The sequence below is a fragment of the Stegostoma tigrinum genome, chromosome 30 (genome assembly GCF_030684315.1).
Source record: "Stegostoma tigrinum isolate sSteTig4 chromosome 30, sSteTig4.hap1, whole genome shotgun sequence".
Taxonomy (NCBI): domain Eukaryota; kingdom Metazoa; phylum Chordata; class Chondrichthyes; order Orectolobiformes; family Stegostomatidae; genus Stegostoma; species Stegostoma tigrinum.
Window position 1 is genome coordinate 21,556,943 of NC_081383.1, and position 1,153,433 is coordinate 22,710,375.

At 40.4% G+C, this 1,153,433-nt stretch overlaps 10 protein-coding genes and 1 long non-coding RNA gene across 18 annotated transcripts in view; 5 read left to right on the forward strand and 6 right to left on the reverse strand.

Annotated features, from left to right (window-relative positions):
* Positions 1–42,102: 42,102 nt before the first annotated feature.
* LOC125465649 (unconventional myosin-Vb-like) lies at positions 42,103–181,140 on the forward strand. The gene is made up of 37 exons (XM_059638583.1): positions 42,103–42,133; positions 45,908–46,008; positions 57,653–57,821; positions 59,739–59,883; positions 61,800–61,956; positions 63,178–63,321; positions 65,665–65,746; positions 66,760–66,867; positions 75,873–75,985; positions 77,699–77,964; positions 78,044–78,125; positions 81,383–81,523; positions 82,773–82,898; positions 84,490–84,573; positions 87,040–87,168; positions 91,986–92,083; positions 93,721–93,807; positions 97,934–98,042; positions 99,707–99,918; positions 100,671–100,827; positions 102,445–102,684; positions 112,090–112,323; positions 124,194–124,287; positions 132,356–132,504; positions 140,295–140,345; positions 141,816–142,049; positions 143,375–143,472; positions 158,907–159,105; positions 165,270–165,348; positions 166,177–166,317; positions 167,820–167,974; positions 169,838–169,924; positions 170,427–170,577; positions 172,299–172,590; positions 177,031–177,205; positions 179,137–179,217; positions 180,083–181,140. Exons 1-37 carry the CDS (start codon positions 42,103–42,105, stop codon positions 180,233–180,235), a joined length of 5,154 nt encoding a protein of 1,717 aa, XP_059494566.1. The 3' UTR covers positions 180,236–181,140.
* On the reverse strand, positions 176,096–566,787 carry LOC125465730 (protein unc-13 homolog A-like). Its single transcript, XM_059638582.1, has 42 exons — positions 566,486–566,787; positions 502,392–502,421; positions 483,726–483,825; positions 463,145–463,262; positions 457,237–457,360; positions 450,433–450,506; positions 449,184–449,235; positions 432,984–433,019; positions 426,127–426,349; positions 418,891–419,016; positions 389,760–390,119; positions 388,293–388,386; positions 386,017–386,072; positions 379,540–379,627; positions 363,801–363,872; positions 360,386–360,605; positions 359,215–359,442; positions 344,448–344,589; positions 339,132–339,301; positions 326,840–326,955; positions 324,292–324,455; positions 321,243–321,393; positions 318,317–318,385; positions 316,689–316,778; positions 314,368–314,502; positions 312,748–312,881; positions 304,235–304,320; positions 274,372–274,498; positions 268,085–268,181; positions 257,403–257,546; positions 256,206–256,283; positions 252,682–252,759; positions 247,866–247,954; positions 245,249–245,401; positions 238,196–238,319; positions 225,129–225,185; positions 224,397–224,477; positions 213,728–213,875; positions 203,473–203,529; positions 202,623–202,715; positions 199,516–199,675; positions 176,096–189,588 (listed from the first exon to the last, which is right to left on the reverse strand). The coding sequence occupies exons 1-42, from the start codon at positions 566,505–566,507 to the stop codon at positions 189,303–189,305; spliced, it is 5,052 nt and encodes a 1,683-aa protein (XP_059494565.1). The 5' UTR covers positions 566,508–566,787; the 3' UTR covers positions 176,096–189,302.
* A 14,644-nt stretch (positions 566,788–581,431) lies between these two features.
* Positions 581,432–611,403, reverse strand: hmg20b (high mobility group 20B). The gene is made up of 11 exons (XM_048559894.2): positions 611,259–611,403; positions 609,135–609,226; positions 608,893–608,944; positions 604,074–604,218; positions 602,430–602,639; positions 599,638–599,758; positions 597,479–597,516; positions 595,278–595,356; positions 593,334–593,549; positions 585,095–585,227; positions 581,432–582,601 (listed from the first exon to the last, which is right to left on the reverse strand). Exons 3-11 carry the CDS (start codon positions 608,931–608,933, stop codon positions 582,589–582,591), a joined length of 996 nt encoding a protein of 331 aa, XP_048415851.1. The 5' UTR covers positions 608,934–608,944; positions 609,135–609,226; positions 611,259–611,403; the 3' UTR covers positions 581,432–582,588.
* A 53,790-nt stretch (positions 611,404–665,193) lies between these two features.
* On the reverse strand, positions 665,194–689,317 carry mknk2b (MAPK interacting serine/threonine kinase 2b). The gene is made up of 14 exons (XM_048559772.1): positions 689,062–689,317; positions 688,568–688,727; positions 687,934–688,021; positions 687,714–687,815; positions 686,911–687,008; positions 683,424–683,503; positions 682,954–683,027; positions 680,783–680,887; positions 680,003–680,058; positions 678,105–678,200; positions 671,915–672,109; positions 668,842–669,006; positions 668,692–668,735; positions 665,194–668,149 (listed from the first exon to the last, which is right to left on the reverse strand). The coding sequence occupies exons 2-14, from the start codon at positions 688,616–688,618 to the stop codon at positions 667,900–667,902; spliced, it is 1,404 nt and encodes a 467-aa protein (XP_048415729.1). The 5' UTR covers positions 688,619–688,727; positions 689,062–689,317; the 3' UTR covers positions 665,194–667,899.
* Positions 689,318–701,222: 11,905 nt separating this feature from the next.
* LOC125466027 (uncharacterized) lies at positions 701,223–716,139 on the forward strand. Its single transcript, XR_007250365.2, has 3 exons — positions 701,223–701,267; positions 705,755–705,831; positions 714,191–716,139. It is a non-coding gene; the product is annotated as an uncharacterized LOC125466027 (long non-coding RNA).
* Positions 716,140–769,823: 53,684 nt separating this feature from the next.
* On the reverse strand, positions 769,824–795,427 carry mob3a (MOB kinase activator 3A). 2 transcript variants are annotated; one of them, XM_048559781.1, is made up of 4 exons: positions 795,319–795,427; positions 779,673–780,219; positions 777,546–777,748; positions 769,824–770,788 (listed from the first exon to the last, which is right to left on the reverse strand). In XM_048559781.1, exons 2-4 carry the CDS (start codon positions 780,088–780,090, stop codon positions 770,759–770,761), a joined length of 651 nt encoding a protein of 216 aa, XP_048415738.1. In that variant the 5' UTR covers positions 780,091–780,219; positions 795,319–795,427; the 3' UTR covers positions 769,824–770,758. The 2 variants fall into 2 exon arrangements, with proteins under 2 accessions (XP_048415738.1, XP_048415737.1); XM_048559780.1 differs by having other exon boundaries at positions 777,513–777,748.
* Positions 795,428–811,766: 16,339 nt separating this feature from the next.
* On the reverse strand, positions 811,767–853,330 carry fzr1a (fizzy/cell division cycle 20 related 1a). 3 transcript variants are annotated; one of them, XM_048559773.2, is made up of 14 exons: positions 853,148–853,330; positions 844,898–845,011; positions 841,728–841,853; positions 838,422–838,485; positions 835,476–835,603; positions 835,029–835,111; positions 834,644–834,827; positions 823,387–823,452; positions 821,966–822,068; positions 819,717–819,901; positions 818,380–818,613; positions 816,495–816,599; positions 814,562–814,654; positions 811,767–812,785 (listed from the first exon to the last, which is right to left on the reverse strand). In XM_048559773.2, exons 2-14 carry the CDS (start codon positions 844,964–844,966, stop codon positions 812,744–812,746), a joined length of 1,482 nt encoding a protein of 493 aa, XP_048415730.1. In that variant the 5' UTR covers positions 844,967–845,011; positions 853,148–853,330; the 3' UTR covers positions 811,767–812,743. The 3 variants fall into 3 exon arrangements, 2 of the variants coding, with proteins under 2 accessions (XP_048415730.1, XP_059494571.1); XR_009442821.1 differs by lacking the exon at positions 811,767–812,785 and adding an exon at positions 815,386–815,452 and having other exon boundaries at positions 814,596–814,654; XM_059638588.1 differs by lacking the exons at positions 835,029–835,111; positions 841,728–841,853; positions 844,898–845,011; positions 853,148–853,330 and having other exon boundaries at positions 838,422–838,482.
* Positions 853,331–853,663: 333 nt separating this feature from the next.
* Positions 853,664–867,901, forward strand: LOC125465860 (uncharacterized). 2 transcript variants are annotated; one of them, XM_048559783.1, is made up of 2 exons: positions 853,664–853,846; positions 865,409–867,901. In XM_048559783.1, exons 1-2 carry the CDS (start codon positions 853,685–853,687, stop codon positions 866,522–866,524), a joined length of 1,278 nt encoding a protein of 425 aa, XP_048415740.1. In that variant the 5' UTR covers positions 853,664–853,684; the 3' UTR covers positions 866,525–867,901. The 2 variants fall into 2 exon arrangements, with proteins under 2 accessions (XP_048415740.1, XP_048415739.1); XM_048559782.2 differs by lacking the exon at positions 853,664–853,846 and adding an exon at positions 853,883–854,227.
* A 971-nt stretch (positions 867,902–868,872) lies between these two features.
* Positions 868,873–876,930, forward strand: dohh (deoxyhypusine hydroxylase/monooxygenase). The gene is made up of 4 exons (XM_048560117.2): positions 868,873–869,223; positions 869,971–870,047; positions 874,915–875,149; positions 876,381–876,930. The coding sequence occupies exons 1-4, from the start codon at positions 868,947–868,949 to the stop codon at positions 876,716–876,718; spliced, it is 927 nt and encodes a 308-aa protein (XP_048416074.1). The 5' UTR covers positions 868,873–868,946; the 3' UTR covers positions 876,719–876,930.
* A 16,644-nt stretch (positions 876,931–893,574) lies between these two features.
* Positions 893,575–914,699, forward strand: smim24 (small integral membrane protein 24). 2 transcript variants are annotated; one of them, XM_048560060.1, is made up of 5 exons: positions 893,575–893,700; positions 907,327–907,447; positions 909,303–909,350; positions 909,993–910,040; positions 913,474–914,689. In XM_048560060.1, exons 1-5 carry the CDS (start codon positions 893,637–893,639, stop codon positions 913,538–913,540), a joined length of 348 nt encoding a protein of 115 aa, XP_048416017.1. In that variant the 5' UTR covers positions 893,575–893,636; the 3' UTR covers positions 913,541–914,689. The 2 variants fall into 2 exon arrangements, with proteins under 2 accessions (XP_048416017.1, XP_048416018.1); XM_048560061.1 differs by lacking the exon at positions 909,993–910,040 and having other exon boundaries at positions 913,474–914,699.
* Positions 914,700–990,279: 75,580 nt separating this feature from the next.
* nfic (nuclear factor I/C) overlaps positions 990,280–1,153,433 on the reverse strand; it is a 451,875-nt gene continuing 288,721 nt past the window's right edge. For 2 of the 3 annotated variants that reach the window (XM_048559540.2, XM_048559539.2), the window contains exons 5-12: positions 1,150,939–1,151,062; positions 1,146,612–1,146,736; positions 1,117,954–1,118,082; positions 1,113,899–1,114,086; positions 1,104,605–1,104,763; positions 1,083,192–1,083,366; positions 1,071,792–1,071,877; positions 990,280–998,868 (exon numbers count right to left, since the gene is read on the reverse strand). In XM_048559540.2, the coding sequence (XP_048415497.1) occupies positions 998,851–998,868; positions 1,071,792–1,071,877; positions 1,083,192–1,083,366; positions 1,104,605–1,104,763; positions 1,113,899–1,114,086; positions 1,117,954–1,118,082; positions 1,146,612–1,146,736; positions 1,150,939–1,151,062 (1,004 nt within the window). In that variant the 3' untranslated portion in view covers positions 990,280–998,850. The remainder of the gene's footprint in view (positions 998,869–1,071,791; positions 1,071,878–1,083,191; positions 1,083,367–1,104,604; positions 1,104,764–1,113,898; positions 1,114,087–1,117,953; positions 1,118,083–1,146,611; positions 1,146,737–1,150,938; positions 1,151,063–1,153,433) is intronic. The other variant, XM_048559541.2, reaches the window with a different exon arrangement.

A 1,153,433-nucleotide genomic window follows, 5' to 3' on the forward strand; every position in this document is an offset into this window, starting at 1 on the left:
GCATGAATGTTACTTGCCACTTGTCAGCCCAAGTCTGGATATTATCCAGGATAAGAACAAGGGTCGAGACCCAAAACATCAGCTTTCCTGCTCCTCAGATGTTGCTTGGCCTGCTGCGTTCATCCAGCTCTAAACATTGTTATCTCAGATTCTCCAGCATCTGCAGTTCCTACTGTCTCTGGATATTAGCCAGATGTTGTTGCATTGGACACTGATTGCTTCGATGTCTGAGGAGTCACGAATGGTGCTGAACATTGTGCAATCATTGTCGAACAACGTTAAACACTAATTCGTGAGTCAGGTAAGCCCAACCTTATTTTTATTCAAAATGTTTCATATGATTATCACATAATTATTTTAAAAGGAAATATTGACAGATTGTGGCCATTGCCTGAAAGGCAGTAATAGTGTTCATTTCAGGCTAGCCTTTTGGACAATAATTGAGTAGTTTGTTAGGCCATTTCAAAATAGTTAACAACACTGCAAAGCATCTAGAGTCATGTACAGATCAGATCAGATAAAGTCAGCAGATTGCATTCCCTAAATCACATTCATGAACTAGATGGGGTTTTTTCAACAATATAGCAGTGTCATGGGCACCACGGTTGATTTAGCCGTTTAACGCATTGCTAAAAAGACTTTAATTAAGAACTCTCCAATTGCTGTGGTCGGATTCTATCTCCAGGTAATCAGGACACGCATCTGGATCATCAGTCCAGTACGAGAACTATTATGCTGCTTTACACATAAAAGAAATCGTCACAATTTCAAAAATACATTTAGGGATAGATTTTAAGTTCTTGATCTTGAAATCATCTGAAGAAGATAGTGATCATTTTAAGGGAACAAAGTAAAAGTATAAAATTATCATGCACATGTAAGGTCAGTCATGTGATCATAAATTAATCCTCTCACTAATATTGAAACAGTGCAGACTTTAAAAGCAACTTCCACAATTATTTTGTGATGTATGTAAATTATTATTCTTCTCTTCCTTGGCAATATTTAATCCATGAAATTAATAGCATTTAGTTAATCAACTTCTGAAAACAGGGGTTGAATCAAAAATTTTGCATCAGAACTGTGGTAATCCAGCTGTCCAAGGTTATCCATGAATTTAGCTTTTGTTTTAGCTTATGAATCCAGAACATTATTGCCTTTTACAGCAATATTGTTTATCGAACAAGAGACATTTTTCACTGTTTTAAATTATTTAGCTGAAAATGAACAGATGAGAGTAAATGATATCACCAACATTGAATATAACGTCCCAGCGAGACGTTAACCCACATAAGAAACTGTTAACTGAAATTAAAGTCCATGGGATTAAAGAAAAATTATTGACGGCAAGGCAAAAGAAGACAGAGAGTAGGCATTACACTCAAATTGGAAGGATGAGTGGTGCCCTACAAGGACCAATGCTGGGACATCAATAATTCATGATATTTGGTGATAAGGGAATAGAGAACTGTATATCCAGATTTGCTGATGATAGGGGGATTTTTTTTATTGGAATATCAAGGAATGTAAGTTTTGTTACTGTAATACAAAGCTGAGGGCAAAACATAACTAGACATCATATCACAGAAAACATATAAATGTAAAATACTGAGGAGCTCGGACAGCTGACAAAGAAATGGGAAATGCTAGAGATACACAACAATTCAGGCAGCGCTGGTGTAGAGGAACAGAGTTTATCAGCTGATTTTTGTCACAGGCTTGGAATTGGGAGAAGTGGAGAAATTCAGATATTTGTGTGTCTTTGACTGGCTCCCTGAGGATATCTCTTCTCTGTGTGAGTCTCTGAGACACAAGCTGTCAGGAAAATCAACTCTCCACTTCAGAGAGGTGGGCAGCCGAATAGGCCAGCTAGGGCTCATTTTATGATTCCTCTGGGATTTTCACAACATACGTAGGCTCAAGTTAAATTCAGAGGTTACAAGCAATTTTGAGGAGACATCTTTGTGTCAGAAAGCATTGATGGCTTCTCAAGTGAACTGATTAATGAGCCACAAATATAACAAGATTCAAAACCATAGCCAAAAGCATTCCTGTGGAAAGGTTTCATTTCCTAATTATGATTCTAATTGCTTTCTTCAATTTTACATTTTCAATAAGATTCTGAAAGCACCTCCATTTTGGGGCACCTTGCTTCATCTTTCTATCTTAACATTGTTTATCCCTCCCTGTGGGGTTCTCAGTCAGCCATTTGTCATGATAGTAGTAAGATATGGGCTATCAATTTTCAACAACTTTTCAAATTTAACACTGAGACTTATCATGGACTAAAATGGTTTTGAAAGGACACACATTGACCTAAAGATAATAGAACAGAATCCCTCTGGTGTGGAAAGGTCATTTGGCCCAACAAGTCTGCACCAACCCCCTGAGGAACATCCCCCCAGATCCAGTCCCCTACTTTATCCCCATAACCCAGCATTTACCATGGCTAATCCATGTAGCCTGCACATTATAGGACAAATTAGCATGGCCAATCCACCTAACCTGCTTATCTTTGGACTCTGTGTTGAACACCCAGCAGGAACCAGAGCAACCAGCATAAATGGGAAGAATGTGCAAACTCCTCACGGATAGTCACCCAAGGCTGGAATCTAACCCAGATCCCAGATGGCTGTGAGGCAACAGTACTACTTACTAAGTCACCATGCCACCCTTCATGGCTGAAGTGGTTTCCTGATCACGGACTGAGGCAAATCCAGGAAATTAATGTGGAGCAAACAAGAACTCGACATCTCCCTTCTTGTTTCCTCATCATCCTCTTGAAAACAGCAAATCAAAGAAGCCACTGTTCACCAAGAACTCAAGGATCTGTAAATTACACTACTGCTGAGGATACCAGTCCCCCAACTGAACAACTGTGGTCTCAGATCAACAGCTGACGCCTCTAGGACTCTAATGACTCTTAAACTGAGTAGCCATATTCATCCTGTCACCAGATACTTTTTCCATTTTAAAGCTGTGTTTGTGTGTGTTTTGAATTGCATTTATTATTTTTTCAGGATTTGTAAGTAAAAAAAATTCCTCTTTCTTTCATTCAAAAAAGCCCAGTTTTGACTAGTGTGTAACGGTACTGTGGCTTCAAGAAGTGTATTTTGTTCTGGTTTCTTTTAAACAAAGATTGGGGGACAAATGACAATCAGTCTAGGAGGAGACAAACAACTAGTTGGAGCTACAGAAGATGCCTGAATGGGTGTGGTCAAGCTCCCCCCCACAGAACCAGGGATTTTGAGTTTAGCTTTCAGCAGATGTTGCTGGGTCTTAGCAGGGTTGGAAGGCAGTGAATCTTTCCCAGCTGCCACACTATCCCTCTATCTGAGATTTGTCTTTTGATGTTCTTTCTTCCAGGATTGCATGCGAGACAATCTGTTTTCTGAAACTGCCTTTTGTCAATGGTGTGTTTGTGGGATGTTGCTATATTGGAGCAGTTAATCAGTAATAGTTACTGTATCTATTATTGTGTTAAGCATTCCAATTGAGTTACAGCAAAGCCAATTCTTTTCTTTATTCTTTGTTTTGTTACATTATAACTATAGTGTATGAATAAATTGTGTTTTGCTTCACATTAGGTATTTTGACCAATTGAATTGCAACCGGAACACAACACCTCATACTTACCTTTAAAGTAAGAAAAAGTGAGGGCCTAGGCTACTTCTTAATATATAACGAGGGGGTCTGGCCTGGTCCATAACAGGTGTACTTCTTAATTGAAGTGTGATAGCTTCATGCTGTCTATTAATTTTTTTATTGTAGGCCACTCACTGGGGCTTATAACTCAGGAACCCATCCACCATCCTTAACTGAACAGTGAATATGGAGGTAGCCAATTAAAAATCTGTTTAGTACAAAGTTCTGTCATCTATATATGGTCACAACATTTATAAGGATTGCATGATGTGGTTTTTTTGGGTCAAATATTACCATCAATATGATATGGTTTGAGTGTTCCCTATATCCTTACCCTTATAACATATATTATGAAAGCTGGGTGCTTGAAGAGATATCTATTTTGAAGCTTATTAACAACAATTTACACTGTTGCAAAATCTCAGGCTTACACATAATCCAGGTTCCGTGCTCCTTGATTTTACAGCTACCTTACATGACAGTTAAACTATATGTGTCTGACTGACTGATTACACACTGCACTACTACTGAAGGTGAGGCCAGGATCTTCATCCTGGAAGATCATATTTCATGATGTCATCTAACAATCTTAAAAACACACTCCCTTCTATACTGAATACCACACCGCATTATTTGCATAACTGCCAACTCATTTGCTGCTCTGAATATCTAAATTCTTCTAAAAGGCCTTATGCTAGACGTTGTTTGTCACAAGAATAGTGCTTTATCAACTCAATCATTATTTTCTGTTTTAGATTATTGATTGCAAAAGAAATTCTCCTTTGCATTTAAAAAGCAAATGCATAGAGATCCATAAAGCACTCTACTTTGTAAAGGTCAGATTCACCATGCAAGTCTGTTCAGCTTTGTATCTTCATTCACCCCAAATTATAGCATAAGTTTAATTTACTAAAAAGATTCCTATGGAGATGGGGACTACCATTAGATATCATAGAGAAGTAAAATGCTTGCTACTTAAATTTAGCAACTGATATTTTCAAATGCAAGACAAAAGGTATCATTGCGCTCAAGAATTTCTGTAGTTTTTAGGCGTACCTTATAAACTTACCGGATTTGCTTCTTTTCTTATTTTTTGTGGCATTACGTTGTAAAAAGAGATTATTTTCAGCAAACATTTCTTCTCCTGGTTTCAAGAACTCCAGTCTTTCTCACCTTGAGTAATAATTTATTTATGACATTGATTTTGCTCGAAGCATCAGAGATTAATTATACCTACCAGCAAAAAATCCTATGGAGGATCATTGATTAAATCTGACCTAGTCTGCAATAGAATCCCTCTAGATTTCTAGACAGATATAGGGCAAATTAATTCAAAATATTCTTGTCTTTTATAACGTATTTTAATGCATATTATGTTTGCAGCAATAAATACAAAGAGGCAATATTTCATACATTCACTAGTTAACATTTTTATCTCCACAACAGGAAATTAAATATAAATATGCCACAACCAAGTCATGTAAACATGTTAAAACTATTGCATGAACTGAATAATATATGAATGATGGCATTTCCAAACTCATTATGACACATCTGCATCCTTCATTAAAATGTACATTTAATCCTGATAAATGTATCAGTAATTCATTGTTATTTTATGTTTGATTTAAAATTTCAGAAAGCTGGAGCTAAAACAGTAAAATAAGTAAAACAACTTGGTTTGTCGTTCAGTTGCAATTAAACTCAAAATAGAAGACTGCACTTCGATGCAATTTGGTGTATGATTATTGTCAAGCACCATCCATCTTGAAGATAAAAACTGATATTTTAGTCCTGTGAGCAAATTAGGGCACATGGTATTGGGGGAAAAACACTGAGTTGGACAGAAAATTGGCTGGCTGACTGAAAGCAAAGAGTAGTGATAAACGGGTCCCTTTCGGAATGGCAGGCAGTGACCAGTGGGGTACCACAAGGTTCAGTGCTGGGACCGCAGCTGTTTACAATATACATTAATGGTATAGATGAAGGCATTAAAAGTAATATTAGCAAATTTGCTGATGACACAAAGTTGGGTGGCAGTGTGAAATGAAAGGAGGATGTTATGAGAGTACAGGGTGATTTGGACAGGCTAGGTGAGTGGACGGATGCATGGCAGTTTAATGTGGATAATTGTGCGGTTATACACTTTGGTGGCAAGAACAGGAAGGCAGATTACTATCTAAATGGAGTCAAGTTAGGTAAAGTGGAAGCACAACGAGATCTAGGTGTTCTTGTATATCAGTCAATGAAAACAAGCATGCAGGTACAGCAGGCAGTGAAGAAAGCTAATAGCATGCTGGCCTTCATAACAAGAGGAATTGAGTATAGGAGCAAAGAGGTCCTTCTGCAGCTGTATAGGGCCCTGGTGAGACCGCACCTGGAGTATTGTGTGCACCTTTGGTCTTCAAATTTGAGGAAGGACATTCTTGCTATTGAGGGAGTGCAGCGTAGGTTCACGAGGTTAATTCCTGGAATGGCGGGACTATCATATGTTGAAAGATTGGAGCAACTGGGCTTGTATACACTTGAGTTTAGAAGGATGAGAGGGCATCTGATTGAGGCATATAAGATTATTAAGGGATTGGACACTCTGGAGGCAGGAAGCATGTTTCCGCTGATGGGTGAGTCCAGAACCAGAGGACACAGTTTAAAAATAAGGGGTAGGCCATTTAGAACAGAGTTGAGGAAAAACTTCTTCACCCAGAGAGTGGTGGATATGTGGAATGCACTGCCCCAGAACGCAATGGAGGCCAACTCTCTGGATAGTTTCAAGAAAGAGATAGATAGAGCTCTTAAAGATAGTGGAATCAAGGGTTATGGGGATAAGGCAGGAACAGGATACTGATTGTGGATGATCAGCCATGATCATAATGAATGGTGGTCCTGGCTCGAAGGGCAGAATGGCCTACTCCAGCACCTATTGTCTATTGTCTATTGTCAAATTCAAATGAAGAAGTAAGAATTCACCTCTCCCTCCCAGGTTAATCTATTGCATTTTACTGTTTATGTTAACACTTAATGATTCAGAAGAGAGCTTATGCAGCAAAACTGTGACTTTGTGACAAACTGACAACCATCCAATGAAGAACATAAAGGATCCCAAACCCAAAACCAGTGTAATATATAAAATAACATGCAAGGGCTGTGAAAAAAGCCACATAGACTAAACTGGAACAAAATTGACACTACAGATACATGAACACCAACTTGCCACCAAGAGACAGTACCAATGCTCACTTGTCTCACTACACATGGACAATGCTGGACAAGAATTTGATTGGGACAACACATCGATAATCGCATAAGCCAAACAGAGACACGCTAGGGAATTCCTGAAGGCCTAGTATTCCAAACAGAACTCCATCAAAAAATGCATTGAATTAGACCCTGTGTGCAAACAACTGAGATACAGAACCAGAAGTGATGCCAACCGCAACAGCAAACCGAGGCGTATAAATAACAAGCAGGACGGAACACGGGCGCTTCACTGGAGGAGCACTGACAATGTTAACTAGCAGAATTATGAAACATTTGCAATCAAGCCCATTGGCTCGGCAAGCATGTCTGCTACCTCAATTCAAAGTGACATTTGTACGTGTCAAAACATTTAACACTTCTCTATCAGAATATTATCAGATTTTAAAACATCCATCAATCATAAACTCTCAAAGTTGGCGGATATTTTGTGGCTTTCAAAATCCATGCCAGCACATGGAAAGTTGGGCAGAGAAAATTTAAATTTCTTGTGGTCCTCACAATAACGATTTTGAGATCAGAAAAGATGCATATGCACTTTTCACTCAAGGCCTTTCTGAGCCAAAAAAGAGCAAAAAAAACAGCTTCAGGTTGGCAGAAAATGTTTGTTTTTGCAACGAAAAATATCAAAATGTCAAGTTTCCCAAATCCATTGTCCTAATTCTAAAATGCCTAATCTAATATCCTTCGGGGAAGGAAGCTGCTATCTGTACCTGATCTGACCTACATGTGACTCCAGACCCACAGCAATGTGGTTGACCCTTAACTGCCCTCTGAGCATTTAGGGAGAGGCAATAAGTGCTGGTCTAGCCAGCGATGTCATCATCCTGTCGATAAATAAAAAGAAAAATTCTCACCTTGAACAGAGACAAAAATATGGCCCTAGGTGAACATTGTAGTAAGCATTGGAAGAGCTAATTAATCATGCATGCTGTCTTTTATGAACGCCAGTTACTTCTCATTGTGCGTTTAGAGGTATGGTGTTAATGTAGCTTTAACATAGAAAATTTTTTTTAAATTCTTTTAATGATGATTACTGAAAATTTAGAGATAGCTCTGATGATTGTCATTGATATGAACTGATTTTTGATCTTGTTAGGATGTAAATGTCTTCTACTTGTTCACAATGGAGACAGCAATTTTAAATCAACACAGGAATTTCAGTTGTTGTGCCAATATTTTTACAATGTGTCATTAGTGTCAATATTCCGTAAGAATTAGTGCTGCTATGTACTATATAAGAGCTATAAATCAAATGATACATTATGATCCAACTTTGACAGCATTATAGCATTAGTAAAGATTCCATTTTTCTATAATGAATTTCATCTGTACTGGGTTTGAGATAAGACTTTTGAAAGCCCTATTTCACAATTTGTACCCACAGTTACGCATAACAAACTCACAAAATACGTTCAAACATCTAAGTTGAAGTTTTGTTGGATAATGGAACTAAACAAAATTTGCAAGTTAAATTCTAAGGGTCATTACAAAAAACCACAGTAAGATTGATGTAACTTTGTGGAGTTGCTGATGTGGCTCTTCAGGAGATTGTAAAAAGAAGTAATGTTTTGTAAGATGCATTTTATCAAAAAGTATACAAAATTTCTGTACTTTGCAGAGCTACCAACATTCAAGAAATGACCTTGTCCTCTCTATTAAGCAGGCAATATGGACCAAATGGATAAAATATACATTACATTAAATCTAAAAAGAACATTAACTTTGAACATTCTCATGTTTGATAATAGAGTGCTTATTGACTGCTCTGAACTTACGTTGTTCAGCCAGCCTGCTTTTTTCAAACCTTGGTCTATCATGCTAATGTCCATGGAACTGTATTTGGACAAGATACCAATCAAAAACACCATCTCAGGAGCACAAAAGCTGACATTTCAGGCCTAGACCCTTCATCAGAGAGTTGGATGGGGAGAGGGTTCTGAAATAAATAGGGAGAGAGGGGGAGGCGGACTGAAGATGGAGAGAAAAGAAGATAAGTGGAGAGGAGAGTATAGGTGGGGAGGTGTGGAGGGGATAGGTCATTCCGGGGAGGACGGACAGGTCAAGGAGGCAGGATGAGGTTGGTAGGTGGGAAATGGAGGTTCGGCTTGAGGTGGGAGGAGGGGATAGGTGAGAGGAAGAACAGGTTAGGGAGGCGGGGACGAGCTGGGCTTGTTTTGGGATGCAGTGGGGGAGGGAGAGATTTTGAAGCTTCTGTTTGCTATCTCAAGTGAAATATAAGATTCCAAAACATTATTTCAGTGAAGAGAAGGGGAATCACTCCTGATGTCCTGGCCAATACATATCTCCCTCAATTAATATGACAGAAGATGGATTATTTGGTAATTAACATAGAGTCATACAGCATGGAAACACACGCTTTGGTCCAACCAGTCCATTCTGAACTTAATACCAAACTAAACTAGTCCTACCTGCCTGCTCCTGGCCCATATCCCCCCAACCTTTCCTATTAATGTACTCATCCAAATGACTTTTAAATGTTGTAATTGTGCCCACATCCAGCACTTCTTCAGGAAGTTCATTCCACATGCAAACCACCCTCTGTGCAAAAATATTGTCCCTCATGTCTTTTTAAAATCTCCATCCTCTCACCCTAAAAATGTGCCCCCTAGTCTTGAAATTCTCCATCCTAGGGAAAAGACACCTTCCATTAACTCTATCTATCCCCCTCATGGTTTCATAAACTTCTGTAAGGTTGCCTTTCAACCTCCTACACTCCAGTGAAAAAAGCTCCAGCCTATCCAGCCTTTCTATATAACACAAACTTTCCATACCCGGCCCCTGATAAATCTCTTCTGAACCCTCTCCAGCTTAATATATCCCTCCAATAAGTGGGCAATCAGAATCGGACACAGTGCTCCAGAAGATGCCTCATCAATGCCCTGTACAACTCAGCAAAACAACATAAGAACATAAGAATTAGGAGCAGGAGTAGGCCATCTGGCCCCTTGAGACTGCCCCACCATTTAATAAGATCACGGCTGATCTTTTTGAGACTCAGTTCCACTTACCCGCCCGTTCACCATAACCCTTAATTCCTTCACTGTTCAAAAATTTATCTAGCCTTGCCTTAAAAGCATTCAGCGAGATAGCTTCAACCACCTCACTGGGCAGGGAATTCCACAGATTCACAACCCTCTGGGTGAAGAAGTTCCTCCTGACCTCACTCCTACATCTGCTTCTCTTTATTTTGAGGTGATGCCCTCTAGTCCTAGTTTCCCCCGCAAGCGAAAACAACCTCCCTGCCTCCACCTTATCTATTGCCTTCATAATCTTATATGTTTCTATAAGATTTCCCCTCATTCTTCTGAATTACAATGTGTACAATCTCAGTCTGCTCAGTCTGTCCTCATAATCCAACCCTCCCAACTCTGGAATCAACCAAGTGAATCTCCTCTGCACCCCCTCCAGTGCTAGTATATCTCTTCTCAAGTAAGGAGACCAAAACTGCACACAGTACTCTGAGTGTGGCCTCACCTGGACCCTGTACAGCTGCAGCATAGCCTCCCTGTTTTTAAACTCCATCCCTCCAACAATGTTAGACAAAATTCCATTTGCCTTTTTAATTACCTGCTGTACCTGTAATCCTACTTTTAGCAATTCATGCACAAGGACACCAACTTCCTCTGCACAGCAGTGTGCTGAAATTTTGTACCATTTAAAACATAATCCACTTTGCTGTTATTCCTACCAAAATGGATGACCTCACACTTATCAACATTGTACTCCATCTGCCAGACCTTTGCCCACTCAGTTCAACTATCTGTATCCCTCAGCAGACTTTCAGTGTCTTCTACACACTTTGCTCTACCACTCACCTTAGTGTCATCTGTAAATATTTACACACCACACTTCGTCCCCAACTCCAAAGCATCTATGTAAATTGTAAACAATTTAGGTCCCAACACCGATCCCTGAGGCACACCACTAGCCACTGACCGCCAACCAGAAAAACACCCATTTACCCCTACTCTTTGTTTTCTACTCGTCAACCAATCCTCTATCCATGCCAATACATTACCTGTAATACCATGCAGCTTCATCTTATGTAGCAGCCTTTGATGTGGCACCTTGTCAAATGCCTTCTGGAAATCCAGATACACCACATCTACAGGTTCCCCATTGTCCACCATGCAAGTAATGTCCTCAAAGAATTCCACCAAATTAGTTAAACATGACCAATCCTTCATGCACCCATGCTGGGTGTTCCCAATGGGACAATTTATATCCAGATGCCTTGCTATTTTTTCCTTAATGATAGATTCAAGCATATTCCCCACGACCAAAGTGAACCTAACTGGTCTAAAGTTACCTGCTTTTTGTCTACTTCCTTTTTTAAACAGTGGCGTCACATTGGCTGTTTTCCAATCTGTGGGAACCACCCCAGAGTCCAGTGAATTTTGATAAATAATTACTAGTGCATTTGCTATTTCCCCCATCACCTCCTTTAGTACCCTGGGATACATTTCATCAGGGCAAGGAGACTTGTCTACCTTTAGCCCCCATTAGCTTGCCCAGCACTGCCTCCTTAGTGATAATGATAGTTTCAAAGTCCTCACCTGCTATAACCTTGCCATCTGTTTTCGGCATGTTATTTGTGCCTTCCACTGTGCAGACCGACACAAAATAACTGTTTAATGTCTCAGCTATTTCCTCATTCCCAGTTATTAAATTGGCCTTCTCATCCTCTAAAAGACCAATGTCTACCTTCGCCACTCTTTTACGATTTACATATTTATACAAACTTTTGCTGCCTGTTTTTTATATTCTGACCTAGTTTACTCTCATAATCAATCGTATTTTACTTTATGACTTTTTTGTGGCTTTCTGTTGGCCTTCAAAGATTTCCCAGTCTACTAGTTTCGCACTACTCTTTGCTTTTTTTGTATGTGTGTTTTTTTTTCAATCTGATACTTTCCTTTGTTTCCTTAGAAATTCATGGCTAGCTCTCTCTCTTCCTACAGTTCTTCCTTATTATTGGAATATACTTCTGCTGACTACTGTGAAAAATTGTTTTGAAAGTCCTCCACTGTTCCTCAATTGATCTACCATAAAGTTTTTGGTCCCATTCTACCTTAGCTAACTCCTCCCTCATTCCTTCATAGTCTCCTTTGTTTAAGCACAGGACATAGGTACTGGATTTAACCTTCTCATGCTCCATCTGAACTTTAAATTCGACTATACTGTGATTGCTCCTTCTGAGAGGATCGCTAACTGTGAGATCATTCATTATTCCTGTCTCATTACACAGGACTAGATCCAAGATAGCTTACTCCCTCATAGGTTCCATTAGACATTGTTCAAGGAAATGATCATGGATACGTTCTATGAATCCCTCCTCAAGGCTGCCATGACAAACCTGGTTTGCCCAATCGATATGTAAATTAAAATCCCCTATGATAATTGCTGTACCATTTTTACATGCATTAGCTATTTCTATGTTCATTGCCCACCCCACCACAATGTCATTATTTGGTGGCCTATAGATCATACCTATCAGTGACTTCTTCTCCCTAATTTCCACCCAAATGGATTCAACGCTTTGTTCAGTAGAACCTATATCATCTCCCACTACTGTCCTGATATCATCCTTAAAAGTCAGAGCAACACCACCTCCCTTACCTTCCTGTCTGTCCTTCCGAGCAGTTTAATGCCCCTGGACATTTAGCTCCCAGTCATGACCATCCTGTAACCATGTCTCTGTAATGGCCCCAAATCATATCCATTTGCCATGATTTGCACCGTCAACTCATCCACCTTGTTTTGATTGCTCTGAGTATTCAGATAAAGAGCCCTTATGCCAGTTTTTGCACCTTCTTTTTGGGTCCTATTACCTCCTTCACTGACAGCTCACGGGTTCTCCTTCCCTTTAACTTTCTTCCTAATTTTCAATGGAGTTGAAGCTTCCTCGTCACCTGCCAACCTGCTGCTTTGCCTTACGTCAATTGTTATTCTCCCTCTACGCTCACATCTCCCTTCCCCCACTACTTTCTAGTTTAAAGTCCTATTAACCACCCTGTTTACCCTTTTTGCCAGGACCTGGCCCTGATCAGGTGGAGTCCATCCCAGCCGTATATATCCCTCCTGTCCCAGAACTGATACCACTGCCCCGTGAAAAGGAAACCCTCTTTCCCACACCACTCTTTTAGCCACATTTTTACTTCCCTCGCCTCCCTATTTCAATTTGCACGTGGCTCGAGCAGCAATCCAGAGATTAAAACCCTTGAAGACCTGTTTTTTAATTTTGTTCCTAGCTTTTCATAATCCCGAAACAGATCCTTTTTCCTAGTCCTGTCAATGTTGTTGGTACATACATGGACCACAACAACAGGATACTCCCCCTCCCTCTCTGGTATCCTCTCAAGCCAGTCACAGATGTCTCGCACCCTGGCACCAGACAGGCAACACACCATGCGGGGACTCTCTATCCTGCTCGCAAAGGATACTGTCTATCTCCGGATGATGGAATCCTCTACAACTACAATCTGTCTTCTTGCTCCCCCCTCTTGAATGGCCTCCTGGACCATGGTGCCATGGTCAGTTGACCCACCCTTCCTGCAGCTCTGTTCCTCATCCATGTAGGCAGCAAGCCCCTCATACCTGTGGGACAATGTCAAGGGCTGTGGCTCCTGTGTTCCTGTCTGCAGTGTTCCTGTACCTGCCTCACTCTCAGTCACACACTGCTGTCCCTGGCCACTGATCGAATTGACATTAGTTAATTTACCAGGTGTGACTGTTTCCTGGAACATAGCATCCCAGTATTTCTCCCCCTCCCGGATGTCCCGCAGTGTTTGGAATTCGGATTCCAGCTCATCAATTTTGAGCTAGAGCTCCTCAAGCAGCCAACACTTGATGCAGATGTGGCCACTGCAGTTCTCAATGGGATCATCTAGCTCCCACATCATACAGCTACAACACATCACCTGGCCTGCCATCTCTACTTAGTTAATTATTTAAAATTAATTAGTTATTTTAGTTTTGCAGTGTTCCCTGCACCTGTAAGTTTACACCGTTATATACTCCAACAGACTCCGGCTTTGCCTTCCGACCCACTCCCAGAGGATTTGGCATCCAGGTGACCACCCCCCGCTGCTGAAACAACTGAAAGGCCGCAGTCACGTGAGGTAAGACTTTTATAATGGAAAAGCTTGCCTTCCCAGTCTGACCTCGCGCTTTCTCCCGGACTCCCGCTGCTGAAACAACTGAAACAGTGGTTTTGACTTGACAGAAAGGTGACTTCCCAACTCCTGTACGTAAAAGATTGAGCAATGAAGGCAAGCATGCCAAACACCTTTTTAACCACTCTGTGTATATGTGATACAAACTTTAAAGAATTCTGTGTTTGAACCCCTACGTCCCTCTGTTCTACAATACTAGGCAAGCCCCTACCATTAATAGTATAACCCCTACCCTGGTTCGGTGTATTAAAAAGCAATACCTCATCTTTATCCAGATTGAACTCTACCTGCCATTTTTCAGCTATTAACCTATTTGATCGAGATCCCTTTGTAATATTAGAAAACCATCTTCACTATCTACATGCCACCAATTTTGGTGTCATCTGAAAACTTACTAACCATGCCTTCTCTGTTCTCATCTAAATCATTTATATAAATGACCAACATAAACAGGATGCAGAACCAATTCCTGTGGAGCACCACATGCTGCTGTTTGTTGGAGGCTGGTGTACGCTGCAAATGATCTACATTACCAACCATGTTTATGCTTTAAAAGTGCTTCATTTCTTATGGAATGTTTTCAGATATCTGGTTGCTTCTTATTCACATCTTAAACCTCGTCATATTTGAAGAAAATACAAAACTTTGGTTCCAGTTGAAATTCAGAGACTTGGTTCCAGATGCTGACATTTCAACATTGGTGGATAACAGGAAATATATTTAAAGATATAAGAACTACATTTCATATGTGGTCAAGTTGGGTTTGCACATTTTCTGACATTGAGGTACCTACTACTGCTTTTCCCTACATTGCAATAATAACTGCATTTCAAAATTTTTCCTTTTCTGACTGCTAAGAAGTACACAATATTCTGAGTTCATGAAAGTCGCAGGTTCTTTGTTGTACCTGCACCCAGCACATTGTGCATATTTCTTAACAGCATGGCCCTGGAGAGGGGAAGTGGTGAGAATGATCAGGACTTGTGGCTTTAGGGGACTTGGGTTTAGGCAGCACCATTTCTCTGTCAATTGGCCCCCTCACACTTGGCACAACATTCAGTGGGCCCCCATTCACGTGAAGCCACCAGCTCACTGAAAGCTGAAAATGTTCTCAGAGCATTTTCTCTCATGAGTAATCAAGATATTTCATGAGCTAGGGTTGAGAGGAAACAGGTGTAAGTCTTAACAGTTTGAAAATTGATTATGTTCCTCTGGTACAATTGCCACTAATTTATCACAAATATTTTATTATTATTTAATTACGATGGTTATACATAACTTGCGGACATAGCCATTCCACCATGAGTCTTTGTTTTCTCTCCTGCTCTCGTGTTATTATTTCTCTATATTGATTATGTGCCAAATCTCATTACCATATACTTGTGACATGCTAGAATGCTCTTATATTTCCAGTTCCACTGTGCAACTGCTTGTTAAATTACTTATTTATTTCAGCTGGCCACATAAGGTGAAGTCACCATAGGGCTGCTCTCTCATTAGGAGGAGAAAAGCCTGGTGCTGGATTAATCTGAGGGTCACCACACCTCAGGGTGGGGGCAAGTTTGAGCAGGATAGTTCTTTATAGCAGGCCCAGCCAGTGCAGGAGTTCAACCTAAACTGTTAGAATTACTCTGCTTTACAAACCAGTCATTGAGCCAACTGAGCCAAACCAGCACCTGACCAGTTATATGTATAGTGTTATAAAACAAAATAAAATCAAACTGAGATGTGCATTACCTCTGAGTGATGTGTACCCGGCTGAAGTGATAGTGATGGGCAGTGAATGTGTGAGTGAGTGTGTGTGTGTGTCTGTTGATTAATTTATTGCCATTGTCATGTGTACATAAGTACAGTGAAAACCTTTGTTTACAAGCAGGGCAGAAGGATCATAATAAGGAAGGACATACAGATCATAGAGTGAAAAATAAACTTGGACAGAGGCATATAGGTTACACTGCACAAGGTGAGCACTAGGCAAGATCAGCATTATTTGAAGTTAGCGAGGCCATTCATCAGTCTAATAATAGCAGGGAGAAAGCTATTCTTGAACCTGCTTGTGTGTGTATTCAGGCTTCTATATCTTCTGCGCGACAGAAGAGGTTGTAGGAGAGTGTTACCAGGGTGGGATGGGTCTTTGATGATGCTGGCAGTCTTTTTGTGGCAGCGGACCATGTGAATGGAGTCCATGGATGGGAGGTTGGCTTCCATGATGGTCTGGGCTGTGCACACCACCTTCTGTAGTTTCTTCTGGTCCTGGGCAGAGCTCTTGCCGTACCATTGCTTACAATGGTACATCTGTAAAGGTTTGTGAGGGACCTCGTGGACATGCCAAATTTCCTGAGCCAACTGAGGAAGAAGAGGTGATAATGGGAACTGCGGATGCTGGAAGAAGAGGCATTGTTGTGTCTTCTTAACTGTCGCATCTACATTGTAAGTCCAGGACATGTTGTTGCTTATTGTCACTCCTGGGAACTTGACACTCTACACCTCCCAACCTCAGCTCTGTTGATGTAGATGGGGGCATGTACTCCTCTCTTCTTTCTGAAGTCAATGATCAGTCCTTTAGTTTTGCCAATGTTGAGAGAGAGGTTGTTCTCATTGTATCAATTCACCAAGCCCTCTATCTCCTTTCTGTATTCTGACTCATCGTTTGATATGCGTCCTACCGCGGAGGTGTCGTCAGTAAACTTCTTCAAGGCATGTTTTTACAATTTGGAAACACAGTTGTGGGTGTACAGGGAGTAAGGTAGAGGGCTGAGAATGTATCCTGGAGGTGTCCAGTGTTGATTGTTATGATGGAGTTGCCTAAATTTCACTGATTGTGGTCTGTGAGTCCGAAAGCTGAGGATCCATTTGCAGAGGGCAAACCCAGAGGACTCAGATTTTTGACATCTGTCTAGAAGGGCATTATGTTGTTGAAGGCAGAGCTGTAGTCGATGAGTAGGAGTCTGATGGAAGTGTCCTTGTTGTTCAGATATTCCAGGGATGAGAGTAGAGCTGGAGATATGGTGTCTGCTGTGAGCTTGCTTCATTGATAGGCAACTTGTAGATGATCAAGGCAGGCTGGGAGACTAGAGATGATGTGGGCCATGATCAGCCTCTCGAAGCACTTCATGATTATGGAGGCCATAGCCACTGGGCGGTAGTCATTAAGGCATGTTGCATGTGCTGTCTTAGGTACCGGGATGATGGTGGTCTTCTTGAAGCAGGTGGGTCCTTTGGCTTGTAGGAGGGAGAGGTTGAAGATGTCAGTGAACACCTCCGCCAGTTGGTCTGCACAGGATCTAAGTGCTTGGCTGGGGACTCCACTCGGACCCATCGCTTTCCTTGGGTTGACTCCCAGGAAGCCCGATCTGATGTCTGCAGCAGTGGTAGTGGCCACAGGTGCATCTGGGGCAGGTGATACCATGCTGCTGGCATTCTGCTCGAACAGAGTATAGAGAGCCTTGTGCACAGCAGGGAGGGATGTGTCTTTGTCCGCTATATTGCTCTTGTATCCTGTCGTGTTCTTTCAGCCTTCCCACAGGTGGTGGGAGTCTGTATGGTTGGTTTGCGCCCCTAACTTGGTCTGGTACTGCCTCTTGGCATCCCTGATGGTGTTGTGGAGATCCTATCTGGATTTTCTATATAGGTCTGTGTCATCCAACATGAATGCTGCATGCCTGTGTGTAGTGTCCGCACTTACATGTGTGTAAATGATCACAAAGTTGTTGATATTTAAACCCAACCCCTTAATTCATGCCCAATATCCTCCACTTCCTTGGCAACTAAACCTATCCATCTCTAGCCCTGCTCCTTCAAAGTTAAAATTCTACAAAAAATTTAGATCTGTTGCTTGACAATTTTCAGTGGTCGTTTCATCAATTAATCATTTTCTAAAATGAACAATGTGTTATATGACTACCTTGCTTAACAAGTTGTTATGTTTCCCTCATACCTTTTTTTTAAATAATGGTATATAACTATTGCTGTGTCAAACCAAATCTCAAGCCACTGGTTAATCTAACTTTAATTCCTGAGACTGTTTATGAAGTAGATTGGTTTCAGAAAATACTAACTTAAGATGACCACAGAGGTTAACTGATCAGGTTAAGCCAAGCTCACAAAACCAGTGTGAGATAAACAAAAGTTAGTCTGAGATGAAATGCATATTTTACTTTAAAGAAAAAGCCCTAAGGCTATGTCAGATATAAAGAAACCGACGCTTCTATTGTTTAAAAAAAAGTACTTTTCTGAAATTTTCACATGTAGAGATGAAAATTGCCTCCAGCTTATCAAGTTTGAAAAGATACAATGTGCCAGTCATGGCAACTCACAAGTTGAACTGTATTTCGGGTAAACAGTTTTTGGGTGGAGAGAGAGATAGAGTGAAGTATATAAAATGGATTTATAAAGGACTGGAGAGATCTCTTTCTCTCTCTCTATCTCGGTTACCTTCTCATCACCTTGAAAGCTAGCCCTGGTTACTAAAAAAAATCAGAGACACATCCATTCATTAAGAACTCAAAGATTACACAAATTCTGCTACTGTTGAGTGTACAAGACTTCAATGGGATGGTTATGGTTTCAGGTTCAACTCTCACTAATCAAGATTCCATAAACTTCAAAAAAGAAATTCTTTATTCTTTGCTTACATTAGACTCCACCCACTTTTAAAAATGTTTATGCTTTAATATTTTTCCTGGTGCTAGTAAGGAATCAAATTCCTCATTCCTTCAACCAAAAAGACCTTGTTTTGGCTCCTTAATTTTGACTAATGTTATGTTTTAAGCAAAGGGTGATACAGCTGCATGCTAAAAATAAAATATTTAATTAAATTAACTGATATTGTTTAAAAAATGGGAACTGCTTCGCCCCTCCTCCTTTGGTCATGGTAACAATGGAACATCAAAGCGATGACCATCACTACTTCAAGAAGAGTCCTCAAGATGTGTGTAGATTATTCATTAGCAGATTTAACAACCCAATAGCAGCCTTGAAAAGTACAGGAGGCGATATCAGAATCCTCTTGTAATGTGTCAAAGGCATGGGATGTAATCCTGTGCACTTTATCAGAAACTAGAATGTGTTCCCTTCTGCTAGAAATAAAGACTTCAACATTACTGCATCAACATTTTGGAATTTTCTACCTAACACCAGAATGGGCCCACTGTTATTGATTGATTGAACTGCAGTTCCAGTTCAGAAGCGGCTCACCAACAAATATTGAGTATTCAGCAAAGCTTCTCCAAGATAACAAACATGAATCTCAATGATGAGAAGGTCAGGATAGGTTATAGTTAGTTTACTGTCCCCTTACAAACTTGCCCACTTCACTTTAACTTTGCGGCGTGTTCATAGGCCCTGGAGCAGTGCTTATTATCACCACTTTGTAAAGTACAGAGCCAGCCAAATAATAAAGAAAAGGTAGTTGTGGAGAATTAAATGTAAACTCAAACAACATAAAGCTCTAAAATGAGTTCAATTTGATTGGGTAATTTACACGTACTATATTTTACTTTGTCATTGTCAAGATGTGCGATCTTAGGAACATAGGAACAGGAGTAGGCCATTCAGCCCCTCAAGTCTGCTCGTCCATTCAATAACATCGTGGCTGATCTGTTGTCTAACTCCATATGCCTGCCTTGGGCCCATATCCCTTGATACTCTTGCTTAATAAAAATTTGTTTACCTCGGATTTAAATTTAACAGTTGAATTATCATTGACTGCTTTTTTTTTGCAACTTCTGTTTTTGTATACCCTATTTGTTACTTTGCACTTAAAACAACAAAAAGTTCAACAGCTTTCAGTTTGTGTTACAGCAACAAATATTCAAAAATACTCAAGAAAGAATACCTTAGGATACAAATGGAGTGTTGAACATCACAATCAAAATCCTAATGGAAATCACTGGTGTCAATCTTTCCTCCAAAAAATTTGAAGCTACCTGATCAATTTGATTGATCAAAGAATTGTCAGAGACAGAAAGCACAATTCATGCAGAAACATAGAATGTGCTTCTGTTGGTAGGAGAGTCTAGGACCCAAGGGCACAGCCTTAGAGTAAAGGGAAGACCTTTTAGAATAAAGATAAGGAGAAACTTCTTCAGCCAGAGAGTGATGAATCTGTGGAATTCACTGCCACAGAAGACTGTAGAGGCCAGGTCATTGAGTATACTTAAGACAGAAATAGATAGGTTCTTGATTATCAACGGGATCAATAGTTATGGGGACAAAGTTGGAGAATGTGGTTGAGGAACTTATCAGTCATGATTGAATGCAGAGCAAACTCGATGGGCCGAATGGCCTATTTTCTGCTCCTATGTCTAATGGTCTTATTTGAGGAAGAGATTCCCAAACCTACACTTTGCATCTGGAAGTGCTTTCTAACATCTCTCCTGAATGGCCTGGCCATTCTAGAGCCTTCAACCATTGGAAATAGTTTATCTACCCTGTCTTTCCCCTGTTAGTATCCTGAAGACCTCAGTTAGATCAGCCCTTAAACTTCTAAATTCCAGAAAGTAAAGGCTTAAGTTGCCTAATCTCTCCTCATAATTTAACACCTAAAATCCTGGGCTTATAAACGTGAGTTGCACAGCGTCCTGGGTCAAATCATCCTTCCTAAGGTGTGGTGCCCAAATCCATTTACAGCTCTCCAAATGGGGTCTAACTAGGATTAGAAAATCTGCATCTTTTTCCTCCAGTCCTTTAAATCTGAAGACCAGATTACCATTAGACTTGTCTATTTTCTGGACTTGTTTCTGGCATTTTGAAGAGCTATGCACCTGAACCCCCAAATCTATTGGATAATCACTCGATTTAAACTTGTGCCTTCTTAAAAAAAACCCTGGTCTATTCTTCATCGGTCCAAAATGGATAATATCCCACATGATTATATGAAAATCCATCTGCCACAGCTTTGTCCATTCACATTATCCATCAACATACCATTGTAATTTTATGCTACTGTCAACACTGTTTACAATGTTGCCCAATTTTGTTCCTTTGGCAAATTTGGATATTTGACTTTTTATACCATTATCTAATTTGTTAATGTAAATGGTGAATAACTGAGGCCTCAACACAGATCCCTGTGGAACGCCACTACTCACGTCTTACCAATTTGAATACTTACCCATTCTTCCAACTCTCTGTTTCCTGCCACTCAACCAATTTTCTTTCCATGTCAATAATTTGCCCTCAATTCCATGGGCTTTCACCTTAGCCAACAGTCTTTTTGTTTATCAAAAGCCTTCTGGGAGTTTGTACAAAACAGCATCCAATAACTTAACTCTGTCCGCCACCTTTGCTATCTCTTCAGAAAACACTATGAGTTTTATCAGGCATGACTGACCCTTCATGAATCCATGCTGATTCTCCCTGAATAACTCAAATTTTTTGAGGTGAGCAGTTACTCTGGTATGGAGCTGGAAGAACATAGCAAGCCAGGCAGTTTCATTCTCTGAAATTGGATCCTGACCCAAAATGTCAACTTTCCTAGTTCCTCTGATGTTGCCTGGCCTGCTGTGTTCTTCCAGCTCCCAACTATGTCATCTCTGGCTCCAACATCTGCAGTTCTTGCTATCTCTGAACAGTGATCCCATCCTTGATTATATGCTCTAACAATTTCCCTACTACAAATGTCAGGCTAACTGGGCTGAAATTCTCTGGTTTCCTTCTATCATCCTTCTTAGAGATCGGATTGATATCAGAAACATTCCAATCCAGAGGTGCAGGGATTCCAGGGAGCTCTGGCAGACAAGCAAAGATCAGTAATGTGGTCTCCTACCTCCTTTAATACCCATGGATTAAAACCAACAGGTCATGGATTTGTCATATTTCAGTTCCATTAATTTCCCCATTATTATTGATTCCATTAAGGTGATTTTATTTATACCCAGTCCCTGATCCTCTGTTAATTTCCTTGGGACTTCCAGCAAGCTATCTTCCTTTTCTGTTGTAAACGCTGAAGCAAAATAAGCTTGTCTGCCATTTCCCCCTAGTCATTGACAATATCGTTGCTTTTGGCCCTCAATGGGCCAATAGTGCACTTAATCAGCTGCTTTGCCTTTATGTAACTATAAAATCTTTTCTTATTGTCTTTTATGTCCCTTGCAAATTTCCATTCATAATCCTTTTTAACTGCTCTGATAAACCACTTGGTAGCCCTTGTTCGTCTTTCTGTTTGTCCCTGATCTGCACTGTTCTTTGCATTTTTATGAGTCTTTTCTTTTAATTTTATGATGTCCCTTATCTCTTTAGATGTCCTTGGCTTTTATTTTTGTGGAGCCGAGCTTTTCCCTCTCATGGATACAAACTGCTTCTGAATAGCATTAAATGCTTTTTTGAACACCCTTCACTGTTGCTTCATTATTTTACCTATTTACAGGATTTACCAGTTTACTGTGGATAGTCTCTGCCTCATCCTATTAAAGTCTGCCTTATTTAATCCAAAAGTCTAATATCCAGCCTTTGTTTGTCTCTTACACGCGATGTGAAACTTGATCGTGTTATAATCACCATTTGAAGAATTATCACAAACAACTGGTTGTCTAATTAAATCAGGCTCATTGCTCATTACTGGATCCAATATTACTTGCTCCCTTGCAAGACATATTGCGGTAGAAAACTATTCCAGATACACTCTTAGAATTTGCAATGTTTCTGGCAGGTTCTTAACTGCCTTTCCCAGTCTATGTTAAGATTAAAACTCCTCCATTAACACTACCCTGACTATGCTATGTAGTTGCCTAATTTCAATATTTATGCAATCTAGCACTTCTCACAAGGTGGTATACATAGGAGACCTATTGTGGTTTTAGTTCCTTTACAGTTCGTCAGTTTCATCCTTAAGGTGTCCTCTGGGGCCTTTCCCTCATTACATTCTTCCTCACTATAGAAGTGATTCTGTTTCCAATCGGTAATGCTACTTCACCCCCTCTGCTGCCTTCTTTGACCCTCCTGTAAAGTTTATAGTCTAGTATGATTAGACTGGAGCCATCTCTCTGTGATGGCTACTTTATCATTGTTTCCAATTTGAATCTGTGCCTGCAGGTCATTTAAATTGTTCCCTACACTCTGTACATTTGTATAATGAATTCTAATTCTGGCTGTACACTGTAACCTGTCTTTTGACATCTTTTTATAAGTTCTCCCTCCTGGCTTGCTTAATGAATTTTTTATACTCTCACTTCATTAAACTGGACCTCTTTGTTCATCCAATTAACCTCTACCTTTTCCTTACTCCCTGCCATACTAGTTTAAACCCTCCCAAGTGGCACTAGCAAACCTCCCTGCCAGGATATCAGTGCCTCTCAAGTTTAGGTGCAACCTATCCTTCTCATACAGGTCCCACCTGCCCTGGAAGAGAACACAATGATCCAGATATCTGAAATCCTATCTCCGATACCAGCTCCTTAGCCACATATTCAGCTGTACTATCTTCCTATTTCTGGCCTCACTAGCATGTGGCACTGCTAGTAATCCAAAGATTACAACCCCGTAGTCCTGCTTTTTAACTTCCTGCCTAACTCCTGAAATTCATTTTGTAGGATCTTATCTCTGTTCAAATATGGACAACGACTTCTGTCTGTTCACTCTCCCCTTTCAGTATGTCAGGGCCTATTCAGAGACATCCCTGACTCTGGCCCCAGGGAGGCAACACATCAACTTGGAGCCTTTTTTGTAGCCAATGAAATGCCTATCTGTGACCATGACTCTAACATCCCCAGCTACCAACTACTTGCCTGCACTTTGAACCTCCTTGGTGTACAACAGAGCCGTTGTGATGCCACCATTTTGGCTAGTGCTATCACTATCTCCTGATAGCCCATGCCCTCCCCCAGCAATATGTAAAATGGTATATTTGTTAGAGGGGGTAATAGCCAGAGATATTGCACTGACTGCCTGTTCCTCCCAGCAATCACCCGTCTATTTGCCTCAACAACTTGCCAGGTCCACAAACAAATTTGTATCTCCTGATACCCTTTGAAGTTTGTGGTGAATGTTCTCCAATGAAATGTTGCAGTGAACTCATTGATGAACATAGAGTCTCTCGAGTCATAGAGTAGCACAGCATGGGAACAAGCCCGTCGGACCAAACTGGTGCATGCTGACCATGGTGCCCACTCAGCTAGTTGTAACTGCCTGCATTCGGTCCGTATCCCCCTAAACCGTTCTCATCCATGTACCTATCCAAATGGCATTGCCATGATTGTATGGTAAGAGAATCGAAGATTTTGTCCCAATGATTATGATGTGACAGTGGTACATGTCTGAACCAGAATAATTTATAACTTGGAGAAAACATTGGCAATGGTGGTTTTCCCATAATTGTGTTGCTGTTTCTCCTTCTTGATGACAATGATTCTAATGATGAATTGTTGTCATGCATCCTATACAGAATGAATAATCCTGTCATAATGCACTCGTGGTGGAGTGAGTGAGTATTAAGCACATGTCAGGGATGCAGATCATTTTTATTATTTGCTTGTGGGACATGGGATTCCTGGCTGTGCCATCCCTAGATGCCCTTGAGAAAGTGGTGGTGAGCTGAATAGCCTTCTTGAATAGCTACAGTGCATATGCTGTAGGTTGACTTAAAATGCCAATAGGAAGGGAATACCAGAGTTTTGACCCAACGACAATGAAGGAAGGGCGATATATTTCAAAGTCAGGGTGCTGAGTAGTTTGGATGGGAATTTGCAGATGGTGGTCTTCTCAGGTAGCTGCTGCTCTTTTCCTTTAAGATGTTGGTTTGGAAGGTGCTACCTAAGGATTTTGGTGAGTTTCTGCATTGCATCTTGTAGATAGTACACTCTGCTGTTATTGAGCATCAGTGGTGGAGGGAGTGGATGCAGGTGGATGTGGTGCCAATCAAGCGGGCTGCTTTGTCCTGGATAGTGTCAAGCTTCTACGGTGTTGTTAGAGCTGTACCTATCCAGGAAGTGGGTAGTATTCCATTACACTATAATAAAATGTGAGGCTGGATGAACACAGCAGGCCCAGCAGCATCTCAGGAGCACAAAAGCTGACGTTTCCGGCCTGGACCCTTCATCAGAGAGGGGGATGGAGAGAGGGTTCTGGAATAAATAGGGAGAGGGGGGAGGCGAACCAAAGATGGAGAGAAAAGAAGATAGGTGGAGAGGAGAGTATAGGTGGGGAGGTAGGGAGGGGATAGGTCAGTCCAGGGAAGATGGACAGGTCAAGGAGGTGGGATGAGGTTAGTAGGTAGGAGATGGAGATGCAGCTTGAGGTAGGAAGGGATGGGTGAGAGGAAGAACAGGTTAGGGAGGCAGAGACAGGTTGGACTGGTTTTGGGATGCAGTGGGTGGAGGGGGAAGAGCTGGGCTGGTTGTGTGGTGCAGTGGGGGAGGGGAAGAACTGGGCTTGTTTTGGGATGCGGTGGGGGAAGGGGAGATTTTGAAGCTGGTGAAGTCCACATTGATACCATTAGGCTGCAGGGTTCCCAAGCGGAATATGAGTTGCTGTTCCTGCAACCTTCGGGTGGCATCATTGTGGCACTGCAGGAGGCCCATGATGGACATGTCATCTAAAGAATGGGAGGGGGAGTGGAAATGGTTTGCGACTGGGAGGTGCAGTTGTTTATTGCGAACCGAGCGGAGGTGTTCTGCAAAGCGGTCCCCAAGCCTCCGCTTGGTTTCCCCAATGTAGAGGAAGACACACTGGGTACAATGGATGCAGTATACCACATTGGCAGATGTGCAGGTGAACCTCTGCTTAATATGGAAAGTCATCTTGGGGCCTGGGATAGGGGTGAGGGAGGAGGTGTGGGGGCAAGTGTAGCATTTCCTGCGATTGCAGGGGAAGGTGCCGGGTGTGGTGGTGTTGGAGGGCAGTGTGGAGCGAACAAGGGAGTCACGGAGAGAGTGGTCTCTCCGGAAAGCAGACAGTGGTGGGGATGGAAAAATGTCTTGGGTGGTGGGGTCGGATTGTAGATGGCGGAAGTGTCGGAGGATGATGCGTTGTATCTGGAGGTTGGTGGGGTGGGGTCGGATTGTAGATGGCGGAAGTGTCGGAGGATGATGCGTTGTATCTGGAGGTTGGTGGGTGTGAGAACAAGGGGGATCCTCTTTGGGCGGTTGTGGCAGGGGCGGGGTGTGAGGGATGTGTTGCAGGAAATGCGGGAGACGCGGTCAAGGACGTTCTCGACCACTGTGGGGGAACCCTCACCCCATCCCCCTCTCTGATAAAGGGTCTAGGCCCGAAACGTCAGCTTTTGTGCTCCTGAGATGCTGCTGGGCCTGCTGTGTTCATCCAGCCTCACATTTTATTATCTTGGATTCTCCAGCATCTGCAGTTCCCATTATCACAGTATTCCATTACAGTTCTGACTTGTGCCTTGTAGATGGTGGACAAGGTCAGAGGAGTTAGGCATTGAGTTACTTGCTGCGGTATTCCTAGTCTCTGATCTGCTCTTGTAGCAACTGGTCAATGGTGAACCCCAGGGTGTTGACAGTGGTGGATACAGTGATAGTAACATCATTGAATGTCAAGGGCCAGTGGTTAGATTGTATCTTATCAGAAATGGTTGTTCCCTATCATTTGTGAGGTGCACATGTTACTTGCAAGCATCTAACTGAGCGTATAGTATTACTTTAAAGGTCTGATTTTAACTTTTTGGAGGCTTTCAGGAGTCATGGAGTGAACTGCTTGTCAGGGAATACCCAGCTTCAGCTGTTCCCTCGTAGCCCCAGGGCTGATATAGCTGGTGCAGTCAAACTCCCAATTAATGTGACTGGCAGAAGATTGTTGAGGAACTCAGTGATTCTATCAATTAGCACAAGCCTGTCAAAGCCCTGCACTGGAATGGCAGAGACAGCTTCATTTCTGGAGATGTTGTAAATGCAGAAAATATGGTCCAGAACTAACAGCCGGACCAACTCTCTCGAGTTGATGGCAGAGGGAAACCTGATAAAGCATGGAAGATGATTGAGCTGAAGACTTCCTCCCGAGGAAAACTGGCTCACATTGTAAACCTCCTACAGTGACCTTTCACATTTTTTTGACATTCAATGACTTCAATCTTAATGGGGCTCCCCACCAGCAATGCAGTCCTCTCTCTTGTGTGAGCTATGATGGGGAAAGTAACCTAAATTACTCAGGTTTTTCTTATCACTCCTGGATGCATTTGTAATTGAAACAATTTCTGTTCAAGTTCATTACGAGAACATTTTGAAGGCCACAGGTAGATGGTCACGATTTAGTCAATATAACAACCCCTTTCCCCTTACACTTGTTACAGTTTACTATTGAACTGATAGTAATTAATTATGGAATTTTTATTTTCTAACCAACCAGTTCAGAGATGTTTTAACACATCTCTAGAGCAGGTTTGACTTGGACCTGAGAGCAACAATACCATTGAGATCCAAAAACCCTAAGTACAGACTTTATGATGAAGCGCATTCTTTATTGATTTAGATGTAGTGGACTTGAGCACGCTATCTTTAATAACAATCCTTTCTCTTGTGTTCAGGCAGTGAGAAAGCGCTTCTTCTGATCTAATTCCCTACATTGACTTCAGGTGTTCGTGTGGTTGTGGTCACGTGCAGTGAACTAGTGTATTGGCCGAGTTAAGGGCAGTGGGGATATCTTTCTGGGAGGTGTAGAGAGGCTTGTGCCTAAAGAGCTTTAAACAAAGTTTATTTCCTCTCCTGAGTTTGTCCGATCTGTGTCTATTATAGAGGTGGGTTTTCCTCGGCAGGGACGACATGTCTCTGGGTGAACTTTACACCAAGGTATGCTCAAGTTTTACTCGATTTAAAAATCATTCGCGGATACGTAACCTTAGGAATTTCGAGCGTTTCCAAACTGGATGCCTATTTGGAAGGACTTTTTTTATAAAAGAAAGAAATTTGATATCTGTTAGAGTATTCTTTGCAAGAAATACTACAAAGATGTTTGGATTTGTGTATTAGCTCAGTTTAGTTTTTTCACATCACCATGTTAAAAGAGCATCTTAAAGCTTTTGAGTTTAGAGGAGGGAAATATATCGAAGTTACTGATGGGAGCATCGATCATGTAAAATCTCGAGTTAATGTTTCACATCAGCGTCTGATGTGTATATTAAAAACGTGCATTTGTATAGGGCCTTTTAATGTGGTAATACCAATTAAGGTCGTGATCTCTTGGTATTAATTGGCGAACAACAAATGGTGACTGTGAGGAAAATAACTTTTTAAACTTGTAAATAATGAGAAGGACATGGTCGTGGAAATAAAAAGGTAACTTACCGAAGAGTCACCACCTGCTATGTCTTAAAACAAACGTATATGAGAGAAAAGAAAGAAAATGGGCTTTCCTTACGGTGTGGATGATGGTTCATGTTTAGATACACTGATAATTGTCTTTAAGTCTGCAACTTTGTGTCCTGAATTGTTTTGATTACTTAGCTATTTCATATTTTGGACTTTCTGGAGTTTTATTCCTGACAGTTTTCAGAGTGTGACTCTCTTACAGGTAGATTTCCGATTTTAATTACAAGAATGGGGCAAGAAAAGGGATACAATGCTCCTTTGCTAAAGGAACCAAGGCAGAGGAGTTCAGTCACCTTTTTAATTTCAAGGGAATAAGATGAGACTGGATGGTCACTTTTCATGCTGTGGGTATTTTAGCTAAGATGTAAATAAAAGGCATGGATTTGTGATTGGGAATGTGGTTTAGAGAGGTTGCAATGTTAACTAAACAGGCAAAAACTGTGGTAAGAAATGATATCTTTGAAGGCTATTCAAGTAAGGTTTTATATAGATTTTAAAAGGGGGCTGTCACGCTGCTCAGGGTGTTTTTAGAACCTTTAAAGGCAGTGGGCAACAGAGGAACATAGGTAAACAATAGCAGAATTGTATTAAGGGATTTCAACTCTTTTTCTCCTGCCCCACACCCCTAACATTAACTGGGATAGTCAATCAAAATGGCTTATAAGGAAGAATTCTTGAAATGTATTCGGGGGAGCTTTTTAATATCAGTCTGTAGAAGGTCAAGGGATAGTGAAGTGTTGGACCTAATTCTGGGGAATGTACAGCTGTGGCAGTAGGAGAACACTTTGTGACAGTGACGAAAGTCCTCTTATATATTAGAACATAGAACGTAGAACAGTACAGCACAGAACAAGCCCTTCAGCCCACAATGTTGTGCTGACCATTGATCCTCATGTATGCACCCTCAAATTTCTGTGACCATATACATGTCCAGCAGTCTCTTAAATGACCCCAATGACCTTGCTTCCACAACTGATGGCAACGCATTCCATGCTCTCTCACTTCCTCTTTTTTTGTGTGGAAAAAGGAGGAGTCTGCAAAACAGGGTTTAGATTGGAAGAAGGAAGATCTTACTAAAATAAGGCAGAATCTGTCCAAAGTAGACTGAGATCAGCAACTTCTGTGTAAATCTACAGGGCAGTGGGGACAAAATAGAATTGGCAGGAGTACATGCCCAAAGTGTTTCCTTCAGGGTGAAATGCAGGAACAACAAGCACAGAGACTCTTGTCTATCTAGGAACATTCATGACTCTAAGAAAGAGACTAAATTATCAGAGGTATGATACCGTATAGAAAGTGTCAGCAGAACATAAAGCTATTAGGAGATCAAAAGGGTGGGGGGGGCATGGAAAACATAATTGGCAAGTTTGTGTTTCCTCCTAAAGTATTTAGGGTTAAGATGATAACCAGTGAAAAGTTGTGCTACTAATGACCAAGGAAGCAATCAATTTTACAGAGCTTTGGTCAGGCAATAAATGAGTACTTCACACTTTCCATCACACTGGAGAAAAAGGATGTTGTTATAGAATTTAAAAAGCAGGACAGAGGGTTCTTGAGCAATTTTGACATGGTTAACAAGATGTATTAGATGGTGAGTTGGACTTTTAAAGTGGAGCAGCATCCATAGGTCAGGATGAGTTGTTTCATGGCTGCCATGGGAGATGAGCAAAGAAACCACCCAGGCTCTGACTCAATTCTTTGGTTTCATCTCTGTGGCCTGAGGTGAGTTAGAGGACTGGATAACATCTAATGGGAAACCAGAGAATTAAAGTCTAGTGAGCCTTGCATCACTCTCATCAACTATTAGAGAAAATTCTGAAGGAGAGCATTAATATCACTTGTATAGGTAAAGTTTGACCAGGGATAGGCAAATGGCTTTGTCAGGGGGACGCCATGCCTAGCAAATTTTACTTATTTTTTTTAAGATGGTCAGTTGCTGTGTAGATAAGGGTCAGTGTAGTTGTACTTTGTGGATTACAGCAAAGCTTTTGTCAAGGCCCTGTATAGGATATTGAAAAAGCAAATGGGGTCCAAGTTAATTTGGCAAGTTGGATCCAAAATTGCCTGAGTGATAGAGATTGGACACCGGCCTCAAGTCACAATGCGATACCACAGGAATTGATGCTGGGACTCTTTTTTTTGTGTTTTTTTTTTCTGTGATATATAAAATGTGGGTGCCTTGATAAACAAGTTTCCAGGTGATTAAGATTGGCCAGGTCGTTGACAGTGAGGAAAAAGGGCTTGGGTTACAGGAGGGTATGGATGGATTGAGCCGCTCAGTGGCTGATGGTATTTAACCTTGAAGCGGTGCTCTTTGGAAGAAGTAACAAGATAAGGGATTACTCAATGAATTACAGGCCACTAAGAAATTCAGAGGGATATTGGGACAATTTTCCACAGATCTGAATGTGGCAGGACATTAATAAGGCATTTGAGCTATACTGGATACTTGCCTTTTCAGTTGTGATAAATCATAAGAATGGGGAGGTTGTGATGGACTCTAAAAAACTTTAGGCCACTGCTGAATTACTGTCTGCAGTTCAGGTCAATATACTGTAGAAAGGAGGCAGTTCACAGGAAATTCACCAAGATGTTACCTGGGATGGAGCAGTACAATTATGAAGAGAGTCTAAGCTCTGAAATGGTAGGAACTGCAGATGCTGGAGAATGTGGGATAATATAGTGTAGAGCTGGATGAACACAGCAGGCAAGCAGCTTCAGAGGAGTAGGAAAGCTGATGTTTTTGGGCCTAGACTCCTCTTCAGAAAGGGTCTAGGCCTGAAATGTCACCCTTCCTGCTCCTCTGCTGGATTAGCTCTGGTTGTTTTAAGAGCTGAGAGGGGACCTGATTGAGGGGCATGGACAAAGTCAAAAAGCAGCTGTTACTGTCAGTTGAAGGTTATACCATTTTAAGGTGAATGGTTAGAGGTTTAGAGGAGATTTTGAGGAACAGGTTTTTCACCCAGAGGGCAGTGGAAGTCTGGAAAGCTTGCCAGAGATGATAATTGAGGCAGGAAACCTCCATCTCTTTGAATGAGCACTTTAAATGTCATGACAACATTTTAAAGCATTGGGTCAAGTGCTGAAAAGTGAGACTAACTTAGAATGTTCTGATGCAGATTTGATAGGCCAAATGGATGCTTCTGTACTGTGATTCTATAAAAGTGGCTGCCCATCAATAAATGAAATAGTGTCTCTTTTTTTGTGGCAGATCAACTGTAAATTGACTAGTCAACATTTTTACACACTTGCACGGACTTCTGAACAATCAACAAATTTTGTGAAACTATATTTTATTTTTAAATGTGTACTTTCTGACTCAAAATATATTCATATTGATACTTTCTGAAATCAGTACACTTAGACTGTGGAGTTACTCCGCACCTGTTGTTGGAAAGTATTGGGAACACTGGAAACTGATTTAAAGCTTATTTTGATTCTGGGGTTTGAGACTAAGGGTCCTACTTGCTATTGGTTGGGTTCAGTGTTCTGCTTGTCAAATGGATCAACAGGAATGGTTCCATCCAGAACATCTAGGTTTCTTGTTTAAATTAGGTTAGATTCCGTACAGTATGGAAACAGGCCCTTCGGCCCAGCAAGTCCACACCACACCTTGGAGCATCCCACCCAGACCCATCCACCTCCCTCCATGACTCTCACACCCCTGAACACTATATGGGCAATTTAGCTTGGCTGATCCACCTAGCCTGCACATCTTCGGACTGTGGGAGGAAACCGGAGGAGACCCACACAGACATGGGAAGAATGTGCAAACTCTGCTCAGACAGTCGCCTGAGGTGGGAATTGAACCCAGGTCCCTGGCGCTGTGAGGCTGCAGTGCTAACCACTGAGCCACTGCTGCCTGTTTTTCTATGCCTATAAAGACCAAGTACCACACACTTTTTTTAACTTGAGAGGTGTCAAGTGTGTTTCAGCCATGTGTTGATGCAGAGAAATGCATTCTCCTGCCCTCATTGATGTTGTGATAGCTGTTTGAGGCCTTTTTTAATCAGCTTGGCTTGCCCCGATGTCATCTGGGTTATCCATGATTTGAGAGAGAGAATGTTCTCTATTTTTGGATTACTCTTCAGAGAAAATGAACTTGTTACCAGAATATACAGATACTGGTGTCTTTCCTCTTGCATTTTGTTGTTTTGTATGTCTTTGTAAGAAGTAGGAGCGGGAACTGGGCTATTTGGCCCTTCAAACCTACCTGCCTGCCTTACTACAAGATCTTGGCTTATTCACCCCAGGCCTCTACTCTTTCATGCCATCTCCTTCATAGCCCTCAATTTCCTGACAATTCAAACATTTATCTTTCATTAATACTTTCCATGATCTTGCTGCCCACCCTGCTCTGGGGCAAAAAATTCCAGATATTCCTATACCCCCACTTTAAACATGTCCCCTTAATCAGTTCCTGGCCTGTTGTTTGAGGTTTCCCCTACCAGTTTTTGTTTTAGTTCCACAGTTAGTCTCCAAGGCTCCCTTTTTAGCTCTTTTTTTTTTTCTCTCCTGTATACTTGTAGAAGCTCTTGCTGTTTATTTCTTCCTGATTTTGTACCCATGTGCTCTAATCAACTTTTAGTTTACTTTTAAAAGTAATCAGCTGGTTCCTTTGTAAACCAAAAAGCCCCAATCCCCTGACCCACCACTGTCTTTCACTGCTTTGTATTGCATTGATTTTTGGCTATCCTCTTTTATTGTCTTTTGTCTTTGTTAATTATAGTGGTTCATCATCTCTTCCCAGCCTTTTATGACCAGATTAAGTTTTTGCTGAGTTATGATATATCTGGTTAAAGGCCTGTCATTGTGCATCTGCTGTCCTTCCCATTCAATCTATCTTCTCAGCATAGTAAAAACAACCATCTTGCCTTTTTTAATAGTCCTTATTTAAGTTGATGCCACAGGTTTGAGTCTTGAGTTGCTGTGCTTAAAACTGAATTTGAAATTCAATGTTGTTATGATCACTACCCTGAGATGGTCTTAACTACGAGATGGGTTTAATAACATCACACCATTGTCTGAAATAGTCTGTTCTGACGTAACGTGCTGCCCTAGAAACAATTCCTGACCTGCTACAAATGTGTCTTCTGTTAACATTGCTCATCTGATTTGTCCAGTCAACAAGCAGACTAAAAATGACAAACCTATTGCCTTCTTACAAGCCTCCATTTCCTCATGTGTACTTTGCCTGACAGTGCGATAATGGTTTTTTCCTGGGGGCAGGTGGGGAGACAGCGATAGACGACTCTCGCCTGTGACTACTTTCTCTTTCTGTTCTTTATTTCCAGCCAAACTAATTCCACATCTCAATTTATCACATCTATATCACAACTCACTGTTGCACTGATACCTTCCTTTTTACTAAGTAATTACTCCTCCACCTTTTTTATCCTTTTTTTTCTTCCAGACTGTTTGAAAACTTTTTTTTAATATCAAGATCTAAGTCTTGAACACTTTGCAATCATGTTTCCATCATTGGAATCAAGCCATATTCATTTCTCTTGGAGTCATCAACACAGCTGTCTTGTTAGAAATACTGCACACACTCACATAAAGAGCTTCAAGTTTAAATGCACTGTTTTGCATATTTTCTACCTCTTACTGTCGTGCTCTGATTTACGTGTGCTGCTTCACTACCTTGCACCTCTGAATGTCAAAAAAAGTCGCCAATTGATTCAATGTTTAAAACTATGCTCCTAACTAATCAGCTTTAAAGCTTTATCTGCAAACCCATTTGCCCGGATAGGTAGAGTTCCAACGACACTCAAAGTTTAACACCGTCCAGAACAATGTGGCCTGCCTGATTGGCACCACATCTACAAGCATCCACGCTCTCTCTACCACTGTTGCTGGGTAGCAGCAGAAATTCACTAAAAGATCTTTTTGGCAGCACCTTTGAAACCCACAACTACTCATCTAGAAGGACAAGGACAGCAGATACATGTAAACACTACCACCTACAAGATCCACTTAGAGCTACTGTATCACAATTTTCACGTCTCGGGTAGTAATCTGGACATGATTACCCTTGTGATAAAATGTGAGGCTGGATGAACACAGCAGACCAAGCAGCATCTCAGGAGCACAAAAGCTCCTGAGATGCTGCTTGGTCTGCTGTGTTCATCCAGCCTCACATTTTATCATCTTGGAATTCTCCCGGCATCTGCAGTTCCCATTATCTATGATTACCCTTGTGGTTGTGCTTCTTAATTTAGCTGTGAGCTGCAAATGATCTAATCAGAGGCTCTTTCCTAGTCCTACCTAGTGCATATTGGTATCTAACATGGGCTGGATCATTCCCCTTCGACTCCCAGGTTAATTTCCAGTCAGGAAAAGATGTCTCCGTTTTAGCAGACCAGGTAGTTGACACAGCTTGTGGACTTTATTTGCAGTGTAGAACTTGTGAATGTGCACAGATACAGTGTCTTGATTGAGTTGTCTTTCATGTCCTCTTCTTTTGTGCTTACCCCATAATGATCACAGATACCTGTTTTGAGGATTTTTGTTTCATCCACTGTTGTGTACGGTGGAGAAACAATTGTGGAGTGCTTCAGGTTTAAAAAATTCAATGGCTTGAAAGCATATTCACGAACTTGTGCTTGCCTTGGCAATCTATAACCATTTGGATCAGAGCAATCATAGAATAAAGCAGGGTATTTGAAAGAATAATTATATCAGTCTGCTACTCCAAGACAATACAAAGCCCTCCTTTTCAGTGCATCTAATTTACTGTTAAATCTACTTCCACCACCTCTGATTCAAGATCAATATTTCTGCAGTGATTTAATATAATGAGCAAGCAACCTAATTGAGTCACTTTGGTGCTATCAAGTTATGGCATTCTTATTTTGACATTGATTGGTGTGCCTGCTTAATTATATCAATGTGCAGTTAAACTTGGCATTACTTGCAAATTGCATTAGTTGAAGGGAACGTTCTTGTGTTCCATGTCCTTCAAGAAGGATGCTTTGTGGGCAGAGTGCTACTGCAGAGATAGATGAAGAAGGCCTTGTCTAAATGCTGAAGGCTTCCCTCTGTGCGACTGGCTACTCAGCTGTGACATGTGTTGGTAATTCAGAACCTAAACCATGAGACACCCCACTCTATCCTATGCTTATGGTATTAACTGACACCTGAGACTCTAAACACAATGGTTTTGCAAGGGTTGTGATCAGAGATAATGGGAACTGCAGATGCTGGAGAATCCAAGATGACGTGTGAAGCTGGATGAACACAGCAGGCCAAGCAGCATCTCAGGAGCACAGAAGCTGACGTTTCAGGCCTAGACCCTTTGAAGGGTCTAGGCCTGAAACGTCAGCTTCTGTGCTCTTTTAGATGCTGCTTGGCCTGCTGTGTTCATCCAGCTTCACACGTTGCTTTGCAAGGGACACTGATTTTTAAATAGCTGAAGTGATCACCTGACAAACCTAGGCATCTCATCAAGAATATGAGATCAGATATGTTGGATTTACTATTCTTATTTCAGCCATGGAACTTCCATGAGATGTCAAATTTACTACTTGATTAACTCACCTGCATGATATATATTCACCTGCATGATATATATTCACCTGCATGATATATATTCACCTGCATGATATATATTCACCTGCATGATATATATTCACCTGCATGATATATATTCACCTGCATGATATATATTCACCTGCATGATATATATTCACCTGCATGATATATATTCACCTGCATGATATATATTCACCTGCATGATATATATTCACCTGCATGATATATATTCACCTGCATGATATATATTCACCTGCATGATATATATTCACCTGCATGATATATATTCACCTGCATGATATATATTCACCTGCATGATATATATTCACCTGCATGATATATATTCACCTGCATGATATATATTCACCTGCATGATATATATTCACCTGCATGATATATATTCACCTGCATGATATATATTCACCTGCATGATATATATTCACCTGCATGATATATATTCACCTGCATGATATATATTCACCTGCATGATATATATTCACCTGCATGATATATATTCACCTGCATGATATATATTCACCTGCATGATATATATTCACCTGCATGATATATATTCACCTGCATGATATATATTCACCTGCATGATATATATTCACCTGCATGAAATGAAAAGTGCTTCATTCCACGTAAGTGAAGTGACAGACACCTAAATCAGCTCCAAATTGTATGTGAACAGCCTTTCAGCTGTGACAGCGATGTGGACTGACCACAGCCAGGAGACTGAAAGTTTGTGCGCACTGTCTCTCAGATTGGTTCTGGGGAGAAAGCAACTTTGGGGTGGGAGTTGGGAAAGACATCTCTCACCTGAGAAAGCAGGGTGCCCCACGCCACCTCCCGCACCCCCATCCCAAGCCCCAAGACGACTTTCCATATCAAGCAGATGTTCACCTGCACATCTGCCAATAGGGTATACTGTATCCATTATGCCTAGTGTGGCTTCCTCTACATTGGGGAAACCAAGCGGAGGCTCGGGGGACCGCTTTGCAGAACACCTCTACTTGGTTCGCAATAAACAACTGCACCTCCCAGTTGCAAACTACTTTAACTCTTTTCTTCTCTCCCCCCCCCCCCCCCCCCCCCAGTCCTAAGATGACCTGTCCATCATGGACCTCCTGCTGTGCCACAATGATGCCACCCGAAGGTTGCAGGAACAGCAACCTCATATTCTGCTTGGGAACCCTGCAGCCTAATGGTATCAATGTGGACTTCACCAGCTTCAAAATCTCCCCTTCTTCTCCCCCCCCCCCCCCCCCCCCCCCCACTACATCCCAAAACCAGCCCAGCCTGTCTCCACCTCCCTAACCTATTCTTCCCCTCACCCACCTCAAGCTGCACCTCCATTTCCTACCTACTACCTCCTCCTGCCTCCTTGACTTGTCCGTCTTCCCTGGACTGACCTGTCTCCTCTCTACCTGTTTTCTTTTCTCTCCAACTTCGGTCCGCCTCTCCCTATTTATTCCAGAACCCTCTCCCCATCCCCCTCTCTGATGAAGGGTCTAGGCCTGAAACGTCAGCATTTGTCCTCCTGAGATGCTGCTTGGCCTGCTGTGTTCATCCAGCTTCACGCTTTGTTATCTTTTTAAATGTTGTCTTGTTTCCTCAAGAATGTCAAAACCTAACCTGAGGGGATTTTGGTTTCACTTTCTCAAAGCCTCCTTAAAATCCTTTTTAACTGCAACTGTTCCCAACTTCCTTTCTGTGTGCATATACCCTTAACCACAGTCTCTCTGTAAGCTTATTGCCTGTGGATTTTTTTATTTTGAGGTAAATTAGTTTCTAATTGAAGTGTGATCATTACGTGCTTGGAGGAAAAACTTGTAATTGAGCAAAGAAAATTTAAAAACAGAAATAGATCACAAAAATTTGATCCTGGTCAAAACAAAATTTGCAATTTAATATTGCTCGAAAGGAGAAACATGTGTAATCTTCATTCCTTTGTCATTTAAGACATTCAAAATACTTCACTGCGAACTAAATCATCTTTAAGTTTTGCTACAATCCAGGGGATCACTACAAACAGATTTTGTAGTTAGCAAACATTTTTTTCTCCCTTTAATAGAACCTGGTAAGGGTAGTTAGCGGACAAGTGTTGACCAGAACACAATCTAACTTGTGTTCCCTGGTCCAGGCCTCATGATAGCTACTTGAAAGAAATATTGGGCCTGTGTCAACTAAAGGCAGCTTTCACTTATTGCTGTGTAATAAACAATCGAAGAATATGTCTTTTGCATTGTGTCTTAGTGATTTGCAGTGCTGCTTTACAATGCAAGGGACCTGGGTTTGATTTCACCCTTGGGTGACTGTGTCTATCTGTGTGTTTCCTCTGGGTGCTCTAGCTTCCTTCCACAGTCCAAAAATGTGCACATTAGGTGGATTAACAGTGCTGAATTGCCCATAGTTTCCAGGGGATGGATAAGACATGGTAAGATGTGGGGTTACTGGCATAGGCTGTGAGGTTTGGGCTGGCTGGGATTCTCTTTAGAAGGTTGGTGTGGAGTTAACGGGCGAAATAGCCACTTCCCGCACTAGGGATTCTGTGCAGTCCTTGTTTAATTTGTCCAAGAAATACAAAAGCAGGGATGGGAGAGAGGGAGAGGGTTTTGGATGTCTTTAAAGTCCCAATGCAGAAGTACATTTTAGAACTTGAGGATGACACCCATAACTTATTCTATATCAAGCACACTCTTTTTAAAAAAAAATTGTCCTCTGAACCTGGAAGCTATAAGAAAGCAATATTAAATCTTTTTTTATTTTAAACCTGGGAATGTGCTATTATTTGAAATTACACTAAGGTACATTGTAGACTTTACCCCTTTTCTAAAAGTGGACCAAGGCACGAATGTGCATTCCTTTCTGTTCCTGATGCAAGAGCCATACCACTAAGGCAAATGAATAATGTACAGTTCTTGTATCCCTGTCACTGACTTTTTTTGTGAACATGTGAATTTCAAACAATACATAGTGTTTTGAGTAGATGCATTTATGGATGTGTAATACAATAATTTGAGAACTTGACACTTGATAAGTGAATCCTCAACTGATGGATAATTTGACTATTTCATTTGGCTACACACAGCTGGAAGCTCATCACCTCCATCTGAGCTTCACAGAACTGCATTTCAATAGAACTTTGTAAATTATAAATTTAAGCTCTCAAAACTGGGGCTAGTACATTGTGCAAGGATGCCATTGTCTGCAATTGATCAAACATTCTACCTCAGATATATAGATAGCATATTTTTAAATTTGCAAATTTAAAAAATCCTTCCTGTTGCTTTTACATTCCATTTTTCTGATCTGATGGCTCAAATTTGCATGTGCCTTTTTCTGTAGTATTTCTATTATATATCTTTCTGTAGAGATTTGTACCCCTGTCCAGTGAGGTGGTTGAAGCTAACCTGAATGGTTTTAAACGCAAGGCTAGATAAATTTTTGAACAGTAAAGGAATTAAGGGTTATGGTGAGTGGGTGGGTAAGTGGAGCTGAGTCTCAAAGATCAGCCATGATCTTATTAAATGGTGGAGCATGCTTGAGGGACCAGATGGCTCCTAGTTATTATGTAAATAACTATCTACCACTAAGATGCAAGATATCTCGTTGCCATCAGCTTGTAATTCCAGGAGGTTATCAGGGCAGGCACTACCACTAGGCACTCTGCAATTAATTGTGAGACTTCATACTAATTTAGGGTTCTTGTTAGTTTGAAGGAACATTTTAGGATTTTGCCTTGGCTGTTTTTTAAAATATTGGAATCTATCCTAATTTCATAATTGATATTTGAGACAGTTACCTGTCTGGAAATATTGGAATCTATCCTAATTTCATAATTGATATTTGAGACAGTTACCTGTCTGGAAGACCGGCTAGTTCTTTTTAAAGACAAGTAACAATTACTTGAAGTCAGACTCGCTATAACTAAACTGGTTGCAATTCGGGGTCTCTGTCAGCCTCCAATAAGCAAAACCTTTTGAAACCGGTTTGAACTGCGTTCAACAGTATGAAACCAACTTTCAAGAAGAATCAGTACTTTGAGTTTATTAACTCAGTTATAGAATCAGAGGGCCACAGTGTGGAAACAGGCCCTTTGGTCCAACTTTTCAATGTCACTTAGTTTTCACAATTTACCTGTGTTTGGCCCATATCCCTCCAAACCTCTCCCATCCGTATACCTGTTCAAATGTTGCTTAAATGACAAAATTGTACTCACCACCAACACTACCTCTGGCAGTCAGTTTCAGACACTCTTTCCTTCTGGACCCGTTTTAATCACTTCCCTCTCATCTTAAACCTATGCCCTCTAGTTATAGACTCTTCTACCGTGGGGAAAATTTGTTGTCTATCTACCTTTCTGTGCTTTGTAACTTTTCTTTGCATTTGAGTGTAGGAGACGGAGGGATGACCATATAGGGATCTATTTAAAAAGTCCCAGCCTCTCCTGTATAGCTCAAACCTTCCAGTCAAGGCATCATTCCAGTAAATCTTCCCTGCACTCACTCACTCTAATAACTGTTCTATAGGGTGACAAATTGCATACAGTGCTCCAAATGTGGCCATGCTGTTATCCTTTTACAGCTACACCTAGGTATTCCAGTGCCTGCACCAATGCTCTGATGCAAGCAAACTGACTTGATTAACTATGACTATATAGCAATGCTACATTTAAGACACTTTCTCACTTCTGCTAGAAACAATTGTTAATTGCCTTAGTGTTCATAGATGTATGATGTAAAAGAATATAATTAACTCCTGGAGTGCACAGAATCGAGATGGACATTCTTCTAGGCCTACACGAGATTAGGTGATACTAGATGACCCTTGTCATAACTTGGTGTAAAGTTAATTTGAATTATTTCCAAATGATGAATAAGGGGAGGGATTTGGGTTGGAAGCAAAGCGTTGTGTTTTGACAGTGTACCATTGCTTCTGTGGTGTCATTCTTGAGACATTTTTCATTGTGACATTATTTCAGAAATTGGAAGAAATCCACTGCTTATGCTAGCAACAGTTGAGGAATATCTTGTTTTGAGTATTTATTAAAATCATGCTGATTGATAAATACTGATCACTTGTGAATTTTAGATCAGGTACAACAGAATTGGTTACAAATTGAGAATGAGGAATTTGGCTTTTAAGTAAAATGTTACAATTTCAAATAGTATTACCAGATGAATTAGATCCCAGCTGGAAATCTGGTTTGATAGATCATAATTTGTGATTTTAATCAAAGTCTTTATGAAACATAAGTGTGCACTGCTGTAGACTTTGCTTTGTAATAAAGTTGCTTTAATATTCAAAAAGAACAGAATAATCTAAACCATTCACTTAAATATAATTTTAAACACAGAAATACCATCCCATTAATACCAGAAACAGTTACTGTGTAGTACGCAAAAAAAAGTAATGATGCAGTACTCAAAACACCACTTGTACAATTCTCTACTACAGGTCAATGAATCTCAAGTGACTGCCTTTTTAGACTGGACCTGCATGTAGCTTTCTTATTATCATACACCTGAACTTCAGTGTACTTGACTTTAATCCCTTCAAGGTTTATTCTAGCACTTTGGTCTGGCACTACCACTAAGTGTTACCACTAAAGTAATCTAGTGCACTATATCCTTCCTTTCAGTAGCACTAATTCACACACTTTTTACTATTCAAAGGGCCTCACAGGACTGCCCCAGTTGAAGTTAAAAATTGAAAACTCAATGTCTGTACCCTTCTCCAAGATAGTGATCTTTCCTGCTCCTCTGCTGCTTGGCCTGCTGTGTTCCTCCAACTCCAATACTTATCTCTGACTCCAGCATCTGCAGTTCTTGCTATCTCCAATCAAATTGAAACCACCTTCATCTGGGGGTGCGGATGTCAGGAGGGATCTGGCTAGGATGGGATTGAAGTATGACCCTGATCAGGAGACCAGGGGTGTCTGAGCGGTTGGATGACTTCTGTTAAGGCTTACTGCAAATATTCTTGCTTTTTGCCACCCCCCTGCCATTTGTGATTAGAAGCGAAGAAGCAAAACTTTAGCCTGTGGCTTGCTTCTTGCTGTGTGAATAAACTTGAGCAGAGAATTTAAGTTTCCATTATGGAGGCAATGAATCAGTGAATTAACCTGCCCTTTTAAACGAGTTTAAATCTTTAAATACAAGACTCTGAATAAAGAAAGTATCACACTGGGTACAAATATGTTTAGAATGATTTTATCAAAACAAAAGTACAGCAGAAGTGACAATTGACCAGGTAGTGGACTTGGCTGCTTAACAATGGAATATCAAGCCTCGGTTGCCTGGGGTGTTCTCTCCTCCTCATCATATTTTCTTTCAAATGATGGCTGCACTCTGATCAATGGTACCCCAGAACTCCATTTGTCCTTGACAGTGCAAATTGCATTTGCATTCATCTCCACCTACCTTGTACTCCCTTTTCTTTCCTCTTCTTCCCCCTCTCCCACCCCCTTCTTTTATGAGCCAATAAATAAAGAAAAATCAGGACAAAACATACTTACCTTTGATGTATCATCACACTAAGCAGTGACAAACTGTAATTTGTCTGCTTTTCCTCAAAGTGGGAATCCATAGAATCATAGAATCCTACAATGTGGAAACAGGCCCCCTCAGCCCAACAAGTCCACACCAAACCTGAGAGCATTCCACCCAGACCCATACCCCTATAACCCACCTAATCTATACCTCCCTGAACACTCTGGGTAATTTTGCATGGCCAATCCACCTCTGCACATCTTTCGACTATGGGAGGAAACCCATGCCGTGATGGGGAAGGAGGCACTTGTCCCTGAATCTTTAAATTAAGGGAAAGTTGTTAAATTTATTTAACATTGGCTTTGACAGTGTTGGAAAGCTGCAACAAAATGTAACTTTAAATAATCAACTTTTAAAAATAATGCTGTTTATTCATAATGCTGTGCAGTTTCACACTTTGGATTTGTTTCTTAATGGATACAGAAACTTTTGTCAGACTTGCGGTTTATAATTCTGATTTTTGTTTTATTAAAGAATATATTTTTCACAGGGTATTTGTTTTCCACGGCATTATTGCCAAAACAATGAGGCTGATAATCTGGTGATTTGTTGGTACAGCGTTTTATTTTTGTCCTGATGTAGTGCACTATGCTTGTTCTATCTTATGTCAATGTTGACTTGAAGTTCTGCAGCTGAACTTGAAGAAAATAACCGATTAAAATAACATATCTAATGGGAGATGTGATCACAATGCTTGGCCTGGTTTATGATGAAATTATGAGCATGTGGTGCATGGAGTTTAAACCTAAATAAATACAAAAATAACGCTGCTCTTTAGCCTTTCCTCTATTAGCTAGTGCTGCTCTGGGATTCTGTTGTCATGGTAACACAGCTTGCTTTGTGGTAGTTGCCAAAACTGCACCACACTCCCACACAGAACTCAATGAATGTTTAAAAATATGCTCAGTATTGTAGTTGTCTCTACAATCTGTACCCAGGCTGCATTCTAGGTCTAGAATGCCTAGTCTAGACTGACACACGCTTGTAATGGTATTGTTAAGGGGGACAGCATTTTAGTGAGATAGGCCAGTCAACTGTTTCAATAACGAAATAGGGAGTTCTCTTTTTACATGGGCTATTTTTGCCATTTTTTTTTAAAGTCTAGTCTTCACTGACTCTTAATTGCCCTCTGGGCAAATTTAGGGTCTGGCAATAAATGCTAGCCTGGCCAGTGATGCTGTCGTCCCATGAATGAAATAAAAATCCTGCGAGCTCTCTGCAAACTACTGCTGACATAATTTCCTTGAATAACCCTTCTCATGCAAGAGATTTTGGGAGAAGTACTAAATGAAAGCCAATGTTTTCATTCATTCAGCACCTTTTTTCCCCCTATTAATGCAAGCATCGCATTTTAAATTGTTTGTCACTGAACTCAAGGTGCACTCTAAGACTTTGCTCATTGGGGACTCTGTATAATTACTTGCAAGCCCTTGGGGACTGCCAATTGTAATTGCTGCATCTATCTAAAAACAACAGTTTCCCAAAAGCCTTGTACTTTGGGGGAACCTTGTTAGTGTTGGCTATAGGAAACTTTCTTAAAAAAAAAAGCTGAATGCTCCAAAGAAAATAATTCTGGCCTTGCAATTCTTCAGATCAGCTTTTGGGCTCAGGTTTAAACTAGTGACCAATTAAACATTGCAAGTGTTGCTGTAGCTACATAAGAATTAATGTCAATCTTATTAAATGTCTTCAAGCTGTTGAGTTTTTAAAATGAAGTTCTTGAAGAAAACTTCAGCCAAGTTGTATAAATGTTATGATGGGTAACAGATTATGAGAAACAGAATGAGATGAGACGAGACGAACCCATTGCCCAAAAAATATCCCCAGTGGGAGTATCTAAGAATGAGGCATGGAACAGAATACGCTGAGTACATACGTTTTCAGTGAGAGTTGCAAAAGCGTACAAGCTAAAACTAACGTGAATGGAAGGTCAGGATGAGTATGTAATTACATTACACTGTAACTGACCATGCCGCTATATATTTTTACATCACTTTTTTTTAAAAAATGCCCAAATTACTAGTGGGTGGTAAGTTATCCTGAGCGTAATTGTAGAGCATGGGTAAAGGCCTATTGGTCAAAAACAACCCCCTAACTATTTGACTCCTATTTTCCAGCACTTGGTCCATGCCCTTGTATGCCTTTTGGTGTCTCAAGTGTACATCTAAATATTACTTAAATATCAAAAGATTTCTGCCTTTGCCACCCTTTTCAGGCAGCAAGTTCCAGATTCCCAACATCCTCTGGGCAAAAAAATTTTCCTCGTCCACTTTAAAACTCTACCCTCTACTGTTAATCATGACCCCCTGGCCATTGATTCCTCCAAGACTGTAGGACCATTGTTTGTTTTTCCTTTTCTCTTGAAAACCTCCACCACTGATGCTCAGTAGCATCAGCATGTACAAGCTACAAGATGCACTGCAAAAATTCACCGAAGATCCTTAGACAATACCTTCCAAACCCACAACCACTTCCATCTGGTAGGAAGAGGGCAGTGGATGTATGGACCGTCTCTGCTGGAAACCATCCTTCCTATAATATACACGGTGCTTTTTCTGTGGCCTAGCATAACTTCACTACTGTTAAATTCTATGCCTCAACTAAAAGGCAAGTATTCAATACACTTTCGCTACTTATATACCTGCCACGCTACCTTAAGGAATTGATGAATGTGCACATCAAGGACTCTTGATCCTTTGGGGCTTCCCAAAGCCTTGCTGTTGATCCTGTATTCCCTAGCCTTCTACATCCTGCCCAGTGCTTCACCTCACTTGCCAAGATGCAATTCCATTTACCACTGATCAGTGCATCTATATCCCTCTGTACTCGAAGGCTATCCTCCTCACTATTTGCCACTCCAACAATTTTTGTATCATCCACAACTTGATCAGACCTCCTAAGTTGAGGTTTAAATTTTTTTTGTATAAACCACAAACAGCAAATGGCTCAACACTGATCCCTGTGGATCCTGACTGGACAGGTTTCCAGTCTCTCGCACCCCTCAACTGTTATCCTCTGCTTCTTGCCACTTGGCTAATTCTGAACCCATCAGTCAAATTTCCTTGGGCTCTTACTATTTTGCTGTCAGTGTCCCATGTGGGACCACCTCAAAAGCCTTGCTGAAGTACATGGCTTTACAGTTGGTCATCTCCCTTGAATGTCTATAATTTCACCCAAGAAAGACTTGTGTAGGCAGTGTTCTTCCTGCATTGTACTGATAATTTCAATTAAGTGTCTCAATTTTTGAATCTTGGTCAAAAATTATCTTTTTTGTGTCTATTACTTAACCAAAGCTGTAAGTTTAGCACCTGGACATGTTGGATTTATTGAAACAATTGGTGAGTTCTGTGATCTGTAAAGTCTTCCTTCAAAGTAATATATATTTAATTGCCTTGATCTATCTGATGTTTTTTCTAATTGTTATTCATTACATTATCTACTTTCGCTTAGTCAACCAAAGTGTGGATTCCTGATGCACAGGAGGTGTGGAAGTCAGCTGAAATAACAAAAGATTTTCATGAAGATGACCACATTCTTTACCTCAAACTGGAAGATGGACCTGTAAGTTTTTAGGTGGCACAAAATATCTCCGCACTTTCTTCTTGAAAAGAGTTTGAGTTGCTGCATCAAATGTGGATTTCTGTATTCCATGGTACTAGTAATATTGAATACATAGTGGTGGCCCAGCAAAAAATGGCAATCAAATCTATCTTTTATTTTTAAAATTACAAATGCTTTAACACCAAAGCACAACTTTGGGTATGTATTTTAACTTTTTTGCTATAGTGGTTAAATTTCAAGAACCAACAGTAGGTTTAAAGTTGTAGATAGTTGTTTTAAAACAACTAATCTAGGTGGATGCACAATGAAAATGATCAACTGTATGGACTCATTTAATAAGTTCTCCACTACCAAAATCAAGTTTATTTGGTCATGTCTCATTTTACTCGGTGGGACTTAGCTGCGTGGCATTTGTCATCAATTCTCCCTTTTGCAGGAATAGTTATGCCTCCAGTAATTATTTATTTGGTTCTGTAGCCTGTCGGGCTTCCCTGAGGTCAGGGAAGGTGCTATAGGAATGACTTTTTTAAAGATTATAGTGAAGACTACAATAACTAACTAACACATTTATTTCAAATCTGTTTCAGCAGCCTTGGCATGAAATTGCTCTATGATTTTGAAATTTGCCATTTGCTAATATCTGCCTTAATTATAAACACTAAATCATACATATATACTTTTTAGTTCTATGTCCTAGCTTGATACAAATTGGATAAAAGCAAAAATCCAGTTGAAGGCATAATGCACTTTACTAGCAGACTACTTCAGGCGTTCATCCATAAGTTGGAGCCTTTTGAGGAATGGGGGAATGTAGCAGGGGGACAGACTTATTATAAAGGACTAGACTTTTTTTTAAAAAAAAAAATCCTTTGAGTTGCCAGTCTCCAAAACACTCGTCTTATTTCTGTTTAGCCTCTTGCTGGCGGATTTTCCTGTTTTGTATTGATTGCATATTTGGCTGATGTGTACAAAGTAGCCTGCCCCACCAAACTCATCTCCACCTGTCTAGACTCCATTTTCTCCCCTTTGGTCCAAGAACTCCCCACCTACGTCCATGACACCACCCACGCCCTCCACCTCCTCCAGGACTTCCAATTCCCTGGCCCCCAACACCTCATTTTCACCATGGACGTCCAGTCCCTGTACACCTGCATTCCGCATGCAGATGGCCTCAAGGCCCTCCGCTTCTTCCTGTCCCGCAGGCCCGGCCAGTCCCCCTCCACCGACACCCTCATCTGCCTATCCGAACTCGTCCTCACCCTCAACAACTTCTCTTTCAACTCCTCCCGCTTCCTACAGACTAAGGGGGTGGCCATGGGCACCCACATGGGCCCCAGCTGTGCCTGCCTCTTTGTAGGTTACGTGGAACAGTCCCTCTTCTGCACCTACACAGGCCCCAGGCCCCAGGCCCCAAACCCCACCTCTTCTTCCGTTACATTCATGACTGTATCGGCGCCGCCTCTTGCTCCCCAGAGGAGCTCGAACAGTTCATCCACTTCACCAACACCTTCCACCCCAACCTTCAGTTCACCCGGGCCATCTCCAGCACATCCCTCACCTTCCTGGACCTCTCAGTCTCCATCTCAGGCAACCAGCTTGTAACTGATGTCCATTTCAAGCCCACCGACTCCTACAGCTACCTAGAATACACCTTCTCCCACCCACCCTCCTGCAAAAATTCCATCCCCTATTCCCAATTCCTCCACCTCTGCCGCATCTGCTCCTACAATAAGACATTCCACTCCCGCACGTCCCAGATGTCCAAGTTCTTCAAGGACCGCAACTTCTCTCTCCTCTCTTTCCCCCCCCCCCCCACCCCCACAGTGATCAAGAACGCCCTTGACCGCATCTCCCGCATTTCCCACAACACATCCCTCACACCCTGCCCCTGCCACAACCGCCTAAAGAGGATCCCCCTCGTTCTCACACACCACCCCAACAACCTCCGGATACAACGCATCATCCTCCGACACTTCCGCCATCTACAATCCGACCCCACCACCCAAGACATTTTTCCATCCCCACCCCTGTCTGCTTTCCGGAGAGACCACTCTCTCCGTGACTCCCTTGTTCGCTCCACACTGCCCTCCAACCCCACCACACCCGGCACCTTCCCCTGCAACCACAGGAAATGCTACACTTGCACCCACATCTCCTCCCTCACCCCTATCCCAGGCCCCAAGATGACATTCCACATTAAGCAGAAGTTCACCTGCACATCTGCCAATGTGGTCTACTGCATCCACTGTACCCGGTGTGGCTTCCTCTACTTTGGGGAAACCAAGCGGAGGCTTGGGGACCGCTTTGCAGAACACCTCCGCTCAGTTCGCAACATACAACTGCACCTCCCAGTCGCAAACCATTTCCACTCTTCCCCCCCCCCCCCCCCCCCCCCATTCTTTAGATGACATGTCCATCATGGGCCTCCTGCAGTGCCACAATGATGCCACCCGAAGGTTGCAGGAACAGCAACTCATATTCCGCTTGGGAACCCTGCAGCCTAATGGTATCAATGTGGACTTCACCAGCTTCAAAATCTCCACCTATCTTCTTTTCTCTCCATCTTCAGTCCGCCTCTCCCCCCCCCCCCCCCCCACCCTATTTATTCCAGAACCCTCACCCCATCCCCCTCTCTGATGAAGGGTCTAGGCCCGAAACATCGGCTTTTGTGCTCCTGAGATGCTGCTTGGCCTGCTGTGTTCATCCAGCCTCACATTTTATTATCTTAGATTCTCCAGCATCTGCAGTTCCCATTATCTCTGAAGAATAGAACATAAGCCTGTTTAAGTTAATCATTCTAAAATGTGCCCTAAAGTTGTTAAATCAGTGTTTTTAGCCATTTGAAATTGTTATTAACACTAACAATCAAGGAAGTATTTCAATTTTCAGCAATGAAACATGTAGCTGTAGATATCAAGTTTTAATAAACATTTGAGTCAACCTGTAGTTATCTTGGTAATCACAAGTGCTTGTGAGTAAGTCACCACTAATGTTCACTCTTCTCCTTTTAGAGAAGGAAACTGCCATCCCCACCTGGTCTGGCCTATGTGTGATTCCAGGCCCACAACAATGTGGTTGACTCTGAACTGCCCTCTTGGCAATTAGGGATGGCAATGAATGCTGCCTAGCCAGTGACACCCGCATCCTGTTAATGGATTTTAAAAATAGAACAAATCACTTTTAAAAATGCTGCCGTTTGCATGATGTAAGTCTTGCACAATTCAGTTTGGGGAACTTATTTTCAGATGGTACAACAGAAACTTTATCTTCAAGTAAATGGGACCCTCTTTGCCATTCAAAACTTTTGTCCAGTTACCTGCTGGAAAATTCATTGAGCTGCTCAGGTTTAGTGCCGCAAGTGTGACTGCACAAGTTCTAGAGCTGAAGGTTTTTCAGAAAACAAAAGCTCAATTAAAACCTACACTTTCGAGAAAGGCAAGAGGCTTTGAATAAGCATATTAAGATCTTAAAACACACGTCTGTCTAACAAATATAAACTGTGTTGTGTGTCCCGGCGTCTGTCTGTCTCTCTCTCTTAAACTGATTTAGAACCAACACTCCCGGATGCCTGCTCCTTCCATCTGAAGGTTCTTGAAAGCTAACTCTAATCAAATTTTTGGTCATCTGCTTGAATCTCTCCTGGTTTGGCATCAAATTTTGTATAACACTTCTGTCAAGTACCTTGGGACGTCTTTATTCTAAAGGTCCTACTTTAATAGTTTTACCAATCTTAAACAAGACACAGATGTGATGAGGTGGAGATAGGGTTTTTTTTTGCACTGACAATGAAACATTGTAATCAGATGTTGGCCTGTTTTGGAATTGTGCAGTCATATAAACTGACTTTCCACTGTAACATAATGTTTCCATTATTTAAAAAAAAACTTGAAAGCTGAAGTAAAGTTTTATGGACACGAAATGCCTCCCATAAGCAATTCAGTGCTGTCAAATCCGTGAGTCGTGTGGGGGGTGGTGTCAGATTTGTGACCACTTTAAACAAGTTAGTATGATGTGTGGTGTGCTGGTCAAAAGCAAAGTTATGGGTTATTAAATTGAAAGTTCTGTTTTGTGGAATTGTTACTGTTGCTACACATTGTAGGGCCGTGGGGTGGTAGCGGAGTGAGAGAGAAGGGAAGGAGAAATAAAAAAAAAAAATCACTACACACTGCCCTCTAGTGGCAGGTTTGGATTTATTGCCTGTTCCAGTAATGAGAAATGTTCAAAGCAGAAATTTTGTGCCAAATGGTTGCATTTGTCGAAGTTGTTAGTATAAAAAGTTTGCATAAATCTAACAAGCGAAAGTATCCAAACTGAAATAATTTTTCAGTGTTTAATACAAACTTGCTTGATGATGGTAGAGATATATTTTTGATCATTGATTCACTTGCAAAATAGTTTTCTTATGACTTGAAAGCTTCCATCCAAATGGCTTGGTGAAAAAAGCTTTAAAATATTAAGAAACTGAAATGGCTAGATAAAGATCTGACTGCAAAAAGTTAACATTGTTCTGCCAGTTTTTCCAACAGTTATTCTCAGTTGCACTATATCCTTTGAAAAATGGGGCCTGGCCAAATATGAAATATTTCAAATAATAACTTCATTAGTCTAAATAACCATTGGATGTCAACTCAAATTTGCATGTCCTGGGCTGAGGTAGGAACAGCTGCTATCAGTAAAAACCTCCTATTTTCAGGGCAAAAGTCTTGCTGTAGTACAATTTTGGGATTTACACTGCTTCTGATAAGTTAGTTAACTAGTATGACTCGTTTTGGTGTTGACCAGGGTGGATCCATGTGTTAACTCTGGTTAGCACATTTGCCTCCATACCAGGGACCCTGGTTCAATTCAGCCTTGTGCAACTGTGTAAACCTGACACTGTCTGCATGAGTTTCCTCCCACGGTGCAAAAATGGACAGATTAGGTGGATTGGCAATGGTAAATTGCCCCAAGAGTGTCCAGGCATGTGCAGACTAGGTGAGTTAACCACGGGGGAAATGGAGGATTACAGGAATAGGGTGGGGCTGAAGTGGGATGCTCTTCAGAGGGATAGTGCAAACCTTGATGGGCTGAATGGCCTCTGCACAGTAGGGATTCAGTGATCTAACCCTCCATTTGTCTTTTTTTTGTTTCTTCATATGAAGAACTGAAAATGGTGAAAGTAAATGACTTGATGGCACAGTGTAATGTAATTTGGCAAGATGTGGACTAAAATGACTAATATTGAATTCCTTCCTAGCTAGAAAATTAACCGTTTTTAAGATGTTATTTATACCTAGGGGTTGGGCATGTGTACTGCTTCATATTTCATCCACTTCAAATGCACTGAGAATTCCCTCTGGCCACAATTGTTGCAGTCCATGAGAATTTTGCTTGTAGCCAGTCAGGTGATTAGCTTGGTTCTCTCGAATGCCATCCTGTGTCAATCTCGCTACCTGTGCATGCAGCCACTCATTTGTCATCCGACTGTGCTGCCTTTCTGTTGCCTTCCCCTTTACCCTCTAGCAGAGAAATCTGTACATTTTGGACTCTGATCAAATGTCTAAAATACTGACCTCCTGTTTTCTAGGTTCACTTTGAACAGTTACTTTTGTTCTTAACTTGAAATACCCATTACTTTTTTGTGGTGTGTGTGTATATGGGTTACTCAGCATATGCCATAGTGTCATCCTTTTTTGAAGGCTTTTTATTTACTCCCATTGTTTTTAATTGTCCAGGGTTCTTCTGGCATCCCAAAAGTGTGTAGAATGTAGCATCTTGAGTCTTTTTCTCCCTAACCAAGTTTCTTTTTAATTTTCTTGTGACTATTTCTTTCTTCTGAGCAAAATTGTCTGACTTTCTATATACTCTCAAGTTCTGCAGCACACCTTCCATCTTTCGTCACTTGTCCAAAATAAAACATGTCTGCTTGTTCCAGTGTGATACCAACTGCTTCAATGCTGGTTGTAGTTTCTTCTAATGGATGACTGCCTTTTGTTTTTAGTCCCTAGTCTAAACTTCAAGATTTTACTTGATCTATGGTGTTGTCTAGGGACTCTTCTGATTTTGCAAATAGTGCTGTGTTGTCAGTATGCTGCAAGTTTGTTTTGCCTACCTCGGGAAGTAAAACTAATCTAGAGATTCTGGGTATATGCAAAAGTTGAATTCTTACATCTCTAAATTTTCCAAGTTGGGAACTTCTTTCACCAGAAAATTCTTTGTAAACATCTGTTCCCTTTTCAATTAATTTGTCTGAAATTTAGTGTCCTCTTTTATCCCACATGCACTGCACTGATTCATCTAGTTCAACGTACTGGGTCTTTACCTTTTCGTCTATCACCATTCATTCCTATCTTCCTCTTCCTTTTATATCTCAACTCCACTTTTTTGCCTCTTTTTAAATAGCCAAGGCAATTAATGGAATTCTGGCTTTCATGTCCAAAGAGCTGGAGTATAAGAATGTAGTTATGCTGCAGTTGTACAAAACCCTGGTTGGACTGCTGCTGTGAACAGATCTGGGCAGCACACCTTAGGAATGATGTTAAACATGGTTTCTAATGGTGATACCTGGACTTCAGGAGTTAAGTTGAGGAGAGAAGAGACAAACTAGGTCTTAACCTCCTAAATTCCAGACAATAAAGTGTTTATGTTAATCTAAGGTCTTCAGGCTATGAAGTAGGGAAAGACTGGGTGCATAAAGACAAGCCTTCCATAGGTTGAAGATTCTACAACTGGAGGCATAAACTATCAACCAGACCAAGACACTCCGGAGAGATATTAGCAATTCTGCATGTAAAGAGTAGTGGAGGTTTGGGATTCTCTTCCTCAAACAGCAGTCAGTACTAAATCTGAAACCCATATTTTTTTGTTCAGCGATGGCATCAAAGGGTGTGGGGCCAAGGCAGGAGTATAGAGGTAAGGAACAGATCAACCTGATGTTATATGAGAGGCAGAGCAGGCTTAAGGAGTGAGTGGCCTACTTCTGTTCTTATGACACAGCATTCCAAAAACGTTATAAGTGTATTCTACCACAAGGACCTGAAGGTTTTTATTCAATTCCTTCTTTCATTTCCTGATTTCTCTCATTTTAGTAGTTCCCTACCTCATCTCCCACAGGGGCAAATGTTCACTTTGGCCCCCCTCTATTTTAAAGAAGGTCTTTGTCTGGTTTTATTGCCAGTTTGTCCTCAGTTTATTTTTGCCCTTTTTTTATTGCTTTTGATTATCTTTGTCTTTTTAAAATGCTTCTAATAAGCTGGTTTATCTCTTATTTTTGCCCCATTGTACTTTCTCTTTTTCAATTTGGTGCTGTCCTTAACTTGGTTAAATCTGCTTGGCTTAGTGTGCCTGCCCCCTGCCATTCCTCAGTGAGATATATCATTGTGGAGTCACAAACTATTTTCTTAAACGACAGCCACTGATTTTGTCTTTTCTGGTAAATTCCAATTCACTCTGGCCAATGATGCCCTCATGCCTGTCTAATTATCCTTAAGCTAAATACTGTTGTTTCCAACCCAAATTTCTCACTCCGACTGCTAAATTCTATTATGTAATGGCCCCTGTTACGTAAGGAATTTTTATTCATAATATTAAACCACCCTCAGTGCATATTGTTAGAACCCATGCTGATCCTTGGTTGGATCTAAGACATTCTAGGAAACTGTCCTGAATACACTGAATTTTTCCTTGTGGCTACTTCTGCCAGTCTAACTCTGCCAATCTACATGAAGATGCGTTCCCCTATGACCAATATATTGTTTTGCATTCCCTCCTTTCCTGATTTTTATTCTGTCCTAGAGTATAGTTCCTGTTAGGGGGTCTATAGACTAGTCCCATCAGTACTGTCTCCCTTATTTATCTCTCTCTAACTGATTTAGAACCTACATCATCTTGCCACCCTCCTTTCCACAAGAATGTGATACCATGCTCCCAATTCCTCTGCCTCTACTGTCTGCTCCCAAGATCGGGTGTTCCACTCCTAAACATCGCAGATGTCCTCTTATTTCAAGTACTGCACTGTCTCCTTGCACACCCCACCCCCCCCAACACCTTTGGTTGAAAATGCTCTTGACTGCATTTCTTGTGTTTCTCACACTGCTGCCCTCTCTCAGCCCCTCCCCCAATAAAAAACAAAGACAGAATTTCCCCTTGACCACACATATCAACCACCAACTTCCATATTCAACATATCATTCTCTGCCACTTCCACCACCTGCAACCTGACCACAGAACCAAGGATATATTTCTCTCTTCCCCCTTCAACGGGGACCACACTCTCTGTAACTCCCTTGTCTGCTCTATACCCCCCCCCCCCCCCCCCCGTTAGCCCAGCCAACTTGGCACCTTTCCCTGCAAACAGCAGGAAGTGCTACATCTCCTACACTCCCTCACCTCCATCCAAAGAACCAAAAGTCCTTCCACATCAGACAGAGGTTCACCTGCACATCTGCAAATGTGGCCTACTGCATCTGCTCCTGATGTGGCCTCCTGTACATTGGGGAGACCGAGCGAAGGCTCGGAGACCACTTTGTAGAGCACCTACGTTGTTTGCAATAAACAACAACTCCTTCCAGTCATGAACCATTTCAGCTGTTACCCTCCCACTCCCTGGACAATGTGTCCATCCTGGGCCTCCAACAGTGTCAGTGATGCCACCCGGATACTGGAGGAACAGCACCTCATTCTGCCTTGGGAGCCTACAACCCAAATGATCTCAATGTGGATTTTACTAATTTCAAAATCTCCCCACCCCTAGTCTCATCCCATGGCCAACCCTCCCTCTCATCCCTGCCTCCTTGATCTGACACAACCAGCCCATCTTCTCTCCCACCTCCACTGACCATTCCCCAACACTACCTGCCTGCACTCACCTAACACCATCCCACCTACTTTCCCTAGCCCCACTCCTCCTCGCTGTATTTATTTCTGAGCTCCCGGCTGCCTCCCTGCCTAAAGAAGGGTCCTGACCTGAAACGTCAACTTTCCTGCTCCTCTGCTGCCTGACCTACTGTGTTCCTCCAGTTCCATACCTTGTTATCTCCAAATACTTCGGTAACGGTGCCCGTGCTGCATGAAAACCCAAACTACCTCCACAAATTTATCTCTTGACTTTGGTTATCTGACATCAGTTTGCTCATAGCTCAGCTGGTCATTGAGATGATTTCTTTGAAGGTTCTGCTTTGTAATTTCGCTGAAAGTTATTCTAAGTCTTTCAGCATCACCTCCTTTTCTGGTCTTTCAATTTTGTTAGTACCACAACTGAATTTGACCAATCCCATCCTATGTTCCCCTGAAGCCCTGAGGAGATGTCCTTACCCTGGCACCAGGCAGGCAACACAGACTTTGTGACTTGTGCCAAGGACTGCAGAGAACAGTATCTATCTTTCTAATTGTACTGTTCCCTACCATTTACAGCTTTCCAATGTTTGTGGGTCATGGTCAGTTTGTTAATCCTCCCTGCAGTTCCCAATCTCTTCCACATGGTTTGGAAGAACTTCGGCCCCTGCAATCATTCAGTTAAAAGATCATCAAATGTGACCCCCTGGGTCTCTGTCTGCCTCGCCTGCAGTGATGTTGTGCCCCTGCTCACAGACTAACTCTGTATTGCTTAGTCTGAAAGGTATGCACCTTTCCCTGATGTAGCACAATATCTACAGCTTGGACTCTAAATCTTTGACTCTGATTCCACGAACATGATGATCCAGAGCAAGCATCTGTAGCAAGTGTTTCCCCATCCTGCTATCGTATAACTTTTGATTTTAAATCTATTTATTGATTATTCTAGATCCCCTGTTCACTGACACTGGTGCTATATTTAAAGTTAATCTATTTTTCTATTTCAAAGAAAAGTAGAGATCGAAGTACAGTCTGATGTTAGTAATGGTTTAAAAATTTGTTTTGCTAATCAGTTGTTTACTCTGCACTGCTCACCTCCTAGTACGTTCTCCCACTCTGCTGTGGATCTTGCTGCAGGTCAACCTCTCGCTCTGCCTTTTATTCTCTCCTGCGGGTCTCTAATCCCTGGAGACCGCCTTGAAGTAAACCTAATGTGAAGCTCTGCTTTTCACCTCTGCAAGGAATTCCTACTGTGAACCAAATTCCCAATTTACACTCACTCTGTTTGTCTGACTCAATCACCACTGACACTGCCTTTGATTTTATTCCTTACTTTGTTCATTCCTGCCTCACCCCTTGCCAGCCGGTTTGTCAGCCTCTTCAAGGTGCCCAGTGGAAAGGTCAGATATTCCATGCTACTAGCCAGGACTGCTGTTTGCAATACCATACAGGAATTTTGGTTAGCAAGAATTCCCACATGGTGCACACTAGTGAATTCTTGGGACATTGACATGAAAAGCATATGCATTTGGCATGATTGCCTTCATTAGTCAGAGCATTTAATGTTGGAGTTGGGATCCTATTGTGGCTGTACAGGACATTGGTGAGGCCACTATTGGAGTACTGCCGCCTTCTGGTTGCCTTTCTATAGGAAGGATGTTGATAAACTTGAAGGTTCAGAAAAATTTAAAAGGATGTTACTAGAATCTGAGAGTTTGAACTATAGGGAGAGGCTGAATAGGCTGGGCCATCCCTTCCTGGAGGGTTGGTGACTAGTGGATGACCCTACAGACTTTTACAAAGTCATGAGGGGCATGGATAGGGTAAATAGCTAAGTCCCTTTCCCTTGGTAAGGGGGTCCAAAACTAGAGGACATTAGGTTTAAAGTGACGGGGGGAAAGATTTTGTGATCTGAGGGATAAGTTTTTTTTTTCATGTAGATGTGTGGAACAAGCTTCCAAAGGAGGTGGTAGAAGTGGATACCATGACAACATCTAAAAGGCATCTGGATGAGCACATGAACAGGAAAGGTTGAGAGATATGGGTCAAATGATGGCAAAAGGGACTAGGCCAGATTGAGATGCCTGGTTTGTGTGGAGGAGTTGGATCAACGAATGAGTTTCTGTGCTATATGTCTCTGTCTCTGACTCTGTAATTGCCTGGATATCTGGTACTTATACTGTTTTTTAGATCTGGAATAAGTGAATTGTAAGGGGGCCTGGCTGTATTTGTTTGGAAAATAGGTGTTGTGATGGTATCTGTTTTTCCAAAGTTTATCTTTTTCTTTTGAGGCACCCTAGTCAATTAGGGTCTAACACTGAAGGAAGTAAGCCTGCAACAGAGATTGGAAGGCAAAATATAGAGACACTGGAAATATTTGAAACTATATATGTATAAGAACTACAGCTATCACAGCTCAAATGGTGCAGTGCAGGCAGCCTAAATGAGGCAGTGGCTGGGTTGAGATGCCAGAAATTTATAAATGTATGTGATTGTTGCAGCCATGAATGTTTAACTTGTGTTAATAACAAAAATGGTGTCTAGTGTTTTGCTTTGTCTGACACTTGTATAGCACTTCTCTTCACTGTAAAACAGTGGAATCTTTGTAGCTTAATTCTTACAGTTACTGAGATAGAGATTTCTTAATTACTTTTCTTGACCAAGCTGTTGACATGCCTCCAAATGCTGACAGTTGATTTGTTCCCTGTTCATGAACAGCCCTGCAATTACCATGGAAATAAAGATTTCTAACAAAATCTTTATTAAAGAACCTTTTTTGGGCAAGTCTCTAGTTTCTTTTTGAGTAAGATATGTTCTAATGATTTTGCTGCAGAACATGGAATATCACGTTAATAAAAAAACAGAGTTGCCATATCTGCGGAACCCTGACATTTTAATGGGTGAAGATGACTTGACTGCACTCAGTTACCTCCATGAACCTGCAGTACTTCACAACTTGAAAGTGAGGTTTTTAGAGTTCAACAACATTTATACATATTGTGGTAAGTTTACTTGTTTTTAAAATTGAAGGAAAATTGGCCAGTTCTGTTAATGTGGATAACCTGTGCTGTTCTTTCTTTCTGCATTCAGTCAATGACCTACCTCCCTCTTCAATCTGGAATTTGTTTATTCCTCTGCTTTAGATGAATTTAAGACCTACCAGAAATAAGAACAGGAGTAGACCATTCAGCTCCTAAAGTCCGCTTTGTTATTTAGCAGTATTGTAGCTGGTCCAACGTTCCTCCAACACCCACTTTCCTATACTTTTTCTCCATAATCCTTGATTTTCCCTGAATGACCAAGAATCTATCTGTATCATGATCCAATTATACACCATGACTCTGCCCACAATGCTCTGTAACCAGGAGCTCATTTCACTCAATCCACCTCAGTCTTAAATTGATACCCCTTTTATTCTAAGACTTCCAAGACTAAGCTTGCTGGCCCTAGATTTCCCCATGTGGGGAAACATCATCTCAGTGCACACCCTGACAAGCCCCTTTTAAGAATCCTAGGTGTCTCAATGAGATCACCTCTTATTGTTCTAGAGTCCCAAACTCTTTAATCTTTCTTTATAAAGACAATCCCTCCATACTGGGGATCATCCCAGTTAACCACCTCCTGACCTTCCTCCAATGAGATGCTATCTTTCCTCTTTGCAAATAAGGGGGCCAAAAAGCTGCCCTCAGATCTCCAGATGTAGTCTCTCCAACACTTCATAGAGTTGCAGTAAGATTGCCCTCCTCCTCTTCTCCCAACCCCTTTAAAATGTGTTTATCACTCGTGCTGCTCTACTCCATAAAAGAAATCATTGTGCAGTATTATGCCTGTTGCTTTGTTTTGGGGTGTAAATTATTGGGTTCAGGGATTTATCAGGCTCCATACAATCCATTTCTCCATCAAACAATGGTGTCAGAATGCTTGGTGTCATGGTGCATAGATAACAATCTCTCCCTCAAACTAAACAGCTGATCGTTGACTTCAGGAAGGAAAAAAAAGGACACAGCCCTCTTTACGTCAGTGGAGCTGAGGAGGAGACGGTTGAGAGCATCAAGATCCTAGGAGTGAAATTGACCTGTCCTGGACCACCCATGTAGATGCAACAGCCAAGAAGGCACAATGTCTCCTCTTCTTCAGGTCGTTTAGGAAATTCAACATGTCCAAAAATACTCAAGTTTTACAAATGTACCATAAAAGCATTCTCTGGGTGCATAATGCCTGGCACCATGAGAAACTACAGAAAGTCGCAGACACAGCCCAGATCATTGTGCAAGCCAACCTCCCATCCATTGATTCCATCTACACTCGTCCGTTGCTGTCAACCAACGTCAAAGATCCCCCCCCCCGCCCCCCAGCCCAGGTATAGTCTCCTTCCAGCCTCTTCCATCAGGCAAGAGATACAAAAGCTTAAACCTGTACCAACAGATTCTTCCCTGCTGAATGGACTTCTCAAATTTCAAATCTAACGTTAATAATGCTTTTGCGCCTCCTGTGCAGCTGTAACATTGGGTGATTAAACAGAGCAAGGCATACAATGAGCTGCCTGTACTGCATGCAAAACAAAACTTTTCACTGTATTTAAGTATATGTGACAAAAATAAACTAAATTAAATCACTTCAGTCAGTTCCTCCCTCTCACTAGATCTTGTGTTCCACGCCATTATTATTTTCCTGGTCTAGGACTCTTGGCTCTGTTTTCAGAAGGGATGACAAAGTATGTATTAAATTTGTCTGCTACCTTTGTTCCCCATTTATAAGTTCCCCTGTTTGACTATCAGGGCACTGTGCAGCTGTATTTCTGCTAATCTTGAAAACTGGTGTAAATATGTTGAGTAACACTATGCTACAATTACTCTATAATTCTAAACAGTCACCTTGAATTCTTAATTTCCTTAAAACTCTTTGAACTTCTCTTGTAGGTATTGTTCTTGTTGCTGTCAATCCATATGAACAACTCCCTCTTTATGGAGATGATGTAATTTATGCTTATAGTGGACAGAATGTGGGTGATATGGATCCCCATATCTTTGCTGTTGCTGAAGAAGCATATAAGCAGATGGATAGGTGAGTATGTGTGAGGTTGAAGCCCTAATGTGCTGCACTGAAAAGCTGTTGAATATGATTTCTTGTATCAAAATGGCATCCAGTTGAATTTCATAAAGAAGCATCTGGTTTGTGTCTCTAAAAGAATGTTCAGCATGATCTGCTAATCCAAACTGAGACCAGCAATCTCAAAAAAGCTGAACAAAAAAGGCAGGATATGGGGCTGATTAGAATTTTGAGTTGACTAAAATTGTCTCTTGTTAGTGGATTGAATTGCCAGCAGCTGAATTATTCGCAAAGATGTGTAAACTGGCATCTAATGATGAGCACAGCTAAACATTGAACAGTGACTTGCATTTAAATAGCTTTTTAAAAAAACAGACTTCTGAAGGTGACTTAATGTGAGGAGGATGGTGGAGAAGACCCAAAAGCTTGCTTGTCTTGGGTTAATTTTTAGTAAGAATCTTAGAGGCTGAGGAGTTTGCTGGAGGCTTTTACTTGAACTAAGCAGCTGAAGGTACAACAATTAATGGTGGGACGAAAAGGCTGCTGTTGTAGTGGGGTTAGCTACACCATGCCAGTGACTGGAGTTACAGTTCTTGCCTCACTTCTTCCCATCTGATTTTATGGCTCATTCTCCTGCCCTGCAACTTAGCAGATTTCCTAGGCCTGTAGTCACGACCTCGCCCCGTTTTGTCCCCCCCCACCTCCGAAAGAAGGGGACACTAACCAGACTTCACCCCGCCACCACTGTTATTTTAAACTATAGTGAGCACAAGCCATTCAACCACTCCATGTACTGCAGCCCTCTAGTTCCAGGTTGAAACATTGTGAACCTCGTCTTCTGAACTGCCTGCAGTACCACCATATCTCTCTCAAGTAAGGAGACCAAAACTGGCCACCAATATTCCAGGTGTGATCTCATCAATGTGTTCTAATATTAACACCATTTCTTTTCACAATCCAATTCTTTTGCAATAAATGCCAGGATTTGATGTGCAAGAGACCAAAACATGCATCTAATCCTAAAAATTTTAAGACTACCAAGAAAACTTGACTTACCCTTTTTTAATTACATACATGTGTCTCGTTTCTAGAAGTAATGTGCACCAAGTATTTTTGCTAAATGTGCACAACAAAAGCTATGCTCATCAAGTTGCTGAATAAAGATGAATTCCTCTTAACTCTGCACCTAATTGTATTTCTCATCTGTTGATGAATGACCTTCACTGCCTGTGTGTTGTGCTTTCAATCAGATGCCATGCACAATTGTCTGAATGCCATATTTGGTTAGTTTGGTCTAATTTGTTTCATTGTATATTTCATGTTCAGTTCATTAGTTCCCAATTTTACTTAATCTTTTGATATCAATGCTAACTAGATGTTAGACCTCTGGAGTAAGAAGTTGGGCTTAAATGTTTGCTGATAATTGTGCCTTTTTTAAACAACTGTCCTGCATAATTTTGCTTTAGCTTGAAGGTCGTTTGGTTCAATGTTCTGCACTTACATAAAATGTTTGTTTTTGATCACTTCCCCCCACAATTACAACAATATTTGATACTTTACTGCCAATTAAGTACATTGTATGGCAAACTAACCTTTCCGACCTGGTTCAAATTTGTGTTTTTTCCTCATGGTTTGTTTTGCTAACGTGGGGAGTTGGGTTTTGCTGTATTTGAGTTATGAATTTGGAATGTTCATATTTTTGTTTGCCCTGTATTTAACTTTGAGTGCTTTCTCTACTGAGACTGGAGTTTGTCTTCATTCACTCAATGTTTTCATCCACCATTTCATTGTGGCCTTACCTTTTTTGTGTTGTCGGGTACTGTGGCTCTTTTTTTTTCTGTTGAAATGAATTGAGCTCAAGATGTTAGCCCTACCAGTTTTTCATAGCTGGATGTATGGTGACACGAGAAAGTTATCTTTCTCTTTTTCAGAGAAGAAAAGAACCAATCCATTATAATAAGTGGAGAATCTGGAGCAGGAAAAACTCTGTCTGCTAAGTACATAATGCGCTATTTTGCAACTGTTGGAGGATCTGCAGGTGAATCCAATGTAGAGGAGAAGGTCCTAGCATCCAACCCTATTATGGAGGTATGGTTTGTACACTAACATATATGTAGGCTTGATTTAAAGGTCTGGTAGTATTTTTTGAAAAAATACTTTGGAATACCTGCTTTTTGTGGATATGTTGTAATGATTGATAACTAATTGAAAAAACAGTTGGGTTGTAGCTGTACAGGAATATCATGGCAAAATGCATGGCTCATTCTGTGATGAATGACAAATAGTGTGGGCTCTCCCCTCTTCCTCACCTTTTTTAGTTGTGCTGCACTTGTTCTGACTACACCATTTAATGACAATGTATTAGAGCTGTACAGCATGGAAACAGGCCTTTTTGGTCCAACTTGTCTATGTTGACTAGATATTCGAGATAAATTTAGTCCCATTTGGCCCATTACCCCCCTCAAATGCTTTATATTAATATACCCATTCAGAGAACTTTTCTAGAAAAGTTAATTGTACCTGCCTTCATCACTTCCTCTGGCAGCTTGTTCCATGCACGCACTACCTTCTGCATGAAAAGTTTACCTCTCGGGTCCTTTTTATTAAAAATCTTTCCTTTCTTGCCTTAAACCTGTAACCTTTTGTTTGACTCCACCACCCTAGGAAGACTACCTTGGCTATTCACCCTGTCTGTGCCCCTATGATTTTATAAACCTCTGCAAGATTGTGGGGAGGGGGGACAATGATGGTGTGACAAAACAGCAGCTTATTCAGCAGCTTCTCCCCATAGCTTAAACCCTCCAAATATCCTTAAATCTTTTGTGCACCTTCTCAAGTTTAACATCTTTCTCATGGAAGGGTGACCAGAATTGTGCACACCACTATTCTAAAAGTGGCCTCAATTTCCTGTAGAGCTGCACCAACATCCCAGCCATTATACTCAACGTTCTGACCAATGGAGGCAAACTTGCCAATTGCCTTGTTCACCACCCTGCCTACCTGTGACTCTACACCCCCACCCTCCAAACATCTTTGTTCACCAACACTCCCCATAAGTTCTGCCCTTGTTTGTCCCCATTTACCAAAAGTAATACCTCACATTTATGTAACTAAACTCCATTTTCCACTCCTTGGCCCATCTGATCAAGGTCCTGTTGTACTCTAACTTTCATCACGGTCTACTGCACCTATTTTGGTGTCATCTGCAAACTTGCTAACCATTCTTCCTTTATTTGCATCCAAATCACTTATTAATGATCATTAATTGGCTACTTTTAATGTTGGTGTCAATGTTTCATTTTCCAATAGGCAATTGGAAATGCAAAAACTACAAGAAATGACAACAGTAGTCGATTTGGAAAATACATTGAGATCCTTTTCGATCATAGGTATCACATTATGGGGGCCAATATGAGAACGTACTTACTGGAGAAATCACGGGTGGTTTTTCAGGTAAAGGATGCTTTACTCACCGTTCTTTGAGATATCTGTAAATGCTTTCTGTCCCTTGTCTGGCTTTAAAATGTATTTTCTACATGTACAAAAATCCTTGTGCTGCTGTGTTATTCTAGTGTCATAACTTTGAGTTACTCACAAGCAACAGAGTAGGAAATTTAGTTAGTATGTTGTTTTAAATGTAATTGGATCTAATGGCTTGATTTTTGAAATCAATGTTAACATGCAGACACTTTCAATGCATCTTTGGATCTCCTGAACAGTCCTTTGCATACCTAAAATCATCATTGTATCCCTGTTTCTAAAAAAAATGTAATTGGGAATTGATAGCTGGCAATTCATGGCTATCATGTCGTACTTATCAGCTCCAAATGACATTCTACTGAGATGTTGGACATGTTCATTGAATTCTCAGTAATATTTTTATTACACCACCTGGCAAATAGGGAGTATTCCATCGTCCTCCTGACTGCCTTCTAGATGGTAGACAGGCTTTGGGGAGTCAAGAAGTGAGTCATGCACTACAAGACTTCTAGCTGCTGACCTGGTCTTGTAACCAATGTACTTTATATAGTTAATCAAGTCTCCATTCTTAACGAAGGTACCTCCCAGGATTTTGATAGTGGGGTATTCAGTGATGTCATTGAACGTCAGGGCTGATGGTTAGAATCTTTGTTGGAGATGGTCAATGCCGAGCATGTAATATGAATGTCACTTGTCAGCCCAAATTTGGATTTACTGCACATTTTCTGCAATTTTTAGTTCATATGATAACATCATGGGAAGATCAGGTTAAAGATGTATTGCATTTCTGCAGTAGGACAGACCACATTGTATAGCATAAAGTGCCTTCCAAGTATCCCATTAATTAATTTATTCATGCAGATACCAAGCCTGTTTTCTATTAACTTTCCAAACATGAGTATGGAACATAACCTAGGAAGTGACTTATTTATAAATGAGTAATAACTCCAGGGAAAAGGTAACTTGCAAAGATTGTCTCTTCTATTTTTGTCCTCCCAATACAGAGTCTTCTGTTTTGTAAGTGTGTAATGTAGCTCATTTAACTTTGTTTACAGCCTAATTACTCATTTCTCCATGGTGTAGGACTTAACAACGTTCTCCTTGTGCTTTTCTGCCCGAGATAGTTGTGTGCTTTATCAACGATAAAGCAAACAACTATGTTGTTTGCTTATATAACTAAGTGGTGATTACGATCAATTGCAAGAAAGCAGTTTTGCCTCCTCTTTAACCCACAACAAAAACAAAGTTGCTGGAAAAGCTCAGCAGATCTAACAGCATCTGTGAAGGAAAAGTAAGAATTAAGATTTCAGGTCCAGTGACCCCCATCCTCAGAACTGATCATGGCTGGAAAAAATGTCTGTTTATATGTAGAAAATAGGGAGGTCAGTGGGGTAGGGAGTAAATAACGACAGGATAGTGCCTGAAGAGGGGGAGACAGTTGGCCAGACAAAGGAGTTGGAAACGATCAGACTGGGAGGGTGAATAGTTGTTAATGGGGACTGTTAGTGACTAACAACAGGGCGTGTGTAATGGCAGGTATGGTGACAAGGCCTGGTGTGTGGGGAAGGGAGCGGGGACATGGGAGAGTTTAGGCACTAAAATTATTGAACTCGGTATTGAGTCTGGAGGGTTGTAGAGTCCCCAGGGGAAAATGAGGTGCCCCACACAGAAGGCCTTGTTACCCCACAGCCTGCCACTACGCACCCCCGTTAGTCATTAACAAATATTCACCCTCCCAGCCTGATCATTAGCAACTCCTTTCTGTCCAACTGTCTTTCTCTGAGCTCTATCCTATTGTTTACACTCTACCCATCCACCTCCCTATTTTCTGCGTATATGCTGATGTATTCCCAGCCACCATCTGTTCTGAGGAAGGGTCACTGGACCTGAAATGTTCACAGATGCTACCAGACCTGCTGAGCTTTTCCAGGAACATTTTTTGCTCCAGACTTACAGCATCAGCAGTTCTTTTGGTTTTTGTCTCTTTCCTGTTTTGGCTGAAATAACTTCTCCTTGGAAATTGTATCGTCATTCGAAAGTGTGACAAATTTGTTGGTCACCTTTACTGCTGGGACCTTTCACTAAGAGCTGTGAATAGTAGCCCAAAGCCCCTTGTCTTGGTCACACCACATTTTGCCTCTGTTCTACTGTTCTCTCTAACCTGTGCACCTGTTCTTCTATCCAAAGGCTGGTCCCAAGACTAATGTGCTAGTCTCCCGAGTTTCCATTAGTTTAGAGCATGCTACATTATCCTATTTGGTTTTTTAAAGCTTCCTGAGAATTATATCTACAACATTTTAATTATAAACTTTGCAGGCTGCTGAGGAAAGGAATTATCATATATTCTATCAACTCTGTGCCTCAGCTCAGTTGGGAGAATTTCCTGAATTGGATCTTGGTAAGTGCGAGCAAGAAATTTTAATGCATAATGTGACTCTGCCATATTGATCAGTCTTTTCTGAATCTCTTCAGACAATTGGCTGTAATTTATTCTCTTCCACCCCCCGCCATTATTTTAAATGATGCTTGAACCAAAAGCTAAATCACTTTTTTAAGGTGTGGATTGTATTGTCTAATTTATTCAATTGCACTTGTTTGTAAATGTAATTTGGAGCACAGTAATAAGTCAAGTCACTTAATACTATATTTTGTGTGTTAAGTTGTCAATGTTTGTGACTTGTTTTCAATCTTGCTCTTGACTCCCATTCCTCTGTGTCTTGTGTGCTCTTTCCCCAAACAAGTTCCTGTTTCATTGCCTGCCAGTGCTTCAACCTGAGCTATTTCCTTGTCAATTTTTGGTGACTTGCCCTTTTCTTACCCTTTCAAGGGTGGGGCAAGGGTCTCCTGTCTACCACAGCCAGAATAGGAATTGAACTTCAGCTGTTGACATTATGAATGACTTGAGAACACTAGCCAACTGAACTAAGTTCTAAGTCTGCAGTCTGTTATGACCCAATCCTCTTCCAAAAAGTTGATAGATTTCCAGAAACATGCTTTCCTAGAACAGTAAAAATGTCACTATGTAAGCTGTATCCATAAAGCAGAATAGTTTTTATATAATTGTATTTGCGTTGAATTTCTTCAAGTAACTGACCACTTGAAATATTGCTTGCACAAAGCCGTGCAGAGAGTAAAATAGATGTGAAAGAGCATGACACTTAAGCTAGGAATTTTAGTGCCAGTGGAATCTCGAATTCTGAATGTGTCAGTTTTGCCTTTATTACCTGAACCAATGGTATTGGGTGACCAAGGCTAGTGGGAGGCAGATCTAGATGAAAGCTTGTTTGCCACCTGGTGTACCATTGTTGCTGGAGACACTGCTTTACATTAAAACAAGCAAGAAGGAAATGTTAAACTTCACATGATGCAGTCCCATTACTTGGCCCATAAATTTGACTCCTTTCCTTCCAGGTAGTGCTAAGGATTACTACTTTGTGAATCAGGGAGGTGATATTTATATTTATGAAAGAGATGATGTTGCAGATCTTCAAAGAACTCTCAATGCTTTCTCTACATTGGGTATGTATATCTTAATACAAATGCAGCAGAATTTATGTACATCCAGATTTCCTCCTAGGTTAATGTTTTATTCCTGAATATTGTTTTTGTTTTCTACTTTATGAAAATGTACCTGTATGCTATACATGATTAGTCCTCTGAAAATGCACATGACTACAATGAGGACTGAAATCTTCTGCACTTGCAGCAATTTTAAAAATGCTGCATTTCAAATTTTTGTTCATTTCAAGGACAGAAATTAAAGTATCTGATTATAGCAGCTGTTGAGAACTTTTTTTTCCTCATTTCCAACTTTGAAGTGAGTCTATTCAGGCGAATCTTTCATTGATAATAAAATGTGAGGCTGGATGAACACAGCAGGCCAAGCAGCATCTCCAGGAGCACAAAAGCTGACGTTTCGGGCCTAGACCCTTCTTCAGAGAGGGGATGGGGTGAGGGTTCTGGAATAAATAGGGAGAGAGGGGGAGGCGGACCGAAGATGGAGAGAAAATAAGGTAGGGAGGGGATAGGTCAGTCCAGGGAAGACAGACAGGTCAAGGAGGTGGGATGAGGTTAGTAGGTAGACGGGGGTGCGGCTTGGGGTGGGAGGAAGGGATGGGTGAGAGGAAGAACAGGTTAGGGAGGCAGAGACAGGTTGGACTGGTTTTGGGATGCTGTGGGTGGAGGGGAAGAGCTGGGCTGGTTGTGTGGTGCAGTGGGGGGAGGGGATGAACTGGGCTGGTTTTGGGATGCGGTGGGGGAAGGAGACATTTTGAAACTGGTGAAGTCCACATTGATACCATTAGGCTGCAGGGTTCCCAGGCGGAATGAGTTGCTGTTCCTGCAACCTTCGGGTGGCATCATTGTGGCACTGCAGGAGGCCCATGATGGACATCCCATCTAGAGAATGGGAGGGGGAATGGAAATGGTTTGCGACTGGGAGGTGCAGTTGTTTGTTGCAAACTGAGCAGGGGTGTTCTGCAAGGCGGTCCCCAAGCCTCCGCTTGGTTTCCCCAATGTAGAGGAAGCCACACCGGGTACAGTGGATGCAGTATACCACATTGGCAGATGTGCAGGTGAACCTCTGCTTAACGTGGAATGTCATCTTGGGGCCTGGGATAGGGGTGAGGGAGGTGGTGTGTGGGCAAGTGTAGCATTTCCTGCGGTTGCAGGGGAAGGTGCCGGGTGTGGTGGTGTTGGAGGGCAGTGTGGAGCGAACAAGGGAGTCACGGAGAGAGTGGTCTCTCCGGAAAGCAGACAGGGGTGGGGATGGAAAAATGTGGTGGGGTCGGATTGTAGATGGCGGAAGTGTCGGAGAATGATGCGTTGTATCCGGAGACTGGTGGGGTGGTGTGAGAACGAGGGGATCCTTTTTGGGCGGTTGTGGCGGGGGTGGGGTGTGAGGGATGTGTTGCGGGAAATACAGGAGACGCGGTCAAGGGCGTTCTCGATCACTGTGGGGGGGGAAAGCTGCGGTCCCTGAAGAGGTCTAGGCCCGAAACGTCAGTTTTTGTGCTCCTGAGATGCTGCTTGGCCTGCTGTGTTCATCCAGCCTCACATTTTATTATCTTGGATTCTCCAGCATCTGCAGTTCTCATTATCTCTGATACCCCAAATCTTTCCTTGATCTGCTTTGTTACGAGGATTACTGGAGGTGAGTTTGTGCTTTCTATTTTGAACTTCAAATTCACTCAAGGCATCAGTGTCAGGTTTTTCACAAATTGATAGTGTGCCAGTGAAATATCTAGTGTGTACAAAATCAATTGTGCGCAAGTGAGAAGAACTGTATTGATGGACTGTGCAAATGAAAACCTTTCATCTTTGCAAAGCATTTAAAGTACAATGAACTACCCTTTTTATTCTGAAGAGGTCATACTAGAGTCGACATTAATGTGCTCTTATGCGCTCACTACAGATGCTGTTAGACTTACTGAATTTCTCCAGCACTTAAATTTTTACTTCAGATTTTGAGCATCCTCTGTGTATTTTGCTTTTGACTTGCTTTTAATTTTCATTTTAGCCACTAACTTTTGGTAAGTGGAGAGTTAGTGTTACGTGTGTGGGACTGAATGCTTTCGACATGGCTTGAATTAATCAGACCCACATGTCCAAATAGGATATTTGAGTTGAGGATATGGTGTTTTTGGCTTTTGACTGCAGGCGGTGACCTTAATATAAATTTTGAACCGGTAAGAATTGAAGCATTGCAACACAGGCCCTAACGGCAGCAATAAAAAATGTAGTTGGTGAGATTTGCACAGATTTCATAGGAAAGACCTAGGAAAGCATTGGTCTCTGGAACTGTTTTGTCTTGCCAGAGTGGGTGGGGCCACGGATTGTCTGAACTAGAATACTTGATCCCTTGTTTTTATTTTCTGTTTCTGTCATTTCTTGCTCAATAGTCACAATATCATGGCATCCAGTACTCCCCCCGCCAACCCTTTCTAAAACTTCTGGTTTCTAAATGTTGCATTGGTGGTCTGTGGTTTAGCTGCCTGCTGCCTGTTGATGCGTTTATCTCTTTTCACTGCACCACACCCACACCCCCCCCCCCCCCCCCAACTTAGATTTGAGTACAAGATAAAAGAAAATGCACGAGAATTAATTATCTTAGTTTTTATTATTGTGTTGAATGGTGAACTTGCCAGAATCTACAAATGATGCTTTAAAGGTTTTAATTTATGATGGGATTCTAAAACGTTCCATGAAGGGAGGGAGAGGAAAAGGAAAACCCACTTGTCATCTGATACAGCTCACAAGTGAAAGGAGAAACTGTGACCGATAGCATTATGGCAAAAGTAAAGCCTCCATGTAATCTAACCTTCCTTTGCCTTCTGGTTTCATCATTGCTAGGCCAGTGAAAACACAGCAAATAAGAGTAATAATGGCAAAATCCTACATGTGAGCTACCAATGCTGTATTGGTCAAACTGGTGTGCAACAAATCTTAGACTTCATTTGGCTGTTGGAAAATTGTGGATTGCAGTTTTGTCAAACTTGAAGTTGTGGGAAGTAACTGATCTGAATTGTTTCTTGTAGATTAAGTCCAAGGTAACATTTTTAGATACTTACTTTCTATTCATTTATGGGGCATGGGCATCACTGGCCAGCATTTCTTGCCACATCCCTAGTTGCCCTTGAGAAGGTGGTGGTGAGCTGCCGCCTTGAGCTGCTGCAATCCTCCTGCTTTGGGTTGACCCACAATGCTATTAGGGAGGGAATTCTAGGATTTTGATCCAGCAACAGTGAAGGAAAGGTGATATATTTCCAGGTCAGGATGATGAGTGACTTGGAGGGGAACTCTGAGGTCATGGTGTTTCCATATATCTGCTACCCTTGTCCTTCTAGATGGAAGTGGTCATGTGCTTGGAAGGTGCTGTCTGAGGATTGGTAAATTTCCGCAGTGCGTCTTCTGGATAGCACACTGCTGTTACTAAGCATTGGTGCTGAAGGGCGTGGATGCTTGTAGATATACTGCTGATCAAGCAGGCTGCTTTGTCCTGGATGGTGTCAAGCTGCCTGAGTATTGTTTGGGCTGCACTCAACCAGGCAAGTGGAGAGTATACCATCATGCTCCTGACTTGTGCCTTTGTAGATGGCATACAGGCTTTGAGGAGTCATGTTATTTGCAGTATTCCTAGTGTCTGACCTGCCCTTGTAGCTGCTGTTTAAGGTGGTGAGTCCAGTTGAGCTTCTGGTCAATGGTAACCCCCACAATGTTAATGGGGGATTCGGTGATGGTGTTACCATTGAATGCCAAGGTGCAGTGGTGTGTCTCTTATTGGTGATGGTCATAGCTTGGGTATTTGTGTGTGGAATGTCAGCCCAAGCCTGGATATTGTCCAGATCTTGCAGCATGTAAACATGGACTGCGTCAGTATCCGAGGAGTTGCGAGTGGTGCTGAACATTGTGCAATCACTGGCGAACATCCCCACTTCTGACCTTTTTTATGATGGAGAGAAGATCATTGAAGCAGCTGAAGATGGTTGGGCCTAGGACACTACCCTGAGAAACTCCTGCAGAGATGATTGACCACCAACAAACACAATGATCTTCCTGTGTGTTAGGTGTGATTCCAACCACTGGAGAGTTGTCCCCGTGATACCCACTGATTCCATTTTGCCAGGGCTCCTGGATGACGCACTCAGTCGAAAGCAGCCTTGATGCCAGGGCTTTCACTCTCTCTTCACCTCTGGAATTTAGCTCTTTCTGTCCGTGTTTGAACCAGAGGCTGAGTAGCCCTGGCGGAAGTCAAACTGGGTGTCACTGAGCAGGTTATTGCTGAGCAAGTGCTGATTGATAACACTGTTGTGACACCTTCCATCACTTTACTGATGATCAAGAGAAGGCTGATTGATGGGACGGTAATTAGCCAGGTTGGATTTGTCCTACTTTTGTGTACTGGACTTTCTTGGGCAGTTTGCCATATTGTTAGGTAGATACCAGTGTTGTAACCATACTGGTACAGCTTGGTTAGCAGAGCAGTAAGTTCTGGAGCACAAGTCTTCGCTACATTGTCAGTGTCTGTAGCCTTTGCAGTATCCAGCGTCTCCAACTGTTTCTTTGTCATGTGGAGTGAATCGAATTGACTGAAGACTGGTATTTGTAATGCAGGGGTTCACTGGAGGAGACCAAGATGGATATCCACTCTGCACTTGTGGCTGGAAGATAGAAGATTGCTGTGACAGCTTCGCCTTATCTTTTTTGCACTGATGCACTGGGCCCTTCCATCATTTGAGGATGGAGATATTTGTGGAGTTGGCTGTATGTTTCCCTTGACAAATTTTAACTTGGGGAATCTGAGCTCAATTTACATGCCTTGAAGTGTTGGAATGCTTAAATTGTTTTTTAATCAACTCTTAACTTAATCTCAATTAAAGGCATAGTGTTTTAGCTTTTATTAATAGAGGGATCGAGTTCTGGAACCAAGAGGTTATGGTGAAGCTGTACAAAACTCTGGTGCGGCCGCACTTGCAGTATTGTGTACAGTTCTGGTCACTGCATTACCAGAAGGATGTGGAAGCTTAGGAAAGGGTGCAGAGGAGATTTACTAGGATGTTGCCTGGTATGGAGGGAAGGCCTTACGAGGAAAGGCTGAGGGACTTGAGGCTGTTTTCATCAGAGAAGGTTGAGAGGTGACTTAATTGAGACATCACATAATCAGCAGGGTGGATAGGGATAGGATGGTGACAGTGAGCACGAGGGGGCGTAGCTCTAAATTGAGGGGTGACAGATATAGGACAGATGTCAGAGGTAGTTTCTTTACTCGGAGTAGTAAGGGAATGGAGCGCTTTGCCTGCAACGGTAGTAGATTCACCAACTTTAGGTACATTTAAGTCGTCATTGGATAAGCATATGGACGTACATGGAATAGTGTAGGTTAGATGGGTTTGAGATCGGTATGACAGGTCGGCACAACATTGAGGGCTGAAGGGCCTGTACTGTGCTGTAATGTTCTATGTTCAAAATAAACAGACCCATGTAGGCATCTTCTAAAATTTGTTCGGTGTAGGGGTGGGGATAGGAGTTTGAGAGGTGCCCTGATAGGTTTCTAGAATAATGTGAGGTGTAAGTAGAATTAATGGTATTTGTATTTTCCCTGGAGGTGGGGTATTAAAGACAAGTGGGGGGGGGCACATTTTTAAAGGGAGAAGAGTTTTAAAGACCTCAAAAGGCAGCTCTTTTACACTGGTCTGTTTGGAATGAATTTCCTGAGGAGGTGGTGGATATGTGGACAAGAAACGTTTGGAGGGAAATGGACCAGGAGCAGGCAGGTTGGATTAGTTCAGTTTGAGATTGCATTGGACTGAAAGGTCTGTTTCTGTGCTGTATGACTGACTCTATATTCTCTATACTTGTTGGTTTTGGGCAGTGTGTGTCATGGATGTGTCCTGTGGCAACTCCCAGAATTCTGCTCTTAACTAATCTTGTACTGTTATCGTGGTTTAGATTCCACAAGAGCCTTGGTTCTGATGTTTCTGTTTAATGCTGCAGGGGAATGATTTGAAACAGTTTTCTGTGCAGTTCAGTATGAAAACTGTCATCACCTCGGAGTGTCTTTATTGAATCTTTAATAAATAGCCATTTTGATTTCCATGACTGAAATGAACAATCTTCTATTCTAAGCGATGATGGTAATAACTGCTGTTTGTTTTATTTTGACCTTGGTAATGAATTAATGAATGTGAAATAAGTTTGGGTGTATGGTTTGAATTGGTTGTTTTTAAATTTGCTTTTGCTTCTATCCTCAGGAATCCTGAAAGGGAACTAGAAATTCTATTTCAAATGCATTTAATAGTTTTCAGAGTCTTGAGACAATTATCTTAATATTGCTAATCAGATTGTGAAAGACTCTAACTTTTGAAATTTGTCCAAGCAGTGTATTAACTTTTTTTCCTCTAGATCATTTTTATTTTTAAATAGACACCTGCTTCAGATCCAGTTTGAACCATGCTTCTAAATGCTTTCCAGAAATCAAGCATTGCTGGAGTTGTTACAGTTGACTTGTTTTCCCTGCCCAAGTGCTTTTAATTAAAATTGCACTATTCTGAGAACTGTCAGTTTCAGTAAAACCGGATGTCGTAACATTTTGTGTTGGGCACACCCTTGGAAAATACAGGGCTGGAGAGAATTATAAAAAAAAAACCAAGAAATCTGTGGTACCAGAATTTGCTACAAATGCCAAAGATACAGATCTGTGATACAAATGACATGACCTTTATTTTTTGACTGAGCCCATCAGTTTGGAGGTATTTATTGCCGCCCTCTGACTGGTAGAGGTAGGATTTTAATTGATCTGATTTTATTGTTGATAACCTAAAGGCGCTCTTTTATTCTTAATGTTATGGACCAGACCAAACTCTCAATGTTAAGAAAATAGTCCAAAATACACTTTTTTTCCTGTTTTTAAAGGCAAGTGCTAGCTGTTGCATTCTGGATGCAAACTGATCAAACTACCAGATTTGAAGCAAAACACACTTTTTATTCATATACTGTAGTTAAAACACAACAAAAGAAAAAGTGGAATACCTTAACTCTGTAAAGACCCTAACTTAACAGAATAATTGACTATTTAACTACTAAACAGTAACTGTTCCAGTATGGTAACACCTTGTAAACACACCCTTGGCAAAGTCAAATTCCGTAAAATAGTGTCACAGGCAATCCTCCAGTCCAGGAGGAAAACCATCCTGAGAAAACTCGAAGACTAGTAGGGTGAGATATACTGCAGCTTCCAAAGCCAGATTTAAGATTCCAGCAATCCCAAATAAGTAAAACTAAAAGTCCTGGCACTAGGGGAGCCTCACCCTACCCATTTGGGCTGCTTGTAATGTTCCAGCATTTTTGTTTAAAAAACAAGGTCCAAAGCCTGTCCACCTGGTTACTTTATTGGATTCAAGTAGATGGCTTGATGCCTCCCTTTTTTAAAAAGGGACAAAATATACCTCTTAAAGCCGTAGTATTATCTCAGTAGTTTGTGGAAACTCTCTTTACCCAAAGCTAGGATTTTTCTGTCAAATCAGCATATAAATTATACCAACAAATGGGGCTGAGTGTAAAACAATCTGTTACAAAGCACTAGAAATAGGGGTGTTTTAATTGCCTGAATCCACTCCTGGAGTCTGATCTTTTTGTACAAGCTTGAAATCTTATGCTCAGAATTACAAACAAATGCTTGCAACAGGCTGGGCTGGTCATATGTTTTGCTTCCCTGTGCATCTAGTGTTTGTTTCTACACTTACTGCATTGCATTGTACACTTTTAGAATTAAAATTGTTGTTAAACTTGTGCAGTTGTAGGCACTGATCTATTATTTCCAGGAAATTGAAGGTCTAGTTACCAAAGCAAGTTTCAATATAATTTCTTGGTTGATTATGAAGTGACTGTGTTTAGGATTGTGAAATAATGAACCCCATATCTAACAAAGAAATATGCATTCTATTGTATTCCTGTTTATAGCTTGATAGAAGTCTTGGGCATGTCTTTGAATAAAATTGCATTTTGAATTTGTTACAAATTCGTATCAACATTTGATTTGTTTTCTGAATGTGACTGACAAACTCACTTTGCTTTTGTTACACTACTTATTGAGACTAACTTTTATGAAAATAATTTCCTAGTGACAGACCAAGTTTTACTGTGTAATAAACTAACATCTGTCAAATATTCATTTATAGGCCACTAATATTTCAAAATAAAGAAAATGCACTTTACATTTACCAGTGAAACAAAATAGACCTTCTTTATTGGTTACCAGCCACGAAACATTAAAGGAGCAGCTCCATGCTTGCCCTGAACACTCTAAAGGAGAGTTGGTTCTAACTACCGCCTTGGTTAAATATTCTGCTTCGTCTTCAGGTTTTTCAGATGTGATTCACCAGTGAATTTCTCCAATTCCTTTAAATCTTCAAGATCCCTAACAGATCTGTTTCTTTCCTCCCTCTAAAGTAGCTCAACTTGTAATAGCCTCCTGCTTAATTGTTTGATCAGGATTCTTCTGATTTCCCCTAGCATTAGTCCTCTCTTATTTCTGTGCAGTTCCAATTTCAGCTATCGTTCTTCTGTAAAATACTGAAAGGATGATAATCTGCGAATTCCTGTGTGACCTCTGGCTCCCTGTAGTAACCAGATCCCATGGGAATGTCTTCGCGCTGAGGTGTATCCAGGACTGGACAGGATATTTGTGTTCTGAAATGTATCTTGAGTTAAAGATCAGCCTTCCTGATTCTGCCTTTCTTATGACAGTGTGTTACAACTTGAGCAAGCTGTTTGATTTATTATTTATTGACAATAAAATGTGAGGCTGGATGAACACAGCAGGCCAAGCAGCATCCCAGGAGCACAAAAGCTGACGTTTCGGGCCTAGACCCTTCATCAGAGAGGGTCTAGGCCCGAAACGTCAGCTTTTGTGCTCCTGAGATGCTGCTGGGCCTGCTGTGTTCATCCAGCCTCACATTTTATTATCTTGGATTCTCCAGCATCTGCAGTTCCCATTATCTCTGATTATTATTTATTGATGTTTTCAGGTATCTGTGAATCTCATCAAATGGAAATCTTTCAAATTTTAGCTGGTATTCTTCACCTGGGGAATATAAATTTTCAATCAAATGACCGTGATGGTGAAAATAGCTTTGTTAATGTAAGTTTGCTTTGCAATCTTAATTTTATGGAAAGTGATTTAACACCACTTTTGTTATATTTGAAGTTGGCCTTTTGAAGGCATAAAGATATTGCTTTTTACAATAAATACCAAAAGCAGGTTATTTGATCTGTCTTTTGTTTTGAGGCTTTGCAGTACAACTGCCAGCAGTTTAGTTGAAAATTACTCCTCTCTTTTTTTAATGGCAAAAGTGGCTACACTTCAGAAAGTGATCTTGGCTTAATGATTTGGAATGTTATAGTGACACCAAAGGCAATGTTTATGATGGAGAGATTTTTCTTTTTTGGCTCGATGGCAATTCTGTTAGGAGCATAAGTGGTTTTTGCACCATTGCATAGTAGCAGCGTCAAACAACGAATGTCGCCTGTGGCTCAAATGTTTGAAAAGCTTTAGTTCCTGCTGTCCATTGCATAGTCTACTCCAGATTAAAGGTAATCAAAAAGAATTTTTATCCTGCAAAATGGCTTTGAACCCAATTTCAATATAAAGCATGCACATCAAACCAATTGCCTGGGCCTTATTTTAGACATTGCTGATAAAGCCCATTTTAGGATTTCTATCTTTAATTTTGCATAATTAGGGGTTGGCAATAAATGCTGACTAGCCAGTGATGCCCTCATCCTGTGAATTTTTAATCTGTTCTACCCTGAGATGAAGCAGAGTATATTGACTTGTGAAGGTAGGTTTATGGTAATCTGTGGTAGAGAGCCCCTTGGCTGATTTATCATAGGACATAAAGAAAACCTCCCTCTGTTTAAACAGTGTAAAAATGTTGTATCAGTGATAATGGGAACTGCAGATGCTGGAGAATCTAAGATAACAAAGCGTGGAGCTGGATGAATACAGCAGGCCAAGCAACATCTCGAGCACAAAAGCTGACGTTTCGGGTCTAGGCCCGAAATGCCAGCTTTTGTGCTCCTGAGATGCTGCTTGGCCTGCTGTGTTCATCCAGCTCCACACTTTATCTTAGAGGAAAAACAACATTTTTACACTATTTCTGTTGGTATTTCTTGCAAGTTGTCCTGATGAGTGCAAGATTAAAAAGTTTCAACAGTGCCTTTTTAACAATTCTTGGGTTCTGTCTGATCAAATTTCCACTTTGTAAATAGTATGTGGAATAAATCTAAACCACAGGATGTGCAGTTTGATCCAATATTTAGAAGCAGAGCTTCTAAAAGCTGGGATTGCGACCCAAGTCGGGTGATGAGCCAAAAGTTTGGAATTACAGCTTCCGAGGCAATCATGAACCTGTAAAGGTTTTATAAAAACTGAACTCTCCCACCTCCTTTTGTTCTTGGGTGTTGTGACAGTTTTTGAATCTTGAAGTGGGCTTGAAAGGGTAAAAGCTAAGTGCTGATCTACAGTGTACTGTAAGAACTGAGCAGAATTGGATCATCAGGCAGGCAAAAAAGTCAGTTGCAAAACCGCAGTGATGCGCGTAAGACATCCATCACTGTTCGGAGTAGTGAAAGGAATGTTTGTTTTGAAATTTATTTTAAATGTGTCCTGATTTGAGAACAGACTAACCAATGTTTTATGTATCTTTGAGCACATTCACTAAAAACAATTAGACAAAGAACCTTCTGAGGATGGGATGGAAAGAACAGTAAAATGAGCCAGAGTTTGGTGAAAGCATGGGTTTTTTATACACCTTAACTTGCATGTTTGCTTGTTTCTTTCTTTGGCTTGCAGTTAAATGATAAGCATCTTGATCGATTCTGCAAGTTATTGGGACTTGAGAAAAATCAGTTGGCCCGTTGGCTTTGTCACCGCAAGCTAGTTACATTAAATGAAACCTACATCAAATCCATGACTTTGGAACAGGCTGTCCGTTCCAGGGATGCTCTTGCAAAACACGTTTATGGGAAGCTGTTTGGTTGGCTGGTGAATCAGATCAATAAAGCCTTAAGATCATCTTCAAAGCAACATGCCTTCATTGGTGTGTTGGATATTTATGGGTAGGAGTGACTAGCTTTATGCTTATCAAACAAATTCTTGGAATTGAATTGTCGTAATAACATTCTAAATTTTTTTTAGGTTTGAAACATTTGAAAATAACAGTTTTGAACAATTTTGCATTAATTATGCAAATGAAAAGCTACAGCAACAGTTTAACTTGGTAAGATTTATGAAAGAGTATTTTTAAAATTCCTCCACTTCCAGCAGCGTTTCATCCTTTTTATTCTGTGATTCCTTTCTTTAAAATCAGTTTGCATGACTTTTTTAAATGTATGTGAAAGCAGCAGAAGATCCTTTGTCAGGAAGGGGATGGCCTGGTGGTATTATGGCTGGGTGATTTTAATCTAGAGACTTGGATAATGCCCTAGGGACTCGGGTTCGAATTGGCACCGTAGTGGATGGTGGATTTGAATTCAATAAAATGTCTAGAATTAAGAATCTATTGGCAACCATTGTCCATTTGGTGGAAAACCCCACCTGATTCACTGATGCCCTCTTTAATGGGAAGGAAACTTAGCTGGTCTGGCCTGTGTAACTTCAGACCCACAGCAATGTGGTTGACTGAACTATCCTCTGGCAGTTAGGGATTGGCAACGAATGCTGCCTAGCCAGTGATGCGCTCATCCTGAGTGAATTTAAAAAAACACATGTCCTAAGATGATGAAGCAGTTTATATTCAAAGCTGATTTTACTTAAAAGGGCTTGATAAAGATACAGATGAAAACAGCCCTGCAAGTTGTGTACCAGTAACAATCTCCCTTACCACTTGAATTAATCTGCTCAGATTGTTGGGATCGTGGTTTTATGCAAAGTAATTTTTTTTTTGTTTCATGTTAAATAACCAGAGTTTGGGCACCCTGCACCTAATTGATGGCAGTGTCCTTTTGAAAGCTATAAGGGGAGGTATATTGGTATTGCAGGGAGGTGGAGGTGGGGGGGAACTGATAGTGGTGAGCCTTCCCAAGAAGAAAGGATCCCAGGGGAAGAATCTTATTGCATTCTCCTCCTACTCCACTGTCACCATCACCACAAACCTCCAGAACCTAGAGTGAATCAGAGCAGTATTAGGGGAATTGGTGATTGCTGCTGATAATGAACCACACGATGCCCAGCTTTGAATAGCCCAGGCCGTGAGTGAGTGATTGAGTTGTGCAGGGATGGGCTGACAACGAAGACGGGGGACTGACTTTGCGATACCTCCTACTTGGCCTGTGATCCATATGGATGAAGAAATCTCCCCTCTCTAACTCTGTCCACCCCCAGAAGCCTACAACAATTCTGACAAGCTCTTCTCTATTCACATCCTGCTAGGAAACTGTGTTCCTCTGACAATTCCCTTTTTTGTTTTCGTCTGCCCCTTCTCCAATCAACTGACTGCTGGCCACCAAAATTCCCTTGGGTCAAGATGTTAAGTCTCATCTCATGAGGGTGGTGTGGACTGTGGGAGGGGGAAAAATGCAAAGAATTCCCGTATGAGAGGGCTCTAACTTCACTCGTGCATATACCTAGTGCTCTGTAGCTACATTCACCATGTAATTCCCCTGCTGCCTTTACAATTCTAAATGTTATGGCCACTACCTCATTGACCACTCAGTGTTCTAACTGTCCTAGGTCTGTTATTTGTTAGCAGCTCACCAGGCAAAGGTAATAGTTAGAATTGCACTCAGATTTATTTTCGTGATTACATAATGTGAGCAGGCCATTCTGTTCCACTGTTTAATGAGGTCATGGCTGATCTGTCACCTAACTTTACATAACTGCCTTTGGCCAATTTCCCATCATATCTTGGGTGTATCTATTTCAGATTTAAAATTACAACTCTTGTTTCTTCACAAAACAAATCAGTTTCAAACCTATTTTTCATAATTATAATATCAATTTCTCAGTGGCCCAGGATGTTGGGCCCAACAGATTTACAACATAGGAGCCCAGATCTACATTGACTCAATGACTATGTTCCTTTGATTAGCCCATTATGGCTATTTAGGGTCATGGGTATTGGGCAGACTTTTTGGTCCAACTACTCCTCCATGCTAGCGCCTCTTTTTTTTTTTCTGTTTTGCAATATTTAACTCGTGTGGGGCAACATATGGTGTGTTTTTTTTTTTGGCCGCATGTCCCCCACTGCATCCCAAAAATGTGGACTTCACAAGCTTCAAAATCTCCCCTTCCTCCACTGCATCCCAAAACCAGCCCAGCTTGTCCACGCCTCCCTAACCTGTTTTTCCACTTGCCTATCCCCTCCTCCTATCTCGAGCCGCACCTCCCATTTCCTACCTACTAACCTCATCCTACCTCCCCCGTGTATACTCTCCTGTCCACCTATCATCTTTTCTCTTCATCTTCGGTCTGCCTCCCCCTCTCTATTCCAGAACCCTCTCCCCATCCCCCTCTCTGAAGGGTCTAGGCCTGAAACATCAGCTTTTGTGCTCCTGAGATGCTGCTTGGCCTGCTGTGTTCATCCAGCTTCACACTTTATCTTGCTATCAGTTAACTTAACTTTTTTTCATTCTTGTGTCCATGCTTTTGTGGTTTGCAGTTCAGTGTGCTCTCATGGCCTCTTCCACAGACAATTCTGGCATTACTACTTCTCCAACTCATGCTGCTCTTTAAAATTTACCTTATTGGCCAAACTGTTATATTGGTATCTTTACAAATTCTCCTTTTTAACATCTTTCAGTGTGCATCTGAAAAGCTTTTTAATCACATACTGTTAAATATATTGCATCCCCTTTTTAAAATGCAAATTGAACTTTGAGGTGGGGTTGGGGAAGAAGAACAAATGGTGAAAATGTTAAGACCACTGAATGTTTATCAATCAAGCAAAAGCTGGTGTTTAGCTTTAAAGTAGCCCACAATAACTGTACCAGTGCCAGTCTCTAGCTGGTCGACTGGATCTTGCAGATTGAAGGTGATGAATCTGATCATCTACTTGGTTCATGTGGTAATGTGAAAACTGAAAATTACTTGTTGCCTGTAGAACAAATGCCAGTGGTTGAGCACTGATGTTGATGGATTAATATAAGAATATATGAACTAGGAGCAGGTGTAGGCAATTGAGCTCTTCGAGCCTGATCCACCAAAAGCTTGAGCATAAAGTAGTAGGAGAAAGATTAAAAAATTTAACTGCCTCTGATTCAAAGACCTGTGTTTCCACCAGCTTTTAAGAAACACAGGATTGTTCTATGTTCTATAAATCCCCTGGCTTAAAATTCTCCTTTGGCTTAAATGGATGGCTTCTTTTAATCAATAGGTTATGATGGATGGCTGTTCTTCAATATTACTCGGTGAGAGTATTTGAATAAATGGCCCTGCTTCTGCTGCACAGAATTCATTTGGTGTCAAACAGCACTTTAGTGGCTATGTACAATTGTACAACCTAGTCTTTGTGTGGAAACGTCTATATTTTCTTCCCAGCATGTTTTCAAGCTAGAGCAGGAGGAGTACTTGGCTGAAGGTTTACCGTGGACACTTATTGATTACTACGACAATCAGCCTTGTATTGATGTTATTGAGGCGAAGCTAGGGGTCTTGGATCTTCTAGATGAGGAATGTAAGGTAAGAATTAATGTGAAGCTCAGTAAATGTAAAGATGCACAGTTTTAGTTGCAAATATTGATGGCTGTGGATGACTTTAGACAAACTGTTGCACCATCTTGTGTTTGGGAGAGCAGTCTGCAAATGCAAAACATAGTCTCTGTGACGATTGTATTAATATTGATGCAGATGTGAGGGCTGAAAAGCAGCCTGAAACAATGAGCAGCAAACGCTTAGTTTTAAATGATTTATTTTGTTATGGTACTCGAGCAGTGAAGCATACCATTTGGACACCGCATTCTTGCCATGAGACCTTCTGGCCCAATCTCCTTCCTGCTTTTGATATTGATCATGTGGAATTGCCTTTTGCAACTCCATTGCAAACAAGGGTGAGCTGCCAAGCTGGGACACTTTTTTTTTTCTTTAAAGATTTCATAATTGCCCTTGTTCTATAGCATTATTGGAACCCTATTCAATGCCACCCACCACTCCCCTCCCCAACAACCACCGCCACCTCCAAATTTCTGGGCAGTGACCTGTCATTCCTTGCCCACAGACTAAGAGCTGTCCTTCAGGCCTTAGAAAACCTATTCTGCCTTTCTAAGGGTGTTAAATACAGCTGTGATAAAATTGTCAGACTAAGCCAAGAGGCAACTCTTGGCAGAATTGTGTTTTTGTGCACACTGGTGAAAACCGTCAAGTTTATTTCCAAAGAGTCCTATTTGAGACCTCTGACCCAAGTTGAATTAGCCTGATTTTAGAAAGTAATAACGACCCATGTAAAAGCAAAATGCAATGGATGCCACAGGTCAAATAAAAGCAGTGTTGGAGGAGCTGGTCTGCCACCATCTTGGGAGAGGAAGAATGGTTGTTTTGAGTCCCATGACTCTGAAAGATTCTTAGGACACGCTTTTATGTTTGGTAACTGTTTGTTTTTTCTATCACTGGTTTGGAGAATTAGTTTTAAATAAAGCAGTTCTAAACTGAGGCAAGATGGGAGGTGGGGGAAGAAATTAATTTGGTGATTACAAACATTTTTTAAAAAAAACTGGATGCTCTATGAAGATTGTCAAAAGATGGAATAGTTTACTAACTTTTGTTTCGAAACAGTCAAAAGTTGCACTGATAGCGGTACTAAGCTTGCAAACTAATATGGTTCAACCTTTAATCCTTGTATTGTTGACTTACTGATTGTCTATTTTTAATTCTGCCAGTTGATTCCGTTCCAGTAAATATTTGCTGGCCTAAGTAGATGTTTTTGTTTGTTTAGATACTTAATGGAACAGATGAGAAGTGGGCTCAGAAATTGTATAATCGTCACCTGCATACAAGTCGTCATTTTCAGAAACCTAGGATGTCAAATTCAACTTTCATTATTCTTCATTTTGCTGCTGCTGTAGGTGGTTTTGTTAATTTCTGTAACAAACTTAATTATTGTATGAAGTTCATTTCTTGTCACAATCAGCTGGATTTTTCAAAAGATTAATAGCAAGTTTTGGAGACTGTTACAACCAGACCCTGAGTGAGGTTCCCTGTTTTATGGTCCCAGACTAGAAATCCCAAATCACAATGTCCTGGGCGAGTTGGGACGAGCTAGCACTCCCTCCTCTATTCATCTAACCATTACTGAGTGGTATTAAGCTTAACTTTTTAAAAACTAATCTGTTCCATTTGTGGATACTTTTTATTTTAAGAAAAGGGCAGTTGTCTGGATTTCCTTCAGCATTGATAGGTGTGACACACGCTGGATCTCTCTCTGTAGAATCCATAAAGCCTGGTATGTCCATTTTTGGCTGTCACATTTTGTTTTGCTTTGAAAAGACCCATCATTAGAATGGGTTAAATGTCTGCAGTGCTTTGGGAGTTTGGACTCCTAGTCATTTCAGTTGAAAAACGAAAAATTGAAAGACACAGTGGACTTCGCAATTTCAAAGTAGTTAAAGAAGCAAACCTTTTTTTGAAATGTAGTCTTTGGTTACTTGACACTTTTTTTGAAGTTAACACTGTCTAAACATTTGATTTACGCCTGGCACAAAACTGATAACTTTAGACGTTTTAGTTTAAAATAGCAATGCCATTTCTCTAGGTGGTGTAGTTCTGTTTTTGAGCAACTTTTGTTGTGCAAAGCAAGCAGTACCTGATGACATCAACCAACAAGATCCGACATCAAATGAAGGATGCTCACTCTGTTCTGTGTTTTGGGAGTCAGGAAGTTGAGTTGGCTGTTCTGTGATGCTGAGTGAAGCCAACAGTGTGGGTTCAGTTTGGGCTAAGGTTGCCATGAAGGTGCCCCGCCCAACTCCAACCTGTCCCCTTGGCTGAGGCATGGTGATCATCAAATTAAACTCACCACTGCCCCTCTCTGCACAACTGTGGTGACTGTATTTATTATGTTTTACTTAAATTTTTTTACCAAATTTGCAAGAATGTTTCAGTAGTAGTATACAAAGTCTTAAGTTGAGCTGGAGCTCGCAAGATATATTCCAAACATAATGTTACTAGCTATTAATTAATGGGTAATAAACCTATTCAGTGTTCATCACAATTAAGTTCAACTTCTATAAAGACTTTTTAATTGATATTTATACCCACTGCATGTAGCTTAGACTGATGCTGGCAAGAGGATGAGGTATCAATGCAACTACAAGCTTTTCAGCCTCACCGGTAAAATAGCATGCAACACTTTTCCTGTATCTAGTTGAACTCTAATTTGGGAATGCTTTATTTTCATAAATGATAGTGAACGTAGGAACATTCTTCCTTTTTGCTTGGTGTGACATTCTTCACTGAGATTGCTGCTGCTGCTGCTGCTGCTGCTTATTATCCAGCAGTAAAATGACCGTTCCCTGACTGAGAATGGACTTTTAGTTTGGTTAGTGAAAGTGTGATGTGGGCTATAAATGAGTCACTAAATGTCAAAAAGTGACGGGGTTAAGAAGATTTATTCAATGTTTAAATCTATAAAGGAACTTATGAATTGTCTTCAGGTGCTGTATCAATGTGAAGGATTTTTAGAGAAAAATAGAGACACAGTTTATGAGGAGCCGATTAACATTTTAAAAGCAAGTAAGGTAAGCACGCTTAATCTCGTTCATGGATGCATTGCATTATCTTGAACCAGTTCCCAAGGAGCTGAATTGTGGTTTTTATTGGAGAGGTGGGTTGGGATAATCAGTCATTTTGATAATTTTCTTTGTGATTTGGATCTTAAACTCTAGAATGTTTTCCAAGAAGTTCTCTGCTTGTATCTGATAAAATTCTGAAATGCTATTTGAAAGATGTAGGTTTTTTAAATTTGGTATTTTGCATCATACATTTACCAAGTTTCTGCAATGTAAACATTTTTACAATTCATTGAAATTTGAAAAGTTTCTCATTTGATCATGTTTTTGTGATGTCTTGGGCAACACCTTGATCAGTCTGTAAAGTTGTGTGTGGAAATTGCTTGATTTGTTTGTTTATTTTTGTTTTAAATCCAATTGACTTGATGAAATGTAACAATTGGATTTACATGGCAGGTCCCTGATTACCGGTTAAACATAACACAATATAAATTGTACCACTAAGGAATTCAACTGGTCCATCACGCACATGCTAGCTCTTCAGCTAAGGTTATCTTTTCTAAATATAGTTCATGGTCCTTTCTGATTTTTTTTTTCATCCTTTCTAGACTGGCTGTATTCGAGTGATTTTGAGTTTGATAACAGATGAGTTCACTTTATTAGGTTTCAATTTAAACAGGGTTTGTTGTAGGTGACTTCTAGGGCTGTGAGGCCTTCATGAATTACAAAACTCTGCCAATTGTGAAAGCTAACTTTTTTATAAAGTCTGCAGCTCATTTGACAGTAAACATCTTAGACAGTTTAGTGTCTCTACAGCTTATCTTGGTTGTATATTTAATGTGGTACCTACTTTCACGCAGCTCACTATAAACCAATTGGGAGCTCTGCCATTTATACATTACGCCACACTTTGACACCAAATCACATAAGAAATAAAGTCAATTTTAACTTGGACATGATAACCATGCACTAACACAGCAGTTAGATTGTGCAATTGGGGTCCAAGATTGGAGTTGGTCCTAACTACACTATTTTGAAGTCAGTTGAAAACAGCAGAGAACCTGGTGTTCAAGATTTTTGGCACATGGTTTAATCAAGGAATTAATAACTTGGACTTTAAAAAAAATGCCTCCTATCTAAACGGACTCCAGTATTACATATTGGTTCACTATTGATGCTTTTTAGTATGGGTGAGAAATAAACAATAGGTTGCCAATATATTCTACTTTCAAAGAGGAGCACCCTTGAAATAAAAGTATAGCCCATGACACAAATGGGAGCAATAGATTTCTTTTAAAGGTTTAAAACATTCCATGGCTGGTTTGAAAGGAGAAGTTGTTTGATTGTAGATGGTGGTAGTGTGTGATGACTAAAATGAAACATTTCAAAGTTTTAAGGCTTTTGAGAATAGGGCACTAAAAGGAATGGTTTTGGAAATTTTAATGACTGAAATTTCTGCTGATGTTTGAAGCTGAGAACTAAGAGTGCTGGGATGTGGGTCTCTGAAATTTACAAATGATGTGGCAAAGTCATTGGATTTTCAGAGTGCAATGAGCAATATGTGAGAATAATTACATGAAATGAGGATGGTTTTAGTTGATCTGAACTTTGTGTAGAATTTGGAGTATGGCAATGTCTGAAATTGAGATGATTCTAACATTGAAATATTTGTGCTACAGATGGAATGTTAGAAGTAGAAACAGAAATCCTGCCATTGATTTCAAGTTTGAGGTTTACTTTTGGAGTCAGTAAGAACCTTTTTGTCATTGGGTTCTGTTTGAATTGACCCTTGTTGCAGGGTATGGATTTGTGCTCAAGTGCTAGTGAATGGGTTCAGAGTTGGTGGTTAAGCTTACTGAAGACTGTTCTGACCAGCTGCATGTTATGGATAAGTCAGAGCAAGAGTAGCAGAGCTGACAAGGTGTAGAGCTATCAATATGACCACAGCAGGCCCAGCAGCATCAGAGGAGCAGGAACGCTGACGTTTGTTTTCTGTGCTGGCCTGATTTATGGATATGTTGCAAAGAAGAACAATGTAGATGTTTTGTTCTAAGCATAGGGCTAGTCATTGCAGGAATAGACTTATTGGAGTATTTAAATCAAATTGTAATATGGTGCTGGAGGTTTGAAGATGTGAAGTACATAATTAATTATATTGATGTTTGAGGACCATAGGAGCATTGGATAAGCTACTAAAGGCATACAGTGATCTCCATTTGAGTCTACAAGAAATTATGTAGAAATTCAATGTCTGTGGAAATGTCGTCTGGGGTTTTTCTCAATGTAGCTGTGGGATTGAGAGAGCTTCATCCTCATAATGAGTTCACCAAACTGTTTTTAAATGTTAATCGAGTAGTTTTTGGCCACTGTTACCCAAGATGGAGTCTGTGCTGTAAGCAAATAATAAGAAAATAGTTAGAAATCTGACCCAAAACTGAGGTTTCTTAATGTTGTTACTTGTGTTATTTCCAAAAGTCTGAGCTGATTCGTGAGCTGTTCCCTAATGATGCTTCTACAAGAGGTCAGATCTCCAACATAACTTTGAAATCTTTAAGAAAGACCTTGCCAGTGACGAGTGAGCACAAAAAAACAGTGGGATACCAGGTAACAAACTTCATTTTCTAAAACCTGCTTAGATTTTCAGTGCTGGCTCTATAACAACAGGTTATGAAGTAAGCTTATTAAATATTTGCGTGCTTCAAGAGCAGAAGTACTGACAGCAAAGTTTCTCTCTGGCTGGTTGAAGCTATATTTTTCCTCAATTAGAAATGCTGGATATTAACATTTTAATGATGGTTTTCAGTAATGGGTTGAACTTAGAACTGTGAAAATTAGTATTTTACTAAGGATTTACAACAAAAGTTTTGGATGTTGTGTGATTGACTGATTGTACAAGATCTACTTCTGTAATTTGAGCATGACTCTATATAACGAGAGACATAGAAACCCAAATGTTGTAATAGCCTTGTGTGCAAATCTTATCTCATTGCTCAAATCTCCTCTTCCTAATCAATTCTGAAAAAGAAATGTCCTCCAGGCCAGTTGTGGGGAGGAGGATGGTGATGACTATTTCAGCTGATGGTATTTTAGTCGTGGAAGCAGAGTCATTAGTGACATTTAAGCGACTGCTGGACATGCACATGGACAGCAGTGAATTGAGGGGAATGTAGGTTAGGTTATTTTTTTAGATTGATTATTCCACAGCACAACACCGTGGGCTGAAGGGCCTGTACTGTGCTGTACTTTTCTATGTTCTGTGTATTACTAGGCAAGTCTGCTGGAGTTTTATTTTTGTAATTTTAGTTATTTGTAGTGATCAGTCACGAGGCAGTTGATTTTGTGCACTTTTTTTTAAAAAAAAACACAATTAACAAGATGCAAACTGTTACAGGAAAGTTATTTGAAAGAATCTTATTATAATTTCAGATGAGGATTTGACCCTGTTGCACTTCAATTTTACAAATATTCCAGCCTGGGCAAAGGATCATCCTGTTTCTAATTTTAACTTCCTTTTCTGGTTCAGTGGATGCAGCGACAATTTGATTTTGCTCCTGGAAAACTTCTGTGTTTGTGTGGTATTTAATTGACTAATCCTGACACTGCTATCAAAGCTCGCTCACTACTTAACATTTCAGCTTCCTCTTCCACAGCCATTTTTTCTGAGCTTTTACTCCTGCTGAAGCCATTCAAGACACAATTTCCCTGCCCTGACCATTTTGGAGACTGCACTCTGTCTCTGAAGGACGGTCAGCCCATATGCAGACTAGATAGATCTGTGTCTCCCTAAGTCTCAAAATGCCTTGTCTATTATCCCCAATGCATTTCTTTCTAAGGCACTGAACTATTTATCTTTCTTGTTTTAAAAGTCTAATTCCATCATGTAAACAAACTTCCAGACAACCGACACCCCTCAGACTCCGAAGCAAAACTAAAGCTGAGTGGAATTTCTCATCTTCTAAATGACAAGGGCAATGTTGACAGCTGAGGAAATACAGAGTAGAAAAAGATTTTTGAAGAGGTCAAAAAAGTGGCTGCTTTTTCGTTTTGCCCCAAGTTTGGCAGGCTGGCCAAATCACATTGGAATGGCAAAGGTCCAAGTCGAGAGCATTAACGCTGGCTTATTAGCAAATCTTGCCTCCCTTCTATGCAGGCGTGCTGTTTCTCCAGGCATTGGAGAAAACCTTGATGCCAATTCCCAGCATGAGTGGTGATCTGACAGCTGTAGCTTTCTAACTGGGCCACCATTTCTCAGCATCAAGGCACTCTCCATGAGCAGTAACCACCTGCACCCTCCACTTATGTGTTGGGATGGCAAATGGCCAGCCTAACTCCATCTTTGAGTCACAGGTATAGTGCAGTACTTCAGCTTTGCCCTTTAGAGTTCACTGATACTTTTTCATTGCATTGCCACTGCCAGGCCGATCTGGATGCCAGGCATCCAGCTTGTGCATTGGCACAGGATACTTCATGGGGCTCTTGGCTTGCTTTCTTAGTAATCTTCCCCCATTGCATCTGCCTAGGTTCTTAAAGCAACTCTCTGCTTTGCTTTGCTTTCCCTTGACTTTGTGCATTGCAACTTCTGAAAGAAATGGCAGTACTTTGGTTTTGCCTTTCCTTTGGTGTAGACAAAGCCAGTCAGCCTGTCACGCTTACTGGCTACGTATCAACATTGTGCCATTGTCACACCCTGTACCATGTGATATTAGCTTGTGCTGAACTGTTTCAACCAAATGGCTCTGTGTCTAACAGGAGTTACCCTTTGTCAAATTTAAGGCCAGGGGATTTTGGCGGGGGGGGGGGGGGAGAACTGTTGTCAGGATGATCCACTGCAATAAGTTGAGCTATCTGCTCGTTTGAACATAGAACATTACAGCACAGTACAGGCCCTTCGGCCCTCGATGTTGTGCCGACCTGTCATACCGATCTCAAGCCCATCTAACCTACACTATTCCATGTACGTCTATATGCTTGCCCAATCACGACTTAAATGTACCTAAAGTTGGCAAATCTACTACCGTTGCAGGCAAAGCGCTTCATTCCCTTACTATTCTCCGAGTAAAGAAACTACCTCTGACATCTTTCCTATATCTTTCACCCCTCAATTTCAAGCTATGCCCCCTCGTGCTCGCTGTCGCCATCCTAGGAAAAAGGCTCTCCCTATCTAACCCTCTGATTATTTTATATGTTTCAATTAAGTCACCTCCTAAACCACCTTCTCTCTAATGAAAACAGCCTCCAGTCCCTCAGCCTTTCCTCGTAAGACCTTCCCTCCATACCAGGCAACATCCTAGTAAATCTCCCCTGCCCCCTTTTTCCAAAGCTTCCACGTCCTTCTGGTAATGCAGTGACCAGAACTGTACACAATACTGCAATTGCGGCCGCACCAGAGTTTTGTACAGCTTCACCATAACCTCTGGTTCCAGAACTCGGTCCCTCTATTACTAAAAGCTAAAACACTATACCACCTTAACAGCCCTGTCAACCTGGGTGGCAACTTTCAAGGATCTGTGTACGTGGACATGAGGTCAGTCAGCCATTGGTGTTCAGAATCAAGCTCTATCATTCCAGTCCAGGGAATGGTTCATAGTCAGTCCTGCAGGTGTTCCTCCTGGGCCGTGAAACCAGTGTTGCCCTGAGTGGTAACTTCAGATGAAGCTGGCACAGTCTGCTGTGATCTTATGGTTCAGAGGAAAGTGGATGGCCCTGTTCTCCTCCACCCTGTTAAACGGTGTCTCCAGGTCCCTATCAAGAAAGTAGAGTTGCCAACTTTGCTGTGGTTATTTCCACTCTAATTTTGCACACATTACAATCCTTTGAAGGGCCATTTCTTGTTTGCAGAGTCTGCAAAAATGCATAATAGAACTTAACAGTTTTCTCCACTAGTGAGAATTCCAGAAGACCCTGACAGCAGTAAGCACTTTGCTTGTCAGCAGTAGAACAGTGAAGGATGGAAGGAGGTAGGATGCATGTTTAATGCATCATGTTGCATGAGAGCATGTGCTGGAGTTCAGGGAAATTCCCAACATGAACAAGCTTTGGCTAAATTAATCTCATATACAGTATCCTGTTCTTAACCCACCGTGTAGAAATGTAAACCAAGCTTAAAACTGTGTAACAAGGTGTAGAGCTTGATGAACACAGCAGGCCACGCAGCATCAGAGGAGCAGGAAAGCTGACACTTCAGGTCTGGACCCTTCAGAATTCTCTACACCTTGTTATCTCAGATTCTCCAGCATCGGCATTCCTACTGTCATTTAAAGCTGTGCCTGTTCTGTCTACTTTAGAAACCAGAGAGCCAAATAATAATGGCTAATGAATCTTCATGGTGTAATAAAGTACGTGAAAGGGCTAATTCAGTCAGAGTGGAGAACAAAATGGATTGATTTTATTGGTCAGGGAATTTAACTTAACAGTGACTACTGGAAAAATGGTACAAATTATGTGATGGGTCTTCACAACTCTGGTTGAATTGGGTGTCAATAGTCTGGTCTGGGTCTGACTTTGTTATATAAACGATCTACAGTGGGGTAGAATAGGTGGTGAGTACTGGGTCTCTGTTCCTAATGGCTTTTTAATCTAAACCTAATAGTTTTTATATTCGGTGTTTCAGTAAAACTGAATGCCAAAAGGAGATTTTAAATTGAAGTGTGAGGTGAATAGGGAAATTCTCACTCAAGAGGGATGAACTTGATAATGCCACTTATGGAGAAATCGGAGGGTTCTTTAACAACATGGGGCAGATGGAGGTAAATGTCAGGTCCTGTGAATAACCCAAAGTAAGGCTTGTAGAAAGCTTGCTCTACCACCAGCCTAAGGCAAATTATGGGTGGTACGGTGGCTCAGTGGTTAGCACTGCTGCCTCACAGCGCCAGGTACCTGGGTTCAATTCTACTCTTGGGCGACTGTCTGTGTGGAGTTTGTACGTTCTCCCCATGTCTGTGTGGGTTTCTTCCAGGTGCAGTGGCTTCCTCTCAGTCCCAAGATGTGCAGCCTAGGTGGATTGGCCATGCTAAATTGCCCATAGTGTTCAGGGATGCCTAGAATAGGACGGTTAAAGGGGTCTGGTGTGATGACCTGAGGGTTGGTGTGGACTTGTTGGGCCGAAGGGCCTGTTTCCACACTGTAGGGATTGTATGGTTGAGAACAAGTTTCAGAAACATCTCTGGTTCTGACTTTCTAGCTTCCCATCCACAACATCATCATCATCCTCCTCCAACTCTGCTCCTTGGGGAAATGTTACAACTGTTTTGTTCGGTTGTCCCAGAAATAGCATAGAACTATCAATGTGCTTACACTCTTTGTATGTAGATGTTCTAGCATCATTCTCAATTAACTCCAACAAGACAACTTTAGACTATTCTTCAGCATTTCAAGTGCTTTGTGAGTTACTGATAAACATGTGATAACATTGTCTTCTGTAGTTTCGAGCATCGCTCCATCTCCTAATGGAAACTTTGAATTCAACGTCGCCTCACTATGTCCGCTGCCTAAAGCCAAATGATACAAAGGAACCATTCTCGTGAGTAAATCCTGCTCTTTTTAAGATAAGGTGTAGAGCTGGATGAACATAACAGGCTGAGCAGGAAGGCTGATGTCTTGGGCCGAGACCTCCTTGCTCCTAAGATGCTGCTTGGCCTACTGTGTTCATCCAGCTCTATACCTTGTTATCTCAGATTCTCCAGCATCTGCAGTTCCTACTATAACTGCTGTTTTTAATGTCAGTATTTTTGTGCCTCCTAAGACAATGCTAAGTACTTTGCTCATTAGACAGGTAAAATGGGCAAAATATGTAAAACATAGAATTCTGCTAAAAAGCCTGGTAAAAGTGCAAATTCTTCCTAATGTAAGATGCCATGGCAGCATGAAGAAGTGCAGAGTTTGAGGGGAAAATGAGTAACAATCTATTTTAGTCCCATTCCTACTCTTCTCCAATATTTTATTTGGATCTACCTTTTTTCTGATGTTCTGAAATAATTAGCATGGATTCTGCTTCCGTTGAGTTGCATCTTGAGGACTAAGATTGGTCATGAGAAAATTCTACATAGGCCTGATTCTAACTCTGAATAAAGTGAAAATTTATCCATGCTGGCACATTATTGATTCAACGAATGGCAATACTTGATTTCAATTTTGCTAAAACTTTCCATTACTGAATGTTCCCATTAGATCTCCTCAATCCTTTTTTGCTTCTTTACATTGTTATTTTGATCCATTCTCCATACCTCAATATTTATTTTGACTGTACCTAGTTGGTTGGTAATCTGTTTGACTTGTTGCATGTTTTACTCCCTCTTTGCGTTTGTGAAATGCTTTTGTTTTTATATTAATTGCATCATGTAAATGCAAAATTGTAGTGACACCTTGGAAAATGTTTCTGTTGCTGCTCATGTTTTGTACTTGCTGCAGGACTTTTTAAAACCTATCTTAAAGGATGGCTGCAACATCTGTTGCAGCATAATCATTATTGTATGTGTATCTAATGCAGTTTTCTTGGGAGACTCCAGTGCAAGCTTTTTAGTTCAAGAGTACTGCTGTTCTCAGTACAAAAATTTGTTCTAATTGAGTGCTGTCTTTAAAACTGGATTTGTACACCTGTATAAATTTCATTTAATTTGGTGGGTTAATGAGGATAAGGACCTGGGAATTAGTGATCAATTTTATTGAGGTGGTATTTACTATCTTGTAAAGCTGTTGGTCTGAACCACTTCCCTGTTGTTCCTTAATCAGTTGAGCGTCCTGTGCCTTTAATTTATTCAAACATCATTTCCTCAGGATTAGGGTGTCAGAAACTTGAATTGTTGTGATCTGACGTGCATTGCAGAAAGGAACATTTCAGTAGTAATGTTCAATACTGAGCTGGATAAATACCTAAAATGGGGGGAAAACTATAGGGGTAGTGGGAGTAACTGGATAGCTCCAGAGAGATGACGAGCTGAATGGCTGCCTCCTGTTTTTAATTCTGATGTGAGTACTATCCCAGTTTCAATGTTGAATAGAGGAAGGTGGAAATCTGAGCTTTGAAAGAAGCTGATAAATGACCAACTATAAATGCTAGACATAGAAGTGTACTATATTGTTTCACTCTGGAATGAGTATTTGAGCTTTACTTAAGACATAGTCAAAGGCTATTAATCTCAAAGTTTGGCATTTCTGCAGGTTTAACCCAAACAGAATGGTAGAACAGTTAAGAGCCTGTGGTGTTCTTGAAACAATCCGTCTCGGTGCTGCTGGGTATCCATCTAGGTAAGTATGAATAGCATTGAATGTGCCTCATGAGCGAGGAGGACTGAGTCAATTTTGTTTTGTCTGTAAATGTATTTTAGCACGTGATGTATACCCTGGGAACTGCTTTCATTTTCCTAGACATCTATTTGGTGTGCTGAGGGCTTAAACCCTTTAGAACCAGAAGTAACTGAAAATATCACTTTCATGAGTTTACTGCTCCTCAAGGATGGACTATAATGATCAGGCACTTATTAAATAAATGCACATAATGTAGCTGCTATATTAAATTTGATAGTGGTCAACAGTAGTTATTCTTCATTTGAGCCATAAATTTGCTGTAGAAGTTATGCTACAGAACTTGCAGCTGTCCAGCTGAGTTCAGGTACATGGTTAAGCACAGACCTAAAAGATCTGTCCAAGATATATTGCACCATGTTGCATTTGAAATTGCTGTGCTTGTGTAGTAAATGCAAATTAAACTTGACACTTCAGTTTTAGTATTCTTTTTTCATTAGGTGATTAATGTTTATGCCAGTCAACCGCCTGCGTAGAAACTGAATAATTAAAAATACGAACTCTCCTTCCCTCAGTAGAGCTGTTGATTTAAAATGTAATTTTAAGAAAAAAAAATCTTAATTCAACTTTTTTGTTTGTTGTCCCTGACTTGATTTTGAACAGCCCCATTGAATCAACAATTCCTACTTGATCTTTTTATGCTGTTAATTTTGTAATCCTCCCTATCTGATTAAGGGGGAACACTGGGTTCTCTTGCATGGAAAATGATGGAAAGAGTTAGAGGAAGGCTCACTGGAGGTTAAACTTCCCAGAACAAGTAATCGAACAGAGTATGAAAAGGGTCAGAGATCAACTTTAGGCATAGCAGATAAGTGGACGACTGAGAATGGGACAGTTAATGCAGGGCCTGAGCGTGTTCTATTTGGATGGAGTATGTGAAACCAAGTAAATGAGCTTGTAATACTGAAATTGTCAGATGATATTGTGGGATTTCTGAGGTAGTAGGGGGTTCAGGGCTAGAAACTAAATATCAGGATACCAATCCAATTGGAAGGATGGGCAGCCGGGCAGCCATTGTCTTGCTTGTAAAAAATTAAATTAATAGAAAGAAGCAATATAGCGTCAGATAGTGTAGAACCTGTGTGGATAGACTTGAGAAACTGCGAAGGGAGAAACTCCCTGATGAGTTATGTATAGACCACCTGACAGTATGTGGGGCAGAAAATAAATTGGGAGATGGAACAGCAATGTAAGAAAGACACTATTGCAATAATCATGGGGAACTTGAGTATGTAGGTGGACTGGGAAAATTAGATTGGTAGAAGATCTCAAGAAAGAACTGGTGCAATGTCTATTTGGGGTTTTTGGTTTTATTTTGGAGCAGCTTGTGTTAGAGCCCTCGGAGCAGGCATTTTTGATTTTAGTGACCTAATGAAGCCAACTTGATCTTGGGACCTTTAAGGTGAAGGAATCCCTAGGGAGTGATGACCATAATGTGACCGAATTCACCCTGCACTGTGGAAGGGAGCAGATTTGAATCATCAGATGTAACAGCAGTACAATTGAATAAAGTAACTACGAAGCTATGAGGGAGAAGCTGACCAGAGTTGATTGGAAAGTTAGCCTAATCATGGAAGATGGTAGAGTAGCAATAGTGGGAGTTTCTGGAAATGATTTGGGAGGCTCAGCAAAAATGGATCCAAGGAAGAAGCAACATAAGGGGAGGATGGAGCAACCCATAGCTGAGGAGGGAAGTCAGGACAGCATAAAAGCAAACAAAAACATACAACGTGAGGCTGGATGAACACAGCAGGCCAAGCAGCATCTCGGGAGCACAAAAGCTTTTGTGCTCCTGAGATGCTGCTTGGCCTGCTGTGTTCATCCAGCCTCACATTTTATTATCTTGGATTCTCCAGCATCTGCAGTTCCCATTATCTCTATCTCAAAAACATACAATGTTGTGAAGATTAATGGGAAGCCTTTAAAAATCAGTAGAGGATAACTTGTTTTAATTTTTTTAAAAACATGGTAAAATAGGTTGGAGTCAGCATGGCTTCAAGAGGAGGTTATGTCTGACAAGTTTGTTAAAATTCTTTGAGGGGATGATGAGCTAGTGGACACCATCTGTTTTGATTTCCAGAAGGCCTTCTGACAAGGTGACACAGGAACCCTTGTCTCCCATGTTGGGTGCAAGCACTGGCATGGACAGAGGCTTGGGGTAAAAGGCGTTTCAGGGTGGCAGTCAGTGACTAGTGGAGCTCTGCAGGGGATCACAACTCTTCACGTTATACACTAAGGATCTGAACACAACTGAAAGCATTGTTGCAATCTGCAGTATACTTCATATGTGGAAATTCCAAGATAAGCCTAAATTGAACTTGGGAGACAAGGGTTTCTTTAAGCTTGGCTGAGGTTTTTTATTTTAAAATGATTTTAGCTCAGTTATTAATCTTGCTTTTGGTTTTGTGAACTTGGCTTAACCTGGTCTGTTGACCATCTTAAGTTCTTCAAAAAAGTTATTCATTATAGTCCATGAAAGGTCCCAGGTATTAATATCTGATAGTTGAAAGCTGATGTCTCATCCTTTGAGTAAGGAATGCACTATCTTTATTTTTCATAAATTAACTGTGGCCATTCTGAAAGCCAGCAACTTTGATTTGATAACTCAAAAGGAAAGCCAAGATTAAAAACATGACTTGCTTGCAAACATGCTTTTCAGGAATTTCTTAGGTTTGTATACGAATTGTGGTTTAGTCCCTTGCAATTATATTCACCACAGGTGCATTTACCAGAATTTGTAACAGCTTTGAGTGTTAAACTGGAATATGCTTTTGGTGAATTTAAATCCTGTAGGTCCAATGATGAGTTCAGCCTGATGCTGGACTAAAGGGCAAGTTTCAAACTTGTGTAACATTACATCGTTGGTGACAGAAGGCAGCAGAAATAGCTGAAACCATTACATTTGAAACCTGCAGAGTCAGCTTGTCTTTATAGCAATTTTTAGGATAACTTCATTCAAGTTTTTAGATATGCCACATTGCTGTGATGGAGTGTTTTTATTTTGACTTTGTAAACAAAGCTTCAGAGTCAGTGTGTTTGATGCTTCTGCTGAAATGTGCCCCATCTTTCTCAAATTTTTTCAAGTTTTTATTTTTAAAACTTACAGTATTAAACATTGAAATGATCTAATGTGCTGTCTTTTTTTTTGCAAATTTGACTTGATAAACTGTTGTGCCTGGAGTCACTTTGTAAAATTTACAAAACTCTGCTTAAAATTACACATGTTAACATGGGCAATGCCTGCAGCAGTGCTTTACACAGTTTCCATTAAATGCTTGTTGGTAGCAAGAGTCCATCTATCTTGTGTTTTATGCTCTTCCATCTTAAAGCAGTACAAAAAGTTTAGAATTCTAATTTTCTTTGATCAATCGAGTGAAAGAAACTAAGTTCCTAAACTCCTACTTCTGTAGGACACTATGTAGAGGTAGTTGCCAATTTTTTTTTTGCAAAGTGGCATGCTCCTGCAAATGTAGCAACTAACTGGAATGCATCAAACAATATTCATGTTCAAATCAAAGCCAACCCTTCCTGTGATGATATTGGAGGACATGCCTTTTATTCTGTCTGCAACGCAACTAATGCACCTTGTTCTAATTATAACAGGAGTTTTTATTATGTAGCTTCAACTTTTAGAAGTTGCTTTTCTAAACACCCCTAACCTTAGGATAGGATCAGTCATATTTGGTGTATTCCAGCTATTCCTGATTGTGAATAAAGTTTGATTGATAAATCGATTAGTCAATCTTTATTTTATCAGAGGAGAGAGATATTTGGCAAAAGGCTGAAAATTCAGTACAGATTTTACTATTCCAAAATGAAGTGGGTTGTAGAGATTTCCTTTCAGTATTATGAAACCTGTGCATGACTATCAGAATTCACTCCTCCTCACAAATGAAGTAAGTTTGGCATCACAATGTGATTCATATGGGTTGTGGAGACCTTGGTTCAATTGAATCTTTTTTTCTTAGAGTTAAATGACCTGTTTCTGCATCATGTTATCATTCTATTGTAGAATTATGTAAACTGTTATGTTGAGATTTACTAATGTTGGATTTTTGTTTGTTTTTAGGTGGACCTATGTTGATTTCTTTAGCCGCTACAGAGTTTTGATGACAGAAAATAACATTTCTGCAGATGAGAAGCAGATGTGTAAAAACATTTTGGAAAACCTAATCAAGGTTTAAAAAGTCATAACGTCATGCCATGTTTCTTGACTAGTTTAAAGGCCCATGTGGGGGCCGGGAGAAAGAGTGCCCTTGTTCAAAACTTCAGTCTTGACCAAACATTTAGTTGTGAATGTTTGTTTCAAACAATGCAAAGTGCAATCTCTTTCTGGCACGTGAACAAAATTTGTACCTAATTTTATTATGTAGCTGCCACTTCTGTTTTTTAAAAAAAAGTTGCTTTTCCAAACACACTTTAGCCTTAGGATAAAATCAATCATATGTATTGTATTCGACCTATTCACCATTGTGAATAATATTTGATCAATTGATCATTCACTCAATCTTTAGAAAAATTCAAGAAAGTGATAGATCTCAAAGACCATTCCTTATGCAGGTAGCAGTGGATTTTACATGGTGTCCTTTTAAATGGGAGTAATTCTGCATTTTGATCAGTTGTCAGAGAAATCTGCTTTAATTCCTTAGTTTGAAGGTTGGTGGCAGAAGAAGTCAAAATAAACTGAAGATGAAGGCTCCTTTTTAAAAAAACCACATACCCACAACACGGCAACTGAGAGACTCAGTGGTAGCACTGTCATCTGAATTTGAAGATGATGGGTTCAAGTACAACTCCATGACTTGATGCACAAAAACAAGTCTGAAGAATATCAGTACCAAGGGAATGCTGTACAGTTAGAATTGCTGTCTTTGGATTAAGTATTAAACCGAGACTTCAGATGTCTCTAATTTGCTGTATTCTGAAGAAGTGGTTTGGGAGTGCTCTCCCTGTTTCCCTGGACACTTATTTTTCTTGTCACTTTCAGATCATTTGTGAGAGCTTCCTGTGGTTGAATTGGCTGTTATGGCTTCTATATTAATATGTTTCAATAAGTTAGCTATCTATAAAATCATGAGGGACATGGATCGGGTGAACAGCCTATCAAAGATCACTTTGTTAGGGGAGACCAAAACTGGAGGGCAAAAGTTTAAGGTGAGAGGGGCAAGCTTTAAGGGACCCAAGAGGCAAGACTTTCATGCAAAGGGTGGTGCATGTATGGAATGAACTTCCAGAGGAAGTGATAAAGGTGGGTACAATTACAACATTTTTAAAAGGCATCTGGATGTGTGTATGAATAAGATGGATATGGGCCAATTGCTGGCACATGGGACAAGGTTAATTTAACATATCTGGTCAGCATGGACAAGATGGACCGAAGGGTCTGTTTCTGTGCTGTATGACAAAATTCTTCATCAAACATAAAAACTGAGTTTTGTAAAATCCACTATCGTAACTGTAATCTTAGTGTTCAGTCCAAAAGTGAACCATTTGCCACCTGTGCTTGACACTCTATTTTATTTTCTACTGTGGTAATTGATTTCATTTAGGGTTCAAATTTGTTTTGATTTGGGTTTAAATGTCCCCTCACCCCCAACCAAACTTGTCTATTTTTGTTGTAAATGTTTGGCAACTTCAGCCCAACCATGACACCTTTTTTAGAATTAAAGTTTAATGTTACCTTAATGGATACTACTAAGAATGTGTTTTTTTTTTCATGCTTATAATTTTTACTTACTAGTGAGTATTATAATGAGATCAATGATGGATGAATTGATGTTTAGTCTTTTTTATTTTGGGAAGGTAGTAACAATAACTGCTTTTTAAATTTTGTTATCCACAGGATGAGAACAAATATCAATTTGGAAAGAGCAAGATCTTCTTTTCTGCGGGGCAGGTGGCCTATCTGGAAAAACTCCGCACAAGCAAACTTCGTGCTGCCTGTATAATGATACAGAAGATGATGAGAGGTTGGATGCAAAGAAAAAAATATCAGCAGATATGCCAAGCCATTGTTGTCATCCAGAAATACACACGCAGATTTCTAGCAAAACAGTAAGTCAAGTAAAGCGTTCATGCAACAAAAATGTTGGAGAAACTCAGTAGCTCTGGCAGCATCAGTGGAGAGAAAGAGGAGTTAACGTTTTGGGTCCAATGATCCTCCTTCAGAGCTTGAGTAAAGTCCATTAACTGTGTTGTGCAGTGAAGAAACTTGTTTGTTGCTGATTAATTCAACCTGCCAGAAAAAAGTGGCACCAAATGATTTTACCAGTAACTTTCCATGCAAAGAATCTTCATCTGTATGCTCAGCATAAATGTCAATGTCGAATATATGTATGTTCTTGATACTTTAGAAATAATTCTTATTTTGTGTTGTCTCTTTTTTTTAAAAAGAAATGTTAGAGTTTCAGCCAGTCTTTCAGGAAGTATTCCTCCTGGAGCGGCATAGTGGCTCAGTGGTTAGAACAGCTGCCTCACAGACCCAGGGACTTGGGTTTGGTTCCAGTCTGGGATTATGCCAGTTAGGTGGATTGGCCATGGTAAATGTGGGTTACAGGGAAAGGGTGGGATCTGGGTATGGAAGGGATGCAGTTCAGAGGGTCAGTGAGGATTCGATGGCCCCTTCCCATTCTGTTTCCTATATATTTAAGATCTAGTGAAAATCACATATGGAACTAAACCTCAAACTGGGCCTTCATAAGCTAATTTGTTATAATTCATTGATATTGCTCAGCTGTCCATGTTGACTTGGCACTTGCCTGCATGAAAAGCTCAAAAACACAATCTCCTCCCTTTTTTTGTTTCAGGCTAGTTGGTCATTTAAGACTGACAAAGGCTGCCATAGTCATACAGAGACAGTATCGAATGCTGGCTGTGAGGAGGCTGTATGTACTTATCCGTACAGCGGTAATTACTATTCAAGCTTATGCAAAAGGCATGATTACAAGACGAATGTATCATAAGGCAAGTCTTTGTAGAGCATTGTATGCTGTCATCAGTTTGTCATTGCTTTGCTTTTGTTCTTAACTAAGAAATTTACTGATATCCTGTGAAGAATTTTTGTGAAGTTTTCAATTGATCACATTCGTCTGAGGCCAGAAGGTCAAGAGTCCTGAGAACAAATCAAGTATTGCACTGTCCTAGGAGCTGTCAATCACCAGCCTGAGATGTTTCATCACAATGTAAAAGGGCCTAGTAGCTATTGACCCTTTTTTCCTCCCAGTTCTTCAGCTGTTCACCAAACCCTTTGCTGGCCTTGACCATGGCTCGTACGTTGAGTATGAGATACATACTTGAGCCGAGGGGATTTTGGAAGGATAGGATTGACCATGCTTTTTTCAAGGTGTTTAATAATCCCCTACCATCGACCCTTGGCATCCGAGTCAATATTTCTCTCAATCAATGCTTTTTGAGACCTTGCTGTGTACAAATTGACTCCCTGTATACTGTTTCCTGTATTGTTATGGTGATTCTCCTGTCAAAACACCTCTGGCTGTAAAGCATTTTGAGATCAGTATTTTTGTAGGTGCAAGTTTATCTTGCTTCAATATTTTGACTGAGACTGGAGGATGTGCACAAATTCCAATCTCTCCTCCATAGATTTACAGCATGAAATTAAGTTTTTTCTTTTTCCCCCAGTTACTGAGATGGCCAGTTATTTATAACTTTCCTACATTAGGTTTTGAAATAAAGATCTATTACCTAGATTTATCAAACCATAATTTAGCAAAATAAAGGTTTGGTAAATATACAAGTGTTTATAAAATTGTTTCAGTCTCTAGATGTCCACAAAACACACTCTCATCAACAAAATCAGGGGAGAAAAATAGATTTCTCTGCAGAGGTTGGCATTCTGAACAAAAGATGTTCTGGCTGATGGGGTATTCGTGAAGATGTAGAAGGTTCTGATTTTCTCTTGCTCTGTGACCTGTCTTCTCCTGTCAGAACTTAATTCTACGTGTTGACTCCCTGCAGACACAGTTTGCTTGGGAAATACAATATTACAGAAGAACAAATAGGTTTCACCCTAAACTCTGGAGTTGCAGCTTTCAGAAACTGAGATCAGCTGGACAGCCCTTCCTCACAGGCTGCTTGATGCCTGCCCCACCCCACCCTGACTGAAGACCACGAGAAAAACCCCTCCAATTCAACCACTGTTCAGAGCCCCATTGCCACGAGAACCAAACATCGTCACCACCCATGTGATTTCTAGGGAACCCATTTATAAGAATCAAGTCCATAAATGACCTTTTTCAATTACCCCTGAACCAATCCAGGTATTTCCACAAAACCTGAAATAAATCAACTTTTCCACAATTCCTTAAAATGTAAATATATTAAGAAGTTTTAAATATGAATCACCTTCATTACACAACTTTGTGGTTTTTGAGGTATAGAAAGTCTTTCAACATCAATTTCCAGCTGTTAAACTTTATTAAGTGCATACTTTTGAAGTCCTTATCATATTCTTCCAAGGTACACCAGCGTAAGCTTTCTGTGAATGAGTGGAAAAGGGTAAGGGCATATGAAAGGAAGTTATTTCATTAGCATTACTAAAAATATACACACTTTTCTAATTAGATGGTCCTGGAGCAAAAGGCTACTGTCATACAGAAGTATGTGCGAGGATGGCTGAGCTTTTTAAGATATCAAAGAATCCGGCATGCGGTTATCCATTTGCAATGTTGTTTCCGACGAATGATGGCATATCGCGAACTGAAGAGGCTGAAGGTTGAAGCGTGCTCAGTTGAGCACTACAAAAAACTGAACAAAGGAATGGAAAACAAGATCTTGCAACTGCAATATAAAGTGAATGATCAGGTAAATTTGTGTTGGGGATTCTGTATGTGGAAGTCAATTTGGTCTTGTAAAATGCTTCACTGGTGCTAAATGTGCAGCGGTATTGTCAATGGATGCAGAATGAGGTGTGCGCAACTAGCATTTATACAGTCAGTAGGTGGAGTGGGGTCAAAGACCCACAAGTGGAGCTTTGCGATGGAGCAGGGACACAGATACAAAAGCATGGATCGGGTTTTGTGTAGCAGGGTGCTAGAAACTGGTGACATTGAGAAGGGAATGGGTGGGCTTGCTGATGGAAAATGGTATGTGGTATTGGAAGCTTATCTTGGAATCCAGGGTTGCCAGTGGTCTTGTTTAGACTGAGGTGAGACACCAAAGGAGATGACTGAATTAATCTAAGATCATTTTGTGATGGGGAACAGGAATAATTTGGAATTAGGACTTTTGTGATTGGCAGACAAAAGTGTCTGGGATGCAATAAGTGGGTGATGCTCATTTTAAACTAAGAAACACAAAAACTCCACACACTGCAGAAGAGGATGTAGAAAGTAATTGATTGTAAAAAGGATAATAAGACCTTGTTGAACTTGCATGCCACCAACAGCCACCCAACCCCAGGATGGCTTTGAATACTTCTGATACAGTCTGGCGAAGCATATGATGGTTTGATAGGGTAATGAAAAACCTGTTAGGCTCAGGTTTGTGCACTTCCAATCTGAGGGTTAGTAACGAGATTGGGAACTGATTTGGCTGGGAGTAGGAGTATGGGGAAATGTGGTGTGATTTATTTTAAGCATCAAGGCTACAGTGTTTTATTTTAAGATTTGGTTATGGCTGTTATGGAATTGGTTCAGTCTAATTAAATGTCAAATTCATAGCTTGATGGCTTCAAGTTTTTAACCTTGTTTGCATTTGAGAGGGCTGCATTGGATAGACCTCAGTTTGAAACCTGAGAGGAATAGCACTTAATGATCAGTTTCTGCACCCCCCCGCCCGCCCCCCCCCAACTTTCTTTCTACTATTGCAGTCCTAGTGTCTTATGAAAGTGTATGCATGCTCCTATGGCAGGCTAAGTTGTTTCCTGCACACCGATAAGCCATGGTCTGGTCTTGACTGACTCCTGAGAGTTTGGTACTGACTTTTTGGGATTTTCCTCCTTGGCTCCTGAATGGAATTCAGTTCCTGGTCCAATTCCCACTCCTTGCAAGTATGTGCACTTTTTAAAAATAATATTTCTAACACCTGAAGGCTATGGTGTTAAATTCTCATGTTTGCCTGTAAGGGTTCTGATTTTAATCCTAAGACTGTACCACTTTTTTTAAAAAAACCTTTTTTTTTTTAGGGTCCACACAGTGCATCATTTTGTCTGTAGCATCCTCCAAACACCATCTATTAGGTCCTGTGCTGGTCGTATTTTTCTCTGCTTGTGGGGCAAAGTCAATGTTTCCAATCTCTTAACAAAATTCACTGTAATGAAACAAAATGAGAAGGGTTTAAAGCTCCTCTTGAATACAGCAAGCAAATTACCCAAACTAATCAAACATATTGAGCAAAAATCTGCCACATGTGGATTATGCATGTTTCATCATTGCTTTATCTAAAACGGATTGCAGAAAAGGTTCCTCTTTTGATGAGGATTGATAGAAACCCTTTCAATATAGGGGTCCCGGATGTGTGGCACCTTTTTCTTACCAGCTCACTTTTTGGCTTTGCTCGTTTATTGTTTTGACCAGCTCAATGTTTTTTTTAAAAAAAATTCTTCCTGCTTGTCAACATTTGGAACTTTAATTTCATTTTTTTAAAATGAAGTTTTTGAAGCTAATTTAGAACCTCTATCTGTAGACAGATATAAATCGTTGAATCAAAAAGTAAGAGTTTGAAATCACTAAGAATGACTATTGCACAGGTGCATGCTACAGTTGAAACCACAACATTTCGGACGCTATCAAATCAGCAAAATGAATGAACAAACAGGTCTCTGTCGGCTGCATAAGTCTCTAGCTGATCATTTTCTAGGTTGTGGTGACTTCAGTTCTTCATGGTTTGAGTCCAGAACACACTCCTGTTAAAATTTAATGAAATTGCTCTTGTGAGGAAGCCAGAGATGGCTGATAGGGAAAAGTGAAAGTTGTAACTGAGATAGGAGACTCTGTTTTGAATTGTGCTGTGGTCAGTAGTAAATAAAAATACAATAGGGTTGAATTACTCATAAATCAGGCCTTTAGGTTAGAAACTTCAGAATTAGATAAAGTTAAATATAATCATTTTTGAGTGGGAAGTGAGGGAGAATAGAAAAAGATCAAAACTGCTCGTGACAAAATGGAAGACTGAATGCGAATGAAATGGCAAAAAATATTTTATTCTGTAATATTAAAGATTTTAACCTTGACCATGGGGCAGATGTATCAAAATTGCCTGATGGTGCTCTTTTTTTTAAAAGCAATTACTAGTTGGTCTGTAGGTCAATTCTTTGCAACTTTATCTCAAGATCGCAAAAACAACGATTGAATTGGTGATTGGGGAATTAATGGCTCCCATTAGTGGCCAGATCATACATCAGTGGAGAGTTTAGTTGAGAAGAATGTTGGACTTGTGTTACTCCTTTTGCAGGGACTGATGCATAGTGAGAGAATGTCCAACAACTGTAGGCATAGGGACTTGAGAATAAGCGAAGTAAACACGTGGCTAAAAGTGGTGCCGGAAAGAAGGGTTCCTTTTCATGGGGTACTGGCATTGGTATCGGAACAGGAGGGATCTGTACTGTTAGGACGGTCTCTGCTTGAATTGAGCTGGGACCAATGTTCTAGCAAAAAGGGTAAATATGCTGGTCAACAGGATTTTGAACTAGAAAGTGGGGGAAGGGAATAGTGAAGTGCTTTTTCTCAGTGCGAAACAAAGCAAGTTATCATCTGTGGTGGTGCATTCAACTAAATGGAACAATATGAATGGAAATGGCCGGGAAGGAGAATGCAGGAGACGTTGTTAATGTCTCTAGGACAGTGTGTTTAGAAAAGGCTAGCAATCAAACAGTGGAGAAACAAACAAATGAGAAGAGGGAGGGTTAATGCAGGACTAAAGGTGTTGCATCTAAATGCATGCAGTATAAGTAATGAGGTAAATGAGCTTGTAGTGCAGATTGAAACTGGCAGATATGACAAGGTAGGCATCATGGAGATGTGGCTGCATGGGGATCAGGATTGGGAACTGTATATCCAAGGATAAACATTCCGTCAAAAAGATGGACAGGTGGGCCCAGAGTGTGGGGTTGCCTTATGAGTGAGAAATGAAATTGAATCGGTAAGAATAAATGAGGTAGGGTCAGATGGTATACAACTTGTAGGGGTAGAATTTGAGGAATTGCAAAAGTGTTTTATTTTAAAAAAAAACACAGTTGGGCTTGTACAGGCCTCCAAACAGTAATCAGGAGCTGGGGCAGACGATACAACAGGAGATAGAAAAGGTGCGTCAGAATGACAAAGCCACAGTGATCATGGAGCATTTTGGTATGCGGGTTGACTGGAAAAATTGCTGGTAATGGATTGCAAGAAAAGGAGTTTATGGAATGTCTACGAGATGGCTTTTTGGAGCAGCTCATGGTGGAGTCCACAAGGGAACAGGCAATTCTGGATTTTAGAGTTGTGCAATGAGGCAGACTTGATCAGGGTTCCTTTTTTACATTAAGTTTCCTGAGGAGATAGTGGTTGTAATATGATTGAATTTACACTGCAATTTAAGATGGAGAAGAGAGAATCAGAAATGACAGTATTACAGCTGAATAAAGGTGACTACAGAGGTACGAGGGAGGAACTGGGCAGAATTGCCTGAATAAGGGGCCTAGCAGGAAAGACAGTGGAACAGCAATAGCAGGAGTTTCTGGGAGTAATTCGGGTCACGGAGCAAAAAGTCATCCGTGGTGGGAAAAAGAAGCATTATTCAGGGAGGATGAGGCAACCTTGGCTGACTAAGGAAGTCAGGATAGCATAAAAGCAAAAGAGAAAGCATATAATGTGGTGAAGGGCAGTGGGAAACCAGAGGACTGGGAAGCTTAAAGATCAACAGAGAGCAACAAAAAAGGAGGGAAGAGAATAAATGAGAGTAAGCTAGCCAGTAATATAAATGAAGACTAAGTTTAAGTACATAAAGGGCAAAAGTGGACATGGGACCACTGGAAAATGATGGTGGAGAGATAACGAGGAACAAGGAAATGGCTGAGGAACTGAATAATTACTTTGCGTCAGTCTTCATAATGGAAAACACTATTAAAATCCCAAAAATTTGAGTCGGGGGCAGAGCTGAGTATGGTGGTCATCACCAAGGAGAAGGTACTAGTGAAACTGACTGGCCTGAAGGTGGACAAATCACCTGGACCAAATGGACTACACCCCAGCCCAGAGTTCTAAAGGAGATAGCTGAAGAGATAGTGGAAGCGTTAGTGGTGATATTTCAGGAATCACTAGAGTCGGGGAGGGTCCCAGAGGACTAGAAAATCATGAACGTGATATCCCTGTTTAAAAAGGGAGTAAGGCAAAAGAAGGAAAATAACAGGCTGATTAGCCTAACCTCAGTCTTGGGTAAGATTTTTGGAGTCCTATGTGAAGATTGAGGTTTTTGAATATTTGGAAATGCATAATAAAATAGGGCAAAGTCAGCATGGTTCCATTCAAGGGGAGATCATGTCTGATGCATCTGCTAGAAGGTAGACCAAGGAGAGCCAATGGATGTTATCTGCCTGGGCTTTGATAAGGTGCCACATGGGAGGCTGCTGAGTAAGATCAATGCCCATGGTGTTAGAGGCAAGGTGCAAGCATGGATAGAAGATGGAAGCCAGTGACAAGTGGTGTTCTGCAAGTGTCAGTGCTGGAACCATAACTTTTCACTTGTACATAAATAATCTTGAAGGAACTATGGGCAATCTGGCTAAGTTTACAGATGATACAAAGGTAGGTGTGGAGACACACATTTAGGAGGTGGCAAGGCTTCATAAGGATTTGGACAGGTTAGGAGAGTTGTCAAAGGAGTGGCAGATGGAGTATAATGTGGGAAAGTGTGAGGTTATGCACTTTTCTAAGAAGCGCAGAACCCATTTTCTAAATGGGGAGAAAATTCAGAAGTCTAAAGTGCAAAGAGACTTGGGAGTTCTCGTCCAGGATTCTCAAGGTCAACTTGCAGGTTGAGTCAGTAGTCAGGAAGGCAAATGCAACGTTGGCATTTATTTTGAGAACTTGAATATAAAAACAGGGATGTACTAAAGTTTGTTTTTTTTATAAGCTTCTGGTTAGGCCACATTTGGAGTATAGTGTGCAGTTTTGGGCCCCAAAACTCAGGAAGGATGTACTGGCCCTGGAGTAGGTTCAGAGGAGGTTCATGAGAATGGTCCCAGGAATGGAAAGCTTAACATATATGAGGTGCATTTGAGGATTCAGGGACTATTCTCACTGTTTAGAAGGATGCAGGGGGGTGGGGGGAGGATCTAGTTGAAGCTTGCAGAATAATGAATGGCCTGAACAGAATTGATGTTGGGAAGATACCACCTTTCGTCAGAGAGACTAGGACCCGAGGGCACAGCCTTAGAGTAAAGGGAAGACCTTTTCAGATTGGAGATAAGGAGAAACTTCAGCCAGAGAGTGGTGAATCTATGGAATTTACTGCCACAGAAGGCTGTAGAGGCCAGGTCATTGACTACATTTAAGACTGAGCTAGATAGATGGGTTCTTGATTATCAAGGGGATCAGGGATTATGGGGACAAAGCAGGAGAATGGGGTTGAAGAACTGATCAGCCATGATTTTGAATGGTGGAACAGGCTCGCTGGGCTGAATGGCCCAATTTCTGCTCCTGTGTCTTATGGTCTAACCAGACCTGTACAAACTGACAAAATGCTTCCTGGATGGTTGAGGAAATGGAGGTGGTGGGAGTGGTAGAAGTATCATCAACCTTTTGATCTCACTTCCTGTAAGCCAGTAGGTTGTTCATGAGGGGAAGAAATGCACGAAGAAGTGTCTTTTGCATTTAATGTTGGCAGTGGAATGTTGTGAATAGAATTTGATATTGAATCCAATCAATTTTCACCCTATTATCGTGCATTGAGCAGACATTTCCTGAATGTGAAGCTGATTTTTTTTTTCTCCCTGGCTCCTGACCAGTTCATGTTGAAATGAGGTTGAGCTTCTTTTAGAAAAGCAACAATGCAGCTGTTTTCCTAACCAACTACTTAAGGTAACTGTACTAGAGACCTGTCAAAGTTTAATGCTCATTGGCCAAAGCAACCTTGCAGGAAGAATACAGATTGACTTTTAAAGTCATTCTCAAGATATGGGTTTCACTGGCTAGCCACATTGATTACTCATCCCTAATTGCCCAGAAAACAGTTAAGAGTCAACCACTTTGCTGTAGGTGTGGAGCCACACATAAGCCAGACTCTTTGAGAATGAGAATTCCTTGCCTAAACAGCATCAGGGAACTGGATGGGCTTTCATGACAATGGACAGCAGCTGTGTTGTTGCCATTATGTCAGCTCTTGTAGATTTCTATGGAATTCACATTTCCTGATCTACAATGGTGGGATTCAAACCCGTGGCATGAGGATGTTAGCCTAGGGTTCTTTACATTCCATTCAACTTTAAACAAGTTCAAACTTTGAACAATTATGCAATTTTTTTGGATAACCTGTATGCATTCTGAACACTAAACCATTGATTTTAATTAACATTCAATGATGGGGGAAAAACCTATTTAATCCATGTAACCTGTACATCTTTGGACTGTGGCAGGGAAACTGGGGGAAACCCCCACAGACACTGGGAAAACATGCAAACTCCACACAGTCGCCTGGGGGTGGATTTGAACCTGGGTCCCTTGCACTGAGGCAACAGTACTAGCCGCTGAGCCAGTGTCCCCTGATGTCTGTACTCCAAAGCTGTTTATTTTCCTAAGTAACAACCAAATGAACTGCAGATCCTGTAAATGAGGAGCAAAAGCAAAGTTGCTGGAAAAGCTCAGCAGGTCTGGCAGCATCTGTGAAGAAGAAAAGATATATCAGTTAAAGTTTTGGGTCCAGTGACTGAGGGAAGGGTCACTGGACCTGAAATGTTAACCTTTTTTCTTCACAGATGCTACCAGATCTGAGCTTTTCCAGCAACTTTTGCATTTACTTTCCTAAGCAGGTATTGATAAATTAACATTTCTCCACATTATGTATAATCTGCTGCTCACTTTCCATTTATCCAATCTGTTACTGTCCCTTTGCAGTTTCTTTGCATTGTCCTCTGTACTTAGTTTTTCATCTGACTTTGTATTATTTGAAAATATGGAAATGTTACATGGCGGTCTACTCATCGTGCAAAAAGATTGTAAATAGTTGAGGTTTAAATACTAATCCTTTTGTGGTACTCTCATAGTTAGAATCTGAAAACCCCATGCTTATTTTTGATGTTTCCTGTCCATTAACCATAAATCAATCCACGTTAATGTATTTTCCAATTTCATGAGTAATAGCCTTGTCATTATCGCTTGTGTAGCACCTTTTAAAATGTCATCATCTTAAAATTCAAATAGCTATATCCACTAGTTCCTTTTTCAATCCTACTGGTTACCTTTTCAAAATATGTTACTTTCTTTGACTCAGCTTAATTGCATGACTTTCTAAGTATCCTGTTAAAGTAGATTCTAGTGCTTTGCCTATTACTAATATTGGCTAACTGACCTGTAACTTGCTTTTCATTCCCCTCTTTTGCTTACTACCTCCCAATTATTGGAGCTGTTGTGGAAAATAAAAACCAATGCATTTGCTATAACCTGCAGTTAGCTCCAATAGAGACCTAAAATGCTGGTCATCAGTGCATGCGCATCTGTGACTTGAAACACTAGTTTCTCCTATATTAATTCTTGACGACTTTTTCTTTAAATTTCACGTTCTAACACTTGCTTTTATTTCTGGAATGACTTTTTGTGAAGGTGGGTATTTCTTTAATATTTCTAGTGTTTCCTTTTATCCACTCTTTTTCAAATTTTAGCGTGTCTTTATCTCTACTGGGTAAATGTTTAATTTCACTAGCCTCTCCCTATCTGTGCACGGGTGCAATCTATCCATTTATTTTCATGCCTGTTTGGAAGTATAGTTTCATACTTCCGTTTGCCTTATTGGTTCCTTTCTCTGCTTTTGCTCAGTTTTTCTAAATTTTTCATGCCCCCGGCTTCTACTTTGGCAACATAAACCTCTTTGTTTAATCTGGCATGGTCTCTAACTCTTTTAAATGCTAAGTATCACTTGCCTGTCTTTTCTCCACCTTATCTGACCTGTAGTTCATCCGTGTGCTTTGTTTTTTTTAATTTTGAGAGTTAGTTTTGAACTTGACTATATTGTACGTCATTGACTATTTGAAAGCAATCATGTTACGGTTAGTGGCCCCTTTACTGCAGGACTATTAATTAAACTTATTGCACTGTAGTACTGTACACTGTTTGGTTCCTTGACACATTGCTTAGGGAAATCATCTTGTAAATGTTGCATGAATTCATCCTGTACATTATTACTGCCCTGTTGACATGAATGGCTCACATGATTACTATGTTTTTAATGAGTATCTCTAATTTGCTGATTTATAGTATACACTATGCCATGCAGTACTGATACTGTTGAGTATATGAAATGTCGTGTTTATAGGCTCCCTGTGCATGTTGAGTCATTACTTGCTTATCTAGCTGTTAAACTGCAGCACTTCAGTTACTATGACACTATTCCAGTTAGCATTAATAGTTCTGCAAATAGCTGAACTAAGCTTGTTCTCTTCTATTTAATGGTTTGCTGAGAGCTCATTCCACTTCCAGTTTACAATTCAATTTTAGTTTCATTTACATCTTAACTGACAAACTAACACGAACAAATGCATGCTGTAACCTAGTGAATACACGCATGCATCACCTTCAGTCTAGAAAACCTACAGGATGTTAGTGTCAAACAACTGACTCGATAATTCCATAACTAGTCCCAGCACACACACTTCTATTTTGGCTCAGCGAGGTTTAATCACCAAGGAACATGTACTGGAAATGCACACCAGGTCAACCTATTCGAGTAAAGAGGGGAGAATTTCTATTTTTAGTATAGATCTTTGATCAGAGTGGGACTGACGAGGCATACAGACACTTCTCCCTACAGGTGTTCACTTGACCTGTGTATTTTCAGATTTCCAGACTTAGTGTTTTTATTGCGACTTATTTATCAAGATGGATTGAAAAATGAATAAGTTGACATGGCTTGTAGTTCAAAATATTCTGATCACTTTGACATGATCTGTATGCTACACCTTGACACTCCTTATCCTAATTTTTGACCATCAAGAAGCAATTGCTGTTGCCACGTTTGAAGATTGTTGACAGCTGATGTGAGCTGGCAAAGTAACATTTTGTTTCTGAACTTGATTTTCAGAGCAAGAACAACAAACTGCTTTTAGAACAAATGGCAGCACTTACTGCTGCTCGTAGAAATGAGGTGGAGAAACTTAGGAATGAAATAGAGCACCTCCGGCATAGAACAGAAGAAACTAAAATCTTGAATCTGCAACAGCAAATCGCACAACTCAAAGAGGAACTGGAGGCTGCACATAAGGACAGAAGAGATGCAGAAGTTCAAGCATCTCAGGAGTTAACTGCATTGAATCAAGTAGGATTGTATTTTTTTTCCTCCTGCAATATCTGCAGTAATTCTTGTATACCCCATAGCATTTTTTTGTTTTTAAAGCAAGATTCACTTGTTTTAGCAGCAGTCTCCATTTTGGTAAACAGGTTTCATAAAGGCATTCAAATTCTATTGTTTCCTGTGAATAATGGACTATTTAATTTCAAGATGCATTCAGTCTTGGTGATTTCATTCACTTCTGACCCTATCTATTAACACGTGGCTTTTGATAAAGGAACTGTCAATTGACAGTTCCTTTGGTTTTTAAAAATAGACAATGCTATTCCACCTGTTTCAGAGACAGTAGGAACTGCAGATGCTGGAGAATCTGAGATAACAAGGTGAAGAGCTGGATGAACACAGGCCAAGCAGCATCAGAGGAGCAGGAAGGCTGACTTTTCAGGCCTAGACTGAAGAAGAATCTAGGCCCAAAACGTCAGCCTTCCTGTTGCTCTGCTGCTTGGCCTGCTGTGTTCATCCAGCTCTACTCCACCTGTGTTTGAAATGACATTTGACATGGAGATGTTAGGCATTCAAACATAGCGCAGACTTTATTCCACTATACAGGGATTCAGCCTGAGAGTAAACTGTTCAATGACCAAAGGTTTCTTTGTTCTTGTACAGGTTATGTCTATTGCTCAAGCACGCACTTGGTTTACACTCATCAGAGATAATGGGAACTGCAGATACTGGAGAATCTGGTAAGTGTGGAGCTGGATGAACACAGCAGGCCCAGTAGCATCTTGGGAGCACAAAAGCTGACGTTTGGGGCCTAGACCACCCTTCTGACCCTTTTTCTGATGTTTTGGGCCTAGACCCTTCATCAGAAAAAGGGTCTGATGAAGGGCCTAGGCCCCAAACGTCAGCTTTTGTGCTCCTGAGATGCTGCTGGGCCTGCTGTGTTCATCCAGCTCCACACTTAAACTGTTGTTGTGTAAACCAAGATAGAGGCAACTATAATAATAATACCTCATTAGAAGGCTAGCTCAGTTTGTGGTTGGATAAACCCTTTCCACTGCAAGACTAATCCAACTTTTCTTGTCACCATGTTCTACATTTTCAAGCAACATGATTCTGCATAGAGTAATTATCTCTGTAACATTAATGTGTTTCTATTTGTATAAGGTCATATGATACCAGGGTTATAGTCCAACAGATTCATTTGAAGACAAGCTTTTAAAATGATAGTGATTGGTTTCCATAAGCTTATGCCATGTTCCCACATTCTGTCCATAATCTGAAGCCTCTTAAAACATAAAACTTTATTAATAAACTTTCCTGAATATATTCAGTGGCTTAACCTTGACTGCTTTCTGTGCTCGAGAATTCCACAGATACATTACCTTCTGAGTTAAGAGAGTTTTCCTCATCTTAGTCTTAAAATGGTCTACCTTGTATTCCTCATTTCTAGACTCACCTGCCAGGGAAAACATGTTCCCTGCATTTCCTCCGTCTAGCCTTTAAAATTGACTTTGACTTTTTCTGTGGCTAAATAGCTGTATTGCAACTACTGGGAGGGATTTCATCTAAAAGCCTGGGTGCATCTATATGGTTTAATATGTTTTGAGGTTTACAGTGGTGACAAGACAGATTTTGTGATTTCACAACAAAAATTACTCATTACCAAAACAGTTTGTGCCTTTTTATCGTGTAGCTCTGTTAAGTTGGCATTTAATGCTTTACTTCAGCCTGTAAAGCCTCAGCCATATATTGCTCTATACCAACCTCTCAGCCAGCCATATTCCCATCCAGATATCCATCTGGTTGTATAATTTTTTTGAACCAATGCTTAAACTCCATTGAAGCAAGACAGTCTAATGTAGTTTAATCAAAAACAGTTTTTATTTAATCCATTGCATGATCTAAATGGCAGGCTCATTGTTTACCCCAGTTGTTTTGAGACTTATGTTCTTGTTAGAAATGTGGTAACATTGAATTACTGTGCCACGAATCATGAGTGGATCAGATAGATTAGTCATAAACATTTTGGAATTTTACAAAACCTAGCAACTTTTTCCTTTTCCTGGTGGTAACCCCTGACCACCACTAATGCTGTTGAACTTCACACTGAAATATTTTGTGGAAATACCTGTCATTTTAAGATTGTGTTTTCATGATCTGCAACCCTGCAAAAATTATTGCTTTTGGTGTGATTTTGTAGGTGTTTTTGAAAGGGTAAAAGGGAAGGTTCACAACCTTGAAGCTGACCAGTTGGTATTGTAATACCAATGTTTTCTCTAGTTTTCCAATCATCTTTCTAGATAAGAACATTTTTGTCAAACAAATTGTACCTCTTTGCAACATCGGATTGGTCTGGTCTCTGGGACTGTTGATAAAGTGCGTGTGCCAGTCTGTTTAGGCAGTCTTGATACATAGTGACCCAAATATTTGAGTGCAGATTGAATGTTACGATTTAAGGTGTACAATGTATTTGCCGCAGCTTAACTTAAAATGTTTGAAGTCTTTGAAAGTTCAAATGTGAGGTTTTTTGCGTTCTTAATTTCTTATTGAACATTACTAGAATAATATGGGCAAATGTGAATTCTGATCATACCTCTCAATGCTGAATTTAGTTTTTGAAAATTTTCCAAGGTGGTTTTGAGTACAATGATTTCTTGATTGTTATTGAACTAATCCAGAGAACATAATCCTAGTTGTACAGTGCAGAAACAGCCTTCAGACCAACTTGTTCATGCTGACCATATTTCTTAAACTACACTAGTCACATTTGCCTGCATTTGGCCTGTCTCTCTCCTAAACCTTTCCTATCCATGTACCTGTCAAAATGTCTTTTTAAATGTTGTAATTGTACTCTCCTCCATTTACCACTTCCTCTGGTAGCTCATTCCATGTGCACACCACCCTTTGTGTTGGTGGGGAGGGGAAGGTGGAAGTTGCCCCTCGGTCCCTTCTTCAAATCTTCCCCCACCTTCGACCTATGCCCTCTCTAGCTTTGGATCCCCATACCAGAGGGAAAAGACCTTAGCAATTCACCTTATCGATGTTCCTCATGATTTTATAAGCCTCAAGTCACTCAACTTCCTACGCTTTTTGGGGGTTGGGGAAAGGAAGTGGGGGTGACAGTGGTGTATGTCCCAGCCCCTCCTTTATGACTCAAACCCTCCAGTCTTGGTAAAATCCTTAGTTAATTAATTAATTGATTTTTGCACCATTTCCAGTTGAATAACATGCTTCCTATAGCAGGATGACCAGATTGTACACAGTACTCCAAATGTGGCTTTACTGATGTCCTGTGCAGCCATAACATGATGTCCCAACTACTGGCTGACAAAGGTAACCATGCCAAATGCTTTCATCACCAGCCTGTCTACCTGTGGTGCCATTTTCGGAGAACTAGGTACCTGCACTCTGAGGTGCCTCTGTTTGACAACATTCCCCCCCCCCGCCTCGCAAAAAAAAAAATAAACCAGGACCCTACCACTAACTGTGCAAGCCCTGCCCCTGGTTTGCCTAACCAAAATGCAACACCACACATACTTAAATTAAACTCCATCTGCCATTCCTCAGCCCATTTGGTCCAGTTGATCAAGAATGCATACTCTTAGAAAACTGTCTTAGCTAGCTACTATATCACCCAGTTTTGGTGTCATGCACAAATGTACTAACATGTCTCTTGTCTCTTGTATGTTCATTCAATTCGCTGATGCAAATGACAAACAACAGTCAGCCCAGCATCAATCCCTGCAGCGCACCACTGGTCACAGGCCTCCAGCCTGAACAATAACCCTCAACCACTACCCTCTATCATCTCCTGTTAAATTAATTTTGTCTAGTTGACTAGCTCCCTGGGGTCCCATGTGAGTTCAACCTTGTCAAATGTATTGTCTATGCAGAGTTTGACAAAATTTACTACTCTGCCTTCATTTATCTTGATCATCTCTTCAAAAAATTCAATCAGATTAGATTCCCTACAGTGTGGAAACAGGCCCTTTGGCCCAACAAGTCCACACCACCCCTTAGAGCATCCCACCTAGACACATTCCCCTATAACCCACACACCCCCGAACACTATGGATAATTTCACACGGCCGATCCACCTAGCCTGCACATCTTTTGGACTGTGGGAGGAAACCCATGCAGACACGGGGAGAATGTGTAAACTCTGCACAGACAGTTACCCAAGGCTGGAATCTAACGCAGGTCCCTGGTGTTGTGAGGCTGCAGTGCTAACCACTGACCCACTGTGCTGCCCACAAGTGAAACATGATTTCCCATGCACAAAGCCATGCTGACTATTCCTAGTCAGACTTTGCCTTTTCAAATGCATTTAAATCCTGTCTTTCCGAATCCCCTCCAACAACTTGCCCATCACTGTCTACCAGTCTATAGTTCCCTGCTGCCTTGCTTTATTTAATGACACAACATTAGCCACTCTCCAGTCTTCCAGCACCTCACCTGTAGTTATTGACAACACAAATATCTCTGCTAGGGGCACTGCAACTTCTTCCCTAGCTTCCCACAATGACCTGGGATACAATTGATCAGGTCTTGGATTTATCTGCCTTTCTTGCATTTTTAAGACTTTCAGCACCTCTTCTGCAATGTGGACTGTTTTTAAGACATTACTATTTATTTGCCAGAGTTCCCTAACTTTCATGTTTCTGTGGTAAATACTGATGTGAATTTCTTTTTAGGATCTTCCCAATCTCCTGTGGTTCCTCACAGATGGCCTTGTGGATCTTTAAGGAGCCCTATTCTCTCCCTAGTTACTTTTTTTGCATTTAATATGTGGAAAATCCCTCCAAACACTCCTTCACTTTATCTGATAAGGCTATCTCATGTCCCTTTTCTTTAAAGCCCTTTTGATTTCTCTTAAATGTACTCTTACACTCCCTATAATCAAAGAATTCACTTGATCTATACCTGACCTATGCTGCCTTCCTCATTGTTCTTGACCAGAGCTTCAATATCTCCAGTCATCCAGTGTTCTCTAATCCTGCCTGTCTTACCCTTCATTGTAACAGAAACATGCTGGTCCTGAGAGCTCATTAATTCACTTTTGAAAGCCTCCCACTTGCCAGATGTCTCTTTGCCTGTGAACAGCTTCCCCAACCAACTTTTGAAGATTCCTGTCCAATACCATCAAAATTGGCCTTGCCCCAATTTAGAACTTTAACTTGTAGACCAGGTCTTATAGGTTTCTACAACTATTTTTAAAACAATTGGATTAGGGTCACTGGTCCTGAAGTTCTCAGTCACTTACCTTCTTGGGAAATAGGGCAGGCAAGTTTTTCTGTTGTCTACATATTAAGAATGCCCTTATCAGTATGGCAGTCCTAGCCCATGATTGAAGAATTAAGATTGCTGACTATTACAACCTCATTATTCTCACTTCTATCTGTGATCTCCCTACATATTTGCTCCTCAATTTCTTGCTGACTATTGGGGGCCTATAGTAAAACCCTATCAATGTGAACCCCTTTCTCTTATTTCTTAGTTACACGCATATAGCTTCACTGGACAGTCCTCGAGGAATATCCAAGCACAGCCATGATGTCGTCCTTCATCAAAACTGCTACTCCCCCTCCTTTTGCCTCCCCTTCTGTTGTTCACCTAGTATTTGTACCTCAGCATTTGAGCTGCCAGTCCTGCTCTTCCCTTGGCCATATTTCTGTAATAGCTACAATATCCCAATCCCACGTTCCCATCCATGCCCTGGATTCATCTGCCTTTTGCAGCGAAATAAATGCAGTTTTATTGATCAGTCATCCCTCCTCCTCTTTCTGTACTGGTGTCTGCTTTGTCTATTTGACTTGCTGTCTAACTTCTGTATCAGCCTTCACCTTGTCTCACTGATGCTCAGGGTTGCTGCTGCTCAGGGTCTCTCACCTGCTAGCTGTTAAACTGCAGCACTTGGATTGCTATGACACTATTCCAGTTAGCATTAGTAGTTCTGCAAACGGCTGAACAAATCTTTTTTTCTCTTCTGTACGTGATCACTATTTAATGGTATCCTGACTGAGTGCATTCCACTTCCAGTTTTATAAATCAAGTTTAGTTTAATTTACATCTTAACTGACTGAAACTGACATGAACAAATGCATGCTGTAACCTAGTGAATACACGCATGCATCACCTTCAGTCTAGAAAACCTACAGGATGTTAGTGTCAAACAACTGACTCGATAATTCCATAACTAGTCCCAGCACACACACTTCTATTTTGGCTCAGCGAGGTTTAATCACCAAGGAACATGTACTGGAAATGCACACCAGGTCAACCTATTCGAGTAAAGAGGGGAGAATTTCTATTTTTAGTATAGATCTTTGATCAGAGTGGGATTGACAAGGCCTGACAACACCCACCCGACTAATTTTAAACCCTCCCGAGTAGTTCTAAGAACACCAGAATAGGAATAGGCCATTCAGTCCATTGTACCTGCTCTAGCATTTAATATGATCATTAATTCCGAGGAGGACCAGGAGGCTGAAGTGGCAAACAGCGAGATATTTGTGAGGTGTTTGCTCCACGGACGACAAAGTTTGAGCTAGTTTGCTGCCCAAAACAGCCAATGACATCACTATTGTCACGTGATCACTTAGTCAGTCCACCAAATGGGCACAAATTTACAACATCCCTCCCCCTTTGCATCAAGCTTTCTTGCGAAGAAAGCATTCTGAATATTTGCCATTGTACACAACAGTCAGTTAAGACTTTGCAGAGGTCAGTCAGTGCTGCGTGGCTGTCAGGATCTCAGGCATCTCTTTTTCTTGTTTTAGGTGTGCTAGGTACATGACCTGCTCTGTCTTTGTGCAAACCTCTGAACATCGAGTTGTCTCAATGTTGTGGTATTTTCTGCTAAGGTGCAATCTCCCTCAGCTCATCAGCATTCCCATGTAAGTTGGATGCTGACGTCCAATTGTACATGTGAGCGCTGACAGCAGCAATCCCCACCTGTGCAAATGGCTGGCTGATGAAGGTATCCCTGTATCAATAGTCTGTTAGGATGGATTCCTAGCCAAACAAGTACAGTGGAATTGCCTAATGCCAAAAATGATTCCTGGAGCTGCTTTCTCTATCTGCATAGTTTTGCTTCTGCTTTGTTTAAAGATCTTGATGCAATAGTTACTAGTTTCTCCTTGCTGTCGAGTCATGAGAGAAATGACTGCTCCCACACCATACGGTGATGCATTGTGTAATAGTTGCCACAGTAACTGTAGGTCAGAATGGGCCAGGACTTCTAGCTATAAATAAAGTCCCTTGTCTTCTGTAAAGGCTGTTTCACATTGACCTTTCCACTTCCGGTTCTTATTTTGGCATAATAAATCATGCAAAGGATTAAGAATGGTTGGTTGCAAGATTTGGGTCAGATCTGCCCTAAAAATTTAACAAGCCCAAAAATGTTTATAGTTTACATTTTTAGGTTTTTGTGTCTTGGTTATGTTCTTACTTTTTGAAGGTGCCTTTATGTAGTCCCTTAGCATCAATGATATGGCCTAAATATTATATGGAAGATTTAAAAAAAAATCATGCCTGTTCTCTCATTCAGATTGTAATTTTCATGAGTTTTCATCTAAATTGTGAAGATGGTGTTTTTTTTTTGTTTCTCTCCACGATTAAAATATCATCCAAGTAACACTAGATACCTTCTGATCCATGGCATGTTGGAAATAACGGGTGCAGATGGAATTTCAATTCAGTCTTTTGTATTTGATTAGTCCTTGGTAATTGTAACAGTATTTTTGTGACTTGATCTGTGTTAATCTGGAAATAAATTAACATCAGCCAAGCCTAACTAAAAGCTGACCTCCAGCTATTCCAGCAAGCACATCATCGATTTAAAGGCAAACTTATACTGTGTTCTGTGCATAGTACCAGATTTATTATATGCAGCTGCTGTGATTTTAAGATCACTGATTCATCTATCATCTTCACTGGCATGATAGCAATGGCCCAGTTGCTTATATTTACCCTGATTCTGTCTCAACCCTTGCTGTGATTGCATTAAGCACAGACCTAGCCTTCGATATGCAGGTGGACTGGGTGAATAATGTTGCTGGTGGATCCAAAGAAAGGGAATTCATGGAATGTTTACAGGATGGCTTTTTGGAACAGCTTGTGATGGAGCCCACAAGGGAGCAGGCTATTCTGGACTTAGTGCTATGTAATGAGCTTGATTTTATAAAAGATCTTAAAGTAAGGGAACCCTTAGGCAGCGATCATAATATGGTAGAGTTCAGTCTCCAGTTTGAAAGAGAAGGCAAAATCGGATGTAATGATGTTAGTTAAATAAAGGTAATTACAGGGACATGAGAGAGGAATTGACGAAAATCAACTGGAAGCAGAGCCTAGCGGGGAAGACCAGAACAACAATGACAGGAGTTTCTGGGTGTAATTGAGGACACAGTACAGAGGTTTATCCCAAAGAGAGATTATCTGGGGTGGGATTAGACAGCCACGGCTGACGAAGGAAGTCAGGAAATGTATCAAAGAAAAAGAGCCTATAAAGTGGCCAAGAGCACTGGAAAATCAGAAGATTGGGAATGCTACAAAAACAAACACGATAATAGAGAGAAATAAGGAAGGAGAGGATCAAATATGAAGGTAGGCCAGCTAGTAATATTAGAAACAATAGTAAAAGTTTCTTTCAATACATAAACGAGAGGCCAAAGTAGATGTTGGGCTGCTCCAAGTTGATGCTGGAAGGCTAGTGATGAGAGATAAGGAAATCACTGAGGAATTTAATAAGTATTTTGTCAGTCTTCACAGTGGAAGATATTAGTATGCCAACCATTAAGGAGAGCCGGAGGCAGAGTTGAGCATGGTAGGCATTACAAAAGAGAAAGTTCTAGCAAAGCTACAAGTCTTAAAAATTGATAAATCTCCTGGCCCCCATGGGCTACATCCTAGAGTTCTGAGGAAATAGTGGAGGCTTTGGTTGTGATCTTTCAAAAGTCACTGGAGTCTGGGAAAGTCCCAGATGATTGGAAAATTACTGTTGTAACCCCCTTGTTTAAGAAAGGATCAAGGCAAAAGATGAAAAATTATAGGCCGATTAGCGTAACCTCCGTTGGTAAAATTCTAGAATCCATTGTTTAGGACGAGATTTCTAAATTCCTGGAAGTGCAGGGTCAGATTAGAACAAGTCGGCATGGATTTAGTAAGCGGAGGTCATGCCTGACAAACCTGTTAGAATTCTTTTGAAGAGGTAACAAGTATGTTAGACTAGAGAAACCCAGTGGATGTTATTTATCTAGACTTCCAAAAGGCCTTTGATAAGGTGCCTAACAGGAGACAGCTGAGCAAGGTGAGGGCCTGTGGTGTTTGAGGTGAGCTACTGGCTTGGATTGAGGGTTGGCTGTCTGACAAGGCGGAGAGTTGGGATAAAAGGCTCTTTTTGGAATGGCAACCGGTGATAAGTAGTGTCCGGCAGGGTTCAGTGTTGGGGCTGCAACTGTTCACTTTATATATAAATGGTCTGGATGAAGGGACTAGGGGCATTCTGGAGAAGTTTGCCGATGATATGAAGATAGGTGGACAGGCAGGTAGTACTGAGGAGGCGGGGAGATTGCAGAAAGATTTACAGTTTGACAGTGGTCTGGGAAATGGCTGAAATTCAATGTGAGTAAATGTGAGGTTTTGCACTTTGGAAATAAAATACAGGCGTGGACTGTTTTCTAAACGGTAAGAAAATTCATAAAGCAGAAGTACAAAGGGATCTGGGAGCGTGGGTCCCATATTCTCTAAAGGTTAACTTGCAGGTAGAGTCCGTGATTAAGAAAGCGAATGTAATGTTTATCTCAAGAGGGTTGGAATATAAAAGCAGTGATGCGCTTCTGAGGCTTTATAAAGCTCTAGGCCCCATTTAGAATAGTGTCCAATTTTGGGCCCCCACGCCTCAGGAAGGACATAATGGCCCTGGAGTGTGTCCAGCAGAGATTCTCTCGGATGATCCCTGGAATGGTAGGTTAAATGTATGAATGGCTAAGGATCCTGGGATTGTACGCATTTAGAGTTTAGAAGGTTGAGGGGAGATCTATTAGAATCTTACAAGATAATGTATGGCTTAGAAAGGGTGGACGCTGGGAAGTTGTTTCCATTAGGTAGGGAGACTAGGACCCGTGGGCACAGCCTTAGAATTAGAGGGGTAAATTTTAAAATGGAAATGAGACATCTTTAGCCAGAGTGCTGGGCTTGTGGAATTCATTGCCACGAGTGCAATGGAGGCCAGGACGTTGGATGCCTTCAAGGCAGAGATTGATTTAAATTCTTGATCTCCAGAAGGAATCAAGGGCTACGGGGAGAGTGCAGGGAAGTGGAGTTGAAATGCCCATCAGCCATGATTTAAGTGGCGGAGTGGACTTGACGGGCCGAATGGCCTGCCTTCCACTCTCCTGTGTCTTACGGTCTTGTGGAATGCTTTTGCTTGAATCTCATGAGCTGCCAGAGGAAATAGTAGAGGCTAATACAATTATGTATCCAGATACCTCTTTAAATGTTGTAAATTAATAGGAAGGATATAGAAAGATATGGGCCAACATGCTGGCAAAAGAAATTTATCTAGGATATCTGTTTGGCATGGACGAGTTGGACCAAAGGGTGTATCTCAATGCTGCATATCCTGACCCTCTGACCTTGACTACCCTGTTAACAGACCACTTTTAAGACCACAGAATGAAATCCATCTGGACCCAGTGTCTGCTCCATCAGTTTGCTTAGTTCCACTTTCTTTGATTTTAATTTTGCCAAGTTCCGCTCTCCCTTTACCATCTGATTTATGATGACTACTAGAAGTTTTTCTTCTATTCCCCATAGGGAAGACACAAGCAAAATATTTAGTTAGTTCATCTGTTTCTCTGTCTATTACTAACTCCATTCTCACTCACTTGACACAATATGGGCCTTTCAAGAGGGGTTTGTTCTGTCCTCCTTCTCCTAATCAGACGTGTTGTCAATCTGGTTTGGAGGTGTCTGCTTCATGGAAAGCAGAATAGAAATAACCTTTTTTAAAGCTAGATAAGAACATGAATGGGCAAAGATAATGTCACACAGACCCAGGATTTTAGTTCTGCTTTTTTGTTGATGTTGGGAGTTTTGAAATTGAAGCTTCTAGACATAGAATGAATTTAGCAGCAGAGAGACAGCTGTCAGTGGTCCTTCTCCGGACTGAAGGAGATGGCAAGTGAGGGAAATCTGTTTTGCTGAATTTGCCTTTTGTCAATGTGTGTTTATGGGATGCAGCTCGGTTTTTTTTTTGAGTAGCTAAACATTATTTTGTTTAGTCTGTTGATAGTTAGAATTATGCCAATTCTTGTATTTTAACTGTGGTGTAAGGAAAACTTTTTTTTTTCTTAAAGCCAAGTAGCTTGACCAACCAATCACATCTGGAACAGAGTGCCTTACACTAGGCTATCTCCTCGACATGTTTTGAGAGAGTTTGGTCTGGCCGATAGCACACTAGAAGACCAATGTTCAGTTTAATTTATTCTCTTATAAATACTTATAGAAACTCTTGCTATCCATTTTTGCATCTTGACCAACTTCTTTTTGTACAGGCTAGCTGCAGCCATTATTACTGAAGACTAATCCCATCTCTGGTTTGTTTGGAGGAACAAAGGCTTAAGCTATTCCCAATAAATCAAAACTTGCAGTATTAACCTAATTTTTTTAAACCATTTCAAGCAGATTCTATATACAAAACAGGCTGCTGAATTCTAATAAATTTGCATGTCATACTTAATGTGTTAAGCTTTTCACTTTGCAGTGGGCACCTACTGTGAATGTACTTCATATTGAAAGTTTGGAAATGTCATTTGGTCTCGGGTATAAACTGCTTTGTAGCTCTGCCTTTCAATGTTCCTGGTGGTGTTGAAGTTTTTTAAAATCTGTTTCAGCGCTTGGGTATTCTTGAAAAGGAGAAAATTGATTTAAGTGATGAAAAAGAAGCTTTAAACCGATACCTTCAAGAACAGTCCAAGATTATTGAAGGTATTTTTAATAAAATTGTCTTAAATTTATTGATGTTTCTTTCTATTAGTTTCAGTTCTAAGCACTGTTTCATGTAAAGCAACATTTAGGTTGACGGTCTCTATTTGACACTGAATGCGGTACTCACCAGGTATGAATTTCTTGCTTTTAAAAAGGTGCAAAGCTAGGAAGTGATGCAGTCTATTCCTACTCCCACATGTAGAGAACATTTAGTCAAAGGAACACTTTCTCCACCTAATCAATGAAAGCGATCAGGTAGTGAACAAATGTTCATCCCAATTATAAAACAATTTTGAATTCCCTCTGTTCTGATTAGCCCTCGTCAGCCTCGCTGCAAGAGACTTGCATTCGCTATAGTCAGCGCAGGAATTTGATTGGGATTTTGTTTTGTATCCACTTTACATTCAGATGAATTTCTGAAGACAGCATGGCCAAAACTGCACATAGTATTCCATTGCATTGGTTGCTGGCAGAATGAAATAATTACAGCAGCTTATTTTAAGCAAAAATGTAAAATAAACATGTCAAGATGTGATACTCTAAAACAGGCTGAATTAGACTGCAGAGATAGTAGTAACTGCTGATGCTGGAGAATCTGAGACAAGGCGTACAGCTGGATGAACACAATAGGCCAAGCAGCATTAGAGGAGCAGGAAAGCTGACATTTCTGGTCTGGACCCTTCTTCAGAAATGGGGGCGGGGAAAGGGGTTCTGAAATAGAGGGCGGAGGCGGATAGAAGATGGATAAAAGGAGAAGATGGGTGGAGAGGAGACAGACAGGCCAAGGAGGGGTTGGAGCCACTGAAGGTGAGTGTAGGTGGGGGGTTATGGAGGGGATAGGTCCCTCCAGGGAGAGAAGACAAGTCAAGGGGGTGGGATGAGGCTAGTAGGTGGGAGATGGGGGTGGGGCTTGAGGTGGGAGGATGGACAGTTTAAGGAGGTGGGTACGAGCTGGGCTGGTTTTGGGATGCAGTTGGGGGAGGGGAGGTTTTGAAGCCTGTGAAATCCACATTGATACCTTTTTGGGGTGGAGGGTTCCCAAGTGAAATGAGGTGCTGTTCCTGTAACCTTTGGGTGGCACTGCAGGAGGCCCAGGATGGACATGTCGTCCTGGGAGGGGGAGTCGAAATGGCTCATGACTGGAAGGTGCATCGTTTGTCGTGAACTGAGTGTAGGTGTTCCACAAAGCAGTCCCCAAGCCCCCACTTTGTTCCTGTTGTGGCCTCCTCTACAGAGAAACTGTGTACCACGTTAGCAGATGTGCAGGTGAACATCTGCTTGATGTGGAAGGTCTTTTTGGGGCCTGTGGTGAGGGGGGGGGGGGGGGTAGGTGGGGGAGTGGTGGGTGTAGGGGCAGGTGTAGCACTTCCTGCGGTTGCAGGGAAATATGGTGGGGAGTACCAAAGACCTCTTTTCTCTCCCCGCCCTTATCTGCTTTCCGGATGGAGTCACAGAGAGAGTGGTCCCTAGTCAGCCCCACCATCCCAGGCACTTTAGAGATATTCAGTTTTTTAAACTCCCTTGATTGAGCTAATTATGAATAAATTATTTGAATAATTGTAATGGGTGTAGTAATGGGTCGTGGTCCACATAGGCACCAATGACAAAGATAGAAAGAGGGATAGGGATGTCAGGCAGGATTTCAGGGAGCTAGGGTGGAAGTTGAGAGCTAGAACAGAGTGGTTATCTCTGGGTTGTTACCCGTGCCACATGATAGCAAGGCAAAGAACTAGGAGAGATTTCAGCTGAACACGTGGCTGCAGGATGGTGGGCCTCAGGTACATGGATAATTGGCGCTCATTCTGGGGAAGGTGGGACCTCTACAAACAGGACGGTCCCCACTTCCAGAGGGGCACTAATATACTGGGTGGAAAATTCGCTAGTGCTATTCGGGTGGATTTAAACTAGCTCCGAAGGGGGATGGGAAACTGAGGTGTAGTCCTAGAACACAAGAGGATGAGCGTAGGGAGGAGATGGTCAGGACCTCACTGTCACAGGAGTGTGCTAGCGGACAGCGTGCTGGCGGACAGCAAGCTGGCTTGAAGTGTGTCTACTTTAATGCCAGGAGTATCCGGAATAAGGTAGGTGAGCGTGAGGCTTGGATAGGTACCTGGGACTTTGATGTTGTGGCCATTTTGGAAGACATGGATACAGCAGGGTCAGGAATAGATGTTCCAGGGTTTAGGCCTTTCATTAAGGTCAGGGGAGATGTGGCTTTGTTGGTCAAGGACAGTATAATGGCAGCTAAAAGAACCTTTTGAGGACTCGTCCACTGAGGTGGTATGGGCTGAGGTTGCTGAGGGAAGGTTTGTCGACTGAGTCAGTATGGGTGGAAGTTAGGAACAGCGAGGGAGCAGTCGCCTCACTGGGGGTTTTCTACAGACCCCCAAATAGCAGTAGGGAGATTGTAGGACTCATTGGCCGGCAGATTGTTGAAAAGTGCAAACGGAGCAGGGTTGTTGTTATGGGTGACTTCAACTTTCCCAATATTGATTGGAACCTCCTTAGTGCAGATGGTTTGGATGGAGCTGTTTTTGTCAGGTGTGTTCAGGAGGGTTTCCTTACTCAGTGTGTGGACAGGCTGATGAGGGGGCAGGCCATTTTGGATTTGGTGCTCGGCAATGAGCCAGGACAGGTGTCAGATCTCGTGGTGGGAGAACACTTTTGGCGACAGTGACCACAACAGCCTCACATTCTCCATTTCCATGGAGAGGGAAAGGAGCAGTTACCAGGGGAAGATATTTAACTGGGGTAAAGGAAACTATGACGCTATCAGGCAGGAGTTGGGAAGTACCGATTTGGAGCCATTGTTCCACAGAAGGTACTGCAGACATGTGGAGGCTGTTTAAGGAGCAGTTGTTGTGAGTGATGTATAAATTTCTTCCTGAGATAGACAAGGGGTAAGATTAAGGAGCCTTGGATGACGGGTACAGAGGTGCTTCTCGTCAAAAAGAAAAAGGCAGCGTACATGAGGTGGAGGAAGCCAGGGTCTACCACAGCTTTAGAGGATTTACAGGCTTGCTCGGCAGGAGCTCAAAAGTGGACTGAGGGCCAGGAGGGGGCACGAAAAAGGCTTGGCAGGAAGGATTGGGGAGAACCCAAAGGCATTTTACTCATATGTAAGGAATAACAGAATGATCAGGGAGAAGGTAGGGCCAATCAGGAATAGTATAGGGAACTTGTGCGTAGAGGCTGAGCAGATAGGGGAAGCCCTAAATGAGTTTTTTGCTTTGGTTTTCACCTAAGGAAAGGGACCTTTGTGAATGAGAACTTTGAGGAGCAGAAAAATAGGCTTGAACAGATCAAGATTGAGGAAGTTGATGTGCTGGAAATTTTGGCAAACATTAAGATTGATAAGTCCCCAGGGCCAGACCAGGATTTATCCTAGGTCGCTCTGGGAAGCGAGCAAGGAGATTGCTAAGCTGCTGGTGAAGATCTTTGCTTCCTCACTCTCCACGGGAGTCGTACCGGAAGATTGGAGGGAGGAAATGTTCCTTAGTTCAAGAAAGGGAATAGGGAAATCCCTGGAAATTACAGACCAGTCAGTCTTACGTCTGTGGTCAGCAAGGTTTTGGAAAGATTTCTGAGGGATAGGACTTATGACTATTTGGAAAAGCATAGCGTGATTAAAGGAAGTCAGCAAGGCTTTGTGAGGGACAGGTTATGCCTTACAAATCTTATTGAGTTCTTTGAAGAGGTCACAAGACGGGTTGACGAGGGTCGAGCAGTGGATGCGGTGTACATGGACTTCAGCAAGGCATTTGATAAGGTTCCCCATGGCAGGCTCATTCATAAAGTCAGGAGGTATGGAATACAGGGTGATTTGGCTGCCTGGATTCAGAATTGGTTGGCTGACAGGAGGCAGAGAGTGGTTGTAGATGGTAATTATTCTGCCTGGAGGTCAGTGCTGAGTGGTGTCCTGCAGGGCTCTGTTCTTGGGCCTCTGCTCTTTTGTAGTTTTTATAAATGACTTGGATGAGGAGGTTGAGGGGTGGGTTAGTATGTTTGCTGATGACAAAGGTTGGAGGTGCCGTTGATAGTATTGGGGGCTATTGCAGGCTTCAGCGAGACATTGACAGAATGTAGAGCTGGGCTGAGAAATGGCAGATGGAGTTCAACCTGGATAAATGTGAAGTGATGCATTTTGGAAGGTCGAACTTAAATGCTGAATACTGGATTAAAGACAAGATTCTCGGCAGTGTGGAGGAACAGCGGGATCTTCGTGTTCAAGTACATAGCTCCCTCAAAGTTGCCACCCAGATGGATAAGGTTGTTAAAGTATATGGTGTTTTGGCATTCATTAACAGGGGGATCGAGTTTAAGAGCCGTGAGGTTTTGCAGCAGCTCTACAAAACCCTGGTGAGACCACACTTGGAATATTGTGTCCAGTTCTGGTCGCCCTATTATAGGAAAGATGTGGAGGCTTTGGAGAGGGTGCAAAGGAGGTTTACCAGGATGTTGCCTGGACTGGAGGGCTTGTCTTACAAGGAGCAGTTGACTGAGCTCGGACCTTTCTCTCTGGAGAGAAGGAGGAAGAGAGGTGACCTGATTGAGGTGTACAACGTAATGAGAGGCATGGATAGAGTCGATAGCCAGAGACTTTTCCCCAGGGCAGGATTGACTGCCATGAGGAGTCATAGTTTTAGGGTGTTAGGAGAAAGGTATAGAGGAGACGTCAGAGGGAGGTTCTTCACCCAGAGAGTTGTGAGTGCATGGAATAGTTTACCAGTGGTAGTCGTGGAAGTGGAGTCATTAGTGACGTTTACGTGACTGCTGGGCATGCACATGGACAGCAGTGAATTGAGGGGAATGTAGGTTAGGTTATTTTTTGGATTAGGATTATTCCACAGCACAACATCGTGGGCCGAAGGGCCTGTACTGTGCTGTACTTTTCTATGTTCTAAGATGGTTTATGAATATGTTAGTGATCTAACTGATGACACTGAGTAGAGTAGAAGAACAGATCAGAGAAAGCATATAATGGGCAGGAGTAAGATGCCAAAAGCTGCATTTGGGAGTGTAACTCTGTGTAAATACTGAAAGAAAAGACACATTTGGAATACAAGACCACATGAATAGGAGCTGCCTTACTGTAAATGTAGAATGTTCATCATGTTAAAATAAAAGGGGGTCAATTTTTCAACTTTATTTCACCAAAGAACATTTAAAAACAAATAACCAGATGCCAGTTGGCCTTACATCTGTCGTTGGGAAAATGTTAGACATAGTCTTCAAAACGTTAAGCACGTGTTCAGTTTTTGAATTCGTGCAACCCAAAGTAAACCTAGAATACGCAATTTATTTTTAGTGCTATATAAACTGGCAGATAATGTATACAAATGTGTTAAATTCTGGGTCGTAGTTTGAGTCGTTCAGTCCTCTGGCTGGATATCTGTGAAGTGGCTGTGATATTTGGACTTGAGTATGTTTGTTTTGGGAGAATACTGTCTCTGGAGCCAAGGTAAGCTTCCAAGTTAAATGCCCAGGAACATAGACCCAGGTATTTTTCTGTCTGAGTCCCCAGAAATCTCCGTCCCTTGATCTCTTTCAGCTCAACACTTTATGTAGCAACTGTTTGCGTATCAACTCCACTGCTTTGTAAATCAAACACTTAATGGAATTCAGTGGCTAATTCACCAATGTTTACTTGAAGGAATAGGTCTGAGACAAACATGACGTGAATTCCATTACATTTGACTCCTGAGATCCTGTTGCATTTCTCTGCTAACTGCTCCCAGGTGTGCATGGATGTTTTCTGGGTGGATCCACTTTGTATTTGGTACTTTTCTCCCATTTTTTTTTTCTCCAGTCTGTATTGTAGCATTTTGTTTTAATTGGGAGAACCAGAGACCCAGCTTCAATTTAAATGGCACAAATATTTATATGACGACACAAGGCTTGCTAATGCTTGTTAGTGCATCATGCAGTGGTAATTTGGCCAAAGAGCTGCAATTAGGATCATATCTGGTAGCTGGGCTGTTATGTCATTGAATTGGTTGAACTACAGCAAGAAGCATTCTCAGTCCCTCAGGTCCTGCTGTAGTTGTCATCAGATGAAAATTCCACTCCCCTTGCTATTTTGGAAGCATCACATGATATGCTATGGATTGCTGCTGTTGTTTCTTTGTTCTTAAAGTTTTTGACCACAGTCGTCATTCTTCTAATTACATTGTCATTTATGAATCATTTCGTTTTACTAGAAGATGACATAAGCAAAATGATGCTTCAGTGCTGGCCCTACCTTTTTTCTATTTCTTTAGAAAAGAAATGATTTGAGCTTTCAAAATAGCCTCCAGCTCATCAATTTTTTTTTTGTCCAAAGCATACTATTAAGAAAATTATTTTTTACTTTACTGTGCATTGTGATGCTGTTGCAAATGCCCATTTTTTAACTTTATTGACATTGTCTTTGACATACAAAACAAACTCCCTCTTCAAGTGTGAACTAAAATATTTCTATTCTGTATAGAAGTTGTACATTATTACTAGTCCAGATTCTTCACTCATTGTGTTTGTAGTACTGTAACAATAGGCTTCACCCATCGGTGCCTATGTATATTTCTTATTCACATGTTAGTGTTATCACCACAAAACTGTCTTCACCTGGCAGTGTGTTCATCTGGACCAAATTGAAACATGATGCAAAAACTGACTCGACCTGTTAAGTGTGTGCAGTTTTCTAGCTGTGCAGCTTCTGGAAATGGAAGTTGAACAGTGGTATGACCAATATATGTACAGCAAGGGAATTGAAGTAGGTGATGAGATTGACCTTCAACACAGATTGAAATCAATGGTTGGAGTCCCTGATTTATCAGTGTTAGCGCCTATTACGAAGAATGTAATAAGCACTTTCTAAATGCATTAATGTGATCAAGCCAAGTCAGCATGGCTTCATGAAGGGGACATTAATGTTTGACAGATTTATTGGAAATCTTTGAAGATGTTACAAGCAAGACAGATAAAGAAACATCTAAAGATGTATTATATTTGGACTTCCAAAAGATCTTTAAGATATTGCACATAAAAGTATACGATAAGAGCCAATGATGTAGGTGTATTAAAATGGATTGGCTAGCTGATGGAAAACAGTTGGAATAAAGGGGACATTTTCAGGATATCAACCTGTAACTAGTGGAGTGCTACAAGTAACAATTGCAATACATGATTTGGATGAAGGAAATGAATGTACTGTCGACACGTTTGTGGGTTGCTTTGCACATAGGAAGACAAGTGGTGAAGATGATTGCCCATAAAGGGATATGGACCAGTTAAGTCAGTACCTTTAAAAACTTGGCAGATGGCATATAATATGGAGAAAATCTGAGGTTGTGTTTTGGCAGGAAGAATGGAGGAACTGAACATTACTTAAACAGGAAAACTGTGGATTTCTGCACAGAGGGATTTTGGGGCCCACTTGCGTAAACCACCTAAAAGCCAGCGTGTGTGTTCAGGTAATAAGGAAAGAAAATAGACAGTTGATCTTTTTGTTTCGCAGGGACTGAAGTATAAAATAGTGTCTTGCTGAAGTAAGACAGGATCAAAACCTCAGTTGGGAATTGTGTGGAATAGACTTGAGTTACAGGTTTGAATTGGACTGAGGCATTGAGAATGTCACAGCTTAGCCATGTGCCCCTGAACTAAAATTAGGTAATTGGGAAAGCCGGCTAAGCTCCTAGCCCAGATTCAATGTCTGCAGCTTGTTGAACATCTACCAATAACCACCAAGCTCCTATTACAAACATAACTCATGCTAAGTATCAACATACTTGGAGCTCGATAACAAGAAATTACACCGTATTAGTTAATTATGGGAACTGTTACTTTTAAAGGAAAGCATTCTAGAATATCCAACACTGCTTGTTCGCATACTTTGCTTAAAGCTGCATTGTCAAATTTGTTTTAATGATAGCAATACAAAATTGAAGGATTGCATTTTGCCTGAATATTTGACATTTTGAGCACTGCTATTTTAAAGATCTTGTGTCCTATTGTCCCAACCTTGTTCACCATCAATAGTTAATGGAGTGCAAGCCTAAGTAACATGGTATTGTTATTTGTATAATTAAAGATCAAATTGCCCTGAAGGTGGCACTGAAGAGTCAACAGTTGCATGCTGAATTTGAGGAAGAGCGATTTCATTACCAGAACCTTGTGAAAGAATTCTCCCATCTAGAACAAAGATGTGAAAATCTGAAAGATGAGCTGACTTTCATTAAGGTAATTTGAACTTTAATTTGCTTCAAATATTTACAATACTAAGAGAATAAATGTGTCAAAACCTTTTTTCAGTTTTGTGCCACTACTTTAGATATCAAGACTGATCAAGTCTAAAGATGAGGTTTTATTAATGAGAATATGAATTTGCTCTACATGTACTTTTTAAATAAATACCTTGTAAACCTGAGCAGTTGGCCAGTGGGAGAACACATGAGAAACCCATCCAAAATCAATTTTATCCATGTGTACATTGCCAATATCACCTGAATTTTCTCAGGTCTTCAGAATTCTATGATCAAAATAAAATACCCAATAGTCTACTGGTTTACTTCTGTAAACAAATTTTGTATTTTAGGTTGCATTTAATGCTTTTGCTGAAATGACTTTATCACCCTGCAACAATGCAAAGTAAACAGCGTAGCTCTTATTTTCTGTTCTTGGCGATGACAAGGAGGCAGCAATTTGACCGCCGTTAGCTTTACACTACTATATAAAGTTAACCATAATCTTGACTTTTAAGAGTCTGCTGGACTGTCTTTTTATAATAGTGTAACTGGCTATTTCCCACCTACAAATGGATTGAAGTTTTTTATTCCTGTGGCCTGCTAGAGGATTTTTATTGATTCATGGGATGAGGGGGTTGCTACCTAGGCAGTGCTTATTGCCCATCCCTAATTGCCCAGAGGGCAGTTAAGAGTCGACCACATTGCTGTGGGTCTAGTGTTGTATGTAGGCCAGACCAGGTAAGGATGGCAGTTTCCTCTCTTACGGACGTTAGTGAATCAGATGGGTTTTTCCTGACAATTGACAATGGATTCACTGTCATCTTTAGATTCTTAATTCCAGATATTTATTGAATTCAAATTCCACCATCAGCTGTGGCAGTATTTAAGCCCAGGTCCCCAGAATATTATTCAGGTCTCTGGATTAACAATCCAATGATACCACTACCATTGCCTCCCCTGTATATTAGCGTGATACCTAATCTTAGACCTTGCTGGAGTGGAAACCAAGCCCTGCTAATCTGTTATCACTAAAGTTAGACATTAGAGTTAAACTACACAAAATTCCACAACTTACCTAACTTTCAGACTTGGGTTGACAGAAAACACTCTCTCTCTCCAGCTTTCTGTACTTAACAAGAAGCATAATTAGACTCCCAGCTACAGGGAACCAATTATGTACTGTCAGCACAAATCTAGCGCTCTCATTCACAGGAAAAATATATAGGGATTACATGTGGAGGGAAAGACTGGAAAAGCAGTTGTCCCTGTTCACTGATTTTTGCTGAGATGGTTATTGTGCTATTAAGAATGTTGCCTCTTGATCTTCCTTCTCTATGCTTTTACTTGTTTGTAGGATGCACAAAGTGACTGGTTCACACTTAGGTCTCTGACTTGCTAATTAAAAATAACTTAAGTATAAATAAATTGATTTTCTTCAGGCTTAGTGGTTTTTAACTGTAGAGAATCAAGTTCCTGAGTTTGTGGAGATCTAATGTTGTCTTTTCTCTTTTTGTTCAAGCCCTATGCTATTCAGCTACCTTGGAGCCAATCTGTTTAGCAGCTAGGAGGCGTTTTGTCACTTGATAACTAACTAGCCACCTACAACAGGCAAACCAGCCAGCTGTTGCTAGCTGAATCTCCACTTTTGCTACACTTATCTGTAAACCACCTCCACTATAGTTTTGAAGCAGCTGTTGTGTAAACTGTATTTACAGTAAGTGTCAGGTTAATTGCTTTCAAAGTGTGGTGATCCTCAATCCTTTGTTTTTTTTCAAATCAATTATTTCAGTGAAGTCTGCAATCGAAAATACAGAATATTTTAAAGATATGATCTTTGCTGAGTATGATGTTTTAAGTGAGGAGTGTTCAGCCGCCTCATTCCTTTATTTTACTTGTCTATTTAATTTATTTGACAGTTGCTTAGAGACCAAGAGGAAGGATCTAGGCCACTTTTCAAGCTTCCCAAGCACAGGGTTAAGCTTCTCTTGTATTGAGGCTTTGAAAATATTTGTTCAGTGATTTTTATTTTACATCCTACCTTTCTTAAAAATTTATTTTATTGTAGTGAATTCACAGAGGTAACTCTTTCACTAAAAGTTTGTGAGAAACGGTCCCTGCTCTCAAATTCCGCCTGAAACAAAGCGTTTGGAAACAAGACAATTTTATTTTGTACGACCTTGCAAGAAAGGGTGTCTGCTAGACAGGCACACCCACACAAAGTTTAAACATTCTTATACAATTTACGAGTTGCAGAATCACACCTCCCTGCTCCCATTGGTCTTATCCTATCATTCCCCGTCCTGTCGGACAGCCCTTTGTTGTCCCCTTTTCTGCCGGCCAAAGGCCCCATTCCCCCTCTCTTTTTACTGCAATCCTTATTTGGCTATCTTTAAAGAGCACTAGGCATGCTGTACGTACGAATCGTCAGGTTTGCAGAAATAAACCTCTGCTACAACACCCTTATCTCTACCATGTCCTTGTCTGCAGAAAGAATGTTTCTGGTCGTGCTAACTGCCATCTTTACAGAACCTAATCTCTGGTTAATGATAAACTTCTGCTACAAAATCTTGTGAATTTCTGCTTTTGCAAGATTCCATCATTCATCCTTACCTGCAGAAACAACGCGTTTAATCTCTCAAGTCAAGCCAATGGAACTTCTCTGTGCAATAGAATTTAATAATGAGAAACTATTTAGTATCTGTTTCTTGTATTACAACAGTTGGCTATAAAATATTTTGTGGGTCAGTGGTCACAATGGTGTACAAAATGCATGTTTCAATGCTGAATGTGACATGTGAAAGCTCAGTTTATATGTTAATGTAAAAGAAATTACTTGATGCTGTAATTGTCCAACATCCTAATCTGCCTGATGGGCAGCATGGTGGCTCAGTGGTTAGCACTGCAGCCTCACAGCGCCAGGGACCCGGGTTCAATTCCAGGCTCGGATGATTGCCTGTGTGGAGTTTTCACATTCTCCGTGTCTGCGTGGGTTTCCTCCAGGTGCCCGGGTTTCCTCCCACAGTCCAAAGATGTGCAGGCTAGGTGGATCGGCCATGCTAAATTGCCCATAGTGTTCAGGGGTGTGTGGGTTACAGTGGGATGGGTCTGGGTGGGATGCTTCAAGGGGCGGTGTGGACTTGTTGGGCCGAAGGGCCTGTTTCCACACTGTAGGGAATCTAATCTAATCAGTTGCAGCCTGTTTTGCAAGGAGGTGATGAGACTGTGCAGGGGGGAGGGGGAATACTGATTTCTTTGTAGTCTTGGCAAAAAAAAACACTATATGTGAAGTCACTTTAACCCGATTGGATCAGCCACCTGACTTCTAACTATCTCATTTCAGGTTAAATGGTTAAAAATTTCTCCAAAATGCTACCTCCATCCACTTTCCCAGGCAACCAGTTTGGCCACACTAGTGCATAATGTTAATGACCTATTTGACCTGAGCTGAGTTTCAGTCCTCACATCCTTGCTATTTTTAGCTAGTTTGAACTGCCTTCTCTGCCTGGCTGAGCTCATCCTTGTTTTGACAACTTCTCCTTTTTAACTCCTTTTGCTTTCTTCAGGTCAAAAGTATAGTCATGGATACCTGTGTAGGCCCCAGTAATGCTTGTCTCTGTGGATTATGTGGAACACAGCTTGTTCCGGTCCTACTCTCCCACCTGCAACACTCAGCTTTCTCAACCGCACTAATGTTGCTTCCCCCCCTCCCCCGCCAGGTCATCTGGAATTGGAAAAATGTATCTATTTTGCTTCCATTTTCCACCCTGCTGTCACCTTAACCTGGTCCATCTGACCCCTCCCTTCCCTTGCTTGATATTCAGTTCTCATATCTGCGGTAAGCTGGCCACTAATCCACTATAAACTCCGACTCCCACAGTTACCTTTTTGATTGATTTATACGTCCTCACACCTTGGTTCTTGTAAAGACTCTGTTCCATTTTCCTATTCCTCTGTTGCATCTGTGTGATGCCACCTTCAAAAGGGGGCCCTCTGAAATGCCCACCTGCCTCATCCAAGGATTCCCTGCCACCATGGTTGATCGGGCCCTTAGCCAGATGTGACCCATTCCCACACTTCGGCTCTCTTCCCCCACTCCTTACGACAACGATAGGTTCCCCCTTGTCCTTATCTACCATCCCACCAGCATCCACATCCAGAGGATCATTAGCATCTGTTTCTGCCACCTCCAGTGGGATGCTCTCCAGTGGGAATGTTCTGGAACAGTTTTGTCCACTCCTCCTTCATTACTAACTCCTCCCCCCAATATCCCAATGGCACCCTCTGTTGCAATCGCAGAAGGTGTAACAGCTGTCAATTTACTGCTTCCCTCTTTGCTGTCCAATGGTTCCAACACCTTCAGCTGATGCAGCAATTCACTCGATTGTAGTCCACTAGATTTGCTGCTCACAGTCTCATCTGCATCAGAGATGAAGCACAGACATCGGTCACCACTTTACAGAACACCCTCAACTTGTTGCCTGCCACTTCAACACACACCATTTGTTTCTTGGCTAACATCTCTCTCGTCTTGCTGCAGTGCTGTAACGTGGCTCAGTGCAAGAACACCTTTCACTTGGGAACCCCGAAGCCTTCTGGACTTGATTAGAGATCAACAACTTCTGGACTTGAACGCCTTCCCCCACTTCCCCCATGCACCAGGCCTTGTCATCTCTTAAGCTACTACCACAAACAAGCTATTGCACATGGTTCCCATTAACGTTAACAGTTATCAGTTTCCCCAGATAAACTCTTAGCTGTTTACTTGCCTAACTGTTTTGCGCTCATGTGGTTTCATGCTCTCCTCTAATCGTTCTCCTGCTCTCTCACGCTCTCCCTCCCCAACCAACACTCCGTCTTCAGCGCATATACCAACCTTTTCCTAGCTACAAACAGTCGTCACTGGCCTCAACATTTTAAATCAGCTTTCTCTCATCGAATGCCGCCAGACCTGAACTTTTCCCTGCAGTTTTTTATTCCACTTCCTGCCTGCATTATCCTATTTCACTCCTCTAGTTTGAATAATTTTCTGTCTTTATCAATAGTTTTGAATCTCTTTTGAAGACAACATTACCAATTCAAAAAAAACATTTATACTGCATGAGAGGGGAGTGCTGATTGGTTAGCCATAGACTCTGTTCATCAATGTTTATTTGCCAACGTGCTACTCCAGGAAGCCACAGACATGTGCACTACAGTTCTATATCGTGGTGTTACAGACCTGCCCCTGTATGAATCAGTACTTGTTTGACTTCTGAACTTGTGCAATTAAGTTCATTTTGGCATCATATATACCCAAGTAGTGTAGCCATGAGATCTGTGCTATATCTTGTTCTGTCAAATATTCTTTAGATTTCATGAGAAAATTGTCTTCAATGGATTGGCACCTAACCACTTAACTATTTGCATGTTTTCAATGTGCAGATGAGTTACTTGAACCTACTGATGCATGCAAGAATTTCATTTGTGCAACTTAATTTGCTTCAACCAGTATTTGCATTTCCACTAGAATGGAAGAGTGAAATGAGTTCAGTGCCCAAGTTGATAGATTAGTGCAGTAGGGAACCCTGAGCCAAAGGGACTGTGAAATAATAGAGAAAGAGATCAGTAGATATGCTGTGGTAGGCATTTAAACAAGTACTCCATAATGATAAGGAAGAGCCACCTGAGATAAAGACAGGTGCTCTGGGAAAGCATGCAATCAAAAGTGAAGGTATACAAAGTGGTGCAAACTGGTGGCAGGCCAGAGGATTGGGAATTTTTTTGGGAACCAGTAGCAGATGACTGAAAAGCTAATGGAGGGTGAAAGTCATTTTATGAAACTGAATTGACAAGAGCTCCTACAGCTTTATAAAAGAAAGAAGCTTTATTGTTCCCAGAAGATCAATATGTACGTCTGCATGCTACCTGTTGGCAGCTTCTAACAACAGTGTAATCTTTACACGTGGTGAGAATACTCCTTTCGCCAGCAACTCCATTGTCTCTATATTGTCATCTAATATTCAATGGATAAGCTTGCTTCAGTTAAATATTTGGAAGACAAATGCTATGTTTACTTTGTAACCACTGACTTATTTATCTTCCTGGTAAGACTGTTGAAAATTTGACGTCATACTTGATAAAGACACAAGCTTCTGACCACCTCCCGTGATATCATCTGATTCTGCAACTGTATCACTTCATCTGCTTAAACTCAACTGGCTTTTTTGCCTCCCATACCATTCCAAAGCATGTCTCTTGCCTTCTGATGCCCACCCCTCCCCCTGAAATTTGGATTTTAATATATTTAGATGGACTTCAGTTTGTTTTGTCAAGTGTTTTTTTTTAATGTCAAAGTCCATTTGAGTTGGTGACCTCCGACACTTTCGCCATTTACAATCCGACCCCACCACCCAAGACATTTTTCCATTCCCACCCCTGTCTGCTTTCCGGAGAGACCACTCTCTCCGTGACTCCCTTGTTTGCTCCACGCTGCCCTCCAACCCCACCACACCCAGCACCTTCCCGTGCAACCGCAGGAAATGCTACTCTTGCCCCCACACCACCTCCCTCACCCCTATCCCAGGCCCCAAGATGACATTCCACGTTAAGCAGAGGTTCACCTGCACATCTGGTATATTGCATCCATTGTACCCGGTGCGGCTTCCTCTACATTGGGGAAACCAAGCGGAGGCTTGGAGACCGCTTTGCAGAACACCTCCGCTCAGTTCGCAATAAACAACTGCACCTCCCAGTCACAAACCATTTCCACTCCCCCTCCCATTCCTCAGATGACATGTCCATCATGGGCCTCCTGCAGTGCCACAATGATGCCACCCGAAGGTTGCAGGAACAGCAACTCATATTCCACCTGGGAACCCTGCAGCCTAATGGTATCAATGTGGACTTCACCAGTTTCATAATCTCCCCTTCCCCTACTGCATCCTTAAACCAGCCCAGTTCGTCCCCTCCCCCAACCGCACCACACAACCAGGCCAGCTCGTCTCCTCTCTCTCTTCTCCTCCCCCCCCCCCCCCCCCCCCCCAACCGCGCCACCCACTGCATCCCAAAACCAGTCCAACCTGTCTCTGCCTCCCTAACCGGTTCTTCCTCTCACCCATCCCTTCCTCCCACCCCAAGCCGCACCCCCATCTACCTACTAACCTCATCCCACCTCCTTGACCTGTGCGTCTTCCCTGGACTGACCTATCCCCTCCCTACCTCCCCACCTATACACTCTCCACCTATCTTCTTTACTCTCCATCTTCGGTCCGCCTCCCCCTCTCTCCCTATTTATTCCAGTTCCCTCTCCCCATCCCCCTCTCTGATGGGTCTAGGCCAGAAACGTCAGCTTTTGTGCTCCTGAGATGCTGCTTGGCCTGCTGTGTTCATCCAGCCTCACATTTTATTATCTTATAACAATATCAGTGTTGTTTTGCAAAGCTCTTGTGCAGTGGTGAATTCTATTAAGTTTATATGTAATTACAAAATGTTAATGTTGGTTTAATTAACTATTTCTTTCAGTTTTGATTTTTGATCTTTAGCTCTTTTTTCCAAACAATTTATTAAATGTTTATTTACACTTGGTCCATATGCATTTTTTTGAAGTACAATCTCTTTCACTCCTGCTTTTTAATGTTGGCAAATATTGCCTTTTAATTCTTTTTGGATGTAACCAGGCTATATCACTTGCAGTTGCTGTCCTGTACCACCTCAACTTAGGCCAGTGATAAATAGATTTATCTATCTGTTAAACTATTTATTCCATTCACCTGTGTCATTTGTGACATAGTATGCTTATTTTAATAGGAAAATGAAATGAGAGATGCTGATATTGGAGAGACATGTAGCATGATTAAGGTAATATAGTTTTTTTAATTGTCTAGGTGTAAATGCAATTAAGTTTGAATTTTAAAACTGAATCATGAACCTTTTTGTTAAAGTATTGACCAGTTGTCATAATTGCTAAAATGATTAACAGTTTCTGAAGATTTATTTTATCTAAATTTAAATTCCATCTGCAGCTTGGCCCATTGTCCTGTTGTATTCAGAGGTAACCTCCTTCAGTGTCCATTACATCTCCAATTTTAGTGTCATCTGCAAACTTACTAACCATATCTCTGTTCACATCCAAAGCATTTTTATATAAATGATGAAAAGCAGTAGGCCCAGCACTGATCCATATGGCACACTGCAGGTCACCAAGCCTTCAGTCTAGAAAAACAACCCTCCACTGCCACCTTTTCTTCTACCTTTTTGAGCCAGTTCTGCATCCACATGGCTAGTTCTCTCTGTAATCTGAGTTCTAACCAGTCTACCATAAGGATCCTTTGTCAAGCGCCTTGTGGAAATCCACGTACTTGGTCTCTCTATGCTCACCATCCCTCTGCATTAGTTCTTCAAAAACTTAAGTGAGAGACAATTTCCCTTGCACAAAGCCACGTTGATTATCCCTAATCAGTTCTTGCCTTTTCAAATGCACGTAAATCCTGCCTCTCAGGATTCCCTCCAACAACTTGTCCAGCATTGACTGGCTTACCACTCTATAGTTCCCTGGTTTTTCTTTAACACCTTTCTTACATTTATGGCACTGCATTAGCCAACCTCCCAGTCGTCTTGCACCTTGTCTATGGCTATCAATGATAGAAATACCTCGGCAGGGGGCCCAGCAATCACTTCTCCGGCTTCTGAGTTCTAGTGTACACCTGATCAGGTCCCAGGGATTTATCTACCTCTTGTGTTTTAAGCCATCCAGCATCATCACCACCTCTGTAAAATGGGCATTTTTCAAGATGTCGCTACCTCTTCCCACATTCAATAATTTCCATATTATCTTCACCGTAAACACTGATGCACAGTACTCATTAGCACCCCCATCTCCTGTGGTTCTACACATAGGTGGCCTTGCTGATCTTTAAGGGGCCCTATTCTCATCCTTAGTTACCCATTTGTCCTCTAATGTATTTGTCGAGTCCCTTTTGGCTTCTTAACCAATTTGCCAAAGCTATCTCATGTTTCTTTTACCCTCCTGATTTTCCTCTATGAAGTATACCCCTCCTGCCCTTGTGCTCTTCTAGGGAATAACTCTTTCTTTCTGCTGTCAGTACCTGACATATATGCTTCCTTCTTATTCTTGACCAAAACCTCAATTCCTCCAGTCATCCAACATTCCCCACATCCACCAGCTGTTCCCTTTCACTAACAGGAACATGCTGTCTCTGGACACTCATTATCTCATTTTCAAAGGTGTCCCATTTTCCAGTCACTGAAAATTCCTTATTGCTCACTACAATGTTAACATTGAGCTGATAATATTTCCATGTTTACTAGTATCAAGAACTTGAGCATGAAAACCACAAGTTGAAAAATGAACTTGATCAGCTAAGGAAAGACTTTGCTGATAATTCTACTGCAAGTGATACCAGAAAGCAGAAAGATGCTGACTCCAGTCTGAAGCAGCTCTCAACTGCCAACGAAGAAATTGGAGTTCTGAAAGAGGAGCAGATTTGGCTAAAATCTCAGCTCGTTATGGCAGAAAAGGAGATTGATGCTATGAAAAATAAGGTCAGTAGTGTATAAAACATGAAATTCTGCAGAATTCCCACCAGTTTGTTTTTGATTTGTTGACAGTTGCTTTGACTGCAAATGGGGAGGTGATGGTTTAGTGGTATTATCGCTGGACTGATTATCCAGAGACCCAGATAATGTTCTGGGGATCCGGTTCAAATCCCGCTAAGGCTGAATTTGAATTCAATGAATGTCTGGAATGAAGAGCGTAAGGATGACTATGAAGCCACTGCCAATTGTTGGGAAACCCCCACCTGGTTTGCTAATGGCCTTTGGGAAGGAAACTGCCATCCTTTCCTTACTGGTCTGGTCTACATGTGACTCCAGGCCAACAGAAATGTGGTTGATTTTAACTGCCTGTTGAACGATAAATGCTGCCTGGATGGTGACTCCCTCATCCTGTGAATGAATAAAGGGCGGAAAAAAAAATGGGTGGGGGTGGCAGCAATGTGTAGAGGAGAGAAAGGGGATGTTGCTGATGCTAAGCAAGCCATGTTTCCTTCCATTGAGCTAATTTCTTTACACTTTGTTTGCAATTTGTGCACTGTTCCTTTACAACCATGTTGTGGATAGCTTAGACTGCTCTTTGTAGAGGAAAATGCATAGTGTAGATTTAAATTGTGCTCCAAAGTGTATCTGAAGCTGTCAATTCAATGGCTTCCTTTTTCTGATAGCATATAGGTCTCAGCAATGACAGAAAGTAATATCTTCAAGGACATTGATTTTGCAGCTTGTTTATGGCAGACTTTGGAACAGAACAAAGATGTTGACTGACCACCAACTTCAGACTTGACCTTTGCACGTAGATTTGTTTTGCTAACTTCCCATGCAGTTCAAAATTAAACTGAATATATTTGGTAGAAATTTGACATCAGCTTGTATCCTTTTTCTGAGGAAGTGGCTGTTGCTTGGCAACTCTTTGCACTACTTCATACAACTTCAGGGCTGGAGATGTGAAACTGCATGTTGTCATAACTGTGCCAGGCATCTCCTCAATGGTCCATGAGCTGCAAATTTATACAGCACATTTAACCTGGGTTATCTATTTGAATGTTCCAATTTAAAAGCTTGCTACATCAAAGCTGAATTTTAATCACAATTGAGGTTAATTTGTTAGACTGCCATTCTCTCATGTTACTGAGTTTTGAAGTCATTTAGCTAAAATACAGATACAAGTGTAGAAATGAGATATTTCTAAAGATGACGGCAAGATAAAATTTATTGTTGCGTGCATATTTCTTGCTTGAAGATTCTGTTAGCAAGGGAAGGGGGTTGTCATCCTGAAGCTTTAACATCTGTGTTCTGTGGTTATCTGTTCACAGGCTACAATGGCTGACCTCTTTGGATTACCCAAAAATGGACATAAGATGTCTGAGGAAGATCTCAGATGTGCTTATGATGCTGTTCGTGTGGCCAACAAGTGAGTGAATGGAAGCTTGCTTGCAACAAAAACAGACTTCAAACTGGAATCAAGAACAAAAATGTGATGAGTTTTTTCTTTTTGCTTACCAATCTGCTTTATTTTTGACAGGAATGGCCAAGTTGATATCTGCCATTTGAAACTAAGGCAATTCAACTTGTCTATTTACTTATCCATTTGGTTGGTTGAGAACTTGCACAGAATCCTGTGCCAGATTTTGGAAAGGTCTTTTTCCAATAATTTGCACCCTCCCCTCTTTTCATCTTAGTTTCCTTGATGATCATATTATTGAATTTTCTCAAATCTTGTGGTTGAATCTGCTACCACTGTCTTTCACAGCTATGTATTCCAGATAATGTTGCCTGACAAAGCTGTTTGAATTCTTTTTAGTAAGTTAGACAAAGGACAGCCAGTGGACATGATATTTTTGGATTTTCAGAAGGTCGCTAATGAGGATATGTGTAGGAGGCTGTTAAATAAGCTAAGAGTCTGTGGTGTTAGGGACAGGGTAATAGTGTGGATAGAGGATTGGCTAACTGGCAGAAGGCAGAATGGGAATAGGGGAGTCTTTTTCAGGATGGCAGCTTGGTGACTAATGGAATTCTGCTATGGTCAGTATTGGGACCACAGCTGTTCATGTTATATACTAATGATCTAGATGAATGAATTGAAGGCATTGTTGCTAAGTTTACAGATGATAAAGATGGAGGAGGCATGTGTGTTGAGGAAACAGAGGCTGCAGAAGAAATTGGACAGGCTAGGAGTGGTCAAAACAGTGGCAGATGGAATATAATGTGGGAAAGTGAGGTGATGTGGTTGGGTGGGAAGAATAGAGGTATAGACTACTTCCTAAATGGGGAAAGGCTTCAGAAGTCTGAAGCGCAAAGGGTCTTGGGATTCCTATTTTAGGACTCAAGGTTAACATGCATGCTCAATCAGTATTAGGGAGGCAAGTACAGTGCTAGCATTCATTTCAAGAGGGCTAGAAAACACATACAGAGAAGTACAGTTGAGGCTGTTTTAAGGTTCTGGGCAAAACCTTATTTGGAATATTGAGAGCTGAAATGTGCTCTATCTAAAAGGATATGCTGGCTAAGGAGGTGTTTCAAAGGAGGTTTGAGAATGATCCCAGGAATGAAGGACTTGTCCTATGAGGGACAGGTGAGGATTCTGGGTTCACGGGTAGAAGTGGGGGCAAAGCTACAAAGGTGTCCATGTTGAATGTGAAGAACCTTTTGGTAAAGGGGGTCTTGCATTGAGATTGAAACTCTGAATGCTCAGACAGAATCTCCATGGAGGAGAGGCTAGGACCTGAATACACAGCCTCTGAATGAAAGGATGACCCTTTAGAACTGAGATGAGGAATTTCTTCAGCCAGATGGTAGTTAATCTGTAAACTACATTGCAGCAAAAGGCTGTGGAGACTAAATCATTGAGAATCTTTAACACAGCTTCTTATTAAGGGAATCAAAGGTTATGAGGAGAAGGCAGGAGAATGTTGTTCAGAAACATACCAACCGTGATCAAATGGTGGAGCAGATTCGAAGGGCCCAGTGGCCTAATTCAACTCCTATCTCTTGTGGTCCTGTTCCAATGCAAGTTGGTTAGAAGACATTATCATCATTTTCAGCAATCTCCGATGGCCTTTTTGGTTACTTGCCTTCCTGCTAGCAGAAAGCTGATTTATTTTTTATCTTTACAGTATCAAAATCTTTTTGAACGCAGTTAAAACTCTGAACCTGCTTAAGGAAAGCTGTTTTTAAATTAGATCTAAATTCTATAAAGTAACCTTAGTTGCCTGCAAGAAGAAGCATGCATATAATGTGCTGAAATTCTTTAAAGCTAAAAGAACAGCAGGGAAATGAGATCAGGGTTAAGAAGCAAATAAGTGAAAACATGAAGCCAATAGAAAAGTTGGCATGTGTGGAGTGATCCATCAAGGTGGGAAAGGGGGTGGGAGTGGAACTGGCAAGGTGTCCACATTGAATGTGAAGAACTTTTGGTAAAGGAGGTCTTGCATTGATTTGAAGTCATTTAGACTCCTTGCACCCCAGATTTTGGTGGTTTAACCCAGACGTGTCCATTGGGGAACACTAACTTAATCACAGATATAACTATTGCAGCAACATTGGCTGTGTTATAGGTGACCATACCATGGATGCACATATGTAATAAACTGAGATCTACTTGATGTACATGTTTATCTAATAATTGCCTATACCTCTTTGGTATTGAGGTGTGAGGTACTTTGGTCAGAAGAACACTGAAAAATAACACAAAGTAAGGGGTACAATCTTATGGGAGATGAGGGAGTAGCGAGATCTGGGGATGTATGTACATAGAACATTGAATGTGGCTGGACAGGTGAAGAATGCAATAAAAATATCCAAGAAACTGCTTTATTATTCTGACCTCGAGTATAACAGCAAAATGAGCTTGAACTTAATGTTGAGGTCTTGCAAGATTCTTGTCTACAATTGTCGGTCAAACATTATAGAAAATGTGTGAATATATTGGAGAAACTGCAGAAGCAGTTTACTAGTACGGTTCCAGGCATGAGAAACTTCAACTCTGCAGATAGATTGAAGAAGCTAGGAATCTTTTCTCTCTGGAGAGAAGGTTGAGGAGGAGATCCAATTGTAGTTTTTCAAAATGGAGAGTAGGTGGGCTGGTGTAGATAGAGGGAAGCTGTTTCCTCTTGCAAAAGAAGCAAAACAAGACAATAGATTTAGTGATGTGCAGGTGAAGCAGGAGGTCCGTGTGTGTCCCGGAAATCTGATGCAGGCACTGGTTAGCTGCAATATTTGTTGGGGGGGTGGGGGTGGTTGGGTAGGAAGAGGAAAAGGTGACAGCTTGCCCCTGCACAGACACTAGGTACTAGAGTCAGTGGGGTGGCACGGTGGCTCAGTGGTTAGCACTGCACCCTCTCTTAGTGCGAGGGGCCCAGGTTCAATTCCAGCGTCTCGCGACTATTTGTGCAAAGTTTGCACGTGCTCTGTCTGTGTGGGTTTCCTCCGGGTGTGCCAGTTTCCTCCCACAATCCAAAGATGTGCAGGCTAGGTGGATTGGCCAGGCTAAATTGCCTGTAGTGTTCAGGGGAGTGTGTGGGTTGTAGGGGGATCGGTCTGGGTGGGATGATCCAAGGGTCGGTGTGGACTTGTTGGGCTGAAGGGCCTGTTTCCATGCTGTCGGAATTCAATGATTCTCCTGCATAATTAGAATTCTGTAGTCTGTTTTCAAGTGCACAAAAAATTGTGCATTCTGCACTTTGTCTTGCCATGTATGAACAAACATTCAAAGTGATTTAAGGTACTGTGTATATGACGAAGAAATGGAGGTTATTTTCCCAACTGCTGCCCTTATTCTTGTATAATGCTGAATAAAGGAGCTAGTTTATTGAATTCTAAATTAGCTGAATCTGACTAGTGGCTATCCTTGAATCTGATTTAAGGAAATATATAATTGCTTGCCCCCTGTTCATTTCACTGGCTGTCTTTCAGCAGTATGCCTCAGACAGTTGAAAAACGCAAACACACCAAGTCTGTTTAATGGTATGTGACTGAGTGGCCTGCCACAGCTGGTTAGAGCCTGTTATATTTGAATAAATGTCCTCCAAATGGATTATCTACGCTATACATGGGGTGGCATGGTGGCTCAGTGGTTAGCAGTGCTACCTCACAGTGCCGGGGATGCTGGATTCAATTCCATCCTCAAGTGACTAAGTTTGAACATTCTCCTGTGCCTGCATGGGTTTCCTCAGAGTGCTGTAGTTACCTCCCACTCTCCATCGGTGTGCAGATGAGATGGGTTAGCCATGGGAAATGCAAGGTTACAGGGATGGGATGGGTCTGTGTGGGATGCTCTTTGGTGGGTCCTTGTGGACTTGATAAGCTGAATGGTCTGTTTCCACACTAGAGATTTTGTGATTCTATGAAGTTTGGTAACCATTTGGCCTTCTAAAGCTGTTTGGATAATAGTGCATAAAGTGGGGAAGTAGGCCATATGTAGCTGGTTAATTTTAATTCAGTGTCAGTAGTAAATCAAAGTACAGTTTTCAAAATACAGTATGTTACCTTTAAAGTAATCTTTTGGATTTGAGCTACCCTGACTTTATCACCTAGTGCAATAACATTTTAAATGCAAATTGCATATACACTGTGGAAGAAAGATAATAAAGTGTGAAGCTGGATGAACACAGCAGGCCAAGCAGCATCTGCTGCTGCTGTGTTCATCCAGCTTCACACTTTATTATCTTGGGAACTGCAGATGCTGGAGAATCCATTATCTGTGGTACACTGCGGACGAAGTTTGCTTTGAGAGGTACTGAGGGAACAATATACTCCTAGATGTGTGTTCTTTCTCTCGCAGCTGATTTGTAGTTGCTGGCAGTGGGTGTAAATATATTGTTGAATCACTTTGCCTCGAAAGCAAAGTGCAATGAGCAGCTAACCAAATAGAATCCATCAAACTGTGAAATCAAGTCTCTAGAAATCAACAACATTAAAAATAAAATGCTGGGTTCTTGCAAAGGTGTTCAACTTATCTTAACTTGATGGCAATAAATTTACATGATGCAGCAACTTGAGTGTGTGAATCATGTCTCTGTGAATACGAGAAGTGTGGAATTTATAAAAGTAAATAATAGTCCAGAAACACAGCTGTGTTTATCAGCATTTATCAAGAGTAAACACAGGTTAACATTTTGTTAGACCCTTTGAAGCTGCAAGATGAGGGAGCTGCTTTTTTTTTTGTGGGTCTGCAAGGAGTCCAAGATGTTGAAGGGGTAATGAGAACTGCAGATGCTGGAGAATCCAAGATAACACACTGTGGAGCTGGATGAACGCAGCAGGCCACGCAGCATCTCAAGAGCACAAAAGCTGATGTTTTGGGCCAAGACCCTTCACAAAAGGGGGAGGGGGCTCTGAAGTAGGGAGAGACGGGGAGGTGGCTCAGAGATGGCAAGAGGAGAAGATAGGTGGAGACGAGACATAACTGCCAAAGATGTGGGGATGGAGTCAGTAAAGGTGAATGTAGGTGGGGAGGTATTCTACTCATACATCTCCAGATGTCCTTGTTTATTAAGGACTGCAACATCAAACCTCTTTCTTTCTACCCCCCCCCCCACCCCCACCTCAGTGGTTAAGAATGCCCTTGACTGTGGCTCCAGCATTTCCCGCAACTCATCCCTCGCACCCCATCCCTGCAATAACTGCCAAAAGAGAATCCCCCTCATCCTCATACCACTGCACCAACCTCCTGATCCGATGCATCATCCTCTGACACTTCTGCAATCTGACCCCATCACCCAAAGACCTCTTTCTATCCCCACCCTTGTCTGCTTTCTGGAGGGTCCACTGTCTCCGTGACTCCTTGTCTGCTCCTCACTGCCCTCCAACTCCACCACACCTGGCACCTTCCCCTGCAACCGCAGGAAGTGCTACACCTGCCCCATACCACCTCCCACACCCCCATCCCAGGCCCGCAGAAGACTTTCCACATCGAGCTGATGTTCACCTGCACAACTGCCAATGTGGTATCTGCATCTGCTGTTCCTGTTGTGGACTCCTCTACATCGGGGAAACCAAGCAGAGGCTTGGGGTCTGCTTTGCAGAACACCTATGTTTGGTTAGTACTAAACAACTGCATCACGCAGTCATGAACCATTTCAACTCTTTCTTTCCCCCCCCCCCCCCCCCACTTCCTGTTTTAGACGGCATGTCCATTTTGGGCCTCCTACAGTGCCACAATGATGCCACTCGAAGGTTGCAGGAATGGGAACCCTGCAGCCCAAAGGTATCAATGTGGATTTCACAAGCTTCAAAGTCTCGTCCCCCTCCCCTCTTGCCCCCCCCCCGCCACTGCATACCAAAACCAGTCCAGCTCATCCCCACCTCCTAACCTGTTCTTCCACTCACCTGTCCCCTCCTCCCACCTCAAGCCGCACCTCCATTTCCTACCTACTAACCTCATCCCGCCCCCTTGACCCATCCATCCTCCCTGGACTGACCTATCCCCTCCCTACCTCCCCACCTACACTCACCTTTTACTGGCTCCATCCCTGCCTCTTTTTTGACCAGTCTGTCTCCTCCCCACCTATCTTTTCCTTTTATCTGACTACAATCTGCGCCCCCCCCTCCCTATTTATTTCAGAACCTTCTCCCCATGCCCCTTTTTCTGATGAAGGGTCTAGGCCTGAAACGTCAGCTTTTGTGCTCCTGAGATGCTGCTTGGCCTGCTGTGTTCATCCATCTCCACACTCTTATCTCGGATATTGAAGGCCCTGAGTGTCAACTTGCCAGAAAATGTACCCTGTGTCTTGCGTGTTGTCTATTTGCATTGGCTAAACAGATTCCCTTGGATAGGAAAACAGTTTATAGTATGAAAATGGTCAAAATGTACATACTATTGATTAGTTGCAATGTTCCTCCTTATCATTAGCATATTGCATCAGTATACTAGAATGCCAGCAGTGTTCAAGAATGTTATTACTGTGCATTCTTTCATAAGCCACTAATTTTGGGGGCTGAGCACTCTTTATTTTATTGTGAGAGCTAGGTGAAAGTTGTGTTCAAAGACTTTTTAAGTTACGAGTTACCAGTTGCTGGGATCTCAGTGCAGTCCTTTGTTTGAACTCCAGTCAGCTGCAGCACTTTTGCTTTTGAATCAGAAACCTGTGAATTCATGTTCCACCCCAAGGATCTGTGCATGATATCGAGCCTGTCGCTGCAGTGTGGTACTGAAGGAGTGCTGTTGTGATGGGATTTCAGTTATTAAAGTGCACTGAGCATTAATGAAGGATTCAGTTGCCCCCTTTTTATGTAGCTGCCAAATGAAGTGAGAGTTTATGCAGTATTTTTCTCTGAAGCTTAGCATAAATACTAAAAACCTGACGATAAATGAGAAAGCCAGAATTGAGTGACAACTCCAATGTTCAACGCAGCAAATCCTGAGACATTTAAATCGAGTCAGCCCACTTCCTCAGTTGAATACAAGATTCCATGACACTATTTGGAGACAAAGGAAGTTTGTGTTCTAGCTGATATATTATTCGTGCATCATTTCAAAAGCAAGTTCAAAACTGATCACTTTCTTATTTCTTTCTGTGGGAGCCTGCTGTGTACAAATTGAATGATTTACTACAATATAACTGACTAGATTTCAAAAACATTTCATTATAGAGCACTGAGGTGTCACGAAGGTGGGATAAAAATGCAAGCTTGTTTAAATTAGTGCTTTGAAGGTATGATTTTAAAATGCTTACTTGGAAGAGGGATCATAAATAATAAATTGAACTACTGGTTGGCTTTACAAATTGTGCTCTATGCTTGCAATGGAGAATGCAGAAGAGCATGCCGAAAGCAGCACCAAGCGTGCTTGAGAATAGGGTGTCAATCTGGCAAAGCTAAAGTGCTGCCAATGACAAATGGTAGCAATTGATAGGCAAGTCCGCAACCCATGGATCAGATCTGAGCTTTGCAGTCCTGCCACGTCTCCAGTCACAACTCCAGTTGTGGGCAATTTAAACACTGGAGAAGGTTCCACAAATCCTCCATGGTGGGGACCACAGCAGGTCAATGCAAAGAAAGAGCTTAAGTATTCGCAACAATGTTCAGCCAGAAACGTCAAATGGATGATCCAGCTCTGCTCCCTTTCAAAGGTCAGCAGCATCACAGATGAGTTTTCAGCCAATTCTGTTTTACTCCCTGATGCTCAAACAGCTGGAGGCACTGGATACTGTGAAGTCTATGGATCCTGATGACATTCCTGCAATATTAGTGAGGACTTGTGCTCTAGAGCTAGCTCTGTCCCTTGCCAAGCTATCCCACTGGTGTCCATCCAAAGTAGAAAATTTTCCAGATACATCCTGTGCGAATGCCAGACAAATCCAATTATCAGTAAAATGATGGAAGGGGTCAACGGTAGGTCAGTTGAGTGTCACTTGTTTTAATAATCGCCTACTCGCTGCTCAGTTTAGGTTCTGCCAGGGTCACTCAACTCCACCTCTTTTGAGCCTGGTTCAAACCTCATTACCAAGAGCAGGTGAGAATGACTGACTGACTGCCTTTGACATTAAAACTGCAGTTTCACAATATGGCATAGAGAGGCGCTTGCAAAATTCAAGTTCGTTCTGAGGAAGGGTCTCCGGACCTGAAATTTTAACTGTCTCTCTTCACAGATACTGTCAGACTCGTTGAGCTTTTCCAGAAACTTCACCTTCTGTTCCCGATTTACAGCATCTGCAGTTCTTTCAGTTTTAGTTTTTTTTAAACCAAGTCAATGGGGATTGGTTGGGTGGAGCAGGGAAAGAAAGACAAAGCAGAAAAATGGTTGTAGTTGTTGGTCAGTTAACTCAACTGTAATGTGCTGGCCCCAAACACCTCCGGCACGTGCAGAGAAATTTGCTCATGACTGCACAGGATTCAGTGCTGATGTCACAATGTCTTCCTATCAAACCATGTTATTTTGGAGGGGAGGCAGGATGGTATTGGGTGAGGTAGTGCAGAAATGAAGGGTGTTGCCATTGACCAGAAGCTGAACTAGACAGCCACACTAAATACTGTAGCTGCAAGAGTCAGTCAAAGTTTGGGAACCTATACCTTCTAACTCCCCAAAGTCTGTCTACAGCTACAAGCCACAGGTTAGGAGTGTGATGCAATACTGCCTGCCTGTCCAGGTGAGTGCTGGTCAATGTCAATTAAAAGCTTGACACCATCCAGGACACAGTAGCCTGCGTGACCTGGCACCACATCCACAGCCAGACAATTGAGAATAGCAGTTTGCACCATCTACACAATGCACAGCAGAAATTTGCCAAGGTTCCTTTTGACAGCACCTTCCAAACTTTTCAATCTATCCCATCAAGAAGGACCTACATATACACTTGAAACCCCACATGGTTTCCCTTCAAGCCACTCACTACCCTGACTGGTAAATATTTCACTGCTCCTTCAGTGTAATTTGTCCAAAACCTGAAACTCCCCCTCTCAAAATATTGTAGGTGTACCTAAATTTAGTTGGACTGCAGCAGTTCAAGGTAGCAACTCACCAGAGTCTTCTCAAGGGACAGTTCGGAATAAGCACTGAATGCTGGCCCAGTAGGAGATGCTTATGTCCCTGAATGAATTTAAAAAAAAACTTGAGGGAATATAAGATTACTCCATGTAACCTGTTATAATTTACCCTGTATCATTCTAGTGCCTCTACAATTGCCCTGTTGAAAATGTATCCTTTATCAAATATGTTGCCCAGAACTGAATGCACTATTCTTTTTATTTTGGCATTCCAATGGAAATCTTCAGCCTGTGTAGATTTTAAAAAATATTTTCTGTTTTAATCCAGTGTTATGCCCAATGGGACGGAGTGGGACTGACTTTTTTAATCCTCCTTTTGGGCCATTTGCAATAAATGCTATCTCTTGTATTACACAGCTGTCACACTGATTTTTGGTATGATAAAACAGATTTTAATTGAAAAGACCCCAATGATGTTTCTTTGGAAGAAAGGAAGAATTTAATTTGTACTGGGCCCAAAAATATGGCATCAACCATAAATTGAAACAATGCTAAAAGGAAGTTGGGTGAAAGGTTAGGGGGCCTAATACTTAGAAATTTCAAGGCAATTCTAATTTAAAGTTCATGGAGCCTTTTTGTCATGAGAATAACCTGAGTCCCATCTCTTTAATTGTTACTATTTCTTCAGAAGTGACAAAGTTTGCTGATGACATTTGATCCTCCACTGATTGTTCTGAGCTTGCTTTTTCATTGGGCTCTGGTTCCTGAATTTGAAAGAAATGGAAGGAAGACACTTTATTGCTGTTATAAATTATATTTATTTATTCTTCCCTTTTTCTGCTCAAAGCAACCATTCATGTATGTCTATCTGTGTATTCCTATGTCTGCTTCATTGTCCTTCCGAGCTGACAGTTGTAGACAGACAGCCCTTTGATATCCAAAAGAACCCTGTCAGTATGAATCAAACAGGGATGTCCAAATTGAAATAACTTCATGAAAGCTGCTATCCGATCACCAAGTCACCCTTGATCTATACATACATAGTAGATGACACTGACACTAGGATGAAGCCAGCTCCTAGAGTCAGCAGAACCTGTGTTCCTGTTTATAGTTATCAGCCCGTCTTCCTGTCCAATCAGCGAATGCTAATCCTGAGATCCATCTAATCATTAAATAAATATTCTTAGAATCCCTACAGTCTGGAAGCTGGCCATTCGGCCCATTGAATCCACACCAACTCTTCTGAAGAGTATTTAATCCAGACCCACCCCTTATTTTACTCACCCTTGACGTTCTGGGCAATTTAACATGGCTAATAGAGTTAACTTGCACATCTTTTGGACTATGGGAGGAAACTGGAGCACTCAGAGCAAACACGTCCAAACATGAGAGTGTGCAAATTCCCCACAATTGCCAGAGGCTGGAATTGAACCTGGGTCTCTGGCACTGAGGTAGCAGTGCTGCTGATGCTGGTTCAGTTAGGTAACATGATAACTTGTCTGCATGGAGATTTTCATTTATTCTAAATGAGTACCTTGGATTGACTTCACTCTGGTCAGATGGGTGTAATCACATTTTAAGCCAGTGTTGTCCTTTTTTCAAAGTCCAGGAAGGCCTTGTACTAAATCAAATGGTGGTATTGAATATTAATAGTCTGTTTACCATTTATCATTAGATTTGTTTCATTCTTTCTTTGAATAATAATGACCTTCACGGTTCTTGTCTTCTACCACCAAAATACTAAGGACATCGGTGGTATTTATAAGAAATTAGATTTTAGTGTTGACATGGCCAATTGTGAAGATCATAACTTGCTCGATTTGAGTAAGAAGTCATGTGCAGTGTAATTTTGATGGCATGGTTTAAAATCTAGGGGTGTACTAAAACAAGTGACGGATTCCAGGGATCTTCAAATAAGTGAGTGTTTCAGAGTATGAAAGACCACAATTTTACAAGGTGGGTTATTCTCATAAAGCAGAGATTAGAATTTCTTGAGGGATCTGATTTTTGTTCTTTTTAGCAGAGACTGCAAGTTACTTGGATTTAGGCTCTTAGAATATAAGAACATAAGAACTAGGAGTAGGCCATTCAGCCCTTCAAGCCCACTCTGCCATTCAGTAAGGTCATGGCTGATCTTTTCGTGGACTCCGATCCACTTAGCTGCACTCTCTCACTGTATCCCTTAATTCCTTTATTGTTCAAAAAAATCTACCTTTAGCTTTAAAAACGTTTACTGAAGTAGTGTCAACTACTTCAAGATTAACAACCCTATGAGTGAAGAAGTTCCTTCTCAATGCGGTCTTAAATCTGCTCCCTCTAATCTTGAGGCAATGCCTTCGTGTCCTAGCTTCACCTGCCAGTGGGAACATCCTCTCTACTTCTATCTTATCTATTCCCTTCACAATTTTGTGTTTCTATAAGATTCCCCCTCAATCTTCTGAATTCCAATGAATATAATCCTAATCTACTCAGTATCTCCTCATAAGCCAACCCCCCCTCAACTCTGGAATCAACCTAGTGAACCTCCTCAGCACCCCCTCCAGTGCCTGTACACTCTTCCTCAAGTAAGGAGCCCAAAAATTCGCATAGTGCTCCAGGTGTGGCTTCACCAGCACCTTGTACAGCTGCAACATAACCTCACTGCTTTTAAACTCCATCCTTTTATCAATGAAGGACAAAATTCCATTTACCTTCCTAATTACTTGTACCTGCAGACCAACCTTCTGTGACTCATGGACAAGGACACCCAGGTCCCTCTGCATAGCAGCATGCTGCAACTTTTTACCGTTCAAGTAATAATCCCTTTTACTATTACTCTTACCAAAATGTATGACTTCACATTTATTTAGATAGTATTCCATCTGCCAGACCTTTTTGCCTGCTCACTCAATGTATCTATGTTCCTCTGCAAAGTTTCACAGTCCTCTGAACACTTTGCTCTGCCACTCATCTTGGTGTCATCTGCAAACTTTGTCACCCTACGTGTGGTCCCCAAACTCCAAATCATCTATATAAAATGTAAATAATTGCGGTCCCAACACCGATCCCTCAGGCACACCATTAGTCACTGCCAGCCAGAATAGCACTCACTTATCCCCACTCTTTGCTTCCTGTTAGCCAACCAATCCTCTATCCATGTTGATACTTTACCCTGTAATTCCATGCATCCTTATGTAGCAGCCTCTTGTGCAACACCTTGTCGAAGGCCTTTTGGAAATCTAGGTACACCACATCCACTGGGTCCCCATTGTCCACCTTGCTTGTAATGTCTTCATAGAATTCCAAAACACTTGTCAAGCATGACCTGCCCTTCATGACCTCCTTATCCCCCACCATCCCTCCCTAGAAAAAATCCTCTGACAATCAACAATGTGTCCCCTATGTTTGAGAGATTTTAAAATTCTTCATGTCTGAACAGATGCACTAATTTCAATAATACAAGTTAGTTTCGATGAGTTTAGCATTTGAGTTCTGCAAACGAAACAAGCGATTTTTTTTAAACTTGCAAATATGCAGTAACATAGCAGTCACCGTATGTTGTAAGTAATTTCTTGCATTTCTAGTGTGATTTGTAGAGCTGATTTCCATATTTGACTGCTGCCTTTGCAGTTTGGTAATCTGCTGGAGCGCCACTTCCATTACCATGTGTCTTGATGTTTGTAAGATTCACTGCGGCCAACACTATCTGCTCTGAATGCCATTAATCTGCTTTGTTCCCATTGAGATTTAACAATCCTACTTGTTACTCAACACTTAATTTGAAGAACTTTGCAGATTTATTTTCAAAAATTGTATTTCTTCAATTTTTTTTAGCATTTTTAAACATTAATCTTGTTCTTGCCAATTACTGTCTCCATCTGTCATTGTGTTGCTTTGTAGCGCATTTCACTTCTCTGTATCAAATGCTCCACGTTTTCCAAGTAAAGCCACTTTTTTAAACTTTCACAGTGAGCAGGGAGAAATGGAGACGTTTCAGGTCAGTCTGGCAGCACTAGAGGCAGATTCCATCCACTCAGGTCTGTGCAGAGATAGGGTCAGGTGCAGAGGTACCAGAGGCCTTAAATGCCCTTTTCTAAAAAAAATTGAAACCTCAGTTGAAGGCTTGAATTTCCTTTTTTCCCTTTGTTTGAATTGAATTATCGTAACTTGTACTGAAAATGCAGTGAAAAGCACCTGCTCTACAGGCAGACCGGACCATACAAATTGCAAAAGGTGGTAGAACTGAGTGTAGAATACAACGCTACAGCTGCATAGAAGCTGCAGAGCTAATGTAGGCAATCAAAATATAACAACACAATTGTGTTTCCAACCGGTGTTACTCCACATTTTTGAGTGGACTTTGCTACCATTCCCCACACCCTGGAATTCTTGGCATTCCTTTTATCATAAAAGATGGCTAAATAGAAAAAAAAAATGCAAAGCTTGTACTTTGAATCATCACTTAAGGTTAGGCTGAAATTTCCCGCACAAGGTGGAAGCCCTCCCTTCGCATGTACCTAGGCTTTTGGCAAAGTTTTACAGTAGAGTATCAGTGATTCTCGAATAAACATTGTGATGCTTTTAAAGAGTTAGAATGATTAACTCCTTACTCGGAGCATGTCACTTTACAAAATTTCCCTCCTGTTTCCATTCCTAGTATCCAGACAAAAATAATTCCAATTCTAAAATGTTTGTGTGCATCTGATTTCTGATACTGACCTGACTTCTAGTCTCTCACTCATTCGATTATGTAAAATGACAAAAGTGCTGTCCTTAATTTAACATGAGAAAACTTGAAGATTTAAACTTTTTTATAACCAGATTAGGATGGATGAACATGTCTCAAAGGTGTGGGTCACCGTGTTATACTTAACATCTAAATGGGCTGATTTGTGCCACATACAGCAGGATTTAGAAACTTGCAGGCTATAAGTAAAATTTTAAGATCAGTTTGAATAGAATAGAATATCCTTTATATTGGAATGTTGAAAAAAAATGAGGGAAGTACTGCGGAATGACTTTTCCACATTTTTTTCCCCATCTGTAACTGTCTCTCTGCAATCTTGTGACTGAATACAGCCATTCTTCATTGGTTTCAAATGTGCAGGGCTGTGCAAGCAAATGCTGTTCAATCAATTTCTGTTTAACTACTTGGAGCATCAGTTTGAAGACTGTTCTAAGTTTACAACTTTGAGGATGATTGTCAGTGAGATAGCTGAGTCACACTTGTCCTTGGGTGGTAACCTGTCTTTGCCCATTGCTTTGATTGCAAGGCATGGCTGCTCTTGGGAGCAGCAAATATTTTGGTGGAAAAGCTGAAACCTTGGACAACTCCTTTTGGAAATAAACAATCTGTCAGGAGCATGGCTTGTTTCTCCCCTAAGTACACATAAGAGAAGCACAAGAAATTCCTGCGTAAAAACCGAAACAACTGTGGATGCTGTAAATCGGGAACAAAAGCAAAATTTCTGAGAGAGCTCAGCAGGTCTGGCAGCATTTGTGACCCTTGGTTCTGATCTGAAACACTAACTGTTCTTTCCTTCGCAGATGCTATCAGGCCTCCTGAGTTTTTTCCAGCAACATCGTAGTGGTAGGTGCCCTTCCATCTTCATATGTCCCATTGAAAACGGGAGGCTGTTGTGAGCACCTGCCAAGGAGAACATTCCATGAGGTTTGGAGGACTGAGCAGGGACTCTCCTTGGTCTAATCACCACCACTATATTGCCCACTATCCTGTATTTAGCTCCTGACCTAAAAGTTTAGTTGATGTGAGCCCCATTTCAAGTGCTGTGTATGATGGGTTTGAGGCCAGACCAGGCAACAGGGTTCCTGTATAGACTGTCTTGTCAGTGCTTCAGCTGTTACTACCATTGTTTGGACTGATGGAGATAATGGTCCATGGTGTTCTGCCTGAAGTTTTCACAGCTTTTATTCCAATGCTGATTTATTAGAATCAATTGAATGGCCTTGAGTGAGTTATGACATGTTAAAGCAATGATGTCCTGTTTTATGCATTTGTTTTGAAGTTCTGTTTTTATGTCACAGACACTAGTATGTTTGCTGTAATATGTTTCAAGGAACTGTCAATTAGACTGGAAGTGATTTAAGCTAAACTTGTTTGAGATGAATGTTCTCCATGATTTGGGAGTTGGGTTCATTTTTTCCTCCCTACATGTGTTCTACCATTGTCATCGAGCATTTGCCTTTACTGAGATAAAAACACAGTACTAGATAAACTCAACGTCTATTGAGAGAGAGAAGCAGTTGATTTTTCAAGTCTGATATAACTTTTTCGAGTCCTTTGGTAAACTTGTATTTTAAATTACTATATTGCTTTGTTTTTCTGTTTAATGCCTATCACTCTCTCCTCCTGATAAAGGTTGATTTTGACCACTTTGCTCCACAACTTTTTAACCCAATTAGAAAGCACCTGTCCTTTTACAGACTTCTCCTGGACCAGTTGGATGAACAGAAGGCACAGCACGTGAAAGAAATAGCGACTTCTCAAGATGAAGTGAAAAACTTGCGAGAGAAGCTGAATGAGCAGCAGCAATACTTTGCAAAGGCGCTACAGCTGCCACCAGAGGAGCAAATGGAAGTTGGTTTACAGCAAGAAATTGCACGACTTAAAAGTGAAAACCTGGTAATGTACAGTGAAGGCATTTCTGAATGCCTGTTAAGTTAACAATATCAAAGTTTAGGGTTTTTCACTTTCTCTTTGTATGAAAAATCAATGCTTTTGATTTATTGGGATTTCTTCTGTAGCTAAGCAGCAACTGTAGAGAGATATTTAAGATTTTTTGCTTTCCTAGCAATGCCCTAAACTGATCTGAAGCTAGTGTTTGTTACCTTTTGAGAAGGTGGTGATGTGAGCCATCACCTTGAACTGTCAAGTAGTTATCTCTTTGCTGCTACAGGGTGTTCTAGGTTTGTGATTATGGCAATGAAGGAACAACGTCATGGATTCAAGTCAGAATGGTATGTGTCATTTGAAGGGAAATATTGATGTTAGTGATATCCCCTTGTGGCCTTTTCCTTCTGTGTAATGTTCAGTACTTTCTGAAAGTTGCTACAGCTCATGCGGATGCTCGTACCAATATGATATGTGGCAAAGGCACCAATGTTAAAGGTAACAGAAGGAACGCTGATCTCGAGCTGCTTTGTCCTGGATGGTGTTGAGCTGCTGTCATTCAGGCAAGCGGAGCAATTGCCACCACATTCTCTTGAAATGTGCCTTGTTTGGGGAGTTGAGGTACACTTACTTATCCTATGAATTTGGTAGCTTCATGAGCTGGGTATTCTGCGGCCAGTCCAGTTAAGGTATTGCTCAAGTTAACTTATCTTCCCCACACACCCACCCCTCACTACCTTCAACCCAGTGCAAGATTGATGGGATTCAACTACAGTAGGGCAATTGAATGCTAAAGGAAGGTGGTTACGTTCTTCCACTTATTGGAAATGAAGGTTGCCTGAGTTTGCTTTTTGTGGTGTAGTTACTTACCATTTACTAGTATAAAACTACATGTCCTGGTCTTGCTACGTGCAGGTAACAACTGTCACTAACTAAGGAGTGGTTAGTGATGCTGAACATTGCAATTTTAACCTTTTATTATTTGAACATCTTGCCTGAAAGTCTCAGAGCTGGAGGTGATTTAGACCTGAGGCACTTTTTCTCCTGAAGAATATCCACAGTGAGGTCCTGTCCCAGAAAGAAAATTTAAAGTAAAACGTTTAAAACATCTAAAGCACTTGGTACACAGATTAGTTACTGGAGGAAGACTTTTTTTCTTGAGTGGTTTGGTGTTGACTTTGACAGTAATACGCAGCTGTTGACAGTTTGTGCAGTGGATACAAAGCAATTAGCATGCTTTCTGAGCTCTTGGGTATTAATGCTGTCTTGATATTGTGCTTCAAGTTCTCCCTGGTTTGAGTATAATTCTGAGCATGAATACAGAAATTAAACATACCACTTCGGATAACCTATCTAGGCTAGAAACTCTGGCAGTGCATTTAATGCCTTCAAAGTTCTTATTCACAGGATTTGGCTCCACTGGTGACAGACTGATTCATGCAACCGGGTCAACATATTTGTCTCTGTGCAATTACTAGCTGCCATCTAGTGTTTTGTTTTCTCGGTTGTCTCTGTATGTAATGAACTTAAGTTGTCTTTAGCAGGAAGTAAAGCAGCCACATCTATCAACTTCCAAATTTGAAGTAGTGTATGATTTGAGTGAAGCTAGCTGTGCTTTCCTTTAGAAAGGATTTCTAGACTTTTTTCATTTAAAAGGGTGAGGAGTGAATTCGTGGAGGAGAGAAATGAAAGGGTGGAAGAGGGAAGTCCAGATAGGTGTTTCTCCACGTTTTCCTGTTGATGTATTTTGTGTGCACAAACTGGTTTTTGAACGTTTTCATTCAAGCTTAGCTCCTCGTACATGGGTACTGCTGCTTGGTACCAGCACCTATTGTGCTTTAACAGAATGGGCTGTTGGTTACTTTTCTGTGGTATGATGGGTATATTTGGTAATTCAGTCACCTTTTGGGCTCAGCTGAATACTTCAGTATTCCTGGTTAATGAGCTGAGTGTTGTGACAATTTGAGGTTGTTTGCATCTGGCTTTGGACTTTGTACCAGGGAATTTGAAAATACTAACTAATCAGCAGTGAAAATGCTGAACTTACGATGCCATACCTCCCTTCACTTAGCACAAGACAGCTGAGGCCATTTGAAAGGGATCCATCATACAGCACATCAGCAAACAAGGGAGAACCTCCTGGCTTTTGTGAATTGGGATGTGGAAAATATGGGCACTGTTTTCAACTTCCACAATCTGTTACACCAGAGACATTTAATTGAATACAACATTTGTGTTTTAGGACATATAAAGCCCTTAGGAGGGTTCAAACTGGTATGTTAGTGTATCTGTGGTGAGGGAAAGATGTATCTAAAGCAGTAGGGAGACAGGCAAAAGTACAGGACTGTACAGACGTTAATGAAAGCAAGTTAAATAGTAAAGGCAGTGTTAGTAATCCCAGTACTAGACAGGGCGGGCAAGAGCACGGCAGGAAATGACAAGAATGGGTTTAACTGCTGCATTTATTTCAATGCCAGAGGCCTGACGGGTAAGGCAAATGAACTCTGGACATGGATGGGTACGTAGGACCGGAATGTTGTAGATATTACAGAAACATGGCTGCGGGAGGGACAGGACTGGCAGCGCAATATTCTGGGGTACAGATCCTAGAGGAAGGATAGCAGGGGGAGATACCTTTTTTGCTAAGGGAGAACATCATGGCAGTACTGAGAGAAAGCATTCTTGAGGGTTCATTCACTGAGTTTATGTGGGTATAACTGAGATTTTTTTTTAAAAAAAGGCTGTTGCTTTGGCATTGTACTATAGGCCTCCCAATAGTCAGAGAAATTGAGGGCCAAATGCTTAAGGAGATTGCAGATAGTTGCAAGAATAAGAAGGTTGTAATGGTTGGGGATTTCAACCTTCTTAATATCGACTGGGACTGCCATAGTGTTAAGGGCTTGGGTGGAGACAGAATTTGTGTTCAGGAAGAACTTCTCTTGCAGTATGTGGATGGCCCTACTAGAGAGTGGGCCAAACTTAACCTCCTTTTGGGAAATAAGGCAGGGCAAGTGACAAGTGTTAGCAAGGGAGCACTTTGGAACTAGTGACCATAATTCCAATAGTTTTAAAGTAACTAATGAGAGAGGATGGATCCGGTTCACAAGTTAAGGTTCTAGATTGGGGTAAGGCCAGTTTGGATAGCATTTAGGCAGGAACTTTCAAAAGTTGATTGGGGGAGGCTGTTTGCAGGTAAAGGGATGTTTGGTAAATGGATACTTTCAAAAGTGAGCTGGAGGGTTCAGGGCCAGCATGTTCCTGTTCAAGTGAAGGGTAAGGCTGGCAGAAGTAGGGAACCATCAGTGACTAGTTGAGGTCCTAGCCTTGGAAAAAAGAAGCAGCATATGACATGTACAGGCAGTTGGGATCTGGTGAATTCCTTGGCATATACAGGGTGCCAGAGAACTCTTCAGAGAAAATCAAGAAAGCTAAAAGTGGACACCAGATGGCATTGGCTGGTAAGATAAAGGAGAACCTCTTTGCCCTTCATGTACTTGGAGAATCCAAAAGAGAGAGTAAGTAGAGAGTAGGGCCTCTTAAAGATAAAGGTCATCTGTGTGAAGCCACAAGAGATGCTGAATGAATATTTCTTGTCTGTATTTAGTGTCAAGAAAGGTATGGATGCTGGGGAACTTGGGGAAATAAATAATGACTTTGCTCCACTTCTTCTGTACTGTGGACATTACAAGTCTTAAAGCACATTAATATAGCTGATTCCCTGGGACTTGATGAAGAGTACAGCAGGACTTTGTGGGAGGTTAGGGAGAAAATTGCTGGGCCCCTGTGGGAGATATTTGTATCATTGACAACCATGGGTGAAGTGTCCAAAGAGTGGAGGATGGCTAATGTGCAACTAATTGAGAGGCTGCAGGGAAATGCCTGGGAATCCAGCTCACCAGTCTAACATCCATGGTGTGTAAGTTTCAGTGGATTCTGAAAGTGGGTCTATAGGCATTTGGAAGGGCAAGGAATCATTTGTGATAGTCCACATGGTTTTGTGCATGGGTGGCTTTGTACCTCAAATCTTGCTTTGAGTTTTTTAAAGGGATGACCAAGAAAGTAGATGAGGGCAATGCGGAAGATATTGGCTATGTCGGCTTTAGCAAAGCCTTCGACAAGATGCTGCACAGTAGGTGGTTGAGTAAGGTTAAATCTCTTGGGATCTAGGGAGGGCTTGCCAGTTGGATACAAAGTTGGCATGATGGTAGACGACAGGTTAGTGGTAGATAGTTGTTTTTCAAACTGAAGGCCTGTGACCACTGGAGTTCAACAGGGATCTGTGCTGGATCCACTGTTCACCATTTACATGATTTGGATGTGAACTTTACAGATATCGTTAGTGAATTTGTGGATGATACCAAGATTGGTGATAGTGGACAGTGAAGAATGTTATCTAAGAATGTGGTGAATCTTGATCAACTAGGCCAATTGGCTGAGGAATGGCAGATGGAGTTTAATTTAGGTGAATGCAAGATGTGCTTTGGTAAGACAAACCAAGGCAGGACTTACATAGTTAATGGTAGGGCCCCAGGGGGGTGTAGTAGAACAAAGATCTCGGGGTACAGGTTCATAGCTGCTTGAAGATGGAATCACAAATAAACTGGTGGTGAAGGAGGCTTTTGGCATGCTTTCATTGGTCAGAGCATTTGAGTTGTAGCAGCCTCATGGCTGCTAAAATATAGATTGCTTACTTGGCCAAACAGCAAGGAATACTGGACACATTGGCCAACTAACACTCTGAAATCACACACAACTTACAGCCAGGTGTTAATGATATTAGTGTAATGTAAAAGGCAAGTGTTATTCTGGACAGACGTACTCCCAACACCTCATCCACTAATAAAGGAGGGCCCAGACAGAAGGGTACTGGGTCCTGCTACACACAAACAAAGTGACATACCATCTAAATTATTGGCTTGTGTTTCAAACTATTGAGTGTATCTCTGGTCAGAACTATAGAAAGTTCCAGAAAATCGTCTCTAAAAGGCATAAAAATAAGAGTTCACCTCCTCTCCTTGGGACTGCTCTTGGAATTAACTGAGGGCTTCTGAGGAGACCAGCATGGCAAGAGGCAGAGAGAGCTGACCAGCGGGTGGGTGGGGTGGAAGAAGTGGGAGAGAGAGACTTCATAAATCTAGAGACAGAGCCACACGGCACATGTGTCTAAGTTGTTTTGGATTTCCATTGAAATTTTCATGGATGGAATATATCTCAGTTGAGACATTTGTCTCCTCTGGTGGAATGTGTCTTAGTAGTCAACACCATCTGTAGAATATTCTGTATTAAATGGAAATTTGCAAGGGAAGTATTGCAACCTTAAGTGACCAAATAGGATTAGAAAAAGTATGTTTTAGTATTAAAGATTATTTTAACTTTATAAAAAATAAAGTTGGAACTGTTTTGTATTAGCACCAGCTTTTGTACATGTTGCTTTGACTGCTTTGGTATTGTAGGACACCTGGGCAAATTTATTCATAACATCTGGCTAGAGTTGTCTAAATTGTTTTAAGGAGAGACAGACAGGGTATCAGGTGATGGGACATCTTGTTGCAGCTGTACAAAACACTAGTGAAGCCACATCTGGAGTACTGTGTGCAGTTCTGGCTGCCCTGCTGTAAAAAGGATATTATTAAACTAGAAAGAGCCCAGAAAGATTTACTGGGATGCTATCTGGAAGGTTTGTTATAAGGGGAGATTGGAAAGGCTGGGACTTTATTCCCAGGAGCGTAGGAGACGGAGGCATAACCTTTTTATAAGAGTCTGTAAAATCATGAGGTGTATAGATAAGCTGGATAGTGGACAGCTTTTTTCCCCCATGGTAGGGAGCCTACAACTAGAAGGGACAAGTTTAAGGTGAGGGGAAAGATACAAGAGACCAGAGGGGCAATTTCTTTCTCTCCACCCAGTATGGTGAGTGTCTGGGACCATCTACTGAGGTGGTGGTGGAACTGAGTACAGTTTTGTTAGTTAAGAAACATTTAGGTGTGTGAATGGGATAGTATGGAGGAATGCAGGCAAATGGGGCTAATTTAAATTATGAAAACAGGGCAGCATGGGCAAATTGCCCCAAGGGCCTGTTTTCATGCTGTAGACCTATTTGACTCTAAAATGGCTGCTGTGATCACCTGACCACAGTTGATTCCATGGTACAATAAATGCCATTTTTGTTTTTTTAGGAATTGATAGAGCAAATTGAGATGCAGGATAGAACTGTAAATAAACTGAAGCAGCAATTGAAATCTGTGAAGAAGTCAGGTATGTTTCAGTTTGGTGATGTATTTTTTGAATATTTTTGACTTAAGGTACTTTATTTCGCATTGGTTATCCTACACATTGTAACTGGTTCTGAATTACTAGAGAATCTCTAGTTTGAACCAACAATTAATGCACAGAACCTTTTTGTCCAAATTACTCTCTTAGCTAATTAATGTTTATTTATTCTTTAGTGCCACACTATCACCACCAGACCCTTGAGTTTATTTTGAGTAAGAAACTAACAAAAATATTAGCATAGAGTGCATATACTAAACTGCTCCCTACCGAAACACATGGCTGTAATTTAAATGCTAAGGTCCCACTTTGACTTTATAAACTGCATTCCTGTAATATTCCCAAATGCAGGAGCTAACCCTGTTTACTTAACTCCTTTTCCGAAATTTCAAAGCAGCTCAACTCGGTTTGTTGAACAGCTTTTTTCTAACGAATTCCCTGTACTGTACAATCCTTGCACATTTATAATCAAATGTGCACATTAAGCTATTTGTCAATGTTGCTTAAATTTTTTTTTTTTGCTTCGTTGTAGTGTTTTAACTCAAAATATAAAGCCTAAGATGGGTCTCTTGTGGCACAGCAGTATGTCCCTACCTCTAAGCCCAGAGACCCAGGTTCAACCCCCACCTGCTCCAGGCATCTGTCACAACATGTTTGAATAGGTTGATTTGGAAATATCTACAATATCCACATTGTCTTAAAACTGTAAGATTATAAGTGACCAGAAAAAACATATATTTATTTGTCTTTGTTCAATACAGTCTGTGCTAAAGTCTGTTCAAGATATGTTTTGTAATCTCTCTTGTTAACCAGGCATACTGAAATATTTAGCTGAGCCCAAGGTGACTGAATTGTCAAATGTACCTGTCATCCCTTGGAAACGTAAGGACTTCCAGGGAATGCTAGAATGTCGAAAAGAAGACGAAGCGCACTTAATCAGGAACCTTGTCACTGGTAAGACAGCTGGCTGGATTGAAGAGTTGGATTTATAGAAAATTAATTAGCATGCCCTCTTTGCAGAATTCTGTGACAGACTGTAACCTTATTGGCCTGTCAGGAAACATTAGCACAAAATATCTGACTGGGTTTCATTTAAGATGCTGATTTCTGACCCTTGCTGAAACAGTTCGTTAGTGAAAGGGAACCTGTCTTCTGGTCGGCATGGATGAGTTGAATCAAAGGGTCTGATTCTGTGCTGTATGAATCCTATTTTGGTTTGGTATTTCATACTGTAAATGAGATGAAAGTAGTGTGGTGTACTTCACAGGGCATTTAAAACCTGGATAGTTGAGAGGATACAGTCACTTGGACGATTCCATCAAATTGAAGGATTGTGAAATTAAGTGCTGCCAAGCTGGAGAAGGAAGTGCAAATCAGATTAGGTGATGTTGATAGAATGGCAGGGATAGAAAGATGAGATATTCTGCACAGAAGATGCAGAAATTTTAAAAAGTACTATTGGTAAAGACTCAGGCTTGTCACCTCCTAGACGTGAGTCCCAAATGACTAGGCAATTGGATTTGCTGTGACTACATACGCTTTAGGTGTTGTAGTCTGGAGTTGTGGATCATGGTGGTAAAGATTCCAACTCTGTTAATCAACCTGATTGGGTGTTCATTTAAATGTACTTTGGTCTTTAAGCCCTTGCAAAAGAAGGAAATGTTTTGTGAAGGAGTTGGCACAGTTGCCCAAGGGTGGAATTGAACTTAGGTTGCTGGGGTTGTGAGGCAGCAGTGTTAACCACTAAGCCATGTCACCCATACCATGGAAGTGTGTTCGAGGTAGGTTCCATTTGACATTCAAGAGGGCACGAGCTGTTAATTTGAATTGGAACAATGTGAAAGTGTGCAGGAGAATGACCTCTCTGGTGTAGACGTGATAGACTGATGACCACCTGGGTTGTAACATTTCTGTGATTCTCTGATGGGGTGAAACATGGAGCTTTTAAGTTGGACAGGAACACATCCACTGCAGATATTTCCTGATCAATCTGTTCAGATATTATTACACACCTCTGGTGGGAATTGGAACCTCCTGGCTCAGGTAGGACAGTTAGTCATGAGGAAGGTCATCTGTGTTATAGTGGTAATGTTTAAATTCAATGCCAGAGAGATTTACTAACCATAATCACCATTAATCATTTTCAGAGTATTTAGACTTGGAATAGCTTTTAGTTGACTTTAATTTGTATCTACTGCATAAATGTACATTGTTTACACTAAATGCATTGCAACTGAGGCAAATGGTAATTTGAGTGTAATAGAGTAGTGCACACCAAAGACAACTTTTAATTTCCACATTTCATTGTGCTCTGTCCCTCTCCTGAAGCTGCTGTGCTGTTTGTGTGTAAAAATGAGTACTGTTTGGTATTGAGTTAATGGAAAATTTTGGGCCATTACCATACAATTTCCTGTCAAATAATGAATCTACATTGGTTTGTTTCTAAATGTTTTTAGATCTGAAACCGCAATCTGATGCGGTAAGTGCCTTACCAACGCTCCCAGCTTTCATTGTCTTCATGTGTATCAGGCATGCAGATTATACAAATGATGAACAGAGAGCCCACTCTCTGTTTACAGCTGTCCTTAACGGAATCAAGAAAGTCCTCAAGGTAGGAATAAGAAATAATCCAATTTCAGATTTATGATGTGGTTTTGAAATTTAATATGCATATTTAAAATGGCTCAACCCCACATTCCTCAATATTCCATGATTCTCAGTTCTCAAGTGAGATGTTGGCAGACCTGAGGTTCTATGTTTTTAAGAGATAATGGGAACTGCAGATGCTGGAGAATCCAAGATAAGTGTGTGAAGCTGGATGAACACAGACCAAGCAGCATCTCAGGAGCACAAAAGCTGACGTTTTGGGCCTAGACCCTTCTCTCTGATGAAGCGTCTAGGCCTGAAACGTCAGCTTTTGTGCTCCTGAGATGCTGCTTGGCCTGCTGTGTTCATCCAGCTTCACACTTTATCTTCTGTGTTTAATTTGGGTTTAGTTTTCCTCCCTTTTTTAAATTTGCACTCTGGGTTAGTACTAATCTTTTGGCCCATTGGTATCTTGTGTATTGAATGTGCCTTTTAGGACATAGGCCGTCAGATGGGCTGTCCCCAGATCGCAGTTTCTGGCACAGCAGATTCGAACACAATCCCATTTGTTGATTTTTGCAAACATTTGGTCACTTTTAATTTTAGTCATACTGTTGCAATTATTTAGCGTTTTATCACGTCTTCTGGGAAACAAGGCAAACAAACAAATTATTTTACAATTAATGATCACTGTTTCTACAGGCAAACTGAAGCTACATTACGTACTGTACCTCCAGGATCATGCTGACAGCTGGGGAAAGAGTGTTGGTCATGAAACTTCTGAGAGAACTGCTCTTGCAAAGAAAAGTTAGACTGAACCTCCTCCCACCCAAACCCCCCCCCCCCCCAAACAAAAAACCTTAGGCAGATGAAAAGGATCTGACAGCTTCCAATCGAAGATATCAGTCAGGTTCCATTGATGTCTACATCCATCCCTCCACATGATACCTTAAAATTGTGTAACCAGTTAATCATTACTGTTTGTGGGAGCTTTTTGTGGCAACAAATTGACTGCTGTGTTTATTACAAAGTTAGCTCTAAAGACTGGTCTGGTACCTAAACATTTTAAAGCCACGTTGGGTGGCACGGTGGCTCAGTGGTTAGCACTGCTGCTGCCTCAGCACTGGGGACCAGAGTTCAATTCCACCCTTGGGCAACTGTCTGTGCAGAGTTTGCACATTCTCCCTGTGTCTGTCTGTGTGGGTTTCCTCTGGGTGCTCCACCTTCCTCCTGTAGTCTAAAGATGTGCAGATTAGGTGGATTGGCTAAGCTAAATTGCCTGTAGTGTTCAGGGGTCTGCAGATTAGGTGCGTTATAGGGGGAATGGGTCTAGGTGGGATGCTCCAAGGATCAGCGTGGACTTGTTGGGCCGAAGGGCCTGTTTCTGCACTGTAGGGATTCTGATGTATGATCTCCTCCACTCTTGATCACTCATTCTCTTGATCGTCTTCAGAATAGTTCCATTTGGATTGTTGCATTCACATGAGAGCAGGTGGGAGATCGGTTTCATGTCTCCTCTGACTACTCTTGAATATTGCACTGAAGCATCAGCCTGGATTTTGTGCTCCGTTTCTAAATGAGATGTGCCTCCTGTGACCTAGTTGCAAGTCGGCTACGATCAGGACTGCAGATAACGCCCACTCATGGCAACATGTTCTCCTGATAGCCTTCAAGTAGTTAGTTATTTAGCTTTCTGCACGTCAATACCAATTGTGTATTATGTGAGGAGATAACATAGCAGGAAGTTGAGTGAATGTAACTGTTGACGTTATGGGACATACTCAATGATGGTGGCTTAATGGGTTTAACTAACAATTCCAACTGAAAACAGATGGAAAGCGGAGCATTTATTGAATGACTGACCTTGTACATCTGGCTTTAATTTTAGAGAAGTTCAGATTTTGAGATGGTGGCATTCTGGCTATCTAACACATATCGTTTGTTGGTCTGCTTAAGGCAGTATAGTGGAGATGAGGTGAGTATTTTGAGAGCGCGTTATGGTGCGGGAGGCCATCAAGGTTAATACAAACGTTTAAATTGGATTAAACCACTGTCAAATATTGATCATAGTCTTTTTTTAAAAGGATATGATTATGACATGAATGCCCCAATGTTACTAAGATGCTAATATTTCTGTTTTAATTTAGCCTGTTTTTGAATTTTCCAAACTCTATTTGTGTACTGCAGCACAGTTTAATTGCATGATGCTTCTGACTGGTTGGATCATGATCCAATGGTTGAGTTACTACAGAAGAAACTGAGCCACTTTAAGTGAACGAACAGGAATGATCCTTTCTCAAATAAATGTGTCTTTTATAACTTGTGTTTGTAAAGGTCCCATACTATCAACTGAAGCTTCAGAATTTAACACTGTGTGCTTTGACTCGGTGGTAATAATGCATGGATGCAAAGATATTCAAACATACCATAACTTCAGCTGCAAGTGTGAAGTCCAAAAATTTTCTTTTCTTTAACAGAACTCTGTGGAAATGAACACACCAGAACAACGAAAACACGTCTTGAGAAACTTTGACCTTTCCCAACATTGTCTGATTTTGTCAGATCTTGCTGTTCAACTTTACCATCAATTGATCAAAGTTGCAGAAGGAAAGCTTCAAGAAATGATTGGCAAGTGCTTCTCTCAAGTGCAGTACTTATGATTGTTGCCAGTAACAGAATTTTGCAGAATTAATCTGCACAGCTTAACACTTCTACATTCAAAGCTACCTTACTAGGCAGTGTATGTAGCACCACCGGAGGTTATAATCCTACAGCTTGGAAATGGACCTTTTTGTTCCAACCAGTCCAGGCTGACCATGTTCCTGAACTAAAACTGCCTGCACATGGCACTTATCCCTCCAAATCTTTCCTATTGATGTACTTATCCAAACATTTTCTAAATGAACTCTACCTGCATCCACCTCTTCTTCCTGGAAGTTCATTTTACGTTCAAACTTTTTCTGGTTTAAAAACAGCCCCTCATGCCTTTAAATCTTTCTCTTCTCACCTTAAAAATATGCCCCCTAGTATTGAAATCCCCTGCCTTAGGGAAAGGACCATTGTTATTCACCTTTTTATATATATACCTGTCATGATTTTATAAACCTTGACTTCCTGTGGTCCAGTAGAAAAGTCACAGCCTATCCAGCCACCCCTCCTAACTCAAACCTTCAATTCCCAGCAGCATCTTGGTAAATCTCTTAACTGTTTCAAACATGATAATCTTCCTGTAACAGGGCAATCTGAATGGGACACAGTACTCCAGAAGAAGCCTCGCCAATGTCCTGTACAACCTCAAAATGACTTCCCGACTGCTATACTCAAAGGTCTGAACAATGAAGGCAAGCATGCTAAATGCCACCTTAATCACTCTATCTATATGTGACACACAATTCTTTGGAATTTGCGTCTGACCCCCTAGGTCTCTGTATTCTGCAACGATACCCAGAGCCCTACCATTAATTGTTCAAGTCCTGTGCTTGTTTGTATTACCAAAATGCAATACCTCACATTTATCCAAATTAAACTCCATTTGCCACTCCTCAGCCCGCTGATCCAATTGATCAAGATCTCTTTGTAATCTTAGGTAATCACCTTTTTACTGTCTACTATACAGGTAATACCAAAATTGGTAGTAAACTTACTAACTATGCCTTCTGTATTCTCATTGAAATCACTTTTATATATGACACACAATTGGACCCAACACCAGACCTCCATTCTGAAAAACAGCCCTCCACCATCACTGTCTTGTGCCTTTTGAGGCAATATTGTATCCAACTGACAAGTTCACCCTGAATCCCATGTGGGGAAAATCAAGAAGAATTCAGACAATTTAACCCACACTTCACATCTGGATTGTGATCTTCAGAAATTTTTTGTGCCTGTCTATATTTTACCACCCATAACTTATTGAACTGACAATGTCTTGTCTGTTTTATTCACAAATGTGTTTTAGGTTTTATCGAAGGGGAATAGTTTGTAGTACACTTGGTAGTAGATTAGTAACTTTCTGTCCTGTTTCTTGAAATTGTGTGTTTATAATAGTTATTTTTCTGTTAATGATGGAATGTAGTATGAATTGTTTCTATCCAGAACAGCAGTCAATCAGGCAAATGGATCATTTCCACAAAATTGCCAGTTATAGAATGGAACAGTGGGGTTCAATTTGTGGCACACAGTTTTTGCAGTTGAAATACAAAATGTTAGTTAAGTCAGCCCTTAGTGAAGTTCTGTGGTGTAATTTTTCTAAAATATATCCTGTCTCTAATATTGTTTAGAGAAATGTGTGCTGGTTTTAAACAAAAGAATAACACTTACAGTAAAGTTTGTGTTTAATTTGTCTACAGTGCCTGGAATGTTAGAAAATGATACCATTTGGAGTGTTTCAAGTGTAGCTGCAAAACCAGCAGGTTATAGGAAGAAAACAGGAATTCTTTCTGGCGAAAGTACGACATTCACACTGAACTCCATCATTCACCAACTAGGCTTGTTTCACAATATCCTCTCCAAATATGGTTTGCATCCTGAAATTATTAAACAAGTTTACCGTCAGATTTACTACATAATTACAGCAGTCACGCTGAACAACTTGCTTCTCAGGAAGGATGTGTGTTCCTTCAGCAATGGAGTCCAAATCAGGTAAAATAAAATCTACTAAAGTTCTTGGCAACTATTTCAAAATTTATTCTACTTTTGTAGTAGGAATTAAGGTTAAAAAGGAAGATGAAAGATCATGGCTTTATTAATGTACTTGACTGCTGTAGGAGTCAATAGCCTAGTGGTGTTATTGCTGGACTGTTAATTCAAACTCTGCTATGGCAGATGGAGGAACTTTAATTCAATAAAAATCTGAAATTGAGTTCTAATGATCATAAATCCGTTGTTGATTGTTGTGGAAAAACCCATCTGGCTCACTAATGTCCTTTTTGGGGAAAGCCTACATGTGACTCCAGACCACAGCAATATGGTTGACTCTTAGCTGTCTTTTGGGCAATAAATGCTGACCTAGCCAGTGATGCCCTCATTCCAAAAATTAATTTCTTTTTGAACAAGAAACTGACATTCATTCTGGCATTGGTTAATGTCTGAGGGGCAGATGACTTAATTCGGAACAACAGACAAGTTTCAGTTTAGGTGTTTTTTGTTTCATCTAAATTGACAGTTGATATATGGATGACATAATTTATACCATAATCAGTAACTAGAATTGCTTTTCTGGAGTGTTCTAGATTCACAATGTAAATAAGGAATGCACTGAAAATGGCTGCTTTTCTGATGTAGGTCACGCATAGATTTGGCATCTTGTGGGTTAGTTTGTGTGGAATACTGCAGTCCCAGTGTTCCATCACAAGCCTACTCTCCAGGATGCAGCGGTGTTCGGTTTGACAGCATGACTGTGGCATTTAGTTTAACTTGGGTGGTGACAGTATTTCTGGCTAGTTTTGTCAACATTTAACAATTGTCGCGGTAAGTTTTTTTTCAGTTGGATGGATTTGCCAACTGCACAGAATTCTGTTGAAAATTAAACCTTTATAATTTCAGTCATTTCACCTCTTGCCCCCCCACCCCCCCCAAAACAAAACTTGAGCTAACCGCAGATATAGTGGGGACAGACTGAAACTCAATACTGCAGTTCAAAACAAAGACTTGCTATTTTCATTGGCATATTTAAGATGTAAATGTTTGCACAATACTTAAGGGTCACTTTCCTGATAATGGAAGGGGACAGGCAAAACTTCAGTTAAATCTTCAATTTGAAGAAGCGATGTTAATGCTCCAAAATTTGAACAGTATTTTGGATACTGGTCCCCGTTTATTACTGTTGTGCAATGATCTTTGAAATGAAAATTTTCACCTTACAATATTTATGATAACCATCCTGTGGTGTGTTGCTAAACCACACAAATTGCCATTACAGTTGTGAAAAATGGTGAGGATTAAGTCCAAAAGCCTTTCTATTGATGTGTTTGCGATTGCCAAGCAGTCCATATTAGTGAAATGTGTAAATGTTTTTGATTCCCATTTAGATCAATAACTTTTATATAGGAAATTTGAACCTTCAGTTAATAGTTGGAAGAACTGCATCAATGTTTTTTAACAAATTTTAAGTAACACACAACAACACAATAGATGAAACATACTTTTAGTAGATGACTTGTACTTTAAACTGCAAAGAACATTTCCCTTTTAAATTTCTCGGATGTTATGTCTTCCACAGAATTATTGCCTTTGCAACAAATAGTTAAGCTGCTTTCAGTTTGTAATGGATTCTCATTTTTCCCCCCCTTTTTGCCACTGTGATCATCTCAAAGTGCTTTTTTCCATGCGGCTTTCAGCATTCTAATCCTCAACCACCATCTCGCCTTCACTGAGGCATGAGCAAGTCAAATCTTCCAGAATTTTTAGCTGGCTGCAAGATGAAATTCAACTGGAAAATATCTGACCCTCCTGCATCTAGCTATGGTAGCTCACTTAGCCAAGCAGCTCCTCTGACTGCTGAGTACTGTGTCCATTCTGTGATATTCCTTGTTTGTGCAGAAGTCTGTAGCCTGATTTCAAAAACACACTCCTCTTTCCCCCCCAGCCTCTGCCACAATGGTAACATGATGCACACTAAGCTATTAACTAGGTAAGTGTTAATTTCTGAAGAAGGGTCCTGACCCAAAATGTCAACTTTCCTATTCCTCTGATGCCTGGCCTGCTGTGTTCCTCTAGCTCCACACTTAATGCTGGCTCTAGCATCAGCAGTTCTTCCTGTCCCAGACGTGCTAATTAGCTGTTGTTGCCCTTAATTTCCGAACGGTGCAAATAGTGCCAGTCAAAATTGTTTACAGTCTGGACCTTTTGAGGCTTTGTGGGATTTTGCGAGACTTTTGTCTGACCGTTGTACGCCCCAGGGTAGTTGCTGTTGTTTCAAAGAGTAAATACCTTCCACCATTTCAGCAAAACAATATGAAACCTTCATTTTGTATCAAATCATCTAACTGCCCAGGCTTAAGATCAAGCAGCCTGCAGAACAAGTCAAGTGACTTCATTTACCTCAAATTTAAAGCTACAGCCTTAAAACTTTTAAACTCCAGTGTAACAATGTACATCATAGATGTACTTGTATTTGTTTTGGTTCTGGTTTGTTAAGTCGACCGGAGTGCATAACATGAGAAGTATAAAGGGGAACTGTTTTTCTCTGCAGATTAAAGCACAAGTTCTCTACAAAAACTGAAACAAAATCACTCGAGTTTGCCAATTTAATATCCGGCTTCAGTTTAAATATTTGGTTTAATCTGAAATAAGACTTAAACTCAATGCTAGCTCCAAAAATATGTGACTGAAGGGAAATTGTAGCCTATAAATATGATGGCGTGGATCATCTTGCCTCTGAACAGTCAGAGACTGAACCTATTCCCTAACCTGCATGTCAGGACGTTTCCTTTTATAAAGTTGACCTCGCATTACCTGGGACATTGGTACTTGTGAGAATTTGTATCCGTGGAAAAGTTTTCACTGAACCTGAATTGGAGATTCAGCACAGTTCTGAGGCCCTGAATCATTATTTAGGGGATGTTTGATATATGAGCCCATTCTGACTTCTGGGAAACTCTGCAGTGATCCTACCCAATCTCTCTTTGACGTTGCTCCACCGCTCAAAAAAAGACCCTTACCGACCAACTTCCCTGACTCACTTACCCTGATTGTAGTATTAGTAGGAGTGACCACTGCACAGCCCTTGAGACATTTAGTCCTGTTTTTACACCATGTATTCCTTCCATTGTGTTTGGTGCTAAATGGAAAAATTTGAACAGATCTAGCAACTTCAAAATCGGGCACTGATGAGGTACTGTGGGTCGTGGTCTGTAACATCATGGTATATCCTCTATTTCTGAATTCAATGAAGAGTGCAGGAGGACATGCCAGCGCCAAGCATACTGAAAATGAGGTGTGCACCAGTGATTTTACTACATAAGTTGCATGCAATAGACAGGGACTGAGCAATTCAATAAATGGTGGATGAAATTGAGTTTAATCCATGAAAGTTAGTGGACTGTTAAACAAATAGCAGGAGGAGAAAGACACTCCACATTTTGGATTTGATTTATTTATTGTCACATTTATTTTGTTACACAGTAAAGTGACAAGTGTTGTCTTGTGTTGCCACTTTCTGGTGCCATCTTAAACATAAAAATAAACCAAAACACAGAATAGAAAAGCAGAAAAATAAAGCAAGTGTGTTCAACTTTACAGTCCTTAAGTGCTCTGCTGTGGGCAGGCATGAATCCCCTTCAGCATGCTACCACTGCTGAAATGAAAGTTACCACACTTTGGTGCCATCTTGCCTCTGACACTGTCGCCACTGAGTCCTCACTGGACTCTGCCAGTGCAGACACTGCCGGTACCACGTCACCCCAAACTCAACTCTGCTGCCACAAAGTATCTCCACTCCCAGAACATCAGTGCAAAAGGCTGAAGTATTTGCACTCATCTTTAGGCTGAAGTATCTAGTGGATGATCTAACTATGTGCCTTGTCCAGAGATTCCCAGTGTCAAAGGGTGCATGTTTTCCCTTGGTTTGATTTGCATCATGTGATAACTGCAAAAAAATCATTAGATACAGCAAAGACTGAGCACTGGCAGCATTTCTGTAATTGTAACTGTACTCCAGAGCTAGTTATGTCCCTAGTTTAACTGTAATTGGGCAGTTAAAATACTAGCATCTACCCAGCAATGTGGAAGGTGGACAAATCCAACCTGGCCAGTAACTAACACACTTATCTACTCTGGATCATCAGTGAAATGATGGAAGACATCATTGACAGGTCTATCAAGCAACCCCTTCTCCACATGAGCTGCTCACTGACTTCAGCTTGGATCCACTAGAGCCACTTGGCCTCTGACCTCATTATAGCCTTGATCCAAACATTGGTCAAAGAGCTCAACTTTCCTTAGAGTTATATGGTTATTTATTATGTTGTCAAGTTTGTCAGACAGTTAAAAGCTTGTAATCTTGATTTAGGTGAGCCTTTTGTTACTTGAATTGCTGAAATATTTGGAGTTGTCATCATCCTCTTGCTCTTCCCAATGCAGAAACAATGTCAGCCATCTAATTGAATGGCTAAGAGGCAAGAATCTACATCAGAGTGGTGCACTTGAGATACTGGAGCCACTGATACAAGCTGCGCAGCTCTTGCAATTGAATAAAACAACCAATGAGGACGCTGAGGCAATCTGTTCAATGTGCACCGCACTCTCAAAGTCACAGGTACGGTTCACTTTACTATAGCTTGAACATACATACCACAGCCACCTAAAGATATTGGACAGTGCTTTTTGTTTTTAAAACCATGTTAGACACAAGAAATGGTTTAACATTTCTGTACAGTTCTCGTCACCACACCACCAGAAGGATGTGGGTGTTTTGGAGACGGTACGGAAAAGGTTTGCCACAATGTTACCTAGTATGCGGGATTTTAGCTGTGAAGAGGCTAGATAGACTGGTCTTATTTTCCCTGGAGCACGAGGTTGAAGGGTGGCCTGACATAAGTTTAAGATTGTGAATGGCATGAATAGAGTGGAAAGTATGAGGCATTTTTCCCCAGGGTGGATGGGCTAACTACATGAGGGCAGGCTCAAGGTATGAGGAGTTTAAAAGACGTCTGAGGTACCTTTTTCACAGAGAATGTGCTGTCAGAGGTGGTGGTGGAAACACACGATAGCAGCATTCGAGGGCAAAATGTGTCAATGAAAGCTTGGAGTGCTGAAGGGCCTGTTCCTGGGCTGTATTGTTCTTTGTTCTTTAGGAGTGTCTTTAAGATGAGAATGAAAATGTTGGAATGATAAGCATAGTTGGGGAATGTGTACATATTGCTGGTCTTGAGATCAATAAAAGATATTGCAGCAATTGATAGGATATAGTGGAGTACAACCAGAATGACTGGACGGCAGGAAGAGTTCTAAGGTTGTGAAGAACAATTATTCTAATTGGGTTGCTTTTTCCATTTTGAAATCATAGCATTCTTATTCCAAAGGAACTTGATATCATAGATCAGAATTGTACAAAGTGCCGGAGACAAATATTCAAAGCTAATGCATAACACAATTTCTATGAACAAGCAGTGAAACCACTGAGTAGCTTTTTTTAGAGACTATGGAGCAGATAACATTGATTCTTGAAAATGCAAAATCAATTTTTTTGTAATATTACAAATAATCTGAAACGTGTTCCATAACATGGAAGGCACTGGTGAATGAAACATTGGGTGTTTTTGTGGAATTCTTTAATTTCCTTTCATTTTTGCATCTGTTTTAGATTTTTTGATCATGCTCATGAGTAATAGACATCTGTTATTTGTTGAACTAACAGGTAGTGGATGGGGAAACAATGTAGCCAAACAAAAAATAAATGTCTACTTGTTTTGCTGGGGAATCATCATTTCTTATTAGAAGAACACTTGCATACTTGAAGGGCAGAAAAAAGGTCAATATGATCCTTGCCCAGGATATCAGTAGAAGGAGCCCATTCCTTTGTCAGAGCTAAATGGAATTTCAGCTTCAGCACATGATTCCAAAATTATAGCCGTGTACAGAAAGTAACTTTCTTCAGCAGATTTGAACAGGGCCACCTTGTTGCTGAGGAGAGTGAGTACCATGGTTTTTTTTTAAAGCTTTAGAACCTTGCAACAAATTTCCAGGTTCTGCTGAACATGACAGCGGTCAAGCAATGCTGGAGATGACTGACTAAACCTACCAAATTTTGAACGCTAGTGTTACAATTTGATAGCCTGTAGAGGACAGAGTTTGGAATAAGGCTCCATCCCTAAAACTTTTGTTTGGAAGCTATTGTCGTTCTATTGTCAGTCCTCCACAGTTTCAGTAAAGACCTGAGTACCCAACTGTAGATCTATCCTCTGGACAGCTTGAGAGAAACTTGCATTAGATGACTATTGTTAGCACCCAATTGGATAAGCAAGGATGACTGTTATTTTCCCTAAAGGAGGATCCATGAGGTGCAGTTTGGAAATCTCCAAACTCTGGATAGGCACTGATCATGTGTTTCAAAAACACAACTTTGAGTGACAATGCTTAATGTAGTTAGGTCCACTTGCCTATTACCTTGCAGTACCGTTATTTATATTTAGCATTCCAAACTCAAGCTTTCGTTCTAATTCAGCTTTATCCTTTGATTTGTAACAGATTGTGAAAATTCTGACTCTATATACACCTATTAATGAATTTGAGGAGCGTGTGACTATAGCTTTTTTAAAAAATATTCAGGTAAATATTTTTAAATGTTGATTACTCAGTTGCAAACATATTCAGTAATCCAAGCCTAATTTTAGAATTATCATGTGACTGGCCATCTAATTTTTTTTGCAAAGTTCTGTTTTGCCTTTTGACTATTGTTTGAAAAGTGAGGTGGTTTGAGGGGTGGGAGGATTTTGAGGCAAAGATTTTTGCAAAGTTTCAAATGCACATTGACTGAACTATGATTTAGGTTTTGTCTTCGCTGTTCAATAAAGCAACATACTGTAACTGGGCCAATACAATCTACCCTGCTCCCTTGGAGTTTCTGAACATGCAAATATAAATGTTTTTAGCACTACTTGAGCAAATGTAGTTAATAGTACAACAATACTACATAATCAGCGCGCCTTATCAATTATTTTCATAATATATTGATTGGCAGTGCTTATTTATAAAGGTAATTTGCCTCTGAATAATGACATTGATCTTTGATTAAATGTGATCCCAAATCTACTATGTGGATGAGCCTTCTGTAAATTGCTTTTTTCTTGTTAAATAAACAGTGCATTCTCTTCTGTCCTCACCTTTTTAAAAAAAATGGTCAGTTTGAGATCTTCCTATTGGACAACATGGAAACTTTGTACTGAGTTTACTATTGGATCAAATATGGAACTAAGCTTTCTTGGTTTTTGGCAGGGAAGTTGGCCTTGTGATTTTCTTTTTTTTGATAGTGTATTCCCACAATTTCTATACATTTATCTTGCAACTGAGATTTAAACCTTTATTATTTTTGAGATGAATTAAACATTTCAAAACTAATAACTCTTCCTCTCTAATAAACTAACCTGTACCACACTTGGGGAAATAGTTACGCTGAATGTTGTGTCTTGCACAGGATCGATTGGCAGGTAGAAGTCCAAGTCGCCGTCTGCTAATGGAGTTAAGGCATGTATTTGCTGTAAATTTTCCGATCATTCCTTCACCGGTGAACCTGGACAAGATTAAAATTCCGGAAATCTTGAAACTGGACTTTCTAAATAGAATTTGATCTAAATACAGGCATTTAGCCATCTGGAGTGGGTACACAACTTGCAAGATTTTGGTTAAGAATGAGTTTGATTTGCAGAACTAGCTTGTTGCAAGTGACAGATAAATGACAGTTCAACTTTGTTGACTATTAAGTAAATTCAATTAGAAAGGCCAGGTTTTATTGGCAGTAATTTATTTACGGTTCCTTTTTAAACTTGCAGAAAACTCTGAAATGTGTATTTGTGCAGCTTTGAGAATCCCAAGGTACAGTTATTTTAGATTCTCAGCACAAAACTGAAGGGGGATATGAGTTTGATAAGTTGCAAGGACAACTGAGAATTTAGCTTGAGGCAACTGGCTTGGGGTGACTTGAATTGTGGGTTGGCATTTTGTTAGTCCACATGCACTGTATTCATCACTGCATGCATGTTTGGTTTAGTGTGATTCAAAAGTGAAATGCTGAGCAAACTCTCAAATTTATTGAGCAATTAGCCACAACATAATTTATACCTTTTTCATTTCTTTTGCATTTTTTGTCCACTTAGGGAATTGGGCATTTGATATTTAAGACATACTGTTTGTCACTGATTTGACAAGGGGAAAATTTTGAGATGGTCGAATCATTTGCTTAATGTATCACTGTATCCTTTTTTAATTGGAATCTTAAGAGGGAAAACACAACAAAATAAAGCAAGCATGAAAATGTTGTGGTTCTCTCCTCTTTAAACTTAAACTGCTCCTGTATTCTTGATGAATTTTAAATAGGTAAGAGGGCAGCTTGTTTGTGACACTGATGTAACATGATCATTGCTGAGAAGCATCTAATTTGAAATATATTTAAGTAGAGACTAATGCACACTTCAAGACGTCAATGTTTTTTGTAAGGATCTAACAAAATATGAATGTTTCTGCATTGTTTGAAAATCTGTTGTAATTCAAATTGAAGAAATTAAAGCTTTGTTTTTATATTAAAAATGTCCATGTAGTTTCTAAAAGCTGTTACAATATTTTTGTGCTTCATGTACTTAAGGAGCACCAACATTCAATCTGAAAATCTATTAAGTATGTCATTTAGTTGCCTGTATCAGATTATACTCTAAAAATATTGATTAATAATGAATAGTGGAGAAAATTACACTTGCACCATTTCTTTGACTCAGTATATCATGCCATTATAGATGCCTAATATTACTTTGAAGACCTAACAAACAAAATTTCTGAAACATTGCACTGTGTACTATTTATTTAAACTCTTTCTCTTCCCCCCAACCCCGTCCGGCGCTCTCATTTTTACGAACACGTGGAGGAAGTTGCGTAACCTCCCCCAAAAGTTATTGGTGGCTTATTTAGACATGATTATTTGACAGTTTAATATTGTAAACTGTACCAGCACAATGCTATACAAGATATGAGCCTGTAATCCTATTGGTACCAGTGTGGAGTAATGATACAAAGGTTTGTGGTTTTTGCTTCTCCAGGATATAGCAACACCTGTCTTGAATTTGCTCTTGTGTCCAGTGGCTTAAGGTTACTTTCTAGGAAATCTGTTTTTTTAAAATCCCACTGTCATGTGAATATCCAAATTAATCTTCTCTGGATGGCATTGCTGTAACCTGAATTGAATATGTTGTATTTGAACAGGTTGTTTGAATATAGTCTTTTTATTGCAGTCACTTGAGTATTGGAATAATCTTTTTGTTTGCATTTTGTGAGTAGCTGTGAGTAGGTGAAGTGGATAACTTTGTTCTTTTTAAAAAACATGATATTTTATAGTTAAATATCTTTGTCTTGGTATGGTTGAAGATAGAACTAATGAGAATGGAGATCAACCTAGCCATCAGATATCTAATCTTGTACTTAATGCATAGTTGTTACTATAAATGAAAATAACTTTGAATAGAATTAATTCTAATTGCATCTAATTTATAATGAAAGGAATTTGTGGAAATTGATCACTCTTACACTATTGAATATTTCTCCCTTTTTTGCCTAAAGTGCAAGTGACCCATACCATAGAGCTTTGGCTCCCCTTAAATGATGTAAGTGCAAGATATCCATTCAATTCATTGACAGTTTTTTCTGTCAGACTAGGAAGGGCTTTAAAGTAATTTATTGGATCACCTTGCACTTTTTTAAAAATACAAACATTTTAAAAAAAATTCAGTGACAAGTATGGACAAAAGTTTTCATCTGTTGCTTTTCTTTGTGAAGGGTTCATTATATTTGTGCTGCTCTCCATTCCACAATATGATTGAAATCTTTTGTAGGAAATGTCTGTCTTTTTTTCCAGATTTTTAAAAGTCAAACTTCAATTCCTTTTGTGTGCTGATTTACGAAAAGTTTGCCAATAATTTGTCAAAAAGAGTAGTTGTTCAATAGCTAAGCACGTGTTAATATCCAATAAACAAAATATTACACTGATTATAGATAGGACCCTCCAGCCAGACTGCTCAACTTTATTCCCCCCCCCCGGAATTCACTTGGATACGTTTAAAAATCTCTTTAAAAGCTGATTTTTTTTTTTGGTTTATTCAGGTATTTCAAGCTCACCATCCATCAAAGAAATGGTTTCCAAGGTGCAGTTTGCAAAAATACTGACAGTCCTAGACCATCAGTATTCTTAGTATTGCTTTCCTCTTGTGTTTGGATTGCTGTAACACCTGTGCACGCATTGATCTCTGGTCCCCTTAGTTGATCTGTAGTGCACTAATGATCAAGATTGCATGTCTCAGATTGCTACCCCACCCAACCCCAGAGTTTTTACTTCTCAGCAAATAAGCAGGATTTTGTGCTGACTTCCAATTATTGCTCGTGTTTTAAGGTGTCATTCTTTTGTCTAATAACTTGCAGTCATTCACTCACTAATCAGTCAACAACGAAGACCTGCACAATTGTTTTTAAATGTAATAAACATTCAAGGATACTTAGTCATCTCTTCTAAACCGGTCAATTTTTCAAAAAGAAATGTTAACATGAGTACAAATGAGTTCTGTCACTAATTAACCAAGTCTAACTTAAAAATGTATGCGATTTGCATTATAATCAGACTTTAGCATCTGTAAATCTCAGTATGCTGAAAAATTAAAAAGTTGGGGTTTGATTTGACAGGGAATAGTACAGTATGTTTGTAGAAGACCTCAATCTACCATTGTGTATAGCTTAACCCAAGTTTAAAAAAACCTCTTTTAATAGTTATAATTAAAGTACTCCATTCATAATAAAAGTTGTAAATGATAAAATGCTACTGCTGTGAAAGGGGAAAAAATTGTCATTCACTTTTTCACTTTTATAGATAGTCATCTAAAGGTAAATTTGAAAAGCTTTCCATGCTATTTCCTAAAAATGTCAGCCAACAATATTTTAATATTGGAGCTGTAACCAATGAGGGTTGTGAACTTGACATGCTTTTCCTCCCAGATCTGTTTCAAGCTACACCTCTCCTCCCCTTGACTGTTATTGCTTTCATGCTATATCTATTTTGTCCAACTATGGGTATGCCTTACTTTTAATTGTTCCTCCCATTATAGGTCAAAGTACATAGATTTCACACCATCTTTATAAGAAGGTGCCTCTTGTGCTTTTTAGGAAATTCAGTCCTGTAATTACTTTTATACAATTGCTAACCTAGCATTCATACCCTTTATATTGTTACCCTCCCCATCTAATTTCAGTTTTCAGTAGCTCTTTCTGTGTATGCTAACTTTGTAGATATTTGCTAGCACCTCTTAATAAACCAGACTGCTTATCTTGTCATGTGAAATTCACTTAAATACAATTAACAATCTTCTAGTTATATTCAATCTTTTCAAAGCTGCTGTTTTATTTTTAAAAATCCTAGTGTTTTTACTTATCTGCAGTAGAAACAAATGTCCAAGGTACAGCCTAGATACTTTTGTCATCCTTTATACTAGATTTGCCAGTTATGTGGATGAATGTTTCTTAAAAGTCATTGCTTTTACCAAATAATATTAACTTCTAACATTTGACTTTGGAAAATATTTTATCCCTATTAAGCTAGTGGTAACACCATTTTTCCTGTTTTTTTTGACTGTATAAATAGTTTGGGAATCCTTTTTTTCAAAATGTTAGAATTGTGATGTAAACTGATGTTTTTAAAGAATTAATCTTTTATAAATTTGAATTTTTGAATTAGTAACTTCATACAGATTAAAACCCACTTTTGGTCATTAATGTGTAAAAGTCTTCACCCATGGCTATAGAAATAGTTACAAGTTTTTGAGGCCTGGCTTCAGGGTGAATGGATTTCTGTGCACTACTAATATATATTGTTTACTTTGGATTGTTTTGAGACTAGGTAAATATTGGGACTTCAGTTTGTTAGAGACTTGTGGCATTCTTTTTAAGCTTCAGGGAAACACTCACTCAGCTTGGAAAAGGCAGAAATTTTAGTTTCAATTTGGTTGGACAGAGTCCTGTGAAGTCCTTGGACAAGAATAGCTATACAGACCAGTGCTCCTAAGGAGGGAAGGATCTGTAGTGAACTAGGTCCATCTTAAAGTGAAGAGTTAGTTAGCCCCAGACCAGAAATGTTGTGATAAAATCCTGAATAAGTTAAGATTCTTGTGAAGATTTATAGCTCTGGTTGTGAATGAGGTTGTTGGCTTACTTGCCAAGCTGGTCAGTTTATCATACAGATATTTCATCACCATGCTAGATAATGTCACTAGTGGCCTCTGTTGAAGCAATGTTATTCCATTTTGCTTGGTATTTATATGATCCAGTCTGTTAAGTTGAGCTGTCTCTCTTCTGGTTCTGTTCTGCATGGGTCAATATAGGGTCTAATTCCACAAGTTTGCTGATTATGCATTGAAAACCAGGCTTCTAGGCATTCCTAGCTCAACCCAATCACTGACATAAGGGATGGTTATGTTATCCCAGTCAAATTGATGGCCTTCATTGCCAAGTGCACTGAGATGAGGGAAAGTTCATGTTTTGCTGCTAGCTGGTGTTCATGTATCCTGATGGCTAGTTTCCTTCTGGGCTGGCTGATTTTAATGTTTGCAGTCACTGCAAGGTATTTTGTAAACTGCATTTGTCCTGCATGTCTTGGGTATGGAGTCTTTGGTCCTTGTGAATGTTTGTTTGTAGTGTGCCTGTGGGTTTGAGTGCTGCCGTAATTGCTAGTGGTTGTAGGACTCTCATTGATAGTTCTGATTAAGTTCTTGACAGGGTAGTATGGCCAATGTATTGGGACATACTGTGTCCTCTTAACGTCCATTTAGTAGGCACCTATGGATGAAGTTGTTGGGATATCTGTTAGCAAAGACTTTGTATCTGTTATTACAGTGCACCTTGTAGGCACTTGTGTTTCTCACTGAATAGTTTTGGTATTTTTCAGTGAAAATAGTGTCCTAACACAGCTTTGTTTGTGGATGTTGGGATGATTGCTGTGGAAATTGAGGATTTGGTCAGTGTGCATTGCCCTTCTATGTACTGTGGTTTGGAATGCCCCATTGGTCATTCATTCTACCCTGATGTCTAGAAATAAAGTAGATTGTTGTCTTCCTCTTCTCTCAAATTTGATCCTGATGAAAATGTTGTTAATGAGATGGTGTATCTTTCCTAACTTGACAAATGTCATCTGTGTATCAGATCCACAGTTTTGGCTGTATGAGGGGCAGGGTAGTGCATTCCAGTCTTTGCAGGACTCCCTTTGCTAAAAGACTTGAGATGAGTGACCCATAAGTGTGCCATTGATTTTGTTTGTATATTTGGCCATAAAGATGAAGTGAGAGGTGAGGCAGAGTCTGACTAGTTGTCCTTGCTGATGGAGCTGTTTGGAGTCTGTTTCTGCATGTAATACTCCAGATTCTGGGTTAACAAAAACAAATTAAAGACAAGATAGGAAGCAGCAGAAATACAAACTCCAAACAGCTCCATAAATACCAAGTGGAGTAGAACAACATTGCTTCACCGGAGGCTGCACTGATTATACCTAGTATGTTACAAAACGTCGGTACAATAACCAACCAGCTTGGTGAGCAAGGCAACAAGTTGAGTAAGCTTAATTCATATACACCAAGTTTCAACTTAGTTTCTTGGAGATTATCTTTATCATTTTAGTTCCAGTGTAAATGTTGGTCAGAAATGACCTAAACATAACAAGGTGCTAGATAGAGAATCTGGTGTGAAGATTTTGTGGTATCCTACAAAAGTTTCTTTCTTTAATATTAATGTAATTTGGGGTTAATGGATTATATACTCAATACAAATAAAGATTTCAAACAATACAAGTAATGGCTTAACTTATTCTATTTTTTTGTTAGTTTGTTTTAGTTAAGTATTACATGCTTAAATTTCATTTTGGTTTCAGCCTGGGATCTGACTTGTACAATATTAACATTGAGATGATTATCCATGCATCTCTTCAGATGCTGAAAACTTGTACTTCCAGAATTTTTAAAAGAGCACCCTTCATTATTTCAAAATATTCCAAACTGCCTCAGAGCTAACAAAATAATCAGAAATAGACCAGTGAGCATCATGAGCTTGTACCATCATTCAGTTCTGTTTAAGGGTTCATCTGTATTTCAGTTTGACATACCCAGCTTTGATTAAATGTTTGAAGGGATGTTAACCTAATATTTATCCCTATTTGGTATCACCTTTTTTTGAATTATTTGGTGAATTTTGCACCTTTTTGAATTACTTGGTTAATTTTGCCCCTTTTCTTGTCTTCCTTAACTCACCCAAGAGAGACTGGGCAGAGTTGTACAATTTCATTTCTAGACCAGTGAGATGACTGTATAATGCTGTTATCAAATTTCCTTCAGTCCCTCGATGTATTAGTAACCTAGCAGGTTCTGGTGAGGAAGATTGTTATATTTCTAATGCTAAATATCTCAAAATGGAATTAATAAACCCTTCCATTATTGAATCTATAGGAAATTGTTAATTAATTCTTGATCCTGATGGAAGATCTTTGGATTAATTTTGACGAAATTGAAAGAAACCCACAATGAAGCAGAAGTGATAATGAATATTCAGCCATCGAAAATGCCACACCCTTCATTTAGGACTTTGTTTTTACTGTCATGCATTCCCTCACTTACAAAGTAAAATCAGTTTTTACATTGAACTTTGCATGTAAGGCAAGCAAAACAAGTGTCACCCACGGTGAGCTTGAGAGAATACCACTGTTGGTACAGCAATGCAGTTTCAAACCAAAAGCAAAAGTTACCTTGAGTTCACCACCTAGGATTAGACAAAAGTTTTGAATTTAACTTCCACAATACATAATGAACCGTTTGTTGGGGTGGGGGGGGCAGCATGATGAATGTTGTTCTTTTCCCTCTGCTGCCCTCCTATTTAATGAGGTGGCAAGATATTAAATTCTACTTTTAAAGGGTCAATTCTGTAGTTGTAGGATGGTAACTTTTAATGCATGAATTGTTTAGTCCTAGTTTAACCCTAACTTGCTCTAGGCTAGTCAAAAGGCTTTTTTTTTGGTCTAGACCAACATGTACATCCAGGCATGTGCAGCATTACATGGTGGCTAAGGGTTACAAGACATCAATGTAATTTTATTTTGGCTTGATTTAATAGAAAGGCAAGAATGAACTGTAAAAGGTATGTTTTTAATTGCTTCACAGAAGAGAGCTGCATACAGTGGAGTTTTAAAGTTAATTTTGGTTTAGACAAAATGGTCTTTCACTAATATGATTTTGGGTAACGGAGTTTTTTTAGAGGATTTGTGTACGTAAAGACATGTTCTCTGCACATTTACATTTTAAAACTTCAGTTGTCATGGTTTTAAGCAACCAGATGTGAGATAAATCAGGTATTAAAAGTTTTCTCTTTCCAATTCAGACTCTAAATATGTTGGTGTATTAGGTATAGCCTCATCAGTTTTCTTTGCTACCTGACCATTGAAGATAGTTTTGCATTTTAAAAGCAATAAGCCTCACCATTTTATCCTACGGGATTCTGATGTTATTTTTATGTTGGGTGATATTGTAGTGTTTTAATCTCCACACTTTATTTTATGTCAAAACAAAGTTCAAGGTTTTAAAAAATAAAATGAAAAGTTAAAATTTCACAAATATGATTTGCCAAATTGACACTTTTTTAAAAAATTGCAATCCATTGCCAGGAAACAAAACTAAGCACCCAAGTATAGTTGATATTGGAATGAAGGGAAGCTTGAGTGAACATATTGGCTTTTCCACTGTGGTGGTTGTAAATGAACTTTCTAATACTAGAATCAGTCTTTCATTTCCAGTTTGGAACTAGAAAACCTGTATTTGGTGTCCTTATTGCATATTGTAGTAATTTGTGTAAAATTGTGGCTAATGTAACAAAACGTGCAATATTTTTTCAGTCACTGCACAAGCTAAAGCAAGACTGATTTAATAGATGGAAATTTTAGATGGTTTTCAGAGTGGGGATTTTTTTTGAGATTACCTTTCCATTCTGTCATTTGAGAATTTCAAACGTCTGCTATGGAACTAACCTATTTTTCAGCAGTGGTATGTGTTTGAATTGCAACAAATTAAAGGCAAAAACTTGGGTCTAATCATCTAATTTGTAGAATACCAAGCCTGTTTGTGAGTATAGCTCGGAGTAGCAATCTGTTCAAGTGTGGAATGTGTAAGAAATTGGCTACACCAGTGAGTATAAAGAGACTTTGGCATTTTGGTATTGAAGAGGAAGGTAACTGAGACTTTTCACAAGAGGTATATAAGTTCTCTCAGCTGTAGGTCTCTCCACAAGGACAGGATCACAGTGCTCATTGTACACAGGCTCAGTAGAGTCATGCGGGATTTATTTACACAAGTGATATTAGCCTTTGGAGAAAGTCAATCCAGTTGTTTGTGAATAGTCATATTTCTAAGGACTGGGTACTGCCTTTTCATGAACAAAAGAAAACTGTCCATGCTGGCAAAAAAAAACTACAGATAAATCATGCATATACCAAAACTTGAATCAACCTCTTGCTGAATTTTTTTTTTTTGCTTATTTCATAAGTGGGACATGTGGCTTCATTACATGAGAACTGAAGCTCCAACAAGTTAAGAAATTAAAGTTTTGAACGTTGATCTACTTTGTGATTTTGGCCACTTTTCTCAACTGCCCTCTTCAGCAGAACGTATATCAGATTTTAATTTTACAAACTCCTTTGCTACTTCATCATTGTTCCTTTGGGAAAGTATCCTAAGGACTGTTAGTCCTGTCTCATCCATATGAATTCTGCGTCCAAGTGGTAACCAGCAGGCACAACTTCCCTTCTGTATGATATCACGCAGTTGCATCACAGCAATGCCAACACTTCGATCTTCTCGGGCAAAACAGTAATCTTTCACACAAATCTGGAGTTCGTAGCTTTCTGGGCCATCCTCAGCGCTCAATGTGCTGTAAAATAATAAAGCAAACTGATTAGAATGGTTACAAAATTAATCCATACCTAGTTTTTGTATAGTGTCCAACAATTTTATTTAGCATTTTTTGTCTGATACAGATTAGTTGCAATCAGTAAGGATGAAGTGAGTTGACATTGGAATAATTTGTTATGCTTTCTCCAAAAAAAATTAACAGTTGCAATTTAAGGAAGGAAAGGGAAAAGTGACTACCTTGATATTGTGGGTGCCTGTCCTGGTTTAATTGGTTTTATCTGTTTAGTTGTTCTGTTAAGTAAATCCCTTCATCCCAGTAATCACCCCAGTGAATATCTTTTTGAATCCACTCTAACACTAACACAAATACCTATTTTCTTTAAAACACAGGGACCTGAAACTATAGGCAGTACTTTAAAGTATGGCCTCATCGACACTTAGTTTTAAATTCCAGTTGTGTGTTTTCACTTGCACCTGCATGCTAACTTTATTCCCTTTAAACAGGAACATCCGGAACATCTAGCTGATGTTTGGCAATAGACTTATCAAAAACTTCTCCATAAATGTCTGGATATCCAAATACACTAGAGCTACTCATTCCCCTTCAGCAACTCTGTTCATCATGTACTCAGAACTTTAGTAAATTTGTCAAAATTGTCCCTTGACCCTTTGCCTCATTTCAGACCGAAATGGGTTAAGTGCATTCACTGATCTTTGGGATTCTTTAACTGATTTAAAAAAAACTATAAATGCTCCTTGATTTAGATTCTTGACAACTCATGATTTGGGGCTAGGCAGCTCAGTGGGTACCTCTTTCCTGTCAGCCAGAGGGCCATAGGTTCACATCCTGCTCTTGGATACTTTCATAACCACACCCCACAACTGGTGCAGGCAAGTCAGCATTTATCTGTATCAGTCCCCAGACTGGATAAAATGAGAAGGGTTAGGGCCAAGTTGTTTGACTGTAAAGACCACTTACTAAATCCAGCACTCTGGTCATCTCCCAGACCGTAGCCAACAAAGGGGATGTACAGCTATTTGATTAGTTAGAATATGTAATCAACGCTGAAGAACAGAAGATCTCTTTAAATGGTCTATTCCTATTTATTTGTAGGTTGACGAGTTATTTATTTCTGATTTCTTATTCTGAAGATAAGATGACCCCATTCTGTTTGCTAAATGCATGTTTAGCCTATGATCAATGTATATGTTGACACTGCAATTTTCAGCCAATAATTACATACTTAGGAGTTGGCCTCTTTTTCAAGTCTGAAGCATATCTGTTCTCATTATTAGTTGGCGCATGGAGTTAATCAGCAAGGTGAATGTACTATTGCTAAGTTTGCAGAAGACACAAAGGGGAAGGCAAGTGGTAAAGGCGGCAGACAGGTTGAGTTGGTTTTAAAAAAAACTTGGCAGAAAAATATTATGCATAGCTGTTTTTTTGGCTGCTGCGACTTAAGCTAAGAATTTTAAGTATGCAAATAAAAATTGTGGGTAAGGGAAGGGTAGACTTTTGTAAAATTTTATATTTAGAGCTGTTTCTTGGGATATAATAATTAGGCTTTAAGTTCTGTCAGCACAGTGCTATAAACATGTTTTTGAGCAAAGTGAGTCCTTTTAAGCAAGTTTATGTAAGCTATTCTTTAAGGGGCAAATATGGCAGTCAGTGGGAGTGGTACGTTCTTCCTGTTGAGTATAGGCAATTAGGGAGCAGTTCATTGTCTCTGGAGATGGTTTCCAAGAGGCAGTTCAAATCACAGGAACATAAACAAGCCACAGTGGTTATTAGCTTTAAAGATGTGGTCACATTGCAGGTACTGTCACGAGAAGTACGAAGGTCATGCAGGAATCTTCTGTGGCTATCCCCCTCAAATAGATACACTATTTTGGGTATTTTTGGGGAGAGTCTGAGGAAAATAAGTGGTATCCAGATCCGGGGCACCAAGAATGAATCTAGTTCTGTGGGGTTTGTCAAGATTCAAATGAGCATTTGCTATAGGAGTCTCTCCTATTCAGGATGGATTATTACCTCCCTGATGCCAGGGTCAAGGGTACCTTGGAGCAGTGCAGCATATTATCAAAGGGGTGAGTGAGAAGCCAAGGTTATCTTACACATTTTAAGAACAAGATGGTTGAGGCTTTGCAGAGTGAATACAGGAAGTTAGGCAGGGTGTTTAAAAAGCAGAAACTCAAGTTATTAAATCCCTGGATTACTTCTGGTACCACGTGCTAGTGTGAGTAGGAAAAAGACAGCAGAAATATCAGTGGCTGGGGAAATGGTACAGGGGACAAGGATTGAGATTTTTTGGGTCACTGGGCTCTCTTTTCTGTGGCAGAAGAGAACTGCTCAAAAGGGTCAAGTTTTACTTGCAGTGCAGCCATTCCCCCACCCCTCCATCCTCAGTGGGAAACTGAGGAACAAATGCAGCGAGATCTTAGATGTGTCATAATAGAGGTTTAATACTAGGGGATTTAAACTTTCCAAACATAGACTGGGACTGTCATAGTGTTAAGGGCTTGGATAGGGTGAAACTTGTTCAAGAAAATTTTCTTTTTCAATGCATAGATATCGCTACAAGAGCAGGAGCAAAACTTCTTTTCTTGGGAAAGAAGGCAGGGCAAGGACTGAAGCATTAGTCAGGGAGCACTTTTGGGCCAGTGATCATAGTTCTATTTGTTTTAAAATAAGAAACGAAAAAGATGGGCCTTGTATAATAGTTAGTGTTCTAAATTGGAGTAAGGCTGTTTTTTTTTTTACTGTATTATGCAAGAATGTCCAAAAAGTTGATTGGGGCAGATTGTTTGCAGGTAAAGGGACAACTGGCAAATGAGCAGCTTTGAAATGTGACAGAATTTAGAGGTCGTATGTCCCTGTTAAAGTGAAGGGTAAGGCTAATCGGAGTGGGAAACAATGGATGAATGAAGATGTTGAGGCTCCTGTCAAGAATAAAGAGGAGGTAAATGTCAGGTATGGACAACTGGGATCAAGTGAATCTCAAGTGTAAGGGGAGTAAGGACCTGAAGAGGCAAATCAGGAGGGCAAAAAATATGAAACAGCAATGGCAGATATGGTTAAGGATAATCCAAAGAGCTCCTACAAATACAAAATATATTAAGAGCCTGTTAGAGATCAAGGTCTCCTGTGTGGAACCACAGGAAATGGGTGAGAGTCTAGACAAATATCTTGTGCCAGTATTTACTGTGGAGAAAGGCATGGAGGCTAGGGAAATTGGAATTAAATATTAATGTCTTAAACAGCCCACATTACAGATGAGAACATGCTAGAGGCCTTAAACATAAAGGTGAATAGATCTCTGGTTCTGATCAGATGTATTACAGGATATTGTGGGAAGCTGGGGAAGAAATTGCACTGGACCTAGCCGAGATCTTTATCATTTACAGCTGTGGGTGAGCAGTCCACAGGACTGGAGGGTGGCTCATGTGCCTTTCTGAAAGGCAGCAAGAAGCCAGGGAACTGTAGACCAGTGACTCTGACGTCTGAGGTGGGTAAGTAGTTGCGGATGAATCTGAGCTAGAGGATTTAAATGCATTTGGAGAGGCAAATATTGATCAGGAATAGTCACATAGCTTTGTGTGTGAGGAAATTGTCAGCAAAACTTTAAGTTAGTGAGACACAATGTGACCAAGGTGAATGAATGAGAACAGCACAGCAGATGTTATCTACATAGTCTAGTAAAGGCTTTGTCTTTAACACATGGTAGATTGGTCAGTTAAATTAGATCACGTAGGATCCAGGTAGAGCTTGCCAACTGGATACAGAATTGGCTTGATGGTAGGAGACAGACAGTGATGGTGGAGGCCTGTGACCATTGGTATTCTGCATTGATCGAGGCTAGGTCCACTGTTTGTCATTTTGTATAAATAAATGAGAATTTACACTTTTTAGTAATACAAACAAGACAGGACTCTTTTATATAGGTAATAGACCCCTGGGGAGTGTTATTAACCTGAGTTTGGGGATGTAGTTCCTTTAAAAGTTGCATCAAGGGTAGACATGGTTGTGTTTTGGTCTGAGCAACGAAGACAAGCATGCCATTAAGTACAGGAGTTGGGATGTCATGTTGTAATTGTGCAGGATGTTGGTGAGGCCACTTTTGGAGTACTGTTTAGTTCTTGTCAGCCTGCTTTTCAGGAAGCATATTATTAAGTTGGTAAATCGCTTCAAACCCTTTCCAGGCTCTTGCTGTGACTGCAGAGTTTGAGTTACAAGGAGAGGCGGGATAGACTGGGACCTATTTATTGGAATTTAGGAGGTTAAGGGCTGATGTTAAAGATGTCTATAAAATCATAACAGTTGAGGAGTTCAAAACAGACCTAAGGGGCAGTCTTTTCCACAGAAGGTCATTTGCATGTGGAATGACTGGCTGGAGGAAGTGGTAGATGCAGGTATGGTTACAACATTTAAGACATTTGGACAGAGACATGGATAAGAAAGGTTTTGGAGGGATATGGGCCAACCACAGGCAAAAAAAACTAGTGCCGTATACTGTAGCCGCTGCTCCCGATGTAGAGGGGGTCACATTTGGGGAAATCAAGTGGAGGCTTGCAGACTGCTTTGTGGCAGTTTGTGACAAATGAGTGCACCTCCCACTTAGGAACCATTTCACCTCCCACTCCCACTCCTATGATGACATGACCATCCTGGGCTGCATCCAGTGCCACAACGATGCCACCCAAAGGTTGCAGGAACAGCACCTCATTTTGCTCGGGAACCCTGCAACCCCATAGTATCATTGTGGACTTGATAAGACTTCACAAGCTTCAAAACCACCCACCCCTCCCCCAACTGCATCCCAAAACCAGCCCAGCTTGCCCCTACCTCCCTAACCTGTCTGTCCTTCCTCCCACCTAGCCACTCCTCCAACCTCAAGCCCCACCCTATACCCTATCCCTCCCTCCTTGACCCGTCTGCCCTCCCTGCACTGACCTATCACCTTCACTGGCTCCATCCCTGCCTCTTTTGACCTGTCTGTCTCCTCTCCACCTATCTGCTCCTTAATCCATTTTCCATCCCCTTCCCCCATTTCTGAAGAAGGGTCCAAATCCACAATGTCGGCTTTCCTGCTGCTTGGCTTGTTCTGTTCATCAGGCTCTATGCTTTATCTCAAAAAAAACTTGGTCAGCCTGCATGAATTAGACTGAAGGGTCTGTTTCTGTGCTGTATGACTGAGGTTATACACTTAAAAGGAAGAATTGAACAGCTTAATGTTATCTAAATGGAGAAAGACTAGGGGTCCTCATCCAGCTATCTCAAAAAAAAATCCTACCATCCAAGTTCAATAGGTAATAGTTGGCCTTTATTACAGAGGGAATGGGTGGGTTTTGCTAAAACCATACAAGGCACATTGAAACCACATTACTGTACAAGTTTGGGACCCCTTTTTCTAAGGGGGAAAAAAAATGAACATGCACTGGAGGCAGTCCAGAGAAGGGTAATTCAGTATATTAGATTAGATTTTCTACAGTGTGGAAACAGGCCCTTTGGCCCAACATGTCCACACTGCCCCTTGAAGCATCCCACCCAGACCCCTCCCCCATAAGCCACACACCCCTGATCACTATGGGCAATTTAGCATAGCCAATCCACCTAGCCTGCACATCTTTGGACAGTGAGAGGAAACCCATGCAGACATGGGAAGAATGTGCAAACTCCACAGACAGTTGCCTGAGGCTGGAATCAAACTCAGGTCCCTGGCGCTGTGAGGCGGCAGTGCTAACCACTGAGCCACCGTGCTGCCCCAAATACCAAGTATGGAGTAACTGTCTTGTGAAGAGGGAATTTTAAGAATGATGTGACCTTATTGAAACACAGGATTTATATGGGACTTGCTCAGAAATATGGAAATGTTCTTTATGCTTAAGGGAGAGACTAGGATCAGAGGGCATAATCTCCGCATAAGGTGGAATTTCTTCTCCGGGTAGTCATTCTGTGGAATCCTTTACAACTGTGTTGTCAAGTTGTGTCATTGAGTAAAAAATCTGTACCTCTCAGAAATCTGTATCTCTCAGCCTTGAATATAGAAGGACAAGGGCAACAGACAAATGGGAACACTGCCACCTGCAAGTTCCCTCCAAGCCACACACCATCCTGCTTTGGAAATATATCACTGTTCCTTTACTGTCAATGGGTCAAAATCCTAGAATTCCCTCCCTAAGGGCGTTGTGTGTCAACTTATAGCAGGAGGACTGCAGCACTTCAAGAAGGTAGCTTACCACCACCACCAGAATTAGGGCAACTAGGGATGGGCAAGAAATGCTGGTCAGCCAGTGGTGCCCATATCCCACAATGAATAGACAAAAAAAATTTAGATCAGCTGTGATCGTGTTGTGTAGCCTTGCTGGGAGGTAGGGGGAAGAGAAGTTTTCTAGATGTCATGAGATTGGTAACCAGCTGAGAAATTGATTCGTTTACGGAGGAGGTAAGGGTGTCATCTAGAAGAAGAGCCATCAGTACCTCTATCTACAGGTTTTAATGATATTCTGATGGCAACCGAGCAAGCAGAAAGTTTTATATTAGAACTGGAGTGGGTAAAAGGTTGTGAGTGGTGGTTGGTTGTTGTTAGAGAAACTGAGACAACTAATTGTAATCACTATTACACCACCACTTCCCTGTTCCTGCTGCCATGTCACTGGACTAGTAATCTAGAACTGCAGCCTAATATTGTGGGGACATGGATATTAATTCCAGTAAGGCTTGTGGTGAAATTTGAAATCAATGCAAGAAATAAAGCTTTCAATTCTAGACTAATATCAACCACTGTTCTTAAAAAAAAAACCCATCTGATTCACTGATGTCCTTTTTAGGGAAAGAAATTTGCTATCCTTACTGCTCTGAACTCCAGACTTTCAACAGTGTGGCCCTAACTGGCCTTTGAAATGACCTAGCAATCCACTCACCACGAGGATGGTAGCAGTTCGAGAAGGTGACTCAACACTACCGTCTCCACAGCAATGAGGATTGGAGCAATAAATACCAGCCTAGCCAGCACTGCCCTTCCCATGATGAAATTTTAATAGTTTGACATAAAAGAAGGCTGGGATGGAGGGATATGGGAAAATGACAGCAAAACATGAGCTTGATAAACTAGGGGGGGAAAGCAGAAATTAGAATTAAATGTGAAATTATGCATTTTGGTACTGTAAAAAGCAATGTGATGATAAAGAGAAGGATTTGTGGTTTGGGCTGACAAAACATTAGAATCAGCACTTCGATGGAAAAAGGCTATAAAAGCAAATACTCCTTTAACATTTAACCACAATAATGCACATCCAAAGAAGTGTTAATAATAGTGGGAACTGGTGCAAAAACTGCTTGCAGTTGAAGGTCTTGGCCACATTATAGTACAAAGCTAATCATCCTCCTAAAGTCGAAGCTGTACAGTAGGGTAACAGACTCTTCAGTCTTTATTCATTAATGGGATGAGGGCATCACTCATTAGGCAGCATTATTACCCATCTCTGATTGCCCAGAAGGTGGTTAAGAGTCAACCGCATAGCTGCGGGTGTGGAGTCACATGTAGGCCCGACCAGGTAAGGATGGCAGTTTCCTTCCCTAAAGAATGTTAGTGAACCAGATGAGTTTTTCCAACAATTGGCAATGGATTCATGGTCAGCATTAGACTCTTAATTCCAGATATTTATTGAATTCAAATTCCACCATCTGCTGGGGTGGGATTCAAACTCGGGTACCAGGACATTATCTGGGTCTCTGGATTAAAGTCCAGCAATAATACCACTAGCCCCTTGCCTCCCCTCTAATTTGTCCATGTCGACCAGATATCCTAAATAAATCTAATCCCATTTGGCCCATATCTCTGTAAACATTCCCTATTCATATTCCCATCCAGCTGCCTTTGAAATGTTGTAATTGTATGAGCCTTCACCACTTTCTCTGGGGCTTATTGCATACATGCACCACCCTTGTCCCTTAAGTCTGTTTCATACTTTTCCCCTCTTACCATTAAACCAATACCTTCTATTTTGTATTCCTGTTCTGAGGGAAAAGTTATTCACCCATGCCTTTCATGATTTTATGCACCTCTAAAGGCATTCCTCCAATACTCCAGGGAAAATAACCTAAGCCTATTCAACCTTTCACTATAGTTCAAATCCACTACTATCCTTATTTTTTTTCTGTACCCTTTTGAAGTTTAACATATTTCCTATAGCAGGGATATCAGAATTGAATGCAGTATTCTAGCAGTGGCCTAAGCAATGTCCTGTACAGCTGCAATATGACATCCTGACTCCTATAAGCAATTCAGACCAGTAAAGGCAAGCGTCCTTCAATACTGTGTTAACGTGTGATTCTACTTTCAGGTAACTGTGAACTTGTACCCAAGGTCTCTTTGTTCAGTATCATTCACTAAGATCCTACCATTAAGTATATATATCCTGCCCTGATTTTTCCTCACCAAAATGCAACACCTCGCATTTATTTAGAATAATCTCCATCTGCCACTCCAACCCATTGGCCCATCTGATCAAGGTCCTGTCGTACTGAGATAACCTTCACTATCTACCACACAACCAATTTTGGTGTCATCTGCAAACGTAATAATCATTCCTCCTATATACATATCCAGATATTATATAAATGACAAAAAGCAGTGGACTCAGCACCAGTCATTACTGCACACTGTTGGTCGCAGGCCTCAGCCAAAAAACAACCCTCTACCATGAGCCATGTCTCCTACCTTAAAGCCAATTTTGTATCCAAATGGCTAGCTTTCTCTGGAGTCCATCTAATCTAACCTTGCTAACCACTCTACTATGCAGAACCTTGTCAAATGTAATGAAGTCCATATTGACAATTTTGATAACTCTTGAAAAACCTCAGTCAAGTTAATGATATGACTCTCCCCACACAAAGCCATGCTGACTCTTCCCTAATCAGTCCTTGTCTTTCCAACTCCATGTAAATCCTGTACTTCAGAATCCCCTCCAACAACTTGCCCACTGTGGACAGCAGGCACATTGATCTATAGTTCCCTGGCTTCTCCTTACCACCTTGCTTAAATAATGGCACTACATTAGGCACTCTCCAGTCTTCAGGCACCTCACCCATGGCTACTGATTATACAAATATCTCACCAAGAGGGTCCAGCAATCACTTTCCTAGCTTCGCATAAAGTTCCCACCACCAGCTCGGTAATATAGACTTCTTAAGACATTACTATTTATTTCTCCAAGTTGTCTAGCTTCTATATCCTTCACAGCAAATACTGCTGCAAAATATTCATTTAACAGCTATGATGTCCCAGTCTCATGTTCCCAAATGCTTATCCCAATAATTGACTAGTCTAGCCTTCTAATGAGGTATCAATACTGTAATTGTCTCATTGTTTATGGTCATGTGACGAATTGTATGCCTAAGTAATGAGCATAAAATGTAAAAAATTTTGTTCATTCAATAGCCTCTAAAGTTGTACCCTCTCTGCATAATGTACAACAAATTCCTTGCTTTGTTTGAACCCATAACTGCTGTGTCAGATGTCGCTTGAGAAAGTATAACAAAGGTAAACCTGTAGTTTAGATAGGCATATGAAGGATAAATGCCAACATCAATAGGTTTGGCCAAATGCTGGTTTAAAAAAATTATTTTTAAATCATCATATATTTGTCATCTAAAATTTCACCTATGGGCAATTTTCTTCTCTCTGTTCCTTTATCGACTGAAAATGTGCACCCGCAAGACTTGAACAGTTGTACAAGTGACAATAATTCCAGAGAATTGAGCGATATTACATAATTAAGACTGCGCTGCTACTTACCTATTTAGAAACAACATGTAATGATTTGGTTCCATGGGTTTTCTATCTTGGATGGTGGACATCAACTTATAACAATCGTCAAAACATTTGCAACAATAAAATTATATGAAGTATACATTTTACAAGCCAGAGTGTGAAAGGATACATACAATTGAAAGGTTTCGTTGAATTTTGGAGCCCAGCTATTGTTTTTGGACTTAGTGGCAAACCTCCTCTTCTTGTCACTAAGATGAGGTCCAATTATGTTAACTTCAACGAAGGGACGGAAGATACCAGTTGTTTGCCACTTTAGATCATTAGCAGCCACAACTGCAAAGAAAGGAAAAGAAAACCAAAAGATTTGCTTCTAGATTAATATTGCAAAACACGCACATTTTTGTTAAATTTTGTTCCAAAGGTCACAGGTGTGTCTCAAAGCAATAGATTCTACCTCTAGTATCCCGTGGTGTAGTTGCAGCAGTAGATAACTACAGACTATATAACCTATTCTTTCTTCACAAATACTAGCACTATTATGAAATGGTACAGTTTATGCAGGGAATACCCCTCAAATTATTGGAAAAATTATCACTGAAATGTTTTCTGACTAAAATTGTTTCCAAAAGGCATGTGGCTTCTTGGATCATTAACTGCTGTTTGATATATCATCAACTGCATACTTATGTAGTGTACCTTTTCTATTGTAGCCTACTTTATAAAAATACAATGCTGGAAATACCAGCAGGTTTCAGGATAAACCTCCTCGCTATAGGTAAACCTATGGGGAGATCAGTGTTCACAAGTGGAATTTTTGCTATCTTGAATGTGCTGAGATTTGGCAAGGGGAGATAACTGGACAAATCAGTCTCACTGCCTCTATAATTGATGCTGGGTGAGAAAGTCGGGGTGACTTTGATGTGCAGCAATTAAGGTCCTCAAGTGATCAATTAAGGGCTATGCAACTACCTCAACTCATCAGTCCTGCAATTACCTGCCTCCCCTACATGGAAGAAAGGTGAAAAGCTTCTCAACTGGCTACCCAGGGTGACCTGTTGGTCAATTTTAGGGTAGGATGCGAGGGATTCCAACTGTGCAAATATGGGCGCAATCATATGAAGGAGGGTGGCTTCAGAAAGCCAATCTGCTTCTGATCCCACTTTAACTCCTCTCCCCGCAACTCCCAGCAGAAGGAAATAAACTTCTCACTCCTCGATGCCCTTCTAAGTGGGCCTTGATAGGCAATTCTTAGGACCCAGAAGTTACTATACTCTAGTTAGCAGATTCTGGTCACCTGGCACTCCATTGTTAAGGCATCTTTTATAAGGTATGAATCTTGTCCTCACTCTGCATGTAATCTCTTAATGAGTTAATAGGCAAGTGATCTGGTGAGCTGTCTCATCAATGGGGGCAGCATATTAGCTGCTACTTGACATGTACACCTGCACACTTTAAAAATTAAATCAAAAACCATTGGTTCACAATTCAGGCCAATGAGCTTTTACTAGAACTGGAAAAAGTTAGTGAATGTAATAGGGTCACTCCTTGTTCAGATCCAATTACATCACTAATTTTTCCTAATTGTGTTTCAATTAGACAGATTCTTATTAACAGCTGAATTTAATTTCTAAGTATAAAATAATGAATACTACCATGTAAAGAATGCCAGCTCTCTGAATGCAACATTGTCTAGATTACAAGGATATCCATTATTCACTGTCTCAAAGATTTTTGGTTTACAGACATCATTTCAAGTCAATTAGCAATCATTGGCACCTTCAACTAAATTTATTCACTATCAAATATGCAAGCTATGAACGTGTAGCAGGTAAAGAAAGCTTACCTACAAACCATAGTTTGATGGGTGTGCCTACTTCTTGGGACAATCTTTCTATTCTTGGCAAGGCTGCATCCAGGCAGAAGAAAGCTGGGGGAAAACTTGATGTGCAATAGGGAAGCAATACCCTGCTTAACCAAGTTAACTAATCTGGGGTGAAAAGCAGCAATTCCTAAAACTTCAAACGTAACAGGAGGTCATACAATGCAAAGATTAAGTTTGTATTTTTTTTTATTTTCATGGATTTCCAAAATGTTTTAGCTGTCTACCAATTATGTATATGGAATTTCATGAAATTGCAACTGCTGACTCACCTTTGCTCACTGAGTAAAACCTCCCATTAGCTTTTTGCTAAATTCTGGCTTCATAATACCATTTTTGTCACTCTTGTTGGAGTGAAAATGAGTCACGAAGAAAGACAGAAAAATAATTCTCTACTGCTGGGTGTCTCCCAGAATTCAGGGTTAATAACGGGACCCTAGTAAAATATTGGTTGCTGTAAATCTTATGGCTGGAATTTACTAGCATTATTGATTCCCTTATGACAAGTGTGGATCAATGCAACTTGTCACTTTTAATCATCCTTATGGTTTATGGCTGAAGTGACATCTTAGCAATGTGGTTGCCTCGTGATTGCACAAAGCGCAGCTGAAAGATTTTCAATGTTGATGTGTGGCTTTATCTTTGGAGTTCAAAATGCATCAAACTTGCCAAAGGTTGCGAGATTTGTTTAAACAAGGAGTGAGACACATCAGTTACTTTATTAAATGCATTTAATATGGGAATATAAGTAGGAGCAGGTCAACTGAATCCCACAATGCTGCTGTTATTCAACTATATTATAGTTTATCTTCTACTTCAATGCCATTTCCTGCACCATCGCTGTATCCTTTGATGCTTCAATATCTAGGAAATTTACTTCTGGAAATAATAACTGTAATAATGTGCTATTCATTGACTCAAACTTTTACCTCAGCCGTCAGAAATATTCTTCCTGCATAGAGTCTGAGGAGATAATTAAGATAGCACGATTCTTGCAGTAACCCAATGCCAGAGTGATACACTGCCTTCAACAGATGGAGGGGTGATGGGGGTCTTTAAGATTTTCCAGAAGCAGTTTTGTCACCCACCCTATTTTAGGCCCAAACAGAAAAAAAACTCTACTCTAACAGCAGAAGCCTTTCCACATCTTAGCGACATTTAACAATGGTAGCAAGTATTGTCAAACATATTAATGATATAACACACACTATGCTATGTATTCACTTGATTAGTCTACAAGATTCTAATTTCACTCTGAAAGGCAACTCCCGTTACATTTATGTAATAATTCTAACTGCAAAGTCCACTTGTTGTGATATTTGGAAGATGCAAGTTTGAAGTTTATATTCATTTAATTTGATAAATTTTGAAAATAATTATAGGCGATTCATTCTGACCAACCTTTAACTGTGACCTTGTGCTCTCCAGTTCCTGGATGAGTGAAAAGTTCCACATGAACGGACACTTCTCCTACTGGATCATCCACACCAGGTCCTGTGGAATAACAGATTTAAAACCTAAACACCACTTGATGACAATCAACTATACACAGCATTTAGTGCAAGACTCACTATGTGCGAAGTGAGCCCCAGTGAAGGGCTTAATTTAGTAACAGGGGCAATTCAATAAGTCACATGCTTAAACTCATTCAATTGAAATACCTTTCCTCCCCAATCGTCCCAGTGCAAGCAAAATTTCAGCCATTATAAATGCCGCTGGTTCTGCTCTTTATGAGTTTGATGCAATTACAAATAACAGACACCAGTCTACATTCGAATCTGCATGACAAATGTGTTAATTCAGTTTGCTGGGAGTCAAATCACAATTAAAATCACTTTAAATTTAGACAATAAATCCATGTTGCACTTAATGGTTGAAACCAGTAGATTTTGCAGAACATGGTAGTGCTTCTGCTCCCCAGCAAATATTGCAACCTTTATTGTTTTTGCCTTTCTCCTTACAAACTGAACGTATTATTTCAGAGGCAATTCCATTTCAGGCTCTTGCAAACACATTTCTTTTTAGCCAAATGAAAAGGTCGTCTATTATCACAATTGTAACAAGCAACCCACTACTGTGTATTTGATTTTCTGTAGGAAGCTGCATGCTACAAAAACATGCACAAGGATAACTGAGTTTGGGTATTTAGTTCTAGATTCCTGAAAGTTCCACTTTGACATCAGCTGAACGGTTGTTTCAAGCCCAGGCAATCTAATGCTGCCATTAGTGGCAACATTATGCTCAAACGTACCCTTTTCAGGATAAACCTCCTCGCTATGGGTAAACCTAATACCCTTCCCACCATGCACTGAGTTGTGAAATCAAAGCCAGACAGCAGGTGAAAATGAAAGGAAGAAGAAACTGAAGTGAGAATACATATAAGAGACAGACATAGCAATTAACCTAACAAACATCTTTAGATAAACGAAGATTATCAGAAAAAAAAGTTCAGACACTCATTGGCAGCAACAGCACTTAAGACAAAGATCTGCAAAGGTCAAATGACAATGCTGAAAACCATTTCACATTTCTTGATGGCATGTTTTAAGTCAATATTATTGATCGGTTCATGTGATGTTTGAATTGATGCACTATTAATAGGATGTTCAAAGCAAGCAAGCATTCTTTTATTAGTGCTGTGGATACTTAGCAGATGCAACAAATTAATAGATTTGCTGTCGTATAATCTTATTCAATTAAATATACATTTTATCTAGAATCTCATCATCATCCCTCAAAAGGACTTTTATCTACTTGTTACTACCAATCTTTATACTTTCAAAATAAGGCTTACGAGCAGTTTGGAAGCAAACATTGTGGATTGACTTTTCCAGTTGTTCAATATAAACACTAAAGATTTTGAATTATGGAGGGAATTCGGTAAATATTTTTGTGCATCATAAAACTATGAAATAAATCAAAGCAAATTTCTAAATAAAATTTGTTAAAGGTTCATTATTACATCAATATGTTTTAGCAAAATGTCTCAATTAATTAACATCTAAATTGCTGTTTCAATTGGCAAATAAGAGGACCTTATCGATATTTAGGTGGGTCTAAGAATACTTGTATAATTCCTTCAGTTTGGGATCTCAAAATGAATTGAGAACAATTAAAGCTTTATTTTTGCACCGTACTTGAAACCTGGTAAACAAATTTTAACAGTAAGCTCATTGCAAAACATGATTAAGATCAACTATTAAACACTGACATTTGACCTTTAAACACATTACAAATTAGGATAAAAGATTATACATTGTGTATTAAGACATTACAGTATGTTTTTGTCACAGTAATGGTATGTAAATAATGGCATACTAACATGATTATCTCCAGTAAAGTCTTCCTTTACTTTTTTTTTGTCCAACATCTTAATTTGATGATTTAATTCCTGACAGAAATTTTATCCTTTTACAACCATTTGAAATACTATCTTTTTACAAGGAAAGAACTCAATTTACGAATATTAATTCACCCTGAAGTCTGAATTAAAAGCTGTTAAATTTGTACTGTATGGTATCTTGTCTAAAGGTATAACCTCCATTTCTTGTAACATCATCCAAAGATAACCTTTCAACTTAATGGCAATTAAAGCTGTATCAAGGATATCTATATCAGTTCATAATCAGAAACCATCAGGTTCCACATGTTCCCAGTCCTATCTCTAGTAGCACCTTTCTCATCCCCTCCATTTTCTAACTAGTTACGCTGTTTGCCTGACATCCAATCCTGAATGAGCAAAAATTTTATCTGATTAAATATTGAGAATAATTAAACTATTATCTTCAGTATATTAGAACAAACTCCGTCCCCTATCATCAACTCCATCCCTCTCTCCCTGGGCTGAGATTAAGATGGACCTTTGCAACTTAGAATCAGAAATGGTGGCAAAGGTGAACTTCTGTAAACACTGCACAATTAAGATTGCCTACTGACATCTCTGTAACATTGTCCATTTCTAGTGCACAACACATTTGTCGCCGACACTGTTAGTCAGTCTTTGCTGCCTCAGCACTTGACAATTCCAATGTTCTCTTGGCTGGCTCCCTATGTCCATCCTCCATAAACTTGAACACATCCAAAACTCTGTTTACTATACCTGAAGTCATGCATTAGCCCTGTACAGACAGACTTAGATTAACTCTTGGTCTTTCAGTTCCTTGATTTTAAAATTTTCTTAGTGAGTTCAAACCCCTTCACAGTTTTTTTTCCCATTTTTTCTGTAACGTTTTCCAGCATACAACCTTTTAAGAGTCTGCGTTTGGAGTCTGGAAGTTTTCACATTTCCCATTCTGATTATTCCACCATTGATCAGTGTGTTTTCAAGCTCCTAAACATTAGGGTCTTGAATTCCTCCTGTTCTCTATACTTTGGGCAGGTCAACCAGTTTAAGTATTAAAAACGTGTCCAAGTATTCATTGGTGAGGCGAACAGAAGGACACAGAATTTGGTTTGCAGCTCAATTTGATTTTAGTAACAAAATATTCCTTATTAAAAACACCAGATGAGCATTTCCCAAATTCCTACAACAGTTACTCATTATCCAGATCTGTCTGATAGAGTATATTACCCACAATTATCAGTTTATTTCAGCTAGGCTGTCAGAATCTCTTTCCGACGTAGGCTGGCTCTCATCCATTAAGGTGAGGCTTCCAGGTCAAAGTGGTTCATCTGCGGGATCTTCTTAGGTTGCCTTATGGCCTTCTGCCACGAGTCTTGCTGATGGGGTGGCTTCCAGGCATGTGTTTTGTCTCCCCACACCCCAGACCTTCCTGAATATGCTGTGGCCTTTGGTCAATGGGGTCTGACTGGAGTGCAAAGTATCCAGTGAGGCTGTGCCAATACCCTTCACTTGTTGCCATGTCGATAAAGTGTAGACTGCACAACCTAAGGCATTGGCAGGAAGTCAAGGTGCCAGTAAGTCTGGTGGATACTTCTCCAATACACAACCCTCCAGGTGAATGTAACTGGTTCCCCTCGAAGGTTTGTGACCTCTTTGACCTTGATTTACACTGTTCTCTGAAGCTGACGGCTGCTGTTTTCTGCTTTTTCAGTGTGCTCAATTTTCTGACATTGTTCAATTAAGAATGTCCAATTTTGAGCTGCTAGTCACTTGACTACACTCTATGCCTTGCTTTAGTCTCTTTCAGATGTTTGTTTATCTAATTACATGTCTTACACACACCGTTTGTGGTTGGTGTCAAAATGTAATTTTTTACATCCCTGTAAAGCTCATATTTGAAAAACATTTCTGTTAGTTCAAATATCGCTATGGTCTTATTGCATCTCACTGCATCATTCAAGACTCCACTTCCATTTATTGGGCAAACTTAATTCTAATCTCCATTTTAGTTTTAAATGCTTAAAGCTCTATCAAAAGTACAGTTAAGCGAATTGAGGTCAAAACTACATAATACAGGCAGTTTACAGCTTCACCAAGAATTATGATGATTGAAAGGTGGTCAGCAAGTACAGTTTTATTCTGTTTGTTCAAACTGTTTCTATTCAATTCTTAGTTTTAATAGAAATTTAGAAAACATTATTTCTAATTTTTCAAATTTAGTAAACATTTATAAAAAGTTAGTCAAAACTGAACTGAGAGTTTACAAATTAATTTGCTTTATTTTAAGCTAACATGTTTTATGACCAAATTTACAAAACTGAAAAGAGACATATTTTACAAAACTAGAGAAAAACCAAACAGATCTGTTGCACCTATCACTTAAGGATTTCTATATATTAAGATTCTTAAAGTTTTATAATTAAAATGTGCCTGTTATTAATTCAAATATTTCTGCTGTACTGTAACTAAAAAAGTATGGTTCTGTGTGTTTGAGTATCGCTGTCAAGGTCAGCATTCCTAGTTGCAACTGAATTGCCTCCACTGTCTTGAACTGTTGCAGTTCATGTGCTGAGGGAGAAAGTTCCAGGTTTTCAAATTAGTGACAGTGAACGAACTGTCATATATTCCAAGTCAGGATGATGTGCAACTTGAAAGAAAGCTTGCAAGTGATGGAGCTCCCTACATCTGCTGTCTTTGTTCCTTCAGGCGATAGACGTCATGGATTTGGAAGCTGCTGTCAAAGGATCCTTACTGAGTTGCTGCAGTGCACTTTGTGGATACCACAGTGCATCATTAGTTGAGGGAGGGATATTTAGGGTATTGGATGGGGTGCCAATAGGCTGGGTTGCTATCTCCTGGATGGTGTTGAGCTTAGGTATTGTTGGAGTTGTATTCACCTAAACAACTGGAGGTTTCCAATTACAATCCTACATTTTGCTTTGTTGTTGATTGGTAGGCTTTGTGAAGTCAGAAAATGAGTCACTTGCCACAGATTAAATGTTGTAGCTGTAATATTCATAAGGTTGCAGCAGCTAAATTCCTGGTTAATGGTGCCATCATATCAAGGTTGGTCACTTACTTTCACCTCTGGAATTGAGCTCCCTGCCCAGATTTAAACCAATGTGGTAATGAGATGGAGCGAAATAAGTGGCCCTGGTGGAACCCAAACAGAGCAGCATCAGTGAACATGTGCCACTTGATAGCATTGTTGGCTACACCTTTCATTGTTTTACTGATGATTGAGTGTATATTAATAGGACGCAATTGGCTGGATCAAAATAGTCCTTCGTGGACAAGGTATACAGGACAATTTTCCACATTGTCTGATAGATGCCAATGTCCCAGCTATACTTTAGTTAAGGGCCTGGTTAGTTCTGGAGTACAAGTCTTTAATAATACATCCTGGGTGTTGTGAGAGACTGTAACCTTTGCTGTGTCTAGTGTCAACTATTTCCCTATCATGTTGAGTGAGTGAATTGAGTTGGATAGAGATGGCCATCTGTGGTCTTGGTGACCTCAGGGCAACGCAGAGTTGGATTTAGAATTAGTCTTGTGTTAGTTTTACAAGATTGGCATCTTAATTTTTCAGGTATGCTGAGGAGAGCATGGCAAAAACAATATGATGTTCTTCACTGACTGATTGCCCTCCCCCCAACATTTTAATGGTAATGGGAGAACAAGGAAAATTCTGGATCATGAGGTTAATGGTGCCCAATTTTGAGCTGCACAATCTATTCAAAATCTGTTGCATTTAACATGGTTGTAACAGATAGCTTCAATGTTAAAATGTGACTTCATTTCCATACTGACTATGAGGTACTCCTAAGACTGTCAAGGAAAGTTGCATCTGTGACAGGTAGACTGGTGAGGGTGAGGACCGGTAAGTAACTCCCTCTGGTTTGTTCCCTTGCTACTTGCCACAGGCCCAGTTTGGCAGCTCTCCCTATCAGGTCAAGGCCATAGAGCAGAGTAGTAGTGCAATCAAACCACTTCTCAATTTCACTTGACAACCGCCACCCACTACATTCTGTGGCATTGCTTCCCTCAGTTCAGCATGGAGCAGCACTGATTCATCATTTGAGGGAGGGCAATGGGAGCCAATTAACCAGTTTTTTTGCCCATGTTTCACCTCATACCATGAGAAAACATGAAATCTCAACTGTTCTGGGCCCAATTAGACACACTTTCACACAAGATCTGATTCAACCACACAAACTGCCTGAATCTGAATATCTCCCATTCCCTAGAACCCCTTTGGGCATCTAATGCTTTGACCTTGGGTTCAACGCCACACTCCCCGATTTGACACCCAATCCTACAATCCATACTGACTTGAACTATTGACCCAATGCCTTCTGATCACCAAGACCATCCCCCTGACCTGACCATTCCCCAGAGCTACCCCTAAGCAACCACTCACCACTCTATCCTCATCTACCAGGCACCTTGCCTCCTCACTAACCGTACACTTCATCCCCATCCACCTTAAACCCCGAAAGCAATTGATACCCCAATTACTCAGCCACCTGGCACCCTTCCTCAACACTCATTTACGTTATGTATTTGCCTTCTCTTTGCTCTTATCAGGACCTTTTAATCTTGGAATACAGCAGTTAGTATATACCAATAGTTTTGTGGATTCCTGGTCTAGCCAGACTGAATCAGTTGAGAAGACTCCTGAGTCAATTGTTCATGCAGAAATTTCTTCCAAAGTAGTGCATTTCTTGTCCAATACAGGTTGAAAAAAAGGCTTCCAACTCTGATTGGAAGATCTGGGCCGTGAAGTAACAAAGCAAAAAACTACATGTCTGCTTTGCTGAGTATCCTCCATTACTCACAACTTAAGCAAAAGTATGTTGTCAAATGTTAATGATGTAAGGCTGCAGTGAAAATGAATTGTGCCAAGTCCAGCCAAAATAACAAGATGCTCTGTCATTTTATTGACTTATTGGTGAATTTCTGCAGGTCACCGCTAAAGGGTGGATTAATTGACATACAATGTATGTCCACTGATTCACAGGACTCAGAGATTTAACTCATCTATGGATTAAACACTCAAAGTAAAGCAAAGTACTGCAGATGCTGGAAATCTGAAATAAAAACACACAGTGGAAGGAGACGTCCTAAGAAATGTCATACTGGACTCAAAATGTTAACTGTTTCCTGTCTGTTTGCCGCACCTTCTGAGTTCCTCCTTCTGTTTTTTATTTCGTGATCTCTGGATTGGCTTGTAGCTATAGTCAAGGCAACATTTATGGAACTGCCAACAACATGCAAATTGTCCCAAACACATCTTCATTTTTTTTGTTTTTGTTCACAAAAATATCTGCCTTTCCAGTCACTGGACTTTGAACCTTTGCTGTCTGAATAAAGCATTTGAAAACTAAACAGTTTCCTAAATAATTATTACACCATTTTTTAAAAATGACATTAATTAAATAAGTGGTTCAATACCTCTGCTAACAGCAAAAAATAATGATTTGGACATCTTGAATACTATTTTTAGTCCTTAAAGTATTAAAATAATAAATTGATATTAACAATCTTGCTCTCCACTGACAGCAGAGCAATCCATGAGGTTTACTGGGGCAACATGGTGACTTAGTGGTACGCACTGCTGCCTCACAGCACTAGGGACGTTGGTTCAATTCCACTCTTGGGCAACTGTCTGTAAGGAGTTTGCGTATTTCCCGGTGTCTGTGCCACAATAAAAGCTGTAACTAATATGCTTTTTGAAGATATTACACTGTTAACTGCCACCAATTTTGTAGAGTTTGGATTAATTTATTACGTTAAGCAAATCTATATATAATATTTGCATGCGTTTCCTTGCAGTGGTCTGGTTTCTTACCACAGTCCAAAAGATATGCAAGTTGGGTGGGTTGGCCATGCTAAATTACCTACAGTGATCAGGGATGTGTAGGTTAGGTGCATAAGCCATGGAAAATACAGCGATACTGTAGGGCCTGGCTCTGGGTGGGATGCTATCTGGAGGGTTAGTGTGGACTTTTTGAAGTGAGTAGCCTGTTTCCTCGCTGTGGGATTCTATTTCTATTCAAATATCCTTCAGCAGGATCTGGTAAGATCAACACTTAGTTAAGAAATTATTTTCTTGTTATTTAAATGCCAGTTGTTGAAATATGTAGAAGTGCACTGCCTGAATGCATGAATTCATGGTGGACTTTCCATTTGGCAATCAAAAAAAATCTATTCAAAGCGAGTGCTATTTTGGATGGAAAGCTATACTCATCAGCTTAGTAAGATTGCAATACATTTTGATACAAATAGTGAGCAACTAGAAACTTATCATTCAAATTATCAGAAATATATTTGCACAATCAGGAAATGGCTGTGTGGAAGTTGCTGATATCTCAACAATTTCTGCTTGCATCGACTTGCAGCCAACTATTTCCCATGAATATATTACCTTATTAGGGCTTCTTGTATTTATTTGGTGAACATGAGACAAGATAATAAAAAGATTGCATAGCCTAATTAACTAACTGTAATCCACAAGTCAGAACTTTCTCAGGAACAGACTGACAGCATTGTCAATGAAACGTTGCCTTGATGAATAAATATTATATATAGATTTGCTTAACGTAATAAATTAATCCAAACTCTACAAAATTGGTGGCAGTTAACAGTGTAATATCTTCAAAAAGCATATTAGTTACAGCTTTTATTGTGGCATAACTGCATAGAACATAGTTGTTTCCTTTACAAGCCGCCAATGTTGGCATTTATGGAAATCTAGTTACTTCCGAAATAAATTTAATGTAGTGCATTAAACAAGCAAATACATAAATTCTTGGATTCTTTTATTGTTTTAGATTGTAAACATTTTACTCAAATATTGAATATAAATCCCACCGTTATGGTCTGGATGAATATATCAATGCATGTTGAAATAAGGGACTGATTTAACCAAAGAAGGGTCAAAGCAGAAACACAGAAAAATCAATAACAGCAATTCAAGTAATTCTTGAGCTTATTTTGCTCCAGTATATTTGTTTCCAGAATGGAAATTTTTAATATCTATTAATGTGGTCAGCTCTAGTAAGCTTTCACAATTATTAGTTACTATAGCTGTTAAAATGATCTAAATAGTACAGAATGTGCAATAGAAATGAATTATAACAATAAGACTAAGAAAATAAAATGTGAGGCTGGATGAACATAGCAGGCCAAGCAGCATCTCAGAAGCACAAAAGCTGACGTTTCGGGCCTAGACCCTTCATCAGAGAGGGGGATGGGGAGAGGGAACTGGAATAAATAGGGAGAGAGGGGGAGGCGGACCGAAGATGGAGAGTAAAGAAGATAGGTGGAGAGAGTGTAGGTGGGGAGGTAGGGAGGGGATAGGTCAGTCCAGGGAAGACGGACAGGTCAAGGAGGTGGGATGAGGTTAGGAGGTAGCTGGGGGTGCGGCTTGGGGTGGGAGGAAGGGATGGGTGAGAGGAAGAACAGGTTAGGGAGGCAGAGACAGGTTGGACTGGTTTTGGGATGCAGTGAGTGGGGGGGAAGAGCTGGGCTGGTTGTGTGGTGCAGTGGGGAGAGGAGACGAACTGGGCTGGTTTAGGGATGCAGTAGGGGAAGGGGAGATTTTGAAACTGGTGAAGTCCACATTGATACCATATGGCTGCAGCGTTCCCAGGCGGAATATGAGTTGCTGTTCCTGCAACCTTCGGGTGGCATCATTGTGGCACTGCAGGAGGCCCATGATGGACATGTCATCTAGAGAATGGGAGGGGGAGTGGAAATGGTTTGCGACTGGGAGGTGCAGTTGTTTGTTGCGAACTGAGCGGAGGTGTTCTGCAAAGCGGTCCCCAAGCCTCCGCTTGGTTTCCCCAATGTAGAGGAAGCCGCACCGGGTACAGTGGATGCAGTATACCACATTGGCAGATGTGCAGGTGAACCTCTGCTTAATGTGGAATGTCATCTTGGGGCCTGGGATGGGGGTGAGGGAGGAGGTGTGGGGACAGGTGTAGCATTTTCTGCGGTTGCAGGGGAAGGTGCCGGGTGTGGTGGGGTTGGAGGGCAGTGTGGAGCGAACAAGGGAGTCACGGAGAGAGTGGTCTCTCCGGAAAGCTGACAGGGGAGGGGATGGAAAAATGTCTTGGGTGGTGGGGTCGGATTGTAAATGGCGGAAGTGTCGGAGGATAATGCGTTGTATCCGGAGGTTGGTAGGGTGGTGTGTGAGAACGAGGGGGATCCTCTTGGGGCGGTTGTGGCGGGGGCGGGGTGTGAGGGATGTGTTGCGGGAAATACGGGAGACGCGGTCAAGGGTGTTCTCGATCACTGTGGGGGGAAAGTTGCGGTATACTGCATCCACTGTACCCGGTGCGGCTTCCTCTACATTGGGGAAACCAAGCGGAGGCTTGGGGACCGCTTTGCAGAACACCTCCGCTCAGTTCGCAACAAACAACTGCACCTCCCAGTCGCAAACCATTTCCACTCCCCCTCCCATTCTCTAGATGACATGTCCATCATGGGCCTCCTGCAGTGCCACAATGATGCCACCCGAAGGTTGCAGGAACAGCAACTCATATTCCGCCTGGGAACGCTGCAGCCATATGGTATCAATGTGGACTTCACCAGTTTCAAAATCTCCCCTTCCCCTACTGCATCCCTAAACCAGCCCAGTTTGTCTCCTCCCCCCACTGCACCACACAACCAGCCCAGCTCTTCCCCCCCACCCACTGCATCCCAAAACCAGTCCAACCTGTCTCTGCCTCCCTAACCTGTTCTTCCTCTCACCCATCCCTTCCTCCCACCCCAAGCCGCACCCCCAGCTACCTACTAACCTCATCCCACCTCCTTGACCTGTCCGTCTTCCCTGGGCTGACCTATCCCCTCCCTACCTCCCCACCAACACTCTCTCCACCTATCTTCTTTACTCTCCATCTTCGGTCCGCATCCCCCTCTCTCCCTATTTATTCCAGTTCCCTCTCCCCATCCCCCTCTCTGATGAAGGGTCTAGGCCCGAAACGTCAGCTTTTGTGCTCCTGAGATGCTGCTTGGCCTGCTGTGTTCATCCAGCCTCACATTTTATTATCTTGGAATTCTCCAGCATCTGCAGTTCCCATTATCTCTATAACAATAAGACTGTTTGGAGGCTAACATGCATCTAGCAGAAAAACAGATCAATTGAAACGGTGCTTACCCTGAGATGACTGAGACACGATAAACGTTTTAATAAGGGTGTCAGTGGCCTGCGTGTACAGTGACAGAGCATACCGTAGAGACTGCAGATCTGGGCTCTTTTCTAAAAAGGTCTTCTTCAGGCCAACTCCGCCAGCATGGAAATATTGCTAAATCATTTAAGACCTCAGTCAGCTCAATGAATCTTATAGAAAATCACAAACCTAAAAATTCATATGATACATCAAACCAAACTAAAGTCAATCATTCTTTTTTGTGAACATGGCAATTATCAATATCACAAAGCTTAGCTGACATTGTAATAATGAAAATGAAATCAATCACAATATTTCAGAAAGATTAGATAAACACAAATATTGTTTAAAATACAAGAGAAATAAAATTACAGTAAACAGCTGCAGTGTGGATTTGAACGGCAACAAACCAAATGGTTCAAATGGATGCCTTTGCAGCTATTATAATTTGAAATGCTCTTTTTAATTCTCCATCTCAATCTGTCATGCTTTCTCTTTGGAGCCCACTGCCAACTATTCTTCCATAATCTCTACTTTCACATAAACTGTCTTGGCCATATTCACAGCTACTCTATCTTGATCCTATGTAGGGATGTAGGGATGCTAATCTTATTGTGCCAATCACAAATAAAACCAGCTCTGATTACTTACTCACATAGAAAATCGGAGCAGATGTAGGCCATTCAGGCTTTCAAGCCTGCTCCGACATTTAATATGATCATGGTCCCCTTTTCTACTTTTTCCCCCAATACCCTTTCATCCCTTTATCCCTAAGAGCTATACCTAACTCTTTCTTAAACATTCAGTGCTTTGGCCTCAACACTTCTATGACGGATAATTCCACAGACTCACCAATCTCTGGGTGAAGAAATTTTTCCTTATCTCAGTCCTAAAAGACCCACCCCATATACTTAGACTCTGACCCCTGGTTCTGGATTACCCAATCATTGGGAATATTTTTTCTGTGTTTACCCTGCCTAGTCCTGTTGGAATTTTGCAGGTTTCTATGAGAGCCCCCCTTTTAAACTCCAGTGAATATAGTCTTAAACAATCTAGACTTACTTTATACATCAGTCCTGCCATCCCAGGAATCAGTGTGCAAGCCATCGTTGCATGTCCTCCATGTGCAGAGCATCCTTCCTCAGACATCGAGACCAAAGCTGAACACAATACTCCAGCTGCGGTCTCACCAAGGCCCTATACAAAGTCCATTACATATTTATACACCATATTCCTCCTTCCTCTTCTCAACCTTACGTCACCTAGGTTCACTCTGGGACAAAAGAAACCTTTCCCAATTCACCCACTTCTGCATTTTCAAAATCCCAGTTACCTACTCTTTGGACCTCTGTTCACTACTGATGCCCTAGTCCCCATTCAAACAATTTCGTCTCTGCTCCCTTAAATCCAAGGATGGAAATTTGAAAGTTTCTGGCAACAATAGGTTTAGCCAGTCATTAGTGTGTTTGGACCACATTAAACATCATCAGGTCCTTCTTTCGTCTCACAAAACTGCTCACCCAGAGTCACTGTGAATAGCAAAATTAACTTTGCCTTCTCTTCATTACAAACTGTCTTGTTAATTTTCTCAAAGTATCACAAGACTTTACCTCCGAGACCTTATCACTAAGATTGCTATAAATCGCTGTGAGATTCTTTCCACAAACCTTTTCGGTTCTCTTTCCTTCTTTTAAGATGCTCTTTAAATCTTACCTCTTTGACTAACTCTTCCCTAACATTGGTTTGAGGTTTGATGACAAATTTACTTAATAGTTCTCCTGTGATGCTCTTTAGCATCTTTTACTGTATTTACAGTGCTATACAAATGCAGGTCATCGTCATTTCAAAGCAAATGAATGATTTAAATATGAGAAGTTAGATAGAAGTGCTATTTTCAGGAGCTGAGTCACCAAGAAGAAAGGGTCATAGGCATAAGAGTAAATGTTGGAGATTTAGAACAGTCAGAAGTAATTTCTTCACAAGATTGAGAAATACTGAAGTTCAATTTCAGGATTAAAACTGAGGTAGAACCATGGTAACATTTAGAGATAGGTTGGAAAGATGGATGACAGAAAAGGGGTCGAAGGGATTTGGAAGAAGAGACAAATGTTACGGAAACAATCGAGGACAGGGGTAAAACATCAATGCAGACTACTTGGTTTGAAGAGTCTGCCTCCCTTTTCTAATGTCTATGCTTTTTAACATGAATCCTACAACGAAGGGCTTTCTCTAGCATCACCCACTTTATCTGCTGGAGACTGTAAACATGTGGAACAGGAGAAGACCATAAAAGAGCATGGGGATTGGCAAAGGTAATAAAAATGAGTAAATGATCGGTGAATCTGTTTGCATTTATCTTTAAAAACTGGGGTAACCTATCAATAATGAGGGGTTTGGTAGTGTAGCAAGGTTTACTAACAGTAGCAAAGTTTAATATGAGTGATAGGGTATATTAATTGTAAATTAAGAAAAATAAGTTACATATTTAAGAGCAGTGGGTTTTATTAAAATAAAGCAATTAAGAAAAATAAATTAATTAACATGTTATAAAAAATGACAGGGAAAGGTGGATATCAGCGAGATCCAAGATAACTACATCTACAGTTAATTGTACGCAGTTCAAGGGGCAGTGAGCTCAGAGTCAATGACATTGAGACTGAGCTACTGCAGTGTATCATGGAGGTTGAAAGTCACTCGGACTCTTAGTTCCAGAAGGCAGGTGTACCTTTTAGGAAAAGGGTGAACAGGATTAGATAGGTAAAAGATAAAGTTACTATCATCTTACTAGACCAGTAAGGCAGCTCATTCATTAGAGGGAGATGACTGGCATTGGTTTAACCTGAGAGTCACCACGCCTCAGGTGAGGGTACAGGTTGAGGAGAATCCTTCATGCTAATCTCAGCAAGTGTGGGAATTTGAACTGTTGACATCACCACTCTGCATTGCAAATCAGCTGTCCAGCCAGCTGAGCTAAGCAACTACCTTACGATGCATTACTCAAAGACTAGCGCAGGAGAAATGAGTTTAGGCTCAAATGGCACTGACACCAGGACAGACTTATTACAACCATGCTAGGAATGGTGACCTCGTGAACCATCTCAGGAGAATTGTGGGTATTGATTTAAACTAATTGGTTTGGGGGGGGTGGTTCAACTGACAGGATTGTTAAAACAAATCAAAGCTAAATGAGATAACAAGGTGTAGAGCTGGACGAACACAGCAGGCCAAGCACTGTCAGAGGAACAGGAAGGCTGACATTTCAGGCCTAGACCAACCATTTTTGAAGAAGGGTCTAGGCTGAAACATCAGCCTTCCTGTTCCTCTGATGCTGCTTGGCCTGCTGTGTTCACCCAGCCCAAAACCTTGTTATCTCAGATTCTCTAGCATCTGCAGTTCTACTATCTCCCAAAAAAATGAGATCGCTGAGTTGCAGAAGAGTATAATCAGAATTAGTAACAATATTAACAGTCAAAATTTAAGGCTCTTTATCTGAATGTACACAACATCTATAACAAGGTAGAATAGTTGATGGCACAAATAGGAATAAATGAATTGACTTGATAGCTGTTACAGAGACATGGTTGCAGTGTGGTCAAGATTAGGAACACAATTTTTAAAGGATATTTGACGATCCAAAAGCAAAGACAAAAAGGGAAGGAGGTGGGATCGTATTGTTATTAGAAGTTACATCGCTGAAATGCTAGGAATTAATAAAGGTGTAATAGATCATAGTGTGAAATTAATTTGGGTGGAGATAAGGAATAGCAAGGGAAAGAAATCACAGATGGGAGTTGTCAATATGCCCCTGAAAAAGTATTTCACTGCAGGACAAAATATAAAATCGGGAAATGATGAAGGTGTGCAAGACAGGCACTGCAATTTTCATGGGTGTTTTTAATCCACATCATTGACTCGACAAATCAATAGGCAAGGGTAACATGGAAGACAAATTTGCAGAGTGCATCATGGATTATTTCTAATCTGAACTTGGATTCTAATTTTGACAAACTTGCTAAAGCTTTTTGAGGATATTACAAGCAGAGTTAATAAAGGGGAATCAGAAGTAGTACTTGGATTGCCAGAAAGAACTTCTCAAGAATGGCAGACTGGACTTGAAAGTTTAAATCAGTTTCTCTTTCTACAGATGCTGCCAGGCTTGCTGAGTTTCTCCATAATATTGTTTCTATTAGCATGGTGAAAAGTTTTTTTTCGCTAACAGGAAGCAGAGAGTAAGAATAAATGAATCCTTTTCAGATTTGCAAATAAAATAATTAGTGGACAGCCTTAGGCATCTGTGCTGGGGCCTCAACTATTTACATTCTCCATCAATGGTTTGGATGAGAAGACTGAAAGTATGGTTGCTAAATTTCCCAACGATACTAAGATAGGTAGGCATGTCAGATGTCAAGGGGGGAAGTAGAAATGTTTCATGTTGAACCATTCAATTATTTTGGAAGTATTACAAAACATTAAAACAGTTATTGCTTCACTGCTAAAATTTGGAATGAGTCAGAACACTACTAAATAGCTTTGGAAGACTGAATTATTATTTATTGTGCTTTGAAAATTAATATTTGGCAGTTACAAGTGTAGAGGCAGCAGCTTAAAAAGTATATAAATCTCATCACACTAAAGACAACATATTGCCCACTTAGTTCATGGTAGTGATTCACAAAGGATTGAATCACTATCCGAAATACATCAATATTCACCAGGAACGTTTGCTAAAAATACAGCATCGATTCAGTGATCACTGATCAATCATATTTAATTACCCCGATTGTATAAAGTCCTTCAACCAATCTAAATAAAAACTTAATCTGCCACGGAATCATCAAAATTTGGAGAGTACCAGTCAAGAATTTGAGACTGAAGTTCAAATGCCTGCTTGTGATCTTCATTTTACAACAAGTTTTTCAAACATGCAAAGTGTAATCCAAGATGGAAAAAAATTGCAGCTATAACAGCTGTTTCTTTTTTGAGGTATTTTCAGTGTTAGAGCTGACTTCCTTGAATTTTAGCAGCAGTAATTACCTTTTCATAAGCTGTTGCATTGTTTTGTAACTTTGGAAAAAAGTTCAAAACAACAGCACTTTTACAAAAAAAAAGGGAGAGACAAAGGCAGGGACCACGTGGACAGTGATTCAAATGGAGAAAGAAAACTACATTGCTGTCTGACCCAGCAGTAACCTGCACAGCTGCTACTTTTGCTGTTTGGTTTCAAGCATCTCTGGACATCAGAGTTCATTCTAAGAAAATAAACAAACAGCTAAGTTCATAGCTGACCTTGGAGAAACCTGTGTGTGGAAGCTCACAGCAGGGAGCAACTAAGTGACGTTTTAAAGTGTAACCTCATGGTTTTTCTTTTGTAAATCTACAATGGAGAGTAGAGTGGGGTTTTATTTGGTTATATGTTGTTAGTGAGATCTGTTTCCTAACTAAACTTTAAAAATATAAAACATACGTATTAAGCTAGCGTACAGCAGTATTTTCTTTTAAGAGCAGTAAGATTGTGCCACTTTCAAGGTCTATAGATTGTTTAGGTGCAAAGACAGCCTTTAGTAGAGTGTGATGCTGTTCCTGTTGGATGTGGGAGATTAAGGAGAATTTCTATGTTACTGATCATTACGTGTGCATGCAGTGTGCTTGGTTGTGAATCCTTTCCATTTCCACAGATCGGTTGGAATGGCAGTTAGAGTCAATGAGGAAAGTACATGAGCTAGGAGGTGTGATAGATGGTAGTTGCAGGAAGGGAGATAAACTGAAGATACAGCCTCGAGGAAAGGCAGGATGGGTAGACAGGTAGTGCAGGAGTCTCCTTTATCTATCCCCAACTCAAACAATATGCTGATTTGGAACATGTAGCTGGTGATGGACTCTCAGGGGAATTAAGCACAGACAGCTAGGTTTCTTATACTAAGAATGGCTCTAATGCAACGAGGAATACGTCAAGTTCCAAGATCAACTGTGATGAGCGACTCTCTAGTCAGAGGCACAGACAGACAAAGCTGTGGCCGATCGCGAGACATCAGAATAGTATGTTGCCTCCCTGGGGCCAAGATCAAAGATGTCTCGGTGAGGGTGCAGAATATTTTCAATGGGGAGAGCGACCAGCTGGAGGTCATTGCACATACTAACAACACAGGAAGAAAAAAGGATGAAATTCTGAGGAGAGAATATAGGACGTTAGGCAGGAATTTAGAAAAGGATGTCCTCATGGGTGATAGTACCTTCATTACTGCCAGTACCACAGGCTTGTGAGGATAGAAATACGAGGTTAGAGCAGATGAATGTATGGCTGAGGAACTGGTGCTGAGGAGAAGGATTCACATTTTTGGATCATTGGAATCTTGTCTGGGGTAGAAGTGACCTGTATAAGGTAGACAGATTGTGCCTGAATTGGAAGGGGACTGGCAGGGGGATTTATTAAAGCTGCTCTGGAGAATTTGAATTAGTAAGGTTGAGGTGGAGGTGGTGGGGTGTTGGTGAAAACCGGGGAGATGGTGAGGAAGGAGATCAGTCTGAAACTGGTACAATTGGATAAAGCAGTGAGTCAAACAGACATGGCAGGCAGAAACAAAGTAGAGAACGAAGTAGGACTGATAAATTAAACTACCTTTATTTCAATGCAAGAAGCCTAATAGGAAAGGCAGATGAACTCTGGGCATGGTAACAAACATGGGACTGGGGTATCATAGCAATTACAGAGACATGGCTCAGGGATGGACAGGACAGGCAGCTTAATGTTCCAGAGTATAAATGCTATAGGAAGGATAGAAAAGGGAGTGAGAGAGGAGGGGGAAGAGATGCTTCTGATTAGGGATAACATTACGGCTATACTTAGGGAGGATACTAGTGAATTTGAGAAGATTTGTACCTCAGGTTGAGGTTCTGGATGTGAGTTTGCTTGCTGAGCTGGAAGGTTAGTTTTCAGACGTTTCGTCACCATTCTAGGTAACATCAAAGCTTCATCGGAGGCTCACTGATGATGTTACCTAGAATGGTGATGAAAGGTCTGAAAACTAACCTTCCAGCTCAGCGAGCAAACTCACATTAGGGAGGATACTTTTGGTAATATGTCCAGGCAAGTTATTTGGGTGGAACTGAGAAATAAGAAAAGGATGATCATCTTATTGAGATTGTACTATAGACCCCTCAATAGTTAGCTAGAAATTGAGAAACAAATTTGAAAGGAGATCTCATTTACCTGTAAGAATAACAGGGTAGTAATGGCAGAGGATTTTAACTTTCCAAACATCATCTGGGACTGCCATAGTGTTACAGGCTCGGATGGAGAGGAATTTCTTAAGTGAGTGCAAGAAAATGTTCTGATTACTAGAGAAAGTACAAAACTTGACCTACACTTGGGAAGTAAGGCAGGGCAGGTGACTGAGGTGTCAGTGGGGGAACATGTTGGGACCAGTGACCGTAATTCTATTAATTTTAAAATAGTGATGTAAAAGGATAGACTGGCTCTAAAAGTTAAAGTTCTGAATTGGAGGAAGACAAATTTTGACAGTATTAGGTAAGACCTTTCAAAAGTTGGTTGGGGGTGGATGTTTGCAGGTAAAGGGACAACTGTAAATTGGGAAGCCTTCAAAAATAAGATAACAAGAGTTCAGTGACAGTATCAGAGATAATGGGAACTGCAGATGCTGGAGAATCCAAGATAACAAAGTGTGAAGCTGGATGAACACAGCAGGCCAAGCAGCATCTCGGGAGCACAAAAGCTGACGTTTCAGACCTAGACCCTTCATCAGAGAGGATGATGGGTCTAGGCCCGAAACGTCAGCTTTTGTGCTCCTGAGATGCTGCTTGGCCTGCTGTGTTCATCCAGCTCCACACTTTGTTATCTTCAGTGACAGTATGTTCCTGTTATGGTGAAGAGCAAGAGAAATTGAGGTTTTGAACAAGAATAAGAAGGAAGCATATGTCAGGTATAGATAGCAGAAACCAATTGATTCCCTAGAACAGTATAGAAGGCAGTGAGAGTTTATTTGAGAGGAAAATCAGGAGGACAAAAAGGGGACATGAGATCGCTTTGGCAAAGACGGTTAAGGAGAATCCAAAGGAATTGTATAAATACATTAAGGACAAAAAGGTAACTGGGGTGAGAATATGGCCCCTTAAAGATCAGCAAGGCCACCTATGTGTGGAACCGCTGGAGATGGGGGAAGATACTATATGAGTGTTTTGCATCAGTGTTTATTGAGGAGGTTGTTATGGAAGATAAAGAACGTGAGAAAATAAATAGGGACCTCTTGAAAATGTTCAAGATACAGAGGTGGTGGTGCTGACATCTTAAAACACAAAAGTCGATAAATCCCCGGTGCCTGATCAGGTGTAACCTACAACTCTTATGGGAAGCTATGGAAGTGATTGCTGGTCCCCTTGCTGAGATATTTGGATCATTGATAGCCACAGGTGAAGTGCTGGATGACTGGAGGTTGGCTAACATGGTGCAACTATTGAAGAAAAATGGTAGGAAAAGCCAGGAAACTGTGGACCAATAAGCCTGACATTGGTGATTGGCAAGTTGTTGGAACGAATCCTGAGGGATAAGATTTACATATTTTTGGAAAGGCAAGGACTAATTAGGGATAGTCAATATGGCTTTGTGGTGGGAAATTGTGTCTCACTAGCTTGATTGAGTTTTTTGAAGAAGTAACAAAGAGGATTGATGAAGGTGGAGTGGTGGATGTGATCTATGTGGACTTCAGTAAGGCATTCGACAAGGTTCCTCATGGTAGACTGGTTAACAAGGTTAGAGCACATGGAATAGAGGGAGAACTAGCTATTTGGATACAGAACGGGCTCAAAGGTAGAAGATAGAGGATGGTTGTGGAGGGTTGCTTTTCAGAGTAGAGACCTGTGACCAACAGTGTGCCACAAGGATCGGTGCTGGATCCACTGATTTTGGTCATTTACATAAATGATTTGAATGTGAATATAGGAGGTATGATTAGTAAGTTTGCAGATGACACCAAAATTGGAAGTGTAATGGACAGCACAAGTTACCCCAGAGTACAATGGGATCTTGATCAGATGAGTCAAAGGGCTGAGGAGTGGGGGATGGAGATTAATTTAGATGAATGAGATGCTGCATTTTGGAAAGGCAAATCAGGGCAGGATCTATACACTTAATGGTAAGGGGAGCGTTGCTGAACAGAGAGATCTTGGAGTACAGGTTCATAGTTTCTTGAAAGCGTCAGAGGCTGAGAAGTGACCTTATGAAGGTTTATAAAATTATGAGGGGCATGGATAGGGCAAATAGACAAGGTCTTTCCCCAAAACTAGAGGACATAGGTTTAAGGTAAGAGGGGCAAGATTTAAAAGGGACCTAAGGGGCAATGTTTTCATGCAGACAGTGGTGCATGCATAGAATGAACTGCCAGAGGAATTGGTGGAGGCTGGTACAATTACAACATTTAAAAGGCATCTGGATGGGTAAATAAATGGGAAGGGTTTAAGAGGGACATGGGCCAAATGCTGGCAAATGAGATTAGGATATCTAGTTGGCATGGATGAGTTGGACCGAAGGGTCTATTTCCATGCTGTATATCTCTGTGATGCTAAATAATGCAAATGAAAACAGTTGTAAGAATTATATTTATTTCGTATAACAACATAATAAAGAAATAAGAAATAAAGTCCGAATAAAGCAAAGACTAATGCATATAAAGTGGCTTTCATCAAGTGCATAAATTCTACAGGTGATCAGATTAGCCACAGTTAAGACAGTTTAATTTTCGTATTGATACAACATTGAACGCGTAGGCACTGAATAAAAAACTGGGCAGAAATATGTACCACTGAAATTGGAATATAATCTAACTGTTATATTAATGGATATCTATTGCTACATCACTCCATTTTATATGATATTTTATTAATTGTCTTAAACTCTGATAAGCTGTTACTCTAGCTATTTTTGTGCATTCCCCATGGAACTTCTGCCTTGTTCTGCATCTTAATAATAGCATTCTTGCTCATCAAATCTGATTAACAGAATTGTACGAGTTGAATTTTCATTCAGCCATGAAGTATGAAGAGGGACTGACAGGCTGGCAGGTAGCGAGGATCTGTCAACATGTGCTTGTTTCCATGATATTTTGCAAGCTGCTGCTTTGACAATAGCCTGGGGGAAGGGTTTTGGTAAGGTGGAGAGTGAAGGCATGAAAACTGCCCTTCTGAATTCTCAAGCAATATTCACAGCCTACAAGCTGAAGCCAAAATACAGTTGATGACGGAAATAGATTCCTAGCAGCCAGCATTTGTGTTAGCCACCCACTGAAAATGGGCCATTGACTGCCCTGTAAAGGTGTTTCTCCTCCACATTGCAGCCACTTTTAATTTTAACATTTTTAGGATTCTTCAGACGGTACCTGCACCAGCAGCACCCACAGTGACTACCGTGATGTCGATTTTTGCAAGAGGATCTCCTGTTGGCCCTCCAGCATTAGGAACTCAACACTCAACTTTAGTTGGACAGCTAAGGTGCTAGCTTGCCACAAATTGGCTATCTTCTGGAAAATTGTTATCCAGCACTGGTATACTATGACAGCAGGCTGCAAAAATTCTCTTGATGTTACGGTCCAGTTTCAATAACAAAAAGTCAATCCTGAATTTTTAGTAAAGAAAAATGCCAGTTGTTACCTTAATAGTATCTAGTGCAAGTTCCACTACAGCACATTGCTTGGGGGAAAGACTTTTTGCTTCTTCTCTGACCATGTGATCCTGTAAGTACAAAAGACCTTATTAATCTGTCTTAAATCAAAAACAAAATAAGAAAATAAACTATGGCCTTGCTACAAATAACACTAGATTTTCCAGACTGATTTTAATCAATTCTTTGTTCTATTCCTCTATTAAGTATTGGGTCTTTATTTTCTACAAACCAAAGATATTGATGTGTTTCAATTTCTTCAGGTGCACATTTACCATTAATCATTCCTACTATAAGAGGGCTAGGAAAGGAATTTGGGTGAACAACAGTTTAGTTGGTCTAAGATCAAGAAAACAGGAAGTTGTTTTAAGTTACCTATTATATGTATATCTAGCATCTACTATACATCAGTAGAATATATATTTTATTACATGGACAAGGACAACTTAGGAAATGACATGAGGTTGATATGAATGAAACCAGAGGGAAGAGAGAGATCGTATCACTTAATTTTCATGCTTAATCATTAGTCCAAAAAGCATTTGTACTCTCCTATAAATTTGGACATATCACAAAACAGATGAATAAACTATCTTTACTGCATGATAGAATAGAATTTATGATGTTCACTGAACACCAGAAGCACTGGAAAACACTTTAGTTGATAGATGATTTCATGTCACAAAGGTAATGATCTGGATTAAGATGCATTACACTCCTACCTTTAGCTTTGAAAGCTGCCCCAGTTCTTTTGCAGCATTAAAAATAAGCTGTGTGCCCTTTGGAACAGAAAAGAAAAAATATGAATGCCAAAACTCAGATAAAACAATAGTTTAAAAAAAACAAGTTACAATCTTGCACTGCACAAAACATTTTCAAAATACAGTCACAGACACATTCAACACAAATTATTTTCTTACATCGCTGTGACAGACAAGCTTCACCCTTCCCTGAAAAGAGAGTATTTATTATTTTTCGTACATTACTTATTAATTGAATGCAGAAAGTTGTCAACAAAAATTTGCAGTAGTGACCATATAATCAGAGAGAAATTGACAAGATAAAATGGCAAAGTCAGGGACATCTATCTTAAATACCTGAAAGTTATCGACACGTAGTATTTAAATTGTAATTGTTCATGTGTCAAGGATTAAAATGTGCAATACATAGTATGTAATAGGTTTGTTATGCAAAACCAAGGTTGCAAATTCAAGCTTAAGTTACTGCATAGGCTAACACTAATACAATCATACAGTACAACACAAGCAGTGTGCTTGTGTAAAGTGATGCTCTAAAAGCCCAACTTTACAGTTGAAACAATGGTGAAACTGACAGCATTTGTCATTGTTACACCTGTAAACTTCTGATGTCTTCACATGGACTGTTAAATGCAGAATTCTAAAAGTTGCTACCAGATTTGTCTGCTTCACTATAGAGTGCACTTTGGCTGTCCGCAGGTAGAAATGTTTGAAATCAAATGACATGAATTTTTACTCTATTTATTAGTCTTGTTACCCTTGGAAAAGTTCCAGCTTATTGAATGAGGTGCAACTAAGATTTTGATGTTGTATTCAGTTCATAATTTAAGTATTGAGCAACCTTCACTGGCCCTGGAAAAAAAAACTGATTGTATATTTGTGATATGTCAAATTTGGGCTTAATTAGAAACATGTCACATTTTAATAAAATATATTTTTAAGGTTTCAACTTCTATCTTAATCCCAAATGAGTAGCTACTTACCTTTGTTGATAATACACTTTTGTCAGACAAGAGAGGTCCCTTTTAGTTGGTGCCAGAAACAGTCCAACACGGAGAAAGGTAAAATCTATCCCGCAGAAATCATGCGAGATCTTTGTGGACAGCTCTCTTTGACCTAAGTGGCGACTGCCATTGCTTCATCACTGATCACAAAATAAACATTTTCTAGGAAATTATTTAAGTTTGTTTTTAGGTACCTACTTGCATACACACCGTGCACACAGTGAAGTAAACTTGTTATGGTGGTGGAAGGTATGGGCTATCAAATTTTAATTTCCGTCAGCAGACTGCTATATCTGAGACCGCTTATGGACTAAAATAGTTTTAAGTACAACGATATAGGGATCCAAAATGGGTGCAGTGGTCACTGGACCACAGATTGAGACAGATTTCATGAAACTGCATGTGCAATAACAAACTATCTGTACTGAGATTATCATTCTTTTGTAAAAGAAATTGAAAATAGGACATTAAGGCAGCATCAAGAATTTTGCTTCTCATGTTTAATTTACACACAAATGATAATTTCACATATTGGAAGATGAAAGGCATGCTTGTCAGTTAGTTAGCTTGAAAAGACAATGGAGCTAGAATTCAAAATACACAATAATTTGTATTTTCACATCTGGTTTTGAGCAAGAGTAGAAAGGAGGAAAACTAGATTTGTAGGCAAGTACTGGAAGACTCTCTCTCTCTCCCCCACCCCCCCCCCCCCTACCAATCCCTCATCATTTTAGAAAACAGTACTTGTGAAAAAACATAACTTTGGAAAATATCTATTCAAGACTCAAACTTCAAAGACTGAAACTGCATAGCCTTTTTTCTTCTGGCCTGTACCACTCTCTCTCAAACTTATTACCAGTGTTTGTGTATTTACATTGTGTATTTATTATTGGTGTTAACAGACATAAAATTCTTCCTTTCACTCAAGAAAACTTTGGTAATTGCCTCCTTCACTTCTAACAATTTTTAAATTTAAGTGTGATAACTGTGTGCTAAAAAGGATTATTAGAATCCTTGTTGCAATCATTCCAAAAGCAGTTACTAATGAGAGGAACTGATCTACTCTCCCTGTTGTGACTGCACTATGCTTTTAAGACAGAAGTGTTCTGTGCGGTTTCTCTTACAGAGGGGTGTTGCCACAGTGGTGCAGTAATTTCTCCTTCAGACAGTTGGTAAACAGCTTTTGAGTTCCCCCTGTATGTCTTTTCTTAAAAATGAGACAAAAGGATCAACAGTGGGTGCAGTCAGGAAGTATTGTAGTTTTTGCTTTTTGTTGGAAGGTTTCAGCTGGCCCCTGAAAGCTGTTAGAGTGAAGTCTTAGATGGGAGGCTTAAAAGTCAAAACGGGCAGATTGTTTCTGCACTGGAGAGACAGCACATGAGAACGGTTAACTGTTCTGCTGCATTGCATTTTTGTAAAAAGGGTGTGTTTACGGGATGCTGCCTATATTGGAACAGTTGATGATCTGGGTTGAATAATACATTTCTTGTTAGGTATTTTAGTAAAGTTATGCCAATTCTCTTATTTATATTCTTACGGAGTTAAAATAAAGAGTGTTTTGGTTAAAGCCTAGGTGATGGATTATCTAATCACATCTGGGACACAACACTTTACACTTGCCTTTAAATAAATGCAGAAGTGAGGGTCTAGGTCATCTCCTTACAATACTTGGGGATAGATCTGGTCTAGTCTGGTCTGGTCTGTAATACTGTTCATTACGTTCTGATTTTCAATCTTATGCAATTGGGAAAGATTGTCTACATTTAGCTCTGAAGAAAGATTAGTTGTTTCCCTTGACGAAAAGAAACTTCTGCCATTAAGTGGATTGTTTGCTTGCCTGCTGCAAGAATCTTCTGACACACTTTTTAGTGAAGTTATTTTTCTCTGCCAACCTAAGTCATGTTATTCTTTATTCTGAAGTAGTTAATCTTCACATGTGTCATAAAGTATGTTTTTGGCTCCTGGTATAAATAGAATTTAAGTAGCATGCAGGGTTTTGAGTTGCTGATGAGCATGTAATTGTAGTTGAAAACTTCCTGTGATCAAACCAAGCCAAAATTTGTTTCTCATTATGAATGCCTGGAAACTAATAATTAGTAGAACATGTGGAGACAAATAAGAAGATAGTTTTTTTTATTTAACCACTTGCATATATCATTTCCCCTCATTCTAGAATGAAGTATTTTTGGAATTCATTCCTATGAACGTTCTGTGTGCTCAGGATAGTTGTAGGTTTCATCATTTTAATTACTTGAAATACATCATTACTTGCGTGGTCTGGGAAATATAACTGCTGAGGAAAAAAATGTCAACAGATGAAATAGCAGACATGGAATGACATACAGATCTGTAAAATTTGTGCCGGTTACTTTCATTAAATGTTTCGTAGGCATAAATACCGTTTTTCTATGTTAGTGTCATGGATGTATTTAAACTTTTTGGTGAATAAATGTTATAATCGATGAAAGAATAGAAGGTCACTGCTATGTGAGGAAAACATTATTTTGCTTTTGCTTGTACTGTGGTAACAACTAATAATGGGAATATAACATTTCACTTTGCTTGAGTGATATATAATGGATAAAAATAACATTTCAGATATTATAATCATAAACTCTTCTTGACACCCAAGATTAAGGTAAGGACTCCAATTAAACACGAATAATGTTCTGAACATGAAATTTAAATGCATAAATCTGTTTCAATGGCATAGAGATCTCAAGTAGGATGTTATTTTCCTTGCTAGACTCAGAACAGAGCCCTGAAGTATTCTATTTCTGACATTTTATTCAATTAAGTCATTTCTGACATGTCACAAATTGAAGATTGGCTTTATAATCATAGGAAGCATTGCATATAAAACTGTACAACCATTATATCTATGCCTGCTCTATGCCTGACAATCAAAAATTAATTCTACACTGCTCTCAGCTCATAAAAAATTACACATTTACATTTATATCGCTGTCTTCCATGGCTTAAAATAGTTAATTTTCCCATAAAAGAAGCACTAGTCTCTCTACCTCACCCTTTCTGCACAACAGTTCAGTTTCAAAACCTTCCAAAAGCCCTTCCATCACTGAGCTGTGAGTAACTATTTACTGAACACCTCCTGAAACCACATCACAGCATTCCCTACATCCAGACACATCTTCAAAAAGCATGTGATTTTTCAAGCATATATTACTGCAAATAAATAAATGCCAGCTGACTTTGACTAATATATGCACATCTAAATAGATACTGATTTTATCTCAAACTCAGTGGTCCTAATACTTGCCAGAAGGTGAAGATCGGGCACATTCACCAAAGTGTGGGGAAATCCAGAAGGAGGAAGTCCTACGAAGTCTACCTTATTATCATATTTTAATTCTGAGGTAAAAATGCGAGAGTGGTTACTCAGAAGGTGCGACAGATTCTGGGGAATTGTGGATATGCAAGGTCAGAAGTTTGGTTCAAGACTGGGTGGATTCATCTGCTCCTTTCTGTTCAAGCAATGCTTAAAAAAAAATTAGCTTTTTAATACCAATGTTAGCTGTTCCCATCTCCATTTATTTACTGGGTTCCCTGTGCTCTAGAAAACCTGAACAGTGGTAAGTTTAAAATCAAACTCCCAACTACTCTGTGGGACTTGGATTTAAATATAACAAACACTGCTGTCTCTGGAAAGTGGGTCACAGTCAGCAGGCACCCAAATGCCGGGGCGAATGCACATTCTGAGACTTAAAAGCTTTAATATCCTAGTTCTCTTCTGCCAGTCGTGCAGAAATGGGGATGGAGTATTGTGGAAAGAGGTTATTTATACTCCGCTTTACATTTCAGAGACTACCAACAAAATACATTAAATTTTTAATCTTGTTTTACTTGCTTTATTCCTTCTCCAATAATTGCTACTTTTCAGTCCACACCACAAACAATGGAAACATTGGGAGGAAAACTGTTGTGAACCTGAGTGCCTTCTTTCACAGTTAAGGGTGTATCTCATCAAAGCCCATTGGCATATCTTGAGTCTTACTGATCTTTTCAGAACCAGTTATTTTCCAGATGGGTGTAGATGCTTTTCTAGTACTCGTACATTCTTTTCGGGAGCAGCGTTTTAAGGAAGCAGTTTCCACCATATTCTGGTTTATCAGATACTCTCACATTCTATGACTGAATTAAAACTAAAAAATATATTTGTTTCCTAGTTCAATTTCCATCTACATCACTCCAGTGATCTCCTATTCTGCTTAACTAAGGGAGAGGTGATGGTCTCGTGGCATTGTTTCTGCAATGTACTCCTTACTAATATCTGGAGGTAAATGGCAAAATTGGGAGAGCTGTCTTGCAGACCTATCAAGCTAAGAATCTAATACAGTTTCACTGACTTAATCGTACTGGCATTGCGGGCTGGGCAGCATATATTGCCCATCCTTAGTTGTCCTCAAGAAGGTGGTGTTAAGTTGCCTTCTTGAACCACTGTAGTCCATTTGATGTAGGTTCATCCATAATTCAGTAGGAAGTGAGTTACAGGATTTTTGACCCAGTGACAGAGTCATAGAATCATGTAGCTCAGAAACAGACCCTTGGTCCAACCAGTCCATGCCAAACATAATCCCAAATTAAACTAGTCCCATCTGCTTGCTCCTGGCCCATATCCCTCCAAACCTTTCCTGTTCACGCATCCATCCAAATGTCTTTTAAATGTAATTGTACCCGCATCTAGCACTTCATCAGTAAGCCTCTGACCTGTGCTTGTATCCACTGTATTTATATATAGTGTAGTTCAGTTTCTTGTCAATAGTAACTCCCAGGACATTAATAGTGGGGAATTCAGCAATGGTAATGCCAGTGAAGGTCAAGGGGCGATGGTTAGATTCTGTCTTGTTGGAGATGTTCATTCACTGGCATTGATATGGCATGAATGTTACTTGTCATTTGTCAACTCAAAATTGAATATCGTCTAGGCTTTTCCACATTTGGACATGGGCTGCTTCAATATATGAATAGTCATGTTTGGTGCTGAATATTGTGCAATCACCAGCAAACACCTGTACTTCTGACCTTACCATGGAGCAGCTGAAGATGGTTGAACCGAGGAAACTATCTTGACAAACTGTTGGAGTTTAGATAATTGACCTCCAAGAACCACATTCTGTTTCCTTTGTGCCAGATACGATTCGAAGCAGCAGCGAGCTTTACCCTGATTCCCAATAATTCTCGTTTTACCAGGGCTCCTCAATGCCACATTTGGCCAAAAGCAGACATTTGTCAAAGGCAATAACTGCAATTCAGCCCTTTTGTCCATATTGTGTGTGTGTGTATGGGGGAGGGGTGAGGAAGAGGGGGTGGTGGTGGGATATGGGTGAGGATGTGGGGCATGGGGGCATACAGGCATACGTGCTTGCACATTCAGGACACGGGGTGGAAGGGGTGCAATGTGATTTCCTTGCCCACTTTTAACATGGTGCCATGAGACAACCACAGTAACTCTCTTCTGACAGTATACCATATTGCTGCCACATACGCTAACCAGTTGTGTTGGTTTCATAACATATACCAAGGGATGGCAGTGATGTTGTCCCAGACACACTGTGTAAGTTATAACCCTGTGAGTATGACTATATCAGATTGTCCCTGGACTCTTCTGGAAAACAACGCACTCAATTTCTGGTAAGGAAGACTTTGCAACAGGGCTCAGTTAGGTGTTGGCATTTTCGGTTTCGAGGCCAGTTCATTTCTTTTGTTCAGACAATTTCTTTTGATGTAACTGAATGGCTCGGTAGGCCATTTCAGAAAGCATTTAAGAATCAACCACCTTGCTGTGGGTCTGGAATCAAACTCAGGTCCCCCAGAACATTATCTGGGACTCAGGATTGCTAGTCCATGACAACAGCACTGTGCCATCAGCACCCCTTTAAGAAAAAATAACTTCCTTTCAAGTGGTTAGAATATTGCAAAATGCTTCTTTGCTAACAAAGGACAACTGAATGAAGTCACTGTTGCTAAACAAGCAAATATTACAGCTAATTCACAAAAAGTATTATTCCTCAAACCTAATTCATACTGATGATCAAAACATCTGCTCAGTCAATGTTGATTGAATAAGTTGTCTAACACACTGGGTGAACTCGTTACTCCTCTTAAAATAACACACTGGGGTCTTTGAGGCAGCGAGTCAGGGACTTGATTTAAAGGCACTTTTCTCCCTGATTGAGCGATCCAATGTCAGATGGGGAGGAGCCACTGAAAGTCACGTCCCTGCGTTTACTCGTGATTCGCCCAGCCCACTTTCACCTACCCGTGATATTTCTGTGCCTCTGCTGGGTGCTGTGCTCCTGCAGTTGTGAAGCATAAGGTTAACCACACCCTTATTCTAAGAATAGCTAGGTCAAAAGTGTAGAATGGTCTGTTCCTATTTCTTATGTCGTAACAACAGAAGATCACATGGAACTGAAGCCCGAGTCTGTATGGCATCCAAAAAGATGTCCTCTCTTACCTTCTCTTGTATATATAGTTTTTTCAATAAAACTATTAACATTCACACCATGAGGAGCTCCTGGTGTCCGAGTGGCTGATTGCTCTCAGCCAGCCGGGATCTCAGTTGTGGGGAAGACTCAACAGTGGCCATTTAATCGATAGGGTCTCTATCATGGAACTCACAGGATGTTTCACCAGTTCTCTGGTGGGAGAAATCCCCATTGACTCAATGAATCCCAGCCAATATCACATTTATAAAGTTGTAGAATTTTACAGTACAGAAGGCAGCTATTCAGTCTAAAATGTGTGCAGTGGCTTCCAAAAGAGCTCCCCAAACAGTTACGTTCTCAAATCCTTTCTCTGTGGCCCTGTAAATTCATCACTGTCAAGTATATATCCAGTTCTCTTTTGAAATCTCCTTTGGAATTTACCTCCACCTCTCTCCCAGGCAGCTCATTCTGAATCCTAACAAATCCCTGAGTAAAGACTCCTAACTCTTTTGCTGACAATCTTGAAATTGTGACCCCTAATTACTGACACACCAACCAATGGGCACAGAATATCATTCTTTACTGTCAAAATTGATTGAATACCTCAGTAAGACAACTTCTTAATCATTTCTGCTCCAAGGAGAATAAGCACAATTTCTATAATCTTTCCTTGAATCTGATATCCCTCACTCCTGGTATCATTCTAGTAAATCTCCTTTGACCTCTGTCCAGGGCTTTGACATCCTTCCTTAAATAAGATGCCCAAAAAAGAACACAATATTCCAAATGTGTTCTGACTAAGACTTATACAGGGGCAGCATCACTTCTTGCTTTTATACTCTATGCCTCTCTTTATAACCCGAGGATCCTATAAGCTTCTCAACAACTGTTTCAATTTGCTGGGCCACCTTCAGGGAATTGTGTGCTTGAACCCCAAGGTCTGTCTGCTCCTGTCCTCCCCTCAAAGTTAGTAGGAGCTGCCGATGCTGGAGAATTTGAGATAACAAAGTGTAGAGCTGGATGACCACAGCAGGCCAAGCAGCATCAGAAGAGCAGGAAGGCTGATGTTTTGGGCCTAGACCCTCCTTCAGAAACTAATTTACAGCAGACACGTTAAAGTTGGGGCCAACAATCTACATCCTCGCTAGGTATTAACTTTCTTTCAAACTGACATTCCCTCAAAGTTGTACCTTTAAGCCTGTACTGTTTCTCTGTGTTTTTTCTAGCAAAATGCATAATGTCACATTTCTCCACATTAAAATTCATCTGCCAGGCGTCTGCCTATTTGGCCAATTTATCAATGTCTCTCTGAAGTCGCTTAGCATCATCCTCACAATTTACGACTTGAAGGGTTCCACTTTCTACACCTTCAGTTCTGCTCTGAAATGTTAGCCTAGACCTTGTGATCAGGTCTCCAGAAATGCCTTGAAGCCCATGACGCTCAATTTGAACGAAAGTTAATGCCGAGCAAAGATTTAGATTATTGGCTCCAACTTTAACACGTCTGCTGTAAATTAGTTATAATCTCTTATTGTGACTTGTAACAGAGAATTGAATGCTTCTCTTGTGAAGGAAAAAGTCACTCAATAATTTGCAAAATAAAGAGAATAAGGTAAGAGTCTCATGATTTTTCTGCATTTAATTTACTGAGATTTCCAAATATTGTGTTTGGATTCTTTTACAAATTCTATTACCAAACTTGAGAATGTATTTGGTTCACAGTCCCAGTGTTTAGTTCTGCTTGTGAAATTATGTATATTATCAGCTTCAACCTTTCAACCAATAGTCAATCCAAATCTACATTGTGATAAAGGTCCTAAAGCCTATAACTCCCAGAACTGTCAAAAAATTTTGCTTGCTAGCTATAGTAGAAATAGGCTACTGGTGATTCACAGAGGCTATTTATTACCTGGGTTTTGCTGTCATAAAATCAGTGATTCTATTTGCATTCAGCATTTGTGCAGAGTAAATCTGACAGCCATTCTGACCTACACACCTGAAGAGATAAACTTAGAAATCTAAAAGTTGCTGCCAGAAGTATCCTAGTACTCCAAAGGAAGTTGTTGTTGCCATCTTTGTCAAAAAGACTCATCACTGAAATCAACAATGATGTGAACTTTCAGCATCTATCAATTTGTAGCACACTAAAGACAACTGAAAAAGTTAAGGCTGTTATTGAGACTACATTTAGAAGTGAGAGTGAATTGGTGACAATGGAATACGTCATAATTAATTTTGGCTAGCCTAAGTGGCCCTGAAAAATATTTTTTTTTCCCAGCTGCACAGTCTCATTCCTTCTTTGGAAAATTAACAATGCAGACTTATACAAAAAAATATTACTTTAAAACTTTTTCTATCCATCCCACATTCACAATCGCATCTGTACTTCTCGGCCTTATTTATCTTGTATTATGTCATTTAGATTAGAACAAACGCTGCATTTATTGGTAAGGGTACTTCAATTGCCATTGCCTTCTTTGTTTACAGATGTCATAGATTCCATGTAAAAGACACTATGTATGCAAAACCCCAGGTTACTGGAAACCCGCTGGAAAAGATTGTAAGCAGTTTGCAATAAGTCATGAGTATTATTCCAAACAAACGTTATACCCTTCAACGCAACATATAAATCTTATTATTATTGCATGTTACAGGCTTTTGCAAAGTTGCTTGCAATTTAATTCCTTTCTTTAAGAGATAATATGCTGAGAGGAGTGTATACTCCGAGTTCCTCTTTCTACTTACCTACTATTCATAACTCTTCACTATTAGCCTTTTGTGTTGCATACTTGCACTGCAGTGTTAGAGTCTGTAATTCATTCATTCATTTTCAAGAATTAAAGCAGCAGGCTAAACTGCTTGACTTTCCAGCCTGGATCAGAAATATTAATTGGTTTTTAACAAAACAAATTCTTATGAATCTATATGAATGTTTGGTATCAAATTCTGGTTGTCACAGTGACATACAATGCTAACAAACATGAAGATACTTATCAGAACCCAACCACATCGTAACCAAACATGAAATTCATTATTTGTGAGAGATGTGATTTAACTTGAAGGTGTTCTTCTAAAGGTCCTCAGTCTGTATTGGTTGGATTAATTGCTGAAGGTTGTAATATTAAATTCACAAATAACTAGCATTCATTTCTTTTCATTGTGGCTAATAAATTAAAACAGAAGGCACATGTGAATAATTCAGCTGTTAGCAATTTTCAGTTCAAGTTAGATTAATGATTGCTTTTAATAATTCCAGCTGACTAATAATTTGAACACAATATTCAAAAATGTGTCGATCACATTTCTCAGAAATTAAAGTTGTTGTACAAGATTGCGATCTAGCCATTATATATGAAATTGGTATTTGGTTAGAGGGAGCTCTTTTTACAAAAAAAGGCACACCAAGTTCTGCACCATAACTGAACAGGCCTATGAAATTATGCTTTAAAAATAAACAAAAATTGGTTAACAAAAAGATAATCAGTTGTATTGTCATAATGTGCAAATCTAAATGGCTGTGCAAAAATACACACTGCACAGTATTTTGGTTTCCCCTTGGAGTTTAAAACAAAACTTACATTTACTGTTCATGATATGTGCTTGATGATAGCTTTTAACATATTTTATGAACACATTTTAAGCTTACAGTGTGTCTGTGGGCATCTGAGAATAGTGTCTTCCAGGATCAAATAGCTTATATGTGCTCATTATTTAAGCTTACACATGATAAGTGATTACTTGGATGAAGTGTCAGAGAGATACCAGGGACTGTAGAATTGTATTTCATCAGATGAGGGTAATTAAAGGTATAAATGGCATGGGAGAAAAAGTAGACAGTGATTATCACTGTATCAGCTCTAAATAACTATGCTAATATCTGTCTCAGATAATCTGTAACATGTTTATTTGTAATCTAATTATATTCCTGTAACGTTTCAAATATAGAACTTATTCTTCACTATCAATACACAAAGCAACTAAGAGCCCAAAATCTTCTATATTGAGAAAACAGTTTTGGAGTAAGGAATGCAGTGCTCATCACTGTTAGTAAATCTTATAGTGAACAATAAGCAAAACATGACTGCAGAGGCATCTCAGCATGGTGTCTCTGAATGGCCATCTCTTGCAGGAAAAGATTCAGCCAACAGGTTCAAAACACATATACTGCAGCTGTTTAATTAATCTGTGGTAGCAACTCATATACATAATAACAGTTCAACAAAGACAAGCAGTTAGCTTATTTACTTGAGCAGTTCCTTAGTATGCACATCCAGCATTGAGCTGCAAACATACAACACAATTCTAACAGACTTTTTAAATCCAAAAGGAGCAAACATTCAACCGACAAACAAGGGAAATCTCAGGAACAGGAGCCTAGCAGACGTAGTTATCATTAACCAGAGTCAGCCATGTGCATCAGCTCGTGGCAGCATACACTGACGAGCGCAGCCACACACAACAATTCTGGCTGATTCTACTGAACGCACAGCAGACAGACAGACAGACACAGTGCTGTACTTACAATCATCTGCCATTATCAGAGAGCAGAATAATTAAAGAAAATGATAATCAGACCAACATATTACTTTTCTCGTTTAAGTACAAACTTCAAATCAGTTGATTGTATAACCTTGTTAATGAAAACCTATCACTAAAGTCATTTGGTTAGTTTTTTTAAAAACATAGACTGAAATCTGAAGGTTCTAATGTTCTAATAAAAAATCTGTGATACGTTGATAGTAAAAACCGCTAAGTATTTGAAAGCCTTTCAAAAAAAACTCTTGCCCTTTCAGGCAAATACCATTTAATTAAAAAATAGATTTACGGAAAACAAAGATCATATTTTGTATCAGTGCCCACACTGCACTCTGAACAAATTTTCAATCTTAATGACAAAGGTCTTCATGGAGGTTAAATTCTTGGCAGCTAAGCAATTACTATTAAAACGTTGCCCTTCTTTTGCAAGTAAAGGTAGAGTTAATTACTATTAAGACAGAAGCAAATGCTTACTATACAATCAGGGTATCTGGTGAAAATTAATCTAAGTTAACTACGCTCTCCCCCACTCTCTTTCTGCATAGGACTGACAGAACTAGGTTGAAGAAAGAAAAACTTTACCAAACCCAAAACCTAGGAGAAATAATTGTCACTCTATTTTGATCTTGCTTACAGCATTGGTAAATAAAAGGAATTCTTACAATAATTGAAATAAAATGCATTTTTCAAATGCTTACATTGACCAATGTCCCAATTCAGCTTATCCATTAGAAAATATCTGGGCAAGGAACTCAGTTCAGCATGGTGAGTTTTCCTTCTGTATACATTTTTTTATTACTAATTTACAGCACCTTCTCAAAGTATAATCGTCATATAATAAAAGTAAATTGTTACCTATTTTACAAAGATTAGCGATTATGTATAATACATAGAATATTTTAAAATTAGCATGATTGATCACTTTATTTTTCTACAGACACAGTAGTTCAATCCAATATTTCTTTTGGCCGTGCTACATTAATTTGCTGTGCAGATTCACTAAACCAGAAACATTAATTTAAATTCAGAACCTGCTACTCACTGTTTGATCAGTTAAGGGTGGTAAGACAATAGTTTTCTCCATTGTGTTCATTACAATCCTCCATAATTCTTTTAAGACACGTTTCAACACGGTTTTCTCACAGATCTTTGCGAAGAGTGTCAAACTGGAAGAGGAAGAAATTTTACACAAATGTTAAAAGTAGCAACTGCGACAATTTGTAAACATTTAGGACCTTTAACTTATTCAAATATTTCATGGCTCTTCAAAGAGACGTATTATAGGGCATGTTTTAATGGCAGAGAAAAAGACATAAAATGGCTTACAGGGAACATTCTAGAACTAAAGGCCTTGCTATTTGAAGTCATGGCAGCCAATAATGCAGTGAAGTAAAATAGTATCAGAGATAATGGGAACTGCAGATGCTGGAGAATTCCAAGATAATAAAACGTGAGGCTGGATGAACACAGCAGGCCAAGCAGCATCTCAGGAGCACAAAAGCTGACGTTTTGGGCCTGGACCCTTCATCAGAGAGCTCTCTGATGAAGGGTCTAGGCCCAAAACGTCAGCGTTTGTGCTCCTGAGATGCTGCTTGGCCTGCTGTGTTCATCCAGCTTCACACTTTGTTATCTTAGATTCTCCAGCATCTGCAGTTCCCATTATCTCTTATCAAAGCTAATGTACATCAGTGAAAAAAGAGATGATATTTGAACAAGGCTCAGTATTTGTTAAGAAACAGGCAGCAGAGCTTTGGATGAGCTTGTCCTAAATTTGACAAAAACTTCAAAGCTAATTAATCAGGGGTTAACTAACTAATAAAGTAACTAAGTAGAAATGCCTGGGCAGGTGATATGCTGTGGCTGTATGATGTGTGAGCTGGCTGATCCCATTGTGAACTGCAGTGACCACATCTGCAGCAAGTGTTAGTTGCCCAAGGAACTTTGGCTCAGAATTGATGAGCTGGAGTCTGAGCTTCAGACACTGCAGCACACCTGAGAAGGGGAAGAATCATTTGGACACTCTGCTTCAGGAGGCAGTCACACCTGGTAGATAAAAGTACCACAAATTTGGTCATCGGCTAGAGACAGCAGGGTGTGACTGCAAGTGAGGCAGGTAGAGGGATCCTGCAGTCAGAAACAGAGGAGCCTTCAGGGCAGCACGGTGATTCAGTGATTAGCACTGCTGCCTTACAGCAGCAGGGACCTGGGTTTGATTCCACCCTCGGGCCACTGTCTGTGTGGAGTTTGCACATTCCCCCGTGTCTGTGTAAGTTTCCTCCAGATACTCTGGTTTTCTCCCACAGTCCAAAGATGTGCAAGCTAGGTGGATTAGCCATGCTAAATTGACCATAGTGTCGGGGTGTGTAAGTTAAGTGGACTAGCCACGGGAAATATAGGGTTAGAGGGAAGGAGTAGGGCATGGGATTGGGTGGGATGCTCTTCGGAAGGGTGGTGTGGACTTTTTGGGACAGATGGCCTGCTTCCACACTGCAGAGATTCTATGATATGACTCTAGATTTTGACCTTGTCCAACAGGTACTTGTTCCTTGTGTGGATAAGGAAAGGACTGTGGGAAGGATGAGCTGACTGACCACGGCACCGTGGCGCAGAAGGCCATTCAAGAGGGCGGAGCAAAAAGACAGGCGTCAGCTGCAGGGATTCTATAATTAGGGGAATAGACAGCATCCTTTGTAAGCAGGATAGACAGTCCTCCAGGGTATGTTCTCTGCCTGGTCCTTCACCCTGACATATCTCTGACCGGCTAGATATTGGAGAGCGAGGGGGGAGGATCCAGTTGTTATGATCCAAGTTGGGACAAACAACATAGGCAAGACTAGAAAAGAGGACTTGTAAAGGGATTATCAAGAACTGGGAACTAAATTAAAGAACAAGTCCTCTAGGGTTATAATCTCTGGGTTACGACTCAACCCACACGCAAATTGTCATAGCGATGCAAGATCAGGGGAAGTAAACACATGGCTAAAAGTGTGGTACAGGAAGGAGGGGTTCCTTTTCATGGGCACTGGCATCAGTATTAGAACAGGAGGGATCTATACCATTGGAACAGTCTCCACCTGAACCGAGCTGGGACCAATGTTCTGGTGAACAGTGCAAATAGCGTGGTCAACAGGACTTTAAATTAGAAAGTGGACAGTACGTGAAGGATAAAACTCCAAGTAGTATAATGGCCAATGGGAAACAAAGCAGCAGGTTAACATCTGTGGGGGCGGATCCAATTGCATGGAAAAATACGAAAAAAATTAAAAGAAAGGAGAACTCAGAAGAGGTTATTAAAATCTCCAGCACACAAAACAGGACAGTGTTTGGAAAGGTTTAGGAATCAAACTTCAAGCACACTGTATAAACAAATGACAATGAGAAGAGGGACAGTCAATACAGGACTGAAGGTGTTGTATCTGAATGCACGCAGTATACAAAATAAGGTAAATGAGAAATTGGCAGGTATGATGCAGTGGGCATCACGGAGATGTGGCTGCAAGGGGATCAGGACTGGGAGCTAAATAACCAAGGGTATACATCCTATTGAAAAGACAGAGACAGTAGAAACTACTGATGCTGGCGTCTGAGATAACAAGGTGTGGAGCTGGATGAACACAGCAGGTCTGGCAGCATCAGAGGAGCAGGAACCTGAAACGTCAGCTTTCCTGCTCCTCTGATGCTGCCTGGCATGCTGTGTTCATTCAGTTCCACACCTTGTTATTTATAGAAAAGACAAACAGGTGAGAAGAGGGGGTGGGGTTGCCTTATTAGTAAGAAATTAAATTAAATCAATAGCAAGAAATGAAGTAGGGTCAGATGACGTAGCATTTGTGTGGGTAGAGTTGAGGAACCGCAAAGGTTAAAAAATCCCATGACAGGAGTTATGTACAGGCTTCCAAACAGTGTCAGGATTTGGGGCACAAGATAGATCAGGAGATAGAAAAGGCACATAAGAAAGGCAAAGTTACAGTGATCATGGAGGATTTCAATATGCAGATGGACTGGGAAAATCAGGTTGGTAGTGGAATGCGAGAAAAATAATTTTATGGAATGTCTATGAGATGGTTTTTTGGAGCAGCTTGTGGTGGAACCCACTAGGGAACTGGCAATTCTGGATTTAGTGTTGTGCAATGAGACAGACTTGATAAAGGATCTTAAGGTAAAGGACCCTTTGGGGGCAGTGACCATATATGATAGAATTTACTCCGCAATTTCAGAGGGAGAAGGTGGAATCAGATGAAATAGCATGACAGCTGAATAAAGGCAACTACAGAGGCATGAGAGGGGAGCTGATTAAAACTGACTGGAAGAGGAGCCGAGCAGGTAAGACGTTGGAAAACCAATAGCAGGAGTAATTTGGGACACTCAGCAAACATTCATCTCCAGGAAAAAGCAGCATACTAATTGAAGAGAAGGCAACTATTGATGACAAAGGAATTCAAGGACTGCATAAAAGTAAAGGAGAAAGCATACAATGCAGCGAAGGGCAGTCTACATTGGAGAGAACTGGGAAGCCTAAACAGATGAACACAGTGCAATTAAAAAAAGAAAGAAGGAGGAAGAAGATTAAATATGAGGGTAAGCTAGCCAGTAATGTAAAAGAAGATTGCAAGAGTTCTTTAGATATATAAAGGGCAAAAGACAGATAATGGGCTGCTGGAAAATGATGGAGTAGTAGTAATGGGGAACAAAGAAATAGCTGAGAAACTGAATAAGTACTTTGCCTCAGTCTTAACGGTTGGAGACATGAATAATATCACAAAAATTCAACAGAGTTGGGAGGCAGAGGTGAGTATAGTGGCTGTCACCAGGGAGGTGGTGTGGAAAAATGGAAAAGGTCTTAAAGAGGACAGATCACCTGGACAAGATGGACTGCACCCCAGTGTTCTGAAGGAGACAGCTGAAGAGATAGTGGAGGTGTCAGTGGTGATCTTTCAGGAATAACTAGAGTCAGGGAGGGCCCCAGAGGATTGGAAAATCACTAATGTAACCTCCTGTTTAAGAAGGGAGTAAAGCAAAACACAGGAAATTACAGGCCAACTTGCCTGACCTCTATCGCTGGTAACATTTGAGTCCATCGTGAAGAATGAGAATTCTGAATACTTGGTAGTGCATAGTAAAACAGGACGAAATCAGTGAGGCTTCATCAAGGGGAGGTCATGCCTGACAAATCTGTTAGAATCTTTTGAGGAACCAACGAGCTGGTTAGGCCAAGGACAGCCAGTGAATATTATCTACCTAGTCTCCAAGATGGTCTTCAACAAGGTGCCATATAGCAGGCTGCTGAGTAAGATAAGGGCCCATGATGTTAGAGGAAAGGTAATAGCATGGATAGACAATTGGCTGTCTGGCAGAAAGCAGAGAGTGGGGTTAAAAGGTGGTGACTACTGGAGACAAATGTTGTTCCACAAGCGTCAGTGTTGGGGCCACAACTTTTCACTTTATACATTAATAATCTAGATGAAGGAATTGAGGGCATTCTGGTTAAGTTTGTAGACAACAGGTGGAGGAGCAGGTGATATTGAGGAGGTAGGGAGGTTGCAGAATTATTTAGACAGGTTAGGAGAGTGGGCAAAGAAGTGACAGATAGAATACAACTAGGGAAGTGTGAGGTCATGCACTTTGGTAGGAAGAATTCAGGTATGGACTATTTTCTAAACGGAGAGAAAATTCAGAAATCTGACATGCAAAGGGACTTGGGAGTCCTCGTCCAGGACTCTCCAAGTAAACTTGCAGGTTGAGTTGTAGTTAGGAAAGCAAATACATTGTTGGCATTTATTTTGCGAGGGCTAGATTATAAAAGCAGAGATATATTTCTGAGGCTTTGTAGTATTAGAGTATTGCGATCAATTTTGGGCCCCATACTTCAGGAAGGATGTACTGGCCTTAGTGCAGGTCCAGAGGAAGTTCTTGAGAATGGTGCCAGGAGTGAAAGACTTAACATATGAGGAACATTTGAAGACCCTGGGTTCATGCTCGATGGAATTCAGAAGGATTGGGGGTGGTGTTGGTGGGGGGAGCAGGTGTGGAGATTGAATTTAAATTTACAGAACACTGAATGGCCTGGACAGAGTAGAAATAGAGAAGATGTTTCCATTAGCAGGAGAGACTAGGACTTACAGGCAGTCTTAGAGTAAAGGGAAAATCCTTTAGAATGGAGATAAGGATAATCTTCAGCTAGAAAGTGGCGAATTTAAGGAATTCATTGCCACTGAAGGTGGAGGCCAGGTATTGAGTGTATTTAAGACAGAGGTAGACAGGTTGTTGATTGTCAAAGGGGTCAAGGGGATCAAGGGTTACAGGGAGATAGCAGGAGAATCAGGTTCAGAAACTTATCAGCCATGATTGAATAGCAGACCAGACTCGATGGGCCAATTAGACTAATTTCTGGTCATAGAGGAATCTGAGATCAGATTGGTCTTACAACTACAGCAGTAGTTTTCTTAAAGAAACAGGGTGGCACAGCAGGTCAGTGGTTAACACTACTGTCTCACAGCACCAGGGACCTGGGTTTGATTCCACACTTGGGCGACTGTCTGTGTGGAGTTTGCACATTCTCCTAGTATCTGCATGGACTTCCTCTGGGTGCTCCAGCTTCCTCCCACAGTACAAAAAAAGTGCAGGTTGGGTGAATTGGCCATGCTAAATTGCCCATAGTGTGCAGGGATGTGCAGGCTAGATGGATTAGCTATGCAAAATGCAGGGATAGAGTAGTGGGGGGGGGAGGGGGGGGGGCGTGGATCTGGGTGGGACGTTGTTCAGAGTGTCGGTGTCGACTTGATGGGCCTAATGGCTTGCTCCCACGCTGTAGGGATTCTATGATTCTATGAAACATAACTGTACTAAGGCTGTTTTGATCTCATGGCTACAAAAATAAAAAAACTTAGTTAGGTAGCTGCTTGCACAAACTCAGTACATCTAAAACATTTTGCAGACAACTAAATTATTTTGAAGTTGTTACTGCTGTAATGCTGAAAATAAGGCAGCTAATTTGCATATAGTAAGACATAAATCAACAATGTGATGATAATCAGAACATGATCTTTTCAGTAAGGTTGACTAAAGGATAATTATTTGCTAGGTCATGATGCTGCGTTTAGAAATAGTACATGGGTCTTTAGAGCCAGATTTGAACTTAGCTCTCCCAAAAGACAGTACTTCCAAAAGTGCAGCATTCCTTCAGTACAGTATTGGAACGTTAGTCTAGATGTTGTTGTCAAATCATTTGAGGGGGATTTGAACCCACAAATCTCTAATTCAGAACAGACAATGTTATCCACTGCACTGAAAACAACAAATGCTGGAGGTCACAGCGGGTCAGAAAGCATCCATTGAGAGACAGCATGCTAAAATTTCGAGTCTAGATGACTCTTCGCCAGAGCTCGTTTTTATCAACTGAGCCATGGCCAACACCTAGTAGGTTATCAGAGATAATGGGAACTGCAGATGCTGGAGAATCCGAGGTAACAAAGTGTGGAGCTGGATGAACGCAGCAGGCCAAGTAGCATCTTAGGAGCACAAAAGCTGACGTTTTGGGCCCAGGTTATGTTCCTGATGCTGTATAATTTAAGAGATTTAAATATCTTTAAATATTTTTAAAATCTTATTTTTTCGAAGTCACTCTATCAAGCATCATTAGCATAGTCGTGTTATAAAATTTTAACTGGAGTTAAGATAAAATCTATTCCTTTATAATCATTTTATAATAGTCAATGATTAATAAGTATTCTTCAAGCTTAAATTAAACTTGGGTAATTTGTTTTGTAATACTTACATAAAAGATTACGTATTATGACAGGGTGTGACATCTTTCACCAACTATAACCAAATTAGAAGGTAATATTGACCTTTTGTTAATTGTGCAAATTAGCTTGATCAACTATACACCTTTTGTTAATTGTGCAAATTAGCTTGATCAACTATACACCTTTCCTAATTTTCCGTTTCCACTGACTATGAGGTGTCAAAATTGAGTCTTTTGCATATGTAGTTATTTTGAAGGAAGACGAATATCATACAACTCAATCCTTTCAAAGGCTCAAGCAATGAGCTCAACAAATGTTCTGAATTCAAGATGTAGAAAGCTCTGACTAACTTGCTATCCAGCAGATCCATGAGTGGTTGGAGAACATTATCAGCATCCTGAGCCACACTGTTACAAGCACTGGCAGGGACATTTCCTGTTCCTTTCACCTGGCTCAGAATATCTCCCATCTGTTTCACACATTCTTCAATGTGAGGCTGAAAACTGAAAAGTACAAAAAAAATTCAAGCATGACATTATAAATAAATCAAGCTTTAAAACAAACCGGGATAAAGACCTAAAACACAAGATTAAATTCTGATATCTTTTGTGCTAGGTCTTTAATCTCATTTGCAATGGTTAATGTGCAAATAAATCAATGAAAATGAACATTTTTTAATAATTTTGATTACAAAACTAGGTGCTTCTTATACCAATGAAATTGTTACTAACACCCTGGACTTATTACCTACTAGATAACACGTTAAAAAGTTATAAAATAAAAATAAAAACAAAGAATTCGCTGCCGAAAATCTGAAAAACAAACAGAGAGTACTGACGAACTCAATCAGTCTGGCAGCATCTGTGGACACAGATGCAGAGTTAACATTTCAAGTCCAGAGACCCTTCATTATTATGCTGGTTATAAAAAATGATTTCCTCAAAGTAGTAAATACCAGAATCATTATCTCTGCATAAGGTACTGTCTGGCCCGAGTACAGTGTTTTGTTGCAGGACAATCATTAGAACACCAGTGTAATAAACTATCAAGTGTGCATTAGTGGTCATTTTATAGTGCACATTTCGAAAATAGCTCAACAAAAAGACACATTTCATCAAAACTTTTCATCTTGCGCTCATCAGAAAACTTGCAGGAAATACCAACATAAAGGGAGAACAAAATTTTATTGTATGGGAAAAGGTTTTGACTTGTTGGTAAGTGGATTCCGATTGGCAGAATGCACCAGCGAGATAACAACTGACAGTTAACTGGCAAGTTTTGTTCAAATCAGGCAAGTTGAATCTGATTGATCAAGGTACTGACCTGTGAAATGGATCACAGAATGGCTGTCACCTGTTTTGTTGAGTTGAAATAGGAACAATATGAGGACATGTTCTTTCTGTCTGCAAAGAACTAGGCCCTGTACATAAACCTATTTTTCTAATCAACTTGTACTGAGGCACACACCTCTGCAGCAGGTGGGACTTGAACCCTCTCAGTACAGAGATAGGGGCACTATCGTTGTGCCACAACAGGGCCCATACCTGTTGATTAACTTTTTTTTAAAAAATCAACCTGTACAGAGTTGTTATTGCACACCTCTGAAGCTGGTGGGACTTGAACCTAGGCCTCTTGATCCAGGGGTAGGGACACTACCACTACATCACAAGAGGCTCATACCCTGTATACTAATAGTTGTAGCTTCCAATGCACGAAGGTGTGTTCAGTGAGCTCAACTGATGATCTTAAATTGGTTAATATCATAGGCAGACTTACAACAACACGGTACTGACCCTACCCAATTAAAGGGATATAACCTATCAGTCTGAGATTACAGCCTTAACATCTAGTACAACATTGACTATGAAATTCATGTACCATATAAGTCATTTGCATGATGGGCATCTTCTGCCTGTACTTTTTTTTAAACCTTTCTTCATTTACAGAATGAGGGTGTCACTTTTAGGCAGCGTTTATTGCCCATCCCCAATTTCCCAGAGGGCAGTGAGAGTCGACCACATTGTTGTGGGTCTGGAGCCACATGTAGGGTAGACGAGGTAAGGATAGCATTTTCCTTCCCTAAGGGGCATTAGTGAATCAGATGGTTTTTTTTTCCTGACAATCAGCAACGGAATCATGGTTATCACTAGATTCTTAACTCCAGAAATTTATTGAATTCAAATTGTACGGTATGCCTTGGCAGGATTTGAGCCCAGAACATTATCTTAGTCTCTGGATTAACGGTCCAGCCATTGCCTCCACTTGCTTGGAAAACTCAAAGTAAGGGTACATATTTAGATGCAATTCTGCAACTGGACAACATTTGCTAAATAATCCTGAGTGTCCTAGGATGCATAGGCTAGGTGGATTACCCATCGGTAAGTTCAGGGTTACGGGGGTAGGCATTCTTCAGAGGCCTGAAGTAGATTTGATGGGCTGAAAGGCCTCTTTCCAGACTGTAGGGATTCTATGAATTTTGCTGACTCTTAACTTAAGATAGTCACCCTCTCACTGTGGTGCAGTTACTTGTACTGGAAGGTACATATATTAATACATAGAGTGTTGTGTTCTTTGCAGACAGTAAGAAAATGCATACAGCATGCCCTTTTTAACTTCAACAGGGGAACAATCATTCTCCATTTTTTTTTCTCAATGACAATACCTCCAAATTTCAACAAAGCTTGGAAATTAGTCACTATCTAACTGGTACATTCTCCATGACAACAACTCTATCGATCCAAGCCCACTTGTCAACGAATCAGCTCTTTCTTCTCATTCTTTGAGTCTTTGGTATTTCTTGCACGTGTGTGATGTGTGCAATACTCAAATGTACATTTGCTTGAAAATTGAAAAGTTTCATACCGAACTTAGTCATTTAGAAAATTCTTCATTTCATAGGTAGTTTCCAGTTCATAACTAATTTAATTTCAGACGTATTTTAAGCATCAAAAGATGTTAAGTTCATACCTTAATGCAAACACCCTGCTGAGATCATCCAGCACGTTATTCAGTTTGATTTGCAGCTCTTTTAAGATGTCACTGGCTTCAGCATTCAACTGAAAATACAAATGGGTATTTTGCTATATAAACAGTAGTCATTCAGAAAGATACAAGCTATAATAACAGGTTGAAAAATAAATTAGCAAAGAATTTTAAAAAAATAGTTGAGGGCCAGAAACAAGCAGTAAAATGTTCTATCCTTGTTCATATGCTCATATCGTTTTCATAATTGCACAACTGAATAGCACATCAAAATAAGCTTCAGAATTTCTTATTGATAAGTACTGTACTTGAGTTTGTATAAATCCAATGTACAACTTATCTCTCTGAACAGGAAAGGAATTGCAACACATACCAATGATTCGCTTGAATTATAGAATAATACCACGTTACAGAATTAAAAAACATTCATCACAAATAGTTCCAACTCTTGAGATATGAACACTCCATCGCAGAAGCTAATGGCTGTGCATGATCATGAACAGTGATGTCATTTCAATGCAAATTAGCCTAGAAAGAGGTAGTATTTACTTTTTGTAACAAAGTAGCACCTATATTCACTTTTGGGATGAGGGCATCACTTGCTACACAGCTGTTACTGCCTCTCCCTAGTTGCCCTTGAGGAGGTGGTAGTGAGCTGCCTTCTTGAACCGCTACAGTTCATGGGCTGTAGGTACACCCGCAATGCCGTTAGGAAGCAAATTTCAGGATTTTAACCCAATTACAGTGGAGGAGCAACAATGAACTTCCAAGTCAGGATCATGGGTGGTTTGGAGGAGGGGAGTGTTCCCATGCATTTGCTCCCCTTGTCCTTCTGGATAGAAGTGGCCAAGGGCTTGGAAAGTGTTGTCCAAGGATCTTTGGTGAATTTCTGCAGTGTATCTTGTAGATAGTAGAAACTGCTACTACTAAATGTTGGTGGTGGAGGGAGCAGATGCTTGCAGATGTGATACCAATCAAGTAGGCTGCTTTGAGTGGAAACTGAAAAGTTTGAGCGTTGTTGGAGCTGCATTCATCCAAGCAAGTGGGGAGTATTCCATCACACTACTGACCTGTGTCTTTTAAATGGCGGGCAGGTGTTAAGGGGTCAGGAAGTGAGTTACTCACCACTGTATTCCTCGCCACCGATGTGTTCTTGTAGACACTGTACTTGTAGGGTGAGTCGAGTCCAGTTGAGTTTCTGGTCAATGGTAATACCCAGGAAGTTGATAGTGGGGGATTCAGTGATGGGAACACCATTGAATGTCAAGGGGTGGCGATTAGATTATATCTTATTGGATATAGCCATTGCTTGGCAATTGTGTGGTGAATGAGTTACTTGCCATTCATCAGCCCAACCTGGATATTGTCCATGTCTTGCAGCATTCGAAATGGACTATTTCAGTATCCTGGGAGATGCAAATAGTGCTGAAAACTCTAATTGTCAGCAAACATCTCCACTTCTGACCTTATGATGGAGGGAAGGTCATTGAAGAATCAGCTGAAGATGGTTGGACTGAGGACACTACATTAAGGAATTTCTAAGGCGATGTCCCGGAGTTGAGATGACTGACGTCCAAAAAGTACAGCTAACTTTCCAAATGCCAGGTATGACTACAGCTTTACGCCTTTTTCAACTGGCTTTTGCTTTTTCTCCAGCAAGCCTCCAGGTGCTCAATGCCTTCCCAGATGCTCCTCCTCCACTTTAGACAGTTTTGGGCCAGTGATTTCCAGGTGTCAGTGGGAATGCTGCACTTCACCAGTGAGGCCTTGAGAGTATCCCTGAAACATTTCCTCTATCCACCTGGGGCTTGCCTGCTGTTTTAAAGCTGAGAGTAGAGCACCTGCTTGGGGTGCCTCCTGTCGGTTATGTGGATGCCATGCCTAGCCGTTGCAGCCAATCAAGGGTGGTCAGTGCCTCGATACTGGGGATGTTGGCCTGGTTGAAGATGCTGGTGTTGGTACATCTGTCTCCCCAGCAGATTCACAGGATCTTGTGCAGGCAGCATTGGTGATATTGCTCCAGTGCCTTATGGTGTCTGCTGTAGACAGTACAAGTCTCAGAGCCATATAGAAGGGCAGGAACGACAGCTTGATTGCACTATTGCTGACACTCTCCTTCATATTATTGATGATTAAGGGTAGATTAACAGGGTGGTCAATGGCCAGGTTGGTTTTGCTCTGTTTTTTGTGTACAACATTGTCTGTCCCACAACTTTTACAGTATCCAATGCCTCCAACTTGATATCACATGGACTGAATCAAACTGGATGAAGACTGGCATCTGTAACACTAGGGATCACTGGAGGAGGTCAAGAAGGAGAACTGACTCGACATTCCTAGCTGAAGACTGCCGAGAATGCTTCAGACTTAGCTTTTGCACTTAGGTGTTGGGGTCTTCTGTCATTAAGGACAGATATGTTTGTGGAACCTCCACCTCTACTGGAGTTGTTTAATTGTCCACCACCATTCATGACTGGAAATGGTAGGACTACAGAGCTTAAATCTGGTCCATTGGTTGTGGGATTGGCTATTAATATCTATCACTTGCTGCTTCTGCTGTTTGGCACAACAGTAATACTGTTAAGGTATGTCCTCATGAACTCTCCGTTGAACCAGGAATGATCCCCTGGTGTGCTGCTAATTGTTGAGTGGGGGATATGCCAGGCCATGAGGTTGTAGATTGTGTGCAAGTATAATTCTGCTGTTGTTGATGCCCCACAGCATCTCAGATACCCAGTCTTGAGTTGCTAGATGTTCAAAATCTGTCCTATTTAGCAGTGGTAATGCCAGATAAAATGATGAAGGGTATTCTCAATGTGAAGGCAGGACTTCATCTCCACAAATCCTGGACATCATCTTAGTGATACGTTCAAGGATGGACACATTTGCAGCCAGTAGATTGGTGAGGATGAGGTCAATTACATTTTACAGCTTGGTTCTCTCACCACCAGCTACAGAACCAGTCTAGCAGCTATGTCCTTTAGGACATGACTAACTTGATCAGTAGCACTGCTACTGAGCCACTTCTGGTAGTAGACATTGCACTGTCCCAACAAGAGTACCTTTTGCATCCTTGCCATACTTACGTGTTTCCTCCAAGGGTTGTTCAACATTCATCAGCCATGGTAATCAGCAGGTTTCCTTGGCCTTGTTTAACCTGATGCCGTAAGACATCATGCCATCATGTTGGAGTCAACGTTGAGGACTCCAGGGCAACTCACTCCCTCTGTACACCACTGTGTGCCACCTCTTCTGGGTCTGTCCTGTCCGTGGGACAGGTCAAATCCAGGGATGGTGATGGTGGCACCTGGGAGATTGTAAAGTATGATTTTGTGAAGCTATTGCTTGACTAGCCTGTGAGACAGCTCTCCAAATTTTGGCACTAGCTATCAGATATTAGTAAGGAAGACTTTGCAGGGTCAAAGGGCTGATTTTGCTGGTGTCTAGATCAATGCCAGGTGTTATATCTAGTTTCATTTCTTTCTAGAGTTTTATTAGAAACTCCAAAACATTACCTGAGCTTCTGGATTAGTAATAAATAGAATAGAATCCTTACAGTGTGGAAGCAGTCCATTTGGCCCATGGAGTCTACATGGACCCTCTGAAGAACATCCCACTCAGAGCCAGCCTCCGACCCTATCCCTGTAACCCCTCATTTCGAATGGCTAACCCACCTACCCTGCACATCATGGCAATTTAGCATGGTCAATCCACTAACCAGCAAATCTTTGGGCTATAAAGGGGAAACAGGAGCACCCAGAGGAAACTGATGCAGACACAAGGAGAATGTGCAAACTCCACACAAACAGTCACTCCAGGCAGGAATCAAACATGGGTCTCTGGCACTGAGAGGCAGCAGTGCTAACCACTGTGTGAATAATCTAGTGATAGTGCCATTAGGCCAATTCCATTGCTGTTATTCCATTGAGGTCAGGATCTGCAGCCTCACATGTCAGTTGGATAGCTGGTCTGATAGGGTCTGTCCAGTCAAGGAATGACAGTGGCTGCAGTCAAGGCAGCAGTCAATATTGCGATGCAGTCTGTCCCAAGGTGCCCTCCATCAGACATCTACGAAACTGACAAGTCCCATTGATTCCTATCATCTGGGATTCCTCCGTAGTTCCCATCTGCTGCAACATTCCCTTCATGGAAGGGAAGCTTTCACAAATATTGCTGCAAAAGAGAATGTAAACTCCACAGTGACACCCTTTAAATGTCACACAGACTGGAGAATTGCCCTCAGCCTGCATATGGATTCAATTATTTTGTCAAGGAATGGTATACTCAGTTCTGATTGCTGTACCTCTGAAGGAATGAGTATTTTTACCAACAGCCTCTGCACATGTTCATTCACCTCCCACTCTGTTTGTGTTGAATGGACATAGGTGATGCATGGATTGCCATATTTCTGACAACGTAAATACTTTGGACATATCATGGAGAGATATGAACAGAACTGAAAAGGAAAACACCCAAGGTACCACCTTAGTGTCTGAAAACAGAAGCTTGCAACATTGGCTCATTATGGCACTGAAATTTCTTGATGTTTCAGTTGTTCACTTTCATTATACATAGGATTAATTCCAAACAGTTGGTCAAATGATCTTATGCATGGAATTTCTCTGCTGATTGCCAAACAATCAACCCCTGCCTTCCCCAGCAATTGAATGAAATTATTTTCAAGTATGATATGGTGTCAGAAGTATCAAGGAAATTTAAGATCACAATTAACATAAATCCATCGAGGTTTAACTTCAAAATATTTAAAACCAAAAATGAAGTTAGAATTTAAAATTCTTACATCTTTTCCTCCCATTGCTTCAAACATCTTCTCCAGTTGTACACGAAGCTGCTGGATGTTGTTCATTAGAATACACGGCTATAAAAAGTACAAGATTATTATTTTTTATGTATTGTCACAGCCTTTTACTTTCAAGTGGAAAAAAGCTAAAAGTTGACAAAATATAAATAATTGTGAAACTATAAGTAACATATTTTAAAGTTTTAAAAAAATTTTGATATGTTTATTTTATTATATAGAGTTTCTAAATGCCACATTGTCAAGTATCGAGAAAAGCATCTTAAAATTCTACTAAGTTATATATTTAGAGAATGTAAAAAGCTAAGTCAATTTTTAAGGGAATATCAGGAAAATATTTTGAACAAACCAATGGAAAAAAGTAAAACAACAAAAATAAAATGATAATTTTCAGGGCAATATCATAAAGCAAACACAGGGACTATATTCTTTTGCAATTACAACTGCCAACAATTAAATCCTGCACAATTAATTAATTTTCAAAATAAAGGGGAGCTTGGATCCCATTAAGATGTTTCTCATCCATATTTCTGTCTTGAGTGCAGTAACATTGATAGGATCTGTGTCTAGTCAATGTTAATTCTTGAATCCTATTAAACATGAAATAGGGAACATTGGCATGCTGCTGGAGACAGACAGATTAATAAGGCATGCCCCATTAGACTCTCCTTAATCATTCCTAGTGTATAAAATATTCAGTGAAATTATATGGAAGATGTCAATGAGTGAGTCATAGATTCTGTACAGCCTTTTGCATTTGTGTTTGTGAAACAATGAAACAGTAGTTACATCTTTCTGTACTCTTTTAAAAATGTTTGTTATCGGTGCACATGACTTCCAAAAGAATTCACAGCAAGTTTCTGCTGTTAGATTTTGTAAACTAGTAAGTGAGGAACACAATTTGGATTTCTTTTTCCTTTTATATTCTTATGAATGCAATGTAATAACTTTAACATACTGGAGAAGATATTTATCCCACACATTCTTCTGTTAACTGAGCAAAATACATATTAACATGGTAAAAAAGAAACCAGGTTGAAACAGGTAAGTAGGGTCGATCAGGGATAGCATAGGGAATTTGTGTGTGGAGTCTGAGGTGGTAGGGGAAGCCCTAAATGAGTTTTTTGCTTCTGTCTTTACGAAAGAAACGAACTTTGTAGTGAATGAAACCTTTGAAGAGCAGGTGTGCATGCTGGAATGGATCGAGATAGAGGAAGCTGATGTGCTGAAAATTTTGTCAAACATTAAGATTAACAAGTCGCCAGGCCCGGACCAGCTTTGTCCTCAGCTGCTTTGGGAAACGAGAAATGCAATTGCTTCGCCACTTGCGAAGATCTTTGCATCCTCGCTCTCCACTGGAGTTGTACCTGAGGACTGGAGAGAGGCAAATGTAATTCCTCTCTTCAAGAAAGGAAATAGGGAAATCCCCGGCAATTACAGACCAGTAAGTCTCACGTCTGTCGTCTGCAAGGTGTTAGAAAGGATTCTGAGGGATAGGATTTATCATCTGGAAGAGCATGGCTTAATTAAATGCAGTCAACACGGCTTTGTGAGGGGTAGGTCATGCCTCACAAACCTTATCGAGTTCTTTGAGGATGTGACTAGAAAAGTTGATGAGGGTCGAGCTGTGGATGTGGTGTATATGGACTTCAGCAAGGCATTTGATAAGGTTCCCCATGGTAGGCTCATTCAGAAGGTCAGGAGGAATGGGATACAGGGGAACTTAGCTGCCTGGATACAGAATTGGCTGGCCAACAGAAGACAGCGAGTGGTAGTAGAAGGAAAATATTCTGCCTGAAAGTCAGTGGTGAGTGGTGTTCCACAGGGCTCTGTCCTTGCGCCTCTGCTGTTGTAATTTTTATTAATGATCTGGGTGAGGGGATTGAAGGATGGGTCAGCAAGTTTGCAGACGACACAAAGGTCGGAGGTGTCATTGACAGTATAGAGGGCTGTTGTAGGCTGCTGCGGGACATTGACAGGATGCAGAGATGGGCTGAGAGGTGGCAGATGGAGTTCAACCTGGATAAATGCGAGGTGATGCATTTTGGAAGGTCGAATTTGAAAGCTGAGCACAGGATTAAGGATAGGATTCTTGGCAGTATGGAGGAACAGAGGGATCTTGGTGCGCAGATACATAGATCCCTTAAAATGGCCACCCAAGTGGACAGGGTTGTTAAGAAAGCATATGGTGTTTTGGCTTTCATTAGCAGGGGGATTGAGTTTAAGAGTCGTGAGATCTTGTTGCAGCTCTATAAAACTTTGGTTAGACCGCACTTGGAATACTGCGTCCAGTTCTGGTCACCCTATTATAGGAAAGATGTGGATGCTTTGGAGAGGGTTCAGAGGAGGTTTACCAGGATGCTGCCTGGACTGGAGGGCTTATCTTATGAAGAGAGGTTGACTGAGCTCGGACTCTTTTCATTGGAGAAAAGGAGGAGGAGAGGGGACCTAATTGAGGTATACAAGATAATGAGAGGCATAGATAGAGTTGATAGCCAGAGACTATTTCCCAGGGCAGAAAAGGCTAACACGAGGGGTCATAGTTTTAAGCTGGTTGGAGGAAAGTATAGAGAGGGGATGTCAGAGGCGGGTTCTTTACACAGAGAGTTGTGAGAGCATGGAATGCGTTGCCAGCAGCAGTTGTGGAAGCAAGGTCATTGGGGAAATGTAAGAGACTGCTGGACATGCATATGGTCACAGAAATTTGAGGGTGCATACATGAGGATCAATGGTTGGCACAACATCGTGGGCTGAAGGGTCTGTTCTGTGCTGTACTGTTCTATGTTCTAAATGGCAAATAATAAAAAGGAAAGGCAGGTTTAGGACTTCTGAATCTTATTGCAAGTAAGGAATATTACAAGAGCCCACAAATGACTGAGATTTTAAAACAAGTGGCAGTGTGGAGTTTCTTTTCATGTATGCAAATCAAAAGAGAGATTAAGATTTGTAAAAGGAAATAAAGTTTTCTATATGGAATGGTAACAATGCCATTTGCACTAACATAAAATGGATTGGTAAGAGGTGAAAGAAAAAAAAAATCAACTAATAGTGAAAATCTGAAACAAAAATAGAAATATTGGATAGAAAAAGAAACTTAAGTTTATATAGAGCCATTCGTGACTTCACAACAGACCAAATGGCTTTAACAGCAATTAAATACAGACATAAAGAGTAATGACTACTTTGGTACAACTTGTGCACAATGGGCAACAAACAGAAATATAATAATAATCAAACAATCCACTTGGTTGTTTAGTTGACAAATTTACACATGCTGGGCCACATGTAAATATATTTCAGGCCTATTGCTAACTGTAAAGAGATAGTACAAGTTGGTGTTTGGGGTGATTATTCTGCCATCAGTTCTAAAACCATCCAAAACCATTCCTCATGGTCTCTCTTTACAGATGCTACTATTACTGCTGTGTTTACGCAACATTACTTGAATCTAAGAAGGTACTTGCATGCTACAAAATATCTTATACATATTATGAGGAATAGTTTACCACTTTCTCCTTCGAACAATGTGATGCATAATCCTTAGCTATTATCTCAGCATACTGCAGTAGCACATTACTGATAGTCTAAAGAAAGAAAATAATTTTGAGAAACTCAAGAGTTTGCCTTTTCTGTAAAAAAGATACAAAACAATAGCAGACATTGAAATACTGTGCCCGTGTGCAATTTATTCAGAAGTTCATCATTTTCCTATTTCAATATCACATCATCCTCATATTTTGGCTATATTGATTTTTTTAAAAAGCACATATTAGCATACATCTTCACAACAGTAAGCATTTGTATGTTTTATTCAGTTCTTTACAGCATGGCAATGTTAAACTTCAGGCATAGTGCAATGCACTACCCAAACTTTTGGATCCCACATTGAAGGAAATAATACATCACTGCTCTTCATTATGTTACCAGAAAAAAAAGGTCTTTTTTTCCCCTACTTTCTCCCACCTGTTTTGTGGCAAGAAATTGTTTCAATAGTTTCCCAGCATATGTTTCCATTTCAGGGACTTTCACTTGAAAGTGATAGTAAATATCGAGTATGTTGGACCACATCTGACCCACATTTAAGTAATAGGATCAGAAGTAAAATATGTGATACACTTCCCATCATCAAAAACCTTGGCGCTGCTAGGTGTTAACATTTCTATGGCAGGATGTTGTGAATGGTGGAGAGAGCCTTCTATAAAATTCAATGAACTAGCAAGCCAAGTCCATTGATTACAGAGTGAGTAACTGCATTAGACAAGGTTGCAATTCTTCTTTAAAAAAAGTTTTTTTTGTTATTACAGGTCGAACAATCACTGACCATTGTACTGCAATAAGTGCCACAATTTCTCATCCCGTCCACCGCCCTCATCAAACCAACTACATGCAGCAAGTGATTCAGTAGCTTTAGGAGGAGCTCACAGCGAACATGAAGGTAAGCTTGGCAAATGGAAATCTTGGTGGATGGGAGACAGGGAGTTGAAAAGACCACACCACCACCAAACTGAAATAAATCCTAGAGCCACAAAACCTTGATACAAATCAATGATGTTAACAGCAAAAAGGCAAATTCTTTATTTAAATTTATTATGTTAAGGCATTTTTACTAATAATAATAATACTGATTTTGGCATGTGAACAATCTTTCATTAATTGGCAAGAGGCCTTTGCATGAATTTTTCTCACAAATAATACTTTTTTACCTTAGCAAATCTTCTCATATAATGCCCCACTATCTGAGGATCAGGGCACTCCAGCTTCTTAATTATTTCAAAACTCTGGTTCAATTGTGAGAACACATCCACCACAGAACAAGAGAAAAGAGCATGCTCTGATGTTTGTTGGAACTGGGAATGAAAAAAATAAGAAAATTATCTTTGATTTTCATCTTCTCACTTCTAAACAAAATGATTGGAAATGCAAATAAGTGACAGATACCTAATCTAAATAGAAATTCTAAGTTTTATATAAATGGCAGCTTCAAATTTGTGAAGTGCAAAGTTAAAGGAATTGAAATTGTCTCCTTTTCAGAGAGGAAATAATACGAAATATTAAACATACTTAAATTCAGTGCAAGATTTCTGTTTAAACAATGTATCGTCAAATGAATATTACAATCTATTCCTTAGTACAAAACAGTTATCTGAATAAACAAATGTAAATCTTATCTATAACTATCATGCTAGGATGTTTGCAGAACATGGAAAGTAGTTAATTATAGAAGAACAAGTTTGACAATTGGCACAAACATACAATTCACAAAACAGTCCATAAATAATGTGAAGCACTTTCCTGATCAGTGTAGGAACCTGTCTAACAAAGCTCCACTTCTGGTATGCCAGATGATAATAAAGGAGTGATATTACATTCTGCCAGATGTCCAGAAAAGAAGTGTGATTAGGTTGACCCTAATATATTTACTGGAGTACAGTAGTTCAAAAGATTAAAAATAGAAGCAAGAGTAGGCTATTAGGCCATCAAGACCACTCCAGTGTACAACTGAATCATGGCCAACTGTCTAACTCACAGCCATTTTCCGTGCACTCTCCACATATACCATGATATCCTTAATATCTAGACAATTATCAAGTTCTGACTTAGATATGAACAATGTGTGAATCTCCATTGTTTTCCAGTGAAGAGAATTCCAAAGATCTCTTCACAATTAAGTGAAGAAATGTCTCCTTATTTCAGTCCAAAATGGCCTCCCTGTTATTCTGAGATTACATTTCCTCGATGGCTCAGCCAGTGAAACGTCCTTACTGCATTTACTGTTGAGCCCTGTAAGAATCTTGTATGCAAAAAGATTGCTTTTTATTCCTTTGAACTGTAGAGAACATAGAAGAGTCTCTTCATCTCCTCTTGTAAAACATTCCCAACATCCCAAGAATCAATCAAGAACCACTCCTTACATGGCATGTATACTTGTTGAATGCAGAACTGGAGATATGTTACATTTCAAGTCTAAGTTTCATACATTCTCTTGACATTGAAAACAATGATGTTATGGAAAGTATTGTATTTCATATTCCAAAAGGCACCAGGAACCATACTTTGGCACTAACCATTTTTTTTATTATTCACATCATTTAATTTCAATTAAGTTATTTACTAAAGTTAATATTATCTTTCTTCCTAAATTTCACAATTAATTATGCTACGATAGTAGCAAACATTGGTTATCTAATGTTAACTTTGGTCATCTGATTGTTACAGCTGAGACCTTGTATGAATTAAATACCTTTTCAAAAAAAAGTCAAATACTGCCAAAATGTCTGCTATGATCACCTAACAACAGACTGAGAAACATTCAGGAGATCATTGTGGAATAAATGAAACTATACTGAAATTACAATCAAAATTTGTCAACTGAATCAAGGATCAAGAAACTCAAATCTGTACTCCTGTTCTAATTCACACTTTAATTGTAATTTCAAATACTGGGAGATGATGATCCAGCCTACATTAGCCTGCTTTGAAAGACAATGAAGCCAGCCTCAGGAATGTACATTGAACTATATTTCAAGCAGGTCCTTCATAGAGCAGGAGAGAAAAGGAACATGGGTTGGTAACAGCATAGACTGAAAGACTCACTTTTTCTTCATTTCTCTCATCATATTGGAAAGCAGCATCTCGTAAAAAAAAGCAAATTGGAGAAACAACCTTTCCCCATGAATGCAAAGATATCTACAGTTTTCACCATTGCAGAAGATACCAGTCAACAAACAAACTGTGCTCTCAATTTATAAAAATCTAACACCTCAAGCGTTCCAAGGATCTTCAAACCAAGAAGCCTTTTATTGTTTGCACGAGATATATGCTTCCTTTATAAGAACAGTAGTTGCTGGAAAAGCTTTGCTGGTCTGGTAACATTTACGAAGAAAAATCAGAATTAACGTTTCGGGTCTGGTGACCCTTCCTAAGAAAATGTCAGTTTGTATACAGAAGATAGACTGAGTAAATGATAGGTGGCGATAGAGCCCAAAGAGAAGAAGTTAGACAGATTAAGGAGTGGATAACGACCTGGCTCGGCGTGTGAATAGCTGTTAATGGTCACTGATACTGGCTAACAAAAGATAGTGTGTCATGGCAGGCTATGTGACAACATGGCCTGGCGTGTGGGGTAAATAAGCTAGGACATGGGTGAGTTTTGACCCTAAAATTATTGAACTCAATAGAGTCCAGAGGGCTGCAGGGTCCCCAAGCAGAAAATGAGGTGTGGTTCTCCACCTTGCACTGAGCTTTGCTGGAACATTGCAGCAAGCCTGAGACAGAGACGTTGCCCAGGGAGCAGGGTGGTGTGTTAATGTGGCAGGCAACTGAAAGCTCAGGGTCTTTTTTTGTGGGCAGAAAGTAGATGTCTGTGCTTCGTTTCCCCCTCTCTTCAATCCCATAGCAGTGATAGGGTTCTCCACTTTGTCCTTATCTACCATCTGACCAGCATTCACATCCTGAAGATCATCAGCCAACATTTTTGCCACCTCCAGTGAGATACCACAACTAGGCACATATTCCTCTCCCTCTCTTGTCCGCCTTCCGCAGGGACTGTTCCCTCCAGAGCTACCTGATCTACTCTTCCTTCACTCCCAACAACACCCCAGAGCTGATGGCACCTCCCCCTGCATCCACTGAAGCTGTAACACGTGCCCATTTACCTCCTTCCTGCCCAGTATCCAAGAGCCCAAACATACTTTCCAGGTGAAGCAGTTTCTCACAATCTAGTCTACTGTATTCACTGCTCACAATATGGTCTCCTCTAATTTACAGAAACAAAGCGCAGACTGGGGACTACTTCATAGACCATCTACATTCTGCCAGCAAAAAAGCCGAGCTTCCAGTTGCCCGCCATTTTAACACACCGCCCTGTTCCCTGTCCAACATCTGTGTCTCAGACTTGCTGCAGCATTCTAGCAAAGCTCAGTGCAAGCTGGAAGAACAACGCCTCATTTTCTGCTTGGGGACATCGCAGCCCTCTGGATTCAGTATCAAGTTTGATCATTTTAGGGCCTTGACTCTCCCATGTCCTTGCCCCCTACCCAACACCAGGCCTTATCACGTAGCTTGCCTTTACACACTGCCTATTGTTAGCCACTAACAGTCTCCATTAACAGTTATTCACAGCCTTAGCCAGATTGTTATCAACTCCTTTGTATGTCCAACTGGTCATCTCTCTCTTTGGACACTATCACCTTCCCCACACTATCTTCTGCATATAAACCAACATGTTCCTCGCCACCATCAGTTTTGACTCGAAACGTTAACTCTGATTTTTCTTGGCAGATGGTGCTGGACCTGCTGAGCTTTACCTGCAAACCTGTTTTTGTTCCTGATCATAGTATCCGCAGTTCTTTCGCGTTTTTTTCTAATTCCTTTTAAATTTATTACCTTTTCTGTCGTATTTCCGCTCAGGGTTAGTGCGGAATAAAATTATTTTCATCATTCAAGAAAAATGTTGTAATTGGCACCTTTATTTCATCTCCATTCCTATATTTTTGATTGATATTTGATGGCTGTGTACTAAAAAAAAATTTGTTACAGCCAACCTAGAGGGTGTTGTAAGGAGTGCAGCTGAATTAGCCCAACTCACCGGGTCATAACAATTTGCTGATTATAGTTAATACAATTCAGTTATGAATGCATTTAACATATTTATCACAATTAACACATTTACTTGCTTTGTAATTATGCTCTACTTTAAAAGTCAATTTAAAGTCAGAAGTCAGTGAATTCCTGACAATCATTCGTGTATATCAAATTTATTTGTTTATATTCTGATGCAGTTATATAATCTGGTATTTTGAGTGTACTAGCAGTACCAAAAGAGATAAAATAAGAGTTAACCTCTAAGAGGCAGAGGTGGGTATTGATATGAGAGTATTCTGCAGACTCTAACCTATAGAATCCACAGTGTGATTACTATGGTAGTATTTTCTACTAAGGGAGTTATGGATTTTTGTCATATTATTACATAAATAAATTTGACAGATATTTGAACATTACAAAGTAATAGGAAGCCTAATAAATCCAAACTGCCTAAACTGTACAGACATTCTCATTCAGGGGAAAAATATTGGTTTATTATAAAGCTACTGTACTCATAGAACATAGAACAGTACAGCACAGAACAGGCCCTTCAGCCCACGATGTTGTGCCGACCATTGATCCTCATGTATGCACCCTCAAATTTCTGTGACCATATGCATGTCCAGCAGTCTCTTACATTTCCCCAATGACCTTGCTTCCACAACTGTTGCTGGCAACGCATTCCATGCTCTCACAACTCTCTGTGTAAAGAACCCGCCTCTGACATCCCCTCTATACTTTCCTCCAACCAGCTTAAAACTATGACCCCTCGTGCTAGCCATTTCTGCCCTGGGAAATAGTCTCTGGCTATCAACTCTATCTATGCCTCTCATTATCTTGTATACCTCAATTAGGTCCCCTCTCCTCCTCCTTTTCTCCAATGAAAAGAGTCCGAGCTCAGTCAACCTCTCTTCATAAGATAAGCCCTCCAGTCCAGGCAGCATCCTGGTAAACCTCCTCTGAACCTCCTCTCCAAAGCATCCACATCTTTCCTATAATAGGGTGACCAGAACTGGACGCAGTATTCCAAGTGCGGTCTAACCAAAGTTTTATAGAGCTGCAACAAGATCTCACGACTCTTAAACTCAATTCCCCTGTTACTGAAAGCCAAACCACCATATGCTTTCTTAACAACCCTGTCCACTTGGGTGGCCATTTTAAGGGATCTATGTATCTGCACACCAAGATCCCTCTGTTCCTCCACACTGCCAAGAATCCTATCCTTAATCCTGTACTCAGCTTTCAAATTCGACCTTCCAAAATGCATCACCTCGCATTTATCCAGGTTGAACTCCATCTGCCACCTCTCAGCCCATCTCTGCATCCTGTCAATGTCCCGCAGCAGCCTACAACAGCCCTCTATACTGTCAATGACACCTCCGACCTTTGTGTCGTCTGCAAACTTGCTGACCCATCCTTCAATCCCCTCACCCAGATCATTAATAAAAATTACAAACAGTAGAGGCCCAAGGACAGAGCCCAGTGGAACCCCACTCACCACTGACTTTCAGGCAGAATATTTTCCTTCTACTACCACTCGCTGTCTTCTGTTGGCCAGCCAATTCTGTATCCAGGCAGCTAAGTTCCCCTGTATCCCATTCCTCCTGACCTTCTGAATGAGCCTACCATGGGGAACCTTATCAAATGCCTTGCTGAAGTCCATATACACCACATCCACAGCTCGACCCTCATCAACTCTTCTAGTCACATCCTCAAAAAACTCGATAAGGTTTGTGAGGCATGACCTACCCCTCACAAAGCCGTGTTGACTGTATTTGATCAAGCCATGCTCTTCCAGATGGTCATAAATCCTATCCCTCAGAATCCTTTCTAACACCTTGCAGACGACAGACGTGAGACTTACTGGTCTGTAATTGCCGGGGATTTCCCTATTTCCTTTCTTGAAGAGAGGAATTACATTTGCCTCTCTCCAGTCCTCAGGTATGACTCCAGTGGAGAGCGAGGATGCAAAGATCTTCGCAAGTGGCGAAGCAATTGCATTTCTCGCTTCCCAAAGCAGCTGAGGACAAATCTGGTCCGGGCCTGGCGACTTGTCAATCTTAATGTTTGACAAAATTTTCAGCACATCAGCTTCCTCTATCTCTATCCATTCCAGCATGCACACCTGCTCTTCAAAGGTTTCATTCACTACAAAGTTCGTTTCTTTCGTAAAGACAGAAGCAAAAAACTCATTTAGGGCTTCCCCTACCTCCTCAGACTCCACACACAAGTTCCCTATGCTATCCCTGATCGGCCCTACTCTTTCTTTGACCATTCTCTTATTCCTCACATAAGTGTAAAATACCTTTGTGTTTTCCCTGATTCGTTCTGCCAAGCCTTTCTTGTGCCCCCTCCTGGCTCTCCTCAGACCATTTTTGAGCTCCTTCTTTGCCTGCGTGTAATCCTCTCTAGCTGAACTTGACCCTAGCTTCCTCCACCTTATGTAAGCTACCTTCTTCCTTTTCACAAGAAGCTCCACCGCTCTCGTCATCCAAGGTTCCTTTATCTTACCCCTTCTTGCCTGTCTCAGAGGGACATATTTACTCATCACTCGCAACAACTGTTCCTTAAACAGTCTCCACATGTCTATAGTTCCCTTACCATGGAACAATTGCTCCCAGTCCATCCTTCCTAACTCATGTCTAATCGCGTCATAGTTTCCACTTCCCCAATTAAATATCCTCCCATTTTGCCTAATCCTCTCCTTCTCCATAGCTATGTAGAATGTGAGGCAGTTATGGTCACTATCACCAAAATGCTCTCCCACCACAAGATCTGATACCTGCCCCGGCTCATTTCCGAGCACCAAGTCTAGAATGGCCTCTCCCTTCGTCGGCCTGTCAACGTACTGCGTTAGGAAACCCTCCTGAACACACCTTACAAAAACAGCTCCACTGAAATCTTCTGCTCGAAGGAGGTTCCAATCAATATTAGGAAAGTTAAAGTCACCCATTACAACAACCCTACTGCGTCCACACTTTTCCAAAATCTGTCGACCTATGCTTTCTTCAATCTCCCTGCTGCTATTGGGGGGCCCGTAGTAAACCCCTAACGAGGTGACAACTCCCTTGCTGTTCCTAATTTCCACCCATACTGACCCATACTCATCTGCTAATTTCAGACATTTAAAAATAATACAGGAAAAAAAGACTAATAAGACTTAAGAAAAGTTTTTCACATCCCTGTAAAAGGCACTGTTGAAGAGAATATCTAACCTTTAATTAACATGACTTATATGCTGACTCTTCATAGCAAGAAGCTGTGATTAAATCTACAGCAACACTTCATTCTTTTACTGATGCTGAATTTATTTTTACTTTTAAACCAATAAAATATACTCATTTAGTGCAGTAAAAATAGCTTTTTATTTACTTAAAAAAAACTTTTTCATGCAGAAAGTGGTGCGTGTATGGACTGAGCTGCCAGAGAAGGTGGTGGTAAAAGGTATCTGGATGGGTGTATGAATAGGAAGGGTTTAGAGGGATAATAAAATGTGAGGCTGGATGAACACAGCAGGCCCAGCAGCATCTCAGGAGCACAAAAGCTGACTTTTCGGGCCTAGACCCTTCATGAAGGGTCTAGGCCCGAAAAGTCAGCTTTTGTGCTCCTGAGATGCTGCTGGGCCTGCTGTGTTCATCCAGCCTCACATTTTATTATCTTGGATTCTCCAGCATCTGCAGTTCCCATTATCACAGGGCTTAGAGGGATATGAGTCAAATATTAGTAAATGGGATTAGATTAAGTAAAATCTGGTCAGCACGGACAAGTTGAACCAAAGTCTCTGTTTCCGTGCTGTATTTCTCTAGACTCTACGACTCTAAAGCATTTATACAGCATTATATTATTGCTAATATAATATAAAATTCTTTGAATCTGTTTGCATTTCCATCTGCCTGCTGCTCCAGTGACAAATGCATAGTTATGTCTCTTTTGTTCCCCTTCTGGCCCTACTATGATGCTACTTTACTTCTTGTTCCCTGAACATGCCACCACCAAAAGATTATTTAGAGCGCACCACTTTGACCAACATTTTGGCCACCATGTCAAATATCAAATAAAAACTGAAAGAACTGCGGATGCTGTAAATCAGGAAGAAAAACTGAAGTTCTGAGGAAGGGTCACTGGACCCGAAACGTTAAGGCTGGGTTTTTTTTCTTCACAGGTGCTGCCAGACCTGCTGCGCTTTTCCAGCAATTTCTGTTTTTGTGCCACTTCAAATATCTCTTTTGGCTCATTATCAAAATTTTCAATAATCTGTGAAATGCCTTATGACATATTTCAATGAAAACATGTTAGATAAATGGGAGCTATTGCTAAAAAAAACTTCCTGTCATAATTTTGAAATCTCTTCACCTCCTATATCACAAACAGTGCACTGCATGACCCTACCCGTCTCTAGTCACAGAGGTGGAAATGACCCCAAATGACCCTTACCTCAAGTGAATGTAAAAAGACAATTCAGATTACTACGTAATAGTGGACAAGAAAATCCTCAGAATTAGGGCTGTAAGTTTCAACCAGATTTGAAATAATTTACTATGGCATCTTTGGTGTAATTCCCCGAGACATAGCAATATAGCGCCAGTTCAGACACTGTAAAAGAAAGGCACTGCCTGTGCATGCAACAATCTAAGAATCATTGTCTTGAAGGATAAGAAACTTCAACATTGCATTCACTTCATTTTTGTTACAAATTCACAAAATCATATTTAATAAATTCTATTTGATTATTAAATACTGGTCTTTGTACTTCATTCGATCAAGCGTTACTGGAGTACATCATTGTTATATAGTATTAAGAATTCAGAATTTGGATGTTTTAGGTAAAACTGTATATACACCTCAAAATTCCAAAAACTTGACAGTATTAAAATATGGTGTATAAAACATTAACTTAAGATTATTTTTCTCACTTAAAAAGCAAGAGCTTTAGACTTTCTGTACCCATTGATATGCAGTTATCAGTACCTTGGCGGGTAGAGGAATTTGGAGAAACAGCTCTTTACCTTGGATCTTCATTCCGTTTTCATAGGTCCAATAAATTTTCACTGGAAGTACGGGAGGTGGGGGGAGGGGGGAGAAGAGACACCTCCTTGCCTGCAGTGATAAGTACAATTGCATGAAGCAGCTGCAAGGAACTAGATTGCAGTGGGACCCATTGTCTTCCTAATCAATTGATCAATCATCATTGGACAAGTAGCAAAATTTACAGGGATGGTATTTTTTTAAAAAAAAATCTCAAGTGGCACAGCAAGGTAGTATGTTCCTCCTGCCTTATGACCAAGGAAAGTGGTGCGAGCGCTCATTGAAAATATGGTAATACTCTTGATCCCAGAATTTTGTTTAGCAGAAACTGCATAACTGTGTTGCAAGCATTCTACCTCTCCCCAAATCACTCACTTCAAAGTTATTGCAGAAAATTCAGTTTTTATCATAGCCATGCAGTTATGACAGAGAGTGCACTGCCTGAATGGGTAGTCAAATCAGATTCATTACTTTCAAAAGGAAATAAAAACAGAAATTACTGGAAAAAGTCAGCCGGTCTGGCAGCATCTGTGGCGAGAAATCAGAATTGATGTTTCAAGTCCAGTGACCCTTCTTTGGAACTGTTGGTAGTTAAGAAGTCATTTCTTTAAAATTGGGCTCAGGTGGTGGGGGCGCTGGGTAAGGAGTAAGCGATAAGTGGAGATAAAGCCCAAGAGACAGAAGGACAGTTGAACAGAGAAAGGAGTGGGTGAAACAATAAATACTGGAGATCAAAACAGGTCATACAGCATCCATGGAGAGACAACAAGCTAACGTTTTGAGTCTAGATGACTTCTGAAGATGAGTCACTTACACTCGAAACGTTAGCTTGCTCTCTCTGCATGGATGCTGTCTGACCCGCATTTGTTGCTTTCAGTACCTATTCCAGCATCTGCAGTAATTTGCACCTCCAAAGAAGTGGTTAAAGGTCAGTCTGGGGAAATGAGTACCTGTTAATAGGGACCATTAGTGACTGATAACAGGTAGTGTGTGGTAACAGACCATATGATGCCAAGACCTGGTAATGTCAGGGTGGAGGATAGCTTAGGGGAAGGTGTTTAAACCCTAAAATTGCTAAACTCTATAATAAGTCCAGAAGGCTTCAGGGTTCCCAAGGACAAAATGAGGTTCTGTCCTTCCAGCTTGCATTGAGCTTCCCTGGAGACTGCAGCAAGCCCAAGACAGAGATATTGGCCAGGGAACAGGGTGGTGTGTTGAACTGAGAGGCAACTGGAAGATCAAGGTCATTTTTGCAGTCACCCAGTCTATGCTTTGTTTCCCCAATTTACAACAGATCACATTGTGAGCAATGAATTCAATAGATTAGATTGAGTGAAGTGCAGATAAGGCACCAGGAAGTTGTGTTTGGACCCTTGGATAATGAGGAGGGAGGAAGTAAATGGGCAGGTGTCACATCTTCTGTTGGGGAAGGTGCGGTGGGTTTGTGTGTGGATGTTGGGAGTAATGGAGGAGCAGACCAGCATGTCCTAGAGGGTATGGTCCTGGCAGAAGGCTAACAAGGTGGGAGAGAGGAATATGTATCTGTAAAGGGAATTGGATAAATAATTGAATGGTAGGAAATTCTTGGCCTATGGGGAATGAAAAGAGAGCTTAAACTGTTTGAATAACTTTTTCAACCAGTCAGTACAGGCATAATCGGCAAAATATGATTCTATGCACACTGCCAAATCAGTATGCCCCCAATAAAATATAAAATCAATTTCTCTGTACATTTAAACGAAGAAGTTAGATCAATCATATATGCAAACTGTCTTACACCATCCTTCTTGTCTCTTTCCAGTGCTCCGTGCAGAAAGTCTCTTGATACTTCTTCATTCTCATCCAACCATTGTATAACAAATGGTTCAAACCAGCTGTGGAAAATTGTTCCAAATTTTAATACTTGTCAGATTTATGAAATATGTCATACTCTTTATTCAGAATATGGTTCATGAACAGCTACAGTGTACATCAATTAGAGGAAATAGAAAGATATGGGCATCTTATTCCATGAGATGCACTACCATTTAAACTGTTCTATCCTGATGATGTCTATAACCTAACACAGAAGAAAGGACAAAGATAGAGGCAAAATCTGGTCTATATTTCCCACTGGGCAATGTAACCAGTCAATTACAGACCAGGTTTGTTCCCATCTGCTAAAGTAGATATGACAGAAACTGACTTGTCTGACTTTCCAATGACTAGACCATTGAATCTCCTTTTATTAATTGCTAGTTATATACTCTGCTGGTGTGGTAACAAGTCACAAATTCCACTGGAAGCTCTCTGGCTTGATGTCCTGATGAAGATAGTTCAGCCAGGGAGATTTTAATTACATAGACGGCACAGAAACAGGATATTAGGGGGCTGAATGGGAAGACTCCTTCCTGTCAAATTATCTCTTCTACTTCTACATTTGAATTTCGTCCTATTGTATGCCAGTTAGTCTAGCTTTGCATAGATTATTAAGACGTTACTATATTCAAACAATAACTAGTTTATTACATATTACAGAACTACATACAGCTTTATGCTAATACATCCATCTCTATTGAAGCATGATCAAGTGCACTCTAAGTATCACATTATGTGTTCTCTTCAGAGTCCCAGACAGCAACCCCTGCAATCCCAATACAATATCTCACTACTCTATGCCGAATCTATTGTCTATACATTTTACGCTCATATTTATTCATTACCTTTTTTCCCCTTGCCTTGGCTGCAAATTTTTGACATCACAAATTCAATCCATCTCAACACTCTGTTCTTGACAGACTTGAAAAAAAACTGTCTCTCTTTGAACTTGACTTTGATGGCTTTCATTGAGACTAGTAGCATTTTGGTCTTTATTAGCATTTGGTCCTTAGCAGAGCTGGAACCTTCCAATATGTGTAAAGATACACATAGTTAGCATATTTTGTAAAGCATTGTTATATTCAGTGTTTCACCTTCCCAGAGTAGTAAGTAATTTCAGAAAGCAGTTTCTGCAGTCAATCCTGGAATCTTAATCATGCATGTTGAAGATATTAGTGAGCAAGATCAAAGTCTATGCAAGCTTGAGGTGTAGAATCAGTTCAGTTGGAAATAAGGAATAGCATGAAAGTATGTCACAGGTGGGAATTGCCCATAGCTTCTCAGAGATGCCCCATTGTAAGACAAACTATAAATCAAGAAACAATGGAGGTATGTAAGAGGAGCACAACAATTATCATGGGTGACTTAAAACTGCATAGTCACTGGATAAATCAGAGGGGCAAGGGCAACACAGAAGAAGAATGCGCATGCAGAGATTTTTTTTTAAGCACAGTATATTATAAAAGTTACAAGGGAAAAGGCAATTTTAAATTTAGCAATATAAAATGAGATGGCAATCACATCATAAAATTTCCAATTCAGTTTGGGGGAGAGCCAATGTCTCAAACCAGTATCCACAATTTAAGAAAAGGCAATTACAGAGGTATGAAGTCATCTGAACCAGGCTGGGAAAACAGCCTAAGGGAATGTCAGCAGGTGGTCAAAGCAGACAATTCATAGTGCTCAGCAAAAAAAATTATTCTAAAAAGAAAAGGTCTCAATAAGATGGATGAACCAACACGGTTAACAATGGAGGTCAAGGAGAGCATCCAATCAAATTAGAGGAAGTTCAGAGAAGGTATGCTAGGATGATCCCCAGTATTGAGGAACTGTCTTATGAAATAAGGGTTAAACAAGTTGGGATTTTCTTCAATGGAATTTAGAAGAATGAGAAGTGATCTCATTGTAACATATAGGACTCTTAAACAGCTTGAGAGGGTAAAATGCTGAGAGGATAGTTCCCCTCATGGGAGAGTCGAAGACTAGAGAGACTGAGAAGAGGAGGAATTTCTTTTCTGAGGGTTGTGTGTCTTTGGAACTCCTTTCCACAGAGAGTCCTTGTCTATATTTAAGGCTAAGGTAAATAGATTCTTGATCAGTAGCAGATTTAAGGAGTGTGGGCAAGAAGATGGATGTGAGAAATGTTGGATCAGCCACAACCTTATTGAATAGTGGAGCAGGAACTTGAGGCCAAACTGTGTGTTCCTGTTCTAATTCTTAAGGTTATGGTCAAAGTGAAGCAAATTAATTGTAAGCCACAGTGTTAGTAACTTTCTTTTTCTTTTCAGGAACCAGGGGCTGATAACTAAAGAGCTAATAAAGAGAGAGAAAATTGATGATGGAAATTTGTTAAGAAAGACTGAAAGAAATAGCAAGAGCTCCTATAGGTACATAAAGAGAAAGAGAGTAGCTAAAGTCAGTATCAGACCAAGGAAGCGGCAGATGATTTAAGCCAATGTTTTAGTGTGTCTTCACAGTGGAGGACACTATAAACATCCCAAAGCTAACTGATAAGCAAGGTGCTAGATGGGGGGGGTAATGGGAGGTGGGGACCATATCTTGTAACAATTTCTGTTATTCGGGACAAAGTATTGACAAACTATTGGGACTAAAAGAAAACAAGTCACTAGAACATGATGGCTAGGGTTTTAATGGAAGTGGCTGCAGAGATAGGAGAAGGACTGGTCAACATATTATAGAGCTTCCAGGGTTCTAGAAAGATTACAGCAGATTGGAGTACTGCTAATGTGATACCATTAGGGAGAAGGAAAGAAGACAAGATACATAAAACTTTGGGCGGCATGGTTGCTCAGTGGTTAGCACTGCTGCCTCACAGCACCAGTGAAGCAGGTTTGATTCCACCCTCGGGCAACTGTCTATGTGGAGTTTGCACATTCTCCCAGTGTCTGCGTGGGTTTCCTCCCACAGTCCAAAGATGTGCAGGCTAGGTGAACTGGCTATGCTAAATTGCCCATAGTGATCAGGTGGGTTATGCGGGGATGGGTCTAGGTGGTCTCTAAGGGTCGGTGTGGACTTATTGGGCCAAGCGGCCTATTTCCACACTGTCGGGTTTCTCTCTGATTGTCTCTGATATATGTCAATTAGCCTAACATTCGTCAATGGGAAAATGCTAGTCTCTGTTATTATGGAAAAAATGGCAGGACATTTAGAAAAAAATCAACACAATCAAACAGAGTTAACAAACAAAAACAGAAATCGCTGGAGGAACTCAGCAGTTCTGGTAGCATCCGTACGAAGAAAACAGAATTAATGTTTTCAGTCCTTCTTCAGAATTAGCATATGTTGGGAAAAGGTGGTATTTAAGCTGATGACAGGGAACGGGGGTAGAGGGAAAGAGTGATTGCATTGATGGAGGAGGAGCCGAGACAGTGAGCCCAGAGAGTGAGCTGGAGGTCAGGATAGAGCAACAGAGGCAGGGATAGGGGGAGCAAGAACAAAAGAGCGAGTGAGCGCGCAAGCGCAGTAGGCAGGAAAACCATTCATTCCTTGCCTACTCACTCGCTTGCATCAACCTAAATACCACCTTTTCCCAACTGCTTCGAGTTCTGAGTAGTTCACACGATTTGTTAGTAGTTTGAGAGGATGAAGTGGGTGATGGCTGTTGAATGAACATGATCCGTACAGTAGTGAGTATTTTAGTCTATGAGCAGTAGCAAAGTTAGAGTGAGCAATGGGTCTATGAAGTTGAGCAAGCAGATAAGGTGTTGGATCTTGCTGGCACTGCTTGAGGAGCTTAGAAGATCATTCACCTTCTTCCTGCTTTGCTGGGCATCCTGCTTCACCAGAATACCCACAAATGAAAGAGTTTCCCCACATTTACCCTCATGAATCTCTTTTAATTTTATCATTAAAGAATCTCTATTAGGGAAAAGAACCTCAACCTCTTCAATGACTCCCTGTTTGCAGTATCATCTCAACTCTATCTTTTCCAATTTCCTTGTAAAACTTTTCTTAACTTTCTTCATCGTTCCAAACACATTTTGTACCAAGTAAGCAACACTAATTGTCGTCTAGCCAAGGTTTTGCACAAATTTAACATTAGCCCATTCTGCTTTTGTGCTCTAAAAAATGATTTTTTCACTATTTATGGCCTTAAAAAAAAAACTTGTGCCCTCTCTTTGAGTGATTTATCTATGTATGTTTTCAATTGTTTTTTTCTCTCTACTTAATTTCTTAAATTTCAAGGAATACATGGCCTCCTTATTCCTCCAACTAAATGAACCACTTAACTATATCCAGTTGAATTTGTAATTTATTCACCCACATTGAAAAACAATTATTCTGTTTATTATCCTGTCTCAGTTTTCCACCATGAGTTAACAAATGCTTCATGGCTGTCTGCTCCCTATTTCTATTATCTCATGGGCAGTAGGCAGTGATGTAAATCCATTGAAATTTGGGGAGTAATATGTTTGATGTTAATAACCAAACGGGTAGGCAAATATATTTTAAAATCTGCAGATGGCTGCATACAGTCCAGTTGTGTTTCCTGACCATTCCAGCCCTATTGTCGCAATCATTCTAATTCTGATAGAAACTAACTAAAGTATGACACCTATGTTTGCAGGTTATCTACATATAAAATGGTTAAAGACAGACTATAATTATAGTGCAACATAAAATGAAATATTTATTTCAGATGTGTTTTCTTTAATATATAAATATTATTTCTATACAATTACAGAATATTTTTGGTACAAAATTTAAAATATGTAATTTCGTCAGACTGTTATTGGCTTACAATGGCACTTTACTAAACTAAATTATGTGTAAATAAACAAAGAAAAATACATTCCAAAACACCAATGATTTGTACAAGTATTATTTGCTGGTTTCAAATTTTTCATCAATGGGACTTGATGGACTGATTAAATTCTGAATTAGTACAACTTTATTAGCAACTTCGATATAGCATTTGAAATTATTTATGTCAAATGATAGTGAACACATCAAACATTGGCAAAAACAAGCTAATTAATTCAGCTTGGCGGGTCACCTTGAGCCAATGTGGAGGTGTTTTACTTCTTCATATATTTATAATGAAGGAAGTACTAGGTTAGCCTACACATTGATTTAAGTTAGAACCTGGAGGCCAAATAGCTGTGAAGCCATGAGGCAGGCAAACATGCACTAAGTTTTCAGGTAAAAGGTGATCTGTAACTTTCACCACACTAAGCTTGAGAAACATTGTGATAACCTGTCCTTTTCTCTCAAATACAGACTGAACTTATGTTTAGATTCCGCATTTTTTACTTGTTTCAGGTTTCTGACTTTCAATTTTCCATTACTTCCGTATTAACATGTCAATATTCACAGATGTTCCAAGCTTTTGCAGTAGGTGCTATTCAATCATTTAGGTTTGAATAAATGAAACAACTTTAGACATAAAATTCTCATATAAAGTCTGCAAGTTATTTCAAGTAAATGCATTTTTGTTGTTTATTACTATGACAGGATTGCAGCACCTTTGTGCCCACACACTAATATGAACGATAAATCACCTGCTGTATCAATAATACCTGGAAGTCTTTTAAACTAGGTAGGCCTTGGGAAAGGAGACTTAAATGAGTCCAAAGTCATGCAGGTTAAGTGGATTGGCCATGCTAAGTTGTCCATAGTGTCCAAGGATGTTTAGGCTAAGTGAACTGGCCACAGTAAATGCCAGGTTATGAGGATAGGGTGGGGATTGCAGCCTGGGTAGGACGCCCTTCAGGAGGGTCAGTGTGGACTCGACAGGCTGAATGGCCTCTTTCTGCACTGTAGGGATTCAATGATTCTATGACTATTTTAGGCACACAGATGTAATAACAAAAATAAGTTGTTGCTGGTTTCCATTTGTCCATTGTTCTCCTGGATTCAAATGGAAATAGAACAGTATTCTAATTAGTTAAACATTTGTAACCTCTAAAGGTTAGAACTGCTTTGAAAAACCCAACACTTACTATGCCGGAGATAGTAGGAACTGCCGATGCTGGAGAATCTGATATAACAAGGTGTAGACCTGGATGAACACAGCTGGCCAAGCAGCATCAAGAGGAGCAGGAAAGCCAACAAGGTCTAGAGCTGGATAAACACACCAGCTCCTCTGATGCTGCTTGGCCTGCTGTATTCATCCAGCTCTACACCTTGTTATACCACTTGCTATACCAGGAGCCACATTTCTGAATTGATTAAATGAGTACTTACGCGGGGTACTCTGGGACTGAATTCTTAAAAGCTGGCAAGTCTTTTACATACTCGTTGTACAGCCACTTCACTTTGAAGTGCAGATTCATGTAATCTGCACTTTTGCAGAGTCTGTGCTTTTCATGTTCTGAAAGGCAGAAGTATAAGTTTGTAAAGAAATTACAAGTTTTGCAGTTGAATCAAAAGATCCAGTTGTTTTCATTCATACTTGCCTTGCATGTTTTTGTAAATGCGACAAATCTTCAGCATCACTTACATTCGTTTGCTATAATACATCTAATTGTAGATCACATTTCATGGACAAATAAGTCAAAGTGTCCTTTGCAATTAATTACTTTTTGAAGTTAAATAGCAGTTATGTGAGCAAGACGCTTCTTGCAATTGTCAGTGAGGAAATTGTGCCCAGAACATTCAATTTATTTTGAACTCAATTTAATACCTGAAAAGTACTCCTGCTTAACATCTTGCCCATTATGCCCTACTGCATTGCTTTCAGCTGTTACACAAAATCTAATTAAACCATGAACAGTCTAAAAGTATTTGGGAAGAATCTTACAGGTGGCAGAATCTCCTGTCCCATCATGAATGGTCCTGAGGCTCAACAAAGAAGGAACAGAAGAAAAGAGTGTCTGATATGAAAAGGGGCCCATTAAAAGATCTGTTTGCCTCTCCCACCTGAGGTCCCACAATTATCATCACTAGGAAAAAGTTACTGAGCAAGCTATTGAGATTGAAGCTAGCCGAGTCTCCAGCGCCTGATGGCCCACATCCTAGGGTTTTAAATGAAGTTGCAGCAGTGATACTGGATCCATTGGTTATAATATTTCAAAATTCCCTGCTTGCAGGAAATCTTCCAGTAGATTAGAAAAATGATAATATAAACATCTTTATTCAAAAAGAGAGGGAGGCAGAAAGTAGGGAAGTACAGGTCAGTTAGTTTAACATGCATCATTGGGAAATTGTTAGAGTCCATTATTAGAAAAGTAATAACAAGGCATTTGGGAAGTCAGAAAACAATCCATCAGAATCAGTGATAATGGGAACCATCAGAATCAGCATGGTTTTGTGAAGGGTAAATCATGTTTCACTAATTTGCTAGAATTCTTCAAAGGTGTGACAAGAATTTTGGATAATGGGGATTTTATAGATGTAGTATATCTGCCAGAAGTCATTTGATAAGGTGCTGCACAATAGGTTAACGTACAAGCTAAGATCATGTAGGGTTAGAGTTAGTTCATTAGCTTGGATAGAGGATCTGATATTCAACAGAAAGCAGACAAACTGATTGGAAACACATCATGAATGAAATGGCACAGGTTTGGCCCTTGGCCCCCAACTATTTACAGCTGTTTTTTAGCGAGTTGCATGTCTGGATACAAGGTACCATTGCCAAATTTGTACAAGGCACTAAAATAGGTGAGAATATAAGCTACAATGAAGGAATAAGAATTTACAAATGGCTATGGATAGGTTAGGCAAATGGGCCAAAGTTTAGCAGATGAAGTTTAACATGGATAAGTGTGAAGGACCTGGGTGTCCTCATACATGAATTGCAAAAGAAAGCTATTTTGCAGGTAATAAAGGAAGGCAAATGTAATTTTGGCTTTGCTAAAGGAATAAAGTGTAAAAATTGGGAAATGTTGCTACAATCACACAAGGCATTAGTGAGACTGCATCTGGAGTACCGAATACAATTTTGTTCCCCTTACTTGTGTGCGGGGGTATAGTTGCATTGGAGGCAGTTCAGAAAGGTTTACTGGATTGGTTTCAAAGATGAGGTGCCTGTTTTATGAAGAGAGATCGAGTAGTTAGCATCTCTAGAGTTTAGAAGAACAAGAGGAAATATAATTGAGGACAAGATGCCAAAAGTAAAAGTAAATGAAGGAAGGAGGTTTCGTCTTGTGGGGAAATCTAGAGTGAGAAGTAATAGTTTAAGGATAAAGGGTAGCAGATTTAAAAGGTGAAATTACTTATCTCGCAGGATCATGAATCTGTGGCATTCACTACCCCAGAGCAGTAGTTGTTCAGATATTGAGCAAATTTGAGGAGATAGTCGGATTTTTAATTAGTAACATGTTGAAGGGTTATGGAGAGTGGGCAGAAAAGTGGAGTTCAGGCCGAGATGAGGTCAGCCATGCTAATATCAAATGGCAGAATGAGCTGAAGGGAATGAATTTTTTTTTCCCTTCGCCTAGTTCTTGCATTATGTTCGAGGTTGGTGACCTGCCAGGTTTTCCCTCATCCATGAACAGATGCTCACTTAGGACCTCAACTGGAGCATGGGCACATGGGGAAATGATCTTGCCCTTTCCCACCCCCTGCAAAATTGTAGCTAGGTTGATGACAGGTAGGAGCATAGTGGGAAGGCCATCCATACACCTTTTACCCAGCAATCTGCCTACACATCCACTAGATGATAACACAATGCCTTTAACACTGAACCTGTTTGACACAGAAGATAACTAGCACAAGAACACAGGGAAATATTTCCCTGGACAAGGTCAGTTTTTGTTTGGCAGAAATAAAATGAAAGCACTTAGGCGGTAATATAGAGGTAATATATATGGTACTGTATGAAACATGGAACACTGTGTAAATAATTCAGGAGATGCTGGCAAGGTGGGTGTTTTCCCCAGAAGTGACCAAACTCTGATTGGGGGTGTTACTGGTTGATCAACTGTAAAGGAACACTGAAAAGCTACATGATTAGACATATCACTCCTTGCAGCTATGTGGCACTGTGTACCTACACTGTTCCACAAAATAATGTACTTTATTAATGTAGAGTAGATCAGGACTCTTTTCTGACAACATCGTCTCCACCCAGAGGTACCATTCTTCAGGCACACTACTACAAACACTTTCTACCCCTCAGGTTACTTTAAACAGTTGTATAACTACTTAAAGTAAATATATTTTTCATTTGAAGTATAATTTGGCTGTTAACTCCTGCTTAATTTACTTCGGTTCCTATTTGTGTTAAAATATAAGTTATAAAAAATTTTCTTGTAAACTTCTTCATTCAGAGTCTAGAGCAAATTTAATTATTTTGCTTTACAGTTGCCCTGTTGTAACAGTGTTTATTCCAAAGTATTCTTTCATAAAAACTGATTTTTCTGACAAATTGTTTGATAAGGCAAATATCTCATAAATTTATATCAGTGCTTTAATTATATAATCCAATGCTAAATCATTCTCAACACCACAAACAAAATAAAAACAACATTTCTTTTGGTTTTTGATTACTTGATGTTATTTATATTTCAGGCTAATTTTAGGGTTCAGAACAATTCAAAATGGGAAATGTCTTTTTTATAGCTTATTTTTATGGTCAATTGATTGAACTGATTTGCTATAAAAATAATAATTTTTAAATAAAACTAAAGATTAGAAAGGATTTTTCAAAAAAGTAAATTAAGCTGATGTGAAGAGTAAGCCTTCAGTAAAAGAATTTACTGCTATATTAATACCTTGAAGCAAAAAGCTGCACATGTCTGGCGAAGAATGGTATTGAAGGTTAGTAGAGATACAGTTTATCAAATCATCCAACTAACAAGATAAATGCAGGGTTGCTGCAGCCAAATGTGAGCCAACTGGGCACTGCTGTCAGTGGCATTATTTGTCATCGGAATGTCTTGAGATCTCCTGTCTCTCAGGCTGCTAATTGAAGTAAACAGCTATTTTCAGACTTATGTCAATGGAATCTCAGGATATTCGTCCCTTTAAAGCCACTTAAATTACAGATTATGCCCATTAACATAAATGCTGGCCCTCTTTGATTTTCTGCTTTCTTTCCGAAACATTGATTCAAATGCCAGCCCCAATCCACCCAAAAAGTGAAATCTGGCACAATTATTGCATATTTTCTAGACAATAGAAAATTGCACAACGTTGCTTTTTAAGACCTTTAGGAAACCACTTTAAGCAGAAAGTGACTTCCTAGTTTTCCTCTTGCACGAAAAGCACATATTTTCCATAATGAGCAATCTTTCATCATCACTAGGTTGCAAGTAATTTAGCATTACAAAATACATTCATGGTTCTGAAATGATCTTTATTTATACCAAGGCAATTTCCATCTAGGTTTTTGGCAGAGAAAATTCATCTTCTGCTGACAGGTTATGAATATTTTTAAGCTGTTGACTTCATTAATCTGTTCACAGTTAAATTTAAAATAGAAGTGAATTACACTAGTATTTGTGGCATCTTGATTTTGTGGAAGTATTAACATTCTCACCACATGCTAACCATAACTAATCAGGATTCTTCTAGGCCAAATCACGTTCATTGTGACTCAAATAATAAAATTGCAATTCTTCTTAAAATGCTTGAACTAAATAGGCAATTACATTCTCTGAAAAAAAGGATAAAATTAGTAAAACTAAGTGCTAACTGGAAACTTGATATTTTCTCCCCCACAATATTCGCATAATTAACCTTCATAATGAACATTTATTTTGATATTTCGGATCTGTAACCGTGAAGTAACAGATGGGAAATTCCCAAAGGTCCATGGTCTAATTGCTCATCAGAAACTACTGAAGCAAAGAACTAAAATGCTACAGATCCTTTGCCTCTAACAATGAAGAGACAATATAATATTCCATTCACTTTAACCCTCTTCTATTTGTCTGAAGTGGCAAGATGATGTTTCCCTACAGTGACAATTGAACAGTCTCCTTCTATTGCTTGTTAATATCATCACTAAGCACATTACAAACTTAAAATAACGTGTTATATGTCATAATTCCTCATTCATCAAGTCAATAATAAACAGTTCTCAAAATATTTTAAATTACATGCAGTTCAGTATAACTTGGTTTGAAGCCAGTGATAAATCTTTCACCAACCTGAAATATTCATCTTGTATAATGGCAATAATCTAGTTAGTACCTCTGGAAACATGATTGGATTAATCAGTAAAATAGAAATTGTATTCTACACTCAGCTATCAGTTCAGATTGCTGAAAATTTTCAGCACTGAATACCTTCTGCAGTTTCCAGAATATACCTATATGGCAAGATCTGGGCAGCACAGTGGTGAGCGCTGCTGCCTCACAGAACCAAGGACCCGGGTTTGATTCCGGCCTTCGATGACCGTCTGGGTCTAGGTTAAATGCTCTTTGCGGGGGAGTGGGGTGTTGGGGCAAATCACCTGTTTTTGCACTGAAGGGATTCTATTATTCTATGATCTGCAGAAGGTTAATAACTGGCAAGTTTTAATTCAACACATGCAGAAATAATCAATTTATGTTAGTTATGCCACTACTATTGCATAGATACAAATACATTTCAGATATCATCTCAAGTCAGATTAACATCTGCTTCAGAGATAATGGGAACTGCAGATGCTGGAGATTCCAAGATAATAAAATGTGAGGCTGGATGAACACAGCAGGCCAAGCAGCATCTCAGGAGCACAAAAGCTGACGCTTCGGGCCTAGACCCTTCATCAGAGTCTCTGATGAAGGGTCTAGGCCCGAAGCGTCAGCTTTTGTGCTCCTGAGATGCTGCTTGGCCTGCTGTGTTCATCCAGCCTCACATTTTATTATCTTAACATCTGCTTCAATTGCTTTTATGTTGGCCTATTGTTCAGGTTTTGGAATTCCTGTACCTATCAGCCAGCTTCCAGTCTCTGTGCAGTTAAATTCATTTCCCATAGCTTGTCAATCCTGCTAATGGATTTGTAACAGAATTACTGTTGGCTGCCAGATTCCAAAATAAAAGACCAACTTTAAATTAAATGGTATAAAAATGCTGTCAGTTGGCATTCTCATCTCACACCATTTTAAGTTTCCTTTGGGTGCATTTTAAACTAAACTTGGCGCAGGGACATTTTCAAAATGCCCTTCAGTCTGTCAACCATTGTCATACTTTTCTGGAACAATCAGACATAATAAATGTTTATTGTAATGGTTTAAGCTTTTATTGAATATTTTTAATGCAATTAAAAAGTAGACACTCCAATGTACACTTTCGTTGTATTAAACAGAAAATCACTATGTTTAGCACCAAATTCATCAGTCACGACTCTCACCTGAGGAATTAGCACGAGGCAATTAAACTTAAGTATGCGGAATGAACATTATACTACTCAGATAGTGATGAAGCCAATAACTGCTGCATAATTATAGCCTCAGTTGTCGCACTGTATCTTAAATTTAAAGGTGCTTCATTAGCAGTTTTCCATCGCAGACTGAGCAAGGTTAAAACAGATGAGCTCTGCAACAATGCAAGTTGCTCAGAAATTATCTTATATTTACTAAGTCCAAATATATAATCGGGGGTGGGAATTTTCTGCTCATTTGAGTGGCCTGTTCAAATCCTGCTGATTTTTCCAGAGTATAGGTGATTAGATACATGGACTTCCAGAGGGATACCGCTGGAAAGCTTACAGCTCAGAACTGTCAAAACTTATAGTCAATTAGTGCAGGAGTAGGCCATTCGGCCCTTCGAGCCAGCACCACCATTCATTATGATCATGGCTGATCATCCACAATCTGTATCCTGTTCCTGCCTTATTCCCATAACCCTTGATTCCACTATCTTTAAGAGCTCTATCCATCTCTTTCTTGAAAGTATCCAGAGATTTGGCGCCCACTGCATTCTGGGGCAGTGCATTCCACATATCCACCACTCTCTGGGTGAAGAAGTTTTTCCTCAACCCTGTTCTAAATGGCCTACCCCTTATTTTTAAACTGTGTCCTCTGGTTCTGGACTCACCCATCAGCAGAAACATGCTTCCTGCCTCCAGAGTGCCCAATCCCTTAATAATCTTATACTTCTCAATCAGATTTCATCTCATCCTTCTAAACTCAAGTGTATACAAGCCCAGTCGCTCCAATCTTTCAACATATGATAGTCCCGCCATTCCGGGAATTAACCTCGTGAACTTACGCTGCACTCCCTCAATAGCAAAAATGTCCTTCTTCAAATTTGGAGACCAAAGGTGCACACAATACTCCAGGTGCAATGTCACCAGGGCCCTGTACAGCTGCAGAAGGACCTCTTCCTCTTGTTATGAAGGCCAGCATGTCATTAGCTTTCTTCACTGCCTGCTATACCTGCATGCTTGTTTTCATTGACTGATGCACAAGAACACCTAGATCGCGTCATACTTCCCCTTTACCTAACTTGACTCCATTTAGATAGTAATCTGCCTTCCTGTTCTTGCCAAAGTGGATAACCACACATTTATCCACATTAAGCTGCATCTGCCATGCATCCGTCCACTCACCTAGTCTGTCCAAGTCACCCTGTATTCTCATAACATCCTCCTCGCATTTCACGCTGCCACCCCAGCTTTGAGTCATCAGCAAATTTGCTAATATTACTTTTAATGCCTTCATCTACACCATTAATGTATATTGTAAACCGCTGTGGTCCCAGCACCAAACCTTGTGGTACCCCACTGGTCACCACCTGCCATTCCGAAAGGGACCCATTTATCACTACTCTTTGCTTCCTGTCAGCCAGCCAATTTTCAATCCAAGCCAGTATTTTGCCCCCAATACCATGTGCCCTAATTTTGTTCACTAATCTCCTATGTGGGCTTTATCAAAGGCTTTCTAAAAGTCCAGGTGCACTGCATCCACTGGCTGTCCCTTGTCCATCTTCATAGTTACATCCTCAAAAAATCCCAGAAGATTAGTCAAGCATGATTTCCCCTTCGTAAAGCCATGCTGACTCTGATCTAACCTCTTACTACTATCCAAATGAGTCGTAATTTCTTTTATAACTGACTCCAGCATCTTTCCCACCACTGACATCAGGCTAACCGGTCTATAATTCCCTGTTTTCTCTCTCCCTCCTTTCTTGAAAAGTGGGACAACATTAGCCACCTTCCAATCCGCAGGAACTGATCCTGAATCTATAGAACATTGGAAAATGATTAACCAATGTGTCCACGATTTCTAGAGCCACCTCCTTAAGTACCCTGGGATGCAGACCATCAAGGTCGCGGGGACTTCTAAGCCTTCAGACCTAACAGTCTATCCAACACCATTTCCTGCCTAATATAAATTCCCTTCAGTTCATCCATCACCCTAGGTCCTTCAGCCACTATCACATCTGGGAGATTGTTTGTGTCTTCCCTAGTGAAGACAGATCCAAAGTACCTATTCAACTCTTCCGTCATTTCCTTGTTCCCCATAATAAATTCACCCATTTGTCTTCAAGGGACAAATTTTAGTCTTAACCATTTTGTTTCTTTTCACATATCTAAAAAAGCTTTTACTATCCTCCTTTATATTTTCGGCCAGTTTGCCTTCGTACCTCATTTTTTCTCCGCGTATTGCCTTTTTAGTTATCTTCTGTTGCTCTTTAAAAGCTTACCAGACATTCGGATTCCTGCTCATCTTTGCTATGTTATAGTTCTCTTATTTTTATACAGTCTTAACTTCCCTCGTCAGCCACGGCCGCTCCTGCCTCCCCTTAGGATCTTTCTTCCTCTTCGGAATGAACTGATCCTGCACCTTCTGCATTATACCTAGAAATACCTGCTATCATTGTTCTACTGGCATGCCTGCTCGGGCATTGAACTTTGGCCAGCTCCTCTCTCATAGCTCCATAGTTCCCTTTGTTCAACTGCAATACTAACACTTCCGATTCTCCCTTCTCCCTCTCAAATTGCAGATTAAAATTTATGATATTCTGGTCACTACCTCCTTATGGCTCCTTTACCTTCATGTCCTTGATCAAATCCGCTTTGTTGCACAACACCAGATCCAGAGCTGCCTCCTCCCTGGTAGGCTCCAGTCCAAGCTGTTCTAAGAATCCATCTCGGAGGCACTCCACAAACTCCCTTTCTTGGGGTCCAGTACCATCCTGATTTTCCCAGTCTTCCCGCATGTTGAAATCTCTCATAACAACTGTAGTAATACCTTTGTGACAGGCCAATTTCAACTCCTGATTCAACTTACATCCTACATCCTGACTACTGTTTGGGGGCATGTAGGTAACTCCCATTAGGATCTTTCTACCCTTAGAATTTCTCGGCTCTATCCATACTGACTCTACATCTCCTGATTCTATCGCAAGGGACTGAATATCAATCCTCACCAACAGGGCCACCCCACCTCCTCTGCCCATCAGTCTGTGCTTTCAATAGCACATATAGCCTTGAATATTCATTTCCCTGACCCTGTCCACTTGAAGTCACGTCTCAGTTATCCCCACAACATACTTGCCAATTTCCAACTGAGCCTCAAGCTCATCCACCTTATTTCTTATGCTTCGCGCATTCATACACAATATTTTTAATTTGTTACTCCCCTCACCCTTCCTATCAATCCCTATTTCACTTGGCCATACTGTACGAATCCTTGAGTTTTCTGCTCCGTTGATTCTGTTGTCTTTCTTAACTTCTCATATTCTCACTTTCCCTTTAACTTCATTTTTAAATTTCCAGTTTGTCCCCTCCCCCCCACTACTTAGTTTAAACACACCTGTGTTGCAGTGGCAAACCTGCCTGCCAGAAAGCTGGTCCCCCATCTATTAAGGTGCAACTCGTCCCTCTTGTACAATTTATCCTTACCCCAAAACATACTCCACTGATCCAAGAATTTAAATCCTTGCTTCCTGCACTAGTTCCTCAGCCACACGTTCAAGTCCATTATCTCCCTATTCCTGCCCTCTCCAGCCCAAGGAACTGGAAGCAACCCGGAGATAACCACCCTGGAAGTCCTGCTTTTCAGCCTTCTTCCAAGTTCTCTGAAGTCCCACTGTAGAATGTCCCTCCTCTTCTTCCCGACGTCATTTGTGCCGACATGTACCACCACCTCTGGCTCTTCACCTTCGCCCTTGAGGATTCCCTGCACTCTGTCTGTGATGTCCTGGATCCTGGCACCAGGAAGACAACACACCATTCTCAAATCCCACCTGTGGCCACAGAAACCCCTTTCAGTCCCTCTCACTAGTTTTAGTTTTTATGCAACACTTTTCCACAAGTAAGAGTTAATTGTGAAGAGATAAAATGGTCTGCATTTTTAACTAATAGCAAAGAAGAGTAATGGAAGGGTATTATATCTTATCTCATTTACTTCAACACTAAGTGTGATTTTTTTTTGCATTAACAGTTTGAGATAGTTATTGAACAGAGAAATTGAAAAACTACTTTTTCTCTTCCATTTACATTTATGCAAGAAGTCTACTGAAAATGTAGTACTCTCGATGCTGGGGCGTAGAAAACATTTCCAATTCAGGATAAGCAATATTTACAGAAAGCAGAATGATAACAGAAAAGGCAGTAGTATTCAAATTTGTCATAGGTACTTACCAACTGAATCAAATGGCTTTTGATTTCCCAGTCAATTTGATATCTGATGATTGATTACTTGGCTGAAATGAGGACTCATTGGCTAATCAGAACTTCCAGACATGTGGATAAATTTTTTTTTTCTTAAACTTCAAAAAATGCACAACGATAGGACATTGCAAACAGGATACAAAATCAGCCAATAAACTGAAATGAGTTTGTTCCACAATCCCATCATTCATGGCTGACCTTCTATCATAGCATCATTTTCCCCACACTAACCCATATTCCTTGATATTTTTAATATCTAGTGCATCTAAAGTGCCAGTAAAACTCCAGATATTGCTTTAAAATTTTAAGAGACTGCTAAAGTTTACAATTGAATGGAATTTTGCCTCATTAGCCAACTATTATTTCATCAGCAATAGCTCTTACAGTTTGAAGGCTCAAGATGAGTTGATTGCCAGTGATAATTGGCTCTTGTGCTAGATTTGCATTGCAGGTGGCTCTGAAGCAATCATTACAGGAGTATGAAGGGCATTTTGGATAAAAATATTAATAGAACTGTCAGGGATTCATTCAGGAGGTATTAAAGGTGACATTTTATGGTTGTTCCTATCAAATGTTCTTAATGAGGAAATTTAACAACTTTCTGGATTTATAAAATGCTAATTTCAGATACGTCATTGCATGACTATGCATATTCAAAGTTAGCTTCAAATCTCTGAAATAAAATAAATCAGGTTCTTTACTATTACTTGCTTTGTTCTTCTTTCATTACATGTTGTATCCCACAATGCTGTCAGCACAGCACCAAGAATCCAGCTGGATTTCAATTTTTATTTAATTCCATAGGCGCATTAATTTCAAAACACTTTTTACGCTTCCATCTTTTAATCAAAACATTCTTACAAAGCATATTCTAGCATATTTTTATAATATAAATATGCATCATTTGTGTAATACTTTATCCCCAGTTGGAAGACTGGTGTAAAAATGAGTCATAAGCTGCATTCCTAAATTGCTACCAGTTAAAAATACAATTTTTCGTTTCACTATCTCAAGACAGTGCGAGTCTTATGGAACATACTTAAAGCAACTCCGAGACCCAGGCGCAATAAATGAAAGCATCTGCACCAAACTTACCATTTTATCTAAAGTCATCAAAATCAGACAACCGAGTCAGCTTCAAAACTTCACATTTACGTGATAATTTCATATATTGGACATGGAAGGTCGCCTGTGAGTATTCTGTTTGGGGCAACAATAAAGCTAAACTCAAGAATCTATAAATTTACTCCATTTTACAGCTACCTTTGAGAAACAAAGGAAAGAAAAAGAAAGGGAATATTGTTTATGATGGGCACTTCATTTGAAGGTCAAAAAGAAAAAGATAAATTGGAACAATGCACACATTCCATACTCACTCCCTCATCCTAACCTTGGTTCAAAATCTGTTTTGATATCTGACAGTTGGCCTTGTTCAATGAGCAACGCAAGTCATAACCCTTCAGTGTCCAATTCTATAATTCATGAATTGAGTTCAGGTATTTTTACAAACTCGATTCCTATGAGGTTCTTGGGTGGTAATCTGAGGTGCCGAGACTTATTTTCTGCATCTCACTCTCATTTAACTTAGGGTCAATATGATTCGACTAGTTGAGGTCTAAGACTTGGTTCTGTTATTTGGATCTTGTGGATAATTATGTGATTAACTCATTGGTATGCCCCTGGTCTCGTCCATCAGTGTTGACTGCTATAGCTTACAGAGTCATAGAGTCATAGAGTCATAAAGCACGAAAACAGACCCTTTGGTCCAACTTGTCCGCGCTGACCAGGCATCCCAGTCTGACCCAGTCCCAATTACCAGTGTTTAGCCAATATCCCTCTAAACATTTCCTACCATGTTCCTTCGTTTTTCCCTTAATTTTGGGAGTGTGTGTAACCCTAACTTATTCCATTTTTCCTAGAATGTTATTGTCTTCAGATGAATTTTAAGTTTCTTCCAAACTCCCCAGCTCTTGTAATTCTTGGACTTTTATAGCTATGGACCTAGTTCCTGCACTTCTGGCTAGACTTCAAGCCATTTAAATTCAATGATCCTTCTTAGGCTAGCCCAAACCTCATGGATTTCTGTGCTCCCTACAGGGCTTCCAAACCTCTCCCAGTTCTTGGCCTCTTGGCCATTTCCTGTTGATTTAATTTGAATAGCTATTCTTTAGCCATACCAAGCTTCATGACTTTTACCACCTCTCCGCTTATAGATATTATAATCCACAGGCATGCCTAAGCAGACACTTCATTTTTAATACCTCAAAAACTGATCTTGTAGTTTGAGTTTCTGGGGAATGCCGCAACCTACATTTTTACTTTACACGTCGTTGTATTCATGGATGGTTTCATTTTTAATTGTCCAAACCAAAAGTGAGCTGTTTAAGCCAGTCATATACCAGGTATGTGTGGTCAGACTATTTCTTGAGGGTGCAATCTTTGTCTATATATCTCTTGCAATAACAGGTATGCACTTAGAGTTCCCTTTGCTGACTTCTAGTCAAGGGCTCTCTCCTTAAGTAAAGTTATTTTCATGAGTTTTACCTCATCAGCCTGTTCTGTAACAGCTATGCCAAATAACAGACAGCCAATTTAACAGCTTCAGTCCATCAAAAGAGATAACAAAGTCATCCACCTCTTCTTCAAACTTTGAGGTTAAATGAACAAACACAAATAAATTCAGCTCCCAAGTCTGAGCAATATATGGTTCCTTCACCAGAAGCCTTCATACATTCTTTTCACCTTGTGCTGTCTCAATAGGAAGCTTCTTGTCCTACCATCCTCACTGTCTCTATTTTCTACCCACCTTTTTCCCTTTCCTACCTTTTCTGTCTGAATTATCTTACCCTTTAGTTGCTAGAATTAAAGTCCTAATCATGGTTGTTCTAACTTTATCTGTTTCATTATCCTCAGTTTCCAGCTCTAAATACTTTGCTCATTTTGCACCCTCTCCAAAGCCTCCATATCTTTCCTGTAATGCGATGACCAGAATTGAAACTTTTAGATGGAACTCACAGCTTAATGCTTAGCTATCTCTTAATTCCAAGGACAAAGCTTTTACTTTTGCACAGAACATAGAACTGCATAGCACAGGAACAGGCCCTTCGGCCTGTGTCGTGTTGAACATGATGCCAAATTAAACTAATCCCTTCTGCCAGCCCTTGGTCCATATCCCTCCATTCCATGCATATTCGTGTGCTTATTGAAAAGTCCCTGAAACACTCCTATTGTATCTGCCTTCACCACCACGCCTGGCAGGATGCTCCAGACTCCTACCACCCTCTGTAAATAAAGCTTGCTCCTCACATCTCCTTTGAACTTTCTTCTTCTCACTTTGAAGGCATTTTCCTTAATATTAGGCACTTCAACTCTGGGGAAAAAGATTCTGACCGTCAACCCTATTTATGCATCTCATAATTTTATAGACTTCTATCAAGTCTCCCTCAGCCTCCACCACTCTAGAGGAAACAATCCAAGATTTTCTAGCCTCTTCTTATAGTTCATACCCTTTAATCGAGGCAGCATCTTGGCAAATCTCTTCTGCATCCTTTCCAAAGCCTCCATATCCTTCCTGTAATGTGATGACCAGAATTGAATGCAATGGGAATTGTCCTTTTGTTTTATTCATTCATGGGATGAGGGGGTTGCTGGCTAGGCTGCATTTATTGCCCATTCCTACAGGACTTAGTGAACCAGATGAGTTTTACCAACAATCAACAATGGATTCACAGTCATCATTAGATTCTTAATTCCAGCTATTTATTGAATCCAAATTCTATCAACTGCCATGGCAAGATTCAAATTTCAGTCCCCAGTACGTTATCTGGGTCTCCGGATTAACAGACCAACCAATAATGCCACTGTCTCCTGCTTTATGAAAGTAATAATATCAAATATGGGCACCTTAGCACTACTAAAGAAAATGGTTTTACAGACCTTTGTTTTCAAAAAAAAGGAAGAGCTTTTGAAGGGGCATTTTGTTTCCCCACACCAATTCTTTCATTTGCCTGTGGAATTGTCCCAAATTAGCAACCAGCTGAGAGGAATTAACTCTGCTCTTTTTATCCCAATTTAGATTGGTTGCAACAATTTTTTGTAAGCACGTAGCCATCAGGCTTCAAATAAAACTTAGTTAACTAGGTAAAATTGAAGCAGTCAATTCCAAATATTTCTTGAGTGAATAGAAGGCAAATTTTACTAATACTACCCCAAAAATATATAAAAATGTGACAAACACATGCATACCCAAACCCCAACACACACACGTAATAATCTTAAAAATCGGGACCGTAAAGGCTGTTGCAGGTTGAAGTTTTTAAAGTTTTATGCAAATGCTACTAATCATTTTTAAATCTTTGTACTATACGTTAATAAATGGCAAAAAGACAAATAATTACCTAAATTTGAACTCAAAAAAGTAACGTGTTGCAGATCAAACACAACATCAGGTTGTTAACGTACAATGGAAACAATTTATACATATATAACACCATGCATTCAATGAAAGTCCCAAGGTACTTCCCAAGAGGATTTTAAAACTAAGCTTCGTACTAAGCCAGGAGCCAGATAAGCAGATCCCCAAATACTTGGTTAAAGAGGTACAATCTAAGGAGCATCTTAAAAGGGGTAAGCAAAGTACAGAAGTGAGAGGCTTAGCAATGGAATTCCAGAGTTCAAGGCATGAGCATAAATGATGCAACAATTAAAATTGACAATGCACAATGTGACTTCAGTCCAAAGCCAGTTGAAGGAGTATGAAATTACACATTTTTTGATTAAAGTTGCTGTCATATTTCTGTCTGGAAAATGGGTGGGGGTATGAGGGATGCAGGCCAGAAGACTGAACATGTTACAAAACAACAGGGTCACAGCCCCAGAAAGCAAAGGCAGGTCTTTAAAAAGCCCGGCTCAGCACTCAGCAGCTTCCATAGTTGTCCTAAATTTGTGCCCAGGCCTGAAACCATCCTCCCCTCCCCTAAACAAACATTTGCCATTATCCCAGCTCAGCACACCTACTGTACCTGCAAAAGTCAAGGTAGCATTTTAAGTTAATGCTTTATCAAAGAATATTTTGAAGTCAAAAGTGTAGCTTTATAAAACACAATCAACAGGTTTGTTTGAGTATAAACCAAACTCTCAGATGGCAGTGGCATCTATTTCTAGTGCTAGTTAATCAGCATTTCTAAGCCATTCAGGTCCAATAACATGGTTCTAAAGTTACTAGACTAACAAACCCAGCTTAAGAGATTGCAGCATTCATGTGGTACACATGTTTGTTCAGGCCAATCTCTCCTACTTGAGCTTTGTATGTTATCCTTCATTTTGGGAGCCCCTGAATGACCCTGATGGAGTCAGCAAGTATCTGGCTTGGAGCTTTGCTCAGGATAATCACTCTTGCTCCCCATAATAATATACTGTCCTCTGTGGTGATCTGATTAATGATGTGGAGATGAATCCAACTCTTATTGCAGCTGCTGGGGAATTTAAATTCAGTTAATAATCAAATCTGTAGTAAAGAGCTACAAAGTGATTATGAAACTACTGAATTGTGTTAAAAACTCATCTGGTTCAATTAGTGTCCCTTAAGAAAGGAAATACGTTATCCTTATCCAATCTGGTCCATGCGCGAATCCAGTCACACCAGCAATGTGGTTGACTCATAAATGACCTAGGAAGGAACTCAATTGAACCAAATTGTATTGATTCAAGCAGCAGCAGCTCATCAAAATCTTCTCGGAATTAAGGACGGGCACTAAGTATTGGACTTTGGAGCTGAAATAACTCCATGAAAGTCAGTATCTCAGCATCAAGTCACCCTTTACTTACACATGCATAGTGCATGACACTGATCTAGCTAGCACAGAACAGGATCCTAGAGTGAACAGAACCCTTGACATTCCTGTTTATATCTGTCAACATTAGGCTGTTAGCCTGGCCCAATCAGAGCAATATTGATCGCTGATCACATTCCAATCACTATATCCCTCCTCCTCTTCGTCATGGGATGTAGGTCCTGGAAGATCAGGTTTAACCTGGTGCGAGTTTTCTCCCAATTAGCAACTCTGCTGGAGTTGTCCCTGTGATTGTCCTATAATTGAACAGGAACCAGAAGTTTGGTATTAAGTGAAGCTGTAGACTGCTTCTTTAAGCCTACCTTCGAACTGCTCTTTCTGCGAGACCATTGGATGATGGATGGCATGGAACTGTCCTTACATGCCAAATGCTATTCAACTTTAGGAAATACTCAAAATCCCTGCTGGTAATCACAGCCTGTCGTCTGTGATCAACACCCAGTCTGCGTATTGCAAAAGATGCTTGCAACATTTCAATCCTTGTCCCCATGTTTGACGAATGAACTCTATACATGCCCAACCACTTTGAATGGGTGTCCACAATGACTGAAAATACATAGAGCCCATCAATGGGCTGGCATAGTCAACGTATAACTGAGTCCAAGGTTTACCCAGCATTTCCATGAACGTGGGGAAGCTGTTGGCAGTAATTTCTCTCCTTGCTGGCACTCTGGGCACTGCCTCACCAACGTGGCTACACCTGCATCCAATCCTGGCCAACATACATAACATCTCACCAACATCTTCAATTTGGGAACCCCTGAATAACCCTGATGGATTTCAGCCAATACCTAGCAGTGGCTTTTTCGCAGGATAATCACTCTTGATCCTTGTAATATGCTGTCCTCTATGGTGATCAGATCTTGCTGTGTCCAGAAAGGTTTCTAGACTGCTTATGTTGGCCCTTTCGTTACCCTCATGATCACCAGCTGTTTAGTTTTGCCAGTATAGGACCTTTTTGCGGTCACAGTCTGATACTGTCAGGACTGACCAGGAGGATGTCCAATAAGTTTAAAACCAGAATAGACTCTTCCAGCAGCAGTACCACTAGTGGAGTATCTGCCAGTGGGAGGCAGCTCAAGGCATCTGCATTTGCTACTTGGTCTCCTGGACGGTGTTCCAACTCTTAATCATACATACTCAGAAATAGAGCCCACCGCTGAGTTTGACCCCAAGCTATGGGTGGCAAGGACCTGTCTTCTTCAAGTAGCCCTAGCAGGGTTTTGTGGTCTGTTACTATCACAAATTTATGTCCATGAAGCTATCAGTGGAACTTTCTCACACCAAAGGTGACCGCTAAATCTTCCTTCTCTAGCTGGGCATATCATTAGCCAAAGTCCATGAAACATTCGGTATCAAGTATTCCCCTCTGAGGGGCCATTGGTGAGCCAACATTACCCAGATAGTGTATGGGGAGGCATTGCATGTCAGCACTACATCTCACTTGGGATCATAGTGTGCCAACACCTTAGATGATAGCTGCTTCCTCACTTCCCTAAATGCTACATCTTGGTTACAAGACTATTTCCAAGTCTGACCCCTTTTTCAACAGCAGGTATAAGAGTGCCAGGATGGAGGTCAGAATATGTATAAATTTTCCATAATAATTCACCAACCCAAGCAAAGACCTAAGCTCCAGTACAGACGTGAGAGACGGGGCACATTTGTTCACCTTCACTTTATCTTCCATCAGGTGTAACCTGGTCTTCTCAACTCCATAGCCCAAATAGGTCACTAGGAATAGGTGCATGGAACACACTTTTTTTCTCTGCTAAGCTGTACCCCTGTCTTGCAAAGTGTTTACGCATTACGTCCAAGTTCTCTAAATGCTCTGCCCAGTTATTTGCAGATAACATCCAGATAAATGGCGACCTGAGATAGATCTTGTAAAATGTTCTCCATCATCCGCTGGAAAATGGCACAGGGTGATGATATATCAAAAGGCAGTGTCGTATATTGGTACAAACCATATGGGTACTAATTGTAGCATCCCTCTGGTAATCATCATCTAATTGCAATTGTAGATATGCATGGCTCATGTCCAGCTTCAAGAAGGACGGTCACCCTGCCAGCTTTGCATACAAGTCTCTATGTGTGGGATTGGGCATTATCCAGCTGCAAAAAGTGGTTCACTGTTTGTTTGAAATCTCCACAAAAGGTTAACCAACCCATCAGTCTTCAGAATCAGTACAACCGGTGTTTCATATTCCACAAATTGCACTGGCTTTATGATTCCTTCACTTTCCAGCCTCCTAATTTCCACCTCTACTTCTGCACACAAGGCAAATGGCATTGGGTGGGCCTTGCAGAATCACAGAATTGCTTCTTGGTCAATGTGTAGCTTAGCCTCGGCCCCTTTGATAGTCCCCAGATCTTCCTGAGAAATATCCAGGTATTTAATTAGGACTTCATTTCGGCAGCCATTTTCTAAATGAAAAATGTTGAGCCAATCAAGTTGAATCTTTCTCAACTAATTTTGTCTCATCAAGCTTGGATCCAAGCCTCTTACTACAATCAATCAGTGGCAACTGAACCAGCTGTTTCTCATAAGAGATTGGAACTGAAGTTTCATCCTTAAGTTGGAGGGGTTCCCCGGCATAGGTTCTCAGCCTGGCCAAGGTCTTATGCAAACTTAAGGGCTGGAGTCCACAGTGAATTTTGATAAAGTCTAGTTCTGCAATCACTGATATAGCCGCACCAGTATTGACATGCATTAGAACCAGGTGACCATTTAACCGTACGTTTCTTTTGATTGGTTCAGAGTTGGATGTAACTGTTACAAACCTGCTTTATATGGAATTTGTACAGCCCACAATCTCTTGGATATCAGATTTTGAGTTCTCTTACTCAATTCAGGCCTAGTAGGGCTCCTTTGCTGTTGAGTCTGTAAAATTTTAACTGATTGGCAGGCCTTGGCTTTGTTTTGGAGTTTTGCTGTGGGCTGGCCGAGGGTCCCTCTGCTCAGCATATGTCCTGAGTGAGTGACGGCATTGCATAGCCTCAAGTGGTGTTAGCCTGGCGAGGCATACTCTGTAACTCATTAGCTCCAACTGACATATTTTCTAATGATAAAGCAAGTTGTAGTGCTTGTTTGAAGTCCAGTTGAGCTTCAGCTAGTAGGCACTTTTGTATGGGTCACATCATTAATTCCACATACTAAATGTTTTCTCAGTGTCTCACTGAGGGTTAAACCAAAATCACATGCCCTAGCCAGTCATCTTATCCTCGACAAAAATCTTGATACGGATTTGGCTGGTTATCGAACCGTCAAATGAAACTGATAGCATTAGCGGCGGCTTGGGTCATAATATTCCTTAGCTAAATCCATCAACTTTTGACAGGTTTTAGCATATGGAGCCTTTGGGAAAGTCGGAGTCACCAGATTTGGTTATAACCAAAAAACCTGCAGATCCACACACTGTTAGGAGAATTACTCGTTGTTTTTCGTCTGCCCCAATGTCATTTGCCTGGAAGAAATACTGCATTAGTTCCACATACTGGACTTCAATGGCAGGATCAAATGAATGAGGCTTCTCAAATATTGGCATAATGCTAGAAATGCTTATCGCAATTCAAAGATGACTGGAGCATGCAAATCTTTTCAGAGGCATATTTTGCTCATGTCACCAGTGAAATAACTCCACGAAGGCTAGTTTTCTATCACCAAGTTACCCTTTATTTACACGTGTACAGTCCATGACACTGATCCAGCTAGCTCAGAGCCAGCTCCTCAAGTGAGCAGAACCCCTGTTATTCCTGTTACATCTGTCAGCTAGGGCTCCCTGATTGGGGCTGTTTAACTGTTCCAATCTGGATCTTATATTCTATGGATCCACCTATCTGACTTAGTTTCAATCAATAAATCAGCCTCCTGCATATCCATTGAATGCAATGTGAATCTTTTTCAGCTTTCAAAGGAAACAGTCACGAACTGTAAAAATTACAAATACTGATACAAGACACTAACTGTTCAGCCAGAAACTAATACTCTCCTTGGAAGAGTAAATAGAAAACACATTTTTGGGATAATGCCCTGAATTTTGTCCCACTGTTGTTGATGCCATAAAGAAGTTTGGAATCTAGTGTGATAAGGATACAGCAGTCTGAACTCAAACACAGGGCAGCAAGCTCACGGATATGAGACACACAGGTTTGCCTTGAGATCATGTGGTAGGGACAGCTTTGGAATGATGAGACCCAGGCCATTTAGTCCCCACACAGGAGAACGAGCCATATTTAAAGCATTCACACTCTATAATGAACAGCCACTTTAATGAGCATCCCTTCTGTCCTGATGCTACATCCTTACACTTTTCATTTTTGAACTAAAATAGATTTAGTTATATCCTACTTCAGACTCTATCTCTTAGAGTGCCAAAGTATCAAACTTAATCACAGGGGAAAAAAATCTAAAGACAATGTAATTCACTCTCTTGTGAATCAAAGGAACACCTGCAGAGTGTCAAGTCAGGCATATTTAAATGATTAGCATGCAATAGACAGATTATTGAGGGCATAGGAGACTGATGTCAATTTCATTCAATTGGAAATGTTTCATTAAATCCTAGTGGTCTATATTTAGGTTTGGTTTGGAATACTGCATTTATGAGCTCCCACCAAGAACAACAAAGTCTCCTGCTGCTGACAGTATCGAGAGTTATTTTTCTGCTGCTGTGGTTTTAACACACAACCACCCATCTGATTTTATGAGCCTGCCCTCTACCTAACAATGTCATAAGTCTCCATAAAATTTAGCTCAAAATATCGACATAAACTTGAAGTTCAAATTGACAATGCTGAATAAACTGTTGCTGTCTCAGGGCAGTGATTTTCAAACTTCTTTGTTTGAAAGGCTCCCTTTCAAACAGAATAGTAATCACATCAGCCCTTACTTACATTAAAATGTAATAATTATTTTATGAAAGGTGTCATCCATAAAGAGTACATTGATAATTCTTGAACAAATATACTTGCTGCAGGTACAGCCATCCTTTTGCTGCTCTCAGCACTCATTCATGCCTACTCCCAATGATGAGACATCCAGCATACTGTACACTGGAAAAGTGTACCATTTTAGGGAAGATGTATCAAACCGTCACTGAGAATTCCAAATCTGTGCGTCACAATTAGTGAGTGAGCTATGCAAGAATAAATTAGTTTCAAGTCACAAAGATTCTTGATCAAACCAAATCATTTTGCATTTTCTGAGGTCTTTGAACATTCATTTTCTTGCTTGCCCTCTCTTTCCAGCACTCTAATATTTGTCCATCATCTATTCTCCTATTTCTGTGCCTTACTATCCTTTACTGATTAATTTCTTTACAGTTTCCCATGTTTTAATAGTCTGTCTTGAAGCCTCTGTAAATATACCCAGAATTAGACAACAAAACCTTCAGCCATCAGCAATGCTGTTTCTCTATCCAATTGAAATCTACTTCATGAATTAGTTTTCACTGGTCGTTATCAGAAAACTGGCTGTTGCAGCTCAGGCAGAGTATATAACATGTGCCTGATAAACAACCACCAGTGAATGAAAGGAAAATGATTTTCACAATCTTGCAGTATGTAATTTGACAACTTGGGTTTACACACATAGCCAGTCTATTCCATCTGAACCCATTAATTCTCCTGCATAAATCCAGCCCTACACTCTCTTTTTCTCTCCCCGGCTAATCCTTATTTCCATTTGCTCCTTTCCTCTCTCATGTTATTTTTTCTCCCTCCCTGGCAGAACATTGGTTAATACCCTTTCACTGGCTCATTGTTCTTCAAAATATCTCGCTCATATTTGTCTCTGGTGGTTGCCCCAGTTTTTGGCTGACTCGAAAGTCATACTCCAATTTCTGCCTCAGCTACAATCACTCAGTTCAGTGTACATGGAAAATAGAAGCCAGGGCTTCTGGTTAATATAGACTAGTTCTAAATTGGATGCTGTTTTGTTAGGTTTTCAGGAAGCTTTAAATAATAGGTTGTACACTAATATGCTAGTCTTTTAGTAACACGCAGAAGAAAACAAAAGCTTACGTCGACAGCTGATAATCCCCTTCGGAAACGGTTTTGCTGACACACAGTAGATAAAGACAGATCTTTGCAGAGTTCAAACTTGCATTGCTAATGGAATTGACACTTGAATGACACTAAATCTATTTTGTCCTGCTCAAGAAGGTAATACAGTAAATTTGAAAGGGTTACTTTTTGTTTTTAAAATTACGAGTCTTTGCTTTTATTCTCAAACTGCATTAGGAATAGTATACACAAGTAAAGCATAAAAATATTTACGTATAGATTTTGATTTAATCATACCTTGTATTTATATTACACCTCTATTGTACTGAAGTATTCAAGGTGCCTCACAGGAGCATTATCAAACATTTGACACTTGGCCACTAAAATAATTATTAAGGCAGTTGACAAAGAGCTCGGTCAAAGAAAACAAATGAGGAGGGGAAAATAGAAAAGCAGAGATGTTTCAGAAAGGAATTCCAGACCTGAGGGTCTTGGCAGTTGAACACACAGCTGATTAAATTCAGGACACCTCAAGAGGCCAGAATTGCAGGAGCGAAGATATATCCCAGCTGTTTCTAAGGCTGGAGGAAATTGCAGAAAGGAGAGGCAAAGGCAATGAGAGATTTGAAACAAAGAAACAAAAGAAACAAAGAAACCTACAGCACAGGAACAGGCCCTTCGGCCCTCCAAGCCTGCGCCGATCAAGATCCTCTGTCTAACCTGTCATCTATTTTCTAACAGTCTGTGTCTATTTGCTCCCTGCCCATCCATGTACCTGCCCAAATATATCTTAAAAGACGCTAACGTGTCTGTGTCTACCACCTCCGCTGGCAATGCTTTCCAGGCGACCACCACCCTCTGTGTAAGGAACTTTCCTCCTCTCACTTTGAACTCATTACCCCTAGTAATTGAGTCCCCCACTTTGGGAAAAAGCTTTTTGCTATCCACCCTGTCTATACCCCTCATGATTTTGTAGACCTCAATCAGGTCCCCCCTCAATCTCCGTCTTTCTAATGAAAATAATCCTAATCTATTCAACCTCTCTTCATAGCTAGCACCCTCCATACCAGGCAACATCCTGGTGAACCTTCTCTGCACCCTCTCCGAAGCATCCACATCCTTTTGGTAATGTGGCGACCAGAACTGTACACAGTACTCCAAATGTGGCTGAACCAAAGTCCTATACAACTGCAACATGACCTGCCAACTCTTGTACTCAATATCCCGCCCAATGAAGGAAAGCATGCCATATGCCTTCTTGACCACCCTATTGACCTGCGTTGTCACCTTCAGGGAACAATGGACCTGAACACCCAGATCTCTCTGTTCACCAATTTTCCCTAGGACTTTTCCATTTACTGTATAGTTCGCCCTTGCATTTGATCTTCCAAAATGCATCACCTCGTATTTGCCCGGATTGAACTCCATCTGCCATTTATCTGCTCAACTCTCCAGTCTATCTATATTCTGCTGTAATTTCTGACAGTCCCCTTCACTATCAGCTACTGCACCAATCTTAATGTCATCAGCAAACTTGCTGATCAGACCACCTACACCTTCTTCCAGATCATTTACATATATCACAAACAACAGTGGTCCCAGCACAGATCCCTGTGGAACACCACTGGTTAAAGGTCTCCAATTTGAGAAACTCCCTTCTACTATTACCCTCTGTCTCCTGTTGCCCAGCCAGTTTTCTTATCCATCTAGCTAGCACACCCTGGACCCCATGTGACTTCACTTTCTCCATCAGCCTGCCATGGGGAACCTTATCAAATGCCTTACTGAAGTCCATGTATATGACATCTGCAGCCTTTCCCTCATCAATCAACTTTGTCACGTCCTCAAAGAATTCTATTAAGTTGGTAAGACATGACCTTTCCTGTACAAAACCATGTTGCCTATCACTGATAAGCCCATTTTCTTCCAAATGGGAATAGATCCTATCCCTCAGTATCTTCTCCAGTAGTTTTCCTACCACTAACATCAGGCTCACCAATCGACAATTACTTGGATTATCCTTGTTGCCCTTTTTAAACAAGAGGACAACATTAGCAAGTCTCCAGTCCTCTGGGACCTCACTCGTGTCTAAGGGCACTGCAAAGATATCTTTTAGGGCCCCAGCTATTTCCTCTCTCACTTCCCTCAGTAACCTGGGATAGATCCCATCCGGACCTGGGGACTTGTCCATCTTAATGTCTTTTAGGGTACCTAACACTTCCTCCATCCTTATGTCAACTTGACCTAGACTAAACAAACATCTATCCCTAACCTCAACATCCGTCATGTCCCTCTCCTTGGTGAATACTGATGCAAAGTACTTGTTAAGAATGTCACCCATTTTCTCTGACTCAGCGCATAACTTCCCTTCTTTGTCCTTAAGTGGGCCAATCCTTTCTCTAGTTACCCTCTTGTTCTTTATATATGAATAAAAGGCTTTGGGATTTTCCTTAACCATGTTTGCCAGCAATATCTCATGTCCTCTCTTAGCCCTCTTAATCTCTTTTTTTCAGATTCGCTCTACATTCCCGATATTCTTGCAAAGCTTCGTCTGTCTTCAGTCGCCTAGACCTCATGTATGCTTCCTTTTTTCTCTTGGCTAGTCTCACAATTTCACCTGTCATCCATGGCTCCCTAATCTTGCCTTTTCTATTCCTCATTTTCACAGGAACATGTCTCTCCTGCACGCTAATCAACCTCTCTTTAAAAGCCTCCCACATAACAAATCTGGATTTACCTTCAAACAGTTTCCCCCAATCTACATTCCTCAGATCCTGCTGAATCTTGGTATGGTCGGCCTTCCCCCAGTTTAGTACTCTTCTTTAGGACCACTCCTATCCTTGTCCATGAGTATTGTAAAACTTACGGAATTGTGGTCGCTATTTCCAAAGTAGTCCCCTACTGTAATATCAACCACCTGGCCGGGTTCATTCCCCAGGACCAGGTCCAGTATGGCCCTTTCTTGAGTTGCACTACATACATACTGCTCTAAGAAACCCTCCTGGACACACCTTACAAATTCTGCTCCGTCTTGACCCCTAACACTGAGTGAATCCCAGTCAATGTTGGGAAAGTTAAAATCTCCCATCACCACTACCCTGTTTCTCCTACACCTTTCCATTATCTGTTTACATATTTGTACCTCTATCTCAGGCTTGCTGTTGGGAGGCCTGTATTACAGCCCCAGCATTGTTACTGCATCCTTCCTATTTCTGAGTTCTACCCATAATACCTCACTGCTTGAGTCCTCCATGGGGCCCTCCTTCAGTGCGGCTGTGATATCGTCTTCAACCATTACTGCAACTCATCCACCCCTTTTACATCCCTCTCTATCCCGCCTGAAGCATCGATATCCTGGGACAACTAGTTTCCAGTCATGCCCTTCCCTCAACCAACCATTTGAAAACAAGGATTAGTATTTTAAAATGGAGACGTTTCTAAAATGGGAGCCAATGTCGAGCAGCAAACACAGGCGTGAAAAGCAAATGGTATAAAGCATAAACACAACAGAGCTTTTGGACACCTTACATTTATGACGAATAATGAGCATTTTATGTTGGCTGAAAGGCCTTAAATTTCTGCTGGAGCTATTTATTTTGATCGCTTCTATAGATTTTAGAAAATATACTTGCATGGTTTTAATAAATGCTAATTACAAAGATTTGTATTGTTTTTAAATCTGACAAAGTATTGATAATAATCAGTTTTTAGTGATCAGTTATGTCATGCATTTTATCATTCGAATCTGATGCATCCTCGTAATTTAGAAGGGTACGCAAGATAAATTAGGAAGTGGCAGGTCAATTAGTCTAATGGCAGTACGAGGAAGTTATTAGACTGTTATTAAGAGGAGAGTGACTAAGCATTTGCACAAATTTAAGCTATCAAACAACCAACATGAGTTTGTTTATAAAAGAGTAAATATGTCATGCCTAATGAACTGAGTTGAATTATTTTGATGCAGTATGGAAGTACATTTAGCTATGCAGTTCTCTGGTTGAGCCCTATGTAGCACACTGCAGCTTTGAGTATTGTAACTTAGGAAGACAACATTAGCTTGGACTATATGCAAAACAGATTTAGAATGTGTATTCACAGAACAATAAGGACTAAAACGCTTAAATTAGGAGGACAAGTTGCATAAACTAGGCTTATATTTCCCTGAATCTAGAAGATTAATGGATGAATTAATTTGTATTTTTATGATAATAGGAAAGCAGTGGAGGAAGGAATATGAAAGCTTCAAATAAAGATTAGAAGGCTGCACATTTGGATCATAAAAACTGACATAGACCAGTTGGTTAACTAACCTCCTTTATGAAAAACCATGAAAAATTATTCAAGATTCCTTTGGTAGAACAGACCAGAAGGAGCATAACCTTTAAGTTATGGTTAGAGAAATACAAAACTTTCACACAAGGGTGAAAAAAAACAAAGAACTGCGTATGCTGGAAATCAGAAACAAAAACATAAATTGCTGGAAAAACCTGCATAATTTCATCAGTAATTTCTGTTTTTGCTTGACACAATGGTATTGGAAGTCTATACTATCCCCAGAAAGCTAATTAAGCTCTGCCATTTGAAAATTGCAAAAGCTGAGACCGAAAGAGAGACTATAAGTTATGGGCAAGTGTAGTAAAACCATTTTAGTTAATAGTTTTTAGTTTTTGTACAAAAAGTGAAAATAATTTTGTTCAGGACTTGTTAAAATTATAATTGCAGAGTCACACCTTACAGTTGATACCATTGAAGGACCAGTCACCAGTGAAACCCTACAGATGAGCATAAAAGCAAAGTTCTGAGTGCGGTACTCAAAGGAATTTTCAATGGTGCCAATCACGTTCTCCTGTTCTGTATGCTTCTCTCAGGCCACCTCCTCTATGGCTGTCCTGATCCTAAGAATGGATTGTATGCTGCTCAAATGGATATGGCAATGGAAAACATTTAAAGAGCTCATGAATAAATCACGACAATTATTCATTCCTAACAAAATAAAACAGGAAAGGGCTCCTGACTGACTAGCAATAGACACTGTATTAGATCCAAGGAAGGGGCACAGAAACCAGTCACGAAAATAAAAATTACCACACTTGAGAATTTGGCACAGCTCAGATTTTATCAAAGGAAGACAAAGGGTATGAATAAAAACAAGAAAGTGCAGTACAAGAGTAAGCTTGTATGAAACATACAAACTGATTATAAACCTTCTATAGGTTTGTGAAGATAAAAATGTTAGTTAAAATGGATGCAGGTCCCTTACAGGAAGGTATAAGGGAAGTTATAATGGGGAGTAAAGAGATGACATAACAAAAATATGTATTTCATTGGTCTATTTTCACAAAGGAAGACATAAATAATGTCCCAAAAGCACAGGAAAATGCAGGGTCTAGATAGAGTGAAGAACTGAAAGAAATCAGTGTTAGGAGGGAAATGGCATTGGGGAAATTGATGTATGAATAGATATATACTGGTTTCTAATGGACTATATTCACTGGAGCTTAGAAGAATGAGGGAGGATTCCGTAGAAACCTGTAAAATTCTAACAGGACTAGATGGGATAAATGCAGGAAGAATGTTCCTGACAACCAGTGAGTCTAGAACCAGGGGGCTACAGTGTTAGAACATGGGCTATACTATTTAGGATTGAGATGCAGGAAATTTCTTCACCTAGAGGGTCACAAAATTCTGCCACAGCAAGTGGTTGGGACCAAAATATTAACTGTTAGATATAATTCTTAGGGCTAAAGGGATCAAAGGAAAGGGGTTGAAAGCAAGAAACAGGGTACCACGATGGAAGATCATATTAAATGGCAGAGCAGACTCGAAGTGCTGAATGGCTTACTCTTGGTCCCATTTCCTATGCTTCTATGTGTCCTTAGGAATCAAAATATTAATAAGGTGTTAACTGACATCAATGCTTGAACCAAAGTTGATAATGGAGTTTCTACAAAATTTCTAAGCATGAATATACATTTTGAAAACAGGAAATTTCTTTTCACTTGAAGATAATTTTAAAATAGCTTGAATATACGTCCTTAACTTTAAATACAGCATGAACTGTAGATATTTTTGGTCTTAGATGTATGTGTTCCTGATATATAAATTATTTTTCTGTAACACAATGGCTTATGCCTGGAATTTATCATTAGAACTAAGAGCCCACTGAATTAAAGATAATATATTGACTGTGTGGGTTTATGCAGCTAATTGAGGCAAATAATGAAGCAAACAATGAAAAGTACTCTAAGAGGTATGTTTAGTGGTGGGGAGCATTTAATCAAGTGAGGGGATGATTGGATAGGGCACCACTGCTTTCTCATCTCTGCCCCAATTAAATCGAAACTGGGAAGGCTTTAGTTGGCCTTCTCTCCATCTTGACAGTTGAATTCCTTAACTAATTGTCACAGTTCACAGGTAGCTCACAGAAAATTAAGCCCTTCTATTCCCACAGGCATGATAGAAGTTAAAATATATCAAAGAAACATGCAAAATCCCCAAACAACCTGATTTTTAGACCCAGATTGAAAGAAAGCACAGACTAGGTTTCTGTACTTAATAAAAAATCACCATAACTTACATAACATTAGGTTCTAGCTGCAGGTAAAGAATGAAATAAAATTAAATAAATTCTACAAATTAAAACTCTAAATCCCTTCTGAGCTCCTCCTTACATACACACAGACACAAAAAAAATGGCAGGACAGAAAACAGTTCATTTTTGTTCACAAGATGTTTGTTTAGTTTTTGCTGATCTGAAGATTTCTCCTCAACCTTCCTTCTTCTGAATCCTTCCATTGCTTTGCAAGATGCACAGAGTGGCTGGCTCACTTATGAAACGTTTCTGACTTATTCAAAGACACGCTTGTAACATCTATCAGAAGCCAATTTTCTTCATGCTTAAATTGGAATACTGTAAATAACAGAGAGTGCTTTTGACTTATGCAAAGTCCAAGCTGTTCAGTTAACTGACAGCATAAGCACTGTTTTGTTGGCAGGCAGAGTACTTTTGCCAATGATAACTGGACCCCCGTCCACAACCAACTTCTTGGTTCCAGTTTGTCTGTACGTTGCTGGAACTCAAAGCAATAGAAATGCGGTTTACAAACCACATCAAGTTTCTTGATTTCAAAGTATACAGCTACCCTTGTAAACCCAGATCTTAACTAGTTCTTTCTCACTTCAGCACGTACTTTCATAAAGCACAAAAATAAAATGGTACAGTCTTTACACAATGTCCAAATAAGGGTCTCACACCCTCCCTCTCCAGATGTTTGTGTTCAACCCTTTTGTGTTTTCACATGCTTCCATGGGCAGTCCTTCATCATCAGATACTGGACGCCGGATTCATAGAATGGCATCAGGAAAGGAGGGCTATGCTTAGATCTGAACCTCATTCCCTGGACTTTCATCCATCCTAGCTGGCAGCTGTTGGTGGGAGGATGAGTTTTCCACCCTGCCTATCTTAATCCCAGGGAAGGCATATTGCTGAACATTAACACATTGGTCAACCCCAAAGCAGGCTGTATTGGGTTCTCCAGCTGACAGCATAGCCCCAGTTACCTAAGTTAAATTTGGTCAGGATTTTTATTAATTATAAATAGGATATGTTTCATAAAATTCACAAGCAATTGACATAGTCTTATAATAAAAAGAGAACTTTGTAGTTTGTGAATGAAAAATATAATAGAAACAGTACAACCTTCCATTGCATATTTCATGTCCTGTGCAAAAAGGTTCCACATCACTTCTGCACTTATCTTTCCCACATTCAACTCCTGTGGAAACCTAAAATAAAGAGAATGCATGACTCAATTAAATGCTAAAAAATACTTGATAATATATTAAACTTGTTTTGTTTCTCTAATTATGGTAAGTTTCACAATTATGAATGAAAATTTATATATCTCCATTTTTGGAATCACCTACCTCCAAAGGAATTTACAAAGCAGATACCACTTTTACTTAATTAATGAGCTAGCCTACATGAACAAAAGTGTAGATAAAGGAAAAGGCACATTTTTAAAATTTCATTTTTCCTCAATTTTTCTCTTTCCTCTGCAGTAAATACTACCATGCATTGGGACATAGCTCATATGTTATCCGCTTCCTGAAACCTGAGCCAATTGACAGAATTTATAACAACATAAAGAATATCATTTCAGAGATTATTCCTAATATTGAAGATCAGAGATTCCTGAAAGACAATTGCCAGGCCTTAAACCCACCAGATGGAACTTGAGATTTTCTAGGTCATTGGCGTCATTCACTGAGATTGCCTATTTAAAACACAAACTGCATGATTTGAGTGCCTGCAACTGTTTATACGTCCTGATTTCTTTAGACCAGTTTTGTTTAGGAAGGGAACCAGAGGGGTCAGTTTCAGGGCACAGGACCTTCACATTGGCAAGAAGATGATATAAAGATTATGTTCTAAACCAGGACAAGGAGAGATCAGGGTTCACAGCCAACTCTGGCCGTAGCCATACCTAGTGGTTTGGCATCTTAATATTCACAAACTGACTAAGGTTGTCATGATGGTTCCACCTTCTCAACCTCTTAAACTCACCACCAGTCACGTCTCTCTCTCTCTCTGTCTCTCTCTCTCTATCTCTCATGACACAGCAGCCCTACAGTAGTCTCTGGGACTATGGAGATCTTTCATTTTGACTATATGGCACCTGATCATTTGATTCATCATCACATCAAACATCCATACCATTCTCTTTGCAATGAGGGTTTAGTTTCTATCGCAATAACCAAAGAGGTGAAAGGTTCCACAGATCATGAATTTTCCTCCTGTGGCAGCACGCATTTACAGAAATTAATTACACTACTAGATAGATATCTGGAAAGATATCTTCGAACTCAGAGGGCTAGGAGCCTTGGTGTAGGGTGATACATGGATTGCGAAGGTTAAAATAAAACATAATTAATGCATATTTATTTCTGATCAACTCAGCTCAAATGGAGACATGAGGCATTTAGTTACACAAAGTGACATAGCCACAATAATGTTGTAAAGTAGAAACTTTTTTGAATGCTCTGAGGAGATAACTGTTATAATTGGAAACCTGTTTGCATTTTCAAGGTACGTGGGCACTTCAGGAGTTTGATTAGTCTTACAATGGAAGTGTTTATTCCAACCAGGCACTGTCTAGCCTCCAAATGAGACCTCAATACTAGACTCGTCTTGTACTGTTTATGGCCATGTGACAATTTGCATGCCTGAGTAATAAGCCAAACTGGTTCAAGCATTAAAAGGTTCAGTTCGGCAGCACAGTAGCAGCGCATGTGGACTCCTGCTTGGAACTCATCTGCTCCATCAGTTTTTACTTTCTTCCCGTCTTTCACAGCTTTTTCTTTCTTAATGTAATCTGCTTACCTGCGATAAGAAAGCACCGGGAGAGTGAGCCAAAAACACAGGGCACAGTGACAGACCGTGGGGGAGAGCAAGTGAACAATGCAAAGGAGGGTAAGACCAACACAAGGGACTTTGAGAGTGTGTGGAGGGAGATCAAGACCAGCACTGCAGCAACAGAGGTCTCCTGCCACTGGAGCAAGAACTGGTAACCCGAGGTTGCCCTGCATCCACAGCGGCAGCAAGGGCAGGGATCAAGCCCAACACGGAGGAGAATGAAACCTTGTGAGGACTGTCAGCCCAGCATGGCTAAACACTTAAGAGTTCAACACCACAGTTCTTCTTTAATTATTTGTTCATGTTTCTACTTTATACTAAGAATGACTTTAATGTTGAACTTTTAACTATATTTCCATATTTATCTATTTTGTACATAAGATATTGTACTTGGTATGTTTATAGATGGTGCTGGGGCACTGTACACTTTTCACTCTACTCCTGTATTCCTGTACTTGAGTACCTGTGACAATAAAATCTAATTCTAGTTCTAAAGTATACACTAAGGCAGACAACAGGGTTTGGAAGTGTTAGAAAAAGAATTTGTAATTACTTTCACTTCTGAGAAATTGTAGAAGCCGTGGGGAAATTGACATTAAAAAAAATAACGGGATGAATGGTTACTCGTCAGATTGATTAAATGGCAGACCGCAATGAGACAGAAGGGAGTAAGTTATGCCTGACCCCTCTAAGCTCAGGGACATAGTCACAGAATCCTTACAATGCAGAAAGAGACTATTTGGCCCATGAGTCTGCACTGACCATGTGATGAGCATCCTACCCAGATCCAGCCTTCTACCCTAACCCTGTAATCTTACCTTTTGTTTTACCACAGCTGGTTACCTAACCTGTATATTTTTGGTCTCTGCATGGAAAGGGGAGTACCTGATGAAAAACCACACTGACAGGGAGAACATGCAAACTCCACACCATCACTGATGGCTGGAATCACACTTGGGTTCCTGGCACTTTGAGGCAGCACTCCTATCCACTGAGCCATCGAGCTGCCAACTCTACCAGAGGAGAAGGAGAATGATTTGAGGCACCTGAATGAAATGAAGACCATGGGCTCTGGGCCTCAGAGAAGTGGGGAGGATGTTGTTGGCTACTATTTAGGGGTACTGACCAAAGACTTATTGTGAAAGGCTGCAGCAGCATCTGTAACATAATGTTGAAACTATTTCTTTGTTGCATTCTGGAGTGTCAGAGCAAGATGGACTGACCAAATACCACTTTCCACTGTGTATTTGCAAGCTAATATCTATGTCACTTAAAAGTGGTTGAACCTCTTGTGATCTGTCCTGTGTCTGGTTTTAAAGCAGTTTGCTGTTTAGTGTGTCATACTTGCTTTCTTTCTATCTCCCTCTCCTGAAGATGATGCGTGATTCTATTCTGTATGTGAAACAAATGAATTTTTGTGTGCATGATGTTTGCATGTTTGAATTTGGGCCTTTATCATTTGGATTGTAGGACATTAACAAATAGTTAGTCCTACTTGCAAAACCAGGCTTAGTGTTCTGCTGGCAAGGACTTAGGATGTTCTCTAGGCCAGTAACATTTGCACATATAGGTATGGAAGGGAAAGGTTGATGGGGAGAATGGATGCAGATCAAGGAGAATGAGGCAAATAAGGACTAACCAGTGGCAACCAGCATCTGCTACATTCTTACTTTACAGGATCATGGAAGCTGCAGAAGTGCTGATTTGTCTGTCAACCACAGGTGAAGAAGGAACCAAGTCCATTGATGCAGGGACCCAGTAAAGCCTGTTGTAGAACACCGGTGATGCCTCTTGCAATCAGAAGTGCGGAGTTTAAAATGTCACGGTTAACATTCAGGGTAGTTGGGAACAGGGAATAGCAGAGCCTGAAGTTGTAAATGTAGTAATGAAAGTTTCCGTTATACTTGAAACAGTCATGCATAAATCTACACTGTATCATCCGCTGTAGGTTAAACTTTATAATCCCTATTATTTCTGCATGCAGTAACGTATGTGGATTAAATACATTTTGAGTTATTTGTTGTCATGTTGTCTAATGCCCAACCAATCTGAAAGGTGACTGCAGTCTCATGTTTGGATCATCTGCTCAGTGTTTGTATTAAGTGGACACAAGCATATTGGCCAGCTTTATAACTGGATTGTTTCACCAAGTCAATTGTAATGCTTACTTTAAAGGAAAAATGAATTTTGAGCTTCTCAATTAATTGTGTAGAGTCAGTCATATTTATTAATAAATTACACCTATTGGCTATAATGACTTCTAAATGATATTGCTTTATTCAATTTTCAAATGGAATTTTCAGTTTGACTTGCTACTATGCTGCTTAAATTCAAAACAGGATTATGGAAAGTAAGAAATTGTCAATGGGCTTTCCTGTACTCAAATACATGACACAGAGGTATTCTTTCCTGATTGGATCTTGCTAGCTGGTGCAGAGAATTGTCCACATCTCATAAGGACAGGGATGAGAGCTGGTTATAGTAACAACGTAAATTGGACCCTAGGATAACACTTGTGAAGCTAGATTAACACAGCAGGCCAAGCAGCATCAGAGGAGCAGGAAAGCTGACGTTGTGGGTCGAAACCCTTCTTCTGAAATGGGGGAGGGGAATGGGATACTGAAATAAACAGGGAGAGAGGGGGAGGTGCCAATTCCAATTCCCCTCCCCCATTTCTGAAGAAGGGTCTCGACCCACAACGTCAACTTTCCTGCTCCTCTGATGTTGCTTGGCCTGCTGTGTTAATCCAGCTTCACACTGTGTTATCTCAGATTCTCCAGCATCAGCAGTTCCTAAATTGGACCCTAGAAATGTTCAGTGACTGGCATAAGTAGATGCAGGTGGCACACTGTAAAGAAGGGGAATACTGCATGATCACCAGCAAGCGTCAATGCCTTTTTAGGCATTACTCAACAAGAAGCTACAGTTTCTGCTTCTACCACAGGCCCCAATATCAATCACGTCAGTGACAATTAATATTCAGCATGAGTCAGAGTAGGTACCTGGCAACTTCAGCTCTCCACTAGCTATGAACAGCATTCATGTTGCTCAGACCCAAAAATCATCTCAGGGCACAATCCTTGGGCACTAATTTAGCCGTGCAAAATTCCTATACTTCCTCTCTTTTTTCCCCTCAGTGAGAATCACTGGTTTCCATCCACTAGTTCCCTGTTTGGTCAGTTGTAAAAGTAATCATTCACTATTTATCCACAGTAAAATCGATAGTTTTCACAGATCATTTTAAATGACTGCTCCTCTCTCACTGTCTCATCCACTCACTACTCTGCAGCTGTTGTTGCTATTGTTGCTGCTGCTCCAACTCCTGGTTCTGCGTGATATGCTGAAACCCACAGTTGGTTAACATTGCAAATGTGTCAATTGAGTATGTATATATGCATGGTCGAGTTCAGATTTATAGCAGCAGAAACTAATTGGGAGAAGATTAGGGCACTTACATAAAAACCAGGAAAGAGGTTTGGTGTGCATTGGTAACTTCCCTACCTCTGGGTCAGAAGATCCAGGTTCAAGACCCACCTGCCCTGGAAGTGTGTAAAAAAAATATATAAGATTTGGTGTCCATTGTCTGTGGAATGAAAATGTACCCTGTACTTATGCTGTACTAGTTATTGATGTTATGATCAATATTAAACTTTCCATCATTTGATTGTCATACCCAAGGCTTTTCATTGACTAAAACTGGTTTTAGATCAAATACTGACCTAATAATGGATGCTGTGATACCCAACAAGATTAAGCCATGCTCATGAAATTGTAAACATACAAGAATTACTCTAAACTGAAATTAACTTCGTTATAAAAGGCATGGCAATCTAGATCTGTAAGAGAAAGCAGTCAAGCAATTGGGTGAAAATACACATTGGAAGATGAAAGGCTCACTTGCCAGCTGTCCCACTTGGAAAGAGTGCAACCATCATCTAGTAGGGTCTGGATGGGCTGTCTAAGACCAAATGAACTAGAGTGCAGGTGATGGTTTTATGTTAATTAAGGGGTAATTAAGGACCACTACAAATAACCAACAATGTTGGAACTTCTGATGTGTGGGTGAAAAATAAAACTCTGATTATAAATGTATATGACTGAACTCTTAACCTCTGGTATTTAACACTAGACTCTGGAACACGCAATAAGTTATATTTTAGAAACTACTTTTGAGTAGGAGAGCAGAGACAAGAAAAGTTGGATTTGTAACCAAAAGTGGAAACACTTTCTTTCTCTCTCAGCTTCACAGTAAGTGTACAGTGACAGGGCAACTTGGATGCCCAATCACTTGCTATTAACTCAAGGATAACTGACGGCTTTGTTACTGCTGAAGAAGTGAGGCTGCTAAACAATCATGACTCAGGTTCTTCTCTCAATTCAAACACTTTGAGAACACGAAACTGTAACTTCTTCTAACTTCCTGTCTGTCTGTTTCTTTTTAATCTTGTTACTTGTATTTGATGTTACCTTTTTTACCGTAGTGAGTAATAAAATTCTTCTTACTTTCACTCAAGAAATTCTTGTGATTTGGCTTCTGATGTAGCTAATTACATTTTAATTGGAGTGAGATAGCTACTTGATAAAAGAGAAACAAAGTTGTGTTACAAATGACTAAATGTGGGTTAACGTGAGGGGGACAGGGCTCTTGTGGCATATTGATGGCATCCCTACCTCTGAGCCAAAAGGCCCCGGTTCAAGTAGTGTGTAAAAACATTTCTGAATAGGTTGATTAGAATACTCATCCCCGAAGAGGAGAGTTGATTCTTCCACCTTACCTAATTGTAACAATAAGCCTATCTATCGTTCAGAACAGCTCTTGCTTCTACTTTTGCCAGAGGGATGTTTACCAGATTGAAACAATTACTCTATTCTCTATTATCCTTCCAGTCAAGAGCTCTCATTGGCCATCTTTTTCCATCTATTCCACATTCTTTAGTCTCCCTCTCTCCCCTACCATCTCAAGGGCACCTTGAAATTATTTCAGAAGTATCCCTCTAACAAGTCATGATTGTAGTCAGATTTTTTTTACAGATTTGAGCAGTGACCACCATGGAAGTGATCCAAATCACGCCTATTAAAATTAATGCAGTTTAATCAACTCTGCCTCCTGATTACAGACTGACATAAATTATCATTCGTCATCTGAGTCTTAGTTAATGAAAGCATTCTGAAAAGTTACGTAGCTGATCTCTCAAGATGGCGAAGGCAACATTCCACATTCAAAACTTTGATTCCGGAAAAATCATTTGAAGGCATACCTTCAAGGGATCATGTTTGAAATAAGGGGGATGGAGACCAGTTAGAGGAACTGCCCAAGCATAGTAGGTAGTTTTGTCAGTTAGGGCTACCTATTGTTGGCTGGTAGAAGTTTAACATCTAAGTGAGAAAATATCAGCTACACTATTGCAGAATGTAATGGACGCAGCACGTTTGTCAGTTATGATCACCTTCTCTTTGCTGTGCTACGATGTTTCAAGAGATTGCGATTAATGTTCATAGTGTTCTGCTGATTCCTCGAGGCAACCAAACTAAATCTGCAAATAAGGTAACAAAGTGTGGGGCCGGATGAACACAGCAGGCCAAACAGCATCTTAGGAGCACAAAAGTTGACATTTTGGGCCTCGAGCCTTCATCAGAAAAGGGGCTGGGGAGAGGATTCTGAAATAAATAGGGAGAGGATTCTGTAATAAATAGGGAGAGGGGGAGGCGGACTGAAGATGGATAGAGGAGAAGATAGGTGGAGAGGACAGTATGGGTGGGGAGGTAGGGAGGGGATAGGTCAGTCCGGGGAGGACAGACAGGTCAAGGGGGCGGGATGAGGTTAGTAGGTAGGAAATAGAGGTGTGGCTTTTATCTCCCCACCCATACTCTCCTCTCCACCTATCTTCTCCTCTATCCATCTTTAGTCCGCCTCCCCCTCTCTCCCTATTTATTTCAGAATCCTCTCCCCATTCCCCTTTTCTGATGAAGGGTTTAGGCCCGAAACATCAGCTTTTGTGCTCCTAAGATGCTGCTTGGCCTGCTGTGTTCATCCAGCCCCATACTTTGTTATCTTGGATTCTCCAGCATCTGCAGTTCCCATTATCTTTAAATCTGCAAATGCCTCTTTCTGGACTAACTTTATGGATCTAAAAGAAAACCTTACATGACATATAACATTTTTTCATGCAGCTGCTATCAATCCATCATGGTGCACTTGCTGACACTTCACTTGAATTGCATCTCGTAGAATTTTAGCATTTTAACACTATCTACAATCTGCTCAAAACTGAAGCAGTTCATTGCACAAGTCAAAAATTAGAACTAGATTGAGTCATTTTCAGCCTTTCAAAGAAAGGTGATTTCAAAGTATCATTTAGATTTGTACACACTGGCAATACAGATGGGAAATAAATAACATTTTGATCTGGTTATGTTTGATGATGGACCTTGTGAGAATTCTGCATTAAAAGCACCACATAAGCGGATGTTGTCATTGATCAATAGATTAAGAAATTAAACAATTAAATATAAGGATAGCTGATCAATTCTCTTTAAAGCCAATTATTATTGCACCTGAAGACCAAAGGAACTGGGCTAGACGTCCTTTATCAATGCATTTCAGAGATTTTAAAAAAAACACACTTTCCCTGAAATGGCAAATAATCGAATAGCAGAAGTGCTAATCTTTAGATGAAAGACAATTAAACATCTACTTGAAGGTGCAAAGTATGAACTGGATTTTATTACATGTGTAAAACAACACTTCAGTAGGTTTAAATATAATAAAAATGACAAATGAGGAGATAGATGCTTACTGATTGAGGCAATGTGTATATGAATTCTTGTCCTCTTCTATGATTGAAACAATGAGTGTGATAAGTTTGGACCAAAAGTCTAAATTTCTAATGCTTGGCCCTTGTTCCTCTGGGGGGACTTCGGCTTTTTTATTCTGTTGGATGAAAAAAAAGGTTACTTTTTTCTTAAAATCGAGTACAAAAAATTCCTTTCTTTGTGGCTAGCTGATTGCCACCTTGAAAATACCCACCAACCAAAAGAATTGTTCTGGTGAGTGCTAATGTTGCCTAATTCTATCCCTTTTATGATGGATAGTTTTAATTTTAAAAGCACTGTGGTCTACTCAGGTATTAGATTTCTTCCCCTATTCTGTATTTAAAATTATGTTGCATTAAAACTGGAACAACATTAGTAGGATTGCCTCTTGCACTGCAAATCAAGATTATTTTCAAAAATCATACGTCAATTTTTGTACAGAGCACTGGCTATTCATTGTATAATTACATTGTAAACTGTAATGTCTGTCAAAGAATATTTTCTCACTTGCCCATATTGCATCAGAAAAAGGCTCTGCATCTTTTGTTAAAAGGCTCTGCAGTAACAGGGCCGGCTTGTCTTGTTAAGTGATTGAGTTTTTTTGCAAGTATTACATTTTGCTACGTGACCAAGGATCCTGATACCAAAGCTTAAAGTCTAGAAAGACAAAATAAGGTTTACATATTTTAGGTTTGTTCACATGATCGGAATATAAAATGTGACAACATACAAGTTGTACAAAAATCCAATACTCAATATTTTATTGTAAACCATTCAAAATAGATGTTAACAGGTTAGTTTACTGACTACAGTTATTATAATTTTACAGAAAAGAATTAGCAAAAATGCTTATTTACTTTCTACAGGAAGCAGGCTCCTCTGTTGTAAGTTAATGTACTTAACTTCTTAGTGGTCATACATGTTAAGAATGTATCCATTTTGGGGACATATTTTATCCATAAAAGTAAGGCTCAGAGGTTATGGCATTGTGTAAGTATAGAAAGGAGAATGTGCAGAGATTATCTTTCTGTCATAAATATAAGACTAAAGCAGGCTTTATTGTGTGCTTCTAAGATAGTTGACAGGTGTCAATTGTATCTGTATAATTTAATCTTTGTTCTCAAATGGTTTAATTGTGAATGATGCCTACTTTGTCCATTCCAAAATGCATTAATTACACTGTCAGAGAAATGAATTAACAAGCAAGATATTCCAACATGCTGGATTCTAAAAGTCTGTGAATTTTCTGTTATTTCTAAGCAAACTAAATTAAGTTTCTAGGTCATGCCACCATTCAAACATGGAGGCCAGCTGTTGTTAATACAGGATAATTTTGTTGTGTGCATGCTTTTCCAAAGTAACCAAGTATTTTAAAGAGAATGCTGCAGTAAGTTAGTTTTAATTTAATTCAATTGCAATTATTATGCTAATTATTTTTCCCTTTCATCACTTAGGGCCCATTGCATCATAAACTGTGTGTGCCTGGAAAACGCAACATCAAAAGTAAATATAAAGGCTGTGTATCAAATTACAATAAAAGGGCCCTTGTCAATTTTTTAATTTTGAATCATTTGATGAAATGTCTAAGCAGGACGTGAACTTACTGGGTCTGTTTGATATTCTCGACTGTACAGTTCATGGCAGTTATTGAAGATATACTCATAAGTGGAATTCAGACAAGCCTTCACACAATCTTTCACTACCTGACTTGCCCGTGGTGGGCTCTGCAGTTCCTGAACCTAAGAAGAGAGAATGAAACAGGTCTTAAAATATTACAAAATCATAAGATGTTGTTCTGTACTTTCTTAGTTCCTCCAAAGGGCAACAATCTCTCAACATAACACTGCATTTATACAATAGTATCAAATTTTCCATTTGTTTCTCAGCTGCATTTTGCTTCATTTTAAAGAAACAATAAATGTAGTCCTAAAATTGCGAAACAAATAAATCTTCAACCTCACATTCTCTGTGGACTGCCCCAACATATTTGATTGTGTAATAAAGGAATTAGGAAGCACAATAGTACCTCTGAAAACAATTACACATTAGAATCAGAGATCATTTCACCACCTTCTGTTTAAAATTCTCTCCAACCCAAATGTTCTTAATCTAAGTGGAGAGTATATATATTCAACCCCCTTAAAAATATCTATTTTCTTCTTAATGTTCACATTGGATTTTCAATGTTTAGATACCATCTACTTACTTTAAATAATTTTGTATTTTTATAACACATGCACATATGCCTGTTGTATTATGTTCCACAGAATGGCAATATAACATCAAAACATGCACACAGTACTACCAGTATCAACTAGCACGTGACCAGTGGGTATAAAGATCTCATACTCCATTTTGCCTTGGAGCACTTAAAGCAATTACACCATCCTTAGGAGCTTTATGAATGACCTTCCCTCCTTCATGAGGGCAGAAGTGGGCATGTTCACTGATGACAGCACAATATTCCACAACATTTGCAACTCCTCAAATTCTGAAGCCAACATGCCCAACTACAACATTGCTCTTTGGCATTCAATTGCATTGCCATTGCTGAATCGGCTACTATCACTAATGAGAAACTGAACTGGACTAGCTATATAAATACTACAGATAAAAGAATAGGTCACAGACTGGGAATTTTGCAGAAAGCAACTCTCCTCCTGACTCCCCAAAACCTGTGCATCATCTACAAGGCACAAGTCAGAAGTGTGATTGAATATTCCCATTTGCCTGGATTAGCGCAGCTCTAACAGCACTCAAGAAACTTCACACCATCCATGTCAGAGCAACCTACTTCACTGGCACCACATCCACAAACATTTACTCTCTCCGCCACCAACATTCAGTAGCTGTAGTGTGTACCAGTGCATACATGAACTCACCAAGGCTCCTTAGACCACACCTTCCAAACTCACAACCACCGCTACCTAGAAGGACAAGAGCAGCACATACCCCCATATGGACATCACTACCTGCAATTACCCTCCAAGCTACTCTCCAGATTGCTTTGGAAATAAATCACCATTCCTTCAGTGTTGCCAGGACAAATCCAGGAACACTCTCGCATTGGGAGTCTACATATATGAAATGGACTGCAGCTTTTCAAGAAGAACAGGTCACCAACACCTTCACAATGGCAACTACACCTTCACAATGGCAACTAGGGAAACGCCCAGCCAGCAACACCCAAACGTCATTATCAAACAGAAAAAGGATCATGATATTGACATTCAGTTTCTTATGTTACAAGAGGACTAACAATATGCAGGGATCTCAGTTTAGTCACAACTCAAGAGATTCAAACCACATCCACTATTATGGAACATACCACAAGTGCCACAACTGAATCAATGATGTCCAAGGAAATTATCTTGAAATAATTATATTGTCAGATAAAGGGCGATTTTATTATTTTTCTTAGGGTTAGCAGATATTCTTGCTTCCACACAAGTAAAGCTTGCAATTGAATCCCTACTGTCTCAGTTGACATTGGGTAATTTATTTCAATGAGAGAGAGCCTACTGCCAAAAAAAGCATAAATCTTTGCAGCCAACTAAAGAGATTGTAAAAAAAGGAGCCAATTCATTCCTATTCAACTGCTCATAACAATGTGCAAACAACTGTGAGCTGAATCTTGAGCAAATATTGTTCATTGTTAAGCTACTAAAAGAAAAGCATTCAAAATTATAAGCTGGTGTAAAAGATCGTGAAAATTTGTTTTACACTGGGCATAATTTTCACTTGAAGCTCCTTGACCTTTTGTACCAGTTTGACTAAGTTTTGGCAAATAGAGTACAATCTAGCAGAAAGTCCAGGTTAAAATGTTCCCACAATGTGACTGCATTTTATTTTACCTCGAGCAGTACTTTTCTCTGTTCCAAACTACGGCACCAGCATAGAATTAGTTAAATATATATTGACCTACCTTCATTCGAAAGAAGGTTATACTGGTTAAAAGATCAACTGTAGACTTCAAATCTTGTAGCCTTTCAGGACTGCTTGCTGGGAAATTATTCTACATAAAGCAAATATTTTATTTGTAAATGCAAACTTTTTTATTAAATAAATCCATTCAACTTTTAACAGTATTACAAAGTGCGCATTCTAATTGGGTACAATCTAGGGATTTAGCACTTCAGATGAATACACACTTCAGCATTGTTGTACCACAGGTAAATTCAACTAATACAATAATTTTTGTACTTTCAATTGTTCCACTGTTCAGATAGTTTAACTCTTAAAGAGATTTATTTCTGTGTTAAGCCTAAACACACTTTTTAATTCTATCCAACCCAGCTTTAGAACATTATCATGTCACATTCTGTGATGTTGCCTGTAGTATGGTCTCCAAGACATTATATAATTCTTCAAGTAATAAATTAGATTGCTTTTGTCTATCATATTTCACATCATGCATGGAGGAGAGGTTGTAAAAATATATACCAATAACAGTAGAAATGTAAGGTACGATGTAAAAGTGCTGTAGCACAAGCTAGTTGCACAAGACAATTAACACAACTTTTTGATTAATTTACCATGCTGCAGTAGAACAGATCCAGTCACGATACAAAAAAAATAGTAATGCCTTGTGGAATGGAAGAAATTGAACCATGCAATAGGGCCCGATGGCCTAGAAATTGAATCCTATACCTTATTTTACTCAGATCCAGAGGTGACGGTTCTCTTGACTCGTCCCTCAAGGGAGTTTGAAATAAATTCTACATTCTATTGTCTAAAAAAGAAAGCAGTTCCCCTGCAAATGACATTGAGGAGCTTAATGCCTATTGCAGAACTTAGCACTGATAGAACATGTTAGATAGCTGCAACAGCAGCCTAAACAGTGATTCTTAAAGGTACTGTGAACCAAAAGATATGTGCTTTATTGACATGTAAATTTATGCGCAATGGTGAAGAACAAGAGCTACTCTAACCACTGCTAGCCTGAATTTGCCCTCTACCTCCCATTCTGCCAAGTCTGGCCTGAGGGCTTCTGAAGTGAGCATCCCATATTGGAAAGTTGCAGAATGGCATATGTGTACTATTATTTGGTTGTAATAACCAAGGGTCTACAACAGCTTCTCTATTAAACTATTACTAAATTGATGTGACACTCCCATATAAAACAAAATTTAACATGTGAGAATCTTCAGGAATTCTTAGATGTAAAATATATCCATGATAGCTCACTAAACACGTTATACTTCAGTGTCAAACTTAGTCAATGTAGTAGGTTAATACAGCCACAACAAAAATTTGCCCATTTCAACAGAAGCCCATTCATTCAAATAAGTATTTCAATCTGAAACATCAAAGCTGACAAACTAAACCAGATTCTTTTTTCTCCTTTGTAACTATATTGATTTTTATTGTAATCAATTTGCTACTTTCTGAATCCAGTAAAATTTAAGAAACTTTAACACAGGCTTCTGTTATCTTCTGGATAACTTTACTTTGAATTTCTATTTGTGACTTTTATTTCTATTTTTAATCATGACATAATTCTGCTTAGACAGGAATAAAACTTAGAAAACTTCATTTTGTATCAAAACTCACCCTATACATTGACAAATCAATACGAAGAGAATTGTGCAGTTGGTCTAAAAGTTTTACAAATCTCTCTTTCTGCAAGAGACAACAGAAATATTTTATTAATGATTTCAAACAAAAGGGTTGATTTTCAAACTGCCATCTGACAATCTACAAGCACCTTTGTGGATCAACTATATGTCTTAGAAACTGATCAATTTTCATTTCTATTGATTTCACCTTAAACAATATTTGTCCCTTTAGGCAAAAATAGGCAGTCATCTCTTAATAATTTACTTTTCTGAATAATAACATATCATCACAATCTAAATAAATTATTTGGAACAGGTTATTTCGAATTGATTTAGAATGAAAAAGCATCAACACAGTCATTCACTACATCAGAAAAGTTATAGAAATAAAACACTGGGTTCATACAGTTAGTTGCAACACTGCTACTTGATATTGACTTTTTTTATGGCTTCTCCACATGATCCACACATCTTAGACTCTACAGGGATTCTTTAATGGAAAATTGGCCATTATGTTACGCAGCAAAATCTCTTCTATTAATTTTATAGCAATATATTTGATTTGTAGCATTTATTGTTGAATATTTACTTTAAATTTTTCAGTGATTTTTCTATCACATGCACAAACAACCTAAAAGGTCAAGGGCACCTTGTCTTTAGGTAAAAATATGAATAAGTGGGTGGTATGTCATTGAACTGCTTTAACTTAAGGTAGTGTACTAATAATAGGCTTGGGGACCGCTCTGCAGAACACCTCCGCTCAGTTCGCAACAAACAACTGCACCTCCCAGTCGCAAACCATTTCCACTCCCCCTCCCATTCTCTAGATGACATGTCCATCATGGGCCTCCTGCACTGCCACAATGATGCCACCCGAAGGTTGCAGGAACAGCAACTCATATTCCGCCTGGGAACCCTGCAGCCATATGGTATCAATGTGGACTTCACCAGTTTCAAAATCTCCCCTTCCCCTACTGCATCCCTAAACCAGCCTAGTTCATCCCCTCCCCCCACTGCACCACACAACCAGCCCAGCTCTTCCCCCCCCCCCACCCACTGCATCCCAAAACCAGTCCAACCTGTCTCTGCCTCCCTAACCGGTTCTTCCTCTCACCCATCCCTTCCTCCCACCCCAAGCCGCACCCCCAGCTATCTACTACGGTCTCCCCAGTGTCAGTGTACTATCTACATGGTAAAAGTCAGAAAAGTGATGGTACATTCTCCAATGAGTGCAGTTCTAAAAACGCTGAAGAAGCTTGTCACAATACATGACAACACAGCCTGGTTGACTGGCACATCATCCATTATCTTCAACGATCACACCCTTCAGCAAGACACATGGTGACAGCAGTATGTACAATCTACAAGGCTCCTCAGGCAGCCCTCAAGCATATCCTCTACCTAGAAGGACAAAGGAAGCAGTTGCATTGGAACACTACCAACTACAATTTTCCCTCCAAGCCACACATGATCCTAACCTGAAGCCATATAGCTGTTCTTCCATTATCACTCATTCAAAATCCCGGAACTCAATCCTTAACAGGACTGTGGCTATTTCTATAAACTAAGGTCTGCAGCTGTTCACTGAGACAGCTCATCGCCACCTTCTTCTCCAAAGCAATTAGGGATGGGCAATAAATGCTGACCTAGCCAGTGACACGCTCACCCAGAAAAGAAAGTAAAATGTCCCAGGGCATAAGAAAGTTCATCAGCAGGGTTTTGCTTACTGACACTCCAGGAAGTTTAAATAAAGATTAATTACCTTCTACTATGTTAGGATGGATCAGCAACAGGCCATAACATACTAGGATAGTCACAAAGGGAGAACCAACATTTTAAAATAAACTAAGTTATCAGTGGTAACAAAGTGTGGAGCTGGATGAACACAGCAAGCCAAGCAGCATCTCAGGAGCACAAAAGCTGACGTTTCGGGTTTTGTGCTCCTGAGATGCTACTTGGCCTGCTGTGTTCATCCAGCTCCACACTTTGTTATCTTGGATTCTCCAGCATCTGCAGTTCCCATTATCACTAAATTATCAGTGGTATGGTTACGTTACTCAATGATCCCCTACATGAGAATGAACCTCGACATGTAAGATCATTTTATTTTGTCCCAAAACATTTCCTGAACCAAGGCCTGAGAGACCGACAAGGCTGGTGTGTGGAGAATGCACATCATTTAACCTGTTATCTGAGGGATACATTTAAATGTATCATTTCACTCTGCATTTATTCACATAAGTAACTTACAAACAAAAGGTATGCGCAGAGCAATGATCAGTTACCCAAGACAGACATGTCCCATTGCCATGATACAGCCATTATCAATGAAAAAACCATTCTTAGCCTGGGTATATACAGTTGTAAAATACAGAGAATACAGAAAAGAGGAGCACAGTGTTTTCTGTCTTGTATTCTTATTTTGATGGCTTGATCTCATGACTTGAAATGAATAAATTATTAACAATACACAGTAAGCAGCTATATTATGCTATACTTCAAATGATGGCCATAATTATCAAATGCCTTAGAGAAGCTTATTTCTCATGTACAGTAGAATTGTAGCTTTACGTTAATATCTGTTTTTAACTTCCAGCCTTTCTATGGATAGAAATAGGATAAAGGCTATTCTTGGAAACAATTTCACGAAGGACAAATTCTGAAATCTTTTCTACTATTCTAACAATGAAGGCTGCAAATTGTCAATAGAGTTTTGATTCAAATTTCACAATATTTATAGCAAGTAAAGAAAAATTGCATAAATCTAATACTAATCATGCTGGACAAATCCATATTTTGAGCAGGTCAACAAAATTAGAGGCGAATTTCCACAAACTTCACAGAAGTTTTCAGAAGATTTTACAAATACAGAAAATCAATGTGAAATGTGAAAGATTTACTGCCCTGTTATGAATACATACCCCAAAATTGGAAGCTGAAAAACGATCAGAGGCAGATACATTGGTAGAGGCAGTGGTATGCGCATAGTAAGCATTGATATTTGCCAACAGAGTACTCATTACAGCTGGTACTCCAGGGCACATGTACTTTGAAGACAGGCAGGCAAAATGCCTACAAAAATATAATAAAAATACAATAGTTAGAGGCAACAGAACATCTTTCTAAATTTTAATTTGTCTTTAAATACATAATACCCATTGAAGATAAAAGCAATTCCAACAGGATTTTTGATTCTGAATAGATGAACTGTATCATTTAAACTTGAACGCTACCACTCTCAGCTGGGTCTATGACAAGTGGAACTACAACTGAATTCAATGCCTTAGGTCAGAGGCAGTTATCTAGATGTACATTGGTCCCATGAGAGATGCATATGTCATGACACTGAACAAAGACAGCATAAGGCTTGACTGTGCTCCTCCTGTCAATCAAACATATTGCCAACACCCACAAGACATGTTTAAAAAATAACTAGGAGAGAGAAGAAAAATCAACACACGTGTACAGTGGAACACAACTAACAAAGTTTTTAAGAGAAGAAAAACTGATGGGAACAGAAGTAAGAGCCTGGATCTTCCAAGGATCCATAAACATAATTGGATTGCTGCTGTAGTTGAACTTTCCCCCAGCTCAACACTTCATCTTTCTTGGTGGGTCTTCAGAGACCGGCTTTATAAGAAGAGTGCAGCCCACCTTGGAAAGCTCTGTCAAAGCAGGGTAAGATAGGGCACAGCCCTTTATAACAGAACCAACTGGCATATGGTTAAGTTTAAAGGTTCAGTTTCAACATTAGACAACAGATGAGTGGAAGTATACTGTTCAACGGGTGAGTGAATGAATGAATAAGGTGGACGTGGTTGGGTAAGGTGTAACTGGTGAAGTAGTAGGTGTGTACAGTGGTAGATGGGTTTGGGAGAATAGTGGATAGCTGCGCAGGAGTTAGAGTGGGAGCCAATGTGAGTGATTGGGGCATTAGTTCTCGAGTCAGTGTAGGACCTTTTTGTCTAATAGTCCTTGGGTAGTTCAGGTAAGTTCATTTGAACTATCTGAAGCCTGTGACTTTAGCTCAGAGTTGCAGATCAGAGTGTGAGTACTTCCATGCAGATTCCCAATGCGCATCTCTGGTCATATATCCAATCTCTGTGACAGTTCAAAGACCAAGATTTGGGCTGTTAGTTGACTGGAGTTGTCAAGCTATGCAATGGTAACTTAAAGGGAACCAGACGTCTTGAAGGTAGGAGACAGATGGTGTTGGTAGAGGGTTGTTTTTCCCAGATTGGAGGCTGTGACCAGTGGTGTGTCACAAGGACTGGTGCTGGCTCCATTGCTTTTCATCATTTATATAAAATGATTTTGGATGAACACCGTAGGTATGGTTAGTAAGTTTGCAGATGACACCAAAATGGAGGTATAGTGGACAGCAAAGAACGTTCTTCAGAGTACAACGGGATGTGATCAAATGAGCCAATGGCCTGAGAAGTAGCAGATGGAGTTTAATTTAGATAAATGTAAGGTGTTGCATTTTGGTAAGGTGAGTCAGGGCAGGGATTTATACAGATAATGGTAGGGCTCTGGAAATTGTTGCCAAACAAAGAGACCGGGAAGGGGGAGATGCAGGTGCACAGTTCCTTGAAAGTGGAGTTGCAGGTAGACAGGGTGATAAAGAAGGCATCTGGAATGCTTGCCTTCATTGGTCAGTGCAAACAGTACAGGAATTGGAACATCGTATTGTGGCTGGACAGAATATCGGTGAGGCCACTTTTAGACTACTGCATTCAATTCTGGTCTCCTTGCTATAGAAAAGATGTTGTTAAACTTGAAAGGGTTCAGAAAAGATTTACAAGAATGTTAGATAACAAGGTGCAGAGTTGGATGAACACAGCAGGCCAAGCAGCATCAGAGGAGGAGGAAGGCTGATGTTTCCGGCCTAGAATCTCCTTCAGAAAAAAAATTTTTCTGAAGAAGGGTCTGGGCCTGAAATGTCAAACTTCTGCTCCTCTGATGCTGCTTGGCCTGCTGTGTTCATCCAGCTCTGCACCTTGTTATCGCAGATTCACCAGCATCTGCAGTTCCTGCTATCTCTTTACAAGAATGTTGTCAGGATTTTGAGAGTTTGAGCTGTGGGGAGAGGCTGAATAGGCTGGGACTTTTTTTCCTGGAATGTCGGAGGCTGTGGGGTGATTTTATAGAGGTTTATAAAATCATGAGGAGCATGATAGGGTGAATAGCCAAGGGTTTTTTCCCAGCGCAGGGGAGTTCCAAACTGGACAGCATAGGCTGAAACTGAGAGGGGAAAGATTTAAAAGGAAACTGAGGAGCAACATTTTCACGCAGAGAATTGTGCGCATATAGAATGAGCTGCCAGAGAAAGTGGTCAGTACAGATGCAATTGCAACATTTCAAAGACATCTGGATGGGTATATGAATAGGAAGTGTTTGGAGAGATATGAGCAAAATATGGGAAAATGCGACTAGATCGGTTTAGGATATCTGGTTGGGGTGGAGTTGAGCTGAAGAGTATTTTCATGCTGTATAACTCTAAGTCAACACTTTGAGGACTCAAATAAAATGTTTTCATTACATATATTTTTTTACTCTGCATAGCAGAAATTCTTACAGCAAACAAATGTGCCCTTAATAACACACTGAGCATATTAACAGACATATCTATGGTAACATGTCATGTTATTTTCAGCACTTTGAAGAGATGCCACATGCTTCTGTTTTCAATTTTTAGTCAGGGTCTCACTAGACGCGATATGCATGATACTACTGACATGAGAAGTTGTTGTCAAAGTATAGCCCTTGTTGTGAGAATAAGACAATATACAAATATTTCTGAATATGTTAACATATTTTACAATCTTACGATTAGGCATCACCGCAACATTTTTGGTCACAGCGAAGAAAGAAACAGTAATTAGTGACAAACACTAATTGTCAGTGTTGAACAGATCATTTCATCCTTTCTTTCAAAAAACATTCACTGAAACACCTGCACAAACTTACGTCATAGCCTGGTAAATGGATTCCACACCAAATCGCATAGCAAACTCATCCACTATTTCTTGAGCAGTTTCATCAAAATAAACCTTCCAGGCATCATCTCCTTTTGCATCAGGAATCTTCACCACTCCATTATTTTGTATATCTGTCAGGTAATGAAATTGATTCTGTACATATCAGAATACAAAAAAAAATCAATAATTCTTCTCAGTCAGTCACAGCTAACAGTATGTATACAAAACTTAAAGTTGTTTAACACTTTTAATTCAGGGATTATGGGAATATTATTCATCTTATCACTGGAAATATATATTAAAAAACCATAAATGACTCAGGACAATGTATTTTTGGAAGGGGTGAAAATCAATTGCTTTATCCGCTTATGAAGTTGTGTACAGTAATCATGAATTAGAAAGTAGGAAGCTGAAATTTGTTTGTAAAAAAAGGGAGAGCAGTGCATGGTTCCTTTAAGAGATCAGGTGCTTTTCTAAGTTTAGAGATTTATACAGAAAAAACAAGTGTCTGTATGTAGCTGAAGATGTACAACCAGTTCTAAAATGGAAACATGTATCAATTGGCTGTGTTATTAGAAACCTTAGGCATGTTTTGATGTTTTGGCAATGAGCTAGAATCAGCCAATTAATTTAAACCAAGCACTTGACAATAGAAAGTCAGTTGAATTTAAATCAGTGATAATGGGAACTGCAGATGCTGGAGAATCCAAGATAATAAAATGTGAGACTGGATGAATACAGCAGGCCCAGCAGCATTTCAGGAGCACAAAAGCTGACGTTTCGGGCCTGGACCCTTCATCAGAGAGCTGATGGTTTTGGCAACTTTGGACCATTGTTACTATAAGAAAATTGATAGGTCATCCAAAGTATATAAAGGAGAGGGTTTTTGAAAATTGGGGTGAGAGCAAACTGCCATCTGAGAAATAAGCACCTAGGTCTCACAATCACTAAGCACTCTAAGAAAGCACCATCTTATCTATAAAAGATACCATGGAACTTCTAGCTAAGAGTCTTCACAGGGAAACCATTCTTGACAGCAGGATCAATGGAAGAAAGGCGTTTATAACCTGAGAACGGCAGAAGATAGGCGTTTATAACTGGACAGACAGTGAAGAAGGCAGAGCATTCCGGATAACGCTTTCTGTGTGAGCATTTCGACACCAAGTTTATTTTGATTTCTTATTACTTAGGTTATATACGTGGGACTTGTGTTTACCAGAATTGCATACCAGGAGAAGTTTGTTCAGTTAGGGAACATTGATTGTTAATTGTTCAGTTTGTTCGTAATTCTGTTACTTTGTTCGCGGTTAGGGTTAAATAAATAAATAAATAATAACGTGAAATATCAGGGATTTTCTTTCATTTAACTGCCCCTTCTCCATAACAGTTTATTCCTTTTAAACAGATTAGGCGAGATGAGCCGAGCTTTTCTGTGTGTTTCGGTTTAATTATTAGAAGGGTACCTCCACTCACACCATAACAGATTGGGAGATTGTGTTTCAAATTTAATTATCAGAGGGGTTCAACCACCCCCTTTCCAACAATCCCTTTCAATTTGCGAAATCATCCACAACATACAAATGGAAGTTACCATAATCAATCTCAAGTAAATCTGGTTCTGAACACTGGCAAAAATAGGTGTGAAATCAGCTGCACACTCCAGTTTAAAATAAAATCAAGATTGCTACTAAAATGAAAAGCAAAACTCTTTGCAGAAAGAAAGAAATGGTCAAATTCTCCAGGAAAAAAATCAAGCTTCATCAACAGTAACATCAGAAAGATTTTCAGAATTACACTCAACCAAGAGCAAATAACCTGTAACCTAATCAAGAAATGTAGCTGATCCTATATAATGTGAAAAAACCAAGTGACTTTTAAGTTAACGGAATCTAGAAACTGGGCAACTAATTTTGAATTACGTCTCAAGTAGCACGTTTTCTTTTGCTATAAATTGTGCAGCATTCATGGTTGCTTCTAAAAGTAAATGTTATTAATTGAAGAGGGCATCGATATCCATAATATTCTACACCACCCTAAAACACTGTAAATTTAAATGTAATCACTATGAATTTAACAATTGAAAACTGACAGGTGATTACAAAAAAATTAAAATCATTTTCATTTAAACTAATTTCTGAAAAATATAGATAAAATAACTGTTCCCTATGTGTTACTGAATTTAAAATTGTCAGATTCAATTAGCTAATGGAAAAGACTCATTTGGAACTGTGGACACCCTGAAATTTGGAACAGAACTTTCCAGGAAAGGAACCTACACATCATTATAAGAGACTCTAAAATCTGTACTGGTGACTTCCAAAAAATATGCTGTAATGTCCAAGTAATTATTTTCAGTAGGATTTATCCAAAAAATAAAACCACCAGTAAAACACTGTTGCAGAGGATTTTAACACTGAATTTTTCTTCCCTTCTGTTTTTGGAAAATGCAACATCTTGGATCTGGCAAGTTATCAATTGATGCCATATTAAAGAATAAGCAAAGTAATCCATGTAGCAACTCATGGATGATACATTACCTCATGTAGACATGTGTACTGAACATGGTAGGGTGCTACTTTCTCTTCTCCTTTTATCTCCACACTAATATGTAACCGGATGGCACCAGACACTGCAGATTTATCAGTCCGCTTATCTAGATGTGGAAATTCATGGCAACAGAAAAACAAGTTAAATATCACAAGCATAATTACAGCCAAGGACTCAACCCAATTCATTAGGCTTTTATCAGGAAAACTGAACAGGTTTGTACAGGAATAAGTAATTTCAAGATATGCAGGTCCAACTAGGCCTCCAAAATTTCTAATTTTACAATGAGCATCATAGAAATAATATTAGCAAAATATATCAATCTATATATAAACCAACTAAGTTATGATATCAGAGATAAAGAGAATCCCCCTCATCCTCACGTACCACCCCACCAACCTCTGACACTTCCGCCATCTACAATCCTACCTGATCACCAAAAACATTTTTCCATCCCCATCCTTGTCTGCCTTCTGGAGAGACCACTCTCTCCGTAACTCCCTTGTCCACTCCACACACCCGTCCAACCCCTCCACACCCAGCACATTCCCCTGCAACCGCAGGAAGTGCTACCCTTGCCCCCACACCTCCTCCCTCACCCACATCCCAGGCCCCAAGATAACTTTCCACATCAAGCAGATGTTCACCTGCACATCTGCCAATGTGGTATACTGCATCCGCTGTACCTGTTGTAGCTTCCTTTACATTGGGAAAACCAAGTGGAGGCTTGGGGACCGCTTTGCAGAACACCAACGCTCAGTTCGCAATAAACAACTGCACCTCCCAGTTGCGAACCATTTCAACTCCCCCTCCCATTCCTTAGACGACATGTCTATCCTGGGCCTCCTGCAGTGCCATAATGATGCTACCCATAGGTTGCAGGAACAGCAACTCATATTCTTCTTGGGAACTGTGCAGCCCAATGGTATCAATGTGGATTTCACAAGCTTCAAAATCTTCCCTCCCCTACTGCATCCCAAAACCAGCCCAGCTCATCCCCGCCTCACTGACCTGTTCTTCCTCTCACCTATCCCCTCCTCCCAACTCAAGCCACCCCTCCATTTCCTACCTACTAACCTCATCCGGCCCCCTTGACCTGTCCGTCCTCCCCCGGACTGACCTATCCGCTCCCTACCTCCCCACCTATACTCACCTTTGCAGGCTCCATCCCCGCCCCTTTAATTTGTCTGTCTCCTCTCCACTTATCTTCTCCTCTATCCATCTTTGATTCACCTCCCCCTCTCTCCCTATTTATTTCAGAATCCTCTCCCCATCCCCCTTTTCTGATGAAGGGTCTAGGCCCGAAATGTCAGCTTTTGTGCTCCTAAGATGCTGCTTGGCCTGCTGTGTTCATCCAGCTCCACACTTTGTTATCTTAAATTATGATATCTATCGCTGGGGAACTGTGCAAGCTCAAGATCAGCAATGAACATTTCAAATGGTGAAGCAGGCTTGATGAGCCACATGGTCTACTTTTGCTCCCATTTCCTGCGTACAAGTAACCTTTTTGTTAATGATTTCAATATGTCTTTGGAAATAGACACAGATTTTGCTTTATATTTGGTATTTTGACTCAAATGTTTATTATCAGAAGTAAATTGTCTAAATAATTGAAAAAAAATACATGGAAGCTTCTGGTAGTTTTGGAAAAAGAGGGAGTAAAATTTTTAAAGTGGGCTGTGAACTCCTTATTATTGGTTTTCTTTTGGCTTCATTTCTGACAGTGGTAATTGTTTTTATTCACATATGTATTTTATAAGCAACTGAACATTTTGATTACATAGTGATATTTTAGCACATTCTATACAAAGATTTTTGTGAATGTGTACAGAATATGTAGAGAAGCTCCCTGCATCTGATGATATATGTGACATACAAAGTACTTGCTTATTTGAGTTTTCAAAGCTAGGAATTTCAGAAACAAGTCACCGGTCTGACACCACAAGCTCTAGTCTGAGGGGCCCTAACCCCATCAAGCATAACTGTTCAGGAAATACTTTTCCTGGTACCATCTGCCACAGCAAATTAGAAGGATTTACAGATTAATAATCAACTTGTGTGATCCTGATATGAATTCATCTTCCAAGGTGGTCAAGCATTAGAGCTTGAACTTTAAGGTGGACTGGGGAGCAGATTGCTCAAACCCCATAAGGAAACTCAGGCAGTTAGAAGCTGATTCACTTCTTGCAGGCACATCATCAGCCATAACTTGCTGAGAATGTGTTGAGTTAGTTAATACTAAGACTTCCAACTCTCATCTGGCAGGATGTGAGTGCAATAGCAGCACTGACAGGCCAGCAGGCAGGTGCCGGAGGAAGATTATGGCTGCCCAGAAACATTAATTCCTGGAGTTTTAGGATAAGATCCTACAGCCCAGACGGGGGTGAGAAGGGAATGGGTCCCCTGGTCTATAGGATGGGCATCACAGAAGGAAGCAAATATAGCAGCTTGGGGGAGTTGCCCTGATGTACACATGGACACTTCCGATTAAAGGTGCCTAACCCCGACCCGTCCACTTCCTCTTACCTTTGTTCATGTAGCCTTTTTACCTACTCCAGGCTGACTGCCATGCTAGTCATGTGATGGAGTGGGTACTGTATTACTCAAGGCAACAGGGTTAGTATTAAGCCTAAGTGATATTATCTGTTTAAGTTTGACAGGCAGTCAGCCAATTTTGCAATGCCCGTCCACCTTGCATATGATGCAAATATGCTTAGGGGTGGGTGGTGACTAAGTGGGCTAACCAGCCAACCTATTTTACATGCCCTCCCACTGACAAAGGCTGTTATCCACTGCATCATAACACTGGCTAGCAGCATACAAGTACATTCTTCCTTACAGTAAAGAAAATGCTACACCCTTTGGTATGTATAGCAGAAAACTTAAAACAGCATTGGAGGAAAAGTATCTACAGGGTTTTATGGGAGATAATGGGAACTGCAGATGCTGGAGATTCCAAGATAATAAAATGAGCAGGCCAAGCAGCATCTCAGGAGCACAAATGACTCCCTTGTTCGCTCCACACTGCCCTCCAACCCCACCACACCCGGCACCTTCCCCTGCAACCGCAGGAAATGCTACACTTGTCCCCACACCTCCTCCCTCACCCCCATCCCAGGCCCCAAGATGACATTCCACATCAAGCAGAGGTTCACCTGCACATCTGCCAATGTGGTATACTGCATCCACTGTACCCGGTGTGTCTTCCTCTACATTGGGGAAACCAAGCGGAGGCTTGGGGACCGCTTTGCAGAACACCTCCGCTCAGTTCGCAATAAACAACTGCACCTCCCAGTCGCAAACCATTTCCACTCCCCCTCCCATTCTCTTGATGACATGTCCATCATGGGCCTCCTGCAGTGCCACAATGATGCCACCCGAAGGTTGCAGGAACAGCAACTCATATTCCGCCTGGGAACCCTGCAGCCTAATGGTATCAATGTGGACTTCACCAGTTTCAAAATCTCCCCTTCCCCTACTGCATCCCTAAACCAGCCCAGTTCGTCCCCTCCCCCCACTGCACCACACAACCAGCCCAGCTCTTCCCGCCCACCCACTGCATCCCAAAACCAGTCCAACCTGTCTCTGCCTCCCTAACCGGTTCTTCCTCTCACCCATCCCTTCCTCCCACCCCAAGCCGCACCCCCCGCTACCTACTAACCTCATCCCACCTCCTTGACCTGTCCGTCTTCCCTGGACTGACCTATCCCCTCCCTACCTCCCCACCTACACTCTCTCCACCTATCTTCTTTACTCTCCATCTTCGGTCCGCCTCCCCCTCTCTCCCTATTTATTCCAGTTCCCTCCCCCCATCCCCCTCTCTGATGAAGGGTCTAGGCCCGAAACGTCAGCTTTTGTGCTCCTGAGATGCTGCTTGGCCTGCTGTGTTCATCCAGCCTCACATTTTATTATACAGGGTTTTATGGCTTGTTTTTAAAAGTAGAGAGAAAAAACATTGGCGTCATTCATTGATTATCTCACAGTTGAGCAGGGGATGTGGAGCTCATCATGTAATAGCAAACACCTATATTTTCTGAACAAATTTATTCATTTTTTTGATCCAAAGAATGAAGATTTGTACACAATTCTACTCAGCATAATATACAAGGTGCTTAAACTCGAATGATGCAACTACTTTAGGATTCTCATCTTCACTAAAATGGAAAAGCAGCAGCAGGTTAGGTAAACTCAATTCAAGCCTGATAACTGTAACAGTCTCAGTCTATGTTTGGAAAGTTAAAATTCCCTACCATTACAACCCTACTATGCTGACAGATATAACATAAAAACACAAGAAGATAAGAACTAGAAGCAGGAGTAGGCCATCCAGCCCATCGAGCCCGCCCCACCATTTAATAAGATCATGGCTTGATCTTTTTGAGACTCAGCTCCACTTACTCACCTGCTCACCATAACCCTTAATTCTTTTACTGTTCAAAAATTTATCTAGCCTTGCCTTAAACACATTCAGCGAGGTAGCTTCAACCGCTTCACTGGGCAGGGAATTCCACAAATTCACAACCCTTTGGGTTGTCATCCTGCTGACCTCAATCCTACATTGCTTCTCTTTATTTTGAGGCTATGCCTCCTGGTCCTAGTTTCACCTGCTCTTGGAAACAACCTCCCTGCCTCCACCTTATCTATTCCCTTCATAATCTTACATGTTTCGATACGATCTCCCCTCATTCTTCTGAATTTCAACGAGTATAATCCCAGCCTACTCAGTCTCTCCTCGCAATCCAATGCTCTCAACTCTGGAATCAACTGAGTGAATCTCCTCTGCACCCTCTACAGTGCTAGTATATCCCTTCTCAAGAAAGGAGACCAAAACTGCGCACAGTACTCCAGGTGTGGCTTCACCAGGACTGTATACAGCTGCAGCATAGTCGCCATGTTTTTAAACATCATCCCTCTAGCAAAGACAGACAAAATTTCTTTTTTAATTACCTGCTGTACCTGCAATCCTACTTTTAGCAATTAATGCACAAGGACACCAACTCCCTCTGCAAAGCAGCACGCTGAAATTTTGTACCATTTAAAACATAATCCATTTTGCTGTTATTCTTATCAAAATGGATGACCTCACACTTATCAACATTGTACTGCATCTGCCACTCACTCAGGCTATCTATATCCCTTTGCAGACTTGCAGTGTCTTCTGCACACTTTGCTCTACCACTCATCTTATTGTCATCTGTAAATATTGACACACCACACTTCGTCCCCAACTCCAAATCATCTATATAAATTGTAAACAGTTGTAGTCCCAACACTGATCCCTGAGGCACACCACTAGCCACTGATTGCCAACCAGAAAAACACCTATTTACCCCTACTCTTTGCTTTTTACTAGTCAACCAATCCTCTATCCATGCCAATACATTGCTTGTAATACTGTGCAACTTTGTCTTATATAGCAGCCTTTGGTGTGGCACCTTGTCACATGCCTTCTGGAAATCCAGATACACCACATCCACAGGTTCCCCATTGTCCACCATGCAAGTAATGTCCTCAAAGAATTCCACCAAATTAGTTAAACCTGACCAATCCTTCATGAACCCATGCTGGGTGTTCCCAATGGGACAATTTATATCCAGATGTCTTGCTATTTCTTCCTTAATGATAGATTCAAGCATTTTCCCCACTACGGAAGTTAAGCTAACTGGTCTAAAGTTACCCGTATTTTGTCTACTTCCTTTTTTAAACAGTGGTGTCACATTGGCTGTTTTCCAATCTGTGGGAACCACCCCAGAGTCCAGTGAATTTTGATAAATAATTACTAGTGCATTTGCTATTTCCCCCATCACCTCCTTTAGTACCTTGGGATGCATTTCATCAGGACCAGGAGACATATCTACCTTTAGCCCCCATTAGCTTGCCTAGCACTTCCTCTTCAGTGATAATGATAGTTTCTAGGTCCTCACCTGCTATAACCTTCTTGCCATCTGTTTTCAGCACGTGATTTGTGTCTTCCACTGTGAAGATCTTCACATAATAACTGTTTAATGCCTCGGCTATTTCTTCATTCCCTGTTATTACATTGGCCCTCTCGTCCTCTAAAGGACCAATGTTTACCTTCACCACTCTTTTACGATTTACATATTTATAGAAACTTTTGCTGGCTGTTTTTATATTCTGACCTAGTTTACTCTCATAATCTTACTTTTCTTTACAACTTTTTTTGGGCTTCCTGTTGGCCTTTAAAGATTTCCCAGTCTATTAGTTTCCCACTACTCTGCTTTTTTGTTGTGCATTTTTTTCAATCAGAAACTTTCCTTTATTTCCTTAGGCTTCCATGGCTAACTATATCTTTTCCTACAGTTATTCCTTATCATTGGAATATACTTCTGCTGTGCACCATGAAAAATTGTTTTGAAAGTCCTCCACTGTTCTTCAATTGACCCACCACAAAGTTTGTGCTCCCATTCTACCTTAGCTAACTCCTCCCTCATTCCTTCGTAGTCTCCTTTGTTTAAGCACAGAACATTAGTACTGGATTTAACCTTCTCACACTCCATTTGTCTTTTAAATTTGACCATACTGTGATCACTCCTTCTGAGAGGATCGCAAACTGTGAGATTATTATTCATTCCTGTCTCATTACACAGGATAGATCTAGGATAGCTTGCTCCCTCATCAGTTCCATTACATATTGTTCAAGGAAATTATCGCGGATGCACTCTATGAACCCCTCCTCAGGCTAGCATGACCAACCTGGTTTGACCAATCAATATGTAAATTAAAATCCCTCATGTTAATTGTTGTACCATTTTTACATGCATCAGCTATTTCTATGTTTATTGCCCAGCCCAAAACACAATGTCATTATTTGGTGGCCTATAGACCACACCTACTAGTGACTTCTCCTTGCTGTTCCTAATTTCCACCCAAATGGATTCAACCTTTTGTTCAATAGAACCTATATCATCTCGCACTACCGCCCTGATACCATCCTTAAAAATCAGAGTGACACCACCTCCCTTACCTTCCCTGTCTGTCCTTCTGAACAGTTGGATACCCCTGGATATTTCACTCCCAGTCATAGCCATCCTGCAACCATGTCTCTGTAATGGCTACTAAATCATACCCATTTGCCATGAATTCTGCCGTCAACTCATCCACCTTGTTTCAAATGCTCCGAGCATTCAGATAGAGTGCCCTTATGCCAGTTTTTGCATCTTCTTTATGAGTCCTATCACCTCCATTATTAACAGTTCTTGAGTTCTTCTGCCCTTTAGAGTTCACTATCAGAGATCTCTCTACATGTTTGCTTCTCAATTTCCTGCTGACTACTGGGGGCGGGTGGGGGGTGGTGTTGGGTCTATATTACAATCCTGATAAGGTGATCATCCCTTTCCAGTTCTCAGTTCCACACAAATAACTTCAATGGACATTCTCCCAGGAATATCCTCCCTAAGTACAGCCGTCATGTTATCCCTAAACAAAAACTGCACTCCTCCTCCTCCCTTGCCCCCATTCTATCCCTCCTGTAGTGTTTATACACTGAAACATTATGCTGCCAGTTCTGCCCCTCCCTGATCCACGTTTCGTAACAGCTAATGATATTCAAGTCTCACGTTCCCAACCATAGCCTGAATTCATCTTCCTTGCCTGTTCAGGCTTCTTGTAGTGAAATGAATAGTTTATTTAACAGTCTTACCTCACTCTCTGCCTTGCTATTTCCTCCCTTGCTTACCTAACTTACTCCTCTTCGCTACTGTACCAGCCTCAGACTTTTCTCTCTTCTCACTATCTCTTAGGGTGCCACCACCACCCCTTACTACTTTAAAGCCTCCTGAGGAGCACTAGCAAATCTCTGTGGCAGGATATTGGTCACCTTCCAACGCAGGTGATTTATTGTAGCTTTATTCTTTGGCCTGCAGTGCTCTGGAAATACAGTTGCCAGTTTGCAGTATAGAATGCACAAGGCACCTTAGAACTTAAAAATTCTGATTAAAAATAATTCAGGAGCTATACTAAACTCAACAACAACTCTGCATATTTCAATGCATGGCATCACGCCACTTTCCAGATTTTTTTAAACCTCATTCATAGGATTTGATTGTCACTGGCAAGGCTAGTATTTAATGCTCATTCCCAATTGTACTTGAGAAGATGATGCCAAACTATCTTGAACAACAGCATCTCATGTGATGCAAGTATACTCTCAGTGTTGCTAGGAAAAATTCTGATGTTAGAAGTACTGTTCCAGTTTTGCCTTTTAGAATAAAAGAATGTGTTCTCTCAAAAGTTGACAGCAGGGAAAAAAATTGGAAGATGGAAGAGGTAAATGACACAAAAGAAACTGGGTTAATAAATATTTTGCTTCTCTTAGGTTGACCCCTTTTTACATGCAATCTTTGTAATTTTAAGAAAGCTATCACAGCTAAAACATTTTTACCAATGACCTTGTAAAATACTTACAATGATACCAACTGGTATCAGCATTAATATATGTCTGTATTAACTTTGTGACCGATTAGTACTTTAGTACTTCCCATATTGCGAACAAATAGCTATAGTCCCAAAGGAACACTGCACAAAGAATAAGGCTACAAAGTACTGAATTTGAGCTGTTACAAATGCATCAATTTTACTGCTCTTTTATCGTCTTGGTTGTCAAACTGCAGTAACCCCATGAAGGTCAGTATCCCATCACCAAGTCACCCTTTATTTGTACATGCAACTCACATGACTAGCTCAAAGCTGGGTTCTAGAGTGTGATCAGAAACCCTGATACTCCTGTTTATATCTGTTAGCTAGGATTCCCTGATTGTACAGGTTTACAGCCTCAATCAGGAAACTCATATTCTATGATATCCACTTGGTTGACCACATTTCAATCACTACACAAACAAGTGGGTCGTTCAATTATTTTGTTAGGCTGCTTTCTTTTCTAACTGTGACATAATCTTTGTGCATGAAAATGTACAAAAATTGTCTGTCGTTTATCAAGATTATACGTTTAGCTTATATCAAACCTGAAAGAGATTACTTTTCCTTTTTTTCTTTAACAGTTCAAAGAGAAGAAAGAAACCTAGCTAACCTTACCTTGAGAGGCAAAGGTTTTACTGCAGGACAGTTAATTCAGAGACCGAGGTAATGTTCTGGGGCAATGATTCGAATCCTGCCATGGCAGATGGTTGAATTTGAATTCATTAAAGATCTGGAAATAAGAGTCTAATGATCACAGGGAATCTGTTGTTGATTGTCCGACAAACCCACCTGGTTCACTAGTCTCCTTTAGGGAAGGAAACTGCAATCCTTACCTGGTCTGGCTTACATGTGACTCCAGACCCGCAGCAATGTGCTTGACTCTTAGCTGCCCTCTAGGCAATTAGGGATGGCAATAAATGCTGGCCTAGCTAGTGATGCCCTCATCCCATGAATGATCAAAAAAAGCTATATCAATTACTCCTTGATACATTGGAATGATTCAAAAACCAAAGGTGATTCTAAGTTTTAGAGCTCTGAATTACAGAGTACAACTTAAACAAATTTATATTTTTCCTACAAAAAGAAAGTTAGGTTTTGAAATGATAAAAAAATTGGATTTATAACTGAGTTATTATTTCATTCAATTATTTACTTTGGATAGTACTAGAGGTCACACTCATTAACCTGATATGGTGAAATTATAAATAACTCCTCCTTTGTCTCCTCCAAAATATATTGAGAGAAAACAGCTAGTGTCATGTTGGTTGATAACACCATAAAATGGGCAACTGAGTAATTATTCATATGTTCTCAGCTTTGGGAGAAATGTGTTTATCATTTTTGTCATGCCATAATAAACCCCTGCATTAATCAACAGACATTTTATTTCCAGGCCATCTAGAACATTCCATCAAAGATCAGTCAGACCAATACAAGAGAGACTATGGAATTTAATTGCTGTAATGTGCTTATTTCCATTAGGGCCTAACCAGTGTCCAGTTATTGCCATCAAACAGTAGTGTCTTTGGTAGTATGATGAAATTTTTGTTTAACTGTTCATTGAAAATGATTCAGAGCATATTATGAACTGTGATAAACAGAAAGTAAAATGAACTTAATAGGAATGCAATCAGGATCAATGATCATGTGTAAACGTTTTATAAAAGAAATACTCTATTTCAGCACAGACACTAAGCAGCACCACAACCTAATTAAAGATCATATATGCCAAAGAGATCTTAGCAGATAATGACTTTTTTTATGTTACTGAAAGCACCTGTGTGAGCAAACAGAATAAAAGAAATGGTGTGATCATTACGTATTTAGTTAGCTGCTGTCTTAGGCCATTATCACATCCACCAAAACTTGGAAAATATGTTTTGCACTCTAAGACAAAGAAATTGGCCTGAATTATTTTAGATTATTTGAATGTTACATATGAGAAAATTCTTCCGCTACTGGAAAATCTTTATCATTTTCTATTTATAAACTACTGATTAAAGAAATTTCTACCATTGGGAAAATATAATAATGAGTTCAATGATAAAATTTAAAAATAAATTAGAATTCTCTCTATCAAGTAGCCATACTTGATGGGAAGTGTTCACTTACTGCCTTATAATTTCTTGTCACTTTGAGCAAAGTTTAAACTGAATTTAGTTTTAGGTCAATAGGTTTTTGTTCGTTCCAATGCAAAAATTTTTTGATACTTCATTGATACTATGTACATTATACTGTTGTCAAAAGTGGCATTGCTAACACCTGACAAGGACAAACTCTACAATAATCTACCAAATGTAAAAGGCTAGCTAATGCTCAAAAGTAACATAATAATTATTGCAAAAGGATAATGGAATTCATGTTATAAAAGAAATATAAAAAAGGAATAAAATATAACATAAAAGTATATAACATATAATATAATAATATATAATAAAATGTGACATAACATATAATACAACATAGAATATAATAACATACTAAAATAATTATATAATAGATAACAAAATATAATATAAAAGTATTTACTGATATATATCTATGAATAACACTACAATGAAAAACAATATTTACTAACAACGCCTCGGCCTCCAGGCTGATACAGGTAGCTAATGTAAATTCGCTGATAGCATTCTCAACAAATAAAATGAAAAGGGGCTTGAACTCACTGGAGTTTGTGGCACTGGCAATCACCCCTAGGTTCAAAGCTTGATCATCATGGAACCTTCTTATTAGTAAAACACTATAAAGTTTTTCTTCAAATTCTGACAAAAAAATCCAACACTTTCTATAGAAAATATTGGATGAGTTGTTATTAAATTATCAACGTATTCCTACTATCAATGTTGAGAAATGTTCCCTGATGGTAATATCTCCCCAGTGGCTTACTGCAAATCAGAAATTTATAACTGAAGAAATTCCCGAAGTATTCTTAAATGGCACAATGAGCAAAGACAAAATGCAGTGGACCACATTTGTCCCAGACCAGTGACCTAACTAAACTGAATGCTTATATGCACTTATTCTAATTGAAGTGAAATAGTATTTAAATCATTTAGAGTAAACTAGAATTCTATCTACGTTTAATTTTACAGTATTAACTCTCATATATTTAGGTTTTAAATAGATTTCTATTAAAAGAAAATCTATTTATTGAGAATCCTGATAAAGACACTGTTCTATTGACATTTAAAGCACATTAAAACTTATCATCAATAAAATTTAGTTGAGATGTTCTGATTACATTATAATAGATATTATGTGTTGATCTTTATAGATGACATGCAGACTAGTATATGATCTTTAATTTCTCTTTAAGCTTGTTCACTACAGGCACACACTTTAAAAAATTAAAAACCTGTACGGCAATGTATCTCAGGTCTTGTAGTATTTTCTTTTGACCATGTTCACAGCAATATTCAGACTTTAAAACACAGTAACTGAAAAAGGAAATGAACATAAATAAAAAAGGTTCAACATATTTGTAATATCATTTCTCTGAGATCTGCAAAATGTATTCTGCACCACTTTTTGAAAAATAACTTATATAGAGAATACATTGACAATATTTTCACACTTCACAGTTATATTCCTATTGTTAGCCATCGCATTACGAGTTATTTCTGGGAAAGAGACTGGTCAGAAGCATTTAACTTTTGCATGGCCATCACCACATCGTTGTTGTACAACAATGATAAACTTTCAGAATGTGTGCAACTGGGCAACTTTCACTTTTACATGGATAATGTTACATTCTTAATTATTATCCATTTAGATACATCTCAAGAACAGAACTACCGCAATAAAAGGAAAGTTAAACAAGGTAAAGCTATACATTGGCCTTACCTAGGTTATACCATACATCCATTTCTCCACTGAGGGTTCGAACTTCAATGATGGTCTGCCCCAAGAAATCATCAGATTCCCGCTTAAACCTCTGTTTTACTCGTGATTTAATGTCATCATCTTCATCCCAGACTCGTACTTTTATTCGATCAGAGGAGTTGTGACATTCACTGAAACAAAACAAAGTTTTTTTCTGAATCGAGGAAGTTTGTTTTACAATTTATTTTGCATTGTTAGATTTTCAAATAGATTAAAACATAACTGTTCTGCAAGGTAACCAAGGCAATTCATATAACTTCAAATAAGTCAGGCGCTATGCAATCTGGGGCTAAATGAAGGAGCACAGTAAAGTTAGATTTAGAAGTATGAAACAGCTGAGAACAAGAAATGGGAGGAGTAAAACACATGGCTCATCATTCGATATGACCATTGCATGTTCTTTGGCTTCAATTGCACTTTCCTGTCTAGTTCCCATACCACTCTGTTGCCCAAAAGGCCAAATATTTGTTCACCCCAGGTTTAAACGGGGAGGCAGTGGCCTAGGGGTATTATCACTGGACTATCATGCCAGAGACCCAGGCAATGTTCTGGGGACCTGGGTTTGAATCCTGCAGATGATGGAATTTGAATTCAATGTTTGGGGCGGCACGGTGGCTCAGTGGTTAGCACTGCAGCCTCACAGTGCCAGGGACCCAGGTTCGATTCCAGCCTTGGGCGACTGTCTGCGTGGAGTTTGCACATTCTCCCCGTGTCGGCTTGGGTTTCCTCTGGGTGCTCTAGTTTCCTCCCACAATCCAAAGATGAGCAGGCTAGGTGGGTTGGCCATGCTAAATTGTCCATAGTGTTCAGGGGTGTGTGGGCTATCGGGGGTTGGGTCTGAGTTCGATGCTTCAAGGGGCGGTGTGTACTTGTTGGGCTGAAGGGCCCGTTTCCACACTGTAGGAATCTAATCTAAACGTATTCAGTGATGGGGATTCCAAATACTCTGTGCCAGAGATATCCAAGGCACACAATGCTTTCAGTAAAGAAATGTCTCCTCAGCTACTTATATTGAGTGTGCCCATGCTTTAGATTCTCTATTCAGTGGAAACAGTGGTATCAATCTCTTAGTATCTATCCTGACAAGCCCCTTCAGAATCTTATATATTTCAACAAGACCACTGCTCATTCAGCTCAATACCACAGAATATAGATCTAGCTTCCTCAGTGTCTCATTAAACAGCAAAGGCTTATGCCAGGGATTAAATTAATGAGCTTTCACTGTATTGCCAATATATTACTCTAGATGTGTTCTCACCAAGATCCTACATAAAGGAGCAGCAAAACATTACAGACACTGTAATTTGAAATTAAAACAAAATGTCAGAAATCTTCTCAATAGGTTTTGAGGTATTTGTGGGCTGAGAGAAAAAGAGTTAAGATTTCATTCATTAGAACTGAAATGTTAACTCTTTCTCTTTCCATGTCTAGATGCTGTCATACCTGTCGAATATTTCCAGAATTTTTAGGTTTATTTTTAATTATTATGAACCAAGAAAGAATGGCAATGGACAAAAATGAGTTTCTTACTGTTCTACTCTTCTTTTCATTAAACTCTAGTCTAGCTAACTTTTGGCTGTAGGGTGCATCATGAAAAACTCAAAGATAGATATGAACCTGTAATGACACTGAGCTCCTGAGTTCAAGAGGTTTAAAGTCATTCATTGATCATTAAACATTTTCCTATCAGAAAGGTGCCTATCAACTTAAGCCACATATACACACTTGTAACTAACTAGGTATAGGGTGGTTCTGGGAGAAACCTGAAAGCATATCTTCCTTCCAGTTCCTTGGAAATAAAATAATTTGCATTCTTTAATTTGTTTATGGGACATGGATGTCAGTAGCTAGACCAGCATTTATGCCCATCTCTAATTTCCTTGGAGGTGGTGTTTGGTGAGCTGCCTTCTTGTACTGCTGCATCCTTGGCATGTAAGAACATAACAGTGCTGTTAGAAGGGAGTTCCAGGATTTTGAGTTTATGGCAATGAAGAAACACTGCGATACATTCCAAATCAGGAAGGTGTGTGACTCAGAAGTGAACTTTTTATTTCTATGCAGTTGCTGCCTTTGTCTTCTAGATAGTAGAGGTGATGAGTTTGGAAGGTGGTGTTGAAACAGGCTTGATGAGCATTTGTAGACGGTACACATTGCTGCCAGAATGCTTCTGTGATGGGAGTAAATGTTGAATGTGGTAGATTTGGCAGAAGTGAGCAGTTTTCTCCTTGTTGGTGTCAAATTTCTCGCATGTTGTTGGAGCTGCATATGTCCACACTAGCGCACGCCATCACACTAATAACTTAGAAAGTTAGAAAGAAAATAAGGCAATTAAGTTGATTTCACACCACCAGCACCTCAATTTTGAGTTTCCCATCTTGTGATTAAATCTGTCCATGGTCTTGCACTTCTATTTCTGTAACCTTGTACAGTCTGTTAGGACCTCTGCAATGTTCTCCAGCTGACAACTGGTATCATCAGATAACTAGGTCTGAAGCCTTGAATTCCACTTTATGAACTTCTAACACTCATGCCAATCCTTTAAGATGCTCCTTAATAATGCTAATACTATAATCTCCCTTTGTTTGGTTTAACCTTTCATTTGTGTACAGCAACCACCTTGTGATGTTTATGGTGAGATGGTTTATATCCTAAGACTCTAAAAGAAGCAACTACAGAGACAGTAGATGTATTACCTGTAATCTTCCAAAAATACTTGGATTCTGGAGAAGTACAGTAGGATTGGCAAACTGTGACACCCCTACTCAAAATGGGTGGAAGGCAAAAAGCAGGTAATTATTGGCCAAATAGCCTAGCAGCTATTTTTGGAAAAATGTTGTAATCAATTATTATCGAAGTAATAGCAGCATATATGGAAAATTATAAGCTAATCAAGCTGAGTCAGAAAGACGTTTGAAAGGGAAATGGTTTCTGAACAATTTATTAGAGCTTTTCAAGTAAGTCACAACCAGAGACAATAGAAGATAACCAGTAGATGCAGTGTATTTAGAATTTCAGAAGGCTTTTGACATGGTACATCGTAAAAGGCTAAGTCATAAACAAAGAGCTCATGGTATTGGTAGTAGTGTATTGATATAGACAGAGAATTGGCTAATGGACAGGAAATAGCAAGTGGGGATAAGGGGTTGTTTACCAGGTTGGCAACCCGTAATCAACAGGGTTCCACAGGAATCAGTGCTAGGACCACAATTGTTTATTGTATATTTGAAACATGGAGAAAGGAAGCAAACATACTGTAATCACATTTGCAGATGACACAAAAATAGGTGAATAGTTAAGTTGCAAGAGGGGTTCAAACAGTTTACAAAGAGATATTGACAGGTTAAGTAAGTGGGCAAAAAATTGGCAAATGGAGTATGATGAGAGAAAATGTAAAGCTTTTGAATGGGAAAACAAAAGAACATTATTTAATTAGAGTAAAACTGCAGAAAGCTGCAACACAAAGGGCTTTGGGACACGTGCATGAAACACAGGAAGTACAGTGGTGCAGCAGGTAATCAGGAAGCTAATGCAGTGTTGGCCCGTATTTCAAGGGGGTTGGAAAATTAGTGTAGAGAAGTGTCACTGCATCTGAACAAGGTGCTGGTGAGACCACATCTACAGTACAATGAGCAGTTTTGATCCCCTTACTTAGGGGAAGATATAATCTCATTGGAAGCAATTCAGAGCAAATTCACGAGGATCCCAGCTATGGCTGGTTTATCTTATTAACAAAGATTAAACAAGTTGGGCCTTTACTCACTGGGGTTTAGAAGATTGTGAGGTGATCTCATTGAAACAAATGATTTTTACGGGGTTTGACAGGGTAAATGCTGAGAGGATGCTTTCCCTAATGGGAGAATCTAGGACCAGAGGACATAGTCTCAGAATAACAGGATGCCAATTTAAGACTGAGCCAAGAAAGAACTTCTGAGAGTTTTGAATCTTTGGAATTCCTTGCCACAGACAGCTGTGAGGGCAGAATCCTTGTGTCTATTTAAAGCAGAGATGGATAGATTCTTGATCAGTAGAGAAATCAAGGTTCACAGGAACAAATCAGGAAAGTGGACAATAGAAATGTTGGATCAGCCATGATTCTAACTGAATGACAGGGCAGGCTCGACAAGCTGAACAGCCTACTGCTGCTCCTATTTCTTATAGCCTTACTATTTTTTTAAAATGCAAGTAGTTGCTGCTATCACCAACATGCATTTGTAAAGGTTCTTTACAGTAGTATAATTCCTCAACGGACTTCACAGTTTAGGATTGGAGTTGAAAAGAATTAGGTTGGACAACAAAAAGTAGAATTCAAAGGTAGATGGTTTTGGAAGATTAAAAGAATGAATCAAGGGATTTGGGAAAGTCAAAGATAAAAGAACATAGTACTGTAGCAGCTTGTAGCTGTAGAGTAATAAAAGTCATCGAAGCATTTAGAGATAAATTTTTTTAACAATGACATCTAGAGGATGAGACAAAAAGCAATGTCAGCATCACAGGGATCATTTTTAATTTCTTCATGGGATGGTACTTATGCAACAGAATTAATATAAGGGGAATCTGGTAGTCTGGCAAGGAAGGCAGTGGAAAATAAGTTACTGGAGGTGACAAGGCCTGAAAATGTGAGCTTCAGTGATGGAGATGGAGATGAAAAATATTTGAGAACAGTTTTGGCAATATGCTGTACATGTGCCTTGTAGTTCCAGGACCGACAGGACACTGAGGATGTGCAAGGTGCGCTTCTACAACTTCCACAAATAAACTGAGGATTAGGGTTTCAGATTTCTGGAAGCAAGCAAATAGCAAAACTTTGATTTTGCTCACTGTGGATTGCAAAATCTTTGGGTGGTCTACAACTCCAGGCAATCAGACACAGCAGTCAAAGTCACAAAAGCAGACTGGGTTGTGAAGGAGAAAGACCGTACAGTACAAACATCAACAATCTTTAATGGGGAACAAGAATAAATGGAAGGGGTCAAACAACAAATCATCCTGGAATTATTGGCATTGTAAAATCAGCAGGATTGGAATCATGTAAGGAAATGAAAGGTGTCATAAAATTCAGAGGCTCTGGAGATAGATCATGTAATCAATTGCATATACTTCTGAATTGACAATGAATAGTGAACAACTTACTACAATCACAGTTATGTTGAAGGTTATTGGTAACTATGATGAGGGCAGTCCACAAGTTACGGCTGGAGAATGAAACAACTTTGGATGCTGACTGCATTGTAACAAATAAGGAAGTAAAATGCACATCTGAAATACAAAATGACTTACAAGTTGAAGTTTTCTTCCCAGATCGGATTAAGGTTCCCATAGATGGTTTTGGTACGTTTTTTAGTCTTCCCAACTTGAACCGTGACATAAGGATCACTGGAACCTGTTTTATCTTTGGCTTGCAAACCTTGAGCACAGACCACTGCAGATATCAAACATTGATAATGATCAAATTCAGTATTCAAGTGAACATCCTATTTTTACGTTTTCTTCTGATAAATAGTTGCGGCAATTTTACATCAATTCATAAAATATTTTTCAAATGTACCATGGGAAATTGAGATAAAACAACTGGAAAACAATTAGAATTTTAAAATTCACAAGCAGTTGATTACTGCCTACAGAATGAGGTAGGTTAATTTTATAGAATTTTAATAAGCAATGTTCACCAAAATCTTAGCTTTCTACCTGATTAAAATGTGCAGGAGTAATGAAACTGAAGCCAAACTGTTACTAACCAATACGTTCAGTTCACCTAATCTAGATTAGAACAAACAGAACAACTCCACCGAAAAACCAAAAGACATGAAGTCTATTTGACACTCAGGTTTGTTTAGGCATTTTGACTAAACATAACAGCCCCTTTCATGACGCTGAGTAGGGAGTGTCCATAACAGATCTTGCATGTCACTGAGCAAAGCTCTAAAGCATCAGATTTTATTCTCCCAAATAAAAGAGACTCTGGATTTTTCACAGTAAAAGGATGAAGAGCAAAAGGTTCTCAATCAGCTAGCAGTAGCTGTAAGATGAATGTAGAGTCTCAGAATTAAAGTGTTTGAGAAACTGCAGCTCAGTTAATTACGCAAATGCGATTTCTCGTTTGCCAACACAAATGTTGTCTGACATACATGCATTCCAACATCTACCACTCAAGATTTCTACAGAGTTCCAAGATAAACAATGGGAATAAGATGTCATAATATTTTCATCATTATTGTTCTGAAAGAAAATCTAATATTGGCTGATTCAGAATTTTCCACCATACCCTACATGACAAATGAGTGACAATATTGCTGAAATATTAATTTAGACAATTATTGACGAGTCAGACATATTCATAACTTTATTCAGAATATCATGTGACCACTCAAACACTTACTAGAAGACAACCTTTAATGCTGATTGCAAGCAATGCCAGCAACTGATTCATAATGAGGAATGATGAACCGGTGGTGATTGATTGTCTATATAAATCTGCCATTACAGATTTCCTACAGTTGCAACTACATGAATGCCAAGTTAATTAAAAATGAGATGCAAAAAAATTTGTATAACCCAGAGCATGAATCACAAAAGGTTAGTATGCAGATACAGCAAGTAATTAGGAAAGCTAATAGAATGTTATTGTTTATTGTGAGGCAAGTTGAACACAAAAGAGGGGAGGTTTTGCTTCAGTTATGCAGGGCATTTATGAGCCCACATCTGCAGTAGTGTGTGTGCAGTTCTGGTCCTCTTTTTCTAAAGTGGAATGTAAATGCATTGGAAGCAATTCAGTGAAGTTTTATCAAACTTATGGCTGAGATGGATGCATTCTCTTATGAGAAAGGTTAGACAGCTATAGGTTTATGTCTGCTGGAGTTTAGAAAAGTGTGAGGCAGTGATTGAAAGAAAAAAAGACGAATAGGTATTTTGTGGGGCTGGATGTGTGAAGGAAGTTTCCTCTCAAGAGAATCTAGAATTAGGTCACTATTTTTTTAAAAAGGTCGCCCATTTAAAACAGAATTTAAGAGAAATTCATTTCTGAGAGAGTCATGAATATTTGGAATCCTGTTCTTTTAAAGATAGTGAAAGCAGTCTGAGCATTTTTAAGCAGAGGTAAACTGGTTCCGGATAGAGAGGGTGAGAGGTTATCAGAGCTGAATGGGCAGATGGAATAATCCATTCAGCTCTGGTCTTAATGAACGACGGAGCAAATGGAGGACTTTATATTAATTCTAATTTTATTTTAATTTTTAAAGTGCATGCATTTAATATGATCTTCAATATATAATTACTTCTATCCCAGCTTTTAAATGTCTAATTTATTCTTACTGTATTCTTAACATTTAAATTATTTCAAATTTATCCTTACAAACTTACAACTAATCCTTCTTACAATACGCTTTTCAAATGTATAATTTTAATATATGAAACATGTTTCTTTCAACTGCTTAAAGAAATGTTTCAGAAATCACACCTAATAGTAAATTCCTGTTTGCGTACCGAAGAAGTATTTTTTATTGATGTATGTCACAAAACACACATCCTTTTCTCTATGTAATATGCAAGCTATACATTCTTCACTGTCGCAAACAAAAATTTGCACATCCATGCTCCACCAGTCCCTAAAGGCACACATCAACCATCTCAGGAATATTTTTATTTTCTTAATAATGGTATTCTATCTTCCATTTTATACCTATAGTAGGTGAAGATGAGAAGCATATGCACAGAGTAAGACGATAACCTCTTAGAACTGGTCAGTCCCATGCATTTCTCTGAACAGAGCTATCAATCAGACAATCTTCCAAGATTCACTTAAATTAACTCGAGAACTCCCACACACTGGAAACAGCAGTTAGTCAACTGTACATAATTCCATCCCACATATTACTAATACTGCTCTCAGCTTCCCGTCAGTTATTTTTTCAAAGACGATTAGTATAGAATTTTAGGCCTTGTCAGATTTGCTTCTGACTTTATTTTTTGGCTATTGAGCACACAACACGTATTAGGATCCTATTTTCCATCAAATTTACGAATTAGTTTTATTGACAGGTTTTCCTTAATCAGAATATTTCATTGTATATACTTTTGAAAAGATCATATTGACAATGTCCATCCATTGTTGTTTTATTAATAGGATTTTATTCCAGCGGCAATATTATAGCCAAAGAACTCAGCATCTACTGTGTCCATTCATTGTTAGTAGAATCCTATTTTTATATTGCCTTCTTGGAATTAGACGGCTGGATCAGGAAGGGAGCAGCAGGTAAGTAAGCAATTTGAAAAAAAATTAAAGGAATGTAGTTAAATTTTTCACAAAACCTTGCTGTTGTCCACAGCACCTTGCAAACCAGGTTTCATATCATTCTGTAGGTATATTCTAATTAGCAAGCGATTGTTGTATGCTTGAAGGTTTCTGATTTTGTCATCGCATCCAGAAGCTGCTAAGGCGGACATCGCAGGGTCTGCCAGGCTAGGTTTCCTATTTCCAGTGCCTAGGTCAATCCTGAGTAGTCGGTTCAATTTTATCCCTGTCATTAGACTTTGCAACAGTTTTATAGAACATAGAACATAGAACAATACAGCGCAGAACAGGCCCTTCGGCCCTCAACGTTGCGCCGACCTGTGAACTAATCTAAGCCCCTCCCTCCACACTTTCCCAACATTATTCATATGCTTATCCAAGGACTGTTTAATTGCCCCTAATGTGGCTGTGTTAACTATATTGGCAGGCAGGACGTTCCACGCCCTTACCACTCTCTGAGTAAAGAACCTGCTTCTGACATCTGTCTTAAATCTATCACCCCTCAATTTGTAGCTATGCCCCCTCGTACAAGCTAACATCATCATCCTCGGAAAAAGACTCTTACTGTCCACCGTATCTAATCCTCTGATCATCTTGAATGTCTCTATTAAATCCCCTCTTAGCCTTCTCTCCAATGAGAACAGACGCAAGTCCCTCTGCCTTTCTTCATAGGGCCTTTGCTCCAGACCAGGCAACATCCTGGTAAATCTCCTCTGCACCTTTTCCAATGCTTCCACATCCTTCCTGTAAGGGGGCGACCAGAACTGCATGCAATATTCCAAGTGAGGCCACACTAGCATTTTGTACAGTTGCAGTATGACATCACGGCTCTGGAACTCAATCCCTCTACCAATAAAACCTAACACACCGTATGCCTTCTTTACAGCATTATCAACGGGGGTGGCAACTTTCAGGGATCAATGTACATGGACACCAAGATCCCTCTGCACATCCACACTACAAAGAATCTTCCCACTGACCCAGCATTCTGCCTTCCTATTATTCTTCCCAAAGTGAATCACCTCACATTTATCTGCATTGAACTCCATTTTCCACCTTTCAGCCCAATTCTGCAGTTTATTCAAGTCTCCCTGTAACCTACAACATTCTTCCACACTGTCTACCACTCCACCGACTTTAGTGTCACCTGCAAACTTACTAACCCATCCACCTATGCCTGCGTCCAAGTCATTTATAAAAATGACAAACAGCAGTGGTCCCAAAACAGATCCTTGAGGCACACTACTAGTAACTGGACTCCAGGCTGAATATTTTCCATCAACCAATACTCGTTGCCTTCTTACAGAAAGTCAGTTTCTAATCCAAGCTGCGAAATCTCCCTCAATCCCATGCCTCCGTATTTGCTCCAATAGGCTACCATGTGGAACCTTGTCAAAAGCTTTACTGAAGTCCATGTACACCATGTCAACTGCCCTACCTTCATCCACGTGCTTGGTCACCTTCTCAAAAAGCTCAATGAGGTTTGTGAGACACGACCTGCCCTTGACGAATCCATGTTGACTATCTCCAATCAAATTGTTGCTTGCTAGATGATTATAAATACTATCTCTTATAATCCGTTCCAAAATGTTTCCTACAACAGATGTAAGGCTCACAGGTCTATAATTACCTGGGTCATCTGTAATGTCTTTCTTGAACAAGGGCACAACATTTGCAATCCTCCAGTCCTCTGGTACTAAACCTGTAGACAATGAGGACTCAAAGATCAAGGCCAAAGGCTCCACCACCTCCTAACTTCCCAGAGAATCCTCAGAAAAATCCCATCTGTCCCACGGTATTTATCTACATTCGCACCTTGTAGAATTGATAACACATCCTCCTTGCTAACCTCAATCCTTTCAATTCTAGTAGCCCATAACTCAGTCTTCTCCTCTACAATATTCTCCTTTTCCTGAGTGAAAATAGATGAGAAATATTCATTTAGGACCTCTCCATATTTCCACAGAGTCCACACACAACTTCCCACTTCTGTCTTTGACTGGCCCTATTCCTACCCTAGTCATCCTCTTATTCCTCACATACCTATAGAAAGCTTTAGGGTTCTCCTTTATTCTACCTGCTAATGTTTGCTCATGTCCCCTCCTTGCTCTTCTTAACTCTCTTCAAATCCTTCCTAGCTAATCTGTAATTCTCCATCGCCTCATCTGAGCCATTTCGTCTCATTGTCACATAAGTCTCCCTCTTCCACTTAACAAGAGATACAATTTCTTTAGTAAACTCCTGCAAATAAACCGGAAAACAGAGAGTCCCCTGGAAATAAGTCCGAAAATACACATGCCCTATAAATAAACCCTGAAACACTGAGCACCCTGTAAATAAACCCAGAAACACTGAGTGCCCTGTAAATAACCCCGAAAACACAGCGACTCCTGCAAATAAACCCGAAAACACAGAGACCCCCCCTGTAAATAAACCCTAGAACACAGTCATGTAAGAAAACCCGAAAGCAGTGACCCCTTTCAATAACATGTTAAACATGGAGCCCCCTGTAAATAAATCCAAACACACAGAGACCCCCGGAAATAAACCCTAAAACACAGAGCCCTCTATAATTACACCCGAGAACAGAGCTCATTTTTCCGAAAACAAAAAAAAGAGTGGTTCCTGAAAATGAACCCTAAAACACACCGTCTCCCGCAAAAAAACCCCTAAACCACACAGAGCCCTGTAAGTAAACCCAAAATTTCGCTTGCAAATATCCGGTAATCTCCGAAGCTCAATTCAAATAAATGCGAAAATACCCCCCCCCCTCCCAAATAAACCCTGGAATACAGACTCCTGGATATAAATCCGAAAAAAAAAGATCCTCCTGTAAATAAACCCGAAACATAGAGTGTCCAGTAAATAAACTCTGAAACGCAGAGCCTCCTGTAAAGAAATGCCAAAACACAGAGTTTCCTGCTTGGGAGTCACTTAATGGCAGCAAAAATGTCAGTCGCCCGATTACCGCATCTGGGTATTCAGGTTTCACTATTGCAGGTCCACTCATTCTTTCATTAAATTTCATGGAAGCACAACCTTGAACGTAACTCTTTCAAGGAACACAGACCCGATTCAACATGCATCCAACAAAGACATGCCAATGCAGAAAACGTGCCTGATGCCCCGCAAGCTGCCCAAATCCTGGGAGACAGTTGCTGAGGGCTAATCAATGTTGCCGTTTCAGACAGTAGTTAAGAATCAACACATTTCTGTGGGTCTGAAGTCACAAAGAGGCCTAACCAGGTAAGGATGAGATTTCTTTTCCTAAAGGGCATCAACGAGATTTTCACTTTTAAAGAAACACAATCAGTAATGGTTACGTGATTGGGATTATTGTTACTGAAAACAATTTTCACCATCTGTCAATTTGGGTTTCAAACTCATGTAATTGATATTATTATTGCTGCCTTCCTTCAAATTCATCAGTTTACACTTTACTGAACTCATTGTTGCCAAAGTGGATTGTTGATTGAGCATTCAACTCATTGTTCACTATCTTCACTAGGGAAGACACAAACAATCTCCCAGATGTGATAGTGGCTGAAGGACCTAGGGGGATGGATGAACTGAAGGGAATTTATATTAGGCAGGAAATGGTGTTGGATAGGCTGTTAGGTCTGAAGGCCTTGATGGTCTGCATCCCAGGGTACTTAAGGAGGTGGCTCTAGAAATCGTGGACACATTGGATAATCATTTTCCAATGTTCTATAGATTCAGGATCAGTTCCTGCGGATTGGAAGGTGGCTAATGTTGTCCCACTTTTCAAGAAAGGAGGGAGAGAGAAAACAGGGAATTATAGACTGGTTAGCCTGATGTCAGTGGTGGGAAAGATGCTGGTGTCAATTATAAAAGAAATTACGACTCATTTGGATAGCTGTAAGAGGTTAGATCAGAGTCAGCATGGCTTTACGAAGGGGAAATCATGCTTGACTAATCTTCTGGAATTTTTTGAGGATGTAACTATGAAGATGGACAAGGGACAGCCAGTGGATGCAGTGCACCTGGACTTTTAGAAAGCCTTTGATAAAGCCCACATAGGAGATTAGTGAACAAAATTAGGGCACATGGTATTGGGGGGCAAAATACTGGCTTGGATTGAAAATTGGCTGGCTGACAGGAAGCAAAGAGTAGTGATAAATGGGTCCCTTTCGGAATGGCAGGTGGTGACCAGTGGGGTACCACAAGGTTTGGTGCTGGGACCACAGCGGTTCACAATATACATTAATGGTGTAGATGAAGGCATTAAAAGTAATATTAGCAAATTTGCTGATGACTCAAAGCTGGGGTAGCAGCGTGAAATGTGAGGAGGATGTTATGAGAATACAGGATGACTTGGACAGACTAGGTGAGTGGACGGATGCATGGCAGATGCAGCTTAATGTGGATAAATGTGTGGTTATCCACTTTGGCAAGAACAGGAAGGCAGATTACTATCTAAATGGAGTCAAGTTAGGTAAAGGGGAAGTACGACGAGATCTAGGCGTTCTTGTGCATCAGTCAATGAAAACAAGCATGCAGGTATAGCAGGCAGTGAAGAAAGCTAATGACATGCTGGCCTTCATAACAAGAGGAAGAGGTCCTTCCGCAGCTGTACAGGGCCCTGATGAGACCGCACCTGGAGTATTGTGTGCACCTTTGGTCTCCAAATTGAAGAAGGACATTCTTGCTATTGAGGGAGTGCAGCGTAAGTTCACGAGTTTAATTCCCGGAATGGTGGGACTATCATATGTTGGAAGATTGGAGCGACTGGGCTTGTATACACTTGAGTTTAGAAGGATGAGTGGAAATCTGATTGAGAGATATAAGATTATTAAGGGATTGGACACTCTGGAGGCAGGAAGCATGATTTGGATGTGACTATAGGAGGCAATGGTTAGAAGGTGTGCAGATGACACCAAAATTGGTGGTGTAATGGGCAGTGAATAAGGTTACCTCAGAGTACAATGGGACCTTAATCAGATGGGCAAATGGACTGAGCAGTGGCAGATGGAGTTTAATTTAGATAAATGTGAAGTGTTCCATTTTGGTAGGGCAAATCAGGGCAGGACTTATACACTTAATGCTAAGGTCGTGGTGAACAAAGAGACCTTGGGGTGCAGGTTCATAATTCCTTTAAAGTGGAGTCCCAGGTAGACTGTGGTGAAGGCAGTGTTTGGTACGCTTGCCTTTGATGGTCAGTGTACTGGGTCTAGGACTTGGGAGGGCATGTTCCAGCTGTACAGGACATTGGTTAGGCTACTTTTGGAATAGTGCATTCAATTCTGGTCTCGCTGCTACAGGAAAGATGTTGTGAAACTTGAAAAGGTTTAGAAAAAATTTACAAATATGCTGTCAAGGTTGGAAGATTTGGGCTATAGGGAGATGCTGAACAGACTGGGGTTAATGTCCTTGGAGCATTGGAGGCTGAGGGGCGACCTTATAGAAGTTTATAATATCATGAGCAGCACGGATAGGGTGAATAGTCAAGGTCTTTTCCCCAGGGTGGATGAGCCCAAACCTTGAGGGTATAGGTTTAAGGTGAGAGGGGAAATAGTTAGAACAGACCTAAAGGGCAACTCCCCCCCTCCCTCCCAAGAGGGTGGTGCATGCATGAAATGAGCTGCCAGAGATGGTGGTGGAGACTGTTACAATTACAACATTAAAAAGGCGCCTGGATGGGTACATAAATCGGAAGTGTTGAGAGGGATATGGGCCAAATGCTGACAAATGGGACTAAATTAATTTAGAATATCTGGTCAGCATTGATAAGTTGGACCAAAGGGTCTGTTTCTGTGACTCTATGACAGATTTTTATTTGTGCTGTAATAAAGTAAATTGTATCTATTTTGAAACTACCTCTTTTAAACTTTGTTTGATCTAAGAATAATATATGCATGATGTAGTTTTAATATTGTCAAATTACAGCCATGAAAAGATTCAGAATTCAACTGATCCTAAATTATTAAATAAACAATAATATGTCTAATGTTTCTTAAATTGTTCCATTGACTTATGGTTATGGAATCGGCCAATTAATTGAGGTTGAGATGTCACATTTATTGTACTTACTACGATGGAACTGCTTCAACACAATGTATACAGACTGCCAGTACTTTTATAGCAGCTGGCCAAACACGTTAGTCATGTCTGTATTGAACTGTTGGCCCATGTACATGAAAGTTGATGACTCAATGCAACTTTCCTCTCATTTCACAACACTTCAGAATCTAGAATGCAACCAAGTTTGAAGCCACTAATTTGACTCAATAATCTCAACATCACTTGGGTTCAAAACCAGTTTTGGTTTGCTCAAGCACAGTATAGTACAGTGTCAGCAGTGTAGCTCAGTGATCAATTTGATCTAAAGTAAACGTCAGTGTTGAGCTAGTACTTACTATGTAAAATATTCTTTAGCAAGCTTCCAATCAGCTTTGGGATAATGTTCAGCAGCATATTACAAAGGATTTCAATTGTTCAGAAACAGAATTATATGCAAAATGCATGTTACAATTAGAACCTACCTCTCCGGCCTCCTGCCTTGGCAAACATTAACCATCCCACCCAAGACTGGCCAATGGCTGGTTCAAACCACCTCTGTCCATTTTCTATTTCAGTGTCCCATATAGAACAAACTTCCTCCACAGGTTCTATCAACAGACATTCTTTGAATCAAGGAATGGAAACATGGGAAGTCATTAAGAAGTTCCAACTATCAGTGGTGGGCTTTGCACTACCACAAGAAAAGTGTTCCTTGCTAAAAAGGTTAAGGACAAGCCAGGATTTCTGTACATCCATAGCTCATCATAGCTCATCACAGGGCCCTTAGCACAAAACACTTATGGAGAAACAAAAGCAATGCTGCATATTAATAAGAGTGTTCCCTCTATAGGCTAGGTGATGGACTAATCATCTTAAACTCTGCAAATAAGGTGGTAATTGCAATGACTTCAGGGATATGCATTTGCTAAATAAATAATGTCCAGTAACAAATATTATAACAATATTCATCCTGAGTCTGAAGTTCTTGGGTTACTCAAGTAGTCACATATGATGAAGTGAAATGTTGAATTTGTTGCCTTACCAGGAAAACTAAGCTTGTGGAAATATGTTTTACAATTTTATTTGTCCAGCAAAAAATGAAAAATTCAGTAGATGATTCATTGGTATTTATTGCATTTCTTCCATTTCTCTTTTGAATGGAGAAAGGTGACGTTATTACAGTTGAAGAGTGTAGTTAGGAAATTCACTTTTAAAACATTTAAATTTCCAAATTAATTAAATAAATAGAATGGCAGTGGCTGACAGCAATGTGTTGCAACTGTAGTTTGTGGGAGGTGGTGAATGTTAATGCAATCAACGATGACCTTTGTGCAACAAGTGAGGAAATTCGACTCAGTTGATGAACTGGTGTCTGTGCTTTGGGCAACACATCTGGGACTGGGCAGGTTACAGGACATTGTCTCAGAAGATTAACTACATCAAATTTGATCTGTGGTCAGGGACAGGAGGGTATCACTTGTGGGGCAGATAAGAGAAATGCAATAATAACAGATGACAGCACAGTCTGGGGAATAGATGTTGTTGTCAACAATGATGAGAGTCCAAAGACTGTGTTGCCTATCTGGTGCCAAGGGTAAGGTCACCCATACTGGCTGAAAAGGAATTTTGAAAGGGAGGGAAATGGTCAGTTTTTATGGTTCATGGAGATAACAAAAACATGGGTAAGACTACGGAAAAGGTTCTGCTGAAGGATCATGAGCAGTTCAAAGGTAAATTAGAAGGCAGAGCCACTAAAATCATAATCTCAGGAATACTACCCCAGACACGTGCATATTACTGTACAGTAAATAGGTTTGGAGTGGGAGAAATGGGTTCCAATTCATAAGAACAAACATGGTGAAAGGCAAGGCTGCTCCACTGGGGCAAGTTTCATTTGAAACATGCTGAGTTGTGGAAAATCGTATACTGATCAAAGGCACAGGGTAGTAGAGAGGCAAATACCAATCAGTGAATGGCAGAAAACATAAGCAGAAGACTGCCGCAGAAATTAGAACTAGAGTAAGTAATAATGGTAAAATATCACATCTTAAGTCTCTTTATCTGAATGCATTCAGCATTTGGAAAAAGATAGAGATGAGTTGATGACACAAATAGAAACAAGTAAACATGAGTTGATAGCTATCACAGAGACATGGTTGCAGGGTGACTAAACCTGGGAAGTCAAGATTCAAGAGAATTTACAGTCCATAAAAATAGCAGAAAGGAAAAAGAGGTGAGATAGTATTGGGGTGTGTTATTAATGCATTGTGAGTAGTGACATTTGCAATAGATTGTGAAGTGGAATCAGTTTGGGGAGAAATAGGGTATAGCAACAAAAAGAAGTCATGGGTGGGAGCTATCTATAGGTCCCTGAAGATTTGCCTTACTGTAAGACAAATTATAGAAGTAGGAAATGAAGGTAGTGTGTAAGAAGGGCAATATCCTGGATAATTTTAATCTGCACATTGAATAGATAATCAGACTAGTATTTATAGAGTGTGTCAGTGATTGCTTCTTAGAGCAGTACCTTATACAAAATACTCAAGAACAAGCTTTTTTTAGATCAAGTAACATGTTATAAGGTAGGATTAATCAGTGATCTCATTGTTGAGGAACCTCCAATGGCTAGAGCCATTTTGGTCTCAAACCAGTGTTTTTAGCTTAAATAAGGGCAATCACAGAGGCATGAAGCAAGATTGGTCTAAACAGGCTGTGTAAATAGACAAAGGGGAGCAGACATTTAAGCAGTTTCTTCTCATAATACTCAGCAAAAGTTTATTCCAGTCAAAATGAAGGACTGTATGAGAAGGATGAATCACCTATGCCTAACAAAAGCAGTCAAGGAAAATATCCAATCAAAAAATAAGGCATACAATGTGGCAAAAACTATTTGTAGGGAATAGGATTGGGAAAGGCTTTTCGAAAACAACATTGAAAGAATAAAAAGCTATTAAAAGGAAGAAAATTGATTATGAGAATAAGTTATGAGAATAAATTGACAAAAAACACAAAAACAAATAGCAAAAGCTTTTATAGGAGATGTGATTGGGGAACTGATAATGAGGAACACAAATTTGATATAAAAGCGAAGTTGATTAAGGGCAAATAGTAGTTGTAGAGCATTGGGATTTTCAGAAGTAATTCAATAAGGTGCCACATAAAAGGTAATTGCACAAGATAGGAGATAATTGATTTGAGGATACACATTAGTATGGATTGACAATTGATTAATACATATAAATCAGAGAATTAGGATTAATGGATCTTCTTCAGGTTGAAAAGACAAAACTAGTGGAATGCCTCAATTATTTTCTATCTATATTAATGATTTGGAAAAGGGGGAAGAGCATGACATATCCAAATTTGCTGATGATACAAAATTAGGTGGAAGGATATATAATGAGGACATGAAGAATCTGCAAGTGGATACAGATAGGTTGACAGAGTGGACAAAAACCTCATTTGAGAAAAAACTTCTCAAATTGAGTTTAAATGTAGGCAAGAGAGAGGCCATGCACTTTGGTAGGCAGTGGGCAGATTATTATGGAATGGCGAGAGACTCCAAAAAACGTGCAGCACACAGAGGGATCTGGGTATTCTTATGTATGAAACATAAAACATTCACATGAAGATGCTGTAAGTATTTAAGAAGGCAAATGAACACAGAAGTAATTGATGCCACTAAGATGGCCATTTCTTGGAAAGAAAATAGTCAGGAATTAAGCAGACACTCCAAGCCAATCCAAGACTGACCAAGAACTGTTCACACACTAACTCCATTAAAACTAAGGCTGTCTCTGAACATACACAGGATATTTTGTTAGCGAGGCTTAATGTGTGATGATTCTTAATGGTTTGATACACAAGGAGGAAGACCAAAGACAAAGAGAAATTAAAACTGACAAATGAGAAGAGAACAAGAAACCTATGTCCAGTCAACTCCTGTTGCAAACTGACATCACAAAGTGGATTGAATGAAAACCACTACTTTTATCGAAATATTATTTGGTACCACAGAACTTGAGTACTAGTGAAAAAAAAATCACATTTTCTCAAAGCTTTTCACCTTGCACTCATCAGGACATTTTGTAAGGATAGAAATTCAAGGGAACGCCAACATTTATACTATATTTGAAAAGTCTGCCAACTGGTTGGCAAGTGACCACTGATAGACGTTTTTCAGAAATACTTGAATGTTAGCTTTTTTGTACTTTTGAGGATGTCAAGCAGGACACGGATAATGGGGGGAAGCCAATCTTTGATTTTATGTCCATGAAAATATGACAGTTATGGAAATATTTCTAGTAAAAAGAAGGCAGCTTGGAATATGGACAATCCACTGAGATTGATCTAATGTGGAGTCTAGTCGGTTGATGATCTTTTGGAATTTGTGCACAGTCAATTCAGACAGTAAACTGAGGGACCACTTTCTTTTCAGCAGCAAGACTATATTTCTGGTCCTCAGAAATATCAGCCACAGTTTCATATGAAAACCCTGAAATTTCCAACCTAGTGATCTTCATTGAACCAGAAGAGAAACTCTTCCAGCATGCAATATTTTCATCTTGAAGTCAAAAGATTTGTTCCTTGTTATTCGGTTAAGCTAAAGTGCAAGCAATGTCTCCAGAATTCATCTCTCCTTGTGTATGTTTGTGCCATTGAGTGAATATTTCATTGTGTTCACGTTTTGGATTGTGTAAATAAATTCTTCTTCCATCTTTTGATTTAAAAACACCAGTAAACTATGGCCTTTATGGAATTGAGGCTGGAGTTTGAGCAGTTAATAATAATTCTTACATCGACAACTCCACTAAGGTCACTGAACTTTTACTGAAATTGCAATACCTTCAGTATTAAACTCTTGTACAGCTATTACTTGGATGATGATTTAAGTATTCAATGCAATACATGATTGTAGGTCTTTAAAGGATTAGAGACCATTAAATTAGCCAACATTGTTTAAGTGTTTACATGTTTTAGGTACTTCATCCAGCAGTAGAGTACGCATGTGCATTCAACAGTATTGAGAATTTAATTTAAGTGGAGCATCTCTAAACCAATGGAAATATCACAGGATGCTGTTAAGTCCAGAGTTCTGTTAAACTTCTGAAAAAATATTGAACAAATACCGATCTTCAACTGAATTCTACCAAGGGTTTAAATAAAGGAGCAGATGGTAGGACATGTGGACAAGCAAATTCAAAAGACTTTAGTGTATGGAATATTTTTTAAGTTTGCTGAGCATTTCATGGATTTTATATATAGTGGATATTAAGTAAGTGGGTATGCTACTTACATAGGTGCATGGAGGATAAATGGAGAACAAACAGAGGATACAAATGGAAATGAAAGGGCTATTAAGGATACACAAATGTCTCAGGGAGGTTTAAGGATCCAATAATTATACAGAGAACTGGACCAATGTGCCAGAAAATGAACACAGGCCATCTAAGATCCTGGCCTTAGAACCTGGCTGCCCATATTCCTGCCATAGGCCTGCTTTGGAGGGCAGACACCACGATTTGAGCCCACCTATGACTCTGAAACACAGAATTTTCATGTGAATTGGCTCACTTTCAGGAGTCGAAAAAGCAACATTTGGAAATGGCCTAAACCTCAATTCCCAACTCCAAAGGGAAAGAATATCACACAAAGAATCACAATCTGCATCTATAATTCATATAAAAGGATAAACATGATCACTTTGTTGTCTTTAAGAAATTTCACCGCACCTACCCGTGATGTTGATTTTTGCTGACCATTTTGATGTACCATCCAGTACACTTTGTTTAATTGCCTTCATCTGTTGTGCGTGCACTGATTTTGGAAGTCCAAATACCTCCTGGATGAGCTCGAAGATTTCTGGCTTATTTCTTTCTCTGATTTTCATTCGATCTTTTAGAACCATGATAATATTTTGTGTTCGATCTTCTGCTCCATGTTTTGAACTCTTTTCAGCAGCACCTGAAATCAAGTTGGCAGTGGTGTTTATTGATGAAACCTAACAATCTTTTAAATATGGTGGAATGTTGGAACAGCTGTTCACTAACATATATAGGTCACACACACATATTTAGGTTCAAATGCCTTTAAAAATTTGTGCAATCTTAATGTTTAACAAGGATTGGATACCCTTTTATTAATGTGGGCTTTACTTATGAAGACATATCAATGGCACACGTGATAAATGGAGGGAATACCACATTAAAGGAAAGACATTTTGCTAGTAACATAGCAGAGTAGTATACCAAAACAGAGTCAGAGTCTTTGAATTCATGATCCAATTAAAACAAATACTAACATCTTCTTTGTGGTATTTTCAACCGTTTAGAAGGTTTGTAAAATAGATTTGTTACCCTAAACACCAACGTACTTACATTGTTCATTCTGAAGTGCCAGTTTTAAACATGCTGAAAAATACACCAATGTTCATGCAGACAACACTCATTCAGCCTTAAACAAAACAACTAGAGTGGCACGTCAGAGTAATTGAATGCAATGTTTATTTTTCTCATCCAATGGCACTGCAGTTTGTGTCCAGTGGTCATCATTTGTCTCTAGCCATGAAGTTCTATTTTTTTAGTAAACTGTCCAAAAGGGCTGTGCGCTTTACTTCTAGAGAGGAGAAAACAGTCATCCAACTTAAATAAATGCTGCATTCTGCTTATCATTGCATTGCATTGGATTTGAGTATTTTTGTCAGCTCAATAATCTTGCCTAGAAAGATCTGGGCAGCCCAGAAAGAGATTAAAATTCAATATATTTGGAGTAAGAACATGCTTGTAAAAATGGTACTGTGGATGAAATAATTAAAATGGTCACATCGAATATCTATAAGACATTAATCATTTAACAACACATTTAAAAAGCTCCAAAACCGAAAAGAAAATTCATGCATATGACTTACGCTGCAAGCAATCTGCATTGAGAAGATCTTGGCACTTTTCATGACATTTGACCCCACATTCAGTGCAACGCATTCCCTGGCGCGCAATTCCCCACAACAAGCCTTCGCATTCATAGCAATATGTGGGAGTAGTTGCTGTCCACACTTCAAAATTGTGTGGTGTTGTGCAAGAAATAGGGTAGATTAAGGCTTGCAAGGTCTTCTTGTAAACATGGTTTTTCTAACAAACAGAAATCTTTCATTAGCCACATGTTATTTTTCTGTATGAAGGATTAGATCAAACACCTTTCCTCTATTGCATAAGGTTAAAGAAAAAGATAGCTTTCTAAGAAAAAAATCCCTGCCAATTCTTCTCCTAATTGCACTGGAGCTAGTCCTTCACATCAGGTTCAAACTGATTTTAAGCTACTGCAGCGAGTGACCCGATCCTACTAAATTAGCCTCCTAACAAATGAAGCACAACTTGCATCTCACAACAGTCAGGCACTTACACTCCAGTGACATAAAATTGAATATATTTACACTGTGGGGCTGGAGATCACCACCATTGTATAAAATTACCATATTTCTTGAGATTGTCAATGAAATTTTAAAACCTGTGTGCAATCTTCAAAAGAGTTCGACTCATCTCTATATATGATGAAAGCTTAAAGTAGTATAATAAATAACCACAACGAAATGTTCCTTTTCAAAACAAAAGGAACAGATTCCTTTCTCTCAGGGCTAAATCAGAGTTAAGGCATCAGTTACATTATACCTTAAAAGGAGAAAAGCAGTGAGACAGATGGAATTCTAAAGCTTCAAGCACAGGCAGCTGAAGCAGAGGCAATTTTATACTAATTAAAAGTGAGGATACACAAGGATTAAAAGCCTGCAGAGATCTCACAGCATTGTAAGATGGGAAATGTTTACAGAAATGAAGAGGGTCAAAGCAATGACGGAATACAAACAGAACAGATAAACTTTGAACTTAGTACCTTGCTAGACCAGCTGTCAATACAGATCAGTGAGGAGAGGGGAGCTGAGCGAACAAGATTTGGTTAGTACAATACAGGCAGCAGTCTTTTGGATGGGCACGGGAGAGGAAAGTTTAAAGCTGGAACAGTCAAGTCGAATGATAACAAACTCATGAGGATGTAATATTTTAATGAACAAAAATCAAAGTTACAGGAAAAGCTCAGCAGGTCTGCCAGTATCTGTGAAGGAAAAAGCAGTGTTAATGTTTCAGGTCCAGTGACCCTTCCTCAGAACTTTTTTTTTCTAGAGATGGAAAGACACTTGGGCAGACAACAGAGTTGCTAATGATCAGGCTGGGAGGGTGAATAGTTGTTAATAGGGACTGTTAGTGACTAATAACAGGTGTAATGGCAAGCTATGTGGTAACAAGGCCTGGTGTGTGGGGCAGGGGGCTGGTCGTATGGACACGGGGGAAGTCAAGCTCTAAAATTATTGAACTCAATATTGAGTCCAGAGGGCTGTAGGGTCTCCAAGCGGAAAATGAGGTGTTGTTCCTTCAGCTTGCGTTGGGCTTCGCTGGAACACTGCAGCAAGCCAGAGACATACATGTTGGCCAGGCAGCAGGGTGGTGTGTTAAAGTGGCAGGCAACAGGTAGTTCAGAGTCTGTTTTTGTGAGCGAAGGTAGCTGTTCTGTGAAGTGGTCACCAAGTCTACACTTCGTTTCCCCAGTGTAGAGACCACATTGTGAGCAGCGAATACAGTAGACTAGATTATAGGAAGTGCAGGTGAAGTGTTGTGTCAGTGGGAGGTATGTTTGGACCTTTGGATAGTGGGGGTGGTGGGGAGGGGGGGGGGGGAAGAGGAGGTAAATTGGCAGATGTTGCACCTTCACCGATTTCTGGGGAAGGTGCCGTAGGGCTGTGGGGTGGTGTTGGGGGTGAAGGAAGTGTGGCCAGAGTGTCCCGGAGGGAATGGTCCCTGCAGAAGGCGGACAAGGAAGGGGAAGGGAATATGCGTCTAGTGGTGGCATCTTGCTGGAGGTGGTGGAAGTGGCATCAGATGATCTTCTGGATGTGGATGTTGGTGGGATGGTAGGTAAGGATAAGGGGAACACTATCGCTGTTGCGGGACAGAAGAGAAAGGGTGAGGGCAGAAGTACGGGAGATGGGTTGGACCTGTTTGAGGGCTTTGTCAATAACGGAGCTGGGGAATCCTCGGTTGAGAAAGAAGGTGGGCATTTCAGGGGCTCTCTTGTCAAGTTGGCCTCATCTGAATATGCGCCACAGAGATGGAGGCACTGAAAGAATGGGATGGAGTCTTTACAGGACCTGGGGTGGTGAAGATGTATAGTCCAGGTAGCTGTGGAAATCAGTTGGTTTGTAGTGGATATTAGTGGCCAGTCTATCCCCAGAAATGGAAACAGAAATGGTGAGGAAGTGAAGCGAGGAGTCAGAGATAGACCAGGTGAAAGTGAGGGCAGGGTGGAAATTGGAGGCAAAATTGATTAAATTTTCCAATTCCGAACAAGACAGAGAAGCAGCACCGAAGATATGCATTGGAGAAAGAGTTACGAGTGGGGGCCAGAATAGAACTGGTACAAGGAATGTTCCACATACCCCATGAAGAGACAGACATAACTAGGGGCCATGTGGATACCCGTGGCAACTCCTCTAGCCTGAAGAAAATGAAAGGAGTTGAAAGAGAAGTTGTTGAGGGTGAGGACAAGCTCAGCCAAGTGGACAGTGGTGGTGGTGGGTGGGGACGGTTCAGGTCTTTGCTCCAGGAAGAAGCAGAGAGGCCTAAGAACCTCCTGGTGGAGAATGTACGCGTAAAGGGATTGCACGTCCATGGTGAAGAGGATGTGGCTGGAACCGGTAAACTGGAAGTTTTGAAACTGGGGTAAGGCGTCAGAGGAATCACGGATGCTCGTGGGAAGGGCTCAGACCAGGGGAGAGAAGACTGAGTCAAGGTAGGAAGAGATAAGTTCTGTGAGGCACAAGCAGGCTGAAACAATGGGCCTGCCTGGTCGGTCCTTTTTATGGATTTTTGGCTGGAGGTAGAAACGAGCTGTGCGGGTTTGGGGACTATTAGCTTGGAAGGAGAAGACGGGGGAAGATCACCGGACGAAATGAGATCAGTTACCATAGTGGATTCAATGGCCTGATGCGCCATGGTCCCAGTGGAAGGTAGGAGGAGGTATCTGAGAGTTTATAATTTTTTACTCTCCTTCTCAAATTAAACCAAACTGTTTTGGAGTAATAGTTCTGCCAATATAAATTTGGGTTTAGTCACATTCTTATTTCTTTCTTTTCAGAAGTATATCTTTCCTTTCCACCAGAAAAACAAACTGTTCTATAACTATTTTTACATTATGGGGAAGTTCAACAGATAATTCAAAAATTAAATATTTTTAAAGAGTTAATGTTTGTAACAGAATCATACAGAAAATCATCTTACCAGTTCTTCATCATTAAGAGTACGAGTTGCCAGTGCAGAAGTAATGCCAGCTTTTCTTGATTGCACCAAAGACTACAGAGAAAGACATAAATTACCTACACATTAGAAGACATAGCAAACTTTTTTCCCCCCATGAAACTGTGTTTTATTTTATTAGATGACATAATGCAGCCAAATATTGCAGGGAGACCAGTGCCCAAGAAGGAAGTAACATTACTTATTCAACAACCATGATAGAAACCTATGGCCAGCAAAAAAAACCCTTAAACTATTTAAGAATTTTGGTTCATAAATAATTCTGTGCTAGTACTGCACATTCATAATTAATATGCAAAAATAAACTGCTTTCAGCTGATTTTAAAAAGTGAGACTAGATATCCTATAGTACGATGACTATCTACAAGATGATAGATGAAATACTAAAGGCAAGTGTTTGATGTTATCAGAATTTTGTACATGATGTATCTAACATAAGGATAAATTTAAGACCATAAGACATAGGAGCAGAAATTAAGCCATTCAGCCCTTTGTGTCTGCTCCTCCATTCGATCATGGCTGATAAGTTTCTCATCCCCATTCTTCCGCCTTCTCCCCAATCCTTAATCCCCTTGATAATCAAGAACCTAACTATATATAGTCTTAAATATACTCAATGACCTGGCCTCCACAGCCTTCTGTGGCAATGAACTCCATAGAGTAACCACTTTCTGGCTGAAGACATTTCTCCTCATCCACGTTGTAAAAGGTCTTCCCTTTACTCTAAGGCTATGCCCTCAGGTCATCATCTCTCCTACCAATCTTCCCAACATCCACTCTGTCCGGGCCATTCAATTTTCTGTAAGTTTCAATTAGATCCCCCCTCATCCTTCTAAACTCCATGGAGCATACACCCAGAGTCCTCAGATGTTCCTCATATGTTAAGCTTTTCATGCCTGGGGCCATTCTCATGAATCTCCTCTAAACCCACTCCAGGACCAGTACACCTTTCCTGAGATATGGAGCCCAAAACTGCACACAACACTCCAAATGTGCCCTGACTAGAGCCTCATAAAGCCTCAATAGTACATCCCTGCTTTTATATTCAAGTTCTCTCAAAATAAATGCCAAAGTTGCATTTGCCTTTCTTACTGCTGACTCAACCTGCAAGTTTACCTTGAGAGAATCCTGGACTAGAACTTACAAGTCTCTTTGCACTTTAGACTTCTGAATTCTCTTCCCATTTAGAAAACAGTCAACACCTGTATTCTTCTTACTGAAGCGCATGTCCCCACATTCCCACGTTATACTCCAACTGCCACTTCTCTGAGGTGAGGTTACATTACTGATTTTCCAGTCATCTAGGGCCCTCCATGACTCCAGTGATTCCTGAAATATCACCACTAGCGCCTCCACTATCTCTTCAGCTCTCTCCATAATTTCTATTCATTAATACAGAAAAAAATCATTAGAATAGTTATCAAAAGAAGACAAATCTCAAAAAACTAGCATCACTTTAAGAATGCCTCAAGTCAGAAAACTCTTCTTTTACTAATTAGATAGCCACCTGTGTTACTACAGCTCGTTGCTTCAGTCACAATGATTCATTCCTTCAGAACGTGTAAAACTTTGGGCTTGAACATTAGTAACATTTCAATTAGTTTGCATGCATTTTCCAGATTTACAGCTTTTAGAAAGAACTTGCTTAGAAAAGCCAAATAGTATTGTTGATGAAACACTGATGAGCAAACGCCAGGAGAAAAATCCCAAACATTATTTGGCCTATCACAGTGAACATTGATTTTGGGGTCACAATAAAGATTATTATTTTACCAGTATTCAATTCAAATTCAAGTAACATTTAAATGCAAAACTGCTTAGCTGGCAATGGCTTTTAAAATGGCATGGTCATTGATGAAGCTATGTTACTGTCTCTGCTCGAGTTGGTTTGAATATTTCTCCACATAGCAAAACCATGGGGTAAAAAAAAGATCTAATTCAAAGTAGGAGTGCATGAATCCTGAACCGAAATAACACAAACTAGACAGGCTTAAAGTGTGGTACTAGTCTTAATAGGAAATGCCTAATATATGATGTTTTGTAAGCATGCAGTCATGCCACCTGCTCACCATATCCAACAAATTAACAAATAAAATACGTTAACAATGAAAAAAAACATCAAAGTCCACTAAATCCTTGAATAGCCTTATAAAAATCTTTCTTTGTTCAGGTGTAAAATATGACACCTTGAGCATTTTGTTACAATTAGGTTTGGATAAAAGACTGCCATCAAAAATTGTGCTTCTGAAATTTTGCATTCAAATCATTTGTTTATTAATTTGAAAGTTTAAGGTACCCAGTAGCTGCAAATTTGAATTTCTATGATAAGCCAAGGAATTAATAAATTAGTATTGTCTGTGGGCTTCATACCACACATTACACGACCTTGTTTCATTCAGTGTTATTCGGTTCATTGTCTATTCATCACTAATTGATCTGCATCACACCTGGATTACACCACATATAAAGCACTTACCATAGCCTGCACAAAGTGAATGCCATGATGAAATAAATGACAAAACATTAATACATGGGTTTAAAAACATCTAAGGCTTCACATTGAACACAAACCACAAAGTCAGTCATCGTGGACACTGTTGGCAAGATAAGTTTGATGTATTTGCTGAACTACGAATCTGATCTGTGTGCTAGTTTCAAATAATGATTTAAAGTTTTACATTTTGCATGCTTTTGTTTTAAATTGGCAATTATCAATCAGGTAGATCAAAAACATTTTCAATTATTTCCCTTATGGGAGAGAGCTAATTTGGTTTTTTAGTTATTGCTGGATTATAAATATATTTTCCATTCAATGTTATTCTGCTGACAGAATTTGAGATTAATTGCACAATGATATTTTCTTTAACATACATCTCGACTTAGAAAACTTTTGTTGAAGCCCTGAGTTTGTGTTCATATTATTAATATTTGTTTATTAGAATAACACATTAAAAAGTTTTTCCTCGGTTAAAATAGTATGTGTCCGGTTATTAAATAACATCAAGAGGCTTATTCCAACCCTTATCACATGCATATCTAGGCACTGCAACATCATGACACAATTTTAAAGTTTAGGATTAATAGCTATATTGTATTTGACACCATCAGTGGTGTCAGATTACATGGGACTAGGATCTGATTGAAAAGATGCTAGAGAAGCTTAATCATTTTGCATTAGCTTGCTATCTAAAGCTCACCTGTCAAACGCTCCACGAACCTGGTCATATTATTTACTTATAAAAAGTAGTACATAATAATTAATACTTTACAATCAGGCTTAAATCAACAGTTTCAATAAATTAAACTTCAAACTTAAACAGCTTCTATGTCTTTTTGGGAAATATTTTAAATTAATTAATATTACAATACATTTGTCATTTAAAATGGAGTTATAAATTTTACAAATTTATGTCTTTTTTACATATTCTTCATACTGTATTATACTTCCTACAGAGAGGAACAACATCCACCATGAAACCCTGATGTAGCTCTTTATAGGTTTTTAGGACAATTTTGCAAATAGATTCACAAATATGGGGCAGAGATATTTTTCTGCTGATCCTATCTCTAAACTGCATGGAAAAATACTTCAGAGATAATGGGAACTGCAGATGCTGGAGAATCCAAAGATAATAAAGTGTGAAGCTGGATGAACACAGCAGGCCAAGCAGCATCTCAGGAGCGCAAAAGCTGATGTTTCGGGCCTAGACCCGAAACGTCAGCTTTTGCGCTCCCGAGATGCTGCTTGGCCTGCTGTGTTCATCCAGCTTCACACTTTATTATCTTGGAAAAATACTTGATTGTTTTCACTAGGACTTGTTTGGAATCAAGAGTTGGTTATGCAGGAATTAAAGCCACGGTCCTCTGTTCTATTTCTGAGATACACAGCATCTTTGTTTGCAATCCACTCCACCATTCCCAAATTTATTTATATTTGAAAATTTCAACAGAATCAATGAAGTCCATCTTGCAAAATCTGACTAATGCAAAGAACCTCAGCCTCATTTCTGGAAAAAGAAACAAATGACCTCTCAATGTTGCTGCTGTGTATTGGCTTATTTAAGTTGCAATATAAGAAAACAATATGACAGTTACTATTTAATTTGCAAGTGTAATATCAATTATATCCTTGATATTGTAAAAATATGACCAAATTGATCAATATTTTAAGAAATATTTGCATTTTAACTACTTAGCATGGTTAATTATCAGTTTGTTAATTTATAGATGCAAGAATGCCCATGATTCTGACAAGGCCACAATTATCACAATTTATGGCACCTACATTAATCACCTCAGCCAGACATTATGCATGAGTGATCTAAAGGGAAGCACACGGAAGAAGCTACATTAAGAATTTAAGTTTTATAGGATGGCTCATGAAGTTTGACACAAGGCATCTGTGGTCTTGAAACAACAGAAACAGGAGCTAGGCATTAAGCACCATTATATCAAGCTAGTCTACTCAAGGCTTACCTAATCATCTTATTATTTTTAATTTAAAGGAAGACAAATTAAGAAATAAATTATCAATTGTTATGAATAACAAGTATGTTTCTACTCTTACCTACTAAACAATTTAAGCAATTTTTTTCAGACTTTTTTGTTCAATTTTTTTAAACATTCAGTGGAAATAACAGCCTTCAAATTACCACAAACAGGCATTGAAGCCAACTGGGAATCTTAGATTATTTTTCTTTAAAAATAGTCAGGTGATTTGCAACTATATGGAGCAATAATCTATGGATCATGTTAAAAAGAGACATTATAATGGCCACTTTATAAATCTCAATGAACGTTTCCAAATACACAAATGTAGTCATGTGAATGAATTTGAACAATTGGTTCCATCACTAATCACAATGCCATTTTATATACTGCAATTAAAAATAAATGCTGAAGCATAGAGTCTGTAATTAAACCCGTTTTTTGAAAGAGACAATCAGAAACTGTAAATATCTACCTTAATTTAACATTCACTGGAAAATTTAGTGGCTTATTCAGTAACTTTTGTAGAACAAACAAGTTGCTTGCAATCAACTATTTTAATATCTTTCAGACAAGTCACTATAGTTTTTTTTTCAGTTCATGGATCTAGAAGCATACCTTATGAACATGAGCCAACCTTCTGAACATTTTTATAGTACTGTTCACAATTAATACTTTCCAAACCAAACTTTTGTTCAAGATTTCAGTGAAACAATCACATCACAAGCAATTGATTTTTTAAAAAATGGGGTAAAACAAATCTGCCAACTGAAATTGTTTAGGCAATAAAATGCAGCATTTTTCATCAATATTTTACATACTTTGCCATCTGTGTGCATGAAAGTATCAGATTTTTAATTCATTCACCAGACGTGGGCACTAAAGGCTGGGCCAGCATTTATCTCCCATCCATGATAGCCCTGGAGGTGATGGCAAGCTGTTCTAATGGTTTATTTTATTATTAATCTACCTTCTGCTTCCGTTTCATGTTTGTCTGTACTGTTTATCCATCCACAACACAATGTTTGGATGTTTACTTATGTATAATTTCAGATTTAAGAACATTCGAGACTCTAGATTCTTGTAATTTCCTTTACTTCCTATACAGTAACAAAGAGGACTTTTATTGTTACCAGCAGATTTTCACTTAAAATCTCATAACATTCTACAGTGTGTTAACAAAGTGGTTTCTGACAGTTCAAACAATGAACACATTTGTATCACCTAATCATCCCTCTATATCTCCTAACAGTACATTGTACTGGGAGCTCATTGCATTAAAAGTGTTGCAGCATTTATTTGCAGTTATTATGGTTGTTAATTCACTGCAAATTTAAATGCAGTGATACAGTTTAAATAGTTATAACTGATGTCTCCAAAAATGTCAAATCAATTTGATTTTGAATTTAGTTTTGAAATTAATTATTTAATAACTTATTTTAGTTTTCAAATTTACTAACATGTTCTGCTTGATTTGAGTCCTACAAACTTTATAAAAAGTGTTGCAACTTGATAGTCTTTTGATCAAAGAACAATCATAAATTATCTCATGCTATAAGACATGATGCTGCACAACTAAAGTAAAAATATAGCAATGCTCTAAGCAGATCTATTTTGCCCAACAAATGTAGGTACATGGTATACTTACAATATTCATATTAAAAGTAATAATTTAAATTACCCCCATGCACTTGACATTTATATTTCATATGATCTCACATTGTGGTGGGTTTACTTTACATAATAGGTGATTTTTCTAAAGGTCATGATAGTTACCTCAGCATATAATTACACTGCATTATGGAGCTAGAGATTTGCATTTACTCTCTTAAAAACAGAAATGTTTGTGGATAGGGAATATGCCATTTTTGCAATAACCAGAGGCCTGGAGCATTGTGCAGGCCAATCATAGCTTAAAGTCTTCAGTTTCAATTCTGGTTCTATCAATAACCAAACAACCAGGCTCACGACAAAGTTTCTCCAGATTGTGTTTCTTTTTGCTGTAGACCTCTGTTCACTGCATATTAGACTGAAAGTGAGAATATGAGAATATAGGAGGCGTAGTTAGTAAGTTTGCAGATGACACCAAAATTGGTGGTATGGTGGACAGTGAAGGCTATCTAAGACTACAAAGGTACCTTGATCAATTGAATGAGCAATTGATTTGATTTGATTTGATTTATTGTCATGTGTACCTAAGTACAGTGAAAAGTGAGCATTATAGGCAAGTCATAGTAAGCAAGGACCTACAGATCATAGGGTGGAAAAAAAGCCTGGATAGAGTAAGGCATTCAGATTACACTGCACAGAACACGAGCAAGACAAGAACATAAACCTAAACACAAACATTAACAACATAAACCAAATTTGTCTCCATTTATCTCAACTCCATTTTCTCCTCCCTGGTCCAGGAACTTCCCACCTACATCTGTGACACTATCCACGCCCTCAACCTCCTCCAAAACTTCCATTTCCCTGGTTCTTCACCATGAACGACCAGTCCCTACATACCTACATTCCCCATGCAGTTGGCCTAAAATCTTTCTGCTTCTTCCTCTCTCGCAGGCCCGACTCATCCCCCTCCATCAACACCCTAATCCACTTAGCTGAACTTGTCCTTACTCTTAACAACTTCTCCTTCAACTCCTCCCACTTCTTACAGACAAAGCAGGTGGCCATGGGTACCCGTATGGTCCCTAGCTTTGCCTGCCTCTTTGTAGGATACATGCAACAGTCTCTCTTCCACAGCTACACTGGCTCCATCCCCCACCTCTTCCTCCTTTATCGATGACTGTATCCGTGCCGCCTCGTGCTCCCATGAGGAGCTTGAACAGTTCAGCCACTTTACCAACATCTTCCACCCCAACCTTAAGTTCATTGAGGCCATCTCTGTTACCTCTCTCTCCTTCCCTGACCTCTTTGTTTCCATCTCTGGCAATCACCTAGAAACTGCTATCTATTTCAAGCCTACCGATTCCTACTGCCACCTAGAATACACCTGCTGTCACCCACCTTCCTGCGCGAATGCCATCTCCAATCCCCAACTCCTCAGGCCCCACTGCATCAGCCCCCAAGATGAGGCATTCCACTCCCGGACATCCCAGGTGTCCTCGTTTTTTAAGGACCCGCAATTTCCTCTCCACAGTGGTCGAAAACGCCCTCAACTGCATCTCTCGCATTTCCTGTAACTCATCCCTCACACCCCCTCCCCACAATAACAACAAAGGCCCCCTTGTCCTCAAGTATCACCTCACCAACCTCCGGATTCAACACATCATTCTCCGCCACTTCCACCACCTGCAACCTGTCCCCACTACCAAGGACATTTTTCCTTCCCCACCTTTATCTGCCTTCTGGAGGGATTGCTCCCTCTGTGACTGCCTCACTGCTCCACACTCCCCACTAGCCCCACCGCCCCTGGCACTTCTCCCTACAATCGCAAGAACTGCTACATCTGCCTCTACACCTACCCTCCCTCACCTCCAACCCAGGCTCCAAGGAAACCTTCCACATTAAACAAATGTTCACCTGCACATCTGCTAATGTGGTATATTATATCCACTATGCGCGATGTAGCCTCCTCTACATCAGGGAAACCAAGCGGAAGCTTGGAGACCACTTTGTGGAACACCTGCACTTGTTTCGTGACAAATGACTGCACCTCCCAGTCACGAATCTCTTCAACTTTCCCTCCTACTCCTTGTCCTCCTCCAGTGCCACAATGATGCCACCTGAAGGCTCCAGGAACAGCATCTCATATTTCACTTGGGAACTCTGCAGCCCAATGGTCCCAACATGGACTTCACAAGCTTCAAAATCTCCCCACCCCGATTTCATCCTAAGACCAGCCCAGCTCGTCCCCACCTCCTTGACTTATCCGTCTTTTCTCCCACCTATCCACTCCTCCCACCTGACCGATCAACCCCTAATCCCACTTCCTACGTACTAGCCTCATCCCTGACACCTTGACCAGGCCACTTTCCCTCAAATGACCAAGCCCCATCCCAACTCCCGACCTACACTCACCTTTACTGGCTCCAGCACCACCTTCTTGACCTATCTGTCTTCTCTCTACCTCTTTTATCTTCTTTATCCACCTCCATCATCGCCTCCCCCCCTCTCTATTTATTTCAGTTATTACCTTGTTATCTCAGACTCCAGCATCGGCAGTTCCTACTATCTCTAAACAAGATCAACGTTCTTTGAAGTCAGAGTCCATTCGTTAGTCCAATAATGGCAGGGCAGAAGCTGTTTTTATGTGTGATTGAGCTTCCAAATCTTCTGTCATTGGGAAAATGGCTGAGGAGTGGCAGATGGAGCTTAATATTGATAAATGTGAGATATAGTATTTTGGTAATACAATCAAGGACAGCACTGATACAATTAGGGATAGAGCCATGGATAGTATTGTAGAATAGAGAGCCTTAGGAGTTCAGGTACATAATTCACTGTGATTTGCGTTACAGGTAGATAGGGTGGTTAAGAAGGCATTTAGCATGCTTGCTTTCATTACTCAAGCCTTTGAGTATAGCAGTTGAGACGTCATGTTGAGGTTAAGGACATTGGACGTTGGTGAGGCCTCTTCTGAAGTATGTTGCCAGGAATGGAGTGTTTAAGATATAAAATTAGACTGGAAAGGCTGGGACGTTTTCCACAGGAATATAGAAGATTGAGGGGTGACCTTATTGAGGTTTATAAAAATATAAGGGGTTTAGATAAGGTGAATAACACAGGTCTTTTTCCCTAGAGTGGGGGAGTTTAAAACTAGGGGGCATATTTTTAAGGTGAGAGGACTAAGATTTAAAAAGGACATGAGGGACAACTTTTTCACACAAGAGGGGTTTTGTGTGGACTGAACTGCCGAAACAAGTGGTGGATGCAGGTACAGTTACAATATTTAAAAGACATTTGGATAAGTTCATGAATCGGTGAGATTGGAGGGACACTGGCCAAGCTCAAGCATGTGGGACTAGTTTAGTATGGGAACATGGTTGGCAGGTACTGGTTGGATGGAGGGTCTGTTTCCATGTTGTATGTATGGTCATGTGAGAAGCCTTCTAAAGGTAGAAGAAAGGTAATCCATTCAGCCTAAAAGAGTATCAACGGAACTTTGTAAAAAGCAGAAGCAAATGATGGGAAATAGCAGAGATGGCAAGGAAGGAGTGTTGTTCCATCTCCAAAGCAACTAAAGAGGTTCAGCCTAAGAGTGGAATGTCGTCCAAAGCCTGAAGCATAATGAACTAATTTGTGAACTCTGAGCATCTTGCATGACCTATTACTGCAAGTGTACCTCCACCAATTACCAACAAATCCAGATCACTGTGTACTTAATGCCCAGGGCAGCATCAGCACCAAAACATCAATTTCTTTCATCAACCAGTATCAGGAACAATTCTGCATGTGTAGGCAGTTTGCACTGCAGCCAGTAGTGTGTGCGCAGTTCAATTTTTTGACATTGGCTTTAATTATACAGATAATGTATAATACACTATACACACTTGCTGTTGAAACAAAGAAAATGAGATCAATTAATTTGGGTTCGTCTCCTGGACACTAATTTAAAATGATGGTACAGGAGTTATTGATAACGCACTTCCCAAACCAACATCATTCTTACGTTTAAACATCAATAAAATGCAATTTGTAAATACTTTCAAGTATTTGTTATCAAAATGTTATTGAATTACAGTGACTAAGATAATATTTTAACCAATACAAGTCAGAGGTTCAAAATCCAGCATCTTCATTACTGAAAATAATGGATGTTTTCCTCATTCTGGATAACATATTAGGCCATATGATAGGTGACAATGATATTCATTTGATTTTTGAGTTTATGACTGGTCTAAGGTTGTTCCAGTTTGTCTTTTTCAAGTTTGTCAATCACTCCTATTAACTCAAGAGTTATTTCTATGAAATAAGTTTCTCATTTAATTCCCGTAGTTAATATTCTGGCTCAGGGCACCAAAAACACTCTTTAGTGGTTACAATGAAAATTTATAGAAACAATAATTTGGTAGAAAATTAATAGCTACTTTGGGGAATTCTGGTTAATTAGGAAATACCTAAATGCATAGAATAGTTAAGGGTAAACCCTACTTAACTAACTTGCTTGAGATTTTTGAACAGCTAGTGCTGACGAAGGAAATGCTGAAACTGTGGTGTACATGGATTTCCAAAATACATTTGATCAAGTGCTGCATGGCAAATCCGTGAGCAAAGTTACAGCTAAAATAGGAGTAAAATGGATTGTAGCAACATAGGCATGAAATTGCCTGAGGGCAAGGTAATAAAAGGTATTGATTTAGGGATCATTTTTGAACTGGAGGAGGGATTGTACTGGAGTTTTCCATTGTCAATGTTGGGAACCTTGCTTTTCTTGATAATACATTAATGGCCAAAATCTTGGTGTACATGCAAATTTTAAAAATTGCTGATGGAGAAATAAAACATGGAACCATTCTGAACAACAAGAAGGATTGGACAAAATGTCAAAAAGATATAGATAAGTTGGTGAAATGGATGCACAGGTAGCAGATGAAATTTAATTCAGAGAATTGTGAAGAGATTAATTTTGTCAAGGTGGCAACAGGAAGATAATAGTGGTGCAGGAGCAGAGGGAGCTGGATATATATATGCATAAGTCATTGAAGGTGACAGAACAAGTTAAGGGAGTGATCACTAAAGAATACAATATCCTAAAGTTGATTAGTAGAATCATACAGTTCATGAGCAAGGAGGTTATGATGAACCTGCATAGAACACTAATTAGGCTTCAACTGCATTCAGTTCTGGGCTTCACAGTATAGGAAAAAATTAGATGGCTTTGGAGACAGTGCATTTAGAAAAATGGCTCCAAAGATGCGAACTTCAGCTTCAAAGACAGATTGAGAAGTTGTAATTGTTCTTGCAGAATAAAAAGGCTGAGACGAGATTGAGAAAAATATTCAAAATCAAGAGAGGCAGGGACAGAACAGATAGGATAAAATTGTTTCTGCTAGAAGGATTGAAAAGGAGACGGTACAGATTTAAGGAAAGTGGCAGAAGCAGCAATGGTGATACATGAACTTTTTCATGTAGTGAATGGTTAAGATCTAAAATACAGTGCCTGAGAATATAATGGAGACAGGTTCAATTGAGAGGGAATTGGACTGTTGCCTGAAAAGGAAAAACGTACAGGGTTTAGGGAAGAAAGTAAGGGAGTGGAACAAAGTGAAATGCTCATTCAGGCAGGCAGCATGGATGTGATGGACCTGAAAGGGTGGTAATGGAAATTAATTGTGGCTTTTGAAAGGAATTGAATAGCCATCTGTAAAGAAAAATATTGCTGGGCAACATAGAAAGAGTCAAGAGTGGGACTTGCTACATTGTTCCTCCAGAGATCTACCATAATTTGTCAGGCGAATTGCCCTCCATGTACACTGTCACCATTCTGTGGAATTTTTCTCTTCTGTTAATGTAGCACAAAAATAGTTAAAGATATGAAGTAAGGGAAATACATAATTTTTAAAAAACCACAAATGCCCACACAAACTTGCATCTGAGAACCTCTGCATTACTCATATCATAATGTAGGCATTTCAGTTTATTTTGAATTTTGTTTCTCTCAAAAGATACCACTGCACACTACACTGCCCTTTTTGCGGTAAATGCATCATTCGACAAATCTTTAACTGGCAAGAGATAGTAGGAACTGCAGATGCTAGAGAATCTGAGATAACAACATGTAGAGCTGATGAACCCAGCAGGCCAAGCAGCATCAGAGGAGCAGGACGGCTGATGTTTCAGGCCTAGAACTTTCTTCAGAAAAAGGATCTGAAAAAGGGTCTGGGCCCGAAATGTCAGCCTTCCTGCTCCACTGATGCTGCTTGGCCTGCTGGGTTCATCAGCTCTACACCTTGTTATCTCTTTAACTGGCAAGAAATAGGTTGAGCAACATCAAACTTCTCACATCAGAACTATAAAGTTAGTCACAGTGTGCACCACAGTTCATGGCCCAGTTGACTAAAAAAAAAAGAGTTTTCGTGAATATGAACACTAAGCGTTCATGCAAAAAAAAGTAAAATACTGCAGATACTAGAAATCTGAAATAAAAACAGGAAATGCTGGAGAAACTCAAGGTCTGACAATATGTATAGAAACAAACACAGTTAACAACGGTTTTAAATAAAGCTTCTTCTGAAATGAAGAGAAGGTGGAAATGTGTTTTTGTACAATAAAACAAAAGATGGGGAGGAGAAACTGAAACATAAAGGAAGGTCAAGGGAGGGTTAAAGGCAATGTACGTTACAGATCACAGGTGTCACAACAAAAGGCAAAGGGAGTGGTAATGGTTTGCAGAGAAAAGGTACGTCCTGGTAGGTGTTAGTAGCAGAATACAATTCAACTCTACTGAGAGGAAAACCAAGAAAACCAGACAGAGTGGGGAGATGGGAGAAAAAAAAAAATGAGAGTTCATGGTCTTAAGTTGTTGAATTCAATACTGAATCCAGAACGCTAAAAAAAACTAATCACATTGAACTTCAATTATTTCTCTGTCCACAGATGCTGGCAGACCTACTGAGTTTCTCCAAGACTTTGTTTACATTCCACCGTTCATGCTACGCTATTTGTCTGTATCTGCTATATCATTGGTGGTCTTTGGAATCAATTTACAGAATACAGTGCATTGGTGATGAAATGTTTGCACTGCTAATGGCTATTTAATGGACGGTAATAATCCATTAACACAAGTCAATGTGCTACTGTCATGCAAATATAGCAATTACGATTACAGCAACATAAAAATTCTGAAATGCTAACAACATTTAATTTATTTCTTATGGGAAGATAAAATGACCCATAAGATCAACCTGATATGCTTAAAAACAGCAAGCTGTATCATTCAAAACAACTACATGGTGCAACATTTTAATAACCATAGAGAACAGCTGACTATGCATAGGACAACTCAATGATCATGGATGAAGAGACAGAAGTGGAGAATAAAAATGGGTGACTCATGCTGTGCAGAGTATAAATATGGTTAAGGGCTCTGCATCATTTATGATTTTAAATTCACAGTGATGCCCACAAAAAAATGCAAATTATTGCCCAAATAACATTAACTAAAGCTAATGGGGAGGAGTTCACCACTTCGTTCAATAACAATTACATTTTTTTTTGGCCTGTGTTTAGCAATTTGAGCCATCAGTGGTTTGTCCAAGACAACATCAAGCAATAAGCACATTTTTAGCATCTTTCATGAGGAGAAATCTCAGCTGATACTGGCCCGCAGGATTTGTGGCATGTTCTCATTTCCTACCACTTCCTCTTCCCCTTGGCTTCACATCAATGTTCATTTCTTTTAAGAAAATAATACTTTTTTTAACTACCAGCTGTTTGGCTGCCCATGGCAGGAAATCTTGAGCAGAATAGATTTCTCAGTTAGCTTTCCATTATCATGATAGTCTTATGTCATCACATATAATCAGCAGGTTACATTATCAAATGGCAAAAGGACAGGTGTTTTGGTGCACTGCAAAAATGGCAATAGATTTTGCTTTCACAAAAATGATTGTTGTGCCTATCCAGGTTCACCTGCATGACATTATTGAACAGTATATGTGCAAAAATATTCTAAAACTTTCTAGCTGTGTCATAAATACAGCAGTGAAATTAATTGTATAATGACTGATCCTGGTAGTATCTCCTGATTGTGTTGGATTGATCAAGCTGTTCTGACTTTAATACAATTTGCATTTTAACTTTCACTGATAAGACTGAGTGGATATTAATCCCCGATTCTGGAAGATGACAGTACTGTAACCTGCTTTCTTGTTTGGGTACAGCTTTCCCAAATACTGTTACTGCAAATGTCCCTGGTATACAGTTAGCACACTCCAACTGTTGGGTTGTTGAACATAATGTCTGATTGTCTTCTGCAAATTCAGTTCATCTGCCTCCATGTTCAGCAAATCTAAGGGGCAGAGATAGATGGGGGTGTGATGCAGTAGGTCATGTTATATTGTATTTTCCTTGGGTTTGACAGTTAATAGTTTTGCCCTTTCTCTGTTTATTGTCCCTTGCTTACAGCAAAAGTACTAAACTATATTATCAATTTGAGATGAGTATAAAGAAATTAAACACTTGTTGCGACAAATGAAAGACATTGAACAGAGGGGAGCCCAGTAACAAGACATAAATTGAAGATATGCAATTATAAAAGATTAAATCCTTCATATTTTTGTGTTTTTGCACAAATGTTGCTTAATAGACAACTTTAATGCATCAACACCTACTCTCTCATCCCTGCTTCCAATACTCAGGTTTATTGGATCAGTTTCAAGAGATCGTGCATTCGTTAAACACTAAATTAACAACAAGTCCTATATTTCATATTACTTTATAAAGTTGTTTGGAATATTAAAACAGACTAATAATAATAATAATAATAATAATAATAATAATAATAATAATGTATCTCTGACCTGTAATAATTTCAGTTGGCAGAGATTTAATGCAATATTCTTTCAACATTACTAGATATTTGATCAAGGTTTAGAACTTCAGAAGCCTGGTGATGCAAGCATTGAACTTATTTAAACCTTTTACATGAACATCATAAAGAGAAGACTATTACGGGCTTCGGGGCCAAACTGCAGGACTGAACAGACAGGCAATAAAAAGGTCTGATAGAAGCAGCGCAAACAGAAAAGAAGGCAAAATATCTTTGAAACAAAACATAATCAGAAAACAATAGAAAATGAAGCTAAGTTGCAGCTGTAATATTTGAGAACTTTGGTTTCTAATTTGCTGTTTTATATTTGTCAAACAGTAATAACCTATTTAGTTTCTGGTTGAAATTTTTGTCTTGGAAGCAAGATGTGTGAACTTCTTAAAACAAAGCCTATGTTGCGTCAACCAATCTGAAGGTGGATTCAAACAAATTCAGCGTCTTTGCAATTGCAAGCGAGCTATTTATATATTCTTTTTTTACATTGATGAATTTAGCTATATTTTATCACCTATAATGGAGATCTTACGTACATGACCAGATTAAGCAATTGTGGAATCAAAACACCATTCATCAATTAAAACTGGACCAAAATTTTAGAAACCAAAGTCTTTCAGCCTAGTGCAGAACCCAGAAGCCCATAAATACTATGCACAAAACTAGCTGCATGTTGATGTTGTAGTGCTATCCCTTGAATATAGTAGTCAAGGATTTTCTCACCAGGTCGCTGACCAGTGGGAGGGATTTACGCCGAGGCTTAATGTCAGGCATGCTGTCAATGCTACGTAGAAATTTAACCGCTGCTCCCCTACAGTTATAAGTGAAACAAAAGACAAAAGAAAAAGAAACAAAAGTAAACAAACACAAAAGTAAAAGTAAAATAAACAGAGAATTACTAGCAAGCAAGGCAACAGGCACAACTCCATCACCATCAGATGCCTCAGAGCAAAGTGGAAGGTCACTGTGGGAGAAAAGAGATGTCTCACCAAATCACTAACAAGATTTTTGGGTTTTTTCTTTCGAAGATCTGGCATACTGTCAATGCTGTAAAGACCACCGCCAGGCCTAGAAAAGACAGCAATAATAAAGTGAAGTACCAGTATACAGCAGGGGGTATGAACTCCTTGAGACCTGACCAATACAGTCTTCAACAACAGTCATCCTGTATAATATAATACAACTAATTGTGCATAAGTAATCACTGAGATAAACAAGTGAAAATACCAGGACATGCTGAATAATTTTTATAGGTATTGAAGAGGCATATTATAAATAATACACAAATCTTAATTTTCATGAAGGGAAAAGGCCATTTCGAAACTCCTTCATTTTAAAATGGCACTTACCAGTTAAGTTACATTTTTAATGGCTGTTTTCATTTTGCAACATACTTCCACATTAATCTTTGAGGGTCACATAAAATAATAACTTTTTAAAAAAATAAACATAAACTGGTCAGAGTGTATAGGAACTGTCGATGCTGGAGAATCTGAGATTCTCAGAGGAGAAGAAAAGTTTGACGTTTTGGGTTGAGACCCTTCTTCAGAAACGTCAAACTTTCCTGCTCCTCTGATGCTGCTTGGCCTGCTGTGTTCATCCAGCTTCACATCGTGTGATAAACTGGTCAATTTTAGTTTGAATCCAAAGTTGCCATCCAGGTGCTGATACGTAACCTGAATTCATTTTCAGTGTTTTTCTGCTTTATAACATAGAAACGGGGAGGGGTTGCTTTTCTTTTTCCAGTATATTGCAATCCAAACTCTGTCTGTGAAAAAATCAAATTGCTTTAAAATGATCCCTGCTAATAAGATGAATAACCAAGATAAATTTAGTGAACTTCTTCAAAGAATTCCATTACTGAAGCTCATATGAAATAGTTCACATATGAGATCCCCATCAGCCACAGATCATATTCTCTTTATTTAGGTAGTGCAGCCAGGCAAGCAGCACAGTAGTAGCTTGAAGTGCTTATATTTTTATATAAAACTTGTACGAGGTAATTACCATGTGTAAGATTTATATGAGATTATATCTACATGTGTAAACTTTAAACCCTGGAAGAACCTTTCTTGAGTGCTTACCAACATGGATTAGTGCCCACTTTTATGTAACAGTGATTATAATGGGCTTCTCAATTATTACTCCTCCCCCATCATGAAGAATCAGAAGTTGAGAATTCCTGATCAAAGAACTTTGTAACTCCTGATTTAAGTGCTACCCCACCCTGTCCTCTCCCAAGTTCCTTCAGCAATGTGAGGATTCTGGGTTTGTGTCACCTGTGTTCTTGCTTTCAGTACTCTGAGAAGTCAAAAGCTACTACGGCTAATCAGGTGCATTTGCCCATGTGCCTGCAAACAAATTTGACAAGAAGCCCACTTCAAGGTTCTTACACACTTTGCCAAAGGATAAAATCAACCAAACATCAAGACATAAATCAAAAGTGAACTTCACATCAAAGAATTGTTTGTACATCTTTCACATCAACAAAAGAATTCCGTCAAGTCACATCATCATACTTAACATTTATTTAATCAGAATTTTCCTGAATGCAGTAATGCCAAATACAAGCCAGGTTTTGCTATTACAAAGACAGGGTAACTGGAAGCATCCATTATCATTATTCTTCTAAATCTGACACTGACTTCTGGCATCCACGACTAAAGTTAAATGCAAATACCCAACAATCGCTCTCATTGATTCCATACGCCTTCACACACTGCACTAATCAATTTTTTGTTTTGCAAGTGAAAACATGAACTTCACATTTTATGCCATCAGTTTCACTGTGAAGACTCTTGAAAAAAATTAAATTCTGTTGAATGTGGCATCACTAAGTGACATACTAAGTCATAGTTTTTACTGAATAAAAGAATCTTGACAAGCTAATTCTTCAAACGAACATGGCTGAAAAAGACATTTGCAGAAGCTTTTCATCTTGCATTCCTCAGGAGAATTTGCAAGAATACCAATGTAAGGGGAAAAATTATATTACAAGAGAGTGCTAATTGATTGGCAAGTGGATGCTGATTGGCAGAGACATTGATATGGAGATTGTGCAAATTAATGATGATTGATGGTTAGCTAATATGCTTTGTTTAAGTGTTAAACCAGAAAAATTGACACTGGTTAGTTAGGGCATTGCCCGAAGGAATATGAAATATGGTATATGAATTGCAAGGCCTGTGTGTCACCAGGCTTGTAGACCATACCTCCAAAAGACTGCCAAATTATACCAAATTGCATATCCCTTTGGCTATTTGTAGGTACTCACCTATCCAACTAGGCCACAACTGCAAAATTTGCAGTCTAATATTAGCTGTGACTCTGCAGTTGCATTACATCTGCCAGATAATCTTGAAAGTACGAAAGAATTATGCTGATAAGCAATTTAGGATTGCCAGTCAGGTTCGCACAATGACATACTTCCACATACTGGAAGCTACATATACTAATAAACACAGAGCCTTGTTCTGTGCATAGAGAGAACATGTGTAGCAACTGTTTCAACTGTCTACACAAAGGACAGCCACTTGCTGATTCATTTCTTGGGGCAATGCCTTCACAAATCAAGGTCAACCTGCTTGGTTTAAAATTTAAACAAAGACGAGGAGTTAACTGTCATTCCTCATTAATTGGCACATTCTCTATTGCAACTCCATGGCCAATCAGAGCCTGCTTTCCAACCAATTAACACTCTCCTTTCATACAGTCTAAAGTCTCATTTCTCTTTTGATTTGGTATTTTTGAAAATTGACAAGTATAAGATGGACTGCTTTGACAAAACATGTCTTTTTAAAGCAACACTTAAGTTTCGTACCAACAAATGGCAAATTTTTACTTGTTTTGTATCAAATTAGCTCACCACCACCTTCACAAGTATAACTAAGGATGAGTAATAAGGGCTGACTCAGCCAGTGATGCCCACATGCCATAAGTGTTTAGAAGTGGAAGAAAAATCTCTGATTTATGCTCAAGATTCTGAAATGTTTAAAATAAACCTCCTTTACCATTCTGGTACTTCAGCTTCTACCTTACTGAAATGCATATGTCCTAATCTTTATTTTATTTGCTGTATAATTATGAAAAGTTAAGGAAAAATCCAACATGTAAATTTCTGACAAACCAAAAGGCTGTAGATGCTGGAAAATCTTAGCAGGTATAGCAGTATCTGTGGAGAAAATCTGAGTTAATGTATTGAGTCTAATGACCCTTCTTCAGAATAGATGGTAGGAAAGTCTTTTTTTTCCCTGAAGACAGAGTGTGCAAGTAAATGATAGGTGGAGATAGACCCCAAAGATAGAGATGACAGTTGGTCAGAAAAGAGAGTGGATAATGGTCAGCCTAAGAGAATGAATGGCTATTAATGGGGACTATTAATAGCTAACAATGGGTAGTGTATAATCGCAGACCATGTGACAACAGGGCCTAGTGTGTGGTGTTTGGGGTAAGGATATGGGAGAAAGTGCCTCAAGCCCTAAAATTGTTGAACTTGATATTAAGTCCAGAAGGCTGTAGATCCAAGTAGAAAATCAGGTGCTGTTCTTCCAACCTGCGCTGAGCTATACTGGAATACTGAAGCAAGCCTGAGACAGAAATACTGGCCAGGGAACAAGATGGTGTGTTGAACTGGCAGGCAACTGTACGCTCAGGGTCTTTTTTGAGGACAGAACATGGACGTTCTGTAAAGCAGTCACCCAGTCTACGCTTCATTGCCCAGTGTAGAGAAGACCATATTGTGAGCAGTGAATGCAGCAGACTATACTAAGTCAGGTGCCGGGAAAGCACTGCTACACTTGGAAGGTGGGTTTCAGCCTTTGTTTACTGAGGAGGGAGGAAGTAAATGGTTGCAGGGGAAGGGTGTTGAGAATGAAGGAGGAGTGTCCTTGAGGAAATAGTCCTTCTGGAAGGCTAATGAGGGAGTAGGGAATATGTGTCTCGTTGTGGCATCCTGCTGGAGGTGGCAGAAATGGCACTAATAATCCTATTATGACACTTCCTTGTTTGATATCTGAGACTTTTCAACGTCATTAGCAGCTGTACCTGGTGACATTGTTTTGCTGGAGATCTCCCACAGCTGGTTGCAGAACAAACTAATACCGAGAAAAGTGAATTGCACCTCCAGTGATCAATTGATCTTTGAGGAAAATGTTTTCAAGGTCAGTAGCAAGCTCCATCTTTACTGTTGCTGAACAGAGTCAGGAAAATGCATCCTCCTTTTTCCATGTACTGCTTAGTAACTTATGTCCTTCTATCACTTTCTCATTTTAAATCTTCTCACTACCGTGTTGTATAATATCCAGTACTCCCTTCTAACCCTTTAATAATTCTAAGTCCTGGTAGGATAACACATGGGTTGAATCTGAAGTAAATATACTGAAATGCAATGCTCCAGGGCCGGCTCAAATCCTAGCAGTATATGGCTTTTCATATATAGTAGACAAAATACATTAAGATGACTTATTCTTACATCATGTGGAAGTGTAATCTGTACATGGTAAGTGATCATTCAAATCGGAAGAGGTTGACATGACTGTGGTCCATTTGATGCTCCCAATTTCATAACAGGGCAAATTTTCCACAGTTGGCATGTTCATTTAGGTCAATATCATTTGTTTTATAAATTGCCAGGCCAGCATTGTGCTGCTCCACAAACCAATATCATTTTGCTGTGAAAATGACAAGTTGCTGTCACAGTGGAGTCAAGGGGAAAAAACACCTTTGTTCTGTAAGGGCATAACACATCAGACCCATTTTTATAATACCTTGGTGGCCAACTTTGCATTCTTCAACGCTTATTGAGGCTTGATCCACTATTACACTTGTGCAGATCCACACTATGGCTCCCTTTCCCCAAGCTGATATTTCCTAAAAGGTTTCTAATTTGCCATTAAAGAGTAGTTACAAATAATTCTGAAAACAGGGTAATTTTTGTAAGTGTTTGAACTAATCATTGCCCGTGCATTTAAATTCCTTGCTGCACTGTGACCTGGTGAATAGGCAGCTCATTAACTTCTTGTGAAATGGGAAAATGACAAAATTATGCTGTTATGTCGGCTGGTCAGTACTGTTGAACCATATTATTAAATTAATCAAATAGATATTGAGAGTCTGACCGACACATTTAACTCAAGGAAGAAATTGGTGAATTCTCGTACTTCAAAAGGATTAAAATATGGACTACGTATTTAAATGCTCTCGCAACTCCAAGTAGGCCAGTTATCATCACCGGGGAGGTGATGGCCTACTGATATTATCGCTGGACTGTCAATCCAGAGACCCAGATAATAGTCTGGGATCAAATTGCACCATGGCAGATAGTGGAATTTGAATTCAATAAATATCTCGAATTAAGAGTCTAATGATAACCATGAATCTATTGCCTATTGCCTCTGGGCAATAAATGCTTTTCCCTCAACTCATGAATGAATAAAGAAATCTTACGCACTGCAAAAACACTCTTGTTAGGTTACATGAGTACATAAATTTTAAAACTGCTCTGCACTCACTCAATGATTCCCACCTTGAAGGAAATTAAGCCATTCTCAATGTGATGATAAGTTCTTTCCTTTTATTCAGATTTTCTCGAGTTCTGCAATAGCAATATCTCCAAAAACAAAAGTCACCCGTATCAAAATAAAACTTGGAAAGAACTTTAACTTGCTTCCCAGATATAAACTGTCTTTGCATACTAACCTCCAGCATAAAAACTGTCTAATATTCACTCTCACTGAAGTCAATGGAAAATAAATTTGGATAGATTCTGTCATGGGTGCCTGATCTACTACCTCCATTTTAAGGGGTGACAAATTGAAAATCTACTAAAGCCTACAAATTTAAAATTGCTTACCAAAAGCGACAAAAAATATTTTTAAAAGTCTGTGTAACTTGAAGGTTGTGTATCACATTGTCAGTTTTGTGATTCTCATAAGTAGCATCAACAAATAAGCATTTGTGGCACACTCTAAAGTGGAACATTATATTATAAAGCTGAAAGACACTTTAGACGTCTGCATCCTAAGAACTAACCCAACATTCTCTCTCTGGATTAGACCTGCACACATGATTTACAAAAATGGCCACCACTAAAGTACATTTCATGATACAGAAATTCAAATTAGAAAGTATTTTAATATTAATGAATTTAAACTACTTATTGTGGAGTTTCTGCGACACACTAACAGATGAAGTTTTACTTACCCTCCTTTAAACCAAAGAGGCTTGGGAAGATCACCAACCCCTTCCCCAAGTTGTGCCTGTGATAAAAACAAAGTTTACTTGCAAAAATGCAACATATTTCATACTCTTCAGTAAGAAAGTTCAACATTTATGGTAGAACTGATTTTAACACTATCTTTACTCCTAATAATTATATTTCCCAATGTACTTTGATAAATACTGTCTGAAATACTTTTAATAGAGTTTTGCTACCTGTATGGTAAAAGCAAAACGAAAAAGAAATCACATAACAATGTGAGAATTTAAAAAAAAACACTTATTTAGAAGCGTTCAACAGCAAGTCATTTTAACTTCGTATCACACCTAGAATATAGAGCTTAATTTTACACATGGGAATAAATATCCATCATGAGAAGAAGCTGTTTGGTAAATCAACAAACTCCAGCCAAAGTCATTATCTTAGCATAACCTTCCCTTTCCATCATGACATGGAGACACTATCCCATTCATTTAAAAAAAAGACAGACAATATTTATAAATGTTTCTGAACTCCACATTCAAATTTTGATTAGGCCTTAATTAAGATTCCTTTAGCAATGTCGGTTGGCTGCAGATAGATTACTCTCTCAGTCAATTCTACTTATTGACCATCTTGTATTGGGCACAAATGGGGTGAGGAAGGGACCCTTGCTCAGTGTCTATTAACTTTGTATGGATTGCATGAATGAAACTGGCAACTCAGTAAGCTGCAATAATTCAGTATATACAATGATGATTTTTCTGAATCAAAAAATAATCAAGCACTAGCAGTAGCTAGCAGTAAAATTGAATAAAACTGATTGCATGTTACTCTAATTCCAATTTCTTAATTTTGAAAACCAAGATATTGACTGGCTAGTCAATCAGGTTGACTTCCAGGTTGGGAATTAGAGCCAAAAAGTGCATAATACATGAAAAAAAATCTTCACAATATGCAAATTGCTGAACTCTTCCAGCCCATTTCCAGTGTATTGGAGAGAGTCTGAACCTCTGCATTTCCTCTAATTTTCAAAAAGTATATCCAAAATGATAATGGTATGGAAACAAATTCCCAGCCTAAGAATGCCTTTCTAAAATTGGCACTAAGAGGCATTCAAAATAACTCAGTGAATGTTCCTCCCACACCCCCATCAAAAAGCATTTGGGTTCTGCTTTTTTCTCCAAAGTCATACTGCTCAGAAAGAAAACTCCACGTTATGAATTATCAACATTTGGTAGAATAGGTGGAGTGGAAAGAACAGGTCCTCACTTAACTCTAGCTGTTAGCATAACAATAAAGTTGAAAAAATTTTCTGGACCACTACTCACTAAACAAACAAAAGCAGTTGTAGATAAATAAATTGTTAGGGGAAATTTGGGTATGACAAGTTAACCTGTAAATCCATATTAAGTTCTAGTTGGAATTAGAATGAGGTAGAGAAGCTTTAGTTAACTTCATAAGCAATAATCATACAAGTTATTTAAGATTTATTTTCACTTACTTAAGCCAAAGTAGTAGTCAGGTTAAAATACAAGCTAAATTGTATAATCACACTCAGGTGCTGATGCAGCAGATAGAGTTTCAGTGAAAATGCAACATGGCTGAACCAGCATTAACGCTGAAGCCTTATTTGGAAACGAAATGTTAGGATGATCCTGTACCAAACCAAGACAGACAACGAATGGGGTTTAGTCAAGGATGGAAACAAAGCACAGGCTTTGGAGAGCAGATAGGATAGCACCTGCGAAGATAGGTTGTGGTGAGACCAGTGGTAACAAGGATCTTGTCTTTGGAATGTGAAAGAAACAAGCTGTTTGTGTAAAACAGATCACTTCAGAATTTGAGTAATGTTCTGTCTACATGATTTATAATGTACAAATATCTAATAATCCTCAGTGAGTTCCAGCGCTGCCTTGGAATCTTTTCTCGGGTGGCATCTCCCAACGTTGGCTCAATAGACAATCATTGACCTGTACCTCAAGGCTCCTTAGAATATTTTGTAAAATAAGCTACCACAACAACTCCATTTAATTTTGCTACAAGTAATCAATTTGTTTTCCCATCTTTTGTTATCCTTTTTAAGTTAAGCAACAGATTTGTTCTGGTTAGATGTATATATTTTTAAATACTTCATCCTACAAGCCATTTATATCCCATCAGTAAGTAAAACATATTTCTGATAGTCTGCTGTTATTGTTTTCCGTAAAGCAATTTTTCAAATGTTGAGAAAGAAAAGTAGGGTTTGTCTCACTCACAATGAAAAGGAAAGCAGACTTACTTCTTGAATCTGCATTCGAACTTTGTTAAAAGCTCGGATCCAATTGGCTTTGGCCCTTGATATATTAGAATGTTCTTCCTCCTCATTTCTGTAACTAAAAAAGTTATAATGGTATGGCAAAACCAACTAAAATAACTCTTTCACAGAATAAAATTTCTCATAAATTTAATACTACTAAGCAAGACAAACATATTGTGAAATTATATTATTTACTGTTGGAGGCATGTCTAGATACTTTGCTCAACAATCTTTTTCTGTCCTTTCTAATTTTCTTTTTTCCTTAATGTAGTGTACGGACTTTAGCAAGCAAGTTACTCAATGAGCACCAATAACTCACTTACATAATATTGAGAAGTGCTCTTATTTTGGGGCTTGCGAGGTGCAGGCTGCAGTGAGATGGCAGTCAGGGTATTACAGGAAAGGACGGGGGTGTTTGCTAATTGATCACTGTTCCTGCCTTGACTGAGACAAAAAGAGACCCAACACTCTTTCTAACCCTCAATCCCAACTCGGTAAGAAAGATTCACTGGTTTCCCCTAGTTGGGAAACTAGCCACTCTTCTCATCTGGTAGGAAGGCAGGCAATTGGGCCAGTGAGGATATGATACCCTTAAACAGCCACTTAAGGGCGTTAATTGGTGGAAAGTTGAGATGATTGCCCATGATTCATCTCATCCAGCACTTAACTGGCAAGGTAGTTAGAAGGCAACTCTCTCTTCAGTATCAATTCAATTATTCACCCTTCTTACCACCTTCCTCACCATCTGCATTGATGGGATAATTGTGCCCCTGGTCTTCCGACCCTTTCCAAAAATGCTCAGGAAAGCTGGTTAATTTTCTGTACCCTAATTCCTTTGGTTAGAAATCCTTTATTTTGCTTCAATCCAATAACATTCAATAGCATGTCTACAACCCCAATAAAATTCAGACTGCATTTTCATGTTGAGTGTACCTTTCAAGAAAGAGCCATCAAACTGAAGAAAATGCATGTTAAAATGGATGGTTCAAAGAGGTGAGAAAAATATCAGAGAGAAAGACTGTAGAGAAACTCAATATTAAGGATTATAATTTGAGAATACAGAAGAAGGAATGAAGTTGCAGGAAAAACAATTCCATATTTGTTTCTTAAATGTCAGTCCTACTTGACTTCAAATTTACTTTGAATCCTGCTAGGATGCTCTACTTGAAAACATGATGCAAGAATATTCAATAGTAATTTACAAAATGAATTTGATGAATACTTGAAAAGGAGCAAGGGTATGATTATGGGGATAGAGGAAAAGACTCTGATTTATAGCAGGCTCTTTCAAAATGTCAGAGGCAGTTTACATTTTAGTCTCAATACACAGCTGGCTTAGAAAAATGTTGTTCTCATGAGATTTTATTTGGGTGTCATTTTGGGACGTCATTCTCCAAAAGTTAACTATTTTTAAAATATACAATACTTAAAACCTCCTAGAATTCTTACATTTCTAGTGGTTTTTCTTCAACCTGCTCTGAAGCTATCTCTGTTTCGGGGGGGATTTCAACTGGAACAGTGACTTCTTCCTGCTCTTTAGGTTTCTCCTCATAAATTTCCTCCTCCTCCTTCTGGAACTCATCAGGTTCACTGTAAATCTCCAGTGGTTCATTATCTTCTTTGTCCCAGTCCAAGGATTCTTTCTGACAGCTCACTGAGCTGTGGCAGGAGTGATAAGAATCCCCGTCGCGTTCATCATCAATGTCTGAGCATTGCAGGCTTTCATTATCTGGATCAAAATCCTCACTGAGCTGGGAGCTGCCCTGGCTCAATTCTGCCGATGAAGCATACCTGCTGCTACCTGTTGGACTGCAAAAAATGAAGATATTTAAATTGTTAATTTTAAATGGAAAAATAATTTGGTACGACAGCAGACTGCATTTTTAAAATAAATTCTAATTCAGTATTTGCTCTGTACAGATCAAAACAACAAGATTAAAGTATATTTGGAACAGATCAGGCATATAAAACAAAACGTACATTCAAAAGACAAGTAGTTCTCCTCTGCTCTTGGTTGAATGCAATCATTATTGGATACTTGAACTGAAGGGCAGACATGTACACTTGGACAATTTGATAACACTGCAAAAACTGACACTGACTGTAGTGCAGAGATAATGGGAACTGCAGATGCTGGAGATTCCAAGATAATAAAATGTGAGGCTGGATGAACACAGCAGGCCAAGCAGCATCTCAGGAGCACAAAAGCTGACGTTTCGGGCCTAGACCCTTCATCAGACTGTAGTGCAACTGCCTAATGTTGATAAACCACAACAAGCAAGTGTTCACAGGTTTAACACCACTAAGTAATACTGGGAACATTAGGATACGGGAAACAAAGCACATCAGCTAGATTACCAAATCCTTTAGTACCATGAAAACTCTAGAATGTATCCACCTGATGTTTTGTGAAACTAACAGCTCTTATATTTTACTGACTCTAGTGAAGATGGTGGAAGAGGATAACTTCCTCCTCCTCTCACCACATGTATTACAACCACTGAAATTCACTATATGTCTGAGGATTCACAACAAAACTAAAGCCAAACTAAAGAAGACATGTTTTTAATACTGGAGTCCTATCAATCTTGTATACAGCGCACAGGCAATCTAGATTAAAAATCTGTGCAATTGCATATTTATTAAAACACCTTTCATACCTCTACCTTGATAATGAAATAGAGTCTTATAAATTTTATTTCAAGCTCTAAGAAAGTGAGTAAATTTATTGCAATGTGTTCAATAAGAATTTTTCCATTGTTACAGCAAGTGAAGTCACATTTTAATAAAATAATTTAAATATTACACTAAATGTTTCACTTAATATAACAGTGAACATCACGAACATGTAAACTATAATAATACAAATAACAAAAAAACTCTTCTAAATTAATGCTAGAAATTAACAACAGAAAAGTTGTGTTGCATTTATCCTGCTACAACATTATAGTTTAAAAAGCCTAACCTGTTGTGGCATTAGAAAATACTTGATTTATTGCATATTTATTTAACCGAATTTAATCCATGAATTCAGTACGATAATATCTGACTAGAAGATGAGCAATTAAAGAAAATTTGTCTTATTTATCCCTATAGGCTTATGGTTGTGAGACCTTCCATAATACATTTAACTCAGGTACACAGTATTCTGTGTTAATCATAAATTCAAAGGGGCTTTATTTTTTGCATTATCAGTGCCTAGCAATTTGCAAAACAGTTCAAATGACAGCCATTGGGAAGCCTTAAGCTAATTGTCTACTAAACTAGGTGAAAGATTAGCATTAGGTTCAGGCTGCAAAATGTGAGTTTTAAAACCTGTATAAAAATTGTTCAGAAGAACTTCAAAGTATCTTTTATGTTAAACCATTTTATAAAGCAGATGCCAGTGAATGGACTGAAGAGCTGGATGGACAGTCTAGTAACTACTTGGAGAGATTGGATGCATCAGATAAAGCTTTTAAATATTCCTAATTAATTTGAGATAATGAGTCTGAAGTCTGCTTGAAGTAAGATAAAAAGGTAAATTTGACTAGATTTCAAACAACAGAATGTACACAAAAGTAAACCAAGTATTTAAAGGATAGAGTACTGTACAGGTTATGATACAGAAAGAAGAGGGCCTATGTCTAAATCATACAAACATATATGTTATGAAACTGACTTCAACTAATCTGATAAATTATGGGCCTGCACAAGGAAAAAGGGCCAAAAATATAACACAACTATAAAGTACAAGATACTTATACTTTTTGAAACCATTTCTAATTAAAATAAACAAACTGATCTTCGAGTTTAATTTTTCAGATTACATTTCCGATGGATAGACGTACCACTAATCAGTATTAGGCTCACATTATGGAAGATTGGGAACCAAAAGAGGACCTTCTGGACAAGTGTTGAGGAACCATTGTGCTCTTACAGAAAACCTAACTATTTAATCCTAAACTAAACTAAAGACATTTTGTCAAAGCATTTCATTTTGCATTATGATCTCAATCGATGTTACTACTAGACAAGTCAGATCTCAGATTGAAATCTGAATTGTTAGACCATCTTTTTTACTTTAACAAAGTGATCTTTCACTGAAAATCAAGCACACAATGCTGAGATTTGGTTTTAACAATTATTTTTACAAAAAAAAGTGAATATCAAAATGGAATAAACCTAACTATTTAAAATTTAAAGATTTAAAACACATGGTAAAATACAATTGCATTAATACCAACAGCACTCATTTACAATACTCAGGAGTGAAAATTCCCTTCTCTATCATATTCAGAAGACTCAATTTAACAGTACTTCAATTTTCTGTCTTCAGAATCTGATAGCCTGTTCATTGAGCCTTCATCAACTGAGCTTTGAATTTCTAAACTTCAAATAATCTCTTCAATGTTTCAATCAAACATTTCTGGTCTGGAATGCTAAAACTCAACTCTACACTGAAGTCATCTATTTCTGAACAGTTCTACTCTGAAGTCCTTCTTTATGGCAACTGTATTATATATCAGGCTTTAATTAAGACCTCTGCAATACTGAAAAGGCTATGACTGTTTGCTCCCCCAAGAAACATCAACAGCTCTATTTCAAAATCTTCTACCTGAAGTCCAATGCACAACTGTTTACGATGTTCACTTCTTACAAACTCTCCCAATGTAAGCACATTTCTATTAACTTCCAAGAACAAGCTCACTCAGGCTGTAATACATGCAATATATCTCTCACATTACATCACACACTCATCAGAAAGGATGAATAGTTTCGACGTGTTTTTTCTCAGCTGTACTCAAGTTCTGTATGATTATAATCTTAATTTATTATGGTTTTGTCACTTGTATATCGGATATTTTTAAACACTGCTAGTCATGAGATAACAGCATCAGAGGATCAAGAAAGCTGACATTTCAGGTTTGGACCCTTCTTCAGAAATGGGGGAGGGGAAGGGGATTCTGAAATAAATAGAGAGAGGGGGAGGCGAATGGAAGATGGATAAAGGAGAAGTTAGATGGAGAGGAGACAAACAGGTCAAAGGGGCAGGGATGAAGCCAGTTAAGATGAGTGTAGGTGGGGAGTTAGGTTGGGGATAGGTCAGACCAGGGAGGACGGACAGGTCAAGGAGGCAGGATAAGGCTGGTAGGTAGGTGGTGGGGTTGGGGCTTGAGGTGGGAGGAGTGGATAGGTGGGAGGAAGGAGGGACAGGTTAGGGAGCCAGGGACGAGCTGGGCTGATTTTGGGTTGCAGTCGGGGGAATGGAGATTTTGAAGCTTGTGAAATCCACATTGATACAATTGGTCTGCAGGGTTCCCAAGCGAAATACGAGTTGCTGTTCCTGCAACCTTCAGGTGGCATCGTTATTGCACTGCAGGAGGCCCACGATGGACATGGTATCTCACCATGGCTCCCTCGTGCACTCCACATTCCCCACCACCCCTGGCACTTTTCCCTGCAACTGCAGGAAATGCTACACCTACCCATATACCTCCCCCCTCAGCTCCATCTCAGGCCCCCAGAAGACCTTCCACATCAAGCAGATGTTCACCTGCACATCTGCTAATGTGGTATACTGCATCCTCTGTTGCTGATGTGGCCTCCTCTACATCAGGAAAACTAAATGGAGGCTTGAAGACCACTTTGTGAAACACCTACGCTCGGTTCACAACAAACGACTGCACCTCCCAGTTGCGAACAATTTCAACTCCCCCCCACCTGACCCCGACACATTGGGCCACATGTCCATCCTAGGTCTCTTCCAGTGCCACAACGATACCATCCGGTTGCAGGAACAGCACCTCATATTTCATTTGGGAACCCTGCAGCCCAATGGTATCAATGTGGACTTTACAAGCTTCAAAATCTCCATTCCCCTGACTGCATCCCAAAACTAGCCCAGCTCATCCCCACTTCCCTAATCTGTCCTTCCTTCCTCCCACCTATCCACACGTCCCACCTCAAGCCCCACCCCTACCTCCTACGTACCAGCCTCATTCTACCTCCTTGACCTGTCCGTCCTTCCTGGTCTGACCTATTCCCACCCTAACTCCCTACTTACGCTCACCTTTAGTGGCTCCATCCCTGCCTCTTTGACCTGTCTGTCTCCTCTCTACACATCTGTTCCTTTATCCATCTTCCATCTGCCTCCTCCTCTCTCTCTCTTTACTTCAGAATCCCCTTCCCCTCCCCCGTTTCTGAAGGAGGGTCCAGGCCCGAAACGTCAGTTTTCTTGCTCCTCTGATGCTGCTTGGCCTGCTGTGTTCATCCAGCTCTACACCTTGTTGTCTCAGATTCTCCAGCATCTGCAGTTTCTACTATCTCGAGACTAGTCATGCTTTACTTTACAGATGCTGAGGATCTGAACTCAGAAGATCTGGCAGCATCTGTGGAGAGAAAGCAAATGTTTTGGTTCAGTGTAATAAAGTGTGAAGCTGGATGAACACAGCAGGCCAAGCAGCATCTCAGGAGCACAAAAGCTGACATTTCGGGCCTAGACCCTTCATCAGAGAGGGGGATGGGGTGAGGGTTCTGGAATAAATAGGAAGAGGGGGGAGGCGGACCGAAGATGGAGAGAAAAGAAGATAGGTGGAGAGGTAGGGAGGGGATAGGTCAGTCCAGGGAAGATGGACAGGTCAAGGTGGGATTAGGTTAGTAGGTAAAAAATGGAGGTGTGGCTTGAGGTGGGAGGAAGGGATGGGTGAGAGGAAGAACAGGTTAGGGAGGCAGAGACAGGCTGGGCTCGTTTTGGGATGCACTGGGGGGAGGGGAAGAGGTGGGCTGCTTGAGTGATGCAGTGGGGGGAGGGAACGAACTGGGCTGGTTTTGGATTGCGGTGGGGCAAAGGGAGATTTTGAAGCTGGGCAAGTCCACATTGATACCATTGGGCTGCAGGGTTCCCAAGCGGAATATGAGTTGCTGTTCCTGCAACCTTTGGGTGGCATCATTGTGGCACTGCAGGAGGCCCATGATGGACATGTCATCTAGAGAATGGGAGGGGGAGTGGAAATGGTTTGCGACTGGGAGGTGCAGTTGTTTATTGCGAACTGAGCGGAGGTGTTCTGCAAAGTGGTCCCCAAGCCTCCGCTTGGTTTCCCCAATGTAGAGGAGGCCACACCGGGTACAATGGATACAGTATACCACATTGGCAGATGTGCAGGCGAACTTCTGCTTAATATGGAAAGTCATCTTGCGGCCTGGGCTAGGGGTGAGGGAGGAGGTATGGGGGCAAGTGTAGCACTTCCTGCGGTTGCAGGGGAAGGTGCCAGGTGTTGGAGGGCAGTGTGGAGTGAACAAGGGAGTCACGGAGAGAGTGGTCTCTCCGGAAGGCAGACAAGGGTGGGGATGGAAAAATGTCTTGGGTGGTGGGGTCGGATTGTAGATGACAGAAGTGTCGGAGGATGATGCGTTGTATCCGGAGGTTGGTGGGGTGGTGTGTGAGAACGAGGGGGATCCTCTTTGGTCGGTTGTGGCGGGGGCGGGGTGTGAGGGATGTGTTGCAGGAAATGCGGGAGACGCGGTCAAGGGCGTTCTCGACCACTATGGGGGGAAAGTTGTGGTCCTTGAAGAACTTGGACATCTGGGATGTGCGGGATTGGAATGCCTCATCCTGGGAGCAGATGTGGCGGAGGCGGAGGAATTGGGAATAGGGGATGGAATTTTTGCAGGAGGGTGGGTGGGAGGAGGTGTATTCTAGGTAGCTGTGGGAGTCAGTGGGCTTGAAATGGACATCAGTTACAAGCTGGTTGCCTGAGATGGAGACTGAGAGGTCCAGGAAGGTGAAGGATGAGTTGGAGATGGCCCAGGTGAACTTGAGGTTGGGGTGGAAGGTGTTGGTGAAGTGGATGAACTGTTCAAGCTCCTCTGGGGAGCAAGAGGCGGCGCCGATACAGTCATCAATGTAACGGAGGAAGAGGTGGGGTTTGGGGCCTGTGTAGGTGCGGAAGAGGGACTGTTCCACATAACCTACAATGAGGCAGGCATAGCTGGGGCCCATGCGGGTGCTCGTGGCCACCCCCTTTGTCTGTAGGAAGTGGGAGGAATCGAAAGAGAAGTTGTTGAGGGTGAGGACGAGTTCGGCTAGGCGGATGAGGGTGTCGGTGGAGGGGGACTGGTCGGGCCTGCGGGACAGGAAGAAGCCGAGGGCTTTGAGGCCATCTGCATGCAGAATACAGGTGTATAGGGACTGGACGTCCATGGTGAAAATGAGGTGTTGGGGGCCAGGGAATTGGAAGTTCTGGAGGAGGTGGAGGGCGTGGGTGGTGTCACGGACGTAGGTAGGGAGTTACTGGAACCTCACCCCATCGCCCTCTCTGATGAAGGGTCTAGGCCCGAAACATCAGCTTTTGTGCTCCTGAGATGCTGCTTGGCCTGCTGTGTTCATCCAGCTTCACACTTTATTATTTTGGATTCTCCAGCATCTGCAGTTCCCATTATCTCTGTTTTGGTTCAGTGACTCTTTTTCAGAACATTCTCAAAACATTCACTGTTTTCTCTCCACAGATGCTGCCAAACTTGCTGAGTTTCTCCAAAAAGCTTTGTTTTGTTAGTGATGCCCTACATTGGACGTATAAACTGTAAGATTCTTTAAACAAAATAAAAGATATGAAACTTAGGCATTTTATATAGACCAGACGCATGATAACAAGTAATTACTAAATTCAAAATTCAACAGAAAGAACGCTGCACACTTTTCAGTTTATAAAATGAACAGGTTACACTGGCACTTGTGGCGATCAGTACTCTTCTGACTGCACAAAAAGTTTGCAGAGAACTTGCCCCTTTATGTTACCACACTCAGTGAAAATCCTGAAAAAAATTACATCTTGTTAAATGAATAGAAATGTTGTTTAGAAACCCAATTGTTTTCTAATTACAACTGAAAAATTTCTCTGGCCTGGACAAGTAATCTTCTACTTGTACAATGTCAGAATTCTTCACTGCAGTACAAATCACATTTAAATACAGAATCATAGAATTGTTATACACAGAAAGAGGCCATTCAACCTATGTCTGTGCCAGCTTTCTGTCGAAGCAATTCCCCTGTCTTAACGTTGCACATTCTATTTTCTCAGATAATTAACTGATTCCCTCAGGAATGTCTTGATTAAACCTGCCTCTACCATATTCAGGTATTCACGGTGTGAAAAAAACCTTTTCCCAAGTCACACTACTTATTTTGCGATTACCTTAAATCTGTGCCCTTCTGTTCTTGATCCTTCTACATTTTTTCCTCAATATGATCAGTAAGAGAAAATAATAGCATGTAAATAACTGACTCTGCATAAAGTGTCTCAATCTAATCTGTCCAGGTCAATCAATCAAATCTCCTTATAACCCTCTCTGACTAAAGTTTGGACTCAGTTCATGCATCTCCAATACCTTCACATATTCCCTAAACTGTAGTGCCCCAGAACTGAATGCAGTACTCTAATTGGGGCAAAGTCAACATTCTACATAAGAATGCAACTTCATTGCTTTTATCGACTATGTTTCTACCAATAAAAACTATGATACTTTCTACCTTATTAACTGTTCTCTCAAGTGTCCAGTCTCCTCAACAATTTATGCACATATACACCCAGGTCTCTCTACTCCTGAATAATAAAATGTGAGGCTGGATGAACACAGCAGGCCAAGCAGCATCTCAGGAGCACAAAAGCTGACGTTTCGGGCCTGGACCCTTCATCAGAGAGGGGGATGGGGGGAGGGAACTGGAATAAATAGGGAGAGAGGGGGAGGCGGACCGAAGATGGAGAGTAAAGAAGATAGGTGGAGAGGGTGTAGGTGGGGAGGTAGGGAGGGGATAGGTCAGTCCAGGGAAGACGGACAGGTCAAGGAGGTGGGATGAGGTTAGTAGGTAGCTGGGGGTGCGGCTTGGGGTGGGAGGAAGGGATGGGTGAGAGGAAGAACCGGTTAGGGAGGCAGAGACAGGTTGGACTGGTTTTGGGATGCAGTGGGTGGGGGGGAAGAGCTGGGCTGGTTGTGTGGTGCAGTGGGGGGAGGGGATGAACTGGGCTGGTTTAGGGATGCAGTGGGGGAAGGGGAGATTTTGAAAATCTCCCCTTCCCCCACTGCATCCCTAAACCAGCCCAGTTCATCCCCTCCCCCCACTGCACCACACAACCAGCCCAGCTCTTCCCCCCCACCCACTGCATCCCAAAACCAGTCCAACCTGTCTCTGCCTCCCTAACCGGTTCTTCCTCTCACCCATCCCTTCCTCCCACCCCAAGCCGCACCCCCAGCTACCTACTAACCTCATCCCACCTCCTTGACCTGTCCGTCTTCCCTGGACTGACCTATCCCCTCCCTACCTCCCCACCTACACCCTCTCCACCTATCTTCTTTACTCTCCATCTTCGGTCCGCCTCCCCCTCTCTCCCTATTTATTCCAGTTCCCTCCCCCCATCCCCCTCTCTGATGAAGGGTCCAGGCCCGAAACGTCAGCTTTTGTGCTCCTGAGATGCTGCTTGGCCTGCTGTGTTCATCCAGCCTCACATTTTATTATCTTGGAATCTCCAGCATCTGCAGTTCCCATTATCTCTCTCTCTACTCCTGAACTTGCTTTAGATTGAATCTTGTATTCAACATTGTCTCTGCGCTCTGTTCCGAACAAAACTAATCATCTCATACTTCTCTGCATTAAATTTCACCTCTATTTATCCAGCAAACTGCGTCCACCAAAATAGTTCGTAATGCTTCCAAGTTTTATATCATCTTTGCATATTTAAAAACATAAAGGGAGTTCAGCTTCTGCTTTAGTCTAAGGTGTATATACCGTACCATCATTTATTTTGGCCTTTCTAAAATTTAATTAAAAATGAAGGATGTCAGTGCATTTATCTCCTGGTTTGCTCTAGGTGAGAAAATTAAGAATTGACTGTTGCCCACCCCCTGGACAGTACTCAGAGACCCAGACTGAGCATCACAAGCAGACATCTAACGGTGGCCAAGCTCCTGGACTGTGTGCAGACTGCTCCTATGGTTAACAGTACCAAGACCCCTTGGCAGACAGCAGCCCCACCACACACCACCACCCCAAATCCCTTGACTGAATGGTTGATACCATCCACCAGTCTCCAAAATGGCTATTTAATCGAAAAAACCTGCAATGTGTTGTTGCATGGGTAACTTGTACTTGTTGTGATTGACATCTCAATGTGCATACAGCAAGATGCTTCCCCCTCCTCTCAGATCCCCACTGATGAGCAAAACAAACAGCTTGTGTGTCTGCGCTAAAGGACATATTACTACAATATGACTGGCTGCTGACTCTGCTTGATGATACTTCCATCACTAGACACCAGAACATTGTTTATTTGGTGCCAGATTTAAACCTAACGTCAGAAATGGGGAAATCCACTCTAATGGGATGCTAGCTTTCTTCAAGGTAAGTGGCAAGCACTGTTACAAAATTTGTTCTTTTCCTTGCTCAGAACAGGGTCACCTGACCCGAAACGTTAACTCTGTCTTTACCTTCACAGATGCTGCCAGACCTGCTGAGCTTTTTCAGCAACTTTGTTTTTGTTCCTGATTTACAGCATCCACAGTTTTTTCAGTTTTTATTCATACATGGTGAATTTCATCGACAGGGAGGAACTCTGTTTGATTAATATTCAGGTGATTTGTCATCACTGTTGCCACTTCATGGAAGTATTTGCCCACTATCCTGGTGCTGTCATGACTCCTATATCCTGAAGTGCTCCCATGTACCTGGCATATTTGAGGATCCAAGTGCCTTACAAAACTGGTTACTGGGAGATAATCCTACCCACTGCAACCAAGGTTCATTGTACAACCCCCTTGACTGATGCAGAGCCAGATATAAATTTGCCCATAGATTGACGACTAGGGCTGGGATAGAACACAGTATAGGACTGCTGATGATGCAGTCCTGCTGCTTGGAGGTGCTGGCAGAGTATGCTGCATCATCCTGGCATGCTGTGCTCTGGACAATTGGAGGGGGCAGCAAGGCAATGTGCTGGATGTTGAGGAACTGATGGAATAGTAGCAGTCTTTTTCTGAGAAGTATGAGGTTAGTGAAGGGGAAACTTCCTTGTTGATGGCAGAGCTTAGCTCTGTCAAGTACTACAGCCACTTAGAACCTGGTCCAACAGATGAGAGTTAGGTGTAAAAGTAGTCCTTAGTCATGGTGCCGAAATCCGGCTTGCATTAACTCAGGGAAAAACACAATCTTTGTCAGTTTTGTTTCATGTTCCCTTTTTCTCTGTGTGAAGAAAAGCTTTTGTTTGAATTTATCCAATTGCTGGTATGTATGTGATGTTCATTTCCTAGGCAACGACAAGCTATGGGTCTGCAGCAGCATTGAGGACACGGTTATGCTGACTGAGGGAACATTCAGATGGTATTTAGCTATGACAGTTCAAGTGTGTTGTGTGACAGAATGAGATTGTTTGCGCAAGAAGGTATAGCCATGTGTTATAGGCTGCTTGGCTTTGGGTTGCTGTGCCATTGTGTTGCCGGAGAGCAGATTACCAATGCTTGCCTGGATGCACAGCAGCCTTTAAAAATGACATAAGCTCAAGGGATGTCAGTTTTTCAGCTGATGTTACTGAGAGGCAAGTTATTCTGGAAATGTGCAAAGTAGGATGGAGCTGGAATCAGACATGACAAACCATAGGGGCACAATAGGTGATTAAAGAGATGAATTTGGTAGGATACAGCAAGAAACGGTTCTAGGCCTCATGGCAAAATCCCTAGGAAAAGCCTGCTTCAATTTGGATTTGGCCAAAAAAAACCTAGTATTCAACCCACAGGAGCAGAAATAGGCTGTTAAGCCGATCAACCACCATTCAATGAGATCACGGTGTTAGGGCCACCATCGCTTTTACTTTAGTTTTCTCATTTTTGGTTTGGAACTGTGAGCTGAAGTTGAGAGTTGAATTTTGGACTTTTAGCAGCAGCTTTTTTTAAAAATGAAAAGAACAAATAAACTGATACCTGTTTAAGGGATCTGGCCTGGAAAGTTAATCGCAGGTTGATTACTGTTCCCAGAAATCTGCAGCCATTTCGGCACTCGAGATGTATTACGCTCAAGGATTAGCAGCTGCTTGGATGTTAAAACAATCAAAGGGAGAGTGCTGCTGACTATTCTGAGAGGATGCTGAGGGGAACAGAAAGCAAAACCATTGGTGGAACTTGTTGAACTGGGTTTTGGGAAGAAGACAGTGTGGCCATCAAAGCTGCTGGATGGAGTTTTAGTTGCTTTCTAGTTATCCTCCAATTATTGAATTATTTTGGGAGTTGAGAAAATGCAGGTAGAAGTCTCCAGTGGTTTGTGGAAGCTGTTTGCATTGACCAGTGACTTTAAAATTCAAGCAAGATGTTCACTCCCACATATCAGGGAAGAACTCTTTATCCAAGGATTATGCGAAGGTTTTGCAGCCATTGTTTGAACTATAGTAGTGAACTGGCCAGTTACAATTCTTAGATAACAAAGTGTGTAGCTGGATGAACACAGCAGGCCAAGCAGCATCTCAGGAGTACAAAAGCTGACGTTTCGGGCCTAGGCTTTGTTACTTTGTTATCTTGGATTCTCTAGCATCTGCAGTTCCCATTATCTCTGGTAACAATTCTTACTTTCCTTTTAACTTGTCCCTTGACTGAGTCTGTCAATCTGAGAGTGTGTGTAGGGGTAATGATTAAAAAAAACACTGGGTTTAAATCTTAGGCATATCATATTAATTAGGTTACCTTGCTGTTTACCTGCTAAAATTACAGTATTAATAATAAATTCTTAACTTCTATTTAAGCTATAAACTTGTGTACTATATCCGTTATTCATAAAGTCTGGTTAGGAAAATCAAGCAATTGAGGGTCAATGAATATTTAAATTTCACCATGTTGCGTTATCTAGTGTTAACGAGTCTGATTTGGCCTGGCTTGCTATCCCGGGTCATAACAATGACTGACCTGATCATCCAGAACTCCAGTTTCCTACGTTTTCCCAAAAACCTCAATTCCCTAATGATCAAGGGTAAATGGCAGCCTTGCGTATACTTAATGACACAGCCTCGACAGCCCAGAGCAAGGAATTTTACAAATTCACTATTCTCCAATAGAAATTCACATCTCCTTTCTTAGTGGGTGACGCCTTAACTGAGATTATGCCCTCTCATCCTAGACTCTTCCACAAAGAAAAATAACCTTTCTGCATCTACCCCTTCAATTCTCCAAAGAATCAATCAAGTTTTTTCTCAATCAGGTCTCCTCGCATTCTTCTAAGCTCCAACAAATACAAAACCAACTACTCAACCTCTCTTCATTAGAAAATCCCTTCATGATTAGAATCAATCTACAGACCTTCTCTGGACTACCTCCCAAATGCCAATATATCTTTCTTTCGATAAGGGGGTCAAAACTGTCTGGTCTTCAAAATGCGGGCTGACTGAAACCTTGTATTTAGTATTAGCAAGAGTTCCTTACTTTTATGCTCCATTCCCTTTTGCAACCAAATCCTTCTCGGGTCTAGCAATGGGGTGGGTGAGTGGTGGTAGTGGGATTGGGGGATTGGCTCGCAGAGGGTGAGGGGGTATGCTCAACCAATTGAGGTGGGGGTTAGAGCTCAGTTCCTGGTGTGGTGCAATGTCAGATCCAGAGTGGTGAAAGGACATTAAGTCTGGAGCAAGGGTGGTTGGGTGAGTTTGAACCCAGGAGGGTGAAAAGGTTTTGGATCTGGAGAAGGTAAAGGGAGTTCAGCATCTGGACGAGGAGGAGAGACTGTTAAGTCTAGTCAGGGGTGTAAAGGGGAGGGATAGCTAGGTCTGGAGCAGGGGAATGAAGGGTAGGTTTAGGTCCTGGGGTGGGAGGGGTGGTATGGCGTGGAGGGGGATCAAGTCATGAATAAGGAAGTGGGGTTAGTTTCTAAAGAGTGAAGTGGTACCAGTACTGGAGCAAAGAAAGGGTATTGGCTCCCAGGGGGATTGAGACATGAGTAGATGAAGTGGGAAAGAACATCCAGCGTGGGGTGATGGTTTTTGGTCCTGCCGAAGGATGGGAATGGGTGTCAGGTGAGAATCTAGGAATAGTGTAGTTGTGCATAAGAGATAAGTATGGGGTCAGTTACATAGTTACTCAACGTTTAGAATGCATATTTAATAGTATAACTTTTACTGCGTAACTATTTACTTGGTTTTATCACAAGCCTCAAAATTAAACGGAAACTTTGAGAATTCCAGGCATCAAGATAATTGGCCAGACAATTCCCTCCGAGTCTACCACGATTACAATTCTGCAGGGGCCCATTTGCAACACCCACCTATATTTGAACAATAATTTTCTGGTCACCAGGTTTCCATGCTGCAAGTGCTTCCTTTAGCCCAACTCGGTTTTTCAATAGTTAGCCAATTCTTTATCCATTCCAATAAAATATACCCAACACAATGGGTTTTTGTCTAATTAAGTAACCTTACTTGCAGTAACACCTTACACATCTTTTACATATATTGGGTCCCCTTTATTTATTTTGCTTGATGCCTCCTCAAAGAATTCTCATAAATTTGTTCAACATGATATTCCCTTCAGGGAGCCAAGCTGACTCTTCTTCTTTATATTATGTGTTTCAATATGCCAACTATTACATTCCTTATAATAAATTTAAACATTTATCCAATGACTGATTGAATCTAACTAGCCTATAGTGGTTACCTGTTTCATGTCTCCCTCCCATTTTGAATAAGGATATTACATTGGCAGTTTTCCAACCCTCTGGGATTTTTCCAGAATCTAAGGATTCTTGAAAGTTTTCCACCATAATAAAACTCCTATAAATCACTAAAGAATAAACATTTTGCACCAGTTCAGCCATTACCTGTTGTTTCAAGTAGTGATTGGAACCAAGCGGACCTCATTGACTACAAGGTTCTCGACTGGAGTGTTACCTGGGCAAATCAGAAAAGCCCTGGCTGACCAATATGAACAAGGGATTGAGAATCTCCTCAGCTCAGTGGACTGGCTCAAGGTTGGCTGGCCACAGCTGGTGTACTGTGCACAAGTAAAGTAATGGGTGATATGGCTTCAGGACTCAACGCTCTGTGCCGTTGTTTCAGCGAGTACGCCATGGACTGGCCTATGCATACGTAGGCCGAAAACGCTCTGTGTGAAGGAAATAATAAAATATAAAAAGGAGATTTAGAATCTCCTCAGTTCAGGGTTCTGATTCCAAGCTGGCTGGTGACAGCTAGTGTACTGTGCACAAGTAAATAAAGGGTTACTTGGTTACAGGATTCCAGCCTCCGTGCAGTTATTTGAGTGGTAACATGAATAGGATTTTTTTTCCAGGCAAATAACATTGGATCAGATGAAAAGCAATGAGAAATACTTCTGCTAGCTTGCAGAGCCACAGCATTTCAGTTATAAGGGGCTTAACATTCCCAGATGTACCAGACACTAAAACCTTCCAAGAGTTGATGGAGTTGGTGAAGGGATATTACAGCCCCAAATTTCCTCTAATTCTAACATGCTATCAGTTTTATCTGGCTATTAGAGAACTGCAGAAGTCCATATCAGGACTTTTGATGAGGTTGAGACGAGTGGCAGAGGTATGTGATTTTGGGTTATCCTGAATGTAATGTTGAGAGACATGGTGTGTGGGATTAACGCTAAAGCCATGCAGAAGCGCCTACTAGCTGAAGATCAACTGGATTTCAAACAGGTTCTACACCTAGTTGTGTCATTAGAAAATGCACAAAGTGCAGCACAGGGGCTACAGGGCAACCCAATGAAAGTTGACACACTCACTTGTCCAACTGATCTTGAGGAACAACACCGGAGTGTGGGCAATTGCAGAGCTTCACGAACAGCATGTCCTGAGCTGAGGGACCCTAGGCTAGTCCACAGCCGTACCCCATAACAAAACTGTACCTCAGCCAAGTAGCGAACAAGATCTTCAGGATCTGGGAGGGCAAGCCATTGTAGTTGCTGCCAGTATGAGGACTCAGGACAGCAAGAGAGTTCTACAAGGCCTGACTTGAGTAAGACAACTTGTCGGCTGGTGCCCAGCAGAGTGCACACCCTGGAAAATTCCCCTACATCTGGGTTGGAACAATTAAATTGCTTAGCAACTTCCAAAGCAAACTGATTAAAATTAATGTTTCATTAAATGGTCACCCCGTTCCCATGGAAGTCGATATCAATGCAGCTCTATCTGTGGTTGCGGAAGCTATCTTTAACAAGATTCACTTAAATTTATGCAAGACCTCAGCCAGACAGAACATACACTGGGGAACGGACGCAAATTTAAGGGAATGACTTTGGTTCTGGTCTCCTATGAGAAGCAGTTGGTGCAGCTACCACTGATGGTAGTTAAAGACTTGGGTCCAAGCCTATTTGGGCAGAACTGTTTGAGAAAACTTGACCTAGATTGGCTCAACACTTTTTGATTAGAAAATGGTTGCTTCAGTAGAGCTCGCTTGCTGTCTTGAGTCCTCATACTGGCAGCAACTACAATGGCTTGCCCTCCCAGATCCTGAAGATCTTGTTCGCTACTTGACTGAGGTACAGTTTTGTGGTGGGGTACAGCTATGGGCTAGCCTAGGGTCCCTCAGCTCAGGACATGCTGTTCGTGAGGCTCTGCGATTGCCCAAACTCCGGTGGTGTTCCTCAGTGAAGTCGTAGTGAAATTTCCAGGACTATTTCAGGAAGGGCTTGGGGCTATCAAAGGGCTAAAGCCATTTTATAGAATCCCTACATTGTGGAAACAGATCCTTCAGCCCAACAAGTCGACACCGAACCTCAGAGCATCCCATGCAGACCCATCCCCCTATAACCCACCTAATCTACACATCCCTACCATCAATTTAGCACGGCCAATCCACCTAACCTGCACAAGTTTTGGACTGTAGGAAGAAACCAGAGCACCTAAAGCAAACACTTGGAGAATGTCTGTGTAGAGTTTGCACAGTCACCCAAAGCTGAGAATCAAACCCGGATCCCTGGAGCTGTGAGGCAGCAGTGGTAACCACTGAGCCAACGTGCCACTTTACATGTTGACCAGGAAGCAATTCCGAGATTTTGCGAGTCCTACCCAGTACTTTTGCCCGCAAGGCAAATAGCAGAGGTGGAAATCAGGAGGCTGGACAGTGAAGGAATCAAACGATGCAGTTTGCAGAACGGGCAGCACAGGTTGTAGTGATCTTGAAGCCTGGTGGTTCAATTCACCCTTGTAGGGATTTTAAGCAAATGGTAAACCGGTTCTCACACCTGGATATATATATATATATATATATACCCAATCCCTCGTGTAGAAGACTTGAATGCAAAGTTGGTGGGGGAAGCTGTCCTTTACAAAGTTGAACAAGCCACACTAACCTGCAATTGTGACCGGTTGAGGATTACCAGAAGTATGCCACAATTAATACCCATGGGGGTTTATACCAAAATAAAAGACTGCCGTTTAGCATATCATCAGCCTGCACCCTTATCCAGTGGATCATGGAGATTGTTTAACAAGGGATACCCCAGCTTGCCATTTATCTGGATTACACAATAACAGGGAGCACTTGGAGAACTCAGACATAGTGTTTTCATGTTTCTCCCGTGCAGGTGCATTCCTTAGGAGGGAAAAATGTATGCTCCAGGCACCTCAAGTGGTCTATATTGGTTACAGAGTTGACAAAACCAGCTTACACCCATTGGAGGATAAAGTGAGGGCAATCAAAGGAGCACAAGCTTCCATGTCCACACCACAGCCTAGGTCTTTCCTTGGGTTAGTGAATTATTATGGAAAATTCACATGTAACCTGGCCTCTGTCTTGGCATCCTCACAGCTGCTATTGAAAAGGGTCAGCCTTGAAAATGGTCACATAGCCAAGGAGTCAGTTTTACGGAAACGAGGTAGCAGCTTTTGTCATCTAAGGCGTTGGCCTGCTACAATCCAAAGCGAGAGGTAGTACTGACATGTGATGCCTCCCCATACGGCGTTGGGGTAGTGTTGGCCCACTGGTGGCCCAATGGAGAGGAACACCCTATAGTGTATGCTTCCTGGACATTGATACCCAACGCAAATATGCCCAGATAGAGAAGAAAAGTTTGGCAGTCATCTTTGGTGTGAGAAAGTTCCACCAGTATCTTCACTGATAGGAATTTGTCACAAGCCCCTGCTAGGGCTACTGAAGGAAGACAAGGCATTGCCACCCATATCTTCCAGCAGAATTCAACATCGGACATTTATTCTCAGCACATACAAGTACAAGTTAGAACACAGTCTAGGATGCCAAATAGCTAATGTGGAATGCCTTGAGCTACCACCCCCTGGCAGATATAGGTGGTGCCTCCCCTGGAACAATCTGTTGTGGTTTTAAACTTCATGGGCACTCTTCCAGTCAGCACTGACAATATCTGTCTGTAGACAAAAGTAAAGCCGTGTCTAAACAAAACTAAAATGACTGGTGATAATTGGGGAAATCAGAAGGGCCACTGGACCCTGCAAGGCCAGATCACTGCAGAGGATGGTTTATTGCTGTTGGGTGATTGTATCAAGTTAAGGCCACTGCCAGATACTGGCTAAAGTCAACTAGGGTCATCCAGGGGTTTCAAAGATGAACATGCTAGCAAGAAGCTATATCTGATGGCCAAGGTACGATTCCAACATAGCTGCATTGGTCGGGCAGTGCCTCAAGGGCCAACGGGGACAAAAATTGCCACCAACAATGCCCCCATATTCATGGGAATGGCTGGGTAAACCCTGGACTCGGCTGCAACTTTACTATACCGGTCCTTTCAGGGGTTCAATGTTCATGGTCATTGTGGACACCCGTTCAAAGTGGTTGCATGTGCATAAAGTTCGTTCGGCAATCTCAGGGATAATGGCTGAGAAGCTGCAATATCGTTCACAATACATAACCTCACCAAGGGATCAGTGACAGACGATGGGACATCATTTACCAGCAGGGAATGTGAATATTTCCTTAAGTCAAATGGCATGCAGCACATAAGGACACCTTCTTACCATCCATCATCCAAAGATCTAGCACAAAGAGCAGCCCAAATGTTGAAAGTAGGCTTAAAGAAGCAGCCCCCAGCACCACTTGATACAAAGCTGTCCTGGTTCTGGTTTGATGATAGGGCCATCCCACATGCCACAATAGGGAAAGCTCCAGAGCTGCTGATGGGAAGAAGACTGTGTACCTGGTTAAACCTGATATTTCCAAACCTGGTTGCGGCGAGGTACTGGGTGTGAGGTGAAATAGCAGCCAGAATGTCAATGCCAGTCAGATGCCTGCTCTAAGCAAGAGAGGTAATTTAATTTGGTGCCTGAACCATGGAAATGACCCTTTATGGGTATGAGGTGAGGTTGACATGAGGTCAGGTCCCATGACTTACAAAGTTTGGGTAGATGATACAGCCCTGAACAAACATATGGATTACCTGAAAGCTGTTAGCACGTAAAACGGGTCAGGAACAGAACATACCTGGCACCTCAGAGCAGCCAGAACACCTGTCAGAAACCGTAGGTTCTCCCCCTCTATCTAGTGTCAAGGAAGTCCAAGATGGAAAGAGCCTTGATGCCATTACCCCTGGAAGAAGAGGAGGAAACTATCCTGAGATGCTCCAGATACAAAGGGTGGTCTACTGTCTGGTATATTCCGCCTGTGTCAGAGGAACCAGACCTGGAATGAAAATGTCGCAAGAAAAGCTGTAAGAGAAAGACTAGGACTACATCCCCTGACTTTGGGAGTCAGTGGGGAGGGTGGGATGTGAAGGGCTGTTGTGATTGGAACCAGGTGGAGCTCCTTAACTGAGGTCATTGATTAGGATTGTTAACTTTGGTCAAATTAGAAAAGCTCCGGCTGACCAATATAAACAAGAGATTTGGAATCTCCTCAGTTCAGGGGACTTATTCTGGAGCTGGCTGGCCACAGCTAGTGTACTGCGCACAAGGAAATAAAGCTTGACTTGGTGATGGGATAGTGGCTCCTGTGCAGTTATTTCACTTATATTCTACCTCGTCTGATACTATGCACATAACCAATATTTTCCTATTTTCTAAATCATTATTTTTACGTGCTGAATCATTAAGTGTACAGTAAAAAGTGCCTATAAATTCTCCTGAAATTAAGGAAAATGTATTGTATTGCTGTCTTGAAATTTACATTTATAGAAATCCATAATGACAAAGTCAAGTAATACACCACAGTCAGTCTTATGCCTTGTTTTGTCTGTAGCAATGTGTCTCAGAAACATCACAGTATTTTTGTTTCTCTTGTCAACCATGCCCAGCCAAATGTGCTACAATAACTACAACAGTATGAAAGCATGCTATTATAAAGCAATCTTACTTGTAGGAATAGCAATGAACTTGTCTTAACAAGTTCATCTAAAGTCTTGAAAACAAAAGAGAATTGCAGCAAGAGGCAAACATGAGATGCTATGTTCCGGTGTCAAGAATTGGTTGGCTCCCAGGCAATGAGATAAATGGATCTCCAGAGACAAAGAGGTGCTCACTGGCTACATTCCCAAGATAGTTAATTACATTGTTTTGGAAGTGAAGTTGAATGGAGACTATCGATACTATTATGAGAAATGCTGCATGTTTTGTTGATGAACATATCTGTATGCATATTATACATATATAGACTGTTAGTGATAAATATGGATTATTAAATTTCATTATCTGATTGTTGCACTAGAAGCTTTAAGGATGAAATAGCTTTTGCAAAGGAAGAATCATGAACATAAAATGACTACCGTGATCACATGAGCACAGCCTGACGTAAGCTTCAGGAGACCCATATGGAATAACCAAAGCCAGCTGCACTGAAATTGCCATATTCAGCTAAAGACATTGAAATCAGCATCATAACATTCACATTTTGTGTTTTAATTCACACGGATGACAATTTCACACACTGGAAGGCAGATTATTCATCGACCAGTTAGCAAGTTTTAGAAAGTCAATGGAGCTAGGCTAAGGAATATACAATGAACTATATTTCAACAGGTACTCTTAAGTAGAATATGAGAGAGAAAAGAAAATGCATTTGTAGACCAGAACTGGAATTTACTGCCACCCCAGCCAAACACTCCAGGATGTTACTCTCATCATCCCAGAAAACAGTGCCCAGTGTAAAATCAAGTTGGGAAAGTAACCATTTACTGAGAATTCAAAAGATATCAACCTTTGCCACTGCTGAGGATATCAGTCAACATTAAACAGCTGTGCTCTTATAATCTAAGACCTCAAACATATTGGAGCTCTCTGTGTTCTCCCTGACATCCCTTTTAAAACTATTACCTATGTTTGTTTATTCATGACTTTGTATCCATTTGAGATTAGCAGATAATACAAATATTGCTTTTTTGCTTGTTGCTACATTAGATATTTACTAGAGTTAGGTACAGCCTTATGCTAAAAAGGAAATAAATCTTTGATGCAGCCAGAGAGCGTATTGAGAGGGGAGCCAAATCACTGCTCCTGCCACAAGTCTGAAAAGAGAGTTGACCTGTTCTCGAAATGGTCAAGCACAGTTTATAGGCTGAATGGGAGTCATGTCTATTTCTGGATATTTAGTGTAGCTATATACAATGACATTCCAAATGGTAAAAATGATCTGTGCTTGAATTTCTAGGAAACAACAGCATGTGAAGAATATAACAGGACATGTATTCATTGTATGTGTAGACTACAGCAGCATAACAAACTTCTGATAGAATAAGGTAGATATTGAAAAGTGGGCCACTGCTGTCATTCAATGCGTATTTTGTTCAGTACAGGTTGTCTTAAACTCACACGACCATGACTTAGAGAAATCATATCAAACAGTGGCACTTGAAATACTAAATTATTAGTTAATTTATTTTAGACAGATCAAAACACAAAGTAATTGGTGAAATGGTAATTTACTGTCTGAATATTAATTCATTTTGCCTGCGACTAATAACGTAAATTGCACCTTAATAGTAATGTAAAAGTAACCATTCCATTATGAACATTAACCAGTAACAAAAAACGTGGCAAGCAGTAAGTAATACCCTGCAAAATATTAAAATGGACAGTGTTTTCAAGAATGACTTTCAATTAATTACTTTTTGGAATATTGCATATAAGATTGAGGGGGCTTCAAGGGGTAATGGTGAGAAGATGTTTCTACTAGTAAGGGAACCTTAAGCAAGGGGTCATAGTCACAGAATAAGAGAACGCTCAGTTAAAAGTGAAATATAATGGAATTTCTTCCCCAGAAAGTGGTGAATTTCTGGAATTATTTACTCCAGAGAGTTGTAGAGGCTAGACCACTGAAAGTATACAAATAGATGACTGAAATCTCAAAAGTGAAGGCCACAATGATTAGCAACAGATGAAACAGAGAGACAAAGCGCAAGAGTGCGTGCGAGTGAGAGCAAGAGCATGACAGCACGTGTGCAAGAGAGAGCAAAGTGAGAGAGAATGACCGTGAGAGAGAGCGTGAACGCGCCAGACAGACAGACACAGGTGTTGCTTGTAAATCCATTTTTTCTCATCTCTGCTCTGCTGCTTAAATACAGCCATTGAAACATAGTCCAGTGTTCAATCTGGAGTCCACTTCCTTTATTCTCCCCCAAAGCTGGAAGATCTGCAGGTGATTTTCATCTAATTTGGAACTTCTGGGAAGGTGTGAATGAACCGAGAAATGTAGATTTGAGTTTTAATGCCTTTTATAAAAATGGTAATTTTGGCTTGAGCTGATCAGGTGATCACAGCAGTGAGTGAGGTCAGTAATTGTCCTCTTCTAAAAGGTACTTTCGTCCATGAAGAGTTCAGCTATTAAAATCAGATGTTGAAAGACAAATATTGATATTCTGCTTTATTATCATCAGAAATCTTACTTCTAAAACATATTACTCCAAACTTTCTACATGCACCTCGATACTAGCCTGTAGCCCAACGTGCACCATAACCATTCATGCATCACCTCCTTTTCAGTGACCTATATAGGCTCTCAGTTTAGCAATGCCTTAATATTAAAATTATTCCTTTTTCAAACCTCTCATGACCTCACCTCTCATTATTTCTGCACTCAACTACAACCTCTCAGTCCTGTAACTTTGCTTTCTATAGAATTTTATAAAATAGTTTCAGTCACTAATGTTTTCCTCCAATTTCCTAAGGAATTCTTGGTTGCAAACCAACCAAGATTAATTCAAGTAATTTTGTATTAATTCTTTTTTGATTGTCAACCATATCAGGGATCCCACAACCTCAGTCATTCAGTCATACAGCATGGAAACAGACCCTTGGATCCAACCAGTCCATGCTGACCATAATCCCAAACTAAACTAGTCCCACCTGTCTGCACTTGGCATTTCCCACCAAACATTTCTTATTCATACTTACACAAATGTCTTTTAAACGTTGTAACTGTACTCACATCCACCGCTTCCTCTGATAGTTCATTGCACACATGAACCGCTCACTCTGTAAAAATGTTGCCCCTGTCTATTTTTAAATCTCTCTCCTCTACACCCCTCATGATTTTATAAACCCTTATAGTTAAAATTTTAGGTCATCCCTAAAATTCCTACACTCTAGTGGAAAAAAAAGTCCCAGCCTATTCAGCCTCTCCTTATAACTTAAACCCTCCATTCCCAGCAACATTGAGGTAAATCATTTCTATACCCGCTCCAGCTAATATCCTTCCAATACTGAGAACTGAACGCAGTACTCCAGAAGAGGCCTCACCAACATGTTGTACAGCTTCAACATGATGTCCCGACTCCTATACCCAAAGAGACAAAAAAAAACTGCAGATGCTGGAATCCAGGTAGACAAACAGGAGGCTGGAAGAACACTGCAAGTCAGGCAGCATCTGGAGGAGACCTGAAGAAGGGTAATACTTAAAACATTGACTGCTCCTTTCTCCCAGGTTCTGCCTGGCTTGCTATGTTCCTATGCTCAAAGGTCTGAGCAACAAAGCCATATGTTCTGAACATCTTAACTACCCTGTCTACACATGACACAAAATCCCTAGGTCTCTCTGTTCTACACCGCTACCCAGGTCTTTACTTTTATTTGTATAGGTTCTGCCCTTGTTTGTTTACCAAAAAGTGTAATAAACTGCATTTATCCAAATTGAACTCCATCTATCACTCTTCAGCCCATTGACCCAATTGATCAAAGTCTTTTTGGAGATAACCTTCTTCATTCTCCACTTTTTGGTGTCATCAGTAAAATGACAACACTTGTCTCTTAAAATCAAGGCAAACTACAGTTCATAACAAAAATATGGAGCTGCTTGATAAGCAATTGTATGATTTTAGGTGGCAATTAACTAACCCAGCACTATGGCTTCAACAGCCAACACCCAGATTTCTAAGCAAATCAGGTAAGAACCGGAAAGGAAGTGCCTCTTTAATGAAACTGACAGGCCAGGAAACTTTCAATGAGACTCAATCTGCAGTCTAACTTTGTTATAAAATCTGATGCACACAGCAGTTCTTCCGGTGTGCTCTCACCTGATGAATTCACATTGCATTCCAACCAGCTTTGTCTGTTTTTTCCTACGATCAGTTTCCAGTATGGCTCAGAAGCAGCTTACACAGCTCTACTTTAGACCGCTGAAGATGGACAAAGGTGCAGCAACACCAACAAAGCACAAAATGCTTTCACCTTACCAATAAGCCATTCTACAGACCAGATAGGTGGGACTGAGATAAAACTCAGAGGACCCCCTGTACAGGATCCACCAAGAGAGAATGACCTCTCTCAATATCTATAAGCCTTAAAAAAAACACAGGTAGACATGCCAAGTCATTGCTACTGTCTGCAGTCTTTTGGAACGAGACTGCCTATCCAGTTGACCAGGTGAACATACATTGCCCTTGGCCATCGTTGAAGGGCAATCTATTCCGGATTCTCTACCTCTTCCTGGAATTCTCCGAATTTTCTTCCTTCAAGGACAGAAAGCAGTTCTGAATAATGGTCGGCAATTAACCAACTCACTGGAGATGGTGTTTCCACAAATATCCTACTACATTGTTGACTGAATGAGGATTGATTCACTGGCTTGATAGTTATGGTTGAGTGGGGAATGAGGAGGCATATAGTACTCGATTAGGATTACGCTGCTGCCAATGGCCCACAGCACTTCATGGATGCCCAATTTTGAGTTGTTAAATTTATTCTAAGTCTGTCCCACTTTCCACAGTGATATTGCAACACAACACGATGCAAGTATCATGAATGTGACTGCAGTATTTTGTCCCCACAAGGACTGTGCAGTGGTTACTCTTACTAATACTATCTTGGACAGATGCAAATGCAGCCAGCAGATTGGCAAGGACTTGTTGGTTCCCTCAACACCCGCTGCAGACCCAGTCGAGCAGCAATGTCCTTGAGGACTCAATCAGCACAATCAGTAGAGCTGCTGCCAAGCCACTTTTGGTAGTAGACATTGAAAGTCCCCATCCAGAGTATTTTCTGCACTTTTTCCAACCTCAATGCTTCCTCCAACTGCAGTTCAACAGGGAGTAATACTGATTGATCAGTGAAGGGAGGACAGTACCGGGAAATCAGAATGTTTCCTTGCCTCTGTTTGATCTGATGCTATGAAGGTCATGGGCTCATCTTTTACCCATATTACCACATGTACAACTTACTTCTAACACCCAGGGTTAACATATATTATAGATGTACTGTTCAAATGTTGTATAGTAAAGCTTATTGTTTTGTTAAAAACAATGGAATCATATGGTTTTGTTCTTTTAGTAGGTCCACTGTGTCTCTCACTTTATCCACGTTAATAATGAAAATCACTGGTCCCTAGCCAAATCATAGCATAAATTTGGCAGTCTCGTCCAACAGCTTTTATTTAAGTTGGATTTAAATTCTTATTGCTTGTGGCATGATAATCCGATCTACTGGTACATGAAACTGAAACATGATTAAACAATTTAATGTGAATAGGTCTTTTGATTAAGAAGTGAACTTTCAAGATCTTGCCAATGGTCATGTACGAGTCTCTCAAATACAAGTTTACTAGAGATTAAAGACTAAAGAATTATTTATCAGTATCGATGGTGTACCAACTTGTGGTCAAGCATAAAAACTAGGGATAAATACTGTATACCAAGTTTGCAACACTTTTTAATAAGACATATTTACCATGAGCAGGTGATGCCAGATATTTAAATTTGAAGTAAAAAATTAGTTAAATCTTGTTTTCACGAAAATATTTATAGAAAACAATGCAACTACATATTTACTGACTATTAATTTTGACTAATGCACTGTCATTTCATCGACTCCTCAAATGCAAACTGCATACAGTTTTCTGAATGTACCAGTATTACAGAGCACAGCTATTTTTCCTTCAAAGTGTGGCTGCTCACTTAGGGCATTAATTCAGAGAGAAGATCCATGTTTCTAACTTTTTAAAATGTTTGTAATATTAGCAGATAATGGAAGAGTGCCAATTTACCAGATGAAATCACTCTTATCTATGACCTAGAAATGCTCCAATAATACAAGTTAGGTTATCTTAGCAATGATCTGATTTTCATAATTAGGAGATGTATTACAGAGATAAAAAGCAACTAAGTAATATAATGAATCCTAGTTACAGTAGTTAGCAAGTGAACAGGATGCACAGTGCAGTGCACACCTCCACAACTCTAACTTAATGCAATTACAATTGCACAGTTCTTCTATGAAGCTTTCCTCTATCTGGTTGATGCTCTGTAACTACAACATGGAGAAAAATAATAATGTTTATTAAGAGCTTCCATCTCACTGAGGAGGTGTCAAGTCAATTTGTAACCAACAACCTGTGCTACAAACTCTACTCACATTTTGATAACTATGACAAATTGTACTACATCAGTTAAGACAATTACAAAATTCTAAAACAATTCTTAACGTTTAAAAAAAAAACTTGTTTGTGCTATCCATTAATGTTAACTGGTCCTATAAAAGGTTTCAGTATTCAGATCTGCTCCTAAAATTAATCAGTTCTTCCCTGGTCGAAATCCTATCATATAAGACTCATGTTCAAATTTTGTTAAAATCCTTCCATTAATTTTGAGACATATTGTTTATAAACAAGATGAAAACATAGCATCATCCCACCTTCAGTGACAAAAATAACTAATCTTCAGTTAATTCATTAGTGAAAAAAGTCAGTTTAGTCAATTCCTAAAACATCCAAAATGTTTATGGACTGTAAGGATTCTGGCTTTACTGTAGCAAAAGTATTGCAGATGCTAGAAATCCAAACTAAAAATAGAAAATGCTATAGAAATGCAGCTGGCCTGGCAGTATCTGTGGTGAGAGGAAAAACAAAGTCAACACTGAGTCCAAAGGTGCAGTTCTAAAATAGAGTATTTAGATGCAAAATGTTAACTCTGTTTCTTGTGGCTTGGTTGGCTTGCCGACCAACCACAACATCCATAATTCTGCTACAACATGGTGTGGAGAGTTTTCTGAAGACAGGTCCAGGCCTGAAACGTCAGCCTTCCTGCTCCTCTGATGCTGCCTGGCCTGCTGTGTTCATCCAGCTCCACACCTTGTTATCTCAGACTCCAGCATCAGCAGTTCCTAATATCTCATCCATAACTCTGCTTCCTTCTTCACGGATACTGCCAGGCCAGCTGAGTATTTTTTGCACTTTTGTTTTTATTTCTGGTTTAATTGAATCTTTTATAAATCAACCACATATGGCAGGATTTTTTGTACGATGGGGTTTTCTGCCGACCATCCAAAAAGTTAATGTGGAACACACAGCCAATCTTAGCAGCCCTGCGGCCAATTTAAGCTCTACGGAGTGTTAATTAACTGGAGACAGAAACATCTCCACATTCAGATAGAAGTCCAACCTCAAAAGTGCTGCTAGCCAATCTGTGTTGTTACATTTAGTGATTTATAAATTTTAATCATGTGTAGTCTAATGCCTCACATTTCAATCACCCTGATTAGTGATGTTGCATGTTAATGATCGTGTGCAAAATTATTTGTGCTGCAGAGTTTTTCCATTCTGCTGTATTAATGAGAGAGTCTATGCAATACGATATGCTTTCCTTAAGTCATTTAAAAAAAAAATTTTGAACTCTGTGCTACATCCATTAAAATAAATACAAAGAACTGCGGATGCTGAAAGTCTGAAAAAAGAAGAGTGCTGGAGAAACAAAAAAGATCTGATGCAGAAACAGAGATAATGTATTGAGTCCAAGTACTCTGTCAGAGCTACACTTAATAAGAGTAAATGTAGCATACATGTAGCAAGGGTTTGGAAAATTGACCTCTTTAGCAATTTCAAATTAATTCATTAGTTACTCCCATTTTATTTGACTTTGCTTTAGAAATAAATAATATAAAAGGTGTTTACGCGGCCTACCACGATGAATTCATGTACTCTGTTATGTCTTTTCAGTATTAATCCTTTGCAATTGGATACTGTTTTAGAATCAGTTTTTAAAGCACTGCATACCTAATTTAAAGAGTTCTTTATTTGATGGGTCATTCACACAGAGGAACGAAAACAAATAAATCATCAAAACTAACAAACCATACATTTAAACCAATAAATTTCATGGCTTAAATCCACCTTAGCAGCAAAGTGAACTGACTGATGCAAAAAAAGTTAGCAAATGAAAGCAAACTTTCAATAACTGTAAAATTTTACATACCAATTTGTAACCATTTTGGAAAACAAATTGCAATTATTGCTAAATTGCATGGTGATTCAGAACACTGAAGTAGTTGAAAACTAAAAACAATGAAAAGATGATCTTAGAGTAATTAAAAATTTAAGATCAAAATGAAACCAAAATCAAGAATAAGGCAATTTTTGAAATGATATAGTATTCTGATTTTCTTACTACCTCAAAGGGATCAAATTTACAATTTGATTTGGGAATGTATTTTTTAAATTCCTGCTAGATTTACAACTTACCTATACTTAATTGTTGAGAATTTACAAAAGAAAGACACGTTACAAATGTTGTATTTAAAATGAAAATAAATACAAGAGAGGGCACAGAAAGACCAACTGGCTCATGAAGTCTATTCTATCCAATCAAGGTACATCTTTTGGTGACCCCATTTCTCTCAACTTCACTTCCCCACAATATTTTGGGACAGAAAATGATATATAGAAAATACTCTTAAACTAAATGATGCAAAAGTAAGCTGTTCTCCAAAACTGCGCACCTCTACCCCCATCAAAAGGTATCAAACGAGCTCCAGAACACTTAACGCTGCTAATTAGTGTCACCTAACATTGATAAATGGTACTCAAAAGTGCTAGAAGCACATGGCAAAATGCTGTGCTACATTCTTATTGAAGCAAAGATATTTACATTAATCAATCTAATCAAACTACAAATTGTAATAATCTGAAAATCTAAAAAATATGAAGCTGAATATATTTTGATTAAATTTTTCTTCTTATTAAGCATCAATAAACAACTGTATTTTGGTCAACTTATCCTAACAAATATTGTACACTTCATCTTCTGAAAATATTTCATTGAAGTTATTGTAAGTCAACAAATACAGAAGAAACATTTAAGCAAGCATGCACACGACTACTGGACAAGAAGCCACAGCACATTATTGACCACAAATGTCTAGTTTACGAACAATGCAATAGATGCAGTTCAAACCCACCTATCCGACAGATCTAGGGACTGCCTACTTTCAAGGGAATACTGACGACTGGTTAGCCTGCTAGAGTCAGACGCAGTCTCTAGATCACTGCGTCCATTTGTGGCAGAATCTACGCTATCATAGCGTCTACCAGAGAAAGTGGAAAGCACAAAGAGGAAGATCATGAGGGAAAATTAAAAATACCAAAAAGTACTCAATACATTTTTATTGCATACACAACTGAGACAACTGTGCTTTATGGATCAGGATATAAATTTAAAATTACTTAATACCTTTAGTGGAGCCAATGGGTTAGACAAAAAAGGAAGTTGGGGGTGTTGAATCAAAGAATTAGTTGTTCAACTATCACATCATTCTGCAGCAAAAACACCTAAGGAGGGCTTTCACCACCCACACACGTAGATTTGACTTCTCAACTTTAATGTTAGAGATGCTTAGTCAAGTTTATTACGCAAAATGGATAATTTTGCTCATAAAGGGCAAATGCCAAAAACAAATTTAATGGTCTAACACCAAGGTTTATATTTTGTTTAATCATCACAATTCATCTCTTCTCACTCTCTATTTAAAAATACAGTCGTCTCAGAACATAGTAAGCAATAGTCTTCAGTTTCTAAAATATGACCACATTCTGTAAAAACTTTTGATTGACTGTCAATTACATAGAAATTAAAAATATAACAATCTGCTGTATAAAGATCGCTCACAATAATACACATGTGGAATTGTTAATGCAAAGTCTTACTTCAGCATATTCCAGATAATGGGAACAGTTGCTTAAAGGGCATAATCATAGATGCACATTTTCATGACTGTACAGTGTTCGTTGATAGTGAATAATCGACATAAGAGAATAAGATTGTTCCCATTAAGAGATTTGTTTGTGTATAACAATTATAAATACATAACAATATACAAATTGCTGCTATTTTACTGTACAGTATGTACGTATGTGTTATCTTTTACAAAATAAATTACACATCTTCCCAATGTCTTGTACAATTACATTCACTACATCAGACTCTATGAATATTCCCCAAAAATACAATGCTTTGTATCAAAATACAAGTAATATTGTTATTCTATGGTTCAAAACAGCCCAAATCTTGTCCCCTTAAATATTTCTACCCGGTTAGTTTTCCAACATTAGCAGAAAATTTACTACATACTGATCTCCAATTGGGAAAAATCAGCGACAACACAGCTCTCCAGTGCAAACACAACCATGAAATTTATTAAATTAGTGAATAACACATACATTATATCAAATAACAGTGAACCACCCAAGGAAAGCAAAAAAACATTTTTCAGAATTTGAAATGAATTTTAAACTTAATGTGTACTATCAAAATAATAATTTGCAATATATCACACAAAATCTCTTAAATGCGTGTGTTTAAACCAAGTTATGTCATTACATCACATCCCAAGTTACCTGCAAGACTAAAATAATTAAAACTTTAAGTTTATAACCCTTATAAACATTAGATTTCAGTATCAAAACCAAGAAGATATCACACAAATATAAATTGAGCAGGTGAACTACTGAATTATTTTATGCTGCAAGGACAATATTATTAAAAATATTTTTGAAATCTTTTAAATTTACAGCAACCATATAATACATGAGGGGAGAAAATTAAAATAACATAAGCCTGTTCCACAACTTAATACTCTAATGCCTGATCTTCTGCTTCAATTCCAATTTCCTGCCTGCTCCCCAAATCTTTGGATCAGACTTAGATATGCTTATTGATGGAGAATCTAAAACCATTCTGTGTAAATAATTCTAAAAGATTCACAATCCTCTGAGAGAAGAAATTCTCATCACAGTCCTAAATGATCAAATGAATCTGCATTTGCAGTTCCCCAGCCAGGTAAACTAACTCAAGTCCCCACATTGGTGAGACCGTTTCAGAACGTTCTACATTTCAAGGATATTACCTCTAACCTTCAGAAAGTACAGGCCCAACTTGGTCAGAATCTCAGAGTCATACTGCATGGAAACAGACCCTTTGGTCCAACTAGTCCATGTTGACCATGTTCCAAACTAAACTAGTCCCACTTGCCTGCGTTTAGCCCATATCCCTCCAAATCCTTCCCATTCACGTACCCACCCAAAAGGCTTTTAAATATTATGTTCGTACCTGTATCCACCACTTTCTCCAAAAATCCATTTCACACATGAATAACTTACTCTGTAAAAAAAAGTACCTCATTTCTTTTTTAAAACTTTCTCCTCTCACCTTAAAAAAATTTCCCCTAGTTTTGAGCTTCCCCACTCTTGGGAAAAGACCCTTGCTATTCACACTATCTATGCCCCTCACAACGTCCCAGCCTATCCCTATAGCTTAAACCTTCCATACCTGGCAACATCCCGGTAACGATAACATAGTGTGGAGCTGGAGGAGCACAGCAGACCAGGCAGCACAAGAGCAGCAGGAAAGTTGACATTTCAGGTTGGGACTCTTCTTCAGAATTGGGCAATTTCAGAAGAAGGGTCCCAACCCGAAACGTCAACTTTCCTGTTTCTCTGATGCTGCCTGGTCTGCTGTGCTCCTCCAGCTCCACACAGTGTTATCGCTGACTCCAGCATCAACGGTTCTTATTTTCCTGGAAAATCTTTTCTGAACTCTCTTCAATTTAATAATATCCTTCCTATAGCAAGGCAACCAGAACTGTACACAGTACTCCTGACTAGGCCTCACCAACGTCCTGTACAACCTCAACATGATGTCCTAGCTCCTATATTCGAAGGAAACAAAACAGAAATTGCTGGAAAAGCTCAGTAGGTCTGGCAGCATCTGTGAAGGAAAAAACAGAGTTAACATTTCAGTCCGGTGACGTTTCCTCAGTACTATACTCAAAGGTCTGAGCAATGAAGGCAACCATGCTAAACACATTCTTAACCACCCTGTCTACCGGTGACACAAATTTCAAAGAATTACGTATCTGAACCCCTAAATCTCTCTATTCTACACCACCATCCTGGGATCAACCATTAATTGTACAAGTCTTGCCCTTGTTCTTTTTACCAAAATGCAACACCTTGTACTTATCCAAATTTAGCTCTATCTGCCATGCCTCAGCCCTTTGACCCAACTGATCAAGATTTCCTTGTCATCTCAGGTAACCTTCTTCACTGTTTGCTCTACCACCAATTTCATAAACTTACAAACCATGCCCGCTATAGTCTCGTGCAAATTGTTTATATAAATGACAAACAAACGTGGACCCAGCACCAACCCTGTGGAACACTACTGGTCACAGGCCTCCAGTCTGTAAAACAACCCTCCACCACCACCTTGTCTCCAACCGTCAAGCCAATTTTGTACCCAGTTGGCAAGCTCATCCCAAATCCTATTTGGTCTAACTTTACTGATTAGTCTACCATGCAGAACCTTGTCAAAGGCTTTATTAAAGACCAAGTAAACAATATCTATCGCTTTTCCCTCATCAAGCTTTTTAGTTATTTCCTCAATAAACTCAATCAAGTTTGAGAGACATGATTCCCCTCACACAAAGCCATGCTGATTATCCCTAATCAGCCCTTGCTTCTCCAAACATGTAAATCCTATCTTTCAGAATCACCTCGGAACATACCCACCATTGATGACAGGCTCACAGGTCTGTAGTTTCCAAGCTTCTCCCTACAGCCTCGCTTAAATAAAAGCACATTGCCACCCTCCAGTTCTCTGGCAACTCACCCATGGTTCTAGGTGATACAAATATTTCGGGTAGGCACCACACAATTTCTTCCCTAATTTCCCACAACATCCTGGGATGTATGACTGGCTTCAGAGATTTATCTGCCTTTATGTTTTCCAAGACATCCAACACTTCCTCTTCTGTAATGTAAACTGTTTTTCAAAACATCACTATTTATTTCCTCAAGTTCTCTAGCCTCAATTTCCTTCTCCACTGTAAAAACTGACAAAATATTCATTCAGTATCTCTCCCATATCCTGAGGCTCAAAACATAGATGACCTCGTTGATCTTTAAGGGGCCCTATTCTCTCTTTAATTGCTTCTTCGCTCAATGTACTTGTAGAATCTCATTGAATTATCCTTAACCTTTACTGACATGGCTGTCTCATATCACCTCTTTACCCTCCCAACTGTCCTCTGAAGAATGCCTGTAACCTCTTTCTACTCTTCAAGGAATTCAGTTCAACCCAGTTGTCCATATCTAATTTTTTTTTTAATATTGACTAGAATCTCAATATCTTTATTCATCCACTGTTCCCTACTCTTACTAGACTTACCCTTCATTCTGACAGGAACAATGTCTCTGAACTCATGTTATCTCACTTTTGTACACCTCTCACTTGTCAGTTGTTCCTTTACCTATGAATAGTCTACTCCAATCAACTTTTGGAAGCTCTCATCTCATTGTATTAAAATTTGCCTTACTCCAATTAAGAACATTAACTTTTATGGAAGGCCTATCCTTTTCCATCACTATTTTAAAACTAAAAGAATTATGGTCACCAGTGTCAAAGTGTTCCCCAGTTAAGATTTCAGTCACTTTCCCTGCATTGTTTCCCAAGGGAAGGTCAATTTTTGCTCCTTCTCTAGTCAGTATATTAACATATTGAAAGAAAATTTTCCTGAACAAGTTTAACAAATTCCTCACCGTCCAAGTCCTAGCCTATGTTCGGAAAATTAAAATCTCCTACTATTTAAGCCCTATTATTCTTAAATATATTTATGACCTCACTATGTATTTATTCCTCAATTTCCATCTGACTATTGGGGGTCTTTTAGTACAATCTTATCAAGGTGATCAATCCTATTGTCTACCCATATTGTTTCATTGGATGATCCCTCAAAAATATCCTCTAATTACAGTGGCAATGTTTTCCTTAGTCAAAAACGACACTGCCCCTCCTCTCTTGCCTCCCTGACCATCCTTCCCAAACCATCTAATACCCAGAACAATAAGCTGCCAGTCCTGTCCTTCCCTCAGCCAAGTTTCCATAATAGCTATGACATACCAGTCCCATGTTCCCATACACGGCCTGAGTTCATCCGCCTTACCCATCAGACCCCTTGCATTGAAATAAATGCAGTTTAATTCTTCAATTACCTCGTTCTGACTTGTTTTTGTCTGCTCATCATTGGACAACACTATCTGTATAGGTTCCTGGAAAAAACTCCCTGTTCTACCTCCAAGGTATGTATACAATTTCTTAGATAAGATCATTAAAATTGCACACACTGTTCTAGGATGTATTATCTAAACTCAGTTAACTTCAGCAGGACAGCTTAACTTTATTCTTATCCTTAACCTTATTCTGCCAATCTCTTTGCAACAAATGTCAACATGCCATTTTCCTTCTAAATTACTTAGTGTACCACGGGCCAACTTTGTGTAACTGAGCAAGTATTTCTGAATGTAAAAATGTTATGCCTTTTTAAAAAAAGTCTTCTTTTCTATACTTATCAAAGAGTGAATAAAGTATAAACAATAAAAATCACTTTCTCCCACATTATACTCTATCTGTTATTTTGTTGCCCATGCACTTAACCTGCCTATATATGAATGGTAGCCTTATTTTTTCCTCACAGACTAGATTCACATCTAACTGTGTAGCATCAAATTTTGATACTTTATTTGGCTCTTTTGTCCTTTTCATTAACAGTTTATGAATAACTTAACTCCCAGTACTGATCCTTGTGGCACTCCACTCATTACAGTCTGCCAAATTGAAAATATCCTGTCCATTGATCAGTCCTCTTGCCCAGTCTATTTTGTTATCCCCCACTCTTGAAGCTCTTACTTTGCACATTGACTCTTTGTGTGGCACCTCATCAAATGTCTTCGTAAAGGCAAAGAATACTTCTTCTACCAGCTCTGCTTCATTTACCCTAGAGCCTTGAGTAAAAACTAAGCATAACTTCTTTGTGTCTGAAAGAGTGTCCAACAGAATTCTGGCATTATTTCTGTTTACTCCCTGTAGATAGATGTGCATGGTGATGCCCAGATTTGCACGAAGTACAATGAATAAAAAACTTACTTGAAACCAAAATGCATATTGTTGGGAAACATTGCTCATCCGCAATGTACAAAATACTCAAATTATATGTTCTTCATTCAACAGTGAAAATCAGACGCTAAAAGCCATCAGTCTAATATTTTGAAATGTTATACAGTTCCACAAAATTAATTGAATTACAAAGCATATATTTAATAATATTGTCCTGATTATGGTTTCAACTGTGTACACAAATACTATACTAACAAAAAGATCAAGAATGAGAAAATACACCCATGAGAAAACTCCATTGAGATGCTGCAAGATTACATTTCCATAAAAAACTCCAAATTAATTTACCATTCTGATTGTAATGAGAATTAACTTCAGCCAGTAATTTTCAAATGATCCTACTCCAATCCTCACTGAAAGAAAGATTTCTGGAAAATGAGAAATCAGTTATGTGGACTGTTTCACAAATCCATTCTCAGTATTGTTCAGTCTGCTTGCTGTTGTGAGGAATATAGTTGCGCAAGGATAAATTAAAGCAAGCCAAGTTTTTTTTTATTCCTTAGGTCAGTTAACCAATGAAGGTCATCAACTTAAATTATGACTTGCAGTCTGGATTGTTGGTTTACACCAGGATGCAGTGAATAAATCACCTAAAGTAGTATATCAGCTTGCACTTTTGATAAGCTGTTTACCAGACCAGGAAAGAAAATTACTCAAGTTAGTGAAAATGTTTGTTCAAATACTGAAATGATTTTTTTTACCAGCTGGCAAGGAACAGGGCATCAAGAAACTATAAATATGCCATAACCAGTTTCGGCAGAAAAACAACACAAATTAAAGTAAAAAAGTGTGCTTAAAGAAGCCCAAGTAGTAACTAATAACAAATATTGTTCATCACCAATTACATCCTATGAACTGAGTTCCCTTGCCCAGACCTAGTGGGAAGATTAAAGTTTAACCCTTTGGCCATGTTATGGTAATTGAGGAAGCTATATAAATTATACAAGTGATGCAGGTTAAGTCATTAATTGTCCTTTCTCAGAATTGTCTTCTTCATTTATCAAACATTCCACACTGAGGCCATCATCAAGGTCAAAAACTCAGCACTACCTCCTGCCACAATGGGATACAGCATGCAGCTGTGCACTGACACTGTTCCACCATGTGTTACTGTTAACAGTGTCCATACTGAACGATTACATTTTTTAAAAAAAGTCAAAAGAACAGTCAATGTAATAATTTGTACCTTATTGGCCTCTGATGATCTGAATAATCTAGCTCGTAACTATGAATAGAATCAGCGCAAGAATCCCGCGATCCACTTTGCTGATGCCGTGCAGAAATAGAGTATTGATGGACAGATGCGTTAGGCTGAGAAGTTGTATAATATGGAGGTGGGATGCTGTTGCTAGTCTCACTTCGATAATCACTGTCTCTGTCATCCACGGCACTATCAGGATCTTCATTGTCTGTAAACAATGAAAAATCAGATTTCTAGAATGTTAAAAGTACAGGATTATAAAATAAATACTAGTTTTAAGTAATATTGCATTTCTAAGTACTATAACAATCATCTATAAACTTAAATTTTTGGAATTTTGCACTCTTACTTGGCAGTCCAGTTAAGTTAAAGAGAATATCTGATTATAATAACATGGATTAACTGCAAATATTGAATCGTACTAGACAGTTAGTTGGTCTCAGGTTAAAGGATCTTGCCTGCATGCATCTGTAAAGTATAAAAGTTAAAGATTTCCTTGCTCCTAAGAAATTCTTTCACAACTCTCTCTTGGCTGCAGCAGGTTTTATCACAAATAGGGAAGGTGTGGGTAAGGTCAGGTTCAAATTCAGTGGTTGGTGCTGTGTAGTGAACACTTAATATAATACAATCCTTTTTTTCGAAAGACTCAATTATTTTTCTGTAAGTTTTTCTCCTCCCTTCACCCCCCCTAATTTTTGTTTCTTGTGATGTAACATTGTTGAACTGATAGTCCACCACTACCTTAGTCATTTTTCTCCAGCTAGCTCAGAAGTGGCACAGAACCAAAATTAGCTCCTCATAATTGCCTATATTGTGAATAGCTAGTTGAGCAAATATTGTAGCTGTGATTCAGATTTTTGTTAGTATGGCTCAGTTCCACAATGAATGTTGGATTTTGACCACTTACTATACCAAGTGAACCAGCCTAATCTGTGTTTAAAATAAAATAATTGATATTAGGATTGAATCTGAAACATTATATCAAACAAAAATAATAAGTTTAATAAAATTTCCATGTGTAAAAGACAAATTATATGCAATAATTATGAATATAATTTACTTCAGGTTGCACCTCAAAATTGGGGATCTTCAAAACTGAGCATTTGCTGGATCAGGATATTCACTGGACTATGGGAGGTTACAGGGAGCAGGCTATTCTGGACTTAGTGCTATGTAATGAGCTTGACTTTATAAAAAATCTTAAAGTAAGGGAACACTTAGGAGGCAGCGATCATAATATGGTAGAGTTCAGTCTCCAGTGTGAAAGAGAGAAGGCAAAATTGGATGTAATGGTGTTACAGTTAAATAAAGCTAATTCCAGGGGCATGAGAGAGGAAGTGACGAAAATTGACTGGAAGCAGAGCCTAGCGGGGAAGACAGTAGAGCAACAATGGCAGGAGTTTCTGGGTGTAATTGAGGACACAGTACAGAGATTCATCCCAAAGAAAAGATAGATTATCCCGGGTGAGATTAGACAGCCATGGCTAGAAGTCAGGAAATGTATCAAAGAAAAAGAGACAGCCTATAAAGTGGCCAAGAGCACTGCGAAATCAGAAGATTGGGAAGGCTACAAAATCAAACAGAGGATAACAAAGACAGAAATAAGGAAGGAGAGGATCAAATATGAAAGTAGGCCAGCTAGTAATATTAGAAATGATAGTAAAAGTTTCTTTCAATACATAAGAAACAAACAAGAGGCAAAAGTAGACATTGGGCTGCTCCAAATTGGTGCTGGAAGGCTAGTGATGGGAGATAAGGAAGTAGCTGAAGAACTTAATAAGTACTTTGCGTCAGTCTTCACAGTGGAGGACATGAGTAGGGTGCCAACAATTAGGGAGAGTCAGGGGGCAGAGTTCAGTATGGTAGGCATTACAAAAGAGAAAGTGCTAGCAAAGCTACAAGGTCTAAAAATTGATAAATCTCCTGACCCCAGTGGGCTACATCCTAGTGTTCGGAGGGAGGTGGCTAAGAAAATAGCGGAGGCTTTGGTTGTGATCTTTCAAAAGTCTCTGGAGTCTGGGAAAGTCCCAGATGATTGGAAAATTGCTGTTGTTACCCCCTTGTTTAAGAAAGGATCAAGGCAAAAGATGGAAAATTATAGGCCGATTAGCCAACCAAAGGGTTGTTGGTAAAATTCTAGAATCTATTGTTAAGGATGAGATTTCTAAATTCCTGGAAGTGCAGGGTCAGATTAGAATAAGTCAGCATGGATTTAGTAAGGGGCAGTCATGCCTGACAAACCTGCTGGAATTCTTTGAAGAGGTAACAAGTATGTTAGACCAGGGAAACTCAGTGGATGTTATCTATCTAGGCTTCCAAAAGGCCTTGATAAGGGGCCTCACAGGAGGCTGCTGAGCAAGGTGAGGGCCCATGGTGTTCGAGGCGAGCTACTGGCTTGGATTGAGGATTGGCTGTCTGACAGAAGGCAGAGAGTTGGGATAAAAGGCTCTTTTTCAGAACGGCAACCGGTGATGAGTGGTGTCCCGCAGGGTTCAGTGTGGAGCCGCAGCTGTTCACTTTATATATTAATGATCTGGATGAAGGGACTGGGGGCATTCTGGCGAAGTTTGCTGATGATACGAAGATAGGTGGACAGGCAACTAGTACTGAGGAGGTGGGGAGGCTGCAGAAAGATTTAGACAGTTTAGAAGAGTGGTCCAGGAAATGGCTGATGAAATTCAACATGAACAAATGCGAGGTCTTGCACTTTGGAAAAAACTATACAGGCATGGACTATTTTCTAAACGGTGAGAAAATTCATAAAGCTGAAGTACAAAGGGTTTTGGGAGTGTTGTTCCAGGATTCTCTAAAAGTTAACTTGCAGGTAGAGTCCGTGATTAAGAAAGCAAATGTAATATTGTCGTTTATCTCAAGAGGATTGGAATATAAAAGCAGTGTTGTGCTTTTGAGGCTTTATAAAGCTCTAGTTAGGACCCATTTAGAATACTGTGTCCAATTTTGGGCCCCACACCTCAGGAAGGACATACTAGCCCTGGAGCGTGTCCAGCAGAGATTCACATGGATGATCCCTGAAATGGTAGGTTTAACATACAATGAACGGTTAAGGATCCTGGGATTGTATTCATTAGAGTTTCGAAGGTTGAGGGGAGATCTAATAGAAACCTACAAGATTACGTATGGATTAGAAGGGGTGGATGCTGGGAAGTTGTTTCCATTAGGTGGGGAGACTAGGACCCTTGGGCACAGCCTTAGAATTAGAGGGAGTAAACTTAAAACAGAAATGAGGAGACATTTCTTCAGCCAGAGAGTGGTGGGTTTGTGGAATTCATTGCCACGGAGTGCAGTGGAGGCCGGGACGTTAGATACCTTCAAGGCAGAGATCAATAAACTCTTGATCTCACAAGGAATCTAGGGCTATGGGGAGAGGGCATGGAAGTGGAGTTGAAATGCTCATCAGCCATGATTTAAATGGCAGAGTGGGCTCGATGGGCCGAATGGCCTTATTTCCACCCCTATGTCTTACGGCCTTATTGCCTTGGATTAGATTTAAGGTTGTCTATAACACTACTTTGAAGCATTATTTGGAGACAGCAGGGCATGGGAGCTTTTTAAATATGACAAAGATGTAATTAAAAATGCAAACCGGTGGCTAACATTTCCTTCCAAAATTCCAAAAGTCTCAGTTAAAAATCACCCTTCAACTTTTTAAAAAGGCTGATGGATTAGTTCTGCTCCAGTGTTTTACGTTTTTACACTGGAGACAGCTCAGACAAGGTTTACTAGACCGATATCTGGAATGAGTGGGCTATCTCATGAAAATACATTGGACAAGCTCGGCTTGTCTCCACTGGAGCTTAGAAGAGTGAGGGTGATGAGATCTTGAATGGTCTCGACAGGATTGCCATGGATAGAATGTGCTGAGTCCAGAACCAGGGGTCATTGTTTCACAAATAGGAGCTGTCCTTTTAGGGCAACGATGAGGAGAGTTACTTTTCTCTTGGAATGATGTACAGTTTTGGAATTCTCTGCCTCAGAAACTGACGTCGGCAGCGTAACTGATTTCTTTATTAAGAGATGGTGGGAGTAGATAATTCCTGTTAGACAATGCAATTAAATTGTTATTGGGGTAGATGGGAATGTGAATTCAAAACACAAACAGTTCAGCCATGGTCTTATTGACTAGCACAGCAGACTTGAGGGGCCAAATGAATTATTTCTGTTCTAACTCATTTGTTCATTAGATTATGTTCCAGTAACTTAAGGCCAGAACTATAAGTTCAAATCATCCTGATTATTTGGTAATTTAGATTCAATTAATTGACACATTTGGAACAAAACATGAATATCTGTCATGGTGAGCATGAAAATATTAGATTGTTATTAAAACCCAAGTGGTTCACTAATGCCACAGGGAAGGAAATCTGATATTACTACGTGGTCTGGCCTAAATCCCACTCCAGATCCACAATGTAGTTTACTTTAACAGACCTTCTGAATGGCCTATTGAGCCACTCAACTCTATTTAAAAAACCCACCGAAAACTATACACCATATAGACTGCAGTGCTGCAAGTCAGAAGTTCACTGTCAACTAAAGGGAAAGCAGGGATGGGCAATAAACAGCAGAAACACACCTCCCATGAATGAATAAACAAACTAATGAAATGGCTTACACATAGAAGATGAAATTTAATACAGAGAAGTGCAAAAAAGTTCATTCTGGTAGGAGAAATGAGGGGAGGTAACATAAACTAAGCCATACAATTTTCAAGGATATTCATAAACTGGATAACCCGGGGTGTATACACACACACCTTTCAAGGTGATAGGACAAATTAAAGGGGTTAAGAAGGTATGTGGGATCTTGGGCGCCATACTAGAGATAGAAAAAAAAGTTATGCTAACCCCTTTTAAGCTCCAGTTGAAGAACTGTGGCTACTTCTGGGCACCACTTTTAGAAAGATGTCTTGGTTTTAAAGACAGAGTGCAGAGATTTACTAGAACTTACTAGCTATCAAAGACTTCAGTTACACCAAGGAACTAAAGAAACAGGGGCCATCTCCTTTAAAGCAAATAAACTCAGGTGTTATTATAATAAAGGGCTTTGATACTTGGTGATGACCAGGTGAGTCAAGAATTGCATAGCATGTTCTAAAGATTTATATTTCATTGCCAGAAGGATGTTGGAAAAAGATTTAGTAATAACTGTCAAAAAGAAAGAAATATATAAATACCTGAGGGGAGGATGGGGTGGGGAGTTGCAGCACAAGTAAAGACCAGAAAAGTGGGACTACTTGGATAACCAGCATTGTCACAGTACAAGGAGCCAAGTGGGCTCCTATACTGCATCATTCTCTGATTCCAACTTCTAACTATGCACAGCTGTGTAAAGCAATTATAAAAATTTTATCTGAACTGTAAACATCTGTTTGCATATGATTCAAGGCTCTGTTGGTGATGGATAAAATTTATTGGCAAAAAATTCCTGGACTCAAGAAAAACCAAAACAACCAAGTGTTCTAACCAAATACATAATACAATAACCCACAAATTTTATATGCAAGCAGCTTCTACATGCAGAATTCACTGTAACATATTATAAGATAGTAAAAAAAAAATCAAACACTGCTGAGAATTTTTTGAAAACAGTGGTTGCTAAGTAGGTCATTAGTTGGCAACGGGGCAGTAATCCCTTGATACACATGATTAATTCCCCACAGTGCAAGCTATAAACCATGGAAGCATTATTATGGGGGAGTGTGGAGCAAAAACTCAGATATCTCTAAAAAAGCAGTGGAAAATTATTATTCAAGGTCACTCCAGCACATTTGAAGGAATGAGTCATTGAAAGGTAGAGTTCTGCTAAAGTTAGCTTGAAGGCTGCCTAAAGGCAAATCAGTGAAAGGATGTAAAATATTTTCCATATTTCATACCTAAATAATACAACTTACAAAGTACGTGACATTATCAAACCCACTTTCTTGTTTCCTTTTCACTGCTCCAGTGGTGCAGTTTAGCCTCCTGCTAAAAATCAACACCGCCGTAAGCCTGTATTGATTCAAACTGAGACTGCTACATTGTCCACTTAGTTGCACAGCACCACACAAAACTAAACTAGCACTTCCACAAAACAATTACTCCTAACGAGGATTTAACAACGGAAAATTATCTTCATAATTTTTAACCTAATGCCTGGAAAATGGAACAGCTTCAGAGGTAAAGTGCAATCATTATGTGTCCAGTTAGCTTAAAGAAAAAGTACAAATGTCTTCTACAAACTTTTCATATTATCGGGGTAAAACACTGTTTTTGTAACAGGAAACAAGTCTACTCCTTACTGTTAATGACCAGTAAATACAAAAATAGAGAGTTATCCACCAGACTACACACATTAAATTTAATTTGCTTTGTAAATGAAGGCACAATGAATTACCTGCTAAAGACCAGTTTGTGAATAGTGTTTCATGTTTGCAGTGCCATTACCAAAAGACAAATCAGGTAATGGATCTGATCAAATTGATCAACATAGAACAATTTTGATTAATTGGAAAATGAAATATTAAGCTTGTGACTAGCTAATAGAATGGTTAGAATGTTTTGGCAAGCATCTACCCTTCTAACTATTAAGTTTGACTGAAATTAAATTCAAATAATTTTAATGCACATTTATTAGTTATCAGTATTAACGTACAAATAAATGGCCTTTTCTTGGAAAACACATAATCTGGTCCATTAACCTCATATTGCAAAATCTGTGGGTCTATTGTATAGTTGTTATCACTAGCCCAGTATATCCTGTCATCCAACCTACATATTTGACTGAATCGGTAATCTAACAGAACAATAACTCTGGAGTCAGCCAGAAGCAAAATAATTACATACTTTGTTGGTCTCCCCAGCCGAAATAGCTCCAGTTGCCTGTGGGGTAGCAAAGGATAGCAAAGAATTAAAAGAAACTACATTGTAATAACAGAACTAAACAATAATTAAAGCAAGCAACCTAGAAGTTCCTCTGAATATTTACTCAGCGTTCAAATAAAAGAAAAACACTTTTTTGAAAAACCAGAATGCTTCCAACTCTGCAATGAAGTTGTTTTGTTTTGTAGTATGCTGTTAAGCTGCTGCTGTGCATCCAATGTCTCATTAAAATTGAAATACTGTGGGACATATTTATACATAATTGCAATTGCACCTTGTGTTTGATTTATGGGAAGCTACCAAAACAACTTTATCCCAATAATTATACTCTGGATGTACTGAGAAGGGAGACAGGATAATTGATGCAGAAGCAGAAATGTGCTGCTAAATCTTCTACGTAGGCATAGTACTTTGAAATAATTTTTATGAACGTATTAAAATATAGTTAATCACTGGTTTAGTGTTAACAGAAACACAAGAATAGCAAGTGTTCACCGAGAGAATTTGGTCGGGAAAAAATAGTATCGCTCATGGAGGAATTTCCCAGCTTTTCACACATAACCCTTTACTTAAATTGCATGATAACTGGGACGGGTAAGGGGGAAGAGATTACCAGTGAATTGACTGCACAAACAACCTGCATAATATCTACATAGTTTCAGCTAGATCAGCTAGTTGGCCTTTTTCCATCCCCTTTCTTCATGTTATTACATGCAAAAATTTGTTCACTTAGTACTTAGGGTTACAGGACCCACAGATGCAGTGGCACTTCACGGTGGCATTCAATATATCACTGGGAAGCGGCAGCTTAGAGCATGCACTCTAGGATATTCCAAGTTTGAACTAATTGAAGTACTACACACCAGGGTAAAACACAAAATATTAATGAGGACCCGCAAGATCAGATGTCTGAAAAGAGGAGGAAGAACATGGCCACTTTCAGCTTCAGGCTACTCTCAGATGTCAAGTTCCAGGACTGAGGCCACCCATTATGTACACAAAAGGAGATAATGGGAACTGCAGATGCTGGAGAATCCGAGATAACAAAGTGTGGGGCTGGATGAACACAGCAGGCCAAGCAGCATCTTAGGAGCACAAAAGCTGACATTTCGGGCCTGGATCGTTCATCCAGCCCCACACTTTGTTATGTATACAAATGAATACTGATTTCTGAACATCATCAATGCCATATTTGTACAGCAGACTCTCGCATGAAACTTCATGTGGGAGTGTATAATACCTTCACATTCTAACAAAGCCAACAATCACAACTGGGGATCTGGATGTGAGTTTGCTCGCTGAGCTGGAAGGTTAGTTTTCAGACGTTTCGTCACCATTCTGGGTAACATCATCAGTGAGCCTCCGACGAAGCGCTGGTGTTATGTCCCGCTTTCTATTTATCTGGTTAGGTTTCCTTGGTTTGGTGATGTCATTTCCTGTTCTTTTTCTCAGGGGATGGTAGATTGGCTCCAAGTCAATGTGTTTGTTGATGGAGTTCCGGTTGGAATGCCATGCTCCTAGGACAAGCCAAACAGAGACATGCACGAGAATTCCTAGAAGCATGGCATTCCAACCGGAACTCCATCAACAAACACATTGACTTGGAGCCAATCTACCATCCCCTGAGAAAAAGAACAGGAAATGACATCACCAACCCAAGGAAACCTAACCAGATAAATAGAAAGCGGGACATAACACCAGCGCTTCGTCGGAGGCTCACTGATGATGTTACCCAGAATGGTGACGAAACGTCTGAAAACTAACCTTCCAGCTCAGCGAGCAAACTCACATCCAGAACCTCAACCTGAGCTACAAATCTTCTCAAAACTCGCTAACAACTGGGGATTTTGTAATCAATACCACAGAGGTTTCAAGCTTCAAGATAAGGGAGTTTGTTTTGTTTGGATTCGCCAGCTGGAAATGCATCTTAAATTATATACAGGCTTCAATAATCTTGATACCACACACGGATGCGTTCCCAAATGAAACATATGCTCAGCAAATACCCAGCAACAGGGCTGTGGCAAGGTATAAGAGAACCATTTCATAGAAACTCTACATAATTTGGATGTAACCTAACCCATTCTTAATTACCACACGCAGCAATAAAACAGCCAGAATCAGGCAGCCAACATTCGGGGCAGCACGGTGGCTGTGGTTAGCACTGTTGCCTCACAGAGCCAGGATCCCGGGTTCGATTCCCACCTCCAGCGACTGTCTGTGTGGAGTTTGCACATTCTCCCCGTGTCTGCGTGGGTTTCCTCCGGGTGCTCTGGTTTCCTCCCACAGTCCAAAGATGTGCAGGTTAGGTGGATTGGCCATGCTAAATTGCCCGTAGTGTTCAGGGGTGTGTGGGTTATAAGGGGATGGGTCTGGGTGGGATGCTTCAAGGGGCAGTGTGGACTTTTTGGGCCGAAGGGGCTGTTTCCACACTGCAGGGAATCTAATCATACTACAAGACATGCCGTCAATGGTGCATCTTATCACTTCAAAGATGGGGGCAAATAATTATCCCATCCCCAGGAATATTCAAAAGTTATTTAAACCATTTTCTTCCAATTATAGCAGGCCATTATATTAGGGGTAAAAGAGCTTAACCTGTGAGACGGTTATCAAGTCAAAGCACTGAGGAGTGCATTGAATTTGAACATTTTGCAGACAGTTTATACTAGACCCATGTTTCCATACCTTCCAATGAAAAATATGATGGTTGTGATGAGTCAAAGTGTCGCGTGTGCTTTGGGAACTTGATACAGTAACAGAGAGGCAATTCCAAGCTTAAAAATTGAATATACAAACATTGTTAGGTTTCTCTAAATTGCCACAGCTGAGAACTGTTCTTTGAGAGATCTGGACTCTCCCAGATATTGTCCACCATCTATGCTCTCCAACCACCTCTTTCTAGCTTATGGATCCAGTAATCAAGTTACATTTGAATAAACGTGTAGGAATCTGCTATATACACTCCTCTTATCATAGGCTATTTTTCTCCAATGTTTCCTGCTAATTTTGCTTACTAGTAAGCAATAACTAGAAAGAACATTGTGAACAGTTGACCACTACCAGTGCAAAGGTGAGTGGCTACATTTTGAGAATGAGAGATAAAGAAAGAGAGCAGGTGCTTATGACAGAGAGCATATGCAAGAGAATGAAACTGAGCAAGAATAAGAATGGCTGAGAACAAGAATATGAGGTGAGACCAAGCATGAGCAAGAGCACGAGCGTGAGTGAGTATAAGCAGGAACGTGTGTAAGCATATGTAAGAATGAGCTTATATGAGAGGGGCAGCATGGTTTTTAAAAAGTCCAAAGGCCAATTTAACAAGTACCATGAAATTGGTGGAGGGAATGGCAAGGAAGGTTGCCATATTGGTGGATATAACAGGTCTTCCAATAAGAAGACAGGTCATTGCTAATGTGCATTCTGGAGTTGTGTGCCAGGACCATGCAGACACATCCTGACATAGCTGATTCTGTGAGAAGTTGAAACTTTTGATGGCAATTACCCAGCATCTAGAACCCTCCAAAAGTATTCCCAATTCTGAATTACAGTTGGAGGAATCTAAGTGATTTACCTCAATAAGCAAGAAAACTAAAGGAGTTGAAACCTGCTCTAACAACTAAACTGACCCTGAACTTACCACTAAGCATCCAACAACCCCAACTGTCCAACCCCTCCATACCCTTCAAACATCTAACACTGCCTTCCTAACCTTCCCCAATTCAACCCAAAGCCCAAATCCCACTAATATGATCCACCTACAGCTGGCAACCTACCCAGGCCATCGCCCGCTTGTCTACCTTCCTGTTTACACTTAAATGGCATCCTCATTCCCCCATTCTCTATCCATTTCACAACAGCTATCAAATTAATCTTAAAATCTTAAAACCATGGAATTACGGCAACAATTGCCAGAAAAGAAGATGTGGTTTCATCACCAACTATGTGGATTGCTGAGCTTGATTGTGTCAGCTGGAAAAATCTCCAACTAAGTGGCCTTTTGACTGATCTGGACTGGAAATAGACTGCATGACACAAAAGCAAGTCATCCTCAACTTTACCGCCTTTTGCCTATGACACTACCCATGATTTGATGTTAGTCTATCTCAGTCTCTAATATACTTAAAATCCCAGCCTCTACAATGAAGAAATTCCAGAGTTACCACCTTCAGGAGAATTCCTGCTGATCTGTATCTTAATTGAATGACACCTTACTCTAAGATTACGCTCTCTGATCCTAGACTCACCCATGAAGGGAAACAACCTCCCCCAATCTACAATATCAAGTCCCTAAAAATTCTGCACACTTCAATTAGATTTCTCACTCTTCTAAATGCCAATGATTATGAGCTTGATCTACATAACTTCTCATAAGAAAATCCCTCCATTCCTGGGATCCATCCAGTGAATATTCTCTGGCTGGCCTCCAATGTCAAAATATCTTTCCTTAGATAAGGGAACCAAAACTGTTCACAGTATCCCAGGTGTGGGATGATTAGTGCTTTGTATAGCTTTGACAAGAACCTCTTATTTTTTGAAGCTCCATCCCCTTTCAAATAATGGCCATCATTCAATTTGCATTTCTTACTACCTGCTGAACTTGGACACTAGCTTTTTATGATTCTTGGGCTGGGACCCCCAAAAACCCTCTGTGCTGTAGATTTCAGTAAGTTTTTTTTTCAATTTATATTATATTCAGCCCTTTTATTCTTTTTGCCAAAGTGCAAAACCTCATATCTCCCCATACTGTGTTCTGTCATGGTTTTTCCCAACTCACCAAAACTATTTACATCTCTCTTTAGACTCCTTGTTTCATCCAGGTTACTGCAATCCCAACTATTTTTATGTCATCTGTACACTTGATAATGACACAATCATTTCTGTCATTACCATTCTGGAAAATTTCCCTGTTCCTACAAATTTCTGTCATGTGAATTAGCCAACCCTGTATCCATGCAAATGTACTACACCCAACACGATGGGCTCTCATCTTAATAAGTAGCTTTATGTGGGTTATCTTATTAAATGCCTTTTGGAAATCTATACATATTACATCTTCTAGTTCCCCTTACGATTATTCCCCTTTATCTATCCTGATTCTTACCTCCTTAAACAACTGTAATAAATTGGGATTTCAACCCAGATCAAAAGATTTGAATAAATGTCTTGGAATCAAAGTCTTTAAAGTTTGTATAGATAATCACATCAAGTTTTGTCATTGCTGGAGAGTGGACACACCTATTTCTATTAATTTGCATCAGTCCATTTTATATTTTATACAACACAGCTAATCTATGTTTCCCCTTTTCGCTACAGTGGTTCATATTCCAAATCTTTGACCAAATTATTGCATTTATGTAATGTCATATTAATGCAATATAGTGGATTCTGTGCAAGGATGATCAAGGATCAATTTATACTTTTAGATCAATTTTAAACTTTTTTTATTGTGTAATACAAATCTACAATCTATGATTGGTTAGAAATTAATGGTACTGTGTCCTGGTAAATTACACTGATGGCTATATTCCCTTGGGACTAAAGCATGTATTGTTACTAATGTGTGGTTGATGAAACGAAATCCAAATATTTACGTGTTTGACTTGCCATTAAGCCTAGTCGAGAAAATACTATTTCCTTTAGTTACAATGAAAGACGTTTTACTGACGATAATTTTTTAAAAAATTATCTTTTATCTTTCATAAAGAATACATCATTTTTATTATTACTTTTAAGTTGCACCTCAGGCAGAGCTTGGAATAAGTTTTTAAAAGGCTCTCAAAAGCACATTTCTCTCATGAATTTTTGACTTGGAGGAATTGCAATGGTTTAGGTGCAGCTGGGAGGGTAAAGCTCTCACAATGTGAACCAGTTCAAGTGTACATTACAAACATATTAGGCTGATTGCTTGCAGTCTTTTTGTTTGATCACCAACTTTAAAAAAAGTTGGTCCTTCAATTGGAGTGATATTTTACTTTTAAGTTTAATAGCTCATGTAATGGTTTCTAGGGCATGCTGAAACAAGAAAAAGTCAATTGAGGGATAACCAAATCTCATTAAACTATCACAATATATACAAAGTTCTCATGCAGCCACAGCATATATGTAGGAGGTTATGTTTGTGGTCAATAGTTAACCTAAACGATGTTGCTAGTGGCATATTTAGTGATGGTAATGCAGTTGAATGCCAGGGAACTAATTAAAACTATGTTTTTTGAGATAGCAACATCAGTCAAATGTTACCTTAATGGCAGTGGCGATCATTCTGCTCTCACCTCTAGAATTCAACTCTTTTCCACGTTTGGATCAAGGCTGTGGTGACGTTTGAAGCCAAATGTTTCTTGGTGGAAGCCCAATTAGCAACATTTAACAAGTTATTAGTGCATAAATGCTACTTGCTAACACTGTTAAAAATACCTTCCATTAACTTGCCGATTAAAAGTAGGCTGATAGGACAGCAATTAGCCAATTCAAACTTTGTTTTGTTATTTGTGGACATGACATACTGGGACAATTTTCCAAGTTGCTGAATAGATGTCAGTACTATAACTACTGGAACATCTGGTAGGAGGTGCAGCTAGTTTTGAAGCACAAATATTCAGAACTAGTTTGGAGCCATAACTTCTGCTGTATACCATGTACCCAGCCAGTTCATGATAGCACATTGCTGCAGATTGGCATTGTGATGGAGACTATTTCAGAAGGAATGCAAGATCACTCAGCCATTCAGTAATGCTGGCTAATTACAATTGTAAATAAGTTGGCCTCATATTTTGTACTAACATGCTGTGCTCCCCATCATTTAGGATGTAGATGTTTGTGAAGTCAGCTCCTTCTCCTGTTCACTGTTTGAGTCTCCACCACCAAGTGGATGTGGGAGGGCTGCAGAGCTTTAATCAGGACAATCGATGGCCCATAGTATGCTCCATCCATTGGTTAGCACCCTTGTATTTCTGTGTTCTAGTCTTAAGAGGTTGGTACCTTATTTCTAAGTATTTCTGATGCTGCTCCAGGCATGATGTCCTGGCTTAATGGAAATGGTACAGTGAGCGATATGCCAGAGCATAAGATTCATATTGTAGTGGAATTTCAATTCTGCTATAGCACATGGCCCAAAGCACTACATAGATGTGTAATTTTAAATTGACCTATTCTGAATCTGTTCAATTTAGGACATTTGTAATGCTACACATTTGGAGTGTGATGACAACACTTTGTTACTACAAGAACTCTGCAGCCATCACTTCTAAAAATGCTGTCATAGACAGGTGCATCTGTGATAAGTAGATGGGAAAGAATAACGTTAGGTAGACTTTTCTAATTGCAGATCTTTGCACTATTTACAAGCTTATCTGGCAGGTGTACCCTCGGGACTCACTATGCTGCTCCTAAGTCAGCCTGGTCACAGACATCGAAGACCTAACCAAGTGCCCATATTGTGTTCCTGCTACCTGTAGTGCTTCTTTTCAAATTCAACTAAGATGAGTCATTGGCCACATACAGTTGTAATGGAATGCTTATTATTTTGCATTGTATAAAAGAATGAAGTACAAATCAAATTACATTAATTCACAGAGCTGATCTGTGTATTCATCTTGCGTTGAATTAAATAAAGCAGTAAATGATTTCCAACTGGCTTGTCTTGTCAAATGTTTACTACAATTTGAAGTGTTTGATCAGGAACAAATATAACAGTAACAAAAACTGGGTCAGGTCACAAGGAGATAGTAAAATTGTACTCCCATATAAACCAATAGAAGGCAGTCAGCTGATAATGGGAACTGCAGATGCTGGAGAATCCAAGATAACAAAGTGTGGAGTTGGATGAACACTACAGGCCTAGCAGCATTTTAGGAGCACAAAAGCTGACGTTTCGGGCCTAGATCCTTCATCAGACTCAAGGCCTGAAACGTCAACTTTTGTGCTCCTAAGATGCTGCTTGGCCTGCTGTGTTCATCCAGCTCCACACTTCGTTATCTTAGAAGGCAGTCACCTCCCAGGAAAGGTATTCTGCCTGTTGTATTTGAGAAAGTAAGTAAAAAATTGTAATCAACATCGCTTTCACATCTTGATCTGTTTGCTGTTGGTGTCATTCATCTTGTAATATGATCCAATGAATGCAATGCCTTAGAACGCAATTTTAAATAATAACTAAATACCAGATGAATAAATTATTTAAGTCCAATGAAGTAAAAAGATCACTTCAATGAATGCAAGAGAAAAAAGAAATGTATCTATTAAATCAAATTAATACCAGGTAACTTCAAATTCCTCTTCATTCCATTAACTAAACCTCATCTTCCATAATCAGCTTCATGTGACAACCTTAGCATAGTTTTATTACTAATATTATGAGCACAGTTCTACTATGCATGTACAGTTCCTTCATTCTTGTTGCTCGAGGTACTGCAAAGATGTAACCTTGGCTCATCTGCTACATCTATACTCTGCTCCTCAGAACCATTACGTACAAGATCAGGACCAATTTGCAGACATTTGGTGCTAATAAACAGTTCTACCTCAACACCACTTCTACCAATCATTAAATTCCCCCATGTTAATAGATTATCAGATCTTGAACATGGCACATGTCGCAGATCATTGAGAAGATGAATGTCAGTGCCTTTGGCTCTCACCATGAACTCTAGTTCATTCCCTGTGTCTACAACCCTCCTTAGTCATTCTTCCATTTGTAATCTTGGCATTCTGCTGGATCCTAAGCTGAATTTTAAAAGTCACATCTTTTCCACTGACAAAAACACGTAGTTTCACCACTGAGAAGCTACCTGTTTTGCCTCCCAGAACTTAGTTCTTCTGCTGAAATTCTTGCTGATGCCTCATCATCTCCAGAATGAATCATTTCATTGCTCTCACTACTTTACATCATCATCAATCTATTAAAACCAACTTGTGCAAAGCAGACAAACAGGAGGCTGGAAGAACACAGCAGCCCAAACAGCGTCAGGAGGAAATGAGCAGTCAACATCTCGGGTATTACTCTTCTTTCAGACTGGATGTGGGGTAGGGGGAGCCGCATATAGAGAGGGGAGGAGGAATAGGTGGAGGCGGAATGGTAGTGACAGATGAACAATGGTGGTAGATACGATCCGGTTGGACTATGGGAGGATGAATCTGGTTGGTGGCTGGAAGAGAGGGTCAGAAGGTGGAATGGAAGGAAGGAGGTGGAGCTGGAAGTAGAGGCAGAAGGATGGGTGACAAAGTTATTTCAAATCGGAAGAGGATTCAGTGTTGAGTCCTTGGACTGTAGGATGCCTAGGCGGAAGATAAAGTGATGTTCTTCAAATCTGCATTCCAAGTCACAGAAACATGGAGGAGGCAGAGGATGGACATGTCGGAGGGGAAATGGGGCAGGGAGGTGAAATGGGCAGTGACTGGGAGGCTAGGTTAGCCGTTACAGGTCAGACAGAGATGCTCAGCAAAATGGTCACCTAATCTATGTTTGGTCTCACCGACGTAGAGAAGACCGCATCGGGAGCACCGGATGCATTGGACTCGTTTGGAGGAGATGCAGGTGAAACTCTGTCTCACTTGGAAGGGCTGTGTAGGGCCTTGAACGGAGGTGAGGGAGGTGGTGTCTAGGAAGGTGTTGCATCTTTTATAGCTACAGGGGAAGGTAGCGGGTGGTTTGGAGTAGTTGGGGAGTCTGGCGCAAGCTAAGGAGTGGCAAAGGCAATGGTCCTTGCAGAAGGCAGACAGGGTTGGGATGTGGAAGATATTCCAGTGGTGGGTCTAACTGGAGTTGGCAGAAGTGCTTAAGGATGAAAAATTGGATATAGAAACTAGTGGGGTGGAAAATTTGGACAAGGGTGACCCTATCTTTACTTTGTTTTGTGGGGAGGGTTGTGGTTACGAGCTGTGGAGCAGGGAATGGAGGAGGGGCGGTGGATGACAGAGGCGGGGAAAGAGCCATGTTCGAAAAGGGCAGACATCTGGGACCCTTAGGAGTGGAACATCTTCTCATCAAAGCAGATACGATGGAGATGAAGAAACTGGGAAAATGGCATGGAGTTTTTGCAGAATACAGGGTGGGAGGAGTTGTAGTCTCGGTAGCTATGGGAGTCTGTGGGTTTAAAGTAAATGTCAGGATGGAATCTGTTGCCAGAAATGGAAACGGAGAGGTACAGAAAGGGAAGGGAGGTGTCTGAGATTGACCAAGTGAATTTGAGGATGGGATGGAAGTTGTTAGCAAAGTCGATGAACTGCTCCAGTTCAGCCTGGGTGCAGGATGCAGCACTGATGCAGTCATTGATGTAATGGTGGAAGAGTTGGGGAGCAATTCTGATTATGTACTGAAAAGTCACTGTTCAATATAACCAAAAAACAGGCAGGCTTGGCTGGGGCCCTTGCAAATGCCCATGGCAAATTCAAGAAAGTGGGAAGAACTGAAGGAAAAGTTATTGAGGGTGAGGACTAGTTCAGCGAATCAGAGGAGGGTATTAAAAGGGGGCTGGATGGGTCTGTTGGAGAGGAAAAAACTGGAATCCTGTAGGCCATCCTTTTGGGGTATTGACATGTACTGGGATTGAACGTCCATAGTAAAGATGAAGTGCTGGGGGCCAGGGAACTTGAAGTTATCAAAGAGGTGGAGGGCTCGCTTTATGCACCAGATGTAGGTGGGGTGTGCATGGACCAAGGGGGAGAGAATGGAGTCTAGGTAGGAAGAGATGAGTTTGGTGTGGCAAGAGTAGTGGAGAAGATGGGTCAGCCGAGGTGGTTAGGTCTGTGGATCTTGGGGAGCAGGTAGAACTGGGCAGTGAAGGGCATGAGGATTATAAGGCTGGAGGTGGTGGAGGGGAGGTCACGGGAAGCAATGAAATAACGAACAGTGTGGGAGATAGTGGTTTGATGGGCCATAGTGGGGTCATAATCAAGGGAGAGATTGGACAATGTCGGAGAGTTGGCATTCAGCTTCTGTGACAGAGGTCCATCCTCCAGACTAGCACTGCTCCATCTTTGTCGGTAGGGATTGGTGTGGTAAGAGCAGAGTACTACACATTTGGAGCGGGAGATGTTGGAGTGGGGGATAGGGGTGGAGAAATCAAGGCAGTTGATGTCAAGTTTGTAGTTAAGAATGAAGAGATCCAGGGTGGGTAAAAGGCTAGCAGGGTGTCTCCAAGAGGAGAAGTTTGGAGGGGAGGGAAGGGGTCCCCGGAAGGTGGTTGTGAGTCTTTATTGAAGAAGGCATGGAATCAGAGGTAGAAGAGTTCCACATCATGGCCGGCATGGAACTTGTTGAGGTGGGGGTGGAGGGGTAAAAACATGAGTTCTTTACAAACGGTAGACTGTTCAACCTCAAAGTTTGACGTCCAGGGGAATGGTGAACATGCAGCAAGGTTCATGGGTGACATTTTGGAGGGGTCTCAAGGCTGAAGGAGGGGCAGGGGGAAGGGCGATAGCATGTGATAAGGGTGAGTAGATGTGGGAGGGGAAGGCTGGGGAGTACTGCATGCAGCGCGCCATACTCTCTGCCCCAATCCCAGTTTCACTATCAAACCCACCGACAAATGTGGATCAGTGGTAGTCTGGAGGACAGACCTCTACATTTCAGCGCAGAACGCCAACTCTCCGACACTATGTCCTATCTCGAAGGCCAAGACAACATTCCATGCCTGCCAAGATGCGGACCTCTTCTACCTCTGCTTCCATGCCTTCTTCTTCAATAAAGGCTCCCAACTACCCTCTGTGGACCCCTTCTCCCCCCTCCAACCTTCTTCCTCCTCTTGGAGACCCTCTTTCCTGCCCTGGGCCACTTTGTTGCTAACTGCCAATGCAACATTGACTGCCTCAATTTCTCCACGCCTATCACCCACTCCAACATCTCCTGCTTCAAACATGCAGTGCTCCACTCTTTTCACACCAATCCCTGTTTCACTATCAAACCTGCTGACAAAGGTGGGGCAGTGCTAGTCTGGAGCACGCACCTCATGTCACAGAAGACAAACGCCAACTCTCCACGACTACGTCCTATCTCTCTTTTGATCACGACCCCAGCATGGCCCATCAAGCCACCATCTCCCACACTGTCCTCCCTGACCTCATCGCTTGCAATCACATCCCCTCCACCACCTCCAGCCTTATAATCCTCCAGCTCGCACTGCCCGGGTCTACCTGCTCTGCAAGATCCATAAGCCTAACCACCCCGGCCAACCCATCACCTCTGCATGCTCCTATCCCACTCATCTCTTTCTACCCTCGACTCCATTCTCTCTACCTTGGTACATGCACTCACCGCCTACATCCAGGGCATAAACTACGTCCTCCATCTCTTTGGTAACTTCAAATGCCCTTACCCCCAGCACTTCAACTATACGACGGACATTCAATCCCTATACACTTCCATACCCCACAAAGATGGCATATTCAATTTTTTCCTCGCCAACAGACCCATCCAGCACACCCCACCAATACCCTCATCTGATTCGCCAAACTAGTCCTCATCCTCCTTCAATTCTTCTACCTTCTCGAAATCCAGGGTATTTCCATAGGCATTCAAATGGGCCCCAGCTACACCTGTCTGTTTGTCAGTTATGTTGAACAGACACTCTTCAGTACATGCACTGGTACTGTTCCTCAACTCTTCTGCCATTACATCGATGGCAGCAGCAGTGCTGCATCCTGCACCCGGGCTGAACTGGAGCAGTTCAGTGACTTCACTAACAACTTTCACCCCACCCACAAGTTCATTTAGTCAATCTCAACACACCTCCCTTCCCTTTCTTGACCTCTCCGTTTCCAATTCTGGTGACAGCTTACATACTGACATTTACTATAAACCCACAGACTCCCATAGCTAATTAGACTACATTCCCTCCCACTCTGTATCCTGCAAAAGCTTTCTCCAGTTTTCTCAACTCCTCCTTCACTGTCACATCTGCTCTGACGAGGAGATGTTCCACTCCCAGGCATCTCAGGTGTCCACCTTTTTCAAACAATGCTCTTCCCCCCTCCTCTGTTGTCCAGGAAGCCCACCTCCACACCTCCGCCATTCCCCACTCTACAGCTCGGAACTACCATCCACCCCCTCCAAACATAATAAAGATGTGGTTTCCCCTTATCATAACTTTCCACGCCACCAGCCTTTATATCGAACATATCATTCCCAAACACTTCCACAAACTCCAATCAAACCCACCACCCGGAACATCTTCCACACCCTAGCTTTCTCTGCCTTCTGCAAGGACCATTCCCTTTGCCACTCCTTCGCTCACACACTCCCCACCTGGCACCTTCCCTGTAACTGAAAAAGATACACCACCTTCCCAGACACCACCTCCCCCACCTCCATTCAGACCCTAAACAGCCCTTCCAAGTGAGACAGAGTTTCACCTGCATCTCCTCCAACCTAGTCCATTGCATCTGGTGCTCCCGATGTGGTCTTGTCTACGTCAGTGCGACCAAACATAGATTAGGTGACTGTTTTGCTCAGCATCTCTGCCTGGCCTATAACAGCCAATCTAACCTCCCGGTCACCACCCATTTCTACTCCCCGCCCCACTCCCACTCCGACATGTCCGTCCTCTGCCTCTTTCAGTGTCACAGTGACTTGGAATGCAGATTTGAAGAACACCACCTTATCTTCCACCATGGCACCCTACAGCCTGTGGACTCAACATTAAGTTCTCCAATTTCAAGTGACCTTGCCACCGATCCCCCCCCGCCTCCATTCCACATCACCTTCTGACCCTCCCTTCCAGCCACCAACTGGATTCATCCCTCCCATCGACCAACCAGATCATATCAAGCACCAGTGTCCACCTATCATGACCATTCTGCCTCCACCATTCCCTCTCTCTCTTTATCTGCATTGCCTCCCCTACCCCCACATCCAGTCCTGAAGAAGGGTATTACCCATATATTGGCTGGTCCTTTCCTCCAGACGCTGCCTGACCTGCTGTGTTCTTCCTGCCTCTTGTTTGTCTACATTGGATTCCAGCATCTGCAATTTTTTTTCATCTCTAATCAACTTGGACAAGCTTTTTCTCCTTTCTGTTCTATGTTACCACGTAGTCCCCATAACCCTTTCCGAGCTAATTCACACTGGCTTCCATTCACCCAACACATGAAATTTAAAATCCTCATCTACAAATCTTTTGACCTTGGTCAGTCAGATATTTGAAGTCCTACTTTCTGAATTTTAGTCCCTCCATCTCTCTGCTTTTCCTTCACTCGATAATTTTGTTCGAAACAATACCTCTTCAATGTACCCCTTTGTAATTTTGTGTGTTGCTGGCTCTAAGTCCATTTCTGTAGTCCAACATGTGAAGCAGTCCTTTTACATTAAAAAGGTGCTGCTATACCAATAGTTGTTATTGTTGGTATTCTAGTCAAAATGTGATATTTATGATAAACACTTCACTTCGCCTCCTGCCCCATTTAAGTATCAGATTTGCCTTTTAAAATTAAGACTCAAAGCTGCAACACAAAGGGATCTGGGGATACTTGTGCACAAAATAGAAAAAAAGTTAGCACAGAAATGTGGCAGATAATCAGGAAAGTTAATGGAATGTTGGCCCTTATATCAAGTAGATTGAAGTACAAGACTAGGGAACTTTTACTGCAAATGTACAAGGTGCAGGTGAGACTACATCTGGAATTCTACAAGCAGTTTGGTCCCCTTGTTAAAAGAAAGATCTTGTTTCACTGAAGACAGTTCAGAGAAGCCCAGTATCCAGGGACTGTCTAATGAGCAAAGGTTAAACAGGTTGGGACTCTGCTCATTTTTCTAAACTCCATTGAGAAGCGACTTCATTGAAACATATGGAATTCTCAACAGATTCAGCAGGGTAAATACTGACAGTACTGATAAGGTTTCCCTTATGAGAGAATCTAGGACCAGAGGGCATGGTCTCAGGATAAATGGCTGCAAATTTAAAACTGAGATAAGGAGGAATTTCTTCTCTCAGAGGATTAAGTGTCTTTGGAGCTCCTTGCCACGGAGCGCTAACTGGAGCACAGTCCTTGCGTATAATTTAAGACTGAGATAGGTAGATTCCTGATTTCAGCTGGAGTACCCTGTAATAACCTGCACAGACTAGCTAAAACCCCCAAACGTTAATTTTATGATGTCAATAAAAATCTTATCCTGCAAGTGGTCAAAATTGATTCTTTGTCACAGAACATTTGCTATGAACCAGAAAGATTTTGGAGGGCTGCATTTAGAACCCAATTCTGAAGTTATAAGTGATTGACTTTCTTTTTGAAATGCATTCATTAATTGGACACTTGAGAAACACATATCAATATGGCCATAAGAAATGGGAACAGGAGTAGGCTATTCCATCCCTCAAGCTTGCTCCACTATTGGGTAGGATCATGGCTGATCTCACATTTCTCACATCCACTTCCTGTCTTTTCCCTGTATCCCTTGATTCCTCTACTGATTCAGAATGGGTTCTGAAGAAGGATCAAAAACCCAAAATGTTACAACTTCTGGCATTTGTTCTTTGGTTTTTTGTTACATCATGACACACAATTGCACAATAAATTATCACAAAATCACAAAATAGTGTTGTGGAACAGAAAGCGGCCATTCAGCCTGCTGTGCCTGCATCAGCTCATTAAATGAGCATCATTACCTTCCTTTTCCCAACATATCAGAATGTAGCCATTATACTAGTTCATTTTTAAAGGGTCTTTTAAAATATTAGTAAATTGAGTGATTGCTTATGTGTCTACATATTAATCTGAATATTTTTACAAATGGAAAGCATTCGCTAATAGTGAATCACACTGTTCAGATCCCAACTTACTTGGTATTAGATCATTTTATGTATTGTATCAACTGTAGGATAAGAAATTATTTATTAAATTAGAAAAACAAATACACAAACTGGCACTGTTCAATCACTGTAAAACCAGTGGTCCCAACAGTCATATATGAAATAGTGTCAATTAGTTCTCAAGTAATTCAATGGCCTCAGAAGTAAATAAGCAACTTATTCATAATTATTTTAATAATTAATACAGTGACAGAAAGTGACAATATTAATTAGCTATTCCATTACACGCATACATCTATGATAACTAAACAACTCTGATTTTAATGAAGTATGACACAGATTTCTCTTAGCTAAAATTGTTTAGATTCTTTCTGTAAATGAATATCTCGACTTTCAAATAACACTGGTATTCAAATATACTTACAACATTGCGAACCTGGAACGGATAAAGGTCTCTCCTCTTCTTGGAAAACAAACTAATTTAAAGAAGATTGTATAATCAAACCTCAATATTACACGTCATATCAATTTAAGTGTAGTGAAGCATTGAACACTTGAAGACCTTTCATAACGCCATGTTCTGAAATGGCACGGTGCATTCAGCATAAAATGGCCGCCAGCCATGTATAGCCCACATTTTGTGCTAATCAGTGAGGCAACATTACAGTCAACAGTGATTGGTATTCATCCTGCTGATAGCTGGCCATAAAATTTGAGGGCTTTTGAGGAAAAATTTGCTCCAACTGTGTATCTGGTTAGTTGTGGTGCCCTCAGTTGTGCATGTGAGAGCAGAACAAGAAACAGCGAGGTTTTTCAACCTAAGAGATTAAAGCAATTCACAGAATCAAAATCAAGAAGCATAAAGCACAAAACACAAATTAGATTAAAGCATGCACAAAATATAAATTAAAAATTGGGAAGTACAAAATAAAAAAATTAAATAATAAGTATAAACTAGCTTCTGAAGGATTAAGTTCTCACAAATGTAAAATTAAATTTCCAAGGTCAGCCAAGTGTTAGGCAGTAGTCTCTCAATTAAAAATGTACTTATTCCTGCAAACACTAGCATTGCTTTGTTGGATGTTTGGTGGAAAACTCACAGGAAGGTACTCGAACATAATGCATTGCATTTATTTCAATACTCAGCTATCAAGGAGGATCTGGTATAACACAGACTGAAGGCATAACTGCACTAATGCATTGCTGTACAATTTAGTCTAGCAGTGAGCTATAGTAGCAAACACTGATTGCCACACTATTATTCCTATTGCCGATGTCTCGTAATAGAACGATGTAACAATTCAATCCAAAGGAGAAACATTTTTTCTTTAACCCTCAAAGTCATGTCAAGAATGTAATTTCAAGGATTAGCCTTGCCAAAATGACAAAATATTGTTTGTGCTTCAAATATAAAATAATAAAATTTTCTGCCTACAGATGTAAAAGTTCAAATTGGGGAAAACTATCAAAACCAAATACTTAAACCTGAATATACTGATTATGAGTCTGCCCGTCATGCTGGATGCATTTCTTAAAAAAGAAACATCCAAAATTTCAAAATATTCCAAACTTTTCCCAATTTATTTCAATAGATACAGCATGAGTTTCAAGTGAATAATAAAGCATATAGTGATCATATCTGTAATTTCAATTGCACCCTATTTAACACTTACATCTTCATGATCCCTCATTGCATTCAGTTGCTCCAATTTTTTGGCCCAGTAACGTGCCTCCTCTTCTGGGATATCTGCAACAGAAAGTAGAAGCTTTCAAGTAAATTTGAAAAAAATGCTTACACGTCAGAACTTTTTTTTGACAAATCTGTACTACAAAATAATTCAAAGCTAACAGAATCTTGCAATGAGCTATTGAAATGCAATGTAAAAAGCAGATTAAAATTCAACTCTTATTAAAAATCTGATAATTGGACCAGATGCAGTCAAATCGCATCATGACAATTCAATAATTTCATTGTGTTCAGGAGAGGGTTTTAAAGTCAAAGCTGACTATGAAGAAAACTTTGCTTTTTCTCATGAACTATAATAGGTTCAATTCTTTGTTTGACCATTTTATCTATCAGTATTTCTGAAACGCTTGGGTAGTTCTCCAAAAGAGTTACAATTCTTTGAGGATTTTTTTTATTAACTATATTTTGGACTTAATTTCAGAAGTTTTGTATGGATTACAAATGCAATTTTATATATATCATGAATTTTTTTAAAAATTGTAAAATTGTTAGTAGACAAGTTCAGTTCAAGTTTGGCCTTGAAGTTCCACGAATTTTTACAATCAATTTTTTCAGACAGAATGTAGCAAAGTGCCAGTTAGGGGCTGCTGCTGGAATTTGTTGGACAGTAGACCAAGAGTTGGCACAAATTGCTTAGTTAAAACATGTGGTGTTGGATTCAGGGCTGAGACAAGGAGAGTATGTAGGGGTTTTGCTTTAAAGATGCTACGTAAGGTGTAGCGTGCAGAAATGACATGAGGAAAGGCTCCAGCATAGCGATAATGTCACTGAACTAGTGATCCAAAAGCCCAAGCTTTGGTTTAGGGACATAGGTTCAAAGTCCAACATGGTATCTGGTAGAATTTAAATTCGATTAATAAATCACAAATTTTTAAAAAGTCATGACATTATTATATTAAAATCTTGTTTGCTAATGCCCCTAGGGAAACACTTTCGCCATCTTTGATTTGGTGAGGTTTCTTAAATGCCATCTGAAGTGACCTAGCCAGCCACTCAGCTGTATCAAACCACTGCAAAATCCAAAAAGAATGAAAGCACCATCTGACATCGACCTAGATACCAGGAAACATCTGGGACAGCTGTTGTACAGAGCAGTCAGCCTGCCTTGGCCATATTCATCAAATTGAATTTTACAGACCAAGACCTCACCATCCCTGATCATCTAAACCCACTGGCAGAACAGGCATACCAGATGTAGCAGCACTGTGGGACACATCTGAAAAGGAGGTGCCCTGGATGGCCTCAAATATTAACTCTGAACTACAGAAAGTCTCTTGACATCAGATCAAACATCAACAAGAAACCTCCTGCTCATTACCACGTATCACACCTGCCTTGGCTCACGAACCATACTGCATATTGAAGACCATTTCAAAGAAGCATTTAAGGTGGTAAGGGCACAGAAAGTACTCTGGCTGGAAGACCATAATGTCAATTACAAAAGTAGCTCACTAGCACCACTACTCTAAGCCAGCTGAGTACTAAAGGGTGTATTGTTAAGACTCAGTCTAAGAATAAGAAAGAAAAACTTGACCTCATTATACCAACTTAACTATGGAAGGTATACTTGTCCAGTACATTAGTGGTTGACCACCATCACTCATTGTGGAGATGAAATGCTGTGTTTGTGTTGTGTGGCATTGCGACCTTACTAAATTGGATAGTTTTGAACAGTTCAAGTACCTCAAAACTGAGCCTTGAGGAACGGTAGGCCATAAGCAGCAGTGGAATTGTATTCAGCCACAATCTGTAACCTGATAGCCTGGCTGATTCCCCTCCTTTATCATTACTATCAAGCCAGACATCAACTGGTGCAGGAGAGCATTTTGAGAGCAGTACCAGTGACACTTAAATAGGAGGGGACAACTTGGTAAAGCTATATCATAGGACTTCTTGCATGCCAAAAGGCAGAAGTAGTGAGGGATTGGCAGAGCCAAGTAGGCCACAACCAATAGATCACCACACCCAATCAGTTGTACCATCCTGCTACATCGAGATGTGCATGATGGAGGACAATTAATGCAGTATCAGGAGGACAATGATCCACAAATATCTTAATGATGGTGGAGCCCTGCACATCAGTGCAAGAGACAACACAAAAGCAATTGTATTCCTTTTCAGAACAAACTGTTCAGTAGATGATCCATATGGTATCAAGAAACAGTTGAAGACACTGGATGCTGCAAAGGCTATGGATCCTGACAACATTTTATCAATAGTACTGAAGACTTGGGCCCCAGACTTCGACCAAACTGTTCCAGAGCAGCTATAACACTGGCATCCACCCAGCAATTTGGAAAATTGCCCAAGTTTGGCCCATTCACAAAAAGCAGCATAAATTCATCCCAGTCAATTAAAAGCACATCAGTGTACTCTTGATCATCAGCAAAGCAAGTAGGGAAGGAAAGGGAAGAAATAAATATCCCTATCAGGTGGCACTTGTTCAAATATAATTTATGCCTAAATGCTCAGCTTAGATTTCACCAAGGCCTTTCCATCAGCACAAAAAAAAAATCAGGCACCAAAAGTTGGTTTCAATTACAATGAAGTAATGACAACAGACAATTACATTTGGGTAATAAAGTTTGTATGAAACTCAATTATCTCTTCTCTTCCACAACACACATCCATTTTCCCCATGACAACAAAATGTGAGGCTGGATGAACACAGCAGGCCAAGCAGCATCTCAGGAGCACAAAAGCTGACGTTTCGGGCCTAGACCCTTCATCAGAGAGGGGGATGGGGGGAGGGAACTGGAATAAATAGGGAGAGAGGGGGAGGCGGACCGAAGATGGAGAGTAAAGAAGATAGGTGGAGAGGGTGTAGGTGGGGAGGTAGGGAGGGGATAGGTCAGTCCAGGGAAGACGGACAGGTCAAGGAGGTGGGATGAGGTTAGTAGGTAGCTGGGGGTGCGGCTTGGGGTGGGAGGAAGGGATGGGTGAGAGGAAGAACCGGTTAGGGAGGCAGAGACAGGCTGGACTGGTTTTGGGATGCAGTGGGTGGGGGGGAAGAGCTGGGCTGGTTGTGTGGTGCAGTGGGGGGAGGGGATGCACTGGGCTGGTTTTGGGATGCAGTAGGGGAAGGGGAGATTTTGAAACTGGTGAAGTCCACATTGATACCATATGGCTGCAGGGTTCCCAGGCGGAATATGAGTTACTGTTCCTGCAACCTTCGGGTGGCATCATTGTGGCAGTGCAGGAGGCCCATGATGGACATGTCATCAAGAGAATGGGAGGGGGAGTGGAAATGGTTTGCGACTGGGAGGTGCAGTTGTTTGTTGCGAACTGAGCGGAGGTGTTCTGCAAAGCGGTCCCCAAGCCTCCACTTGGTTTCCCCAATGTAGAGGAAGCCGCACCGGGTACAGTGGATGCAGTATACCACATTGGCAGATGTGCAGGTGAACCTCTGCTTAATGTGGAATGTCATCTTGGGGCCTGGGATGGGGGTGAGGGAGGAGGTGTGGGGACAAGTGTAGCATTTCCTGCGGTTACAGGGGAAGGTGCCGGGTGTGGTGGGGTTGGAGGGCAGTGTGGAGCGAACAAGGGAGTCACGGAGAGAGTGGTCTCTCCGGAAAGCAGACAGGGGAGGGGATGGAAAAATGTCTTGGGTGGTGGGGTCGGATTGTAAATGGCGGAAGTGTCGGAGGATAATGCGTTGTAACCGGAGGTTGGTGGGGTGGTGTGTGAGAACGAGGGGGATCCTCTTGGGGCGGGTGTGGCGGGGGCGGGGTGTGAGGGATGTGTCGCGGGAAATGCGGGAGACGCGGTCAAGGGCGTTCTCAATCACCGTGGGGGGAAAGTTGCAGTCCTTAAAGAACTTGGACATCTGGGATGTGCGGGAGTGGAATGTCTTGTCGTGGGAGCAGATGCGGCGGAGGCGGAGGAATTGGGAATAGGGGATGGAATTTTTGCAGGAGGGTGGGTGGGAGGAGGTGTATTCTAGGTAGCTGTGGGAGTCGGTGGGCTTGAAATGGACATCAGTTACAAGCTGGTTGCCTGAGATGGAGACTGAGAGGTCCAGGAAGTTGAGGGATGTGCTGGAGATGGCCCAGGTGAACTGAAGGTTGGGGTGGAAGGTGTTGGTGAAGTGGATGAACTGTTCGAGCTCCTCTGGGGAGCAAGAGGCGGCGCCGATACAGTCATCAATGTACCGGAGGAAGAGGTGGGGTTTGGGGCCTGTGTAGGTGCGGAAGAGGGACTGTTTCCCCATGACACCTCACCACCAACCAACCACAAAGATGGAATGGATTTTCAGCTTCAAATGCTTCTAAATTTACAGTTTTTCACATACCTTTACTACGTACAATCTTCAAACTGGTGTTTAAAAGTGTTTTTTTGATAAGCAGTTCATGAAACTAAGGTTTCTTTTTATACCTCCTTAAATTTGCTTACTTACTGTTAGTAAATGGTTAAGCATTGCAAATGACAATTAAGTCAACCAAATTAAACTGAGAACAATCACATCTTCCTGTATTTGCTATTCTGTGGAGTGCCTGTTACATCTAAACTACATACGATTTGAAATATGAAGACAGCTATCACTTATTTTGTAAAATGTGCTCCATATGCAAATTGCATCACAAGAATATTATCCTATTGCAAAAGTTCTGTTTCAGTTTGAACTCTGATCAACTGACTTCCCTGTGTTCCATCACCAGCCAACCTATATGATTTTGTTTTATTTTTAAAAGTATACATCTCCAAGTTAGGTTATTGACTGTACAGATGTGACTGATCAGTCTCAAACAGTGATATCTCACAATGACAGTACTTGCTTGACTTTTTTTCCCCTCAATGAGCTGAGATGGTTCAGTATTAATACATAATGTCAAAAATTCTACAACTACGTCAAAAAGTATCAAGATAAATTCTGACAATAATAATCACTACCTTCACTAAAGTTTAGTTATGATTGTGTATGCATTATACTCAATCAACAGAACTTAACTTGGCAAAAGTGATTTGGTTGACCAACAGCAATCATCTTTTATTCACTTTTGTTCTAAAAATTTAATTCTGATCTGTACGGTTATTATTAACTACAAAACACTGCAGTATGGTGTTTCACAGACATTCTGACATCAAGAAAATCATTAAGAAATTAACTTTACAAGCTTAGAACTAATTTGTGGAAAAACGTTATGCAATAAAGCAACCAAACAGTGGGAGCAGTAATAGGAGAGGAGCAATAACAAAGCGTGGAACTGAATGAACACAGCAGGCCAAGCAGCATCTCAGGAGCACAAAAGCTGACGTTTCGGGCCTAGACCCTTCATCAGATCAGTCTAACAGATCACTGGTACCGCAGCACCACACTGGCATGATGGATTGGATCTCTATTTACAAAGGTAAACATGAGGACACTACTTAAACTTGAAAAATAGCATTGATTACTTCTTAACAAAGTAACAGATATAGTAATTTTTAATAATGTGCCAAAAAATGTGAACTAATTCCTATACATTTGGACATAAATGCCCAAAACACTAACTTTTCTCACAATTCTAACAGAAGCCATTTCTTCTTCCTTCCATCTAAACAGCCTACCGCCAACAGAATTCAGATATTTTATCAATTCCAATACAGTTCCACTACTTGGTTGGCACGGTGGCTCAGTGGTTATCACTGCTGCCTCACAGCACCAGAGACCCAGGTTTGATTCTACCCTTGGGCAACTGTCTGTGCAGAGTTTGTACATTCTCATGGCGTCTGTGTAGCTTTCGTCCAGGTGCTTCAGTTTCCTCCCACAGTCCACAGATGTGCAGGTTAGGTGAACTGGACATGTTAAATTGCCCACACATGCAAGCTAAATGGATTAACCATAGGAAGTATACATGCTGGCTAGATTAATGAATAACAAATGTCAACCCAAAGGAAGCATATCATACCTGTCCACTGAACCCCAAACACTATGCCAATGAACAGTTTCTGCAGTATATGTTGCCCCTTCATACAAAACACCAACATTTTTTGTATCTGTCTGGATGTATGTATCTGAAGGGAGTGTTCAGACGGGAGTGAGAGTTTTAACTAGTAGAGGTATATGTAAATTGTTCATAGTTGTTTACATGAGGTTAGAATCTATTTATTTGTTATAATTGTTCTTGTTAAGCACAGAAACTTGGCTCATGTTTTCTGTTAACCCGAGTTAATCAGACACACATGGAACTTGCAAGCTTTGACAAAATTAACTTTCGTGACAACTCCAGGAAATTCAGGCCTTCACTTCCTGTGCGCTACTAAAGCGAGGTGTAACAAATGTGCCAAATATCAACCAATATTCATCAACCTTACAGATATTTTCATCTCTAACGATAACCAAATATAATTATTTAAAGCCAATGCATCATGCTATCGTTGCTCTGATTTCATGCTAATTTAGCCTTGGAAATACTTTTTCCAAAGGAGGAAGGTACATAGGTACGAGATTTTAAAAGAAACACAAATGCAAAGTAACAATGAAAGAAAGAATTTGATTCATTCAGTAAAGTTATTAAATACTTTGAACAGACAGTGAAAGGATGAAAGTCATAGTGAGAACTACAAGTAAGTTTCATAATTTCAAATAATACACACTCCAAAACAATCAAAAGGCGAAGTTTGCAAAATTTCTAATATAGCTTTTTAATACACAAACACCACTGTTCGTAGTCATGTGAGCACTGATAAATGAGAAATAGATCCTAATGAAACTAGAAGAAAAAAAACCCAAAGCTCAGTCAAAACCTACCAAGTGGTAACTCAAATCGAGTGTCCAACAAAATCCTGTGAAATGTTGGGTCTTTTGTTCCACAGATTTCATTATCTGTCATTATAACCTCTGAGTCAAGAGTCAGCCATTCACCAGGTCCCTCCTTCAAAGAGAAAGAGGAAAGAAAGTGATTGAAATAGAGGAAGATGAACAAAGACAGAAAGGGAAGATATAGTTTAGTTCTGAATGAATCCAACATACATGTTTGAAAGTACAGAGTGTATCGAGGAAGGAAGGATGTGCCTCTTTAATTGATTATAGACGCTTGAGTCAGTAGCATCCACTTACATTGTTCATAAGCAAGAACATTGATACAACATAGAAAAAAATACAAGCAGCTAAGTGTGCATTTAGCCTTTGAAAAAATGCAGATCCAACGAAAGAATAGTTCAACCTAATCACAAATACCAGGTCATCGCCTCTCTATGTAAACTGTTTATCATCAACTCAAAACGTATGGCTTTAAAATATTGATTTTATTGTGCATAAATTTATCAAAATAAATGTAGCTATTCATTTTTCTAAAAAAAAACGTGGTCTAGACACTAAACACAAGGGAGTTATACTGGTCCTGAAAGCACTACAAAAAGAATGATTATTAGGATGAGAGAATGAGCAATGAGAAAAGACAAGAGTAAATTGAACTCTTCAGCCTTCAGATCATGGTAACTGACAAGGGACATAATACAGATCTGTATATTAGTACATGACATTATAAAAGATAAATCCAGAAACTAATCAAATCAAATGGTGATATTAAGATAATTCAAATCAGTGAAAGGCAAAGCCATCTAATTTCAAGCGGTTCTGCACATAAGTAGTGTTTAATAAAAGAAATGAATATCCAAGTATTATAACAGAAAGTAAATCTGAATAAAGTAAACAGCTAGATATTGGTTTGGAAGAAGAATGATGGCCATAACGAGGATGCTTCTCCCAATCCCAAATTTCACTCCATCCTAATTCACTCTCAGCAACACCCTCCTCAAAAAAAATTAAGACTCCAGTAACCCTACCCAAGCCATTGGCCACAACTTTTCTGACCACAGTCATCCTCCCTTTCCCTGGGCTCCTTTCCCAATTCCATCTTATTTTCTGATCCCTTATGCTACTATCGTGAAAGCTGCTGTGATATCTCTTCACTACCACGCTATGATATCATCATGTACTGGTGTGCAAGGTTCAACAGTCATGAGACTTCAGGTCTCCATTAAGGTGCCTGGAGTTTAACGAACCAAGTGTTTACCAATTACAAAATGATTAAAATTAGAGGAACTTTGATGAACTGCTCAACTATTGACAGTGCAGTGGCCTGGTATCACAATCATAAGTAATACTAATTTCCAAGCATATTGCAAAAATTCTAATCTTTTACATATTCTTGAAAAATAAATTGCAGAAATAGTTTAAGATTGTTTTAAGATTTTACTATACAGTAAAAGCAGCACAGAAATAGACCTTGTAGACAATTTACCTGTGATGTTTACACATTTCAAGCCCCTTGCCATTCTGGTTACCTCATGTTGAACATATTCAACTGAAAGATTTCAATAAAATCAAAAAATGTTATAGCTTCGCGCAACATCGAGGGCCGAAGGGCCTGTTCTGCTCTGTATTGTTCTATGTTCTTAATCCATATGTAGAGCCCAAACATTAAACAGCTTCTCCAAAGCAAAAGCTAGCATTAACAGTAACATCAGCTTTTACAAGGGTAAGGAAAATTAATTTATGTTATTTTTAGTTCACAAATTAGGATTATTTAGTCAAAATTGGACAAACTGCACGTCCATCCTCAACAATGCAAACTTACAGTGAAAATTTCCAAAGGAAATTAAATGTTTTTTTTTAAATCAAAACTCTTATTGAATAATTGGATTTGCTGAGTCAACCTATTTTAGAGTCTGAGTTTTACAGCATGGAAAGAGGCCCATCATGCCTAGGCCAGTCATCAAAAACCTATCATCTCTAATCCCATTTTCTAGCACTTGGTCCACAGCACTGTATACTTTGGCACTTCAAGTGATTGCCTGATTACTTCATAAATATTGTGATAGTTTCTGCCTCTATACCCTTTCAGGTAGTAAGTTCCAGATGGCCACCACCCTTCTATGTGTAAAAGATTTTCTTCAAATCCCTGACAAACCTCCAGCCCTTTATCTTAAATCTTTGCTCCCTAGTTATTGGATCCTTCTATGGAGGGAAAAGCTTTTTCTACCTACTTTATCTGTGCTTCTCAATTTTGTACACCTCAATCAGGTTCACGCCACTCCTCCCCCCACTCGCACTGCCCTGAGCCTTCTCTGCTCAAAGGAAAACAGCCTTCACCTCCGTAGTCTCTCCTCATACCTAAATGCAACATCCTGGCAGATCTCCTCCGCACACTGCCTAGTGCAAGAACAGTCTTCCTATAGTTTGATTACTGGAACTGCACTTAATACTCTAGTTGGCCTGGTAAATGTCTTATATGGCACCATCATAATTTCCCTGTTCTTGTATTTGATGCCTCCACTAATAAAAGCAAGTATCCCAGTCTTCACAACTACCTTATTCGTTTGCCCTGTTGTCGAGGATCTGCAGACATGCACCCAAATATCCTTCTGATTCTCTGCACTAAATAAGATCCTACCAGTCATTGTGTACTCCCCTGCCTTGTTGGTCCTTCCAAAATGCTCACTCTCTCACTTTTCTAAATCAAATTTCATTTGCCATTATTTGATCATCTTACCAGCCTGTCAATATTGTCTAAGGCTTTCATCCTCACTATTTACCATAATCACCAATTTTCCGCAGAAGTACTAATTAAATTTCCTACATTCATGTCTAGATCATTAATGTGTACCACAAACATAAAGGGACCCAACCTTGAGATACGCCACTAGACACAGTCTTCAAGTTAAGAAAAGACTTGTGTCATCACTCTCTGCTTCCTACCACTCAGCCAATTTTGGATACAATTTGCTAAATTGCCCTGGATCCGATGGGTTCTGGCATTCCTGGCCAACCTCTATGTGAGACTTTGTCCAAAGCTTTCCTGAAGTCCATGCTGACTACATCCACTGTGCTACCCATCAGGTCACCCCCCCCCATGTGTCCAGAGCAGATTTGAAAATTAATATGACTGCCCCTGCAATCTCCTGCCTTGTCTCCCATCTCTTCTGGGCCTGGGCAATTATCTAATGTTAAGCTTGCAAAAACTTCTCCCTCTCAATTGTAATTTGCTCAAGTTCTTTCTCCTTTTATAACTTACTCTTGCAACTTAAACTCATTCATTATAGATTAAACTTTTCTAATTTATTTAAAAGAAGACTTTCTGATTCAGGCCATATAAATAAATGGCCAAATGTACTAGATATAGCAATAAACTAAGACTGCAAGAAATAGGAGGAATTGACTACATGTCCCATCAACCTGCTCTACCAGATCATGGCTGAATTTGGGTTTTTAAATCCATGTCACTGCAATCACCCCTCCACCCCTTTATCTCTTTAGCAAAGGCTGTGAGCACTGACAATATATCATGTTACTGGAACCCTCATCCTTCTTCATTACTTCCGTTCCCAGCTCTTACAATACGAGCCAACTAGCTGTTCAAATTCTAATCTCTAATCGCTAATCTCTAATCTTAATCTTCACAACACTCTTGCCTCCATCTTAACTTTCAACATATATCATTCTAGCATGCGCTTGCCAGCCTTCATTGGTTCCTGCTCAAGCAATGTCGATTTTAAAATCTTCATTCGTTACTTCAAGATCCTTTAATGGCTTAGCCCTCCCCTTCTCTAATCCTATTGTCCTCCAAGACATCCACATTCTTCTAATTCTGGCATCTTGTGCAGCACCAGTCATATTTGCTCTACAACTGTTCAATATACTTTCAAATGCCTCAGCCTCAAGTTCTGTAATTTCCTCCCTACATCTCTGCCTCTCCATTTATTTTCCTTTTTTTAAGAAGCTTCTTATAGCTGATTCTTTTTGAACAAGCTTCTGGGATCTGATCTACTGTCTTCTTACGCAGTTCAATGTCATATTTGACAATTCTCCTGCTAAGTATCTTATGATGCTCATTACTTACAACGGTGCCAGATAAATATAAGCTGTTGATGGAACACCAGAATTGGCCACTGCTTAAGTCTCAGTATTCCAGTCCTAAAACACAAGTACCTACCTGAAAAATGAAAAACTGTCCAAACAAAATGGCAGGACACAATTCAATCAAAATATTCACTGCTAATGCTGTTTTGTTCCATTTGCTGCAACTCAGGTCATGAAGCAGTGTGGAGTTGGAGGGACACAGCAGGTCAGGCAGCAGAGAAGTAAAGAAGTCGACTTTTCAGGTTTACACTCTCCTGATGTAAGATGGAAACTCAAAATATTGGCTTTCCTACTCTTCTGATGCTGCCTGACCTGCTGTTTCCTCCAGCTCCACACTGTATTGACTCTGACTCCAGAATCTGCAGTTCTTGCTATCTCCCAGATCATGAAGCAGTCTATGTCATGCAGCAAGACATTCAGGGTTGGTCTAATAGGTGGCAATTAATATCTGTGTCACTCAAACTCCAGACAATACCCAAAATGACCAGATAATAACAAGCGATTATCTAATCAACTCCCCTCAACTCATCTTCATTACTGTAATTGAATCCCCTAACAACATCCAGCTGGTCAGCACTGATCTAACTGGATTAACCACAAAGATTGGGCAGCAGATATATGAGAACACAATAAGTTTATTACTACCCTGATTTGGAAAAACATCGCTGTTTCTCCAACAGCACTGGATCAAAAATCCTCAAATTCCCTCCTAATGGCACGATAGGTTTCTCTTCACCGCACAAAATTCAATGGTTTAAGAACATTGCTCACCAATACCATCACAAGAGGAAGCAAATTACAAGCATGTTGTCGTAAAAATCATATATAAAAATGACACCAATAGACCAATCACTACATTGTATCCATGTCATGAAGATCTAGTCAGCCTAAACTCACCTTCCAATGCTATAAACCCAGTGCAAAATATAAAACCATATCATGATTAATCATGAACAAAATTTCAGACACTACAAAATTAACATGCTTGTGCCAGCCACTAATGTTTGAATGAGAATCCCCCATATTTGGTAACAATACATGCTGACAATGAAACAATACTCTATCACCTCTATTTTGCATTAATTTTAAGAATTAATCAGTAAAAACTTTAGCAGAGAAAGTTTCAGCAATAGCAGAATTCAACTGAATAATTTTTAAATTTCAATACTACTTAGACACCTGGCACCATAGAAGAGAACATTGCTTTTCAATATCCCCCAGAAGATACACTGAATGAATGTAAAATAAGATACGTTCTAGCATACAGCCATACCATGCCTATATCATGAAGCACATATAAAGCATACGATTATGGTAAATTCCCAAAAAAGACACTATAAATTGTTAAAATGAAAACAAAATGGTTAGCAGGTGAATGAAATTGGACAATCTTACTCAATGTATTTAAAATATCACCAACCATTGGAGTACAAAACACCATTGCCATCACTATGTTCCTTTGATTTGGTAATTGCTAAAGAGTGTATTTTTAGATTAATAGATTTGTAATTTAGTTATTGACTGCTTTGGAAGCTAATGTTTGCATTTACATAACAACTATAAAATAAGCCCAAAGCAATTTCACTTGATATATGGTAAGAAATTATAGAGTCAAATGTCTGGAACAAAAAGGAGTTAGACTACTTTCTTCAAGGCCTCCATCCAAAGTGATCTGAAGCCATAATGCACAACGTTGCAACTTTCGTATCAAAATTGCATTTTTAATATCCCATCTTGGCAAACCATCAAAATACACCATTCAAAAATGAAACATTAATTACAAATTCACTGTTACCTCATTTGACTGTCGTATGTTTCGTAAAGGAATCCACACAGTACCGACCATTGTGTCCCAGATCAATCCTTTGTTCCACACTTCCACAGTTAAACCAAGGTCCAAACGGTTGATTTCACTAGGCAGTAACAAATAAAGCGGTCACTTGTACCCACTGAAAAATGTACATACGCATTGTAAAATTAAGAATGTTGAATAAAATCCTAACAGAGAGCTGGCCTGATAAGCTGTAGTAACAAAGCTTAGAGAATTAGAGATATATAACACATTTAGTTCCTTTATCACGTATAATAACTTGTTCATTTGATAAATAATAGTACCATACGATGAGGATGAGTGAATCATCTCCCCTCTTTTTGACATCATCAGTTGGCTATAATGTTATGGACAAGACCAAATCCCTTCAAAATATATGAAGGAGGAAGCTCAGACCCTATTTTTTTTCTTATTTTAAAAGGTAAGTGTACGGTGTTGCATTCCACGTACAATTTGATTGGTCAAACAACTTGACTTCAAGCAAAACACACCATATTTTTACACAGCTGTTAAAATGCAGACAAAATAAATGAAAAGAATTGGCTTAACTATAACTCCAGCAAAATGCTTAACAAAATATTAACTACTATGAATTAACTGTTCCAATATAGTAACATCCTATAAAACACACACTTGGTGAAGCCGAATTCTATATAGAATAAATTTTATGACATGCAATTCTAGTAAGAGAGAGAGGAATAAGAATTTCCACATCCAGTTTCAAGACTCCAGCAACAGCTGGAAGCTAAAATCAAAAATCCTGATTCTATGGGAGCTTGACCCCATCCATTCAGGTTGCGTACACAGAGTCATAGAGATGTACAGCTTGGGAACAGATCCTCCTGTCCAACTCATCCATGCTGTCCAGATATCCTAAATTAATCTAGTCCCAGTTGCCAGCTTTTGGCCCATATCTCTTTAACCTTTTCTATTCATATACCCAATCAGATGCCATTTAAATATAATTATACCAGCCTCTACAATTTCCTCTGGCAGTTCATTCCATGCATGCACCACCCTCTGTATGAAAAAGTTGTCCCTTAGGTCCCTTTTAAATCTTTCCCTTCTCACCGTAAACCCATGCTCGCTACTTTTGGACCTGAATATTCACCCTATGGCATGCCCTCATGATTTTATAAACTTTCTATTGTTCCAACATTAAAAATAAACTCAAGGGTTCACAAGCTGTTTAGTGGCTTCAAGCAGACCGCTTGACACCTCTGTATCCAATTTTTCTTTGTTAAAAAAAACCTAGACGAAGCCAAAGTGGAGTCACAATAAAAATGATGATTACGTTTAGCACACAGCTTAAAACACATAAATTAAAATTTAGCTTGCTGGTTCAAAAATAAATTACCATTACAAAGTTTTCTTAAGCGAAAGAAAGAGCACTTACTAAACCAAAGAAAAACAAAATTCAGAATCAAACACACACTGGCATAAAAAGCAAGAACTGCAGATGCTGCCTGGCCTGCTGTGTTCCTCAAGCTCCACGCTGTTTTATCACGTATTCCGGCATAATGTTCAAAAATAGAGAGCGCATCTAGTACAAAAAGGAAGATCAGAATATGCAGTTTAAGAAGTCCTTAGAGACACGGAGGTGTTCGGTTTAACCCAAAACCAGGTATGCTGGCTTGTATCTCTTGCTATCGTGAAATGTGTAGAGAGGGAGGAGAGAGAGACAGCTAGTTCTGCTAAATCATTTTTCTCTCCTCAGCTCAAAAGCTGTTGCCCAAGATAGATTTCATACATGGATTTCAGTATCTAGTTTCATTTTTAACCGCTTCCCCCTCCCCTCCAAAAAAAAGGATAATCTACAGACAGGTCTTCCATGCGCATATGTGGAACTTCCAGAAATCAAACAGGAAATACAGATCCGAGTGATTGGTTTCAGTTATTCCGATAGCATATTAATTTTACTTCAGACTGGATCTTGCTTATTGATGGTTTCATATGAACATAGAACATTACAGCACAGTACAGGCCCTTCGGCCCTCGATGTTGTGCCGACCTGTCATACCGATCTCAAGCCCATCTAACCTACACTATTCCATGTACGTCCATATGCTTATCCAATGACGACTTAAATGTACCTAAAGTAGACGAATCTACTACCGTTGCAGGCAAAGCGTTCCATTCCCTTACTACTCTCCGAGTAAAGAAACTACCTCCGACATCTGTCCTATATCCTTCACCCCTCAATTTCAAGCTATACCCCCTCGTGCTCGCTGTCACCATCCTAGGAAAAAGGCTCTCCCTATCCACCCTATCTAACCCTCTGATTATTTTATATGTTTCAATTAAGTCACCTCTCAACCTTCTCTCTAATGAAAACAGCCTCAAGTCCCTCAGCCTTTCCTCGTAAGACCTTCCCTCCATACCAGGCAGCATCCTAGTAAATCTCCTCTGCACCCTTTCCAAAGCTTCCACATCCTTCTGGTAATGCGTTGACCAGAACTGTACACAATACTCCAAGTGTGGCTGCACCAGAGTTTTGTATAGCTTCACCATAACCTCTTGATTCCGGAACTCGATCCCTCTATTAATAAAAGCTAAAACACTGTATGCCTTCTTAACAGCCCTGTCAACCTGGGTGGCAACTTTCAAGGATCTGTGTACATGGACACCGAGATCTCTCTGCTCATCTACACTACTAAGAATCTTACCATTAGCCCTGTACTTTGCCTTCTGGTTACTCCTACCAAAGTGCATCACCTCACACTTGTCTGCATTAAAGTCCATTTGCCACCTCTCAGCCCAGCTCTGCAGCTTATCTATGTCTCTCTGCAACCTACAGCATCCTTCGTCACTATCCACAACTCCACCGACCTTAGTGTCATCTGCAAATTTACTAACCCATCCTTCTACGCCCTCATCCAGGTCATTTATAAAAATGACAAACAACAGCGGACCCAACACCGACACTTGCGGTACAGCACTAGTAATTGGTCTCCAGGAAGAACATTTCCCATCAACTACCACCCTCTGTCTTCTTTCAGCAAGCCAATTTCCGACCCAAACTACTATATCTCCCACAATTCCATTCCTCCGCATTTTGTATAATAGTCTATTGTGGGGAAACTTATCGAACGCCTTGCTGAAATACATATATACCACATCAACCAGTTTACTCTCATCAACCTGTTTGGTCACCTTCTTAAAGAACTCAGTAAGGTTTGTGAGGCACAACCTTCCCTTCACAAAACCATGCTGACTATCCCTAATCAATTTATTCTTTTCTAGATGATTGTAAATCCTATCCAACACTTTACCAACAACTGAGGTAAGGCTCACTGTTCTATAATTACCAGGGTTGTCTCTACTCCCCTTCTTGAACAGGGGAACCACATTTGCTGTCCTCCAGTCATCTGGCACTATTCCTGTAGACAATGACAAGTTAAAGATCAATGCCAAAGGCTTGGCAATCTCCTCCCTGGCTTCCCAGAGGATCTGAGGATAAATCCCAGCCGGCCCAGGGGACTTATCTATCTTCACCCTCTGAAGGATTTCTAATACCTCTTCCTTGTGAACCTCAATCCCACCTAGTCTAGTAGCCTGCATCTCAGTATTCTCCTCGACAACATTGTCGTTTTCTAGAGTGAATACTGTCAAAAAATATTCATTTAGCGCTTCTCCTATCTCATCTGACTCCACACACAACTAACCACTACTATCCTTGATTGGGCCTAATCTTACTTTCGTCATTCTTTTATTCCTTAAATACCTCTCGAAAGCCTTAGGGTTTACCCTGATCCTATCCGCCAACAACTTCTCATGTCTCCTCCTGGCTCTTCTGAGCTCTCTCTTTATGAACTTGACTCAACATGGTCAGACAATGACTGTGGCCACTTTAAGTAAGCGGTTCTTGTTTCCAGTCCACAAGAGGTCCTGGTTATTAAAATCAAATGATGGAAGTTCAAAACTAATAGTCTATTTTACCACTCACATAAAAATATGCACAATACATTAATTACTAAGGAAATGAGATATAACTAATGGACTATAAAATTTTGCAACACAGAAGCTGTTCATTTAGCCAACTGCATCTGTGTTGGTGTTCTGCAAGAACAACCCAAAATTGGCCCAACTGTTCACTTTCACTGTATTATCCTGTATTGTTAGCTCCTTTAAATGTAGGTACATTCAAGAGAACAACAACCGTTTTTCCCACCGGTATCGTCACACCTTATAATGTATTCTACACAAGAACTCCTAAAATTTTCACTGTTGCACAAACTAAAGAAACTTGTTTCCTATTACCTCACTAAAATTTGGAAGAATATTAATATTCTCAGTTGCCCTGTGGTAACAGTTTCAGTATCTTAAAAACTCACATTTAAAGTCGAGGTTTTCTCCTGGGCAACAAGTATCGAATTTATATGTGGGTTAGATTTTGTGGAAGAGTTGACTGTAAAGACAGTGAGGCATTCATGTTGCCTCTTCTCGGTAGGCCTGCCAGTGATAAGCACCATTCAACCACAAGTAGTCACTGGCAGGTCTTTTCTTCGATCAATAACCCCGATGATAGGAATTCTACCTACCAGGAGCTTTTGGCTATTTTTTAAATTTCAAAATACACCTTGCTCATAAAAATATCTTTATATAATTATATAGTCAAATGCAGCTTGGTAATGTACAGTAACATATCAAGGAAACAAATATTGGAGTTTGACTCTATCCAAACAATCCAAAATGGCATCTCTTGCACACAAGACTATATTTACATGCATTTGAGGCACTAGGAGGGTCCGATGACTAAATGAATCCCATTTAACTTCAGCATAAGGACCTCAGACAGTGGTCGAACCCCACTGTGTCTTGGAGACAGCTACCCCAAGCTTAACTGCATCCCTCAGCAAATAGTTCGGGACCTGCAATGTATCAGTTTGCAACACTTGCTCTGGAAGGCTAACAGGTTTTGGGCAGACTAAACAGCATCTTTCACAGAGTTGATAGCCCCCCGGGGCTGCTGATGTTTGCCTCAGTGTGTGGCCCAGGGAACATACTGTACAGCATAGACTCCTGCATCACTGAGTTGCTCAGGGCAAATCTCAACAAAAACCACTGCATCTCTCTTCAGACTTGTTTTGCAAAGGCACATTTCAAAAGATGACATGTGGTGGTCTCCAAATGGAGGTGCAGACTGACCACGCATATATGAAAGATCTTGGTACCCTTCTCACCACCTGCCAAGCATTGTCTTCACGCTTGTTGGAAAGTTCTGGTGATGAGTCATTCTGCCAAATTACTTTGACAGTCTGCTGAGGGGGCCACGCAAGAAGATCCACCCTCTTCTTGCAGGGTCTCAAGGACGCTAAGTGCTGACCACTTCCTGATGGACTTGTGGCCAAAAGGTGTTTTTCTCTGCAAATTTCTTCACAAAGGACAGGTGGTTTGGGAAGGTCCAACTACTTGGAACTTTCTGCCACCACAGGGTCAGTCCCATCTGGCAACAGGTAGAACCTCAGTAAGTAGTGACACCTGGTATTTTTGTACTGAAGTCTTGATGCAGCCACACACAAAGGCGGCCATCAGGATGAGGGCAACATTGGGTACATTTTGCATCCACTTTCCAGAGTTTTGCACATGGAGTTCCTGCAGTCATGGTCCATCTTAGACTGCCGGATGAAGTGGGAGATGGCTCAGGTGAATGCAACAGCACAGTTTCAGGGATTGGGCCAGACAATGTACAACAGACAGAACCTCACACAAGAGGACCAGGTTGTTACCCTCAAATGAGAGGGAGCTTTGCGCCCAAAAGACCAGTTTCTGCTTCACCATGGCAATACACTCCTTCCAAGATTTTGCACATCTCCCAGCCCTCCAAACCATATTTCCAGCATCTTTCAGGTAATCTGTCCTGACGGTGAAGGAGATAAAGGATTTACCAGCCCATTTCCCAAAGAACATGGCCTCACTCTTGTTTTGATTTACCTTGGCTCCCAAGGCCAGTTCAAATTGGCCGTAGATGCTCACGCCTTTTGCACACTGATAGCAGATCCAAGCAGGAAACAACAACACCTGTTCATATACAAAGACACTTTGAGCTGCAGGCCTCCACTGCCTGGTAATAGTCATTCCTCTCAGGCTCACATCCCTCCTGATAGAAGCTTTTGTTGAGTCTATGCAACAAACAACAAAGGTAGGAGAGAGTGGACAGCCCTACCCGTCTCCAGGTCTGATTGGGAATCTTTCTAATTCCTACCTATTGATTAAGACTGTACTAACGATGAGCAGTCGGATCCAGTTGTGAATTCCCTCTCCAAACCCCCTTTTGGAAAGCACAATCCACATGTACGTATGATATCCTGTCAAAGAGCTTGTCCTGGTCCAGGCTGATGAGGCAGGCATCTACCACCTGTCCTGCACGTAGGCGATCATACTGAATCCTGAGAGCCTTGAGGACCGCAAGGCTCTCAAAGATCATCCTGCCGGATACAGCACTGGATTGGTCAGGGTGAATTACTGATCCCAGAACAGACCTGACCCCAAGTCGGCAATGACCTTAAACAAGATTTTGTGTCTGCATTCAGCAGTGAAATTGGTCTAATTTAATAGCTCTCCCCCTTCCGCTTGTACATGGGGGTGGCAGTACCTTTCATCATGGATTTGCACATGGTACCTGACAGAAGATTACTGTTGTACACCTCCAGCCAGTCCTGGCCAGTCAAGTCCCACAGAGCAGAGTACAACTTGGCTGGTATCTTTCAGGCAATCTGTCCTGACGGTGAAGGAGATAAAGGATTTACCAGCCCATTTCCCAAAGAACATGGCCTCACTCTTGTTTTGATTTACCTTGGCTCCCAAGGCCAGTTCAAATTGGCCGTAGATGCTCACGCCTTTTGCACACTGATAGCAGATCCAAGCAGGAGTTTTATTCTTTTTTAAGGACTCAAGAGCCTTGGTAAGCTCATCCAGTGATAACGTCTGGTCCAGCTTCTCCTGCATTCTTTCACCTAAGATCTAAGGACAGGAACATCTGGGAAACTACACTGTATGTGGGCTTTGTGTCATACAGATTGCCATAAAAGTATTTGCTAACACAGGAGCTATTTGCCAATCAGGGATCTGGAAGGGCAGCGGCTCCTGCCAGAACACCACCTAGCAAATAACCAGGACTGAGGAACAATCCAAATCACATAATTCCTCTGCACGTAAACTGATGTTTTCCCAGCCACCATCAGATCTGAGGATGGGTCACCGGACCCAAAACGTTAACTCTGTTTTCTCCTCCACAGATGCTGCCAGACTTGCTGAGCCTTTCCAGCAACTTTGTTTTTATTCCCGATTTACAACATCCACAGTTCTTTTGGTTTTTAACCCAAAATCACAGTTAAGTAATGGTGGGAGTTGTTTCAAGACGACAGGGGAGCAGAAAGGTCAGCAACAAGGACTGGCTATTGTTAAAAATTGTATTTCTTACAAATTAAACAAGTTGGAAGAAGCAAAACATGGGTGACTTTATTTTAAAAACATAATGAATTCATGAATAGACACTTAGAATTCAATTTTATTCAATTAACGCAGGCCTTCCCCGCTGGCCCTCTCTGCACCAGTCATTCCAGGGACAGCAAACCCGACTCACAATAATACCTGCACCATTGAGGCAAAACTTGCCTTTTTAAGGAAATTTCCTTGCCAGATTAGCTAAGCTAGCATTCTTTCTAACACTGCACTCCAGGCCTGGGAGTAAAGATTCAAGCCCAAATATTTCATCGATTCTCCTAATCGTTTGTACTGTCAAAATTTGAACGAAAAGATTGTTCTTTTAAACATCCTTACAAATTTCAATTGGCAAAAATTCTAGCACATTGATTTTTCATCTGTAATAAATAGAACTTTGTATACATTAGACTTGATTCCTGACAGCAGATTAAGGTTTGCATCATCTGTTGTTTATCTACATGTTTATCACCACGGTCATACACAGTATCTTTTTGAGCAGTAGGCATACAAAGAAATATGCATGGTGTTTTCTTTCCCCAGGTGGATACACATTTTCCCCTTTCCAAATCTAAATATCTTCCCAACTTCAAGAAGTGTTTGATATCTTTGCAGTTTGTTTCTCACAAATCCTGTCATTGACAACTGACAACAACGCAAGTTTCATTGTGAATGAAACCAACTGAATTGTAAGCAAAACCCCAGAAAGGAAGCAACACAATGGTGCCAACTTGTTTTCACCCTGTTATTTCACTATTCCTTACCAAACATCAGACAACCTGGCTACCCATTTCCCATTATGGCCAATGGAAACAAGTAGAGAGACAAATTTTATGCATTTTTCAATTCAGCACAATTGAATCACCAGTATTACTCAAAATTGAACATTACTAAATCAAACCGGTAAATTACAAGAACTTTTAACTATTTCATGGAAACCAAAAACTTCAATCACAAGATTAAACCATAGACAAATCTTATATTCACATGTATCCACAACTAAGGAATCTTTGCACCCAGGACAAAATTTGAGGGTCTGGTTGAGTAAATGTTTTAAGCAAAGCTTGACTGGCAAATGCTATAATATGTATTCATAAAGTGCACTGGCACCACAAATCTTCTCCACTTGATATTCTAGTAAAAGGGCAAAATAAACACAAATAAAGGGTGCCATTTGAACCATTTTCCAAGATTGTGACTTACCTGCATTTACAACCAAAATGTACCAACTTAGTGATATGGATGCTCATTTACTAATTTCATGCCCACTCTGCATGTCTGACTTGCTGTATATTGCCAAAGTTCTCCTCTCTAATTACTAGAACCTCATTTTCTTTTATTAATTGATAGGATGGGAGTGTCAGCCTATTCCTAATTGCCCTGTAGAAGGCTGTGGTGAGCCACCTTCTCAAACTGCTGCAATCCATAGGATACTAGGATAACCATAGAGCTGTAGGAATGGAATGTCAGGATTTCGAGCCAGTGATAGTGAAGGAATGGTAATTTGTTCTAAGTCAGCGCTGTATAAGACTTAGAGAAGAATTGCAGGAAGTGGTGCTTCTATGCATCTGCTCTTCAAGGTGGTACATGTCACAAATTCGGAAGGTGCTATTGGAGAAGCCTTGGTGAGTTATGGCAGTGTATCTTCTAACAACCACAAATTCTGAATTTCTACCTCTGATTTCAGAGCCTTTAAGTAAATGGCAAGCAGTTGTGTTCCCCTGCATCAATCCTTGTCGAACATCACTTTGCATCTTTAGCTTGTTTACGTAACTACGTTTCACCTCAACATTCTGTTTCTGCCTTGTTGCAAGCTTGCTATCCATTCTGGTAACTGTCCTTCAGTTGTCTGGTCTTAGTCTGAGTCTACTTTGCAGAATCGTACCAAAGGCGAATTGAAAATCGTAACACATTACAGCCTATGTCAAGATGAGTAAATGTGAAGCAACAATGAAATTAATAAAGGCCAATTACCTAAAGTAAACTCTACAGTGAGTAAAACAATGAGCCAAAACCTAATGCACATAAATTTCATAAAGAAATGTGTCCTTTCCGAAAATTAAAAAGATACTATTTCTTCACAAAAGCCATCATCCATCATACAGTCAGAGAGTCAAAGCACAGAAACAGATCCTTCAGTGAAACTAAACCATGTCGAACATAATCTTAAACTAAACTGCTCCCAACTGCCTGCTCCTGGCCCATATCCTTCCAAACCTTTCCTATTCATGTACTTATCCAAATGTCTTTTAAACATTGTAATTGTACCCACATCCACCACTTTCTACAGGAAGTTTATTCCACGCGCAAACCACTCTGAGTAAAAATGCGCCCCTCATCTTTTTGAAATAGTTTGCCTCTCACCTTAAAAATGTGTCCCCTAGTCATGTGAGGAGAGATTGACTAGGTTGGGATTGTCTTCGCTAGAATTTAGAAGAATGAGGGGGGAATCTCAGAGAGACTTATGAAATTCTAACATCTCTCGACAGGGTAAACGCAGGGAGGATGTTCCTGATGGTGGGTGTGTCCAGAACCAGAGGTCACAGTATGAGGATTCGGGGTAGCTGCTTTTAGATGGAGATGATGAGACATTTCTTCACACAAAGAGTGGTGAGCCTATGGAATTAATTATCACAGGAAGTAGTTGATGCCAAAACATTGAATGCATTGAAGAGGTGACTAGATATAGCACTTGGGGTGAATGAGATCAAAAGTTATGGGGATAAAGCAGGATTTGGCTGTGGAGTTATTGAGAATGTTGGAGTAGGCTTAAAGGTCCAAACGGTATCCTTTCTTCTATGTTCCTATGTTTCTCAGAGTCACACTATGTTATCATTACCGGGATGTTGCCAGGAATGGAAGGTTTGAGCTACAGGGATAGGCTGGGACTTCATGAGGGGCACAAATAATGTGAATAGGAAGGGTCTTTTCCCAAGGGTGGGGAAGTTCAAAACTAGGGGAAATTTTTTTTTAAGGTGAGAGGAGAAAGTTTTAAAAAGGAAATGAGGTACTTTTTTTTACAGAGTAAATTATTCATGTGTGGAATGAATTTTTGGAGAAAGTGGTGGGTACAGGTACGAACATAATATTTAAAAGCCACTTGGATGAGTACATGAATGGGAAGGATTTCGAGGGACAAGGGCTAAACACAGGCAAGTGGGACTAGTTTAGTTTGGAACATGGTCAGCATGGACTAGTTAGACCAAAGGGTCTGTTTCCATACCCCCAGCCGAGGGAAAAGACACCTACCATTAACTCTATCTACACCATTCATTATTTTATAAACTTGTACAGAGTTGCCCTTCAACCTCCTACATTCCAGTGAAATAAATCCCACCTGTCAAGACTCTCTTTACAACATAAACATCCAGCAATATCCTTCTAATTCTCTTCTGAACCCTCACCAGTTTAATAAAACTAGGCAATTGGAACAGAACACATCATGCACAAATCATTGCAACCATTCAAGGGCACAAGTTGAATTTAAGCTATTGCCTTTATTCATATTTAATATTAAAGATTTATTCTATAAGTAAAAGTTTTGCTCAATCTATTTTAGCATTGAAGTTCAAAAAGTTGAAATCAAAGTATGATGGTGAATATCTAAGCAAGTTAAAAATAAAGGAAAATCACATATGGATTCTGATCCAGAATATCAAGGAGCTTCAAACCAAGGTGATCCTTCCTTCTGTGAATGATGTCAGGGTTGTGTACATTTCAAGCTGTTGCCTTCTGATTGATTGGTCTTGGGTTTGATCCAAATCTGAGCTATTCTTTGCCAAACATCCTTGTTGAGATTTGTATTATAGCCTTCATTACTCTCTGGGATTGTTGACCCCTTCAAGCATCAGTTCAAGACAAATATAATTCTTTACTGATGTGTATTAAATAATTTATCAATTTAGCAATTCATAATTTGTTCAAAATATTTTGAACCCAATTCATTTAGTCATTCCACAAGGACACATTATCTCCACTACGTAAAACTTTATCAACTTTCAAACAGCAACTTAGATTTTTGATCAATAACTAGAAGGAATTAATTATTAGTAAGGGTGAATATCCTGCTTACTGCCACAGTATTTTAGCTATGATTTGCAGGCGCTGGTGTTGGCCTGGGGTGGACAAATTCAAAACAATCACACAACACCAGGTTTATTTGAAGACACAAACTTTTGGAGTCTCACTCCTTCTTCAGGTGTCAGTGGGAGAGGTGGAATCGGACACAGAATTTATAAGCAAAAGATCAAAGGCTCATAGAGTTGATGTAGTGTTGAACAAACCGAAGATGTCTGTTAAATCTTTAATCAGTTAGAAAAGATTAATATGCAAATTCCAGAATTGTGTTCAAGTCACTGCCCCAAGATAACTAAAGGTTTTATCAGTTTCCTCGGTATATCAAAGGTGATATCGCAGGTCAAACAATGTGAGGTCTTGATTAGAATCTGGCTGTGCATCAACTTGGAGTCAGACTTGTTTTATTTCCAATGTAGGAATTTATAAAATGCAACATTTTTTAAACATACACAATTTTGAGAGTGTCAAAGTAGAATGCATCTGCAATTGCAAATTCACCCCATAGATTTATATGCGCGTGGTTATCCGAGGGGGCCGAGACAGACAGAGAGTGAGCGCTCGAGAGAGCGCACGAGTGCAAGAGCACATGAGAGTTTGTGTGAGAGTGTGTGTGTGTGTTTGTGTGCATGTGAGAACATATAGTGTGATGGGGTCACCCGTAGTGTAACATGAACCCAAGATCCCGACTCCGCATTGTTGTGTATCCCGAAGTCCACCTTGGAGGATGTGTACCCAAGGATCTGAGGCCAAATGTCTGGAGAGTGTTGCACAGTGTCCATTTATTCATTGTCAGAACAGCTGCATGGTTTCGCCAAAATACCATGCCTCGGGGCATCTTTGCCGACAGTGTAAGAAATAGGCAATGTTGGCCAGGTGACATGAGTATCTGCCGTGCAAGCGTGGGTGGTGTTTCCACATGTGACAGTAGTGTCCATGTGAATGATCTGATAGGGCTTGCAGAGGGTTCCCATGATAGTGTTATATGGTGTTGTGGTTGATGTTGTCCTGAAAGTTGGGTAGTTTGCTGCGAACAATGGTCTGTTTAAGGTTTGGTGGTTATTTGAAGGTGAGAAATGGATGTGTAGGGAAGATCTTGGTGAGGCACTCATTGTCAATGATGATATTTTGATGGCTGCGAAGAATATGGCATAGTTTCTGTACTCCTGGAAAGTGCTAGTTGACGAAGGGTACCTTATTTTATCTCTACAGGAGATGTTAAATGTGAAAACACACAACAGTAACTGAAACAAAAATTCAACAGGATTTTGAAGACAAGATTACTTTAACTTTATTATTCATTTAGCAGATGAACATTTATTAGCAACAAAAGGCCAAAGAAACCTTCTGCTGATTACCACCCATTGTCCTCCCACAGCTGATGAATCGGTACTCAATAACTCCATAGCCAGAAATGCCAAGTGATTGATCCATCTCTGCCTCCTCCAGTGTTCCCCCACATTACAGATACCAGTCTTCAGATAATTCGATTCACTCCACGCAATATCAAGAAATGATTGGAGGCACTAGATACTGCAAATGCTACAGGTCCTGACAACATTCTGGCAACAATTCTGAAGACTTGTGCTCCAGAGCTTACTGTGCTCCTAGTCAAGCTGTTCCAGTATTGTTGCAGCCTACATATGTCCTGTAAATAAAAAGCAAGACATATCCAAATTGTACCAATCACTGCCCCATCAGTCTATTCTTGATCATCAGTAAAGTGATGGAAGGTGTCATCAACAGTGATATTAAGCAGCACCTGCTCAGCGACACCAAGTTTGGGTTCCACAGCTCTTGACCTCATTGCAGCCTTGGTTCAAACGTGGACAAAATAAAAGCTAAATTCCAGAGGAGAGGTGAGAGTGACAGCCCTTGACATCAAGGCTGCATTCAACCCAGAGGAACATCAAGGAACCCTGGCAAAATTGGAATCACTGGGTATCGGGTGGGACAAATGGGCAGAGGGTGGTCTCTCCAGTGGTTGGAGTGATACCTGACACATAGGAAGATGGTCGTGATCATTGGAGGTCAGTCAACTCAGCTCCAGGACATATCTGCAAGAGCTTGTCAGGGTAGTATTCTAGGCCCACTATCTTCAGCTGCTTCATCAATGACCTTCCCTCCATCATAAGATCAGAAGTGGGATGTTCACTGATTGCACAACATTTATAACCATTGCAACTCCCTGAATACTGAAGCAGTCCAGGTTCAAATGCAGCAAGTTCAAACCTGCGAATTGTCCCGAATTGTTGTGGCAAGCAACATTCATATCACACAAATGTCAGACTATGCATTGCCTATAACAGACAATCTAACCTGCTGCCCCATGACATTCAGTGGTGTTATCATCACTGAATTCCCCACTATCAACATCCTGGGGGTTATCACTGACCAGTAATTCAACTAGACGCATCAAACAAACAGTGGCGAGAAGAGCAGGTCACAGGCTAGGAATACTGCAGCGAGTAACTCATCTCCTGACTCCTCAAAGCCTGTCCACCATCTACAAGGCACAAGTCAGAAGCATGATGGAATACTCACCACTTGCCTGGACAAAGCACCCAGTTGATTGGCACCTCATCCACAAACATCCAGTCCATCCATGACCAACATTCAGTAGCAGCAGTGTCTACCATCTACAAAAGGCACTCCCGGAAATAAATCACCAAAGATCCTCAGACAGCATCTTTCAAACCCACGACCACTTCCTTCTAAAAGGGCTAGGGCAGTCGACATGAGGACACCACCTCCTTCAAGTTCCTCTCTAAGCCACACACCATCCTGACTTGGTAATATAATCACTGTTCCTTCACTCTTGCTGGGCCAAAATCCTGGAATTATCTCCCTATAGGGCATTGTGGGTTAACTTACAGCATTTGGACTGCAAAGGCTTAAGAAGATAGCTCACCACCAACTTCTCAAGGCCAATTAGGGCCAGGCAACAAATGCTGGCCAGTCAGTGACACCTACATCCCACAAATGAGTTTTAAAAAAGTGCTTGATGGATTATTTGAAGCAAACCCTCAACTCAATTAATTTGCAACTTGCATTGACTATATAAATGACTGCAGACACATTCCCTCTACTTGGAGTGACTATCCAGAGTATGAACAGATGCATATCCAATTGGAAAAAGCAAAAATATTTCATCCTCATTGCAACAGGTATTGGGAACCAAATATTGTGCATGCATGCCATGATGAAGTGCACTGAAAGCTACATGCATAAAATAACATAATTAAGAATGGCCAAAATCTTTTAAACAATGTAAGAGAGGAAGGTGGAACTGAAAATATAGAATACAGAATAATATTTGGAGGTACCTATCTGAAAACAATAGCTTCTTAATGAAAATTAGCTGAAATCAAAGTCAACAATAGGTGATGATTATATGACCCTGGATGAATGTAACGAGAAGAATATGATCAAATACTCAAAACACTATTTTCATTCCTCATTAGATATCTTAGAAGGGATTTAAATTTATTCAATATATACCAATTTAGATCAAAAAATAAATTTCATGACTGTACAGAAATTATTGACCATCCTTAATTGCCCTGGAGAAGGTGGCAATCAGCTGCCTCTGGAGCAGCAATTGTCCTTGGGGTGCAAGAACAACCATACAGCTCTTAAGAAAGGAGTTCCAAAATTTTGACCTGGTAACAATGAAGGAACAGCAATAAAATTCCAAATCAGAAGGATCTGAAGGGTAATTTGCAGGTGTGTTCCCATGCATCTGCTGCACTTCCAGCGTAGAGGTTGTGGATTTGAAAAACATAGTTGGAGGAGCGATAATGAGTTACTGCAGTGCATCTTGTAGATGGTACACACTCTGTCATCGTGCATCAGTGGTGAAGGAACTAAATGTTGCAGATGGCAGATGGAGTGTCAATCAAGTTGGCTGTTTTGTCCTGAATGACATCAAGCCTCTTGAGCATTGTTGCTGCCACAGTCATCCAGGCAAATAGAGAGCATTTCATCACTCTTTTCCACCTCATGGCTTTATGAAATGAGAATCTGACTAGGATGTGATGATGCATTGCTATCTCATGATTGCTAATCTGACTTCATTTGTATGCAGACAGAGAGAAACTAAACAGCATCAATTCCTGAAATGAAAGTCTGAGTGGGTAAGTGACAGCTGTGGCTCACATCTTACTCCACTCTTTCTTGGAAAGCATACCCCAACAATTCAGGGCAAGCTTCATGGACAATGTCTGTCAGTATTTTCCACCCAAGAAGGTTTAGGAGGGTCATCTAGGTTGACAGTGTGAGTATGCAATTTACTGCAGGAAGCGCTACTCTGTTGCTTTCCATTCTCATTCAAATCATAAGTGCCTAATGGTGGCCACTACAGGTGGAATGGGCAATGTTTTTTTTAAATTGACAGAGAGCAACACGAAGTCCACCAAACGGTTGAAGTAATAAACAGACACTCTCACATTACAGATTAAAGACATTGTCACATCATATTATATGCAAACTTTATACATTGACCAACTGTCTGGACTAAAAATCGTAGCCACAAGCAATCTTAGCAATTTTGTTTAAAATTACAAATTATTCCTGGCAATGTCTATGAAGCGTAAATTATGTCAAGTGAGCTGTAAAATTTCATCTTGGCCTCATAATTTACAATCACTTACCAACTTCTATAGCCTCCAGAAGGTCCAGGAGCCATTCACTTCACTTAACAGTATGGGCATTTTATAAACCAACGTGTGATCTTACATGCAGTAATGTCTATCTTGAGTAACATGGAGTTGGGGTTTGGGGTCAGAAGAGATTTCATTATTCTATTAAGATGTCCTATTGTAAGAATAGGATAAGGCCCTTTTAGTCCAACTCATCACTGCTGACCAGATACCCTAAATTAATCTAGTCCCATTTGCCAGCATTTGGCCCATATCTCTCTAAACACTTCCCATTCATGTACCCATCCAGATGCCAGACTCTTCCACCTCCTCTGACAGCTCATTCCGTACATGCACCACCCTTGGTGAAAACGTTTTCCCGCAGGTACCTTTTATATCTTTCCCCTCTCACATGAAACCTATGCCCTTTAGTTTTGGACTCCCCTGCCTTTTAAAACACTTGGCCATTCACCCAAACTAAGCCTCTAATGATTTTATAAAGCTCTAGAAGGTCACCCCTCAGCCTTTGACGCTCCAGGAAAAATAGCCTCAGCCGATTCAGCTTCACTCTACAGGTCAAACCCTCCAAAATCTGGAGACATCCTTATAAATCTTTTCTGCACCCCTTCAAGTTTAACAACATCTTTTCTATAGCATTGAGACCAGAATTGAATGCAGTATTCCAAAAGCAGCCTCACCAATGTCCTGTACAGCCAATGACATTCATATCCACATGAACAAAAATGAAAAAAGAAAAATGTTTGTTGCTAAATTATGCCTGTGGTCATCCGACAATATATAATGTCATGTCTAAGAAATCAATACTGTCGCTGTATTATGGCTTTAAAGTTAATGAGAGTTGATAATTAAGCATATTGATGAATTCTTCTCATTCTGCTTCTGTACAAGATCAAATATCCCAATCATCAATACTAATACAAACAACTAATGCCACTACATGCCTGCATCATCTAATGAGGGACAGTTAGCATGAATGAAAAAGGAGCCCTGAAAACCAAAAAGTAGACCCTGGAAGGAAATAAAATAACTCAAGAATTTTTTTAAAAATTGTGCCCAAGACAAGTGAGATAAGGATGTAGAAATAATTGTAAATTTGAAGACAGCTCTAGTTAGAATAAAACACGTCCACATAAAGAAACCAATTATAGTGATGATATTAAAGGTACATAGTCCAGTCAGCACAGATTCATCAGAACAACTCCAAAACTGGAAGCCTACAGTTATGAGGATAGACATGAAATACTTGGAGCATTTCCAGGAAATAGAAGGAAAGACCAAGAGGAAATTGAGGAGAAGCTTTTAAAATTATGGCAGGTTCCAATAATGTGAATTTTAAAAAAAGGCTACTTCCATTTGTTGGCAAATCAATGATCAAGGACTACCAATGTAAAGTCATCTCTAACCGAATCATAAAGGGATTAACAGGAATTCCTTAACAGTAGATTACTGCGACATGGAATGTTGTTTTGATACTGCAGAACGTAAAGGCATTGACCATTAATGTTTAAGGAAAAATTGGATAAATAAAGTGTTTGAATCAAACAAAGATACATGGTCATGCAAAGGGTACAAGTCAGTGAGATCAGTTTTGGAATGCACAATTACAAACATAATGCATCAAGCTACTGTCAAGCTTAAACTTCCACAGTTCACTTTCAGTGGGTTGATATGGCAGCTGCTAATATTAGTGCACAAATGCTTTCCTCTCTCTATTATAATGAGAGCAGTTAACTTGCATTTTAGACTAATAACCATAAACGGATGTATACAAGTAAAATGGGAAGGAATGTCAAACCGTAAGAGATTATGGATATGTCAATTAATTACTTTTTAGGTAAAAGTAATAAGATTCCAATAAAAGAAAGAGATGAAAGAATATGCAAGGGAGAATGACTCGAATCCAGAATGACAATATAGATAAAGTGGATTAAATCATCACCGAAGAGAACAGCGCTATTATTTATATTAATGTGCTCAATTTTGCTACTGTAATCTGAATTTGCAAACTTTGTAAATCTCATACTGGCATTCATTAATAATAAACATCATATACTCTTGCACATCAAGCACAACACTTTGAACAGTTAACCTTTCCAGTACTGTCAGCTACAAGGGGTGCCAATGAGTGCGCTCATCAGTAGTAGCTCATAGGCTTTGACACACAAAATCTCATATCTTCAGAAGTGTCCATATTACAGAATAGGAGGTCTTAAAATGCATAAAAGGTAGATAAATCCCTGGGACTTGATCCAGCATATCCCAGAACTTTGTGGGAAGCTAGGGAAGAAATTACTGGGTCCCTTGCTGAGATATTTGTTTTATCACAGACCAGGGTGCCTGATCCCAATGGTGGGTAAGTTGTTAGAGGGATTCTGAGGGACAGGATTTACATGCACTTAGAGTGGCAATACCTGATTAGGGATAGTCAACACAGCTTTGCGCATGGGGAATAGTATTCACTAACTTGGGTTTTTCAAAGAGGTGACAAAGAAGATTGCCTACTGCTCTGCCTTCCTCATTGTCTGTATGGGCTTCAGCAAGGTGTTCACTAAAGTTCTGCAATGATAGATGAGTTAGCAAAGTTAGATTACATGGAATCTAGGGTGAGCTAGCTACTTGGGTACAAAATTAGCTTGAAAATAGGAAAAAGAGGGTTATAGTATGGTGTTGTTTTTCAGACTAGAGGCTTGTGACCAACGGTGTACCAAAAGGATCAGAGCTGGGTCCACTGTTTTTGGTAATTTATATAAAATCATTTGAAAGTGAATATAGGATAGGTTCGTAAGTTTGCAGATGATACCAAAACAGATGACAGTGAAGAAGGTTATCTCAGAGTATAACTGGACCTTCATCAGTTGGGCGAATTGACCAAGGAATGGCAGCAAGAAGTTATTTTAGATAAATGTGATGTGTTACATTTTGGCAAGACAAACCAGGGCAGAACTTGTACAGTTAATGGTAAGGCCCTGGGGAGAGTTGCCAAGCAAACAGACCTTGGAATGCAGGTGCACAATTCCTTGAAAGTGGATTTGCAGGTATACAGAGTGGTGAAGGCTGCATTTGACATGCCTGCCTTCATTGTTCAGACAAATGATTTTAGGAGTTGCGATGTCATGTTGCAGCTGAGCAGGACAATGGCGAGGCCATTTTTAGAATACTGCATTCAATTCTGATCTCCCTGAAGTAGGGAAGATGTTGTTAAACTTGAAAGGGTTCTAAAAAATTGACAAGGACGTTGCTAGGTTTGAGATATAGGGAGAAGCTAAATAAGCTGGGCATTTCTTCCGGGAGTATCAGAAGTACAGGGGTGAATTCGGAGGTTTATTAAATCCGGAGCATCGATAAAGTGAATACCCAAGATCTTTTTCCCAATGTAGGACAGTCCAAAACAAAGGGCATAGGTTAAACATGAGAAGGGAAAGATTTGAAAGGGACCAAAGGGGCAATGTTTTCACGCAGAAAGTGGTGCGTGTATGGAACAAGCTGCCAGAGGAGGTGATGGAGACATTTTAAAAGGCATCTGGATGGATACATGAACAGGAAGGGTATAGAGGAACAGAGGCCAAACACTGGCAAATGGGATTAGATCAGTTTAGGACATTTGGTCAGTGCAGAAAAGTTGGACCAAAGGATCTGTTTCCGTGCTCCATCACCCACTTTGGCAGCTCATTCCAAACACACACCATTTTCTGCGTGAAAGCATTGTGCCTTTGGTCCCTTTTAAATCTTTCCCCTCTCACGTTTAACCTATATGACTCTGTGACTCTAAGATTTGTGACTGCATCAGCAGGCATTAAAATTATTCCTAATTTCAACATCACTGTGCAGGAACTGAAAAATTGCTAAACCTTTCAGACCAGGCAGATGGTAATTTTCCTAAATCGGCCTGACTTCAAAAGGCTTTCGAACAGCTATCGCAAGATCAAACTTGCTTTGATAAATTCAATTGATTGCATTATTCAGCAAATACAATTGTTATCAGTAAATCCATTATTTTGAACACAGTTAATCTGGTTTAACTAGTTTTAAAATACATTTACAGAGCCATAATATTACTTTCACAATGGCTCCCCTACACAGAGATAACAAAAAGTCTTCCTCATATCTCCAATCATAATTCTGATCACAGAAATGCAAAGTTATATTACTGCCTTTGACAAAGCAGAGGAGATAGACTTTGGACTTCTACAAGAAAAAGTGCTCCCTTGGCCTCTCAGGTAGGATAAGCACCTGTGACAAAGCTGATTGTCTCTTGTATTTGCATTACAGGTATACAGTTTCCATGGTAATGGTCATTGGTATTCATACCTCAATGGTATCCTTAAAAGGGATCAAGTCATTATTCCATTCTTATGTTTCAAACTTACAACATGAAATCCTGCTCCCAGCATGGTTGGCTTCCCCGCACTGCAATAGTTGTGCTCTTCACATTCTGAACCTTCAGGGTCACATATGTGTTGTATTTTTCTGTAAAAAGAAAAATTAACACCTTAAGACAAATGTGACTAATACTGGAACTCCCTTCCTAAATGGCATTGTGTATCTATCTACAGTACATGGACTGCTGCAGTTCAAGAAGGCAGCTTACCACCACCTTATGGGCAACCAGGGATGGACAATGAATGCTTGCCCAGCCAGGGACCCCTAATTTCCACGAATACATTGCTTTAAAAATGAACACCGACAGAAATTTGTCACAACAGTAATAAAATACAGGTAATTAATTTTCAAATGCCATCATCTAATCTTAAACCTGATAATTTCATGGATTGAAATGGTTGTATGAAGGAAAATCATAAACTGAAAATTGTCACAGTAATCACCTGATCACACACACCGGCTAGCCAAGCTACAATGAAACCAATGTGAAATATAGAATATCATCTGAACTGAAAGTCCAGTTCCAAATATTGGAGATTACATAATTATTTCCAGTTTTGGCAGTTACTAGATTAACTCAAAAACTGTAATACTGATCAGTTTCTTTTTTTTCAAGTGGATAATTGACTGCTACTCAAACCAGCTGGAAAAAGTGTTGTCTTGACCTCATGTAAAGAAAGAGTCCAGTGATAGAACTGATTTTAAAAAAACAAGAACTGAACCAAAAACTGAAATATTCACCACTGAATACTCAAGCCACCATGGTCTCCATTACTCCTCAACGGCACCCTAAGGACTTTAAATGGTATATTCCCTTCATTCTTTTGAACGGGACATTGCACCTTTTTTTAAAAACTTTATACATGTTTGACCTCATGCCTTTAGATTTTCCTCGGGGTTAGCAAATAAACAAAATTCCTCTTTCACTTAAGCAAAGTATGTAATTGGCTCCCTACTGATACAACAGATATTGGATAACTACAGTTTTATTAGAGAGATGTATAGCCTCACACAGAAAAAGGGTTTTAAACAATTTTTGCAACCAAGGAGGGAATCAAATCACTCCGGTGACCCTTCCTCAGAACTGATGGTGGCTGGGAAAACGTCAGGTTATATGCAGAAAATAGGGAGGTGAGTGGAGTAGGAAGTAAATGATAAGATAGAGCACAAAGAGAGAGAAAGACAGTCGTACAGACAAAGGAGTTGCTAACGATCAGGCTGGGAGGATGAATAGTTGTTAAATGGGGACTGTTAGTCAATGTTAGTCTCCTCTTCCCATCCCACAGACCCCTTTGCCCAACTCCAACACTCTCCCTCCACCTGGACCCCTCACGCCAGCCTTTTACTGCACTCGATCTTCTCATTGAGAACTGTAAACGTGACAAAAGTTGCCTCAATTTCACTGCCCCTCTCAACAAATCCAACCTATCTCCCTCTGAACTGACTGCACTCCATGCAGTCAGATCCAACCCTAACTTTGTCATCAAGGCTGCCGATAAGGATGGTGCTGTTGTTGTCTGGCGTACTGACCTCTACCTTGCAGAGGCTGAGCACCAGCCCTCGGGTACCTCCACCTACCTTCCCCTGGACCATGACCCCACCATGACAAATCAGGCCACTGTATCCACTATGGTTACAGATCTCATTTCATCTGGTGATCTCCCCCCATCCGCTTCCAAACTAAGAGTCCTCCAACCCCGCACAGCTCATTTCAAATTCCTGCCAAAAATCCACAAACCGGACTGTCCAGGTCGACCCCTTGTTTCAGCCTGCTCATGCCCCACAGAACTCATCTCTTCCTACCTTGACTCAGTCTTCTCCCCCCTATCCAATCCCTACCCACATACATCCATGATTCATCTGTCGCCTTACACCGGTTTCAAAGCTTCCAGTTTACCGGCACCAGCCACCTCCTCTTTACCATGGATGTGCAATCCCTTTACACATCCATTCCCCACCAGGAGGGTTTTAGGGCTCTCTGCTTCTTACTGGAGCAAGGACCTGAACCATTCCCACCCACCATCACCCTCCTCCACTTGGCTGAGCTTGTCCTCACCCTCAACAACTTCTCTCTCAACTCCTCTCATTTACTTCAGGTAAGAGGGGTTGCCATAGGTACCCACATGGGCCCTAGTTATGCCTGTCTCTTCATGGGGTAAGTGGAACATTTCTTGTTCCAGTACTGTTCCAGACCCCACCCACAACTCTTTCTCCAATACATCGATATCATCAGTGCTGCTTCCCTCTCTCGTCTAGAATTGGAAAACTTCAATCAATTTCACCTCCAATTTCCACCCTGCCCTCACTTTCACATGGTCTATCTCTGACTCTTCCTTTCCCTTCCTCGACATTTCTGTTTCCATTTCTGGGGATAGACTGGCCACTATTATCCATTACAAACCCACTGACTCCAACAGCTACCTGGACTATACACCCTCACACCCCACTTCCTGCAAAGACTCTATCCCATTTTCTCAGTTCCTCCATCTCTGTGGCACATGTTCAGGTGAGGCTAACTTTGACAAAGGAGCCTCCGAAATGCCCACATTCTTCCTCAACCGAGGATTCCCCAGCTCCATTGTCAACATAGCCCTCATTCGGATCCAACCCATCTCCCGCACTTCTGTCCTCACCCCTTCTGCTCCCTCCGGCAACAATGATAGGGATCCCTTTATCCTCACCTACCATTCCACCAGCATCCACATCCAAAAGATCATCAAACGCCATTTCCGCCACCCCTAGCTGGATGCCACCACCAGACACATATACCCCTCCCTTGTCCGCCTTCCACAGGGACCGTTCCCTCTGGGACACCCTGATCCACACCACAACACCTTGCCCACAGCCCAAGGCACCTTCCGCTGTAACCAGCGAAGGTGCAACAGCTGCCCATTTAACTCCTCCATCCCTGTTATCCAAGGGCCCAAAAATAACTTCCAGGTAAAGCAACACTTCACCTGCACTTCCAAGAATCTAGTCTACTGCATTTGCTGCTCATAATGTGGTCTCCTCTACATTGGGGAAACGAAGCATAGACTTGGCGACCGCTTCGCAGAACATTTACATTCCGCTTGCAGAAAAGACTCTGAACTACCCGTTGTCTGCCATTTCAATGCACCACCCTGCTCTCTGGCCAACATCTGTGTCTCTGGCTCAGTACAGTGTTCCAGTGAAGCCCAACGCAAGCTGGAGGAACAACACCTCATTTTCTGCTTGGGGACCCTCCAGCCCTCTGGATTCAATATCCAGTTCAATAATTTGAGTCTAAACTCTCCCATGTCCCAGCCCCCAACCCACACACCAGGCCTTGTCACCACATAGCCTGCCACCACACACCTGCTGTTATTAGTCACGAACAGTCCCCATTTAACAACTATTCACCCTCCCAGCTTGATCGTTAGCAACTCCTTTGTCTGTCCAACTGTCTTTCTCTCTCTTTGTGCTCTATCTTATCATTTACTTCCTACCCCACCGACCTCCCTATTTTCTGTATATAAACTGACGTTTTCTCAGCCACCATCAGTTCTGAGGAAGGGTCACCGGACTGGAAACGTTAACTGTTTTCTCCTTCACAGAGGCTGTCAGACCTGCTGAGCTTTTCCAGCAACTTGGTTTTAGTTCCAGATTTACAGCATCCACAGTTCTTAATCAAATCACTCCTCCTCACTTGGTTATAACAGGTTACAGGAGGTTCATTATTTTCTCAGCAGAAGTGACATGTTATGCAAGGAAACAGTATTCCAAAAATATGAAAATGTCATGAAATATAGGGGAATGAAATAACCAAAAACATTGTATCAAATTTCAATAGCACTGAGAGGAAAAAAAACTTTTTAAAAATCTTGATATACTTTGGTACTAATTATCAAAGACTGCAATCAATACACAATCTGCAATTTTTTCCAGTTTAAGTAATGTTATTTTGTTTTCAAATACACTGCTTATTTTGTGGTCCATAATCTAGGTTAACAGCTTTTTAAAACTAGCACAATTTTCTCACTGCATGGTCACCATTAAGATACTTTCATTGCTTAATTATCTGAAATAGAATAGGAATTACTCACATAATATGGCACAAGGAGAAAGCCCTCCTAGTCAATGAGTATCTTTATTACATGCTTGTCCTCAGGACTTCATCCTCAATAAAATGAGCAACTCAACTCCACATTTGAAATTATAGCTAGAAATTGAATCTGAATTATTTTAGGTTTCACCGTAGAGCAAATGGATATACTTCAATAAGCTGAAGGAGAAATACCATAGCCCAAGATGTCAGGTTTTTCTACTTTTCAAGTATTCAGTCACATGCCTGATGTGCTTTATTTAGTCTGCAAAAAGGCAATTTATATGAATGTCAGGCTACTCTTACAAAGCTGTAACTTGATTTGTGAGGTTTTTTTTAAAACTATTTTTATGATCAGAAAATACTTTATTGGTAGGAGCCAAATAAACTATCCAAAAATGAATTTTTTAAATATATATAAATCCTACACAAATTCCTAAACTGTACTTACATAGAACATAAAACATTACAGCACAGTACAGGCTCTTCGGCCCTCGATGTTGTGCCGACCTGTCATACCGATCTCAAGCCCATCTAACCTACACTATTCCATATACATCCATATGCTTGTCCAATGACGACTTAAATGTACTTAAAGTTGGCAAATCTACAACCGTTGCAGGCAAAGCGTTCCATTCCCTTACTACTCTCTGAGTAAAGAAACTACCTCTTATATCTGTCCTATATCTTTCACCCCTCAATTTAAAGCTATGTCACCTCGTGCTCGCCGTCACCATCCTAGGAAAAAGGCTCTCCCTATCCACCCCATCTAACCCTCTGATTGGTGGGTTTTGTACAGCTCCGGTACTCAATCCCTCTATTAACAAAAGCTAAAACACTGTATGCCTTCTTAACAGCCTTGTCCAACAATTGAAATTTTTTTGTTAAACCAAATACACTTATCATATTTGCTAGTAACAGAAATATAATATCAAGGAAATAATCAGTAACAAAATTTGGGAATCGCTGGGAAAACTCAGCAGGTCTGGCAGCATCTGTGGAGAAAAAGCAAAGTTAATTTTTCAGGTCCCATGACTCTTTTTCAGAACTGATTGTAGCTCAGAAAAGGTTGATATATGCGCTAAAGGTGCGATGGAAAGAGGACCAAGCAATAGGTGGAGATGGAACCCAGAGACAGAGAGTGAACAACAGTTGGACAGACAAAGGAAGGAGTAAAGATCAGCCTGGGAGAAATCAAGCTGATGATGGGGATCTTTAGTCTGTTACAGGAAATCTAGTTGTGTCTCTTTCACAACGTGTATCTTCTATCGAAGTTTAGTACAGCAAAAATAGCAGAAATTAAATAAAACTTTTCATGAATTCACTGATTGCTTTGTGAATGCACACTGGGAGCCTTAATGCACATAACCTCCAGAGTAGTATAGAGTCATCAACAGCAATATTTAGATTTCTGTATTATTCAATAGAAATGCAGACTCTCAAAGTTCTCAAAGTTGGTGTCCATTCAGCAGAATAAATGGTGGAGAGCATAATTTCTACTCATACCAACACTTCTCAGTCAACTGTTCAAAAGTGACTCTGGTGTAGACCCAATTCGTTTATCTGAGTAATGTAATTGAACTGACGTCTATTTGCATTGTATTTATCTCAAATCAAACGGTGGACCACAGCTGCTGATTTGTCTTGTTTGCACTATTTTTCCCTTTAACTTGGGCTGCATCTCCTAATTTCACAGACATTGCTCATCCACGCCCATCCAAAAAAATTTATTTTATACTTTTCACCCATTTCCAGTATCCAGCTCTGTTGGTCTTGCTAACTCCCAACTATGCCTCCCACCTGGTTTAGCATCAGCTATTTGCTCAGTTTCAATTAGCAGAAGTAAGCCAGACAATGCTTGTTTAATTTAATGGAAACAGAAATATATCAAACAATCAGCATGTCAGGCAGCATTTGTGGAGTTTGACAAACATGAAAGGAGCAGTCAACATTTTGGGTATTACCCTTCTTTAGGACTGGATGTGGGGGTAGGGGGAGCTGCAGGTAAGTGAGGTGGGGCTGGGGGAAGGGCTGGAGGCGGAATGGTGGTGATAGGTGGACACAGGTAGTAGGTACGACCTGGTTCGTCAATGGGAGGGATGAATCCGGTTGGTGGCTGGAGGGGAAGATCAGAAGGTGGAATAGAAGAGAAGAGGTGGGGCTGGAAGGGGAGCCAGGGGATGGGTCAGAAGATTATTTGAAATTGGAGAACTCAATATAGAGTCCTCCTGGCTGTAGGGTGCCTAGGCGGTATATAAGGTGCTGTTCTTAAAATTTGCATTCTGAATCGCTGTAACACTGGAGGAGGCCGAGGACAGACAAGTCAGAGGGGGAGCATTTGTGGAGAGCAAAACGATAAAAATCCCATGTTGATTACATTTTATCACTGCTTCATTGCTATTTATACTGGTATAATTTGACAAGTAGTCCAAATTGTATATTCACATTATGCCCAAAGCTTTTTATCTCAATTTACACAAATTTTGTGCTTTAAACGTTACACAAGAATGCATTTCTTTGGTTTGACATTAATTTGCTCAAAACTCATTCTCATGCAGATAAATTCAGACCGATAATGGCTGTTTTTAAAATGCTACTAATCAGCAGGTGTTTTTTTTCAGAAAAAGCACCAGAAACTGAATAACATGGAGTTGATTTAAGTCAGAACATGTGTATATGCTGTTCTGGCCTTAATCTCAATGGGTATTTTATATTACAGCTTCATGTTGTTATGGAATATTTTATGGACCACTCTCACTCCTGACTATCTCTCATTTCCATTTCAGAGTATTGCTGGGTGGAGTTTGTGCAAACTCCCCCTCTCACAATCCAAAGATGTGCAGGTTAGGAGGATTGGCTATACTTAATTTCCATTATGTCCAGGGCTATGCAGTCTAGGTGGATTAGTTGTGGGAAATGCAGTGTTACAGGGATAGGGTAGGGGAGTGGGTCTGGGAGGGATGCTCTTCTGAGGCTCAGGTGTGGACACAATGGGCTAAATGGTCTGCTTCCATGCTGTAGCAATCCTTTAATTCTATGATCCTGCTGATGCTGTCAACAGTCTTTTCCTCCCACTTGCACAGCCAACTGCCTCCTGTTGCCATATATCTCCTCGGCTCAAGTTACATGATACATGGTTATGCATTCTATTACAACTGTTTTAGATGGTCTTGTTTATTTTATGCTGGCAATTTCGATCTGACAATTTTTCATCTGTCTATTTTGCATGGTATAAGGTAAGTGCATCTTTGTTAGGTAAGGTTTCCAAAGAACATCAAGTGAAGGGAGGAAAATGAAGTTGAACTAACAGGATTTAAATGTGTTGTGCTGCAAGTCCAAATAACTGCATGATCATTATCAAAACAATGTTGCTTACCAACTATCTTGAAGAATGCAAAATAAAAAGATTGGACTAAAATATAAAATTAGATTTACATAGCCAGCAAGAATATTCAGATCATTGTATCTTAATTTTTAACCTATATCAACAAAACATAATATTTTTGTGAGATTTTAAGCAGTGATATTGCAGCAAAAAAAAAAGGGGGCAAGATCATGTCATTTCTAAAAAGATTGCTGTCTGCAGAAATTTCAACAGCACAGGCCATGGAGCAGCAGGGAACCACTTACAGTAATTTCAGGACTTCCTTGCTTAGCTGCGCATGCGTACATGTTGTTGTTATTTTCATAAGGTAATGACAGTTTGGCTGTCATTACAATCACAAAATCTGAACCATTAGCTTTAGACTAGAGTAACTTTAGACAGAGCCTAGGTTTGATGAGTTGGCAGTTTATCTTTGCAAATGGATGAGTTGAATAAAGTGTTAATCTGTTAACAGTAATTCACACATCATTATAATGTGCTAAGCATTCTGAAGAATGCAGAAAGCTGAGTTAGATACATGCTCCGCTGCCTCTGCAAAATAAACTGCACATATACTTGTGCTTATATCATAAGTGCTAACACCATTACAGTTCTTCATTACAATGAGAGGCGATCTCAGGTGAACACTTCCAAAATGGGGCTTCACAGTTTACACAGATGTTATTCGCTGGAGATAACAGATCACAGCAGTACAGTCAAGACAAGTCAAAGTCCATCAGAAGAGGCTGAAGAAACTCCCTCACTTCTTAGATCATGTCAGGGAGGCGGCATGGTTTACAGGATTCACAAAAAGAAGGGAAAGCTATAACTTCAATTCTATCAATTTATGACTATATACTATATATGGTATGGGTCGATTGCAATACTAAGATGAGCAGACAATTTTTCCATTCAGTGATGTGAATCTTTCGAATCCTCCCATGGAGAAGGTTATAGATCTCAGATAAGGATGAGTGGATCCTTGGGTTTCTCAAGAGATCAAGGGATATGAGGAATATCCAAGAAAGTGGAGTTGAGGCAGAAGATCAGCAACAATTGTATTGACTATCAGAACGGATCAGGGACTGTATGATCTACTACTGCTTCTACTTCTCATAGTCTAATGTTGAGAGGGTTGATGATTGACATTGATATACCTTCTTCTGGATGGTGGGTTGGAAGCACTATCAAAGATGCATCAAATATAGTTAATATCAACCTTCGACAAAAATTAGACTTGTAAAAGTTTGCATAGCCCCAAGTTCTGGAATTACCTTCCTACATCTCTACAGCTCTCTACCCTACTTTCTTTCTTTAACGCACGTATCAAAACTTAACCCAATCAAACGTTTGGTCATCTAACCAATTATTTTCTTTACAAGGTCCAGTGTCATATTTTCTTTACAATACCTCAATGAAGTTCTGAAATGTTTCATTATGTTAAAAGCTCCATGTAATTTCAGATTCCTGGCATTATTGGTTTCTGGTCTGTTCGGACATGTCTAACTTTTGCCTGAATTAATTAATATCACTTCTTAAAATAGGATCTGCTAAACTCAAAGCAATGAAATACAAGCACAAGAAAGAACAGTTATGGTGGTGATGGTAACATTTAATCGCTGAAAATTATATACTCTGGAGGTCACATCAGTAGGATTTGGGATCATAAATGTAGGGGCAGTTACAACAAATCTCAGGTACCTAATGATTCTTGTGTCAGCTGATCTAGAACTTGGCAATAAAGCCTGGATTACCTATGGACATATTACACTTACAATTACACATATGTTTTTGTTTTCAAAAATGTACGTATAGCCAAAGATGACTGCAGATGCAAATTCAGTGGGTATCTAGACAGCAACCTTTGAATGTTACACCTAAAAAGATGCTCAGGGAAATTCAGATGGCAACCTTTCAAAAGGTAAAAGAACAAGTCAAAACAAATTAAAAATTGTGATACCAAGGTGTAGAGCGGGATGAACACAGCAGGCCGAGCAGCATCAGAGGAGGAAGATTTACGTTTTGGGCCTAGACCCTTTCTCAGAAATGGGGGAGGGGAAGGAGGATCTCAAATAAATAGGGACAGAGGGAGAGGCGGATAGAAGATGGATAGAGGAGAAGATAGTTGGAGAGGAGACAGGCCGGTCAAAGCAGCAGGGATGGTGAGTGTTGGCGGGGAGGTAGGGAGGAAATAGGTCAGTCGAGGGAGGACGAACATGTCGTGAGGGTGGGATGAGGTCAGTAGGTGGGAAATGGGGGTGGGGCTTGAGGTGGGAGGAGGGGATAGGAGAGAGGAAGAACAGGTTAGGGAGGTGGGGACAAGCTGAGCTGGTTTTGGGATGTGGTAGGGAGACGGGAGATTTTGAAGCCTGTGCAATCCACAGTGATACCATTGGGCTGCAGGGTCCCAAGCGGAATGAGTTGCTGTTCCTGTAACCTTCGGGTAGCATTGTTGTGGCACTGCAGGAAGCCCAGGATGGACATGTTGTCTGCAGAACTGGAGGGGGAGTTGAAATGGTTCGCGATTGGGAGGTGCAGTTGTTTAGTGCAAACCAAGCATGGGTGTTCTGCAAAGTGGTCCCCAAGCCCCCGTTTGGTTTCCCCGATGTGGAGGGGGTCACAACGGGAACAGCGGATGCAGTATACCGCACTAGCAGATGTGCAGGTGAACATCTGCTTGATGTGGGAAGTCTTCTTGGGGCCTGGGATGGGGGGGGGGGGGGGGGGGGGGGGTGTACGGGGGAGGTGTAGCACTTCCTGCTGTTGCAGGGAAAAGTGTTGGATGAGGTGGGGCTGGAGGGGAGTGTGGAGCGGACAAGGAAGTCATGGAAAGAGTGGTCCCTCCAGAAAGCAAACAAGGGTAGTGAGGGAAAATGTCTTTGCTGGTGGGGTCGGATTATAGATGACGGAAGTGTCAGAGGATGATGCGTTGGATCCGGAGATTGGTGGGGTGGTCTGTGAGGACGAGGGGGATTCTGTTTTGTTTGAAATTGCAGGGAGGGGGTGTGAGGGATGAGTTGCAGGAAATGCGGGAGAGACCGTCGAGGGTGTTCTCGACCACTGAGGGGGAGAAGTTCCAGTCCTTGAAAAACGAGGACATCTTAGATGTACGGGAGTGGAATGCCTCATCCTGGGAGCAGATGCAGCAGAGGCAAAGGAATTGGGAATAGGAGATAGCATTTTTGCAGGAAGATGGGTGGGGGGTAGGTGTATTTTAGGTAGCCGTGGGAGTCGATGGGCTTGAAATGGATATTGGTGTCTAGGTGGCTGCCGGAGATGGAGGTTTAGAGTCCAGGAAGGAGGGACAGGTATTAGAGATGGTCCAGGTGAACTTAAGGTTGGGATGGAAAGTGTCAGTGAAGTGGATGAACTGTTCGAGCTCCTCGTGGGTGCACGAGGTAGCGCCAATTAAGTCATCAATGTAACAGAGGAAGAGGTAGGATTTAGGACCAGTGTAGGTACGGAAGAGGGGTTGTTCCACGTAACCTACAAACAGCAGGCATAGCTCGGGCCCATGCAGGTACCCATGGCCACCCACTTTGTCGGTAGGAATTGAAAGAGAAGTTGTTGAGGGTGAGGACGAGTTCGGCTAAGCAGATGAGGGTGTCGATGGAGGGGGGACTGGTCAGGCCTGCCAGACAGGAAGAAGCGGAGGGCCTTTAGGCCATCTGTATGGGGAATGCAGGCGTTTGGGGACTAGGCGTCCATGGTAATGATGAGGTGTTGAGGACCGGGAAATTGGAAGTTCTGGAGGTGGAGGGTGTGAGTGGTGTCACGGACCTAGGTAGGGAGTTGCTGGACCAAGGAGGAGAAAATGGAATCCAGATAGGTGGAGATGAGTTCGGTGGGGCAGGAGCAGTCGGAGACAATGGGTCAACCAGGGCAGTCAGGTTTGTGGATTTTGGGAAGGAGATAGAAGCGGGCAGTGCGGGGTTGGGGAACAATGAGATTGGAGGCTGTGGGTGGGAGGTCACTGGAGGTGAAGTAGTTTTGGATGGTTTGGTGGTCAGGGGTGAGGTCATGATCAAGGGGGCAATAGGTGGTGGTGTCGGGGAGTTGGCGTCTGGCCTCGGCGATGTAGAGGTCAGTGCGCCATACTACAACTGCGCCTCCCTTGTCTGCGGATTTTATGGCGAGGTTGGGATTGAAGCAGAGAGAGTGGAGGGCTGCACTTTGTGCAGGGGAGAGGTTGGAGTGGGTGAGAGGGGCAGAGAGGTTGAGGCAATTGATGTCATGACAACAGTCGGAGATGAAGAGGTTGAGGGAGGGTAGGAGAACTTGGGGCGGTGTCCAGGAGGACAGGGTGTGTTGGAGATGGGAAAAGGAGTCAGTAGAGGGAAGGTTAGGCTCACGGTTTAAGTAGTAAGCACGGAGCCAGAGGCAGCGGAGAAACTGCTCGCTGTCCAAATGTGACTGGTATTCATTGATGTGTGGGTGGAGGGGCACAAAGGTGAGCCGTTTACTGAGGACTGACTGTTCGTCCTCAGTAAGGGTAAGGTCTGGGGGTGGGGGAGGGAGATGATGAAGGGTCAGCAGGGCTGCTGCTGTCTCCTCTGGAGCTGCTGGGTGTGGAGGCGTTGGGCAGTGAGGCGTTGGCGGTGTTGCATTGGCGTTGCATCAGCATCGGTGGTGGGCAGAACAGGGTAGGAGGAGGCAACAGTGGTGATGGTGGGTGCGTCCTCAGTGTCGACAGTGTTGGCCTTGGAAATGGAGGTAGTGGCATCAGCAGCAGTGTCAACGGCTTTCGCTGTCCCGGAAGTTGTGTACCTGGCAGCAGAGGTTGTGATGTCATCTGTGGGTGCTCCGACAGTAGCCTCATGCCCAATGGCGGCGGGCACATTGTGGGGAACGTCCTGAGTAGGGTTGGGGTTTTGGGAAGTGAAGGATGCCCTTTTCTTTTAAGATTAGATTACCTACAGTGTTGAAACAGGCCCTTCAGCCTAACAAGTTCACACCACCCCTTGAAGAATCCCACCCAGACCCATCCCCCTATAACCCACACACCCCTGAACACTACCGGCAATTCAGCATGGCTGATCCACCTAGCCTGCACATCTTTGGACTGCGGGAGGAAACCGGAGCACCTGGAGGAAACCCATGCAGACACGGGGAGAATGTGCAAACTCCACACAGACGGTCGCCTGAGGCTGGAATCGAACCCAGGTCCCTGGCCCTGTGAGGCTGCAGTGCTAACCACTGAGCCACCGTGCTACCCACGGGTGGTAGGCACAAGTAAGTTTATTGTACTTACAGTTTTTTGTGTCCAATAAAGCTGAATAGAATTGGGAGTTCAGGTTGTGGATCCTATGAAGAATAAAAAACAGGAGAGGTCCTTTGCCGGTCTGGGAAAGGGAGGTTCTGAGCTGGGGTAGGCTTGATTGTAGTGCCAGGAGATGCCAGCGCATTGAAACAAATTAGATTGTGATTGGTTGTGGCTACAGGGCATGACACCTCACCCCCTCAGTAGAAAGCCACTCCTGTGGATTATTTTGCTAACTGCAGACATGTTTGGGTTTTCTCAAGAATATGCAAGAACAGGAGTTAAAAGTCAGATCAAACCCTAGTCTATGTGCACTAGTGGGCAAAGGTTTGTGCATGGAAGGTCACAACTGTGAAAACCCCTAATGCTTTGTTTCGCAAATTTAAAGAAAAAAGTCCCTCCCTCTTTGCCAAAGCCAGACTACAAATAAAACTACAGTTGAAAGGAAACAAGACTAAGGCCTTTCAGTTGATCTGCAATGTCAGGCATCTCCAAATCAACTGTTCACCTACCAACATCAGTGTTTCCAATATATACTAACTGCAATGTCCTCACAGAGCTGAGAAACTGATCAGTCTCTCTTCATTTGAAAACAATTAGCTTTTGTGGGATAACTCATTTCTAATCCATGTTGCATTATTATTTCTTTCCATTTATCACTTTCAGTAATAATAAAATAAACTCACTCTTTCATTAACCCAAGACAGCCTTATTAAATTTATTTTAATTAACTTGGTCTGGAAGAAAGTTATTCGCAAGGGAAGGGTCGCCTTTTGAAAAAAGTAGATCAGGGTTGGGGATAACGAAGTGTGGAGCTGGATGAACGCAGCAGGAAGATGAAGGGTCTAGGCCCGAAATGTCAGCTTTTGTGCTCTCAAGATGCTGCTTGGCTTGCTGTGTTCATCCAGCTCCACACTGTTATCTCGGATTCTCCAGCATCTACAGCTCCCATTATCTCTAGACCAGGGTTGGAACTGGCTTTTAAGCCCTGCTTCTGTGTATGCTTGAAAGAAGGAAAGAAAAATTAATGCAGTTTGAGTCATAATGCATTGGAGATGGCTTTGGTAGAGCAGGGTGGTGAATGAGGGATGAGAGTCAGTCCTTGTAGCTACACGAGATCATGATCCAACTTGTTCTGACTTGCCAGTCTCCTTTTGAAGGATTGCTATTTGAAGTTTCCCTGGCATCTTTAGCTGCATCATTCCCAGTTTTCTCTCCACTCACTGAATTTACATCCACAGTCAGCTTTTGTAACACACACGTTACAATTAGAAGTGCAATACATCCATATATGATTGGGGTTATGGTCTGTCATCATCACATAGATCAGTTGGCACAGGAGGATAAGTAAATGAAATGTGGAAAAAGGATGAAGTTTTTTCTGCTAACCTACAAAGTCAAGCATCTCAAAATCAACTGTTTACCTACCAACATTAGCGTTCTCAGTATCACCCAACAACAACTACAAACACATCAATGCCTGCTCCTCACAAACAATTCAGAGACTGATTTAAAAGCTTTCGGTTTTTGTGGGCTCACTTCTTAATTCTAATCCGCACATAAGTATGTTGCGTTATTACTTCTTCTTGCATTAATTAAACGATAATCAACAAAGCCTGGTTAAATTGGCTCCTTTTAAAACAAATTCATTTGATCTGGGAGAAAGGCAAGGAAAGGAAAAGGGTTTCTTGCTAAATTAACCTTGAAATGACCAAATGGAAAAGTGGATAAATAGAAGGGAGCCATTTCATCCTCCCTCACCGAGGATTTTAACCATTTGGAGAATCCTGTCTGGAACTGTAATAACGCAGGAACCTCATCCAGGAATTGGTCATAATATCTACAAGATGGCTCTCACTGCCATCTTGGCCAATACTACCTAAAAATAAACATCATACTGATCTATTCCTCAGTCACATCGAACAGCTCTTCATCCCTTATGGCAGCACCAGATGCAATCGCGGAAAGTGTAACACTAGACCTTTAACATTCTTTGTCCTCACTTTTCCAATCAATTAAGTACATAAACCTCTTTCAATCTAGTCTGTTGTATTCACTGCTCACAATACAATCCCCTCTACATTGGTGGCACCAAATGCAAACTTGGTGACCCCTTTTTTTTGGAACACCTCTTTTCTGACAAATAAGAAATTGTCCAAACTGTCACCATTTCAATTCACTATCTTGCTCTCACGCTAGATTTCTCTCCTCAGCCTGCTAATGTTCCAGCAAAGCCCAATGCAAGCTGGAGGAACAGATTTTTTCCCCCACTTAGGCAATTTACAGTCTTCAAAACTCAACATTAAGTTCAACTGTGAACACCGCCCTCTATTTTTGATTATAACTCCTCTCCCCTCCACTGTCTTGTTTTCATAGAGGTGCTTTCAGCAGAGCTGACGTACCAACTGACATCCAACATTCACAAGTAATCTTCATTTTTCTCTATCCTGTATGACCATAGTGTTCTCTAGCTCTATTCGTCTCTTCACATTTTTTTCATTTGTACATGGCATAGCATACATCGCATGCTGGGCCAGTATTTACTGCCAGCCCCAATTTCACTTGACCAGAATGACTTGCTGGGCCATTTCAGAGAGCAGTTAAGAGTCAATCACATTGTTATAGATCTGGAGTCACGTGTAGGCCAGACCAGATAAGGATGGCAAATTTACTTTCCTGAAGGACAGTAAGGAACCAGATAGATTTTTACAACAATTGACAATGGTTATATGGTCACCATCAAGTCAGGTTTCTTTAATTCCAATGAACTATTTGGTGGGATTCAAAGCTAAGTGGCCACAGCAGTAGTCTGGGATCCTGCATTACTAGCCCAGTGACATTACCACTGCACCACTGCCTCTCCTTTACTCCAGACCTGCTGAGTTCTTTGTCCAGCACCTGCAGAAGTTCGCTTTTACAAAAGCAGATATTTGCTCATAATCACATTGCTGAGTCTGGAAAGTTTGCTTCATTCAAAATAATTGCCACATTTCACAAATTACAACAGGACCACAATTAAAGCACTTCATTAAGTGTTTTGAAAAGTTCAATAGTAATGAAGAGCGCTGCATAAATAAACATTTTTTTTATTTCATATAACAGCAATTATAAGATCCCCTTATAAAAGCAATTAATGCCCAACAATCAACACAATATTAAATTTTTCCACAATTAACACCGAGCTTTGGAATTTCTTCCCGAGTGGCTCTCTTTTCCATTAAACTACTTCTTTGACACACCTTTTTGACATTTGACCAAATACCTCTTCCCTTAACTCATGTGTCAACATCCGTTTGATTATGTTCCTGTTGTACCATTTCAAAGATGCTCTATAAAGTAAATATGCCTATGACTTCTATTTAGTTTCAATTTAAAACATTTTGCTGCACAAATCTCCTTAAATGTGTTGAAAGATTAATATTTCTTGGAGATTAAATACTAACTGAGACCTAACTGCAGAGTGGAATACCTACTCAAGCTGGTTAATTCAGACCAGGCCAAAAGTTCGCTGGGTGCAAAACTCAGATTTGTCTTGAATAATGACACTGTTGCTCATAGTAAAATAACATGGAACCAATCACAGTTCTCATTTCCATTGAGGATTTCATGTGATCAGCTTCAAAATAAATTCATCATAGCTTGGGGAAACTAAAGAGAATAACAAATCAATTTTCTGCAAGGCATATATTTGCATAAGATGCAAAAGAAGATTCATTCCTGCTAGTGATGTCAACATTTGATGAATGGAGTGAAAAAGTTATACTACTGCCTGCAGCAATATTGCAACAAACTATACACAGATAAATACTTACGCATTTACAAATCTCAACACATTATTTAAATGATTTTTTTCTATATTTCTAACTGGTCAGGTTAATCACCATTACAATCTCATTTTTTAAGTATTTCCAGTTAGTTTAAACATTGGAAATTATGAGAAAGAGAGATACAAATTGAAGATGATTATTCAAAGTGTGGGGGGGAGAAAAACGCTTTACAATAACATTGATAGCTGAAAGAAATTCAGAGAACAACTAGGTCAGTTAAAAATTATTACAAGTCTTATCAACACAGAAACATGTTAAGATCATTTTGCCTCTTGAAGCTGTTCTGCATTCCTTTGCATATGACTGATCGGAACTTCATCTTCATTTAGCTGCCTTTTCTCCATATCCATTGATATCATCTAAATCAGTCCAGTTTCAAACCTAGTCATTTTGCGCAGCCTATTCGTCAAAGCATTCGTGGTCCACTTCTAGAATATTAACTTTTGTTTGCTTCATAGATGGCACATGGTTTGATATACATTTCTAATGCTGTTTGCAATTCACATTTACCCTACTCTCAGTTCTTTACCTTTCATGCATACAGGGTAAATGTGCTGATTAAAGATACCACTGTACCACTAGCTCTGCATCTTACTTTCCAAACCCTCTGCTCCATGAATGGGTGATAATTTTGACCCAGTCTTTTGAAATTCTCTTTGTAAATCCAGTTGTTATTCCATCTCTCCATGACTTCTAAACAAAAAAATCAGTCTTGAATTTTACTTATCATTTCTAACTTTAGTTTGGTCTATAGCTGTTTCTCCGTTTAAAAATGATATTTTTCAATCATAGTAGTACAATTTAAGCCTATTTCAAAAAGCTAGTTTAGACAAATGACCTGCCAGTGCGCTGAAAACTTATGGTTCTCAGATTTCTAATGGACAGCGCACCACAAATACTGAATGCTGCATGGATGTGATGCAGTGCATAATTGCATATCCCATTGATAACACTTTACAATTGTGTAATAAGATTCATCACTTAAAGATGCAAAATAGTTTTCAACACATGCAGAACAATACTTTAATGTGTTATCACACGTAGAAGGAAAACAGCATTTTTATATGAGCAAAGAAATATAAGGTATGACATGCTTCATGTTATTCACATTGACTCTGTACAAACTACCTGTCCAACTTTTGTCAATCGTAGGATTGAACTCTGTTCCAAAAATTAATCATTTTGATTTGATTAGCGATTGACGAATTAAATTGTATTTAGTTTTACTGCAGTTAGTTGTGAACAGTTTTTGCAAAGAAGGAAGCCAATAGGCCTAAATCAAAAGTAAGGTCATTGTTTAATAGCTTAGGCTAATTGAACTTGGGCAAATATGGGCAAGAATATTTTGACATGAAACACTTTTACTCAAGACACACTTGAGTGTCTCGAATTAGTTTAGTTTTGTGACAAAACATGTAATAGGCTTGTGAGAATAAATTAAAGCACTTAAATGCCAATTAGATTGCAAAAGGCCCCTGCTCATACACACGGAATAGTGGTTAAAAAGAGTTAATAAGCATTCATTCGTAGTAGTTTGATGCAGAAGAAAGAACAACCAAAACCAGAAGAACTTCTTCAGTCTACAGAACAGAATAGAAGAGATGTGTGCCCAGGCAACTAGCATCCTGAAGTGGATGTACTGAAACTACCGTGTTTATAAAACATTAGTTCTTCTGTACTTGTTATAACATATGTAATAAAACTTATGAAACTGTACTTGCACCCAGAATGAGTCTTGAAAATAATCAGAACCAGTAAAATTTTAGATAGAGCCAAGTGGGCCAGTCTAAAATTATAATTGACTTAGAGCTTGCAGCTAGAATTTAAATTGTACCCAATTATATTTGGTGTACACAATAAGTTTCTCCAATCCAATTACTTCAGTAAACTGTATCTGTAACATTACACAAAAGACAATGTCAAATTATTAACAATGATCTGGAAGTTGAGAAAGATGACAGAATCTAGCACTGGCATTATTGTCATCTCCACACTCTCCATCTATCTCACGGACTTGTGGTCAAGAATGAAAAATGTTCTATTACCGAAATATTCATTTTTAAAGTGGGTGAACTGAAATAGCTTGAACAGAAATTGTTAAAAATTCTCCAAACAAATTAGGTTAAAAAAAAAACTTACCTTGTGGTCCATCAAGTTTTGCCTTCTTAACTGAAAGAAGAAGAAAAAGAATTACATTCTAATTAAAGTTTAAATTCAATCACTGCAATAAGTATTCAGAATAATTCAGTGATCATGCACACCCCGAAATGGAGGTCAGAGAACCAAGTTTACAAAGTTGTGTCCTTAAGTCTGATCCATGCTTCACAAGTGCAGCTACAGCTAGACAGTCAAGAATGTTTTTGCTTAATTTTGAATAGTAATTTTGTTAGGTGCTCAAAGAATTGTATCAAAATAATAAATTTCACACATGTAAATGCAGGGCTGAACTTAATGGTTGCAACAGTTCTGGAAATTGAGCAGAAATCACACTACACTCATTTTCAGGAGCCCTGTCAAATAAAATGTAAACAAAAATAAAGTGCTGGAGGAACTCAGCAGCTCTGTAGCATCTGTGGAAAGAGAAACAGATTCAACGTTAAGTCTGATGCCGCTCTTTTTAAATGTCAATCAGGTAGCTGATCCCAACAAGGGGAAGTGGGCCGCAGTGAGAGGACGGTGGAGTGGGTGGAGAGTGTAGAGTGGGTCCTTAAGCAGTGACAACCCTTGCTGCAAGTCATTCATCCACACGTCAGAGAGTGCCTAATCAAGTGGCTGTGGAAGTTGATTCTGCCCATGGGTTTGCAATAGGAGCATTCTGTCTTACTTTTATAGCATAGAAATCTGTTTCTAAATATATAGTCTTCTTTCATTTGTACTCAGCCTCATTCTTGTTAAAAATTCACCACCTTAGCCTTTACTCACTTCCTCAAATCTTATTAGTCTCTTCCATGTCTTATTCCCATTGTGAAACACTGATGTTTCACACACTTTGCAAGTACAAAGTCACAATTCTGATGAATCCTTCTAAAATTAATGATTTGTGCACAATTACTCGATTTGCTCTAAGAAGATTACAGTTTATTACCCTTATTAATATAACAATTTATTGGTCGGAAAGATCATTGGAATTTTGTTTCTTCCAATAATGCAACTATCAGTGATGAAGTACACTATGGCCGTTAGCAGATCAAAACATTAATGCCTAAGCTTGAAAAAAATTATATAGTATAGACAAGAAAAGACATCCATTTCCAGTAAAATTCATGCTCCCTATGTCAGTTCAAAATGCAAATAAGGAATTACTAAAAGCAGTGGTGGCAGTTCTGACTAAAATTTCCAGCAGAGAAGTTTATTAATATTTTTAAAATATCGACACTTGGTGACAGTTGTGAAAAGCAAAAACTCAATTTCATTTTGCAACTTTAGAACGCCACCAATTTTGTAATCTGATAAATTGCCTTTTGTAAGGTTTGGCTGTTATGTTGAAAGAGATTCAGAACAATTGGTTTGCCCTCCTTTGTCAAAATGCAAAAAAAAAATAGGCACAGCACCCTTCTTGCTGCAATCAACAAAACAAATTACCAACTGTAAGTTGGAGCACCTCAACTTGAATAGGATTATGTTTTTATGATGAACTCCGCAATCCTCTTTTGTATATTAAAAAAATAGGCTTCATGAACTAACTGTTCAGTGCTGCCCATATCCAGATTAATCCTGTTGTTTCACAGTAAAACACAGGCTCTCATTTCTAGAATTCATTCAGTTGAATACAACTGAGTACAATAGTAAAAAGGAAAAATTCCAAATAAAAATTCAGAATGTCCACACCACTGCAGCATTATCCAATTTAAACAAGTAATTTATATTATTATAAAACAAAGATCTTAGGATGCTGGAGATCTGAAACAAAATCAGAAATTGCTGGAGCAGGTTTGGCAGCAGTGTGGGAAGAGAACAGAGTTAGTGTTCGGTGTTCATTAGAACTCTTCTACTTTTGAATTAAAGTACTATGTTCAATATCAAGGAAACACAAGACTGTTTTTTTAAAAGCAGAAACAATCACTTAAAAATACTGAAGCATCTTGATGGCTGTGTTTGCCACACAATGGGTTTCCTTGAAAAACTGCAAATATACTTCATACAAAAGTATGTCTTTATTGCACAAACCACACAGTACATTTAAAAGTCTCTGTCAAATGGACTTGTCAGCTGTCAGTAGGGATTGATTGCAAAAACAGAATCAAGAACCTGCCATATATTATGTGTTAATAAAATGTGAGGCTGGATGAACACAGCAGGCCAAGCAGCATCTCAGGAGCACAAAAGCTGACGTTTCGGGCCTAGACCCTTCATCAGAGAGGGGGATGGGGGGAGGGAACTGGAATAAATAGGGAGAGAGGGGGAGGCGGACCGAAGATGGAGAGTAAAGAAGATAGGTGGAGAGAGTGTAGGTGGGGAGGTAGGGAGGGGATAGGTCAGTCCAGGGAAGACGGACAGGTCAAGGAGGTGGGATGAGGTTAGTAGGTATCTGGGGGTGCGGCTTGGGGTGGGAGGAAGGGATGGGTGAGTGGAAGAACCGGTTAGGGAGGCAGATATATATTTATCTCACACACACACACACACACACCAAATTCACTCTCATCTACACTTTGTAGTTATAATTTTAGCAACTAATTTCTGCAATGTTGAGAAGATTGGGTATTTTGTTTAACTGATTAAAATGCACTGGTTCAGAACATATGTCATATTTGCGCAGCTTACACAATAAAGGACATTGTAAGCATAGTTGGCATCTGGAAACACTAACTAGATGTATTTTTTTAAAATGTCTGGCATTGCTGAATCAAACCCTTACTGTACGAAGTAGTTTTATTTTCCAACTTCTGGTCTGTTGTAATATTTCCACTTTTAGAGTATTGATCTGTTTTTCTTCAGAGCTTCAAGTTTTGATATTTTGATCCTGCCAAGTTACATGCTCCCCAGGATTAACAATAATCCTGTTTGCAATAACCAGTGTAGTGGAATTATTATAGTTTTACAACAATATTTATACGTTTTGGAAACAGCAAATAAAGCATGAACTCGATATTCTTTCAGTCTAAATGAACTTTTAAAAAAAAAATCAGCAGCAGCGGGACTGTGGCTCGGTCATTAGCACTGCTGCCTCACAGCATCAGGGTTTGATTCCACCCTCGGGCAACTGTCTGCGTGCAGGTTGCACCATCTCCCCATGTCTGCATGTGTTTCCTCTGGGTGCTCCGGTTTCCTCCCACAGTCCAAAGGTGTGCAGGTTAGCTGGACTGGTCATGCTAAATTGTCCGTAGTGTTCAAGGACGTGTAGCTTAGGTGGGTTACAGGGGATGGGTCTGGGTGGGATGCTCCAAGGGCCGAAGGCCTGTTTCCACACTGTAGGGATTCTATGAATATAACAATTAGCCTACTTCTCCCAAAGTATGGCTGAGAGACTTTCCTAATTTGAATAAGATCCTTCATAATTGCAATAGTTTAATTCACAAGTGAGAACTTTCAACATTCCTCAGTTGAACAGAGTTTACTTATTAGTCAAGCTGATTGAAACTCAATTTCATCCAGAACCACAATATTTATGAAACCTATATAACATAACACTAAAGGTGTTATAATATTACCAGACCATAAGGCTGCTCTCTCAGAGAGACAGAGATGGCTGGTGGCAGTTTATCCTAAGGGTCACCATGCCTTAATTTTAAGTTAAGTTTTTTTCAAATTTAGTTAGCTGTAAAACAATTTCCATTGTGAAAGTCATATAGCCCAGGTCAAAAGTCATTTCTTTGTTTTTTGGTTTTACAATCACTTCCATAGCGGAATCAAGATGAAAGCTCAAACTAATAATGTAAAAAAAAGGGTAAAATGTTTTTACTCAAAGACATATTAATGCTTTTTTGAATCTATGTTTTAAAATGGTTAAAGTACATGACAGGCCTATGGGTGTACACAGGAATATTTGTATGTACATACCTTTGGATTTAGCCTCTGTAATGAATTTTGTAGCCATTTTACTCATTATAGAGACATCAGCTGGGGCATTTGGAATGATAGTGTCACTTCCCAGTTGTGAAATACCCACTCTATCCAGATATAGAAACTGCCCATTAATGCCGTGTTATCTTGGTAAACATTTGTGGAGTTGGTAACTAGGGACAACTGGTTATGAATGCTCTTAAAAAGTCATTGGCACGACAAATACTGAATCTGAAGACAGCTGGAAATGATATTAAAAAGATGATAACAAGCTTTCAAGAAAATGAAATGGGAATTGAGTAAATGCAACCCAACCAATCCAAGATTGACCATGAAATGTCCCTGTGCTAACAAGCCAAATAAAAAGGTAAGGAGAGGGAGAGGGGGAGGGGGAGGGGGAGAGAGGGAGAGAGAAAGAACCCTAAACTGGATCTGCTGGAAAAAGAAAGTTTTATTGGAGAATTATTACTTTATAATAAGCCTAATAAATTTTGTATTCCTTTAACACCGCATCTTGGAAACTAACCAGAATTGGTAAACATTTAGATCGACTCTCAAATTCGGTCTATTATCATAACTGATTTGGGTTTTACAGCCGAAGACAACACCAAACTCCAATAAATGGGGGCTTAATCAAGCAACCTGCTTCGTCAGAATGGTATCAAGATTTTTGCATGTTATTGGTGCAGCCCTCACCCAAAGAAAAGGAGAGTACTCTGTTACACTACTGACATGTATCTTGTAGATGATAGACAGGTTTTGGGTTGTCAGATGAGTTACTTGCCACAGAATTCTCAGTCTCTGACCCACCCTTATTGCCAGTACTTACATGGTTAATCCAATTCAGTTTCTGAATAAATAAATGTACATGAAACTCAGCAGCGGTTACAAGTAAAACAATACACCAATTCCTTAGGAAATTAACTATTTGTCGTCTCTATCAATCAAATCAATATCAAAATAAAACAACCTTGTTGATTTCATTGAATGCTAGTACATAATTTGAAAATTAGCCAGGAAAAAAAAATCAATACATTTACAACACAAATTCCTCTAAAGACACAAGGTACAGTTAAAACAGGCACCAATAGCTCTCTGAGATAATAAAACGTGAGGCTGGATGAACGCAGCAGGCCAAGCAGCATCTCAGGAGCACAAAAGCTGACGTTTCGGGCCGAGACCCTTCATCAGAGAGGGGGATGGGGAGAGGGAACTGGAATAAATAGGGAGAGAGGGGGAGGCAGACCGAAGATGGAGAGTAAAGAAGATAGGTGGAGAGAGTATAGGTGGGGAGGTAGGGAGGGGATAGGTCAGTCCAGGGAAGACGGACAGGTCAAGGAGGTGGGATGAGGTTAGTAGGTAGCTGGGGGTGCGGCTTGGGGTGGGAGGAAGGGATGGGTGAGAGGAAGAACCGGTTAGGGAGGCAGAGACAGGTTGGACTGGTTTTGGGATGCATTGGGTGGGGGGGGGCGGGGGGAAGAGCTGGGCTGGTTGTGTGGTGCAGTGGGGGGAGGGGACGAACTAGGCTGGTTTAGGGATGCAATAGGGAAAGGGGAGATTTTGAAACTGGTGAAGTCCACATTGATACCATATGGCTGCAGGGTTCCCAGGCGGAATATGAGTTACTGTTCCTGCAACCTTCGGGTGGCATCATTGTGGCAGTGCAGGAGGCCCATGATGGACATGTCATCTAGAGAATGGGAGGGGGAGTGGAAATGGTTTGCGACTGGGAGGTGCAGTTGTTTATTGCGAACTGAGCGGAGGTGTTCTGCAAAGCGGTCCCCAAGCCTCCGCTTGGTTTCCCCAATGTAGAGGAAGCCGCACCGGGTACAGTGGATGCAGTATACCACATTGGCAGATGTGCAGGTGAACCTCTGCTTAATGTGGAATGTCATCTTGGGGCCTGGGATGGGGGTGAGGGAGGAGGTGTGGGGACAAGTGTAGCACTTCCTGCGGTTGCAGGGGAAGGTGCCGGGTGTGGTGGGGTTGGAGGGCAGTGTGGAGCAAACAAGGGAGTCACGGAGAGCGTGGTCTCTCCGGAAAGCAGACAGGGGAGGGGATGGAAAAATGTCTTGGGTGGTGGGGTCGGATTGTAAATGGCGGAAGTGTCGGAGGATGATGCGTTGTATCCGGAGGTTGGTAGGGTGGTGTGTGTGAGAACGAGGGGGATCCTCTTAGGGCGGTTGTGGCGGGGGCGGGGTGTGAGGGATGTGTTGCGGGAAATACGGGAGACGCGGTCAAGGACGTTCTCGATCACTGTGGGGGGAAAGTTGCGGTCCTTAAAGAACTTGGACATCTGGGATGTGCGGGAGTGGAATGTCTTATCGTGGGAGCAGATGCGGCGGAGGCGGAGGAATTGGGAATAGGGGATGGAATTTTTGCAAAAATTCCTGCAAAAATTCCATCCCCTATTCCCAATTCCTCTGCCTTCGCCGCATCTGCTCCCACGATAAGACATTCCACTCCCGCACATCCCAGATGTCCAAGTTCTTTAAGGACCGCAACTTTCCCCCCACAGTGATCGAGAACGCCCTTGACCGCGTCTCCCGTATTTCCCGCAACACATCCCTCACACCCCGCCCCCGCCACAACCGCCCTAAGAGGATCCCCCTCGTTCTCACACACACCACCCTACCAACCTCCGGATACAACGCATCATCCTCCGACACTTCCGCCATTTACAATCCGACCCCACCACCCAAGACATTTTTCCATCCCCTCCCCTGTCTGCTTTCCGGAGAGACCACGCTCTCCGTGACTCCCTTGTTCGCTCCACACTGCCCTCCAACCCCACCACACCCGGCACCTTCCCCTGCAACCGCAGGAAGTGCTACACTTGTCCCCACACCTCCTCCCTCACCCCCATCCCAGGCCCCAAGATGACATTCCACATTAAGCAGAGGTTCACCTGCACATCTGCCAATGTGGTATACTGCATCCACTGTACCCGGTGCGGCTTCCTCTACATTGGGGAAACCAAGCGGAGGCTTGGGGACCGCTTTGCAGAACACCTCCGCTCAGTTCGCAACAAACAACTGCACCTCCCAGTCGCAAACCATTTCCACTCCCCCTCCCATTCTCTTGATGACATGTCCATCATGGGCCTCCTGCACTGCCACAATGATGCCACCCGAAGGTTGCAGGAACAGTAACTCATATTCCGCCTGGGAACCCTGCAGCCATATGGTATCAATGTGGACTTCACCAGTTTCAAAATCTCCCCTTTCCCTACTGCATCCCTAAACCAGCCCAGTTCGTCCCCTCCCCCCACTGCACCACACAACCAGCCCAGCTCTTCCCCCCCCCACCCACTGCATCCCAAAACCAGTCCAACCTGTCTCTGCCTCCCTAACCGGTTCTTCCTCTCACCCATCCCTTCCTCCCACCCCAAGCCGCACCCCCAGCTACCTACTAACCCCATCCCACCTCCTTGACCTGTCCGTCTTCCCTGGACTGACCTATCCCCTCCCTACCTCCCCACCTATATTCTCTCCACCTATCTTCTTTACTCTCCATCTTCGGTCCGCCTCCCCCTCTCTCCCTATTTATTCCAGTTCCCTCTCCCCATCCCCCTCTCTGATGAAGGGTCTAGGCTCGAAACGTCAGCTTTTGTGCTCCTGAGATGCTGCTTGGCCTGCTGTGTTCATCCAGCCTCACATTTTATTATCTTGGAATTCTCCAGCATCTGCAGTTCCCATTATCACCAATAGCTCTCTGATGATTTGCTAATTTTTCTAATGTCATTGTAAGCAGTGTATGAAGGAAGTCAATTTGACTAAAAGAGCATCACATCGGGACTCTAATATTACCCACTGTCCATAATAATCCACATTCCATTTTTGTTACTTGTGTTATGAAGGAGTGGTAGACCTCCCTCAGAAGGTCTACCCAGAGAAACTTACCTCGCCTTATAATCTACTACAGGAGTGGTTAAATGAAAGAATTCCCTGATACTTACTTTATAAACAACAAGTAACAATTTTTAAAATCTAACTGTAACAGTTAACAAATTAACAGAACTACTGACAAACCAAACAATTACCCATTAACCACTATTCCCACATAAAAACAAAATTCGTTCCACAAATACAAGTCCCATTTATATAAGTCAAACTACTTTCTAAAAAAAAGCTTAATCTCTCGAGCAGGATAAGTCTTCCAGAATGTTCTTTGCCTTCTCCGCTGTCCTCCAGCCAGGAATGCCTTCCTCCGTCGAATTCTTGTATCAGGAATATTAGCTAAGAGTCCCATAGTACCTTTATTTAGATAGCGTTGACCGAGATCTTAGAGACTTCTGTGAGAACCAGCGATTTTTCTCTTTCTTTAAAGCTGATAGCAGTTAAGAGTTGTTCTCTTAATAGATGGAACTTTGCTCTCACATTGATTTTCAAATGCCCTCTTCATTTATACCTTTGACGACCTATTCATTTCTTACAATAGAATTGGTCCAAGTTTGTCAAAACCATCAGATTTCAATTTAACTGGAACAAAAACAAAAGCTGCCAGAAAATCTCAGCAGGTCTGGCAGCATCAATGATTTAAAAATCAGGGTTGATATTTTGGGTCCAGTGACCCTTCCTCAGAATTTAACTGGGCTTTGGTATCTAAGGCCTGGTTTAAATTAATTGGCTAAATTCAAAAACTTGTTGTTGTCTTGGTAAAAATGCTAACAGTATAACCTGTTGATACAATGTTTCAATTTCAAGAACTCGGTGTACCTGCTACTGCCTGCAAACACGCATTCTTCCGCTCGCCCCCCTCCATCATTTTACAAATAAATTCTAATATCCTGCCTTCTAATCCACAAGTACTATACCAACTTCACAACACTTGATTGTGATCAACAATAAGAACCTGAGGTTCTTAACTTGCTAGCCAAGCTGGCTTTTCTCACTCAGATGTTTCATCACCATGCTAGGTGACATCAATAGAGCCTTTGATGAAGCGATGTTTGGAATTTATACTGCCTGGTCAACAATGGTGAGTAGGGTCATTTCCAGTTTTGATCTGTATGGGTTTGTATATGGGTCCAATTCTATGCGTTTGTTGATTGCATTACAGTAGAGAACCATACTTCTAGGTATTCCCATGCGAGTCTATGTTTGGCTTGGGCTACTACAATTACCTGTCCCAAGTGAATTGATGGCCTTCAATGTCTGAGTGTACCAATATTGAGGAGAGCTCACTGTGCTGTTTTTCTTGCTAGTTGATGATCATGTATGCTGATAGCCAGTTTCCTTCCTGTCTGTCCGATGTAATGTTTGTGGCAGTCGTCGGCAGTATGTGGCAGTATTTTGTAAACCACGTTGGTTCTGCATGTTGTGGGAATGGGGTCTTTAATCCTTGTAAGGGTTTGTTGTAGAGTGGCTGTGGGCTTGTGGGCGGCCATGATTTCTGGTGGTGAAGTTGCAGGAGTATCCTTTTCTAGCAAGGATTTTGTATAACTGCTCTTCCTCTTTTCTGCGTAGTTCCAGAATGTTGCAGTTTGTCCTAGCCATTTAAATATGGTCCTAATGCAGCTTTGTTTGTGGGCACAGGGGTGGTTGCTGTGGTCACTGAGGATTTGATCAGTATGGGTTGATTTTCTACATACTGAAGTTTGGAACTCCCCAATTAGTCATGCGCCCAATTTTAACATCCAGAAACAGAAGTGGATTGTTGTTTCCTTCCTCCCTTGTGAATTTAATCCCTGCGAATATGCTGATGATGAGGTGGTGGGTCTCTTCTAATTTGTTGCATTTAATAATAACAAAGTGTGTCATCTCCGTATCGGATCCACAGCTTAGGTTGAATGCAGGGGATGGTGGTTTGTTCTAGTCTTTGCATGACTGCTTCTGCAATCAGTCCTGAGTGGGTGACCCCATTGGTGTACCGTTGATCTGTTTGTATACTTGACCATTAAAGACAAAGTGTATGGTGAGGCAGAGGTCTATTAGTTTGAGTATGTTGTCATTGCTGAATGAGCTGCTGGTCTGCATTGCTGCTCCCTCTAGTAATATGGCCACTGTTTCTTTGACTAGTGGGATGTCGATTGATGTGACTAAATCCGTGAGGTCAAAGGATACCATAATCTTGTCGTTGCTGATTTTTATGTTCTTGAGGGTATCAAGGAAATCTTGGGTTGCGTGGATGGAATGGGATGATCCGTTGATTAGGCGTTTCAATCTTTGTTGTAGGTCCTTGGCCAGTTTGTGTGAAGGTACGCCTGGTAGGGAATCAATGGGTCCAAGGAGGATGTCTGGTTTGTGTACTTTAAAGAAGTCCATAGAAGCAGGGGGTGTTCGTGTCTTCAGGTTTCACTCTTATGTAGTCCATCTTGGTTATCTGACCTGCATCCTTCAGTCTCTTCAGTGTCTGGGTGATCTTATTACCTAGCTGTCGTGTCTGGTCTATCAACACCTGTTGGTAAGTGGTTGTATCTGCAAGCAATGTCTGAGCTTATTAACATAGTCTAGCTTGTTCATAATAACGGTCATGCACCCTTTGTCTTTCTTGAGTTTATCATGTGCTTTACTCTCTGATGTGCTCTGGTTGTCCCCTTTGTTCCTTCTGTGTAGCGTGGGGATTACAGCTTATCGAATGGCTTGTTGTGTTTTGTCCGAGAGTCCGTTGTCTTTTAATGTCATCTCCAGGGCGGTCATGAAGTCTGTTCTGTTCGCATCTTTGTGGTTATAGTTCAGTCTGTGAAATAGGACATCTTTCTCAGTTTATGAGTTGTCTGCTGAATAGGTTTCTTAGCCACGTGTCCATTTTGTTGTAGTCCGTGGCTTTGTGCAAGTAAGACAGTTCTAGTTCCAGTAAGAACCTAGATTAACGTATGAAATTGAGCATAAGCACCCAGTATCAGCATCCCAACTATCGTACTGGACAGAACAGTAGACTTTAATGTTGTGTGGGGGAATTGGAAGCTTATAATTGGACTTAGGTGAACTATTCAACTCACTGAGGTTGTAAAAAAGACATTGCTCCATGCTCCACATCTCATTTATTTCACTCTTGCTACTAACCTTTAAAGCTTCAGAATATAGACACCAAAATAAAGATGAAATAAAGGAAAATTGGCAGAATGGGATCAGGGATGAGGGAATTTTGTTATGTGGAAAGAATGGAAATGCTGAGGTTATTTTTCATAGAAAGAACGTTAAGCGGTAAACCAGTAGAAATGTTAAAAATCATGAAACGCAATGGAGAGATTAAATAAGAAGTTTTTCATATACCAGCAGAAAAGAAATAATTGAATACAGTTTGCAAAATGCATCAGGGTGTGGGTTGGTGACTAATTAATTTTAAGTCAACAAGTTTTGATCTGAAATATAGTCCCTAAAAAGGTGCAACAGAAAGAGAATTCAATAGCAACTTTCAAAAAAGGAAGTCAATACACACTGAACATGTGTATTCAGCAAGACACGCAATAATCACATTTGACTATGAAATGGCAAAAGTCAGGATGATGTATAATCCCAACTGAAGATCTTGGAACACCTGTCACTATTCAATATCTGGGCTTTCACAGGCTAAAATGGTTTTGAACAGTACCAAAATGCCGTCTTAGAATGGCCACAGGTATCACCTAACCCATAAAGGTTAGCTAAATTTCCTCACATTAACACAGATTAGATCAAATAAATTCAGGGCTGAAATTAACATTTTCCGCAAGGGCAATGAAACCAAATCAGCCAGACTCCTTGAAAAGGTCCTCATCTCTTATTTGATTTACACATTGAGAATCTTCACGTTTGAGATGAAATCTCATCTTCAATTATCAACCCGAAAACGAGATCAACAGACATGGAATATATGAAAATTTCCAAGGAGTTCTTTGGCAGACTAAAAGAAGATGGAACTATGAATGCAGAATAGGACACATACCTTGCTTCTTGGGAGAGGCCTGAGTTTTACAGTACTAACTGAAAAATGTGTCAGAACAGATGACAAGAAAAATAATCAATTGTGGCCTCTGGTTTTAAACCTATGTCTCAAGGACATCCAAAGAACTCTGAACTGTATATCCTTTTATCTTCCTTCTTGTACTGGATTCTAATTCTGTTTAACTTTGTGCAGGTAATTAACTTGGAATAGAAACGGATATCAAGCGTTACTGAGTGTGAATTTATTAAATAGCAGAACAGATTGAAGGGAGCACATAGTCCACTTCTGCTTCTTTTTCACATGTTTGTTTTGACTTATGAATAAATCTTGTAATTCATTCTTTCCAGTAAAAGTAATTAACTATATTTTAATTGGAAAATAGTATAGCCTCGTGCTCAAAAAAAACTTTGTTGCAACCAACCCATTAAGCAGATGTATGGAATCACCACCTCCAGGTTCCCCTCCAAATTACTCACCATACGGACTTGGAAATGTATTGTCATTCCTTCAGTGTTGCTGGGTCAAAATCCTAGAATTCCTTCCCTGCAGGCATGATGGGTGCACCTATACCACATGGACTTCAGCAGTTCATGAAGGCATATTTTCATGGATAATAAATGCTGGACCAAGCAGTGAAGCCTCCATCATATGAATTTATTTTTAAAACTCTGCAATGAATAACTTACCTCTCAATTCCCCAAAGTCTGTCAAATCATCTGCAAGATACTGCTTAGGAATGTGATAGAATACTCTCCACTTGTATGCATGAGTGCCTTTCAATCAAAAGCTCAAAACATCACTCAAAACATGCCTGCATAAACAACTTCCCTTCAATCATCTTCTTAATGACTTCCTCCTTAAATAGTACCGTCCATTCTGCAAGGCCTGAAACAATTTGGTCTAAGGCGGCACAAATTTGCTTATAGCAATGCAGGTTCACAGGTTCTCTCCTCCCATCTCTGCCGATCTCACCCGAATCCAGCTCCCCACTCAACCCCAATCCAACCTGACTTCCCCAACATCCCAGCTCTGGTTTAGGGTCCACTTTCAGACCCAACTTCCCCCATCTCTGCCAGCCACATCTCCTTTCTTGGCCCCAGCTCAAACCAACTCCTTGGTTAGTCTGACATCATACACAGCTTACTTTTCTTCCTTTTTGCTTCTGCATGGGATCATCTATCACAGTCTAATTTTTTGAAGCCCACTGACTACATTAAAATGGACTTTCACGCTACTACATGTGCTGTAGTGACTCACCGAGATCTCTAACACAAGGAGAGCAGACACTTGAAATAATGAAAACCTGCAAGTTACCTAGACAACTCACACACCTTCTCGATTTGAAACAAGTTCACTATTCCTACACATGTTGAGTCAGAATCCTAGAACTCCCTGATAGCAGCACTATGGGTATACCTGTGCCATATGGATTTCAGCCATTCTAAAAGGGTGGCATCACATACTCATGATAAGTTAAGGATGGGCAATAGATGATGGTCTTGTTGCAATGCCCAATTCCCATAAAGGAATTTTTAAAAAAATAATTGCAATGTGACAGTGCTGGGTAACTAATTAGGTACACCTTTTAAACAGTAGCTTGCCTTCTGCACTATAATGATTTTTAAAGTATCAGCAGGAACTGAGAGAGAAAAGGCAAACCTAAGTGAAGAGCAGCAAGAAAATGCTTGGAGAGAAGGAAGTACTATTGCGAGTAAGGTACAAAAGTGGTCAGGGAAATGTCACGGTGGGATAGCCTATATTGTAATTGAAATGAGTAAAACCAATTAACAATTAGTTTTAAAAAAACTTAGCAGCTAAAAATATTGTGAATAAATCAAACTTCTCCAGTAGAAATTCTCCAGTGAAGCGTACTTCATGTCTTGATGCACAACTTACCAGAAATATGTATAAGTCAGTGGAGTGCGAGTCACCATTCAAAATCATTCCAGTGGTAATATCTATGCATGCCTGCCAATGAATTAAAGGATAATGCACTCCAGCTTTTCAAACATAAAAATGTGTACAAAACCATTGAAAATCCAATTTTTAAAAGGGATATATTGAAAGGAAAGGAAGGTAGGAGATGCATTTCAATCAGCTTCTTTTATACAAATTCTGAGTGAACTAAAATTCTGCTTAGTAACATCATGTGTGGAGGCAGTATGCAAAGATTATGTGCTAGAATTGACAGTTCAGTAACAACTGTGTGGAGGTGGGGTGTAAATGTTAATCCATGAAATATATAGTTTCAGGTACACAGAAAAGGTCAACATGTACAATACACAAGTGAATCATAAATGTGTCCGTTTTACAAAAAAAACCATGATTCTTTATCACATCGGGCATTTTCATGAACACGTAAGAAAATAATCAGCTGCAGAATGATGCAAAGTACAGCTGATCCCTCAGTAGACCACACATGTAATACATTGATTGCTTAATTCTACTGCCAACTGTAAGCAAATGTCATACCCCACAATAGTGTTCCAAGAACTGGGATTAGCTCAGACCCTATCTTGTGCTTCACACTTCCTTCTTACAACCACATGTTTGAGTGACTAATGGTGTAAGAATTTTAGTTTCATTAAAAATCTGATGAACATTACTTAAGGTTATATAAGGTGTATGCCTTAGAAACAGGCTTCTGTCCAACAAGTTACTTCAAGCCTTTATGCTCCAAATCAATCACCCCCACCATCATTTCTCAACTGAATCTATTATTGAGACGTTCTATTCTATCTCTTTATCAGTTTGTCTATTTTTCTCTCAAATCATCTATGATGTTTACTTCAAATGCAGCAAGTTGCATTTTCTAACTGCTCTTTTGTGACAATATTTCTTCAGAATTTCCTGTTGGGTACTTGGTGACTGTCTTAAATTGATGTCCTCGATTATGACCATCTGCCTATTCACTCTGTCAATACTTTCTATAAATTATACAGACCTATATTTGATCACCCTCAGCCTTCTTTTTTCAGGGGAAAAAAGAGATTCAAACTGTGAATTATTTACTCATAAACACCATAAAAAGACATTTAAAAACAGTAGTGGGCCATTTAGCTCCTCGAGTTCCCTTCACCATTCAACAGAATCACAGCTGATCTGACATTCCTCACATCCACTTTCTTGGCCTTTTTCTGTAACCCTGGTTTCCCCCACTGGTCAAGGATCTCTCTCAGCCTTAAATATAGACATCGACTTTGCTCCCACAGCTTTCTGTGACAAGGAGTTCCAAATACTTTCAACCCTCACAAGAAATTCCTCTTCATCTCAATGATACATTTTATTTTCAAACAATGCCTTCTGGTCCTAGACTGTTAGGAGAGGAAACATCCTCTCAAAGTTTACCTTGTCAAGCCCTTTAAAAATCCAATATGTTTCATTGAGATCGCCCTTCAGTCTTCTAAACACTACTGCGATGAATCCCAGCCTGTTTAGCCTTTGCTCAACCCCACAAAGCAGTGATCATCCAAGTGAACTTGCATCTAGCCTTCATCTCACTTCATCTACTGTACCTATTGCTTCCGATGTGGTGTCCCCGATAAAGGGGAGACAAAACACAGAGACAGGGACTGGTTTGCAGAGCAGCTGTGCTCTGCATGCACTAACTAGCCTGATGTGCCGGTTGCCTTCCATTTTAAATTCCCTCCTTCCACTCTCTTGGTGACATGTCCATCCTTGGGCTCCTCCACTGTCAGAGGCCAAACATAAACTGGAGAAATGCCATCTGACATTTCACTTGGGAGTTTACAACCCAATGACCTGAATATTGACTTCACCATCTTCAAAATCTCTCCACCCCCAACCTGTCCCATCTTCCAACTCACCTATCTGCTCCACCCTTCCCACTGACGAACCACAATAACCCCCTGCCTGCATCTACTTATTTCCATCCCACCTACCCCTTGCTCCAGCCCCTACCCTCCCTCGTTTATTTCTAGGGTCCTCTCCCCCTCCCCAGTCCTGCCAAAGGGTTTCGGCCCAAAACATTGACTTCCTTGTTTCTCGGATGCTGTCTGACCTGCTATGCTTTTTTAGCTACATGTTTATTGACTCTGAACTGCCTCCAATGAAATTATATATTTCCTGAAATAAGGGGACCAAAACTGCTCACAATACTACATACGTGGTCTCACCAGCACATGGTGCTGCTGCAGGAAAAAAACCTCCAAATCCGTTGAACTAAGCACCAACATTCCAGTAGCCTTCCTGATTACCTGTTGCACCTGTGCGCTCGCTTTGCATTTCACGCACAAGTACACCCACGTCCCTTGGTGTTGTAGCTTTCTACCACCTAAATAATATTGTTTTGCTCTCACTTCCAAAATGAACACTTTTGCATTTTCTCACATTATTCTCCATCTGCAAACATATATAATTTATCATATCTTTCTGTAAACTGTTTGTATCCTCTCAAGGAACACAGGTGCATATCCACCTATTTTTGTGTCACCTTGGCAACAGTACATTCAGTTGTCTATATCTAACACTTTTTTAAATTTTTGACGAGAACCACAATATCTTTGTTCATCCATTCTCCACTAATCCACACTCTTCACTTGAACAGGAACCATAATGACACTGAACTCTCATTATTATACTTTTGAAAGCCTTCCACTTATCAGACATCCCTTTACCTGTGAACATTCCACTCCAGTAAATTTTTGAAAGTTCTTGTCTCATACCATTGAAGTTTGCCTTACTCCAGTTAAAAACTTTAACTTTAATGGAAGGCTTATTCTTTTCCATAACAATTTTAAAACAAATAGAATTAGGATTACTACACCCAAAATATCATAGATCATAGAATCCCTACAGTGTGGAAATAGGACCTTTGGCCCAACAAGTCCACATCACCCCTCCGAAGAGCATTCCACCCAGACCCATTCCCCTACATTTTCCATGTCTAACCTAAACACCCCTGGGCACCATGGACAATTTAGCATGGCCAATCCACCTAGCCTGCACATCTTTGTGGGAGGAAACCAGAGTACCCGGAGGAAACCCAGGCAGACACGGGGAGAATGTACAAACCTCCACACAGACAGTCACCCAAGGCTGGAATTGAACCCAGGTCTCTAGCGCTGTGAAGCAGCAATGCTAACCACTGAGCCACCATGCCACCCTTAAACATTCCCCTACTGTCTCTTCAGTCACTTGCCTGGTCTTATTACTCAAGAGAAAGTAAAATTTTGCTCCTTCTCTGGTAGGAATGTAAACTACATACAAACAGTTATTCCAAAGCCAGGACTTTGACTCTTGAACTGAATATTAAATTCTCAGTTTATGATCACTACTTCCTAAACAATCTTTTTCATAGAGGTCATTTATTAAACCTGCCTCACTATCCATTACCAGATCCAAAATAGCCTGTGCCCTGATTAACTCGATGACATGTTGCTCCAGGAAAGTATCCCTCATGCCCTCTATGAATTTGTTCCCATGGCTCCCTTTCCAATTTTATTAACCCAACCAACAAGATTAATGTCAGTCATAATTATCGCTGTATTCTTTTTACATACTCCTATCATTTGTGGATTTATAGCCTTTCCCAGCATGCCGACTGTTTGGGGCTCTGTAACTACTACTCCCAAAGCCTTACTTCCATTGCTGATTTTTTTACTCCCACTCAAATGTACTCTACATCATCCGAGTCAAGATCATTTCTCACTACTATCCTCATTTTATTGAGAGGGAGGCTTGAACATGGGATGAGGCCCAGGGTAGGGAGAACAAAGAGCAAAGAAAATTACAGTACAGCAACAGGCCCTTTAGCTCTCCAAGTCTGCACCAACATGCTGTCCATCACAACTAAAACCCCCTATCCTTCTGAGGACCATATCCCTCTATTCCCATCCTATTCGTGTATTCGTCAAGACATCCTTTAAAAGTTACAATAGTGTCTGCTTCCGCTATCTCCCCTGGCAGCGAGTTCCAGGCACCCACTACCTTCTGTGTAAAAAACTTGCCTTGTGTATCACCTTTAAACTTTGCCCCTTGTAACTGACACTTCCACCCTGGGAAAAAGCTTCTGACTGTCCACGCCCTTCGTAATCTTGTAGACCTCTATCAGGTCGCCCTTCAACCTCTGTCATTCTAGTGAAAACTACCCAAGTGTCTCCAAACTCTCCGCATAGCTAATGCTCTCCATACCATGCAACATCCTGGCAAATGTTTTATGTACCCTCTCTAAAGCCACCACACCCTTCTGGTAGTGTGGCAATCAGACTTGAACACAATATTCCAAATGTGGCCTAACTAAGGTTCTATAAAGCTGCAACATTACCTGCCAATTTTTAAACTCAATGCCCCGGCCAACGAAGGTAAGCATGCCATATGCCTTGTTGACTACCTTCTCCACCTGCGTGGCCTGTGTATCTGCCGGGCATTCTACCAGAGGTTTCCGCCAAACTTTAACAGCAGGGTCGCAACGCTGACAAATTTGCTAAAGAACATGAAATTTCAGTGGACAGAGCAATGCCAGGAGGCATTTGAGAATTTAAAAACAATGTTAACCACTGCACCTGTTTTAGCCACACCAAATTTCTGAAACCTTTCAAGTTTTGGCAAAGATCTGTAGCTGGGGTTGTGGATGAGGTTGATTTTAAAACTGGTGAATTCTATATTGAGGCCATTAGGCTGTAAGCTGCTGAGGCAGAATATGAGGTGTTGTTCCTCCAGTTTGCGTGTGGCATCATTGTGTCACTGGAGGACATGTCACCAAGGGTGTGAGTGTTAAAATGTCTGGCGTACAGAGCACAGATGCTCCGCAAATCGGTCACCAAGTCTGCACTTGGTGTCGCTGGTGTAGAGGAGACCACATTAGGGACAACGGATAGAGTAGACCAGGTTGCAGGATGTACAGGTGAATCCTGTTGGATTTGGCAAGATTGTTTGTGGCCTTGGTCAGAGGTGTGACGGGCAGTGTAGGGGCAGGGAAAGGTGCTGGGTGTGGTAGGGGAGTGTGGAATGGACAAGGGAGTCGCACAGTAAGCGGTCCCTACGAAAGGCAGATAGGGGTGAGGAGAGAAATTTCTCTTTGGTGTTGGGGTCATATTGCAGGTAGTGTAAGTGGCAGAGGATGGTCCACTGGATGCAGAGGTCGGTGGAGTGGTACAGAGGACGGGGGGACTCAGTCCTTATTTTTTGGGGGGGTAGGGGGTTTGACAGCAGAAGTGCAGGAAATGCAAGAGATGCAGTTCAAGGCATAATGAATCACCGGTGGGGGGGGGATGTGGTAGGGAGACATCTGGGCTGTCTGGGAGTGGAATGCTCCATTTTGGAAGCAGATGTGGCAGTGGCAGAGGAATTGGGAGTATGGGGTCACATTCTTGCAGCAGGGTAATCAAGGTAGCTATGGGAATTGATGTGAAATAGATGTTGGTGCTCAGACAGTTACCGGAGATGGAGACAGAGAGGTCCAGGAAGGGGAGGGAGGTATCAGAGATGGTCCAGGTGAAGTGGAGGTTGGAGTGAAAAGGTGTTAATAAAGTTGCTGAGCTGTTCAAGATCCTCATGGGAAGAAGAGGTGAGGGATGGTGTCAGTGTAAAAATGGAAGAGGGACTATTCCATGTATCCTACGAAGAGGCAGGCATAGCTCAGACTGAAGAAGTTATTGATATAATATTGATATGAAATGACGGTTTAGTAGTCAGGGATGGGGTCATTGTCAATGGGACAGTAGGAGGTGGTGGTGTCAGCGAGATAGTGCCAACCCTCCATGCTGGAGAGGGCAGTACACCAAAACACCACCGCGCCAACCTTTCTTACTCCCCCTCCCACTCCCTGGGTGACATGTCCAGCCTGGGCCTCCTCCAGCAACACAATGACGGTACACAAAAACTGGAGGAACACAATTTCTCATATTCACCCTTAGGAGCCTATTGCCTGATGGCCTGAACATAGAATTCACCGGTTTCAAAATCTCCCCACCCCTGGCCTCATCCCATGTCCAACACTCCCTCTCATTCCCACCTCCTTGAACTGACACCACTGTCCATCTTCTCTCCCACCTATCCACCCCACGCTTTCCACTGACCAATCTCCTCTGCCCCCTACCTGCATCCACCTATCATCATCATACTTACTTTCCCCCAGTCCCACACCCGTCCCTCAATTTCCAAGCTCCCTTTCCCCTCCATAGTGCTGATGAAGGGTATAAACCTGAAATGATGACTTTCTTCCTCTTCTGATCCTTCCTGACCTGCAGTGTTCCTCCAGCTCCAAATGGCTTTGACTCGGACTCCAGCATCTGCAATTCTTGTAAATTCATTTAACTTGATTTGTGCTCAGTTCATCTATCTTATTCTGAATGCTTCAAACGTTGCGCTACAAAGTGAAACAATTCCAAGGAGGATGGGAAAAGGCATAAAGGGGCAAATGAGTACAGGGCTAAAGAAAGGGGTAAATCACAGTAAGTTTGGACCAATTTAAAGGAAAGGAAGCAGGAGAGGCAGCAGATCAGATGATCTCAAAGTAATGATTCACATCAGTCAGCTCATCACATTTAATGTTAGAGGGTGGATGGAATAACAGGTGCGTATGAACTTGCAGAATCAGACATTTACAATAGAGGAAGCCATTCAGCTCTTCATGTCTAAGCTGGTCAATACATATCTGACTAGACTAAATCCATTTTCTAACTCTTGGCCCATAGCCCTGGAGGTTACGGCAATGCAATAAATACTGATTAAGTGTTTAAAGATTTTCTGATTCAAACATTTTTTTACCCAGAGGGTGGTCGAAATCTGGAACTCCTTGCTTGAAACAAAGTTCTCAATGCTCCTCTTTGCCTTCCAACATTTCAATTTAAATCTATGCCTATGGTCATTGACCCCTCTACTAATGGAAAACGTGCCTCTACGCACCCTATGTCCCTCAATCTTATATATCTCTATCCTGTCCCTCTCAACCTTTTCTGCTCCAAGGAAAACAACACCAATCTAAAAGTTCCTCATCGCTCAGACACCTCAGCTCATACAGCATCCTAGCAAATCTCCTCTACATTCCCTCTAGCATAAATATGGCCTAGTTATAAAGCGATCACTAGAACCTCATGCAGAACTCCAATTATGCCTTAAGCTAGGGTTTTATTGTTTCAGTACGGCTTCCCATCTCTTGTGTTCCATATCTCAGCTAATAAAGGCAAGCTTGCAGTATGCCTTCTGAGCCACTTTATCTGCCTGCTCAGCTACCTTCATGGATCTTTGGAAAAGCGCACCTAGGTCTCTCTGACCTTCAGTACTTTCCAGGGTTTTACCGTTGATAGTGTAATACTTTGCCTTGCTAGATCTCTCCAAGTGCATTCACTCATACTTTTCCTTATTAAGTTGTATTTGCCACTGCTTTTCCTACCTGATCAGACTATTAGTTTCCTCACAGTTTATGGGTATCCATTTCATTGTTTACCACCCTCACTTGCTTGACCAGTCTGCCAAGAGAACCTTATCAAAACCCTTGATAAAGTCCTTGGAGGCAATATCAAATGTATTACCCTCAACACTCGAGATTACCTCTTTCGATTTTTGTATATGCTTGACTGTTGTCATTGAGGGAAAAGAAAACACAGGCTGTCTTCAGGCCAGAGAGGAATTGAAAATTCTTGCCAGGGCCCCTGCCGTCTTCTCATATGGCTCAGTCAACAGTTTGGGATACACTTTGTCCAGACCTGCAGATCTATCCACTTTTAAAGCTGTTAAACCCTGTACAATAATTTCCTAAGAAAACAGTAGCATAGAGAAATTAAGGACCACATTTTAAACATTTAACTTAGTTGGTAACGAGGAAGTCATTTTTCGTGGGAACAATGCATATAACATCAAAAACGGGGATACACAATTTACAACTCGACTCTGGCTGATATATAGGAACACTTTTTTATTCATTCAACGGATGTGGGCATTATTGGTTCTGCCAGCATTCATTGTCCATCCCTAATTGCCCAGAACGCAGTTAAGAGTCAGCCACATTTGTATGACACATAGACCAGGTGAGGATGACAGTTTCCTTCTCCAAAAGGACATTAGCCAGATGGGTTTCTCCCCCCAACAATCACAGTAAACACTGAGTATTAATGCCAGATTTTTATTGAATTTTAATTCCACTATCTGCCATGCCTGAATTTTAACCCAAGTCCCCAGAATATTACTTGAGTCTCTGGATTAATAGCCTAGCTATGATACCACAATGCCATTTCCTTCCCATCACTTCTATGATGACCAGTGAAGAATACAACCAAAATCTAACATTTACACACTGACAATTTATTTTAGTTTTGGACACACATTATGAATATGCACCTTCAGATCCAACAACAGTTTCACTTAACATTGGTCAAGTGAATCCTAGGTTATTGCCTTCACTCTTAAAATACAAATAAGTTAAGAAAATGTGTAGAACCAAAACTTCAAAACAAATTAATTGCAAGTTGCTTTCCTTTTAGGAAGTCAAATTAGGATGTTTAAAGTTTCCATTATACAAAATCTCTGAGAAACATTTCACTAAGAGAATTCTATAACCACTGCCTCTACAGCAGCTAATGTTTTAGCAGAATACTTTTAACAATTATTTCTATATTTTTTAAGTTTTCCAAACTAAGGGTATCATGTATCTTTCTCACACATAATAGATGAAAACAACTGCATAATTTTTAGAAAGGTGCCAGAAATGTGATCTTTAACGTGGCCTGTAAGAAGTTCCACTATCATTGTTGACCTCCACTAGTTCCCTGTTCCTCGACCAAATCATTTCAAAAATACTTTATTTTAAGTCCTTTCATTGGCTTGATAGTCGGTTAGCAGTGTTTGCCCTGGTAACATTGGAATGATGGGTCCAGGTGGGATATATGCACAGTAAACCAGAGGTTTTAGCCAAGAATTTACTGCCCCCTAAATGTTCTCCTCAAATTCCATTCTAAAAGGCCAACTACGCTTTTAGTCACTTTCCTCCAAAATCAAAATGTCTCTGAGTTAGAAAAAGTTGCAAGTTGATACAAGTCTTCCCTCTGTGATTGAAGGACGAGGGCATTCGTGTCTTACTCCTGAATCCACAACTGAGAATGATGCTTCATGCAAATATCAAACGAGTGCTATTACTTAAATAGGGAAATAAGAATTAGACCCCATCTGTCTTTTCAGGTGATCATAAACAATCCCACAACACTAACCAAAAAGCAGAATATTCTCCAGGTGGCCAGGCCAACCTACTTTTCTCAGCTAAAGACAGAACAAGTGACCATTTATCTAATTTTTCTTTAGTAAAATGCTTTAAGTATATACACAAATTGGATCACTTGCTTCCCTACATAACAATAGTGACTATACTTTGCTAGTATTTGATTATCTGAAAATGATCCCCTAGCCATTGTGAGGAACAATAAGATACCATATGAATACAGATTGTGTTTTAGCTAAATATATTGCTTTCCAAAAATGGGTCAGTGATTTATAACAGATTCTTTTAAACAACATTTTTGGTCATGGTCTGGGAGATCCCTGACAAATGCACTAACAACAACTGTGATATTGTTATTTCTCTATGTTGAGGTATGAGATCTGAAACATTATATCATTCTGAAAGCAATAAAGATCAGCAGTTTAAAGTTACCCCACACACCACTATTATGAAACCCAATCACGTATCAAAATACTCAATTAATTATCACACAAGAAAAATATGCCAACATAACTGCTATGCTCAGAAAATTCATCACGAATTGTTTTCATATTCTATGCCCTGATTTTTTTAAAAGATGCTTTCATTTCTTGGCCGAGATATTAATTCATTCTATCATATAGTATGGATCAAAACTACGGTAGAAAGCTATGGCTCAATGAATCTTGGTACGTTTTCTACATTTAAAAGGTAGTTTATAAATGGCACTTAATTTGTGAAATCCTGCCAAAATCCTCAAAGATTAGGAAATGCAAAATCCTGATAAAAGTCTTCAAATCAATTAGGTGTACGATAGCAAGATGGGTATAATTTAAGTTTGCTCATCACTATGATTTTACAAACTAGAAGATATTAGCTTGCCTTTTACAATTACAAAAAAAATGATTTATATAAATAATAAACTAAACTAAAGAACTGATGTATGATAACGTAGAATATTGCAAAAATGGAACTGACTTAATATAGATGGGGTAAACAAAATTTCATTAGTGGCTCTGAAGAAGAGTCTAGGCCCGAAACATCAGCTTTTGTGCTCCTAAGATGCAGCTGGGCCTGCTGTGTTCATCCAGCTTCACGCTTTGATATCTTGGATTCTCCAGCATCTGCAGTTCCCATTATCTCACTCCACCCAGAGCTGGCTCAGCTTTCAACTCCACTTTGTATGCCCTCACTTTGACATTCATACATTCAGGCAGAAGAGAGTCAGCTTGCAACTGACAGGGTCCTTGGCATATCTGGCTATCTGGACAAACACTTGACTGAATCAGCTAATGGGTTGTTCTGCAAGTAGGATCTCTCCTGCTAGCAGAAATCAGGGTGTACACCATGACGTAGTGGAAAGGAGAGGATGAAAACTCCTTGGGAGTGCTTTGGTGGCAGAGATGGTAATACATTGTTCGACATTACTTGTATAAATTGCATTGTTATGACCATACCTGTTTGGTTGTCTTTAGTGGTGTCCTGAATGCAACTGTGCAAGCATGCTGCACAACCTTTTGGCCAAATAGGATGTACCATGGATATTTACTGAATTCAAATTGCACCATTTACCTTGGTGGAGTTCTAACCCATGTCCCCAGAACATTTTCCAAGTTTTTTGGATTACTTGTCCAGTGACATTACTACATCAAGAAAAGATATTTTGCTTCCAGGATGGTATATCAGTAGCAGGCAGTGAGGAATTCCCCAATATCAAATCTGATCTTATTCAACCTTAAGTTAGGGCAGCCTGTTTATCTTGCTTTGGAACATTGTTGTCATCCATTTAACATGTGCGAATGAATACTGGGAGCAGCCGCTGACTCAAGAGTGCAAGTGGGATCACAGTACATTGGAGTGTGTCTATATTTAATACCCTGGAGTTCACAATACAGAAATAATAAACTAAATTAGATCAGTATGCTTTGGGTACTTGGACAATTTCACTTATTTTTGCATTTAACATTGTGGCCTGATTTCATGGCATGTTATGCGTAAATGTAGTTTTACAATAATGTTAGAAAACGAAAAAGAAAATTCAACTTTTCTTTTTTAATAGCTGTTTTCCAATGTACACACCTTGGCACTAAAGAAATTCTTATTCTCATCTTACTCATCTCGCATTTTGGTGTGATATGCAAACTGTCACTCAATCAATCTCCACCAGTCTGGCCTCAACAGCTAGTGCTAACAGGATGATTTTGACAGTGGTATCAGTAAGGCATTTGAAACTCTGTTTGCAAGACATATCTCAAAAATCTGTAAAGTAAAATGAATTTTATTTGTTAATTGAGCTAAAAGGAAATGCTAGGAAGAAAGAGGTTAAATACGACCATCTGATGGCCATCAACTCATTTAGAGGTTGACATGCAAACAATTTAAAGCTACCTTATATTTTGGCATCTTATTTCACTTACATCATAGAGGACTTTCAGAAAATTAACTGAAGGAGGGAATCATCTTTAAGAATACTTACTTGGCAGAATTCTGACAACTTGCAGGACAGCATGACCAGTCTAATTAGAATGCTGTTTGCAAATCTCTTTTTTATCCCCTTCAAGGCTAACATCTGTTCACTCTCTCAGGATCTCAAACTGTTACCAGGTATGAAAGATTGAGATTGAGGTCTGAAGTGGTTTTGGAACAGAAAAGGTGTAATGTTGGAATCTTAAATCACATGCCTCTATGTCCAGTATTATTCAGGATGAAAAACTTTCAAACTTTGCTATACAGAGAACAAAACCATTTATTAGTTTAATGTTATGTTTCATTATACATAACCTAATTAATGAGATACTTCCAGCATTTATAGTTGCCAGTTCTATCACGCAATAAATCAATTTTGCTGTAATCAGCACTCTACCCAAATCAAATCTGGTGCCAATGAAAAAGTCCCATATCAGTATTAACAGTGTCAGACATGTAAAGATGTCCAGGTGTTAAAGAATCAAATGGAGTACTTGCACTTTTTTGAAAAAGTTTATTTAAATGAAAAAACACAAAAGGAAACTATATCTAAAACGTACCTCCGTTCTTCAACCTAACATAAATTGCACTGGCATGATATTATGTCTTTCAAGCCACAGCGCTTGAGGATTGAATCTCTGCCCTGGTCATTCAAAACATTTTCAGCCCATCTCAAAGTACCAAAAGATGCACTTTCTTGCAGAATTTATAGACAAGGAAAGTGTCTTGCATCCTCTACAAACTGCTTGGCAACACCCATTTAATCAATCACATAGAAAAGTGACAGTTGGAAACCCCACCACCTTCCAAACTCTGCCTCAGTGGATCTCTGGTGGAAAGGTAAGGTGGGCTGCCTACTTCTGCTACCAATAAAAATGAAGATCTTAAATTGTCAAATATATGAGTGAGCATTTATGGGCCTCATCCTGTTGCTGTTGGTATTAACTTAACAGTGAATGGATGCTCACCAGGTGAGAATCATTGTAAACAAAGCAAGATTTGTCACTTGCTGATTTTCAGGATGGATCCTTCATTCAAATGGTACTCAAGACCCTCACAGTCAGAAAAAGTGTGACGGTTATGTCAACAACACAACATTAAATTGTGGCTCAGTCTTAATTTGTTTAAGATACAGATCAAAGACTTTAGCAGAAAATCTTGGATGACAATGCTGAGGATACAATACACTGTTGGAAGCCAACTTCCCTTTAAGCTTTTTGGGTGACTAAAAAGGCACAATGCAGTGCAACAAAGAGGGTGCATACAGAAAGGGAAGTTAAAAGGGAAGATTTGATTCCCTGTCTTTCAAATATGATGTTGAATAAAGGCCACATGCACCGTTCCAAGTGTTGTAATATAATCAATAGCATTAGTCAAAGAACAGAATTCTTCCACCATTTTGGTGAATATTTATCTCCTTACATTACCCCAAAAGTAAATATATGGCCATTTACCACAATGTTATTTGTGGGAGCTTCTGGTACATATAGTGGTTGCTGCATTCAACAACAGTACATCCATGAATACACTTCAAAAGGTCTTAAATGGGTGTAAAGGATTTGTAACATCCTAAGGACTTGAAAGATGGCACATCAATCCAGTATCATTTGATGTTATTTTTGTTTAAACACTCAACAAATTGCAAGTTTTCTATAGTTCAAAGTGTACTTAATATTACACTGCCAATTTCATGGTTTGATGAATTTTGTTCCCAGTGAGAACTTTGAAAAACACCTAAATTGGTTATTTATAGATTACTACTAAAATCTCCTTGAATTTGTCCATCTACTCAAAACATTGCGGACATTTCATTCAAATTCTAAAGCTGTCAAGGTCTATAAATTTAGAAAATAAAAATGACTGTTTAAAAACTTCTGTTCTCACTCAATTTGTTCAAATTATGCTATATGAGAGCCTATTTATTATTGTGAGCTTAAATAAATTATCAAAGTAAACACTGTATGGGTTATTTTATAATAGGTTGTAAATCAATTTATGAACTACGTTGCAAGCCCTTTCAATGTACTGGTATACCAACTTCTAATGTTGTTAATTTATCTGACAGTTGTCCTGATAAATTAGTATCAATTATTAGTACAGTGAAGCCATTTGAACCCAAGTAGAGAAATTCCAATTTGTCACAGCTACTAATCTCCTTGGGCAGAAATAAAAATTCAACTCTCAAATACTTGGTAAAATAATATCAATAACAATAGGCACCGAGGGAAAATAAAAGACAGCAATCTATTTTAGCAGCTGAGATGATGTCAAATTATGGCTGCTTTGTGAGCTGTTCAGATGACCTGAATGTACAAGAATACTGCCACATAAGTAACCTAAAATATGTGGAGTTATGCAAGGTTATTAAGTATGATGTTTAAGATGAATAATTCAAAAAGGATGAGTGTTGAGGCTGCATTCTAATCAGCTGAGATCTTATTGAATGGTAGAGCAGGCTAAAGTGGTCCATAGATAATGGGAACTGCAGATGCTGGAGAATCCAAGATAACAAAATGTGAAGCTGGATGAACACAGCAGGCCAAGCAGCATCTCAGGAGCACAAAAGCTGACGTTTCAGGCCTAGGCCCTTCATCAGAGACCCTCTCTGATGAAGGGTCTAGGCCCGAAGCGTCAGCTTTTGTGCTCCTGAGATGCTGCTTGGCCTGCTGTGTTCATCCAGCTTCACACTTTGTTATATTAAAGTGATCCATATCTGTTTCTCTTCCTTAGTCCTTGTATTCCTTCAAATGCAAAATGGCTCCTGAGTTTTCAGAAGAGACAATGTCACATAGCAAATATTTTTGACAGAACCGCCAAAAGAGAAGTGTATTTTTCCTGGATTTTATTGGCAGCCTACGTCTCAGGGGATGATGCTGGGCACCATGATGGTTAACTGCGTTAAGTATTAAGTGATGTGGCTCAGAAGGCTCTCCGAACAAAACAGCTTCTGTTGCATTAGCTGCAGGGAAAGACAACTGGCTGAGAAAAACGAATATTCTCTGGAAGAGGTCTTCTGTCTCTATTTGCCTTCTAACAAACAAGGTTAGAGGAGTACAGACAGACAAACTAGTCACATTACTCAATGGGCCACAATAAAAATAATTATTTAAGGTACCTAAATGGGCAGCTAAATTCATCATCCATGTCTGGTTTTGAATAAAAAGATCCAACAACCAGGCTTTTAAAAAAAACAAATTATTAGTTTATTAACCAAACAGAACTTCTTCAACTAAGGTTTAATAATTGGTTACCATACAGTTAGTATTAGAGAAGTATAATTGCTTCATAGACACATTCACACTGACTCACCCTCCTCAAAACAAAAGATTTGATTGCAAAGATCAATCCAAATTATAGTGTCGGAAAGCCAATATTTTATTCTTGAAAGAAAAAAATGCATATAATATTCTACACTATTATTGCAATGTTTTGGCATATGTGATCAAGTCACTAATATCCCTGGAGACTTGTAGCCCCTCTTGACCAGAAAATAAAATATTGATAAGTTCCTCCAATCACTTTTTGAGAGGAACCTATTTGGTTCAACAAGACAATTCTTTCAAAATCAGAAGTCACACGACACCTGGTTATAGTCCAACAGGTTTACAGAAGTGGCAAGTTTTCAGAATGCTGCTCTTTCATCAGGTCCACCCGAGTCCAACATCAATACTTCCACATCACTGTTCTTTCAAAGAAAGGAGAGGAGAAATCAGCTGGGCAGTCCTTCTTCACAAACTTCTTGTACCCTAATTGAGGACCAAGTAGAAAACTTCAAGCCAACTGCAGTTCAAACAGTCCCAACAGGGGTCTATAGCAAAAAGTTAGTTATCCTAGTTATGTGATTTTTAGAAAGCATGGCAAAAGAAATTCCAAAGTCCACTGTGATCTTTCAGTAACCTCTCAAAGAAACCACTCCAGGTATTTCCACAAAATTGAAACAATATTTGAAATGAATTAATTGCTCTAATTTTTTTCAAAGTTCAAATCCTCTGAAAAATATTTACAAGGTATCTTTGTGACAGTCTCTCCAAACTGACAACTTTCTGCACAGCTGTGAATGGCCATGCACTGTCTCCAAGATGTTAGTGTTCAGCCATCGTCACATTGGTCTTGCAAGTGTTCTTGCAGCAATAGTAAAGACGGCCAGGTGGTCATGACACAGTGTCCAATTCATCTAAACAGAAGGAATGTTGGCATGAGGCACTCATCTGATTAATGCGGCTAAGCAAGTGCTAGTGGCATTGGTTTGCCAACAAACGCATACAGTGGAATTAGCACAAATCAGGACTTCAGAGATAGTAATCTTGCCCTGCAAAGGATATGTGTTCTTGACAGAAAAGGTGGAACCAGGTCAGTCATTTCTCCTACCAGTATATGGAGCCCAGAATTAACTATCGTAGGGAAATGGACTGATGACACATTTTGTACACTCAGTTTTGTGTTCTCGAATAGCATCATTCTTGAGCTTTATTCTTCAGTGTAGTTTTTCATTTCCATCAGTGGCAGCACAACTGGTTTCTGATGCAGACTAACACCAACAGTGCAGGTTCAATTCCATACTAGCTGAGGACACTATGAAGATCCTACTTTTTCAACTATGTTCCTCTACTGAATCATGGTGACCCTCTAGTTAAAACCACCCACCGGTTGTCTCGCTCTAATAGAACAGCCCAATATGATCGGAACTATGGTGAATTCATTTTATATATAGATATCAATACATACGAGCACAGATGGTAGTAGCAGAGTAGGCAGCATAAGGGGTCCAGTGCCCAGGCTTGTCCTCTTGGTCTGCACATTTTTTTCATTTTCCTTTTACTCTTTCTTTTTCTCAATTATCTGATAAAGAAAGATCTTTGGCAGGTTAAAATTGTGATCAGAGATAATGGGAACTGCAGTTGCTGGAGAATCCAAGATAACAAAGTGTGAAGCTGGATGAGAAGGGTCTAGGACCAAAATGTCAGCTTTTGTGCTCCTGACATGCTGCTTGGCCTGCTACGTTCATCCAGCTTCACACTTTGTGATCTTTGGCAGGTGGCGGCTTCAATAGGCTCCTATCCAGCGGCAGGGTCCTCAGAGGCAGCGCAGCCTGCCGGAGTCTGTCGGCCTGTGCAGCCTGGAGCGGGATTCTCACATCTGCATAGCGTGGGGCCCCAGCGGTGGCATGGCTTGGGCTGGAAAGCCCGGAGAGGGGCTCTGGTTGCAGCATGTTGTAGCAGTGGAGAAGGAACAGTTAGACTAAGTTTTTCATTTAATTTTATTGTAAGTTAATGTAAAAAGCACCTATGTATGGGTGACGGTATGCTCGTCGCACTGTATTTTTATACTGAATACACCTGACAAAGAAAATTCTATTCTACTCTATTTGATTTTTGATGATTGTTGCTGTTAATTTAAAACATGCCTATTTTTCTTATGATTAAGCACCAAACTTCTGGTTCATCTAATGCTGTGGAATCATGACTTACACTTAAAATACTGGAAGTGATTGAACTTCAAACTCTTACAAGGACCTGTTCAGCCGAAAATGTACGTATTTGTGCTATACAATACCTTTGTTGGAACATGACTATCTCTTTGATCATGGATTTTGAAAAGGGACTGCTTTGGGGTTCAAAGATAATTAAGTTCTGTGCTGTATGATGGGAGTATTTGCAGACATCAATGTTGCTATCATGTAATAAATGTTCTATTTTAAAAATGCATTGTATATTTATACCCTGTATACTTTCAGTCCTGCACGACTTTAGCTGGAAATACTAAATTATTTTTCAAACCAGTTGAGCTCTTCAAAAAAAAAAGCTACCTGAAGATAAAAGTCAGATGTCACATGACACCAGGTTATAGTCCAAATTGTCTATTCGGAAAGCCAAGAAACAATAAAGGACTGGAGTCTCAGACTAACCACACAAACACGTGTCGACTGTGACAAGGCTTACATGATTTAACAGGTTACAAAGTGAAGTCAAGTAGAATAGCTGATGACAATGCATCCCTCCCCATTGAGCTCAATGCATTCTGTGCTTGTTTGGAACAGAAGATCAGTGAAATGATGTAACCTGCCCTAACAGCCTCAGGTGCAAATGTGCCCACATTTACTGTTGCAGACATCCGATTGGCCTTCTTGACAGTGAACCTATGGAGAATGATGGGCCCAGATGGAGTCCCCAGCCATGCAATCAGATCCTATGTGGACCAGCTCATGGGAATATTTGCACACTTCCTTAACCTCTCCGTACTACAATGCGAGGTTCTCACCTGCTTCAAGAAGACCACTATCCATCCCGGTGTCAAAGAAACATCAAATAAATTGCTCTAACATTGTTCATTTATGAAGTGCTTTGAGACGTTAGTAGTGGCACACATCTCCAGTCTCCCAGATCGCCTTGACCCACTACAATTTGTTTACCGTCACAATAGGTCCATGGTAGTTGCCATCTCTCTGGCTCTACACTCATCCCTGGGACATCTGGATAACAAGGACACACGTCAGACTCTATTTATAACTTTAGCTCCACATTCAACACCATAATTCCAACCAGTAAGGATAGGCAATAACACATCCTTCACAATAATCTTCAACACTGGTGCCCCACAAGACTGTGTACTCAGCCCCTTACTACACTCATTATCCACTCACAGCTAAGAGCTAATTTGGCCACAAACTCCATTTACAAATTTGCTAATCACACAACAGTGATGGGTCACATCTCAAGCAATGACAAAACAGAGTACAGGAAAGAGATAGACAGCTTAGTGGCATGGTTTGAAGACAACAATCTCTCCCTCAAGGTCAGCAAAATGAAGGTGCTGGTCATTGAATTCAAAAAGCAGAGTGGAAGACACACCCCTGTCTGTATCAGTGGTGCATAGCTGGAGGTGGTTGAGAGCTTCAAATTCCTAGGAGTACATATCACCACAATCCAACCAGGTCCAGCCATGCTGACAGCCAAGAAAGCACACCAACAGCTCTACTTCTTCAGAAGGCTAAGGAAATTCAGCATGTTCATAATGACTCTCACCAATTTTGATAGATGCACCATAAAGACATCATATCTGGATACATCACAGCTTCATATGGCCACTACTCTGTCCAAGACAGCAAGAAATTTCAGAGTTGTGAATTCAACCAAGTCCAAGTCCATCAATCAAACCAGCCTGCCTTACACTGAGTCAGTTTACACTTCCCACTGCCTCGTGAAAGCAGCCAACATAATCAAAAACCCTTCCCACCCCCATTATACTCTCTTCCACCCTCTTATATCAGGCAGAAGATTCAACAGTTTGAAAACATGTACCAATGGATTTAAAAGCAGCTTCTTTGCCACTGTTTGATCAGACTTATAAATGCAACTCTCAAATTAGGCTTGATCTTTCTCTGCACCTTCTCAGTAGTTGTAACACTATATTCTGCATTCTGTTCTATTAGCTTGATGTGGTTATGTTAGGTATGATGTGTCAGGCTAGCACACAAAAGCAATAGCTTTCACTGTACATGTGACAATAATAAATCAAATCAATTAAATAAACAGACTGTTTACTGTAATCTAGTTCTGCTAGGCTGCTAAACAGCTCAAGAACTCCAACGCTTCGATTGGATATTTTCTAAATAATCTGTCAGACACGTAACACACCTCGAGCAGGTGGGACTTGAGCCTGAGCCTCTTGGCTCAAAAGTGGACCAAACATTCATTTGACAAGCTGCTCAGCTACACTTGTAAAAAATTGAGCAGGATTTATACAGTGGCCAGTCACCACCTGAGCTGCACCCTGCTCAAGTTGAATTTTACACCTATACATTTGAAATTAAAGCATTTAGTCAGTGTACTACAGTGGACAAAGGAAGGTGGGCAGTCGGTTCTGCTATAACATTTTCCAGAACTGGTGATAACGCAACTGACAAATACGGAAACACTATTTTTAAAATGCAAAACTTGTGTTGGCTATAATGTGATTCCATCAGTGCACAGAGAAGAAAATGTCAACATCACATAATTATTTTGTGAGCTTTGTCCTGAGCATGCGCAATGTTAGCGGCAAAAAAAAAGTCTCTGCACTCGCAAGCAAGCAGAAAATAACCCTGAACTACCCATTGCCTGCCACTTTAATGCACCATCCTGTTCCGTGACCAACATGTCTGTCTCTGGCTTGCTGCAGTGTTCTAGCAAAGCTCAACGCAAGCTGGAAGAAAAACACCTCATTTTCCGCTTGGGGACCCTGCAGCCCTCTGGACTCAATATTGAGTTCAATAATTTTAGGGCCTAAATTCTCCCATGTCCCAGCCCCCTACTCTACTCACCAGGCCTTGTTACCACATAACCTGCTTTTACACACTGCCTGTTATTAGTCACTAATTGTCCCCATTAACAACTATTCGTCCTCCCAGCCTGATCATTATCAACTCTGTCTGTCCAACTGCCCTTCTCTCTCTTTAGGCTCTATCCTATCGTTTACTCCGTACCCCATTTTTTCTGCATATAAGCTGACATTTTCCCAGCCACCTTCAGTTCTGAGGGAGGGTCACTGAATCTGAAACGTTAATTTTGTTTTTTCCTCCACAGATGCTGCCAGACCTGCTGAGCTTTTTCAGCAACTTTGTTTTTGAGGCTGCTTGGGAACGTTAGATCACATGAACTCCAGGGAGAGCTGGCAAATTGGATACACAATTGGCTTGATGGTAGAAGCATCTGGAAGTCGGATACTGGAAGGATGCTTGTCTGACTGGAGGCCTATCTGCAAGCCAGATACTGAAAGGATGCTTGTCCAACTGGAGGCCTGCTGGTGGTGTGCCTCAGGGGTTGGCGCTAGGCCCGTTGCTGTTTGTAATCTATAATCGATGATTTGGATGAGAATGTACAAGACATAATTAGTAAGTTTGTGATGATACTAAAAGGAAGTATCGAGGACGGCAAGTAAGGTTATCAGAAATTGTAGCAGGATCTTGATCAGCTGGGGAAGTGGGCCAAGGAATGGGAAATGGAGTTTAATATAGATAAGTATGAGGCACTGCATTTTGGAAAATCAAATCCAGGTTAGAGTTTCATGGTGAATGGTAGGGCGTTAAGGAATGTAGTGGAAGAGAGGGATCTTGGAGTTCAGGTGCACAGTTCTCTGAAAAGCGGAGTCACTGGTAGACAGGGCAGTGAAGGAGGCTTTTGGCACACTGGCCTTCATCAGTCAAGGTATTGAGTATACAAGTTGGAAAGTTATGATGCAGTTGTACATGATGTTGGTGAGACTGCACTTGGAGTATTGTGTTCAGTTTTGGTCACCTTGCTATATAGGAAGGAGATTATTAAACTCGAAAGAATGCAGAAGAGATTTACCAGGATGTTGCCAGGACTCAAGGGACTGAATTATAGGAAGAAGTTGGACAAGCTGTGACTTTTCTTACTTTAGAGCGTAGGAGACTGAGGTGGGATAAGTGTATAAGGTCATGAGGCATGGGCAGAGTGAATGCACTCAGTCTTTTTCCCAGGACTGGGGCAACGAGGACTAGGCAGCATCAGTTTAAGGTAAGAGGAGAAAGAATACATGGGAACTGGAGGGGCAACATTTAAAAAAAAAGAGGGTGCTAAGCATGTGGAATGAGCTGCCAGTGGAAGTGGTTGAGGTGGGTACATTAATGACATTTAAAAGACATTTGGACAAGTACATGGATATGAAGGTTTAGAAGGAAATGAGCTTAGTGTGGACTGTCATTATGGTCAACACAGACCAGTTTGGGCCAGAGGGCCTGCCTCTGTGCTATAAGACTCTGACTCTCTTAAATGGACCCCCTTTCAGAATCCAGGGATTTTGGAAAATTGGAGGTGGTGTGCAGGAAAGAGAGGTCTTAAAATTCGCTACATGGAAACAAGAAAATTTACGACACGTGTTGATAATTTGCCACATCACATCAATGCAGTGCAAAAATCGTATCCAGCCTAATTCCCCCTTCTGAGTCTCGACCCATAGCCTTGAAGGTTATCATCATTCAAGGGCATTTGCAAGTATATATTTTTAAAAACGAAACATTGGGGCGGTATACTTTATTACCGTTTCAGCCCTCCACTACTCGAGTGAAACGGTTACTTTTCAAATCCGTTGTCATTCTCCGATAAATTTACTGATAGCTGCAGATAAACACAAATTGACTTCCTGAAGAGGGAGGGCGGGACCAAGAGAGACACGTATTTCACATCCACTGACATTCAGAGAATTCAAACAACGGCCTTCAGAATGGGGAAGTGGTAAGAGTGTCTGGGTCAGATAGCATTCATCCTTTGAAATGTCGTGCAAAAATCGTATAATTTTGCAGTAGCGACAATATGATGAAGAGGATTTTTAATACCTCACAACCCAAATAGCTAGTTACATTTATGACAACAAAAGGGGTGACAGTGAATTCCCGAACCTTGAAAAGCAGTTAACAAGTAGAGGCAGTAAACTCAAAAATCACAATATAGCAGGCATCTTCAATCAGATTATGACTCAAACAGCTGGGCTGTGACTCGCAACATGACAAAAATAAAACTTCCTAATTTACTCACATAAACATTCTTCAATCAATTAATTCTGATGCCAGGGCACAGATAACTGAGATTTTTAAAATAAATTAAGCAAATTTCCTTTAAGTATCCTTTAATGTATTACAAAAGGGACGGAAAACATAAAAAGGTTAAAAAAGTCTTCTCGACTTTAGAAAGTTCCAGTTGTAGAAAAATATTTTCAATCTTTATTCTTCCTCTGTCAGTAAGTGCACAGCCTAATCCCAGGCCACCATCGTATAATTAGCTTCACGAGGGTGTCAACAATTGTTCTAACATCAATCTCACTTCCTTTCAATCCCAGCGTTTTTGCTCAGTTTGCCTCCGGTTTGGAATCACGAAAAAGTTCCACTTGCGCAAATCTCTACTGTGGAACGCCAGAGGGTGGAACTGTTACACTCGCGCAACCAGATTTTAATCAGATGACAGCAAACTGTTTAGTGACAGTTCGGATACAAAGGGTTTTTGTGATGCTCAAAACAACAAAGAGCAAAACCCTTTTTGCAACAAAATTCTGCAATTCAGTCTATAGTTTCAGATAATGCTAACAGTCTACTGAAACCTTTACTACTTAATACACGACTTTGTAACAAAAAAAATCACAGCAGTTGTTTTAGGCTTAGCTATTTAGCTGTGGGGTACGCTTGCTCGTGCGGTTGACGGGAGTGTTAGCTAATTTGGCAGGAGTTGAGATCTGTTCGGGGTGACAAGTACGCAAGAACCATCAAGTCAATTTAGATGACAGTGCGAATATAATCAAGTTAAAATACAAGGGAGCATGGCAAGGCTGGATAGCATTTATTCTAATGCAAGGAGACTTGTGAATAAGGCAAAGGAATTGATTGCGCCACACATGGGGATATGACATGACATCATTGCTGTCACGGAGATACGATTGATGGAGGGAAGAATTGGTAGCTCACTGTTCTGGGGTACCGAATCTTCAAGCAAGATCTTTGTTGGGGAAAGATGGCAGTAAAGAAGAGGCACTGTCAGAATGTTAATGAAAAAGAGTCAGCTATTTCAGTGAAAAGGGATGATATCTAAGAAGGTTGCACAATTGAGGCCCTGTGTGGGAAATCTTAAAAACAGAAATAAGTGCAGATACTTTGCTGGGAATGTATTGCATACAAACAAACAAGTCAAAGATATATCAGTAAAACTAAGTGAAGTTTTTTTTAAAACAAAAATTCACTCATGGGAATCATTGGCTGGCCAGCATTCATTGCCCTTGAGGGTGGTGGTGAGCTACCTTCTTAAACCACTGTGGTTCTCATGCTGCAAGTTACCCCACAATGCTTGTAAGGAGGGAATTCCAAGATTTTGCCCCAATGACAGTGAAGAAACAGTAATATATTTCCACGTTAGGTGGCGAGTGGCTTGGAGGGAACTTGCAGATGGTGGTGTTCCCATGTATCTGCTTCTCTTGTCCTCCTAGATGGAAGTGGCCGTGAGTTTGGAAGGTGCTGTCTAAGGATCTTTGGTAAATTTCTGTAGTGAACTTTGTGGATAGCTCAGCAGCAGTAGTGTGTACTTCGGAGATGGAGGGAGTGGATGCTTGTGGATGTAGTACCAATCAAGCAGGCTGGCTTTGTCCTAGATGGTGTCAAGCTACTTGAGTGTTATTGAAATTGCACCCATACTAGGGAAGTGAGGAGTATTTATCACACTCCAGACTTGTGCCTTGTGGATGATGGACAGGCGTTGGGGAGTCAGGATGAGTGTTACTTGCTGCGATCTTCCTAGCTTCTGAACTGCTGTTGTAGCCGCTGTTTATGTGATGCATCCAGTTGAGTTTCTGGTGAATGGTAGCCCCAAGAATATTGCCAGTAGGGAATTCGGGGATGATAACACCACTGAATGTCAAGGGATCATGATTAGATTTGTCTCTACTGGAGATAGTCATTACTTGGTATTTGCGGCACGAATGTTCCTTGCCACTTGTCAGCCCAAGCCTGGATATTGTACAGACATTGATGCATTTGAACATGAACTGCTTCAGTATCAGAGGAGTTGTAATTAATGCTAAACATTGTGTACTCATCAGTAAACACCCCCAATTGTGATTTTGTCATGGAAGGAAGGTAGGTCATTGATGAAGCAGCTGAAGATGGTTGGGTCCAGTACACTACATGGAGGAATGTCTGCAGAGATGTCCTAGGACTGACATGACTGACCTCCAAAAAACCACGACTGTCTTCCCATGTGCCAGGTATGACTCCAACCAGTGAAGAGTCTATCCCTCGATTCCCATTGATTCCAGTTTTGCCAGGGCTCCTTGATGCACAATCAGTCAAATGAGAGCTGTGTCAAGCACTGTCACTCTCACTTCACCTCTGGAATTCAGTTCTTTTCTCCAAGACCTATAATTAAGTCAGGAGTTGAATAGCCCCAGCAGAACCCAAACTGGCAATCATGGAACGGGTTAGTGTTGAGCAAGTGCTGCTTGATACCACTGTTGGTGACACCTTCGATCACTTTACTGATGATCAACAGTGGACTGACAGCCAGTCTGGCCAATTACCATCCTTTGTCCTGCTTGTTGTGTCCAGGGCATTGAAGGCAATTTTCCACATTGTCAAATAGATGCCAGTTTTGTAATTGCACTGGAACAGCTTGGCGAGGTTTGCAGTGAGCTCTGGGGCACAAGTCTTCAGGACTATTGCCAGAATATTGTCAGGGGTCATAGTCTTTGCAGTATCCCATGTCTCCAACCATTTCTCGAGATCACATGGAATAAACTGAATTTTATAGATGGTACACACTGCTACTACAGAGCATCAGTGCTGGAGGGAGTGGATGCTTATGGATGTAGTGCCAATCAAGCAGGCTGCTTTGTCCTGGATGGCATCAAGCTTCAAGTGATGTTGGAACTGCACCCATCCAGGGAAGTGGAAAGTATTTATCACACTCCGGACTGGTGCTGAAGACTGGCATCTATAATGCTGGGGACCACAGGAGGAAGCCAAGATGGATCATCTACTTGGCATTTCTGGCTGAAGATTGCTGTGAATGCTTCATCCTTATCTTTTGTACTGGTGGTGCAATTATATTAAATGGGTAATTTTATATTCTGACGTATGTTGTAAATGCTAAACAGCCAGAAGTACAGATTAGTTTTGAAATGATCTTTCCCTTATAAAGAATAAACTGTCTTGTAGACCTTCTTTCAATTGAAGAACAATGTTATAAGTTCAAGTCTTGAGTTAAATGCAGCAGTTAATACAGCAAAGTTGCTTCCAGCATGGTTATTTGAAAACATAGGCGATAGAACACAGAAGGTCACAACAGTGGTTTTTATATGAAATGATAGAAAATGTGTACTCTTTGAATTTTTAAAAAATACTTTCAATCATTCATGTGGGTGTCACTGGCTGGCCAGAATTTCTCGCCCATCCCTAGGTGCCCTTGAGAAGGTGGTGGTCAGCTGCCTTTTTGAACAGCTGCAATCCTTCTGCTGTGGGTTGACCCACAATGCTATTAGGGAGGGAATTCCAAGATTTTGACACAGTGACAGTGAAGGAAGTGATATATTTCCAAGTCAGGATGGTGAGTGACTTGGAGAGGAACTCGGAGGTGATGGTTTTACCGTATATCTGCTGCCCTTGTCCCTCTGGATGGAAGTGGTTGTGGGTTTCCAAGGTATTGTCTGAGGATCTTTGGTGAATTTCTGCAGTGCATCTTGTAAATAGTAGCAGAAGTGTGTACGGAGTGTCGGTGGTGGAGGGAGTGAGTAAATCCTTGTAGATGTAGTGCCAATCAAGCAGGCTGTTTTGTCTTGGATGGTGTCAAGCTTCTTCAGTGCTGTTGGGGCTGCACCCATCCAGGCATTTGGGGAGTATTTCATCACACTCCCGACTTGTGCCTTGTAGATGGTGGACAGGCTTTGAGGAGTCAGGAGATGAATTACTCACTGCAGTATTTCCAGCTTCTGGCCTGCTCTTTTGGCCACTCTGTTAATGTGGTGAGTCCAGTTGAGTTTCTGGTCAATGGTAACCCCCAGAATGTTGATAGTGGGGGATTCAGTGATGGTAATACCATTGAATGTCAAGCGCATGGTGGTTAGATTGTCTCTTATTGGTAATGGTCATAGCCTGGCATTTGCTGAGTGCGAATGTCACTTGCCATTTGTCAGCCCAAGCCTGGATATTGTCCAGATCTTGTTGAATGCGACATGGACTGCTTCAGTATTTGAGGAGTCATGAATGTGCAATGTTCAGCACCAATCATTGGCAAACATCCCCAGTTCTGACCTTATGATGGAGGGAAGGTCATTGATGAAGCAGCTGAAAATGGTAGGGCCTAGGACACTATCCTGAAGGAACTCCTGTAGAGATGTCCTGGAGCTGGGATGATTGACCTCCAACAACTACAACCATCTTTCTGTGTATCAGGTATGACTCCAACCACCGGAGCATTTGCCCCATGATACCCATTGATTCAGTTTTGCCAGGGCTCCTTGATGCCACACTCCGTCAAATGCAGCCTCGATATCAAGTGCCGTCACTCTCACCTGTCCTCTGGAATTCAACTCTTTTGTCCATGTTTGAACCAAGGTTGTAATGAAGTCAGGAGCTGAGTGGTCCTGGCGGAACCCAAACTGGGCATGACTGAGCAGGTTATTTCTGAGCAGGTACTGCTTGATAGCACTGTTGATGACACCTTCCACCATTTTACTGATGGAGAAGAAATTGATGGAGTGGTAATTGGCCGGGTTGGATTTGTCCTACTTTTTGTGTACAGGGCACACTTGGGCAATTTTCCACCTTGTCAGGTAGATACCAGTGTTGTAACTGTACTTGAACAGCTTGGCTAGGGGAGCAGCAAGTCTGGAGTTCTGGAGCACCAGCCTTCAGTGCTATTGCCAGAATGTTGTCAGGGCTGGTCATCTCTGCAGTATCCAGTGTCTCCAACCGTTTTTTGATATCACATGGAGTGAATCGAATTGGCTGAATACTGGTACCGGTAAAGCTGGGGAAAACTGCAGGAGGCTGAGAGGAATCATCCACTCAGCATTTCTGGCTGAAGATAGCTGCGACTACTTTAGCCTTATCTTGTGCACTGATGTGCAGGGCTCTTCCATCATTGAGGATGGGGATATTTGTGGAGTCTCCTCCTCCAGTCAGTATTTTAAAAAAAATCTGAGAAAATGCCAATACATGGCATTCTTTTTTTTTAAAAAAATCCCATTTCTCCACCATCACATCCTATTCAAATTATTTAATTTCATCATCAATATAATCAAAGGTGCCAGTAAATATTCCATTTTAATCCTGGTTAAAAAACTTTATCCAGCATACAAAAAAGATTTCACACAAGGATGAGATCCTGAATGTTCTCAGAAGTAAATTCTAAAAAGTGCTCAACAGTTTGAATTGTTACTTTAAAATTTTCTGAAGAGGAGTCTGGGCCTGAAACATCAGCTTTCCTGCTCGTCTGATGCTGCTTGGCCTGCTGTGTTCATCCAGCTCTACACCTTGTGAACTCAGTGATACAGTGGTTTTAGGTGTCACATCTGCACAGAGCCAACAGCTGTTGGTTGCATTAGGTAATCACCTAAAGTTGTAAAGTTTCCTTATGAAGACATTAGACAAATGTGAAAAGGTAAACTAAATTAAGGCTTAGCTTCTGTTCTACTAAAAGTAACTGAACTAAGTGATTGGTGACAACCGCATGTATAATAAAAACAAAATGTTGTAATCTACTATACTGTATGTATATGTTCAAGTCATACAAAAGTTCCACATAAGTAGATTTTAATCTGCACAAAACTGACCTAATTTCAATTCCACATAATCTTTTGTTGGATGTGCAAAAGGTGAAAGTTAGAAACTTACTCACTACTCCAGAAACAATGCTATTAGCCAATTTCTCACTTATTCAAGATGGGAAATAAGAAAGGAAAATGCTAATTAAAACCATCCTCCAACAACAGTTAATTAGCTGTCTCGAAATTTGGAGAGGCAGAGCTTATCTATTGCAAGCTTTCCATCTGCAGCTCAGAAGGGCACACATTCTGTTTCTGGCCCCAAGAAAATACAACAAAACTAATCTTTTGGCCATAATCCTCAAAGCAGCCAAGCTGACCTGACAGAAAACTCAGTGGTCCTTCCCATTTAAGTCATTAAGTTATACTAACTCTAGCCCAATTAGAATTTTAAGCATTTCTATGAGATTCCCCCTCATTCATCTCATCTCCAATGCATACAATCCTAACCAACTCAATCTCTCCTCATAAATCATCATTCCTGCCATCCCAGGAATCATTTTGGAATACCTTTGCTGCACTCCTATAGCAAAAACATTTTTCCTCAGATAATGGAGAACAAAAATTCACGTAATATTCCACGAGTGACTTCACCAATGCTTTGCATATAATTGCAGAAAAACAATCCTCTCACTATGAAGACCAACACATTGTTTGCCTTCTTTACGGTCTGTTGCACCTGTCTGCTTATTTTTGGCAACGGGTGTACAAAGACACCCAGGTCTTATTGAACATTGACCTCTCAATTTACAGCTAAATAATAATCTACCTTGCTATTTTTGTGACCAAAGTGGATAACCTCATTTATCCACATTATACTGTATCTGCCATGCATTTGTTCACTCATTCAGCAGTCCAAATCACGCTGTAACATCTGCATCCTCCTCACAGTTCACCCTTCCACCCAGCTATGTATCACCTGGAAATCTGCCATTAGCTTGACTGATTATACTATATTTAATCGTTCTTATTGAAAAGTGTAAAACCAAAATGAGAATCATCTTCAAAACCAAACACCATGGTAAATCTATTCAAAATTACCAATTTCAATCTAAATCACCAGCGTTGCATTTCAACCTATTATTATTCACTTTCACAATCATTTGAAAAATTGCAGATCACAGGTCTTCAATTTGTATATAGTCAAATACAAGTGAATCCATCTGTAAGCTTGCCTTTGACAATTTAGTATTCTCTTCCGCTCTCATTTTTCCCCTTTATTACTTTCAGTTATCCTAGTTAGGCAATGGCCTAGTGATACTATCACTGGACAGTTAATTCAGAGACCTATTCTGAGGAGCCGGGTTTGAATCCTGCCAGCGCAGATGGTGGAATGTGAATTCAACAAACATCTGGAATTAAAAGTCTACTGATGGCTGTGAGTTCATTGTCGATTGTTGAGAAAGCCCCATCTGGTTCACTAATGTCCTTTAGGGAGGGAAACTGCCATCCTGACTTGGTCTAGCCTACATGTGACTTCAGACCCATGGCAATGTGGTTGACTCTACAACTGCCCTCTAGGCAATTAGGGATGGGCAATAAATGCTGCCTAGCCAGCAATGCCCTCATCCCATGAATGAATAAAGAATGAATAAAAGAACTTGCTGGCTTTCCCTAGGAGCAGTTTTCTATTCGTTCGGGTTATTCGTTAAGAACACATTAGGCCTCAATTTTCCATCACATTTGGTTATTTAAAAATATCATTTATCCACCACCCCCTTGCTGTAATGCGTTCAGGTTTACTTCGGCAAGGACTGTGGAGGAGGTCAAAAGTCCTGTCTGTTTGCTCATTTTCCTAACTCAGGAGCATTCAAGTCAATTATAAAGATTCTAGCCACCAGCTCGATGGCAATCAGCCACACATGAAACAATAAAGGTTATCACATCTTACAAAGATCAAAGGAGGAACAGAATAGGATCACTGCAACAAGTTGACATTTGTGTTATTGAAATTTTCAAAATCAGATATCAGTAGCTAATGCAATAATAGCACACATGTAGCGAATGGAAAGCTTGATTAGTAAATGAGATATACATAATCAATGGAGGATAGAGATGAGAGAAGGCTCATGTGGAACATAACCACTAACAAACAGCTGAAGTGAGTGCTTCATATCTACGTTGGTGAATTGCACAGGCTGAACCTTTTGACCAGGTGCGAGTTGCTTTGAATTTTTTTGGAGCGATTCTTGCTGTAAGGTTAGTGAGTGTTCTTACCAAATATTACCAATTCTTACTCCCCATTAACTGCCTATTGCAATTCCATAGCATCTTTCACATTCTTTTTATTCTCATCTTACCAAACTGTTCCAGGAACAACTCGCCACTCATTGCATATCCTGGAGCTTAGGAGCATTCCTTGTGACCGTGCCATTTATAAAAGCCTGTTGTGCACTTGGATAACCATGGTCACTTTGAAGTTGCTCAGTCACCTTGGACATAGCAGACAAGGGGATATTGTGGGTAGAGACCTGGACAGCCCATTGGACAACATGGTGCAGATACAGGACATTCCTCTGGGACCAGTAATAAAGCCTTGCTAATGGGTCTGAGGTTGCCACCTGATCACAGCAGGAATATACAAAAGTGTCGAAAAAGAGCTCAATATAATTTTCTAATCTGCCAGTACAAGTACCAACAACTCTTCTCCACTACCTCACACTCACTATTTCTACTACAGTGTTCAACATGGAGGTCATTTGGAGCAAGCACTGACCAGTCACCATCTCTGGTTTCCATGTTGAGAGTTCTCAATGTCTTGCTTGTTTGGCAAGAATATGATATGAATATTAATAAGGCAAGCTGGGCCATTAATAAGACAAGATGTTTGTTTAACAAGCTATAATCCCTCTTAATTGGCAATTTAGCGCGAATCTCACCATGGAGCTCAACAAAAGCACAGAGGCTGTGGCAAGATAGACCCGACATCATGATAGGCCTTGCCAGGCTTCCAATCCAATTTTGCCACACATTTCACCATAGCAGATGCTCAGGCCCAAGATTCCATCCCATGCAACAGAAAGAAAAGGAATCTCTGTACTGAGCCTCTGCTTGATTTCATACATTTTGCCCCATCTGACTGGCAGCTTATTTATAGAATAATCACTATACTGTTTTAAAGTTGCTCATTCTAAAACCACAATGCAAAACATGACATTTTTCAACATTTTTATATAAACTTGGCAATCACAAGAAACAGAAAGGTCTTCTGGAAAGCAAATATTAAGAAATAACAGCTATTAATTATATACTTACTGTAAAGAGTATGAATCCCCATAACTTCTTTAAAAGAACAAACTTGTAGTTCATAGCTGAAAGAATGACTTTTTAAGACTTGTACTTTAAGAAATAAACTAGGACGAGTAAATTTTAAGACATTTACTTAACCAACCAAAAGCACCCGCACTACGGAATGATCACTATTTTTATAGTCAGCTTTCCCCTATTACAAGTAACACTTCTGACAAATCCACTTCACAGGTTTCCTTTACACTGTTCCTAAAATATTTATTTGATTTCCTTGGGGCCAAACCAAAGTGATTCTTAGCTTCTGAGGGTTTATTAATATTGGTCCTCTCTCAGACTGGTAACTGGTAATCCCAGAATTGTCACTCAATAGTTTGCTCCCCCAGAGATTTCTTTTCCAGTGTAAGCAAAACAGTCTTCCAGTTTTGTTTCAACTCTCTCTCTCCGGACTAGCTAAGAAATGCATTCCCATCGCATATCTTTTATGGCATCGTAAACTGTGACCCTTTTATGTAAGTAGGAATGACAATTAGTTATTCTTGAGGACCCCCACCTAACTCATTTATCTTGGAAGTAGACGGACAGTACTAGGTACAACTGTGTACATCCAGGCGTTCTCACCATCTTGAGATTTTGGAGATGAATATTTTAACCACTGCAAACACATTTTGCTGCTATTGTATCCTGGTATGGATTATGAAAAATTAGCATTTTAAGAAGAGAAAAAAAACACATGCTCCTTTACATTAAATTTTCCAATAAGAGATACATTACATGATAGTTCTATAGTTCAATCTAAAATACATTTCTTGTACTTGGTTTGGTTATTGAACGAGTCAGCAATTATGACTAAAGCAATATATCAGTGGTACTGTTAATATTTACTGCTGTAAGGGACTCTGCCAACACTGGTTGGCTTGATGCTGCAGTTATTTAACTTTCTGTCAACTCTATTATTGTAACTGACAAATCTACTATGTTTTTAATAAAAAGAACCTGTAACAATAATTCTAAAATACTGAAGCAGTCTTTACCTACAGAAGGTTCTAGATTGTGAAAGCTGTAAGTGCTACAATTCTACTGCCATTTCTTTTTGCAAAATCAGATTCTTATCTTCATCGTAGAGGCCGCCTTTTATCTTCCCCTACTTAACACAGGATATTCATTTGCAATGGACAAGGCTGTACCGTTTCCAGAATTCCCAATGAGCAATGGGGAAAAAAAAGATGGAAAATGAGGCCAGAAGAATAACCTAAAAGTCAGCCATTTCCAGAAAAACAGATGTAGAGTCAAAATGGAGCATTCTGGTAAGTAGGAGAACTGTAACTAAGCGTTATCAAGGAAAACACAAAGAGTTTACAGCTGCCAAGGATGTAAAACTTCGGGCAAAAATGATTTCTCATTTGTCACTCCCCATCAATTGCTTTTTCTTTGCACTTTTCCTCAATACACCACTGTAATACATGCCGAGCACAAATAACATTATTATTTTTAAAGAAGTGACACAGATATTGACTGTCAACTGGAAGGGATTGTGGACCGTCCCCCACAAATTTGGACACCTGCAGAAATTTATCACCAGTCCCACATATTGCAAAACAACATGCATGGCCCTCAGCATCAAATCCATCAAAAACTCAATATACATGTAAACCAGGGTCAAGTAACACACTCAGGGCGAGCTCCAAACCATCACTGACATATTTAGAGGTTTACAAGAAAACAGGCTTCAGCCTTAATGTCCAGAAGACAAAAAAAGAGTCTTCTGCCAGAATGTCCCCTCTGCACAAACAATATCTGCCAGCTATCAAGATCCACTGTTAGGCACTGGACAACGTGGATCAATTCGTGTACCTTCTTTCAGGGAGGGCAGATATCAACAATGAAGTTCAACATCAATTCCAGTGTTCAAGCACAGCCTTTGGACATCAGAAGATCCGTTTGATGACAAAGACCTCAAACTCAGTACCAAGCTCATGGTCTATAGGGTAGCTGTTACCTGCCTTCTGTATGTGGAGGCATTAACAATGGACAGCAGACATCTTAAATCCCTGGAGAAACATCACCAGGTGATGCCTCCAAAAACTTCCTGCTACTTTAATGGCAGAATAGGTGTTCCAACATTCATGTGCTTTCCAGGCCAACATTCTCGGCTTCAAGACAGCACTATCAACCAGCTGCATTCAGCAGGTCACTTCATCAGCATTACAACACTTCCAAAATAAGTGCCCTGTTCCAAGCTCCATCACGGCAAGTAGTTACCAGGAGATCAAATAAATGCTTCAAAGACATTCTCAAAGCCTTTCTGAAAACTGCAAACGTCACAAATTTCTGGGAATCTCTTGGCCAAGACCACCCAAACTGAAGAAGCATCCATGAAGATGGCAACCATGTCCATCAGGTTCAAATAGAAATTAATGCAAACAGCAGAACAAACATTCAAAAATCCATGCACATCAAATATCACCTATCCCATGCGTGGCAAGTTGCGCATTACACTGGTTGAACACATCAGGGTCCACATCTGGGAGTGGAGGAGGGACTGCATAAGGAGGGCGAAAACAAAAACACATTGCCCAACCATCTTCAACTGCCTCAATGACTTTACCTCCATTATAAAAAGTCACTAATGATTGTATAATGTTCAATCCTATTTGTGCCTTCTCGGATACTGAAACAGTCGATATGCAAAAGAAACAAGACCTGAATAATATCCAGGTTGGACTGACAAGTGACAAGTAACAGATAAGCCACACAAGTGCCAGGTAATGACCATCTCCGACAGGAGAGAATCTAACCATCATCCCTTGACATTCAAAGGTATTATCATTGCTGAATCCCGCACTGTCAACTTCCTAGAGGGTTAACATTGACCAGAAACTGAACTGGACTGGCCATAAAGATACTGTGGGTACAAAAACTGGTCAGAGGTTTGGAATCCCCCAGTGAGTAACTCACCTCCCGATTCCCTAACTTCTGTCCACATGTGTTAAAGTATTAGGAGTACGATGGAATGCTCTCCACTTGCTTGGATGCGCACGCCAACAATGATCAAGAAGTATGATGCCATCCAGGACAAAACAGCCCACTTGATTGGCACCACATCTACAAATATTCACTCCTTCCACCATGACACTCAGTGTCAGGTGCACGCATGTGCGCATGGGCACCATCTGCAAAATGCACCACAGAAATTCACCAAGGCTTCTTAGCACCTTCAAAACACATAATCACTACCATCTAGAAGCCAAATAGAAATGGTATGGTGTGGTCTATCCTAGAGATTTAATATCAGGCTATGAAAAATACTGTGTAAATCTAAGCTCTGAGAATAAAGTCCATGAAGCACAGGAAATACTAATAAAAAGCTGTAGCACTTCTTAAATGAAAAGTGGCAGAGCTGACAAGTCTCATCAAGTCAAAATATTACTGTCAGCATCACAGGACGCACAAGGTGTATCAACAGAAACGGTACAAGCCCTAATGGCAACTCAAACAGACAGGCAAAAATTAGACATTAGACTGCCCCTCAATACTACTGATGATCTTGGATAGCAATTGTCTTTAGGAATATGGCTAATGAATTCCTCTTAAGAAATTGAAACAAAGTCAATGTCATTAAAAATGTAGCTTCAAAGGATGAGTCCCTTCAGAGTCATAAACCTGTAGGATTAAAGACAATATTTTGGGACAATATTCAACTGTGCATCATTTTTTTGTATTGTGGCATCTTAACATACAATGCAGCATTTGAGAAATAGAATGGAGGTGATTTCTATATTGAATCCTATAAAGAGTCAAATCTACCACAGTTGAACACAATTGTCTTCTTGCAACTTCCTTGGATAAGCAAATGGATAATGATGGGATAGTGTAGGGGGAGGGGCTTAAATTAGTTCACAGGTCAGCGTAATATCGAGGACTGAAGGACCTGTTCTGCTCTGTATTGCTCTACGTTCTATGCTCCAACTCAATGCAAACTAAAATTCAACAGCTTTTCAAATAAATGATTTCACAGGACAACAGAAGGCCATCACAATTAGTTAAGCAAATTTCAACTTATTTTGACAAAAGTTAACGCCGATATTTCCTTTAATTGCTTATGACAGAATGCAATATACAAAAGGGAACTAAAACAGAAATTGCTGGAAAAGTTCAGCAGCTCTGGCAGCATCTGTGAAGAGAAAACGAAGTTAATATTTCAGGTCAGGTGACCCTTCCTCAAAACTGATGATAGCTAGGAAAATGTTGGTTTATATGCAGAAGGTAGGGTGGGTGAGGGGGTAAGGTGTAAACAATAGGTGGGGATAGAGCCAAAGAGAGAGAAAAACAGTTGGACAGGCAAAGGAATCGACAACGATCCAACTAGGAGGATGAATAGCTGTTAATGGAGACAGTTACTGGCTAAAAATGGGTTCCTATGTAAAAGCAGACTGTGTAAAACAAGGCCTGATGTGTGGGGCGGGGGCTAGGACATAGGGAGTTCAAGCCCTAAAGTTATTGAATCTGATATGAAGTCCAGAATATTGCAGAGTACCAAGCAGAAAATAATGTGTTGCTCTTCCAGCTTGCACTGAGCTTCGTTAGAGCACTGCAGCAAGCTTGAGACTGAGACATGGCCAGGGAATAGGATGGTGTGTTGAAATGGCAGGCAACTGGAAGCGCGGTCATTTTTCCAGGCAGTACATAGGTGTTCTGTGAAGCGGTCACCCGGTCTACCCTTTGTTTCCCCAATGTAGAGGGGGCTACATTGTGAACAGCAAATGCAGTTGACTAGATTGTATGGCGTGCGGGCAAGTGCTGCTTCACCTGGAAGATACATGTTTGGGGCCTTGCATACCGAGGAGAAGAAGATAAATGGATAAGCATTATATCTTTGGCGAGTGCATGGGAAGGTGCTGTGGGGCTGTGGGGGTTGGTGTCAGGAGTAAAGGAAGAGTAGATCAGGGTATCCTGGAGGGATCAGTCATTGCAGAAGGCAGACAAGGGAGGGCAGGGAATGTGTGTCTTTGGTGGCATCTCGCTGGAGATGACAGAAATGATGGCTAATGATCTTCCAGACATGGATGCTGGCGGGATGGTGGTCAAGGATGGAGGTGGGGGATGATGGCCAAAATGCAGGAGATGGGTCGGATCTGGTTGAGGACCCTGTCAACAACAGTGCTGGGGAATCCTCGGTCGAGGAAGATGATGGATGTTTCAGAGGTTCCCACATCAAAGTTGGCATCATCAGAACACACGCGACGGAGACGGAGGAACAAAACGGAACTACTGTATTTGCTGACATTAACCTCCAAAATGTCTTTGGATGGTCACTATTGTCTGTGTAAAATTAAATCTAAACTGAAATTGTTTTCCTGTCGGAGGTAAAAAGTCTTTGCCCGCTTTCCATTTTGCCCATCAATTTTATTAGCGTATAGTTTATTTAGTGATTGTAGGAACTGCAGTTTATTTAGTGTTCTTTTTTCCTCCAGGATAAACTTTCCTAGATTCCTGACATACATTTTTTAAAAAGTTGCATATTTTTGCTGTATGATTTACGGTAATGTAATTGCTAATGTTGGCAATCGTATTAAGGAATGTAAGCAAAACTGAAACACCTCGTAAGCAAGAATTCTCTCCAAAACATTACTTTAATGTATGTTTACATTTGCCCACCATTTGTTCGGCATGCATTAGCTTAACCATATTCTTTAAACAAAAGATAAATGGATTATCAATGTTTACAAACTTTCTGGTTGATAGTTACTTTCCATGAGTCCAGAAAATATCATTCATACGGCTCAGATTAAATGTGAATGGGAAGTACTGCTATGTTATTACTTGTTGTGGAAATCAATTACTGGTTAAAGTATTAATCAGTCACTTTCATGCAACAAGATTATAGCATACAATAATTGTAACTGCCTCAAATTGTGGAATTTGTACAGTAAAAACCGTCAGTGTTTGCTGTTGTTATTCTTTTGTAAAGGCCACTTAAATTTATGCACTGTGAACTATAAATGGGAGAAGATATTGCTTTAAACCAAGGAAACTATGTAAGATATTTCAGTTTTGAAAACAAGTTACCGAAACATTTTTCAAATTGTATCTACAACGTTGCCTTATTCAACAGTGAGGAAGCGTTTCAGAGAGAATGGCACCACATGTTTATGAGTGAGGCAATTTTGCCCAGAGACAATCTCTTGATCAGAAAAATCAAATCAGGGCCAGCTGTGTTCACCACGGTAACACCCACTGGACTCGTTCCTAGGCAGGTTGCCACATCCTTGTGTGAGGTTAATGCAGCAGAGATAGTCAAACCGCAAAGACAAAGCATCTATCTGTCCCTCGAGACAAACCCTCAACCAGTCAACAAAAGAAAGACAGAGAACCAGTGCATCCATAAACTTGAGAGTTATCAGCAAAGAATCAGAAGTCAAAAAAGCCAAAATTAAAGAATTGCTTGATGGCTGTGATTCAGACTAGTGCCAGAACAGTGTGTGTGATTGATTTCCCCACTTTACCCATCCTTAATATTTCTGTCTCGTTTTGTCTCAGTGTCTGTTTGTACGTGTACATGTGTGGGAATTTTAAGATGAGGTAGCGTTTAAGTTACAGAGTTCTAAGTTAACATGTTTTTCATGACCTTCAAATAAACAAACAAATTACAATAAATAGGTATTCTTGTTAACAAAAAAAACCTGGTGTCCTTATTCTTTTAACCTAAATAACAGAGTTGTTAGATAACTGAGCAATTGCAGTGGTTCCATAAAATTCTAACATTTGCAGTGACTTGTAGCACACTACTCCTGAGAGTCCTGACACTTCGGACACAGCAACTCAAGTAATCCGTATTTGAGCAGTTATACGCAGGAATTCAAAAATTGCTGTCAGCGATTCTCTGCTACCCCACAGAACGCACTGCCAACATATCCTGCAGACTGCAATAAAGTAGAAATGTCGCAAGTGAAATGAAGTTGTCTTTTTATTAGTCTTGCTATTAAAAGTCCTTGATAAATTGCACTTCCTTCAAAAAAAAATCACTGGGTTTTTAAAACAGAATACGAAGATCACTATTACTAACACTGAAAATTGTGTTTTTAAATATTGGTAACAAATTTCCCCATAAAGTAAAAGAATGATTTTTTTTAAACTTATAATAGGATTGAGGTAGAAGATGGGCTTTGTGAAAGGCCCAATCATTTATTTTTCAAACAGTAAAGCTTAGCATTAAAAGTGTATTTTACTTCCTGGTTTGCCGCCTGAGGATATTTCAGCATAAATGGTTGGTTAACCTGCTTGGTAATAATTTTTGCCGAATGCCAGGGGATCCCCTCACTTTAGCACCATCTTTAAAAACTGATACAATGAAAGGAGAAATCCATTCCACGTATCATTTAGGGATTTGTGGACTGGTTTAAAATCAACACTACAAATTTTTGGCATTACAACTCAGTCTTCTAGCTCCAACCTATGATACAACTCTGCTTCATCCTCTTCCCACTACAACCAAGCTCCACCTTCCCAATCCCTACAGCACCAAAAAAAAAGGAAAAATGGACATAATAGAATGAGGAGATTACAGAAATTGGACAAGGATAGTGTGGAACATCCTAAGACTATAACCAAGATAACCAGGTATCTGAAGAACTGATTTATAGTTTTTATCATCACATGACAATATTCATCATAGTTAAAAAAAAATGTGCCTGCACTTAGTGCATAGTATGTGACTGAGCTCAGGGTCACACTTACAAATGAATCAGATGGTGATGGATTTAGAAACCCAAGCAGTTGGGTGAGGATAATCACCTCATTACAGTGTTGGGAAAGTGCTATAGTTAGAGATACTACCTTTCCGATGTGATTTTAAACTGAACTTTCCTCTCAGGTGGATGTAAATGATGCCAAGGCACTTTTTGAAGGATAACAGGTGTTACATCCTAATGCGTGGCTGACGCTAACTAAACAGATTGATAAGATAATTAACCAGTTACTGTTTATGAAGCTTTTCTGTAGGCAAGTTAGATGCACTATTTCGTACATTTTAAAAGTGACTCAACTTCAAAAGAAATTCATCTGCTACAAATCATTATGGCATATCATTAGGTCGCATAAAGCTACATGGCAAGGTTATTCTAGTTTGTCTCACTGTAAATCTGCAATGTTCTATTTTTCAATTAAATGTATGTGCTTTCATGCTTTATAATTTGGATGAAAAGGATTCTTATGGATTCATCTAGAACTGTGATAAAAGCAGTGTTGAGATAAACAAGAACCAAACTCGCCAGGAAATATCCTTATTCATTTGAAACAACATTAATCTTGGCACAGGAGGTACCATTTTTCTTTTGAAACCGCGTCATCTCTGACAGATGCACTAAAAATGCAAAATATATTTATAGCAATCAAAATGTGTTGCAACAGCAAGAAAGCAAGCCCATAGTATTTTAGATCACTAACTAGATGGCTCTGAAAACTACATAATTAAAAGGAATCTATTAAGTAAAACATTAGAAGAAATAGTTTCAATTTAAACACTAAGGCACTGATTGAAATTTTACCCTCTGCCTCTCTGCATTTTGCCTTGCAACACAAAGGAGACATCTAAGCAACATTTTCTTTCTGCTGTATTTTTGTGCCTAGAAGGCTTTCCAAAGTAAATGCCAATTTCTTTTGACCAGCACTGCATACTATAATATTATGACTTGGCAAATACAATAATTGGTGGAGTCATAAACATTATAATAATGTAATTGCAAGGACAGACGTAAAAACTAAATAAATTATAAAGCACATTGAGAGTGGCAGTTCTTTTCACTTGAAGCCTGAAAACAACGTGAATGATTATAGAGTGCTCAACTAAACTACTACTAATGATCTTTTCAACACATTATTTCCCAATTTAACGTCCTACTCAGTATTTGTCTTCATGTTATTTTCATCAGACAAGATAGGGGTGACAATGCAGAAAGCCATGTTACAAATGTCTATAGGGATTTCAAGTCCTTCTTTATGATTAATCAAAGATGTAAAGCAACAAGTTGTGTGGAATCAAAAGTTTAATTGTCTCATGATGAGGAGCTAGGTGGAAAATACATTGTCCTAGAAGAAACCCTGCATTGTAAAAGAGGTGTATGATTTCTGATTGAAAAAAATCACTTCAATTGTTAAATCATTGGGATAATTATGTCACAAATAATCTTAATCTAAACTGCCTGCTCTGTGTATAGTTTTCTAAAAATCAGTTACAATGAGTAGTAACTATTTGTCCTACCATTTTTAAACCTGCATAATGGTGTGAAAGGCAAGATGTGATTAAGATCAAAGGAAATCACAACATTCCACTGCTTTTCAGCATTTGTATGCGAATATAGGAGGTATGGTTACTAAATTTGCAGATTACATCAAAATTGAAGGTGTAATGGACAGCAAAGAAGGTTACTTCAGAGTACAAAGGAATCTTAATCAGATGGGGCATTAGGCTGAGGAGTAGCAGATGAAGTTTAATTTAAATAAATACAAGGTGTTGCATTTTGGAAAGCAAATCGTGGCAGGGCTTATGTACTTAATGGTAAGGTCCTGGGGAGTGCTGCTGAACAAGGAGACCTTCGAGCACAGGCTTCATAGTTCCATGAAAGTAGAGTCACAGGAAGACAGGATAGCAAAGGTAGCATTTGAAATACTTGCCTTTAAAGGCCAGTGCATTGAGTATAGGAGTTGAGGCCACTTTTGGGAAACTGCATTCAATTCTGGCCTCTCTGCTAAAGGTAAGATTTTGTGAAACTTGAAAGCGTTCAAAAAAAAAGACTAGAACAGCGTTGCCAGGGTTGGAGGGTTTGAGGTTGAGAGAGAGGCTGAATAGGCTGGGGTTACTTACCCTGGAGTGTCAGAGACTGAGGGGTGACCTTACAGAGGTTTATAAAATCATGACGGGTATGAGTAGAGTGAATTGAAAAGGTCTTTTCTCCCCCGACCCCCCCGAGGTGGGGGAATCCACAACATAGGTTTAAGATGAGAGGGGAAAGATTTAAAGAGGGACCCAAAGGGCAACTTTTTCACACAGACAGTGGCGCATGTATGGAATGAGCTGCCAGAGACAGTAGTGGAGGCTGGTACGATTACAACATTTAAAAGGCATCTAGATTGGTAAATGAATTGGGAAGAGTTTAGAGGGATATGGGCCAAATACTGCCAAATGGAACTAAATTTATTTAGGATATCTGATCAGCATGGATGAGTTGGGCCGAAGGTCCGTTTCCATGCTGTACAGCTCTATGACTCTATGAGCAGGCTATTTAGCTTCTTGGGCTGATCCACTACTCAAAGTGGTGACTGATGCAATTGCGGCATTGATTCCACTTTCTAACCCGCTCCATATTGCCAACATCCCACCACTGTGCCACTCCCCTAAAAATACAGAAGTCCTTGTTGATTAGATGATATCTATTGAACTCAACTTTGAAATCGTCAATGATAAAGTCTTTAGTGTTTTCTGAGGAAGAAAATGTTAAAGATTAATGACCCTCAAGAATTTTCTCTTCAACTCTTGTTTTAAATGGCAGATCCCTTACTGTGCATCTGACTCTAGATGCACCCATGAACAGGAGGCTTTGTTAAGCCAGATACTAACAAGAAAATAAAGAAAACCTCAAAATTTTCAGATTTTATTGTACACAGAGGTATACAAAATAATGATAGGCAGAGACAACATGAAAAAGGCAAAATTGTTCTCGTAAGAGCACAAAACGTCAATTTAAAGTTTTGGGCAAGACATGAAGGCTTTCAAAAATAAAACACATGAAATGGTAATGGAATACCATTCCCCATGAAGGTGGAAATAGAAATGTTCAAAGGATTTCAAAAAGGAGTAAGATGGACAGTTTAAGAAACTTTATAAAAAAAAAGCAGCCCAACAAAGGATTGAGCAAGAGGAACAGGACTAACTGATTGCTTCACGATCAGTGGAATGGTTTCCTTTTATGTTGCAACTGATAATGGCACTAAACTGCCTCTGAGTCAACAGTTCCTCAATTAATTTCTTACATTTTCGTGATTTACAACACTACTTAAGAAAACACTAGTAAATTGCTAATGGAACTACCAGTTAACAAACATAAATTTATTGATATAAACAACATTGGTCAAAGTGGAAACTTAAGACTCACACCACAGATTAGCCCAGAGACTGAAACTACATGTTGATACCTAGCATAGCAAACTAAATGGAAGGCACCAACAAAATTACACTAAATAAATACTGACAAAAACATAGCCAAATTTTATGACAACTGTAAAACCCATATGCAAGAAATGCTGATATTTTCTAATCAACCTGTTCAGAGATGTTAATACACATCTCTCGAGTACATGGCATTGAGCCTGGGCACTTGGTCAAAAGGTAGGGGTGATGCAACTCCATAGGAAATGCATACCCTGTACAAAATTTTAAATAAGTGTATTTAAGAACTGAAACAAGTTTTCTTAAAAATTATGTTTATTACTATTCTTAATTTTCAAAAAGAAAATCCCATCTCAATAGGAGAATTTCATTTTATTGATAAAGGTTGTAAAAATCATGACCAATTAGCTTTCCAAATGTCGTGGCTTAATTCTTTCAAAACTTAACTACAAAACAACAGACATTTTCATAGAGCAACTTCTCTTCCAACCCACAGCATTGACACTAGCATTTTGGCAAAATTTATAATTTGTCCACAGAACAATCTCCAAACTTATATTTTGTTCATCTTCTAATCAGTTCCCAGAGACTATTTACAATGTTTTCACAGGTTCTCAGAACACATACAAAATGAAAATGAAACTAAAATATGGACAAGACCAACTGCCAATGGTTGCACACCAATTGCAAATACTCCAACTATCACAGACTAGGAGCACACAAGTTCATGATCATTGGAAAAATGTACAGTATGTTGAAATTCTACCCAAAGCAAACAAGGTTATAAAATCAGAATTTTCCAATGAAAACATACAAGTCCAAACACAACATCATACCACATTGAATATTCAACGTACAAAGGATGCTGACAAGTGCCAGAAACTTTCAGGCAGCCCCTTCCAACTGAGGCTTTATCACATAATTCTGATGAAACATGGAAGTCTCTCCAGTCAGTGAACAGAGCTATAAGAACCTCATTCGCCAAAAGGGATAAACAGGAACATAGATTGGTACAAGGCTCAACTTGGAAAACTCTCATCAGTGACACACAATTCTTAAATCTGAGGCAGTGAGAAGATCATGTCGACCATGAATCTGCCTGCTGATCTTTAGATGGTGTCAAAATTGCCCTTCCACCTTCACTGAAGCTGTTCCTTTGAAATCACAGATGGGAAGTGTGCACAAACAGGAACAAGCAAGTCTGCTTGATAGAGTAATATTCCAAGATATGCTCAAGTGAGTTGGCTGTCTCACTGCATGTGTTCAGTGATCTTCTGCAGCTACCTGATATGTATAAGCTTGACACCCTAACAGAATGGGAAGTACCTGAAAAGAATTGGGTAAAATCTAAACTACTCAAGCAAGAAAAGCACCAGCTGCTGCCAAACCTACAGGACCTGCTGGAAAGAAAGCTCTAGGGTAAGCAGAGTACAAAAGATCATGTCTTACAAAAGAAAGGCAATTGAAGGGGTTGCAACAACTATGGAAGCAAATCCCTCCACAATCTTTCTCACGATCATTCAAATGAGGTTCCACCAACTAGCCAGAATTTAGTCAGGGCCACAATATAGTTTCAAAACAGGAAGATTGAAAATAGACATGATGTTCTCACCATCTCAGCTGAACAAATGTTCAGATGGCAACAAATACCACTCAAACTTGCATTTTTGCATCTCCCAAAAGCATTTGACTGAGCAGAATGAGCTCTGGTAAATACTGGAGAATACTCAACTTTACTCGGCAGTTATGTACAGTCATTCCATGATGACAAGCAGAGGACCATTTAGTTCTGACCCATGCGTTGAATTGTGTATGTTCTTGGCTGAGTATAAATTATAGAGTTTCATGGAGAATCCTTCCATCATGCGGCTGAGCACATTTTCTCACAGCATCTTAAATATGTCTCATTAACTATCTAACCCACCTATAGAGCAACCCTCTCATCAGATTCTAGTCCCATTCAACCGCTTGCCATACCTATAACAACTTGCCACGGCCAAGCTCTCCTGAAATTGACCAGCTTTCTGGTGCTGTCACTGGCATCAGCAATCATATTTACAAGGCAATTGTGTATACTGAACAACCATCATCAGTCTGGAATTTGCCTGCAGAGATCCTGACATTTGCCCTGAACATGGCAGAGATCCTGACATTTGCCCTGGACATGGCAGACTGGACAAAGTTGACACATCACAGTGACCAGGAATCTGGAAGTCCTGGTGGATGCAGTGATGCACAAGCAGAACCTCCTCTTCCCCCAGGATACCAGTCCATGTCAGTCTGGTTTAAGGTTGATCAGTGCAATGTCAGCTATCTGGAGGAATTCACAGAAATGTAGGAAGAAGGTCAATTACCTCCACCAGTCCACCATTGTTTCACCATCTTCTCTCTAATATCATACACTTATCTTTGATATTGTACCCATCTCCCACCAAGGCTCATGCTCTACCACTCACCATTGCCAGCAACATCCCTCACCCGCTGTCATCTAGACTAGACCAGATACAAAACCCTGCATGCCGTATGTACTGCTTTTTTCACTCACTTGGGGCATCTTCCTCCTTGCTCTAAAAGTAACAGCTGTGCCACCTATTTTCATCTCCCTTAATTCCTGTTGCCTCATTCCAGGAGGACAAACAGTCCACAATAGGGCAGAAAGAATCAAGATAGGTGGTGGGCTGTCTGAAATTTGGTTCCTCACTCTGAATGTGGACAGTATCCTAACTCTGACCACCCCAATGAATTGAATAGTCATGTCCAAGCCTTGGACTGTAGTCAGAAGGTGGCCTGGACTCCCTCTGCCTGGACCCTGTGACCAAAGGATATTGCCCCAACTTGATTGAGTACTGATGAAAACCATGACAAGCTTCCTCCCTTGTTGATCAGAGGTACACCACGAGAGTTCTTAGAGGCTGACATATCAGATGCCAAAGTCCGTGGACATGATATATGTGGGGATGGTGGCCACAGAGCATGCCCTGAGGTGTCTGGTGTCAGACAATGGAGGTCCTATGGTGCAAGCAGCTGTGACTTTGATGTCGAGAATTCTTGATATTTAGTCTGGTGATGGATCTGGAAGAATAGGAAGCTGCATATTAATAAAGCAAGACCTTCAATTAACAAAGTACTTAAGAAGCAATAATGTCCCTTAAATTCATCACTGCCTAGTGAGAATCTCACATTGACACCCAGAACAATAATTAAAATTTGGAACAAATAGCTCCAAACATCAAGATAGGCCCAACTAGACTTCTCATACAATTCTGCCATATTTCTTGCCATAGCCCACATCATTCAGGCCTCTATAAGATTCTGTCTCACATCTCCCTGCCAATGAGGTACACCTCCACAAATGATCAAATGGGAAACTCTTCAATTAAGACTAACATGTGAGATAACTGTTGCATGTCGTAATAACTGGGCTTCAGTGTACTGACACTGCTGCCATAGCTGCCCAGGCAGAAGACATGGCTACAGTTTGCAGACCATATGGATAAGCATATGGACGTACATGGAATAGTGTAGGTTAGATGGGCTTGAGATTGGTACGACAGGTCGGCACAACATCAAGGGCCGAAGGGCCTGTACTGTGCTGTAATGTTCTATGTTCTATCACTTGCTCAATATGTTTATGAGTACTTATAATACTGTATCATGTTTCCAACCATATTCAGAGTCAATAGCATACCACAGAAAACAATCAGAAAATTATCGTATCCTGCATCTACAGTGGCAGATAACCTACTTCCTGATAAAGGGCGAGGCACACATTTGGGATAGAGAGTCCCCAGATCTGCTTAACTAAACATGGGCTTGGGAAAATCAACAAATGACCTGCAAGACTACAATGCTTATCCTCATATTGCTGTATCCTCAGAAATTCTGTATGGCAGTGACACCAATACAATTTACACCTACCGAGAGAAAAGGCTATCATTGGTGTCTATGCTGCACCCTCAGTATATCACACAGAAACAATTTCACCAATGAAGCAGTCCTTTTGTGTTGAAAAATTGCCAGTCATAGCAGGTTCAATCAAGCAAACAAGGCTCTGCTGTCTAAGGCATGTACACAAATGGAAGATGATCAGATCATCAAGCATGTGATATATGACTAAGTTATCAATGCCAAGAAACCAGCAGTGTGCCCAAAGCTCTGATTCAAGAATACTGTCAAGAGAAACAATAACACTCAATCATTACATGTGGGAAACTCAATGATGACCCATACAAATAACAAATTCCTGCCAATAGATGGGTTTGCCACCACCATGATTCCTGGTTTCACAGCTCCAAGACAAATAATAGGCCGGCCAACACAGCATCAGCACAGAGCATCCTATACCATTGGCAAAAACAATGTTCACAGCATATGTGGTAGACTTTGACTTCCCAGAATTGCTTCTTCAGCCATTAAACGATTAGAATAGATTATCTTAAGTGAGCTCACCAAAGTGTGTTGAGGATACATTGACAACCTTTTGCCTGTAAAGGATGTTGGGAATCATTTATATATCCTGCTACGTAAACCTATAAGTTCTTCTTTTAAAAGAAAACACCAGTCATTTTATTGATCTTATTTTAGCAGAGATGACCACAATATTCATCAGTCAGTACTAGTTCCCAGAGATTTTGGCCACATACCAAATGTTGTATTTGGAGACTTGAAACCAGTTCTGCATGAAGAAATTGAATGTAGCAGGCTAAATAGCACCAGTTTCTATCCGTCATCTTCATATTATTATTACTACAATACTTTTATGATATAAAAAGTCAGCAAGGAAAATGTTAAGTTTTGCTCAGTTATTGTTAGATTTTTAACTCAGTTGTGAAACAATAAATTATAGTTACTCTTGAACAACCTCTCCAGTTGTGAAACATTAATCCCACAGAGCACATTTAAAATTGATCGATTACTAAAACAAAATTTTTTAAAAATTTATTTTCAAAATTAATAACTATTCTTTTTCATTAATCCCAAATCCCATTAACTTTTTATGAAATGATTATACAGGAACTATATTCCATGTGTTTTGCTTTCAGCTTCAATTAGTGAAGATTCTCACAGTAAAGAATTAGCTTGTTGCATTTCTGGATTCCACAGATTTTCTATAAATATTATCAAAATCAAATTCATTAGCTTTGAAAAAGGAAATGTATGCTTTGGACAGAACTCCACTACCTTTAGACTGCCCCAGGGTTAATGGCAAGTATGCTTTTGCCACTGACTGTAAAATCTGTGCAAATAATATGATATGTACAGGAGGCAATATTTAATGCTACCCACTTTACTGCATTAATAATGCTACTGTATGCAACTTAAACAATTCCAAGGAAAGTTTTCAGATTACATGTATTTTGATGATGTCAAACAACTCATGAAGCCTGTTACAAAGCAATGACTTTAATTAAGTTATCCTTTATCCCTTTTACAGAAAGCATTTTTCAGAATCATGCTTTGATCTGAACTTAAAAGGTATTCTGGAATAAAAGGACAAAGCTTACATTTTGCTTAACTATTTATTCTTTAAATACATCAGAAATTTGCTCCCAGATACTAAGAATAACATTTTGTTGCTAGATATTTAGTAACCCCATCAATCTTGAGTGATTTCTACTACAATATCAAGGTTTCATGTCTGCATTTTTTTTTAAAATCAGTGCAAGGATTCTAATGTTTCTGGATTGTAGAAGGCAAAATGTGACTATGTTATTTTTATTAACCTTAACTTTCCAAAGTAAATTCAACTTTACTTTGCATCTGACTCCAAGCAAATATAACTCCAAGGTTATACAAGTCAGACTGGAATCTAACCTTTAATGCTATTTCTCTCTCCACAGATGCTTCCAGATCTGCTGACTTTCTCCAGCGCTTTTGTTTTTATTTCAAATTTAACTCTCAACACAGGGAAATTTTGCAAGTAAACATAACTGAATTAATGTCAACTGACCAACTCTAAACATAGTAGTATCCCATCAGGAAAAGAATCAAAATTGTTCGTAATTACTGGAAAGTATTTTTTTTCAAATTCAGATGTTAATTCCCAAACCCACTAATATCTGTATCTTCCTGTAACTAAACTAATTTTATGCATGACATGATGTAAAAATATGCCTTCAATGAAAACTCAATTACAAATCTAACTTGATTTAGCTGCCAGTTTCACTCACTAACCCTCTATAGCCAAAAAATCAATAGCTGTCTACCAAAATAGAATCCATTAGTTCATTCGTAAAACAAAGTTAGACATCTTATCCATGATTAGGAAGTGACCCACATATGGTTTATGACTCAGTTAAGGAAACTGTATACCATTAATGATTAATTCACTGAAAGGAAAGTAGTAATAATATCTAAATTTCAGCAGCATAGATCATTGTTACTTCATGAAAGTTACGAAGTAATGGGAAGATCACAAGCATTTCCAGTGTGTAATTCCCAAATCCAAACAATTTTAACAAATATTATCAACAATATGTTCCACAAAGTTGTGGTAACAAACATTGCGGTTAAATAATAATTTAAAATCAGCATTTGAAAGTTTTACTTTTTTTATAAACAAAATACAGCAGTGAGGAGAGTTCTGCTCGTTTGAATAAAATTGCAATAAAATACTAATTTAATAGACATTCTGCATTTTTGGAGAGGAGAAAAAACATTGTATTCATTTCTTATGTTAACAATATAAATTGTTCACCCATTTACTATTAAAATAAGGTTAGTTTGGGCTGTCATCACTTTTACTGCCAGGGAATCTAATAAATCCTAACTAGTCATTAAATTATTCTACCAACATTTATTCCACATTTATGAAATGGGTCTGCCTAAACCCCATGTAATGGTCAACAATTGAATGTTTATTTAAAAGTGGAAATTACTGTTAAAATAAGTCAATCGAACACAATCGCCTTTCAAGAGAAGTCGTTGTGCAAGTGTTGATGAGATCTGAAATAAACCGTCAGCGGTTTGGTGCGGGAGGGGGGAGCTGTCCATTGTACTGTACCACAAACTGACGGGCTGCAACAAGATGCCATGACACTTCCCATTCATTCAATTTCTATTCCCTGAGCACTGAATGCACAAATACTGAAAATCCACACTGCTATATCAGCCACCTTTTCTTAAAACAAAATGAGCAAACTGTCCATTTGCTATGCTTAATGGAGAAGGAGGGTCTGAAAGATATGGTCGATTGTAATATGTATTAAAGTGTATACGATTTGAAAAGCATGCCAGGAATTTAAGTTTGTTCCCATTCCAGAATCCGTTTGACGTATTTACTTTACAAAAACTGCTCCTGTTAGTTTAGACAGTCGAATCGTTCCAGAATAGGAATTTGACAGTAACTTCTACAGTCTCTGTCCTGGCACAAAGGGTGGCAGGATCGGTTAATATTTTAACTTCTAATGAAGCAAAACTGAGGCGTGGGTGGGTGGGTGGGGGGGGTTGTAGGAGGGAGGTTGCGCGAAACAACCAACCAACAATCCCCACACCCACCCCAGGTGCGGTTATTCGTCAGTAAAAATCTGACAGATGGGCTGCAACGAATTCATTCGTAAGTGCTAGTGGCATGAGGGTGTCACTAACTCTGAAATATCAAAACAAACTGGATGTCCAGCACATTTCACATAGAAAATAACTGCCACATCATTGAAATATTATTTCGGGTTCAAATAATGAGGCCCGAACGGCTTCATCTGGTTTGACAGCGATCCAGACAGTCGCTCGCTAAAGAAAGAGCAACCCCTTGACGAAACAACCCCTCACTCTCTGTGTGTCAGGTGAATGCAAATGGACCAAATGACTATTTTGCTTAAAATTTCTGAATGAATCGTGTGTGTGTGTGTATATATATGTGTGTGTGTGTGTGTATATATATATGTGTGTGTGCGCGCACCTACTAAAGTCTATGAGAGGCTGCTGATATCCATTCATTCACTCATTCATTGATGAACCATTGCAGCTCCGTGGAAGCAGTGAGTGACAGGAGGCGTTGGGGTAGGGATGATGATGGTGGGGGTAGGTGGGGGGGCCTCTTACCTCCGACACAAAGGAGAGACATGTCTCCGGTCTCCTCGGCCACGCTCCACTGATCCTCCTGCTCTTCCAAAGACTTTTCTCCTCTCTCTCTCTCTCTCTCTCTCTCTCTTTCTCCGGCCGTTAGATGATACACGTATGCTTTTCTTTATCGTCTTGTGGAGAGGTTAAAGAGTCTGTAGAAAGAGGCTGCCCCTATCGCCCGGCTCTTTAGCAGTAACAGCAGCTCCTCGTTGTCTCCGTCTGCCTGTCTCTCGATGTCTGCTCCTGACCGTTACTCTACGGCCGCCATTTTGTTGGGAGCAGCCCCTGGCCCGACTGACGTCACAATGGGGCGGCGCGAGAATGGATTTGGCGGGATGACAGCAGCTGAACAGATCCCAACAGGGATCCGGAGAAATCGCGGGCGGATTCCCTACTGGATCCGGGGATACGGCGGCCAACTCCGGATAGATCCCAACAAGAATCCGGAGAAATCGCGGACGGGATCCAGAGAAATCGCGGCAACTCGAGACAGATCTCGACGAGGATCCAGATAATTCACATACAGATCCCAATAGGGAAGCGGAGAAATGGTGGCCAACTCCGGACAGATCCCCACCGGGATTCAGAGAAGGCATACCCAACTTCGACAGATCACAGATCTGGGAACATACCGCAACTCCAATTGGTTGCCAGCAGCTCTGGAAAGATCCCAATAGGTATGTATAGATCCAACAAATCCTAACAAATCACAGCCAATCTGGATAGATCCCAAATACGGCACATCTCTGTTATACCCAGAAAGTCTGGACAGACCTCGGCAACTCCAGATAGATCCCATCAGCTGTTCATCAATCTCAACAACACCAGAGAAATCACTATGGCTCAAGTCAGATCCCAGATGGTGCAAACAAGGCAGATCCCAGTCAGATTCCACAACTCCTGACAGATCCAAATACTTGGACATTTCACAGCAACTCCAGATAAATACCAGCAACTTAATGTACTTTGGGAAAACTGCAACAGAGCACAGTGTCAGGTTGGTAGATCAAAGCAACTCCAAGCAGGAAGTCTTACCAGCCAAAAAAAATAGAAGTTGCTGGAGCAACTCAGCTGTTTCGTATTGTCTTCTTAAGACCAGACTCCAAACATTAACTGTGATTTCTCTCCACAGATGCTGCCAGACCTGCTGGGTTTCTCTTGCAATTTCTGTTTTTGTTCAGATTTCCAGCATCCACAGTTCTTTGTTTTATTTTACAGTTAGGAGCCAGAAAGACTCAAGCTGCTCCTGCAGTAACAATGTTGAGCCAGCAAATAGACATATCAAGTAATAGGCATGAACCAGAGAATGTCTGACAGAGTGAGGGGCCTCACCTCAGAGGCAATGTCCTATCAGACAATGGGACTGTTGAAAGAAGCATTCACCCAAAGTCCCCTTTCCTATTTGAGCTCCAAGCCGGCATAACTACTGGGATTCCTGCTATCTTCCTCACAGTCAGAACATTGTGGCTGGGTGTGAGGAGGTGGGTGGGTAAGCAGCTGGAAATCACTCTTTGAATGTTTCACCCCACCACACCAGCAAATATGGCTATAAAATGATACCCATGGAATCTTCCCCAAACTAAACCCACCCAAATACACTCGATCTTAAACTCATTCATGTTAAAATTCACCATGCTTCCCCAAAGTGTCTGAAGATACAATAAGACGAGAATTTTCCAGAAACAAATGATTACATAATTGCATCTTCATTTTGAAGATGGTCGGTCTAGGAGCAGCAGCGTTAGAAGCATTAAACAAACACTTTATATTTAGTTATTTCCTAATACAAAATTGTTACGATATTTAAATAATTATGTTAAAGATTAATTATGATTGCTTGTGTGAGGTGTTGGGGAAGGCCATTTAAGTTATCATCCTAGTCAATGGCCTTAATTATGGGTAAGCCTTACAAATGCAACACCATAAAAACCGAAAGAACTGCGGATGCTGTAAATCAGGAACAAAAACAAAGTTGCTGCAAAAGTTCAGTGGGTCTGGCAGCATCTGTGAAGGAAAAAACAGAGTTAACATTTCGGGTCCAGTGACCCTTCTTCAGAACACCACGCAACACTATGTCTAGGGATATACATGAACATTGTACTCATCAAATCATGCTCACCATTATTTGGGGATGTAGTGTGTGGTGCCATGGGTGACAAGTGCAAAACATCTGCAGAACAACAAGACCATTGTGATCAAATTGCTGGCTATTTAAGCAAGCACATACTATTTTACCGCACGGTGATGCTACTACATTTGGCTGGAAGTATTTATCAATAAAGATCACTTGCATTTATGTAGGATCCAATCGTGCTAAAATGTTTCAAATTGTTTCAGTTGATTAATTACTTTTAGAGTGTAGCAATCATTCTTCTGTAGTCAAACAGAACAGCAATTCTACTGCGTTATGCTGAGGCAAATCAGTAAATTGCTCCAGTAAGTTCAGCTATGTAATAAATTCAGCTTTATCATTGTTCAGAAGAAGACTGTGCAAATCGTTTACCAGCTGTGTATGGAAACAAGATAATACTCAAAACTACAGATTGGTGAGCTTTACATCTGTAGCAGGTACAACATAAGGTGGCATCCTGGAGGAAGATTAAAGGAGTTGTTTTTTTTCTAAAAATAAAATCAAATAACAAGAGCTATCTAGGTCTTAGCATTCAGAGATTATGTTTGACAAACTTAATCAGAGTTCATCAACACAAGATTTAGTGGAAAGACAATTCAGTGGACCTCTGGATAATGTCACATTGTGGTGTTTTCAGGAGGAAAAAGTGAGGGATGACCTACAATATTGTAGCCTGGATTCTTTGATACATGCTGTCCACGAATACAGCCAGCCCTTCCCTCCCCTGCTCAGAGCACATGACTGCAAACTTACTCCCTATATCCTTCACAACTCAATTTTTTTTAATGAGAATGCCCAGAATTTTGTGTGAACTTGCAAAGGGGCTACAATTTATTCTTTGGATATCAGTTCCACACTTGGAGAAGTAAATTTAGACTTCAGAATAGTGTCTTTGCAAAGTGCATTTGTCCCTAAAATAATTGAGTGACATGATATGAAAGTGAAATGGAGTTACAAGTTTTGACATTTACCATCAGGTTTGCTGTGAAATGTTACATTTATTCATTGTGTAGCTGTTTGAAACACGCAATATTAACATTTATTTTTCATTTTCTAGTTGCCTATTAAATACTGTTCAGGATGAAGCATTCTTTATATCCTGCACGTCATTTATTGTAGTCCCTTCTAGCCGATTGGAATCTGATTCTAATATTCTAACCTGGAACTAGACAGAGGCTCTGGAAATATGAAAATATTGTTGGCAAAATGCCGGGGAATCTTAATGGACTCCCTGAAACAATTCATCATAAATCAGGCACTGCAAGGTGATTATAAATAAAAGTTGAAAAGTCAGAACTAGTCAAGATGTGAATTCCAGAATCACAGACATTTTCCTCCTTTAACCATTTTGACATTCAGAATTTTGTTTATTTATTTACTTCAGGTTATTTACTTTGTTAAATGTGCTCCTTCTTCGTAGCTTAACGAACGACCGTTCTAGCTCACATAAGTACTTTCACGGTTTTTGGTCTGACGTTAACTTTTTCATAGAAACTGATTGTGTTGTTAGAATTAAGCATCCACCCACTGCATCCCAAAACCAGTCCAACCTGTCTCTGCCTCCCTAACCGGTTCTTCCTCTCACCCATCCCTTCCTCCCACCCCCAGCCGCACCCCCAGCTACCTACTAACCTCATCCCACCTCCTTGACCTGTCCGTCTTCCCTGGACTGACCTATCCCCTCCCTACCTCCCCACCTACACCCTCTCCACCTATCTTCTTTGCTCTCCATCTTCGGTCCGCCTCCCCCTCTCTCCCTATTTATTCCAGTTCCCTCCCCCCATCCCCCTCTCTGATGAAGGGTCTAGGCCCGAAACGTCAGCTTTTGTGCTCCTGAGATGCTGCTTGGCCTGCTGTGTTCATCCAGCCTCACATTTTATTATCCTGTAATGTAGTATGGTTTCCGCATTTAAACTCAACATCTGCCCAGCTGTATTTAAAGTTGCAAGGGTCGTTTTTTTAAAAAAAAATTCACTGTCCCCATTCTGCACAGTGGGTACGGCTTGTGTGAGGGCATTGAACCCACTCACTCAAAAGGCGCTCCGTTCACACCCAGCTGCATTTCATCTGCAGCAATTCGCAGTCAGCCAAGAATCTCTATGTAGAAAAGCGGCAGTCTAATTTAAATCTACAAATTGAAGATTAATTATATAACTGACGTGCAATGCGATTTGAACTATGATTCAGTAGGAGGCGTGTGATGTTAAATATGCCAGAAACATCTGACAATATTTAAAAGAAACATCGGGAAGTACTGTGTTCAACCTTTGAGAGGATTCCTTAGGCGGTCTGGAGAAATAGAAATACACTTTAGGCCTTGGATGACTCCTTCACTAGTTCTTGCCAAATTTTCTTCAGCGGCATCGCCTTGCACCCCAGCTTCCATTTCTACTTGCTGACCTCGATATCATTCCCATTCAAATATTAAAAGCAAATGGTGATTAACATTAACCAAAACCTTCCCTCTGAACTTGTTTGGATACCGCCCAGTTTTGGCTTCCCGGGCACAAACCTGCCCAGTTCTTAAAATACCTCTCCCAGAATGTAACGTAGCCTCGTGTGTATAATTATGTATACACACATTAAAAGAAATGGGCGTTTGAACTGTGTTCAAGGTTTCAATAAACTGGGCCGTTCTGTCTTTTATTTGTGAATTGCTGGAGCTCTGCTTCTACATGGTAGTTACAAGTCTTTCAGAGTGCTGCCACTGTCTGACAGAGAGACTGAGATTTCCCACTATGCTGGTAATTACAGCTACTCGCTGACAGTGTAGAAAATAGAGCCACTGATTTCAATTCTGCACATGGTCACCAAATACACTGATATTCGTTATAGTTTATTAAAATGGGGGGAAAGTCGAAAAGGAGCACATAATATCGCAGTGAAGTTGTACAAGACATCCTGAAATCACAAAAGTTCCCATATTACTTATTCGTGAACAAGTAGAAAAGGTGCCTGCAAGACACTAAAATAACTGTTAGAAGTGACTCGTTCCGAAGAAGGGTCATTTGGGGTCGAAACGTTAATTCTGCTTTCTCTCTGCCAGACCTGATGAGTTTCTCCAGCAATTTCTGTTTTTTTTCTTTGATTACGGATTTCCAACATCTGCAGTTCTGGGACTTTGAGTCAAACAGACTCGGATTGAAAAATCGATTCAAATCTGTTTAGGCTGAAACAAAAAGTTGTCAAGTAAACTCAAAGTTACGTTAAAGGCTCGATTCCGGCCCCACAAGAATTTTTCCGCCCTTGTAACAGCAAATAAAATTCTTCCCGACCAACATCACCCAGAACTGCATATTTCTTCCCGGTTACAGGACATCTATCGAACCTACGACAAACTCAGGAGGTCCAACCTATATGCAAACTTGATTGCTACGTGCTTCACCACACAATCCCAGCCTCAGGGCAGACCAAGGTTCTTCCAACCTCTGCCAGAGTAGCAGATTTATGGGAATTCCACCCTCTGCATCTTCTAAGTCACACACCATCGCCATTCGTAACTATAACACCATTTATCCACTGTCGTTGGAACAAAGTCTTGGATCTCCTATCAGACCAGCACTAGGTGCACCTACAACCCAGGGTTGTAGCGACCCACCATCACCTTCTCCAGGACCATATCCTATGGACGAAATTTAAAAAATCAAAGTAGTGTGACTCAGTTGTGAAGCAGTGTATCTTTAAAAGAAAGTGAGAAGAAAATGTAAAATTCATCGAATGATGTGCCATCCTCCTGCCAGTATGTCTGTAGAATTTGGAATCATGGCAGAATTCTGCCATGCGCTTGTGACAGAGAGGACACGATCCTTTACGTCGTCCAAGTGTGGATAATGAGACACTGGAAGACAAGATGAGACATCCGATGAACTATCTGGCATCTATCAAGCCTATACAAAGCTGAAACAATCCCCATTGGAAACCCCTTTGTTTGCCTCCTAATTGTAACCACAGTGTAGACAACTGCGATGATGAAAAGTATACCCACGCCAGAAAACAAGTTCAACCGGATTAATAGACTGTGGAAGATAGCACAGTTTGTGATAATCATATATTTCCTGACAAAAGGCAGCGGGTAGTGGACTTATTAACAAACCCCTTCCCACTGCCCACAGATAATACACCATGACACCGGAATAACAGCAAAACTCTAGGGGCATATCTAAATCTACAACGTGCCAACAAAGCAGGAAAACATACTCTAATGTGGCTGCCATTTACGGAAATAGGTCGACAGCATCACCAGACGCTCAGCAAAGCTCGCTAATTAAGATAATGTATCATTTGTACCATCTGCATGCTACAGTACAAATACAATGCAATCTTATCAGCATTCTTGGAGTTGCAATCTTCAAAAGCAACTATGTCGCCACCATTTGGCAAAACTGCGCACTCTCGCTATGAAAAAAATTGGAATTTGTTCTTGGAACACTGTCTCCTGGTCAGGCCTGGTTATTAGACAGATTCTGGATTTTTCCCTAAGCTGCTCCTAAACGAATGGCAGTTTGTTATAGTTTTTCATACTGACCAGCATCTTTATTTTAGAGAAGCCTCTTATTTGCAGTGAAAGAAAAGTTATTTCATCATGACATCGTGCTCATAAGCGGCGCAAAGATATATTCGCTGATTTGCCACATTTCGTTCTGAAGATGAAACAAGTATTTTGTTAGAGTGCCTGTTTGACATTAATGCAATTAATTGTATAAAGCATGAATTTTGATGTTCTTCTGGGTGTGTCGAGGCGTTTTATATGGTCGTGTTACTTGCTTCTTATTTCTTAAGTTTATTTCTGAGTGGCTGTTAACTTGAATTAATAAAGTATAGGCAAATACAAACTGCCTATCGAGACATATCTCCCTTTCCCGAGAGGAAAGCAACAATTAATTGAAGTTTACACTTTCGAAGCATAGCCAGCCATCAGCTGGGGATGTTAAACGTAGTTTTAATTTCCTTTACGAAGAGGTTCAAACACAATTCGTTCTGATCCCAGCGTCTGTGTTTCAATAACCGGTACCAACATCGTGGCTAAATTCCTGTACGAGCCTTTAGGAAGGGTGTAAACACGAAACGTTGACTCCCCTGTTCCCTCTGATGCTGCCTGACCTGCTGTGTTCCTCCAGCTCCACACTGTTGTCTTTTTTTTATACGATCGGCGGAAAGATTATTGAGATTTTGTCTATCATGTACTCAAAATATAAATAAACGTATAACTTATTGATTTAAATATTATCCTTCTGTTATCTCTTCCCTTATGATTGTTGATAATATGGATTTATTAGTGATTGGTTATGGCTTTATAAATGGCAGACGTTGCCATCGGGCAGGAAGTCTATAAAAATGAGCTGCTGTTCTGATCGTCGGCGCGGGGTTCACCCTGGTCATTTCCCTAATGAATACAGACGGTTTAAGGCGGCGGAGAAGGAAATATAGCGCTTGGGAGAGATGAAGAGAGTCTTTAATAGCACGTAAAGAGGCCCTTCGGCCCATTGTGACCTCACCAGCGGTCAAGCTCTATTTATTTCCAATCTAATATTACAGCATTTGAATGCTATGGCATTTCAAGAATTCCTCTAAATAGTTCTAAGATGTTTTGAGGTTTTCCGGCTCTCTGGCACTTTTGGGCAGTGAGTTCCAGATACCCACAATTCTCTGCGTGACATTTTTCTCCCATTCCCTTTAAATGTTCTTCTTACCTTAAAACTGTGCCCGTTAGGGATTGACCCATCTGCAAAGGGGAAGGTTTCTCTCTATCTATTCTGTCTATGCCCCTCAGATCTTTGTGCAACTTAATCAGATCCTCCCTCAGCTTCGTTTGCTGTAAGGAAAACAACCCCAAGTCTACCTCATAGCTGTCTAGCTGAATCACTCCAGCCCAGGCAGCATCCAGGTCTCTTCTGCACCCTTCCTAATGTAATCACATACTTCATTTGGTCTGATGAGCAGAAATGCACACAGTATTCCTGCTGTAGCCTAACTAATGTTATATAATCGCTCCATCGTAACTTCCTGCACTTGTATTCAAATGTAATGCTTGGTGACCAAATATCACATTTGTGCAAATCAAAAACAGAGGACACTGGCGTTAAGACGAAAGAAACAGCAAAAAAATTTTAGGCAGCATCTGTGGAGCAAAATAAGTGTAAATATTTCAGGTTAATGACTTTCCATCAGCGCTGCAAAGACATGGGATTGTAAGAGTTTTAAAGACGATGGAAAGGAAGAGCGAGCTAGAAGAGAGGAATAGTGTGGGGTAAGATTAAATAAAATTTCCTGACGTTAAGACCAAAAAGGGTGTTCAAATCAAGTCGAATTATTCCGGAAACCCCATCAGAATGCAGCATCAAGAGATAAATAAAGAGAATGATCAACTTAGCATATAAAAATACAACACAAAATAAATGGAAGAAAAGGTTATGATGGAATGTTGCTGAACTCGAGATTGAGTCTACAGGCTGTAGAGTACCGAGTGGAAAGATAAGGTAACAAAGTGTAGAGCTGGATGAACACAGCAGGCCAAGCAGCATCTTGGGAGCACAAAGGCTGACGTTTCGGGCCTAGACCCTCCACCAACGAAACGTCAGCTTTTGTGCTCCTAAGATGCTGCTTGGCCTGCTGTGTTCATCCAGCTCCACACTTTGCTATCTCGGATTCTCCAACATCTGCAGTTCCAATTATCTCGAAAAGATAAGATGTTGCTCCTGGGGCTTCGAGGGAGCGTCTCTGGAACACGAGCGGGTACGAACGGTCAGCTGCAAAATTACAAAGAACCAGAAGCTTCGGTTTGCCGAAGAGTGCAGGTGTTCCACAAACTCTGCCTCCCCAGTTTATAAGCGAGTCCCTATCTCTGGACCAGGAGGCCCAGGTTCAAGCACCACTTGCTTCAGATGTGTATAGGAAAATACCTAGGAAGGACCCCATTGAAGTAGATGAGATATTCAGTTATCTGCCGAGATCTCCGATCGGTGAACAGGTTTCAAACATCAACCTCGTCTCGTTTGTTTTTGCTGCGTGATCTGTTCTGAATTCGGATTTTCTGTATATGTAATACTTTGCCCTCTTTTTGCTCCCCACCTTCTCAAATATTTGGGCGTGACCGAAACCTTGGGAAGGTAGGCCCTGCACTGTCAGTTAATAATGGAGACTGGAATGAAAGGCCAGTAGTAGACGATTGTGAAGCGAAAAACAAATCATAAAGACGAGAGAGGAAACCGATTTGGCTATTTTCGAAGCGCCTCGGAATGACTGAAGTTGCGATACTAAGCGGCACTTTTCCTTTTGCAAGCAAGCCACCGTTAGATATCACAGCGGGTTAAATTCAGAAACAGCTCGTAGATGCAACTGTTCTCGAACTGCCTCCGGCAATATAGCGCCATTTAGGTTGTAGTACCAGATTCTTCGGACAAATGATGAGTTGCGTTACCTGAGCACTGATCTTAAAGCATTGCTAATTTAAATCAGATAAGCTAAAATAAATCTTAGCGCTGCTAATCGAATGAAGATGCAACAAAAAGAGATCATGTGGCTTTTAAAACAAGAACGTCTGATGAAGGGGCTGGAGAACGCTCCCTTTTCTATCGCAGCAACATTGCCTTGACGGTAGTATATCCGATGTCTTTTAATCTTTTTGCCTTAGTAAAAAGAAAGCTGGCATAGATGACACGTTTCGCATTCAAACCATTCACTGGTGTTTTATGGTCCTTAAATTATTGAATTAATTTACAGAAAGTCGAGTGAACCTGTTGAAGGTTATTTCATGTTTCTGCACGAACATTCTTGATTTTTTTGCAGTTATTAAATATTTACGTTGTAAAATCTTACTAGGTCTCTTCACCCTGTGGCGTTTTGCTTCCGGCATGATGACTCACCACACTGTGAATACCGGTGAATTATTGCTTAATACTGGAAACTCTGATTCACTTTCCAGGCCGTTCTTGTGCTCAGCCTGAATAGTTGATTGTAAGACAAGTACGATACTGATGCAGCAAAATGAAACTGCTGAAACACTTATTTCACAGAAGAAAATGAATCATGATTTCATCACACTTGTCAAGGAACAAAACTGTAAAGTCGCAACAGCCTCCAAAGAATCCTGTAAGTGATGCCAAAACTGCTTTGTCTGAGATACCGGTGGGGGGGAAAAAAAGCCATTTCCCATATTCAGGAAAGAGACTTTTGAAAGGCACACACCGGTTGAACCATTTTAAATCCGTAAAATATTGTAGTGGCTGTTCAGCTTCACTGCATGAGTCTTCAATCATTTATCCTGTTTGTCTTGATGATGTGTTCGAAGTTCCACGTTCTGACATGAACGCAGTGAATCATGTTTTATGTAATAACCTTTTCATTCTAGTTATGCCTGTAGACCTGCTAACGACAGTTGAATTCATACTACCACTTAGTTAATCCATTTGAAGGTACTGTACTTTGCTCTGAATTTGTTGGGACTGTAAAAGACTGACAGTGCTATATTTGTGACCCATTTATTCTGTAATTGTATCCAAGCTGACAGCACAGAACGTAAAATAGCATGCTAAAAATTCCTCTTCGGAAGTGCGCTGTGAATCTTAATCAGGAACGATGGCATTTTCTATTTGAAGACCTGCTAAAAGGGTTTGATTTATGAGTCAAAGATTCATATGATTGTGTGTGTGTGTGTGCGCGCAAGGATGGGGCAGCAAAATATCTCAGCACACAGCATGAACGTGCTATGGAAATGAAGATGACTGGGAACTGGCACCTTTCCGCGAGGAACTTAATGTGAGGCAAAATCGAAATTGCCCGTACTAACTTACTACGCTTAGTACTATGCTAACTGGTTCAGAAAACATTGGCTGAAATCCAAAAGTAAGACGATTTTCATGGCTATAGATCCTGATTCCTGGAGATCAGGAAAGTGTGGGGAAAGAATATGTCTGTAATACTGCAACATCTCCTATTGACCAGGCTTCTCAGCGTGATACGCTCCCCGCTGATGAGTGTGCGATGTCTCTCTGGGTGGTGCTCCCGCTCCCACCTACTAGTCATTTACCGCCTATCCAGCAATGCAGATCAGCTACTTCAGGGTGCCAAAGTTGTACTCACCGGGCTATCGTTCGCACCACCATCACCTTTTACAAGACTTTAGTGCAGGAAATGAAACCGCGGAAACATATGAAAACCGAAAAGAATCTGAATGCTGGAAATCAGAAATAAAAACAGATATTGCTAACACGACTGTCAGCATGTGTGCAGTCAAATCAGAGTTAATGTTTCGGGTCCAGTGACCCTTCTTCAAAATTGATATGAATCTATATTAAACGTATATGCATCTTTGCTGCAAATAATTTGCTGCAAAATATAACATTGTACGCAGAGTTTTACTGACTGACATTTTGGGTGATTTGTATTGGGGCTAACAGGGCACTTCAATCCAGGGAGAAATCCATAAGACTTCTCAGTCTTTTCAACAAATCTGCTATTTGCAATAATCAGAGCCCTTCAGTGTCCAGCTTTGACATCCCAGACAGTGCAAATACTTGTCCAGGAAGCACGCCCTCTGCAGTTGTGGAGTCATCAAATTCCTACAGCACATTCATACAACAATTCTAGGACATCCCTACAGGAGTCGCTCAGGGTAGTGTACTAGCCCAAACGTCTTCAACTGTTTCATCAATAATCTTTCCTTCAGTATAAGGTCAGAAGTGGAGATGTTTGCCAGTGATCGTTCAGTACTATTTTTGGTTCCACAGTTATCGAAGCAGTCCATGTTCAAATTCAGCAAGATCGGGACATATCCAGGCTTGGTCTGACAAGTGGCAAGTAACATTCATCCCATACAAATGCCAGGCTATGACCCTCACCAATAAGAGACAATCTAACCACCACCCCTTGATATTCAATGGTGTTACCATCACTGAATCCCCCAGTATCAACATTGACCAGAAACTCAACTGGACTCACCACAAAAGACAGTGGCCACAACAGCAGGATAGGAACTAGGAATACTGAGGTAAGTAACTCATATCCTTGACTCCCCGAAGTCTGACTACTTTTTGCAAGGCACCAGTCAGGATATGGGTGGTGGAATACTCCCCACTTGCCTGGATGGGTGCAGCTGCAACAACACTGAAGAAACTTGATACACCATCCTAGACAAAACAGGATGCTTGCTTGGCACTACATCCACTCCCTTCACCTCTAACGTTCAGCAGCTGCATGGTGTACTACTATCTATAAGATGCACTACAGAAATTCACCAAAGATCTTCAGACAACACCTTCCAAACCCACGACACTTCCATCTGAAAGGACAAGGGCAGGTACATAGGAACATGATCCACAAGTTCCCCTCCAAGCCACTCACCATTCTGACTAGGAAATAAATCACTGTTCCTTCACCATCATTGGGGAAATATCCTGGAATTCCATCCCTAAGGGCATGTGGGTCAATCTACAGCAGATGGATTGCAGCAGTTCAAAAATGGCAGTTTACCACCACCTTCTCAACGGCAACTAGGAACAGGCAATAAATGCTGGCCTGCCAGCGATGCCCACACTCCACAAATGAATTTTTTAAAAGTGACTACAGTTTTAATGCAATGCATAAGTGGTTGCTTCAAATATCTGTGATGTGAAAGGTCCTATAGTTGTTTTCTTTTATCTTTATTTCCTGTTCATTTGTCAGCCTCACAATCCTAAATGGGATCTAGCACAAAAGATTTAGGAGTGAGATATTTAAAAATAAATCCTTTGCCGAAGACAGGATATTGTAAAGAACATCAGTACATATAGTCACAATTTACCACAACATTTTTTTAAAAAAAAAATCAACCTTCATACGCTCCACAAATAAGCTCCCGAAGCTTTGCTAGAATGTTACCAAACAGCACAATCATTCCCAATTTATGGTCATGAAAAGAGATCTTCCTTATAACCTAAAAATTAATTTAAAAGGCTTTAACCTAAAAATCCTTCTGTATCCAATCCTAGACATTGATGCAGCGATCAAGTTAGCATTTAAAGGATAAATTATTGAAAGAAACAAATAAAAGCATACGGGCACAAAGTGTGCAATGGAATGGATCTAGGTCATATCTGGATATAAATATTAATACAAAATATATGATCTGAATGTCCTCTTCCCCGTTATAACTTCTACCTAATATCTTCATTTTCAAGGTCTCAATCACTAATAAGTTTCTACACACCTTTTCCCATTTTCTAGTTTTCCTCGTCACACGTTTGCCCAGTTTATTAAAACCCTATTCATTTTACACCAAGATGAATATTCTTGCTGTCAATCTCTCAATTCACTTTCAAATTCATAAGTGCCTCTCCTCTCTTCCTCCAGCAATCACAGGATCTCTATCACTGTTGACCTGTTCAAATGTTTCCAAATTTCAGATATTTCCTCTACTTCAACAATTCAGTCACACACTTGTAATCTCCGATAATTTCCAGCAGTCTTTTTTTTTTGTCCAAGTTTATTAGGACTCCAGGACAAGGCCTCTTTCTCTTTTCTCCAGAATGAACTGTCTCCTCAACTTCCTTTCACTCACCACCTCCACTCTCACTTCTAACATCAGGGAGACCGTGCTTTTTGTGACTCTAACATTTAGATCATCTGTGCAGCTGCCTTTTCCACCAATTCCATGCTCTTGACTGCCCCACTAACTCTATCACGAATTTCCTTCACTCTTCAGTTTCTCTCACTATGCTACTCTTTTCGGATTCTTCCATTATCTAGTCTACTGCATTCGCTGCTCACAATGTGGTCCCCTCTACACTGGGGAAATGAAGCGTTGACTTGGCGACCACTTTGCAGAACATCTACATTCTGCTCACAGAAAAGACCCTGACCTATCTGTTGCCTGCGACTTCAATGCAACAGCTTCCAAAAGAGGCTGCTGAAATAGTGGAAGTCATGGAACCAAATGAGTAGAAAAGGTTTCTTTTACAAAAAAAGACTTAGGAATTTTCATCCCTTTTACAAAGGGACAAAAAGACAGACTCCAAGAAAGTCATTCCTAGAACTCTTGAACCATCAAGAACTAAATTAACAATTAAATCTAAAACCAGACATTTCCATGGCAAATAGCATGCTCTTTTAACACATTTAACTGACCTCGCTTACTTAACTTACTGAAAGTACCCAAGGTGTCAAGACAGGCAGTTCTCACATTTCCCATTGCTCACCAATCTCCAAGCACCCAAATTTAACCCAGATTAAAAAGCAGGTGAAAGCAGCAAGATGACTTGTTTTAGTATGTGATCTTCCTTTCCTATAGTTAAAATTACTTTACAATACAGAACTTACTAAACATTATTCTTACCACTGATATAGGATGTCAGTATATATCCGTCAAGGTGTTATGAAAAAGGTGCTCGTAAATGATCTTATAGCACAGTTCAGTGTTTATTTTACATAAATGTAAACGTATCACAAGAACGAATAACACTAGGTCACCCAATTTATAGTTAGTAATTTTCAACTTCAAAAGGTTTAGCCTGTGTATAATGACACACAAGGCAAAGTAACAAAGTGTGGAGCCGGATGAACACAGCAGGCCAAGCAGCATCTTAGGAACACATCTTAGGTGCTCCTAAGATGCTGCTTGGTCTGCTGTGTTCATCCAGCTCCACACTGTTATCTCGGATTCTCCAGCACCTGCATTTCGCATTATCTCTGAGGCAAAGTACATGCTTACTTCTGTTTCTATATTTATCTCAGTGTCAGCAGTAACTTGACTTAATAATATTGCTGATTAGGTTGAGAGTGTTCAGAAAGAACAAGAAAAAGTGGCCACTTTAAAGTAAATGAGAACGGATGTAATGCAAATATATTTATTTGAGTACACTGATTTTACCATACAATTTTTATTAGGTTTATACGAACAGTAGTATTCAAAAAGACTTCACTAGCATAGCTCTGTTTCACAAATTTCAACCACCAGTAAAAGTCACAAAAACATGAATACATGAAAAATAATTCTATTCCTCTATCATGAATTAATTGTCAATACTCTAATGTCACCTCAAATAATTTACTGAATTAATGTAATTAAAATGTATATATTGCAGATATTAACTGGATCAATTTTGATTAGTACAGAGCACAGAAATGTTTACAATTTACAACCTATGTGTAGGTAACTTTTAAAAAAAAAAGAACTGCAGCATTTTCATACCAAGTGCAATAAAGAAATTCTATAGTGGAATTGTTTGCTCGAGGAGGCGTGTTCCCCAGGTCTTGTACTATACACATTCCCTTACATTTTATGGGATGTAATCTTAACTAATAAAATGCAATAGAATTTCTAACTCCTGACCGTATCTCAGATTCCGAACAAATTCATACAATCCAATACTTTCATTTCATGTTATTGTCCAGAATATATTACTTATATTGGTGTAAAATACTATAAATGGTTGCTGACATTTTGTGTCTAGCAATTTTTGCACCGGAAAATAATGCATTTTATTTAAAAATAGTGTTTGAAAACAATACTAAAAGATAAACAAACAGTAAGATCATTACTGCATCAAGTAAAAATGTAACGCTCAAGCCTTCGGTTGTACAAAATACCAGCAACTATTTAGAAATCAGACAGAAAATAATTCATTTAAATGTAGAACCTCCTGGCTGTGATAGCTTGAAGTCTCTGTCTTTGCACATAATTCAATTCATACACTAGTTTAGCATATATTAAAAGGTATTCAAACATTTTGAACATGCATGCAAGACGGAGCAAGACCCTTCAAATCAGAAATATCCCATTAGATTTTAGGATTATCAAAACCAGTAGATCAAATATGTGCAACAGTCATAAGGATAATAAAATGTTAACATTTTGCATAAATTTATCAACAGTCTCTGGTGGAAACTAGCTATTTTTAAAAATCCAACAAATTGCGGCCCGCCTCTGATGCAATACCATGGATATGGTTATTTTGCACTTTAACATTTCTTCCCATCTTCATAACTTATCACTGAAAGGCAAAAATTTAAGAGCATAAAAATCCCAAATCAAATTTCAAAAAAACTAAAACAATTTATTTCTACTTTATAGTTGATTTGAATTCTATGAATCAAATAACACTTTCAATCAATTTGAATTTAATTAAAACTCCAAAATATTTCAGATTTCTATTGGAGAGTTGTTGAGCACCTGCAAGCAATTTTCCATATTAAATTGCAAGTGTCAGCAATTACGTCAAGATTAGGTACGCAGTCAGGACTCCACTACTTATGTCAATTTCAGACCATTACCTCTAACTACACAGTGATTTTTTACATCACCAGCATCACTGTCTAGGCTTTGAGTGTGAGATTGCTAATTTAATTCCACAATGCAGTGTGCATATACAAAATATATATAAAATAATGCGTGGTTAAATAATTTAGAATTTTTATGGGATTTTTTCACATACAAATCTATAACTACTACATCCGTGCTCCTACAAGTGTCAGTTTTTGCGCTGAGAAGATGATTTTGTTCATTGTAGTGAGTGTATGAAAGTTCACCAAAAGGCAGAACGTTGACGTAAAATGTGCAAGTAGTAAACTGCCTTGAAAAGAGATGGAAATGTCTACAGTTGGGTGAATAAAAAGGAGAAGTTATAGTTCAGGAAGGAATTGCTTTGGTGGTGAGGACTTATGATAATAAAGATGGAAAAAGGAAGAAACAGTGAAGCTGATGATAAATTATTGGCAACAGTAGCAGAACTGCCTACAGATGGAAACATGCAGATGTGAGCAAAGGGCCAAGAAGCGATTCCAAAAATGTTACTGTTGCTCAACAGAGCCTCATGTAAATAGAATGGTAAAGCAGAGCGTTACCTGGTTTAGGAAGGAAAAGAAAACAAACATTGTGCTTTTCACCTTCTCAGGACACCCCAGTGCTTTACAGCTAATGAAGCAAAATTGTGAGCTGTGTGGTTTCAAGATGAAAATACCAGACTACAGGAAATACTGTATTATGAAAGAGGAAGAGTTTGTGTGTAAGGATTTCAATACTTCAAAATGCCACTCATGGTGAACCATAGTATATCCTGTTTTCTAACTAGTATTATCAATTTGTAATAAGCAAAGTACTGCAGTGTGTGCAAGCGATATACAAAATTTAGTGTACATTATTAATGGACACGAGTGGAATTGCACAAAGAAGGAGCTAAACCAAATGAAGTCTTGTGGAAGTAAGGGCATGCACCCATTATAAAGTCATAACGTTATTTTTCTTTTCTGTGTCTAATGTCCACAATCAAAATAGAAACTACATATTTAAACTTGTCATGCTGCAATGACATCCACTTACTAATGGCAGGAAGGCAACACCTCCATTGAGACTGTAATTACTGGCTGACAAATTCAGCTAAGATAGTTTGTACCAACATGGGGAGACAAATTAAAAATGGAAAGAAAAAAAGTTGCCTAAAACGTATGCATAGGCAACATTTAAAAAGTGTGTTAATATATACACATAACACACCTTAAGAATTGTATGATTGGGCTCAATGTGGTAGCAGGTTTTCTAATGGAACAGAAAATAAAAGAGTGACGTTCCCAGATCAGGATTCAAGTATTGAACTGAAAGACAAAAATTGCAACTGAAAAGTCATTAAGAATCAATAGGTGCTATATTTTGCGGGAACGCAAATTCTCACAGATCACTTAAAAAATGTGGTAAAAGAACATAACCACACAGGTGCAATTGTATAAAAAGGACACTAGATTCACTGCAGGTTGGAAACAATCCAAAATGCCATACAAACGGTCAGAAGAATTAAAGAGTACAAAAGACAAAATATACATGAGATTGCTTACAGTTTTGAATAACATGTCAATTTCTATAATAAAGATTTAAAATTTATATACAGACTAGGAGACCAGTTGACCTATAGCCCAAAACCTATACCCCTATATATGTGGCATAAACAGAAACATTGCAATACCGATATAACAATATATTCTTTTACAGAGTTATTTTGCACAGGACATTACACGTTCTGTTTTCCACAGGTCAACCAACTTGGTTGGAAAACACAATGTTGTTAACCTACACAATTTAGATTATAGCTAGTGGTTGGATTTATTTGTACAATTTTAATTAAACAGAAAAAAGTGTTTACTGTAAATTAGAAATACAGGGCTGAGCCAACAATTTAAATGTTACAAGGCAAATCACCCATACGGGCAACAAAAACCAAACCCATTTCTATTCTTTTTTGAGATGTACAAATGTAAACTTCCAGCTGGTGTTGCAATACAGCAAAAAAAAAAGGCTGGGAACTTGGGATGGTCATTCTCTTCCTATCCTGAAGTGAGGTCAAACATCATGTCCTAACAGAGACTTATGACTATAAATTAATCTAGCAAATATTAAAATTGAAATTTAACTATGAGCTAACCTCAATAATCACTGAAGAATTGCATTCAAAACAAGCAATTTTTCTTGAGGTGTCCAGTTATTTGTCAAACCTTACCTATCTAGCTGGTTGATGATCTCCTGCACTCTTCCAACTAATTTTTCATATTCAATGGGACTGCTCCCAATGATATTGTGGAGTTTGGCCATGTATGTATCAAGCGTTCCTTCTGTTGGTGTTTCTCCAGTACCTAGGAGCAAAAAGAAAGACTGTATTGGATGATAACAGTAACAAATTTGGACATGTAATCACAAAAATGCACTGATGTCATCGAACACTTATATTGCTCTTTTTTAAAAAAAGTTTCATGTTTAATACTAGCAAATATCAGGAATGAAATGACAAAATCTGCAATACTGGTCCAGATTTTCCAACAAGATGGTTGTCTTGCGATTGTTGACTCGTTCGTTGAGCTGGGAAGTTTATTTGTAGACGTTTCATCACCATACTAAGTAACATCACCAGTGCACCTCCGGTGAAGTGTCTGTGTTCTGTCCCGCTTACTATGTGTGGGTCTCAATTTGCTGGGATGGGTGGCATCACTTCCAGTTTTGTTTCTTAGTGAAAGATCAAAACATTGAAACACCTTACATTTACGTAAACTTATACTCCATCTGCTAATCCTCGGCCCATCTGATCAAGATCCTGTTGCCCCTTTAGATAACCTTCTTCACTGTTCACTATACCACCAAATTTGGTGTCTTCTGCAAACCATTCCTTACATATGCAAATCCTAATCATTTACGTAAGTAGGTGACCGAAAGATCCCATTGCCATTTTGAAACGTACTTAAGTGTTTAAGATAAGTTTGCAGTTGAGCTGCAGGCTGGTGAGGGAGAGGTGAGGTTGTCAAGTTGTGGATGATTATTTAGGATAAGCAGGAGGCTAGGTTGACGGAAATACGGGGGAGCTTTGGAGATGCATCTGGCCAGGGTGAAGTAATGTCTGAGGCAAAAGGTGAGGTATTGGGTCAAAAGATGTCTGGTGAGTCACAGTTGTACAGCATGGAAACAGATCCTTTGGTCCAACTTGTCCATGCTGACCAGATATCTGAAATTATTCTCGCCCCATTTGCCAGCATTTGGCCCAAATCCCTCCAAACCCGTTTTATTCATATACCCACTCCGATGTCTTTTAAATGTTGCAATTGTGCCAGCCTCCACCACATCCTCTGGCAGGTCATTCCATGTACGCACTATCTTCTATGTGGAAAATGTTGCTCCTCAGGTCCCATTTAAATCTTCTCCCCCTCTTCTTAAACCTACAGGTTTGAGTCAGTGTTCAGTTTAATAATTACCCAGGTATAGGAGGACTAAAAAGTGCTCTGATCAATTTAGGATAACTGGTCAGCATGGATGAGATGTACTGAAGGGTCTGTTTCCATGCTGTACAGCTCTATCACTCTTTGAATACAACTGAAAAAGGAGGTGTCATTAGTAATGGAAGCATGTTCCTTGCTCTTGTCATTGTGACCACCTAGAATTATCTCACTGGTTTAGGTGAGAATATTACTAGTCAGAAAATTTTCAGGGAGAACTCCTGTTAAGAGAAGTTTTTTTTTGTCTAAATAGGATGGAAATTTCCATATCTTGTCAGAAAATCTAGGCATTGTTGATGAAACTAAATCTGAATGATGGGTGTAATGCCATCTAAAATAAAATTTGAGCAGAAAAACAAAAGCCAATTTACACGTCTGGCAAGATAATAAAGTGTGAAGCTGGATGAATACAGCAGGCCAAGCAGCATCTCAGGAGCATAAAAGCCGATGTTTCAGGCCTAGACCCATCAGAGATGGGGATGGGGTGAGGGTTCTGAAATAAACAGGGAGAGAGGGGGAGGCGGACCGAAGATGGAGAGAAAAGAAGATAGGTGGAGAGGAGAGCATAGGTGGGGAGGTAGGGAGGGGATAGGTCAGTCCAGGGAAGACGGACAGGTCAAGGAGGTGGGATGAGGTTAGTAGATAGGAAATGGAGGTGCGGCTTGAGGTGAGAGGAAGGGATGGGTGAGAGGAAGAACAGGTTAGGGAGGCAGAAACAGGCTGGGCTGGTTTTGGGATGTGGTGGGGGAAGGGCAGATTTTGAAGCTGGTGAGGTCCACATTGATCCCATTGGGCTGCAGGGTTGCTAAGCAGAATAGGAGTTGCTCCTCCTGCAACCTTCGGGTGGCATCATTGTGGCACTGTAGGACGCCCATGATGGACATGTCGTCTGAGGAATGGGAGGGGGAGTTAAAATGGTTCGCGACTGGGAGGTGCAGTTGTTTATTGCGAACCGAGCGGAGGTGTTCTGCAAAGCGGTCCCCAAGCCTCCGCTTGGTTTCCCCAATGTAGAGGAAGCCACACCGTGTACAATGGCTGATGTGCAGGTGAACATCTGCTTAATATGCAAAGTCATCTTGGGGCCTGGGATAGGGGTGAGGGAGGAGGTATGGGGGCAAGTGTAGCACTTCCTGCGGTTGCAGTGGAAGGTGCCGGGTGTGGTGGGGTTGGAGGGCAGTGTGGAGCGAATAAGGGAGTCACGGAGAGAGTGGTCTCTCCGGAAAGCAGACAAGGGTGGGGATGGAAAAATAGCTTGGGTGGTGGGGTCGGATTGTAGACGGCGGAAGTGTCGGAGGATGATGCGTTGTATCCGGAGGTTGGTGAGGTGGTGTGTGAGAACGAGGGGGAATCCTCTTTGGTCGGTTGTGGCAGGGGCGGGGTGTGAGGGATGTGTTGCGGGAAATACGGGAGACGCGGTCAAGGGTGTTCTCGACCACTGTGGGGGGTAAGTTGCGGTCCTTGAAGAATTTGGACATCTGGGACGTGCGGGAGTGGAATGCCTCATTCTGGGAGCAGATGCGGTGGAGACGGAGGAATTGGGAATAGGGGATGGAATTTTTGCAGGAGGGTGGGTGGGAGGTGTATTCTAGGTAGCTGTGGGAGTCGGTGGGCTTGAAATGGACATCAGTTACAAGCTGGTTGCCTGAGATGGAGACTGAGGAAGGTGAGGGAAGTGTTGGAGATGGCCCAGGTGAACTTGAGGTTGGGGTGGAAGGTGTTGGTGAAGTGGATGAACTGTTCAAGCTCCTCTAGGGAGCAAGAGGCGGCGCCAATACAGTCATCAATGTAACGGAGGAAGAGGTGGGGTTTGCGGCCTGTGTAGGTGCGGAAGAGGGACTGTTCCACGTAACCTACAAAGAGGCAGGCATAGCTGGGGCCCATGGCCACCCCCTCTGTCTGTAGGAAGTGGGAGGAATCGAAAGAGAAGTTGTTGAGGGTGAGGACAGGTTCGGCTAGGCGGATGAGGGTGTCGGTGGAGGGGGACTGGTCGGGCCTGCGGGACAGGAAGAAGCGGAGGGCCTTGAGGCCATCTGCATGCGGAATACAGGTGTATAGGGACTGGACATCCATGGTGAAAATGAGGTGTTGGGGGCCTGTTTGGCCTGCTGTGTTCATCCAGCTTCACACTTTATTATCTTGGATTCTCCAGCATCTGCAGTTCCCGTTATCTCTCTTACACTACTGACAATATACTTTGCCAAAATTCCAGTGAACACCAAATCACAGAGACAATACACTACTCGAGTTGTGGGCAGCACATTGGTTAGTACTGCTGCCTCACAACACCAGAGACCCAGGTTCGATGCCAACCTTGGACGACTGTCTGTTTGGAGTTTGCACATTCTCCTGGTGTCTTTGTGGGTTTCCACCCGGTACTCCAGTTTTCCCCCCACCATCCAAACTTGTGCAGGTTAGTTGGACTGGCCATGCTAAATTGACGTACTGTTCAGCGATGTGTAGATTAGGTGTGTCAGCCATGGGAATGAAAGTTTAGAGGGAAAGAGTAGGGGGGTGGGTCTGGGTGGGATGATCTTTGAAGTGCCAGCATGGACTTGTTGGGCTGGAAGGCCTGTTTTCACACTGTAGGAATTCCATAATAAAAAATCTGTGCAATTGCAGGTTAGGTTAGGGTTGGATAAGCAAATTCCTGCAATGTTTTCTTTTACACAAGATGAAAGTAGACCTTTAATTGATATCTTTAAAGTAATAAAAAGGAGACTGACCATCTGACAGATAATTTGTAATCAAGAGAGTGGGAAAGAATCAAGAGTCTTGCACAGAAGTTGCACTGATACAGAACTAGGTCAGATGCTATGTTTTTCTAAGATGGCCACAGAATTTGGAACTGGCTTCTGGATCACACACAGAATGCAGATTTGTTACAAACATGTATAAAAGTGAGTAGCACAAAATGCAGCTGGGATACACACAGATATGCTTCATGCTCGATTGGTCTCCCAGGATTCTTTTGATCTCTTGCTGGCTATTTGTGATGAAAAGATTTCAGATTTTTAAGCATTCCTAAACTGACCCTGGGTTCTAATTTATGTTTGAATTGGATGTTTATCATGGTCCCAGAAAATTAAGTGGCTACTGTTGGGGGAGTTACAGGATTTATGATGCTCATAAGAACAAGGAACAGATGTAGGCAATTCAGCCCCTCAAGTCTGTTCTGCAATTCAATATGATCATAGTTGCTCTCATCTCAGCCTCATCTCCACTTTCCTGTCCACTCTCCAGAACCTTCAACCCAGTACTAAATTAAAAATGTGTCTGTTTCCTCCTTAAATTTATTCAAAGTGCCAGCATGCAACACACTGGGGTAGTGATTTCCACAGATTCACGACCCTTTGAGAGAAGTAATTTCCCCTCGTTTGTTTTCACAGGCTGCTCCTTATCCTGAATTATGACCTCTCATTCTACATCGTCCTCTCTTGGTCACTCCTATTCAACATCTTACATACTCAAATACATTTCCTTTCATTCTTTTTTGTCTTTATGCCATCTTTAATTTCCTTGCTTGACCATGAATGTTTTGTGCCTCTTGTACAACCTTTCTTCCTCTCAAATATATTTGGATTGGGAGGAATGGAGTATCTCCTTAAACATCTGTCACTGTTCATCAACTACGCTACCTTATTGCTCAGTCCACTGGGGCCAAATCTGTCCTCATGCCTACAGAAATACCTTTGTTAGATCCAGAACACTCGTATGGATCTCCAGTTTCTCACCCTCAAACTGAATTAGAAATTCTAGCATGCTAATGACCACTTTTCCCCAGAGGACTGTTTACTATGAAGAGATCATTATTTAATGCCACCTCATAACACAAAACTAAAATCTACAACTGGCTGCTCTCTGGTTGGTTCCCTAAAGTATTACTCCAAGAAACAAATCTCTAATCATTCAGTGAACTCTGTCTCAAGGATATCCTTGTCAAACTGATTAACTCACTTATATGCATATGAATAACCAACGACGATTATTGCCATACCTTTTCTTAAAAGACCCCAATACTTGCTGGTTTATAATATGCCCCACTGAGAAACTACAGAATACAACTTTCCCTTGCTTTATCTTACTTGCATCTGGATTGATTCCATGTCTTGATCTCCAGTGCCTATATCATTTCTCACTACAGCGCTGAGGTCTCCCCTTCATTAACAAACCTACACCACCTCCTATGTCTTGCTGCCTGGCGTTCTGAAACACCAAGTACCCTTGAATAGTCAATTCCCAAACCTGCTGTGTTGTAATCACGTCTTAGTAACTGCCATCAAATCATGCCCATGTGTGTCTATTCGCACCATTAACTCATTTCATTTTATTCTGATAAAAAGCTGTTAAGTTTGTTTTATTATCACATTTTCCTACTCCTTTATGATCCTTTGGTGCGAGATGACATTCACAGATTCAGTTCATTTCTTTTATTGTCTAGTAACAACCAGCCTCATTGCTAACCTGTGCTCCTACCTTCTCCTTGGGCATTTGATTTTCTAATTTTCCTGAAGCTGAACCACCACCTCCAGTATTTAATTTATAGCCCTATCTATAGTCTTTGTTACGTCTCTTGCCAGGACTCTGGTCCCAGCATGAATAAGGTGGAGCCCATCCCATCGAAACAGCTTCCTCCTTCCCTAGTACTGGTCCCAATGTCCTATGAATTCAAACCCATTTCTCCCACATCAATGTTTCAGTCACACATTTAAATCTTTAATCTTACTGACTCTGTGCCAATTAGCCCGTGGCTCAGGTAGTAATCTGGAGCTTACTACTTTTGGATTCTGCTTTCAATTTAGCCCCCAGTTGCTCACATTCACTCAGCAAAACCCCTTTCCTTGTTCTACCTGTATTGTTGGTACCTACATGGACTATTACAACTGGATCTTTCCTCTCCCATTCTAAGTTCCTCTGCAGCCCAAAGGAGACATCCTGGAACCAGGCACCAGGTAGAGAACACAGCCTTTGAGACTCTCCAACTGGCCACAGAGAACAGTTTATATGCCACTAACTGTACTACCCAAGATTAGCACTAATTTCTCTTTTCTTCTCTAGTTGATGGTGCCCTGTACAACTGCGCTACAGTCAATTTACTCATCTTATCTGTAAACCCCGCTCTCATCCACTCAAGAAAAAACATAAAGATTGTAAACCTGTTGGATAAGGACAAGAGCGGAGGCTCCTGCAACACAACCTGCTGCATCTCTCTACATGCCTCACTCAGTCATAACCTCCTGTCCCTGACCACTGGCCAGATTCAAGGTAGTTACTCATGTGTCATACTATCCAAAGCTCACACTTCGATTCATCAATTCGGAGTGGGAGGTCCTTGAGCAAGCAATGAGCTCAGGGTTTTCCTATGATGTTACTGTTTATTTCACACTATGGTGAGCTCCTCTCCCTTCTTTATTGCTTTAACACCGGGTCTGCCTTTCTCGATGCTGTTTCTCAGTCTAAAGTTACTCCCCCTTCCCCAGCTGTTTTAACTTGCCAGGACTGCTTCTCTTCATTGTGTTTCATGGTCTAAAGTATGATCATATGCATAAGCATCAACAGATGAGCCCATCTTTTCACATGCAGCATCCTTAGACACAGGTGAGGTCCCGGAGGACTGCAGACCTGCTAATGTTGTCCCCTTGTTTAAGAAGGGCAGCAAGGATAATCCAGGAAATTATCGACCGGTGAGCCTGACGTCAGTGGTAGGGAAGCTACTGGAGAAGATACTGAAGGATAGGATCTATTCCCATTTGGAAGAAAATGGGAATATCAGTGATAGGGAACATGGTTTTGTGCAGGGAAGGTCATGTCTTACCAACTTAATAGAATTCTTTGAGGACATGACAAAGTTGATTGATGAGGGAAAGGCTGCAGATGTCATATACATGGACTTCAGTAAGGCGTTTGATAAGGTTTCCCATGGCAGGCTAATGAAGAAAGTGAAGTCGCATGGGGCCCAGGGTGTGCTAGCTAGATGGATAAAAAACTGGCTAGGCAACAGGAGGCAGAGTGTAATAGTAGAAGGGAGTTTCTCAAATTGGAGACCTGTGACCAGTGGTGTTCCACAGGGATCTGTGCTGGGACCACTGTTGTTTGTGATATATGTAAATGATCTGGAGGAAGGTGTAGGTGATCTGATCAGCAAGTTTGCAGATGACACTAAGATTGGTGGAGTAGCAGATAGTGAAGGGGACTGTCAGAGATTACAGCAGAATATAGATAGACTGGAGAGCTGGACAGATAAATGGCAGATGGAGTTCAATCCGGGCAAATGTGAGGTGATACATTTTGGAAGATCAAATTCAAGGGCTCCAATATGGTTTATACAGCAAAAATTTAACTTTAAATTTAAGCAATTCATCACAAATGAATATCCGATTTGTTCTGATTATTAGAATATTAATGCCGGCGGTAATTTTGTTCTATGGTCAAATTAAAGTACTAAAATGGAGACACTGTCAATAATACTATCTAAAATTTCCAGGTTTCTCCTTAAAAGACTACCAAAAGAACCACTACTGGACTAAAGGAGCACCATTAAGCAATATACAACATGTGGGTTCAGATGCCAGATTTTACTCATGGCCATATCACAGTAGGAAATAGCAAGATACATTTTCTTAAGAAAGAGGAGAACCATGAAAGAGAGTGGTGACTAAGCGGAGGCTACACACCTTTGAAACAGTCAAAGCACAACCGACGGAGGTCTGAAAAACGGAACATCCGTCTCCCTTCACTTGGAGTATGACATTGGTTAGATAGGAAAGTAATAGCTTCAAAAGATTGCAATGACCAGAACTCACTGGTGATTACAATACAATAGTTGAATGGCCATGGGAATCAGAAAACAACAAAGGAAATTACAATACATAAGTACACTAATGAACTGCACCAGTTGTTTAAAATGGCCTGAAAATTATACCTGCACAATGTTTTGGATGATTCAATTACTATTTTCTTTAAACCATTTTCTATTCGCACCTGGAATGGGAATCGAAGCAAAGCTGGCAGTCAGGGCCTTGCGTACTGCCTGTAGCTGATGCTGCAATGTCAGTGTTTGTCTCTCTTCCAGTGCCAACTCCTGTTCGAGTTTCTCTTTGGCATTATTCATAGTCTCTATGTGTTTTTGTAAGATAACATTCTGCTCTTCAAATTCCACATTTGACTTTCTTAACTTCCGTAATTCTGATTCACGAGCTTAAGAAGAGAAACAAAGTTCAGCTAAATTTACATTTTATATTGGTTTAAACAAGGTGACAAGTCAGTTGTAGTCAGAATACAATTTCCTCATTGGAAAAGGTGCATTAAATATATTCAATTTCCCAAAGGTTAGTGTACAGTGGCAACATGACAAAACAGTCAAATTAATTAGTGTGATCAGTCCCTTGACAGAGCGGATGTTATTTCTTCCAGGTTGTGTTGAGATTTTAGTGTTTGAAAAATTCTGAAAAATACAAAGACTAAAAGCATCGAACATGCATTTAACCTAAAAATGGATCAATCATACAGATATCAATGTTTAGAAGGTAACATACACAAGGAATGATATAGTGCAAAAATTGCACTAATAGCCAACAAAATAGATAACTTGTGCTGCTCTGAAAGAGATCTATAAGCATGACTAGGGAAAAAATACATGCTACAAATAGGTAACTCATCTTCTCAATCACCAACATAGAGATTTGGTACAACTGTATTCAGTACCTTGCATGAACACTTTACTACATGGGAATTTATAGCCTTACTTCCTGCAGCTGATCTAGGGACAAGCTGAGAGGATTGGTGAAGTGAGGTATCAATTATTGAAGTTGTTTAAATACTTCAATATAACAACATTTTCTTCCCCATGAATGTAATTCAACATTGTACAGCTCCTTCAAATGTAACTTCACTAGTTAATGCTCACACCAAAATAATTAAAAGTTTAAATTAAAAGTTTAAATCAAAAGTAAAAGGGTCATTCAAGCATGAATAATCAAAGTCAACTGCCAAATAATATACACACACAATCGTTCAAATTGTAAGGTCCATTACCTGAGATTACAGATTTTAATTGCTACGCTTACTTTGTTACTCAAATAAGCCATGTGGTTTCCTTTATGTGTTTAGTTATTTTCAACTAAACTGCTTAGACATATTATGACACACCTCCATTGCAAGGGGATCTTGAGCCCTGGCTTTCTGGCCAAGAGGAAGGGACTCGACCACTGTACCATAAGATTGTTCCTCTCCCCCTCCCCCGTGCAATTTATGCCCGATTTAAAAGAAAGGAGCTGACTTCTGTGTTTAAGCCATTAGGTAGCTCAACTAAGCAATATTTATTGTATTAATTAGCATGGCAAGTAGTTATAATCATGATTCCCAACTGAGAGAACATACAATCCTTTCCTCATCTATCAAATACAAATTGAGACTTTTTCTGAATGTCCATTTATATTCTGATTTTACATTCTTGGGAAAAATTAATGTTTATACAATTATTTAATGTCTAATAACAACAACAACTTGATTAAGGACTTCAACTGTTGTGTTAAAAATTATGCTTAATTCAGATTTAGATTGTTCAAATTTTAGCCTTAATTTCCTTCTTCGGTAGATTATTCCAAACACTTTTCATTGTTGCCAAGTTCTGTCAGTTGCCCTTTCTAGCAACCAAGAGTGGAAACCGGCATCTAGATCGGACACCAAACCAGAGATCACCTCAAGGCGTATTATACCAACAACACCAGAAGCTTGACATCATCCAGTACAAAGCATCTCATTTGACTGGCACCTCATCCACCATTTTCAACATTCATTCCCTTCACTGAAGATGCACAGCGGCAGCCTACAATGCATTGCAGTAATATTTCCAACATTTTATGCCTTGACACTGCACAAGACTGCAAAAGACAGGGAAAAAAAAATCAGATAGAATCAGAATACCTTTGGTCTGGTCAAGGAATTCCTCTGTAAAAATGGGGGTGTCAAACATGGAAATCCTGTCTGGTGACTCATCAGATGCCTAAATTACAAAATACAGACACATGAAACACTAACTAACCTCACTGAATTCTTTGAGGACTCAACAGACAGTAGACAAGGATAATGTAGAAGCAAGTAATTTATCTAGATTTCAATAAAAGACACCACATAATCAACTAATGAATAAAGGGTCAGAGCATGTAAAGTCGGGGAAAGAGAGGCAGAAAGTATGGTTCATACAGTCAGAGAACCATATAGAGATGTACAGCACAGAAACAGACGATTCAGTCCAAGTCATCCATGCCACCCAGATATCCTATATAAATCTAGTCCTATTTGCCAGCGTTTGATCCATGTCCTTCTAAACGCTTCCTATTCATACATACATCCAAATGCCTTTTAAATGTTATAACTGTATCAGCCTCCAGCACATCCTCTAGCAGCTCATTCCACACACACACCACCCTCTGCTTGAAAATGTTGTCCCTCAGGTCCCTTTTAAATCTTGCCCCTCTCACCTTAAATCTATGCCCTCTAGTTTTAGACTTTCCTGTGCCAGGAAAAAGACCTTGCCTATTTACCCTATCCATGCCACTCGAGTGTATACACCTACCTAAAAGGTCACCTCTCAGTCTCCAATACTCCAGAGAAATGAGCCCCAGCTTATGCAGCCTCTCCCTTTAACTCAAACCCTCCAACCCTGGCCTCACTGCAAATCTTCTGTACCCTCTCAATTTTAACAACATTTTTCCTAGACTAGGAGACCAGAATTGAATGCGGTATTTAAGCAGTGGCCTCACCAATGTCCTGTACAGTGGCAACATGACCTCCCAATTCCCATACTCAATGTGCTGACCAATAAAGGCAAGCGCACCAAACACCTTTACCATCCTACTTACCTGTGACTCTACTTTCAAGAAAGAGTGAACCTGCAATCCAAGCAGCAACACGCCCAGGATGCCCTGCACAATTTACCTTTCCAAACAGCAGCACCTCACATTTATCTAAACTAAACTCTACTGCCACTTCTTGGCCCATTGGCCCATCTGATCAAGGTCCCACTGTACGGAGATAACCTGCTTCACTATCTATTATACATCCACTTTTAGTATAATCTGCAAACTTAGTAAAGTTAAATGAAAAAGGCATGAAATCAAAAGTAGGAGTAAAAGATAGCTTCAGAGTGGCAGAGTTTAAAAACTGAGGCCTAACCAGGACTACTGATGAAATTACTCGTTCACAGCCTCTAAAACAACAGTTCAGACTTTGGAATCAAAAAAATACAAACTCCAAATTTGCAGACAATGCCAATTTGAGAAAGGCAGTTGGTGCTGAAGGGAAATATAACAAATCACAAGATGAAATTAATAAACGCATGAAAAAAAAGGCATACAAGTGACAAATGCACTTGAACATAGAAAAGTCAGAGGCACCACATTTTAAGAAAAATAAGGTTACATATTACTTAGAAAAGAAAAATCTAGAAGGAGAGAGATAAAAGGAAAAGAAATCTGGAAGTAAACATGTACAAATCACTCAAAGTTTACAAAGATTAACAAGGATAATAACAGAAGCAAAACCAGTAATAAAGTTAATTGTTATAGGGACATATACAAAAATAGGCAAGTTATGCTAAAAACTTATATTATTCTTGGTTCAAACACACTTGGGAGAGCTCCATAGTTTTCTGGTCAGAACATTATAAAAAAGGGGATATAGAGGTGGTGAGGAGTGTGCAACAAGTATTTACCATGATACTTCAATAGTGAGGTTAAACCTATAATGAAAGGATGAAGAGATAGTTTCTCCATTCGCTTAACAACAGTGGCCAAGTGGGTGAATTAACAGCAGTTGTAAAATTATGAAAGCTTTTGAAACAGTAGAATGGAAAAGGTTTTCCACTCATGGGCATAGCAAATCTAGAAGCAGTCCATACATTCAACATAAAGTTGAGTATTAGCTGTGAGCGACCAACCTAATATTTTACTAAATGTGAAAATAAGTAATTCTAAATTGACAAATTTGCATCATACAACTAGATCTTCCTTGTAATGAATAAATAATACAATGTATATCACCAAACTATTTGGACAATATAGCTGTAAAAATTACATGACCACAACTTTATAATGTTCTTTTTAATCAAATGTTTTACAACTCACCTTGGGGACTGGACCATTAACTCCTGGCCACAGCTCTTCTGAAATGAAATAGTAAAAATGTTAATTACCTATTAATTTATAACTTCCACTTGCGTTACGTAACAGCTTTAAAACAGAGCATCTCATAAGTGTGATCAAAGAAAGTCAGTATTAGGGAAGCTGACTAAAAGCTTAGTCAAATAGACAGTGCATTAAAAGGTAAGACAGTAGAAAGGGGTTACAAATGCAGAATAACATGGAGAATTTTAAAATTGAGATAAGCTACATTAGGGAATAAAACAAGTCAGCAAACAAGCATAATGGACAGTGCAAGTAACATGTGTGGGACACAAGAATCATCTCAACTAAGCATAAATCCAATTATGTGCCCTTGATAATCCATGATAATCCATGATAATACCAATGTTGAAGCCCCCAGAATCAACATTGCGCCACTGACCAGAAATTGAGCTGGACAGCTGCATAAATACTGTGGCTACAACAGCACAAAAGGTTGGGAAATCTGCAGCTAGAAACTCATCTGTCTCCAGTGCCTGCTCACTATTTCCAAGGCAAAAGTCACAAAATGTGACAGAATACTCTCCGCTTACTTGGATAAGTATTACACCAACAACACAAAAAGCTTGACATCATTCATTACAAAGCAGCTCACCTGACTGACACCTAACCTGCTATTTGCAACATTCATTCCCTTCATGAAGGATGTACAGTGGCAGCCTACAAGATGCACTGCAGCAACTCACTCAACAAAATCTTCACCATCTACAAGGACAATGGCAGTATTTCTTCATCAAGATAGAGAGACCATCCACGTAGATGCAGAACAGCACCAATACCTACAAAATTCCATCCACACCACACACCATCCTGATTTGGAACATTATCACTATTCCTTCAAAACGACGCAGGGTCAAATCCCTGGAAGTCATTTCCTCTCAGTATTATAAGGGGATAAATCCCAATGTGGACTGTAGGATTCAAGAAGGCAATTAGGAATGAATTCTGGCCCAGTCGATGAATAAGATTTTCTGCAATAAAGGAAAATAATGATAAACAGGATTTTCTGCAGGTTAGGACAGGGACAGTCGAGAGTTGGTTCAGCACACCTTTATGGAAGGTGAAGAGTAACAATGATACCAATCAATATAATGAAAATTTCAATTTCAGCATATCTCAGGAACTTATCTCCTTCACACCTCAGTCCAGGAAACTGTCCTCAATTATCCCATTGCCACATTAGAACTTAATCAAAAAGCACTTTTCTAGCTAATCATTATGTGAGTCACCATCTATTCTTTTCAGCAAATACTTTTACAAGTAATCCTTAGATACAACATTTTTCAAGCACCAATTCTTCACCAGTCTATAACAAAGGCACATAATTTGATCTGTTCAATACACTTTCACAACAAGTTTAATTTGCAGAAAACAAATACTAAATTGAAGCAATATTAAAAGCTACACTAATATTTTATTGTGCCTCACTCCCCAAAGTCAAAGCCTTTTACTCCAGGAAGATTCATCTGGTAAAAGATCCCCAAAACTCTAACTATCTTTTAACACCAAATATGAAGCACTCAGGTATTTCTTTATCATCTTTTTCTTCCACTCCATGTACCCGTTTCCCTTCATTTTGTCCAAAGTCTCTTTCCATTACTTTCACCATGTTTTTGTTTAACTGCGAACTATTCAACATGATTTCAACATCCTATCCTTGTCTCCAATCTCACCAAGCTCCAAATGTTCATTGGCACTCGTTCTGTGAGTAGCTCCTTTTTCTCAAGCACCATCCAATTCCCTCAAAGACATCATTACCATCCTCCCTCAAGAAAACTCTTCCTCAGTTCATTCATTCTTTTGAAATGCGTCCCACCATTATCACATTTTCACCCTCAAGCTCTATACCATCCCCAAAACTATCAACTTTCAGTGCTTCAATCTGGCAGTGGCTACGGTGTTAGAGGAGCTGGAGGAACATGGGCATCCACTCAGACTCACATAAATGTTCATTTTAAGTATTAATAGAAACGGGCTTCTGAATATCAAGATCATCAAAAAGGGAAGGGGAGCAAATATGAAAATTGTTATTTAAACACAGGTCTTCAGTATGTTGCAGCAGTGTTGGTTCATAGTTTGGTGTACTCCAAATCAGTTCTTACCCTTCTTTAGTTTCTTTTCCTGGATTTTTTCTGTACTCAGTTTATAGGCCTCAGTTTGCTGAAATTCTTTAAGTTCCTTCAGGTACTGTTGCTTGTCCTTTTCTGCTTCATCCAAATAATGCTAAATATTGGATTCAAAAAAGTTTTCAACTGCTGGGTGAACAGGTGTCAGTAGCAATATTAGCATTAAATTTATACCTACAATCATTCATTGTGACCTTAATATGTAGTACTAGGTTTCACAAAGTTCGCTCTCAAATTTGAAACTTCCATTTATGATACATGCTAGCATTCAGGACAATAGTTATTTCTAGATAAACATATGTTTGTGTAAACAACTGAAATATTTCCTACCATTTAAATGGATAAAACCACATTCTTTTAAACTCTCTATCCAAGAATCATCATAAAAACACAAGCAAATATCACAAAATTATGGAAGGGTCACCAGACCCGAAACTTTAACTGATTTTTCCTTCACATATGCTGTCAGACCTGCTGAGCTCTCCCTACAACTCCTGTTTTTGTTCCTCATTTACAGTATCTGCAGTTCTTTTGGTTTTTATAAAATTACAGCCCTGGTCTGCAGTGTAGTCATTCCACAAAGTGTTAAAAGTGATATTATTACTTACGATAAATCAGAAATTTGAGGAAAATATAAAAGAACAGCACAGTAGCAGCAGGATTAGGCACTATCTTCTGCTGGGATAAGGAGTGAGGAGCATATAAATACAGATCCTTGCAAAACAAACAAGGGTCCTTGAAAGAAAATATCTATGAACATAGATATCGTGCATAAAGCAAATAGCAATGAGCTAGGTGGTCTGTTGAATATGGATTTTAAAATTGTTTTAGATTCAAATCTAGCAATTGTTAAGTGTTTAAAATAAATTGGGTTGTGACAATTTCAAAATTCCCCAATGGGAAAGTGCACTAATTCCAAAGCTCCACTATTCCTGGGACCACCACAAATGAGAAGGATTTAATCAAGTTACTCAAAGTCCCCAAGATAATAAAATGTGAGGCTGGATGAACACAGCTAGCCCAGCAGCATCTCAGGAGCACAAAAGCTGACGTTTCAGGCCTAGACCCTTCGGTGACTTATCTTGTAGGCTCAGATCAACTGAAAACGTAGACCAGGTTTCTGCATCTAATAAGAATTCCTGTTTACAATAAACCAAATCTAGCCACAGGGAAACAAAATTATGAACTAGCAACATATAACTCCACCAGTTTAAAAACTCTTAAGTGCCTTTAAATTCCTTCAACACACACACACACACACACACACACACACACCTACAGAGAGGCTAAAAAAAACGTTATGGATGGAGGACAGAATAATGGGAATCACAGTTCAATAGCACCAATTCGCAGGCTTCACTGGAAGTGTTTGTTTTCTTACAAAGACCTTACGTTCTCCGATCCGTTTTCCTTCCAGGTTCTTTCAGCTCTTTGCCAGAGATACATTGAAATTTAATGATTAATGGGTAAATCCCACAGTTATTGATACAGGCAACAGTTTACAGCAAAGGGTAAGACAATAACAGGCTATGTCCAAGCTTGAGTTACAATGCTGTAGAGACAGACCTCTCTTCCAGTCTGAAGAATTTCTTCCCCTATATCATTCACACACACTAGCTGTTCAGCTGCCCAGGAACCACAGTTGAGAGACTGGTAACCTTTGGCAACCTGTGCAGTTGTGATCATGTGTAGATGCCAAAATCAGCAATCTGTTGCTGACTGAATCTCACAATGTAAACAAGCTATTTTCTGTCTGGCCTCCCCCCACCATCACCCCGTGCCAGCCTAGCAGTTTAAGCCAACAGGAATGCAAAACTCAGTAGCGTTCCAGTAGCCTGTTGTTGAAAGTACAGCAACTATTCTGACAGTCCTTTGTTTTAGCACAGTCCTCTTCTATTTTTGCCCAAAATCAAAAACAGAATATAATTAAAATGTGATTGTCACAAAATTTTGCATAATTCCTTTTGATTTTTAGTCAATTACATTCACGTTTATTTCAAATTTATTCCTGAATTATGAGCATTGCTGACATGTCCTGCCCTTGTTTGTTTGTTTTAACGACATGCAATATCCAAATTAAACTCCATTTGCCACTCCTCAGCTCACTGACCGAATCAATTAAGATCCATTTTTAATCTCAGACAACCTTCCTGATTGTCCACAATTCCACCAACTTTGGTGTCATCTGCAAACTAATAACTATGTGTCATAAATTATCAAAAACATTTATATAGAATACAAACAAAAGTGGATCCAATCTGTGGAACACTGCTGGTCACAGGCCTCCAGTTTAAAAAAAACCTTTACCAGCACCCTCTGTCTCCTACTATCAAGCCAATTTTGTATTCAATTGGCAAGCTCTCTCTCAATCAGATGATTATGCAGCTGATTACCTTATTAACTAGTCTACCATGCAGAACATCAAAAGGCTTAACTAAAGTCCAAGTACATTAAATATACTGCTCTGCCCTCGATCTTTTTGGTTACTTTCTCAAAAAAACTCAACTAACTTTATATGACATGATTTCCCTTGCACAATGCCATGCTGACTATCCCTAATCAGTTCCTGCCACTTCAAAAGCATGTAAATCAAAGTTATTCAGAAACCTTTATGCTATTTTGTGCCTTGCTCTTTCAACTGTTGGATAGCAGAGTAACAAACAAATAATTTTCAATCTCTAAGAGAAATACTAAAAATAATCCTGCTCCTCTGATGCTGCTTGGCCTGCTGTGTTCATCCAGCTCTACACCTTATCTCAAAAACCTACCTGTTTTTCTAAAGCAGGAAGTTTGCTCCATTCATTTCCAAGCATGCGTGTGATTTCTGGGAATGGCAAGTCTGGATGCTGCATACGAATTTGCTCTCGACGCTCATTCAGAAATCGGACATACCCAGTCACAGGTGCTTTGGGACCATTAGGTAAAACTTTCTTCCTTTTCTTTCCTTTTGGCCAGCCCCGCTTTTTCACGACACGTTGCTGCATAATTGACAACAACAGTGCATAAAAATTCAACCAGATTCAGTAAATTATACACTCAGTTTGCATATATGAGGAGATTAGACCAGCACATACCTGCCGATATGCATTTACGTTTTACTAAAGCTGTTTCCATAACAACACTGGAAGTAAGATACATGTGCTAACTTAACACGAGTTTGCAAAAATTTGAATCCACTTTCAAAAATTAACACCCCAACTGTGTATTCACAAATGGCAATGACATGATTAGGAGTGTGCATTGATTAATAAGGCACATTGCTGGATTTAAGTTTAACTCAAAGGTTAGACTGAAAAATGTTTTGTTGGAGCTACTGAATAATAAATATCACTTAGAATGAATTCAGAAATTTGAGGAAAAGGAAGACATTTGCACAGTCTGCACCAACTAAACTCCAATTGCCCTAATTCTATTTTGATGACAGTCAACATCTACTTTATTTTTCTGGCCTTTTGCAACCTTAAAATTAAGAGGGATTGCCAAAGAAGTTTCCTCAGCACAACAGACAACCTTCAAAATAAAAAGTGGTGGAACAATGTATCATGATACAATTAACTGTTTTAACCGTCCTCTATTAAGTCCAATCAGATAGAGTTCAGCAAATAGAACTTTTATCTTTTCATACTGTTAATCTTTTACTTTCCTTAGTAACAATTGTTAATAAAACAGCAATGATCACTTAATCTGTAACTGTAGAATGCATTTTATATTGCTGCCAAGACTATTATAATCTTTAATAGCAAGTGGATTTCCTATCATCTCCTTAGAGATAAAGCTTACAAAAATGATGTACTCACTCAATCAGTGAAAGCGAGGGCAGATGATGACCCAAAGGAAGAATCATATGTTAGAGAATACACTGCCACCTCCCATTCAGCATGGTTAGAAAAACTATTGTTTTCTGGCTTCTTTCTTCCCAGATTTTTCTTTCCCCTCAAAATCATTTTGTGTCATCACTGGGTACAGTGTAAGGAGGAATTTTGCATTTGTGTTTAGGGTGTATAGGACTAAAAGCAGGAAGAAGCAGAAAGGGGGAGGAAGAAGCAAGGTTGTTTGAGTGGCTAAAGATGGAAAAGGAATGTTTGTGAATTTTCTGGGTAATTTTTTTTTAAAAAAAAAGGACACATGGTATATCAGGTGCCAAATGGACACCAGTCTAAGTGGCTATATTGTGAATGAATTTGAATTTCTTCAGCTGCTAAACTCAAATTATGTTAGATATAATTATGGGCTTCAAACAATTAAACTTGCAGATTAATAGTACACTCATCTCTGGGTCTTGTGTGAAAGGGCAAGTGCAACAAGACAATGCCAGAATTTCAATACATCACATACATTTAAGACAGACAAGATTTTCAGAGACTCAGTTACTAGATTGAAAATCCAAAAACACAAAAAAATCATTTTCTTACCTCTTCTTCACCATTATTTGTACCCCCTGACACATTTTTGTCAGATTGCTTCTGAGATGACTGACTTTTGGAATTCTCAATAGCTTCTTGTTTAATAACAGTCTGCAATACTCCATTGTGATTGAAAGCTTTAGAAACAAGGGTCCTGCATATAAGTGTGTCAAATATAGTTTTGCATTAATCTTTCCATGTCCCACCATATAGCTTACGCTCCAATACGTTATATTACGTTGGGTTTAACTTTCAAAGATTATCCAATTTAGATTCCTAATCCTAAATTAGTGAGGTGGTGTACATTTTATCTTAAACTACAGTTCAAGTATCTCAAATTCAATGAGATCCACTTGGCTCACATTTTAATCATTATAGTTCCCAACTGTCAGAAAGAACTCTGTGCCACCAAATTCAATACCTTGCCCCATGATATACTGCCATTTTAAAAACTCAGAATCTCGTTAAGTATGAATCTATGAAGAGTTTAACAGAAATCCGAATGCAATAAATACAAGCTCATGAAAACTGTCAGTTGGGGTTCCAAGAAATGAAAACAGCTAGCTTATGGCTTTTTAAGGTAAAGCAAACAAACAGCAAACAATATTCATCATTACCAGAATCCGCTAGAAACTTTTAAGGGCTGACATAACAGTAAAAACTATTAAGTGATCATTTGAACAATCAAACAAGGCTGTGTATGAAATATGAAGTTCCAATAAATTTTGAAGATGACCTTTCGGAGATCAAGAGGCAAGGATATTACTAAGCTAGAGAGGGTTCAGAATAGATTTACCAGGATGTTGCCAGGTATGGAAGGTTTGAGTTATGAAAGGCTGGGACTTTTTCCACTAGAATGTAGGAGATTGTGAGGTGACTTTATACAAGTTTATAACATCATAAAGGTGAATGGATAGGGTTAATGGTAGGCGTCTTTTCCCTAAGATGGGAGATTTCGAGACAAGGGGGCATATTTTTAAGGTGAGAGGACAGAGATTTTTTTTTAAAAAAGGCATGAGGAGCAAATTATTTACAGAGGGTGGTTCATGTGCTGAATGAACCTCCTGAGAATTGGTGGATACAGGCACAATTACAAATATTTAAAAAGACATTTGGATAATTACATGAATAGGAAAGATTTAGAGGGATATGGGGCAGGACCAGGCAAGTGGGACTAGTTTAGTTCGGGATTATGTTCAGCATGGACTGTGTTGTATGACTGACTAATCCAAAACACATTACTGTATTTCATTGTGTCTTTGCCAAGCTATACTGACGATAAGAGAGCAGTAGGAAAATCAAGGGTTATGGGGAGAAAAGCGGACATGGCAACATCGGATCATCCACTATCCTACTGGGCTTAAGGATGAATGGACTACTCCAGTTCCTATTTCTTATGGTTTTACTTCTACTTATAGACTGACCTCCAGTTCTCATAACAGCACTATCTACATGAAATGCAATTCCCTGGCCGTCATTAGAAACTAGAACAGGCTGTAACATAACTAGCCTGCAATGAACAAATTTGAGTAAGAACCAGTTGAAGTCAGAGTCCCAACCTTCTCGTTTGGGTTCAAACGCAGAAATGACTAATTATACTTCCAAACAATTTCTAAACTTTTAAAAATGAGTGTTATATCACTGTCAGGCATTTAATTTTAGAGTATAAAAGGAAGCTTGACACTTGTAAAAGGAGATTCCAATCAGGGCTCCACTAGAATTGCAGAGACATTATTCCATTCTGACAGCTCTCTCATAGCATAAACTGTCAAATGAAGGCCCCATTTCAAAGCAGTCAGTTGCCATATTCTGACATTTAAAAGTTCTGACTGTCATTTTGACAGCTGGTGTCAAACCTCAAGCATATAATGCAAAGGTATAATGTTAGGGTACCCTCCAGGTGTTAGGGTGTACCAGACGGGAGGAGTTGATTTGGTCAGGGAGGGTAGAGAATCAGGTTGGGTCAGGTGAGGGCAGGGAGTGTCACGTTGAGTCAGCTCCAGCAGAGAAAGGGGTCTTGGTTCAGGTCCAGCAATAGCGAGGAGGACCACGGTCTGGCAGCTGCAGGAATCTGAAGAAGGTATAATTTGGAACAAAAACAAAGTTGCTGGAAAAGCTCAGCAGGTCTGGCAGCATCTGTGAAAGTAAAAAACAGAGTTAATGTTTCGGGTCTAGTGACCCTTCCTCAGAGCTCACGGTGGCTGGGAAAATGTCAATTTATATGCAGAAAAAAAAACGGAGAGGCAAATGGGGTAGGGAGTAAATGATATGATAGATCCTAAAGAGAGAGGAGGAGTTGGACAAACAGTTAATAGTTATCAGGCTGGGAGGGTGAATAGTTGTTAATGAAGACTAGCTGTTACAGCATCCACAGTTCTTTCATTATTTAACGTATAATTGGGGGGGGGAGTGGAAGGTAAATATGGTGACTGTTGAACAGTTAATCATGATGTAGATTATGCATTTAATAGAATAACTTTTTCTCCAAGTGATTATTTCTCATAATTTCATTGGAACCCTCAAGAGTCTCCAAGTTAAATGAAGATTTTCAGAGGGTCCCAGACACAGAGGAACAACCCAGCCTATACGGTCATGTACAGCACGAAAACAGGCCCTTCAGTCCCACTTGTCCATGCCAACCAGATATCCTAAATAAATCTAATCCCATTTGCCAGCATTTCGCCCATATCTCTCTAAACCCTTCTAATTCATATACTCATCCAGATGCCCTTTAAAATGTTATAATTGTACCAGCCTCCACCACTTCCTCTGGCAGCTTATTTTATACACACATCACCCTGTGTGGAAAAGTTGCTCCTTACGTCCCTTTTAAATCTTTTCCCTCCTATGAACTCTAGTTTTGGATTCCCCCACCTCAGGGAAAAGGTGTTGTCTATTCATCCCATCCATGCCCCACATAATTTTATAGACCTCAGCTTGCGACTTTGAAGGGTAAATAGCCCCAGCCTATTTAGCCTCTCCCTACAACTCAAACCCTCCAACCCTGTCAACATCCTTGTAAATCTTTTCTGAAACCTTTCAAGTTTCACAACACCCTTCTTATAGCAAGGAGAGCAGAAGTGCACACAGTATTCCAAAAGTGGCCAAACTAATGTCCTGCATAGCTGCAACATGATCTTCCAAATCCTCTACTCAATGCACTGACCAATAAAAGGCAAGCATACCAAAGGTCTTCTTCATTATCCTATCTTCCTGCAACTCCACTCTCTTGGACAATTTCTTTAGGGTATTCTATGATAGGAATTCCATTCAGTTCACTATGCATAATTCCTATCAATACTGGCATTTCAACTGTATTGCCAGCAAAAAAAATCTTTGACAATATCTCCAGATTTGACTTTTACAGAGTCTCCAAGTAACCAACCCCCAGCTCCAGTTCTAAAACTTCAGCTCAGCTACGCACAACCAAGTTCTTCTTCCCCATCACTTCTGTCCCTAGCCATCCAATCTCTGGACATCAAACTTAAAACACTCATCCTTGTGCTCAAATCCCTCTATGGTACTGTACTATTTTAACTTTAAACCTGCTTCAGCTCTCCAATAATCTGAACTTGCTATTCCTCCAGTCAAGCATTTCATACAATTTGATGATTTTTGTCCATAAAAACAACAGAAGTGCAGTTCACTTAATTGAAAAAATGTGCTTTTGAAAAATTGTCTACTACAAATGTACTTTCAAAATACTTTACATAATTTTTCAAAAGATTCAAGGCTAAACTTGTATATACCTACTGCCTTTAACATCAAATAACACAAGCCTAGACAAACAAAATCCAACACTATTACACATAAGATGACATCAGGGCAGGTAATCAAAAGAGAGACGCTTTGAAGAAGGCTCTTAAAAGTAGGTAGTTGAAACAAATTCTAGGATGTGGGAACCTTGACAGCTCAAGGCCCAGTTACTTGTGTTAGAGTGATTAAAATCCAAAATGCTAAAGACATCAGAATAAGCAGAGTACAAGGAAATTGGGAAGTGGTAGAGCTGGAGAAAATCACAGAGGCCATAGAAGGACACGTAAAGATGAGAATTTTAAAACTGACATATCATTTAAAAAGAAAGCCTAACTCTTTTAGGATACAAACATTTTTCAAGGAGACGGATGGACTTAGTGATATGGGTTTGTGATTATCAGGGCTTCTGTCTTCCTAATGATTAGTTGAAGAACATTTCTGCTTGTCCACATGTGAGATAAGCAGTCCGATAATTTAAAGGCTGAGGAGGGGGGGTCGAGTGAAGGTGAGGCAGGGCCTGTTATGGAAATTTACACTGTTTTCAGATTAGGTCATTGAGTGGTAGCACATAGATGAGAAATTGGTGGTGACCAAAGGTTGATCCTTGGGGAGGCCGAATCCAAAGGCAAGATCAAGATGCAGGTGAATCTTGGGCTGTGACTAGATAGGTAAAGTGCAATTATGCATCTGAGATCCCACCTGGCCTGAAAATAGTGGAGAAGTGTTTTATTAGAATTCCATCATCATCGTCAAAGACTTCTTCAGAGTCGCAACAGCCAAGGAATAAAAGTTTACCTTTGTCATTCCCAACTAGATGGCATCCCTGACTTAGTTGAAAACCATTTTTGTCCATTTATTAGAAGGATTTAAAATTTTGGGAATATTCAGCACATATTTGGGAAGCAATGCAATACAGGAGGCAAAAAAAAAAATTGAGCTGTATTTTGCATGGACATAAGAATTGAATTCTTTTGCCAAAGAAGGGTGATGATGGCAGATTTGAAGGAAAGGCTTTGATATCAGCTGGTATAGGCAGTGAAAATGGGGTGGTTAAAGCAAATAATCTACTTACCCAGCCATGACAACTGATTCTTTAACACTTTGTGAGGTCATTACAGGACAATCTATGACAATTTAAGAGATAAAATATTTTAAAAGTCTCCAAATCAATGCTCAAACAGAAATAATTTTCCCTTCAATTTCAATACTATAAACAGTCAAAATCGCACCGTATACCTTAATTATGTGGGCACAGTGAACAAACTAACTTATAATTGTATATAAAAACTGGAGATGGTGATCAATACTACTTACCACATATACAGCCTCTGAAGGTTCAGTCACCAGGAGTAGATATCAACAGCTACTTAAATGACCAGACCAACACCATATCACAGGGAATATTACTGCAAATATCAATGGGAAGAAAGGAATAATACTAGTTGAGTAAAGTTAAAAAGGCATTTCACCCCATTATAATGAAATCAGGCTACTGAAAACTGGGAAAAATAACTCTGTCAAATAAAAAGTGTGTCATCAAGCAGAAAGCACTCCCTTAACCAAAATTAAAAGGCTATTTCCTTGGTCAATATTTTGTGGTTATAGTAATTGATCAACAATCACAAGCTCACTGAAGAGCATACACAACACCACTTGATATTTTAATCACTTAAAATTATGCTATGATAAGTAACAGTCTAGAATAATAAACATTAAAATCCACAAACATAAAAATTGATCAGAATTTATATGATAGTTTCCACCAACACGGTCAGCTTTGCAGATTAAGAGCAGCACATAAGTAGGGGACGGGAGTCTCATTTGTCAACCGAGGAGCCAGAAAAAAAACTCCACATCACCTCCTTTTGGGGAAAGGCTTGCCATAATAAGTGTCACTCAGGCACATAACTGGACTTCAAAAAGGCTGCCCTGAAATCAAGGACCATGGAGAGAAGTGTTGTCTGCTGAGCAGCTGCCGCCAGCACAACATCCACACAAAGGTCTATCAATGGATCCCAGCTAGAAATGGGAGATATACTACAGGGTATGAGTGGAGGTTACAGAAGAGGTGGTATGGCATTAAGGTGGGTATCTGCACCCTTTCCGCCAGAACCTTCCTGGCACCACGTTCCTTGATCGACTACTGATTAACCTTGAACAAAGGACCCCAGAAACAAGGCTGTAGTGGTTTGCACATCATGTGGCCCATATAGAGTCATACAGAATGGAAACAGCACCTTCAGTCCAATAATTCTATCTTGTCAGTTGCTGCACTAAATGTAGAAGCAGCAAAATGAAGCGCATAAGTAAGTTTCAACAGGAAGACAAGACATTCCCATCACATACTTAAACCAAGGTGGTGCTCCCACCCACGATTAAATGCCAGCCTCACCACCAAACCCACGAGGTAAGCACATTAAATTCCACAAGATTCAAAATCTAGTTACTACCTTCAAAAAGAAAAAAAATCACTTGCTATATTAAAAAAAACTTCAAAATAATTCCCAACATCAATGAGTTCAAATTAAAAAAGAAGAAAAATCTGATCAATAACACAACGCAGGAGAGATTTGCAATTTTTTGAAAGACCGATCCAATTAGTCCTGCAATTTTCCAACTTTCAGATATTGACCCAAGTTGCAATGGATAGTTACCAACAAATCTTAAAAATTTTATTGTTTAAAAAAAACTTAAAGCTGCAAGAGGCATCCAGAATTGCTGGATTTTGTGCAATAACCATCTTCCAAACACAGACAGTTAACTGGCGACAAAGACTCTGCTTGATCACCTAGGTCTTTGTAAACTGGATAACTGACTACTCTAACACTACCGAATTTACTGCCACAGAAGGCTGTAGAGGCCAGGTCACTGAGCATATTTAAGACTGAGATAGATACATTCTTGATTATCAGGCAATAAAGGATTACGGGGAGAAAGCAGGAGAATGGGGTTGAGGAACTTATCAGCCAGAATGGCAGAGCAGACTCGAATGGCCTAATTTCTGCTTCTATGTCTTATGGTGTTACGGTTTCGTTTGGGACACTTGGTCGGCACGAACAAGTTGGACCGAAGGGTCTGTTTCCGTGCTGTATGACTCAATATAAACATTCAAACATAAATGTAAGTTGTTGTTGTAGTGCTTTGCCATTGAACTCTGCTTGTTCTTGAAGTGCGCGCGTGCGCAATCAGAGACCCCGGCACACAGTCTTGGCCGTTAATTAGTTTTCTCGCCCTCTGCACCTTCCCTAAAGTCTCGGTTTTCAATCACTGTTTTAAAAAAAAAACCATCAAATATAAATATACAAAATAAATCGAAGATTTCCCAACTTGAGGATTTCATCTCTCCACTTTAGATCTCGCCCGGCAGATTATAATCACCGCACCTCGTCAGTCAAAAAAAATTAATAACTCTATGGAAATAGATGTTATTTAAAATACCTTTTCCAAAACTTATTAATTCGCCATCATCCGAGGAGAATTTTGAAATTTTCTTTCTCTAAATAAACGAGCAAAGACCCCTTCAATTTCAACCTCTGGCCCCTCGGCAACTTCTCCTCCGCTGGAAAGAGGTGCTTCTCAAACAACACAGCTACCGGAAGTTGCCGCCCATCCCTGCGTTCATTGGATACGACTCCGCAGACAATGCAAATAGTTATGCCAGTTAGGGATTTCTCTCGCTGTAAGTGGTTATTTCGTGTGTCACTTATAAACGTCACGGAACAGACGCTGCAAGAACAGTCTTGTATCCCGGACCAATGGAGAAGTCTCATGCAAATTACCCGGCCTGACGCCCCGCCCATATCTGGCAGTAACTATTTATGCGTGGGCCGCCAAATGCAACTTGAATCACACTGACTGTTGCCTGTAGAGTCCAAGAATTAAAACAAAAAGGGTTTATTTTCTGGTAACGATAATTTCCTGGTCTCTGACCAGGACGCCAGGATTAAAAATCTACCTATATGTGCAAAGGGATGTCATTTCATCTGCGTCTCACTACGTCCAAGCTAATAGATGGCAGCCTTACACAACTCGTTTCCGACTCCTGAAAATCCACAAACAAGATTGCTTGGCAGACCCATTGTTTCAACCTATTCCTGTCCTGCAGAATTCATCTCTTTTACCCTTGACTCAGTCTTTTCTTCTCTGGTCCAGTCCTTGCCCATGTGCATCCATGACTCCTCTGATACTTTACTCTAGTTTTGGAATTTCCAGTTTGCTACCTCTTCACTGAGGATGTGCAATCACTTTACATGTCCTTCCCCAACCAGAATGGTCTCAGGGTACTCTGCTTCTTCCTGGAGCAAAGACCTGAACCGTTCCCGCCCAACCACCAACTTTCTCCACCTGGCCAAGCTCTTCGTCAACCTCAACAACCTCTCTCTTAACTCTTTTCATTTTCTTCAGGGCAGATTGGTGGCCTCAGGTGCGTGCATGGGCCCCCGTTATAACTATCCCTTTGTGGGGTACGTGGAACATTCCTTGTTCGAGTCTAATTCCAGCCCACACCTCTAACTCTTTCTCCAATATATTGACGATATTATCGGTGCTACTTCCCTCTCTTGTCCAGAATTGGAAAAGTTCATCGATTTCGCTTCCATCTTCTACCCCACCATCACGTTCACCTGATCAATCTCTGACTCCTTCCTTCCCTTCCTCAACATCTGTTTCCATTTCTGGGAATAGACTGGCCACTAATATCCACTATAAACCCACCGACTCGCACAGCTAACTGGTCTATACGTTCTTGCACCATGCTTCCTGTACAGACTCCGTTCTATTTCCGCAGTTTCCTTCATCTCCATGGTATATGTTCTGATGAGGCCAACTTCGGCAAAGGAATCTCCAAACTGTCTGCCTTCTTCCTTAACCGAGGATTCCTTAGCACCGTTGTCGACATGGTCCTCAACAGGGTCCGACCCATCTCCTGCTCGTTCACCCTCACACCCTCTTTTCCATCTTGCAATAGCATTGGGGTGCGTCTTGTCCATTCCAACAAGAACACTAGCATCCACATCCAGAAGACCATCAGCTGCTTTTTCTGCGAGATGCCACCATCAGACACATATTCCCATTCTCTCTCCTACCTGCCTTACGCAGGGACCATTCCCTCTGGGACACCCTGGTAAACTCTTGCTTCACTCCTGACACGCTGAGTTTCTCCAGAAGTTTCTGTTTTTGTTTCAATTAAAAGTAAATCTCTTGCAATCAGAACTAAAAGCAATAAGTGCTTGTAATGTAAACGGCTGGTCAATAATGATTGAGTACAGAGTTTTTAAAAGCACAGTAAGAGATCCTTTCTGTAGGTGCCGGATCATCAAGTATTTATCTGTTCTAGTCCCATTTCTAGCACTTGGCCCATTGCCTTATACACTTCAAGTATTCCTCTAAATAGTTCTCAATGTCTTTAGTTTAGACCCTGTCAGGTGAGTTTTATATCCTCCAATCGTGTATTAACTTCCTGTCTCTTACATTACAATTGTGCCCCCTGGTTATACATTGACTCCTCTATTAGGGATAAAGTTTCTCCCTATTTTTGTCTTATTCATTTATTTCCCAAGTCCTACTGCCCAGAAAGCAGTTAAGAATTAATCACATTGCTGTGGGTCTGGATCGCATGTAGAGAAACTCAGCAGGTCCAGCAGCAGGGGAAGAAAACAGAGTTAACATTTCGAGTTTGCCAACCGTTCTTCAGAACAAAAATACCTTACAGAACTGTCGATGCTGTAAATCAGAAACAAAAACCAAAGTTGCTGGAAAATTGCAGTTTTCTTCTGTCAATGACATGAGTGAACCAGATAAGTGTTTCCTGATAATGGACAACAGTTTCATCGTCACCCCTAAAGCCTTAATTTCAGATTTGTTATTAAATTCCTTCTGCCATGGCAGGATTTGAATCTGGGTTCCCAAAACATTATGGGAGTCTGTAAATTAATGATAAAACCATGTGTCATCTCCTCCCCTTTATCTACCCTGTCTATTTCCTTCAGAACATTGTACTCCTCAATTAGATTACCCCTCAGCCTTCTCTGCTGTAAGGAAAACAGCCCTAGCCTATCTAATCTCTTTTGGTTGACTCACTCCAACTCAGGAAACATTGGTAAATCCCTTCTGCACTGTCTCAACTTTGAAACAGAAAATACAGGATAATATTTGAAATAGGGCCCTTCAATTGCAACAATGAAATAGATTTTTGACTTGTTTTGTTGCAACCACTTTTTCTACTGTTACTCCTTAAAATTATGTGTATTTTGAAAACCTGTGGTTAAATTAATTACCTATATAGCCGTAAAATGTATACAGCACAGATACAGACTGTTTGGCGGATCAAACCAGCTCACTCCAGATTGGTTTACTGAAACACTCTTGATTTCTTCTTGGTGTAGCCCTACAAAATTTTCCATTTTGGGGCTTACTTTGCAAGCTACAACTGAGTTTGCTGCCATCATTCTTTGAAACAAGTTTCAGATAACTAGCTGCTTAATAAAAATATTTTCCTCATCGTGTGGTTGGTTCTTTACCCAACCACTTCAAATTTACCAATTTTGACACATCCTTAAATATGAATAGTTTGTTCCTATCTACTCATCCAAATCTCTCATATATTTGCACAACTCTACTGATTTCTCCCTAATCCTTCTCAGGAGAACAGCCTAAGCTTCCATCAATCTATCCTCAAAACTGCTGGGGTTGGTTGGCTCCTGAAGGACATGCAAATGGATTAGATTTAAAACAGTAATCGATGCTCAAAACTGAGCAGCAGCATGTGGGCCATCAGCAGCAGCAGAATTGTAATCAAACGCAATCTACTAGCCTCACAATCTGCCATATCCCCCTCGCTACTATGAGCGTCAAGTCAAGAAATTGTGAGGATGATAATGAGCAATAATTCCGGTTTATAGGCCATTCTGGCTGCTCACTAGTAAGAATCTCACCATGACATCCAGGACTTGGTTGGTGGAAGCAATTTTTTGGACTCATCACTCAGAACGTTGCTGCACATCTGACACAACTTTCCAAGATTTGTCACTATAGCCCACATTATTCAGGGTCTGGCAAGACTCTACCCATTGACATGGATGTACTTCACAATGGAGAGCCTTTCCATCATGGCAAAAATGGTGTATTAATTTAACTAGTTAGCGTAGCTAAAAATATGCCTTTGTATGCTACATTAAAAACAATACTGGCATATAAGTACACAAGTGCATAACAATAAGTTGTTAAACACACTATGTTGTACAAATGGATAGAAAAACTGTCAGCATTACAGTATTTTTGATATACTGGACTGCAAGGTACAACACTTTTGCATCTTTCACAGCTGTTGCTATGGGATCCTTGCTGATAGCAACCAGTCAGGAAAACATTTCAGTTTATAATTAGCAGACATCACCTTCGTAGCCAGAGATATTATTTGCTTTGCTTTCAAAAATGAATTCTTTAGATGATTATGTTTATGTCCCACAAAGAACATTAAGAGGAAAATTTCCACAGACAGCTGACAGGTAAGACAGCATTCCTTGTTGAATTTGTTGTTATTGGCACATTTATTATTTGAATTAAATACACTAACCTACAAAAAGCAAAAGAGCGCATGGGGAAATTCAGTTGAGATACAAAACACCACAAGAACCTGTTTCTGGAAACATTCCACCTGTGACTGATCTCCTCAGAATGTGACAGCTGCCAATTTGAAATTTGATGTCCCTTGAAAACTCTATTACCTTTCTTTTTATGAGTATTATCAACCTGATGCCTGCCTTTCATACTCTATGAATCTAATCACTTCTATCAGACTGTTGTTCTCCTGCAGCACCAAAGCTTCCAGTCAGAGCATAATTATTGATTTAATTTTTCTCCATGATGCATTGCCTCACAATTTGCCATTCTTTCACAGTCACTGGGTTAAAACACTGGAACTCCCTTAACAGCACTGTGAACGCTTATATCAGACCGACTGCAGAAATTGAAGCAGACAGTTCAACAGCCCCTCATCAACTCACGTCCGATGGACAACTTTTAAAAATTTATTGACACCGATTTTCATTGACTATAATTTAGTCTATTACCATCACCTCATAGTTTCTTTTGATCTTTTTAAAGAACTAACTTTAATTCTTATTTGTGCATTCATCTGCAAATATTTGCACCGCTTTCTGTAGGCTGATAGTCAATGTGAAGAGAAACAGTTGGAAAATAGAACCATTATCACCTCCATTCACACTGAAAATCTTCCCTATTTCCTACTGTTTCCTGTCTTCTAACCAGTTATAATCTATTTGCTGTTCTCCAGTTAATTCCATACTCCTTAATTGTTTTTCCAGAAATCTCTTGTGTGGCACCTTATCAAAAATGCTATTAAGTCCATGAACATACCAGCTGCTATATCTGAGATAATAGGATCTGCAGATGCTGGAGAATCCGAGATAACAAGGTGTAGAGCTTAATGAACACAGCAGGCCAAGCAGCATCATGGGAGCAGGAAGGCTGACATTTCGGGCCTATACCCTTCATCAGAAATGCTATATCTGTTCTGTTTCGTCTATTATGTTTGTCAATTAACCAACTTTTGCAAACCAGTGGCAATATTATGGAGCCATGCATATAAGTGAAAAAAAAATCAGTATTCAAACCAGCAACCAATGCCTTGCCATATAATGCTACTAAAATGCTACATGACCATTAGCAAAGATATCTGGTGCAGTATCACCAACAGAGATAACATATATTGCATTAAATTTGGCAACCTGCCCAATGAATTTTGTTGTGTAATTGATTGCAATATGTACTGTTACAGAAATAAATGTACTTTACATTTCTAAATTGTAACTGTGACTAGGCTTCTGAAGTACTTCTTTGGCTGCATATGATCACTCTGTCCTTCTAAGCAGTATATTCTGTAAAATATGTCATTTAAAAACATGCATATAAGTTATGAAATACAAGGCTAAATAACAGTTCATTAAATAGTCAATGAACAAAATGTAAAATGTCAATCTTGTCTCTGACAAATCACATTTGGACAGGTGGCTACAGTTTTGGTTGTTACATTATATAAAAGACCCTGAGACACTGGAGAAAACGCTAAAGAAGTTCATTTGGATTAGACTAGAACTTCAAGGTTGTGCTTATTAAAAGAGAATGAACAGCCTGCATCTCTTTTTTCTTGGAAGAAGAGGTTAAGGGTGACCTCTTCGTTATGATTAGGTTGGAAGGGGTGAAGTGGCTATCCTCTTTTCAAACTTCTTAACTATTTGCAACTGTACAAGGTAGAGGATTTTACAAAATAACCTCAGGAGATTCAAGTATGTGGTAACATTTGCTCATTGAGCTGGGCCTGACAGAGCCTGCCCCAAAGAGCATTCTGCTGTAGCACTGACTCAACAGGATTTGTTAGAAATTTACACATTGTAAGTCTCATAAACAGTACATTACTGAAATTCTAAAATCATCTATTTGGGATAAGTAAGTAATTTACACATTCTGAAAGTGTCAGGCTGCCTGATACCCCTGGTCACACAACTCCCTATCTTCCCAGGTGTCGTCCTATATCATTGCTGAAACATGTGCTTCATTCCCATCTTTGATGAAAACGTTTGTTCTGTATAATTTTTTTTCTCTGTGTCTGATATGGGGTCATCCTCATTATCTATCTCCAAATGAGGCCTCTGGGTCAGTGTATCAAAATTCTGGCTGTCTGTCATGTCAGCATCCTAAGTGGCCCTGCTCATATGTGATTTTTTAGAAACACACTTACTTTTCTTGATAAGGAATAAATGAGAAATTAATCTTAGATGATGTAAGTTGTTGTTGCTTTTTAACATAACTAAACCTTATAGCTTTATTCCAATCCCAGTTTGAGATTAGTGCTAACTCATGCCAAAATTTCTTATAACGTAACAGATGTTTTAAATTTGTTCTAGGATGAGGCTGTGCCTTTCCCCAATTAAAATATAGTTAACTATTTTGAATGAAAGAAAAAAGAAGCCAATAACATGGTTTATGATTTAAAAGAAGCAAATTTATTATTCACTAACCCCCAAGATGAAATAATAAAGATGTAACGTCAAGCACGTAAGCTTCAAGCAGTCATTAGAACAAATGCCCAAAATTAAAAGGGGACAGAATCCAATACAAACAAAAGAGAAAATAATGGATAGCGTAGGGTCATCTGGGTACTCTTGAGGAATAAAGAGACCGCAGTTGTTGGCAAAAATTACCTGAACTTCCTTTGCCTGCCACTTCAACACACCGCCTTGTTCCCTGGCCAATACCTCTGTCTCAGTCTTGCTGCAGTACTCCAGCAAAGGTCAGCACAAGCTGAAAAAACAGCACCTCATTTTCCACTTGGAGACTCTGCAGCCGTTAGGAGTTAATATTAAGTTCAATAATTTTAGCCCCTGAGCACATTTACCCATGTCCTTACCCTGCTCCCTGCACATGAGGCCTTGTCATCACATGGGCTCCTACCACAACCATTCCATTGCCAGTTTACTAATAGTTGACCTTCACCTATTCCCTTGTCCATTTAACTGTTGTTTTCTCTCTCTGGCTTCACTTCCACCTACCATCTACTCCTGCTCCTGCCCCCACCCCATTTTCTGCATAAATACCAACCGGGCGGCACGGTGGCTCAGTGGTTAGCACTGCACCCTTAGAGCACCAGGGACCCGGGTTCAATTCCCGCCTCAGGTAACTGTCTGTGCGGAGTTTGCACATTCTCTCCGTGTCTGCGTCGGTTTCCTCCCACAGTCCAAAGAGGTGCAGGCTAGGTGGATTGACCATGCTAAATTGCCCGTAGTGTACAGGGGTGTGTGGGGTATAGGGGGATGGGTCTGGGTGAGATTCTTCAAGCGGCGCTGTGGACTTGTTGGGCCGAAGGGACTGTTTCCACCCTGTAGATAATCTAATTTTTCTAGCTGCAATCAGTTCTCAAGAAGGATCACTGGACCCAAAATGTTAACTCTGCTTTCTCTTCATAGAAACTGCCTGACCTGCTGATTTTTCCCAGCAATTTCTGTTTTTGTTACCACAGTTGATTAGTTAGTTCTGTGAAATATTAGCAGTAATGAATTGTTACCTTTTGACTTTTCAATTTCGTTCTGTTTCTTTCCAGTCTTACATTCCCTCCAGTCATACATTCCTTTATTTTTGCATAGACCTCTAAGGTCAGTGCATTGCAACCACTTTTGTAGGCAGAAGTTAATGGCCGGAGTTGCTGCATGACATTGCAACCTAAAGGGAACATTGGTTGTAAGAGGGTTCTTTCCTTTTTGAGAGAGAGAGAGAGAGAGAGATAGACCTTCTCCAGCCTGTCTTCATTTCCATCTCCCTTCAGTCTGCCATAAAACTCATTGAAATGTTAACTAGTTGCATGCTTCTAGTTTATTATTTTTGTAAGCAATGTTTCATCCTTAACATGGGAAAATTCTCATAATGATGTTACCCAATAGGAGATCAGGACCTTTCCATGTTTCTTGGCTGATCTTATTGCCTTGGGGTAAAATATTAGTTTTTGCTCAGATTGTCGTTTGTTTTGACCTTGTTGCTTTCAATTAAATTAAGTTGCAGTTAAGATGCAAGTCAGGTGATGCTACCTGTAGCCATTTTGAATCAGTGTTCTTGGCCTATTTTTTGAAATAATTTCAGTCTATAAAGGTACCAAGTATGATGGTAGCATGCTTCCTCAGTTTGCACTGCTGCCTCACAATGCCAGAGAGCCGGGTTCGATTCCAACCTCAGGCGACTATCTGCATGGAGTTTGCATATTCTCCCCGTCTCTGCATGGGTTTCCTCCCACAGTCCAAACATGTGCAAGTTGAGTGGATTGACAAAGCTAAATTGCCCATAGTGTCTAGAGTGAGAAATGCAGGGATGGGGTAGAGGTTGGGTCCGGGAGGAATGCTCTTTGGAGGGCCGATGTGGACCCGATGGGCTGAATGGCTGCTTCGAAGCTGTAAGGACTCTATGAAATCGGCCAACGCGATTTAAAGATCAACAGCCCATGTTTGCATCATTGTGTCACCCACGGAGACCGTTAAACTTTTGAAAGATTTTGATTGAGCAGACTCAGAGAAAGTATTTCCACTTACAGGAAAGAGAAAGCTAAAAGCATACAAGTAGTCATCAAAAAAGTTGGTTGGGGAATTCAGGGGGAAGGTCTTAACACAAGCAACAGTGAGATGAGTGGGGGTTAATTAGCTCAGCTGACTGGCTTGGACTGTAAAGTGATGCCAACAGTATTGGTTCAATTCCTGCATTGGTTAAGGTTACCATGAAGGACTCCTCTTCTCAACTTCTCCCCTCGCCTGAGGTGAGGTGAACCTCAGGTTAAACTTACCACCAGTTATCTCTCTCTAATGAGAGAGCAGCCCTCTGGTCTGATAAGAGTATGATGGCTTTACCTTTTACCTTTAGTGGTGAGAATGTGAAATTCACTGTCACGGACAGTAGTTGAGGAGTTGAGGATAGACATTTTCAGGGCAAGTTAGATAAACAAATAAAGGGAAATGGAAATAAAGGTTTTTGCTAGCTAAAATTATGTGAGGATGTTTGACTGGAGCAGAAGCAGAGTGACTGGTTGGACTGAATTGTGTGTTTCTCTGCTGTACATTAATGACACACTATGCTTACAGGTTGACATTGACTAGCTTCTCTATTGAGACTGCAGAGATTGGAAATAATTCACATTTATTCAATTCCGTCATTGTCATTTTATGATTAGAAAATTAGTAACATTAGAATGCCAACAGGAACCTATGAGTAATAATTTTTAAAAATCAAAACGTATTGCCAATCAATTGCTGCATTTTCAGTTTAAATAGGTTCCATTGGTGCTTTGGCAAAGCTGGGACTCAATTGAATCAATGTCAGTCTCAAGGAAAGTATTAGTGTTTATGGTTGAATCTTCAGATCCATGATGTGCTTTCAAAGATATGTAAGCCTCCTACGCCTTGGACCAGACACTGTGATGGTTGCTCTGCCTTAGAGTAAACATTGAGAAGTACCTGAGGTCTGCAGAACTGAAAGGGTGGATGAATCATACTTGTACCAAATCTGGTACCGAGCTGAATAAAACCACTGACTGTGCCACACCATTAGAATTAATTCACTTGCAGTGGCAACCCCTTGTTCTCTGTGAATAATGATTACAACTTCTACGGTGAATTCCAGTGAAACTTTAGGATAATTTAGAGTGTGGTAGCTATTTTGGAATTTACTAACTGTTTGAATTTCTGTTGAAACAGATGCTTGGAAAAATTTGTCTTTAATATTTACTGCCACAGAATAATCATTTATTAAAAACAGAAGGATTATTTTTCACAACAAAGCATGCTTTGGTCTTCACTGAATCTATTATCATGTTTTATGTTGCACAATCCTTACAAACCATGAGGAAGTAGTTTACAGTAAATTTAAAGATTTACAATAGATAACACATGTCTTAAACCAAAGCAGAGCCAGAAATCACACAACACCAGATCGTTGTCCAACAGGTTTATTTGAAAACATGTTCTTGTTCAGGAGGATCTGAAAGCTTGTGTTTTCAAATAAACCTGTTGGACAATAACCTGATGTTGTGTGATTTCTGACCTTGTCAATCCAATCCAACAACAGCACCTCCACATCATTAATCTAGAGCAAATTTAGAAAAAAATAACTTGTTATATGTCTTACACAGCCACACCTTTGTTCCTATCATAACTGACTAAAAGATTGGCAATAGCATAATAGATCTCTGTATTGAATGCTTTAGCCTGATACTCTGACCACTAGCAACACAGCCAAAATAACAATTTCGCTTTCAGAATCACTTCCCGAATGTGTTAATGTCACACCCTATCTAAAAAAAAATGGCTCAGGATTTTCTGGTATTTGTAACTCTGTTCTTTTCAAACTTTACCATTCTCACATTTTCTTTTGATCTTTTATACTACATGGATGAGTGCAAAAGACCAAATAAGAATTTCATTCTCATAATGTACAGTAAACTAACACCATAACTTAATGACATTGCTTAAGTCAACAATTGTGCAAAATGTTACAGAATAGTGGAATGTCTTGAGCAGCCAAATAGCCTACAACTGCTCCCATTTCTTATGCTCGTTCTATGAGTATTACCAAGTAGCAAAAAATAGAAATCTGGAATGTTGAATCAAATATATTTACTTACTTGACCTAAAATAATTTTAAGATACACATTACTTTAGTGAGCATTTAGAAATTAGACATTGGCTAACTTGATTGAGTTTTTTGGTGAATTAATTGAGATGGTTAACAAAGACAGTCGTGTTGATTTTCTGTATATGAACATTCAAAAGGCATTTGGTTAGATATCATATAGATTTACAAAATTGGTTAAGGCAAAGAGGCCAGAGAAGCAGCAACAAACAGTTTTTTTTAGTGTTAGGTCAAGTTTACACAGTTTTCAGGAATCAGTGTTGTAATTGCAGCTTTTTTGTATTTCCATTCTTAGCTTTGTGATCGTATGCGGTGCATGGTCCATGTGAAGGAGACTTCCACTGAATGAGACAAAGGTTAAGTCAGTGGCTGGAAATTTCGTTCAAATGGAAATGTGTTTTAAGGTTTTTTGCAAGAACGAATTCCTCCAGAATGAGAAATGAATGGAAAAAGATAAAGGGTGCAGAACAAGAGGCTGACCTGCAGAGAGGCCAGTGGCAGAATAATGTTGTGAACTAAAGCATCAGCAATGGCATAATATGGCATGGTTTGATTTAATGTTGTTATTGTCACATACCAAGATTGAGTGAAAAGTGTTGTTTTGCATGCTAACCGGATAAATCATAGGTTACATAAGTACATCAGCGTAATGAAACAGAATACAAAGAAGATCATCAGTGAATACGATTGGTGAATATTCCTAGCATCTAAAGTAAACATAACTTCTTTATATCTCCAGTGCTATCCTTGTGTCTCCTCTCCTAAAAAAAATTGCTAAATATAAAATTGATACAGGTGATTTTCTTTTATGAAAACTATATCATAACAGTAAAGTTTAATAAGTAGGGAAGCAAAAGCAACTAATTTATAAACTATATCTATTCAATAGTGATAGCAGAATGGGTGGTGTGTTGCTGCTGCAGCATGTGAGAGCTGCTGGGCACCAAAGTAATCCAGAATGAACACATCTGTACTTAGTATTTGAAGCTCAAGGGCATAGGTTGATTTTTTAAAAAGTAGTTGGCATCTGCCACCTAAGAGATGCAATGCAAAGATCAAGGCATATGGAAGAATAATTTTTTTGAAATCCATGTAATGGAAGTGGATTGTGCTCAATGCATTGTGAATGAAACACTTTGTTAGATTAGTGTCCAGGCGGTGAAGGTGGGAATGTGTGCCTTGATGTTGAAGAGAATGCAGCTCCAAGCAGGAAGAGGTCTCTGGAAGAAAGAAAGCAAAGGGTACGGAAGCTCTTGTATTCTTTTCAAACTAATGGAATATGGACACATGCGTGCTCTTGAAACCTGTGAGTGCACTTCTGTTGTTTATCATTTGTATAATTAACTTTTCATGGGGCATGCAGTCAAATGCTTTGAACTTTTACGATCAAACCAGGGGTATGCAGACTTTAAAGAAAGATACAAGAAATTATTAAACAATTTAAAGAAGTTGGCAGTGTGAATAAATAGATATCAGCTGCACTTCAGTGCAAAGAGTTACATTGTAGTTATTTTAGAAAACAAAGTTGCATTCAGTGAATAGTATTTTAACAGCATGAAGGGATAATGACAATTAGCTTTAATTTAGTTCGGTTAAAGTGGCAAAATGCTTCACAGGAGAAGTATCAATCAAAATTTGTCAAGGTGAAGATATCAGAAGAGTTCACTAAACAAATGGCTAAAGAGGTAAGTTTTAAGGTTAATCTGGAAAGAATTTCAATAATAGAGAGAAGTGAAGAGGTTTAGGGAAGAAATTCCTGAGATCAGGACCTCGGCAACTAGACATTGGCCTCTGTTGGTGTGATGAGAATCAACTGCACAAGGTATCAGAACTGGAGGAGAATAGAGTTCATTGGTGTAGGTGGTGGCAGGGTAGGTGGGATAAGCCTGGAGCATGTCCACTCCTGTCGTCTTTCTTTCTCTTTTTTCCCCTTCCTTTTATCTTCTTTTCTATTTTATTTTTCCTTTTCCTTTTCCCTTTTCTTTCTTCTTCATCTTCTCCTCTGTTGGGTCTGGAGAGTGGCTGGTGAGGGAGGGGCCTCCTGTGGCTCCAACACCAGGGCAAGCAGAGTGTAGCCGTACCCCAGCTTGGGTTTTCCTGGTGACTGAGGAGCAGATTCCAGGTTGGCTCCTCCTGCCTGAACTCATAGGCTAGGCCAAGGCTCTGGCTGGGTCCGGGCACCTGAAGGAGGAGAGGTGGCAGTCTCAGCACAGTGTAGCAGTCTCCAAGTGTGGCGGGTCTTGCCCCTTGGCATGGCAGTCTTGTCCTGGTCTGAAGGTCTCTACACCGTGTGGAGATCTTCTTTGTCTTCGGCTTTCAGGTGTTCCAGTGACCCGGTAGGCAGTCCTGTCTGGGGGGGCCTAGCATGGCAGTCTTTTTCAGCACACACTTCCGGCCAAGTGTTCCAGCGTCCTATCTCAGTGCAACTTCAAGGCATTCCATCATTCCTTAATCAACTTTCCCTGAGCCCAGAAGCCATTAACTAAACTGTGATGAGCTTTGTCTTAATTCTACTTTTTTTTGTTTTTATGTATGTCTTCTGTCATTGATGTATTACTGTGGTGGGGTGAATTATAAAACTTTTCACTGTATTTTTCACGTAAAAGCACATGTGACAATAAATTTCTATTCTATTCAGTCATTATGGCTTGTCACGCTCCAGGATGTTACAGAGCTAGAGAGGGATGAGGCTTTTGAATGATTTGAAAACAAGAATAAGAATTTTAAATCTGTGAGTTAGTGCCAGTATAGATCAACACCCATGAGTATAGATACATGAAAACAATGAGATTTACCAATGCAAGCTTGTCATTGAAAAATGGGTAAAATCTGGTGTAGACCTTTCATACCCATTTGCCCACCTGAGTCAATTTTCAGCCGAGGCTTTGATTGATTTGCCAGCACACATGTCAAATATCATAAGATGGGAGCCTGTTTAAATATATAATTCAAGGTCATATACTTACAATTTATGCGCATGAAACATCAATGCATGCATGGTGCATGTCAATACCATTTGCTTTAAACACTGAGATGTCTAATGGAGGCATTTTAAAAGAACATAACTTCATTAACTTTCTTCTATTCCATCCACCAAGAGCCCTTGGCTGCTGCTGATAATGGCTGCATTGAAATGCCCCCAGAAAGTCCTCCTTGGATAAGCATACGGATGATGATGGGATAGTGTAGGGGGTGGGGCTTAGATTAGTTCACAGGTCGGTGCAACAATGAGGGCCGAAGGGCCTGTTCTGCGCTGTATTGCTCTATGTCCTATGTTCTGCATCCATAGTTTGATGGGCAAATGTCATAGTGTCCAAAACTTCAAACCCTTTTGGACTGTCACATTGTGCAGAGTCAATAAATTCAGTGTCATTCCCAGTTGGTGCCCAGCAGAAAATCTCCCTTCTAGATCCTTAAAAGTAGGAAAATTTATAGAAAAGGCTACATTGAAGTCAGTGATATTCTTGAATTTTTGTGTACAGGATCAACTAGTATCAGAGGAAGGAATTGACATTAAGATAACAATTAGGCTATTTTACATAGAATCTTGACTGTGTGAAAACAGGCCATTCAGCCCATTGAGTCTACATGGCCCTTCTAAAAGAGCATGCTGACCCCGCTACCCTATCACTGTTAACCCTGCATTTCCTATGGCTAATCCACCTAGCCTGCACATCCCTCGATGCTACAGGGCAATTTAGCACAGCTACCGAAGTTGTACATCTTTCAGCTGTGGGAGGAAACCAGAGGACCTGGAGGGAACCCACATAGACAAAGGGAGTATGTTCAAACTCCGAAAATGCATTTATAAATTATCTTTACTTCTAACCTACAATCATCTCTGCCAACTGAATTTCTATCTGACACCAGCTTCACTTTTAAATCGATAGCAATTGTAATGTACGGGAAAACTAGATTGAAATGTTGCTCTCCAGAGATTTAGATTAGAGTAGATTCCCTACAGTGTGGAAACAGGCCATTCAGCCCAACAAGTCCACACTGCCCTTTGGAGCATCCCACCCAAAGACCTGCTCACTGTATTGTTAACTATTGGAGCCTGAGTTGAAAGGAAAAAATTTGAATAATTCGTCACAAGACTATAAGATTCTTGTTCCAGGAAGGATCGAAAGAGAGAGCTAAGAAGAGCTAGGAGGGGACATGAGAAGCCTTTGGCAGGTGGGATAAAGGAAAACCCTAAAGCTTTCTATAGTTATGTCAGGAATAAAAGAATGAATAGAGTAAGATTAGGGCCAGTCAAGGACAGTAGTGGCAAGTTGTGCGTGGAGTCCGAAGAGATAGGAGAGGCGCTAATGAATATTTTTCATCAGTTTTCACACAGGAAAAAGACAGTGTTGTTGAGGATAACACTGGGAGACAGGCTATTAGACTAGATGGGATTGAGGTTCATAAGGAGGAGCTGTTAGCAATTCTCAATAGTGTGAAAATAGGTAAGTCCCCTGGGCCAGATGGGATTTATCCTAGGAATCTCTGGGAAGTTAGGGAGGAGATTGCAGAGCCTTTGGCTTTGATCTTTATGTCATTATTCTACAGGATTAGTTCCAGAAGACTGGAGGATAGCAAATGTTGTCCCCTTGTTCAAGAAGGGGAGGAGAGACAACCTTGGTAAATATAGACCAGTGAGCCTTGCTTTGGTTGTGGGTAAAGTGTTGAAGAGGATTATAAGAGATAGGATTTATAATCATCTAGAAAGGAATAATTTGATTAGAGATAGTCAACACTGTTTTGTGAAGGATAGGTCATGCCTCACAAATCTTATTGAGTTCTTTGAGAAGGTGACCAAACAGGTGGATGAGGGTGAAGTGATTGATGTGCTGTATATGGATTTCAGTAAAGCGTTTGATAGGGTTCCCCACGGTAGGCTATTGCAGAAAATACGGAGGCATGGGTTTGAGGGTGATTTAGCAGTTTGGATCAAAAATTGGCTAGCTGTAAGAAAACAGAGGGTGGTGGTTGATGGGAAATGTTGATCCTGGAGTTCAGTTACTAGTGGTGTACCGCAAGGATCTGTTTCGGGGGTCTCTGCTGTTTGTCATTTTTATAAATGACCTGGATGAGGGTGTAGAAGGATGGATTAGTAAATTTGCAATGACACTAAAGTTGGTGGAGTTGTGGATAGTGTGGAAGGATGTTGCAGGTTACAGAGGGACATAGATAAGCTGCAGAGATGGGCTGAGAGGTGGCAAATGGAGTTTAATATGGAAAAGTGGGAGATGATTGACTTTGGAAGGAGTAACAGGAATACAGAGTACTGGGCTAATGGTAAGATTCTTGGTAGTGTGGATGAGCAGAGAGACCTCTGTGTCCATGTGCGTAAACCCCTGAAAGTTGCCACGCAGGTTGATAGGGTTGTTAAGAAAGCGTGCGGTGTATTAGCTTTTATTGGTAAAGGGATTGAGTTTTGGAGCCATGAGGCCATGTTGCAGCTGCACAAAACTCTGGTGCTGCCGCACTTGGAGTATTGCGCACAGTTCTGCTTGCCGCATTATAGGAAGGATGTGGAAGCATTGGAAAGGGTGCAGAGGAGATTTACCAGGATGTTGCCTGTTTTGGAGTGAGGGTCTTATCAGGAAATGCTGAGGGACTTGAGGATGTTTTCATTACAGAGAAAAAGGCTAAGAGGTGACCTAATAGAGACCTACAAGATGATAAGAGCATTAGAAAGGGTGGACAGTGAGAGCCTTTTTCCTCGAATGGTGATGGCTAGCATGACGAGACATAGCTTTAAATTGAGGGGTGATAGATGTAGGACATATGTCAGAGGTAGGTTCTTTACTTTAAGAGTAGTAAGGGTGTGGAATGCCCTGCCTGCAACAGTAGTAGACTCACCAACTTTAAGGGCATTTAAATGGTCATCGGATAAACATATGGATGATAATGGAATTGTGTAGGTTAGACGGGCTTGGTTTCACAGGTCGGCGCAACATTGAGGGCCGAAGGGCTGTACTGCGCTGTAATGTTCTATGTTCTAAAGCCATTTGGTTCCCATATTTCTTTCTCTCAGATTTGATTTTTTTTATTTCAGAGACTTACAGAGTGCACATGTGACAGTAAAATCTGTATCTATTATTAAAAGTTCTGTTTACTGGAAAACAACAGAAATAACAAACTGCAACAGCAGAGTGACATATAACAGACGGCTCAAGTCTTACAATAAAAGAGAAAAGGAAAGTCTTTCACCTGGTACTGTCCCTGTCTGAGTTTTAGAATTACTTACAATATGCATCTGCTGAGCTGTGCACTTAGGATAAATATCACATGATCACCATGACATGTCACCACCAAACAACCACATTATTATGAACATATCTATCAGATTACCAGCACATATATCACACTAACAAAGTCACATATATTGCATTACCATCATCTCATGTATGAGTTTAACGCTATCACTTGTATTACATTTAAAATGTTATCATGTGATGTCTCACTTATGATATCATCACATATAACACATTGGTATTATGAATAACGTACTATAATACTAGCAAATTACAAGCATTTGACATATTATCATCATCTTGTGTATCATTTTAACACTATCACATAAGGACTTCATAACCAGAGGTGATTTGGTGGTGGGAAAAGCACAATTGTGTGTGATAGCACTTCTGGATATGAAAAAAGCACTTAATACCATTACGCATTTCATTATTGAAGTTTATTGAAGATATTAACACTGTCATATGTTATTATAATTTGCACCGATTACATTATAACCATAAATTTATTTCTATCGCATTTATCACATGAATAGCCCACTTATCACATTGTCATCGTAACACACTTTTATTGTAATTCTTGTAACTGATATGGCTCATTTGTTTATTAATCATAAAACTATATGCTTTGTTTTATTTAGAACATGACTGCATCTACATGCATTTATTGTTTATTTCTAATTTAGCTCTGTTATGGAAAAGTCACCTCTAGATAGACCTACTTGAACCATTGTTTTTGTCTGAATATCCAACACATTTTCAAATTCCTTTACAAATTCATGCAATCCTGCATCTTACCTTCTCACCACAACAAATAGCCCTTCATAAAGTTGTGAAGGACCCACCCCCATAATGATGATTGCCCTGAACTTTACACAACGTCACTTTTTTCTTACACCATTGACCATTCCAGCCTCCTTCAACATCTCTCCTCTGTAACCTGGCTCTGTGGGATGATAGACATAAGGTGCCAGCCATCATTTCCAGAATGGGTCCAATTCATCTCAATTGCTTCTCTTCTCTTCCCTGCTCAGTCATCCCCGGAATGCCACAATGTTCTCTCCTGAGGCATAATACAATCAGGAGGAAGCCAGGGCAGCAGCAAGCCACATTATTCTGGCAGAGATCAACCTGATCTGAACATATAACTTTTCACCCCATAGGTGCATGATCTACCCATTCAAATGTGTTCCAAATTTGCACATTGCTTGGACTCCAAAATGCATGCACTAAAGAGAATACTGACACCCAGCTACTATGACATAACAAAGCCTTAATAAATATTACAGCAGAATTTATTTCTTTACAGTTTATTGTGTTTATTATAAGGTTATTACATCTATTTATAATCTTCTATAGCCCAGCTTCTACCTTGCAGTTTGTATTAAAATCAGCTAGAATTTAGCCATGCGGCCACAAATTAAATTTGTACATTCTCACATCTGCATTTTACAACATGAGCAAAAGGCAATCTATTAGTCAAAGGAAAGCTTTGCAATCAGGTTTATTCAAGTAACATAACCATCCTGTATGTGCTAATACTGACAGAATCAATAAAGTTCAGCTCATTGTACAAAAAATAGCCTCTTGTGGACAGTCAACTTTTCCACAGTGGAATGGAAGCAGTGTAACAATGCTCCATTTCTGTCATTAGGTGGAAGCAGTGCGCCATGAAAGTTCAACAAAAAAATACTGCAGTGTGATGGGGAATGCAATTCTGAGTGGTCACGATGGATGTGTTTTGCTTACGATGATCAAAGATAGTCTAGCATCCTTAGAATTTAAAACACATGAGTTCAGTATATCACAAAGCTAGGGATTTGAACCTAGATTTTCCCCCATCATGAATGACATACCAGAGATGCATTGCCACACAAAGGGGGAAATGGAGGGACTTCTACAATTAGTCCCAGAGTTTGAAAGTATATAAGCATCTCTTTATGAACTACAGTAATTTAATCATCCTGTCACCAGTAGGACAATGCTTCATTACAACTGCTGTCCTGTACTTATGTAACTGCTCTGAAGGAATCTAATCTCAGTACACAGTAAATCTTAGAACATAGAACATAGAACATAGAACAGTACAGCACAGAACAGGCCCTTCAGCCCACAATGTTGTGCCGACCATTGATCCTCATGGATGCACCCTCAAATTTCTGTGACCATATGCATGTCCAGCAGTCTCTTAAATGACCCCAATGACCTTGCTTCCACAACTGCTGCTGGCAACGCATTCCATGCTCTCACAACTCTCTGCGTAAAGAACCTGCCTCTGACATCCCCTCTATACTTTCCACCAACCAGCTTAAAACTATGACCCCTCGTGCTAGCCATTTCTGCCCTGGGAAATAGTCTCTGGCTATCGACTCTATCTATGCCTCAAATCTTGTATAAGTATGGCTTGAAATTCTACAGTGTCCAGGTGACATTTACTGATGAAGTCATTTCCCACATCACTAGCCTGCAACTCAGGTAAATGACTGAATGCTCATTCTATGGTCATTAACCTGGCTCAGAATGATGATAATGGCTTTAATGGATCAATGGGGGAAAATTTGGACCTACTATACTGGGATCTATACGCAGGATATCTTTCACCTTTACAAAGTATTCACAATCTCAATGAAGCAAATCATTTTGTTAGACTTCACTGTTCATCTCAAAACTTACAAAATGAACATGTGATAATAGCTTGCTAACCAAAGGAATGCCTGTACTTCCCACTTCGTCCTATAAACAGTCCTTGGATAAGCATATGGACGATGATGGGATAGTGTAGGGGGATGGGCTTAGATTAGTTCACAGGTCGGCGCAACATCAAGGGCCGAAGGGCCTGTTCTGCGCTGTATTGTTCTATGTTCTATGTTCTATGTTCACAAGATTGGCTCTCTTTTTCCTCCAGTTACATAGTTACCAAAGCAATGTATGTCTCATTCATGTTTACATTACACTTCTCAGCTTAAAAAGCTAATTCTACTTCAGTGAACCAGGCTAATGTGTCAATGAAATGAATTCTATGTTCATTCCATTTGTGACTCAAATGTCAAACTCATCAAAATATCCTCGAATGAAGCCCAGCCCCGACAGTCTAAGTTTGGCCAGCCCAGTTGGCAGTATAGGTGGTCTCTAATGTGGAGGATCTGGAGAGTGGGCACACAGGCTAACCAAGGGAAAAGGATGTGGCAGCATTGCAGGACAGCATGTCACCCAGAGTGGGACAGAGTGTCCAAATATACATAGAACAAACAGCAAATAGACTCATGAGGGAGAAAATGGTAAAGAGACAAATTAATGGCAAATTATTTGGAACAAGACAAATGAGGTAAATAAGTATGAACTCATAAGTTTACAAAGACATGGTCACAAGGAGGTTAAAGTGACAACTAAATATTGTGGCATTTCAAAAGGTCAGGCAGGAAGGAAAGGGAAGTGAGGAACCTTTGTTAGTGTGAGATGGAACAAGTACAACAGCATGAAAAGATCTTGGCTTAGAAGATGTAGAATCCATACAGATAATGGTAAGAAATAAGAAGTGGAAGAAGGCACCGATTGGAGTAATCTACAGACTTTCTAACAGTAGCTACACTATAGGACAAAGAATAAGACAGAAGATAGTAGTGGTATGTAAAAGAAATGGTAGTACACCAAACATGAGTTCCTTCACCTTCTTGTAGATTGGGAAAATCAAGTTGACACAGACAGGCATGCGATATCCTTGTATAATATTTTGTGGAGGCATCAAGGTATCAGCCTCTTTTGGATCTGGTAATGTATAATGAGGCAAGTTTAATAAATGACCTCAGAGTAAAAGATGCCCTAGAAATAAGAAGCTATAACACGGCAGAATTTAGCATTCAGTTTGAGGGGAGAAATGTGGGTCGTCAACAACTATGTTAAATTTAAATAATGATATTTAAAAAAAGGATGAGGCAGAGTTGATTGGAATGGGATGAACAAAGAACAAAGAAAATTACAGCACAGGAACAGACCCTTCAGCCCTCCAAGCCTGCGCAGTTCAAGATCCTCTGTCTAAACCTGTCATCTATTTTCTAAGGGTCTATATTCCTTTGCTCCCTGCCCATCTATGTGCCTGTCCAGACACATCTTAGAAGACACAATCGTGTCTGCGTCTACCACCTCCACTGGCAACGCGTTCCAGGCAACCACCACCCTCTGTGTAAAGCACTTTCCACGCATATCTCCCATAAACGTTCCTCTTCTCACCTTGGAATCATGACCCCTAGTAATTGAGTCCCCCACTCAGGGAAAAAGCTTCTTGTTATCCACCCTGTCTATACCGCTCATGATTTTGTAGACCTCAATCAGGTCACCCTTATTCTCCGTCTTTATAATGAAAATAATCCTAACCTACTCAACCTCGCTTCATAGCTAGCGCCCTCCATACCAGGCAACATCCTAGTGAACCTCCTCTGCACCGTCTCCAAAGCAACCACATCCTATTGGTAATGTGGCAACCAGAACTGTACATAGTACTCTAAATGTGGCCAAACCAAAGACCTAAACAACTGCAACATGACCTGCCAACTCTTGTACTCAATACCCCGCCCAATGAAGGAAAGCATGCCGTATGCCTTCTTGACCACTCTATTGACCTGCATTGCCACCGTCAGGGAACAATGGACCTGAACACCCAGATCTCTCTGAATGTCAATTTTCCCTAGGGCTTTCCCATTTACTGTATAGTTTGCTCATGAATTAGATCTTCCAAAATGCATCACCTTGCATTTGCCTGGATTGAACTCCATCTGCCATTTATCTGCCCAACTCTCCAGTCTATCTATATTCTGCTGTAATCTCTGACAGCCCCCTTCACTATCTGCTACTCCACCAATCTTCGTATCATCTGCAAACTTGCTGATCAGATCACCTACACCTTCCTCCAGATCATTTACATATATCACAAACAACAGTGGTCCCAGCACAGATCCCTGTGGAACACCACTGGTCATAGGTCTCCTGGTTGAGAAACCCCATTTCACTATTAGTCTCTGTCCCCTGTTGCCTAGCTAGTTTTTTATCCATCTAGCTAGCACACCCTGGACCCCATGCGACTTCACTTTCTCATCAGCCTACCGTGGGGAACCTTATCAAATGCCTTACCCAAGTCCATGTATATGACATCTAAATTTGGAAAAGGAATTCAGCAAAAAAGGTAGTTGAGGAATAATGGTAGATGTTTAAGAAAATAGTTATAACTCACAGCAACATAAAATTTTAATTAGGTCACAGCTTCAGTATTATGTGCAGTTCTGGTTACTGCACTATTGGAAGAATGTGTTTGCATTGGAAGGAATTCAGAGGAGATTCACCAGGATATTGACTGGATTGGAGCAGTTTGGTTATGAAGAGCTAAGGATATACTCAGGTAGCTTTCTTTGGAGCACAGAAGACTGAGAGGGGACCTGATTGAGGTGCATTAAATTACGAAAGGTATAGAGTGGATTGAAATCAGCTGTTCCCCTTGTTTGAAGGGTCAATAACAGGGGCAAGCATAATTTTAAGGTGAAAGGCTGGAGATTTAAAGAGTATTTGAGGAAAAACAACGCACACCCAGAGGCTGGTGGAAATCTGGAATTCACTGCCTGGGAGGGAACCCCAAAACCTTTAAAAATTATTTAGATGGGCTGAGGCGCCTCCTCTATACTTTATGATTCTATGACAAATCCTAGTGAGGAGGATGTAAACAAACCCAGTAATTTAAGGATAAAATCAAACTGAAAAATGGCATTCTGGCAAAGATTAGTGAAAAGAATTAGGAAAGTTTAAAAAACCAACAAATCATGACCAATACTTAAGGAAAAAATAAACTATGAGGTCAAAGAAGTAAGTAATATAAAAAATGGGCAGCAAGCATTTCTTTAAATGCTTCCCATTTGGAAGAAAATGGGCTTATCAGTGATAGGCAACATGGTTTTGTACAGGGAAGGTCATGTCTTACCAACTTAATAGAATTCTTTGAGGACATGACAAAGTTGATTGATGAGGGAAAGGCTGCAGATGTCATATACATGGACTTCAGTAAGGCATTTGATAAGGTTCCCCATAGCAGGCTGATGAAGAAAGTGAAGTCACATGGGGTCCAGGGTGTGCTAGCTAGATGGATAAGAAAACTGGCTGGGCAACAGGAGACAGAGGGTAATAGTAGAAGGGAGTTTCTCAAATTGGAGACCTGTGAACAGTGGTGTTCCACAAGGATCTGTGCTGGGACAACAGTTGTTTGTGACATACTTAAATGATTTGGAGGAAGGTGTAGGTGGTCTGATTAGCAAGTTTGCAGATGATACGAAGATTGGTGGAGTAGCAGATAGTGAAGGGGACTGTCAGAGATTACAGCAGAATATAGATAGACTGGAGAGTTGGGCAGATAAATGGCAGATGGAGTTCAATCCATGCAAATGTGAGGTGATGCATTTTGGAAGACCTAATTCAAGAGCGAACTATTACAGTAACTGAACAAGTCCTCGAGAAAATTGACGTTCAGAGAGATCTGGGTGTTCAGGTCCATTGTTCCCTGACGGTGGCAATGCAGGTCAATAGAGTGGTCAAGAAGGCATACGGCATGCTTTCCTTCATTGGGCGGGGTATTGAGTACAAGAGTTGGCAGGTCATGTTGCAGTTGTATAAGACTTTGGTTTGGCCACATTTAGAGTACTGTGTACAGTTCTGGTCACCACATTATCAATAGGATGTGGTTGCTTTGGAGACGGTGCAGAGGAGGTTCACCAGGATGTTGCCTGGTATGGAGGGCACTAGCTATGAAGCGAGGTTGAGTAGGTTAGGATTATTTCATTATAAAGACGGAGAATAAGGGTGACCTGATTGAGGTCTACAAAATCATGAGAGGTATAGACAGGGTGGATAACAAAAAGCTTTTTCCCTGAGTGGGGGATCTCAATTACTAGGGGTCATGATTCCAAGGTGAGAAGAGGAACGTTTATGGGAGATATGCGTGAAAAGTTCTTTACACAGAGGGTGGTGGTTGCCTGGAACGCGTTGCCAGCGGAGGTGGTAGACGCAGACACGATTGTGTCTTCTAAGATGTGTCTGGACAGGCACATAGATGGGCAGGGAGCTAAGGGATACAGATCCTTAGAAAACAGAAGACAGGTTTAGACAGAGGATCTTGAACTGCGCAGGCTTGGAGGGCTGAAGGGTCTGTTCCTGTGCTGTAATTTTCTTTGTTCTTTGTTCGACACAAAGGTCGGAGGTGTCGTTGACAGTGTAGAGGGCTGTTGTAGGCTGCAGTGGGACATTGACAGGATGCAGAGATGGGCTGAGAGGTGGCAGATGGAGTTCAACCTGGATAAATGCGAGGTGATGCATTTTGGAAGGTCGAATTTGAAAGCTGAGTACAGGATTAAGGATAGGATTCTTGGCAGCGTGGAGGAACAGAGGGATCTTGGTGTGCAGATACATAGATCCCTTAAAATGGCCACCCAAGTGGACAGGGTTGTTAAGAAAGCATATGGTGTTTTGGCTTTCATTAACAGGGGGATTGAGTTTAAGAGTCGTGAGATCTTGTTGCAGCTCTATAAAACTTTGGTTAGACCGCACTTGGAATACTGCGTCCAGTTCTGGGCGCCCTATTATAGGAAAGATGTGGATGCTTTGGAGAGGGTTCAGAAGAGGTTTACCAGGATGCTGCCTGGACTGGAGGGCTTATCTTATGAAGAGAGGTTGACTGAGCTCGGTCTCTTTTCATTGTAGAAAAGGAGGAGGAGAGGGGACCTAACTGAGGTATACAAGATAATGAGAGGCATAGATAGAGTTGATAGCCAGAGACTATTTCCCAGGGCAGAAATGGCTAGCACGAGGGGTCATAGTTTTAAGCTGGTTGGTGGAAAGTATAGAGGGGATGTCAGAGGCAGGTTCTTTACGCAGAGAGTTGTGAGAGCATGGAATGCGTTGCCAGCAGCAGTTGTGGAAGCAAGGTCATTGGGGTCATTTAAGAGACTGCTGGACATGTATATGGTCACAGAAATTTGAGGGTGCATACATGAGGATCAATGGTCGGCACAACATTGTGGGCTGAAGGGCCTGTTCTGTGCTGTACTGTTCTATGTTCTATGTTCTATGTTCTATGTTCTATGTTCTATGTTCTATGTTCTATGTTCTTAAATATTTAAAAAAGGGGAGAGAGGCCAAAGTGAATGTAATCATGGGTAACCAGGAAATTGCAGGGCAGATGATTTGTATGAGTTTTCATGGGAAAAGACTCTAATAGCATTCCAAAAAATTTAAATAATCAAGGTCAAAGACAGCAAGAAATAAAAACAATAAATATTAATAGAGAATATGTATCAGGGAATCTAATGAGGCTAAGGGCAGATATGTTCTCTGGACCTGAAGAATTGCATCCTAAAATATTAAAGTGAGTGGCTGGACGTGGCTAGAAAAACTGAGAAGATTAATATTAGTTAAATGGAGAAAGACTGCAGAAATCTGAATATAGGCGGTTCCTCCTCCATGAATCACAAAAGCTAGCATACAAAGTAGGTAATAGAAAAGTCAAATGGAATGTTGACCTTTACTTCAAAGGGAATGGAGTACAAAATAGGAAAGTCTTTCTAAGACTATACAAGGCACTGGTTTGACTGCACCTAGAATACTGTGAAAAGTTTTGGACACTTTATCCAAGGAAAGGTGTATTCAAATTGAAGGCAGCTCTGACAAGGTCCATTCATTTGATTCACCAAATATCCTCAGATAGCACCTTCCAAAAGCACGACTACTTCCATCTAAAGAAGGATGAGGGCAGGAGATATATGAGAAAACCACCACCTTCAAGTTCCCCTCCAAATCACTCACCATCCTGACTTAGAAATATACTGCTGTTCCTTCAGCATTGCTGGGTCAAAATCCTGGAATTCCCTCCATAATAGCATTGCAGGTCAACACACAGCAGGAGGAATGCAGCAGTTCAAGAAAGCAGCTCACCACCACCTTCTCAAGGACAACTCGGAATGGGCAAGAAATGCTGGCCAGCCAGTGACACCCACATTCCACAAAAAATTGATGGAAAAAAAAAATCAGGATTTTGAAGGAGTTTCTTGTGAGATGATGTTGAATAGGTTAGGATTGTACTCATTGGAAATTGGAAGAATGAGTGGCAACTTTAGTGAAACATGTAAGATTCGTCAGAGGCTTGATGGAGTAGATACTGAGAGGTTATTTCCCCTTGTGGGACACTGAAAATTAAAGGACATAGTCTCAGAGTAAGGTCTTAAGATGGAGAAGAAGAGGAATTTCTTCTCTCTGAAGCTAGCGGATCTGTGGAATTCTTTATTGCAGTGAACTGTCAAGGTTGTGTCATTAAAAATATTCAAGGCTGTGATAGGCAGATTTTTAATCATTAAAGGAATTTAGGATTATATGTTATCTCCCTATAACCCTAGAGGATTATCAGATCGGCCATTATCTCATTGAATGGCATAGCATTCTTGATGGGCTGAATGGCCAACTTCTGCACCTATGTCTTCTGGTCCAACTTAACTATTTGTCCAAGCTTTGATAATAAAGTAAGATTTGGTCAGCCACAGTTCACATTATTCATAAAGAATTTGCCTGAGCAAAGAATTAGTTTTTCATTCTAGAGTGTTAGACTGCTGCACAGAAGAGTGTTATTTAAAATCTAGGTTACACTGATATATTATTAAACAAAAACTGAAAGATCTGCAGATGCTGGAAATCAGAAGCAAAAACAGAAATTGCTGGAAAAACTCAGCAGGTCTGAAGACATCGGAGACTATAAATCAGAGTTAACTTTTCAGGTCCAGTGACCCTTCTTTCTACTGTTCTGTTATAGGAAAGAACAGAACCAAATATTTTAAACAACATCAATATCCTACCCAATATCTATTTTCTGAGGCAACTGTATCAAAAGAAATCATTTATGTGACTATACTTATTGAAACTAAGATATACAAAAGCAGAAAGAAAGAAAACACTCTACAAGGAAGGAATCCCAGATCTTTGCAGCCTTGCTGGAGAACATAGAACAGTACAGCACAGTACAGGCCCTTCAGCCTAAGATGTGCCGAACTTTTACCCTAATCCTAAGGTCTATCTAACCTCCACCCCTACCTTATATTACCATCCATATGGCTATCTAATAGCCGCTTAAATGCCCCTAATGAGGCCGACTCCACTACCCTCTCCGGCAATACAATCCATGCCCCTACCACTCTCTGAGTAAAGAACCTACCTCTGATGCCTCCCCTATATCTACCTCCATTCATTTTAAAACTATGCCTCCTTATAATAGCTACCTCCACTCTAGGAAAAAGTCTCTGGCTGTCTACTCTATCTATGCCTCAGATCAATTTGTACACCTCTATCAAGCCATCTCTCATCCTTCATCGTTCTAAAGTGAAAAGCCCTAGCTCTCTCAATCTTTCCTAGCAAGACCGTCCCTCCATTCCAGGCAACATCCTGGTAAATCTCATCTGAACCTTTTCCAACGCTTCCACATCATTCTTGTAATGAGGCTACCAGAACCGGACACATTACTCCAATAGTGGCCGAACCAGGCTTTCGTATAGCTGGAGCATAACTTCATGGCTCTTGAACTCAACCCCTCTATTAATGAAGGCTAACACACCATACGCCTTCTTAATAACTCTATCCACCTGGGTGGCAGCTTTGAGTGAACTGTGGACTTGAATGCCAAGATCCCTCTTCTCCTCCACTTTGCCAAGAATCTTTCCATTAACCCTGTATTCTGCTTTCAAGTTTGTCCTTCCAAAATGAATCGCCTCACATATTTCAGGATTAAACTCTGTCTGCCGCTTCATAGCCCAGCTCTGCATTCTATGAATGTCCCTTTGTAACCTAGAACAGCCCTCCGCACCGTTTACAACTTGACCCACCATTGTATCATCCGCAAACTTACTTATCCACTCTTCTACTCCTACATCCAAATCATTTACAACAATCACAAATAGAGGAGGACCCAGAACTGATCCCTGTGGTACACCACTCATGCACCACGTAGAATATTTTCCATCCACTACCACCCTTTTTCTTCCAAGGGTCAGCCAATTCTGAATCCAATCTGGCACATTTCCCCCCATCCCATGCCTCCTTATTTTTCCCTTATCAAATGCCTTACATAAATCCATGTACACCACATCCACTGCTCTACCTTCATTCACATATTTGGTCACCTCTGAAGAATTCAATAAGTTTTGTGAGGCATGATCTATCCCTCAAAAATCCATGCTATCACAAATCAAACTGTGCCTATCCGAGTGACCATAAATCCTATCTCTCAGAGCCCTTTCCAATAATTTGCCCACCACTGACGTAAGACTAACTGGCCTGTAATTTCCAGGGTTATCCCTATTCCCTTTTTTGATCAAGGGAATGACATTTGCCACTGTCCAATCTTCCACAACTACATCCTTGGATAGTGAGGACAAAAAGATCATTGCCAAAGGGCCTGCGATCTCTTACCTCGCTTCCCATAGAATCTTTGGACAAATCCCATCAGGCCCAAGGGATTTATCTATCTTCAAGTTCTTCAAAATTTCTAGTACATCTTCCTTACTAACATTGACCTCTTCTAGCCTATCAGGCTGTTTCACACTGTCCTCCCTTACAACTAAGCCCCTCTCAGTTGTGAATACCGAAGAAAAATATTCATTGAGGACCTCGCCTATCTCTTCAGGCTCCGTGCACAAATTCCCTTTACAATCCTTGATCAGCCCTCCCTTTTCTCTGGCCATTCTTTTATTCCTCATGTACGTCTTAAAAGCCTTGGAGCTTTTCTTGATCCTATCTGCCAAGGTTTTCTCATGCCCCCTTATAGTTCTCCCAAGCCCTTTCTTCAGCTTCTTCCTGGATAATGTGTATCCCTCTGGAGCCTTTTCCCAATCCTTGCTTCCTAAACCTTATACAAGCCTTGTATTCCTTTATACCTAAGTTAATTTTTGAGGGATTGCCAGAGGCCCTGCGATCTCTTCCCTTGCTTCCCACAGAATCCTTGGATAAATCCCATCAGACCCGAAGGATTTATTTATCATTTTTCTTTGAATTAACATAGAACTCCTGTCTAGAATGGTCTGTTCCCATGCTGTGTGACTCTATGACTGCGGAAGCACAATGTCTCAGTGGTTAGCATTGCCCGGGTTTGATTCCACTCTCAGGCAACTATCTGTGTGGAGGTTGCACGTTCTACCCATGTCTGCGTGGGCTCCCTCTGGGTGGTCTGGCTTCCTCCCACAATCCAAAGATGTATAGGTGGATTAGCCATGCTAAATTGCCCATCGTGTCCAGGCATATGTGCATTAGCCTAGGGAAATGTGGGATAAGGTAGGGAGTGGATTCAGGTGATATGCTCTTCAGAGGGTCTGTGTGGACCCAATGGGCCAAATGGCCTGCTTCCACACTGTAGGGATTCTGTGTCTGTTTGACTCTATCTGAACAAGTTACATAGTTTAGTAAATAAATATTTTTGATAGTTCACTGTCTTCAACAAGGGTGTTGTGTGGGGATATGAAAAAGACACATGTTGAATAGTCAGTTGAGTAAATATGACATGACTACTTACACTGATCTTGATTTTATAGTCTATGCTGTTCAGATGAGAGAAACCAGCTGCTGTGACTCTACACTAACAGTGCAGTATCCATCCAGGTGGAAAAGTATTCCTACATCTAGGCAAAGGTAAGTATAGAGTATGGAAATAAGCTATGTTGGGTCATACTTTTGAATGTTACAAATACTAATTTCATCCATTTTTAATTCATCATGTACACTCACCTCAGTCTCAAAGCAAAACTCAGTGTGTTGTTTACCTCTCTCTCTCTTTGAGAACTTATAACTTGAAGTCTTCATTTCCATTAGTGTTTCTTTCCTCCTACAATCCATGGCCTTTATAAAATGCAAAGAATCAGAGAAAATTGCTCAAAACACGAATTAAACTTAAGATAATTGATAAAAGAACAAGAAGGAAGAATTTGTTTTTTGTAGCAAGTTGCTGCTATGAAAGGGTTGGTAGAGCAGATTCAGTTGGAACTTCCCAAAGAATTGGATTTATACCCGAAAAGGAAATTTTGTAGAGCTATGGGGAGAAAGAGGGGTGGTGATGCCAATTGTACATTAATTTGTGGTTAATTATATTGAAGCGATGGATATCATTTGGGGCTCACTTGTGCAGATATAAAAACAAGCTCAAGATCTGAACACAAAAGTTCTAAGTGAATTAAGACTAGGCTCTTGTATCCTATTGTTCACCACCTGGTTATCCAATGTTTTAAGAAGTGGAACTAATTGTGTACCTTTTCCTGGTGCACATTAGATTGAAGAGAATTTTTTGTGCTGCAGTGTCTCAGATTTGCTGCTGCTTGATTAATATTCTCTTTCCTTTAATACTATTTTGGGGCTTGGTGACCATGTGGACTTTGGCCTTTCAACTTGTTTGTCAATTAATACAAAACAAAGTTAATGCACTGAGTCACTAAGTTCATTTTTAATTATGTTTAAAACTAACAGTCTCACTCCTGACACTCAGCTTGTGTTCATCCCATCAGCAGATCAATGAAGAAGTATATCTGAGATTTGTAAAAAACGTTCACTGCTGCCCTGACTCAGACTTTGGCTAAAAGTCTGGCGCAACTTCAACTGTGATTAGAAACCAGTATAACTGAAAAAAATTTCTGCTAACTTTTTCCATCTTATTCTTCCAGCTGCATCCTGCCTCTCATGGAGAAAAGCAAGTGTTTTATCCAAGAGCTCTTCAACTTAATTTTATTTTTAATTTTTTTTTCAGTGCTCATCATCCCAGATTTTCCAGGAAATAAAATCTACATGCTTCACAAACTACAATTTGTGCATCTATGCAATTCTTATTGTCCTTGATAACACAGTGTGGAGCTGGAGGAACACAGCAGGCCAGGCAGCATCAGAGGAGCGAGAAGTTGACGTTTTGGGGTGGGACCCTTCTTCAGAAATGGGTCTTGATTTGTTCAGGTAATGATTACACTATTGTGGGAGCCTTTTGTTTAAAAACTATATTTTGAAGATTTTTCACTGTGATCAAACTTGTATGAAAAATGGTTTCAATATATGACATTACCAAATATGTTGCATGATAATTCCCTTTGTGGTATGAATAATATTGAGAGGGGGGCATTGGGTGGTGGTAAAAGAAAAGATAAGAAATGTCAGATAGGTCAGGTACCTTAAGCAGTGACCTGCATCCACTCCACTATTTCTGCAACCTCTGGTATTTCTGTATGAACTCAGCAAAATATCAATACCTCAGAACATTGCACTTCCCATTTTGTGCCCACTGGATCTTGAGGTTTCACTAACCTGATTATGAATCAGCATTATTTGGTTTCTGTTTATGGATTGTTGTGCTGGTTTTCATGTTGACCTTCTCCATTACGAATGTATACTATCAGAAATAAAAACCAAATTACACATTTTTGTTTGTTCTATTAATGTTATTCATGTAGTGAATAAAAGCAGAAAATGCTGGAGAAATTCAGTGGGTCTGGCAGCATCTGAGAGAAGAGAAACAAAGTCAATGTTTTGAGTCCAATGTGGTGCTTCTTCAAAACTTAAAAGGTCTGGAAAATGGTGGGTTTTGTGCTGATGACAAGAGGTTGAGAGGGAATGAGTAGAAAAGAGTGCAAGGGTACCTAGAGGAGAGGACAAAGGAAGTGTTAGTGGATGTAAAGGAGAGATAGTGGCGTTAAATAAATGATGGGAGTGAAAAGCAGAAAATGAGTCCACTTTGCTGGGAGCCGAGCCAAAAAGACACAAACAAGACATTGCCTGTGGAAGGTGGGGTGATGAGCTGTAATCAGAATTGAAGACAGAGGTTAAAGTTATTGGGCTCAACGTTGGGTCCTGCAGGCTGCAAAGTGTCTGAGCAGAGAATAAGGCACTGTTCCACCAACTTGCATTGAGCTTTGTTAGAACACTGCAGCAGGCCCAGGATGGAAAAGTTATCTTTGGGGCAAGAGGAAATGGCAAGCAACTTGAAGGTCGAAATTACCCTTAAAGACAAAGTGGAGGTGTTAGTGTAGGGATTTCTGTTGCTCACTCTTTCAAGGTGTATTTTAATTGTATTCTTTAGGAACATTTTTTCTTGTATAACACTTGACTCAAAGAAGGATGTGGATCTGGCAAATGAGGCAAGCAAACAACTGTTACTGGGGCAATTATACCTGCATTGGGACTCATTGCTGTGATTTGTGGGATCTACAGTTGAAGAAAAAAGGATAGAATGGAAAATAAAAGCCATCACTTGGAAATAGGAGAACATTCTGCAACTGAATGCTATTAATGTATTTAAGTTGATGTTTAGAGTAATTTTATTCCATTTCTAGTTCATTGTAGTAGCCAATGAAAATAATCTGCATTCTTAATTGTCACCCATATTCTGTTATAAAGTTAGTCACAATTAGCCTTTAAAATGAACAGACCACCGTGATGCAGTGCTATTTAAATTACTTCCAAATTCTGCACACTCTTCTCTGCAAAGAAATTACAAATGCATACGTTGGATATCTGAAATAAAAGCAAGAAATACTGCAAGTGCACTGCTGAACTGTGTTTTTCATACAGAGCGAAAGCATTTTAAGAGTGAAGCAGGAAGAAAGTTAAGGAGAAAAATGAAAAGAGGTAAAATTAAATTGCACGTGAGAGTGTGCAGTCAGAAGATTTGACCTTGTCATAGAGGAGACCTACTATATTTGTTACAGGGTAGCATTAATGAAGTAAATGAGAACAAATAAATTACAGAGAATATTGTGAGAAAATGGGTTCCCAGAGGTGGTGTTTGGACCATAAACTCCACACAATTGAACGAGATAACAAGGTGCAGAGTTGGATGAACACAGCAGGCCAAGCAGCATCAGGGGAGCATTTCTGAAGAAGGGTCTAAGCCTGAAACGCCAGCCTTCCTGCCCCTCTGATGCTGGTTGGCCTGCTGTGTTCATCCAGCTCTACACCTTGTTATCTCAGATTCTTCAGCATCTGCAGGTTCTGCTATCTCTGAAACAATTGAATGAGCTTCTGAGGGATGCATTGAAATAACCTTTACACAATAGAATCCTAAAGTTATACATTACAGAGAGGTCTTTTGGCCCACTGATTCTGTGTTGACAAAAACTACTCTGATTTCTACCCATGCCCAACTTTACAGCACTTGGCCAATAGCCTTGAACGTGATAACATTTCAAGTGCTCATCCAGGTACCTTTCAAGGGTTGTCTGGTTTCTTGCTTCAACCCCCAGGCAGCACACCCACCATGTCTGAGGTAAAATGAGTTTCCTTGAATCTCTTCTAAACTTCTTGCCTTTCACTTTAAAATTGTTCGTGATTCTTCAATTGGAGCACATTTACACCTGGTTAAGGAAGCTGCATTTAATATCATTGTGCATTAGTAGTATACAGTGGTTGTAAGCTATATATTTGCGCAGGGCCCGTCAAGACATAGTAAGGAAATGCCTAAATTGTTCAGGTTAGAGTTCCACTGTGGAGAGTGGTGGAGGATATAATACTGATTGCTGTGCTACCTCTGGCGAAATATAAATGCAATGATCCCTACTTGGAAAAATAGGTTGTGGTCGAGGACTTTACTTAGTAACTCACAGATTATCTATAGTAGCGTTGAGGGCAAAGATTTTGAAACCAGGTGATATGGAAACTGTGCAGGTTAGTAAAGGCTGAAGATCTCAGTGAGCAGGATTTTGTGTGAAATAGGACAAGCAGTGCGGACTTTGCAGTTTGTATTATACCTTGTGACACTTGAAAGGGAAGCATCAAAATAGTAGAGTCACCACTGTAAGATTCAACCACATTCCGAATATCCTTGGCAATTTTGACATCACTGTCCTGCATTCTAGATTATTGCAAACATTTAAGCCTAATTCAGTAAAACCCTTTCCTCTTAGTTATTGTGTTTAAGTATAATTTCCACTTTCACTCGCCGGACATTTTACAAAACATGTTAAAACTGTCAGCTTCTATAGTGAGACAGGAAAATAATTGAAATTTCAAATCTTGTGTCTCCAGAATGAAAGGTATTAGAAGGGATTGAAAGGTCAGTATCGCAGCCACTGGCACTTCAGTCATTAATTTTGGGTAGTATTGCGCATGTTTAGTTCCTACCATGGAATAAGTTTCACTGCATCCATTTAGTATAATCAACTAGAGACCTTTGATTTCAGATAGTATCCCACAGTTTTTCCCAAATTTCCCATTTACTCAAGTTGCACACTTGTTGTGTTTCTATTTTCCACACCAGCTACTATTGCTTACTATTGTTCAAGATCTAATTATATGCAGTCTCGCATCATATGTCAGCAAATATCTGTCCACTTTGATAAACTGGTCTCGGTTTAGAGAAAACATTCATCACAGATCTGATTTCAGCCGCAGTGTTCGAAATGTAACATGGTAACCTTTAAATTCCAGATGGATAGAAGTTTGCGAATGAATGACATGGGAAATCATCTATTGCATACTGAAATTGTTTGATGAATTTTTACCTGATTTTGAGAAGCTAGAAATAACTGATAATGGGATAGTGCTCGTGGGGTGGCTTAAAGGGATCAAATTGAATGAACATTGGGAATAGGCAGTGATTGAAAATATAATTAACTGCTTGAATGTGTGGTTAACTAGTGAGAATAAAATATACCTGCATTTAATTGAGATACATAGATACCCACTCTGACATGGTGCCAAAACAGTTTGCTTGTCTTAAATGATCTAAAGAAGAATAGTTGATGGATGAAGGACTCGTCCTTATTCCTATTTTGTTGTCAACATTATAAAAGCATGAAAAATTATACAGATAGAAGCCAACTTGAAAAGGAAATGAATTTATAATTGGTATCACATTAGAAACCTCCAGAACAGCTTCTATCATTTATTTCCTATATATCACAAACATAGATCTAACCACTGTGTTGAAATCTAATGTAGCTTTCCTGATGTTATTAGAACATAGTACATAGAACATATATCACTACAGCACAGTACAGGCCCTTTGGCCATCATGTTGTGCTGACCTGTGAAACCAAACTGAAGCCCATCTAACCTACACTATTCCATTATTATCCATGTTTATCCAATGACCATTTAAATGCCCTTAAACTTGGCGAGTCTACTACAGTTGCAGGCAGGGCATTCCATGCCCCAACTACTCTGAATAAAACACCTACTTCTGACATCTGTCCAATATCTATCACCCCTCAATTTAAAGCTATGTCCCTTCGTGCTAGCCATCACCATCCAAGGAAAAAGGCTCTCACTGTCCACCCTATCTAATCCTCTGATCATCTTGTATGTCTCTATTAGGTCACCTCTTAGCCTTCTTCTAACGAAAACAGCCTCAAATCCCTCAGCCTTTCCTCATAAGACCTTCCCTTCATACCAGGCAACGTCCCAGTAAATCTCCTCTGCACCCTTTCTAATGCTTCTATATCCTTCCTATAATGCGGCGACCAGAACTGTGCACAATACTCCAAGTGCAGCCGCACCAGAGTTTTGTACAGCTGCAACATGACCTCATGGCTCCAACCCTCAATCCCTCTACCATAAAACCAAACACACCCTGTATATCTTCTTAACAACCCTATCAACCTGGGCGGCAACTTTCAGGGATCTTAAGTACATGGACACAGAGATCTCTCTGCTCACCCACCCTACCAAGAATCTTACCATTAGCCCAGTACTCTGTATTCCTGTTACTCCTACTAAAGTGAATCACCTCACACTTTTCCACATTAAACTCCATTTGCCATCTTTCAGCCCATCTCTGCAGTTTATCTGTGTCCCTCTGGAACCTGCAACATCCTTCTGCACTATCCACAACTCCACCAACTTTAGTGTCATCTGCAAATTTACTAACCAATCCTTCTAGGCCCTCATCCTGGTCATTTATAAAAATGACAAACAGCAGTGGCCCCCAAAACAGATCCTTGTAGTACACCACTGGTAACTGAACTCCAGGATGAACATTTCCCATCAACAACCACCCTCTGTCTTCTTTCAGCTAGCCAATTTTTGATCCAAACCGCTAAATCACCCTCAATCCCATGTCTCTGTATTTTATGCAATAGTCTACCGTGAGGAACCTTATCAAACACTTTACTGAAATTACTGAATAAATAGGCAAATAAATATTGATTTAAAAATTGAATAAAAATAATCTGTTTGGACACACCTCTACAAAGATCACATTCAGAGGTGGAACTTGAGCCCAGACCTTCTGAGCTGGATGTCTACCATTGTATTGCAAGATCCTGTATTTCTCAGTTAATATCACAAATGTTCCGCCTACTACTTAACTCAAGCTGCATTCATTCACCCACTGAACACGATTAAAATGAAGGAATGTTCACCAAAGTTTAAATATTTGGAGTTGAGCTCAACTTCCTTCATCTAAATAGCTTAATTGACTTTGCACCCTGTGTTGGGACCATCACATTAATTTTGATCAGTTAATTGCTAACAATGCTCAAGGTTGTGATAGAACAAAAGCCACTGCATTTCACTTTGTAACCAAGACATAGCGGGGCAGCACTAAAGTGGGGCTTCATACCAGAATGACATTTTACTGCAAACTGAAAACAGAGTGGTACTATCTCCAAGAAGACATCTGTTTTGGATTTATGATGCCCAGAGTCAAGTGGTTACTTACTTCCTCACTTGTTGTTTTATTTGTTCCTCGTCTGTGGTCCTCTCATCCCAAGAAAAGAAAATACAGCCACTAAGATATATACTCACCTAGAAATTATTCATACAAATATGGATCTGAAAGTATTGCTGTTCTGAGATTCTCAAGTGTTAATTTTTAAAGATGCAACTTTGTGTATAAATCATGTTTGAAATAGGTAATAAGCAAGTAAATAGGCAGTAGATAAGTTCTAAATGAACATATCGTTGGCCACAGTCAGTGGTGAAAGGGCAGGGCTTGCTGTTCATTATATTTACAATTGCTAACAAGTGTTTCAGCAGCAACATGAAGATATTGGATATCTAACCTAAAGGGGATTGCTGGTTATGTGAACAAAGCAAACAACAATTAGATTGAAAATTTCTTATTAAACCACACAGGCTGTAAACCAGAAAGAATGCATCAGAATCTTCAAATCATTGCAAAATCATGAACAGAAAGTGAAAGAAAGAGGGGGGAAACGGAAATAAGGAAGAGAGAGAGAACAATCAAAGATGCAGAAATAAAATTTAATGAGATAACTTATTTTTAATTTTTTTACAATCACCAACAATACTAAATTACGAAAGCATATCCCTCAACATCTTTGATAACTAAACAAAGTGTTTGGCACTAATTAAGGTTTCCATTGTTTTAAAAATTTTCTTGTGGCTGAACGCCACATGCTAACTGTGGCTATCATGTCTAATGAGTAACTATTATAAAAGTACCACAGATTTATGCCCAAACATGATTTACATGTTAGATCTATCAACTTGAGAAAGAGCAGCACCAATTAGATAGAGATTTCCAGATTTCCACATTTAACTACGAAACAGGAATTGAGAATGGGGCAGTAAATGTGGGTCTAATCAGTAACTCCCACAACCCATGAAAGAAGAAATTGAAATAAATCCAGAGGTTACTGTTCAATTTACTCCTTAATGACAGTAAGTGCCATTAGCTGCAATGGTTCATTTCACAAAATCCAGGCCAACACTTCTCACAGATAAAACAGGAACTGAGCTTTTGTGCTCCTAAGATGCTGCTTCGCCTGCTGTGTTCATCCAGCCCCACATTTTGTTATCCCAACATTTCTCACAATTTCTTTTAAAATAATGTATTGTATTTTAAAAGTAAGTAGATAAATGTTTATTTTCTTGTACTGGGAACAAAAATGATTACACAATCATGAAAAAAGAATGAAATGCAGTGAGGTGTGGTTTCTAGGATCAGAGAGTGCAGCAGCTGCATTACTTACATCAGATAATATTGCGAAATCTCAAAGTTCACAAACTATTCTTGGAGGATGGGTGTACTTGTGAGTACCATAATTGTAGTTCTTTTTTAAACTCCGGCATCAGAGCAACAGCCCTACTTTCACATTTTACTTCATTAAGAATGTTCAGACCATGAAAGTCATAGGGACATTTAATTCCACTGATATTGGTGTGGAGTTTCAAGTAATGAAAGTGATGAAGAGCAGCTATGGCTCTTTAATTAAAACAGAATAACTTAATCGCACTGACACAGATGTTCAAAATCATCTAAGATTTCGACAACACACTGGAGCTGGAGGTGCACAGCAGGCCAGGCAGCATCAGAAGAGCAGGAAAGTTGACGTTTCGGGACAGGACCCTTCTTCAGAAATGGGGAGGGGGAAGGGAGCTCAGAAATAAATAGAGAGAGGAGTGGTGGGGCTGGGGAAGGTAGGATGGATGGTGATAAGTGAGCGCAGGTAGGGAATGATGAAGGTTGGTTAGTGGGACGGGTGGGGGGAATGGGGGAGGGGGGAGAGAAATGATGGACAGGTTGTGCTCGATCAAGGAGATGAGGATGAGAGGGAGAGTTGGTCATGGGATGAGACCGGGGTGTGGAGGTGGAGAGATTTTGAAACTGGTACAATCTGCATTTAGGCTGTAGGCTCCCAAGGTGGAATATGAGATGCTGCTCCTCCAGTTTCCGGGTGGTGTCATTGTGACGCTGGAGGAGGCCCAGAATGGACATGTCACCCAGGGAGTGGGAGGGGGAGTTAAAATGGTTTGTGACTGGAAGGTGTTGTCATTTATCACAAACAGAGTGTAGATACTCTACAAAGCAGTATCCAAGCCTCCGCTTGGTCTCACCGATGTAGAGGAAGCCACATCAGGAGCAGCGGATGCAATAGACCACATTAACGGATGTGTAGGTGAACCCCTGTCTGATGTGGAAGGTTTGTTTGGTGCCTCGAATGGAGGTGATGGGGGAGGACACACCCGTGCTATGCCGCCAACATCCAGGATGATGTCACTTCTGCTGGCGCCACCTCTCACACCGCTGATGATGACGACAACAACACCACTGACGCTGAAGTTGCCCCACCCACCAACGTTGCTCATGACGTCACCATCTCCACCCTAACACCCAGCCTCAACCCAGCCACCAGCTCTACACCAAGTCCCAGCCCCATACCCTGCTGTTTCTACACCATCCCCCCAGATTTCCCCCTCACTGATGAAGAACCGTCACTCCTCAGTAAAGGATTCACCATCATCCCCCTACACCCACACATCAATGAATTCTGTACATACTTGGACATCAAACATTTCTTCCGCTACCCCCACCTCCACACCTATTTCTTTAACTGGGGGTCTAACTCACCCTCTACAGACCCCTTCTCCCATCTCCAACATACCCAATCCTCCTGGACATCACCCCAATGCCTCCTACGCCCCCTCGACATCTTCATCTCCAACTGCTGTCACGACACCAATCGCCTCAACCTCTCCAACCCTCTCACCCACTCCAAACTCTTCCCCATGGAACGTGCAGCCCTCTGCTCCCTCCGCTCCAACCCTCACCTCACTATCAAACCTGGGGACAAGGGAAGCGCTGTTGTGGTATGGAGCACTGACATTTACAATGTCGAGGCCAGGTGCCAACTCTGATGCCTCGTCCTACCACCCCTCAATCATGACCCCACCCGTGACCACCAAAACATCATCACCCAGACCATCCATAACCTTATCACTTCAGGTGACCTCCCACCCACAGCTTCCAAACCTCATCATTTCCCCTAACCTGCACCGCCTGCTTCTATCTCCTTCCCAAAACCCTAAAACCTAACTGTCCTGGCCGACCCATTGTCTGTGCTTGCTCCTGCCCCATTGAACCTATCTCTGCTTATGTTGACTCTGTTTTCTCTCCCCTAGTCGAGGAACTCTCCATCTATGTCCAAAACACCACCCACACCCTCCACCTCCAATTCCCTGGCCCCTAACACCTCACTACTGATATCCAATCCCTGTACACTTGTGTTCCCCATGCGAATGGCCTAAAAGCCTTCCGCTTCTTCCTCTCCCGCAGCCCCAAACAGATCCGCACTCCCCCTCACCACCAACACCCTCAACCGCTTAACCAAACTTGTCCTTACCCTTAACTTCTCCTTTAACTCCTTCCATTTCCTATAGACAAAAGTGGTGGCCATGGGCACCTGCATGGGCCCAAGCTATGCCTGCTTCTTCATAGGATATGTGGAACAGCCCCTCTTCCGCTGCCACAGTGGCACTACTCCCACTTCTTCCTCCGTTACATCAATGACTGTATCGGCACTGTCTCATGCTCCCATGAGGAGCTCAAACAGTTTATCCACTTCACCAACACCTTCCACCCTAACCTCAAGTTCACCTGGACCATCTCCGGTACCTTCCTCCTTCCTGGACTTCTCAGTCTCCATCTCTGGTGGCCACCTTGAAACTGACATCTATTTCAAGCTCACCAATTCCCACAGCTATCTAGACTACAACTCTTTTCACCCACCTTCCTGCAAGAATGCAATCCATTATTCCCAATTTCTTCGCCTTCGCCACATGTGCTCCCAAGATGAGGCGCTCCACTCCCAAACATCCCAGGTGTCCTCTTATTTCAAAGACCGCAACTTACCCCTTCAGTGGTTGAAAATGCTCTCAACTGCATCTCTTGCATTTCCTGCACCTCTGCCCTCACATCCCCTCCTGCCAACAAAAACAAAGACAGAATACCCTTTGTCCTCACACATCACCCCATTAATCTCTGTATCCAAAGTATCATTCTCCGCCAATGCCGCCACCTGCAATCTGACCCCACATCCAAAGGTATATTTCCCTCCCGACCCCTATCTGCCTTTCATCGGGACTGCTCCCTCTGCGACTCCCTCATCCACTCCACTCTCCCCACTAACCCCACCCCCTCTGGCATATTTCCCTGCAACCACAGTAAGTGCTACACCTGCCCTGAGACCACACCCCTCACCTCCATTCAGGGCACAAAACAACCTTCCACATTAGACAGAGGTTCACCCGCACATCTATCAATGTGGTCTATTGCATCCACTGCTCCCGATGTGGCTTCCGCTACATTAGTGAGACCAAACAAAGGCTGGGATACTGCTTTGTAGAGTATCTACACTCTGCAACAAAACGACAACACCTTCCAGTCGTGAACCATTTTAACTCCCCCTCCCACTCCCTGGGAGACATGTCCATTCTGGGCCTCCTCCAGTGTCACAGTGACACCACTGGCAAACTGGGTGAGCAGCCCCTCATACTCCGCTTGGGAGAATACGACCCAATGACCTAAATGTGGATTATACTAGTTTGAAAATCTCCCCACCCCTCAACTCATCCCATAACCAACTGTCCCTCACATCCCCACCTCCTTGATCTGACACAACCAGCCCATCTTCTCCTCCACCTGCTTTTACTTAAGTAACTTGCAGCAACATTAGCGCAATCAACTAACCTTTTATTTTGTTTAAAACATAAGCTGTACTAAAGTACAGAGACTGTGTCTCTGGTACTAGAACCCCCGGGTGGGGAAAAGAATAAAATAAAATGGAATGGCAACTTATTGTCACTTGTAAAATATGCTTCATATATTTGTCCTGTTGCGCTCTGTAAGAACTTTTTATGCTTTAATAAATTCACTAAAGTATTCTTCTCATCTTCCTCACTCTCCTTTATAAGAATTAATTTAACTCCTATTGTAATTAGTCACAATTCACAAAAGACTTTAGGTATGGATCTCTATTTAATAAAGACAATTATTTATGAAACACAGTCAGAAACTGCTGGAGAAACACAGCAGGTCTGACAGCATCTTCGGAGAGAAAACAAGAGCTTTGGGTCCAAAGGCCCTTCTTCAGATCATGATAATTTATGCATCATTTGAGCAGCACCAGTATACAAGCATGAGCCAAGCCTCCAGCAACTAGCAAAGTGAGGATGGGGATTGAACCCACACTATTGGGCATCATTGTACATGGCATCCAAGTCATCTAGCCAACTCACTCCACTCACAAAACTGGTCATCAAATGCAAATATCTCCCAACTGAAATTGTTCATATCTTCATATTCCAGTGAGATTTTCAGATACAACAGGAAGGAAAAACATCTTCTGCTGTTTCATTGCAATGCTTGAATCTTTCAAAAACAAAAGCATCTTCATTTAGACCTATTTCCTGAAAATATTGATGGCTTGAATTAATATCATGATAAAAATAGAAACAACTTCCTGGTTGCAAGTTTCTAAATATGCCACGTATAATGGATATGAGTGATAGTTAACAAAGTTGAAACTTTAATTTTCACAGATTTGTATGATATGGGTTTAGCATTTTCTCTGGGTCCAATTGTTTCCACTCATTACTGCTCATTTTAAGTTTTGATGCATTCTAATCAGAGATTGAGAGGTTGTTTGAGTACAACTTAATATCAGCAAGATTGATGTGACACTGGGTCCACTCTCAAGTTCTAACTTCTTGGTTGCATCCACAGGGGAAACCCTGGGCCACTGCGTAACAAAGCCATACAGGCCTAGAAGAATTTTATTTTCACTCTTGACTTAACCAATGTCAGCTAATTAGGGTACGTATCTGACCTCTTTGACATTGAACTAGTCAGCATAGTAACTTGACTTTATTTCCCCACAAATTGCTCATACCCATTCCTAGAAAAGGTAATGCGGGCTTCAAGCCCAGCATTTGCTGCCCATCTATAGTTGCTATTGAACTGAATGGTTTGCTAGGCCATTTCAGAGGGCCATTAAAAGTCTGCTACGTTGCTGCAGATCTGGAGCCAAGCGTAAGCCAGACCAACTAAGGATGGCAGATCTCCTTCTTTAAAGGGACGTTAGATAAGCAATTTTTTTTACAACAGTTATTGACAATTTCATGGTCACAGTTATAGAAATTAGTTTCCAATTCCAGATTTTAAATACTTTTGAAATTAAATTTGACTAATTACTGTGGAGCTCGTGCTGTCTTCAATTATTAACCTATGTACTGGATTACCATCCAGTGATGTTACCACTGAGAGAGCTGCACTCATGGTGACACACACCATATCACCACAATAACGTACTAATACTCACTGCCTCATCTCAGAAACAAGAAATAATCATGCTATCACAGTACTTAAGGGCAACTGACAGCAGCTGAATCAGGGCCTACAGGGTAGGGAAACAAAACTGAAAATAGGCAATATTGTAATCAAGATAATTTTGAAGATTTACCATTGTTTAATATTTTAGAAGGTGGAAGTGTTTTATGTATGTATGGGATTGGCTGTCTATTTTTACTCTGCCTCTGGCTCTGACTGACCTGGGATAATAATAACTAAACCATTTTAGCTAATCTGGTTTTCACGAATGATTGCAGAAATGTTAGGAAGTGCAGATATGGCAGATATATTTTAAACTGCTATTTGCAAATGAATTTACATCACAAATAAAAAAAAAATGTTTGAAGCTTACAGGGGAAATAGGAATTAGTCACTACAGTGGATTAATAGGCACCCTAACAAAATATCACATACTTGAGTTTCAAACGCTTTGAAGATAAATGCTATTTAAATTTTAGCAAAACATGCTTTAACCAGCCTCGGCCAGCTGTGTTCAAATCACTCAGAAACAATACTACCAAAAAACACCAGGGGGAGCATTATATTCATTCACGGCAATGTTTACATTTTACGATGGTCCAATAAAATGAGCCATTTTATTTTGAGAGGAAAATAGAACACAACTTTATGATTACTTAGTCATGGATTCCAGTAAAACTGCTGTTAAAGTTAATAATGGATTCCTCAAATGCCAAAAAAGCAGCATCCCCTTTAAAATACACATTAAATACACTTGCATAATATTTGTTTTGCATGGACAGTCTTGAACTGTGAAGATTGAGGTCATTACTGATAAACTGAACACCCACAACGTTGGCTTTTCTGCATTTGTTTTGATCAGAGAATATGAAATTCAAAACCAAAGAAATATGAATATAAAATAATTTAAAATTCTGCTCCATTAACACTAGGAATGTTAATCACCATATATCAGTTACCACAGAAGGATTTTAAAAGAATGTTGTCTACAAGAAAAATGCTTCCATAAATCTTTTGTAGTCTAGACAAATTGAGTTTATGTTAATGAGTAATAGGTGACACTGTTATTTCTATGTCCATTGCATCACTACTTCAAAAATATTTCTTTCTTGTGCACCAAACCTTGAACCTGCCAAATAAGCAGTTGCATTATCAAATGTTAAGGTATGACATCCTGCAGACTATTGATCTGTGTCATCAATTATAACTCTGCAGATGATTATCTCAATGAAATGATCAGCTAATCCATAACGAATTCAGATACTTCAGACACAACAACCAATCTAGGAATAAATATCACTTTACAAATTGCTCAAAGAATTAAGATCCTGTCTTATGTAATGCCTTTGCAACAGGTGCAATTTCTTAATGGGGCGAGTACTGATAGGACACAGGACTACCAGCCCAACTGATAACCAAACAAATGGCCAGCCTAGATAGCTTATCATATTTGCCCCGTAAAGATCCAATCTAAATCAAGATCGGATAACATCAATAAAGTGCATGCCACAAAAAAGTAGGTCATCTAAACTATTTGCTTTTTCAATAGCAAAAATTTCACCTAAAATATGAAACAAACCAAACTTTTAGTGTCTTCTTCCCAGGATCAACATCTTAACGAAAGGTATCCACTGTCTGCTCTATAATTATCTGAAACAAAAAGCCATTTTTTCATGTTCATTTGTCTGTGATCTCCAACATGCCTTTTCTGTTCTTTATTCATTCTTGGGATAAGGTCAATATTTGCTGCCTACTCCTAGTTGAACTGAGGGCCTTGGCAGTCCATTTAAAATGGGAGTTAAGGGCCAATCACATTGCTCTGGGCATGGAGTCACATGTAGGCCAGATCAGATAAGAACAGCAGTTTTCTTTCCCTAAAGGGCTTTTAGTGGACCAGATAGGTTTTCACACAAGCCAAGAATAGCTTTTAATTCCAGGTTCTATTAATTGGATTAAAATTCAATCTGGCCCTGGAATTACCAGCTCAGTGCCTTTGCCATGATGCAACATTACTATTATCTCTCCTCAACTACTGTGAGCCAAATGACTGTTGTTGCCACTCCCCAAAACCTTACAATAAATCACTGGTCCAAACTCACTTGGTCCCACTTTTCCCTCTCCTAATTATCAAACAAAATATTATAAATACATCAAAGAGCAGACAAGGACAGATCAGCTGAAAACTGCACTGTCTAGTGCAAATCTGGAAAAATGACCCTCCTCCATCTTTCGCAATGGTATGTTTTAAAGTGCTAAATAGTTATTTATTTCTGGTCTTACAACGTTCCCGTTGGAAAATACTAATTTACTCCAGTTGTACTCCTTTTCTGACTTCAGCTCTGCTGATGTAACATGACCACTGGATGGATGGAGTCAAATCAATACATGGACAGATTTAAAACAGGCTTCCGACGTGATTCACTCCTCGTCATTCAAAGGACTGTACTATCTACGAGGTAAGCTGCAGCCATTTTCATCATTGCTTCTGACAATCTGCGCATCACAGTCATCATATAAACACACAGATAAGGCTGCTCCAACATGTTTTGCAATACAAAAAGGTAATGGCTAATCCATTGTGGCCTCAACCCCATATTTCTGCCTACCGCTGATAACCTTTGACTCCTTTGTTAGTCAAGAATCTATTTATCTCAGTCTTAAAAATATTCAATGAATCCACCTCCAACTATTAGTAGGAAAGAGATTATAAACAACTCATGACCATTTGGGAATAAAAAAAAATTCTCATCTGTATTAAATGGGATGTCCCTTATTTCAAATTGTGTAGCTAATTCTAACCTCTCCCACAAGGAGAATCATTCTTTCAGCACCCACCCTGTCTAAGTCTCTTCAGGATCTTAAGTGTTTCAATAAGATCATCTCTCATTATTTGAATCTTCATTGGACAAAGGCCCAAACTGTCTAATCTTTCCTCAGGTCATGTACCCCTCATCCCATGTATCAGATGAGTGAAACTTTGCAGAACTGCTTTTAACATATTTATATCCTTTCTTTAATAAGATCACCAAACAGTACAGAATACTCCTGATGTGGTCTTACTAGCGTCCTGTATACCTGTAGCAAAACACTCCTATTTTCATATTCCATTCCAGTTGCGATAAGGGACAAATATTCAATTTACTTTCCTCATTACTTGGTGTTCCAACTTACTAACATTTTGAGATTTACATACCCCTACTCAGATCTCTGTGTGTGCGCGCGAGTTCTGCCTTCTCTTTCCATGTAAATAATATACTGTTTTTCTATTCTTCCTGCCAAAGTGGATACGTTGACATTTTCCAACGTTATGCACCGTTTTCCAAGTTCTTTTTCCACTCACTTGGCCTTACTATATCCCATAGCAGATGCTTTATGTCCCTTTCGCAACTTGCTTTCCTATCTATCTTTGTGACCTTAGCAAATTTAGCCTACCATATATTCTGCCCCTTCATCCAAGTAATTCATATAAATTGTAAGTGGCTGAGGACCCAGCCTTGGTCCTGTGGCACTTGACTCAGGATGGTCTGCCAACCAGAAAATTACCTAGGTAGGTCTACTATACACTACCAATTGTCTATCAGCTAACCAATTGTCTGTCCAGACTAATATGACCCCTACATCATGAGGCCTTAATTTACCTAGTAAACTTACATTGTGAAACCTTGTCAAATGCCTTTTGGAAACGAAACTCAGCCATTTTGTTTGTTACTTCCTAAATAAAACTGCAATAAGATTGTCAAAAAAGATTTTATTTTCACACCAAAAAAGCTTTGCTACCACCAGATTCCTGGTGAGATTTCCCCAAATTGTTATGATTCCAGATGGAAGACCTACAACTGCTAAGTTCCAACATAAGAAGGGATAAACTGACCATATTTTTATTCACCCATCCCTTTGGTAGTTGCAAAAAGAGTAATTTACAAATGGATCCTTTCACTACCTTTCTCCCATCAGTACACCCCTCTGTTGTTGTGTAATCACAAACCAATGAAGATAAAATGTGTCTGCAGTTTGAAACAATCTACAAGGGTAACTTGCTGTTGAACATGATGTTGTCAGTCTATCATTAGCTTAGTAGTCACAAAAGATTTCAGTCCAGTCTGTCTGAAGTTTGACACTTTTAGGTGTTACATCACAAGGGTCCCACAAAGCCAGCACTGAAATTACTCCTGCAGCTATGTTGTCTCTGTAACAGTCCTTTTTTTTAAAAACAGGACATTCAGGAATTAAAGACTAGAAATGCCCATAGCATTTTGGGTTTGACACATTATTGAAATACTTCCCCCATTAGATATTTAATATGAAGTCTGTTCTCATTCCATCACAAAGGATGAAAGAAAGAATTGAATACATGAAACAATTGAGACATACACACATTCATTCTTTTTGATTGTCAACATTAATCTTACAATTCTAATTGTGTCGCTAAGTTCTGCATTGAAGTCTGAAATTTAATTTGATTTCACTGCAATGTGGGTGTTTTTTTTAAAGCAGCACAGTTGAAGGAACAAGCTCCAATGGAATTATTTGGTATTCACAGTCTTGCATGTTTCCACAGAAGTTAACGGATTGTGGTCAGTACAGACTATTGTCAGTGCATCCATTTCAGACATGTAACTCAAAGTACTTGAGGAAACAATAAACACAGGGTTTTTTTCATCACTGTGTTGTACAGTCTGTGATGTTTATTTAGTTTTGGAGAAGTATCCAATTGTTTCATAGCCCAGATTCATCATCCTGATGGAAAACAGCACAAAACCCCGGCTCCCATTCCAATACTACTTGCACCAATAGCTACTTAAAATACTTGTTTAAAGTTTGGAGATGCAAGTGCAGGCTTACCTGCTAACAGACAGAAGCTTTTCAAAAGCATTTTGATATTTCTCAGTCAATATTAAGTTTAATAGTTTTTCTGTCAGTGACACAGCTACTGTAATAAAGTTTGGCACAAATTCTTTGGTAGAACCCATACATTTCCAAGAACCTTAGGATTTCCCATTTTGTAATGGGAATGAGGAAACTGTGTTACAGCTTTTAACCTGGCAGTCCTGAACAGTACTCAACGCTGGCCCACTGTGTCCTGGATAAGCCACTTGGGCCTCACAAACACTTTTTCAGATTGACCACTGGGTCAGCTGTTCATATTTTCCAGAAGAGGGCTTCCACTTACACTAAGTGCATTTCCAAATTGTTACTATAAACTGAATGCCAGAAGCCAAATCTTTCAGCTAGGAGTCTACAATTTAGTGCCCCTGCCGACGTCAGGTGAACCATTGTTAGTTGGTTCAGTGGCCAGTATATTGGAGCAAAGAAATTCATGGAAGTTAATTTTTCTGGCTGAAACTCCAGAATTTTCTGGACAGGAGGGCCTGGGGGGGCGCGGTGGGGGGGGGCGTGGCTAGAATCTGTTATCTCAACATGGTAAACTAAACCACTGTTGAGAACAAGATGTATATGTAACAGTTTGTCTAATTGCTACCAACCAAAAGGACAAACATAGCAGCACAGTAATGTGTTGGAGGCGTAGGTCAGGCCTACATAGAGCTTCTGCTATAAGATAACTAATACAAAATACTAGAAAGTGTACACCAAGCAGAGGCTTGGGGATCGCTTTGTGGAACACCTATGCTTGGTTGGCACTAAACGACTGCACCTCCCAGTCATGAACCATTTCAACTCCCCCTCCCATTCCTCAGACGACATGTCCATCCTGGGCCTCCTGTAGTGCCACAATGATGCCACCTGAAGGTTGCAGGAACAGCACCTCATATTCCACTTGGGAACCCTGCAGCCCAATGGTATCAATGTGGACTTCACAAGCTTCAAAATCTCCCCTCCCCCTACCACATCCCAAAACCAACCCAGTTCATCCCCGCCTCCCTAACCTATCCTTCCTCCCACCTATCCTCTCCCTCCACCTCAAGACCCACCCCCATTTCCTACCTACTAGCCTCATCCTGCCCCCTTTGACCTGTCCGTCCTCCCTGGACTGACCTATCCCCTCCCTAACTTCCCACCTACACTCACTTTTACTGGCTCTATCCCTGCCTCTTGTCTGTCTCCTCTCCACCTATCTTCTCCTCTATCCATCTATCTGCCTCCCCCTCTGTCCCTATTTATTTCAAAACTCCGTTCCCCTCCCCCATTTCTGAAGAAGGGTCTAGGCCTGAGACGGCAGCTTTCCTGCTCCTCAGATGCTGCTTGGCCTGCTGTGTTCATTCAGCTCTACGCCTTGTTATCTCAGATTCTCCAGCATGTGCAGTTCCTATTATCTAAGAAAGTGTACACTTGTTATTTACCAACTTAGGTGCAGAACAGCAAATAGACTTAATAAGGCTGCTCATCGTATTTAATAACTTATGAAGAAACAAGGCAGACAGCACAAATCTACTCTATGATGTGGATGCGAGAGCAGGCCCTCCAATGGGGCAACATCACCATTGGCTAGGCCCAGAAAATCTGGTTTAGACCTGAAAAGGAGATTAACTACTTACTGGAGCTCCCCAGGACAGACGACTCCACAAAGGCTTGCATTGACTGCTGAAAGGTTTATGTCGTGACCAGTGGCTGACTCCTAGTCAACATCCCCAACTGGAAGATTAAGATTGCAAGGATAGATAAAGCAGCCCATGTTGCACGCTTAGATTTACTCAAGTCTATACTGGCAGGTGCCTTGACTGCAGGTGAAGCAAACTCCATCGTTGTAAATCTGGATAGGTCACACTGGTACCATAATGCATTTGGAGTTTGAAGTGCTCCAGCCACCAGACACAGACTAATGAACCAGACAGCGACAGGCATATCCACTTGTATAATGTATCTTGATGACCAGATCCAGGGCCAGACTCCTCATTTTGTTACAATTCTGGATAAGATACTCCAAACTCCTAGAGTGAAGAGATGAATTGACTCTCTTTTCATCCTCCCACTCAATTGACCACAAGGTTAGAATAAAATCTCCCATTGTGGATACCTGTCTCCGAGACGCAAATGAACATTTTTTATTCTTTTTAAAAAGGAGCCAATTTAACCAGGTTTTAAAAAGGTAACAAAGAATGTATTTATTAATAACAATGCAAATTTAGCAATGCAACACACATACCTCATGTGAGTCCAAAGGGATATGCTTTTTAAAAAAAAGTCTCTTTACTCTTCACCAGAGCAGTTAGTTGAATAATGGACTGTTGCAGTTGAAGTTACTGGTGATTTTGATGTAGGCAGTTGAATCATCACTTTTGTGAGCCTTAGCTTTGCAGATTTGCTGAGAATCTGTAGTTCTGATTTCTTTTGACAAATTAGGTTCCAGCATTCAGGTGAGTGTGTCTTTCAGTTGTCCTATTTCCTTCTGTCTGGCTGCTTCTTCATGAGAATTCCATTTACCTGTAGCGCAGGGTGACTAGGAGATAGAGTTCTTGACTGTGGACCTCCACAGTGCACTAAAATTTGAACTCAAGCTAGCACACAAAACGTTCATTCAGTCCCACTCGTCCACTCCAGTATAAATAAAAAACTCTAATCTGTTCTAATTGTTCTTCAAAAGGGAAGGTCACAAAATGTCATGAGTTTGGAATACAACCCACGGAGTGGCTGACTGTTGAGCAGTGTCAGGTCCTCAATATCTTTGCCGTTATGGAGATGACTGTGCAGTTGCTTCAAGTTTCTTTGACACTTTTTGGCAATACATCACATTGGTGCCACAGCTTGTCAACCACTGAAATTATACCTGCAATTATTGTGTATTTTTTTTTAAAAAAGACGACATCTACAAAATAGTACATTTAGAATCAAAGAAACATACCTGTAATATTGTAGGGTCCTGATCATCATTGTCACAACGTGGCCAGGTTGCACTGAGGGCAGCACTACATTCTTACATCTCAAACTGATGTTAAGCCAACCGGCCTGTAATTTCCTATTAATTCCCCAGACTCCATTCCCTTTTTAAATAGAAATGGTTTTCACATTTCTAGGTGGCTTTCTCTTGTACTCTCAATTTTCCATCTTTAATCTTTGAACAAAATCAAAATGTAACCAAAGAATGACAAATCTTCCAACTTGCCTTCATCTTTGCAGAATTATGTTTTTTCTTTCAATTTTATACACTTCACTTTCTTGGGTTGACACTGACTGTGCCGCCTTCCTCCCCAAACGCATCATTTCTGAACATTGTGAAATAATCTCCCTAAAAATATCTTCCACTACATCTCTACTGGCCTATTTAAACACACCAGTTCACTTCAGCCTGCTATATTCATAACCTCAAACAGCCCATATTTAAATTTAAAAACGCTGCAGGAGATACGATGGTGAACACTCAAAAGCCTCTGCAAAAGCATTTATGTCATATGTAACAGAACCGGTCTAGTTCACTTTGAAGCAGGGGCTCTGTCTGTACCTGCAGCTTCCAAAAATTAAACAGATTGGAGTTCTTATTTCTTCAAGCCTGAAGAGTGATGATTTGAAAATTCGTAAAACCCAGGCAAGAAAACAAAATCAATCATGTGAGGACTGTTGCCTAGGGCCATTGTCGACTATTAGTGCTGTTGTAGAAAACGTTGCCAGATCTAGTTTAGCCTTCTCTGGTCAGTTGTTGGATATGCTGCTGTAAAGCTGCAGGACTCAATCACTCAATGGAGACACCTTCACCAATCTGATTCATCTAAACTATATGAATGGACTTCATGCATGTCCATCATCGTACTGATCTCACAAGCCTCCTTTTTTTTGTATGCCCATTCTCCATTATGGACTGTTAAAGGGCATACTACTTACTCAGTGACTTACTATTTATGTCTACCCAAATTGCACCCAGAGATCAAGATGTAATTTCACCTCTCACATTGTACAAACCTCATCTTTAAACAGGACTACTCTCCAGCTTGTTCCAACATGTTATTCTTCCTAAACATTACACATGTGTGAAATATCATGGTCTCAGTTTTAGCCATGTTGTAAGCAAATGATTCTCAGATCACAAGTATGTATTTCTATTTGCACAGTCAATTATCTGCTTAATTGCAAATACCACAAGCAGAGTTATCTTTTTACTATTTTCTCAACTACTGGTGCACTTTTTTTTAGGTTTGTATATGACATATCTCTGATCATTCAAGCTCCTCTTACCAAATATTACAAAATTTTATTCCTTCTCCCCTTATCTAGCTTAAAGCCCTCTCTACCATTTTTAGTTATTTGACTCACTGGAATGGGTCCAGAACAAATTTGGATGAAGACCATGTCAAGGGTATTGCTCCCATTTTCTCTAGCAATGATGTCTTTGCCCCATAAATCAACATTCGTTTCTCCCACAACAAGCTTTAATCCACACATTTAGTTCTAAGTCTTGGATAACACGGTGTGAAGCTGGATGAACAGAGCGGGCCAAGCAGCAGAGCAGCAGGAAAGCTTGACATTTCGGGTCGGGACCCTTCAGAAATTTGGCTCTAAGTCTTGTTGGCCCTATGCCAATTTGCTCATGGCTAAGGTCGTCACCCAGGGATTCCTGCCCTCAAGAGTCTGCCTTTTAATGCTCATAATTCTCAGTGAATGACAAGTCTATCTAACCCTTTCCACAGCAAGTTCTTCTTTATCCCAGAGCAACGTCCTGAAGCTGAGCATCAGCAGGCAACACAGCATTTCAGACCATTGCTCTCAGCTGCAGGGAATGGTTTCCAGTCCTGACTATGTTTGTATTGTGTTCCTCCATTAAACAATCAGTAACCCTGGGAATAGTTCAACATTAGCATTGTGATGTCATTAAAGACAGAATGGACGTGTGACATTGTCTAAAATTCCTCCCTACCCAGTAATGCCTTCTGAAACAATACTTAGGAAGAGATAGATCTGGACTTGACTATACTTCCATAACCACATCATCTTTCAACTCATTCTAAGCTCCTATGTGGAGGGCACTTGAGTAGGCATTAATAAGCTTCCATAACTCAAACATACCATCCTGTACAAATGATCATTTTCAGGAAAGGGTACAGAACTATTTTCATTAGTTTGAATGGAATTTTGCCAACATTGTAAAAGCTGTAAGCTGCAGAAGAGCTATAAACCAAAGTCATCTAAAACGGAATGCGTCATTTGTCAGTGATTAACGTGAACCAGTTAAGATGCTAAGATCACCCACATCTGCACAAGTCTGGTTTGTGATCAGCTCCTGTATATCTGCATGAGCTACAGGTTGCCATGCAAACATGCAGGAAAGTGGTTAACATCTTCCCTGTGTAAGACAACAATCTGTTTCAGATTGGGCATTTGTGCATCAGCTCTGAAGTGTCAAAAGTTGAGAAGCATTGTGGACATATTGCAAGCATTTCATCAGTTGTTCATTGTGTCGAATATTGGAAAAGCCAGATGAAACTGAGCGTGTATATACCAAGTTAAACATACTGCCTTAAGCATTAAAATAGGACTCTGTGGTAGCATTCTCACCTTGACATTATAAAGTGGTAGTTTCAATACCAGTCAGGACCCAGGGCATGCTCTGCAGTTCAGAGTACTGTACTATGGGAGTACCATCTCACGTGTGTGTGTGTGTGTGTGTGTGTCGCGCGCACACTTACTGTGCACAAGTCAGCAGCTGTGTTTTCTGCATTTTAGAAAAATGAAGTCCTTCATGACATCCTGAAGACATGCAAACTGCAATACAAATACAAAACTGCTTTCATTGCTTCTTTGCAGCATCCATTGCTTGTCATTAGCACCAGCACAGATTAATTCATGGATGCCACCACAGCATCTGTACTTAACTGAACAAGAGGTTCATTGGAATGGGACAACTGATACTTCACCACCCCCTCTCAAATGTTATTTCTATTTTGTTAAAGACATCAATAAAGCATTAAGTTCAAAGCATTTATTAAAATTTTTATAAAACAATACAAAAATCCTGGCAACAACAGTAAGAAGATTTAGAGTGAGCCTCATCAGTCACCTGGTGTGTAAAGTGCTTTCGCTTCATGCCCCTTAGGAGCTAGCTAATATACCAACAGTGCTCGATTATGGCCTATGCTTAACTAAACCAAGCTGTGCTACCATCAGCACAAGGTAGCATTCAAATGAGATGATGCAATGCATACAAAATTCAAGTAGTCTTAGTATAAGACACCAAGGACATATGTCTTATTCAGCAAACATAGTAGCAATGTACTTGACAACTTAAATTGGTTTTTTGTACTACCAGCTTTTCACTATAAAGTAATGTACAATTGCTGATAATACTGTTTCAGAATGTAGAGTTGGATTGAGCAATGGAACCAACAGGGAACTTGCATTAAAGTGGGATAATTTTTTTTAGAAAGAAATTCCAATGGAGAGTTTTGACCCCGGCATAAGTTATATCTACCAATTCACCTAACAAAATCCCTTTAGCAAGTTGAAAGTCTTTGGGATGAATCTTGAACATTTTCATATCTGAACTGATACATCAACTTAAATTATTTGCTGCCAGCTCTACAAATTGAGCTATGAATTCCCAACCTTTCCTGGGAAGCAGTTTTAAAGCTACAAAGTCATTCACTGCAAGGAAGTGAATGACTTTGCAGTCATTCGCAATTTTCTTTTTTGCACATACATCTTGAAAACTTAGAAAAACAAACTTACAAAAAAAAATTGTGATCAGCAGAAGTCAGCCAAAAAGTGACCTCTTTAAAAATGCAAATCAGATCTCAACAGCCAGTACTGCAGCCAAGAGATCATTCAGCCACATTTGTTTCTACAGTACCGTCACCAAGTACAAAGACTCAAAATTTTAGATGTAAGGAAACAACTTAGATTCCATCAAATTTTCCCCTACCCCATTACAGACATTGGTACCCCAGGTGGATAACATTCTACTGTTGCAGCTGCCCTCTGCACCTCATGTAAGCACTCCTTATTCACATAGAGACAGTGACCATAAATAATGGATCAGAAGATATTAGGGACAAACCCATTCCTGTCTTCACCAAGGGCTCTCATTTTATTGATAAGGGGCAGCAAAGACTTTCAGAGCAGTCACAAATTGCAAATGTGCTTGGATGGTCAAAAGTGACTACCTTCAGTGAGGTTGAGAATCGAAAAAAAACTTTACTTCAACGTCTCTGGGAGCAGTAATTCCTACCCATATCTTTCCATTAGTAGAACATTTTCAAGGTAATAAAAATGGCAGTGGATTGCTACACATTCCTGTGGCAGAACTAGTTGCTTTGTTCCAATTCAGGGATCATTTATGCAAGTTCAATTTAATACTGCCCACAAAAGGACAGCATTTCTTTAATTCCTGCAATAGCTTGTGATTGCCCAACCCGACTGATACAGAGCAGTAGAGCAGAGAGAAAGGTGGTGTTGTTGTTACAACCTCCCCACATGGAAATATAAAGTATGCTTGCATTTCATGGTACATTTCAAAAATGAGTTTCAAATGTCCGATTCAGTTTTGTGCGCTCTATTTCTGCAATGGTGAAAAGCTCAACATATACATTCAATGGCTTAGAAAATAACCACCACATTAAAACAAAAAGGATAGGCCAATTCTGCCTATATTACACAAACAGATAGCACCCAATTTTCAAAACTTCAAAATCAGAATGTGGCACTTTCAGACTCCATCCACAGACATTAGAAACGGAGACGTAAACACTTTCTAAAAGAAAACATTTGGAAGATTTCACGCAATCTTAGAGAAAGACTACTCGTACTTTTGTATTTGGAATGCCTTTTTCTCAGACAAATTCTCGTTCTTCTCCATCACCAATCACATCGTCATATTTCCTGAACTAAAGTCCTGCTACAAATTCCCAAAGACTCAAAATAAATGTGGAATATACTTACATTTATGAACTTGGCAGAAATTAATGGAATTTTTTTTTCCTAGGGCATGCTGGTCAGAGTGGGTGAGATTTTAAAAAGTCACATTGATATTAGAGAAAATAGGTGTACAACTAGAGATTTAAAAAAAACAATATACAAAATCTCTCAGTCTTCTCAAGAGTCTGGTATGCAAAACGTAGCCCTGATTTTTTTTACACTGGAGATTAGGAGCAAGCCTGCACGTTCTGAAACTTCAAAATAAATTGCTGCCTTTTAGTAGGTGCTTGCTTCTGAAGTGCAGGTCTTTTGCAGCCAATAACAAACCCAGGTAAGCCTGCTGAATGCACGAAGGCCAGTGTCCAGGAAGACCTTATTGGAAAAATAAACTGGTAGTTATATATTGTATAGACACTGCGCTCCAGAACCAGTGGCCCAAATGAATACCAATGTAAAAAGCAGCAAATTCTAAACTATAGTCATCATGAAGGTGATCACAGTACAAAATAAAATTTAAAACCTGCTATTAAAAACATTCCTTTGGTGAACAGACTAAAAGTCATTATTTAAATCCTTGCCCTTTTCTCAGTTTAACTCTTAGTACCATCTCGGGGATATGCATACTTATCCCATGCAGGTTTCAAATGCTGTAAACAGTTCTTTCTTATGTGGAGCAGTACTGTAACATTGCCAGACTTAGAAGCCAACCAACCAGAAGGTTCTGGGTTTAGTTGCTATGTGCTTGAGGGAAGAAGTGACATCACACACAATTGTCAACCAGAACCAGCGGTGGCAACAACTGCTGATTGGCTGCTTTGATTGCACTCGTCTTCTGCCTCCGTTTGGCCAATTTCGATTCAGAGGGCGGAGACAGTCGCATGGAACATGAGGTAGCTTTGATGAGGATTGGCTGATTCTCCTCGTCCTGATTTTCTTCATGCTGAGTCAGCTGCCTGTTTACTGCGATTGCTTCAGCTGCAAAGAATGTGAGATCTTTGGCACTGCTGTTCCTGAGGGACAGGACAGAACAAAGAGTCAACACAGCTTTAAAAGCAAAGCACATCACAACAACAGGCTCCAAATCCTGAACGCTTCAGCTTCCTCACCACTTGCTAATCCATTCAGAATCCTTTGCTACAGTGGTTTGTGTTACAAGCTGCAGCCCCTTCACTAAACAAACCAATGGAACGGTCCACAAAAATACACTACGGTCAAAAGCGCAAGGTGAAAAAAACAATAGAAATGGATCTTGAAGTTGTTAATATATAAACAAGGATTAATGGCCCAGGTTGTCAGCATATCATGGCTTGGTTATATTAGAATTTCATCACCACCCTCCCACCATGCCCACCCGTATCACCTTAAAAAAGGTCTACCAAACTGTGCAAGCAATAATATATCAGGATTTTTTTTGTTTTGCCTTGTTCCTGGAAGTAGGTTTGAGTCTGCTCCATTGCAGTACTCTTGCTGTCAACTTTCCCCTCAAAATTCCCGTTATGTTAAGCAATTTTAAATGCACATTCAAGCTCCAGACAAAGCTTTGTAAACGTACCTCTGGAGAAGGCGTGGTGTTGGAAGTGTATGCTCTGGGGCATGCTAAAAGGAAAGAACACAATCAATGCACATATAGCAGAGCTGCAGTCAGAAAGTGCAGTACATAAAGTTTGGATATTTGCAAATCTTGACTTCTAATAAAACATACCCCTTGCACCCATGGGTGTTCCAGAACTTGTGCTGCACTGAGCCTCTTCTTGGCATCTCTGACTAAGAGTTTAGTTATGAGATCCTTTGCACCAAAGGAGATGTGTGCCCAGTCCTTATCAGGGAATTCATACTTTCCTTCTTGAATACTCTGAAATAAGTTATTCTGTAAATAAAAGTAATTAAAATTCTTTAACAATGCAAGATAAGTGGTTGTTTAGTTATTAAGTCAATACTCTACAGTTTCGACAATTGAAATTTCATTTAAAAAACACCAGTAATTCAAATTAACCAATCCATATTGGCACACACAGTCTCCATCATCAAGAGGCAATTTCAGGTAATGGTGGTGGGTAGTACACTGTAGTTGGAGATGCTGTAGCAATATGGACCTTGACATGCATGCTGTCATCTGGTGCTATGGATGGGAACAGTAAAAGCTCCAACTCACTTCCATCACGTGGCTGACTTGCACACTCTCCCACTCTTGCTGCCTGCTTTTAGGGTATTGTTAAGATTTACAGTTCGAGGTTCACCCTTTTGGGCCAGGTGGTGAATGTACTCTCCTTGGGCATCAATGTTACTCAATTGGAGAACTGGTGAAGTGGGCTGAATGGTCTCTACCTACACTGTAACACTTGTGATCAGTTCTGTTATCACCAGTGGGACTCAAACCTGAAGTATCTGGCCTAGAGGCAGGGACACTACCCTTTGCACGATGAGATCTCCACACAAATTACGTGTAAACTCCTGAATTCTATGTGCTTTTGCTCCCCGCACCTCAATAGTCCCCTCTTATTTTGAAGTGTCGATAGAGTCGCTGCAACTATTGCAAGAGTGGTGCATTCCTGACACCCCATTCCCTTAAACAAAATGAAAAATTCTACCGGTCCGTATCCCAAATCTTACATTAGAACAGGTATTTATGACCTCCTATTTTAGATCCTTCTGGAATGAGTCAATAACTTCATTTGTCACATCTTTAACTGCCTCATCCACTTCCAAAGACTGCCTCTGTTTTAACAGACGGCTTTTAAAGATTGTTAGCAAATTAAAACATATTGCAATTCACAAACAGTAAACCTATGCAAATCTGTTACCAACAGGTGGGCGCACTTCTCCATACAGCTCAGTTTAACGTGGCTGAGATCAAATCATTCCAATTTAATACAATGCATTGATATCCACCCACTGAATCTCAAAGCTGTACTGACACAGATGGAGCCAAACCAGCTATAGTATGAAAAGAGTGTGTTCTGAGGAAGGGTCACTGGACCCGAAATGTTAACTGTTTTCTCCTTCAGATGCTGCCAGGCCTGCTGAGCTTTTCCAGCAACTTTGTTTTTGCAGCTATATGAAATTGGACAGGAGGGCAACAGGACAAAGGCATTCACAAGTGCCCTTCATAAACTGGCTTCTGCTGGAGAAAGTCATGTTTTTATTTGGATTGTCATGTGTGCTGCAGTTCATACAGACCCCTTTTAATCGGGTTTTCCCATTTCAGTTCCCATTACTAGGGCTTCAAGCCCTAGTATTAAGATTATAGCAATGGTCACTTTCATTATTAATGGGGATTTCTTAAAAAATTGAGCAAACTTGCTGATTAAACACACCAATATTTACCTATATTTGAGATTTGTAATAGCGGCATATTGTCAACCTTGCATTGGCAACTGTCTAGTTACAAGCTTTGGAACTTTGTCAAGTCAAAAATGGTGCCCTTGCATTTCAATTCAACATTTACCTGACACAGCTTTGGCTGATGATCACCAGCTGGAAGCAAAAATAACATCAACTTCCCTACATTTCTCATGGCATAGGATATCACTTCTAAGCCAGATATTCTTAGTAACAGGAATGCAAAACCAATTCAAAAGTTGATTATGTAATTTGTCCTGAATTTCAGTGGGTGGCTTCTGCCCAGTTTACCATGTGCAGAGTTCCTGAATGTGTGGATCAGGGCTATGGATGTTGAACATCAACTCAATTCAAAAGCACAAAACTGACTGACCTCAGCATGTCTCTGTGGGCCCTGAAGCCATTATACGCAAATTCACCTCTGACAGTCAGTCTCAAAAAGACAGAATGAAAAAAAACTGCCACCTTTGTCCCTGGTTTGTCTCAGTCAGGACAGCAGTGGTCTCAATATGACCCCTCAGGCAAATTTAGGAAGGATGATCCTACAGCAAGGAAGCATGGGGAATCTGCAAAGAATATGACCAGGTCTGACTATGATGCTTCCATCGTACGCATATTACCGATATTCACACTGTTAGACTCATGGATAATATCCACCTCCAATGTTTCTGCTCTGACAGATATTCAACTCTGAAAAGCCTCAAATTTCCACAACTGTCACTATACATCCAGTGTTTCTCCAGTCACTATCTCAATCTTAATCAAACTGCAGCTTTCATGTCCAATTCAACACTGATGCAAGTTCATACTCCTTATATATTAATTACAAGAGTCAATTTCCCTCTTAACATTTATTGCCTCCAACCCCACCTCAGCCCAGCTACAGATGAAATGCACAAACGTATAAAAGCATTCACAGGCTCACACTCCAAAACACCATCCTTCAAGGTTCTATCCTTCTGCTTCTAATTCTGGCCATGGCACTTCATCAGTTAAGTGCTACATTAATGTTGGCAGCACAGGCATACTGGTGCCAATGGCATTCTCAGCAGTAATTAGCCGAAGAAAAATATGCATTGCTCCTCCCCTACACCAAAATATAGCACAAAACCAGAAACCATTTACCCCAGAATGCATGAAAGCACGGTAACAAATAGTATATATGTAGTTTAATAGGGAGAATGGACAGACATTCAATTCTATACTGCAATCATCGAATTTCAGTGAAGCCTTAGCATCTAGTTTGTCAGATAAAATTTGGAACACCCGCTTCCATTCCAAGAAATGTAATTATTGTGGACCTATTCTTAGTTGAAGTCTACTGCCACAAGCTTTCATTGTATGTGAACTTTCAATATGAAAAATAAGGCAATCATGAAATGCCTGATAATCTGTAAAATCCCATTTAAAACACAGGTTTAAAAAAGGTCACTCACCTGACAGGAAAGACAGGCCTCCCCTCGGTCCCAACCACAGTCAGTGCCACAGTTTCCGACAAAGGGCGGATATCCGCTGAGCATGATGTATAGTATAACACCCAAGCTCCAGAGGTCACAGCGTTTATCATAGATTGTAGCCTCTTCATTAAACGCCTCCACAACTTCTGGGGCCATGTACTCTGCAGACCCACACTATATACATATATAAAAATAAAAAGAATTCACAGGAATTAGATGCCATAATTCATCTACAATGCTTTATGCAAAAATTGTCACATTTTAAAAATCGAAAAACACAACAGAGTTACATTTAGATGACAGTATTTGTTTTCAGCACAATCAATATTGAGGCAATTTTTTTTTAATGCTAGGACATCACTGTCAATGCTTAGGAACATTTAACTTGTCACATTGGCCTGTTTATAAGTAAAAGTGATTTCCAAATGACAATCCTACATTCATCACCAGAGGGGGAAAAATAACTGATCATGCCACAGTAGTGTTCCCATTTCCCAGCTGTATCATTCAGAGCAGCAAGAAGCAGATGATTTACATCCAGGCCTCTGCCTACATCACTGTAATACATGAGCAATAACTTGAGAGGCTATAAATCCATGGATCTTCCTTCTATTGACAGCACTGCCTTTTCCTTATTCACAGACATCCTCCTCTGACAGAAAGTTACAATTGCATCATAGAATGATAAGCTTCGTTTTTTAAAAAAAAAGTTCTTCCATTTGGAGGGAAGGAAAGCTATGACGTTTAAAATGAAGATATGCCTTTCATAAACAAAGGGGGAAAAAAAAACTGCGGGCAAGGAAAGAATGTTTTGCAATTTGAAAAAGGAACTGGCAGATCAATTTCCCACTTGCAGAATAATTTTAAACAGCGTCATGTACAGTTTCCAACTACTTGCTAATCTTTCAGGAAGCTGGGAAGCACACATTCAAATAATCAGCAACTTAACAGTTCAAACTATTGGATAGTCTCTTTAAAGAAATACACTTCAAAACCAAGCCCACAGTCAGACAGCTCATCTCGTTCAATTAAAAAGAAATGAGTGCTTTTAGACTCGTCACATCATATTTGTATTTGCTTCATTACACACACGATCTATACAGAGATCACAGTTAATCAAAATCCCCATATAAAGAAATACACAAAGTATTACATCTGCTCTATTAGTCACCGTAGAATTCTGTCGAAATGGATCACGTACAAAGTGTCTGTCCCATACAGTCACAGACAAACATATCTGTGAGACTGGTTTTCTTCTATAAGTATTTAGAAACTAAAAACAAATTTGCAGAATCAAGTCTGAAAGTGTTATACTGCAGACAATAGTTGATATTTAGTTGCATATTTATGCTGAAAACAATCTTAAGTGACTTATGTATACAACAATAAACCCAGCAATTCTACAGATCAAACAAAAAGGTGATGCAACTCAGGCCGACAATCTGCAAGTTGCTCGTTAGCTATAAAAAAAGGGACTTTCCTAACTTTGTAAATCAGTCACACCATACCACTGTATACAGGCCACTCCCAGTTTACAATTTACTTGGAACTAGTTCATCTTCAAAATAAACTTGTAAACTTTTCAGGGAATTTTACACCAGGGCTTTGGTTCAAGGACAGAATTTGGCAGAGGTCTGCAATCTATTTTCAGTGAAAGTACCACAATGGCAAAACGATTATTCTTGCCCTCCCGTATCACCCCTCAATCTCCGGATTCAATGCATCATTCTCCGCCACTTCCATATCTGCAATCTGACCCCACTACCAAGGATATATTTCCTTCCCCACCCTTATCCGAGCTCCAGAGGGACCATGCTCTCCGTGGCTCCCTCACTCCCCACTAGTGCCACCACCCCCAGCACTTTTTCCTGCAACCGTAGGAAGTGCTATACCTGCCCCTACATCTCCCCCACTCACCTCCATCCCAGGACCCAAGAAAACCTTCCACATTAAACAGATGTTCACCTACACATCTGTTAGTGCGGTGTTGCCAATGTGGCCTCCTCTACATCAGGGAAACCAAGCGGAAGCTTAGAGTCCACTTTGAGGAGCGCCTATGCTTGGTTTGTGACAAATGACTGCATCTCCCAGTCGTGGACCACTTCAACTCGCCCTCCCACTCCCTGGACGACATCTCCATCCTGGGCCTCCTACAGTGCCACAACAATACCACCCGAGGGCCGGAGGAGCAACTTTTATTCCGCCTGGGAACCCCGCTAGCCCACCTCCTCAACCTGTTCATCTTCCCTCCCAGCCACCTGCCCCTCCCTCCACCTATACTCACCTGTACTGGCTTCATTCCCGCCTCCTGGACCTGCCCATCTTCTCCCCACCTATCTGCTCCTCTTTCTACCGTCTATCATCACCTCCCCCTCTCTCCCTATTTATTTCAGAGTCCCCTTCCCCTCCCCCATTTCTGAAGAAGGGTCCAGACCAGAAACGTCAGCTTTCTTGTTCCTCTGATGCTGCCTGGCCTGCTGTGTTCATCCAGCTCTGCGCCTGGTTATTCCGGATTCTCCAGCATCAGCAGTTCCTACTATGAGTTTTCTTGCCCAGCTGCAGTTGCTGAGGGTAGGGGTGAAGGGTCACTTGAACTCCTATTTTTTTTTTAAAAAAAGGCAATGCTGCTCCCAAATGGGGTAAGTTAGAAACTGTCCAATATTTGAGTATGACTTGGGGTTGATGTCAGTCCTATGACTCTCCTCTGGTAGAGGAGATCATTGGGCTGTGAGGTTCTGGCAAAACAAGTTTGGTGAGCTGCTGCAGAGTATGCTATAAACATGCAATATACACCAGGTCAAAGACAGATTCCAGCAGCAGCAGCACCTAGAAAGCATGCTATTTAGTTTTACTGCTGAGTGATTATTGTTGAGGCTAGACCTGTGAAGGCATCTGGTAAGTATTTGACTCAAGTCAAAAGGAGTATATATTAAAATGAGGCAGGGTATTAAGACAAGGCAGAAGCACACAGGATTTAGGCAGGTTTTCTCTCCTCCTCCTCCTCCTCCACCCCCCCCCCCCCCCCCAAGTGAACATAACCTAGGTGGCACAAGGCACAGGCAATGGTAGTGAAATGAATAAGATAAATAGAGATTTAATAAGGGAACAAGCAGCTTCAGGCAGAAGAGAGGCAGCAAAAAAAACGGTGTTGAGAAAAGAAAAAAGAAGAAAATTAAAGGCTTTAAAGATGCTAAAAATAAATTTGAGCCAGGAACAGAGTGCAAGCTAACAAGAGATCACATCCTGAATAAAAGCTAGATCACAACAGATCACTATTATAAATAAAGGGTGAAAATCTAGCTCAATTATTCAAAATTCCAAGAGTTAAAACCCTTTGCTCAGACAGACCCAAACTACTAAACAAGAAACACCGAAAAAAACTATACATGACTAGTAACTTGCACTTCGCTGATGATTTAAAGCAAAAGTTTCACCAGTGTTAACAGCAACTGGATAATTACACATCCTGTTATGGCCCCTTAGTAAAAAGGAACAAATCCGAGGCACAGGCACTTAGTCCCTCCCAGCAACCTAACCTTTTATGGACAACTGAAGTGCCCTTTGCCCTTCTTGTGAAACACCCTCATTTCCACCAATTGCATCAGATCTGCTGAGGTGTGTGGAACTTTGTCTGGCTCATAGCAAAGTAACATGATGAAATATAGGCACAAACCAAACTAACCAAAAGCCACACAGTTCACATTGATTTTTTGCAATGTATTGGCCAACTCAATTCTGGTGTAACAAGATTCTCACATCACTCATCTTAATTTTATCTTCCCACTTCAGCCATTGTAAATATTTGGAAACACAAAGTGTAACAGTTATTTGATTATAAACACTTATAGGCTTGTGAGCTAAGGAAGAGTAGACACTATTAGCAGCATTACAGTAAATGATTTGTTCTTAAACAACTGTTGCTTATGGAGGCATTGGTTCAATTCCATGAAGGCACAGTTGCCTGTGATGTACAGAGTACACTACACAGCTAAGTTAAAAACCAGTTTTAAAAAGCTTCAAAAGACAAAATATTAAAGAAAATCTAGTTGACACTGCCACAGTATAAAAGTATAAAATGAGTGTCAAAGTGTCCAATGACAGGTGGTATGTCTGTGGAAGACAGGATACTGTCCATTTGCTTAGGCAAACCAAAACCATTTTTTTCTACTTAGCAACAAATTTTAATTTGACCAAGCTGACAACAAATTTTAAGTTTGAATTTCTTTCCAGCTTTTTACATATGCAGATGACTGGACAGGAGAGGGTAGAGTTAAAAAAAAAACACATGGCAAGCATACTTTATTGCTATAGTAATTAGTGTGCACAATCCTCAAAAACAGAATGAACCAAGCAAACAATATTTTCATATTCTCATTCTACGCTTGATAGTTTCAGAAATAACAGCAACATTTGATCACAGTAATTATTTCAGAAGCCAATATTGGACCAGAAATAGATTGATCAATATCTCAAATGTTTGCAGACACTGCAGAAAATAGCCATTATCCTATCTCTTACGGGGTAGCAGCTATTTTCTGGAGAATCCTTCAAGAAATCAATACTTAACAAAACACAGCACAAACACCAATTTAAAAAGGTATCTTCTGCAGTATCAGCCTTGCAATTATTAAACATACCCACAATCCAGCCAAACAAACAGTACACCAGGTCAAGGCCTAAGACAGAACTTCATCAAAGCAAAAATGTGCAACTGAAATACTCATGCTGCCCTCAATTCCCTAATGGGAATCTTGAAACGTTCTACTGTGCAAGTTTACAAAGCAGTGAAAGTTTAAGTTAATCCCTTGCAAATTTGGAATTTCTCTGCTCTTGGTAAATAATTTACCTTTTGTTGAGATCAGTAATACAGAGGTTATGCCCCATTTCCAATGAAACCCAGCAGCAAACAAAAAGGGTGTAACTACAACACTCAGACGGACCTTATTCAATCCACAAAAAGGATAAAATGTTTATTCAAACTGGCTACGGGAATTTTCCTAAGCGAGCCAATGCACTTTGTCCCAGACCCTCGTTTAAAACTTCTACTAATATGCCAACTGTTATCCTGAAAGTAAACTAAGTCCTACTACAAACCTGAAAAGTACAGAGTTCTGCACACAGTTCAATTTCAAACACTGATTTGAGGGGTAGCTCTCATCTACACTGAACAGCTACTGACAGATTGAAAATAACATTCAGCTCATGATTCTGAGAAGTACGGGAAATCTTTCTAGGAAGGCATTTGTTGGCTAGAAGACACCGACCTTGAGCCCGAACTGTGCCAAATGGGAACTTATAGCAACATGCAAACCATGGAATGTTCACAAGTTCAGTGACATTTAAGACCACACTATAGCTGGCAACGACCTTTTGCTCAAAGTGCTGCATGCACACACTCCATAAGCCCTTTAGTATTGTAGTTAATTTTTAAAATGAAACTGAAGGGTGCATTCATATTATGAGTTTAATAGTGAGATTAGTTTTAGTTTTACACCAAAAGCAAACTCACAAGTAAATTGAATTTTAACATTTAAAGTAATTCCAAACCAAAGACTGTTACTTCTGGGCAGTCTCACTTTTTTGCTGGAAGGCCAGCAGATCAGGCCCCTACTCAAGATACAGCTCATATCCTTAATACTATTACTGTAATGTATAATAACACTCATCCATGAGCACAAAATACAATAGGTGCATCTTCACGGTAATAATTTAGCAGGCTTAAGGAAACTAAACCCATGTTTTAAATCATGAAATCTGTATCTAAACAAAAGGTAAATAATGTAACAACAAGCAGCACCTTAACAGCACCAAATTCTTTTTCTCCTTGATAAACCCTAAACTAGGGCTCAGAAGTAATATTGCACAAAGGTGATATAATGCTCAGAGCACAGGGCAAGAGAGCAAAAAAAAAACTGACAAGTGAGTTACTGAGTAGAATTGCACAGATGTACTCAAAGGGAAATCTTGCAAAAGACAATGTAATTAACAATTAAGGGTCATAAGGAAGTGTTGGTAATCTCAGAGCAATTGAACATCAAATCACATGATCAAGTTATCTGTGGTGTGTGGCAGAATTTCAGGTTTAATAGCTACAGCTTTCACAGCAATGAGTCAACTGCAGATTCTGAATGTAATCCATCTAATAGATCTAACTAAGCTCACTTCTTACCGGTGTCAGAAGTTCAGGGGTCGAAATGGGGGAGCAATCACCATTCAATTTGATTCCACTTCCCAAGTCGAAGTCACAGATCTTGACTGGGGAGAGCTAAAAGAAAGAGGCAAAGCAAACAATAACTGGTCAGCTCCAATTTCTGATTGGAAAATAAACCTCCCTCTCTCATTTGTTTCGGTGTAACCGGATTTAAAAAATTCAAGGGATATGTGTCTGACTGGCTAGTCTAACTGGCATTGAGAACATGGTGGTGCCTCTTTCACTGCCTCAGTCCACTGGTGTACATACACTGAGCTGTTGGGAAGGGAATTCTAGAATTTTGACTCATTAAGTTCCAATTTAGAGTAGCATCTGGCGTGGACGAGAACTTGCAACATGGTGCTCCAAGGGATCTTGTAGATGGCAGAGGTTATTGGTTTGCAAACTGCTGTTGGGGGTGCCTTTGCAAGTTCTCACGGTGCTTCTTTTAAGATGGTACATACTGCTGCCACTGTGGTGCCAAAGTAGTGGCTTTTTCTCATTCCAGTTGGTTTTTGATCTTCATGAGTTTATATTGAAGCTGCACTCACCCAGGCGGACGGAAATATTCCAACACACTCCTGACCCATGCCTTGCATGGTGAACAGGCGTTAGGGACTCTGAAAAGTGACTTCCTGCAGGATCCCTGTCTTCTGACCTTCTGATGTAGTCAGGCCAGTTTAGCTTCTAGTCAACGGTAGACACCAGAATGTTGACAGTAGGGGATGGTGTTTATATGATCAGGTTGCTAACAATGTATGTAACCAAAATAAGCTGCTTAAAAACACTGTAGGTTAAACTTACGTATGTTGCCATCCTGATGGAAGCAAATGTGTTCTACACAGGGGCTGGTGTGTAGGGGCAGCCATTTTATGGTTTATGCTACTTATCTCCTTAAACAAGATGTAGCTTATTGCTTCCCTGCAACTAGCTACAGTTTATAGGAACAGGCTCGTCATTACTACAAAGAATGTTGGAGTCCTTACCTTATGTCTAACTCCTACAAGATCCGACTTTTTTCTCCCACCAAGAGCTCAGGATGTGAACACTGGGATTGGTGTTTGTTGCACTGAATAAAGTATTAACCCCGTTCAGACTCAATAAATAAAAGCTCTGCCAATCAGCAAAGTTACTGATGTATCAGAGAACCAGACATCAGGGTCGCTAACAAGCATGAACTGATTAACAGTGTCAGTTAGCCTTAGCACCTTTTAGTTTGGAGTTGGGGGATAGCAATTGGGAAAGTAAATCTCTCTAAAGGGCTCCCTCGAGAAACTGCACATGCACAAGCATGGAGAAAACTCATCCCACTTCTGGTCAGTGAAGATTGATAAACTGAAGTTTCAACAAAATTAGTCTATATTCTACTCATAAGTGATGCTTCAATGTAACAACCAAGAGTCTCCAACTTGGGTTTTACTTTTACACTCTAATAAAAGAAAGCTGTAAAACAGCTGTTAGCTGTATCTACAGATGCTGACTATTGCGTGGGTATTTCTAGTTTATTTTCCATAAGCTTGGTACATACCATCAGCTTTTACAATGAAGTCAGCTCAGGAAAGGGAATCAGCTTCATGCAAGCTGCAGGTATATGCAATTGCAAAAATGCACTGCCCAAGAAGAAACAATTTTCATTGGCTGCTACTAGCAAGAATAGGAAAAAACAGCACATTCTGGGAGCATGTCATAGCCAATGAGTGAATTCTACTTGTGAAAGTTACGCTCTTTCTTTTGTAGCCAGCTTACAAATTGGCCAACTGCCAGACAAAAAAAAATCAACATTTTCTCAATGAAGGTGAAACACTGATATAAATTTCATTCTGTGAGTGTTGTTTACAACAAACATTATTTCTAGCTTACACTTAAATGGTGCCTACCTGTTCTGGGTTCTCACACAAGATATTCTCTGGTTTGAGATCTCTATGGGCCATGCCTGAAAAGACAAATTCCATCTGGGAAATTAGATCATGCAGAAATATTTCAATTCAGTGCCATTTATTTCTACCACCGTTCAGAAATCTTTTCTAGTGTGAAACATATACCCATATACCATTAGTCAAGCAAATGCCTTAACATAAAATTTCTGGTTTACCTCCTTTTTAAAACCACTCCAAAACTATTAAAACTATAAGTTGCCCAAGGTGCAATACGAGTGTCATTAGTTGGGAAACCCCAGATAAGGGAGAGGATAAATCTTTACAAATGTCCTCCGCATTTGGCGAAAGTAGACGCAGGGAGCAAACAGGACAGGAAACAAACAGTTGCTGATCATTATTCAGCAACTCCTGGGAACGCATGTAGACGTTGGATGAGTACCGATTGTGTTTGGCCATCATTCACTCGCTGTTGGCCAAAACCCATTGTTTGAGTTTACATGTAAAGGATGCTGTCTGCACAATGGGAACGTCAGTCTGGGAAATGCAAGCCACCTCATTTAACACAGCTTATTGGAAGCGGGGGGAGGAGGAGGAGAGATAAAGATCTTTCTTTGGTTTTAATGTCTTCACAACAGGAGTACAGTCAGAACAAACTAGAGCATCAGATGACCTCCTGATGCTCATAAAATACGAATTCACTCTCTAGTGCACCTTGTTCTGTACTAATCAAAGTAGATAAAAATTAAACAAAATTTCCACAACTTGCGAGGTTAAAATTACCTTTGTTATGAAGAAAATCCAGTGCACTTGCAATCTCACGGACAACAACACTGGCTTCTCTTTCATTGAAGTGCTTTCGTCTGTGGATATGTGTTAATACAGAGCCTAGAAAAGGTTTTAAAAGAAGTGTCTGATTAGGTCTGACTTAGCAAAGATGTCCACACACAATGGCAAATTGAAAGGCAATCTAATCCACCCCAAAATATCAGTTATTAAATAAAGACATTTTTCCAAATGAGAAATAGGTAAATAGGCATTCAACACAATCAGAATCCGCTGTGCTGTAATTGTGTGAAGAAATTCAAATTGTAGTTCACTAACTTGAGGGGAAAAAAGTTGCTGCTAAACATATCAAATCAATCCATTGCCTCCTCTAAAAATGGATGCAGTTAGATTTCCTACAAATGGACTTCTTTTGCAGATAACACATGGCTTCAATCTGAATTATTTCCCAATTTGATCAAGTCCAAACTAGCCCAAGTGTAAAGCAGGAGTCCTGATGAAGGGTCCCGATCTGAAAGGTTGACTTTCCTGTTCCTCTGATGCTGCATGACCTGTGTTCCTCCAGCTCCACACTGTGTTGACAAGTGTAGAGCAGGGCCCTTTTTTTGTAGTGTCCCAACAAATTCCAGAAATCAAACTAATTTTTACGTTTTAACACTGGATATAAGCGGCAAAAATGGCCAACTGACTTATTTTGTGAATTGAAACCACTCTCTAGGCAGGAGAAAATAAAAAAAAACAAACCAATACTAAATCAGTGTCCCTCCCAAAAGCCAAAGAGTCATCAAACTAGATCAAACAGCAACAAAAAAACTCATTTTCCAACAATTAGGCCACACAGAATGGTGCAACATCATCTTTTATTTGAGAAAATGCTTTTAACACAACAATTAAGGGATATTCTGCAACTAGTGTTCCACCAGAAAGCCAATAACCAGCTGAAGGAAGGTCATTCAAAGCAGCCAAAGACAATTAACAATAATATCTTGAAGATTTAAGGTCCTAAAGTGAAGGATTTTCCCCAACCTGTTCCAACTTCAAATTCACAGAACCAACCTCCTAGAAATTCAAAAAACCTCAGCCTGTGAAGTTTTACGAGTCCCTTAGAGACAGCAAGAACTGTTGGAATCAGAGACAATGTGGAGCTGGGGAAACACATCAGGCCAGGCAGCAGAGGAGCAGGAAAGTTGAACTTTCCGGCTGGGACCCATGGCTTGTTCAGGGAACACTGTTTTAGAACATAAAAAGGGTCATGAAACAACATTTGACCCCCTCCCCCCAAATTAATCAGTCACAGGCTGCATTTCTTTTACTGATAGACACAGAGGCTGTCTATAGATATGCAGCATACACTTATGGAGTTCAATGCAGATAAATGCGAAGTGATTCACTTTGGGAAGAATAATAGGAAGGCAGAATGCTGGGTCAAAGGAAAGATTCTTGGTACTGTGGATGTGCAGAGGAATCTTGGTGTCCATGTGCAAAGATCCCTGAAAGTTGCCACCCCCGTTAATAGTGCTGTAAAGAAGGCATACGGTGTGTTAGGTTTTATTGGTAGAGGGATTGAGTTCCAGAGCCGTGATGTCATGCTGCAACTGTACAAAATGCTAGTGTGGCCTCATTTGGAATACTGCATGCAGTTCTGGTCGCCCCCTTACAGGAAGGATGTGGAAGCGTTGGAAAAGGTGCAGAGGAGATTTACCAGGATGTTGCCTGGTCTGGAGCGCAGGCCTTATGAAGAAAGGCTGAGGGACTTGGGTCTGTTCTCACTGGAGAGAAGGAGGCTGAGAGGGGATTTAATAGAGACATACAAGATGATCAGAGGATTAGAGAGGGTGGACAGTGAGAGTCTTTTTCCAAGGATGATGACTTCAGCTTGTACAAGGGGGCATAGCTACAAATTGAGGGGTGATAGATTTAAGATAGATGTCAGAGGCAGGGTCTTTACTCAGAGAATGGTAAGGGCGTGGAATGCCCTGCCTGCCAATGTAGTTAACGCAGCCACATTCAGGGCATTTAAACAGTCCTTGGAAAAGCATATGGATGATGATGGAATAGTGTAGGGGGAGGGGCTTAGATTAGTTCACAGGTCGGCGCAACAATTGAGGGCCGAAGGGGCTGTTCTGTGCTGTATTGTTCTATGCTTTACACTTATTTACAACACATACCTCCTTTCATCTTTTCAAAAACCAAATAGAACTTGTCCTCATCTTCAAAGAATTCAATTAGTTCAAGAATGTTCCTAAGATAGACAATTATAAAATGGTTAATTCTACAAATTGTGACAACAGTGTATCCAACCCAGTGCAACAACTATCTACAGTACCTAATGTTCCAGATACAATTCAAATACTCCACATCACTTAGCATTGTATCAAAATTCATTGACAAGTTGCTGCTGCTTTTAAATATGAAAATGCATTTCAAAAGCAAGATCAAAATCTCGTGTTACAGAAATAATTGTACTACTCATGCAGTATTTAAGCTTTGTTGAATCAAAGCCAGTTCCTAGTCTTACATCAGGATTATCTATTTACAGCAATCACCTGATGGTCTAAAAACTATCCTGTCAGCAGATAGAGTACTGCAAATTAAATATCTCATACTTCTCTTTAGGATTAACAGAGCCATCATATACCTGTGTCCCTGACACTGATAGAGCATCTCTACCTCACGGAACACCCGATTGCGACTGTGGCCTGGTCTCTTTTCGATAATCTGCAACAAGCAAAGAATAACACAGCTCTTCAGTATCCAGAAATGCAAAGTCCTAATGTAGTTTTGTGTTGTGACTACATGGTCACAATGCCTCATTGTTCATAACATTCCAGTCACTTTTTAAAAAACTATTTGCCTTGTTGCTTGGTTAAAAATTACAATTTTAACATTTTATTTCACAAATACAAATAGGCTGAGTGATGGTGATCAGCAAAATCCTTGAAATATGCACAAATGCAATTGCTCATTATGGCAACAGAAGCTTTTTTTTGCAAATGTACTCTTACTTTCTCAAATGATAACCACTATGAGCATTTTCAAGAACAATCACTATTTAGATATTTACAAGTGGAAAGCACATTATGCCAGCCTGCAAACTGCAGAATTCCTCTACACTTTTTAAAACGCAAAAATCTTGCCTTTCAGATCAAAAAGGTGGTGGCTTGACTACTTTGAGCACAAGGGTTAACTACCTTAAGAAAATACTGTTGCTGATATTAAACCACACCCAGGTCAAATGTTTTTGCACATTATGTTCCATGAAGGCTTATCATGATATCACTATGAACCTTCACTTTTCAATCAAAAGCACAATTATTTTGATCTGAACATCTTTACAGAAGAAAGGACAATTGGGTAAATTACAGAAATCAAAAAAGGAAAACTTAAGCTACACTACCAGCTCACTGAACCAAGCAAGCTTGCACAATATTAAAATGCTGCCCACATTGCTGCAACACAAAGAAAATCACTTTTTAAATCTCTCCTCATTTGAAGCATTTGGTAAATTCTCTACACAAGGAATGCAATTCAGACCAAATGCTCTTCACAGATCGCTGCTAGCTCAAATTAAAAACAGCTGCTTAGAGCAAAGTTTGCAAACACCCACGGCAGAGCTGCAGTGTCCCAACCCCCACTCCTTTGCCTCCTCCACCACCAACTGCTTTGTTTAGCACCAAACACAATGTCCCCACTGCCAGCTGCACATCATCCAAAATCTCAAGACTGTCCCACCCTCAGCAATATAAGAGGGCTCAGATTAGTAACAAAACAAGAAAGAACCGCACCACCCTGCTCTCACAAACCCTAAATCTGAGCATTCGTGACTAGTTCTATATGGCATCTAGTCCCAGCACAAGGGCAGCAAATCATGTGGTAGACTGAACAAGACTGGCTGGCTTGTAGCACACAGTTCCGAAGCAAGGTTTTTTTCTGTTTTTCCCCCATAAAGTAACCAAAGACTCCTTCACCCCACAGCATGCAAAGGCAAAGGCAACTCACATCCAGCCTCGATAACAAAGTGTGGAGCTGGATGAACACAGCAGGCCAAGTCTCTGCAGTTCCGGCACATGCTTTAACCCGCTATTTTGTGGAGAAAATATACTGTCAGCCAAATACTCCTATCTTGCCAGATTCCGAAATTACGGCCAAACCGCATCAAGCACAAAGAATTGCTAACATCCATCAGACCACAGTTGGTGACTCAAATGCATGTTTTAGCCATTTCTGCTAGCAACCCCAAAATTCATAACATTAACACTGACTCAGTAGGTGCACAAAAGAGGATTTGGAGGGGTGGGAAGGACAGCTGTTGCACAAAACTCCTTCAATCCCACTTTTTAATCAAGTATTCCACATTGCATCAAGAATTTAGCCTTTGCCTGTTACACACCATATTTAGGTTCTACCTACATTGTTGCAGTTTGTGAATTAAGTATCATTTTTCCAAATACACAGCAAGTCATTGTAAAAAGGGTGATAGTTTAAGCAGAAACAATTATCTTCAACAAAAATATGGAAAATGTCATTTTCAAGCTTATCATCAGTGAATTGTCAAGCTCAGAAAATCAATGATTTACACTGGATATCTTGAACTTGTAGCTCCAATCATCCTAACAAAAGGCAGCTTCGTGCTGCAGAATTTGCTCCACTTAAAAAACTTGCAAGCATCAAAGAACAAAGTGAAAACTGTGGTGAAAGTGACACAACAGGGCTGGAATTCAAACAGCAATTGTCCATATTGTTCAAGACATAGTCTATTCAACTTGTCCAGAGATGTTTTACACGCTTCTGGAGCAGGTGGGACTTGAACCTGGGCCTCTGGCTCAAGATGTTGGATATTACCAGTGCACCAAAAAAACCTGCTCGCGCTGTCTCATTACAGTGCACGTCCAAGTATATGGCAACTAAGCCACAAAACACCAGAACGGCTGATCTGGTTAGTTTCACACTTCGAGTTGTTGTGAGAGGTTGAATAGGCTGGGGACTTTTACCCCCTAGAGTGTCAGGGGCTGAGGGGTGATCTTAGCAGTTTACAAAATCATGAGGGGTATGCATAGGGTGAACAGCCAAGGTCTTTTTCCTAGGCTGGGCAAGTCCAAAACTAGAGGGTATAAGTTTAAGGTAAGATTGTAAAGATATTTAAAAAAAGAGACCCAAGGGATAGTTTTTGCACGTAGAGGGTAGTGTATATACAGAATGAGCTGCCACAGGAAGTGGAAGAGGCTGGTACAATTGCAACATTTAAAAAGACACCTGCATGGGTATATGAATAGGCAAAGCTTGGAGGGATGTGAGCCAAACACTGGCAAATGGCACTAGGTCAGATTGGGATGTCTGGTCGGCATGGACAAGGTAGACCAAAGGGTTTGTTTCTGTGCTGTGTGACTATGCATTTCTTGTACCGATCTATTCAAATATTCACCAACTTGAATACAAGTAGCTCTACCATTTAACTTAGCAATGTTTCTTTTTCACAACACATTCACACCATTCATTCCCTCCATCTTCTAGGATTGAGGCTGTGCAACCAGTGGTAGGCTCCATGATGATGTAAACATTTATCTTCACAAGACCACCAACCTTCTCCACTGGAACCATTTACAAATTAACAAGTTAACTGCCCTACAAAGACATGTATTCGCATGTACTTCAATTCCAGAGATGCATGTCTGTGGAATACCATTTCTGCTATAGGGCTCTTGTGGCACTGTGGATGTACCCCTTCCTCTAAGCCAAGTGATCTCAGTTCAAGTCCCAACTGTTCCAGGCTGTGTAATAACGTAACTGTTCATTAGAAAAATACCTACTATTTCCATCCCTCAAACAATGATTGATTACAGCTGTTTCCTGCAAAAAGCAACATTATTCAACTTTGTTTTTGTTGACATATCTGTAGAAGATCATAGTTTTAAAGTTTAAGATCTGGATTTGAAGGTATTTTCCTGACATTAAAAGAAAATTCATAATGATTCAATCTGTGATGTTTACAGACGACAGAACAGGATGGGAAAAGTTCCAAAGGAGCATTGTCCAATGTAACGGTACCCATGAAACCATTCCAATTTGTCCAATCATGTTCTAAGTGAAGCAAACTACATTTTGAATGAGAAGAGTGCTCCACTTGCCTTCACAGCATATTCCTTGTTGGTGATTAGATTTCCACAGGTCTGGACTCTGGCAAATGAACCCTCTCCCAACATCTCTCCATTTAGCTTGTAAACATCTGTGAAAAGTTAAAGGAAGTTTTGACACTAATCCAAAGACAGTAGGGACAATCCTCCCTTTAATACAACCCAATGAAAGCAAAGTTTTCAAATTAAAGAACAAGATAGAATAATTTGCCAGTGTTCAAACTAATGTAAAATCAACTGGAACTTGAGCACATCAAGCAATGGCATAGATTAGGACAATTAAAAAACAAGAAATGTGAACAGAAGTAGGACATTTGGCCCTACACCCTTTGATCTCTTCAGTCCCAAAAATTATATCCAGCTCCTTCTTGAATTGCCATAGTCTGTTGTGCTGAAATGGGTGACACCAGCAAAATACATACAATGCTTATAACATGTAAATAGCAGGAAGTCAAAGTTGACAATTAATTATGGGGGAGGGTTATACTTCATAATTTCTTGAAAAATAAAGACCCCATATCTTGATATCTTCATTTCAACTGTAGCCCATTAACCCATCTTACTTCATAGTGATCTTTCGCTTACAGATTGCAGCATGTTTTAAACAACTGAAAATCTGACCAATTAACAATCTTAACCACTTCTTACTCAGTCTCAGTACTGAATGTAAAAAGTGCAGCAACTGTTAGAGGAGTAAGAAATGGAAAATTGTGTTCTTGGGTATGATACAAATTCAGTCTGCAGTTACATAATTTACTATGAAATGGATCACACGTTATTAAAATCAACAGATTTACCTTCAAATTTGCCACTGAAGCTGTCTGTGGCCCGACATCTTTTTTTCTTTTTATTCCTCTTCTTGGCATCTGGGATGTCAATGGGCAGACTCGAGGGCATATCTACAATAAGTGAGAACTTCACTTCTAAAGTCATTTTACACAATCACGGGAGCTAAATACAGTAACTTTAATAGTTAATATTCTGATCAGGGTAACTGGTCTTTCAGTAACTACTTACCAGGTCTAGTAGGACAATCAAAATTAAACACCTTCTCAATATGAGATGGCCCAGTGTCATCACAATAATCGTCAAAAGGAGTCTGCCCCTATAAAATACGAATATTATCAAAAATCTATCAAATCAAACCCACTAGCCAGACAACAGCTTATGGCTAATCTACAACAGGCGACATTGGCTCATGTATGTTAGAACCTCCTCCGGCTGAGGAATCAAGCCAAATTCTGAGTCTGAAAAGCTTCCGTTAACGGATTGCTGACTGTAATTCTGTATTTTAAGTCACGGAAGAAACTCGAAGTGTTATAAAGAGACCGCTTATCTAATTCTTTCATCAGCCTACTCTCAAAATGGAGCCGTTTCTATACTAAAGGTCTTAAAATTCGCCCAACGAAGAGCTTCAGAAAATTAACATACCCAATAATTACTGCGGTGACTGGATTAGTAATCGCTCCCCGGTTAGTTTCAGCGGTATGTTTCACCACCTTACAGTCCAGATCACACTTCCAAAGCCGTTCGATACTAAATGTCCACTTACAATCAAAATGCAGAAACAAAACAATCTGCCGTTGTGTTGCCCAGTCTAGGCTTCTCGCAAAATAACTATAAGACTGCGGCAAACACGAAATTGCTTTACCTTAAATGAGCGGTGGAAACCTCTCAACTCTGCAATCTTGTTTTGAACCATTTTCCTTCACAGCGCTAGTAACAATTAAAAGGAATCAACAAAACGAAGCCTCGAACAGGAAGAGTTTCCTTCTAAAACTGGAGCTCGCTATTGTCTCAGTGTGTATGGCCTGAAATTGAGGAGAATGAAAACTATGAAAATCTGGAGCCATTGAATCCAAGCGCAACCTTAACGCATCATTCAGAAATAGATTTGAAATAATGCATCATTAGCACACACTAACACCACTATTTAGAGTGCTTCATACCATCTCCCTTTTCCAAAGCAAGCTACAACTTGTAATAAAAGCATTTTCCGTACCCGACTCGCCTTATGGTGCAAAAAATTCAACTCAAAAATCTATCAGTAAATCAAATATATTTACATTTTAAACCACAATTTTGTTGTCTTTAGATTTTTTTTCCTTCGCAAGCTTTTTTACCTTTATATTTACAATAACTTACCAGCACACCACTCCTTCACTGGCTAGCCAGCAGCCTAGTGCTAATCTACAAGGGGCAGCTCTGGCTCATGCACTTTATAACCTCCCAGTCTGTAAACATTATTAACGCAGCCTCAGTGTAGATCCGCCTACGTGCAAAAACGCTCAAACGTGCGCAACCCAAAGAGCAGAAACTCGAGAACAGTCTGTTCAAGTGTTTCCTCTCAGTCCAGTCTCTCTGAAGCAGAGACCCTCCTCTCTGTATTGTAACTAATTTCTGACTTCATTGTCTGGCACGATGACACTCCCAGGTTGCATCAGATACTTTTTGGTCTTCTGGGAGATGTAGTTTCGATTTGTACGTCCTTTCATTTCTCAGCCGTTCTACTTTTCTAGAATCCATGATTGAAAGTGAACCGAACTAATTATTTTAAAACTAGAAAATGTGTGAATTTCTTAATAGCTCAGTGGGTGAAAGTAATCGTTGCAGACCTCCGTGTCAATCTGTTTCCTGCATGGGAACAATGCAATTGGACTGAGTGCCAATAAAACAGGGAAGGAAAAATAAAGTCATCGCTTCATACCCTCGGGTATTGTGGTGGAGTGATAGTGCTCCTAGTCGGGGTTCAAATCCCACTTGCTTCGGAGGTGTGTCATAACATGTCTGAACAGGTTGATTTATTTTTTTGACTTCAGAGCCTCTCCACTGACCCAACCCCCTGCATAGTTTCTGTCACAGGATTAAACCGGCTGCACAGTAAATTATCTTCTCTTTCTCGACCTGGCAGAGCCTTTTTACACAGTTCACTGCACCAACTTATACAAGGTCTCTCCGCCATCGGCATCTGGTTGGGATACCACGCACAGCCAAAAGTTCTGATGTACTGTACTGGATCTGAAAGGTTAATCGTGTTTCTCCCTCTATAGATGCCTTCAAGCCAACCGACCGAACATTTCAAACATTCATTGTTTTTATTATGACATTGGTTCCACCTTAATTGTAGTCCTCTTGAGCCTTTTATACTTGTTTATATGTGTCCAGCAGCTTTTAGTGTTTTATATACTTGTATCCCCAAAATTTCTCATTTCCACCACGTTCCAATCTTCTCATCATTTACAAAATAACCTGTTCTGTCATTTTGGGTTCAGTGGATGGCCTTACCCTCTGCTACATTGAACTCCATCCCTCATACTTTTGACCAGTCACTTTATCAATTTTTTTTTGCAACTTTCTTCTGCCATTTACACAGTTTCCATGCCACCTAACTTGATGTTCTCTGCGATGTTTCTTTTTGTTAAAAGGCTCGATTAAATTTTTCCAAGCCACTTAAAAAGATAAAAGCTGGGGCCTGAGCACATATCCCTGACTGTCACCATTATCTTATCGTCCCAATTTGAATACATATTTGTCACACTGTGACTCTTACCTCCTGATCAAATTCCTAAACAATCTTTCCTGAGCTGGGCATCCGATTTTTTCTTAATCTCGTGCCTTTGTTTATATGTAGTGAAGGCACTACATAAATGCAAGCTGTTATTGAGGAAACTGTAAGGCTGCTTTGCAGAGTCCATAGGGGAAACCTTAGGAAAATGTGGACAATTTTGAAAGTAGCTATATTAGAGATGGCCCTATAGGAATAGCATTGCAGACCAACAAATTATTACAAATTCTAAATATATGTTTCTGTAAATTTCTACCAAATCACTCTGAAGTTATTTTCTTGTTGCAGCTGTGCACATTATAGAAACTGTAAAGATGTGACTGGAGACTAAATGTTTAAAAAAATCTTTGGAATGTTCTTCAGTCTATGCCTAATCTAAATACACAGTTAAACCATAACATTCACACTAATGAAGAACACATGCAGGTCCAGATTAAAAGTTCCAAAGCCTTAGCAAAGAGAACAAAATGTCCACCCAGTTAAAGAATTTGATAAGCACCCTTTGACAAATAAATATGTCCACAATATCAAAAAACCTTTTGACAAATAAATATGTCCGCAATATCAAGACCACATTGATATCAGGTAATGACTTCAGTGTCATCTGTATTACCAATGACACTGAAGTGGAACAACATAGATGTATTAGTCTGATGGCAATAAGAATTTGAACCAGACATAATATGTTGCCTGAGATAACAAAGTGTAGAGCTGGATGAACACAGCAGGCCAGCAGCATCTTCTTCAGAAGAGGCTGGGCCCGAAACGTCAGCCTTCCTGCTCCTCTGATGCTGCTTGGCCTGCTGTGTTCATCCATCTCTACACCTTGTTGTCTCAGATTCTCCAACATCTGCAGTTCCCACCATCTCTGAAATAATGTGTTGCCTGTTCTTATTTCAAGCAGAATGATGGAGAACACAACAATTCATTCTGTTTTGGGCTTAGTCAGGTTTACCACTGATGTCAATGGGGGGGCACATGGGCTGAGCCAGATACCAAGATGGTGATTCAAATATTGTCAATAAAATTTGATTTGATTTAGAATCATAGAGTTGTAGAGCTATATAGCATTGAAATAGAACCCTCAGTCCAACTCATCCATGCCAACCAGATATCCAAAATTAATGTAATCCCATTTGCCAGTATTTGGTCCGTATCCCTCTAAACGTTTCCTGTTCATATACCCATCTAGATGCCTTTTAAATGTTGCAATTGTACCAGCCTCTATCACTTCCCCTGCAGCTTATATCATATACACACCACCCTCTGTGTGAAAATGTTTCCCCTTAGGTCCCTTTTAAATCTTTCCTCTTTCATCTTAAACCCATGCCCTCTAGTTTTGGACTCCACTACCCTGGGGAAAAGACTTGGCTATTCACGCTATCCATGCCCCTCATGATTTGTAAACTTCTATATGGTCACCCCTCATCCTCCAATGTTCTAGGGAAAGCAGCACCATCCTATTTAACCTTTCTCTATATCTCAAAGTCTTCAATCCTGGAAACATTCTTGTAAATCTTTTCTGAACCTTTTCTAGTTTCATAACATCTTTTCTGTAGCAGGGAGACCAAAACTGAATGCAGTATTGTGAAAGTGGCCTAACCAATATCTTTTGCAGTTACAACATGACCTTCCAACCCCCTACACTCAATGCACTGACTAATAAAGGCAAGATACCAAATGCCGTCTTCACTAACCTGTTTGTCTGTGACTCCTTTCAAGGAACTATGAACCTGCACTCCAAGATCTCTTTGTTCAGCAACACTCACCTGGACCTCACCATTAAGTATATAAGTCCTGCCCTGATTTGCCTTTCCAAAATGCTGCACCTCACCTTAATCTAAATTAAACATGATTTGCCACTCGTCAGCCCTCTGGCCATCTGACCAAGATCCAGTTGTACTCTGAGGTAACCTTCTTTGTTGTCCACAACACCCCCAATTTTGGTGTCATCAACAAACTTACTAACCATACCTGTTATGTTTACATCCAAATCATTTACATAAATGACAAAAAGCAGTTGATCCAGCACCGATCTCCATGGCATGCCGTTGGTCATTAGGCCTCTAGTCTGGAAAACAATCCTCCACCACCACCCTCTGTCTCCAACGTTCAAGCCAATTCTGTATCTAAATGTCTAGTTCTCCCTGCATTCCACATGATCGAACCTTGCTAACTAGTCCATCATGCAGAACCTTATCAAACATCTTACTAAATTCCATATAGATCACGTCTACCACTCCTGTTCATCAATCCTCTTTGTTACTTCTTTAAAAAATTCAATTAAGTTAGTGAGACACAATTTCCCACACACAAAGCCATACTGACTATCCCCAATTGTATCAGTGATAATGGGAACTGCAGATTCTGGAGAATCCAAGATAACAAAGTGTGGAGCTGGATGAACACAGCAGGCCAAGCAACATCTCAGGAGCACAAAAGCTGACGTTTCAGGCCGAGACCTTTCATCAGGTTTGTTATCTTGACTATCCCGAATCAGTCCTTCCCTTTCCGAATATATGTAAATCCTGTCCCTCAGGATTCCCTCCAACAAATTGCCTGCCACTCATGTAAGGCTCACTGGCCTACAATTCCCTGGGTTTTCTTTGCCACCTTTCGTAAATAGAGGCACCATTTTAGCCAGCCTGCAGCCTTCCAGCGCCTCACTGATGGCTATCGATTATAAAAATATCTCAACAAGGGGCCCAGCAATCACTTCCTTAGCTTCCCACAAAGTTCTAGGTTACACCTGATCAGATCCTGGGCTTTTATCCACCTTTATGTGTTTTAAGATGTCCAGTGCCCCTCCTCTGATTTATTATTGTCACATATACCAAGATACAGTGAAATGTATTATTTTGCGTGCTAACCAGACAGATCATACCTTATATAAGTACATCAGGGTAATAGAACAGAATGCATATTATCGTGTTACAGCTACAGAGAATGTGCAGAGAATGATCAACTCTAATATACATGAGGTCTGTTTATAAGTTTGATAACAGCAGGTAAGAAGCTGTTCTTAAATCTGTCGGTGCGTGTTTTAAAACTTTTGTATCTTCTGTCTAATAGAAGAGGGTGGAGGAAGTGTAACCAGGATGGGAGGGGTCTTTGATTATGTTGACTGCTTTCTGGAGGCAGTGGAAAATGCAGACAGTGACATTGGAAGGAAGGCTGGTTTTCATGATGCACTGGGCTGCATTCACAATTTCCTGCAATTTCTGTAATTTCTTGAGGTCTTGGGAACAGCAGTTGCCATACCAACCTGTGATGCATCTGGATAGAATGTCCTTCAATCTGTATTGTCCTGATAAAACATCAGCTATTCTCGCTGTCCAATAGGCTCACTGCTGATCATTGAATTCCATACCACCCGCTTCACCACTGTCATCCTACACACTCTTGGCTCAAACCTTTACTGTCATTAACTACTGGTCTAACTACAGTCTCCATTCTTTCTCTCCATGTTGTTGGCTTCACTCTCATTATCTACTGGGTTTTCACTCTCATTAATCTCTACCCTCGCCTGCTATTATCACTGTTGCACTCCACTGGCCTTATTAATGTCTTCATTCTCACTCTTCACTGGCCAAGCTGCTTCACTGTTGGTCTCACTGTTACTGTCCTAACTGTTGCCATCATAACCCATGTCCTCTGACCTTCCTGGTGCCATTAATCTGCCAAACCCCTGTTGCTCCTCTCTCTGACTACCAGCCTCACTATACCTCACTCCCTTACCCAAGCCTGAGTTATTCTGATTGGATGTAAAACTAATATTCAGTAAATTCAAACAGAAGTTGTCAATGGAGTAATATTCACACATAATACTAGCAGTTTTTGTGAGTATAGTGATCAGAGATAATGGGAACTGCAGATGCTGGAGAATCTGAGATAACAAAGTGTGTAGCTGGATGAACACAGCAGGCCAAGCAGCATCTTAGGAGTTTAAAAGCTGACCTTTCGCTTGGCCTGCTGTGTTCATCCAGTCCCACACTTTGTTATCTTGGATTCTCCAGCACCTGCAGCTCCCATTATCTCTGAGGCCAAGCAGCATCTTAGGAGCACAAAAGCGGTCTAGGGTCGAAGAGGGGTCTAGGCCCGAAACGTCAGCTTTTGCGCTCCTAAGGTGCTGCTTGGCCTGCTGTGTTCATCCAGCTCCACACTTTGTTATCTTGGTGAATATTGTGATTGTGTTGAAGGGACCATGGAGCAAGAGGCAAAGAAAAACTGCAGATGCTGGAATCTGAGGAAGACAATCAGGAGTCTGAAAGAGCACAGCAAGCCAGGCAGCATCTGGAGGAAAGGAGAACTCAACATTTTGAGTATTAGCCTTCTTCAGGACCAAGCTATGAAGCTATCTTACTTTCCTGGTCTCTGTGGCTCAATGCGACATCAAGTGGTGCGCTGATGTTTCCAAAAAGCCTTGTGGCTGTTGGTAAACAGTTATGTTTGTTAATAGTATTAGATCGTTACTTCAAGCCGAAGATCAGGAAAAGAAGTATATTGAATCTCTATTATTTGAAGCTAAGAAAGAACTTGCATTTGAGTATTTTATGATCTCAGGTCATTCTTGTCTGCTCTTTGAAGAATAACCATTGCTGTCCTGTAATGGAGAAACGTTGAAAGCTTCACATTTCCATTTCAAACAGCTTCACAAGGAAATATCTAAAATTCTCATCATTAAACAAGCAGCGCATTGTGTGATAATCTTTTAACATGAAGAATTACTCAAGGACAACTCTAAATGATGTAATTCTTCATCCGGTTCTGTTGGCAATAACAATACTAGATATCATAACCTTGTAAAATTCCTAAGGAATATCTCACTGACCAAAGTGAGTCAATAATATGTAAAGTTTACATCCTGATTGCAGCACAAATCCCTAATTATATGATCGTGTTGCTCAGTATTTGAATCATTCCTGCAGCTCTAGAAAATTCTATATATTTCATTGGCAATTCTTCTAATGACATAGTGAGTAAATGCTCTGGGTGGGATTTATTTTTTTTTAACAATCCTGTAAGTGCATTTGGCATTCGTACCAATACTATATATATATCCCAGCCGATGTCAAACAGATGTTTTCCAATTTTCTGGTGTACGTTTACGGGTCAAAGAACCCATTTCCATGAACTTTTATCATGCTAAGTAGTTAACCTTCTCTTATCTGGTGCTCTGTGAATATCATCCTACCTTAAGATCTGGCTTATTGTCAGTGGATCTACAAAATGAAAGTTTGAAATGATTTTAAAAAGTTAAACAACAGTGTGCAGCAGTATTTGATTTAAGAAATAGGTCCTTTTAGATGCACACCATTTAGTCTATTATAGCTGCTACACGTTAGTGGTAAGTACAGGGGTTCTAGCTTCATTTCATCGAATGGGATCTTGTTGAGGTGTTAGTCATCTCGCCTGCCTGCTGGACCGTCAACAAGAAACCCAGCTGGCTGTTCTGGGGGATTCCTTAAGCCACCCACCAATCAGGCAGTGGTAAAGACACCGACAAGCTTTCCCTTAAAATCAAGACCCTGTGCCAAAGTCCAACCCAGAAAGAACTGCCAATCAGAGGCTGGCAGTTCCTGCATTCTGCAGCGTCAAGAAAAGGCTAAGGCTACTGGCAGGAGAGCATATGCAGACTCCCAGAATCACAGTGCAACCCAGGAAAATGGGGAGTGATGTGATTGGGCTTTTTTGGGTTGAAAGTTGCAGGAAGAGGAAGCAGCACGTTTTGAAACAATGACAGTGAGGTGGCCTTCAGCAGGAACCCTCTTGCCTGAACTCTTGTCCATTTAACTGTACACATTGCCTTTGATCATAGGACCAACCCTCCCAAATCTTTTTACAGTGACAAACTGCCTGCAGAATTGCAATAAACATGAACAGTACACGTTGCAGGACCACAAGCAGCTGGGTAGGTATGTTGGTAACATAGGATGGCAACAAATATAATGAAGTGATTCAGTACCAAGAGATTCCCTTGGGTTGTACCATGTTTCAGATCTGTGTCAGGGACTACATACACAGTGCACATAACCTCTTATATAACAATGTCCAAAATCTTATGAAAGGGCTAATACTGAGGAATGCCATAGGCACCACCCACTGTGATAATATCATACGGACTTCTGAGCGGAACAGTTTAGGATCTTTAAGGAGTGAGGCCTAACATCTTAGACCATAAGACCATAAGACATAGGAGTGGAAATAAGGCCATTTGGCCCATCAAGTCCACTCCACCATTTAAATCATGGCTGATGGGCATTTCAACTCCACTTCCCTGCACTCTCCCCGTAGCCCTTGATTCCCTGTGAGATCAAGAATTTGCCGATCTCTGCCTTGAAAGCATCCAATGTCCTGGCCTCCACTGCACTCCGTGGCAATGAATTCCACAAGCCCACCACTCTCTGGCTGAAGAAATGTCATCTCATTTCAGTTTTAAATTTACCCCCTCTAATTTTAAGGCTGTGCCCACGGGTCCTAGTCTCCCCGCCTAACGGAAACAACTTCCTAGCAATCACCCCTTCTAAACCATACATTATCTTGTAAGTTTCTATTAGATCTCCCCTCAACCTTCTGAACTCTAATGAGTACAATCCCAGGATCCTTAGCCGTTCATCATACATTAAACCTACCATTCCAGGGATCATCCATGTGAATCTCCGCTGAACACGCTCCAGAGCTAGTATGTCCTTCCTGAGGTGTGGGGCCCAAAATTGGACACAGTATTCTAAATGGGGACTAACTAGAGCTTTATAAAGCCTCTTGTTGTTCTTAAACTCTTTGCAACAGTATCTGGTATATCAAGGTAACCTTTAACTATTGTAGTTGCTACCATATGATAAATTATACCTGTTAACCACAAAAGTACTGGGACCAGAATACTGAGACCAGTTTTCCATTACCACAATAGTTTCCGACAGTTAAAGAGATGGCAGCAGCAGCTTTCATCATAAAAACCCATATTCAATTAGGAAGCAAATCTGCCATCCTAACCTGATCCGTGGCCTACACGTGACTTCAGACCCTCAGAAATATGCTTAACTCCAAAGCTGACTAGCAAGCCAGTCAGTTCAAGGACAATTAGGGATGGGCAATAAATGCTGGTTTAGCTAGTGACACCTACATCCCATTAACACATTTTAAAAAGTGAGCAGCTGGGAACATGTACTACTGTTACAATCTGAGCTTTTTTCTCTGCTGTTCAGAAAGGTTCAGCACAAAGTAATTTCCAACAGGTAATGAGCCTCTTCCCTAGTACCCATATGTGTCAGTGTGTTTGTGTGAATTACGGGACTAGATGTTACCCTTTAATAGTTAAAGCACTGTGAAACCAAAGTAGTTGCCTTCATTGGGGTCTGCCTCAATGTCTCCTATTACAAACTCATTAGAGACCAAAAATATTTGAAGAGAAACGAGCACCCAGTGAGTTATCCAAGAGTACAATGGGATCCTGATCAGCTGGGCCAATGGGCCGAGGAGTTGCGTATGGAGTTTAATTTAGATAAATATGAGCTGCTTGCATTTTGGGAAGACAAACAAGGGCAGGACCTTCACAGTTAATGGTAGGGCCCTGGGGAGTGTTGTCGAGTACAGAAACCTAGCGGTTCAGGTACATAGATCCTTGAAAGTGGTGTCACAGGTAGACAGCGTAGTGAAGAAGGCATTTGACACACTGCCTTCATTGGACAGATCATTGAGTATAGGAGTTGGGATGTCATTTTGCGGCTGTATAGGACATTGAGAGGGCCACTTTTGGAGTACTGTGTACGGTTCTGTTTGCCCTTCTATCGGAAGGATGCTAAACTTAAGAGGGTACAGAAAAGATTTACAAGGAGGGCTTGAGTTATTGGGAGAGGCTGAATAGGCTGGAGCTTTCTTCCGTGGAACGTTGGAGGCTGAGGTGTGACCTAATAGAGGGGTATAAAATCAGGAGGGGCATGGTAGGGTGAATACCAAGATCTTTTACCCAGGGTAGGGGATTCCAAAACTAGAGTGCATAGGTTTAAGGTGTAAAGGGGAAAGTTTTAAAAAGGACCTGAAAAGTAATCTTTTCATGCAGAGGATGGTGTGTATGGAATGTGCTGCCAGAGGAAGTGGTAGAGGTGGATACAATTACAACATTTCATACAATCATTAATCCCTACAGTGTGGAAGCAGGCCATTCAGCCCATTGAATCCACACCAACCCTCTGACGAGCAGGCCCACCCCTGTAACCCTGCCTTTCCCATGGCTAACCCACCTAGCCTACACATTCCTGGGCACTACGAGCAATTTAGCATTACTAATCTACCTAACCTGTGCATCTTTAGACAGTGGGAGGGAACCCAAGAACCCAGAGGGGACACACGAGGAGAACATTCAAACTCCACACATACAGTTGCCCGAAGGTGGAATCAAATCCAGTCCCTAGCGCTGTGAGACAGCAGTGCTACCAACTGAGCCGCCAAGCCCTTCCCTGTCCCCCGCCCATGGAGTTTTCTAACAATCAGCAATAAGTTCATGGTCTTCAACAAACTCCATCATCTGCCATAACAGAATTCGAACCTAGGGTTCTGACCTAACAGTCCAACGAAATGCCATCAACGCATTTAGATGGGTATATGAATAGGAAGGGTTTAGAGGGATGTGGACCAAATGCTGGCAAATGGAACCAGGTCAGCTTGTAATTTCTGATCAGTGCAGATGAGTTGGTCCAAAGGGTCTGTTTCCATGCTGTTTGACTCTATAATTCTAAAACACTAAAGTTGAAGACTAGTTAACACTGAATTAAGTCCCAGCAGGAATTCTCTGACAATGGAAACTGAGATGGATAGGAAGCCATCTTGATTTCTATGAGAACAAAGATATTCTAGCAGCAGGCCTGAATAGGTTTCGTCAGTTTCTAGCCTGAACCTACAATAAAGAGCTCTCTGGCCTGCAAGTTGGATTCTAAACTGCAAGAAACAGGTGCTAGGGAACTAAAGGCATGGATCCCAAGAGTCAGGGCAGAATAACAAGGGCATTTTGATCAGAAGACAGAAGCTCCAGCTAGTCCACTAGAAAAGAAAAGTGCTTTTAAATTATGTTCTTAAGTGAAGAAGATTCACTAGGATGAACTAGATATGGATGTATTGTCTTGTGAGTAAATGTTAAACAGATTGGGACTCTATTCATTGGAGTTTGGAATAATAAGAGGTAATTTCATTGAAACATATCAGATTCATATGGGTCTTGAAGGGGTAAATGCAGGGAAGATGTTTCTGTTCATGGTAGAGTTTAGGACCAGAATGCATAGCCTCAGAATTAGAGTGCACCAATTTAAGATTGAGATGAGAAGGAATTTCTTCTCTCCAAGGTTTGCAAGTGGGGGACAGAGTCTTTGTGTATATTTAAGGCTGAGATAAATTCTTGATCAATAGGGGAATCAAGAGCTATGAGGAAAGAGCAGGAAAAGGAACATGAGGAGTGTTGGATCAGAGATAATGGGAACTGCAGGTGCTGGAGAATCCGAGATGACAAAGTGTGGAGCTGAATGTACACAGCAGGCCAAGCAGTATCTTAGGAGCACAAAAGCTCCAAGCCATGATCCTATTGAATGGCAGAGCAGGATTGAGGGGCTGAATAGCCGACTGTTGTCCCTATTTCATATTGTCTTATTTTCTTGGCTTATCCTGACTACAAACCTGCATTATTCATGGTAAGCTCTGTCAAAATTGTTGAGGTTCTAGGTCTGTTACAGGGCACACAAGGGTCCTGTCTGCTAACACTTAAAAAAAAGCCGAGTGAAAATGTTGGACAGATATGGGTCAGTGGAATGGGAACTTTAACGCTCTATTAACTGCCCCATCAGTCAAGTGGACTTAAAATTCAGACTGTAATGCTTAAATTACACAAAACTTTAATGGATCCTAAAAACTAATACGCTTTATACACCTTTTAAATAGATTCTTGATAAATTACCAATTTATCCTAGCTCCCACTGACTCAACTTCACTAATTGGCAAACAGCAGCAAGAGTGTCACTACAAAATTTCCTTTAATACTTGAGGTTGAATAAGGCATTCCTCCACCAGTTAACCACATTGATCAGTTTTTGCTGTATAGACACAATGTGAACAGCTGACTTCAGGAAATTCTGGTAGGGTTCAATTACTTTTGATGCCTGATTTCTATATCGAATAGCTTGGCTCTGAGAATAATCAGACACATTGTCTACAAAGTCTATGTAAATTGTAGAACAGTACAGCCTGGAAAGAGGTCATTTGGTCCATCAGGTCTGTGCTGGCTCTTTCGAAGGTCTATCTAATTAGTCCCACTTCCCTGCTCTTTCTCCAGACCTCTGTCTGCAATTTGTTCTTCATCAAACATTTATCCAATTTTCTTTTGAAGACTATGACTGACTGTGTGCAGACTGCCCAGTTAGGCAGTACATTCCCAAACCTGACAAATGTGTTGTGTAATAGGGTCTTTTCAAGTTGGCTCCAGTTCGTTTACCAATCACCTCAATTATCTGCACTCTGGTTATTGACCCTTTTGCTAATAGTTTATTTGCAGTTTCTACATCCATCATGATTTTAGATACATGATCATATCCCCGCTTTTCCCGCTGTAAAGAAAAGAACCTCAGCTTCATCCGTCCACGTAACTGTATAGCAAACTTTATTTTAAAGGAAACCTTATGAACCAGCACTGTTTATAAACCAGCAAAAGTTACATTCCTGAAATACCGGATGTTTACTATATAATTGTGATCTGTGTGATGTCTGAGCAGTCAGCTGAGGGTGCCAGTGAGAAGGCTTTCTGCTGGTAAGTTCTATTTAAGACAAAGCTGCATAATTATTTAAGTGATTTATTCTGTAAATAAAGTAGAACAGTGATGTGTATACCCCCGAATTATGCTTCTATTTTTAGTGTGCATTTTTACATTGATTATGCGGACCTCTTGACCAACTGGAATATTTGATCAACCAGTGCATTTCTGGTTCCTTGGAGGCAGTTAATAAAATGTTTGCTGTAATTCCTTTTCTCTGGGTGGAACATGAGCAGAATTTGTGGCAGAATTGGATGAGAAATCTAGTAATGCTGATCTCCATAATAGGAGCCTCTCGATCCATCTTTTATGTTTTTCAGGAGGAGCACATTTCTTGTTAGGCAGTGAAGAGTCGTGAATTAAGGAGGGATTACAGTTGGGTAATTGTGTTGTTGATGGCCCAACTCATCTCATTAATAATCAGCTTGTTATCCTATCCACCTCACAAACAAGGGAGATGATGAGAAAACTCGACAAAGAAACTAGAACGGAGTTAATTGGCAAATGCAGATTGTTGCTGGCTCGGAAGGTCCTCAGTGTTGGACATTCAGAATAGCCATGGGCAGCAGCCACAGACACACCATTTCCATGGGTATTGGCATCAATTTGTTCCAGCCCCCAAGAACCCTCATAGCATATTTCTGACTCACTTATAGGATGCTTCTGCGCTTCAATGCCACACCACGGGCATATAAACTCTCTTTGTAATGCTGCAGTAAGGGTATTGTGTGCTCAGGGGCAGGCACCCAGCTCACAGTTTGGACCAGAATCAGCTCTGAGCTCAATGTCATGGCACACACTTACGCCGACCCTATTCAGCGAGAGCAACGAGCTTCGTATTACTTCTGTCTTGCCTTTCTTTACATAAAGGTTGACAAGATGAAAGTCGCACAGTCCATACTTGCCTTGAATCTTTCTGCCCTGTGGGCTGTTTCTCACCTGGAATGAGAGAGACCCAGGTATTGCAGGAGATGAATGTGGGTGGCATAGCTGTTACTTTTGGTATAGGTGGGGAGTTGTCCCGACCAAGTGATTAGGCAGCACTGAGAGCTTGTGTATATGGTGCCAGTGGTTGAGTTGAGTCATTTCAATTGAGGGAAGAGCTGGCATTGATTAGTGAGAGTGGTAGAGCATGAACTTGGTGAGAGGTGGCTCCAATAGCAGAGATACTGTAAGGCACCGGAGATAAAATGTTGGCAGTTATGCTGGCAGAGTGGAAAAGGTCATTGGCGGTCTTTCTACATTGCTGGGCATTCCTCTACATGGTCAAGGCTGCTTTAACCTAGCTTGCAAATTCAGACTAGCCTGGCATGATCTGGTGTTGTGGCCCTTCTGCTAGCCTGAGGAGGCCCTGCCTCTGCACCGGTCCATCCAGGAAGACCTTCAGTCCCTGCCAGCACATCGGGGAATCGACTTGCCCCACCTGCCATGTCCAGGGCAAATGCCAGCAATCATTCAGAGCAGCTCCGTACTGACAGTGCTTGTCCATGTTCACAATGGACGTTTGAAAGTGACATTGGTGCAAGGAATGCTGGTGAATTCCAGGATACCCACTGAGTGTTGTCATGGATTCCCTCCAGTGTAGAAGCAGGCCATTCAACCCATTGAATCCAAAACAACCATCTGAAGGGCATCCTACCCAGACCCACCCATCCCTGTAACCCTGCAATTCCTATGGCTAATCCATCTAGTCTACACATCTCTGGACACTACAGGCAATTTAGCATCGCCAATCCATTTAACCTACACATCTTTGGACTGTGGGAGGAAATTGGAGCACCCGGAGGAAACCCGCACAGACATGGGGAGAATGTGCAAACTCTACACAGATAGTCACCCAAGGCTGGAATTGAACTTGGTCCCTCATGTTGCGAGGAAGCAATGCTAATCACTGAGCCACTGTGCCACCCCTTTTTTGTCTGAGAGCAACACATGGTAAGATGGGCTCACGTCAGACGTAAAGGATATTATAGGGGTGGGGTGGGTCATTAATGAGATGACTTTGGTAAGATACAGTGAGAAATCTCACTAGGCCTTTGGAAATCCATCCAAAAGACTCAACGCAACTTGGTCTCAGCCAAACAAATAGAAGATTCAGCACATAGTAAATCTCTCTAATACCCTCTCCGAAAACATTCCTCTGCTTCCTAAAATGTTCTATCCAAATATGGACAGAACATTCCAGCAGGAACCAAAAGCATGCTTTATACAGGTTTGCACAACATCCTGGATTTGCACTCTTCATGTCTCAAGTTATAAAGACTAGAATCCCACATACTTTGTTAGCTGATCCATGCTGCTAGTGCCTTGATTGAAGGAGCTTAAATTATGATAACAAATCGAATGTGTGTTACTTCAGCAAATGTCTTTAGGAAATTCAGCAGCAATGCCCTTACCTAACCTTTTCCAGTATCTCACAAAAAAAACTCATTCAAGTGAGTGAAAAACTATTTTACCTTAACAAATCCATACTGGCTCTCCTTTGTTGCTTGTCTAAGTGGTTATAAACTTTATTTACAAAAAATGCATTTAACACTTCAAAGACACAAAAGAATTTCTTGTGCAATTAAGCTGTAATTACATGGCTCTGGCAAACTCATTGGCCCACATAGCTTCCCATAAACATAGAGTATTTGGTGTATTCATTAACTCTTCCACAAGTACAGCTGATGAATTTAAAGCTAAAGCTTTGTTTAAAGGAGAAGATATCACCATTTGAAGCAAGGTGGGAGTCTGTTCTGGTCATGTCATTTCAGGGCCTGAGAATATGGTTACTTATTGGTGTTTTTTACAGATTGCTCCTGAGAGTGTATCTGAACTGTTGTCCTTATAAACTACCTGGAACAATGACAATACTTTATGTCCCGCAGTAAAAACATTTCAAGGAGATCCTAGAGTTCTTTCCAGTGGATTCTTTCCAGTAATTGGATGAGGCAATACCCTTCACCAAAGAGCAACTTGTAGTACTTTTGATTTGGACCATCTATTTTCTCTGTGAAGGAAAAGATATAAGGGTTTCCTTGTCAGTATGGAATCTCCTAATAAGATGATCTGAGGTTCTCCGATTCTGCTGTGGTATTACTGTTCCGCACATTTTTCTACATAATTATTTGTGTAAGAAGGTGGTGTTGAGTCTCTACCAATAAATAGGTGATGAATCGTAGTGTAATAGAGTAGAAGCAGATAAATTGCTTCCACTTGTTGGGGTCTAGATACAGTGAGCACATTTTAAAAATAAAGGGGATGCTATTTAGGACTGAAATAAAGACGAATAGTTTTTCTCAGAGAGTGGTGAATCTTTTTAATTCTGTATCCCCGAGGCTGTGGAAACTCAATGTTTGAGAATCTCTAAAGTGGGGATGATAAATTTCCAATTACCAGTAGCATAAAGAATTATGGAGATAATGTGAGTAAAAGCCATCATCAAACAATGAGCATGCTTGAATGGCGAACTCCTGTTCCTATATCCCTGTACTTACCACCCAGGATATCCCCTGACAAGACTAGAGGTGTCTATGTCACAATGGTCGAGTTGCTATGTTACTTAATCCAAAGGCATGGATTAATAATTCTTGGAACATGAGGTTGATTATATGGCAATTTGAATTTTTAAAACTCAGTTTACAAAATAAAAACAGCTGCTAAAATTTTGCCCGGTTATCTAATGTTTTTTAACCCATCCTTACTCGGCCGAGCCATGCTGTGACTGCAGTCCTAATGGGAACTAAGTTCAAGCAACTAGTCTGAATTGGCCTAGAGAGCCATCTAGTATGTTAAATATCTTCAGCACATTCCAGGGCAACTAGAGATGAGCACAAAATTCTGCTCTTTTCATTGACACCCATATTCCATCATTAAATTGTTTTAAGAACTTGTCAATATCAGTCCATAGTCAGTGTCTGTCCCCCAAACTGATGGCAGTGAATCCTTGATTCTGAATTACCTGATCTTCTAGATTTTGTTCAGGTTGATAGATTCACAGTGTTGTCATTTTTCAGCACCAACTGCTTGCTCTGAATTTGCATTGGATCTTAGCTTTATTGTCCTTCCAATTAGCCACATTGACAAAAGATCTTTCTTATTTTGCACTGGAAATACATATTCATAATGTATCAGAGGTGGAGACTACAATTTGCATTCTATGGGAATTTCTTTTGAAATCTCTACACCTGAGGAGGCAGTGGACTTTTCATATTAATAACATGCAAAAACATTGAAATCAGATGGCAGTGGGCCTGTTTTCATTGTGTCTCTGAGGTGATCATTCTGTTTCAAAAGAACAATTAGGAAAATATCTACCAGCATTTCTAGGATTTTGAATAAGGTTCCCTTCTTGCTAGTGAAGGCCTCTATCCATCCTGCAAAACTGCTACACACTTTATGTAAGACCAGACAAGTGTTTATGTTTATAAATATTTGTTCTACATGGGTTAAGCAATCAATCTTAGCTTGGCAATAACTGTCTGCTCTCCATACATTTCAGATCTTTCAGGCTGTCAAAGGAATTGGGGAGTAGGCGGAACAATGGAACTGTGGCAGGCATATTGAGTGGCAGAGCAGGTTTGAGAGGCTCAACGGTCTACTATTGCTATTCTTTATGTTCTTAAAAAGCAAACATTGCTTATCCTTATAGAGGTTATGCTTGGTAATTGCCTATCTGTTCGATCTGGAGGATTTGGACACCAGGTATGCTTGATTTATAGCACACAATGACGGAAATTGTTGGAGAAATTCAGCAGGTCTGGCAGCATTTGTGGAGACAAAGCAGAGTTAATTTTTGAGTCCAGAGGACCATATAGTTCGATGTACCTTACAGAAAGGGAGAATTTATTACAAAGCCTAAGATCGTTAATTTCTGCACCTAAAGCATTTAATAAACATTTAACAATTAGGAATGGGCAAAGTGACAAACCTTGTTAGGTTTCTCGGCAGTGAGGAGGAACAGAGGGATCTTGGCGTCCACATCCATAGATCTCTCAAAGTTGCTACCCAAGTTGATAGGTTTGTAAAGAAGGTGTATATAATGTTTTAGATGTGTGTTGGCTTTCATTGGCAGGGGAATTAAGTTTAAGAACCTTGAAGTTATGCTGCAGCTCTTTAAAACTCTGGTTAGACCACACTTGGAATATTGTGTTCAGTTCTGGTCATCTCATGATAGGAAAGATGTGGATGCTTTAGAGTGGGTGCAGAGTAGGTTTACCAGAATGCTGCCTGGACTGGAGGGCAGGTCTTATGAGGAACGGTTGAGGGGGCATAATTTTAAGGTGGTTGGAGGAAGGTATAGGGGAGATGTCAAAGGTAAGTTCTTCACACAGAGAATGGTGGGCGTGTGGAATGTGCTGCCGGCAATGGTAGTGGAGTGAGATACTTTAGAGACTTTTAAGTGACTCTTGGATAGGTACAAGGATGATAGTAAAATGTGGGATAGGTTGATTTTAGTAGGATAATAGGTCGGCACAACATCCTGGGCCGAAGGGCCTGTAATGTGTTGTACTGTTCTATGTTCTATGACCATATCACCAAAATTAAACTATATTTGAAATACCCTAAGTTTTCTTGAGTGGTGAACAAAGTGTAATAAAGAAACTTCACATGGCTGAATATGGGCAGCATGGTAGCTCATTGGTTGGCACTGCTGCCTCACAGTGCCAGCTTCCTGGGTTTGACTGTGGCCTCGGGTGACTGTATGGAGTTTTCACATTCTCGCTGTGTCCGTATGGTTTTCCATTGCCTCACCTTAAACCTAATCACCTTTAGTTTTGGACTCCCCAGCCCTGGGAAAAAAAGATCTTGGCTGTTAATTCTGTCCATGCCCTTTATGATTTTATAAACCTCTGTAAGATTACCTCTCAGCCTTTGGTGCTCCAGGAGAAAAAGCCCCAACCTATTCAGTCTCTCCCTATGGGTCAAGCCGTTCAATCCTGGCAGCATCTGTACCATTTCAATTTTAACAATATAGGCTGGGATGTGCTTCACAGGAGCATAGGAAGTTGAGAGGTGTCTTTTTAGAGATTTATTAAATAACAAGGGCTATAGAAAAAATGATTGGCAGGTGTCTTTCCTTTAGGGTGAGGATTTCATGACTAGGGGGCATATTTTTGAGATGAGAAGAAGAAGATTTTAAAAAGACTTGTAAAAGATTTAGGAAAGACATGAGGGACAACTTTTTTACACGAGTGTGGTTCATGTGTGGAATGAATTTCCAGAGGAAGTGGTGGATGCGAGTACAGTTACAGCATTTAAAAGACATTGAGTTAAGTACATGAATAAGAAATGTTTGGTGGGATATGGGCAAGCGTAGGCAGGTGGGACTAGTTTAGTTTGGGACATTGACTGGTTGGCCCGAAGGGTCTATTTCCATGCTGTGTGACTCTGTGACTCTATAACATCCTTCCTACAGAAGGGCAATCAGAATTTTAGGCAGTATTCTAAAAGTGGCCTCACCAATGTCCTGGACAGCTGCACATGATGTCAGATAACCAAACTCATTCTGAGGAAATGTGTATTCTTTTTCTGGATGTTGACTGACTTGCTGTTTTCCAGTTTGTATACAATTGTAGGAGTTTGCTTTTTATTGTACCGTAAACTGAAGATTTGATAACTCAAATTGTGACCCTGCACCAATCAATTCCTAGTTCAGTGGTGATTCTTGCTTAACGAAGAATTGTCAGGCCTCACCACTAGCCTCTCGAGTGACCATTTGCAGATAACTACACATAAAACAGAACTCTGATCAGAGAAAGGCCCGTGATCCTTCATGGAAGGAATGAGGGTCCATAGTGAAAACATGTTAACACCATCCCTAACTCACCCCAGAAGGAAACTGTGACTTAGATACATTAGTTTACTGTCACTAGGTGAGTGACTAAGCCTACTTCAATATGTAATTTGGCCTAGGCCAGGGAGCTGACAGTATTGTAATGAATTGAAATGTATTCTCACAAGACACTTCTCAAAATTCTCAAGGAATATCCCAGACTACAGGACACCCTGGACCTGCCATTGAGTTCTCTTAACCCTAAATATACCTTCCCTGCATATATATACAAGGGTTGCTATATGTGGGAAAGCGTATGCTCTATGAGAAACCATTCTCACATGAGGCATGCATATCTCCTACATTACTCCTATATAATATAGAAATCTTCATTTGTCCTTATTTATTATTTGTCTATGTTTGTGCAATAAATTTGAGCACTTAACTGAAAATAAACTAGCTATTGAAAACTGGCGTATTTTCGCTATCAATAAATTTTAAAAGCTGAAGACATGACCAAGTCCATATTCATATCCTGACAGTTTATTCAAGTATGTGTCCGCAACAACATCAGTTGGAACAATGCACATTAGCTATAGCAGCAAGGAATGTTCTCCATCAATTTTTTCCAGAATTCCTGTGTATGCTAGCGTGTCCAAATAGCTTTTTCTTATGAAAATAACTGAATGACTTCGCTAAAAAAAGCCTTATTTATTGCCAGTCTCTTCTCCACTCTTTTGCGACTAGTGTTTACAAGTATGGTTAACGAGTAATGAACAATGGTTAATCTTGATTAACTTCTTTGACAACAGATTTAAAAAGTCGGGGAAGATTTTTGGCTGACCTTCTTTGTTAAAGAACAGCATGAGCACTGTAGTATTACTGATGACCACACCTCTCCTGTGGGAAATAAACAGCGTGAAGTACATAACCGAAGGAAATTTACATTAATGTTCTGCAGTTTTAAAATATTCGTTCAGTTTGCAGAAATCAATATAGATGATATAAACAGCTAGTGGTTTCACTCATTGAACAGTGCATTGTGTTAAAATGTGAAGGTTTTCATTTCTAAAAATTCTTCCATCGTATGAAATGGAATTAATCTCCTCTCCCTCTCTTTGCTGGTTGCAAATGTTCTGTAAGAAATAAGTTATGAATCTTACATCTAGTGTGCACTGTATAAAATGTTTGTTGTCAGCTTGAATCTGCGCTGAAATGAGAGTCTCAGTTAAAGAAGACAGATTGCAAAATAGAAAGTTTTCTGATGCATCTCAACTACTGCCTAGACCACATTCAAATACTGTAGCAAATATTATTTTGTATCTTATATACAATATTACAATGCTTGATATTGACAAAGTGAAAATTGCATACTGTTTTCTATTTCCATTAATCATTCTTCTTATTTTAGTATGAGTAGAAGTCAATGGCTGCTGAATTCCCACCAGTATCTCACTTGATCAATCAGTTTTCACATGCGATGCTGGACATAATCAGTCTGAAGTCAGAACACACACACACACGTGCACACACGCGCGCACACACACACACACACACACACACACACACACACACACACACACACACACACACACACACACACACACACACACATGCACTCAAGCACAAAAACACAACCACCAGAATGTGTACACATGCACAGCACAGTATGCACACATCTCAGCACGTACACACCACGGTGCACACACACTAATGCAAACACACATACACAGCAAATCCAGTCCACACAAGCACCCAGCAGATATGCAGCACACATGTGGGCAGAGTGCACATATGCCCAGCGGAAACACACATGCACACCAACATATGAACCTCACATATATACCTACTCGCATACATGTTGACCCAACACATACACGCAATCAGCATACATTCATAGCCACACACTTACTCACACACCGCTTCAAACACATTAACATACATTCCCCAAATGCACCCTCTAACTCTAGACCGATGTGGAAAAGGTCATTGTGAAATGTTAATTATGTTTCTCCATCCGAACATGCAGCCTGATCTATTGAGGATTTTCAGCATTCACAGATTTCTTCTGACGCTCCTTGTCTGAGCCAGAATCACTCAAGGAAAAGTTATGAGGTGGCTCTATCAAAGTTGCAAGGCACTAGGGTCCAGAAGAAGGATAGGATTTCTTAAAAAAGGGCAAAAAATAAATTATCTCTCATTAAATTCAGATTAAGACAATAAATTATGAACAATTCATTTAGATATCTCTCCTTCCATACCTAAGTCATAATAGGAAAAGGAGCCACTGAAAGATGATATGTAATTGTAATTGGAGGGTGTGTTCCTAAGTGATTGCTCTGCTTATGCGAACGAATGTATGTTAGTGAGACTTACTAGTCAAATTTGTGATAAAAATCCTATAACGTAATTAACACTTTGTGATGTTAATTTGAAGTTTTACTTCTAGTTTTTCAATTCCCCTTTTTTGCTTTCTGTTTTTTTTTCTGCTCTCGCATCCTCTTTTCCTGAAAGCGCCCACACCTTCCTTGGTGCGGATCCAGCTTGGGAGCACTCTAATCTACAATTAATTCTTTACTGTTAGTTACTGATGTTGGCTGATATTTGATTGTGAAAGGCATCAACCCTAACCTGAACCCTAACCCTAACACTATCGCAAGCCCAGTTCCATCTTTACTCCATATCCACAATCAGATTTTGACTGTTGACATGAAGAACACTGTAATAACTCAGGAAGTCCATCTGGAAAGGAACAACATTTATTGTTGAACATCAAAATAGAGCCACTACTTGTAGCCTATAAATAGGCTAGACCAAGCTTGTGACAGATAGTCCTGCAATCCCATCCTTGGGTTTGCCTTATTTCATTTTTCTATACCAAGATGTGCTATCACATGTAACTGAGCAACTTTCCCACCATCAAATAACTGTGACTTGCTTTTTTGAAATACTAACAGCCACCAGTAAAACACATCTACAGCCACTTAAATATTCATATGCAAAGCCCATTATAAGCATGGTAAACTCTCAAAAGTGAAGGGGGGATGGGAAGAGTAGGAAGGAGCCAAATCAGAATGGAGTTGGAAGGGGATTGGGTTTGCTTTATAAAGGGCTCAGGAGATGAGTTCCACTTGGGCAGACCATTGCCTGTTACCAGGGGAACTCATACTCAGTAAGTTCCACGAGTAGATCAACTCATGATTCCCCATGGGCCTTGTAGCAGTTATCACATTCGTCCCTCTCGGAGTCTAAGGGTTTTCGCTCAGTCCTGTGATGATGGGCCTCTTGCATTGCTTTGCCCATGGCCCCATTACTATAACTTTCTGGATTTGGTTGGAGTTGGACATCTCCTTTGTGAAGACCATCCCAGAGTGACCACAGGAGGCTCATCCTTGGTGGTGACCTCCAACTGAGGTTCCACTGCCTTTGTTTCTGAGTTTGAGTCCTCATAGTCCTCAGGGTTGGCTCTGAAGCTTTTAGTGGATAGAGATTCATGCCTGCAGGATACCAGTGATGGTGTGCCAGTTTCAACAATCACTTCTATGAAGGCTTCCCTCTGACAGACGTGGTCAGTATGCTATTTTGCAGTCTTTTCCCCAGTTATAACCAAATATGATGCCTCTTTGTTTAAGGACAATTCCTAGAATCCATGGAAAATCATCACCGCAGTTTGTTGCATGGACCATAATTCTAGTTGAAAATCTCTGTCTGACTTTTGACCATCATGACCCCTTTTCTGAGCTTCTTGTTTTGGTTCAAATTTGCCGCCCAAGTTTAGGAAAGCCAGGCTAAGCCTAGTCCAAAGGTCTCAACCCATCAATAGTTTCACTGGGGCTGCTCCCATCGTCATATGCAGATTTGTCCCATAGTTGGAGAGGCAATGTGCAAGCTTTGTTTCCAAAGATACCTGTAGTTTGCAATCTCATGTTACATTTAATAGCTGGACCATCCCCTCAGCGAGACGGATGGTAGGGTGATGTATGGATGTGCCCTACCTGTTTGCCTTCATAAACATCTGAAACTCCCCACTGGTAAGTGGGGTCCCATTGTCTATTACAAGGACCTTAGGTATATAAAAGGATTGACAGAGTTTCTCCATGGTGTTGTGAGAGGTTGTAGAGAATATTTAGTGCACATCAATCCATTTTGAATGGCTGTTGATAAGGATTAAGAATGTCGATCCAACAAATGGTTCTGTGAATTCTGCATATACTCACACTCAGGGTCTCCCTGGCGGTTGCGCTGTGTGCAGTGAGGCTGCTGGTGGGGCCTGCTGGTTTCCCTGGAAGATTTTGCACCACTTGACTAGGTTTTTGATATCTGTCTCCATGCCAGGTCACCAAACGTAGCTACTTGCAAGCATACTTGTTTTAGTAATTCCTGGTTGGCCATTGTGTAATTCTTGAGGTATTGATCACTGTCCTGGATGTGAGACAACCACCTGGGCTCCCCATAAGATAATGCCACCTTCTGTGCTTAACTTCTGATGCTTTGAGATATAGGGCTTCATCTCTTTCATAGGATGTCCTTGTGGTCCCAACGATTTCATTTAGGTCGTCGGTGCCCTTTTAAAGATTTGCAGGCAGACTTCCTTTCTAAATGTCATAAGCAGGTACAGTTAGGAGTCTGATACGAACTCAAAATTGCTTGTAAAGCTTTTGCTGTCCATAACCCGTGGCCTTCCTTAGATAAGTACAAGGAAGGGATATCCAGTGCATGTGCCAAATTCCTTCAGCTAGCTCGTTCTTATGCAGTGTCCAGTCATGTTCTCGCATTAACTGCAGACATTGCTGCTATAAAAGAGCATTGCTGGAGTTAACTATAGGCTGCAGGGAATGGATTACATTTTTCTGCCTGGAATATGGTGAAAGTGCAGATTACATTACAAGGTAAACCATAAATGTAATTAGCTGCATGCCAGATTTTGCAATATTCATTTGCTTATATTTATCTCTAATAGCCCTGCCCAATTTTTAAAACGAGTTAAGCAATTTGTGAATAGTGTGACCAGTAATCCATATAATACTTTCCAAAAACATTGGACACTGATCAGGAATATGAAATCCAACTGATATTTTCCCTTTCTCAGCCCATGGGACTCAGTTGTAGAGTTATAGAGATGTATAGCACCGAAACAGACCAATTCGTCTGCTGACCAGATATCCTTGATTAAACTAGTCCCAGGAAAGATGTTGTTAAACTTGAAAGCGGGAAAGATTTATAAACATGTTGCCAGGGTTGGAAGGTTTGATCTAAAGGGAGAGGCTAAATAGGCTGGGGCCATTTCCCCTGGAGCATTGGAGACTGAGAGGTGACCTTATAGAGGTTTATAAAATCATGAGGTGCATGGATAGGGTGAATAGCCAAGGTGGTTTCCCCAGGTTAGGGGAATCCAAAACTAGAGGGCATAGGTTTAAGGTGAGAGGAGAAAGATTTAAAAGAGATGTAAGGGACAACTTTTTCACACAGAGGGTGTGTGTGTGTATGGAATGAACTGCCAGTGGAAGTGGTGGAGGCTGGTACAATTACAACATTTAAAAGGCATCTGGATGGGCACATGAATAAGAAGGGTTTCGAGGGATATGAGCCAAATACTGACAAATGGGATTAGATTAATTTAGGATCTCTGGTTGGCATAGGCAAGCTGAACCAAATTATCTGTTTCTGTGCTGTGCACTGGTCAATTGTAATGCTCCACACCTTACCCCACTAAGATCAGCTAATTGACGACAAACCTGACTATGGGTCAATATATGCACTGTCTAAATGATTGTCAATGGCACAGGTGGAGTTCCCCATTAAAGTATTGGCAATGTCTTTTATCTGATTGTTTCCCAGATTCTACAAACTAACCCAAGCTGGTATGTAGCCAAAGATGTCAAGGCAGTAACCAAAGTAATTTACAACCATTTACGACGGCTCTAGCTGTTAGATGTTGCTCTTTCTCATATTACTGCTGTTTTGAAATACATCAGGGCCCTTGTTTTAAAATAGCTTTTGCAATTTGAAGGCTCTGCCTGGAGAGATTTATTGTTAATTTCTGATTTAATATCAAACATACAGATAAATGTTTGCAAATGATGTTTGGAACACTTGGAAATCACCTCAGAATCACTGTTTGCAAATCTCTTCCTGAGTGGACTTGTTATTTGATTTCTCTAGACACCAAGATTTTGCAAGCACCATCAGAACAGGAAGTACACAGTTGAATTCTCACCAGAAAAAGAAACTCCAAAGAATTCCAGAATCACAGCGATGTACAGCACGGAACAAAAATATTAAAGACAACTAAATCAGACTAACACAGTCCATAATGAGAGGAACATTTCTTAAGTAGCATGCAAGGATATTGGAGCCATCTGTTAATTCCTTTATTTTGTTGAAGATACTACTGCACATGATGTGAATTGCTGAGAGAAGGTTGTGGATGTTCCATCATTGACTTAAGCCTGAGATGCTCAGCTTTGTGAACTCTCAGGAAAGCGGAGGATTGGAGGGTTGGCCAGGAAGGCGCAGTTAAGTGCAAGATCAGCTAGGACCACATTGAATGGCAAAGCAAGTTCTGAGATGTCTATTTCTTAAGTTCTTAGCTGCAAGGCTTTCAATGCTGCATAAGGGATTTTTGGAGCCCACTCTCATTCTTGTGACTTTCCAAGTTGAAGTCAGTTGTGTAACCAGTTCCAAGAATTGTTCCAGCCAGAATGCAAATGTCCTTCATAGGGCAGGTTTGCCTTAGGTAGCGCAGTTTAGCTCAAATTAAAATACTCATTTTGGAATTCTATATTCTCTCCCCAGTCATGCAGCCTCTCTGCAACATGAACAGTGTTTGCTGGACCCTGCAGTCATTATCTTGAGCAGGTTAGAATGAGATTTGGGTGTTGCCTACATCACAAGGAACCAGTGTAGGTTAAACACACATTGCCTCATCTGATTTTAAGCCCCATCCAATTTCTTCATTGAAAGGACTGTGGGACATGGTGTCTTCCGATTTAAACTACAGATAGAACCACCACTCTTCACCTACGCCACAGGTAGGAAACAGTTTGTAACAGGATTTAATTTAGAAATTATTGAAGGAGATCATCATTCTGGAAGTGGGAGATTTAAATTCTATGAGGCACTTTGTTCTTGACGCTTTTGCCGACATTTTGGAGCAATAACTAATCCGAAATACGTTTGTCCTGGCAACATTTACGAAATCCCAAAAATAGCTATAATACAAAACATGACAGGGATCTAGTTTCTTCCACTGGCAGCATATTCTCGGATCCATTATGTTCACTTGGGAGTTAAAGTCATTTACCATGTGTGCTGATAATCCTAATTGGCAGTGCAGTCAACATTCTCAGAGTAAAACTAACTCATTTTCACTTTTATCCCGGTCCCAGACCCCATGTATGAAGTTCTGTTGACAGAAGTTATGATGATTTACTAATTCAGATCAACAAATTTTATATTTAAATAATCTGAGAAGGATCAATATTGAATTATGGAGCAACATAATATTTTGGACCAGTAGTAAGCCATTTGAATAAAACAAAGGACTGCAGATGCTGGAGATCTAAAGAAGGGTCACTGGACTTGAAACATTAGCTCTGCTTTCTTTCCATAGATGTTGCCAGGCCTGCTGCATTTCTCCAGCAAATTGTTTTTGTTTGAATCAGCCACTTGGGCCTGCACCACCATTCACTAAAATCGTGAATAATCTGGTTGTGATTTTAGCAACTTTACTCTCTTCCTCCCATAACTCCTGCCTCCCTTCTCTGCCAAAATTATCTAATTGAATGCCTTAAATAAATTCAGAAATCACATGACACCATGTTATCGTCCAACAGGTTTATTTGACAACACAAGCTTTCAGAACCTCAGTCTTTCTTCAGGTGATAGTGAGAGAGGTAGTATCAAACACAGGATTTATAAGTCAAAGATCAAAGGTTCACACCATTGATACTAAACAAACCTGAGATGCTGTTGAATCTTTAATCAGTTAGAAGGCTCTACTAATATGCATATGTAATCCCTGAATTTCTTTCAAGCCACAGTCCTGAGAGAACTAAAGGTTTTAATAATGTAAGGAAGAGGTGACATTTTAGGTCAGACAATGCACACTAAGGGTGAGACCTTGTTTAGAATCTGTGCTTTAATTTGGAGTCAGGCCGGTTTTATTTCTAAAGTAGAAATTTATAAAATGCCATATTGACTGACTGTGCATAAATTGTGTATATTTTGAACAAAATAAAATGTACCTGCAAATGCAAATGTGTGTGTGTGAGTGTGTGTGTGTGAGGCAGAGAGAGAGAGACAGACAGAGACAGAGAGAGAGAGTGGGTGTAGAGTGGTGAGAAGCAGAGTGTGTGACAATGGAGAGGAGAGAGAGAGTGAATGTGTGTGAGTGACAGGGGAGAGAGATTGCGAGTGTGTGTGTTTGAGTGAAGAGGGTGAGGGTGTGTGTGAGTGTAGTGTGTGAGAGAGAGTGTGTTTGTGAGTGAGTGTGTTTGTGTGAGTGAGTGCATGTGAGAGAGTGTGTTTGTGAGTGAGAGTGTGCGTGAATGTGAGGGAGAGAGTGTGTTTGTGTGAGTGGGTATGTTGAGAGAGAGTGCGTTTGTGTGAGTAAGTGAGTGAGTGGGAGAGAGAGTGTTTGTGCGAGTGAGTGCATGTGAGAGAAAGTGTTGGTGTGAGTGAGTACGTGTAAGAGAGTGTGTTTGTGTGAGTGAGTATGTGAAAGAAAATGTGTTTGTGTGAGAGAGAGTGTGTGAGAGAAAGTGCGTGTGTGTGTGTGTGTGTGTGTGTGTGTGTGTGTGTGTGTGTGTGTGTGTGTGTGTGTGTGTTTGTGTATGCGTGTATAGTGTGGTGGGGTCATGTGTAGTGTGACATGAACCTGGATAAGCCGTCAGTTGCACCTCAGTATGCCAATATTTTCATGTACAGGTTTGAAACAAGTCTTTTTTGCTGCACAGGATGTCTGAACAACGCTATACACCAGTAACTTTGACAACATTTTCTTCCTTTGGAGCCATTGCGAGGAATCACTAAAACAACTACATAGTGGTATCAGCAAGTTTCATCCGACCACAGACTTACCATTCACTACTCTTTAGAATCAAGCTCATTCTTGGACGCACGCATCTCCGTCAGGGACGGATACCTCAGTACCTCACTCTACTGCAAGCCTACAGATAACCTCATGATGCTGCACTTGTCTAGCTTCCACCCTAAACATATTAAAGCAGCCACCCCTACAGATAAGCCCTATGCATACACAGAATTTGTTTGGATAAGGAGAAACGAGATGGACACCTGAAAGTATTGAAGGATGCCCTTGTAGGAACGGGATACGATGCTCAAATCATCAATCGCCAGTTCCAACATGACACAGCAAAAAACTGTAATGACCTCCTCAGTAGACAGACATGGGGTATGTCCGATAGGGCTCCCGATGATGGAGAAAATACGCCATGCTCTTCACAACCTTCAACATATTATCGATGGCGATGAGCATCTCACCAAGATCTTCACCACTCCTCCACCTCTCACCTTCAAACAACCACCAAACATTAAACAGACCGTTGTTTGGAGCAAACTACCCAGCCTTCAGGACAGCATTGACCACAATACTATACAACCCTGTCATGGTAACCTCTGCAAGACATGTCAGCTCTTCAACATGGACACTGCCATCACACATGGGAACATAGCCACAAGATGCACGGCAGATACTCATGTCACTCGGCCAACGTTGTCTGTCTCATACGGCGTAGGCAAGGGTGCCCTGAGGCATGAGTTCACCAACAACAGTTCAAATCCTCCACGAGCTGAAGTTACGCTGAGGGACTCTCCTTATCAGTCTCACTTCTCAACAACCACTAGTCATCTCCCTTGCTTGGAGAGCAGCCCTATTAATTAATTAGACTATAGTTACTTAATATCTATGCTACTTTTACACCCTTCCTGCCAAAGAGGACAAGATCATATTTTCCCATATTATACCCCTCTTGCCGACGATTTGCACACTGACTCAAGCTTTCTACACCCCTTTGCAGATTCTACAACTCTTCCTATCTATCTTGGTCTCATTGGCCAATTTATTTCTATACATTCAGTTGTCTCATCAAAATCATAATAAAATCACAATAAAAACATAACTTAGGAGTTAATATCATTGAAGATTAGCCTGTGTTTTGATGGTTGAACACTGATTACCTTCTGTGCACTTTTAACATCTGAAATCTTAAAACATAAAGCTTAAGTATTAAGCCTGATGTTATAATGTTCCTTTATTTAACAGAGTCACAAAGCTGTTCGAAATAATTATAAAAACATCTCTGTTGAAATAGTGAATGGTGTATTGCGAATGGGGAATTAGGGATGGGCAACAAGTTTTGGCCTTGCTACCAATGCTCGCATCTGTGAGGAAATAACAAGAAATATGAATTACCTTTGCTACTCTCTCCAGTAATAATTTCCAGTCCACTTTGCTTTTCCAGTATGTTCTCTTGGAAACTAAGATTTAGTCCCACAAAGTGAGGAGGACACTCGCCACAGAGTACAGTCCAGGATATGTAAAGACTTTTGACACAGGGAGACTGCTGACCTGCAAATATCACGTGGCTCTGGCTGACCAGGGGACTGTCCCACTCAAACTCTCTTTCATAGCCATATTACACAGATTTGCAGGTTGACAATCAACCTGTTCGACCATTTCATGAATATTCCTGCTGTGGGACTTGAAACTGCATCTTCTAACACATAGGCAGGATTGCTCCTAATACCATAATCAACAAACAAATTACAGTGAACATTAATGGAGAGTGGAACTTTCTTTTCATATTGAGTGTCTCTAGCTGCAAATCTGCAAAGTATATTTTCTCAACATCATACCATTAAATTACTAATAACATTTTAAATTTATTCTTTCATGGAATGTGGGCATCAACCACAAGGCCAGCATTTGCTGTGAATAGTTAATTGCCCTTGAACTGAGTGGCTTGCCAGGCCATTTGAGATGGCATTTAGGAGTCAACCATATAGCTGTGAGTCTGGAGTCACATAAGGTAAAGTTTCCTTCCCTAAAGAACATTAGTGAACCAGATGTGTTTTTACAATAATTGTGCATGCATCATTAAGCTTTCAATTCCAGATTTCTTCCATTTCTGAATTCCATTTCTGCCATCTGCCTTGATGGGATCTGGATCTGCAGAACATTACCTGGCTCTTTGGATTACTACTCCAGTGACAATATCACTAGGCTATCATCTCCCTATACTACTGGAAATTTGCAAAGATTATGCCCCTTTCCAAGAGTAGGAAAGAGTTAAATGCAGTAACTAAGCCTGTTAAGACAAATGGCAGTGGAAAAATATTTGCGGCCAATGTCGAGGAAAAAATACGTTAAGAAAAATATGTTAATGCATCACGGCTTTGTTCAGGAGAAACTTTGACAAAGTAACCACGTAAAGTTTCTTGACAATGTAACAGCAAAGATTAATGAAAATAGAGTGATCAGTTTTGTATAAATGGATTTCCAAAAGATATTTGATCAAGTACCACATTACAGATTTATTTGGAAGGAAGCACATGGAATTAATGGGGATGTGGTAACCTGATAAGCAATTGGCATAGGGATAGGAGGCAGAGAATAATGGTGAACAGGCATTATTTTATCTAATTGGAGGAAAGATACCCCAGCAATCATGATTAGGACCAACCTCATTTGTGGATGAATATAAATTAGGTACAGTGAGTACAGTTCTGAACCTTGCAAATAATACAAAACTCAGCAACGTAGTAGTGTGAGGATAGCAGCAGACTTCACGAGAACGTAGACTGGCTAGTTAACTGGACAGACACATGACAGATTCTCAAATGATCTGGCGGAATGGATCCTCTGCCTGTTATAGAATCTCCGTAATACCCATTCCAATGATTTAATTGGAATGAAAGTCAGGCGGTTTCAGTAAAGGGCGGGGAAACTGAGGCTAATCTTGTTGGCCATGACATTCAGTCACGGACAAGTAAGGTTAACTGATTAATTTAGCTAAATATATTAATGATTAACATTTTTACAGATTACGCGATCATGCTAATTTTCTGCAAAATGCCAAATTAAGCATTTAAAGAATAACCATCTTGAGTGTCTGTACTTAACAAAACAAGCGGCTGTATAATTTGGGAATACAATGTTTAGAATGAAGTCTTGTATTCTAGCTGTATCAAATGAGCTGCAGTACCATTTCAAAATCTTGGTGTAAAGTAATAGCCTAAGTGTTACCTCCAGGAATGTGTTGTGAATCAGAGTCTGGCCAACTGCTGAGTTTGAACTGTTGAACCATGTGGCTTTTATACAAAATCTAGTACTGGCAACAACTAAAGAACAAAATGTTTCTGTTACACTAACTCTACAGGAGACAGGCTTTTGGCATGGAAGCAGAAAATGCACAGTTGTATGACTGTGCCAGGAACTACGAAAACATAGAAAGTACGGCTTCAGGCTGTCACAAAACAAATATAAAGCCAACTCTGTCCATCACTGACAAAAGTAAAAGAGGTAAACAGTCAGGCACCTAAGTACCCAGTGTTTTGGAGTAAGCGATCCCGAGCTGAAATTGGCCTTTCAATAACTTTAAGTTTGTGAAACATAGAAAAAAAAGTAGATTATCTGATACCACTCAGAATTACAAAATTATGGGTTTAATCCTCATTCTTCAGAACGTGAGTATATTCTCCAATCCGACAACGCAGGAGTGCTGCATTGTCAGAAGTGCCTGACTATGATTTTCATTGGTATTCTCCTGATCAACCAGTTATGATTACCTTATTCCTCTGGTGTTTCTGTTGATCTTCCATTGAAGATACTGAGGGATTTAGGGGACCTCTTGGAAAATATACTTTCCTTGTTTTATATGCAATGTCAAACAATGTTCTGGCTATTGGTTCAGCTCTTAGGTTTGTGTGCTGTGTTCAAGAGTTGTGAATTCACATGATCTGTGACCAACTGGATCCAAGCATTGTACACAATAATGATTATTGAGTGCTTCCCCCAAATTTCAGAGAAAAACAGCTAACCCACCATCACTGCAACAAGACTGTGTAATCAGTCCAAATTCTTCATATAGAGTGACGACTTGTGGTGGTGGGGTCAGTTTTCACGACTGTTTGAAGTTTTCTAATATTGATAACAACGATAGAGAAGTCGAGTGTAACAAAAAATGATTGCTCAAACCTCATCAATATAATTTTTGTGCGCACCAATTACTTTTCAATCAACTGGCAGAAGCCTTGCATTGTGAGAGACTTTACTGTCAAAGACACCAGATAAGATAACATGGCTATGATAGAAGTAGGATTAAAAAGAAGCTCTGGTGATCTTATCAGTATATCCCTGGCCCATCCATGTTTTGTCTCCACTCCCATTAAATTACAACACACACCACTCATCTTCACTCTACACACTGAATTCCAGACATTTTCCATTATTTAGTGAGGACTCTGGCTGTTATTACCCACCGGATACCTATTGTTCTGCCTTAATAACAAAATTCCAAACTGCAAATGGTGACTGATGATCATTAATTTTGTGAAAGGAGCCCTCAGTTATGTTGTTGAAGGATTATTATTTAGAGAAGCACAGGCAAAATGAGACAAGAGGGACATATGGCCACAGATTTGATTTAGGACTGATATAATATTCTGACAGATTTGTTTTAAGTGTATTGTCTAGTGCAGGTTTATCGACCAACCTGTGCATTTTGCTTTAAAAATTGTGAGCAATTTCAATGAGGTCTTAAAAATTTGCATGATTTCATGAGCTTAAGTGACTTTGTGATCTGACTCACTTTCTTTAATAACCACATCGCACTAATTTTCCAAATATTGACAGGTCTGCAATAAAATATTAGAATTGTCATGAGTGTATCAGACTCAAAGCTTTGTGTCTGAACCTGCTAATTTTGTAAAGGAACTTGTAGAGTGAGAGAGTGAACCGTTAAAGTAACAAAGGACAAGAATGCACTTTACAAAAGACCCTTTTGCATGTTTCAGTCATATCCTCAGGCACTTGCACATTCAATAAATTACTTCAAGTGCAGTCATTGTGTACAAACTGGAACAATATAGAATGGAAAAAATCAATAAGATCTACCTTTTCTGGGAGGGATAATTCCTCTCTCCAAAGGGTTTGATGTGTCTTCTCTCCCACATTCAAGGTCTGAATGGAGTCTTGGTTTTAATTTGAATGGAGTCTTGGTTTTAATACCAGAACAGAAACTAAATGTATTTTTTCAGTAAACAGATCTACAGGGTCAGCAGTTCCTGGGGCTAACTCTTCCAAGGACCTGAATGAAGTGGGCTATGGCAAAAATTTGGGAGAATTGAATGAAAAGTCAAATGGATCTTTCTCAACTTTGGGAACAACAAATCACATTTGCAACTAAATTCTTGATGTCAAGACACAAGTGAGTGGCAGGAGGCCTATTAACAGGGATTAGTGTTCATCGTCACCCTCATTACTACCTAATCTTGCCATGTCAGCATGTAATTTCCCATTCTACCACCCACTAGATATAAACTAGATGCCAAGAATTTCTGACATGAAAGTCTGAGCGGGTACCTGGCAGCCCTAACATCATTTTGGCACCAACACCTGGCTTACAAGAATGATACCTGGATGTCTGGGTTACGTTATAAGGTGAGATTGCACAAACTACGCCTGTTTTCTCCAGAATTTAGAAGGTTAAAGGGTAATTTGAATGAAATCTTCAAGGTATTAATGGGAAAAAAAGAGTTGACAAAGATAAAATATTTCCACTAGCTGGGGCTTCCAGAACTAGGGAGCAGAATCTTAGAATTAGGGCCAAACCATTCTGGAGAGATGTTAGGAATCACTTCTATGCCCAATAGGTAGTAGAGCTTTGAAACTCTCTTCCACAAATGACAGTAGATGGTGGATCAGTTGTTAATTTTAAATCCTTTAATTTTTTGTTGAGCAAAGGTATTAAGGAATGTGGGCCTAGGACAGATACGTAGAGTTAGGCCACAGATCGACCATGATCTCATTGAATAGTGGAATGAGCTTGAGGGGCTGAGTGGCCTACTTCTGTTCCTGTCTCAGCTCATGTTCTATGGATAGTGGCCACGCGCACCTACTGCTCACAGACACCAGCATGTGACACGTGCCAGCCTTTCTGCATTTTACGGCACTTCTCTGACTCACTTACAGCAAGCTTCTTCACAGTCATAGTGCACTGACAACTATCATTGGAATAATGCTGCCTGGACATTTTGTGCAGAGCAGCAATAGTAATGACTATTATTTTATGTTGTATTGTGGACTGAAATGTTAAATGGCTGTTTTAAAACCAATGATTGTGTAAAGAATTGCTGTCCTTTTAAAAGTATGCCGCTGACACTCATTACGTGTGCTATTTACACTTCTGTTTTATTCAAATAATAGTGGAAGCTGCTTGTAAACAGTTTAATACCCGGGAGTGTATGCAGGTGGAGATTTAACTGACAACAATTTGCTGATTGGTTTGTGCAACGGTGACCAGTTGTAGATGCCAAATGCCATCAGCCTGACGTAGGTTTTTGATTGGTTCCTGGGTAGCTGAATAGCTTGGGGGTGTGAGCAATAACAGTGAGAATTCTTCAAACCTCCAAAATGAAGGGTTGTGTGTCACTTGTCTGTATTAAAATAGCTGAAGGAAGCCATTTATTTTCCCCATCAGTTGCTGTAAGCTGTTGCCTTACAAATAACTGAGAAACTTTGTTGATTGTATAACAATTTCCCTGTGTCTCCTGCAAAGAGATTAAGGCATCAGGAGAAAAGAGATTTAAGAACAGAAAGAACCAGAAAACCAAAAGGATCATTTTAGTAAACCATGTGGACTAATGACATGGAACTGAGGTTCACAGATTATTTTATCCTCCACCACACCTATGTTTGTGTGTGTGTGTGTGTGTGTGTGTGTGTGTGTGTGTGTGTGTATGTGCGTGTGTGTGCACGCGTGCATGTGTGCGCGTGTGCATGTGCACGTGTGTGCGTGCGTGTGTGTATATGTGTGTGTATGTGCGTGTGTGTGCATTTACGTGTGTGTGCGCGTGCATGTGCATGTGTGTGTGTGTGTTGTGCGCGTGTGCGTGTGTGTGCGTGCGTGCGTGTGCGTGTGTACGTGCGTGTGTGTGTGCATGTGTGTGTGTGCGTGTGTGTGTGCATGTGTGCGTGTGAGTGTGTGTGCGTGTGTGTGCGTGTGTGTGCATGCATGTGTGTGTGTGTGTGTGTGTGTGCGTGCGCGCGTGCGTATGTGCCTGTGTGTGTGTGTGTGTGTGTGTGTGTGTGTGTGTGCGCGTGTGCCTGTGAGTGTGTGCGTGTGTGTGTGTGTGCGTGTGTGTGTGTGCGTGTGTGTGTGCGTGTGTGTGTGTGTGTGTATGTGTGTGTGTTGTGTAGGAGTTTTAAAAGATGGTTATAGTGTTAACTAGTTGATAATTCATAGCTTACAAGGTGTAGAGCTGGATGAACACAGCAGGCCAAGCAGCATCAGAAGAGCAGGAAAGCTTGGCCTGCTGTGTTCATCCAGCTCTACACCTTTTAATCTCAGATTCTCCAGCATCTATAGTTCCTACTATCTCTGATAATTCATAGCTGTTTATTTGTGATTAGAATTTACTTATTTGCATGAAACAGAAATTCTTGTACAGAAACCTGGTCAGTGCTTTCTGTTAAGTTGATTCTAACAGACAAGTAAATCAGGGTCTTTGTGTGCTTTAATGAGATCATTAACATTTGTGGGGACCCCAGGAGTAGTGAGGCTTGAGAATCAGTGCACTTTCTGAAGGGGCTCATCACAAAAGACACACAACTCATGAAATAGAGCAGGCTGAGTCTCAGGCCTACTGGATCACTCTCTTAGCGTACACTCGCTTAGAACCTACCTGGATGGTTCACAGCATCCCTGCCTTGCCTTGCTTTTTGATGCTCTGCTCTCTCAACCAGGGTTTAAAGACTCACAGTATTGCGTTCTGGCAAGGAAGCAAGCGAGGCAGCATGTCTTTGTTTGCGAGCAGTAATCAGTCAGGGGGTTAGACATCTTGCTGTATGACAGTGTGCTACATCAATCTCACTCCTGCGCCATAAGAACATAAGAAACAGGATCGCAAGTAGGCCAGTTAGCCCCCCAAGCCTGCCCTGCCATTCCACTAGTTCATAGCTGATCTCCCCAACTCTACCCCTCTTCAATACCAGCTCATCATAAAGTGAAAACAGGACCTTTGGCCCAAAAAGTCCACACCACCCCTCAGAGCATCCCATTCAGACCCATCCCCCTATTTCCCTAATCTATCCTTACCTAATCTACATATCCCTGAACACTTGAAGCAATTTAGCATAGCCAATCCACCTTGCCTGCACATCTTTGCACAGTGGGAGGAAACCAGAGCAGCCGGAGGAAACACCTGCAGACGCGGGGAGAATGTACAAACTCCATTTAGACAGCTGCCCAAAGGTGGAATCAAACCTGGATCCCTGGCACTGTGAGCCAGCAGTGCTAATCACTGAGCTGAGTGCCACCCTACCAGATAATGAGTGAATCCCACTAATCCCTGAGACGCCATAACCATGTTTGTCTACCTGGGAAGAGGAAGCCTAGTTACCAAAGTAGCTGCAATTCACAAATTGCCTGCATATGGTTTAGGAGTTATTCACTTCACAGCTTGGACCATGGAACATTGTGTAGCATTTAAGGGTGCAGTGGGCTCTGTTCCTTCAATACTGCTGTTGCAACTAGACAGAAACTTATACGCACTATGCTGGTGTGAAAAGTGAATATTGGTGAATTTCACTTGTGCTAACTACGTCCACTCAGAAGACCTTATTTCTTTCCCTCACACTGTGTTGCAATGCAGTCTCGGGGTCTGTAGCTGGGTGAAGGGTGGCTGTCCTACACTTAAAGCCATTCATCTTGGAAATTTGGTGGATAATTCCAGTGACGTTTCTGTTTAAAGAGTTCGGATAGTCTGAGTGCATTCCCGTCAAGATGTTGGAGTCAGAGTCCACACGGTGTGGAGCTGGAGGACAGAGCAGGTCAGGCAGCATCAGAAAGGTTCTGATGTAGGGACCCAACCCAAAACATTGACGTTCCCGTTCCTCTGATGTTGCCTGACCTGCTGTATTCCTCTAGGTCTATGTGAATACACAGCAGATGCTGAGAGAGTTGGACCTGACTCTCTATGGCAGCTGCTAACCTATCAATAGAGGCTGCCAATCTGTCACATGACAGAGACATCACAGTACAAACAGCATTGCTGCAGTCCTGCAGTCTTTGTGTAATAATGTTGCTAATAAACTTGCCCCCACCCCATGTCACCTTGCGCATATGTGTGAAGTCCTTTATTTCTGAGACGATAGTGTCCTCTCCTGCCTCCTCTGGGAGCCAATGACCAGGTAGTTCCCTTTCTACCAAGTGTGGAGATGTGGCAGTGAAGTGTTCACAGCTGTAGACTGGATAAAATGCCCACTGAAATTTTAATACCTGAGCTGGTTGGCGAGGCAGTGAGAAAGTGTGTGTGTGTGTGTGTGTGTGTGTGTGTGTGTGTGTGTGTGTGTGTGTGTGAGATGTGTCTGTGTGTGTCTGTGTGTCTGTGTGTGTGACGTGTCTGCGTGATGTCTCTGTGTGTGTGGTGTGTATGTGTGTGTGTGTGTGTCTGTGTGTGTGTTTCTGTGTGTCTATGTGTGTGATGTGTGTGTGTGTGTATGTGTGATGTGTCTGTGTGTGTGATGTGTGTGTGTGTGATATGTGTCTGCGTGTGATGTCTCTGTGGGTGTGATGTGTGTGCGTGTGATGTGTGTGTGTGTGTGTGTGTGTATATCTGTGTGTATATATGTGTGTGTGTCAGTGTGTGTGTGTATCTGTACGTGTGTGTGTATATATATATGTGTGTGTGTGTGTGTTTCTATGTGTGTGAGTGTGTGTTTCTATGTGTGTGTGAGTGTGTGTCTGTGTATGTGTGTGTGTGTGTGTGTATCTGTGTATGAGTATATATATGTGTGTGTGTATGTGTGTGTGTGTTTCTATGTGTGTGAGTGTGTGTTTCTATGTGTGTGAGTGTGTGTCTGTGTGAGTGTGTGTCTGCGTGTGTGTGTATCTGTGTGTGTATATATATATGTGTGTGTGTGTCCGTGTATGTGTGTGTGTGTGTATCTGTGTATGCGTATATATATGTGTGTGTGTGTGTGTGTGTGTGTATCTGTGTATGAGTATATATATGTGTGTGTGTATGTGTGTGTGTGTTTCTATGTGTGTGAGTGTGTGTTTCTATGTGTGTGAGTGTGTGTCTGTGTGAGTGTGTGTCTGCGTGTGTGTGTATCTGTGTGTGTATATATATATGTGTGTGTGTGTCCGTGTATGTGTGTGTGTGTGTATCTGTGTATGCGTATATATGTGTGTGTGTGTGTGTGTGTGTGTGTGTGTGTGTATCTGTGTATGCGTATATATATGTGTGTGTGTGTTTCTATGTGTGTGTGAGTGAGTGTGTGTGTCTGTGTGTGTGATGTGTTTGTCTGTGTGTGTATGTCTGTGTGTGTGATGTGTCTGTGTGTGATGTCTCTGTGTGTGGCGTGTGTGTGTGTTCATATGTGAGTGAAAGCAGGTGCTTCCTCTGTGTTTTCTTCCTTGGAGGTAGAGGAGGTGGGAGGCTTGCAGGGCAGCCATTTTGATTGTAGCAACAGTGAACAACCTCCTGGTGCATGTAGGAGGAAAAAGTAAGACTGTTTTGAGCAAGGTGTAGAGGTTAACATGAAATGCACTGTGGGGATAATGGGAGGTTTGCGTGGCAAATCACAATTTTTTTTACTTGATTACCAAGTCGTGAAGGTATCCGCATCCCCACAGAGTGGTCCCTGCAGGTAAGGGCCAAGATCCTCCTCCTAGAGGTGTTGATGAGTCTAAAGTTAGATATCCCAAGACCTGTCCTGGCCCTGTCAGCTTTGTACTGGGATCTTTTCTCCTGGAAGGAATGGGGAATGTGATGCTGGGTAGCTCAGTAGTTAGTGCTGGTATGGATGGGGGAAAATTGCTGAAATGTCTTGACTGAGTGAGTAGGCAGCACTGAGGTATTGGTGATAATGGGAACTGCAGATGCTGGAGAATCCAAGATAATGAAATGTGAGGCTGGATGAACACAGCAGGCCCAGCAGCATCTCAGGAGCACAAAAGCTAACGTTTCGGACCTAGACCCTTCATCAGAGGTATTGTGCGGGTGTAGAGGTTGGTGACTGTGAGTGGGGGAAGGTGTTGCTTGGAATCTGGCAAGTGAGCCTTGGCGGGAGCTGTGCGCACTGGCAGAGATAAAGTGAATGAGAGGTAGCAGATAGAAAATGGTGGCACTTAACTCTGGCAGAATGGGGAAGGTCACTGAGCTTCCTTATGCAGTGCTGGACATTTCTTCAGGCCACGAGACTGTACCTGGGTGGCGACCTCAGACCAGTTTGGCAGGGTCCGGTGTTGTGACCTCCTTTGGTGGTCCTGGGGGAAGAGGATGTTCTGCCTCTGTGCCATCCCGTCCATTAGGATCTCCTAGTGCCTGTCTGCAAAGTGGGCAACAATCTGCCCTTCTCTACAACATCCAGAAAGAATATGTTGAACTAGCTATTCTTAAGCAGGTGGCACAACAGCCTTTTATATGGCACCTACAGCAAAGATGACAGCACATGCCAGGATATCCGCACAGTGACAAGCATTCTGAACTGCAGCAAATGGGAGAATCAAGTGATCATCGTGCAAGGGGGAGACACAGAAGAGGGTAGGTAGTCATAGAGTCAGAGTCACACAGCACAGAAACAGACCCTTCGTTCCAACTTGTCCGTGCTGACCAGTTATCCCAATCTGACCTAGTCCCATTTGTCTGCATTTGTCCCCTTTCCCTTTAAACCCCTCTTATTCATATACTCAAGCAGATGTCTTTTAAACACAATAATTCTACCAGCTTCCACCACTTCCTCTGGCAATTCATTTCATACACGCACCCACCCTCAGTGTGAAAAAGTTGCACCTCAGGTCCTTTTTAAATTGTTCCCCTCTCACCTTAAACTTATGTCCTCTAGTTTTGTGCTCCCTCAAACGAGGAAAAAGAACTTGGCTTTCCCCCTATCCATGCCCCTCATGATTTTATAAACCTCTACAAGGTCACCACTCAGCTTTTGATGCTGCAGGGAAAAAAGTCCCCAGCCTCTTCAGCCTCACACTGAGATCAGCTTGGGATGACCTTATGAGCAAACCAGCTGGGGCTCCATAGAACTCAACAAAAATTACACTTTGTCAAAATATGGTAAGATTCAGCCCCTGGATTTATTTACCAAAAGTTTTAGTTTTTTCATGTCCCCAGCCAAAAACAGTGCTTCAGGAGTCGCTCAGATCTGCGATTTTGATTTAAATTGTACAAAAATGTAATTTTAGTTACATTGTCAAACAAGGCCAGCTCTTTTAAACACATATCAGTTACGAATCACCCAAGGGAGATTTTTGCAACTTAATGTAATCACTTTCTCATTTGCCAGCTTTCTCCCTTAGCTAACGTGTTCTGTAAAGTCAGTCATTAATCTGCCACCTTCAATGTCATGAAGGGGCCGCATTTTCACTACTTGGAAGGATTTTAAGAATTTGTTTCAATTTCTTTTGCTTGGATAGTGAGCTTTTTAATATAGCCAGGAAGCAGTGTGGTCAACCTGCGAAACTAGTGAGTGACTGCAACCAGTTCATAAAAAGCCCCTTTTCACACAGTAAAATACACACAGCTGTGCACCCACCTTGGCTTTCACTCTGACAGGAAACAGTTTCATATAAACAAACATGAAGCCAGCATTTGAAATCTTAACAATTCCAGGCCATTTAATTCAAGGATCTTTATTCCATTCATAAATCCCTAGGAGAATATGATGTGCATTGTTCAATTATGTATTCGAAGTGTGCTTTTAAATCCCTGAGTCTTAAAATTAGCAGGCAGGCCATCCATGGGTTATAAATGGTCGCTATCCTGTGTTTTTCTTGTTATTGCTTTATTTTAATTTTGTTTCTCCTCCTGGTGATAACAAGGCCAACTTTTTTCCCTGGGTCCCCACTGCACTCTAACAGCTGCTGCACATCTAAGTCCTGGTCCACATCCATTCCTTGACTGGGACTGGGGGAAAATATACCAAGGGCCTGGGGAACCTTCTGTTACTGGAGAGACACAAAAATTACTATTGGGAATGGAAGCTAGGCCAGAACCTGGCAACACTTTATTTACAACAACTCAGGCCACTCCCATAACCGCTGCAGAAGTAGGAGTCAGTGGCTGATCCTGACACAGACTAGAATTGTATCTCAGAAAGGCCATGGGAAAACACATGTAAAGTTCTGCAAGAGAGAAAAAAAGACATTCCTGAGCATCTGAGAGGAGAGAGACCGAAGTAAGTACTTAAGGCGCATGATCTTATGTCACATTCTGGAAAAGCTCAGAGTCGGACCGGGTTTCAAAGGCAGAAGGGGGTGGAAAATGCTGGAAGAGAAGAATAAAAAATCAAAGAGTGGGAGCACACAGAATTTAATGATAAGCGAGATTATGGTGCAAGGCAAACATGGATACCACTAGAATAAGCAAAGAAGTGAAAGGTAGTTCAGAGGAGAAGAAACTTGAAACAGCAAAATAATTCCCAATACCAGCTGTTTGGAAAATTGAGCAAAGTGGTTACAGTCTGAAATTATTGCAATCAACATTGAGTCCAAAGGATGCAAAGCCGCAATCAAAAGGTAGATAAGGAGGCCATATGGCCCATTGTGTTTGCATTAGCATTACAAATGAACTATTTGTATTATTGTCCTGCCTTCACCCATACAGTGATTGTAATGAGGTCAGCCAAGTGAACCTTATAGAATATGAGTTTCCCGAGTGGGGCTGTTAAACTGCTCCAATCACAGATGAGAACAACAGTGTCAAACATCCTGTTCACACTGAGAGCTGGGTCTGAGGGAGCTGAATCAGTGTCAATGACTGTCCATGTGTAAATAAAATGTGACTTGGTGAAGGTTATCGGCCTCTGTGGTGACAAGAGAAAAGCACGCTCCTGAAGGAATAAGTTTGCAACAGCTTTTGAGTTGGGGTAAGCATTTCTGGCCAAATGCCCTTATTTGGGAAGCTTACTCATTCAACCTTGCTGTTAACAATTAGTATGTGGAAAGAATGTGTTATTTTTTCTGGGTAAATGACACTGGTGCAGATGAAAAGCAATAAGTAATTCACCTGACAGCTTGTGGACCACACAGCTCTTTCAGCTATTAGGAGCTTAATTTCCCTGAGACACCAGATACTAAAACTTTTCAAGACTTGACAGATTTATTTAAGGAATAATACGCCCTGAAGCCTCCTCTAAATCTGAGACACTATTAGTTTTACTCAGCAATTCAAGAATCAGGGCAATCCATATTGGGATTATTGACTCGGTCAAGGTGACTGGCAGAGGCATGTAACTTTGGTTTAACCATTAATGAGATGCTGAGAAACCTTTTGGTATGTGGGATTAACGATGTAAGCATGGAAGAGTGCCTACTAGCTGAAGCCCAACTGGATTTCAAATGGATACTACAACTAGCTTTGTCATTGGAAAATTTGGCAAGTTGAACATAGGAATTCCTGGGTATTCCAATGGAAGTGGACACCCTCGCCAGTCTGACTGGGCTTGGCGAACATCACTTGAGTAACGGGAATTGTAGAGCCTCACTCAGAACATATCCTGAACAGAGGGACTCTAGGCCAGCCCACAGCAAAGCCCAAAACAAAGCCAAGTCAAATAGTTAAAATTTTCTTCAGGATCCAGACTGGCAACCATTGTAGTTACTGCTGGTATTTGGACTCAACACAGCAAGAATTCAAATAGGCCTAAATTGAGTAAGAGTACTCATAGGCAGATATCCACCTAACTTAAACATCCCTGAACACAATGGACAATCCACCTAGCCTGCACATTCTTTGGACTGTGGGAGGAAACCCACATAGACACAGGGAGAATGTGTAAACTCCATACAGACAGTCACCCAAGGGTAGAATTGAACCCAGGTCTTCTGGTGCTGTGAGGTTGCAGTGCTAACCACTGGGCCATCTTGCCAAACACAGCAGATCATCAATCTGCATTTCTGCTTTGCTGCAAATTGGAATTAAATCCCATGTAGAAGCAGCAAGAATGAAAACCTGCCCTAGATTAGTTTACCATCATGTTTCCATTTTGCATGTAAACACAGAAGATGTTCATTAGCTCATCAGAAAATGCTGTTATCAAGGCATTAAAGCATAACTTAATCAGTGCAAATCCAGCATTCAAATTTTACCATTTTAACTGTGACATTATATATGCTTGAGGACCAGATAGTATAGAAATTTTTTACCCCTTTGTAGTCTTCTTTCTGTTTATTTATTTGTCTCTTTTGAACCCACTATTTACCAAGTTTCCAGATGTTCTATGGTTCAGAAACTCAAGGCTAAGATCACAGTTTCCTGGACATCCATAACTTCCATGCTCCTATATACTTTGGAGACTTGGGCAACCTACGTAGACGCTTCATAGCACAGGGGAGGTATGACCAGCAGTGCACTCATAGGATACTCTAACTGTAATGGCAAGTGAGATGGTCCAACAGCAGCATTGTCTCCCAAATTAATATACCCAACCTCATAGTGCTAATCACTGACTATCAGCACCACCATTCTTTGTAAATCTTTTGTGAATGACCCAAATGGAGAAGGTTTATGCAGAAGGCTCCATATACCTCAAGGGCTTCATCACGCAGAATGAAACTGAGGCATCAAAGACAGGATACAGCCCTCCAAACAACTCATCTATCTAACCCTCCAAGCAACATGTTCTCCACATATGGCAGAGTCTGCAGATCATGTATTTCAGAACCTATAAAACAGAGTGGAAGCAAGTCATCCTCAATTGAGGAATTGCCTCGGAAGAAGAAGACATCTCTCCTTGTCCCCGTAACCAGCTCAGAGTTCTTGCTACTTTGTAAGTAGAATGATGCTGGTAAACCTTTATCTGACTATGCAGCCGGATACACAGCAAAATATCCTGTTCTGGCAATTTCAGATTGTTTAACTTGTTTGAATGATTTATGGTATTTGTGTTTGTAGTTCCAAAGAAAAATAGAGTTTATTGTGTTTTACTTCCAGAATGGCTAGTTTCTTCCTATCGTTCTGATGTTGGGTGTTGTACAATGAAACTTGGACTAATATAAATAGACCACAGGGCAATCCATATTTTTGTACATCTTCATGAATTGCATATTAGGTTGTGTGTTTGTTTTTGTTAGAACTGCTCACTAAGCACAGTTAATTGATGCTGTGGGTGGGATAATGAAATGCGTAAAATATACAGCGCAGCACAAAGATTAGAATTAAATCCACAACAGCGATGTCAGCAGGAAACTGCTGTATGTACAATTGGTTCATGATAATGATATCTCTAAAAAAGGGTGAACTTTCATTATAATGCCATCATTGGGAGCCAGACAGAACCCATATTGTAATCATAAGGCACATTATTGACTGAAATGCATTCAATTGGGTGCATTTCAGTTTTCTAGGCCTGGATTGTTGCCGACTCCCCACTGTCTAGAGAATTTTAAAGCCACAAAAATACTGTGCATTATTTCAAGTTACAGTCATACCACTGATTTTATGTTGATGGGAATGATTTTGGGTGTGCATCGGCACAAACATTATGGTGCACTTTAATAGACCCTGAACATATTAAGTCCCTAAGAAGACACTGCCAGTTTAAATTTACAGACTGTGTAGCATAAAATACAGCCTGAAATACAGGTAGATTATTGAAGTCACTTGTAGAATCATACGATTCCTTCAGTGTGGAAGCAGGCCATTTGAGCCATTGTGTCCACAGTAACCCTCCAAGGGGCATCCCATCCAGACCCACCCTGCTAACCTATCCTTGTAACCCTGTATTTCCGATGGCTAATCCATTTAGCCTGCACATCCCTGGACACTATCAACAATTTAGCATGGCAAACCAACCCAACCTGCACATCTTTGGACAATGGGGGGAAACCGGAGCACCTGGAGGAAACCCACACAGACAGGAGAGAACGTGCAAACCATACAGAATCTGCAGTCACTTGAGAGTGGAATCAAACCTGGTCCCTGATGCTGTGAGGGGGCAGTGCTAATCACTGAGCCATCTTGCAGTCCACGTTAAGATATTTTGAATAGCCTGGTGAAGATTGAAAGTTATGTCTCAAGCCTCTGAGAATGAAGCAATGATGTGGAATCAGAGCAGCTCTGCACTTTTACATTGGCGCTTTTCTACTTTGTTTCAGGAAGATGTTGTCAGTACAATGGCCCTCTGCTTTGTTAATACTGAAACTGGCTTCCAAAGGCCCCACATAAAAGAACAATGCAAGATCAAGGGGAAAAATGGCCTAGACTCCCTCCTTGTTTGTATATTTGTATGAATTTTGATATCACAACCTATTCCTTGTTTTGGAAAAAGTTTTTTAGAAACTGGATTGGATTTCAATTTGGATTAATGTGAATTTAATCCTTACTATAAATGATGTAACAGAAGTAACTGCTAGATATACGCCCTTCACAAACATCATTGCAGCGATGTAAGCTCATTACTAGCTAGTGTTGCCATTGCTTGCGAAATTCTTCAGCATCTTCAAAATCATATTTGCATGGTAACCAAATTGAAGAATTAGGGGGAAGATTTGCATTTATATATCCGTGGGTCTGCATTACCAATCTTTCCCACCCCAGAACATGAATCTTGCAAGATTGTTTATTAAACTTTGTAGAAAGAAAACAGTCAATCTTGTTATTTTAGTGTGGGTTTTGCTTCTGGAGAAACTATGATCACTTTTCTCAATTGAGAGTTTTGATCAGAGTTCTGGATGCATCTATTAGAACTGCAATTAGGGCAAGATTTTAACTCATTCAGAACCCATTCACTTGCACAGACTTAAAATCAGACCCATTTTTATTGAATAATATTACATTGGTTCTTCATTCAATCTACTGTTTCTTTTGAGAGTTTTTGTGGATTATGTTGCAAGCAATCCATTTAGCGTCGCTTGCATTAAACAGCTATCCGCAAGACCATTGAGAATTGATGCCTAACTAGAGTTAGCACTAACTGATCAGCAGATTGCTTGTCACAATTATATATAGTTAAATATAGTTATTAAAATTGTTTTTAAAACGTTCATGTTTTATTTTCAATGGTTGATGTTAGGAAATAAAGATCCTGGTGGTTCTCTAACCACCAACAATATTATGCTTTTCAAACAGCTGCAAGGGTTAGCATGCTGCACAAGTGAAGGTTTGTCAGAATAACAGTATAAAAGAATGAACAAATTCAAATGAACAAATTCAACCAGCCACGAAACATATGAAACAAATCGATAAACTGCAAGAAATTAGTGTGGGTAGGTGTTAATAACATTCCATCCTTTCAATTTTGTTTCATTTTTCTTAATTTCTGCCTTCAACATATTTATCACCATCACTCATCCACTCTGATCACTGGGGTTTGGGGGAGGGGTGGGCACAGAGCAGTTTCAATACTGGCATACTTCACAACCAGCTGTGATGTTAACTTTGTGGTTAGTAAGTAGGGTGCATCATTATTCCACTGCCCAGCTATTACCAAACACTATTCTGACACATCATAAGCTGCCCCAACAAATAGCCTTTGCTAAAAATTGACACGAATTCCCCATACCAGCAAGTCCCAAATGAACTGACAGGCTACAAAACCTTTGCTTTGGCTGCGAGCGAGGTGCTCATTCATCATCCTTTTATTTAGATTTATTCAGTCCATCTAATGCCTGAAATATTATTTGCACAACAGAGGAGAAATGAATATTTGGAAATTATACAAGATATTAATGCTGGTATCTATTTATTAGTGAAATATTTCAAGTGTAAGCCTTTTATAGATATTAGGTCAAGTAGGAATAAAGAGTTGCTTGTAGAAGTGCTCATTAATTGCATTAACAAGAAATTAGAGTCACACAAATAAATTGTTCAAAAAATTGTTTTGATCAGGTTTGTAAATTTGCAGATATAACTGGACAATGGCAGAAAAAGACTGTTTTGGAAACCTTGTGCTGCTCATTAGTTCACTTCTGGTAGCCTATAATTTACATTTCCATGTGCAAACATCTGTGCAGTTATGCTGCACTTCAGTGGGATGTTAGTTTTGAACATCTATATGACTGCAAATATTTTAAATGAACAAGACAGAACTTACTAAAGGAGTGGATTCATCTAAAGTTTCAAATAAAATCTGCAAGATGAATGTGATTGGATTAGGTGCCTCAGGTTTCCAGATAGGATGAAAATCGGTAAGGGGACACGAGTGACAGATGACACCGATGCACTGATCCATTCCACTAGCAGGCAAAGGATACAATTTCAGTATCTGTTTGTGTTATGAAACGGGAGGTGAAGTGGAGTCAACTGCATTGGCCCACATACATTCACTTATGTCAGCAGATTTGCAACAGCCCCATTAATGCATGAGAAACTGTTCAGGAGTTTGATTTTGTTTACTAAAAGAGCAATAACAAAAGCTTCTTGTATATTTACTACAGCAGCATGAGAAAGACACAAAGGAAACATCTAAATGGGGGTGAAGCTTGGTCAAAAGGTGGAACTTAAGGATCTCCTTTGAATATCCCAAAGGAATGCTTGCAACTAGTCATACAAGGCCTCGTCTGACAGATTATTACTCTTAGGACATCCATTTCTCTGACTTCCAATTTAGGTTGGATTCACTGTCCTATTGACCCAACAAGACCTTGATTTACAGAAACATTTCAGGCTGCCATTGACCCAGTAATTGGCTCATACATCACAAAAATTAAGCGATTCAAAATTGCAATGGACTGATCCAAAGTGGTTAGTTCATCTGCTCCATTTTAAAAGCTCAGCCCCATTCTTTTACAATTTTTGATTCACCACAAACAATGTCTTTGAGATTCTGCGGTATATTAATAGTTGAGGTATCGAAGCAATGGAATAAGATTTGCCAGTACCTTTTTCTGTTCTGAAGAAGGGTCATTGGACCCAAAACATTAACTCTGCTTTCTTTCCACAGATGCTGCCAGACTTACTGAGTTACTCCAACTTCTGTTTTTGTTTCAGATTTCCAGCATCCACAGTTTGTTGTTTCATTTTATGGTTTGTCAATGATGTATTTACATCAAGGCTTTGCTGAGAAGAACAAGTATCTGATATACAATATCCCCCAACAAGCATGGAATTTTCCAACAAATAGTTATGAATTATTAATTCTACACTCTGGATATCATCGTGCACCAATGGTGTATGTATAGGTGGTCAACACCTAAAATGATAGTTGCTGTAGCAAAAAAGTTTATCCTCATCCACATAACATTCAAGTACAACCATATTTTTGGTAGAGAATAATTTTATTGCAACAGATTAATGCTGGAAATCATAATTCAAACCTTTCAATAGAACAACTAACTGTGATCATAACTAGGAATCCATAATTTTCTATAAAATATTTCAGAACCTCTTAAAACTGAAAATGAAATCACTTCCCATTGCCAATCAAGCTTAAAATATTAATGTGAACAAGAAGTGGTTCTTGAGATGTCTGAAAAGCAATTTCATTTTAATAACAAAAGGCTTGTTTCATAATTTGTTGCAGTTGTGTTGTAAAAAGCAGAATTCTTCTTTCACTCAGTTCAAATATAAAGTAAATGAATATGTTTGAACACTGCAATCACCACAAATCCTGTCCACCATTTACGGCTTTCACAAACCTCAAACATGAAATGGTGTTATTATTTTACTGAGCTTATTGACAACAGTATAAGTGAGCTACACTGTGTCACCTTAATGATCAGCAATTTTCAATGTTCAAAAATGTGGTGCAACTCCTTTCCTAAGAAGAATTTATTATATAGAAGCCACATCAAATTATTAAAAATTGCAAAAAGAAAAGAAAGTGCAACACTTTCACAAATTCCGCTAGACCACAATCAATGCTACATTTTTCTCATGCTGTTTGGTACGGATTAGCCATGAGTCCCAATGTTCCAGTTGGACTATTATTAAATGGTATTGTCCCATGCTATAAGTGCATCTTTGTCAGATTCCTGGTGCACAAATAATCGAATTTTGCAACAGGATTCTATCCCTCTAGTTTGGAGATTACAACTACAGGAAAGGTTTGGTTAAGGACTTAGTTCTGTAGCTCATAGCTGGAAAATGTGAAATCTTGTTGGGTAATGGCTTCGAAAGAGCAATAGTGCATCATAAAGGCTGTAAGGTAGAAGCTAAACAGTGTGAGAAAAAATGGCTAATTATTCACAGTGCATCCACATGGTCATCACTGTTTCCTTTAATATCCTACATACGCTGGAAATCAAACACACAGTACAAAAAATTGCAAATTTCTTTGGTTGAATTGCTGTCAGTAATGAAAGCTCTTGCATTACAAACTTTGGTGCAGCTGTACTGCAGCTGACCATTATTTGAAACATTTTCCCAAGCCTTCTTAAGGCATTAGCTGATGATTTGTATCATAATCACATAATTGTTACTGTTCAAAAGGAGGCCACTCTGCCCATCATCCCTGCGCTGATTCTAAGCTTACAGAAGCATCACAGATGAGCCGAATTCTGTTTTCAGCTGATGCCTGAACAATTTCCTTAAGGGGGCATGTGATAACGATCAGCAATGTCAATCTGTCATAATTCTTCCTTTCCTCACCTGGTTTGTAGACAACTGTATGACTGTGACATTGCCTGAACTGAGACCAGTTAATTGATTCCAAAACAGGGATGAAAAAAAGGAATTTTTCGAACAGCTCAGTTTCACAATTAGGCCACAAGACAGATGTAAATATTTTTCTTGCCTGCGAAAAAGTAAGATTATAGTTCCAAGGTGAGATCTGAGCTCACTGTTTGCTTTTGCAATTAACTTAAACATTATATCATAGTTTAGAGCATTGTGACAGAATCACACGCTAGCAATTTCAGACCTTTGTTTGTTGAAGGCTTGGACTTGTTGTTCTGCCTTCCTCATGAGAGGATCATAAGAACTAAGAGCAGGAATAGGCAATTCAGCCCCTCAAGACTACTCCACCACTTAAAATGATCATGGCTGATCTTATCTCAGCCTAAACTCCACTTTCCTGCCTGCTCTCCATAACGTTTCAACCCATTCCTAATTAAAGATCTGTCTATTTCCACCTTAAAGTCATTCAGTGTCCCAACATCCACCACACTCTGGGTTAATGAATTCCACGACCCTTTGAAAGAAGTAAATCACTGTTTTAAATCTGATACCCCGGTCCTAAAACTATGACTTGCAAGCTATAGGTATTTATTTTTCCATTCAGCAGACCTTTAGACTGTGAGGAACAGTAAGGTATAAGCTAAACGTGATACAGGATTACTGCAAGAAGATATTTAGACTTGAGTTGTATAAGGTAAAGGTTCTGAAAGGGGTACTGTTAGAGACTGCATTAAGCTCCAGTCAATTTCATGATATCATAAGGAGAAGTCAGAACAATTCAGGATCTTAAAGAGGACAGATCTGCCTCCCAAATCTCCTTATAATCTTAGTAACAATGCCTAACTTACAAATGTAACATGTACCAGATTGCTATCATGCAATAAAGTATATCTTGCTTTATACAAGTGCCTCTTCTTGTTATGACTCACTGGTGGTTTTCCCCCACCCCTATAGAGCAGGTAGGCTCTTAGACCTAGAGAAGGAAACAGGATGGTACCAGCAAATAACCACAAGCTGATGGAGGTTGACATCACATACAACAACAAAAAATGAAAAGCCATTGTGGATGCGTAAGTGATATTTATCAGCTCATGTCCATTTCATACTGCACAATTTTATGGATTAGTGTAGACTACAGCGCAGAGGTGGCATTCTCACTTATAAAATCAAGTTTCTTGGAGTGACGTTAAACAATGACCTGCCCTGGATTTCCCATGTAGATACAACAAACAAGACGGCACAACAACACCTCTTCTTCCTCAGGCAGCTGAGGAAATTTGGCATGTCCATTTGGTCCCTCCAACTTTAACAGATGCACCATTGAAAACATACTGTTCGGATGTATAGTGATCTGGTATGACAATAGCTCTGTCTACGATCATAATAAACTCTGGCTGATGGTGCATACAGCCCAGACCATCAAGAAGCTAACCTTCCATCCATGGATAGTAGGAACTGCAGATGCTGAAGAATCTGAGATAACAAGGTGTAGAGCTGGATGAACACAGCAGGCTAAGCAGCATCACGGGAGGAAGAAAGCTAGTGTTTCAGACCATGGACTCCATTTACATATCTCTCGCTGTGGAAAGGCAGCCAGCATTATCAAAGACCCATTGCACCCTGTTAATGACCTCTGTTAGGCAGAAGATACAGAAGCCTGAACATATACTCATGAACAAGTTCAGAAACAGCCTCTTTTGAGCTGTTATCAGACTGTTGTAACCTGCAATGTAACCTGTATGCCTCTAAGTCTTTTTGATCTGATCTTTTGCTTGCCGTCATCTGCTCATACTGCTCTTAAACAAAGCTTTTCACAGTATTTCAATCAATCGATCGAAATGAGACCAGCCCTGATCGTATTAAATGGTGGAGCAGGCTGAATTGCCAACTCCTGCTCCTGGCTCTCATGTTCCTCACATAGAAGGCAGAACAACAAGCTAAAGCCTACATCAAACAAAGGCCTAAAATAAACTTTATGTGTGATACTATAATCAGGCCTGTAAGGCATAAAATGTTATGATCCAGTCCATAGATTAAAACACATAATCTAGATTCATATAAAAGCAAATTGAAACAGAAAATGCTGGAAAAACACAAAGGGTCTGGCAACTTCTGTGGAGAGAGAAACAGAGTTAACAGAACTATTCTAAAGAACAGTCAGATTTGTCTTAAACACTAACTGTTTTTCTTTTTCCACAGATGCTGCCCAACCTTCTGAGTTTCTTCTGTGCCTTCTGTTTTTAAACTAGATTAATGTTCTAGTGTAGCACTGAGTGAATGCCGTATCTGCTATCTTTTGGATGAGATAGTAAACTGAGGCCCTAACTATTCTTTCAGGTGAAAGTGAGAAAAAATTACAGACTTAATTTAAGAAAAGGGAAGTTCTCATTGCAGGTGGGGGAAACAGGGTGTTCTGGCCAAAATGTATTTCTCAATCCACATAATAAAATTTAAGTCAGATTTATCTAGTCATTTATACATTACTACCTGTGGGATCTCATTGTGCACAAATTAGCATGCCTTCTTTCCCACATTAGAACAGTACCTGCACTTCACGGACAGCGGAGCACTCTAAGAGAGAGTCATAGAGTCATACAGCATGGAAACAGACCCTTCGGTCCAAGCAGTCCATGCCAACCATCATCCCAAAATAAAATCCTACCTGCCTGCATTTGGTCCATATTTCTCGAAACCTTTCTTATTCATGTACTTATCCAAATGGCTACATTAGTAATAAAAGGTGAGTTTCAATCCTGCCATGATAGTTTTACTGCAATTACAAATTGAGGCTTTGACTTGTGTTTGTAAAATGACTAGGCTAAAATAATTTGTATCAGTTAAATGAACAATGAAGTAGTAGAATTGTTGTAAGAATCCAAACTCTTTAGTGAAGTAATCATGTTGCCCTCACCTAGCCTGGCCTATGTCCTCATGACTGTAGATGCCTCATTTTATGGCCTGGCAAGCTACCTACTAGTACTATAAGGAGGTCCACAGTTATTTTCCCAGGGCAACTGGGGAGAGGCAATAATTGTCAGCCGTGGATGCCATCATTTGACAGCAGGCTAGGTAAATTTACCCTCAACTGTTAAAACAGCCATTAAATTTGTTATTGCAGATTGATTGGTGGAGAGAGAAAATTCAGCCAAAATTACGAGTATAATCAACCAGCAGCTTCTGACACTAAAAGTTTGTTATTGCAGGTAGATACCAATTAGTCTAACAGTTTAGCTATTGCATGAGCTGCCTTTATATCTGGAAAAAAGAATAGCAAAGTCATGCCAGGAAAAATAAGTTCAAATTCAGAAACATGTAAACTGGGTTAGTGGGAGACAGAGCTAAGCTAAAATTCTACGAAACCCAAACCTCATAGCTTTGAGAGCATGATAGCCCATGCTACGCAGGCCCACTGTTCATAACAGGGATTTTTTGAAATGTTGATTAACCTAAATCATGACCACAATAATGTTGTCATGTTAGTAGAAAGAGAAGTAGAAATTCCCCTTTTGTCAGATCTAGTTCTCATTCAGGTTTAACTCCCACTTCCAGCAGTATGAAAAATCCTGAATCATCACTGCTTTTGAACTTAGTTCTCGGGAAAAGCATATTTCCTGGACACAGAGGTTATAAAAAGGAATTGAAGACCTTTGATACCAGATCATCACTGTGTTCTAGGAGCATCCAATGGGATATACCATGATCCCTATTTAGAAATGGGCGTAGATCTACGTTTTCCAAGAAGTGAGATGGGAGAAGACACTTCTTGTCCTCCTTTTCACCATTACTACACTTTACTGGAAGGATATCAATTTCTGGCATGCCTGACATCACTGACAGTGAATCTTCCATTTGGGCTGTGCTCAATTTGGAAGGTTTGACGGGATCAGATAGCAACGTAAGGGAGAACACTGATTTGCTATTAAAACATCATTGCAGTCACTGACTTATTCCACATCATCTATTGTCACTGGTCACAAATTTCAGCCCTGTAATTGTGACCAGGCTGAATCACTGCAACATTCTCTCCCATGATCTTCAACAGACACATTTATTTTAATTCTTCAAAGAATCAAACCTGGACACTTCTGTTGGGATATTACTGAAGGTTTACTATAGTTTTATAAGGATTCATCATTTTCACTTTTAATGGTGTTATTAAATATCTATTTTAAGGAAATGAATCCCTCTGTGAAATATTACAACCAAGCATGTAAGAACATGTCAATCATTCATTAATAATTCTGACCATAATTAAAAATGTCATCGTTATTCATGCATTTTAAGCAACATTCATCTAAAGCAAGCTAATGTCAAACTTGAAATGTTAACTCAGTTTCTCTTACCACACATGCTTTCAAACCTGCTGTGTTTCTCCAACATTATCTGTTTATATTTGAGATTACCAACATTTGCAGAATGTTTGCTTTATATGCACCAACTCGGACCATCTGAAAACAGGTAATATTCTATATGCCAGTTACATGACAGTATCTAGGCCAACCAACCACTATTAACTCTGTCAACCTCATTATACTGCTTGTTGGATATCCAGTATTGGAATAGCAGAAATTCCTTGCATTTAAACACCAGGAAGACCAATACCCATTATCTTTTGGCCTTGCCACAAACACTGTTCTCTAGCCACCAATCTAGCCCTCCTCCTTGACAACTGTCTGAGGATAAACCAGGCTCTTCACAACCTCAGCAATCTATTTGATTTTGGATCTTCCAAAAATGCATCCTGCATGGTCTTCCTCTTCAATCCATGTGTCGACTTTGAGTTTAATTACAATCTCATACTGTAATTGCTTCAGTTATACCGAGCAATGGTGAAACCCTAGGCAAATCTTGCAGAGATACGATCAGTGAGCTGTGGCAAAATGTGTGACAGGATTGGGCATGAAGTGCATCAAGTTGCATCTTGTACTGAGATTGATTCACCTCATCTTTTATGTTTTTCATAAGCTTTTCAGGGAGATTCTTGCCAGGTAGAAATGAGTTGCCAACTAATACCAATTAACACATACAAAGCTGCTTAATCATTACTTTCTGATTTATCTGGCCTTCTTTGTCAAACTTGGTGCTGTCTTGGTGTTGATTCCTTCTTTGCTTTCTCAGTTTAAAAAAATATCCACTGAGCTGATTTTAGAACATGCAACAATTTTGAAGCACGTCAAAAGTACGACAACCTACAAAAATAACATTTCAAAACACCTCTTTACTGAAAAAATCTACAGGGGTCTCAACTCTCTTACAACACATCTTTGGCAGTCAATGATGATTGCTCTGTTTTCATGGGCAAGCCACAAATTCCTGATGAGAGTTCAAAGTGAATTCAGCACAGCACAATGTGCATTTATAGTTTTAATTTTACGTAGAATATAATAAATCTGCCTGTTATTGGCTATTTCTTCATCCAAAACAAATGCTTTCAATTTGAATTGGTTTTGTAAATGTTTCCAGGAAGTGCCTATGGTAAAGGCATCATATCATACAAGATGTTTCTAGCCTTCTGACCTTAAGAAGTGATATTACTTTATTAGCAATTTTGGACTGTTGTAATGTATAATGTAGCCAATAATATGCAACAAGGAAGAGATATGTCATGAGTTGTGAACCACCTCAAATTGTTGAATTAATTTTCATTGTTCTGCCATTAACCTTGCAAAAACAAGAGTTTGCTATCAATCTTCCCACTGGCAGTCATTAAGCACCAAGAAATTGCTGATTTTTACCATAAGTATGAATCAATCATTTTCCAGCCATTAATGTTGTGATGTTACTGTTACTGACATGATTTATAAACATGATGTACTGCTTAACATTAGAGGTCTTGGAAAGTACAACTTGAAATCGTGTAGTCTGACTCCTGCGTCTAGTAAAATATAGTTTATACATTTGCATTTAAAGTTTTGTCTTTCTCTGTTCAGAGGATAGCAAATGTGGTTCGTCTGTTCAAGAAGGGGAGTAGAGACAACCCTGGTAATTATAGACCAGTGAGCCTTACCTCAGTTGTTGGTAAAGTGTTGGAAAAGGTTATAAGGGATAGGATTTATAATCATCTAGAAAAGAATAAATTGATTAGGGATAGTCAGCATGGTTTTGTGAAGGGAAGGTCGTGCCTCACAAACCTAATTGAGTTCTTTGAGAAGGTGACCAAACAGGTAGATGAAAGTAAACCGGTTGATGTGGTGTATATGGATTTCAGCAAGGCGTTCGATAAGGTTCCCCACAATAGGCTACTGTACAAAATGGGGAGGAATGGAATTGTGGGAGATATAGCAGTTTGGATCAGAAATTGGCTTGCTGAAAGAAGACAGAGGGTGGTATTTGATGGGAAATGTTCATCCTGGAGACCAGTTACTAGTGGTGTACTGCAAGGGTTGATGTTGGGTTCACTGCTGTTTGTCATTTTTATAAATGACCTGGATGGGTCACAGGTGTAGAAGGGTGGGTTAGTAAATTTGCAGACAACACTAAGGTCGGTGGAGTTGTGGATAGTGACGAAGGATGCTGTAGGTTGCAGAGAGACATAGATAAGCTACAGAGCTGGGCTGAGAGGTGGCAAATGGAGTTTAATGCAGACAAGTGTGAGGTGATGCACTTTGGTAGGAGTAACCAGAAGGCAAAGTACAGGGCTAATGGTAAGATTCTTAGTAGTGTAGATGAGCAGAGAGATCTCGGTGTCCATGTACACAGATCCTTGAAAGTTGCCACCCAGGTTGACAGGGCTGTTAAGAAGGCATACAGTGTTTTAGCTTTTATTAATAGAGGGATCGAGTTCTGGAACCAAGAGGTTACGGTGAAGCTGTACAAAACTCTGGTGCAGCCGCACTTGGAGTATTGTGTACAGTTCCGGTCACCGCATTATAAGAAGAATGTGGAAGCTTTGGAAAGGGTGCAGAGGAGATTTACTAGGATGTTGCCTGGTATGGAGGGAAGGTATTACGAGGAAAGGCTGAGGGACTTGAGGCTGTTTTCGTTGGAGAGAAGAAGGTTGAGAGGTGACTTAATTGAAACATATAAGATAATCAGAGGGTTAGATAGGGTGGATAGGGAGAGCCTTTTTCCTAGGATGGTGACGGCGAGCACGAGGGGGCATAGCTTGAAATTGAGGGGTGAAAGATATAGGACAGATGTCAGAGGTAGTTTCTTTACTCAGAGAGTAGTAAGGGAATGGAACGCTTTGCCTGCAACGGTAGTAGATTCACCAACTTTAGGTACATTTAAGTCGTGATTGGACAAGCATATGGACGTCCATGGAATAGTGTAGGTTAGATGGGCTTGAGATCGGTATGACAGGTCGGCACAACATCGAGGACCGAAGGGCCTGTACTGTGCTGTAATGTTCTATGTTCTATGTTCTTTCTGTTCCCTCATTTGTGCTCTCTTATACACCGCCTTCTCTTTTCTCTTGTATATAATTTGATCCTCATTTATCCCATTCCCCTCTGTGTTGTTTGCTCTGTTTCCTTCTGCATCTTTTCTTTATTTGTTTAAAGAGGTTGACCAGTGGACATGGTGTTCAGGAGATCTCAGATGCTTGAGTGATATTGGTGTTGCTGAACCAACCCCAAGTGACAGAGCCTGCAGCCTGCAGCATGAAAGCAATGAGACCAGCAGTGCAAACTGTACCATCATTCATTGTGAGATGACCCATCTGAATCATTTCTGGGCCAATACTGGCTCCTTGTTCTGATTACAGTCTTAGTGGTTCAGTTATTTGAAAATTCATTTTTACTGCAAGTTTATCAAAACAAACTTAGAGAAGCAAAATATAAGTCAAAAATACACTAATACTGGCTGGGTTCCAAATCATGGGAGCTACACCGTGATCATGAGCTGAGAACAGAAATGTTTACCTCAGTCCTTCTGCAGTCTCTGGCACAACTATTAAGATAAGACAAGGCACGGTGATGAAATATTTGTTTTAACATTTCTGTGCAAATACCGAATATGGCAAAGAACCTGATGGTATTCATGAACAGAGAAAATAGAAGTGACCTTGTCAAAGCAAATTCAACGAGACAAACTAAGTGCTGTAAAACTTTGAGGGGTTTAACAATTTAGGAATTAATTCATAGATGATCCCTACAGCTAAGTGTGTCTACTGATTTACTAGCTACTTCTGTAATCTTGATGTTGATAGTTAAGACATAAAAATCATGACAGTCCACTCCCAAAAACTCCCAGCATTCACCTCTGATCCTTCAGACCTTGAGTTCTCTCTCCCTTCCACAGCCAGCCCTCCTCCCCCCTGCAAAATTGATTGAAGCAGCTTTAAACAATCAGGAAAATTTGAAACAACCTACTTTGTACAAGGAGTGATTTGTTGCTGAATATTCCTTAGTTCAATATTCCAAGATAGGATCTTTGGGTCAAGAACATTTACAGCACTCTGAGAATATATAAGCACCCAAGAATTTGATAGTAAATCTGATGTACCTCTCTTGGCTTAGCAAAGTGGGCTGGCATGGTGTTGCTGTTGGTCCATTGGCCTGGAAGATATTATTTTAATATTAAAACAATCTGGCCTGATGAGTTTGCTACTGTAATTGACTGTTGGATATGCACTTTCAGTCCATGTAAGCTGTGTGCAGAGTCGTCTAGTCAGTCCCACTCCCTTACTATATCTACAAGCTTGTCTGTACTTATACACTTGTAAGCAACAAGTTCTGGGTCATTGCCACTCACTGTGTCGAAAGCTTTTTCTATGTAGTCCCGTTGCTTGCATGAGAGGCTGAGTCATAGTTTGCTGCTTCCAATCGGCCATGTACTACGTGGTATTGTAAATTCTCCCCAGCACAGTGCCAAGCTATTCTGCACATTACAGCAGTGAGTTAAGAAGTGAAATTGGACACAGCTGCTAGACAGAGCATTTACTCTGGTTGTGTCTGAAACGTCTTTGTAGTAGATAACACCAAGAATATAGTCATTATTAAAAATGCCAGGCAGCATGGGTCAATTTTCATCAGTCTGTGTATGCCTTTGTTAAATGACAGAGAACTGACAAGTCCAAATGAAGTGATTTTCTGGAATAAGCTAATTTGCATAATTATCCACAGGAAGAAGAGTAGACTTGGATGGATATCAGTGCACTTTTGGGAACAGAAAATTGCATTTAAATAAAAAATTAAAAACATGGGTGATTAACAGGGTACAAGGCCAAAGAGAGACAAAAATGTTTCAAAGCTTTTGGAAGGAGTCAAATGTATGCCAGATCACGGATAATGGGAACTGCAGATGCTGGAGAATCCAAGATAATAAAGTGTGAAGCTGGATGAACACAGCAGGCCCAGCAGCATCTCAGGAGCACATTTACTCCTGAGATGCTGCTTGGCCTGCTGTGTTCATCCAGCTTCACAATTCATTATCTTATACCAAATCATGAGCAGTTTTGTCAAAGTTGAAAAGACAGTGAGACAATAATGAACTAAAAAGAAAGGTTGAGCATAAGTCTCCAGTGAAATGCTAAAGTTCCCTCACTCTTGGTGTCCATTAGGATGTTAATGTGTTGTTACTGCTGCATGAGCCGGTTGTGAGAACGGTATGGTGCGATCTCCATTAATCAACATGCAGCATGCCAGCAAAGAGGTTAAAGCAAATTTCAGGACATAAATATAACTGCAACTATTACAACGATCAAGATGTATGGTGACTGCAAGTGCCTCTCCATCAACCTAGCCATTGTGTAGACCATCCAATAGTTGTTGCCAAGTAAATGCTCCAACATTTCCATTGGCAGCATCTTGGCTGGTTCAGGCAATCAGATTGCACCAGTTACCAATACTCCATGTGGCTTCCTCTGTGCAAAACATGTTTGATTAGATTTTCCCTGACATAAGTTAAGTTTCTGCCATCTTCATCTTACCATTTAGTACCACCATCCCAGCTTTATTTAGTATACAGAAGCGCTTGGCGAAAGTTAAGTACATTTGCCTCTCCCTGCAAATGTAGCAGCATGGGAGGTGGGCGTAGTGCGGATTTGTTCTGACTGAGGTTTCTATGGTCACATCATGTATCTTCTTCCAATTAGCTCACAGGGGAATTCCCATTCAAAACCCATGAATACTAGGAACAGTGCTGGAAGAGACAGAAAACCTCATAACAATGCAAGTAGTTGCAAAAAAAATTAGTTCAACCTACCTTACAAATACTTGGTTTTGCTGTATTGTGCATTTTAAAGGTTCTGCCTGACCTTTCTAAGCTTAACAAACTAAATGCCTAAATATTAATTTCAACATTGATTCCGTGGAGTGTAAATTGGACTGAGAGTTAAACAGGCCAGATGGAGTAGATTAAAATGAGGCTTATAGGTTTATAGAGATAATAGGAACTGCAGATGCTAGAGAATCTGAGATAACAAGGTATAGAGCTAGATGAACACAGCAGGCCAAGCAGCAACAGAAGAGCAGGAAGGCTGACATTTTGGGCCTAGACCCTTCATCAGAAAATGGAGATTAGGAGAGAGTACAGTGGGAGAGAGTTTCTGATGAAGGGTCTAGGCCCGAAACATCAGGTTTCCTGCTCCTACGATGATGCTTGGCCTCAGAGATAATGGGAACTGCAGATGCTGGAGAATTCCAAGATAATAAAATGTGAGGCTGGATGAACACAGCAGGCCAAGCAGCATCTCAGGAGCACAAAAGCTGACGTTTCGGGCCTAGACCCTTCATCAGATGAAGGGTCTAGGCCCGAAACGTCAGCTTTTGTGCTCCTGAGATGCTGCTTGGCCTGCTGTGTTCATCCAGCCTCACATTTTATTATCTTATGATGCTTGGCCTGCTGTGTTCATCCAACTCTACACCTTGTTATCTCTTATAGATTTATACATTGTTTGCACCATGTTTCTTACACACCCATAGCTGTGAACAATAGGTATCTGTACTCTAGATTTTTATTTTCAAATTTTAGACAGGAACTACTATCTGTGAACCTATTTCTCAACAGCAATTGAAATGGTCACCAAAATAGGCAGAAAACAATGCTTCTATTGTACTCTTTCTCCGAATCTGGGACAAATATAAGACTAAAATTAGCTTCTATGTCTCTTCACACACATGATACAATCTGGTGATTAGTCTCTGAGAAACTAACATTAAGAAAGTACAATGATAATGGGAACTGCAGATGCTGGAGAATCCAAGACAACAAAATGTGAGGCTGGATGAACACAGCAGGCCCAGCAGCATCTCAGGAGCACAAAAGCTGACATTTCGGGCCTAGACCCTTCATCAGAGAGGGGGATGGGGTGAGGGTTCTGGAATAAATAGGGAGAGAGGGGGAGGCGGACCGAAGATGGAGAGAAAAGAAGATAGGTGGAGAGAGTATAGGTGGGGAGGTAGGGAGGGGATAGGTCAGTCCAGGGAAGACGGACAGGTCAAGGAGGTGGGATGAGGTTAGTAGGTAGATGGAGGTGCGGCTTGGGGTGGGAGGAAGGGATGGGTGAGAGAAAGAACAGGTTAGGGAGGCAGAGACAGGTTGGACTGGTTTTGGGATGCAGTGGGTGGAGGGGAAGAGCTGGTCTGGTTGTGTGGTGCAGTGGGGGGAGGGGACGAACTGGGCTGGTTTTGGGATGCGGTGGGGGAAGGGGAGATCTTGAAGCTGGTGAAGTCCACATTGATACCATTGGGCTGCAGGGTTCCCAAGCGGAATATGAGCTGCTGTTCCTGCAACCTTCGGGTGGCATCATTGTGGCACTGCAGGAGGCCCATGATGGACATGTCATCTAAAGAATGGGAGGGGGAGTGGGAATGGTTTGCGACTGGGAGGTGCAGTTGTTTGTTGCAAACCGAGCGGAGGTGTTCTGCAAAGCGGTCCCCAAGCCTCCGCTTGGTTTCCCCAATGTAGAGGAAGCCACACCGGGTACAGTGGATGCAGTAGACCACATTGGCAGATGTGCAGGTGAACATGTGCTTAATGTGGAAAGTCATCTTGGGGCCTGGGATAGGGGTGAGGGAGGAGGTGTGGGGGCAAGTGTAGCATTAAGAAAGTACACTTATGTTGCTCAGCTTTCCAGGCATTTCACAACTTTTGAAGTGTAGTTACTTCATGAAAAATGCAGCAAGCTACTTGTATACACCAAACAATCCCAAATTGAAATGAAATAAATGATGACTAAATCTGTTTTATTGGCATTGTTTAATTAAACAGCACTAGCATTCCTTGTTCTTCCAGGTAACCTTAGGTTTACTTCCATCCGAGATAGTAAGAAGGTCCAGATCTGAAACGTCAGCTTTCCTGCACCTCTAATGCTGCTTAGCCTGCTGTGTTCATCCAGCTCTACACCTTGTTATCTCTTTATTTCCCTCCGAAAAGATGGACAGGAGTCTCAGTTTAAAGCTTCATCTGAAAATTAGGCTATCCACCCGGGGTTCCCCAGTATTGTATGTTTGGTATCAGCCTAGATTGTTTGCCTATATCCCTGGGTGAACTTTTACAAGCCCACAATTTTCTGACCCTGAAGCAGAAGTGCTATAACTGAACCAAGATAATCATTAAGAGCAAAGCAGAAAAGTGATGGTTTTCAGAGGAAGTTTATGTACTATGAAGGATTATTAATAAATGGAAACGGAATTTAGTTGGTCCATTTAGTTTGCGTTTACACCATAACTGAAGCCTCAGAATGATTTGCATTTGAGTGCAAATGTGGAGAGAAATGCCAAACAATCTTCAAAATGGAACAAGACCACTTTGTATTAAAGAGATAGTAAGAACTGCTGATGCTGGAAAACAAGGTGTGGAGCTGGATGAACACAGCAGGCCAAGCAGGATCAGAGGAGCAGGAAGGCTGACATTTTGGGTCGGGACCCTGCTACAGCTTTACTGTTCCTCTGATGCTGACAGGCCTGCTGTGTTCATTCAGCTCTACACCCTGTTATCTTATTTTGTATTATAATTGGTGCAGTTTAATTGCAATGTCAAGTAGTTAATAATGTAGCAGAAACTAAGCATTGTTCAATGTACACCCTCTTCCAAGCCCTATTTAATTTAGTTTGGCCTGGGGCCCTGATGAATACTGGTTGATAATTCATTTTCACAAAAGAGAGTACAAATAACGAGATAACTAAAGGTGATTGTAGATTAGCCGATTGACAGTATCTCAAATTCAGGTAGGAGTGAACAGACACCATAACAATAGGGAGAAATGAATAATTGAAACAACCATGGAAGGTTTATTATTATTAATTTTCTCGCAAGTTCCTGAATAAGAGTTGGCTCATTTACACCTCAGTATTCACAGACTAGTCATTTGTGGTTCATTGTCTGTGCTGCCTCCCTAAACCACAACGCTTGTTTCAAGTAAGGGAAGCTAAAACTCCCAAACGTGTCAGTTGGAAATTACAGTAATTATGATCTTTCTGCATCTGCTCAGGTTAAAGAAATCCCCAAGCACATGCACTGTCTGTCAATTGATCTCAACCCATTGCAACCTAAGAGCAAAAAAAATTGTTTTGAAATAAATTTTATAAATTGAACTGCACAAATCCAATTTAGTAAAGGTATTCAACTCAGTTTTTAACACATACAGAAGATGAAATGGATGAAAAGATTGGATGAGATCCTCGCTATTGTCAATATGAGATGTGTCAGCTGCCTATAGCAAAGTAACTAAGAGCTTTAAATTGCTGAAGTCCATCAGCACATGACAACCTTACATGATCCTTTCCTGTTTTTGCAGTTTTGCTCAGCTCATCTCCTTTTGGAGAAAACAGTAACACCTGGAACTAGTCTGAACATGTCTCGTACAGATGAAAATGGATCTACAGTTCAAACCAGTACTGTCATTTGGAGGTTTTACTGGTTCTGCCCTCTGGCATGCCTGGACAAGATCAGCAAGGTGATATTGTTTTCAGGAGAATTTTGCAAACAATTTCATTTTGTTAGTGTAGGAAATCTAGAAGCTCACTGACATCCATAACCATGTGTAATTTCTTCAGCACAGTCACAACTGTTCAAAGCCCATGCATCCTTCCCCTATAAGAGCTAAGAACAGAGAGGTGATCATCAAGGGTAGAAAAAGTGTAGAAAAAGGTAGTAAAAAGGGTAGAAAAACAGTCACCGTTTGTTGGGAGGAGCATTTTGAGGAGCTCCTCATCTAAGGCCCAATCCTTGACATGAGTTCCTTTAATCTCATCCCACAGCACACTACTACCACCTTGTTAACACAAACCAATCCTAACATGAGGTTGAACAGACCAGCTGACGGCTGAGAACCAACAAAACGGCCTGTGCAGACAAAGATAGAAAACAGGCAGAAATTGACAGAAGATAAGTAAGTGTGGAGCTGGATGAAGACCTTTTTCTATATTTAACAAAGATCTATGCTGCTGTTTGGACTCGTTTAGAGTTAATTTTTATGTAATTCCATGTAATTTGAAGCAAATTCAGTACAGTTTTGACAAAAACAAGGCATTTCTGATGGCTGCTCTGATACTTGCTCTGGAAACCTAAACCAAGGCAAGGCACAACTAATCTTGCATTTGAAACACACATTTGTCATGTAATGGCAAAAAATACCATTACAGAATCTCAGCTGAAAAACTGATTGTGTGAACATGTGCTGGTCAAAATCCTGGCTATCCCCACCGCCCATCACTGTAGATATACGTTGGCCAAAAGGACATCAGTGTTTTGGCAGCTCACTTTTCCTTCTTCCATTGATGTAAACATTCCAATAACACACTATTTGTCCTTTCTTCTCTCTTTAAAGTAGCATTCTAGATTAACCTTTACCATTCTATTGAATAAGATAACAAAATGTGAGGCTGGATGAACACAGCAGGCCAAGCAGCATCTCAGGAGCACAAAAGCTGACGTTTCGGGCCAAGACCCTTCATCAGAGAGGGGGATGGGGTGAGGGTTCTGGAATAAATAGGGAGAGAAGGGGAGGCAGACCGAAGATGGAGAGTAAAGAAGATAGGTGGAGATGAGAGTATAGGTGGGGAGGTAGGGAGGGGATAGGTCAGTCCAGGGAAGACAGACAGGTCAAGGAGGCGGGATGAGGTTAGTAGGTAGGAAATGGAGATGCAGCTTGGGGTGGGAGGAAGGGATGGGTGAGAGGAAGAACAGGTTAGGGAGGCGGGAACAGGCTGGGCTGGTTTTGGGATGCGGTGGGGGAAGGGGAGATTTTGAAGCTGGTGAGGTCCACATTGATCCCATTGGGCTGCAGGGTTCCCAAGCAGAATATGAGTTGCTGTTCTTGCAATCTTTGGGTGGCATCATTGTGGCACTGCAGGAGGCCCATGATGTACATGTCGTCTGAGGAATGGGAGGGGGAGTTAAAATGGTTCGCACCTGGGAGGTGCAGTTGTTTATTGCGAACTGAGCAGAGGTGTTCTGCAAAGTGGTCCCCAAGCCTCTGCTTGGTTTCCCCAATGTAGAGGGAGCCACACCGGATACAATGGATACAGTATACCACATTGGCAGATGTGCAGGTGAACATCTGCTTAATGTGGAATGTCATCTTGGGTCCTGGGATGGGGGTGAGGGAGGAGGTGTGGGGGCAAGTGTAGCACTTCCTGCGGTTGCAGGGGAAGGTGCTGGGTGTGGTGGGGTTGGAGGGGAGTGTGGAGCGGACAAGGGAGTCACGAGAGTGGTCTCTCCGGAAGGCAGACAGGGGTGGGGATGGAAAAATGTCTTGGGTGGTGGGGTCGGATTGCAGATGGCAGAAGTGTCGGAGGATGATGCTTTGTATCTGGAGGTTGGTGGGGTGGTATGTGAGAACGAGGGGGATCCTCTTAGGGCGGTTGTGGTGGGGGCGGGGTGTGAGGGATGTGTTGCGGGAAATGTGGGAGACGCAGTCAAGGGCGTTCTCGACCACTGCGGGGGGAAAGCTGCAGAACTTGGAGAAGGTGGACATCTGGGATGTGCGGGAGTGGAATGCCTCATCCTGGGAGCAGATGCGGCGGAGGCGGAGGAATTGGGAATAGGGGATGGAATTTTTGCAGGAGGGTGGGTGGGAGGAGGTGTATTCTAGGTAGCTGTGGGAGTCAGTGGGCTTGAAATGGACATCAGTTTTTAGCTGGTTACCTGAGATGGAGACTGAGAGGTCCAGGAAGGTGAGGGATGTGTTGGAGATAGCCCAGGTGAACTTGAGGTTGGGGTGGAAGGTGCAGGTGAAGTGGATGAACTGTTCGAGCTCCTCTGGGGAGCAAGAGGCGGCGCCGATACAGTCATCATTGTAACGGAAGAAGGGGTGGGTTTGGGGCCTGTGTAGATGCGGAAGAGGGACTGTTCCACATAACCTACAGAGAGGCAGGCATAGCTTGGGCTCATGTGGGTACCCATGGCCACCCCCTTTGTCTGTAGGAAGTGGGAGGAATCGAAAGAGAAGTTGTTGAGTGTGAGGACAAGTTCGGCTAGGCGGATGAGGGTGTTGGTGGAGGGGGACTGGTCAGGCCTGTGGGACAGGAAGAAGCAGAGGGCCTTGAGGCCATCCCATTCCTCAGACGACATGTCCATCATGGGCCTCCTGCAGTGCCACAATGATGCCACCCGAAGGTTGCAGGAATAGCAACTCATATTTCGCTTGGGAACCCTGCAGCCCAATGGTATCAATGTGGACTTCACCAGCTTCAAAATCTCCCCTTCCCCCACCGCATCCCAAAATCAGCTCAGCCTGTCCCCGCCTCCGTAACCTGTTCTTCCTCTCACCCATCCCTTCCTCCCACCTCAAGCCATACCTCCATTTCCTACCTACTAACCTCATCCTGCCTCCTTGACCTGTCCGTCTTCCCCGGACTGGCCTATCCCCTCCCTACCTCTCCACCTATACTCTCCTCTCCACCTATCTTCTTTTCTTTCCATCTTTGGTCCGGCTCCCCCTCTCTCCCCATTTATTCCAGAATCCTCACCCCATTTGCCTCTCTGATGAAGGGTCTAGGCCCGAAATGTCAGCTTTTGTGCTCCTGAGATGCTGCTTGGCCTGCTGTGTTCATCCAGCTTCACACTTCATTATCTTGGATTCTCCAGCATCTGCAGTTCCCATTATCTCTGTATAATAGCAGACTGTGTGAACAGCAGCCCAATGGCATCAATGTGGATTTCACCAGCTTAAAAATCTCCCCTCCCCCCCACTGCATCCCAAAACCAGCCCAGCTCGTCCCAGCCTGCCCAACCTGTTCTTCCTCTCACCTATCTCCTCCTCCCACCTCAAGCCGCACCTCCATTTCCTAACTTACTAACCTCATCCCGCCCCCTTGACCTGTCCAACCTCCCCGGACTGACCTATCCCCTCCCCTGTATGGTTTAGAAGGGGTGGACGCTAGGAAGTTGTTTCCGTTTGGCGGGGAGACTAGGACCTGTGGGCACAGCCTTAAAATTAGAGGGGGTAAATTTAAAACTGAAATGAGACGACATTTCTTCAGCCAGAGAGTGGTGGGCTTGTGGAATTCATTGCCGCAGAGTGCAGTGGAGGCCGGGATGTTGGATGCCTTCAAGGCAGAGATCGACAAATTCTTGATCTCAAAAGGAATCAAAGCCTACGGGGAAAGTGCAGGGAAGTGGTGTTGAAATGCCCATTAGCCATGATTTAAATGGCGGAGTGGACTTGATGGGCCAAATGGCCTTACTTCCACTCCTATGTCTTTTGGTCTTATGGTCTTACCTCCCCACCCATACTCTGCTCCCCATCTATCATCTCCTATATCCATCTTTAGTCCGCCCCCCCCTCCCTATTTATTTCAGAATCTTCTCCCCATCCCCCTTTTCTGATGAAGGGCCTAGGCCCGAAACATCAGCTTTTGTGCTCCTGAGATGCTGCTTGGCCTGCTGTGTTCATCCAGCTCCACACGAAGGTCACCCATGTCTGCCTTCCGGAGGGACCACTCTCTCCGTGGCTCCCTTGTCCGCTCCACACTCCCGTCCAACCCCACCACACCCGGCACCTTCCCCTGCAACCGCAGGAAATGCTACACTTGCCCCCACACCTCCTCCCTCACCCCCATCCCAGTCCCCAAGATGACCTTCCACATTAAGCAGATGTTCACCTGCACACCTGCCAATGTGGTATACTGTATCCATTGTAGCCGGTGTGGCTCCCTCTACATTGGGGAAACCAAGCGGAGGCTTGGGGACCGCTTTGCAGAACACCTCCACTCAGTTCGCAATAAACTACTGCACCTCCCAGTCACAAACCATTTCCGCTCCCCCTCCCATTCCTCAGACGACATGCCCATCATGGGCCTCCTGCAGGGCCACAATGATGCCACCCAAAGATTGCAAGAACAGCAACTCATATTCCGCTTGGGAACCCTGCAGCCTAATGCTATAAATGTGGACTTCACAAGCTTCAAAATCTCCCCTTCTCCCACTGCATCCCAAAACTAGATCAGTTCTTCCCCTCCCCCGACTGCATCACAAAACCAGCCCAGCTCATCCCCTCCCCCCACTGTATCCCAAAACCAGCCCAGCCTGTCTCCGCTTCCCTAACCTGTTCTTCCTCTCACCCATCCGTTCCTCCCACCTCAAGCCACACCTCCATTTCCTACCTACTAACCTCATCCCGCCTCCTTGACCTGTCCATCTTACCTGGATTGACCTATCCCCTCCCTACCTCCCCACCTATACTCTCCTCTCCACCTATCTTCTTTTCTCTCCATCTTCGGTCCGCCTCCCCCTCTCTCCCTATTTATTCCAGAACCCTCTCCCCAACCCCCTCTCTGATGAAGGGTCTTGGCCTAAAACGTCAGCTTTTGTGCTCCTGAGATGCTGCTTGGCCTGCTGTGTTCATCCAGCTCTACACTTTGTTATCTGTGTGAACACAAGGCCTGGTATGTGAGGGTGGGGCTAGGACAAAGGAGAATTCATGCGCTGAAGATATTGAACTCAATATTGAGGCCAGAAGACTGCGGGGTCCCCTAGTGGAAAATGAGGTGTTGTTCTTCCAGCTTACACTGAGCTTCGCAGGAGCATTGCAGCAAACCAGAAATAGAGGTATTGGCCAGGGAACAGGCTGGTGTGTTGAAGTGGCAGGCAACTGCAAGCTCAGGGTCTTTTTTGCAGGCAGAACGTAGATGTTCTGCAAAGCAGTCACCTGGTCTACACTCTGTTTCCCCAATGTAGAGGAGATCACATTGTGAGCAGTGAGTGCAGTAGACTAGATTCTGGGAAGTACGGGTGATGTGTTACTTCACCTTGAAGGTATGTTTGGGCCCTTGGATACTGGGGATGGAGGATGTAAATGGGCTTGGAACGTCATGCCATTGTATCAACTACAGTTACTAACCTCCTTCCATCTGGTGATCATCCCACCACTGCCTTCAAGCTGGTAATATTCCAAACCCATGCAGCTCGCTTCTCCCTCCTTCCAAAATCCACAAACAAACCCATTGTTTCTGCCTGTCCTGCCCCACAGAACTCATCTCCTCTTACCGTGACTCTGTCTGTTCTTTCCTGGTCCCAGTCCCTGCTCACTTACATCCGCAATTCCTCTGATGCTTTACATCTGTTTTGGAATTTCCAGTTCACAGGCTCCAGCCACTGCATCTTCATCATGGATGTGCAATCCCTTTACCATCCATCCCCCACAAGGACGGTCTCAGGGCTGCCTGCTTCTTCCTGGAACAAAGGTCTGAATCATCCCCATCCACTACCGTACTCCTCCACCCGGCCGAGCTTGTCCTCACCCTGAACAACTTCTCTTTTACCACCTCTTACTTTCTTCAGGTCAGAGGGGTGGCCATGGGTATGCGCATGGGCCCCTGTTAGAACTGTCTCTTTGTGGGATTTGTGGAACATTCCTTGTTCAAGTCCTACTCAGGGCCACACCCACAATTCTTTCTCCAATACATCAATGATATCATCAGTGCTGCTTCCCATTCTCCTCCTGTATTAGAAAGGTTTATAGGTTTCGCTTCTAATTTCCACACCACCCTCACTTTCACCTGGTCCATCCCACAGTCCTCCCTTCCCATCTTTGACATCTCTGTTTTTCTGGGGATAGTCTGTCCATTTATATTCACTATAAACCAACTGACTCCCCCAGTTACCTGGACTACACATCCTCACACCCTGCTTCCTGTAAAGACTCTACTCCATTTTCCTAGCTCTTCTGTCTCTGTTGCATATATTCTGATGATGCAACCTTCAACAAGGGAGCCTCTGAAATGTCCACCTTCTTCCTCAACCAAGGATTCCCTAGCACTGTTGTCAACAGGGTTCTCAACCGGGTCCAACCCATCTCCCATACTTCCGCCCTCACCCCTTCTCTATCCTCCTGCAACAGCCATTGTCCTTACCTAAAATCCCACCAGCATCTACATCCAGAAGATCATGGGACGCCATTTCTACCACCTGCAGTGAGATACCATCACCAGACACATATTCCCCTCCCCTCCCTTGTCCACCTACCAAGGGACCGTTCACTCCGAAACATCCACTCTTCCTTCACCCCCAACGCGTCCCCACAGCCTCACAGCACCTTCCCATGCAATCAGTGAAGGTGTAACACTTGCCCATTTACCTCCTCCCTCTTCAGTCTCCCAGGGCCAAAACATACTTTCCAGGTGAAGCAGCACTTTAGCTGCACTGCACACAGTCTAGTCTACTGCATTCACTGCTCACAATGTGATCTCCTCTACATTGTGTAAACAAAGTGTAGAATGGGTAACAGCTTCACAGAATAATAAAATGTGAGGCTGGATGAACACAGCAGGCCAAGCAGCATCTCAGGAGCACAAAAGCTGACGTTTCGGGCCTAGACCCTTCATCAGAGAGGGGGATGGGGTGAGGGTTCTGGAATAAATAGGGAGAGAGGGGGAGGCGGACCGAAGATGGAGAGAAAAGAAGATAGGTGGAGAGAGTATAGGTGGGGAGGTAGGGAGGGGATAGGTCAGTCCAGGGAAGACGGACAGGTCAAGGAGGTGGGATGAGGTTAGTAGGTAGATGGGGGTGCGGCTTGGGGTGGGAGGAAGGGATGGGTGAGAGGAAGAACTGGTTAGGGAGGCAGAGACAGGTTGGACTGGTTTTGGGTTGCAGTGGGTGGGGGGGAAGAGCTGGGCTGGTTGTGTGGTGCAGTGGGGGGAGGGGACGAACTGGGCTGGTTTAGGGATGCAGTAGGGGAAGGGGAGATTTTGAAACTGGTGAAGTCCACATTGATGCCATATGGCTGCAGGGTTCCCAGGCGGAATATGAGTTGCTGTTCCTGCAACCTTCGGGTGGCATCATTGTGGCAGTGCAGGAGGAGTGCAGAATACCTATGTTCTGCCTGTGAAAAAGACCCTGAGCTTCCAGTTGCTTGCCACTTTGACACAGCACACTGTTCCCTGGCTAATATCTCTGTCTCTGGCATGCTGCAATGCTCCAGCGAAGCTTGGCGTAGGCTGGAAGAACAACACTTCATTTTCCACTTGGGCACACTGCAGTCTTCTGGCCTTCTACTTCAGCGCATGAACTCTCCTTTGTCTTAGCCACCACCCCAAAATAGTTCCTACTATCTCTCCCAAGCACCAGGCCTTTTTATCACACATCCTGCTGTTACACACACAACCCATTGTAAGCCACTAACAATCTCCAATTAACAATTATTCACTCTCCTGGTCAGATCCTTATCCACTCCTTTGTATGAACGACTATTCTCTCCTCTCTCTTTTTGGGCTCTATCCCTGCCTACCATTTACACCTTACCCCTTTCCCCCAACCCTATGTTCTGTATAAAAACTGACATTTTCCAAACTACCATCAGTTTTGAGAAAGGGTCACCAGACCCGAAACATTAACAATTGTTGCCAGACCTGCTGAGCTTTACCAGCAATTTGTATTAGTTTCTGATCTGCAGCATCTTCAGTTATTTTGGTTTTTATTTAGCTTGTATTTATGAAGCAATTTTCATGACTTCAGGCTGCCCCTAACTAGAATGATACCTGGACTTCAGGGGTTAGGTTATGAGGAGAGATTGTACAATTAGACCTGTTTCTCTTTAATTTAGAAGGTTAAAGGGTCATCTGTCAAAGTCTTCAAGATATTAACAGGAAAGGCGGTAGATCACTGGTTGGTGACTCTAGAAATGCGGGGAGCGGCGTTGTCTGAGAATTAGGGCTAGACTGTTCAGGAGAGATGTTTGGAAGCACTTGAACCCACTAAAAGTAGTAGAAATGGAACTCTTTTCCACCAAAGGGAATTGATGCTTCCTTAGTTGTTTTAAATCTGAGATTGCTTAAGAAAGTTTATTTAAATTATCAAGGTATATGGGCCAAAGGTGGGTATATGGAGTTAGGCCTTAACCCAGTCGTGATCTTATTAAATGTTGGAACAGGGTCAAGAGCTGGATGGCATACTCTTCCTATTTCAGGAGCAGCAGCTAAGACAATGCATTTATGTCAATGGGTTTAAGAAGGCAGTTCACCTGAACCTTCTCCAGGACACTTAGGGATGGGCAATAAATTCTGCCTTAGCTGGCAATACCTGAAACCAATGAACAACTAGTCCTCGAGTAGGACTCTTCCACCATTTGATACCAGCCCCAATTCAGTAAGCCTCATTGTAAACCTGTCTGTCGAGAAAATGGTGCACGCTGTCAATTACTTTTTAAATAGCTCATTGTAACATTAATAAGTTTACAAATGTCAGTAGATGTTTTCCATTTTAAGTTAAATCAGCACTCACAAATGAATTTACAAATATCAGTTAAATTAATCAGAATCATCTTCACAAGTTCCTGAGAGTTCTATGCTGTGAAGGGCTGTCACTGCTATCAGCTGCTGCCTTCTCTTTCGCTTTGGCTGTCATTAGACTACCACATGGAAAAACACATTTCTTAAAAATCACAGCCATGGCAGAGTCTACTAAAAAAAATCTTCAAATCGGTGTTTCTTACATAATGTAACAACTTCATTAAAATCCATTCAGCTCTGAAGACAATTTTGATAGGAGAGCTCCTAGTTGAATTTTGCTCTTAAAAGGTCAGCTGGGATTGGCATGTCCAAGGAATGTACTGTACTACAGTCAGACGCAATGTTTCCGAGTTCGTATGGAAACAATTTGTAGACGCGTTTTCATTGTGCAGTCTTCTGCTTGTGAATTGAAGGAGCCGCTGTGTGTATGTATGGTGTGTTTTCCTGTGGAATGCTGGAAGGCAGAGCTGGCTATTTTTTGAAAACTGTCCACTACAAACAGTCTTTGCTTTTAAGTGTTGGCTTATTTCATGTTGAATGCATTCATGCTGAAGGAGCAGCCGCAGGGCCAAGATCTACAAAGGCTCCCAAATCTCTCTCAACATCATACAAATGACATGAAAGTCACTCATTGAGCCTTTCTATACACTTTCAACTTTCCCATGATGTGAACTTGGAGAAGTATTTAATGCAAACAAACCAAAAGGAATCCTTTACCAATTATGGCTCACTTAGAGATAGTAAGAACTGCCAATGCTGGAATCAGAGATAACACAGTGAGGACCTGGAGGAACACGGCCAGGCAGTATCAGAGGAGTAGGAAAGTTGATGTTTTGGTTTGGGAACCCACCAATTTTCACTGTTTCTGAGGGCAGTCTTCGTGTATTATTCTCCCCTTTATATTTAATAATTGGGTGTCTGTAATCATGACCTATTAAAGTCCAAAGACCAAAAAAAAGGTTGTCAGGATTATGGAGATGCACAATATTACCTTGCTATGAGGGCTTTATAAATTTTCATTTCAGTGCCAAATTTGAGATATACCCAGAGAACTACAAATCTATTGATAGCCGCAACGGCGCGGATGCAGAAATACCGTAAGAATACAAGGTTAAAGATGATAGGCTCCAGAGCAGGGGTGCAGAGGTGGGAACTGAGTTCGTGGGAGCTCCATAGGAAACATAGCATGCATTTAGAATTAGAGAACCACTTAGTGGGAAAACATTCCTGTGTGTACAATTAAACAAATAAGTCAGTTGTAGCTGTTGTAGAAGATACTGAGAGATAGGATTTCTTCACAGTTGGATGCAAATGGACTTGTTAGTGTTAGGTACCGTGGGTTTGCGTAGGGAAGGTCACGGTCTCACCAACTTGAGATTTTTGAGGTGGTGACAAGAATGATTGGTGAGCAAAGGGCCACTGATGTTGTCTACATGGGCTTTAATAAGGCATTTAATAAGGTTCCATGTGGCAGGCTGGTAGAGTCTCACGGAATCTGAGATGAACTGGCTAGATGGATGCAAAACTGGCTTGGTCATAGAAGACAGAGAGTAGCGGTGGAATGGTGCTTTTCAGAATGGAGCTTTTCAGAATGGAGAGCAGTAACTAATAGTGTTCTGCAGGAACCAGTGCTGGGACCTTTGTTGTTTGTAGTATATATAAATGATCGGATAAATGTGAGGTGAGAAATTTTGGAAGACCAAATTCAAGTGCAAATTATATAATAAATGGCAGAACCCTTAGGAGCATTGACATACAGAGGGATCTGGACATACAGGTCCACAGATCTCTGAAAGGGAGTTTCTGTACCCTCTGTAATGGGTATGACAGAGCTGAGTCAGTGCTAAAAGGTTCAAATTGATGACGACATTCCATAAGAAATAGGAACAGGCACAGGCTGTTCGGCCCCTCAAACCTGCTCTGCCATTCAATATGATCATGGCTGAAACTCCTCACATTCATTTTCCTATCCTTTCCCCATAAACGTTGATTGCTCTACTGGTCTTAAATTGGTGACCCTTAATTTTGAGACCATGCCCTCTGGCCCTGGACTCTCCAATGGAGAAACATCCTCTTGGCATTGACTCTGTCTAGCTCCTTAAGAAACCTACAAGTTTCAATGAAGTCAACTCATACTCCTAAACTCCAATGAGCAGGGACCCAGCATGTTTAACCCTTTACTTATAAGGCAATCCCCCATTCTAGTGGGCCTTCTCTGAACTACATCCAACAAAATATCTATCCTTAAATATGGGGCTAAAACTGCTCTCTGTACTCTTGATCTGGGCTCACCAGCATCTTGTAATTTTGTAGTAAGACTTCCCTGCTCTTATATTCTGAACCACTGGAAACAACGGCCAACATTCCATTAACCTTTCTGATTGTCTGCTGCACCTGTGTGCTAACATTCTGTGTTTTTGTGTTGCAGTTTAAATGTGTTGCAGTTTAAAGCAGTATTCCTCCGTTTAGATCACCAGTGGTTGTTTGAAGTAGGATTTATCAGTAATAAAAGCTAAATACTGCAAATGCTGAAAATCTGAAACACACACAGAGAAACTCAGCAGGTCTGCCAACATCTCCGGTGGAAATAGAGTTAACATTTCGAGTCTGGTATGACTCTTTTATCGAGTGATCTGTAGAAGTCTGCCAGGAATGCACATAAGTTGAAAAGTCCAATAATGCAACAGGATAATTTCACCTGTTAATAAATGAATGCATTTTACCATTCCTTTAAAATTAATTTCAGTAATACAGGCGTTAGTTCAGAGCTTTATATTAAATTTGCCCATTTTTCTCCTTGTTTGAAAATTAACCACTACAAGAGCATAGAAGCTTGACAGTCCCAGAATCAATGTCACCCATACATATTCTACACTGAATCTGACAGGGCTGAAACTAAGAAAAAAATTGACAACAATCAAAACCAATTTTGGAACCTATTTTCGATGATGATACCACCACTAAATGTAATACATTAGCCATGCAGACTCAAAATTGAACATAACAATGTAAGAACTAGGAGCAGGAGTTGGCCACCTGGCCCCTCAAGCCTGCCCCGCCATTTAATTAGATCATGGCTGATCTTTTTGAGGCTCAGCTCCACTTACCCACCCACTCACCATAACCCTTACTTCCTTTACTGTTCAAAAATTTATCTAGCCTTGCCTTAAAAACATTCAGTGAGATAGCTTCAACCGCTTCACTGGGCAGGGAATTCCAGATTCACAACCCTTTCGGTGAAGAAGTTCCTCCTGACCTCAGTCCTACATCTGCTTCCCTTTATTTTGAGGTGATGCCTCTAGTCTTAGTTGCCACAAAGATTGAGAACAGACATGACACTCTTAGACTTATTTAACTCACTTATGCACCTCACACAAGGTAATGGATTGACTCGAGTCTTGGTGAAGGCAAGTGGCTCCTTAACTTGGGCAGAGTCATCTCATTAACCCTCTAGTGATAACAAAGTGCGGAGCTGGATGAACACAACAGGCCAAGCAGCATCTTAGGAGCACAAAAGCTGACGTTTCGGGCCTAGACCCTTCATCACAAAAGGGTCTGATGAAGGGTTTAGTCCCAAAACATCAGCTTTTGTGCTCCTAAGATGCTGCTTGGCCTGCTGTGTTCATCCAGCTTCACACTTTGTTATCTCGGATTCTCCAGCATCTGCAGTTCTTATTAACTTTCTAGATTCACTCAAAGTATTAAGACCAATGTTACTTTATTAATTTATGGATATCCTACTTAAAACATTTAACTATAAGAATTGACATGGAAATCAGGTTCTCTGCTATTGAATGTTGTGATTGACTGTTTCCGTTTGACTATGAATTATATGTTCCGTTCTTCTGTATATTTCTATATATCTTAGTTTTTTTTATTGATTCACATAGTATTGTATTGCATACTAGATAGTCCAATTTTATACCCTCTGGTCGTAGAAAGTGTCAGAGGAGTACCCAGAACCAAAAAAGTCAAGATTTTATAATGTAGCTTACACTTGTTAAAAAAGTTACCTGGAGGACTGTAATATCCTCAGCTGGCTCCTTTCATTTGGTGAGAGGTAGAGCAATCCTTCACACGGATTTAGCATCTTTAGGACTTGCATTTCTCAAACTAAAGTTAGGGAATCATTTGAGAGGCACTCCTGATAGGGGTTCTCCCAGAAAGGATGAGGATTAAAGACCACTACAAACAAGCATTTTTAAATGCTATGAGCAGAGGAACTCAGACACTGCCTAAAGTACTGTTGTGTTAGAACACAGAGCAAGTAATGCAGCACAAACTTAGTCTGTGGTGTGTTCAGCTCCTGCTGGTTTGGAGTGCCATAACTCTGTGTGATCTAAGCATCATTCTAGTGTTGTAGGTTGATAGTTAGTGCAGTGAATTAAGTGCTTGCTGAAAAAAACAGCAACCTGAAAATGGCAAGATAACAAAATGTGAGGCTGGATGAACACAGCAGGCCAAGCAGCATCTCAGGAGCACAAAAGCTGACGTTTCGGGCCTAGACCCTTCATCAGAGATGAAAATGGCGTTTTATTTTGGCAGTATTGTTCTGTTTGCTCCTCACGATCAGGAAGCACTTATACTATAAAAGGTAGGGTTGTATTTTAGTAGCCATTCAGGAATGGGCAGGAAGGTGGAACATCTAGCACAATGATGCAGTGCAGGAAGATGGTGGTTGACAAGTGTATCATCATCCCACTATCATGGCGTTTTGCCAGTTGTCAGAAAAATCCCCTCGACTGTCATTATATGAAAATGTGGGGGAGTTTTTCACCACAAAGAGAGGCTGCCTAGTAAAACCTGACAGATTCCCAGTGATAACAAAGTGTGAAGCTGGATGAACACAGCAGGCCAAGCAGCATCTCAGAAACACAAAAGCTGAGGTTTCGGGCCCAGACCCCCTCTGATGAAGGGTCTGGGCCCGAAACATCAGCTTTTGTGCTCCTGAGATGCTGCTTGGCCTGCTGTGTTCATCCAGCTTCACACTTTATTATCTTGGATTCTCCAGCATCTGCAGTTCCCATTATCTCAGGTTCCCAGTGATAGCTGTTGTTGTGGGGAGGGGCTTCCTTTTGGTCATAAGTGACCCCCAATGGCATCAAGAATGATGTTACCTGCCCTCAGCAACCAGCCCATCCTCTATCACCAAGCCCTTCCTACCCAGATCCACTTACCCGACTTTGAGGATGCACTGTCATCAAGATATCTCCATTTTGCTGCTACAGACCCAACAGCAGCCACTTACTGAGCTGACCAATATGGGCACAAGGTCCTGGTGCCCACTTAAATGAGGTAAATCTTTCCACTCCACTTCCAGCGTTGGCAGACAGTAATTTTCTGGTTCATGTCTACGTTGAAGTCTTTTAAGGTAAAGCTTCGGCTAGGGTCTCATCCAACTGAAGTGAAGTAGATCACACCAGGAATGCAGTTCAAGTCTTTGAACAGTGGATCTCATGGTCAGTCAAGAATGAACATAATACCATGCTTTGAAAATCTGAAGGAATGAGACTTCACAGCTGTAATATAGATAATTTTCAGTGTCAAAGAAGCTGTTCCCAGTAATGACCAACTATTACATCATTACAGGGTACTTGCAATTTTGCTGGAATTAAATGTCTGGAGATTTGTTCAGTTTGTATTCACTGTATCTTCAAGTTCAGCAACTTAATGACAATTAATGCATGTCAATGGTAAGGTAGGTAGTGAAATTCTATTTCATGAAGCTAATGGTAAAGCATGGCTTCTCTGGCTCACTAAGGGCCTGTCAAGACAACAGCCACCCCAATAGAAACAATAAAAGCCTGAAAGAACTGTGAATGCTGTAAATCAGGAACAAAAACGAAGTTGCTGGAGAAGCTCAGCAGGTCTGGCAGCATCTGTGAAGGAAGAAAAGGAAGGATCACTGGAACTGAAACATTAACTCTGTTTTTTCCTTCACAGATGCTACCAGACTTACTGAGCTTTCCCAGCAACTTTGTTTCCATTCCCAATAGAAACACTGCTGTCTGCCCTCAGCTACCAGGCCCTACCTTGTTCACCAGGTCCAAGAAAATCAAACACAGATAAAGCTTATCACATGTGGAATGTGGTGACATGTGGAAAATGTCACTACCTCTCTAAGAGTGAGATGTGCTTGGTGGGGGAGGGGGGGGGGGGGTGCACAGTGCTGGCAAGGAGATCAAGTGACAGACTGTGATCTATTCACCACAGACTCAGGGTACTTGGTGACCGGTCAAAACGCTATCTTAACAGAAGGGTACTAGAAAATTAACAGATATTCTAATTTGTTGTCTAATTTTGATTCCCTTTGTCATTCTGTGGTATTATAACTGCAAAGATTTTTCAAGGTACAAGTTCTAGGAATGCAACTGTGTTCAGTGATATTTGAGTTCACTGTTATTAATAGAGAAATACTAGGTATACAGAATCGCAACGGGCAGAATCTTGAACTGTGGCTTCTTCTGCCACTTCTGGGATAAGAGGGTGTTACTCCTTTGCATCACTCTGCCACCAGGGTCGTCAGGTTCCTGTCCGTAAGCTGTGAAACCAATTTCCCCTTATATGCCACTGTCAAACTACTTGAAATGTACAGGGCAACTCCAGACCGAAAGCACTTGATTAGGGGCCTAAGGGCTTTTTAAAGACACTGGCATCAGGAATCCTGTGATATCCCACCAGCAGCAAGTACTTCTGTCGACACTGAGTGGGAGAATATGAGTCAGACACTATGGGAACACAGTTAATAGGCTTGGGGCAATAAACAAATCCTCCATGAAACATGTTAAAAATTTACAGATAGTAGGAACTCATTACACTAAACTGATTTTTAGTGAGCTTCAGCCGCTCATTTTCTACCATGTTTCAAGTGCCATCTGCTGGAAAAATAAGAAATTACAACAGAATACCGGATTAATGTCAGGGATAACAAGGTGTAGAGCTGGATGAAAACAGCAGCCAAGCAGCATCAGAGGAGCAGGAAAGCTGATGTTTCGGGCCTAGACCCTTCTTCAGAAATTCACCGGATTTGTCAGTGCATTTGTTTCAAAAAAGAAGAGGTGAAATAGAACGAGAATGACTAGGACAGATGACAGAATCACAGAATGTGACAGCATGGATCAGGCCACTGGGCTTAATGAGCTGATGCCTATATTTCATGAGTCCACACATTTTTATTCATTGTTTTTCTCTCATTGTAAGGATAATTGCTACATTCTATGTAACACTTTGAACATTATACATATTTCAATATTGATAAGTTGTCCATGGATTGGTCAATGTTTTCCTCTTTTGTACATTAGTTGATCCAATGGAAAGTTCAGGCAGTTAAGGAGATAATGGGACTAATCTTTATCTCAGAAGTGGAACTGTTGAGTAATGAAAATTGCAGCATAGCATTTAACATCTCATTTTTAGCACAAAACTGACCATGAGCATTTAGTGGAAGCCTTGAAATTAATGTCCCTTGTTATTCCATGAATAAGCTAATTACGTCAATGAATCTTTGTTGCATTTTTAAACTATCGAATAAAGGAGTATATGTCGCACAAATTCTGCTGACTGGTACTTAGTATTGAACAGACTAGTCAGTGATTCATGAAGGGACCATTGGAGGCTACTCAGTGCCAAGTACAGTGAGTGTTCCTCCACATCTCTTAAGAATTGAACTTCCCGTTCTAATGCCTGGAACTCCGACAGTAACACTCCTCCCTCAATTCCTTTCTTACCCTCAGCAATGCAGCTGCTCCATGTTTCTGACTGGTGATGCACTTTCACCATTAACTTAGCAGCTAATCCATTATATTTAAATGCCCAGTTAAAGAAAACTGACTTCCAATCATGTCATAAGACAAGCAGTGGGTTTACTTGAGGGGCTGCATAAAAATTTAGTCCAAGAGACAGTTGGCTGCTGGAACCGCATCGAGAATTGTTCTAAAGGGACAATAAAGCAGAAATGTCTGGAATCACAGCAGTTATTGCATTTCTCTGAATTAATAAAACATTTTCTTACAGCTTGGTTTGGAATGAGCAACATTCATTGGAACCTATCCCTGGCAATTAACACAATGAACAGTTAGCATACTCCTGTCCCTAAATTCTATTTCCTACATATTTTACAAACATAACAGCTGATGAAATCCAGAAGTTCTAACATAATCTAACCTACATTATGATTAATATTCTGTTGTGCTCTCAGTCCCACAAAAAAAATGCATTCCTTTGCGTTCATGGTAAAAAATCACCAGAAAGAACATACAACAGTTAGAATTTGAGAAAGAAAAATCTAAAATGCTAATGTTTCAACAATATGACATTAATCTGAAAGCAAAATCTCTTAGAATTAAGTGCAAAGAAAACTATTCAAATAATTCAGACTGTAAGAGATTTAATCACATCATGAAATGTATGAAGACAAATAGATAAAATATAAAATACAACAATTTAAAGAGAATTTCTTTACACCACAGGTGCCCCCAGAAACTAGGAAAACTGCATTGTATTCAGTATTTATGAACAGTCAAGCTTTAAGAAAGAAATACTAGTTTAAAAAAGTACATCATTCATTTTTAAAAAGATTTTTTCTAAAAAAAAAACAAGCAATTTTCTTGTTCGGTGATATTCTATGTACCATACATTTACAGATTTTCTTGTCTGCAAGCCAGCATTGCTGATTGTACCATCACAGGTTAATTCTTTTATAAGGAATTTCTGATTAAACCAGTTGTTTAGGATATTCAGAGAAGTGAAATCTGCATGGAATATTGCAAATTGCTTCTGCCAAAGGTTTTCTGGCACCAGCCAGACCCTTTCATTACATCAGCACATGAATTGTGCAAGTAAATAAATTGAAATATTCATTTCTAAAAGGCATGGAAAAAGACTTACATTAGCTCGTTTCAATAGTGCCTTATCTTTTCTCATACATTCAAATGCGCTTCACTCACAAATAACTACAAAAAGTTAATAAATCTTTATATCCAGCAGAATAATTAAAATAGAAAAGCTATAATTTTCTCTTCATTTGTGCATCAATATAACTACAATATCATGCAATTTAGAGTAGTTATAAAATTTAAGCAATTAACTGCTCCAGGTAGCTGCATCACCTTATAGAATTTTCTGCAAACATTACAGTTTTCTATTGATATAGAAAATTCCATGTTAGGAATTTGTATCTTTCACATTTAAACATTATTTGAAACAGGAGAGAGTTTTCTTTCAAGTGGATTTCTTTTGTGTAAGAACATCCATTTCAATAAGTGAATGAAAAAGCTTCTTCAATAAGTGGTCAGCAGGTCCTTTCTCAATGGCACATTTGCATAGTCATCTCCTTCTGGAAAAGAAACAAAAGATTTTTTTCAGTGGGTAGTGATAGCTTTGTAACATTAACGTAAACCTTTTGGACCATGGAATATTTTCCACAGACAGGAGTTGAATCTCAGATTTTTTTTTAAGATATTTTACCCTTAAAGGTCACAAAGGAAGAAACCATTTCTATGGGCACAGAGTGAATCAATACAATTAGTTTTGGACAACTGTCGCAAAGAGTTGACACAGGCATATTGGGAAGTATGACCATAAGACCAAAAGATAAAGGAGCAAAATTAGGCTACTCAGCCCATCAAGTCTGCTCCACCATTCAATCATGGCTGATATGTTTCTGAAGCTCATTCTCCAGGCTTCTTCCTGTAACCCATGTTCCCCTTACTAATCAGGGACCTATCCATCTGTCGTGATACGCTCTATGACTTGGCTGCCACAGATTTCTGTGGCAATTAGCTTCATAGATCAATGACCTTCAGGCTAAAGAACTTCCTCCTCATCTCAGATCCAGCGAGTCATCCCTGCACTCTGAGGTTATGCCCTCCGGTCCTGGTCTCTCCTACTAGTGGAAACATCTTCTCCATGTCCATTCTATCCAAGTCTCTCAGTATTCTGTAAGTCTCAATCAGATCCCTCTTGTCCTTCTAAACTGCACTGAATACAGACTCAGAGCTCTTAATCGCTTATCCTATGACAAGCACTTCATCCCTGGTATCATTCTTCTAAACATCCTTTGGACTCCCTTCACGACCAGTACATCTATCCAGACAGGAGACCAAAAACTGCTCACAATATTCCAAATGCAGTCTGACCAGAGCCTTGTACAGCCTCAGCAGTACATTCCTGCTCTTGCATTCTAACCCTCTCGAAATGAATGCTAACATTACATTTGCCTTCATAATTGTCAACCCTGAACCTGTATGTTAACCTTAAGAGAATACTGAACTAGGACTCCCAAGTCCCTTTGTGCTTCAGATTTCCAAAGCCTTTCCCTACTTAGAAAATAGTCTACGCTTTGAGTCTTCCTAGCAAAGTGCATAATGTCACATTTTTCAATATTGTGGTCCATCTGCCACATATTTTCCCAATCTCCTAGCCTGTCCAAGTCCTTCTGTGGCCTCCACACCTCCTCAAACACTACCCATCCATCCACTTATCTTTGCATCATCTGTAAATTTAGCAACAATGCTCTCAGTTTCTTTGTCCAGTTCGGTAATATTTAACATGAATAGTTGTGGTTCCGACACTGAACCCTGTGGAATTCCACTAGTCACTGGCTGCCATCTTGAAAAGGCCCCTTTATCCCCACTGTCTGCCTTCTGCCAGTCAGCCAATCTTCTGTTCATGCTAGTACCTTCCCCCTACCATCATGGGCTCTCATCTTATTTCACAACCTCTTGCGTAGCACCTAATCAAAGGAAATCCAAACAGACGACATCTGCTCACTCTTTGACTAAGTTGCTTCTCACCTCATTAAAGAATTCTAACAGATTGGTCAAATATGATCTTTTGATGAAGTCATGCTGACTCATCCCTAGTTTACCATGTACTTCCAAGCATTCCACAATCTCATTCTTAATAATGGACTCTGAAATCTTACCGGCCTAAAATTTTCTGTCGCCGCCTCCCTCCCTTCTTAAACAGGGATGTTAAATTAGCAATTTTCCAGTCCTCTGGGACCCTCCCTGATTCCAGTGATTCCTGAAAGATCACCACCCAATGCCCAGACAATCTCCTCAGCCTTCTTCTTCAGAATCTGGGAGTGTAATCCATTCAATCTGGGTGATTTATCCACCTTCGGACGTTTTAGCTTTCCTAGCACTTTCTCCTTAATGATAGCCACTACACCTACCACTGTCCTGACTCCTGAAGTTCTGGTATGCTACTGGTGTCTTCCACCGTGAAGACTGATGCAAAGCACCTATTCTGTTCCTCTGCCAATTCTTTGTTTCCCATTACTACTTAGCTAGTCTCATTTTTCATGGTCCAATGTCTACACTTGCCTCTCTCTTACCTTTTCGATATCTAAAAAGAAAACATCTCGCATTTTTTATATTATCAGCTAGTTTACCTGCATATTTCATCTTCAGCCCCTCTATTGCTTTTTTAGTTGTTCTATACTGGTTTTTAAAGGCTTCACAATTCTCTCACTTCCCACTAATCTTCACTATATTGCATGTTTTTTTTTGTTTGCTTTTATGCTAACCCTGACTTCCCTTGTCAGCCTTATTGTCCTCCCCTTCGTATTTTTCTACTTCTTGGAGATGAATTTCTGCTGCGCTCCCAAAATACCTGCAGAAACTCTTGCTGTTGCTGCTCCATAGTCTCACCTGCTCAGCTTCCCTTCGAAACAATTTTTGCCAGTTCGTCCCTCGTGACTTTGTAGTTACCTTTACTCAATTATAATACAGTAACATCAGATTCAAACTTCTCTCTCTCTTTCTCAAATAGCAGTGTAAATCCTGTCATATTACGGTCACTGGACCCTAGGGGTTTCTTCACCTTAAACTCCCCAATCAAGTCTGCCTCTTTACGAATCACCCAAATCCAGAATTATTGTCCCCATGTGGCTCTACTACAAGTTGCTCCAAAAAAAGACACCATCTCAGAGACATTCCACAAATTCCTTTCCTTGGGATCTACTACCAACCTGATCTTCCCAGTCCACCTGCATATTGCAGTTCCCCATGATTAATGTAATAGTGCCTTTCTTACATACCTTTTCTTTCTATCTCCTGATTTGTTTTATGCACCATATGAAGACTACTGCTAGGAGGCCAGTTCATAACTCTCATCAATGTCTTTTTTCCCTTTGGGGCTCCTCACCTCAACCCACACAGACTCTACACCTTCTGAGCCTATATAGCTTCTTGCTATAAATTTAATCTCACTTTTTACAAACAAGGCAACCTCACCCTCCACCCATCTTGCCCTTCTGCCTGTCCTTTCAATAGGATGGGTATCTTTGGATATTTAGTCCTGCTCCCCTTGGTCCCACAAATGGCCTAAAGACAACCATGATTCTTTAGTGAAGCAGAAACAGAATTAATACATTCTCAATCATTTGTGAAATGCTTTTTCATATGATTTAGTGTTTTGAAAACCAATTACAACAAAGAAAAATAATGCCTAAGTAGGAATTTCCGAAGTTTTTTTGGTTGATATTAATAGAATGTACCAGCAGAGCTGCACCAAGGAATTCTGGCTTTCTTTTTTGTTACATGATTCACCCAATGAAACAAGAGGAACTGGTCTTAAACACAATGCCTTATAGTTTTTACCTTAAGGTCAACTAACCTCAGTGATATATGGGGAAACTATCAGATGCAATTCTGACGGTCAGAATTAATATGCATTTGGAAAGACAGGGATTAATCAAGAACAGTCAACATGGTTTTGTTAAGAGGAAGTCATGTCTGACCAACATGATTTACTTTTTTGAAAAGGTGACCAGGTGTGTGGATGAGGGCATTTGAATTTGATGCAATCTATTTGGAATTGAGCAAGGCTTTTAATAAGATCCTGCATGGGAGAATTACAGCAGGGGTACGAACCCATAGGATCCAAGAAAATTTAGCTAATTGGATCCAGAACTGACTGAGTGGCAGGAAGCAGAGGGTAATAGTCAAAGGGTGCTTTTGTGCCTTGAAACCCATGTCCAGTGGAGCTCTGCAGGGATCAGTGTTGAGCTCCTTGCTGTTTGGGGCTTATATAAATGATTTAGACTTGAACATGGTTAGGTTGATCTGTAAGTTTGTTGATAAGAAAATTATTGGGGTGGTAAATTGTGGAGGATAGCCTTATATTACAGGAGGCTGAACAGTGACAAATGGAATTCAATCTGGATAAACATGAGATGATATATTTGGGCAGGACAAATAAATCAGGGGAATACACGATGAATGGTTGTACTCTTGGAAGAACAAAGGATCAGAGGGACCTTAATGCGCACGTCCACCAGTCCCTTAAGGTAGCAGGACAGAAAAATAAAAAGGTCAAGAGGGTATTTGGGATACTTATACCGAGGCACAGAATTTAAGAGCAATGAGGATATGCTGGAATGTATAAACTGCTAGTTAGACCACAGCTAGAGAACTGTGTGCATTATAGGAGGGATGTGTTTCCACTGGAGAAGGTACAGAGGAGATTTACCAGGATGTTGTCTAGGCTGGAGAGTTTTAGGTATGAAGAGAAATTGGAGTGGAAAACATGATTGAGATGTATAAAATTATGACGGGCACAGATAGGGTCAGCAGGAAGGAACCTTTCCCCTTGGTGAAGGGATCAATGACGAGGGGGCATAGATTTAAGGTAGAGCTCAGGAGGTTTACAGAGAAATATGCTAAGAAATGTGTTTTCACCTAGGGGGTGGTGGGAATCTGGAACTCTCGGCATGTAAGAGTGGTAGAGTCACAAACCCTCATAATATTTAGATAGTATACAGATGTGCACTTTTGATGTCAAGGCATACAAGGCTATGGGCCAAGTGTTGGGAAATAATGCAGGAATAGTTGAGTGGTTGCTTTGGAACAGCACAGAATTGACAGAAAAAGGCCCTTTAACTGTATTACCCTAATCAACACTCAAGAAAGGAAATCGAAGCTGTAAGTTGACAGTATAGCATGGCCATGTTTTACAGAGGCAGTATTTAACAAAATTTGGACAAGAAGTATTTTAATCTACAGACTGTGTTCTGTGGTCATTTCACCATTGGAATTTTAATTAATAATTCTTTCATCGCCTGGTACACAAAATATTCGCTGTAATAAAAAAAATCAGAGAATAAGCCCTGGCCAGCAATTTACTGTTAACAAAACTTATAATTAGTTGACTAGATAAATTAAAGAATCTGTCATTTGGATCTGAACAGCAAACTTAAATTCTGGAATAAATATACATACATCAAAATTTAAATCAATTCCATTGCTGAGTCAGCTCCTGCAGAATCATTATTTTTTATATCACAATTGTAGAACTCCTATTACAAAACAATAGTAGTAATCTGTAGCAAGGTATATCTTTAGCAGAAAGTATCATTTCTCAACTGAAATAATTAAAACTTCTTGTGTATCCTCTTACTTTCAGTGTTGAACCATCCTTATTCCCAGCATGTCCTTACTTTAAAATATACACACTGTGCTTGCGAATGTAATTCTGGAGGCTTCATAATCATTAAAAATACTTTTCAAATCATTAAAAGGTCCAATGAAACATACTAAATCTCTATTTAATTTGGTTTTATGTAGCACTATTCTATTTCTTCAAAGTATTCATGCAAAGAGACTTGCAAGCCTATCATTTGATTATAGAGGGTATTCACCCATGCTACTTATAGCATGTTATCCTCCTTAATCTTTTAGACAATGCACCTTTGTTTAAAAATGGAGATAACAAAGTGTGGAGCAGGATGAAGACAGCAGGCCGAGCAGCATCTTAGGAGCACAAAAGCTGACGTTTTGGCCTAGATCCTTCATCAGATGACGTTCTGATGAAGGGTCTAGGCCCGAAATGTCAGATTTTGTGCTCCTAAAATGCTGCTTGGCCTGCTGTGTTCATCCAGCTCCACACTTTGTTATCTCGGATTCTCCAGCATCTGCAGTTCCCGCTACCTATGCTTAAAAATGGAACTGGTTTCAGTGATATCCAGAGCTTTAACCAATAATTTTAGTACATTTTAAGACATCCTAGTTTCACTTCTTCATGAGGTTACACAGAGTCTGAAGCACAGAAAGACTATTCCACATAACAAATCCATGTCAGTGTTTATCTTCTACATAAGCTTCTACCCAATCTTACTCGGATTAACCCCATCAACATATATTCCTATTTCTATTTCTGCCGCATGTGTGTTTGCCTTCTCCTTATATGTTTCCACTAAAAGAACTCATTATAGTAGCAAGTTTCACATTCTTCCAACCCAATGGGTAAAGAAATTTTTCACAAATCCCCTCCTGGATTTATTAGTGACTATTCAATACTCATGAACTCTTATGTATATGGTTCCAAGAATGCGATGTAATTCGATGTGGCTGACTAATATGTTGTTGCACTGTGTTCTCCAAATATTTTTAGAATTTATAAAATTCAGTGTTCTAATTTTTCAGTGTTTAGGAGTTAGTGCATATTGTAATTTGCCATTGAGTTGAAAAGAGCCAGAAGGCTACTGCAGAAACCTGGAACTCCAACTGGTTGAACCAGTGAGGTACGTTATGTTTCAACGGTGTGATTAGGTTGGTGGTAATCTGTACATTTTATGCAAATATTTGCTGCTCCCCACATATTTATGAGGAGATTCTAATTCTTGCCAACTGACTCATTCAAACATGTCTACTGATCAATATTAGTTTATACTTGTAGTGCCCTCAACATATTGTGTTCCAAGTATGTTAGCAAACGGAATTTGATGCCGAGTCACATTTGGAGACATTAGGATTAATGGTTTCGTGAATGAAACCTGGATAAATGCAATCAAAAAATCCCACCTGACAGAAATTCAACAGTTGCAGCACCCGTTTGACCAAATGTTCAAACATGCCTATGTATAAAGATGAAAAAGCATTTCCAAATCTGCGAACTTCAGCTTTCTACCAGTCCCCACGTTGTAGCCTCATTTTTTATAGGAACCACATTATTATCCCTCTATAAACAGCATTACACTATACTTAAAATTACAATAAAGGAGTGGCTAATAGACCCAGAAAGCACTGATCTCAGAAGAAATCTATCAAACAAACCTCATTGTTAAAATTATCTGTAGAGCAACGTACCAGTGGTACTAATTCTTTGTTGTCTATTAGATGGAATTCTGTAACAAAGTAGTAAAAATGCTTGTAACAAGTATTAACGTGCGCTTCTGCACCCATAAAGCCAATCCGGTCAAAGTGGTGGATGTAGACGTGGACAAAAACACGGAAAAGGCGAGAAAGGATCTTCTTGCACACTTGCAGAAAATTCTTAGGAAAGGGGGTACCTAAGAGAAAAAAAATATAATTTAACATTCTTACTAGTGTTAAATGGTGCAAGAAGCTCCATTTCTATAGTATAGACAGGAACTTTACACTGTATTTGAAGTTTGTGATACAGTTTATGCGTGTATAGTGAACAACAATTGGAAATAACATGTTTAAACCCGCACTTTTCAGAGTACATTTGCTTGAACCACTGTGCATCAGACCAATCTCTCGCCTAGTATTACATATAACCGAATATTTGTAATGCAGGATTCAAATTTTAAAATACAAGGAGGAGTTTTAAAAAAAAAATCAGTAACAGTACATATCCAATTTTGACAGGGTCAGAGGTCATACAACACCAGATTATAGTCCAACAGAATATTTGAGATCACAGCTTTCGAAGAGCTGCTTCTTCGTCAGGTGAAGTGAAAAGAAGCACATATGATAGGTGTAAGAGTCAGGGTATATGGGTCTAACCAAAGTAAAAGGTAATCTAAAACTGTACAATTAAGGCAGAGCGATCATAACAAGTTATCAAGGGGATGGTATCAAAACAGGACTGCAAGGAAAATTTTACAGAGAAGTGTGGTGGGGTGTCATGTAGCTACAGATACAGAACAGTATGGTGGGTCAGCATGCAATTCTTATACCTATCATGTTATTCCAGTCATTTGCTTTGTCTCTAGCACCACCTTACTTTTATTTTTTCATAATAATCTCTCTGCCTCTATTAATTAGATAATAGGTCATCCCTTCACTCACAGTGTCTGACACTCCTGATCACCTGCAGACACTTTTTAATCAGCCTGTCACCACTCCACTCAGACCATTTGTACTGTCTTTTGATCTCTTTGATTATAAATTCTGCGCCAGGGTGCATCACTTCACCTGATGAAGGACCAGCATTCCAAGAGCTTGTGATTTTAAATAACCTGGTGTCACGTGACTTCTGAATCCGTCCAACACTGGCACCTCTCATCACGGCAATGTTGATAGTGTTTTAGAAATCTGGAATTCCCTACCAAAGTTGTAAGTAAATTCATTGAAATTTTCAAAATAGATTTGTTTTGGCAAGAGTAAGGAGGACCGCAGAACCATGATCTAAGAGGGATCTAACTGAACAATGGAACAGGCTTCAGGCTGAATGTTCTACTCTTATTTCCTTGTTGATATTTTGCTAATATTGCTATCGTGCACTTTTTGCTTTGTCTCTGTAGTTTATGGTCTACATACCACTTAGTACAGTCATAAATTAAACCCCAGTCTGACAAACGCAAAGGGAATAAAATAAATGAACCCAATCTGTTTGCAGCAAATTTTCTGTAAGTTACACTGGAATTAGAATAAGAAACAAGTGATCATAGAGTCTCTACCGAGACAAAGTCCATTTAGCCTTTTGAGTCTGCACTGATCCTCTGAAGAGCATTCCACCCAGACTGACACACCCTCCACACCATCGTTGTAATCCTGCATGGGCTTTTTTATCATGGCTAACCTACCCAACCTGCACATCCCTGGACACTATGGAGCAATTTTTAGCATGGACAATCCAACTAACCTATAGACTTTTGAAATATGGGAGGAAACCGGAGTACCCAGACGACACCCTGGCAGAACATGCAAACTCAATATTGAAATGGTGGCAGGCCAATCAACATTATTGAAATGTAAAACTTTCGTTCACCAGACATTGCTTTATCAATTAACATGTAGTGTGTAGCTGCCCCCTCTTACATTCCACCATCAATTCAGTTTTGAATGGATAAATGACTTTTGTGATGTAAAGTGATTCAGGCACTTGATTATCTATGATTTACAAAATATTTTAGCTTATTGATAAATAGTTATGGTTTAGTAAATAGTTCAAAATGACATTTACTCAGAGAACACTGACAAAGAACAAATGAAAAGCATAACTAGTATTTGATTGTTTCAGCTCACCAACATTGGTTGGAAATATGCTTTCATTGTTCACTTGGGTTTCAATCCAATCCATAAGGAGATTCATATATTGTGGTGCTGACAGTGCAGTAGGCTTTTTGTATTTATTCTCATCTTGCCATCTGTATTCATATCGAGGTCCTCCTGACATTATTGGGCATGTGTCATTTGTGCAGAATTCTGATACAGTTCCATAAATGAGATTAATACGGTTGAAAAAATCTACCACATGTACAGCAACCCAGTCATTGAGATCCTCATTTGAAGGGAGTTGCACTGCCAATTTCAGATCTAATCCAGCATTCAGCGATGCTTGTGCCCTTTTGTGCAATTCAAACCTCTGTGTGCCTGGCTCAAATTTACGTTTTGGACGAAAAGTCTTATCTTTATTGAACACCTGTTTCAAGGCCACTGCCATGTTAAAACCACTGAGAAAATTATCAAGAGCAAGTCTTCACAATAAGGTTGGCACTCAAGGCAATTATGTTTCTTCCAAGACCAAAATTCGTCTGTTGTGAAGTTGCTTGCATTCAATAAGTCTTCAATTCTGTGAAAAATATAGGAAACAAACTTGAGTCATGTTAGAATGTTATTATAATTCATATTACAGTACAATTTAATGTTGTTGTTGACAATGTTATTCCTCCCAGAGACAGAGAATTTAGTTTTTGATATTTTAATTTAGTTTTCATTTTTCTAGCCCTTTCAGGACCTTAAAACAGAAGAACATACAAATCACACTTACCCTCAGTGGACAAGTGTATGTTACGTTTTAAAAAATGATTTACTTTACCACTGAAATAACATTAATGACAGAGCTGCTCTTAAATAAATCAAGGTACAGAAAGATTAGAACTTGTTTCATTACCAAGTTCTTAAACTGAACAAATGTAAACAAGTAGACCACTACACCTTCAAAATGAATTGGAGAGGATTTACACTCACTGTTGGTACTTTGACATGATTTCTCACTTGAAGCATAAAACTACATGTAATACAGACATGCATGCTGGAGGACTTAGAGATTACAGAACAACTGAGTTACTACAATGGAACTCGGCAATTTTCATGTCTTTTCACATTTCATCTCATCTTTACGGAATACTGGGCCACCATTCAGCAATTGATTTGAGTGTAAATTATACAAAGTATTTGTTAGAACGCAGTTTGAGCACTGACAACAGTTTAGGGCATTGAATTTTCCCAATTCTGTCATCTACAGCTTGGTTCTGAAAAATGTCTTTTGTCTTTTGAAAGATGTTACAAATTGTTTTAAAATAGAAAAATTAAAACAATTTATCATATTCCTGAGGTGAGATGCTCACTTTAAATGTTATGGCACATTAGCTATTTAGTGACAACTACTGAAAAGCCAAATAGTAGGAGTAAGAATTTTAAAATTCTTTCTTCTGCCAGATTGATTTCTATTTTTACAAATATTATTTTACTTCTGATAATTTGGAGATATCTATTCCTTAAGCAGCAATTGGATGCATTTTTGCAGCTTTAATCTTCAGCCTATTGGTTTGTTAAAAATGATTGCCATTAAATTAAAGGAAACCTGAAGAATGTATGGCTTACATGGCTTCAAAGCTGAATCCATTGCAAAGTTCTCCCCAGAATTTTTAAACTTGTAATCAAACCAGGAATCACCCTTCCCCAGGCTATCAATTTCTTTTTACTGGAACAGCTAGGCTTTTGGTTAACAGCCAACAACAACTTTTAAGTGATGACAAATAGTATTCCCATATTAAAAAAATGCTACAAGCACCTACCTTCTCATGCAAAAACTCACTCCCACCACTGCCAAATTTTTATAATCAATCAAATTTAATTTGAAAACAGCATATTTATGTTTATCACTTTTCTTAAGATTAATTTTATGCCCCTAAACAGAAGCTGTAATAACAAAGGTCAATCAAAAGGATGTAATGAACAGCTCATACACCACCCAGCTGCTTTTGACAATAGTGTGTGGTCTTCCTGGTTCCTCTATGTTTTATAGCTTTAATTTTCTTATCTAATTATGTGATGTAACATGGAGGCATGGAAAATCCAGATACCAGTTTAGCATATTAATCTGGGAAAGTTAGGGAACTTCCCAGTTGAATTGCTTCCGAGAAAATTTCAATTATTTTCTTAAGCAGGCTTAGAGTACACTACTTTCTTCATTGGCCGCATACTCAGCTCAGTCGCTGAGAGAAAGTGGCACGAATGACCGACGACTTAGACTTATGGAATCATTTCTATATTGTGGGCAGTTAAAAAGAATACTTTAATTTGAATCTTGTCTAAACAACCAATCATTTCATCTTAATCTAGCAGCTAAAGTATCAACAGTCTTGATATGTTTAGACACTTGCTTGGTTGAAATACTGCTGTGAGTTTTAGAGTCAAACATGAGTGATCAGACAAGCTGAAGAAGATATCAACTTAATGACCTCCCTCAGGGATCTGTTCTACCACCACCCCTTTTTAACCTACATATAAATGACCTAGCTGTGACCAGATTGTGGAGACTACATCCTAGAAGCCACACTAATGATACAAAACTTACAGCTTAGTGATGCCTGAAATAGCATCTTCAAACAAGTACCACAAAAATTTTGGGCTGTATTTTTCACTTATATAATGTTAGTGCTTCTCATGAACTCAGTCCCAGCAGTCAACTTCATAAATATGATGCTCATCCCGTTTACTTGGGTATGACTACGTACTAAAAACAGACTGAAAACTTCAAAGAAGGTTAATCACTAACCATGTAGTTCTCCTCGGAGCAAACGCCATAACATTCATTTGTGCAAGTTGTTATCAATTTGCGTCATATTATGCTTTCACACTTTCATAGTGGATACTAAACTGTACATTCAGTGCATCTACAGTCAGATATACTATGATTGCCAGACTTTGCAGGAGCAAATACAAACTATGTTATTAGTCCAACCGAATGGTGACCAACACACACTGCATTCATGTTAGCAAAATCCTTTAAGATGGCTGGAACAATATGCTAAGTCTACATGTGCTGAATAAATCTTGGCAATAATCTGAGCAAGTGTATAGGCACTACAGCATAGGGATTTCCCTTAAATTACTGAGAAGCTTTTCATGAATCATAAAAGAACTAGGATTCCCCACACTTCCACTGGCTGCAAACAACAGGACTCTCATTACATATCAGTGAAGGAACACAAAAAAGGGTCACCGTAACCAGATGTGTTTTACTTCTATTCTTATGAAGTAGGTCAAAAGTGAATCTTTGGCATTTGGGTGGTTACTGCAGTAGGAAGAAAATAAAATCAATGGTACTGGAGAAAGGATTCAGAGTCAAGATATATAATTATTGTATAAGTGCATGTAAAGACAAGAAATTAAAAACCTCTGGATTTGTGTGACCATGTGAGTGTGCATCTAGGATGGGCACTAAGAACAAGGATCAACTTATACTTGGGTCACGTTAGCCTTCTAATAAAGCAATATCACTAAGTATGGTAAATGCAGCTCCTTGGCACTGTATTTTAATGGAAATTGCATCATTCCTCCAGTGCTGTGATAGTTAGACTTCAGATTTCAGTCCAAATAATTACTGCTAACTTAAACCAGGGATAGACAATAGAAAGTAGAAACTTGCATTTTTACTGCACCTTTTAAAACCTCAGGATGTCCCAAGCTGCTTTACATCTATTTAAATATTTTTAAGAACAACTTTTGTTGTTTGGTCAATATGTATGTGGGGAGGATATGTAAAATCAGCAGTGGGAGGAAGAACTGAAGTCAGGAATACAAGTTACTATTTAACAGCCAGAGTAAGAATAGCAAAGCAGATCAAAAAATGTGTTAAATGAATTAAGATTAGATAAAATTATTTGTACATCCTAACGGAAGAAAGAAGTGAGAATTTTAGTGGATAAAGGCTCTACAATACTGATCTTCACACAGTTTTTGGGAAAATGGAAAGAAGTATATTAATTGTAGACTACCTAACACAGGATTATAAATGGTACAGAGGAGAACTGAGTTAATAATGAACAATAATAGCTATAATGAACTATAGTAAACCAAGAGGTTGGGAAACAAAGATTAGACTAGAATATAAACAAACAGTTCTGTTTCACCTTCGACTGCAAGCCATCAACTAGAACGCAAAGATTGGCTGATCAAAATAGATAGTAACCATACGTAATTAATTAAGAACTTTAATGCAAAGTATAGGTACTTTTAAATAAGACTGGATTGTCTTATAAAAGGAGTTTGAAGCAGTTGACAGCTCAACGTTCTTTCTATGCAAGAAATAAGTTAGTGCGAGGCAAACATTGTTTAAGAAAGGTGAAGGCTGAGTAAGATTGCAGGAGTAATTGAAAACTGAATTGCTATCATTTGTGACGTATGATCATCTATGCAAATAGAGTTTGTGCCTGACGTTAAACTACCTTGCGCCTAATTAACATATGCTTCTGTGAACCACAGATGGAAGGAGGTGGTCTGAACATAAGTAAAAATATTTTGTTTCAATTCTACCCAATTCCTAATTTGTCCTGTGGGTCATGGGTTAGAAGGACATGCTCATTCAATAGCGTAAACAAATTATTATTGAGGAAAAACAAAATGAACTTAGACATGTAGCTGAACATAAAAAGAATTTCCCCTTGTTATGACATTTTTGTGACATCCTCACTGCGTTGTAACAGCAGTGGTGAATAACCCCTTGCGACATCACAGCTCTAGGACACACTAGAAACCTCCCAATGTAAACAACAGACAAAAGCACTTCCAGGTTTAACACAGTACAAATAATATTTCATTGAACCATAGTACAAAGTCAAGGATAGAACTTATCAGAATCAAAACAAGGTCCTAAACCATAAAAACCTGATCATCCCTTAAATCTGTCGAATGTCTGTACTTTGCTTTACAAAATTAGTATAATCATCCAAGGAATGACAAGAGACCTCCTCCTGCAGCGCAATCCAAATTTCTTCGCTGCTCTCTGAAAGGCATCCATGTCCCTCACCTTCCTGGACCTCTCAGTCTCCATCTCAGGCAACCAGCTTGTAACTGATGTCCATTTCAAGCCCACCGACTCCCACAGCTACCTAGAATACACCTCCTCCCACCCACCCTCCTGCAAAAACTCCATCCCCTATTCCCAATTCCTCCGCCTCCGCCGCATCTGCTCCCACGATAAGACATTCCACTCCCGCACATCCCAGATGTCCAAGTTCTTTAAGGACCGCAACTTCCCCCCCACGGTGATTGAGAACGCCCTTGACCGCGTCTCCCGCATTTCCCGCGACACATCCCTCACACCCCGCCCCCGCCACAACCGCCCCAAGAGGATCCCCCTCGTTCTCACACACCACCCTACCAACCTCCGGATACAACGCATTATCCTCCGACACTTCCGCCATTTACAATCCGACCCCACCACCCAAGGCATTTTTCCATCCCCACCCCTGTCTGCTTTCCGGAGAGACCACTCTCTCCGTGACTCCCTTGTTCGCTCCACACTGCCCTCCAACCCCACCACACCCGGCACCTTCCCCTGCAACCGCAGGAAATGCTACACTTGTCCCCACACCTCCTCCCTCACCCCCATCCCAGGCCCCAAGATGACATTCCACATTAAGCAGAGGTTCACCTGCACATCTGCCAATGTGGTATACTGCATCCACTGTACCCGGTGCGGCTTTCTCTACATTGGGGAAACCAAGCGGAGGCTTGGGGACCGCTTTGCAGAACACCTCCGCTCAGTTCGCAACAAACAACTGCACCTCCCAGTCGCAAACCATTTCCACTCCCCCTCCCATTCTCTTGATGACATGTCCATCATGGGCCTCCTGCACTGCCACAATGATGCCACCCGAAGGTTGCAGGAACAGCAACTCATATTCCGCCTGGGAACCCTGCAGCCATATGGTATCAATGTGGACTTCACCAGTTTCAAAATCTCCCCTTCCCCCACTGCATCCCTAAACCAGCCCAGTTCATCCCCTCCCCCCACTGCACCACACAACCAGCCCAGCTCTTCCCCCCCACCCACTGCATCCCAAAACCAGTCCAACCTGTCTCTGCCTCCCTAACCGGTTCTTCCTCTCACCCATCCCTTCCTCCCACCCCCAGCCGCACCCCCAGCTACCTACTAACCTCATCCCACCTCCTTGACCTGTCCGTCTTCCCTGGACTGACCTATCCCCTCCCTACCTCCCCACCTACACCCTCTCCACCTATCTTCTTTGCTCTCCATCTTCGGTCCGCCTCCCCCTCTCTCCCTATTTATTCCAGTTCCCTCCCCCCATCCCCCTCTCTGATGAAGGGTCTAGGCCCGAAACGTCAGCTTTTGTGCTCCTGAGATGCTGCTTGGCCTGCTGTGTTCATCCAGCCTCACATTTTATCATGCTGAGTTATTGGTAACTTAAGAACTCTCATAAAGGGACATTTATCAAGAAGGTCAATTATGACGGGGAAGGCAAAATCTGTCTTCATCAAACATTCCCTCATCAATTTTTCAGCTGAAGTTACTGGATTGCAATCTGGAGTAGAATAACCTCTATAATAAAAAGTAAAACAGTGAGGGTGCTAGAAACTGGAAATAAAAACTGATGTGCTAGAGAAACTCAGCAGGTCTGACAGAATCTGTGGAAAGAGAAGGTGCTGACATTTGGTTCAGAAGTAGTTTGTTTTGACTCGAAACATTAACTGCTTCTCTCTCCATAGAAGCTGCCAGACCTTCTGGGTTTCTCCAACACTTTCAGGTAGTGTTTTTATCCTCTTTCACACCCAAAACATCAACTGGTCAATACTAAATACCCAATTGCTACAGCTTCGTCAGGAGTTCTGAACTGACAGCAACTTCTACAGTATGCACATGGCCAAAAGAAATAGGAACAGGAATAGATCATGCAGCTTTTGAAACCTGCTTTACCATTTAATATGATCATAGCTGGTCTTAGACTTCTACTCCACTTTCATGCACACTTCCCATACTCCAAGATATTCTGAGACAAAAATTCTGTCTATCTCAGCCTTAAACATGTTTGAGGTTGCTGACTTGCTTGCCAAGCTGGCTTGTTCTCGTTCAGATGTTTCGTCACCATGCCAGGTGACATCATCAGTGGAACCTCCAATGAAACTGTGTTCTTCTACTCTGCTTGGTTTGTTATGGTGAGTAATGTCACTTCTGGTTTTGATCTGTATGGGTTTGTATATGGGGTCCAATTCTATGTGTTTGTTGATTGCATGACAGGTGGAGAACCAACCTCTAGGAATCCCATGCGTGTCTGTGTTTGGCTTGGGCTACTACGATTGCCTTGTCCCAGTTAAACTGATGGTCTTCATTGAGTGGGCTTAGGAGAATTGTTGTCAAGTCCGCTAGGAATCATGGTGGCCCACAAGCCCACAGCCACTCTACAACAAACACTCACAAGGAGTAAAGACCCCAATCCCACAACATGCAAAACCGACCTGGTTTACAAAATACCATACAACGACTGCCACAAACATTACGTCGGACAGACAGGAAGGAAATTAGCCATCAGAATACATGAACATCAGCTAGCAAGCAAAACGGCATGGCGAGCTCTCGTTAATATCGTTGCAATCAGTCAATGAAGGCCATCAGCTTAACTGGGAGAAGGTAATACAGTAGCCCCAAACCAAACATAGACACGCATGGGAATTCCTAGAGGCATGGTTTTCCAACCGTAATGCAACCAACAAATACAGAATTGGACTCCATATACAAACCGATACAGATCCAAACCGAAAAGACACTACTCACCAAAATGGACCAAACAGTATAAATTCCAAGCGGAGTAGAAGAGCACCGCTTCATTGGAGGCTCCACAGATGTCACCTAGCACGGTGGTGAAATGTCTGAACTAGAACAAGCAGCTCTGAGCAAGTCAACAACCTCACACACAACACAAGCTACAAGTCTTTGCCAAAACTTTGAACTTTAAACATATTCAATGAAGAAACATCCACAACCTAAGTGTACAGAATTTCAAAAATTCATTAGCTATTGAGTCAAAAAAATTATCTCAGCATTAAGTGATAGTCCTCTGTGTTTTAGATTCATCACCTAATGGAAACAACCTCACAATGTCTATCCTGTCAAGCTGTTCCACAATAACTCCTGTCTTTAAGTGCAGAAATCCGGTAGTTTCTGTTAGTGAATCTACACCTTTCCAAAAGGTGCATCGTTGAGGTTTCCCATCATCCAGTAATCAGTTAGAAATTATTGAACTGAGGAGAATTTCCACTTGGAGTCACAGTAAAAACCTTGGAAAGTCACATTTGTTTAACCATATATAACTTCAGTTTTTAATAGTACGCTATATTTATAATAACTGCTAAGTGGCCTCACTGGTTTGAAAGAGTAATTTCAAAAATGATTTAGAAATTCCACATGCTGTTTGTTTATGGAATTTAGCTTATATCCGCATTACCTACGTATAACCCAATCACTGTTTCACTATCTGCAAAATTCAAAAATTTAAAGCAAAAGGGATTTAGTGGTTTGCACTTCCTGGTTTGCTGTCCGAGAATAATTCAATGCGATTGGCTGCTCAGCAGCTTGCTGATGTCATCGTTGACCACGAAATTCAGCTGCTACTTCTGTAACGTTTCGGAAATTCTCTTTCACATCAAAAATCCATACTAATCAAGGCATAAAACTGAGCCAAGTAATGTAGAGATTGCTCAGTGATAAGTAACTTAGACGCTATGCTTTTAAAGCTAAGTGATTTTTTTTATAACCTATACCCCAGAACTACATAGGACCTGCAGACATACAACAATATATCATTTCTCCATAGTCATTTATTAATTGTAGAGAACAGAGTAGTAGTAGAGCAAAAGAAAGTTTTCCCTGATGCACTGAAAAAAGTGTTCTCCAATTCAGTAGGTTTAATATTTAGGGTCAATATGCCAAGCACGTAAGCAAGTTTGAATTTCCTCAGAAATAAACTACGTAGTTTATTTGTAATCATACTTTATTTATGAAATCTCCCTCTTCCACACAGAACAATGGTCATTATTTATCTACATTACTAATTACTGCATTTATTTCAAGAGGAATTGAACATATAAGTAAGGATGTTATGCCTCAGTTAAACATGACATTGCTGAGGCCACATTTTCAATAGCTTGTGTCGTATTCAGTTTCTTTACTTAAGGGAATCAGAGGCAGTTCTGAAGAGGTTTACTAGATTGATATGTGGAATGAGGTTATCTTATAAGGAAAGTTTGAACAGACTGAGATCTTGCCATGGGAGTTTAAAAGAGTGAGGAGTGACTTGACTGAAGTGCAGGCAGTTCCCAAGTTGTGAATGGGGTCAATTCTTGAGACCATTCACAAGTCAAATTTGTTTGGATTTGAAACGCAATGCAGGACTTACAAAATAGCTGTTCATAAGTATGAGGAAACATTTACGTGTCAGATCTTTAAAATTATACCTATGTATACTTAAATAAATATGAACCATCACAAGTTGTTAAATTAGGGATCCACACATGTAACGTCATGAATGACTTTGATAAGGTTGAAGTGGAAAGGATGTTTTCTCTTGCAGAAGCGACAAGGGCCGGGGACACTTTCAAAATCAAGTTGGCATTTTAGGACACGGGTAAGGAGCTATTCTCAATGAGTTAAGAGACTATGGAACTCTGCTTCAAAAGGTGGTGGTGTCGGGGTCATTAACTATTTTTAAGTGGGTAGATAGATTTGCGTTGGGCAAGAGAAATAAAGGCTTTCATGGTAGATGGGCATGTGCAATTCAAAAGTCAAGTAGATCAGCCACGATCTTATTGAATGACAGAACAGACTTTAGGGGACAAATGGTTGTCTTCTGCTCCTTATTCATTTGTTAAAAGGTATCCGCCACATATATGGAATAGTATTGTGTCTAAACCATTCGATTTATATTGTGGTGCAGATTCAGTTGCACTGGAACACCACTTATACAGGGGACCTAAAGTAAGATATTACATTGACAGAATGTCAGCTTTACTCATCCTGCATTTAGTGCATAGACATATATCACCTATTAAAAATTATTATCAATGGGAAGGACTGATTAGGGATAGTCAACATGGCTTTGTGCATGGGAAACTGCGTCTCACTAAGGTGATTGAATTTTTTGAAGACATAACAAACACGATGAGGACCAAGCGGTGGATATGATCTATATGGATTTCAGTAAGGTGCTGCATGATAGACTGGTTAGTAAGGTTAGATTACATGAATCGCAGAACTGGCTGGAAGGTAGAAGACAGAGGGCGGTGGTGGAGGGTTGCGTTTCAGGCTGGAAGGTGCCAAGCGGTGTGCCACAAGGATTGGTGCTGGATCCACTGTTTTATGTCATTTATATAAGTGATTTGGATGTGAACGTAGGAGGTATGGTTAGTGACTTTGCAGATGACACTAAAATTAGAGGTTCGGTGAACAGCAAAGGTTACCCCAGAGTACAATGGGACCTTGATCAGATTGGCCAAATGTGCCAAGGAGTGGCAGATGGGAGAGAGATAATGGGAACTGCAGATGCTGGAGAATTCCAAGATAATAAAATGTGAGGCTGGATGAACACAGCAGGCCAAGCAGCATCTCAGGAGCACAAAAGCTGATGTTTCGGGCCTAGACCCTTCATCAGAGAGGGGGATGGGGAGAGGGAACTGGAATAAATAGGGAGAGAGGGGGAGGCGGACCGAAGATTGAGAGTAAAGAAGATAGGTGGAGAGAGTGTAGGTGGGGAGGTAGGGAGGGGATAGGTCAGTCCAGGGAAGACGGACAGGTCAAGGAGGTGGGATGAGGTTAGTAGGTAGCTGGGGGTGCGGCTTGGGGTGGGAGGAAGGGATGGGTGAGAGGAAGAACAGGTTAGGGAGGCAGAGACAGGTTGGACTGGTTTTGGGATGCAGTGGGTGGGGGGGGGAAGAGCTGGGCTGGTTGTGTGGTGCAGTGGGGGGGAGGGGACGAACTGGGCTGGTTTAGGGATGCAGTAGGGGAAGGGGAGATTTTGAAACTGGTGAAGTCCACATTGATACCACCAGTTTCAAAATCTCCCCTTCCCCTACTGCATCCCTAAACCAGCCCAGTTCGTCCCCTCCCCCCCACTGCACCACACAACCAGCCCAGCTCTTTCCCCCCCCACCCACTGCATCCCAAAACCAGTCCAACCTGTCTCTGCCTCCCTAACCTGTTCTTCCTCTCACCCATCCCTTCCTCCCACCCCAAGCCGCACCCCCAGCTACCTACTAACCTCATCCCACCTCCTTGACCTGTCCGTCTTCCCTGGACTGACCTATCCCCTCCCTTCCTCCCCACCTACACTCTCTCCACCTATCTTCTTTACTCTCTATCTTCGGTCCGCCTCCCCCTCTCTCCCTATTTATTCCAGTTCCCTCTCCCCATCCCCCTCTCTGATGAAGGGTCTAGGCCCGAAACGTCAGCTTTTGTGCTCCTGAGATGCTGCTTGGCCTGCTGTGTTCATCCAGCCTCACATTTTATTATTATAGTGGCAGATGGGGTTTGATTTAGATAAATGTGAGGTGCTGCATTTTGGAAAGGGAAATCAGGGGAAGACTTATACACTTAATGGTAAGGTCCTGGGGAGTGCTGCTGAACAAAAAGACCTTGGAGTGCAGGTTCATAGTTCCTTGCAAGTGGAGACATAGGTAGAAAGGGTAATGAAGGTGTTTGGTACGCTTGCCTTTATTGGTCAGTGCTTTGAGTATAGGAGTCAGGAGGTCATGCTGCTGCTGTACAGAACATTGTTTATAAAATCATGAGGGACATGGATAGGGTAAATAGGCAAGGCCTTTTCCTCTGGATAGGGGAGTCCAAAATTAGCGGGCACACGTTTAAGGTGAAGTGGCGGGGGGGGGGGGGGGGGGGGGGGGGGGGGGGGAGATATAAAAGGGACCGGGGGGGGCAACTTTTTCCACATAGAGGGTCACGCATGTATGGAATAAGCTGTGACAGGAAGAGGTGGAGGTGGGTATGATTGCAACATTTAAAAGGCATCTACTTGGGTATATGAATAGGAAGGGTTTAGAGGGCTATGGGCCAAATGCTGATAAATGGGACTAGATTTATACTGCATATCTGGTCAAGTTGGACCAAAGGGTCTGTTTCCATGCTGCATATCTCTATGACTCTATGCATAAGCTACAAATTAAATCAACAAAGACCCAGTGGATCATAGGACAGCTTTTTTCTCCTTCATTATAAAATCATGAGGGATGTGGGTGTCACTAGCTGGGTCAGGATTTATTGTTCCATTTATTGCCAAGAGAGCAGTGAGAAATCAAATGTGGGTCTGGAGTCACATATAGGGCAGGCCAGGTACAAGCAGCCTCCATTGCAAGCCAGCTGTCCAGTTAGCTAAGCAAACTAACCCCAAACACAATGCGTGGCACGGTTGTAGAATCTCCCTTTCTTGATCAGAAGGTCTAGGTTGAAGTCCCACCTGCTCAACAGATGAGCCCTAATATGTCTGAACAGGTGATGAAAAGTATCTACAACAAACTAGGTATAAAGTAGAAACTAACAGTTCTTAAGATCCAAATGTAAAGCTCAACTGGTTACTGAATTACTTCCACAAACGACCATTGTGCAAATGTTTCAACTTCTATGATCCGTTATGAGGCAAAAAAAAAGCAAGCACACAGTGAGATAGATGGAACAGCAGGTTAGACACTCATCTTTCACATCTAGGAGCACAGTTTAAAACAAAACCAAATAGATAGGAGGAAAATCTTCTCAACTGGCTGTATAATGCAATTTACAATTTAACACTAGCATGAGAAAGTAATGACCCTCATATGATAAGCTTTTTCATTACTGTTAACATTTTGTACTAACTTTATTTTTAAAACCTAAAAGTAAGGGAATATAATTGGCCAATTCAGGTGGTATCATTACTGAATTCCATGTAAAAGACCCAATTAATCAGTTATGATTCACTTCTGCCTAATCATCAGCTTCAGCCCTCTACATGTTTGTTTTATCAGAAATTATTTTTCAACAGCTCCCTGTTATTTTGACTCAAAAAAAATTTCTCCCTATCTACTGGGATTTTGAAAACTTGAATCAGTCCTGTTTCAGCCTTCTCAATAGATTCAGCTTTTGCGTTTCACAGCAGAATATTCAAAGCAATGAAAATAATTTAATGTGCCTTCCAAACACATGTATTGCAAATTATTGTGGATTTCCTACAGAGTTGCTCACAATCTGTTTGCGATTAGCCCATGAACACACAATCTATTTTCTCCTGTAGCTTAAATCAAAGCTACACGTCGAGCTGACAAATAGATCTGTGATCAGTAAGGGTGTTATTCCTATGACAAATAAACTATTTTGGTTGAACTGAAGTTATTTGCAAAGAGCAGTTGACTTGTGATTAAATGACGGTTAGGAATGTAAAGAAAAAAGTAGACTTCATATCCAGAATTGGCTAATGTCTGCACATGACAGAGGTTACAAAAACTAAATGAGATTTTGATGCTGATGTCCACATGGCACTGCCACAGGTTGTACACAGCCCCTGGAACTGCCCACAGGTTGATTATGGAGTGACTGGCACTGCCAACAAGGTTCACACACAGTCCCTTGCACACCTCACAGATTTTGTATGCAGTTCCTTGCAGTACCCACATTTTCCTACAGTCACGAGCACTGCCCACAGGTTTATTATGGAGTCTCTGGCAGTAACCGTAGGTTGATACAGACCCTAGCACCACCTATAGTTTGGTATGCAGTTCCTGACATTTGCCCACAGGTTGATTATGGAGTTCCTGGCATTGCTTGTAGGCTATAGAGTCATACAGCAATGGAAACAAACCCTTTGGTCCAATGAGTCTATGCTGACCATAATCCCAAAGCAAATTATCCAACCAGCCTGCATTTGGCCTATATTTTTTCAAACATTTCTTATTCATGTACTTATCTAAAATGTCTTTTAAACTTTGTAACAGTACCTATATCCACCACTTCTTCCGGCAGTTCATTCTACGCATGAACCACTGTGTAAAAAAAATGCCCCTCGTGTCTTTTTAAAGATGAGAGAAGAAAGAATTAAAAAATATGCACCCTTGTCTTGAAATTCTCCAGTCCAGCGAAAAAAAACACCTGCCATTCACCTTATCTATATCCCGCATAACTTTTTAAACATCTATAAGGTCACTCCTCAACCTCCAACATTCCAGTGAAAAATGTCCCAGCCTAGCCAGCGTCACCATATAACTCAAAACACTCCATTTCCAACAACATCCTGATAAATCTCTTCTGAACAATCTCCAGCTTAATAATATCCTTCTTATAAATGGGTGACCCTGAGGTGGACACAGGATGCCAGAAGAAGCCTGAGTGATGTCTTGTACAATCTCAACATGACATCCCAATTCCTATACTCAAAGGACTAAGCAACTGTGCTAAACACCTTCGTAACCACCCTATCCAAATGTAATGTAAACTTCAAAGAACCACCGGGTCTTTCTGTTCTACAACACTACCTAAGGCCCTACTTCTAATTGTTTAAGTCCTGCCCTGGATAGTTTACCAAAATGCAATACCTTGTATTTATCCACTCTTCAGCACATTGACGCAAATTATCAAGATCTCTTTGTAATCTTAGATGACCTCCTTCACTGGCTACTATATCACCAATTTTGGTGTTACCTACAAATTTACCAACCATGCCTTCTATAATTTTCATCTAAATTGCTTATATAAATGGCAAACAAAAGTGGACCTAGTCTCAATCCCTGTGGAACACAGCTGGTCACAGGCCTCCAGTCCAGAAAACAACCCTTTATGTAGTTGATAGCACAGCCCACAAGTTGACATACAGTCCCTGACATTGACCACAGGTTAATTATGGAGACTCCCAGGTACTGACCATAATTTGAGATGGAGTATCTGGCAGTGCCCATATTGATTATGGACTTCTTGGCACTGCCCACAGGTTCATGATGGAGCTCCTGGCTTTGCTCCCAGGTTGAGATGCAGTCCCTGATGCTGCCTTTGAATTGATTATGGAGCATCTGGCACTGCCCACAGGTTGAGACACAGTTACCTGCACTGCCCACAGTCTGACAGTCCCTGGCATTGCCCACAGGTTGACACACAATCAATGGCACTGCCCACGGGCTGATAATGGGGCCCCAGCACTGCCCACGGGCTGATATACAATCAATGGCACTGCCCACAGGCTGGTAATGGGGCCCCTGGCACTGCCTGCGGCTGGATTATTCAGTTTGACAGAGAGATAAGAGGGGACTGAGCGATGGCAGGATACACAACTTATCCTCTGTCACCTAAGAGTGGAGTGGGGTGGGGCGGGGTGGAGTGGGGCAGTGCAGCGCAGGTTGGATGGACAGAGTAGGACCGCGGGCTCCCCCTGGCTACGCGATGCTGCCAGCGTTAAAGAAAAGACGGATGGAAGCGGCCTGTACCTGGGCCGGTAACCGCCCTTCGAACTCCAGCCTTGACCCTCCCGCCCAAAACTACATTCCTCCTCATGAGATTTGGCAGAAAACGGTTACCATCCTCTCTAATTGTGTTCATTTAACGCCATAGGCAACAGTAGCCCGTTCAAACCCCTGCCCAAGCTCCTCCTCGTCACCCACCCGTTGCCCCTCTCTCACCCACCTTCCTCTTCCTCCTTACGGACGCTCCAGCCGCCCCAGGCTTTCCGCGCTCATTGCTGCGCATGCGTCTAATCCATTCCGTCCTCGTCGCACTGACCTCTGGGTGTTGTAGTGCCCAGTCAATTAATGATGAGCCTACGACGAGCAAGGATGGTGAGAGATAACAAGGTGTGGAGCTGGATGAACATAGCAGGCCAAGCAGCAGAGGGCCTAGACCCTTCATCAGAAATAGAAGAGGGTTCTGAAATAAATAGGGAGTGAGAGGGAGATGCATCGAAGATGGATAGAGGAGAAGATAGGTGGAGAGGAGACAGACAGGTCAAAGAGTCGGGGATGGAGCTAGTAAAGGTCGGGAGGGAATAGGTCAGTCCAAGGAGGACAGACACGTCAAGAGGGCGGGATGAGGTTCGTAGGTGGGGATAGGTGAGAGGAAGAACAGATTAGGGTGGTGTGGCCGAGCTGGGTTGGTTTTGGGTTGGGGGGGGGGAAGGGAGATTTTGAAGCTTGTAAAATCCACATTTGTACCATTGGGCTGCAGGGCTCCAAAGCAGAATATGAGTTGCTGTTCCTGCAACCTTTGGGTGGCATTGTTGTGGCACTGGAGGAGGCCCAGGATGGAAATGTCCCCTGAGGAATGGGAGGGGGAGTTGAAATGGTTTGTGACTGGGAGGTGCAGTTGTTTATTGCGAACTGAGCATACTTTTTCTGCAAAGCAGTCCCCAACCTCTGCTTGGTTTCCACAATGTAGATGAGGCCACAATGGGTACAGAGGATGCAGTATGCCACATTAGCAGATGTGCAGGTGAACAACTGCTTGATGTGGAAAGTCTTCTTGGGGCCTGGGAGGAGGTGTGGGGGCAGGTGTAGCACTTCCTGCGGTTGCAGGGAAAAGTGCTGGGTGTGGTGGGGCTGGAGGGGAGTGTGGAGCGGACAATGGAGTCCCAGAGAGAGCGGTCCCTCTGGAAAGCAGACAAGGGAAAAATGTCTTTGGTGGTGGGGTTGGATTGTAGATGGCAAAAGTGTCGGAGGATGATGCGTTGGAACCAGACACTGGTAAGATGGTATGTGAGGATGAGGGAGCTTCTTTTTTGGTTGTTATTGTGGGCACGGAGAGTGAGGGATGAGTTGCAGGAAATACAGTCGAGGGCATTCTGGATCACTGCGGGGTTGGGGGGGGGGGTGGTAGTTGTGGTCCTTTAAAAAACAAGGACATCTGAAATATACGGTAGTGGAATGCCTCATCCTGGGAGCAGATGCAGTGGAAGCGAAGGAATTGGGAATAAAGGATGGTATTTTTGCAGGAAGGTGGGTGGGAGGAAGTGTATTCTAGGTAGCTGTGGGAGTCGGTGGGTTTGAAATGGATATTGGTTTCTAGGTGGGTGCCTGAGATGGAGACAGAGGTCCAGGGAAGGTGAGGGAGGTTTTACAGATAGTCAGGTGTACTTAGGATTTGGGTGAAAGGTGTTGGTGAAGTGGATAAACTGTTTGAGCTCTTTGTGGGAGCACGAGGCGGTGCTGATACAGTCATCAATGTCATGGAGGAAGAGGTGGGGTTTAGGGCCAGTGTAGGTATGAATATTCCCTCTTCCGTACCTGTTGTAGCCTCCTGTACATTGGGGAAACCAAGCAGAGGCTTGGGGACCACTTTGCAGGAGAAGTATGCTCAATTTGCAATAAACACTGCACCTCCCAGTCGCAAACCATTTCAACTCCCTCTCCCATTCCTCAGACATGTCCATCCTGGGCCTCCTCCAGTACCATGATGATGCCACCCGCAGGTTGCAGGAACAGCAACTCATATTCCACTTGGGAACCCTGCAGCCCAATGGTATCAATGTGGATTTCACAAACTTCAAAATCTCCCCTCCCCCACTGCATCACAAAACCAGTCCAGCTCGTCCCCACCTCCCTAACCTGTTCTTCCTCTCACCTATTCCCTCCTCATCAAGCCACACCCCCATTTCCTATCTACTAACCTCATCCCGCCCCCTTGACCTGTCCATCTTCCCCGGTCTGACCTACACTCATCTTTACTGGCTCCATCCCAGCCTCTTCAACTTGTCTGTCTCCTCTCCACCTATCTTCTCCTCTATCCATCTTTGATCCACCTTCCTCCTCCCCCCCATTTATTTCAGAACCCTCTTGCCTGCCCGCCCGCCCGCCCACCCACCCCCATTTCTGATGAATCGTCAAGGCCCGAAACGTCAGCTTTTGTGCTCCTAAGATGCTGCTTGGCCTGCTGTGTTCATCCAGCTCTACACCTTGTTATCTCGGATTCTCCAGCATCTGCAGGTCCTATTATCAAAGATGGTTAGACTCACTTTGTGTAAGGGACTGTTGGGGCACAGTAGTAGTCTTTCTATTTCATAGCCAAAAAGCCTAGGGACAAGTCCCACTGGATCCAGAGGTGTGCTATAACATCTGAACAGGTTGATGTAAAAATATCTGTAAGCAGAGCAAGCATGCTCAAGCCTTCAGGTCCTATTTTGCCTCTTTGCAAAGGAGGCTATGTAATGCATAACCAGCACAAGTAATTGAAACAAATGAGATCTTTTCAAGAATTAATGGCATTTGAAGCGAAGGGGAAGAAAAAAAATCCTCACAGTCTTTACAGCTGAATAATTATTTGAGTGCAACAGCCAAACTAGTATACAAGCTCCAAGCAGCAACCTGATAGTGCAGAATTCTGCACTATGCTGCTGATTGAAGGACTAATGTTGGCTAAGTGCCCTGCTCTTCTTCAAAACAATGCAATGGGCTCCTTTATATGCATCTCGAGAAGGTTGATAAGGCCTCAGTTTAACCTAAGTTCAAAAGATGACACATCAACAGTGCTGTGCTGGAATGTTAGCCATTTTTTGTACTCATTTGAAATCACAACTTTTTAACTCAGAACAGCCCATGAACATTGAATTAAGGCTTCACTTTTGAGAATAAATATTTGTAAATATAAACAAATACATATTTATCAACTTCAGCAGCTTGTCTGGTAAAGTCTAGCCATAAATCACCTCTCCTAATTAATGGAAAATTAATGAAAAACTAACTGGACTGAAAGCTGGCAAATCCTGATGATTTGCATCCCATACCATCAGAAGAGGTAGATGTAGAGATAGTAGATGCATTGGTAGTCGTCTTCCAAATTCAATAAATTTAGAATGGAGTTTGGGAGGTAACAAATGTAACACCACTCTTCACTAAAATGACAGCAAAAACAGGGAATCTCAGATGTGTCGGCCTATTTTTAAAAGGAAAATGCTGGAATCGATTATAACGGATGTAATAACTGGAAAACAATGGTAGCATTGGCAGACTCAGTATGAAAATTCTTTTTGACAAGCATGTTTTCTTAGGTCATAACCAGGAGAATACATAAGGGAGAACCAGTGGAATGTGTTGCACTTAGATTTCTAGAAGCCTTCCAATAAGGTCCCACTCAACAGGTGGGTAAAATCAGATCACAAATCAGGATTGGGATCATGTACCGTTATGAATTGAGGACTGGTTGATAGAAATAGAACAGAGTAGGAGTCAACGGGCCATTCCCAGGTTGGCAGGCAATGACAGAAAAATGACTGAAGATTCCAGCTATTCAAAATCTGTCACCAATTTGTACGCAGGGGACCAATGTCATATTTCCAGATTTGCTGATGACACAAAATAGGTGGCAATGTCAATTTTGAAGATGAGGGAAAGAGGTTTCCAGGGGATTTAGACAGGCTAACTAGACTGGAAGATAACAGATTGCATTCAATCTGTAAAAATGTAGTTATTAACTTGGTAGGAAGTATGGAAATGAGGACTATTTCTTAAATGATTGGACTTTTGAGAAATGTTGCTGTCCGAAGGGAGCAATGTGTCCTCATTTATATACTGCGTACCAAGTCACTGAATATATTCAAAAAGAAAAAGATTTTTCTTTTGAGATTCTGAATATATCAAGGGGCCTGGACAGAAAGTGGGAATATGGTATGGAGATAAAGGCTCAGCCATGATCATACTGACGGCAAAACAGCTCAAAGGATCAAATGGCCTACTTCTCCTAGTTTCCATATTTCCTGAGTCATTGATAGTCAACAAACATGTTTAGCAAGAAATATGCTAGGCAAATAGGAAAGCTGTTATTTTTCCCATCTTCAACATTCAATTGCATCTGGTTCAAGAGCCCTACTTCTGGCCTCTTCAATCCCCTTTAAAAGAAATTTCTTTTAAGTATATTCAGGTATTTAACTGTACAGGACCACTGGAAAAGTTCAACTGTTGTGTGCTAAATATTGAATCAACACAGACCCAATGAACAGGTAGAAATTGAAAGAATAATACAAGAACCTTGCCAGATTGGGCATTCAATGTTTAGGAATGGCCCATTGGTGATAGTAAACCAGAAACTGCAGTCTGAGATGACCTGAAAAATCTCCCAAGCAAGTCAAACACAGCATGGTCATCTCCTCAATCTTAGTTAGAAAACGTTTGAGAAATTGTGGACAGAAATGGGTTGGGTGGGGTGGGGTGGGGGGGGGGGGTTGGGGTAGTGGGGGGTGGGGGGGGTTGGGGTAGTGGGGGTTGGGGGGTTTGGGGTAGTGGGGGGTGGGGGGGGGTTGGGGTAGTGGGGGGTGGGGGGGGTTGGGGTGTAGGGGAGGGAGGGTGGGTGGGTGTGGCGGGGGGTGTATGGGTGGGTGTGGCGGGGGAGGGAGGGTGGGTGTGGCGGGGGAGAGAGGGAGGGAGGGTGGGTGGGTGTGGCGGGGGGTGTAGGGGAGGGAGGGTGGGTGGGTGTGGCGGGGGGAGAGGGAGGGAGGGTGGGTGGGTGGGTGTGGCAGGGGGGAGAGGGAGGGAGGGTGGGTGGGTGGGTGTGGCGGGGGGGGAGAGGGAGGGTGGGTGGGTGTGGCGGGGGGGGAGAGGGAGGGTGTGGCGGAGGGTGGGGAGGGTGGGGAGGGGGTGGGCGGTGGGGGAGGGGGTGGGCGGTGGGGGAGGGGGTGGGGGGAGGGAGGGAGGGGGTGGGGGGAGGGAGGGATGGGGTGGGGGGAGGGAGGGAGGGGGTGGGGGGAGGGAGGGAGGGGGTGGGGGGAGGGAGGGAGGGGGTGGGCGGTGGGAGGGAGGGGGTGGGCGGTGGGAGGGAGGGGGTGGGCGGTGGGAGGGAGGGGGTGGGCGGTGGGGGAGAGGGAGGGAGGGTGTGGCGGAGGGTGGGTGGGGAGGGGGTGGGCGGTGGGGGAGAGGGAGGGTGTGGCGGAGGGAGGGTGTGGCGGAGGGAGGGTGTGGCGGAGGGCGGTGGGGTGGGAGGGAGGGTGTGGCAGTGGGTGGGGAGGGGGTGGGTGGGGAGGGGGTGGGCGGTGGGGGAGAGGGAGGGAGGGGGTGGGGGAGAGGGAGGGAGGGGGTGGGGGAGAGGGAGGGAGGGGGGAGAGGGAGGGAGGGGGTGGGGGAGGGTGGGTGGGGGTGGGCGGTGGGGGAGAGGGAGGGAGGGGGTGGGGGAGAGGGAGGGGGTGGGGGAGAGGGAGGGAGGGGGTGGGGGAGGGAGGGGGTGGGGGAGGGAGGGGGTGGGGGAGGGTGGGTGGGGGTGGGCGGTGGGGGAGAGGGAGGGTGTGGCGGTGGGTGGGGAGGGGGTGGGCGGTGGGGAGGAGGGGCGGAGGGTGGGTGGGGAGGGGGTGGGCGGAGGGTGGGTGGGGAGGGGGTGGGCGGAGGGTGGGTGGGGAGGGGGTGGGCGGTGGGTGGTGAGGGGGTGGGCGGTGGGGGAGAGGGAGGGAGGGTGTGGCGGTGGGTGGGGAGGGGGTGGGCGGTGGGAGGGAGGGTGTGGCGGTGGGGGAGAGGGAGGGAGGGTGTGGCGGAGGGTGGGTGGGGAGGGGGTGGGCGGTGGGAGAGAGGGAGGGAGGGAGTGTGTGGCGGAGGGAGGGAGGGTGTGGCGGAGGGTGGGGGGGGAGGGTGTGGCGGAGGGTGGGTGGGGAGGGTGTGGCGGAGGGTGGGTGGGGAGGGTGTGGCGGAGGGTGGGTGGGGAGGGTGTGGCGGAGGGTGGGTGGGGAGGGTGTGGCGGAGGGTGGGTGGGGAGGGGGTGGGTGGGGAGGGGGTGGGCGGGTAGGGGGTGGGCGGTGGGGGAGAGGGAGGGTGTGGCGGAGGGTGGGTGGGGAGGGGGTGGGGGAGAGGGAGGGAGGGAGGGTGTGGCGGTGGGGGAGAGGGAGGGTGTGGCGGTGGGGGAGAGGGAGGGTGGGTGGGTGGGTGTGGCGGGGGGGTGGGCGGTGGGGGAGAGGGAGGGAGGGAGGGTGTGGCGGAGGGTGGGTGGGGAGGGGGTGGGCGGTGGGGGAGAGGGAGGGTGTGGGGGAGAGGGAGGGTGTGGGGGAGAGGGAGGGTGTGGGTGAGAGGGAGGGTGTGGGGGAGAGGGAGGGTGTGGCGGGGGTGGGCGGGGGAGGGGGTGGGCGGGGGAGGGGGTGGGCGGGGAGGGAGGGTGTGCCGGAGGGAGGGAGGGTGTGGCGGTGGGGGAGAGGGAGGGAGGGAGGGGGTGGAGGGAGGGAGGGGGTGGGGGAGAGGGAGGGAGGGGGAGAGGGAGGGAGGGGGTGGGGGAGAGGGAGGGAGGGAGGGTGTGGCGGTGGGGGAGAGGGAGGGAGGGTGTGGCGGAGGGTGGGTGGGGAGGGGGTGGGGGAGAGGGAGGGAGGGAGGTTGTGGCGGAGGGTGGGTGGGGCAGAGGGAGGGAGGATGTGGCAGAGGGTGGGTGGGGAGGGGGTGGGCGGTGGGGGAGAGGGAGGGAGGGAGGGTGTGGCGGAGGGTGGGTGGGGAGGGGGTGGCCGGTGGGGGAGAGGGAGGGAGGGAGGGTGTGGCGGAGGGTGGGTGGGGAGGGTGTGGCGGAGGGTGGGTGGGGAGGGGGTGGCGGGTGGGGAGGGGGTGGCCGGTGGGGGAGAGGGAGGGAGGGAGGGTGTGGCGGAGGGTGGGTGGGGAGGGGGTGGGCGGTGGGGGAGAGGGAGGGAGGGTGGGTGGGTGGGTGTGGCGGGGGGGAGAGGGAGTGAGGGTGGGTGGGTGGTTGTGGCGGGGGGGGAGAGGGAGGGTGGGTGTGGCGGGGGGGAGAGGGAGGGAGGGTGGGTGTGGCGGAGGGTGGGTGGGGAGGGGGTGGGCGGTGGGGTGGGTTTGGGGCGTGGGGTGGAGGGGGGACCCGCCCCGGCTGGTGTGGGGGTGGTGTGGGGTGGGGTTGGGTTGGGTTGGGGGGGTGGTGGTGTGGTGGGGGGGACCCGCCCTGGCTGGTGTGGGGGTGGTGTGGGGTGGGGTTGGGTTGGGTTGGGGGGGTGGTGGTGTGGTGGGGGGGACCCGCCCCAGCTGGTGTGGGGTGCGGGTTCCTGCGGGGTCACAAAATTGGCTTTATGATAGAAGACGGTGGTGGTGTATGGTTGTTCTTAGGTCTGACGTCCTGTGACCAGCCGTTTTCCACAGGGATTGGTACTAAGTCCACTTTTGGTTGTCATTTGTGTAAACGATTTGGATGACAGTAGAGGAGACATGGTTAGTCAGTTTGCACATGACACCATAATTGGAGCTATAGTGGAGAGATTATTTAAGATTACAAAGAGATCTTCATCAGTTGTGGCAGTGCTGAAGAGTGGCCGATTGAGTTTAATCTGGATACATGTGAAATATTGAGTTTTTTTTGGTAAATGTTACATTTATATATTTTTAATATGACATTGGCCTTTATTGCTATAGAGCTTGACACGTAAAGATACAATGCTGCAATTGTGTAGATGAGTCTGCAACTAGAGTAAAGTAGAGTTTTGGTTTCTTCATAATCAAAGGCCCCTACCACCCCAGTTATACTCTCTTCCACCCTCTTCCATTATGCAGAAGATACTCTCTCTCTGCAGATGTAATACTATTCTGCATTCTGTTTTGCCACTCTGATGCACTTTGTATGGTAAGATCTCCCAGAATAGCATGCAAAATAACATATTTCACTGTATCCCAATATATGTGACAACAATAAAATCAATTAATCATCTAAGGAAGAAGTACTGCCATTCAAGGAGTGCGACAAAGGCTCACCAGACTAATCTTGGGGATGGTGGGATTGCCCAGTGAGGAGAGATTGAGGATATTGGGTCTGAGATTAGAAGAATGTGTTGAAAAATACAAAATTCTTGGTGTCAATATAGGGAGGATGTTTCCCTGGCTGGTGAAATATGGTTCGGTTCCATAGGCTCAGATAGTTTTAGAGCACAGAAGGCTGAGCAAGGACCTGATTGAGGTGTATAAGATTATAAGGGGCATTGGCAGGATGAATAAGAAGCAGCTGTTCTCTTTAGTTGAAGGGTCAATAACAAGGAGTATGGATTTAAGGTGATGGGCAGGAGGGTTAGAGGCGATTTAAGGAAAAATGATTTCATCCAGAGTGTGGTGGTAATCTGGAATGGACTGCCTCAGACAGCAATAGAGACAAGAAACCTCAAGCTTGAAAAAGTACAGAGACAGGCACTTGAAATGTTAAGGCTATAGGCTGAGTGCTGGCAAGTAGGAGTAAAGTAATTCTGTTGGTGCAGACTCGATGGGACACAGGGCCTCTTGTATTGTACGACTTCATGATTCCAGAGTCTTGTTTCATTGCCTTTTCAAGGTGGCTAACTGGTAGGTGAACGATTTATCCCCCAGTAAATGAAATTATCATATAAGTGTGAACTAAAACAGGGAGACAAAGTTCCAAGTTTCATGATGTGTGACACAAGTGCATGGCTTTAACGTTTTTACACAAAACGGTAATTTCAGTGTGGGCAGTTCAGTTTATTTTACAAGTCCAGGAGACCAAACTGTGGTTAGACAATCACAACAGTCATTACAGGTGTCATACTTGTCTAATTTCAAAACTTTTAGTCCATGAAAAGTCTTGGGTGGATCCAATGATGGATGTTAAAATTCAATTCAATGTCATCATTATAATGTCTCTGATTTTTCCCTACCTTCAACATCCAACCTCCTTTGGTCCATAAGCCCGTTCTTTGCCTTCTTCAAACCCCGTTCTTTTAAACAAAACAGCTGCTGAATGTTCAGACACTTAACTGCACAGGATCACTGGAAAAATTCAACGTTAAATGGCTCCATACTAATTCACTAACACAGGCCCGATGAATAGGTAGAGATTTTAAAAAAAGGAAGCTTGTCAGATTAGGTCTTTAATGTTTAGGATCCCCAATTGACACTAAACCAGAAGCTGTGCTTCAGGATATACAGCAAAATCCGTTAAAGCAGGTCAGACACAGCAGAATCATCTCCCCAACTTTAGTTACAATAATTTTGAGAAACTATGGGGAAACATGTTATATTTACATATTATGTTAGTATTATTGCAAATTAGGTTGAAATAAACTATAACTACTATAAATTTATGTAACTGTATTTAACATTCATCTGGATTTATATCTGATCTCAATGATACTAATTAGTGCACCTTTCAGTAAAACTCTCCAGACCATCCTGCAAACTCAAAACAGTGAAGAATTGTGAAAACTATTAGAACCTGGAACAAGACCTTCAACTGCAAGATTGTGAACTATCACTGTAAAGTGAAAACATGAAATTTGCCAAAACTGGTAACCTGCCTAGCTTCAACTAGTTAAGTGTAATGGTGGATTTCCTCTTGAATTGGAATTTAATAAACGGTCACAATGTTTGTTGGTCGAGGAAAGAATGGTCAGTCCACCAGAATGCTATGTTTTTTATTGAATAGTGGATATGTTAAATTCACTTATGTAAATGGGTGGTAAATGAACGTACAATTCTTTTGCAAGTTCTGGTCTATGTTAAAAATTTACAGAAATAACCTGCTTTATCAGGTGGTGTTAGTTATTTCCTGAATTAACCAAGATTAATTTTCTTCACGCTCTATTAAAGTTTAGGTCAGCTTAAATTTGCATCAACTATCCCAGTCATTTGTCCTCATCCTTCATACCTTGTTATTGGCCTTAATTTGGGGTAGGGAAGTCATCAATTTTAAATTGACAGAAATAGAAAACTTAGCTGACTTAAAGAAAAAAGAATCAGAGATTTGGTTTTATAGGAAGGATGAAACACCCATGATGAACAAAGGTGATGTAGCATCCAATCAAAAACTAAAACACATAAACAAGTGAAACTAATGGCAGGCCAGAGAACGGCAATTTTGCAGAAACAAGCAAGGTAAAATCACCATAGTCTTACCAGATGATAGGGTTCCTCACTCATTAAAGAGAGTTGTGATAAGAGCGTTTACACTGGGGGGAGGGGGGGGGGTGGGTGGGTCATTATACCTCAGGCAAAGACAGAAGTTGATGAGGACAGTCCCTCATGGTAATCTCAGTCAGTGTGAAAATTGAACCCATGCTGTTGGTGTCACTCTGCATTACAAACCAACCAATTGCGCTAAACTGACCCCAAGGACATGCAATAGATATCTATAATGCTAATAAAATAATTTAAAAAAGAATTAAATTGGCAAGAAATATAAAAGCAAGAGCTACAGGAGGGGGCAGAGTGTAATGCATCCAAAATTCCTGATGATGCAAAAATAGTTGGGAGGACATAAGAATTCTAAAAGGGGATACAATTGAGTGAGTTGGCTAAAGCTAATAGAGCTTAATGTAAGAAAATGTGAGGTCATGAACTTTTAGGAAGAATCAGAATAGTCTATTATTTCAATGGAGACTTTACAAAAGTGCGGTATGGAGGAATTTGGTTGTTCTTGTGCATGAAACACAAAGTTAGCATACAAGTACAACAAGTAATTAAGGCAAGTGGAATTCTGGCCATACTTTTAGACGTTTGAATTGCTCAGTCATTCAATAAATTTCATGGCTGGTCTGATAAACCTCAACTCCACTTTCCTGCCTTTTCCCAATAACTCGTCATCTCCTTTGTGATTTTAAAAAATCTACCTAAACCTTGAATACACTTAACACAACCTCATCAGCCTTCTGCAGTAAAGAATTCCACAGATTCATGACTCAGTGAAGAAATCTTAAATGGGTGATCCCTGACTTTGAGGTTACGCTCTCTGATCCTAGACTCTTTCACAAGGGGAAACAACTGCTCTGCACCTACATGGTCAAGCTCCTTTAGAATGTCACATTTCAATAAGGGTTTTGCTGAAGCTGCACCTGGAAGACTGTGTACAGTTTTGGTCACTGTGCTTAAAAATATGTGCTGGCATTAGAAATATGATTTATTGGGCTGATTCCTGCAATGCTGTTGATTTATCAAGAACAACCAAATATGTTGGGCCTTCGTTTATTAAAGTTCTGAAGAATTAGTTGCACAATTACTTTGGTGGATTGATGACCGGAGTTAAAATTATTTGTTTGCTTTCTGACCTTTGCTTATAAAAAAACAAAGACATTAGGTTGCTCATCGCGGGGCACATCCAGGTAGTGGGGACTTGATTGGCAGTTCAGTGTTAGCGCTCCGTACCTATTCCCACACGCAAACATCCATCCGACCACCTCAGTCCTTCACCTGCAGCCCACCCCAACACGACCCCATACCCTAACCCTAACCCATACTTTTCCTTTTTCCCTTCCTCCAGCATGAAACGTCATCTCCCCGCAAACACTAACAGGTCACCCCCTCCTCTCCCCCCATCCCTTCCTTTCCGGACGGAGGGTTTGCTAATAATCACATAACTACTCCAAAAATCCAGCGCAGACTCAGTGGTTCAAATGGCTTCCTTTTAGCTGACCATTATGAAGATAAATAAATCCAGCTTTAATATGTGCACCAATAAACAATTCTTTTTAAAGTTCCTTGTAAAACATTTTCAGATATTGTTCGCATGACCTTTGACCCGTTAGGGACCTTGCAACCATGAAATCAACTGTCAATCAATATTGACTTCTGTTTGGAAACGATAAAAAGTCATGATTGTAATTCCAAAAGTATGATTTTTAAGTGTCTCTTTTTTTCAAAGAGGCATTTATTACAAAATTTGTAAACGTTGATGACAGAACATATTAAATTTGAGATTTCACAATGTGTACAGCAATTCCAGTGCAGTATACAGCACTTGGAATATCTCTCTATGCTTAGAATTCCAGGTAATATTTGCTTTATAGATGTTTAGTTAATAATAAACATTCTCTGGTGAAGAGCCTGATAAATTTATGGATAAGCATATGGACGTACATGGAATAGTGTAGGTTAGATGGGCTTCAGATCGGTATGACAAGTCGGCACAACATCGAGGGCCGAAGGGCCTGTACTGTGCTGTAATGTTCTATGTTCTATTATTCCATAGCCATAAAATGTGTCTGCACAGAAACTTAGATTAAGAGTTACTTTGACAAATTCCTTCAGGACAGCAGATTAGAATTGATCTTGGAATGTAATGGAACCTACGAGGGAGCAAGCTATCCTAGATCTAGTTGTGTGTAATGCGACAGGAATAATGAATGATCTCTCAGTTGGGGATCCTCTCTGAAGGAGCAATCACAGTATGGTCAAATTTAAAATACAGATGGAGCGTGAGAAAGTTAAATCCAGTACCAATATCCTGTGCTTTAACAAAGGAGACTATGATGGGATGAGGGAGGAGTTAGCTAACGTAGAATGGGAGTAAAAACTTTATGGTGGGTCAACCGAGGACCAGTGGAGGACTTACAAACGATTTTTCACAGTGCTCGGCAGAAGAATATTCCAGTGATAAGGAAGAACTATAAGATAAGAGATAGTCAGCCATAGATGTCTAAGGAAATAAAGGAAAGTATCAGACCGAAAACAAACACATACAAAAAAAACAAAGAGTAGTGGGAAACTAGTAGACTGGGAAATCTTTAAAGGCCAACAGAAAGCCACAAAAAAAGTTATGAAGAAATGTAAGGTAGATTTTGAGAATACACTAGCTCAGAATATAAAAACAGGCAGTAAGAGTTTGTATAAATATGTAGATCGTAAAAGAGTGGTGAAGGTTAACACGGGTCCTTTAGAGGATGAGAAGGCCAACTTAATAACTGGGAATGAGGAAATAGCCGAGACATTAAACAGTTATTATCTATCGATCTTCAGAGTGGAAGACTCAAATAACAAGCCAAAAACTGATGGGAAGAAAGTTATAGCATGTGAGGACCTAGAAACTATCATTATCACTGAGGAGGGCAAGCTAATGGGGGCTAGAGGTAGACAAGTCTCCTGGTCCTGATGAAATGCATCCAAGGATACTAAAAGAGGCGATGGGGAAATAGCAAATACACTAGTAATTATTCACCAAAATTCACTGAACTCTGGGATGGTTCCTGCAGATTGGAAAACAGCCAATGTGATGCCACTGATTAAAAAAGGAAGTAGACAAAATGCAGGTAACTGTAGGCCGGTTAGCATAACTTCAGTAGTGGGGCAAATGCTTGAATCTATCATTAAGGAAGAAATAGCAAGACATCTGGATAAAAATTGTCCCATTGGGAACACCCAGAATGGGTGCATAAAAGGTAGGTCATGTTTAAATAATTTGGCAGAATTCTTTGAAGATATTACTTGCATGGTGGACAATGGGGAACCTGTGGATATGGTGTATTTGGATTTCCAGAAGGCATTTGACAGGGTGCCACACCAAAGGCTGCTACATAAATAAAGTTGCACAGTATTACAGGTAATGTATCGGCATGGGTACAGGACTGGTCAACTAGTAGAAAACAAAGAGTAGGGGTAAATGGGTATTTGGTTGGTGGTCAGTGGTTAGTGGTGTGCCTCAGGGATCAGTGTTGGGACCGCAACTGTTTACAATTTACGTAGATGCTTTGGAGTTGGGGACGAAGTGTGGTGTGTCAAAATTTGCAGATGACACTAAGGTGAGTGGTAGAGCAAAGTGTGCAGAAGACACTAATAGTCTGCAGAGGGATATAGATAAAGGGCAAAGGTCTGGCAGATGCAGTACAATATTGATAAGTATGAGGTCATCCATTTTGGTAGGAATAACAGCAAAATGGACTATGTTTTAAATGGTAAAAAATTGCAGCATGCTGCTGTGTAGAGGGACTTGGGTGTCCTTGTGCACGAATCGCTAAAAGTCGGATCACAGGTGCAGCACGTAATTAAAAAAGCAAATGGAATTTTATCTGTCATTGCTGGAGGGATGGAGTTTAAAAACAGGGAGACTATGCTGCAGCTGTATAGGGTCCTGGTGAGGCCATAGCTGGAGTACCGTGTGCAGTTGTGGTCTCCTTACTTTGGAAGAGATATACTAGCACTGGAGGGGGTGCAGATAAGATTCACTTGGTTGATTACAGAGTTGAGAGGGTTGGATTATGAAGAAAGACTGAGTAGGCTGGGATTATACTCATTGGAATTCAGAAGAATGAGAGATCTAACAGAAACATTAGATTATAAAGGGAATAGATATGGTGGAGGCAGCGAGGTTGATTCCGCTAGCAGATGAAACTAGGACTAGAGGGCACAGCCTCAAAATAAAGGGAAGCAGATGTAGGGCTGAGGCCAGGAAGAACTTCTTCACCCAAAGAGTTGTGAATCTGTGGAATTCCCTGCCCAGTGAAGCTGTTGAAGCTACCTCGCTGAATGTTAATAAGGCAAGGCTAAATAAACTTTTGAACAGTGAAGGAATTAAGGGTTATCGTGAGTGCACGGGTAAGTGGAGCTGAGTCTCAAAAAGATTACCCACGATCTTATTGAATGGCGGGGCAGGCTCAAGGGGCCGGATGGCCTACTCCTGCTCCTAATTGTTATGCTCAACCTTTCCCTTTTTAAAACTAAAATACACCAATTAAAGAAGGGCTGTGCTGATACTTAGGTTGAAAAATAGTGCTTTAGAAAAATGAAAATTGTTGTCAAGATTATATTTTGTTTTTAAAACATATACATGATAGGAGCAGTCCATTTCAGGCAGTTTGTGTTTGGAATTACAGATCATGAATTTAGCATTGTATTAGTACTCAGCGTCACACACCTCGTGGTTCTTCTCCCCGAGTCTTTTCTCATTCCCATTTTTCTTTTGTTGACCAGGGGATGCATCTTGTCTCGCTGTGGAAAATCTCGCTAATTTCAGCATTAGTCAAATCACAGAGTGATTGTGAAAATATTGTTTCACATACTACATTACCACAATAACCTTTTGCTTTAAAAATAATCCTCAAGTGGTCCAGATAATCATGGAGGAGTGGCACATTGCTTAGCCCTGAAAAAATGAATGAAGAATTGCTATTCACAGCTATATCCTTTCAAGTAAAACACATCACTGAGAGGTCTGTTTTGTTTAATGCCTTTTAGGTTTTGTTTTTAATAACTGTATAATTTTTATAATAACCGTATGCTAATATCCAATATGTTAAACATCCTTTAATAATAATTCACAAATGAATACATATATTTGAATATATAAACTTGTTATTAAGTCTTGGATATTCTGGATGGAAATTAATTTGGCAAATGGTAAGCAGGCAGATATTGGAAGTTTAGTCAGCAATGGTAATACTACCAGAGCTTCAAAGCATTTACGATAGATAAGCACATAAAACTACCCAGTTCTCAGAATACACTGTTGATTTGACTTTTGTAAATCTAACATGCCAGTCTTTTTTTATGGGGGGGGAGGGTGCATTATGCTTTATGATGAGACAACTATGTATCATTGTAATCAAGTACTCATCCTATTTTAGATAGAATATTTCATGTCTCCCCCGAAGAAGTCTTCTGAAATTCATAACGTGGGACCAACACTTAAAAATAAAGTCTTTCACTGTCATGATAAAATCATTACACCATAACCAATAGCAGGTAACACTTAAATTCACCATGGTTAAAAGAAGGAAAACGAAAATGAAAGGGAAAGGGAAGGGAACATGACTTACGTTCTTGTTCCACAACAGCTCCAAGGGTCAGAGGTCAGATTTAATGTAACGTAGTGTTCCTCTGACATTCCTCAAATAGGAGAAAATCCAAACTGAAAAACACTCAATCAATTTCACTGTATATAGTGATAACTGCAAGTGTTTAAGACATTTTTAAAATTATAAGCAAGTTTAATCTGCACAGCCATGATCACTGGAAATAAAGTCCATACTCATAAAATTAGATGTCTTAAAGCAAAGGGGATCTATTCTATATTGTCAAAGATGGATTTGAATGCAGGAGGGTGGATGCGTTACTTTCTACTATTCACTCTCAAAGCTAGGCTTCATTTAGTGTAATTTGATGTAATGCAGGAAAACGATGGAAAAAGTTTAATCTCAGTATGAATTTCCAGTTAACAAATTATGCAAAGATCCTGAATTTCTTTTAAAATATGATGTCATATATAAATATTGTGAAACTAATTTTGAACATGTGGTAAATATATTTGGACTTTTTTCTACTTTTAGTTTGGGCACACATGATTTGCAAGATTACAGTGCAATTCCAGTCTTCAAATAATCTTACATCAGCAAACTTAAAGACTTGTCATATTATATTCTGTTGTGTTATCCTGGCTGTTATCTCAGTGCATTATCCCAGGTGCAGATATTAAGTTTCAAGTCACATTGTGCAACATCACTTTTACCATTTTAGCAACTTTACTCACTTCAATTGACCATCAGAATATTCATCCACAAATACAAACAAACAACTTCACTCACTGTTACAGAAAATGGAAAGTAGTTTTACAGCTCAACTGAAAATCACAGATGGTATAAAAAAAGTACAAAAATTATAGTCTGAGTAATAATTGCCACTAAATGGTTAAAAATTCAAGTGCTTTGTTATCCATATTTGTACACTTTGAGAGAAAAGTATTTCAACATTATAAGCAGCAAGACCTTTTAAACTCTCCGATACAATTGAAGTTCACGCTTCATTAGATATTTATGTTTAGTATTAAGAATATTAGCCAATCATAATTTTAATTAATATAATGATTTGTGCAGTTCAACATGATGTTAACCCATTAAAGCCAGTTATCTTAACAAAATACTTAAGGGAAGTAAGCTTCCTGCTTAACAAATTTGAAAATCCTTGTGATACAGTTACAAAATATACATATATAGGCACACAGGATAGCCTATTAAGTAAAGGTTTCTTTTAGATATTATGCTCGTCTTGATAATCAAGTCTTGTTTAGCATTCTCACTGCATTTCTACAGAATTTTATATTCAATATACATTTTTCAATACCAACAGAAAAATATTTACAGGTAGCACTGTGCATTTCATAGCTTGGCATTTCATTTCATCTGAAAGCTGTGGCTGGCATTTTATATAAACTGTACAAGAAAATTAGAATATCAGCACTAAACTGGACCTTAATTCAAAACCTTTGGCAGTCTTTTCAAACAGTTCTTTGTAAACAAACATAATTGAAAACATATTTTAAAAATTCAACCTGTTTGGAACGAGCAGCAAAATCTTTCTAATATCCATTCAAATAAAAAAAAATCAGTACCAGCATGATGAAAGTTTCTTGTATATTTATGGGACAGTTAGCATTTTCCCTATTTAACACACTAATTTCTCAATCTTCATCGTATTCTTGTGAAGAGATTCAGCACAGATATGGATTCCTGTAAATTAATTCAAAAGAAAACTTAAGTTTCTGCATTTATAAACTTTTTCACCACAAAGTTTTATTTATCTCTCTTTTATTAGTACTCTTTTGGTCTAATATCCAATGTGTCTTGGCAGAATATGAAGTTCTTTGTAGACCAATTGTCAGTAGTGTATAAAATATTTGTGTCATGTGAAGCATTCTATTATTTTAAATGATCATCTTTCCTTTCTTCCTATTATCCTGCACACACATTCCATTTTGTTACAAAGCATGTATTTCTAGTAATTTTGGGAAACAGTCATCACCAACAAGCAAAACACCTGGCCACCAGATTTAATTGGAAGACACGACTCAATAACATGGGAAGATGGTAGCGTGGTGGTTGTGTCACTGAACCAGTGTAATCCAGAAGCTAATATTCTGGTGACACTGTCTAAATTTCACAAAGGCAAATGGTTGAATTCAAATCCAATTAATAAATCTGGAATATGAAGCAAGTCTCAGTATTGGTGAGTGACCATGAAACCATTATTAATTGGCATAAAAAGCCAACTGCTTTATTCATGTTGTTTAAGGAAGGAATATTGTTCTTATTACCTGATTTTTTTTCTATATCTGATTCCAAATCCGCAATAGTTTGGCTTACCCTTAACTGCCCTCTGAAATGGCCTAGCACGCCACAACCACAACAATGTCTTGTCAGCAATCTCCGTATCCCATGAAAGACGAAATATACATAGAGTCAGAGATGTATAGCATGCAAACAGACCCTTCCGTCCAACTTGTCCATGCCGACTAGATATCCTAAATAAAAGTAGTCCATTTGCCAGCATTTTGCCCATATCCCTCTAAACGCTTCCTATTCATAAATCCAGCCTTTTAAATTTTGTGATACCAGCTTCCACCACTTCCTCTGGCGGCTCTTTCCATACGCACACCAACCTCTGAGTCAAAAAATTGCCCCCAAGATCCCTTTTAAATCTTTCCCCTCTCACTTTAAACCTGTGCCCTCTAGTTTTGAACTCCCCCTCCCTGAGGAAAGACCTGGGCTTTTCATCCATCCCTCTCGTGATTTTATAAACATCCATAAATTCATTTTTCAGCCGATGAAACTCCAGGGAAAATTTCCTCAGTCTACTTAACCTCGCCCTATAGCTCAAACCTTCCACCCCGGCAACCCTTCATAAATCTTTTCTGAACTCCTACAAGTTTCACAGCATCGTGTAGCAGGGAGACCAAAATTACACATGAGCCATGGTTTGTATTTATCCATAAGCCTATTTATTGACATGAAGGTCCCAAACTGTCATGCTGCTCACAGTATTTTATTAGGTCATAATCATGGTTGAGTAACTCCATTTTGAATGGTGCCTACTGTAAATCTCAACGTAGACAGCTGGGTTTCATGTAGTTAGCGCAATGGAATCCACTTTGACATCACAACGACAAGTAGACAAGAAGCAATTAAACCTAAAATGTAGCTCTGGACTCAACCACAAAGCAAAGCAGATTATCTTCCATTGTCTCTGAGAATGTTGTTTTAAATTTCTGATGCTTTGACACATTGATGCAATACTGTGCTCTTTTTCCAATTCCTCCTCTAATTCTGTGGGAAACAAACTATGTTTTACAATATCTTTAAGTAAAGATGCAATAGTCAACTGGTCCAGCAACTCCTATACAGCATGATTTTATTATGAATCAAATATAGGATACACTGATTCTTTAAACAAAATCAAAGATTTCTGGTACAGCTTTAACATCATTGTAGTTACCCAAGGTATCATACCTTAGTTGAACGAGTTTTACTAAACACATTCCAGAATCGGAGTGTTTCGTCTCCAGCTCCAGTTACAATGGCTTCCCCATCTGGTGACATTGCCTGCAGATTGAAAAAAAGAGAATTTGAATTCTTTGTAATGCCTTGTGAGAATAGTACATTTCTTTTGAAGCTTATAAAAAAAATCTTGTTTCCATAATATCTATTTATTTTCTTTTCTTCAATCTTCTCAAAAGGTAATAAGAGACTCATTTAACTGATATTACTTGGATAATGAAAATTGAATAATAATGAAAATCTGGTAAGACAGAATACTTTTACCTTCCTACTCAAAATCTACATTCAACAATATACAGGGATTCAGAAAAAAATGTAAGTGCAGATGCATCTTTTTTGAGGCTGTGTAAGAGAAATACACACACACACACACACACACACATACCAGTGAGCATAGTACAGTACTCTGAACACACACACACACACACACACACACACACACACACACACACACACACACAGTTTTTGAGTATGCAATGACAGACTGCAGCACTCCCTGCAACAGGGCAAATTGTGTGGCCTTGTGTTGTGATATCATGGTTAAACTACTTGAGGGAGTTAAGGCAGTCTGCTCAATGCAGGTAACTCCTTAATTCCCTTACATAAACACACCAAGTTTTAATCATTAGGACTGTAAAACAGAATTATGCACTTGGTGGTTCAAAATTGCATTTCAGAACGACTGGATACAATGACACGACCAATCATGTGCAGCATTCTCTCCTGTTGGCCATAGTGCACCCAGCAACATTCTGACATGCAAAGATAAAATCTACCTGCAGACTGCCTCTTCAGCTAAATCAGCCAAGATCTTCAAGCTTTTTTGTTGAGTCCTTAGCTCTGCTGATATGCATAATGCACAGTGGTGAGATGCAGTCACAGCAGGCAAATATGAAATACAGGAAAAGTTTCAGTGGAGTGGTTCATATTGAAATCTTCAAAGTACTGCATTATTCTTGGAAATAGTCCTATAACTAACATTAGCTATATTGATCTTGCTGGGAGAAGTGAAATTTGTTTCAGGGAATCATCTTCTAAGTTCAAAGTCTTCATATACATTTTTCTTACCTTCAAATTCAATATTCTAGAATTAAAAATAGTGTAGAACATTTGTATCAAAAACAGCAAGCTGGTTCAGGGAGGGAGGGAGGGATCCAGCCTACACTGATTCTTGTTGGCTTTGGATAGTTGTAGACTACCCATGTTTTGAGCTGCAACTTTCATAGCGGTCCTATATCTTTACCAATGCCCACAGATAATTGCTTAGATTATGTAGCTGGTAATAAATTTGTTGGATTGGTTCATTGATGTTCTAGACATGTCTAAACCATGTCACATTGTCTGGTATATCCTAAACTGCCCAGTCCAGGTCTTCGTCATGCTGATGCCATTTCTGCAATATTACATGCAAACTAACTAACATAACAGGAAGGGTTTAGAGGAACAAAAGCAGAAGCTGCTGGAAAAGCTCAGCTAGTCTGGCACCACCAGTGGAGAGAAATCAAAAAGTTAACTGGGGTTAGATTAATTCAGGATATCTGGTCGGCATGGGTGAGTTAGACCGAAGGGTCTATTTCCGTGTTATACAATTCTATGACTTTATGACTCTATTACTGAACAAGGTTGAAATTAATGAGATCAATTAACAGAGCTTTTGTCAACAATTGCTTAGAACAGATACCTTGACTATCATTTGAAGACTGCAAATACTGAAATGTCAACATTAGCAAAGGTGAGTAATTTTGTACAGTTACCTTTCAATCGGCCTTGTAAGGCTTTTAGCACTGAATGCATACGTTGTTGATTATAAAGTCAAAAGCATTATAACTTTAATCCTTGAGTTAGTTATACAAAGTGAATGTGAAAATCAGAATGACTAACTCACCAGGTATAGCACTCTGTATGAATGTCCTGTCAGCTTGGCTACTTGTGTTAATGATGGATACTTCCACACCAAGATCTGATTTTGTGAATAACCATGAGTACTCACCTGAAAATCAAAGAAGAATTTTAATTAAACTGATAAAGATGTACATAAAAACCACCACAGCACTACTTAAAAAAGTGAATTGAAACAAGTCCAATTGTGCTCCACTCATTATTATTGTAACATATTTTTACACAACAGCATCAATATTTATAACAATGTGTCATTTCTACATTTCTTCTGTATTTCAGTAATTGCCCAGTCCCAAAAGAGTGCTTTTCTCAACTGCCGTAAAATCTGCAAAACCTCTAATAATTATGTTCTCACTGAATGGAAAATTTTCCCCAAGTACAAATTATGTGAGAATGAGGAGAATACAATGATTTAATTGCTAAATCTAATGCTATGGGCCTTCTAATTAACCAATGAAACAATGGTCCAAATATTCTGATCACTGGTGGTACAGATTTAACCAACGGTAAACCCCTTTAAAATTACTGCTGACTCATTTGTCTGGCCATGATTCCATCAAATGAAAGCTAGAAATATACTGAGCGCAGTTCAGTTTCTTACACCACGTGCTGTCATATTCCAGAAGCTAAAGGTTGCCAAGATATTTTGAAAGTGATTGAAGAAAGCTAAGTGTGTAAGCTCAGGAGAAAGGAGTGGAGGCAGATAGTAGGTGAGAAGTAGGGTCACAGGTGAGGGGTGTAGGGGCCAGGTGGATAGTGTATATGGTTTTAGGCTCTAAAGGGTCAGTTTGGAGTTGGGGCTGGTGGTTCAGCAGTTAAGAGTTGAGGGTTCCATTTAACTTTCATCCTAGGAGATAGCTTTTTAGTCCTCCCAACGTTTTCTGGGTTAAGCTTAAGTGAGTCCGAACCCTCTGAATTTTCCAACATTTAAGGGACTTTTTTATGGAGTTCCAGATGTAGAGGAATTGCTCCTTGGAAGTTTAAATTTTCTGGGCAATTTTCATGGAGTTAATTGCATCAGGAATTCCACACGGTCCCAATGTGCAACTCCAGTCTACTCTGCTCCATAGACTATCTAACCATTTGAATGTCTAGGTCAATATTAAAACAATACTCGAAGAAAATGAAATAAAATTTTAAGTATACACTAAATGCAGATTAAAATGTACTATTATTAATTCTCTAATATTCCCATTTCTGATAATGGCCAATATTAATTACCACCTCTTGGCTTGGAAAACTGAGTGGTTTGTTGGCAAGAGTTGTTCTAAGAGTTATCATTCAACATAAAAGCTTAACATACAAGGAACGTTTGAGGATTCTGGGACCATACTCATTGGAGTTTAGAAGGATGAGGTGGAATCTAATTGAAACTTACAGAATACTGAATGGCCCGGACAGAGTGGATGTTGGGATGATGCTTCCATTGGTAGGAGAGACTAGGACCCGAGGGCACAGCCTTAGAGTAAAGGGAAGACTTTTTAGAAAGGAGATAAGGAGAAGCTTCTTATGCCAGAGAGTGGTGAATCTATGGAATTCAGTGCCACAGAAGGCTGTGGAGGCCAGATCACTGAGTACATTTAAGGCTGAGATTCTTGATTATCAAGGGGATCAAGGGTTACAGGGAGAAAGCAAGAGAATGGGGCTGAGGAACTTATCAGCCATGATCGATGGCGGAGCAGACTCAATGGGTCGAATGGCCTAATTTCTGCTCCTATGTCTATGTCTTATCACCATTGATTAAGCCAGGCCAGATAAAGATAACAAATTTACTCCCATAAAATAACACTGGAGAATCTCTAGAGATTTTAAGGTAATCCAATAGCTTTGCTTTAGAAAAACTAAAAGCAAGTGAAATACTTCATACTTACTAGCTCATTTGCATGCTTGGACCAAGCAAGGTTGCACACCTGAGAGCCTGTATCAATGCACTGCAAAGGCTGAGAGGTAAGAGTATTCCAGAAACGGATGCACCGGTCAGCAGTTCCACCACCTGATGCAAGGAGGCCATGCTGATGGGGTGACCAGGCAATAGCTTTCACTGCTGCAAGATGCTCTGTATACTGCTGTACTGGGCCTGAACTGGAATTGTTCCACACCAGTAGCTAAACAATGACAAGTTATATGTAAAAGAATTTGATTTTGCAACACATTATATAACTATTTTGTCTTTAAAATAATCTTTGATTCACTTAAATCTTAGGATTCAAAGAACAATAGATTTTCACAAATCACGTACTGCTTACTTTCTCTCACCAGGAATGGGAAGGGTTTTGCTGAGTAACACTAAATCCACACTAACACAAGCAGTTTATTGATCAGTGGAATGGCTAAGACTGCTAAGCAGGGTACAACGAACAACAATAAAGCTGATCAAATCACTCCAGTTGTGAAAATTATACTCTCTTTAGCAAGAAAATCTCACACGTCTTAATTAACAAACTCTAAGTCAATTGTAACAGCTTAATACTGGAAAAATACATCTATTTGGAGACTGCAATTAGATAAAAATTATGCTCATCCAGTAAAACAGCTGACTTGATCATTCCTGAATGATATCATTGTCTGTATGCACATGCACCTGTCTATTCTTGACTACACAGCACTGGCAGAAATGATTCATTTTAAAGTCTTAAGTTCAAATAACTGATTTTTTTAAAGTGAAGAAGTGTAATGACAAGATGATAATAATTATACACAAGAGTGAACATGCAAATAGTTTTGTCTAGCTTTCAGCAATTCTGCTCAAAAAAAGCAGTTCCCAACTTATACGTGCTACTTCCTCATAGCAATGCAGTTGTGATGAGAGAAGTGCTGATAAAGGCTGAACACAACATCAAATTAATATGTCGGTACTTTAACACCTATTACCATGTCAGATTACTGATATTTTCCTAGTGCCCATTTTATTGTTCACTGTGCTTCCACAAGGTCTCTAACTGAATTTCAGCATCTCATTCAAGTGATGTATGAGTTGCAAAACTGAATAAAGTCTATCAGATCTCATTGGAAGAAACACAGCCAAGGATGTTCCTGTTCAAGAGTTCCTTTTCTTACTGAAATTACTTTTCGGGATCAGGAATGGCAGCCCTATTTTTTCTTCTGGAACAAAAGAGCACTGTATCCAACTGTAATGCCCTGAAAACTACTACAGCCTAGATCAGCTAAGTCAGTTTTCATCATTTTTTGTATTCATACGTTTCATTACCTTGTTATCATTTCCTCCAGATGCGAGAAGCTGGTGATCTGTCGACCATTTCAAACCACAAACTTCCTGCCTGTGACCCTGAAGTCGGCGCTCTGATTGCAAGGGTGGAGTACGGATATCTCTCTGGAGAATAAGACGGTCCCTACTTCCTGATGACAACTGATCAGCATTCCATGCAAGGGCCCCTATAAACACAAATCAACTTTAAACTGCTTACCAGGCTAAAAATGTAAAATAAACCTACGGACAACTTGTGTTTTGTTTTAAAGCTGTATTAATTTGAATTGATTGGAAGCCAATTTGTCTGACAACAAATCTGCTGATTTTTCTGCTTATCATACTGGAATTTACTCCTTATTTTGTCAAATTACTTTTTCTTTTGACAGTAATTATGAGCAATGTCTGTATTTTGTTTTCATTAGATTAAGAAACCTGATTAAACACCAGGCTTTATTTCATGGAGGTTACCAACACTCAAAACTGACCAAGCTTTTTTTTTTCAAATTCAATGACAGGTATGCATCCATTAAGAACTATCTGTTTGCAAATCAGGCTAATGATTGCTCCCTTTGTAATGATGGCACATGCAAGTTCACTAATGGGAAACATATAAATTCTCTCCAACTAATGCTTCACCAAGGAAAGTATTTGATAGCACTATATAATATCTCAAGATGTGAGGCACAACTAACTTCTTTAATGTAACACTTTATCTTAATTATTCAACATGAGTTCAGTATATTGCTAAGAGAAAGGTGGAGACGTAGAGCAGTTTAGGGAGTGAATTTCAGAGAGCAATACACACCAGCTTATGATATAACCGTCAGAAATAAGGTGAGAATATAGAAAAAGGCACAGCCATGAAAACAATTAACTAAAGAAAGTGGAAGAGAGAACTGGAAACTGGTCACTGAACTTGAAATGTTAACTGTTTTTCTCTCCAGACTTGCTACCAACCCTCCTGAGTTTCATCAGCAATTTCTGTTATTGTGTTTCAGATCTCCAGCATCCGCAGCTCTTTGTTTTATTTTAGTCCTTCCTTTTATGATCTATTCCTCTTGTAATCAAGAAAGCTAATAAAAACTGTAACTTATTATCAGCTGTTCCTGAATATTAACTTTTATGACTCACTGGAATACCTAAATCCGTCTGCACCTCGGAGTTCCACAATCGTTATCTAATTAAGTAATATCCCCTGTCTGCAGATCTTTTCCCACCCATTCAACATGTCCACATCTTTCTATAAATTCCTGATGTCTTCTTCGCAACATGCTTTTCCTATCTATATCTGTGCTGTCCCCAAACTCAGCTCCAATGCCTTTGCTCCCCTCATCTAAGTTGTTGATAAGTTACAATCCTGGCATTGGGTCCTAAAGGTCTCCACTCAACACATCTGGCCAATGAGATGGTGATCCATTTAAGTATACTGTTTTCTACCTAAAGACCTAACTCTGTTCATACCAATATGTTTCCCCATCATTTTCAGCTTTTACTTTCTGCAATAACCTTTGGCATGGTGCCTTATCACATAATTCTGGAATTCCAAATACAATACATCCACAATGTATGTTACTTCCCCCAAAGGAATCTCATAAAATGGACATACATGCGATAAGAAATGGTTTGCTTAAGGAATCCAGAATAAGTACCATTTGTTTTTAACAAAATTGAAAAATATTCTTTATCCCCTTCTGCAAACAATTCTAAAATAAATGCACACGTTCAAGTTTATTACATTGAAACATTATCTATGGAATTCACTGCCACAGAAGGCTGTGGACGCCAGGTCATTGAGTACATTTAAGACTGAGATAGATAGGTTTTTGATTATCAAGGGTTACAGGGAGAAAGCGGGAAAATGGAATTGGGGAACTGATCAGCCATGATTGATTGATGGAGCAGACCCGATGGGCCAAATGGCTTAATTTCTGCTCCTATGTCTTATGGTTTTATAAAACAGCTCTGAAGTATCGCATTATACAAATGACAGTGAAGACATCACATGAGTGATAGTGGCTTAGGCAGAAAAGACTTGGCAGATATCTTACTGAGGCCTTAAAAAATGCCGATATCTGAAGAATATGCAAACTGGCTTAAAATATGATGCTTTAATGTAAATGTTTGTTGTCTGTGTTGCTTCATAACCTTGATTCAAATTATTTGTGACTGAAAGCAAGTTGAAGCAGGTTTTTACTTTAAAAGGTGCTCATGGCTAATTACAAGGTTTGATCTGATTTCCGACAACTTACCTACTCTAGCAGAGTGTCCTTCAAGTGTAGATATTTTTTTCCCTGCAGCTGTATCCCAGATCTGAACATATCCTTTGTGTGTTCCAACAGCTACCAGGTTTCCCTAGAAAACATTAGGTAACTCGGATTTCAAAACCCTTTTAGCTTCTGTATGTAAATGAAAACGTTTGTTGCCACCCATAATAAATAGATATTAAATCAAGGAATTATAAAATTTATTTTTGTTTGATATTTTCTAAAATTGTGGCAATAAAGTTCCTATTTCTGGGAAATTTATTACCAAGTGGTTTTGTTTTCACTATTTCTCAGGAAAGTCTTGGTTTTATTTATAATGAAAAAACATCAGCTACCTTGGTACCACATCATACTTGAAACTAAAACATAATCCTCATACCATCAAGTGTAAATCATGGAGACTTACCTTCAATGGTACAGGAAACAGCAATATTTGACATCAAAATTTCTTTTATTTTTGGGAAGAGAACGATAAACTCAGTGGATGTCTCAAGGTTTGTTAATAGCAAATCATTTTAATGTTGCACATGCAACAATTTTTATTAAGTTCCTTAATCTGTCCCTGAAGCAATGCATACAATACTGGATAGCAGAGTTTATCCAGCATGGGTGTTAGTGTTCTGCCTAGGGTAATTCATAGCCCAGGGTAGTACCATCTAACATCTAATACTACATGTTCTGAAATACTTGATGAAATGAAAGTTAGCACCACTTTCCAAATTTAGCTTCCTCTTCACTAATATTGCAAAACTGAACAGTTCTCTCAAATGTATAAAAAAACAAACTGTCATTCTAAAGTGATAAAAGACTTCATATAAATGAATGTCCCATAATGTTTCGCAGCCAATTAAGTAATCTTCAGGTGTAGCCATTGTTCAACAGAAAAACATGGCAGTTAATTTGTACACAACTATTCATACAAATGGCTGTGGGATGACTGAATAGTAAAATTTCCTTCATTGAAGCATGAAGACCTAACACCAGGAGAAAAGCTCTCCTCTTTTTGAAGAGTGTTGCTGAAATTTTTATAAGAATAGTGAAAATACAGCTTTAGTTGTCTTATTCATAGATGGCACCTTAGAAGCGTCGCACTTCTCCAGCACAGCGCTGAAGTATCAGCCTCAATAACACATTCTCTAAAGTATAAAACCAATTACATTCTCAATCTGAAGAATGTTACAATGGCCGATAAACCTTCCTTTCCTTTCATATGTCACAAATACATAACAAATTTACAGAACTACTCAAAATAACAGCAAAGTACATTGAATTATGAAACAGATTTTTTTTGTTTGTTGCAGTTTTACTTGCACTGAACAAAGTGATTATAAATAAAACAATCAAATGAAATAGGTGTATTTAGACTTCAGCCAGCTCAATTTTCACATCAAAAGAATGATATTTACTCTCTCTGACCAGCCAACTGATGTAACAGAATCTCCATCAATAGAAAGGTCACACAATCTGATCACCTAAAAGAAAGAAAGACCATATTTAAGATACATGATTTAAAAAGATATACAATCAGAGCATCAAAATTTACTTAAAGCTGTGCTGAAAGTAAAAATTGCACAAAAATAATCAAACAATTTATTCCAGAAAATGATCTTTCCGATGCTGAGTTTTCAAATTACATATTTCACTCCATTATTAGATCGAAGCAATGAACTATTTTTGCATATTTCAATATTCTAAGATTGAGATCTCGCTTTTTTCAAAAGCACAAGCTTTAATTGATTTCCAGACTGTGAACACTACACATATGCAGAATTTAACAGTATTGTCAGCTCTATAGAGCAAATATTTTTCCTTTTAGCATCTAGAAATCTCAGGGGAAAGTTTTAATTCAGTTAAGCTTTTATTGGCCTTTCTAATATGCAAAGTGTTCACATTTTGTTTTACAAAAGTGACAAACTGATCAAACACTTTTTTTACTACAATGAGAGAGAAAAACTTCAGTCATCTTGCTTCTCATTGTAATTTGTTTGCTCAATAGAAGCCTCCAGATGCCTTCGATAATCGTATGTTGCTCTGACAATCAGAACAGCATCTGATAATTAACGTTTACTTAGAAAGTGTGAATTTGTAAATTTGAGACAGTCCCCACACACACATAGGCACAAATAATGGTCCAATGCAAAGTCAAACACAACCTACTCTTAGAAATTCTAAGGGCAAATATTTTTCTTTTTACATATTCAATGTTTACCAATGCATTTTCATTAAAACTGATACTTGTGTTTGCCTATAAGAAATTATAAAAAATGTTTGTTTCACATGTCTGTGTCAAGTCAATATGTACACCTATCTGTGTATTGAACGTGAGTGTTCTTAGAAGGTGCTGAGCATGATTATGTAAAAAGACCAACAATCTTGAGGTTTAGATGAAATTTACAAATTCATCTAAACATTTATACTTTAGGATCATGTTTAGTCATGATTATACACCTTTACAAATATTCACTGTTAACCTATTTTTTGTTTCTCAAGCCATGTTTTAAAACAAATAGCTGAAGTTTTGAATGAAGAGTGCACATTCTTTGAAACATTCTCATTTAAAAAAATATTGAATGAAAAGCAATCTCAACGAGATAATAAAAACCGAAAGAACTGCTGATGCTGTAAATCAGGAACAAAAACAAAATTGCTAGAAAAGCTCAGCAGGTCTGGCAGCATCTGTGAAGAGAAAAACAGAGTTAACGTTTCAGGTCTGTTAACCCTTCCTCAGAACTGGGGTTCTGAGAAAGGGTCACCGGACCCGAAATGTTAACTCTATTTTTTCCTTCACAGATGTTGCCAGATGTAGAACATAGAACACTACAGCGCAGTACAGGCCCTTTGGCCCTCGATGTTGTGCTGACCTGTGAAACCAATCTGAAGCCCATCTAGCTTACACTATTCCACTACTATCCATATATTTATCCAATGACCATTTAAATGCCCTTAAAATTGGTGAGTCTACTACTGTTGCAGGCACGACATTCCACACGCTTACTACTCTGAGTAGTATCTATCACCCCTCAATTTAAAGCTACGTCCCCTCTTGCTAGCCATCACCATAGAAGGAAAAAAGCTCTCACTGTCCACCCTATCTAATCCTCTGATCATCTTCTATGTCTCTATTAGATCACCTCTCAACCTTGTTCTCTCAAACAAAAACAGTCTCAAATCCCTCACAAGACCATCCCTCCATACCAGGCAACATCTTGGTAAATCTCCTCTGCACCCTTTCCGATGCTTCCACATCCTTCCTATAATGCGGCGACCAGAACTGCGCACAATACTCCAAGTGTGGCCGAACCAGAGACTTGTACAGCTGCAACATGGCCTCATGGCTCCAAAACTCAATCCCTCTACCAGTAAAACCAAACACACCGTGTATGTCTTCTTAACAACCCTATCAACCTGGGTGGCAACTTTCAGGGATCTACGCACACCACCAAGAATCTTACCATTAGCTCTGTATTCCTATTACTCCTTCCAAAGAGAATCACCTCACACTTTTCCACATTAAACACCATTTGTCACCTCTCAGCCCATCTCTGCAGCTTACCTATGTCCCTCTGTAACCTGCAACATCCTTCCGCACTATCCACAACGCCACCAACTTTAGTGTTATCTGCAAATTTACTAACCAATCCTTCTACGCCTTCATCCAGCTCATTTATAAAAATGCCAAACAGCAGTGGCCCCAAACAGACCCTTGTGGTACACCACTAGTAACTGAGCTCCAGGATGAACATTTCCCATCAACCACCACCTCTGTCTTCTTCCAAGTAGCCAATTTTTCATTCAAACCACTCAATCACCCTCAATCCCATGCCTCTGTATTTTCTGCAATAGCCAACTGTGGGGAATCTTATCAAACGCTTTACTGAAATCCATATACACCACATCAAACGCTTTACCCTCATCCACCTGTTTGGTCACCTTCTCAAAGAACTCAATAAGATTTGAGAGGCATGACCTATCCTTCACAAAACTGTGTTGACTATCTCTAATCAAATTATTCCTTTCTAGATGATTATAAATCCTATCTCTTATAATCCTCTCCAACACTTTACCACAACGGAAGTAAGGCTCACTAGTCTAATACCAGGATTGTTCCTCCTTCCCTTCCTGAACAAGGGGACAACATTTGCTATCCTCCAGTCTTCCGGCACTATTCCTGAAGATAATGACGACATAAAGATCAAAGACAAAGGCTCTGCAATCTCCTCCCTAGCTGCCCAGAGAATCCTAGGATACATCCCATCCGGCCCAGGGGACTTATTTATTTTCACACCTTCCAGAATTGCTAACACCTCCTCCTTGTGAGCCTCAATCCCGTCAAGTCTAATAGCCTGTATCTCAGTATTCTCCTCGATAACATTGTCTCTTTCCTGTGTGAATACTGACGAAAAATATTCATTTAGCGCCTCTCCTATCTCTTCAGACTCCACGCACAACTTCCCACTACTGTCCTTGACTGGGCCTAATCTTACTCTAGTCATTAGTTTGTTCCTGACATACCTATAGAAAGCTTTAGGGTTTTCCTTTATCCTACCTGTCAAAGACTTCTCATGTCCCCTTCTGACTCTTCTTAGCTCTCTCTTTAGGTTCTTCCTGGTTAACTTGTAATTTAAGTGCCCTAACTGAGCCTTCACGCCTCACCTTTACAAAAGCCTCCATCTTCCTCTTGACAAGAGTTTCAACTTCTTTCGTAAACTACGGTTCCCTCGCTTGACCACTTCCTCCCTGCCTGAAAGGTACATCCTTAACAAGGACATGCATTAGTTGTTCCTTGAACAAGCTCCACATTTCAATTGTGCCCAACTCCTGCAGTTTCCTTCTCCATCCTATGCATCCTAAATCTTGCCTAATTGCCTCACAATTGCCTTTCTCCCAGCCCTGCAGTATATACCTATCCCTTTCCATCGCTAAAGTAAACGTAACCGAACTGTGGTCACGATCACCAAAGTGCACACCTACCTCCAAATCTAACACCTGGCCTGGTTCAATACCCAGAACCAAATCCAGAGCGGCCTCATCTCTTGTTAGCCTAGCTACATACTGTGTTTAGAAACTCTCCTGCACACATTGGATAAAAATTGACCCATCTAACGCATTCGACCTATAGCATTTCCAGTCAATATTTGGAAAGTTAAAGCGCCCATAACAACTACCCTGTTACCTTTGCTCTTATCCAGAATCATCTTGGCAATCCTTTCCTCATCTCTGGAACTTCTCGGAGGCCTACAGAAAACTCCCAACTGGGTGACCTCTCCTTTCCCGTTTCTAACCTCAGCCCATACTACCTCAGTAGACGAGTCCTCATCAAAGTTTTCCTGCTGAGCTTTTCCAGCAACTTTATTTTTGTCAATGAGATGATAGTTTGTTAGTATTTAGAAGTTGAATATCCTTAAGACTGGAACACTAATGGACCAGAAGACAATATAGTTGAACTTGCATAAGTGTGATGTGTAACCAATTTGCATTCTGTATTAAAAGGTAAGGTAAGGTAAAATTGTCAGTCTTACCAGACCATAGGGCTGTTCGCTTACGATTAGTGATGGTGTAACCCAAGGGTCACAATGACTCAGACAAGGGTTGGGGGGGGTGGTAAAGGAGAATCATTCACAGGTAGCCTCAGTTAGTGGAAGAATTGAACCTACAACATTACCATCACTCTGCATTGCAAATCAGGCACCCAGCCAATTAAGTTAAACAAAACCCCAGGGAACATGGATTACTTAGAGGGACACAATTAATTTACATGCACGCTCTACGCAACAGTGTCCTGATGAATCATTCAAATTTCACATTCTGCCATCGTGGCATTCAAATCTGGGTCCCCAGAATATTACCTGAGTTTCTAGATTAATTGTCTAGCAATTACACCACTAGGCCATTGCCTTGACTTAGCTGTGGGATATGCAGATTTGTAGACAAATCATTAAATGGGCAAGCACTGTGAGATACCTTTATAACATGTTGCAAACTATAAGTGGTGGGACATGAAAACAATCACATGCACAAACAATTTCACAAATGGTAGACAATAACATCCCAATCTGAACAGTGACAGAATTTTGTTTTTAAAGCTCAAAACATTAACTTTGCTCCAACATTTACAAAAGTAATAATGAAGTAGAACTAACAATAAAATCAAGTCACCAAGAAAGCTTTCCATAAATAACCAAGAACCAATAATGGAGCAGAAATCTGTGCTCAATTTTTATACAGAGACAAACTGCTACTCCAGTGCAGGTTAAAGACAGGTAAGCAGCATGAGAACCTCAAGGGAAATTGTTTTAATGCTTACTAATAACAAAAAAAAAATCACCATGAGGTATCAATCAGTACATGATTTCTCAAAAACATTGAGCAGGCTCAGCATCAAGGGGTTGTGAGTAATGCTGAATAAAAATTGTTATAATAGTTCCTAATTAATATGGTCTAAACTAAAAAAGTCTAATTTCAAATAATCGGTTTAATCTTTCCCTACAGTGTGGAAGTAGGCCATGTGGCCCATTGAGTCCACAATGACCCTCTGAAGACATCCAACCCAGATCTACCCCCCTACCCTACAAATCTGCATATCTCACAGCTAAGTCAAGGCAATGGCCTAGTGGTGTAATTGCTAGACAATTAATCTAGAAACTCAGGTAATATTCTGGGGACCCAGATTTGAATGCCACGATGGCAGAATGTGAAATTTGAATTCAACAAAAAGAAATCTGGAAACAAGAATTTCCTGATGACCATGAAAACATTGTTGGAAAAAACCCATCTGGTTTACTAATGTTCTTCAGGGAAGGAAATCTGTCATCTACAACTGGTCTGGCCTACATGAGACACTAGACCCCACAGCAATGTGGTTGATTCTCAACTGCCCTCTGAAATGACCTAACAAACCATTCAGTTGTACTAATCACTACAAAGTCTCAAAGAAATGAAACCGGACAGACCACCTGGCAAACTGGGCACCAGAAAAGAAAAAGTGCTCGAAACAGCCCTGCTGACCCTGCAAAGTCCACCTTACTATTAGCTGGTGGCTAATATCATTGTGTTAAATAGGACAGACTTTGAACAGATCTAGCAACTCAAGACTCATCATTCATGACGTGCCGTGGGCTATCAACATCAGAATCGTACTCCAGCACAATCTATAACCACATGGCCTGGCATATCCACCAGTCAACCATTACGATCATGCCAGGGGTTCAACCCTGGTTCAATGGAGAATGCAGGACAGCATGCCAGGAGCAGCACTAGGCATACGTGAATATCAGGTCCAAACAGGAGTACTAGCATGCCGAACAGCATAAGCAGAAATCTCACAACCAACAGATCAGATCTAAGCTTTGCAGTCCTGCCACAAACAACTGTGAATGGTGGTGGACAATTAAACAACTCACAGGAGGTGGCGGTTCCACAAATATATTTATTCTCAAAGATGGAAGATCTCAGCATATCAGCACAAAAAGATAAGTGCCGATTGGATGATCATCTCAGTCTACTCCAATAATCCCTTGAATTAGAAATACCAGTCTTCAGCCCACTTGATTCAGTTCATGTGATATGAAGAAGTGGTTGGATACCGCAAAGGCTATGGCTACGGGTCCTGACAACATTCCAGCAATAGTACTGAAGATTTGTGCTCCAGAACTCGCCACTCCCCTAGCCAAGATGATCCAGTAGTTACAACACTGGCATCTGCTGAAAATATGGAAAATTGCCCAAGTATGTCCTCTATATGAAAAAACAGAACAAATCCACTAGCCAATAGCCGCCCCATCAGTCTACTCTTGATCATCAGTAAAGTGATAGAAAGTGTCATCAACAGTGATATCAAGCAGCACCCACTCAGCAATAACTTGCTTAGTGACGCCCACTTTGGGTTCCGCCAGGACCACTCATCTCCTGACCTCATTACAGCCTTGATTCAAACATGGTCAAAAGAGCTATCTCCAGGAGGCAAAAGTGACAGCCCTTGACATCAAGGCTGCATTTGACCAAGTATGGCATCAAGGCGCCCTGACAAAGCTGAAATGAATGGATATCAGAGGGCAAATTCTCTGGTGGATGGAGTCATAACCAGAATGCAGGAAGACGGTCATCATTGTTGGATGTCAGTCATCTCAGCTCCAGGACATCTCTGCAGGAGTTCCTCAGGGTAGTGTCCTAGGCCCAACCAACTTCAGCTGCTTCATCAATGATCTTCCCTCCATCATAAGGTCAGAAGTGGGAATGTTCGCAGATGATTGCACAATGTTCACCACTCGCAATTCTCCTGATACTGAAGCAGTCCACGTCAAAATGCAATAAGATCTGGACAATATCCAGGCTTGGGTTGACAAGTGGCAAGTAACACTCATGCCACACAAATGCCAGGCTATGGCCATCACCAATAAGAGACAATCTAACCATTGCCCCATGATATTCAATGGTGTTACCATCACTGAATTCCCCACTGTCAACATCCTGGGGATTTATCATTGATCAAAAACTCAAATGGACCTGCCACATAAACACAGTGGCCACAAGAGCAGGTCAGAGGTTACAACGTCTGTGGCAGATACCACACTTACTGGCTCCCCAGAGCTTGTCCACCATCTACAAGGCTCAAATCAGGTATGCAAAGGAATATACGCCACTTGTCTGGGTGAGTGCAGCCTCATCAACACTCAAGAGGCTCAATGTCATCCAGGACAAAGTAGCCTGCTTGATTAGCACTGCATCCACAAGCATCAACTCCCTCCATCACTGATGCTCAGTAGCAGCCATGTATACTATCTACAAGATGCAGTGCAGAAATTTACCAAAGATCCTCAGACAGCACACTCCAAACCCACAACCACTTTCATCTAGAAGGACAAGGGCAGCAGTTATATGGGAACGCTACCATCTTCAAGTTCCCCTCCAAGCCACTCCCCACCCTGACTTGGAATTGTCACAATGAGAGATGCTGGTGTTGGACTGGGGTGGACAACAGCAGAAGTTGCATGACACCGGATTATTCACAAACAGGCTCATTTTAAAAATAAGCTTTCAGAGCTCTGTTCCTTCATCAGGTGAAGGGAAGCACACAGGGATAGAATTTATAGGCAGAGAGATCAAAAGATCATACAAATGGTGTGAGTGAAGTGTCTACAGGTTGAATAACAAGTCTCTATAGGTGATCAAAACTGTCAGAAAGTGAGTAAAGTGTCAACAGCAGACTAGAAAGTGAAGGGATGACCTATGATTCGATTAATTGAAGTATACAGATAATTACGAAATATTAAAAATAAGATGATGCTGGTGACAAACCAAATGACTAGAGTAACAGGACAGGTATAAAAGATTCGCATGTCGAGAGCCTAACCAAAGTAACAAGTGATCTAAAACTGTACAAACTAGTTAAGGTAAGGCAATCATAACAACTTATCAAAGTGATGTTGTCAAAAAGGACCAGTGAGGAAGATTTTACAAATATAGAACAGTATGGTGGGATCACATATAGTGCAACATGAACACGGGATCACCGATAAGGCCATCTTCCTCAGTACGAACTCGGCTATCAGTTTCTACTTGGCCATTCTGTATTGTCGTGTCTGAATGACTGCCTTGGAGGATGCTTGCTCACAGATCGGAGAGCGAATGTCTTTCCTGCTGAAGTGATCCCCGACTGGGAAGGAACATTCCTGTCTGGCGACTGTTGCACAGAATCCATTCATCCATTGTCGCGGTGTCTGCATGGTCTCACTATATATCAATATATCGTGCCTTGGGGCATCCTTGCCTGCAGTGTATGATAATATTGGTAAGTCACATGAGTGTTTATGTGGTGGGTTGTGTTCCCACTTGTGATAGTAGTATCCATGACGATGATGTGGCATTTTTGCGGAGGTTGCCATGGCAGGGTCGTGTGGAGTTATGGTCGCTGGGTAGTTTTTGCTGAGAACAATGGCCTGTTTAAGGTTTTGCGGTTGTTTGAAGGCAAGAAGTGGGAGTGTAGGGATGGCCTCGGCGAGATGTTCACTGTCAATGATATGGTCAAGACTGTGGAGAACATGGCGTAGTTGCCGTGCTCCGGGGAAGTAATGGACAATGAAGAGTGCCTTTATCGGTCATGTCCTATGGTTGTCTTCAGAGGAGGATGTTGTGGTTTTTTTGTTGTAGCATGTCAGAACTGGTGATCGATGAGTTGGGCATCCTAGCCTGCTCTTATGAGGCCATCTTTCAGCATTTGTAGGTGTTTCTTGCGTTACTCCTCATCTGAGCAGATCCTGTGTACACACAGGGCTTGTCTAATGGGGATGGCTTCTTTAACAAGTTTAGGACGGAAGTTAGTTAAGTGCAGCATCATGATGTTATCCATGGGCGTGCCAGAGAGTGAGGTATTGAGGTGCTTGTCCTTGATGGAGATACGTGTATCCAAGAATGAGACTGATTCTGAACAGTAGTCCATGGTAAGTCTGATGGTGAGATGAAACTTGTCGATATCATTGTGTAGTCATTTCAGTGATTCCTCGCCATGAGTCCAAAGAAAGAAAATGTCATTGATGTATCTGGTGTATAGCATTGTCTGGAGATCCTGTACAGCAAAGAAGTCTTGCTCAAACCCGTGCACAAAAATGTTGACATAGTGGGGTGCAAATTTGGACCCCATGGCTGTTCAGTGCATCTGGACGAAGAGCTAGCTGTCGAAGGTGAAGACATTGTGGGTGAGGATTAAATGGATGAGTTGCAGGAGGGCATCTGGAAATTGGCAATTTTGGTGTTAAGTACTGAGGCGTTGCAGCAATGCCATCATCACGGGGGATGTTATGTACAGTGCCAAAACGCCCATTGTGACATGAATGTTCCTGGCTTGACTGATCTGTGGGTGCATGTTTCCCATAAGAAGTCTGTATTGTTGTGACAGAAGCTGGGGTTCCTATTACAATGGGTTTCAAGCTGTCCTTGACATTGTCAGAGAGCTTCTCACACAGGATCTCATCAACAGATATGATGTGCGTTGGCTTTGTGTATTTTCAGAAGACAGTAGACTTCGAGGCGAGAAGTATGTGGGATGACAGTGCATAGGACACTCAAAGTTTGGACTAAAATTCTAATCAGTCTATCAAGTTGATGGGTGCGTTCTTTGGTTGGATAGGCAGGTAGTTGGCTGTAGTATTCATGGCTGCTCAGTTGTTGGTATGCTTCTTTGTAATAGTCTGTTTTGTTTATTCTGCATGACAATGGCTCCTCCTTTGTCTGTTGGTTTGGTGACAACATTGTGGTTGGTCTCAAGAGCATGGATGGCATTGCATAGTGCTTGGGTGACATTCTGCACCATTGTGTGAGCACGGCTGAGGAGAGTCCAGCATTGACAGAACTCCTGACAACTTGAGCATAACATGTCCAGCCGAGGGCAACTGCCTTCCAGAGGGGTCCAACCTGACTCTTTCTTTAGCCTGCACAGTGGATCTCGTCAACTGTTCTGGTTCATTGGCTGTCTCATTTGGCTCGCTGCTGACATCTTGGGGTTTATGGAAGAATTCCCGTAGTCTCATCCGCCTGATGAATCCCTCTGTGTCTGCCACAAGACCAACGGGGTACATTTTGGTGGTGGGGCAGAAACTGGGCCCTCGGCTGAGAACTTCAATTTCATGCGATTGAAGGATGTGGTCAAACAAATTGACGATGAATTTCCCTTTGGTGGTACTGGAGGAGGCTTAGTTACTGCTGGTCCTGATGCCGAGTTTCTCCATTTTCCTGCTCTTGGTGTGCATATAGGTGGCATAACTCTGTAGCCATGGCTGGACAGTGTCTTATAGCTGGTCTGCTGTATCCTGTGCGCAAGCTGGGAATATGGACTCTATCTCAATTTCAAGGTTACAGCATCTGCTGTAGAACTGGTCTATGAGATGATTGAGCAATGTGTGAGAGAAACAACAGCAGAGTCTCTCAGTATAGTCTGTGTAAAAGGATTGGCTTGAATGGGTTTGTAATCTGTAGTCTTTTCAGGATCTTCTCCTCTTTCTTGCATCTCTGCAGAACAGTCTACTCATGCCATGCGTATAAACTTCTGGTGTCTCTGCCTGTAAATTCTGCGCCTGTGTGCTTCCCTTTATTTCAGCTAACAAAGGAGCAGTGCTATGAAGGCTTGTGATTTCAATGAAACCTGTTGGACTTTCACCTGGCGTTATGTGACTTCTGCCTTGGAAATATATTGTCGTGCCTTCACGAAAGCTGGGTCAAAATTCTGGAATTCCCTCCCTAATGGTATTGTGGGTCAAGTCACAGCAGGTGGACTGCAGCGGTTTAAGAAAGCAACTCACCACTACCTTTTCAAGTGCATTTAGTGGTGGTTAATAAATGCTAGCCAGCTGACAACACACACTAATGAAAAATTTTTTTTAAAAGTGCACTTAATCTACACATCCCTGGACACTATGAGCAAGCTAGCATGGCCAATCTACCTAACCTGTGCATTTTTGGACTATGCGAGGAAATTTGAGCACCCGGAGGAACCCCATGTAAGTGTCAGGAGAATGTGCAAACTCCACACAGGCAGTCACTCAAAGGTAGAATCGAAGCCTAGTCTCTGGCGCTGTGAAGCAACAATACTAATCACTGAGCCATTGTGCTATCCAGTTATTGAAAAATATATCTTCAGATAAAACACGCATTAACTGGAATCTAAAGACTCACCTGGCTAGTACAAGCACTCCAAAGATAGACACAAGTGCCAAGTCCAACACTTAATACGTTTAGAGAAGACCAGTCCACTAAGTTTAAATAAAAGTCATCCTGAAGTTCTGGTGCATCAAGAACTTTAAATGGAATCTTTGAGATTTTCCTAGTTGGCTTTCTTGGTGACCGCAACAATTTTTGGCTGTTTGAGACATAAGAATACAAAATTAAATGCCACACCAAATAGCAGTCCTTTGAATTTGATGATTATTGTATTCTGCACAATTTAGGAAAAGGCAGCAATATTTGGCATTTCACTGTCATAATTTCCTTGTGACCATTCATAAAACAGTAGAAATATTAGAATTTCCATTACAAACAGCATCATGAGGTACAAGGCTACCTTTTATTACTAACAGGAGATAAGGAGTAAGGCGAAATGTCATTTCCATCATCAGGACTTGCCCGTTTAGTGCTGAGCGAGTACTAGAAAATAAAATCAATACGATAACAACAAGGACTACATATGTGAAAGATTTTTTATTTTAAAATTCTGTATGCGGAAACAGGGAAGATGTACACTTTAGCAAAAAAAAATCATGATTCAAGAGCTGGATTTACAATAAATCCAGATATTCATTTCAGTGATGCTATCCAATCAACTTTATTCAGTCCATAGAATCATAAATGTAATTATGAACATTATTTCCATTCAGAGAACAAAAGTAGCAGGGAGCAAGGCAGTAGGCAATGTAAAGTAAACATTAGAAAAACACTGGACAAAATTTCCTGTAGAACAGATTGTAAAACTTCTTATAAAATAGATTATTCAGTGATGAGACGTTCATACCTTGAATAAACTTTTCTTTTCAGGCGTTGAAGGCTGTAATCTTCTGTCTTCAGTTTGAGGATCTTGAACTTTTTCAATTCCTGCCCCAAGAAGCTCATTTTTAAGTAATGCAGAATAAGCAAGCCCATCTGTCAAAAGGCCAAAGGGAAATGCACAAAAGCCTAAAATTTTAAAAAAAATCTCTAGGAGGAATGCAGTTCTCACTTACATAGCTTTAACGTCTTAATACTAGTCAATTTTTAAAATCATTATACATTTTTCAAGATATGTGGCTAAAGTAACTTTAAAATGAGAAACAGTAGTGTGTTTCACTAACATTACCGATTGCATTGAGGTGCATACAGTGTCTTCCAGTATAGCGAAACTTGTTAGCAACTGATGTGTTAAGCTGATATTTGGTATTGTGGTAGGGAAGGACAGTAGACTTTTTTTTGTGATCAAATCACTTTATTTGAGATTATATAAGCTTAATTTATCAAAGTTTACACTTTGCCTACTGCTTTTATCTGTCATCCTGAGATAACTAAAGCAAAAACATGACCACTGGTCAATCCACCGATGATTTAAGACGACAAAGAGAGAGCTAGCTTTCAGTTAGATAACAGATAGCAATATTACAAATTAGATGTATACGATATTTTGAATTGTACCCAATGAGTACACATCATCATACAGAAACCTGTTTTAGCTCTGTATTCTAGTTCCCCTACAATTGTGTTTGAATTATCGCGGTACAAATTACATTTTTCAGCTCTCCATCCTACAAATTAGGTTTTCATTCTTGCATGGGATGTGATCATTTCTGGCATTATTGCCCATCTGTTGTTATCCTTGACAGAGTGGTGGTAAGGCAAATCATTCAACTGCTGCAGTCGATTTGGTAATAGCTTAGGAGAATCAAGAGGGCAGTTTAGAGTCAATCACCTTGTTTGTAGGTCTTGGCATTTCTTGCTGGCTAGACCAGTAACTATAGCAAAATTTGTGCTTTCTTTAAAAAACATTTATAAACCAGCTGGGTTTATAATCACAATTGAAGATAGTTCCATACTCACGATTACTGAAGTTACTTTTATTAAGTATTTGGAGTAATTCAAGAAATTTCAAATTCCACCCCAGAATTTAAACCCATGATTCCCAGCATTATCCTGGGCTTCTGGATTACTGGCCCAGTGAGATTACGACTATATCATTTGCTGTATGCCTTTACACAGAGCCAATGATAGTTTTCAAATTTTGTTGTGTAAAACTGTTATTTGTTTTAAAAAAAGTGAATATTCTGTGGTATTTCCCCAATTAAGTTCAAGGCAGCACATGTCCATCAGAGTGCATTAGTGATGCTGTTAATATTGAAGATTAAAAGCTCCATCTAATGGTAGAATTTTGCAGCTGAAAGTATAACTCGCTATTGGTCATACGTGCACTAACATCCCATGGTCCAAAATAATAGGATGGTCTTTTTGATGAAGTCCCATAACCTGCAGGGATTGTCACCATAATCTACTTTTTCCATACCAACTAGAATGCATCAACAGTTTGGCAAATGACAGATCAATACAAGAAGGTAACTCAGGGCTGTAATCCATGTCTTGAAAGTTTATGCTATTGCTATACTTCAACTGCAAAATCAGTGCTTTGAAAATAAAAAAAAAATCAAATAATGAAAGAAATGATTGGTCTTAGGACAGCAGCTTTTACATTATAGACAAATGTGCAATTATATGCTAATAACCAGCTGCGCTGTACCAAGATTCAGTTGAGAAAAAGAGACAATGCAGTATTCTTGAAGTTCTGCACATCCAATTAGTGGAACCATCATTCTGTGTGGTAGGATGCAACCATGTGGATTATTCTCCATCTGGTATCTGCCTGGAAGGCTCAGTCAATGGTTTTCAATTACTAACAACCAGATTTTGGATCTTTTTTATAACAATTTCTATCCTGGCATACTTCGTTTCTCATAAAACCTCAAGTAGTAAGACAAGTAAGCTATTTAATCCCTCCAGCCAACTTTATCTCCAACTCCTTCTCGCACCTTTCTAACTCTTGAGCTTTTAAAACAAAAATTCCACAATCTGAAATAGAGAGTCCCGGGCATTGAAGAATACATCCTGTAACGTAACTTTAGAGTATAGACATGCCACTATTTAATGCTTCAAACTGCATCACCAACAATGCAGCCTTCTTAATGCTGCACTGAAACGTCAGTCCAAATGATGAACCTGACTTAGTGTTCCACTCTACAGTCTTCATTCTTTTGGGGGATGACAAGCCATTTGTTAATTCAAACTTTAAAATTAAAGCAGTTCAATTTAATATTTTGTACGTCTGGCTTTTCAAACACTGAATGTTTTGCAAGAGCTGTAATATCAGAAACACCAGATAAACTTTTAAAACAAAAAGATTAGGAATTAAATGCGCAAGTGCCATTAGTTTCTTTCCCGAAAAAGGGACTACAATTGACTATTTTATAAACCACGTGGTTCTTCAGAACTACCCACCCAAATGCCTGGGTACTTCTTGTTTCTGTTTTTTGAATATAGGACCTTTTTGGAAGTCAAGTGAAGGAGCAATGGTCATAAAGTTGTGTAATTCATGCAGCTGTGTTAATTTGGACTATTTCAGTGGTTGGTCTCTGACTGACAATTTCTTTATTAAGTATAGGGGTGGGGGGAGGAAGGGTACAGAAGGAGAAGATGAATAGACAAAGCAACATTGCTCAGCTCACGCCTGTAATTATCTTAAACTACATTATCTGCCCTAATTTAAGTCAGCACAAAGTAGATGAGATCCCACACAATGATTGGGAATTGTTTTGGGTTTACTTTTTTCTTTTAATTTGCATGTACCTGTAAAACTGCCTATTCTGAATGTGCAAAGATCATAAAATTTCAGTTAACTTGATTTAAGTAAGACTTGTTAAGATAGCTGAAACTGTAGGTACAGAACCTTTGCCACTGTCAGAGGTTGCATCTTTTGCTTTTCTGTTTTGACTGGGTGACTTTTCATTCTCCTAGAACAGAGACAGAATCAAAATATGTATGTTCAGTTATATGCATTCAATGCTCAAATAATGCAGGTCATTTACGTTGCACCATCTTAGAATTGGTCAATAGGTCTATTTATAAATATTTTCAGATCAGAGTGTTTTCTTTTGCCACAGCCCAATAATCTTAATGTTAGTCCATTTTTCTGACGTACTTCTCACCGTCATTCAATAAACATTTATGAATCAATGTATAATACAATTTTATTACTGTAAAATCATATAAGCTATATTCTTTTTACAGTCTTATATGGGATAGGAGAATCTCTGGTAAGGCCAGCATTTGTTGTCCTTCCTCAGTTGCCTTTCAGCTGATTAGGCCATTAAGGGCAATTAGAGAGCCATAGAGTCAACCACATTAAGATGGATCTGGAGTCACTTGTAGATCAGACAAGGTAACAATAACATTTCCTTCTCTGAAGGACATTAGCAAACCTGATGAGCTTTTAGTGACAATGGTCACTGTTAAACTAGCTTTTAATCAATCTGCCATGGTGGAATTAGAATCCATTTCTCCAGAACATTAGCCTGGGACTAGATTACCAGTCCAATAACATCACCACAATTCCATCACCTCCTCTAATTTGAATCTAAAGAAAACTTGGGAAGCTATACTTATTTCTAGAAAAATAGTAATCATTGATTTCAACAGAAATAGAGACTCCCTTTTAAAAATTCACAGTGACATGATTCGAGCCACATTTTCTATTGGATAGGTACATTAATAGCTGACATTTTCCTAACGTCTAGGTTGTATAGCAGCTCTGTAAAAACCTAGAAATTTCAGTTTCAGGCAGAATATTTTTCAGAAGGAAATACTTGTGCACTTCTCATTGCAAAAAGTGACAATTCAGGGAATAATACAGTGGCTTCTAATAATAACTTATACCTGTACATTGGCTGTCATCATTCCAGAGTATCATAAGCAGCTTTCTCATGACACAGATGACTGGTTGCGAGTTTAACCCAAGGGTCACCATGTCTGAGAGGAGGATCGAGACTGAAAAGGGGGCCTTCGTGGTAATCTCAGACAGAACAGAAATTGAACTCATGATGGTGGGACATCACATTTAACACAACTACCTCCTGCAAGGCCCTTCATGGCTAAGCATTACTTAAAAGTTGACAATGGGTGCAAAGAGATATTAGAATCAAATGCCAAGTTAAAAAGGTACCCTTTAAATAATATTTCAAATGAGCAAAGATGAAGAAAGGTTTGTGGAATTCCAAAGCTTTGCACTTTGCAGGCAGAGCCAACACGACTAAGTAATTAAAGTTGGGGATGCTCAGGAGTCCAGAATTGAATGAATGCTGTTTGATGCAGCAAGAATGTTTTAGTTTGTGAGATAATGGGAACTGCAGATGCTGGAGATTCCAAGACAACAAAATGTGAGGCTGGATGAACACAGCAGGCCAAGCAGCATCTCAGGAGCACAAAAGCTGACGTTTCGGGCCTAGACCCTTCAGAGCTCTGATGAAGGGTCTAGGCCCGAAACGTCAGCTTTTGTGCTCCTGAGATGCTGCTTGGCCTGCTGTGTTCATCCAGCCTCACATTTTGATGTTTTAGTTTGTGTTGGGTTATAGAATGTCAAATGTATGGATCACAGACATGGCATCATTCTGCACTCCGTTAGGACAGGATTAACTGGCAATGAAATTTGAGCTATTGAAAATGGGAAACATTTACTACTTAATAACTAGTAGCATGTTGATTAGTGAGAAGACTATTTTATTGTTTATTGCACAACCACATTAATATTTAGCCATTGTTTCTAACACATTTTATCAACCAGATTTGGCTACAAAGCTTTCTTATGGAGACTGCCAGTCATTTAATGCCCAAAACTTACAAGCATTTTATAAACAACTGCACAAAAAATAAACTTTGATTATATCAAAGACCATTTCTTTAATAATTATATATTGAAGCCTTAAAACATCAGAATATTACAATATATGGTGTACAAGATATCTACGCTTAGTAATCTGCTGTGTTACATAAAATGTCAAATAAAAGTTCCACTAAGAATAAAAAGCTTCTGAAACACAAGAACACTTTTAAGAAAATGTAGGCCTATCTGTAGGTTGTGACACATTCTTTCTTAGATATTTATGCATACAAACCTCATTGCAGATGGTCTTTTACCATATTCATAAACATTTAAGATTCAATACAAGTGTGACCACGCAAAAAAATGTCTGAGCAGAAGCAAATTTTGACAAAAAATAATACTGTTTAAATGGGAATGACATTTATGCTGTTGAATGTTTCAGCTACATTTTTCTTAATCTGTGCTGGTATTTCCGTTTCTGCTCAGTGTTTATTTCTAATCCAGACTTTAGTTACAAAGGAACAAATTTTCATCTTCCAACCACTGAAAATAGAAAAAGGTGCTAATGTTTGATATTGTCTGGCACATCTCCTGCAAGCATTAGTTGAATGCTACTGTTTTGAGAGGCAAGGGATGAAGGGGATGGTACCATCACTGGATCGCTAGAGACAAGTGAATTAGGCAGGTGAATTAAAATGATAGGTCAGGTGAATCAGATGCAAACGTGGAGGGGTAGCTTTAGAGCTCTCACTGCTTTATGATCCTGGGTCTTATAACAGGTCACACTCGTTTTAAACAAGGGACACCACTTTTTCCCATCAAAAAGGCCAAAGGCAAATCTTAAAAGGATTGCTGGGCATTGTTCAACAACCACAACTGATCTATGCGAGCCCTGTAAAATCCCTGCACCATTATTAAATCCTGAGGATCGCAGATTATTTGGCTTGAATAAGCTTAATTGACATCTCTTCTGCTTTTTGCCAAGTCTGAGACAATATTGTCCATGCTAGGAATCGGCCTGAGGCACTACTGCCAGATTCAACCTACCGCTGGCAATCATGCCCACTATAGGAGATATCTTTACATTTCATTAGCTATTAGGGAATTCATAACTACCTGCATTACTAATGTCAGATGTGAAAGATGTGGAAGAATGCTCAAATAAAAACTGGAGAAAAGTGAGTTGGTATTTTTGTTTGACTAATCACAGTCAATTAGGATTTCTAATTCTGATTGCAAGATCTGGGACATGCGGGTTAAGTTGAATGAGGAACGTGAATTCTCATTAAACCAAAAATTTAATGTTATTCCAATCTAATCCCAAATATTTTCCCTGAAAAACATTTACAGTATTGAATATTTTCAACAGTAACATACATTAATTCTGTGGAAGTTTATACTCCAGTTTGCTGCTGCTCTTGAAGGGATAAACCGGTCTCCACTTTTACTTGGAGATGACACTGGTGAATTTGAAGGTGTTAATGTTCTTCTAACTTCTGACATCTAAACAAAATCCAGAAATAGAGAATGATGTTAAATTAAAACTACAAAATCCAAAACAAAATTTGAGCACAGCACCCATTTATTTCAGTGTAAATTTTTTCTAGTTTTCAGTTTCAGCTGAACATACAAATTAGAGGTGAGACATTTGATACAGTGTCACACAACGGTCCTGTAAAGAAAGTTATAGGTTATGGAATAAAAGGGACAGTAGCAATAGGAATACAAAATTGGTTGTGGGATAGGAAATAGAAAAATGATTAGTGTTTTCCTCTGCTTTGTAAAGTTTGTAGTGGAGTTCCCTAGGGTTCTGCATTGGGGTCTTTCTTTTTCCTGAAAATATACATGATTTAGATCTTCACATGCAAGGGACACTTTCAGAATTCAGACAGTAGTAGAATTGTACTTCAGTACAAAAAACATAAAAAGACAATATTAAACAAAAGGTACCAGACTAAAGGGTACTGAAGAGCATAGGCAGTGGGTACATATGTACATGTCATTAAAAGGTGACAGAACAGATAGACAGACTGTTAATAAAAATACAGGATTCTAGGCTTCATACATAGGGGCATAGTTTACAGGAGCAGGGAGGTATGATGAACTTATACAAGACATGTTAGACCTCAGCTGAGCACTGTGTACAGTTCTGGGTGCCCCACGAGAGGAAGGTTGCAAATGTATTGGAGAGCGTGCAGAAGAGGTTTACGAGAATGGCTCCAGGGATGAGACTTCTCAGTTTTGAGGAAAGACTGGAGAATTTGAACTATTTTACTTGAAGAGGCGAAGGTTAAGAAGAGATTTGAGAAAAAGTTTTCTAAATTATGGAGGAGTCTGGATAAAGTGGATAGGAAGAAACTATTCCCACACAAATGGGTCGAGAACTAAAGGGCACTATTATAAAATGATTTGCTAAAAAAAATGTGAAGTGAGCAAAACGTCTAACATAGAAAGTAGTTAGCATATGGAATGCAGTGTCTGGAAACATAGTGATTTAACATGGAATTTGATAATTAAATAGATTCAATGCGCAGGCTTATGGGGGCAAGACAGGAGATTGATACCAAATTAAAATGATCAGAGAGCTGGCACAGACATGATGAGCCGAATGGTCTCCTTCTGCTCTACTTTTTATGTATTTGCGTTGGTTTTTCATAAAGAGAGTTAACTGCACGTTTGTGTTCTCATGAGAGGTTACTACTTACATTACGTTAGAAAATGAGCCTCATGTCATCGCTTATTCCTTCTCCTAATTAAAGCGTTTTCCTAACCATCCAGAATACTAAGGTCCTCTTAACCAACCAGTAACAGGCCACTGACTTGTAAAGGCCATAACACCATAAGATACAGCAACAGAAATTAGGCTATACAGCCCAATCGAGTGCCATTCAATCATGGACGATAAATTTTTCAACCCCATTCTCCTGCTTTCTCCCTGTAATCGTTGATCCCCTTGACAATCAAAAACCTTTCTATCACTGTCTTAAAAATATACTCAATGACTTGGACTTCACAGCCTTCTGTGGCAGTGAATTCCATAGATTCACCACTCTCTGGCTTAAGACGTTTTTCCTCATCTCCAATCTAAAAGTCTTCCCTTTATTCCAAGGCTGTGCCCTTGAGTCCTAATCTCCCCTACCAATGGAAAGTTCTTCCAATGTTCACCATGTCCAGGTCATTCAGTATTCTGTAAGTTTCAATCAGATGCCTCTCAGCCTCCTAAACGCCATCAAGTACAGGCTCATGAATCCTCAAATGTTCCTCTTATGTTAAGCTTTTCATTCTTGGGACCATTCTCATGAGCCTCCTATGGACTAGTTATGAGGCCAGTATATCCTTCCTGAGATATGGGGTCCAACACTGCACACTATACTCCAAATGTGGCCTGACCAGAGCCTTATAGAGCCTCAGAAGTACAGCCCTGCTTTCATATTCAAGTCTCTTAAAATAAGAGCCAAAGTTGCATTTGCCTTCCTAACTATCGACTTAACCTGCAAGTTTACCTTGGGAGTTCTAGTTCAGGAACCTCTCAAGTCTCTTTGTACTTTCAGACTTCTGAATTTTCTCCCCTTTTAGAAAATAGTCCACGCCTCTGTTCTTCTTACCAAAGTGCATGATCTCACACCTTCCCACATTGTACTCAATCTGTCAATTCTTTGCCCACTCTCCTAACCTACCCAAATCCTTCTACAGCCTTCCCACCTCCTCAATATTACCTGTCCCGCCACCTATCTTTGTGTCATCTGCAAATGGAAGCAGATTGCCCTCAGTTCTTACATTTAAAATTATCAATGTATAAAGTGAAAAGTTGTGGTCCCAACACTGACCTTGCAGAAGAACACCTGTCACCAGCTGCCATGCTGGAGAAAGATTCTTTTAGCCCCACTCTCTGGCTGCATGGCAGAAAGCAATCTTCTATCAATGCTAGCAACTTGCCTCTAACACCACGGGCCTTTACCTTACTCAGCAGCCTAATGTGCAGCACCTTGTCAAAGGCCTTCTTGAAGTCCAGGTAGTTAACATCCATTGCATCTCCTTGGTCTAACCTGCTCAATACCGCCTCAAAAAATTCTAACAGCCTAATTTTTAGACTTTTGCCGTATACCCTTTTCAAACAGGGGTGTCACACGAACGATTTTCTAGTCCTCTGGGACGCTCCCTGACTCTAGCAATTTCTGAAAGATCACCACTAATGCCTCCACTGTCTCTTCAGCTTTCTCAGTAGAACACCCTTAATTTCATTGTCCAAAATGTGGATTATATTTGGATTGAGTACTTTTATTGGAGACAAATACTGAGGGAAGGAGTGATAGTTTGGATGTGGGAAGCTGAGCTCAGTCAAAACAAAGCCCATACTTTGCTATTCCTCTCTAAGCTTGATATGTCAATGTTAGAGATTGATGCCTGAGATGCCAGATTTATAATCTATTTGCTGACTGATCTTTTTCTGATTGAATTTTAGCATTCCCAGTGAGAGGCAGTCAGGCAGGAAAACAAAAGTGAATCAAACCAGAATATGAAAGCTAATGAAAAAAAATAATACTCACACAAGGGACTTTGTTTTCATTCTGAACATTAATTTGTCGTAGAAGTCGTCGCTCATAATCCTGATCCATGGTTAGCGGAGTTGAATCTTATTAAAGCTTAATCAGCAGTCAGTACTGAAACCAGGGAAAAGAAAATCAATCAGGAATCATCTAAAATACTGTGCAACATTTACACTAGTTAGCAATCATGATAAATACACAAAACAATTCACTGATTGGAATTCAAATAAGATATTTATTTGAATGTTTTCAGTCAAAACTTTGAAAGTTAACACAAAATAAACGTGCTGTGCATCTGTTTTAATATCACAGTGCGAAAGCAAAACAGAGATCAGATAACATAACAAAAAGTCATTCTTCAAGGTCCAAAACTGTATTATAAATGTTCCCATTAAAATATGCCTTTCCTTTTTTGTATTTGAAGGAACGCTTATGAGGCAGCATCAAGCTGATCACTTAGTACCAACGGCAGCACAACTTTAAAGTAGAAAGTGTTCACAGGCACAGCACAGGTGAGGGGATCGAAACTAAACAGGAATTTAGAGAGGAACAAATATTGTGCTATGAGGGAGAGATTTAGATGGAGATACTTTGAAGTGCAAAAGTTGGAAAAAGGTATCTATACCATTGTCTACTCAATGCCAGAAAGGCTAGTATTGGGAAGCTTCTTTTCAAAAAAACTGGGATTAAAGTACTTTGCAGAGATAGTGGCTAGGGCTTATAGTTTGATTGTCCAGAAAGGCAAAATAAGCTCCATGTTAACATCATTGATGCCACTAATTATGACCATCACAGAATGTAAGATTTAGCAGCAAAGAAAAACAATATTAAGGAAAATAATAATTTGTAATTTGTTATTTTACACTTCACAACAAAGTTCCTAAATTTATCAGAACAGAACAGCATTCAATGAGCTTGTTAAGTGAAAAAGATAAAGCAGTACATTCTGTAATAGAGAGATAACAGGAACTGCAGATGCTGGAGGATCTGAGATAATATGGTGTAGAGCTGGATGAACACAGCAGGCCAAGCAGCAGAGGAGCAGGAAGGCTGATGTTAGGGCCTATAACTTTCTTCTGCGGTGTTCATCCAGCTCTATACATTCTGTAATACAGCCAGGTGCTTTCAATTCACATACTTATCCAAGACGGAAAACCAGAAGAATCTTATTCACTGCTGCATTCCAGTCCACAATCCAGTACAATACAAATGAATTATTGGAGGTTCCATCATTCTAATGAGGTGTTAAATCTAAATGTTAACTTTCTGCTGTTCAAGTGGAAGAAAGATTCTAATGCAGGAAGAAAGATTCTAATGCAGTGTGTAGTTTAAGAGCAGCAGAGTTCTTCTGACATCCTAACAAAAATTTATCCTTCAAGACATCAAGTCCTTGTGATGTTCAATGAAAAGTAATATGTTTTAAGCAGTCATTGCTGCTTTGTTTAAAGTGACAATACTTTTAAAAATAAATTCAATGGCTTCTAAGGCTTTGGGAAATTCCAATCATGATGCTACAAATTGGAATCCTGTGCAATTAATAAGTCAGCACAAACTTGTGATGTGAAGATAATTTTTAAAATCCAAAACTACAGGCCTATCCTGTCTATGTTCCACTAAATCTAATAATGAACTGTAAAAATCTTCAACCACCTAAGCCAAATCACAATATCATACAGTGAAAGCTCCTCTCCAACATATCTAAACCATCTCACCCAAGCTGCTTTTCCAATTACCGCTTACCAACTACCTTATTAAAACACTATACCTTTCTCACGCTTTCGAAAGACCTCTTAAAATACACCTGGATTACAATAACATGCATTCTTAAAATGTTTAAATTGCACAAAAGGCAATTTTTAAAAACTGAAATGGATAACGAGGTTTGTCTCATTTGAGAAAAGACTACTCAATCTGCAATGCATTAGCAAACACATTTATTCTGCGAAGAAAGTAATTGATTCACTGCAATAAAACCGTTCCTCCTGCACACAAATAGTTTAAGAAAAAACATTTCTATCTCCAGAAATTAGACACAGCATTTTGTTCATGCATTTGCCAATATGGACATTGGTACTGCTGAGAAGAAAGCTGCATTAAACTGTCACAGATAAGACAAAACAAGGAACTGGAAGGTGACAATAAACAAACACAGCAAATGTAATTTTGAACTCCAGAAAAATAAATATTTCAAACTGACTGATATAGCAGCTTCTATTTCATACTGTATACAGTTTGAGTATAAAGTTTAAGCTCTTGGAAACATTGTGTCTTAACTAACAAGATCACCATTATGCTAGCATTTGGACCATATCAGTCTAAACCCTCCCCATTCATATATATGTCCAGATGCCTTTTAAGTGCTGTAATTGTACCAGCGTCCACCATTTCCTCCAGCAGCTCATTCAATACATGCACCACCTACTGCATGAAAAAGTTGCCCCTTGGGTCTCTTGTATATCTTTCCCCTCTCAACTTAAACCTGTTCCCTCTACTTTTGGACTCCTCTATCCTGCAGAAAAGACCATAACTATTCACCTTATCCATGTCCCTTGGGATTTTGAACACCCCTGTAAGGTCACCCCTCAGCCCACCATCCTGTCTACATGCATGACTTTATAAACTTCTATAAGGTCACTGTCAGCATCCTCTGCCCCAGGGTAAATAGCCCCAAACGATTCAGCCTCTCCTGATAGCTCAAACCTCCAACCATGGCAACATCCTTGTAATCTTTCCTGAACCCTTTCAAGTTCCATAGCATCATCCCTACAGCAGGAAGGCCAGAACTGAATACAGTATTCCAAAGCGGCCTAACCAATGTCCTGTACAGCCACAACTCCTATATACAATGCACTAATCAACAAAGGCAAGCTTACTAAATGCCTTCACTATCATGTCTACCTGTGATTTTACCTTCAAGGAACTATGAACCTGCACCCCAAGATCTCTTGGCTTACTTTAGAAAACAACTGTATGGTATACAATGTGCACAAATGATTTGAGATATGCAGTCGATTGCTCTGAAAGCAGTGAGGTTTTTCTTCACAACTTGTTCTCTGTAGACAAACCAACAGATTGATTACTAGATTAATCAATTACTTTATCTTACTACCACACAACTGTCTGGGTGATGGAAGTCAAACTAGATGAACAATGATCTTCCATGTCTAGCAATCCTTTTGTTTAGAGGTGAAGGACCAATGGTAGCTGCAACTAGTTGCGATGACAGCAATCTTCACTTTCCTTCTTTTAAAAGGTACACTTTGAGCTCTACCGCTTTCAATCTTTTAATCATATGGCTTCATGTCATATTTTGTTCCATAATATTGTGTAAAGTGCTGGGATGCTTTATTAAACAGTAATATAAAAAATGTTCCTGTTCTTGTTAGTTACTATCAAAGTGCATTGGTTCTTTCCAAAGTACGACTGATGGCACCACCGTTTTCTCAAAATCAACGATTGGACTTTAACTTCAGATTCCTACTGGTACAGAATAAAGCAAATAAGGAGATCTACAGCACATAAAAAGGCCTTTCAACACATTGTGACTAGCACAGGCTCAATCACCTAATTATCTCATCCCATTTTTCCAGCACTTAGCTCATAGTCTAAATACACATCTAAATACATAGACAATTTAAGGACATGTGCCTCCACTATCCTTAGAGATGGTGAGTGCCAGATTCCCAGATTCCCACCACCTCCTCACATCCCCAGTCACTGATACTTCCATCTCAGGGAAATATTTCTTCCTATCTACAGTATCCAAGCCCCTCATTTTTATACATCTCAATCTCCTCTGCTCTAAGGAAAACAACCCCAGTCTGCCCATAACTGAAACTCTTCAGCCCAGGCAACATTCTGGCAAATTTCCTATTTAGTGCTACCACATCCTTCCTATAATGTGGATTCCAAAATTGCACACAATAACTTAGCGGCGTCCTAACCAACATCTTATACAGGTCTAAAACTTCATACAGTTCAAAAGTTGCACAATACCAGGTTATAGTCCAACAGGTTTATTTAAAATCACAAGCTTTCTAACCACTGCTCCTTTGTCAAAGTGAAGAAAAGCATAGAAGCACAGAATTTATATGCAGAAAGATCAAACATTCGTACAAATGGTACAGAGTGGAATAGCGACAGGCCGAATAACAAGTCTCTGCAAGTGATCAAAACTTTCATTCCACCAGACCCACCTTGGACTAATCTTCAGAATCAGTCTCATTCTTGGATACATGCATGTCCATCAAGGATGGACACCTCAGTACCTCACTCTAACACAAGCCCGCAGATAGCCCCACGAGGCTGCACTTCTCTAACTTCCACCCTGAACATGTTAAAGAAGCCACTCTCTATGGACAAGCCTTGCATATACACAGGATTTGCTCAGATGAAGGGGAACATGATAAGATACCTACAGATGCTCAAAGATGGCCTCGTAAGAACAAAATACAATGCTCAACTTATCCATCGTCAGTTTTGACGTGCCACAGCAAAAAAGCCACAATGACCCCCTCAGAAGAAACGAAACACAACTGAGAGTACACTTCATCACCCAGGACTTCTCTGGAGTGGAGAAACTACGGCAAGTTTTTTGTAGCCTTCAACATGTCCATGACAAACATCTTGCCAAAGTCACCCAACACCTCCAAACAACCAATCCTTTAACAAACCATTGCTCGCAGCAAACTATGCAACCTTCAGGACAACACTGACTACAACACCACACAACCCTGCCTCAGCAAGCTCTGCAAGACACGAACACTAAATATCATCACACGTAGGAACACCACCCATCGCGTACACGGCAGACAATCATGTGATTCAGCAGTGCTGTCTACCTCACACTGCAGGCATGAATGACGTGAGGCATGGTATATTGGCGAGACCATGCAGCTGCTACAACAGGTGAATACACACTGCGCAACAATTGCAGGCAGCTAAATTTCCTCCCACTCAGGGAACACGTCAGCAGTCAAGGGCATTCAGCTTTCGGGTAAGCATCCTCCAAGGTGGCCTTCGAGACACATGACAAAGCAGAATCACAGAGCAGAAACTGACAGCCAAGCCCTATACCCATGAAGATGGCCTCAACTGGAACCTTGGGTTCATGTTGCACTACATGAAACCCCACCATTCTGTTCTGTTGTACAATTTTCCCTGTCCTGTTTTGATACCATCTCTCTACCTTAACTAGTTTGTTCAGTTTTGGATTACTTGTTATTTTGGTTAGATCATCGGCATGCAACTCTTATAGCTATCATGTTATTTCAGCCAGAGATAATGGGAACTGCAGATGCTGGAGAATCCAAGATAACAAAGTGTGGGGCTGGATGAACACAGCAGACCAAGCAGCATCTTAGGAGCACAAAAGCTGACATTTCGGGCCTAGACCCTTGTAGGCCTGAAACATCAGCTTTTGTGCTCTTAAGATGCTGCATGGCCTGCTGTGTTCACCCAGCCCCACACTTTGTTATGTTGTTTCAGCCATCTGGTTTGTCTCCAGCGCTTTTTGTTTTTGTAATTATCTCTGCCTCAATTATTTGAATCATAGGTCATCCCTTCACTTGCCATTTGGCTGGTGATACTTTACTCACACCACTTGACACTTGCAGAGACTTGTTATTCGGCCCGTCAACACACCACTCGGTCCATTTGTAAGACCTTTTGATCTCTCTGCCTATAAATTCTGTGCCTGTGTACTTTTTTTTTTTAACTTCATGTGACGAAGGAAAGGAACACTGCCCCGAAAGCTTGTTATTTCAAATAAACCTGTTGGACTATAACCTGGTGTCGTGCGACTTCTGACTTTGTTCATCCCAGGCAAACACTGGCACCTCCACATCATTTATACAGTTACAGTGTACTCTATGCCTTAAATAAAAAAGGAAAGTATCCCATATACTTTCCTGGCCATTTTATTCACCTGTTTTGATGTCTTAAGGGGCTGGTGTATATGCACACAAAGGTCTCTCAAATCCTCAGTCCTTCCAGTTCTTTATGAATTGCCTGGCTGGCTCCACCCAAATGCATCATGTCTTATTTATCTGTTTTGAATTCCACTTACCACTAATCAGCCCATCTGACCAGCTTGTCTATATCTCCAGTAATGAAAGGCTGTTCTTATAATTCACCGCACCAAATTTTCTGTATCATTTACTGATCGTATAAACCTACATTTAAGTCCAAATCAATTATATGAACTACAAATAAAAGGGTCCCATCACTGACATTTGCGAGACACCACTGGATACAGATATTCAGCCAAAAAAGCTTTCAGCCATCACCCTGTTTCTCATCACTCAGCCAACTGTGGATTCAATTCAACAAATTTCCACAGTTCCTATGGGCTCTTTCCTTTGCTACGAGTCTCCCATGTAGGACTTTAATCAAAAGCCTTGCTGAAGTCCAAGTAGACTACATCAAAAGCATTGTCTTCATCTACACATGGTCATTCCTTTAAAGAATTCAATAAGTTGGTCAGACATGACATTCCCTTAACAAAACCATGCTGACTGATCTTGATTAATCCTTGGCTCACCGAATCAAGATTAATTCTGTCCCTCAGAATCGTGTCCAATAGTTACACCAATGAGGTTAGACTAGCTGGCCTGTGGTTTCCTGGTTTATCTGTTCTTCCCTTATTGTGCCACACTGGCTGTCCTCAAGTGATTTGGCAGCCCTCCTTCGGTCAGAGAGGGATTGAAATTATTTCCTCCCTTGCTTTGCTCAACACCTTGTAATTTCATCCAGCCTTGGAGACTTATATATTTATACACCTGTCAGAACATTCAGAAGCTCCTCTTTATCAATGGTAATTTCTTTAATTGCATCACAGACTTTCTCCCTGATTTCTATACCCGTATCAGCCCATCACTAGTGAACATCAACACAAAAAATTCATTTAGAATTCTATCCACTTCCTTTGGTTCCAAGCTCAAATTACCACTATGATCTTCTCTTTCCCTTGCTACCCTTAACATACCTGTAAAACAATTTAAGATTTTCATTACTTTTACTTGACAGTATCCTTCCATATCTCCTTTTAGCTCTTCAAATGTCTTTTTTAAGTTCCCTCTTGCATATTCTATAGTCCTCCTGGGCTTTTGTTGTTTCGAGCCTTAGTATCTGTCACAAGCCTCCCTTTTTCTCTTAATTCAATGTTGTATATCCCTCACTATCCCGTATTCACACAGAATTTGATGGTCCTACCAATTTGCTTTATTTTAAAAAATGTTGGTCCTCTACTCTCTATGTTTCTTTCTTGAATACATTGCATAATTCTGAGACACATTTATTTGAAAGTATCTGCTCTTCATTCATGTTACCAAATCATACTTGACTTTATTAAAATCAGCCCTCTCTCAGTTGAGAACTGTGATTTCAGGCACATTCTTGTCATTTTCTACAACAATCTTCAATCGAACAGAGTTATGATTACTGTCTGCAAAACGTTCCCCCACTGATGTTTCAACCACTTGCCCAGTTTATCTATTGCATGAAGTCAGATACTTAGTGCTAATTTTCATTCATCAGTTCTCAGTAAATACTGTCAGATCAGCTGAGCATTTTTTCCTGAGGTTTTTTTTCAGATTACCAACGCCTGCAGTTTTACTTTTCATCTTTAAAATAAGGCTTTATCTGCATTTTTTAAAAAAACACCATTAACGGAAGGCCATTCCCTTGACAATGACGATATCTTAAGCAATATACAAGTAACTAAATTCAATGATCAGTCATCCCAATACTGGTGGTGGAAAATCTAAAGCCACAAATTGCTTGCTGCATGTGTATATAACAGTGACAAGCAATGCAAAAGTAGTTCATTTCATGTGGATGTGAAAAATGGTTCGGTCATCTAAACTCATGAATGAATGAATGAATCCAAGTTATTTCTGATTTCAAAAGAATCCAAAACATATGAGTGAGAGAGAGCACACAGAAATGTTGCCCACGATACCAAAGAAAAAAATGCAGTTTTTTGCACGTTGGCTGTGAGACTGCATTATTCTTAATCAAGGGCAATACCAAATCCACAAAGAAGGGCGTTTCACATCAAATTAAAGGGGGGAAAAAAGGACTGAAATCAGCAAGATCTAGAAAAAACAAAACCTCGAGAGCACTGACCATGAAGAAATGTATCCCAATCTACCCAATACTGCCGGTGGCCATCGGGGACCTTCACGGAAAGGCAGCAACCGGCGCATTCCCCTCCATGCCCACAGTAACCTTTATCCCCCTCTATCATACCTGCAATATAAAGCAGGAGGGGGAAACCTCCACAAAGCGGCGCGATGAAGGCTCACAATGACATAACTGTCCGTGTAACCGATTCTCCACTGAAACGTTCTCCTCTCGGTCCCCCTTCCTCCCCCTGCAGCTACCACCGCGGACCCCTCTCGTGCGAGGGCAATATGGCGACCACACTTCCGGCGCCGGGGCGACCGTTATCATTGTGACGTCACGCAGATTCAAACCTTCACAGGAAGTGCGCTATTGCCATGGCGACGCGACCAGTCTCCATGGTTACAGATCACAATGAACGATATCGGCAAAATAATATATAGCAGGCTTTCCAGCGTGTTGATTCCCCAGTCCATACTTTCCTATGCGGATGTTATGAAGGGAATATGGTTCCCATTCGGAATGGCAGGGGGTGTGGGTTCTCCGTCTCCAGGTCCCGGGGCCTGTAGGAGAAATTGCGGGGCGCGGGGGGGGGGGGGGTGGGGGCGAGGGATAACATTCGGACGCGAACACTTCCCAGGTCAGTCAGTCAGTCTGTAAAACATGGCGGAGGAGACAATGCTGCCTATGATGTTTTTATTCCTCTTTCTGTTAATGAAACGCCGCGCTGAGTTTGAGAGTGCGAGCATCGAAAGGAGGAACGACACACAAAGGAGGCTGAGGCTGAGGCAGTATTTCCAACAGCGGCAGAGGAAAATGATTTTGGTACGGGGGAGGTTTTGGAGGGGTGCGGGGTGTGGGATTGGAAGCTGAACAAAATGTGCGCTGCAACACAAAGGGCAGCAAACAAAACACTTGGACTGGCGACCGCGCGTTTAATCCCAACGTTTCCAGCTCCTGTCTAGAGGGCTCGAAAAATAAACAGAAGAAGAGCTATTTAGAGCGGCGTTGCGTGTCCACACTCACTATCTTAACTCGTCCGCAACTTGAATCCCGACAGGAGTTTGTAATCCCAATCAGACCTGCAATATCCGAACAAATGCTGTAAAGTGAATTTGGCGGGCAGATGAATTTTGCATTTTTGGATTCCGTTGCTTGAGAGGAGAATCTCAACTGAAATTATTGATGAGATTAAAATAGCGTAAGGTATGAAACACATTTAGCCCTACTTTTGAAAAATTCCGCAACATCCGATGAAATTGAGATTTGATCATTGATTCCAGATCAGGATGTTTTTATCTAAGCAGCGGGTTGTTTGGAGGTCATTAGAGTACCTCACCAGAAAATGGTCAAAGCAGAGATGATAATAGCTTCTGAATAGGAATTCGATAATCATTTGAAAACCAGAAAATATATGGGGAAGACAGAAGAGTGGGATTAGGGTCTCCTATGCTGCAAAATTGCAACGTTCTTTCTCGAATGTCCATTACGTATTTAAGTTTATTCAGAAACTAGATAAACGGCGGGGGGATGTAATTGTACAGAACAACTAGTTGTTCTCAATTAGGACTGGATTTAACTGCATTCCCTGCATGCTAAATGTAAGGGCTTTGGTAGAATCATGCTGGTTTAAAAGGAATGTTCTTAACTTTAGTTACATTTGTTCCATAAATGTGTTAGAAGGTGGAGAATTTAGTGTTGCAGTTGGCTGTGATCTGGAGATAACTAGTTCCCACATCTGAATTTATCAACTTCCCTCCCTCAATGCAGATCTTCAGATGTAAAGCTTAATCTGAGTTTTAGCAGAGTGCATTTGTAGACTGGAACTGAAAAGTAGTCTATTTTTCCAATCAGAAAATGTGATTTGAAACATGTAGTTTTAATTTGACAATTAATTATCAAAATTCTTTTTAGGTTTTGAAAGTAATTATGTATTTTGAAACTTTTAAACTTTGGACCCTAAGCAAAATTTCAAAGGCTTACTTAACTATTTTATATGGCAAATCAATTTATTTTTCTTTTAACCATTACTGTGTTTTGACTGAGACATTTGGGGTGGCATCTGTGCCTATATGAAATGATCATGCACAGCAGATTGCAAAGTCCAGAGCAGAAATTAATTAGTGTTCAAGTTGATCCCTGTCTAAATTTGAGAAAAACAAATTACATTCAATTGCAAGTTTAAGACCTTGCTGAAAGTTCTGTAGTTTGTGAAATGCTGTCATGTTTCTGAAAGCAATACAATCTCATTAGAGTAAAGAATGATGGAATGAAAGAATGAGGCTACTGGAGCCTAGTCAACACGTCTTAAAAGAAACCTTTAAAATGTGGGTCCATACCTTGTGTGAACATACTCCTTGCTCTGTAGCTTTATTATATTTTCTGGTGCATGCAGGTTTTAAATTAGCTTAGTTTGTTTCCCCTAGATATAATAATTCAAACTTGTCAATAATTCATGCCTAATGGCTTAAATAGTAACTTAATAAGATATTCATCCAAAAGAAAATCTAGCCAGTTTTGAGAAGATTTGTAGCTCAGGCTGAGGTTCTGGATGCGAGTTTGCTCGCTGAGCTGGAAGGTTAGTTTTCAGACATTTCGTCACTTTTTTTTCCCCCATTTGAAAAAATATACTTTATTCATAAGATGTACAAAAAATAAAACATATTTATACACCTACCCAGTCATGCAAGCCGCTCCGGGTTACCCAGGGGGTATGTACACCAACTAAAAGAAAAAAAAACAAAGCAAAGAAAATACCCTGGCAGTCGTCTCCCCGCACAGTCCCCGTTGGCCCCCTGACCGGTTGGGGAAGGCGCCAGCTGGGCCCAAGTTACCAGATCGGGCCGTTTTTTCTATTCTGGATGAGGGGTTTCATACGGTGGTCTTTCCGCACCGCGCCTTGTCGGCGGCTGCCCCAAGTTTTAGTACGTCCCTCAGCACATAGTCCTGGACCTTGGAGTGCGCCAGTCTGCAACACTCGGTCAGGGTCAGTTCTTTCAGCTGGCAGACCAGCAAGTTGCGGGCAGACCAAAGAGTGTCTTTCACCGCACCGATGGTCCTCCAGGCGCAGCTGATGTTGGTCTTGGTGTGCGTCCCGGGAAACGGCCCGTAGAGCACGGAGTCCTACGTCACGGAGCTGCTCGGGACAAACCTCGACAAATACCACTGCATCCCCCTCCAGACCTCCTGCGCATAGGCACATTCCAGAAGGAGGTGATCGACGGTCTCGTCCCCCCCCCCGCAGCCACCTCGAGGGCAGTGTGCGGTGGCGCAGAGATTCCGGGCATGCATAAAGGATCTCACTGGCAGAGCCCCTCTCACTGCCAGCCAAGCAATGTCCCTATGCTTGTTTGAAAGTTCTGGCGATGAGGCATTCTGCCAAACGACTTTGGCAGTCTGCGTGGGGAACTACACGACGGGATCCACCCTCTCCTTTTCCAGAAGGGTCTCAAGGATACTATGTGCTGACCACTGCCTGATGGCTTTGTGGTCGAAGGTGTTTCCCTTCAAAAATTTCTCCACCACGGACAGGTGGTATGGGACGGTCCAACTACTCGGGGCATTCCTTGGCAACGAGGCCAGGCCCATCCTTTGCAAAACTGGGGACAGGTAGAACCTCAGTAAGTAGTGACACTTGGTGTTTGCGTACTGAGGATCTACGCACAGCTTGATGCAGCCACACACAAAGGTAGCCATCAGGGCGAGGGAGGCATTTGGTATGCCCTTTCCCCCATTTTCCAGGTCTTTGTACATGGTGTCCCTGCGGACCCGGTCCATCCTCGACCCCCAAAATGAAGTGGAAGATGGCCCGGGTGACCGCAGCGGCGCAGGTCCAGGGAATAGGCCAGGCCTGCGCCACATACAACAGTACCGAAAGCCCCTCGCACCTGACAACCAGGTTCTTACCCACAATGGAGAGGAACCGGAGCGTCCACCTGCCCAGCTTCTGCTTCAGTTTGATGATATGCTCCTCCCAAGTCTTAGTGCACGCCCCAGCTCCACCGAACCAAACACCCAGCACCTTCAGGTAGTCTGTCCTGACGGTGAAGGGGATGAAGGAGCGGTCGTCCCAGTTCCCGAAGAATATGGCCTCGCTCTTACCCCTATTGACTTTGGCACCTGAGGCCAGTTCAAACTGGCCGCAGATGTCCAACAGCCTACTGACCGACCGACGATCGGTGCAGAAGACGGCGACATCGTCCATGTACAGGGGGTCTTGACCTGAAGGCCTCCGCTGCCTGGGATAGTCATGCCCTTCAGGCTCACGTCCTTCCTGATGGAGGTGGCGAAGGGCTCCACACAGCACACGAACAAGGCAGGAGAGAGCGGGCAGCCCTGCCTGACTCCAGATCTAACAGGAAAACTGTCTGATTCCCACCCGTTGATCGAGACTGCGCTAACGATGTTGGCGTAGAGCAGCTGGATCCAATTGCGGATGCCCTCCCCGAACCCCAATTTGGAGAGGACGTCCCTCATCTAAGCATGAGAGACCCTGTCGAAGGCCTTCTCCTGGTCCAGGCTGACGAGGCAGGTGTCCACCCGCCTGTCCTGTACGTAGGCGATCGTGTCCCTGATGAGCGCAAGGCTCTCAGCGATCTTCCTGCCCGGCACAGCACAGGTTTGGTCAGGGTGCATCACTGACTCCATCTGTATGTCCTCATCTGTATGTCAGGATACTAGTGATAGTGGGTCATGTCGTTTTGTGGCTAGTTGATGAACATTACATACAGATGACGAAGGACACCACTTTGATTGGGACAACACATCCATCCTAGGACAAGCCAAACAGAGACACGCACGAGAATTCCGAGAGGCATGGCATTCCAACCGGAACTCCATCAACAAAGACATTGATTTGGAGCCAATCTACCATCCTCCGAGAAAAAGAACAGGAAATGACATCACCAACCCAAGGAAACCTAAACAGATAAATAGAAAGCAGGACATAACACCAGCACTTCATTGGAGGCTCACTGTTGATGTTACCTAGAATGGTGACGAAACTTCTGGGAACAAACCGGCAAGCTCAGTGAACCAGCTTACATCTGGAACACAATAAAGACCCACTCTCTTGTGGACCGAGAGGAGGAGAGTGCTGTCTTGGAGGTGAAAGGAGGACGTTGGGTTGGCTGTGCACCCTTGCAACCAGTGGATCTTAATGCTGGCTTCGGCCTAACGCTGGTTCAGGGGAGCAGCCAACCTGCAACGATGGCTGCGGTAAGTGCTCGTGCCCCAGGTCAGGGGGTCCGGAACACCATCCGTGTTTCCGTAAAGAAGGTAGATGAAGGTGCAACTTCTTCGTGAAGAGGGTCCTGTTGGACTGTTGTGGGTTCGCTGCTGCGGACATTTACTGCCTGCAGGATTTCCCCGGAGGAGGTTTTTACGACGTGACCTTCAGGAGTGCCAAGCTTTGCGAGCGCTTCCTGGAGGTTTTCAAGGAGAAAGGAGGTGAGGGCCCCCTCTCTGTATTGACCGCTGTCCCGCTGTTTGTGATGCCAGCGCAGAGGAGCCGTATGGTGACTGTACACATGTACAACCCGCATGCGCCAGCAATTGATGTCCTGACCTTCCTTGGAAGGTACGTGAAGGTGGAAGGGGACCTAACTGACATCATGGACCCCTTTGGCATCTGGACGAGTAAGAGGCAGATCAAGGTGATGCTGCGGATGGGCACGGACGGGAATGTCGTACACCCACCGAGCAGCTTCGCGATCGGCGGGAGCAAGGGCTACCTGACCTATGCAGGGCAACCTAAAGTCTGCCATGCCTGTGGTAGGTCAGGTCACGTGGCGGCCGACTGCAAAGCCACCATCTGCAGGAACTGGCTGGCCTCGTTGCCGCGGAACGGTCCGAGTAGTTGGACCGTTCCGTACCACCTGTCCTTCGTGGAGAAATTTTTGAAAGGAAACACCTTTGACCACAAGGCCGTCAGGCAGTGGTCAGCACGTAGTATCCTCGGGACTCTTCGGGAAAAGGAGAGGGTGGATCCCGTCGTGTGGTTCCCCACGCAGACTGCCAAAATCATTTGGCAGAATGCCTCATTGCCAGAACTTTCAAACAAGCACAAGGACATTGCTTGGCTGGCGGTGAGAGGGGCTCTGCCAGTGAGATCCTTTATGCATGCTCGGAATCTCTGCACCACCGCACGCTGCCCTCGAGGTGGCTGCGGGGGGGGAACAAGACTGTCGATCACCTCCTTCTGGAGTGTGCCTATGCGCAGGAGGTCTGGAGGGGGATGCAGTGGTATTTGTCGAGGCTCGTCCCGAGCAGCTCCGTAACGCGGGACTCCGTGCTCTACGGGCTGTTTCCGGGGACGCACACCGAGACCAACATCAACTGCGCCTGGAGGACCATCAATGCGGTGAAAGACGCTCTTTGGTCTGCCCGCAACTTGCTGGTCTGCCAGCTGAAGGAACTGACCCCGACCGAGTGTTGCAGACTGGTGCACTCCAACGTCCAGGACTATGTGCTGAGGGACGCGCTAAAGCTTGGGGCAGCCGCCGCCAAGGCACGGTGGGGAAAGACCACCGTATGAAACCCCTCATCCAGAATAGAAAAAACGGCCCGATCTGGTAACTTGGGCCCAGCTGGCGCCTTCCCCAACCGGTCAGGGGGCCAACGGGGACTGTGCAGGGAGACGACTGCCAGGGTATTTTCTTTGCTTTGTTTTTTTTTCTTTTAGTTGGTGTACGTACCCCCTGGGTAACCCGGAGCGGCTTGCATGACTGGGTAGGTGTGTAAATATGTTTTTTTTGTACATCTTACGAATAAAGTATATTTCTTCAAATAAAAAAAAGTGACAAAACATCTGGGAAACAAACCTTCCAGCTCAGTGAACCAGCTTACATCTGGAACAAAATAAAGATCCACTCTTTTGTGGACCGAGAGGAGGAGAGCGCTGTGTTGGAGGTGGAAGGAACACGTCGGGTTGGCTGTGCATCCTTGCAACCGGTGGATCTTAATGCTGGCTTCGGCCTAACGCTGGTTCAGGGGAGCAGCCAACCTGCAACGATGGCTGCGGCAAGTACTCATGCCCCAGGTCAGGGGGTCCGGAACACCATCCGTGTTTCCGTAAAGAAGGTGGATGAAGGTGCGCCTGTGGACCGCACCTTCTTCGTGAAGAAGGTCCTGTTGGACTGTTGCAGGTTTGCTGCTGCGGACATTTTACTGCCTGCAGGATTTCCCCGGAGGAGGTTTTTACGATGTGACCTTCAGGAGTGCCAAGCTTTGCGAGCACTTCCTGGAGGTTTTCAAGGAGAAAGGACGTGAGGGCCCCCTCTCTATATTGGCCGCTTTCCCGCTATTTGTGATGCCAGCGCAGAGGAGCCGTATGGTGACTGTACACATGTACAACACGCATGTGCCAGCAGTTGATGTCCTGACTTTCCTTGGAAGGTACGTGAAGGTGGAAGGGGACCTAACTGACATCATGGACCCCTTTGGCATCTGGACTAGTAAGAGGCAGGTCAAGGTGACGCTGAGGATGGGCGCGGATGGGAACGTCGTACACCCACCGTCCAGCTTCGCGATCGGCGGGAGCAAGGGCAACCTAAAGTCTGCCATGCCTGTGGTAGGTCAGGTCACGTGGCAGCCGACTGCAAAGCTACCATCTGCAGGGAGGAGGGACACCTTGCAAAGGATTGCCCACAAGAGAAAAGCTGCAACCTTTGCGGGGAAGCGGGCCACCTCTATAGGGCATGCCCGCAGCAGGGGACCACCTATGCCCAGGTCGCCGGCAGGGGCAATGCGGGGCCACCCCCCCCCGGAGGAGAGGAAGGCACCCGGGCCCAGCAGGACCCCACTAATGTGCAGGAGGGCCAGGCCGTGCAGGAGGGCCCAGCCCCGCAGGATGGGCCCGAGGCCAGCAAAGCACCCCTGCAGGCTCTGATCCCCCCCCAACAACCCGGAGTCGATGGAGGTGGCGACAGGCGACCCAGGGCAGTGGACAACAGTCCGGAAAGCGAGGAGGAAGGTGCGTCGATGGGCCCAGGAACCGCAACCATCAGGCGGGAAGAGGCAGCTACAGGGGGGCTATAAGAGCTCCTCTGACGAGGGGGATTCGGAGAGGTCCCACCCAAAGCAGAAGTTAAAGATCTCGAGGGTGAAGGAAAGCAGCACCCCGCTTCCAGGTGACGGGAGGTGTCCTGAGGCTCCCTCCGACAACCAGTCAAGTGCCGCTGGAGCACTGGAGGGGCCCCCCGGAACTTCCAGGCATGAAGGAGGAAACAGCGCGTCCCCAGCCTGACACGGAGCCGGACCCTCCTGCCTCCGCACCCCTGACGGGTGGATGCCACCCGGAAGGCAGCACGGACGGTTTCCTGAGCCCGGAGAGCGTCCAGCAGTTAGCCCGGGCAGTGGGCATGAAGGGACAGATGGAGGGGCTGGACCTTGGACTTGGGGAGGGTACTGCGGTCACTGCTCACAATGGGGGTACGAGTTGCGAGCATTAATGTGCGCAGCGTCAAGTCAACCGCAAGATGTGTGTCCACGTTGGCCTACCTGACCAACATCAAGGCGGACTTCCTGTTTCTGCAGGAGTGTGGGATACCGCACCTCGGCAGGTACGGGAAATGGTCCGGCGCTTGGACCTGTGGGTCTTCGATCTGGTCGGGGGGTAACGACTGTCGCTCCTCGGGCCTGGCTATTCTGCTGCGGGGGCGCAACTTCACCATCTCTCAAGTTCAGGAGGTGGTGGGGGTGGGCGCCTCCTAGTGGCTGACATCACCTATAGGAACGCTCCCATGAGACTGATCAACGTGTATGCCCCAGCAGTACGGAGTGAGCGGTTGGGGCCGTCCTGCTGCGGCTTCCACCCCTGCTGGCTACGTCCAGGCCGGTCATCCTAGGCGGAGACTTCCACTGCATCATTGATGTAGATGGAAGATCCGGCGTGGGGACAGCGGGTGGGGGGAGTCAACTGGACGTCATGTCCAGATTCCTGATGGGCACAGTGAAGGAAGCCAAGCTGCTCGACGTCTTCAGCACCCCGGCAGACGGAGCGCAGCAGAGGTACACCTGGTCACGGCCAGACAGGTCTATCCGCTCAAGGATAGACTTCCTGTTTGTGTCACGGACGTTCTCGGTCAGGTCCACCGGCATCGAGCCGGTGTTCTTCTCTGACCACTGCCTCCTGCAGGACGACCAGCCGGCTGGCAAGGGGATGTTGAAGCTCAACACGACTCTGTTGACCCCAGAGAACGTCGAGGAGCTTAAGAGGGAGTACGTCGGTTGGAGAACCGTGAAACCCCTCTTTGAGTCTCCAGGCGACTGGTGGGAGACGGTGAAGGAGAACATCAAGAGGTTCTTTGTCCTCAAGGGTGTTCGGAAGGCGAGAGAGAGGCGGGGAAAGCTGTCGCGACTCCAGAAAAGGGTGCAGAACCTGCTCCTTCTGCAGTTGATGGGGGTCGATGTCACGGAGGACCTCCGCGAGGTGAGGGGCCAGAAAGCCTCGCTCTTCACCGTGGAGGCCTCCTGGATAATCTTCCGGTCCAGGGTCCGCTCCGTGGAGCAGGACGAGACGTGCTCGCGTTTCTTCATTCAGAAGGTGCACAAAGAGAGCTCTGTGCTTAGCCGGCTGAAGGAGGACGACGGCTTGGTGACGTCGTCTCGGCCCGACATTTTGAGGATCAGCAGATCCTTCTATGCCGGACTGTACGACACGAAGCCCACGGACAGCACGGCCTCCGAGTCGTTCCTGTCGTCTATCACAGAGGTCTTAGACGACGGCACGAGGGAGTGGCTGGACCGGCCGATATCCCTGGACGAGCTGACCAGAGCTCTCAAGTCCTTGGAGAGGAATAGGACTCGCGGAAGCGAAGGCTTACCGTTCGAGCTGTATTCCGCTCTGTGGGGCCTGGTCGGCCAGGACCTGCTGGAGATGTACGATAGTGCGCTTCGGGCAGGGGAAATGTGCAAGTCCATGAGGAAGGGCATCATCACCCTCATTTACAAGAGGAAGGGGGAGAGGGAAGAAATTAAGAATTGGCGTCCTATTTCACTTTTGAACGTGGACTACAAAATCCTGGCCAAGGTCATAGCCAACCGGGTCAGGTCTGTCCTGGAGTCAGTGATTCACCCTGACCAAACCTGTGCTGTGCCGGGCTGGAAGATCTCCGAGAGCCTCGCGCTTATCAGGGATACGATTCCCTACGTACAGGACAGGCGGGTGGACACCTGCCTCGTCAGCCTGGACCAGGAGAAGGCCTTCGACAGGGTCTCTCATGCTTAGATGAGGGACGTCCTCTCCAAATTGGGGTTCGGGGAGGGCATCCGCAATTGGATCCGGCTGCTCTACGCCAACATCGTTAGCGCAGTCTCGATCAACGGGTGGGAATCAGACAGTTTTCCTGTTAGATCTGGAGTCAGGCAGGGCTGCCCGCTCTCTCCTGCCTTGTTCGTGTGCTGTGTGGAGCCCTTCGCCGCCTCCATCAGGAAGGACGTGAGCCTGAAGGGCGTGACTATCCCAGGCAGTGGAGGCCTTCAGGTCAAGACCTCCCTGTACATGGACGATGTCGCCGTCTTCTGCACCGATCGTCGGTCGATGAGTAGACTATTGGACATCTGCGGCCGGTTTGAACTGGCCTCGGGTGCCAAAGTCAATAGGGGTAAGAGCGAGGTCATGTTCTTCGGGAACTGGGACGACCGCTCCTTCATCCCCTTCACCGTCAGGACAGACTACCTGAAGGTGCTGGGTGTTTGGATCGGTGGAGCTGGGGCGTGCACTAAGACTTGGGAGGAGCGTATCACCAAATTGAAGCAGAAGCTGGGCAGGTGGACGCTCCGGTCCCCCTCCATCGCGGGTAAGAACCTGGTTGTCAGTTGCGAGGGGCTTTCGGTACTGTTGTATGTGGCGCAGGCCTGGCCTATTCCTTGGACCTGTGCCGCTGCAGTTACCCGGGCCATCTTCCACTTCATTTGGGGGTCGAGGATGGACCAGGTCCGCAGGGACACCATGTACAAAGACCTGGGAAATGGGGGAAAGGGCGTACCGAACGCCACCCTCGCCCTGACAGCTACCTTTGTGTGCGGCTGCATCAAGCTGTGCGTAGATCCATAAACGCAAACACCAAGTGTCACTACTTACTGAGGTTCTACCTGTCCCCGGTGTTGCGAAGGATGGGCCTGGCCTCGTTGCCGCGGAACGCTCCGAGTAGTTGGACCGTTCCGTACCACCTGTCCTTCGTGGAGAAATTTTTGAAAGGAAACACCTTTGACCGCAAGGCCATCAGGCAGTGGTCAGCACATAGTATCCTCGGGAACCTTCGGGAAAAGGAGAGGGTGGATCCCGTCGTGTGGTTCCCCACACAGACTGCCAAAGTCGTTTGGCAGAATGCCTCATCGCCAGAACTTTCAAACAAGCACAAGGACATTGCTTGGCTGGCGGTGAGAGGGGCTCTGCCAGTGAGATCCTTTATGCATGCCTGGAATCTCTGCACCACCGCACGCTGCCCTCGAGGTGGCTGCGGGGGGAGACGAGACTGTTGATCACCTCCTTCTGGAGTGTGCCTATGCGCAAGAGGTCTGGAGGGGGATGCAGTGGTATTTGTTGAGGTTTGTCCCGAGCAGCTCTGTAACGCGGGACTCCGTGCTCTACGGGCTGTTTCCCGGGACGCACACCAAGACCAACATCAACTGCGCCTGGAGGACCATCAATGCGGTGAAAGACGCTCTTTGATCTGCCCGCAACTTGCTGGTCTGCCAGCTGAAAGAACTGACCCCGACTGAGTGTTGCAGACTGGCGCACTCCAAGGTCCAGGACTACATGCTGAGGGACGCGCTAAAGCTTGGGGCAGCCGCCGCCAAGGTGCGGTAGGGAAAGATCACCATATGAACCCCCTCGTCCAGAATAGGAAAAAGAACCCTATCTGGTAACTGGGCCCAGCTGGCGCCTTCCCCAACTGGTCAGGGGGCCAACTGGGACTATGCGGGGTGACGACTGCTGGGGTGGTTTCTTTGCTTTTTTTTTCTCTCTGTTTTGTTTTTTTCCTTTAGTTGGTGTACGTACCCCCTGGGTAACCCGGAGTGGCTTGCATGACTGGGTAGGTGTATAAATGTTTTATTTTTTGTACATTCTATGAATAAAGTATATTTTTTCAAATTAAAAAAAGTGACAAAACGTCTGAAAACTCACCTTCCAGCTCAGTGAGCAAACTCACGACCAAAAGAAAATCTTGGCACACCTATTGTATTTACACATCTGACGTGTGTTTCTTTTTAAATGTCGTGTTCATACACATGATACCATCACATAACAGCAAGCAGGAATTAGCTGTAACAGCATGTGGCTTTTATACTATAACTTTTAAACAAAGATATCTCTTGAGTCCTGCAGTATCATTGGATAATTAAGGAGTGCAATTCTAATAAAACTTTCTTTGATGTTTGCAGATGGTGATGGCACGTGGAGGTTGTAGGTGTAACTGTCGTACAAGAATCTGGTGTAAGCCAAGAAGTTCAGACTGGTGGGAGCGTGTGGTTATGAAGGACTTTCAGCCAAATGATTGGCTGGAAAATTTCAGAATGTCTAAGGAAACATTTTTCCATATTTGTAATAAGCTGAAACCCATGATTTCTCGTCGAAACACTCACCTACGTCCTGCACTCCCCCTGGAAAAGAGAGTTGCAGTAGCATTTTGGCGACTTGCTACTAATGTAGAATATCGAATTATTAGTCATTTGTTTGGGATAGGTCGATCAACTGTCTGCAAATGTGTACGAGATGTATGTCATGCCATTGTGTCTGTCTTAAAGCCTTTGTATCTTAAGATGCCCTCTAATCAAGAATTTGAAACAATAGCTCAGATGTTTGGTCGAAAGTGGGAATTTCCTCAATGTGTTGGCGCCATTGATAGTTGCCATATACCTATCATTGCTCCCCCACAGTACCACAAAGATTACCTAAACAAAAAGGGATGGCATTCAGTTGTGTTACAAGGTGTAGTTGATGATGGTGGGAATTTCTGGGATGTGTGCACTGGATTTTCTGGGAGTTCTCTTGATACAAAAATTCTGAGGAATTCTGATCTATGGAGAATGGCTACTGAAGGAAGGCTGTTCCCTGACTTCTCAAGAGATATTCTGAGAACGCCAGTGAAATACCTACTGATAGGCAGCTCTTCATATCCACTACAGGAGTGGCTCCTGAAGCCATATTCTGAAACAGCAAAACTAACACAGCATCAACTTGTGTTTAACTACAGGTTAAGCCAAGCTCACACTGTGATAGACGATGCATTTGGACGACTCAGAGCTCGTTGGCAATGTCTTCTCAAGAGGAATGACTGTAGCCTTGAACTTATTCCAACAATGATTACTGCCTGTTGCATTCTTCATAACATCTGTGAAAAGCATAATGATGGCTTTAATAATGACTGGCTAGGTGTTCTTGAGCAGGAGGAATTTCCTCAGCCAAACCAAATAATGTCAGATAGTACAGTTGATAGGCAAGCTGAAGAAATTCGTCAGGTATTGTCTACATACTTTATGAGTCAAGAGGAAAGCTAAATGTTAGCTTGAGGTTTGTCATTGTAGCATTTATGGACACTGTAAGATTTTTCAGTTTGATTTTTGTCATTGATTAGGAATGCCTTGATATTGTGTACTGATATGCTGTAGCAATAAACCAATAATGTTATTTCCTTTTTTATCGTAACCATGGTAAAGTCCATTGCATTTTTTATAGTATTCCTGCCATCTTTCAGTAAGTTGGTTAAACTTGGTGCTGAAGTCTGAATAGCAGTTGTGCTCTTGAAGACTTTTGCTTGTATATTCAGTTCAAGGAGTTTCAGTCAAGCTCAGCTTAACAACTATTTTCTGATACTTGAAACTGCTTTCTACGATTATTTGCAAAGGCCTTCAAATAGAAAGTTAAAAATCAAAAGACAATAATGGATTTTGGTATGGACAAAACGGAAAATCAGAAATGCGTAAGTGAACTACCCAAGAAAGATACACAAAGCACATGGGTTTAATACATCAGATTGAAAACTTTAAAAGCCATTATTAAAGTATGGCAAAAAAAGCACACTAAAAACACAATACAGAAAAGTTTGCAGAAAGGAGTGAAAAACAAAACCGTTTGCAGGAAATAGTTTGAGGGTAGAGTGAATTTTATATAAACCATCAAATTCTAACTCTAACAAATGTTTTTAATTGAAAAAGTATTTGCTAATTTAGTGTATATTCAACTATTTACATGCAGATAATTGCATGTAAGACAGCATTTACTGAATTTAACAATAAGGGGTTAGTTTCATTGTGCTAAAACAACCCCAAGGTGAAAATGTTAAAAATGTAAAAGTATGTCCTGACTCTCACAACTTGCACAAAAACACATACACTTGAACCAAACATGCAAAATACAAATTACAGAACAAAGGAGATTAAATTTGACTAAGTTAAAGATCAATAAGAATAAAATGATAAGTAAGACCTCACTGGTTATAAGTGGCTATCTGGTCTGGCTGTAGCTTTCCAATGACTTAGCTTCATGGCTGGCAGTTTAAGGTTGTAACTGATGTCTTCTCCTTCTAAAAGTGCTACTGTGGAAAGTAAAGCCTCTTTTTGAAAGTTTTATGCCTGCCTGCAGGAAGATAGGTGCAATCAAACTCAGCAGACAGGGTTTAAAGCTTAAATGGAAGGAGAGAACGGTGGCATCAGTTCACTATAGGAGCTGATGCGATGTCTGCCCAACTCCCAAATTCAACATCCACAAAAAAGTTGTTGTGTGACTTTTGTTGGGTTATCACATCTGTAGTTTATCTTTGGACATTCTAGTATGCAAACAAGATAATTTTTTTTAATGTCCTGTAACAATTAAATTTCTTACATTTGTCCCAATGCTGTGTTTATAGCAAGGCAATAAAGGCTCAAGTCTTCTGATTACTGTGATGACTATATTCACTGTATACTGACAAACTGATTATCGTTCAAAAGTATGGGTGTGCCATCTACCTGGGAATTGCCAAGGAAGTTCAAAAACTCAGTTGTCAAATGTCTCCAGTCTGTAGCAGAACTTCTTGGGTATTGATCACCTTCAGTCGTCACATTCTTATACACACTGAAACCCTAGCGGACACTTCAAATAATTAACGTGGTCATCTTGGCTTCAAAGAATTAAAAGCAATTGGCAGGGGTCATATGTTTGAAAGGAGCTGACAAAAGATCCTTGGTGGGTTGGTGCAGTGCATCTTGTTCACAGTACATACACGCTACTGCTGCTGTGAATCGGTGCTGGAATGAGGTGCTGATGAGGTTGCTTTGTGTTTCTTGAGCATTGACGGAGCTGCATTTACCATGGCAAGTGGAGAAAATTCAAATACACTCCTGACCTGTCTTGTTGAAGGAATTTTCTGTAAACTCAGTTGGCAACAGTCGTAAATTTATGCCTGATCTTTAAACTCCCTAATTCTGGAATCCCTTCTTAAGGAGCCAGTGGACAGTAATGAATCATAACCAGAAATTCTAATTGGAATCTCCTTCCCAGCTTTCAGGCTGTGTTTTATAAATTAAGTACATTGTGTTTATATTATAGGTATATAAACCTATAATATAAACATAGTTTTATTTTTATAGATACTTTATTCAGGATAATTTTCCTTCGTGTCAGGAGAATTTGCTTCAATTCCACCCAGGGCATTGTAGTGATACAGTGGTAGTGTCCCTGCTGCTGGGCTAAGAGTTCCCTGGAACAAGTCCCATCTGCCGCTCTGCATGTGTGTAGCAATGTCCGTGAACAGGCTGATTAGAAAATATTTTCAGTTCCACGCATCAATCCTGTACTATGGATTCGTCCAACATCTTCACCCCCCCCGCCTTTTCCCCCATGCATTGACCCAATGAGCCCCAGAGGATGCTGGGTGATTTGAAGTCACGTGGAGGCCAGTGTTGGTTCAGTCGGAACTGAAGTAAGGGCCGCGGACGGTTGATGACTATGGACGGGAAGGCGGTGGAAGCGATCGGACGGATCTTGGTGGATGTGTCGAGGCCGCTGAAGGAGCGGTTCCGGGCGCTTTTTACCCTTCGGAACTTGGGTGGCCCGCTGGCTGTCGAGTGGATTTCCAGGGGCTTCGGGGACGAGTCGGCGCTGCTGAAGCACGAGTTGGCCTATTGTCTGGGCCAGATGCAGGACCAGCGCGCCATCCCCATCCTGATCCGGGTGCTGCAGAACCGCAGCCAGGAGCCCATGGTCAGGCACGAAGCAGGTGACGTATTGGCCGCCTACCGACCTTAAAAACGCTGGAAGGCTCGAAATAGACCATTTTAAGCCTGTCTGCACGAGTCTAATATCAAACCTAAATATGGTAATTACTGGAAATGTTGGAAGTGCTGGCAGTGATGGAGATGACATTTGTTAGAATTTGGAACAAGGCTAGTTAATTAAAGGGGTAGAAGACATGGTCTTTTTTCCCCCAGTACTGTTCCAATTATTAAAGTTAACTCAGGCGTTTTCTGAGAGAAACAGCGTTGCCGTTAAGTAACTAATGCAAGCAGAAAGTTTCTATAAAGAATATTTATACTTGAAATATTAACTCTCACTTTTTTGCTATTCACTGATGTTGCTGCACCTTCCGAGTTTCTCCAGTACTTTTTGTCTCTTTCAATTCTCCAGCCTGCAGTATTTTGTTTCCCATCTCCACATAAACAATATGATATGCTTTGTTAAACAACTTTCTAAGCACAACCTCGTTGTTCTGATTTATAAATCCTCCTTTTGGTAGTTGAACATTGTAAAGTAGCTTGACATTTATGCACGCTTAGTATAATGTAAAGTTGTGAATCATTCCCTAACACAGGCAACAATGAAAAATGTACCCTGCAGGAAATTGCAGCAAATAGGACTTCATGTAGATCTCTATCCTTTTGGCTATAATGATGCCTGCAGTCATTCAGCTATTTGAGCTGCTGCAACTGTTAGAACCATTTAATTGCATTTTATATTCTTATTTCAGGTGAAGCATTGGGAGCTATAGGAAACCCAGAGGTCCTTGAAACATTGAGGTATTACTCACATGATCCAGTAATAGAAGTAAGGATATATTCATTTCATTTGTGATTTAGTTAAAATGATCTTCACATTGCTATCATCTCTCAAGCTATTTCCTCCTGTATTGTTACTCAACAGCATCCCTATCTCTGCTTATTTGCTGAAACTGCATCCTTGCCCTTGCTTCCTGACTTGACTACTTCAACTTACACTTGTTTTAACTTTGTGTTCTAATCTCCCTAAGCTTGATGCTGTCCAAAACTGACTGTGGCCTAATTTGCACTAAGTTCTGTATCCCCATCAACCTTTTTTAATTAAAAAAAACTGGCAATGATCTACCTGACACTTATTAGAATTTAGAACCAGACCAGCCAATAACTTAGTTAATTTCCAGGGACAGAAGCTGTCATATTAAAGTGGTAGAAGAATTGGCTTTTCCTCAGTAGTTTTCCAATTGTTAAGCTTAGTTCAGGCATCAACTGAGAGAGAAAGTGTTTCCAATAAGTAGCTAATAGAAATGGAAAAATTGGCTCCTGTTAAGTGAAGTAAAACTTTCTATGTCCCCTCCTGGTCTCCAACTGCTAAGGTGTAAAACTCAAACTGTTCCTTTTTTATACCTGTCAGTTCTCCCTTTAAAAGGTTCTTTGCTTTTGCTCATCTATCCTAATGTCTCATTGTGTGGCTCTGTCAAATTTACAGTCTTTGTGTTTAGAGTATTTTGGAATGTTTTATTTTAACACTATATATAAATGCAAGTTATGCTTATTTTCCATCACCTTTACTGGATTTCCAAACTCACTTCAAGATCTTAGTTAAATAATAAATTTCCTGATGTGTTGTTCTTTGCTCCCATTTTAAGCCTTTACTCACTTGTGGCAGAGGGTACATGGAATAAAGACCTTTATTGATGTGACATGGGTTTGAGGTCGGAGTATTTACTGGACCTGTGGATCACTTAGTTCTCTACTAAAACTGCAAACCACTGTTCTTAAAATTTTTGGAACTGGACCAGCCAGTAGCCCAGTTAACTTCTGGGAACAGACCCAATAATCCTAAAGGGGTAGAACACTTCTGGTATTTTCCCCAATAAGTTTCCAGCTCTTAAGCTTTGAAAGGGCAGTCACCTCTGATCCGCAAATGTTGGAAAATGCTAACAAAAAGCAATTCAAGTCCAGGATTTATCGTAAGTTTTGAATGGAATGCCATTGAAGGCAAATGGAAGCCTTTCAATAATAAAAACAGAATTATGAGAGGAGGAATAATTAGATGAATGTCTAACTTGTTAGAAGTTGGAAATCTAGAGAGAAGGAGAAACCAACGGTTTAATATTAAAATATATTAATTCATTGCTTCAGAGCTGTTATAATGAAAATATTAAATTGGAATTAAGCAGTCTTTAGCCAAAATACCCTCCTGACTTCTCTATTTATCACCCTCCTCAAAAACTAGTACTTTGCTTGAACATTTCTACTGAGGTGTTCCAGAGGCTTCAGAGCATCACAAAGATCTGCTCAGCAAAGCTAGTTTAACAGCTTTCCTTTGTTTGGGATCATGACTGGAAGTTATTGACTCCTGTATCTGTCTTCAGGTTACAGCAGTGCATAGTTTCCAAATAAATTTTCTATGGGTTTCAGACTGGATGAGCCAGTGTAACAAAGGGCACTTGGCAGTTGGCTTCAGACTAGTAAGAAATTTAAGCCCCCATTCTGTCTTCAAAATGCTATCTGATAACTGCAGTGTAATAGGAGATATGGAGCCTAATTTTTGGATTACTTCTGTGCAATGCACAGATTTCAGTTTCCACAGAAATATTGATGTAATTCAGTTTTTTTTGTCTTTGCATATCGTCTAAATATCAAATGCATTTGCATCTCCAGAATTTCAGCAAGTTATTAATATGGAAGCTTTAGTTTTATTGATCTAAGACAATTGCAGTATGTTCCTTTAAAAAGTAATGTGGCCTTCTAAATAGGTCCTCATTGGAAGATTTCAAGAAGTTCTTTCACATCAAACAGTAAGCAAATGACGTTTGTGCTCAACTCCACAAGACTTGGGTAATTGAGTTTTAAATATGAAAGCAAAGAGGTGAAGTTGTTTTATACAGCATTGGTCAGATTGTAGTTGGATTACTAAACCTACTTTGGTTGTCACGGACCAGACCAAATCCCCTCCAAACGAGACAAGGAGATGGCTAGGGTAGAGGCTTTTACTTACTTTGAAGGCAAGTGCCAACTGTTGCATTCTGGATGCAATTTAGTTAGTGAAGCTACAAAGCTTGAAGCAAAACTCACTTTATTCATACATTATAGTTAAAATACAGACAAAATAAAAGTAAAAGAATTGGCATAACTGTAACACTATCAAAATACTTAAAGTAATAAACTGCTCATTAACTGTTCTGATATTGTAACATCCTAGAAGCACACCTTTGGCAAAGGCAAATATGATAACATAGACTCTCTCATGCAATTCTAGCAGCAGGCAGAGAACCTAAGCTTTGCTGAGTAGTGAAGAGCAAGGATTGGCTCAATGTTATCACTATTGCCTCAGCACCAGATACCAGCATTCAATTTCAGCCACTGGTGACTGTGTGGAGTTTGCATGTTCTCCTCATGTGTACGTGGGTTTCTGCTGGGTGCTGTGGTTTCATCTCTTATTCCAAAGATGTGCTGGTTAGGTGGATTTGCCATACTGAATTGATCAGTGTCCAGGGATGTGCAGGCTAGGCCAATTAGCCATGGGAAATGCAGGTTTACAGGGGTGAGTGGGCCTGGGTGAGATGCTGTTTGAAGGGTTGGTGTGGGCTGGATGGGCTGAATGCCCTGCTTTCACACAGGATTCAATTCTATGATTGAGATGTAGCAGTTTTCACAATCCCCATAGTTGTTGAAAGTTAAAACTAAAATCCATTTTCTATGGGAGCTTGACCTCACTCATTCAGGCAACTTCTATTGTTCCAACTCCTTTCACAAAAACCCCAAGGCCTCATGCTATTTGCTTTATTATTTTGAAGCAAACTACTTGTGACCTCTGTCTCAACCTTTCTTCCTCACTTTAAAAAAACGGATAAACTGCACCTTTTTAAAGCCATAGCATCATATATTGAAAAGGTTAATGGTGTTATGATCCTCTGGGGGAAAGTGTGTTGACTGTCAATTCTTGTTACTCCTCGGTTCACCACATAATTTGAGGCTTAAATCAAAACAAGCAAAGTCCTTGATTTGTTTGTTTGAAATCAAACTAACAGAAAACACTGAGATAACAAGGTGTAGAGCTGGATGAACACAGCAGGCTGAGCAGGAAAGCTCACGTTTCGGGTTTAGATCCTTTTTCAGTAAAGGGTCTAGCCCTGAAACGTGAGCTTTCCTGCTTCTCTGCTACTTGGCCTGTTGTGTTCATCCAGCTCTACACTTGTTATCTCAGATTCTCCAGCATCTGCATTTCCTACTCTCTCTCTAGCAGAAAACACTGACCAGGTTCCATCTGTTTTCGTCTCTTATTCCAATACATTGTGCAGGTTAGATGGATTTGCCATACTAAATTGATCAGTGTGCAGGCTGGGTTGATTTTAGTCATGGGAAATGCAGGTTTACAGGGGTGGGTCTGGGTGGGTTGATTACTTAAAAATAAGTAAATTCTAATTTCAGGCAAAGATATGAAATTTCAATGTGTGGCTGTATTAATCAAATGTTTACCCCCTCTTAAAACCACTGCATAAGTTCATATAGACCACCCAAAAAAAATTGTGAATGGAGGGAAATAAACTGGGAGAAACATTTCAATAGCACCAATTCACAGGATTTGTTGAAGTATACTCTTGGCATATTACGACTTTCTATTTCTGATTTCTCCAGATTCTTTTATGACATCACAAGACACAGGCTGATTGGTTACACTAATTACAAAGTCTGTTAGTTACAGGTTAAAGGCAACAGCTTACTGCAGCTTTAGGCATTTTTTTTGAGAGAGAGACACAGACACACATGCACACACTATCTGACCTTCCAGTGGTCTGAAGACTACTTGCTGTATCCTTCACACCCACAAGCTGTTCAGATAAGAATCCAATGTTGTCAAGTTGATGACCTTTGGTGTTCACAACTGGTCATGATTTGAAGGAACCAATCAAACCTGTAGCTGGTTAAATGGCAATTGTGTACACACAATCTTCAGTGCTAGGCTCTCAAACATCACTCACTTGTTGCTTGAACAAACCAACAGTGTAAACACTACAGAGCTTCAGTAACTTATAAAAATTGCTGTACTTTTAACCATAGACTTAAAACAGTCCTTCTTGCAATCTTAGTTCACAACTGAAAATACAAGAAACAAAATGACAACAGTTTTCACAATGGGAAAGCTGTAGTTTAGATTCATAAGAATAAAACAGGTTGAAAACTGATAGTTAAGATGAGATTTCATTAGACCAGTTAACATCTATAGTGTCAACTGCATTGAATTCAGTTGTTGAGATCCTGAGTGTTCAATCTTCAGGTAACATTCAATTTGGGCCTTATGATGTTGGAGTCTGAAGCCATAGTGAAAGAAATAAATGAGTTTGTGTATGTGCAAGGGTACAGAGTGCAGGAGTATGCCTGTGTAAATGTATATTAATTCTTTTCTGTCAAATAACTGTTTAAAACAGTTTTTTATTTTTGGAATAAGCAACTACAAAATCATTGGCTCTCTCATAACAGTTAAGTATTGGGGCTGTTGAACTACCCAGTGCAGAAAACTGCTGCTAGAGCAATAATATACCCAATGATTCATGAGATGTTGGAGCCAAGAACAATAGCAATTTAAGTAGGATTTTTGGGGACACTGGTTTTTGATCCATTTTATTACCTCTTTTGTTTAGGTGGCTTCCCTATGCGTCATTTTAATGGCTCATTTGTATTAAAACACTTAGGTTGCTGAAACTTGCCAGCTGGCAGTTAAACGAATTGAATGGCTTCGGGACAACAAAGACCAGAATGAAAGCCAATACTGTTCAATTGATCCTGCTCCCCCAGCTCTGGAGAAAGATATTAAGAAATTAAGAGAAACACTCCTAGATGAATCCTTGCCCTTATTCGATAGATACAGAGCGATGTTCGCCCTGCGGAATATTGGAAGTCAAGAAGCAGTCTTGGCATTAGGAGATGGTATGTATTTTGTTGAGATTTGAGTTAGACTATTGATTACTGTGGAATTTGAGGTAGGCACATCAGAGTAAAATTACATTTTTGAGTTGTTAAATTGTGTTGTTGCAGGTTCAAGTTTCTTTCTTTCTTCATCATTCATGAGATGTAGCTAATGCTGTCTAGGATAGAGAATTCATTGCCCACCCTTTAACATGGTGTTGAGCCACTACTTTGAAGTACTGTGGGCCTTGGTTTGTATGTACTCCACAGTGCTGTTGAAAAGGGAGTTCCAGGATTTTGAGTCACTGACACCGAAGGAAGAGCAGCGTAGTTCCCAAGACAGGATGGGATTTGACTTGCAAGGACTTTGAAGGTGATGGTACTCCTAACAATCTGCTGTCCATATCCTTCTAGATATTAATGGTTGTGAATTAAGGCAGTGTCACAGGAGTCTGGATTAGTTGCTGCAATATATCTTGTAGAAGTACAGTGCTCCCATTGTTCTTTTGGTACTGAAGGGAGTGAATGTTGAGAAGGTTAAATACGGCCCTGGGTAATGTCCAGCTGCTTCAGTGGTGGACAGGCACTGGCGTGAATTACCCAGAGGATTTCTTGCCTGTTAAATTCTCTTGTAACGATAATATTTATATCACGTATCTGATTCAATTTCTGGTAAATTCCCATGATGTTTGTGGGGGATTCAGTGATGGGAGTACCAATGGAAGGGCCCTTGAACTTGCACTTCCATATACTGGAAGCTGCATATATTAGTACCCAGAACACACTTCCTTCTTGCAGACTGAAATCAAAAACGCATGATCACGATATGCCTGTTTCAGGTCAACAAAGTAGATGACAGCTATTTGCTTTATTCTTTAGGCCACTGCCCTGACCAATGGGAGTCATCTAGCGTGGTTAAAAGTTTTAAACCAACCCCTAAATGTTAACTGTCAATCAGTATTAATGAAAGAATTCTCTATGGTAACACCTCTACCAGTCTGGTTTTTTTCATTTGCCAACTGATCAGCAGTCTCCTCTTCTGCAGTGTTAATATTGGTTTATAAATTCAAGTATATTCTTGTGAATTGTCCTCGTGTGGGACAAAAACTTCTTCAATGCTCTTTTTCAAACCATGCTTGAGTTCTATACTAACATTATTATATATCAGGAAATAGGCTTATGATTTAATCGGCATTATTAATAAACTTCCAGTCTTGACTTTCAGGTCTTTGATTTTGTGTGTTTCCCTCAGGTTTGCAATGTGGAAGTGCCCTGTTTCGTCACGAAATTGGCTATGTCTTCGGCCAAATGCAACATGATGCTAGTATTCCACAACTTATAACAGCATTGAAGAAAATGGATGAAAATCCCATGGTCCGTCATGAGTGTGCTGAAGCTTTAGGATCAATTGCCAAAGAGCCTTGTCTGGAAGTATTGAAAGAATACCTACATGATGGAGAACGTGTTGTGAAGGAGAGTTGTGAGGTAGCACTGGACATGCTTGAGTACGAAAACAGTCCAGAGTTTCAGTATGCAGACACACTGATTAAATTGCAAAAAACTGAGCTTGGGAATGGAACATTGCCTTAATGGAATTTCTTAAATTATTGAAAAATGATCAGAACTTGATGTTGAGTGCACTATTCACATATATTGTAATTTTCTTTTGTGCTGAATTTGTGCATTTTCTGATACCATTCTTCCCTGTTGTTTGATTCCAAATAATGTAGAATATGTAATGAAATACATCATGCTTTATTTATTTTGTACTTATTAATTAATATTAAACAAAAATCCTTGTACTTGGTTTAAGTTTAGTCTCCTAAAACACATACCATGGATTTAATTTGTTATTACCTCCTAGCTTCAGACTATTTTGGAAGTCAAATCCTCTCACAACAGCAATATTGTGAAAGTCACTAGGTGAACAGCAAATCACATATGACAAGTCTGGTAGAAACATGACCCTTACATCAGTTTAAAAATCTTTTAAAAGGGGTTTAAAATCTTCAATGCTGAAAATATTCAGGTCAGACAGCATTTGCTGATCAACTTTTTAGGATTTCTGTTTCTTTCAGATCTCAAACATTTTATGGTATTTTTCTTTTGTCTCAAACTTAGTAGTTCCTTTAGACATCTGGATTGACAATAAGTTATATGATGTTGACAGTTAGATACAGCAATGGTTAGGCTTGTTAAATGTAAACTATTCTCACCAAAGAAATTTACAAAGTCACTGGTTTATTTTGTTAATGTGGTGTTTTTATCTTGACTTTTTTAAATGTTTAAAATTGAACTTGCTTGTATGTTAATACGTGGCCAGAGCTTTGACATATAACTAACAATTAACAGTATGCAGAGTTGACAGTCCACATAGTACAATGAGATGCTAATATTTTAGAGGTGAATTGCTCTTGTGAGTTGGTATAGATGCCATGTCAAATGGCTTCCTCTGTGCTGGAGCTGTTGAGGTACTACTGACAGTCCTGGTTACAGTAAAAACAATGCTTCCCGTGCTTCAGTTGCTTTGGGCTTGACCCAATATATTCAGACGATCAGAGTCCAATAGTGCATATTGGCAAAAATGAGGCGCAATTGTGGCGCAGTGGTTGTATCCCTACCTTAGAGACCTGAACTTAAGCCACACCTGTGCCAGAGGCTTCTAATAAGATCAATATCTGCTAAATTGGTCTATGATGGAAGTAGAATTTGTCGTCCAATTTTTATGCATCAAATGTTTCTTTGGGATGGGTTTTGTTGGGCTTCAAAAAAATCCAACAACCTTTTCATTGTGCTATAATTAGAGCATTAAAGAGGGACTAGATGTGTAAAACATGCTTATTTAATTAAGGTGCTGTTTTTGAAAGAAAAGTTCATGTTTTACTGTTTCAATAGCTATTGTCATGATGATAAACTGGCCTATAAATGATATTGAACTTCATCTGATTTCAATACCTGAAGCTTTATAGATTAAAGTTCCTTCATTTTAAAAACACATTAATGCTGACAGCCAATTTGAGGCAAACTTTGAAATTTGTAGATATGTGAAACCTGTCTGTATTATTCATACCACTTCATTCCAAAGGTGGTGAATCCAGCCAATCAAGTCAGCAAGAAGCATTCTGTTTAATTCATGTATGTTCACATTTGGGAGATGAAAGCCTTGTTTCCTGTTTTTAAAGCTGGCTAACGATGAGAAGATTTCAGGGATATAAGATTGGACTTACATAAGCAGTTACTTGGGGTAGCAGAGCAGTGACTAGGAAAAAAAAAAGGATCCTTCCCATAGTTTATCTATCCTGACTTTTTGTGTTAATATCTTGAAGACTGATCAGATCACTCCTTTTAACCTTTTAAATTCTAGCAAAGTATGACTATACCCTGAAGTCCACATATCATTCTTGTAAACTTGTGCTGTACTACTTCTGAGGCGCATACATCCATTTGAAGGTGTAGTGCACCGATTTGTTCACGGTACTCCTAAATGGGGCCCAGTTGAATGGGAGTCATGACGTGGAGGTGCTGGTGTTGGACTGGGGTGGATAAGGTCACAAATCATAACACCAGGAAACACTTGCTTTCAGAGCCTTTCTCATTCAGGTGTTAGAGAAGTCATATCAGCCACAATTTATGAGTAAAAGATCAAAGAGTGACACCACTGATCAGGATTAATCAAACAAACCTGAGATGCTGTTAAATCTTTAATCAATTAGAAGGTTTTAATTGATTAGTATGTATATGCAAGTTCTTGAATGCCCTTTGAAGTCACTATCGAGAGAGAATTAAAGTTTTCTTAGCGTAAAGAAGAGGTGACGTTTTAGGTCAGACAATGCATGTTAGGTATGAGGCTATGGAATCTGTTTTGGTTTGGTGTTAAATGGGTTTTGTTTCTAAATTAGGAATTTATAAAACACCACATTGACTTGACTATATATTACTACAGAGATAGCAGGAACTGCAGATGCTGGAGAATCTGAGATAACAAAGATGTGGAGGTGGATGAACACAGCAGGCCAAGCAGCGTCAGAGGAGCAGGAAAGCTGACGTTTCGGGTCGAGACCATTCAAAATTTTCTGAAGAAGGGTCTCAACGCAAAACGTCAGCTTTCTTGCTGCTCTGCAGCTTGGCCTGCTGCATTCATCCAGCTCTACACCATTTTATCTATATATTTGTATGCTTTTTGAACAAAATAGCATGAATCTGCAAATACAAATTCACCCCATAGTTCCACCTGAATGGGAGAGGCTCTGAAAGCTTGTGTTTTCAAATAAACACGTTGAACCCGAACAGAAATTGAAAAGAGTGACCAATTTTCCCTCCTCACCTGGTCATGACATTATTTAATAGCAAATATTTCTTTCTTTTTGGCAATCATTTCAGTTTTCCTTCTTCCTCAGCCTGACTTTTTTTTCATTTCAGATTTAAATTTGTATTTTCAAAGCTACTGTAGAAATCTCCTTTCTCATTAATGTTATTCCATGTCTTTTGTCTGATAACATTACCATAAAAGTTATACTGCTCTCAAGAAAAATCTGTGACAACATTGAATCATATTTCTCACCCACCCTTGACTAAGAGGAAATAAACTTGCTTTACGAGTTTTGGATTGTTGTTTATAACTAATGAGATTAACTGCAGTTATATTTACATGGCTTTACAGTAGCAGTGCAGTATTCTCCACAAAACACTATTTAAAAACAATGTACTTCATTTCAAAGTGTGTTCATATTCCATTCTACACTATTGGCATTCTCCTTTTGTGGGCCTACTGTGATTCCTTCAGTTTGATTCTGCTCGATTTCAAAGCAGTATATCTGAGTTTTAAAATCTGGTAAATTAGCATTGTGGAAGATTTACTAGTCTCCATTTACAGTAGCAGTAACAAACTACATGCTGTTTTCTCACCTACATTGTAACATCTTTGACCTCAATGTTTTTATTATTTTCCCTTTTGTGTATTTATAATAATCATTATAAATCTTAAGCTTTCCATCATACATATGTGTCTTAACTTTGATGGTAAGTAAGTTAATGCATACACTGAACCATATTGGCTGTAATTTTGCCTTTGAGAGTCAGTTCTGTTCTTTGGATCAACTGATTTTTGACCACCATTCACTTGATGCAGTGTTCAAAATGTCGACTATTATATTCTAAACGTTATAAAATTAACAATTCTTCCAGGTATCAGCTTTATTTTGATAAAACTTTCCAACAGGTAATTTTTGCCCTTTCTTAGTCAATGTAACAGTTGACAGGCTTCCCCCCATCTCCATGTCCTAAAGTCTCCAAGAAGCATTACAATAACAGAAGTACCAGTTAAAAGCAATTCTTTGTCAGTGCAAGGCAGAACTTGTAAATTGTTCTAACGTCAGGCTCGTGTTAAAATTACATGAAATTTGCAATATTGAATCTGGTCAGCTGTTGTGTGTGGCATTTATGCTTCACGAGTCATTTTCTATTTCTTTTCCTCTCAAACCAACAACATGACCTTCTATTCCTTTCTCCCTCCTGCTTATGTAGCCTCCTCTTAAATGCATTTAATTACTAAACTACTCAATGCCTCAACTATTGTTTGAAGAAACTCTTTGCAGTTTGTCAGTTTACAAAGTAAAGACTCCACAACCCCTCCCCCCCCCCCCCAACCCTGCATTCCTTTTTGGTTAATTCATTGCTCCCAAATGAGTCCAATTTGACATTGCAAGCTCATACTACCATGAACTCCACTGCAACACGTGCATTTTGCAGCTTTGACCTCCTAGAATCATGGAATCTTTGATCCATCGAGTATACACCTTCCCTCTGAAGTGCATCCCACCTGGACCCTGAACCAACCCTGTACCCTAGCTCTGTAACTCTGCATTTACTATGGCTAATCCACTTAACGTGCACATCCCTGGACACTATCATGCAATTTCACATGGTCAATCTAGCTAACCTGCATATCTTTGGATTGTGGGAGGAAACCTCTGCACCTGTCAAAAACTTACGCAGTATGGGGAGAATGTCCTCACAAATACAGTCACCCAGAGCTGGAATCATACCCCAGTCTCTGGCACTGTGAGGCGGCAGTGTTCACCACTGAGCCACCGTGTTGCTGATGGCATCAGTGAGTACATAGTGTTTTAATGACCCACATAGATGAGTGCCTATGCAATTCTTAGCTACAATCGACTAACTTTCAGGGCAGAAGAAGATTGAAATCACAAACTATAACTTTAACATGATAGTTGCCCATCATTTTGGAATTTAAGCAGCAGTACATGGTTGTAGCATGAGATTACATTATGCAATTAATATTGCTGTCAAATTCTGTCTCACCACACTTCTGTAAATGTAATCAAATATAAATGGAACAAATGAATAGACTTGTACAGGGATCACAAAGGACGTACTTAAATAGGGAAAGCTGCAACATGAAGAAATATCTAGATCTGTGGGAAATACATGGTTTTGCCCCCAATTCCAGGTACACACTGTCAGTTTTCGATCTGCTTGTCATGTGATTGCCATCAGATAATATCACTTCCAGACCAAAAAAAGGTGTACCTGGATTCCTTTGTGACACTTTTTTTAAAACCTCAAACCATTAGGGAATATGTAATCAGATTTTAGATGGCGTTTGGACATTTATTAGGCACAAGAACTTGCATCTTAAAAGATTTAAAGTTTACAGTTTATAAGTTCAACTTCTGGTTGTGCCTTAAACTCAAATCCACCAGTTTTAACTTTTGTTTCCATTGATAGCTCATTGACTGCTTACAAAGATGAATACTTAACAGGATGGCATACATTGCACGCATAATTTCTGTGAAGTATTTTGCTTGCAGATCCTCTTAAGAATGTGTCTTTAGTGTTTGCTACTGCTACAGATTTTCAGTTATCTGGAATTTTATATCCTTTCATTCAATGTATCAAAATTATACTTGATGACCTTTGACTAAAATATTACAGCTCAAATGCAGACAGACTTCATTTCTCATTCTCATTTTGCACTATGGTCAAATTATGCAAACTAATTAGAGATGACTAGCAAATGAGTATAAGTGTCTCATTAGTTTCTTTAAGAGCTTTCACCCATGAATCTGTTTAATACAATTGTGGGAATGGAAACTGAAGGATTAAGAACAGCAGGGGATAAAGCACATGATTTATTAAAGCCTAAGAGCAGAATCGTCTGCAGCAGAGGGTTTAATCTGCAGTGTATGTATTTAACAATGCTACCTCTTTTGTAATTCAAGAGACAGCTGGAAGGTGAAGCGACAGAAAATACATGAACATTTGTTCACATATAGGTCACCAAAAATATGTCTACTATGCTAGATACAGCAGAACACCCTTCGTCTACTGGACAGGAGATTGTGTACAGGGACTATAAACCTCCTGCAAGAGATGCCATTCATCTTCCTAAACATGTTGTATATTTATTCATAGCAGCTATAATTGTTGTGGCCGTAGCATATGCCATCGTAGGACATCTCATTAAAGACTTGCTTCATGATTTTGCAGGTAAGTGTCATTGTAAGATTACCTCCAATTATAAACAGTGAAATGAAGAGGCAGCTTAGGAATCTATGTGATGTTCTTCAAAATGTCATTTTCAATTTATCATGAGTAATTGAAAATACCAGATATTTGTAGGAAAGAAAGAATGGCTGGAAGAGCAGAGATCTGGTCACAATCTTTCAATTATCTTGGGATATGTAGTGCTGCCGAAGGACTGGAGAGTTGTAAATGTCACAAAAAGGGAGGAGAATAAGCTTAATAACTAGAACCTAATATCAACGGTGGAAAAACTTCCAGAAGTCATAATCAGGTACGAAATTAATTTTAATTTGGAAAACACGAGTCAGCACAGGTGTGTTAAACACAAACTGTGTCTAGCAAATTTGATTGAGTTCTTTAAGGAAGTAACAGTGAGTTGATGAAGGTGGCAGAGGGGGATTTCAGCTAATTTGGGAAGGTATACCAAGTGGATAAAATATTAGGGAGGAAAGCAAGGTGCACAGATAGACAGTAAAAATAATGGTTCAGGAGGAGGAGGTATCAGACAAGTGGCAAATGCAAAGCATTCTAAGATTAGTTTGGAGCATATTTGCATAAAGCCATGGAATGCGATAAATAAATCCAGCGAGCTCGAGGCAAAACTCACCATGTGGGGCTTTAAGATAGTGGCAGTAGCAGAGATCTGGCTCAAAGAAAGAAGATCTGTGAATGTAATATTCCAGGTTATAAGGCATTTATAAAAGAAACAAGGAGGAAAAAAGGGTGGCATCTTGATGCACAGATGATGCACTTGAGGGGTTGGGGCAATAACTAGTTCGTCCAAATTAAAGAACAATAGACAGGTTATGTTTAGTGTGTTTGCTATATACCACCAAATCAAAGGAGGCAGAAACACAAATTTACAGCCAAAGTATGGAGAAATGCAAGCACTATGCAACAGTGATAATTGGGAATGTCAACAATCCGAGTATAGACTTGGAGGTGGTAGTGTAGTGGTAATGTCACTGGATGAGTAATTCAGAATCCCGGGCTAATGTTCAGGAGACCTGGGTTTGAATCCCACTCAAGGCAATGTAATTTGAATAAATCTAGCCGAATGGCAACCATGTAACCACTGCCAATTTGTTGTACAAACCCATTTGGTTCATTAATGTCCTCTAGGAAGGAAATCTGGCATCATTACCTGGTGTGGCTGACATGTGACTCCAACTCCACAACAATGTGCTTGACTCCTAACCGCCTTTTGGGAAATTCGGAATGGGTAATAAATGCTGGCCTAAATGACTTATTTAAAGTAGCAATACAAAAGGCAATTTCCCAAAATTCTCTTGATCATTCCAATCCAATGATGGAGAAAGCTGTACCCCATCTAGTTCTGGGAGAGTCAAAGACCACAAGGCATAATCCTAGAACAAGGGGTCACTCACACATCTGAGACAGAAATTAAGAGGAATTTATTCTCCCAGAGGGTAATCAACCTATGGAATGCTTTACTGTAATAGTCTATCAAGGCTGTGTTGTTCAGTATATTTAAGGCTAATGCAGATATTTTTTAATCAGTAAGGGAGTTAAGGCTTGTGGGGAAAAGGCAGAAAAGTGGTGTTGAATGTTGTCGAATCAGCCATGATCTCGTTGAATGGTGGAGCAAACTGGATGGGCTAAATGGCTCTATGATTTATTGTCTAATCGAGGACAATCTGTTGATTCAATAAGACTCATACAATAATATAGTGATTGGGAAATCGTTAACAGTTATTGTGCTTGACCTCTGCAGACTTCTTATCCATTTCTGCCGTAAATTTTTGCCATAGCCCATGTTGACCAGACTTCTATAGGATTCTGCCCTAAAGCATAAAGTAGAAAACTGTTAATTATCAGTATCTGGTTTATATTCTGTCAGATTGATAAATTGTTCAGGCTTTTGGCTCTTCATTGATCCGACATTCCTCTGGAGATATTGCCTGTAGAAATTCAGAGGCTTGTCTTTTGAAAGTATTTCTTGGAGTAAAGAAATGGAGGTACAGGTCAAGGCTCAACAAACTCAAAGCCTAGCTGTTGGATTTGGAATCGGACTTGGGGTGTATTGAAGAGGGAGTGTGTGGAGGATGTTGTAGGGCCATCAGAGACAGAAATAGAGAGAAGAGACACTTTTCCATATTACTTTTATAACATTCTGGTGAGCAAGCGGTTTGCCCTGTTTTTTACAATATTGCACTAAAGGTGGCTGCTGGCAGGTGACTGGCACTCAAAGTGCAAAGTCTTCATCCCAAGTTAGGCATCATGATAATTCTGTCAAGCAATTAGTTTCTCCCCCACACCTGAACTGAAACATTTTGTAACATGATCGAGTTGCATTCTCTTACACTCAAGGTGTCATTTTAATTTATCCCATGCCTGATAAGCATTGAGTCAATATCAGAGTTCATTGTTTTTGAAATTAACTCTTGATATTTGTAAGTGTGCAAGTCCACAGAACCTTTAAAGTACAGTATATCCATTTGTAATTCACCTTAAGACGTCCAGAAGCTTGAAGTCGCAAAATGGTCTGGCAGGCAACGTTTGAGCCCACAATGTCAATGTATAAAAGTTTCACATAGGAAACCGGTTGATGAACTTAACATTATTTGATATAACACATCTTTATAACAATTGTTTATTGGTAATGCTATTGTGATAAACAGGCAATGGGTGTTGTTTCAGTGATGATGGGAACTGCAGATGCTGGAGAATCCAAGATAATAAAAGTGTTGTTTGATCAAGGACTGCAATTGCAATGGTAATATAGAACATAGAACATTACAGCACAGTACAGGCCCTTCGGCCCTCGATGTTGTGCCGACCTGTCATACCGATCTCAAGCTATTCCATGGACGTCCATGTGCTTATCCAATGACGACTTAACTGTACCTAAAGTTGGCGAATCTACTACCGTTGCAGGCAAAGCGTTCCATTCCCTTACTACTCTCTGATTAAAGAAACCACCTCTGACATCTGTCCTATATCTTTCACCCCTCAATTTAAAGCTATGCCCCTCGTGCTCGCCGTCACCATCCTGGGAAAAAGGCTCTCCCTATCCACCCTATCTAACCCTCTGATTATTTTATATGTTTCAATTAAGTCACCTCTCAACCTTCTTCTCTCCAATGAAAACAGCCTCAAGTCCCTCAGCCTTTCCTCATAGGACCTTCCCTCCATAGCGGGCAACATCCTAGTAAATCTCCTCTGCACCCTTTCCAAAGCTTCCACATCCTTCTTATAATGCGTTGACCAGAACTGTACACAATACTACAAGTGTGGCCACACCAGGGTTTTGTACAGCTGCAGCATAACCTCTTGGTTCCAGAACTCGATCCCTCTATTAATAAAAGCTAAAACACTGTATGCCTTCTTAACAGCCCTGTCAACCTGGGTGGCAACTTTCAAGGATCTGTGTACATGGACACCGAGATCTCTCTGCTCATCTACACTACAAAGAATCTTACCATTAGCCCAGTACTTTGCCTTCCAGTTACTCCTACCAAAGTGCATCACCCTCACACTTGTTTGAATTAAAGTTCATTTGCCACCTCTCAGCCCAGGTCTGCAGCTTATCTATGTCTCTCTGCAACCTACAGCATCCTTTGTCACTATCCACAATTCCACCGACTTTCGTGTCATCTGCAAATTTACTAACCCATCCTTCTATGCCCTTTATAAAAATGACAAACAGCAGTGGACCCAACATCAACCCTTGCAGTACACCACTAGTAACTGGTCTCCAGGATGAACATTTCCCATCAAATACCACCCTCTGTCTTCTTTCAGCAAGTCAATTTCCGATCCAAACTGCTATATCTCCCACAATTCCATTCCTCCGCATTTTGTACAATAGCCTACTGCGGGGAACCTTATCGAACACCTTGCTGAAATCCATATACACCACATCAACCGATTTATTCTCATCTACCTGTTGGTCACCTGCTCAAAGAACTCAATAAGGTTTGTGAGGCACAACCTTCCCTTCACAAAACAAATGTCCCTATCTCTGGACCAGAAAATCTAAGTTTAAGTTCCATCTGTCCTGGAGTTACGTCATTTTACATTTGAAAATGTTAATTTAAAATATGTTTCAAGAGGATTATCTGGGACACTTGCGGAATTCATAGGAGGCAGTAATCAGTCAGGCTACATTCTATAAATGAACCTATTATCAAAAAATATTGTGTATTTCACCATCTGGCTTAAATCCATGTAATAGCTGTTCATCTCCCACCACATAAATAAGTAACACAAAAGTAGCTATTTAGTTTTAAATCTACCTTTGTGTCAACAGATTGGCTCCTTGGACCAAATCCTGATCAAGATGATTGGCATTATGAAATTACAGATGAAGAAATAGTTGACCAGATAGAAGAAACAGAACTGGCTATAAAGGAAGACAAGATCGATGATACCAATATGATGGTTGACGTGCCTAAAATCTGTGTGATAACAAGTCAGAGAAATTCCTTTTCCATCACATAAATACACAACGTATCTGAATACTTGGCAGGACATGCAGATAAGCAGAAGGATGAGTGACTTGCAACTCTAAGGAAAAAATGGAAATCCATGACTAAGTACGACAAAAATCCATGAAAGGTTTACTCCATTATTCAATCAATGTTGCTGTGGTTAAATAGCATTTACAGCCAATGTGTCATTTCAGACAATTGTTAAATCAAACACTATTGTGTTGGTTTATAAAATAAATGACCTTCTCTTAAAGTCATCTTTTCCTGATGACCTTCGTCAGTGTTGTATTTGAAACTGAATGATTTAGGATAGGGCCAGTGATTATCACTTGACAAAAAACCTGACAGTTCTTTCTCTTTCTCCTCTTGATGATTTTCAAGAAATCCGGGTGGCATCGTGGCTTAGTGATTAGCACTGCAGTCTCATAGCACCAGGGATTTCAATTTACTTCCAGCTTTGGGAAATTGTCAGTATGGAGTTTACACATTTCCCAGTGTCTGTGTGGGTTTCCATCCCTAGTCCAAAGATGTGCAGGCTAGATGAATTGGCCAAGCTAAATTGCCCATAGTATCCAGGGATGTGTGGTTAGGTGGATTAGCCATAGGAAATGCTGAGTTACAGGGATAAGGTTTGGGGCAGTGTCGTGGTGGTGGTGTAGGTCTGGGTGGGATGCTCTCGGCACGGTTGGTGTGGACTTGATGGGCTGAATAGCCTGCTTCCACACTGTAGTGTTTCTATGAAACTCAGGGAGAAACAGATGCCACCTTTTTTTAACAGATGTCTTTTTTTGTGCCTTCAAAGCTCTAACTTGTTGATTTCCATTAAGAGACTTGAGTTTCAAATCTCCTTTCTAATGGTGATTCAAGTCAAGATGGTAAAACCTCACATCCTGAAGAAAACAGAAGTCTGTACAAAGAGCTTGAGCTAATTGGAGGTTTGTTCAAAGTTCTGTCAGTTACTCCATCAACAATGATCGTTATCTATGACCATTGTAATAGGGGATCATGACTTCATGTTTAAGTGAGATGATATGCAATATCTGAGTCTTGAGGGGTTTTGTGTCAGTATGGCTTACATTGCAGTGATATAGAACATAGAATAGGCTGGATACACAGCTCTAAGATCTGAGTTTCTTTCAGAGGAAGTGAGTCTTAGGAGGGAACTATCATTGACATCAAGGCACTTGTCCCACCATGGAATAAGCCGAATAGCAGAAAGTAGAGGGTCTATTTTTAACTCTGGGTAAATGAATAGATTTTCAGTGGGTAAAAATCTGGCTCGAAAGAATCCATGCCAATGTGCACAGTAACTCAAAAAAAAGAGTTCAAGGACATAAAAAGTTCAGAAGTCACAGTTGTTCTGTACATTTGTGTAAGCTTTAACAATGTTTCTTGAGGAGAGCAGTGTGTTGTAATTTTAATTCCCTCACTATATCTTTTCTTGTTTCTGTACTTTCTACTCATGATCAGTTTTCAACCTTGATGTTTTTAACAGCTGCCTAAAATGCTGCCTTAAGCTTACCTTTTTTAGGAAGTTTCATTTTAGTTTTTCTCTTGCATGTGTGCTGCATGTAGATATAATTACTGCTGCCTGCACTAGGATCCTTACTTATAATTCCCTGCTTTTCTCAGGAATAAGACCTATGCAATCACTTTGCAGGAGCCAGTGTCAGTCATTATTAGCCATCTAAGCAATAGTTCAGTGACTTTTCTCAATGATAGTTTTAAGGGTGCTTCAGGGCATCAGTTCCAGAGCACCCAGTGGCAGAAGCCTAGAGCTTCAATATTGAACGTATCTTCTCCTCTCATTTTACAATGTGGAAAGATGGGATTGTGTGAAACACTGCAAAAGGCTGCAACATCATTCTGCTGAAATTATATCTGCTTTCATGCAGCTCAATGACCTTTAAACCAGTTCCCTCCACTTCTTAATATGAATAATTATACATGTGCATGCAGCTCTCAAAGGTTCAGTTGCAGTGTAGTCAGCACTTGAACCATCAGAATTGCCAATTTAAGTGCATTCGTAGAACTGTAAGACATAGATGGAGGTAAATTTCATCTATCGTGTCCATGCCAGCTCTTAGAACATGCCATCCAATTAAAACAAAACACTGCAAACACGGGAAATCTGAAACAAAAACAGAAAATGCTCCAGGAACTCAGAAGTTCTAGCAATGTCAGTGGAGTAAGAATCAGACTTAAAGTTTCTGGTCCAAAATGCCTCCGAGAGTACCACAGGGAAACAGGCCATTCTGTCCAACCAGTCCACACCAACCATGTTCCCAAACTAAACTAGTCCCATGAACCTGACATAACAAGATGTAGAGCTGGATGAACACAGCAGGCCGAGCAGCATCAGAGGAGCAGGAAGGCTGATGTTTCGGGCCTAGACCCTTCTTCAGAAGCTTGGCTCATATCCCCCAAGTGTTTCCTGTTCATGTAATTATCCTAATGTCTTTTAAACATTCCAATTGTATATGCATCCATCACTTCCTCTGGTAGTTCATTCCACACGCGAACCACTCTGTGTAAAACAGTTGTCCTTCATGTCCTGTTTAAATCTTTCTCCACTCACCTTAAGAATATGCCTCATAGTTTTGAACTCCCCGACCCTCAGGAAAAGACCCTTCTCATTTACCTTATCTGTGCCCCTTGTGATTTTATAAACTTCAATAAGGTCACCCCTCAACCTCCTACATTCCAGTGAAAATAGTCCAAGCCTTTTCAATCTATTTATATTTCTGAAACACTCCATTCCCAGTGACATACTGGTAAATCTTTTCTGAACCCTCCAAAGTTTAATAATATCATTCCTATAACAGTGCAACCAGAATGCACACAGTACTCTAGAAGAAGCCTCACAATGTCCTGTAAAACCTCAAAATAACATCCCCCAACTCCTACACTCTAAGGTCTGAGCAATGAAGTGTGCTAAATGCCTTCTTAACCACCCTGTAACCCTGTGACACAAATTTCAAAGTTTTTTTTACCTGAACCCTGAGGTCTCTCTGTTCTATACCACCCATTGCCCTACCATTAATTATATAAGTCCTGTGCTTGTTTGTATACCGAAACGCAATAGCTCACATTTATCCAAAGTAAATTCTATCTGCCACTCCTTAGCCCATTGACACAACTGATCAAGATCTCTTTGTAATCTTACGTAACCTTCTTCCACTGTATCACCAATATGATGTCATCTACTAACCATGGCCCCTATATTCTCAACCAAATTATTTATATAAATGACAAACAAAACTGGACACAGTATCGATCCCTGTGGACTACTACTGGTCACAGGCCTCCAATCTAACAAACAACCCTCCACCATCTCCCTCTGTCTCCTACTGTTAAGCCAATCTTCTATCCAATTGGTAAGCTCACGCTGAATCCCATGTGATCTAACTTTACTACTTATTCTACCATGTGGAATCTTATTAACGGTTTACTAAAATCCATGTAAACAATGTCTACTACTTTGCCCTCATCAAGTTTTTTAGTTGCTTCGTTAAACAATTCCATTAAGTTTGTGAGTCATGATTTTCCTTGCACAAACTCAAGCTAACTATCCCTCATCTGTTCTTGCATGTAAATCCTATGTTTCAGAAACACCTTCAACAATTTACCCACCATTGATGTCAGACTCTCAGGTCTATAGTTTCCAGGCTTCTCCTTGCAGACTTTCTTAAACAATGGCACAACATTAGCTACTCCCCAGTCTTCTGCTACTTCACCCATGTTTATAGATGATACAAATATTTTTGCCAGGAGCCCTGCAATTTCCTCCCTAACTTCCCATAACATCCTAGGATACACTTGATCAGGTCCTAAAACAGCCAGAACTTCCTTTTCTATAATGTGAGCTGTTTTCAAAACATCAATATTTATTTCCCTGTGTTCTCTTGCCTCCATTTCTTAAGAGTAAAAGCTGACACAAAGTATTTATTTAATATCTCTCCTATCTCCAGAGGTTCAGCAGAACCATGACCTCGTTGATCTTTACAGGGTCCTATTTTCTCTCTAGTTGTGCTCAAACTCTTAATGTATTTGTAGAATCTTTTTGGATTATCTTAATCTTATCTGCCAAGGCTATCTCATATCCCTTCGTGGCCTTCCTTATTTTCTTCTTTAGAAAGGCCCTAAACTGTATATTTTTCAAGAGATTCAGTTGGTCCTAGTTATCTATATCTAATACATGGTTCTTGACTAGAACCTCAATATCTTTATTCATTCATTGTTCCCTAATCATACCAGCTTTGCCTGTCGCTCTAATGGAAACATAATGCCTCTTAACTCTTATTATCACACTTTTGAAGGCCTTCCACATGTCAGTCATCCCCTTACTTGTGAACAGTCTAGTCCAATCAACTTTTGAAAGTTTCTGTTTCATACTGTTAAAATTTGCTTTACTTCATTTAAGAGCTTCATTTTCCATAAATTTTTAAAACTAATTGTATTATGATTACCAGTCTCAAAGTGTTCCCCTACTCACACTTCAATCATTTGCCTTCCTTATTTCTCAAGAGAGCAATTTCCTAGTTTTCATATTGACCAGCAGTCCCTAACATTTAAGGTTATACCCATGGGCAGCGACTGTCTGCATACCCCCATCCCCTGAGGTTAGTTGTTACATATTGGCCTCACCAAAAGTTCATGGCACATCTGCAACTCACTTAGAATAATTGCAACTTTGGTAATGCACTTTGGACTGCATGGCACTACAGACTGAAGATGTCTCAGGACATGAGCAAAGAACTATGCTAACTGCTGGAGTGGAACCTGAAGGTGTCGGTGGCCTCCTTTCCCCATCGTCATCAAGCTGACAGCTACATTAAATTTTTATGTAACTGGCTGCTTCAAACAATCCTCATTAACTATAAATCAATCTCATCTTTATTTTAATGTCAGGTTTTCCGAACCCTGGAAACTTCAAGTAGACAATATTAGATTAAATCACTGTGGAAAATAATGTGTTTTACCTAATTTAAATAATTTAAAACATCAAAAGCACTACTTTCCTTTTCAGAGGTCCTTACTAACAAACCTCCAAACTTGTGGTCAAAAAGGAGGTAACTGCTTTATAGTTTTAAGATTTATTAACTTAGCTCCACTCCTTTGCCTGCAGCTGACACTCCACTACCCATTGTGGCCGGAATTGTGTGTGTGTGTGTGTGTGTGTGTGTGTGTGTGTTTGGGCAGAGGGGAGTGGAGTGCAGAATTTCCTACAATATTATGTTAATAAATTGGCTCTCTTAGTCTGAAGGCAGTACTATAGACTTGCATCTGTGTTCCTAGAACTTGGTTTGTTTATATTAAACATTGTTTGACCACAGTTCACTGGGTTAAAATTGAGCCTCATGTGACTGTAGTCAGCTATACTCCTGTAATGAAGTCATATCTTATCTTGTTCCTTTTCAATGTAAAATTACTGTGATCATAGGTCACTTGGTGGATTATATATCTTAAGAGTTTCAGATTTATTGTGATGATACTCTGCCAGTATGGTCAAAGAAATAGCGATAAAAACACTCCTGAGGTATTGGAACATGTCAAATCCAACTGAGCTGACAGAAAAATTTAATTCCAGTTCTACAAGTTAACCACATATTTCTACGTAAAATACTAAACAAAAATCTTTCTCCTCTCCTGCACTTTCAAAGCAAATAAACCCATGTTCACCAAAGGTTGAAAGTATACATCAATGCAACTCTCGATATTAACAATCCCAAACCATTAATATTAGAACAATAGGGAAAAGGTGCAATTGAAACTTTGAATCTGTTCTCATTAAAACATGCATATGTTATTCATTTGATTGTTGTTTATATTGATTGTGAAATTGAAAGGCTAAAGATTAATTATTCTAATAATTTTACCATTACTGATGATAATACTGTACTATCTGAGATAATGCGGTCATTTGCAAATCAGAATTGTCTTTCTACTGTAAAAATATTATGAAAGCAATAGAATGTTACTTCATAATTCAGTTATCAGCAGTTTAAACTTTAAAGAAATAAACATTTCTCTTCATGTATGTTATAATCCATGTACATTGATTTCAATATTCATTCATCAGGATTCAACAATGTTATCTTTGCAATACATTTTACTCATGACTTTTTACTTTTGCATAGTTACAAATTCCTCTCTGCAGAAAGGAGACGCCGGACCAAGGTAAATGTAAAACTCATCTCAAGGTGATCTGACAAATCCTTAGCAGATAACATAAAGATATGGGTCTTCTCACTTTATAACTTCATATCCTAAATGTAAAGTTTCAGGCTCTATCATTAAAGTTGCAAGCATTTTTCCAGAAGTCAATATCTTTTCAAATGACTGAGTAGTTGTAAACATTTATGCAATTTATTAATGCAATGGCAGATGACTAACTGAAATATCAACTACGCAACTCAGTACTTTGATCCTCTAGCTGCCCTAAGATCAGAACATTGCAGTCAATTGCATTCATTTTCGAGCAGCTGTGTAGGAAACAGCTGAAGAAAATGGCTTTTCATTGCAGAGTCTTCCTTGCTTTACTTTTAATTAATGCAGTATATGCACAGGCTGGTAAGTGTTCTCTTCTCATTTGTTTGTACTCTTGAGGTGCAACTCCACTTGAAAAAGAGAAATTATCTGAAGGAAAAGACACAATACAAGGTCTCAAAAATCGCTTTAGCAGTGATCCATCTTCTTTGAAAGTGAAACCACCTGTTTGTCTCATCCATAGCTGGCTGCTTTCCTCTAGTTTACTGAAATGAAAGATGGATTTGGGGAATGAATCTTGCTGAAATATTTGATATGTCAGAAGAGTGAAAGGCCATTGTTTTGAACATTTGTACACAGGAAACTAACAAGGCTTTGGTTTTCCTATTTCCATTCGTAGCAAAATGGCTTGAAACTTTGTACCATCAATAATTGAGAAAGCTTGCTGTAGTTGTGTGTTTATGTTTTATTACTGTCACTGTTTGTGCTTAGTCTGTTGATTGCTGCAAGGAAATAGAGCATTATCCTGATTGTGCTTGGTTACTATGGATAGAACTATTGTCATTTACATTTAGAGTGCTTTGTCAAGTGAGACTCGTTGCACTGGGTCCGCTGCGCAACTTCCCTCATGTAATCTTCCCCTCTTCATCTCATTAATTACATAATTTGGTTCTTAGAGTCATAGAGATATACAGCAGGGCAACAGATCCTTTAGTCCAACTCTTCCGTGCCAACCAGATATCCTATTTAAATCTAGGCTCATTTGTGAGCATTCGGCCCATATTCCTCTAAGCCCTTCCTATTCATATACCCATCCGGATGTCTTTCAAATATTGCAATTGTAACAGCCTCCACCACTTCCTCTGGCAGCTCATTCCATACACACACTATTCTCAGCATGAAAATGTTGTATATCTTACCCCTCTCACCTTAAACCTATGCTGAGATAACAAAGTGTGGCGCTGGATGAACACAGCAGGCCAAGCAGCATCTTAGGAGCACAAAAGCTGACATTTTGGGCCGAGACCCTTCATCAAAACCTATGCCCCCTAGTTTTGAATTCCCTCATCCTGGGGAAAAGACCTTGCCTGTTTACCCTATCCATGCCCGTCGTGATTTTAAAGACCTCTATAAGTTCACCCCTCAGCCTCCAATGCTCAGGAAAAATAGCCACGGCCTATTCAGCCTCCCTATAGATCAAACCCACCAACCCTGGCAACATGCTCGTAAATCTTTTCTGAGCCCTTTCTGGTTTCATGACATCTTTCCTACAGAGGGAGGCCAGAATTGCATGCAATACTCCAAACATGGCCTAACCAATGTCTGGTACAGCTGCAACATGACCTCCCACCTCCTATACTCGATGCACTGACCAATAAAGGCAAGCATACCAAACTTGGGCGTCTTCTTTGGGGAAATGGCAGGAGAGCTGGAATCACTCACAACTGTCAGGATCATTTGTCTTTCTTGCCTCTGCTGCCATATTTAAAGACAAGGGTATACCACTTTTGAATGTTGCATGCCAAGAACGGACCCTCACACCCAACAAATGCAAGAGGAAAGGAAAGGTTGCTTCCGGCTTTGTAAACAGGGACCTGAAAGTGTTGATGGGCAGGGTTATGGCGATAGGGCAGTCTTTTTTTTTGATTCACTAGGAGACTGTAGCAGCAGTCCATGCCAGCCTGGTTACATATTGCGGCTCAGGCCACTGTTATGCCATGAGTGAAAATGAATGTCATGCAGCATCGAAGGTAGATTAAAGGTTGGCTCTGTTCCACAAAGGTATGTGTCACCATCTTCTCTCAGCTACCTCACTCTCATAAGGCCACCACTCACTCTAACACTGTCCCTGCACACACATGTCTCACAAAGATTCATGGAAGGCAACTTCGCATTACATGTATCATGCCTGTTCCATGGCTCTCACCCAACTCATCTTGTCAAACTATTCACTCTTCCTGCATTCTTCACTTTCTCTTTACTCACCGGGGACACCTCTCAACTTCTCCTGCTTTTCCGCACCACTAACTCATCTTCTACTCACTTCCATTAAATTCAATCTTTCCTTTAATCTCATTGTAGGAAATATTGACTGACAGGACCCTGATTGAGCCACCTGTAATCCCGAGACTTCATGCACTCGACCTGCAGTTGACTCTGACCTAATCCCTGAACTGCAAGGACATGGATCCCAGACTCTTGTCGGGCTAAGTGCCGGAATGACAGTGGCCAACCCTCTGGATGGCAATTGGATAAGCCACTCGACTGAATGTGGCAGTAGCCCACCACTGACTGCAGTATCTTTAGCCCGACGAAACAGTTCTCCTCTTTAACATTTACAAATGGCATTTGCTTGAAGCACAAGCAAATTGTTTACTGCATAAACGCCTGGCACATGCTGCAAGTCTGATATTGTGGTCGGTAACTGTGGATTATGCAGAGGCATTGTTTTTAAGAAGCAGTTGCCTGTTGGTTGCAAGCTGCTCTGATTTACATGTCAGAAATTTGTATGTCTGGTTTCTCAGTGAAGGAGAGGAGAATTCGTAGTGGCATTTGAATAAGGCTTTTAATGAGATGCAAATGCATGGAATTAAGGTATTTAGTGCTGGTTGGCCAGATTCTAATATTGCCATTTTGGGTTGAGGGGTCAATCTGGAAATTGTTCTCAATGTCAAGAATCTGATCTAGTCATTCTCACCATATTTTCCCACATTTCCCATTGTTACTCAAGCGAGGAAGGTTCTACTCTTTGGGTTTTCCTGTTATGCATATTTCATAATCCTTGTGTGGGTACAGAAATAATATCTTATTGGAAAGGTATCCCCAGAAGAGAGGTTATGATCCTGCATTGAGGGGATCTGATTATAGGGTTAAGGTGGCAGTTTACATGAACGGTCTATTGTATAAGGCAATGCTTCTGAATAAGTTACCGTACACATTGCACTCCACTCTGCTCTAATCAAATCACACAGTATTTGGCAGGAGCCATTTGAGGTATGCACATGTACCCAAAGGGAACAGATATATTCTTTACAGCTCCTGAAGGTCCTTTGTAATTATTCCTAGCAAGTTAACATAAACTGTACTTACTGCTATCTAAAAGTCCACTAAAAGTGGAAGTTTCTGCTGATTTCTAGATACACTTCCACTTCTCAGAAATATAATTCCCAACTAGCACCCAATCTTACTTGGTCTTCCATTATAAAATTCCCCCTAAAATATGTTGATTTGACTTACTGTAGTGTCTGGTATTGTGCTTCTAACTAATGCACAGAAGATGAAGAGTGGTGGAAATTTAACTTAGTGACACAACTGAAATTAAAATGATTCTGATACTTCATAGAATCCCTACAGTGTGGATTCAGACCATTTGGCCCATTGAGTCCACACCAAACCTCTGAAGAGCATCCCTCCCAGATCCACAGCCGCATCCTATCTCTGTAACCCTGCATTACCCATTGCAAATTCACCTAGCCTGCACATCCCTGGACGCTATGGCAATTTGGCATGTCTGAGCAACCTAAATTGCACATTTGTGGGAGGAAACCAGACCACTCAGAGGAAACCCACGTAAGACATGGGGAGAATGGCAAACTCCACTCAGATGTTTGCTTGAGGGTGGAGTCACCCTGGATGCCTACTGCTGTGAGGCAGCAGTGCTAACCACTGAGCCACTGTGCCACCTACTTGACTGGAAATTACTTATTTCTCACTGTAAATATGTCGTTCTATTGATAGGTGGAAGAAGTGATTCTTTGCTCCCTCAATGCTGTCTATTCTCTTGAAAAGCAACATGTAGATAAAGCTTGAAAATTCTTACTGAAGTGTTACAAACCAACTCTGTTATGTGGCTTTCTTATGGAAATTAAACTTCCTCCAATGTAAAATAGTTCTGATATGCTTTAAGTCTAGTAACTATGGAATCAGCGTTTCCCCTAACCTTTCTGTTCAGATGGATTTCTGCAATGCTAAGTACACATTACCCTTAGCTATGGTATATTTTGTGGTTGCTCTATACCGTAGCGTCCACTGCAAGATTTTATTACCGGACCGGTGCTAGGTGGGTGAAGGATCAGGGTGGCAGATGGGTGATAGTATAGGGGTACCTTCCTGCTATCTGAGAGGTTAGGTAGTAGGTGGTGAGGGTTAGGATGGCAAATGCATGAGGGTGTAGGCAGTTGGGTACCAGGTGGCTGAGAGGTTAAGATGTCAGGTAGGTGAGGCCGGTAGTGCACCAGAGAGAGGGCTAGTGTGTAAGATAAGTGGGTGAGTGTTTAGGGTATAGAACATAGAACATAGAACATAGAACAGTACAGCACAGAACAGGCCCTTCAGCCCACAATGTTGTGCCGACCATTGATCCTCATGGATGCACCCTCAAATTTCTGTGACCATATGCATGTCCAGCAGTCTCTTAAATGACCCCAATGACCTTGCTTCCACAACTGCTGCTGGCAACGCATTCCATGCTCTCACAACTCTCTGCGTAAAGAACCTGCCTCTGACATCCCCTCTATACTTTCCACCAACCAGCTTAAAACTATGACCCCTCGTGCTAGCCATTTCTGCCCTGGGAAATAGTCTCTGGCTATCAACTCTATCTATGCCTCTCATTATCTTGTATACCTCAATTAGGTCCCCTCTCCTCCTCCTTTTCTCCAATGAAAAGAGACCGAGCTCAGTCAACCTCTCTTCATAAGATAAGCCCTCCAGTCCAGGCAGCATCCTGGTAAACCTCCTCTGAACCCTCTCCAAAGCATCCACATCTTTCCTATAATAGGGCGCCCAGAACTGGACGCAGTATTCCAAGTGCGGTCTAACCAAAGTTTTATAGAGCTGCAACAAGATCTCACGACTCTTAAACTCAATCCCCCTGTTAATGAAAGCCAAAACACCATATGCTTTCTTAACAACCCTGTCCACTTGGGTGGCCATTTTAAGGGATCTATGTATCTGCACACCAAGATCCCTCTGTTCCTCCACGCTGCCAAGAATCCTATCCTTAATCCTGTACTCAGTTTTCAAATTCGACCTTCCAAAATGCATCACCTCGCATTTATCCAGGTTGAACTCCATCTGCCACCTCTCAGCCCATCTCTGCATCCTGTCAATGTCCCGCTGCAGCCTACAACAGCCCTCTACACTGTCAACGACACCTCCGACCTTTGTGTCGTCTGCAAACTTGCTGACCCATCCTTCAATTCCCTCGTCCAAGTCATTAATAAAAATTACAAACAGTAGAGGCCCAAGGACAGAGCCCTGTGGAACCCCACTCACCACTGACTTCCAGGCAGAATATTTTCCTTCTACTACCACTCGCTGTCTTCTGTTGGCCAGCCAATTCTGTATCCAAGCAGCTAAGTTCCCCTGTATCCCATTCCTCCTGACCTTCTGAATGAGCCTTCCATGGGGAACCTTATCAAATGCCTTACTGAAGTCCATATACACCACATCCACAGCTTGACCCTCATCAACCTTACTAGTCAGGTATGTTGGGTGTTGTTCTGGGTAAGTGTCAGGTCTGCTGTCAGATTGTGGGAGCAGCACTGAGTCTGATTGGGGTTGGGCCATGGGCTAGATAATTGACCCAAGGAATTACAATTTCCATGTTCCAACATATCCCCATAGTCAGCTGTTTTGACACAGTCCCAAGACACAACTCCTATCCACACTGCTACAATGATAATCTCCCCATTGGAATTTCTGTGCCAATATTGCATCCTGTCATTTCTACAGCATATTTCTGTGTAATATTCTTGGAAGCACTGCTGAGAATTGAATTAGAATGGAAAAATCAAACTAATCAGTGTGAATAACTTTATCTTTTGGAATCCTGTTAATACACTGTTACAGGAAGTTGCTTAAAGTTGTTTCCTGCAATATTGCAAGTCAGCAGGACAACAGATGTTTGTTTCATCAGGCTGGGATGAATTAGGATTCAGGTACTAGGTGAAAAGTACATGTTCAAACATTATCAATTTCGAAGTGTTACAAAGATAGTAGGGAGAATCTGAGATAACAAAGTGTAGAGCTGGATAAACACAGCAGGCCCAGCAGCATTAGAGGAGCAGGAAAGCTGACATTTTGGGTCTAGACCCTTCTTCAGAAGGGTCTCTGAAGAAGTGTCTAGATCAGAAACATCAGCTTTCCTGCTCCTCTAATGCTGCTGGGCCTGCTGTGTTCATCCAGCTCTCCATCTTGTTACCATCAATTTAGAAGTGATGGTTTGCAATCCTTGTACTGTGACATACATTTCTGATACATTCTTGCATCTTGGAAAATTACTTGTTGAACATTACCTACCCTCTGGTCAGCTAATCAACACAGAAGAACAAAGGCATCATAGACATGGACAAATTTGCCTCTAAGCCATATACAGACCTGACTTGAAACTGTTTTCGTGTGTCTTCACTGACATTGACTCAAAAAACTGGTAGTCTCACCCTAACAGCATCATCGATACATTCACACCATTAGGATTGTAATAACTCAAGACAGCAGCATTTCATCAACTTTTCAAAAACTGTTAGGGGTGAGGAATAAATGTTGGCCCTGCCAGGGTCAATCACATCCCATGAATGAGTAAAAAGAGGGCAATTTGTGTAATCATTATTTGGAATGTAACCCAGCCGAACAACTATTCACCAAGATATTGTTTTGCTATTCCAGAATTTGTTTAATGTCAACCATAATTGTATTTTATAAATATGTATTTTAAATAGCAACAATTTTCATTTTTGTTATCTTTTTCTTTCCAATTACACTCTTTAACTATCTCAAATGGCAGAAGCTGGTAATGAACCAAAATAGAAAAACGCCATGTTTATAGAAAACTTCTGAATACTTTTTGGGAGCAGGTATAATTACGAGAGTTTGATTTACTAATGATCCAATTACGATTTAGCAACTGTATAACTGGTAAATTATTGAAGCAAGAATAGATGAATTTTCTTGATACAAATGGGTAAATTAATTTACAGCAAATGATACCGAGAGCAATAGCATTGCCTGCATAAAATCTAATACAAGCCTCACTTTTAGCCTTGTAAACAATTTATAAGTGGTGCTTTAGCCTATATAAAGTTGAATCATTTTATGTATTTAGTTTTGTTTGGTTTATCACTGTATAATTTGTATTGATATTAATCACCATATCCATTCTGAGAGAAGAAATAACATGAAAGAATAGTGCTGGTTAAGGGGTATTAGCACAGGTTTCTGAATCTCAACAGTCGTCCAGTTCGCGGGCAATTCTAAAAATAAATATATAATTCGACGTTACTTTCTCCATGGCAAGACAGTGGCAAATTCAGAGTCAACTTGCCAACCCCTTTCTCCTGCAATATAAATGTTTGCAGTTATTTGGAATTTGGCACTGCTGGGTTGTCCTGATGTCCACAAGATGAAAAGCTTCGTTAACTGGTCTTCCTTTTCAGCAATTCTCTAGTTTAGCACTACTAGCTAAACCCAGCTAAGTATCCTTGTTGTTTCCTCCATTATATACAAATCAATGGGTAAATTCTGCACAGATAATAACCACTGAAAATACTTAATGCATATACTGCATTATTGGCCAATGACATGAACAAAGACAACTTCTATCACTCAGATAATAAAATGTGAGGCTGGATGAACACAGCAGGCCAAGCAGCATCTCAGGAGCACAAAAGCTGACGTTTCGGGCCTAGACCCTTCATCAGAGAGGGGGATGGGGGGAGGGAACTGGAATAAATAGGGAGAGAGGGGGAGGCGGACCGAAGATGGAGAGTAAAGAAGATAGGTGGAGAAGGTGTGGGTGGGGAGGTAGGGAGGGGATAGGTCAGTCCAGGGAAGACGGACAGGTCAAGGAGGTGGGATGAGGTTAGTAGGTAGCTGGGGGTGCGGCTTGGGGTGGGAGGAAGGGATGGGTGAGAGGAAGAACCGGTTAGGGAGGCAGAGACAGGTTGGACTGGTTTTGGGATGCAGTGGGTGGGGGGGAAGAGCTGGGCTGGTTGTGTGGTGCAGTGGGGGGAGGGGATGAACTGGGCTGGTTTAGGGATGCAGTGGGGGAAGGGGAGATTTTGAAACTGGTGAAGTCCACATTGATACCATATGGCTGCAGGGTTCCCAGGCGGAATATGAGTTGCTGTTCCTGCAACCTTCGGGTGGCATCATTGTGGCAGTGCAGGAGGCCCATGATGGACATGTCATCAAGAGAATGGGAGGGGGAGTGGAAATGGTTTGCGACTGGGAGGTGCAGTTGTTTGTTGCGAACTGAGCGGAGGTGTTCTGCAAAGCGGTCCCCAAGCCTCCGCTTGGTTTCCCCAATGTAGAGAAAGCCGCACCGGGTACAGTGGATGCAGTATACCACATTGGCAGATGTGCAGGTGAACCTCTGCTTAATGTGGAATGTCATCTTGGGGCCTGGGATGGGGGTGAGGGAGGAGGTGTGGGGACAAGTGTAGCATTTCCTGCGGTTGCAACCGCAGGAAATGCTACACTTGTCCCCACACCTGCAACCGCAGGAAATGCTACACTTGTCCCCACACCTGCAACCGCAGGAAATGCTACACTTGTCCCCACACCTGCAACCGCAGGAAATGCTACACTTGTCCCCACACCTCCTCCCTCACCCCCATCCCAGGCCCCAAGATGACATTCCACATTAAGCAGAGGTTCACCTGCACATCTGCCAATGTGGTATACTGCATCCACTGTACCCGGTGCGGCTTTCTCTACATTGGGGAAACCAAGCGGAGGCTTGGGGACCGCTTTGCAGAACACCTCCGCTCAGTTCGCAACAAACAACTGCACCTCCCAGTCGCAAACCATTTCCACTCCCCCTCCCATTCTCTTGATGACATGTCCATCATGGGCCTCCTGCACTGCCACAATGATGCCACCCGAAGGTTGCAGGAACAGCAACTCATATTCCGCCTGGGAACCCTGCAGCCATATGGTATCAATGTGGACTTCACCAGTTTCAAAATCTCCCCTTCCCCCACTGCATCCCTAAACCAGCCCAGTTCATCCCCTCCCCCCACTGCACCACACAACCAGCCCAGCTCTTCCCCCCCACCCACTGCATCCCAAAACCAGTCCAACCTGTCTCTGCCTCCCTAACCGGTTCTTCCTCTCACCCATCCCTTCCTCCCACCCCAAGCCGCACCCCCAGCTACCTACTAACCTCATCCCACCTCCTTGACCTGTCCGTCTTCCCTGGACTGACCTATCCCCTCCCTACCTCCCCACCCACACCTTCTCCACCTATCTTCTTTACTCTCCATCTTCGGTCCGCCTCCCCCTCTCTCCCTATTTATTCCAGTTCCCTCCCCCCATCCCCCTCTCTGATGAAGGGTCTAGGCCCGAAACGTCAGCTTTTGTGCTCCTGAGATGCTGCTTGGCCTGCTGTGTTCATCCAGCCTCACATTTTATTATCTTGGAATCTCCAGCATCTGCAGTTCCCATTATCTCTGATTCTATCACTCAGACTTCTGTTCACCAAGTGGTAGAAATGCAGTTAAACTGCTATCTTTCTCTATAAGTAATAATGACAACAAAAAGATTGAAATGTTCAAACTAGTCAATGATCCATTTTGGCCTCCTCTTGAGATGCCCAAGTGCAGAGATGCCAGTGCCAGCTAATTTGATTCAGACCATATGAGATCAAAATTTGATTAAATGCATTGGCTACAGCAAAACTATGGGTGTGACAATATTGCAGCTATAGCACTGATATTTTGTGCTCCAGTACCAGCCACACCCATTATCACCCTGTTTCAGTACAGCTAAAGAACTTAGCATGTGATAATGTTGAATTTTGATGTGCTGACAAGAAAAAAAAACAAGACAAATCCAATCTGGCTCATATCGCTGCTTCATCAGTCTATCCTGAGAAAAGTGGTAGAATGTATTACCAAAACTCAGCCTGGACTTCACCAAGTACCCTCACCTTCAGACATCATTTCAGTTTTGATCTAAATATGGACAAAAGAGCTGAATTCCGGAGATGAGCTAAGAGTGGCTGCCTTGAAATCAAAGCAACATTTAACTGACAGCAGCATCAAGAAGGCCCAGCAAATTGAAATCAATGGGAATACACCCTCATTGGAGACATACTTAGCAAAAAGTAAGATAGTCATGGTTGTTGGAGGCCACTCACTACAGTTCCAGACCTGGCAGCAGGAATTCCTCAGCATGGATTTTTGCCTAAGTCAACCTGTTCAGAGTTGCTATTATATAGGTGGGGCAGGGACTTGAACCATGTCTCCTAGTCTAGGGGCAGAGACACTACATTTTGCTGTGAAAGTCCTAGCACTTCAAGATAGCATCCTAGACCAAACCAGCCTTAGCTGTTTCTTCAATGACCTTCCCTTCATCATAAGTCAGCTGTGGGAATGCTTGCTAATAATTACACGGTGTTCAGGGCATTCACAACTTCTCAAACACCTCAGCATTGTGTACCCGTCCACAGGAAGACTGGAAAATGTTCAGGCACAGACGAGTGTGTGGCAATTAATATCCATGATTTTTAAAAAGTGCCAGTCAATGAAATGCTTCAACAAGAGAGAATCTAACCTTTTTTTTGTTTAACAGCATAAACATCACTGAATTTCCAATATCGGCATCCTGGGTGGGAATTATTAGTTATATAAATAGTGTGGTTACATGAGCAGGGTGGGGAATTCTAACTCGTGTCATGGCCCCATAAAAATCTGCCCATGATCTCCAAGGTCACTGGTAGTAGTAATTCAGAGACACTATCGGTGTTCTGGGGACATAGGTTTGAATTTCACCATGTCAGATGATGAAATATGAATTAAACAAAACTCTCAAATAAGGAGCTGGTCTAATGGTGACCATGGTAACGACTGTTAGTTGTTGTAAAAAACATCTGCCACGTGCTACCTAAAGGTATCAAAGCAACTGCAACAGACTGGACTGTGATCACTTGTGACTACAAAGTTAACCAAGGGATAACTGTCTCCCCGCTTAACAGCAACCCAATCCACAGATTATGTGTCAAACTACAAGGACATAATTTTGAGGCTTACATAAGACAGTGTTAAAGAGCCAGTTTCAACTACACTGGAGTGGACTGATCGAAGTGAACACTCTGGTTTTATCAGCCTGGGTGTGAGTGTTAGTGTGTTGTGATACTTGCAGCTGAAGAATTACTCTCCATATCACCAACAAGGCAGCAGAGTGGGGTTCCCATGTCGGAGCTCATTCACTCTATCCATTTTTACTTCTTTTGCTTTTTAATTATTTTTAACTTTTAAAGAAATTTTAAAGAACTTTTAAAACTTACTCAGATAGGAACATTGGAGGCAACTCCCAGTCTGGAGGTTGTCATGGGGAGCCGACTCCAGGAGTGGAGTTCATCGCAGGGAGGCGAGCCAATTTGCAGACTGGAGGCGAGGCCTGGAGTTTGGACGCCAGGCGTGGTCTGGAGATTTGGCCTGTTGCCATGTGGAGGCTAAATTCTAGCACGGACCTGGGTAGAACATCAGTAAATTGGTTACTTTTCCCCCGCTTGTTGTTCTTATGCTGGACTTTTTAGTTATTGCTTTTTCTATTTTATACCAAACACCTAAGTAATTGTACCTCGGTAGCTAGTGTCTAAGATGGTGCTGTAAGTGGCAACAGTGCAAAATTTTCACTGCAATCGTTTAAGTGCACTTGACAACAAAACCAATTCAATTATCTCTGTGTCACAGGCAAAAACCCTTCTCTAACAACAAGTACTGCATAATAGTTCAAAAAAAGAAACACATAATACCCTGATAGTTATAATTAAACCAGAGGCCCAAAGGCATCAGAAATTCATCCAAATTACAGAGCCACGAATCTCAAACATTGACTGTTCAGCTGTTCAATATCAACATTGCTAGTAGTCTCTACTGTGACGTCTGCAACATTCAATGGTCTGCTCTTTGCAAACAATGCAGAGAATGATCTGTGTATAATCTTTTATTTCTTTTTAGACCTACCTCTTATTTCTAACCTGTGCACATGTTAGCATTGCTAATTTTTCTCACGTTTAGTCATTAAAAGACTCACTTGTTTTGTTAGATCAAGAAGGCCTGATTAAACTTGCTCCACTTAAAACATAAATTCATTTGCATCTGGTTGCGAAGCATGCACAAGGTAAGGAATGTTTTCTTAATTAATACTGTTGCAACCAACTGAAGGTGGATAAAGAAGGAAAGCCAATTCGTCGTCCCATCCAGCAGTCTAGTTGTGCATTTTAGAACTGTAAGGAATTGGGAACGTGTGATCATCATAACAGTTAAATAGCTGAATTAAGCAGACAATTCTGAAATGTACAAGACTGCAATCACCTGAAAAGAAAGATAGTTATCCCTTTGGGTGTAAACTGTTCACCTTAGCTTGAAAGCATTATCTGTCCTTTTCCCTTTCAAATACTGAGTAATCTGTAGTGGATCCTCAGTGTATTTTCGATTGTTGTATCAAATCTCCAAATCTGTAGATACTTGGTTTCATCTTAAAAATCACAGATAATTTAACAGAATTAGCTTGTTCTTACCTGCTTGAATTAGATGTGCACAGCTTCTATCAAGCATGTTACTTAACCAGGCAACATATACTCTACATGGCTTGAGGTATATAATGCAATAAAATGGTATTCAAAGTAAGTTAAAACAATATGACTTTAAGAAAGAGTTGGATGTAGCACTTGGGGCTAAAGGGATCAAAATATATGGGGAGGTAGGAAAGCCGGAATAGGATATTGAATAGGATGATCAACTATGATCGTAATTAATGTTGGAGCAGGTTTGAAGGGCTGAATGACCTATTTTCTATGTATTGCCTGGATCTTTCATTAATTGCTACCCGTTGTCTGATTGCCAAGCTTTTGCCTGCCTGGCTGTTGCTTTGCATTTCTTGTTGGGTCCTTTGAGCCTAGCTTCGCTAGAAATGCAGAGAGCAGTCACCCTTGAAGAACAGCATTGCAGCACTGTAGTGTCAGGAGGAAGATAAAACATGCACCCCTCTCTTACAGTACTAGCTACTGTTGTGCAAGTAGAATGATCCAATCTGAATGTTAAGGAACAATAAGTGGATGAATGAGTGAATAGGTAGGTTGGTAGTATTGGTAGGTGGGTAGATTAAGGGAATGGGGTGTCAGTTGGGTAAGCTTATAGGCAAGTAAGATGTCAATTGGGTGAAATGAGTCAGTGAGTCGACACTTTGGGGCTAATCAGGTCTGGTTGAGGGGGTAAGTTAGACAGATAGGCTGGGGGTAGTATCATCAAGGGGAGATCAGTTTGGAACAGAGAGTTAAGAGGTCAGAAGTGGTGTGGTCGAGAGGGTTAGTCGGGTGATATACTCAAGGGGTCCGGGAGGGTGTATTCCTGGAGTCAAGGGAAAATCAGGGGGTCAGCACAAGTGATTTGGTGTCAGCTGTGTTGTCAGTCAGGGCTTAGACCAGTGTCGAACACTTCCTGGTAACTGTTCAGTTAAGTACATCAGAACCATCTTGAGTCTCCGAGTCAGGGATTCGAAGTTCCAGGGCAATTTCCATGGATGCTAGTGCATCAAAATTTCTCTGGCATCCCTAGTTGTATCTTGTGCTATGCACCTGAGATTTAGCCTTTGCCTGCAACAATACAGAAAAGGTGAAACTGAACATTTGTCTTTTGGGACACATTTCTTACCCTATAAGCAAGTATCTTAAATCTTCTTTGACCTTTCCTTCTTTCACAGTTGCAGCAAAAGCAGCCACCAATGGATCGTGGCAGCCTTGGATAGTTGGACTCACTGCCGTTACTGTGTTCATTTTCATCATCTTTGTCCTGTTGATAATGAACAGGGTTTTTTGTACAAAGTAAGTCAACAGAGCTATACCGAGTATTCATGTGTTATTATCAAATATCACAAATCAGTATGAATTAAGATTGAAATTCTATGAAAAAAGAGGCAGTTATTTAAAAAGGCCAGCGGACAAAGTCTTGACTCCTCAGATTTTTGATGATGGAGTTATTTTCTTTTGATTCCTCCCACTTCTGACAAAACAAAGGGGTGGCTGTGGGCATCCCCATGTGCCCGAGCTATGCCTACCTCCTTGTAGGACAGCTCCTCGTCAACAACTACACCAGTACCATCCCTCATCTCTTTCTCAACGACACTGATGACTGTATCAGTGCTGCATCATGCACATGTGAGGAGATTGAGCAGTTCATCAACTTCACCAACACCTTCCACTGTGCCCTCAAATTCACCTGGACCATTTCTGACACCTTCCTCCCCTTCCTGGACCTCTCTGTCTCCATCTCCAGAAAATGAATCACCACTGACAATCATTTCGAACCCATCGACTCCCACAGCCACCTCAACTACACCTCCTCTAAACCACCCTCCTGCAAAAACGCTATCCAATACTTTAAATTCCGCTGCCTTCATTGCATCTGCTCCCAGGATGAGGCATTTTACTTCACGACGTTCTAGATATCATCCTACTGGACTGGTCTGGAATTTCCTCTCCTCTGTAATTGAGAATGCCCTCAATTGCATCTCCTGAATATCCCGCATATATCCTCAAATCCCTCCCCCAGCAACGATAAGCATACAGTTCTCTTTGTACTCAGGTACCACACCACCAAACTCTGAATCCAACATACCCTCCTCTGACATTTCTCCAACAATCAGATCCCACCAACAAAATGATATTTTCTTCCACACTCCTGTCTGAATTCAACAGGGAATGTTGATTCTGCGACTATCTCGACAGCTCTATACTCCCCACTAACTTCTCCACCACACTCGGTACCTTTCCCTGCACCCACAGGAGATGTTACACCTGCCCCTACACCTGCCCTGGCTTCCCACATCTGCAGTCCTTACTGTCTCCAATTCAATGTTTATAACTGTTATTCTGCAGTTTGGCAAATAATTGTCAAGGACTTGACTTTGGGCAGGATATCAATACTCAAGACAGACCAACCATTTCTAGAAAAGATAGATATTTCAAAAACCCCAGAAAGCATATGACATAGGAGATTGATCCTCAATGTATGACAGCCCAAACAGAAGGTCAAATGTGCTCCCAATTGAAATGGCTCAATTCCTATCCACATCTACAGGGATAGGCTGATTTGAATGCATGTGAACCAAACCAATGGAAGAACAGATGCTGAACAAGGGCCCACAATGATGAAATAATTCAGCTGCAACTCAGCTACCAGTGAAACCAATGATTAATTTTCATCATCTGGATGTGTGATGAGCCTTTATTGGTTACTCTAGGACTAAAGATCTACAGCACTCACTATGGAAGTGAGGAGGTCTGGAAATATCACTAAGTGAGGCAAGATGCAGTGAAATAGTTGAGAGACAAGTTTTACCATTTATTTCCCCTAGGGTCGCTTCTAAATGGGAGAAAGTCTCATTGTGGGATGGAGATTTCCATTGTTAGAAATTCGCACAGCAAACGCCTTGATCTTGATTGAAGTTTGGGATCAAAGTGTTCTGTGGGAAGTTTAGTTTGATCCCTGCTTCATTGATTTAATTTATTCTGCAGGTAAATTATAATCAATACTGGATGCAGGCTTGTAAATGCTGACTTATCCTGAAATCAAAAGAAAATCAATGAGTGCAAGATCTGGAGTATAATCTTTAACAATGTATTTTGGACGGCATTGGAAGGACTGTTGCATTGTAGTGACCCATGTTACTTTTTATAGGAATGACAAACATCATCAGCCTGACATGGAATTATCCCCTGATGATAGGTATGTACTTTGTTTGTCATACAAACATTCTATTTTTTTAACAAAAATTGAATGAACACTAATAATTTGTACAATTTCTAATATTCCGTCCAAAATCACAGCAACAATGTAAGTAAACTAAAGTTTATGCTGAGTTATTGTTATTTTATTGTGTCAAGGAGACTTCAGGATGCAATGCTAGATCAGTCAGAAATGCAATATCGATACACAATCTCATTCGAATGTGCCTTCACTGGAGAGGTGGTGACATTTAATTTACTCTAAAGTGCCAGGCTATCCTTACTGAAGCTCACTGGATGTTGGCACAGGATGGCAGGAGCTAATTAGTCACCCAAAATTCGGGTTCTGCCTCATTCACCCACCCATACTAAAAATAATCGTCTATACTCTAGCAAATCATTATCAAAGGGTTTGAATTTGGGTCAGAACCCAGAGGAAGCGGTAACAAAAACTCAAACTAACCGGACATTTCAATGAAGGCTTGATGGCTCAAAATCTCCAGAAAGCGTTAATGCTACCATAACCTAAGGTCAGAAGAAAATTAATAGGTGCAAGATCTTTGGTACAATCCCTAACAATGTACCGTAGACACTGGTGGAAGGAGTGTTACGGCAGTACTGATCCAAGCGTGACTTTCTTTAGGAATAAGAATCAGGAGGACTCTGACAGCAATCGATCTGCTTGTGATGGGTAAGTGTTTTTTTTGTCCTACAAACATTTGTTACTTTTCACAGAATGGCGGTTATTTTGAGTGAAAAATATTGATTTATTCAAATTCTATTATTTCTTCCAAAATCACAGCAAAAATATGTATAAACTAAAGTTTAATTTGAGCTATTGTTGTTTCATTGTATTCAGGAGATTTTTGGATATAATACTCAACCAGTCAGAAAGTCAATGTTTGTACTCAGTCTCATTCAAATGAGTTCTCACTTGAGAAGTGGTGACATTTAAATTGCCGTTAAGGCAGGGTTCTCCTTGCTGAAGCTCATTACATGTTGGCACAGGATGGCCAGAGCTAATTAGTCACCCAAAACTCAGAACCTGAACTCGCCACAACCATACCCATTGTCTCTGCCTGCTTCTTACCCATCAAACTCATTCCTTCCTACCTCGGCTCAATTCTTTTCCCTTTGGTCCAGGAACTCCCGACCAACATTTTTGACAAAAATCACGCACTCCACCTTTTCCAAAACCTTTCATTCCCCAGCCCCCAATACATTATCTTCACCTTGGGTCTACAGTCCCTTTACACCTGTATCCCCCTCATGGAGGCTGTAAAAGCCCTCTGCTTGTTGCTCTCCCACAGACCCAACCAAACCCCTCCACTGACCCTCTCATTTGCTTGGCAGAACTGGTCCTCACCCACAACAACTTTTCCTTTGATTCCTTCCACTTCCTACAAACCTAAGGAGTGGCTGTGGGCATTCCCATGTGCCTGAGCTATGCCTACCTCCTTGTAGGACTTGTGTAACAGCTCCTCGTCAACAACTACACCAGCACCATCCCTCATCTCTTTCTCCACTAAATTAATGACTATCGGTGCTGTATCATGTTCATGTGAGGAGATTGAGCAGTTCATCAACTTCACCAACACCTTCCACTGTGCCCTCAAATTCACCTGGACCATTTCTGACACCTTCCTCCCCTTCCTGGGCCTCTCTGTCTCCATCTCCAGAAAATGACTCACTATTGACATCCATTTCAATCCCACCAACTCCCACAGCCAACTCAACTACACCTCCTCTAAACCACCCTCCTGCAAAAACGCTGTCCGATGCTTTCAATTCCGCTGCCGTCGTCGCATCTGCTCCCAGGATAAGGCGTTTTACTTCAGGACATTCCAGGTATCACCCTACTGGACTAGACTGGAATTTCCTCTCCTTTGTAATTAAGAATGTCCTCAATTGCATCTCCTCCATTTCCCACACATTCCCACAAATCCCCTACCCCAGCAACAATAAGCATACAGTTCCCTTTGTACTCAGGTACCACACCACCAACCTCTGAATCCAACACATCCTCCTCTGAGTGATAATGGGAACTGCAGATGCTGGAGAATCCAAGATAACAAAGTGTGGAGCTGGATGGACACAGCAGGCCAAGCAGCATCTCAGGAGCACAAAAGCTGATGCTTCAGGCCTAGACACTTCATCAGAGAGGGGGATGGGGAGAGGAAACTGGAATAAATAGGGAGAGAGGGGGAGGCGGACTGAAGATGGAGAGAAAAGAAGAAGGGTGGAGAGGAGAGTATAGGTGAGGAGGTAGGGAGGGGATAGGTCAGTCCAGGGAAGATGGACAGGTCTAGGAGGCGGGATGAGGTGGAAGGTATGAAATGGAGGTGCGGCTTGAGGTGGGAGGAAGGGATGGGTGAGAGGAAGAACAGGTTAGGGAGGCAGAGACAGGCTGGACTGGTTTTGGGATGCAGTGGGGGGAGGGGACGAGCTGGGCTGGTTGTGTGGTGCAGTGGGGGGAAGGGACGAACTGGGCTGGTTTAGGGATGCAGTTGGGGAAGGGGAGATTTTGAAGCTTGTGAAGTCCACATTGATACCATTAGGCTGCAGGGTTCCCAGGCGGAATATGAGTTGCTGTTCCTGCAACCTTCGGGTGGCATCATTGTGGCACTGCAGGAGGCCCAGGATGGACATGTCGTCTGAGGAATGGGAGGGGGAGTTAAAATGGTTCGCGACTGGGAGGTGCAGTTGTTTGTTGCAAACCAAGTGGAGGTGTTCTGCAAAGCACATCTGCCAATGTGGTATATTGTATCCACTGTACCCGGTGTGGCTTCCTCTACCTTGGGGAACCAAGCGGAGGCTTGGGGACCGCTTTGCAGAACACCTCCGCTCGGTTCGCAACAAACATTGTAAAATGTTCTAACTAGGACCCTCCTAGCCATTGAAAGGTCGAGGATGCAATGTGACTTTTCTCCTTTCCTTTTGTGGGATTTGACGATGATAGACACATAAATACTCTGCGTAAATCTGCCCAATTCCCAGCAGGCCGTAAAATCCCTCGGAGATTTTCAAGTAGTGATTTACCACCATTCTTCAAAGTTTCGTGAAGAATTCCTTCAAATCTGAGAGTTTTGTTGCTCTTTGTCTGGTTGATTGTGGTCATTCTTTCCTCCACCAGTTTGGTTTGATGAGCTGATGCTGATATACATAATGATAATATCATGCACCTGGCTCTGAAGCATTCTGACCACTGATCCAGAATAGATTCCTTGTCAGTGTGTACTGTCTGACCATAACACTCGAAAGGGTGATTTTGTTTTGATACACTGTCTCGTGCATAGACAGATTTCAGGGCTTCCTTGAAGCCTTTTATGTCACCACTGTCAGTGTACGGATTAGTCTTTTCCTCAAAGTGTGATCCACCAGTCATTTTGGATGTTCCTCAGTTTATGTTAAAGTATGCTATACTCTTAATGGTTAGCTAACTTTGTCTCTTGGCTAGTCAGCTGAGCCAAATGAGTCTGACGAACTGACCTCTTTATCGCCAGCACATTTTGGACTTGGTCATCATCATCAAACCAGTCCCTGTTCTTCTTATTGCTGAGTCCAATGATCTTACTGGATGTATCCAGTACAGCAGCTTTGATGTGTTCCCAGAATTCTCCTGGAACGGAGTTAGTCATGAGATCAGAGTGTTCTAGACGATTCGTAACATTGTTTGATATCCATCTCTGTAAAGTCAATTTTACAAGGTGCTGACTTGAAAGACTTTGATGGGTTGTCTCTATTTCTGTTCTCAGGCTGGGCCTGGAATGAAAGTTCAGCTTTAACTGAATGAGCAGTTGTCTGCACCACAGCCAGAACAGGGCATGTCTCAAGACTGCAGGATGTCGTTTAGGCCACACTGAAGTGCCAGGATGTAGTCTAATAGATGCCAATATTTAGAGCATAGTCTTGAGTGATATTTTTGTTGAAAAAAGATCTTGGTTACAGATAGCTTTATGAGCCACAGAACTTGACTTTCAGAGTGTCTGCTTTTGTTGCTTAGGGAAATACCACGGAAGTTCCAAGACAACTAATGAGTGAATTTCATGTGTGCTATGTTATTGTTAAATTGAAAGCATGTGTAAAATTTGGTTTTCTAATTTTCGTATGCATCTTGATTATAGAACACCAGCAGCCAATGCATATTCCAACCTAGTAATCATTGAGGATGAGAAAAGGACAAGCCTATAAAGCACTCCAACTGGAAGCTCATGCACAACTTCAATATTGTCTTTATTTTCCGCCCGAATATAGAGTGATTACTTAGTAGCTGAAAGCTGTAATCTGTTGTAATGCAATACAGAGACTATGGTTGTGCACTTCTTAAGGGCAACTAGAGATCGGCTATAAATATAGATCAGCCAGAAATGCCCATGCCTATTGGTTGAATAAGATAAAAACGTGATGATTAAATTGTGATCATTTAAGATTTTTGCAACTTATGAAAATATAATTTGCTACATGTAAGGTATTAGTGCATTTTTCTGCAAGAATTGGGAAATATATAGAATTGTATAAAAGATCATCAATAAATAATAATGGAAACCTCTTCATTTCTCACTTGAAACTTCCAATGTGATGTCTGTTTGGGTATTACACAGATGTGAATCCTTTATGTATATCAACGAGTCCCAACAGGTTGGTAAATGAAACAGCTTACTTTCAAAAGTTAAACCAAGGCTATCCTGCTGGTAGCAGGATCACATAGTGATATAATACATTCTCTGCTTCTGTTTTTAGGAAGGGTGATAACTCCACCATTTAACTCTATTCATGTTAAAATCCTTCTGTGTGTAACTGCTATGCTTTTCGTCTTTGTCATTTTGGCCTTATTGCTCATACAGAAATTTCACAGGTTCAGATTTAAGATCATAATAATACAATAAGAGAGACAGAAGCAATGCGACATCTTGAGCCTGACCTACTCTTAATACAATCTCAAAATTGTTACAGTGCTGAAGAGGCCATTCGGCCTATTGCGTCTATATTGGCTCTCTGGATGAGTATAAGGGCTTAGTACCATTCTCCTGCACTTTTCCTATAGGCCTGCTTGTTATTTCAATCTAAATAATCATCTAATATCCTTTTGGATGTGCCCATTGAATCTGCCTTCATTCTATTTCCAGGCTGTGCATTCCAGACCCAAACCACCAGCTGCGTGCAGAGGTTGTTTTCTCACATTACGTTTATTCCTTTTGCAAATCATTTTTATTCTGCGTTCTGTTATGGGAAGAACAGTCTCTCCTTATTTGCTCTGTCCATAATTCTCATGATTTTGAAAACTTTGTACAAATCTTCTCATTGCCTATTCCTCTCCAAGAAAACAGTGTAAAATTAGCGAGTTTACTTTTGTAATTAAAGTTTCTCATTTCTGGAATCATCTTGCAAACCTCCTTTGTACTTTTTTTAAAAGATTCATATCCTTCCTAAAATATGGTGCCTAGAACTGCGCAGAATACTCCGGCTCAGGTCTAACTACTGTCTCATATAATTTCAGAATAACCTCTCTGCTCTTGTACTCTATGCTCCAATTAATAAAGCCCAGATTCTATATACTTATTAATTATGTTTGCACTTGTCCTGCCATCTTTAATGACTTATACACAAATACACCAGATCGCTGTGCTCCTGTACAACTTTTAGAGTAGTACATTTTATTTAATTTTGTCTCTTCATGTTCTTTTGAACAAAATATATCACCTCACATTTCTCTGCCTTGAGCTTTGTCTACCACCTGTACGCCCACAAACTTTAGAATTGTCTTGTGCAGTTCAAGATCTGGACCATTTATTAATCAGTCGAAACAAGTGTTTCAAAATCCTATAGAGCTTCACAGTCACTGGGACAAAATCCTAGCACATGGACTGCAGGACTTTAAGAAGGAAGCACCTTCTCAAGGGGAACTAGGGATAGGCAATAAATGCTAATCCAGCAAGTGTTGCCCATGTTGCATGAGTGAATAAAACAGGGATAATTTCACACTAGTCTGCATTGCACTCCATCTGTCACTTTCTTGTCCAATTATATAGTCCATTAATCTTCCTTTGCATCCTTCTAACACATTCTTTTACCATCTAACTTTGTACTTTTAATAAATGTGGTTACATTGCACTCTTCTCCTTCACAAGAGTAGGCAACTCAGTCCCTCTAGCCTGCTCCACCATTTAATACAATCATGGCTGATCTCATCTTAGCCTCAACTCCACTTTCCTGCCTGCTCCCTATAATCCTTTAACTCAATACTAATAGAAATCTGTTTCCTCCTTCAATTTAGTCTGTGGCCCTTCACTGGAATTTAGCTCCATTAATTTTTCAAGCAGTTCTTCCTTCCAAATATTAACGACATTCAGTTCCTCAATCTCATTTGACTATACGGACTTGTAAAAGCTCTTACAATGTGTTTTTATATTTCTTCTTAGTTTACACTCATTTTCTATTCTAGTTCTCTTTTCCAATCTTTTGGTCATTCTTTGACAATTTCTAAAACCAACTTAATCCATTTTATTACATTTTTTGGTGACGCTGTAAGTCCCTTTCTCAATTCAAGTACTATCTTTAACTTACTACAAAAACCAAACTGCTGAAAATATGAAATAAGAAAACAGAAAATATGCAAAATATTCAGCAGATCTGGTAGCATATGTATGGCAAGAAAAACAGACAATTTGTCCTGGAGTACAAAGCGTGAAGCTGGATGAACACAGCAGGCCAAGCAGCATCTCAGGACCACAAAAGCTGACGTTTCGGGCCTAGACCCTTCATCAGAGAGGGGGATGGGGAGAGGGTTCTGGAATAAATAGAGAGAGAGGGAGGCGGACCAAAGATGGAGAGAAAAGAAAATAGGTGGAGAGGAGAGTATAGGTGGGGAGGTACAAGAGAGTTGCAGTGGGAGAGAGATTCCCTGAGGTTGGTCCGGAGGGAGGAGGGTAACTTCTTTTGTCCTGGAGTATCTGGTTTCAAACCTCGGCCACCCTGAAATCATATATCTCAGGAATAGCTATTAGGTCAAAGCCTTTATCTCTATTTGTGCCATTTCTCTCGTGGTGAATACGTTTTTCATTCAATTGTAGCACCTTTGATTTTAGCTTTTTACTACATTTCCCCGATGTGACCTTCATCAGTAATACCTTATTATCTCCACTTTTTCCCTTCCTGACATGATGCGATAGCTATTGTCTTCCAGAAACTTGACTTTTCTCTTTACACTTCTCTTTACCCTTGCTTGGAACTTCCCTTCACCCAATATTTACTCATACTGTGCCAATTTCTCAATTGGATTAACAGTCAACTAACAGGGTATAAGAGTCACCTTTGTTTGTGACCCAGAAGTGGTATAGATCCAAAGCTAACATACTGCAATTGTGCTGAAAAAACTGATCATTTAGCAGATGGTACTCTGTCTGAGCTGATGCATGTGGTGCTGGAACACAGAGAGACTCTTTTTAGATTGGCAGGGCCCAACATCACCAGGACAAAGTGACAGCATGTCTGGCAGGAACTTACTAAATGTGTTAAAGTTAAATCCCTGAAAGGAAAATACAGCTGCTTGAAGAAAGACAATCATTTACCAACTTAGCTACAATGTTCTTACTGGTTCCCAGACAAATTGACCTGCAGAATAGTCACAGTGGGTACCTTGCTCAGGAGTGGGTTAAAATGCCATCTGTATGTCATGGGAATCTAACTTGTATTCGGTTAAGGAGACTCCTGCCAGAGTCCAACAGGAGGCACATTTGCTGCCAAAGGTAGTAGTTTCTATCCCCCAAAAACCACAGCAGTGTTATTAACTATTTTTGTCTCAAAATTTGTTTCAGTGGACAGTAATTCTGGCAACAATTCTTTTTAAAGGTGATGCCTGACTTCAAAGCTACCGCCTTCACTGCCCCTTATTCCCAAATCACAAGATTTGGGTTTCCAAGATGGGGTTCTCAACTCCACATACTATTTTGTGAAGTCCTCACTGTCAGGTTGCTGAGAATACTTACCACAGGAATGCTGTGCAGGTTCATGTATATGCCATCCACTGAGTGCAGTATGTCTGTGGTAAGTATTCACAGCATCAAGGCAGCATAGATTTCAAATAGCACAGACTGTCAAACTGATCAAGCCTATTAATGCTCCCTTTTAGTCGAAAGCAACTTACATTTCCAACACTTGATTAATAGGGAAATGCCCCATTAACTACAAAAGACTTAACCAAACGCAGTACGAACTTAAATTGCGGGTATTAGAAGAGGTTTTGGAAAATTTTGTTAAAGGAATAACCTTTAATGGTGTTGGAGCATTTTCCTATTTTAAACGAGTTCCGTAAATGCAAGATGTTGTTGGTAACAGGGAGCTTTAATAAGATTGTTCGGTCATGACAAAACGCTGGAAAATGCTTATTGCAGGCCAGGCCAAGTGAAAAGGTGAAAGAGAGATAACAATTCAGAATGCTGGCCTAGAAAGAGAAAATGTCAAAGGATGTAGCAGATTCTAAGCAAGTGGAGGGACAGAGAAAAGTGGTTAAGTGGAAAAGTGGAAGGGGGTGGTGGCTGTTGGGTGAAAGAACAAAAGTTTTGTTTTAGAGTGAAATGCAGGAGGATTAAATGGATAGCAGATTCATGGCCACAATCTACTGTTCCAAAAAAATGGGAGTATTCAGTAGGAACTGAAGTTGTCGAACACAATGTTGAGTTCAGAATTCTGTACGGGGCCTAAAAGGGAATTGGGGCACTATTCTATGAACTTCCATTGATCTTCATTTGGAGTGTGGAAGGGTCTTTTTGGCTTCGCCCTACTCTTGTCATTTACTGTGATTCATTGTCTTTTGTTCTTTTTCTATTCTCCTCTACTTGACTTGCCTAAAATATGTATTTCAACTTTTCCCAGTTCTGATGAAAGGTTATTGACCCAACAGGCTAACTATTTTGAATTTGAAAACATCAATATTAAATTCAATATGAAATTCTGTCATATTATGATTAACCTTACCCAAGAAGATCTATTACTGCAGATTACTAATTAATCCTGTATTATTTCAGAACACCAGATTTAAAAGTAAGTAAGCTGGTTATGTCTCTTCATGGATGCTGCTTGACTTGTTATTTATTGTTTTTTTTATTATGAAAAATAGAAACATTGTGCTTTGCACTTCCCCAAGACATCTCCCATGGTTCCCCAAGGAGTTTTAAAACTCTTGGTCTAATTCATTAAACAGCTATTTGCGGCACTGATATCCTGACCTCTGACCTCCAGTGGGTGGGGCTCAGGCAGCCTCATTGGAACCACTCCACAATCACAATTCAACATTTATAGGAACCACCAGCAGAGGTCAGCAAAAGTTTGTGTTTGGAGCAATAATTTCTCCAATAATATGGCTCAAATGTAAAGAATCAAATTTGCACAACCTAATATTATTAATGGAACTTTGAGATAGCAATCCACTCAATATTACAGTCAATGTTTAACTCGATTTGGTTACAAGGTCAAGACCATGACATAAAAGATCTTTCTACCACTTCGTAAGCCCGCCTGGCCTTGAAAAACTGAATGAAATTTTGCCAAGGTATTTAGAAGCTGCAAAATGCTCTTCATCCGGAAATACCTCAATAGCTCTCAAATATCTTGCAATTTCCTTACCCCACACTACTTTTAACAGTGAGTGCTTTTATGCTAGGTGTGAACATGTTGTGTTGTGCTGAACTTTCATTCATTCATCCAGTCATCTATCTGTGTCATATTTTCTGCTGACTATTTCTTCCTTCTGAACATGACATTGGAAGTGGTTGAATTCCTCCTGTAATTCATTGAATACCATTTGGCCAAGCCTACAGTTTCTGATTGGAGTTTTTCCTAACATTGTGTGAATCCTTTCATTTTAAATAAATATACTGTTAAAGGATTACCTCTGGCATTAAGTAAAAATCAATTGGCAAAGCATAGTAAGTGTTCTAACCCACTAATAAGCCAAATGCTTGACAGATCTCCTGAAGTCAGCCAATTTTCATAATGGCCTCACACCCCAAAGGTTACTAAGCTGAGCAGTGGCTGACAAGCCCGATTGAGGAATTAAATAAATATTAAGATTTTGGCTCTTCTTAGGAAGGCCATAAACCTTGAAGTAGAAGACCTACTTCTGAATGTTTCAGATCTTTAACCCAATCTGTAACATTCTCTGGGACCAAGTATTGCTGCATCTTGTAGATTTAAAGAAAACAGGAACAGGAATTTCAGATTCTGGCACTGCCCTGTGCATTCAACCTCCATTTATGACATAGAATTGTGAAGAAATGGCCAAGATAACTGTGCATCTGAGAGCTCATGCCCCACACAAGAAATGCTGCCTTAACAAGCTCATGAAACACAGAGAACAGAATGCCCATTTAATATGAATATCAATGACTTCTTTGAATTTGCATTTTGTGTTTCATAGACATGTCCTCAAGAATATTTTACAGAAAGTTTTACCTTTGACTGTAATTATTTACAGGGAGTAAAGTAATTCCTTTAATATTCGTATCTTTGCACTGTTTGTTAAATTACTATCTAGTTCATATTCAACATTGTATGATATTTATTGATTTAAATTACTCTTACATTTTCTTTGAGCTGTATAGAATATAATGTATGAGGATGCTCAAGCTTGTTATAATTCCTTGCTGTTGATTTAGCCTTCTTAGCTATGGGGAAACTAAATCAGCAGGGCTCCATTCATCTGCCTTCACTTTCCTACCACCTGAACTCACTTCACCCCACCTTGGAACCCTTCTCAAAGGACTTCTATCCCTGAGTCAAGCAGAAAAGGAAGTCAGTCTACAAAGCCTACACAAGGATATTGGAGTTGAGCCACTTCATTAAATGCTGTTTCTAAAAATTAATTAAAAGTTTTGAACTACACATATGTTCTTGAAGCTTGCAGCATCAACTGAATAATAGCAAAGACTGCGTATTATTTTGCTATGTTGACAATTCATTGTGCAGAATCTCTAAGCTGTCTTTGGACTACAGTAAAGGCGAATCACACGAGACTGGCATAAATGGCTGATGTAAACTCAGTGCTTAGATTAGGCATGGAATTAGATGGCTGTGAAATGGATATATTGAACCAGGAAACCCTAATTACAGATTATAGATTGTACTTAGTTTGACTAACTAAATCTAATCCCTTGGTGATTGAAAGTACAAAAATATCCACTGTTTCAAACTGTAATTCTGTAAAAGTCAATGCGTACCTTTATCGGGCCAATACAGGTTTCATTAACAAGGCGCTGGTTGTGTCTTCACTGTATATTGCAGCTTGCTGCATCTCAGCAATTTGTACTTAAATCACACCTATAATTATATTTTTTCCCAAAGCATTTTACAGAGGCATACAATCTCCAAGGTGTCCCATAAGTTTATTTATTCATTTTCTTTCATTGTAAAAACCACATTATTCTCCAAGACCATTGTAATGGTTACACTGGTGCGTAACCCAATCAAGATAAAATTTAACTGACACCTCATTTGCTAGAAATACTGCAGGGTGTTTGAATAGCAGAGACCAAGCAGGTCCCAATTTTACTCCAGTGTCCATGCTGACTTAATTATTGTTATTTAGAACAGTAGGGCAGAAAATTAAGGATACTAATGTATTGCCCTGGACTGGGAAGGAAAGTGCAAACAACTACCATTCTTCATCCTGTTAGTCCTTCATCAACCCAGGTGAAAACTGTTGAGTTACAAGCACTGAGTGAAGTCAAATTTCAAAAGTGACCACCTGGGAAAGGTTCCAATGGGCTACTGCCACTTGTGAAATGATATTTTAGCATCTATAAATGGAAAGAAAATATGAAAGGCTCAGTCAAGTAAATACAGTTAATACTTCTGCTTTATAAATATGTAGCCAAGCCTTGATATTGTAAATGTTTAATGAAGTATCTCTGACAGATTTAGATTCTCTCCTCATTATTAGGTAAATTAATCAATGGTAATTATTATTACAAAAGCAAAATACTACAGACACTGGAAAGCAGAAATATAACCAAGCAATGCTGGATATGCTGGACAGGTAAGGCAGCATCTATAAGCTGAGAAAATGCCCTTTCCCCATATCAGAGATTTCAATTGTTAATTCAATTTATTTCCCCATATATTCTGCCTGAAATGTTGCATATTTCCACCAATTTCTCTATTTATTTGTAATTACAGTCAATAATTTCAAACGGTTGGCAATTTAGGTAGTATTGCAAATCATTTCACAAGGACTTTTTTTCTGAAAAATAAACTTCTTAACTGTTGTAGGTGTGATGATAAATGTTACTTTAAGAGGTGTATTTTTTCTGGTTTCTTTTAAAAAGAGATTTGGGGTCAGGTACCAAAAGGCCAATGAGAAGATAAACAATTTGTGAAGCTTTGGGTTTTGTTTTTAATAGCTGGAACAAAAGAAGCAGCCTGAATGGGTGTAGTCAAGCTCCTACCCACAGAAACAGGGATTTTACGTTCAGCTTCAACACTTGCTGTTGGGGCTTTGAAGAAGTGGAAGCAACCAGCCCAGCTCTTCCCCTCCCCCCACTGCCTACCAAAACCAGCCCAGCCTGTCTCTGCCTCCCTAACCTGTTCTTCCTCTCACCCATCCCTTCCTCCCACCCCAAGCTGCACCTCCATTTCCCACCTACTAACCTCATCCCACCTCCTTGACCTGTCCATCTTCCCTGGACTGACCTATCCCCTCCCTACCTTCCCACCTATACTCTCCTCTCCACCTATCTTCCTTTCTCTCCATCTTCGGTCAGCCTACCCCTCTCTCCCTATTTATTCCAGAACCCTCACCCCATCCCCCTCTCTGATGAAGGGTCTAGGCCCAAAACATCAGCTTTTGTGCTCGTAAGCTGCTGCTTGGCCTGCTGTGTTCATCCAGCGTCACACTTTATTATCTTGGATTCTCCAGCATCTGCAGTTCCCATTATCACTGCTACTTTTCTCTTCTGCTTTCATTGTTATAGGCAAAAGCTGGAAATTCTCAGCCTGCTACAGGAGTTGTATGTGAGACAATCAGTTTTCTGAATTTGCCTTTTTGTCAAGAGTATGCTTATGGGATGTTTCTATAATGAAACAATTAGTGTTTAGAAGTAAAATAACCGACTATTCTGTTAAGCTTACTGATAAAGTTAGGTTATTCCAAGTTCCTCTTTGTTTTGTTGTATTTTAACTATAGTGTTTGAATGAATTGTGTTTTGCTTAATGTGAGTAGTTTGACCAATCAAACAGCACCTAACACTTGCCTTTAAAGTAAGGAAAAGTTAGGGTCCAGGCTACTTTATTAACATATATTGAGGGAGTCTGGTCTGGTCCAAAACAGCATATTTGAGAACTTGGTGCATTATTCTGTTTTTACACTAGCTTAATTTCATCTTGAGGTCACCAAAAATTGGCCGTTAAATCATACATTCTCCTTAAGTGTAATTCTGGAGATATAGACATGAAAATTACCTGCCTCTGTTTCAATACTTTGTTCACCACTTTTTGCTCATGATGAGTGAAGAGCTTTGGATTTGGTCAGATTTTGACAGATGCTGAAAGTGTATCATAGGTTGAAGAGAAAAAGACACAATGCATTCCCATTATTGAGGATAAAGCTCAATGGTTCTCTAAGTACATTCCACCGAAGGTTAAAAAAATTGGAGAAAACTTTCCAGTTTCTGCTCCTGGCTGTGTGAGTTTGTCTTAATTGAGATAGAACATCAAAACATCTTCCTTCTGGGAGGTACATTTTACCACATATTTTTTCTCTATGCACTACAACCAGCAATGCAACAGATCCTGTAACATTGTATACTTGGTAATCCAATACACCCAGTTATGCAAAAGGATTAGTAATCTAATACACCCAGTAATCCAATACATCCAGTAATCTTGTAGATTTTGTAATCCATTACAACCATGTTCTGTTAGATATTGTAAGCCAATACACTCAGTAGTCTAACATTCACACATCTCATTATGTAATTGTAATGCACAGAGGCAGAAAAGAGAGGTCAAAATTGCCTAATTTTAAGTAAACTATATATGTATTTTTTTTTAAATGGACAAGTAGATGTTATGCCTGTTTTAGCTAGCTCTAAACAAACGACACCGTCAAAATCCATCGTTGTTTGATTTAGTGCAGATCACTGTTATAAAACACGGTGGTTTCTGATGAATGTATATCAAATCCATGTTGTTAGCTGAGTGTCTCAACTAGAAGTCCAGTGACATGACTAAAACTGATGGTTTTTTGAACCACGTTTAATTATACAGCTTTGACTTTTGTTCATCGCATTGCTTGTAACACCAGAAGAGTAAACAGTTCAAGGCTAAGCCAATCATGTGCTTCTTATCACAATATTTCTCAAAAACCTGATTTCTGGAAATAAACTTATGTTTATTGTGTTCAGTGAACCAATTTCCCGCTTACAACTACTGCATCTTTACCAACAATTTAACTGTGCTTGAGCTCCCACAAAACAGATAACTGTGCACAGCCAAATGAAAGAATCTCAACTGAACATTGAGGTACTGGACTCTAAGTTACGTGAACAAAATCTGATATCTTTGGTTTTTAATTATTTGTCACTTTTAACTTCTTTCTCTTCTTTTCTTATTTTTTTCTCTGTTTCTTTCTTGAAACTCATGTATGGGTAAATATATTCCCCAAATCATTTCCACTAATGAGCTCTGCTTTTCAAATGAATGAATGAATAAATAATTTTATTCTTACATGTATTTGGAAAAATATAGGCGGCATGGTGGCTCAGTGGTTAGCACTGCAGCCTCACAGTGCCAGGGATCTAGGCTCGATTCCAGCCTCGGATAACTGTCTGTGTGGAGTTTGCACATTCTCCCCATGACTGCGTGGGTTTCCTCCGGGTGCTCAGGTTTCCTCTCACTGCCCAAAGATGTGCAGGCTAGGTGGATTGGCCATGTTAAGTTGCCTGTAGTGTTCAGGGGTGTGTGGGTTATTGGGGGATGGTTCTGGGTGGGATGCTTCAAGGGGCAGTGTGGGCTTGTTGGGCTGAAGGGCCTGTTTCCACACTGTAGGGAATCTAATATTTAAAAAAAAGGTATTTTGTCACAACAATCTGGCGCCATTTTGGATTACAAAATGAATTAAAAGAAATCACTTCAATTGAGCCTCATCTTCTGTTCAAATGAGGAGACACAACAAATAAAAGGTAGACAAACTGGAGGCTGAAAGAACACAGCAAGCTTGGCAGCATCTGGAGGCAAGGAACTGTCAATGTTGTGGGTATTAGTCCTGAAGAAGGGTAATACCAGAAAACACTGACTGCTTCTTTCCTCCTTTCCTCCAGATGCTGCCTGGATTGCTGTGTTCTTTCAGCCTCCTGTTTGCCTACCTTGGATTCCAGCATCTACAGTTTCTTTTTGTCTCGAACAGATAAAAGTAACAGAATAGCAAAAAAGAGAAGAAATAGACTGAAGGGAAAGGGAAAAATAAGCAAATAGAGTGAGGCAATTTTGGGGAGGCCAGGGAAAACTTTAGAGATAAAATCAGAGAATGAGGTTGGACTAAAGTGATAAGGAAAGGGAACAGGAAGGACAATGGGAAATACTACCAAAAGCAGGCTGTACTTTCCCAGTCATCACCAATGGTTGCGTGGTTTTCTACCCATGGTGGTTCCCTTTCCCATGTTATATATGCCATCCATCAATTCCCACACAAAACAATAAAAAACTCAGCTTTTCGAGAAGCAGAAAAACGAAAAAGTAAACTGGGACAAAATGTAATAAAATATATATAACTTTTATATATTAATATCAGTTTTGACATTTGGATTCCAAAATAAAATTTGATTGTTACTTCTGTGAAGGTTTTATTTTAAAGAAAACATGTCAGTTCTGGAACAGTGATTAAATTCAGCATTTGTCAGAAAGCACATTGTATGGTGTTACTGGAAAGATGTTTAGTCTGCTGGGCTTACAACAAGTAGGGTAAAAATTTAAGATCATTAATTTTGTGTATAGTGCAGAAGAATCTAGGTTCGAGCAAGTTTTAGGAACATATACTTTCAGAAAACACCAGGGTTGAGTTCAGAGCAAGTTTCGTTTCTCTCTTAAAAGGAACTTGGGTTATCAATTACCTTGGCAAAATGGTTTAGTTGGTAAAGTTTCCAAACCAGGAGAGTTTGGTTAGAAATTTGTAGGTTATTAGAACTAAAGAAATTTAGGTTCTCAGATTTATGTAAAGTTTATGCTGGTAGACTTAGAAAGGAGTCACTGAAGAGTCTCGACAGTCCATAGCAAAGAAACTGTTAGGAGTCAGTTAAGTAGGAACTTAAAGAATTGAGAGAGGAGAGATTTCAGTCTTTGTTGGGAAATTGACTGAAACTCTGCTTTGCTTTGTGTTTTAAGTTCATACTAGCGATCTTCTAAATTTAGATGGCTATTGATTTTTTTTGTTAAAGAAAATCTGCTGATTCATTTGAATATGTTTTAATGACTAAACACCATGTTAACACATTAAACAAATGAATGAAAAAAATCATCAATGATAACAAGGTGTAGAGCTGGATGAACACAGCTGGTCAAGCAGTATCAGAGGAGCAGGAAAACTGATGTTTTGGGCCTGGACCCTTCTTCAGAACTTCTAAAGAAGGATTCAGACCCAAAACATTAGCCTTCCTGCTCCTCTGATGTTGCTTGGCCTGCTGTGTTCATCCAGATCTATACTTGTTATCTCAGATTCTCCAGCATCGGCAGTTCCTACTATGTCCAAAAAAATCATCAAGTCAGGTTTTATTCTGAAATCTGACTTCTCTAGTAGTACCATTGGATGGCATCATAACTAAAAGAGGATCGATGTTACAAAAGAAATTAGCATCAAAAAGATAAAAGCGTTAGGTAAGAGACAAACACTATTCCCTGGCTTACTACAGTTAAAACCTTTGGGTAATCTGCCTATCAATTCAAATATTTCAATAATTTCCAATGGATAATAATGTAAATGTGATCAGGTGATGATGATAGCCTATAATGAGGGTATTGTACTAAATTTTCAAACTCTATTCTCTGCTAAAATTTTATTAATGTTAAAATAATCTTGTCTGCTCTTCCCTTATGTAGAGTTAGAACAAACTGAGTAGAAGTGCAGATAACAAAGTGTAGAGCTGGATGAACACAGCTGGCCAATCAGCATCATAGGAGGCAGGATTCTCCAGCATCTGCAGTTCTTACTAGAGATAATAGGAACTGTTGATGCTAGAGAATCTGAGATAACAAGGTGTAGAGCTGGATGAACACAGCAGGCCAAGCAGCATCTTAGGAGCAGGAAGGCTGATGCTTCGGGCCTCGACCCGTCTGTCATCTGCAGTTCCTACTATCTCTGAGTAGAAGTGCAACAGCTCCACCATATGGTGGACTTAGCGTGTGACTTTGAGGCTATGTCCCAATATAGGGGTGTTCGCACAAAGTTGTAAATTTGATGAATTGTCAAACAGAAGTGGTTGTCAGGGAAATATGATGGATATACTAGATGAGTTTATTAGGAAAATTACAGGTAAAATGTACTAGAGTGCATTATGTCACTTCATTGTAATAAATACAAAATACTGGGACATGGAAATCTGAAATAAAAACAGAATGTGCTGGAGAAACTCAGCAGGACTTGCAGCATCTGTGGAGAGAGAAACAGAGTTAATGTTTCAAATCCAAATTAACTTTTCTTCAGAATTCTATTGGTTACTTTACAGCAGCTAAGATAGTTGATGATGTTTTGCAGCTTTTACCATTGCCTCTGAATAAATAAAAACAGTTTGCGAAGAAATTTAATGGATTTTTCATGGTTTTAATTAGGGTATTTTAAGTCAATTGCATGTTTGAGTGAATCATTATGGTTTGCTTAACAGATGGATGTGCACTAGTTGCATGACCTAAAATTACATAGATTCGGAACACTTAATTTGTTGTTTGTTTTTTGTAAAAGGGCTTTTCAGCAATGTCTGGATTATAAGGACATTTCAGAACCTTGGGAGAATGAGAGACTCAGCAATCTTCCCAATGTTTTATACCATTTGGAACAAGCTCCTTTTGATGGCTTTGTGTGACCAAACAAATAACTCAGTATGCTATAAAAGTATTGAGGTCCAAAAGGTCACAACAGTAACTTACATTTGAATATGCCAGTAATTTCCTTGGAATACTCCAGATCTTCTGCTGTAATTTAGGCTGAACATTGACAGGAATCCTGGAGAAATAGCTGTTTACACTATATCTCTCAGACCCTTGCAATCCTCTGCTTTATTCAGAAGAGCAGGTATGGTGTCTTCGTGGTCAGCACTGCTGTCTTACAGTGCCAGCGTTCTGGGTTTGCTTCTACCTTTGGGTGATTCTCTATGTGGAGTTTTCAAACTCTCCCCGTGTCTGTGTGGGTTTTCTCTGGTGCTCCACTTTCCTCCTGCAGTCCAAGTATGTGCCAGCTAGGTGGATTGGATCGCTAAATTTTCCATATTGCCCAGGAATTTGCAGGTTAGCTGGATTAGCCATGGCAAATGCAGGGTTACAAGGATGAGGTAGGTCCGGCTGAGAGGCCCTTTGGAGGATTGGTGTGGACTTAGTGGGACAAATGGCCTGCTTCAACACTATCGGGATTCCACACTTCCAGTGCATTGGACACTAGGGATAAATTGAGTGCAAAGGGTTGGAAGAAAAGGTGGGGGCTCAAATGATCGTGTTTGGATTACACTTTGGAAGGTGTGGAGAGGTGTGCTTGATAATCCTGCCCCTGAGTATGCAAGCTGGTGTTAGACTCTGGGGATTTTACAGAGCTAAGATCACTGAAGCTCAGTTAGTGGTAAGGACCCTGCAGAAATATACTGATCAAAACTTATTAAAAATCTCACTAGAAATGTGAAGTAAACATTTCTTATACAGATGCTTACTGACCTATTGAGAATTTACATCACCTGATGAAATTTCCCATGAACACCCTGGGAAGACAATGGCCTCATGGTGTTTTCACTGTTAAAACAGAGACCTAAATAATGTACAGGGGACCCAAATTCAAATCCTAGGCAGATGGTGGGATTTGAATTCAATAAATATTTGGAATTAAGAGCCCCATGATGACCATGAGTCAATTGTCAGGAAAAGCCCATCTGGTTGACAAATGCCCTTTAAGGAAGTAAACTGCCATCCTTACCTGGTCTGGCTTACATATGACTTCAGACTCACAGCAATGTGACTGACACTTAACTGCCCTCTGGGTAATTAATGATGGACAATAAATACTGGCCCAGCCAGCAACACCCTCATCCCATGAATGATTTAAAAAAAATTAACCCAGTTTCTTTGTACAGATGCCGCCTGATCTGCTAAGTATCCCAGCATTTTCAAATATTATTCTGGAATTTTTGTTGTTATTTTAAATTTTGAATGCACAAATTTCTTGATTTTTCACTTCATGACGATAAAGTGGTAACAGTTCAGAGTTTTTAGGGGTGTAGACTGACAAGATGTTGTAACAGACTCCTCTTTTGTTTAAAACTAGCTCCTGATAACATTTAAGCTTTGCACATGATTATAATTGTTGCTGATGAAAGCAACTTTGGCCCAGAAGTGAGCTGTGAAGCCAAATGTTTAATTACAAAATAAAGTGGAATGAATGGAAAGCCTCAGAACTTCCTAAAAGGGAAAGCAGAAATTTAGCATTGATTGCTCAATTGGTCATTCACGAGTGACAGTATACTTCAAGGTGTAAATAGTCATTTTCAGTTAAATAGATAATGTATTTGTTGAAAAGTTGTATTTAGCAGTTAATCATATTGACAGTTCTTATTGATTTACAATTTAATAACATTTTTGTTCTCCTCTTTGTTCTCTGATGTTGGTGTGTTCCTGTCCTGCTGAAACAGTTTAGAAATTTACTCGTTTCCGTAAGCTGTAAAGACTCATCCTTATGCAATTCCTGTGAGAGTAACATTTTTTCATTGTTAGAGGGTGTGTTAAGAAAAACAGAATAAGTTTTTGTAGAATTTAATGAGCATGCATCAGCCACCATTGCGACTGCTGTTGTGATGTGCACAATTTGAATATGGGTGTCAGGGTATCAGAAGGCAATCATTTAAATTAATTCACAAGAAGTTAATGGGAACTCAAACTAATATGTGCCTATGGCTCATTTTCACTAGTATCAGTTACAAGCCTTCAACAGAGGCCATGTTTGGCCTGAATTACCAATTCCAGACCACAGAAATCATGCCAAGTTTCTGTTATGAAGAGGAGATGAAAATCTTTTGCACAATTCAGTTATTACAGCTGTTGGGGTGAAACCCAAAAGACTAAGAACATTGAGTGGCAGAACGCCAGCAGAGAAGCGAATCATGACCTTTCACCCTGGTGTTATTGCAGCTGGTTTTGACTAACACAGGGATGATTCCTTTCTTAAATAAAGAACAAGAGACTTCTTTTTCCCACTGCCTCTGTTTATATACCGACTCAATTCTGCTGTATCTGAGAAAGGTAGCAAAATTATTATTTAAACTGCAAGAGCTTTAAAAAAAAAGTTAAAGGCATAGAATCTTTAGTTACTTTGTTTTTGAGACTGTGTATCAATTGGATGCCATATTTCTGACCTGGCAGCAGTGACCAGATTACAGAAGTATTGAATTAGCTGCAAGGCACTTTGGAACATTCAAAGGTCATTAAAGACTCTCCATCAATAGACACATTTTTGTCTTTATAAATTTAAACTAACAAATTTTGAGGCATCAAATATTTACAAACTATATTATACTGAGAATATAATTGCTAAATTTGCTGATGACACATAGACAGGTAGGAGAAAATGTGAAGAGGACATAAAGTGTCTACAAAAGACAGGTTAAATGAATGGGAAGAAATTTTGCAGGTGGAGTATAATGTGGAATATGTTCTCTATTCTGTTAGGAAGAATAGAATAGCAGCATATTTTCTAAATTGAAAAAGATTACAGAACTCTTTGATATAGAAAGATTTGGTGCCCTGGTATATGTTCACAAAATATTTGAATGGAAAGCAAGTGGAAAGTTTCTGTTTATTGAAAAGAAAATGGAAAATTGGGGAGGCTTTGCTACAAATGTATGTTGTGTTGTTGGTATCATATCTGGTATACAAAGAAATGTTTTCATTTCTTTACTTTAAAAAGGATATAATTGGATTAGAAGCAGGACAGAGAAGGTTCATTTGACTGATTAAGAAGTTAACTTTAATGAGGAAAGGCTGGACAGATTGGATCCAAGATAATAAAATGTGAGGCTGGATGAACACAGCAGGCCAAGCAGCATCTCAGGAGCACAAAAGCTGACGTTTCGGGCCTAGACCCTTCATCAGAGAGGGGGATGGGGGGAGGGAACTGGAATAAATAGGGAGAGAGGGGGAGGCGGACCGAAGATGGAGAGTAAAGAAGATAGGTGGAGAGGGTGTAGGTGGGGAGGTAGGGAGGGGATAGGTCAGTCCAGGGAAGACGGACAGGTCAAGGAGGTGGGATGAGGTTAGTAGGTAGCTGGGGGTGTGGCTTGGGGTGGGAGGAAGGGATGGGTGAGAGGAAGAACCGGTTAGGGAGGCAGAGACAGGTTGGACTGGTTTTGGGATGCAGTGGGTGGGGGGGAAGAGCTGGGCTGGTTGTGTGGTGCAGTGGGGGGAGGGGATGAACTGGGCTGGTTTAGGGATGCAGTGGGGGAAGGGGAGATTTTGAAACTGGTGAAGTCCACATTGATACAATTAGGCTGCAGGGTTCCCAGGCGGAATATGAGTTACTGTTCCTGCAACCTTCGGGTGGCATTATTGTGGCAGTGCAGGAGGCCCATGATGGACATGTCATCAAGAGAATGGGAGTGGGAGTGGAAATGGTTTGCGACTGGGAGGTGCAGTTGTTTGTTGCGAACTGAGCGGAGGTGTTCTGCAAAGCGGTCCCCAAGCCTCCGCTTGGTTTCCCCAATGTAGAGGAAGCCGCACCGGGTACAGTGGATGCAGTATACCACATTGGCAGATGTGCAGGTGAACCTCTGCTTAATGTGGAATGTCATATTCCGCCTGGGAACCCTGCAGCCATATGGTATCAATGTGGACTTCACCAGTTTCAAAATCTCCCCTTCCCCCACTGCATCCCTAAACCAGCCCAGTTCATCCCCTCCCCCCACTGCACCACACAACCAGCCCAGCTCTTCCCCCCCACCCACTGCATCCCAAAACCAGTCCAACCTGTCTCTGCCTCCCTAACCGGTTCTTCCTCTCACCCATCCCTTCCTCCCACCCCAAGCCACACCCCCAGCTACCTACTAACCTCATCCCACCTCCTTGACCTGTCCATCTTCCCTGGACTGACCTATCCCCTCCCTACCTCCCCACCTACACCCTCTCCACCTATCTTCTTTACTCTCCATCTTCGGTCCGCCTCCCCCTCTCTCCCTATTTATTCCAGTTCCCTCCCCCCATCCCCCTCTCTGATGAAGGGTCTAGGCCCGAAACGTCAGCTTTTGTGCTCCTGAGATGCTGCTTGGCCTGCTGTGTTCATCCAGCCTCACATTTTATTATCTTGGAATCCCCAGCATCTGCAGTTCCCATTATCACAGATTGGATCCATATCCTTTAGAGTTTAGAAGACTGAAACATATAAGATCCTGAAGGGTGTTTGACAGGGTGGTTACTGAGAAAATCTTTCCCTTTCTTGGACAGATAGAATGAAGAGACACTGTTTATAAACAAGATGTCTTTCATTTAAGGGAGGGGAAGTTCTTTCTCTCAGTGGATCGTTGGTCAGTGGAATTCTGTTCCCCAGAGAGCAGTTAAGGCAGGATCATTGACTATTTTAAAGGCACATCTACAGATAATAATGTTAAAGATAAAGCATTAAGCATTGAAATATGTACTAATTTTGTTCAATAAAGCAACATCTGGAAACGTATTAGTGAGCTTGACTGCATCGTATTGGTTATTTGGTGCTTCAAGTCTAATGATTAGTGGCATCAGGAAGGAGATATTTTATGTGGAACTATCTTAATATTGTGAAATGTATGCCTCCAAGATGGCAGGAATGAAGCCAATGAGATCGAAAATGTTCAGGGCATAGAATTATAGATATTCTTGTGTGTGAAACAGAAAATATGAGACGCAGGTGCAGCAATTAAGAAGAAAAATGGAATTTTGGCCTTGATTGCTGGAGAATTGGAGGTTAAAGTAGGGAAGACTTGTTCCAAATGTTACAGTGTGTTTATAAGGCCACAGCTGGGGTACTCTACATAGCTTTGGTCGTCTTATTTAAGAAAAGACATATTGGCTTTGGAGGCAGTTCAAGACATTCATGACGTTGATGCCTGGAATGAAGGGGTTGACTGACCAAGAACAGCTTATCAGGTTAGGCCCTTATTCTTTACAGTTTAGAAGAACGAGGGGTGATCTTAATGAAACATACGATATGAGAAAGGCTTGACAAGGTGAATGTTCAGGTATGGTATCCACAAGTGTGGAATGTCGAACTTTGGGACAGAGTATCGGGATTGGGGAACTCATATTTAAAACTGAGTTGTGAAAGAATTACTTCTCTCAGATAGTGATTTTGCGGAATTCTCTACTCTAGAGAGTCATGGAGGCTAGATCACTGGAAGGATTTAAGGAGAAGGTGGATCATCTTTTAAAATATTGGAGAGTTGAATGCTATGAGGATCTAGCAAAGAAGATGAATTACAACCTGGAGCAGATCAACAATGAACTAGCCAGGCTAGAATTGAGGGACTGAATGATATATTTCTGCTCCTACTTCTTATATTCTTAAATGACCATCAGGCTCATAACTGCCTATTTGAAATCAAGCCCTCACTGTCTGATAGAAATCCCAGCCAAGAGAGTCAATAAGGACATCCCCACGGCTGGCCATACCACTAGGAAGAGTGACCACTGCTGGTCATACACTGAAGCTCAGCTTCAGAATTAACACTGGATTGTGGAACAAAGGTGAGAGAGGGTAAGCTGGGTGTTCCAGGGAGGGGGTCACTGGAGACATGGAGATAGGAATCAGAGATGAGAGGGGCTAGTTTTACAGGACTACTCACCTTCCTGATATCAGGTACAGGGCACCTGAGAACAAAGAACATTTCTATGCAGTCTTTGAGAGGCCTGAGAGAGTCATCCTGATCCTGCTAAATTCCTCAGCCACCAAGTTCCAGTGAACACAGGGATAATTGGCTTTAAGTGGTTCATTGGGATGCACAGTAAGTCAGTCTTATCACTATTTTGTATCTTATGAATAAACACAAAATAAGAGATTGAGCTAGATTTAATGGAGATAACAAGGCGTGGAGCTGGATGAACACAGCAGGCCAGGCAGCATCAGGCCTGGATCCTTCTTCAGAATGGAGCCCATTGAAATGGGCTGAATTCACTCCAGACTCACATCCACTTTCATCTGGAAGGATAGGGACTGTAGACAGACAGGAACACCACTGAATAATTGCCTTCCTGTCAATGCCAGGTGGGATTTCCACATCAAGCAGTTCCCACTTCCAGATTAACTGTGAACAGTTTCACCTGTTTTGGGAATCTGATATGAGCGCCCTAGCCTGAATGTCTCTCGTAGGCCCACAATGCTGTTAGGGAGGGAATTCCAGGATTTTGACCCAAGGACACTGAAGGAATGGTGATGTGTTACCAAGTCAGGATGGTGAATGGCTTGGAAGGAACTTACAGTCAGTGATGTTCCTATCTGTCTACTGTCCTTATCCTTCCAGATGAAAGTGGATGTGAGTCTGAAAGGTGCTGTCTGACACCTTGGTGAATTCAGCCCATTTCAATGGGGTCCATTCTGAAGAAGGATCCAGGCCTGATGCTGCCTGGCCTGCTGTGTTCATCCAGCTCCACGCCTTGTTATCTCCATTAAATCTACCTCATTCTCTTATTTTGTGTTTATTCCTAAGATACGAAATAGTGATAAGACTGACTTACTGTGCATCCCAAGTTGCCATTAAGATGGCACTGGAATTTAAATTTATTAATCAGGTAGTTTGTACATCCTTATTATTGAACCCATTTAAAATTTTGCCATGAGATAATGGGAACTGCAGATGCTGGAGAATCCAAGATAACAAAGTGTGAAGCTGGATGAACACAGCAGGCCAAACAGCATCTCAGGAGCACAAAAGCTTCTGATGAAGCGTCTAGGCCCGAAACGTCAGCTTTTGTGCTCCTGAGATGCTGCTTGGCCTGCTGTGTTCATCCAGCTTCACATTTTATTATCTAAAATTTTGCCATGATTCTTTATTTACTGAGGCTATAAGTTATGGTCAAGCAAGATATGCAATAAAGAGCATTCAATTTTATTTGCTGCCTAAGCTCTAAGTGATGTAGGAAAAGACCAACACAGGAGCTAACTAATCAATACTTGAAAACAAACAGCTTTGAAACTTGGTAGTAAAATGTGAGGCTGGATGAACACAGCAGGCCAAGCAGCATCTCAGGAGCACAAAAGCTGACGTTTCGGGCCTAGACCCTTCATCAGAAACTTGGTTTTGCTGAGAGTATCTATTATTATCGAATGAAAATGGTAACTGATGGCTACTGGAATGTAAAGCCAGTGTTCCAAAGCTACACCTTATAAGTAATATTCCTATGCACTTATTGTCAGAAAATCACAGTTTTGAAAGGACTAAACAAACCAGCTGTTAAAATGATCACTGGAGGTCACTTTGAGACTCTTAACTGTATTGTCCAAGGTGGGGTACCCACTGTGGTGAATGTTAATGATACATTGTTATTATTTTGAAACTTGAGTTTGAAAGTGGACAGAACTATATATAGCTGTAAGTTTGAATTGTATTTCTACATTCTGTGAGTTAAGGACATCATTTTAATTGAGTTCTGTGGGTAGTGCAGGTTGCCTGGAAATGTGGTTACATAAATTTAAATAACACATTTAAGAAACCCCTGGAAGTGAATATTTCATGCTTTAGGAAATAAAGAATTAAAGTGGGAAAAGAAAAGAGATCATTGTCTAGAAACAGGAGTGACCTAAGATGTAGGCAAACAGAAACAGAGGTTTTCTTGAATATAAAAACACAGAAAATTAGAAAAGATGCAGTTTCTTTCAGGGGGTCAGTGAAACAGAAAGGGACCGTAAGAGCAGAATGCAGTTTAGCAGTCTCCAGACCAGTAAGGGCAGGGGGAAAGAAATCCTGAGTAGCACAGTGTCAGTAAGAGGAAAGCCCAGAAGCAAAATGACTGTTGAGGTTGAATTTAAACAATCCACATTAAGAATCAAATGAGTTGTATAATCTTGTTTAAGATTTTCTGGAAGAGACATTAACTAAAGAAATCCAGTGAATTCAGAAGATTGCCGTGAAAAAAAGCAAGGACAGCTGTGCCCATGAGAAAGGAATTTTAATGCAGACCAAGTAACCTTTCACAGAGGTTTGAATATTTGTAAAGTTCTTGTTGATGGTTGAATCTTTATTTTTAGTATTAATACTAAGAATAGTTCTTGTGAAGTGTAATATAACGTGTTAATCCCTTTTCTGTATAATAATTTTTTTGATGTTCTTTTATTACAAATACCTTGGCAGCCATTTTAAAATATGTTCAGTGACTGATCCACATGATAAACAAATGGTAAAAATAAAACTTACAGTCTTTGTCTCGAAATAATCTGACTTGTCCAGTATTAACTGGGATCACTATAAAGTGGGTGTTCTTTTCAGGATGCAAATTTGTTGAAATTAAAAGAGAGTTTTAGAGACAAGGGTGGGGAGGTACTGAACATGAAAGGAGGAGAATTATCGAGTATATCTCAAAAGGCTTTCAAAAGGCTTTGAATGTTGTTCAGGATTTTCAGGAAGTAGAAAAATAACGGTAGATACTTTGAATTATTTTATTAGAGCTAAGTTGAGACCTTTAATGAATAAATCCCAGGAAGAAGCATAAACTGGATTTAAGGATGAGACATTTAAAGAGATTACTCTGCATTTAGAGTTGAAAGGAGAGAAGCCTGAAATTGATATATATTCAATGAAAAGAAAAATAAACTTGATTTTGAAGAAAAGAAGAAGTAAGCAAAATGGAAAGGAAATGACAAGAAGAGCACAAGAAGTCGTACAGAGTAGAAAGAGGCCACTTGGCACATCAAGTCTGCACTGACCTTCTGAAGAACATTTCACCCACCACCAATGAAAAGAAAATAAACTAAAATACTACAAGAGGAAAATCCTGGATTGTTTCCTGATTGTGTTGCTAATAGATCTCATGTTCATAGAACTGGAAGAAAGAGGATATGTCAACGAAAAAGTGAAATGACAGATAAATTCAGTTATCCTATTATTTTGAAAATTTAAGTAAAAAGGATAAAGGCAAATAAAGTAAAGCTGAATTAAAGGAGTTATGCTAAGAGTTATACAACCCGCTCAGGTATTCAATCTGAACTAATAGCCACGTGTTAATACTTAAAGAGCAAAGTGTTAATGAGGAAACTGAGACACCTCAAACACCACTAATGAGGAATGGTTAGTAGTCCATCAAGTTGTAGCTCTATCTGAGTATTGTACCAAACTTTTATGAGTCACGCTAAAAATTACAATGGTGAGTCATTTTAGTAACAGGCCATGGCGTTTTTCTATTTTTATTGGCCAGGATTACATAGATGTAGTTACATTTCGCCAGACATCCTGTACATGTCAGGATTTAAGAGATCACAACCATCAATTAAACCTGTACTTACAATTTCAGTGTCAGCTTTCAAAGAACTGCTTAGCAATGTCTCAACAGATCATGTTAGGCTCTTACCTAAAAGCAATAGTTGGACTCCATATGTTTTAACAAGCATGGATAACTACAACAAGATTCCTTGAAGCACTGTCATTGGGGAAAAAATTACTTCACTAATACCAGGAATGTTCCAGTGATTGGGATAAGGGAATTGCCTTCTTATTGTTTGCCATTACAGATAGCCCTAATCAGTCCACACATTCAGTCCTTTTAAACAGATATACAGGCATTAGAGCAGCTCTTTAATTAATTAATTAATTAGAAATTTATGCACCAAAACTCAGAGACTGCACTTGCCATCAGTATGTCAAAATTTTGGAAGAAACTAACTAAAGTACAAAAGCTAGCCAAAATGCATTTAAAATGTCATCAGATAAAAGATATTAGAACAAATAAAATTTCAGCATTTTGTTTCTGGAGGGAAGCTATTAGTATTGTACCTGTAACTGGCGAATGATTAAAAACAAGGCTAAGTGAACCATATCAAATTGGAAGATTTGATAGTGATATAAATTATGTAGAGTGTGTTTCAGACAGGAGAAAAATCAGTGAATATATCATTTTAATATGTCAAAGTGATGCTTTGACATGAAGGATAGTTGGGAGAGAAATGTACTTACAGTTGAGAATGAATTAGGGAGTAGGAAATAAAAATGTCAGAATGGTGCAAGAACGAACAAGAAATTGATAATTTTAAAGTTGATCCTGTAGTAATCAGAATAATCAGAAAATGCTTGAAAATCTAGATGAAATGTAATCTATTTCCCAGAAACTATTAAAGAGACTTATAAGGGCATTACAGAGTCAAAAATTGTGTTGTATAAATAGACCAGAAGAATTGACTTTTGCTACATGTAATGTTATTATAGGGGATGCATTACCCACAAAGCAACATCATTACATACACAGTCTGAAGCGATTGGCTAAGTGACAGAGAGGATGAAAATCATGGCAGACGTTATTACATTGAATCACAATAGCTGGAGCTCATCCATTGTGATGTAACAAATGTAGTCACATTGATCGTTTATAGATTATTGCAAAATTTTCTGCAATAATGAAGGCAGATTCATATCCAATTTCACAATTGGAGGATTGACAGGAATGGACAAGCATGGTTTATTACAAAATTAACTTATGGCAAATACATTTGAGTGACATTGCTGAATAAATATCAGCTTTTATAATACGAGGAGTTTATTAATGTCAAGATATGCTGCTTAGCATGAAAAAAGACAGCAACTTTTCAACAATCGAGTAACAAAATTGATGAAGGATTATGCAACTGCATTGCAAATGGCTTGGTTGTGATCAGCCAAGAACATTGACATCATTTGATTCAACCATTCAATTGGGTACAAAGAGTCAACTTGGTCATAAATTTGTGGGATCAGGACATCTCTCTTGAGTGGACAGGATGAGACAAAGCTATCCGTGGAATTCACACTTTCTGTCTATGAAATTACCAAAACTCAAAACCTATGTATTCCCAGACTGATTGAATGGAATGCCCTGCCTGCAACAGTAGTAGACTCGCCAAGTTTATGGGCATTTAAATGGTCATTGGATAAACTTATGGATGATAATGGAAAAGTGTAGGTTAGACGGGCTTCAGTTTAGTTTCACAGGTCGGAGCAACGTTGAAGGCTGAAGGGCCTAAACTGAGCTGTAGTGTTCTACGTTCTATGTTCTATGATTATCTCCAAACATGAAACTTAACAAAGAGAGCTGTTAAAGAAAAGGACATTTATGCGAATGACGTCTACCCTTTCCCACTGTAAACTAGTGGTTTCTAACTTTGAGTTGATTGTGTAGGCAATAGACCTGTTGATCATGTGGTCACATGACTGAAACTAATCTGACATTACAAATCTTAATTAATCCAGGAAAAACAGAGAGAAACAAGCAATCTGAACATGAACAGAAGATCTGCATGTCAGTCCTACTCTTTCCAACTACTCTTACAAGCTCAAACCTTGTTTGCTGTACTTTACAATCCATGTGAGACAGGCAAGGATATTTTTAAAGAACTCAACCGAGCAACTTAGTTCCTAGGGTGGTTAAATTATCCATCTATATCTTTAAACTCCTTCAATGATGAAACTAGAAAGACCACCAAGTCCACCGTGGATCCACCCAATTCCTCAACCTAAAAAGAATGTACAACTTCAACTTTAAAATGACGCTTCAATCCATTCTTCTACTTTGTAAATAATTTTTTGCACGTGAACCTGAGCATGTACGCATGAATGTTGGAGCATTTTTATTATTTTACTTAGACCAGGTTAAGTACAATAAAAGTGATCCTCTTTTAAATGAATTCATGAAAACCTGTCTGTTTGTGTCTTTAAGAAATTAAATATTTAAATACTCACTGCATTTTAAACTATCCTTTTATAACATATCCTGCGAGAGTGAAACAACGAGCATGAGAAGAAGGGAACTATCACACTCCACCTCACCTGATTTGTAATGCCAATTATGATATTTAATCGGTTGGATAAAGTCTCATAACTATGAATACATTGTTATAATCATGTACCTTGAGGAAATTTGTAAAATTTGAACAAGAAGTGGAAATCTATACAGGCTTAAAAATCTCTAGCTTTTCTCACATTCCTGCAGCATTGCGGTAAGAGTGTGGCAGAAAAATTAGTGAATAGACTAAAGCCCAATAGATCAATCCTAGTCTAGCACGAGAATTTATGGGTGGTCTGTTAAGGGCGGAGTCAGAACGTATCCCAAACAACAGCAGTCAGTGTCAGATTTACCTTAGTTCGAGAATTTAAATTCTGCATCAGAAGGTCATAGTATTCAGGCCTACTCCAAACCTTGGAGCAGATAGTTTAGTTTTGAGGGAGTGCTACACATTTGGAAGGCTTTTTTGGAAGAATTTTGGTACATCAAAATTCAGGTCAGCGTGAAAAATCCCATAATTATTTCAAATTAGATAAAACATGGTGATCAGGTTAACAACATAAAGGATGTAATTAATTTTTTGTGTCATTACTGTCTGGTAAATTGCTGCATGTAAATTGACAAGCTCATTTGCTTAGAATGAGCGATTCCAAAAAGGCTGATTGTATTTGGAAAGTGTTTAGAACATCCTTAGATCATAAATGTACTCTATAAATGCATCCTATATCATTTTATTGATTTGCATAAGTTGGGGTGGTGAAACGGTCAATGGTTGGGGATTAATGCAGAACTACATCTAAAATCTATGGTAGAGAATGTTTCATTCTGACTACCCAATTTAAAATAATCGTTGCCTCTTATTGTTGTTTCTGATTTGTTCTAGACTTAGTGGTTCAAGGACAATCTTAATCTGAGGGCAACATTTTATTCTTCTCCCTGGGGTTGACTGGAAAGTGGGAGAGTACATTTACACATTTATTCAGATGGAATGCTGTGAGGGGAGATCCCATTGCCTTATTGAGTCTCCTCAGTGAAGCTCCGATGGTGAAGAATTGAGGTTAGTTTTCCCTCCTGGAGGCAAATTTAGGCACTCAAGTTGCCATTTAAAGGTCTCATTCCAATGCCATTGGTGTTTTAATGGCATTGGGGAAAGGGACTGTCCAGTCTGACTAACCACAAAACAGACCATTTTGTGGGTTGTCTATAGCCTTATGGGTTCTACAGCTTTGTTCTCAGACATCCTGTGCCTGATTGAGGAATTGGCAACAGGAAGCGGGTGGGGGCAGTCCACTGGAAGCCACACTCCTTCCCTTCTATTAAGCTGCTGTCTCACTGTGCCTTTCCTTGGGCTCTCTATCAAGTCCCAATTACCTCTCTCCTGGGATTGTATCAACTATTTCAGGCATAGGCTCTAGAACTGGCAGTTGCCACTGTGCTGGGTGATTCGGTTGTTACGAAAGAGTTATTAGGTTTTAGTTGACCAGCAGTTCTCAGGGTTGAGGTATCCTTCCAACACTAGCTCCTGGAGATCAGGTTGGAAAGAGAGCCACCAGTTTTTGTTGGCCACTATAATGTCTGCCCTCAGTGGCAGTGGGCAGACTATTGGTGAGTAGCTGTGGTTTAATAACCTGATCAATGACACAATACATCATTTTTGCTGTTGATTGAGGAGGAGTTAACAGCTGAGGGAAGGAATTGGCTGCATTAGATTTCACTCTGTTTTCTGAATGAACACAACTTGGCCATTCTCCACACTACTTGCAGATGCCAATGCTAACTGAGCTGGAGTGACTTAGTTATGAGGTGGCTAGTTTGACAGTGGAGGTCTTCAGCATAACAGCAGGGATGTTGGCAGGGTCCATAGAATTCTTTGTGTCTTGTGAACTTAGTTACTTGTGAAGTGAAGGAAGGACATTTGAGAAAAGGCTCAGTTTATTAGACAAATCAGACCGAAATGTTTGTAAGCACCTCAGCTTTGTTCAGGTCTGTTGTTCCACGAAAGCCAAAGATTAGGATGTTTATGATATTTCTTCCTGTTTTTGACTTGTTTATGATCCAATGGTTGTGGTAAAGCTATTGAATTCTGTTTTCATCCTTCTGATGTGGGACTGATTAGCTTTGTCTGTAGCTTGATTTTATTCCTGTTTCGAATGAAGATGGGCCTGTGCCGTTCCTACATTATTGGTGCCTCATTCTAGGTATGCCAAGTGTTGTTCCTAACACCCACATGAAAACAAAGTTCATTTTCCAAATCTCCTTAGGGAACTCTGAACACATTTAAAAAGAAAAGTTTGTTCTGTGGTCATTTTTAAGGATGCAAAGAGGGAGCCTCTTCCGCCATCAACGGGAACTAAATGATGCCCATTTCTGGATTTTCCCCATTGGGCTCAAAGGAAAATTCAAATTTTAATTGACTTTGGACTAAAATTTTTTCCTGAGTGAACTACACTTGAAATTACAAAATATAAATTCTGGTAAGGGAATTACGAGGAAACTTCAAAATATCTAAAAACTAGGTGAACCATATAGAAACTGTACTTTAAGTAAGATAGTGCAGCCTAATGGAAAATGTGTTGGAAGGAGTTGGTATCAAATCAAAATTAAACAAAAGATCGGGTTATGTTAAATTCTTGGAACTAAGTAAAATGAAATGAAACGAAACTTTATATATTGCATTCAATTCGTATGAAGAATCCATTTTTATCTGGAAAGTTAGCTATTGGAACCTTGCTCATGTCAAATGTTGTTAATGTCATGACTAAAGCAGGTTGAAAAATGAATATTCTGTAATGTGGTGGGAGAACTGCAAAACAATGGTCTTGGACACAGATCACTCGACAGCAGTTCTGAGTTTTCAGTGTTGGCTGTCACTCTGACCTCAGTTCAGTAAGGGAGTCATCTGGAATGCACAGTAATTTGTTATACAGCTTAGAATGAAAGGGCTCGTCACATAAAGATAATATTCTCTTTTGCAGATTTGCATCAATAAAAATATCAAAGCACAATTAATCTGATTTTATGCAAACCCCAGCTTCTATTCACTGAACCTTTGAGGAACCACAAGCTTGCCTATTCAAATATTCAGCAAGGGGACTGTTTAAAACATTTTTTATAATAAAGTCTGGTGTTATAAAAATAGTTTGCTGACTGAAAAGTTAAAAGAATTTGATAGGACATGGATACAGCAAAATTGCTTCCTCCAGTTGGAGAAACGAGAACAAAAAGACTAAATGCCAAAATTGGAACTCGGCCATTCAGCTGTGAAATCAGCAAGCACTTTGTCCACACAGAGTAGCAGAAATTGGGAATTGTCTCTACCAAAAGATTGAGGACACAACTGGAGCTTTAAGACGATAGATTTGTGTTGGGCATATGTAGTAAGACATATGAAGCCAAGCCATAATGGACTTATGGAATAATCAGCATCCTGCTCAGAACTGGACAAGTTTGAGGGCATTCTCCTGTTTTTTTCCTCAATGTATTCTGATGCAGCAAACACTACATTTCTGAGTTTTACAGAACTACTTTTGGCTGTGCTTAATCAGATTTGAGGAATATGTGCAGCTGATACTTGGTGCTTTATTGAGAACAAACTTATTCCTTAATTTGGACCCCTCTACCTGCTGCTTCAGACATTATCTGGTTTCTTATTTGTCCTTCTTGAGGACTTTCACTACAGCATCATTGTTGACATTTATTGATGAAAGGATGTTTCCCTGAGTCATTTGCAGTTCCTTATTGTGTGCTGCCTGCATCACCACCTGGACTTGCTGGGCTGTCATTTTCTCCAGCATTGTTTTGGGCTCAAGCTGATGTTTCTGTAGCTAGTCCTATGTACCTTGATCTGTTTAGTCTTTGGGCTAGTGCACTGTCTTTGCCAATGGTCTTTACTGATACATGTCTTGTAAAATTATTTGAAGGCCAGGCATTTCCTTGTTGCATGCAGAAGCCATATTTCATGTGAGTTACTATGTTTGGGTATTCTAGTGATTGTGACAATTGTCATGTTAGTGCTGAGGTCCTGTACACTTCTTCAGCCTGTGAGGATCACTTCATACTTTTGGCTGTCTTTCAGTACCTCTTTGCTTCCTAAGTTTTTGATCTTTCTTGCAGATCTTTCTGAAAAGTTTCTCTGGGTGTGGAAACGATCACCAACCCAACAAGTCTATCTGATGGAGTTTAGAAGGATGAGGGGGCATCTATTTGAAACTTAAAGAATACGGAGAAGCCTGGATACCAGATTTTTAATTAGCTTGGATTCCACCATTGGCTCTTACAGGAATCAAACCCAGAACATTACCTGAGTCTCTGGAATACAATACAGTGACAATACCCCTAGGTCATCAGAAACTCCCCAAAATACTTCTGTAATTGAATTAAGCTAATCTCTCAATAGTGATTTTTCTGCTTACCAGCAAACACTGTTTCCAATAATCTCATCAACACTGTAATGGAAAGAACATTGAGGATTGTTTCACACACTTCAGCATGATTTAAGACTCTTGATCATGTGTTTCACCTGTAAATTTCGTGCTTGGTGAAGCAAGATAGGTCTTGTTAGGATGATGCCATTCACTATGTGAAGTTTATGATAATGAATAACGTTTATTGAAACAGTCAAACACATTACATGTTATAAAGTAGACATTACAGTAAACTAATCCAGCTGAGGTCTGTGTGTGCAGTTTGCACACTCAAAGCAGACCAGGCAGAGTCACAACATTGTATACGCAAGACACTTGTAATTCTTACAGATAATAAGGAATACACACAAGAGAACAAGCTTGATAGTCCCCTACATAAGACTACCAAGTTCAGTTTTTATGCTGGCAGTCCAGCAAAAATAGCTTTCCCAATATGAAATTAACAGCAATCTCACCCACTCACACTCACTTACTAACTTTCCTCACTGCCAGTAACCTTAATACCTAAAATTCCTTAAATAAACTATTGACATCCTTGCAATGTGTCCCACCCTTATTGCTGGACAGAATTGTACATTGCTGCTCACCAACACTTGGAATTAACAGTTTCATTGATGTTACCAGACATGGATTGTTGACTTGTTCTGTGCAACAAAAATGGATACTATAGTGAGTTTTGTTGCAGGTTACAAGAAGCGCATGGATGTGTGGTATGAGTCATGACATATAAGAGATTGTTGTTAGGTGGTGATGCATTCAGAGTAGTGGTGCAGTTGGTGAAATATGCTGTTTGGAGATGAATTTACTGACTTTGACTATTTATGTGAGGTTATTCAACTTCTTGAAGAGCTGCATGCTAGTGCTGGACTAGATTTCTGTCATGGGCTACCATGGCTATCTCCCTCACTTCCTTCACACTGTTTGTCTGAAGGGCCTTCTGGTGCCCTGTGCATCTGAGGATCATTGACCTGTGTTCACTTCCTCCTCCATGGTGTCTAAAACAGAAGTAGAGAAGGTTGAAACATGCTGTCTGCCCTATTGAGTCATAGTTCAAAATTCCTCTTGTTCGGGATAATAATGTCACCTCTTTTGCAAGTCGTCCAGGACTAGGTAAGTGTCCAATGTTCAAGGGATGTGACATAGCCAATGGTGCAACCAGTAAATTTGTAGTCATGATGGTGGACGAGCTAGATCTTCAAGTGACAATTATTTGCAGCAACCTGTTCTTCATGAAGAGGACTTGTGCTTCCTTTAATTACTCGTGGGAAAGAAAATAGGAAACCACCTTGTATTCTTTTCCAGAATCGTTGCTGATTCAAAATTAAATTAGAATGCCATTACGAGCAACTGAAAAGGAAAACACAAGATTGTGAAGTGTGGAGAAATGGACAGAGGATCTTCATTTCTGCAGGACCATCACCAGTTGCTCATGTTGTCTTCTCCACACAGTTTCAGTTCCAGCTTCAACCGGAATACATTGCCAATTAGAAGGACCACAAATGGTGCAGGCCAGCTTTACATAGTTGTAAAGCCTCGCACAGCCTGGCACAGGCTGGGACACCCACTTGAGCGATGTGGTTGCCTTGCTAAAATCCCCATTGTGCAAATTAGCAGCCAGCACAAAGTTTGCAGGCCACATTGGATGCGCTAGGAACAGATTAGTTATGGATTGTGAAACTTGGGCTGTTTTCAGCCCTTGCTGAATTGACAGACAAAATAACCTTCATTTAACACCTCATCGCACTGCAGGATAAGTGAACCAAATGCACTGCTAATCTTACATGAAGCTTGTATTTAAGCAATGCACATAATCCCTTGACATTGACGTCTGATGGCAGCAGCAACAACTATGGTCACGTGTCCATTAATATCCTCAGGAACCAGTGATTATTCATTGACCTACTTGCATGCATTTCAGCTGAAATAATTTCAGGTGGTACGCTGAAGTGGGTATTTGAAACCCAAGATAACAAAGTGTGAAGCTGGATGAACACAGCAGGCCAAGCAGCATCTTAGGAGCACAAAAGCTGACATTTTGGGCCTCGAACCTTCATCAGAAAAGGGGGATGGGGAGAGGGTTCTGAAACAAATAGGGAGAGAGGGGGAGGTGGACCGAAGATGGGTAGAGGAGAAGATAGGTGGAGAGGAGAATATAGGTAGGGAGGTAGGGAGGGGACAGGTCAGTCCGGGGAGAATGGACAGGTCAAGGAGGCGGGATGAGGTTAGTAGGTGGGAAGCAGAGGTGCAGCTTGAGGTGGGAGGAGGGGATAGTTGAGAGGAAGAACAGGTTAGGGAGGCGGGGACAAGCTGGGCTGGTTTTGGGATGCAGTGGGGGGAGGGGCCGGGCTGGGCTGATTTTGGATTGCAGCGGGGGAAGGAGAGATTTTGAAGCTTGTGAAGTCCACATTGATACCATTGGGCTTCAGGGTTCCCAAGCAGAATATGAATTGCTGTTACTGCAACCTTCGGGTGGCATCATTGTGGCATTGCAGGGGGCCCAGGATGGCCGTGTCGCCTAAGGAATGGGAGGGGGAGTTAAAATGGTTCGCGACTAGGATTTGAAACCCAATCCACTTTACAAGAAACTGATACAGTCATCCCTTTTACACCCAGTAGTGAAAGGGGAGCACATAAAACAAGTAGCCAATATGATCATGCTGGGAAAGTTAGATTATATAGAGTTATGTCATGTTTCCCCAATATTGAAGTTGGGCACCTAGAAAGAAAAGAAAATACATATTGTCATACTTAATGATATATCCCTTAATCAATATACTTTATTTACTCAAACAGAATTGCCTAAGATGCATTGGATAGCATTTCTAATGCTAATGACTCTATTGCATTAGCATCATTGTGTGAGTATACATTTGAATTTTTGGTTCTCTCAAAGTGTGACCTATGTCTACACGTCCACTGAAAATGACTTTTACAGATATAGCACCATTTTAAATGGGTGAACACTGCTTGTGCCTGTGAGTTTGCCTTGTTCCACAACACTTACCTGACTCTCAGTAACTGTTACAAAAACAAAGTTGCTGGAAAAGCTCAGCAGGTCTGGCAGCATCTGTGAAGGAGAAAACAGTATTAACATTTTGGGTCCGGTGACCCTTCCTCAGAACTGGGTCTGAGATTATCAGTAATTCCAACAATAATTGTGTTTTATACATTCAAACGTCTATTAGCACAGTTTCCACTAATCTTTAAAAATAAATTAATTATCTAATCTACACAACCCCCAAACTCCTCTGTTAAATCTTGCTTTTTCGGACATTTTGTTTGTTCTCAGATTAAAGTAACTTCCACAACCTTATAGAGTTAAAAAGCAACTATGTCTTTTTTATGACCTGTTGAGCCAGAACATCACCAACTGAAGGGCCTATTGAATGTGATAGTGCGTTCTCTTGTTCAGCTTGTGATTAAGTATGTAGCTTGGAAATAATTCCAAATTCTGCAGTGTTTCAATGCTGCTTTATTCTCTTTCCCAAGTAGATTGTGACTTCTCCAATATAGCAATGTTATTTAACTTTCCTTGCCTTGAAGGCCTTTAAATGCTATAATGTAACAATGCTGCAACTCTGTAATGCTTGTATTGGTTTTCCTTGCATTTTCGTGTTCAAAATATAAGTTTCTCGCTTTCAGTGCCTGTTTGTGGGATCCTTGTCTGTGGGAGCATTATCACTATTTATGTGGGCAAAATGGATTATTTCCTATCTTTCATGGTAACAGGGATTTTTATCTCACTCACTGAGACCCCTCCTACTTCCCAATTAAATCCGTAATGCCAAGTGACTAGCTTTCAGCTCACATTTGCTTCTACGCTTCTCTTACCAGGTCCAAGAAGAAAAAAAGACTTTACTACTAAGTGCTGTTCTTTCATTGACCTTTCCACGGGTTTGTCTGCAAATTGTTTGACTGTTCAGCTGTTGCAACTGCTGACTGTCTGCATGAATAATTCTTAAATTCATAACATCTTTACAGCTATAAATGTACAGTAAAGCTTTGCATTCATCAGAATTCTCCAAGTGGTTGCTAAGGGATGTATGTACTGTGATGTTAAACATTGCTAGCTTGTCACCAGTTTATTTTCTGCTACTATCCTCTTTCCTTGACTGGGTCTAAAGACCTACCTGATTTACATTGGAACAGAAAAATCATGTGTCTTAATAAAGAGAGGACATGCCTGAAACAAGGTGTGGTTTGTTACAGAGTAGAAATCACGTACTTTGCAAGTTGGCCATTGTTACTAAGACTATGGGGAGGTCGATGGTGTTCATCCTGCAAGATCAATCAAAAGATTTGTTGCATCTTAATACAGTCTTCAGAACCAATTCAGAATCATTATCTCATGTAACAACAAAGAAGTTTTGTATGGGAAATGCAAGTTTTAAACTGGTGCATTTCTGATGCTGAAGTTAAGTATGAGGTTTTGTGCAGACTAAAGAAGAACTTGGAATTTGCCATGTTTTACATTAAATATTTGAACATAATATTCCACAAATATGAGATCAGGGAGAGATTCTCAGATTTTTTCATAATTGGTGTTGGTTTTGTTCTAGTTTTTCAACTTATCTGGAACTAACTGCTTCAGTAGTATGTATCAGAATGATTTAGTACTTGTACAAAATTGATACAGAATAGATAGATCCGTAGATTTTTTTTCAGCGATTTGTACATACTTAAGAGTATTATGTGTAAATAAAGGATAAAATGCAATGTATCATTTGCAATACAGGCATTAAATTGTTAGAAGCATTGAACACTGCTATAAATAATTCAGAATATTTTCCCACTACAAAAAAAATCATTATCATTCAGTGGTAGGAAAATAACAGCTCTTCCTCTTGTATTTAACACCACAAATCACAGCGTGGAAATGTCTCCCTTGTCTCGTCTGTTCCCAACTTTGAAAGTCTCCTCAAAAACAACTTCTTTGATCTCACATTCAGACACCTCCCTAACCTTGTTTCTCCTTTCAGTTCAGTATTCAATCTTCTGCTTTTGTTATATTACAGATTTGGTTTTAATAATTAAACGAAGGTTCATTACAGAAATGAATTTAAAATAAAATAGAATAACCAAATCGTTTACATATCACACAGGTTTAAACATTTTGAAACATACAGTAAAATGCAATCAAAAAAATCTCAAATACATTCCTTTATAGTATTCACACTGGAGAGATGCCCCTTCTCTTTCATATCTTTAGGGCTTAATTTGACAATGGCTTTAATTCCCCATTTTGGGAATTTAGTAGTCTCTCCTTGGAGAATTCTTAAAGCATAGCTTACATTTTCTCAGCTTCAAATAAATTCCTCAGGGTTGTAACCAAACACTTCTGGTCTGGAACTTTTAAAGTAAATTGTTTATACTGCAGTAGCCTATTTCTTAACAATTCTGAACCCATTTTGTCATGTACAATTTGGCTATTTATCAGGATATTCCACAGACAAAGAATTATTTAATTTTTATTGCATGTAACAACAAAAATAAGACCCCCCAAGTAAGCAAGTTATACTTCACAACCCAACTTATCTGGAGCCTGATTAGTGATGGAATTTAGCTACAATTTGAACCAACAGCATCTATCCACTGTTCAATCCTTGTTCAGTATTGTTCTCTGGAGTTCTGCTGCTGAAGAATCCCAAAGCTGAATTCTTATAGGATTTTCTGTCTTGTGAAGTTTGTAATGCGACATTATTAATGAGATTGTAGTTTTCTTATTAAGAGTGAAAGCCAGCTTCTCTCAATCTGGCTTCTGTGTTCCTTGTTACATTCGGTATTAGCTGCCTATTTGAAACACAACCTATCCTGCCCTTAACTCCTTAGTTATTTCTGCAGACAATCATTTGTCAATGTGGCATAAGGCAACCAGTTGTTAAGCTGTTGTTAAAAAGTTTGTTATGTACCTTTGATTTTTTTTCCACAGGCATGACCTTGAACAGTTGTTAAAGTTCTGAAGTTTACATTGTCACAATTTCCTTTCATTAGGAGCAACAGTTTCGTACATCCACCTTCTGGCAAGACTTCTATAAACCTGTTAAACTGAAATACAAAAGCTATCGAAAATCAATGTATGAGCTTCTAAACTGAAAGTCTGATGCACAGCTATTTATTTTCCCACAGAACTCTCCCAATTACACAACCCCATTACACACTGGAACACTCTCCTTCACCATGTTTTTAGAAAACAAGCTGTCATGGTTACAGAAATACCTATAAGTTAATCATTAAACCCCTTCACATACAGAACAAAACACATATGTCAATAGATCCAATTCAAACTCTATAATAAATTATATTAAAATATATAGAAATCACACAGCTTACTTCATACTTCATTGTGAAGTGCTTTGAAATGATTTGCTACGATCAAGGTAAGTTGCAGTAGAATAAAGATTAACCTGGAAAGGAGAGTATATTACAACTGCAAAAATTCCAAATGGGAAAAATATTCACCTATTACAACACATGTACAAAATAGGAGGAGAGTAGATCATCTAGCCTATTGAAATTATTGTACCATTTGACATAATGAAGGCTGATCTGATTATGGCCTCAACTCTAATCTCTATCTACACCCTATACCTTTTAAGCTTTCTACATCTGCTTTGAAAATATTCAATGTGGCTGCCTCCATTACTCCCTGTGGAAGAGATACCTACAGATCCAAGATCCTCTGAGAGAAAAAAAATCTCCTCACTCCGTCTTAATGTATTGAATGTACATACCTCACCTGCTTAATTTGTACCTGATAAGCAAGTGTAGTGCCATAAAATTTATAGGTTGCTAAGCTCAACATTTACGACCCTTAAAAAAACAGAGACCTAAGGGTATTTTAAAGATGACTTCTCCAAATAAAGTGTATACTTTTGTTGCAAGACCTTAGTTTTCTGAAGAACAAGAATCGTGAAGAAATAAAAATACTTAACAAACTATGAAAAGGGTAGGCCGTTATACTTCAATAAATATTGATATGCATGTTCATATATATGTTTCATAATAGGCAAGACCCTACATCCTGTGCAATTATGAAAGAAGTTGCAAGGGTCTAGGCCTGAAACGTCAGCCTTCCTGCTCCTCTGATGCTGCTTGGCCTGCTGTATTCATCCAGTTCTACACCTTGTTATCTGCAGTCCAATCTAGTTGCTCTCACAATTCTTGTGCCCTGGCATTCGTCAAGATTCTGGTTGTATTTAAGCTTCTATTTTAAAAAAGAGAACCTAAGATATAATTAATTGTACAATTTCTATAATATATATCCCTAAGAGCCAAGATACTGGCCAATAGCCATGACTAATAACTCCCATACACCCTTCACTCAAATCTGCGCCAAAGAAAATGCCATGTGAACTGTTTTTAAAGCAATAATTCATCTAAGCACTAGAATTGCCTTGTTTTCAAATATTCAGCCTGACAAGTGCTATCATTTTTCAAATAAAAATGAAATAATTGTAAAAGAAACCATGAATTTGTTCATATATAAAGAAAATACCTGTATAATGTATGCAGCCTCCAGTCAACTTACTTGACTTTAAAGCCACTTTGACTGTAGACCAATAATAATTAAGGATGTACATTATTTGTATCTTAGTGCTTTTTCATAAAAAAAATCAGAAATTACTGCGCTTTTAGTTTAAATTCACTTTAAAGTCTGGAGCTAATTTCACATAATGTCTTCCATTTGACAGAACCATTTAGATTTGAAATGGTGGTTTTAGCTAATCTGTGTTTAGCTCATCTCAGCACTACTTTACCCTAATGAAAAAGAAATGAAAGATTGCTACTCCTATTTTTGCATTGTACACAATTACTCATTTCTGCCAGTATCCATTTAATAAGAGCTTGGGCACTTTACGCCATGTTTTTAATATACGTTTGTTACAATGGGCTCCATACAATTTTGTCCTTTAATTGAGATCATATTGCTGAAACATGTATGGGAAAGTCAGCTTATTTTTACATCTGGGATCCATTTGCATAGCATTTTGTCCTCACCACCCACACAGCACATTATAAATTGTAGCGAGTTTATAAGTTTATTCCTGCTGCACAGCCAGCATTAGATTACCATCTACTTTGATAGGAGGGGAAAGAGTATATGCAATCAGCATTGACTACATGACAATACCAGTCATACAGAACAGGGAAAGTGCTACACTGTTATCAATTAATAAGCTATTACCTTGATTGGCATGTTCAGACTTTTTATGTGATCCACTGAATATGGAAAACCCTTCATATTTTTCAAAATATCAATCTTCTTTCTGTCTTATTATATCTGCAAATACAGTTTTCAATAAATGTTCTGAACTGTATTTTTGTTAATAAATAAGAATATTGTTACACCTCTTAATTTTCAGATATCTTGATTACAATGAAAAATATTTGATAAAACATCTAAATCATGTTTCAAACATTGGGCATCATGTCAGAGGACAGCAACAAAGTAACTCCGAGTAGTGAGAAGCATGTAGACCCTTGTGAATTTTTTAGTGTGCGTCACTGTTGGTTGTAGGTTCAGCCCATGAGTTAGCATCATGCCTGGCTTTACTGTGTAACCTGTCTTACGGAACATGAAGGAATCCAGCTCCAACTTTGTGTCAATGTTTTGCATAGATCATGTGAGACAATTCTACCTGTCATGGACTGAGGGGCTACCTCCATCAACATGGGTAGTGGCACCCATTATACTGGATAGTGCGATGACAGCTTTAAAGGCTTTCATAGCAGCAGGTCACTCGGATGGCTGCCAATTTGATTACTGGGGCTATGTACCCTTGAGAAAGAGAGAGTGAGATGCTGCTGGGGAAGCATAAGGAAAACTGAAAGAGCTGCAGATGCTGTAAATCAGAAACAAAAACAGAATATGCTTAGAAAACTCAGCAGATCTGGCAGCATCTGTGAAGAAAAAAATCAGAGTCAGTGTTTCAGGTCTGGTGACTCTTCCTCAGTCACTGGACCTGAAACGTTAACTCTGATATTTTTCTTCACAGATGCTGCCAGACCTGCTGAGCTTTCCCAGCAACTTCTGTTTTTGAGCATAAGGAAAAGATTGTTGTATTATCCCCAAGTGTTGGGAAATTAGTCTCCCTTTCAAGAAATGGGGCTGTATTGGTTCAAAGACCAAGGAAGAGATAGAGGACCTCTAAGTATTAGAAAAAAGAAGCAAGGCCTGCGGATGTTGGAAATCTGAAACAAAAACAAAAATTGCTGGAAGATCTCAGCAGATCTGGCAGGATCTGTGGACAGAAATCAGATTTAGCATTTTGGGTCCAGTGACCCTTCCTCAGACAATTTCTGTTTTTGTTATGTAATTCTTAGAAGTCAGTTTGTTACAATTCAAGAGATTGACTGAAGCAACTTTGGAACGTGCACTGGAAGACTCATCTCACCATGGCAAAGAGAAGGGAGTCTGCTTGAAAAGTTGGATGGGGATTTTGACTTTATCTAAATGGTCACAAATAAACTATAGTATAATGTATATTATCAGAATGGGATAATGCTTGTGTTAATCAGTTAATGAAGAAAGCACCAAAGTTGTATTCATATTTTAAAAGTTAGATTTGTTACTAAGACAGGACCAGGATGAAACCATATGCCCAACTGCCCTGTGCAATCCAGTAGAAGCATGATAGAGTCTGGATAATTACATAGCTGTCTGTAAGTGCAAGCTGTGCTCAGAGCTGTTAAGTAACGGAGAGGCGAGGCCGAAGACTCATACTAATTGTCTGTGGACATGTGTTCAAAGGCCATCTCAACAAATGGTGAAATTTGAATTAATGTAATAAATCTGGAACTAAAACCTAATTTAGTGGCAACCATAAACTATTGTTGAATTAAATTAACTTTATTGTCATGTGTACTCAAATGTGCGCAGTGAAAAGTTTACAAGTTGCCTCTTAAAACACCATCTTTAGTACAAGGTACTTAGGTGCTGACTTTTCAATGCAAGTTCTTCGGAAAGAAAATTAGAAAAATAAAGGAATGAAGAAGCCCAGCATTACAGATCATTGGGATAAATTACAAAATAGAGAAATAATATTAAAAATGCGTTGGTGAAATAATATTCCTCAAGAAAGGAAAATCTGCCCTCTGAAATGCTCTAGCAAGCCACTTGGCAGTATCTAACTGCAACAAAGTTTGATAAAAGAAATGAACCAGATAGACCATCTGGCAGTGATCAAGACACCAAAGTCAACAAGGGCAAACCCAGCCTAGTAGACCCAGAACAGTCTTCCTTTCTAACATCTGGGGCCTTGCGGAGAAATTGGAAGACTGTCTTACTCACTAGTAAAGCAACAGCCTGACATAGTCATTCTCACTGAATCATATCTTACAGACCATGTCCCAGATATCACCATCACCATCACCATACATTGTTATGCTCTACTCCAATTAGGACAGTACGGTGAAAGTACAGTGGTACACAGCTGGGAGGGAGTGACTCTGGGAATCCTCAATATTGGATCTGGACCAATAAATTCTCATGGTATCAGGTCAAACCTGAGCAAAGAAACCTCTTGTTGATTATAACCTCCCGATTTAATGCCCCAGTACTCAGGTGGGGCTTCAAAGACCAGTACCAAGAATGTTTCAATAGCATCATAAACAACTGACCTGGCTGAGTCCTAAAGGGCACAGCTGCTAGATAGCACAGGCCGAGGTGCTGAGAGAACCAACAAGAGGGAGGAATATACTTGACCTAGTGATCAAGAATTGACTGTAGCAAATGCATCTGTCCATGACAGTATTAATAAGAGTGACCACTACACAATCCTTGTTGAAATGAAATTCTTCCTTCACACTGAAGATATTTTCCAACATGTTGCATGGAATGAACACTTTGTTGAATGGGATAGATTTCAAAAAATCAAACAACTCAAAACTGGGTATTCATGAGGCACCGTAGGCCATCAGCAGAAGCAGAATTATACTCACCCACAATCTGTAACCTCATGGCCCAATATCTACCCCCATCAACCATTAATACTATCAAGAGGGAGGGCGCTGTACTACATCTATGTCACATCTACAGTATGTACCGGCAGCTTACACGGCAAGTGTTCCGCATGTGCTTCAGCCAAATGGCCATGTCTCAATGTTGGGGAAGCAGTAGCAGTCAGGGAGTTCTCTCAAAGTCAGTCAAGCGTAGAATCCAATCACAGTCCAGCAGCTTGGATGCAGTCAGTTGGCTACTTGAGGTAGTCTGGCTCAAGTGTCTGTATCACCACAGTCTGCTCCACAGTGAGTCCCACAGGGCCAGAGCAACCAGGCATGGAGCTGCATGGAGATCTGACAGGGGTCTGGTCATTCATCAATCAGGGCTGCCTGTCCAAGACAGTCAGGGGGTTGGTGTTCTACTTTAACTGGGGACTATTAAGATCCTGCTGTGGTGGGGTAGCTGGGTAAGGCATTTGTGGAGATTAGAGACAGCATGCTGGACTGAAGAGGTGACAATGATTGGGAAGGGGGAAACTGAACATATAAAGGCTAGGAGATGACAGTGCATTGGAAGACTGGATTAGTGCATGAGGAATGTGTCCAACCATCTTTTGAAAGTGTCACAGTGTAGCTCAATGATTGATTTAATTAAGCTGTAGATACAGGGCTCAGGGGTAATATTAGTAGTTGAAGGCTTAAATAAAAGCATTAGGTGGGAAAGTGTAGAAGCTCAGCACTGATGGGATTGAGAGTGAGTGAAAGGAAAGAAGAAACATAGAGGTTTGAGGGAGTATTAAGGTATGCGTTGAGTGCGGGGACCTGTGATTACCATGCTGAACCTGTAACTGAGTTGCAACCACCCTCATCTGAATTGTAAATGTGCAGTGAAGGTGCAAAGTGGCTGCAACTATGGTTGGAATGACTGGATTAAGTGTTTTTCAGTCTGAACACATGGTTCCTCTTTATGAGTGATGTGAGGTTCGTCACCAGGCGATTGTATTAATCAGGCACATCTACAGCACAGACTGAAATCATCTATAATCATGGTGCCCTGCATGTGAAATGCATGTAATGTCCCACTGCATGGGGTAGAAATCCTTATCACAAACAATCTTGACCAATGACATGACCATGTCGTTAGTCATTACAAATTGCTCACAGTCATCTCTGTGAAACAGAATTTCTCAAAGGCAACCTTCTTTTGTGGCTGCTGTGGGCCACAATTCACAAAGACAATCCAAGGACTCACAGGGTGCATAACGACATGAAGCTGAATTCCTCTCAACTTTTGCATATTTCCAAAAAGCTCTTGAATGCAATGCTGCTTTTATGATGATTTGTGGCAATATTTCATTAATCCTAACATAATCGCAATCTCCACTGTATTTGCATGGCATGGCTTTGTTGCATGCATCACTGTGTCAAAGGCCCATGGAAGTCATTTTGCAGCGTGTAACTCATCTCCTGACTTCTCAAATGTTTCCACCATGAAATGTTAGGAATCTGCTGGAACATGCTTAACACCTGGATGAGTGCAGTTGCAATAACACTGAAGAAGCTTGACAACATTCAGCACATAGCTACCTACTTGATGGGCGCTCCATCTGAAGGGTTCAATATTCACTCCATTCAGCCTGATGCATATTGACAGCAGTGTGTACTGTCTGTAAAATGCATTGTAATAACTCACCAAGGCTTCTTAGAAAACACCTCCCAAACCTGCAACCTCCACCATCTAGAAGGATAAGATCAGACAATATGGGAACACCACAAACTGCAATTTCTCACTGAGCGATGCACCATCCTGATTTGGAGTTTGCCTTCATTGTCACTTAGTCAAAATCCTCTCTTTCTAGCAGCACTGTTGGTGGTTCTACACCACATAGACGTTAGTGGTTCAAGAAGGTGGCTCACTTGTACCTTCTCAAGGGCAGTTACTGTGGGCAATGCTTAGCCAGTGCTGCACCAATCCCATGAATGAAGAAAGAGAGGATTTTGTATTACTTACGTACAAACAAAGAGCTATGACATGATGATCAGCCCTGGGAACATTTCTTTAACATCATGACAGTGATGCAAACTTGAAAACTACAGGAAAAGGTCTCAGCCAGGAACTAAGTTTGGGAAAAGTTACATTTACCCTGGGATCTAGAAGAAAAACAATCAGAAAAGTAGGTGGTGAAAAAATGATTTTGTTGTTCTCTCTCGTTCGTCTATCGATCAGAGTTTGTTCAAGCAGCAAATGGAGAGACTTATAGAAAGGATTCATGATTTTGTGATGGTATTATGATGACCAAAGTTAAAGAAGTGCACAACCAAAGTCTTTTCTTGTTGATGGTGGCAGCTTACCATGAAGGACATGTCTTCAATAGCCCCTGAAGTCCCAAGAGAATGTAGATCAGGTCAAAAATTTTGGGTCCATCTCATCAGGTTATGGGATCCATCTTGACTCAAGTAAAGAAGAAGGTATTTGATCAATTTCTACTCTGTATGACAAAGAAGACCTGCACAGATATTTTGTATCTTGTAACTTTCTAACATATTACTAGATGGTGAACAAATTGCATTTGGACCTGGCAGCAAGTGCAGCCTGAGTATTCCAAAATAGAACATGAAACACGATTAGGAAAACTGTACCAAGCCATTTCTCAATGTTTTCAGAGATACACGAAAAGCTCTTTGAAAAATAAGGGAGAATTGAGATGGGGCGTGATCAATAATCAAATGCAACCTGTCTAACCTACAGTTAGGATAGGAGGTTAGAGTCATACATCCTCACAAAGGGAACATTGTTACTAATGAATGTGTCCAAAGTAGATGGTTAGCCTAGTTCTAATGAAGTTACAACACTGAATGAAGCAACATTGTAGAGGAACAGAAAAAAACTTTGGGCACTGTACAACACCAAGTTACATGCCAAACACACAAATGTAGGATCAGATCATGAAAATGTTAAAGACTATGGGGACAATAATCAATACTAAACAAAAAGCTGCAAGACTCCATCACACCAACGAGTCAACAATGCCCAAATATGAAGTCTGAATCTCCAGGTTACAGCATCACAAGAATTGGAAGAATTGTGAAAAGACCTGTATGTTATACAGGCTCTTAGAGACTCTACTCTTAATGTTTTCAGTTCTTGTTTCTCTGTACATATTTTTTGTCAGTGTGGGTATTTTTATCTTGGAAAAATAGTGAATGTAATTGCTTTAAAAGATGAGTTATTCTAAGAGTTGCATTTGCTAACGAACCAAGAAACCACCTGACCAATTGCCATGTGCACTCCCGCAGAAGCAAGCTAGAGTCCAGATACATAGTTATCTACAACTGCAAATTGTAGCCTGAGCTGTTAAATAAATCTCTGGATGAGATTTTCAAGTAATCTGCATCCACCCATTGCATGTCTGCCACCAAGCTATATTGGCACAGACTAAAACCTAGTCCACATGATTCCTATTCAACAGCAAGAGGATGTATTATGATAGATATGGGTCTATTTCTGGTTTTGACCAACACAAAAATTTAAATTTCTGGAATGGACATGCGAACACTTATTTCACAAATGGGCACTGATCTGAGCAGGGTAAAGAGCTTTACAACAGAATTCTGTGTGCCTGAGAGTTGTAGCATTGCAGCAGAATTTTCAACATAACCCTGATCCTATCATCTGCTGGATTTCTTTTCACTCTGAGTCCTAACATACCAAACAGTTCTAACAACTCACAAGATCGCTGGCATAACTGAGAAAAGCATGGCATGTGTCTTTTAAAAAGTATAATATGCCTTGCTGTTTGAGGGTGTTCTGATTATGGGCCCATTCATTAAATTTTTGAGATTTCCAAAAAGCGAAAAGAGATCAAATCTGCTATGTTCAAGTTTCATCCTGAATTTTGCATTACCTTTATTAACTTAAGAAATTTTATCTATTATCAAATCATTTAAAATATTCATCTCAAACAGAAAAGAAAATACAAGAGTTTAGGACTGCATAATTGCTGCCCTGTTTAATATTTTATCAAGCTATAATGTTTATTACAGACTAGGAGATCATACCTATTGTAGGTGCTATTTCCTGAATTAGTCCTCAGAGAGAAAATTATTATCAAGGAACTTTCTCTATACATAAAGGGAAATACATATCTGACTTATTGGTTTCTTATCATTGTCTTTCGTTATTGTCAATGAACTGGAAAACCCATTGGAATTGAGTGGAGTTTTGAAATTCTACAGAGTTATTAACAGTAGCTATTGGGCATCCACATCACTGTCAATTAAAGTACTCTGTCCATTAGATGGAGGGGAATATTGCCTGTTTGAATACAATTTCAACAATACTCAAGAAGGTTGACATTATCCCGGCCAACTGATGTCCACCACCCTCAACAATCATCCCTTCATCACCAATGCACAGTGGCAGCAGTGTGTACTATTTACAAGATGCACTTCAGTAACTCACCAATGCTTCTTTGAAGCCGCCTTCCAAACCTGCAACCATCTACTTTGTACACCATTAGAAGGACAAGGGAAGCAGATACATGAGAACACCATTCATTGCAAGGTCACTTCCAAGCCTCAGACCAATCCGATTTGGAATTATATTGCGGTTCCTTCATTGCCGCTGGTTCAAAATCCTGGAACTCTGTTACTAATGGCTTTGTGGTGTACTGAGATCTCGAGGATTGCAGCAATCCAGGTAGGTAGCTCACAACCATTTTTTTCAAATGCACTATGGGATGGGAAGTAACAAACAAAAAAACGTGGGAATATAAAGCAATGGACAGCCATTTGAGGCAGAGCCACATGATCCAACAAAAAGTTGTACAGATGGTATAAAAGGAATTCTTCTGGGGAGGATGTTTACAATCCACCCAAAGATTTGTTAAGCTTGATACTCATAGAACTTTGAAATCAACCAGAAACAATCATGTGGGTCCCCCTTCGTGTGGCTGACAAAATGTTGTGACAATCAGAGGTATGACTAACTTAGATTCAATTGGGCATATATTACAGATGAAGCAGAATTTTCTACCTTCACATTGTTGAATGTTTCCTGGATTAATCTTGTATTTATTTCTGAATATACTACATCAACATAATAAATCACAGGAAGCTGAGCTGACAACTTCAATTTTTATTCTGAAACAAAAACATAAATGGCTGTATAAGCTCAGCAGATCCAGCAGCATCTGTGGAGAGAAATCAGAGTTAATGGTTCGGGTCCAGTGACCCTTCTTCAGAACTGATTGTAGGAGGACAAAGTATTTTTATGCAGAAGATAGGGTGGGGGGAGGGGTGAACAGTAAACGATAGGTGGAGATGGAGCTCACAGAGAGAGAAGAGCAGGTGGACAGACAAAGGAGTTGGTAATGGTCAGATTAGGGGAATGAATTGCTGCTAATGGGCACTGTTAGTGGCTAACAATGGGTTGTGTGTAATAGCAGACAATGTGATAACAAGGAACAAAACAAAGTTGCTGGAAAAGCTCAGCAGATCTGGCAGCATCTGTGAAGGAAAAAACTGGAGAAGTTCTGATGAAAAGTCACTGGACCTGAAACATTAGCATTTTCTTCACAAATGCTGCCAGACCTGCTGAGCTTTTCCAGCAACTTTGTTTCGTTCCTGATTTACAGCATCTGCAGTTCTTTTGGTTTTTATGTGATAACAAGGCCTGGTGTGTAGGGTTTAGGGCAAGGACATGGGAGGAGGTGCCTCTAGTCCTAAAATTGTTGAGCTCAATACTAAGCCTAGAAGGCTGCAGAGTTTCCAAGCAGAGAATGAGGTGCTGTTCTTCCAGCTTGTGCTGAGCTTTGCTAGAGAAATGCAGCAAGCCTGAGACAGAGATGTTGGCCAGGGAACAAGGTACTGTGTTGAAGTGGCAGGTTACTGAAGGCTCAAAGTCTTTTTTGCAGAAAAAATGTTGGTGTTCTGTGAAGCATTCACCCAGTCATTGTTTCGTTTCCTCAACGTAGAGGAGACTACATTGTGAGCAGCGACTATAGTAGACTAGACTGCATGGTGCAGGTAAAGTGGTGCTTCTCCAGGTGTGTTTGAGCCCTTGGACACTGCTTTCTGCCACCTCCAGTAGGAATCCACCAACAGAATAATCTCCTCCTTCCCTCCCATCCCTGTCAGCCTTTCACAAGGGCTGTTCCCTCCAGGATGCCCTGGTCCATTCCTCCTTCACTTACAACACACCCCCACAGCCCCACAGTATCTTCCCCTGCAACCACAGATGGCGTAACCTCTGCCCGTTTACTTCCTCCCTCCTCAGTATCTGAGGGCCCAAACACACTTTCCAGGTAAAGTAACATTCGTTGCTCACAATGTGGTCTCCTCTACATTGGGAAAACGAAAAATAGTTTAGGGACTGCTTCAGAGAACGCCTATATTCTGTCCACAGAAAAAGACCCTGAGACCTCTCTGATGAAGGGTCTAGGCCCGAAACGTCAGCTTTTGTGCTCCTGAGATGCTGCTTGGCCTGCTGTGTTCATCCAGCCTCACATTTTGTTGTCTTGGATTCTCCAGCATCTGCAGTTCCCATTATCTCTGAGACTCCAGTTGCCTGCCACTTCAACACAGTACCTTGTTCTGCAGTTCTGCAGTGAAGCTCAGCATAAGCTGGAAGAACAGCACCTCATTTTCTGCTTGGAAACTCTACAGCTTTCTGGACTTCATATTGAGTTTAACAATTTTAGGGCTTGAGGCACTTTTCCCTAGCATTACCCCCAACTCCATACACCAGGCCTTGATATCACATGGCCTGCTATTACACACTACCCATTGTCAGCCATCAACAGTCCCCATCAGTAGCTATGCATTCTCTTAGTCTGATCATTATTCACTCCTTTGTCTGTCCAACTATTTTTATCCCTCTGTGAGCTCTATTTCTACCGATTGTTTACTCACTACCCAGTCTTCTGCATTAAAACCAACCCTTTCCTGGCTACCATCAGTTCTGAAGAAGGGTCACTGGACCCGAAGCATTTAGCCCTGACTTCTCTCCACAGATGCTGCCACACCTGCTGAGCTTTTCGAGCAATTTCTGTTTTCATTTCTGATTCCCAGCATCTGCAGTTCTTCTGGATTTTTATTCAGTTTTTACTCATTTATATTGAGCCCATTTGTCCCTCATAATGAATCTGATTCAAGTTAATGCTTTAGCTGATAGGCTAATGGTTACATTTGGTTGCATGCCTGGCTCATGAGGCCTCTCCAACATAAACACCGGCTAGATTTCATCTAATTCTTTCCTTCATTTTCATTATGCAGGTGCTGAACAAGCTAACACCTCTAGTGAAACAGCACGGGAGAAAATTTTCACATTTGTATATTAAGTCCTCATTCACAGCATCATGTATCTCAATTTCATTGCTTAAATGTTGCAAATTCCTTTTGAAATAAAAGTGGCATTACAAGTTGATATTCTTGACTTTACGTAATTTAATAATAATCGTGAATCATATAAAATAACTGACAGAGGCAAAAGGATTTTAAAAACAATATCAGCCCTCTATATTTCTTATAAAGGTGAAATTGATCACCAACAGTGGTTCAACATGTTGGGTTCTTGGTAAATATTGTACTTAATTTCAACAGATAACTCTCTAGATTAGACAGAAACTTTCAGAGAGATCCTAGCATTAAGGATTTCTAAGAGTAATTCCTTCAGGATGTGCTACAGTGGGGATTCTGCAGGGTGCCCATGTGCAATATTTACATTTGCCAATATAATGACTCTCTGGCCAGTGGAGAATCTTCTCCACCATGTCTTGTGCCAAAAGCACACTTAATCTCATTTATTTTGCATACAGAAATATGTGATTAAAGCTTTGCCAGAAAGTTTTCAAGCTAACAGATCTTTATTCTGTTGTGCAATAAGATTACTTGTTCCGAGCAGATATTTTACTGAAAAGAAATTCGAAATCATTACTTTCCAAAGGTCTGTACACAGTAAGAGGTTTGTGGCGAGAACACAGTAAAACATGAAATCAAATAGACAATTGCACATGTAATTTGATGTGAAATTGCTTTCAGTATGTGAGAATAATATACTTGCTTTACTAACATCATTTTACTGAGCCATATGTGTTCATATTAAAGGCAATCCTAACAATTTTAATAGTAGATACACAGATAAAGCCTTTTCTAAGTATTCTAAAGGATACATTGTTTCACTGCAGAAATCTTTCTGTCTGCAAAGTGTTCTAACTAGAATGATGTGGCAAATTTTAACTCTTTCCAGAGGTAGCTTCCATCCTTAGCAGTTCTTTAGAACTGAAACTCAAAATCAGAAAGTAGTGAATTATATGTCAAATTACAACGATTATTTCTGGGCAGAACAAAGATTTATGAAAATAGAACGGCAAGGCTGAGCCTGTTTTCCTCTGAAAAGACAAAGTTGAGAGGAAATTTGACTGAGGTGTTCCAAATTGTTAGTTCTCTAGAGTGAGCAGAGGGGGTAAATGTTCTCATTGGAGCGAATGAGAGGACATCCGTTTAACGTAATTGGCAGAAGAAGCAACGATGAGAACAAACATTTTTTTGCATTTAGTGGTTAAGGATTGAATGCACTGTCTGGTAGTGTGGCGGAGGCAAATTCCATATTGGCTTTCAAAAAGGAATTTGGTAATTATTGAAAGAGAAAACAAATTGCAGGGCTACATGGAAAGAACATGGGAGTGAAATTTTCTGAGTTGTGCTTACAGAGAGCCAGCATAGAGATAATGAGCCAAATTGCTGCCTTTTGTGTTGTGACCACTATATGATTCTATAACACGAGCTCAATAATTGAATGAACTGACAATATGAGAAAGGTGAATGTGAACAGAGGAGAGTCGCAGAAGTTCTTCCATGTTTCAATTCTGGGACTTCCAGGAGCTACTGAAGAAGCATTTTCTTGCTGTCACCATCAACAACAAAAACATTTTACATTTTAATAGCATTTTTCACATGTGGACAACTATTTCCAAGTGTTTTATAGTATAATGGAAGCCTGGTCAGTGCAGGGCAGGAGCAATAAAAATATTTAGAGTGTACACCAATAGTATTTCTGACTGAGGCCAAGTTACCATGCTCAAATATGTTTTGACATTTTTAAAATTTAAAACTTTAACAGTCCATAAAGCAGGATATTCAAATTAGATCACATCATTACATTTGACTCTGCCTCGGCAGCCCCAGATGCACCTACAGATATCAGATTGGTCTTCCTGAAAGTCAACCCAAGGAAAGCGATGGACCTAGATGGAGTCCCCAGCCAAACATTTGGATCCTGTGCAGACCAACTGGCGGAGGTTTTCACTGACATCTTCAACCCTCGTACAAGCCGAAGTCCCCCCCACCCCGCTTCAAGAAGACCACCACCATCCTGGTACCTAAGAAAGCACATTCAACATGCCTTAATGACTACTGCCCTGCAGCTCTGATCTCCATAATCGTGAAGTGCTTTGAGAGGCTGGTCATGGCCCACATCAGCTCTAGCCTCCCAGCCTGCATCGATCCACTGCAATTTGCCTACTGATGTAACAGGTCCAAAGCGGACACCATTTCCTTAGCCCTGCACTCATCCCTGGAACATCTGCCGTAGGTATGGAATTGATGTCTCACTGTGCTGTAGAGTAAGATATCCACCCCTTACTGATTGCTACTGAGAAGCATGACAACATCCTGGCTCGATGTGAGTGTTTTTGTCTGATACTGAGCTTAGTAATTGGCAAATGGGTCCAGTCGTCCAGTTGTGCAGTGCCCATAGTACGATGCTGACTATTCACAGTTTGTGCCTTCAAACTAAGCGGGGTCACCATTTCCTTTCATGGAAAAGAACATCACACCATACCTTGTTTAGACCTAAAGCATATCTTTGGCTCTCAGTGCCCTCTGGTATTGCTTAGCAATACTCTGTTGTACAAATAATAGCTCTGAAACATAATCAGAGGAACTGGAGATGGTTAATAAAGGTGGCATTGGCAACGTTGCAACAAACCAAATCCAAATTAAAAAAACGTTTTATGTATTGAAACTCTGCAATCCAGTGGGAATGTTCATGTCTGTCCTTGCAAGTTTTGGAGATGACCGTAGAGACAGTGGCAGAGGATTCGCTCTGTCAGATATGCAAATATGTAAGTACACCATGGAATTCCTGGAGTCTTCTTTCATACAAGATACCTGAGTGCATTTTTAAAATGGCATGGTATAACAAACTCTGATTCTCTTCGCAGTTTTTCTTTCTGCACCTTCATAAGAGCAAAAAATTATCCGTGACACTGACATTGAATCAAGAGAAAGGGGAAAAAGCTGCAATAAATGGTGCAATTATTGAGAAGTCATTGTACACACAGTGTACACGATTGACTGCAACAAATGTCCATGCTCTTTGGTATCAAAGAAAAACAAAGAACACATCTATGTAGTTCAAATCACATTTTAAAGGCACAGATTAAATATATTGGTAAGCCTTACATTCCCATTGATAGGCAAAAAACATAGATTAAACTATTTTGACCAGTCCATGATTTTTTTTTCACAAGGAGTATGGAATAAGTATCATTTACAAAGGAACAACAAATCCAGCAAACCCTGGACGTCCAGGAAACTACAGGCCTGTCAGTCAAATCTCAGTGGTGGAGAAACTATTGGAAGTAATTCTGAGGGACAGAAATAATCTGCTCGTAGAGAGGGAGAAATTAATCAAGAACAATCAGCGTGGTATTGTTATGGGGAGGTCATGTCTGACCAAATTGACTGAATTTTTTGAAGACGTGTTCAGGTGTGCAGATGACAGAAATGCATTTGATGTAATCTACTTGGAATTCAACATGGCTTTTGCTGAGGTTCCCCATGGAAGACTGATAGTAAGAGTCCATGGGAGCCAAGGAAAGTTTGCAAAATGGCTGAGTGGCAAATCAAGAAGCTTTATGTGTCTGGAAGCCTATGTCCAGAGAAGTTCTGCAGGGATGAGTGTTGGGGCCTTTGCTGTTTGTGGTGCATATAAATGATTTAAACTTGAAGGTAGGAGGGTTGGGATGGCAAATAGGAGGAAGACAGCCTTAGATGACAAAAGGGTATAGATGATCTGGACAGATGGACTGATCAGTGACAAATGGAATTAAATTCTGATAAGTTAGGGTTAGTGCCAGGGTTAGATTTAGGGTTAAGGTTGGGTTAGGGTTAGAGTAGGGTTAGGATTAGGATAGTCTAGAAGCAATGAATTTGGGCAGGACAAACAAGGCAAGGGAATACATGCTGAACAGTAGGACCATGGGAAGCACTGAGGATCAGAAGAACTTTGTTGTGCATGTGCATTGTGCCCAAAGGTAGCTGGATTGGTTGATAACATGGTTAAGATGATGTGTGGGACATTTGCCTTTGTTAGCTGAGGCACAGAGTTTAAGAATAGGGAGGTTATGCTGGAACTGTATAAAACATTGATTAGACCGCAGCTGGAGTATTGTGCGCAGTTCTGGAATCTGCTTCAAAGCAGGGATGTGATAGCACTTGAATAGGTACATTGAAGATTTACCAGGGTTTTGCCAGTTGAGACAGTTTTAGTTACGAAGAGAAATTGGAAAATCTGGGTTATTTTCCTTGGAGCAGAGGAGACTGAAGGGGGATGTGATTCAGATGTACAAACTTATGGAGGGTATAGATTGGGTAAATAGGAACACACTTTGGAGGGATTAATGATCAGAAGCATAGATTTAAGCTATGGGGCAGGAGGTTTAGAGGGTGGTGGGAATCTGGAACACATTCGTTGTATGGGTAGTAGAGGCAGAAACCCTCATAACATTTAGGAAGTATTTAGATGTGCACTTGCGATGCCAAGACAGACAATGGTATGGGGCCAAGTGCTGGGAAATGGCATTACATTAGTTAGGTGCTTGCTTTTAATTGGCACAGACTCAATGGGCTGAAAGGCCTTTTTCTGGGCTGTAGATCTCTATGACTCAGTGACTCTGTTGTGAGAGATCAAGTTAGTTGAAATTATGTATTTTGCCTCATGCGTATGAGAAGTGAATTAAGTGCTCACAGATTTTTAAAATGTACCTTTGTTACAGGTGCTGAACTTAGAGTAAAATTTCTTCTGGCAAATAAAATATCACTGGTCTGTTAATGCATGCTTAATTGTATGTTGACATTGTGTTTGTTAAATTAAAAGCTTTAAAAGAGTGAATTATTTGCCACAGAGATAATGGCAACTGCAGACGTTGGAAAATCCAAGATAACAAAATGTGAGGCTGGATGAACACAGCAGGCCAAGCAGCATCTCAGGAGCACAAAAGCTGACGTTTCGGGCCTAGACCCTTCATCAGAGAGGGGGATGGGGTGAGGGAACTGGAATAAATAGGGAGAGAGGGGGAGGCGGACCGAAGATGGAGAGAAAAGAAGATAGGTGGAGAGAGTATAGTTGGGGAGGTAGGGAGGGGATAGGTCAGTCCAGGGAAGACGGACAGGTCAAGGAGGTGGGATGAGTTTAGTAGGTAGGAGATGGAGGTGCGGCTTGGGGTGGGAGGAAGGGATGGGTGAGAGGAAGAACAGGTTAGGGAGGCGGGGACAGGCTGGGCTGGTTGTGTGATGCAGTGGGGGGAAGGGACGAACTGGGCTGGTTTTGGGATGCGGTGGGGGAAGGGGAGAGTTTGAAGCTGGTGAAGTCCACATTGATACCATTGGGCTGCAGGGTTCCCAAGCGGAATATGAGTTGCTGTTCCTGCAACCTTCGGGAGGCATCATTGTGGCACTGCAGGAGGCCCATGATGGACATGTTATCTAAAGAATGGGAGGGGGAGTTGAAATGGTTCGCGACTGGGAGGTGCAGTTGTTTATTGCGAACCGAGTGGAGGTGTTCTGCAAAGCGGTCCCGAAGGCTCCGCTTGGTTTCCCCAATGTAGAGGAAGCCACACCGGGTACAATGGATACAGTATACCATGTTGGCAGATGTGCAGGTGAACCTCTGCTTAATATGGAAAGTCATCTTGGGGCCTGGGATAGGGGTGAGGGAGGAGGTGTGGGGGCAAGTGTAGCATTTCCTGCGGTTGCAGGGGAAGGTGCCAGGTGTGGTGGGGTTGGAGGGCAGTGTGGAGCGAACAACGGAGTCACGGAGAGAGTGGTCTCTCCGGAAAGCAGACAAGGGTGGGGATGGAAAAAAGTCTTGGGTGATGGGGTCGGATTGTAGATGGCGGAAGTGTCGGAGGATGATACGTTGTATCCGGAGGTTGGTGGGGTGGTGTGTGAGAATGAGGGGGATCCTCTTTGGGCGGTTGTGGCGGGGGCGGGGTGTGAGGGATGTGTTGCGGGAAATGCGGGAGACGCGGTCAAGGGCCACTGATTTCTTTCATTAAGGATTGATTGGGGATTCCTTTATTTTCACATCACTGGTATCTATAACTAAAAAAATCAAGAAATATTAAGCAATAAGATATTTTCTTCTGCCCGAATCAGGAGATTGGGGTATGGCTGCTGGAAGTAGTAACTGAAGCTGTCTTCTTTGGTTCTAACTTTCCCCAGAAGGTGAGAGTGATTCAAAGTCAGCAAATCACCAGAGGCATCACAATGAGGTAAGTGGTATGCTAATGCAATTAGCCCCCTTGGGCTTGGGCATTTTGCTAATGTTGTGTGCAAACTGGCCGCCACAATGTTTACTTTCCTACAAGTGACTACACTTCAAAACATATTTCATTCGTTGTAAAATGGTTTGAGATAACTGGTGGTTGTAAAACATGCCACATAAATGGAAGTCTTCCTCTTCATTCTTTTTTGGACTGAGCAATCATCATATTAAAAAGAAACCAGCATGGGAAATTCTTATCCGGTGCATTAACGATATATACACAGTGTAATGTACTTAGTGTGAGTTTCAATTCTTTTTCACACAATAGCAATGCCATAAAAGCATATGCAATGAAGATAACAAGGAAATTCAATGCCTTGGACAGTGCAGACGGAGAGTTTGAATAGAAAAACTAAATTGCCAATCCCTTCATTATCAAGACTCTGTGTCTAAAGCAGAAGGCTTGAAGTTGCAGGTAACTAGATCACTCCTATTCAGCTCAATCTAAATTGAACAGAAGAAAAAGTGAGTTACGTCCACTTGTTTGATGACATCCTTTCACATCTGGGATTAGGGGTTGATTCCAATTCATAGACACCACAGAACTTTTCCCTCTCTGAGACATGTTAAATACCAGAAGTGAAATTTATTTGGACAGCTTTAAGACATGGCCTGGTGGGATTGGAATTCACAGTATTAAGTGTTCTTAAGATTAATGTTAATCAGCAGTGTAAAAAAACAAAATTGATGGAAAGTTATAGGGCCATAGTACAGCACTTAGCCTTTGAGAAACCATTAAATCTACAGCACATTAGAGAAGTCATAATATCTTCATATAAATGATACACACTGCTAAATTATTCTGATAAAGTTAATAAAAAAATTAATTTTATAAAACATAGCTCCAACTACGAAAATATAGTGTGGAAATAAGTGTTAAACATCTGTGATTTAATTCCCTCTACGATTATATATAGGCTCAGTTTGCTGAACACATAATTGCTCTAGGTCATTGAGTTTATAAAATCACACTGATGTGCTTACTTGCCAAGATTGACACTTCTCCTTGCAATACTCTATAACTTTGATGTGCACATTTTGCAGAGAATAATTTGCATTATTTTTCTATCAAACTAATATTTCTGTCCTCTGATGTAATGGAGCTGAATCTAATGCTATTTTGTCTAAGTGTAAACTTCACTGAACTTCATGGCTGGTTTTTTGCCTTGAGGCCTATCGATCCATCTCACCATGTCATCCCAAATTCACCTCATTAAACACCTACCATGCTCCTTTGGCTACCCTCTCATTCAATGCTAGCCCATTCCACTTGTCACCATAGTTAGAAGAACTCACCATTGCTGGGATTTCCTGGAATAGATTGGTGTCCCTGGCTCCTTAGTTGAACATCCAGCAAGCACTGGCAATGCAGGGTAGCCCTTCATGAGCAAAGTAAGGGCACAAGAGACCCAGACACTTGCTGCCTGCAGCACATAGTTGCCATGGCTGACATTTCCTGGCACATTCAGCTCCACTTTCTTGACCCTGTCACTGTTTAACCACCAGGTCACACAGCTCAGCTATCCTTAACCACTTCTTACCTCTCTATGTCCCTGCTATTCTGTCTCCAATGCCCCCTGTAGATCAGTATTTTATCATTATCTGGGGAGGAGCCACAACACACATGTATGCATTTGGACAATTCCAAACTTGGCTTGTATTTTCAGTTAAAAATAAACTGAAACAAAACTTACAGAAGCATCTACAATGTAAATGAAATGCTGTCATGATGACCAATAACTATTCTGCATTCTCCTGTACCATTTTTCCAGCCACTCATTTGTTTGAACAAACCTCCTAATTCTATGCTGAGTAGCAAATGGCACCAGCAGTAATCTTGAGATCACTACCTTAAAGGTCCTGTTTTTGAATCTACTTCCTAACTCCCTAAATTCTGCTTGCAGAACCTCATCCCCTTTTCTACCCGTCTTGATGGTACCAACATCTCTGTATGTTTGCCATCCCCCTTCGGAATGTCATCTAGCCATTCACTGACAGACTTGACACTGGTACTGGGCAGGAATGCACCTGCCTGGAGTCTCTTTTGTGACCTCAGAATTGCCTGTCTGTTCCCTGTATAATTGAATCTCCTATCACTATAACTGTGCTATTCTTCTTCCTCCCCTCTTGTCCAGTAGATCCACCCATAGTGCCATGCAGTTGCCTCTCATTGTTTTCTCTGACATAGTCATCTTCCCCAACGGAATCCAAAACAGTATGTCGGTCAGAAAGGGGGATGGCATCAGGGGAATTCTGCACTACCTGCCTTCCTCTACTATGCCTGGTGGTCACCCATGCATTTCTGCCTGTTTGGTCTTTATCCATGGAGTGATCGCCTCACTGAATGTGCTATCCATGACATACTCAGCATCACGGATTTCCACAGAGAATTCACCTACAGCTCCAGATTTGAAATGCTGTTCGTCAGTCACTGCAGTTTGACACACTTCCTGCATGCTTGGTCACCAGGGACAATCAAAGCTTTCATGCTTTGCCATATAGCAGAGCAGGAGCATATCATGGGTGCCACATCTACTATCATGACATCCCTTTAATCCCTTAATTACACTCTTCTCATGTTAGAAAAAATCACATTTCCAAATGTTTACGTAAGCTCTGAATATTTAATCTAAAAACAAAGCAGAAAAAGTAAAAGAAAGAAATACTCACCTGCAAATCACTTACCCATGATGGTACACAGGAGTCTTTACTCAATGTTGCATGATGTGGTTTATCTCCGGGCTCCTTTCCCTACGGTAGCAGAAGAACCAGTTCCTACAGGGCATGATAGGTAGAAGAGCAAAAGCAAATGCAAAGAAACAAATATCTTCTTCTCAACTCATGTAACCACTCTCTAATCAATCTCGATCTTCAGCTGCAATAAAGTTCCCTCATTTAAACCTTGCTGCTTCAACATAGCTGATTTAGTCAAGACAGCCGGGTACTATTGAGCTTACACAGAGTGAATGTGGTCACCCTGTCTAAACCTAAAATTAATTTAATAAAAGAAAATAAACTCATTCACTTGAACAGTACCTTCCAGATGCTTCTAATTACAAACTACATTATAGTTAAGTACAAAGTGAACACTTTACCTCCCAACTGACCAAACTCCAGAGGCTTACACTCAACCTTCAGCTGAACTTGTTTGGACATGTACAATTTCGATGTTATCTAACCTGGCCTCCCATACATAGGATCTCTCACTTTTCCCATTCAATTGATCTGGCCGTTGAGGCCCACACTTCCTGATGGTGTAACTTTACAGATCTCCTTTTCAATTGACCGATCAACAACACTTAGTTGATATGAATCTAAACTCTTCATCACACCTAAGCTGGTCATACTGTATTGGGATTCAGTTCCTTTTAGGTTGCTGTTACACCAATTCCCTGAGGGCTTCTGGAGGTCTGTTTTCCTTCTTGTTGTCAAAAGAAAATGACCATTTCATACACAGTTTTGTCTGTTTATCCTCACATGAATTCTATGTTCTGCAACAAGCCTGTTGCAATACACCAGGCAGGAATGCGATGCCACTCCAATTAGCTTTAATTAACTTTTTGTTTATTTTTTGCCCTCAGCCAGACTTTAATTTGTTAAAAGTGAGGTAATAGCAATGAAATCCAATTATTGTTAATTTCCAAAGTTTCCTTTGGGTTTAAAGGGATATCTCAGAAATATAAGTTCTTCATCACACATATAATTGCTTATACTTTACAAACAATTTTTCAACCTTCTTTTCCAACAATTTTACCGTCTAGCTCTCATGTGGATCTCAACAAGCCCCAGTGCTATAGATTCAAACAATTTGTTTGATTCCTCGGATTTTGTCACATTCAATGAAGCTCAAGATCTGAGTCCCGCTCTGTGACTCGATGTTCATAGATGATGCGTTTACAGTGTGGACAAATAGGTTGATTTTAAACATAGAAACTCTTTCAATACACAACTAACAGGCAGTGACAATGTGAAAGTCTCCTGGCTGGTAAGAATCCCACATGTGGTAGCTGCAGTGCAGCAATCTTTGTGGTGGCACGGTGGCTCAGTGGTTAGCACTGCAGACTCACAGGACAGGGATCTGGGCTCGATTCCACCCTCGGGCAACTGTCTGTGTGAAGTTTGCACATTCTCCCCCTGTCTGTATGGGTTTCTTCCGGATGCTCCGGTTTCCTCCCACAGTACAAAGACGTGCAGGTTGGTGGATCGGCCATGCTAAATTGCCTGTTGTGTTCAGGGGTGTGTGGGCTATAGGGGGGATGGGTCTGGGTGGGATGCTTCAAGTGGCGGTGTGGACTTGTTGGGCCGCAGGGCCTGATTCCACACTGTAGGGAATCTAATCTAATCTCTTGATGCTAAAACGCTATTGTCACTGGCTGTATTCCTTGACAAGCAACCACTGCATTTGGGTGAACATGGGAACATAGGAAGAGAGGTAGGTCATTGAGCCCATTAAATCTTCCCTGCTATTCAATATGATCATGGACAATCAAACATTTTAATGTCTTTACCCACCTCCATAACCCCTTACACCACTGGCAACCAAAAACCTATTAATCTTTACACCAAACATTCTCAAAGACTAACCTTCCACAACCCTCTGAGAAAGAGGATTCCAAATATTCAGAAACTTCTGCGTAAGAAAAAACCTCTTTATGGACGTAGGTGGCTTCTCCTTCATTTTTAAGTAATACCATTTGGCTCTAGACTCCCAAACTAGGAGAAACATCTTATCTGCATTTATTGCATCTATCCCTTAAAGTGTTTTGTAAATTTCACTTGTCATTCTTTGAAACTCTGGAGAATATAGGTCCAATTTGCCCAATTTCTCTTCTTTAGGAAAGCCCCATCAAAACTATTAGAAGAAGAAGCATCTCCTTGATGTAATATGCCCTCCAATGTCCCCTTTGTGCAGGATACCCTCCAGTAACCCTGCTGAGTTGCATATCCTTTGATATTCGCCGACTGTATTAAATTTTCTGATATCCTCCTTTGGTCTCATATATATTCTAAAATCCTCCTGCTGCAGTACATAATTTATTATCACCTGGTTTAGTATGTCCTCTGATATCCTACCTATATAGCATGTGTTCTAAAATCTCCTCCAGTGTTGTATAACCTTTAGTATCTTCCTTGTGTAGCATCTCCTGTGATAGCTCCCGAGTACACTTCATTATCTACTTGTCCCCCAGGGCAGTATATCCTCTAATAAACCCCTAGTACATTTCATTATCCCTCAAATGGTTTTCAAAGGGATTCTTGGTTATAATGAGGAGAGGTTAGAAGCTACAGCATTCATATTTTCTGAAGTGCCTTTCCATTAAAGATTTCCATTATTTCATTTTCTTACTGCTCTGAAGGCTACGAAAAAAGTCCTTGTTGCTGAAATTTACTGCTGTCTTTCACTCCCAATATTTCTATTCCACACTAACACTTAGCCAACCTGTTAGATTTCCTACTACCTGAATTATGAACTGTCTATAAACATTTCAGCTGGCGCTAGTTGTTCACCTCTCATGAGGCCTGTTTGCATGGATTGGCCAGGCTGCCTGCTGACTGATTTGTTTAGATGCTTTGTCTACTGCCCACCTGATCTCCACTGTCAATTAAAAGTCACCTCCATTCATTTGTACTGCAATGATTGATGTGGATTGGGAATAGAAAGGTTTGGAGTTGACAAGAAATAAAACTGGAAGTGATTATATAGCTATAAAAGTTCAAAACCAGAATCAAGACACATTTCTTTTCACCATTGGACCATCAAGCATTCAAGTGATTGCCTCATCAATGGACCATCAAAAATCTAACATAATAGTACATCACTGAGCAGCAAAAGCATATCCATTGAAATGTCATGGCCACAACGTTTGTAATCACTGGCAGCTCTGACCCTCTGCTGTTATGAAACTGTTGTTGAGAAGAACATTAATCAGTGCAGTACTCAACTGCTTTCTGAAGAGGTATAGGCACAGTCAAATTCAAAATAATTTCCTTTTGGCAGAAGTGAAGATAAAAATGAAAAAGAAATATTCGGTGGCTTTCCTGTCCTCAGACTATCACAATGTGCTTCAGACACAGTGAAGTACTTGTGCAGGGTGGTCTTTGCTGTAATGTAGGGAAACCCAGAATCACATTTGCATGCAACAAGGCTGCACAAAAAGCAGTGAGACAGGCGATGAGATAATCTGCTTTGGTAGAGTTTGTTGAAGGGTAAATGTTGCTTATGTCTTCAAGTGGCGCTGTGGGTTCTTTCAAATCTTCTGAATAGACTTAGCGGCTTTGTTTAATATCTCATTCAGAAGAATCTACAACCGTCATTTCACTTTTTCTCATTCCTATGCTGCAGTGCCAGCTGAGGCTCAAGCCAACGAGTTGATTTTTGCTGTTCCCACTGATTGTAAACAAACAGCAGAGAGCTTGTTCTCTCCCTCACCTGATTTTCAATCCCTTCCTAACGCTAATTTCCATTGAGGCCATCCCTGCAATCCATGGGTTATGTGTGCTTCAGTTGTCAGAAAAACACTAAAAATCCATTTGTGTTTTTAAAGCATTTCTCAAGCATACCAGTTTCATAACTCATTGCAAATCCGGTCATGGGAAATTAACTTTGGCTGAGGATACCTCAGCTGGACATTACCAGTGATCCAGGCACTGGCTTAATGTTTCATTCATAATCTGGTTTGCAGTTGACTGATCAAATTCTCAACGATGAGAAATAATCCTTAAAAAGCATGCAGTGACTAATGCTGCAGAGAGAAACAAATCTTGGGAAAAGCAAGGGCTAATCTTCTTTTCAAATATCAAGATAAATCATGTGCATAATTGTACAAGAATTTTTTAAAAATGACACCAGAATTGGAATTGATGTTGTTTGTATAACTTAGCCTATGGAATGTGACAAATAAGTGTGGGAAATTGACATTGTTGTTTAAAATAACAAATATTGGACCACGTGCAAAGGGACACCATGAAATGATCAATCATTCCTGATGTTTATTATTCTGGGATTTCACTTGCTCGGTAATTTGGAATCATCACTTCCAATGGATGTGCTATGAAACTGCACTGGCAATTCATACATGAGATTACATGATTATCAGAGCTGCCATGGCCTCTACAAGTCACTTACACAGAGTAAGTGACTATAAACATTCGGAACATTCTGACTTATAAGTGTCTTCACCCTTCATTTGCTCGGCTCTTTCAAATCAAGACAAAACCTTAATAAACATTTAATTGCATTATGGGGAATGTTTAAATTGTGAATGACCACGGGGGTTATTTTGACCTGCTGATGTAAACTGGATGCAGAGAACAGTGCTGGTGCTGGTGCAGGTAATCTGAAGGTTTGTATGAAATTGGGCCTTGGGCCTCACTGAAATCAAAATGGTGAGAGGCAGGTGCACTTCTGAAAACATCCCCAAGCGCAGCAGATACGAGCAGCATAATAGTCCTCATGTCAATCCAGGCTGGGGATTATGATGGCTTGTGAATTGGCAGAGCTCTCATACTCCTCCTGGCTCCACAGGACAGACTTCATTAAAAATTGTTCCTTTTACAACTTGTCTTTCATTGGCAGCTTCTGGGGCAGCTCCAGAATTTTGCGTCCAGTGCCTGCCCTCTCTGTTTGGCAGCTAACTTTGAAAAGGGATCTTTCAATCTGACATTACCTTTATCTTTAAGAAATTTCATTGGCCATTAATTTAGAAATGGAAACAATGCTTGTGTAGATTGGGTACAGGCTGTCCCAGAGTTAAATTGGTATGCTTGGTTCTTGTATTATGTCTGGTTACCCAATACATAGCCTGGCCACTATACAAGTGCTACATATCTTGCCACCTGATATTCCTTTCCATCCCAGTCAATGGAGAGAAAATTCAGGTTGATCCATTTCTGCCTTTTTTACGACCAACCCCTCCCCACCATTCCCAATGACCCGTATTAAAGTTAACCTCAAGATTATCATGTAATTTCAGATGGAAAGTACTTTCGTACAATGGTTTGCATCTTCAGATCATTTAAGCTTTGATGCTATACGCTCTTTTCCAATTCAATTTGTGATCATTTACAATGTTATTTTTGCTTGGCCGCAGGATTAACAGCAAAGTTTTTCCTACTTGGCAAATTTTATGATCCCTCAGCTTTGACTTAAAAGTTTGTGTGACGAGCTCTGCCCACTTGCTTGCCAAGACTTTAACATGCAGTTAGGCTGACAGACCATTGCAATGCTGCAAAGGAAGTGCTGGATTTTTGAAAGTGTGTCCATTAGCTGAGGCATGAAACCAAATTCCTGTACACTTATCTCAGTGGCTTAGGTCAGCATTAAAGATCCCGTTGCCATGGTTTGAAGGGGGTCTTGTTCATATCCTGGTCAATATCCCTCCCCAAGACTTGCTCTGAGATAAAAATAGTTGATGTGTTTGAATTCCTGGCAATGGATACTGAATTCCAAAATCATTCACTGTTGTGATTGGAACGTTTCTGTGCAACACAGTAAGGTGATACAGAAATATAAGTTTTTCTCATTGGTTTTGCTTTCCATCAATAAGGCAGTTCACTCTCGGTTGCATGAAGGTAAATTCTGCTCCTTAATGTGATGAAAGATCTGACACAATTGATGGTGATTCACTTTTCACTGTATTTCCTGAGATATGTGTGACAATAAATCATCATTCAAATCATTCATTATGCTGAACATTTCAGCATTGCACAAAACAGCAGGTCTGTACAAGCAGACAAACTGCAGAACAACATTCAAACTGACACAATTTGCAGGTCAGTTTAAGAAAGGCATAAAGTCAAAAGAGTCAGGAAAATGAAAACAATATCAGTTCATCTTCTCACTGTTGTAATATGCAAAGGCAGAGTTGAAAGTAGCAAGAACTGTTTCAGATAAAGCTTTATTGATCAGAAGAGTAATTAAATGAAACAAAAATACAAATTGTTCCCTTTCCTTGTGTACAATTTTACATAATTACAGTAAATCTAGATTAAGGGTAGCATTAACCACACCCATCTTTGTAACCTTTCTGAGAGGAAATAAAATTCAGCACAACCTAATGTCCCTATCATTGTAAAATTGAACAGTTAATTAACTGAACTGCTATCTGATACAACATTAATGTAATCTAGTTGCTGTGTCATATCCATCTAAAACTGGCAACTGAAAATATTGTTGGATTCTCCAAAGAGCAGTGTGCTGGGTACATGACCTCAGTGATAATACTTAACAATACTGGGTGTTACATTTGCATCAGTTGTAACACCAGACATAGCATCACAGAGGTTGGTGGATCTATGAATGGGACTCACTATGGCTCCAGTCATTCTGCGCTATGGCCATTTCACTGCGCCATACTGGAGAAGGCAGCACACACAGGGTTCCCCTGCATGTCTCTGAACTGGTGTTGTCATGATGTCACTCAGCCCAGCCAGTTGATTTAACGTTGTATTTGCCAAATTAAATCATCTGGTTTTATTCCGAGTTCTGTCACACACTGATTACTCACTAAAATTAATGCATTCAGTGCCATTGTGAGGAGAAGAGGGGCTCAGTATTAATGTTATGTAAACAGCCAGACAACAACTTACAATATCTGACTTAGCTCTCCTTTGGCTCAGTATTAGGTGCTGCATTTTTGAAGGTACATTTTGAGACGTCAGAGCGGATGCAGGAATTGCTGACTGAGGCAGCGGGGCTATGGTTGTCTCTTCATTTGCAGCACTGGTCGATTTAGAGGGAGGGTCTGTAAAGATGTAGGTGTGGGAGGACACTCCACAGAAGGCCCTGTCTCCAAGGGTTTGGTAGAAGCAGTTTTCATAGTACACCTGTCCCAGGAGGTTCATCAGGGGGTGATCACAGAATTGAGTCACCTTGTACAATCCAGTTTGAAGCCTCACATCAAGGTGGGGTCAGCAGCGCCGGTGTCAATGAAGGTCAATAGTGTTTTAACTGTTTTAAAATGCTCTAGTCCTTCCAGGTGGGAGCCTCTCTATCACATCTCGGTAAATCATTCACCAGTACAATTGGGAAAGCTTACCAAGACCATCAGTTCTAGACTAGAACAGAACAACACTTTCTCATTCAGGGAAGTCAAGGAAAGGACGGGAAGCATGAAAAGGTACATAGCTTTTCCAGGATGGTGGGATTCTGGAAGTTGCATGGAACTACAGTTGACACTTAAACAACTCTGTTGTTTCCAAATGACAACATTGAGGATCTTCAAGGATTACCATTCGATCCATGTGCAGTTGATATGTGGCCATGCCAAGTATAATATATTGGCAAATGCTCAATACGCTAGCAGAAGCTATGATACATTGGTGCTGCACTAGCCAGATCAACCTACCATCTTCTGGTCTTCTGTTGAAGCCAATTGAAGGAAATGGTTGCTTGGGTACAAAGGTGGCCCTCTCTACATGGGACATATGACCAAACAGTTCCCCGGTTCACCAGACAGGGAGAGCGTATTCAAACCACAGATTAACTCAGAAAATCATTGAGCAGCCAATTGGCCAGTTGGTAGTAAAGATTCACGACCATAACCACTCAGGGAAAGTCCTACAGGACATGCCAGAACATGAATTGAAGATTTCTGTGTGTGCTGGATCTCCCACCACATCGCGATGACCTCAGTGCAGCCAGTGCTTCAAGAAATCTGGAGGTCATCTTGAGAGGAGGAGAGGAGGAAGAGGATGACTAGGAAGCATGGAAGAGATTCTTGAACCCCTATGACCTGGCCAGGGAAGTCAGAGAGCGCAGTATCAGATTCTGTTTGCGATGACATAAGAACATACTCAGCACGTCAGGTAGTAACTAGAAAGTGAAACAAAGTTCTACATTTCAGGTCAGTGGCCTTTCATTTAGATCAGTGCCATCTGCAATTTCACTGCATGCCAAATATTAGGATAAGGGTGAGGAGAGAGTAAAGAAAAAGAACCAGGAAATCACTTACCATTGTGCAATTTCAAACTCATTTACTGAGGAGAATTGGTATCTTTAAGCAGATTCATGATCCCAAGGAGATTGAGATGATCCACTGCAGTGCTAACTAGATTAAATTTGATATATCATTATTATAGATTCTATCTTTTTGAATTTTAACAATGAATGGGAGGGTATTATGATATTATTGATTGTAACATTTTGTTGGTTGGTTCACGGATAATCATTGCAAGATATTTTACTATTGTGATGTTATGCCTTTAAGACGAGGTTTCCCAAAAATAGGTTCCCTGTGCTGTTCTGTTAGTCATCTGGAAGCTACAATATAAAATGTAGAGATCACATTTCAAGCCTAATGCCTGTGTAAAGCAGGAAAGTGATGTCATTATTTTTCGCAACGAGATATTTTAATTAACCAGGGTCCAAAGCTTTCATCCTGCTGACTTCAGCAAAATACAATCATTACCCAAGTTCCACATGAACGTTAGTAAAATTGGCTCAGAGCTACATTTAATTAGTACTTTCATTGCAGGCCTTTTAATTTATATTGATTCCGGTTTGAAAGGCCTAGCATAACTGAGTCTTATATGTCTTAAGCCATGTCTGCTTGTAATATGAATATGATCACTGCCTTCAATTCATTTGATAACAAATGAAATATTGCATCCTCTTATAGTCCTACAAATAACATTTTTACCCAAGAAAATACATAATTATGTCTATAATTTTGTAATTCTTGTGAATGACAATATTGCTGCGATATTTCTGATCTGAAACCTAGAATGTAAAAGATAATGTTAGAGAGAAAAATTACACCTTGTATTGTTTTGTTCTTCTTTCCAGCTTTCCAGCATTCAACAATCTCTGTGATGTATTGGAGGAGCACAAAATCCACAACTGCCCTACCTAGGTACAGAGTTTAATCTTTTAGGAGCTGTTCATGCCTGCCTAATTGAGATTAATGCAAATAGCAAACATGTCACGCAATTTGCCCAAAGCGGGTGACTGCCAATGAGAAGAATGGGCAATCTACCTGGTGTGAACAGTATATGCTGCAGTTTCACGTGTGACACTAATGTTTAGTTATTAACCCTAATCCTCACTTGGTCAGGCTGTAAAATACCTAGCACCGGAAACAGAAAGATTATCAGGATTAAGAATGTGAAGCTGGGTAATGGAAAATATTTTTGTTTTTTTTATCCAGTAGAGGAAATTTAATGAAGGTGCACTGTTTGATCAGTTACTGTGGGTCAAGCAGAGATTGAGGTCAGGTTATGTAAATTAACAATAAAACATCCGGAGCTGAAATATAAAAATAAACACTTGTAAAATTTAACAGAGGCTGCACAAATATTTACAGTCTCCTCTCATATTCAAAGTAAATTCAGGAACAGTTTAATTGGGAGAAGCTAACACAATCTGCATCAATACGTGGGATTGACAAAAGCATTCAGAATTGGCAAGAAATTCTTCAAAGGTTTGGTAAAGATGAGGAGGTCTATCAACAACTACCATCATTAGCCCCACCTTAACCCCAGCCATTGGCTCTTCCAGACAAAGAACCCTCCAGTGTACCCATTATGGTACCAATCCCGTAAACCGAGGATCCACTTCTGCCTAGCTCAGATGTCCATTCCAAATACTCTATCCTGCTTGAGTCCTGCTTCTTAACATTGATGCAAAGTTTGCATTTCACTAGAGTGGACCTGCAAACACACCGCATATGCATCAAGCAGGCAGCCATCTCTCAAACTCTTAATGGGTGAGCCTTTACAGAAGTCCATGGAGGTGCCTGTCAGACAGTGGGTCCTGACACAGTGAGTCAAGGCAACCTCCTATATAATTCTAAAGATTGACCACAGTTAGGTGTCCAATGAGGGTGATTTCAGTCGGGGGTCCATATCTCCGCAGTCTAGAGAATGTGTCACAGACCATCCCAAAACTCCATAGAGTCCAGTCCAGGGGACAGGGCTAACATGGTAAGGGAGTTGTACAGCCACCTCTGAGGACTCTTCATTCGGGGCTGTCTAGTTAGGTTACTCAAGGGGTGGGGGCCTGTGGAAAAACAAGGAGGTGTGTTGTTGCGATGGGAAACAGATTGGGGACCCATCCTTTGGGATGGGGTCTTAAGTTGGGAGCAAGAGAGGATGACAATTGTGAGAAGGGGCAACAGTATCTGCAAGGTGGCAGACATGGTAGAATGGATGGAAGGAATCATTCAGGAGGATAGTCAGAAACGCCCTGGCTTTGAGGAGGGGACAGTGTATAATCACACCCGGTGATGGTCACCTCATGCCATGGGCTAGAGGGAAAACCTACGGCGTTCACGGGAAGGACTACCAGGAAGATGTTCTAATTATTTGGGGCTCCGCCATTATGTAGAGGTGGATGCTGGAGGTACTGTCTGAAGAACATTCACCATCATCTGCCATCATACTCAGAATCCAAAGTGTGCAATAGGAAACATAATGGTGGAAACCAAGCTCGGAGAGGGGAGGGTTAGTGACTCTATTCTTTCTGATTGCATTTGGTTGACTAAATGTGGTTTATGTATGCCATCTAGGCAGCTGGTGCATGCTGTACGTTCTCAGTTGATGGTTGTTGTGTTGTACTGCGGGGCATCACCCTTCTGCTCCTCCCCCTTACTGTCCTCACTGTCATGCAGCCTGTCTGTGGGTTTGCACAAAACAGCACTTCAATACAACATTACTGTGAGCCTTTAGGCTCAGGCAGACATTCTATTGCACTACTAGGCATGACATAGCATGGTAAAGCAAAGAAAGGTAGGGGGTTGCAAGAATGCAGTTAGATGCCATTTGACTGAGTGCTAAGAGAACAAGAAAGCAGACCTCAAATGCAGCTTGGTTCAATCATGAGCTGGGTTCCTGACCCTGTGCACAACGTGTCCTTCCAGCAGCCTTTTAATGACTGTTGCAAAGGAAATACAAAGCAGGTGGATGTTTCTAAGCATTCTGCAAGTGAAATGGACAGGAGTCACAAGGATCCTGAAGGATTGGCAATTATCAGATGCCAATGCATGTCATCAAGAGATGCACAGGGCTGGTGCCCATGGATTGTACCCTAACATACTAGCTTGTGGTGACCAACATGGAGAATTTCTGGAGCCAGCCCCCCCTTGCAGAATCTAATCTGGATGCCCACAATTTAGTTAAAAGATGCAGTGAGTTGTTCTTGACGTTGAGATTGGCCTCGCTGGACTTCTTACGTGATGTGCCACATTTCTTGGCATAGCCCATGTTGTTCAGGCTGCTATAAGGTTTCACCCTTGGATCCACTTGTAAGTCATTTTGGAGAATGACATAGGACCAATGATAGGGAAAAACATAGGAAAGGAAAATTTCTTACTGACCTCCTCAGGCTGTTAAAACATGCCTAGCAGATTGTCTGGACCACATTATCTATAAAGGAACTTACTTTCTACATGATGGAATCACTGGACTGCTTACAAAACGTATTGGCTCAACTCTTCGGGGATGCAGAGAATCAGCATCTGTCTCTTAGGATGACTTGTTTGCACTTTGCTTTAATATTAGCCGGTGAGACCAATGCATGAGCTGCAGACTGGCGCATACAGAAAAATTGGGTCACTGTGATGTTAGTGTCCCTCACACCAGCCAGCTAGAAAATGTTTATGTTCTATTGTAAATCCTTCAATTCATGTTGGTTTTCCCAGTGATTTGTTTCTGTGTAGATATTCCTTGTATGATTTGCTGCCCAAAACAAAAGAAAATCATTACATAAAAATAAAATATGAGAAGTAATAAAGAAATGGAAGGAAATATTAATCAGCCAATAAAGCCCGTAACCCATTACAAGCTCCAGTGTGCAAACAGCTTCACTTTAAAGCCAGATAAACAAATGGATTGTGTAGCAAAATTTAATCTTGAAAGCAATGATGATTAAACTCACACCCATTTTCATTTGAACCGCAACCCACAAGAAACATGCCCTAAATAGGAGATTACAAACAGCCCAAGTCAAGCACAAATTCCATGCAAATTCTCCCACATATACACCTCATCCTGCAAGGTAGGTATGAGGCCACTGGCTTGAATATATATCCTCTGTTTCTTTCATAGAAATTGAAATGTACTTTGTGAATCAAAACAAAAGTGAGCAATCAGAAGCAAAAAGAAACAATATGTTTCAACATTCTTTTAAAAGCAGTGCATGCCAAAACACGTGAGTGACATGTGAAAAACAGACCAAGCCATATTGTAGTTGTAATTCACAAATCTTCCAGCCTTCTTTGATAGCCCTGCTGTTTTAATTGTTGCTGCTGTCTTATCTTTACATGGATCGAGTTAATACCAACTTTACCCAGCACACATCTGCAAGTTTGCAGGATGCATTCAGATTACCATTTCAACTTCTTACATTGGCTTTCTACCTTACCACTATAAACTTCATTTTACAAAAAAACTCAGCTTGTACAGGAGTAAAAGAATGGCCCATCAGGGGCATATTTCACACTTTGCTCAATTGTGTTCAATGGAAAAGAAAATACACCACCACAGGTTTTGCTCCTGTAAGAACAATCTGAAAGAGATAATGAAAGAGAAGCTGCAACCACAAGCTCCATCACGGGTACCATCAACAAAGAAAGACTTTCCCTGATGGTGCTGGCAATGATAGCAGTAGCCTCAAGAGTCACCAGTAACTTTGCTGCACATTCTCAGAAAGGGACCTTACTACCTTAACATAGATATGTTGCACCTCACTGAAGCTCCTCAGTCTATCAACATGTGAACCCATTTCTCTTGGTTCCTTCATGTTCTCTGAGTCAACCTCAATGGTACAGTTTAATTTCTCTCCGCTTGTGAAGAAACAACTGTTAAATGAGCTGAAAATGAGTAATCATTTGCCCTATATTTGTGGGGAGGGTGGAGTTACTGTAAAATTAATCATCATCACAGCTCTTCATGGTATAAGGTCCACCTGATAGATTTGCCACTAACAGATTTGCTCATCTATCAGTTCAACAGTAAGAAGAAATTGAAACAACAACTCTACTGGAAAACTTAACAGAAAAATAGATTATTATAACTAATAAACAGTGAATGTTCAAATATAGCAACATCTCATAAACACACCTTTGGCAAAGGCAAATTCAGTAAAATAGTTTGTCTCACAGCCAATCTCTAGTCCAGGAAGGAAAAAAACATCAAGAGAAAACTCTGAGAGAGAGAGTAGCATGGAGAGATGCACTGCAGCTTCCAAAACCAGCTTCAAGACCCCAGCAACAGCTACTAAAATATAAAACTAAAAAATCCTGGCTCTGGAGGAGCTTGACCCAAACTAATTTTCCAACTTTAAAAAAAAACTCAAGGTCTGACAAGTTGTTTATTGGATTGAAATGGCCAGCTTGTCACCTCAGATTTAAAACCTCTCTTCAAAAAAAGGGGACAAAATATACCTCTTAAAGCCAAATCACCCACTTCCACCTCCATTAATATCTATCTCTGTCTCCCTCATTTCAGGAGAAAAACAGCCCACAATATTGCAGAAGGAGTCACTGGGTGATGGTCAGTTCAACATTCAGCTCCTCACCTTTTATAAAGAGACGATTGTGACTGATCACCTCTGGCAGCTGATTGACCAAGCTCAAGCCTGTTGAAGTGGTATTGGAGGCTGTCCTTGACTTATTGTGCTAATAGGAGGATATCTTGCCTGAGGATAACCTAGATAGTTTCCTGACCTTGTGTCTGCACTAAATGGCAAAGCAAGCCAACAGTGTTCTGAGCCTGATATCTCTGGCTGAAGGACAAAGCGTAAAAAGGCAAGGCAAGGCAGGTTTGCCGTAAGCATCCAGGTTGGCTCAAAGTGAGTGAGTTCTATTAGTGCAAATAAATGGTTCAGAAACGCAGCCTGGTTCAGCCTGTGTGTGGATACCTGGGGCACAGTGTCCTTGCTATGGCTTTATATTGATAATTGATGTCATGTCCCTCAGTACTGCATTGAAGTGGATTGGATCAGAGATGTTCCTTGAGGATTGTTAGGATATGTTGGATGCCAATGTCCATGGATGTGGGTTGGGGTCGTGCGGCATGCTCTGAGATGTTGGTGCCCGATGTTGGACTTGGCGATTTTCTGAGGCAAGCAGCAATCCGAAGCTGCTGGTAATCCATGCTGACTTCTATGTCAACAATTCTCAGCATCTAGTTTGCTCACAGTGGGTGGTAGGATTGGAAGCTGCATATTAATGAAACAAGAGCTACATTTAATAAGGTCATTAGCAAGCAATAATTTCCCTCTTAATTAGTATCTTATGCTCCTTAGCAAACTAGGCAGTAATTTGACTGAAAGGATCCCTGCCCTTCAGATAACCTACAGGATATTAATTTCAGTGAGTTCATGGAACCGATAAAAGATTGTCACTGCATTCTGTACTGCCATATTGCGGCTCAAGACAAGAAGATAAAATATCCATTTAGCCGCTACACTATAGCATTTCCTGTCAGCTGATCTTGGAGATGTCCAGTCACAGCACAGGGAAAATGTGTAAACAACAGGACTTCAATTACCTGAAATGTTAAGATTGTCTTCTTCAAGATTTAATGATTTGAATCAACCATTGGGTAAAGACCAACTCCCTAAAGTCACAGCACGCTATTAATTCCTGAGCCACTTCAAAGTCTGTAATAAATTTACTTGAAGTTTGGCAACCTAAAATTAAAAACAGATTAATACACTACTTTTTGCAACCAATTAGTGGCAGTAAAATCAGATCCACGTTCATTTGAAAGTGAGAAATAAAGGCCTCTCTATACACAAGAAGGCAGAGCAAGAATGGAGAGGCTGAAAGTGGATGAGGAACTCTGCAATACCAGAGAAGCAGAGGTCCTGCTGTTGTATTTTATTTGTAGAACATCATTATCATCTTGTAAACTCCCACCAGGTCTTGTGGTAAAGTAACACCTCTGTTTCCAAGGCAGAACCTCTGGATCAAAGTCCCACTCCAGGACTTGATAGCCAAGAAAGATGCTGTCATAGCTTGGCCAAGGACAGGTGATAATGGACGGAGTTATTCTCAGCTCATGTAATAGAAAGTGGTTGGAGTCTCCAGCTGCAGGCTATAACATCCATGTATAAGTGTACGTTGCCATAGCAACATGGATTTTGCGGTGTCGGGAGGAGGTGGTGTTAGTGGCAGCAGGCAGTTGACTCGGTTGCATGGCTGGTGTTGATAACATTGTTACCATGAACATAAAGTTTGACCCCTGTCCTGGATGGGGTGGGTTCAGAACCTGCTTTCTGACCCTACCCATGGGGGAGGTCATGGCATTATGGCACAGGGGTTACAAAAAAGAGAGGAGCTCTCTTTCTCTCCTTTCCAGGTCATTAAAAAAGGGGTCAATGACCTTATACGGGTCATCAATTGGGAGAAAGAAGATTAACGCTTTTGCAAGTACACACCTCAACCATTCAACTCATTGGTACATTAGCCCTCTATTGGGGTAGTCAGTGGGGTGGAGGGCTCCACAGCGAGAAGCAGTAGATACCGGAGCAGGGACAGTCCAGTAAAGCTGTTGTGCAGTCAGAGATGAGAACTTTAGACACCAAGGAAGAAAACTGCCAGCCTTACACAAGGTATTGCATCAACTCATGAGAATTTGCGACATGAAGGCAGGATTTAGACTCTGGTTCCAGCCTTCAGCAGTATCTACCATTCATAATGTGGCCATATCCCTGTGATATTGCATCTGATCCTCATCAATTTTGCAGCAAGTGGGAGATTAAACGGCCAAACACGCACACTTGCCATCCAATTTGCATGAATTTATGCATCAAACGGATTGAGGCTTTTCAAAGAATCATAGTCAGACAGCATTGAAACAGATCTTTCGGTTGAACCAGTCCATGTTGAACATAATCCCAGACTAACCTGTCCCACCTGCCTGTTCCTGGCCCGTATCCCTCCAAACCTTGCCGATTCATGTGCCTATCCAAATGTCTTTTCAATGTTCTAATTGTAACCACATCCCCTACTGTCTCAGGAAGTTCATTCCACACTTGAACCACTCTCTGTGTAAGAAATTTGCCTCTCGTATCTTTTTTAAATCTCATTCCTCTCACCTTAAAAATGCATCCCCTAGTCTTGAGATCCACCATACCAGGGAAAATATAACTACCATTAACCCTACCTATACATCTTAGTATTTTATATACTTCTATAAGGTCACCTCTCAACCTCCTATGCTCCATTGAAAAAACATTCCAGCCTATCTAGCTTTTCTTTATAACCTGACCTTCCATACTCCATTCTGGTAAATCTCTTCTAAACCCTCTCCAGCTTAATAATATCCTACATATAACTGGGAGACCAGAATTGGACACAGTATGGCAGAAGCGGCCTCACCAATATCCTGTATCCCAATAACACCAACATGACTTCCCAATTCCTATACTCAAAGGACTGAGCAATGAAGGCAGGCATGCCAAATGCATCTTCCGTTGTCTGTACTTCCTCAGATTAATGTAAGGGATGAGCACCAGCCACATGGGAGTGGAAATAGCATAAAGGAGCAATACATGTTGACTACTCTCAGGATGCCAGCACACTTAAACCTTTCTGCCACAGTCTTGCCCAATGTGTCTCTGGTGCCAGCCAATCAGGTGGACCAAACATACAGTGAATGAGTTTCAACAGTCTCCAGTCAGTCTCTCACAAACACAAAACATGCTATACCCATTTTGACATCCCAACATAGGGAAGAACAGCATTCCTTCTGCTTTGTTCAGTCCTCATAGGAATAGTGTAATGAGCCTTCTTTAAAGACAAGTACTATTGATTGATTGTTAGGGTGAGAAGTGATTGTCAGGTAATTTGTTTGGTATTAATCAGCTTTATTACATCTTGACTTTGATCCACAGTTTAATATCAACTTCTGGATCTGCTTTGTAAGAATATCATTGAGCCAAACGCTGTTTAATTTACTTCGAGGTTCTTGTCTGCAGAAAGAAAAGGCTCAAACTGGGCTGTTTAAGTTGTCAGTTTGGGTGCAATAAAGTGAACAGAGTTGCTGATCGCTCATATTTGATGCTGCAAGTTGTTTATTCTTTGCTGCTGCTCATGGTTCTGATGTCAGTCTGTTATTTAAATCAAGTCCAGGGGTTAAATAGTGATCAGAGATAATGGGAACTGCAGATGCTGGAGAAACCAAGATAACAAAGTGTGGAGCTGGATGAACACAGCAGGCCAAGCAGCATCTTAGGGGCACAAAAGACGATGTTTTGGGCCTAGACCCTTCATCAGAAAAGGGGGATGGGGAGAGGACTCTGAAATAAATAGGGAGAGAGGGGGAGGTGGACCAAAGATGGGTAGACGAGAAGATAGGCAGAGAGGAGGGTATAGGTGGGGAGGTAGGGAAGGGATAGGTCAGTCTGGGGAGGAGGACGGGTCAAGGGGGCAGGATGAGGTTAGTAGGTAGGAAATAGAGGAGCGGCTTGAGGTGGGAGGAAGAGATAGGTGAGAGGAAGAACAGGTTAGGAAGGCGGGGATGAGCTTGGCTGGTTTTGGGATGCAGTGGGGGGAGGGGAGATTTTGAAGCTGGTGAAATCCATATTGATATCATTGGGCTGCAGGGTTCCCAAGCGGAATATGAGTTGCTGTTCCTGCAACCTACGTGGCATCATTATGGCACTGAAGGAGGCTCTCTATGTTGGGGAAACCAAGCGGAGGCTTGGGGACCACTTTGCAGAACACCTCCGCTCGGTTCGCAATAAACAACTGCACCTCCCAGTCGCGACATGTCCATCCTGGACCTCCTGCAGTGCTCCCTGGATTGACCTATCCCCTCCCTACCTCCCCACCCACATTCTCCTCTCTGCCTATCTTCTCCTCTACCCATCGTCGGTCCGCCTCCCCCTCTCTCCCTATTTATTTCACAGTCCTCTCCCCATCCCCCTTTTCTGATGAAGGGTCTAGGCCCAAAACGTCAGCTTTTGTGCTCCTACAATGCTGCTTGGCCTGCTCTGTTCTTCCAGCTCCTCACTTTGTTGTCCAAGAGTTAAATAGCCTGTGCCTCACAGAGTTTCCTTTGGGCGGGCTTTCCTTAACCTGTAAATTGATGCCTATTCTGAATGTACACCTCAGTTGAAATCCATGCTGATATATTCTTATCAAAGTCACTTATTTTATTCATCTTCAGTGTTGTTCTGTTTGGTTCTGCTCAATGGCTGTCTGCTCCATCTGGGAACTGATTATGTAAGCTCTGGCAAGAAGCATTCACAAACAAAACTATCCTACCCTTGTTCCCTGGAACGTGGAAAACATTCAGATTATTCACATCTCAGTACAAGAAAGCTTTAAAAGCTTAACATCTTAGGCCTGAGACATGTAATGGGTTTCACACTATAATGCTTTTGTATTTCAATTGTACAGTCGTGCTATCTCCTACTTTGAGGTTTTTTTTTCTAAGGTCTAAATATTCCTTCCCTCAACCTTAGCATCCTTGCAGTTTTAAAAATCAAAGTTCTATACATTGTTTTCCAGACCAGTTAATCTTACTGAAGATTCATGACCATGGGACTCTAACTCCCTCAGCTTCTTCTGTAAAGTCATAATTTTAAGATCCAATTTTGGTGTCACTTACTCACAATGCCTCACTTCTCCTTCTTGCGACTTTTCAAACTGAGTGGTCCAATATTTTGTCAAGAGGTTATGAAAATAAGTTAAAGGTTTCACTGGCAGACTGTTTACTTACACAGTTGTTCAGCCAAGAAAAAAAATTCTCTACAAAAAGAGTTCTGAGAAGTGCAGAGTCGTCACAAGACTTCTCATGTTATAGGAGAAAAATGGTGATGAAAAGCTCAAAGAAAACACCAGAGTCAGAACTGTAGCATAGCTTGTTTATTTTTTTTAAACTTTTTTTGCATAGGGAAACATATTCACTTCCAGTAATTGTATGTAGTATGAGCAGCTGCTAACAGTAATGGCTGAATACAATGGTTATAATCAAATGTCAAGCTGAGTTCACACCAGTTTAAAACGAGTGGTGATTTAGTTACGTATATACTGTACATCTGTGTACAAAAGCAGCAGGAAAGATGCTGGTATTTGTACAAGTGTCCCTTTACATAATTAGCTAAAAATCAAAAGACAAATACAATCAAAATAAATGATTATTTTTAGTTGTTGGAGGAGAACTGTGATCATGAAAGATTTTATTTTGTCAGAAGTTTGCATCAAGCAACTAAAGAGCCACAAGTTTGTCCTGGTGTGTAGTGTGTGTATGTCTGTGCAGCAAGCAAGCGGTTAACTACTGTGGTAACTACTGTAATATTCTAAAATATAATGAAAAACCCTCAGAAATAACACGGTCTCAATGCGTTCTCAGAGAAATATTCTCTTCCCAGAATATGTGCAACGTAATACATATGGAATTACAACGTGATGTTCAAAGGACATTTGTCATAGAGCCTGTGCAAAAAAGACATAAAAAAAGACAAACTGTGAAAACCAGGTCTTGCAAAGCAAAGTTGAATCCAGCAGTCGACTATCAGGCACTGCATTTATTAAAAATGTTTTTGGTACTTTTCTGCTGGCTTGTTAAAATTGTTAGAAATAACTGCAGAGAATAATGCAACTGCTTATCAGATCATTGCCCTCTATATAACTATGATCAACATCAAAGCTCAGATTTGCAGAAAAAAAGGAAGCTGAACTTTTCCCTTCTTTCTTGCCGCTACTGTCATGCTAATCAACAGATTACTCCCTATGGGCTATTTGCAGAAAATGTGCTGCATCAATGGATCTTTTGCCTGTTTTCCTGTTATTTCATACAGTAAAGTTCAGTGCAGATGGATCAAAGCACATGAAGCATAACCTTGCTTACATGGAGCTGCCTCATTTGGGTTCTGTAGATGGATTAAGGCTTTGAAACATATTTCCTTTGGTTACTGGCTTGCAGTAAAATACAATAGTCATAGAGTCATATATCATGGAAGCAGACCCTTCAGCTCAACCATGCCAACCACATTCCCAAACTAAACTAGTCCCACCTATCTGCATTTGGCCCATATCCCTCCAAACCTGTCCTACTCATGTACTTATCCAAATGTCTTTTAAATGTTATAACTGTACCTTAGGTTTATTATAGTGTACCTACTGAATTGTAATAATGTCTAAGTAATAAGCTTCAGAATATTGAAGTAATTAATATTTGAGTGTATGCTTCTGTGCAAAAATAATTTTTTGAACATGCATTTCCACTGATCTGATTGTATTGAAAGAACAAACAGATCTAGAATACCAGAAATGCAATATACAATTTAAAGGAAATGTATTAATTATTTACAATTTGTAAGTAAAATGTAATCAAAACTTCTCAATTTAAAAAAATCTCCTCTGACAAACTTGTGGTACAAGAGTAAGCAAATGTTACAGAAATTCAACAGCTGTGAAGATGATATGCTGTTTGTCCAAGAGCCTCTTATTGTGCTGAGCAATTCTATCATCAGCATTCTTCAACGTTTAGCAAAATTACTGTCAAAGAAGGTTTGGCTGTGACATTGTTTCTGTTCTCTCAGAAAAAGTAACAAATTTGACGTATGACATTTTTATGATTGAATTCTGAGGACATTGGTTGCATTGTTGGGCTATTTAGGTCAATGGGATCAATGTCAGATCAATGTTTTTTTCTGTCCTAGCTGCCAGTCTTCCTAATCCTTTTAGTAAAAACTGTACATTGTTGTATAGGAGCATAAGTGAACTGCAGTGCTTCTTTTACTGCCTAATTCTCCTGACCTCCTCCTTTGCAGAGCTCAGTGCACCCTAACAACAGCCTTTGGGCTTTGTATTCTGAGCACTGAACTTTTCAACTGGGGAGATCCAGAATTTGGAATTGTATTCCTGATATTATCATTGGTATGGGTACAGGGTTTGAGTCAATTAAAAACTGGGAAGTTTTTTTGTAGAATATAAAAGACTCTAAACAACAGTTAATAATTTTAATATCAAAAAGATGTAGTTGGGGGTTCAGTTCATAAAAGGGGATTTTAGGAGTCAAATTATCTTGTTTAACGTAATCCGAAAACTTCAGTTAAAATGTACAGGGATGAATACTGGACTCAGCAAAGTCCTCATCACACAGAACCCAATTAACACTCACCTACCATGTAAACAAGGTTGAGACGCTTTCAACCTGATCAACAGAGATGGAAAACTGAATTTCCAAAAATGCTTTGAGCACTAACACATCAACAGAAACCTTCACAAACTTTCTTGCAATTCAGAGTTTTGCACAGCCTGACGAAAATGCCTTTACAATGACAGGCAGTCAGGTGTCTCTTTAGCTGTCCTTGAGAACTCATGTGTTTCCTCTTCACTTACTGTCTTTCAAAGAGATTTCCAGAGACCCAGTTACAGATGTTCAGATGAGCTGTGTATGTGAAACAACAATACCAGTATATCTACTGCTTTCTACAAAACGTAATCTGGCTGCTTAACGTGTGTCATTGCGCATTGCTGCAAAGGAGCTGCACAACAGAGAAAAAAAGAAATGGAAATTGTGATGGAATTTGCATATTCCCTTCAGGCTAACTGAAGCAACTGGCACATTTTGCAGGGGGTTAGATAAAACCTTAGAAAAAATATATCTGTGGTGTAGACCTAAGAATGGTGTTGGCTTTACTAATGCTGTGACTAATGGCAATGTCAATGGCAGCTTGTTCCGTTTCAGTCCCTGCCTCGAGTTATTGCAGAAACGGAAAAGGTGAAAGATGTGGAGCAGTGCAAATTTGTCCAGGGTTTGAGGAGGGAAATAAATTTTGTCAGTTCCTGATTGGGTGTCTTGACATCTAGTGCATGCTATCTTACAACAGAGGTTTTGCAGGTCTTTACTATGCAGACTGAGTAGTGAGTTGAGCAGTTAGGGTGAGTACAACTGCATTATCCTTGAGAGCATTGCATCAGTGAAATCAAAGCAGTAGTAGTTAGGGGACATCAATCACCTAGATCAGCAATGCTCTTTGCTACAGCAGGTTGTTTTAACACCCGTTGTTTCACAAAGCTCAAAATTTATTGGTTCCTTTTAGAGTTTTAGTTTTTAGAAACTTGGGGTATCTGTAATGAAAAGTTTAGTTAGAAATTTCATTGAATAAATTTTATTTATCACCTTGAACATGACTATATCTTGGACTCTAATTGAAAATTATATTATTCAGCGATGCTTTACATATCAATCAACGGTTCATCACAGAGATAATAAATTCAGTGATACACACAGCATCGAGGGCCGAAGGGCCTGTCCTGTGCTGTAATGTTCTATGTTCTATATTTTATTGAAAATAAAAGTAATGGGCATTAAGCGCATTTCATTCCATTTTTAAAAAATGCTTTTCCATCTGACAGGTAAAAAACTGAAGTTTCAAAACTGCCAGGACTTAAAAATATTAATGCCTGTTATAAATTTTAAAGGTATACATCGAGAATGGAGCCATCGGTACCCTTAAAGAGAATGTGGGAAGAGTTTTACGTGTGTTGCATTAAGTTGTGTGTCAATCAACTGTAAAATGGAATGTTAGAGGAAAAAAAAACACTGATGACGTGACCGTAAATATTTAGAATGTTCTATCAAATGCGGAAGGGCTAGATGGTTAACGAAAATTTCTCAATTAAAGGGACAAAGATCACCTCATCGTCTGCACCACATATAATTACGCCTGCAAAACTGCACTAGTGACAGTGTTCACCCTACGTTTCCCAACAAAAGTTATCAGCCAACTCATAACCCCTTTAGGAATAATAATAAGTCACATGTTTGACTGTGGCAGCATTCTATCCTGCTTGAGCGTCTGAACGATGGAACAGAATTCCCTAAAGGAATTCTTAAACAAGGATTTCACGGAGCATGCAGTCAGCCATTGCCAAGGGTTGGAATACACATGTAAACAATGTTTTCTGTCCTGCCTTAAAAATAAACTAGCTACCAGCATTGCATTGTCCTTTGCACAAACAATACTGTACATTGCATACAACAATTTGTTGGGCTCCCTTGCCCTACAAAGAGTACACATAATCTGTTCTACTCCCACCAGTTTAGCACTTGAAAGTCTACAGACTTTTTTCTTTAAAACAGTCAAAGAGACTACAATGACAACACTCCTTCTCAAAATTCCAAGTGTTTCTTACAAGTTTGACATAATTACTCTTCATAAAATAAAGCATTTTTTCCATTTACAATGGCTCTTTTACACCAGAAGCCTATACTTTTAAAGTATAGGAATATGCAAAACCATAAAAATGAGGACAATTACCGTATTTAAATACAATAAGGGTAACAGGAGAGTTTAACTCAAATCCAGTTCCCATGGAGGAAGAATACTCTACAAATGGTATATAATGCTGAACATTCTTAATAAGCCAGTGTAATGAAACTTTTTTTTGTACTTTTCTCATTACAAAAGTCTTTGCCTTATAAAATAGGGTAGATTAAGTAAAACATACTTAATAAAACTATACAGCTTACAAATTACACAGTCTGCAAAGAAGGCAGCTAATGTCCAAGACAAGGATGTGACAAGGATCAAACTTGCTGGCATTATTCCCCTATTTCTTGTCCCCCTTGTGCAGCATCCCAGTTAGCATACCAAGTGTCAATCAAACACAAATTATTAAAGCTCGGAGACATTAGTAGGGTCTTGAAGCAGAGCTATATATGTCTTGGTTATCATTTATCATTCCACCTTTGTGTAGATGGCAATTTTGTTGAACAATGCTACCATGCCAAATTGACGCCCCACAACTATTGCTTTGTGTTATTCATTTTTTCAATTCTTTATGTACAACTTTAGTTCATGGTTTTTTATATTCTGACTAGAATAGAAGCTTCCCCTTGAAGTTCAGGCCAGTTGACAGTTTGGGCTGTGAAGCATTTAGGGCCTGGCCGAATAGTGCACATAACTATAGAAATGATGTGACCTATTTCCTTTTCGAACCAGATTCTGGTACAAAGGACAACAGAAGTACTGCTTACCAAGTGCTGTAATCAACTTAACAGTTTTTTAAAAAGTAGCTCAAAGGAATCCTATCTTTAGTCAAAATTAGTAATTAATGCACTGTTGCAATCCAAATCTCCCGAAATAACATGCAAGAAAAACATTTACTTGATTGAAAACAGTTTGACATTTTACAACTTATAGAGGCTTGAACCACACTAGGTCAAGATATTGGGCCCAGTGGATTTACTACATCAATTGCCTGATCAGCTGCCACTGTATTTTGTGAAATGGAGCCTGTCCAGTTTATTCTGATTAAGGAAATTATAATCTAGCATCCAATGCTTTAGCCACCAGAACACACAGGAAAATAAAACAAGGCTAAACTTGTTTTTATAATGTGTTGCCAGTGTGGTGCTTCACAGCTGTACTGTAAATATACATACCCAACCCCCAACCCCATTTTCAGCCTTCCCTAATCATGCATCAAGCATTATTTATAACAGGAGAAGGACCTATTTTTTCTTTCTGTATAGAGAGCAGCACCAACTTTGGTCAATTAAAACAAACTTAATATTTAAAAAAAATAGAAAAGTATGATGTTGTAGTTATCAAGTGTGCTAACTCAAAATGATTAAACAAGCTAAATGCTCTATCACTATAGACAAGACTGGTATTGCATATTTTCCAAAGATTCAAAATAAAAGGAGCTGGAAGACGCAAGTAGGGAGAATCAAAAGTGAAACACTTTCCATGAAAGTATTAGTGACAAATAACGTCCAAAAGCAATGTTCCTACATGACCGCAAGATGAATATATTCTATACGAAAGTCCACAGAATCACTGGAATACTGATAATTAGTGCTGTTACAATGTCCTATGAAGCAAAAATCATAAACCCTTACATTTTTACCAATGGCAATTTTTTTTAATGACAAGCAACCATACATGCAGCCAAAAGATTGTGCAGTGATACCAACGATTTTTTAAACATTTTTTCTCAAAGGCAAGGCACATAATGTGGTATAAAATTCCGTGCAAATTAGGAAAGGATTTTGTAGGGAAAAGAGTGAAGCCCGCACATAGTTGCCATGCACGTCAGAATTCAGCAATTCAGCTGATCTTTTTTTGCTGGATCACAAAGTTTACTATCAAAGCACCATGCATAACTCAGCACCTTTGATGAAAAAAATGTCAATATAAATATGTTTAGAGTTTACCTCACTGTTGCTGTTTACACTCGTGAGGTTTGGATGCCAGCATTTAGCTCAGGGAAAGCTGTGCCTAACCAAGAAATATAAGCTTACACGGACAGAAATTTGTTCAGATGCAAGCTACTTTTGTCAAAAGCGTTCAGTTGTGAACAGAACTAAATTATGCCAAATATTGCTTTTGATATGTGTCAGTTTAACGAATGATATTCTGTGCACAAGTGCTGTCTTTTTAATTTTATGAGAGTGCGGCTGGCTACCCTCTGATTAAAAACAAACAAGTAATATACTGACTAAGGCATTTGTGCTCACCTGTGAAAGGTGGCTGGGGGAGGGGGTTTGGGTGCACTTTTGTGCCACAGTCGCCTAGCGACAATTTTCCCCTGTTTACAGTCCTGGGGTACATGGACAAGTTACAAAGAATCACTAAGTAACAAAATTGTTTCCTTTCAATTGCACTTGCCTCTTAAATCTTTTCAAAAGATTTTTTTTTGTCTTTGCTTAAACAGGCATTTAACCTGTTCCATTAAAACCAACCACTTCCTTTATTTCCCCAACTTAAAGTTGATTATTGATTGGACGTTAGCTTTCCAAGAATGAATCTGAAACCAAGTTAGACCTTGTTCAATTCTGCTTCTGTTCTTTTGTGAAATAAGCTACTGGCAGAAAGATGTGATTACCTGGGGAGGGGCGGAGGGCTGAATACATTGAGTTTAACTTTACAATTTTTAAAAAAACACAAAAATATTGATCTTGAAACAATTTTCTACCCTGCTCCCAAAATGTATTCCACTAAGCTAAAGATACTTTGAGTTTGCAGCTATTTGTATGTTTAATTTTGAAAATAAATGCAACCTGTAGCCAGGAGAGAAAGGTAAAGTATGTTTGCTAGCGTCAGGCCTTGCACTTGCATTGTGTATGAAGAACTTCCCCACACTCAATCTGTAGCCACCCTTTGCCTCCTAATACTATCAACAAAAGCTAGGTATGTATTTTATGGTGTATGGCATGCATTAGTGAAGAAGCGATAATAACTAAAACCGATAAAACTACTGCTCTGGTAGATGAGCATCTGCATCTGTGCTATTAGCTACATGCAAAAACTAAGTAGGGTGGGAAAATTGTAATTGAGAAATAGTAGCAACATTACTGAATGGCTTGCTTTATGGTATGCTGTGGTTAAATAATTCTTAAAATGTGTTTAAAGTTTTAGGTAAATTAAATCATTCACCAACCAACCTGTGGTGCAGTATGTTTCTAACACTGAATCTATTCATTATCTTCTTTAGTTTATAGGCAACAGGACAGAATTTGCTTCATGATGTTCCCAGTAATTGATTGGTTAGGACAAGGAAATATCGCCCTGGTTAATGTGACCTGTAATGTTGGTACCAAGGAACTGTCTAATTTTAAATATGTCAGTCTGAACAATTGATTGATTTTTTACCATTGCATTAAACACATTTATTTGTGTAGTATAAAAATATCCTTTCTTATATTTAGCTTGCCCAAACGTCTGAAATAGAAACAAGGAGTATAACTTGATGTCAAGCTAATGAATTAGCCGTATTGAAGTGATGGTCTCCAATGTGTAGGCTTCATTAGTGCATGTTTTTGTGATGTTTAGAACTTTGCAATAAAGTTAGTAAACAAAGACTGTTCACAATGATTATAATCAAGAATGATTTGAATAAATGTGAGGAATTGTCTTGAACTGTGATAACTTTTAATCGACCTCAGGTATTCCAATGCACAGATACACTCATTCTGTGCATTTCAGCACTTGAAGGCTAAGTTTGGGTGACTTCTAAATGATTATGCACAATACTGCGCATCCATCCTTTGTGTAAATAATGCTACCTTTACTCTTTAAAAAGGAGAAATCAAAAGAAAACCATAATGTAACTTTGAATTATGTTCGATTGATGAAGGTTAATTTTCCCACCCTTTCGAAAGCAGATTTAGTAAACTTTGTTCTGAATTTTTTTTTAAGAAATATAAAGGCTTATTTGCATAAAACAGATGGGGAAACCTCAGGCTAAGCTTCAGCCAATGGAAGAAGTGAATTGCACCCATCTTCGGAACATGTTGGTAGGATGATAGTGTTTCTGACTTTTCATTTTCTTTTAAAGGCGAGTTGATAAATAGTCTTCTCCCTTGTTTCTCTCTGTTTTAAACTTGAAACCAAAGTTGACGCTCTACCATGTTTCTGGAAACATGATTAAATAGCTTCTGTAATACTTGAAAGGGGACTTCAACTATCCCAGATACCAGGACTGTGGAAAAAATAAAAACACAAACATTAGGAACATTAATGGCTTAAAATAAGAAAATAAACCAAAGAGCACACACCAACCTTGAGCATGGAAAATAATTTCAACAAACAGGAACTCTGTAAATAATCACTATGTCAGTTTAATAACAGGGCGTAAGCAGGCTAATAATGGTTACCCCTCTCCAGTCAAAGTATGTTACAAATTGCCAGAATTAGGCCCTGGAACTTATCTTAATAATTATGGCAAACTGTGGGTGCCTGCCATGGCCTGCAGCTCTCCAGATACCTTGCCAGTAGAGACAGGGAGATAGATCCTTCACAAGTGTGGGGGCAGGGAGGAGAATGGGGGCTGGGACAACAATGGGGGCTGGTAGCAACAGATCATCAGGAGTCCGCAAGCATGCTCCACATGAAGCCAAGTTTACAAACAACTCCCTACTGTACAGAATACCTGCATCAGTTGCTTTGTATATGATGGGGTCAGAAGCTGTGTGCAAATGGACAAACTGAAGAATTATGCCATTCTATTGGCTGTAACTCCTGGTACAATTCTAGGCCTTCAAGGGAACATCCACCGACACCCAATAATTGAATTAAGAGAAACAGACACACTCCTTGTCCTAAAGACATATATAATCATTGTATCCTTTGTCAGTTTCCGAGAAGGAAAATTAACATGTAGAAATATTTAACTAGAACCAAGATTACTTGCTGGGTTCAGCATAATACTACAAATTTGCTGTTCGTCTTTATTACTGCATTATTAAAAATTCTTTCTGAACAAATCTGTTTAATTGCATAACTTATAGTTTTAATCATGACCTTTCAAATAAGAATGAGTGCAATATCTAGTGAGCAATTAAATGACAAGGTTTCTGTTTTCCGTCTGATTCCATAGCACACCACGACGACAACAAAAACCAATCAGTTATCCCCAACAAAAAAAAACAAAGAACTGCGCATGCTTGAAATCAGAAAGAAAAACAGAAATTGCTGGAAAAATGCAGCAGGTCTGGCAGCAGCTGTGAGAAAAAGCAGAGATATCATTTCAGGTCCAGTTCTGAATAACGGTCACTGGACCTGAAACATTAACAGTTGCTTTCTCTTCAGAGATACTGCCACACCTGCTGAGTTTTCCAAGCAATTTCTGTTTTTGTTATTCTCATGTCCTGCCATGCAAAGACACTTCTGCTTAGTAGATAGTGAGGACTTGCTGACACCAACAGTCAAAGTGTAAGAAAAATGAGGTAAAGATTGAAAAACATCAAAAGCATTGCACACTTAGGAAGAGACTGACTAACCATTTGGGACTGATTGACAGGGGCCTCTGAGATTCGCACTCATGTCGCTTTCATTGGAAATCAACCACTTATTAACTGGAACAACTATATCTCATTACACCTTGAGAAACTTGCTTCATTCTAATCGTTTAGCAGGAACAGTACTTTTTCTCCTTCACTGTCGCATTCATTTTTGTACAAACATTAAAATAATTTGTATAACATAACTCTGGGAATTACTGTCAGTGATGACATTGTGCAGATGCTTAAAATGAAAGAAATAATTTGCATTTACATTTTCATACAAACTCCTCTTTCTGTTGTTTTACTGGCCGCACTTTTGGGTCAATGCCATAGAAATAGTGAAACGGAATTTGTTACAAGCACATTGCATTCTAAAGTCACTAACAAACATTTGCAATAAATAAAAGCAGAATACTGAAGATGTGGGAGATCCAGAAAAAAGCAAAATATGCTGGAGAAACTCAGCAGGTCTGGCAGCATCTGTATTGACAGAACAGTTGATGCTTCAGAACAATTTGTACCATACAGTTTCTCAGTGAAATTCATTCTGAAATGCCAGGCTCCAACTTACAAATTTCTTGGTGTAATGCTTAGGAGGCCTGTAGTATGTATTGTTTTTATTGATTAATAACTGACTGAGAAGACTTTATGCAACTTCTTTTAAAATGTGAACTATGCTGGTTCTAGTGACTTTTTGACTGGAGAAGCTGAATATACTGCGAATAGAATAAACAACATAAACACTGTGTGAGCTCTCTAACAGTTGTATTTTTGCCTGTCCACTTCATCTTTCAACAGCTGCATGTTTGATTTCCAGGGAAATATTTCTCTTTGCATTTATGGATAGCTTTAAATTAATGATCTGAGCTTGTACAGCACTCTGTATCACTGTTTATCTCCTTTTCACAGTAAACTTAATACATTTCAACACACTTGACAGATGGCACTGCCATCTGTCTGCCAACTGAGCAGCTTTGTTTCACTGCTGTAAGCAGGCAGCTGCACAGTAAGCAGTGCCAATTCTTGGATATTTATTGTACTGTGTCTAAACTCAGCAGCCCAAGGCCATTGGGACGGAACACCATTAGCAGAATGCTGTCAGCTAAGTGGCACACAGCATTCAACTACACAGAAGGTAATTAACATAGGTAAATCTGGAGATTACTTAACATTGATACAATAACATTTGATCTCTGAGTCTTCTGCACATATTATGGGCCAAGACTACAGAAAGCCTACAGTTCAAAGTTCATACCCTTGTTAAAATTGCAATATACAATATATTTTTCCATCGATACATATATTTCTTACCACTTATGTTCTTTACGCTATAATTAAGATTGCTTCCATGGCTGCAAGTGCTCTTTCAGACTGGCATTAATTGAAATGCTTACCTTTTTTACCTGAGAAATGCAAGTAGAGTTTATCTCGCATTCAATCATGTGACCACAACGTCTGTCATTTGAAGGGCTGAAGAGACTACAGAGCACTCATGCTGGAATAGTATGGGACTGAAAGATTTGAGATATGTGGAAAGACTGGGGAAACTGGTGCTCTACTGGGAGCAGAGAAGATTAAGATAAGATTTGAAAGTAGTTTTCAAAATTTTGAAAAATCTTAAGTTTTGACTCAGCAGAAAGTTCTCGTAACAGTTTGGTTACAAGGAGATATGGATTTAAGATAATTGGCAAAAAAAAAGACAGAGGTGACGTGAGCAAGAGAAAGATTTATGTGCTAAATTGTTAAGAGCTGGAATGCACTGCTTGAAATGATAATGGAAGTAGATTTGGTAATAACTTTCAGAAGAGTGTTGGATAACATACTTTGGAGAGGAGATGTTTTCAGAGCTTTGGGAAAGAGCTGCAAGATCATATTAATGGCCTAATCCTGCCCCGACTAGCATTCAACCAGTTGTGATGGGCCAATCACTAGGTGGTTGACTCTTTAATAATGTGTGAAAAGTACTTAATTGAAACATATAAAATAATCAGAGGGTTAGATAGGGTGGATAGGGAGAGCCTTCTTCCTAGGATGGTGACAGCGAGCGCGAGGGGGCATAGCTTTAAATTGAGGGGTGAAAGATATAGGACAGATGTCAGAGGTAGTTCCTTTACTCAGAGAGTAGGAAGGGAATGGAACGCTTTTCCTGCAACGGTAGTAGATTCACCAACTTTAGGTACATTTAAGTCGTCATTGGATAATCATATGGACGTACATGGAATAGTGTAGGTTAGACGGGCTTGAGATCGGTATGACATCGAGGGCCGAAGGGCCTGTACTGTGCTGTAATGTTCTATGTACATTGATGGGAGTGGGGGGTGGAAGTAGGTGAGGTGGGGTGGGGTGGGCTTGGGAGATCTTCAGAAGGTGGCACTGGGCATTGCAGATGAGTATTTTTGTGTACCAACTGAGGGTTCTGATAATAATCTTAGGACCCCACAAATTCCCTGTTGTAAGACAGTGTTGCTGACCTTTCTATGTACAAACATAGGCCATGATCTGTGCTCAGACTCTACTGCTGAAGGATTGTTTCTAACATGTTTTCTTGCTTCTGGCCTTGCATGTAGTGCAGATTTTTTTCATGAAAATCTCACTAAATGGTGACTATCAATGGAACTCCAAGTTGCCAAGGAGGCCAATATAATTACACAATCATGAGTTCGGCTTGCCAACACTGTATATCCTGGACATTTAAAATATAAAAACCACTTTGAAATAAGGCCTGCCTGTCTTTAACTGTAGAAGCCCTGTCTGAGTTAGGATGGGTTAGCAAGTGAATTTGGCTCTGATTAGTTAACTTAATTGGACCAGAAAAATAACATACAGAATGTAAATCAAAGGGAAACACTGTAATCACAATGCAATAATCATCCTCATTCATGTCACTGCCAGCCGATTATTTCTCCTACAGGATTTCCAAAGATTTTTTTAATAGAATACACTGTTGCAGAAATGTGCTTGATGTGGATCATCGAACGTTATCATTTATTTTGACTAATTCGAACAAACACATTTGGCAGGCGAAAAATAAATGCATCTCGTACTACTCTGCAAGAGCTTTAATTCTGTGTTTGCTTGGTTGACTCAATCAATTCATGAAGAAGCTGCCAAAAGAAACACAAGGTCAGTATGGGAATAATCAAATTCTCATTCTTCCCACTCCTCAGTTGAACTCAGAAAGTCACTGGAGGAAATTCAGGTCACAAACCATCATCTTATAAATTTGTAAAAGAAGTCCTCACACAAACGTACAATGACATAAAGCTATTCGTAGGTGGTGAAGCACAGTATTTTGTTTTAAATGGTCATCTGGGGTTAGTGGGGGTCAAAAGGAAAACTATTCCCTTGGATTGGTCACAAATGTTGCATCTACAACCAGGCCTGACCTCTTTTCAAGGCTAAACTTTCCAGTTGCCAAACTGGTGCCAAAATGAGAGAAAGCATTTAGAAAGAATTCACTGGGTGCACATGATACAGTGGTTAGCACTGTTGCCTCCAAGCACCAGGGACCTGTGTTCGATTCCAACCTTGGGCGACTATCCGTGTGGAGTTTGCATGTTCTCCCTGTGTCTGCGTGGGTTTCCTCTGGGGGGGTCCAGTTTCTTCCCACAGCCTAAAGATGTGCAGGGTAGGTGGATTGGTCATGCTAAATTGCCCATAGCGTTTAGAGACGTGTAGGCCAAGTGGATTAGCCATGGTAAATGCAGGGTTATGGGGATTAGACTGGGTGGGATGCTCTTTGGAGGGTTGGTGCAGGCCAAACAGCCTCTATCTGCATAGTAGCTTCTCTATGATTTTATATATTGCCTTCCTCCAACCAACAACTTCTCAAAGAGCATTGCAGCCAACCAAATAATTGTGAAGTGAGTTACTACTATAGATTACAGACAGGAAGTTCTCATAAGCTGCAAGAAAATAAATTTCACAATGAGGGAATGATACAGCACAGAGGAGGCCATTCAACTGAACATGCTACCTTTTGGCAATGCTATCTGATTAATTCCACATCCCTGCTATTTTTCTGGGGGCCTATAGATTACTTTCCTTCAAATAATGATCCCGTTCACATCTGAATGCTCCTAATGAATTTTCTTCCTTCACTCTTTCAGGCTGTATATCCCAAGCAGTTTATCTCAGATCTCACCTCCCTACACTAAAAAAAAGTTTCTTCAAATCATCTTTCACCCTTTTTACTATTGGGATTTTTTTTTAATCTTGTCAAAACCTTCATGAATTTGAACAGGTTCATGAAATCTCCTCTTAAAGTTCTCTGTTTCAAATGCCAGAATGAAATTATTGGAGGCAAATCATGCTTGACTAACCTGATCGAGTTGTTTGATTTAGTTACCGAAAGGGTTGATTAGCCAATATGGTTGATGCTTTACATTTGGAATTTTAAAAGGCATTTACCAAAATACCATACAATGAAAAAGTTTGCACCATTTCATAGGATTGAAGAGTCAGCTGAGATTCAACCTCAGCTGAGGGGCAGACGGAAGTGGTGAACTGTGGCTTTTCAGATCACTTAGACGGATGCAGTGAGTTTCCTACTGATCAATACCAGGGCAACAGTGGTTGTAACAAAGTCAACCAGGTGGACCAGGCACCCTGTTTACTCTGAGAATTGGCTATGAGAAAGCTGAATCAGTGTCAAGGACCCTCCACATGCAAATAAAGGGTAACTTTGTGACAGGTTACCTGCTAGTGTGGAGTTATTTTAAGGACCACTGCTCCTCTTTAAATATGTGACTGATACTTGCATATACAGAACATAATTTCAAAAGGATTCAAATGATATAAAATATTCAGACATAATAGACAATGAGAAGGATAATAAACTTCAGGAGACTAAATGCAAAAATGCAGATGACAGATAATACATAAAAGAATAAAATGTTACATTTTAGAATGAAGTATGAGGATAGACAACATGAAATAAATTGTACAATTTTGAAGTGTGTGCAGAAACAGAAAGGCTTGGGATTTTATATAGATAAATCATTGAAAGTGGGTTGACAAGTTGCGAAGCTTACTACAAAAAAAGACAGGGGATCCTTTGCTCTATTTATACAGGAATAGAATACAAAATGAAGGAAATTATGCTAAACCAGTAGAACACAGTAGGTAGGCATCAAATTGCATATTATGTTAAAATGTCTCCACATAAGTGAGGTCCCTTGCCTCAAATACCATTGCACTCTCTTTAAGAACTTGACATCTGTCTTAAAATGTGATATTCAAAATTGAAAATACTTCATGTGAGGTTGAAGCATTGTTCATAAACGTTCAGTGTAACCTTGCTTTTGTACTCTATTCCTCTAGCAAGAAAATCAAGGATCCCATTTGTTTTTTATAAACAGGCTCTTAAATCTTCTCTGAGATAGCAGGAACTGCTGATGCTGGAGAATCTGAGATAACAAGGTGTGGAGCTGGATGAACACAGCAGGCCAAGCAGCATCAGAGGAGCCACCAGACAGAGTTCCTTGCAGGAGATGATGCACGTTCCCAGATTTCTCTCACATACATGTTTTACTTAACTCACTTCTCAATCAAGTTAAATTTACAGCAGTTCTATTATGGATTTTTATAAATCAATTATGGTCAGCCACAAGCCTGTAGCTTCTCCTCCTGACTTTTCTGAAGAAGGGTCCAGACCTGAAATGTCAGCCTTCCTGCTCCTCTGATGCTGCTTGGCCTGCTGTGTTCATCCAGCTCTACACCTTATTAGCTTTAATCTTCTCTGCCTGGTTGTACAATCAAAATGACAAGTCTCTTGTCATTGTTCTTTTCTGAGTTTTGATATTCAAGTTTGTTCAATTTATAATCTTACTGGATTGAGGATAACAAATTGCCAACGCTTCTTCTTCTAGTGCTTTGAGAGGTAAATAAAACATTCAGAGTTGCAATTGAGAGAGATCAGGAAAACTGACATCAGATTTGAGGGAAAATGAATGTGATTACTCTCTAAAGGCGAGATCAGGGCTGGTAGGTTCAAGTAAGGATGGGAAGAGGAAGAGGAGATAAATCAGAAGAAGCTGCCGTCAAAGATGAAAGGAAAGCAAGATTCAAGTTTGAATGAATGAAGTTAGTGGTGATTGGAATTGACTGGAAGGAATGCATAAAATACTAAATTAATAAAACAACTGCTGTGTATAATATACATCAGCTCATGTTCTGCATCATTATCTGATGACAATATCAATAAGTTGTTCCACACTGCCTAGAAATGTCTCTAAGGACAATTTTAACCTGCCTTTGTGGAAACCAGTTAGGTGGAGATTTAGAATGAACCACAAACACTTATCCATCTGTAACCTATTGTTTTGAATTTCATTTAGCTGGTGCCAAGGCTGGTGGCAAAGTCAACAGAGTGCTTCTACCCTCATATACTTCAAGACCCATTTGTGCCATTGACACCTGGCTGCAGGTTATACTGAAGCCTAAGTTGATAAGGTATCAAGAAATGACAGGAGAAGGAGAAGACAATGTTGGAAAAGGTTTAAGATGTTCTTAGTGTTTCTCAAAAATGACTGTGTTCGGCAGCATTACCAGACTCATTAATGACTGAATGAAGAAACCAGAAAACTTGAAATGTTAAAGCTTTGGCAATGAAAGGGTATATAATGGAGCATTCCACCAGACAGAGTTCCTTACAAGAGATGCAGCACTTTCCCAGAAGATTTCTCTCACATACATGTTTTACTTAACCCACCTCCCACTCAAATTAAATTTAGATCAGTTCTGTTATGGATTTTTATGATCAATTATGGTCAACCACAAGCCTGTAGCTTCTCCTCCTGACTTTTAATTTTCTAGTTTTTGCTACATTATACTCCTCCTGAGAAGAACAAGCACATCTTGAAGCTCTGGTTAAGTAAACCTGTTTCTATTCAGAAACATAGTCACCATGATCAAAACCAGAGTTGGTGAATCTGAGAGTTCTTGCACATTTCTGGTCTACTTGAGACAACAGACATAAAAATGGAAAAGATCATTTTAAATTCAGGTTAAACCATGGCTTGATTGTAGAAAGGTTTCGGATGGGAGCTGTGTTAGCTGTAAATTATACTGCTTCATCACAGAGGAAGTGGAACATGAGGAATGGAATGCTAGATTAAGGACTAAAAATGTGGCAAGACAGTTCTTGGCTCAAGCAAAATATTAACCTCTGCTTCCCGCCCGACTGAATGAGGAGGATTGAGCAATCTAGAAATGTTGAGGCAACAGTTGGTTGCCAAGAAAGTTATGTGGCCTGAAACAACACGTGGCTCCGAAAGGAAACTTTAAAAGCTAACAAATATTTGGAATCAGGAGAACGCCTCAGGTGTCAGAGTTAAGTTAATCAGAAGTCAGAAAAGGAACTATGTGCTTAGAGATAAAAACAGCAGAAACAAAATGAAAGAACAGGACACAAAAGATGTTTGTTTTTAGATGACGATAAGCCTGAAGAGAAGTTACAGCATAAAAGTTTGCTAGAAAGTGGAAACTCCAGTTAGAAGGTAGATGAAAAATAAGTGACCTCCCCTTACACTTTCCAAGAATGTTATTTAATAAATGCATTTTTGTAAAAGAGAGTGTATCAGTGCTTTATGCTACCTATTGCGCCTAATGTTTAGTTTTTTGACTAAGAACTAATGAAATGTGTCCAGCACTCTAATAATATCAGAATTCCTTTGTGGCATGTCTGTGTGTGATATCAGGGAGATTAGACTGTTGCAAAATACATTAAAGAAACAAACATAATCCCCTTCTATCAAAGAGAGAGTCCAACTCTGTCACCAACACCTAATGATATCAGAATGCATTAGCCAAGTTTTGCTGAATTAAGTGTTGTTTAAAGTCTTGTGTTTAGTAGTACCTATAAAGTACACCAGGTGGCAGTGTTTTACATTAGTTAAATAAGTATCCATGAACATAATTAAAGAGTGTTAATGCAATATATTAAGCTGACATTTCAGACAGTGAACCAATCAGAGCAATTTGGAAAGCAAGCACTTTCTCCTAATACAGTGTGCTGTCAAATGAGGTAATATTTTATAGAAGAATAAAGTTAGCTGTCTATATCATTGCTTCAGAAGCTTTTATACAATTATACTCCAGTAAGGCAAAGTATTTTGATTCTGTAAATGCTGCATTTCACCTTTGATTGAGACTATCCTCCTGAGAAATGCTGAGCATCACAAAAAAGGACTGTTATTCTTCAACTGACAGTGCTGATAATCTCAATGACAGAAATTAATCACAGCTTCTTCAAATAAGGGCACTTAGTGTTTTTTTTTGAACTTATGATGGATTGTTAGATTGTTCCTGGCTGTTAACTTTGGCAGGGAATCTCAAGCCAACTAATACAGTGTTTTATGTATACGGTGTTTTCTAGATCAATGTTGGAAGATTAAGAAAGAGAAGGAAACATTTGTCAGGGGCTACACTCTGAAATGTTGAGGCCGCAGTTGAAAAGCTTGTGATTTCAAATAAACCTGTTGGACTATAACCTGGTGTCATGTGATTTCTGACCCTGTTCACCACAGTCCAACACCAGCACCCCCACATTATGTCAAGTGCAGACAGCAGAGATCGAGTGAATCCCTAGAAAAGTATAAAGGCAGTAGGAGTATACCTAAGAGGAAGATCAGGAGGGCAAAACGGGGACATGAGATAGTTTTGGCAAATAGGGTTAAAGAGAATCCAAACGGATTAAGGACAAAATACTAACCAGGGAGAGAATAGGGCCTTAAAGATCAGCAAGGTTGGCTACGTGTGGTACTGCAAGATATGGGGGAGATACTAAACAAGTATTTTGCATCAGTGTTTACTGTAGAGAAGGATATGGAAGATATAGAACATGGGGAAATAAATAGCGATATCTTGAAAATGTCCATAGTACAGAGGAGGAGGTGCTGGATTTAAAACACATAAAGGTAAATAAATCCCCAGGTCCTGATCCGGTGTACCCTAGAACTCTATGGGAAGCCAGGGAAGTGATAGCTGGGCCCCTTGCTGAGATATTTGCATCATCAATAGCCACAGGTGAGGTGCTGGAAGACTGGAGGTTGGCTAACATGGTGCAACTATTTAAGAAAGGTGGTAAGGAAAAGCCAGGGCACTGTAGACTCGTGATCTTGATATTGGTGATGGGCAGGTTGTTGGAGGGAATCCTAAGGGACAGGGTTTACATGTATTTGGAAAGACAAAGACTGATTAGGGATAGTCGACATGGCTTTGGGTGTGGGAAATCATGTCTCACTAACTTATTTGAGTTTTTTTGAAGAAGTAACAAAGAGGATTGATGAGTGCAGAGCAGTGGATGTGATCTAAATGGGCTTCAGTAAGGTGTTCAATGAGGTTCCTCATTCTAGATGGTTTAGCAAGGCTAGATCATCTGGAACACAGGGAGAATTAGCCATTTGGACACAGAACTGGGTCAAAGGTAGAAGACAGAGGGTGGGGTGGAGTGTTGCTTTTCAGACTGGAGACCTGTGGCCAGCAGTGTGCCACAAGAATCAGTGCTAGGTCCACTGCTTTTCGTCATTTATAGAAATGATTCGGATGTGAACATAGGAGGTATGGTTAGTAAGTTTGCAGACGATATCAATATTGGAGGTATAATGGACAACGAAGGAGGTTACTTCAGAGTACAACGTGATCTTGATCAGATGGGCTGAGGAGTGGCAGTTCATTTCATTTTGATAAATGTGAGGTGCTGTATTTTGGAAAAGCAAATCAGAGCAGGACTAGTACACTTTGGTAAAGTCGTGGGGTGTGTTGCTGAACAAAGAGACCTTGGAATGCAGGTTTGTATTTCCTGGAAAGTGGAGTTGCAGGTAGATAGGATACTGAGGAGGGTACTTGGTATGCTTGCCTTTATTTGTCAGTGCATTGAGTATCGGAGTTAGGAGATTTTGTTGCAGCTGTGTAGGACATTGGTTTGGCCACTTTTGGGAATTCTGTGTGCAATTCTGGACTCCCTGCTATGGGAGGGATGTTGTGAAACTTGAAAGAGTTCAGAAAAGATTTACAAGGATGTTGCCAGGGCTGGAGGGTTTGAACTATAGGTAGAGGCTGAATAGGCGGGGGCTATTTTCCCCGGAGCGTTGGAGGCTGAGGGGGATCTTATAGGTGTTTATAAAATCATGAGGGGCATAGATAGGGCAAATAGTCTTTTTCCTGGGGTAGGGGTGTCCAAAACTAGAGGGCATAGGTTAAGGTGAAAGGGTAAAGATTTTAAAGGGATCTAAGGGGCAACTTTTTCATGCAGAGGGTGGTGCACGTATGGAATGGGCTGCCAGAGCAAGCAGAGGAGGCTGGCACAGTTACACCATTTAAAAGGCATCTGGATGGGTATATCAATAGAAAGGATTTAGAAGGAAATGGACCAAATGCTGGTAAATGGAATTAGATTTATGTAGGACATTTGCTCAGTATGGATGAGTTGGACTGAAGAGTCTGATTCCACATTGTACATCTCCATGACTCTAAATCATCAACAGTTCAATCAACTATTCTACATCTCACACCCAGGCAGTGAAGCGCATTCCAACCAGTCTGCAGTTGTGACTTACATTGCTTTCTGACTTGGTCTGATCACACAGTTCACATTCACCAAACACACTACTCTCTGCCTTGTTGCAGGTTTTTTGTACGAAACCAATATCATTTTATTTTCAGCATTCTTCCATCAAGATATTTTATGCCTTCAAATATCCCAATTACAGATATTTCTAACAGGACAGACAGTGCAACTGCAGCAATACAAATTAGATGTTTTTTTCTTTGATTTATCAATTGTATATAAAAAAGCTCTATTTTCAGTGGGGCTAACTAAGATTGGAATATATGACACGAATTCTGATTTCTACTTCAGCTGTTTTCTATTCTTTTCATACAGTAGGGTGAACTGTTTTGTGAGTTTTCTATCCATTACTGGAAGGATTTTCTCCACTTTGTCGAAGTGATTGTAGCTCACAAAGAAAGTGAGAAATTCAACATGACAGACAAGCACTGCTGGGATCAAAATCCATTGGCACCTTATTGTTGGGAAGATGTTCTACCATCTGTGCTAAGGGGTTGGCAGCAATGGTGAATTTCTATTAACTATATAGAATAGCAACAACTGCCTGGGTCACAGTCAGAACCTTGGTTATAAGTTTTCAGTGTGGTTGGACAGCTGATTCACATAACTGGAAAGATGTCCTTTGGAACAGCCACTGTTTAACCATGCTGATTCCTATACCACATGAATGGCATCAGAGGCAATGTCAAAGTATGATGTCAACGGCATCCCACTCGGTGCATTCGGAGCCTTGGTCATGTCACCTGGCACTTTGTCGTACTGGGGCAAGGAGAAGTGGATGGTCATTCACCATAGCCCATGACAGCACAACTGTCTAACATTCAACATGGAAAACTCAATGACCGAAGTGGTAGGGCCATATTAAAGAACATGTTAGTAGGTCATGTCCACTTTTGGTGTGGAAGAAGGCACTCAATGATGGGTGCCAAAGTGAAAGAAGCTGCACAGAGTTTTATTGCTCTACCATTAATAAAGAGCCCTTTCTCCCAGCTGAATTTTTTTGGTGTAGTGACGAATCACTGGACTAATGACCGCATGTCTGATTTCTAGTTGCATTTTGTTTTTCATAGACATCACAGAAACCCTACAGTGTGGAAGCAAGCCATTCATCCCACTGAGTCCACATTGACCCTACAAACCAGACCCACCCTTCTCCTGTAACCCTGCATTTCCCATGGCTAATCCACCCAGCTTGCACTTCTCTGGATATTATGGGCAATTTAGCTGGCCAATCCGTCTTACCTGCACATTTCTAGCTGTGGGACGAAACTGGAGCATCCAGAGGAAACCCATGCAGACTAGGGGAGAATGCGTAAACTCCACACAGATAATAACCAGTGGGTGGAAGTGAACTCATGTCCCTGGTGCTGTGAGGCAACAGTGCTAACCACTGAGTCACCGTGCCACCCCAAGTGATGGATACTGTGAGCTCTTAGATAATCAGTGGTTGGAATAGACAATACACAAAGATGTAAGGGAAGTATAAATGCTAAAGGATACTGAACTGTGAACTAACAAATTCTGCAAAAATAAACATAATGCCTCGAGATTTATCTTGCAATTTTACTACACATTGTGGCAGGTAGTAACAGGCCTAATCTGGACAGAATATGCACTCAATTCGGAAGGCAAATTCATTGTAGGATATAGGATACTGAGGGCAGTAGTTGTTAATCTGTTAATACAATGAAAAATTAAAGGTCAATAATATATTCTATCCTGTTCAACTTTACATCTGAGTTGGTGGACTGACTACTCCATATCCTTCTTGATTCATTGTCAATGACTGAAGTCAACCTGATTCAACTCTGGGTGCTATTATTAAATCCTAATCCCAGATGAATGAGGTTGTGTCCCAGGCACTGCATGGTTCCTTTGTATTCTAATCCTGTTTGCTAATTTGGACAGTGGTGATGTAAATGTAAATGAAACAAAGCTAATGTGATTGGAAGGGATGTGCTGACGTCCACCTTGAGTGGTGCTGTTTAGATAATTCCCTGGATAAAAATGTTACAATATTTGGTGTCAGTTTTAAACTTCACTGAGTGGGCTGTACACTCAAACCATCATCTCCATTGCCTCTGAAATGTTGTGAAGCCGGAGCTAATGTAATAAAAGGATCACTAAAAGTCTAAATAGATAACAAGTTTAAAGGAGAAAGAAAGTTAGGAGACTACTGAGATCACAGAAAAGGTGAGAGGTGCAATGTCGATTAAACTGCATTAGTTTAAACCTCACACTATTGGAACTCATCCAGAAGAAAACAGGCAGCAGGGATCATCGAGAAGAAGGACATTTAAAGAACAGGATTTACCTTTCAGACTCACAGAGCAGGATTTATTGGGTAAAACTGCTAAGGAAATTGGCATTGCTTATTAACACTGCAACTACCAGGATTCATCTACAGAATCCCTGAAAAAAATGGGAATCATCCAATTTGACTACAAAAGTATTGGAAATACTTCCATTACAGTAGGACGCAGTAGGAGCACTGTGATACAGCAGAAGTAAAAGTTTTGAGGCAAGGAAAATCAAGTTACATTAGAAAGACATAGCAGCAGAAATAATACTGCCAGATAAATTTAACTTCATAGATACGCCAAAATAAAACACAGGACTAGACATTTTAGAGCGAACCATTCTTAAAATGAGATACTATACTGGAAGCTACATGAGTAAATTTAGAATATAACTGTTAATATTATAGCTCATGACAATGCAAAAGCACAGATACTTTTGAATAGATTTGAAGCCTTTGACATTAGTTTGATCTCCGAACAAATAAAATTCTTGGAAGACAATAAATAATAGAAGAGTTCATGATCCAAGGGAATCCATATTTAATTTTATTAATGATCTCTGCATTAGTAGAAAAATGTGACGGTAAAGACTTGAAATCATGATTCACAAAAGAGAGAATTGATGAGTCTTTGTTGGATTTATTGCAATGAAAGGAAGTCATTCAGATTGTGAGTGAAGCAAAGTCTGGAATCAGCAAGGTCAACTTTAAGAAGAGAAGATCAACCTTATCACAGGAGATCAACGGAAACCATTCAGTTGTTATGGTACAAAACCGCTAAAGACATCCATGAGAAACCGGTACAGGAAGTCGGACAGACATCAGATACTAACATTTGTGGAGCAAGGAAACCTCACAGGCAGAAACAATACCAGCAAAAGAAGGAATGCCTTATCTGGAAGTGACTAAATCACTTTCAGAAAAATTGCTGAAGTAGGACATAGTCAGAGAGCCACAAGGAGGCACAAAGCTACTTACGAAAAGAAATTAATGAGGTAGAATAGGATACACTCGATAAAAAAATCCAAAAGATATACCAATGGGAAATAGATGATTCAGACTTTGTCTTTTGATCGAAAGTCAATGGGCATTTCACAAATTTTAAGTTTGATGCAGATGCAAATATCACTATTTTTTCAGATAGTGTACCCTGGTTGAAGATATACCATCTGGAACCAAAGTTGTGCAACTAACATTTAGCACTTAAGATTATTGATATGGTATAAACAACTCTAAAATGCAAAGGGTATCAGATAGAAGTGATGTTATATACATTTTACAAAGAATTGTCATGCTTGAACATGAAAATGTGTTTTGACCTTAATCCTCTTCAAATGGCTGAAAGAATCAAATTGTTCAAGAATCCACCAGACAAGGAAAGACCAGCCATGGAACAATAGCTCAAGGAACATTCAGTCAAGGGCCCGCCAGTTGTGGAACAACGAGTCAAAAAACAACTAGTAGAAGATTTCATAGGACTCTCCAGACTCATGTGTACCAAAACAGAAGACTAAATTCATTGAAATTAGTTATGTTGGCATTTGTTTCTTACTGTGAGCAAGATGGAAATCTCTCTAGAATATTTTCCACTGCTTTCAAAACTGAGAGTTTAAATTGCAAATATCAGCAAGGTTTGCAGGAAAATACAAGCAATTGGACAGCAATGAGCCAACTTGTGCCAACTGAGGAATATAAAACTGCTGTAATTCAGAATTCACCACGGCCTGGTGAACAAATAATTATGACAGATTTAATTCTGGTGTCAGGTCTGACGTGAGTAGGAAGATGCAAGTTTAAATAACAGAATTTCATTTCCTTGGCATCCTGAGACCCAGTGACAAGCATCACACCTCAAGCCAGAAGCACGAACCAACACAGCAACTGAGGAAACGAGCATCATGGTATCAACAGTTATGCAATTAGGGGCGGTAAATGAAAGCATCAAACCTTAATCAAACAGTTGAAATAAAGATCCTGCACATTTCAGCACAGATTTACCAATAGATTGAGAACAAAAATCTGATCACTCAGATTGAAGAGCATACAAGTCAATGGGCACTATGACTGATCAGAGCACAAATTCCACAGGCTGAGGACACCGTTGAGAAGATATTGACTGTCTGGATATCCTGCTTATTGCAAAAACTGGAAGTGCCTGCTTCAACTGGGCAGCCATCCTCCATGAAGTAAATTCATTAGATTATTGCCCTCGAGATGTTACATTGGAGCAAGTGACTCTTTCAGCAGAAAAGCCATCCTCAGCAAAGGAAATCCTACAGTAAACTATCCTCTAGTTGAATGTATTTTCATGTTATCAGGAACTGAACCAAAGCTAACAGGCTTCCACTAGAGATCGTCAATCTTCCAATAAGAGGAGCCTGGGCTCTGGTAGAGTAAAGAAATCTCCAGATCTCTGTCATCAGGGTTTAGGGAGGGCCTATGCTGGCCACTTAGGTATTTGGCATTTAATACACTGAGCTTTTCCTAAGAAGACAGCATGGGGCCTCTTCCTGAAGAAAGGTCCCGATCCGAAACATCAACTTTCCTGCTCCTCTGATGCTGCCTGGCCTGCTGTGTCCCTCCAACTCCACACTGTTATCTCTGGTTCTAGCATCAGCAGTTCTTGCTATCTCCCAGCATGAGGGTCTTGCCAGCTTTCCAGCTGACAGCTGAGACTGCCGAGATTAAATATTGTCAAATGTTTCAGATATTCATCAGTTGCTGAACAAGTGAAGGACATTTTCAGATATTAACTGGCCAGTATAGGAACCTATCAAAAGTACTAAAAGGTGACAATGCTGAGAAGTGTACTGTGTGTGGCATTTCTCTGTAATATATTTCAAATGATGTCACTCAGCAATATAATACCTTTCTGTTAACATTATGCCACACTGTGCTGAAGTCATCCCAGAATATGTCAAGAGTCCTGGAACTTTCCCAAGAACTGCAAATAATCTCATAAAATTTCCTACATGAATACAGATAAGTTAATAAAAGTATTTTTAAAATAAAAAATTCTGGATCAATGCCCAGAGTGCAAGACACCAAGGTTAAAAGGGATTAATATGAAGATGAAGTAAGTTTAGAATGAAACCTGACCTAAGATTGAAATAAGTTTTAGATTTGCTGTTGTATGTAGTGATAATGACTGACCTTTTTATTCTGGTGACAGTCTAATAACTTAAACTTATATATATTCTGATTAGATTTTACCTAAAATTACAAAGCTATGCAAATTATATAAAACAGAAAGTGCTGAGAAATTCAGTAGGCCTGACAGGATATGTGGAGACAGAAACAGTGCTGATGTTTCACGTCCAACATGACCAGTCTTCATAACTGAAGGCGGCTTGAACAGTAATATTTTTTGTGTGATAGAAAAAGAAGGGGAGGGGGTGAGGAGGAGTGAATAGAACAGAAGGTGAAAGCACCCCAGAGCAAAAGGCAAATGATGTACTAATGTAAGTAGGGAAGAATATAGCTGAAAAGAGGGTGATAATGGGGAGTGTTAATAGTAAAAAAAATCAACTCTCCTGACAGCAAAACCATAGAAACTAAACACTGGGAGGGTGGATGGGGTGGGGGTTAATTAAGATGGAGAACAGAGGTCCTGATCTCATCTGGAAAAGGAAGAAAAAAAATCAGTATTTTTCCCAATTTCTATCCTCTTCTCACCTTTGCCTGGTTCATCCCTGACTCCTTTTCTCTTCCTTGACTTCTTTGATTCAATTTATGCAACATTTCTCCATTTCTTGTATAGGCAATGGCTTATTAATCTAGAGACCCAGGTAACCTCCTGGGGGCCTAGGTTTGCATCCTTGCTGGTACATGGTGGAATTTGAATTCAATAATAATCTGGAAATAAGAGTCTAATGATAACCATTGCTGATTGTCATATAATACTTATCTGCTCATTAAGTCCTTTTGGGAAGGAAATCTGCCATTCTTACCTGGTCTGGCCTATATGTAACTCCAGACCCATAGCAATGTTGTTGACTCTTAACTCCCTTCTGGGCAATTAGGGATGGGAAATAAATGCCAGCCTAGCCAGTGATGCTCACATCTTATGAATGAACAACAAAAAAGTTAGACTGTCCAAAAATATCTGTTATAAATCCACCAGTTCCTACAGCTATATTGACTACACTTCCTTACATCCTGTTTCCTATTAGGACTCCACTCCAATGTCCCTGTTTCTTACCTCTGAAGTATCTGTTTCAATGACGCTAACTTACACAGAGATATTTCTGATGTCTTACTTTTTTTTCAAGGAATCCCCCCCCCAGTAATGACTGACAAAGCTCTCAGTTATTACCAATCTATTTCCCTTATTTCTGCCTTCATGATGCCCCTCTCCCATAACATTTGTAGGATTTCTCTTGTTCTCACTTTCTGTCCCGCCAGTTTCCACATTCAAAAGATCAGTTTCCACCATTTTTGCTACATCTAGAAGTAAACATATGCTCCCTTCCTCTCCCTGTCTGCATTCATAGTGACCGTTCCCACTGTGTCGCCTCAGTCTGCCTATCTGTCACTCACAGCACTGCTTTATTTCCCTACCCCCCACCACCAGCACCATACCTTTCCATGCAATCACAGAGGATGCAATACCTTGATCTCCTCCCTCCTTATTCTCCCAAGTCACAAACACAACTTCCAGGCAAAGCAACAATTTACTTGTACCTCTTTCAATCCAGTCTACTACATTTATGGCTCACAACATGATCCCTTCTACATCGGTGAGAAGAAACACAGGCACAGGTTTTGCTGAATGTTTCCATTCTGTCTACAAGGAAAACCCTGCCTTTCAATCACTTACCATTTCAATAAGCCATTTAGCTCTCATGCTATCATTTGTAACCTAGGCCTACTGCTGCGTCCCACTGCAATCAAACACAAGCTGGAAGAAGAGCACCTTTATTTTCAATTTAGACACTTGCCTTCAGAATTTAACTCTGAGTTCAACAGCTTCAGACCATGAATGCTACCTTACATTTTGATTACTCTCCTACTTCACATCCTCCAGCACCTCATTTGCATGTTTGCTGTCAGTAGAGTTGACCTATTTTCTGCTATTAACACCTGTCATTTGCAACCATTCTTCAACTATACCACTTCTCTACTACCATACTTCATTTGTCATTTGTTCTAAGGTACCTTCACTATCTTTTCCACTTGTTTGTCCTTCCCACTTTTTGTACAGCATAAAACAAAGCGTTTTTTCCAGCCTTCTTCAATTCTGAAGGAGGGGTATTGGACTCAAAAATGTTAACAGTATTTCTCTCCACAGATGCTGTTGGACCTGCTGAGGTCTGCACTTTGTTTCTCCAGGGCTTTTTGTTTTTATTTTGAATTCCAATACCCACAGCACTTTGCTTTAATTTTAGTGGCAATGATATTGACAATGCAACTCAAGGTAACTTAGACTGTAGGTGTTGAAATGACCTCTTGCCTATTTTGCAGGCACTTTGTTAAACCAAATAGTGCTATCACTTTCCTGAGCAATGTATCAAATTTAAACCATTCTGAGCCATGGCTACATGGACCAATGAATTAGCATTCATACATAGCTTTCACATCCTCAAAATACTTTGTCACAGCAAAGTTCATTATTTTTGTAATTATAATGTAGGCAAATGCAACAGTAATGAAATATATTCTCAAATAATCTATTTTTGCTGATGTTCATTGAGGGATATTTATTGGCCAGGACACCAGGAGAATTACTCTGCTTCATGGGACTAGGCAGATGAGCTTTGGTTCAATATTTGTTGAATTAATGGCATCGTCACAAGTGCTCCACTGGGAGAGAGTTTTGAGGTAATTTCTGTTTGTTGGTTCTTGTTGGGAGTCTTTGTGTCCACTTGTGTGCAGGGGCATCTGTAGCTTAGCAGAAGCCAGCTGCTGTTGCTTCTCTTACTCAGAGTTCGGTGATCCAAGTCCCTGCCAGACCCATCACTGTTCCCTGTTAGATTCAGAACTTGCCTTGGGAAAAGCTTGAAGAGAACAGGATGACATTGGGATGCAAATTCTATGGGAATTAGCTCTTGGTACACACCAAACCCTGCCTGAACTTTAGTGGGATTCTGTCTGACATTTCAGATCTGTGATCTTTTTCCAGAATTTGAAAATATTGTAGTTGTATCAAGTTTTACCTCTTCTTTCCCCAGCGTTTAGGACTCCAAACAGTGCTTCCAAAAGAAACTGCAATTTACTTGTATTTTTTAAATTTAGTAGACTGTGATCCTCCCTCACAATGTGCTCTACTCTATATTCAGGTGACTTAATGTGGAATGGTTGGTCTCTCGGCTGGACAGCTTCATTCAAATTACTTCCCTATATAGTACACATCCGTTGTTTTAAGCTTCAGTTTGCTTGTCATTTCAATACTCTGTTCCATTTGGACCTCTCTGCCCCTGGCCTCCTTCACTGTGCGAATGATATTCAATGGAAGCTCAAGGAACGACACCTCAACTTTCAATGAAAGCTCAAGGAACAACACCTCAACTTTCAGTCAGTTCATTTACAGTCATATAGGGTCAATACTGAGTGCAACAATTTCATGTCATAACCACTGTCTTAACTTTTTTTCAGACAGTAATTGTAATTGACTTACTTACTTAGAATTCTACAAGATGCGTTCTTTTTATTTCTGTATTTGTTGCATACTAGCTAATTTGGCCATGCAATACCATTGCTCCTGCCTTCCAGTCAAACAGAAACCTTCCCTTGTGTTCCTTGCTTCCCCAAGGCCCCACTCTCCCTGCCTCTGAACTTGCTTAACACAAAGTTACACTCCTAACATGTTGTGGTTCAGGCTGAGGGTCACTGGCTAAAACATTTACCCTGCTTTTTCTCCACAGATGTTGCCTGATTAAACTTGTAGTGCTTTGTATTTTTGATTTCCAGCATTCACTGAATTTTGTTCTTTAAACAAAATAACAACATTAACTGCATATTATGGTATGTGGAATAATATCCAGTTAACTAATGGTGTGAATGTCCATATATTAACCTTTCTCCAGTTGGCGCTTTGGGCTTATGCTGTTCATATGTTAGGAGGCAAGATGTAGTTGATGTTCTTGGCACATTATCTGCTGACAATTGATTTATTTTTAACACTCAATAGTTTAAAGCCTGCCAAGAGTTGAGAAAGTTGCTTTCTTTTAAACAAATGACATTTATAATCTCTTTCTCCAACTGTAAAAAGAAACAGGGCCTCACTTATTCAAACATGTCCAAACCATATTGCAGTAACTAGCATTTAACGTATAAGTAATAAATGCAGATGGAAGAGCTTCTGAGGCCTTCACATGCATACCACATATGACTTAGACCATAAATCCCAGCTGTCCCTTTTCATACATCCAGAGATATGTATGACTCAAACCATTAGGAAAACATAGCGCAGATGCCTCCTGCCAGTTATTGCTGAGCCTCTTATTTGTTGCTGCATTTGTTTGGTTTGGGTGAAAGGTGAATGTGTCGATCCTTGACAACTCTAAATGCCTCTGGTGGTTTACGTGGTGAGATGAACTGTTGATCCTGGTCATGGAGTGGAGATTATTTTACCACTGTACAGACAACTTTATAAATCAGAATTTTGGTTACACAAGTTTGAAATGTACTGGAATGCTCATACCGTGATCCATACCATACTGATGGTAATTCAGTTTGGATTTGGGTTCCAATGAACGTGCCTTAAATCATAAATATGGAAAAATATACGCCATTGTTTTTAAATCATCTTAGAGGATGTTACTTCTCTTTCAGAAAAAAATTACAATAACATTTCAAATATGCAAGATAAATAACTCATATTCTTAAATATTATCTGTACACTTCTAAAACTACTTAGAGTGCACCTCTAGCCAATCGCAGGTCTGGCTCAGTTGATAGTATGCTCACCTGAGTTAGAAGGCTTGGGTTCAAATCCCACGCCAGAGACTTGTGCATTTAAATCTAGGCTGTCACTTCAGTGGAGTATTGAGGGAGTGCTGCAATATTGAAGGTGACATCTTCCAGATGAGACATTAAACAAAGTTTCTGATCTTTGTCTCAGGTGGATGTAAAGGATTCCTTGGAACCATTTTTAAGAAGAGCTGTTGAGGTTCTATCTGCTGTTCAGTATGCCTCAACCAATAGCACCAAAATATATTATGTGGTTGTTATTACATTGTTCTTTGTGGGAACTTGCTGTACATGAACTGATGAACTGGCTGCTGCATTTCTCACTAAAGTGTCTACACCTCAAAACAACTTCATTGACTGCGTTACATTTGGGACATCCTAAGGTCATGAAAGGCACAAGAATTTCTTTTCTTTCAAGGTCAAACATTTCAATCATTGGTAGATGACCTCTTGCTTTTGCACATTGCCAAACTACACACGATTGATTTTAGCCTGGAGCCTAAGTTTCCAGCATTTGAAGGACAGACTGAGTCTGTTGATCCTGTTGTACAAAGCTCTCTTGTGCAAAGAATGTTTTCTCATCCGCCTCTCCAGTGTAATACATGTTTTTCTTTGACTCTCTCTTGTGTACTGAATGTTTTTCTATAAAGTTCTCCTGTGTAAAGATGTTATTTTTCCAAAGCCCATGGAAAAAATACTGAACCCATTCTAGCTTTAGACAGCTATATTCTGAGAACATGGACACCCTAAAGAGAGCAGGCAGCAAAAGTTGATATTTAAGTTTGAGGTTGCAACATGTTGAGTTGGACATCTCAGGAATAATACCATGGAGCATTTTCAGACAACTTCTACTAAACTGTTTCTCCTAGCCAGATTTGGAAATTGTTGCAAGTTTCTATTTCTGTTGAGTTCCTTGGTTGACAGTCATGAAAGTCACATGAAAATATATTTTACTCAGTATCAAGCTTGCATTTTAACTCACAAGAGCCTCATTGTAGCAGGACACCAATCCTCCTTGCACCTTCCAAACCTACCACAAAGAAGACAGCAGATACACGGGAGCATCCACGCCAGCAAACTACACATCACTTGGATTTAGAACTATTTTGCTGCTTCTTCTCCATCATTGGGTGAAAATCATGGAACTCCCTTCCAACAGCACAGAGGATAAGCCTACTTTAAGGACTACAGAAGTTTGAGAAGGCAGCTAACTAACTCCATTCTTAAGGGCATTTTCAGATGGACAACAAGTACTGGCCAAGCCAGTGAATTCCATCTTCAGTGAAATAATAAAAGAAAACACTTATTTTAAGTCACACTTTTGTACTATTCAATCAGTTGAAGTGATTTAGATATACAAGTTATTACATAATGGTGCTTGTGACACCCTATTGTTAATTAAGGTGATTACAACTTGTGGCATGAGGCAGAAGACAACAAATTGACTGGAAAGCAGTCAATGATACTTACCAATTTGCTCATTGCACCACCTAATCCCAGACTACTGATTTTTAGGAGGTTAAAGTACATAAAATCCCCGTAAGAAACCTTTCCCCATGACAATCAGTTCCTTCACTTCCCTCAACAAATAGGAAACATCACCCTTGAGGGTGACAACTTCTTCATTGGCACTGCCACACTGTGAAGTATTCTGTCTCAAGAGGTTTCTGTGAAATAGATGGGCTTAATTACCCTAGCAGCAATCCTCTATGGTGGCGAGAACATACATACCCTGCTTTGTTTGACAGATGCTAATAGTGCGTGCTGTTACACAAGGCATGTGAGACTGATACATGCTTGAGTTGCGGTCAGATAGAGCGAACCTGAACTCTCCCTCTGCTCAGCTAATGTTCTGTTGCTGTGGAAACCATTGCTTGCACAACCCCGATTGGACAGGACAGTGCAACAATTTTCATATCGATGTGGATGTAGCAGACTTACTTGTTTGTGGTAGAAAGAGACAAAAAGGTAACCATTAAAAGGTGAGACTAAAACCTTTGCACAACCTACACTGGCACTGGGCTAATTCAGAAACTAATTTCAGGTACTGGGTGTTGATGTCAGACCTCCTGATTGATCATGTCATAATATGGTGCAGTGTTTGAGCACACTGACCTTCCTCTGCTGGATTAAAAGGGAGTCAGCAAATCTGAAACAATTTCCAACTGGGTTTCACTCAGCTAGGGAATAATGCATTGAGAATTATACTAATACAACTGCCATGGCACATATTCAAAATTGCCAACAGAAAATGTAATAACAGGCTTAGTGATGAATCAACTTCTCTACGTCAAATATAAACTTTGTGCTTGTATCCTGAGAAGTGAGGCAGGGGGATATAGGTCTCCGAAGCACTAGTGATGTTAGGGAGGCATGGCCTAGTGATATAATTGCTGGCTTATTAATCCAGAAACCTGCTAATGATCTGGGGACCCAGGTTCAAGTCCTGCCATGATAGATGGAGGAATTTGAATTCAATAAAAAGTGGAATTAATAATCGAACAATGACCATGAAACCATTGCTGATTGTCAGCAAAACACATCTGGGTGACAATTTAGGGAAGGAAATTACCATCCTTCCCTGGTCTGGCCTACACATGACTCCAGACCCATAGCAATGTGGCTGTCACTTACCTGCTCCCTGGGTAATTAGGGATGAGCAATGAATGATGGCCATCGACTGACACCCACATCCCGTGAATGAATGAATAAAAAAAAAGTTGTGTCATTTGACAAGACCAGAAGCTTCTAACAAAATAAGTGCTGCTTACCACCTAGTCAAAAGTCTTCAGGAAAGAAAGCTCTAGCATGTAGTTGAGATAACATTAACCTGATAATGAATTGTGAATATAATAAAATACCGTAAGTGGGAAAATGCATTAAATTTTCCTTCATTCAGTCAGCAACAGGAACTAACCGAGAGGAAAGCACAGGTTAAAACATGGAGATCTTGGATTTGCCAGTGAATGATTTAGGGGCAAGCCATTTCCTTAAACCCCTTTCCGCTGCCTCCTCCACTGAAGTCAAAATTAAGAAATTATTTGCTATTTGCTTCCTTAACATCACATCAAGATGATCCATTCAGTTTCTACTGCATCACAAATTTGCTTCTTACAACAAGCCAAGTTTCTTCAATGCATCTCCCTGCCCTAAACCCAAACTAAGATCATTTTCTACTTTCTTTTTCATCTCCTCTAATCTTCTGTCTGAGCTCACTTAGCTCATAGAACTCAGCCCCTGCACTTCTGTCCCTATTCCCATTGACTTGCTGACCACCCATTCTCCAAACTTGTCCACATTGCTGACTGATGCTGTAAATTGTTTCTATCTTTGGATATGTCCAACTGTCTCAAATCTGGTGTCATGAAGTCTTTTCGGAAAACACACTTGACCTCTCTGTCATTGCAAACTACCTGATATTGGGTTGGTACTTTATCCAACTCTTTTGTAATTCAAAATTCTTTTGCGTTTTCTGCCTCCCAAATCTGTACCCACAACTCTACCTCAAACATCTGGTTTATGACCCTGCCACAGCACCAAAACTTCCTTTTCAAAGTCACAAATGACATTTGCTGTCATTATGGATGCATTACATGAGTTGTCCTTGTTCCTTGGGAGCTACTATATGATATACATATATCTTGCAAATTGGTAGTTTGCACCTCTCTTCCAACGTCAAGCTACTATTGTCAGTTTTCTTATCTATTTCTTCTCTATAATGAGAAAATCTCCTGCAATGATTCACTTTCTGTTACAGTTCCCCAAGAACCAACCATTGGTCTCCTCCTAACTGTCATCTAAAACCTGCCTCATCTATTATTTTATTCTGTAGTAAGTTAATTACATCACTACAAAACATGTAAGAGTACAGTTGCAGTTGAAATGACATTCCCAAGCAGTAGATGGTTTACAATTTTCCCAGCAGTGATAACAGTACCCAGTTCTGTTTGGGTACACTCTTAAATGTTTTAGAAACATTGGAACAGGACCCTGCTTTACAATCCATCAAGGTTGCTCCGTCAATTAATATGGTCATGGTTGATCAAACACTTTAATGCCTTTTACACACACATTGCCCACAACCTTTCAAGGAATTGATTTATTAAATTTTGCTTTAAATATACTGAAAAACAAAGCACTGTCCTCGGTGGCAGAGAAAGATTTACCACCTTCTGAGTAAACAAATTCTCATCTTCGTCCTTCCTCTTATTTTTAAATTGTGTCCTCTGGCTCTAGACTCCCTAACTCAGGGAAACATCTTACTTGTAACTACACTTTTTATCTCTTTAAGTATTTTGTAAGCTTTGTCTTGTGTCTTCCTACCTTCAAAACTCAACCCAGTCAAACAGCTGTTTCCTCCACATCTCCAATGGGTTTATATAGAATACACATCCAGACAGAAAGAACAGTTATATATAAAGCACCTATTTCAACTCAACAAAATAGGTGACAGCCATTTTCTAATTAGCTTCTCAGGACAATGTTTTCACAAATCAGACGCATTGTGCCTGATTTAAAATTTAAACAAAGCTTGGCAGTTAATGGTCAATCATTATGGATGTTTTAACAGATGCGGTGCGTCTTTAACCGCAGTCCACTTACCAAACAATCGGCTCTGTCCTCTCATACAGTATAAGTGTTGTTTTCCTTTCACGTTAGTGTTTCTTATGAATTGTTATGATGAGAGCAAGATGAGAAGCTTTGACAGCGATACTCAAGAATGAATAAGAAAAAGTGGAAAAAAGTATGACACTAAACTAGCTAGTAATGCAAAGATAACAAGGTGTAGAGCGGGATGATCACAGCAGTCCAAGCAGCATCATAGGAGCAGGAAGGCTGACATTTCTGGTAGGCCCAAAATGTCAGCCTTCCTGCTCCCATGATTCTGCTTGGCCTGCTGTGTTCACCCAGCACTACACCTTATTATCTCGCATTCTCCAGCACCTGCAGCCCCTATTATCTCTAGTTAATAATACAAAAGAGCTGCTACCAGTATTTAAACAGGAGAAGAGTCAGTGAAGTGAGTGAATGTGTTCTAGAGTGAATCTGGTGAATTATTAATGGAAAATAAGGAAAAGGAATAAAATTGAACAGATATTATACATCAGTCGTCATTGTAGAGGATTCAAATAACATCCCAGTAATGGCTGTAAATCCAGAAATGAAAGAGAGGCAGGAACTTTAAACAAGGGCACTGAAGAAGTGGAATATAGAAGTCCAGATGTTTTTCTACATTTGTACATGATCCCTTATCTAATGTGCTGTGAACAGTTTTGGTCTCCTGATGAAAGAAAGGACATAACTGCATTCAAAGCAATTATCAGATAAGGTTCAACTGACTCATTCCTGGGATGAGAAAGAAGTGAGACAGATTGGGCCTGCATCCATTAAAATGTAGAAGAATGAGAGGTGATTTTATTGAACCATAAGACCCTGAAGGGACTTGACAGGATGGATGCTTTAAAGGTGTTTCCCTTGTTGGAGAGATTAGAACTGGAGACAAATTACAGATAAGGAATCCACATTTAATGTTGGATAAGGAATTTTTTTTCGCACTCTCACAGGTTTGTAATTCTGTGCAATTGTGTTCCCAGAGTGCATTCAAGATGGGCCATTGAATATTTTTAAGGCAGTGATAGATAGATTCTTGTTTAACAAGAGAGATAAGCTGTGTGGTGAATAGGCAGGAGGGTAGAGATGTGGCCACAATCAGTACAGCCATGATTTTGTTACTGGTGCAGGCACAAGGAGCCAAATGGCCTTCTTCTGTACCATGACAATTCCGTGATTGTTGGCTAGTAGAATAATTTCAAGGTTTACTCCGGCTCCAAATTCATGTGGTTGTATCTTCGTCATATTGCACTGTATAACTAAGTCACTAATCCTCAACAGATTACGTGGGGAAATGGGAAAATACAGAACCCGATACCATCCTTCATCCAGACCATACACCCAGGCTTCATAGCTGCATGTATCATAAGGTCTAAAGAGGGCTCTTTACAAAAGACTCATAGATCATTTGTAAGATCTCCCATTCAGCATATCAACCAATTCTTAGAACTATGAGCCACAATTTCCTTTAATTATCAATATGAAATTTAAAAAATACAAGTTGAAAGCTACATCATTTTTGAACATGACACTAACATTCTGGGAACTGACTCCAGTAACATTTTCCCATTGATGATAGGATCCAGGACTTCCCTCAACATAACACTCCGGTAGTTACTTCATGTTTGCTCTCAGTTGCTGATATTTTTGATATCCTGTACATCATATTCCCCGAATTTACCCAGCCATATTTATACCAAAATGATTGCTGTCAGAGTTCTAAGAAATATGCATAAATAAAACTTTCTTTTACTTGGAAAAAGACATTGGCTTCAAAGGTTTGAAAGGAATAAATGTTTATAATCAAGCGTTATTAAATTTGACTTAAAGAAAATATACGCGGCTCCAACAAACTTGGGGAGGCTAATCTTTCTGTTGACATAAATTTCTGTCAGTATGAAAAAATATCCCAAGGACAGGGCTGTATTTGCCTTTGCACAGTTATCTTTTCTGGTGCAATTAAGAAAACTTCCTGTTCGTGTGAGATTACTTGAATAAAGCACATTTCAAAGTGCTGTAACTCAATCAGGACTTTAAATAGGGTGTGGACTTCAAACAGAACTTTACAGTAGCCAGAGCTCAGAGCTGACACTTTCCAGAAAAGCGATATAGTGAGGCAGACTACTTAAATTCCAATATGCTATGTCATACAGTGATAGGACATGGCCAGTACTGTGAGATCCTCAACTTTCCCATATCTCCCATATCATTGGGGATGGGGGCAGAAACAATGAATACATTAGACATTTCCTCATGCAGGGGCAAGTAAACTCAGGCTGTTCTGGTCCTCTTAACTGCAGCTTGATCAAGTGCAGCATCGGCACAGGTTCAAAGATCGTTCTCTTAGAGGTGTAACATGTGGGGCCCAATGGAGCAAAGAAAAATATGATTGAAAAATGAGGAAAAAGGAAACCTTTCTAAACATGGAATAGATATCGAAAGAGTTAAAAATGCAGCACCTGTGTTTATGGAGTTTTGAAAAGAAATGAGATGACTATGCTTATTAAAAATGAATGATCTGACTGTACAGCAAAATTCCCTTTTCTTGAGGAAACAGGTTTAATCAAGGTTTAAAATGTAAATTTAATCTAGCATATATTCCCAGCTCAACAGGAGAGACTTTTAAGTCTTGAAACCTTGGCTGTAGCAGGAAATAGAGATCAAAGTTTTAACTACAAATCAGGGTGCAGGAGATTATTTTGGAACGCCTCCACTGTTCACTGTTGCTAGGGCCCAGGCTCTCGCGAGTTATGAACAGGCTGAGCAGTCCATACATCGATCCTCTCTCGAATCATTCAAATTAGGGTGGGAATGTTTCTACTACAAAAAGTATCACTAAGCATTAAACACTTCACTTAAAAACACAAGGCAGACAGAATTGATACGAGGGTGGATGTGCTTATGGAGTTAGCAGAGCCATTTATCTTGAGGAGAAGCAGACTGTATTGATTGCTCTGGTCTATTGTTCCATTTTAAAGTCCCTGAAGTTCAAGTTCATCCTGCAATTACATCATGTCTGGTTTCCCATGGCAACCAGACAGCTCCAGACATGACTTTGCTCTGCAGGGCACAGCACACTTCTCCTAACGCACTTTAAGATCACAATTCAAAATGCAGTCAGTTACTTAAGGAATGCAGCTAACTATCTGTGTACATTTTAATACATGAGAAATCAAATACAGAAAAATTATAAATTTCAACTCTAAATGGACATTTTTAAATCTGTCACAAAATCAATTCGTTGTGAGCTAATATTTGTTAAAAGGAATTGGAAACATCAAAATCAATACAGAACATAGCTCTCTGACAAAAAGGCAGGAATCCTTCACCTCTTACCCTGTATTAAATATTTAAATATTAAAACACAAATACATGAAACAGGAATTTAATCCAATGAAGGATTGAGGTGATGCCTACTAGATGGAGTAGTTTGCGGATGCCACTTGAACCATGAGTGTAGTTTCAACTTCAATTGCGCCAACTTTATATTTACTAATTTATGTTGTTCATGATTTACTAACATTTTTCTATTCTCTCATGAAAATGATAATATAATATGAATAAAAATTACAGGTACAAAGGTGCAATCCTTGACAAAATTATCCAATGGATGAATCTTAGTGCGGGGCCTTAGTGAAGATTGCTAGCAAACCCGTGGCTGGGACAGGAGGAGGGGGTGCACAGTGATGGTAATGTGCGTGGTGGAGGATACAAGGGAAATTACAGCTGAGCCATGTCTTATTTCTTTCCATCAGTCACATCAATGCAGTTCCAAAAGGACCAACTAAATGGCAATTCAAGCCTGTGATCATAACTGTTAAGTTGATCCAAAGCTAGTGGAGATTAGGAACCAAGATACAGAGCTTTTCCTTCATAGCAGCTTTAGTCACTGTCTTACAGATCTCCTATCTACAAAAACCAGTGTGCAAGCTAAACTCTTCTAAAAATATTTTCCAATCAACCTGTTTAGAAATATTACGACACACTTCAGGGGCTGATGGGACTCGAACCTGAACCTCTGAGCTCAAACGTAGGGACACCACCATTATGCCAAAAGATGCTAATTTTAATCAGCCTGTTTTGACTTGTTATGACACTCCTGCATTGCCATCGGATCCTGTGTGAAACTCAAATCCAGACCTTCTGACCTTGAGTTGAGGACACTACCATTGTTCCACAATAACTCCTTTTTATTTCGGCTTATTGATTTTACTCAACCTGCCCTTTCTCCTCTGGAGAAAGTGGGACTTGAACCCAGGCCTCCTGGCCCAAAGGGAGGGACAATACTGCCATGACACAAGAGCTACTGACTTCTTTTTATGTGCTTAGATATTTTAATCAAGCTGTTCAGATATGCTGTTACACACCTCAGGAGAAGGCGGTACTTGAAGCCAGGCTTCTTAGTTCAGGCATAGGGACACTACCATTGTGCCACAACAGCTTATGTGTCCTTTTTATCTAGATATCACACATAATCGAACGACTTTCCCATCTGCGAATCACCATGATTTTATTTGTGATTAAAGGCAACCAATGAACACCCATCATCAGTTCACCCTTCACCATATTACTGACTTGGAAATAATGCTCGGTCTTTTTTTGTCTTTGGTCTCCCAAATGGCTGAGTTTAGCTAATTCAGAAGAGACAGTGAAATGAACCTGGATGTTGTTGCTCTTCATATAAAGAGATGCAACCAGCCAACTGGAGATCATATATAGTGGTTTACAGTTTGAGCTATTATGAAGGTCTCTACATTGTGAATAAGGTATCATGCAAAGATTGGGCAACTCATTAAAACAATAGAGCATTTCAATCCCATAAACCTCTCTATATTCAGATCCAAATTTCAGTCTTGAAGGATAGTATTCCAGAGTCAGAATATCTAGCCATTTAAACAAATGACTCAAATGAGATACTTGCTGCCTTGAATATGTTTACAGCATTGTCATGTCTGATCTAAAGATGCATCTCAGGATAAATTTTTAAATGAACTGTACAAAGATATTAGCTTGCATTTTACTTGATCATAAATAGCAAGGCTTAGATCCCAAAAGGCACATGTTATAAACATCGATGGTTCTATCCTCAATGTGACATCAGTGGAGTGGTCCAATGTCAATAAACGGAAAAGCACACCCCATCCCTTTGTGCAAATTACATAAAAACTACGCATAAATTTAAAAAAAGCCTGATAAAAACCCCTTTAACTCAACGCATCAAGTTATTGGATAAACAGTTGCATTCTGCTCCTAAACATGAAAATAGGGATCCACTATAAATGTACAGGACACGGAATGTTTCTGGTTACCAATTGTTAAATAGAAAAATTCCTAAAATTAATACCTTAATCTGGATTGATTATAAGAGGATTAAAACAATTTTGGAGGGATAGTGTAAAATAAACTTTGAGGTGTGATTATACAAATTGTCAATGGAAAACAGAGAACTGAGAGCTGATATGGGACAGAATCTTCCCAGGCCCTGAACAACATGGGCACTGGAAACAAAAGTTGGGAAAATAGCGTGAGAAATCTCAGTATTGCAATTCAAAACATCCGATTCTCCACCCAAGCGTTGAATGGCAAGATGAGAATCTCACCAGCTCAAGTGGGCTATTTGAATCAATTTGCATGCATTATCATGTCATTATTAGCTAATCTTACTTCATTAATATGCAGTTTCCTATTCTTCCAAGACGGATAGAAGCTAGACAGTGACAATTCCCAACATGACTCCAGATCACTGCTTGTTGCTCTGGCCTCCGTCTTCAACAGCATTCATCAACATCTCAGGGCATGTTCTATGGGCAGTGGCAACCCACACCCCTCATTGATGGATGTTGGCATAGGATACGTATAAGCGTCTCTGCACCATCATGGCACAGTTCTGACTCACTTACGTACAGTTTCTCATTTCAATGCTGAACTTTGAAGTGCACTGTCACCTTTCATTATAATATTACTGCATTAAAAAATGGTGCATGTGCCCCAAAACCTGGGAGGTACTGGCATTGGTCAGTACTTCTGATGAGAAGTAAGGGGATGGGAGGGTGTCATCAGAGGCTTGGCAGATAGCTAAGGAGGTGAGTTTTGAAGAATAACATGAGGGAAATCCTCCATAAGCTTGTCAAAATTGTCACGTATCCGATTTCTGGTAAAAACCAGCCTTCTGTTGCTGTTTTGGGGATTTGAAAGGGGATATATTTGATGCTGGAATCAGAGGGTAAAGAATAGGCTTAAGGCGGGGGGAGGTGGGAGCTGATTCAAGAGAAACCATAGAACCCATGAATTGGCTAATAACCCCGAGTTGGATAGGAAAGTGAGTCTCAAAAGGTACCTTAAAAGTTTCTAAAGGGCTGCCGTTAGGTTAGGTACGTAGAGAAAATGGCAATTTGAGTATAATGTGGGAAAATGCAAACTCATCACATGGGCGGGAAGAATAAGAAAGCATATTATTTAAATGGAGAGAAACTGTAGAACACTGTGGTACAGAGGGATCTGGGTGTCCTGGTTTATGAACCACCAAAGGTTAGCAGGTATAGCAAGTGATTAGGAAGACAATAGATATGTAGCAGTTTATTCCTGTGGAAATAAATAGTTATGAGTTTTACTGTAGTGCCTTGGGGAGACCAAATCTGAAGAACTGCTAGTGAAAACGTATATGAAAATGGATACAACTGCACTGAAAGCAGTTCAGAGAAGATTCATTTAATGTATTCCTGAAATAAAAAAAAATTAGCTTACATGAAATGGTTGAGCAAATGGGACCTTTACCCTCTGCAGTCTAGAGAACGAGAGGTGATTTGCATGAAACATATAAGAACCTTCGGGCACATGATAGGAGTAACACCAGAAAAATATTTCCGCTTGTGTGGGAGGCTAAAACTAGGGGAGACAGTTTATTAAAATAAGTCTTTTTAGTCATTTTCTGCTGTTTTTCATACTCTGGCCAATCATCTGAACTGTCATTCATCTTTGCACAGTTATGTGCTTTTCCTTAAGTTTGATGCTTTGCCTAACTTCTTTAGTTAACCACGGATAGTGGGTCCTCCCTTTAGATTTTTTGTTATAGCAGGAATATACCTATTCTGAAGATAAGAGCGTAATACTTTGGAGCAGAAGTAGAACACCCTTTATTATTAAGAACTCTGTCTATCTTAACCTTAAATAAACTTAATCACCCAGCTGTCACAATGTCTGTCTTAACCTTAAATAAACTTAATCATGCAGCTGTCACAGCCCTTTGTGATAAAGCATTCCACCACTATCTGAAAAAAGAAATTCCTCCTCAGCTCTGTTTTAAATGAGTGACTCCTTACTTAGAAATTATGCCCTCTGGTTCAAGACTCTCATACAGAGGAAACAACCCTTCTGCACCTATCCTGTTAAGATTCCAAAGAATCTTATATGTTTCAATGTGGCCCCACTCATTCTTTTAAACTCCAATGAGTAGAGGCCAAGCCTGTTTTCTCCAATCTGCTCACCCTCTTCTTGTAAATTAACCCCTCCATACCTCGAGTTAAACGAGTGAGCCTACTGTGGATTGCCTCCAATGCCAGCAGACATTTCAATAAATAAGGAGACCAAAATATTCACAGTATTCTAGTTGTGGTCAAACTAGTGCTTCACATCGTTTTAGACCGCCTTCCCTAGTACCTGATGAACTTGTATTCTAGGCTTTTGAAATTTATATACATCAAATTCCTCAGTGCTGAACTTTCTGCAGTCTTTCGCCATTTAAATAATATTCAATTCTTCTATACTTCCTGCCTAAGTGTCTAACCTCATATTTTCCCACATTATATTCCACCTGCCAATTTTGCTCAGTCACTTAACCTGTCAATAACTGTGTCATCCACTTGTCTTGTCATCTGTAAAGTTGGCTATAGTACATTTCCTTCTATCAACCAATTTGTTAATATGTATTAAGGCTGCAATTGTGGCGCCAGCACTGATCCCTGTGGCACTCCACTAGTTAAAATGTTGCCATCCTTAAAATGCCCTCATTCCATCTTTCTGTATTATTTAGCAAATCCTCTATCTATACTACTGTGGGCTCACACCTTATTATATAGCCCTTTGAATCATATTGAATGGCTTTGGAAATCCTAATATATTACATCCACTACTTCCCCATTATCTACCTGGTTTGTTACCTTCTCAAACAACAGTAATAAATTTGTCACTCAGGATAGTCAGAACTGCAGATGCTGGAGTCAGAAATAACAAAATGTGGAGCTGAAGGAACACATCAGACCAGGCAGCATCAGAAGAGCAGGAAAGTTGATGTTTCGGGTCAGGACTCTCCTTCAGAAGTTTCTGGTATTTACAGGTATTTCTAACCTCCACCCATACAGGCTCCACATTGTAAGAGCTAATATCCTTTCTCATAATTGTGTTAATTTCCTCTTTAACCAGCAATGCCACTCTACCAACTTTTCCTTTTTGACTGTCCTTCCTATATACTGAATACCCTGGGACATTTGTTCCCAGTCCTGGTTATCCTGCAGTCATGTCTCCATAATCCCCTTTTCAGAGAAAACATCCAATGGAATTATTCAAAGCTCCTTAATCCTGGCTCAGTATTCCTGCTAACTAAGTAAAATTGTCTTGTAAAATGCACAGTATAAAAGGGGATGGAAGAACTTCTCCCTGAATGACTGTGATCTGGTGCATGCTCTTTCTCTTGCTCCTTTCCCCATGTTTAGACCTTCCTGTCCATCTGAGTGCATTGTAGTAAATCACTGACTTTAAGGCGGATTCACTGAAACCTTTCTGTTCTTTAGGGCTACAATGTAACAAAGTGGAAACTGATATATATGTAGGGTTTCAACAATTTTTACCGAGTGTCATCAGCATATACAGCATGCCCAGATTCTTATAACGATATTCATCAGTTTTATCTGGAACTCAAATCCAGCACTTGCCAATATACCAGGCAAAAAGGAAAGAAGTATAATCATTCGTGCTGATGATTTTGGGTGGAATCCATAACATGTGAATGGAAGCAGTGGGTTAAAGGGAGGCAGCCTTCAATACGGACTGTAAACCCAGATAAGTCTGCATCTTCTTGAAAACTGTCACCTGTCACACTAGGACACTGAATGTAAAATCTGGACAGTCCCAGCTAAATCAGCATGCCTGGTCATGTTAGAATGGCAACATTGTCTTAAATTTTTTTAAGGGGCATGTGCTTTGACTCATCTGAAAGTAGTTTAAGAGTTCTCCAATGCTGCTTATGTACCTAGCTGACACTGTTGTGACTGGCACCGGACATCTTTTGTAAATATGTCTCCAGGCTTGGCCAGCATTTACTGCCTATTCCTAACTGTTCTTGCAAATGTGGTAATCAGCCTTTTTGAATTGCTACAGTCCATGCAGTGTAGGTGCACCCACACTACTGTTTGAGGAGCCAGTCCAGAGTCTGATCCAACAATTAGGTGAATGAACGGCACAAGGCACTATAGTTTCAAGTCAAGATGATGTGTGATTTGGTGAAAGTGTTCTCATGTCTACGCTGCTTTTGTCTTTCTAGGTGGTAGAACTTAAGGGTTTGGAATGTGCTGTTAAAGAGCTTTGTTGAGTTGCTGCAGTGTACCTTAGAGAGGATACACACGACTGTTGCTGTGTGTTGGTGCTTGAGGAAGTGAATATACAAGTTGTTAGATGGAGATCCAATCAAGCAAGCAGCTTTGTCCTGGATGGTGTTGAGCTTGACAGTTGCAGGAGTTGCATCCATCTAGACAAGTAAAGACTGTTCCATCACACTCCTGACATGTCTTGCAGAAAGAAGACAGGCTTTGAGGAATCAAGAGGTGACGTACTCACTGCAGAATTCCCAGCCTATGACCTGCCGTTACAGCCACAGTATTTATATGACAGATCCAGTTCAGTTTCTAGTCAAAGGCAACCCCCAGGTTGTTAAAAGTGGGGGAATTCAGAGATGGTACTGTCGTTGAATGTTTAAGTGAGATGGTTGAATTCTCACTTGTTGGAGGTGGTCATCATCTAGAACATGTGTGGTGTGAATTTAATTTGCTACTCATCAGCCCACATCTGAATGTTGCCCAGGTTTTCCTGCACTGGGCATGATTGCTTCTCATAACTCGCAAATAGTGCCGAACATTATGCAATCATCAGTGGCCATTCCCACCTCTGATCTTATCACAGAGAGAAGGTCATTTATGAAGCAGCTAGGTTGGGCGTAGGGCACTACTTTGAGAAACTGATGCAGTGAGGTGCTGTAGCTGAAATGTTCGAGGTAACCAGCTTCCAATAGCACAATGATTTTCCTTTGTGCTAGGTATGACACCAACAAGCAGAGAGATAACCTTGTTTGCTCCCATTTCCCGAGATTCTATTTTCATTAGGGCTCCTTAATGTCATTCTTGGTCTAATGATGCCTTGATGTCAAAGGCAGCCATCCTTTCTTACTCACTTCAGCTCAATGATTTCAGGAGTGTCAGTGAGCAGCTTATTGTTGAATAAGGGCCATCTGATAGCACTTCTGATGCCATTCCCATCACTTTGCTGATTATGGAGAGTAGACTGATAAGTCGGTAATTAGCTAGGTTGGATTTGTTCTGCTTTATATGGACAGGGTATACCAGGGTGATATTCCACATTGCCAGGTAGATGCCAGTGTTGTAACTGTACTGTTTCAATCTTTCTGTGCATTTCTCTGGAAACCATACCCAGCACTGATCAGGTGGTCTTGTCTTGGTGATAGACAAAGAGGAAGCTGGAAGAACATAGTAGGCCAGGCAGTATCTGGAGGCAAGGAGCAGTCAATGTTTTGGTATTATCCCTCTTCAAGACTTTTTCAATCCCGAAGGGTAGTACCTGACACTCTGACTGCTTCTTTCCTCCAGATGTGGCCTGGCCTGCTGTGTTCTTCCAACTTCCTGTTTTTCAACCTTGGATTCCAGCATCTACAGTATTTTTGTCTTGAACCAACTTGTACTGGTGATCCCTTCTGTAATACACCTTTGTTTATTTAACACCATAATACGTAATATCAGTTTTTTATTAAAATAAAATCATTAACTTCTGGAGTTGTCAAAGTACATAGTTGTCTCTTGAAATGGTTTAGCATCTTAAAATTTAAATTATATAATTTTCCTTAAGTTGTATTCCTGTTACATGACAATTGCTTTGAGTGTATTGTTAAACAGTGGATCTGGCCTAATTTATTATATCCATGGGTCAAATATCATAGTAAACAGTGAAGTTATATTTGGCCTGAATGTCAATTTTTTTCAGAAGCAGACATAAAATGACACCAGTCAATTCTACGAATAAATTCTGCTTATCGTGCAAAAATACTTTATGACTATTTTATCTGGTTAGTTGAGCCTGAATAATAGCATAGGGAAGCAATTTTGCTATGAAGTGAGCTGAATTAATGTAAAGATCTAAATAACATTCATTTATGCAGAACATGTTCTACTTTTAACATAGGAAACATTCTTATGGGTTGCAAGATAAATAATACTCTGCTGATCAGCTGTGATAGTTGCTGTTTCTCCATTACAGCTGGTGCAACATATTAGTGACTGACTTCCCAGCATTACAGGGTTAGAGTAACAAGTAACTGAATTTTACTGGGACACCTTAAGTCCTGTTGCTGGGGTTGAAAGTAAGAGGAAACCTGCTTCACCCATCTGTGTGGCCGAGGGAATTATTTTCCAATCGAATGATTGCCACGGCCTAATCACAAGAGCAGCTGCATCTTCAGCATCACAGTGCTGGCCAATACTGAGGCTGAGGTTGTACGAGTCAGGATGTCTTTGCGTTGAGGTGTCCCACCCTCAAAGAGGGATAAGTGGGATTGACAGCACTGACATTTTGCAGACTATTCCTAGCTTTGGGAGTTAAGGTGGGAAGTTTGTGGTGTAATGGGGCACCAATTCCGCAGAGGTGGCCACTGTGCTAGGGAAATGAATCCATGCACTGCAGAGTGTTCAAAGTTTGAGACTTTCCCCTGGGCCCACTGACACGATGTTAGATTTCAGTCACTTCTTCGTGGGCTGACAAACTGCCAAAAGTCCCACCATCAGGCCATTTTGTGAAGCTACTGAACTTTAGAATGACACAGTAGAGTACTTTTAACAACATAATACACTCAAAGCAATTCTCATATAACAGGAATACAACTTAAGGAAATTTATATTATTTAAAAATACTGAACTGTTTCTAGAGACAACTATACACTTTGACAACACTAGAAGTCAATTATTTTATTTCAATAAAGTGTGGCGGCACAGTGGCGAACATTGCTGCCTCACAGTGCCAGGGGCCCAGGTTTGATTCCACTCTTGGATGACTGTCTGTGTAGAGTTTGCACATTGTCAACATGTCTGCGTTGGTTTCCTTCGGGTGCTCCAGTTTCCTCCCACAGTCCAAAGACGTGCAGGGTGGGCGGATTGGCCATGCTAAATTGCCCATAGTGCCTAGGGAGGTTTAGGATAGGTGGGTTATACGTGGGAAATGCAGGGGTAGGGGAATGGGTCTGGGTGGGATGCTCTTCAGAGGGATGGTCTCGACATGTTGGGCCAAAAGGCATGGTTCCACAGTGTAGGGGGTCTATGAGATGCCCACTGCCCGTTTCTTAATCTTTAGACTTTACTTCCCGCTGTCCATAAATTCTACTCTCCTGGATCATTGGACAGTATGTTTCAGAAAGATATGACACTGCACAGTCACATAAACTACTTTTGGCTGTGGTCATACATTTTTAAAAAATGCAGTAGAGAGTCACAGGTGGTGATTCAGCCCATTATTCCTCCTCTAACTTTATCCACTTCGAACCTTGCTCCTCTTGGTGTTGAATTTTCCTGTGTTTTCTTGAGTGAGATTCATTGTGGTTGGTCCACTGCGGCTCATTTAAACTTCACTCACGCAATCCTCCATTGTCGAGTTCATTAATATCGCAACTGGCCTCTCTGGTGTCTGTCCCTTGGAATTGTGCAACAGCAGGGACAGTGGTGTTTGCCACTGCCAGGACTTTGCAACATTCACTTTACTGGCACCATATTTAAACCCCTGCTGCATATCAATTCAGATGTTGCAAGGCTGGAATTGCCTTTCTCACCTTCGTCATGCACACTATCACAAAGGAAAAGGCCCAGAAAGGCCAGTTACCTCCTCATTTTGCCCAAAGGGGCCTGGATGAGGTGGTAGAAAGGAAGGCAGTGCTTTTCAGTTGACCTTCAAAGGAGCCCATGTCATCAGACTCAACCAATCTGGACTCAAACAGAGGCCCAGATAACAAAGTGTGGAGCTGGATGAACACAGCAGGCCAAGCAGCATCTCAGGAGCACAAAAGCTGACGTTTCAGGCCTAGACCCTTCATCAGAGAGGGGGATGGGGAGAGGGACCTGGAATAAATAGGGAGAGAGGGGGAGGCGGACCGAAGATGGAGAGAAAAGAAGATAGGTGGAGAGGAGAGTATAGGTGGGCAGGTAGGGAGGGGATAGGTCAGTCCAGGGAAGATGGACAGTTCAAGGAGTTGGGATGAGGTTAGTAGGTAGGAAATGGAGGTGCGGCTTGAGGTGGGAGGAAGGGATGGGTGAGAGGAAGAACAGGTTAGGGAGGCAGAGACAGGCTGGGCTGGTTTTGGGATGCAGTGGGGGGAGGGGACGAGCTGGGCTGGTTGTGTGATGCAGTGGGGGGAAGGGACGAACTGGGCTGGTATTGGGATGCGGTGGGGGAAGGGGAGATTTTGAAGCTTGTGAATTCCACATTGATACCATTGGGCTGCAGGGTTCCCAAGCGGAATAATGAGTTGCTGTTCCTGCAACCTTCAGGTGGCATCATTGTGGCACTGCAGGACGCCCATGATGGACATGTCGTCTAAAGAATGAGAGGGGGAGTTAAAATGGTTCGCAACTGGGAGGTGCAGTTGTTTATTGCGAACCGAGTGGAGGTGTTCTGCAAATTGGTCCCCAAGCCTCCACACATCCCTTCCCCCCACCTCAAGTCGCACCTTCATTTCCTACCTACTAACCTCATCCCACCTCCTTGACCTGTCCGTCTTCCCTGGACTGACCTAGCCCCTCCCTACCTCCCCACCTATACTCTCCTCTCCACCTATCTTCTTTTCTCTCCATCTTCGGTCCGCCTCCCCCTCTCTCCCTATTTATTTCAGAACCCTCTCCCCGTCCCCCTCTCTGATGAAGGGTCTAGGCCTGAAACATCAGCTTTTGTGCTCCTGAGATGCTGCTTGGCCTGCTGTGTTCATCCAGCTTCACACTTTGTTATCTTGGATTCTCTAGCATCTGCAGTTCCCATTATCTCTCAAACAGAGGCCCAGGTCAGTGAAGTGTCCAGGGTTAAACTCGATGCATAGCAGTGCAGAGATGAAGTTAACAACTGTTTCTGCTGCACAAAGGTAAGTGCCACTATATTCTCTCCACTATGTCACACTCAGACGGCCTCCACACACTGTAACTCTGCCACTGCGCATACATCTCACCAAATCTCAGGGATGACATTTCTCATTATTCCATCAACCAAATAGCTTGCATACTCCCCATCTTTCAAGACTACTTATTCTTTCTGCCTTCAGCATTTCCAACTCACTTACCGGGGACATCTTATCACACCTCCTGCCCATATGGTTGAACTAACAGCTCCTGCATTGTGTTAAATTCCTCCCTTTGCCTCATTGTAGGATCAGATGACCCACAGCCCAGAATTGTGTCTCTGCGCACTGACTGATAGTGAAGCTGAGTCAGAAGCAGAGTTTGGGAAGTGGGGAATGTGTGGGAACAAGAATTTGTGAGGGGGTGCAAGGGATAATGGGGATCATATCCAATGGCAAGTGAAGGAGGAGTTGGGTGCAAAGCAGAAGGCTTCTGGGCCAAAGTCTGTAGGGGTGTCCTGGAGGTATTGTAATTTGGGGTGTGGGTTGAGCAGTCACAGAAGAGTTAGACTTTGTGTTTAATGTTCTAAACTTTTCTGAAAGTTTCCAGGTGTACGGGAATTACCAAGAGGAAAGTTAAATTTCCTTTGGGCTCTATTATAAACGGGATTCTGCAGGTCTCCCATGCACAAGTCCCATTTATGTTGGAATAATGACTGTCTGGCCATTTCAGAAAATCTGGATCTATGGACTGTATGCACTTAAATAGACCAGTTCCATTTATATCAAAATGCAGGCTCTCACTGTCAATGCATCTCCTTCAAATCTTTTGAGGAATACAGGAACATTTCTATAAAGTTAGTAAGTTGCGCTGCTGCAGTGAATACTGAGCCTTCATAGGCTCAAATGCTCCTTTTGCATTCTCACTGAATGTTAGAATCATAGAACTTAGAGTACAGTAGGAGGCCATACAGCCAATCATGACTGTACTGGCTCCGAAAAGAGCTATCCAGCTAGTCCCATTCTCCAGTCGTATTGCTGCCGCTCTCTAAATTCATCACTTTCAAATACATATCCAGCTCTCTTTTAACACCTCACATGAAATCTGCCTTTACCACTCTTCCAGGTGGCATATTCCAAATCCTAACAATTCTCTGATTAAAGAAGTTTGCCTCATCTCACTCCTAGATTTTTTTTGGACAAGTTTGAAGTTTTGACATCTAATTACTGACAAATAAACTAGTGGAAACACAACATCCTTCTTTACTCTGTCAAAATTATTCATTGTGCTTATTCTTTATAGACCAGAAAAGATTAAGAGGCTACCTTATTGAGGTATTCATACTTTTGACTATCTCAGTAAGGTAACTTTTTAATCTTTTCTGTTCTATGAAGAATAAGCACAATTTCTCTAATCTTTTCTTGTATTTAAAATCCTTCATTCTTGGCATTATTCTAGTAAATCTCTTTTGCACTCTCTCCAGGGCTTTAACATCCTTCCTGAAATAAAGGGCCCAAAACTAAACACAATGTCTCTATTTATAAACCCAAGGATCCTATAAGTTTCTTAACAACTGTTTCAACTTGCCTGACCACCTTCAGAGAATTGTGCACACGAACCCAGAGGTCTCCCTGCTCCTGTACTCCCTCAAAGGTGTACCGTTGAGCAGGTATTGTTTCTCTGTGCATCTTCTGCCATAATGCATCACCTCACATTTGTCTGCATTGAAATTCATCTGCCAGGTGTCTGCCCAATTGGCCAATTTGCCACTGTCTCTCTGAAGTCTCTCAGTATCATTCTCACAATTTACTAATATCCCTAGCTTAATATCATCTGCAAATTTAGAGATTTTGCCCTCAACACCAACAACATTTTTTTATTTACATCTCCATGTAACAGTCATTTGCAATCCATGGTCTTTGGTCTGTGTCTCAGCAACAAACTCAATGGAAACTACACCCAACATTACTGCAATGGTATTTAACAGAGAATTTAAGTTTTATTGCTTCTTTGAATTAAGACTAGTTATTTTGCATTGCTTAAGGCATCTAAAAGCTTGTAGTAGCAAATGGTCAATTCATGATTATAATGAATCTGGACACTGAAGACCAGTTCAAAGATGTGCAGGCTAGGTGGATTGGCCATGCTAAATTGCCCATAGTATCCAGGGGTGTGTGGGTTATAGGGGGATGGGTCTGGGTGGGATGCTTCAAGACTTGTTGGGCCGAAGGGCCTGTTCCCACACTGTAGGGAATCTAATCTAATTAATCTAATAAAGTTTGTCACGTTGCACCCTGCAATAGCATCATCCCCATCCAACACATGTATACATGCACAAAAGGAGTTTTGCAGCAGCACTTGATCAGAATTGCCAATGTAAGAAGGGGAGAGCAGCTGGTCACCAGCTGAGATCACCTGCTGAATCAATGCCACACTCACCATCTAGATCACCTACCGCAAAAGGTAGAATTTGCTCACAAAGCCAGTGCTACATTGCCTTCTATCGAATAGATGGAAGACATTTGAATGCCACAGAATAGTACGCATTATGATTATTTTGTAGGAGAGTACAGTCCAATGAATGCATATTAGGAAACTAGAAAGTGGGCAACATCACCAGGTCCATACTGAATTCTTCCTCTATTTAATCCTATTTACCATTAGATATCAATTTGCCAGTTTCAAACTGAACTAACAGTTCACCGGTCATTCAGGCACATCATAGAATTTTATATGATTTACCATGAATACTCCAATGGTCAAAGAGCTCATAGCTTGTTCAGACACCCATGATTCTAGATGCTTAGCAGATAATATCAAGTTTCGATTCATAGAAAGCTTGGACTGGTGCATGAAAGCTAAATGTTTGCATTAGGCATGTAGTAACTATACAGACAGACTAAATTACACTAATTTAGAAAGGCAGACAGGACTCAAATACGTTATTCAGGGTCTATCAATTATGCATGAAGAAGGCAGTAAACAAACATCACGAGTCAATCAGCTTAAGCATCCTGGGTGAGAAACTGGGCTCATTTTCATCGATTTGGGTGAATTGCACCAGGCACCATATCGGTGAGGACGTTAGTACTTGTAATAAACCTCTGTCAAAATTACAGAGAGCATGCAAATCATGACATGAGTCAGCATGCAATGCAGATTTTATGCCTGCGTGCCAATTTGGAGCTTGGCACTGCAATTCATACTTTCTTTTAACATCACGCAGCTAAACATGCATTTAGTAGCAGGAAGCAACCATTTAAAGGAATCATAAATTACCTCGAGGTTAGTTGTGCTTTTTTAGCCTGTTGCTGCAATTCTATGAGTGGTGCTTTCTACCATTGTTTGCATTACAAAAGGTGGTTGGTTGACTTCAGTATACAATGAAGAATTGGCATCACTGACACCTTCAAAGCCACTGGCAAATAGGATGATGCCCTGCTCTAAGTTTGTAGTCATGGCTGAAACAGGTGGCAGAAATTCAGTGGGGGTGCCCTTCTGAAATGCAGTGGTCTCATACATTGTGCCTCACTGAAGTTCAGTAAGGAACATTTCTCTCTAAACAATAAGCACAAATAGTCTCTTGCTGGCAGCACCCCTTCCCCTTCCTTATTCAGTATGGTACTTCTCCAAATCATGATGTTTTCCAAGGGGAATGCTCACAACTGCATCCATATCTGGGAATAGCTGGTTTGTGGAGAAGTTTTGAAATCATCAAAGACTTTCTCCCTGCCTGTTACTTAACTCCCTGTTAAAGATTGGACAGCAGTAAGTGGAGACATTTCAGAGGTACCCTGAAAGGATACTTTAAGAATACTGGCTTTGACCCCACTAGCTTGGAAGAGAGTGCACTAGACCATCCAATATGGATGGCCCTGCTTCACTTGCTTCACAGCTGGCACTGAAACACTGAAGACCCAAGATCCAGAGGAAAATTGAAAGAATGCATGATTTGAACCAACTCAACTCATTGAGTACTGATGCGTTATGTATTTTCTCCCTGTCTTTTAATGCTGCTTATTCCTTAGACATTTACCTTACCATTTTTAGCTGATATAATTCACACTAACTTATTTCTTACAGTCTCTGCATCTTTCTCACTCTCTTTTCCACTCTCTCCCTCTCTCCACTGTTGGACTCCATGGCATCATTGCTTCAAAAGCAAATACCAGTGAAGAGGTGGTGCTAGAAGACATACTGTCTGACTTTGATCACTCTTACGATGCCAAAAAACTTTTTTGTGAGACGTCATCCAAGTCTTCAGGGTTTGATGGTTTGATGCTTGGCATTGTCCTCCACAGCCAGCTGCTCCCACTGCCTGCTGAGCTCCTGTCTGAAATGCCACCTGGTCTTCTGTAGATATGTTTCTGATCCTTTCCAACTTCTCCATCATTCGCTACAACACAACTTTTGAAAACAAAAGGAGACCTTTCTCTCTTATGTTGTGGCATACTTCAATACTTCTTTCATCAGAGTCACTTCCCTGCAGGACTGTCAGCATGTTTCAGTCACAACTTCCCTCCCAATTACAAGGAGTGAGCTATTTTAAATGGTGGTAACCACTCACGACATTAAATCCTGCTGATGTACTCAGCCTGGTTAACGTGGTCTGGGTGCAAAGGTTATTCAGCTCAAGAGACAGCAGGAAGCCGGCATTGTATTGATTAAGGGGTTGGGGGGGCGGAATAACAGTGCATTGTAATCCTTATGTTTGTTAAGTGGGATGAAGTCTATCAAATTTAGCTCTCCTGCAATTTTGATTTTTTTTCCATGATTATTCATGTTTTATTTCTAGTTATTTAATTATTCAATAAACTTGAAGATTATATTTAATCTGCACAGCACTATTCTGATTTCACTTACTACTGTGAACAGCTACTCTGCACAGCTGCAATCATTATGCCACCTGGCATGTTTTGGGATCAAGGACTGCAGTGGGAAGGATTCCAAATATCATCTTTGATAGTTAACAAGACATATTAAAAATTGTGAACATCCTGTCTACAAAAAAGAAGGCCACAAAAAAGCATTTTCCTTGGTACAACTGAATTAAAAAATTATTAATGCTAACAGTATAAGAAAAGCTTTAATTGATCATTGTAAAAGCAAGACAGAATGGCCTTCGAGTGTTGAAATAATCAGATGTTTCACTTTATTCCTGTTGTCCTCTATAGTCCTTTAACTTTTGCCCTCATATGCCATTTCAATTTCCTGTAGCAGTGCAAGGATCTCCCAATCTGAAGGAGAAAATACATGAAAATTCCCAAAATTATGGGCAAAGGCTGTGCTACTCAGAGAATTATGAATGCATTATTTTGTTTTGTACAAATCTAAAGTAGGTAATTAAATAGGGAATATTCCAACGGCCACATAATTTTAATAACACACAATTTCAAATTAGATTGCTAAAAGTGATGGAGTTAAACTGAGCATGTGTACGTGTGTTGGATGGGGATGGTGCGTTGGTTTGGGGTGAGATGTCACGAACTTTAGGTGTTCTGTGCCCAGATTCATAACAATCATGAATTGACCTTTCGAGAGCTCTACAATTGCTTTCACATGCAGAGCTAAGCCCAAGAAAACAAATCGGAATGAGGTGAGCCGTCTTCATGTTTAAAATCTTGAATGAACTGCATATAATTTCAACTCAAAACTCTGGTTTGTTGGACACAAGTGAAACTCATATTGAAATGGTTGACCTTTCAGTTTAGCCACAATTATATTGTGTAGCAGTTGTCCTTCAGAACAGCCCCATTGTACTAACAAACTATTAACATCTAACCTCAGAATAAATCACCCACAGCAGCTTTCCACTGCAAGTAACAAAAATACAAGTTTCTGGAAAAACACCAACTGTGAAGCCTTCTAGTATGATTATTAATTAAATGTCTGCAAGCTGTTAATTTGCTAACTAAAGGAGAGATAAATTACAAGGGGAAGCAATGACTAAATAGATCATTAGTATCCACATGGAGAAAACCACTGATGTGTGTTTTAGGAGACCAGTGTTCGTATCTAATTAGCCCGATTAATATAACACTGACAGAACTATACTCAACAGGAGTATTCAGTTGAAAATATATGGTTAAGATCACAGAGAATGATTTGGAGAGTATAGAAAATGGATTGAATTTTTATGCTGTGCAGTATTAATGAAATATATGTTATGTTTGCTGCATTCTCAGCTGTTTCAAGGCTGCTGGAAGAGAGGTTAATGAATTTTATTCTCATGCAGAATGTAGCCCTTGATCAAAGACAAGACTATATTTTATGTCAAACTCCTTTCCTGACTGCAAATTGTCTCCTGCCATAACATGTCCGTGTCAGGAAAAAATCCATACATTCAATCAGGAATAAGTCATAAAGCCGGAAGCAGTGTTGAGCTCAAAATGTAGGCAATAGAAAAAGCTTGGTTTAACCCTTTGATGCCTACAGCATTTTTTCTGTTCCAATGTAAAACATTTTGGCAATTAAAGTTCTAGTGTTATAAGAGAAGCATCTCGCTAAGAATTATATTTATCTCTTGAAACAGACATTTTTAAATGCTTTGAGACAAAGTCAAATAAACAAGGAGATTCAAAAGCTTATAAGAACACTCCTGACTGTATTGTACATATACTCTATTTGCCATAATTCAGTCTCAGTCAATTCAATTTTTTAAAATTTGCATGTAAATCAAAGATAAAACCTCTCTTGATGCTTTGTGCTGTTTAATTTTTGAAACAAATCAGACATCATGACATAATATTAACAGTAATATAACTTAGATAAAATGTTGATGAAGGGCTAGTAGCACAAGAACGAATAGTCGGAAAAAATATATTGAGTGGCTAAATGCCATTCATTATACAAATAAATAAATAAAACATGATAAGTTATGGATGTACTCTCCACATTGCACAGTGGAATCTTAAAGCCATGCCCTCCTATTGTTCAACACCACATTTGAACCTTTTCAGACAGGTTTCCACCATGATTACAGTGGCAAAACGGCTCTAATCAGTCACAAATGAATTCGTAGGAGGATGGTAGAGTTGATTGTGTCAACGGCTGCAGGGAAGATGAGGACAGATATGATTCAAGCACAATGCATCTCTCCTCAATAACATGCTCAGCCTGCTTTTCTTCCCATCAACATGCAACCTATCACCGGCAACATCCAAAGACAAGAAATCAGGTTTCACAAATAAGCTGACAGCATCAGCAACAACTCCCCAAAACGTCCCTCAACTCTTCAACTACCCATGTTGTTACACTGCACGTCCAAAACTCAATTGTTAATGAGCCACAATTACCTTCAAATAATGACTGGGATCACAGAACTGTCCTATTTAATCCCTGCCACAAAATCCATACTGTTGCCTCTAATACAAGTCCTTCATTTGAATTTGTCTGTTTAAATGTTTTATGAACTCATAGGCCAAGCTGAGCATCAGACTCCAAAAGATTTATCAGAAAGGTTACTTTTTCTGGAAGATGCCCTGTCTCCATCACTGCCTCAAAGATTCTACAGCCTAAACCCTCATCTAGGTTTTTGTCAACTCTCAGTGCTCTTCTAGGCAAACTCTTATTCTTCATTCTCCATATACTTCAGCCTATCCACATTACTGATTTGGCATATCCTTTCTTGCAACCTTACAACTCTTACAACATTTCTCTTTTGTCAGGCTTTTCAGTTCACGCTTCCTTTCTTTGTTTGCCGCTATCTAACACTGAATTTCTACTTTTTTTTCAATCCCTATTCAACATTTCTAAAGGAAAGAAGATGTACAGGATAATATAACCCTGGTAGTATGGTGCCTAAGAAGTTACCTAATTTTCTTCTATCAGAAATAAAACACCATGTAGAAAAGCCTTGACAATGTGATTGTTATAAATTTCAATTGACAATACTGGGATTACAAGTAGATCTTCAAACAATGTAGCAGCTTATGACTAAATTTAATTATCTAAAAGGTTTATAGTCACAATACTGGAACTTCTACAAATCTCCCGCAGCCATACGCAATATTTCAATAGATGAGCAGCATTGCCACGGGCATTCATAAATACTCATTTATTCTCTATACTCCACATTGTAGTCCTTGATCATTCGTATTTCTTCAGTAGTTTATTGTTTATTGGCACTAGCCTTCGAGTGGCCCTACCATCAGTCTGTAAAGGAAAGTTGGAGCCAAGAAAAGCAGGAATTCTTTTCCAGATAACACAAAGATACTTTAACGCATTGCTATCCATTCAGTGCCTCCCCACATTCACGGGCACACTTTTCTCTGATTTAGGTTTAGCATAAGAACTCAAAACAAAGGAGCAGAAATAGGCCATTCAGCTGATTGAGTCTGCTCCAACATTCACTGAGGTCAGGGCTGTTCCAAATCTTCAATTTAACTTTTCTACCTCTTCCTCATAACCAATGATCCCCTTATCAATTAAAAATCAGCCTTTCTCAGCCTTGAACATAATGAATGACTCATCTCCACAGCTATCTGTGGTAGAGAATTCCACATGGTCTCTATCCTCTGAGGGAAGAAATTCCTACTCCTCTCTGTCCTAACTAGGTGACTCCTTTCATTGAAATATGTCTTCTCATCCTAGAATTTCCCACAAATAGGAACAATCCCACAACATTTACCTTACCAAACTACCTAAGAACCTTATATGTTTCAATGAGGTCCCTCTCATTCTTAGAAACTCCAATGAGTTATGGGCCTACCTACTGAACCTCTTCTCATAAGATAATCTCCATACGTGGGATCAAACTAGTGAACCTATTGGACTACCATTGGACTACATTGGACAGACCACTAGCCTCTCTGATGAAGGGTCTAGGCCCGAAACGTCAGCTTTTGTGCTCCTGAGATGCTGCTTGGCCTGCTGTGTTCATCCAGCTTCACACTTTATTATCTTGGATTCTCCAGCATCTGCAGTTCCCATTATCTCGGACTACCTCCAATGCCAGTATATCGTTCCTTAAATAATGAGACCAAAACTGTTCACAGTATTCTAGGTATGGTTTAACCCAAACCTTGCATAGTTTTAGAAAGACTGCTCTATTTTTATACACTATTAACTGTGAAATGAAGGCCAGCATTTCACTTGCTTTCCCGACATTCCGCTGAACATGTATTCTAGATTTTTGTGATTTATGCACAAGGACTCCATGCATTTCTCCATGTAAATAATATTCAGTTCCTCTGTTCTTACTGTCAAAGTGTAAATCACACTTTCTAACATTATAGTCCATCTGCCAAGCTTTTGCCCACTTACTTGTCAATGCCAAAGTGTTCAGATGCTTTGCGTCATCCTCGCCACTCACCTACCCACCTATTTTTGTGTCATCTGCAAACTTGGCAACAGTACATTCATTTCTCTTAATTAAGTCATTATTAAATATTGTAAACAATTGTGGCCCCAGCACTGATCCCTGTGGCATTCCACTAATTACAGTTTACCATTCCATAAATGATCCTCTTATCCCAACTTCCTATCTTCTATTAGTTAGCTGAATTCTCTATTCATGCTAATATTCTACTTCTAACCCTGCAGACTCCTATTTTACTAAACAGCATAACATGCAACATTTTATCAAACATGTTCTGTAAATCCAAACATATGATATTCTCCTTTATCTGTCTTGCAATTGTAATATGTTTGTCAGGTGTGATTTCCCATTCATAAAACCATTCTGACTATATAATGTGTTTCTAAATGCCCTGGTATCATATCTTTTATAACACACTGCTGTATTTTTGCAATGGCACATGGTCATGGCATATAACAACCTGTTTTTTTGTTTCATTCCCTTTTTGAATAAATGTGCTAAATTGGCAGTTTTCCAATTCTCTGGGATTCTTCCATAATCTATGGTTGCTCGGAAAATTACTACCAGTACATCCAGTATCTCTGTAATGACATTTTAATTTACTAGGATGCAGCCCAGTGGGCCCAAGGGACTTATTGGTCTCTGGCCCTGTTAACTTCCATAGCACTTTTTTCTCCAGTGATAGTTATTGTGCTAACTTCCTCTTCACTTCTTTTCCCTTTGATTAGTTAGCATTTTTGGAATACCATTTGTGTATTTTACCATGAAGACTGAAGCAAATTAATTACTCAACTCGAGCGGGAATAGCTGGAAAATCCCAGCAGGTTTGGTAGCATCTTTCCAGAGAAATTGGCGTTAACAGTCCGGATCGACATTGACCCTTCTCCAGAACAGATGGTAGCTGGGAAATGGATGTTTTTTATACAGAAGATGGGCTGGGGGGTGGTTGGGGGTAAAGGGTCGGGCAAGACATGATGTTGAGCTCTTCTTCTGTCGCTTTCACCTCCGTGCTCATTTCTTTGGACAAGAGTCCTTTCCCCATCCCAAAGCCCCCTTCATCCACCTCCCATGCACTTCCTCCACCTAAACCCCACCCTCTGGCATTTTACCTGCAATCGACCTGTTCATCGAGTGCTGTTGACGTGACATTGGTCTTATCCATTGGTTTACCTCCAGTGCCCCTGAACTGACTGCACTCCTTGCTCTCAGATCCAGCCCTGACTTTGAAATTATGCCTGCCGACAAGGGTGGTGCTATTGCTGTCTAACGTACTGACCTCTACATTGCACACACTGAGTGCTTGCTCTTAGATACCTCCTCCTATTTCCCTGAACCATGACCCCTACCATAGAACATCAGGCCATTGTGTCCACAATGATCACTAACCTTATTTCATCTGGTGATATATGTCAATGTTCATATTGTTAAGCAAAAAACCCTGGTCCCCACTTTCTGATGGCACTATAGATGTATACACATCTCCTGAACTGCAGCTGTTCAAGATGGCTTTCAAATTAACAAAGATTATTGTTTTTGCCAGCAACTCTTACAACCCATTAAATATTTTTCTTAAAATACCTCCAGCCATCTGAACAATAACTTTATTAATTTCAGGCATCTGCTGTAAGCAAGAGGTGCTTATGATGTGGTATGAGTCTGTTGATAACTATCTTCCAATTTTGGACTTTTATAAATACTGTACCACATCAGTAGCAACATCCATCACTGGCTTCACACTTGCATTCTGTAACATTCTTTTTAATTGGTTCTATCCTGCCATATCATTGTCCATCTACAAGGTTTCCACAAAACCTACTACTGATTTCCTCCGCAGTATTGTCCTCCCTTGTGAATTGCTGTTTTTCTTGTTAAAAGCTCTTTATAAATCAAACTTTTTTCTTACGTCTCTTAGTTTCTGTAGTGTTTTCTCTGTCATTTGAAGGTATCAATTCTCATCCCTTTTTCCATACACTTACTTGTTCCCAAATTTGATTTTTCAGCTATCCTCCAGTTCCTCTCAGCCAATCATCTTTCTGCTTATCCTGTAAATGTTTGCTTGTTAAAACATCTCTTTGGATCTGCTGTCATTTAGCCTGTATCTTTGTTAGCAGCACCTTCCCTCTGCTGTGTAAATCACAAAACCAATTTCAGCATCTAAAAATGCAATGCAGTTTGTCTCCATATTCTGGTCAGCAGGCATTTTAATCTTTACAATATCTTGCATCTCTACAGTCTAGCTGTCCACTATGTCATCATACCGTTTTCTGATTAATTAGATGAAGACATTTCTTTTATTTTACTAAATTATTTTTGATTCCTGACAAGTGTTGAGCATCATTTCTGTTACTGCACTTAATTGGCTGCGATGCAGCATATCTGACCAAACCAAGATTATGAAGTATAAAAGACACAGACGAGAAACAGCCATCGTCAGTGGGTTTGGTCTGTTCCACTTAGTGGCAGTGCAGCAGTTTCAGTGGTAGCTACAGCAGTGGCAGCATGGTGGTTCTGCTCTGTCTCTCCTTGTTATGGTGGCAATGCAGTGGCTTTGGCGTCGACTCCAGCGGTGGTATCCTGTAGGCACACCATAAAACCAGATTGTCGTGGAAGGAACAAAAGATGAACTTGGGCCTAACATTGTCTCAATTATTTCTTTTTACAATTTTTGTAATTAAAATGGCACCAAATTGTGGCAACTTGTACACATCTCACTGTGTTTTCATTTTTTCACTCTCATATTTGTATTCAGACTTCAGTTAAACTGAGTTGTTGAATTACTGAGTATTGAATAAGTGCTGGCAGGACCGAACCAATGGCTTCATGGTGAACTACTTAACTATCTTTAATACTGACTTTAAACTTCATGTACAATAGGCAAATCAGATTGTCAGAGGGAGCTATGAGGAAGAATTTATATAGCATATTCGGGACCGTTTTCTGGAATTTTTCTTGAATCCATCCAGGGATCAATCTATTTTAGACACAGTGATATATCAAAGTAAGGTTTAATAAATGATGTAAGAGTAAAAATTCCCCAGAAAACATAACAAGGTAGAATTTGGCATTTAGTTTGAGAGACTGAAACCCATGTCAGAGACATGTGTACTCAATTTAAGTAAGAATAATTACAAAAGAATGAGGGCAGAGATCACTGGAGTGGACTGGAAGATGAATTTAGCAGCAAAGGTGGTTCAATTGCAGACATTTCAGAAAGTAGTTGCTTGCTTGTAACAAAGATATATCACAGCGAGAAAGAAGGATTCTAGGAAGAAGATAAGCCAACAATGGTTAACAATCAAACTTGAGGAAAGCATCAAATTGAAAGGAAAAATGAATACATGGTGGCAAAAATGAACAAAATGAATAAGAAAGAGCAGGGCATAAACTTTGAAGGTAAAGTTGCAAGTAGCATCAACACAACAGCAAGAGCCTCTTTAAATGCATAAAAGAAAGAGATTCAAAGCAAACATAGGCCTCTTAGACAATGAGAATGGAGAAATGATAATGAGGAAGCAGGAAATGGTAGGCGAGATGAATAGTTAAAAATCAAAAGAACGGCGGATGCTGGAAATCTGAAACAAAAACAGAAATAGCAGAAAAATCTCAGCAGGTCTGGCAGCATCTTTGGAGGGAAGTCAGAGTTAATATTTCACAGAACTGATGATTGCGAGGAAAATGGTGGTTTTTATAGAGAAGATGGGATGGAGGGAGGGAGGTAAAGTCAAGAGTAGGTAGAGATGGAGCCCAAAGAGAGAGAAAAACAATCAGACGGACAAAGGAGTGGTTAACTGTTAGTCTGGAGGAATGAATTGATGCTAAAGGGGACTGTTAGTGGCTGTCAAGGGGCTGTGTGTAATAGCAGACCATGTGATGTGAAAGCTGGAATGTGGAGGTGGGGGAAAGCATGGTGAAAGGTGCTGGAGCCTTAAATTGTTGAATTCGGTACTAAAACCAGAAGGCTTCAGGGTTTCTGAGCGGAAAATGAGGTGTTCTTCTGCGCTGAGCTTTGCTGGTGCACTGCAGCAAGCCTGACATGGCGGTGTCAGCCAGCGAACACAGGGGCGTGTTAAAATGGCAGGCAAGTGGAAACTCGGTCTTTTCTGTGGGCAGAACATAGGTGTTCTGTGAAGCGGTCATCCAGTCTGTGTTTCATTTTCCCAATGCAGAGAAGACCACATTGTGAGGAGCGACTGTAGTAGACTGGATTGGATGAAGTGCAGGTAAAGGGCTACTTCATCTGGGAGGTATGTTTGCACCCTTGGATACAGTGGAGGTAGGAAGTAAACAGGCAGGCATCACACCTTCTGCAATTGTAGGGGAAGGTGCCATGAGGTTGTGGGGAAGTTTTGGGAGTAAAGGAAGAGGAACCAGGGTGTCCTGGAGGCAACAGTCCTTGCAGATGGCTGACAAGGGAGGGAAGGGGAACTATTATTTGGCAGTGGAGTGGCTACAATGCTCGCTGCTGACTGCTTGGTACAGGCAAATGTTGAAAATTATTCCTGTTCTGAACAGAAGTAGGTTTTTTGTCCCCCTAAATAAAGAACAAAATCAGATGTTAATTGTTCAAAGGCAGGGGAATGCATAGACGGCAAGGGCTTGCAAAGTCAATGGTCATCACTTGTAAGGCTCCACATTTGCCAGATCTGATGGGCACACAGCACTGCACGCAGGTCACAGGCCTTTATGTTACAAAGTCAAACTTTCTGGTGTGTAGTCTCATTAAATTATTCCTCAGTAGCTCATGTTATGTGCAGCAATGGATGCAATCTTATGGAAGATAATTAAAATGCAGACATCTGCACAATGCCCACATTTCTGTCAGCTCAAAAGCAGTGCAACCCTGAGATTCCTTATTAACATGCAGATAACTGTACAGTACCTACTTTACTACAGTGCATAAACTATGAATGCCTCATAAAAAATTACTGAGTCCTTGTGTAGGGCTATGCAAGAGTATTGCAGAAGACACAGATGGTTAGTCTGAGTGTTATCAGTTCAATGTTGTTGTCTGCAGCTGGTGCCTGAACGTTTATTCCCTACTGATCCACAAAATACATTGTGCAATTACCATGCTGAATTCCACAAATTTATTTTTGATTTTTCCTGGCTTGTAATAAAATAATGCCTAGTTAATTTTAAAATCAATAAAATTAACATTTCAATGACTCTGGTGTTTTCCAATTATTACTGTACACAATTATGTTTCCTTCATTTGCAAAGAACGTTTGGAAAAAGATGATTTCATCCTATTGGTCATCATATGGAAATAGTGACCATGAGTAACATTACTTCTCACATTTTATTCCTGACTTCTCTCCCAGCTCCCTATATCAGACAACTGCAACCCTGAAACTTCTTTCAGCTGGGAGGCTTTTAGATATGGATTTCAAACTCTCCATCCATGCAGCTGTGGAATGAAAAAGAGAGACATGCATAACCAAGATGGCCGTGTCCTTTGGTTTAAAGACAAGAAACCTGTCTGTTTACTGTTTCAGGATCTGTTAATAATCACGTCTGAAGGTGAAATGACAACCCCAAAATGTGAAACAACAGGCAGGTGGGCAGATAGCTGTACTGCCATCTGTACAATATTCAACAGATCAATGTTTATTCTGGAGGCAGAAACATTTTTCAATGCCTGTATAAAATATTAATCCAAAAATATTAATATCCTTTTTAATTGACTGACTATTCTTATTAAGTTCACAATATTTCAGTATCCTGAAGTCATTGTTAAACAAGACTGACTGACAATTTTGAAATTGAAACTGTTAGTCAGCTACCTTGGCACATGAAAGTAGTTTTAGCAGCTAGCGGTAGTTCACCTGGTAAAACAGATAAGGGTGTTTGGCTACCCATTTGATGTCTGTAGCTTTGTGTCCCAGGTCCTGTTTATCAGTTGGGCTACAGAGCTACAATTGATGTTCTTCATTATGGTAAAGTGCTACAATTGTAAGCAGTGGAAATTAAAAGTAATTCCATGACAGCACACCTTTAGATCAGCCGGTTACATGACCGACAATAACCTTTTGTGCTAGCCGGAGATAGCTCAATCTGATTGGCTTTTAGTTAGAAAGAAAGGGATTGAAAGATCAAAATAGCACCTGAGCAAGTCAGATGTGTCATAGTGCCAAACTAGAAAAGGTGCTTATGCATTTTAATTCATGGAGATTTTCACCAATCACATATTTATTAAACTGAAAAATTATCTGCTGCCATAGTGCATTATATTTCTGTGCTACCTCTGAATGGCATTGGATACATTGAAATTATATGAAACTTTTTATATACAGAGTGGATACTACAACTAAGCTGTTAGCTTCCATAGGTTTAACATTTCGGGTCCAAATGCTGCCAGCCCTGCTGAGCTTTTCCAGCAGCTTTGTTTTTTTTTCCTGATTTACAGCATCCGCAGTTCTTTCGGTTTTTATCCTGTTAGCTTCCATCACTGTTAAATCTCGAGATTAAAGCAAGTCCAGGTATCAGGACATTTAATTATAAGGTCTCACCATCATTCAGATTTTCAGTCTGTATCCCACAACAAAATGACCCAACAATATTGATAAAGACAATCATACTCAGCAAAGGCAGCAAAACGATAAAAAAATTGCCTCCATGAGTATGTAAAAGTGTAACAGATTCAGTCTGCCCAGGGGAGGTTTTGTATTCAAAGGGTTGAGCTACCGATTGACAGGTTGGATGCTGCAATTCCAGATTAACTTTTGTCCTTGGCCTCCAGTACTTGGTGTGCTTAGTATACTAAGTATGGATATTCTGATTTACTATTTATACAAAAGATCTCATGATCTAACCTTTCAATACTTTAACTGAGCTAACTCTTAATGGTTGAGGCATAACAGTAGCACGCAAAGGCTGGGTACGCAAGCAAACCTAAATCATGGCACTGACTAAGTGCCAAATAAATTTGAATTCCTGGGTGTTATTTCATGCCAGATACCTGACTCCTTAACTGGTGAACATCAGTACATGGCCAGCAAGAGGCAGTAGAAATTAAAGCGTCAGGGATACTGCTGGAGACTGAGTGAATAGTCCCTGGCATTAAGGTAGTTAGTTGTGGGAGGGGAATAGAGAACGGTGGTCACGGACAATGCCGTGAGATTCCCAAAATTTCCTTATCGGGAGCACAGATAAGTAATGTTAAGTAGGCAAGAAAAATCACCTGTAAAAATGCATATGAGGCAGATTTAAAAGCTCTGTCACAGTGTATTCACAAGGTTTAATGCGATAACATTATGCTTTTATTGACAATATTTTGGATGATAAAATTTGTGCTGGAGATATGAAGATTAGCAATTCTGGGAATGAAACAGTTTTGCGACAGCAAGCACAATGCTAGTATGGCACAGTACTTCAAACTGCAAAGAAAGTTTCCTTCATTCTGATAAACAATAAGAATCCCAAGTGTGACTGTGTGGTATTTACCTTTACTTAAAAACAACGATTATTTGTGGGCATGACAGATATTCACGTGAATTGGCCAAAGTTGTCTGTCTCATACGCTGCAAGCAAGGATGCCCCAAGGCCTAGTACATTGGCGAAACTACGCAGACACTGTGGCAACAGTTGAATGGATACTGTGCAACAATTGCCAGACAGGAATGTTACCTCTCAGTGGGGGAACACTTCAGTGGCCAAGGATATTCGTCCTCGGATGTTCGGGTAAACATCCTCCAAGGCAACTTCAGGGTACACAGCAACGCAGAGTCACCGAACACAGGCTGGTAGCTAAGTTCGGTCACGATAAGGACGGCCTGAACCGGGCACACTACAGGTGACCCCACCATATTGTACACTCTCTCTCTCACACACACACACCCACCCACACACGCACACACCCTCTCTCTCTCTTTTCCACATGCACAATCTCCCTCCCCGCCCCACCACATACACAGTCTCACTCTCCTTCACACACACACACACACACACACACACACACACACACACACACAGACAGATGTGAATCTGTGGGGTGAATGCATATAATGCAGATACATTGCATTTTGTTCAAAAAGCACACAATTTATAGACAGACAGACAGTCAATGTGGTGTTTTATAAATTCCTACTTTAGAAGCAAGACCAATCTGATTCCAAACCAAAACACAGATTGTAAACAAGGCCTCACACCAAACATGCATTGTCTAACCTAATATGTCACTTCTTCTTTACACTGACAAAACCTTTAGCTCTCTCAGAACAGCAACTTAAAAGGAATTCAGTGATGTACATATACTTAACAATCAATTAAAATCTTCTAACTGATTAAAGATTTAACAAAATCTCAGCTTTGTTTCATACATCCTGATCAGTGGTGTGGCCCATTGGTCTTTTACTTCTAAATTCTGTGTATGATATTACCTCTCTTACTAACACCAGAAGGAGAGAGGCTCCAAAAGCTTGTGTTTTCGAATAGACCTGTTGGACTATAACCTGGTGTCATGTGATTTCTGACACTGTCCACCCCAGTCCAACACTGACACCACCACATCTGACATGGGACAATAAGGCTCATAACAATGATTTTTACCTCATCATTGACAGCTGCATTTTACTCCTTGCCTTCGAACTGAAAAGGCAATGTATATTTCCATGAAGATGCTGATAACTTTTTTTTAAGGTTTCATATTCAAGGATTGTTTACTACTGCCTGTGTTTACTGATGCTCATCTGTGTTTGCCAGGATGACAACTGCAAGCAATCTTGAACATTTCAGACCATATTTTTCCTTTCAACAAGAACAATCAATTATTGGCCAAAGTGCACTTTTTTTATTCAACATTAATCTCTGCAGAGTTTATTTTTGTCAATTATTGCATGTATATTTTTGGATGTATGTGGTTGTTTCAAAGGGAAAATACTTAAATGTAAATATTTCCAACTGTGTGACAATCAGATTTACAACTGTATCTTGTAAGTCCTGTTTTCACGCTAACTCATTAATTTAGTTGTTTATTAAAGAAACCTGGTTGATGAATCTTTTTCTTCTAAACCTAATATGTATAAACTACACCAGTGTCCATATCAGTAACAGCATTACACATGTCAGTTTATGCTCTTACGATGGAGCAGTGGGACAAGATACAGACTCCTCCAGACACAGCCATAATGTCAAATTGGGGTCTTATTCCTGGTTAACTCAAAGCAAGGAACATATAATTTGAGTGGAATAATAATAACTGAAAAGGATAAAAGGAAAGTATTGTGTCTGGTGTCTGGCAAGTTTGGGTATTGCCAGGTCCATGGGCATTAGGCTTGGGGTTGGGTGTAATTGTAGAGGTGTGGGGAAAGTATAGTGTTGGCAGTGAGTCTGGGATTTGCTTTAATCATTATCCCAGAGTTAGAGGACACTTTTAACCCCCGGCTTTTACTGGGTAACTATCAAGTTTAAATAAGTCAGCAACCTTGAAATTTCACGACTTTGAGGCCTTTATTGGAGAGTTCCAGATGTTTTTTCTGTGTAGTTTCCTCAGCAATTCTCTCAGAGTCAGCCATGTCAGGATATCACACAGTCCTGAGGCACAACTTCAGTCTGTGCTGCTGCCATGACTCTCTGGTCATTAGATCTGTGCATTATTTATAATTTATTGAAAACTCCTTACACATTCAAAAGGAGATGCAATCCTATGAAAATTCTTGCAGACATATTAATCATTTATAGTGACGCACAGGTCTAGGCATTAGTATTCCTGAGCTATTCATTAAATTTGCTGATCTGTCAGATAACACTTTGTAGAGATTTCAATTATCAGAGCTTCAATCTGCTGTTATTGACTACAAACAATGCAAGTTCTGTACTGCACTGCTATTGATTACAGCCTTTATGCTGTAGCTCTAAAATGGAAGAAAGCAAATAGTAGAGACAACTCAGCAGAAAATATTTCTTCTCTGGTTAATTGTCCAAAATCAGTTTTTGGTCTAAATCATCCAACAGGCTGGGACCAATTGCTGTGGAATGATATAACACTGCCATGTACTCAGAGGGAAACCAGAATTCACCACTATCAAAAATTGTGCTCCAAAGTGTCCCTTTTGTTAATTCTGGGTGGGTAATTCTCCTTCCCAGGCCCCTGAATGCAAACAAAATATCTTAACTCTTCCTGTGTGCTTTGCTTTCAGGTCATTGTGCCTTTGGATATTGTCCAGGACACTTGCCTTTTGTCATATGTGTTAATATTTGATTTGATTTGATTTGATTTATTATTGTTACTTGTACCAAGATATGGTGAAAAGTATTGTTTTGCACGTATCAAGTACATCAGGGTAGTAGGGCAGAATTCAGAATATAGTATTACAGCTACAGATAAAGTGCGAGGAAAGATCATCTCTAATATATGAGAGGTCCTTTCATAAGTCTGATAACAGCTTGATAACAGTTGCCATGGGACAACTTGAAAGTGTGCATTGTGAAGCGGGTATTCTGATGCCTGACAATCTAAGAAATGTATACATTTCTTGTTAAATGAATGTACATTGTCATTTCATGGTTAAACTAAACATTAATAATGTATCATGGAACGTAGTTTCTCACCATTCTCATCATTTGCGGAATACTTGCACAGTTTTGTTACAGGCAGTTCTTAAGGGCAGAAGTGCAGAATTGCAAGATGTTAAAAGGATAATCTCAATCATCCTTCATCTTTTTGATGGTGGCATGATATGTTGATGTTAGATTTGTTTGCCAATTGTGGTTAATTGAACATTTGCCATTCAGTCTGTTTATTTACAGGAGGTCCATATGAGGCCAGGCAACCCCTCCGTTCCAGGTAGCCAGCTTGGAAACTATGGTTCAAGTCTCCCGTTCAACTCAAATAGGCAAAATTTTGTATTTAACATATAACAAATCTGCTATGCCCCAAAAGATCATGTCCTGAAGAAAATCAGTCTAATTTGTATTTGAATGAATCAACTAATTGTTTCCCACTATCTCTCAAGGGAGCCCAACCCATAGATCAAACATTTGCTCACTGAAATAATGTTACTGTGTGTAGTTTTGAATTTAACCCTATATAAGTAGAGGTTTTGTTCTTTAGTCCTATTATTCTGAACAAGGTGAAATGCCTTGTTACAATTTTAGATTATCTAGTCTGTTTAGGTTTCTTAAAACAGCAACAATACTGACTTTCAATCTATTTTGACTGAAGGAACCGTTCAATTTACGTAGCTACCCATCATAATCTAATGTCTCAATCCATTTTTTTCTATCCTTTTAATAGCTGCAGTATTCATTTGTACTACAAGATCTATACAGTCTTCTAAGCAGAGTTCCATCACTGATTTATCATGTGACAGGAATATCTCAGCATTTTGATTAAAATATTGATGGTTGAATATATCAAACATCTAATTAGTTCTATTTTAAGTATTTGCTTGTTGTTTAAAGGCACGTTTACCTTTAGGATTTTCCCAATGCCGAGTCATTCCTAAATGTAAATAACCCATCCAGGGCAACCAAAGACAACTCACATCCCAAGACTTTTGATATTGCAAGCCGCCAATAAATTATATCTTTTTCAAATGATCTCAGAAAACATTTGAATCAGGTTGGAAGTTATTAACATGCTGGGAATATAAGGACTTAGGGGCTTATCAACTAAATTTTTACACAAATTTTCAGAACTAGTTAAGGTTTACTTGTGTAGCAGCCTATGCTTGGCAATCCAATTAAGTGGAGACTGAAACAAATTATGCACTTTGTCAAGGAGTGACACAGTCTGCTGACAGATGTCCACTTAATAAAGGATCAGCATGCTAATCTAATTGGCCATTAAACATCATACCACTGAACCAACCTAGCAGGGCTGCATTGTTGGAAAAGCTACCGGCTCTGTATTTACAGGCCATGCCATTATTTGTAATCATCCATGGGATGTGGGTGTTGTTGCTAAGTCTAACATTTACTGTCTATCCCTAATTGCCCTTGAGGAGGTGGTGGACAACAGTCTTCTTGAACCCTTGTAGTCGGTGTGATGAAGTTACTCTCACACCACTGAAATGTAGGAAGTTTTAGGAATTACTGTATCTTTTCTAGTTAGAGTATATTCACCGACATCTTCAACCTCTCCCTCCTACAAGCCAAAGTCCCCCAATGTTTCAAGAAGACCACCATCATGCTGGTACCTAAGAAAGCACATGCAACATGCCTTAATGACTACCGCCTAGTGGCTATGGCCTCCATAATTATGAAGTGGTTCGAGAGGCTGATCGTGGCCCAAATCAACTCTAGCCTCCTCCCCGGCCTCAATCCCCTGCAATTTACCTACCAACACAGCAGGTCCACAGAGGATGCCATATCTAGACCTGCACTCATCCCTGGAACATCTGGACATCAAATACACCTACGTCAGATTCCTGTTCGTTGATTACAGATCCGCCTTCAACACCATTATCCCCTACGGATTGATCTCAAAACTTCATGACCTTGGTCTCAGCTCCGTCCTCTGCAACTGGATCCTCAGTTTTCTGATCCACAGGCCACAATCTATGAATATAGGTAACTGCACCTCCTTCACAACTGGAGCCCCCTACTCTACTACCTTTACATCTCGTAAAATTCTGAACAAAGGCCATCTAACAAGTTCGCAGATGACATCACTATAGTGGGAAAGATATCTAACAACGACGGGTCAAACTACAGAAGGGAGATAGAGCGCTTTGTGATATAGTGCAATGAAAACAATCTGTCTCTCAATGTCAGCAAAACTAGAGAAATAATCATTGACTTCTGAAAGAAAGGAGGAGAATTCACCCCCAAATACATCACCGGAACTGGGGTTGAGAGGGTGAACAGCATCAAGTTCCTCAGAGTGATGATAACTAACGAGATGTCCTGGACTTCCTATATAGATGAGACAGTCAAAAAGGCACAACAAAACCTCTTCTTCCTCAGGCAGCTCAGGAAATTTGGCATTTCTATAAGGTCCCTCAGCAACATTTACAAATGCACCATAGAAAGTATACTCTCCAGGTGCATAACGGTCTGATATACCGACTGCTCTACCCAGGACCGTGAGAAGGTGGTGTGCACTGCCCAAACCATCACAGAAGCTAACCTTCCATCCATGGACTCCATTTACATGGCTCACTGCTGTGGAAAGGCTGCCAACATCATCAAATGCCCACTGCACCCTGGTAGTGATCTCTTTCAACCTCTTCCGTCAGGCAGAAGATAAAGAAGCCTGAGCACACGCGCGCGCAGGTTCAGGGACAGCTTCTTCCCGGCCATTATCAGACTGATGAATGGACTCTCTAGCCTCAAATAATGCTGACCTTGCTAACATTGATCTCACCTGGCGCACACCCTGTGCAATGTAACCTGTATGCCTATGTCAAAGTCTTTTTGATCTGTACATCCATTGCTTACTATGATCTGTCTGCACTGCTCATCAACAAAGCTTTTCACTGTATTTTGGTACATGTGACAATAAATCAATCAATCAACCAGTAGTGTATGAATTGGAGGGGAGCTTGAAGGTGATTGTATTCAAAAGAGCTTGCTGCCTTTGTACATCCAGGTGGTACAGAGTGCTGGTTTGGGAGGAGCTGTCAAAGAATATAGTAGTTATTGATATTGCCCATTAAAACAATGATAACTCACTGGGATTTTTATTTGAAATTAAAAGCCTTTGTTTAAAAGGAATTTGTGTTAATATTAACTGTGTGTACATACTCATGACATTCCAATGTCAATACGACTGAGGCAATAACCAGCTATAACTTTGTTATAAGCGGATCAACTCCAGTATCCCTCCTGTAATAACTTACAAAGATCTCTGTAGTTCTTGTGAGTAAATACACCATTGTTGCAGGGATGAATCTGTGTCTATTTGCATGGCAAATTGCCTCCTTGTGTCAATGTGAATAGGCATATAATGAGTTTTGAGAAGATTTGTAGCTCAGGTTGAGGTTCTGGATGTGAGTTTGCTCGCTGAGCTGGAAGGTTCGTTTTCAGACGTTTCGTCACCATTCTAGGTAACATCATCAGTGAGCCTCCGACGAAGCGCTGGTGTTATGTCCCGCTTTCTACTTATCTGGTTAGGTTTCCTTGGGTTGGTCACCAATGCAGGAAATGACATCACCAACCCAAGGAAACCTAACCAGATAAATAGAAAGCGGGACATAACATCAGCGCTTCGTCGGAGGCTCACTGATGATGTTACCTAGAATGGTGACGAAACGTCTGAAAATGAACCTTCCAGCTCAGCGAGCAAACTCAAATCCAGGCATATAATGAGCTTGATAACATGTTTACAGAACAACTACCTCCGCTTGATGAAATAAATGTATTTGATCAGCCACTGGTTGCACTGGTGGACATTGTCATGTAATAAAGTGGGAAGTTGCATTACTGAGACCAAACAGCATTCACATTACTGGCCTTGGCATTGGAACACGAGTGCCATCATTCTGAGGAAGGAATTAGCTCATTGGAATTTGGAAGGATTAGCGGCGTTCCCCCAAAACATAAAAAAAAATCCTGAGCTGGTTTGACAAGGTACACGCTGAGAGAATGTTTCTGCTCATGAGGAAGTTCAGAGCTAGTGGACACAGTTTAAAAATAAGGGATCTTCCATTTAAGGTGAGGAGGATTTTTTTTCTCTTGGTGGACTGTTAGTCTTTGAAATTCTCTTTCACAGAGAGAAATGGAAGTTGGAGGTCCTTGAATGTCGTAAAGTCTAAGGTTGACAATTTTTGATTTACAAGTGAATCAAGGGTTATGAGGACAAGCAGGCAACTGGAGGCAAGCATGATTACTTATAGGACACACTCAGATCAGCCATGACCGACCAAATTACGAACAAGCACAGGAGGCCAAATGGTTCCCTCAGGCTCTTATTTCTTGTGATCTTATGATTTTTCTCAACAAAGAATCACAGAAATGTTACTGTACAGAAGGAAACAATTCAGCTCATCACGTTTACACCAACTCTCTGAATGACTATTATGACTCAATGTCATTCTCCTGTGTTTTCCTTGTATTCTCCACATTGTTTCTGTTCCCATTATTGTCTGACATCCTCTTCAATGCCTCAATTGAACCTATCTCCATCAAATTTCCAGGCAGTGCATTCCAGAACTTAACTATTTGTTGTGAGAAAAAAATCTCACAACACATTTGCTTCTTTTGCAAATTACTTCAAATCTGTGCCCCCTTATTTCTGATCTTTTAATGAACAGGTACCATTTCTCCCTCTCTGCTCTGTCCAGATTCCTCACGATTCTGAAAACATTTATTGAAGATTTTTTTGAGCCTTTTACAGTTTCCATAATACATCATCATAGCTGAATTTTCTCATCCCTGAACCATGCCTGTAACACTGTTCTGCACTCTCTCCAATGCATTCACATGTTTCTTGAAGTGTAGTGCCTGGACGGCACATAGCACTCCAGCTGATGTCGAACTAATACTGCATACAAATGCAGCATAACTGGTTTTCTTTTGTACTCTATGGCCTCATTAATAAAGTCTAGGACATTCAGTGCTTTATAACTGATCCTGCCAACCTGCTATCTATAATGAATTACACATATAGATACACACAGATCTCTCTTCTCTCATACACCCTTTAGAGTAGTACAATTTATTTTATGCTGTCCTCTCATATTCTTTTGAGCAAATTGTACCACCTTACACTTGTCTGCTTTGAATTTCATCTGCTACCTATCTGCTCAATTCACAAAGCAGTCCATGTCCTTTTGAAGTCCTACACTGTTCTCATCATAGTTCACAATGTTTCCAAGTTCTATATCATCTATAAGCTTTGTAAGTATTCCCTGTACACCAAGGTCTAGGTCTTTTATATATCAGGCAAAGCAAGGATCACAACGTTGACACCTGGGGTACTCCATATGAATCTGTTTCCTATCACTCAGCCAATTTTCTATTCATGTTGCTACTGTCCATCTTATCCCATGAGCTCTAACTTTACTCACAAGTCCATTGTGCACCACATCAATAGTATTATCTTTATCAACCCTATCTATTATTTTGAGTCACAGAGTCACGGAGTCATCCAGCACAGAAACAGACCTTTCAGTCCAATTTGACTGTGCCTATCAGACACCCCAGTCTGACCTAGTCCCATTTGCCAGCATTTGGTCTATATAATACCTCCAAACCCTTCCTATTCATATACTTCTTCAAAAAACAAACTCTAGCAAATAAATAATGCATTATTTTTCCTTAAGTCCACACAGTGTATCCTTACTGTTCATGTGAATATCAATTCTATCCCAAAATTACTGTTTCTAGACGTTTTCCCACCACCCAAGTTAAATTAAAGCATACTCTTGCATAATTGCTGAGTTTATCATAATATTCTCTTTTGACCAAGGGACTGATGTTTTCAGTTCAGCAATCCTCTGACACAATCTGAGTATAATGAAGACTGAAAAATACTGGTTAGTATCTCTGCAATTTCCACTGTCACCTCCTTCAGTATTGTTGGATGCATCTGACATAACTCAAGCGACCTGTCGAATTTAATTGCTGGCAGTTAATTGAGTACATCTTCCACGTAAATTTTGAATTCTTCTAGTGACTACATTTCCTCCTGTCACCATGGCTTGGGTAACATCTGTTTTGTTTGGAAAAGACAGATGCAAAGTGTTCACTCAATAATATAGCAATGGCCTCTAGTTCCATGTACAAATTCCATTTTAATCCGTAGACCCAAGTCCTCTTTTTATCATCCTTTCACAACCTCTAGAAGAATTTGGATTTTTTTAATGTTAGCTGCCAGTTAATTCTCAAAATCCCTCTTTGCTTCTCTTATTTGCTTTTTAATTTCTAGTCTGAACTGTCTACATTCAACTTGATTCCGAATTACATTTTCCACCTGGCGCCCATCATCAGAACACTTTTGTACTTATCTTAATTTCTCTCTCCTTTTTCATTCAGCAAGCTCAGGATTTCTTTGCGCCACTTTACCCTTTTGAGCGAACATACGTTGACTGCGCCCAAGCCTTTTCTTTGAAAGTAGCCCACTGTTCAGCTACAGCTTTTCCTGCCAACCTTATACTCAGTCTATTTGGCTCAGCTCTGGTTTTGCCCTATGGAAGTTGGCTTACCCCAGTCAATTATTCTTACTCTGGATTATTCAATGTTCTTTTTCACTGTCATCCTAAATCTTTTGATACAACGGGGATGCAAAAAAAAAACAAACAGCAAGGCAGCCTGCGCACAATAATTTCTACTTAGTTTATATGGTGACCAAAATGCAGATGGTTGTTCTCCGTCTCTGGCACGTTCATTTATCACTGACTAAAACATTTATCACATTTCAGAAAGGCTTCTTCTGATTTGATTGGGTATCTTTCATGCGAATATTTACAGAAAAACATGTTCAATTGGTGGAGATGTGCTATCATTACATCATTTGCAAGTTCATTTGAACTTTGAAAAATTGCAACAAAAACTGAAGAAAGCCTAATTTGTGGCTGATGACATTTAGATCAAAAACGGCAATATTTTCAAAATAAAACAATAATAAATTCTTTGGGCCAGAAATAGGATTTAAATAAAAATAAAATTATTTGATAAATTTGTTGAAATGATTGAGAAGAGAATTTGCTGCAAGATTTTAAATGCTAGTGACACAATAATGCTGAAGGTATTTTATTCTTACTAATACTCTGAGATTCAGAATTCAAAATGATGTCACCTTCAGTTTAATATATGTGTGCCATCTTTGAATGTAAATCAAACTGAAAGCACACACCTTTCTGAAAAAAGTGAACAGATAAACAAATGAAGAGCTCTCTGATTGCTAATTTGATCAATGAAAAGTTTTCTGGGTAATCATGTAACACTCGTTGGAATATATTAAATTCATCTTGTGCCAAGTTGCTTGCTATTTTAATTGCAAGTCATAAAAATCAACAGATACGGGACTTCAACCTTCAGCACAAGACCCACACCCATCTCCCTTTCTGCTGAGTTAATAATGCCTGATATGCACCACCCGTCTTCTGATCTTCAATGCCTTCTTATTGTTTTACATTTGCAGCAAACTTATGCAACTTTTCAACTACATCTATCAATGTTGCCAATCCCTGTCCACCATCTCATCCCTCCCACCATTTCATTGGTCAAGCATCTAAAACACTGCTTTTGCATCAAAAATGTCTGCTCGGTGTAGGTCATATTTCACCCACAGGCATAGTTGTGACTAATCTCTACTTAAGTGGGAGAAATGTATAAATATGGTGTCAGCCTTGCTTGCACCTCACAGCCCATACGTTCAAGAAATGAGCCATCTATCTTTCTCCATCACAGAATTGTGTCATGTCTGATGGCGAAGAATTAATGCAAGGTACTTATTTTTTGAGAAGACTAATCTACAACTGTAATTGGGTATATCCTCTCACATATCTGACTATGAATGGCTATTATTCAAGTAATGTGTAAATGACATGTGACTACACCACAAACAGCGCACAATAATTCATGTTTCTTGTGTTTTGACTTTATTCATATTCCTTCATATCCCTGTGAAATTTCTTACAATTTTATATTCCAGTCTGGGAGCAAAAAGTCTGAATAAGTAATTCTTCTGACTACTATTTTTCAGTGCACACTTTATCATTGGACCAAGACCGAGAATAGCAATAATAATTGATGAAAAGCCAATGACTCCTGGCCAGTGTTGCTGTGCAGTACATGAGTTTAATTTTAAGGTAAAGTTAACACTCAGAGGAAAATATGGCCCTGTGCAATTCATGTTGTCTCATTATTTACAGCCACCCTATACCGTGGCACAATCTCTTTGAGCCACATCACTCAGAGGAGGAAAGCTTTGTCTTTACCACCAGATGGTAGTATGGTATGATATTAATGTCCATTTTTATTATCAATCAGCAATTTGGAGCACCAGTGAGCCATAGCATGAGTTAATGTGGCAACAACTACAAACAAAAGCTTGCAATTTTTTTCTGCCTTTAATCTAATCAAACATGAAAAGGCTCCTCACAGAGGAATTCAACAACAAAACTCAACTTTGAGCAAAATAAAGAAATTCCTTGGTGTCCCTCAGACATTCAATGTAATTATCTCAGGAGGCTGAATGGCTCATGTTCCCACACAATGTTCAACTAATTAATTGGTCACTCACATCTATTCCTAAATCTGAAAGTCTACATTCTTAATGATACAACGCTTAAGTTGTCCACAATAATCTTTCAATAACTTTTTAATGCTAAAATGCTGATTTATTTATTTAAAGTTATTTTTCTCTGTCCTTGCATTCTTTATTTTTTTTAAGGGTGGCCATTTGTTTTCTACAATTTCTACTTGAGGTTTATAGGATTATGAAATGTTTTGAGTAAAAAGGTAAAAAAAACTATGAAGTTGATGGGGCATCTTCAGGATTGTCAACCATCGAAGAAGGAAATTGGAAGAAATCTTTTTGCAAACAGTGTTTGACATGAGAGACTGGGGTAAGAAATTGAAAAAGACAAATAAAACGGACGTAAAGAAAAGGCAGGGAGATAGAATTACAGGAGAAAGCTCCAATTGAAAGATTTTGCACCTGGCATCCTCACTTGGCTGAATGTAATTTCTGTGATCCTCTCAATCTTTCCTTGAGCTTTTGTTTCTTTTTCCATTCCATTTTAACCATTCTTTGACTCATCCCCTCAAAGACACAGTCTGAGAGATACCTAATTGGTGACAGACAAGGCCGAAACTTCTTTTAGTGTTTACTAATACCTACAGTTAACTCTTGACCCAAAGTTCCTCCACGGCAGCATGGGCTACATCTTCCCAAGTATGCAAATCACACCACATCCCTTGGCAATACCAAAGTGACAGATCAAGGAGTGAGCAGAATAATCAGTAGAAAACTTTTAACAGGAATAACTAATTAAAAAAACTTTCACTCCAGGGAAGTAGAAGCATATAGGTAAATTAATTGTTGTGGAGAATCACTCACATTTAAAAGTAGAAGAGGACAATAATTGCCAGAGACTATCACTTGCACTGTGTTTGCAGACCTCTGATTAAAAAAGGAATCAGAGAATAACATTTCAGGGGCCAGTGGAGATATCTTTTGTGAAGTGATCAATGCGCAAATGCAGACCTATTGATGTTGTTGTTCCTTTGCTAAGTAACTCTCCTGCTCACGGACGACTGTATAAAAAATGTACGGCTTCATGTATGAGCCTTCAAAGCAAACATTCACAGGCTACTTGGCAGCATAAGTTGTATAACAATCTCTACAGTTCCTACTAGGTCCTTTTCACTTTGTTTTAGTCGATGGTCAGTCTATTGCATGAAAATTTAAATTTCTGGCCACGGACTGATGTGCACAGCTTGGTGAGATCAGTGGGTGAGATTTATTTTGATTTCCTGGAAGACATTAAGGGTGGCATCATATGGTGGTCTGAGCAATGTGGGCTATGGCGAGATGCATCCAGCTCATGGACTGGACCAGGGAGCATCTTGTAATTCATCACTTGCTCTCAGAGTGCTCATATCCTCTGAGCTTACCGGATATTCGCAGCAATCTGTCTTCCATTCCCTTATCTTACTATGCTCTCCCCACTTAACCAGAGAAACCAGGCTCATGTTACTGCAGTCTTGGCATTCCTATTAGCACAAGCTGAAAGCCAGTAAGCTTATCAGCAGGATTCCATCATGTCAAGGGGGGATTGCTGCCACTCAGGGGTTCCCTGCACTGTAAGTTAAGGGCAGCTTCCAAGCCTTGCTCTGGGTGGTCAGAGTCAGGATAATGGATGAGAAGCTGAGCAACAGGCCGAACATCACCCACTTTGACTCGTTCTGTCCTATTGCGGGCTGCTTTCCTCATGGAATTGGAGAGAACCTGCTATTATGGGAGATTAATTTGGATGGCACTGTTAATAGTGATGAAGCATCAGGGATGGTAAGTGGGGCATGAGGGTTATGGTTTTAGGGATTGGGAGTTTGTTAAAGCAAGTGAGGGGAGATGTTGTGGGTGATAATGGCAGCGGTGGAGCATGAGACTTGGTTGGAGGGGATGTCCAGTCGCAGGGATAGGCTGAGTGTGAAGTATTGAAGAGAAGATGGTCGAATTTACTGTGTAATATAGAGAAGGTCAGAAGCTTGGCCTTGATTTCTATTCCTTGTTTGGGTGTGCAGAGGCAGGAGAGTTCCCATGATGTGAATGTGACCTCAATAAATAGCTACCTGCACTCGACATTTTCAGTGCGGAGGTGCAGCTGGGCTGAATTGGGAGTCAGTTTGAACAATCCAGCAGGATTTGAAGAGGCTGTCAGTTCTCCAAACTGGGCTAGGAAGAAAGCTGCCTCAGCATTCCACCATTGTCACTAAAAATTAAAACAAAATATAAAATGTTCCTTGAGCCCTCATTCGTCCCTACCCTACCCTTATACGCAAACTCAGCATGACTCATCAATGCCGACTCAGGCCACCCAAAGTCCTCTAACAATTCATCCCCAATGACCCATCATAGGCCAGTAGAACCACATGACACTCTACATATTTCCATGGCACTTATGCCCATCCATGCCAACAAACTGCCAACTTCCACCCAACCCCTTTTACACCTTCCCCAGTTCATGTAGAATTCACAAGGAACAATGCCGAAAGGAGAACAAATGATGTTTTATTATCTAAAATTCTACAATTCAGATTACCCTCCATTGACAAGAGCACTTTGACTCATAAGAGTACATTTTGACAGTGTTGACAGTTCTCAACACTTCTTGGCAGACCAACACTTCTTGTCAAGTTGGGCAGTTTCTTCTGCTTTTATACTCAATTTTCTCCAAACTTAACGATCCTAAAGGACGTCATATGCCTCTGTGAACTTCACCGTGACAAAATTATGGGGCTTTGTGTTTGTTGTAACGGTTTGTTTGACTGCAGTGTCAGATCAATATCAGGTACAACATTAGAAGGCCAACTCTGTAACCCAAGTCTTACAGAGGAAAGAACCATACTGGAATTGAACTTCAGTAACATTACGCCTAAGCACCTGCTATCAAGATTGTTTCAATTGCTGCTTTAATTAATGCTTGGTGACTGTTTGTTGTAGCAAAGAATATATTCTAGATTCTTAGGATGAGAAAACATATTCACAGGACTACAAATAAATGGCTGTACGTAAAAAGTATAAAACTTTCAAATAAACCATTCAGACAAGTTGTGAATTAAGTTTTTCTATGGATCAATGGCCTTGAGTTTATAAGCACAAAGTTACATTTTCATGTCGAATGTCCTCAGTCACCCGTGCCACTGTAATCACTTATGCACACAATACATTGAATTAACATTCTCAAGATGTTTCTTATAAAAGTAAATAGATAATAAATTGACTTGTAGTACAGTCAGCCAAGAAAAATGAGTCTATTCACTAAAGACCTGCTTGGACAGATTAGACAATAATTCTTGGAACAGTGCATTTTCTTGATATAAACAGTTTTATCAGACTTTGGTGACATTTTCAATGCTGCGATGATCCACACTTGCAAGAGCACTCACCAATTACACACAAACCATCAATTAAAATAGACCTGCTACATTACCTGTGGCTGATAAAGGCTGCCAGGATCTCTTGGTCCTATTCCCACAAAGGAACGATTAGCTGGTGGTGTGCCAGGTGTCGTGTAGGCTGAAATAAAATATTTAAAAAGTCAGTAGCAGTGGACAGACCCACAATAAAGAATTAAAATATGGACCTGTTTTGTTTTTTTGACATTATTTCAATGAAAATATTTGAATGTAAAGGAATAAGTGAAATGCATTTATATATACACATATAAAATGCACAAAGAAAGATCTAAACTGTAAAAGTGTAAACAGTTGAGCTTCAAATTTCCTGCCCTAGCCATCAAAAATATACTTATGTCCATCAGAGATAGCAAGAACTGCAAATGCTAGCACCAGAGATAACAAAATGTGGAGCAGGAGGAATACAGCAGGCCAGGCAGCATCAGTGGAGCAGGGAAGTTGATGTTTTGGGTCAGGACCCTCCTTCAGAAATGTGGAGGTGGCAGGGTACTCAGAAATAGAGAGAGGAGGGGTGGGGCTGGAGAAGGTAGTTCAGATGGTGACAGATGAGTGCAGGTTGGGAGTGGTGGGCATTGGTCAGTGAGGTGGGAGGGGCACATAGGTGGGAGAGAAGATGGACAGGTTGTGTCAGGTCAAGGAGGCGGGGATGAGAGGGAGGGTTAGACATGGGATGAGGCCAGGTGAGATGTCGGAGCGGGGGTTACGGGGCGGACAGCAGGTATACCTATCATCACTTGGGTCCCTGTCACAACCCATCTGCTGCTGAAACTATTAGCAATGCTGTTTGTCACCTCCAGACTTAATCATTCTATTGGTTTTCCCAATTGCCTACCATCTACTCTCTGAAAGATTCAGTTCATCCAAAGCAATCGGGCCCTACACCATACCACATCTACCTCTGCCCACAATCTCCATATTCCTTGCTGGACTATATTGGCTCCTCATCCCTAAAATCGTCTTTCCTGTGTTTTAATTCATTCATGGGCTCACCAACCCATTGTTACCTCCTCCAGTATTCCCATTCTAAATCCTTGAATTTCTCCAACGCTGCTTCATCCTTTAAAACACTCTATACACAACTCAACCTAGATTTTGGCTGTTCCTTTTTATATCTCTTTTAGCTTGGCATCTTTTTCTAATTGCACCTGTGTGAACCTGTGTGAAGCGTAGGCGACATTTTTTAATCGAAAAAATATTCTGGAATGGCATTCGCCCAGAGTTTCACTGATTTGCTATCAAGTTACAACAGAACTTCAGTGCAAACCACTTTTCTATAAATTATTGAAGTGAAATGTTTAATGTATAAGATAGCTTTAAGGTAAAAAGTAATTTCCTGATTTAGTTCTGTATCATTTCTGTTAGGTAACAAGTAGAATTTGTACTTAGGTGTAAGTATAAAATTGAAAGCAGGATGCTGACAGACTGGAGTAAAGGAGAAATCAATTAAAATAAAGCAATACTTAAGGCAAATGTTTAAAGAGTTAATTTCTGTATTTTTGTCAGCTGAAGTATTATTTCCTGTTATTGTCTTCCATCAAATCAAACGGATCTTAGCGATGTTAAAACTAATAGCCATAATTTGTATATCACTGTCAATAAAGTTAAAAGAGATTAATATTGTTTGCTTGAAAATTTTAAAAGAAAATGGCTCTAATTCAAAAATATTCCATGGGTTAGGTGATGTAAGTCTAGTTGCTAGGCTTTAATTTAACATCCGTGTGGAATTCACACACAAATTTATGCCAAATTTCTTACACCAAAAGATTGGGAATGGTGTACCAAACAGAACAGTTTGACTGATTATTCCAAAAGAATTATTAAGTTCCAAGAATAAAGAAAGGAGTTTCTATTCTTCCAGAAAGTTACATCAATCTCTTATGGACAAATTCCAGGGTTTTCATGCATGTGTTTGCTGTTCTGTGTTCTTGCCCATATGTTTTAGCTTCTGTTACTGTGGATGTTACTAGATCAGTAATTCCAGAATTGCAGGTTAACTTATGTGCTCTAGTGACGTGATATTTTTCATTATTGTGAGTTCATGGAGGACACAGTGGACATGCTATGTATTGTCTAGAAGTTTCATTTTGGCAGTAGCTTTTTCTTTCTCTAATTACTAAGTTTAACTGCATCGAGTTAAACAATATACATCCCCAGCATCTGGACTATCTGATGTCAACCTTCTGAGATATTATACTTCAAAACCAGGATCACTGTCAGAAAATTGCAAAGTGTGTTTTGAAGCAATAATCCAGTATGTAGATAATGCATGTGATTTTAGCTCTTACACACCTATTCATTTAAATGGAGTTAAAACTGACGGCTTGCGGCTGGCTAGGTATCTAAGAGTCAGCAAGTTCATTTGATTGAAGTTCCAGCACCTCAATGGCATATATATGTATATTTCCTTTGTGTACCTTCAATGGAAAGTTTTTTTTTGATCATTTTCAGTCACAGAAACCATGTGAATGAATTATAACAAGCCACAATGTAATGGTCAATATTCTGGGACATTGTGGCCTTTGCAATGCTCACTGTTCAGTGCAGCTAAACATAGCAAAAATAATATATTTTTCTACCTTTAGAGGATGGATAGTTAATTTTGTAAATTTGCAACATTATTGTTTCTCTTCACTTTACCTTTCTAACAAATTTAGCACGATATAGCCAACACTGATTTCTGTCCAATAAACTTGTTGATGTGGCACTCTAAGGACATAAACTGGATCTAACTGAGGTTATGATTAGATTTTTTACAGTTTGTTGAATAAATCACTAGAAACATTTTAATCAAAGAGTTTTCATGGAAGGTTTCAAGGTTGGTTGGCCTTCTGAGGTAATGATTTGTAATATCCTTTATATGTATGTTAGCAACTTTTCATCTGGAGAAGAGTTTGGGTTTTGGCACAATCAGATCAAACACATAATACCCTTTCAATCCACCCCAATCTTGCAAATACCATTCCCTCTTTATCAAAATGCCACTTTATATTGCGGCAACTTTGTGGCCAATGTTAATGAGAACTGCAAGAATAAATGCCATATATATTTGTATTTGGCGATAACACAAATGTAAACATGTCAAGGTATTGCACTCTGGATGTTAATAGCTAAAAAAGGAAGGAAGTTCTGTCATAGCGTTTGGTTTTATCTTGCCTCAAGTCCTAGAAACACCCCTGAACAGTACCGAATCACTGCACATTAAAAATATGCTCGCTCTGCTTTATTACAATAACACAAAATTCAACAGGAGTGGTACAGTGACCTCTGTAAAGTATGTGTGTCAAAATTCCTGCCTGTCTAATCTCCTAAATTGCTGTTCATTTGTATTTTGATCACCCTCCCATGCCAGGTCCTCAAATAAATATCTTGGTGATGGAAGGCATATATATATTCAATAAAACTGGGCTGGAATTTTACTGGAACCACTCTGGTTCCACAAACGCTCAGTGTGATGATAACTCCATTTCCACACTTTAAAAAAAAATTGAATTTTCCCAATCCCTGAACAACATAAGGAATGGTGAGTCAGTTGGGAAAATGTTTCACTTGTGTAAAATAGATTCTTGACATTGAAAAGAAGTTAGGTTTTGCTTTCTAGCTCCGAAGGGTGAGATGAGATTCTCACCAGTGAACAGCAAAAGTCCTACTTCCAAGCATTTAAATGTCATTAGTACCAATCTCTGCTATATGCAGTTTCCTACTCCTCCATGTGCTAGACATAAACTAGACAGTGACGATTATTAGCGTGAAAGTGGGAACATGTGTCTGACCAGTTCACTCCATGGTCCATCTGGAAGTGTAGTCCTCAACATTTGAAGGTAAGCTCCATCGGCAGGGAACATATTACAACCCTTACCATGGAGATTGGTAGCCACACAGCAGTCTCCTCACATTGTCAGGAAACATCACTGGCTCCTTTAGACTACAGTTCTCCATTTCAATACCACACTTTGGAGCATACCAGAACTTTTCATTGCAATGCTGCTGCCATGATATTTTGTGTGCAAGGACAAGCACCCATCTCATGCAGAGTTGGGTGCACCTCAGGCACCCTATGTCCTCTTTTAGTGGTCACTCACTTTGCATCTACTTGGATGTTCACAACATCTCCACCTTGCTTTGACTTTTTGCACTTTGCCACCTCATTCAGAGCTTAAAAGCTTACTGCACTTGTGACATTACTTGCCATTTAGTGCAGACAAAAAATTAGGCTGGTTGTCAGCAGTGATCAGTCGAGGGGGTAGACATGACACTATATGGCACTACACTATGTCAATGTCCCATCTGCTGTATCTGCCAGCAGCTTATATGGCAAAGACATTGCAAGTCCTTCAGCGAAATGGCCATCTTTCAGAATTTAAGGGGATTAGATCTCAGTCAAGAGAACTGTCATCAGTCAGGGAGTAACACCTCAGTCAGTCAAGGACAGTGCCCAATCTGAGTTCAAGGACTTGGACATGGTAAGTCAGCCCCTTCTGTGGCGGGGGGGATGGTGTGGGAGCATCGCTAAGATGCAGGAGGAAGGCATCACCGTCAGCCATTTACGGGAAGTCAATGGGGGGGGGGGCTGCACAGAGCTCAATCAGGGGTCCAATCACTCATCAGTCAGGCTCTCTTCTAAAGGTCTACTGGGAGCATCTAACAACCTTCGACCCACAAAAGTATCAAGGCTGTTACTGCTGCAATTTTTGATAGAACACATGGCTTCATTCTATTTCCCTGTGACAAAATCAGTGCTGCAGCCTGGGCAGTAGATTTTGCCAAGACAGATGCATTCTTGAGGTGCACATGCTATTAACTATACATATGTGGCTTTGAGAGTGCAGTAACATAGTGTATCAGACGTCATCAGCAGGAATGTGTTACATTCCTTCAATGTCCAAGTTAACTGTGATCATTGGTCTCTCAACATAGAAACCTGCACTGGGTACCTTTAGAGCTGCTATGATGTACATATCCTTGAGAAGGCTCATGTTCCTGTTTCAAGGGCTAAATACCAAACAAGGATGGTTACTGGGTAACAAGGGTTACTATCTGCAACCATGGCTGCTGAGTTTGTTTTGCAATCCCTTGACAGAGGCAAAGGCATAGATTCAACACAGTTCATTGTTTGACCAGGACCACGGTGGAGCAGATGATAGGCTTGTTGGAGATGAGATTCTGATGCTTGGATCAGTATTACAGTACAGCTTAAACAGAGCATGCCGCGTAAGCCTAGCAGGACGTACTCTACACAACTGGAACAGGAGAAATGAGGGGATATGATGGACAGTGAAGAGCTGGGAGAGCAGTAATATCACCTTCAGTTTGACAGAACAGTGCAGTGTTGGTGCAACAAGCCAGGCAGGACTTAATCAACAAGGTTTAAGTGGATCAGGGCTGGATGCAGTAATCATTCATTAACTGTAAATTTATTGTTGTTCAAAAGGAAAGCAGTCTCTGTCTGTTTCCAGAAGCAAATGCAGTTCTTTTTCATTTTTTTTTCGCTTTTGTTGCAATTGAATAAAAGGGAATACTTTCAACTGTTTGAAGGTTTTCCAACATGCAAAGCTCTTACATTAAACAATGAGATGATGTTATGCCACGTTGAGCATCAGGGTAATTGTAGCACTCCCTTGGAGAGAGTTCTAAGACAGGATGATGCTAGGGATGGGCAGTCTGTGCAGCTTGTTTCTTTTGGATGCAGTTATAATGACAGTCAATCAGACAGGTCATGACGTAAAATAGCAATATATTTAGGAATGTGAGCTTGTGTTTGCTGTTCAGTGTCACCCATGTCACCTCAGAAGCTTTTCTTTTTTGTTCCTCTCTCACTACATGTCACTGGGTGGCAGAACTTGTCTTGATTTTCAGCTGGGTTTTAAATATGGTGTTAGTGCTGGGAATCCTGGGTGGTCTCAGCAGTGGTGTGTACTTCCGCCATTGCTGAGTGTATGATAGTGTGAGAGGCATGGTGCACACTTAAGCTGAACGGCACAGGATTGTGTGAGATAACTCACTACAGCCAATGGAGAGAAAACCTCCATGGAACTGCCCAAAGCTGACATTTAGTCAATTTTTGTTAAAACTCAGCCCGGGGTTTCCAATACACTTCTGAAGAAAATGTAATGGCGGTGCTCAAGTGATTCTAAAGAAATTCCTGCCACTACTTTTTCTTTCGCAGGTAGTGAGGCTTCATCTTTATCTTCATCTCCTACAAGAGTGGCTCAAGCCAGTCCAGCAGTACTGAAGGTGACCAATTCTCAGCATTGACCTGTGTTTTGGAGACACTCTTGCTTCTTTGTCACTGCTGCTTTTGCCTCAGTGATAATGGGATGAGCATGCTCGCAGGCACCAACGAACTACAGCTCCAAATCTTTCAGAACTTGCTAACACAGGCTCAATAATCACTGAGGAGTTAACTGAAAAGTGGCACGAGGAGCACAGTCTTGACAGCATCCTCTAACACAAGCATGAGCACCAATGCATGCAGGAATCTGAGAAGAAAGCTACTTCTGCTGCTCTTTATTCCTCCCCTGCTTTATTCTCATGTTGATCCACAAGTTTGCCACCATAGCCAAATAGTCTGAGAACAAAACATTCTGTACATATTTAAGAAAATAAAACTGGTGAAAATAAATATTGTAGGCAGCCCTCCTGCTTCACAGAATCCCTACAGTGTGGAAGCAGGCGATTCAACCCACGCCAACTCTCTGAAGAACATCCCACCTAGGCTAATCCACCTAACCTGCACATCTTTTGAGTGTGGGAGGAAACCAGAGCACCTGGAGAAAACCCATGCACACACAGAGAATGTGCAATTTCCACAGAGACAGTCACCTAGGGGTGGAATCGAATCCAGGCCCATGGTACTGTTTGGCAGCAGTGTTAACCACTGAACCACTGTGCCACCTGTCAATCAGAGCTCTTGGGACTAACTGAATGATTGACTTCTTTTGTTAAGTTTCTACTTTTGTACCAAATACTGCCTCCCTTATGGAAAACAAATTGGTTACTTCAAGTAGAAAGAGAAAGTTGAGAAGAGTGTACATGCTCTTAGGCTAGCTCTTCTTTTACTCCTTATCAATTTACATACTTAGGAATGCATGCTAGCAATATATAAATGTATCATAAATAAATCATGACTTACAATAAATGATTTAAATCTATCACTGTCTAGGTAAATATTACCCTTTTCGGATGATTACTATGCCCATTTATGAAATTTGTAATGTAAATTATTCAGAATGTTCATGTTGAGTCTTTAAGCAAAAAGTGTTTACCCAGAATTGCAGCCAAATTGTAACTGCTTAAATTTTAACCACATTTTAGGGGAATTTTAAATTTAAATCATTTTTGTTCTGTCTGTTTTCATATTGTTATTCAAAGACATGCATCTCAGATGTTCTCAGCCACAGAAATGCATTGTTATGAAATGTGTTTGGTATTAATTATTTACTAAACTTGCAAGGAGAAAGGTTAGGGCTATTCTGATTGCATGCATATTCATTATGGTCTCCTAAGTTTTGACGTTACTTGTTTTGCTTCAAAAGGTCCCAGAACGCTCAGAAAGACATAAGAATAAAGCTATATGACACCTTTCATAACATTGGGAAGTTCCAAAGCAAATTTACAGGTATGACTGAAGTGCAGCTAGTGTTGTAATATAGGGAACTGAGGTGGTTGATTTGTGCACAGTAAGATCCCACAAATAGCAATGAGATAATGGATGGTTAATCTGTTTCAGTGGCTTGGACTGAGGAATATATATGCGCCTAAAAAAACCAAGGGGACCCTTGGAATCTCCTTCAAATAGTATTGTGTTAAGTTGGCCAGAGAAGGCAGAAAGTCATAAATTTAACTGTTCATTTTAAAAGATAGCACCTCAACAGCACAGCTCTCCCTTAATCCAAATACATGCTCATAACTGAGTGGCGCTCAAACTCATGAACTTCTGTCTCAAGCTCAAGTGTACTCCACTGTTCCAAGGCTGACACTTTATTAGATTGGATAAGCTGATTAGATTTTGGAAGATTTGTGCAGTATTGAGGTTCAGCAATTTACGTGTGAAATTTGAATACTTCAGCTGAGAACAGATCAAGTAAGGATCTGTAACCTGGTGATACATACAGTAACTACAGAACCCAATCATCTCAATGAAAATATGATGACAATCTTAAAGCCAATTTGCTGCATGGAAGCCAATTGACAATTTTTCTTCTTCCTAAGCATGTTCAATCTGCAAAGCTATGAATTTAAATGAAAAGTCCCATATTTTTATGGAGTTAACAGAGAAATCTATTTTATCAAACTGTCACAAAATCCTATACATTAGATACCAGCTATCTATACATTTATCATGACCTGTCACTTGCTCCTCATTGCTGCAAATTGTGCTTTAAAATTGCATGCTAAAAGCAGCCTGGAAGCATTTTGCTCTTGATCATCTTTAGTCCCACGCTTGTTTTTAACAGTGTAATCCAAATTATTAAGCTGGTTTTTCAATTTGTTAAGAAAACAATCAAAGCACGAAGTCACTTGAATTCTGTAATTACCTCAGTGAGAACTAGAATCACTCAAATGCATTGTTTAATTACAAATTATCCACTCTCTCAGTGCTGTTACACTATTAACCTCTATCATACTTTTTAGTGGAGTAAGACATGTGTTTTTGGCATAACTACATGCTACTGTGGGGAAATAAAGGACTTACTGAAATACACAATGTCTACGAAATATTATAATGTTTCCGATGTCTCAGTGAGCATTTTTCCTGGTTTTATAACTTCACAATGAAATTATCCCAAGTCTGTGATACCTTTTAAGTCAAAAGCCAGCAGCTTTAATCCCATGATGAACTGTTGAGTGATAATGCATAAGATTCCATAGATGACAAGACTGGAACTAACCATTCCAAATATTTTTGTTTTTTTGTTAACAATGCATAAGTATCATATTCAACAAGTTAGTAATTTACACAATTGATTGAATTAATTTAGTTGTTGACACACAGTTGTCAATAAAGATTTTACTTATTAGAAAGGACAGGAAACTTCTATTTGTTACATCACTGGATGGGGTTCAATGCCAACTTTTTCTTCAATTTTTAACAGACATCTACATTTTTTTCTATTGTGATCTATTGTAATTAACATGGACAAAAATCTTTTAAAAGATGAGCTAGGGTAAGTATTTTTTTGCTTGTTTCGTCTTCTCATTGAGAAACAGTGGGCAGCTCATGACTGAGATTGGAATCTCAATATGCAGGGCAATATAGCTTCAAACCTATATCACAGCAGTCCAACAGATGATGGGTTCCAAGCATAGTGTTAAGAGCAATTTAGGATTTATATGCTGCCTTTGCCATGCCAGGTAATATAAGGTGTTTCACGTCAGAAAGAATAACACAAACAGAAACCCATCCAAGGGAAAGGTATCAGGAGAGGTGGCTAAAAATGAGATCAAAGCTTATAAGACTTTTAAAGGAGGTGAGCAACACAGATCAAGAGGACTTTATTCTGCCACTGATGGTGCAGTGCAAGGCAAGAGGTGTGTACTGAGGAGAAGGAGAAGGGGGGGCATGGCAGGAGAAGGCAGCTGAAGTCAGGAGGAAGAAGGCGTAAAGGAACTTCAGGATGATGACAATTTCTGCAAACAGGATATGCTAAAGGTTAAGGAGGTTGTGTAGTTTAACAAGGACAGGGGTGATAGGGAATAGGTGGCAAAGCCATGATGAATGACTTTGATAGTGGCAGGAGTAAACTAAAGTTTCAAGTGGGTACTGTCATGGAGGATGGTATAATATTGGAACTCTGTTCCACAAACAGCATTTGATACTAGATCAGTTGCGAATTTTAAATCACAGATAGATAATATTTTGTGAAGCAAAGGTATTGAGCCATTTGAACCAAAGGCAAGTATATGGAGTTGGCCACAGATCAGCCATGACCTCACTGAATGGAAAGGTCTCAAGTGGCTGAATGGCTTACTCCTGTTCCTATTTTCCAATTAAAGGCCTTGGCAATGAAAGAGGATGTGATGCATGAAATCCAGCTTCAAGCACATTGGTAAGGGTGTTCATAGTTTACTTAATCCAAATTCATGGCGAGGGAAAGGGACCCCACAAATGCTGAAGAATTGGAGCCAACATTGAGCGTCAATGTTTACCAAACGATTATGGGATTAAACCAAGTTCAGTCTTGACAGGATACAGTTGGTTATGATGGGCAGAAAACTGGTAACGTTCAATTCCTTCAGCATAACCGATACTTGTAGTCTTTTCAGTCTGGTCACTGGTATGACCATGTTTGGGCAATATCTAATTGCCACCATAATGTGAAATGACAGCAAGACAAAGCAATGACGAGTAAACCAAAAACATAGTGAAGCCTCTCTGCAGTGAACTGTAGGTTGGTAAAACATTTACCAAGAGAAATAAATGCAAAATACTGCCGAGGCTGGGAATCTGAAATAAGAACAGAAATGTTCGATAAATTCAGCAGATCTTGCAGCATTTGTGGAGAAACATTTGAGTCCAAAGGTTCTTCTTCAGAATTGATTCCAATTAATTCTGAAGAAGTCTTTGTATTTGAAACATTAATTCTATTGCACGCTACACAAATGTTGCCAGTCCTGCACTATTTTCAGTTTTTATCTGATATTATATATTAGAGCAACATCAGCTTGAGAAACCAGGTATAACAGCTCAGAGGAACTGGGCTGGAGAAGGGTGGTGAATAAATTGGACCACAGTCACATCCAAATTCACCCTGTGAAAAGAAGCTCATTTGCAAACAGTTAATGTGGGTAAAAGTAAATGGAAAATCAAGATTTGACTTTAGAGTTAATCCAAAAAAAACCCAATGTTGGTGATTGTCATTAGGAATCACGGATTTGGGCTAGTGAAAAATTAGTACATCAATACAGATACAGAGCTTCGTAAAAAGGAATTTACTTGAGCTCAGTAACCCAAACATCTTGTTATTGAACTATCATGGTATAAGAAAATGCTTAAATGGCAATCCTCATTATTACCTAACATATTCACGTCTATGAAATGCTTTTTGTGAGGTAGAATACTACAGGACACATTCTAAGATGCAGCTTAGGAATGATTGTTTCCATATGCCCTTCTCAATCAAACATAATGGATATATTTTCATTTCTACTAATTAAATCATAACAGAGCTGACAAATCCAAAAGGCTTATATGAATGTATGGATTTCAGGAATATCTCAGGATATCAAATACTGAGGAACTCTAAAAGTTATGTCTAGTCAGTGATGAGACTAAATTGAACAATAAAGTCTGATTATAAATAGGCACCTTGCCTTTTTGTGGTCATTCTGTGAATTTTAGGAAAGGCATTTCTTTACAGTCTGACGCAAGTTCTAAATCTCTGCAGTCTGTACTTAAGCAAACAGAAAATGCTTACTGGGTGATGTTGGCGAAGTTGCTCCACCCTCTGTGGTTGTTGTGGTTGTTTTGGTGTCTGGTGGCATTGCCAATGTTACTGATCTGGCCATGGATGGGGGAGGTGGCGGCGCCAGCATCTGTGTAGAAATGTAGTGGCTTGGGACTTTGCTTACCACTTGACCACTGCCATTCAGCTGTAAAGAAAACACCATACTTAATGATTATAATACAAGAGATTCATGAAAGACACTGTGGTATTCTTACTATGACAGACTGTACCTTACTGTAATTCATATCGGATTCGTAAGACTGCTGTTTACATGGAGAATCAAACCTAATTTAGATGACTTTTAAGTTGAATAAATAAACATGCTGTGTTCAACAGTTCTTCTGTTAAGAGGCAGGAGGCCACTGCTTTCTTGAGTGAAAACATGAGTGCAATTAGACCAGCAATCAAATATACCTTCATAAATGCGGCATGCAGAATGGACTTTCTAAATCAAACCTACCTTCAACTGGGCCTTTTGATTGGGACTGAATACAAGTCAACAATGACAACAGAGTGAAAAAGAAATGAATGTGGAGTACTTTCAAAATCAACTGTTTTTAAAAAGGTGCAGGCAATGCAATTTGAATCCAGAATAATAACTATTCTCACTCCACCGAATTTAGGTTCAAATTGACGTGACCAATACAAATATAATTGAAATGACTGTAGCAGAAGGGCAGTCTTGTCTGTTGGCTCGATAGCTAGTTAAAAGTCCACATCACTTCTTTTGGGAAAGACTTGTTGGGTGAAGTACCAAGTAGGCACTTACTGGGGAGAACTTGGCCTTCTCTGGAGGAGAAGGACTGTTCCCTCCGAGGACTGCCAACCAGAAGCCATCAGTGCCTTGCTGAGGTGGTAGCTGCCAATGGTAAGACAGTCTTCCTGAGGCCCAGGCCCTCTGACGAGCCTCAGCCACAGGTGAATGATGGGAGAAGGGTTGAAGAGGATCGCTGGAGTTCTGGGAATGATGAAAGGTTGTGTCATAAGATGCAATTATGTGGTGGAAGAGATCAGCAGCAAGGGCAGGTCACCTCAATGCTGGGCCACTTGGTCAGGCACTCAAGCAGGAACTTGTCCCTTTGGAAGGGCTAGCAACTGTAAAGAATTTGTTTTTCAGGCTTCCAGCACAGTTTGTCCACTGCCCACCACATGGTGAATACAAGCAATGGTGAGGCAAGGCTTTTAGGTGTGCATTAATTATTCACACAAGGTCCTCAGCTGGGGGCTGAGTGTGAAGGCCATCCATGAACTGGCTGATTTCAGACTTAATCAGGGCAGAAGAGGAAAGACGCCTTGGTCCCCAAATATCTTCCTCATTTCTGATAAAGTGACCCTTACCCACCAACAAATATACCTTTGAGGGCGCGCATTAAATTTCACAAATTCAGTCAATACTTCAATTTTTTTTAAAAAAGCAGTTCTTGATTTTGTTAGAATGTTTGGTTTCCTTCCCTGAAAAATAATGGTTTAAAAAAAATGGATTTTACAATGATCTGACTGCTTCCACAGACTTGCTTGACTTGTTGAGTTTGATTTTTTAAGTTTTGCTTGGTAGAATCTGAATTCCAGCCTTTAAATTGTAATATCACCAGCATCACTACACCTATTTACCCAGATCAATCCATGTATGTGAAGATAATTTAAAAATTGTTATTTTTCTAAAAAAAAAATCAATATGAAATCTATTAGTGATCTAGACCGAGGGTTTTTGGACTGTTGTCACAAATTCCTATTAAGGGGAATAAAGTGACAACATTCATACTCAAAAAAAATTCTTCAAATGATCAAACTACTAAACTAGTCGTGCGTGTTTAATTAACCTATTTGATCATGTATTATTAATTGGATGGTTAAGGTTGAAAGTTTTTTTCAAAGAAATGCAAACATGACCAAGGCAGAATCTAAGTTCACCCTTTCAAGAGATTTTAGTAGTGCTTGATCTTCAACATTTTAGTATTAAACATTAATCTTAAACATTTAATATTTTTCCTGAATGTTTTGTACATTATTTTTGCTCATCATAACAATTGTCAATGCATCTAATTTAATGATAACCAATCCACTGATTGATACGTGAACAAAGTCTGGTCCAATTGTAAGTAAAATATATAGGAAACATCTGAACAACATATAATGAGCATGGCTCTTTTGATACAGAACTACCCTGCACTCACCACCTCCTTTTGTTATGTATCACTGCCTTCAACCTTTTGGGATGCAGTCTGGGAACACAGCCATGGCTCATATTCAACTCCTGACCACACATGGTCTATTATGAAAGTTTTTCACTTTTCAACTGTTAGTATCAAAAACATGTCAATAAATTCAACCTAGTGACTGCTGGTGTAAAGCTTTAGACCAGCAGCATTTGTGTGATAAGGGCCAAAACTGTGGTGATTTTTGTGATGACTGCCCACATTCTTTGCACTAACCAAAATTTCTGCAGGGTTTTTCTGTGGATAGTGAGCTTTAGTATGTAGATTTGGTTTAGAGTTACTCAATATCCAGGTTAGGATTTTATGTTTTGATGAATGGGGAGTCTGCAAGGATGCTGAGCTAAAGAGGAGAAACACTGTCTGATGGCATTGCCTGAAGACAATATCAAACAACTTGGTTGGGACTTATTCTGCAGGTAAAAATCATTTTAGGAAGTACTTGGAGAATATGGTCATCTGCTTCAAGCCCTCCAGGCAATGTGGAACTTATGAACAGTGGTTTTAAGAATGACAAAGTTTTAATTTTTAAACCTTTTGGTCAGTTTTGCAGAGGAGGTCAACCAACTTTTGCTGAACTCTTTGAACAAAAGTAATACTTTTCTCAATAGGACAAACACCATGTCTTCTTCTAAATGAGCAAAAGGGGTATGCAACAGGTGCTACTTTCATTGGATTTGTTACATTTCTGAGCACAAAGCTGATGACTGCCAGCTTGAACAATGCAATATCTAAGGAAACTGAGGTGGCACATCGCGCTGAACACTGCTCTTTTTCGCATCTAGATCAAATGTCAAATGAAAATCTTATATTATTGAACATCTGAAGCTCTCACTTTAACAAGGGCAAAAATGAATTTCTCGTGCATTGTTACAAAGCTGGTCAAGGATTAGTAAGATTCAGAAAGCAGCCAGGGTGATTATATCATATATAATCAACTATGTTTGTCAGCCTTGAAGATGAAGAGACACTTGAAAGATGGCTTTTCAGGATTAAAGCTACCTTCTTGTAATCCTGCCCAACAATACCCTTCCAGTTCTCAGTGACACAGCGTAGACAGAGAAAAAAAACAAAGTTCATGCATCACCAGGATTATTACTCAGTATATTATAGCCACCTTTTAGTTATGCTTTAGATAACTGGAGAGACTGAGTCTTACAGTAAACTTTCCACACCTTCCTCCAAGATTGTCATTATCCACTCTTAATTTCACAACTTTGACACAGAGAAATGTCGAACAATAGAAATATAGGGAAAGAAGATGATGGCAATAATTGAGATAATTCAAAGTCAGAGAATAGAACATATGCACTATATATACACATATGAAAACAGCTGAACAAATGTCAGGGCAGTCTGAAGATTGGTGCACTTGGCTCTCATCCAGGATGTAAATGTCCAATGCCTCCATTTTCTTCTCTTTTTTTATTTATTCATTCATGGGATGAGGGCATCGCTGGCTAGGCCAGCATTTATTGCCCATCCATAATTGCCCAGAGTCAACCATATCACTGTGGATTTGGAGTCATATGTAGGCCAGGCTAGTTAAGGATGACAATTTCCTTCCCTAAAGTACATTAGTGAACCAGATGGGTTTTTCCAACAATTGGCAATGGATTCATAGTCATTGTTAGGCTTTTAGTTCCAGATTTTTTCAAATTAAATTCAAATTCCACCATCTGCTGTGGTGGCATTCAAACCCAGATCCCCAGACATTGTTTGGATCAGCAGTCCAGCAATAACACCATCAAACCATCATCTACCCCCATAATGGCACATGTAGTATCTAATAATAAAAGTGGCTCAAAGCACCACCTGTATCACTGTCCTCAATCTTCTAAACTGCATAGGTACTTTCTGATAGGCTGCTATTTTTTTCTAAACACTCAAAAAAGAAAATCTGATCAAAATCAAAGAAAACACAGTCAACTTATTACCTTAGCTTTTCTTATGTGTGCACGATGCCAGTGATCTTTACTACTGAACACCAACTTGGTTGTATGTTGTGTGCACTAACACTTGGAAAGAGTAAGTGTCCTTACCCGCAGGATTTCAGCAAAAGGCAAATGGGATTTAGATAGCTCTGCAGTTGTCCTGATGTCAAGGATAGCATCTAATTCACACAGTGGCCTTCTGGTCTTATCCACTTTCTGCTCTAAGGACACTTGCATTGAAGTACCGGGTGCAGGACATGTTGCACTGCTCCAGAGAAATATTTTAGCAACCTACTCCAGTCATATAACTGTTGCCAGGTGCTTCTTCAACAGATCGACTGATTTGTTATGGAGCTCATGAGAAACTTACCACATATTCATGCTTTTGATGCTTTCATTTACCAGCACATAGCAACCTTCAGTGCTGCCAGTTCCTGCAAATGTGCAACATTTTTATTATATTGTTGAACATTTCTATGTTGCTTATGATTACGGCACGGTGGCTTAGTGGTCGGCACGGTGGCTTAGTGGTTAGCACTGCAGCCTTACAGCACCAGGGACCCAGGTTCGATTCCAGCCTCGGGCAAGTTTACACATTCTCCCTGCGTCTGTGTGGGTTTCCTCCAGGTGCTCCAGTTTCCTCCTGCTGTCCAAAAATGTGCAGGCTAGGTGGATTGGCTGTGCTAAATTGCCCGTAGTGTTCAGGGGTGTGTGGGTTATTGGGGGATGGGTTTGGGTGGGATGCTCCAAAGGGCAGTGTGGACTTGTTGGGCCGAAGGGCCTGTTTCCACACTGTAGGTAATCTAATCATGATTCTACCCTACTGAGGAAAAAAAACCCATCAATAATATTTTCCAAACTTTGAGTTTTCGGCTATTATGAGGACTCAGAGTACGGCAAAGTAGTTACAGCTCCCAGAACTGAATGAATTAGGCAATTAAAGACTGCAGAGGAGTTGATAATGCACAGATATGTACTCAACAGTAGTGTGGTGTATCCGGCAGAAGAAAATGTTGTTGTCAAAAGGCATAGGCCTGGATTGACCTGCCAGAAAGTTTCTGGAAGGAAGTTGTACTGGTGTGTTAAATTCCCAACTGTACTTAATAGAGCATGGCTTGGTGAATTTTAATGTAGCCATAAGTTAAAACACATTTGTTCACTTCACAATGGAACAAGGTAGAAGTTGGTGTGACGTGGCAGGAATTCACATGCTCTAGAGTCTGTGATGAGACAAATGGAGTGGGTGATATCTACTTTTCATGAAGTTTTGTGGTGGAAGGGTGGAATGGTGGGGGGGAGTCCAGGGTGGGGAATAAGCTGTTTTTGCCATATCACAACTGGCCCCACAAAGGCAGGAAAATTGTTTATATTTACTGACCGTTCCTGTTTCAGGTTTCCCTGGAAGGAAACCCCTGGGCTGGAGTTAAAACTAACCAGGGCTTCAATAAGGTGTGGATGTAAAGAAGGGTCTGTCAGCTTTTGGAATAGCTCCTTGTCACTTTTTGAGTAGAAGATGCTGAATTACAAACAAGGGAAGTCTTAGTGTTCCAGTGTGGTTAAATAATTTGGAACATTTTGACTGCCAACTTGCCATGTTTTTCCAGTCAATGGTGTTCAAAGTATTCTCTCAAACATGGGAGATTTCTAAAATTGACCTTTTCAAGGTTGTTCTAAAGTTGTCCGTAACTGCTGCACATGCTGATTTGGTGCAATTATAAATAAATCCACTACCACGTAATGGTGCATGATTTATTATATTCATTTGTACACCTTCATTTAAAAGCTATGCAAAAAAAATACAAGAATGCCATCATCATTTTTCAAATTCTTACACAGAAAATGGGCATCGCTGGTGAGGCTAAGATATATTGAACTGAATAGCTTGCTAGGCTATTTCAGTGGAAGCTAAGAATCAACTTCTGGGTTTGCTGTGGGCCTGAAATCACATGTTGACTGTATAAGATAAGGAGATAAGTATTCTTTCTAGCAGATATCAGAGAACCAAATGGGTTCTTATAACAATCAATTATAGTTGTTATGGTAACCATTTTATATTCCAGATTAATTAATTGAATTTAAATACAGCCAGCTGTGCATGGCAGGATTTGAACCCATGTCTCCCGAGTATTAACCTGGTCCTCCAAATTACTAGTTCTTTGACAATCCCACACATCCTTCCTTATTACATTAATAAGTTATACATTTGCACTGCCTAATGTGAAGTGCGAGCAATCGTTTAAGACACAAGGGGTGAAAATTGCTGAGTTTCTAAGTTTATTTATTTTTAATTCATTCATGAGTTGTTGAATGTCACTGGCTGGGCCAGCATTTATTAACCATCCCTACATGCCCTCGAAAAGGTGGTAAGTTAGCTTCTTTCCTGAACTGCTGCAGTCCATTTAGTGTAGGTCGACCCACAATACCTGTGTTTGTCATCACATTACACTTCTTTTCGTTCATTCAGAGGATGTAGGCATCATTGGCTTGGCCAGCATTTATTGCCATCACTAATTGCAGTTAAGAGCTGTGGGTCTGGAGTTACATGTAGGCCAGACCAGGTAAGGATAGCAGTTTCTTTCCTAAAGGACATTAGTGAACAGATGGGTTTTTCTGACAATCAGTAATGGATTCACTGTCATCACGGAATTCAATTTTCACCACCTGCCATAGCAGGATTTGAACCTCGGACCCTAGGACATTACCAGGATGCAGCATGGACTGGAGGGCATGTCTTATGAGGAAAGGTTGATTGAGCTAGGTCTTTTTGCACTGGAGCAAAGAAGGATGAGAGGTGACTTGATAGAGGTGTACAAGATGATGAGAGGCATACAGTGAATACCCAGAGACTTTTTCCCAGGGCTGCAATGACTAATACAAGGGGGCATAATTATCAGGTGATTGGAGGAAGGTGTAAAGGAGATGTCAGAAGTAGGTTCTTTACACAGAGAGTGATGGGTGCGTTGGATGTACTGCCGGCAGCAGTAGTGGGGTCAGAAATATTAGAGACATTTAAGTGACTCTTGGATAGGCACATGGATGGTAGTATAATGTAGGGTATGCAGGGTAGATTGATCTTAGTAGGATAATAGGTCAACAACATCATGGACCGACGAGCCTGTACTTTGCTGTACTGTTCTGTGTACTGTGTACCTGGCACTTATGTGGCATGAATGTTACTTGCCAATTGTCAGCCCACACCTGCATATTGTCTCGGTCTTGCTACATTTGGTTTTGGATTGTTTCAGTAGCTTAGGAGTCGCGGATGGTGCTGAACATTATGCGAGTGTGAGCACATGTCCTCACTTCTGACAATGTTGGAAGGAAGTTTATTGATGAAGCAGTTGAAGATGCTGGACTTAGGATACAATCCTCAGAAACTTCTATACAGCTATCCTGAGCTCAGATGACTGACCTCAAGCAACCACAACCATCTTAGTTTGTGCTGGGTATGATTCCTAACAGCAGAGAGTTTTCCCCTGATTTCCACTGACTCCAGGCTTGCTTGGCTCTTTGATGCCACATTCAGTCTAATGTTTCCTGAATGTTAAGTGCAGCAATTTCCATGTAAGACCGACAGAAACCCTGCAGAAATAGCACAACTAACCAGAGCTAGTGTGAAATACAGGAAATAAAGTATCTTAATCATGAACTGGAAGCCAGACTGGCCCTCAGAGCCTGGGGAACTGGAGTTTTTGAAGACAATGCAATAATAATATTATTGTGGTGATGATCTTCACTGTTTTGTAGTTCAAAACACTATGAAACATAGCAAGCATAGCATGCTCATCTGTGTCCACTTTAATCTGTTCAGTGGAAAAACAGCAAGCCTAGGACTGGCAAACTTGCCTCAGTATTTTGGAGGACTTGCACTTAGTAAAGCAGATAAAGATACCCTTCTGAAGAAGGGTCTAGGCCCGAAACGTCAGCCTTCCTGCTCCTCTGACGCTGCTCGGCCTGCTGTGTTCAATCAGCTCTACACTCAGTTTATCAATGATACTTCAGTGTGTTTGATACTACACAGGGAGAATCAATGGAGAGCAAATCATTGGAAGGGATAGTCAATAAAAAGACGAAATTATTACTCTGTCCAACTCTTAACTACTCAGAAAAATAACAATCATCTTTTGTCCTTGCTGTACAGATTTAACAATGAATCACCGGAATTTCAGTACAAAGAACTCTATTTGTCTCACGATAATAAAATGTGAGGCTGGATGAACACAGCAGGCCAAGCAGCATCTCAGGATCTCTTGTGCTCCTGAGATGCTGCTTGGCCTGCTGTGTTCATCCAGCCTCACATTTTATTATCTTGGAATTCTCCAGCATCTGCAGTTCCCATTATCTCTGATTCTATTTGTCTCACACTTCTTTGTCAAGTGCTAGCTTCTCTCAAGGGTCTCAAATATTCATTTCCTTCTTTCGACCTGATCCCTCAAACTTCTTTTTTCAGTTGCCTGTTTAATGCCCTCATTAATGCCATTGTTGACTCAGTTTCAATATTTCTTTGCCCAAATGCTCTTAAAAATTATATGTATTATACAGAAAAAGTCTTATCCCTCTTCTCAAAGCTTTTCAAAATTTGAAACAATTTGAGCTTTGCTTGCTTAACTTTCCCAGGTCCCATGAACATAAATTTAGTTTATTAAGCACATTTTTATTGTATCGGTAACCTTTCATCAGTAGTATCACCATACAGAAACTACGTTTCACTTTGGCTATATGTCCGATACTCTGTCTACACTGGAGTGCCCAAAACTAGACATAATACTGCGACATATACTAGAAAAAAAACTTAGCCCATGCTACAGCTATTGGAAATGCCAAAAAACATAACTTGTGAGGCTGAATTAATTTTCTGATCCAAACAGTCCCTTGGCTGAAGTCTATTATGTATGTTAAAGTAGAAATGCATTTTCTCTGCATTTTCCATTGCAAATGAGGTCAGCCTTGGTGCAAATTTACAACCCACTTCTGCACTCTAATTTTGAAAGAGCTTATAATGCTAATGTAATGCTTGGAACAATGCCAATTGTATTTTATTCTGTTCCAGGCAGTAAAATGATCGTCACCACCATACTTCAAAATGCTTTATCTGTCAGTGAACACTGTAATAAAGTCACATAGCAATCATTTCTAACTATCCTGCGAACATACATCCTCATGTGGCACTGCATTGCCAAATAAATTAGATAAATATCAACAATGCACCAGAAGAAAACTAATGCAGGCCCTGTTAGTTTGTTAATAATAAGCTTTTCACTAACATGTGAAAACACAATTTACATATATTCAATCAAACATTTGCTAATCATGAAAATATAACTCTTTCTGGAAGCTTATGTGCCCAGTTTTAACACCAAATGAATGGGTTTTGAGTGAATTATCTTTCACATGAAATAAGCATCGGAAAACAAAAAGACTCCATACCTTAGCTGAAATGGTATCAGAGCCCTGATTCTGGAAGTCCCACATCAAGACCCAGTAATCACTTTCTTGCTGGGAGAAGGTGTGGGAAATGGGTGGGCTTGGCATATACTTTACACATCTACAGTTCACTGAAGCAGCAGCACATTTAAAAGTGCGTATGCCTTCAAACAGAGAGAGTTTCAGTACTGGGTTTTCCAAGACACAACTTGTGGATATTTGAAGAAATGGAAAGGGTAAGTTCTCCCTTTTGGAGAAATCAGGTATTCTTTTGGAATAAAGTTGAATGTGCATTTTAAACTGATGAGCTCTGTAAAGCTACTGAACAATTTAAATCCCTAAGCAGTTTCATGTCAAAAAAAATTATCCGGCATAAAATTGGAAAAAGAATTGACATGAAAATTTATGCTTTTTGAATGCTTTTACAACTTATCATTATCATAGTATTGGGAGGGGCAGCGGGGGAGGACAGCTGTAAAATCACTGTTTCATTGGTTGACACTTTCAAATGGTTATAAAGAGGCTAGCAGGCTTTGATGTGGGACTACGAATCCATACCTTATAACGGATTAAGTACCTGAAACAAGCGTTTATTTTTACAAGGGATTAAGTCTTTGAGAGGTTACTTTTATTGAATGAGATTTCATCAATTACTTATTTATTTTCATTTTCTTTTATATTTTTCTCAATTAGTTTTTTTAAAAAATATTGATATATAATAGATACTTAGAAATTTATTTAATCTCACTTTGGTTTCTGATGTCTGCCCCCAGTGAATACTGGGTGAGTTGGCATTGAGGGTTAAGGTAAAAAAAGTGGTGGGTGGAAGCATAGGTTGGCATAATTTGGCAATAGGTTAGTATAAAGGCTTTAAATGGCTATGCCCCCCCAATGGGTGGGAGGGTAATGGACTGCTTGACTTGGCAATATGTTGGGATGGAGGAAATGGAAGACATTAGGGTTATGATGCAGTACACATTGGTATTGATGGGACATGAATTGCAAATACATGATGAGTGGGAACGTGGTGTAATGGTGAATGGGCTGTGTTTGGTCTTACAATTATTTTTTCCAATTGAAGGAAAAGTCCCACAGCCCAGAGGCAGAACTTTTAAGCAACTCACTTTCACACGTGGAAGCCTCTGTCACTGCCACCAAACTCTTCAGGGGGGCAGCAGGCTCAACTCTAATTAGCATCCATTTGCCAGAACAAAAATCTAGCCATTTGGTGTCCTTTCTCCCAAGTTGGATTTGTAGGGGTGGAAGATTTTCCAAACAGGCATAGAGGTCTCAGGAATGAAAGTTCGGGCCAGATATTCAAAAGCCATTTCTTTTAACCAGAGGTGCAAGGTGTATAGCTGGAACCAGAGGAGATCAGGAAACTGTTCAGACCTCTGCACTCTTGAGGCCAAGGAGATTTTAATTCCTGAGCGTCAAAAGCATTGGCTCTTTTAGCTTTGCTCAAATCTTGTTTCTAGATCCACTTGCTCAAGGTTAGTGCAGTGGGAAACAGACAGCATGTTCCACAGGCAAGTCACTATTTATGGTGACAGTTGGACCTGGAAGCACCAATGTCATCTGATCTGCAGCTTCACAGAAGGATCTTGCTGGTCAGAAGATCATGTCAAAAGGGGAACCTAGGTGAATGCAGTCGGATAGGTGTGGGTATATCCAAAACATCACTTCTCCTTGCAGAAACTGGTGTGTAGCTTCAAAATTGGTGGTTAACGCTGCATGATCCAATTAGAAAACAGAAACAGACCACTTGGTCTCCTAGACCCTGCAGTGAGTAAATGGCTCTGTCCCTGTTAAAGTAAGGCTTTTCACAAAGTTAATAGGATTTTGGAGTTACAGGAGACTGATTAACAGAGAAAGCAGAAGGGGTTATTAATAATTTCATGACCATTAGTAGTGCCACCACAAAATAATACACAGCACAGGTAGCTGAAGTGGAAATTCTTGTGGCAGTAAAAGAGAAAATTGAGGCTGCAGTTAATTGACTTGTGAAACTTCTCACTTTATGGTGCACTTTTCAGACTAACTTTAGAACCCAAGCTATGTAAAAAGTCAATTATCACATACTGCTGTTGTTCAATAAGTGGTCCTTCACGCATATGGAGGATTGACCAAAAGGTCACATATTGTAACTTAAGTGGTTCTGGATGTGAGTTGCTCGCTGAGTTGGAAGGTTAGTTTTCAGACGTTTCGTCACCATTCTAGGTAACATCGTCAGTGAGCCTCCGACGAAGTGCTGGTGTTATGTCCCGCTTTCTATTTATCTGTTTAGGGTTCCTCGGGTTGGTGATGTCATTTCCTGCGTTGGTGATGTTATTTCCTGTTCTTTTTCTCAGGGGATGGTAGATTGGATCCAAATCAATGTGTTTGTTGATGGAGTTCCAGTTGGAATGCCATGCTTCTAGGAATTCTCGTGCGTGTCTCTGTTTGGCTTGTCCTTGGATGGATGTGTTGTCTCGATCAAAGTCGTGTCCTTCCTCATCTGTATGTAAGGATACGAGTGATAGTGGGTCATGTCGTATTGTGGCTAGTTGATGTTCATGTATCCTGGTGGCTAGCTTTCTGCCTGTTTGTCCATTGGACAAACTAGCCACCAGGATACATGAACATCAACTAGCCACAATATGACATGACCCACTATCACTCGTATCCTTACATACAGATGAGGAAGGACACGACTTTGATCGGGACAACACATCCATCCAAGGACAAGCCAAACAGAGACATGCACGAGAATTCCTAGAAGCATGGCATTCCAACCGGAACTCCATCAACAAACACATTGATTTGGATCCAATCTACCATCCCCTGAGAAAAAGAACAGGAAATGACATCACCAACCCAAGGAAACCTAAACAGATAAATAGAAAGCGGGACATAACACGAGCGCTTCATTGGAGGCTCACTGACGACGTTACCTAGAATGGTGACGAAACGTCTGAAAACTAACCTTCCAGCTCAGCGAGCAATCTCACATCCAGAACCTCAATTTGAGCTACAAATCTTCTCAAAACTTAAGTGGTATTTTCATAAAGTTCAGTGAACGGCTTTTTGTATCTAAAATTTTAATTAACTGGCTATATATTAGCTTAATGACTAGTACACTTCAAAAAATAAATTATACATTAACTTCAAGAAAAAAAGGGTGAAACATTTTTATACAGATTCTAAAAGTCGTGAAAAAAAACCCTCTTGGTGAGCTATCTACCAGATAAGACAATGAAGTATAATCTACACTTCAAAGGAGGCTGAATTGTTCTCTTGTGGACCAAAGCTGACTCAGCAATGCAATGAAGTTTCTGTTAGAACAAAGAAACTGAAGGTGGAAGTGACAACAAGTGATACTGTTTAAACTTCTCACAGTGATTATTTGAAGCATATAAACTTTACTGAGTCACACTACAGAAGCAACCTGTGGTAAAATGTTCCTGACAAAACAGTTCTTACTATAAAAACTAAGCCTGAAATGTGCATTACCTCTTTGATCTCAACTTCTAAGATTTCTCACTTTTTGAGCTTGACGCTCAGACACAGCACATTATGGTACTGAGCGTTTCCAGAACTTTGTACATTTTCTATATAAAGATTTCTCCTTATAGGCACCGCTCAGATGTCATGGCTGTAGACATTTTTATGCAACATGAAAGATGCAGGCATGTCTTTTGAACAGAGGCTGCAGGGAGACCTGGGATTTCTGAACAGTGGACACAGCAGGAGATTGATTCAATGAGCACAAAAATAAAAAGCTGGTTTCATTAAAGAGCTGCTAATCCCTGTTAGTGAACAGAAAGAACGTACAGAAGGTATGACAGCTGAAAAACAGTTTGTTTTATATTTCTGTACTTGATGACAGTATTGAGTGTTCCTAAATTAGTTTCAGATACTCAAATGGGATTTCCATTCAACAGTGTTTAAAAAAACTGTACCCTAAGGTAAAACGTTCTGTTGCAATGTACCATACCACATGTACAAAAAAGTTGGAATACATAAACTCAAATAATATAATCTAAGACCTAGTATTATGAAAATAGCATTTGAAAAGAGCCATTAACTTCAGACAGTTACTAATGTGCTGAAAGTACAGCTTCCCAACTTCTTGACACAGCCATTCCTAGAATCCCTACAGTGTGAAAACTGGCCATTCGGCCCAACCAGTCCACACCAGCCTTCAGAGCATCCCACCCAGATTTATCCCCCTATAACCCACCTAATATACACACTCCTGAACACTACGGGCAATTTGGCATGGCCAATTCACCTAACCTGCACATCTTTAGAGTGTGGGAGGAAACCAGAACACCCTGAGGAAACCCAAGCACCCAGAGGAAACCCACACAGACACGGGGAGAATGTGCAAACTCCACATAGACAGTTGCCCAGGGGTGGAATTGAACCTGGGTCCTTAGCACTGTGAGGCAGCAATGCTAACCACTGAGCAACAGACACAAATTGGAAAGACAATTTTTTTTGTAGAGTAAAATATACAATGTCAATCTCAAATGAAGAGCAACACTGACCTTTAAGTTGAAAGTGTGCCACTCAATATTTAACCAGTGAATATCGCCGCATTGTGAGATCAGGACTAAGACAGAGCAAGAGAGATATCATGCCCGATACAATGTCATGCTGGTATCAAATAGTAATTACAAAAAAAAATTATATATAATCTCAATTTAGTAGTCCTTTATCTTAGTTTCATTACATATCAAAAGATTGAGGACTAAGTATGTTAGAATTCCTGTCAGATGTGATATTTGCAGCAAAATTCATTCAGGAACCCAGAAGCTGAAAGAGTTTGATGCAGAAAGCTTTTACTGTAGACAATTGTTTCATTCTTTGGAGCATGCATTACCAGAAGAAAACAGATTGAAATTGCTGAGTGGAGTATTTGAATTAGAACATAAAATGTTTGAGTCACGTTGGAGTTCTGGGCAGAAGTGATTGAGAGGATCATAAAGAAATCTAGCTAAATTATAATGAAACACAACTTAACTCTTCAGTTTTTTTCCACTTGAGTAATTCTAAAATGGTAATTCTACATTAATATAATAATGATACATATGAAGGAAAGACTGCATTTATTGCTCACCAGAGCCACAAAGTTATTGAACACCTCCCTGACCATAACTAGAACCTGATGGCAGTAACTCTGAGGGAAAAATCCTTCAGTTTCTGGTAAAAGTATAAATACCATATTAGAACATTTTGCCACTACATTCAAAATTACAAATGGGGAAAACTTTTCCATGTTTACAATGTTGCCAACACAGCCCAATCAAAAGGAGTTGGAAGTGGTTTACATTATGTGGCGTGCTTACACAGGTGTAAGATTTTGTTTATAGTTATAAAAGAAAAGATTTTAATTTATATAGCAACTCGCACAGCCTCACCATGCTCCAATGCACTGTACTCAATTAATTCATTTTTAAGAGCAGCCACTGTAATAATCTAAGAAACATAATCAATTGTGCACAGTAAAATTTGCAACAGCAATTTGATAATGACTAGATAATGTGCTTTTGTGGCATTGGTTGAACAACATGCATTGGCCCGTAGGCTGGAACGACTGGTGGTCTCTTTCTCAAAACCACGCATGGGACCTTTTACATTTTCTCACCTTGGAGATGTTGAGCCAAAATATGTAAATAGTTATTATTTTTGAAAACACCTGAGGGTCAGACAGTACCTCAGTTTAATATTTCATCTGCTCGGCAGGACCCAACAGTGCATCACATTGTCAGCACCGCACTGACTTGTCAGTCCAAACTAGGCACTCAAGTCTCTAGAGTGATCTTGAATCCACAACTGTCTGATTCAGGTGTGAGAGGCTACAATTTTTGCCAAAGTTAACATCTGCTGCAGCCATCTGCTAAGGCAAGAAGTTTATTTCTTAATGGGCCAGGCATTGAAGACATATTGTAAGATGATGTGGAATGTCAGTGATCCCCAATCGCTTCCAATTCAGACAGTATGGAAATGGAATTGATCTGTGTGGCTGTGGTGTAAAATGGTCGATTGCAGTTCTGACTGCTGCTGCTTTTTAGAATTTGGACGATGTCAATTTAGCCAGTTGCCAGGTGGAAAGCAAACGAAAAGAAAATTAGGAAAAGGTCATTGCTGACTTTGGCAGTATGTCTGCATTCCTTGATTTTTACTGGTTCTTTGGCCACCTGTTCTGTCCCTAACTCATTTAAATATTAGCATTAAGATGATCTACATTCACTTTGAGGAGTGGCAGCAGGACCTGAGGTGGTGAGAAAGCTGATTTTATTGATAACCTATTGTTAAATCACCAAACAAGAAATAAGTCAATGATCCCATTTCCTCTGGTCAAAAGTAAAAAGGGAAGCGGAGAATAAAAAAAAAGTCTGAAGGTTAATTGGGGCTGGCAGGTCTGGGAAAGATTCTTGGCTTACTGAATGAAAAAGCTCAATTATGTTTCCAGAACATCACAACTTAAGGGTTCACTACTAAATGTATTCAAGTCACCCCATTAATATGGTGATATGGCTTGGTTGTCATAGTTCTGATAAATGGGCACCTTAACATATTAAATCAGGTATTTTCTCACTTTTAGTCTGCTATAAAATGTTACAATGCAGACAACCAAAAGTTAAAATATTCAATTCAAATCACAGAAAAACTTGCTGTTAAACCTCAATGTTGAGCTCTATGTGATTATGTTTTAGATTAGATTAGATTCCCTACAGTGTGGAAACAGGCCCTTTGGCTGAACAAGTCCATGCTGCCCCTTGAAGCATTCCACCCAGACCCATCCCCCTATAATCCACACACCCCTGAATACTACGGGCAATTTAGCATGGCCAATCCACCTAGCCTGCACATCTTTGGACTGTGGGAGGAAACCAGAACACCTGGAGGAAAGCCACGTACACATGGGGAGAACGTGCAAACTCCACACAGACAGTCACCCAAGGCTGGAATTGAACCTGGGTCCCTGGCGCTATGAGGCTGCAGTGCTAACCACTGAGCGACTGTGCTACCCCTGCAGTATATGTGCATTCCTGTTTGCAGGAGCAATCATTGTTACCAACTCTGGTAAAATATCTGATGTAAAATAAAAGTCTACTGCCATTTAAAAAAAATCCATGACTGTACAAGTATAGTGTGGACCACACACTCATCTCAGTTTTACTCCTATTAATTTTACATTGGTTAATTTAAGTGATTCAGTGATGATTGAAAGTTAGCCCAAGAAAACTGAATTTTACTTTGGGATCAAGCCAAAGGTGCAGAGCAGGACAGTCCTAAGAATGAGATGCTTGTGTCTTCCCTGTTGTCGATTTTTACAGGAAAAATCCCTAACTGTAATGTTAGGATTGACCTTTTCTGGCAACTAACGTTTCAAAGACATTTTAGACCACTGGTGATTTCCTGCTTGATGAATTCATCAAAGAGAGTGCACTGTCATGAAATGCAACTCAAACAATGTTGCAATTTTTATGTGACGACAATTCATCTTACTAAATGGTTAAAATATCTCTTTAAATGCAAAAGTGGAAGGCATAAGATGTGAAAGGAAAACTTACTAGTCATGGAGGGAATACTGACTGCAGCTTAAGCCTACAGCAGTTTACAATGAGTTGCTTTGACCTTTTTCTTCCAATTTTACATTAGAGGTATGCATGTCTCCAGCACCATAAATCATATTCAAATTCAGAGTCTGTCGTTTCAGTCCTCCTTACCACATAGTGCTAAACTGGTAGCAAAGAGTATTAATTTGACAGAAGGTAGTGTGGAGGATATGGGTAGATTTTGATGTCTCAAAAGCAGCTCCATAGTAGACTAATGAATAAGGTCAGGGGACAAGTGCTAGAATGGCTTTGAGATAGAAAGCAGGGAGTGGCACTAAAGGGTAGCCATTCAGTGTGGCAGAAGGTGAGAAGTGATGTTTCACAAGGATCAGTGCTGCAAACATTGCTGTTCACAATTTATATCAGCCACATGGACTTTGGAATCAAAAACACAAGTTCTAAATTTGTGAACGAACCGAATTGAAAGGATACAGTAAATATTGAGGATCGCTGCAATAAATTAGGGAGCATTAATAAAGTTACACAATGGGCAAATAAGTTAACACGAGTAAATGTGAGATAGTACATTTTGGTAGGTAGAATTGTGGAGTCACTCACTACCTAGAAGATGCAAATGTGGTGGAACACAGGATGAATGAGTGAAAAGTACAATATGCCAGCTTCATCATAGAAGCCTGACAGTGTGGAAACAGCCCCTTCAGCCCAACTGACCCTGAGAGCATTTCACCCTCCAATAACCCACCTAATCTACACATCCGTGAACACTATGGGCAATTTAGCATGGCCAATCCACCTGGTCTGCATATCTGTGGACTGTGGGAGGAAACATGAGCACCCGGAGGAAACCCACACAGTCATGGGGAGATTTTCAACCTCCACACAGACAGTCACCTGAGGACAGAATTGAACCCAGGTCCCTGGCACTGAGGCAGCAGTGCTAACCACTGAACCACCGTGCTGCCCCATGGGGTCAGCATGACAATATTTTTTAAAAAAGCAAGCTTTAATTTGAGAAGGATAGAACTGAAATTGGGAACCTATTCTAAACTTGGTTAGACTAGACATTGTACTACTGTGTTCAGTTTTGATTGCCATATTACTGAAGGAATATAAGAGGCACTGGAGGAGTTGTTGGAAGAATTTACAGGAATGATACCATTAATGTGTGGGCATTCACATTAGGAAAGGAGGAACAGGCAAGGCGTCCTATCCTCTTGAAAAAGGATGAGGCACGATCTAACAAAGGTCTTTAATATTACTCATTCCTTTGATATTTGCCTTTCTTTTTTATGGGAATAGCATAACTAGAGACCATCAAAGTAGCCACCAAAACAACCAAAGGGGAAATCAAAACAAACTTATTCGACCTAAATGTAGTAAGAATGGTGATTAAATTTATTATTCACCTTAAAGAGAAGCTTGACAAATATCTCCCAGAGAAGGATATAGATGGTTGTAACAGAAGGTTCAAATAGAGCACGAACACAGGCCTGAATTGATTAAACAAATTGGTCTGTTTCTTTGGTCATTATCACAAATGATCTCTTCAACTGGGCTTTTCCAGGACAACATAAAAGTCAATATAAACTGATTGGTGAAGTCCAACAGAACATCCACATCATTGAATATTTCAACAACTGCTTTGCAAATTCTTCGGAAATACCGGATCACAATTACCAGCGATTGAATATTTTTGAGCTGGATTTACATGACAACTGATTGCAGTATTGACTTCAGTGCTATAAGGATCCTTGGGCTGAACAAAGTAATATTTTGCCCATGAGCTGCTGAATAGACAGTTGACAGGACAGTTCAGTTATAGACTGTGCCTTGAACACATCAACCAAAGAATGTGAAGTTGCAATGCACATTACAACTGTACAAGCAGAATTGTTTAGACCTTCAGGATTCTGCAATCTGCACTGCAAATTACAAAGTACAGTCAAATGAAGAAAAAGAAATATTTCTGTTGGGAGTGACAATGGCCAAGATTCAGTTGCGCCAAGAGGAGGTTTGAGCCCATTAGTCAGAAAACCACAGGAGCATTCCTGTCAACTCCACAGGAAGGAACCAATGGAATCAAGTGCTCACTTAACTAACCACCATCAGGCCTTTGATGTAATTGAGGAGCCAATACCGGAAATCTCACCCGCCAAGGGATATCAATCAACCCCAATAGAATGTGTGGAGTACCCCTCAAAAGGGTGCTGGAGATCCGAAGGGCCTTCATTTAATCCCAAATGCACTACTTAAATTGTGGTATTTTCAGGGATAATGGATGTTGATTGGTTCATTAATGAGCCTGATTGACATTCACTAGTGATGTCTTCAAATCCTACATCAGTCCCTTTTACCTTAATCTGGAGGAAGTTTTGATACTATGATAAGCTGCATTAAATTCAGGCCATGCCATGATAAAGCATTATTCATGTGATTCTCTATGTTCTTCCTTTACCCCTTTTTCCCTGATGGTGCAGGTACGATTTTCCTCCGGGTTTACTCAACTTTCATCTCCAAATCAGTTTAAATAAATGGCGTGAGATTGAATGTTATTTTAGACAGTTTAGGACTAGAAAGACTGGTTACTAGACTTTGAGAATCCTTAAAATCATTGAACATATGGGTGCTTTCTTAAAATATCGTCACACATTTCGATTACAGATCTGGCTTCTTGGCCATATTTCTATTAGGTGGTGTCTTCTGTCCCTTGAGCCAAAACCTGTATCCAACAACCAAGAAGGCCAGGTTTGCTTCTTGTGCTAATGTATACGTACCTGCAGCAAATACCTGAACAGCTGAAAATTTCATACATAGTTCTCTTGTCCAGCATTGCCTGGCAAAATCTTTTATGTACCAAGCAGAAGGTTTAATGGCACGTGTCTCAATGTGGATGTGAACCAACTGGAGTGCTCACCAGGCAATTCAAATGGATGAAGATGGTTCATTGCTAAATTATGATATGGTAGTGAGTCGTGCAGATTATAAAGGTTTGAAGTTTGTCTACTGGCATGTGTAAGTTATTGGTTTCATCTGGGTAGTGATGAGGACACAATGAATGGAATAAGCGACCTTGGACTAGGGAAGAAAGAAACAACCATGGCAATGGATGACATAGACAAGGAAAAAGAAGAATTCCTCAGACTAATATTGTAGTAATAACATACAAAACAGTAAATAGCTAATAGTAAGGTTAGACAAGGACAGGATGAGCCTCGGCTGTGCTGCCTTCCTTGCTCTGATAGCTTGTATTGTCTAAATTCAAATATGAAGAATGCTCCTTTTCCGATACTGGCAGTGCTCCTGCACATCTCACTGCCTTCACAGCAGGGGGTTAAAGGGGGAAACCGGGGAATGGTGGAAACATTAATGTCATAGAAGTGACTTTCCCTCATACTTCTATAGCACAACAGAAAAATCCTAATTACACTTTGGCTACAACTTGTAAGCTGCTCAGCACAAAAATAATTCGCAACTTAAAGATTTTTTTAAAAAAAGACAGCAATTAAATTAATACATTGATATTGATTTTAATTAGTTTAGCACAGTATCTTCTAAATTAAATTAAATTGGAAGGCCTTTTATGTTAGAAGACTCAGAAAAACAATCACACAATTTAATGCACACCATGAGCACTTTTTACATTAAGCCTTTTTTTTACATTGAGCAGAGTACCAAGACCTCTAATTACACCCAAATAATTTACTAAATGACGCAGTGCCAACTGTGACATGAGAATGATAATAAGCCACTAACATCTTCACGGCTCAGTGAGTAAGATCTTCCTCCAGGGTATTTCCTCAAATTGTAGGCCTTGACTGCTAAATGCAGCCAATAAAAAAATCTTTGTTTAATTACTGTCAGGAGAAGACTTAAGACTGATATACTATATAAAGCACTCTTAAAGCTATTTGTTCTAATTATTGTTGAAAGACCAATTGGAATGCATTATGGGGTAATAACTTTATCTTCCTGCAGTGCCCTCTTTTATAATAAGACAGTCAGACTGTTGGGACATTGACTCTGATTTCTTGCTGTTGTAAGTCCCTGAGACCTTACTATTGGCCAATGTGATTTTGTTTAATTAGTTCCAAATAAAATGTTGTAAATAGATATCAATGTTCATACAATTAATAACTTCCATATTGGAAGGGACCATAATTCCTACTTTAAAAAAATACTATTGTAAATAAAAACACAGTAAGTAGTCACTTTCACTATAGGGTTTATAAGTACAATGTCACCTTCACATGAGGATAACACTCCCCAGGGCCTGGGGAGTAGAACAACTGACACAGGGTGTCTCGCTCCGCAGGAAGCATGCGTCCTCTCATTTGAGCACGAAGTGGCATTGTCACTGAAGTCATGGAGTAGTCCGTGGCTCGCTCGCCCTCCCTCCCAGGCTGTGTGGAGGCAAAGGGCCCATGAATGGGAAAAAAATGGGGATAAATTGGGAAAAAAAGTAAATGAAAAATGAAAACATTTTGCAATACAATGCCTAGATAGATAATGTACACTTTACAAACTACAGTTAACTAGTGAACAGATTTTCTAATTATTCACTTGCTTAAATTTCCAACGCTATCATTGTTGGTGGCAAATACATATTACTACAAGCTGTCTAATTATAGTCTGACAATTTGAACCAATAACTTGCAAACTAAATGTAAATGTTTACTCAAATTGGCCAGCTAAATTAATGCAATTCAAATGAAAGTCACTTGTGTCTGCAATGCAATGTGTGTAATTATAATATGTTTAAACATGGGCCATGTGCATAACCTGGGGAGAATTTATACATTTTCAATTTTATTTACTATATAAGGAAGCAAAGAGAGTCAATACCTCAGGTCCTTAAAATTAAAAACTACATTTGTATGTTCAGCACATGCATTACGTTTTTGAAAAAAAAAATTGGAGGCTTTAATGAAGTGCTGCTGCATGCAGTACAAATCACTCAATTATGGAAAAGGGTGGGAAAGAACATCTGAGGCAAATTAGGTAGTTGCAATCAGGTGACATTAAACTTTGGTTTTAAAAATTTGGATGAAAATAGGAAGGTTGAGGGAGATAAGAAAGTCTACCGGGTTGGGTCCTAGAAAAGATAAAACTGCAGTTGGCAGTGTGATGAATGATGTAGGAGCAAGGAACAGACTGAATGAGATGCAACAAACTTAAGATTTGAATGCTATAACACAAGACCTGCAAATATTAAGATAACATTTCAGCAGAATTTGCTACTGTTGTTTCTAACTAAATTAGCTTATAAATTTCCAAATGTTATTTAATACTCCGAAACTAAAAAAAAAATCAGCTCACAACTGAACCACATCCTCAACATTGTTCTTTCCAGCAGGGGTCACTGAATAATAATCAGAAACAGAATAGCTAGTCATTTCTTCACCACCGCCATCTCTCTCCTCCTTCTGTTTGGGGACACTAAGGCCAAGTGTAGCCCTTAACTGATAAACAAACTGCACTCACTACAAAGCAGGTACTCTACTGAGAATAGTGTTGGTCCACACACCTCAACTTCACCTTATGTGGCACATGTATCTGGGAGCCAGTATTATGCTTGAAATTAATTTTCTCTGGGGCATCCACAGTGCATGGGTTGCACGTTTTTGCTACTTAATGCTCACAGCATCTGGTTAAAACTGTAGGTAGACAAACAGGAGGCTAAAAGAACACAGCACACCAGGTGGTATCTGGAGGATTTGGGTATTACTCTTCTTCAGGACTGGATGTGGGGATCAGGGGAGCTGCAGATAAAGAAGGGGAATGAGGGGTGGAGGCGGAATGGTGGTGATAGGTGGACACTGGTGTTAGATATGACCTGGTTGGTCGATGGGAGGGATGAACCCGGTTGGTGGCTGGAAGGGAGGGTCAGAAGGTGGAATGGAAGGGAAGAAGGGGATGGGTGGGAAGGTTACTTGAAATTGGAGAACTCAATGTTGAATCCTCTGGGCTGCAGGGTGCCCAGGCTGAAGATAGGATGCTGTTCTTCGAATGTGGGTTCCAAGTCGCTGCGACACTGGAGGAGGCCATGAACAGACACGTTGGTGGGTGAGTGGGATGAGGAGTTGAAATGGGCGGTGACTGGGAGGTTAGGTTGGCCATTGCAGGGTAGTGGAGATGCTTAGTGAAACAGTCACCCAATCTACATTTGGTCTTATCGACGTAGAAAAGATCACATCGGAAGCACTGGATTGGAAGAGATGAAGGTGAAGTTCTGTCTCAATTGGGAGAGCTGTTCAGGACCCTGAACAGAGGTGACTGAGGTGGTGTGTGAGCAGGTGTTGCATCTCTTATGGCTGCAGGGGAAGGTGCCAGGCAGGTTGGAGTAGTTGCAGGGAGTGTGGCGCAAACTAAGGAGTGGTGAAGGTAAGTAAGACAGAGCTTCACATGCATCTCCTTCAGCCTAGTCTGTTGCATCCTGTGCTCCTGATGGCCAAGGTGACCGTTTCACTGAACATCTCTACCTGGCTTCCAATGGCCAACCTAACCTCCCGGTCACTGCCCATTTCAACTCCCTGTTCCATTCCCCTCCGACATGTCTGTCCCCGGCCTCCTCCAGTGTTGCAGCAACTCGGAACACAAATTTGAAGAACAACACCTCATCTTCCGCCTGGGCACCCTACAGCCCAAGGGTTCAACACTGAGTTCTCCTCCAATTTCAAATAACCTTCCCACCCATCCCTCTGCTCCCCTTCCAACCCCATCTCCTGCCTTCCAATCTACCTTCTGACCCTCCCTTCCAGCCACCAACCAGACCAGGTCGTACCTACTACCAGTGTCCACCTTTCACCACCATTCCGCCTCCACCCCCTCCCCCGCCCCCACATCCAGTTCTGAAGAAGGGTAATACCTGAAGCGTTGACTGCTCCTTTCCTCCAGGTGCTGCCTGGCCTGCTGTGTTCTTCCAGACTCCTGTTTATCTATCCGGGATTTCAACACCATTATAGTTTTAACCAGAGACAATCTGGTTCAGTGGGACTTGACATGCATATATTAAAGATTACGTTACTGGCACTGGACAGTTGTCCTTTCTTCTGCTCAGTTGAGGAACTTAAAATCGTGAAAGGTAATTAAGTGGCCTTGATGATTTTATGTTATCATTTGCCCAGTTTCTGCTGTCTAAGTAGAGTTAAAACTGCCATCTATATTTCACTTTACTCTGAAAATAGTTACAAAAACTGACTATTTAAAAGAACAAAAGCATCATCAAATTTGAAAAGTCTTGGAAATTAATAAACATTTTGATCCTCTGGATATTCACCTTAATCTTTTAACCAGTCTACAGAGAAAAGCAGCACAATGGTATAATTTCCATTTTAAGCATTACTGTTCCTTGTGCCTTTTCAAATTGACATTTGACTTCCATACATAAAGGCAGACAAATGATTTTCTGGGAATTGAACTTTCTACAGTAATTGAAGATACCTACACATCAACAACTTTTGAATGCAGCTAAGCTACTGCAGTCTGCAAATAGCTGGCAAAGTGAAAAAGTGTTTGTACTGCTAATACTGTTTTAAGTAGCAAACTTCTCTTGAAGTGGTGGAGACAGTAGGGATTCATTCATTTTTCCTTGGTTACCACTGGCTTATGAGGCAATTAGTCTGCAACTTTTTGACTAGTCACAATGTTGTATCAATGATCGACACTTCTGATATACCATATCACGACATACCAATAAGTGATCTGAAAAAGTTCTTGTTTCTTTAATACACTCACACCTACAGGTTGAAATCCCTGCTGATGGCCGACATTTGTATCAGGTTGACTTTTGTGACAGTGTTTGGAATTAAACTCTCAACATCCTGTATTTACAAGGATAAAAGAAAGTCATCGCTCCATATCATCCCATGGCCAATATCTCTGCTCCATTGACCTACATGGGGCAAATCTCAGAGGAGTTTGCATGTTTCCTTGGTCTCTCAGTTGATGCTTGAAATGCAAAGGAAAAAAATGCTCTAGTGGGTCAAAATCAATACAGTTGTGTGCAAATCGAGAAGGCGAACCCAAGATAAAGGCATGCAATATCAAATGATACATGCTGATTCTTTCTCATGCTTCAGTTCCCCATATATTAATATTTTACAAAAATTTGTTGGGAAGCAGTTTTGCAATAGCAACAATAAGTGCTCTTGTAACATTATATTAGAGCACAAGAGCATATGATGTAAAAGTTATAATATCCCAGTACGATTTCAAACTTTGATATAAATAAATTGTGCAGAAATGAAGTTAAACACAGGAGACCTCTATAGATATTAAATTGCAGTATGATAATCCTAATCGTATTGAAGTGCTTATTTAAATTGCAGACACCAGCTTTTAAAACAGATTTCTGCCAGCAGTTAGCTTATAACATTTTTTTATAATGACAGTAAATTATATACATTCACTCTATTAGTTTAATGCATGGCTAGACTAAATGTATATGTAGAATAAGAAAACAAATTTTCTAGAAAACTGATTGTTCTCAGGTATTGAGTGCAACATTGCACAGCTGTAAGCAATTAATGGATTTAAACAGATTAGTGGAATTCTTATTCCAAGAACAGATACTGCAATAGTAAAGTGCTGGGCTTAAAGCTGAATTACAATAGCCACAATACAGTGATGCACTAAACAGTTATTTGTCTACTTACCAGCGACACATAGAATCAAAAAATGAATTAGATGTTTCAATATTGAGAAACATGGGAAAATTAGAACAGTGCAAGTCTTGTGCTGTGGGCTTCTGCCAGTCAGTTGCGTGTAGCTACTATGACTACAATTTTCCAGTGGCCAGTAAGTCACATGAAGATTACACAGCAATATTGAGACCACTGGGAGCAACCACTTGCTTCTCAACAGGTGGGTTGGACGAGCAACTGGATTCTCATGATATTTTTTGGTAAATCTGACAACAGAGTTGGCTCTTGAGATCACAAGCCAGACACAGGATTGTCCCTGGTGCCACATAATGACTGGTACTACGAAAGAAATTGCTTCCATTTATAAAGCATTTCTCATGACATGAGGATGTCACAAAGCGCTCTGAAGAAAATGAAGTACTTTTCAAGTCCAGTTACCATGGTAGTGTATGCAAATTCAACAGCAAAATTAGGCACAGCAAGATCTCACAAATAGCAATTAAAGAAATGTCTGGTTAACTTATGTGGTTTGTCATAGGTTATGCACTAGCCAGTACTCCAGGAGAACTCCCCTGCTCTTCCTTAAATAGTATCATAGGATATTATAAATTCATCTGAATAAGCCTGATTTTACCATTTTGTCAAAAGATGACGCTTCTGACCTTGCAGCATTCTGTCAGTACCATACTGTAGTGATAGCCTAGATTAATTGTTCAATTCCTTGAGAGGGGCTTGACTGGGCAAAGTCCTAATGTTAGAAGTCAGTGTTATCACTGATTCAAGCTGATATTTAGAGACAACTGAAGTGAGAAGAACTACAAGGTATATCAAATTTATTTTATTCAAGTTACTTGGCAACTTGAAAATGAAAGGGATATATAGAAGACTGGAAGCCACAACTAACAGATATATCATTTCCACCTTGTTAAGGGAAAACAAACAAGTTGAATTAATTGAAGAACTGATCAGCAATCAGATTCCTTCAGATCTGCATTAGTAAATCTATTGTGTATATCAGTTTTGAAAATACATATCACATTACTACCCTTTGAAAACTCGGCCAACCTACAACTCAGTCTCCCAAGATAAATAATTGTTGCATCCAAACATATTCCAAATTATTTTGAAAATCTTGTATTGTGTTGCTTGACTACTTTAGTGCTCTGTACAGAACAGTAAAACATGAAAGTTTGAATATCAGCAGTGTAGCGTGCTTGATTTGTGATTCTAAAGCTTAGCTTGTGAAGCTTGCCCAGCATCCATAGCAATGTTACAACACTTAGTTTTAATTTAAATTCACATCCAAGTCTGGACTTGCAGTATATTTGGAGTTGAACTTTATTCTATGAGGGAGACCTTTTGGATTTGCAGACTGACTGAACTCCATCAATCCATTTTGGCAAAAAAGTGTTGAGGAATGGTAAGGTTCCACACTACAAAAACACAGGAGTCACAATGGCTCATTTGATGAGTCCAGATCACACTATCTCAATTCTGCCTCTGAATAATTTTCAAGTGCCATTCTTGCCTTCTTTTGTTTTGTAGTGAGAGGTGAAAATGTCGTAAATGGTGAGCTTTCCCACTGTCCACAGTATAAGTGGCAGGGAGCTTGAGAAACTAATTAAAAAATTTGGGTGGCATGGTGACTCAGTGGTTAGCACTGTTGCTTCACAGTGCCAGGGACCCAGGTTCAATCCCGCCCTTGGGCAACTATCTGCCTGGAGTTTGCTCATTTTCCCTGTGTCTGTGTGGGTTTGCTCCCGTTTCCTCCCACAGTCCAAAGATGTGCGGGCTAGGTGGATTGGCCATGCTAAATTGCTCGTAGTGTTCAGGGGTGTGTGGGTTATAGCAGATGGGTCTGGGTGGGATCCTTCAAGGGGCAGTGTGGACTTGTTGGGCTGAAGGGCCTATTTCCACACTGTAGGGAATCTAAAAAAAAGTGTGAAAATGATATTTTCACTGTTGATTTATATTGTTGTGTGGTGAAGAAGATAGGATGCTACGTAGTCCACAGGTGTATTACAGAGCACTATTTTTGACACCCCACTATCAGTGTGATTGTTAATGACAGAAAACAGCTGAGAAGAGTCAGTTTTTTTCAGTCACTAATGTTTGAATGCTGTTACTGCAGGCATTGGAGTTTAAGTATCAGCTTAAGTGTTTTAGGCGAGACTTTGTCCCAGTTTGCTTCCATATTGCATCACACATCCATCCGATTTGGTGTGAGCACAGTGCTCCTAGATAACAGGTGATTGGTTCAAAGTGTTTCTTCCTTCAGAAAACAACTTAGTTGCTCCATTTAAGACAAATGTGACTATATGAGTAACCAGAGTAACAGTAAGAAGATGTCATCTGAGACCCTTGAAATGGACACATACCATCATTTTTAGTAAGAAATATAACAAATCAAATGTCAAAAATCTGAAATATATCACTGAATTCTGTAAATAAACCTGAAAAGTTTATGTTCCTTTTCACGTGATAAATTGTGACAGATCCATTGTGTTATTTCAAATATTTCTAGTTGCTGTTTTTATCCCTGTGTATATTTTTATTTTTATGACACCAGAAATATGTGGTTAATGTTTGACTGACAACTTCACACCTAGAATTTACTTGTTGACAGCTATGGTCAAACATGCCTCTATGTCGTCTGATTGATAAATAGCACTGAAAGATTTGTAGAGAGGTCCCTGGATTGCATCGTTCTGTTCTCCAGTCCCAGGTGAATGGAAGGAATGAACAATAAATACATGCCTTTAGTTTGCATGAATATGTAATATGATAGCACACTATAAACCACAGACAGATGCTTCAGTACAAGTGGACTCAATGCGAATCAATAATTATACTTGTACTTACAATGTACTCTTGATTCCAATGAGTAAACACGTAGACCAACTTCTGTATGCACCACACTAGCCTTCACACATCTACATCTGAACAAATACCACTGCTTCCTACAACAGTACAGCCAAAGCATGTTACTAAATTGTCCATTTAACAATTATCTACAATCTGAGAAAGATACTCTTCAACCTGTCTGGTAAATTCAGTCCACACCTATAATCTCATTTACTCCTCTTCTTGGTGTCACTGAAGGGTACATTTCCTTTGACACACTGAATGGTCAAAAACACATTAAAACACTGGCACCCCAGATTTTAGGTTACATAAAAATACGACAGCATTTTTAATATTAATCTATTTTACTCAATTGACACTTTAGTTTTCTTTATTCAGCAATTGTACACAGTTGGCTCAGAAGGCTGAAATTTTCAGGTACATTGTTTCAGAAAGCAATCTTAGTTATAAACTGGTAGGACTGAGGGCATGACACAATGTTTTACTTCTCATCTTATAGATGAGATATTAATCTGAAGACCCATGTAACTGTTCAGGTGGACATGAAAGATGCCACTGCACCACTTAAATAAGAGCAGGGAATTCTCTTGGAATTTTGGTCCAATATTTCTTCCTCCATATTATCATTGAAATATCAGCCAACTGGTTAGTCATTTTATTTGGCATACTTGGGAATGTGTTGTCTGCAGATTGATTGCCACATTTGCCTAAACAACAATGGTGACTAAACTTTAGAAAGTAGTTCATTAGAAATGTTTTGGGGCATGACAAGATGCTATACAAATGCAAGCTCTTTCTTCTTACATATGTTGTATCAATCAATCTACTTAGCCACACAAATTCAACTGAAAGCTTAAAAACAAAACTGAATCAGATCGAGTGAGACACAAAAATGCAGTATATCGTTTACACTTGATCAAACCATGTCATAGTTGTGAGGGAAGGATGCAAAGGTCACGTTCCCACTTTAGTTTCTTGAAAATGATGGGACCCTATGCATTATTACTAGTGAAGATCCACACCATCTCAATTGCAAATGCCATCTTAGTTCTATAAAGTCAAAAGACAATTCAGAAGATCTACAGCAAGAAAATGATACTGCATTGACCAAGAAGTGGTGGTGACACATGCACCCTCCAATAGTATTGAAGTGTGCAGCCCCTTTTGAATTATTTTGCTTAGTCCCCAACTTCAAGGGGCTGATTTGTGAGCAGCCACTCCCAGGTTATTGCACAGATGCACAGTTTAGAAGGAACATGAGTGATGGCACATAATGAACCAAGGAGGGATGTTGACACTTCTTGAACCAAGAACCACTACATTGTATTTTTTCTAAGAGGGAGCACCTGAGTAAAATTAAATTGATGCAACAAATATTCCACAACAGGATTTTACATTACCTGCCATGCCAGCGCTTGACTGATTCCACAGTTGACTCCATGAGCCCACAGCAAACACATCTCTTTAAACTCACAAGTGCAGCCACTAGTGATGTAAATATTGCAACTGTTCAGTCTATTTACACGCCATCATTAAATTTCACTTGTTTGAGATCTTGGCAAAGGGGTTGAGTCATTCACTCCTATTGTGAAATTTTACATTAATATATTGACTAAATAGTAGGTTACAAACTTAAATATGAAAGGTTATTGCCAAGATACATGAAGACTGGTTAAAAAAAGAACCTGGATTCCTGTAGAGAGGTAAATTGATCAGGAAATGAATAGCACAGTATTTTAAACTCCAACATGAAATGCTGACTTTTGGCAACCACTATGTAATATCTTTATCTAAGAATTTGGGACTTCTTTCATATATATTCAGTCATACTCTCTTATACCGTGGAGAAAGTAGGAAATGCCAACAATCAACTTTGAAGGGAGTCTCAGAAAGAAGCTATTTTCTTTTCTTTTTATCTTACAAACTTTCATTTATTCCTTACATCCATTTAAATCACAAGATTAAGTTTCACCGTTACCCCTTTCACAACAGTATATTAGGGACATCTGTAAGAAAGTTTACTCTTACCGGGCCTGGTTGTTGATTGGATGAGTCACAGGCAAGTGAGACCAGATCCTTCAGAGGGTCTGGTGGATTGAGATGTGGTGGGAATCGAATCGTTGTGTGAGGGAAGTAACCTGAAGCACTCTGGGGAAGGATGGAGGTTGTTGGAAAATGCAAAGATGAAGAGGCATGGGGACTTCGTGATGTAAGACCTGTAAATGCATAATAGAACAGATGTTGCTTCAAACCACACTATACCATGAAGAGAAAGAAAAAGAAATCAAATCTTCCATTTATTTATGTTCTGAGTACTGAAGACACAAGTGGTTTACTTTCTCCGCTCGCATATCTTTGCTTGTGGCAAAAGCTTGCCACAGTTTATGCTTTGCTGTGACAAATATGGAATGGAACACAAGTCTACATTTTAAATGAGGCTATTATCAAGTTTAAAATACATTTTTAAAATTTGCTCACTGTGAGAGTTAGGCAGAGTAAGTAGCTTTTTCACTCGATAATTGTATAAGCTCCATTTTTGAGAATTATTTATGGAAGCTATATCTGAACAATTGCCTCAAAGAAAATAGGAGCCTTCACAAAAAGATCTGTAATTTAAAAAAATTAATGTTTTTACAATCTAACTTTCAATGCAGACCCGTTCCATTACAAGCTAGGGGGCTTACTGTGGCAGGAGTTCTAATAAAATATTATAGTCTTGAAATATCTCTCTCCAAAGATGTTGCCAAACTCTTGATTACGTCCAGCATTCGCTGTTTTCTTTCATGTGAAACTCTATCTGCCACTTCTCAGCCCAGCTCTGCATTCTATCAATGTCCCTTTGTAACCTAGAACAGCCCTCCGCACTGTCCACAACGTGACCCACCTTCGTATCATCCGCAAACTTGCTAAGTGCTTGTTACAAGATAAAGTGCACTTTCACTGACAAGTACAATATCCAATACATCAGTGAGGACGTTTACCGTATATCTCCCCATCAATATGGACAATATATTGACGGGGCCACAGCCATAGAACAGTACAGCACAGTACAGGCCCTTCGGCCCACCATGTTGTGCTGAACATTTACACTAAACCTAAGGTCTATCTAACCTCCAACCCACCTTATACTATCATCCCTATGCCTATCTAATAATCAGTTAAATGCCCCTAATGAGGCTGACTCCACGATCCTCTCCAGCAATGCATTCCACACCCTGACCACTCTCTGAGTAAAGAAACTACCTCTGACGTCTCCTCGATATCTACCTCCTTTCCATTTAAAACTATGACTCCTCGTAAAAACTACCTCCACCCTAGGAAAAAGTCTCTGATTGTCTACTCTATCTATACCTCTGATCATTTTGTACACCTCTATTAAGTCACGTCTCATCCTTTGTCGTTCTACAGAGAAAAGTCCTAGCTCTCTCAACATTTCCTCGTAAGATCTTCCCTCCATTCCAGGCAACATCCTGGTAAATCTCCTCTGCACCTTTTCCAACGCTTCCACATCTTTCCTGTAATGAGGTGACCAAAACCGCACACAATACTCCAGATGTGGCCGAACCAGGCTTTTGTATAGCTGGAGTATAACTTCATGGCTCTTGAACTCAATCCCTCTATTAATGAAAGCTAACACACCATACGCCTTATTAACAACTCTATCCACCTGAGAGGCAGCTTTCAGGGAACTATGAACATGAACGCCAAGATCCCTCTGCTCCTCCACACTGCCCAAGAGTCTTTCTGTTAACCCTACATTCTGCTTTCAAGTTTGTCCTTCCAAAATCAATCACTCACATTTTTCAGGGCCAAACTCTATCTGCCACTTCTCAGCCCAACTCTGCATTCTATCAATGTCCCCTTGTAACCTAGAACAGCCCTCTGCACTGTCCACAACATGATCCACCTTCGTATCATCCGCAAACTTGCTAATGTACTCTTCCACTCCTTCATCAAATCATTTACAAAAATCACAAATAGAAGAGGAGTCAGAACAGATCCTTGTGGTACATCACTCATAACTGAGTGCCATGTTGAATATTTTCCATCCACTACCACCCTTTGTCTTCTAAGGGTCAGCCAATTCTGAATCCAATCTGCCACATTTCCCCCATCCCATGCCTCCTTACCTTCTGCATGAGCCTACCATGGGGAACCTTATCAAATGCCTTACTTAAATACTTACATAAAATTAAAGCAGTGTTAGCATTGGTCTAAAGGAACATTTATTTCTATTCAATACAAGATTGTATGCTCATAATGCATTCAGTTCAGTACTTCAACATCAACTTATCTTTATATAGACCCTTTAACAAAATGAGAAGTCCCAATGTATTACATAGGAATGATATTGAACAATGTTTGACAGCAAGGGCAGATGAATGAAAACCCAGTCAAGGAATAGGTTTCAAGATATGCCTTAAAGGAGGTTAAAGGCAAAGAGATCCTTGAAGGAGGTTCCTTGAAGGAGAACCTAGGACTTTGGCAGGGTCACCAACAGTTAAGCCAGTAAACTTGGGGATGCTTAAGAGAACTAAGGTAGGAAAAGTACACATGTCTTGGAGGGCTTTGGAGCTGGAGGAGACTAACAAGTTAGGCAGGAGTGAGAAAGGTAGATTGGAAAGCAAAAAAATTGAGAATTTTAAACATGGAGGCTTTGCTTTACTGGGAGCTATTGTAGATCAGTGGGCATAAAGATGATGGGTGAACATGAGTTGGTGCAAATTAAAACTGTAGCAGCCGAGCTTTGCATGACTCCATGTTTACTGAGGGCAGAATGAGAGAGGTCAACCAGGATGCACTTAAATAGCCAAATGTAGGGATAACAGGAGCATAGCTGAGAGTTTGAGGAGCAGATGAACTGAGGCAAGAGAATATTATAGCAGTGGCAGGAAGTGGTCTTAGTAAACCAAAGCAACAAGCTCACGTGGAGCCATCTGTACAATAAAAGGGTAAATATATTGAAAAATCCCTTCAGTAATAACATGCATGAAACAGAATATTTAAGTAATAAAATTTTCTCGGAGTTGTCTTAAATTGCTCACTGGATTGTATCCACATAAAAATGCACTTTATGGGAAATAATTACAATTAGAAAGATACTTCAAGACCACACCGACCATTTTTACATATTCCCACATTTATTTTATTTATCAAAATTTAAATCTAAATAATTATTCAAAGCTAAAATACATATGCCTAATATCATAGCCAAACATCAGTTAATAAAAATGGAAAGTTAGATGGGCCAGAAGTCAGGATGTTGATGAACCAGCATCTAATCTGTACTTCTACCAAAAACAGATTTTTTACCCATAGTACCACAGTATTATTGGAATATGTTTGAAGTTGTGATTATTTGATGTATTGCAAAAAGTTTAGAACAATGGCTGCTGGCAATTACACTAGAATGTTGCAGAGACGGTAGGGACTGCCGATGCTACAGAATCTGAGATAACAAGGTATAGAGCTGGATGAACACAACAGGCCAAGCAGCATCAGAGGAGCAGGAAGGCTGATGTTTCAAAATTTTCTGAAGAAGTGTCTCGACCCAAAACGACAGCCGTCCTGCTCCTCTGATGCTGCTTGGCCTGCTAGTGCAAGGATGAACACAGAATGTTATTCAGTTTTTGGTTCATTTCAAACAAGTCCCTTAAATATATGATCCTCTTGCAGATTTTTACACACATGGTAAAATAAAGAACTATAAACATTAGTACAATGAATAACTAGGTTTGAGAAACAATCATCTTTATTTACACAAATAGGATGATTAAGGTATCTCAAAGTGTCTAAACTGGCACTGTTTGTCAATTCTAGATGTGTTAAACAAATCCATTTGTATGAACAGTGAATCAGTATTCACTGGCATAATCAGTTTTATACTATTGCCCCTAACAGGCTAGCATCATGGGTCACCCTCCCTGAAAATGTCAATCTGTTTACTCTGCAAAATATTGCCAATTATTTAATAAGTTTATTCCCCTGTAGACATTTCATAGAAGTTGGCTAGGTATTGATTAGCTTAACTGAGCTTTTTCAAGATTCTATATTTTGGACAGTAACTTTAACTGTTTCCTTACCACTGTGAACAGCAATCACAGGACGGTGGTGTTGTGTGAAGCTACTTAATCGTGAAGAGGAGTCCTGTGGAGAGGGGCTGTTAAATGGAGATTTGTCCATCTCTGTCTTCTTCACTGTAGGGGAGATACCTAACACAAAATACAAGCAGCACAGTGTCAATACTTTGCATTCACTCAATCCTTTCTTTATCAGTGTTCCCCTCTGCTAATACAGCAGGAAAATAAATCACAACATTGCAGGATTATCTACAGCAACAGATAAAAATGGAAGTTTAGGTCATGAATAATTGCAATCGATAACGTGTCCATGAACAGAAGCAGAAGGGGTTCGTCTCCTTGACAATGTTTGCTTACATTGAAACTTGAACAAAGCAATTAGAAGGTCACTATTGAATTACCCTTCATTTTGCCAAATGTGAGAGAGTTTTGTTCACAAGATTAAATATTCATTTATTTGTAATATTGAATATGCTGAAGTACAATTAAAGAATTATCTGAAGTGTTTCATTTGGACAATTCTTTTGTTGTAAATTTTTATCTACTACATTTTGCCCTGAAAAATAATTTGCAGTCTTCAACTCCAACGTATACTGTAACTGCTTCCTTAGTGTCAGAGTAACTTAATCTCAGAATGGCAGTCCTGTACATACAAAGATTCCACAAAAACCTTCCTTCAAAACTTTTCAGGCCTTTCCATGAGTAGCCATCTTTGGCAAAGATTTAATGACAGCTGGTAAGGCAGTTCCTACTCTAAACAAATGGGTGCTTGACACATCCACTTTCACGGGCAAGTCTAGGTATCAAGCAAGACAGTCAGAGGCGACATTTGAGATATGGAGCCTCATTAAAATATGTAAAATGTGAGATCTTCCTCCTAGGAGCAGGTCCGTTGCCCCAGACAGCCCCATTCCCCCAATTCTGTCCTCTCACATTATATTGGAAGTGGGTGGGTGCAAAAGTGTGTTGGCTTTCAGATTTTTTTTCCATTTTAACACACTACCTCATTTAGGCCCACGTGTTTTTGAGATTACAGTTCCCCCAGTAAAATTTAAAGTCACTTACAGGGCTGCTTTCTCATTAGAGAGACAATTGGTGATGGTTTGAGCTGGGGTCACTACACCTCAGGAGAGGGAAGAAATGAGAGGGAAGCCCTGCCATGGACCATGTGGTAATTGAACCTTTGCTGTTGATATCAATTTGCATTACGAACCAGCCTACTCAGCATACGTACTTTCTAGAAGGGTTGGAGTGGGAGGAATTATTGAGTAGGATATCTTTGGGCTTGTTCCTGTGATCACTGCTAATTCAAATTTCTGGAAACAGTCTGGATTCATAAACTCAACAGAAGCAAGTAAAATTTGCAGATGATACTAAACTAGGAAGGCAAATGGAATTGTAAATGAGAGCTTATAAGTTACGTAATGAGCTGGGGAAATATGTAAATTGGAAGAAGAAAGGCAGATAAAAAACTTAGTGCAGACCTGTAGACTCAGGAATGCAAAACAGATGATTTCATGAATGGTCTTGAAATAATTGCGAATGAAAATGCAAGAGACCTGGGTATCTAAACAGACTCATAGTGAAGCAATCAAAATAATAAATAGAGCATTGAACTACATGCCTGTAATAAGTTATGATAAATGAAAGGAGATAACAATGAAGCAGTCTTTCTGTGGTCAGCCAAATAAAGAGAGAAGACTACAAATGCTGAAAACCTGCACTGAAAACAGAAAATTCTGGAGAAACTCAGCAGGTTTGGCAGCTTCCAAGGAGACAGAAACTGAGTTAACAATTTGAGCTCAATATAACTCTTCTTCAGAACTGGTCAGACTGCATTGTAAATTCTGCTTCCCATTCTTGTGTCAAGCATCAATTAAGGTATTCAAGTACAGAAGGCAATGCAACAAAGGATAACGTAACTGGTCTTAAGTGTCTGGGATCTGGGTCATTAGGTAAAACTGCAGAAATGTTGTGCAGCAGAGTGAGTACTTTTTCCTTTCTCCATCCAGGCTATAATTTAACAGAGAAGATCACACATCAGTTGTGGGACCTGGACATTTTTCATGAAGTTGATATCAAAAAGTAAAAAACTAAGCTGCCTTTACATGGCTGAACACTTTGTGCCTGATTGTGGCTCAGATATTAAAAGGTGAAATTAACTCACACGGAATTTCAGACCTTTACAATTGTCCAGGTACACACAATTAAAAGAGGATAAAGCTGTGAGCAAGTAATACAGATAGAATGAAGTTTCATGGGTTGCAATGAGCCACTTCTCAGAAATTTTGTATATATCTTGGACTACAGTTTGAATTTCCATTTGTTAAATTGTGTAATGGTTCTATCATTATAAAATTAACTACCTGCCAAATAACTGAGAACATCGCAGCCAGAGATCTGATTTGGAATTGATCATAAGGTAGGTACTCTTGGTATCTCACCAGAATTGACATTGCGAATGTAATGTTCAACTTTGCAACTAATTTTCCTTCTTAAGCAAAAAGTGTTACAACAACAAAAGTTATGGCTCACTAACATCTTTACTAACTCGTGCTAGAGTCAGGGTAAAGTTCAATGAGCAGCCTAGCTGGGTAAAAGTGCGCTGATGCAATTATCTAATTGCAGGGGAGCAATAGGGAACAAATAGTTTTGCTGAACATTTTCCAGAAAAAGGTCAACATGTTACAATCTGGATTTAAAAGCTCTGGGCTGTCAGATGCCCGAAAGAATCTTAGCAATGTAGTCAAAAACAAATATCAGAACCCTCCAAGTCTACATCTTTGAAAGTTCACTTATTCTATCTGTATTAGATAACATATAAAAGCTAAACATTTACTTAGGTTGGACCTGTCAACATAGATTTGTGTAACAAAAGGAGATTCTCAGCGTACAGTAATTTTGTTTGGCATCAGCCCCCACACAGCAATGGACGACACAAATCTTAATGCAGCAGCAATTGCAGGCCACCAAATGCCACTGAATGTCATCTGAGGCATGCAGATTGCCACTTTCTTTTGTACTACTTTCGGGCTTTAACCATATATAAAGCAAGATATTTGACTATCTTGCAGCTATATGTTAAAATTTACAATACAGAGGAGGTCCGGTGTCACAATCTCAAAACTTAATTACTAATCTTTGTGCCCTCTTTTATGTCTGTAGGATTGAGACAACAAATATAGGTAGGTTTCTTTTGGATAGCAATCCTGGAATGTTCACTAAAAACCTGTAACATGGCCAGTGGAAGTGAAGACACCTCAGGGTGAGGAGCAGCAAGTGAAGCTTTAGATGGGACTAAGAGCATTTCTAGTAAGAGCACTCTGTTGATAAAATCACCGGAATGCTGTGGGACAGGGTAGAGTGGTGGAATTGTAAATTGTGTAGTACTGATCGAGAAGACGGATTCTTGTAGTTTTTATAAATGTTTTGTCTGGTATCAATGTGGTTTCTGATGTCAGCCTCCCAACACTGCAATCCTATGGGTGGTGGCTAATTAAGATTTTTTTAATGGGTACTATCTGTTTAAGGACAATAACTGCCCTGCAGAGAGAAGAATCCTGAAATGTAAGTTGGGGGTGGATGTGATGTGGTCATGGGGGCATCTCAAAATGGATACAGGACGCCTCCAGATGATGGCTTTTGTTTGTTAGGTTGCTAGTCATCAGTTTACCAAAACAGGGGGCAATCTGTCTACCACAACCGATTATTTGCATTTCACAGTTCAATAGAAACTTCAGTCTGCTGTCTCCCGATCCTAGCTAACTTTCCTGACTGCACAAGATCAACCCTTAAGTATATGGTCCAGAGGGCACTAACTGATCTGTATTGTTTCTGGAGCATGACCTGATTCATTCTCAAATGAATTACAACAATGTCAGAGGTTGTAGAAAGGAAAGACTCAGGAAATAGAAGACACAGCCTTCCTAACTAAATCAAAACTTGCTTTACTTAGTATCAAGGTAATAAAATGTGAGGCTGGATAAACACAGCAGGCCAAGCAGCATCTCAGGAGCACAAAAGCTGACGTTTCGGGCCTGGACCCTTCATCAGAGAGGGGGATGGGGAGAGGGAACTGGAATAAATAGGGAGAGAGGGGGAGGCGGACCGAAGATGGAGAGTAAAGAAGATAGGTGGAGAGAGTATAGGTGGGGAGGTAGGGAGGGGATAGGTCAGTCCAGGGAAGATGGACAGGTCAAGGAGGTGGGATGAGGTTAGTAGGTAGATGGGGGTGCGGCTTGGGGTGGGAGGAAGGGATGGGTGAGAGGAAGAGTATCAAGTATGGCTTTACTGGCAACACGATGTATCTGTGAGGTTTATATAGTTGTATTTTGGTGTTTTTTGCTACATGTTTGAGTTCTTCGAGTCTGCGTTGGGCATGAGGTTTGTCTATGTGTTGGAATTAAGAGCAAAACAAACTATAATATCCATAATTCCAATAGAGGGGTTACCCAAAGTACCTAAGAACTATCCAGTGGGCTTAAGGAGAGAACTTCCCAGATTGATTCAGTTTCTGCTGGAAGTCAATTAAGAGAGAAGCACTTATCAAGCTCCAGTAGCGCTGAGGAATCTTTCAATACATCAGCAATGCCAAGCAAAAAAGAGTTGAAAGAAATAAATTTCACTTAAAATAACAAGTTATTACCATTAAATTACCAAAACGTGTTGGAGATATAGCTAGTTGAGAAGAAGTGATGTTTTTGAAGTTTAAAAGAAAAGGTGCAGTGTAGTGGATATAGTGTGGCACTCAATGGAAACGAAGTCAGGGTAGAATAAGAAAGAGTTATCTACAGTTCCAGTAAATGTTTTGAAACTTTAAGAATTTCAAGCCTTTTAAAACAAACATTAAAATCTCTCTCTGGGAAATTTATCGGGCTGGGTCTTGCAGGAAGTTCTTGGCATTACAACAATGTTTGTAAGCTATACCATGCTTGGATAATTTCTACTGTGTGCTAAAATCTTGCTTCTGTATTTCAAAAGTAGTATTTTTCCCCTTGCTTCTCTTCATTTCTGTTGCTCATAAACTTTTGTTTTACTGTTACAACATAGATTGTGAAATACTTCCATAGAAGCCAGTCTCCCATCACCAAGTTACCCTTTATTTTCTTGTGGAGAGTCTTTGACAGTGATCCAGCTCCCTCAGCGCCAGCTCACAGAATGAACAGAACCTCTGACACTCCCGTTTACATCTGTCAGCCTGGGCTCCCTAATTGGAGCAGGTTAACACCCCCAGTCAGGGATCTTATATTCTATCAGGTCCACTTGGCTGACCTCATTAAAATCACTACAGATTGCAACTTGTGTGCTTATGGTTTAGTGAAAGATCACCTTGATAATTAAAAAAAACTATCCAGCCTGACAGGAACCTGAAGTCTTGTACTTTCATCTGCTGGATGACCCCCTTAACAACTGGGGACATATGATCATAATAATTGGACTTCAACATCTGCAGTCTGTGAATCAACGATTATGAATCGGTGCTGAGACATAAATCAGTTGTGTTGTCGGGGGTATTTTATTGCATGACGACTGAAGGTAGTTTTAAACGATACTCATGGAAATGGAAGATATAAAAATGGCTTGTTTAAAATCTTTGACCAAAGCTAACTGGAGGGATTTACCAGATAACCTAAAGTCAAAGCAGGATCTCATAAGGATAAAATACTTCAAGTGATTATACAATGTTCAGAACTGGGGGGAGAAATAATTTGAATTAGCTAAAATATAGTTAGAAATGAAAGGACTAAAGTTAGAGGAAAAAGACAAAAAAAGGAGATGGAATTAAGTGGGCTTGAATTCTAAATGGAAAAAGGAAATTAGAGAAAATGACTTAGTAAGAAAAACTTAGAAAAAGAGGTTGTAAATCAGCTGATCCCAACTCCAGTGAAGGATTTTATTTTACTAATAATATATGATTAATCCTTAAATTTAGAAGGACGGAGTCAAAAGGTATTTACCTTCTTTGAGAAGATAACCAGACAAATGAATTGCTGAAAAAAGTTTGGACTTTAATGTTGCAGTGTGTTGACAGGGATGGCTTTGACAGTAGCTCTTTTCAGTTAAAAGGCAGAGAAGTTTATTAAATAATGAGGGGTATAGTTTGCGCTAATGGTAGCGTCTTTTCCCAAGAATTTCAAGACTGGGGGCACATCTTTAAGGCGAGAGGAGAGAGATTTAAAAAAGACATGAGGGGCAATTTTTTATACCGAGGATGGTTTGCATGTGGAAAGAACTTGCTGAGAAAGAGGTGCACGTGGGTACAATTATAACGTATCAAAGACATTTGGGTAAGTACATGAATATGAAACATTTGGAGGGACATGGGCCACGAGCAGGCACGTAGGACTAGTTTAGTTTGGGATTATGTTCAGCATGGACTGGTTGGGCCGAAGGGTCTATTTCCCATGTGGTGTGACTCTATGACTATGACATCTAGCAACTAAGTGATTTTGATGATTATGTAAAAACAGGGCCAAACAAAATAAATTGGATTATGTTTTCCTTATTAAAATGTGGCACAAGTGAAATGCTCATGCAGTGGGGAAAAAAGCTCAGACAGAAAGAGAGTTTTAAGCCAGAACAGCTGTTGAGGAGTTATGAATGTCTGCAGTTTGTGGTGGTTTACAAGAGTTATCCATCATGCAACACCAGGTTAACAGACACTGAGGTTATGAGCTATCAAACCTGATGCCCCTTGGCATGACACTCATTGGCAAATTGCTATTCAAAGCCTTTTTCCATTGTTTAAAAACAAAAAAGCTACAATGTTGAATTATCTGCATATTGTATCACAACATCCGCGTTTCCCTGTGTTCAAATGAAATATCAGATGGTTTGAACGTTATAAGTTATAGCCAGAAAAAACTACCCATTCAATGGCTCTTTGGTTGCAAGCTAAAACCATAGAAAATTGGAATTCTATCTGAACATTTGTGACATGATTTTAGCACTAAGCTGCTATCAAAGGCCAGGGACAAAAACTTAAATTGATGCCAATTCTCCAGTCCGTGGAGGTAGTGGAGAGAAACCAAATAATTGGGTGAGCTGGTCCTGAAGATAAACTCACTCATTGTACTCAACAGCAATTTCAGCTTGTTCCACCTGTCAATTAGAAATATCATTGATAACTACTGTCTCTTATTATCTCATTAGTTAATGAGCAACTTGCTCCTTGAGCCTGTAAGCTTCCCTTTGTCAAGTCACAAATCTCATTAACTGCTGAATGAGAAGATCTATGGAAGATCTTCTCAATTTGCAAGCAAATCAGTACTCAGTCTATGGCCAATTAAGGCATAAATACACCATCTCTCCGATTACTCATCTGTTCAGTGGGCAGGAAAGGTGCATGGGACTGTGAAATCATGGTAACCTACCTGCCAAGCTGCTAGGATGGGCACTTCTTATTGTATTTGTTTTATTCGCTTGTGAGACATGGGCATTGCTGGCTGGCCAGCATTTATTGCCCATTCTTAGCTGCCCTTGAGAAGGTGGTGGTGAGCTGCCTTTTTGAACCACTCCACTCCACACGTTGTATGTTGACCCACAATGCCATGAGGGACGTTGTTCCAGGATTTTGGCTCAGTGACAGTGAACGAATGCCAAGATATTTCGAAGTCAGAATGGCGAGTGGCTTGGATGGGAACTTGCGGGTGGTGGTGCTCCCATGTATCTCTGCTGCCCTTGTCCTTTTTGATGGAAGTGGTTATAGGTTTGGAAGGTGTTGTCTAAAGATCTTTGGTGAATTCTTGCAGTGTATCTTGTAGATAGTACACACTGCTGCTACAGAGTGTTGGTGATGGACGGAGTGGATATTTGGGGATGTGGTGCCAATCAAGCAGGCTGCTTTCTCCTTGATGGTATCAAGCTTCTTGAGTGCCTTTGGAACTGAACCCATCCAGGCAACTCTCACACTTCCATTGTACTCCTGACTTGTGCCTTGTAGATGGTGGACATGCTTTGGGGAATGAGGAGATGAGTTACTTGCCACAGTATTCTTGGCCTCTGACCTGCTCTTTAGCCACTTCGTTTATACAGCAAGTCCAGTTGAGTTTCTGGTCAGTGATAATGCCAAGGACGTGGACAGTGGGCGATTCAATGTTGGTCTGATTTTACTCTGATTTTACTTTCCCTGTGGCTCCCACTTTGCATCAAGAAGAAGTTTGGATCCCTTGAGAAGTAGTCCTTAGCTGGCAGAGTTTGCGGCCCAGAAGATCTGCCCTCTGACTGGCCAGCAGTGTCTAGCAACTTTCCTAGTGTTTGGGAGAGATACATGGCCTTGCTCACCTGCCTTTTGGATACACTATGGGATAGGATAGCATAAATATAACACTTCAAAGCCATTTCGCATGTGAAGCTACACCTTGGTACTGTTAAATCTTCTGCAAGCCAGCAATGCATTGGTAATGCAAGTTTCAATTATTTATTAAATAAAATGTTACTACTGTAACAATCAGGGTAAGGTAATTGAATGCAGTTTCAGTCTTGTGATGGGAGATGTTGAGCGGTAATGTTTATGAATAACACAAAGATTTCACTCTCATTGAGAAATTTTACTGCTCTTTAAATGCTTACTGTGTATGTTTATTATACAGCAGTCTACATTGTTCAGGAACAATGCATACCTGTTAACTTTTGCCATATTTTCTCATCTGTCCTAATACCTTGATATGTCATCAACTGTCAAATATTGTTTGCTAATGCATTTGTGAACAGCTTTAGGACATTTTACTATATTAAAGCAAGTTGTTGATCATGCCTGTGAGTAACACAGATGGAATATGTATAAGAAACAAAATTTATGTTCACAATTAATTGGAACAAACAATATAGGCAAACATCCAAGCTAGAAAATATTAGTACATGAGCTTCCAATGCTCTCTGGCAGAATAAATAGTGCCTTATTTCACCAACATTTGACTAGAAAGAAATAGTATGCTTAAGTTTACAGGATTTTTCAGGAATGTTGTCAATGATCATGATGAATTTGTTGGCAATTATATCTTGCCCCTACCTGCCAATTAGAAATATATAATTGATTACTTTCTGAACCTTATTATCTCATCATTTAATTAATAACTCCTTCCTTGAAACCATCAGCTTTCTTTTGTCAAATCACAAACTTTATCAAATGTTTTTTAACTGTCATGATCTATAATATTAATGCCATGACCAAATCACCAAGTCTACTATATTCACAAAGATTGCCAATGAAATATTCTGACATGTTGGATTCAATGAAGTAGAATTTCCACCTTGGACACATGGCAATCCAGGGGCAAAGTGTGTTATGTGTCTGAAATGATGCCCCAAGCTCAAACTCAAATGAATACAAACTTAAAACTGCTCACGTACAACCAGCATTAGGTAACATTTTAGAAAGTAATTGCTTAATTTATTTCCCCTTGCATTAAAATAATGTTCTTTAATTCATTTCAGAGAGGTAACCTGTTTTACTTCGGTGGCTAAAAATGGATTTAAAGAAGGGTCTAGGCCCGAAACGTCATCTTTTGTGCTCCTGAGATGCTGCTTGGCCTGCTGCAGTCATCCAGCTTCACACTTTGTTATCTTGGATTCTCCAGCATCTGCAGTTCCCATTATCATTAATCACAAAACCCAATCATTTTTCATAAGAGTATCCTGTCCACCCTCTGAGGGTTATGCAATTTTCAATAAATGCAAATAATTCAAAAAATGACAAAGCACCATTTACTTAGTCATAGAATCATATAGCATGGAAACAGATCCTTCAGTCCAACCTGTCCACACTGACCATATTGTCAAACCAGTCCCACCTGCCTGTGCTTGGCCCATGTCCCTCCAAATCTGTCCTGTTCATGAATTTATCCAAATGTCTTTTAAATGTGATAACTGTACTGACATCCACCACTTTCTCTGGCAGTTCATTCCACACAGGAAACACTCAAGTGCATAAAAAAATTGCCCCTCATGTCCTTTTTAAATTTTTCTCCTCTCACTTTTAGCAATATGGCCCCTAGTTTGAACTCCCTCACTATGGGGCAAGAACCTTTGTCATTCACCTTATCTATGCCCCTCATGATTTTATAAACCTCAACAAGGTCATTCCTCAATCCCCCACGCTCCAGTGAAAGAAGTTCCAGTCTTTCTAGTCTATTTTTATATCTCAAACCCTCCATTCCCAGCAACATCCTGGTAAATCTGCTCTGAAAATTCTCCAGTTTAATAAATTTCCCCCCATTACAGGTGACTAGAACTGCACATGGTACTTCAGATGAGGCCTCACCAACGTCCTGTACTACCTCAACAACCACCCAACTCCTATATTCAAAAATCTGAGTAATGAAGGCAAGTGTGCTAAATCTTCTTAACCCCCCTGTCTACCTGTGACGCAAATTTCAAAGAGTTATGTACCTGAACGCCTGTTCTACAACATTACCCAGGGCACCACCATTAATTGAATAACTCAGCATATTTGCTTAATTCTGGGCAGTCACTGCTCCCTTGCAATCATTCCCTTTTGATTGTTCAGTGTTGGAGATTGTTAATGGAAATGCTTTTTCCATGTTATTTCCCTTTTTTTCATTATTTTGGAGATTAACTGCTCTTTGAGAAAATGCGAAACAAGAGTTTACATTTGTCAAAAAGTCAAAAGCATTGTGTTGATACCACAGAAAGCACAAAAGTGATTGAGGAGAGATAACAGAAGTGAACTTCAATCTCGCTCTGAATGTCTGGTCTGAGTCAAATGTCTGATTTACCATCAAGAAACAGTGTCAAGCCAATTTGTATAAGTCTTGTCTTTGTGTTACAAAACGTAATACCTCACATTTATCAAAATTAAATTCCATCTCCCATTCTTCAGTGCATTGACCCAATTGGTCAACATTGCATTGTAATCTTGGATAACCTTCTTCACAGTCCACTATATCACCAACTTTGGTGTCATCTGCAAACTTACTAACCATGCCTCCTGTATTCCCATTCAATTCATTTTGTAAATGACAAACAAATGTGGACCCAGTACAAATTCCTGTGGAACACCACTGGTCACAGGTCTCCAGTCTGAAAAACAACCCTCCACCACCACCCTCTGTCCCTTACCATAAAGCCAATTTTGTATCCAACTGTCAGGTTCACCTGAATCCATTTGTTCTAACTTTACAAGTTAGTCTGTCATGCGGAACCTTGTCAAAGGCTTCACTGAAGTCCAAGTAAACGTCTACTATTCTATTCTCAATCAATCTTTTTGGTTACTTCATTAAAACACTCAAATCAAATTTGTGAGACACAATCTTCATTGCACAAAACCATGCTGGCTAACCTTAATCAATTCTTGTCTCTCTGAATGCACGTATATAGCTTTCAGAATCACGTCCAACAACATGCCTACTACCAATGTCAGACTCACAGGTCTATAGTTTCCACGCTTCTCCTGACAGCCTTCTTACACAATGGCACATTAGCCACCCTCCTGTCCTTATTAGCATATAGCAGTCAATTCTGTAGTAATATAAATGTATTCTAATACTTTTTTTCTTACAAAAGACACATATTTGTACACATTTTTTTTCTTTCACATGTCCATAAATGGCCACAATTAGAACATACTTTGCATAGTGATCTTTGCACTGACTGTAACATTTGCTGTAGGTCCTACAACTTTAATGCACTGAAAATGTTCTGCATGTTAGAAAGCTATAAGCCAGACCTTCAAAAAGCATGTCAATAAATCTTTAACAAAGTAGCATTTCACATTAATTATCCTCTTGCTGTAACAGTGGAATGCATGTGTCTATTATTGTACTTGTTATTATCTATCCCAATGTCTTCTACACTTTTCTGTTTTGATGGAAACCTTAGTAATTCAAAGTTTTGTAGCTTGTACCCAGTCACTTATGACGTTGGTTTACTTTGGATATTTTCAAGTCCTACAAAACCTGTCTGGCCATGACAAAGCAGATTAATTCAGAGGCTGCCAGCCTCATTAAAATATTTTGTTAGTCATACTGCTCTTTCGGAATGGGTTGGCTGCTTGTCCCTTATGCTGCCTCTGTCAAATCCCATAAGTGGGCAGATTAGTATCAGGCTCAAAGTTTATATTGCTTTGATAACTTGATCCTAACATGCATTTTAGGCATAGAGTTTCAGCCCTAAAAGACCATTCAGCCCAACAGGAAATGCAACAAGGCTTGACGTTCAATGTCAAATGGAAACTGTGAAGAATGACAGGCATATCAGAGGTCTACAGTCTTGAGGAAGGCATTGTAAAGGTACAGTAGATTCCACATTATTAGTAATGCTCATAGCTGTGGAGCAAAGAGTTAACTGTTTACTTTGAGAAGCATTGTGTCATCACTTCTCTCAGGAGGTCTAGAAATTTAACTCTAGGAGGATTTTGCTTAGAGAGGTTCCCTCATCAGAAATCAGCCTGACTGGCAGGCTCGACTTCCAGCCAGGTGGGATATGATCATTTTTTAGTTTTTGCTTTTTTCCCCCAACTGGAAAGTCAATGGCTAATAGTAGAAAAGCATTCTCCATGAGTTTGTTTTTCACATAAGCCAAAAACAGCAAACCAGATGTCTGATATTTGACGTTCTGGTTGGCTACAGTACAATATACATAATTTCAGCAAAGAGATACAATAAGTATTTTTTGCTTTACAGTGGATCAAATTACTTTACCTTTGGGTTTTCCCATAGCATCTAACATTGCCCATATTGGATGCCACTCTGAGAAACTGAATTAGAATCATACATTAGGAGACCATTCAGCCCATCATAACAGCATCAACTGCTTGAAAGAATGGTCCTATTTTTTCACAAAAATAAAACCAAGGACTGTAAATGCTGGACATCTGAAACAAAAACAGAAATTGCTGGGGAAACACAGCATGTCTGGCAGCATCTGTACAGCAAGAGCAGAGTCAATATTTTGGGTCCAGTAACCATTCTTCAGGGTCATTGCTTTTTCTTTGTTTTCTCTCCACAGATTCTAACAGACCTACTAACTTTCTCCAGCAATTTATGTTTTTGTATCCAATTAGTCTTATGTTTACGCACCCTCCCCAAAGTCCTGCAATATTTTCCATTTAAGTGTATTTCTAATTGAAATTTACTGTTAAATTCAACTTTTCAGATAGTCCATTCTAGATCAAATGACTTGCTATACTAAAGAGAATCTTGTTTCCCCTTTCATTTTGTCAATTGTCTTAAATCTGTAAACTCTAGGTATTGTTCCAACTGCCAGTGAAATTTTTTTCTTTTTTATCAAATCCACCTGCAATTCTGAACTCCTACAGTAATCTCTCTTTCCTTGTTCTAAGGAGAATGATCTCCATTTCTCAACGTCTTCTGTGGCTCTGTAAGTGCACAGATAACACAGTGTGAAGCTGGAGGAGCACAGCCGGTCGGGCAGCATCAGAGGAGCAGGAAAGTTGACACTTCAGGTTGGGACTCTTCTTCAGAAATGGAGGAGGGGGAAGAGAACTCTGAAATACATAGAGAGGCGGGGCGGGGCTGGGAAAGGTAGGTGATCGGTCACCATCCCACCTACCTTCCTCAGCCCCACTCCTCCTCTCTTTATTTCAGAGCTTCCTTCCCCAATTTCTGAAGTAGGGTCCCGACCCGAAACGTCAACTTTCCTGCTCCTCTGATGCTGCCTGGCCTGCTGTGCTCCTCCAGCTCCACAGTGTGTTATCTCAGACTCCAGCATGAACAGTTCTTGCTATCTGTAAGTGCATACTTGCCTTTGTTTATATTTCTGCTCCTCCAGAGGCAGTACTATTATATAAAGGGCAGATGATAGGGTGCTGGAGGGGGGAGTTACCAAAAAGTCAGTAGTATCTCTTTACTCATTTGCAGGTAATGACATTCTCCCTCTCCCCTTAAGATAGCTGCTTGGCCTAGCAACTTGCAACTTCTCCCTATCTGTCACTTCCACTTTCTGCTTCCAGTGAAATGCCTTTGAACATAACCAGCTAAGCACTTGTTAATGAAAGGCTAATTGGGTCTGTCTAGACAGGAAAACAAAACCTCACAATAATCCCAACCACCTGCTGGGCCAATCACTTCAGGGCTAAAGTTACAGCCTTCTCCTGGCCTTGAGGTCAAAGGGATTTACTAGAGTATATAAAATCTCAGCACTTGTTACATTTCCGCACAGACTCCTGCCTCTCCAGTGAATCAGTATTAAAGAGAGATTTTTCTTTCAAAATGGCTTTATTCCGTGCCTCTGAAATTCAATTTAATGTAAAGATGGCTAGTTTACAATCTTCTAGTTGTCAGAGATAACCAACTGTAAATCACAAGCTAAACTATACATATATCAGTTTATACCAATTCTACTAATACTGATCCCTTATTCCTCTGACAAATGTTTTTACTTAGAACTTTTCTTGAAAAACATTCTCCTACACATGAACTGTGAAAAAAAAATTGAGGGGAACTACGTATCAGTAACCTACTTGAACTGTACAAAATCTTTTGGAATATTGGAAACTGAGGTTCCTCCATGAATATTTTTGTGGAATGACTGTATATTTAATCTGCCCCATCACCTTTTGCAAACAAGCCCAACTCCCTAATCCCAAATCCCATCTAAAATCCCAGCAGATTTCGATCTATGGTTCTGCTAATAATTTTGCTGATTTGATGTTCATGTGGTTGTGTATAAAAGTATAATCCACTACACCTGATGAAATCTCTGTAAACCAAAACAGAAGTGCATCAACCAAGTAATACATATTGTAAGCATAAAAATAACTACATATTATAAAGAAAGGCTTGCGTTTACATAGCGAGTTTCACAACCTCAGAATATCCCAAATGAATACTTTTTAAAGTGCTGTTACTATAATGCAATAAAGGTGGGAGGTAGATTGCATACAAAAAACTTCAACAAACAGTAGTGAATTAAGTGGTAATGCTGATTGAGGAATAAATGTTGACCAGAATAGAGAGGGAATCTTCTTGCCTTCCTCAAAATAATCCTTGGTTTCTTTTACATCCATCTGTGAGGGCAGTCAGTCCCTCAGTTTAACACTCAATCTGCAAATATTAGCCAGTGCATGGGGAGAGATCCCCTGCATTTCAAATACACACTTCTACATCCACCTGAAAGTGCAGAAAGGTCTCTGGTTTTAAATTTCTGTCAAAAGGTGGCACTTGCACACCATTACGCTAGGAGTATCAACCTGGCCATGTTGTGATGGCATGTGCCGTTGAGAGGGATTTGTTCTGTCTTGCTTCTTTTGAAGGAGTGTGTTGTAAATCTGGTGCAGAGGTGTCTGCTGAACGGAAAACGGAATAAATAGCTTTAGCTTTTTTTTAAAAAATGAGACAAATGAAGCATGAGTAGGGGGAGTCAGGTTAATACAGACCCAAAGTTTTAGTTTTGCTTTTGGTCACTGAAGTTGGGGCTTTGGAACTGAAGCTGCTATATACACCTTTCTCTCTCTGCTGCTGCAAAAGCTTATATTCTCTCTCTGCTGCTAGATTCATATTATCTGTGTTCTTTCTATTGGACTGGAGGAGATAGCAAGTGAGGAAAATAGTAGGAACTGCAGATGCTGGAGAATCTGAGATGACAAGGTGTAGAGCTGGATGAATGCAGCAGGCCAAGCAGCATCAGAGGAGCAGGAAGGCTGACGTTTCGGGCCTAGACTTTTCTTCAGAATGCCTTTTCTGAATTAGGGTTTAGGCCTGAAACGTCAGCCTTCCTGCTCCTCTGATGCTGCTTGGCCTGCTGTGTTCATCCAGCTGTGTTTCCAGAGGGAAATCTGTTTTGCTACAACAATGGATGTGTTTATGGGACGCAGCTATTTTGGAACAGTTGAAGAGTAGTAGTTAAAATGTATATTATTTTGTTAAGTACTTTGATACAGATAAAATTATGCCAATTCTTCTTTTTTATTTGATTTGTATTTTAATTGAGTATTAAGAATAAAGTCTGTTTTGTTTAAAGCATTGTAGTTTGGCCAATTGATTCTTATCTGGAGCACAGCACCTTACACTCTCCTTTACGTAAGACGAAAGCTGGGATTTAGGCTACCTCCTTGATATGTTTTGAAGGAGCTGGGTTTAGTCTGGTCTACAATAACGTGTTCAAATTTCTTGTGCGAGCTTCAAAACTAAAACCCTCTAACTTGGAGGTGATCACTGAACTGGTGCAGGAACTGAGAGCTTGACTGAGTGATTTCTTTGATCCAATGTTTAGATCTTCAGAACTAGAACAAAAAGTTCTGACAAGGTGCTACAATCAAAGATAAACAAAAACTTGGAAAAGTTAAAAATAATCAAAGGTCATCTAAGTATTATAGTATAAACTGCACAATTCAGTTGTCACAGGATATTTTAGTATATTTCACATTATGAATGAATCCAAACTTTGTCAGTTGCAAACTAGTAACATAAAAGCTAATTATACGGCAAGCATTCACTGATACAATGTCTTTAACTTGTGTAAACATTTCAAGTTACCTTGACAGCTGCGCAAGTACTGGATTAGGATTGAGGGAAGAATTGGTGAGATAAAGAAAGGCTACACTTCAGTGTTAAGTTTAAGTAGCTTTAAAATGAACTGGGACACAGTTGATACTAATGTAAATGCTATCAATAGGTAGCTGATGGTCCTTTCAAGGAAGCAACTTCTGGCAATTCTTGCAAATGACTAGACCTCAGATGTATAAACTTTCATCTTTCTTCTAGACATTAGCCTATGAGGTTAAAAGGAGTCCATTGTGTCTGCATCTTCTCAAATCATCATAATGACAACATTGCAAGGCATACAATTTTAAAAAAAAGACTGCTTTGTGATATCTTCTGGTATTGATCAAACTTAGACTCCACCTTTAAAAACCAAAGTTCTCCACTGATAATTATGTTTTAATGAAGTGCTTTTAAAGATGTGCACTTGATCAAATGAAATCTGGCCTGTGGCTGTGCCTTATGCTACTGAGAAGGGAAGGAAAATTTAGTATTTGCCTTTCAATCACCCCACTTGAATTATGTTCTGATTAAAATCAGGAATAAAATGTCTAATGTCCTTTAGGTCAAATGTGGCCAGTTCAGAAACAGAAAGATGTAATATCATCAGCTGCAGAAAACGATTAGCAATCTGATTGATAAGACAACACCTGCAGTGCTTTTGTTTAGAAAAAAGCCAATAAATGAGAGATGCACACATTAGTGTTAATCACTCATCTTCCTTAGCTGCAGAGTTATGCTTTGTAGAGCATTGAATTACAGGAACATTAGATCCAGAAACACTGCACTTCTCAAAAAACAGCTTCTCCTCTTTATTTGATGTGGACTTGACAGCAAACAGCATCACCCAGACATCAGTGTCTCGGGTGTCTGAATCTCTTGTCAGCGTTCCTTCCCAGTTAGTTTCCTGAATTTATGTGAGGGCACGTCCAACATAAATTATACCAAACCACTGGCTCCGGTCTTGTCAACTGTACACACATCATTGATGAAAGAAAACTGAATACACTGTCAGTCCAGATTTATTATTCTTCTACTCTCTTGGCCAGGTTCTTGTCCTTCTCACTCCATAAAATTCAGCTTATCCATATCCTTACCTACACCATGTCCTACTCACCCATTTCCTGCCAATTGAGATGGGCTCTTGGCCACTTTAACATTCTCAGCCTTATCTGTATTATCATTCATGGCCATCCATTTCCTTACCTGTAACTGTCTGTGGCCGTAGAGCCCCTCACCCTAAGAACTCTACATTCTTCCAAATTGCCCCAAATCTGGCTTCTTGTTGCTTTGCCTAATCACATCAGTTTATATTTAGGAGCTGTGGCTTCAACTATCTAATCTGCAAGGTTTGAAAATTTCTCCCTGAATATTTCTGTCTCTGCAGCACACTCCTCACACTTTGCCACCCTACCAATTACTATGTCATCCACAAACCTTGTAATCATGTCCCTACATTTTTGTCCATATCATTATTGTACATTCACAAAGAGCAAGGGCCACAGCAGCAAGCCCTGTGGAATCCCACTGGAGCTGATTTCTGGTCACAGAAACATGCCTTTACTACTACTCTCTGCTTCCTGCCTCAGCCAGTTTTGGATTCACCATGACACTTTACCCTGGATCCCACTGGCTCTTATTTTCTTGAAGTCTGCCATGGGGTAGCTCTCAAAGCACCTTGCTTAAAGTCCATGGAAACCACTGCAAATGCATTAATGATATCAACATTCCTGGATGCTTCATCAAACATATCGTGATTAATCCATTCTTTCCAAGTGCAGGCATATTCTGTAGAGATAAATCAATACTTTTTGGTCTGCAGGAATATTTGTAGTGAAGTTCCCCATAGGTTAGAATTCTGATCCTTGCTTTTTCTGATGTATATTCATGATCTAGATCTTGGTATGCAGGGGATAGCTTCAAGGTTTGTAGATGATTCGAAACTTGGATGTAGATCTTCAAAAATGCATAGATACATCCCTTGATTGGGTGCATGGATGGCAGATGAAGTTCAATGCAGGGAAGTATGAGGTGATGCATTTTGGTAGGAAGAACATGGATCAACAATACACATTAGAGTTACAGTGCTTACGGGATGCAGCAGCAGAGCAACCTGGCTGTATACTTGGAGTGACTGTTGAATGTGACTGGTCAGATGGTGAGAGCAGTTAATAAAGCATACAGTATTCTGGGATTTATTAATAGAAGCAGAGAGTACAAAAGAAAGATACTTGGATAGACCTCAGATAGAGTGCTATGTACAATTTTGGATGTCATACTGCAGGAAATACATGAACGTATTAGAGAGGTTGCAGAAGAGATTTGCAAAAGATTATTCTAAGGATGAGAAACTTCAGTTAGGAGGATAGATTGTTCTTGAAGAGGAGGTCTAATTTTTAAAAAATTCAAAATCATGAAAGATCTGCATAGGGAGGAAGTGTTCCTGCCTGTTAAAAAAAATCGAGAATAAGAGGGCACATTTTGCAATTTGCAAACATAACAAGTGTGATGTGAAAAAAAAATTGCTAACATCTGAAGTGCTTCAGGGCTGAAATGCACTGCTGAGAAGTATACTAGAAGCAGAGCTAACTGAGGTATTCTGGAGGGCATGGGATGATGTTCCTATTCATGTAATGTGGAAGGAAATATGAAAAAATAGGCAACCAGCACTAATTTGTAATCCTCATTGGAAGCCAGTCCAGACATGGTGGGCCAAATGCCTTCCATGTGCACTTCGACAATTTTGTGATACGAAGGTTCTGTATCTAGATCTGTTGATTCTAAAACTACTTGGTAGCCAAAATTGTTAAAATCACTCTTTTGAAGTTGGGGGAATAGAATTTAAGGGATACTGGGCCAACGATGTAGGTGAGAATAAGTATTACTCCACTGTGACCAATGTATTTAGAATTGCTGGAGATAATTTTCTAGAAAAATGATAGTTGCTGAAGTGTCATCATTTGTAGGCCATTGGGTATTTATGAATTTAAAAATGCAGTGCTACCAAGCAGCATGAGGAATATAGTTCACTTGAAATGTGTGTAGAGATTGTTGGAAGTGAATGATTGATGTATGTAAGATTGCCTTGTCAGGAATTAAAATGATACAAAACAGCATGCGAGGTGACAAGACCAAGGATGGCTGAATATGAGGAGGATTATATGGAGGAAGAGATTTGAAAGAGAGAGGGAGGTAGTAAGTACAAAACTAAGAATTGAGCTGGAGGTTGAAGCTACCGAAGATGAGAACAGACTCAGTACGGCGGCTGAGGGAAATAGAAAAGATATTTCTGTGAATATCTGGGTGTGTTATTTGGTAATACACAAGAAGGGTTTAAATCAGAGATTCCAAGATAATAAAATGTGAGGCTGGATGAACACAGCAGGCCAAGCAGCATCTCAGGAGCACAAAAGCTGACGTTTCGGGCCTAGACCCTTCATCAGAGAGGGGGATGGGGGGAGGGAACTGGAATAAATAGGGAGAGAGGGGGAGGCGGACCGAAGATGGAGAGCAAAGAAGATAGGTGGAGAGGGTGTAGGTGGGGAGGTAGGGAGGGGATAGGTCAGTCCAGGGAAGACGGACAGGTCAAGGAGGTGGGATGAGGTTAGTAGGTAGCTGGGGGTGCGGCTGGGGGTGGGAGGAAGGGATGGGTGAGAGGAAGAACCGGTTAGGGAGGCAGAGACAGGTTGGACTGGTTTTGGGATGCAGTGGGTGGGGGGGAAGAGCTGGGCTGGTTGTGTGGTGCAGTGGGGGGAGGGGATGAACTGGGCTGGTTTAGGGATGCAGTGGGGGAAGGGGAGATTTTGAAACTGGTGAAGTCCACATTGATACCATATGGCTGCAGGGTTCCCAGGCGGAATATGAGTTGCTGTTCCTGCAACCTTCGGGTGGCATCATTGTGGCAGTGCAGGAGGCCCATGATGGACATGTCATCAAGAGAATGTCCATCATGGGCCTCCTGCACTGCCACAATGATGCCACCCGAAGGTTGCAGGAACAGCAACTCATATTCCGCCTGGGAACCCTGCAGCCATATGGTATCAATGTGGACTTCACCAGTTTCAAAATCTCCCCTTCCCCCACTGCATCCCTAAACCAGCCCAGTTCATCCCCTCCCCCCACTGCACCACACAACCAGCCCAGCTCTTCCCCCCCACCCACTGCATCCCAAAACCAGTCCAACCTGTCTCTGCCTCCCTAACCGGTTCTTCCTCTCACCCATCCCTTCCTCCCACCCCCAGCCGCACCCCCAGCTACCTACTAACCTCATCCCACCTCCTTGACCTGTCCGTCTTCCCTGGACTGACCTATCCCCTCCCTACCTCCCCACCTACACCCTCTCCACCTATCTTCTTTGCTCTCCATCTTCGGTCCGCCTCCCCCTCTCTCCCTATTTATTCCAGTTCCCTCCCCCCATCCCCCTCTCTGATGAAGGGTCTAGGCCCGAAACGTCAGCTTTTGTGCTCCTGAGATGCTGCTTGGCCTGCTGTGTTCATCCAGCCTCACATTTTATTATCTTGGAATCTCCAGCATCTGCAGTTCCCATTATCTTTAAATCAGAGATACCTATTTTGCAACAAAGTCAAAGGCTGAAATGTTGCCACAGTGTAGGGAATTGACCAAAATGTGATTTTAGAGATTCCAGCTCGAGTAGGACAGGTTTCTTGACTTAGAATCATGGCATTTCAAGGTACAAAAGGAGGGCATTCGACCCATCATTTCTGTACCAATTCCTGAAAGAGCTACCCAGCAAGTCCCATTTTCCAGCCGTACCTCTGTAGCCATCTAAATTCTTCACTTTCAAATAAAATATCCAGCTCTCTTTTGCAGGTTCATATCAAATCTGCCTCCACCTCGCTCCCAGGCTTTGCAATTCAAATCCAAACAACTGTCCAAGAGTCTCACCTCATCTCACTTACAACTCTCTTGCTGACAGTATTGAAATTATAATCCCTAGTTACTGATGTGCTGAGTGATTAGAATGAGGTTGACCCATTGACTATGAGGTTCATTGATTGGAGTTGTTAACCCAGGCCAGTCAGGAAAGCCCTGACTGACTAATATAACCAGGAGATGAGAATCTCCTCTTTCAGGCGACTGCCTCTGAGTCAGCGTACTGTGCACAAGTAAATAAAGGGTGATTTGGTGAAGGGATACCAGTTTCTGTGCAGTTATTTCAGTGCAGCAAGAGAAAACAGGATGTGCCTGATGAACATTTGCTTGCTACAATGTAGGCAAGGACAAATATTATTCCACCGTGACCAATGTATTTAGAGTTTCTAGAGAGGCAGTTGTTCAGTAAATTGATAGTTGCTGAAGTGCCATCATTTGTAAGCCACTGGGTAGTTACAGATTTAAAAATGGAGTCATCTCTGAGTTGGGGTAAGCATTTCTGCCATCATATCTTTACTTAGAGAGCTTGACTTATTTGATCCCAGCTGTCAAAGACTGGGCCCATTATGTGGAAAGAATGCAGTTTTTTCTGGGCACATAACATTGGGAGCAAATAAAAAGCAATGAGTTTTCTGCCTGCTTGTTTACCCACAGCACTCTTGGTTACAAGGGGCTTAACTTCCCCAGAGGCAGCAGACACTAAAATATTCCAAGAACTGACAAAGCTGCTTAAGGAATATTATGACCCCAAGCCTCCTCTAATTCTGAGACACTATCGGATCTATTCGGCTGTTAGAGAACCGGGGAATTGGTCTCCTCATTACCAAAAGGACATGGATGCTCTGGACAGAGTACAGAGGAGGTTCGCCAGGATGTTGCCTGGTATGGAGGGCACTAGCTATGAAGCGAGGTTAAGTAGATTAGGACTGTTTACATTAGAAAGATGGAGATTGAGGGGGGACCTGATTGAGGTCTACAAAATCATGAGAGGTATAGACAGGGTGGATAGCAAGAAGCTTTTTCCCAGAGTGGGGCACTCAATTACTAGGGGTCATGGTGAAAGGGGAAAAGTTTAAGGGAAATATGTGTGGAAAGTTCTTTACACAGAGTGTGGTGGGTGCCTGGAACATGTTGCCAGCGGAGGTGGTAGAGGCGGGCACAATAGCATCATTTAAGATGTATCTGGACAGATACTTGAATGGGCAGGGAGCAGAGGGATATAGATCCTTGGAAAATAGGCGACAGGTTTAGATAGAGGATCTGGATCAGCACAGATTTGGAGGGCTGAAGTGCCTGTTCCTGTGTTGTAATTTTCTTTGTTCTTGTTCTTTGACTCCATCTGAAACACCACCTAAATGACCGAACTGCTAGTGTTCTTTCTTAATATTTTATTCTTTACTTCAGCATTGATTATGGTCTGTTGTTACTTGGTTGAAGCACGCTGGAATATTTTTAGTGAGTTAAAGACGTTATTTACATGCAAGATTTGCTAGTCCAAAAATTTCAGTCAGGCCTAAGCGAATAATTCATACTATCACGCCCTTCAGCCTCCATTTGAATTCCAGGAAATATGATGTTTTTTGGCTCAATGACTTCTCAACAGATAGTCATTTCCCAATTTTTTTAAAATTTTTGTTCTCTAAGTCAGCTGCATGCTGCTTCAGTATCTAACAAGACCTTAGAATGGAACTGTGCCCTTTCTTTAAAACAGTCAGCATGTGACAATTAGGAGGGAGAGATGCCAAAAAGCTGATGTGAATAGTGGCAGACTCAGAAATAGGCATTCATAAAAGCAATCATATCTAGACCTCTGAGTATAAAATTATTTTACACCAAACATTCCCACTCACTTCCATTCAACACTACTTTTAAGGCCACGATCTATCCACTGAATTCACCAAGAACATTAGAGCAGAGTTTCCTCATTTACTAATCTTGAAAATGGCATTAATCAGGCAGAGCGCACCTTAAAATGTATGCCACTGAATATTAATTGAAATTGCTTTCACTTGCAGTCTGGACCTTTTACACAGGCCTTTTTCTGGACGGCTCCACCTCTGGTAGGGTTGAGCTCTTTGAATCATACAGTAAAGAGACCCTTTGGCCCATCAAGTCTATACCACTCAGCTACATGAAATCTACACCAGCACCTTGCACTAATTTCCAGCATTGGACCTATAGCCTTGAATGGTACAACACATCAAGTACACAAGGAAGTATTTTTTAAAGTTTGTGTGGTTAGCTGACTCAATTAACCCTCCCAGGCAGTATATTCCAGAAAATCTTTTCCTCAAATCCCCTCACATCCTCCTGTCTTTCACCTTAAAATTATGCTCCCTTGTATTTGACACATTGACTATGAGGAACAATTGCTTTTCATTCACCCTGTTATGACTCTCGTAACCTTATGTCCAACATGTCCTCATTAAATCTTCTCTGCTCCAAACGGAATAACCTGGGCTTACCCAGCCTCTCTTCAAAGCTAAGTATTGCATTCCAAGCAACATCCTGGTGAATTTCCTGTGCATGTCCTCCAGTGCAATTATAACTCCTGGAGATGGTGAGGAAAAACTTTGCCCCTGAAGCCATTCAAGTGGAACTTTTCTGAACCTTCTCTGATTTCATAAAATTATAGAACAGCACATCATAGAAAGAGGCTATTTAGCCCATCCAGTCTATGTTAGCTTTTTTAAGAAGTAATCTATTAAGTTTCTCTTTTCATATAACACTAAAATGTATTCTCCTGCAAATATTAATCTAATTTTGTTATAGTCATAGAGGCAAACAACACAGAAACAGGGCCTTCAGCCCACCTCACCCATGCTGACCAGGTTTCCTAAACTGAACAAGTCCCATTTGGTTTCGTTTGGCCCATATCCTTCAAAACTTTTTCTATCCATATACCTGTCGAAATGTCTTTTAAAATTTGTAATTGTACTTGCTTCTATCACTTCGTCTGGCAGTTCATTTCACGTATGTACTACCCTCTGTGTGAAAATGTTGCCCTTCAGGTGCATTTTAAATCTTTTACTTTTCACCTTAAACCTGTGCCCTCTAGTTTTGGACTTCTCTAACCTGGGAAAAAGACCTTGGCTATTCACCTTAATCTCTGCCTGTCAAGATTTTATAAACCTCTATAAGATCACCCCTCAAGCTTCTACGCCCGGGGTACAAAGTCTCAGCCTATCCATTCTCTTTTTATAACGCAAACCTTCCAGGCTTGGTAACATCCTTGTAAATCATTTTTGCACCCTGCCTGTTTAATAACATCCTTCCTATAGCATGGCAATAGGAATTGTACAGAGTATTTTGAATGTGACTTTATTGATCACAAACAAGAACAGGAATTGCTGTAAAATCTCAGCAGGTCCGGCAGTATCTGTGGAGAGAAATCAGAGTTAATGTTTTGGATCTGTGGACCCTTCTTCAGAACTGACGGTGGCTATGAAAACGTTGTTTCTCACGCAGAAGATAGGGTGGGGGAGGGGATAGGGAGAAAACCATTGATACAGATGGAGCCCAAAGAAAAAGAACTGTTGGGCAGACAGAGAGGCAGATAACAGTCAGCCTAGGCCAATGAACAGCTGGGAATGGAGATTTATTAGTGGCTAACAATAGATAGTATGTAATAGCAGACCAGGTGATAACAAGGCTGGGTGTGTGGGGGTTGGGATAAGGAGATGGGAGAAAGTGCCTCAAGCCCTAAAATTGTTGATCTTGTTATTGAGTTCAGAAGGCTGTAGAGTTCCGAAGTGGAAAATGAGGTGCTTTTCTTCCGGCTTGTGCTGAACTTTGCTCGAACACCGCAGAAAGCCTGACAGAGAGATGTTGGCCAGGGAACAGGGTGTTGTGTTAAAGTTGCAGGCAACTGGAAGCTTAGGGTCCTTTTTGCAGACAGAAAAAAATGTGTTCTGAGAAGCAGTCACCTACACGTTGTTTCCCCAGTGTAGAGGAGACCACATTGTAGGCAGTGAATGGGGCTAGTTCAGATTAGGAAACTGGTCAGCATGGATGAGTTGGGTTGAAGGGTCTGTTCCATGCTGTATGGACTCTATGATTGTAACATAATTGGATTAATATTTGAAGGAGAAAACATTATAGTGCGATATGGAAAGAGGGAAAGCGCTGCATCACCTAAAAGGTGTGTTTGGGGCCTTAGATACTGAGGAGCGAGTTCACCTCTGCAGTTGCAGGGCAAGGTGCCATGGAGCTGTTCCTTTAAAATTGTATTCGTTGATATGCAATGTGTTTTCTTCATTCCTCTCTCCAAAATGCATCAGTCATGCTGAACATGACTGAACTGCATCTGTCATGAGTCTGCCCACTCCATCAGCCTATTTCCTCCTGAAGTTTATTACTATCTTCTTCACTGTTAGAAGAGCTGTAGAATTCCTACAGTGTGGAAGCAGGCCATTTGGTCCATTGAGCCCACACCAAGAAGGAAAACACAGCACTTGGATGAAACCCACACAGACACAGGGAGAATGTGCAAACTCCATACAGACAGTCACCAGAGGTTAGAATTGAACCTGGGTTGCTGGTGCTGTGAGGCAACAGTGCTAACCATTGAGCCAGTGTGCTACCCCTTATACACAGCTGTTAATTAATTATACCTCCAAGTTTTGAGTCATTCGCAAATTTCAAAGAAAGCAAAATCTGGACACAGGAATGGCAATGTATTTCTCCTGACAGTTTGAAAGACTGCCACTCACCACATCTGTTTTCTTTTTCTTCATCAAAGTTGTATCCATTTTGCTGTATTGAACCTTTTTGCTTATTTTTGCTTCAGCCTGTTGGCTTAAATTTTGGTGATAGAACTAATACATGGTAATTTATCAACACCTTCTGAAATCCATATACACAACATTCCTGCACTGCCCTCAACCACCTGTTTCTTAAAATATTTAACCTAATCTCTTCCTATTTTCCTCCCTCTTTCAACTGAGAAACCTTGAAAATCCTAGGACAACACAAAAGAGCTCAGACCCAGATCTCTGCTCCTTTCCCTTTGGTTTGGGACTGGAGTTGAATTAAAACTGTTCTTTTACACTGAGCAAATCTGGCACATGTTTTTTGTAGACATCAACATGATTTGGAAATATAATTGTGCGCTAAATCTTCTACTTCTTTAAGTTTTTCAATTTAAATTTCACTAATAACAGAATAACAATGTTGTAATACAAATATTTCCAAAGCATATAATTTTTCTGCAATTTTATAAAATCGCATCCAACAAAACTTGTCTTGGTAAGCAACTTCTATATTTATCTGACCCTTTGCGCTTATACTAAAGAACATCACATTTCTCATGCTGTTAGTTCTTGCAGAGAAAATTGTGGTGTTATATAGAGAACCACACATGAAAATGAAGACATAGAACCACATAAGAAAACTGAAGCCTCCATCACCAGAATTTGCAGCAGCAGCTGGTGTAAATCAACTGAGGTCAATGAAGCAAAGGCACAATGAAGTTCAACATTTTCATGGACCACCCTACTTGCATTTTACAAACAGCTTCTTTCAGATTTTCTTTTTGGAGCAATTCTGAACACACTTCAATAACCTACTCAGAAACATAGCCTCATATTAGCAGACAGCCACCTGAACGTTAACAGAACAGAGACCACAGATATTCCTGGCCTACACTATGCACCACAAGATATGCTTTACATAATATGAATTGCAAACTATTGATTATGACTCTTGATAAAATTGAAAGTTGGTCACAAAACAGGAATTGAACTGAGTGACAAATATCAGTACTATTTTATTATCCTAGTTAGCAGCACAAAGCAAATGTTTAGCTTCTCATATGGTTGATAATGATCAGAATGTCAATTAAAGTACTCCACAAACTGAGCAGAGCAGTTCTTGGCCCTCCACCATTTTTTGATTGTTGATCTTAAGCTGAATTTCAAACCCTGTATCCTTGAGGTCACACAAACCACCAATGTCAACTTGTATAGCGTCTCAAACAATCTTTGCTACTTTCAGACTCAACTATTCCAACAGTTCTGTCGCTTGTTTTTCATCTTGTACAGGCTTAACTTATTTAATTGGCTGCAGTGCCTTTTCATCCATCAAATCCTAGTCACCCATCCTTGCCCTAGTTATTTAAATTTACAAGATTCTCAATACTGTTTAAAACGCTTCTGGTATCACCGCACGATTTTCTATATGTTGCTCTAGTGCCAACCTCTCCTGATTGCCATTAACTCATACTTGTCCATCCTACCTTCCTTCATCACATCATTCATGCCAGAGCTCCCTTGGTCCCAAACACTGAAATTCCTTCACTAAACTCTCATGCTGCTGCTCCTTTAAAACTCTTCAGAAAGTCCACTCATCATCCATCAGCATCCATTTATTTTCTTTCTATTGATAGAATCATACAGAATATAAAATCGTACACTAAAGAGACCCCTCAGTCAATTGAGTCTTTTGTGAAGGACTTTGAAGTGTGGCCAATGTCCATTGTTGTTTGGAAATGGTAAGCTGCATGTAAATTGTAGACAAGAGAGGAGTCAGTACAGTTGCAGTGTCTCAATGATACAGAGACTAGGATAACTCAACAGTCTTTTCTTTATTCTTCCAACTTGCATGCTTATTCTATCTCCTACTTTTCATTTTGTCTGTCTGCGTGAACCATTCCTCATGAGCTTCTGATGTGGGTAGACCAATGAGGGAAGGACTTAGCAAAAAGAACGGCAGTAATTTTCCAGAAGCTCTCCCAATCCCCATCTACAACATTAGATGGGGTTCAACTGGAATGAATGGCCACTCATAGTATTTCTATGAGATCTCCACTGACTAGTCAAACTTACAGCAGGACACTGGCAAACCCTTAACCAAAATTTTCCCCTGAAGTGTTTCAGTCAGAGAAGGAAACTCAGGTAATCCCTTTTTAGGCTCCTTGAGCTCAATCTGACAAGCAGTATGTACATTGATCCTTTGGGCGAAGAACAGTGCACAGCATAATGGGAATTAAAACAGGTGGAGGAAATAGCTTGCAAAGTGAGAGCATAGGAAAATTTAAAGGATATTTATTCCAAAGTTTCAGTAATTACATAAATGAATGCACACTCTATACTAATTCATACTCTCATAGTGCAAGACATATATCCAAGAAGACATAGTTATCTAAGCAAAACATTCATGTTCAAACTGGACCTATCAGAAAACAACTAGAGTTCAGCTTAACATCAGAACATTTTGAAAGGTCTCAAAGGATAACTTATTGTAAGCTTCTTGTTAAACGTTACTGTCTCCCCAGAAGAAGAACCCCAAAGAATCACTTTCAGTACTCACCTCCTTCCATTTCCTCCTGCCAGTTCCTACTGCTGCTTGCAGGTGAGCTTGGTGAAGGGTAAAACTCCCCACCTGGACTAGTGTCAATATCATCTTCCATTGAACCAGATTTGTGTCTTTTACTTCTGTTGAGGAAGAAAGACTCTCTTACATGTTGAACATAAAAAAGATCATACCATATCTTTTAATTTACCTTTTTTTTGCCCCAATGAGAAATCATCTGAAAATTCTGAAGAGGTTTGACAAGGGTAGATGACAAGTAGGTATTTCACTACAACACAAGTTCAGGCACAATTGTAGGATAAAGAGTTGATCATTCAGGATTGAGATTCAGGGAGCTTTACACTCTGAAGGTTATAGACTTTACCCAATCACAGAGGACAAGGGAAGCACCATACTCAATATACTGACAGCTGAGACATATAGTCTTTTGACGTCACATAAAATCAAGGATTATAGGGAGCTGATGGGACAATTAAATTGAGGAAGAGAATCAGTTATGATCATACTGAATATTAGAACAGGTTCAAGAGTTCAAATGCTCTACATCTGCTCCCATTTTTTATGGTCTTAATTACACAACAACCTCCTTCAGCAGCAAGAAAATAAAGGACCCAACAATCCATCGCATTGTAAAGCAGCAGATCCTATTGTTTACTAAAGGCAATGCCATGACAGATATGTTGATGCGTTGTTTTGTGATAAGACAAGAATTCTAACAATGAGTATCACATTACATTCATCCAATCTTAACAATCACAAGTCAGTTCAATATTTCTGTTTGTAGCAGTTTGGCACAGAAGTGATTTACTGTCAATGATAAGAAAATGTAATTGTAATTTCTCCCTTTCTCCTTTGGAGGTAATTCAATACCAACTTTGTGACTGTCAGGGGCTTAACCTATTTTTCTAATCAACCTGCTCAGAGATGTTATTCTCTGACATGTCTGGAGCAGGTGGGACTTGAAATCAGGCCTCTCCGTCCAGGAGTGTGGACACTACCACTGTGCTATAAGAGGGCCGCAACTTTCTAATCGAACAGAACAGAGATGTCATTATGTATGCCTGGAGCAGGTGGGACTTGAACTTGGATCTCCTAGCTCAGAGGTAGAGACAGTGCCATTGAACCAAAGAGCTCAGGGATTTAATTCCTTCAGAGAAGTGAATAAAGTTAAATAGTGTAACTGGGGCAAACTATTGAGCAATATTTAATGGAAGCGAATGGGGATCTCACCAGAGACTTTACTTTTGGGAAGACCAACTAAATTAAGTATCAAACAAGCACTTAACTGGGCAGTGACTGACCTTCCCCAGGTTCAAGGACACTGGGGATGGAAATCTCATCTTTCATGTGCTGCCATCTGGTAGGCGTGTAGCTGTATATTACGAGGTAGTTCCAGTGGGAGAGGTGGCTGCTGCTGTGGATACAATACCCACTAGGACTGACCCAGGATTGCTAACAGTCTATGGTCACAGATTAGTGATGGGTGCCCAGGAGACAGCACGGCAGAAAGCTCAGCATTAACAACAGGAAGTTTAGCTCTCAGCAGGCACCCTCATTCCTCTCAATCAGGCAGTCAGTCCCTTTGAACTCTTGGGAGGTGGCCTCATTGCTCAATATAGATGGTCATTGCAAAATAATGGGTAAATATCCAGCAGACAATCAGCAAAAAAAATCATTCTGAATGGAAAAGCACGTTTGAGAGGTCATATGTTCCATTTCTGCTCTTTGACAGCAATGTCCTGCAATATACAAATAAATATTGTTTTTTTTAAATTGGATAAAAGTCCAGTAAATGCAAGACTAGAGTGGCACTAAGCTACTATTCTGTGGAAATCACAGATGATTGATTTACACCAATTTCATACTGTAACTTCATGACATGAGAATTGCTAGCAGTATTTTTACTGCTTCTGCGATGCCACTGTCAAAATGCTCCACCACTCATTCAGAAAACAGCACTCCACAAAAAGAACAGCTCACACAAGTTTCCTGAATTTACATGATGCATATCTGGTATTGTTTTATGTCCAACAGTATGGTGGATCAAAGCCACTTGGTAAAGCATAACTGAAGTTTTCAGACTTTGATTGAAATGTGGAAACATAATTCCTGCTGAGGACTGAAATCTTCCTGTGATGTCATGTTTGGGCTCCAACAAACCCAATACTCTGCCAGTCCACATCAGAAGAGCTAAGCACCCTGTATAGCTGAACATAACTTTGGAAGAGGATGAGGATGAAGAGTAGCAGAAGGGGCTTTGAGAATGAGATGCCACGGCACATGATAAAACCTTTAACCTCTATTGCCCAGGGTACATCTGTACTTGTTTTATGCCAATTTTTACACTGTTGTAGCTGTCACAGGGATACATCCATTTGCAAGATCAGTGCAAAGATAAGCAATTTTTGTGTAGGTGCAATTCAGGAAATTCAGAACAATGCAAGCCTGACATGGGACTGATTTCCAGATCGTGAAACCAGACTTGTGTGGTCATTTTCTTATTTTCCATCTAAGATGCTGGGAAATTTTCCACCAATATGTCAGCTATGTTTTTACAATTAACTGTTAGACAGCCAGTGATAAATTGCAGAATGTTGAATTCTAGACCACTGCAACATTTAACAGATGGTTGGTGTTGAGTTACAATGCAGCATTCAATTGAGTGATTCCAATCGCTCTAGTGGTTTCTGATTGCAAGCAGAGACGAAAGAACCAATTAATGTCTCAAATTTGCAGATATCTGAGTATAACATTTTCGAGTTTTGCTTTAGCTTTCCTTGCTATCATACAGCATTCCTGATAAATGCAAAATTCATGGGACAGATGAAAGATAATACTGCTCCATGACTTGCAGGTGCATGGCACCATGAGGTTTGATGAGATTTGTTTTTGATTCAAACCACAATAAAATACTGCAGCAAAAATATTTATGATTAAATTCAACACAGCACTGAGAGAACGTAAACACATGGGGGTGGAAATCTAGATCCGGCATTGGGAACACCTTCATAGTAAGTGTGGAGGAGGGACCGCAGAATGGAGTGGAATCTAGTTCCACTGAGATTCTGGACTGTTCAGAATAGGTTGGGAAATTCTAATGGGGGTTCCCACCAGTGCAGCCTCCACCTGCTCCCCCATAAGAAGGGGCTGTAGCTTGGGGAGTTCCCACGGCTCACAAATAAATTCCACTCAGCTGCCTTTTTTGCATAATTGCATTCAGAAAAGATAACCAATACAGTGGAAGTCCATTATAATGCGTTTTGTTGCAAATTCGCCTGTAATTGCGGGGGGTCTCATAGCTCCCAAAAGAAATAAAACAATACTTAAATCCTCCTTTTGCTAGTTAAAAATAGGAGATGATGTTTTATGAACATGGTTCAGCAAAACAGCTAAAACACTGTTTCAATTTCTGCGCCTCAAAATCTGTAAATGGATGTTCACGAAATATTCGAACTCCTATTTACTGGCTGATATGTGCAGAAGGAAAAAACAATCTAAGTGTGAAATGATAGGGAAATTGTCAACTACAGCATAATAAGACCACAAATTCAGTGAAGCACATGACCAAGACTGCACATTTTCAGGTCAGAGCTCATTAAAGTTTAGGTGATGAAATGGGGAAACAAAACCGGTTGCTCTCTAAAGTTTGCTAGTTCCAGGTGGTAAAATATAGATGGCTTCCACATTCAATCCAGCAGCAGATGGGGCCTTTATGGTTGGGGGAGAGCGGCTGCAGATCCCACAGATAGCAAGACTGACTGCTGATTAGGTGACTCGCTGTCTAATACCACTGGCAACGGCAAGTTCATTTATGAGTTGAAACTGCAGATGGGACCCTTTTAGAAATGGGAGTCTCCGAACTGTGTTGTTAAACAACCTCCTCCTTGTTTTATGTATTTCAAGGCTGGACTGAAAATTGAATCAGATGACCAAATATGAATCCAAGAAGCCCGTTGAATGTTCTTCTGTCAGGCAAACATTTAGGTAGCAATCGTTTAAACGTCCCGCTTCTGATATCTCAAGGAAACCAGCAATCCTAATAGTCTGATGATAAACAATTGCGTAATAAAAGTTTCATTTAGGCAGAAGAAGCAGCTGTGCACATTCGATAACTACTTGTCGTATTCTACATCTTACTGTATTGACAGCTTTGGAATTTATTTAATGATCAGAAGCTCGATTAAACAGTAAATTTGAAAGGGTAGCATTGGAAATGTGTATATTTTTAACTTTTCTGAGAAAGCCATGGCCCCATTTATTAGGAAAGTCCTGCGGTGTAGTCTATTTATAGTCCCTCATGGGTTATACAGTTTCAGTCACATACCCGCTCGATGAGCTACTTGGCAAAGTTCTCCTCATCCCTGCACTTGGTGGGTTCAAATCATAGGCCAAGTGACCTTGTAATTCTCCAAGAGAGAAGTTCGGCCCTGTTCCTGTCACAATGGGAGCTAAAAATGAAAGAAATCAGAACATTTTGTTAAAATTTGTAACCAATCTTAGATTTAGCTTTCTTTACAGGTCTGTTTGCATCTCTAAATTGTAAGCTCAGTTTTTATACCCTAATTACCATGCTGATCTAACAATCACTAAATACAAATAAGTTTGATGATCTAAATTCAAATGTTCACATTTCTTTCAAAACATTTACAAAACTATATTTTTAAAAGTATGCTTTAAACATAGCATCTACTGAGAGATAATTTATAATGTTCTCTTGTTAGGATTCTCATAAACTAAATCTCTCAAAACTTTTAACTTTCTCCATCTAACATCACTTCCTAAGCTTGATTTATTTGTTACGCTGTACCCCGCCATGTGCAGTAATGACATCTGTTGTGTCCCAATGTCCATCAACAGAAAGAGATGCACCATTTCCATTTCTCCATGTAGGCAGTCGTTGAGTCAGCACCTCTGTCAAGAACTTCCAACAAACTTACACCACACTAAGGTACTAGTCACAAGAACTGTCTGTATTCTATCATAACGCCAGATACTTAATTTTTCTGACATTTTAAATACATAATGAATTTGCATTAGTCCATCCAAAGGACTGCTAAGGGCAAATGACGCTAGGGGTTGAATTAGAAATCAGTAACATAATTGCTTGTTTATTTATTTTTCCATCAAGTTGAGGTACACCTTTAAATTACAGTAATTCAATATCAAACACCGAATAGAACATAAAGAACTCTGCTGTCAGATGTAGACTCCATTGGAGTCTATGAGTTTTAAAGATTAAAAAGATCAGCCTTTGCAAATATTGATGTAAATGCTGCAAACTCTCGGCTGTGGTACGACATGGCATGACCCGTAGGTTCTGGTAAAACTTGCAGGTAAAACAAAAGGGAACTGAAGAGGTGAAAAGGGGTTCACCAAATTAAAGACTGTAGAATGAGCATCATTAGTTGGAGTTGTTATTATAAAGGGAAAACTTCAGTCAAATCAAAACCAAAGGGGTCAGTTGAAAGCAAAGAAGAACAAGAAAAATGACCATTGAATGAGGAATATTTGACAGATATGGAATTACATGGAAACAACTGAGATGCAAAATAAAAGTGAATTTAGAAGAGGAGAATGCTGTTCCTGGGTGAATTAGCCAGTTCTTTACGTAGGAAGGTGGATTGCTTAAATGTGGCCTTTGACAATACGTTTAGGACGGTAAAAAGTGGAGTTAAAGCAGTACAAATGAAATAAAAACCAGTAAAAATATTAATGGAAACTAAAGGTAACATCCACCTATGGGATAAATTTCAAAAAGAAGAAAGAGCATGGCAACCTTAAAACAGATGTATTTGGGAATTGGCACAAATCTGAGATAAATGATACAAATGATTGATTCATGAATATTTTCAGTGATTGGGAAAGGACAGGTATTGTTAAAAAGAAGATGAGATACATTAGTGGATAGCAGCATGTTGAAAGAATGCTATGTTCATAAATAATTTGGAAGCCTTGTCAGAAATAAAAGGATTAGTAGAGGAAAAACTGGCTGCACATTAACCAAACAGAAACAGAGCGAAGGTCAAGGAGCAAAAAAAACTAATTTGAGCAGGATAGCTGAGGGTGCAAACTGGGAGGCATGGAGTTAATAGTTTCCTAAATGAGGCAGGACTCAGAGTAGCTGGAGGTTAACAGGTGCGTGGAATTTAAATCCAGAGGACAGGCACACTGGAGCAGGAATCCAGGAATGGGCAGACACTGGGGAACATGAGAAGAAGCAAATCTATTACACAATATACACACACAAACGCTAGGAGCAATACAAATAAGATGCTGGAACTGCATACAGTTGTGGATGTTGGGAGTTAATAGTGTGAAAGCAATAACACCAAGACAACTAAATCCTGAGGTTGGAACTGGGTATTATGTTCAAGAATAGAAAGTGAAGACAAAGTGCCTAGAAAGGGGATGGGATAACTATATATATCAGGGACACCTACAGGTAAAAGAAGATCCATTTAGAATCTAGTTTATGCCTATTTTCAAGCTTGTGGATTGTGAAAAAATGGTACTGCAGAAAAGAAAACATTGAGACATGGATATTTCATACTAGAAAGTGGCACGAGACATGCGTTTAAAGTGGTACATAAGATTGTCGGGGGTACAAAAGCCTAGCTATAAAATTACTTTAAACTACAGGAGAAGAACAAGGAAACATAAGTTCACACTAATTCAGACCTGATGTCAGTAAATCTTTATTTGAAAAGTGGATTTGAAAGTCTAGATCTGGTAATGAGAATAAAATACAGAAACATTTTAGAAATCTTTTGCCACAACAGGGAGTTGTTGGAGCTTTCCATTGATAAAACAAGAGTAGAT

Excerpts from the sequence above, each read along its gene's own strand:
- LOC125465649 (XM_059638583.1), top strand. The coding sequence starts at position 42,103 with ATGATTTTATCAAAACAAAAGTACAGCAGAA. Across the intron at positions 142,050-143,374 it reads TTGATGCTATGAAAAATAAG|GCTACAATGGCTGACCTCTT; the intron begins GTCAGTAGTGTA and ends ATCTGTTCACAG. Across the intron at positions 166,318-167,819 it reads AATCAGGAACCTTGTCACTG|ATCTGAAACCGCAATCTGAT; the intron begins GTAAGACAGCTG and ends AAATGTTTTTAG.
- LOC125465730 (XM_059638582.1), bottom strand. The coding sequence starts at position 566,507 with ATGTCTCTCCTTTGTGTCGGAG. Across the intron at positions 457,361-463,144 it reads ACATACGACAGTCAAATGAG|GAGGGACCTGGTGAATGGCT; the intron begins GTAACAGTGAAT and ends TTCTCTTTGAAG. Across the intron at positions 326,956-339,131 it reads GGATGTATGGTATAACCTAG|ATAAGCGGACTGATAAATCT; the intron begins GTAAGGCCAATG and ends TTCCACATCTAG.
- hmg20b (XM_048559894.2), bottom strand. The coding sequence starts at position 608,933 with ATGACCTCACAAAGTGTTAAAGAATCAGTTGTCATGGCTGG. Across the intron at positions 602,640-604,073 it reads CAAATAATGGTGAAGAAGAG|CAACGTGTCGTGAAAAAGCG; the intron begins GTAAGAAAATGA and ends TCAATTATGCAG. Across the intron at positions 585,228-593,333 it reads TGCTTCGATTCCCATTCCAG|GTACTGGAGAAACACCAACA; the intron begins GTGCGAATAGAA and ends TTTTGCTCCTAG.
- mknk2b (XM_048559772.1), bottom strand. The coding sequence starts at position 688,618 with ATGGTTCAAAACAAGATTGCAGAGTTGAGAGGTTTCCACCGCTCATTT. Across the intron at positions 680,059-680,782 it reads GGATTTTCTTCATAACAAAG|GCATGGCCCATAGAGATCTC; the intron begins GTAATTTTAACC and ends TTGTCTTTTCAG. Across the intron at positions 678,201-680,002 it reads TGTGTGAGAACCCAGAACAG|CTCTCCCCAGTCAAGATCTG; the intron begins GTAGGCACCATT and ends TCTTTCTTTTAG.
- mob3a (XM_048559780.1), bottom strand. The coding sequence starts at position 780,090 with ATGGCAGTGGCCTTGAAACAGGTGTTCAATAAAGATAAGACTTTTCGT. Across the intron at positions 777,749-779,672 it reads CATATTTCCAACCAATGTTG|GTACCCCCTTTCCTAAGAAT; the intron begins GTGAGCTGAAAC and ends TTTTTCTCTTAG. Across the intron at positions 770,789-777,512 it reads CAGATAATTTTAACAATGAG|AAGGAGATGACTATGCAAAT; the intron begins GTTTGTTTGATA and ends TTTCTTTTCCAG.
- fzr1a (XM_048559773.2), bottom strand. The coding sequence starts at position 844,966 with ATGGATCAGGATTATGAGCGACGACTTCTACGACAAATTAATGTTCAG. Across the intron at positions 834,828-835,028 it reads TCTCCTGTTAGTAATAAAAG|CCAAAAATTGTTGCGGTCAC; the intron begins GTAGCCTTGTAC and ends TGTCTCAAACAG. Across the intron at positions 812,786-814,561 it reads GTAAAACTCGTTCAACTAAG|GAATCCATATCTGTGCTGAA; the intron begins GTATGATACCTT and ends ATTAATTTACAG.
- LOC125465860 (XM_048559783.1), top strand. The coding sequence starts at position 853,685 with ATGGCGGAGGAGACAATGCTGCCTATGATGTTTTTATTCCTCTTTCTG. Across the intron at positions 853,847-865,408 it reads GGCAGAGGAAAATGATTTTG|ATGGTGATGGCACGTGGAGG; the intron begins GTACGGGGGAGG and ends TGATGTTTGCAG.
- dohh (XM_048560117.2), top strand. The coding sequence starts at position 868,947 with ATGACTATGGACGGGAAGGCGGTGGAAGCGATCGGACGGATCTTGGTG. Across the intron at positions 869,224-869,970 it reads CATGGTCAGGCACGAAGCAG|GTGAAGCATTGGGAGCTATA; the intron begins GTGACGTATTGG and ends TTCTTATTTCAG. Across the intron at positions 875,150-876,380 it reads AGTCTTGGCATTAGGAGATG|GTTTGCAATGTGGAAGTGCC; the intron begins GTATGTATTTTG and ends TGTTTCCCTCAG.
- smim24 (XM_048560060.1), top strand. The coding sequence starts at position 893,637 with ATGGCTTTTCATTGCAGAGTCTTCCTTGCTTTACTTTTAATTAATGCA. Across the intron at positions 907,448-909,302 it reads AACAGGGTTTTTTGTACAAA|GAATGACAAACATCATCAGC; the intron begins GTAAGTCAACAG and ends TACTTTTTATAG. Across the intron at positions 909,351-909,992 it reads GAATTATCCCCTGATGATAG|GAATAAGAATCAGGAGGACT; the intron begins GTATGTACTTTG and ends GACTTTCTTTAG.